The sequence below is a fragment of the Diabrotica virgifera genome, chromosome 1, assembly GCF_917563875.1.
Source record: "Diabrotica virgifera virgifera chromosome 1, PGI_DIABVI_V3a".
Lineage (NCBI taxonomy): Eukaryota > Metazoa > Arthropoda > Insecta > Coleoptera > Chrysomelidae > Diabrotica > Diabrotica virgifera.
The window spans coordinates 215,113,319-216,222,519 of record NC_065443.1 but is presented as its reverse complement, the minus strand read 5'-3'; the positions used below and the strand labels follow the sequence as shown (position 1 = coordinate 216,222,519).

Below are 1,109,201 nucleotides of genomic sequence, written 5' to 3'. Positions count from 1 at the left end.
TTGCTTTAAGTCGATAGGACACACCGTTTTCTAGAAAAATCGATTTGAAAGTTGTTCGTTCTTGGAATTTGAAACAAAATTGAAAGACCTTTTCAACAAAAAACGAAGTATTTTACGAACATAAAGTAAGAGTAACGTTTAGTACTCGAATGCCTCATAATTTAATAATCTAGTGTCAAAAATGCTCAAAAAATTCAAGACAAGAAAGGTATGCTATAAAATAACTGCTGACCTACCCAAAATGGACGCCTATGACCAGTACTAGAAATTCGCAATTAATGAAATCGATTTATCTACGGAATATAAATAAATGTACCAATTTTCGTCTTTCTAAACAGTTTTTTTTTTGAATTTTTTTTTAATTCATGAAGCGAAAACTTTTCAAATCGATTTTTCTAGAAAACGGTGTGTCCTACGGATTTAAAACAAGAGTACCTTTTAGTACTAGAATACTTCACAATTTAATAATCCAGTATCAGAAATGCATTAAAGTTAAAGATAAAAAAGTTATGCGATAAAATAACCGTTGCCCTACCTAAAACGGACGTCTATGATCGGTACTAGAAATTTGCAATAGATGGATTAGATTTATATCTTGAAGATAAATACGCGTACCAATTTTTGTTTTTCTAAATAGAAGCATTCTGGAGGTATTTAAGAAAAACTAATTACAAGACGCCATCTTCAAAGAGATAATTTTGAGTCGTCTTTAACTTATAAGATGTCTTAGACCCGTTTGCCATTATACTAATTTCAGTACTGATTTCAGTACTAAAAATATTGGTTAGTTGCGCGAGTCGATTTAGTATGAAAAAGTCAGTTTGTGCCAAGTTTGTGTTTGCAACTATCCGAATTGTAATCAGCATATAGGCATGCGCTCTACCTACTAAATTTACATGAGCTTTACTCAAGGTTCATAGATAGGAGCTTTACTAATTGAGATTGCAAGTTGCAAGCCATGCCCCGGAATCTTATATGAACAAACTGGGGAATTTCCCCCATCACTTTCACTACCGTCAGCTAATAAAGAGAAATGACAGCCTATCTCGCTCACGAAGACTTTAACCAATCATTTATGTTAACGCCATATCTGAATGTCATAAATAAAATAATCAAACGAGGCTTAACTCGGCAATGTCAATTCTGTCAAAAGTAATGACAGTTAGTGGAAAATTTTTTCCATTAGTTTAGTTTTTATTTTTTATTGTATTACCTTTAACGATTTGTTCTTAGTAATTTCAATTTAAGTTGGTTCCTTATCCTTCGTTGATACAGTGTAGTTTTGTTTTAGTTACGAAACGAAAGAACTTTTGTGTTGTGTTAATAAAAAAACTGAACATGGTTTATTATTGTTGTGTACCGTTGTGTACAAATCATAGAAAAGTTAGAAAAATGCATAGATAGGTAAATAGTAATTAGTTTATAACTGTTTTATCTGAAACAACAAATAAATACACGTACCTATATTTAGAAAAACATTGTCATAACTTTTTTTATATCCCTTTTCCTTACTAAATTTTACAGCAAAAATAACATATTTTTGTAACTTGGGAATTCCGAATAATTTATGAGTATTACTTAGATATTATTTAAATAAAATACTTTAACGAGCTTAGTAAGTTCTGGTATTTTATTTTAATAATATAGGTGAGATTATAAGAAGATATTTTAATTAGTAACGAAAGGGCCCGCAAGAGGCGCTGAACGGATGAAATTAATGCTTGTCCATTTAAATTTCCCGCCAAATGGTGATTAGTTAACACTACGGTCGCAAGTGGCGAAAGGAACCAAATTTTTACAGTGAGTTGCCTATCTATCCGGTAATACTATATTATTAATCTATGGTTGCAAGCCATTAACTTATTAACAATAAAAGATGGGAAGAAGTATTTTTGCAAAACTGGCAAACTTGGCTTTTATTTCTGCTATTAGAGATATATCCACACCTAGTTTGGCTAATTCTGCCTTTATTTCTTCCAAAACTTTAATTCGTGCGTTCCTATTCTATAGAGAGGGTGCTTTGGCACATACAAACATTGATCATTGATTCGATTTGTAAAACTCTATTAATGTTTCAATCTGCCTTTTTCTCCACATGTTGAAAGTTGAAATCACTATTATTATTATGTACCTATAAAAAAAACAAAAGTACCTAATATACAATACAACCTCACTTTTTAATATTGTGTCAATTTCAGTACAAGAAATTAGAACATGTTTTAATTTTTAGTACTAAATCGGCGCGCGCATCTAATTTGTAGATACAATATTTTTAGTACTAATTTCAGTACTAAATTTAGCATAGTGGCAAGCGGACCTTAGTTGCAAAACTTAGTGGTTACTTTGGCAAAACACTCCTGTAAATGATTTTTCCACCTACCTCTACCGAAAGTATACTTTTCCGGACCTGATTGTAGGGAGCAAAGTTGTACTTTTCCTCCCTAGGGAGGAAAATATTTTTCCTCCCTAGGGAGGAAAAGTAAAAGTGACGTCATAATATTTCATTCATGAAATATAACTTACTGACGCCCTGTATAATATCTATTTTCTATTACGGAGTATCTATACATTTTAACGTTTATTTATAAAACATCCTATATTTTGCAGAATGGTAAAAAACAGTAAATTGTTATTTTGATTTAACAATGTTTACATTAATAATTTGACTTATATTTGACAGCTGACAGTTATATTGTACCTACTTGTTGTTTTAGTTCTAATAAATTTTGTTGGTTAGTTACATAAATAAATTAAGTAAAAATGACAAAATTACTTGTTATTTGAGGAAGGTGGAAAAACCATATGTATAACATGGGAGTAAAGTGCCTTTTCCTCCCTTGAATGATTACTGCCCTCCGCTACGCGTCGGGCAGTAAACTTCATTCTCGGGAGGAAAAGTTACACTTTCCTCCCTTGTTATACAAATAGCTATTAATTTAACGTTTTAGAACTAACAAAATGAATTAGGGATAGGGCTTTTCATTCACAGTCATTTGTTTCGAGCTTCTGTCAGATGTAGCATAATCCGTGTATATTAATATTATACACAGATTATACAACATATGACAGAAGCTCGAAACAAATGACAATCGATGAAAAACCCTATTCCAATGAACTGTCAGTGGTGGCCGGTGGATGGCTAAACTGACATGGCCATAGACATAGTTAAGGGGGGTGGTCATGGCGTATCTAATGTTTACCTTGAATATTGACAAATTTGTAAAGAATATCCTGTTTGGTTTTGTTTTTTTGTTAATTGTGTAGCGAAATTTGTGAAATTGTGATAGCAAATTAAATATGAAGTGGTTTAAACATTGGATACGCCTATGGATGACAGTTTCGCCATCCAGCAGCCATATTATATCACGTGATTTGGAATGCCTAATTGTAGTCCTGGACTAGAGTCTGTAGCACCCAAAAAGAAATTTCGCAAGGCTATGATTGGCCACAAAATCCCGGCTTGTGATTGGTTAGAAAGCTGACTGTGATCATAACACCATATAACCACCATATAACCTAGAATTTAAATTTTATTTGACAGTACAGTTGTTTTGTGGTTGTTTGTTGTTTTAAATGTCTGTGCAATATTCAACAAAATATAGAACAATAATTATAATGATTTATGATTTCCTAAAGAAATATATGCTTTAGAAAGATGTAACATATTTAAATAGAAAATGAGATGTAAAATCTTGAGAACCCAAGAGCTGCATATGTCTGAAAGCAAAATAAATGAAACTGAGGGCATAGATAGATAACATTTTACTGGTAAGTAATGAAATATTTTAGAGGTATAAAGAATTTATAAAGCCTGTCACATTAAAAAATAATTGCTTGAAATACAGAAATTGCTACAGAAATGTTAATTTTCTAATCAGATATACTATTTTTAGAAAGACAATGAATAAAATATCACTGAATATGAGAAGATAGTTCATCAAAAGGTGGGGATGTTTAAGAAGAATTTTGCTGCATCGAACAATCATAATCGCTGCTGTCAGTCATACAAAGTAAAAAGTAAACTGCGAAAGTTTAGTCCTATCAAAATTTAACTATGGTGATGTTGTGTATGGGCCATTCCACGAATATATGTCTGTTCCAGACCATCACGACAACAAATATTTTAGTGTGCAACATAGGAAGTACAAAAGTAAATGGCTCTAAAAATTATTACAATAAACAAGAATGTAATTTGCAATTTAGTTTCGTACTTCTTATGTTGCACACTAACATATTCGTTGTCGCGATGGTCTGGAACAGACGTATATTCGTGGAATGGACATTGTATTCGATCAGATGACAGAGGAAGAATTCGGGGGGTTCAAAAGACACCAGCCTATTTGTCACAAATTTAAAACATGTAAAATGGTTGAGCATGGAAAAGAGAAGATTTCTACATGCTGCTTGTCTGTTCCACAAAATTATCAAAAACTCACTACCAACATATCTTTTTAAAAAAGTTATACAGTGATGAGCGCCCTAATAACCGGCAAAATAACGCAAAGGTCAGAAACATTAAGTTGTGAGATAAACAGAAATGAAACTAGTGGAGGTGGGAGATTTAGCTATAAAAACTTATAAGTTTACATTTTACTTATTGTTTCCCACCTTCAGACGTATCAGATGAGTATTTCAACTAAAACTGTCACAGTGGCAGTTGCCAAACTCGTCCGATACATCTAAAGGTGGAAAACAATAAATATAATATAAATGTATAGGTTTGTATCGCTAAATTTTCCACCTACACTAGTTTTATTTCTTTTTATCTCACAACTTAATTTATTACACTCATCACTGTTTATAGAACTGACATAAGAGGCACAGAGCAACAGTGGCCTAACTCCAAAAAACGAAGTTTTGAGATAAATGCAATCTTTTCATTCATATTTACATTGTGCTTATGGGATGATGCTACAAATTATGTAACGATATTTAGCCAGATATACAGGTAGGTTGTGTAGACCCTTGTTAATCTGAAGATTTAATGTTGCTACTTTTATTGATGTATTAATCTAAAAATGCTCAATTTGTGCTTTTTTTCTCTTGCTTAAGATGAAAAGTCTAGGTGCTGATTTCTTGAAATCGGTACCAACTGATCTTCAGCATTTTTTTCTTAGTATTTTGTGCATAGAGGTATATCGTCATCATCAGAGCCAAACCTCATATGTACATTATTGACAAAATCCACTATTTTTTTATTTATAATTAAAACATAATTAAAACATTCTGTTTCATTAAATCTTGAAAGTTTGTCTCTTGAAAAACATTGTGAAATAACAGGTGTACATTTGGTAAAATTTGATATTCAACTTGTCACTGTGTATCGTACCCCAGATGGTGATTTAAATCAATTCTTCAATACAATGTCAAAAGTTTTCAAAAAGTTAAATACAAATAAACCTCTTATTATAACAGGGGATTTCAATCAATGTGCACTTCAATGAAAGGGATATTGCAGCCCTGGATCTGTGCAATTTCTTTAGATCCTATAACCTCAAAAAATCAATAAAATTTAACACCGGTTATAATAGATGTCTTGATAACATATTTACAAATATTAATAGTACCATGTTGCAATCCGAAGCTGTTGATCTTTCACACACTTCAGACCACAAAGGCATATTGTTTAAATGTGAAGTGTCCCAAACTACTTCTAAATCTAGAATAAGCTACAGGCCCATTACAGAGATGGGACTGGCCTCTTTAAATAACAATCTTTGCTTACAAAATTTTGAATTTATTGATAATGAATGTATTGATGTGGACTCAAGGTTTAAAATGTTTATTGATATTTTCACGCAGGCAATAAATCTGTCTTTTCCTGAAAAATCTAGGCTTGTTGAGCAAGGTAAACAATGTAAAAAAAATTCTTGGTTTGTTGGATGGAGTATTCTTTGGTTTAATGATGATTTGAAACTTTTATGAGGGAGAAACTACAATTTTTGACATCTTTAAATAAAAGTGACCCCGTTTTAGTGACAAAGAAAACACTCTCAGAATATAGGAAAAAATACAGACATGCTCTACATAAGGCAAAGATTAAATCTAATGATGATTTTATATTAAACTCTAACAACCGTCAACAGGCTATGTGGTCCCTAATAAACTCAAGATGTAAGAATTTACCAATAAAAAATTAATCACTCAATGCAAATAGTTTTAATGATTTCTTCTGTGGTATTGCTGAAAATGTAATAAATACACTTAATCATACTGACCAATCATTCAATACATACCTTAGTTTTATACCACATGCTCCTTCATTCGCCTCTAATCATTGCTCCTTCAGATTTGAGCCAACAAATTTGGAGGAAGTTGTAAAAGCAATTGAAGAATTAAAAAATAGCCAGAGCAAGGACCCGGATGGAATGAACACAAAAATAATCAAGGCAATTAAACACAACATTAGCTTACCTTTAACTAAACTAATAAACTACTCAATTTCATCCTGCATTTTTCCTTCAGTGTTTAAAACTGCGAAAGTCATACCTCTCTTTAAACGTAAAGGTTCGGCTGATGATCATAATAACTTTCGTCCAATTTCTCTTTTGCCAATTCTTTCCAAAGTGTTTGAGAGAATCCTAAAGAATCAGATCAATGACTATTTTGAATCTAATCGGCTTTTTGCAGTGCAGCAATTTGGATTTAGAAAAAACAAAACAACAACACTTGCTATCGATCATTTTACAGGCAGTATTTTGGAAGGATTTGAAAACTTTCTTGATACCCTTGCCTCGTTCCTTGATCTTACTAAAGCTTTTGATTGTGTCACTCATAGTATTCTTCTTAAAAAATTACATGCCTATAATTTTCATCCTATGTCTATTCAATTGATTGAGTCTTATCTATCAGATAGATTTCAATATGTGTTTTTTAACCAGCTTAAATCTGATAAAAAACCTTTGATGTATGGAGTGCCTCAAGGGTCAGTTCTAGGTCCAATATTATTTCTCATTTATATAAATGACTTGGGATTTTCACAAGAGGGCCCGGTAAGCACAGTCCTATTTGCTGATGATACTACATGCTATCAAAGTTACCACCCTTCCCAAATCAGTGATATTGATCTTGAGACCACAGAGAGCAATTTGTTCCAATGGTTTTTGGCAAATCGTCTCTCTCTCAATAACTCAAAATCACAAACAGTGAACTTTACCCTAAGACATAACACCATTACACATCCCATTTTAACAGATTGTTCACAGGAAGCTAAATTTCTTGGTGTTTATCTTGATCAGGGACTCACTTGGGAACGGCACATACTGAAACTTTCCCAAAAGCTCTCAAGCCAACTCTTTTTATTTAGAAACCTATCTAAGGTTACCTCCCTTCAAACCCTTCTTACATCATATCACAGCAACTTTCACTCACGACTAACTTACGCAATCCTTTCCTGGGGACACTCTTGCCATATAGATAAGGTGTTTGGTCAGCAGAGAAAGTGTATTCGCATAATCACAGGTCAGGGTTATCGGGACGATTGTAGGCAGTCTTTCAGAAACCTGAGGATTCTCACACTACCTTCTGTGTACATTATGCAGTGCCTGTTGTATGTTCATCAAAATGTAGATCTGTATAAAACACAACAGCATACTTATCAGACTAGAAATCATGATGCCCTTGTACCAGACTTCAGTCGACTTGAGAGGACCAGAAATGGAACCAGATACCTAGCATTGAAATTTTATAACTGTATACCAATATCTATTAAAAGTCTTGATTTTAACCAATTTAAGAGACAAATTAAAAATTATCTTCTGATGGGTGCTTTCTACTCATTTGAGGAGTACTTCAGATCTAAATTTTGTTTTGTCCTGTAATTTAATTAGTGTTTAGTTTTTAAATTTTAGTAATAGGTTTTTTTTTACTGAAGTACTGTCAACTTTTAATGTAATTTTAGACAATTTTAATTATTGCTGACCTGTAAAAGTACATTTGTACATTATTACCAATAAATACTCTACTCTAAACATAATACAGTCGAACCTCGATTATCCGTCTCTCCATTAACGTCACCTCTGTTAACCGTCAGGGTACATACAGAAGTTGTATCGACTACATGAGCAAAACTTTTAATGTAAAAAAACAAAAAAAAATTAATTTGATTTGTGATGAGGACACAAACGGCTATCCATTGCTGACAGATAAAGAAATCGTTGAAATGGCAACAAAGGCGGACCAAACAGATTCAGAAGCTGACACAGACTTGGAATTTGACTGTAGCTATGTTGATGAACTTATTGTAACTGACAAAGATTTGCATAAATAATCTAGAGAAGCTGCATCGAATATGCAATAATTCATCGAGTGGTATTCTCAACAAGAAGCCAATAAAGTAGATTGCATGATCTTATGCCGATTAAGAAATTCAGCCGTCGCAAAATGTGAAGCAACAGTAAAACAAACAAAAATTTCGGAATATCTTAAATCGATTCGATTGTACGAACACAAATCCGTCTTATATTGTCAAACAAACCATAAAAATGATTTGAGAGTTGTACTGTGAATTTTTAATTTTTTTTAATATTCTGTTAACCGTCTTTTCAATTATCCGTCATACCATTGGTCCGGTGCCCTGACGGATAATTGAGGTTCTACTGTACTGATATAATCTTCTTAATATTATTTCTAAATTTAAAGAGTATAGTACTTTTTAACACATTTCAGCAAAATGATATTAATTCTGATAAAGATAAAAAATATATGAGTTTTTTTCATTTCCTGAAAAATCTCACAACATGCACATTGCACATATGTACAAGATTTGGCACTGAGACCGACGATATATGAATATATTATATCATGTTATATTTTGTGTATTGTTTGAATTTGAACAAAAAATGCAAACCTTTATTGTTATTATTAGATGCAGATATTTCCTCTTGTATAATATAGTAAGACAAAACATTGAATATAACAAGTGTTACCAAAATAGTTCAATTTCAAATTTTTATTTTATTATTGAATCCTATGCAGGAACAATGTTGTAAATTCCAAATCAGATTTTGTCGACAACTTGAGAAAAATATGCAAGTAGTAATGATTTGAAAAAAGGAACTTTATGAGGATAACATGATAGACTATAGGATGCATCAAGTAAAGTCTTTTAATATTCCCAATGCTCGGCAGTACATTATTTTGCACATATAGAACTTTGTTCCTGGAAAACCAACATACAACTATTGTGGTTACGCAAACATTGTTCCAGCATGGGATTCAATTATTTTCATAGAAGACACAATTTTTTTCAAGACATGACTACTATCTGATGTATCTCTTTTAATTTGAAAAATGCCAAATGTAATATTTAGTCAAATTCTTAGTGTTCTGCACACACATACACACACTTTGTCTAGATCTAGAGTGACCCGTAGCTATTTTTCCACTCTATTTATGAGTTAAAGATTAAGGACAGGTTGTTCTTCCAACATGTTTATTATTTTCTTGAACCAAACGAATTGAGGTTTGTCAGGGTTGACAGCTATCTTCCACTACATAAACTTTATTAAATTAAAAGCTTCATGTAGATTTGTCGCAGTACATACTTCATTTTGTATATTTGGCAGCTATTAATGTATTTCATACATACAGAATTACAATAATCGTGGCAGTACTAGCTGTTCTCATGTTTTGAATAAATATTATAATTTCCAACTAATAACATATTAAAATAATATAATATGACCAGGGGTTTTCTGTAGCTTGTAGATTATAATAATATGTGTAAGTATTAAAGCACTATTTTCCATAGTTAAAAATATTATTTTATGTAGTAAGTTTTATGAAATAAAAGCACATACTTATCTAAAACAAATTTATTTTATTTTACAAAATTTACAAAAAGTACATCTCAAGTATATTTTGAAATATTACATAGAATGAGTAGAGAATGAAAGAGCATATCTATTGGAGAATACACAGGATAGAGAAGCAGGGATCTATATAAAGATGATCAACTCTAGGAACTCATTCACTAAACCCCTAACAAAACAGAAAAAAACCTGATATACTTGAAAATTAAGTCAGACTGGTGATCAAACTCAAATTTAACAAACCACCAGGTCCAACAATTAAAATACTTTGAAGATGCTATAAGACCAGATACCTACAGAAAACATGGAAACACTCATAAAGAAACGTAACTAGAAAGCAATAGAAAATTTTAAATATTTGTTTACGAAAACTAAGATTGGTTCCTACAAAATAAATTTGTGTTACAGTGAACAAAAGCAAATGTAATACTGTTTATAGAATAGAATATCTTTATTAATTCATTTAGATAACACTGTGATATACCTACTGCCATGATTAGCGAAAACACCATATCTGCATAGACATCACATTTGAGTAAAATCCATTTTTGTTTAAGTATTTGTATACATTTACACAAGATACAGCATAAGATGCAGTGTGTTTAATGTGTTTTGGTTTAACTTACGTCATTTTTAGTAAGCAAATAAGATATATATGCACATTTGGGTTAGAAAGAAGTAAAAATTAAATTTTTGCAGATACAGTGTTTTCTCTAAGCACAGCAGTATAGGACAAGCCATATATGTAGTTACATAGAACATAATCAACAAGTCATACAGGACAATTATATAAAACATAATCAACAAACTATAAATTAATAAAAAAAGATATTATGCAATATAGAGTGTCTCTGAACCCGTCGGTCCTCATTCCTTGTAGTCTTTTATTAAGTCAAAGTAATCATTTAGGTTGTAAACACATAATTTGATCAAGCATGATTTTAATTTATTTTTGAATATTATTTTCATTTCTCATATCAAGTGGCAAACAATTGTAAAATTTAGATCCTGTAAAATCAGGACTAGTATCAAAAAGAGTTGTGAAATGTTTACACACACGCTTATCAACCTCCCGTGCCTTGTCGTGTAATTATGATAGTCAGAGTTGAGAGTAAAATTTTGAAATTTAGTTTTAACATGAATAATGCACTTATAAATGTATAAAGCATGGAAAGTCAGTCTTTGTTCAATAAAATATTTACGACATGATTGTCTATTATCGATAGATATTAAATATCAATCTAAGAATTCTCTTTTTAGTTACAAAAACTCTAGAAGAGTTTCCCTACACGACAACATTATAGGCTATAATATGACTCATATATATGAGTAAACCAATGCATAGTACACACTTATCAATTGATTGGTATTAAATAGAGTTTTCAACTGAAGGATCGCATACTAACCCTTATTCATTTTTTTGCAGACTTTAGTAACGTTTTCATCCCATGTCATATTACTTTCTAGAATGCTACCAAGAAATACTGTTGTATCACTAAAAGGTATTTCCTCAGAATTAACTGTGATCTTATAATCATGGGATGGCTTACTGCACGAGTAGCACTGCATACAAATAGTTTTCTTTGCATATACATTTACCATTAAAGAGTTCCTTTTACACCAGGTTGTAAATTCCTGTGCTACCAAGTTCATTTTGGATATGAGTTCCGACTTCAGTTGAACAATAATTGTTGAATCATCTGCATAGAGACCTGTATGATCTGCAGTTAAAAAATTTATCAAATTCATCATTCTCTTTGCCTTATCCCTATGCGGGTCGGCTTCCTTAATAATCTATGTTGGGATTATTTGTGCTTTTCAATTATCCATGCTAGGTTCAGACATCATTTCATTCTGTGTTAATAATTACTGTTTGTGTGCTGTGGTTATAACACATCTTTCTAAAGCATATATTTCTTTAGGAAATCATTATAATTATTATTATTATTGTTTTATATTTTGTTTATTTTTATTGGATATTGCACAGACATTAAAACAACAAACAACTGTCAACTAAAATTTAAATTCTAGCTTATATTATGTTATGATCACACTCAGCTTTCTAACCAATCGCAAGCCGGGATTTTGTAGCCAATCATAGCCTTGCGAAATTTCTTTTTGTTGGGTGCTACAGACTCTAGTTTTTCCTGGCGTTGTCGTCCATCTTTGAAATTTTGAGCGCCCTCTGTTGGAATTTAATGTTACGATGTCTAACGTCTAACCTATAAATATAAAATAAATAGATTTCAAAAATCAAAATTTAGTTCAAGATAGTTTTGCTGTATATTATAGTTTTATAGATGTGAACTTTTAAGTAATTTAATAAATATGAACATTTTAGAACTTTACAGTGGTATAGGTGGTATGCACTTAGCTTTGAAAGGTACAAAAATAAATAGATTTAAAATATACTATCATTACTAATACTAATAGTTTCTTATATTTTGTAGATAGTGGTGTTACAGGCAATATTGTGGCATCTGTTGAAATAAACAATATAGCCAATGAAATTTATAAGTTAAATTTCCCCGAAACATACTTGTGGAATGCAAATATTGAAGGAATAACTGTAGAAGATATAAAGAAATTAAATGTAGATACAATATTGATGTCACCTCCATGTCAGCCTTTTACTAGAAATGGTCTACAAAACGATATAAAAGATCCAAGAACGGCCTCATTTATTCATCTATTAAACATATTTCCTCAATTAAATATCAAATATTTACTCATAGAAAATGTTAAGGGGTTTGAAAACTCTGAGATGAGAGATATGCTGGTCAAAGTTTTATCAGAAAATGATTATAGCTATCAAGAGTTTATAGTAAGCCCCCATCAAATAGGGGTTCCAAATTCGAGACATAGATATTATTGCTTAGCTAGGAAACATGAAAGATTCTCCTTTGAAATTGAAGATTTGGTATGTTCCTAGATTGTCTTTATAGTTATTTGAAAGCTTCATATTTGTTTAAGAAAATATTCCCATAAGAATTAAAGTGTATAAATTTTTAGATATTTCATTAGCTAATGTTCTGATAACTTTTTGAAATGAATACTTCTTATCGCTCGGTATATTTTTACAGGAGCCCAAAATCATATTTAGGGTGACTTGAAAAATCAAGATGTGTTCAGTAAACTTGCTGCCTACAGTCAACTATATAATATGCATACACATACACTTATAATTTTATATATTTTTTATAGCAAGTTGAGAACAACAACAACAATTAAATTAACAGCCATACCTTTGAGCAAGTCAAAGAATTCACGTATCTTGGATCGCTAGTAAATGCAACAAACATGACAAGTGACGAAATAAAAAGACTCACAGCAATAGCAAACAGAACTGTTCACAGTCTCCAGAAATATTAAAAAAATAAAAATATAAAAGTTGCAGTAAAGCTAAATACAGGGTGTAACAAAAATACAGGTCATAAATTTAATCACATATTCTGGGACCAAAAATAGTTTGATTGAACCTAACTTACCTTAGTACAAATGTGCACATAAAAAAAGTTACGGCCCTTTGAAGTTACAAAATGAAAATCGATTTTTTCGAAAATATCGAAAACTATTAGAGATTTTTTATTGAAAATGGACATGTGGCATTTTTATGGCAGGAATATCTTAAAGAAAAATTATAGTCAAATTTGTGCACCCCATAAAAATTTTATTCACTTAAAACCCCCCAAACTTTTTGTGTACTTTCCAATTAAATTATTATTGTGATACCATTAGTTAAATTCAATATTTTTAAAACTTTTTTGGCTCTTGTTATTTTTTCGACAAGGCAGTTTTTATCGAGTTGCAGCTTCTTTTCTAATATGTTCACATAAAGATTTTTTGGGGGTTTTGTTCCTTTAAACCCCGCAAATGGTTGTGTACGTTCCAATTAAACTATTACTGAGATACCATTAGTTAAACACAGTGTTTTTAAAACTTTTTTGGTTCTTTGTATTTTTTCGATAAGGCACCTTTTATCGAGATGTGGCTTCTTTTTTAATATGGTTCAAAATATACCTAAAAATGTAAATCATAAATAAATTTTCTTATTATTATCAAGTCTCCTTAATTGTACTTAGCCATATACAAATATGTGGTCGATTTGGCAAATATGCAAAATATCTCGATAAAAACTGACTTTTCGAAAAAGTACTAAGAGGCAAAAAAAATTTTAAAACACTGTGTTTAACTAATGGTACTACAATAATAAATTGGAACGTACATAAAAGTTTGGGGGGGGGGGCAGGTTTAAAGGAACAAAACCCCCATAATTTTTATGGGTTGTCTAAATTTCACTATAGCTTTTTCTTAAGATACTACTACCATAAGAATGCCACATGTTCATCTTCAATAAACAAAAAGAATGTGTGTGTACTTTGTACGCACGTAAGAAGTTATACTTCTAAATATGATTTCAATGAAATAAATATACTTTTGGACAGTTTATTTGTATTTTATTTAAAGATTAAATTAATTTTTACTTACTATTTTCCAAAAATTTTTATTAAAACAATACCAAAAATTAAAAAAAAAGATTAGAAAACACCAGAATTTGAACCGGGGACCTCTTGATCTCCAGCCCAACGCTCTACCATTGAGCTATACCCTTTTGTTTATACGGGCTACAAGATTTCTCAGACATAGTGACAAACATACGAAGTGAATTATAAAATACTTTAAATATTACTGATTATCTTATTCCCGAGGTAGACAAGTCCAAATACACAAAAATTATAATAATAGTTATTTATGATATAAATGTTAAAAGCACAATTTTAAGGCACACATGTGAAAGATTCGCTTCGCTCATTCTGCAATTCACATGAGTGCCTTAAAAAAGTACTTTTTAACACCTATATCATACAATATTTTTTCTACAAACGTCTTATATATCAACAATTATAATTTATTCATTCTCAATTACAGGACAATACCTACAAAAACTTTTACTTGAACTTGACTGACATTCCATTTTTATATTTTTCTTGACATTACATCAAAACTGCCTATACTGTCAATACATAAATCATAACAACTATAGAATAACATCTACTTTTATTTTTGTATATTCTAACAAATTTTAATAGTTTTTTTCTATGAGCGTGTTAAAAATGCAATAATACAGTTTAAATTAAATTTAAAAAAACCTTTTAAACCACCTTTTTCAAATTGCGTAAGTTGTTTTATTAATATTAATGTTAATAAATGAAATATAAATATTTTGACGTTTCACAATTTGACAATTCACTTTTAACTGCAGTGCCTTAAAATTTTTAAAGCACTGGTGCTTTAAAGTAGCATTTTTAACGCTCCTATGGAGTGCTGTAAATTGCATTTTAACACATTTATAGAAAAATATATTTAAAAACACTAATATATCCTTTCCCTACCTTTTCTGGACTGATGCATACATAAATTAAAACATTTAGTAACGAACTCCATACTGTCTGTGTGCGCATGCGCGCAGATTAATAAAATTTCACCCTCAATCGCGCCTAAAGAAGTATAACTTCAAAAATCTCCAATAGTTTTCGATATATTGGAAAAAATCGATTTTCATTTTGTAACTTCAAAGGGCTGTAACTTTTTTTATGTGCACATTTGTACTAAGGTAAGTTAGGTTCAATCAAACTATTTTTGGTCCCAGAATATGTGATTAAATTTATGACCTGTATTTTTGTTACACCCTGTATACAGCGTGTCTACTTGAGTTGGAAACATATGGGAAACTTTTTTATTATTAATTTTACGAAAAAAAGTTATTCTTTATAAAAAGTTCTGCATGCCCCAAAACCTAAGATTCAATTATCAGATATCAAATTTTCTCAATATTATACGAGGTATGTCAAAAAATATGAATTTCGGCTAAGGGTAAAGTACCTTTATTTCTCTCAATATCGAAAATTCTTATTATGAAAAGTTGTTTGGAAATAAAAACCAAGCTCAAATATGTAATTACATGCTTCTAATTGGAAAAAAATATTTTCCAAATTTTTCTCAAATTTATTGATACTAACTTCGTTTTTATTCATTACACATACGATAACTCTTTTATTATTACTTTTACGAAAAAAAGGTATTCTTTATAAAAATCTCTGTATGTCCTAAGACCGAAGATTCAACCAACAGATATGACATTTTATTAATTTTATACGAGTTATGTCAAAAAATATGAATTTCACTCAAGAGTAAAGTACCTTTATTTTTCACAATATTGAAAACGGTTATTAAAAAAGTTGTTTAGAATTAAAAACTATGTGTCAATATGCAATTACATCCTTCTAATTGAAATACTGTGAAATATAAAGGTGCTATATTATTGAGCGAATTTCATATTTTTTGACACACCTCGTATAAAATTAATAAAAGTTGATATATCATGGTTGTGTCTTAGATTTTAGACCATGCAAAGTTTTTTATGAAGAATAACTTTTTTTCGTAAAATGAATAATAAACGAGTTATGATATTTGTAATAATTAAAAACGATGTTGGGTATCCATAAATTTGAGAAAAATATTTTTTTTTTCAATAAGAAGCATGTAATTGCATATTTCATCTTAGTTTTTAATTCCAAACAACTTTTTATCATAAGAATTTTCGATATTGAGAGAAATAAAGGTACTTTACCCTTAGCCGAAATTCATATTTTTTGACATACCTCGTATAATATTGAGAAAATTTGATATCTGATAATTGAATCTTAGGTTTTGGGGCATGCAGAACTTTTTATAAAGAATAACTTTTTTTCGTAAAATTAATAATAAAAAAGTTTCCCATATGTTTCCAACTCAAGTAGACACGCTGTATATCAGACCTTACAATAAGACCGGTTTTGATATATGGGGCTGAAACATGGACCTTATCTCAAAATATGAAAGGTTCTTGGTATTTTTGAGAGAACAATTTTGGGGTCTTAAATGAAAACTGAGGAGATTGAGGAGAATACTAGCACCTGTGAGGGAAAACGGAATATTCAGAATTTGATACAAGCTTTATCAACTTTATAAGGAAACATCCCTATCAGACTTCATTATAAGAATGGGAGGGGATAGGCTACCAAAAAGAGCACAGTATGCTAGAATGCACGGAAAGACCTGTTGGAAAGCCAAGAAAGAGCTGGGAAGATGACAGTAAACAGCGATGCACAAGCACTTTTAGGAGTCCGTTTATGGAGAAGAGCAGCCAGACAAACAAGGGTGGAGGAAATAAATAAAGGAGGCCAAGGCTCAATTTGGGCTGTAGTGCCATGGAAGAAGAAGAAGAAATGAAAATGGGCTATGGCATCGAATATATAACTTTTAACTATATCAGTTACACATTGATCCAGCTATTGTGAAATTCGTTAAAATGCAGAGACTTAGATGGGCTGGACACATTGCTAGGATGTCAGATCACGAATACACGAAGATATTAACTTTTTCAAAACCAGAGGGCACAAGAAATAGAGGATGACCACGAAAAAGATGGATTGATGATGTGAAGGAGGACCTAATGATTCTAAGGGTCAAAAGATGGAGGGAAGTTGTCAGGAATCAACAGGAGTGGCAAATTCTTTGCAAACAGGCCAAGATCCACAACCGATTGTCTAGTTATTTATGATGATGGAAACAACTGGACGGATTTGGCTAATTTTGACTTTAAAATATTTGTATACAATAAAGTAAATAAAATTATACAAATTAAAATAAAATTAGATTAAATAAAATCGGATGGAATTAGAGATTAAAAATTAAATTAAATCATAATAAACAGACATCAAATTTCATTAACCTACATAGAATTTAACCCTTTGACAGCGGGAACCTCATCCCGCTCGAGGCACTTTAGGTGGGCGGTTCACGCCCATTCATTCAGAAACCATCTGATGACATTATATTTTATATTTTGTTTACGTTATATTTTGTCTATACGCAAATAATCGCTAACCGCAGCGAAGCGGTTAGCCCTGTTGCATATACAGCGTGTCCAATTATTCGGCATCATATGGGAAACTTTTTTATTCTTAGTTTTATGAAAAAAAGTTATTCTTTATGAAAAGTTGTGCATGGTCTAAAACTTAAAATACAACCATCAGTTATCAATTTTTTTAAGCCGTATACGAGGTATGTCAAAAAATATGAATTTTACTCAAGAGTAAAGTAGCTTTATTTTACACAATATTGAAAATTGTTATAATAAAAAGTTGTTTGGAATTAAGAACTATATTCTAATATGCAATTTCATCCTTCTAATAGAAATTTTTTTTTTGAAAATTTTACTAACCAACATTATTTTCAGTTATTTATTTGAATTATGATAACTCTTTTATTATTAATTTTATGAAAAACAGTTATTCTTTATAAAATGTTCTGCAGGGTCTAAAACCTAAAATACAACCAGTCTAAATCAAATTTTGTCAATTTTATATGAGGTATATCAAAAAATATAAATTTGCTCAAGAGTACTTTAATAAAATACCGTTATTTTTTACAATTTTGAAAATTGTGCTTATGTAAAGTTGTTTGGAACTAAAAACCATGTTCTAATATGTAATTCCATCCTTCTTATTGAAATATTCTGAACTGTAAAGGTACTTTACTCTTGATCGAAATTCATCTTTTTTGACGTACCTCGTATAAAATTAATCAAATTTGATATTAGATGGTTGTATTTAGGGTTTTTAACCATGCAGAACTTTTTACAAGGAATAAGTGTTTTTCGTAAAATTAATAATAAAAGAGTTATCATAATAATCGAGTTGGGTTATCCATAATTAAAAAAAATTATTGTTTTTTTTTTCAATTAGAAGGATGAAATTGCATATTAGAATATAGTTCTTAATTCCAAACAACTTTTTTTTATAACAATTGTCAATATTGTGAAAAATAACGCTACTTTACTCTTGAGTAAAATTCATATTTTTTGACATACCTCGTATACGGCTTAAAAAAATTGATAACTGATGGTTGTATTTTAAGTTTTAGACCATGCACAACTTTTTATAAAGAATGACTTTTTTTCATAAAACTAAGAATAAAAAAATTTCCCATATGATGCCGACTTAATTGGCGTATATGCGTTTCCGCACATCTCGTGCACTACTGAAATTACGCAAATATGCGGTTCCCGCAGTCAAAGGGTTAACTAGCTATAAGAAGCATTCACTTCTGTTGGCACTCACTAAGTGCCACATTCTTATTAACTTCTCTACTAATTTTTAATATTTGTAGATGGATTCGTTTCCCGATCATTGTGAAACACAGGGATGTTTTAGCATAGAAGACATTTTGGAAGAGAACGTTGACCCAAAGTACTATCTTTCAGATAATATACTAATAAAATATTCCAATATAATTGACATCTGCTACAAACATTCTAAAAGATCTTGTTGTTTCACAAAAGCTTACAGCAGGTTTATAGAAGGCACAGGAAGTGTGTTCACTGATAGACCAGAGAAAGAAGTTGTGGAAGCGTTTAACAAAATTAAAACAACTGAATTAAGCACAGATTCAAAACTAAATTTGCTGAAATCATTGGGTTTAAGGTTTTTTACTCCTCGGGAAATATGCAGGTTGATGTGTTTTCCAGATGAGTTTTACTTTCCACCTGCAATTGGCGATAGGAAAAAATATATGGTTTTAGGTAATAGCATTAATGTTAGGGTTGTTTCGAAATTAATACAATTATTAACAAGTTAAGTAATATTATTGACTGTTATATTAAGTACAAACTTTTATAAAATTGTTGAAGCTAAAAAAAATAAAATATATAATAAATTGTTGATTTTATTTTCCTTAATTTTTTAGGTAACAATGTGACAGCTATTTTCATTGTCTCTGATTTAACCTAAAATTTTCCCACATCATACCATTAGATTTATGAAGAAATGAGAAGTATCATAAGAAAATATCCTAATCTGTAAACTGTGTAACTCCATTTATCCAAATTTTACACACAGACACAAAAAACTATATTTCTAAAGACTAATGCAAATACTACGTATCTCCCATTTTAAAAGATAGGATGGTAAAACGGAAATATTTGATAGATACACATATCACAAACCACCAATTTTTCTTGAAAATATCACTTTCTAAACATTGATAGATCAGTTGTGTGGTATGACAAACTAGGGAGTTACATATTTTTCGTACTAAATTTGGTGACAAGGAAGATACAGTGTATATGAAGAGGTCACTATTTGCTCATCTGGTAAAAATATGCATCTGCGATCTTTTTTAAATGATAAGTAGGGACTTTTTGAAACAGACGGCAGTAATAACTCATTTTCAGAGAATCATGGAGTTACGCAGTTTACAGTTTAGGACAACAATATACAGTTGTTCCAATGGATCTTTGTATGTGCATGAAATTATTCACAAATTACTTTTTATACTAGGTTTCTTTTTTACTCACAGAAACTAGTACTGTAAAATCAACCCGCTCGTTTATAGAAACCACAATAACTTAAACAAGGATAAGCGATACTGTATGTCTTTGATACATTTTTCTAAAATTTTTGACGTTTTTAACTGACATTGGTGTTTTTCTTTGTGTTGAAAAAAAGTTTTTCATAATACAGTAGAACCCCGTAAATCCGAACCCCGCGAATCCGAACTTTCAGCAAATCCGAACCAACGGAAAGTGAAAAAAATTTAAAAATTCAAGACAAAAACTTAAAAACATGTTTATTATACAGAGTAAAGCCAGAAAATTAGACAATGTAGGATTACTAGGACTTTGACATTTAAAATTTCTTAAAAATAAATATTATACTTTAATATATAGGTTTATAAAGGTTAAACACAAACTTATTTTGGTTCTCTCGTAGTCAACTTGAGTCCAAAAATATTGTCCACACTCTTGCGAGAACGTTTGGCTACTCAAAATCACAATGAAAGCTTTGAACTACTAGTTAAGGCTAACTTTCGGATAATCCGAACAGGCTGTCCCCCCAATTAGTTCGGATTTGCGGGGTTCTACTGTATTAAACTTTTAGTCTTTGTTCATACATTTCATTGTAATTTTTATTTACCACAATAAGTGTTAGAACAACCGTTGCTCTGTTATTTGTTTACTTCCGGTAATTATTTATTTTTAAGCTAATGAGACAAGTAATATTTTTAAACTACAAATTGTCATTATACTACATGAGTCTCAGAGTTTGGCTATAGTTCTTTTGAACAGAAACATTTATTTTCGAGATTACTGTTGTTTTGTTTTACCATTCTATATTTATCTTTATATTAGTACCAGTCAGTATGATGTTCAAGCTGTTTAGTGTCGAGTCCATCAATTTCCTCAATAGTGAAAAAAGATCAAAACATCAATAAAGTAACTTTATAAAATACATCCATTGGGATAATAGCCACTTCCTAATACTGACTGACCTACCTTTCACTTAATGGTTTGATTTAACTTGTCTGCAAGTCAATCATTACGTTGGTGCAAAGATCCTTTGGAATAACTGTACCATATTTGAACATTAGTATTTAGTCTGATAATATGGGTTCTATACACTAAAATACAGCCTATGTTTTACATATTGAACCTAATATAGTGATGAGCACGCTAATAACCGGCAAAATAGCAGAAAAAATGGAAAACATATTAAGTTGTGAGATAAATTGAAATGAAACTAGTCGAGCTGGGAAAGTTAGCGATATTAACCTAAAGATTTACATTATATTAATTGTTCCCACCTTTAGACGTATTGGACAAGTTTGGCAACTGTCACAGTGACAGTTTTAGTTGACAATACTCCTCTGATATGTTGAAAGGTGGGAACAATCAATATATTGTAAATCTTTAGGTTAATATCGCTTAATTTTCCAGCTCGATTAGTTTTATTTCTTTTTATCTCACAACTTAATACGTTTTCCATCTTTTGTGCTATTTTGCCGGTTATTAGCGCGCTCATCACTGTATACAAGTGAGTTATCACACAGCATTAATGAAAAATTTGCACTACAGTTCATTTATTGTTAAACTTCCATTCCTGTCTGCACATGGGGCACTGCTGATTGACTGGCTGAGATTGCAACCATTTGACTATACAGTGCATATGAAAACAATGTGAACATTGGCCCCACACTAGGGGACAGTCATCTCCAGGTAACTTACAATCTGGACAACACCCGTCGAACGGCATTCTACATATTCCGCAATTATCATCGTTCGCAACCCATCTCCAAGTAGCCACACCTTTCCAATTTGTGATAGTTACTTTCATTTCTGTAAATTTGTTTAGAAATATTTGCCCAACAGTTTTTTGTTTATATTTATATTTTCTTATCATATATATAGGTTATATCAAATGCATAGAAAAAAGTGTTGTGTGATTTGGTAGAATGCGATCTTACCCTTCAAAAAATATGTCACGTATTTCAGCACCTGGAAAATTGGAAGGATACTACAAATCTGGCCTCCACATAAGTGGTCTGTAGCTTCGACATGATACGTGTGAAATTTTAAACGTTCTTGCTGTTGATTGGATAGGAAGGGTAGCGTTATCTAGCCTCCACGCTAGGTACACCATAGCCTCCATACGGTAGTTCCAATATTGATTATTTTATTCACGTGGACAATAAAGGTAAAACACAAACAACTTTTGTTTCTTAATTATTTATTTATACAATAATGTGACATTTTACATGAAAATATGAGTATTTAATTTCAATTAAATATATGTTTACTTGTTGAATTTATCGGCTGCACACAACAGCTGATCGGCCATTAGACCCAACAACAAAACGCGAAATAAAATGTGTATTTTAAAACTGTTGGATAAACAGTACTACAATCAGAAAAACTTACCTTTAAAAAGGTACTCGATTATGAAATAACAAAAATATCAAAAAACACGACTGAATATCAGCTTTTTATGGTGACACAAACTAAACACAAACACCAAACCAAACACATCACATAACCGACCATATAAAATAAGTGAACGACAACGAACGAACGAACACGAACACAGATTACAGATTCACAGATAGCGCAGGATTTGTCAAAAGTCATGTTCCACCAATCACAATGCCGACATCAGCGCCTCTGACTAAACGGAAGGAAAATAAATACGATTACATGTTTTTTATTAGAGTTAGCGGGGCATGATCAAATGTTATATCCATATGCCCTGCGAACTCGATGGAAAAAATTGGTTCCATATATATAGTGAGCTTCCGGAATTAGAGATGGCGACACATAATGTGGATCGCTAATATATGTGGTACAAGGCTAATTGAAAAGAAGAAGAATATTTGACAATTGAATGTCGAGTTGGACAGTTGTGTTTATTTGGTAACAGCGTTGCCACATTCAGCAGATTTCTACTTTTTAGATAGATTTTTGATATATTTTTTTTTAATTCTAGTAGGCAATATTTTTTAGTAGGTTTTTGGTATACGGTGATGAGCACGCTAATAACCGGCAAAAAAGCTCAAAAGATGGAAAACATAATACATTGCGAAACAAAAAGAGATGAAACTAGTGGAGGTGGAAATTATCGTTATAAACGTACTATTAATTAACATAGCTTTTTAGATATTTACATAGTTTTCCAACTGTAGACGTCTGTGACAGCTGTGAGGAGTATTTTATAAAATTCTACTGTCACAGTGACAGTTGTCATACCTCTGATACGTCTAAAGGTGGGAAACTATGTAATGTAATGGTATTTTAGACGTTTATAACGATAATTTCCACCTCCACTAGTTTCATCTCTTTTTGTTTCGCAATGTATTATGTTTTCCATCTTTTGAGCTATTTTTCCGGTTATTAGCGCGCTCATCACTGTATATCAACATTTTCTGTGCTATGCATTATGACTAAAATGAAATTAACTCTATAGTATTTACATTTGACATTTTGTTACAATTTCCTAATGTCATTACCGAAAATAAGATTCAGGACGTAGGTATGAATACAGAGATTAGAGAAATAAATGAAACTGGTGTCTGATACCAAACTTTCTTGTTTCAAGCAGCAGTGCAGTAGTGTTTCGGGTAATATTTATATAACAAAGCGTTTTGACATTCGGTGAGGCTATTAAAATTAAACTAACGACGGAAAATTAAAATATGTATGTAAAATGTAACTTTGCAAAAATAATGTGTTTACCCGTTTCTATTAAAGTAAAATGAAAAAGATTTTTTTCCGTTTTTAACCGTATTACAACTGATGATCGCAATAAACTTTTGAATAAATAGTTATTTATGATATAAATGTTAAAAGTACACGTTTACGGCAAGCATGTGAAAGTTTGCAGAATGAGCGAAACGAGTTCTGCAATTCACATGAGTGCTTTAAAAATGTACTTTTTAACACGCATATCATACAATATTTTTTCTACAAACGTACCCAAGTAGCAATTTTTCGACGCATTGGTTGTCAGTACAAACAAATGCACTGTATATAACGTTGCCCGAGAGCATTTTAAGTTGTTTCGGCCAACGTCCCCTATCCCGACTGACATTGCGATGTTACAACTTTAAGTAATACCTTTAGTTACACGGGCAACTAATTTATTACCATTGTGACAACTACATATCACAGTTCAGTTTTTTCAACAATCGCAACGACTTAAAAACGTTATAATGCTAAACTAATTTACGCCCTGGCCGACTCTGAAGTTGTCTGTCACGACCCTAGGTGTTGTTCTAGGTGTGTGACACCTTTGCGGCAACTTCAGAAGGAGAAAAAGAATTTACTTTATAACCTTATTTTTTTCTTATTATTATATGTTTTATTTTGCTGGAAATTTTCGATTTATTTAAAATGTTTGTTTGTTTTTTTAATAGCTGGTTTCCATTCCATTGTCCACTGTTTTATCAGTAGATTTGATAACAATTATAACCTTAATCTTTCAATCTTTGTATCAGCTTTGCTAGACGGGGTTGCCTGCTAGACGGGGTTGCCTGCTAGACGGGGTTGTCAGGTCAGTTTTTACTCTTTCAGTAGTTTTGCTTTCACAAAATCAGTAGATTCTTTTTAGGACTTGTAAATACAGTATACTTATACAGTAATCTGCATATCCGTCTTAACTGTCCAAGAGGAATTCCAAAAAATTGGAAACCTAATTATTCCAAAACAACAACTGGTAATTACCATTTTTTAGCTAAAATCTACTAAATCAAAAACTAAAATATACTTAAGGATTTTTGGGATATATTTGGGATTTTTGATAATAAAAACAACAGCTAACTTAAGGGGATAGGCGCAAAATGTCGCCCGTTAAAATGTTCAATGTATTTTAAATGTTTTCATTTTTTGCGAATCCTGAGAAAACTAATAAGTATTTTGAAACATTTAAACGCAGAAAGAAAGATTACGTTATTACCGAGGACCGAAAGTCCCTGAAAACTTCTATAATGTTTATTTTAATAAGTTACAGGGGTGAAAAAAAGACAAAATAGTGTCATTTTAATTCCAAATATCTCATTCAAAAGAAACGTTTTGGTTGTTCTAAATAATGCAGTCTTTCATTCTGCGTTTAAATTTTTCAAAAATACTTATTATAGTTTCCTCATGATTCGAAAAAATGAATAGGTACATTTAACAACTAGAATATTTTGTCATCCACTATATAATTTTAACAGCTGCATGTCTGGATCAAATTCTTCAAACAATTGTTTCGTATTTAACATTAGAAACACGTGAACACAACATTTTGTGTTTTGCAAAGTTACATATGTTTAGATATTTTAGTTTTCCATCGTTAGCTTCTAATAGGCTCACCGAATGCCAGAACTCTTCAATAACACCTGAAATACTGCTTGCACTGTTACTTGAAATCTGCAAGTTTGTTACACAAGAATCCAGTTTCCAGTTTCATTTATCTGTAATATTCATCATCTACGTCCTGAATCTTATTTTCGGTAATGACCTAATTACTCTGAATCTTATTTTCGGTCTTATTTTCGGATTGGGAAATTGTAACCAAATGTGTGAAAATTAATTTAGAAATGGGGTAAATACTATTAAAAAGCAAATTTTATTTTAGTCATAACAAAATGTTGAAATATAACAAAAATCTACTAAACAATATTACCTACTAGAATATTTTAAAAAATATCAAAAATCTACCAAAAAAGTAGAAATCTCCAAAATGTGGCAACGCTGTTAAGGAGAATGCTACACTTTTGACACTGGTCACATGACCTCTCTGTCACCCAATAAGAGGGTGCGTTCTAAAATGGTTGGGATAGTCAGCGCGGCCGGGCTTGGTTGGCGATTGGACTTCTAAGTTGTCTTATCGGTCTAGGGTTGGTAATAAGGTATTTTTTTAGTAATAAGGTAATATTGTTTAATGCACCATTTTGGTTTTACTTGAGATTTTTGGGATGTAAAGAAAATGAAAATACAGAATATAAAAAATGATACCTTTTTCTGATACCTTTAAAAGCACCATCAATACATTAAATTTATACAGAATATCTTTAACATAAATTTTAACTTTTATATTAAAATTTGATTTTTTTAAATTTGCATATTTTTTGTCAAAAATGTCGTAAAAAAGTAGCGCGTATGTTTTTTAAAGGTGAAATATCCATATTTGACGATAATCTGAGATGCGTTTATAAATTTTCAGATCAGGTAATTTTGTTTAAGTCCTTTATGTATTTATATAAATTTAAATACCTAATACGATGTCAAAATAGTTACCATTTTGGTTTTCGCATTCACCATACAGGTGTTAAAAATATAGGTAAAAAAACATAACTAGTCTGACTCCTTGAGCAACCATTGCACGCGCGGGTTCTTTTTATAGTCGCTTCAGTTGTCTTATGCAACGCTTACGAAACGATGTTGCTTCATAGGAGGTTGCCTAGGCAACGTCAAGACAACTCAAAAATCGTCCACCAAATTAGTGCAGAATAGGGTCGTCTTCTAGGCAATAACAACGTTGTAACAAAACGTTGCCACGCGGTAGACAACGTTGTCGCGTCGACAAATTGCTACTTGGGTAATTACAGGACAATATCTACAAAAACTTTTACTTGAACTTGACTGACATTCCATTTTTATATTTTTTTGACATTACATCAAATTGCATATACGGTCAATACGAAGTGCAGTGCCTTAAAAATTTTAAAGCACTAGTGCCTTGAAGTAACATTTTTAACGCTCATATGGAGTGCTAAAAATTGCATTTTTAACACGGTTGTAGAAAAAATGTATTTTCATGATTATTTGTCAAAGAAGGTATGAATGAGGTTGGGAATTGTACCAAATTTGATCCAGACATGCATAATATGTTAAAATCAATGGATGACAAAATATTATATAAAAATATTAAATATAAAACTGATAAAAATTAATTAAATACCTAGGTCATTTTGTTTCCCTGTTAAAATGTAAAAAAAGTTTGGTTTTTTTACATTCACGTTATATTTATTTCTAGTTAAGTTAGCTGCTGTTTTTATTATAAAAAATCCTAAATTATACTTATAAGTTAATAAAGTTTTAGTTCTTGATTTAGTAGATTTTAGCCAAACATGCAATATATTTCCTATTCCTAAATAAAATATGGCAACGTTGTCTTGTATTGAATTAAGTGCGTCATTTTGTAATTTTGTGTTGTGTATGCGTTTTATAATGGAATAGGCACGAAAACAATTAATGCAGCCACGATACAAGAGAGAGGTCCTAGAGAGAGACAGACAAGGTGCTGGAAACTTTGACAGGCCGTGTAATTTGAGTTGCCTATATCAACTTAAATCGGGGAAATATAAAAGTGAAATTCTAAATATAAAAGTAACATAAAAACATCAAGGACTTCTTCACTTTATATAAAACAGTCACTAATTTAGTATTTAAATAGTTTTAAAATTATTTAACTCCCAAATACTTTAGGAAAGTAGGTATTTGTTTTGATAAATACAAATAACAATTCTGAAAAGTATTTAAACTGATTTAAACACCAAGTATGGTACTGTGTACTCTATTTACTCTGTAAATACAAAAAAGTATTTAAATTTTTAAATATGTACTGCCAATCAGCCCTGAAAGTTAAAATATGAGGTCCATTCAACGAACTGTCAATACTGATTCAATCGGGTCCATTTATATAGGCAACTCAAATTACACGGCCTGTCAAATTCTCCAGCACCTTGTCTTTCTCTCTCTAGAACCTCTCTCTTGTATGTTGGTGGCAATCTCGCTTCACTATTTGAATGGGACAGGGCCATTCCATCCGTATTGACAGTTCATTGGTTTTATATCAATTTTATATTTGTGTATTAAGTTTTTATCCCGTACCCAAGTGATTAGTGAAGTGAATGTTTCATATTTTAGTTATTAATAGACATTTTTTCAGTGTATAAATTATTTTTCTTCCCTCAAGTGTACCTAGTTGTTTCCAGGTAATGTGAATAATTCCTAAGGTAGAAAGACATTTTACATTATGTTATGAAAACAATGAATTCATGTCAAGATTTATATAAATAATAGAGAGTTATTGCCAACGTCTTTTAAGTCGACCTGTAATAAAAGATCCTTTATTTTGACATATAAGCATGCGCAGTATTGCGTCTTTTATTTTTGTCTTTTAATAAAATACAGGCCGCCTGTATTTAAGGAAAATTAGAGGACACCTTTATTTTAATAAAAGTTCCTTTATTTTGACATAACGTGTCAAAAATGTGAAGAAAGGTCTAACTTCACTTGTATTTTGAATTTATCTTGTCGCTTCTTTGGATTGATAATTTATGTATTGTGGGATTGATATTTGATTAAACTTTCATCATTAAAGTTGTATGTTGGGTTTTATTTATTAAAAACAACTCTAAGTAATATTCTGAGATATAGATTATTGATGTTTTGACCCAAACGAATATAGAAAAGAACATTTTATTGAAGCTTGAGTTATTACAAGAAGTTGTAAAAAGGAATATTATGTAAATAATTTTAAATTGTTACTAATTACAATGATCAGACTTAAAATATCAGTAACTCATTTATTAAACTCAATATATTTTACATTTTTCTATAGAAATAAATATTTATTGAAGATATAAGATCAATAAATTTTAATGAAAGTTAGGATTTGTTAAAATTCTAGATTCAAAATAGAGTTCTATTCAACAGATATATAACAACAGGTTAACAAAATAAAACAAAGGTTCAAGTATTTATTTTTGAAAATTTAATCTTTTATAGATTAGAATCTATTAAGTTTTTAATCAAAAGTATTAATACACTTTCATTTTCATGCCATCTTCTTCTTTTGGTTCTTATCCGTTTCGAATGTTGGAAATCATATAGCAATCGTAACCTTGCTAGCTGCTATTCGAAACAGTTCCATTGATATTCTCCCTCTACCAGGTCTTCGCTTACCTTTGACTGTACCTTGCAATATGTACTGCAGCAGGGAGTAACGGTGCTGATTTATCATATGTGTCCCAGATACTGCAGTTTTATGCGTTTAATGGTAAACACAATCTCCAATTCCTTCTTCATTCCTCCTTGTTCGTGATCCATTTCATGCCATCAGTATTTGTTTATTTAAACATTGCCAAAAAAATTAATAAAAACCAGCATAAAGCTTAATTCTTCTATTATCTTTTTGTATATCGGGAAGTTTATCTGACAGATTAGAGGTCTTTTTATTTTCAGATAACTAATTATTGGGAAGTTTATATAACAGTATCCTTAGTATCTGTCTTTTCAGCTCCGGATAACTAGTTAACGGGAAGTTTTTCTCTGTCAGATATCTATTAGTATCTAATCTGTCAGATAAACTTCCTGATAACTAGTTATCCAGAGGTGAAAAGAAAGAAAGAGAGAGCCATAATGGATAAAAGATCAAACGCCAATAGCGTGTATGTATATATTTATAAATTTATTATTTAAAACCTGCTAATGATCATAAAATACTTAAAATCAGTCACCAATATAATATTTATATAAATTTATTAACAAACTGCAGTCCAATAAAAATAAAATTAGTTTAAGCGCTAGCTTTAAATGTCGAACAATAATTTTAAACAAACACACACACAATTTAGTCGCATTAGATTAGCTCCTGGTTGAAAATGTACTGCCACAGCTTCTATATCAATATCAACAGCACACTCATTTGCCAGTATTTCAACGTTTTCTCTATTATGTACTACTGCAATATGTAAAACTGAACAAGCCGATATTATTCTTTGAATAAAAGGTAACTTGCATCTCATTACATATGGTAAAATGGGAAATCTCTTCACAATACCAAATGTTCTTTCAATAACAATTCTTGAAGGGATTTGTGATGGATTATAAAAACACAACTTCTGTCTGAAAATTCTGGAATGGTGTCATTCGGTAGTTGTAGTTGAGGAATGGATATCCACTATTCCCTAATAATATATTCTCCAGAAATTCCCCATTACATATACCCATAATGCAAAAGTATTTAAAAGCTCCTAAAATAGTATTTCCAATTTATTGCACTTCCATATTATTGAACGATGAGTATTATGGGATATATTATGTTGTTCTCTAAACATCTTTAAATGACAAAATAATTAAATTTAACGTTTTACTCTTCAATTATCTTATTTTAATTTATATCGACAAATGGAATTTTATAGGTTATTTTTATATTTACAAAAATATTTCATGTCATTTGTCAAAATAAAAGATTCTTTAACTGCGTTTGCAATTTTCGATATCTCTCTATTAGAGAGATATCGAAACCGTCGTTTGGTAATAAAAGATCCTTTATTTTGACACTTTTGACATATAAGCATGGTTATTTATGTCAAAATAAAGGATCTTTTATTAAAGGACGATGTTAAATAGGGTTTCGATATCTCTCTAATACCACTCTTTTAGACCCGTCCTGTATTTGTCCTTTATTAAAGTATCCTGTAATAAAGGATCCTTTATTTGCCGGTGGCAATAACTCTCTAATAATTATTACTGTCATTTGTTGGTTTCATTATTGTTCTTACATTGTCCATACATACATACTTATCATTTTTTAAATATAATCGCTGCTCATGCTAAATTCTATGCTTGTGCATGTTATTAATTTTTTGTTTTTGCAATAATTATTTTTATTTTTATGGTTTCTGTAATAAAAATATTTTGTTCTGAAGCTATTTCCTTGTGGCATTTTTATAATTACGTATTTTTTATGGGAAATAAGCCACAATTTTACTAAAAAATGAATTTATTAACGTTTCGAAGCCCAAATCGGGTTTCGTTGTCAAAATACAAAATACTATTAAAATAAAACAAACATGTTTTACTTAGCAACAACATGTTTGTTTTATTTTAATAGTATTTTGTATTTTGACAACGAAACCCGATTTGGGCTTCGAAACGTTAATAAATTCATTTTTTAGTAAAATTGTGGCTTATTTCCCATAAAAAATACGTAATTATAAAAATATTTTATTGCAAAAACTAAAAATTAATAACGTGCACATTATAGAATTTGGTATGCCTAGCGAAGCTTTCAAAACGGTACAGATATCTTACAAAACGTTACAGAGATCTTCCAAATCGTTACAGAAATCTTCCAATTTAAAACGCTTCCAAAAATATCGATGGTGTTGGAATACGGAACCAATTCTGTCTATAGAGTTCCCTTTCTACCCCACCCACTCTTCTATTCTTCTATGGTTATATTCTTCTTCTATCAGAATTACATAGATTCTTACATCGCATACATAGGCGGAGGTCTGGATGTATTTATTTGAGGATAAATTCGATAAATATAAACAAGAAATGATTCTGTATAAATCCCTGACCAACTACTTTGCGCCGTGTAATTTGTGTTGCCTATATAAACTTGATTCGGAGAAATGGGCCTTTGGGTTATTTAAAAAATAGTACATACAAATAGAAATGGGAAAATTATCAATTTATAGATATTACAAAGAAAAGGTATCTAAATAATGGTTTTCGAGCAAGTCATGCTGTATGAAAGAATATTATAAATAATAAAATTTTGCTATATTACCTAACCACTTTAAAAATTCACATTGTAAAGCATGAATAAATTAAATTATGTAGGTAGGTAGTACCTTTTTAGATGTACTTAAAAATTAAACTGAAAAGTTATTACTATAAAGATTGATCTGTGACTATGCTTGACTTAAATAAAACAACGATTAGATAATATAAAAAATCACAAATTTTATTAAATTTGGGAAAGTAGGTATAGACTCAAAATTCAAAATCAATTGATGTAAAGTCACTTGAAGGTCGGTGAAAAGCTAGGGCTGACGAAATTTAATTAGTTGTTAAACTCTAGATTTTAATTGTGAAGCGCATTCAATGAATCATATGTGATTTGCTAATTATATAATTATATGTCATGTGTGAATGTTCATATGTGACCGTTAAAATTGTTTTTAGAAAAACGCTGAAAATACTATTTAGTGATAACAAAAATCGATATTTACTGCAGTTACATGATATTTAATATTAAAATAGTATTGGATGTGGTAGAATGTAGACTTTTTGTATACATAATTACCAATTGAACAATGAAGATGTTAGATAAATTTTCCGATTCAATAATTTCTACTGTTCACAGTTCTGTGTTTGCTTTTTGAGTAGGTATTTCATTTTCTTGACAACGAAAATGTTCGGTGTGGAAAGAATTAATAAGTGCGTAGAATGCGGAAAAGTGTATAAATACAGGTAAAGTAGGCAACCCAAATTACACGGCGCAAAGTAGTGGGTCACGATCCAGAATCGAGTACAAGAAATACTCGAGTCTAGATCCCGAGCCGAGGATTAGCGGCGTGTAATTTGAGTTGCCTATATAAACTTGAATCGAGGATTAGCGGCGTGTAATTTGGGCTGCCTATATAAACTTGAATCGCGAACGGGACCAAAAAATATAGGTAGGGATAAATAGGTACGGATAGATGTTACAACCCATTCCGCTGTGTTGCCAAATTTTTAATCAGTATCGAAACGCGGCAGATTTAAAAACATGTCAAAATATGTTTTTTACTTTACAGGTTCTAAAAGTGAATCAAATCTATTTTTTCTAATTTGATAATTGCTTATATAAAAAATACCTAGATGGTACGTAAAAAATATATATTTCGTTTGTTATCCGGTAGATAAGCTTTAAAAGTAAGTTTGGATTATGAGCACACCTGATTTTTGTGTTTATTTTTATAATTTCAGCTTTAACCTAACCTAACATAATCAGATTCAAACAAAGCTGATTTTATCGTTTTTATTTCCATTTTAGAAGAAGGAATGAAGGAAATATAAGTAAATCAAAGAATTAAAACTTACAAAAATAAGTATACAAAGTCATAAGGTTTAGAAATACATTTCCATATTTTAATCAGACAATATTGTTTTAATAAGAAAACATTGATTATGCTGAAAAATTTACTGGAGAGCTTGAACAAGAGGTAAATACATTTTAAGTTAGTGAAAAACTGTTGATTTGTATGTAAACTAGAAGACAAAGACAAGTTTAAATAAAGACAAGCTAGCTAATGAAACAGATGCAGTGGTAATTTTGTTTACATAATAATTATATGTACATATTATATGATTATTAATATTAACTGTTCAATGAACCCAATTTGTTAATGTGGGGAAAACTTTTATTTAAATTCAATACTATATTTCTGTAGTGGTATGGCAAAACTTGATGTGTCTGATTTTAGCCAGAATAAGATTATTTGCTTGATATGCTATTTAGTAACATTTCTTCAAGTTGGTAGAGTTTGGTACGTGTATGATGAAGGTAAAACCCCCTTTGTCCCACATATCTTTTGTATAAAAGATATGTCCCCTTTTAACTTACAGTAGAACATTATTACTATTACATACCTAAGTTGCATTTTTGAGGTTTTATCAAAATAGCGTCATCGTAAATCACTTGACGGAAACTCTATATGACGAAAGAGAGACTCATCATGAAAGATTTATTTTTTTCTGTTATCTTTTTATGGTAGGTACATATGTATGTGTATATGTACATATGTATTATACATAAGATATACATGTTCGGATTATCCCTGTTTTTCAATACACCTTTGGTCCCGAGGAGGACGGATAATCGGGGCTCTACTGTATTAGGTAGTGCAGAACTTGATATATTACTTGATTTCTTATGTTGATTACTTTTCGTTTTTGAGTCGGAAAAACATGATTCAAACTTTCCAAATTCTCTCCTGAAAAATTAGGCTAGATGGACATATCAATCATTGTCAAAACTCTCCAGATTTATAATCCATCCAACTGGTATATTGAATAGTAAACTAGGGCTAAAAACCAACTATGTATATCAAAACACAATATTTTTAAAGATTGGATAATTTACATGGTAAATTGAAGAATCCCAATAACAGGAATAAAACCTAATTTTAATATTTGGATGCCTCAGAAGTCAAACAGTGTAAGTCACATTCTCCCTAAAAATTACTTATGGGATATAACACTTATTATTATATATAGAAATATTATTATTTCCTTGTTTGTATTTATGAATATGTTACCCATGTTATGATAAATAAAGACAGTTTACAGTGGGAGAAATTAAAGAATACCCATGAACGATCACATCAATCACATATTATTCAGATTACTAATAATATATCTCTCTCGTTTGTTATTTATGAAAAAAAAACAGCAAATACAAAGTATGTGATTGACTGATTGATGTGATCGTTCATGGGTATTCTTTCATTTTTCCGACTGTATTTGTCAGCAACTATTGTCAGAAACATCTTAGTATCTCATTTTAAGCACTTATTGACTTACACCGATTGGCTTCTGAGGCATTGATTTGTTAATAGATACCTTTCACTTTTCTAAATAAAAAAATTAGTTACAGATATGACAAACATCTAGCTAGAAGATGGAATCTTGCGTTCTTAAAAGAAAAAAAAACTAGTTCCAGAAGTAAGCTACCAATAATAAACTAGAGAATGTATTACAAGAAAGAACAACGCTAATACTCAACATAGCTCAATTGCTTCAGATAGAAAAAGAGGAGGAAAGGGTACAACACAAGCGTGCAAGAGAAAATGAAAGGGCAGAAGAGAGACACAAAATTCATTGATTTATTAAATTTAAAAATTAAATTATACAAAGGACAATTAAATAAAAAATTAAAAAATGATACATGTATATTAATGATCTTTCTATTTCCCCATAAAGCTTGTTACTGACCAGAAGGTATAATATAATAGATATATATTATATCTCATATCGCTCACTCTAGTAATGAGTGAGCCTGCATAAACGGAACCATATTATACATTATAGTTCCGTGTATGCAGCCTCACTCATTACTCTAGTGAGTGATATGAGATATATTATAGTATAGCTCCCGTGCATGACAAGCTTAACACAAAAAAAATTATAAGGTTATCAAACATCTTAACTTCAGTAAATTCAATAATTTAGCTTATTCCTGGTATGTATACACTTACCAGGTACTACCTTTTTGCTAGTATTATACTAGCAAACAATAATTTTTGAATTAAATTAATTGACGCAAAAAGAATAATGTGAATGTATGTAATTTATTTAAGCCAAAATACATTGTACGGCTGTCAGTAAATAGAAAAAAATGTTTATTTCACAAATAAACATTTCTTTTCGCTTAAATTAAATCACAAACAGCCTCCCACATACCTCTTGGCAGTTTGAACATTTAATTTAAGCGAAAAGCAATGTTTATTTGCCAAATAAACATTTTTTTCTGACGGCGATAGAATGTATTTTGAGTTAAATAAATTGCATACATTCTTCTTTTTTCGTCAATTAATTTAATTCAAAAATTATTATTTTGGCCACCCTGTATAAATAATGATATTCATGTTTATATTACTGTATAGAGAATTGAACACCCTTTCAAATGAGGTGCCACACGACCCCTATTCCCATTTAAAAAATCATCGATTACGTCACCACGCTCAGATGGATGACGTCACTAGTATGAAATAGATGGCAAAAAATTGTAATTTGAAAATAAAAATCGACCTATTTCGGGATTTTTCTCTAAAGTCGTCCATTTTAGAGAAAATGAATTTATTCCATAATTTAGATCCTCTCTGTATGTGAACTTATATTATTTTATACCTCTATTTCTAATGTAATTAATTATCGAGTTAGAAAAAATACATTTGATTCACTTTTAGGAAGAAGATATTAAAAAAGTGTTAGGATGTAGTAATTCAATGGATTATTCAATAAAAATGGACATTATAGACAAAATATTTTTAGAAGGTGTAATGACATATTTTTAAATCTGCCGCGTTTAGGATTCCGATCCTGATTAAAAATTTGGCAACATCGCGGAATGGGTTGTAACATTTATCCCAGGTAGGGATAAATGTTACAACCTATTCCGCGATGTTGCCAAATTTTTAATCAGGATCGGAATCCTAAACGCGGCAGATTTAAAAATATGTCATTACACCTTCTAAAAATATTTTGTCTATAATGTCCATTTTTATTGAATAATCCATTGAATTACTACATCCTAACACTTTTTTAATATCTTCTTCCTAAAAGTGAATCAAATGTATTTTTTCTAACTCGATAATTAATTACATTAGAAATAGAGGTATAAAATAATATAAGTTCACATACAGAGAGGATCTAAATTATGGAATAAATTCATTTTCTCTAAAATGGACGACTTTAGAGAAAAATCCCGAAATAGGTCGATTTTTATTTTCAAATTACAATTTTTTGCCATCTATTTCATACTAGTGACGTCATCCATCTGAGCGTGGTGACGTAATCGATGATTTTTTTAAATGGGAATAGGGGTTAACCCCTAATAATAGGTTAACATGTAATTGTAATTTAGAAAATCTAAAAACAATAAACACAAACACACGCTTTTTGTTTCCAGATCAGTTTATCAAAGATCTAGAGAAACATGTAAAAGGTGAGTATTTTTTTTTTGACTTTTGTAAGTGAATAACAAATAAATGCTTCAAACAAATAAAAACATTTTTGTTTTGCAGATGAATTTGCCAAATAGGAATTTGGCAAAAATCCTTTTGGAAGTTCACTCCATGAATACTGGCACTGTTGGGGGACACTACCATTGATTTGAATGGAGATGACGAGTTTCAGGAAATTGTGTCACAATTTCCTATCACTAATGTGGATATCCTCAATGATGTTAATGAGTGGGGAGGGACCAGCAGTGTTATAAAAAAGTAGTGAGTACATTAAAAATTTATATAAATCAAACTAATGTAATGGTAGTTTTATTGAATTTGTTGTTAATAATTTACTATTTATTTATCCTCATCAGTAAGACCTGTTCAGAATCAATCAATTTTACTTCATCATCATAGTCATAATATATTTTGTGAACTGGTAAAATGTACCAAGTCGGAGCGGGAGCGCTGCCGACACGGAGATTTTCAATTGTTTTAGAGATTTTAGCTCGCCATCTTTCACGATTTAGAGTTAATTGGGTGGCTCTTGTAACACTCATCTTCAACAGCTGTTTCGTCGCATCCACCCAGCGTGTAGGGGAATGGCCACAACGTAGCCCACTAGGAGCATGATCCCGTACAACAAGTTTCTACATATTATCACTTCTATGAATATGTCCAAAGAACTTCAGAATTGTCGTGGACACAATGGAGGACAATCACTTTGGATTACCCAGTTCATTTAAAATTGAGACGTGTGTTCAGTGGGCGGTATAAGGAACGCGAAGCATTCTCCTCCAGGCCCACATTTCAAATGCATCTACGTGAGCCAGATGTGCCTTTTTGATAGTCCAAGTTTCAGAAGCATTTAAGAAAATGGAGAAGACAAGAGAGTGAACCAGTGATATTTTGGTTGTTTTGGTGATATTATTGTCATGCCATATTTTAGTGAGCTTTGTCATAGTCACCTGTGCTTGCTGAATGCGCCGTCGACTTTCGTTAATTCACAGCTACCCGAATTTTCGATCAAAGAACCAAGATACTGAAAACTTTGAACTACTTGACAACAGCCTAATGACTTTATTCCAGGGTGATTATCATGTTCCCTGCCAAGAATCATAATTTTGGTTTTGTTATAATTAATACTAAGACCATCTGCACTCCATTGTTCTAATTTATTCAGCAAGTCTAATAATTCTGATAATGATTTTACTTAGCTGCTATATAATATTCTTTATGATTAATACATGGTCTTGTTAAAAGTTAACAATTGACTAAATTAACTTAGCCACTTTTATTACTAAAGCTTATTATTTTTTTTTATCTTAGGTCCTATTTTTGAAAACCATTGGAGGGATAACCCTGAAGGATATTAAAAAGGGTGTTCGCCAATCAATTAATTGCCCAAGCCAGCTGGCTGGGGCACAGTTGTGGCGGAAAAAAAATTGCAAGCTTAGCAACTTAAAATTGATTTCTGCCATTAAAGGTATGTCATTCAACTAGAAGATTCTGACTAAGTTGAGAAATTTTATTAGTTACGTAGACAATACCAAAACAGTAGAATGGAATAATAAATTTGACACAGCACAATAGTTTCTGTTTATTGGTATGTGCTGATGATTAACCAAGGTATGAGTGTGTCTGTCTAACCAATAAAAATTCTAAATTATGTTTTTTATAATGTCTTGGTACATATTACTGAATTTGTCATAAAACTAGTTTTAAGTTTTTAAGGTAAATTCTTTAATTAAACTAATGCTTCTAGGATGAGGTTGATGTTTGAGTATTAAAAACGTGCTAAAATTTTTTTTGATATTAGAAAAATGATTGAAGTTGAAAGGGGTTGGAAAGAGATTTTTTTTAGGAGAAACCTTTTTAGTTGAGAGAGAGAGATTAGACAAGAAAAGAGGGAAGTTATGCTGTAATTGCAAAGTAGGTTTTTTATTTGATATGCATAAATATATGACATCACAAAACTTTCGACTTGATTTTTGCAAAACAAAATTATTTTCGCTTTATCTTGATATATCGCACCCACAGCGATATACACACGAAAATAAACAAAATCGTCTTTATCTCGAAACTTACTTATTTTGCCTTACAACAGTCTTGCACTGAGGGTGCAATATATGTAATATTAAACTAAATAAAATGAAAAAAAAAACAAACATTTTCTATTTATTTTGACATGACATGAATGATGTGCTACAGTGTCATCAAGACAGAAATTATTGATGGCACTGAAGCAGTCTCAAGCATGCCATGTCTTCTACGTTTAAAGATGGCTTCATCCTAATGTACAAAGCTTTCTTAATACTCAACTCTGTAGGTGAATTAGATTGTTCAATTATTAAAAAATCACCACGAGCAGTATTGTGGTTTGACGATGCAAACACTTGGGAATAACCCCTCGCTTAAGTAGACGTTCCAATAAGTCTATTCCCAATTCAGCAATTTTTCAGCGTAGCATTGACTCAAACCACAATACTGCTCCTGGTGATTTTTCAATCATTGATCTGGCTAATTCACCTACAGAGTTGAGTATTAGAAGCTTTGTACATTTTTTGGATGAAGCCACCTTTAAACGTACAAGACATAGCATGCTTGAGACTGCTTCAGTGACATCAATAATTTCTGTCTTGATGACACTGTAGCACATCATTCATGTCATGTCAAAATTAATAGAAAATATATGTAATAAAAAAACATCAAAATCCACTTTGCTATTACAACACCACTAATCCTTCCTAAATTTTTTCGCATAAATTTAGAATCACCCAGTGAGGTCTTGTGGATTCTGGAATAGGTGAAGTTTTCTTGTAAAAAGTAGATTTAAAGAAATAGGAGTGTGCTAAACAGTGGCGTCTTTGATCGTTTCACAAATTACATTGAAAATAAGGGTGAATTGTATCTTCACTTCATGAGTCTCCCCTGGTTCATCGATTAGAAAAAGTTGTTTTGTAGTTTTTAAATGAACAAACTGAACTATTAGTGAAATAATTTCAGATGCTGTACATACTGATGAATGGTATTCTGAGAAAAAATTTGAAACTATTGCAGCGGATTGGACCCGTCAAGGAAAACAGCGCCACCAAAGGGAGAGGCAGAATAAATAAATGACTTAATTTTTCCCAACATTTTATTATATAATAAAAAATTGCAAACTATATAATGTTTGTATTTAATTTGTCCACAACACATAGTAATAATACTAGTTTCCTCAACTTTATATTGCTGTAGATTATTTCTTACTTTAATTAGAATGTCAATTATATATTTACAATGTCAAGTAAAAATACTATCTACAGTAATATAAAGTTAAAGAAGCAATTTTATTGTAAATATTTTTCTCAACGTGCACTCTACGAGACATAGTTGACACAAAACTGAAACATATCTGATACATAGCTGCTACAGATAAGAGACATTATGTGATGCTTGAGAAAAGAGTTTTGCTCCATAGCTGCAACATATATCTGACATCCTTTAACGCTTAAGAAAAGAGTATTGTTCTGTAGCTGCGACATATACGTGACATAATTTAGTGCTCAAGAAAAGAGTTTTGCTCCCTTTTAGGGTAGGACATAGGAGCATAGCAGAGATAGCTCTGCTATGTTTACGCGCTTTTCTTGTGATGTATCTATGATAGAACAAGGAACATGTGTGATGTAACTGAAATGTAGTTGCTCTGTAAAATGGTCAACTGGGTAGGTACCTACCTACATATTTCGAAAACTTCTGAGAAATGGGAAAATACGAAAAGGTACCTAAAAACGTTTTTGAGCAAGTCATGCTGCATGAAAGAATTTTATAAATAATAGAATTTTGCTATATATGTGCTCAACCACTTTAAAAATTCACATTGTAAGGCATGAATGACACAAATATGTAGTAGGTACTTTTTTTGTAGATGTACTTAAAAATGAAACTGAAAAGTTATTACTACCTATAAAGAGTGATCTATACCTATAACTGTGGCTATGCTTGACTTAAATAAAACAAGGATTAGATAATATAAGAAAATTAAAATTTTATTAAATTTAGGAAAGCAAGTAGGTATCATAAATATTAAATACCAATGTTGAAAAGTATGTAAATACCAAGTATTTAAATACTAAAAAATTATCCAAGTATTTGGGTAAATTTTTTTTTAATCATGCACCCTTGTTGCACATTTCTTTTAACTTGGTTCACAGCTGGTGGGCATTATTTCAAAATTTAAATACCTACTTTTTGTAGGTGTTTAAATACTTTAGACTGTAAGTATTTAAATTCCAAGTACTTACTTATTTATAATTATTATAGAGTATTGTCCTTTTCATGATCATTTTTCAGTGCGTCACAAATGATAGGAAAAAGGGTAAGTCCGTGATAATACACATTTATGACATTTATTCTAACATGACAATTTAGTTAAATCTGACAGTTGTCACATTTTATTTTCAATTTAGAATAAAAACAAATAAAATGTGTTTCTTGCATTTATAAAATGGTATTTTCTTTGATTTGTATAGTCTTATAAATTATACAGATTATATTTGTAATATTATTATCTAATTAAAAAAAATTATTTTTTTTAATTATGGCGCCATCTATTGACAACTAGAATAATCACAGAACTAGAAGTAATCACCGACGTGCCTTTTTTTCTGTCACATACAATTTAATGCGTTAGAAAGAAATCGAAAAACTGTGACGCACTGAAAGATGATCACGAGAAAAAGAATATTTAAATATACAAAAAATATTTAAATTTCGAAATACTGCCCATCAGCTGCTCTGATACCAAGTTAAAAATATGAAATAAGCAAAAAGGGTGGATGCGATTAAGAAAAAAAATTACCCAAAAACTTAAGTTTTTGCAATTAACTTACTTAATTAAAGTTTATCTAAACTTTAATTAAGTAAGTTAATTGCAATAGCGTCACATTCTTCACTTGTAGGTTTAGTCACCATTTTCTTTTTGTTGCGTTTTTTCTTTGTACTGAACAGCCGTCTCTGTTTCAAAATTTTTGAATTGCTGGGTTTAGAATCTTTGGATTCAAAATTAGAAATGGTCTGCTGGCGAATTGCTGTCAAGGTTGGCTCAATTGGATTTACCATTTTTTCCAGAGCTTTCCATTCTTCCACTGTTGTAACCTCATTAACTACAACATATAGGTGTTGCAACATCTCTTCTTTTTTTTTCGCCAATGTTTTGCACCTGCTAGCAGACTTATTATCCATCTCTTCAAAAATAATTTCGGATTCGACTGCTTTGTGATCTTCAACGATTTCCATTTTCTGTTCTATAAAATAAATGTTTATTAAATACACCCCATTCTTAACACCCGTATCATTAAAACTCCATTATAATAATAGTTGGAGTTTAATATGTGTAAAATACATTGGTATTTACACATACATTTTGAAAGCCTTTCCATTAAATAATAATAGAATGTACTATTTTCATGCCAAAGCTCCTCAACCAGACACCAACAAAACACCCCACTATGTACAACCGAAAAACAAGGATATTTTGTATTGAATTTACCTCTAATTTCAGGGTAGACACTATTTAATTGATGTCGGGAATGGCATTCTAACTGGTTAAAAACAATGATTTTAAATGGCACAAAAAAAGTTCATTTAGGAGGTGGTTTTAAATTTGTTCTTAACATGTATTTTTTGGATGATCTGTGTTTTTAAAAAATTTAGTCATAATCCTAGATGTATAGGCCCGCTTTTTTTTAATAATTAACTAATATTAAGTGAATAAGAATTTATCAACATCATTTTATATCACACGTAAAGGTTGGAATAAATTCATTTTCTCGAGAATGGACGATTTTGGAAAAAATCACAAAACAGGTCAATTTTTATTTTTAAATTACGACTTATTGGCATATATATCATACCAGTGACGTCACCCATCTGGGCATGATGACGTCATCGATTATTTTTTTTAAATTAAAATAGGGGTCGTGTGATAGCTCATTTGAAAGGTAATTCAATTCTCTATCCAGTAATATAAACATTAACATAATAATTTATACAGGGTGTCCAAAAAAATTTTTTGAATTAAATTTTTTGTCATAAAAAGAAGAATGTGTGTAATTTATTTAATTCAAAATACATTTTACTGCTATCAGAAAACAGGAAAAAATGTTTATTTGGTAAATAAGTATTGTTTTTTGCTTAAATTCAATATTAAAGCCGCCACCCACCAGCCTCGTGACAGTTTGAACATTTAATATAAGCGAAAAGAAATGATTATTTTTCAAATAAACATTTTTTTCAGTTTCCTGAGAGCAGTAAAATGTATTTTGAATTAAATAAATTACATACATTCTTCTTTTTGTCAATTAATTTAATCCAAAAAAAAATTTTTGGATACCCTGTATAAATAATTATGTTAATGTTTATATTACTGAATAGATAATTGAATTACCTTTCAAATGAGCTATCACACGGCCCCTATTCTCATTTAAAAAAATCATCGATGACGTCATCACGCCCAGATGGGTGACGACACTAGTATAATATATATGCCAAAAAGTCCTAATTTAAAAATAAAAATTGACCTGTTTCGGGATTTTCTTCTAAAATCATCCATTCTCAACAAAAAGGATTTATTCCAACCTTTACATGCTCACTGTATGTCTATAAACCAATTCAAAAAGTTTTCAATTAAAAAAAAAAGAATAGTTTATGTATGTAATATAAAAAATATTTACCTTCCTGTGACAATTCCTTTGTTCCAGACTGATCAATTTGCCGATACCTACAAAGCAAGTGAACATGCTTGCACATATTCCATGCAATTGCAGAATCAATGCAGCTGCACGAATATTTGTGGATACACACTTTGCAATCCGTGCAAATAAGTTGACATTCGCATTGTATATCATTTTCGTTGATGATATATATCTCTGCTTTTGTTGAAGATGGAATCTGCCAAGTGTCTTCCAAATTTATAATACGAGACATGTCTAGATCTAAACTAGTTTTATGTCTTCTTCTTAACTCTACAATTTTAGAGGACAGTTTTCCTTTGTTGAGGATTATTAGCCTGTCAAAGAGCTTATCTCTTACGAATTTCATGAGGGCATTTACAGCTTTGCGTAATCTTTTATTGTTTTTGCCTTGGAAATAAATATACTTTATCGTCCCATGCATCCGTTCAATGTGCATGTTGGTGTTTAGGCCAGCATGCATCCTATAGCAGTAAGCCCAGGACATAGCCTTACTTGAATAATTTGATTGAAAATAATGACCAAAATCAACAGTACTTGGATCATCAAGGGTATTTTCTACAAAACTTTGTAACATTGGTTCAAAGGCAGAGGGATCTGTCTCTTGCAGAAGAACTCTTAAAGTTTTATACACCAATTCCTGAAAAAAAGCGCTTTTACAAAAAAATTTTATGGGTCATTATCCTTAAAAAGTTAATACAGTGTTGGTTAATAATATGACATGACGCTTTTTTAATTTATTTTTTGTCCATAAACTTTTATGTACTTTTGAAAAATAAAGAAGGAAAGAAACTTTTAGAAATTTCGTATTAAGAGCCTCACCTCAGGGCTCACTTACTACATTGTTGTGCACAGTTTTGTTCCACAATCAAAACATCAACACAGTCTAAGGAAATTTTTGAGAATGGTGTAAAAGAGTAAAAATAATAAGTTAATTTTTAATAATTGAATTAATTTTTGAGACTTATTTATTAATCAAAATCAACTAAGTAAGAACATACCTGTTTTTCTTTGGTCTTAATCAAAGTCAAGTTCTTTCTCCACGCACGATCCACATGCTATGTACAATATAAGCTGAAAAAATATATAATTAAAATTATATTATAATGTGAAAAATATAGTTAAACATACCGGAAATGTGTTTCACCCATTACTTTTGACCATGCATTATAGTACACATCTGCCATGTCAGACATAAAAACTCTTGCCTCAATAGGTCCACTTTCTTTCTTGATACAATTGAAAAATAAAGACATTATAGTCTCATCGCTTCTGCTGCAGATACAGAAACAACAGGGAAAGCCTTGGCGTAGGTCATCAAGAACTAATAAAGTGTGAAGCTCAAATTGGTAGCTGTTAACACCATGAGTTCCATCGACACAAATACAGTCACTTCCAAACTTCTTCAATGTAGTGAGTTGACCAGTGTTCATAATTATTAAAATAAAATCATCACTATGCAGCTGGGGGTACTCATCCAATGTAATATCTTGAGGCTTATAAAATAAAACGCAGCTAGTTTTCATTTCATTTACCCAAGATTCTAGGCTAACAGCATCATCTCTGTGTCTTACTGTAGTAGAGCGAAGGTTAAAGCTGGCCTCAATATTGTAGAGATCTTTTTTTGTCAAAAGGTGCTTTCTTTGAAACTTGTCTGTGTCTGAAATTCCATCTCTCACTCCATCTAAAACTGCTTCAAATGGAATTTTTGCAGCTAGTTTCGCAGCAATTGTTTTTCTCTCTGAGGATGGCAAAAATAGGCGCCCAATTGCATTTTGATGACCAACATGAGTTTTGGTGAAATGGGCTAAATATTTTCCATCACTTTGGGCAACTTCTTTTATCATAGCAGGACAGTATCCATTAATTTTGACACTACCGTGTGTTTTCAGGTGCCTCTCGCCCTTACCTTTTGAGGTGAAATATCCCGATCGGTGGCATATGTAGTTCATTATTCCTGCCTTTTTTCCTGTTTCCACAACAAAACTAGCATTTGTTTCAAGCTCTATTTTATTCTTCCAAGAAATAAAGTCATCATGGTTGGAAAACTCTATTGTATCGTATTGCATAGGAATGCTATGAGAAGTTTCATAATGTTTAATAAAGTCCTTTTTAAAAGTTGCATGATAATCACACAGAGAACATTTATGTTGAAATGTTTTAGTTTCTGCAGAAACTGATACATTTGTGTGCATTTTTTTGACATGAAAGTTTAAACTTTGCTTATGTCTAAATTGTTTATCACAATGTGCGCACTTATAGACGTTACCTTTAAGCACTTTTAAAGGGGCAATTGCATCCAATTTGTCGGGATGCGAACTATTTACATGTCTTTTTAAATCATGTTTACGCTTATACACGTTTCCGCATTCCACGCACTTATTAATTCTTTCCACACCGAACATTTTCGTTGTCAAGAAAATGAAATACCTACTCAAAAGCAAACACAAACACAGAACTGTAAAGGCTTATTGAACTGTAAACAGTAGAAATGATTGAATCGGAAAATTGATCTAACAGCTTCACTGCTTAATTGGTAATTATACAAAGAGTCTACATTCTACCACATCCAATACTATTTTAATATTAAATATCATGTAACCGCAGTAAATATCGGTTTTTATTATCACTAAATGGAGTTATCAGCGTTTTAAATTTTAAATAACACAAACACACAAAAGTCCCCGATTCAAGTTTATATAGGCAACCCAAATAACACGCCGCTAATCCTCGGTTCGGGATTTAGACAGAATCTCCATAGACAGAATACAAGAAATTGACAGTGACACTAGTGACAGTAGTCCAATCCAAATAGGCAAATAACCAAAAAAAAATAATTTCTGAATATTATTATATCATAGTATTTTCATTGGTATTTTATAAAAGCAAACTTATTATGTAAATGATCCTGAACAATTATTATTTTTAAATGAATCAAAATTTCAGTTTCCACCAAACCTTTCAAACAACATTTATTCTATTGATAATGATTTAAGCATGACTTGCAGAAAAATAATAAAGGCGTAGTTATCTTCTTACTCAAATTTAGATCAGTTTTACAAAATAAAAAGGAAAAATGTCTTCAGAACATCCCAAGAAAGCAGGAAAACTTGTAAGTATAGTAGAAATATTATTAGATGGTCAGAGAGTGTCAAAACATTAGCTCCATACATAATATAGAGGAGGATTATTATATGAAATTAAAAGTATAAGTATGAATAGAAAAGATAATGCAGTGGAGGACCTTTGTATGAGGGAGTAGTGTATTCACCTTCAGCTTGTTTGCATTCCCTCCTGGACATAGCCTCCCCATGATTTCTCCAATCTTCTCTGTCTTGTGCTATTTGGTGCCAGTTTCTCCCTAATTTTGCTTGGATGTATGTGATATATGTGGTCTTGTTGAAAAGGCAATATCCTAAGTGTGTACTATATACTAATAGTACATGTTGTTTATCAGTATGCTTAGAATTATAATTGATAGTGATATAAAATAAATAACTTTAATATTGTCATCAGATTGTCTAGTTATAACATTCATTAAAAACCTTTAAAGTCAAGTTCCTGAATCTCACCGGAGGGACCACAGACATTTGGATACAATTATCGTCTCTTTGCAAAGACAATGACGTCGACTTTGCAAAGTACCTAACAAGACACTTACTCAACACACACACTACACATGATACTAAGTACCTCATGTTGTGACTGGCTGAATGACATAAAGTCCATGCCATTAAAAAAAAGTTCCTGAACATTTATTATACTTCTCCTGCACACAATAGTATTATAAGATACTAATAGGTTATGGGCCGCTCCAGTTAGAAGAATATTTTGGAGCAAGAAAAAACTTAAAGATTTGTTTTTTTATGATGACTGAAAATGATCATTCAGGACTTGGAAGTGTTGAAAAACTCAGAGGCAGAGAAAATTACAGTACCTGGAAATTCCAAATGACTGCTCTCCTGAAATATGATGGTCTATGGTATTGTATTCAGCCACAGATTCAACCAGATGGTAATGATGTTATTTTAGATAATCCAGCAAAAATGCGTCACGAGGAGAAAGCACTTTCAAAGATAATACTTCTCTGGATAAGAGTATGTATCCTCATGTAATGCAATGCAAAACGTTATTCGTTACAGTAATTTAAGGTTTTTACTTGCATTGACTGCTGAATTAAATCTAGAAGCAGATCACATGGATGTAGAAACAGCTTTTTTCTAAAAATTTATATGTCTCAACCTGAAGATTTTGAAATGCCTGGTTTTGAAAACAAAGTTTGCAAATTAAATAACGCAATATACGGGTTAAAACAATCTTCTAGGCTTTCGTATGAAAAGGCAACACAAGTTCTTCAAAAATTAGGTTACAAACAATCTAAAATTGAACCTTGTATTTTTGTAAAGATTTCTGATAAAATGCTAGTTCTGTGGTACTAAGGCAAAACCCGATATGTATATCAAAAATTATCAATTTTTCGTTTTTAATGCCAATATCGACACCCCCATCGAACAAGGTTGTAACTCAAGTTACATCTTTTTTCAGATTTCAACACAGGCGAATTCAGCAAAAAATTGCGCACACGTCAATATAAATGACATAGTTTAATTCTCAATAGTTTGGCTAATAAGAAGTTGTATTTAAAGTTACGTATGCCATTTTTCTCCATTTTAGCTTGAAGAAGGTAGTAACACTGGATACTCCCTATGTAAAATATTTACTTTCTTTATACTTGACGATCAACAAGGTTTTTAAATGAGTTACAACTTTGTTGCACATATGTTTAATTTATAACGTATTCAAACATATGGTGCATCTCATAAGTCAAATTATCGAAATAAAAGTAAAAACCGATTTACGGAGTTTTTTTTGAAGACATTCTTCTTTAGGCTTGATTCGATTGAGGGTAAAATTGTACATAAATCTGCGCGCCTGTGCAGACAGTATGTAGTCCATTGCTAATCTTTCAAGATAGGTATGTATGTATCTGTAACCGTGCAAATAAGTCATTAAAAGAATATATTAGTGTTTTTAGGGAATGTATTATTTATTATAATTCTTGTGTTTTTGGATTTGTGTTTTTCTGTAGTAAAATATTAAAATATTATGTATGCATAACATTTTTACACTATATGTCGCCGTGTTGTGTAATTATATCCGAAACTTACATGTCAATTACAAGGACCTCGCTGGAGTAGTTGGTAATGCGTTAGGTCTGAGATTGGAATGACACAGGTTCAAATCCTGGGCGATTCATATTTTTTTTTTATTTTTGGTTGTTTTAATAAAAAATTTTTGAAAGTGAAATAAGAAAGTTAGTTTTATTTTTAAATAAAATACAAATAACCTGTTAAATATATTTACTTTGTTTAAATTACCTATTATATAATAGAAGAATATCTTCTTACGTGCGTACAAAGTACACACACATTCTTTTTTCTTTTTGGTAGTTGTGGTGGACAAAATAAGTATCGAATAGTGTTTGCTACGTACTTATATGTAGTGAAAAAGTTTAATATTAACATTACACATGTATTTTTAGAAATAGCACATTCACAAAACGAGGGTGATTCAATGCATGCCCTTATAGAAAAACAGAAAAAACATTGAGTCGTATATGCTCCACACCAATGGTTAACCATGATACGATATGCCAAAGCATCAGGCAAGCCTAAATCCGTAAATGAAATAAATCAGAAGCAAATTCTAAATTTTGACCCATTTAAGGGCACACATGTTAATTTTGAAGTAGATATTAATAGTAAAAGAGTAAAGTAATAAACTAAAATGGTTTAAAATTAAATATTTACAGATACGCAATAAAAATTCGAAAAATTTGAGATATTTTATACCATGATTTTTTCATAGTGATAGAAGTTGTGTTGAATATTATTGTTATTGTAAAATTTATAATTTCCAATTAAAATTGTGTAAACTGTGAGTTGATATTTTTGTTTAAATATACCATAAAAACTAATTTTCTCCTAGCTATATTGCAAATAACTCAAAACATACAACCTTTTACTAGTTAAACGGGAAAAATAATTAACAGAGGGTAAAATGGTTGTTAGGCGAGTTACAACCTTTTTCTACGAATACTCATGTTTAATCTCAAGGTTGTATCTCAATCAAACTCAAGATTCTCAATAGCTAATAAAATTACAAAGCATACATCTCACAGTAATCCCTTATTATGTTATAAATATCATATCACATTAGTGTAAAAGGGTCTAATCATTTCGCTACAAATTTTTAAAAATTCTTGTTTTTGTTTTTTGCCTCTCCTGTAAAATCGCTAAAAATGAGTTACAACCTTGTTCGATGGGGGTGTCGATATGTACATTGAGCGATAAAGAATATGATAACAAAACCCTACATGGCTAAACGCAACCATGTAACCAGTATGATAAAATTAGTTTCTAATATGTTCACTATTACAACGACGCCACGAACTTTTCAACTCATCTGCTACAAAATCACGTTTTTTGACATATCGGGTTTTGCCTTAGCACCACAGAGTTATCATAGCATTATTGTTGATGATTTTTTCATTTTTTACAATGATGTGAGTGAGGTAAAATTTCTAAAATCAGAATTACAAATACATTTTCGTATGAAGGACTTGGGACCAATTTCATATTGTTTGCTGTAAGATACTAATAGTCTTCCTCTATTACTACTGTGCTCACGTGGTCTCCAATGTACAATGTTTCTTGTCCACATTTTGTTGTTTTCCTAAGCCATGTGTACATTCCATTCAGTTCCATTTCATTTGCGCATTTCTTCCAATTGCATCTTCAACCTTTGTCCTGCTTTGAACTTCCTCATTTCATATATGTTATTCAGAGATACTCTTAACATAGCTCCTTCGTTGGCCCTCTGTGTTATTCTTAATCTAATGACTGATAACTCATGTCATAACTGGTAGGATACAACTGCTGGTGTTGAATACCCTTTTCTTTAGATTTATTGGTATCTTTTTTGTTTTTCAGCACAGCACTGAGTCTTCCTACTGTTGCTCAAGTCATTTGGATTCTTCTAGTTATCTCTGCCGTTTGATTCTGTTTGCCTAGTTTGATAGTGTGACCTAGGTATACCTACATTATACTCTGTGACACTTTTGATCTCAGTTCCATCTAAGTCGATTGTGATTTTTGATTTGACATCACTTTTGCTCTTGTTTAAACTCCTCTAGCATGTAAATTAGTTCCTCTATATTGTTGCTTATCAGTACTATATCGATACATTTTTGGCAAAGTAACGTAAGTGACATTTTTGGCGAAAATCATGTTTTTCCATTAAACTAACACTATTATTATTTAGAAGGTACTGCCAAAGTGTAGTAAGCCTAGAATTACTTTAAACATAATATATGTATAGGCTTACTACACTTTGGCAGTGCCTTCTAACAATAATAGCGTTAGTTTAATGGAAAAACATGATTTTAAAAAAGTCACTTACGTTACTTTGCCAAAAATGTATCGATATCATCAGCAAATCTTAGATGACTTAAATCTGCAATCTATTTTAATTCCGCTTTGTTCCCAATTTAACTTCTTGAACATATCTTCTAATGCAAGAGTTAATAATTTTGAAGAGATAGTGTCTCCCACGGTACACGTACAGACGGTATGCCGATTTTGGCACTCAATTCCGTCTGTTTCGCGCACGACGTCAGCTTCGAGGAACCCACACACTTGCCACTTGACTTGCAGATACATTTTTACATGCATTTGTGAAATTCTTTACACCTGATAGTTTTACGGAGCGGAGAATATATTTTGTTACTTTTAATTATTAGACATTATTGAACGTATTAATATTAAATTTATTATTTGTATTGTTTTTGGTATCGTGTGGGTCTAGCCTAGCATAAATTTACAATGCCGAATTGTGCCGTATATAATTGCAAAAACTGTAATCAAAGAACAAAAGGTACGAAAATAAAATACTTCAGCTTTCCAAAGACAGATACTTCGTCGAAACAATGGATAATCGGTTGTCACAGAGAAGATAAAATTAATTAATTTAAGTTTGGAATTAATTCTAAAATGCATATTTATAAGAAATTGATATAATATCAAAAAAAGTAATAAGAAGATATCAAAAAAGAGCTGTATTAAATAAATATTTATATCTATAATAATATATTTTATAAACCTAAGTAACTTTAACTTTTTTCAGTAACGATTTGCTCAATACATTTTGAAGAAAAACATTATGAAATTCCTCTGCAACAAAGGCTTTTGAATTACTCTCCAAAGAATGCTCGTCATTTAAAGGCTGATGAATCTCTACAAGGTTCAGTACCTACTCTAAACTTACCTGGAGGCTCATCAAATACTGACCTAAAGCGAAAATCTGAGGAAAGAACACTGAGAATCACAAAAAGAAGACGTAGAGAAGAGGTGGAAGATATTATAAAATCATCAAACAGTATTTCAAGTTGTACTTTAGCACATAAAAAGAACATAGAGACGATTACTGAGGAGTCACAGCTTCCAACATGTGATGAACAATTAATTTCAACATTAATAGAGACATGAATAGAGCCCCTGACTGGATACAAGCTGTCTCTAGAGGTTCTCTTTTATATCCAAATGATGATTTGTGGGAAGTGGCTCTGAAACTGGTGACGGAGTTCCATAAGATGCATGGTAACTCTTTATCTAAAGAGGAGAGCATTTTTCAAAAATTAGCTGATATAACAATGTCACAAATAACAACTACATCAGTGCCTTATGAAGTTGTCCTTTACTTCGCTAAAACTCGAAGTTATATTAGGCTAGAGTTAAATAGAAAAATTAGTTTAAAAATGCTCAAAGGAGCCTAGAGAAGAAAATGTCAAAATTAACCAATTTTAAAATATAATAGTATTTTATTTTTTTTTTGTTCTCTTGCAATAAATTACAGTGGAACTTCGATAAATCGGATTAATCGGGACCGTGGCCGTTCCGGGTTATCGAAAATCCGGGTTAGCCGGAGAATATGGTAAAAATTAATAAAATACTGTATACTTACGCCCGGTTTCATAATCAGTTAAAGTGGACTTTAAGTTTTAAGTTGGTACCCTTGTCAATGCAATTCATATGGGTAAATATCAACGTTAAAGTGAACTTTAGTTAATGTTCACATTAAGTTGATTATGAAACCGGGCGTTACTAATAAACTCCATTATTATTGCAAAAATATGAAATACATGTGCACAGTACATCTAAATTACGTACAGTTGTATACAGTATTGTTTATTTCTTGGTAAAAAATTCAGTCAAAGTGAAAAAGTGTTTGTTTTGCCTGATGAAAATCGGTCAGGGTTAGCCGGACAGCCGGACTTCTGGGTTATCAGAGGCCCACTTATCGGGGTTCCACTGTATTCTATAAAATGTCTGCATTTTTTCTTTCCTTTTTTTTTGGTAGGACGATATAACTAATAGTATTATTTATAACATCAATGTTTTCTTTTCTTGAAAATATTTTTTAATAACCTGGCAATTTAAAAGAGAAAACATTTCATCAGGTTATTAAGACAATACCTACTGCAAAAAAGTATTTATAGTATTCTTGAATTAACAATCAAGGCTTATTATTTTTGACGTATTTCCTCGAAAATAATTTTCAAATACATTTTTAATGAACAACGTTTAGGTAGACAAATTTTAAATCCCTAGGAATAATAATAGTACATACAACTATTTTCTCTTATAATCATTTTTAATCAAAAAATCAGACGCTATCATTTTAAATTCGATAAAACTGGAACGTATCTCCTAAAAATGATATTCGTTTACAAATCATTCTCCTCGCGCGTGACGTCACAACAGCGAGAGAGATGCGCCTCTGCATACCGTCTGTACGTGTACCGTGAGTGTCTCCCTGTTTAACTCTTTTTTCCGTTCTTATTTTGCTTGTTATTAGACCTTCTGCTACATCATTTGCATAGTTGCATTGATATATAAATATGTATTTTAGTAGTATTCTATATCTGGAATCAATCCTTGTGTTAGTCATTCCGTCTAATATGGTCGAGAGTTCTATGGAGTCAAATGCCTTATTGTAATCCATAAATGTCAAATAAAGAGGTTCACTTTATTTGTTATACTTTTCCGTAAGTGTTCTTATTGTCTGTAGGTGTTCTGTGGCAGGGGTCACCAATTAGCGGACCGCAGTCCGCATTCGGACCGTGAGCTAGTTTTGTGCGGACCGTCAATAAATTCAGAATATACCTAGTATTTGGCAATTTTGAAAATGTTTGGCCATGAAATTGTGTACTATGTTTGGCTCAACGTACGTGTGCGAAGCCGCTTTATCAAGAATGAACTTTATTAAAAATCGGTAGAGATCTCACTTAACAGATGAATATCTCAACTCCCCAATGAGACTCAGTTGCACCAAACTCACTTTAAACTTCAGATATGTTGTACATAAAAAAATGTCATTTTTCTCTCTGATAATTTAATTTTGTAAAGAGATCTCCCCCTTATTGTTATACTTACTAATCGTTAATTTTGAAATTAAGTAAGCTGTAATATAAAATTGTCATGTGCATTTTTTTATATTCATTTCCTCTCTACGATTTGTTAAGTAGGAGTACTTTTCAGATGTGCATTTAATTAAAATAATTTTCAGATTTAATAAGTTTGCAACAAACACCTTGCATTGAAACTAATGTAGAAAAGATAGCATGTTAATTAGCATTTTGCACTGTGATTATTTATTTTAAATTCCTCAGTTTCCTTTCTACAAAATTTGTCTAAAATTTTCATTAGGATTCAAAATATAAAATTATAATTTTTAAAATATTATCAGTAACAATTTACAATACTGTTGTTTTCAAAACTTACTGATAATAACATCAAAACAATACACAATGAATTTATATTTTATTTATTGTACTAGGAAAACTTACAGAAAAGTATACAGTAACCAGAAAACAATCAGATATTATTAGTTTTCCTTTCCATATTAGTCCATGTGTGAGACCACTGTCGTATGAAAAATGTTTCTGACTCGATTTCTTTGCGGATTCCTGTTAAAAAATGTCGCCTTTAAACAAATCAGAAGGGTGCCGGGTGAAACAATTTTTTAAGCAAATTCAAAATTACTTTTTTGCATCGAAAAATGTATTTTTAGGTTTCTTGGGTAATTATAAACAATAAAGGTCTCTTGTCATATTTCTGAAGAGTTGATAGTTTTCGAGTTATAAGCGATTTAAAATCTGAAAAATGCGAAAATATGCATTTGCGATGCTTGAAAATTCTTGAGTTTTAATAAAATGACAGATCTTTTTTATTTAAGATAACCCAAAAATCCTAAAAACATATTTTCGCGGGCAAAAAAGGTGATGTTTTGAATTTGTTAAAAAATATATTAAACAATTTCTGCCCAAAAATTTCGCCCGGCACTCTTCTGATTTGTTTATAGGGGATATTTTTTAACAAGAAACCGAATCAGAACAGTCAGACACAGGCAGCATAAATCCGGACCCCAGAAGTGTCATAGGTTTTCGAAACGGACCCTAAGGGAAACTAATTGGTGACCCCTGTTCTATGGTACTATAACCTTTACGGAATCCTGCTTATTCAACAGGCTGGTAACTATCGAATTTATTTGATAGTCTGTTGGTAATTATTTTGGTAAGCAGTTTGTACTGATGTGTAACAGGCTTGTGGGTCTGTAATTTTCGAGTTTGTGTGTGTCCTTTCTTGTGTAGTAACAGTTTGCCAAGAGGTTAGAATAGCACTCCGAAAGAGGCACTTGTTCATTAGGATTTTAACTGCCTGCAAAGTAGTTTGACCTTCAGCTGTAATCCTCTCTTTTGTTATTCCATCATCTCCAGATTTTTCATGTTTAAAGGGCATAAAGGACTAGTGTAAATGTAGTAATAGGATTCCGTAAATAAAAACAGTGATTATAATGCTTATTATTTTAGGCTCCCCTTTCACCGCCTCCAATTGTTGATATATCTGATGATGAATTAGTCACTATTTCTGTTAGAGATCTCAATAGGCAATTAAAACTAAGAGGCCTTTCTAGAGATGAAATTGTACGCATGAAACAAAGGCGAAGAACATTAAAAAATCGGGGATATGCAGCTTCATGTAGGATAAAAAGGATTGAACAAAAAGATGAACTGGAAACAGAGAAAACACAGGAATGGAAGGATATGGAGAATATGCAAGATGATGTGGTTTCATATAGAAATGAAATGAATGAGATCAAAGATAGGTATGAAGCTCTGAAAAGGTTTGCAGTGACAAATAAGATTAGCATTCCACCAGAACTTGAACAATTGTAGTATTAATTTTATAAATTTTATCTATGAATGATGTATAATTATTTAAGTATCTATATACCTTTTAATTTAAATATATTTTTTTAATAAAAAATTGTACTTATTTTTTGGCATATTTTCAAGTAGGTACTTACATATGTTTCAAAACAAAATGTATAATAGACAACTACAACAAACTATCTCACAAACGAAAATTAAAAAAAAAAAGTAAAACAGAATTTACGAAGTTAACTTAAGGGTCAATCCAAGCCAAGTGGTCCAAAGGTGGCTGCTTGACTATTTTTAATATTTTTTATTTTTCTGCCTTTTAAACTTCAGTCTATAAAGAGTACAAAATTGCATTCATTTTATTTTTTAAAAATTTAGTTTGCCGATGACGGCCATTTTTGTTAAAGCGTATCGATCATTTTCACGGAAAACATGGCTTCGCTCTTTAGCCAATATTTTCACTGAGGTTTGTCCTAGAACAATAACTCTAAAACCAAACTTTTTAGAAACGTATGCTCTAAAAACGGCCTGGCCTATAGCATTATTTAATTTCAAACTAACTTAAGGCCTTAAATGAACCTCAATGTCTCAAAGTTTGAAAAGGTAAACTGATAAAATTCCATTTTCAGCATTTTTTTAACAGCATAAGGCAGCCGATAATGGTTTATAATTATTTCTGGAAAAGACATGTACACATACATACTTTAAATAAAAAAAGTTTAATCTTTGAGACTTGGGTAAATTTTTTCAAAAAAAATCTCAAAAATGTAATTTTTTGAAAAATCTCAAAGTTTGATCCCTTATATCTTTGATGGGCATGGATGAAAAAAATTGAAATTTGACTGAATGTTAGCCCCTAGCAAGTAGAATAAGGAGTAAAAGTTTGGAGTTGTAGACTTACGTCATATAGGAGGTACAGGCCTGAAAAAATGGTCAAAAAGCAAAATGGTCAAAATTTTAGCGTTTTCGGGCAGGGTAATTAAAATTCAAATAAACTGTCTAATGAAATAAAAATTAATGTATTTTCACCAGTATTGCCACCAGTATTATCACCAGTATAATAATGTATTTGCCTTATGCTGTTAAAAAATGATGAAAATGGAATTTTATCAGTTTACCTTTCCAAACTGTGAGGTTCTTTTTTTTATTTAAATTTGTGTCTCGGCAGCAATGGCCATTGACACAAACAATATTGGTTATACAATAATTAATTACAATAAGGACTTAAAACTAATTATTATAACAGTTAATTTCTAAATCTTAAATAACATAAGGTAAAAATTATGAAGAAAAAAAAATTGGATATATACAATCATTGGATACTATAGAGACGTACAACTAATTATAAAATTGCTTCGGTCTTCTTGGGATACTTCGGACGTTGTTTAGTCATAGTAACAGTTGCATATGAACTAGTAAGATTACTGGAAGAATTGGGTCCAGACATGGTGTTGCTAACAGTGGGGGAACATTGATTTAAATTGTTACTCATGTAGTCAAAAGTAACTTGAATTTGTTTATATTAACGCTTTGGATGTCTGGAAATAAGTGATAACCTTGGATACATCACTGCAATACTGGTTGGCGTCCGTTAGGACGGGATAGCAACAGTGAAAAACTATTGACAGTTAGACACTGAATGTGTTTAAGTTGGAAGATTATTAAGTAAAACATCTCTTACTGACCGAAGTTACAGCTTGTTCTTGATGTTTAACACTTAACACAATTGTTATTAGTCACTATTTGAGCGAAAACTTAATTTTGATAACTAGTATTTACAGTAATAATTACAAATTTCGGGACCAATTTACAGATAGATGCATACACGTTCTGACGTTAGTTTGACAGTACTTTGAGGTTCATTTAAGGCCTTAAGGGTAATTTGAAATTAATTAATGCAATAGGCCGTTTTTTTAGTGCATACTTTTTCTTTAAAGTTTGGTTTTTGATTTATTGTTCTAGGACAAACCACAGTTAAAATATTAGCTAAAGAGCGAAGCCATTAGCTAAAAATGGCCGTCATCGGCAAACTAAATTTTTTAAAAATAAAATGAATGCAATTTTGTACTCTCTATAGACTGAAGTTTAAAAGGTAGAAAAATAAAATATATTAAAAATACTTAGTCAAGCAACCAACTTAATTTATATTGGACCACTTGGCATGGATTGACCCTTAAATGGTAAATGCTAACTGGCTGTACACATGATGATGGTTTACTCAATGAATTAGTAAAATATGGTAATTTTCTTAATAACTAAAAATAAGATAAGTATTATGTTCACATATTTTAGTTTCACTGAGCTATATCAGTCAAATTATGATAACAGTGGTATATGAGGTTATTCATTCGCAAGTTTCCTATAAGTAAACTGCTCGTCAAAAGTTAGGGATATAGAATATTATGCTGAATTTCATAGTTGATTTTTTCGCGAACAGACGGATTCCGCTATTTTTTTTATTTTAGATTTTTCTTTAGTATTTACACAATTGTGAAAAGGTTTACTCAAACTTATTTTTTGTACTTATACCGGGTGGAAGAAAAGAAATGTTTTTCTTATGTTAAGTTTGAGACACCCTCTAAGGAGAACGAGGTACAAATGTGAGTATACATCAGAATCGTATTGTAGTCTTATGTTTTGTGAACATTTTGTTGTTTGAATGTCCCTGATATCTTTAGAAACAAAAAAATAGACGGTTTTGTAATTTAACATGTTTTTTAACCGAAATAAAAGTTTGAGACACCTTGTAGGGAGAAAAAGGCACAAAGGTGAGTATACCTCGATATTATTGTAGTCTCGTATTTTGTGAATATTTTATTTTTTTTTATTTCTCTGATATCTTTAATAACAAAGAAACTAGACGGTATTACTCTTTAATATGTGTTTCTATGTTTCACATGTGTGATGTGATGCATGTCGTCAGTTAAAACACATATTAAAGAGTAATACCGTCTAGTTTCTTTGTTATTAAAGATACCTATTAGAGAAATTAAAAAAAATAAAATATTCACAAAATATGAGACTACAACATAATATCGAGGTGTACTCACCTTTGTGCCTTTTTCTCCCTACAAGGTGTCTCAAACTTTTATTTCGGTTAAAACACATGTTAAAATACAAAACCGTCATTTTTTTGTTTTTAAAGATATCAGGGACATTCGAAAAACAAAATGTTCACAAAACATAAGACTACAATACGATTTCGATGTATACTCACATTTGTACCTCGTCCTCCCTACAGGGCGTCTCAAACTTAACATAAGAAAAACATTTCTTTTCTTCCACCCGGTATAAGTACAAAAAAAAAAGTTTGAGTAAACCTTTGCATAACTGTGTAAATAGCGGAATCCGTTAATCTGTTCACGAAAAAGTCTACTATGAAAATTCAGCAGAATTTTCTATATCCCTAACTTTTGACGAGCAGTTTATTTCTACACTGTTGAATACAACCTTAAGACTATCTTATAGCTAGTACGGCTGTTTCTTAATATCTTGATATTAGATATCGCACCCCAACTTCATGTGACTTCATAAACCATATGAAGTGCTATTATGCTAAAAAAAATGGAAAATCCGTTTTTTGGCCTAACACGTTCCTTTAGGCGTAGCCTTCATTGTGGAATAATGTCCTTTAATTTAGTTATCTTAAAATCTGCATAAGGTGCCTGTGTTGTTATTACCATTTCCGGTTTTGGCTCTCTCAGCATTAGCAAGCGCGCCACAAGACAGTTTAAGTTATGCTGTGGTCGAGAGTGGTATGCCATAAGTAGGTAGGTACCGTTCATTTTTAAATATTGCCCTAACATGTGATAATGCATTTGTTAGCCAAGACAGATTACTCAAGTAGAACTTCTCTAGTGCTATAACCTGTGAACATTGCAAGTGAATACGGCCTAAGCCTCGAATTTTGAATATGGATGCGTTATCATATTTTAAGGGTGAATTTCAAGGTGAAGCAAACTTTTCAAGGTAAAGAACTAAAAATAAACACTAGCATTAGATAGCTACATTTATAATCAACATGAGTGCCGAATTTGGTTAAATTAGATAAGGAAGTTGCAGAGAAAAAAAAATGAGGTGTTCACATAAAATCTTGTTTTTGCTCTCCTGACGTTTGTGACTTCAGGGTTTAGAATATTTGACAAATAAATAAGATTCAGGTAGTGTTTAGGAGAGGCATGGATGCCAGGGAGACAACATTTGGTGTAAATGTACCAGCGCAGAGATGCCTGGATATGAATCAACCAGGAAATAGGAATCAATATTATATATGTGTGCTTTAAAGACAGAAGAAGCATTTAACTGTATTCAACTTCAAAAACTTGTAAACTTCACAAATCCTTATTGGAAACATACAGTAAGGGTTAGAGAAAGACTTGACTCTCAAAGTATTATATTTCAAGAGGCATCTATCAGGGTTGTATACTGTCTCCACAGTGGGAGACAAGGAAATGGCCTGAAGATTGGATAAAATCATTATATTATATCCCCATATATAAAAATGGAAAAAATTTACTTCCTGAAATTGCGAAGGAACAAGCACGTTTTGTCCCCGGACGTGTTACTAATGAACAAATTTTAAATGTACGACAGATTATAGAAAAAAAGAATGTGTGTGTACTTTGTAGGCACGTAAGAAAGATATTCTTCTATTATATAATAGGTAATTTAAACGAAGTAAATATACTTAAAAGGTTATTTGTACTTATTTTATTTAAAAATCAAACTAACTTTCTTATCTACCACTTTCAAAAAAGAATATCTTCAAAAATTATATAATAATATACTTACAATCATAAAATCTATAAAAAAAAAATAAAAAAATAATAACTTGCTTGGGGCTTGAACCCACTTCACGTCTACCGCGCCGTACGAAAGTTGACGCCATTTCAAACTGCACCAAACTCTCGTATACGTCATGTGGGAATATACACAAACTAAACGTTTACACCATAAATTTATATGAATTTAATAAAATTATTAGTTTGATTTTTGTCGAAATAAAACAACAAAATATAGAGTAAGAAAACGATATATGAGATGAAGATTTGTAGAAAGTTTGTTCGTAATCAGATTATGTAAATTAAAGCATTGCCTACTAATAGGTAACTACATTATTTTGTTTACATTTTCCAAATAGATAGGGTATTGAAACTGTTAGGTATTTCCAACTGAAACATTTAGAATTACGTACCTGCGGCTTTTCAAAACTATTTAAAAAGTCACTATAATTATGAATTTGATTTTATTTCTGTCCACACATCAATAAAAACTAATATTATACAATATTTTTGTTTACCGATAACCTCCCATATTGAACAATTATTGACAGATCATTTCAAAATTTCAACACCCAATCAGAGCCCGTATAACAACTAATATGATACTGTCGGTGTGCGCATGCGCGCGGATCAATCAAATTTTATCCTCAATCGATTCGCCGCTAAAGAATATCTTCAAAAATCCAGAGAATTCAACATATATGTGCTTCATAGATTATAATAAAGCTTTCGACCTCGATAACTAGATAAAATGTGGCAGGTTTTGTCTGAAATTGGAGTCCCGAATCGTCTGATATTGCTAATTAAAAGCCTATACAATAAACATCAACATCATGCAGTTAATAAATGGGGAACTAACAGAAAGTTTTACTGCGATCGTAACACTGCGATGAATGACATCATAAAAAACTGTACCATGCAAAATAATAGCGTTGGTTTCCAAGGATGCGTTGGAAGCCACCGCTTGCTGAGCTTGCACATTCCATTGCCGCAGTGAAAAACCTTGAATTTTTCACCGTAATCTGACGTAATACATTGCAGTGCTACGGTCGCTGTTTGTCGGTGCCGCTTTCGAGGAAACCAGTGCTTTAGGCAAGCTGCATACTAAGCCCAATTCTGTTCAACATATATGGTGAATGGATAATGTGGAAAGCTACTGAGGACTGGGACGCTGGTGCCAATATCAGCAGGAAGAAGATTTGCAACTTGAGATATGAAGAAGATAAAACATCCTCACTAGTTCAGAGGTTGAACTAATTCTCCCGCTAAAACAAATTGAAGAAGTCAGCTTAACGATGGGTCTTAAAATAATCAGAGACAAAACGAGAATCATGATAATTGACAGGGCTCACCACAATCAAAATTATCTAATGATGATAAACAATATTGTTGTAGATAAATTTATGTATCTGGGCTCTTTAATAATTAACAAAGGCGTATGTACTGAAAAAATAAAGGGCTGGTCAGCAAATGCAAAAAGCTCTATAACAAAATTAACAAAAATTTGAAAAAGCCATGAAATAACTATAGATACAAAAATGAGACTGATTCAGTTTTTACTTGTGCATCGGAATGCTGGAGCCTCATGGAGAAAGATAAAAATAATATAGATGTATTTGAGATGTACTGTTGTAGACGAATGCTGAGAATACCATGGGTGGCCACAACAACAAATGAATCGATACGGAACCAGCTAAATATAAAGAAAATATTAAGAACACAAACATGGTAACAAATAGGCTATTTTGGGCACATGCTTCGAAGAAATGATCATGAAAAACTTAACATCCAGGAAATGGTAGAATGCAAAATAAGTCTAGGTAGATCCGCCATATGATACACAGAGCATATTGTTGCTACTATTGGCACTCCATTGTCAGAATGGACTAGAATGATTGACCATAGAGAGAAATGGAGGAAAATTAGAAAAACCAACTAATAGCTTTATGATATCACAATATCTGCATCAGGTTAACATGTTGCATGCATGTCTGATCCTAAGACTTATACTCATGACTGACAAAAAAAATACATATTTAAAATGTGTATAATTAATGGCATACATGCGCTGTCCGGCATAGATGAAAGGCATCATGTGGCTCACATGTATGCCATCTGCACAGACCGTGTTAACTCTGGACCTCAGAGGTAAACTACACTATGTCATTTCGAGCAACTGTGTTTAGCGTGTGTTTGCAACAAAGTTTAGAGCACTTAGGATGTTAATAAAAATCTTATATATCCCATAATTACTTGAAAGACAATATGACTATATTTTAATGATAATATATAACCCATTTGTATAATCCAACTAATAAAATAAGTAGATTAAAGAAACTTATTCAAAAAACACCATGTCAACATAGTGTAGTTAACCTCCGAGGTCCAGAACTAAGAAGAATTATTAAACAAATTGCATTTTAAACATACACTTTATTACAAACTTAATATAACAATCTCTAGGAAATAAAATATTTATCTACATAAATTTTATAATAATATACATGCTCTTCTTGCGTAAAATAAACAAATAAAAAAAATTACAAATTACAGTTTCCCTTACATCTAATTAGTTGTTCTTTAATTATATTACATTCGTTTTTAGAGATAAAAGAAGACAAATGTTTTAGTAGGTTGTGCAACTCTGGGCAAGTTATATCTTTCATGTAATAAAATAGAAAAGCAGTCTGCCACTTTAAAGTACTTAATACATCTATGTTAGAATTTATATAACATTTCTTTTGTACAGAATATTCAAGAGAAGGCAAATTTTCTAATATGCACACCATGTTCGTCTGCAGTCCCGTCAGAAAAGATACATTACCTTTTCTAGCTAGCAGAAGTAGAATTTCAATTTCTACATCTGTTATTTTTGGCTTAAGCAATAGTTTTGGTAGAAATGACAGCCAAGCTTGATACCCGCTGGATTTTGAAAGATACGGATTGTCTACAAAGTCTGCTAATATACTAATCATTTTTATCCTACTAGTTTCAGCAACTTCTATGCTGTGTGTAAAATTGATCACATTTTCTAAAAGCTTGCGAGCATCTACATTTGATTTTTTCCATACTGAGCAATGCTCACCCAGACAAATTGATATAAATTCAAGGAAATGATCAATGTTAGTTTTGTTTATATAATTTTTAGTCTGTAAACATTTACTAAGGAATGCTGCAATGCTTTCCAACTCCACTTTAGCAGAATTTCTCTTAAACGTTGCATTCAAAACAAAATATATGTAGCAAATGATTAAGTTTTCTTTAACACAATTTGGATCTATATTTTGATGAGTATTTGACTTAACTCTTTTCAATTGTATTTCTTTGTCACTTCTATCATAAGGAAAACCGGATAGTAAGTTATTTAAAAACATGGTTGCTTCTTTCGACACAAAAATGTCCTTCAAATGTGCATGTTCTTTTTGTACATACTTCCACAATAAATATGTGGAATTTACAATATAATTAAAAATGGCTGCAGCTTCATCTTTCAAATCTGTACTTTCATAAATCGTTTTGTTAACTTTATTTCGTGGTGAAACTTCCATCCAGATTTCATAAAAAATGGGAATTAATTCTGGGAGATAACTATCTAAAATACTTCCCGAATTGTAAGAAAGAGACCAATCTGGATTATTGAGTGCCTCACAGAAGCTAAGTTTATATATTGGAAATGTATTGCTCTCCTCAGCATTACTGTAAACACATTCTTGCTCTTTTGAGGGCTGGTTATTTAAAATTAATTCAAATATCAAATTTAATCTACTTAAAACATTAATCCTCCATGTAGAAGTAGTCATCTTACTTCCCAAATTCAATGTTAATACCTGTCCTATATTTTTTTCACTTCTTAATTTTGAAATTAATCTGAAAAAATCTGGTAGTAGTTTTTCTGATGTTTTAGAGATAAATCCACAATCTTTCACTAAAAAACAATCCAAAAATTTAAGGGAATCTTCTTGAATACCTTGATGAATACTTGTCATGGCACAGCACATATTAGTAGAAAAATATTTAAAGAAAGGTTCCAATTTTTCTGAGGGAATCACTTCTAGCACAACTGTAATTACTTTCACTGCAGCAGTTCTCACCTTTTTTATCATATCAGTCATTAAACTACATATTTTTAGTATAATTTCGGACATATTATTCTTCATAATTTCTTCCGAAAATTGTTTGAACATCTTTGCTAATTCTTCACATGCTGTATATCGAACATTTTCATTGTAATGGCTTAATCTACTGCACAAATCTTTAATGTCTAAATTTCTCTTACTTAAAGGAGCATCTGTACTTTTCTCTACCAGCTGTTGGGAAAGTACAATTGGTTTTATTTTATAGACTGTTTTGGTTTCATTTAAACCTTTTGGTAAAAATTTTGTTTTGCTTTGTTTCAGATGTACCTTAGCCTTATCGGATTTCAAGTTCTTTTTATGCCTGTGATTTTTGCCCATCTTTAACAGAACAAACTATATATTTTAACTTAATTAAAATTTATAAAAAAAAGAAACATTCTCCTACTAGTGCCTTTTACCAAAACAGAGTATAGGTTAGGTTAGTGCTATCTTCGCTATCATCTTCTTTTTTATATTATGAATATTTACGGGTCGCATAAGTTTTTTCAACTGTCATCAATACGACTAACTTCACGCGTAAATTTGATACCCATTTGATAATACGAGGATTATAAAAAAAATATGCATTGAAAATTGAAATCCAGCTTCAGCTTGGTTTGGGTCTCGCCCGTTTTCGTATTTCTGTATTATTTTTCTAGTGACATTATTGGGTGTGAATCATAGAGAAATAACAACAAGGTTATTTCTTGTTGTTATTTCTCTATTTCGCCCGTTTTCGCATTTCTGTATTATTTTTCTAGTGACATTATTGGGTGTGAATCATAGAGAAATAACAACAAGAAATAACCTTGTTGTTATTTCTCTATGATTCACACCCAATAATGTCACTAGAAAAATAATACAGAAATGCGAAAACGGGCGAGACCCAAACCAAGCTGATGCTGGATTTCAATTTTCAATGCATATTTTTTTATAATTCTCGTATTATCAAATTTACGCGTGAAGTTAGTCGTATTGATGACAGTTGAAAAAACTTATGCGACCCGTAAATATTCATAATATAAAAAAGAAGATGATAGCGAAGATAGGGGAGAGATTAAATGTCCAGCAAACGACGGCACTGTTGCCAGATTTACCTTTTTCCTTTTAGCGGGAATTTTAAAATTAGTCTAATAATGCCACTTTGGTTTTAAAAGAGAGTTCTGTATTCTTAAATTTATAACCTTACTTTTACAAGTAATTAGGATTATTTTATTTACATGTAAATATTGAAACAAGTATTGTACTGTGTCATAATTTAAAACTCATGTTGCAGTATTTTGAAAAAAAAAATGAAGCTCAAAAGAAATATACAGTACAAATTATTTTTTAATGGGAATGGAAATTTACGATTTCAAAGGTGAAAATGTGTTGGGATAGTATAGATGGACACTTTTTTATTTTAGTATTAAGTGGTTACATAATTATTCAGAATATTAATAAAATTACTAGTAATTTGAATTAGTTTTAATATGTATTATAATAGTATTAATTCTCATCATGTATCTGGCTAAATAGCTAAGCGTTAAAGCCGCAAAATAAAAAAAATTGAAAAAAACATTCTTAGTCCTAGCACCTTTACTTTGCCTGGGGGCGAGGAGAGTTAATAAATTCTATTTTCTTATTGCAGTCATTTTGTGACGGCTTAAGAAGTTACATAAATGATGTCTTTAGGCTGTGAAATTTTAACCGTAGAAAGACATCTTTATGACTTGTATTTACACGATATAGGCCTTTTCACTCAGTCATTTGTTTCGAGCTTCTGTCATGTGTTGTCTAATATTAATACATCTATGTCATATGTTATTGATATTGCCCATGATACAAACCAAAGACGTATGACGTAGATATATTAATATTATGTGACACTTGACCGAAGCTCGAAACAAATGATAATCAATGAAAAGCCCTATTCAATATGGCATTTAATTCACAGTCATTTGTTTCGAGCTTCTGTCATGTGTCACATAATATTAATGTATCTACGTAGTACGTTATTGGTATATACCAATGATACAAACCAAAGACGTATGACGTAGATACATTAATATTATGTGACTCATGACAGAAGCTCGAAACAAATGACAATCGATGAAAAGCCCTATTGGAGTCTGCATATCAGGATCCGGTAATACTATATTATTTATCTATGATCAGGATATGGCTGGGTGTACACAAGTAAACAACACTTTTTTGATTAAAAGGTTTATTTCATTAAATCAATTAATCAATTAATTTCATTAAAACTACATGGATACAATTTAAATAAGATATTTTTTCTATTTAAGGCAATATAATATATATATATATTTTAGTATAACTCTCCTACATTAACAAGCTTTAACACATTCAGTGGCCATGACGTATGGCTTTACGTGACGAAGGTTTTACGGAAGGTACTGACGACACATAAGTTATGTGAGTAGTACTGTGTAACTAAATAAATGATTTAAGTATGTGGTACCTGCCAAGTGGAGCTTGTTTGAGATGGGGACCAAACATGTTAATCTGGTCATGCAGAGACTTATACTATAATATGTTACATCTCATATTGCTCACTATTGTAATGAGTGAGCCTGCATACACAAACTATAATATATTATTATGGTTCTGTGTATGCAGGCTCACTCATTACTACTGTAGTGAACAATATGAGGTGTAATATTATGAGATATACCTATTATATATTATGGTATAGCTCTCCATGAGTGCCAAGTTTTAAACTTAACTGATAACAACTAATGGATACCCTTTTATTCAAAATTTTATGAAAATTTTGAATGGTCATATTGGTATTAATTCCACAACCCCTTCCTATAACAATAGGCCCATTGTTGGATGTTATTGCAGTAGTTCTACTGGAAATACTTACTAAAATTGTATGTATCTACATCACTTAGAAGTCTACCCAAAAAGCTATTAATACTCTCTAAACCATCATTAATACATCTTGTATACATAATAGGATTTTTTTCAGAATCAGATATTTTATTAAGATTTACTTACCATGCCCTATCTATGTGCCAGGCACTTAACAGTCTATTAGGAGCAATACCCATTACATTTGACGAGGCATTGTAAAAGGTGTCGCTTATGCCTGATATGAAAACATTTGACTATACATATAATACCAACACAGACATGTATTTAAAAAAATTGGTAAATTAAAGTAGGTATCTTTTCTATTTGAAAATAAGAAAGCAGTACAAAATCCATTCCCAAATTCATCTTTTACTAATACTGTCATAAGTTCAAAGTCATAGGAATTGAGCCCATGAGTTCCATCGATTGCGATAAAGGATTTACCAAACTTAATTAACATTTTCTTTTGGCACAGTATTAAGGAAAATAAGACAAAAATCATAAATGTTAAATTCAGAATGAATATCCATTAGTATGCCCTGTTGTTTGTAAAATAATATTGGACATGAGTCTGTAAGCATTCAACCCAAAAATAAACACTGGTTGCATCATCATTGTACATATACCCATCTTTCAAATCAATGCCATAAGAGAGTTTAATGTTTGTGATATCTTTTCTTGTAAGTAAATCAATTCTTTTTAATTCGCCTCCTATGCTATTATGCTATCCTGAACAGTCTGAAGTTTACTAAAAAAGTAAAATATAGGTATAGGAGAATCAAACACACTAGTTTGAAATTGTAAACTGTAGTAAATATTCATGAGTAATATTTAAAAAGTGGTTTAGTGGTAACATTCTTGTTTTAAATTATATTGTGTATATCGATGGCGGAAAGGCAGGACCTCATAACTGAAAAATTTGTATAAAATGAGTTACTTCGGTTTTCGCTTTAGAATAAGTGTATCAGCAGCTATTAAACAGCTTTTAGAGCTGGGAAAGCCTTTTGGAAGCCTTCCGGAAACTTTCCCAGCTGTAATCGCTGTTTAATAGCTGCCGATACACTTATTCTAAAGCGAAAACTGAAGTAACTCATGCTATAAAATTTTTTCAGTTACGAAGTCCTGCCTTTCCGCCGTCGATATGCAAATATTTTACTTACCTACATTTTTGAAGAAAGTCTCAAAATAAACTTTGAAGAGATATTTATCTGATTTTGGTATTTATGTAAGTGCTCTATATCATCCTCATGCCCGTAATGTGTTTTAAAATAGTTTCAATATTTTTAGATACTATTATTCGACTAGTACACCAAATAAACATTTTGCAGGATCCTTGGGATTTTAAAGCTCTTTCTCTATCTTGTTTTGTAAAATAATTTTTTGAGGATCACATACATATACATTCATAATAAGATGTTCTTGTAGTCTTGTTCTCTTCCTGTGCCATCCATACAGTGCAAATCTAAAAAAACAACATAACAGGTGATTACATGGGCAGTTATACTACTTACAGCTTACTTTGTATCCAATCTATTATCTAGTATTACTCTATTAGTATCTACCTACATAAAACTATCTTTGAAATCTAAATTTTTGATATCAACATCAGCCTTAATACTTAAAAAATAAATAATAATGTGGAAGTTACAGTACCTACCTAAGTTTTTGAATTGAAATTTTATCAACTAATCAACTGGAAAAGACTGCAACATAATGAGTTTGAAATTATGACACAGCTCAATATTTATTGTTTCAAATTACATGTAAATAAAATAATAATAATAATCCTAATCACTTGTAAAAGTAAGGTTAAGATTTTTGACTTAAGAAAACAGAACTGTCAAATTTAAAACCAAACTGCTATAAAATTTTAAAATTCCCGCTAAAAGGAATCTGGCAACATTGCCGTCGTTTGCTGGACATTTAATCTCTCCCGCGAAGATAGCACTAACCTAACCTATACTCTGTTTTGGCACAGCATAGAAAACGCAAACGTTTCGTTTATTATGCTGTGGTTTTGGTGTGAATCCACGGTTCTTAGACATTACTACTTAGAATGGTTCCCTTCTCGTTGGAACTTTACCGCGCTGAGCAGATAGGTCGTGAATTGTAAATTGTAGAATTCCCTCATCTTCCTTAGTCTCAGCATCCGTATGGCTTGCAAATTGTAGAAGCCTCGGAGGTGTAACCAGAGAAGGTTCCCATTGTTTTCATTCTGGTGGGATGTAGAATAGCATTATGTTGTTTTATATGCCATTAGAGTGAAAACTTAGTCTAATTGAATAACCTCTCTGAGCTATCACACGACCCCTATTCTCATTTAAAAAAATCATCGATTACGTCATCACGCCCAGATGGATGACGTCACTGGTATGATATATATGCCAAAACATCATAATTTAAAAATAAAAATTGACCTGTTTCCAGATTTATTTACAAAATCACCCATTTATGAAAAAATGAATTTATTCCAACCTTTACGTGCTCACTGTATATCAAATAACCAAAAATTATTGAGTAGACAGCTGAATAGAATCCTATATTTCGTTAGTAGCCACTAACATCATCAGGGACGCTAAAATGATATTAAAGATATAATAATTGTGAAATTAGATATTAAAACAACTTACAAGGGTGAGACTGTCGTCATATTGATATTATAAATCGTAGTAGGCAAAGTAGCAAAACACTTAGTAAAAGTAATTTGAAATTTTTAAAAAATGTAAGTTTTACATGGTTAAAATGTTTTATTAAATTTTAAAATATTATTTAATTAAATGAAAAAACACCAACAAATTGCAATTTTTCAAATATTAAAATAATTTTTTTTTAAATTTTGCATATGGATCTAAAATGTATTCTGAATATTTTTTTTTCAATACCTTACCCTCTAATGCAACAAAAAATTAGAGTTGTGTTTGGACTAGAGATTTAACATATCGAAAAAAAAAACGGGAAAAATTGGGAAAAAACAGGTTACTCTGTAGAATTGTAGTAATTTGAGACAAAAATTTCTATTTATGTTCAAACGATTGATTTTTAATATAGTCTACTATTGTTAAATATTATTAATATAAAGAAACGTTCACTTTTGGTATACCCTATTCCACAAACATACGCCTGTCTTGGATTAGGTACTTCGACAACGAATATTTTACTGTGCAAAATAAGAAGAACGAAAGTAAATTGCAAATTACATTGTTGTTTATTGGAATAATTATTAGCGCCATTTACTTTCGTACTTCTTAGGGGTCGTCCATTAATCACGTGATGTTTTTTTGGCATTTTTTAACCCCCCTCCCCCTTGGTGATATATGGTGAGGTTTAAGACCACCTGTATCACGTGAATTGTAGCATTTCGGAATGTTTGGTCGAAGTAATCCAAAACAGGCGTATGTTCGTGGAATGGCCCATATAAATGGTTGGTCAAAACTAGGAATGAGTATTTTTGAGTTTTCTTAAATGTATAGTGTTTTAGTATTGTAGTGAAATGATATTTTATGGTACTTTCTATTATACGTGATTCTTTAAGCCAAACATTATTTATTGCAACAAAAAATAAGTACGTGAAATTTTATTAGGTGACCGTGAAAATATCCAATCAAAATAATTTTTCGAAAAAAAAACATAATAATCTAGACTTGTCGTTCCTTTATTAATTTTTGAATTAATTAATTTATTAATTGGAAGAGATATGAAAATACTTACGTACACGATTGTTGGCGCGAAAAATATAAACCAAAACATATAGGTACAAATTATTCACTAACTTCATATGAACTTAGCGAATCACAACAGCGAATAATGTTTCAAATTCACATCAAGTTAGTGCTGAATTAGCCGCTTTTTGCCGCTCATTAGTTGTGAAAAATTTAATTTTGCCGCTTTTTTATTTTTCTTAATATTCGATGTTTCGCTAACTTCATATGAACACAATTTACTGCTTTTTGCCGCTCATTAGATGGGGAAAATGAATTTTGCCGCTTTTTTATTTTTTTTAATATTCGATGTTTCGCTAACTTCATATGAAGTTAGCGAATCACAACAGCAAAAAATGTTTCAAATTCAAATCGAGTTGTTGCTGAATTTGCCGCTTTTTGCCGCTCATTAGTTGGGAAAAAATTAAGTTTGCCGCTTTTTTATTTTTCTTAATATTCGATGTTTCACTAACTTCATACAAAGTTAGCGAATCACAACAGCGAATATTGTTTCAAATTCAAATCGAGTTGGTGCTGAATTTGCCGCTTTTTTGCCGCCAATTTTGCTGTTGTGATTGGCTAACTTCATATGAAGTTAGCGAAACTGTGCTAACATTGGTAGGCATTCTCCGCTGAGTAGAATCATTCTAAATGGAAATAGAATAGACCTGGATTTGTTGCTGTGCGCTTCGGAAAATGTTTGTAGACAGTGTTTAAAAAAAAATTTGTAATCTTATGTGATTTATATTTGTTATTTACTTTGTATTATTTTAATATTTGTTTTTTCTATATAGCTACATCGCCAATTTTTGTCATACATATTTACTATATCTTTATATTTATTGTATCACTAGATAATTATAATTATTATTATTGATTAACATTGATATGACCCAAGACAGAATTGTGTGGAGAAATGCAATTAGGGAAGCCGACCCCGCATAGGGATAAGGCAAAGAGAATGATGATGATCACTAGATAATTATAATATTTTGTGTATATATTAAATTGGGTGGTACCCCGTTAATAAATAAATAAATAAATAAATAAACATTGTGCTAACTTCATATGAAGTTAGCGAATAGAGAAACATCGGATATTAAAAAAAAATAAAAAAAGAATGTGTGTGTACTTTGTACGCACGTAAGAAGTTATACTTCTATTATATGATTTCAACGAAATTAATAAACTTTAAACAGTTTATTTATATTTTATTTAAATATTAAACTAATTTTAATACTTACTACTTCTCAAAAATTTTTATTAAAACAGTGCCAACAATTAAAATAATAAAAGAATAAAACACACACAAACAAACACATTGAAAAATGCCACAAATTATTTCTGAACAATGTAGAAAAATTTTTTAACAAAATACGTATTTTCTGAAAAAAAAATTGTATAATAAATAAACTTACAACCATAAAATGTATCAAAAAAAAATAAAAAAAATAAAAGTTTCCATTGGGGTTCGAACCCGCTTATCAGCGCAGTTAGTATTGAAATTCATTCACCTTAAACTTTTACCCAGGGAGACCATGTGTCATCATGTGCGTAGATCAACTAACTAAACGGATTAAACTTTTGACGGTTCTGAATTTAACCAAATTATTTTAATTTTGAATTGAAATTATTTAGAATTGAAAGAAATATTAAAATACAACAAAACATAGAGTAAGAAAACAATATATAAGGTGAATATTGATAGAAATTTTGATGGTAATCAAATTATGTAAATCAAAGCATTACATACTATTTTGGTAGGTTCTTATTAAATTTTCCAAATAGGTAGGTACCTATGAATTTTTTTTATTAGGATACTGAAACATTTACAATTATTACGTACCTGTCGCTTTTAAAACTATTTAAAAAGTCACTACAATATTATAAACTTGCTTTTTTCTCTGCCATCACAACAATAAAAACTAATATACACAAACACAACATTAATTTGTTTATCTAAAATCTCCATATTGAACAATTATTGACAGATGATTTTAACTATTGAAATGTTAGCTATCCTGATCCCCAAGTATATGTAAATCAGGTTGGCAATATTGACAGTTGAAGTAGTCTAATAAAATGGTCGTCACGAAGCGTTGCATATGAATTATGTCTCCCAGTAAATATACCTAATTAATAAGTACTCGGCAAGCTTCCTTCTCCAAAAGGTTATGGACTCCAGTTTTACATGCCAAGAGTACATTCAATAAGAAGTAAAGTTTTTTAGTGTTGCTGTTTATACCGACCGGCAGTGTTGTGAGTGACCGCAAAAAAATGGCAGTCCAAGGTTTAAATGGCGCGAATTCAACCGTGAGTTTGTATCCGCAATTAACATCTACGAACTTTTCGTCATGGAAATTTAGATTAGGCAATCTTCTAGATGCCAAAGGTGTTAAAGATTTTATTACCACTGAAGTAACTGCAACGCAATTCACACAATTATCAAGAGACGAGCAAAATCAACATAAAAAGCATGATGCAACAGCAAGATCGATCATTGTCACATGCATTACAGATGAACATTTAGAATATATTCGTGACTGTGACTCAGCATTCGAAATGATAAAAAGTTTAGAAAAAGTGTTTGAAAGAAAAAGTATTCTTTCTCGTTTATATGTGCGGAAAAAGTTGTTAACGTTGAAATATAAACAAGGTATCGATTTACAAAAATTTTTCGTTGAATTCGATTCTTTAATCCGAGAGCTTGAATCGACTGGAACTACAATCGAAGAAGATGACAAGGTATGTCACCTTTTGTTGACAATGACAGATACGTTTGACACCGTTATTACTGTCCTAGAAACTTCAAATGATAAACTATCTGTTGATTTCGTTAAAGCAAAATTATTAGATGCAGAATTGAAGCTGAAAAATAATGTACAAGAAAGTGAAGAATCCTCTTTTTATACGAAGCAATACAATAAAAAACCCCGATGCTCATTTTGTGGACTTGAAGGCCATCTAGTGTCCAATTGTTTCAGAAAAAACAATAATAATTATAGAGGTAACAATAATCGAGGGAGATTTTTTCGAGGAAATAACTATTCCCGTGGCAGAAGAGCCAATAATGATACACAAGGTAAACAGAATATCCATGTAGCCGAAGACGAAGTAAGTTTTATCACAGCCCTACCAGCTGAAAATCTCAAGAATGATGACAGCCAAATTTCGTTTATAATAGATTCTGGAGCATCACAGAATATGTGCAGCAATAAATATAAACAATTTTTAAGTAATATTATTGAAATTGAGCCTGTTGGCATTAAAATAGCAGATGGAAGAGTGATGACGGCTCGTACAAAAGGTAAATTAAAAGTTTATTACAATGAAACTCCTATTAACATTGATGTTCTCATTTTAAATGAACTAGAATATAATTTATTATCAGTCAGTAAACTAAACAGTTTAGGTTTCACAGTAGTATTTAAAGAAAATAAGGCTGAAATAAGAAAAAAGAACTTTAAACTTATTTGCTATAAACATAAGAGTAACTTATTTGCTGCAAATTTTCAATTAAATAATTTTCAATCTAGTTTAGTAGCAAAGCATAGCGATAAAGACTTATGGCATTTACGTTTAGGACACGTAAATAGAAGGGGACTACAATTGTTGGGACTTCCCTATTCAGATAAACTATGTGACTTGTGTCAACAAGGAAAAGCCACAAGGCAACCTTTTAAAGAAGTTATATACAAAAAATCCTCTAGAGTTGGGGAACTTTTACATGTTGATACTTGGGGACCATCCAAAGATCCCACATTTTCTGGTGAAAAGTATTACTTATCAATTATTGATGATTTCTCACATTTTAGTGTTGTATATTTAATGACAAGAAAAAGCGAAAGCGAATCACATCTTATTAATCATATTGAAAAATTAGCTGCAGAAGGCAGGAGAGTATCTAGAATAAGAATGGATAAAGGTGGAGAGATGTCTTCTAAATATTTTAAAAACTATTGTATACAACATGGTATAGTACAAGAATTTACTGCAGGGTACACACCTCAGCAGAATAGTATAGCCGAACGACTTAATCGTACTATTTTAGACAAAGTAAGAGCAATGTTTGTAGAAACAAATCTTCCAAAGAGTTTGTGGGGAGAAGCAGTTAGAACAGCTGTTTATCAGCTTAATCGAACTCCATCACGAGCAATTGAATTACAAGTACCAGCAGAAATATACTTAGGCAGACTTGACTTGTCTAAACTTAGAATTTTTGGTTCAAAAGTATGGTACTACAACCTACCAAAGCAAAGTAAATTAGAACCAAGAGCAAGTAAAGGTGTAATGGTTGGATACAGTGGTGCTGGTTATAGAATTTGGAATCCACTGACCAAGCAAATCAAAATTTCAAGAGATGTTGTTTTCGATGAAACACAGTATAAATATTCTCCAGAAATATCGTCGAATAATCAAAATGTTGAGGAAATTTTACCAAGCCAAAATGAATTGAAAACATTTGAAACAAATTATGAAGAAAGTACAGTCCAAACATTAAGAAACACTACTGAAATTAATTCACAAGATGAAGAACCAGTAAATTTACAAAATACCAAAATTACTTCCTCCAATAGAGAAATAAAACAACCTTCGAAGTTCAAAGACTATGAACTTTATTATGCATATTGCTTAGTTACATCAACACCAGTAACTTATGAAGAAGCAGTAGAGGAGGATGAATGGAAGCAGGCAATAGAAACAGAACTAGAATGTCTTGAAAAAATGAACACGTGGAGTGAAGCCACAAAAATACCTCATGATCAACAAATCATAAATACAAAATGGGTATTTAAAACAAAAAGTGATGGCACGAAAAAAGCTCGCTTAGTCGCCAAGGGTTATGAAGAAGAAGTGTTTTTAGATAGAAGGATTGTGAGGTTATGTTATGGGATCCCAAGCAAATAGTTTATCAGAATTTGAGGAGGAAAATAAAAATAAATATTGCAAGGCTTGTAAAAAGCCCGTAGTCAGTTCCTGGGATTGTCAAAATTGCACTTCTTATTTTCATCCAAGCTGTGCAAGGCAGGCCAAAGTTGTGTATAAAGACAAGAACCAGAAAGAGTTTGTAAGCTGCTGTACAAGTGAAATGGATGAGAAGAAGATTAAAGCTATATTTGGGGATCTACTTAAGGAGCACCTATCCTCATTTAAGAAAGAAATTAATAAAGAACTTGGTGAATTGAAGAAATCGGTCCAGTACATTTCTGACTCATTCGATGAGCAGAAGAAGGCTATTGAGAAGCTGTTTTCGGAAACAAAGCAACTAACAGAAGACAAAGCAGCTATGACACTGAAAATACAAGAATTGGAAAACAGGATAAATGAAATAGAACAACAGAAAATAGAGAAAAATATCATCATAGGTGGTATACCGAAGCAAGAAAATAAAAGCCTAACTGAAGTTGTGCAACATGTTGCAAGGTCAATGCAGATTGAAATTAAAGCTGATTCAATCTGTGAAACATACCGCTTAGGTAAGCACGAAAATGCACCTGTGCTAGTAAAACTAAGTAGCCATAAAACTAAAATCGAATTTTTTCAAAAAGTGAAACAAATGAAGGGAATTGACACTCATGTTTGTGGTCTAAATGGAAACAGCAAAATCTACATAAATGAAGATCTGACGCCACATATTCAAAAGCTTTTTAAAAAAGCGATGGAGATAAAGAAACAAAAAAACTTCTACTCAGTTTTTACCAGAAATGGTAAAATATTACTAAAAAAAACTAGAACTGAGGCTCCGGTGAAGATTTTGTGTGAGCAGGACTTGAAGCTGTAAATGGTGTAGTAAAATAAACAAGTTTTTGTTCTAAACAAACGTTTTATGGAAGCTGATATTCTAGATAATATTTCTATTGAAAATAAAAAAGTTACTATTGAACCAAGTGCTATAAATAGTGTTATTAGTATAGGTCAGGTTCAACTAAATACTTTGTTACTCAATATTAGGGGTATAAAAACAAATCATGATAAACTTCTTGTATTTCTTCAAGCTTATAACTTACAATGTTGTGATTTAATAATCTTAACAGAATGCCACAGCTTGTACTCAACTTCTCAGTGTAACATTCCAGGTTTTAATATTTATTATGATGATGGAGATTTCAATAGCTTTGATGGTATCTTAGTATATACTAAATTCAATTTAAATCCACTTATACATACAAACAAACAAGTTACATCTAAAATAAGTATAACAAGCTTAACACTAACTTTTGAAAACACAACTTTTGTTTTTAATATATGCTATCGCTCACCCAGCTCAAATGTAGTTAATTTTTTATCAGACTTGAATCAATATCTTTCTCAAAAAAATTCAAAAGATATTGAGTTGTTTTTAGGAGATATAAACTTAAATATTCTGAATGACACAGATCACATAGTCAGTGAATATACTTCTATCCTTAATTCTCATGGCTTTTTTTCATTATATGAGGACGTAACAAGGCCAGAATCTCTGACATGTCTTGATCATATATTCCTCAAAACACGATTAAAGGAGAACTTTATAAAGGTAAGTCCAAATATAATTAATTATGACATAACAGATCATTTACCAGTCTTGTTGAATTTTTCATTTAATAAAAATATCAGTAGCAACTCTTTTAGTAACACAAAAATATATAAAAAATTAAACTATCAAAAACTTCTTAATCATGCAAAAAATGTAAACTGGAGAGAGATTTTGAACTATGCAGAACCAGAGATAGCTGCGGGACAACTTATAAAAAAATATATCTGAATTAATTCAACTTTCTTATGATGACATAGTTCTTAAAAATAAGTTTAAAAAAATTAAACCTTGGATTACTCATGGCATTATTGTATCTATTAGAAAAAGAGATCAACTTAAACAAAATCTAAGAAGGGAATCCACTCCAGAAAAAATCATTGAATATAAAGATTACAGAAATAAACTAAATAAATTAATTACACAAACAAAAAATGATTATTATAAAAACAAAATAAATGAAAATAGCAAAAATATTAAAAAAATTTACAATTTTATAAATGAGGCTACAAACGAAAACACAAAAAATAAAAAAAATGAAATTAAGTACATCAAGGTTGAAAATGATAATAAAATTGAAAATAACATTGATATTGCAAACCATTTTAATAAGTTTTTTACTGAAATAGGATTAAAAATGACCAGTAAAATTAAAAAACCACATACTCCATTCCACATGAATTACTCCTCTCAGACATCAATGTATCTTAAACCAGTCACAAATAACGAAATAATAAAATATATAAATTCCCTTAAAAATAATTCAGCACCAGGTAAAGATGCCATCTCTTCTAAAATTATAAAAACTCTTCACATCTATCTCATTGATTCTCTTGTTCATATAATAAACCTTATTTTTAAAACTGGTGATATTCCAAGTCATTTTAAAGTTTCAGTAGTGAGCCCTGTTTATAAATCAGGTAATAAATTTAATATGGAAAATTATAGACCAATAAGTATCATATCAAATCTAGGTAAAATCTTTGAAAAATGCTTAAAAGATAGATTAGTGTCATATTTAACTGAAAACAAAATATTATCTCCTAATCAGTTTGGTTTTACTCCTGGTCTAAGTACAGTAGATGCTATGAATGAAGTTGTGCAAGATATAACTATGCATCTTGATAAAGGGCAAAAATGTATTGCAGTGTTCCTTGACTTGTCCAAGGCATTTGACACAGTTTCACACACTAAATTATTGGATATACTAGATAAATATGGCGTGAGGGGTATTGGGCAGAAAATTTTTACTAACTATCTTTATGAAAGAATACAATATACAAAAATAAATGATGCTATCAGCGAACCAAGAACTATTAAAATTGGAGTGCCACAGGGTACAGTTTTAGGCCCAATACTCTTTAATATATATATAAACTCAATATTTAATCTTAAGATCAGGGGTAAAATCGTGTCATATGCTGACGATACAGTCATAATTTTTTCTGCATCTACATGGGAAGAAGCAAAACAGAAACTTCAACAAGATCTAGTTTATATCAAAAATTTTCTTGATACATTTAAACTTCTTCTAAATGCTAAAAAAACTAATTATGTAGCCTTTTCTATAAATGATACAAATCGTCCAAACTTTGAAAACATTAACATACAAAACATTGAAGATCCTATTGAACAAGTAAATGTCATAAAATACTTAGGAGTATATTTAGATAAAAATCTTAAATGGGAACACCACATAACATACCTAACAAAAAAGATTAGGGCCCTTATGCATAAATTTTATCTGCTAAGGGAGTTTCTTGCAAAAAAACTGATCACTATGATTTATCAATCCTTAATTGAGCCTTTACTAAGGTATGGAATTTTGTTGTGGGGTGGAGCATATGAAAACAACATAAGAAATCTCAAAGTAGCTCAAAATTCAATTATTAAAATAATGTTAAAAAAACCTAAACTTTTCTCTACAACCGAATTATATAATAATAAAATCTGTGACTTGAAAACACTCTATATTTCAACATGTTGCACATATATTCATAAAAATTTCTCCAAACAGACACTAATAGAACATAATTATCAAACTAGAGGTAACATCAAAAGAAGCTTAGTTTTACCACAGTTAAGTCGAGGAATAAGCCAACATTCTGTGATTTTTAGGGCACCCAAGTATTATAATTTACTACCAAACAAAATAAAAGAAATCAAATCCATAAAAATGTTTAATAAAAAGGTAGTTGATTGTATTATTGGAAACAAAACACAATTTGAATTATAAATCCTGAAAAAAATGTTCTTTTTTTGATTTTGGAATTCTTAATACCTATAAGTTGGATTTTTTACATATTATTATATTATATAGATATGCTGTTTACTTAGTTTTAAGTTTAAATTCCAAATAATTTTGATTTCTCGAATGTGTTTTTTTTTTTTTTTTGTTACGTTTGTTTATAAGTAATCTATATTTATTTAGGATTTTTCTATAGACACACACAGATGTTTTCACATCTAGGTGTCTTTCTGTATATTATATTATATGTACTTAAAAATGTAAATTTTGGCTAATAAATTGAATTGAATTGAATTGAGATATATATTCACCGGTAGCTAAGATGGCAAGTGTAAGAATTTTATTATCACTGGCTCTCAATAACAACTGGAAGGTATACCAATTAGACATTCCTTCAGCGTTCATCAACGGAGTGCTACAACATGATGTTTATATTCATTGTCCTAAGGGTTATAAACGACAAAGCAAAGTTCTCAAACTACAAAAGGCTTTATATGGACTAAAAGAATCACCCAAATGCTGGAACCAACGATTCAACAAATGGGCAATCAAAATTGGTTTTAAAAGTGCGGAAAGTGACTGTTGCGTTTATACAAAGAAAAATGTGTGTATGTGTATATGGGTCGATGATATCCTATTGTGCGGTGAAGATAGCGATTCGATTCAAAAAATTATTGAAAGTTTAAAAAGTGAGTTTAACGCAAAAAATCTTGGTTGTGTAAACAACTTTTTGGGTATTGATTTTGAATATTCTGTAAATAAAAATGATGTAAAAATGTATATTTCTCAAAAACCCTTAATCAATAAGATAATTGAGAAATTTAATATGACGAATTGCAATGTTAGCAAAACACCAATGGAAACAGGTTTTCAGGTTGACAAAACTAATGCTAATAATCAAATCTCTGTCAATGTGCCTTATAGGCAATTAATTGGAAGCTTAATGTATATTGCATTGGGTAGTCGCCCTGACATAATGTTTTCAATCTCTTATTTGAGTCAATTTCTCGATTGTCCTGATGATATATTATGGAAAGCTGCTAAACGTATTATTAGATATTTAAAAAATACAATTAATTTCTGTCTTATATACAGTAAAAATATAAAAAGAAAACCTTTAATATTTGCATATTCAGACTCAGATTGGGCAGCAAATGTAAATGATAGAAAAAGCATGTCAGGAGGTATAGTATATTTTCTAGACAATCCAGTTTCATGGTATTCAAGGAAACAGAGCACTGTTTCATTGAGCAGTACTGAGGCCGAATATATTTCATCGACTGTTACATGTTGTGAGTTATTGTTCACAAAAAACTTAGCAGAAGAATTATTGAACGAGAAAATAACTGGTAGTATATTATATATAGATAACCAGGGAGCTATATGTATTGCAACAAATTCATTTAAAGGTAAAAGGTCTAAGCATATAGACACAAAATATCATTTCATTCGAAATTTAATTGAAAACAATGTAATTACTTTACAGTACATAAATACAAAATCAAACTGTGCTGATATTTTCACTAAAGCTCCTTCAAATGAAATATTCTCACGTCTCAGAACTTTGATCAAAATTCAAGAATGTTGAAAGTTTTTATAGATTAGTACTTTTATACTTTAGGCACAACTCATGTGAATTATCTATTTGCTTTTTTTATTTTTTATCATATTCTCATGTTAATATTTTTTGAGTTAATGAAAGTTATTTTTTGAATATTTTTCTATATAGGTATGAGTTGTAACCTGAGTAATGTAGGATGTATAAGTATGTTTTTATGATTTCATTTAGTTCAATTTTTGTCAAGACTTGGTTAGAGTCAAGATTGTTGTTTAGTCGACAATTCATCCAAATTTACTATTTATGTAAATGTTGTATAAATTGAGAGGGGGTATTGAAATGTTAGCTATCCTGATCCCCAAGTATATGTAAATCAGGTTGGCAATATTGACAGTTGAAGTAGTCTAATAAAATGGTCGTCACGAAGCGTTGCATATGAATTATGTCTCCCAGTAAATATACCTAATTAATAAGTACTCGGCAAGCTTCCTTCTCCAAAATTAACACCCAATCAGATCCCGTATAACGTTTATATTATACTGTCGGTGTGCGCATGCGCCCAGTAAAATAAAAATTTACCATCGTGCCTAAAGAAGTATAACTTCAAAAAGCGACAAAATTAATTTTTTCACAATTAATCAGCTGCAAAAAAGGGGCAAATTCCCATTGTGCTTGCCATAATATTTGCGAGAAGTGATTCGCTAACTTTATATGTACATTTATTTAAAAGTTGACCTACCTTTTTTATGTACTAAAAAATCGGTAATCCAGTCTTGAATGGCACTGCTGCGGAAATAAAATTAAACACTTATTACTAATTACAACAAAGGCTTTGCTTCAGTGTGTACCATTAAATGGTTTTTAGATGTTCATTTCGACTAAAATGCTTCAAACAAATTTCACATTTATACGGTTTTTCCCCAGTATGTAGATATTCTTAACTGTTTTCTTAAACCATCTGCTTCAGTTAATTGCTTAACCTTCGGATGACCAAGCGGGGGAAATTGTGACCCAGCGTATGTTTTTCTTTAATAAATTCAAAAGTATTTTCAATTTTTAACTCATTATTTTTTTATTTGACTAATATAAATATATACTCATATTTTAAAATAAAAAAAATTCCCTACATTTTACGAATAAAAAATATATAAATAAATATATAAAAATAATAAAATATATAAAAATATATAAAATATATAAAAATATATTCTGAAGTTGATAGATCTTCAAAACTATATGGTCGCCAAAAAGGAAGCGAAAGTAGCAGTAGCAAAAGCTAAAGCAGAAGCGTATTCAAACCTATACGATCAACTTGATACCAGGGAAGGCGAAGCAAAGATATATAAAATAGCCAAACAGAGAGCAAAGAAAGCAAGAGATTTTAATCAGATTAGATGTATCCGAGATGAAAATAATAAAATACTAATTCACGAAAAGGATGTCAAAAAGAGATGGAGAAAGTATTTTGACAGTTTATTAAATGAAGAATTTGACAGACAGCCTGTGGAGTTAACGGAGACAGTAACAGCAATGGTTACCAGAATAACAAACGAGGAAGTGGCTCAAGCGCTTCAAAAAATAAAGAAAGGAAAAGCAGTCGGACCAGATGATATTCCTGGGGAAGTATGGAGAGCATTGGGAGAGACAGGAATAAGTTGGCTATCAGGTCTATTTAATAGAATTATGGAAGTTGGACAGATGCCAGACGAATGGAGAAGCAGTATATTAGTACCTGTCTACAAAAACAAAGGAGACATACAACAATGCACAAACTACAGGGCTATAAAACTACTTAGCCACACCATGAAAATATGGGAGAGAGTAATTGATAGACGGCTACGTGAAGAAACCGATATATCCGATAATCAATTTGGCTTTATGCAAGGCAGATCAACAATAGATGCAATTTTCATTGTAAGGCAACTGATGGAAAAATACAGGAATAAAGAGACCAACGCTCATATGGTATTCATTGATCTTGAGAAAGCATATGATAGAGTTCCTCGAGAGATTCTGTGGTGGGCACTCAATAAGAAAGGAGTCCCTGGCGAATATGTAAAGATTGTGAGAGATATGTATGAGGGAGTAACGACTAGTGTTAGAACAGGTGTGGGAGAGACTGATAAATTTCAGGTGAAAGTAGGATTACACCAAGGCTCGGTGCTTAGTCCTTATTTATTCTCATTAGTTTTGGACCAGATAACAGCGAAACTAGAGGGTAGTATTCCATGGTGCCTAATGTATGCTGATGATGTAGTGTAAATAGGAAATAGTGAAAGAGACTTAGAACAAAAACGGAAACAGTGGAGACAAGCTCTGGAGGAAAAAGGTTTAAAACTTAGTAGGATAAAAACAGAGTATTTGGAATGTTCATTTAAAGATGGAGTTACTACAAATAAAATGGTATCTTTTGATGGTGAAATGATTGTGAAAAGCAATAGTTTTAAGTACCTAGGATCGGTATTACAGAGTAATGGAGAAATAGATGGAGATGCATGCAGTAGAATTAGGGCTGGATGGATGAAGTGGAAAGAAGCGAGTGGTGTGTTGTGTGACAGAAAAAATCCAATGAAGCTGAAGGGAAAATTATATAAAACAGCCATAAGACCGGCTATGATGCACGGAACTGAATATTGGGCAGTGAAAAAGAAAGAGGAACAACGAATGCATGTGGCGGAAATGAGAATGCTTAGATGGATGAGTGGAGTGACAAAGAAGGATAAAATTAGAAATGAGTATATTAGGGGAAGTCTAGGTGTGGCACCAATTGATGTCAAAATGAGAGAGCATAGGTTAAGATGGTTTGGTCATGTTCAACGTCGAGACGTTAATCACCCAATACGAAGAATAGCTGAAGTGCAGATTCCTGGAAGGAGTAGGAGAGGAAGACCAAAGAAGACCTGGGGAGAGACGATAAGGCAGGACATGTTGGTAAAGGGGATTAACATTGATATGACCCAAGATAGAATTGTGTGGAGAAATGCAATTAGGGAAGCCAACCCCGCATAGGGATATGGCTAAGAGAATGATGATGATGATGATATTCTGAAGTTGATGTTTAGTAAAATACCGTCTATTATGTGCAGTTCCAAGTAGTTTTACACTTATGACGTCGACTTTGCAAAGTAACAAGACACTTACTCAACATACACACTACACATGACACTAATACTCATGTTGTGACTGGCTGAATGGCATAAAGTCCATGCCATAAAAAAATTAAAAAAAAAACTTTATGTCATTTTTGACATTTTTGACCTGGGGTCATTTTCCCCCCCTTGGTCATCCGTGTAACAAAAAAAGGTTGGTCATCGGAAGGTTAAAACAAAATTTACACTTGTAAGTGGATTTTAATTTATTATCATTATCCCGGTTATTTATAGCGTTCTTCGCCTTCTGGTTCCCAGTTTCCAGCTTCGTCGGTCTTTCCATTCGCCAGGGTGAAGATTTCTTTCCGACATTGCCTTCTGAACAGCGCCAGTTTAACCAGGGGTCCTTTCGGGGCTGTAGCACCGGGCGGTACGCGCGAAGCGCGTGCTGTTCCGTAATTATGGTTATGGTAAAATAAAATTTGCATACAAATCCACATGATTACTACTGGAATCTTGTCAGACTTGTCAGAATATGATCCATTTTTAAATGATCATATTAATAGACGAGCAAATTTGGTAAGGGCAAAACGTCATATCTATCAAAAGATATAAGGAATTACTGAATATTTTGTCAAATCGAGTCACTGATGAAATTGTTAGTCAAATTAAGGCAAACAAATACTATTTTATAAGTGTAGATTCAACACCTGACATAACACACCATGACCAACTTACAGTGATTTTGAGATATTGGAACAATAAAGGGAATCCCGTGAAAAGATTTGTGGGATTTTATAAAAACACTGGCAGAGCCGCGTTTAGGTCAATTGACGCCCTAGGCAATTCTATAGTAAATGCCCTTCAAGCATGTACCATTTTTGCAAAAAAAAATTGCAAGGAGATTTTTTATTTAAATAAGAATACATAAAAATTATTATTCCAGTTCGATCACATCAGATTTCTTTCTTGATTTTTCTTTTTAGTAAATTTTAGTAAATTGGATAAATTTTAGTAAATTTTAGTAAATTGGATTGTTACTGTTTTGTTTTTTTTACTATTTATAAGCTTTGTCGATAAAATTGTAAAATTTTTCATGGCAATAAAGCATATTTCTATTCTATTCTATTCTATTCTTTGAAAAATCATCTATAATGTCGTTATAATTTATCGCCTTTGTTACGTCACTTTATATGGATAAAATCGATAAATTGTTAAGACGTTCTTGCGTAATACTTGATCGGAAATTATTTTTATGGCCATTTTAAATTCTTAACATTTTCGAAAATGACCTTTCAGCGGACAATTTATCGCCTTTGTTAGGTCACTTTCTATGGACAAAATCGACAAATTGTTAAGACGTTCTTGCGTCATACTTGATCGGAAATTATTTTCATGACTATTTTAAATTCTTAACATTTTTGAAAATGGCCTTTCAGCGGACACGTTGGTTGGCAACTGGGAGGCACAAATAAATGCGCAAAGCAATATCAAAATTAGGGAAAATATCTTTCAATCCACTCTTCTTTAAATATTTAGGTATGTCAATTATCGGTGATTGGTGATTTTATTGTGGTATCCAAATGAACCTTTAAATAAGTGAATGCATTCATGTACGAATGATGTAGGTATCTATTAGTGCAGTCAGTGAGGGTATTTGGCTCCGAATTCCATCCTACTGCATCAATTTACTTACATCATACATTTACTTACAAAACCATAAAAATTGTGCATCTAACTAAAAAAACTATATAAAATATTTTTGTAGTTTATGAAAAATCAGAGAGATTCATTTTTTCATAAATCTTCTAGTTTTATTAAAAATAGAGATGGTAGGTGAAAAAACATTTTTTTGGTGCATGCTCAAATCAGTGTATTCAACTTAAAATAACAGAGAAATTGTCGATTTTAGGGGTATAATGCTTCAAGTACCTTCTGTAGTGCTTAAAAAGACCTTTAAAACGAGAACTGTTAAGTATCGGTTACATTCAAACTAAGCGAGATATGGTGCAAAAAATCTTATGACTAATGTATTTTAAGGAAAAACGAGAAGTATATTTAACCCCTCATCCACCAGAATTTAAATGCATCGCTTTTCTTCTAGAATAACTTCTACTATAATGTTATTTCTATATTCAAAAAGTTGGACGGGTTTAAAATGAATGGTTTTTGAAAAGAATAAGATCAAATTATAGAGCGCATTTTTAAATTTTCTTAAAAATCTTCCTTTTTCTTCATGTAATTCGAAAGTGATAAGAGATACGTAAAAAATACCTTACCAAAATGTAAATTTTCTTTTAGATAACAATTTTATTTTTCTTTCATTACTGCATCTCATTATCATTTTCGAGTTACATGGGGAAAAAGGAAGATTTAAAAAAAAATAAAAATGCTCTCTCTAATTTGATCTTTTTTTTTCAAAAAACATACATTTTAAACCCGTCCAACTTGTTGAACATGTTGAACATAAAAATAACACTATAGTAAAAGGTATTGTAGAAGCAAAACGATGCATTTAAATGTGGATGATGAGGGGTTAAAATATACATACTTCGCATTTTGTCTTAAAATAAATTAGTAATCCTTTTTTGTTGCACCATATCTCGCTTAGTTTGAATGTATTCGAAATTTTACAGTGCGGTCGTTTTAAAGGTCTTTTCAGGAAGTATTTACAAAATATATTGATAGCATTATACCCTTAAAATCGACCATTTCTCTGTTATTAAGTTGAACACACCCATTTGAGCATGCACAAAAGAAATTTCTTTTCACCTACTATATCTCTTTTTATGTTATCACTAGAAGACTACTTATGAAGGAACGAATCTCTTTGATTTTTCATAAGCTACAAAAATGTTTTATATAGTTTTTTTTTCGTTAGATGCATAATTTTTAAGGTATTCGCAAAAAACCGTCCGAAAAGGCGACAATTTTCAATGAAAATGGCAAATTTTCAACCACGAATAACCCAAAAGGATTCAGTTTTAAAAAATATAGAACAGTGCGCCCACCCTGTTGCCCGCCCGAACATTTGCGGTGCTGCTGACGGCCCAATAATCCCTAAATTTACGACTTCTGTCCTTTTTGAATGAATAGTGTTAAGAAAATGCAATTTGTTTTCTAGAAATGAATGCCCACTTATATTCCATTGATGGATGTACTATGTACTTAAATGTTATTCAATTTTAATTTCCATTTACAAATATTTTTGTACAGTATTTGTGCCGCCCTCTCATAATTTGCCGCCCTAGGCAACTGCCTATATTGGCTAATTGATAAAGCAGCCCTGAACACTGGGCATAACTCACAAGAACTTGAGGAAACTGTTATTGGAATGTTAGTCTTTGAAATTAGATATTAAGAACTGTAGAGACCAGTCTTACGACAATTCCAGTAATATATGAGTGGCAAGTATTCTGGTTTGCAAGCCGCTTAAAGGATTCGCCTGAGTCGGGGCAGACATTGTTACCTAAAAGAGTGAATACAACCCGTTGGTAGGTATACTCGTTTTGATGCCGTAAAAACGTTAAAAAGCAATTACGGTTTGATTGAAATGTCAACGGATATAAATGAGAAAAATGTAGTAAGAGTTGAAGCAGCTTCTCTATCGGAAAAACTTGATTTGTTGGAAAACGGAATAATTTTATCATTCTGGCTTGACGTTTTACAAAGTGTTAATGAGGTGAATAAAGCAGTACAAAAGGAAAATATGGATTTAAGCATAACCGCTCACCTGGTATCATCTTTAGCAGATTAGTTTGATTTCTTACGTGATCGTTTTGATTACTACGGGGCCTTAGGAATGTTGTTATGTTGTTAACAGGGAACGAAAATTATGCTGAGAAGAGGATTATCAAAAAAAATTGCAATTAGGAGAAAAGAATTCGGATGCAAGTTTAAGTCAAAAAGAAAAAGTGCGAATACAATGTAATATTTTTATAACAAACAATCTTAAATCGGAGATTATTCGCCGGTGTGAGAGTTATAAATCTTGTTCAAGAGCATTTGAATTTTTGTTTAAACTAAAAACTACGGAAGATGAAGATATTTTCAGATCGGCAACCGAATTACAACTAAAATACAAGGAGGATTTGGACGAGTATTTTCTCCAAGAATGTTTTCATTTAAAGCATTTGTTAACGTCTCTTACCCAATTAAAAACAGATACTTACTCCTTTAGAATTGGTACAGGTTTTATACGAAAATAAACTAATATCTTCATTTCCAAAAGTTAATATTTGCCTGCGTATTTTTTCCTGCATAATGGTCGCAAATGCAAGTGGCGAATACTCTCTTTCGACACAAAAAAGGGAAAGACCTACATAAGAAATGCCATTTCCCAAGAAAATTTGAACTCCTTAGCAGTTTTATCCATTAACGAGGACCTAGGACCTGCTAAAAGCTAAATGAATTAAATATAAATGATATCATCGAAAACTTCGCTTCAGTAAAAGCAAGAAAACAAGCTTTTCAATAGTAAAGGTATTTGATTACCTACCTCATGTTACCTGTTTGAATGTTATTAGGTACATTTTTATTTTACTTTTTGAAGTTCGCCCCTAATTTTTTTCTTGTATTTTATTAGTAGATATTCATTAAGTTTGAAACCAAAAAAAAGTTGTAATTGTTTTCCTTATTTTAATAAATTTGTATTCAAAATATGTTTTGTTGAATTGGAATAAAGTTAGAAAATTATTTTTGAGCCTAGGCGTGGCATGCGTATCGGCACCGGGCGGCTGACTATGTTAAACCGGCACTGCTTCTGAATGCCGCCTAGCCAGAATTGTTTCGGCCTTCCTCTCTTCCTTCTTTCCCTTGGCGTCCATTTTAGAATGTGTTTTGGCAGTCTGTCGTCGTCCATTCTTTGTCTCCTTTGAATTTCGTCTATGATGGTTGACTTGACTCCCATTATATTTCTGATTTGGTCATTTGGTCATTTTGTATTCTTTCAAGCCTTGATTTTCTAGCCGATCTTCTCCAGAAGTCCATTTCCAATGCAAGTAGGCGTCGTTCCAGGGATTTAGTCAGCTGCCATGTTTCGCATCTATAGAGCACTATACTTTTAAGGATGGAGTTAAAGATCAGATGATTTCTTTGATTATATAGTTCTTTTGACCATAGCATCGGGTTTAGGCATCCAATCACTCTTTTTCCTTTCACGATCCTTTGCTTTATCTCTTTTTCGGTGCGCCCACTCTTGTTGATTGTTGTTCCCAAATATACGTATTCCTCACAGTTCTTGATTGTTTATTGTTCGTTAACTATTAGACCTTCTACTTCAGTCCCGATGCATAAGTATTGCGTTTTGTTTCTATTTACAGAAAGGCACCACTCTTCATATGTTTGAAATAACCGTCTCGTCATGACCCAGGCAACCAAACGACGTTTTTATAACGTAGATAACACGTCATAAAAATGACCAATTGACGTGTTTCTATGACGTAGTACTGACGTTGAAAATCACGTGTATTTGTCTCATCGATTTGACGTCATAATTGTGACGATTTTAGAACGTAATCGTATCTACGTTTTTTTCACGTCGAGATCGTGACAATTTTCAAACGTCAAAAAGATGACGACCTTTAGCGTCGGTAAAATCACGTCTTTAATACTTTCAAAAAGTGACTTCTTTCAGATGTTTCAAAATAGTATAAAAATAGGTAACATGAAACCTATAGGCCTACTTCCCATGTGTCGAAGATATACTACCACTTGTTTAAGATCGCTTGTGCGCTAGAAGCAACATTGATTCTGCATGATTGTACCAGCTCTCACATTATAGAATTTTCACTAGTTATATATACCTACTTACTGTGTCAAAACTGAAACAACATATATATGAAACTATGAATTCTAAATCTTCCTCATCCGCTGCTACTACGACTTGGTCATCCGCGAAGTGTAGAGTCTACAATGTTGTATCATCGTCAAGTTAAATTCCCATCCCTGAACAAAATCGTCTCCAGTGTTTTAGTGCTTCCTTTAAATAGATCTTAAATAGTAGTAGCAATATGACTTACACGCATATAACACAAGAAATGCCGGGATAATAATTTATCTTCCCCGTCATATTCATACTAATTTTAGAAAATCTTCTGAATATGCAGGCTCCCTACTTTTTAATACATTACCATCTACATAGTTTTAAAAATTTTAATTCACTAAGAATTTTTCAAAAAATTTAAAGCAATTCTTAATAAGCCATGCCTTTTATTCAGTACGTGAATTTACAGAATGCTTAGCTCTAATTATTTAGAAGATGTCTAATGTCTGGGGCGAATTTTAATTTTTGTAGTTAACATGATTTATACAATAATTGTTGGCAACTTATTGTTTATTTGTCTTGTACTATATATTACTTTTGGGTCTAGGAAAGTTGGTCGAGAACACTTCGTCGACGGAAAATTAGTCGACAACATTTGGTCGACAAAACAGTAGTTGGTCGAATGCACAATTCATCGAATGTACAATTCGTCGACGAACATTTGTTCGAATGGATTTTTTGTCGACAAACTGTTATTTATCTTTAAGATAAAGGGATTAATGGTGACAAACGACGGATTATGGGTTTTTATTTTGTTAACTGGAATATTGTATCATACATTTTTTTTGGGCTTTTGTTTTTTTTTCTAAATCTTAATTATTTTTAAATTTAATGAAAGAATTGGCTGCGGTGGGAGAGTAAACAGCAAATATAAACCGATATTTTAATTAGTGATGTTATACCATTCTTCTTTGTGGTGTCGGCGCGCTTGCGAACGGAGCATTTCCGGACAAGTTAAATTTGGGGGCACTTGCGGACAAGAAGGACCGAGGCATTTCCGTACAATGTTTTCGACTGCAATAATCAGTCAATATCAATAAAAAGTAAAGAAATCTTGAGAATAAACTTCCCTTCACACTTTATCCAAGGCTTAGGACTGGTAATCTAGCTATAATAGTTATTTATGAAACAGTTCGTGAAGTATGCTTTTTGTGAACGCACGCGATGTTTAAGCGACAGCGGAGCGAGTGCTATACATCGCGTAAGTTCGCAAAAAGTACTTCACGCACAGTTTCATATATTTTTTTTTCTATGGATGCTATTGGGACCGTGCAAGTTCGGAAAAGCGACACCTATTTCTACGCTCTGCACTTTTATTCGCACTTTTGATTATATTGGCCAATCATATGGTCCTGGTTACTGGATAATTGTCAAGGCCATAGTCCAAAAAAAAATAATAAGAAGAAAAAATAAGATTTAGGTTATGCTATTTAAACGTAAACAATTGTATGTAGTAAATAAAATTAGTTATTAAAATGCAGTACTGCAAGCAAAATACAATTAATTAAATTTACCTTTATATAATAATTGCATATCATATCAATATTGTGGAACAATATATAATTTTTCTTCTTAAATGACAATAGGTATGAAATGTACGTCAATTTGACAATTTCAATTGACAATATGAATTATTTAAGAAAGTTGCAATATTTCTCCGCTATTCGCGCACGATCGTTTCGCGTATCCCTTCCAAGTACTTGCACACCGCGAATACAATGTGCAACTTCTCTCACTACTTACATACATTTAAAACGAACAATTTCTCAGGGTGTGAGAAAAGTCGGCCATTGCAGTGAGAAATATTTTTTCTCACGGGTTCCATACGTAGAATCGCGGATTCCATGGTAATATGCACAATACAAACACAAATATTTTTGTCAAATAAAATGTGTCAAATCAAAACTTACGAGGAATTACCTTTCAAAACTGTTCAAATATAAATGTACACTATAATTTTAAATAAATAAAAGTATATAAATATTAAGAATATTAAATACCTACATATGTGTATAAGATGTACCTATTTTGTTTCAATTTTAGCATATAATCTACATAATAGCTCCTAAATTATTTAATTTTGAAGATTGAACTCTTGACAAAAACGCATCCATAGAAAAAGTACAACACGAGAGAAAACGACATATTTCTCCCTCGCTTGATTTGCGGCACTCGCCTCGTACCTCGGCTCGTGCCAACAAACTTCTGCGCTCGTGAGAAATATGTTTTTTTTCTCTCTTGTTGTACAATATACTATTATCTACGATAAACAAATAAAAAAAACTGTAACAGTTCGTCACTGGAATTCATTTCTATTCTACAATTTTTAGAACTTTGACACTTAAAAATTATAACTTCTTTCAAACCGCAAAACTGTCAAAACTTTTGTTGTAATTTATTGCTCATTATGTCATCACCATGACAACGCGAACATTAAGGATATTTGATAATATGAAAGTGTGTCAAAAACAGTGCGAAAAAGTAAATCCCATTTAAAATACATTGTTACTTCACGCACACTTTAAACCCTTCACGCACTGCTATCTATAATGACAGTTTTCACAAACTAAAAAAAAACAATAAATGCTGTATAAAAGGTATATTTAAAAAAACCCTCAAAAGGGCCACATCAATTCACATAACTAGTTTTCGACTGGTTTACCAGTCATCATCAGTGCTTACGTGCAATGTACATGTTAGCCACCAAAATGCTATTTTACAAAAATATGTGGGTCAAAGCCCATTTCAAGTGGTCCGTTAAGGAAACATAAGTATAAAAAGCTACCTTAAGCCTTGATGTTTAAAATATAATTTAATTTGCCCTAGGTAACATCTGAAATTTGGGTGTGACTTGTTCACATGTTGGAAGTTTGACGGCAAGTTCTTGCCATCTATCTCTCTATTATCTATCTCTCTCTATCTAGTACTGGGGAAAGGCAGCATCTTTGTCGTAATCTTTTGTTACTGGAAATTCTTCTGATAAGGTGTTGCTTAGTTTGATTTTTGATGTGGCTTTATTGTATAGTTGTTTGACCGCAGCGATGATCGTGTTATTTAAGGAAGATCGTTCAAGAGACTGCCACAGCTTTCTCACAGCATTCGTGTCATATGCTTTTGTGAGATCCACAAATAAAAGATGTATTTTCCTGGCTTTCCTTGCAACTTTCTTTTCACTAAGTTGTGTTAGGGTAAATATGTGGTCTACGCAAGATCTTCCAGCTCTAAAACCTGCTTGCTGTTCAATTTCATGAGGTTTGTATTCTTGCTCAATCATGTTTTTTAAGATTTTACCAAACAGCCTGCTCAAGATACTACTGGTACTAGTAACCGAGATACACCTGTAGTTTCCGCAGATATCTTTTGGACCTTTTTTGTAAATTGGAGTAATCCATGCTTCTTTCCAACTATTTGGGATTTCTTCCCCATTCAAGTATCTTGTGAATAGCACTTTAAAATACCTTATTAGCTTTGGTGTTCCGTGTTTTAGAAGTTCTGCTGGTATGTTCTCCGGCCCGGATGCTTTGTTGTTCTTCATGGATTTAAGTGCTTGTTGTATTTGTCTTCCACATTTACATATTCGCCGTGTACTCGTATACATTGGGGTGAATCAGTGTTATAGATATCTCTGTCTTCATTTAGTTCCCTTGCGTAATGCTCCTTCCATGCATCTATCTGGATGGGCTGTATTCTACTTTTGTTTTATGTGTCGGTTTTCAAGGTTTTTATTAATTTCCAAGCCGCTGATGATCTCTCTCCTTCGATGTAACAGTCAACTTCTTTACATTTTGCATCCCATGTTTCGTTTTTGTTGTTCTTTGTCATTTCTTTAAATATTCTTTGTTGATATTTGTATACCACTTTATCTTCAGGGTTCTTAGTGTTCAGCCATCTTTTGTACGATTCCTGTTTCTTATTTCTTTGCTCTTCCAACTGTGTATTCCAAGTGATTTTTCCCGCTGATATGTGGACTGTACTGGTCTCTACTTCGCCTAGAGCTTATTTGGCTGCATTGTGAATAAATTCCGTTATATGTTCGTATAATTGGTTGGTTTCAGCAGTTAGGTATTCCTCGAGTAGATTCTCGTTTGGTCTGTTTTGGTATAAGATTTTAGTGCTATATTCTTGTAGGCTTCTGACTTTATATCTCTTCAGATTTATATCCTCCTCTTTTGGAATGTTGATGTTTTTAACATGCCGGTTAAATGGTTAAAGGGGTTGTGTTCAGGAAGGAAATGAAAACTGAGATGGCCTCATATCTAAATTTGAACCTTTATATGTGTAGTATATATGTGGTCCAAATGATATACTTCTATCATTAAATGCACAATTGTTTCACATATCGGCCGCACTATATAACTGATTAAATAAATAAAATATGCGACATAATAAAGATAAGACAAATGTATTACAAGTACAATAGCACATAATGTATTATAATTAATATAAAAAAAATTAGAAAATTTCAATTTTTTTACATTTTGTATATTATTTCACAATGCAAAACTTTTCTCCAGTGTCTCTCATTCGAAAACCATCTACCACAGTAAATTGCTTCAAATAATTCACAATTGAAACATTTTAATTAATTGTGTGCGGTGTGCCAGTAAGGGTGTTATCAAATGTGATTTTTGAGAAAAGCGCTTAGAGCAAAGTTCACACTTGTGAGGTTTTTTCTCAGTGTGTTTTCTTATGAATTTTCAAATTATCTGCCCGAGTAAAGTACTTAAGACAAATTTCACATTTATACGGCCTTTCTCCAGTGTGGATTCTCCTATGGCGTTTCAAATTACTCAATTCAGTAAACTGACAAATGTTATTATAAAAAGTTATTCAGAATTCAAAAACATGTATGAGTATACAATTAGGGGAAAGGAGGGTAAGATGGAAGGATAGGGCAAGATGGAAATTACCTATAAAACCCGAACTGCGCAATAAAGCGCCCGGATCCACACTCACACAGATGCAGGCGAACCTCTTCCATTTACAAACGATGGCTCAATCAGTTCAGGTCAGCTAATGAGTGTACACGCTTCCTTCTTATTTTTGCAGTTAAATATTACGCAATTATTGAATTTTTGTGATCCGATTATTTAAACAAGGTGTATAATATTATTATTATGCATTTATACAAAGTATCTACTAGGTACAGGTTATCTGAATTTATATTTAAATAAGAGAAATAATAAAGCATTTTTAAAATATTGATATTTTTATTGGAAAGGGGCAAATGGGCAAGATGGAAAATTGCAACTTAGGGCAAGTTGGAAGATAATAGTTAGGCAAAAATAACAGCAAGGAAATAGGAACCTGCGAGAATAAAAGAAAAGGTAAAGAAAAAGGGACAAAAACAGAAAAAGTTAAAAATATTGTACAACATTTAGAACAGTCTTCACAAAATTATGTGTTGTGTGTACGTGGTGAACGTTATGTGGCACAACCCACAGAGGACTGGGTACAATGTCCTGTATGTAATGGTTGGGCACATGAATTGTGTACCGACACAGAAGATGGCAGTTTTATGTGTGTAAACTGTAAAATGTAGTGCTTTCCTCTACATTCCATCTTGCCCGAACAAGCTTTCCATCCTGCCCTCAGGGTAAGGGCAAGATGGAATTTTTGACATTATTTTTTAATTACTCATAAAAAAAATTCTACTTATTATTAATAACATTTAATGGCTGACTTTTGTAACTGTATAAGATCTCTTTCAAGAATGATTAAAATGAAAGTTTTGTATTACGTTGTTTTATTTTTTTACACATCATAAAGTTAAGCCTTCCATCTTGCCCTCCCTTCCCCTACATCTTTTTAATTGAAATATTGTGAACTATAAAGGTATTTTACTCTTGAACAAAATTTATATTTTTTGACAAACCTTGTATACAATTAATAAAATTTGATAAATTATGGTTGTATCTTAGTTTCTAGACCATGCAAAACTTTTTATAAAGAATAACTTTTTTTTCGTAAAACTAATAATATCGAGAAAATTAATGTGAGATAATTTGAGAAATTTTCAATTTTTTTTTAATTAGAAGAATGTAGTTGCACAGTAGAACATTATTTTAAGTCCAAATAAATTTTCATAATAACAATTTTCAATCTTGTGAAATATATAAAGATACTTTACTCTTGACAAAAATTCATATTTTTTGACATCTCTCATATACTATTAATAAAACTTTTCACAATGCAAAACTTTTCTCCAGTGTCTCTCATTCGAAAACCATCTACCACAGTAAATTGCTTCAAATAATTCACAATTGAAACATTTTAATTAATTGTGTGCGGTGTGCCAGTAAGGGTGTTATCAAATGTGATTTTTGAGAAAAGCGCTTAGAGCAAAGTTCACACTTGTGAGGTTTTTTCTCAGTGTGTTTTCTTATGAATTTTCAAATTATCTGCCCGAGTAAAGTACTTAAGACAAATTTCACATTTATACGGCCTTTCTCCAGTGTGGATTCTCCTATGGCGTTTCAAATTACTCAATTCAGTAAACTGCTTAAAACAAATTTCACAGTTGAAAGTCTTTTCTTCTGTGTGTACCAGTAAATGGTTTTTTAAATCTTCATTTTGACTAAAATGCTTAAAACAAATTTCACAGTTGAAAGTCTTTTCTTCTGTGTGTACCAGTAAATGGTTTTTTAAATCTTCATTTTGACTAAAATGCTTAAAACAAATTTCACACTTGTAAGTCTCTTCTTATGTGTGTGTTTTTTTATGAATTTTCAAATAATCTGCTTGAGTAAAGTGCTTAAGACAAATTTGACATTTATACTGCTTTTCCCCAGTGTGGATTCTCCTATGGCGTTTCAAATTACCCGATTGAGTAAATTGCGTAAAACAAATTTCACACTTGTAAGGCTTTTCTCCAGTGTGTATTCTTAAATGTCTTCTTAAATATCTGCTTTCAGTAAAGTGCATAAAACAAATTTCACACTTATACCGTTTTCCTCCTTTTTGTCCTGTGTGTGTTCTCTTATGAATTTTCAAATGACTTGCTTGAGCAAAATGCTTAGAGCAAATTTCACATTTATACGGTTTCTCCCCAGTATGTATTCTTAAATGTTTTCTTAAACCACCTGCTTCAGTTAATTGCTTAAAACAAATTTCGCACTTGTAAGTCTCTTTTTCTGTGTGTTTTCTTTTATGAATTTTCAAATAATCTGCTTGAGTAAAGTGCTTAAGACAAATTTGACATTTATACTGCTTTTCCCCAGTGTGGATTCTCCTATGGCGTTTCAAATTACTCGATTCCGTAAATTGTTTAAAACAAATTTCACACTTATATGGTTTTTCTCCTGTGTGTATTCTTAAATGTTTTTTTAAACTCCCTGCTTCAGTAAATTGCTTAAAACAAATTTCACACTTGTAAGGCTTTTCACCAGTGTGTACCATTCGATGGTTTTTTAAATGTTCATCTCGACTAAAATGCTTAAAACAAATTTCACACTTGTAAGTCTTTTCTTCTGTGTGTGTTTTTTTATGAATTTTCAGTGACTTAAGACAAATTTGACATTTATACTGCTTTTCCCCGGTGTGGATTCTCCTATGGCGTTTCAAATTACCCGATTGAGTAAATTGCGTAAAACAAATTTCACACTTGTAAGGCTTTTCTCCAGTGTGTATTCTTAAATGTCTTCTTAAATATCTGCTTTCAGTAAAGTGCATAAAACAAATTTCACACTTATACCGTTTTCCTCCTTTTTGTCCTGTGTGTGTTCTCTTATGAATTTTCAAATGACTTGCTTGAGCAAAATGCTTAGAGCAAATTTCACATTTATACGGTTTCTCCCCAGTATGTATTCTTAAATGTTTTCTTAAACCACCTGCTTCAGTTAATTGCTTAAAACAAATTTCGCACTTGTAAGTCTCTTTTTCTGTGTGTTTTCTTTTATGAATTTTCAAATAATCTGCTTGAGTAAAGTGCTTAAGACAAATTTCACACTTATACAGTTTTTCTCCTGGATGTGTTCTCTCATGAGTTTTCAAATGACTTGCTCGAGTAAATTTCTTAAAACACGTTTCACACTTGTGAGGTTTTTCTCCGGTGTGTGTCATCAAATGTCTTTTCAAGTCATCGCGTCGAGAAAAGCTCTTATAGCAAATTTCACACTTATACGGTTTTTCTCCAGTGTGGATTCTCCTATGGCGTTTCAAATTATCCGATTGAGTAAATTGCTTAAAACAAATTTCACATTCGTAAAAATTTTCTCCAGTTTTAGCTTTCGCACATCTATTTAAAAGGCTTATCTGACGTGTTTGATGACAGGAATGTTCAAGAAGTATTTTCGTAATTTCCATCCTGTTCTTGTTCTGAGGCAAACCTAAAACAAAAACGAAACTATATATTTCTTTTATATAAGAAAAAATTATGTAAAAATCAAAGAACTGAAATAAGCAAACAATAATCCCGGTGGCGAATTTACAAAACCTATACTATTTCAGTCATGGGGGCGACTGAATTCGAGTAGGTTTTGTATGCAGAATATTAGTTACATATCCTATGCTATTTCGGTCCAGAAATTAACTGTATCGGTGTAGGATTTGTAAGCGAAATTTTTTATTATTATTGAGCAAATGTCTATACTGTTTCAGTCATGTAAATAAAACTAATCAAATATTTACTAAGTGGATTGATTATTATGTCATAAAATTTAGATATGTATGTTTTAAAAATTAAAATGAATAATATATATTTGGATAATATTAAAAATTAAAAACAAATGAATAATTACTAATATACGAATATATACAGTGTGTCCCTGTAAGTTGGAGCCATATGGAAAACTTTTATTGATTTTACGAAAAAAAAAGATATTCTTCATAAAAAGTTCTGCATGGTCTAAAACCGAAGATGCAATCATCTGATATCGAGTTTTATCAATAGTATACGAGGGATGTCAAAAAATATGAATTTGTCTCAAGAGTAAAGTACCTTTATATATTTCACAATATTGAAAGTTGTTATTACAAAAATTTGTTTGGACTTAAAAATAATTTTCTAATAAGCAACTACATTCTTCTAATTGAAAAAAAAAATGATAGAATGCACGCCGAATTTATACGACTTTCAGATATATTAAAAAAAGATCAATGTCCCTCGAATACCACAGTGCTGAAAAAATTTGTGACATTGGAAAAAATGAAAACTCCGTCACAAATAGTATCTATGTTTTCTCACACAACTTGATTTGCCAGGAACCGAAAAATTCGAGTGCAACCTACCGCTATACTACCTAAACACTGACTTAACTCTGTTCAATAATTCAGTAGGTATCTAAAGGCGGGTATACATATGCGCTCTGCTCGGTGTGCCAGCCGCTCGCGCGCAGCATATTTGTTAGATTAGTACGTGTTATTAAGTGGCACACAAACGGCTCGCACACGGCGCACCACGATCTAACTTCTGTCGGCTTTTCAACAAATGCTTTGATGGTTCGCAATACCTATTTGGACGGGTTTGCGACTGGTTTGTTGGTTTTGGGGCGCCTGAGTTGAATATTTGTTAGTAATGGAGGGGTCGGAAGGAAATATCAAACTTATTGATGTTTACCGTGGAAAATGAAAATGAGATGATGACATTGAATATATTTAAACATGTTAGCTTGCAACCCCCAACTTGCAACCAACTTGCAACCATCTTGCAACCAACTTGCAACAAATTGGCAACCAACTTGCAACCAACTTGCAACCAATCGGAATGAAACCAAACACTTCTCGATGAGAATAGGAGAAGCTACTCCCGACGTCGGCCGATATCGGATCTGATCTGATTGGAGAAAAACGGATCCAATGTAGGCACCCACATTTAATACTAATTATCTACAATTACTAAATGTTCGTAAGTTTCCTCTGGATCGCGGAAGGTTCGTCAAAATGAACAATTTTAACGAACATTAACCGCGCCACGAACGCGCGGCGCTCACACGGCGCGGAGTTTGCGGCGCGGATATCTATCTCCGCCTTAATATTAGTAAATACCCATGTTAGATATTTTTTAATTCTTATACAATATGTCCCACTAAGTTTAAACCTTATGGAAAACTTTTTTATTGTTAGTTTTACGAAAAAAAGTTGTTCTTTATAAAAAATTTTGCATGGTCGAAAACCTAAGATACAATCATCAGATATCAAATTTCATTAAAAGTATACGAGGTATGTCAAAAAATATGATTTTCTCTCAAGAGTAAAGCACCTTTATATTCCACAATATTGAAAATTGTTATTATCGAAAGTTGTTTGGAATTAAAAATTATGTTCTAATACACAATTATGTTCTTCTAATTGGAAAAAAAATTGAAGATACCTAACAAAAGTTATTCTTTATAAAAAGTTTTGCACGTTCTACAAAATAAGATTCAATAATAATATTTCACATTTTATCAATTTTATACGGGGTATGTCAAAAAATAATATGAATTTCGCTAAAGAGTAAAGTACCTTTATATTGCACAATATTGACAAATGTTATTATAAAAAGTTATTCAGAATTCAAAAACATGTATGAGTATACAATTACATCTTTTTAATTGAAATATTGTGAACTATAAAGGTATTTTACTCTTGAACAAAATTTATATTTTTTGACAAACCTTGTATACAATTAATAAAATTTGATAAATTATGGTTGTATCTTAGTTTCTAGACCATGCAAAACTTTTTATAAACTTTTTTTTCGTAAAACTAATAATATCGAGAAAATTAATGTGAGATAATTTGAGAAATTTTCAATTTTTTTTTAATTAGAAGAATGTAGTTGCACAGTAGAACATTATTTTAAGTCCAAATAAATTTTCATAATAACAATTTTCAATCTTGTGAAATATATAAAGATACTTTACTCTTGACAAAAATTCATATTTTTTGACATCTCTCATATACTATTAATAAAACTTAATATCAGATGAGTGCATCTTCGGTTTTAGACCATGCGGATTTTTTTATGAAGAATATGTATCTTTTTTTGTAAAATCAATAATAAAAAAGTTTTCCATATGGTTCCAACTTACATGGACATACTGTATATATTCGTATATTAGTAATTATTGATTTGTTTTTAATTTTTAATATTATCCAAATATATATTATTCATTTTAATTTTCAAAACAGATCTAAATTTTATGATAGAATAATAAATCCACTTAGTAAATATTTGATTAGTTTTACTTACACGACTGAAACAGTATAGACATTTGCTCAATAATAATCAAAAATTTCGCTTACAAATCCTACACCGATATAGTTAATTTCTGGACCGAAATAGCATAGGATATGTAACTAATATTCTGCATACAAAACCTACTCGAATTCAGTCGCCCCAATGACTGAAATGGTATAGGTTTTGTAAATTCACGTCCCGGTGTGGGGCAGATGCCACTCAAGAAGAATATTTCCACATCGACCGGTCGTGGCCGCTAATTATTGTTAATAAAAGCGGGTTGGGTAGAGGGAGTTTAAGTTGAACCGTAATAGTATGTAATACACGTGTGTGATTGCTCCGTATCAAAGTTCATAAATTGGGCCGTTACGAGTTTAGTCATTCACATTCACACTACATTCACTGAGTCAATTACAGGTAACAATAGATTATAATAAACATTAAATAAATAGGTATAATTATAATTAGATCTTCTTCTTCTTAGGGTGCCTGTCCGTTCCGAACGTTGGCAATCATTCTGGCTATGATGACTTTGTTAGTTGCTATACGGAATAGTTGTGTTGAGGTCTTTCTATACCATGTTCTCAAGTTAGCAAGCCAGGATATTCTTCTTCGTCCTGGGGCCCTTTTTCCTTCAATTTTACCTTGTAAAATGCACTGGAGTAGCTCGTAGCTGCCTTGATTTCTCATTATATGCCCTAAGTACTGCAGCTTACGGCCCTTCACGATGTTGACTAAATCTGCAGTTGTGTTCATCCTTCATCCTATAATTAGATATTTGTATAAAATAGTGTTATATAAATAAAGATAAACAAACAACAGAAAAAGCTGACAGAGATAAGATTCGTGGCCTCCGAAAAGTTGATTTGGGCTGCGAAGCTTTGCGCTTGGTCAGAGATCGATACATTTATAACAATAAATTAAAAATTTAATTTCAAATTTGACATCGGAAATACGCAAGGATATGAAAGAAATTAAAAATGATTTTCATGAATATAAAGAAACACTGAAAATTATCAGAGGAGAAATTATAGAATTAAAGAATGAAATTAACGAACTGAAGATGAAAGTTGAAAATTTAGAAAAAATTAGAAGAAAAAGTCGAAAACGTTGAAGAATACAAGAAGAAAAATAACATAATTATAAGTGGATTTAAAATACGGGAAACTGAAGAAGAACAGCAAGAAGAACTAAAAAAATTTATTGAAAACAACTGACTGGCGTAATAGACTTGGGAAGGTCGAGGCTCTTTCATAGGGCTGTAGCACCATTGATGATGATGATTGATACGGCGTATTGATACACTAAGGTCAAATTACCTCACAGGCATCCAAAATAATACTCCAGGGAATGCCGAAATCACACAGGCTGTTAAACAGACTGTGTCTGTTTATCCGACGAAAAATTAACAAAAAAGAGCAGAACTGCTGCCGCTTATTCCAAAGGGCTCAGCGGCAGAAACAAACCTGCTCTTATTAGTATAAGACGGCAACCTTCCTAAAGACTATTCAGTCAAATCTGTGTCTGAGAATGAAATTGTCCTTTAAAATGACAAAGAACTTACTAAAATGGCATCTGAAGGCACCATCAGTGGCGTAACAAACTCCGTTGGGCCCCCCCGCAGAATTGTAAATGGGCGTAAAAAATTACTAAATGCGACATGTGTAACAAATATCTATATGTATTACAGCCCAGTAAATGACCGTAAAATATGGCGATACCGTGTAATTTTCAGTGTCAACTCAAGACTTTTCGAGTTATTTATGAGTAAAAATGTTTATTGTTCAACAAAAAAAACACGTTTTTAGGCGATTTTTCGCAAATAGTTCAAGGAGAAGGTATTTGATCGAACAGAATATTGTTAGCAAAAATGTATCTAGCTTATAGAAAAATGAAACAGAAATGAAGTCTATCGACCCAGTAAAAGAAACGCTATAGCTCATAAAAAGTTTTTCTTATTCGGCAAATTCCAAATCGAATATTTCAACGTGAAATAACCAAAAAATGAAATACTTTTCGGGGAAACTCATTAGAACTTTTTTAAAGTGTTTAAAAGAAGCTTTATTTTTTACAAAAGTTTCTAGCATCAAAACTAAGCCAGTTACTCTCAAAATACAGTTAATCCCATTTTTTTGGTAAAAAAATTGTGAAAATCTCTCCCTATTTAGCACCTAAAATGAAACTAATCATTATCGCCTTACAAATTACTTAACTTTTATATTTGACCTGTAAGTTTCACCGGTTCAAAGTGCTTATTTTTAAAAGGGTTCCAGTTGAAAGGGCTTGAACGAGTCACTAATCACGAGTATATGCAAATTTTAAACAGCCATATCGTAACCAATTATTGTCTTACAGAAAAACAAAATAAAGCCAAAATATTTATAAAAGCTAAAAGCAAGACCTACATTTCTTTACTGTTTGAGATTTTTCGTATCACTAATACTTACTCTTTAAGTTATTTTGAAAAAAGGGTATTTTTCCAAAATAAAATAACTTTTTTTACCAAATTTTTTCAAAAATAAGAACTTCGAACCTGTCATACTTACAGATCATATAAACAATAAATATTTAAAGTAAATGGTAAAGCGCTAACGATAAATTTTATTTGGGTTGCGAAATAGAGGCAGATTTTCAAATTTTTTTTACCAAAAAAAGGGGCCAACTTTATTTGAGCGTAACTCGTATAGTTTTGGTGCTAGAAACTTTTATAAAAAATAAATATAAAGATTTATTTTGAAACATTTAAAAAAAAGTATTAATGAGTTTTTCCCGAAAAGTGCTTTATTTTTTGGTTATTCCAGGTTGAAATATTCGATTTGGAATTGGACGAATAAGAATAACTTTTCATGAGCTTAACTGTGCTTTTACTGTGTCGATAGACTTCATGAATAAGTACACCATCTTTTTGTCTTATAAGCTACATTTTTGCTAGAAATATTTTTTCGATATCTCATATTTAATTCGATAAATACTTATTTTTAAGTTATTTGCGAAAAACCCGTCTGAAAACGTTGTACATTTTCATTCTCAAATGACTTGAAAAGTATTAAAACGGATAAAGAAACTCTATAGAACAAAAGTTGCTTATAACTAGTCAATTCATGCATTTCCGGACTTATTTTAAACGTAGGTTTTTCTCCCCAAGGAGGGTCCCCCCCGAAGTAAAAGCAACCAATGGCATAAGTCCAACTTTGAAGTGGAGTGTAACTAGAACTGTCATAATTCCACTCCAGAACTGTCATTTACTGAGCTATTGATGTATTCATGCATTGTTTATGACGACTTACATTTTTCATTTTTATTAGTATAGAATAAAATAGAACAAAAATTACTAAATGATTACATTAGTACATAGTATTATTCTATGAGATGAACAATTTTCTTCGTGCACTATGTACTATCAGCGAATATAATATCTACAATTTTATTAATTCGGATGGACAACTTTATTTTCAATACTGCACTGCTTAAAAAACGTATGTATGCAAATAATATAACAACACAATTTTACATATATTAGACGACAAGATGGGGCCCTTGACATATTGCCCCCCCCCCCCCGTAAGCTTTATGCTGGGGGGCCTCTGGATAACTGTATCGAAATACTAAACATAGGTAAGGATTAAAGAGAAAACCCATTTCTAGATTTAGAAATATTGTTCTAAAATTCGGCAAATTGCAATTCTCAAATCTTTCAATAGTCACGTACATAGCATTATAGTATATTGTCGTCACCATAAAAGTTCGTGAGACCGGAAAAGATTAAGTATCTAGATATGAGATGATTCACTTGCCGAATAGGCCTATTTAGAAATTTACGTTTTTAAATTTAAACACACAAAGTAAAATCATATACCTATAACAGATTTTTACATAATATCAGACGACAAGATGGGGCCCCTGATCGATTTGGGCCCCCGCAATCTTCACGCTGCGGGGGTCTCTGTTACGCCCCTGGACACCATTGACAAGAATTGGAACAAAATCCTGGACCCAGAACTAAACGATGGGTGATTCTGGGATCCAAACCAACCGCTGCCGAAAGACGGCGTGTGAGTCTCCGGGTTGATAATGAAATGAGTCAGAAGATGAGCTCACGAGGCTTCAATGGAAGCGTTACTATTTTACCAGCGAGTTAGCATTATCTCGTTAGATATAGGCAAAAACAGGCGGAAACCGTTGAGGAACCAAAGCCTACAACCATTACTTTCACACCGCAGGAGATCGAAAGGGAATCCATGCAGATTGAAAAATATACAAAAGGGCCTGTTGGAGGATCAAAAATGAATAAACTGCAAATTCAACATCGTACAGATCAATTTGCAGCACAAAAAAACAGCATTGAACCAAAAAATAGCTGAGAAGAACAATGACATGGTGCTTAGTCAAAACCGTAGATAAATGAGGGTAATATAAGGGGACTAAATGTTGGGAATACGAACTAATCTTGGGAGTAACAGACACTAAAATAAGAACTTATAAAATTTGTAGGTCTGACCTTAAGAGGATCGGAACGTATTTTCGGCTGCAATGCTAGTCAAATGGGGATTCATTTTTTTCGAATCCTGAGAAAACTAATAAGTATTTTTGAAAAATTTAAACGCAGAATGAAAGATTACGTTATTAGCGAGGGCCGAAAGTCCCTGAGAACTTCTATAATGTTTATTTTAATACGTTACAGGGGTGAAAATCTAAAAGAAAATTTAGTGTGATTTTTAATTTCAAATATATCATTCAAAATAAACTTTTTATTTATTCTAAGGGACTTTCGGCCCTCGGTAATAATTTAGTCTTTCATTCTGCGTTTAAATTTTTCAAAAATATTTATTGATTTTTTCAGGATTCGAAAAAAATGAACACAATGCCGTGGTCATATTTTCCAAATCTTTCTTTGTCTTACAACGCACTCAGTCGAATATAATATTGTTAGCATATATTGTCAGTCAGACACTGACAAATATTTGACATTGCATCGGGAATATGTTGAGTTATTGATTAAATATTATTGATATATAGTGTATTTGATAAATAATTGATTTAAGACGTGAACTAAATAAAAAGTTATTTATTGTGTATTATTTGTGGAAGATCCAAGCAGAGAATACATCAGGATAATATATTCTGTGATCCAAGTATTTTGTTGTTAAAGATGTTCAAAATTGAAAGCGTTCCATAACAATATATTATTAAAAAATCACTTCAACACTTTTCCTTTTTTCTCGATTGAGTATTAGTCTTTATTGTACAAATGAATTATTACAAACACTGAATACATAGTTAGTGAAAACATTATCACATTTATTAACTGAATTAATAATTTGCAATTATAAAAATAACAGTTATCCAAGAACATTCAAAACCCATCTCTTTAAATTAATGATGACATTTTCAAGTAGAATGACATTCTACATAGTAATGTTTACATATCCATACCAGTGTAAATTTTACTACGCGTAATTTGCCGTGTAAAGACAGAAAAAGTAGGGATACACGTAAAATATTTGCGAATTATGTACCCATAGCCTTAACGCGGTACCAGGTATGGATAGCTCCACAGGGAGGACAGCTGCCACAATAAAACTAAATTGCAATTAGTCCAGAAAGCCACTGCGCACCCGCTAGGAAAACTATTCTAATTCGGATTTTTTGTACAATCTTACTCAAAAAGGACCCCTTTTAACAAATTTGCATGTTGCCAGGACCAAAAGTTGGTCAAAAATTTTTTAAACGTTTTTTTTTGTTTTTTTCCTAAAATTATTTTTTTTGCATGGAACAAAATTTTTTTAGGTTTTTTGGATCATTCCAAACAGAAAAGGTCTTTAGTGACTTTTCTCTAAAGTTGATAGTTTTTGACATATAAGCTATTAAAAATTGAAAAATTGCGAAATCGGCCATTTTTAACCCTCAAAAACTATGTGAAAAACTAAAAATTTGAATGTTGCCAAGGTAGGTAGATATTCTTTAAACATCGATTAATGAAATCCCGAAAAGTTTTTTGCAATATAATATTCAAAACTCCTTTGTTTTTTTTTTAAACAGGTTGATTTTTATTTTTAAGTTATGATATTGTGGCATATATGGTATACTAGTGAATGCATCCATCTGGGCGTGATGACGTAATTGATGATTTTTTAAATAAGAATAGGGGTCGTGTGCTAGCTCATTTGAAAAGTTCTTCAATTCTCTATTCAGTAATATAAACACTTACATATTTATTTATACAGGGTGTCCAATAATTTAATTTTTTTGTCAATTTGCCAAATGATTTAATTTAATAATAATTTTTTGGACATCCTCTATAAATAATTACGTACTTGTGGATATTACTGAATAGAGAATTGAAGAACCTTTCAAATGAGCCAGCACACGACCCGTATTCTCATTTAAAAAGATCATCGATTACGTCATCACACCCAGATGGATGACGTCACTAGTATACTATATATGCCACAATATCATAACTTAAAAATAAAAATCGACCTGTTTTGGGATTTTCCCCTAAAGTCACCGGTTTACGAAATAACGAATTTATTCCTTTCATTTGCACCATACTGTACACATGCAACGGTGGAAAATAGTGTCGCCCACGCTTGATTGGCAATTAAAAAACAAAGGGGTTTTTGATATTGTATTGCAAAGAACTCTTCGGGATTTCATCAATCGATGTTTAAAGAATATTTACCTACCTTGACAACATTCAAATTTTCAGTTTTTCACATAGTTTTTGAGGGTTAAAACTGGCCAATTTCGCAATTTTTCAATTTTTAATCGCTTATATCTCAAAAACTATCAACTTCAGAGAAAAGTCACTAAAGACCTTTTCTGTTTGGAATGATCCAAAAAACCTAAAAAAAATTTGTTCCATGCAAAAAAAAATAATTTTAGGAAAAAACAAAAAAAAAACGTTTAAAAAATTTTTACCAACTTTTGGTCCTGGCAACATGCAAATTTGTTAAAAGGGATCCTTTTTGAGTAAGATTGTGCAAAAAATCCGAATTAGAATATTTTTCCTAGCGGATGCGCAGTGGCTTTCTGGACTAAATGGGTTGCAATATACTCAAACCGGAACCAATATCGTTTTGGGATGGAATATCCTTAGGCAAGGCGCCCACTGAGGTGGAATGGCCGTGGCCCGTGGCGTGGTATTGAGTAGAGGTGGCCGACTCGCTATTTTGATACAGCAGTTGCTTTTTCAGCATTATTCAACGTATTCATATTGATATAAGAAAAGCAAAATAATATTTGTTTGTTTTGTTTCAAAAAGCAGTTTTGTTGGCATTTAATGAGAACATATAAATAATATAAATAATTATAATTATTGTTAAAATAATACATCTAAGTACGGATATTTTTTGAACTGACAAAAACAATATAACAAAATACATGGTGGTTGTAACATTTATATGGTCGTACTGTTTATTTAAATTTACTTTTGTTTTCACCCAATTTTGAAAAAAATGTGAAAACTTTGAATTACCCACGTCCGTCTGTCTGTCTGTCCGTCTTTAATCACAACTACTCCGTCAATATACCAGCTAGAATGACAAATGAGGTGTCAAATGAAAGCTTATAATCCAAGGATCGTACTAAAGGTGAGATATTTGACGTATCCTGTCTGTCCGTCCGACCGCGAATATAACTCCTCCGTCATTATACCAGGTAGAATTACAAATGAGGTATCAAATGAAAGCTTATAATCCAAGGATGGTACTAAAGGTGAGGTATTTGACGTAGGCTGTCTGTCCGTCGGTTCGTCCGACCGCGAACATAACTCCTCCGTCATTATACCAGGTAGAATTACAAATGAGGTCTCAAATGAAAGCTTATAATCCAAAGATGGTACTAAAGGTGAGATATTTGACCGAGGCGGTCTGTCCGTCGGTCCGTCCGACCGCAAATATAACTCCTCCGCCATTATACCAGGTAGAATGACAAATGAGATGTCACATGAAAGTTTATAATACAAGGATGGTACTAAAGGTGAGAAATTTGACCTAGGCTGTCTATCCGTCTTTCCGTCCGACTGCGAATATAACTCATCCATCACTATACCAGATAGAATAACAATTGAGGTGTCGAATGAAAGCTTATAATCCAAGGATGGTAATAAATGTGCGAAATTTTACCTAGGACTTTCGGTTTTAGAAATGCGACCAGAAGTACTGTTTTAAAATCACCGGAATAGTACACGTGATATATTATTCGACGTTACTTTGCAAGAAGAGAATAAATATATACTTTCGGTTCCATCACTGTCTGTTCATCTGTCTTTCCCTCCGCGAATACAACTCCTCCATTATTAATACAGATATAATGACAAATGAAGTGCCGAATGAAGGCTTATAACCCAAGGATGGTATTAAAGATGAGACATTTGAAATCGGACTTCCGGTTTTAGAGTTGCAACCGTATGAACTGTTCTAAAGTCACCGAAATAGTATAAGCGATATATCATTCGACGTGCCTTAGCAAAATGAGAAAAAATTTTGGTTTTGATTTTCATATCATTTCCGTTTAAAAAGTTCTAACCAGAATTGCCGCTATAGTCGCAGAAATAGTATATGTAACACAACAATCGAAGCGTATTGAAAAGTTGACTTTTAATCTTTAGTTCCTGTTTTGAAGTCATTTCTGTTTAAATAATGATGACGCAAAGTTTAGTCAAAATGACTCAAAATTAGTAAAATCGTATATCGATCGACGCAAAGCTACACGAAGCGTTCAAATATCGACTTTCAGTTCTACTTTTGATTAGTTTGGGTGAAAACCTAGGACTTACGAAGTCCAATTACTTGTTTTAACTCAGAATAAGCCACAATATTATTAGAAATTGAATTGGAAAGATTTGAATTTGGAGGTAAAATTAAACTTCCACTTCGGAAACTGCTCCAAATGAAATATATAGCAATGCCCTGCACATTCCTAATTAATAACATCAAGTAAAATAGTATTGAAAAGTACGCGAGTAGTGTAGAGCATACAGTTTTCCAAAGTTTGTTTTCTCTTCAGGTGACAGCCACATCTTTGATTTTTTTTTTAAATAGGAAAGTACATAATGTGACACCTCATTTAAAAGCCTTTGAAATACTGATTACAAAAATATATAATACTTTAATCCTTTTTGAGAGCGTAGGCGCAAAATTTCGTTTGAATTATTTTTAAATGCAATCATTTTTTTCGAATCCTGAGAAAACTAATAAGTGTTTTTGAAAAATTTAAACGCAGAATACAAGACTACAGTATTACCGAGGATCCAAAAGTCTCTGAGGAATTCTATAATGTTTATTTTAATAAAAAGTTACAGGGGCGAAAAAAAGAGAAAATTGAGTGTGATATTTAATTTTAAATATATCACTCTAAAGAAACTTTCTGTTTATTCTAAGGGACTTTTGTCCTTCGGTAATAATGTAATATTTCATTCTGTGTTTAAACTTTTCAAAAGTACTTGTTAGTTTTCTCAGGATTCGAAAATATGGTTGCATTTAAAAAGAATTCAACCGAAATTTTCTGCCTAGGCTCTCAAAAAGGATTAAAGTATTATACATTATTGTAATCAGTGTTTTAAAGGCTTCTAAATGAGGTGTCACATAATGTACTCTCCCATTTAAAAAAATCAAAGTTATGGCTGTCACCTGAAGAGGGATCTCGCAATAATTCTTAAAGTCATTTTAAATCAAGTATATCACATAATTTTTGCGGAAGTGGATTATACAACAAAACAAATTCATATTCAATGTAAATAAATAAAAACTTTAGAAATAGAAAACAAGAATTAAGTTATAATCTTAAGTTAAAGTAAATAATATAAACAGTAAATATAATAAAACAAATATACTTATAATAAAGAATAAAAACAAATATGAAGTATCATCACCGCAACTGTCAAATAAATGTTACCAATTTATGCTAAAATGTCACATTCGTTCGATTACAGTTATAGTGTGTTCCGAACAAATGTGCTTCATAAAAACGCTTTATAGTCCATTTAGGTATACAAATGAAATGAAACATATTATTGTGTATTTCTTTAAGTTAACATTAATAGAAATCTTTAAATATTATTTCTACGCGTATATAATAAAATATATCTAGTGGCTGTAATTCCCTTGTACTCGGAAAAATGATTCTAAAAAAGAACACACCTACCGCCAAAATATTTCGTGTTAGTATCATGTGACGTCACGGGCTATGACGCGGATCACGTGCAACGGTAAGTAGATTAGACGAAGTATAAGTAGGTGGGCACTGTATAGAAATTTGTAGAAAAGTAAAATAATTTTACCACCAGTAAATTTGTCGGCGAGTTTGTATTCATAACAGTTGTTATAAAGTATTTATTACCTGAAAAACCCTAATAATATAAAACAGCTATACAGGCCTTTGAGGCATTTGCAATAAAGCATAATACCCGATATAATTTAATTTTTTAGGATATTGTAGGTAAAAATTTATTCGTTTAGTTAAAAAGTATTATAAACAGCGGTATTATTTTATTAAAAGATATTTCAACAAACGGATAAATTTATTAAGGGGGTAGGCGCAAAATCTTGGTCCAATGCTTTTAAATGCATTTTTTTTCGAATTCTGAGAAAACTAATAAGTATTTTGAAAAATTTAAACTCATAACGAAAGATTACATTATTACCGAGGGCCGAAAGTCCCTGAAAACTTTTATAATGTTTATAATTATAATATACAGGCGTGAAAAAAAGAGAAAATTTATTGTGATTTTTAATTTCAAGTATTTAATTCAAACTAAACTTTTTGTATATTTTAAGACACTTTCGGAACTCGGTAATAATGTAGTCTTTCATTCTGCGTTTAAATTTTTCAAAAATATTTATTGGTTTTTTCAGGATTCGAAAAAATGAAAAAAAAAATGAATTTAAATAGCATTGGACCAAGATTTTGCGCCTACCCCCTTAAAAAGTAAATGGAAACGTTTCGGGACCTCTAATTTATATTCCATAAACAGGAATATAAAAATCCAGGAATTAAAAAGTTTCTATATAAATAAATATTTAATATATGTTAAATTGTTGATCGTCTTCTATGATTTTAAAATTTTTAAATACGTCCTCGTATATTGCAACACAAACTCAACGTGGTCACCATTCGAGTACCACTCGAAAATTAAACCTGCTGTCGATTAGTGGCAAGGGGACTGGCGCTACGGCGCGGCACTTCCAAAATACCACCCCTTCAAGTTCAAATCCTTTTTATAAACGTTAAAAATTGAAAATTTTTATTTTTTTTTGCCAGATAGGGTGCACCCAATAATGATGTTTTTTCTTCTTTGGATTTTTAGCATTGAGGTTGGCAAACTAAAGAAATAAAAGTTAATCGGTGCTACTATATAGTACTTAGTCTACCGCGCTGTATTATAATATTACAATGCTGACAAAAAAAATCTTTACAAAGTAAATAAAACGCATAAATCATAAGAATTATTATTCTAATTTCACAAATTATGTATTGATTAATTACAAATAATTGAACTTTCTAAGTCCTAGGTTTTCACCCATGGGGATCGAAAGTAGAACCGGAAGTCGATATTTGAACTCTTCGTGTAACTTTGCGTTGATGGATAAAATATTTCGCTAATTTTTAGTCATTTTTACTAAACTTTCGGTCATAATTGTTTAAACGGAAATAATTTCAAAACCGGAACCAAAGATTTAAACTCGACTTTTCAATACACTTCAATTAATGTCACATGTACCATTTCTGTGAATCTGATATGGTACTTCGGTTAAGAACTTTTTAACGGGAAATGATATGAACCCAAAAAGCATCCGGTTCTTCTTCTTCTTGAAGTATCGTCTCCTATCGGAGGTTGGCTACCATCACAGCAATCTTAACTTTGTTGGCTGCAGCTCTGAACTATTGTATTTGTATAAATCCTCCTACGTCCCACATTTCTCTTTCCCGAGATATTTCCTTGGATTATGAGCCTTAGCGGGGAGTACTTTTCCCGTCTTATTATGTGGCCTAACTTCCGGTTAGAACTTTTTAACCGGAAATGATATAAAAACCAAATTTATACATTTGTTCTCATCTTGCTAAGGCACGTCGAATAATATATCTTATACTATTTCCATTTGCCACCATTTCGGTGACTTTCCAACGGTATTTTCCTATTGCAGCTCTAAAGCCGCAACTCTGAGGTCAAATTTCAAATATATCACATGTACTATTTCTGTGTCTATAATATGGCACTTCCGGTTAGAACTTTTTAACCGGAAATGATTTAAAAACCAAAAGTATACATTTGTTCTCGTCTTGCTAAGGCACGTCGAATAATACATCGCTTATACTACTCCGCCGACTTTAAAACAGTACTTCCGGTTTATTCTAAAACCGGAAGTCCTAGGTCAAATTTCTCACCTTTAGTACCCATAGTAACCATATAAACAATAAATATATAAATATTACAACCAAATATTTTTTCTCATCTTACTAACGCACGTCGAATAATATATCTTATACTATTTCAGTGACTTTCCAACGGTACTTCCTATTGCAACTCTACAACCGCAACTCCGAGGTCAAATTTCAAATATATCACATGTACTATTTTTGTGTCCATAATATGGCACTTCCGGTTAAAACTTTTTAACCGGAAATGATATAAAAACCAAAAGTATACATTTGTTCCCATCTTGCTAAAGCACGTCGAATAATATATCGCTTATACTACTCCGGCTACTTTAAAAAAGCACTTCCGGTTTCATTTCTAAAACCGGAAATTCTAGGTCAGATTTTTCACCTTTAGTACCATCCTTGGATTATAAGCTTTCATTTGACACCTCATTTGTCATTCTACCTGGTATAATGACGGAGGAGTTATACTCTCGGTCGGACGGACCGACGTACAGCAGCCTAGGTCAAATATCTCACCTTTAGTACCATCCTTGGATTATAAGCTTTCATTTGACACCTTATTTGTCATTCTACCTGGTATAATGCCGGAGAAGTTATATTCGCGGACGGACAGACCGACGGACAGACAGCCTAGATCAAATTTATCACCTTAAGTACCATCCTTGGATTATAATCTTTCATTTGACACATTATTTGTCATTCTACCTGGTATAATGACGGTAGAGTTATATTCGAGGTCGGACGGACCGACGTACAGCAGCGTAGGTCAAATATCTCACCTTTAGTACCATCCTTGGATTATAGGCTTTCATTTGACACCTCATTTGTCATTCTACTCATTTGTCATTCTACCTGGTATAATGACATAGAAGTTATATTCGCGGTCGGAAAGACCGACGGACAAACAGCCTAGATCAAATTTATCACCTTTAGTACTGTCCTTGGATTATAAGCTTTCATTTGACACCTCATTTGTCATTCTACCTGGTATGATGACAGAGAAGTTATATTCGCGGTCGGACAGACCGACGGACAAACAGCCTTGATCAAATTTATCACCTTTAGTACTATCCTTGGATTAGAAGCTTTCATTTGACAACTCATTTGTCATTCTACCTGGTATAATGACGGAGGAGTTATATTCGCGGTCGGATGGACCGATAACCAGCCAGCCTAGGTCAAATATCCTACTTTTAGTACCATCCTTGGATTATAAGCTTTCATTTGACACCTCATTTGTCATTCTACCTGGTATAATGACGGAGAAGTTATATTCGCGGTCGGACAGACCGACGGACAAACAGCCTAGATCAAATTTATCACCTTTAGTACTATCCTTGGATTATAAGCTTTCATTTGACACCACATTTGTCATTCTAGCTGGTATATTGACGGAGGAGTTGTAATTACAGAGAGACAGACAGACAGACAGACAGACAGACAGACAGACGGACAGACGGACGTGGATAATTCAAAGTTTTCACATTTTTTCAAAATTGGATGAAAACAACAGTAAACTTAAATAAATACTACGACCATATAAATATTACAACCACCATGTATTTTGTTAAATTTTTTTGTCATTTCAAAAAATGTTCGTACTTAGATGTATTATTTTAGTAACAATTATTATTTATATGTTCACATTAAATACCAACAACAATGCTTTTTCAAACAAAACAAACAAATATGATTTTGCTTTTCTCATATCATCTTGAAAATGTTGAATAATGAAAAATAAAAAAGCAACTGCTATATCAAAATAGCTGGCCGAACCATCTCTAATAGCCAATACCACGCCACGGGCCACGGCCATTCCACCTCAATGGGCGCCTCGCCTTAGAAGGAAAACAGAGCCTGTGTTCGTGTGAGGAGGCGGTCTCTGAGGAGGTTTGACAGCGGATCGTTACATTACGGATATTTTCAAATGTACCTTAAGCTGCTACATTGGCGACGGCTTCACGCTAATGCATGATAACGCTCGAGGTCACAGCGCGGATTACGAAAGTGAGGGTATCTTGCCGACACCAATATAACAACAGTGGACCGGCCTTCATTAAGTCCTTATATGAATCACATTGAGCACCTATGGGATGAGCTCAAACGCAGGGTTAGGGTCCGTAATCCAGCACCAGCGACAGTATCGGAGCTAAAAAATGCATTAGATGAAGGGTGGGAAGCGATTCCTGAGGAAGTCAAAAACTCAATAAGGTTATTAAGAGATCGCATGCAAGTGTAATATAATGCAGGGAAGGATGTACTAAGTATTAATTTTGATTTTTTATGTTATTTTTTTATATTCATTACATAATGGCTTTCATTCATAACACGTTTTCTCACATACAATACATATTTTGTTATCTTTGTTATGTTCATTAGTTACTAACTTTATAAAATATTGGCGTAATTTCAATAAAAACAACTCATGTTCACAATATTTTACTTTTCATTTTACATAAACTGCTCGTCAAAAGTTAGGGATATAGAAAATTATGCTGATTTTCATAGTTGATTTTTTCGCGAACAGACGGATTCCGCTATTTTTTTTATTTTAGATTTTTCTTTAGTATTTACACAATTGAGAAAAGGTTTACTCAAACTTATTTTTTGTACTTATACCGGGTGGAAGAAAAGAAATGTTTTTCTTATGTTAAGCTGAACACCCTGTAGAGAGAACGAGGTACAAATGTGAGTATAGTTACATCAGAATCGTATTGTAGTCTTATGTTTTGTAAATATGCTGTTGTTTGAATGTCCCTGATATCTTTAGAAGAAACAAAAAATAGACGGTTTTGTAATTTAACATGTGTTTTAACCGAAACAAAAGTTTGAGACACCTTGTAGGAAGAAAAGGCACAAAGGTGAGTATACCTCGATATTATATTGTAGTCTCGTATGTTGTGAATATTTTATTTTTTTAATTTCTCTGATATCTTTAATAACAATGAAACTAGACGGCATTACCCTTTAATATGACATGTGTTTCTATGTTTCACATGTGTGATGTGATGCATGTCGTCAGTTAAAACACATATTAAAGATTAATACCGTCTAGTTTCTTTGTTATTAAAGATATTAGAGAAATTAAAAAATAAAATATTCACAAAATATGAGACTACAACATAATATCGAGGTATACTCACCTTTGTGCCTTTTCTCCCTACAAGGTGTATCAAACTTTTGCTTCGGTTAAAACACATGTTAAATTACAAAACCGTCTATTTTTTGTTTCTAAAGATATCATGGACATTCAAAAAACAAAATGTTCACAAAACATAAGACTACAATACGATTTCGATGTATACTCACATTTGGACCTCGTCCTCCCTACAGGGCGTCTCAAACTCACCATAAGAAAAACATTTCTTTTCTTCCAACCGGTAAAGTACAAAAAAAAAGTTTGAGTAAACCTTTGCATAACTGTGTAAATACTAAAGAAAAATATAAAATAATAAAAAAAATTAGCGAAATCCGTTAATCTGTTCACAAAAAAATCTACTATGAAAATTCAGCAGAATTTTCTATATCCCTAACTTTTGACGAGCAGTTTATATTGTTAATAGACACTACTCAAACAGCGTAGTCCAAAAATATAACGTATTTTACTTTTGAGTCGATTTTTTTGCTTTCAAGTGTATATTATTTTATTGCCAAAATGAAAAAAAAGAATGTGTGTGTATTTTGTACGCACGTAAGAAGTTATACTTCTATTATATGATTTAAACGAAATTAATATACTTTTTATTTATATTTTGTTTAAATATTAAACTAATTTATACTTACTACTTCTCAAACATTTTTATTATAACAGTGCCAAAAATTAAAATAATAAAAGAATAAAACACACACAAACACATTAAACAAGCCACAAATGATGTCTGAACATTAATTGTCGAAAAAATTTTTAACTAAATACGTATTTTCTGAAAATACAATTATATAATAAATATACTTACAATCATAAAATGTATTAAAAAAAACAAAAAAGAAAGTTCCTATTGGGACTCGAACCAGCGCTGATAAGAGCGGTTGGTATTGGAATTCATTCGCCTTCTCCGCTTAGCCACGGACACTATGTGTCATTATTTACGAAGATCGACTAACTAAACGGATTAAACTTGTGATATTTTGATATTTTGAAAATTGATCAAATTATTTTAATTTTGAATTGAAGTGATTTAAAATTGAAAAAATACAACAAAAAATAGAGTAAAAAAACAATATATTAGGTGAATATTGATAGAAATTTTGATGGTAATCAAATTATATAAATAAAAGTATTACATACTATGTATTTTGGCAGATCAAATAGGTAGGTTTATACCCATGATACATTAACAATTATTACGTACCTGTTGCTTTTAAAAACTATTTAAAAGTCACTACAATATTATAAACTTTTTTGTTTCTGTCCTCACAACAATAAAACTAATATATTATACATTTGTTTACCTTTACCTCCAAACCACAGCTGCCATATCGGATAATTTTTGACATGTCATTTGAACATCCAATCAGAACAAAGTTATAATGCGCATGCGCCGGGCTGATAGGTTTTAACATAAAAAAATCACCCTCTATCGCCGGTAAAGAAGTATAACTTCAAAAATTAATAATTATTTCGTTGTAAAACGAAAACAAGAGCCGTCTTATTTTTGGTTAGTTCAAAGAGGACCAAAAGCACTCTGATCGGTTACCATTAGCCCAATAAATGACCGTTTTGGAGTGTAATTTTCAGGGGCAACTTCGAATTGCATGTGCATGAAAATTTGGATTTAGGTTCTACTTACCCTCCACTTCAAAGTTGAAATTGTGCCGTTGGTTGCTTTTACTTGGGGGGTGACAGTCACCCCTACTCGGGGGTTGAAAAACGCTTGTTTAAAATAAGCCCGGAAATAGATAAATTGACAGATTATAAGCAACTTTCGTTCTATAAAGTTTTTTACGTAAGTCAATACTTTTCGAGTTATTCGCGATTGAAATAGTATATTGTGCAACAAGTGCAGAAAGGTACTAATTTCTCACGAGTTTGAAAAGTTGCGGTACGAGCGCAAGCGAGTGCCGCAATTCAAACGAGTGAGAAATTACCTTTCTGCACGTGTTTCACACTATACTTTTTCTACAAGCACAGTTTTTCCTAAAAATAAAAATCACAATTTCCAAACGACGATTAATTATAATAGGTACCTATGTGATAAATTTTAAACTGTATTTAATTAATACCTACTAATCAATTTAAATTCCTTATACCTAAATAAATTGCACAGAAATCAGTTACAAAATTAATGCACTGCCTTAATTTGTTTAAATTTAAACAATTATTACACATTATTGACATTATATTTATGCAGTCACGGATTTACACAAAACCTACTTCATTCGACGTCTCTTGCACAGGTTGCTAAATCCTTATTGGTTATTTGATAATTATAAAATGTTTAATAAGAATAAAATTGTAAAATAAAACAGTTGTAACATCCATAATTTAGTTTCTATGCTATAGATAAATATAATAATTGTCTTATAGGTTATATATTTGTCTAAAGTTTAACCACGGATGTAAACAGAATATAACGTTACTCAGAATGCGGTAGTCCACGGACGTAAACAGAATATAACGTTACTCAGAATGAGGTAGTCAACTGTGCAGAAAAGAACTTTGCGGTACAGAAACGTCACTTTGCGGCACAGAAACGTCACTTTTCTGCACACTAATGTCAAATATATTATACTGTGAGAAAATATCAAGTTTGCTAACATAAAACCGTGCAGAAAAGTGCACTTTGAATAGTGGTTGTAGAAAAATGTTTATTTTTCGACAAAAAAACTACATTTTCAGACTGTTTTTCGTAAATAACTCAAAAAGTAAATATTTTATCGAAAAATATATTCCCAAAAAAAATATAGCTTATAAAAAATCGAAAAAAAAATGGTGTATCAGTAAAGTCTATACATTGAGTAAAAACAAAGTTGTAGCTCATGAAAAATTCGTTCTTATTCGTCTAATTTCAAATCGAATAATTCAACGCGAAATCACCGAAAAATCAAGCACTTTTCGGGAAAAGCTTATTAACATTTTTAAAGTATCTAAAAAAAGCTTTATATTTGTTTTTACAAAAGTTTCTAGCATCCAAAATAAACGAGTTACACTGAAAAAAAAGTTTTTTTTTGGTTAAAAAAATCGTGAAAACCTGCCTCTATTTAGCACTCTAAATAAAATTAATCGTTACCGCTTTACCATTTATTTTAACTGTATGTGGATTGTTTATATGATCTGTAAGTTTTATTGGTTTAAAGAGCTTATTTTTGAAAACATTTGGTTTTATTCCCAAAATTCTAAAAATTTTTGAAAAATTTCCTATTTTCAAAATAACTTAAAAAAGTATTAGTGATAAGAAAAATCTTAACGAGTAAAAAAATGTAGGTTTTGCTATTATAAATATGCTTGTTTCATTTTGTTTTTCCATAAGACAAAAATTGGTTAAGATATGGCTGTTCAAAATTTGCATACACGCGTGATTAGTGACCCATTCAAGCTTTTTCAACTATGTATAACCCTTTTAAAAATAAGCACTTTAAACCGGTGAGACCGACAGATCATATAAAAAATAGATAAGTAAGTAAATTGTTTGTAAAGCGGTAGCGATTAATTTCATTTGGGGAGCTAAACACGGGGAGATTTTCATAATTTTTTTACCAAAAAAAAAAGAGGGCCAACTTTATTTTGAGCATAACTCGCTTATTTTTAATGCTAGAAACTTGTATAAACAATTAAAATAAAGCTCTTTATAAACACTTTAAAAAAGTTTGAATGGGTTTTTCCCGAAAAGTGCTTAATTTTTCGGTGATTTTACCTTGAAATATTCGATTTGAAATTAGACGAATAAGAACGTGTTTTCCATGAGCTACAACTTTGTTTTTACTCGATTGATAGACTTTATGATCATCTCCAGAAACTTGGATACATTTGAAAACTCCACCATAACACTGAATACTAAGTCCATTAAGAGAGTGAGCAAATTCAAATACCTAGGAACGTGGCTTTTTGAAGACTGGGATCGGACAGGGAAGTAAAATGTCGCATTGAGCAAGCTCGACAAGCTTTCGTAAAATTCAGGAAGGTACTGACCTGCTCAGAGTTCGACCTTACACTGAGACTAAGGTTTACTAAATGCTACGTGTGACGTGTGGTCGGTGCTGCTATATGGCATAGAGGGCTGGACACTCAAAACGAGGGATATAAACAGATTAGAAGCCTTCGAAATGTGGCTTTATCGCCGTATCCTAAAGATACCATGGACGGCGAAAGTCACAAATGTGGATGCCCTTAAAAGAATCAACCAAGAACGTCAGCTTTTCGAAAACATCAAGAAAAGAAAAACGTATTTGGGTCACATCATGCGAAACGAAAAATACCAGTTCCTTCAACTTATAATCCAGGGTAAAATTGAAGGCAAGAGAGGAATAGGACGCAATAAAATGTCCTGGCTCCGAAACATAAGGCAATGGACAGGGATTAACGACATACAATCTCTGATACATATTGCAAGAAACAGAGAGTTAATGGAAAATGTGATCGCCAACATCCATTAGTGGATTTGCATTTGAAGAAGAAGAAGATAGACTTTACTGATATACCATTTGTTTCGGTTTATTATAAGCTACATTTTTGCTACGAATATTTTTTTCGATCAAATATTTACTTTTTGAGTTATTTGCGAAAAACCGTCTGAAAATGTAGTTTTGTCGAAAAATAAACATTTTCAATCGCAAATAACTCGAAAATTATTGACTTGCATAAAAAACTCTATAGATTAAAAGTTGCTTAAAATCAGCCAATTTATCCATTTCTGGTCTTATCTAGAACGTATGTTTTTTCACCCTCGAGAAGGGGTGACTGTCACCCCCCAAGTAAAATCAACCAACAACGGCACTATTTCAACTTTGAAGTGGAGGGTAAGTAGAACCTAAATCCAAATTTTCATGCAATTCGGAGTTGCCCCTGAAAATTACACGGTATCGCCGTATTTCCCGTTCATTTACTGGGCTACATACTTGTTATTAGGATTTCCTCAGAGAGCGCATATTTCATTCTCTCTGAACAACCAAACTTTGGACGGTTAGCATATATTCACAACGAAATAACCTGATGGTGTGGGTGTTGTAGCGACATCTCCTAAAGACAAGGTGTAAGTTTTACTTTTAATAAAATTAAAAAATAATATCAAAAATAAAACTATTGGGACCAATCTTCTGGTAACACGTTCGTGGTTTCTAAAATTTGTAAACCAACGAATTGCCGGAGCAAAGAAGGCCCAGGGATTGGGTTATATCGTTATGAATCGATGCTGGCCGCCCGAAGTTTGGTTGTTCAGAGAGAATCAAATGTGCGCTCTCTGAGGAAATCCTGACAAGGATTGAAACCGGCCAGAGTGCTTTTGGCTCTCTCTTGTTTTTGACACAAGACGGCTCTTGTTTTTGTTTTACAACGAAATAATTATTTATTTATATTAGTTTTACTCCTATTCTGAGTATTGGGGACTAATCTTCGCTGGAATTTTTACCAGCTACAAAGGCTAGAAGTGAGATGCAACTATGTATTTAGATCTCCCTCGGTCTTCTTTGCTCCGGCAATTCGTTGGTTTGCAAATTTTAGAAACCACAAAGGTGTTACCAGAAGATTGGTCCCGATAGTTTTATTTTTGATATCATTTTTTAATTTTATTAAAAGTAAAACTTTTAAAAAAAGTTTATAATTTTAGGTCTTTAGATGAGTATAGTACCTACATTCTACAATATTACTTAAAAAGTAAGTACATATTTATAAATTTTAGTTATTTATATAAATTATTATATAATATTTAGCTAAACTAAACTATGTATAAGTAACTAAAATTTTTATATATACTTATATGTACTTACCTATAATATACCCTATTCCACGAACATACGCCTGTTTTGGATTACTTCGACAACGAATATTTTACTGTGCAAAATAAGAAGAACGAAAGTAAATTGCAAATTACATTGTTGTTTATTGGAATAATTATTAGCGCCATTTACTTTCGTACTTCTTATGTTGCACAGTAAAATATTTGTTGTCGAAGTAATCCAAAACAGGCGTATGTTCGTGGAATGGCCCATAGATACCTACTATTTAAGTAATATTGAGTTACCAAAATAGATTATATCTTGAAGCACCACAAATAAAATAAAGAGATTATGTATGTTCTTTAGTCCTAGTACTTTATCATTCGTCTTCATCCTTAACACTGCATAGATACAGATACAAATAATGCGTAATCTCTATTCAGGGTAGGAAAAGACTGGCCGGCCGTGTGGCCGTTTGCAGTTTGGTTACCGTTACCGAAACAAGGATCTACAGACCGAGCGACTCTCGTAAATTGCACGGCTTCGAGCCACGCTTCACGCAATCGTATTTGCGTACTTCTGTTTTGAGTTGTGTGGTCTAGTGATGTTGATTATAGTTACTTTCGAGTATTCATTACAAATCGTTACTTTTGTATAAAGTAATCATTTACAGTATTCGTTACTTTGATTACTATGATTACTTTTGTTACTTTTGTATTTGAGTACCGGTAATCATATCGAGAATCGTATTTCTCAGTAGGTAGGTATTTTGTATAAAGTAATCATTTACAGTATTCGTTACTGTGATTACTTTTGTTACTTTTGTATTTGAGTACCGGTAATCATATCTAGAATCGTATTTCTCAGTAGGTAGTTATTTTGTATAGGTATTCCGATATAACAACGACCTTCACCAATCTGTTTAAGGGATAAAAATGATTTGATTACTATGATTACTTTTGTTACTTTTGTATTTGAGTACCGGTAATCATATCGAGAATCTTATTTCTCAGTAGGTAGATATTTTGTATAGGTATTCCGATATAATAACGACCTTCACGAAGTACGAAGTAATCAGAGTAATCAAAGTAGATACAATAGTCGTTACTCGCTCTGTTACGGTAATCAGAGTAATCACAAAGTAGATATAATAGTCGTTACTCGCTCTGATACGATTGGTACGAAATAATCAGAGTAATCAAAGTAATCAAAGTAGATACAATAGTCGTTACTCGCTCTAATACGATTGGTATGAAGTAACGAAGTAATCAGAGTAATCAAAGTAACGATTTGCCTCTCTGGATAGTAATCGTTCCTTTCGGTATTCGTAAGTAACGAGTACTTTGTAACGAATAGTTACTTTTTCAACATCACTAGTGTGGTCGTGCTCTGGTCGAGTGGAGTTATAATTTACCAAATTTAAATAGGTATAATCGTTTCTAATGATTCATAATATGTATACTATAATATAATATATTAAAGTTTTTAAATATTGCTAATATTATTAAAGTTTTTAACATTGTATTTTAATATACTTTGTTTTATTAATAATAATATTACCTAAGTATTGCACCTTGTTCAAAAAAAGTTCAAGATCAATACCGCGGTTTTTTCATATGAAAATGCAAAGCAAAATATACAATTTGCAGAGTATGTAAATGCTTGTTTTTTGATAAAATAATACAAATTGTATGTAGGTAGGTAGAGTAGCAAAGCGGTGAGTAGTTATAGCAAAAGTAGCTACCCCATCTGAGACACGATAAGGATGAAATTAGTTTTATATTTTCTTTTCTCATGGAGCAGGCATGATGGAGAGTTTTTTAAAATACGTAACAAAGCATGTTGCTTTGTTATCTATGTTGCAAATATGTTGTTTTTTTTTCAAATTACAAAATATGTTGTTTTCAATACAAGTAGGTACCTAATTGTTGTTATTATTTACTGAGCATTTAGAATTTTGACTAACGCTCGATTTCATAATAAAGTTAAAGTGTGTGTTACCTTAAAAAATGCAATTGTTACAGTTAAAGAAAACTTTAAATTTAAAGTCCACTTTAACTTTATTAATATAAAATCGAGCGTAAGAAATTTTATAAACTTTGGAAAATAGCATTTTAAAACATATATTATATACTGACACATAAAAAAAATAATTATTTTTGAACTAAAACTTTTGCAGCTAGCAAATTGGCTTCTTCTGAGGACGGCTTTTGCAATTTTGAACTTTTCTTTCCCTTTTTAATTTTTTTTTGTTGGAAAAAATTTCCTTTGGGGTAGAATTTTTTTATTGGAGGGTATTCTGGATGTGGATGGAAAACCCAAATTGATATCTTTTTGATTTCTTATAGCATCTATGGTGGGTTTTATCGTGACTACAATTTTTTGTACAACAAAAAGAAATTACTACAAAAAGAACACTTTGAAAATAAAACAAAAGTTTAAATTATAAACACAACACTAAATAAATAATTTCTCACAACGGTCAAAAACCACACTTAAAAGTTTTAGAAATTCACACCACAGAATCAAGCTACTCAAATTTTCAAACACCTCACCTGACACAGTGTCTCAAGTACGATTGCGCGAAGCCGTGCAATTTACGAGACGCGCTCGGTCTGTAGATCCAAGTGTTACCGAACAACATCGGAGCATCGGTGCCGGTTGCCAAACGGAGGGAAATTTCCCTTTTTGCGGGAATTTTCAACATAAAAGGTGATAAAAGGAAAGAGTTAACTCAAAAGTGAATTTTTGCGCCAGTCCAAATTTTAAAACATTAAAAAAAATCAAAATATTTGAAAATAATTAAACATATCTTCTCAGATTTTGTAAACAGATGGGAATTTTTAAGCTAAGTTGACGGAAAAAGCTTACTCGTCGGTTGGCAACTCCAAAGCCTTTGGTTGTGGGGTTTGGCACGTTTTGGTGCTGAAATGGCCCATATTGAATTTAATGTACTTACCTAAATTCAAATTCCAAGGATGTAAAAATACTCATGATAAACTCGAAATGGTAAAGTCATTTCAATTATGAAAACGAATTTTTAATAATAAACGTTAATACAATTAATGTTTAAATTTTTTTACCATACAACAATTTTGAAATTAAATTCGTCCAATACTACCTACATACATAAAATTTATTAATTATTCTAAAAAATAACGAAGTTGATAACACTGGTAAACACACAGTTTGCTGCCGGAAATTTTTTTACTGTTTCTAGGTAGGTAATTTGGGTCTGCTGAATCCAAAAATGCCACCAGATTTGTTCCATTAGATCGTTTTCAGAAAATACGACAACAGATCACATTTCTAACATATAGGGTAATTTAACGCAGCACCACCTACTCTACATATGTAGTGCTGCTACCCATGAAATAAACCAAATACGAATAAAAAGTAAAATATTTATTGTACAATAAAGTATTTACAAAAATTTTCAAACATATCTGCCAAAAAAACTTAACTTTTCATCTAACCTAACCGGCAGCGTTACAACAAAAATGTGTTATTCGGTGTCACCTAAAAACTTCCTTTTATATGATTTTCTTGCAAAGGCTTTAAAAGGACGGTCCCTTTGAAGACTCCAGCAGTAATCCGCCATCATGTGATAGCCCGATCTCCCTGATACCCCTCTTCTATCGTTTTGATATCTTGGTGAAGATTTTCTGGGAAACGGTCTAAGTGGCTGTGGAGGTAATGAATTTTAATACTCATATGACAACCGTGTTTGTTAAAATTGTTGCTAAATTTATTCGACTCTAATGCCCAATTGGTATACTTCCATATTTGTTGCCATTATGTAGAAGGACACACCTTAAACTTCGTTTGGAACTGTCGATAAAAAGACGCGAGTGATCTGGTGTATACTCCGATACACCCATTTTTTCTAACAGTCCTTTAAAAAACCATATCATCTTGCTGAGAAAAAAAGGCAAAATATCTTTTATCTCTATTACGGTAGTATGTAATTTTGGTGTCTGGGTGAAGAACATTCTTTTCTTTTAGTCTGGAGGTAAGCAACTCGGAAGAATCCTTTGGAAGGTTCAAATTTCTGATAATATCGCTTAGCTCTTCCTGAGTAAAGCACTCAGGACGTGTTGAATCCCCTTCAAAATCACTGTCGTCTTCCTTAAATCTATTAGTCTGCAGTTCGTCAAATAAAGTTTGGGCATTATCCTCTGGTAACATAGGAAGACTGCTAAATATTGGAATGGGTATCTGCTCAAGCTGATGTGGAATTGGTCGTATTACTGAATCTAGGTTAGGATATGTTCACGTATGTCGATTAATGCCCTTTATATTCACAAGACAGAAATAGCAATCGTCAAAATGATTTTTTGGTTCCCTCCATACCAGTGGAAAACCAAATTTAAACATTTTAGTTGTCCTTTCGTTCACTGTCGCAAGTTTTGCACACTACAGGTGGAGCTCAGGATTTATCTTGATTTCCTACATGAACACCAAAATAGGCCCTTTTGTTCATTTGCCCATTTGTCTTAAAATTTGTTAATTTTGTTTATAAACATATTGCGATTATAGTGGTGGAATATACAGAAATGTAAGAATATTTAAGTATTTGATAAGTATGTTATATCTCGAAAACTAGAGCTGATACAAAGAAAAGGTTTGTATTTTTCTAATCAGCACAGATGAATTAACTAAAATCAGTTGATTTTTTTTCGGCAGCAAGACAAAAATTTTTTTGTTGGGCTGTGTAATCTATAAGGCTAATATTATACTTCCTATACATACATATTATTTTTAAGATATTTTAAAAGTATCTACTTCTTATAAGTATGTGTTAAGAATGTACTTATAAGTATGTGTTAAGAATATTCGATAAAGGTATATTCTAAGAATAAACTTTTACGAATATTCCGAGATACTACGTACACGAATGTGCTCAGTATATTCGGTACGAGAATATTCTTTGAAGTACAGTAGAACCCCGCAAATCCGAACCCCGCTAATCCGAACGTTCGGCAAATCCGAACCTACAGAAAGTGAAAAAAATTAAAAAACTCAAGACAAAAACTTAAAAACATGTTTATTATACAGAGTAAAACCAGGAAATTGAACAATGTAGGATTCATAGGACATCGACATTTAAAATTTGTTAAAAATTTATACCTATACGTACTTTATACATAGTGCTGATAAAGGTTATGGCAGGGGAGCCCGAGCGGGGATTTTTGCAGTTACTCGAGCGCGTCAGATTATCATATGGGGAGAAACCTCGTACCCTGCAGATGTACCTCTACCACATATTGGCTCTTAACACAGGGGAGTGCGTTAAGGGGGGCCCGAAAAAAGAAATCTATCCTTAAAAATAGTCGAAATTGCCAGTATGATAAGGCTAGTTAAGTACATGCAAAAGAGTGTATATTTCAAAAATCTGACGATTTGAGCGGGGCGTAAGGAAATGGGTGAGTCCCAAAATTTCACAAGAAAAAAGCGAATATTTCGCGAAACGAACGCCAGATCGAAAAACTAAAAACTACATGTTCAATATTTTTCAAAAATCTATCGAATGATACCAAACATGAGCCATCACGGAGAGGGGTGGTGAGTAAATTTAAAATTTTAAATTCAAATCCCGCGATATTTCGCAAAATAAACATCAGATCGAAAAACGGCAAAATACACTTATTCAATATTTTTTAAAAATCTATCGAATGGTACCAAACACGACCCCCCACGGAGGTGGGGTGGGGAGTTACTTTAAAATCTTAAATAGGAGCCCCAAATTTTTATTGCAGATTTGAATTCTTTACGTAAAAATAAGCAACTTTTATTCGAAACATTTTTTCGAATTATTAATAGATTACGCTATAATCGGAAAAAACAATTGTTGGAAATGGAAAATTAAATTAAAAAATGGGAAGTCCCCACTAAGACAGAAAATTTTACTTAACTTTTTTTGGTTTTAGGACCTAATAATCAGAACCCAATAGGTCCCCACAACGCTCGAGTGACTGCATATTTAGCATACTTTGCTCCCCTACCATTAAATATAAACTTATTTCGGTTCTCTTGAAGTCAACTTGAGTTCAAAAATATTGTCCAGACTCTTGCGAGAACGTTTTGCGACTCAAAATCAAAGCTTTAATTAATTAGTTAGGGCTAACTTTCGGATAATCCGAACTTTTCAGAATCCGAACAGGCTGTCCCCCAAATTAGTTCCGATTTGCGCGGCTCTACTGTATATGCAAAGAACATGAAATTTAGAATGTTTTTTTAGGGTACATGTTATTCAGATTTCATCGGAAAGTTTAATGTGTCTAGGTAAGAAATCCCTTTATTATTTTAACTGCAGAATGTATTAATGAATTACATATTTTTCAGAACACTTACTTGTCTCCATTGAATTATCTTCATCCTTCAATTCTCCAAGATCTATTTCTGTGGATAGTAAAATCACCAATTTTTTCTCACATTCTAGAAACTCACCCTTAATTTCTTTTTTAGTTTCCATAACTATTCTTTTTTATAGAGATATTTAAAAAACTGTTCGTTATTAATAATACCAAGTGTTAGTACAGAGTACGGGACTATAATAAATTAATTTGATAATAAATAAAACTTCATAAAGCGTGGTGGTCCACCATTGATCATTGGTGGAGTAAAAAAACATCTATTTTCAAAACGAGTAACCGACTAACCCCCGGCTTTATCAGAAAATAACAACTAAATATAGTACATACTTGTGGGCGAAAAAAATATTCTGATAAGATAAGAGAATCGATTGCAGGTCGTTAGTAGAAGATTATAATGAGTCCAGTTTTTTTTTTGAAGGCTAATTAAATAGTTCAAAATTAATTTTTTATTTTTGGTCATGGGCATGAACCTAGCCGACACAAAAATGATTTATCTTTTAGATTAGATATTGTTGTTTATTAGATGATGTTGACACATAAATAAACCACTTAGAAAACATTGGGAAGGAAATACTAGACCAATACCTGCGACCGAAAAAGACAAAAGAAAAAACCATGGATGACCGACGGTATATTACAGATGATGGACAGAAGAAGAGAATCCAAGCGGAAAGACTACGTTGCATATCAGTTTCTAGACAAAGAGATAAAAAAGCTGTCAGAGAAGCTAAAAACAGAAATCTGGAAGAACAGTGTGAAGAAATCAAGATATTGGAACGTAAACACGATTCCTTCAAGCCTTCAACCTCCACAAAAAGATCAAAGAAGCAGCAGGCATCTATAAATCAAAAAGGCCGGGACACTTAACAGACGCTCAAGGAAATCCAATAGTTGATACTGAAGAAACAAAAACAGCATGGATGAACTATGTGACAACAACATTTGAAGACGATAGGAATGTCACCATCACACAAAATAAAAATGACTATACCGGACCACCTATTCTCGAAGCGGAAGTAGAAGCTGCTATAAACAACATTAAGGAGGGAAAAGCCGCAGGACCAGACCTTACCTTGCTCTTCAACAATATATACCAAAGTGGAAAAATACCCCAACAGTGGCTAAGATCAACTTTTATAACAATCCCTAAAAAACTCAATGCCAAAAAATGTGAAAATTATCGAATAATAAGCCTTATGAGACATCTCCTGAAAACTTTTTTTTTAAAATTATACATAAAATAATAGGTATATAAAAAGTGTGAAGAACACATGACAAACACACAATTCGGCTTCAGGGATGCATTGGGTACTCGAGAGGCAGTTTTTGCAATAAAGTTCTCTTCCAAAGATGTAGAGGCGTGAATTGTGATATATATATATGTGTGTGTGTGTTTTGTTGATTACCAGAAAGCGTTCGATAGAATAAAACATGACGAACTGATGAAAATATTAAATTCAATTGGTCTAGACAGCAGAGATCGTCGTATAATAAACAATATCTATTACGAACAAACTGCAGCTGTTAGAGTAGGGGATCAGTTAACAGACGACATAAAAATAAAAAGAGGTGTGCGACAGAGATGTATATTGTCCCCATTATTGTTCAATACATATTCAGAGCACATTATGAACCTAGCGCTGACGGACATAGACGAGGGAATACTTATAAACGGAGAACGATTGAACAACATAAGATACGCTGATGATACTGTCATTTTTGCAGACAGTCTTGAAGGTCTGCAGACACTTGTCTCCAGGGTGGCAGAAGTAAGTAGCAGGTTTGGGCTTGATTTTAACATCAAAAAAACCAAATACATGGTTATAAGCAAAAATAGGATACCACCTGGTCAATAACTAGTTAACCAACAACCTATAACACAAATCACCAACTTTTGTTATTTGGGTGCAAACTTAAATGAACAGTGGGACCAATCGACGCAAATTAAGATAAGGATCGAGAAGGCAAGATCAGCTTTCGTCAAAATGAAAAAAATCTTTAACAGCCACGATATAAAATTGGAAATAAAAGTTCGTTTACTAAAATGCTACGTATTCTCCGTTCTTTTATATGGCGTGGAGTCATGGACCTTAAATGAAGCATCACTGAAGAGACTCGAAGCATTTGAGATGTGGTGCTATAGACGCATGTTGAGGATTTCCTGGATAGACGGATAGAGTTACCAACGAAGAAGTTCTACATAGAATGGGTAAAGAACGCGAACTAGTCGTAACTATAAAACGTCGCAAACTGGAATACCTGGGCCATATAATGAGCAATGAACAACGATATGACCTACTTCGGACCATACTTCAAGGTAAAGTGCATGGGAAAAGAGGTCCAGGACGAAGAAGAATATCCTGGCTGCATAACCTGCGAAAATGGTTTAACTTAACCACTACCGGACTTTTCAGGGCAGCAGTCAACAAAGTCAGAATAGCCATGTTAGTGTCCAACATCCGTAACGGATAGGCACCATAAGAAGAAGATTAGATAAAAACTAATGTAATACCTAGATGTAGGCTAAATAGTCCAGAGAAATAAAGATTTTCTCGGGACACTCAAAGGTCCAGGTAGCTGCCTACTTTTTTAGTTATTGTAGACCTATAGGATGAAAACCTACCTGTTTCCTGCCTAGAGTTCGCGTCCGTTTTTTAATTATTAACAATTTAGTGCAAAAATGCGATTTTTTCGATTTTTTGCACCCCATTCAAAAGCTACATAATTGACATAGAATTACAAAATTTAATTTTTTAGAACATTGAAAAACCTTCAAAATGCCGATTCTTGAAAGTTAAAAAGGTAATTTGTTGCTACGCAAACTGCAAAATAAGTGAAAATCGTTATTTGTTAATAACCTTTACTAAAACTACCTTAGAACTTCAGTGTTTCACCCAAAGTTGGGTATTGAGACACTTAACAAACCTTCAAAATTTGAGACCGATCCATTAATTATTTTAACAGTTATTCTATTTGTATATCCCAGAGACCTTTATTTTGCAATAACATAAGACAGAAAATAATGAAGATACGGCAATTCTGAGTATGCCAAATGAAAGTAGAAGAGTGATAGTATCCAAATATATTAAAAAAATATAAAAAAATTAATTAATATACTCAAAATCCTAATGCCAAATTTTGAAATTTTGTAGTTTATACACAATTAGAATAACTTTAAAAATGTTGTCCGTAGAAACAATCTTTTTATATATTCGAAAAGCTAGTATTTTAACAAGACTTTTCAAATAAAAAAATTTAGCGTGGATTCATTTGGGACAAAGTTAGCCATGTGTTTTTTTTTAATTCACAGCTAATTTGTTTATAATAATTAAGGAATCTCATTAATGCCATTTTAAAGAATGGGATTTGTATTTTTTCTTAAAAAATTTGCACAAACATTGTACCTTCACGGCACCCTCTACGATTTTTCAAAAATGTAGTTCAAACGATTACTAGGGGAGACCGAGTTAAAATACCGAAAAAGCAATTTCAAACTAATACAATTTTCTGTATCTCCGGATCAACTCAATGACTCAATGGATTTTGATCTTTCTTTTATTAATTTGTATATAATTTCTGCGTACATTACAAATATGCAATTTGTTTACAGATTTATTAATTAATAAACAGTCTAATTTGTTTAAACAATTCTTGAAAAAATATTTTTTTACAAAAATCTATTTTTTAATCATAGCATCATTAATGATCATAGAAGCGCGCCTGACGGCAACTGCTCCAAGTAATGTGCATATTATTATACAGATAACGTGTCTGAGGACATCCGGCCAATATTTTGTTCAGGCATTGTAGGAAGTAGTACCTTTCACTTGCGATAAAGGACATTGCACACATCTTATGGAAAATATAATGTCACTCAAATTCAATAAAATTTATACGAATAGATTCGTTTTAAATTAACGGTCAAATCTTATCATTGTGCCAACTCAAAAATCAAATGGATACGTACATAAGTTAGAGAGAGAAAAAATATTTTATAATACCCAAATTGTCGGTACTCCATAAATCAGCGGATTAGTTTCACTAATCCGCTTAGCCCAGCGGGGTTTAAGCTCTTTTGAATAGCACCCAGAGCAATACTGATTGTAACTGACACTTTTACTGACTAAAAAATTTGATTTCGATAAACTTTAATTGCAATTTGCGCCGTAATTAATCATAATTAAGAGTTGGCGCAATGATAAGATTTGACCGTTAATTTAAAACGAATCTATTCGTATAAATTTTATTGAATTTGAGTGACATTATATTTTCCATAAGATGTGTGCGATGTCCTTTTGGAGAAAATCCTCGTGGCAACCGTACATCGGAGTCCACGAAGACCTGGACGCCACGAGAGACTACAGTTTAACATGGAGGGACGTCATGAGAGACTAAAAATAAATATATAGGTATATATGCCTATATATAAATCTCCAAAACCAAAACTCAATGTGTATCAATAGGGAACTTGCATAAAATTTTAAATTCGAAAAAAATGTTATAAAATAAATCACAACAGAATATAATTTAAAACATGTATCAAAGATAAAAAAGTTGTTTTTGTATTCCGTTTGGCCCCTAAAAACGATTCTAAAATCAAATTATTGCAGCTAAATAGCCCAAAACGCGTCGTGACGTCATATTATGGTTGTATGTTTACATTCTGTACAAATAAAGTAAACAAAATTGTATATAATTTTAAATTAGACATTATAAACGTCAGTAGAAAATACAGTTATGTGACGTCACAAGTGTTTTTGATCCTTTGAACTATTTTAAATACATTTTTGAACTATTTTAAACTTGTACTTTTACAAAATGGCACTAAACAACACTTATAGTGTTTTTTTTTATTTTCCATAGTAAACCTTCTTTCCTTTCCTTCAAAAACTGAATATACTGAATACGCTGAATTGTAGAGCAACGTTCTTCAGTATTAAAAAATAGATATACAAAAAAGCATATCTTTCTTGTTCGAAAGAAAAAAACTAGAACACAACACTATACTTGGGAATACTATATGGCTTGGCAAACAATCTAATGAAATTTTCACTCAAGGAACCAATTCCACTAGTGTGTATAACTGCATTTTATACTAGAGGTTACTTTTCATGTAAATAAATAAGACCTAATGAATGTGAAAAATATGTATGTCGATATATTGAAATGAAATTTTCTTTCGGTGTAATATTGAGTTCATGCTCAATAAATCTGACGGTTCATTAGGACTACGACATATCCGTTGCAAACAACGAATATGTCGCACCTTGAAAACCACAGGGCAGTAACTGCAAAAATCATAATATTGAGTTATGAGCATTTTAAGTTTTTGTAAAGTTAATTTTATTTACTGTAATTTCAAAAATTAAGTTGCAAACCTAGTATTTGGCACAATTGTCTTTAATTTTACATATTTTTATATGAATTAAAAAGTACGTACAATTTCCCCCAGGAAATAGGTATTTTAGCACATACGGCCATATGGTTTTAAAAAATATATCAATTTTCGCATATGATACAGTAAAAATTCATACAAAATAACAGTTTTTTTTATTGATTGTACTTATTTATTACAAATTTTTAGTGTTAACACTTAATCAAAGTCTTGCATATTATAACCTGTCGCTTATATAATGTCTGTCGGTTATATTTCGCTTTTCTTTTGGGATAAACCCATCTGCAGTACGACGTTGTATATCAATTTGTTATAGTCTTGTCGCTTATTTCCAGTGTTGCAATCAAATCTCTATGCAGCACTCTATTTTTTGTTGCATTCAAAGGATGTTTCCTTAGTAGATCTTGCTTTCATTTTACGAGCGTGGGTCACATTTTGCACATACCCACATAACAATGATGTTCGCATCATGTTCTAAGCATATACTACCAACATTCGTCGGAGTATATTCTTTTTAGTATATGTATAGTACAAGCATAGCATCTACCTTAAAAAACATTCTAAATTTCATGTTCTTTGCATATACTTCAAAGTATATTCTCGTTCCGAATATACTAAGTATATTCGTGTACGTAGGATCTCGGAATATTCGTAAAAGTTTATTCTTAGAATATACCTTTATCGAATATTCTTAACACATACTTATAAGTACATTCTTAACACATACTTATAAGTAGATACTTTTAAAATATCTTAAAAATAATTTGTATGTATAGGAAGTATAATATTAGCCTTATAAATTATCAACTTCGTTATTTTTTAGAATACATAATTAATAAAATTTATGTATGTAGGTAGTATTGGACGAATTTCATTTCAAAATTGTTGTAGGGTAAAAAAGTTTAAACATTAATTGTATTAACGTTTACATAGATACTATTAAAAATTCGTTTTCATAATTGAAATGACTTTACCATTTCGAGTTTATCATGAATCATTAGTATTTTTACATCCTTGGAATTTGAATTTAGGTACATTCAATTCAATAGGCCATTTCGCAGAACCAAAACGTGCCAAAATGCACAACCAAAGCAACCAAAGGCTTTGGCGTTGCCAACCGTCGAGTAAGCTTTTTCCGTCAACTTACCTTAAAAATTCCCACTTTTATAAAAAAACTTTCCTCCTGTTTACAAAATCTGAGAAGATATGTAGAATTATTTTCAAATATTTTGATTTTTTCTTAATATTTTACAATTTGGACTGGAACAATAATTCCCTTTTGAGTTAACTTTTTCCCTTTATCACCTTTTATGTTGAAAATTCCCGCAAAAAGGGAAATTTCTCTCCGTTTGGCAACACTGACCACCGATTTTGTTATTCCACAATACATTCATAACCCCCCCTCTCCCCATCATATTCTGACCATTTCTATTCTTACCTGAATGTATCAGGGATAGGAAAAAACCGTAAAATATGAAAAAGAAAACAGGCACTATTTCATTATTTGTATCATCTATGGATCTATGCAGTGTTAAGGATGAAGGCGAATGATGTAGTACTAGGACTAAAGAACATACATAATCTGTTTATTTTGTTTGCGGTGCTTCAAAGTACATATAATCTATTTTGATAACTCAATATTACTTAAATAGGTAAGTACATATAAGTATTATATAAATTTTAGTTATTTATTATGCATAATTTAGTTTAGCTAAATATTATATAATGATTTATATAAATAACTAAAATTTATAAATATGTACTTACTTTTTAAGTAATATTGTAGAATGTAGGTACTAACTACATTCTCATTTGCAATTAAAATATGTAAATAGATATTTGGTAGAACCAGTAGAACCTAAGATGAGATTAGGTGATGCTGAAAACATACTTCTAAGCAATATAGCACTTGATAGCACTTTCTTAGAATATTCTTAAAAATATAATATTCTTCCCATACAAAGATGTGCGGTAGTACGTTCTTAGTATATAAATAGAAGGTTTATAGCACTTCCTTGGAATATTCTAAAAAGTACCTTCTTGGTATAAACTAAAAAGATGTGCGGTAGTATGTTCTAAGTATACACATAGAAGGTTTATATCACGTCCTTGGAATGTTCTAAAAAGAACATTCTTGGTATATACTGAAAAGAAGTGCGGTAGTACATTCTAAGTATATACATAGAACGTTTAAGTACTGTAATGTAGTATATACTCAGTATCTGCTCTGCACATTCGCAATGGTAATTACGCACATTCTCAGTATATACTTTTTCTGAAAAGTATGTTCTATGAATCTACTAAGAACATGAAATTGTTATGTGGGTATTGCCATATAGATCTGGGGTTTTGTTCCAATTTTAGAACCGTAGAGCATCAACTACTGCAGATAATGCCTGATGGTATAAAAAGAAGAATCGATTTTTGACAAAAGCCATAGAGATGTATCTTTCTGGTGCCGAACTTAAATTTTTTTGCAGACGTTGCTATATAGCATTAAAAAATACATTTTTTTTCCTATTAGACTGCATTCAAAGGTCATTTCATGAAAAAATTGCAGATATTGCCATATGGTTTTCAAGGTGCGATGTGTGGCCGAAAGATATCGACTTCAAAATGTTAGGGTTTATTTGTCTAAATATTGCAAAAAATGTACTTCAAAATAGTGTCATGTTACATAATTACATTTCTGTTCTCTTAAAAGTTCTAAAATTATTGTTAAATATCTGGCAATCAAAAAGTTGGATTATATATCAAGTTGGATTCATGTAAATTAGATATATGCCTTTTATCTGATCTAAGTAAAAGATGATATATATCACTCAGATTCTTGATGTCACCTTTAACAATAATGGAGGAATCCTTAAGGAAGATATAGGACATTTCGATAAATTCCCTTTTGAATTTATTGTTCTCTTGATGAAGAGCGATGGTGTTATCAGTCCATGGAATGACCTGTGGTATGGACGTGTTCAGCTAATGCACAATGGTCCAGCTGAAGACGTGAATCACTTTTGTAGAGGGTGATTCTATATTTGAGAAGTTTGACCAATGTAGGATTTATTACAAGAACAGGGAACTTTGTAGACAATATTACTAAGCTTAGGCTAAGGCTCCATCCATCCATCCAATGGCACTACAGCCCAAATCGAGCCTTGGCCTCCTTCAACAAGCTTCTCCAATCATTTCGATTTACCGCTGTTCTTTTCCATGAACGCGTTCCCAGGAAGTTCCTGGCATCCTCATCGACTTCGTCTTCCCATCTCTAAGGGCTTAGCCCGTGGGCTAAGGCTCCACGGGCGACAAAGGACATCGCACACATCTTATGGAAAATATAATGTCACTCAAATTCAATAAAATTTATACCAATAGATTCGTTTTAAATTAACGATCAAATCTTACCATTGCGCCAACTCTCTATTTTCAAAAATATGAGCAGAAATTGACATAAATAAATCTGAAATCAAATGGGTAGGTACATAAGTTAGAGAGAGAAAAAATATTTTAAAATACCCAGATTTTCGGTACTCCATAAATCAGCGGATTAGTTTCAATAATCCGCTTAGGCCCAGCGGGATTTAAGCTGTTATGAATAGCACTCAGAGCAATAATGATTGTAAACTAACATTTTATGGACTCCAAAAATGTGATTTCGATAAACTTTAATTGCAATTGGCGCCGTAATTAATCATAATTAAGAGTTGGCGCAATGATAAGAATTGATCGTTATATTAAAACGAATCTAATCGTATAAATTTTATTGAATTTGAGTGACATTATATTTTCCATAAGATGTGTGCGATGTCCTTTACGCTAGCAGTGGCCGTAAAACGAACTTAAAGTTCCGCGGAACGGAATAGGAATAGCCGAACTGAACCGACTACGCACAAGTCCTGTGGTCGGTTTAGCTCGGCTATTCCTATTCCGTTCCGCGGAACCTTAAGTTCGTTTTACGGCTACTGCTAGCGTAAATTTGTCGCCCGTGGAGCCTTAGCCTTAGGTACTTATTCCTGTTTTATACTTAACTTTTGAAAAAAGGTTGTTAAAGCTGATCCGAGAGCCACATTAATTTTAAAATGATTACCATTTTGTTATTGTTGCTTTCTAAATTAATTAGTATCCTAGTCAACCCCGGAGTAATATATTTGATATTAGAAAAGGCGAAAATGGCGGGTTCGTTGGGAAAAATATTCCCATGAGATTTTTTGCATAATTACATTCGTGAAACATCCCAGAATAAGGTTCAAGAAGTCGCCCACGTAAAGAGTGGGCCAAATTTTTTTTAATCAAATTGCAAAAATCACTATTTTTGGCCCGGACAATTTTTTTGTAGATTTTTTGGACCATTCTGGATAAAAAAGGTCTCTTATAATTTTTCTCTAAAGTTGCTCGTTTTCGAGTTATAAGCAATTTAAAATTGAAAAAAGCGAAATATGGCGATTTTTAAGGCTTAATAACTCGGTTAAAAGTTATTATTATGAAAGTCAGAAAGTGACTAAATTAAAGTTTAATGCCCCCCCCCCCAAATATCGCGAAGAAATTTTTGTCATTATTTTATTACTAAGCTGTTATTTTTAAGTAATAATATTGAGCGCCATGCACGTGGTAGTCGGCCGTAAATGCCGAGTGCGAGAGAGATGCCACTCCGGCAGTCCAATTGTGCATCTTACTTGCACTCACATTTACGGCCGCCTACCACGTGCATGGCGCTCAATATTATTACTTAAAAATAACAGTTTAGTACTAAAATAATGACAAAAATTTCTTCGGTATCTTGTAGGGGGGGGGGGGCATTAAATTTTGATTTAGTCACTTTCTGACTTTCATAATAATAACTTTTAACCGAGTTATTAAGCCTTGAAAATCGCCATTTTTCGTTTTTTTCAATTTTAAATTGCTTATAACTCGAAAACGATCAACTTTAGAGAAAAATTATAAGAGAACTTTTTTATCCAGAATGGTCCATAAAACCTACAAAAACATTGTCCGGGCCAAAAATATTGATTTTTGCAATTTGATTAAAAAAAAAATTGGACCACTTTTCACGTGGACGACTTCTTGAACCTTATTCTGGGATGTCTCACGAATGTAATTATGCAAAAAAATCTCATGGGAATATTTTTCCCAACGAACCCGCCGTTTTCGTCTTGTCTATATAAGGTATTGAAAAAAATATATTTAAAGTTGGAGTATTAGAGACCCTGCCATTGCCTAAGTCATCAGGATCAACATTGTTAGTCGCGGGGGAAGGTGTTAAGTCTTCATTATGGTTAAACAAGATCTTATTTGTTAGTGTGGTTGGATAAGAATTGGAGATAAATAATTTATTTAGTATTTCCAGGTTTTTGTTATGGAAGGATCTATTAATTTGATGACTCTGCTTTTCATCTGTTTTACTAAATTAAATGTTTTATTTAATAAATTCTTTATGATATGAATGGTAGTTTAAATACCTGCCCGAATAAGTAGGTTTCTGATACCAATCAATTTTGGTTACATTGTTTGCATCCCTCATCATTCTGATGTCTAGAAAGGGTACTGAAAAGTTATTATCCTCTTTGCTATGGCAAATGGGATATTTGGGATGAAACTGTTTAATAATTTATCAGTTTTATCAGATGGCACAGCCACGATGATGTCATCAACATATTTTTGGATGAAGGGAATGTTGAAGGATAAGACAGGAATGACAGTGTCCAACACATAATCCATAATATAAGCAGCAATATTTCTCCTATCGATAGAATGTAATATGCTCGAAAACATAGATTTTGAAGATGTGATTAAGGATTTTGCTAAACTAAAATCTAGAAGGGTGCCTCTTGAATCAGCATAAATAGGTACTTATAAGGACTAATCGTAAATGCTAATTACTTTGTGTGTATTATATTTGTTTTGGCCTCATTAAATTTATTTCATTCGAAGTACCTGGCCTATTTTCTTGCCCAGATATTGTACTAAATTTTTTGTTTTCTCTTTAATTACCTTTCGTTAGTACTAACTAGTCGTGGTCGTCAATAAGTAAGAACAAATTGAATTGTTAAGTCGTTTCCTGTAGTTATCAAGTGTCGCCAAAAAACGCCGGTTTCAGTTATAGTAAAAAATAAATTAACCCTTTCTCCCTCCTTCCTTCACCTTACTAATAACTGAAGACTTCTCGACCTACCAGTTAAAATAAGGTAAGAATTTTTTTGTTATTATTTCCATACAGTCCGCTTTAAATTCGATTGCGTAATAGACCAGCATAGCCCAATCGCCACCCCATAAGTTTGGCCTTCTAGCCGGATCGTCTTGAATCAATTTCGTTGTTGCTTTGCCGGTTCAAGATCTGATCTATCGTATTTTTCGCATTGGATAAATTTATTTAAAATTATAATTGTAATCGGTATAGTATATTTGTCGTGTTAAAATCTAATTAAATCGTAGTGTACCCTTTTTTTGTCGTGTATCGAAAAACCTTGTTCTTCGGTCGACTATAGTTGGAACATTGAATTCGTGTTTTTGCTTCTGAACCCATCGCTTAGTGAAATCGATTTTGATTAAGTAAATATATTTGATTTGGATATTTTGCAAACCTAAAAATAATTTGTTTGGATTTAGTTTAATAAAATTTTAGTAATTGTTGAAAAAATATATACACCTAACTACTATTCTTGACATATTTTGGGTTTTGTTCCATTTTATTTCTTCATCATTGATAATTTTTTGAAAGAATTTCAATATTTATTATTAAACATGCCTAAAAGTCAAAACGAACTAAAATTGGAGCGATTATGCTCTAAACGTGAAACTATCTTTCGTAGGGCTCAATTATGTTACGATGCCGGGTCGGCCTTAGAAAAAGATCCAGAAAATGCCTCAAAAATGCGTAACTTTGCAGTTAGATATAGTACTTTCGAAAAAACTCTATCAGAATATGAGGAAATTGTTCAAGATATCGTTATATTAAAACAAGAGATGGAGCCAGATGCTGGCGTTGCATACCATACGCATTTAGATGCATTTTATGATCTCTACTCCAATATTGAATATTTAGCTTCATTATTAATAAATAAACCTGCTGTTTTGAGTAATAATCCCAATATTACTAATAATTCTACTATTAAAATGCCCAAATTTGAATTAGTTAAGTTTGATGGTGAAGATATATCTCTGTGGCCTGTTTTCTATGAAAATTTCAAACAATTTGTTCATAACAAAATAGAATATCCCAAGTCCGATAAGCTACAGTATTTGTTGAGTTGTATTTCCGGGAAAGCCTTGAAAAGCTGTAGCTCAATAGAACCCATTCCTAATAATTATGACATTATTTGGAATATGCTTGTTGAAAGATATAATGATAAAAAATATTTGTTTAATCTCTATATGGATCGAATTGTTAATTTTCGCGGTTTGCAATCTAATAATCCATCATATTTGGAAATATTTTTGGAAAAGTTTGATACTAATGTTTCTGCACTAAAACGATTAAATCTCGATAATTTAGATGATCATATTTTAACTTATTTAGCTATGTTAAAATTACCACAAGATACCATAGATTCATTTGATTTAATAAGAAATAATAATGATTTACCCGCTTATGATGATTTATTGAAATTTTTACGCCAACGTAGTAAATCTCTTATTAAAAATGATAGATCAAGGAATTCCAAAAATAATTTTTCGTTTCAAAAACCGAACAAATCGTTTCATTTGCAAGAACAGAATACGTATTCCTCCATAGATTGTGTTGTTTGTAAAAAAGGCCCACATTTAATTAAAGACTGTAAGCACTTTTTAGGGCTACCATTTGAATCCAGATTTAAATTAGTGAAGGAAAATAATTTATGTTTAAATTGTTTTTCTTCAAAGCATCGAGTATCCAATTGTCCGTCAAAATTTTCTTGTGTTGTGTGCAAAGCTAGGCACCATTCCAAGTTGCATAAGCCAAATACTACTCGGCCTAATGAGAATGTTCCATTTCCCTCCACTAGTACTGAGCCTACCTCTGGTTCTTCTGATAATCCTTCTAGTTTACATGTCCGCCATTCTAAAAATATCCCAAATGAATCAGAATCGAGTTCTGTTAGTCTGTTTGGGACAATAATGGTTAAAGTTGTTGATAAATGGGGTAGTGCTCACAAGGTTAGATTTTTGTTAGATAGTGGTTCTTCTGCTAATTTTCTTACTTTTGATTGTTCCCGAAAATTAGGCCTAAGTTATTCGAAATTAAATTTGACAGTCTCTGGTATAGGAGGATCAACCACCCCGATAGTAGGTAAAACCAACATTGTTATCTTTTCCCATTTTGATAAAAAAATACAATATCCGATAGAAGTGTTGCTTATAGACACCATCTCTAATAAGTTGCCAGATCAACCAGTTGATAAAGACTGTATTAACAGTATAGAAAACCTGAATTTAGCTGACCCGAATTTCTTTTTTCCTGGCAAGATAGATGGTATTTTAGGCTTATCTGTCTTTTCAAATATCATTGGTTGTAATAGAGTGTCATGCGAAGATTCTCTATCAGCTATTGAGACTAGTTTAGGTTATGTAGTCATGGGCTCAGCTGCACCAAATTTTGAAAAAATCCACACATATTTGTCTTTCGTCTGTAACCCTTTGTTGAATTTAGATTCCTTGGTCGAAAGAATGTATGAATTAGAGGATTTGCCCACTGTTACTAATAGTTCATCAGAAGATGAAATTTGTGAAAATTTATTTTTAGAAAATGTATGTAGAGATGCAGATGGTAGATACACAGTTTCATTGCCGTTCCAAAATGATCCTAATGTACTGGGTGATTCTTTTGTTCTTGCTAAAAATAGATTGTTGTCCTTAGAAAATCGCCTAGCACCAAACCCAGAACTTAGAAAACTTTACTGTGATATCTTTCAAGACTATTTAGACCAAAAGCACATGAGTTTAGTTCCCATCCAAACCATTGATTCGTTGTCGTATTATATTCCCCATCATTGTGTTTTTAAATCAGATAGCCCTTCCACTCCTTGTAGAATAGTCTTTGATGCCTCTATGAAAACTAGTAAAGGACCGTCATTAAATGAAATTCTTTATAAAGGTCCAAAATTACAAAATAATCCTACCACAATATTGTTGAATTTTCTTCTTTTTCCAATCGCAATTGTCGCTGATTTGAAACAAATGTATAGGCAGGTTAAAGTGGTTGAATCTCATTGTTCGTTTCAAAGAGTTTTGTGGAGATTTGATACCAATGATCCTATTTCTATTTTCCAATTAAATACTTTAACTTTTGGAGTAAAAGCCTCACCATATCTTAGTCTCAGGGTAATAAAACAATTATGTAATGACGAATCTAAAAGTTTTCCTGATGCTATCATCCCAATTTTAAGAGATATGTATGTAGACGATTTTATTAGCAGTTTTCCAAATGTTTCTGAAGCTATAGTTACACACACTCAGTTAGTGAATTTGTTTCAAAAAGGTGGTTTTAAATTAACCAAATGGATGTCGAACTCGAACGATCTACTATCAACAATCCCCGAACCCCTTCAATTGGTCAAAACCAAACAATTTGATAAGTCAGTCTCCAAAGTGTTAGGATTGCAATGGGAAGAAAAATGTGACAATTTTAGTTTTGGGTTAGAAATACCCTCATCGACCCGTTGTACAAAAAGAAACATGCTCTCACTTGTTGCTCGTATGTTTGATCCCTTGGGATTCCTATCTCCTATAACCCTCTTGCTTAAAATTTGGATAAAGAAACTTTGGACTCTAAAGGTAGATTGGGATAGTACCGTACCAAAAGAAATCGAAATAGCATGGGAAAAGTTTCAAAATGAATTTCATGTCCTATACAAAATACAAATTCCACGCCATATAGCAGTTACACCTAATTCGTCGTTGTCTTTTGTAGGATTTTCAGACGCAAGTGCTGCTGGATACGCAGCCATTGTTTATTCCAGGGTTGTTAATTGTACAGGTCAAGTTAAAGTTACTTTACTGTACTCTCAATCTAAAGTATCTCCAATGTCTAAAATAACTCTTCCTCGATTAGAGCTTTGTGGAGCGCTTCTTCTCTCAAAGCTTCTTTCACATGCTATTGAAACTTATTCTCCTAGACATAATATTGATAAAATTTTTGCCTTAAGTGATTCCATGATTGTATTAAATTGGATAAAGTCCTCAGAGAAAAATCTCAAAATATTTGTTCAAAATAGAGTTGTTACAATTCATAAGATGGTTCCGTCAGAGTATTGGTTTTTTGTTCCTGGAAAGGAAAATGTTGTTGATTGCGCCTCTCGAGGTTTGTTTCCTTCTTCGTTAGTCAACCATTCCACATGGTTTACTGGTCCAAATTGGTTACTGTTGGAGCCAGAATATTGGCCTATTCAGTCTGTCAACGGACAGGAAATTATGATTTGTGATTCTGAATATAGATCACAAACCTTCTTTGGTAATGTCACTCGTGTAATTTCTCCGCTGTATACTCTTATTGAATATTTTTCCAGTTGGTCGAAACTTTTAAATTCCACAGTATACGTATTGAGATTTCTTAGAAAATTGTCTTTAAATAAACGGATATCTCTATTTGATTTAAAAATTGCAGAAATTGAATTAATTCGAGCTGTCCAGCAAAAGCATTTTTCTGAAGAATATAAAGCCCTTTCTCAAAATCTCGTTGTAAAATCTTCCATACGTCGTTTGAATCCATTTATTGAAAATGGAATAATTAGAGTAGGTGGACGTTTGTCCAACTCCCAATGTAGTTTTGAACAAAAACATCCGATTTTGTTGCCCAAAGCCGATCCTTTAACCATTTTGTTAATAGATTATTTCCATAAATTGCATTTACATGCTGGAGCGTATTTGTTGCAAAATCTTCTGAGAACAAATTATTGGATACTATCTAGTCGTCAGGCCATCAGAAATAGAATTTGGAGATGTAATCGTTGTTTTCGTCTTAATCCTAAACCTACCTATCCTATGATGGCTGACTTACCCGCCGTAAGAGTCAATCAGGCAAAAGCCTTTTTACACACTGGTGTAGATTATACTGGTGCGTTTTCCATTACTATAGGAAAATATCGTGGCGTAAAAACTCAAAAGGCTTACGTATGTTTGTTTGTTTGTCTAAGTACGAAAGCCATACATCTTGAATTAGCCTCCTCGCTCTCTACAGATTGTTTCTTAGCCACTTTCAAAAGATTTTTATCTCGTCGTGGAAATTGTAAGGTTTTATATTCAGATAATGGCACAAATTTTGTGGGTGCCAAGAGAGTCCTCGATGAAATATATCAATTAACTACTTCAAAAACTTATAAAGATGCATTCCAACAGGAACTTAATAATACCAAAATTTCTTGGAAAATGAACGTACCTTATGGCAGTCACTTCGGTGGTATTTGGGAAAGCAATATAAAAAGTGTAAAACTTCATTTAAATAGAGTTGTGGGGAATCAAATCCTTACTTACGAAGAATTTTTAACTGTTCTGACACAAATCGAGTGTCTTTTGAATTCGCGTCCTCTTTGTGTTCAAAGTAACGACCCTGAAAATCCAGTCGCGCTGACTCCATCGCATTTTTTATGTACAGAACCTTTAGTGTCATTACCCTCGATGGATATTGATCTTGATAAAAATATGAGTACTTTGAAAAGATATAAATTATTAGATTGCATTGTTCAACATTATTGGAAAAGATGGCATTCAGAATATTTGTCTTCTATGCAGTCTCGTTTAAAATGGAACACTAACTCGAACCCTCCCAAAGAGGGAATGGTAGTTATAATAAAAAATGAAACTATCCCACCTTTACAGTGGCCTCTGGCAGTCATAGAGACTTTGTATCCTGGAAAAGATGGGATTGTTCGAATCGTAAAAGTGCGAACCAAGCACAGTAGTTACATGCGCCCAGTCGTTAAACTGTGTCCTCTACCCAGTCAATAAACTGGAGAGGATTTTTTTATTTTATTTGATAGTTAAAATTTTAGTTTAGGGTGATGGGTTCATGTGCAGACTTAGCATATTAAAATTAAATTAGTTTTCGTTGATTTTTCGTTTATTTTAAAAATAAACTCGGGGGGCAGGATGTTTTGGCCTCATTAAATTTATTTCATTCGAAGTACCTGGCCTATTTTCTTGCCCAGATATTGTACTAAATTTTTTGTTTTCTCTTTAATTACCTTTCGTTAGTACTAACTAGTCGTGGTCGTCAATAAGTAAGAACAAATTGAATTGTTAAGTCGTTTCCTGTAGTTATCAAGTGTCGCCAAAAAACGCCGGTTTCAGTTATAGTAAAAAATAAATTAACCCTTTCTCCCTCCTTCCTTCACCTTACTAATAACTGAAGACTTCTCGACCTACCAGTTAAAATAAGGTAAGAATTTTTTTGTTATTATTTCCATACAGTCCGCTTTAAATTCGATTGCGTAATAGACCAGCATAGCCCAATCGCCACCCCAATATTATTTTAATTATCTATTCATAATTAGTGTGACCAACTCCAAGTCAGTCCAATTCGGGACAAGGCTGAAAAAAAAAACCTAAAATCCGGGACTTTTCAATGAAAATCGGGCCATTTTTTTTAAATATAGAACTTTGATATCATTTTGTTGATTATATTATATAATCAAGATTATTATATATACCAACATTTTTATGTTGAAAAACATTTTTTTGATTGGATGGGTTGTAATGATAATTACATTTTTGTTAGTTTTTGATGTCTCGACTTCCAAAGTGGAAATCGTTCTCAAAAAGGGAAAAATTAGAAAATTTAACTGATGTTGGATTTCCATGTAGGTAAATAAAACCTTAGGTTGATATAAAAATATAATTATCATTATTTGATATTCATGTTTTTGAATCGTCTTTCAGAAGACGATAATTAAAATACAGAAACGAGAAAAGTCCAGGGTTTGAGTTTTTGTAGAACTGTAATACCACGATATATTATAATGCAAGCGTTTTGGATGTGATATTAGAATTACACTCTAGAAATCGTCGACTTTTTTTTTCGTCCCACCAATTCAATTTGATGTGAATTCTTAGAGGAACAACGTATTCAAAATTTCACGATAGAATCTTACCAAAACGTTGAAAATTCGGATGGCCCGGAAGCCTTGCCCTGGACACGACTTCGTAATTCGGGCCATGTCCCGGATTTTTCGGGCTAGTTGGTCACACTATTCATAATACATAATCTCTAATTTTACTGTAAAGGAATAAAAATAAAGCTAAAACTTTGCATATCTATCTATGTTCTTTTTCTATTCTAACAAAATGGTGCTTTATTATAGGCCAAATCGCCTCTAATAGGTGAAAGACGGCCCACGGCCCGTAGGACGCCAAATAGAATTCTATTTTGCTGACGTCACAAAATAGAATTTCATAATGGGAGAATCGACGGTTGCTAGGCAACGTGACGTCACTAAAATATAATTCTATTTGGCATGCTCCCGCACCTGCTTCTTTGTGATAAATAGGTGACAAAGTCTTCTTCGTTCGGTGTTATATTACATACGTCCCCCTAAAATTGGCAAATCATTGACGAGTTGTTCATGGTCTTCAGATAATCGGAATACTTATTTTGTACTGCGTATTCCTGCCCAATCGCGAATGTTCTTGAGCCTTGACATCTGTTTCCTTTCAATTCCTCTGCGGCCTTAAAACATTTCACTATAAGCTGAAGGATTCTGTACCGGTCTCCTCTGAGAACATGCCCTAGGGATGATAAATTCTTCTTGCAGTACCGTCTCCTATCGGAGGTTGGCTACCATCACAGCAATCTTAACTTTGTTGGCTGCAGCTCTGAACAACTGTATTGAACTGCACCCATACCACTCTCTTAAATTTCGCAACCAGGAAATCCTCCTACGTCCCACATTTCTCTTCCCTGAGATTTTTCCTTGGATGATGAGTCTTAGCAGAGTACTTTTCTCCTCTCATTATGTGGCCTAGATATTTCAGTTTTTTCGTTTGTATGGTTTTTATGACTTCGCATTCCTTCCCCATCTTCAGCAGAACATCTTGATTTGTTACTCTTTCTGTCCATGGTATTTTCCACATTCTCCTGTAACACCACATCTCGAATGCCTCAATGTTTTTGATGTTTGTCTTTTTCAGCGTCCAAGATTCCATGCCGTACAGCAGAACGGAGAAAACATAGCACCTCAACATTCTTGTTCTCAAGTTTATATTTATGTCCCGGCTGCATAGGAACTCTTTCATTTTGACAAACGATTGTCTCGCTATCTCTATTCGCCTCTTGATTTCTCTTGTCTGGTCATTAGTATCAGTGAAGCCAACCCCTAAATATTTTTAGGACGTAACTCTTTCAACTGGCTGATTATTTATTGTTAAATTCACATTGGTGTATAGTTTCTTCGTTACAATCATGAATTTAGTCTTTTTGATGTTCAGTTTTAGACTATATTTATTGGTATGAGTGTTTATGAGATGATAAATTATTACTTCCTAATTAGTTGACATGAACAAATTATCATCATCATCAATGGTGCTACAGCCCTATGAAAGAGCCTCGACCTTCCCAAGTCTATTACGCCAGTCAGTCCTATCCATTGCCAACCGTTGCCAGTTTGCTGCGCCTATTTTTCTCCCATCCTCATCTACACCATCCTTCCATCTAAGTTTTAGCCTACCCCTATTTCTACTTCCCACAGGTTGTGACATAAGGATTCTTCTAGGGAGGTTGTTATGCTGTGATCTTGCTAGATGTCTTGCCCAAATTTGATTTGACAAATATTTTGGAAAAGGTTTAAAGAAATAACATGCAAGGTATTTTTAATCAGTTTTTTTTTTATTTGTATAATTAACGTACATAGTGCAAATTAAAACCAAATGCTGAATGTATTTTTGACACATGTAGAACAAAAGGTAAACATTCATATTACAATTTTTCCGTTAATTTCAGCATTTCAACAGAAACCGAAAATTATTACCAAAAAAATAATAAAAATCCTGTTTACAAAATAGTTTAGCTGCTAATGGTTCATTTTAGCACAAAATTTTGTTTCATTTTACAAAATAAAGCACTATCTTGAGGTTTTTTTATTTAAATATATACACAACATTAAGACCAGGTAATTTTCATATATATACAAAAATTGGTTATTTTTTATTTTAATTAATAGTATTTTTTTAATTACAGAATGGTGAACGCATATCGATAATTTTTTGGTCAATATTTTTTTTAACATTAATAAGAAGCTTGTGAGTAGGTATAACAAATGTCAAAAATAATATTTTTTAGGTTTGCGTCAATTATTTTTATTGCTACTTATTTCTTTCAAAATGTCTTTTATAGGGGTAGAAAATTTGGTGATAAATATATTTCCAATAAAGTGTCCAGTAAGATTGTAACCTGGCACCAAACACCACTGGATAATTCATGACAAAATATAATACCATATACAAGTTGCTATTTTTACTGTGAATAAGCCACAATTTTACTTTAAAATAAGTTTATTTTGACATTTTCGATTTCCACTTCGGGACTTGTTCCCCAAATACGTATTAGTATGATATTATACAGTGCTAACCAAAAGTTTAGCACTGTATATCTGGACCTCGGGGGTAAACAACATTATGTCGATATGGTGTTATTTAGAATAAGTTCCTTTAATCCACTTATATCATTTTATTAGTTGGATTATACAATGATCTTTTTCAAACAATTATGTCATATATAAGATTTTTATAACATTTAAAGTGCTCTACTGCACAGTTGCTAGAAATGACATAAGTGTAGTTTATCTCTGAGGTCCTGATATACAAAAGGGAGGAAATAAAGGACGTAGGCGTCTTAAATATTTATAATAGGTGACGTAATAGTGACAGATGACGTTACAGAGCCACTTTGACCGATAATTTTAAATGGGACCTTATGACAAGAAGTGACATCTCGTTTGGATTGAAAATACCTATTCAGTCATAATTTTATTTTAAGTTGATTTTGATGAATAAATGAAATATATATTAAAATTGTAGTTTCGCGTTTAATTAATAAAGATTCAAACGTCCGCCAATGAATATTTGTCAAAAACGTTGACGTTGACATAAAAACAATTAGAGAATTGAAAAACGTCAACTTTTTTGAATAAATTATAGGCGAACGTTTAATTCTTTATTAATTGAATGTGAAACTACATTATTAGTATTTATTCAATTTATTCATCAAAATTAACTTAAACCCAAAAAAATTAGTATGACTGAATAGATATTTTCAAAACCTTTCAAACAAGATATCACTTGACATAATGTCCCGTTTAGAATTATCGGTCAAAGTGGCTCTGAAACGTCATCTGTCGCTATTACGTCACCTGTTATAACTATTTTTGAGGCTTACATCCGTTTATTTCCTCCCTCCAAATTTCACTATCATAAGTATAACTGTTCAAAAGATACCGGGAGAAACGACTTTTGGCTAGCACTGTATATATGTGATACCAACATTACTTTTTAGCTACAATTTTGAGTACGATGATACAAGATATTTCTAGAACAAATAGAAATAGACGTTGGAACATTCTACGGAAATCAAACTTAGGGCGAGGAGGAAGGAGAAATGCAATGACATGAAAAGGGGGCTATTGGCAATTGTCAAATGGTTTCGTCAATTGTGATTGACGAAATAGGGCATTTAATCGATTCTCATTTGTTTCGGGAACTTGTCATGTGTCATATAATACATTCATGTGACAGATGACAAGTGCCCGAAACAAATAAAAAACTATTAAAAGCCCTATAGCAAAAACCGGAATGTTCTAATCTAATACATTAACTGCTTCCCAATCACTATAAGCTTAATTCTATTGAACTTGTATGTTCTCAAATGAACGGTTCTGTGACAATGAAAAACACCACACATAAAATGGAAGTAGTTTCGAAATATCTTGAACAAGTACTTAAAAAAAACAATTGCTTCAACCGAAATAAAGCAAACTACAATTTGTTTAATAAATGATAAAAACTGCTAAATCAATTAACTGGTATTTAATTGCATTTAATTAAAATTTATAAAAAATCTTGTTTTTGGCATTTGTATGTTTAAAATTATTAGTCAAGACGATTTTGTAAAAGGCATAAAGTAAAAATAACCAGAATTAGAGTGTTATGCATAAGATTCATATAATTATCAATGAACCCGATTTTCGAATCGAATAGCGTAGCATTTGGTTAGATCGAGCTTTCAATTCTCTTTGAGAGATCATCTTCAGATTTTGATAACTCGATACAACAAAATGCAACCAACAGCATTGAATAAATTTGGCAGCCATTTTTATAATAATATTAATCTTAGTAATAATTTTCATTTTAATAAACATGAAGCATTTCAGATTAAACCAGTACATTAGACGATATGTGTTTTGATTTCTTTATTTAATTAGCAAACACATTATTTTCTGCTACTTAAATTTTATAAGATGACCGTTTAACTTATCATCATTGAGTTCCACGTTAAATAAAGTATAAAACAGTGTCTTGTCAAAGGACCCCGCAGAAACCTTATGGGAATGGCTCTCTGTCAAATGCTCTGAAACTTTGGGTTCTGCTAGTCCTTGATGTGTAGAACAAAAGACTCAATGGGCGCATAGCTCAAAAAAATCATGGTTTTAAGATATAAGCCTCTGAAGTTATAGGTACAGTGAGGATGTTTGAGTTGGAATAAATTCAATTCCTCGAGAATGGACGACTCTGAAGATACATTACAAATCAGGTAGATTTTTATTTTTAAATTATAACTTTTTTGCATATATTATATCATACTAGTGACATCATCCATCTGGGCGTGATGACGCAATCGATGATTTTTTTAAATAAGAATAGGGGTCGTGTGATAACTCATTTGAAAGGTTATTAAATTCTCTATTCAATAATATAAACGTTAACAATATTATTTATACAGGGTGCCCAAAATTTTTTTTTGAATTAAATTATTTGAGACAAAAAGAAGAATGTATATCATTTATTTAATTCGAAATACATTTTACTGTTGTTCGAAAACAGGAAAAAATGTTTATTTGATAAATAGATATTGTTTTTAGCTTAAATTCAATATTAAAGCTGCCACCCACCTGTCTCTTAGCAGTTTGAACATTTAATTAGAATTTGATATAATTAGAATTTGAACTTAGTCAACAAAGCATATTTTATGTTTCTATGTTAAACTTTAGAGATTTTTTGATAACTTGACGAATATTAAGAATGTGTTCCAACGTAGAATGAAGTAAACACTTCTGTTGTATATAGGTATATTATAAATTTATTAAAAAATTTTAAAATTCATCCACAAGGGAGTGGTTGTACAAAACGTTTTCGGTCAAACTGACCATCCTCAGTGTAAACCTGGAAATAAGTGAACCACTTAGATTGAAATGCAAAAGGGTGAAATTTTGACAGTTAAAAAAGAAAATGTGGTTACTTACGTCCAGTGTACAAGTAATTGAAACTAGCCACTTGAATAGGTGTAAAACCTCAAAATAACATTATTGCTACATTATGAGCTGTATAGTAATCGACAATAAGTCGATGTCTTAAGATTAAAAATGTATCACATGTGGATGTATGTCATCCTTGCTCGGAATTAGCACAAGGTTGTGATCAGGTGAGAGGTTAACAACCAACTGATTAGACAGATTGGTGCCTGAAAATTCATGACAAGATGTCAAAGAAGATAGGTGGATTTCTCAAATGTCAACCGAAAAATTTTTGACAATGTGCATTAATATTTAACTTAATTATTCAATTGTGAATATGCAACTATTAAATTTGTTTGATATGAATTCTAAATTGTAAATAAAGGTTAATAAGCTATAATGATATATTCATTAGTGCACCGTAAACAAAAGCAAAATTCTACTCATATGCTGTGACGTCATAGACTGTTTGTCTACTGTATAGGACTGATAATAATTATATTAATTTGAGCAAAGTTATAATGAATGAATATTATTGAAAATTATATAGAAAATTTTTAAAATTTTTTTATCAAAATATGATATTTTAATAGAGTAGCAGCTGTAGAATTGGAAGTAATGCCAATAGTGAATGGTCGGTTGCATATGTTTCAGGGAACCAACGAATATAATGAGAAAATACCAATCTATAGATCTGTAATGTGAATTATTGGAGGTATTAAAGGAAATGATATTAAAAAAAAAAAAAAAAAAAAAAAAAAAAAAAAAAAAAAAGGGAAGTGGAATTGAAAAAATGTATGTACATATCTTAATCAAGAAATCTTCTCTAAAAATATTTTGTTATGACTGAATGTAAAGAGTTTGTCCCAGTTAAAGAGTTAAAATTAAAAAATAAATCTCAGCTATCAACATTTAATAAATTTACTTAATATCAACTTTGGTCAATACAATATTCAATCTAGAATTTCAATAGTTTAATATGTGACATATTCTTTTTACATTTAGAGCTTACAATCAAAATTAATTTTCTTCTTTGATCAAAACATGTACATTTCTTTCAGCGCAGTTTTCCTAATTTAATATCAGTCTTTATCCATTTAACAATTCACACAATTTAATTTCAAAACAGTAATTATATTTCATTTATTTGTCCACTGAACATAGGCAACTTACCTTATCACCTTTTTAATAATTTTTCTAAATTTAGATTTTCAATAGTTCTATGGGGACAAACTCTTTACATTCAGTCATAACAAAATATTTTTAGAGAAGATTTCTTGATTAAGATATGTACATACATTTTTTCAATTCCACTTCCCTTTTTTTTTTTTTTTTTTTTTTTTTTTTTTTTTTTTTTTTTTTTTTTTTTTTTTTTTAATATCATTTCCTTTAATACCTCCAATAATTCACATTACAGATCTATAGATTGGTATTTTCTCATTATATTCGTTGGTTCCCTGAAACATATGCAACCGACCATTCACTATTGGCATTACTTCCAATTCTACAGCTGCTACTCTATTAAAATATCATATTTTGATAAAAAAATTTTAAAAATTTTCTATATAATTTTCAATAATATTCATTCATTATAACTTTGCTCAAATTAATATAATTATTATCAGTCCTATACAGTAGACAAACAGTCTATGACGTCACAGCATATGAGTAGAATTTTGCTTTTGTTTACGGTGCACTAATGAATATATCATTATAGCTTATTAACCTTTATTTACAATTTAGAATTCATATCAAACAAATTTAATAGTTGCATATTCACAATTGAATAATTAAGTTAAATATTAATGCACATTGTCAAAAATTTTTCGGTTGACATTTGAGAAATCCACCTATCTTCTTTGACATCTTGTCATGAATTTTCAGGCACCAATCTGTCTAATCAGTTGGTTGTTAACCTCTCACCTGATCACAACCTTGTGCTAATTCCGAGCAAGGATGACATACATCCACATGTGATACATTTTTAATCTTAAGACATCGACTTATTGTCGATTACTATACAGCTCATAATGTAGCAATAATGTTATTTTGAGGTTTTACACCTATTCAAGTGGCTAGTTTCAATTACTTGTACACTGGACGTAAGTAACCACATTTTCTTTTTTAACTGTCAAAATTTCACCCTTTTGCATTTCAATCTAAGTGGTTCACTTATTTCCAGGTTTACACTGAGGATGGTCAGTTTGACCGAAAACGTTTTGTACAACCACTCCCTTGTGGATGAATTTTAAAATTTTTTAAAATTTTTTAATAAATTTATAATATACCTATATACAACAGAAGTGTTTACTTCATTCTACGTTGTCTTAACAAAGGTATACAGCCAACTACAGGGTTTACCCTTTTAATGTTTTAAGAATGTGTTCCTCTACGTGGGACGAATCCGCATTGTTCTTGGGGAATTTGTGGTAAGAGAATTGATTCTAGTCTCGAGTCTTTCATTGATGATGGTTAGAAGTACTTACTTTATGCGTGTGCAAAGAATCATCACGCGAATTTTAATGATTTCTCAAAATTATGTGCATTTATTTTTAACAATTTTTTTCGCATTTGTTAGTGTTTTTGATTTATTTCTATAGATGTATTGTAAACTAGTATGAAATAACATACATATACTGAAAATAGTCATACATACATTCTTGCTCCCAAATTAAAATGAAAATCAAAGTATAAGTTGTATTGACTTTGTGCCTTTTAAATTGTGAGACTTCCACCAGGAAAGCCATTAAAACACTTATATGTGAATCACACGTTACTCTACAAGAGCACGTTTAACAATCCAGTGACTCGTTAAAAAAATATTTTTTACAAACTAATAATGAATAAGTATGCGAAGAATAAAAAAAATAAGAACGATAGGATAGATATTCGTTTGTAAATCAAACCAAGTATTTTCTAATAACAAAATTAATATAATATTATACAGTCTAAGACAGACGCAGTACAGGATATGTCAATGTATAAAGAGGAACTGGTAAAAAAGGGTCAGTAAGTTATAGTATCCGAATCTAGGTCGACCTTCAACCATCTTTTTACCGGATGAAACCGGTTGCCTATCAAAATATGCTCATAACTATCCAACGGGGAACATAGGGTTTGAAATCAACATTTCAAGAATTTGTTATTTCTTTTAAAGTATGGTAAAATTATTTAATTTTTAAATTAAATATGCATATTCAGTAAAATTCAAAGAATATTAAAGAAAAAGACTGTGTGTACTTTGTACGCACGTAAGAAGTTATACTTCTATTACATGATTTCAACGAAATCAATATACTTTAAACAGTTTATTTATATTTAATTTAAATATTAAACTAATTTTAATACTTACTACTTTCCAAAAATTTTTATTAAAACAATACCAAAAATTAAAAAAATTAAAGAATAAAACACACACAAACACATTGAAAAATGCCACAAAGAAATGATTTCTGAACAATAATTGTTGCCAAAAATTTTAACTAAATACGTATTTTCTGAAAAAATTATATAATAATATACATACAATCATAAAATGTATAAAAAAAATAAAAAAATAGTAACTTGCATTGGGGATCGAACCCGCTTCCCGTCGATCCCGCCGATTGAAAATCAAAGCGCTTTCCCACTGAGCCACCTTCGCGTATCTGTCATGTGGGAATATACACAAACTGAACGTTTACACCATAAACTTTTTGACAGTTGTTTATTACTTATATGAATTTAAACAAATTAGTTTCATTTTTGTGGAATTAAAGGACTATTTTGTGGAATCACAATATATTAGGTGAATATTGGTAGAAATTTTGATGAAGGTGATCAAATTATGTAAATCAAAGCATTACATACTATTTTGGTAGGTTCATTTTCAATTTTCCAAATAGGTAGGTACCTATGTAATTTTTTATTAGGATACTGAAACATTACAATTATTACGTACCTGTCGCTTTTAAAAACTATTTAAAAAGTCACTACAATTATAAACTTGCTTTTTTCTCTGCCATCACAACAATAAAAACTAATATACAATTTTTTTATGGCACCTAAAAAATGGATTTTGTAAAAATGGATTGCGGAATGTCAAACAAAAAATTCAAAACGATTTTATTGACTTATGAGTTTCTCGAGGTAACGCTGTCTAGTTTTTTTAGTTTGAATGATTTTTCACTATTCTATATTTTGACACTATTTGTGATTTTTGCAAAAAATAAGCATAAAACAAAAAATATCTCGACAGCGTTACTTCCAGAAATGTCTAAAGAAAATATATATACAAAATTTCAGGTGGCTCGGCCAGTAGTTTTAGAGTTACAATGTCCACCGTCTTCGAAAAAAAGCAGTTTTGAGAAAAACGCGTTTGAAGTTTTGTCAACGGAAAATTGTTTTTAAATCGCAGAGTAATTTACAAAAGAGAATGGGAACAGCTATTGACCGTTTCTCACTACACCTGCTGCGCAGGTGTATTGAGCACTGGCGCGAACCTGCTGCAACGCGAGTCGAAGGTAGGGATATTCAACGTTCTGTATATTCCGGTAATTTTGCTCTGATCAATCTGAAATTTTGCATATATTTTCTTGAGACATTTCGTGAGGTAAAGCTGTCGAGATATTTAGTTTTATGCTTATTTTTGTTTAATAAATATTATGTTGATTTTCACGATTTTTTGCAAAAAAATTCGTTGTTTTGAATTCTGAGTGATACCAAAAAGTAAAAAATCGTTAAAACTAAAAAAACTCGATAGCGTTACCTCGAGACACTCATAAGATAATAAAATATTTTCGAATTTTTTGTTTCACATGATCTAATGCTGAGTTCTGATGTCCACCACAAATTCCCTTTTTTGAGGTGTCTTTAAAAATTTTTCACGGTTGGCTTATTTTTCAATATTTTTTCTTAAATATTCTTTGAATTGTAATCAATATGCTTATTTAATTTAAAAATAAAATAATTCTTTAATACTTTAAAAAATTCACAAAAATGTACTTGATTTCAAACTCTACGTCCCCCCTTAAGGATAGCTATGAACGTATTTTGATAGGCAACCCATATGCAAGTCGTATTGTTCTATGTATGGAATTTAATAAAAAAATGTTTCATCCGGTAAACAGATGGGTGAAAGTCGAACTAGATTCGGATCTTAGACTATTACATAATAAATAGATATGCGATTGGAACGAAGTAAGTGTTACTTATTTATCATACAGAATCAATCACTTCTCTCTATGTGTGGTATAACGGTTCAAAAGTGCTTCATTATAATATATCACAAAATAAGCACGGAAAATTATTGATTCAGTTCCTTACAAATACATTAAATTAAAAAGATTTTCTTATACATTTTTATAGGTTTTAATATACAAGAACAGTAGTTATAATACCTTATTGCTACCTAAAAATGTTTTATACAATTTTAAAATGTATTTTAACTATTATGTTTATTGTATTATTGTTATTGGGACCGTGCAAGTTCGGAAAAGCGACACCTGGTTTCTACGCTCTGCACTTTTATTCGCACTTTTAATTATATTGGTCAATCATATGGTCCTGGATACTGGATAATTGTCAAGGCCATAGTCCAAAAAAATAATAAGAAGAAAAAATAAGATTTAGGTTATGTTATTAAAACGTAAATAATTGTATGTAGTAAATAAAATTAGTTATTAAAATGCAGTACTGCAAGCAAAATACAATTAATTAAATTTACCTTTATATAATAATTGCATATCATATCAATATTGTGGAGCAATATATAATTTTTCTTCTTAAATGACAATAGGTATGAAATGTACACTTCGCGTCATATAAAACTGGTACACTTTTTTTTCCCAATGTAAACCTGTGTTCAGACTGACAATTATTGTTCGTGAATGACTTCGTCGTTGCCATCACAAATAACGGAATTGCACTAAATCTAAATACAAAAAAATAACATTTAAAATGTATATTTCGAATTGTAAAAGTTATTCATTTTGTATTAATTTCAAATTAAATTTTTAATTTTTCCAGTATGTTTTACTTATTCTACACAACTTAATGCAGTTTTGTCATTGTCATTTGACATTAAACATAATAATTTAAAGTCATGTCAAGATTTATTATCTATCATTATTTTTGAATTGAAATATTTTCATAAATTATAATAAAACACGAATCAATGTATATGGATACTTAATTGAGATGACGGAAAATTACAATTGTTTTAGTTTTTAGTATATTAAAAAATGCGGTCTGTCGCACAGCCCCATTTTTACCTAGTTTGATATAATATTTTCGTTGAACTGGCAACGTTGCCCTAGAAATTGGAATGACACTTGTGACAAGATCAACTTACACAACTTGAAAAACACGATTTTCGGTTATAAGAGTTGTACCAGTTTTTTTTTGACGCGAAGTGTACGTCAATTTGACAATTTCAATTGACAATATGAATTATTTAAGAAAGTTGCAATTTTTCTGCGCTATTCGCGCACGATCGTTTCGCGTATCCCTTTAAGTACTTGCACACCGCGAATAGTCGGTTCGCTAAACTCAGACACAACTGGCTAGTGATTTTAGTAAGTAATTTTGACAATTTGGTAAAATTGGCAAAAAAATAATTACTAAATAGTTAATAATTACTAAATAATTAATAATTTTGCCAATTTTGGCAAAATTGGACAAAAACAAAAAAATTACCGACTAAAATCACTAGCCAGTTGTGTCCGAGTTTAGCGAACCGACTATGCAATCAATTTAAACAAAAATCTTATGAGAAATAACAGGCATTTTTAGGAAAAAAGACTTCTCAAAAATATCAAAAAGTAACATCATAATAGATTATCAAGAACTATGTAATACCTAGTAAATATATTATAGTTCCCTTCTCTGATGATCGTCACTTAGATGCTAATAATGGAATACACACTAAGCTGCACCGCCAATATTTGACTCAGAAATGAAATATACGATCTCAAGTTTAAAAAATGTTTTCAAAATAGTCATGATACCAATAATGACATACGCACAGAAACACTACCTGACAGAGAAACCAAAAAAATAATGCTAGAAACAGCAGAGATGAAAACCATTAGAAAAAAAGATGGTAAGACACTATGGGAGAGAGGTAGAAGTACAGATATACGACGGAGGTGCAAGGTGTAGAACATTAAGAACAGGGTAAGAAACAGAAGAGTAAATGTGGCTAAACCACATTTACTCGCGGACCACAACAAATAGAGTAGAGAAGACCACGGAAACGATGGAACGACAACTTACTGGAGGCACGATGAAAAACAGCCATAGAGCTACACAAAAGGAGGATTTGGTCTAATATTATTTTTTAGAGATGGAATTTATCTTGCATTATGTGCTATCCTTTCTTATTGTTCAAATACATTCTAAAAGTGTCATAACTAATTCTTAGCAAACGTAAACAATGACACATCCTGTCATAGTCTTTACGGCCTAATGGCAAAAAATATTCACAAAATGTTTATAATCGATTGAATTATTCTAAACCCAAAAATACATAGAAGCTTCATAGTCAATTTGATCTCTAACACACATTTCATTATTAAATAAATTGTCGATTCAAAGAAAGTTTGTTTGTATTAGGTACTCAATTTTTAATATTTTCAAAGAAACAATTTAATTTTTCATTATACCATGTATAGACTTTACTATTTCTTTGATAATATTGTCAAATAAATAACGAAAATAGAAACTTTATGTAAAATTTTGTCTTTCAATTTAAAATAAGTAATATCAATGTAACAAATTGTATCATAGGTTGATTTTCAAAGTACTAACAAGTTTCATATTAAGTGTATCTCTAAAATGATATCAGCATCTTTTGGGGGCATTCATCAAACGAGTTTATTTATCGATTTCGCATTAAATTTGATGACATGAAATCAACTTTATTATAAGAATCTCTTAGATAGAGATAGAATAACATTTTTATAATGTTGAAATGCAACAAAGAACAGTATTCAAATAATATCTGACAGCATAATGCAGTTATAGAAGCGACATATGATCCTATTCCATTAAACAAGACAATTCATTTCTTCCTGATCTGTGTTTTAAATTTGATAGAAGACTTAAAACACCTCTATCCACAAAGTGTGATCCACATGTGTGTGAGTGTACTACGAAAAATACTTGCTTGACTAATGTTAAAATAATGATCAGTAAATGCAAAAAATTATCAAGGAATGACTTTTATAAAGAAATTACTAATGTGATACTTATAAAAGATAACATAAGTCTAAAAACATAAATGCAGCCATGCTTTTGCCAACAAAATGGAACCATTTAATGACAATATTTAAAAATTATTTTTCATTAGATAATATATCAAAATTGCGATGACCTTGTTTTCAATACAAAACTGATTGCAAATTGGCAAAATATGGAATCAAGTTTTCAAAATAGTTGTAAACTATATTAGCAGCTGATAATAAGACAAATAACTTTTTTGGGCAAAATAACATAACAATGCACACTAAAAACCAAAACTCTCAAAGCAACAACTACATCCATATAGTTGGTAGTTCTATCCATCTATGCAGTCCATGATATCCATTTTTGAACGTCTGTTTTAAGCCAGAACGTCCAATTGGAACTGGTTTGCATTTTCAAACCAAGATATTTCATCCCCTCCTCTACTTATTTTGTTTGGTTTCTAGTATGTCTCCCTGTTTAATCAGTTTTTTTTTGTCTTTTACATGCACTCTACATCTTCCGTCCCATTGTAATATTTTTCCTATATCTTAGCATACAGATACAGTGATTTTAACCCAAGCACCTAACGAGTCAAGTCACGAGGGAAAGAAGCATATAACAAGAAAAATTTATCATGAATTACAAATGTTGGAAATTGGTATGAAATAACATGTAGCGCTTGGGTCAAAAGTGAACAGATGTAAAATTGCAGTGATGATCGATCATCTAGCCTCAAAAGTTCACTGCTGAACATCGGCCTTTTCCTCTTGTTTCCAAACCTTTTTATCTTGCGCCGCTCTCATCCAATTTTTATTTAGCCTTTTTAGATGGTCAGTCCATCTTTTAGGTGGTCGCTGACGCTTCTCTTGTCTCCTCTAAATCTCCATTCCAATTACCTCTCCATCTGTCATTCTGAGTATGTGTCCTGCCCTTCTCCATTTTAATCTGACTATCCTTTCGATGATTTGGGTCAGGCCATGGAGTTTAAGGTGTCTACATTGTAAAGTGGCGTGCACCATATCATCCATGCTATGGCATGCTGGACGAGCCATACAGTCTGTAGTCAACACCCCGAAGTTTGAGCGGGAATACAAAATGTATCAATACTCATACGCTTATGAAACGCACCTGCCGGATCATAAGGGCCTTCACGTTTTACTCTTCTTCAACTTGTCTTGAGTAAAATATCTTTAATCTTTTCTATCTCTCTTGGCAAACTCTTGTTTCTTCCGACCCCGAGTGGCGATTAGGTTTCCGAAGGCAGACGGGTCACTCTACATTTCTTTCTACTGCATATTCTTTCCATATACACCTTATTTCCCTTCCCATCCTACCCAACAAAAATATGGAGAAAACCAGATGCAAAAAATCCAAACCAAATGCAAAAAAGTAAGTTAAGGTGGAAGCTATCGTGCTAAAAACTGAATGGTCGCACCTCACGCGGCCGCTAAACGATGTTCTTGGGACACCGGGCGAAATCCCATTGAATATTACACTTGTTCATGTACGCGAGGCTCTACAGGATCGACAACGGTCCCCAGCTGCTCGTGGGAATAAATATGAATACTCACTAACATGCAAAGCGAGCACAGTATTTAAATGCCAAAAACCCGACCACTGCAAACCAACCCTATTCAAAGTGCGTCAAAAAGATAAACCTCACATCGCCACATATAATGCTCGGTTATTCTCTACTGAAGAAAGATTCGAGGCCATTTATGATACTACAAAGGAGAAGAGGAATCGACCGTCAATTGATGGCCAACTTTACACTAAAGACGGAACTAAAAAACTTTTTATCAACTTTTAAAAACATTTGTCAAAAAATTCGTATATTAACTTATGAATTTGTAATTCATACATATAACTTGCTTTCTTTGAATCGACGCCTAAAGTTAAATGTAGTCTTGATACAAAAAATGGTAAATACTACCTACATACCATGGTATTATAAAAATTTTTGCACAATGAAAAGAACATTATCATTTTTTCTATTATACAACAAAATACACAAAGTCAGTCTAGATATGTACATTTAGTTCGTCATTTTTAGTGGTTTTCTTTTTGCAAATACTGCGAGATGTCCAAAATTCGAAATTTTGGTATTTTTCTGAATACCTCGCAAATGTTTAGTAGTAATTTTTATTTCCCATGGTTTTCACTTCGCTATGTTGCCGGGAAATCACATATTTGGGTTATGTTATAAATAGCTTATATCTGGTGAATATAAAAAAAATAAAAACTGTTGCTTTAACAGCTCATTAGGTTAATTTACAAATTTGAAAACATGTTAAGATGCTAGTTTGATATTGGCGGGCCTTACAGTATACAAGGATGGTAACTGGACCATTGCTAGGGTTTAAATGCGTATTCTAACGGCGGTATTTAACAAATTAATAGCTTATTCTGCGGTACTCATTTGATTGGTGTTAAGTTAACCTCGGTATTTTATGGGCTTTTTATATTAACTCAATGAATTTGGAGTCTATTTGAGGCCAATGTTGCGACTCCAATCACTGGAACTCGCTTATAATTGGAACTCGTAACCACTTGGTAAACAAAAACAAACATCACCGCTTGGTAAAAAATCTTCACTTTAGAAATTTTGTAGCAATTCAAACATACAATTCACACATAGAAAATCGTGACAATGACAACTGTCACAGCCCTCCTCATTCACTTTGTATTTACTGTGCTTCCCCAATTATATTTCTTCAGATTTGTTTCTGAAGAGATTGTTATTTTTCCTAATTATATTGCTCCAAAATAATGAAATGGTAGAGGCAACGCCAAGTGCGAAGGCGCTCATTTGCATCACCTCGCGCAAGTCAATTTTAAGAGATTTTGAAGTGGGTGATTGGTCTGGGAATATGAATTGGTCTGTCTGTCTCCTTTACCGAGATATCCTGCGTAGGCATCTCCCCCCAGGTCCTCTTTGGTCTATCTCTCCTACTATCAGCCATTTTTCGTATTGGGTGATGAACGCCTTGATTTTCAACATACTTAAACCATCTGAACCTCCCCCATCCTGACATCGATCAGTGCCGCAACTAGACTAACGCCCGGTTTCCGAAAGGATGATCATCTCAAAAATTATGTAATCGACGATTAACAATAGATTAAATGCGTCAGAAACGTCAAACAAACTAGTTTTAACCACAGTCGATCATCTGACAAAAGATTAATCGTTAGTTAACAGCCGATCATGAGTGTTTTGAGTCTGCTAAAGGTCGATTAACCAGTTTCGCTTGTCAAACGGCGGTAAAAATGGACTGTTACCTAATCTGCGACTATGCGTCGATTAACGGGCTGTTAAGAGTTTTTTTAGTTTTTTAATTTCTGTAATTAACAAATTCCTGGAAAAAGTTGTCAAATAACACATATATAAATGATATAAATCATATTATTCAATAAAAATAAGATTTTTTTATGGAAGAAATAATTTAAAATATATATTTAACTTGCAGAACATGGATATATCGGACATTTTTTATATTTGATTATACAATTTATATTTTTTTTTCTTTTAAAAATTTAAGGTAACAAGGATGCTAGACTCATGGAGCTATTTTTTGAGAGGCCAGAGCTCTAAAAAGCAGAACATAATGATTATAGCGATGTAAATAAGAGGGAAAACGTGTGAGAAATTATAGCAGCTAACTTTGAAGACAATAAAACAGCCGGTAAATAAATTAAAAATAAATATAAAAAGTAAATATATAAACCAAAAATAAAAAGAAGATTATAAAATATTATAGATCATAAATAAACTGTTTTATATCTCCAACTTTCGTCACAATACCTAGCCTCATTTTTAAAATGCTCTCGTTCAATTCTTGCTCCAAACAAAAGTGACAGTACGTAAGAGAGAATGCACCTTTAGAATCTAACGATACAAGTTTGGATTTAGAGGTTAATATAATTGAAATTTTGAAGGATAACAGCCAATTGTGACAGTATCGCTACCAAATCGTATGTCAGATCATCGATTACATGATCTATGATCATGAAATTTTACAATAATTATACTCGTTCTTATAACATTTTTTTGTCATTCCACTCTCCCATGTAAACAGTATCATTTTCGACACATGCATTCGTTGATCCTCTTTCTTTTTAGAGTTTCATATTCCGCACCACTCGTTTCCTTCCAATTCGTTCTTCTTCTTTAAGTGCCGTCTCCTAATCGGAGGTTGGATATCATCATCACTATCTTTACTTTATTTACCGCTGCTCTGAAGAGTTTCATAGAACTGCATTTAAACCAGTCCCTTAAATTCTTCAACCATAGCACTCTCCTTCTGCCTACACTCGTTCCGCCTCATATCTTTACGTGTATTATCAGTCTTTATTTCATATCGCTGTCCCCTCATTACGTGTCCCAGAAATTGTAACTTTTTTATTTTCCACTTCGTTCATCCAATTATAATTCTATTGCACGCACCTCCATCTCTTTCCCCATTACTTCATAATATCGATCTTTCTTCTTATTATAATGCGTTGGCGAATTACCGTAAGGTCACACGTATGTCTTTTGCGACTTGAAAAAAGCTCGCCAGTGTTATTTATGCCTGTCCAGTTCTTACATTTCGTAGCCACATTAATTTGTTTGCGACTAGTCATCTCTTTTCCTCAATCTTTTCTTGGATGATTAGTTGAGGGATTGCGCATTTTTTCTTCTCAGGACATGGCCCAGGTATTCAATTTTTTGTACCTTGTTCAAGTTGGGCAATTCTCTCAGTATTTGCTCTTCTTAAGACTTCCTCGTTTCTCTCCCGATTTGTCCATGGTATGCGGAACATTCTTCGCAAAGTCCACATTTCGAAGGCTTTCAACTTATTATTGATCCTAGTTACTTAAAACTATTACTTTTCACAATCATTTCACCATCCAAAGTTATCATTTTATTTGTAGTAGCTCCACCTTTAACACATCAACCGCCAAATTATTATTTTTTTATTTCAGGCTCCATGTTTAGAACTTCGATGATCTATGGAATTATATTTAACTCACATAACGCCTTGTCCAAATAGGGTATGAGTTAAATATAACTCACGTGGCATTTAATGTGTTAAAGACATTCGATATACTCTGTTTTTGTCCTATTAAGTTTTCAATCTTTATCTTCAAAAACTCGTCTTCACTGTTCCAGTTTTTGTTGTAATCTTTTTCAGTATTTTCTTTTTTATTTCATTTTTGGCCAAGAATTTTTCATTATTATGACCAGAAAAGATTTTTGGATCTTGTATTCAGATGCCTGAGTGCCTTTTATATATATCAGCATCATGTCCTGCGCGCCTTAACTCATACATCACCAATACAACTGAACTACAGTATTACTCCACATCCCTTACATTTTTCCGTATTGGCCAGGATCCCTACTGTAAGGACCGTCCTGTAAGCCAATGTATTGTTGCCCGTATCCAGCCTCTAGGATGCACGGACTCTATGGGGGATACAAATATGAAAAAATTAATATTAAATGCATTAAAGCTTTTTACCCGTTGGCTCAGTGGTTCTATTTTTATTATTAACATCGTGTCTATTTTAATTTTCCTATTTTTAAAATAATTCTTCTTCTTTAAGTTGCATTTTCTATCGAAGGTCGGAAATCATCATGGCAATGCGGACCCTGTTGACTGTCAACCTAAATAGCTCTGCACTACTGCATTCGAACCATTCCCTTAAGTTCTTAAGGCAGGATGTTCTTCGTCTTCTCACATTTCGCTTTCCGTAGATTTCTTCTGTAACACCAAAATTCAAAGGCGGCCAACTTATTCAGATGGATTTGTTTTAATGTCCACGCTTCCAAGCCATAAAGAAGAGTAGAGAATACGTAACACCGAAGCATCCTTAGCCGTAGCTCTAACCTTATATCCCGACAACAAAGTTTAATGAATGATGCACGTGCTATTTCAATACGTGTCTTAATTTCTTTGGTTTGGTCTACATTTGATGTTATCCATGCTCCAAGTATTTGTAGTTATCTACACGCTCAATTACAGTATCTTTAATAGTCAATTTGATGTTTGCGTGTGCTAATTTAGTCATGATCATGCATTTAGTTTTCTTTAAATTCATCTTCAGTCCGTACTCATGACAGCGTTCATGAAGGCGTTGCATTACGTTTTGTAAATCATTGTTGTTATCCGTTATTATTACTGTATCGTCTGCAAAACGTAAGTTGTTCAAAACTTCTCCATTGATAGATATACCTTCTATTGAATCTGCCAGCGCTTCTTGAAAAACCGCTTCACTGTAGACATTGAAGAGTAGTGGGGACAGCACGCAACCCTGACGGACTCCTCTCTGTATTTTGATATTTTGGGTGTCCTGGTTGTCAACTCTTACCTTGGCAGTTTGATTCCAATATATATTACATATAATTTTCATATCACAACTTTCAATATTTTTACTTTTTAATATATCTACAAGCTTTTTATGTTCAACTTTATCAAATGCCTTTTCAAAGTCTACAAAACATAACTACTTATCCTGATTCATGTTCATGCATCTCTGGGCCAGCACATTCAAGCCGAACAAAGCATCTCTTGTGCTCATACCCTTTCTAAAGCCAAATTGTGTGTCACTAATTTCATATTTAAGAGTTTTAACAATTCGGCTGTGTATTATTTTCAAAAATGTTGTAAGTGTGTGACTCATTAAAGATATTGTTCTGTGCGACTCAATAAAGATATTTAAAATAATTATACACGTTTAATATTAGTTAACGACCCTGTCCTTTAATACACTAGGTCAATTTTCAAAGAAATATAATTTATTTTACGCATTTAATGGAACACCCGGGAAACTATAGCTTGTTTAGTGATAGAAGGACAAATATTCGGAGGAAGACGCCCAGGAAGAAGAACATCGTGATATAATATAATATATCTATATACTCGTATGTTGTATGTACAAACAATATAATCTCTTTTGTGGGAAGCATTTATAAGGTGATGATCGTCTAGAATTTTCTTCCTAGTGTGATATTAATATCATTTTCTTTCACAAATATTTCTATAATAATTGAGTCTCACCCTGTCTTCTTCTACAAAGTTGAAATGAATTAAACAATAAAGAAATCAATTATCTTAGTCTTTATTTTAGTTATCACAACGTTTCCCCTTGATATTGGCAGATACCATTACTACATTTTCACCAACAAATTAATTGTATGCTTTTTTAATTATTTTTTTAATATGAATATACCTATGTTAGGGTACAAGGAGTCTAATACTTACAATCTTATTAAAGATGTTTATTTATAGCAGTTTGCGGGCGACCAGTTTCGGCATTCACAATATGCCATCGTCAGGCCCTTCAGAAAATGAACAAGCTAAAAAATTAAATTAAACTTCGTTACAATACAATTGCCCTAGGTTAAATTTTAAGTTAAGTTTAGCGACAGGTAATAAGCTACAAAAGGTGTTATAAAAACGGTAAAAATTTACAAAAAGGCAGACCTTAAAAATGCCAATTTTTTATAGCCTAAAAAGTGAAAAAAAGCTGAAATTTTACTGTTTTCTTTGGGGGAAACTAGTAAAAGTACCCACAAATAAAAAAATACTTGTAATAAAGTTGCCACCAACATGATTATTTCCTCTGCCGGCAGTTTACTCGCTTCAGAAAAGCAAAAAGGTCCTTTCTTTGTCGATAGATTAAAGCCACACCTTTCGGATGGTTTTTTTCCTTTTGTGATAATTTTATTGCACTTAAACTTACTTTCGTAACACCTAAACACCATTTTGTCTCACTTCACCTTTATTTAACAACAAAGCGTGTCTTTCCATAAAATCGGTGTAACACCCACTGCACTTTATTACAAATTTGTATGATATGATGCAGCAGGCAGCGGCCAACTAACAAGAAATTTTTTAAAAATGCGTGGATCTACCAATTTCTCAAAACCAGATGCCAAATTTAGAGATTTGCATAAATATTCCAAATCAATGGTACACTTAAATGGACAAGAATCCATATTTTCATGTGAAATTATCTTTTGTCATCTACATGGCAACATGATTTCGGGTATGTTCGTTTAAATTTCGGAAATTAGTGAGAGCACATATTCATGAGATACATAAAATACGTTCTCAACTGTTTAACAGTGTGTCTGGGAATCCCACAGAATTTATTTACTACAAAATATAATCATAAATCACTATAATAATGGGTGCGTTCGAACGACCACAGCGGCTGGACAACTGAGTAAGCGCTGGTGTTCAGACGACACCGCTGGAAGTCAGCCGCTGAGAGATTTACTAAGCTTTCCCTATTAGCGTTGGATAAGCTGCTTTGTGCTGACAGTCAGCCGCTGTAGTCGTCCGAACGCACCCATTAATAGACTTAATCTAACCTAATCTAACCAAACCTAACCACCTGATCAGAACTAACCTGACCCTTGTAACAAAGCAGTAATTTTCTGTTAAAAATGGGTAAGAATAAGTAAAACATAACATATTTAAAAATTGAAAAATTTTAGTTTTCATAAGAAAATATATTTTATATAACTATGGCAACACTGTTAGGATTTCCCTTCTTGAGCTTATGAAACAGTTGTCATTCCTGTCATTTCTTGTTGTTTCATGGTATATAATGGCGGTGGCTTTTAAAAATAAGACATATTTTAAATGGTAATTACATGAAAAATAACGCTCGCCCCAATAAAAAATTACTGTACAATCATCTAAGTAAAATAGAATTTATTGATATAAATATCATATCCGTAAACCGTCTACCCTTGTTCGGAACTAGAACCTTATTATTAATACTTTATATATCATATACTGCCTAAAATAGTTAACATCAGATTAGCACTGGTCTATTCGAACAACCTTATAACACCTTCCGTCACTTATTACCTATCGCTAAACTTAACTTAAAATTTAACCTAGGGCAACTGTATTGTAACGCAGTTTAATTTAATTTTTTTTAGTTTGTTCAGTTTCTGAAGGAACTGACGATGGCATATATTTATATTGTGAATGCCGAAACTGGTCGCCCTCAAACTGATATAAATAAATACCTTCAATAAGATTGTTAGTATTAGGCTCCTTGTACCGTAACATATTCATAATATGCTCATACCAGCAACAATTTCATCATTTATAAATATACCTCTATACAGGATTTTTCTATAAATTTTTGTGATTTATTGTATACAGCCTACTACAGGAAATTCTTTTCCTTGTTGATTTTATGCTTTTTGTTTACTTCTATTCATTCTCTACTTTACTACACGGCTGGTATTTGCCATGATAACTATCATCTGGTATTTGTTTATGCCACAGAACAGCTGCTATATGTGAGCTGGTATACTCTGTTAATTGAAGATAGTCCCAACTGTCCAAACATGGGTAAGAATAATGGAAAATAAGGTACAAATAAATTCACAGCTGACTCTCCGTATATTTTCACCTATATAGGTGACATAGGTGAAAAACCAACTAACAAAGTGAGAATACTCTTTTCGGAATCGTACAAATAATTGTATGTACATATATAATTTTATTAACTTCTTCAGATTGTATATCCAATTCACATTAAGAGCAATAATACATCAATAGATCTTATTGTGCTGCTTTTAACATTAAAATAAAGGCGTGCCAATAAAAAAAAATACAGAAAAAAATAAACAAAATTAAATAAACACCAGATATTCTCAGTTACAACATTAATAACGTAGCAAAGTGAAAACTTCTACATCCCTCTCCCACAACAGAAAAAATATACATTACGTAACTTCCGTTCTCTTCTCAATATTTATACATCGTTGCCCTGTTCAGAAGTCACTTCAGTTATTTGAGAAAACATTTGTATCGTTTACATCTAAATTTTCTTATATGAATTGCACGCGCTCGCTTTTTCCTTTCTAAATGAGCAAAATTAATATAATTGCTAGTTAAAATTATTAAAACACAATGGTGGAAAAGTAGCTCAACAGAGAACGTGTTACCGAAAGAAAAGTATCAAAATAAGTCAATCTTATAGAAAACTTTCACCAAATTTGTTACCCATTGCATTGCAAGTTGCCGATATCATTGATAATATATATACACTTTTTGACGTTTATACGCTTTGTGCATGACTGACGCGACATCTAGCGCCTTCACCTGACATTTTTGGATTTCACAATTTGAGGTTAAGCATATGATAAATACATATTGCCAAGTTGCAAATTATTAATAATTAGTTTTTTAACGATATTTTTCCAATTTATGTATAAAATGGATGTAGTGTTAAGAACTGGATTTCTAAAAATTCATCACAATTTATCTTTTCAGCCCCAAACGGAAAAGAAAGGGAAAATCTATCCTAGTTTTCAAACTAGGCGGAGTAATTCAAATTTACCGCGCTGTAATGCTAAAAGTGAACGGTTGACCCTTCTCACATTCTACGCCACTAACTTGCTATTTTAGCATAATTTTTAGATTTCCCAATACTTTCCATGTAAATAATATACTCTTCATTCGTAACAACAAATCATTAGTTTTCGAGTTATTTGAAGTTAAAAATGAAGGGACTATATCAAAATAGCTGTGCAGTTTCATTTTCAACTTTAAATATCTCGAAAACTAATGACTTTTTTGTTACAAATGAAGAGTATATCATTTAAATGGAAAGTATTGGAGAATCTAAATATTGCGCTAAAATAGCAATTACGCCAGTGGCGTAGAATTTGGGAAGGGTCAGCCATTTACTGGCCCCGGTCGTACGCCTCTGGTGGTAGAAACGTTTATTTATCATGATTTAGTAAAGTGTATAGTACCTACACTTTCTGCCAAGTATAAAAAAATAGTTATTAAATTTTTAAATAAAACACCCTGTAACTCAGTAACCAGCCGCATTTTATTTAAGTGAATGGGGTCAAATCTTAATATCTTGAGGTCTACAAATCTACAACTCAGCGATTCGACATTCTTAATGAATCACCCTGTATATTTCATTATTCAAATTATTTGATGCTGATTAATATTTTTGTGCTGTCTCTATTTTAAACATACTTAAATCGAAATGGATTAACTAAACAATAAATGTTGCGTTCTTTGTACGTATTTAACCAAATTTTGTCATTTGATTCAATGTTTTCTTTATTTGCAACGCACAGTTAATCCGTTGAAAAGAAAACTTTTAATTAATTAAAATCTTTTTAAGTTTTGTTATGTCAATGGCGTGCAGATTTATAATAATATTTGTATTTCGTTAATATTTTTATCCCATTTTTGATATCCATTCTTTTTAGTTTTTCTCTTTGTCTTTATAAGAAGTCTTATTTAAATAAAGCAATTATTTGATTATTAATAGATGATATAAACACTGCCACCTTATCATCCGGATCTAAATGCTACTGATTTGGTGGAGACTGTACTGAAACAAATTGGTGAAGCAAACAATATCTGGTTCAAATTAAATCAGAGCACAGCATTATTATACCTATAAATTTTTTCCCAAATTACCTGAGGATACAAAGTGTGATAAAATCGTTTTTATTTAGATAGTTTTGTGTCAGAAATATACTTTAAAAATATTCTCATGGGCATCCTTTTAAAAATCTCCGTTATAATCTTTTTTTTTCATACAGTTGATCAATGATACCAAACTTTTTCTAGAACGGAATTGAAATTCTGCTATTAGGAAATTCACTTCAATTATTGAAATTAATCGTTTTAGAAATAGTATCTCAATATCAGTACTTGTGAGACTAAAGATATATGTTGATAAAGTCGAATCCGTTTATTAGAAGACCGGTTATAGGAATATCGCGGTTTAAGGAATAGAAATTTGAGGTCGTGAAACATTTTTACTAGCTACTAATGATCGGTTATTAAAATATCCCGGTTATAGGGATACTTTTGCTTGGCACGAAGGCTATTCCAATAAGCGGTTTCGACTGTATAATTTTACGTGATTTGACAATTTTCGTATTTTAACACGAATTGATAAGTTTCGTGAAACATATTTAAATAAAACCTTACAAATTTGATAAACAGTATGACTACGATTAACAAAAAATTCGCTTTTATTGTATTTTCTTTGAGTATCACTTTCTTAATTCAGCTACTTATCACATAGCAGGAAATTATATACTTTTATAATATACAATTGTTATAAAAAACGTTACCAAAACGAAATATTTAACAGACATGTATATTACAATAGTAAACAGATGTCTACTTTTATCAAGTGAATCCTCTGCAAGCAAAAATCATCGACGTGACGAGACAATCTTTAACAAGCAGCAAAAAATGTATCTGGGATAAACGATACCCCACACATCGTATGGAAAATTTAATGTCACTCAAATACAATAAAATTTACACGAATAGATTCGTCTCGAAATTATAATTACTTCATATCATTGCGCAAACCCTGAATTTTGATTAATAACGGCGTCGATTGTAATTAAAATTTATGAAAATCACATTTTTAAAGTCCATACATAAAACTGTCCTATTCATAAATACTATTAATCTGGAATATATTAACGCTATTGAAAATGGTCTAGGTAACTCAGAGTGAGGCTGACCCATATTTTGCGGTGTGTCACTGGAAGTGTATTGTCATTTATTATCGATTATCTATGAGTTATGCCTTTTCACAATTTTTTTTTCTCTCTATCTTATGTACAAACCCATTTGATTTTACATTTATTTGAGTATATCAATGTACGCCGTTATTAATAAAAATTCAGAGCTGGTACAATGATATGAAATGATTGTAATTTCTAGATGAATCTACTCATGTAAATTTTACTGTATTTGAGTGACTATTACATTTTCATATGATGGTGTCCTTTCATTCTCTAAATTTCATTCGAGTCAAAATTTTGGAAACATCGATCGCAGATACATTTTTTAGATGATTACAATTTTCTAACTTAAAGATAAACATAGGCGCAGGAAAACAGCTCAAAAAGAGTTGGAAAAACTTAACAAAATCACATTTGCATATAAACATGGTCCTTATCACTTCTATCAACTTTACCTGTGTTCCCTTTCAGTCGGTAATCATTTATTAGATTCGGGGACATTTATAAGACACTATATAATATTTATGTTGAAGTTTCTTTCTCGCGGTATTTTTGCTATTTTCACGTCATTTGTATATAAAAAACGTTTAAAATTGAAAAAAACAATAACACAGTTAAAACTGTGCAATAAATAAGTATCACACGAATTAAATTATAAAAGATGTGGATGAATTTATAAAATATCACATACTTTAGTTTGAACTAATTTTTAAAAATTTATAGATTAAAGATAAAAAGATTTTACAAAATATAATATGTACATAATTTTACAGTATGTAACTGAGACGACCTTCCTTTTTTGACAAAACTAATTTAATATACTTTATATATTTGATTAGATCAATTGATTACCAAAACTTACAATTAATAAACTTCTGGTAGCATATTATAAAGTCCATAAGGCATATTTATTTACATTCACTTTATTTCTTGTGAAGAGATTTAATGATCAGTTTCAGGCATTTATCCCAACCATATTTTCATAGAATTGTTTAGGTATGTTTTTTAATTTAGTAATTATTATTAATATTCAATTTCTGTACAGCTTTCAATATATACCGGGTGGTGAATCATCAAACGGGCCATAGGAAACTCAATAGAAAATTCTAAATTGTTGAATTCATGTTTCTCTAATTATTTTACATCAAAAGTCATTAAAAACTATTTGACGCCTATAGAATATAGAAGCGAAACCTACTAGATCCATTTTTTGAAATTTTTCAGGAGACTAAAAACGCATTAAAAATGTAAATTTCCCAAAAAGTCTCCGGTATTTCTTAATCAAACTGGTATAAATAAATGCCATAAAATGGCATACTAATTTGGTATAGTCATTTTTTTTGCATGAGCCTTACATCTTCAGAAATTTGTACTTTTAGTTTGGATTTAGCAGATTTTGATTCTAAGCCCACATAATATTGCTCATTTTCAACTGCTTTTAGGCGCAATGAATGCAGTAAAAGTAGGTATTAAACTACATATTTTCATATTGTAAACCTACAAAATATACAAGAAAAAAAATATTTTATTGTTCATAAAACTATGGACATAGCAGGGTTTGATTCTACTGTACAGGATTTATATTAGAATAAAAAAATAAGAGTAATCCCTATCGATTTATTTTTTAAAGTCTCAAACAAATATTTACATGTACTGTTTACATTACGTAAATGGGTGACATTGCTTCTGCAATGTAGGTCACTCGTTCTGTAAACAACGGAGTCAGCAATTATGTTACTATTAGTATTTTCACGGTCACATCCAGGTGTAGTTAATCATAAAACAATTACGATGTATTTATAGATACGGAGAAAGTAAAGATTCATTATTCAGACATCGACGTGGTTAGATAAGATACGTTGTCCACCAACTAGTTACTGTCGTATTTAGTGTTCTAAATAAATATATTCTGATAAATAGTGTTTTAACAAATCAACCCCATCATCGGGGTAACAACCCCCAGGACCAAGATACTACGTTAACATTTCAGTGGTATTTTGAAGGTTTTGAGCCGAAACCTTATGCCTGTAGATTAATAGGTACTTGAACTTTGAAACTGCGTAACAAAAGAGAAAACAAAACATTTAGGATTTAGCAGGATTTGATACTGATGGGCTCATTTGTAGAGAACTGAAATCTTTATTAAAAGGTAGATTTGCTCTAATAGGTAATTAAACACATTCCAAAATTTTGCAAAAATATAATATATTTACTAAAGTATCATTCGTCCAATCGTTAGATATTTGACCTCCAAAAGTTTGCCACTTCTACCCCCTGGCTTTCCTCTAAAACCCCCCTCGAAGGTTGACAAAAAACATCGATTTAGCAATAATACTTGCGTAGAAAAAAAATGTTTGAAACAAGAAATGAAGATAAGCTAATTTTGACCCAAAATATTTATTAACACTTTTGTGTAGAAAGTACCGTTCTCTCAGAAACAACGCCGGAAACGACCTGCGTTTTTGAACGTCAGTTACGCACTCGAAATCAAGCTTTTAAATAAAATGTGTAGCAACACGACGGCAAAAATTCGATATCTTCTGATTAGAGTGCCCTATCGACAAAAATCAAAATGCGTTTTAAAGGTAAAAAGGGCAGCTTTCGTATACAATTTTTGCATTTCGTCGCAAATAAAGTCAGTTTCCATACAGTTGTAAAATAAATAAAAATTGGGCGATTTTGCCATTTTTTACAATTCTTATAGGAGTAAGCCCGGAGGTAGGAGTGACAAATTTTTTTTGTATCTTTTTGGGGTCCCAAAATTGATATCCCAGTACAATTCAGCTTGTCCGTATGATTTTTATAGGTCAAATCTCTCACGATTGGACTAATAATACTCTGGTAAATGTATTATACTTTTGCAATACATATTTTAGAATGTGTTTAATTTGTAGAACAAATCTAACACTTTTTTTAATAGACTTCAGTTCTCTACAAATAGTTTCAGATGCCTTTTGACGTAAAATAAGTAGGGAAGCAGGAATTCAACAATTTAGAATTTCCCATTGAGTTTCCTATGGCCCGTTTGACGATTCAACACCCGGTATAATAGTGAGATGTTTTACGAAGGCAGTAATGAAAATTATTTATAATAAATTACTGTTTAACACTTTTCAACTAAGAGCCAATTAAGTTTATTCTTGTATAAAATATATAACCAGGGTTACTACTTGATTCAAGATATCACAAAATTAAGAATGGTATGCCGTTTATTTACCAAGAATTATTATAAGTAAAGCAACATAATCCCAATGGTACACGACAATTAGACCGAAAGCAGTAGACCGAACTCATTAGACCGAAAAGCACTTTACCGAAACCTCACTAGACTGAACAGCATTAGACCGAAATGGTACATAAATTTAAAAAGATTGCAGTAAATTATGCTAAGATTTTTTATATATGTCTTTTTGTATTATGTATTTTTTTGTGTTATTTTATATATAGACTGTACAGATACAGCCTGATAATGTTATTCTGAAGCTATTTTCTTGTGGCATTTTTATAATAAATTACTTTTAATGGGAAATAAGCCACAATTTTACCGAAAAAATGATTTTATTAACGTTTCGAAGCCCAAATCGGGTTTCGTTGTCAAAATACAAAATACTACTTTAAATTAAATTAAAAGTAATTTATTACAGTATGATATGAAATAATTTTCATCCGTTAAACAAATTAGTGAAGGTAAAAATAAATTAAGGGTTGAGTGACGTTAACACCATTTTAACTGTTTCTAATAACCATCCAAATAACATTTACATAGTTGTAATTACATTTGTCTTATCTCTTTTACTGCGACAAATAAAAAGAAATTAACGGTACATTTTATTTGCTTCCAATTTGAATTTAACAATAAACAAAAAACAAAGCAAAAAACAACCTCTAAACTATTTTTAGTATTGTACATAATAAATAAAAAATAAACCAAAAACAAATAAAAACAAAAAAATAAATAAAAAGAAACAAAGCAACAAAAAACAACCTCTAAATTCGCCAGTACTTTGTGCTGCCAGTCCTAAGCCAGGATAAAGGGTGAAGGGAGGTTGATGATACCCTTGCTCAGATTACAATCCTGTTTTAGCACCCTGTATTATGTACCTAATGCTTTTCGGTCTCCTGCTTTTCGATCTAGTGAGGTTTCGGTAAAGTGCTTTTCAGTCTAATGAGTTCGGTCTACTGCTTTAGGTCTAATGATTTCGGCCTCTTTACAGTAAACCAATCCCAATGTATATGTATACATTTTAAGAATACATATTTAAAAGGATGGAAGAAAGGTGGGGTAAATGCTATATATAATCACTGTGACATAAAAATCAAATTTATTTATCAAATTAACTGATTTAACATGATAACAGATTTAAGAAGAAATCTGAAATAAAATGTTAAACTAAGTGCTCCTATACGAACTTATTAACTTTCTTGGAAATGTTCATAAGGTCCAACTATTTGGTGTGACGTCAAGAGTAGTTCATTTACCCGTTTCGTCATATCTAGCGGTCTCATAAATGTCCTCGAACCTTGTCCTACCAACTCTACCGACGAAAAATAAAAAGCTATCTAAAAAATAATAAAAAATCGTCACTAATGGAAAATTAAAAAATAAACTTTGTTTAATGTCCTTCTCACTTTTTGAGTCTAGGCGCTGCGGTGGGATCCTTGGAAGCGCTACCCCTCCTAGGGAGCTGGCCCCCTAGCTGTCCCTGCTGCACCGCTTGGCCGCTTGGGGGCACCATTGCCACTCCGGAGGCGCTTCCAGAACAAACAAAAAATCACACATAGGATTCGTTGAACGTTGGCGATGTTGTTATAGTGATTTGGTGATTTTTTATGTTTGTAACGTGACGTGGTTCGTGAGTGGTGATGATGAGTGAAGAAAGAAAAAATAAAAAAGACGATGTTAGTACAAATTAGTAAAAAAGCTACTTGCCGAATCTTCTATTATCGTTGTTGATATAAATCAATTTGATTAAACCTTTAATGACTTTTGTTTCTTATACAAGCTGTGGAAATTAAATAACGAGACTGACGTCTGCTACACGGGAAGTACGAAGGTGCCAGCCAGTGACAACTATTTAGTGTGAAACCTTCTGGAATGCACTAATACACACTTCTGTAAATAAAATTCTATAACTATGTTCTTCTTCTTTTTACGGTGCCATCCGTTTTGTATGTTGGCGATCAGCATGGCTATCCTAACTTTGCTTGCTGATATTCGGAATAGTCCGGTTGCAGATGTATTGAACCACTTTCTCAAGTTTTGAAGCTAATATATTCTTCTTCACCTTGGTCCTCTTTCCATACCTTGCCCTGAAGAATGAGTTGCAACAAGCCATATCTCCTTTCATTCCTCATAACATAGCCTTTGCCATAGTTATGAGGAATGAAGTTCATAGTTTGCGTTTTTTGATTATGTTAATAATCTCTCATTCCTTGCCGGTTCTACGTAAGACCTCAACATTAGTTACAAGATCCACCCATGAAATTCTTAAAATGCGTCTGTAACACCACATCTCGAATGCTTCGAGTTTTCTTAAAGAATCTGTAATCTGTTTAACAACAGATTAACAAATTGTTACATTTTACCCCAACTTGTAAAAATCGCTACATAATATATGAAAAAAAAAAAAGTATGGTAATTATTGTTTATCGTGTGTACCTATCGTGTTTTTGAGCTGTTTAATATATTACAATATGGCCGAGAAGACGCTGACGATAATTCAGGTTCGGGTCACATTTACATGACCAAAATGAAAAAAATAGAAAAAATCAGTATAATCTACTTCCATCTGATGGTTAATTAAGTATTCGTGTGATTTCTGAAGCTATATTTGACAAAACAATTTAAACATGCTAAAAGTATGTGCGAATTTCTCAGTCACAAAGGGTTTCTAGCAAGGACAAGAGGACTGTCCGCTTTATTCGCCGAATCTAGATTATAATTATATTAATTAATTTATTAGTTAATTTAAATTATTATTATTAATAATTAATCTAAATTGTAATAAATCTGCATTAAAGAACAATCTTTGAGTTCGTCAAAGCTATGAAAAATAAAACAGCATGGTACCCCGTCAAAATAGCCCCGTCGAAAAAGCTCTGACAAAATAGCCCCGACATAATGCCGCACACAAAACAGCTCCGACAAAATAGCCTGCGGACAAAATAGCCGCGGAACAATAGCTCGCCCACAAAATAGCCCCGACAAAAAAGCTCCCTTCAGAATTCATCATGAAATAATCCCTTAAAAATACATTTTTTCGGAAATGGTAATTATCATCTATTCAGATGTTTACCTTAACCACATTAAATAAAAATGGTCTTTTCAGAGAATTCGAACCCTGTGTCTTCTGTTAGGAAAAACCAGGAACAAAAAATTCCTGGTTTTTCCTCGTGATTTACTATGGGATCACTAACACGAGAATTTTACTGTCACCATTGCGTGTGGTTGTCTTTTTAAAGACGGATCACATGCTATGATTTTTTGTGACGGATATTCTTAAGTTAAAGTTGATTTCATGTAATCGAATGAACTATCTTTCAATAAAGTCGTCCCAGGAACGCAACTCATAAATATTGGCGAGATCATTTTAAAGTCTTCTACTTTAAAATGTATAATATATGTCTGAATTGCCGATATGAATGAGTCAGATTAAATTAACTTATTAGAATTTTTTTACTAAGCAACAACATTTTTGTTTAATTTATTAATATTTTGTATTTTGACAACGACGTCCGAAGTGGAAGTCGAAACGTTAATAAAATCATTTTTTTAAAGTTAAATTGTGCTTTATTTCCCAATAAGAATAGTGATTTAAAATAAATGGTACTCCGTTAAAAGGTAAAACTTTTTATTGGGGCTGTTTTAGTCGGGGCTGCCTTGACCGTACTGATGTTGATTATAGTTACTTTCGAGTATTCGTTACAAATCGTTACTTTTGTATAAAGTAATCATTTACAGTATTCGTTACTTTGATTACTATGATTACTTTTGTATTTGAGTACCGGTAATCATATCGAGAATCGTATTTCTCAGTAGGTAGGTATTTTGTATAGGTATTCCGATATAACAACGACCTTCACTGATCTGTTTAAGGGATAAAAATGATTTGATTACTATGATTACTTGTATTTGAGTACCGGTAATCATAATGAGAATCGTATTTCTCAGTAGGTAGGTATTTTGTATAGGTATTCCGATTTAACAAGATCTACTATCTAATATTCATCGGCAATTGGCGTACATCTAGATAAAAATATAGGGTTCTCGCATTCGATCTTTGTTTATAACATATATTACATATTTTACGTATACCATTATACCTCCCCCTGTTTCATCTTCTACCTTCTCCTCACTCTCACACCCTTAAAACGCTTCATACCGATAACGATATTCGATTACACTCGTAAAATACCGGTCCCGTCCGTTACTCGCTGGGATACGATTGGTAGAAAGTAATCAAGTGTACTGGTTGTAGATACAATAGTCGTTACTCGCTCTGATACGATTGGTACGAAGTAACGAAAGTAATCAGAGTAATCAAAGTAATCAAAGTAACGATTTGCCTCTCTCTATAGTAATCGTTACTTTTGGTATTCGTAAGTAACGAGTACTTTGTAACGAATAGATACTTTTTCAACATCTCTACTGACCGGGGCTATTTTGTGTGCAATCTATTTTGTCGGGACTATTTTGTCGAGGCTATTTTGTATTCGGGCTATTTTCACGGGGCTTTTTTGACTGGGCTGTTTTGACTGGGCTATTTTGACGGATCACGAAACAGCAAGTCTTGCACCACCTAACAGAACAAGACTTCGCATGGAGCTTTGTATGACTAGTGGAGGGGTGTATATAGAAAGTAATAATCAAGAATTATGTATTTAACCAAAATAAAATGTTTTAAAGCGTTAACTCATTATTTAATAACCACATTTCGTATAAAAGAAGAATATAAACAGGTGGCAATTTAGAAATTCAGTAAATATCCAAGACATAAAATAGACAACACAGGAAAAAAAAGAATAAAAAAATGTAAAAACAAAGAAAATTCAAACATTTGACATGAATAGAACAGTATTAAGATGAAAAAGGAGAATACTGTTTAATGTAATAATTATTATTTATCTATTAATTATTATAGTGCCATTTTTAACTTACTTCGCTTGGGCTATAAGAACTATTTGAAAAAAACGTCGAGTGGACTAGAAATATTCAGTTTTTCCATTGAGAAACGTGTGTATTATTGCCAGTTAATTCTGCACAAACAATTTCAAGATGGTAGCATGTGTCAAAAGCCATTACCTCTATTATTTTAAATGTTTGTTATAATTTCCAATTATTGCACAGGTTGACCATATTATATTACTTTGTGTGACTGATGCGCTCTTTTGACCTTAAGGTACTATTTAGTACACTTTAGAAGACCAAAAATAAGCAATTTTTCAAGATTTTTTTTCTCGGAACCTTTATTAAAAATGAACATAAAACTTATATTAATATAACTACATACTAATATCTAACTCTTAGAGAATACAAAAAATATATCTTTTTCAATTTATGCACGTACACTAATATTGTAGAGGGCGCCAAAGTCGAGGCTTCGAAAAAAAGTAGTTCCGATGGCGGACAGTTAATCTCCGGATTGGAATCTCTGAAACAAAAGAATCATACGACATATGAAAAAGGAAGGTTTCTTACGTGACAATTTACCACCGTTAGTGAAAAATTCTGCAAAAAAACAAAAAAAAAAGATTTTACGGAAATTTGAAAAAATTTTGTGAAAAAACCGCCCGTTATTTTCCAGTTTTTCATGGTTAAAAAATATTTATTTTTTGGTCAAATTGTGGTAAATTGTCACGTAAGAAACCGTCCTTTTCAAATGCAGTACGATTTTTTTGTTTCAGATATCCAAATCCTGAGATTAACTGTCCGCCATCATTTTTCGAGGCCTCGACTTTTGTGCCCCCTACAATATTAGTGTAAGTGTATAAATGAAAAAAGATATATTTTTTGTACTCTCTAAGAGTTAGGATATTAATATGTAAAAAGTTTTACGTTCATTTGCAATAAAGGTTCTGAGAAAAAAATTTATGAAAAAAAAAAGATTATTTTTGGTCTTCTAAAGTGTATTAGTACCTTAATAAGAATACCATCTTATTAGTTTCTAAATTGATTATATTTTATCCTTATTTTCCCCCCAAAAGGCGATAAAAAAAGAGTGTAAACGATAATAGAAGATGCAAGTGTTGTAAATAAGCATGTAAAAATTAATAAAAACGAAAAGATTTGTACACAAATTAAAGATGTCTTTAATATGAGTCATATATCGTTATTATAAAACATATATATAAAAATGATTATACAATACATGTATGTACATTGACAGGGAAAGATTTGTAACTCACTTCGCTTGTTTTGTAGTGCTTAGGTCAGAAGTCGAAGCATTGGGGGCGCCTTGGCCACCCGCTCTCAAACGCATCGACACCCGTCTTTCATACATCCATGGGGATTCTGAAAAATAAAAACAAATAATTATTTGAATATACAGTATGTCCCTGTAAGTTGTATCCATATGGAAAACTTTTTTATTATTAATTTTACGAAAAAAAGTTATTCTTCATAAAAAGCTCTGCATGGTCCAAAACCTAAGATTTAACCATCAAATATATTTTTTTTTGAATATTATACAAGGTATGTCAAAAAGAGTGAATTTGACTCAAAGAGTAAAGTAGCTCTATTTTTCACAATATTGAAAATTGCTATTATGAAAAGTTGTTTGGAATTAAAAACTATATTCTAGTATGCAATTACACCCTTCTAATGGAAAATTTTTTTTTTGAAAAATTATGAATAACTAACATTATTTGCAGTTATTTCAATTCAGATAACTCTTTTATTATTAATTTTACGAAAAAAAGTGATTCAATAAAAAGTTCTGCATGGTCTAAAACCTAAAATACAACCATCTTATGTCAAATTTTATCAATTTTATACGAGGTATGCCAAAATATATGAATTTCGCTCAAGAGTAAAATACGTTTATTTTTCACAATATCGAAAATTGTTAATATAAAAAGTTATTTAGAATTAAAACTATGTTTCAGTATGTAATTAGATCCTTCTAATTGAAATATTCTGAACTATAAAGGTACTTTACTTTTGATCTAAATTTATCTTTTTTGACATACCTTGTCAAAGTGAAATTCAAAGTTTTTTTGGATATACCTCCTATAACATTCATAAAATTTGATATCTGATAGTTGAATCTTGGGCTTTGGACCATGCAGAACTTTTTATAAGGAATAACTTTTTTTCGTAAAATTAATAATAAAAAAGTTTTCCATATGGATACAACTTACAGGGACATACTGTATAATAATTTGTGTAGTAAACAAACTGAGATTCAGTCCCGATGACCAAGGTCGTACGTAAGTTTCAATACATTGCCTGCTGGATTACCACCTTCCTTCACTTCCTTGATTATTAAGGTTACCGATATAGAACTTCAAAGCATAAAAATATGTCAAATAGGTTATCTACGATATATTTACGGAAGAAAGAAATACACAATCTACATCTGTCATATATAAGGAAAAAGAAAATGCCCTCAACTACACGGCAAATTTAAAGGAACGGAGTAAAAACACTATTGACATTTAAAATTCATAGGTTAATTAAGTTATAGGGCATTCCAACATACTGTCAAATTTAAATCAAAATGGAGGCTGGAGCAAACATAAATGTTATTCTGTCAGTTCTTAATGTGTTTTAGATCATTTTAGTTGCGTCTCTTTGTAATTTTGTTTTGTACAAGGATTATAGCATTTCCACTGAAAGAATTAATTTAAGAAGATAATATTATATGCCTTATTTCTGTTGTGTTTTGAAGTGTGGAATGCGAAGTAATCGTGGAAAAGTTCAGTTTTATCGGTTACCATCAGTGCTACATTTTAAGCATAAAACTGAATTAAACAAGTTATCATCTGAGAGACAAAAACAATGGTTAAATGCTAAATTAAAATTAACAATTGCTCGTGTGTGCTCTAATAATTTTATATCTGGTAATTATAGCCTAAAAAGAAAATTTAAACTTATATTATCAAACACTATTATGAAATTATTTATTTTAATAGATCCACAATTATATAAAAATCCTACCTGAAAATATTTGTATAAATTTAACTCTTAAATGCCTTCATTTGTTGACTATTGTAAAAACTACTACAAAGCACTAACTAACTATGTCCATGTTAGTTACGCTTGGAAAACTGTCTCCACTGTAGGTTAACTCAGACTTTTTGAGGGAAAATGGATCTATATTATTTATTTTGCCAATTTTGGCACTTTTGCTTATACCTACTAGCAACATCTGTATTGTCTACCACCAACTTTCGAAAAGTCTTCTACAACTAAAAACTACACAAAATCAATAACAAAATGTTCGGAAAATACAACTAAAAACTATGAAAGGTAAAAAAATGAAGAAACACAATGTGGTACAAATACATTTAAACAAATACATACAATGTTTGTATCCCAGATATTGATGTCATAAACATCAAAGTCTTGGAATGCCCTATATTAACAATTTTTTGTGTTTTCAGCGTTATTTCTTTTTGTTACAACGTTTTTAGATTCTAAATCTGCATTTATATATATAAAAAAAGTTGTTTTTAGAACCCTTTAGCGATGTATTAGTGCTTTTATCTAATAAGTTGTTCGACATGGTCAACCAAAACAGAAGATGAATCTGGTGATTTTTCTAGTGACATTATTGGGTGTAAATCTGTCTTTGTAGTTAACTCCTCCTTGTTTAAAAGTAGGGTATAGTATTGTTTCACTTGTATATTTTAATCAGTTAATTTAATGTCGAAGTCAATGCATAAACATAAGTTACTTAGCTGATCCTATAGACGTTGTCTTGTCTTAGCTATGAATATTAAATTCGAACTGGAATCCGTAATGTTAACTTCCTTAGCATTTCTTTACAACCATGTATGTGTTACTGCTTATATGTTCTTGTTTTCTCACTTCCAGAGCTGCACAAGATCGAAACAAGCATGCCATAATTGTCATTAACATTTTTTAGTAAATGAATAAGGCATCAGAAGAATTGTTGGATCAGAATCGCGAAACTACAGGTAACATTCCCTAGTATTCAATGTATGCTGATGATGTAGTGTTAGCAGTAAATACTGAAAAGGATTTAGGATAAAAACTAGAAAAATGGAGACAAGCTTTTCGAGAAAAAGATTTACAATTTTTTACAAATATGGCAAGAACAATATACCCGGAATGTTCATTTAAAGATAAAATTAGTACAAATAAAACGATAACTTTGAAAGATGAAATGGTTATATGAAGTAATAGTTTTATAATTGGTATTACAAAATAATGTGAAAATCGATGGATATGCATGCGGTAAAGTTAGGGTAGGATGGATGAAATGGAAGTAGGTGAGTGGTGGTGTGTACAGAAATATTCTTAAGTTGTGCTCACTACGGAGAGCAATGGATTGTATCCTCGCTCCGACCCTTGCTCCCTGGTATTTATATTCGTTATATTCGTGAATTCTCGCATTTAAAATAATGTATTTATTTTACATAGCGATCGAAACTATATTATCGATCGCTATGTAAAATAAATACATTATTTTAAATGCGAGAATTCACGAATATAAATACCAGGGAGCGAGGGTCGGAGCGAGGATACAATCTATTGCTCTCCGTAGTGAGCAAACCCTTATGAAACGGTAAGAAAAATTCTATAGAACTGCCATAAGACCAGCTGAGATTACGGAACTGAATATGAAGCAGTTAAAAAGAAATTGAATCAACAAATGCATATAGTAGCAGAAATGAAAACGCTTAGATCGATGAATGAAGTGACAAACAGAATAAATATATCAGGGAAAGTCTAGGGGTGGCACCAATTGATGCCAAAATGGGAGATCATAGCGCACCCTTAGTAAAATAAAGGCATAAATCAAAAATTTCGAGTTTGAAGCTTTAGCCTGATATAGATATAAAATCTAATAATCTATCCAATGGCCTTCACAGAAAGCGAGAAAGATGAAATAGGTAGTACGCGAGAAACCTATATGTGTCTCTTTTCAACTATGCGATCTTCCCCCCCCCCCCCGCTCATCCTACTATAACGACTTTAAATGCGATTTTCCAACATTTTACATTTTGGAGTTGTGCCTATACTTTACCAAGGGTGCGATAGGTTAACACGGTTTGGATATTAGTCCATGTAATGAAACTTAAAATAGGACAAAACCTCGCAATTTTTACAGAGTGGATCGATTTGCTTGAAAATTTGAGTATAAGTAGTGGATAGTCCAAGGATCAAAATCTATATGATGCCGAAAGGCGCTTTTACCACGGGGGTAGTTGCCACCCCATCTGGGCGGTTAAAATTTTTTATTATATTTTGACCAAAAAAGTTGGTAAAAACATTCATTCTAAGCAAAAAACGCTCTATATAATTTTGTGATAAAATTAATAGTTTTCGATTTATTCGATAACGAAAGTGTTAGTTTTATATTGAAAAAATCAATGTTTTTAATAAGTTTTCTGCTAATAACTCCAAAAGTTTTCGTTTTATCAAAACAACTTCACTTAACAAAAATGTACCTTTTGAAAAAATAAACAAAACCGTTTTTTTAAATTTTCTTTTACACCAATAGTAATCGAGCTATACTTTATTATATGTTAGCTCTTCTTCGACAAATGCTAAATATTGTAGATTCAAAGTCAAAAGACGGGAAAACTATGCATTTTTGAGGATAACTTGTTAAAACTAATTTAAAGTATTTAAAAATAGACATCTCCAGAAATAGAAAAAAAAAGTCTCTAGCTCAAAAATTATGTGACTTATAATGAAAAGAATGTCAGTCCCTATTTTTTTCAGCGAAAAAGTGATCGGAAGCAACCGCTCTAATCACCATCCTAATTAAAATTAGTCATTGACCTTATTTGGCCTTCTTTATTTATGTATTATTAATAGGTTCTAGAAGTTTGACCTGCCTAGAATGATCGGTTTTTAAAAAAAATGGAGTTAAAAGCGAGTAATAAATTTTTGAATTTTGGAAAAAAACGGCTTTTTCTTCAGAATAGAAAGATTAGCATCAGAGATACGAAAAAATGTTTAATAATGAAATTGTAGCTTATTTAATTCTCAAGAGCCTGGTTTGCAAAAATTTTTTCTACGGCAAAAATTCAGTGAACTATTGACAATTAAAACTTGTATTAACATGCAAAAACCATCTTTACCAACCCTTTCAAAGTCCCCTCTTTTTGTGACTGAGGATTTTAAAAAGATTTAGTATTAATAGACTTATAGATCTTGTAAAATCCTACAAAATTATTTTTACCAAACTTTCTAAGATAAAAAATAAAAAATAAAAAAGTTACGGTTAAAAAATCAATATATTTTTTTTGAAAAAAAAAAGGAGAAATCCAATTGGAATCTTAATAATGTAAGTTAGCGGTGTTTTTAGTCATTGGCCTTATTCAGTCTTCTTTATTTATGTATTATTAATAGATTCTAGAAGTTTGAGTGGCTTAAAATCATTAGTTTTTAAAAAACTAGAGTTACAAGCGAATAACGAATTTTTGTAGTTTGGTAAAAAATGCCATTTTTTCAGAATAGAAAGATTAGCGTCAGAGATACCAAAAAATGTTTAAATATGAAATTTTAGGTTATTTAATTCCCAAGACCTTGGTTTGAAAAAAATTTTTCTACGGCAAAAATTGAGTGAATCGTAAATGAGTACAATTGATAAAACATTGATTTTTTCGATATAAAACTAACACTTTCGATAGCGAATAAATCGAAAACTATTAATTTTATCAAAAAAATGTATAGAACATTTTTTGCTTAGAATGAAAGTTTTTATCAACTTTTGTGATCTAAATATAATAAAAAATTTCCACCCTCGAGATGGGGTGGTAACCACCACCATGGTAATTCGGCATCATATAGATTTTGATCCTTGGACTATCCACTACTTATTCTCAAATTTTCAAGCAAATCGATTCATTCTGTAAAAATTGCGAGGTGAAAAGCTTCGGTTCCTGGACTATGTTCAGCGTCGAAATGCTAATTACTCAATACGAAGAATGGCTGATTTGTAAGTTATTGGAAGGAATACGAGAGGAATACCATAAAAGGTAGTAAGATATTCAAAAAGCCTTCACAATAGACATCTTATTCGTAGTTGCGAAACACTAATTATTTTATTTGATCACCAACATTTAAATGAGTTAGTGATCACCTCCTCTAATTGAACTAAGAACTGAGTTGAACTGACATATAAACGAACATATAAACTACATACTTATGTAGTCAAACGAATCACCCTTAGGAATTTTTGTATTTAATATTGCCGAATACATACGAAGCAATATACCTATAAAACAAGAGCATCTCAATTACTTACCACGTATAACTTCGTCGAGAGTGTTCTGAGCAGGACCGTTACCGCCCGTCGACACCATCTCCATGCGTGAGTCGTGCGGCCTCCGCGTCCTCGATTGTGGGGCAACAGGTGAAGAATCTGTGGGGACGGCTGGGGGGTGACTTCCGTACCTCGCGCTCGACCTGCCACCGCCGCCATTCTCTTCGCAATGGCTTCCTCTCGAACCACCTAAAAACATGGCAAAGATAACTTTCAAAAACGTTCTGAAACTGTTGTCTTGTGGAATGTCTAAGTTTGTTATGTTTATATGTGATTAGTCAAAGTGTGGTTGTAATGGTAATTACAACCTAACAAATATTTTATATATAAATTATAAAACAAAGAGATAACTAGAAAAATTTCGTTTAGACACGCTTTTTTATATAAACTGCTAATTTTATGATTGTTACCAACACACTGACGAACTTTCCTTAGTAATTTTATTTTATGTAATTCGTTCTTCTTTGTGTAAACATCACCTTACTTGGAGGTGCCCGTGAAGAGGTTTTTTATTTCTTTACGCATTTTTTATTCCCACTGTTCCGTGGTAGAGTTGGAAGCGTGTGATAACTTTATTGTCAACGGAAACAAATAAATAAAAATAAATAAAATGTAAAACAACTGTCAATAATATATTTATTTCGGTAAAAAGCGTGCTTATTTCTTGGAGAGGGTGTGTTTTGACCTTTCCCGACCGACCTCTAAGATGTGACTGAACTGAACTCATTGAAAGGAAATGAAAAAAATGGAGATACCGGCAAAATTAATAAGACTAACTAGAATGACAATGAAAGACTCAACAGCAAAGGTTAAAACAAATGAGGGAGATACAAACGACATCAAAATAGAACTTGAGGTAAGACAAGGAGACAGTCTGTCAACGACACTATTTAATATCGGTCTAGAAGGAGTAATTAGGGACACAGGTCTGAAAAATACAATTATTCAAAGCTCAACACAGATCATGGGATATGCGGATGACCTAGGTCGCACGAGATAAAAAAAAAGACTAGAAGAGACACTTTTAATCCTGGTAAGAGAAGCAAAGACGAGAGGATTAATAATCAATCAGAATAAAACAAAATACCTTATAAGCACAAGAGACAATGTAAACAGAATAACAGAAATAAAGATACGTGAAAATACATTCCAGAGAGTAGATTGCTTCAAATACCTGTGGGTGATGGTGGACGGCAAAAACGGAAGGAGTATAGAGATAAACGAAAGAATTAAAGCAGATAATAGAGTATATTGGAAATATCACCGACTACTGAAGGACAAAAACCTGAGCAAAAAAACAAAATCAAAAATATATACAGCAGCAATTAGACCAGTGATAGCCTATGGAGCAGAAGTAATGTGCCTTACGAAAAAAGACGAAGAAAAGTTAAGAATAATTGAGAGAAAAATTATGAGAAGAATACATGGCCCAGTGAAGACAGAAACAGGGGAATATAGAAAGCTGATGAACCATGAACTAATAAATATAACTGAAGGAGAAGATATAGTAAAATTCATTAAAGCACAAAGGCTCAGATGGTTTGGGCACACACAAAGAAGAGGGGTAGAAGAACTGATCAGGAAGATAATGAACTGGAGACCAGTAACAAATAGACCAAGAGGAAGACCAAAAATAAGATGGGACGATCAACTGCTAGACGATATATCAAAGATGGAAATTGCAAACTGGAGAGAAAAGATTCAGGACCGGAGTGAGTGGAAGAAGATAGTAGAGAAGGCAAAAAAACATCACAACCTATGAACGACGACCTAAAGGAAACTGCGGACTAATCCACCGCGTGAAATGAATTAAAAGAGCTCATAGTGTTTGAGCGACCTATACTCTAACAAGAGTGAACGGTCCATATATATGGTTTAAGCTTTGAAGGCCCTTAAAACTGTTATTGGTATAAGGGGCTGGACGATGTAGTTTATGGTATTTCGTAGGGTACATAAAAACTGAAAGAGATTTAGGCAATTAATATTATACATGTATATTATGAGCGGAAAAAATGTAAATTTTAAATACGGCGTATTATTTCGTTTAAGGCAAGCGTCCACAGACCCGCATCGTACGCATCGTACGCAACGGATTTTAGTTTGCCTTGTACAGAAACTTATGTAACCGCGTCCACTTATCCGCATCGTACGGATCGCATTATCGATTGTCAAACTAAAATCCGTTGCGTACGATGCGGGTCTGTGGACGCTTGACTTTAGGGAGAAAAGTTATTACAAATTAGTAATTAAAATGAGCAATTAAAAAATAGTAATTGTAACTTGCCGCTACACTACCTATAGCATTGCTACCAATACATATAGGTAGAATACCTCCGTATTCTATTCATAATATTCTATCATTTTCATTTATTCTTTCTATTTTATTCTGGTCTAATCTATTTTCCATTAAACAAAATTTTTGTACAGCTGCTATAAAACGTTACTATCTATCTATCTATCTAATCAGCCCTAAATATCCATCCTTGGATATAAGCCTCCTCATCCTTCTTTCATGCCGCTCTATTTTGGCAATTTGTATCCATTTTGACCCGGCGTGTTTCATCAGATCATCTGACCATCGCATTTGTGGCCTTCCCCTTTTTCGTTTGTGGTTCCATGGTCTACAATGTATAACTGTCTTTGTCCATCTTTCATCCTTCTGCCTTAGAGTGTGTCCGGCGAACTTCCATTTAAGCTTTACTACTTGGGTTGAGACATCTTTCACTTTTGTTTTGTTACGGGTCCATTCGTTTCTTTTCCTATCTGATAGTTTAATGTTCACCATTTGTCTTTCCATGGATCTTTCTGTCTTTGCTATTTTTTGTATATTTTCCGTTGTAAACTTCTATGTCTGAGAGCCATGTATGAGGACACGGAGTATACATTGATTGAAGACTCTAGTTTTTAGGTATTGGGAGTATTTTCTGTTCTTTATAATATAAGACAGTTTGCTGCCCAGCAAACGAATAGTTTGCTGCCCAGCAAACGAATGATGCCCAGGTCAATCTTATTCTTCTCTTTATTTTTTCGGTCTAATTTTCTTTATTTAATTTAGTGATTTGCCCTAGATATATATACTCTTTTTACTTGTTCTATTCTTGTTTGTGCCACTGTAATAATTAGTTGTTTTTGTTGATTGGTCATGGTTTTTGTTTTGCTGTCCTATTCTCTATCTAGTTCTACCACAATTCTTCGTAATTCTTCACTTTTTTTGTTACTAATACAATATCATGAGCATATATCTTAAATTATTCTGATATTGTCCGTTTATGTAAAGACCCAAGCCATCCCAGTGCAGTTGTTTAAACACATCTTCTAGCGCTTGGCTTAATACGTTATTACCTTACTACTATTGTTTTTATTAGTAAAGTAGTCTGAAGACTGAATGAGTTATAATGATACATCAATCTCTCCAGATTTATTCTGACTTTACGCAGTTAATAGGATCTAATTGAACGGTTGATTTTGAACTACTTGTCCCGGCACTATGTGATATAATATATACAGATTCGTCATAATAACAACTTACCGAATTTGAGCATGTTCCAGTCGAATACGTAGTCGTACGTGAATCCTTGTCTGTGAAATAATGTCCTAAAGAGTTGTCGTAAATAACTATAATCCGGCCTCTCCTCGAACCTTAATTGTCGACAATAATTTAAATACGTAGGAAATTCTATGGGATAGCCCTAAAACCAAAATAAACATTACAAAAACAATATTAGCAAAGTCTATTAACTTTGCATTTATCCCTATCCGGAGTGAGCTTCCGATAACATCAGCGCTTCTAACACACTGAGTTTCCAATCCCACTCTTATAGAATTACCTTTTCGTTTCAATGGAGTTTTTCTGTCACACAACACATACTAACTTCCTTTCAGTACATCAAACGACACCATACATAATACAAGAGCTAACCCACTGAGCTACCAAGCCCACTGTTACCATAGTTACAGAATTATCTGAAACAGCGAAGGTTTCTTCTTTTCTCTAAGAGATGTCGCTACAGCGTCTTAAAAACGGGATTTTAATTATTTTTGAAATTTATTTTCAGTTTATTTTCGTCTTGGTTCAGAGGTGTTCACGTAGCCATACTGAAGACGTCTAGAGACAGAAACAGCTGTCTAGGGATGGTGGATATCCTCTGAATCGAAAGGAAACATAAACAACTGTCGTTCACTTTTATCTTTATCTTTACTCAGATTTTGGGTATTGGAACTATCTTTCGGACCTTTTCCTAGACGAGTAAGACGAAATGTGATAGCACGCTGTAGAATCATTTTCGATTTTTTTATGTGTCGTGTGTCTTGCTTATAATTTGTAAAAGTCAGAGATAAAGGATGCTGCCAGAAAGTGGTTCCAAGAAAGGTTTCATATTTAAATAATTATTTGTTATTTTTATTTTATTTTAATAACGAATTTTGTATCTGGGAGCTTTCTTCTTTTCTCCTGCGACAGTTTGACTCCGATAGGTCTAAAGGTGGGAAACTATCAATATAATGTAAATTTCTAGGTCTCTATTGACAATTTCTAACCTCTACTAGTTTCTTCTCTTTTTATTTCACAACGTATTATGTTTTCCGCCTTTTCCGTTATTTTGCCTGTGATTAGCGCATTCATCACTGTATATTATGAGAGAATTGTCTTTGCATATTTTACATTCCATTTTTTTTTAAGGGACAGAGTTGCTCGCGTCCGTGGTCTATCGTAAGGTACGATCACACGTGTCCCCTGGGTAACGCTAAATGAGCAGCAGCGATTCGTCGTTACGCACGCTGATCCATGAGTGTACGAATCCCTACTCGAAACGGCCCTTCTCAGGGCAGCGACGCAGACCTCAAAGTCATCTTCTGGAACGCTGGAGGTCTAAGCAACAGCAAGTTTTTAGAACTCAAACGAAGCGTTCTCGAAAAGAACGTTGATATATATGTCATTGTAGAGGCAGGAGCCGCTACAGACACACCTCACCTCTACTCTACAGTTGGCTATTCAACCCATGTGCTGAAGAGGAGTCGACAAGTAGCGTCAGGAATTATCATCGGAATCAAAACCCCTCTAGTATGCAAGACTAACATAATCCACGAAATGTAGGATAGAGATAAACTGGAAATGTTCCAGGTCGAAGTCTGGAAAAACTCGAAACATGTCACCCTTTTCTTACTATACAATCCGCCAGATAATATACCTGCATTGGAATTGGTAGAGCAACAAATCCAGCCAAGTACCATCATAATTGGAGATTTCAATAGTCCATCCACGAGATGGGGCTACTCTAGAACCACCAACGTTGGGAAACACCTCGAGGACTTTTTGGATAACAACTATCTTGATGTAGTGAACACCCCACCTACGTTCTTATCGTTTAGAGGAAGTCAATCAAGGCCCGATCTTGTCGTAACACACCCACACATTACAGGGAAGACCAGTGTAACCCTCCTGGACGACGCAGCAGGCTGTAGTCACCGCGCTCTGCTAGTGACATGCAAACTGGCAAAGGACAAAAAAGCCCAAAATCGCGCCCCACGCTGGAATTTTAAAAAGGCGGATTGGAAAAAGTACAGGGAATGCACAGATGAAGTCCTTACTCAACTAACACTACAAGAACCAGAAGAAGCAGCAAAGAAAGTAACCGAGGCCATACTTAAATGTGCAAAAGAGTGCATACCGCGAGGTCAAATTAAGGGGTATAAGACTTTCTGGTCCCCAACGCTATCCAAATTGAAAGCTGCCAGGAATAGAGCCAGGGGCAAAGCTGAAAAATCCAGGCAAATGAACGATTGTGTAGAGCTTCGAAAGAGACAAGCGATCCTAACTCAAGCCATTAAGTCAGGGAAAAGAGAAGCTTTCAAATCCTTCCTTGCTAAGCTCGACTTCCGAAAAGACGGCGTCAAAGCGCACAGGTTCGTTACTACGCTAAACAATGATGGAAACAAGCAACAGCAAATGCCAATGAGAGGCATGGCTAGAGAACTCACTACACATGCCGATATAGCAAACGAACTCTATAAACACTACACAAAAGTGAGTAATATTAAGATAAATAAGAGGGAGAGAGCAAGACTGTTGCGCTATCCCCCTCCCCGGCGGATGAGCAAAAGTATAAAGGACATCTGTACAGAAGATTTCTCGATATCAGAGCTGGAAGCGGCTCTCTCTGACACAAAAACGAAAAAGGCAGCAGGGATTGACGAGTTGTACCCGGAAATGCTTAAATATCTGGGAGCCGCAGCCAAAAACACCATTCTGAACTTGATTAACCTAACAAGGAATTCAAGAGTCCCAAGTCAATGGAGGAAGAGCGAGGTCATACCCACCCTAAAGAAACAAAAAGACCCGAGCCTGACTGATAGCTACCGGCCAATATCCCTCACAAGCTCCTTATGCAAAGTAGCCGAAAAAATGGTCCTGGACAGACTGAACCGAGCCATAACCCATCTTGAACTGATTGACGACGCACAAGCTGGCTTCAGGAAACACAGGAACACCATGGACCATGTAGTCGAGTTTGCTCAAAAAGTCAAGGATGCTTTCCACCGTAAGATGTCAACAGTTGCAGTGCTAGTAGACCTCAAAGCTGCATACGACACAGTATGGAGAGGTTTGCTGTTACACAAGATAGCGAAGTCTGGAATTGACGGTAAACTGTTCAATTGGATAAAATCTTTTCTCGGTGAAAGGTATCAGAGAGTCAAATTTCACAACCATTGTTCCAAATTCAGACTACAAAGACAAGGGCTGCCACAAGGAGCTGTCATCAGCTGTCAATTGTTCAACCTAATGATAAACGATGTGCTCGCAATGATTAGAAAGACACCTGGTGTTGATGCCCTCCTGTACGCCGATGACCTCCTAATATGGGCATCAAGTAGCAGTCTGAAAGCGCTCGAGGGAGTAATGAACCAGGCTCTCAAAAATCTAGAAAAATGGGCGGATAAAAACTGCCTAACTGTCAGTACAACCAAAACTTATCAAGTACTTACCCTTTCAACAAAGCAGACTGCTGTCAAGCTGACATACAAAGGAGTCGACCTGGAAAGAGAGGATGTAACAAAATACCTGGGGGTGTACATAGATAAGAAAATGACGTGGAAACCTCAAATCGACGACATTGCAGAGAAAGCCACAAAGAGATGTCGACTGCTCAAACGTCTCACAGCAACAAAATGGGGCGCCACGCAAGATGTCTTGGTAGCAACATACAAAACCTATGTCCGGCCGATACTAGAATATGGGAGTGAAGCTACAATAACTGCGAGTACAAACACCACCTCCAAGCTTGAAGTCGCCCAGAACACTGCCCTTCGCGTCATCACCGGTGCTCCAAAATCAACACCGATTACATCAATGGAAGCCCAGACCGGTATTGAACCAATACAATGCCGCAGAGAGCAACACGCGTTAACCTTCTGGGAAAGGCAAAGACGAATACTTCCACAAAAATGGCACGAATATAGACAAGCAGCCTCACGTCTTAAAACACAAACCACTCCGCTTACAGTAGCAAATCAAATCATGGAAAAATACCACATTGACCTGTCGAAAGCCGCCCCCTTCCCAGCGCAAACTACACTCGCCCGCTGTCTACCAAACACAGAATTGCTAGTCCTGTCGCCAGGGGGGGTACAACGGCCTCCTGTATTCAGATGGACTTACCCAAGTTTTTATTATGTATTTTGGCCCGTAGAACACGAATTTTTTGGGTAACAGTTGATCCGGATGTCGATAAGATTGTTATAAACAAAGAAGTTGAGGAATTACATAACAGCGATTTCTCGCAAAACAAAACCTGTTTTTGTATTTTTTGGGCCATTCTAACCAAAAAATGTTTCTACAAGTTTTTTCGTAGGATGCATAGTTTTCGAGATAAACGCGGTTGAAATTTCAAAAAATCGAAAAATTGCAATTTTTGAACCCGAATAAATTTTGATTAAAAAATAAAATAGCAATTCTGCTTACCGCATTTGAAAATTCAAGTCAAATTCTATCGGTTTCGAATATATACATTGCTAAAAATTTATGTGTTTATTGCTAAAAAAAGCTATAAACACATAGTGTTTCCCGTGCCTAATACATGCGTTTACATGCATGCTACGTAGAAATAGCCTCGCTTGCACTTGTACCTACTCTATCTACTCGTTCGATTTTAAATGAGAAATCATTGAAAACATCACTCCAGCACTAGGTGTTTATACTTTTGTTTAACAATAAAATAATAAATTTTTAGCAATGCAAATAACTAAAAACGATATACTTTGACTTGAACTTTCAAATGCGGTAAGCAGAATTTCTATTTTATTTTTTAATCAAAAGTTATTCGGGTACAAAAATTGCAATTTTTCGATTTTTTGAAAGTTCCACCGCGTTTATCTCGAAAACTATGCATCCTACGAAAAAATTTGTAGGAACACTTTTTGGTTAGAATGGCCCAAAAAATACAAAAACATGTTTTGTTTTGTGAGAAATCGCTGTTATGTAATTCCTCAACTTCTTTGTTTATAACAATCTTATCGACATCCGGATCAACTGTTACCCAAAAAATTCGTGTTCTACGGGTCAAAATACATAAAAAAAACTTGGGTAAGTCCATCTGAATACAGGAGGCCGTTGTACCGCCCCTTGCGACAGGACTATGCGTCTTGAAAACCATAACGACCCGAAGCACTTATCGTCAGACATTGTCCTAAGGAAAGCCGCCCTAGAGACGATACACACCAATTACCCAGCGCATGAGTGGCTCCACATCTACTGCGATGGCTCCTCGATGCCGGACTCGGGAAGAACAGGAGCAGGATATGTCTCAACGTTCTCCAAAGGCTCCATAGCTGTGGGTGCCCCTCTCACCAACTATGATGGCGAAATTGCTGCTATACACGAAGCCGCTAAAAGTCTCGAGAATCTCCAACACCCCCAAAAAGTTGCCTTCTTCATCGACTGCCAAGCCGCAATCCTCGCCCTGTCGACAAATCGATATACCGACTGTGCCCAAACAATATCTTGCCGCGTCCAACTATCGAACTTGCTGGAAAAAGGGTGGCTGATTACTTTACAATGGATCCCTAGTCATGTCGGTGTTGAAGGGAATGAAGCGGCGGATGAACTTGCAAAAGAAGGCACTACTCTTCCACAGCCCCCTAGCTTCCAATCGTACACATCAGCAAAGTCCACCATTAAAAGAGGAATCAAAGCGAAGATAAAAGACCAGCAAATACAAGCCGGTGCTGGAAAATCTTGGGCCCACCTAATAGAGTCACCAATCCCTCACAACTTGCCGAGACCCATCAGTGTAGCCGCGTTCAGAACAACTACGGGGCATGACTACCTGGCCTCCCATCTACATCGCATCGGCGTCCGTGAAAATGACAACTGTCCACTATGTAATCAGCCACAGATGGATGCTGCTCACCTCCCAGAGTGCTCAGCCCTGATAACAGACCCACCCGAGGAGGATGAAGATCGCCTACGAGAAACGGCTCGTCTATACTGGTCAGCGCGCCGCCAAATGGCTAACATGCCAAGGGTGGGCGTTGGCTAGTAAGTAGTAAGTAAGTTTACATTCCATTTTCCCGCATCAGAACTGTTTTTTAAACGTATCAAAAAGATATTTTTATTTGTTCTGTATGTTTGTTTTTAGTCTTTTGTTGTTTTTACGTATTTTCCAAGAAATTTTCAGTACTGGTCTCCAATAAATCATCTTTACATAGAATTCGTTAAATATTTAACACTCTTATTCATAGGGGGAACAGCGAAAACAAACGTCGCATGTTTTGGAATTGTTGAATTTCATTTTTTACTGTTTCCGCCAATATAAGTCCCCATTGAGTTCAGGTACACTGACTGATTTACAACATGAATACTTTTTTCCATTGGCGTTGGTAGTTTCTATCCTGCTATTACCATAACTTTTATTTTTTCTTTATTTATTTTAAAATCCGCATTTGTGTCGATATATTCATTTTTTTAATAGTTACCATGTACTTATGTTTAATACTATGCAGCTTTTTATGGAATTGGCAGTAACTTGAGGTAAATTCATGGCCAATAAAATATTACTGTTTGTTAATTTGCACCTACTGCCGTCAATTTGACAAATTTCGCTGTAAAATCAACGAAAAAACTGTTTTGTTTTAATCCCTATTTTTTTAGGCGAGGCAATGAAGCAATATAGCTAACAAATTTCTGCAGTTGGATGCATCTCAAAGAAATTTGTTGCATTGCATTCGTAAGAGCATTAGGAAACTTTGTGAACTAAAGTGATGATGACGAAATGAAAATTACGTTATTGAACACGAAAAATGAATTTTTCAAAATAATTCGGAAATAATAAATTTGTAATTCGGAAATAATTGACGGAAATGAGTTCTGCATCACCACTCATAGACAAGACGTAAACGGCGGGTTCGTTGGGAAAAATATTCCCATGAGATATTTTTGCATACGTGAGACATCCCAGAATAAGGTTCAAGAAGTCGCCCACGAGAAAAGTGGGCCAATTTTTTTTTAACAATTTTTTTTATTCAAATTGCAAAAATCAATATTTTGGCCCAGACTAATTTTTTTTAGGTTTTTTGGACCATTCTGGACAAAAAAAGTCTCTTATAATTTTTCTCTAAAGTTGATCTTTTTCGAGTTATAAGCAAGTTGAAATTTGAAAAAACGCGAAAATGGCCATTTTTAAGGCTTAATAACTCGTTCAAAAATTATTATTTTGAAAGTCAGAAAGTGACTAAATCAAAGTTTAAAGTCGCCGTTACATGATCCTGAAGAAATCTGTGTCATTAATTTACTACTAAGATGTTACTTTTAATTAATAACAATGAGCGGTTGTATCGTATTGACGCTGCTGTAAATGTGAGTGCGAGTAAGATGCACAATTGGACTGCTGGAATAGCTTCTCTCTCGCACTCAGCATTTACAGCCCCGCACACGTGCATGGCGCTTATTATTATTACTTAAAAATAACAGCTTAGTAATAAAATAATGACAAAAATTTCTTCAGGATCTTGTCGGGGGGGCTTCAAACTTTGATTTAGTCATATATTGACTTTCATAATAATAACTTTTAACCGAGTTATTAAGCCTTGAAAATCGCCATTTTTCGTTTTTTTTTTCAATTTTAAATTGCTTAGAAGTCGAAAACGATCAACTTTAGAGAAAAATTATAAGAGACCTTTTTTGTCCAGAATGGTCCAAAAAATTAAAGAAAAAATTGTTCGGACAAAAATATTGATTCTTGCAATTTGATTAAAAAAAAATTAAAAAAAAAAATTGGCCCACTTTACCCTTGGGCGACTTCTTGAACCTTATTCTGGGATGTCTCACGAATGTGATTATGCAAATAAATCTCATGGGAATATTTTTCCCTTCGAACCCGCCGTTTTCGCCTTGTCTATCAGGGTTTTTAGGCTCGTTGAACACGAATAACATGAGGACGATAGTCACTGAGGTACCTAGTACCCAGAATAGGCCTGGTCTGGAGTTTTATAGAAATTCGATACAAAATCAATGCAAACTAATTCGGGGGGTTTTGGGGTCGCTCATCACGAATATCATGACGGCAATGATCTCCGAGTTGAGCTACGTATCTTGGATTTTTGTGGGAATTCAATACAAAATCAGTACAAAGTCGGAGTCGGTGGTTTTTGGCATCATTGAATACGAATATCATATTATAAAATAGTCTCCGAGGCACCTGGTGGCCAGGAAGGGACTTGTTTCCTGAAGTTTTATGGAAATTTGATACAAAATCAGTGCGTCCTAAGCACCTATAAGACTCACGAGACCATCGCCGCTATGATATTCGTGTTCAGCGACACCAAAAATCCCCGTGTAACAACTTTGTACTGATTTTGTATTAAATTGTCACAAAACTCAAGGATACGAGGCTCGCCCTGGACACCAGGTACCTCGGAGACCACCGCCGATATAATATTTGTGTTCAGCGATCCCAAAAATCCCAGAGTAATCAGTTTGCATTGATTTTGTATCGAATTTCCAAAAAAAACTCCAGACCAGTGGTGTAGCTAACCCCACAGGGGCCCCTATCAAAGTTTGTCGCGTGGCCCTTTTCAACGACTGATATAGAATAGTGCTACAAAAAAGCAGCAAATAGGCTTGTATAGAATAGAATAGAAATATACTTCATTGTCACTGAAAATTTTACAATTTTATGGACAAAGCTTACAAAGAGTAGAAAAAAAAACAACAAATACAGTTTACTGAAATTACATAAATTGTCAATATTACAAAATAAAAGATAATAAAATAAATCAAAAATTGCAAAATTTAAATAAATTGCAAATTGCATAATACAAAGCTGTTGCAGATTTAATTTGTAAGGGGAGATGGTTGCATGGTTTTTTTTCAGAATATAATATAGATTTCTTTACTAACTCAGTGGACAAGATCGGCAACTAGAGATCAAAGGTTGAATTTCTGGTGGATTAGTCATGATTAGGTCTTGCTGGAAAGACATGTATTGTAGGTAGGTAGGTGTTTACAAATTAGACAAACAGTCGTTTCCATAATATAGAAGGAAGTGTTAAAATTTCGTGATCTTTGGAGTAGCTTCTATAATGTGTTGTTCTTTTGAGCCAAAACAGACACCTTATTGCTCTTTTTTGTAATTTAAAAATAATATTGGACTGGGCAGCTGTACTAGAACCCCAAAAAGGACGACAATATCGAAGATAACATTCGAGCAAAGAAAAATATGTTATTTTGGAAGATGCTAAATTCTTACTTAACAAACCGATAAGAAGCGACCATTTAAGTGTGCTGTCCAAAAAAATACCAAAAAATTTTACAGATCAACGGTACTAATCTGGCTGTTATCAGGAATCAAGAGTTGAATAATGATACTGTCTTATCTACCTTAAAAGAGAGTAAATTAGAGTTGGACCAGGTCATTAAGTAGATCAGAAACTGTAGTTGCATGAAGAGTTGCAATATTTGAGTTGGTCCAAGTAATACTCGTATCATGAGCAAAAAGAAAAATGTTTCAAAAAAAAAACTGAAAATGGTTATTCATTTTTGAAAAATGTTTCCATCGATTTTTAAATTAGTTATGTCATTTATAAAAATAAGAAAGGGTAGAGGACCCAAAACTGAACCCTGTGGTACCCCACATACAACGTATGTGAGACTAAAGTCAGTATCATTTGCTCTAACCAGTTGTTTCTTCTAAGAAGAAATACCTCGAATTCCGTAGAAATTTATATAAATACAATTTATAGATATACACACAGTTTCAAATATTTAAAGGTATAGCGATTACAAAAATTGCAATTTGGCATTATACATTATGCAGTGTCTCACACACAGCCAACGGTCAATGGACAATGAAAAGTAGCTTGAAAAGAAAAAAAGCTCTGGTGTTATAGAATAACTATTTATTATTGCTTTAATAGATATAACTATATATCTATTATTGCATAAGTACCTACATACAATTTATACTAAGATAGATAAAGCATCCATTACACGAAAATGTCGATATCCAAACAATATACACTGTTTTAAAGTGTTTTAATAGTGAAATTGTAGAATATTTTGTTCAATTTTTTTTAAATGAAACTTTTCTTGTTCAATAATGCAATTTTCATTTCTCCATTATCACTTTAGTTCACAAAGTTTTCTAAAATCGAATGTAACAAGTTTTATTAAGATCCAACTGCAAAAATTTGTTAGGTTTATGGCCTCATTTCTTCGCCTAAATTATTATTAACAATTTATTTTTGGGCTTTTTACTGCTTCATTGCCTCGCCTATTGGAAGAAGCTGATGATTCTTTGATGAAGCGAAACACGTCCGATGTCTGACATGTTTCGCTTCATTGATTCAGCTTCAGCTTCGCTGATTGTCGATGTTCCGTGGAAATACATTTTGGATAGACCGTCCTTCAATCACCCTTATTTGGAGTTTTTATTATTCTACAATTATGACACATATAAATTATATACACACAACCAAACTTATATGGTATCATCTGATATTTTTTATTATTTTAAAAGAATTAAAGCTAAATTTAATTTTCTTCCATTGCACCTCTCCGGAACCCAACTACAGGTTATATAACCAAATAAACATATTATGGCGCTTCTCAGAGGCTTTTTCAGTGCGACAAAAGTGACAGAAAACATGGTACGTCCGTGATGGGTCGCGGACGTTTCCCCAACTGTCATCAATACGACTAACTTCACGCGTAACTTTGATATGAGAATTATAAAAAAAAATATGCATTGAAATCCAGATCCCGTAGTTAGTGAAGCGTGATAAAGTGAGTACAAAGACATAAATATTTGTTTCTTTGTAATTACAGCTTCAATTTACAGTACACTTCTCTTAGACTCTGCCGATAAGGTAGAGTCGTGTTGGGGAAGGAAAAGTCGCGCGCCCGTCCGTGATACATACACATTTATAACATTTATTTCAGTTGTTGATAGATGGCGCTATAATCGGAAAACAAATGATTTAGGTATTTACCCATTATTTACCTATTACATATCTATACGGCTATAATTTAAAGTTCTTCTCTGTCTTTCAGTGTCATTAATGACGTAATATATGATTTTATGAATGTAGAAGATCATAGAATGACATTTTAGTTAAATCTGACAGTTGTCAGAATCGTAATCGTAATTTGGTATAAAAACAAATCAATTGTGTTTATTTCATTTATAAAAAGGTAAGTATGTTCTTTGATTTGTATAGTCTTATAAATTGTAAAGATTATAGTCGTATAGATAGATAATGCATAAATCATTTTTTGTTCGATTATAGCGCCATCTATCAACAACTATGAGAATAAATGTTATAAATGACTTTAATCAAGGACGTACCTTTTTTTCTGTCACTTCCAATTTAATGCGTTTGAAAGAAATCGAAAAACTGTGACGCACTGAAAGATGCCTCTGAGAAGGAGACACCTGCAAGCTATTAAAGTTGGTTGGACGAAAATTTAAAGGATTTTTTCATCGATCATAATGCCTCTCCAGAACATGACACTTTCTTTTTTATATTTGTGAACAGATCTGGCAGTTTCCGCTCTTGCTTGTCTTCCTCGTCATTAAGTGCACGAATTCGTTAAACATCTGATTTTACATATCCTACTCTCGTTTGAAAATAGCACACTCTGCCAATTTCCGATGATCCAGTTTTGGTGTTGAAGACACCAATTTACATGATAAATCTTGTGCTGCCTGGATAACTCGGGATCCCGTAACTTTCTCTTGCTATATGGTCGTTGGGCACACGAACTCTTCTTCTTATCATTTCAACTGAAATACTTATACCTATAGCTTCCAAAAGCTGCAGGTTTCAAATACATAGTGATTCCATATAAGCTTGGTTTTGTATAGTTTAAAACCGGAGTTGAAGTAAATAAATAAAAATAGCAAATAATACACCACAAGGATTTATTAAGTCAATTATTACTTTTCAGTAACTTGTCAATTATTATTGTTATCCCGTATTTACAATTTCAGTTTGATTTGCTGGGTATTTAACTCACCTTACATAATTCTTCTATTGGCGTGGTCATTTTTTTCTCAGAAATGCGTTCGTATTTCTGTCTTTTATTGGCAGCCTTCAAACCTTGCCAAGGTAGCGAACCCCTATTAAAATACATTAATACATAACCTAAAGATTCCAGATCATCTCTTCTAGATTGTTCGATACCTAAGTGAGTGTTTATGCTGGCGTACCTCGCCGTACCTGAAAAAAGAAAACGAAGTTAGATAGTGTAAACCTAGTCTATCCCGCTGATCGGTTTATAAGTATCAATGTAGTCTGAAGCATATTGAAATTTCTTCAACATCCTACATCCCTTAGACAAAAATAAAACAGAGTCTTTATTATTGTGTTTTCACGGACAAGACAGCTGTTCCAGCTTGAAGGAGCTGGTAAATTATTTAACTGGATAGAACACAAGATTACCCTCTGCTGAGGAGACTCAGTTTGGTTTCAGAACATTTTGCCTCGGGAGATGCCATCATTTCGTCATAATTTTTGTCGTGTTGGAAAAAATCTTTTCATTTTTATGCCCTGAAAATATTTTCGAAGTTGAGCTCATTGCTTTAAAAGAAAAACCATCATTGACCAAAACCATAGTCAATTTGTGCTACCAGTTTTGACTTATGTAGCGGGAACATCGACAATACTACGGAGAACAATGCAGAACACCCGAGTAGCTCAAAGGGGGATTGACAGTGCGGTGTTAGACATCTGTTTACAGGACAGGATCGCAAACCACGAGATTATGGCGAAAATCAGAAACGATTGATGCTATAGAGAACATAGAAATACTGAAATAATAACTAAAATGATGGGAAAGAGATAGATGAAGCGAGTACATCTCGAGAGGGAAGTAGGGACGAATAGAGACCAGGATCTGAGATTAAATGAACACTACTAGACGGAGAGGCAGCGCTGAAAAAATCTCTTTAAATTTACTAAAGCTAAATTTTTCACAGTTGATTACTGTGATTGTGTAGAGAAACATACTGCGGTCGGTCAAGCGAAACGTAGAACAGGGGTTAATGAGATGGTATCAAAGTTGCTTTCCTACGAAGGTAATTAAATCTCAACAAATCCATCTATTTACGTAATTAAATCTATTTACTAAGGCTGAAAATAAGTACACACATTCTAAATTGAATATAAATAAAAGTTATTATAGTCGGTCAGCTGTATGACGGGACAGTCAGTCGGCTCCAATGAACGTACAGGGTTATTAACTATATTTTGACCCCCTCTAAACTGCTTTATTTACAGAATTAGAAAAAAATGTAAAATACAGAAGTTATTTGATTTTTAAATTATGATTTTTTGACATATATATCGTACTAGTGATATCATCCATCTGGGCGTGATGACGTAATCGACTATTTTTTTTAAATGAGAATAGGGGTCGTGTGCTAGCTCATTTGAAAGGTTATTCAATTATCTATACAGTACTATAAACATTAAGATCATTATTTATACAGGGTGTCCAAAATTTTTTTGAATTATTAATTAAACAATTAATTTAATTAATTTTTTTTGGACACCCTGTATAATGAATCATGTTAATGTTTATATTACTGAATAGGGAATTGAATAACCTTTCAAATGAACTAGCACTCGACCCCTATTCCCATTTAAAAAAATAGTCGATTACGTCATCACGCCCAAATAGATGACGTCACTAGTACGATATATATGTCAGAAAATCAATTTAAAAATCGAATAACTTTTGTATTTTACATTTTTTTCTAATTCTGTAAATAGAGCAGTTTACAAGGGGGTCAAAATATAGTGAATAACCCTGTACATTCACTGGGGCCGACCGACCGGCTGTGTCCCGTCAAACGGCTGACCGACTATAATAACTTTTATTTATATTTAATTTAGAATGTGTGTACTGATTTTCAGCCTTAGTAAATGGATTTAATTACCTTCGTAGGAAAGCAACTTTGATACCCTCTCAGTAATCCCTGTTCTACGTTTCGCTTGACCGACTGCAGTATGTTTCTCTACACAATCACAGTAATCAACTGTGAAAAATCTAGCTTTAGTAAATTCAAAGAGATTTTTCAGCGCTACCTCTTGGACTATACATACTGATGCGTTAAAACGTCATCAAACAAACTGGATGCAAGCTGCACAGGATCTGAAGTGATGAAGGCCTATGTTCAAGAGTATACAAAGGAAGATTATCGAGAATGTATGTTTTCATGATCGTTATGCCTTCCTGACGTTCGGTATAAATAATTCCCACCACGGCCTGTAAGCCCGGAAAGCAATATATTATTGTCTAGTTTAAAGTTAGACCTTAACATTCGTAACAGTGTGTTGAAAAATTCAGAAAAACAGAAGATGCCTTCAAAAAATATGGAATATTTTTTTTAAAGATTTTTATTACGTTAAAAATAGTCTTTATTTGAGAAATATTTCACATATAAGTTGTATCAACTTTAAAAGAAAATGTAAAATACAATGAAGAGTGTTAAAGTGTTAAAACAGTTAAAAAACCTACCCCACTGAAGAGAAGGTACATGGAAGGATAATTTTAACTCTTTTATTGATTACGGCCTCTTTATATTCGCTTACGATATATAAAAATGCAAATTCTTGATACGTAACATAATCGAATGTATAAATATTCATTTAAAATACAATAAACTTGTATTTATAGCAACTTATTATTAAAAAAGTAGATGAGTTTAAAAATGGGTTTTAATTAAAATAAAAGATATAATATCATAATTAATACCTCTAGTTAGATAATTTAAAAAATAGTTATTTCTTATATAAGCGGTAAAATTAGCAGGTTTTAGTGCGATACACTAAAGTTACGTCCCGGTGGGTAGAGGATGTAATCATGCGAGCGCTAAAATCTGCATTTTGCCCCGTGTATAATACAACATTTTTTAACTCACCTGAAACATTAGCCGTTTAAATTAAATATTAAAGCTGCCACCCACCTGCCTCTTAGCAGTTTGAACACTTAATTTAAGGGAAAAGCAATGTTTATTTTTGAAATTAACATGTTTTTCTGTTTTATGGCAGCAGTAAAATGTATTTTGAATTAAATAAATTACATACATTCTTGTTTTTGTGTGAATTAATATAATTCAAAAATTATTTTTTTGACCACCCAGTATAAATAATTACGGTATTGTTTATATTGCTGAATAGAGAATTGTATTACCTTTCAAATGAGCTATCACACAACCCCTACTCTCATTTAAAAAATCATCGATTACGACATCTCTCCCAGATGGATGACGTCACTAGTATTATATATATGCCAAAAATCGACCTGCCTGAGGATTTCTCTTCAAATTTGCCCATTCTCGAGATAATGAATTTATGAAAACTCACACGTCCTCTATGTACAGGGTGTTAGTAAGTATGAAAAACTTTAAAGTGTAATTCTAAATGAAAAAATAATGACAGTTTGTTCGATAAATGTATGTCCGTAATTGCTTCGTTTCCGAGATACGGGGTGTTAAAATTTTTATTTCAAACTGCCAATTTATTTATTGCTCCAGTTCAGTTACGAAAATGAAATTTGGTGAGTTTTAAGAGGTAGTTATTGCGCATTTTTTTACATAGAAACAAAAATTTTATATTTATCATTGGCGCGCATACGGGTAATTGTCATAATTTTTTTAAAGAAAAAAATATTACGCCACTGAGATGTCAAATTAAAAATGATTTTTAATTTCCACGTTAAATTTATGATAAAAAACCTCTTCTCTTATTTTCATATGGTGCACCATTTTTATGCAAAAAAAAAACATCTTGGCGCGTATTTTTCATTTCTTAATACATTATTAGGAACTATTCAATATAATAATACTAAACTAGAACAATAACAGAAAATATTACTAATAAGATTTAACTGAAAGAAACAGCTATGATAAAAAGAGAAAAATTAAAGAAGCGGCTATTATGTTAAAAAAACCAATTTCGCCGCAAATTATTTAACAGACTGTAGTAGGCTCTGGGTAAACATATATTAAAAGACGAAATCGATAGAAAGAAAATACCACTATTAGTAGGTCAATATCATATCGAGTAGACATCATGTGTGTTTTAAACTAACATGTTGGGGTGGCGATTGGGCTATGCTGGTCTATTACGCAATCGAATTTAAAGCGGACTGTATGGAAATAATAACAAAAAAATTCTTACCTTATTTTAACTGGTAGGTCGAGAAGTCTTCAGTTATTAGTAAGGTGAAGGAAGGAGGGAGAAAGGGTTAATTTATTTTTTACTATAACTGAAACCGGCGTTTTTTGGCGACACTTGATAACTACAGGAAACGACTTAACAATTCAATTTGTTCTTACTTACTGACGACCACGACTAGTTAGTACTAACGAAAGGTAATTAAAGAGAAAACAAAAAATTTAGTACAATATCTGGGCAAGAAAATAGGCCAGGTACTTCGAATGAAATAAATTTAATGAGGCCAAAACATCCTGCCCCCCCGAGTTTATTTTTAAAATAAACGAAAAATCAACGAAAACTAATTTAATTTTAATATGCTAAGTCTGCACATGAACCCATCACCCTAAACTAAAATTTTAACTATCAAATAAAATAAAAAAATCCTCTCCAGTTTATTGACTGGGTAGAGGACACAGTTTAACGACTGGGCGCATGTAACTACCGTGCTTGGTTCGCACTTTTACGATTCGAACAATCCCATCTTTTCCAGGATACAAAGTCTCTATGACTGCCAGAGGCCACTGTAAAGGTGGGATAGTTTCATTTTTTATTATAACTACCATTCCCTCTTTGGGAGGGTTCGAGTTAGTGTTCCATTTTAAACGAGACTGCATAGAAGACAAATATTCTGAATGCCATCTTTTCCAATAATGTTGAACAATGCAATCTAATAATTTATATCTTTTCAAAGTACTCATATTTTTATCAAGATCAATATCCATCGAGGGTAATGACACTAAAGGTTCTGTACATAAAAAATGCGATGGAGTCAGCGCGACTGGATTTTCAGGGTCGTTACTTTGAACACAAAGAGGACGCGAATTCAAAAGACACTCGATTTGTGTCAGAACAGTTAAAAATTCTTCGTAAGTAAGGATTTGATTCCCCACAACTCTATTTAAATGAAGTTTTACACTTTTTATATTGCTTTCCCAAATACCACCGAAGTGACTGCCATAAGGTACGTTCATTTTCCAAGAAATTTTGGTATTATTAAGTTCCTGTTGGAATGCATCTTTATAAGTTTTTGAAGTAGTTAATTGATATATTTCATCGAGGACTCTCTTGGCACCCACAAAATTTGTGCCATTATCTGAATATAAAACCTTACAATTTCCACGACGAGATAAAAATCTTTTGAAAGTGGCTAAGAAACAATCTGTAGAGAGCGAGGAGGCTAATTCAAGATGTATGGCTTTCGTACTTAGACAAACAAACAAACATACGTAAGCCTTTTGAGTTTTTACGCCACGATATTTTCCTATAGTAATGGAAAACGCACCAGTATAATCTACACCAGTGTGTAAAAAGGCTTTTGCCTGATTGACTCTTACGGCGGGTAAGTCAGCCATCATAGGATAGGTAGGTAGGTTTAGGATTAAGACGAAAACAACGATTACATCTCCAAATTCTATTTCTGATGGCCTGACGACTAGATAGTATCCAATAATTTGTTCTCAGAAGATTTTGCAACAAATACGCTCCAGCATGTAAATGCAATTTATGGAAATAATCTATTAACAAAATGGTTAAAGGATCGGCTTTGGGCAACAAAATCGGATGTTTTTGTTCAAAACTACATTGGGAGTTGGACAAACGTCCACCTACTCTAATTATTCCATTTTCAATAAATGGATTCAAACGACGTATGGAAGATTTTACAACGAGATTTTGAGAAAGGGCTTTATATTCTTCAGAAAAATGCTTTTGCTGGACAGCTCGAATTAATTCAATTTCTGCAATTTTTAAATCAAATAGAGATATCCGTTTATTTAAAGACAATTTTCTAAGAAATCTCAATACGTATACTGTGGAATTTAAAAGTTTCGACCAACTGGAAAAATATTCAATAAGAGTATACAGCGGAGAAATTACACGAGTGACATTACCAAAGAAGGTTTGTGATCTATATTCAGAATCACAAATCATAATTTCCTGTCCGTTGACAGACTGAATAGGCCAATATTCTGGCTCCAACAGTAACCAATTTGGACCAGTAAACCATGTGGAATGGTTGACTAACGAAGAAGGAAACAAACCTCGAGAGGCGCAATCAACAACATTTTCCTTTCCAGGAACAAAAAACCAATACTCTGACGGAACCATCTTATGAATTGTACCAACTCTATTTTGAACAAATATTTTGAGATTTTTCTCTGAGGACTTTATCCAATTTAATACAATCATGGAATCACTTAAGGCAAAAATTTTATCAATATTATGTCTAGGAGAATAAGTTTCAATAGCATGTGAAAGAAGCTTTGAGAGAAGAAGCGCTCCACAAAGCTCTAATCGAGGAAGAGTTATTTTAGACATTGGAGATACTTTAGATTGAGAGTACAGTAAAGTAACTTTAACTTGACCTGTACAATTAACAACCCTGGAATAAACAATGGCTGCGTATCCAGCAGCACTTGCGTCTGAAAATCCTACAAAAGACAACGACGAATTAGGTGTAACTGCTATATGGCGTGGAATTTGTATTTTGTATAGGACATGAAATTCATTTTGAAACTTTTCCCATGCTATTTCGATTTCTTTTGGTACGGTACTATCCCAATCTACCTTTAGAGTCCAAAGTTTCTTTATCCAAATTTTAAGCAAGAGGGTTATAGGAGATAGGAATCCCAAGGGATCAAACATACGAGCAACAAGTGAGAGCATGTTTCTTTTTGTACAACGGGTCGATGAGGGTATTTCTAACCCAAAACTAAAATTGTCACATTTTTCTTCCCATTGCAATCCTAACACTTTGGAGACTGACTTATCAAATTGTTTGGTTTTGACCAATTGAAGGGGTTCGGGGATTGTCGATAGTAGATCGTTCGAGTTCGACATCCATTTGGTTAATTTAAAACCACCTTTTTGAAACAAATTCACTAACTGAGTGTGTGTAACTATAGCTTCAGAAACATTTGGAAAACTGCTAATAAAATCGTCTACATACATATCTCTTAAAATTGGGATGATAGCATCAGGATAACTTTTAGATTCGTCATTACATAATTGTTTTATTACCCTGAGACTAAGATATGGTGAGGCTTTTACTCCAAAAGTTAAAGTATTTAATTGGAAAATAGAAATAGGATCATTGGTATCAAATCTCCACAAAACTCTTTGAAACGAACAATGAGATTCAACCACTTTAACCTGCCTATACATTTGTTTCAAATCAGCGACAATTGCGATTGGAAAAAGACGAAAATTCAACAATATTGTGGTAGGATTATTTTGTAATTTTGGACCTTTATAAAGAATTTCATTTAATGACGGTCCTTTACTAGTTTTCATAGAGGCATCAAAGACTATTCTACAAGGAGTGGAAGGGCTATCTGATTTAAAAACACAATGATGGGGAATATAATACGACAACGAATCAATGGTTTGAATGGGAACTAAACTCATGTGCTTTTGGTCTAAATAGTCTTGAAAGATATCACAGTAAAGTTTTCTAAGTTCTGGGTTTGGTGCTAGGCGATTTTCTAAGGACAACAATCTATTTTTAGCAAGAACAAAAGAATCACCCAGTACATTAGGATCATTTTGGAACGGCAATGAAACTGTGTATCTACCATCTGCATCTCTACATACATTTTCTAAAAATAAATTTTCACAAATTTCATCTTCTGATGAACTATTAGTAACAGTGGGCAAATCCTCTAATTCATACATTCTTTCGACCAAGGAATCTAAATTCAACAAAGGGTTACAGACGAAAGACAAATATGTGTGGATTTTTTCAAAATTTGGTGCAGCTGAGCCCATGACTACATAACCTAAACTAGTCTCAATAGCTGATAGAGAATCTTCGCATGACACTCTATTACAACCAATGATATTTGAAAAGACAGATAAGCCTAAAATACCATCTATCTTGCCAGGAAAAAAGAAATTCGGGTCAGCTAATTTCAAGTGTTCTATACTGTTGATACAGTCTTTGTCAACTGGTTGATCTGGCAACTTATTAGAGATTGTGTCTATAAGCAACACTTCTATAGGATATTGTATTTTTTTATCAAAATGGGAAAAGATAACAATGTTGGTTTTACCTACTATCGGGGTGGTTGATCCTCCTATACCAGAAACTGTCAAATTTAATTTCGAATAACTTAGGCCTAATTTTCGGGAACAATCAAAAGTAAGAAAATTAGCAGAAGAACCACTATCTAACAAAAATCTAACCTTGTGAGCACTACCCCATTTATCAACAACTTTAACCATTATTGTTCCAAACAGACTAACAGAACTCGATTCTGATTCATTTGGGATATTTTTAGAATGGCGGACATGTAAACTAGAAGGATTATCAGAAGAACCAGAGGTAGGCTCAGTACTAGTGGAGGGAAATGGAACATTCTCATTAGGCCGAGTAGTATTTGGCTTATGCAACTTGGAATGGTGCCTAGCTTTGCACACAACACAAGAAAATTTTGACGGACAATTGGATACTCGATGCTTTGAAGAAAAACAATTTAAACATAAATTATTTTCCTTCACTAATTTAAATCTGGATTCAAATGGTAGCCCTAAAAAGTGCTTACAGTCTTTAATTAAATGTGGGCCTTTTTTACAAACAACACAATCTATGGAGGAATACGTATTCTGTTCTTGCAAATGAAACGATTTGTTCGGTTTTTGAAACGAAAAATTATTTTTGGAATTCCTTGATCTATCATTTTTAATAAGAGATTTACTACGTTGGCGTAAAAATTTCAATAAATCATCATAAGCGGGTAAATCATTATTATTTCTTATTAAATCAAATGAATCTATGGTATCTTGTGGTAATTTTAACATAGCTAAATAAGTTAAAATATGATCATCTAAATTATCGAGATTTAATCGTTTTAGTGCAGAAACATTAGTATCAAACTTTTCCAAAAATATTTCCAAATATGATGGATTATTAGATTGCAAACCGCGAAAATTAACAATTCGATCCATATAGAGATTAAGCAAATATTTTTTATCATTATATCTTTCAACAAGCATATTCCAAATAATGTCATAATTATTAGGAATGGGTTCTATTGAGCTACAGCTTTTCAAGGCTTTCCCGGAAATACAACTCAACAAATACTGTAGCTTATCGGACTTGGGATATTCTATTTTGTTATGAACAAATTGTTTGAAATTTTCATAGAAAACAGGCCACAGAGATATATCTTCACCATCAAACTTAACTAATTCAAATTTGGGCATTTTAATAGTAGAATTATTAGTACTATTGGGATTATTACTCAAAACAGCAGGTTTATTTATTAATAATGAAGCTAAATATTCAATATTGGAGTAGAGATCATAAAATGCATCTAAATGCGTATGGTATGCAACGCCAGCATCTGGCTCCATCTCTTGTTTTAATATAACGATATCTTGAACAATTTCCTCATATTCTGATAGAGTTTTTTCGAAAGTACTATATCTAACTGCAAAGTTACGCATTTTTGAGGCATTTTCTGGATCTTTTTCTAAGGCCGACCCGGCATCGTAACATAATTGAGCCCTACGAAAGATAGTTTCACGTTTAGAGCATAATCGCTCCAATTTTAGTTCGTTTTGACTTTTAGGCATGTTTAATAATAAATATTGAAATTCTTTCAAAAAATTATCAATGATGAAGAAATAAAATGGAACAAAACCCAAAATATGTCAAGAATAGTAGTTAGGTGTATATATTTTTTCAACAATTACTAAAATTTTATTAAACTAAATCCAAACAAATTATTTTTAGGTTTGCAAAATATCCAAATCAAATATATTTACTTAATCAAAATCGATTTCACTAAGCGATGGGTTCAGAAGCAAAAACACGAATTCAATGTTCCAACTATAGTCGACCGAAGAACAAGGTTTTTCGATACACGACAAAAAAAGGGTACACTACGATTTAATTAGATTTTAACACGACAAATATACTATACCGATTACAATTATAATTTTAAATAAATTTATCCAATGCGAAAAATACGATAGATCAGATCTTGAACCGGCAAAGCAACAACGAAATTGATTCAAGACGATCCGGCTCGAAGGACCAAACTTATGGGGTGGCGATTGGGCTATGCTGGTCTATTACGCAATCGAATTTAAAGCGGACTGTATGGAAATAATAACAAAAAAATTCTTACCTTATTTTAACTGGTAGGTCGAGAAGTCTTCAGTTATTAGTAAGGTGAAGGAAGGAGGGAGAAAGGGTTAATTTATTTTTTACTATAACTGAAACCGGCGTTTTTTGGCGACACTTGATAACTACAGGAAACGACTTAACAATTCAATTTGTTCTTACTTACTGACGACCACGACTAGTTAGTACTAACGAAAGGTAATTAAAGAGAAAACAAAAAATTTAGTACAATATCTGGGCAAGAAAATAGGCCAGGTACTTCGAATGAAATAAATTTAATGAGGCCAAAACACATGTATAAAATCAGCATTTGATGGTAATATTGAGAGTAAACTAAATGTAAGACCAAATGCTTACTATGTCGGTCTAGTATCATGAGGTTTTTGCCTGGTTTTTCCTCATATTCGATGAATAACACGAGAATTTTACTGTGAGCATTGCATGTGATTGTCTTTTTAAAGACAAATCCCATGCTATGATTTTTCTGGCGTGCATTAGTTAAAGTTGATTTCATGTAATCGAATCTTTCAATAAAGTCGTCACAGGGACGCAACTATTTCCGAAGTGGAAATCGAAAAGTCAAATAAACTTAATTTGAAAGTTAAATTAAAGCTTATTCCCAATAAAAATACTAAATCGAGCAGTATTTACAAATGAGTGTTCAAATTTTCTCTGTAAAAAAAGGAATAATAGTCGCATACGTTCGAGAATTTTATATATTTACTAGAATAGAGCCACCTAAATGCTTAATACAGCCCTGCTATGACAGATACCTATACATTGAATATTTTACATTATAATCTGTTCTAGTGAGACTGAAGTGTTGCTTGACCTTTCAGTTTTGAATTTTTCGATATTACTACCGTCACCGCCGCCGCACTGTCAGTTTTATGTAAGTTATTTACTTTCAATTTATTATTTTTAGATGTATTAACAAAGATATTCATTTTCTGCTGTCACTGTTAACTAAGCCTACCTTACACGGTCAATATTACTGAAGCAATATCGATATTGATCAATATATTGAACGTGTAATTGTACGGAGTACATTGAAACGATTATTTCATTCATAGGAGATTCTGACCAATAGAAAGCTACAGAAATAAAAATTAAACTGATAATTTTTGATAATATCCCGTCGTCAAGCATTATGTCTGATGCCCTTCGTTACTATGCAAAAAATGAACATTCAGTAACATTAATGATAATTAATGTTTTACAACTTGTCACAGAAAATACCAAGAAACACGTTTAGCAAATATTCAGGTGAAGATAATATGAACAAAATATTAGTTAAAATGATCTCTATCTCGATCTTTAAAATTAATATCGACTTGTTCCCTCGTGCCACTTTGACATAATTTCACTCCTCTTCGGGTCGTGAAATTAAAACTGTCAAAGTGTCACTCGGCATACAAATCGATAATTTTAGAGCTCTCGTGTAATTACTACTGATAATATCGATGGCAATGATATAATAAAATCCGAAAACCGAAATACAGGGTGTCAAAGTTAAACTTTTATTTTATTTATTCTTGAATATTTCCTAACAGGCATGGGATAATAACACCAAATTAGGTAAACGGTGGTTTTTTGGGACGAGAAATCTAAATTTGCCACCAAAAATGATGTATTGCACAGAGGCGCCACATACGCCTTTCAGCGCTGATTTAATATGTTCAATTCTTTTTATTACCCACTCTACATACCTTATGCATTCATCTCGCTAAACTCAACTGTTTTCGAGATAAACGGATTTTAATTCTGCGAGGCAACATTCGCAAACGATTTTAATGTTTTGCATAATATTATTGTAGTTACACCCGAAAAATAACTATACCTGCGTATTACGACTCTACGATAGTATGGGACTTTTGATTTTACCTCATGACCACTTTTTCAGCATTTGAAACCACTGTGCGTCGTCAACATTATTGACACCGTGTAAGGGGAATACACCATATTGTCCAATAAAACGTCAGTTGTTCTGCAGAATTAAGTTCTATGACACCAAATGTTGATGCTGAGAATACCAACGGGACACGGAAATGTAAGCTAAGAGAAAAGTAAGTACGGAAATGTAAGCTAATAAAAAGTGATCCCGCTAAAGAGTTTATTACGTTAGCTTGCACTCGATTACACGAACCACAGTGTGATGAGTCCCAAATAGCCACCAAATGGCAACGGCGGATCCAGTAACCTTACAAGGAGGGGGCAATGAAAAAAAAATTTTCTCGTCACTCGTGTACGCAGGATTCTTTTTCGGTATGGGCTGTTACTTTATTTTTCTTCATGTACCATGTCCTTTCAGAACGTTGGTTACTACCATAGCTATCTTAATTTTATTCAGTGCCACCCTAAATCAACCACGAAGTGCTTTTTCGTCCTTGACTGCGTTTGCCTTCTATTTTCAGTTGCATAATATTTTGTAGCAAAGTATATTTGAAACTTCTCATTATATGTCCAAAATACTCCACTTTTCTCTTCTTGATGGCTTCTATAATCTTAGTAGTCTTGCTGAGACGTTCTAGTATTGTGGAGTTTCGAATCTTCTTCACCCAAAATACTTTTAAAATTCTTCTATAGAACCACATTTCGAAAGCCTCAAGGCGATTTAGGTAAGTAGATCGATTTTATTCACAGTCCAAGATTCGACACCATACAGTAAGACCGAGAACACGTACTTTGGAGAAGGAATTCTGTTTTATGTTTCATTCCGTTATTCCGTTGTCAACAGGACAAAAAACTCTATTTATTTTCAATCGTAATTATCTCTTTCTTAAAAAAAGGCGACACTAGGCGAAGTCTCAAGGAGGGGGCAATTGACCCCATTGACAAATGGGTCAAAAAGCTTAAAATTATGACTCCTGACCAAAAAATGTATCTTCGAATTATTTCTCTTCTTTTCAATAAAGTACCTAACTTCTTTTATATAAGATTCAAGATAAGTAAATTTTAAATTTATTTAGTTAGTGTAAAATGGTAATACTAAGTTGCATCATTCAATCTTCGCTTGTCCACTGCTGGACATAGATCTCCCTCATAATTTTCCATCTATTTCGATCTTGTGCCTCTTGCATTCAATTTCTATGAGAACGTTTTAGATCATCAGTCCAACGTGTTGGTGGACGACCTTTGCTTCGGTAGGCATTATCTCTTGGTCTCCATTCCAGTATCCGCTTTGTCCATCTGTTATCTGTCATTCGAGCCACGTGACCTGCTCAGTTCCATTTCAGTGTTGCTATTCTCTCTACTGCATCAGCCATTCCTGATCTTTGTCGTATCTGGCGCTTTGAGATCTTGTGTCATAGTGAAACGTCGAACATAGCATGCTCCATCGCCCTTTAAGACATACGGATCTTTTGCACTATTCTCCTTGTCATGGTCAACGTTTCCGCTCCGTAGGTCAACACTGGTAAAACACACTGATTAAAGGTTTTTAAGGTACTAAGTTGCATAATAAGTACTAAAGTTTTATGACTCAAATAAAGGGCCTAGCCGGGTAAGATGATGAAAAATTTCACTTTCTGAAATTTTTAGCCCCCTAGGTGGTCACGTGACCCACCTAGAGCCTAATTAGGCTTTTTATGTTATTTGTTGGTTTCAAAAACTTCTGTCCGAAAAAATTTCTTTTTTTTATTTTTGGCGGAAAATTTAAATTTTTGGACGATTTTAAAATTTTAAAAGAGTATAAAAAAAAACTAAGACATTCGTTCTCACGAACAAAATTTACAACGTGTATTTTGTGCATAATGTATCACCCTGAATTTTTTCAGATTTTTAAAATTGGTGAAACGTACTTTTAAAAATAAAAAACAGCATTTTTTTGTTTTTTTTTTCGCTTTTTGATACAATTTTATACATGATGTTTAAAAAAAGGTAGCGCCGTTACTAGGATAGGTAAAAAACTGAAAAACAATTGGGGTTTGCTTAATAAAAAAAATTTGTAATACCATCCATTTTCAAGATACAGGGCGTTGAAGAAAACAAAATTTTACACATTTTTTACGATTTTGCCGAAACTACTGGCAACATTGTAATAAAATTTGGCTGTGCATTTTTGACATACAATTAAGAATTTTATATTCATCATTGGCACGCATACGGGTAATAGTCTGAACTTTTTAAAGAAAAAAAGATAGTACGCCACTGACATTTCAAATTAACAATCATTTTTGAATTCCTCTTTCCATTTGTGACAAAAAATCTATCTTTCCATTTTTTCATACGACGCGCCATTTTTATGCAAGAAATAAAACATCTTAACCCTTATAAAGTATTCGAACTACTATGGTAAGTTTCTATACATCTACACTGAGGTGCAAAAAAATCGATCCACTAAAAATTTGGTAATTTTTTATGTTTGGAATTTCCTAAACCTGTTGTCCGATTTAAGTGATTTTTTACCACGTTATAGCCTTATTCATTGACAATATCGCTGTAATAATATTGTTGCTAGACAGTCAAACCGTCATTGTATACCGGGTGTACGAATCAAACTGTGTTTTTTTCTCAAAGTTCGCATCACCCTGTGGATTATTCTAGCATTTCTAAAATACTGAAATTAAAACCCAACTATAGCCTCAGGTTTTCTTAACATTTTGTCTTTCGATTCATTCGCTTATGTTGGATAATAAAAAGGTTAAGTACTATAACAACTGGCCATGTTCGTCATCAGTACAGGGTGTTTCTAAATAAGTGCGACAAACTTTAAGGGGTAATTTTACATGAGAAAATAATGACAATTTGCTTTGCGCAAACGCTTCGTTTCCGAAATACGGGATGTTCAATTTTTTTACAAACTGACGATTTATTTATTATTTTAAAACCAGTTGAGATATGCAAATCAAATTTGGTGGGTTTTAAGACGTAGTTATTTCACATTTTTTGACGTACAATAAAGAATTTAATATTCACCATTGGCGCGCAAACGGGTATTATGACCGATAATATTACCCGTACGCACGCCAATAGTGAATATACAATTTTTAATTGTATGTATGTTAAAAAATGTGCAATAACTACGTCTTAAAACCCACCAAATTTGATTTGCATATCTCAACTGGTTTTAAAGCAATAAATAAAACTTCAGTTTGTAAAAAAAATTGAACATCGCTTTCGCTCATTCTGCAAACTTTCACATGCGTGCCTTAAACGTGTACTTTTAACACTTATATCATAAATAACTATTAGGACGAAACATTTTTTTGTTATTACTTTTTAAACCACAAAAATGTCTGGGAATTATAGTTCATATTTCTAATAATGTTTAAAAAGTAATAACAAAATAATTTTTTGTCTTACAATAATTTTAAATTCGATATGTTTACCTGTACAAATGTGCTGCGCAGTAATGAATGCAACCTGTATCAGCAGCCAGATGGCCGGTACGGTGTTCGAGGAAGCATAGGGAATAATAGGTTTGTTCGTAGAACGATCAGCAACCGTTGCCAACCATCAGACGCATGCGCGTTCGTAATCTACGAACGCTAACTGTTAACTGCACAACGCTAACTGTTCACTGCGCATACGTCTGATGGTTGGCAACGGTTGCTGATCGATTGGATCGTACTACGAACAAACCTAATATATTAAAGAACCAGTTGTCTTAAAATATTTTTTTCCGACGTTGCTAGCTCTTGGTCCAGTCTATTTAACCAATTTTTTATCCACACAGTTCTTTGCCTGCTTTTGTTCCTCTTAAGAACCAAAGCAGATGCAATTAGAAACGCTAGATCCATCCTCCTTGACTGCACTATTGAAACTGACACTTTATTGATCAATATTATTGAGTCGTGTGAGGGCTATCGTTTTTTACCACAATATATTGCATCAATAATATTGACCGTGTAAGGTACGCTTTAAGTGTGAGAGATAAAGCAAACTGCCTCGATGGCATAATATTTTTTGTTGTTGTAACGATGTAATAAAAATTGTTAAAAAAAATACTAAGCTATTAGTAATAACTATTAGAACATCATAAATCACAACGTTGACGACAATAATAAATCGACACTTAAATTGACGAGAATGTATTACGTTGGCGCAACGTGATTATTTTGTTGACTTAAAGACATGAAAAACACTCAATTAGTGTATGGACAAAGGGAGAATGAGCTAAAGCATCTGCTGAAAACCGATGTTTTAGTAGATTCTTGTGTGGAATAATTAAAGAGTAAAGCAAGAATCATATTATCATGCCCGCACCGTTCCGGCACGTAGCGTTTCGTTTCCGAAAAATATTGATTTTAATGGTTTTAAATATGAACAATTCATACTGTCCGGAGCGTATAGTATCAGACAACTCTTTGTAAAATCAGGTTTTTCGGAGACTACGCTACGTGCCGAAACGGTGCGGGCATGATAATATAATTCTTGCTTTAGTCAAATCAGACAGGAACTAAAATTCGAATTATTTATCCTCTGCGCTTTTTAAAGTGAAATAATAAAGCAGAACAGAGTGGTGAAATACTCGACAAGGGAATCTATAGTTGCATTCACGACCTGTCGTTCACTGTGATAATAATCTTTAGTGAACTAGTTCCTTTTATACCCACAAAAGTGAATAAAATATAAACTAAAAGTAAAGATGATTCAGATTTGATTACAGAATCGGACGTCTACTGTGTGATTATACGTATGTATGTCGAATTCAACTTAGTCTCATCAGAGCACCTGATCATCAGAAGCACTAAGTGCTACTACACAGGTGCTCTGATGAGAATATGAGAATAAGTTGAATTCGACATACGTATAATCACATACAGAGTGAGTTTTATGTATGGAAACACTCAATTATATCGAAAACTGCTTGCACAATTTTTATACATTTTGGTAGATAGGGGTTTTCTCATGCGGTCGATATAATAGTGCTAATTACATTGTTGTCAGAACTTCCGTTTTTCTGGAAATCTAATGAACTTTCTTATTTCAAATGGAATAATCTAATAATGGAATATTTTTAGCGTTTTGAAGTCCTTAATAAATACTGATTATTTTTTATGTTACATTCCCTATACCTAAATGCCATAATTTCGGAGTTACTGCTACATTTATTAAAAAAAACATTAAACAAATTATAAAAATAAATTTTTTCGGCCCGGGTAGATATTATTTTGCGTTATATGGATCATTGGGAACAAAAAAGGTCTTTTGTAATTTTTCTCTAAAATTAATCGTTTTCGAGTAATAAACAATTAAAAACTAAAAAAAAATTTAATAATGACGATTTTCAAGGTTCAAAAACATAAGTAAAAAATATAATTTTTGAAATTACGAAGTACTTAAATTCAAGCTTACCTCTTCTTCTAATAGCTTACCATAAGAGTTTTTGGCTCGATTTATTCTAAAACATTGCATTAACAACTAAAAAACAATATTTTACAATGAAACAAGCTCAAATTAATTATCGGTAGCTGATAAAATAAGGCTTGAACTTCAATTTGAGTACTTCGCAGTTTCAAAAATAATATTTTTTATTTATGTTTTTGAACCTTGAAAATCGTCATTATTCGATTTTTTTTCAGCTTTAAATTGTTTATAACTCGGAAACGATTAATTTTAGAGAAAAATTACAAAAGATCTTTTTTGTTCCCAATCCAAACAACCTAAAATAATGTTTACCCGGGCCGAAAAAATTGACTTTTATAATTAATTATTTTTCTAAATAAATGTAGCAATAACTCCGAAATTATGGCATTTAGGTATAGGGAATATAACATGAAAAATAATCAGTATTTCTTAAGGACCCTAAAACGCAAAAAATATACAGAGTATTATATTTGAAATAAGAAAGTTTATTAGATTTACAGAAAAATGGAAAATCTGACAACAATGTAATTAGCACTATAATATTGGCCGCATTAGAAAACCCCTATCTACAAAGATCTAAAAAAATCGTGCAATCGCCTTTCCGAGATAATTGAGAGTTTCCATACATAAAACTCACTCTGTAGTAGAGGCCCGATTCTGTAATCAAATCTGAATCATTTTCACTTTTAGTTTATAATTAAAGAGCATTACCCATCACCACCCCCGGTTTAAATACTGAAAATAGCAAGGCAACGAATGACAGAAAAGCGTACCTGAGATTTTGAAAAGGCCTTCGATCGCATCAATAGTAATCAAATGCGGACAATCCTAAATTATAAGGGCTAACAGCAAAATGTATTGAAACTATTCTAGGAAGGATATGGAGCCATATAGAATTACGCAGAAGGTATCACAGAAGAAATAACCATATAAAGAGGAAACATTGAAGAAAAAAAATCTTCTGTGTAAAAGGTATATTTATTTGAAAACCCCAATAAAGGGCTACATTAAAAAACAGAACGTTTTCGCTCTAAAGAGAACATCATCAGTGTTCTTTGTCTTTTATCTTGATCGACCTTTCAATTTTTTACTTCTGTCTTCACTAATTATGGTTATACTTATTTTAGGCAAAGAACACTGATGAGGCTCTCTTTAGAGCGAAAACGTTCTGTTTTTAATGTAGCCCTTTATTGAGGTTTTCAAATAAATATACCTTTTACACAGCAAGATTTTTTTTCTTCAATTTTTGTAATTAATGGTATACAGCCAGCCACAGGAAAAAAAATTCCTTATAGATTTCATATAAAAAGGATTTTGTGTCTTGTCTTCTACCCTGTTCCTAATCATGGTATATTAGCCCGGGAGATAGTGTCAAATTTGACCGGAGCATTTTAGCATGGCTGTTTTTTTTATTTAGTTAGGGGTTCCAATGCTTATTAACCTTCGTAAGGCGGTGCGGGGTGCGGCTGCACCCCAGACCTCGTTTCTCTCACCTATCTTTTTTAATAATTTTTTTTTGATTTTTGTCCATTTTTTTATTCGCATTAAGGGGGAGGGGGTATAGTTAATTCTGCGTTTTTTTGCATAATTTTAAAACGTTTTCTCTTGAAAGTGGTAGGGTTAAATTAAATGGGTAAAAGGATATCTTAAAGAACAACACTTGCAAGATTATTCAGTTAAATTTTTATTGAAAAATATTAAAAAATGAAGCAGTGGCGTGATTTTTAAGTAGATGATCCAAAAAAGAAGATGATTTGCGGTGTACACCATATCTTCGGACAGAATCAATTGAAACATATAAACCAAAAAGGTTATTTTAGTTTAAGAGTTTTTTGAGGTAGTGACGTCGAGTTTTTATGATTATATTGATTTTTAAATTCATGGTATAACTTTAAAGTGAAAAAATCGAAAAAAAAAAAAACAAAAAAAGGGTGTTCGGTAAAGAGAAAAATGGTAATATAAACAAAAAAATATTAAAATAAGCAAAAACTCGACGTCACTACCTAGTAAAATATCTAAAAAAGAAGTGTGCAAAATTTCAGAAAGATCGGTGCATTACTTTTTGAGTTATGATGTACACCGCCTCAAAAAACCGCCTGATTTTCAAAAAATGCGTTTAAAAAAATGTAGTTTTGTCAATATAATACTAAGAAAATTTTTGTATATATCCATATCTCCGTCAATTTTGCTCGGATTAACTTGAAAGTTTAATGGTATACCATTGAAAATATTTACAATCAAATAAGCCAATAAAAAAAAAATCGAAAAAAATAATCAAAAATACTATACCCCCCCTTAAATTCAATTCTAAACGCATTCCACCCATTACAGCATTTAAAACCCTTTGCGTTTACATGCTTTTTTGGAAAAAATGACTGTAGGGTGCAAATGATGAAAATTTCATATTCTGAATTGGACGTTTCTGATGTTCCACCTGGAGCTAACAGAGCTACGGGACAAGGTCGGTGTTACTTTTGTCACAGAAAAAAGACCGAAAGTCCCGGCATAATTGTATTTGCGTGTAAAAACTTTGTGTTGCTCACTACGTGAAAAATTTCATGTGTTTGTCTTGCAACGATAATATTTTTTTTAAGAACAAATGAGTACATACTTTGTAAAATTATGTTTCATAGTATAATAAACAAATCTTAATTATCTTTCAAATCAATTTCGCCGACGTTCACATATGAAAAAAATGGATATACGGATGGGGTGCAAATGCACCCCGCACCGTCGTTTACGTAAGAATCTAAGCACCGCCTTACGAGGATTAAGGGGTTACATAGGTCTTGCGGATAAAAAAGTGACTTTTTAAAAAAATTATATCTCGAAAACTAAAAATTATTTTTATTTATAATTGGTACATGTAAAAGTATAGTACTTAGAGTACTCTCAAAAAAATTTTTAGCCAAAAATATTCATTTTTGTAGAGTTGACTGTAATTTTTCGACAACAGCCCTTTTTTTTTGCGGTGGGCAGCATAACTACTAAGTCCAGTCTCATCTGAAATCAAAAAATCAAAATGTTTCTTGTAGTTTATACCTCTGGCTAGTGAATGAACGAAGGAATCTTTATTAGGTAAAGTTGTTTTTGTTTTATAACAAAAAAAACTACTTTAAAAATGGTCATTTTTGAAAAAATGAGAAAAATTGGGGTCGAAAATGTGTTTAAACGTGTAAAAGCTTCAAATTTCATTTTTTTTTAAATTCCTTCGTTCATTCACTAGCCAGAGGTACAAACTACACGAAACTTTTTGATTTTTTGATTTCAGATGAGACTGGACTTAGTTATGCTGCCCACCGCAAAAAAGGGGTGTTGTCGAAAAATTGCAGTCAACTCTACAAAAATGAATATTTTTGGGTGAAAATTGTTTTGAGTACCTTAAGTACTATACTTTTACATGTTCCAATTATAAAAAAATATTTTTTAATTTTTGAGAAATAATTTTTTTAATGTCACTTTTTTTACCCGCAAGACCTATGTACCCCTTAACAAATGATGTGTCAGCTGGGCAACCGGGGCTTTTAGGCAAGAAAAGATAAAATATGAAAGTATATGGAAAAACCCTACAACTTACATGTCAAATACAGTTGAGTCCCTGAATCTTTACCCGTGCGTCATCATTTAAAGCATACGAAATAAGTCGATGATAAGTCGGAAATTGAAATTTACTAAACGCAACAGCAAGCCACTTACTGTCACTTGCTGTTGCGTTTAGTAAATTTCAATTTCCGACTTATCATCGACTTATTTCGTATGCTTTAAATGATGACGCACTGGTAAAGATTCAGGGACTCAAGACTCAACTGTATTTATATCCGTGCCTTACATCCATAATGGCCTAGTGGTTAGAATACCTGGCTCCTGGCTTTCACCCAAGCGAGTCGGGTTCGATTCCCGGCGTCGGAAATCCTTTTTGTTTTTAAAATTGACATTTTGATTTGATAATAATATTGTTTGTTTAAAATAAGATAGTTCCTAGTCTATGCCAGTCGAGATGGAATCTTTATTGTGCTCAAATAGGGTATGCCTACTTAGAACGGTTTGGTAGTTACTAAAGTAGCATTAAAGACATGTCCATTAACAACATCATAAACTTGGAGCACAAATGTTGTAGATCCAATAATACAATACTTTTGCGTTCACAAAATTCAAACCAAACGACTCTTTTATTGTATGTCCAAAGATACTATTTGTCCACACTATGAATTTCGGCACTCGGTAATAATGTAGTCTTTTATTGTGCGTTTAATTTTTTCAAAAATAAAAAAGGGTTGGTCCGAAATTTTGCACTTACGCCCTTAATAAAACATTAATTTGTACTACTAATACTATTTTAAACCCAATTTTATGATGTTTTCACAATAATTGCAGTATGGAAATAATATATTGTATGTCCAATGTCCATGTTTTACTTCACATTTATTGTATGTCCATACAGGGGGTTACTTTTAGCTTGTTAAATGTGATTAACATTTAATCCTAACAGAAATAGAACTCAATAAGATATAAAAGAAAGGTGTAGCAAGAACTTAACTGTAGTCTAGTTACTTTTAAAGTATGTACGGTTTGTCACGGATAACGCAAACTTTTAAATTTATTTTACCGAAAAGATCAATTTTGGATATTCTGTAGTCTAGTTACTTTTAAAGTATGTACGGTTTGTCACGGATAACGCAAACTTTTAAATTTATTTTACCGAAAAGATCAATTTTGGATATACAATATTTGTCCTTTTAGCCATCGATATGTCCGCAAATGCTTCGTTTCCGAGATACGGGATGTTGATTTTTTTCTTACAAACTGACGATTTATTATTGCTCTAAAACCGGTTGAGATAGGCAAATGAAATTTGGTGGGTTTTAATGGGTACTTATTGCGCATTTTTTGACATACAATTAAGAATTTTATATTTACCATTGGCGTGCATACGGGTAATATGACCCGTATGCGCGCCAATGGAGAATATAAAATTCTTAAATGCATGTCAAAAAATGCGCAATAACTACCTCTTAGATACTACCAAATTTCATTTGCATATCTCAACCGGTTTTAGAGCAATAAATAAATCGTCAGTTTGTAAGAAAAAATTCAACATCCAGTATCTCGGAAACGAAGCATTTGTGGACATATGTTTATGAAGCAAACGGTCATTAGTTTTTCATGCAGAATTACCCCTTAAAGTTTGTGGAAGTTATTTAAAAACACCCTTATTGATGAAGAACATGGCTAGTTGTTAAGTACCCAACTTTTTTATTATCCAACATAAGCAAATGAATCAAAAAACAGAATGTTAATAATACCTGAGGCTATAGTTGGGTTGTAATTTCACTATTTTATCTATGCTATAATATTCCACAGAGTGTTCCGAACTTTAAGGAAAAAGCACAGTATGATTGTTACACCTAGTATAAAATGACATTTACTTGTCTAGCAACAATATTATTACATTGATATTCTTAAATAATAAGGCTATAACATACTAAAAAATCACTTAAATCGGACAACAGGTTTAGGAAATTCGAGACATAAAAATGATCCATTTTTGGGTGGCCTCTTTTCTCTGATGCGCAGTGTATATTATTTTATAATATGTATGTATATGATTTTTTACGTATATGTATCTTTTGCAAAATAATATAATACATTTTCTCATCGGTTACCTACTTCTTGCAGATTAGTTTAAAGGTCACACAACAATGACACAATTTTATTCCAGCTAGTTTCGCAATTCGACGTATTCAAATTATTTCCTCAATGTATATAATCGTGATACAAAACTTTGAAACGATATACATACATATTTTTTATTACACTGCTCAAAAAAAGGTTACATGCACTTCTCTAAACAGTCTAAACCCCATTTTAATAGTAGGAGGAACGATAAATTAAATATTATAAATCTTACAGGAAAGAAGAAATCTTATATAAAAATCATCAAAAATAACAAAAAAAAGATAAAGACAATTTAAGGACTAATATCAGCTTTTCTTGATACTCCTTAACTGTACCAGGTACCAGGCCTGCACCAAAAAGCACCAAGCTGCAAACTGCTGTCTGTAGTCATTGAATAAGTTTATAAAATCCAAAAACCTAACAAAGACATCAAAAGTCAAAATCTATAAATCCACTGTCAAACCTGTATTAGCACGTGGATGCTTAATAGTCCAGGGTAATAAGGATTTTCTCGGGACACTCAAAGATCCAGGTAGCTGATTACTTTTTTAGTTATTGTAGACCTATAGGAAGAAAACCTACATTACCCGTCATATTACCCGTATGCACGCCAATGGTGAATATAAAATTCTTAACTGTATGCCAAAAAATGCGCAATAATTACCTCTTAAAACCTACCCAATTTCATTTGTATATCTCATGCGGTTTTAGAGCAATAAATAAATCGTCAGATTGTACGAACAAATTCAACATCCCGTATTTCTGAAACGAAGCATATGCGAACATATGATTATAAACCTAATGGTCATTATTTTTTCATGCAGAATTACCCCTTAAAGTTTGTCGCACTTATTTAGAAACACCCTGTATTGATGAAGAACGTTGCTAGTTGTTAAAATACGTAACTTTTTTATTATCCAACATAAGCGAATGAATCAAAAAGCAAAATGTTAAGATAGCCTAAGGCTGCAGTTGAGTTTTAATTTCAATATTTTATATATGCTAGAATATTCCACAGGGTGTTCCGAACTTTGAGAAAAAACACACTATCACTGTTACACCCTGTATAAAATAACACTAACCTGTTTAACAATAATATTATTACAGCGATATTGTTGAAGAATAAGGCTATAACATATTAAAAGAATCACTTAAATCAGCCAACAGGTTTAGGAAATACGAGACTTCAAAAATGACCAAATTTTTAGGTGGGCCGATTTCTATGCACGTAAGTTTATATACAGGGTGTCCCGAAAAGATTGGTCATAAATTATACCACACATTCTGGAGTCAAAAATATTTCGATTGAACCTAACTTACCTTAATACAAATGTGCTCATAAAAAAAGTTATAGCCCTTTGAAGTTACAAAATGAAAATCGATTTTTTTCAATATATCGAAAGCTATTAAAGATTTCTTATTGAAAATGGACATGTATCATTCTTATAGCAGGATCACCTTAAAACAAAATTATAGTGAGATTTGTCCACCCCATAATAATTTTATGGGAGTTTTGATCCCTTAAACCCCCCAAACTTTTGTGTACGTTCCAATTAATCCATTATTGTGGTACCATTAGTTAAACACTACGTTTTTAAAACTTTTTTTACCTCTTAGTATTTTTTCGATAAGCCAGTTTTTATCGAGATGCGGCTTCTTTTTTAATAAATTTACGTAAACATTTTATGGGAGTTTTGTTCCTTTAAACCCCCCAAATGTTTGTGTACGTTCCAATTAAACTAATAATGTGGTACAATTAGTTGAACACAGTGTTTTTAAAACTTTTTTGCCTCTTAGTATTTTTTTAATAAGTCACCTTTTACCGAGATGTGGCTTCTTTTTCAAAATATACCTAAAAATGTAAATTATAAATACATTTTCAGATTATTAACAGGTCTCTATAATCGTACTTAACCATATACAAATATGTGGTGGATTCGATAAATATTCAAAATATCTCGATAAACACTGGCTTATCGAAAAAGTCCTAAGAGGCAAAAATGTTTTAAAAACAGTGTGTCTAACTAATGGTGCCACACTAATAATGAAGTTGGAACGTACACAAAAGTTTGGGGGGGTTTAATGGAACAAAACCTCCATAAATTTTTTATGGGGTACACAAATTTCACTTTAATTTTTATTTAAGATGCTGCTGCCATAAGAATGCCACATGTCCATTTTCAATAAAAACTCTCTAATAGTTTTCGATATATTGAAAAAAATCGATTTTCATTTTGTAACTTCAAAGGGCTGTAACTTTTTTTGTGTGCACTATTGTATATAGGTAAGTGAGGTTCAATCAATCTATTTTTGACCTCAGAATCTGTGGTATAATTTATGACCAATCTTTTCGGGACACCCTGTATAATGGATACTTTATTATTAACTTTTCTTCTCTTCTTCTTTTTGTATAGACATGACTCTGTCTATTTTTTCAATGTGCCTCTATTAAGTTGTCGTCCCATCGTTTTCGTGGTCTTCCCACTGATCGTCTTCCTATTGGGGAACCGTCTCTCGCTGTCCTGACTACTCTATTTGTTGCCATTCAGCTTATGTGGTCATTCCATTCTATTCTTCTGTTTCTTACCCAATTATTAATGTTATCCACCTTGCATCTCCGTCGTATATCTGCAATTCTAGCTCTGTCCCATAGAGTCTTACCATCGAGTTTGCGAAGGGTTTTCATCTCCGCTGTTTCGAGCAATCATTTTGTCCTCACTGTGACGAGTCGTGTTTCTGCCGCGTATGTCATTATTGGTCTGATGACTGTTGTGTAAATTCTGCCTTTCATTTCTTTTTCGATATTTTTATTTCTCCATATTGTGTCATTCTGGCAATCTGCGGCTCTGTTTGCTCTATTCACTTGATCTTCCACTTCTGTTTCGAGCCTTCCGTAGCTAGATAGTGTGATGCCTAGGTATTTAAACTTCATCACTTATTCTATTATCTGACCTTCCAGCTCTAATTTACATCTTATTGGATCTGCTGTTATAACCATGCATTTTGTCTCTTTTGGGGAAATTAACATGATAAATCTGGCGGTTGTGATAAATTGATGCAGCATACATTGTAAATCATCTTCACTTTGAGAGATTAGTATTGCATCGTCTGCATAGCAGATTATTTTAAGTTGTTTGATTCCCATTTAGTATCCTTTCCCAGTTCCCACTTCCCTTATTATTTTGTCCATGATCAGGTTGAACAATAAAGGACTCAAGGAATTCCCCTGTCTTATCCCATTGTCGGCTTCAATTGGGTCAGTTAGTTCATCTTCCACTTTTACTTTTATTGTGTTGTTCTGGTAGATGTTTTCGATCTTTTTAATTATTCCTAGAGTTAGGTACCCTCTCTCGAGTATAACAAATGGATAACGATTTTTTGACCCTGTCAAACCTTTTGACGTTTTGATAACCTTTAATTTTACCCTGTCAAATGCTTTCTTAAGGTCCACGAAACATAAATATGCCGGTTTGTTGTATTCCAACGATTTCTCTTGAACTTGCCTCATTATAAATATAGCGTCAGTGCATGACCTTCCCGACCTAAAACCTTGTTGTTCTTCTGCTAATGGTATAATTTCATTCAATTTGTTTGTTATCACTTTGGTTGTTAATTTTAATGTTGTGTTTAATAAGTTAATTCCTCTGTAATTCTCCGGGTCCGATTTATCTCTTCTTGAAGAGAGGTATTAGGATGCTTGATCTCCATTCTTGTGGTATTCTGTTTTGTTCTATTATTTTTTGTATTAGTTTTAATAGTTGTTTAGTTAGATCTTGTCCTCCGACTTTAGGAGTTCGTTCGATATTCTGTCCTCTCCTGGAGATTTTCTGTTTTTTAATTTTCTTAATGCTTTCTTTACCTCTTCCTCCTCGATGTTTATTTCTTCGTTTGTCGTAACTTCAGGTGTTGGTGGTTCATTATCGTCGCCTTTAGCAAATAGAGATCGGAAGTAGTCTGCCCATGTTTCCTTCTGAATGTGTTTCATTTTTATTAATTCGTTCATCTCCTTTCGTTGCCCTCTGATCATTCTCCATACTTCTTTTTGTTTTCCGTAGAAGTCGTGTTCCATCTGTTTTGAGAAACTTTGCCAGTGCTCCCTTTTTATTTGTCTCACTAAAGTATTCTTTTCGTTTCTGATTCGTTTGTAGTGGTTGTATGCCTGGGGTCTACCCCAAAATCCCGACAGCCAAAATCCCGACAGCTAAAATCTGGAACGGCCAGAATATCGACATGCCAAAATCCCGGTACGCCAGAATCCCTACACGCCAAAATCCCGACAGCCAAAATCCCGACAAATCTCTAATTCTCTTAAATTGTTTGGAAGTTGATTGTAAAGTTTTAATCCAATAAAAAATACTGTGTTTTGGTCAAGGTTTGTTAATTTCTTTTTAAACATATAATTACATTTATTTCTGGTTTTTTGTTTATGGACATGTGTTTTTTATTTTTGGTTACGAAACAAAAGTATTTACCATTAAATATGAACTAATTTTCTAAATAAAATTTCAAACACAGGTACATGAATTAAATTATTTTTCTTTTTTTGCCAATATATGTATAGTTCAATATAAAATCAAATCCTCAATTCAAGTTTACTTTCATATAATCGATATTATCAAGTCACTTACAACCGTCTATTTCAGTAAGTAGAGCTTTTACATTATAAAATGAAGTGAATTTTTCAATTTCAATACTCTATAATATATGATTTGGTACTGCATTTGAAAAGGAAAAAATCAATACTCAAAATGTAGTGGTCGGGATTTTTACTTATGCGAGGATTGTGGCATGTCGGGATTTTGACATGTCGAGATTTTGGCATGTCGGGATTTTGGGGTGTCGGGATTCTGGCGTGTCGGGATTTTGGCTGTCGGGATTTTGGGTGCCACCGGTATGTCTGTTGTGTTTGTTTTGTTCAGTATTGTAAAAAGGCTTTCTTCTTTTCTTTACATTTTATCTTCCCTTCCTCTCTAAACCACGGGGTTTTCTTCTTTAATATGTTAGTATTCGTTACTTTTCTCTCTCCAAGTGATTCTGATGCAGCGTTGATTCTGTTATTTTTGAGTTATTCTCAGCAATCTTCTCTGACATTATTTTCCTGTATAAATATTTCGTGGATTCCGTATTTAGTCCTTCGACTTTGATTTTTGTTTGTGTTGGTGCTGCCCTCTTGGGTGTGAAGTATTTACTAGGCTATGGTCGCTAACTACATCTGCTGAGTTAAGGCACCTTACGTCGATTATTTTTGATGGATGTGTATCTCTGTTGGTTACAACATAATTTATTAACTTAATAATAATAATAATTCTAGTCAAGCAGTGTATGCTTTCGCGGTAGGTGTTCCATTATGGTACTTTGTATCGTAGTGAACTCCCATTACAGGGTATTACTTTAGTTGTGGTTCAGTGTGAATTGACACATCAAAACGTAGTGAAAATACTCGTCTGACCAAACACATGAGGACCTGTCGGATTGGTCACTACAAAAAATCAGAAATTTTAAACAGAGCATTACACAAAACACCCATCAAATTTAATTCGAAGAAGCATATATCCTTGGTAGAACATGACACCATTGGCTACGGATAACCAGAAGGGCTATCATTAATTCAAAAACACACGAATAACTTTAAGTATAAAGAAGAGAATCTGCACGTACAGATATTGTGGATCTCAGAGATGCGAAATAAAAAACCTCTCTTCATACACACCGTAGATTCTAATACCGATTTCGACCAAGGTTCCTAGAGGCACATGCATGCGATAAATAGCGCAAATACTCAAGAAAGATCACGAGTGTGCTAGAAGAAGTTAGGTTCACTGTCGTATCGCCTTTGATAGTGACTGCCTTATCATCAGTCACTATTCCAGACAGATAACAAATTCCAGACCACGGCCTATAAATTCTGAATATAATGTACCATTACCATGGTTTTAGCATGCTATTACAATTAATAATAATACAAAATCTGACGCTTGGTCTTGTAGACTGCCTTTGTTTATAATTCAAAACAAAACAGTTGTTCTTCATTTATTAAATAACAAAACAACTGCATATGACATTGGCTGTCAGGCTAAGTTGAACAATTTACTGGGTTTGAATAAAAATTGGTATCCACTAACTTTTTATTACAAAACTTTGATTCCACTAAATAAAAAATCATCTGGTGTCTCTACTTAAAGAAAATACATTACAGCTCGTTCTTAAAACCTGACACTTACTTTACTTATATCTTGATATTAACCAGACTTACTTTGCATTCATATTTATACTCATTTGCCAAGGTTATTTCTATTTTCAAGACAAGTCAAATTATACATTTGTTTATTTAACAAGGCGATAAGATATAGATTTGGGTAAATTATTACAGTTTGTATTATAAAGTCGCTAAACCTTAAAATATACAGGATGGTTGATTTGTAAACAGGTAACAGAGTAACAGGTTAACATGAAAAAATAATAGATATATGTGACTAAAGGTACCTTTAAATTGAGTAGCAATATATTTCCTAATATGTACTTAGGCCTTGTTCAGATAGGGCGGTTTGCCACGTTTGACGCCGCGGTTTACCTGAAAAACCCAACCACCGCGGTTCGAGTTGCCAAGAAACAAATGGAATCGAACAATATGCAATCCTTCCGTCGTCAAATCGCGGCGGTAAGTTTACTTTACTAGGGGAGGAATGATACCGCCAGTCAATCGCTCTCATGTGTACGATGCAAACGTCGGCTAACCGCGGCGTCAACCGTTGGCAAACCGCCTATATGAAAACAAGCCCTAACTCTCATTTTGTCCATGGGACATAATAAATATGCATCCATTGTTGTTTTATCATTTATCTGCCCAATAATGAGTACTATACAACTATATAGGGTGAGGCAGATAACTGGCCTATTAGAAATATCTCGAGAACTAAAAGCAACAGAATCATGAATATTGGAATAAAGGGGTTTTGAGGGATGATCTATTAAATGAAAATATTTTCATCTCTTTGCAACTTCCGGTTATACCGGAAGTTGCTTATAACTTGGTTTTTTTAATGGGACATCCTGTATATTTTTACATTTTTGGATTCTCCTCAATATCTTCTTTCTTAAAATATGAGTTTTTGTAATGTTATACAGGGTATTTTAAAAGATATTTACGTTTTTTTATTAATTTCGTAGCAAAATTCACACCCTGTAGAATTGTAATAGTTTGACATTAAAAACTCTGCTTACGTTCAAGTGATTTTTAATATAGTCTATTATTGTTAAGAATTATTAGTATGGCTAATTTTGAAATTTTAGTATACAGGGTTGGTCGAAACTCGGAATGAATATTTTCTGAGTTTTCTTAAATAGACCTTGTATTTTAGTATTGTAATGAAATAATATTTCATAGTACTTTTTTATTTTATAAGTATTCCCTATACCTAACTGCTTTAATTTGTGAGTTATTGATGATTCAAGCTAAACATTACTTGCAACAAAAAATACGTAACATTTTATTAGGTTGGCCGTGAAAATATTCAATCACAAATAATTTTTCAGAAATAAATACATATTAATCCAGACTGATCCTTCAAAATTACCAATAATGGTTTAGCTATCAAAATACCTACGTAGTTAAGATTGTTGGTGCGACTAACAATTAAGCACAAATTAAAGCAGTTAGGTGTAGGGAATGCTTAAGAAATAAAAAAGTATCATAAATTATCATTTCATTACAATACTAAAATACAGGGTGTTCCATTTAAGAAAACTCAGAAAATACTCATTCCGAGTTTCGACCAACCCTGTATACTAAAATTATAAATTTGGCTATACTAATGATTCTTAACAATAGTAGACTATATTAAAAATTATTTGAAGGTAAGTAGAGTTTTAGTTGTCAAACTACTACAATTCTACAGGGTGTGAATATTGCTACGAAATTAATAAAAAAACGTAATTATCTTTTAAAATACCCTGTATAACATTACAAATCCTCATATTTTAAGAAAGAAGACATCGAAGGGAATCCAAAAATGAAAAAAAAATACAGGGTGTCCCATTAAAAAAACAAAGTTATAAGAGATGAAAATATTTTCATTTAATAGATCATCCTTCAAAACCCCTGTATTCCAATTTTCATGATTCTGTTGCCTTTAGTTCTCGAGATATTTCTAATAGGCCAGTTATCTGCCTCACCCTGTACAGTGTGTCAATTTGAAAAAATATGCCCTCTATAATTTGGTCTCTACAAAAAATCTAAAAATATGCAAAAACACGTCAATATTTGTGAGGGGGACATCTTGTATGTAGACCAGATTTCAACAAAATTACATCAACCCTTTAGCGGGAGCGGACACAACCCCTAAAATCTTTAATGGAAGGGGGGTTGAGTGATACCTCTTTTTAAAGGTCGTTCAACTACCTTATCAAAAATACTACATACATTATATTTCTTTTCAGTACTTTTGGAAAAATCTTAGACTCAATATTCCAAAAAAAATTGGAGTTCTGTTCTCGATACTTAATATCTTTACGGGTTTACTTGACTTTTCCAAAAGTACTGAAAAACATACTAAAAATACTCCAATACGTCAACAAAAATTCAATTTGGAGTTCAATACTCTAAAAAATTTTTGGCCTTCAGATCTCGATACTTAATATCTTTACAGTTTTACTTCATTTTTCCAAAAGTACTGAAAAGAAATATAATGTATGTGGTGTTTCTGAAAAACTAGTTGAACGGCCTTTAAAATGAGGTATCATTCAACTCTCCTTTCTATTAAAGATTTTGGGGGTTGTGTGTGGAACCCGCTATCACTCAACCCAGCTAGAGTGTGAAACGGGGGGTTGAATGATACCACATTTTAAAAGTCGTTCAACTACCTTTTTAAAAATACCACATACATTATATTTTTTTTAGTACTCTTGGAAAAATCAAGTAAAACCCTAACGATATTAAGTATCGAGTTCGGAACTCCAAAGCTTTTTTAGAATATTGAGATTTTTCCAAAAGTACTGAAAATAAATATATATTGTGGTATTTTTAAAAAGGTGGTTGAACGACCTTTAAAATGAAGTATCACTCAACCCCCATTTCCATTAAATATTTTGGGGGTTGGGTCTGCCCGCACTAGAATGTTGATGTTATTTAGTTGAAAACTGGTTTACAAAATGTCCCCCACAAATAAAATTGACATTTTTTTGCATATTTTTAGATTTTCTATAAGGACCAAATTATAGAGGGTGGTACCTTTCCAAATTGACACATTGTATACCAGTTCAACGTTAGTATCACAAGTTAAACAAAAGTTTTCTTCGGAACACATTTCTGGTTATATTTAATGAATTATTATATAAAGGTATAATAGTTTAAAACTCACCTGTTAAATTTTTATTTTCTTTATAGGGTATATGCTGATGGGTCCGTCCGTCCCTGTACTTTTTCGCCAATCCGAAATCGATTATGTACACGAGATTCCCCTTTTTGCCCAATCCCATCAAAAAATTGTCGGGTTTAATGTCTCGGTGGATAAAGTTCCTCGAATGGATGAAGTCAGTACGCGAGATCAACTGATCGGCCAATAACAGGACCGTCTTTAGTGAGAAATGGCGCGAACAGAAATTGAAGAGATCTTCGAGCGACGGACCCAACAGTTCCATCACCATCACGTTGTAGTCACCTTCGGAACCGCACCACTTTATTTGCGGAATCCCCACTGCAACAAAGGAAAATCTGTTAAACAAGCTTTCGTTATTATTTTAGTTTATTTTAAAAACAAAACAATATTTCTTCTCTTCAATATTAAGTAACTGTCACATTTAAGTCACATTACTTTTGTTTGTAATTAGTAATTGCATTTTTGACTATGTAGTAGTGGTATGTAGTTAACGTGGAGTGGAGTTAACGGAGACAGTAACAGCAATGGTTACCAGAATAACAAACGAGGAAGTGGCTCAAGCACTTCAAAAAATAAAGAAAGGAAAAGCAGTCGGACCAGATGATATTCCTGGGGAAGTATGGAGAGCATTGGGAGAGACAGGAATAAGTTGGCTAGCAGGTCTATTTAATAGAATTATGGAAGTTGGACAACTGCCAGGCGAATGGAGAAGCAGTATTTTAGTACCTATCTACAAAAACAAGGGAGACATACAACAATGCACAAACTACAGGGCTATAAAACTACTTAGCCACACCATGAAAATATGGGAGAGAGTAATTGATAGACGGATACGTGAAGAAACCGAAATATCCGATAATCAATTTGGCTTTATGCAGGACAGATCAACAACAGATGCAATTTTCATTGTAAGGCAACTGATGGAAAAATACAGGAATAAAGAGACCAACGCTCATATGGTATTCATTGATCTCGAGAAAGCATATGATAGAGTTCCTCGAGAGATTCTGTGGTGGGCACTCAATAAGAAAGGAGTCCCTGGCGAATATGTAAAGATTGTGAGAGATATGTATGAGGGAGTAACGACTAGTGTTAGGACAGGTGTGGGAGAGACTGATAAATTTCAGGTGAAAGTAGGATTGCACCAAGGCTCGGTGCTTAGTCCTTATTTATTCTCATTAGTTTTGGACCAGATAACTGCGAAACTACAGGGTAGTATTCCATGGTGCCTAATGTATGCTGATGATGTAGTGTTAATAGGAAATAGTGAAAGAGACTTAGAACAAAAACTGGAACAGTGGAGACAAGCTCTGGAGGAAAAAGGTTTAAAACATAGTAGGACAAAAACAGAGTATTTGGAATGTTCATTTAAAGATGGAGTTACTACAAATAAAATGGTATCTTTGGATGGTGAAATGATTGTGAAAAGCAATAGTTTTAAGTACCTAGGATCGGTATTACAGAGTAATGGAGAAATAGATGGAGATGCATGCAGTAGAATTAGGGTTGGACGGATGAAGTGGAAAGAAGCGAGTGGTGTGTTGTGTGACAGAAAAATCCCAATGAAGCTGAAGGGAAAATTCTATAAAACAGCCATAAGACCGGCTATGATGCACGGAACTGAATGTTGGGCAGTGAAAAAGAAAGAGGAACAACGAATGCATGTGGCGGAAATGAGAATGCTTAGATGGATGAGTGGAGTGACAAAGAAGGATAAAATTAGAAATGAGTATATTAGGGGAAGTCTAGGTGTAGCACCAATTGATGCCAAAATGAGAGAGCATAGGTTAAGATGGTTTGGTCATGTCCAACGTCGAGACGTTAATCACCCAATACGAAGAATAGCTGAAGTGCAGATTCCTGGAAGGAGTAGGAGAGGAGGACCAAAGAAGACCTGGGGGTAGACGATAAGGCAGGACATGTTGGTAAAGGGGATTAACACTGCTATGACCCAAGATAGAGTTGTGTGGAGAAATGCAATTAGGGAAGCCGACCCCGCATAGGGATAAGGCAAAGAGAATGATGATGATGATGAGTAGTGTTATGTAGTTAACTGCATGCCAGCCCCCTAGTCAACATAAATTGCACCACTTATTTCCAGAAGTCAGTACCTATGTACAGTTGAGTCCACGAATTTTTACCCGTGTGTTTAAATTATTAGCATCATTTAAATTTAAAGCATACGAAAAAGTCGATGATAAGTCGGAAATTGAAATTTACTAAACGCAACAGCCAGTGACAGTAAGTGACTTGCTATTAAATTATTATTAAATTATATTACAATAACGAGTTAAGCTCAATTTATCTTATGACGGAACGTGGACGGCGCACGTGCTTTAGAACAATAGACGGCGCACGTCCCCGTTGTCACTCCGCCCCGTTGTACTATAAACTAGCCAATGCCTTTCATATCAGACGATTCTTCAACATGCCCCTTATGATAAATTGAGCTTTACAGTCTCTCTTCGGAAAGTATAGTCCGATATATAAAGGCATAAAGGCCAATAGACTCAGATAGTGTTTGATCTCAATCCCTTTATAAACAATGTGTTTTGGGAAAGGCCAGATGGGAAGTATATAGGAGGACGGTCTAGAAAAAGGTGGAAAGTTGCAGTCAGGGAAGATCTGGAGAAAATGGGATTGAGAAAATGGGAAATAGTGGCACAGGACCGACAAACATGGAAGGCAATAGTAAACGCGGCAAAGACTCACGAAGAGTTGTAACGCCATTGATGATGATGATGATGATGATGACTTAAAATAAAATTAATAAATAAACTCATAAAAAAGTATATAGGCCTGGATCCCGCGTACCAAAAAAAGTTGATTAATAGCAAGCTGAAAATTTGTTAATAGCTTAACGGTGTCTGGTCAGACAAACTTTGATGTACGGGAACACTAGAACAGGGGAAGTTTTAATTGTGGAACAGTTTTAAAATTTGGAACGTCAGCTTACGAAAACGTCCCACGTATTTTGTCGGACAGAACATCCAATTGATTTGTTACCCTTTCATTAAACTCTCATACAAAAATCAGACTGCTATTACCAAGCAACATGATTCCTGTCATTTAACATGTTCTTCGTGTTCCACTCATTAAAATGCCCAATTGGTGATAAACACCAGTCTGATTTTTGCATGAGAGTTTAATGAAATGGTAACAAATCAATTGGAAGTTCTGTCCGACAAAATACATGGAACGTTTTCGTAGTCAGACGTTCCAAATTTTTAACCTGTTCCACAATTAAAACTTCCCCTGTTCCAGTGTTCCCATACATCAAAGTTTGTCCTACTAGACACCGTTAAGCTATTAACAAATTTTCAGCTTGCTATTAATCAACTTTTTTTGGTACGCGGGGTCCAGGTTTATACGAGAAAGTCTTTCTGGCAGAGTGGAAAGAACAAGGGCAAAGTGAAAATTTAACTCTACGAGAGAAGTATAATGATAAAAAACGGATTCCAAGCAAACAACGAAATGATTAAAGATAAGGAAGACCATCTGATCAGCGAAAGAAAAGAACGGCAGTATGAGTACAGTATTTTGACAAACTGTCATGGATTCCTGAAAGATATCGGGCGATAGTGTGAAAAGTATGATAAACAACAAGTACCAGGATAAATCTCAACTAAAATTATGAAAAACAAAAGGCGATATTCTGGAAGAATACTTAATTCAGTATTTCACTTATATTTCAGTATACATTACTGCGAGTTATTCTTTGGGAGTACCAATTAAGAGTTTTAGAGAAACGACATAATTAATCCAGTTATCAGTTCGCAAAAATGTAAACCTGTTTATCTGTCTATAATTTACTAGAACTGAGAACAGTCAACTAAAATTTCCAAGGCGTGCTATATAAAATAATCAAAATCATAATACAAACATTTGATCTATACGTTAAAAGCTAAATGCATATCTCAATAATATTTATTTTTTCTGAATAGAAGTAGTTAACAAAATTATGAAAAACATATATTAATATTTATTAATATTAATTATATACAGGGTGTAACAAAAATACAGGTCATAAATTATATCACATATTCTGGGACCAAAAATAGTTCGATTGAATCTAACTTACCTTAGTACAAATGTGCACATAAAAAAGTTACAGTTCTTTGAAGTTACAAAATGAATATCGATTTTTTCCAATATATCGAAAACTATTCGAGATTTTTTATTGAAAATGGACATGTGGTATTCTTATGGCAGGAAAATCTTAAAAAAAAAATTATAGTGAAATTTGTGCACCCCATAAAAATTTTTTATGGGGGTTTTGTTCCCTCAAACCCCCAAAACTTTTCCGTACGTTCCAATTAAATTATTATTGTGGTACCATTAGTTAAACACAATGTTTTTAAAACTTTTTTGCCTCTTAGTACTTTTTCGTAAAGCCAGTTTTTATGGAGATATTTTGAATATTTGTCAAATCCACCACATTTTTGTATACTGTGTCCGTAAAGTATGGAACAAATTCTTTTTTAGCTAAACAGAGCATTTTAAGAAATAATCCTGAAATACGTCGATTTTTGATTTTAATTTACCGTATTTTAAAACAATATTCTAATATACAGGGTGAATTACTTTCGAGTAATGACGTCACCGTCATTTTTTTTAAATGGAACACCCCCATTTTGTCTCAATTTTCGGATTACTCTAGCTGAGCTGATTCCAAAAATGTATCACATGTTGATTCAAATTGGTACAGGGTGGACAAAAATACAATAGATTTGTGTGTGTTCATACAGTAACGCGTTAGTTAAATTAACAATATTTTCGAAAATACTTATTTTATTTTAGATATTTTAATTATATTTTAATTTTAATTAATTTTTGATATTGTTTAGTTGAATATTTTAATTTAATATCAAAAATTAATTAAACTTTAATAATATGAGCATACACAAAACTATTGTATTTTTGTCCACCCTGTACCAATTTGAATCAATATGTGATACATTTTTGGAATCAGCTCAGCTAGAGTAATCCGAAAATTGAGACAAAATGGGGGTGTTCCATTTAAAAAAAATGGCGGTGACGTCATTACTCGAAAGTAATTCACCCTGTATATTAGAATATTATTTTAAAACACCGTAAATTAAAATCAAAAATCGACGTGTTTCAGGATTATTTCTTAAAATGCTCTGTTTAGCTAAAAAATAATTTGTTCCATACTTTACGGACACAGTGTATATTACTAACTACGTGTGACTATAGAGACCTGGTAATAACATGAAAATTTACATTTTTAGGTATGTTTTGAACCAATTTAAAAAAGAAGCCACATCATAATTTAATTGGAACGTACACAAACATTTGGGGGGTTTAAAGGAACAAAACCCCCATAAAATTTTTATGTTAACATATTAAAAAAGAAGCAGCAACTCGATAAAAACTGCCTTATCAAAAAAATAGTAAGAGGCAAAAAAGTTTTAAAAACACTGTGTTTAACTAATGGTACCACAATAATAGTTTAATTGGAACGTATACAAATATTTGGGGGGTTTAAAAGAACAAAACCCCCATAAAATGTTTATGTAAACATATTAAAAAAGAAGCCGCATCTCGATAAGAACTAGATTATCGAAAAAATACTAAGAGGCAAAAAAGTTTTACAAATATTGTGTTTAACTAATGGTACCACAATAATCATTTAATTGGAACGTACGCAAAAGTTTGGGGTGCACAAATTTCACTATAATTTTTTTTAAGATTTTCCTGTCATAAGAATCCCACTTGTCCATTTTCAATAAAAAATCTCTAAGAGTTTTCGATATATGGAGAAAGATCGATTTTCATTTTGTAACTTCAAAGGGCTGTAACTTTTTTATGTACACATTTTTGTACTAAGGTAAGTTAGGTTAAATCGATCTATTTTTGGTCCCAAAATATGTGATTTAATTTATGACCTGCATTTTTGTTACACCGTGTATAATTCATTTAATAAAGTTGAGAACATTTTATATACCTACTACTTGTCACAAAAAATTTCTTGTAAATTCAAAACACGAAAAATTTTTCAAATCGATTTTTGTAGAAAACGATGCATCCTGCTGACTTAAAGCAAGAGTACCTACCTTTTAGTACTAGAATACCTCAGAATTTAATAATCCAGTGTCAAAATTACTTTTCTGGACACCCTGTATTTCTGAACAATTAAATAAGCGTATTACAAGGCAAAAATGGAGGTGGGCGGGATATGTTGCAAGAATGAAAGAAGACAGATGGAGAAAAAAATTGCTTGAGTGGACACCACGGGCAGACAAGCAAAGCCTAGGAAGACCCCCCAACGTGATGGACTGACGACCTCAAACTAATTGTGATCAATTGCAAAGCAGAACCGCAGAACAGAAGAAGATGAAACTATCTACAGGAGGCCTATATTCAACAATGGGCAAATCAGGGCTGATTGATGATGAATGATGATGATCTGAACAATTTGTTGTTCTGCTGTAGATATATTTTTGGGTTTTGCCTGTATTTTTGCTATTGGAATTTAGCTGAATAATGTTAGCCTAAATAATACTTTTTCTTTACATACTTATACGTTTGGTTTATTTAAAATTTTCCACATAAATTTTTTTTATATGTCTTCTTTTTCTTAGTGAATTTTAACGTACTTATCGTATTAATGTTTACTTTTGTTCTTACGATTATATAAGATATTTCAGTTATAATCAGGGCAGTGTAACAGATTATACCTAAACCAATTTAAGATTCCAAGAAATGGCCTTATTAAAATCAACGAGGAATATCACAACGTTACGTTGTAACGAGAAAAGGCGTCCCTGGTAAGATCGATCGAGGAAATTCTCGGTAAAGTCGACATTTCGGGAATTTTAATAAACATAATCCGTAGATCTTTCAATAAAAGTTACTCACAAAACTTTCAGGAAATCGTACGATCTGTCGACATTAATTTTAGTTGACCCAAACGATGCCAAAAACTAAACGCCGTAACATAGCATGTCTCTTTTCGAATTAAAAACAAAAAACCACAAATTTTTAAAAATTACGACAACCTAAGCACCTGCTCTAATGGATTAAGGTGCTTACGATGTTCTAAAATAGACATACACCAATCGCGTTGTGGCAAGGTTAGACATGCTGCGGTTTTATAATTTGGTATATAAACTGCATTTCACTTATAATAAATATTTATGCGTCGCGTCGTGGAGTATTTAAGCAGGTAGATTAATGGAAAGTATAAGGCGAAAGCAGAAGTGGCTCCCTTAGGGTTTGCTCACTACGGAGACCAAAGGATGGTATCCTAGCCTAGAGCAGCGGTCCGCAACCTTTTTGATATTGCGACCCCAAAAGTAAAAAAAGAGTTATGAGCGACCCCAGAAAAAAAATCACTAAAATAACAAGTGCAAAGGTTGTTTCAGGACGAAATTAAGGTAAACTTCAATTATCCTCCATGTTGTACTTAGCGGTTTTTATTTCGAAAATTATGTTGAAGAGTTTATTTATTTTGGAAAGTAATATTAGAGCAAACTATGCATTTAACATAATATTTACGATGGCATTAAATGAGACAAGCCATTATTTTAACATTTTATTAAAAAAAAAAGAATGTGTGTGTACTTTGTACGCACGTAAGAAGTTATACTTCTATTATATGATTATATGATTATAAACGAAATTAATATACTTTTTATTTATATTTTATTTAAATATTAAATTAATTTATACTTACTACTTCTCAAACATTTTTATTAAAACAGTGCCAAAAAACACATTAAAAATGCCACAAATGATTTCTGAACATTAATTGTTGGAAAAATTTTTAACTAAATACGTATTTTCTGAAAATAAAATTATATAATAAATATACTTACAATCATAAAATGTATAAAAAAAAATAAAAAAATAAAAGTTTCTATTGGGATTCGAACCAACTTACCACGCGGCTGGTATTTGCGTTGTATTGGGATTCACCCGCATTAAAACTTCGCCACAGAGACAGCTTGTCATTATGTGCGAAGATCGTCTAACTAAACAGATTAACCTTTTGACATTTTTAACTTATGTAAATCAAATTATTTTGATTTTGAATTGAAATGATTTAGAATTGAAAAAATACAACAAAACATAGAGTAAGAAGACAGTATATTAGGTGAATATTGATAGAAATTTTGATGGTAATCAAATTATGTAGATAAAAGTATTACATACTACTTATGTATTTTGGTAGGTTCAAGGTAGGTATCGGAGCCCGTATAACGACTAATAAATTTCGCAATCACTTGCGTCGTGCAAAGTGGCTATGTTCAAATATCATAACAAAATTTGATCAACTATTTATAAAACACTTACCAGTGAAAGATTCTTTAGCTTTGAATAGGCGAGATCTGCGGCACTCATACTAGGCACAGTTTGATGAGCTTTCACATTGGCATGCAACAATCATCTCTTCTATGTAAATAAGTCCAAAAATATAATATGAAAACTATTTAAAAAGGCAGTATAACCATTAACTAACTTTTTGTTTGTTGTTTCTCTTCCTACAAATTTTAAAACGCAACAAGCATACATTATAACCAAACCATGCACAGTCCCACAGCTGTGCCACAGCTGCCATATTGGATAATTTTTGTCATGTCATTTGAACATCCAATCAGAACAAAGTTATAATGCGCATGCGCCCGGTCGCTAGGTTTTCCCATATAAAATTTCACCGTCATTACGCCCGTAAAGAAGTATAACTTCAAAAATAGATACTTATACGTAAGTTTACAAACTAATGTGAACCTTGTGCTTGCACACTTGCAATCAGTATATTAATTCTTGGTGGTATATTATCAGAAAGAGACACCCTTAAATCAGGTTCTACGTTAAGGCTGGAGCGATATTTTGTTTTTATAGCAGTCAATGTGGAGAAAGCTGTCTCGCACAGGTATGTAGATGCGAATGGCAGCAATTTCAGCAGATATGTTTTGTATAACAGTGCATATTCCTTTTTCATCATTATCCAGAACTTGGATAGATCCGTGATTTTGAAAATAGATCGAAGGCTTTCATCGGACAATAAATCGATCAGCTGCTCCTATTCTTTTAAGTTCATCTTCACAGTGTTAAGATCACAAGTAAATGGATTAATTTGGTCGCAGTGTGACGTATCTGGGAATCGTATTACCAAGTATTGCTTAAGGCTTGTAAGATGCATAATGTAATGATTTTGGTTTTAATTTCTTCTTCGAGCTTTATATTGTTTTCTTCAGAAAATTTCTCAAACATGCAAACATCTCGTAGTTTTCAGCACTGATTTCGTCTATCCACAAACTTATTTTCTCAGTTTTAAGGACTTTGTGTAATTGTGTAAGTAAAAGAAGATTATAGGTTATATTTTACGCATAAACCTTAATAAAATTCGATAAGTACAGGACCTTGTTGACTTTTTTGACGACCTCATAAAGATCTTTCGCGACCCCAGGGTTGCGGACCGCTGGCCTAGAGCATGGTATCGTACTCTTCATATTCGTGAATTCTCTCAATTAAAATAATGTATTTATTTTACCTGGCGATCGAAACTATAATATTTTCGATCGCTATAAATATAATGCATTATTTTGAATGCCAGAATTCACGAATATGAAGAGTAGGATACTATGCTCTAGACTAGGATACCATCCTTTGGTCTCCGTAGTGAGCACACGCTTAGGCAGCTGTACACCTTACGAGGAATAGAAAAATATACTCAGTGACATTAGAAGTGTTACACCCAGAAGGAATCATTTCTTGAACTTAATCTTTTGGCAGCACAATGACTATTTTTAAAGCATGCTATGATATCAATGTTTTATCTTTAATATTTTTTGTAAAAATAAAGTTTTATCTTTAAATTTTTTTTGTGAAAAGACCCATTTATGAAGAACGGTTGGTACAGAAATTTTATATATGGTGCGGTTATTATTCCTCAGTCTAATTGCGAAAAATTACCACCATTTTAGCGATTTTGGCAGGGGTAGAATTTTTGCCTATAGAGATATGGGTTTGTCGTATCACGAAATTGGCCGCCGTGTTAATTGTACGGCAATGACAGTTATGCGAGTGTGTCGTGTGTGGACAAATGAAGGTAGAGGAACACGAAGAAGACCAACTGGTCAACCGAGGTGTACCACAGGGCGTCAAGATGGGCGCTTTAGACCCTGACTCTGCGAGACCGTTCTGCTACTATGCGTCAGATCGCTTACCAATGGTTTGTAGTAGAAGGTAGACTTGTTACTATACGTACCAGGGGCGGCTCGTGATAGTATAAGGTGATGAGGCACACTACACCTGAGGAATTTTATTATTATGGTTAGCTTCTCTAATGGCCAGAAGGTTGATTTTGTGACGTCATAATGCTAGGACGAATCTAGGACCAATAATCCCGGACAAAAAATCCTCACAAATTATCCCTAGACAAGAAATCCCCGGACAAAAAATCCCGGACAAATAATCTACAAAAATTTTTTATTTAAAATATCCCTACAAAAAATTCCGGACAAAAAATCATCAAGAAATATTTGCTGTCGATTAGTTCTCTAAAACTTTTCCAGTGAATTATGCGATCGACTCAAATGCTTTCAGCCTCAGTGCATAGAGTTATTTTGAATTCCAATTCCATATTGAAAACTTCAAGTTTTACATAACAAAAGAGTGTGCGTTTTTTCAAAAATCGTGGAAGATATGGGGAATGAGCTAAGGCTGTGGGAATCATGTTGCAATATTATTCGCTTAAATCTTTTGCTCACGCTGATTTGAATGTATGTTCAAAAAAAAATTACAAAAAAAAAAACAACCACAGCATACAACATTTTTGAAACACTTAAAAACTACTTTTGTATGTAAACGTCCGATGTGGAAGTGGAAACGTTAATAAAATCATTTTTGAAGTTAAATTGTATAATCTTATTTCTCATTTAGAATAATAAATTACATAAATGCCACAAAGAAAAAATAGCTTCAGAACAATATATTAGATGATGATGAACAATGATTTAAAATGAACACTGTTTTAAATACATATCCATAAACTTTTAAAATATAATAAGCCATTCGTATATACCGCGCGTACATAGAAAGCTATGATCTACAATCGACTTGTGCTTGTACTAGTCGGTTCAGTTCGGCTATTCCCATTCCGTTCCGCGTAGCCTGAGGCCGTTCGGCTATTCCTATTCCGTTGCGCGGAGCCGGAGGCAAGCCTCAAGGATGGATGAATTTTGTTCCTAGAATCGGTGGCACATTTTTCAAATTTTGCCGGTTTTACTGTTGGCGTTGTCGCATACTGTTGCAGATGGTGTGAGGCATGCTTCAACTGTAATGATTTGAGAAAGTTGGAATAGCACGTGGAAGACGGATATATAAGATAAGATAAAGAGTCGGGGCCGTACCGATTATTTTAATTTTTTTCATAAAAATAAAGGTATGTATTTAGGAAATTTCAAAAAGCTAAATTATATTTAAAAAACTGATTATAAAACAACGAAATAACGTAAATAGTCGATTGATATACTGGTGAGGCACTGCCTCACCTGCCTCATAGGACAAGCCGCCACTGATACGTACCCTATACTCCTATACCGTAGCATTCGAGTCTTTGGACTGTTTTCATTCCTCTCACGACGAGTGCTTCCTTTGACTGCGGACCACTGTCATCAACGTTGGAATTGGTGCAGAGAATTGCATTGCATTGGGTGGCAGCATTCAGAGATGAATCGCGATTTTGTTTAGGTATGCATGATGGTCGTAAGATGATAAGACGCCGCCGTGGAGAGCGACGAGATATTGGGTTTGCTGTTGAGAGGCATCTACACAGGACAGTTGGAGTAATGGTTTGGGGGTTATTGCCTGTGGTAGCGGATCACCACTTTTGTTTCAACAGACAACGCGCGTCTCCATATTGCTCGACGAACTATGGACTGTCTCCAAGAAGCTGGCGTTAGTTTTTTGCCGTGGCTATCCCGTTAACTAGGTTTATGTGTGGGATATGATGGGGAGGAGACTGTTCATTTTGCACCATCCTCCACAGACTCTGGCACAGTTAATCCATGAAATTCAAGTTGCTTGGAACGAAGTGCCTCAAGCAGACATCGATCATCTCATTTTGTCAATGCCTAGACGTATACAGGAGTGTTTTCAGCTAGGGGGTCGCCAAACACATTATTAATTTTTTTATTACATGTCAATAAAAAGTCTTGCCAATGTTATCGTTGCATTCTTGATGAAAATGTACCATGTTGCCAACAAATTAAGTTGAAGAAATGATTCCTTCGATGTGTAACACTTCTAATGTCACTGAGTATATATCCAGAAAAACAAAGTTCCGCTTATTCAATACTTCTTCTTCCTCTTTATAAGCAATTCTGCTTGTTCATTGTCGGATTGATACCTCTATGGAAGGTTGTCACTCCATCTTTTGCGCGGTCGCCTCTAATGTCTTCACTCCTCTTTCGACCTCTCAACGTATTTCCTCTTCTGGGTACTCTCATTTCTGCCGTTGCTAGTAGTCTTTGTGTTGTGGCTGTATCGGGTCTTGTTTCTGATGCATATGTCATTATTCTGTATCGGGTCTTGTTTCTGATGCCTATGTCTTACACTGGCTTTATAAATTCTTGACTTCATCTCAGTGTTAATATGTCAGTTTCGCCATATAGTGTTATTAAGGCATCCTGCCAGTCTATTTGCTTGTTGTACTTGATTTCTCACTTCTTTGTCCATGTCTTCGTAGCTGGACAGTGTAACTCCAAGGTGTTTTATTTCCATTACTCGTTCATTACTAATGCCATCAATTTCTATTTTACATCATATTGGTTCTTTACTGATTGTTTAAATGTTCCGAGATGAAACTGTCAACATTAATGTCATAAGAGAGTGAGAATAAATTGACAATAATGCGACAATTTTTCGAAAACTTATTGCCTGGCAATAGACACGAGAGCCAGCAGGGCTCGAGTGACTCGAGAGGCTATTGCCGAATGGAAACAAGTTTGAGAAACAAATTGGAGCATTATTTTCTTATTCATTCTTCTATCACAATTAATGTTTTTCAACTTGTCAAAGTCAACAGCGCAGTTTAGCAAATATTCAGACGACGATATCAATAAAATATTAAAATTATTTATAAATACAGTTTTATTCATGAAATAATCCTACCGAATTACACTCGAGCGCTTAAAATTGCCTATTTGTATTGTCCTCGAGACAATTTGGCATTAGATGTAGAACTAAAAGTTTATTATGGTTAATTTTCTTAAATGTGACTGTTGTCAAAATAGTCTGGGCTGATTATCGGAGAATAGGCCATTTTTGAGAAAAGTTATTTACCAGCAATTTTATTGCTGGAATCGAATCTTATGATTGTATATATTAATAATATTGGTATGCAAAGTCCGCAGATAGTGTGCTACTTTTTTTATAAACAAAATGGCGCCCGAAAATCGTGTTTTTTTCAATTTTTGCTCTATAACTCCAAAGATTTTAACTTTACACCAAAAACACTCAAATAAAAATTCACCACAATTAAATTCTGTATAAAGACGTGTTTTTTTCGATTTACTTCGACGAAAACTTTTCCCGGAAAAAGCGGATTTTTTCAACAAAATCTTTAATTTTCAACTAAAGTTTTAGATAAGTAATTGTTAATCAATAATTAAATAACTTGGTAATGCAAAAGCCCTTTTCGTATAGATTATAATTCCAGAAGCCGATGGAAATTGAATGAACAGTTAATTGACTTGTTAATTAAAAATTTACGGTCGCTATAATAACGACAATAATTATAATGCTTAAGAATGACTATGATTTTTTCATAAAAAGACACTATACCTATCTAATGTACTTTACAGAATTGAAATTAAACAATTTAAGCGGCCTCAGGAATATTTTAAAATTATAAAGAATTTTTTGGCTTATAAACAAATAGAATATCTCGGGAAATATTAAACCAAATTAAATTATAAAAACGGTATTCAAAAAACAGTGGCAAAACGCTTCTTTTAAAGGAAAAAACGTTTAATTATGATGAGTAGTTCCTGAGCTACAACCGGTCAAAGTTGACCGGAATTTACGGCAAAGATATAAACAATAGGATCATAATTTTCAAACCATCACCTTTTTATTTTTGTCCTCTTTCTCCACACCAATTTTCATATCCTTAAAATACTCATAACATATATTATTATAATAAAAACTATCGATAATACGTGTGAAAATTGCCAAAAATAGCAAAATTCCAATCAAAAATTAGGTTGGAGAAAATGTAACCCTCAAAGTTCAAAATCGGTATACGTTAAAAAAATGCATTTTCTCGGCTTTCTATGGAGCAATTTCCTTCATTCTTTTTTGTTCCCAAGTAACTCGAGTAGAGCCATCGAACTAATGCATCATTAAATGTCAAACTTGCTTTTGTTTTGTTATAATAAATTAATTTATTTATTATAACACAAAATTTTAATTTGTTTAAATAAAATTGTTTAAATAATTATACAACTTTCAAATGAGAATATTTATGTTTTTAACTTTAAAAGGTACACTTGTAGTAAGTCTATCTAAAAAAAGCCTACAACTGGAAAAAATATGTAGTTTTCTGTTCTTATAAATAAATTAATCTATTATAACAAAACAAAAGCAAGTTTGACATTTAATAATACGTTAGTTCGATGGCTCTACTCGAGTTATTAGGGAACAAAAAAATAATGAAGGAAATTGCTCCATGGAAAACCGAGAAAATGCATTTTTTTAACGTATACCGATTTTGAACTTTGAGGGTTACATTTTCTCCAACCTAATTTTTGATTGGAATTTTGCTATTTTTGGCAATTTTCACACGTATTATTGAGAGTTTTTATTATAATAATATATATTATGAGTATTTTAAAGATATGAAATTTGGTTTGGAGAAAGAGGACAAAAATAAAAAGGTGATGGTTTGAAAATTATGATCCTATTGTTTATATCTTTGCCGTAAATTCCGGTCAAATTTGACCGGTTGTATCTCAGGAACCACTCGTCATAATTAAACGTTTTTTATTTTAAAAGAAGCGTCCTGCCGCTGTTTTTCGAATGCCGTTTTCACGATTTAATTTAGTTAATACTTACCAAGATATTCCATTTGTTTATAAGCCAAAAAATTGTTTATAATTTTAAAATATTCCTGAGGCCGCTTAAATAGTCCAATTTCAATTCTGTAAAGTACATTAGATAGGTATAGTGTCATTTTATGAAAAAATTATAGTTATTCTTATGCATCATAATTATTGTCGTTATTATAGCGAGCGTAAATTTTTAATTAACAATTCAATTGTTGCTAAACTGTTCATTCAATTTCCATCGGCTTCTGGAATTATAATCTATACGAAAAGTGATTTTACATTACCAAGTAATTTAATTATTGATTAACAATTACTTATCTAAAATTTTAGTTGAATATGAAAGATTTTGTTGGAAAAACCCGCTTTTTCCGGGGAAAGTTTTCGTCAAAGTGAATCGGGGAAAACACGTCTCTATGCAGAATTTAATTGCGGTGAATTTTTATTTGAGTGTTTTTGGTGTAAAGTTAAAATCTTTGGAGTTATAAGGCAAAATTTAAAAAAAAACACGATTTTCGGGCGCCCTTTTGTTTATAAAAAAAGTAGCACACTATCTGCGGACTTTGCATACCTATATTATTAATAGATACAATAATAAGATTCGATTCCAGCAATAAAATTGCTGGTAAATAACTTTTCCTTGTATTTTGCCAATTAGCCCAGAGTAAAACTAGAAAACTCGTTGTTTAACGTTAATATAACGTTGTAATTAAACAGAAACAAAATACTTAAAAATTATTCCCAGTATAATAATTTAAACAGATTATTCGCGGTATAATAATAATCTGATTGGACATCATTAAACACGTGATTAAAACTCTTACTGCACGATTGGAAATTAGAAACATTAAAAAATATTCGCTGAAATTTTTATTTTTGTAGGTTTCTATTGGTCAGAATCTATATGAATTAAACAATCATATTTTAAATGTACGGAAATAAAAGGCAGATATCGACCACTGAGTTTATTTAATCTTGCCCAAGTATTAGGTCTGTATCCCGCGTATGAAAAAAAAGTTGATTAATAGCAAGCTGAAAATTTGTGAATAGTTTAAAGGTGTCTAGTCGGATAAACTTTGATATATGGGAACACTGGAACAGGGGTAGTTTTAATTGTGGAACAGTTTAAAAATTTGGAACGGTCACACCACGAAAACGGCACATTTATTTTGTCCGACAGAACAGACTTAAACTCTTCGAACAGAGATTAAACTCTCATGCAAAAATCAGACTGCTATTTGTCACCAAATGGGCGTTTTAATGAGTGGAACATGTAGAATATGTCAAATGACAGCAATTATGACAGGTGATAAATAGCAGTCTGATTTTTGCATGAGAGTTTAATCTCTGTTCGGAGAGTTTAAGTCTGTTCTGTCGGACAAAATAAATGTGCCGTTTTCGTGGCGTGACCGTTCCAAATTTTTAACCTGTTCCACAATTAAAACTGCCCCTGTTCCAGTGCTCCCATATATCAAAGTTTATCCGACTAGACACCCTTAAGCTATTAACAAATTTTCAGCTTGCTATTAATCAACTTTTTTTTCATACGCGGGATCCAGACCTATATACTTTCGCTATCTAGAGCATCTTAAGGGGCATCTGAAATAAGCAAAGAAAACGCCATTGTAAAAGGAAGAAAAAGTTAAAAACTTCGACAAAAAATCGAAGATGATGTGATAAAAAAGTACAATAACGTTTTTTACTTCGTCAATAAAAAGAAGGTATTATCCTCGAATGTCATCTAATAAGATAGTTTGGTGGCAACTTAAATTAACATATAAAATTACACACTTAACAAAGGACAAAACAGATAAATTTGAGTGCGCCAATCAAATGAAATAAGATAAATCATCTCTCAGATAAATTTGAGAGGCACTCAAACTTATCTGTTTTGTCCTTTGTTAAGTGTGTAATTTTATATGTTAATTTAAGTTGCCACCAAACTATCTTATTAGATGACATTCGAGGATAATACCTTCTTTTTATTGACGAAGTAAGTAAGAAACGTTATTGTACGTTTTTATCACATCATCTTCGATTTTTTGTCGAAGTTTTTAACTTTTTCTTCCTTTTACAATGGCGTTTTCTTTCTTTTACAATGGCGTTTTCTTTGCTTATTTCAGATGCCCCTGAAGATGCTCTAGATAGCGAAAGTATACTTGGGCCAGATTAAAAAAACTCAGTGCTCGATATCTGCCTTTTATTTCCGTAAATTTCATATATTCGAGCATTCAACCATTTCCTAATCATATTTTATTTATTTTTTTTGCCTTTGAGTGACTCTCCATTTTCTTTGATGATACCTCGTTTTTCGTAGCATCTTTAGTGATGCCACAGATCTAGGCCTTCAAAAGTTTCTCTCGAGCCTTGTTTTGCCAACATATCTGCTCGTTCATTCCCATGCAACCCTTTATGACCCGGTATCCACATTAAAGACACTTTATTGTCTTTTAGCAGGTTATTGAGGAGATCTTTACAGTTCCTCACCAGCTTTGATTTGGTGAGTGGGTTCATTACTGCCATAATAGCCTCTTGACTATCTGTGTAAATGTTTATTCCCTTAGTTTTAGGGCATCCATCTATGATTTCATCATTGCAGGTGAACAATTTGATGAACCTCAATAAACGCGAGATCAAAACGGTGACTGAAATGGTGACTGGACATTGCCGTTTATTTATGTTTTAACACAAACAAATTAACTAATTATATGATTAAATTAATTATTTTATTGATACATTTGTATTTTGAAGATTACAATAATTATTAAAATGAATTTGAGGATAAATTTTCAATATCCCTATCCCATCAAAGCGTATGCATTTGACTTGACATTGATCATTGTGCATGTGACACCTTCGAGACAGAACATCATCTCTCAATTCTATTGGTTAAAAATCTTTAGTGTAATGAAAATATGTATCATAATAAGCCCATTATGATACAGGTATTGAAATCACAATTGATATTTTAAAGTATGAGAATAGAAAAACCTCCTTTTGGGGATTTTTTATGAAAAGAAAAATATAGGTTTCATATAATATCCCTGAGTATTGTTTCTTTTCCTTTAATTTGTTTATTTAATAATTAATTGTAAAAAATCAACATTTTATCATAATATTTGTTCGCAATGAGTTATAACACGATCCCCTTTTCTACAGCCATGTTTAATGTTCTTTTAATCCACCTCTACTCGAATGGATCTTTCTTTAGAACAAAGAAGCTAAAATTAATTTCATAATGCCCTTTTTGGTTACAGTTGGAAGACTTCGATGAAATGTCTCTCTAATACGTACACGAGCCAAACAATAATAATATACAAAATGTAAGCATGTTTCGCAGTACTATTTCCAGACTACGGTTTTTGGAGTGTTTAATATATGGCATTGTTTCGATGGGGCTCTTATGTCTAGAAAGTATTTATGTAATTAACGGATAAGTGTGTGGATGGAGTCCAATTAAATAAGGCAGCGAAATAATAATTCTGTTTTAGTACGTAAGTTTGGAATGGCAGTTTATTATTTGCGATTAAGTATACATATCGCCTTAATTCCTGCTTTTCTTCGCCATTGTTTAAAAAACCGGACCAGAAAAATGTTAGCACATTCATGTATTTATACAGGTCCACACTTAAAAAATATAATTACCTTCCTCATGGGACTTCGTTTATTCGGTTATTCATGTCGATTCGAGCAACTTTTCCAATACGGAAAATTTTTGGGAGGGGGCGTTTCGTAAATATAGAGGTTTCTAAACTTTGGGGTATCTGACAACAACTGGAGAACCCTTAAAAATTTGTCGGACAATATTACCAGTTAATTGTAAATATTTTTATTAAACAATCCTGCAAAAATCAGCAGTGAGTGTATACATTTTATGACCCCAGTTATAGGGCAGTCAATGAGGGTATTTGGCTCCGAATTCCATCCTACTACATCAATTTCCTTGATATGTATTTTCACAGTAAGTGGGGAATAGCTCAAGAAACAAAGTCTACCCCAGATACTATGGCGCTTTTTATCAGGGGGCTGGAAATTTTTTTTTTAAAACTGCTCTATATTTTTTTTAACACGATACTTTTTGAGTTATTCGTGGTTGAAAATTGGCCATTTTCATTGAAAAATTACAACTTTTCGGACGTTTTTTTGCGAATACCTTAAAAACTATACATCTAACTAAAAAACTATATAAACCATTTTTGTAGCTTATAAAAAAAGAGATTCGTTCCTTCATAAATCTTCTGGTTATAATTAGACAAGGCGAAAACGGCGGGTTCTTTGGAGAAAATATTCCCATGAGTTTTTTTTGCGTAATCACATTCGAGAAACATTCCAGAATAAGATTCAAGAAGTCGCCCACACGAAAAGTGGTCCAAATTTTTTTAACAATTTTTTTTAATCAAATTGGAAAAATCAATATTTTTGGCCGGAACAATTTTTTTTTAGGTTTTTGGACCATTCTGGATAAAAAAGGACTCTTATAATTTTTCTCTAAAGTTAATCGTTTTCGAGGTAAAAGCATTTAAAAATTGAAAAAAACGAAAAAGGCTTAATAACTGGGTTAAAAGTTATTACTATGAAAGTCAAAAAGTAATTAAATCAAAGTTTAAAGCCCCCTCCCCCCTACAAGATCCTGAAGAAATTTTTGTCATTATTTGATTACTAAGCTGTTATTTTTAAGTAAAAATAATGAGCGCCATGCACGTATTAGGCGGCCGTTCATGATGAGTGCGAAAGAGATGCCATTCAGGCAGTCTAATGGCGCATCTCACTCGCACTCACATTTACAGCCGTGTCAATACGATCTTACCACTCAATATTAATAATTAAAAATAACAGCTTAGTAATAAATTAATGACACAAATTTCTTCAGGATCATGAAGGGAGGCTTTAAATTTGATTTAGTCACTCTCTGACTTTTACAATAATCATTTTTAACTGAGTTATTAAGTCTTAAAAATGACCATTTTCGCGTTTTTCAAATTTTAAATTGCTTATAACTCGAACACGATCAACTCTGGAGAAAAATTATAAGAGACCTTTTCGGTCCGGAATGGTCCGAAAAATCTAAAAAAATTTCTCCGGGACGAAAACAATGATTTTTGCAATTTGATTAAAAAAAAATGTTAAAAAAAAATTGGACCACTTTTCGCGTGGGCGACTTTTTGAGCCTTATTCTGGGGTGTCTCACGAATGTGATTATGCAAAAAAATCTCATGGGAATATTTTTTCCAACGAACCCGCCGTTTTCGCCTTATCTAAATACAAAAAGAGATATGGTAGGTGAAATGAGTTTGTTTGTTTGGTGCATGCTCAAATCGGTGTATTCAACTTGAAATAACAGAGAAACGAACGATTGTAGATGTATAATGCTCAATACCTTTTGTAGTGCTTGAAAAGACCTTTAAACTGAGCAGTATTAAATGTCGATCACATTCAAACTAAGCGAGATATGCTGCAAAAAAATTGATGAGTAATGTATTTTAAGAAAAAATGAGAAGTATATTTAACCCTTCATCCACCAGAATTTAAATGCATCGTTTTCCTTCTACAATCCCTTTTATTACAGTGTTATTTCTATGTTCAAAAAGTTGGACGGGTTTAAAATGGATGGTTTTTGAATAAAATAAGATCAAATTATAGAGCGCATTTTTAAATTTTCTTAAAAATCGTCCTTTTTCTCCATGTAACTCGAAAATGATAAGAGATACGAATTACAAAAATGTAGGGTTTCTCTGGATAAAAAATTTGTTGTTGTTTTTCATTACTGTATCTCTTATCATTTTCAAGTTACATGGAGAAAAAGGAAGATTTTTAAGAAAATTTAAAAATGAGCTCTATAATTTGATCTTATTTTTTTTCAAAATCCATTCATTTTAAACCCGTCCAACTATTTTAACATATAAATAACACTATAATAAAAGGTATTGTAGAAGGAAAACGATGCATTTAAGTTCTGGCGGATAAGGGGTTAAATATACTTCTCATTTTTTCTTAAAATACATTAGCAATCAATTTTTTGCAGCATATCTCGCTTAGTTTCAATGTGATCGACATTTAATATTGCTGATTTTAAAGGTCTTTTCAAGCACTACAAAAGGTAATGGTAGCATTTATACACCTAAAATCGACCGTTTCTCTGTTAATTCAAGTTGAATACACTGATTTGAGCATGCACCAAAAAAATATTTACACATTCCACCTACCGTATCTCTTTTTGTATTATAACTGAAGATTTATGAAGAAACGACTCGCTTTGTTTTTTTATAAGCTACAAAAATCTTTTATATTGTTTTTTTAGTTAGATGCATAGTTTTTAAGGTATTAGCAAAAAACCGTTCGAAAAGTTGTTATGTTTCAGTAAAAATGGCCAATTTTCAACCACGAATAACTCAAAAAGTATTGAGTTTAAAAAAAATATAGAACAGTTTTTGCTTAGAATTAGTTTCTATAGCCACTTCCGTAGTTATTTTAACCAAAAAATTTTCCACCCCCGAGAAGGGGGTGGGAACCGCCCCTTAGATAAAAAGCGCCATAGTATATAGGGTAGACTTTGAATTAGGAGATAAGTAGAGGCTATTCCCAAAATTTCATTAAAATCCATGCAGCAGGATAGAATTCGGCGGTAATAATATAGGTATCCTGGTCCTGCTCTCATTGACTGGCGTATTATGAGCGCACGCCCCCAAACAGCAGAGTTATGGAGTCATAATGATGATTTTTTTGCAGGATTCTTTGATAAAAATATATATTTACAATTTACTGGTAATATTGTCCGACAAATTTTTAAGGGTACTCCAGTTGTCAGACACCAAAGTTTAGAAACCTCTATATTCTATATATTTACGAAACACCCCCTCCCGAAAATTGTTCGATATAGAAAAGTTGTCCTACTCAACATAAATAAGTGAATAAACGAAGTCTTATGAGGGAAGTAATAATTTTTTTTAATGTGGGCCCAAGGTCTAATAGGTTTAATTTATTAAAATGTTCGACTTTACACCAATCGAACCGAAAGCAACTATTTTCTTCATTTTTGGGATGATTTTTTTTAAATCCATAAGGAAAAATTTTATTGTAGCTGGCTGTATACCATTAATTACAAAAATTTAAGAAAAATATCTTCTGTGTAAAAGGTATATTAATGTTGTTCTGAAGCTATTTTCTTGTGGCATTTTTATAATCAATTATGTACTTTTAATGGGAAATAAGCCACAATTTTACCAAAAAAAATGATTTTATTAACGTTTCGAAGCCCAAATCGGGTTTCGTTGTCAAAATACAAAATACTAATGGGCTTTTAAACGTTAATAAAATCATTTTTTTGGTAAAATTGTGGCTTATTTCCCATTAAAAGTAATTGATTATAAAGGTATATTAGTTTGAAAACCCCAATAAGGGGCTACATTAAAATACAGAACGTTTTCGCTCTAAAGAGAGCATCATCAGTGTTCTAAGTAAGCTCTACATGCTAAGCCACCAAAAATAAATGGGTTAAAACCCTTAAAATGCCGACCAAAGGTCTTACATTGGCATATTATTTATTTAACACTGGCGATGGGTGAAATTTAAAAGGTATACCTTTTAAGCCCCATGGTACGTGTCAAACCAAACCCTTCATGCAGACCTCAACATCCTTCATCAATGATGTGATTGCTGACCACTCCAGAAGATACATGAATCGCAGCCCAGACCATCCAAACCATCTCAACAAACTATTCAACCTCCCACTGGTTGATAGACGCTTAAAAAGACTTTGGCCAGAAGACCTAGCTGCTAGGTAAATTCCAGAGAGTCGTCAATGGACGACACCTGCCATAAGTCAAGAACATACATCATATTTACTTATTATTGTATTGAAGTAGATTGTAAATTAGCTATAAATAAATAAATAAAAAAATAGCTACTTAAACTATTTTTCCGTATTTACAGGTTGTTGGAACAAAGATAAGTGCGCCACCGACCCAAACAAATAATTTTGCTAGCCCGCCATTCGAAGATCGCGATGTTTCTCATTCCCCTCCGCATATTTTTAGACGTCTAATGAATGCGACATTAAAATCCGTAATTGTTTGGCAACTAAAATAATGCCACGGCCTTCCGAAAAAACCCGGGAAACAATCGAGATATGTATTGACGTTTTTTTATAAAACAGCAAATAATATGCATCGGTTGTGAAATTAGCGGTTCTATTTTTGACGTTTGTGTGGTCTATTAATAAGGTGTTTGTTTTTATAAATTTCCGCACTTCGCTAATTTCGACGCTGCGATGAATGTTTGGAGGTCAAAAACGGTTTTTGTCTAAATAACTAACATAAAACAACAATATTTTAAAGTTCGTTCTCTGTTTATTATTAAATGGTCTTCTTATTATTCTTGGTCATTAAATGTAAATGCTCCAATTTGATACTATTCTGTTTATTCCGTTATCTAACAAAGGCATCCAAGACTTTTTTAAATTAGAAAAATTACAACAATAACTTGTTGTTAGCATCAATGTCATCCCAATCACCAAAACCAAAGAATACCCAAACCACAGAATAAATAACCACACAGAAACGAATCTGACTGTCGTTTCCATTGATTTTGTTGGGACTGAAATATTTGACCTTGTGCACCAGTTACAGAATAGAACTTGATGTTCTAAGGAATAGACCATTCCAAATTAGGTAATATTTTTGACAAGTAGTTATTAATTAAATATGGAATATAAAATTTAACTATAAAATATAAATAAAATATAAAATAAACCATATATAAATATAAAATTTAACTATAAACAACTGTCACGTCAATCACAAAAGTGAGGTTGCACCAGTTACGTTGACACATGAGCATGAAAATTATGTTACCGTTTTCGGTAGGAGTTTCGCTTCTGTGTGGTTATTTATTATCTGCCCAAACCAACAGTTGGTTTGGGTACCAAATACCATCCCCAGTGCCAATACCATCCCCATTAAGAGAGTTAGAGAAGGAGACGTAATATCGCCAAAGCTCTTTAACTTAGCCCTAGAAGACGTCTTCAAAACTACAAATTGGTCAACATTAACGTTAATGGCAACAAGTTAAACCACTGACGACATCGTGATGATGACGAGTACATTTTTTGAGGTACTGCAAATTATGATGAAGGAACTCGCACAATAAAAGCCGCCAAAATCGAATACATCACATCATGAGAAACAGCGAAAGATATGGACTACTGCAACTAATCTTGCAAGGAAAAGTGGAGGGAAAAGGAGGACCAGGAAGGCAAAGGATTTCCTGGCTGAAGAATCTACGCACATGGTTCAACACAACAACCACAATTCTTTTTAGAGCAGCAGTGTGCAAAGTACAGATTGCCATGATTGTCGCCAACATCCGAAACGGATAGGCACTACAAGAAGAAGAACTCGCACACAGCACCCAATACGTCGCGTCGCGCGTCGACCTAAAAATAAATATGACAAAAACAATGACAAGCACAGGCAATCCCAGACGTATAACTATAAATGACAGTGAGATAGAACAAGTCCATGAATATATCAACCAAGACTGGCATGGACAGGATTTGGAAAACTTGTCGGGCGGGATGTTAAGTTCGATACTTAAGATAATAATAATTATAAACTAAAAAGGGGTAGTTCCCTAGGTTGGCTGTATACCATATAGTTAAAAAACTCTAACATGAAGTAAAAACCACTTCTATGTAATAGATATATTTACTAAAAATTTTAAAAATCCCAATGGATTGAATAAAATATGTCCAATTCAGAACGTGAACGTTTTCGGACCTATCAGTCCATTATCAGTGAATCTAATAATAATAATTATCTTAATAGTAGAAATTAGAGCAGCTCCTTCGCTCACACCTTAATAGTAGAAATTTGTTTAAGGCACTAAACACCTAGGCATTTTCCGCGCTTAGCTATTCATTTGGCATTGTTAAGTGGACAAAAACGGACATAGAAAATCTTCAGCGAAAAGTAAGAAGGCACCTCACAAAGGCACAAAAACACCATCCAAAAAGTGCAATAGAAATAACGACATTACCACGGAATTTAGGAGGAAGAGGACTTATGGATATAGGTGAGCAATTAGACAAACAAATTGCTAATTTAAGATCATATTTTCAGATGCAGGCTGAAACATCTACTCTACATCGCGCTATCTGCGCAGTAGATGACACAACACCGATAAAACTGAGGGAAGCAGAACTGCGCATAAACGACCTTACTAAGGACGAAAAAGTGCGCGCCTGGATGGGTAAACCTCTGCACGGGCGACATCCCAATGAGGTCAGCCAAGATTATGTCGACAATACAGCGTCGAACTACTGGTTGACATCAGGAAAGATGTTCCCTGAAACGGAGGGTTCGTTACTGGCCATTCAGGATTAGGTTATACCAACCAGAAATTACCTGAAATATATCATCAAAGACCCTCATGTTCAAAACGACAGATGCCGATATGGATGTCAAGCCCAAGAAACCATCCAACATCTTACAGGGGGCTGTCAGGCATTTGCTGCAACTGAGTACAAGGAACGGCATGACGCAGTGGGAAAAATCCTTCATCAGGAGATAGCTATCAAGCTGGGACTTCTCCAAATCGACCATCTCCCATACTATCAATACGTCCCTGAGAGTATGCTTGAGGATGGCAACTACAAGCTATACTGGGACCGCACTGTGCTCACAGACCAAACAGTGGCGCATAATAGACCAGATCTCGTATTAGTCAATAAATTAACGAGACAAACAACCCCTAATTGATGTGACAATTCCTAACAACAATAATCTGCTTACTAAATTTACTGAAAAGATCGCCAAGTACAGAGATCTGGAAATTCAAATACGGAGACAATGGAGACTGCAAAGTACCCAGACGATACCGATTATTATGTCTACTACTGGAGTCATTCCGAAGACCCTCCTCGAAAGCATAAAAAAGCTGGGTCTTAATGAACATCTTTATAAGACCATGCAGAAAGCAGTACTACTTGCAACGGCCAGATGTGTACGAAAATTTTTGGGAGATACACCTGCATACCAAGTCACCTAGGGCTCGATAACACGGAAAGAGTCCCACCAGAGCTCAATCCTTTTGATACCGTAGGTATCTGGGATGAGTCAATTTTCCCCTTAGAGGGAGTGTGAGCCGTATGGCTAAATCTGGATCTTAACATACTTGAGGAATACCCCATGATCGAATAATTTATTCGACCATGTAAAATGATTGAAAATATTTTTAAAAAGTAAGTCCTTACAAAGGACAAGTTAGTGTTTAGTTTTTAATGTGTGAGCCTAAAAGACATGTGCCTTAAAATAACTTTCTATCCCGGTACCTCTCTCACCCTCCAAGTACCAAGAGGGTAACTCGCCCGTTGAAGAAAAGGGCAGTGTGGTCTCAATCGAGATCAAGGCAACATCCCGTTGTCCACTCAAGTGTGTATCAGTACGAGACCTGGGCAACACACCGCTGCCAGACTCAATGCTCAAAAGTGAATCCGTCAAGGATAAAGTGTGAATCGTGAAAACTTCTCTCTCGATTTGTTATACATCTGCCAGGGACAACAAAGTTACAAGCAACGCAACAGTTCTCTATCTCTTGCACCTTAAGGCAAGCCGCACACCAAAGAAACATGAAACGAAAAACATGAAACATAAAACGAAAAACATGTTTCATGAAAAGAAAACACTGCTAAACAAATCTCAAAGTCCGCCTATTAATGAAACGAGTGTGATTCATGCTCATGACACATTTTTATTTTCGGAGAGTCTCATAAATGGCCGGACGTATATTTGTTTAGCAGTGGTTTATTTCCATGAAACGTAATTTACGTTTTATGTTTCTTTGATGTGCGGCCTGCCTTAAAGTTTAAAGTGTCAGGTATCATCACTCACCTGTTTTCTCAAGCCCAAGTAAGAAGAATACGCAACACTCCGTTGCCTTCAACCACATCGTCTCCAGACTGGATAGTGGAACAAGTGACTTTTGGACAGACAATAGTGCGCACTCAGAAGCATTGTGAAAGACTCTTGTAAGTACTTTGTAGTTAGTAGTTTTCTTTGTTTTCTCTCGATCAACATTACTGTTGCATCAATTATTGTTTTATGTATGTTTGTTCTCTTTCTCTCCTAGGTTTGTTCTTACTCTATTTTGTATATATCTCCTCTGAATAAATAGTCAGTACCCCTTTGTAAAAGCTCTTTTTGAACCATAGTGGTAGAAACTCCCTTTCTTACAGGTAAATAGCCTCACATTTGTGTACAACCAGCACCTATAGTGACAATACAGTATCTCTTTCTCTCTCTCTTATCTAGGATGTCCTATATGAACGTCCTAGATAAGAGAGAACGTCCGTCCTAGAACAACATATATAATATGTTGTGATAGTATTATCTCAACATCCCAATACCCAATACTTGAGGAGCAAAAGTGTTCAACCAGGGTATCCTTCCTATCATGACATACAGATGCCAAACCTGGACCCTAACCACGGCAAATATGAATAAATTAGCCACAACCGACAGGGCAATGGAAAGAGCAACGTAAGTATACGACTGTTCGATAAAAAGAGGAACAACTTGGTAAGATCAAAAACAAAAGTCGAAGATATCACAAAAAATTGTCAAACTCAAACGGAACTTCGCAGGCCACACTGCTAGACAAAAAGACCAACGTTGAAACGTCACAATGCAACATTGGAAACTTTACAACGGTAAACGACCAAAAGGAAGACCACAGCATGTTGCTATATATAGAGATCGATGGAAGGAGTTGGGAGAGGCCTTGTCCAAGAATGGACGATAGAAGAGTAAGAAGAAGAAGCATCGATCGACCTAGCAAAAATATTTTAACTAATATGTCGCTTATGCTCTTTTACCTTTCAGCCGTCGTCTTTACCAACATTTGTTTATAATATATAACATTATTTATAACATTCATGAAAATTCCTGATTATTCTTGTTATTGAAAACAGTAACTGATAAATTGCAAATTCAGGGACCTGTGCCAATTAGTTAAACAATATCTTTAGCTTTGAAAATTTTAATAGGATTTCTACGCGACTTCAATAGCTCTATTTGTTTGTCGACTTTCTTGACGCAAGTTACCATACGCTTTATTATCTACTGTCATTTTTTTACGTCTCAGAAAGTAAACAACACAATATATTGACTCCAGGAAGTGTTATGAAAACGGTGACGACAACCCGGGGAAGACAATAGAATTGTATCATGTAAAATTGAACGATCTAGTTTTATCAGTTTATTTTATAAGTACGATCAGACGTCTTAGGGGCATTAGTCCGAAGGACCGAATAAGTTTTTATTTTTATTTTCCTCATTAACCGTTGTCAAACTCTAAAACAATAAATATGATGTATATTCAACTCTCTTTTGTGGAATAATCGTAATAGTATATTATTCAACGAGCATGTAATGCTGGATATTACTCACAATGATGAAGTCGTAATTGTGGGGGATGGGCAATCATAGGCAAGTAAAAGTACAATATTTCTCGACTGGGACGTGACATAACCTCAATAACAACAACAACTGGCGGTTGTACACACCTTATCAACTAATTTCCTTAATTCTCTTTTGATAACGATTTCCGGAAAAGAAATCGAAACGTTAAGTATTTTTAACAGCCCTGAACTTGGCACCCTTAATGATAGCACCCTTCCAAATTTTTAGAGTTCTGAGCTCTTTTTGAAGAGTTCTATAGTTCTCGCCGGGGTGCAGAAAGAGTTCTGCAGTTTAAATGCCGTTTTTTTTTTAAACAAATTTTGGGGTGCCAATTTCAGGCCGCACCCCTTTTGTGCGGAAGGGTAGTTCCAGGTGCACAATTTGGAAGAAAATAAAGAGTTCTAGAGTTCTCAATAGTTTTTTTTAAGAGTTCCGTCATAGTACGCGAGTTAGGGGCATTTGAAAAAAAAAGCGAGGATTTGCCGCCGCATGCGTATTGAACGATACTTGAGAATTATTATAGTTTAATATTATTATAGTATAATATTATTATAGACTAAAAATAGCTTTTCATGGAGCAAATCGAATCAAAAGGAGCAAAAAAATTTGTAAGACAATATTAACATTTAAACAATCGATGCATAATATGCATCATTAAGGGTGCCAAGCTCAGGGCGGTTAACAAAAATATAACAACTCTAATTTATTGTTTATGAGTTATGAATAAATTATTCATAAACTTGTATAATTAAAGACAAAAATTCTTATGTAAATAATTACTAATTCGAGATTCAATATACATTAAATTTTTAGTACACTTTGATAAAAAAAGGGAATATTATTCCCTTTTTTTATCAAAGTGTACTAAAAATTTAATGTATATTGAATCTCGAATTAGTAATTATTTACATAAGAATTTTTGTCTTTAATTATACAAGTTTATGAATAATTTATTCATAACTCATAAACAATAAATTAGAGTTGTTATATTTTTGTTAACCGCCCTGAGCTTGGCACCCTTAATGATAGCACCCTTCATGAATCAAAGGATTATTATTAACCATTAAACTATATCTGCATATGTGGTTCATCTTTCTTAAAGAAAAAATATAATATTTAATAAATAAAAAGGAGGCAAAAAATATTTTTTCTTTAAGAAAGATGAACCACATATGCAGATATAGTTTAATGGTTAATAATAATCCTTTGATTCATGAAGGGTGCTATCATTAAGGGTGCCAAGCTCAGGGCGGTTAACAAAAATATAACAACTCTAATTTACTGTTTATGAATTATGAATAAATTATTCATAAACTTGTATAATTAAAGACAAAAATTCTTATGTAAATAATTACTAAATCGAGATTCAATATACATTAAATTTTTAGTACACTTTGATAAAAAAAGGGAATATGCATCGATTGTTTAAATGTTAATATTGTCTTACAAATTTTTTTGCTCCTTTTGATTCGATTTGCTCCATGAAAAGCAATTTTTAGTCTATAATAATATTATACTATAATAATATTAAACTATAATAATTCTCAAGTATCGTTCAATACGCATGCGGCGGCAAATCCTCGCTTTTTTTTCAAATGCCCCTGTTGTGAAAACAACAGTTATTTACATTAATTTGCTTTTATAAAAATATCTCTCTGTAAATCTGTTGGGACAATCTGTATTGTGTTTAAAATATTTAATTCTCTGAAAAACTTGAGTGTAGCGTTGTGTGTTTCATAAAATATACATCTGCATTTTTTATAGTTTCGGGGTAAAAGCAGGTCATTTTGCCAAAGAAGTGTAACATGTGTTTGGCCCTTTTCAGGGCGAATGGTGTAAACTAAACTATCAAAGATAATAGTGCAGAGATTTGAATAGAATTTCAGCAGTCTCTTTCTGATGTCAGAGATGAACACTTTGTTCGCTTGTGCGTCTCTTTTCGCCGTAAAAATACTCTCTCCGCAATAATTAATAGATTAAAAAGACTCTTACGTTCTCTCGTTCGCTATTAAGACTATAATTTATCGTTAAGCCGCTTATTTGTCAAAATCGTTGTTGTTAATAAATGTTTTGTTCGCCGAATACCCTTATTTATCGCTAATACACAACCCTTTCTATCGTATTAATTAGCACCTTTAAAACCAGACCAAAATAAATCTTAGAACCAGTTCTCCTAAAAGTTCACTATTTTGTTTATATCGAAGGACGGGACATACGGGTGTGGTCCTAAAATATTCACCTATGTCCAATTAGGCAAAAGGTAATAATTAAACCATTTTTGCCACGGTGGGGTGAGATTGAATAAAAACTCACACCATTTGATGGTCTACATCGACCCGGATTTTTGGTTGGTTTTCGCGTTTGTGCCGCTTTTTCGGACATTTTTGTGTGTAATACCTCTACAAGACTTGTTAGTTCGCGTCGCGATAAACTCTAAGTAAAAGGAAGTGAAGTTATTGTGTGTGGTTAGTAGCTGCCGCCTGTTGCTTTATCAATTGGACTAATTTGGTGAGCTTTTTCCATTTTTTAAAACTTTTATTGCTGATCCAAGGTAAACTCTGCTCAAAGACATTTTACGGTCAAAAACACTTTTGTAGACATTTAACGTAGACGCTGTATCTCTCTGTGAAACTTAGACTCTTATTCTCTCGCCGCGCTTGTTAATTGACAAAAAACTCTCCAGTGTAATTTAGATTTTGCCGCGTATCGATAGACTCTCTCTCGCCGTGTGTTCAATCGAATTCGGGATAGAAATGGAAGACCTCAAGAAAAAAAGGACGCCTTTAAAGGCTAAAATTACAAGAATTGAAAACTGGCTCTCACAAAAGGCTAGTACGGAAAAGGATGCGCTACAATTTCAATTTCGGCAAACAGAATTAAAAACCTGTTTTTTAAAATATGAAGAAATAATGGATCAGATAGACGAGATTGATGAAGCCGGTACTGAAGCAGAAGACAGGGTAACAACTGAGCAAAAATATTTCTCTATTCTCGCGGGCCTACAGCGTAAGATGGACGAGTTATTGTTGGGCCCCCCTCCTCTCAGATCAAATAGCACTCAGTCAACTGTGGCCACTGCTAAGGTTAGGCTTCCGGAGATCACCATGCAAACGTTCTGCGGGTCATTCTCTGAGTTCAACTCGTTCTACCAGCTCTTCGAGACGCTAATAGTGAACAATGAAGAACTCAATAATGTGCAACGATTTATTTACCTTAAATCGTTCCTGCGAAATGAACCCCTCCAGTTGATCGACAACATCGAAGTTATCGACGAAAATTTCGATATAGCTGTAAAAACTCTCAAAGATCGTTACGAAAACAAATCGCGAGTGATTAGCTTACACATTCAAAAATTGTTAAAGGCTCCATCTCTAGTTAAAAGTAATTCAAAGGCATTACGCGAATTTTTAACTCTAGCTCAGCAGACGCTGCTTGCTTTGAAAAATATGTCCGTACCAATTGAGCATTGGGATTTACTATTAATTGAAATATTTTTACAAAAATTAGATTTTGCTACACATAGGGCCTTTGAATATGATATTGGGACAAAGACCTTACCTACCATTTCACAGTTTTTTAAATTTCTCGAGAAAAAGTGTGATATTCAGGAAAAATTAAATGTTTCAGATCATGATAAAAAGGTTAATAACAGGTCTCAATCAAAAACATCTTTCTTCTCATCAGTTGACCAACCATCACACTCTTTCTCTGATAATAATTGTACTTTTTGCAGAAGTAATGCTCATAAGGTTTATCAGTGTAATGATTTTAAATGCCTCTCTTTACAGGAAAAATTTAATTTTGTAAAAGGTAAGAAACTGTGTTTTAATTGTTTGGGTAGTAAACATTTCTCTCAAGATTGCGGCTCTACTCGATCATGTACTTTGTGTGGGGGTCATCATCACTCATCCCTCCATGGAACCTCTGAAAATGTCTCTTCCTCTAGGAACATCAATAGGCAAGCTCTCTCTCGTGAGCGCAATGCTCAAACTCCTCAAAATTCTCAAGGTGCTTCTCGTGTTGTCGCTCCCATATCTACTCAGCATTCTTTTAATAATCGCAGCCAAAATGAAGCTTCTACTAGCTCATCCAGACCTCCGTTAGATATGCAAAATTCTCCAGATTCTCAGGCAGCCACATCTCTCTCCGCTTTATCAGTTAAAACTGATGTATTGTTGGCTACCGCTTTAGTAACCGTTTATTCGAAAGACGGCAGACCCATGCATGCCAGAGCGCTCCTAGATAATGGGAGCCAACATTCGTTTATCTCTCGTGATTTGGTTGAGAAGTTAAAACTCATCCCTTATTTTAAACAGCTACAGATATCAACCATATCCGAAAACACCTCACTCTCAAACGAAATGTTAAACTTAGAATTTTTCCCCTATAATGTAAAGGACAGAAGTTTTAAAACTTCTTTCGCTGTACTCGATAGTATAACTTGTAGGCTTCCTAGAGCTACTATAGATAGAAGTAAAATAAAAGTCCCACAGGATCTCACTCTCGCAGATCCCTCGTATTCTGTTCCGGGTAAAATTGATTTGCTTCTGGCTGGTGATATCTATAGTGAATTATTGACGGATGGATTTATACGGTTAGGAAAAAATCTTCCCATTCTTCAGAATACTCACTTAGGCTATGTTATTTTTGGTACAATTAATCCTCAGGTTTTTCACCGTAATTCACATTTGGCTATCTCTCAGTCAAATGTTTCTCTCTTTGTTCAATCCGAACCCGAAGAACATAAGTTGGATAAGTTGCTTCAACAATTTTTCGAAATTGAAGAAGTTCCCCTCGTTAGTAAATTAACTCCCGATGAAGAATTAGCGGAACAAATATTTAGCAAAACTACTCTTGTGTTACCTTCAGGTCGCTTTCAAGTAAATCTTCCATTTGTCTCTGAAAACGCTAATAAGATGTTGGGTGAATCCTTTAAAATGGCTTTTAAAAGATTTATGAATTTAGAACATAGGCTCTTAAAAAACGAAAGTATATACGCTCAATATAAATCTTTCATTAATGAATATCTTCTTCTCGAACATGCGAAAATAGTGCCTCTCTCTCTAACCAACGAAAAGTTAGAAAATAAATATTTTCTACCGCATCACTGTGTGTTTAAGGAAGAATCTTTAACAACAAAGCTTAGGGTTGTTTTTGATGGTTCGATGAAAAGCTCTAGTGGTTATTCGCTCAATGATATTTTACTCAAAGGTCCTACTCTTCAACCGGAACTTTTTGACATTTTGCTACGGTTTAGATTGTATTCCTTCGTTTTTACAACGGATATACAAAAAATGTATAGACAAGTTAGAATAAATCCTGCTCAAACCTCTCTTTTAAATATTCTGTGGCGTGACTCCCCTGAAAAAGACATTGAGTGTCTTGAATTGCAAACCGTCACGTATGGAACTAAAAGCGCCAGCTTTCAGAGTACTCGCTGTTTAATGGAACTGGCACAAACTCATCAGATTGAGTATCCTCTGGCCAGTGATGCTCTTCAAAATAGTTGTTACATTGATGACATTCTCTATGGCGCTAATGATGTACAGACTCTCCTTAAAGCTCATAAGGAAATAACTAGTTTGCTTGGAACCGCTTGTATCTCTCTCCATAAATGGTGTTCTAACTCAGACTTGTTTTTAAAAGATATCTCTTCTCTCTCTTCGAACACTACTTATGTAATAGCTCCAGATAATGGCTCCAATAAGGTTTTAGGTTTATGTTGGAATCCTATTCTTGACACCTTCTCAATCTCTCTCCCAAATTTTACCTTAAAGGACTCATACACCAAGAGAGAAGTACTGTCAATGATTGCCCAAATATTTGATCCTCAAGGCCTAATTAACCCAGTTACAGTTGTCGCTAAATTAATCATGCAAAAAATTTGGATTTCCAAAATTAATTGGAACGATAGCATAGATGCAGATACGTTGCATGAGTGGCTAAATTTTGTTCGCAGTCTCTCTCATTTTAAGGATTTAAATATACCTCGGTGTCTCTTCTTAAGTCAAGAAATCACCAGTGTTGAGATTCACTCATTCTCGGATGCAAGTTTAAAGGCTTATGGAGCTTGCATCTACCTACGTGTGATTTATAGATCTGAACAAGTATCTTGTTCACTTTTAGCATCTAAGAGTCGTGTCGCTCCGCTAAAACCCTTGACTCTCCCAAGATTGGAACTCATGGGTGCGCTATTGTGTAGTAAGCTCACAGCAAGGATTGCTAATATTATTGAAGAAAAACTCTCTCGCTTAGACTCTATAAATATGTGGTCGGATTCAGAAATTGTTCTCGCTTGGCTTCGTTCGCATCCCTCTCGTTGGACTCAATTTGTAGCAAATAGGGTTGCACAAATTTTAGATAATTCTCCTAACGCTCATTGGAGGCACGTACGATCCAAAGAGAATCCTGCCGACATACTCTCCCGAGGAATGCTACCCGCTGAAATACTTAAATCTTCTTTGTGGTTTCATGGTCCTCAATTTTTGAATCAATCTCGGTTGGATTTGTTGAAATACAATCCAAAAGTTTATACCTCCAAGTTACCCGAAGAAAGGAAAGTAACTCTTCACATTCGAAATGATCAAATAGATTTTTTCACCTCTCTTTCTGATAGGTTCTCTAATTTTTCAAGGTTTGTAAGAACTTTAGCATTTATATTCAGGTTTGCCAATAATGCCAAATCGCCTTCTCATAAGTTATCAAATTCTCTTGAAGTAAGCGAACTTCAAAACGCTGAACTGAAGATTGTTAAGATGCTTCAGTATTCTTCTTTCTCGCTTGAGATTTCTGAGATTAAAAAAGGTAAAACTCTATCCAATAAGTCTATTTTACGCTTAAACCCCTTTTTGGATGAAAATGAAATGCTGCGTGTAGGAGGTCGCCTTGGTAACTCAGACGTTACATTTGATCAAAAATATCCTCTTCTCCTTCCCTCAAAAAATCGTGTAGTACGTCTCTTTCTTCAGAGAGAACATATCAGACTTTGTCACTCTGGTCCTCAAAATACTTTATCTCAAATTCGACTTAAATATTGGCCTTTAAATGGACTACGTGAAGTTAAAAAGGTCATACACCAATGTATGGTTTGTTTTAGGTTTAATGCCAAACCCGCTATTCAGATTATGGCAGATTTACCAAAGGAACGTTTGCAATCCTCTCGAGTATTCGCTCATGTCGGATTAGATTTTGGCGGGCCCTTTCAGATCAAAGCTTCCAAACTCCGCAAAGCTCCTTTGATAAAATCTTATATTGCTCTTTTCGTTTGTCTATCGACTCGAGCTGTTCACATTGAAGTCGTGTCCGGCCTTTCTACAGAGACGTTTCTTCTCGCTCTAAAACGTTTTATTAGCCGTAGAGGCCTCCCTCAGACTATATTCAGTGACAACGCCACGAACTTTTTGGGAGCTCGTAATCAGTTGTTTGAACTTTATAAGTTTTTAAAAGAAAAAGAAAACTCTCGCTCTATTAATGATTTTTTGGCATCATCGCATATTCGCTGGAAAACCATAGTTCCTCGAGCCCCTCATCATGGTGGCATCTGGGAAAGCGCTATAAAGAGCGCAAAGCATCATATCCGTAGACTCATGGGTGATATTAAGCTCACTTTTGAAGAATTTACCACTGTTCTCACTCAAATTGAAGCTGTGCTCAACTCTCGACCGCTTTGCTCCCTCTCAAATGATCCCTCTGATCTAACCTATCTGACCCCTGGACATTTCTTGATTGGACAATCTCTTACGTCATTTCCTGAAAGGGATGTAATCCACATTCCCGAAAATAGATTAAGTTTATGGCAACATCTCTCTAAACTCCAGCAAATGTTTTGGAAAAAATGGTCAATTGACTACTTGAACAGACTCCAAAATCGCCCTAAATGGTTTCTTCCTCATAAGAACCTAGAGCCCAACGATCTCGTCTTGTTGATTGAAGATAACACTCCTCCTCTTTACTGGGCTCTAGCAAGAGTGATTGATGTCTTTCCCGGAAAGGATGGCCGAGTAAGAGTTGCATCGGTCAAAACTAAAGATGGAGTCTTCAAGCGCTCTATTAATAAATTGTGTCCTCTACCAAATGACTGTTAAAATTAAGTTAAGTTTAGTGTTTTCGCTTAAGAACATTGTAAGTTGATTTATGTTAGGTTAGGTTTATGTTAAAGCCAGTGCTTCAACGCGGGGGAGTATGTTGTGAAAACAACAGTTATTTACATTAATTTGCTTTTATAAAAATATCTCTCTGTAAATCTGTTGGGACAATCTGTATTGTGTTTAAAATATTTAATTCTCTGAAAAACTTGAGTGTAGCGTTGTGTGTTTCATAAAATATACATCTGCATTTTTTATAGTTTCGGGGTAAAAGCAGGTCATTTTGCCAAAGAAGTGTAACATGTGTTTGGCCCTTTTCAGGGCGAATGGTGTAAACTAAACTATCAAAGATAATAGTGCAGAGATTTGAATAGAATTTCAGCAGTCTCTTTCTGATGTCAGAGATGAACACTTTGTTCGCTTGTGCGTCTCTTTTCGCCGTAAAAATACTCTCTCCGCAATAATTAATAGATTAAAAAGACTCTTACGTTCTCTCGTTCGCTATTAAGACTATAATTTATCGTTAAGCCGCTTATTTGTCAAAATCGTTGTTGTTAATAAATGTTTTGTTCGCCGAATACCCTTATTTATCGCTAATACACAACCCTTTCTATCGTATTAATTAGCACCTTTAAAACCAGACCAAAATAAATCTTAGAACCAGTTCTCCTAAAAGTTCACTATTTTGTTTATATCGAAGGACGGGACATACGGGTGTGGTCCTAAAATATTCACCTATGTCCAATTAGGCAAAAGGTAATAATTAAACCATTTTTGCCACGGTGGGGTGAGATTGAATAAAAACTCACACCAGCCCCTAACTCGCGTACTATGACGGAACTCTTAAAAAAAACTATTGAGAACTCAAACTCTTTATTTTCTTCCAAATTGTGCACCTGGAACTACCCTTCCGCACAAAAGGGGTGCGGCCTGAAATTGGCACCCCAAAATTTGTTTAAAAAAAAACGGCATTTAAACTGCAGAACTCTTTCTGCACCCCGGCGAGAACTATAGAACTCTTCAAAAAGAGCTCAGAGCTCTAAAAATTTGGAAGGGTGCTATCATTAAGGGTGCCAAGTTCAGGGCGGTGTATTTTTAGGTAAAATATTGTAGCAAAAGCATGAATCACCGGCCGCAAGTAGCAGTTCCAAACGGTTCCATCGTCCAGAACAGTCTGGCGGAAGCACGATATACGTGGAATCGGTGGAGAAAGACGTGCGGTATGGGGAAGGTCGCACAATAGCTAGAGGTGGCGAAGTCTGGAATGATCGAGAATAACGTTATTTGCTATTTAAGCGGAGCGCGCTTTTATTTGAGTTTAGTTTAAGCTAGAGATTTGTAAAGAAAACTTGTATAAATAAATTAATAAAGTCGTACAAAAATACGAACGCTCGTTTGAATACTACAATTAGTCCAGGGTAATAAGGTTTTTCCCATGACACTCGAGCAGCCAGGGTACTGAAGCGTTTTATCGACAGGTAATGCCTATAAGAGCAAATTGTAACTATTTCCTGCGTAGGATCTGGCGGCCATTTTTATTTATAAACAATTAAATGTCAAAAAATGGCATTTTCCCTTTTTTTTCAAATCAATGGAAAACAGTGAAACTTCTGGGCCCGGATTACGTACACTCGATACGCATCGTATCCGCCATGTTTTACTGTAGCGCCTTATGGGAAAACATGGCGGATACGATGCGTATCGAGTGTACGTAATCCGGGCCATGGTTTTTTTAGTACAAGTGTCTTTGAGATTATGGAAAAAGCTTTAAAATGACGTATTACAAAGTTTGATATACTCATTTATTGTTAATATAATTGCGAAAAAAGGTCGGAATTGCAAAAAAAATTAATTTCGCAATATCTATTGTAAAAATTAGTGTAAAGCTTTGAAATTTTTGTCATATAAGGTTTCTTTAGTGCTTAATATGTGATAAAAATTTCAAAGCGATTCATTCAATTTTTTAAATTTTATTCAAATTGTTTATCCCAGAGAGCATTTGTTTTGCAATAACATAAGTCAGAAAAAAATGACGTTAGAACCATTCCACAGGTGTCAAATGAAAGATCATGAGCTATGTTTTCAACTTGATTTAAAAAAAGCAAATAAAAAATGCATTTATTAGTAATAAATAATTATGCAAAAGTACCGTAAATCTTTCCTTAAAAACTTTTTATTTTGTTATATAAGAAATTTTATATATTTATTACATTTTTTATCAATTATGATTACATTACTTGGTAGTTGTGCACTTAAAACAGGGTAAAAAAGTTAATTTTTTTGGAAAAAGTTATCCAAAAAGTTTATAAGGAAAGATTTACGATACTTTTGCATACTTATTTATTACTAATAAATGCATTTTTTATTCGCTTTTTTTTTACCAAGTTGAAAACATAGCTCATGCTCTTCAATTTGACACCTGTCGAATGGTTCTAACGTCATTTTTTTCTGACTTATGTTATTGCAAAAAAAATGCTCTCTGAGATAAACAATTCGAATAAAATTTAAACAATTCAATGAATCGCTTTGAAATTTTTATCACATATTAAGCACCAAAGAACCCTCATTTGACAAAAATTTCAAACCTGTACACTAATTTTTACAACAGTTATTGCGAAAATATTTTTTTTTGCAATTCCGACCTTTTTTCGCAATTATATTAACAATAAATGAGTACATCAAACTTTGTAATATGTCATTTTAAAGCTTTTTCCATAAGCTCAAAGATATTTGTATTAAAAAAAATTATAAGTTTCACTGTTTTCCATTGATTTGATAAAAAAGGGAGAAATGCCATTTTTTGACAGTTAATTTTTTATAAATAAAAATGGCCGCCAGATCCTACGCAGGAAATAGTTACAATTTGTTCCTGTAGGTATTACTTGTCTAAAAATCGCTTCAGTACCCTGGCTGCTCGAGTGTCACGAACAGGGTATATTTTTGTCTTATTAGCCTGGCCTAAATATATGATTGTCATTACAACCTAACTGTGGCTAATCCCAGATAAACTTAATATTTAAATAAATTTTGTATTTAACAAAATTATTTTTTATGAATATGTAGTATATGTTATTTAAGAAAATATGTTGAAAATCACTATCAATACTTTACGAATGAAGTATACGATAAAACAAACTGGTAGGTAATGACCACTTTATTCGTCAACCTTCCGTAAGTCCAAACACCCGAGCGTTGATTTCTTTGCAAACAAATAATTACGATGTGCAATGCATGCACCTATTTGAACAAAACTGCAATTACCCATATTTGTTCCTTTAATGATTTCGATAATAGGCGAGAGGTTAAGGTCGATACGGTAGTTTAGTTACCTCGAATATGTTTGTTAATAAGCGATTTCGCCATCATAACTGAACGATAAACTGACCTAAAAGTAATATTTTTAATCTTCCCGCATTGTTTTTTCAAGGTTGGCAACGTATGATATGCACTTACTTCTAGTCCATTCACTCACGGTACATTATTGCAAAACCTCCAAATTTTAAAGAATCGCTTGGATTGACATGAACGGCATACACATAGCTAACATATCAAAAGAAAAAAAGTTATAGTGTGCCGATGTGTGATTTTGCCCTGTGGATGAGTTTCACCCCTTCTTGGGGGTGAAAAAACATACGATCAAAATAAGTCCGGAAATGAATAAACTAACTAATTAGTTCTAAGCAACTTTTGTGCTATTCAGTTTTTTCGCAAGTTCATACTTTTGACTTATTTGCGAGCGAATATGTTCATTTTTCAACAAAAAAAAAAGCATGATTCTAGATGGTTTTCGCAAAAGCTCAAAAAGTACCAAAAAATATTCTTAGCAAAAAATATAGCTTATAAAAATTAGTATATTATCATTGAGCATGTAATAGCCATTACATGCGAGTAGAATACTATACTTTTTCTACGACCTTTTTTTATTTTAATTAGTAAAAAATTAAATTTCAACTACTCGAGATTTAAATTATAATAATAATTTAGAAGTATACCTAAATGCCATTTACCCCTAGTACATGGCTGAATAATTGGTTGCCTACTATTACCAAATTATTATTTATACTCCAGGCTGTGGGTGAAAAATAGGTCGATTTCAGGATATAATTCAGGAATTTTTGAGAGCTATCAGGTGTTGTAAAAGACGATGCCAGGAATAACTTTCACTAAAATGTGACCAAAAATATTGTGAGCTTTTTTTGTTATTGCGATTATCATTTGTTAAATTTGCAGATTTTTAAAGATTTTTAATTTTGCAGCTTAGGATATTGATTCTAGAGAAAAACTTTTTAATAGAAAGTTGTAGTAAATTAAAAAACCTACAATTTGAGCTATGGTAAGTTTAATTTCGTTTATTGGTTATTGCAAAACAGCCTGCGAAAGTTCCAAAAGGGCCGTTTTTTACAATTGCGTTATTTATTGTACAAATATTTTTTTTTATTTTTTAAAGCTTTAAAATGAAGATCTTTCAATTCCAAACATAAAAAAATTGTAAAGCCGGATTAACGAATTTGTTGCTTAGATATTATAAATTGTTTATCCCAAGAGGTCAAATGTCGAAGGCTATAACTTTTTGAAAAAAAAAAATCGTAGATAGTTGGTGAAACATCCAATCTCCTTCTAAATAGTTATATTTTCATATTCTGATGTAAATAAATGCGTAAAACATTTTTAAACCTCTAATTTTTGGGTTTGAAAATAAGGGGGCAAATTTTTGCAATGTAATTTGCAATTTGTTTTGGTTCTTCATATTTTGCACAATAAAATATTCGTTGTCGAAATAATCCAACACAGTCGTATATTCGTGGAATAGGCATACAATTAAAAATCCTTTAAAAATTTTTCGAAGTTAAAATTATTGATATACATTACAATAATAATTATTGTGTTAAATAAACAAGTTTAAGTAAGTAATTTTATTTGCAGTTTATATAAGACTAATATTAAAAGTGACATTCGCCAGTTGAACCTAACTTCAGCCCGTGAGTAATGACCCGTGAGTAATGAACTATTACTCACGGGCTCACGGGTAAAGTAATGGGTGTTATTATCTATTCAAAAATAGCGAATAATGAGCATATTATTAAACGGTCGTAGAAAAAAAGCTTTATTTTTGTTGGTTAAAAAAGTTTCTAGCAACAAAAGTAAGCAAGTTACGCTCAAAATAAAGTTGGTGACCTTATTTTTTTTGGAAAAAATCAGGAAGATCACCCCCTAATTAGCATCTCAAATGAAATTAATCGTTACCGCTTCACAAGTTGCTTTACTTATGTTCTTATGTATTATCTAAATAATATGATCTGTACCGTTAAGATACGATTCCGACAACGACTGCAGACGGCAATTGCAGATGTCAGTTGCAGTTGTCGCCATGACAGACGTCACTACTTTGAAATATTAATTTGTATAATAGGCCTGGATCCCGCGTACCAAAAAAATGTTGATTAATAGCAATCTGAAAATTTGTTAATAGCTTAACGGTGTCTAGTCGGACAAACTTTGATGTAGTATGGGAACACTAAACAGGGGAAGTTTTAATTGTGGAACAGTTTAAAAATTTGGAACGTCATGATTACGAAAACGCCCCATATATTTTGTCGGACAGAACTTTCAATTGATTTGTTACCATTTCATTAAACTCTCATACAAAAATCAGACTGCTATTTATCACCAATATAATTCCTGTCATTTGAAATGTTCTTCGTGTTGGACTTATTAAAATGCCCAGTTGGTGATAAATACCCGTCTGATTTTTGCATGAGAGTTTAATGAAATGGTAACAAATCAATTGGAAATTCTGTGCGACAAAATACATGGAACGTTTTCGTAGTCTGACGTTCCAAATTTTTAACCTGTTCCACTATTAAAACTTCCCCTGTTCCAGTGTTCCCATACATCAAAGTTTGTCCGACTAGACACCGTTAAGCTACTAACAAATTTTTAGCTTGCTATTAATCAACTTTTTTTGGTACGCGGGATCCAGGCCATTCCGATATCTGACTGCAATTTATGTCCGGCAGAACGTCAGTTGCTAATAATTATACAAATTAATAGTGCAAAGCAATGACGTCTGTCATGGTGACAACTGTAACTGCCTTCTGCAGACGTCAGTTGCAGCTGTCGCCGTGACAGACGTCACTACTTTGCACTATTTATATGAGACTGATTCCGACATCTGACTGCAACTGCTGTCCGGCAGAAGGTCAATTATTGCTAATAATTATACAAATTAATAGTGCAAAGTAATGATAGTAGTTTTATTGGTTCGAAGTGATTTTTTGAAAAAATTTGGTTTAAAGTAGATAATTTTTTTTAATTTTGAAAAAATATGCTTTTTTTCTAAATCCCTTAAAAATTATTAGTGCCTAACAAAAATCTCAAAGAGTAAAAACATGTATACCTTTCGAAATATTTTGGATTTTTTGTTTTTCTGTAAGACAAGAATTGGTTAAGATTTGGCTGTTCAAAATTTGCATACACTCTTGATTATGACTCGTTCAATGATGATGAAACTTACAGATCATTTAAACAATATAATATATTGTATGTTATATATTATTATATATTATATGTTACCGGCCAAACCCGATTTCAGGATACGGGAACGCGTTAGGATAAACTAGTTTAGCCTAGGCCAAACTAGTTTGTCCTAAACGCGATAGGATAAACTAGTTTGGCCTAGGCCAAACTAGTTTATCCTGATATTAATACGGATAATCGTATTTGAGCGTAACTTTCTTACTTTTGATGCTAGACATTTTTTTAAACAACAAATATAAAGCTTTTTTTAAACACTTTTTGGAATTTTATTATATTTCATTAACTACAACTCTGCTTCTACTGGGTCCTGAGACCTCATTTTTTTAACTTTTATAATATAAGCTTTATTTTGCTAAGAATGTTTTTTCAATAAAGTACTTACTTTTTGCGTTATTTGCGAAAAACCGTCCAAAAACGTAATTTTTTTTGTTGAAAATATTCACTCGCAAATAACTCGAAAGGTATTAACTGAGTGAAACAACGCTATAGAAGAAAAGTTGCTTAGAATTAGTAAGTTTATCCATTTCCCGACTTATTTTGAACGTATATTGTTTCATCCCCGAGAAGGACCAAAACACATACCGACACAATATCACTTTTTTCCTTTGACATGTTAGCTATGTTTATGCCGAATTTCATGTCAATCCACGCGGTTCTTTAACATTTGGAGGTTTTGCAATATTTTACCGTGAGTGAATGGATTATTACTGGCAAATACAACTGAGTATGTAGTTGATTTTTACAGTTTTCGTGTTGCCAAGAATTTGATACGAGGTGTGGAAAAATGGCTAATCAAAATGCTGTTCGTATCTATGAATATGTAGCATAATCAAGCTTGAATTGTGCCAAACGAAAACACCGATGTTTGGATCTCGTTAAACTAGAGGCTAGCTTTAACGACTTCTCATTGGTTCTTAATAAGGGCAAATAGACTGTGGATATTATTATAAAAAATAATTTGCAGCCAATGGTATTTTATCAGATATGTTGCAGGTCTTCTTCTTCGTGTGCCTCATCCTTTACGAGGAAAGGAACATTTTGACGCCTGTCAAAATTTTCAATGTATTTTAAATGTAATCATTTAAACACATGTTTAAATAAACACAGGCAAAACTCGGAAGAATACATATTCTTATGATAAAAGAACAGTAGTGGTTGGAATATAAAAACAACAAATACTTGACAAGACAAAATCTTGCAAAACAAGACATCTCGTCTTCTTTTGCAAGCTCTATCTCGCATATTCTTTGCACATCATTTTATACTTTTATTGAAGTAATCAAGTATCAAATTATGTGTACGTGATCACACGTATGTGACCCTGTATGTCACGATACCAATTTCAGAATCTTGAAACATTGTACCAGCTTGTAAGGTTCAGTGGATTAATACCATATGTTTTTGGAGTCACTTGGAAATCTCCAAAAAGCGTTTGTCGTTTGCGATATAGTACTCCTGCAAGATATGGTTGATTTTTTCGGGTTCTCTGCTACAGAGTTTATTATAGCTTAAGTCTCCATGAAACATCAGCATTGTATGCAGGTGTTCCTTGACTGGCGCATATCTAGTAAAGGGGCCTGTTATAATTTTGAGCTGATTCCTGCTTGTTTTCCGCAGTACTTTTCACCCTTCTAGCGCATTCTTTATATATTTTTTTTATATGCCCTGGGGGATTCAACCCTCAAAACCCCCCTGGGTGCGCCACTGTAGGGGAATAGAAATATTTACATTTCCACCACTACGTAACAATATATTTATCATTGAATATCCGGGTGGCAGCGAATGTGTTAAAATTTATAATAGCCACTTTAAGGCCATCGGTACATATGTAATTCGCAAATATTTTACGGCTATCTCTACTTTTTCTGTATTTACACGGCAAATTACGTGTAGTAAAATTCACACTGGTATGGATATGTAAACATTACTAGAATGTCATTCTGCTTGATAATGTCATCACTAACTTTAAAGAGATGGCTTTTGAATGTTCTTGGATAACTGTTATTTGTATAATTGCAAATTATTAATTGAGTTAATTAATGTGATTATTTCATTCACAGGAGATTCTGACCAATAGAAAGCTACAGAAATAAGAATTTACATGATTATTTTTTAATGATTTTAACTTACAATCGTATAGTAAGATATTTGATCACGTGTTTAATTCTGTCCAATCAGATTAAAATTATACTGATTATTTCATTCATAGGAGATTCTGACCAATAGAAAGCTACAGAAATTGAATTAAATCGATAATTTTTGATAATTGCCCGTCGTTAAGTGTATTACGTCAGATGCCCTTCGTTGCTACGAAAAAATACATTCAACGACATTAATGACAATTAATGTTTTAAAAATTATAAAAGTGATGACTTTCAATCGTCAAATATTTATAGAAACTTTGTGTTTAATTGTACTAATTTGTACTTACATAAAAAAATTACAATAAAATTTTGGTTTTGAACAGTTTTATTCATGAAATAATCGCAACAAATTGCACTCGAACTCTAAAATTAATATAGAATTTTAGAGCTGTTGTGCAATTACTACTGATAATTTTTTCACTAACTACTTATGTATTCAGCGATTGTAATAATTTATATGTACAAGAAAAACTAATACTCAATCGAGAAAAGAGGAAAAGTGTTAAAGTGATTTTTTAATTATATATTGTTACTATGGAACGCTTACAATTTTGAACATCTTTAACAACAAAATACTTTAATCACAGAATATATCCTGGTCAATTATCTGCTTGGATCGTCCATAAATAACAAACAATTAACTTTTTATTAAGTTCACATCTTAAATCAATTATTTATCAAATACACTATTAATATTACTTAATCAACAACTCAAAATATTCCCGATGCCATGTCAAATATTTAAAACTGTCAGTGTCTTGTCATCGTATTCTATTTGACTCAGTGCGTTGTATGACAAAGATAGCGAATGTTCGATTTGGAAAATATCACCACGGACATGGTGTACATTTTTTTCGAATCCTGAAAAAACTAATAAATATTTTAAAAAAATTTAAACGCAGAATGAAAGACTAAATTATTATCGAGGGCCGAAAGTCCCTTAGAATAAATAAAAAGTTTCTTTTGAATGAGATATTTGAAATTAACAATCACACTACATTTTCTCTTAGTTTTTCACCCCTGTAACTTAATTAAAATAAACATAGAAGTTTTCAGGGACTTTCGGCCCTCGGTAAGAACGTAATCTTTCATTCTGCGTTTAAATTTTTCAAAAATACTTATTAGTTTTCTCAGGATTCGAAAAAAATGAATCCCCATTTGAATAACATTGCAGCCGAAAATACGTACCCGTCCACTTAATAGAGGAACATCACTCTAAACTACTTCGAAATCCTTCAAAATCCAAGCCCATCTCTTGGTCGCGTCACTGAACAGCGATTAGAATAAATACAGGAAGTCTTAAATTACAATATTTATAAGATGTAAGTATAAAAATTATATCTTCAATGAAAACGAAAGGACCTACTTTGTAAGACGTATTGGATCTCTAGCATAAAATTATCATTTAATAAATATTATAGTGCTACTGCAGATTTTGATATGGACAATTAAGGACGCAAGTAAGAATTAATTTGACGAAATTAACATTTTTATGTTATTTATTAGTGTTTTTTTTATACTGTACCATTTTATGGTACGTCTTCTGTTACGTTGATTGATATAATATGCTCACCTGTTTCTCGTTATATTTTACTACAGGCTACTCGCTACTGTATGATTTTGCTCGATTTCTGATAACGCAGTTCCATTTCCTCCAGCTTTATTATAGGGTGTCCCAAAAGTGCGGAATGGTCGAATATTTCACGAAATGAACATCGGATCGAAAAACAGAAAAACCGTGTTCAATAAATTTCAAAAATCTATCGAATGACATCAAAACACGATCCCCACTCCGCTCCCCGAAGGTGGGGTTGGGGATGATTTTAAAAACTTAAATGGACCCCCAGTTTTTATTGCAGATTTGGATTCCTTACGTAAAAGCACTTTTATTCGAGACTTTTTTTCGAATTGTGGATAGATGGCGCTATAATCGGAAAAACGATTTATCTTTCACTTCCAAATGAAAAACCAAAAAATACGGTTTAATATTTTTAAAAACCTATCAAATGACATCAAACAGAAACCCCTCCCCCACTCCACACACTAGAGGTGGGGTGTAGGGTAACTCCAGGTGGAGGGTAAAAATCTTAAATAGGAACCTTCATGTTTTATTGCATGAATTCTGTATTGAATTATTATTTTTATTTATTTATTTTATATTGAATTATTATTATTATAATTGTAAATATCTATTTTTGAATTTATATTTTATTTTATTTATTTTAATTTTATCTTACTCAACTTCATCAGGGTTGGATTATTGGTTGTCTTCTTCTATTATTATAGATTTCTTGTTGTTTTTTAGATATTATTTGTGTGAGATTGTTTAATATTTCAAAATATTCTTTATTTTGTAATATATCTCTTATTTCAATTCTTTCTAATCTTCTTCTCATTTCTCTATGTTCTTCATTTTCTATAGTATTTTCACAATGTAACACTATATTTTCTGGTGTACCTAGTTCTCCACATTCACAATATGCATCATCTTTTAAGTTAAATCTTTCCAAATATGTTGGGTACGGTCCATGTCCTGTTAAAAAGTGTATTAAACCTTGTTTTGGATTAAAATAATTTGGAATGTTTTCTAATATTGGTATAAAATTGTATAAACGTCTAGATTTTGTTGAATTTTCCCATTCATTTTGTCTTTTTCTATTTATTATTTCTTTTAATTCTCTTTTATTTCTTATATCTAATAAGATTTATTATAAAAATAATTATAATTATAAATTATTATAATAATTTAATTTATATAAATTTTTTATAAAAGATTATAAATTTTTTATAAATTTATAATTTATAAAAGAATAAGTAACATTTATTCGAAACATTTTTTAGAATTGTTTATAGATGGTGCTGGCTAAATCGTACTTTTCCTAAAAGAGCGCCATCTATCAACAATTCTAAAAAATGTTTCGAATTAATGTTACTTATTTTTTCATGAGAAATCCAAATATGCAATAAAAATGTGAGTTCCTATTTAGGATTTTAAAGTTACCCCCCACCCCATCTCCAGGGAGTGGGATGAAAAGTCGTGTTTGGTGTTATTCGATAGATTTTTGAAAAATATTAAACACGAATTTGTTGGTTTTTCATTTGGAAGTGTATTTCTCGAGATATTATACCGTTTCTATAATTTACCTATGGTATCACGATAAATCGTGTTTTCCGATTATAGCGCCAAATTTATTATATCCACAATTCGAAAAAATGTCTCCCAATAAAAGTTGCTTACTTTTCCATTTAATATTTTAAAGTTACTCCCCACCCACCTCCAGGGGGGTCATGTTTAGTGTCATTCGATAAGTTTTTGAAAGGACCCCGCAGAAACCTGACGGGTAATGGCTCTCTGCCAAATGCTCTGAAACTTTGGGTTCTGGTAGTCCTTGATGTGTAGAACAAAAACTCAATGGGCGCATAGCTCCAAAAAACCATGGTTTTTAAGATATAAGCCTCTGAAGTTATAGGTACAGTGAGGACGTTTGAGTTGGAATAAATTCATTTGCGATAAATTACAAATCAGATCGATTTTTATTTTTAAATTATAATTTTTGGCATATATATCATACTAGTGACGTCATCAATCTGGGCGTTATGGCTCAATCGATGATTTTTTTTAAAAAGAATAGGGGTCGCGTGATAGCTCATTTGAAAGGTTATTCAATTATATATTCAATAATATAAACATTAACATAATTATTTATACAGGGTGCCCAAAAAAACTTTTGAATTAAATTAATTGAGACAAAAAGAAGAATGTATATAATTTATTTAATTCGAAATACATTTTACTGTTGTCCGAAATCAGGAAAAAATGTTTATTTGATAAATAAATATTGTTTTTCGCTTAAATTCAATATTAAAGCTGCCACCCACCTGCCTCTTAGCAGTTTATACATTTAATTTAAGCGAAAAGCAATGTTTATTTTTCAAATTAACATTTTTCTGTTTTCTGACAGCAGTAAAATATATTTCGAATTAAATAAATTATATACATTCTTCTTTTTGTCTCAATTAATTTAATTCAAAAAAATTTTGGGCACCCTGTATAAATAATTATGTTAATGTTTATTTAGTGAATAGAGAATTAAATAACATTTCAAATGAGCTATCACACGATCCCTTTCGCTTAAATTAAATGTTCAAACTTCCAAGAGGCAGGTGGGTGGCAACTTTAATATTGAATTTAAGCGAAAAACAATATTTATTTATCAAATAAACAGTTTTCTGGTTTCGGACAACAGTAAAATGTATTTCGAATTAAATAAATTATATATATTCTTCTTTTTATCTCAATTAATTTAATTCAAAAAATTTTTTGGGCACCCTGTATAAATAATATTGTTAATGTTTACATTATTGAATAGAGAATTTAATAACCTTTCCAATGAGCTAGCACACGACCCCCATTCTTATTTAAAAAAATCATCGATTGCGCCATCACGCCCATATGGATGACGTCACTAGTATGATATATAATATGCCCAAAAATTATAATTTAAAAATAAAAATCGACCTGATTTGTAATTTATCGCCAGAGTCGCCCATTCTCGAGCAAATTAATTTATTCCAACTCAAACGTCCTCACTGTGCTTATAACTTCAGAGGCTTATATCTTAAAACCACGATTCTTTGAAGCTACACGTCCATTGAGTTTTTCTACACATCAAGGACTACCAGAACCCAAAGTTTCAGAGCATTTGACAGAGAGCCATTTCCCATAAGGTTTCTGCGGGGTCTTTATTGAACACGTATTTTTCAGTTTTCGATCCGATGTTCATTTCGCGAAAAATTCGACCATTCCACTACTTTTGGGACACCCTGTATCTCTATTTTTAAGTTTACAAAGTTCATGTGCTTTATCCTCAATGACTTGATTTGATCTATATTTCCGTTTCCGTATTCCTTTAGGTCTCTCATACTTTGGTTTACATTTTCTTTATTATTCATCTTCTCTTCTTGGAATGACGAATAATTTTAGCAAAAGAAAATTTTATATAGTTTATATACTCCAATTTATAAGAATTTTGTTCCATTGGTCTTCTTTTTGTCTTTTATAGTGTGTCAGGCAAATCTCCATTTCAATTTACCTGGGTTCTTGACCCAGGTATTTATATTGTCTACCCCACATATGCGTCTGATTTCCTCACTTCTTACCCTGTCCTGGACCTAGATTCCGTGCACTGTAGATATCTACATGTCTCTTTCTATCGATATTTGAATATCAAAATATATGAATTTTTAGCTTTAATTGAATTATTTTCTAGTTTTGCTCTAGTTTATCAATTAGAGTATAACTTAGCAAAACTAGAAAATAATTCAATTAAAGCTAAAAATTCAAATATTTTGATATTCAAATATCGATAGAAAGCGACATGTAGATATCTACGGAATAGATAGGCCCTGTAGTCCTTTTCCAGCAATCCTTCGTAAGTAAGATCTTTTCATTTCGTTGGTATCCAGATGTCTTTGTGTTTTGTGTGTATTTTAATCTGTGTATAATATTAACATATTATGACAGAAGCTCGAAACAAATGACTGTGATTGAAAAGCCCTATTATTAATTAACGGACTTCTCAACTAGTCATAACAGGTAACGTACTTGTCGTCTATGTGACAAATTTTTCAAAACATGCTTTTTATGTTAAAAATAAGTTGTTAGAACCTAGAAATCTTTCAAACAAGCCAAACACGTTTTAAAATTAATATTTTCTAAGTTACTAGAGTGTAAAGGATCTATGTACACAGTAAATTTTAAAATGTAAGTGCAGAAAGGATCTATGTACACTTTTTATATATAAACAAGCTAAAAATGCGAGCATTATCATAACGAAAACTTTGTTTATTTACCTATTTTAATTCATAATATAGAAAATTCCTATTATGAAAAGTGGTTTAGAATTAAAAATTATGTTTTAATGTACAATTATATCATTCTAATTTAAATGTTGTGAACTATAAAGGTACTTTACTCTTGATCGAAATTCATATTTTTTATATACCTCGCATAAAATTAATGAAATTTGATATATGATGGTTGACCATCATAAATCTTAGACCATGAAGAGCTTTTTATGAAGAATAACTTTTCTTCGTCAACTTAAAAATAAAAGAGTTATAAATGAAAATGTTGTTAGTATCCATAATTTGAGAAAAATCTTCAAATATTTTCTTTTCATTAGAAGGATGTAATTACACATATCAGAACATAATTTTTTATTCCAAACAATATTTCATATTAATAACAATTTTTTTTCATAACAAATGGAACAGTCCATTTATCATTAGGTACTCCCATTAAAGGGGAGGCCGTATACTCGTATAAACGTTTTTAAAGTTGTTAATAAATTATTGCTTTCAAAATATACTCAAATTGTATTTTTGAACATCTTACTTATATAATAATTAAATTCACTATCGAATGTCATTTATATTTTATTAATGCTTAATTTAAAATTTAATTTGGCATTCGCGAAGTGTCAAACTCAAATGTAAATAACATATGCTTTGCTTAACAAATTCATATTAAAAAATTAGCCTACTTACTAGCAACGATTTCAGCTGACGTTTAGTGTGTCGGCAGAAAATAAAAGAATTCTGACGTCACATTTTATACTTTGAGGTCGATTATATCGAAGACGGTTAGAGATATCGAAATGCCGTTTTCAGATTTTTATTCAAAAGACAAAACTACATAAAAATCCATCGATAAATCTGCTTTAAGTATTGAAGGAGCGGCAACGCGAGCGGCAACGCACTAACGCACAGACTTTGCGAATTTATAAACGAAAAGTTTCCGTTGAAAATATAATAAATATTTTTTTAAGTTTTTTTAATAGTGTTAATAATTGCGAAAAACTGTAGCGACTATAGAATGATAAGCCTTATAAGCCACACCTTGAAAATCTTTCTACGTATCATCCACAGTAGAATCAGAGATAAATGTGAAGAAGACCAGGATGAAACACAATTTGGCTTCAGAAATGGACTGGGAACCCGGGACGCACTCTTTGCACTAAATGTGTTATTGCAGAAATGCCGAGATCAAAGGAAAGACGTCTTTGCTGTATTTATTGACTATGAGAAGGCCTTTGATCGAGTACAACATCACAAATTAATTAAAATACTAAAGGATAAAGGAGTTGATAGTCAAGATGTACGAATCATAGAAAAATTATACTGGCGTCAAACAACGACAGCTTGCATAAATGGAAAATCAACAGAAATATGCAAAATACAAAGAGGCGTCAGACAGGGTTGTATACTGTCCCCACTGTTGTTCAATTTGTATTCAGATAGAATATTTAAGGAAGCGCTGCATAATTTGGAATGGGGTGTGAAGGTTAATGGAATTCTGATAAATACAATCAGATATGCAGACGATACAGTTATTTTAAGTGATGATATGAATGGATTACAACACCTTTTAAATGCCATTGACAGAGTGGGAAGAGAGTTTGACCTAAATATAAACTGTTCAAAAACAAAGTACATGGTATTTAGCCGTTTGGCCCATCAAGATTCACGGTTATATGTTGATGGTCATATGATTCAAAGAGTACCCAGTTTTAAATATCTTGGTTGCCATATTACTGAACAACTAGATCCAGATAAAGAGATAAAATGTAGAATCGAGATAGCCCGCACGACATTTTTAAAAATGAGGTCATTCTTCTGTAATGATACCTTGCAACTTCAACTTCGAAAGCGCATGATTAAATGCTACATTTGGTCAGTCCTCTTGTATGGTGTCGAAGCATGGACATTAAAAATATCCACCATTAACCGTTTGGAGGCCTTTGAAATGTGGCTGCACAGACGTATTCTAAAAATACCATGGACGGCTATGCTGACAAATGTGGCAGTCCTTAAGAGAGCAAATGCTACCCGTGAGCTGCTTGATAACATCAAATATAGAAAGATGGCCTATTTTGGACACGTAGTAAGGGTAGACCGGTATAATATTCTTCAACTTATTATGATGGGTAAAATCGAAGGACGCAGAGGAATTGGTAGAAAGCAGGCCTCTTGGTTGAAGAATATCCGGGAGTGGACAGGAATAAAGAAAGCAGAACACCTATTTAGAATAGCTCGAGACAGAGACAGTTTCGCCATGTTAATCGCCAACGTCAAGGGGACTTGATAGGGCACGTTAAGAAGAAGAAGTTAATAATTATTTATATTAGTTTTAGGACTACCTATCCTATAAATTTAGTCTATTTAGATCTTCTAGTAAAAAAATTCTAGTATAAAAAGTTTAAGTTCATTTTTCTCGATAACTTGCAAATGTCACATAAGTAGACCCTTCATGCACTTGTGTCTTCAATTAGACAAGGCGAAAACGGCGGGTTCGAAGGGAAAAATATTCCCATGAGATTTTTTTGTATAATCACATTCGTGAGACATCCCAGAATAAGGTTCAAGAAGTCGCCCACGTGAAAAGTGGGCCAATTTTTTTTTAACAATTTTTTTTTAATCAAATTGTAAGAATCAATATTTTTGGCCCAAACAATTTTTTTTAAATTTTTTGTACCATTCTGGACAAAAAAGGTCTCTTATAATTTTTCTCTAAACTTGATCGTTTTCGACTTATAAGCAATTTAAAATTGAAAAAAAAACGAAAAATGGCGATTTTCAAGGCTTAATAACTCGGTTAAAAGTTATTATTATGAAAGTCAATATATGACTAAATCAAAGTTTGAAGCCCCCCCTACAAGATCCTGAAGAAATTTTTGTCATTATTTTATTACTAAGCTGTTATTTTTAAGTAATAATAATTAGCGCCATGCACGTGTGCGTGGCTGTAAATGCTGAGTGCGAGAGAGAAGCCATTCCAGCAGTTCCAATTGTGCATCTTACTCGCACTCACATTTACAGCAGCGTCAATACGATCTAACCACTCATTGTTATTAATTAAAAATAGCAGCTTAGTAGTCAATTAATGACACAGATTTCTTCAGGATCATGTAACGACGACTTTAAACTTTGATTTAGTCACTTTCTGACTTTCAAAATAATAATTCTGACCGAGTTATTAAGTCTTAAAAATGGCCATTTTCGCGTTTTTCAAATTTTAACTTGCTTATAACTCGAAAAAGATCAACTTTAGAGAAAAATTATAAGATACCTTTTTTGTTCAAAATGGTCCAAAAAAACTAAAAAAAATTAGTCCGGGCCAAAAATTGTGATTTTTGCAATTTGATTAAAAATAATTGTTAAAAAAAAATTGGCCCACTTTTCTCGTGGGCGACTTCTTGAACCTTATTCTGGGATGTCTCACGGATGTGATTATGCAAAAATATCTCATGGGAATATTTTTCCCAACGAACCCGCCGTTTCCGCCTTGTCTAAATTATAAAATTGTAGTTTCGCATTTAATTAATAAAAATTCAAAGGTTCACCTATGGTTTTTTTGTCAAAAAATTTGACGTTTTTCATTTCTCTAGTTGTTTTTACGTCAACGTCAACCTTTTTGACAAGTAACCATAGGCGAAAGTTTAAATTTTTATTAATAAATGCGAAACTACAATTTCATATTGATTCAATTTATTCATCAAAATGAGCTTAAACTCAAACAAAATTAGTATGACTGAATAGGCATTTTCAATACCTTTCAAATGAGGTGTCACTTACCATAAGGTCCCATTTAAATTTAACTGTCAAAGTGGCGCTGCGCTGTAAAGTTATCTATCACTATTACGTCACCTGTTATGACTAGTTAAGAAGCCTACGTCCGTTTATTTCCTCCCTCGAAATTTCACTATTATAAGTACAGTCGGAAAAATGAAAGAATACCCATGAACGATCATATCAAGCACATACTTTGGATTTTCTGCTTTTTCTATAAATAACAAACGAGAGAGATAGATTATTAAGATTATTAAGTGTTGTCTACTAAGCAAAAACGTTATCCAAGACATACGCAGTTACATATTTATAATTGACAGAATGTGAGACGGCGATACAATAATTGTTCAACGTAGTTATATTAATTTAGTAGAAAATTTAAACTCACACTTGACTATTTCTGTACTTCTAATGTCATTCTTAAAAACATTCAACATCAGTAGAGATAATAGGTTCGTTCCAAGACGACACATTTGTACGATCCCTTGAACCGCCACGAAATCGATTGGACTGTTTTAATGCGCAGAATCGCCCTTGAACGGTTTTCTTTCGATCTCGATCCGATTACCGGTACATAACCCTCTTGGAACGAATTCGTGTACCATTTCAAGTTCGAGTTGCGCCTGAGCCATTTTCAGTGCGAGTACCACTGTACCACTATAATAGTAGTTTGCTAGATGGTTAGAAATTAATATTTCTAATGTCCACTTTACATCAACAATAAATTGAATAAGAAATTGACAAAGTTATTCAATACCAAATTTGACGAGTACAAAATGTATGGTTTGTAAAAGAAAGTGAAATAATTTGATGAAATAGAACAATTGGATATGTTTTATTTTGTCAATTTTCTTTTTATTCACGGCAAAATTGGATGTAGAATTGTGTTTTGTATAAGCCAAATTTGACCTTAAATAACTTTGTCAATTTCTTGTTCAATTTATTGTTGATGTAAAGTGGACTTAACATGTTCATTAAACATCACTTAAGCTTCAAAACCTTCCCCAGAATCGATATCTGACATTAAATCGTTGTCTTCTATGAAAAAAGAAAATAATAAATTATCCATTTTTATAAGATTAATTTGAAAAAAAAAAGAATTAATAATTATTTAAACGGAAATCAAGATTCACAGGTACTAATAGCGTAAATTGTGGATTATTCTATTATTGAATCATCAGCTGATCTCATAGCAGTGACCAGTAAAAATGAAAACAATCCTAACTGCGCAAGTCAGTACAAATAGTTTCTGCTTGAAGGCATGTATCAAAAGGGCCGTTCAGTTACCGATTTCGAAGCGGTACATGGATCGCTTGGAACAACATGGTGTACGATACCAATCATCGTTCATGTTCGCTTGGAACGCATTTTTTATAATGCGCATGACGAGGGCAGTACGAAGGACGGTTTTCATGTCACTTGGAACGCGCCTAAAGCGTCGTTTAAACACAACGACAAGTCACAGCAACTAGTTGTGATGACAAGTTGAAACGCTGTTTAGACGCTGCGATTCAATGCGATACCACCTTCAACCCAACTCCAACTTTGATAAGTTGTGCGATGCACCGTTTACACACAATGATAAGTTGCAACAACTCGATTGACCTTGATAAGTTGTTTGATTTATCGCTGTGTTTAAACGATCCTTTATGATTATATAGGTAATCTACTATTCGAGTAATCGTGCTGGTTAACTATAATCTGACAGATTCAACTTCTGTCACTTTGACAGTGAAACTGGGTTAGGTTCGGTAGAGTTTATAAAATTTAATAATCAGTCGTATTTACTTGAATAAACTCAGTTCTTTTAATAGTTATTTATGATATAAGTGTTAAAAGTACACGTTTAAGGCATGCATGTGAAAGTTTGCAGAATGAGCGAAGCGAGTTCTGCAATTCACATGAGTGCCTTAAAAATGTACTTTTTAACACGCATATCATACAATATTTTTTCTACAAACGTAATTACAGGACAATATCTACAAAAACTTTTACTTGAACTTGACTGACATTCCATTTTTATATTTTTTTGACATTACATCAAAATTGCCAATACGGTCAATGCGAACTGCAGTGCCATAAAAATTTTAAAGCACTAGTGCCTTAAAGTTGCATTTTTAACGCTCGTATGGAGTGCTAAAAATTGCATTTTTAACACGGTTGTAGAAAAAAGCTATTTTGATATTACATATATTGTATTTTTGGTTTGGTAAGTATTTATTTAATTAAAATAAGTCAATAAAATTTGTAAGTAATCATCTGTCAATATGGTTAACTTCTGTCTACGAGTTTGCCAAACGTGTACATATTACTCTGACTTTTCAATCATAGTGTATTGGGACCGTGCAAGTTCGGCAAAGCGACCTCTATTTCTACGCTCTGTACTTTTATTCGCACTTTTAATTATATTGGCCAATTATATTAGTCCTGGTTGCTGGATAATTGTCAAGGCCATAGTCCAAAAAAATAATAAGAAGAAAAAATAAGATGCAGGTTATGTTATGCAAACGTAAACAATTGTATGTAGTAGATAAAATTAGTTATTAAAATGCAGTACTGCAAGCAAAATACAATTAATTAAATTTACACCTTTATATAATAATTGCATATCATATCAATATTGTGGAGCAATATATAATTTTTCTGCTTCAATGACAGAAGGTATGAAATATACGTCAATTTGACAATTTCAATTGACAATATGAATTATTTAAGATAGTTGCAATATTTCTCCGCGACTCGCGCACGGTCGTTTCTCGTTTCCCTTCCAAGTACTTGCACACCGCGAATAAAATTACAGATTAGTATATTTTTACGAATGTGCATTTATTTGCAGATAATGTCTGGAAAATGATTTGGATACCAAAATGATCTGAATTCATTAAGTTTACTTTCATTTAAATCACTTAATGCAGCTGACATAAACGACATTTTTTAAATTCCTGTTACTATTTACTTCCGGCAACTTCAACATGGAGAAATTCATAATACTATAATATTTGCTTACTCAATATTTTTGTATTATTAATCTATATCAAATAATTAATTACGGTAGTAAAAGTAACATTTATTACCAATAAATATATAGGTATTAGCAGAAAAAGAATAACATCACAAAAATTTTTTGACACATTTACGTAGCGAAAAATCGTACGTTGGGGTAGTAGTCACATCCGTTTTTTTACAGTATTAACTTAGTGTAGACGTTGTTTTGACTAGAAATTTTTGATTTGATTCGCATGCATATCATCCATGACGCATGGGTATTCTTTCATTTTTCCTACTGTATAACTGTTCAAAAGATAGGAGGGGGGGTGGCGGACTTTTGACTAGCACTGTATGTTTTCCTCATGTTTGAACGAGATATATAAATATAATCGTGAACTTGTTCTATTTCATCTTGTTATTATAGTAACTGTTGTTATTCTTGAAACATAGTTTCAAATTTTGTTTATTTTTTTGAGTTTAAAGTTCGACAACACCGTCGCCTTCCTGCTATAGACCGAAATAAAATAATTCTCAGGTCCGTATTAATATTTAAGTATTCATATCACGGAAAGACATCAACCTGTTGTATTGTCTTCCCGATATTGATTATGGAAATAGTGAATGATTCATAGTAATGGTCGCAGGCATGCGAATGAAGAAAACTACCACAGAACGGTACAATAGCGATTTTTAGTTTAGTTCAAATACGAATACTAATTCGAATAATAAATGCATGGTCTTGCCATATTGACATCGGAGCAATATATAACGGATATTAGAGTAATTAGGTTAGAAAATTAAGCCAACTCAAAAACTACTGCCAAAAACTAGTAATGATCTATATATCAAGAAGTTGCCAAACTGCTAAAAAGAACTGGTACTTACAATAGTTGAATACTCTTTAATACGTTAAATATTATAGAATGATATTCATTAACAGTTTGTTGTTAAATACTTGTTAGTCGCCGTTCTAAAAGAACAACCATTTATATTATAAATTAAACTGGCGAACCCATTGGTCAAAGAGTCAAAGTCAATGACGTGTAATACACAGACCCAGCAAATGCTGTAAAAAGTGTCGCAAACATGATCCCCTTTCGATGGTTAAACTGCAAAACCGTGTAAGTCGACTTTTGGTCAATTATGACTTTTATACGTTTTTGGTTTATTCTTTTATATATCTTTTAAACTACGGAAGATTGTAAGTCAATATTTAAATTTAATGGTACTAGCGACATCTACAAAAACCTCATAAGATTTTAAGTTGCAAAACCTCGTAAGTTGCATTTTTATGAGACAAAACCTCGTAAGTTTAATGATAGTTTAAGATTTTAAGTAACAAAACCTCGTAAGTCACTCTTTGAAAAAAAAAACAATATTACTGAATTTTACTCAATGGTAATGTAATACTTACCTAAAAAGAACCCTACACACAAAAAATGAAAAAAATTGAATGTTAAATAAAGAAGCTAAAATGTTTTTTGTCTCTCCTGTAAAGTTACATAAAACTGACTTACGAGGTTTTGCAGTTTAACCATCGCTTTGTTATTGTTTATTGTTTTGATACGAAGTTACAGGAATCTTTAAGAAGTTGACACGATCAAAAGATCGTTTTGTTTATATACGTCATTGGTCGTGTTTGTTATCATATTATTTGTAAAAAGCAAATTTTATTTTAAATTTTTTAGGGTCATTTACTTAATATTTCAGTAAAATGCCATAAGTGTCTTATTTGTGGTCGCGGATATTCGAAAAGCGAAACATTATCACTTTTCAGGTAAGTCATTTGTGAAATGAAGGCGAATGACCGAAATATAATTATCAACAGCATAGGATGCGTACGTTAAATGGACATTGCATTCATATTTCTCATGAATACTATACTCCACTAAAATGTTACTTTTTTAAGCCGTACCTTGCATTTGTTAGAGGAGTCAATTTTATTTCTTTAATGTGTAGGGGGGATCAGTAGAAGCTTAAGTTCAAGTTTTTGGGGTCGCCACCCTTGTCCCCCGGCCGCCATCTTGGAAATGGGATGCAAAGGGGTTTCGCGCTATATCTCGTAAACTACCAACCCTACGGAAAATCTAATTAAACATAAAATGTAGCAAATTAAATTTTCTACAATTTTGTTTGTATTACTTTTTATCGTCAAGTCACCAACAAAAAGATATAAACAAAAATATGTAAAAATTTTTTAATAAGTTTCCTTTTGGAGGTTATAACTTTTTTCAGTTCATTTTAAAATAAAATAACATTATAGCAATTTTGTAGAGGGTTTTTCAGCGAATAATTTCCACTATAAAGTTGTTTAATTCTATTTATTTATATAGGTTTTACAGCGCTCCAAACTTGACCAGATTCTCGAATGCTCATAGGGATACAATAAAAACAAAAGTTAGGCTTACTTTTCTATCTATATATATATTTTTTATTCATACAATTTATTATGATTTTAACATTCCTATGCTATTATTATTCTGTTTTTGACCTTTCTCCCCACTATAAAACTTACAACCCTAAGCATATATAGAAAAGGCCCAAGAAGTTGTTTGGGGACAAATTCGCCGGTTCAGAAGAAGAATGACGCAACCGCAAAATGCAAAATTCTTAAGAAGAGCAAAAAAACGTTTTTTGATATAAAAATCATAAAGTATGATAAAAATTAACTATTCACCACACCGTGGTCAGGATCTCGAGATTTAAGCGTTTTTTGGGTTGTGCCGCTTGTCTATGAAGTAACATAACTTTTTTCCTATTATATATTTTTTCTTAAAATTTTCCAAAAAACTTCTTCATGAATTATATTTTATTGTTGTGTTGGTTAAAAATTATAATATAAAAAGTTTGTCACTCAACTTTTTTAAGTAAACATGAAACTAACGAAATATGATGACAAAATGTTTAAAAATTAACAACTTCTTTTTTAATGTGTTTAAACATTTTGGACAACTTTCATTGTTATCTACTTACTTCAGATATGACGAAGTAAAATTTTCAAAAGGAAATATTTACAGCGACCAAAGATACAGCGAGGTAAATTTGAAAAATCATCAAAATTGATTTTTGGATTTTTTGTATAAAATTTGACTTTTGAACATGTTCCACCACCTCTAGATAAAAATAAACTTCATATTCGGATTCAGCGACCTCGAAAACATAAAAATAGACCAAAAGTGGTCATTCACCTTAAATTTGATTTTCGTGGTCGGCATAACGGTTGATGCCGCTCGCCTAATATATGGATAGAAAAATATTTATTTTTATTGTATTCCTATGAGAATTCGAGAATTTGGTCAAGTTTGGAGCGCTGTAAAACCTATATAATAAATAAAATTAAACAACTTGGGGATGGGGAAAAGGTCATGTCGCAGACGGATAGGTCCAGACCTATTTTTTGCAATAATTTACAGCTCGTTTCTGGCTCCACTGGCAGTATTGTGACGCTTGTCGCTCGTAGGTGCAATTGCGATTACCATATATAATCAGATTTTTTTGTTCTTTTACGTTTATTTTGCTGTGTTTGGTATTTTGTATTTTATTGAATTTGTCGCTCGTGTAGCCGTAGACTAAGGCCAGACAAGCGATAATTTACGGCGCCGTAAGAGCAGTAAACCTGACGAGGCATTGGTTGACTAACTCCTATTTCATCTACAATTGGTGGAGGAGTTAGTCAACCAATGGGTTTATTGCTCTTACGACGCCGTAAATAATTATCGCCCGTGTGGCCTTTCGCTTACCCTAGGGACACACAGGCGATAATTTACTTCGCCGCAAGAGCAGTAAGCGCTGTAAAATTAAGCGGCAGTAAACGCTGTAAAAATCATGGCCAGACGGAGATGTAAATTACGGCGTGTCGCGAGATGAAAATACAGGGTTTTGGTCGTTGTTGTGGCTAGATGAGCTACAAATTTCGTTCAGTATACACTGCATACTAGGTATCTTGGTGTTTAGTTTTTGTTTCGTGCACTACGCGACGGCTAATAAAATGAATTCTCCCTTCGTTTGCGACACGACACCTAAGATGGGCTCATTCGATGTTGCTGCGCGATATTTTACAGCTCAGTCTGGCCATCTACTACTCTCACCGTGGAACCCATTTTCGCGTTTCATTTTACGGGTTTTACGGCGCCGTAAATGATCGCGTGTGTGGCCTTGGCCTTAACCTCAAGAGCAGAACCCGGTGGTTTTCAATATTTGGGCCAAACTACCCAAAAGAAGGTTGTATTGGTGCCCTATTCGCCATATTCTCTATTTATTTGGATTTCAGAAAAATATATTCATGGCTTTCAGTTACCTATCATTTATAAAAAGCTATAATATCGAAGACTTGAATTCATCGGCACGTAATGAAGAGCTTTACTGATGAACAAAATAAAAACTTATGAATAATTTAATATTGTTTAAGTGAGTTTGTTGGGCGATAGAAGGCTATATTGAAAAATAAAACGTTTTTAGTTGGAAAAACTTGCAATTTATTTGTAGACCACGTAGTCGTCGATCAGTCCCAAAATTGAATGCGAGAATTTTGTAAAAGAACGAAAGAAATGTCGCCAATTATACAAACATTTCTGTAGATCCGGCAACACGGCAAGAACGAGTACTATTTACTACTAGCTTATCAGCATACGAAATTAATGACTTCAATTTTGTTAATGGTCGTCTTAATATCAAAATGTTGTTCTTAAAGAATGCTTAAGTAATTTGTTTTAAAAACTCATTTGGGTAATTTGGGTGAAAGTTTAGCAAACTTTGTAGGTACATAATAAATAATCGTAATGCTTTTATTCATACGGTTAATAAGAACCGTAAATGGACTTCGGATTAGCCTAATGAAGAGATATTTTGAAAAGAAATTTTGGAGGTTAATGCACTTGATGTAATGTAATAATATTTTTAAATTTATACATTTTTTTAATTGACGTTAAGAATACGTAATCACACTTTTTAAAAATTCTTCAATGCTGTTTGTCTGTTTTTTATTGTGATTTCTCTGCTGAAAAAGAATTTAAGACTTTTAGCAAATTGACAAAATTGGCAATATTGAAGTATGTACTTGACAGGGTTAATAAGAGGGAAGACATTATACAGACAATTGAGAGGCGGAAGCTTGAATATTTCAGTTAGAGCTCCATTTTCCCGGCCCCTTTTGATTTCCCGTAAATCGGGAGTCGGTATTTGGATTTGGTCTGATCGGCCTATAGAGGAGCGGTACGGCAAGGGATAAGGGCTTGCGGCTTGGTGATACTCCTCCATAGATCCCTACCGAAGGGCGTTGACGCCTAAGAACGGTGTATATATGTATAAAAAAATTGTTTTTTAATTCTTTATTTTTTTTAGTGCAATTACTTAGTATAAAAACTAATAATTTCGACGAAATATTAAAATTTTTTATAAAAATTCAACAATTTAAACGAAAATTCAAAATTTTAAAGGAAATTTTAAAAATAGGAAAATTATAAATCTTTGTTTAATTTAAATTTTCGTTGTTTTTACGATTGAAATATGTTTTGAGAAAACATAAATTGTTCAGTGTTCTGGTTCTTTTTTTGTACAGAAATATGCTGAAGTTGAAAACGCACGTTCGCTTTCCGTTGATGTAGGTCTGATGGTTTTAAGTGCAGTGAATAATTTTTTTAAATGTCTGGTCAGCTTATTTGAATTGACGTACAAGCTCTTTTTTAATGACCTTTTATAATTCTTCATAGACACAGTTTTAATTCAAAATAAATATTTATGTTATAATTGTAGATGCAAAATGAATCAGATCTGTCTCACAAACAATAGAGTGTTTATGCTAACCGATATGGCACATTCTGCTTTAACGCCAAAATTGGGAGGTTTAAAATATAATATACAGTCTGTTCCAACGAAAATTTGACCCCCTCAGAAACTCAGAAACCAAGAGCTTCTTCAAAATTAAAAAAAAACACGTCAATTTTTAATGGAAGGGGGACGAATTTTCATGCAAAATTCATGCCCTTAAATGTAACCCCGTACTGCCCCGACCCTTTTTTTTAAATAGCAAGTGCGATCGAGTGGCACATCATTTGAAAGGTAATTTTTTTCTCTAAATGACGCTTTATTTTTTTTTTAATTTCCGTAATAAGTTTGAATATAATTTTGGACTTAACAAATTTATTATAAATTAGTTAAATCCAAAATTATATTTAAGGTTATTCCGTAAATTAAAAAAAAAATAGAGGGTCCTGTAGAGAAAACAAATACCTTTCAAATTATGTGTCACTCAACTACACTTGCTATTTAAAAAAACTGGGGAGCTGATGCGGGGCAGGGAAAGGGGGACAAATTTTGCACGAAAAGTAGTCCCCCCTCAATCCAAATTGACATGTTTTTTTAAATTCTGAAAAAACTCTTGGTTTCTGAGTTACTGGGTGGGGGTCAAATTTTCGTTGGAACACTCTGTATATGTAATTGAAAAAGAAATATTTCAAGTGGAACAGTTGAAAATGATTATTAAGCACAGAGATAATTGTATCAGAATCATTTATTAATTGTGAGTTAGTACATAATCAGCCCTGTGATGGATGACCGAAGTTATCGTTAACGTAAAGTTATCCTGCAGTTATGTTATAACCATCGAATTGGTGTGATGTATCATACTTATCTTAACTACTTGCGTTATTTCTTGACAGTTCTTGAGTTATCTGGTCACTTTATAACGCGACGTTAAACCTCAAGTTATGAGATAACTCTGTAGTTATGCAAGGTTAGGTTCATCTTTTGACTTTAGAAGCTAGTAATTTAATAATTAAGAATAGAAGGGTAATACAATTTTAAAAATTATACAAAAATCAAATCGAGCGATATAAGTTGAAATTTTATTTTGAGTACCTACTGAGCTTTCTATCCAGAGTTGCCAGATGATATTTTATAAATCCCCCACTTAGAAACTGAAATTCCCTGAAATTGAAGCTCAGATACCCCAAACTCCCCAAATTTAAATTGTTGCCGCATTTTAATAAATTATTAGTCAAATGAAGAGAACAGTAAAGCAAAATTCATACTACAATATCAACGAGGGCCATGGAAATAATTCATAGTTCCTATCGTCTTATATGGGATTATAATATACAGTTCTATGGGATTATAATATACAGATTATATGGGAGTATAATATACAGTTCTATGTTCTATGTACATTCGCAAATTTAATTTACCATGACCCCTTAAAATCATCCATAATTTTCCGCCCCCAAAAAATCCCACTACAATTTCTGCTTAGAAAAATTTCAATAGACGCTTTCAAATTAACCCAAAATTTTGGGAAAATACACCAATCTGGCAACCCTGTTTCTATCTACCGTTTGAAAGCAACTTGGAAACACCAACGAACCCAAACAGCTGTTTGCTGTTCGGTCATCGGCTGTAGCCGACGACGGGTATGTTCGGAACAATCTCTCGCGCTCACTCCAACTTGTACTATTTGTACATAAGGTTCTCTTTGTTACTTCAAAATTTGTTCCTCAAAACTTCTTTCTAATATAACGTTGATGATATAACTATCTCATAACTGCGACCGATACATCACACCGAATTTTACCTATATAGTTATGGGCACGTTATTCCTGAGAGTTATCTTAACTTTAACTCAAACGTTAAACTTAACTTCGGTCATCCATCACACAACTGAATATCTCCGCTAATAATTTAAAATTAAATATTAAAAAAAACCGCGGGAAATCTGTAAGAATTCCCGGGAATCGGGATTTCCATTTTTTACTGATTTCCCGGGAGATTTGTCCCGGGAATCTCCCGGGAATGGAGCTCTAATTTCAGTCATATAGTAAGAGGTCCTCGTTATAGTCTGCTGCGTTTGATTATAGAAGGCAAAATAATAGGTAAAAGAGACGTAGGAAGAAGGCGAACATCCTGGTTACAAAATCTAAGGGAATGGTTAGTCTGAGCTCTAACAAACTATTTAGTGTTGCTGTAAGTAAAATAAGAATCACCATGTTGATATCCAACCTTCGATAGAAAATGGAACCTTAAGAAGAAGAAGAAGACAATGGCGGAGAAGGGCAAAAGAGAGGTCTGACTGAAAGGACGTAGCCAGACAGGCAAAGACCCATTCAGGGTTATGATGCATGATGCCAAAAGAAGATTTCCTTTACTAGTGTAGGAAACAGAGGTTGAACCTTGCAAAATGGACACAAGTCCGGTTTTATTTTTTTTCTGTTATATCAAGGGGTGCTTATTATACGACTAACTTTTTCTGAAAAAATTTCGCCCCGGAACCCCCTTTTTCACCCCTTTAAAGGGGATAATTTGTGGATTTTGCAGAAGGTAGGCCTTCCTGTACCTTTTACAAAATTTTTTTTTTATAGAAATATGAAGAGGACTGTATTTTCTACGATTTATTTCCCGACAGCATATGTCTATCATCCACCGTTTAGCGGGGGTGGCGCCCCAAAGTTGACAAGTTTTTAAAAAAGATGTTTTTAAAAAATATATATTTTTCCCTAACTGTAACGGAAATTAAGAAGAAATCCTGCGGCAATTATTCACAAATAAGTGACTGATTTTTTGGTATAGGTTTCACTTAAAAGTAATTGCCCTATTTTTAATTACAGGGTGTTACATTGTAAAAAACCCCTTTTTATACCATCTGAACCGTTTATGCTAGAGTAAAAAGACTTTCAGCGATTACCCATGTACTAGTGCTATTTACAAATTTGTATAATGCACCCCCATTTTTTCCCCGGAACCACCCAAAAAAAAAAGAAGAATTAATAAATAAAGTGATTTTCTTGGAATCCTTCACACACAATGCCCTTTATTAATATGCTTCATATGTCATTTTGTGCACGTTACTATTACCCATGCACGGATACCAAAAGCGATTTCCTAGTGCAACCCCTGTAGCAATAAAAAAATAAATAAATTAGGGAGTTGAAATTTTTTTTTGTTTTTTGCTTTTTGATCCATATGGGCATATGCTTCATTAATAGTGCTTTTCAAAAATATATATGGTTATTGCAACATCACTGCGGAAACCACCCCTATCCTTGAAAATATACTGCAGAAACTACCACTATCCTTGGCGAGGATGTTTTTACGATTTTCTCATTACCTATGCATTCTTTTTAAACAAAACTTATACAAGGTTAAAGAGCACTATTTATTCTAAAAATTAGGTCCTAATTACGGCACAGTGGCGCCGTAAACCTCATATATGCTTTGGCGGGCTCCAGTTTTTGTTTTTTTTTAGTCATCTGTTCGTTTTATTGATAAAGTCCTTATTTAAAATAAAACAACACAGTGTAACCTACAAATTATGACCTATGCACATTTTACAATCTTTGCGCCCCAAAGCCACAGTGGTGGCCCAAAATCAATGTTTGCATATTTTCGCCACCTACACGCATTTTATTGCATTAATGCTACCTTAATAGCACAATATTTACCCTTATGTGGTCGCTAAGCAGTGGCGGATCCAGGGAGGGTCGATGGGGGTGATCAACTCCCCCCCTCTCAAACCAAGTGATATTATATTCAAAGATTATAAAAATATTCATTTATTTTTATAGAAATACTTATACATATTATATTATTATTTTTATAAGAATGGCGTACTTTTTATGCTTTAGCGACAGTGGAGGATCCAGCATCGTTAAGAGGGGGGTGCCAATTATTGGCTAAATTTCTATAAAAATAAAAGAATATTTTTATAATATTTGAATATAATATCACTTGGTTTGAGAGGGGGGGAGGTGATCACCCCCAACACCCCTCCCTGGATCCGCCACTGCTTAGCGACCACCTAAGGGTAAATATTGTGCTATTATTGTAGCATTAATGCAATAAAATGCGTGTAGGTGGCGAAAATATGCAAAAATTGATTTTGGGCCACCACTGTGGCTTTGGGGCGCAAAGATTGTAAAATGTGCATAAGTCATAATTTGTAGGTTACACTGTGTTGTTTTATTTTACATAAGTACTTTATCAATAAAACGAACAGATGACGAAAAAAAAACAAAAACTGGAGCCCGCCAAAGCATATATGAGGTTTACGGCGCCACTGTGCCGTAACGGTTGCTTATACGAAAAAAATGAATAGGACCTAATTTTTAGAGTAAATAATGGTCTTTAACCTTGTATAAGTTGTGTTTAAAAAGAATGCATACTTAATGAGAAAATCGTAAAAACATGCTCGCCAAGGAATCGGGGTAGTTTCTGCAGTATATTTTCAAGGATAGGGATGGTTTCGGCAGGGAAGTTGCAATAACCATATATTTTTTTGAAAAGCACTTGATGAAGCATATGCCCATATGGATCAAAAAGCAAAAAACAAAAAAAAATTTCAACCCCCCATTTTATTTATTTATTTATTTTTTTGACTACAGGGGTTGCACTAGGAAATCGCTTTTGGTGTCCATGCATGGGTAATAATAACGTGAACAAAATGATACATGAAGCATATTAATAAAGGGCATTGTGTGTGAAGGATTTCAGGAAAATCACTTTATTTCCTTCACTTATTTTTTTTTGGGTGGTTCCGGGGAAAAAATGGAGGTGCATTATACAAATTTGTAAATAGCACCAGTACATGGGTAATCGCTGAAAGTCTTTTTACTCTAGCATAAACGGTTCAGATGGTATAAAAAGGGGTTTTTTTAAAATGTAACACCCTGTAATTAAAAAAAGGGCAATTACGCTTAAGTGAAACCTATACCAAAAAATCAATCAATTATTTGTGAATAATTGTCGCAGGATTTCTTCTTAATTTCCGTTACAAATAGGGAAAAATATATATTTTTTTAAAACATTTCTTTTAAAAACTTGTCAACTTTGGGGCGCCACCCCCGCTAAACGGTGGAGGATAGACAGATGCTGTCGGGAAATAAATCGTAGAAAATATAGTCCTCTTCATATTTCTATAAAAGAAATTTTTTGTAAAAGGTACAGGAAGGGCTACGTTCCGCAAAAACCACAAATTACCCCATTTAAAGGGGTGAAAGGGGGGGTTCCGGGGCGAAATTTTTTCAGAAAAAGTTAGTCTTATAATAAGCACCCCTTGATATACCAGAAAAAAAAATAAAACCGGACTTGTGTCCATTTTGCAAGGTTCAACCTTTGTTTCCTACACTATACTGAAAGATTTCTTTATTTTGTATTTCTTTATAACAGTAGTAGGAAAAGGACAGGAACAAGAGATAATAGTCTAAGAGCTAGTAAACCCTCCGACTAACGGTCGTCCTGTAGGGCTAGAAATTTGTATAGTGATAGTTCATAGCACACCAAGGCTAAAAACCATGACCTGGCAGGCATCAGCCGTGCACGTGTATCTACCAGGTGAATCGAAAAGTGCATAGTTTAGGGGTAAAATAAACTTTCTCCTGTAAGGTTTAAATTTAAGTATGTGTTTGAGTAAGTCATTTAGAAGAAATGTGTACAATGACAGGCGCTTCTGAAGAGCATAAGACCTTGCCAGGCGAGGGGAAAGATTAGGGGTTTTTCCTAAAATGATTTCTTTTGCATCGAACAATTTTTTTTTAGGTTTTTTGAATCATTCCAAACAGAGAAGGTCTTTAATGATTTTTCTCTTAAGTTAATAGTTTTTGTTATATAAGCGATTGAAAATTTTGAAAATTGCGAAATCGGCCATTTTTAACCCTAAATCGGACATTTATCTATAAATTTCAAAGTTGCCAAGGTAGGTAGATATTCTTTAAACATTGATTGATGAAATCCCAAAGAGTTTTTTGCAATACAATATCGGAAACCCCGGAAAGCGCGACACTGTAGTATAAGTGAGGACGTTTGAGTTGGCATAAATTCATTATTTCGAGAATGGGCAAATTTCAAGAGAAATCCTCAGACAGGTCGATTTTTATTTTTAAATTAGGACTTTTTGACATATATATAATACTAGTGACGTCATCCATCTGAGCGTGATGACGTAATCGATGATTTTTTAAATGAGAGTAGGGGTTATGTTATAGCTCATTTGAAAGGTTATTTATTTCTCTATTCACTAATATAAACATTAACATAATTATTTATACAGGGTGTACAAAAAATTGTTTTTATTAAATTAACTTTGATTAAATTTGACAAATAGAAGAAAAATTTTTTTGTACACCCTGTATAAATAATTATGTTAATGTTTATATTACTGAATAGAGAATTACATAAACTTTCAAATGAGCTATCACACAACCCCTACTCTCATTTAAAAAAATCATCGATTACGTCATCACGCTCAGATGGATGACGTCACTAGTATTATATATATGCCAAAAAGTCTTAATTTAAAAATAAAAATCGACCTGTCTGAGGGTTTCTCTTGAAATTTGCCCATTCTCGAGATAATGAATTTATGCCAACTCAAACGTCTTCACTTATACTAAAGTGTCGCGCCCGCTTGATTAGCAATTAAAAAACAAAGGGGTTTCCGATATTGTATTGCAAAAAACTTTTTGGGATTTCATCAATCAATGTTTAAAGAATATCTACCTACCTTGGCAACTTTGAAATTTTTAGATAAATGTCCGATTTAGGGTTAAAAATGGGTGATTTCGCAATTTTCAAAATTTTTAATCGCTTATACCGGGTGTCCATTTATATTTTCCCCCATTTTAACTACCTATAACTTCTAAACGGCTCAAGATAGAAACATGCGGTTTTCGCTGAAATGTTTTATTTTACTAAAAGTTTTGTATGAATCGATTGAGTTTTTTATATCGCTTTCAATTACGAAAATAAAAATGGCGGATTTTTTAAAAAAACTTTGTTGACTTTTTTTAAATGGAACACCCAGTATATTTTTTTTGTAAATTGAAAGAACAATCATTCACCTATCCAGCGATATAAAGTTTTTTAAAATCGGTTGTCAAATCACTGAGTAATTACTTTTTAAAATGAGAGGTGCAGCGTGGATATCACATACCTAAATAACATGTAACTAAGCAAAATGATATTATGTTGTGATTTTCACATTGCATCTCTCATTTTAAAAATTAATTTCTCAGTCATTTGAGAACCGATTTAAAAAAAAATTATATCGCTGGATAGGTAAATGACCATTTTTTCAAGTTACAAAAAAATATACTGGGTGTTTTAATAAAAAAAGTCAACAACGTTTTTTTTTCAAAAATCCGCCATTTTTTATTTAAAAGCGATATGAAAAATATCCATTTACCTAAAAAATTGAAAAAACGATCATTTACCTATCTAGCGATATAAAAATTTTCAAAATCGGTTGTCAAATGACTGAGCAATTAATTTTTAAAATGAGAGATGCAATGTGGGAATCACATAACATAATATCAATTTGCTTAGTTAGAGAGTTGCACCTCTCATTTTAAAAATTAATTACTCAGTCATTTGGCAACCGATTTTGAAAAACTTTATATCGCTGGATAGGTGAATGACCTTTCTTTCAATTTACAAAAAAATATACTGGGTATTCCATTAAAAAAAGTCAATAAAGTTTTTTTCAAAAATCCGCCATTTTTTTTCGTATTTGAAAGCGATATAAAAAATTTAATCCATTCAGACAAAACTTTTACTAAAATAAAACATTTCAGCGAAAACCGCATATTTCTATCTTGAGTCGTTTAGAAGTTATAGGCAGTTAAAATGGGGGAAAATATAAATGGACACCCGGTATAACAAAAACTATTAACTTAAGAGAAAAATCACTAAAGACCTTTTCTGTTTTTAATGATTCAAAAAACCTAAAAAAAATTTGTTCGATGCAAAAAAAATAATTTTAGGAAAACCCCTAATCTTTCCCCTCGCCTGGCAAGATCTTATGCTTTTCAGAATCGCCTGTCATTGTACACATTTCTTCTAAATGACTTACGCAAACCTCAAACACATACTTAAATTTAAACCTTACAGGAGAAAGTTTATTTTACCCCTAAACTATGCACTTTTCGATTCACCTGGTAGATACACATGCACGGCTGATGCCTGCCAGGTCATGGTTTTTAGCCTTGGTGTGCTATGAATTATTATCACTAGACAAATTTCTAGCCTTAAGCCGGGTCCAGACACGTGTAATGTAATGCGTAACGTAACGTGTAATGAAACGCGAATTCTGCGTTTGGACGGCACTGCGAGCATTACATGTACCATTCGCGCTGGAGCTCGCCGGGACCCGGCGCCAGTCGGTTTTTTCGTGAACACAAAGGCGCTCGCACTACCCGTTTGGACGGCATTCGTGAAAGTACGAGCAATCGCTTGACGAATCTACCTGCTTATACCAACAAAACCCCGGTATTTGGGATCCAAAAAATTTTTTCGAGAGTAATTAGTATCGTTCGCGGTAACGATTCCGTACTTGTCCAGGACAACTTCGCATGCGCACTTTAAAAATCGCATGCGCACTTTAAAAAAGAGAACGCTCTTTTTTAAAGTGCGCATGCGAAGTTGTCCTGGACAAGTACGGAATCGTTACCGCGAACGATACTAATAACTGAGTGGAAACCAAGATTCGTTAAACGATTCGTATAGACGTTCGTGTGACGTCCACACTGTTGATGATAAATTACACGTAATCTTACATTACACGTTACACGTGTCTGGACCCGGCTTAACAGGACGACCGTTAGTCGGAGGGTTCACTAGCTCTTAGACTATAACGGAAATGATTTACCATCAAAAGAGCCGTTCAGAGCAACAGTGACCTAACCCACAACCCACAATTTTACCAAAACGCTTTTATTAAGCGTCGTTTAACCCTTAACTACAGACATCCCAATATTATCACGTAACTACAGACTCCCGGTATTTTTTACCGGTCATTATAAAATAGAGTCAAAATATAAAGTTAATAATAAAAACAAAAACGTTTTGCATTATGTGTTTTTATGGAGTCTCTAGATATGGGAAAAATGGTAAAATGAGTGATTTTAATAATATAATACAAGATTTTTGAAGAATAATCTATTAAACCATAATTTTGGTAACATTTTTCGTCTATTGAAACAAACGGCCATAAATGCTATGGACAAAAGTTTTAACTTTTTTTTAACAAATAAACGTAACATAGAATCACAAAGGAAATATAAAATAGCATCCAAGAAAATTTTTACATCCATGAAAAAAAATCTGCAAGGGGTAAAATTGTAATAAAATTAAATGGCAATTCCATTTTTGCAAAGTGGCCTCAAAATTTTTATCTTCAAATTTAACCTTCATTGAAGGTTCAGGATGTCTTCCACAGTCCATTTCTTTACTTTTTCCCCAAAAACACAAAAAAATAATGTAAACATTTCAGATTTACAAATATAGTACTCATATAAAAATACTCCCTTAACACAGACATCCGGTAATTTTTACCGGTTAAGATTTTTGATGTGTACCAGAAAAGAAAATATTGACAATACACAATACACGCTTTGACTAGCATTGTTATACAAACTGCTCGAGAGGTACAGAGACACATGAACTTGGTAAGTTGTGAGGTTACCACGAAATCCACATTTTGGGAATGCCCGCCGGTAAAAAATACCGGATGTCTGTAGTTAAGGGTTAAACACAACGACAAGTCACAGCAACTAGTTGTGATGACAAGTTAAACGCTGTTTAGACGCTGCGATTCAATGCGATACCACCTTCAACCCAACTCCAACTTTGATAAGTTGTGCGATGCACCGTTTACACACAATGATAAGTTGCAACAACTCGATTGACCTTGATAAGTTGTTTGATTTATCGCTGTGTTTAAACGATCCTTTAAGGGTCGTTTAAACACAGCGATAAATCAAACAACTTATCAAGGTCAATCGAGTTGTTGCAACTTATCATTGTGTGTAAACGGTGCATCGCACAACTTATCAAAGTTGGAGTTGGGTTGAAGGTGGTATCGCATTGAATCGCAGCGTCTAAACAGCGTTTCAACTTGCCATCACAACTAGTTGCTGTGACTTATCGTTGTGTTTAAACGACGCTTTACATTAGAGTTATCCCTTATTTTAGAGACCGACCGAATGTGATTTTTTTGGCCGAAGCCGATGCCGAAGTTCCGCCTGTAGAATACCTTCGGCCGAAGCCGAAGCCGAAGGTGACTAAAAATATATTAAATGTTAATAATTTAAATAATGTGCATTATATTTTTATTAACTGATGAGTGATAAACAAAAATATGAAATTATAACATAAAAAAATCAAACATTTATACATTATTTGGAAATATAACCGATAATAAAAATAAATAACATTAAAAAACATTAAAGTAAGTGAGTATTTCTGATTACTGGATCTGGTAGCTAATATTCGAAATCAAACATCTTAATATTATACGCCAGAAAAAGAAGCTTGTCAGCGTGTTTTCGTAACAAATTAAAGCTCTTCTAAACTGTTATAAACATTTGCATTCATAGTAGGGATAGTCGATGTTTTGCCATTAATATTTAGGTAATCAAAACACCAGTAATCTTAAGTTTTAACAAATACAATAAAATTATTATAGTTCCTCAGAATTATACTACGTGAGAAATATTCAAATGAAGATCTTTGAGACATATTGTCCTATTGTTAAAATTTATATCCTACCTACTACCTGAAAGTTTGTAAAACATTTGCGTTTAGGGTATAAAATAGGGTGTAAATATTAATAAATAAGTGTAAATATTATTCAAATTATCAAAGACTCGCCGAAGCATATTGTTTAGAGATTATTTATAGGTATAGTATAGTATACTGACGGAGCATTCTATTATTCCACCTTCGGCGAAACCTTCGGCTTCGTTTTGGCCGAAGCCGAATGGACCGTGATAGTGTGACGTCAAAACGTCAAAATTTTTCCAAACACGCTGTGTCTAGGGTATACGCTAACGTGTACGCAAATAAAAAAGTTAGGTAGAATGGGTAGAATTAAAGGTCATAACAAACATTTTTCTATCAAACAAACACTAAACATATCAAAATAGCGTGTATCAAAATATACAGTCACTGCCCACGCTAAATAGTCACTAGCTTGATGAAGTTTAACTTCTTTATTTGCGTACATTTTAGCGTGTACCTAGACACAACGTGTTTGGAAAACTTTTTTTGACGTATTGACGTCACGACTATCGCGGTCTATTTTGGCCGAAGGTTTAAATATTGGCCGAAGGTGGCCGAAGCCGATTAATCGGTCGGTCTCTACTTATTTAAGTATTTTCAGATGCAGAGTGGCTCAAGCAACCATTGCTTAGTTAGCAATCTTAGCAGATGTTAGAATTGTTACTGTTACCAAAAGTTTCGGTTGGAGTAATGGATAACACTAGTTATCACTCCCGTCAAACTGAACGTCTGCCAAAGACTAGTAAAATTAAATAAACCTTCAGTACTTTATACAGTGGTAAAACTTAAGGAACAAGTTAAAGTCTTAAATTCACAACATTTTTAGCGGAGTATTCTATTAAAATACATATTTTGTTTGAGCCCCTCATGCTGTCAGTTTCCTTAAAATTTGGTTTTATTATTCCATCTCCTTTATATACCACCATACGTGGGCAGTCCGATAAGTACTTAGCCTACAAAAGAAAAAGAAAAATTTTTGAAAAGTGGTAATTTATTTTTCTACATAGTCTCCTTTTAGCTCGATACACTTGACCCAGCGATGCTCCAACTTCTTTAACCCGTCTGAAAAATACCTTTTCTCGAGGTCTGCAAAATAGGCTTCAGTGGCATTCGACTTAAATTTCTGCCCAGCGAGTGTCTTTTTCAAGTTTGGAAACAAATAGTAGTCGCACGGGGCCAAATCTGTAGAATACGGTGGATGGGGCAACAGTTCGTAGCCCAATTCGACCAATTTGGCCATGGCGACGGCGGATGTGTGAGCCGGTGCGTTGTCATGGTGGAAGAGCACTTTTTTCTTTGCCAAATGGAGTCGTTTTTTCTTCAATTCGGCGTCGAATCGACCCAATAATTCCGCATAATAGGGCCCTGTGATCGTTTTTCCCTTGTCTAAGTAGTCGATGTAGATCACACCTTGTGAATCCCAGAAAATGCTGGCCATCGCCTTTCCGGCCGATTGGACAGTCTTCGCCTTCTTCGGAGCACGTTCGCCGGGTGCTGTCCACTCTTTCGACTGTTCCTTGATTTCTGGTGTATACCAGTGAATCCATGTTTCGTCGACGGTTATGAAACGACGTAAAAACTCCTTTGGATCACTGTTAAATAGCGTCAAACACTACTCTGAAGTGGTCACACGGTTGCGCTTATTGTCTGAAGTGAGCAAACGCGGCACCCATCGCGCCGACAGCTTTCTCATGCCCAAAATTTCATGCAGGATATGACCTACGCGGTCTTTTGAGATGCCTACTGTGTCAGCTATCTCGCGCACCTTCAGTCGGCGGTCTGTCAATACAAGATCGTGGATTTTTGTCACGTTATTCTCTGTGGTAGCCATTTTCGGGGCAACTACGCGTGGTTCATCAAAAACCGACGTCCGTCCATGTTGAAACTCATTAAACCAATTTTTGACAGTTGCCATCGAAGGAGAAGTCACCGTACACAGCATCCAAGCGCTCTTTGATTTCGCTGCGTGATTTCCCTTCCAAAAACAAGAATCGAATCACCGACCGATATTGCTCTTTTTCCATTTTATTAAAATACGCGGACACGCTGACTTTCACACGCAATCACAACAATACTATAATTTCGGTTTGGCTCAAATTTTGACATTAGCCGTCTACGAGAACGCATTAAATGACAGTACACTTTATTTGCGATAATGGTGCCATCGGGCGGAGAGGCTAAGTACTTATCGGACTGCCCTAGTATGTCTAAATTATTGCTGATCTTACAATCGACCATATAAAACTACGTACCATAAACTAAAGAAACGTCAGTTTTCAACTCACAACAAATAATACGTAATCCATTTTATGTAACTATTTTTGGTATCTTCAACTTTGACCTTTACGAGATATCTCAACAGCACTCATACCATTATCTATAAGATTTATGCATAATATGTTTTCAGAAAAGAAACTGATAACATTTTTTCATAACAAAAAGTTTAAAAACTAAATTAGATGGCAATTGTCACATACACGTTTTAGAATACATATTTTTTAAATGTAGCAAGGGATAAAACTAATGGATGTCATACACGCTACGATAAATCGATAACGATTTAACTGTACCGTTAAAACTATACAGTTCGTCGTTCATTTCACTACCATACACGCTACAATAAATCGTTACGATTTAACGGTACCGTCACCTGCCTCTTGGGAGTTTGGATTGGACATTTAATGTTAGCGAAAAACAATGTTTAATTGTCAAATAAACTTTTTTCTATTTTTTGAAAGCAGTAAAATGTATTTTGAATTAAAGCAATTACATACATTCTTCTTTTTGTGTCAATTAATTTAATTAAAAAAAAAATTTGGACACCTTGAATAAGTAATTAGGTTAATGTATAGATTACTGTATAGAGAATTGAATAACCTGTCAAATGAGCTAGCACACGACCCCTATTCTCATTTAAAAAAATCATCTATTACGTCATAACGCCCAGATGGATGACGTCATTAGTATATTAGGTATGTATATTATATTTATGTAAAAAAATCATAATATAAAAATAAAAATCGACATGCTTCAGAATGTTTCTTTAAAGTCGCCTTCTTACTAAATAACGAATTTATTCCTTACATTTACATCAATAGTCTAAGAGCTAGTGAACCCTCCGACTAACGGTCGTCCTGTAAGGCTAGAAATATGTCTAGTGATAATTCATAGCACACCAAGGCTAAAAACCATAACCTGGCAGGCATCAGCCGTGCACGTGTATCTACCAGGTGAATCGAAAAGTGCAAATTTAGGGGGTAAAATAAACTTTCTCCTGTAAGGTTTAAATTTAAGTATGTGTTTGAGTAAGTCATTTAGAAGAAATGTGTACAATGACAGGCGATTCTGAAGAGCATAAGATCTTGCCAGACGAGGGGAAAGATTAGGGGTTTTTCCTAAAATTATTTTTTTTGCATCGAACAATTTTTTTTAGGTTTTTTGAATCATTCCAAACAGAAAAGGTCTTTAGTGATTTTTCTCTTAAGTTAATAAATGTGTACAATGACAGGCGATTCTGAAGAGCATAAGACCTTGCCAGGCGAGGGGAAAGATTAGGGGTTTTTCCTAAAATTATTTTTTTTTGCATCGAACAAATTTTTTTAGGTTTTTCGAATCATTCCAAACAGAAAAGGTCTTTAGTAATTTTTCTCTTAAGTTAATAGTTTTTGTTATATAAGCGATTGAAAATTTTGAAAATTGCAAAATCGGCCATTTTTAACCCTAAATCGGACATTTATCTAAAAACTTCAAAGTTGCCAAGGTAGGTAGATATTCTTTAAACATTGATTGATGAAATCCCAAAGAGTTTTTTGCAATACAATATCGGAAACCCTTTTGTTTTTTAATTGCTAATCAAGCGGGCGCGACACTGTAGTATAAGTGAGGACGTTTGAGTTGGCATAAATTCATTATCTCGAGAATAGGCAAATTTCAAGAGAAATCCTCAGACAGGTCGATTTTTATTTTTAAATTAGGACTTTTTGGCATATATATATATATATATATATATATATATATATATATATATATATATGATACTAGTGACGTCATCCATCTGAGCGTGATGACGTAATCGATGATTTTTTTAAATGAGAGTAGGGGTTGTGTGATAGCTCATTTGAAAGGTTATTTAATTATCTATTCAGTAATATAAACATTAACATAATTATTTATACAGGGTGTACAAAAAAAATTTTTCTTCTATTTGTCAAATTTAATCAAAGTTAATTTAATAAAAAAAATTTTTTTGTACACCCTGTATAAATAATTATGTTAATGTTTATATTAGTGAATAGAGAATTAAATAACCTTTTAAATTAGCTATAACATAACCCCTACTCTCATTTAAAAAAATCATCGATTACGTCATCACGCTCAGATGGATGACGTCACTAGTATTATATATATGCCAAAAAGTCCTAATTTAAAAATAAAAATCGACCTGTCTGAGGATTTCTCTTGAAATTTGCCTATTCTCGTGATAATGAATTTATGCAAACTCAAACGTCCTCACTTATACTACAGTGTCGCGCCCGCTTGATTAGCAATTAAAAAACAAAGGGGTTTCCGATATTGTATTGCAAAAAACTCTTTGGGATTTCATCAATCAATGTTTAAAGAATATCTACCTACCTTGGCAACTTTGAAATTTATAGATAAATGTCCGATTTAGGGTTAAAAATGGCCGATTTCGCAATTTTCAAAATTTTCAATCGCTTATATAACAAAAACTATAAGAGAAAAATCACTAAAGACCTTTTCTGTTTGGAATGATTCAAAAAATCTAAAAAAAAAATTGTTCAATGCAAAAAGAATAATTTTAGGAAAACCCCTAATCTTTCCCCTCGCCTGGCAAGGTCTTATGCTCTTCAGAATCGCCTGTCATTGTACACATTTCTTCTAAATGACTTACTCAAACACATACTTAAATTTAAACCTTACAGGAGAAAGTTTATTTTACCCCTAAACTATGCACTTTTCGATTCACCTGGTAGATATACGTGCAAGGCTGATGCCTGCCAGGTCATGGTTTTTAGCCTTGGTGTGCTATGAATTATCACTAGACAAATTTCTAGCCTTACAGGACGACCGTTAGTCGGAGGGTTCACTAGCTCTTAGACTACAACTTGTATAGTAACACACAACATAAATACATTGTCTTTCATTCGTTCCATGCATTTTTTTCTTCTACTTATATTGTCCAAAATATCTTTGTATTTTATTCAGAATAAAACAATAAAAATAAACGAAAAAGACTTGAAGATAGCAGTAGAGAGTTTTTAACGCTGTCGTCCCATTTAATGTTATATACGCAAGTGAAGTATGGACATTACAGAAAAAATCGTAAAATGGGAAGTTACAGAAACGAAAAATTAGACAACAGATGAATCGACTCTACTGGAAAAAATTGAGAGGAAACATTTCAACTGGTACGGTCCTCTAATGAGGAAAACTAAAATAATTTAACGAAGAGAATAATAGAAGCAAAGTGAACAAAAAATTGAAAATTGATGTAATAAATAGGCATAATTTGTTAATGTGGTTTGAAAAAATTTAAAAAAAAATAATATTAAAAAAACACAAAATAAAATAATAAAAAAAAATAATAAACAACAAAAAAAGAAAAAAAAGGAACAAAAATAAAAAAGAATAGAAAAAAAAGGAGTAAAAAAAAGTGATTCGCACAAAATAAAATATATATTAAAAAAACACAGTAAAATAATTTAAAAAAAAACAAAATAAAAAAAAAAGCTACACAATGCACCAATGTATCTATAAAAATAAAAATTGTAGAATGTACTTATGTTATAAGAAATTTATGACTATGAATCTGCAATCAATCAGAAACAAGTCTGGCTAATTGGCTCTGCCAAAGCCATTTCTCAAAAAAAAAAAAATTGAAAATTGCAGACTAAAGAAAAAATGGGATAGATAGAAAAAACGAAATTGGAAAAAAATGAAAGACGATTGAAGAAATGAAAGCAATGAGTGTAGACCGGAAAAACTAGGATAAATTGATAAGCATAAGAAACATTAAAATAAACAATCCATGCTGAAGGGCACAAGAATTTATGCGAATAATTCATGCAAAGACCTCTCGGTTTATATACTTTGTGTTTAGTTTCTTTTTACTAATTACTAACAAAACAATACGTGCTTGTACTCAAGAATGACTAACAAAGAAGGTGAACTAAAGCCTTTGAAGTCTACAATTTCTGAAGTTGTGCTCACAACGAGGCGCCGACCCTCGTTCCCTGGTATCCCTCGTACTGCTCGTACCATTATTATCGATCGCCAGATGCATTATTTTAAATGCGCGCGTTCACCAAAATTAAGAGTAAGGTAAAGGTACTAAGCTCTAGGCGAGGATACCATCCTTTGGTCTCCGCAGTGAACAAACCCTGAGTCTGTAAAGCTTGTAACTGAAGACAGTCCCTTAAGAAACTGGTGAAGCACAGAACATATCTTGGCCATGAACGATAGGACATAAATGAATGGCTGGTAACGAAATGTGTTAATAAAAAAAGCATCGTGGAAGATGTCCGAAACTGGGAGACTCAACTTAGTGCACCATACTGAAAATTTCCAGATCAAAGGCAAGCAAAATGGCTGTTCTGTTCTGGATACAATAATACTTAAAGCCTCAGAAAACAACTCAAAGTAATCACGTTTTTTTTACTGGACATTGGTCACTCAGATAATATCACCTCTATAAAATGGACAAAATGAATAGAGTATCGTGCAGATTCTGCGAAATTATAGAGGAAACAGCTGACCACACTGTAGCTGCATGTTAAATTGTTCGTTAAGACCATAGATACTGGAACAGGTCATTTTAGAACCTGGTGAGGTAATAAAGCAGCTCAGAAACCGATAAGGTTTTCTTATAGGTGTACAATTTTTGCACTAAAACATAAATGTATAACGCAACTATGATCGCAATGTAAGAAACTATAGGAGGCCAAATGAATGGCTATGATGGGTCTTATTTACGTTCAACCAAAACCTACAGAAATGAAAAAAACTGACTGTATATAAATGGATGAAACTTCACAGTAATCATACTGTGGATACTTGTTGATGATTCCAATTTTCCAATGAAGGATTCTTCTTTTTCAAGTTTGGTTTCTTCTTCAATTTTGTTTGTTATGTGTCTGAAAACTTCGATTGAACTACAGCCACAAAAGTTTTACGACATCCTACGCTTCTTCGGTCTTTGATCAAATTAAAGATTATCAAGACCTATAGCAAAAGGACAACGATTAATCATTGTTCATGTTAGCCGTGAAGCAGACGTTATTGCGAATGCTAAACTTTTTTTAAGTCCATTACAACAGGAGGTAATCATATTAGATCAATTTCGAAAATTATAAAAAATGGTTTGTAGAGAAATTTATTTACCGTTGGAGAATAGATATTATATCTTTCTTATAAAAAGACTAACTAAATTGCGTAAGCAAAAATCGGGCTACTTATACAGTGTGTTTCATTGAGAAGCGGAAATACTTGAATGGTGAATAGATTTCACGGAGGCGATTCTTGATGTACTACATTTATTGATTCACCGATTTTTATAACCGAGCTACAGGGTGTTGTATCGATTTTGCCCATTTCTTTTTGGACCCATAACTTTAGAACCACCTTGTACATTTTTTTGATTTTTGGTACACATGCCTCGTTTAGAATCCAAACCACCCAACTATTAATCACAAGAAAAATCAAGGTCGGGATTAAAAAAATATAAATTAATGGTGACCTTGAAACAACACCCTATATGATTAAATTTTCAAAATCCGTTTGCATATTTGAAAAGAGCACAAAATACTGAGTTTATAGGTTCGCTTTACTTTTTTGCGCAGAATATTTAATGACTTTAATTTTGAAATTATATTGAAATTTTTAAGACCTCTGAGATTAAAAGGCAGGTTTTTAAAGCACTTTTAATAATAAATTATTAAAGTTAATGAATAAATACTCATTTTAAAAATAATCAATACTTCATTCAATAATCAATAATCATTTACTACATTGGAACTACCCACTTAATAATAACAAGAAAAATACAGGTCCAGATTAACAAAAAATATAAAGTAATTGCGACCTTGAAACAACACTATGTATATTTAAATTTTCAAAATCTGTTTGCACATTTGAAAAGAGCACAAACAACTAAGTTGCTGGCTACAAGTTTTTAGACAATTTGATGATATTAATTTTGAAATTATATCGAAATTATTGTTAAAGTTCTCAGAATTCTTAAAAATTTCGACACAATTTCAAAATTAAAAGTTAATTGTCCGCGCAAAAAATGGAAGCGAACCATTAAACTTAGTTTTTTGTGCTCTTTTCAAATATGCAAACGGATTTTGAAAATTTCAATATGCAGGGTGTTGTTTCAAGGTCACAATGAATTAATATTTTTTTTAATCCGAACCTGGATTTTTTTTGAAATTAGTAGTTGGATGTGTACCAAATATCAAAAAAATATACAAGGTGGTTCTAAAGTTATGGGTCCAGAAAGAAATGGGCACATAAGCTAGGACAAAAAATCCCCGGACAAATAATCCCGGACAAAAAATCCCCACAAATTTTTTTGGACAAAAAAATATTTGCTTTTGGACAGAAATATTTGCTAGTTCTCTAAAAGTTTTCCCGTGAATGCAATGGACGCAAATGTTTTTCTGCCTCGGTGCATGAGAGTTATAGCAATCGCCAGGAAACCAGTTTTCAGCACAAAAATAATGATTAGCAATTAAAATTAAGCATGAATTGTAATTTCGATTACCAAATTTCGAATTCCAATGAGTTTTTTCAATAATCGTGAAAGATATGGGGAATAAGCTAAGGCTGTGGGGAATCATGTTGTACTTATTGTCTATTCGTGATAATAACTGCTGGTCCTGAAAACGATAATCTTGATTGTAATGCAAAAAATTCTGTTCCTTTTTGTAAATGTAACGTCAAAAATATTTTTTTGCTGCGTTTACCATTTCCTTCCATGTTTGTCCACTAGTTTCCATTGTTTTCACTTCCATTTTCTCCAGCTCTTCTGACTGCATCTTTCTACCTTTTTCTAGGCCGCCCTACAGACCTTATCCCATCTAGCCTCTCCCCGAGCAGCTATGTCTGGTTTGATTTATGGATCAATTTTTAAAGTTTTTTATGGATGCACACAGATCCTCAATTACGTTTTTTAAAAACCGGATATCGAATAGTAATGCCCGTAAATTTATTCCCAAAACCACCAGAAAAGTCAAAATAATCGAAAAGCTTTGTATAATCACAGTATAAAGAGGGACAGTAGAACCACTCTCCGAAAAATTGGAAGTAAAATCTGTAGTCGCGCATGGCGACCGAGCAATGTTCTTAGTCGCTTTTGTCCCACTCTCGCATTGCTAGTAGCACAGAAACGTACGGATTTTAACAGGAAAAACCCGCATCCACCACTGGTGAATTGCCAATTGCGTACTGCCGGTATTACTTCTTGAGATCAAAGCGCCGACAGAGGAGTGGTTTTACTGTGGATAACTTTCCTGGCGATGCGCGGAATGGATTTTTTGCATTAGTATAATCAAGATTATCGTTTTCAGTACCAGCAGTTATCATCACGAATAGACAATGTTTTGAACAGAGTTATTCAAAGCAGAGTGAACAAAAGATTTAAGCCAATTACAACATGATTCCCACAGCCTTAGCCTATTTTCCATATCTTCCACCATTCACGGGAATACTTTTTGAGAACTATTCGGCAGCAAATATTTCTTGGGGATTTTTTGTCCGGGATTTTTTGTGGGGATATTTTGTCCAAAAAAATTTGTGGGGATTTTTTGTCCGGGGATTATTTGTCCGGCGATTATTTGTGGAGATTATTTGTGGGGATTTTTTGCGGGGATTTTTTGTCCGGGGATTTTTTGTCCAAGGATAATTTGTGGGGATTTTTTGTCCGGGATTATTTGTCCGGACCCCCCTCAGTGACCTCTATTCACCATTTAAGTATTTCCGTTTCACAATGAAACACCCTCTGTATCAAGTCGTTGGTGGTAGCTGATTTGGGTAAAACGGTGGAAAATAAATTACACAACTGATTAAAGTATGAATGTAGATATTATATTATCCACATTAATTGAAAAATGATATTTATACAATTAGTCTGGGCTGATTATCGGAGAATAGGCCATTTTTGGGAAAAGTTATTTACCAGCAATTTTATTGCTGGAATCGAATCTTATGATTGTATATACATATTAATAATATAGATATGCAAAGTCCGCAGATAGTGTGTTACTTTTTTTATAAACAAAATGGCGCCCGAAAATCGTGTTTTTTTCAATTTTTGCTCTATAACTCCAAAGATTTTAACTTTAGACCAAAAACACCCAAATAAAAATTCACCGCAATTAAATTCTGCATAGAGACGTGTTTTTTCCGGTTTACTTCGACGAAAACTTTCCCCGGAAAAAGCGGGTTTTTCCAACAAAATCTTTAATTTTCAACTAAACTTTTAGATAAGTAGTTGTTAATCAATAATTAAATAAGTTGGTAACGTAAAAGCCCTTTCTGTATATATTATAATTCCAGAAGCCGATGGAAATTGAATGAACAGTTTAGCAACAATTGAAATGTTAATTAAAAATTTACGGTCGCTATAATAACGACAATAATTATGATGCATAAGAATAACTATGATTTTTTCATAAAAAGACACTATACCTATCTAATGTACTTTACAGAATTGAAATTGGACTATTTAAGCGGCCTCAGGAATATTTTAAAATTACAAACAATTTTTTGGCTTATAAACAAATAGAATATCTCGGGAAATATTAAACTAAATTAAATTGTGAAAACGGTATTCGAAAGACAGCGGCAGGACGCTTCTTTTAAAAGAAAAAACGTTTAATTATGACGAGTAGTTCCTGAGATACAACCGGTCAAAGTTGAGCGAAATTTACGGCAAAGATATAAACAATAGGATCATAATTTTCAAACCATCACCTTTTTATTTTTGTCCTCTTTCTCCACACCAATTTTCATATCTTTAAAATCCTCATAACATATATTATTATAATAAAAACTATCGATAATACGTGTGAAAATTGCCAAAAATAGCAAAATTCCAATCAAAAATTAGGTTGGAGAAAATGTAACCCTTAAAGTTCAAAATCGGTATACGTTAAAAAAATGCATTTTCTCGGCTTCCCATGGAGCAATTTCCTTCATTCTTTTTTTGTTCCCGAGTAACTCGAGTAGAGCCATCGAACTAACGCATTATTAAATGTCAAACTTGCTTTTCTTTTGTTATAATAAATTAATTTATTTATTATAACACAATATTTTAATTTGTTTAAACAAAAATTGTTTAAATAATTATACAGCTTTCAAATGAGAATATTTATGTTTTTAAATTTAAAATGTACACTTGTAGTAAGTTTATCTAAAAAAAAGCCTACAACTGGAAAAAGTATGTAATTTTCTGTTCTTATAAATAAATTAATCTATTATAACAAAACAAAAGCAAGTTTGACATTTAATAATGCGTTAGTTCGATGGCTTTACTCGAGTTACTTGGGAACAAAAAAAGAATGAAGGAAATTGCTCCATGGGAAGCCGAGAAAATGCATTTTGTTAACGTACACCGATTTTGAACTTTGAGGGTTACATTTTCTTCAACCTAATTTTTGATTGGAATTTTGCTATTTTTGGCAATTTTCACACGTATTATCGATAGTTTTTATTATAATAATATATGTTATGAGGATTTTAAAGATATGAAAATTGGTGTGGAGAAAGAGGACAGAAATAAAAAGGTGATGGTTTGAAAATTATGATCCTATTGTTTATATCTTTGCCGTAAATTCCGGTCAACTTTGACTGGTTGTATCTCAGGAACCACTCGTCATAATTAAACGTTTTTTCTTTTAAAAGAAGCGTCCTGCCGCTGTCTTTTGAATACCGTTTTCACAATTTAATTTAGTTTAATATTTCCCGAGATATTCTATTTGTTTATAAGCCAAAAAATTGTTTATAATTTTAAAATATTCCTGAGGCCGCTTAAATAGTCCAATTTCAATTCTGTAAAGTAGATTAGATAGGTATAGTGTCTTTTTATGAAAAAATCATAGTTATTCTTATGCATCATAATTATTGTCGTTATTATAGCGACCGTAAATTTTTAATTAACATTTTAATTGTTGCTAAACTGTTTTCTGAAACTTTGTATTTACCTAAATATAAAACTACTTCTTACTTCAAATTATATTAAAATTATAACCATATATGTATCACTAAAGTAGTATGATGTTAAAGCTCATATTCCCTTGTTCAATATTTGATTGGGTTTTTTTCCTATAAGAAATTGCAAGCTATATACTCCTTTGAAAAGATTGGTAATTAGTAGTCACCTGAAATTTTATGATAAGATACAGGGGTGGTGCAAATCTCAACATTATTACTTTAGTTACATACGGTTTGAATGTCTTTAGTTCATGATAGAGAAATCTGAAATTAGTGAAATGTTAAGCGAAAAGGGCAAGTCTATGTCATTTATTGACAATTATAAGTATAACTTCCATAAAATACTTGCTAATAACGTTGGCAGTGTGTAGAAAGAAGTTGCAAGGCATTTGTTAAAACTTTATATATTTGTAACAGTATAGTTGAATATATTGATAACCACACCCATGAAAGTTTATCAAAAACAGCGTTAAACCGGCAAAAATTCAGTAATGGTGTTAAGCGGAAGGCAATGGACGATTTGTGTGAAAAACCATTGAAGTTGATACACAGCGAAATTAAACAAGCTGTATTTTTGCTAAGCATATTCTTAATGTTGTTCTGAAGCTATTTTCTTGTGGCATTTTTACAATTTTAACTATTTAGAATGGGAAATAAGCCACAATATTATTAAAAAATGATTTTTATTAACGTTTCGACGCCCAAATCGGGTGCCGTTGTCAAAATACATTTTGACAACGGCACCCGATTTGGGCGTCGAAACGTTAATAAAAATCATTTTTTAATAATATTGTGGCTTATTTCCCATTCTAAATAGTTAAAAGCATATTCTTTTTTCAACAAAATACTTTTTTTTCAGTTATTTGAGAAAAAACGCCCGAAAACGTGTTTTTGTCGAAAAATAAACATTTTTACTCGCAAATAACTCGAAAATTATTAACTCAGTTAAAAAACTCTCTAGAATAAAAATTCCTTAGAGTTAGTCAATTTATCCATTTCTGGATTTATTTCAAATGTATGTTTTTTCACCCATGAGAAGGGGTGGCTTTCACCCCTCAAGTAAAAGCAACCAACGGCACAAGTACAACTTTGAAGTGGAGGGTAAGTAGAACCTGAATCCAGATTTTCAGTAGTAATTGCACAAGAGCTCTAAAATTCTATATTAATTTTAGAGATCGAGTGCAATTTGTTGCGATTATTTCATGAATAAAACTGTTCAAAACCAAAATTTTATTGTAATTTATGTATGTAAGTACAAATTAGTACAATTAAACACACAGTTGTTATAAATATTTTACGGTTGAAAGTCATCATTTTATAATTTTTAAAACATTAATTGTCATTAATGTCACTGAATGTATTTTTTCATGTCCATGAACCTAGCAGAGCAAGGTTAGCAGAATGGAATCAGACCAAGTGCATAATTAGGTGCTAATTTAGTACCCCAATCGCGAATTTAGTGCTCCTTTTTCTTAAAAATTATGACGTGTTCTGCCAGGTACATATGAACTCAGCAGAGCACAACCATAAAAAACATCAAATCGAAAAGTGACCAAGCTTATAATTAAGTACTAATTAGGTGCTAATTTAGTACCCCATTCGCGAATTTAGTGCTCCATTTTTTTTTTAAATTATGACGTGTTCTGCCAGGTACGTATGAACTCAGCAGAGCACAACCATAAAAAACATCAAATCGAAAAGTGACCAAGCTTATGATTAAGTACTAATTAGGTGCTAATTTAGTACCCCAATCGCGAATTTAGTGCTCCTTTATTTTTTAAGTTATGACATGTTCTGCCAGGTACATAGGAACTCAGCAGAGCACAACCATAAAAAACATCAAATCGAAAAGTGACCAAGCTTATAATTAAGTACTAATTAGGTGCTAATTTAGTACCCCAAATCGCGAATTTAGTGCTCCTTTTTTTTTAATTATGACGTGTTCTGCCAGGTACATATGAACTCAGCAGAGCACAACCATAAAAAACATCAAATCGAAAAGTGACCAAGCTTATGATTAAGTACTAATTAGGTGCTAATTTAGTACCCCAATCGCGAATTTAGTGCTCCTTTATTTTTTAAGTTATGACATGTTCTGCCAGGTACATATGAACTCAGCAGAGCACAACCATAAAAAACATCAAATCGAAAAGTGACTAAGCTTATAATTAAGCACTAATTAGGTGCTAATTTAGTACCCCAAACGTGAATTTAGGGCTCCTTTTTTTTTAATTATGACGTGTTCTGCCAGGTACATATGAACTCAGCAGAGCACAACCATAAAAAACATCAAATCGAAAAGTGACCAAGCTTATAATTAAGTACTAATTAGGTACTAATTTAGTACCCCAATCGCGAATTTAGTGCTCCTTTTTTTTTAAATTATGACGTGTTCTGCCAGGTACATATGAACTCAGCAGAGCACAACCATAAAAAACATCAAATCGAAAAGTGACCAAGCTTATAATTAAGTACTAATTAGGTGCTAATTTAGTACCCCAATCGCGAATTTAGTGCTCCTTTATTTTTTAAGTTATGACATGTTCTGCCAGGTACATATGAACTCAGCAGAGCACAACCATAAAAAACATCAAATCGAAAAGTGACCAAGCTTATAATTAAGCACTAATTAGGTGCTAATTTAGTACCCCAAACGTGAATTTAGAGCTCCTTTTATTTCTTGCTTTTATACCGTCATATGTACAGTTTTGTAGTGCGGTTATCGAGATACACTACGTTATGTCTTTTCTAGATCTTATTAATAATTGCTTTTATTGCAGGTGTTTTTCCAGCACTTGGATTTCTAGAAAATATCATTCACCTCTATGCATGCGTTTTGAGTAGAATCAAAATAATGTAGACTTTTTCTGTAGCAGTCGAACTAATCCAGTTTATTGAGGTTCTATAACTAGATAATTGTTATTGATAATGTATTTCATTTTTATATTTTTTACACTTCTAGGCTGTAGATTATAATCTAGAATTTTACATAACACGACACACATTGAGGATTCTGAATTTTAAAATACTTGTAGACGAAAAAAAATATGATTTCTTTAATCCGAAATCTCGAAATTTGAAATTTGAGATCCTGAAATCTTTTATCCAAGAATGTGGAACCTCAGACTTGTAATATATGGATTAAAAAAATCCAGAACTAAGCATTAGGCGGCACACATAGTGAAAGCGGTTTCCGCTAGCGGGCAAACCGCGCGGTTCTCGCGCGCGGGTATGGTAACACAGTGAAGACGGGTAAAAGCGAGAGAGATCGTTCAAATTTGGCAGTTGCGTCTACTACTTGTAGCAAAATGTCGTCTTCCGATGATGATATAATTGCTTTAGATTCTGTTTTGACTAAACTGAGTACATGTACTAAACTGAGTTGATGTACATCCTATTAATCGAGAAAGATTAATTTATGGAGAATATCATCATCTATTTCAAAAATTAAAAGATAATGAACGATTCTTCCAGTATATGAGAATGACTCAAGAGACTTTTAAATATATTTTGGAGAAAGTGGAGTATCGTTAAAAACAATATTAAACGCTCAACTTACAGTCAACCAACAGAATATCGAAAGAGTTGAGAATATACGTATCTGGGTACGAATTTAAATAGCGAATGGGACTACTCAGAAATTAAACAGCGAATAATAAAAGCGAAAGCAGCATACTTTAGAATGAGACCCATTTTCAACAGTCGAGACATATCATTAAAAACAAAATACCGTCTGTTGAAATGCTATATATTCACAGTTCTGCTCTACGGAATGGAAGCTTGGACACTAACTATTACATCTATGAATCGGCTCGAAGCTTTCGAAATGTGGTGTTATAGGAGCATCTTACGTATATCCTGCGTTGACCGAATTACTAACGTGGAATTCCTGCGTAGAATGGGGAAAGAGTGTGAATTTCTCATAACCATCAAAACAAAAAAATTAGAATATCTAGGAAATGTAATGAGAAATCAAGAACGTTACGGCCTTCTCCAACTGATTCTCCAAGGGAAGGTATGTAAATGGTAAAAGAGGACCGGGAAGAAGACGCATTTCAAGAACATTGAGGTAAGTAGTTTTGTTGTAAATTTATTTTTCAAGTACTGATTTAGTTAATAGTTAATACTGGAATGGTTTTAGAAATACCTAAGTCACACAAAATTACGGTTTCAATAAGATTGACTTTATTACTTTTGTTTATTATAATCGTGGTAGCGGGTAGGTACCCCTCTATGATCCCGATAGAGAGCAGACTTACTTCAGGGATTTAGCGCCCCTGCCCACGCCAGCTCCTGGTTTTTTCCTCCATTTCCTATTTAGAGGTAACCAGGCCCCAACCTCCGTATTATCCTATCCAAACCCCAAATTCCTTCCCTAATATCCCCTCCCACCCACCAACCCGTCTGGCCAGCGTGGTGGGTTATGGCCAAAACCTCCACAAATCAAAAATGTCGGTTTCAACAGATATACGGAAGATACCCCAGGTGGGTAGGAAGTTTATTCCACAGTCCCACACCGAAATAACGGTCTGCCTCGAGGATTCTGGGGGAGGCAAGTCGACATTGAAAAAGAAGAACAACAAACAACTCCATATAGCAACTTACAACATCCGTTCCATGGCAAAAGACGAAAAACTCTACGAACTAGAAGAGGAATTAGGGAATATGAATTGGGATATAATGGGACTATCAGAAGTTAAAAGAAGAGGTGAAGGGTATGTGGACTTACATTCAGGCAACAGGCTCTATTATAAAGGCAATGAAGACTATACATACGGTGGAGTAGGTTTCTTAATCAACAAGAAGAGAAAATCACAAATTCAAATAATTGACAGCATCTCAGACAGGGTTACATACATGATTTTAAAACTAAATCCAAAAACCAAATTAAAGATTGTGCAAGTTTATGCTCCAACTGAAAAGGCAACTGATGAAGAAATAAATACTTTTTACGAAGATCTTAAAAAAGCTATAGACACCAACAGAGAATCCAAAATAATAATAATGGGAGATTTTAACGCCAAAATTGGAAGTAAGATTGAAGACTCTGAAAGCAAGATTGGAAATTTTGGATTCGGCACAAGAAACACAAGGGGAGAAAAACTTATGGAATTTCTGGAACAAGAAAACATGTATATTATGAATACCTTCTACAAAAAGAAACCTAACAGAAAGTGGACATGGGTTGCACCTAACGGAACCACCAAAAATGAAATAGACTATTTTCTCTCAAACAACAAAAGAATATTCGAAGACGTAACAACAATAAACAACGTAACAACGGGTAGTGACCATCGTATAGTTAGAGCAAAAATAAATATTAACATGAAAGAAGAGAGGAAAAGAATATTTAAAAAAACAACGCGAATAGATGCCTTTAAAGTAAAAACAAATGAAGAGCAATTCCGAGAGGTCTTAGCGGATAAGTTCAAATATGATCCTTCACATAATCAAGATGAAATTGACGAAATTAACAAAAACATCAATAAGAACCTTCTCGAAGCCGGACTACAGGTCGCAAAGAAAACAAGTACTAAAGAAGACAAAATAAGCAACGAAACTAAACAACTGATGACGGAAAGACGACAACTACTAACGCAAAACAAACGCCATACTCAAGAATACATAGAACTTAATAAAACAATTAGAAAAGAACTAAAACGCGACTTACAAAAATGGAACGAGAACTTAATAGAGCGAGTCATTGAAAACAACAGAGGCTTAAAATGTCTAAGACCCGCATTGGGTGTTCAAAAAATCATTAAAATTAAAGACGCCAATAGTAAGGAAGAGAAGGACAAATATAAAATAACAAAAATAGTCGAAGACTTCTACAAAAGCTTGTACAGCTCGCAAAGCCAGCCTAATGAATCAACAAAGGAGAACGTCAAAAGAAAAATAAAAAACGTGGGATCAGAAGTACTACCAAATATAAAGGGATTCGAAATAGAAAGAGCTTTAAAAGAACTAAAAAATAATAAAGCTCCAGGACAGGACGGTATAATTGCCGAGCTCTTGAAAACAAGCAAGACAGTAACAATCCCTATACTAACAGAGCTATTTAATAAATGTCTCCATAATAGCAAGATCCCTAAAGACTGGAACGAAAGTCTAGTAATACTTTTACACAAAAAAGGGGACAAATGTGACCTACAGAATTACAGACCGATATCGTTGCTCAGTCAAGTATACAAACTATTCATGAGAATTATTAACAACCGGTTGACCTACAAAATGGACAATTACCAACCAGTGGAACAGGCTGGCTTCCGCAAAGGATATAGTACATCAGACCATCTGCTGACAATGAGAACATTGATAGAGAAGGCAAATGAATACCAACTACCCGTATTTCTTGCCTTCGTAGACTATGAAAAGGCGTTTGATAGTATCGAGATGTGGGCCATAGAACAAGCTATTAATAATTGTAGAATAGATTCGAGATATAGACAACTAATACATAATATATATGAAAATGCAACTATGATAGTACAACTAGACGAAAATACAAATCCCATCCCTATTAAGAGAGGCGTGAGACAAGGAGACGTAATATCGCCAAAGCTTTTCAACCTAGCACTAGAAGACGTCTTCAAAACGACAAATTGGTCAACCTATGGCATTAACGTTAATGGCAAGAAGCTAAATCACCTCAGATTCGCTGACGACATTGTGATTATAGCGAGCTCATTCGAGGAACTGCAAATTATGATAGAGGAACTCGCAGGCAGCTCCCAATACGTCGGTCTAAAAATGAACATGAAGAAAACAAAAATAATGACAAACACAGATGACCCCAGACGCATAACTATAAATGGCAGTGAGATAGAAAAAGTCCAGGAATATATCTACCTAGGCCAAATCCTGAAACTTGACAAAGAAAACCAAAGTGCGGAAATTAATAGGAGAGCAAGACTAGCATGGGCAGGATTTGGAAAACTTGGTTGGATACTTAAGAACCGCAAAATACATCAATATTTGAGGACCAAAGTGTTCAACCAGTGCATCCTTCCTATCATGACATATGGGTGTCAAACCTGGACCCTAACCAAGGCAAATATGAATAAACTAGCTACAACAGAAAGAGCTATGGAAAGAGCAATGTTAGGTATACGACTGTCAGATAAAAAGAGGAGCGACTGGGTAAGATCAAAAACAAAAGTCGAGGACATAACAACAAAAGTTGCCAAACTTAAATGGAGCTTTGCAGGCCACACTGTTAGACAAAAAGACCAACGTTGGAATGCCACGATACAACATTGGAGACCTTACCAAAGTAAACGACCGAGAGGAAGACCACAGATGAGATGGGTTGATGATATTAAAAGAGAATCCAAAATAATAATAATGGGAGATTTTAACGCCAAAATTGGAAGTAAGATTGAAGACTCTGAAAGCAAGATTGGAAATTTTGGATTCGGCACAAGAAACACAAGGGGAGAAAAACTTATGGAATTTCTGGAACAAGAAAACATGTATATTATGAATACCTTCTACAAAAAGAAACCTAACAGAAAGTGGACATGGGTTGCACCTAACGGAACCACCAAAAATGAAATAGACTATTTTCTCTCAAACAACAAAAGAATATTCGAAGACGTAACAACAATAAACAACGTAACAACGGGTAGTGACCATCGTATAGTTAGAGCAAAAATAAATATTAACATGAAAGAAGAGAGGAAAAGAATATTTAAAAAAACAACGCGAATAGATGCCTTTAAAGTAAAAACAAATGAAGAGCAATTCCGAGAGGTCTTAGCGGATAAGTTCAAATATGATCCTTCACATAATCAAGATGAAATTGACGAAATTAACAAAAACATCAATAAGAACCTTCTCGAAGCCGGACTACAGGTCGCAAAGAAAACAAGTACTAAAGAAGACAAAATAAGCAACGAAACTAAACAACTGATGACGGAAAGACGACAACTACTAACGCAAAACAAACGCCATACTCAAGAATACATAGAACTTAATAAAACAATTAGAAAAGAACTAAAACGCGACTTACAAAAATGGAACGAGAACTTAATAGAGCGAGTCATTGAAAACAACAGAGGCTTAAAATGTCTAAGACCCGCATTGGGTGTTCAAAAAATCATTAAAATTAAAGACGCCAATAGTAAGGAAGAGAAGGACAAATATAAAATAACAAAAATAGTCGAAGACTTCTACAAAAGCTTGTGCAGCTCGCAAAGCCAGCCTAATGAATCAACAAAGGAGAACGTCAAAAGAAAAATAAAAAACGTGGGATCAGAAGTACTACCAAATATAAAGGGATTCGAAATAGAAAGAGCTTTAAAAGAACTAAAAAATAATAAAGCTCCAGGACAGGACGGTATAATTGCCGAGCTCTTGAAAACAAGCAAGACAGTAACAATCCCTATACTAACAGAGCTATTTAATAAATGTCTCCATAATAGCAAGATCCCTAAAGACTGGAACGAAAGTCTAGTAATACTTTTACACAAAAAAGGGGACAAATGTGACCTACAGAATTACAGACCGATATCGTTGCTCAGTCAAGTATACAAACTATTCATGAGAATTATTAACAACCGGTTGACCTACAAAATGGACAATTACCAACCAGTGGAACAGGCTGGCTTCCGCAAAGGATATAGTACATCAGACCATCTGCTGACAATGAGAACATTGATAGAGAAGGCAAATGAATACCAACTACCCGTATTTCTTGCCTTCGTAGACTATGAAAAGGCGTTTGATAGTATCGAGATGTGGGCCATAGAACAAGCTATTAATAATTGTAGAATAGATTCGAGATATAGACAACTAATACATAATATATATGAAAATGCAACTATGATAGTACAACTAGACGAAAATACAAATCCCATCCCTATTAAGAGAGGCGTGAGACAAGGAGACGTAATATCGCCAAAGCTTTTCAACCTAGCACTAGAAGACGTCTTCAAAACGACAAATTGGTCAACCTATGGCATTAACGTTAATGGCAAGAAGCTAAATCACCTCAGATTCGCTGACGACATTGTGATTATAGCGAGCTCATTCGAGGAACTGCAAATTATGATAGAGGAACTCGCAGGCAGCTCCCAATACGTCGGTCTAAAAATGAACATGAAGAAAACAAAAATAATGACAAACACAGATGACCCCAGACGCATAACTATAAATGGCAGTGAGATAGAAAAAGTCCAGGAATATATCTACCTAGGCCAAATCCTGAAACTTGACAAAGAAAACCAAAGTGCGGAAATTAATAGGAGAGCAAGACTAGCATGGGCAGGATTTGGAAAACTTGGTTGGATACTTAAGAACCGCAAAATACATCAATATTTGAGGACCAAAGTGTTCAACCAGTGCATCCTTCCTATCATGACATATGGGTGTCAAACCTGGACCCTAACCAAGGCAAATATGAATAAACTAGCTACAACAGAAAGAGCTATGGAAAGAGCAATGTTAGGTATACGACTGTCAGATAAAAAGAGGAGCGACTGGGTAAGATCAAAAACAAAAGTCGAGGACATAACAACAAAAGTTGCCAAACTTAAATGGAGCTTTGCAGGCCACACTGTTAGACAAAAAGACCAACGTTGGAATGCCACGATACAACATTGGAGACCTTACCAAAGTAAACGACCGAGAGGAAGACCACAGATGAGATGGGTTGATGATATTAAAAGAGTAGCCGGAACGAATTGGAAATATGTTGCTCAGGATAGAGACCGATGGAAGGAGTTGGGAGAGGCCTATGTCCAAACGTGGACGATAGAAGGCTAAGAAGAAGAAGAAGAAGTTTATTATAATGTACAATTATTTATAAAATTAATCCATGGAGAACTATTAATTCTTATTATAAAAGAGCGAATAAACTAAATTATCATTGCAGTAATCATTAAAACCGCGCGGAAAAAACTAAATTCTCATTCTAGCAAAAGCGGTCAGGCGGGTTGAGGCAGTTGGACCGCGCGGACCTGCTTTGACTATGTTCGTGTACATTTAAAGACGTGCATTCTTTTTGAAAACGTTTAAAAGCGGGTCCCGCTAGCGTTGCCCGCTAGCGGAAACCGCCACCACTGTGTGCGCCGACTTATAGTAGATAGAGTTGAGGAATTCAAATTCCTCAAGCCTGGGATTCCCGCGATGCAAATAATAATTATTTAATTGCTAATGTCTATGCTGACTGGCGCTTTTAGAGGGTTTCGCTGTCCTTGGATTTCCCTAAACGGTCAGTTGAAAGCTTACAACAGTAGTCATCGAATGTCCAAAATCCGCTCAGAACATGTCATAACTTAAAAAATAAAGGAGCATTAAATTCGCGATTGGGGTACTACATAAGCACCTAATTAGCACTCAAATGTGAGATAGGCCAGCAACTGTATTGATGATTTTTTCAACGGCTTTAGTCCTGTCGCCAGGGGAGGTACAACGGCCTCCTTAATTCAGATGGACTTACCCAATTTTTTTTATCTATTTTGACCCGTAGAATACGAATTTTTTGGGTAACAGTTGATCCGGATGTCGATAAGATTGTTATAGATAAAGAACTTGAGGAATTACATAACAGCGATTGCTCGCAAAACAAAACATCTTTTTGTATTTTTTGGGTCATTTTAAGCAAAAAATATTCCTACAAGCTTTTTCGTAGAATGCATAGTTTTCGAGATAACCGCGGTTGAACTTTCAAAAAATCGAAAAATTGCAATATTTGAACCCGAATAACTTTTGATTAAAAAATAAAGTAGCAATTCTGCTTACCGCATTTGAAAGTTTAAGTCAAATTATATCGGTTTTGATTATTTGTATTGCTAAAAATTAATGTTTTTATTGTTAAACAAATCTATAAACACATAGTGTTTCCCGTGCCTAATACATGCGTTTTAACGCATGCTACGTAGAAATTGCCTCGCTTGCACTTGTAGCTACTCTACCTACTCGTTCGATTTTAAATGAGAAATCATTGAAAACATCACTCACATACTAGGTGTTTATAGCTTTGTTGAACAATAAAATAATAAATTTTTAGCAATGGAAATAATCAAAACTGATATAATTTGACTTAAACTTTCAAATGCGGTAAGCAGAATTGCTACTTTATTTTTTAATCAAAAGTTATTCGGGTTCAAAAATTACAATTTTTCGATTTTTTGAAAGTTCAACCGCGGTTATCTCGAAAACTATGCATTCTACGAAAAAACTTGTAGGAATATTTTTTGCATAAAATGACCCAAAAAATACAAAAAGATGTTTTGTTTTGCGAGAAATCGCTGTTATGCAATTCCTCAAGTTCTTTGTCTATAACAATCTTATCGACATCCGGATCAACTGTTACCCAAAAAATTCGTATTCTGCGGGTCAAAATATATAAAAAAAACTTGGGTAAGTCCATCTGAATTAAGGAGGCCGTTGTACCCCCCCTGGCGACAGGACTACTTGACTTTGTACTGACCTCGCATAAACTTGAATGCAGTACGCGCCAAACTTTGGAAAAAAAACTGAGCATGAAATTCGTTATTAGGGCACTTAATTAGCACCTAATTAGCACCTAAATTTAAGATAGGTATGTTTGGACTTTTCTGAGGTAGTACTCTAATGACTTCATATGTACCCGGCAGAACATGGCTTAAAGGAAAGAAAAAATGAAGCATTTAATTCGCGATTGGGGTACTAAATTAGCACCTAATTAGTACTTAATTATAAGCTTGGTCATTTTTCGATTTGACGTTTATTAAAGTTGTACTCTGCTGAGTACATATGCACCTGGCAGAACGCGTCATAATTTAAAAAAAAAGAAGCACTAAATTCGCGATTGGGGTACTAAATTAGCACCTAATTAGTGCTAAATTATAAGCTTGGTCACTTTTCGATTTGATGTTTTTTATGGTTGTGCTCTGCTGAGTTCATATGTACCTGGCAGAACATGTCATAACTTAAAAAATAAAGGAGCACTAAATTCGCGATTGGGGTACTACATAAGCACCTAATTAGCACTCAAATGTGAGATAGGCCAGCAACTCTATTGATGATGTTTTCAACGGCTTGACTTTGTACTGACCTCGCATGAACTTGAATGCAGTACGCGTCAAAATTTGGAAAAAAAAACTGAGCATGAAATTCGTTATTAGGGCACTTAATTAGCACCTAAATTTAAGATAGGTATGTTTGGATTTTTTTGATTTTTTAAGGTAGTACTCTAATGACTTCATATGTACAAGGCAGAACATGTCATAACTTAAAAAATAAAGGAGCACTAAATTCGCGACTGGGGTACTAAATTAGCACCTAATTAGTACTTAATTATAAGCTTGGTCACTTTTCGATTTGATGTTTTTTATGGTTGTGCTCTGCTGAGTTCATATGTACCTGGCAGAACACGTCATAATTTAAAAAAAAGGAGCACTAAATTCGCGATTGGGGTACTTAATTAGCACCTAATTAGCACCTAATTATGCACTTGGTCTGATTCCATTCTGCTAACCTTGCTCTGCTAGGTTCATGGACATTATTTTTTCGTAGCAACAAAGGGCATCTGAGGTAATATACTTGACGCAGGAAAATGATCAAAAATTATCAATTTAATTTAGATTTCTGTTTCTGTAGCTTTCTATTAGTCAGAATCTCCTATGAATGAAATAATCAAGCAAATCCGTCGTAACGAGTAAAATTACACTTTAAAACGGTCATTTATTGAGCTAAATCTAAATAATCTAATTGCACTGTCTCATATTATGTATTTATATAAATATGTAACAACCAATATTTTATAAAAATATTATTTCTATATAAAATACAAAAGTCACAGTACCAATTTTTCCGATATTAATTTTCCTAGAACTTAAAAGATAAATACTTAATCCGCTTAACCATGGGAGCGAACTAGGTTATGGTTTTCGGAGCGAACTAGTATGTAATTAAGAGGGTTTTTTGACCTTGGGAGCGAACTAGTGTGCTCCGGGATTTTTAATTTACATGAGTAATTAACTTTTTTCGTTAATGGTAAAGAAATCATCAAAATTTTCTTTGTATTTTTCTAATTTCTAACGATGAGAGAACCGTTATATTCAAGTATTAATTTGTCTTCGGTTATTTCTTACGACATTTTTTTATGGCCACTCTACAAATTTATCTGTACACATACCTTTCGTCTGTATGCAAGAGTGGCACAACTCATAGCTGAAAAAGTTTATACAACAAGTGATTATTTTGAATATCACGAATTGTATTAAATTTATTGTATTCATAGTATTAGGTTTGTTATCAAAAATGGTTTAGTTATATGACAGCTCCATTAATCAGCAAAGTGTATCAGCGTACTGAGCGTCTTCAGTGTACTGAAGAAAACTGGTTATGATTGACTAGTTAAAATCTTTTAACATTTACATGGATCCTAATACGTTAAAGCCTGATTTACATAATATTGTTAAGGCAACATTTAAAACCTTCGAAATAGATGAAACAAGGCCATTCAATTTGGTGATTATCTCCTTATTTCCCAAACTTAAATCCAATAAGTTTGTATGTGCATCTCTCAAACAATATGTAGCTATAACATATAAGATAGCGCCACGATGGTGACAAATATAACATAATATACGTTGGGTAGCTGAACATATAATGCGATGTTACTAATAATTAATCTCAGAGGGTTTTAGGTACTTTACAATGAAAATTACGATATTGGATCGATCCAAAGGTCGATCGGTAACTAAAAAAGTGCAAAAGCTAATATAATACTGTCTGTGTGTTCTATTTACATCTGCAAAACATTAAAATATAAATAGTCTGGGCAGATTATTGGAGAATAGGCCATTTTTGGGAAAATTTATTTACCAGCATGCTGGAATCGAATCTTATGATGCTATATATTAATAATATAGGTAAGTAAAGTCCGCAGATAGTGTGCTACTTTTTTCATAAACAAAATGGCGCCCCGAAACGTGTTTTTTTTTAAGTACATTTTAACTTTACGCCAAAAATACGCAAATAAAAATTTACCGTAATTAAATTCTGCATAGAGACATGTTTTTCCCGACTTACTTCGACGAAAATTTTCCTCGGAAAATGCGGGTTTTTCCAACAAAATCTTTAATTTTCAACTAAAATTTTAGGTAAGTAATTGTTTATCAATAATTAAAGAACTTGGTGACATAAAGCCCTTTTGTTATAGATTATATTTCCCGAACCCGATGGAAATTGAATGAACAGTTTAGCAACAATTAAATTGTTAATTAACAATTTACGTACGTTATAATAACCATAATAATTATGATACATAGGAATAACTATGACTTTTGTATAAAAAGGCACTATACACCTATCTACTGTACTTTACAGAATCGAAATTGGACTATTTAAGCGGCCTCGGGAATATATTAAATTATAAACAATTTTTTGTCTTATATACAAATAGAATATCTCGGCAACTGTTAAATTAAATTGAATTATGAAACGGTATTAGAAAGATCGCGGCAGTACGTTTCTTTTAAAAGACGTTTAATTGTGATGAGTGGTTCCTGAGATACAACCGGTCAAAGTTGCTTTTGTTTTGTTATAATAAATTAATTTATTTATAAGAAAATAAACCTACATATTTTTCCAGTTGTAGACTTTTTTTTAGAAAAACTTACCACAAGTGTACCTTTTAGCGTTTACAATACAAATACTCTTATTTGAAAGCTGTATAGATAATTATTTAAACAATCTTTGTTTAAGCAAATTAGAAATTTTTGTTATAATAAACAAATTAATTTATTATAACAAAACAAACGCAACTTTGACATTTAATAATGCGTTAGTTAGGTGGCTCTATCGAGTTACTTAAGAACAAAAAAAATGAAGAAAATTGCTCCATGGGAAGCCGAGAAAATGCATTTTATAACTTTGAGATTCTATTTTCTTCAACCTAATTTTTGATTGGAATTTTGGTATTTTTGGTATTTTTCACTCGTAATACCTATAGTTTTTATTATTATAATATATGTTGAGTCTCTTGAAGATATGAAAATTTGTGTGGAGAAAGAGGTCCGAAATAAAAAGGTGATGGTTCGAAAATTACCATCCGGTTGTATATATCTTCGCCGTATATGCCGGTCAACTTTGACCGGTTGTATCTCAGGAACCACTTATCACAATTAAACGTTTTTTCTTTTAAAAGAAGCGTCTTGCCGCTAAAAGAATACCGTTTTCATAATTTAATTTAATAGTTGCCGAGATATTCTATTTGTTTATAAACCAAAAAATTTTTTATAATTTGTAAATATTCCTGAGGCCGCTTAAATAGTCCAATTTCAATACTGTAAAGTACGTTAGATAGGTATAGTACTTTTTTATACAAAAATCGTAGTTATTCCTATGTGTCATAATTATTATGGTAATTATAGCGACGGTAAATTGTTAATTAACAATTTAATTGTTGCTAAACTCATCATCATCATGATGAGTTTAGCAACAATTAAATTGTTAATTAACAATTTACCGTCGCTATAATTACCATAATAATTATGACACATAGGAATAACTACGATTTTTGTATAAAAAAGTACTATACCTATCTAACGTACTTTACAGTATTGAAATTGGAGTATTTAATTGTTGCTAAACTGTTCATTCAATTTCCATCGGCTTCTGGAAATATAATCTATACCAAAAGGGCTTGTATGTCACTAAGTTATTTAATTATTGATAAATAATTACTTATCTAAAATTTTAGTTGAAGATCTTGTTGGAAAACCCGCATTTTCCGAGGAAAATTTTCTTCGAAGTAAATCGGGAAAAACATGTCTCTGCAGAATTTAATTACGGTGAATTTTTGTTTGAGTGTTTTCGGTGTAAAGTTAAAATCTTTCGAGTTATAGAGCAATAATTGAAAAAAAAACGATTTGGGGGCGCCATTTTGTTTATAAAAAAGTAGCACATTATCTGCGGACTTTGCATACCTATATTATTAATATATACAATCATAAAATTCGATTCGAGCAATAAAATAGCTGGTAAATAACTTTTCCTTGTATTTTGCTAACTTGCCCAGAGTAAAACAAAACATTCGGACCACACAATTATTAGAGCAGTGGACCATGTACATGTAGGTACCGGGCTCTCGGAATGCCATGTGTGGGTGGGTGACAATACGCATCTCACAGCAACCCTCCAGAGGCGCAGTGTAAGGGTTTGGTTTGTTACATAGCATATTTTATCATTAGCAATGTTAAACAGTTATGTGATAACTTTTTTTGATGAGTTTGATGCTGATGAACGGAAAAACCGTTTTGATCAAGCAAAATTCTGTATATTATTATACTACAGAATTAATTAGTGATTTATTTAAGAAGTTATCAACTTTGATTTTCTCACAAATTTTTCGTACATGAACTGGAACTTTCGGAATTTTAGTTTTGTTTAACAGAAAACTCTACCCATAAAACAATTAGGGGAAAGGAGGGTAAGATGGAAGGATAGGGCAAGATGAAAATTACCTATAAAACCTGAACTGCGCAATGAAGCGCCCGGATCCACACTCACACAGATGCAGGCGAACCTCTTCCATTTACAAACGACGGCTCAATCAGTTCAGGTCAGCTAATGAGTGTACACGCTTCCTTCTTATTTTCGCAGTTAAATATTACGCAATTATTGAATTTTTGTGATACGATTATTTAAACAAGGTGTATAATATTATTATTATGCATTTATACAAAGTATCTATTAGGTACAGGTTATCTGAATTGATATTTAAATAAGAGAAATAATAAAGCATTTTTAAAATATTGATATTATTATTGGAAAGGGGCATATGGGCAAGATGGAAAATTGCAACTTAGGGCAAGTTGGAAGATAATAATTAGGCAAAAATAAAAGCAAGGAAATAGGAACCTGCGAGAATAAAAGAAAAGGTAAAGGAAAAGGGACAAAAACAGAAAAAGTTAAAAATATTGTACAACATTTAGAACAGTCTTCACAAAATGATGTGTTCTGTGTATGTAGTGAACTTTATGTGGAACCGCCCACAGAGGACTGGGTACAATGTCCTGTATGTAATGGTTGGGCACATGAATTGTGTACCGACACAGAATATGGCAGTTTTATGTGTGTAAACTGTAAAATGTAGTGCTTTCCTCTACATTCCATCTTGCCCGAACAAGCTTTCCATCCTGCCCTCAGGGTAAGGGCAAGATGGAATTTTTGACATTATTTTTTAATTACTCATAAAAAAAATTCTACTTATTATTAATAATATTTAATGACTGACTTTTGTAACTGTATAAGGTCTCTTTCAAGAATGATTAAAATGAAAGTTTTGTATTACGTTGTTTTATTTTTTTACACATCATAAAGTTAAACCTTCCATCTTGCCCTCCCTTCCCCTAACCGTATTTCGAGAAAAAGATTACTTTTAAATTAAATTATAAATATACTTCCTAAAAGTTCGATTTTGGTTTCTATGACTCAACCAATGAATGTTACCTATTTAACAATGATATTGGATTTCCCCAAAAGATAATATTTAAAATGTATCTAGAGATTAACAGGTAAATTTGACCCAAATTTTTGTAATAAAATAGCCAAATAACGATATTTTAGGATAAATAATCAACATAGCATAGTATAAAACAAATGTTTAATTTGTTTTAAGTCCTGTGCTATCATGTCCAATGCGCGATTCACAAAAATAAATTGCATTTCTTTTTGCGAATGCTTTCTCTCTAATACAGACCCTTGATTTGAGCAGCGTGTTGATGTATCTCATCATTATGTGTACTGATATTGTAATTATTATAAATATTTTCTGGAAATTAACTCAAATGTAATTAGATATTTTATATGCGTGCATCTCGTGACGAAACATATTTATAATTATGTTTTGTCATTAATTATGGTTAAAATCTAAAGTGTCACATGAAAATTGCTTCAGAATCATGATTTAAATTTGTGTGTACTAAATGTATGTAGATCCTATATTAGGTCCTTAAGCATTATATTAATATTTTGTAAATTCGAATTCAAACTAGATATCTGAGAAGTAAATTCACTTACCCCCTCCCTGCATCATTTTGTAAAACTTGGATTCTATGTGTAGTTGAGGATGCCTCGTTTTTATACATTCTAATTTAATTGCTACTTCCTCTCCAGTTGATATATTAGTTCCTGTAAAAAAATAATAAAAATTACATATACCTACCTATGTATTTAAGATGACATACCAAGAAGCCGCATTTCCATTTATAGAATCAGCGGTTACAGTTTATCTCAAACCCTTTTTTTCAGTGCGTCATTAATTTTGACGTCATATAAGATTTTAAAGAATGTCGCGAATCACTGCCTGACATTTTAATTAAATCTGACAGTTGTCAGAATATTTATATTTATAAAAATATTAATATTTATACAGGGTGTTTGGTAAAGAATAGGCCATAGCTTAACCTCAGGTTCCTGAGGTTAAAATAGGCCGATTTAAGCTAATTTACCTTAGTACAAAGTTTATAATAACCGAGATACAGGGTGTCAAAGTTAAACTTTTTTTATTTATTATTGAATATTTCCTGACAGGTATGAGATAACAACATGAAATTTGGTATGTGGGGGTTTTTTGGGTCGAGAAAACTAAATTCCCTACCAAAAATTATGTATTGCCCAGAGGGCGCCACATACGCCTTTCAGCACTCATTTATTACATTAATTTTTCTTATCCCTCACTCTGTATAATTTTGACATTAAAATTTTTATTCTACTATTAGTTTTACTTAAAAAAGGTATACTTCTTTCATCTCCGTAAACTCAACCGTTTTCGAGATAAACGCATTTTAAATCTGCGACACACCATCATTTTTAGCATAATATCATTGTAGTTAAACCCGAAAAATAACTTAAAACCATAATAATTGTGCCAGTTCTCAAATTTATGTCATTGCATCGTAAATTCCATGTGAAGAAATTTGCGATACATTTTTGGATAATTTTATGGTTTTAAGTTATTTTTCGGGTGTAACTACAATGATATTATGCTAAAAATGATGGTGTATCTCAGATTTAAAATGCGTTTATCTCATGCTTATTTTTTAAGTAAAACTAATAGGAGATTAAAAATTTTAATGTCAAAATTATACTGAGTGAGGATAAAAAAAATTGAACGTAATAAATGAGTGCTGAAAGGCGTATGTGGCGCCCTCTGGACAATACATAATTTTTGGTAGGGAATTTAGTTTTCTCGACCCAAAAAACCCCCACATACTAAATTTCATGTCGTTATCTCATACCTGTCAGGAAATATTCACTAATAAATAAAAAAAAAGTTTAACTTTGACACCCTGTATCTCGGTTATTATAAACTTTGTACTAAGGTAAGTTAGCTTAAATCGGCCTATTTTAACCTCAGGAACCTGAGGTTAAGCTATGGCCCATTCTTTACCAAACACCCTGTATGTATAAATATTTGCCAGAATATTAATAATTAAAATAAATGGTGTTTGTTTTGGTTGGATCAGAGAGAGCAGCATATGTGCCTCCTGATGAGAGACTAATAAGTTCCGAAACCGGTAGAGGTGCTTGCTGCACTCTCTGATTGGACTAGAGTATGGTTCGGCTGTATTTTCGTTTTGCAACGAAATTGAAAATGGTTATTCATTTTTAATTAAAATAAACTTACGTGCATAGAAATCGGCCCACTCAAAAATTTGATTATTTTTGATGTCTCGTATTTCCTAAACCTGTTGGCTGATTCATTCGCTTATGTTGGATAATAAAAAGTTAGGTACTTTAATAACTAGACATGTTCTTCATCAATACACGGTGTTTCTAAATAAGTGGGACAAACTTTAAGGGGTAATTCTGCATGAAAAAATAATGACAGTTTGCTTTATAAACCTATGTTTGCAAATGTTTTGTTTCCGAGATACGGGATATTGAATTTTTTCTTACAAACTGACGATTTATTTACTGCTCTAAAACCAGTTGAGATATGCAAACGAAAGGTCTCTTTTAAGAGATACTTATTCAGGATATTTTGACACAAAATTAAGAATTTTATATTCACCATTATAGCGTGCATACGGGTAATATAATCGGTCATATTACCCGTATGCGCGCTAATGGTGAATATAAAATTCTTAATTTTATGTCAAAAAATCGGCAATAACTATCTCTTAAAACCTACCAAATTTCATTTGCATATCTCAACTAGTTTTAGAGCAATAAATAAATCGTCAGTTTGTAAGAAAAAATTCAACATCCCGTATCTCGAAAACGAAGCATTTGCGAACATATGTTTATAAAGCAAACTGTCATTATTTTTTCATGCAGAATTACCCCTTAAAGTTTGTCTCACTTATTTAGAAACACCGCGTATTGATGAAGAACATGTCTAGTTGTTAAAGTACCTAACTTTTTTATTATCCAACATAAGCGAATGACTCAAAAAGCAAAATGTTAAGAAAGCCTAAGGCTACAGTTGAGTTTTAATTTCAATATTTTATTACGCTAGAATATTCCACAGGGTTTTTCAAACTTTGAGGAAAAAACACACTATCATTGTTACACCCGGTATACAATGACACTTACATGTTTAGCAACAATATTATTACAGCGATATTGTTAAAGAACCAGGCTATAACAAATTGAAAAAATCACTTAAATCGGCCAACAAGTTTAGGAAATAAGAGGCATCAAAAATAACCAAATTTTTAAGTGGGCCGATTTCTATGCACGTAAGTTTATTTTAAGGAAACAATAAATAAATTACATTTTCACCCTACAATTTCTGAATATACCAACGACATAAAATCTTTATATTTACGTAGTTGACAAGTTTCTAACCTAGAATTACAATTGTCATTTTATCCGTTAACATTGTGAAAGTACTGTCACGATAGATTACTTTTGTTTCAAATTATCTTGAACCGCATCATGGATTGATTATCTATTTAGAATATTGTAATTGTCAACTAATTATACATATATAAGTATAAGTCGCTTTAATATGGAAATACCCTTCAATGAATAAATAATTTTCGAAGTTCTATGTATAATAATCACGGACGTACGTTTTTTTCTGTCACTTCGAGCTTAATGCTTTTGAGCGAATTCGAGAAACATGACGCACTGAACACAGGGTTTGGGATAAACTGTACCTGATGAAAATTTATGTTCAATAAAATAAAACATAAAGCCGCATTACTCAAACGGAAGAACAGCATGGGTTCGACACCTAACATCCGCAAATATATCTATATATTTTTAAAATATATAGCCTGAATAAAATTAATGCCTTGGGTAAAAGCACTGGCCCTGTTACTTTCCTTGTATACCGTAGGCCCAAGAAATAGCAGACTACCCTGCTATAGTCCCAAACTGCACTACTGGTATAAAGAAACCTAAATTGGTGACTTATCTTGTTTCAGTGGAACATCAGCTTCCTCAGAAGAAAAGTAGTTTTAAGCACAAAATTATAATTCTCTTTACATTTATCACTATGGAGGGTGGGCTTCCACAATTTCTTCACCAGGTTTACCATCTTGGGTCACACCAATATATATCCCCTTTAAGCGTCGTTTAAACACAACGATAAGTCACAGCAACTAGTTGTGATGACAAGTTGAAACGCTGTTTAGACGCTGCGATTCAATGCGATACCACCTTCAACCCAACTCCAACTTTGATAAGTTGTGCGATGCACCGTTTACACACAATGATAAGTTGCAACAACTCGATTGACCTTGATAAGTTGTTTGATTTATCGCTGTGTTTAAACGACCCTTTACTGACGTGTCCTGCCTAAACCTCTCCCACTAGGTCTTTGGTATTCCTCTCCTATTTATTCCAGGAACTGACAAATCAGCAATAATTATTTGTATTGGGTGATTAGCATTTTGACGTTAACAGGTATCTTTCACACCTAGTTTTTATGCTTTGTACTTTTCGCTTCGTCTCTGGAATGCAAGCCATCATCATCATCATCAGTAGCTCGACAACCCTTTTTGGGTCCTGGCTTGTTCTAGGATTTTCCGCCATTCTGTTCTGTTCCTTGCTTTGTTCTTCCAGTGGGTAATCACAAGTGTTTTCAGATCTTGTTCCACTTGTTCCATGTATCTAAGTTTGGGTCTTCCCTTTGACCTTCTCCCTACTGGTGTTTGCTTCACTATGTGTTTTGGTGTTTCGGTCTCCAACATTCGTTCAACGTGGCCCATCCAGCGCAGACGTCCGATGTTTATGGATGTTATGACGTCGGGTTCGTTGTATGCTGCGTATAGTTCAAAATTATATCTTCTGCGCCATACGTCATTTTCTTTCACCCCCTTATATATGTGTCTAAGGATTTTCCGTTCAAACGTACCTAATAAGTTCTCATCGCTTTTCGTCGGTGTCCATGTCTCTGATCCATATATATATATATATATAAGGACCGGTTTTATCAGGGTTTTGTATATTTTGCATTTGGTTTTTCTCGTGATGTTGTTAGATCTTAGATGTTTAATGAGTCCATTATATGTTTTATTAGCACTATGTATTCTTCTCTTAACTTCTTCGCTGCCATTGTTCTCTGCGGTAACTAGTGAACCTAGATATGTAAAAAATTTTACGCTTTCGATGTTATAGTCTCCTATTGTAAGATTCTGTAGGTTTCTTTGGCCTGTCGATTTGCTGGCCTTCATGTACATATTTGATTTTTATTTCATTAATATTTAGGCCACTGTTTTGTGCCGCTCTTTCTATAGCATTAAATGCTTCTATCATTTCTCTTTTGCTTCTAGCTATGATATCAACATCATCTGCAAATGCCAATATTTGTACACCTTTTGTTATTATTGTTCCTCTGGTGTTGAATTTTGACTCTAATTATTTTCTCTAATGTGATGTTGAATAGAATATAGGATAGGGCATCTCCCTGTCGTAGGCCCGTTCTAACATGGATTGTATCTGTTAGTGCGTTTTGAATTCGAACCCTGCTTTGTACTTTAAGTGTTTCTTTTACTGTATCAATGAGATGAGTTGGAATATTAAACTCTTTCAAGGCGTTGATGGGAAATTCTCGATGGATACTATCATAGCCACTCTCAAAGTCAATGATGAGATGATGTGTTTCTATATTAAATTCACTAGTCTTTTCCAAGATTTGTCTCAAAACGAAGATCTGATCTTTTAAGAGCAAGCAATACATACCCTCCTTTTAAGAGCATATACGAACTCCATACCCGTACGACTCGATCCAGATCTTTCTAACCTGTCATATTCTCCTCCCTGAAATAGTCCTCACACGGAAATCCGAATTTCTTGTGTCCTTACGGAATATTTTACCTCAGGAGTTGCCACCAATTCAGTATATTTTTTTGATATTTTACAGATCTATTAGCATGATGTCCAGCATGATTTGTCCAACACACTAATGAAAACAAAGTACAGTATTCCATCTACTGTACAGATCGGGTCCCTACTGTAGGTACTGCTCTGTAAGCCAAATTATTATTCCTCATATCCCGCCGCTAGGAGACACTCACTTTATATGAAATACCAACATAATTTTAAACATACATAGTTTAAAATTACATTTCTTATTAATACTTTATTGTTATGTTTCTACCTTAAGGTGACTTTAAGTCTGTGAAAAGTAAAAACTGCATTGCTTATGGATAAAAAAGATCAAGGCAGGTTTTGTTTATATTTGATTCAGAGTTGGACCACCATCTCCATATAGCTATTTCAGCATCCTTATGCGTCATCGGTGAAGCTCAGAAGTCTCAACTCTGAAGGAAATACAAACAAATCTGCCAATTTAAGGCAAACCATTTATTGCTTATCTTTTATGTTATATTAAACCACATTTCTGAAACATCACATTATAATATTTTTTAATTAATTTATTTCCAGAGAAAATTACTTTAACAAACTCTTAAGAAATATTCCAGGCTATTTATGTATTTTTATTGGCTATAAATAATAAAACAAGATAAGAAACTCTTTTTTTAACAAGAGAATTGAAATAATAAACCAATGTTTTGAAAATTTCATTAATACTATCATTGAATAATATTTTCTTTGTTTACATAGTGATTAAAAAGAAAGTCCCTAAATGATTTATCTTTTCATTTGTAATTAAGTAATGGAATATTGATGTTGATGAAGTGAATAAAAAATTATTAAAAAAAAAATACAAAAATAATTATTTATTAGTAGAATTGTTTATTATATTAGTATTAGTTTTAGGATAAGATACGAAAAAATGACTAATAAAATAAAAAATAGTAAAATTGGCGAATGGATTTAGTGTCCGCAGTCATATAAATCCAAACAAACAACAACAAGTGAATCAAAAATTATTTATTTTTGATAATGATTTGACCCTATGCACATGTCATTACCAATTCCTGAAGGTTTATTTAATTAATATACAAAACAGTTTTGAGACCAACTGTCCTGCTGCTGAAACCTGGATGATGTGAATGAGATGTGTCAAGGACAAATAAACAACTGTACAAACTCCTCAAAGAACCTGAAATAAATATGTAAAGTTGTAAGAACACGAAGATTGCAATAGCTATGACATTCTGGTAAAATGTAATACACATAAAAGATACTGCATGAAAGAAACTGATCCAAAACAGAGACAATCTAGAACAAGAACAAGATAATAAGACGGTTATGGATGATATAAAAAAGGCAAATTAGAAAAGAAATGTCTTTCATTTAAAGAAATGTCTGACTGAGTTGGTTTGTGTTTTCGGCAGATAGTGAAGCACCATATCAGTCAACAATTTTAGTCTTAGCAACTAGATTAGTCCAAGCGACTTCTCAAGAGCTGTTCCGAGAGCAGTATCAAAAACGGCGCTCACTTAGGAAAACGTCAAAGCTTTGCTTGAGCATATTTTCGAAGATCGACATGTGATCATCATCATTTTAACAGATGTGTTGTGTTGTGGTTCATGATTGAGCGTCAGCTGCTCGGACAGTTTGATTATTGAGCTTTCTTCATTGCTCGTGATCGACTGTAATAATAATTATGTGCCGCCTCAGTATAGTGTTTGTTTTGACACTTTTTTTAAATCTACCGCATTGGCGCTGACTCTAAGGCGTTGTTTACACCAACAACCACTCCATTTTGTGATCATTTCAAAGGATATGACCAAAAACCTTTAAGATTTTAAAGTAAACTGTACTATAATTGAAAGACGTGGCTTGATTGGCTTTAATTGCATCTAAAACCGAGACATTCGTGCGGCAAGCCATCCATGGAATTTGAAGTAATCGTCTTCATGTCCATATTTCAAAAGTGTCTATGCGTCTTCTATCCGATTCTGGGACTGTCTAAGTCCCGCGTGCATAGTAAAATATGGAAAAGACCAAGAGTTTCTCCTTGTTTGTTATGGTAATAATGTGACGATCACGCCAGACCCCGTTATTTGAGTCATTGCCGCTTTTGCAAGCTGCGTGTGCCTTTGAATTTCATCTTACTCGCAACTCCCTGTGTTGTTAACCAGAGCTCCAAAGTATATCAAAGTGGAGACTACCTCGCATCATATGTGATAATTCGGGTCTCAGGAAAATGTTGGCAGTCAATAACCATATTTTGGTTTCGTTATAGTTTAGTTAACCATAAAGCTTATGGTCCAAGTTGAGCACTTTCTACCTTGATGTTTTTTTCTCGAGAAGAGGCTCGAAGTGTAGTATCCTCCTGAAACACAAGTGAGATATCTTGACACCGTCTAGATTTACTCAACATGTAACATATCGGAAATATAGACATCATTGGGGTTTCAAAAACTTCAATTTCAAAAAATTTAACTAAGAGAATTGTGTGTTAAAAACTTAGTTACCTGCTGTATACCTCATCAATACTGTTAAACGAAGAACAGAGGCATCTAGACTAAATTGGTGTCAAAGTTCTAGGTTTACTCATATGACACAGAAATAAGACACCAACAAGTCTGTGGGTTGTTCAAAGTTGAAGAAAAGCCGACAAATGTCACTCGTTCTTGAAGTGTCTCCAAAAAGATGATCGCGACATTTGTCTTGGAAGCAGGTCATGTAGCCACTATACTTCAATGTCTAGAGGATCAAATAACTACTACTGCTGATTGGTATACAACTATTTGTTTGCCACAATTAAACACTGAACTTGGAAAAATCAACCACAAAAACTAATCATTCTCCACTCAGTTTGTTAGTCTACTCACAGTAAAATATTGCAAAACCTCGTAAGTTTAAAGAACGGCTTAGATTGACATGAAATTTAGCATACACATAGTTAACATGTCAAAGAAAAATAGTGATATTGTGGTGTTGTGTGATTTTGCCCTGGGGGTGAGTTTCATCCCTTCTCAGGGGTGAAAAAATATATGTTCAAAATAAGTCTGGAAATGGATAAACTGACTAATTCTAAGCAACTTTTGTTCTATAGCTTTTTCACTAAGTCAGTACTTTTTGAGTTACATATTTGCGAGTGAATATGTTCATTTTTCAACAAAAAAACACGACAGTTTTTCGCAAATAACTCAAAAAGTAAGTTCCTATTTTATCGAAAAAATCATAGCAAAAATATACATATTATACATATTCTACAGTTGAAGCAGAGTTGTAGCTAATAAAAAATAGGTTCATATTAGTCAAATTCCAAATCGAATATTTCAACGTTAAATAACCAAAAATGTAAGCAATTTTTAGGAAACATTCATTACAACTTTTTTAAGGTGTTTAAAAATGTGCTTTGTTTTTATTTATTTTTTATAATCATCAAAATCATCAAAAACATCAAAATTAAGCAAGTTACGCCCAAAATACATGGTCCCCTTTTTGTTTAGTAAAAAAAATCGTGAAAATCACCCCCTAATTAGCATCCCAAATGAAATTAATCGTTACCGCTTCACAAGTAGCTTTAGACACAAGGTGTCGGTGTATGTATTGTTTATATTATGCTCTGTAAGTTTCATCGGTAGAGAGTGCTTATTTTTGACAGGGTTGTAGTTGAAAGGACCTGAACAAGTCACTAATCACGAGTGTATGAAAATTTTGAACAGCCAATTTCTGTCTTACAGAAAAACAAAAAAATCAAAAATATTCAATAAAACAAAACAAGCATGTTTTTACTCTGAGGTTTTTGTATCACTAATAATTTTTAAGTTATTTTGACAAAAACCATTTTTTCAAAAGTAAAAAATTTTATTTTAAAATCAATTTTTTTTTAAAATAAACACTTTGAACCGATGAACCTTACAAATCATACAAGCAATACATAAGTAAAGTAACTTGTGAAGTGGTCTCATTTTGATGCTCATTAGGGGGGTGATTTTCACGATTTTTTTTACAAAAAAAAGGGACAAACTTCATTTTGAGCATAACTTGCTTACATTTGATGCTAGAAACTTTTTTAAAAAACAAAATTTAAGCTTTTAAACACTTGAAAAAAGTTGCAATGAGTTTTCCTCAAAAAATGCATCAGTTTTTTATTATTTCACGTTGAATTTGGAATTTGACGAATATGAACTTATTTTTCATTAGCCACAACTCTGCTTCTACGGAGTCCAGAGACCTCATACGTATACCAGTTTTTTCACTTTTTTATAAGCTACATATATATTTTTGCTAAGAATGTTTATTTCGATAAAATTCTTGATTTTTTAGTTTTTTGCGAAAAACCATCTAAAAACGTGTTTTTTTGTTGAAAAATGAACTTAGCAATTCGAGCAAATAACTCAAAAAGTATTGACATAGTGAAAAAACGCTATAGAACAAAAGTTGCTTAGAATTAGTCAGTTTATCCACTTCCGGACTTATTTTGAACATAGGTATATTTTTCACTCCCTGGGCAAAATAACACATCAGCACAATATCACTTTTTTCTTTGACATCTTAGCTATGTGTATGCCAAATTGCATGTCAATCCAAGCGGTTGTTTAAAATTTGGAGCAAAAACTTGTGAGTGGGTAAAGGGACTATACTTAATGATTTTTTTACTTTTACAAGAATCACGGACGAACTTAAAGGTGGCAGGTTCAGTTGTCAAAAGATGCAGTCAATGTATTTAAAAACTAAATTTTTACTTAAAAAAAAACCCAAGTGCTTAAAAAAATAATATATATAATCTTTAGACCCTTCTACCCTCTCGGGTATAGGGGAGACGGTCCCGGACTGAGAAGTTTCGCCGTCGCCGTTTCGCCGTCGCCGTTTCGCCGTCGCCATTTCGCCGTCGAGCCACTTCGCCGTCGAAACAGTTCGCCGTCGGCCGTTTCGCCGTCGCCATCCCGGCATTGGTTAAGTTTACAAGAACGTGATAGTGATAACATACTAACTTTTTTTATACTAAATGTCACAAGAACGTGATAACATACTAACTTATTTTTATACTATTTTTTATTTTTATTTAGCGTATGGCACCTGACACATTTACATTTACATATATTTTGTATAAGACAATACATAGGTTCACAAACGCACATCTAACTTATGTACATAGTCTATCGACTCTGGAGTCGCCATCAGGAAATCCTCTGACCTACCATGATATAATCTTGTGGGACACTGTTCTGTGATGTGATAGATGGTTTGTAGTTGTCCACAGTCACAGAGTGGGGATGGTCGTTTACCCCATTTGTGCATCATGTAACCACATCTACCGTGTTGGGTTCTGATTCAGTTCAGCACAGACCATGTGTTGCGTGGTAAGTCAAAGCCTGGTGGTTTTTGTGTGATGCAGGGTAAGTTGCTATTTTGTTGTTCCATCCATTCTCGAGTCCATGTTGTCGTTAAATTGAACTCACCCTCCACAGCAACCTTTGCTGTTTTTATTGGTGGTCGTCTGGAGCGTAGACGGTTAGTTGGCGGCATCTATATCTTGATGGATTGGCAGGTTCTCGTTACCTACTATCTTTCTGTACTCACTAGTGAGTGCGTGTATGCGTCGTAGTTTGGGTGGTGGAATGTGGCTCAGTACTGGGAGCCATTGCGTAGGGGTGGATTTGATAACTCCAGCAATCATTCTCATTGTATTATTCAATTGGACATCTACTTTGTGTATATGTGGGCTGTTAAGCCATGCTGAAGAGCAGTATTCCGCAGTTGAGAAGACTAGGCCCAAGGCAGATGATCGCAAGGTGGAAGCCGATGCTCCCCATGTTGTGCCGCACAGCTTCTGGATGATGTTGTTTCTGGATTTAAGTTTTTCCGCTGTTTTTGTCAGATGTTCCTTGAATGATAGGGTTCTGTCAAGTCACCCCAAGGTACTTTGGTGTTTTATTGTAGGCGAGTGTGGTGTTTTCGAACTGAATATTGAGTATTCTTCCTGCAAGCTTGTTATTTAGGTGGAAACTGGAAACCTCTGTTTTCGTAGCGTTTGGTTGGAGCCTCCATTTACGGAAATATTTTCCCACTATGTGTAAGTCCGCCGTGAGGATTTTATACTAAATGTCAGTGTAAATAAAATGCTGATGTTGCTAGTAAAACCAAGTTAAATTTTTGTATTCAACTATACATTGTCTTCGTCTGAAAAATAAAATATTTACAGTATTAAAAATATTTAAAAAGTTACATTTCATAATTATGGGCAAGTCCTCTAAGACATTCTAAAATATCTCCATCGGCATTGAAGTTTCGGACTAATCTTAAAATTCGCTCATCCGCGTCCCTATATTTTTTCTTTTTCAAGGGTGGCAGATTCCCAGCAACTAATTGTTCATAGTGAACGTCCCTACCCTTCTGCACCTTACGGAGGCTGTCGATAAAATTAATTGTTGGTTAGATCCTCCCTATTCATCGTCCTTTGATAGAGATTCCACATCTCCTGGGGAAATAATGGAGGGCGTCTACCATCTCCTCGTCTATAAATAATTAATAAAATGATATACAGATTTTGGAATTTCTGAAGAAGTACACTTTATAGTTACCTGTTCATACGTCCTGCGTAACTGTCTTCGAACCAATCCAACAGTGGTTGAAGCGCAACAGGTAAAGCGTTCCCCAACACATCAATGGCCTGATCTAAATGACGAACTGAAACGAATGCCAAGGATGTCACCATCTTACAATTTAAGGCAAATTGGGCGTCTTTATTGTATTCTGTAAGATGGCCTAACTGTGCCACATGCTTCTTCATGCTTTGTGCTAAGTGGAAGAAGCATCCGTTGATATTTACTCCTGGGAAGCAATCTTCCACGGCTGCGAATGCTGCCTGCTCAAAGTCGCCATGGATCGCAGTAGGGCTCAGATTTGGCTTCAAATTCTTTATTAGATCGAACATACGGCTATAAGTAGCTCGTGATTTGTTTGGCAAAAGGGCATAAAATATAGGGTGGACCCCATTATTTTTAGTTGCCATCACGGTGTACACTTGGGAAAAAAGCGGCGGTGCTACTGAAAATGTACCATCGGCAAACCATATGGGCGAAGTTTGCAAATGCTGTAGCCAGCTGTCTTTCCCGAAAATCAATATTCTGTTGGCCCCTTCTCCATTGTCCGCCAAAAGGAAATTTTCTTCCACGCCATCTGACACTTCATAAATCCTGTAATATTCCGGTATCTGCAGTTCTTCCAAATTAACAGGGTTTGGCGGTGCAGCTTGAATTTCGTTGCGTTTTTGTCTGATGGTCTTCCTCAGTGCGCAACTATTTGGAAGTCGAGCTTGAGAAGCCTGACTGGTATTATTCAAACATTCGTTGACTACCTAAAATAAAAAAATGAATCAATCAATGAAAATTTCAAAGTAAATTATTGTTGGAAATAAGAAAACTTATTAAAATAAATTGAAAATTACCTGAATTGTTCCTTTCATTGTAACTTCTGCTCGTCTTTTAAGGGTTGTTACTATTTGGGCAACCTCTACATCCACAGCCGAGGCGTCATGAGAGTGCATGTTAACCTTTTTTATTATTTCACCCTTTTTAGTGTGAATTCTTGCCTTACACATACACATGCCTATTCTCTCACATCTCCAAAATCTAATTTCATCGTCATTTTTGCTAAGGGCATCAAAAACATAAATAAAACCATCTAAATAAATTTTGGCTTTCCTCTAGTAGATAGAATTTGTCGGTCCATAATTAAGTTCGTAATTATCGCAAACGCTTTCAAGATATGACTGAACTCTTCAGATGAATTCTGCGCTTATATAGTAAATCAAAAGAGAGAAATGAGGAAAAGGGACATAATCTGTTATTGGTACCTGATGTACCTGCCAACCTTTAATAGTCACCTATTGTTTGTAATTTTAAGTTTAACCTATTATTTCTAGGAAATTAAGGACAATAAACAAGAGTATAATTAGAATACATCATTAAGTAGATATCTGTTAACGGTACCTGATGTACCTGCCAACCTTTAATAGTCACCTATTGTTTGTAATTTTAAGTTTAACCTATTATTTCTAGGAAATTAAGGACAATAAACAAGAGTGTAATTAGAATACATTATTAAATAGATAAATATGACTTTTATCAGATTCCCGGAAATAAACAATATTGAGAAAAGGGATTTCAATTTCAATTGTTTTTACTGTATCAAAAATAAAAAACTTCATTATGCAAAAGTGATAGTATATAATCGTTCGAAAACCATTCAAAACTTAATACAAGTAATGATCATCCCGAAATTATAAATACGAATGCTAACAACGAAATGACGACAGCGAAATGGCTAGACGGCGACGGCGAAATGGCTCGACGGCGAAGGCGAAATGGCGACGGCGAAATGGCGACGGCGAAACGGCGACGGCGAAATGTCCTAGACCCAGACAGTCCTGCTAGTGGAAAAATATTATCTGTGTATAAAGTGCTCCTTAATCAAATCCAATTTTTGGAAAGTTATGATGAGTGTATTTTAATTTATTAGGACCGATTATGTAGTTAAGTGCCATAGCATAGATTGCAGGTAGAAAACAAAAGCAGTAAAAACTGTAAGTAGATCAGTGCATCAGCTGAGTCAAAAAATAATAAAGTGTTTAAGAGCTCTCTCTACTGTTTCATTCCAGTCTATACCCAAAATATAAAAGACACCCCTCCTAATAGGTCACTTAATGACAGCAGTATATTCTCTTACTGTTAAAAGATATTATGACTATTATCAGTATTAAAGAGAACCTATTTTTAAATTAATACTGAAGCCATGATTATGATGATAAGCATCATAATATATTTATTCAATGTAAAATATCTATTTACATAAATAATCTTTATCTTTGTTAATCTACTATTATGACCAACATTTAGATTTTTACACAGACAATCATATGACAATTTTTGTTTGTAGAATTTATCTTTATACAAAAGTTTAATAGATGTTTCATTTTATAAACTATCACAACAGCATATTTTTGGCACACCAGTCTTCCTACTTATGTAACTTGAATGTATGTTTATTTTAGTTAACATGAACGCGATAATTTATATATCAAATATTGTGGCATACTGTACAATGTTGATGTACATTGCATACATCAGTATGACTGCATAATTATATTATGTATATTATTTTAAATTACTTTTTTAAGTATTATTATAAACAAGTCTTAAAAAATATTATTTTTCTATCTCTCTTATTTGTAGAAATAGTAAAATTTTCTGAGAAATAAAATCAACAAACGAAAAAGTTACAATCTATGGTGATAGTACAGGTGAATTTATTTTTAACTACTTACATGTTCTAATTCTAAAACTAATCAGATTCCAATTTTTAACTTTCAGCGGAGGGTCAATATGAATAATTATAGTGGAACATCGATTATCCGTCTCTCCATTAACCGTCACCTCTGTTAACCGTCAGGGTACATACAGAAGTTGTATTGACTACATAATCAAAAATTTTAATGTGAAAAATTAAAAAAAAAAAGGTAATTTGATTTGTGATGAGGACGCAAATGGCTATCCATTGCTGACAAATAAAGAAATCGTTGAAATGGCAACAAAGGTGGACCAAAGAGATTCAGAAGCTGACACAGACTTGGAATTTGACTATAGCTATGTTGATGAACCTATTGTAACTGACAAAGATTTGCGTAAATAATCTAGAGAAGCTGCATCGCATTTGCAATAATTCATCGAGCGGTATTCTCAACAAGAAGAAGCCAATAAACTAGATTGCATGATCTTATGCCGATTAAGAAATTCATCCGTCGCAAAATGTGAAGCAACAGTAAAACAAACACAGATTTCAGAATATTTTAAATTGATTCGATTGTACGAACACAAATCCCTCTTATATTGTCAAACAAACCATACACATGAAATTTGAGAGTTGTACTATGAATTTTTCATTTTTTTTTAATGTTCTGTTAACTGTCTTTTCGATTATCCGTCATACCCTTGGTCCGGTGCCCTGATGGATAATCGAGGTTCTACTGTAATAAGCTTTCTGACATAATTGATAGTGTTTTAAAGATGCTTCCGAAATTATCACTTGGACCAGATTGTTTGCCAGCTTATGTACTCGAGCACTGCATTTTTACTGTTGTAAAACCTATCCACTTCTTATCTAATTCATCACTGAGTATTGGTATCTTTCCTGATTTTTGGAAAACTAGTTGTTATTTAACACCAATTTTCAAGTTCAGTCATAAAAATGATTGAAAACTATCCTGCTGTGTGTAACCAATCTGTATGACTCAAACTACATACAGTATGCAGCAAAATAAACAGTACTGAAATGAATTTTGAAATGTTTACGATTATTTTAGTACTAACTAAATGGACAAGAACTAACCAGGAACCTATCCCTAAGACAATATGCAAAAGGAAATTGAGTTGGATGGGGCACACACTAAGGAGACCTGACACAGACATAGTGAGGCATGCCCTAGAATACACACCATATGGAAACAGAAGTCCAGGTAGACCGTACAATTGTGGAAACGAAGTGTCGAAAAAGAAATTAATGCTATTGGGAAAATCTGGACAGAAATAAAGATCAGTGCAAAGGATAGGACAGAATGGAGGCAGACAGTTGACACCCTATGCTGCGCATAGAGTGAAGAGGAATAAGTAAGTATATATTTAGTATAAATGATAATATAGCCTTGCAAATATTATTCACTACGACATTCCCAATGAAAGAGATGTTAAAGATGCCCAATTCTGGAATGTCAGAAGGTGGATCGATCTGTCTCCTTCAGCATTCCCCATATGAACGCATCAGGTGGAGTTACGTCTGATGAGTGGAGATCTTCCAAAATCATCGTGCAGTATTTGAAGAGACTCCCTGGCAATGTGACAGGTTGCCCCGTCCTGCTGAAACCATTGTTTATTTTAAGCTTAGACTGTTTTTCAACATTTTCCACATGACTGAAAATAGTTCTCTATGTTAAAAATTTTTTCTGCAAAACTGAGAACCATTCTGAGGCACCTAACATTAACAAATGTCATGCGGATGTAATGAGTTAAGACTTCATTAAGTTTGTATATCCAATAGCATACATGCGAGCCGTCTGTACATTGGTGGAGGCACTATGTGGCTCACATATATGCCATCTGCATGTAAAAGTATTTAACACTACATTCAGTAGTAACATCAACAACGTTCAGTAACCACTCAGTATGTTTCAGCGCATGGCACATACAAATTTGATGCATACGCATTTTAATACTGTTTATTTTGCCGCATACTCTGTTAGAGTGTCGTAAATAACTTTTTAACATAGGGCTGTAAAGATTTAATTGATGTTCAACAACATGGTTTTTATAAAGGTAAGTCTACATGCACAAACTTAATATTGTATACTCATTTTATTGCAATTCAGTGACCCCTCCCTCAGGGGTCCCCTATTGGATAAATATATCCTATAAAAATCCTATAAATATTGGACCCCTCTTATTTAATATATTTGTTAACAATAATAAGTCATTAAAAGTAGTTTTTAAGGTTTGCTGGTGACCTTAAAACATTTCGAATAGTTAATAACCTAGTTAATACCTCTTTGTTATTTGTTACAAAATGATCTTAAAAGTATAGCTAGTTGGTGTGAGGTAAATATTATATTACATATTTAAATAAAATGTAATAAAATAAAAAATGCTTTAAAATTACTTTTGGTAGATCAAGGGAATTTGTAAATTATTGTCATTGTATAAATTATGTACCTTAACCCATTCAGTGCTCATGTCACCTTTGGGTGCCATGCTGATACTTGATGCAGTGCATGTGTCACTCATAGGTGACATAAGTATGTTCATACTAGATTGACCAGTTTTTTGTTAGAGCTGGTAGGGAGTAGTTGTGACTTTGTGATCACATTATAAAGTAACTGAACTTTGTAATATTATCATCAATCTGTTTTCAATTTCAGTGTTTATATTTTACTTGCAGTGGAACATAATAAAGCAGGTCAAGGTTAATGTCCAGGAAATTAAAAGACCTAGAAAAGATTTAGACATATTTTAAAGAAGGGGCTTATATTATGGGTATAGAACTTAATGTCTCACAAACAAAGTATAGGAAAACGACTCAGGAAAAGGTAGAAAACAAAAGGCACTCATATATCTTTGAGCAGACAAAAAATTGAAAGAGTAGACCATTTCAAATATTTAGGATCAATAGTGACACAAGGAAATAAAAGAGTGATGAAGTGACAGCGAGAATTTCACTTGAAACAAATGCTTCTACAGCCTACAGTATCATAAATTCGAAATCAGTATATATTAATTCAAAAGTAAAAATATACACAACAGTTATAAGACCTGTAGTAATGTATGCATCAGAAACATGGACTTTGACTACTGGAACAACTTCTTAGATGTAAAATGTAAATGTAAAATCTCCTCTCCTGTCACAGTGACAGTTGCCAAACTCCTCCAATACGTCTAAAGGTGAGAAACTATCAATATAATGTTTTATAGGTTTTTACCAATAATCTCCCACCTCTACTAGATTCATTTCTTTTTATTTCACAAGGTATTGTGTTTTCTGTCTCTTGAATTATTTTGTCGGTTCTTAGTACACTGTATATTAAGAGATAAAGAACTAAGTTTTTATCAGGAAGTAATTTCAGAACAATATTGACATATTTTTATTGCTAATCTGCTTTTACTCCATCAATTACACTTTGACTTATTTTTTATGAACATCCAATATCAAACAATTGGTCAACTTAAAACTGTAGTATACACTGTGAGCTCGTACGTAGAGGGGATATTTATAAATTCGGGAGCGCCAGTAGTGACAAGTCTGTAAACCTTTACTGGAAATATGACATAAATGTCAAAGTGATTAATTTAAAATTAAAATTAAAAACATTAATTATAAAAAATATTAGTTGGTCAAAGCTGTGGTATATATTTTTATCTTAAATATACTTACGTTTTAAATACTCAATTTACGTTTTTTAATGTTCCGTAATATGTAATTATAAATTAATCTTAGCGCCATCTACACGATAATTGTGAAAGTATCCGAAGTAAGAGATTAATATTTCATCAATAGAGCGTCAAAATGATTAGCAAAATCTTAAAAAAATCTTTTACAATTTAATTACTTTTTAGCGTTGTAAATATTAAGCGATATCAATTTAATATTAAATTTAAAAATTACCGGTAAAAGTTGAATTATAATCCACTAGGAGCGACACCAGCGAAGCTCAGAGCGTATAGATCATTGTCATATTTGATGGATTGACATCAATACTCATAATCTTTACCTTATATTAGTCTGGTCTGATGAAATTGGTTCGTGACCATGACCAATCTATTCTAATTGGTTATGAACATTTATTTTTTTAAATTGCATGTAAATACTCATGTGCTTCATTGTTTGTGCACAAATTAAACAAAAAAAATACTCACAACTTTTTTAATATCATAACTGCTGTTATGTCGTGATAGAAAAATAAACACAAAAAAGTTTGTGATATAATATTAATTATATAATTCTAGATCCACATTATATGTAGTAATATTCACGTTTTTATATGACTTTTCTAAAAATCATCTCTCTTTCTTTGTAAACCATAAATATAACAGAATTTAAATCTGTGTTGAGGAACCAGTCGTCACAATTTTATTTCCAATCTTGAATTAAAACAAGATGAATTTATTCTTCCTCTTTATAAACAATTCTGCTTGTTCATTGGCAGATTGATACCTCTATGGAAGGTTGTCACTCCATCTTTTCCAAAGTCGGCCAATACCTCTGCCGATTGGCGATATATCTCTTGCTGTTTTGACCACACGTGTCTCTCCCATTCTGCTTATGTGGTCTATTCTTTTTTTCTATTTAGTGCCTGTATGTTACATTTTCTTCTAATTCTTGACTCCCCTTTAGACCTCACAGCATATTTCCTGTAACTCTTTTCAGTACCCTCATTTCTGCTGTTGCTAGTAGTCTTTGTGTTGTGGCTGTATTGTGTATCAGGTCTTGTTTCTGATACATATGTCATTATTCGTCTTACACTGGCTTTAATTCTTGACTTCATCTCAGTGTTAATATCATCCCTGCCATTTCCAACTATGGAATGTGAAAAGTGGTACTTTTCAGGAGGGCAAAATAAGTCTTTTTTAGAGACTCCTAAATCAGCGCATTGACAAATGGGAAAATTTTTATATTTTTTGTATGTAATGTTTAATCCAGTGTAATTCCAAGGTATTTTATTTCCATTATTTATTATTTATTGGCGGACCAAAGTCCATTAGTACATGATACAATTAAAATGTCACACAAATTATAAAAAGAATTCAAAATAAGAACTAGTGCTAGTAGGTACAAAATTGGTAAATACATAATAAACAACAACAAAAAAATAAAATTACTTGCTCTCATTTAACAATTGAGAGCTAGTCCTATAATATAAAGTACAGTAAATAATCTAAATATCTAAAACATTTTGCAATTGACAAATCAGTCTTGAAATTAGAACATTAAGTTAAAAATAAATGTAACTATTGTTCAATACTGAGGCAATCAATTTCTATTTTACATATGATTGGCACAGGCAGGTGAATTATTGTTTACCACCTTGTTTCTAATAGTTCCTATTTTAGAGGACTTCAATGAATCTTCTTCTTCTTTTTATATAGACATGACTGTCTGTTTTTTCAATGTGCCTCTAGTAAGTTGTCCTTCCATCGTTTTCGTGGTCTTCCCACTGATGGTCTTCCTATTGGGAAACCGTCTCTTGCTGTCCTTACTACTCTATTTATTGTCATTCGGCTTATGTGGTCATTTCATTCTATTCTTCTGTTTCTTACCCAGTTATTAATGTTATCCACCTTGCATCTCCATCGTATATCTGTACTTCTAGCTCTGTCCCATAGAGTCTTACCATCAATTTTTCAAAGGGTTTTCATCTCTGCTGTTTCGAGCAATCTTTTTGTCCTCTCTATGTCAGGTCGTGTTTCTGCCGCATATGTCATTATTGGTCTGATGACTGTTTTGTAAATTCTGCCTTTCATTTCTTTTCTGATATTTTTATTTCTCCATACTGTGTCATTCAGGAAACCTGTGGCTCTGTTTGCTCTATTTACTTGATCTTCCACTTCTGTTTTGAGCCTTCCGTAGCTACACAAATACTAGAACAAGGTATTTGTTAAATTTGACTTAACCTCCAAAGAAAGAGAGAAATATAAGTATGTGCAAGCGGAATTAAAGACACGTAAAGATAATGGAGAGAATGTAGTCATTAGATATCAGAATCGAGTTCCATGTATAGTGCCAGCAAACGAAGTAAGGCCTTTCAATGGTACAAATAAATCTAAGTATACCCGAAAGAAAATATTGATGCTTTTTACCAAAATGTGTGAGGTCTTAGAACTAAACTAAATGATATTCAATCAAGTGTTACTGCAAACTGTTACTCTATTATATTAACTGAGACATTGTGATTTTGAGACAATAGATGAAATACGGGGGATGTAGGATAAGCTGGAATCGAGCACAACACCTAGATTTTTAATTTAATTTAAAATTAATTTTCTTGAACACCCTGTATAAATAATTATGTTAACCAAAAATGAATAACCATTTTCAATTTCGTTGCAAAACGAAAACACAGCCGAACCATATTCTAGTCCAATCAGAGAGTGCCGCAAGCACCCCTACCGGTTTCGAAACTTATTAGTCTCTCATCAGGAGGCACAATAGCTGCTCTCCCCGATCCAACCAAAACAAACCCCTGCGTGCAGTCCCGGATTGCAACGAACAAAATGGCATAGATGCCCTAGCGGCAACTGCTAGCAAAAAGACTAAGTTTTCACTCTAATGGCATATAAAACAACATAATGGTATTCTACATCCCACCAGAATGAAAACAATGGAAACCTTCTCTGGTTACACCTCCGAGGCTTCTACAATTTGCAAGCCATACGGATGCTGAGACTAAGGAAGATGAGGGAATTCTACAATTTACAATTCACGTCCCATCTGCTCAGCGCGGTAAAGTTCCAACGAGAATGGTTCCCTTCATACTCCACACAGAGTAAATGTAAATCAAAAATGAATAACCATTTTCAATTTCGTTGCAAAACGAAAATACAGCCGACCATATTCTAGTCCAATCAGAGAGTGCCGCAAGCACCCCTACCGGTTTCGAAACTTATTAGTCTCTCATCAGGAGGCACATATGCTGCTCTCCCCGATCCAACCAAAACAAACCCCAGCGTGCAGTTCCGGATTGCAACGAACGAAATGGCATAGATGGATCAGGGAGAGCAGCATATGTGCCTCCTGATGAGAGACTAATAAGTTTCGAAACCAGTAGGGGTGCTTGCAGCACTCTCTGATTGGACTAGAATATGGTTTGGCTGTGTTTTCGTTTTGCAACGAAATTGAAAATGGTAATTCATTTTTGATTTACATTTACTCTGTGTGGAGTATGAAGGGAACCATTCTCGTTGGAACTTTACCGCGCTGAGCAGATGGGACGTGAATTGTAAATTGTAGAATTCCCTCATCTTCCTTAGTCTCAGCATCCGTATGGCTTGCAAATTGTAGAAGCCCCGGAGGTGTAACCAGAGAAGGTTCCCATTGTTTTCATTCCGGTGGGATGTAGAATAGCATTATGTTGTTTTATATGCCATTAGAGTGAAAACTTAGTCTTTTTTCAATTATGTTAACGTTTATATTACTGAATAGAGAAATAAATAACCTTTCAAATGAGCTATCACACAATCCCTACTCTCATTTAAAAAAAAAATCATCGATTACGTCATCACGCCCAGGTGGATGACCCCACTAGTATGATATATATTCGAAAAAGTCATAATTTAAAAATAAAAATCGACCTGTCTCAGAATTTTTCTCCAAATTCGCCCATTCTCGAGATAATGAATTTATTCCAACTCAAAAGTCCTCACTGTATAATTCTAGATCCACATTATAGTAATATTCATGTTTTATATGATTTTTTGATATCCCTTTCTTTGTAAACCATGAATAAGTATCAGGATTTAAATCTGTTTTAAGGTACCAGTTTGTTTCTAACTAGGTACTTATGTCACAGTTGTATGTCCAATCTTGAATTAAAACAAGATAAATTTCTTCTTCTTCCTCTGTATAAGCAATTCTGCTAGTTCATTGGCAGATTGATACCTCTATGGCAGGTTGTCACTTAATTTTTTGAGCTGTCTGCCAATACTTCTACTGATTGATGATTTATCTCTTGCTGTTTTGACCACATGTCTCTAACCCATTGTGCTTATGTGGCAGGGTTGCAAAAAAAACATGTTTTTTTTTTATTTTATACAAAACAAACGTTTTTTTTCGTTTTAAACGGTTTTTTTTTGTTTTAAACATGTTTTTTTTTTGTTTTTATATTACATGTTTTAAACAAATAAAACGTAGAAAAAAACATTGTTTAAATCATATTTTCTTAAAATGAGAAGGATCTTTTTGAGGAATTAGGCAGCACAGATACATATAATAACTTATGACTGTTCGGCCCATATATTGAACTTACTTGCCCATGATATAGAAGTGCCAGGAATAAAGAGTAGTAAAAAAAATTGCAAATATTTCAGAAATGTACAGCTGGTTCCTAAAAAAACTGATACGACTCTTAGTAAGATTTGATCATTTTGAGCAGTGTATGATTGGTCTGACATGATATGACAGACAAATTATGACATAATTATTTATTATGACAGACAAATAATAAAATAAACAACCAAACAGCCATTTTTGAGGTTGAAGTTATCTGACAAATTTTAAGATTTGGCAGTGACAGTGACATAGTATGTAAATAATAAGTATTTATCCTTCAAAATATTATAAATTAAATATAATTAAACTCATATTCATTATATCACACCACATCAAAAACTTTTTACAAGAACATAGTCAGCGATTTTTATATGGCTTAGAGCCAGACTACATCAAGATCGCCTATAAATCGTGCTGGTAATTGCCTTGCAGTGAGACCAACAACAAAAAGAAGAAGAAGAAAGTACACTGCTCAATTTTCTGCAAAATACGCTTCAAGAGTCGTATCAGTTTTTTTTGGAACCAGCTGTACATGAAAAGTACATTTTGATAGCACAAATTGCCGAGAAGCTGGTGATTCTGCTCTTGTATTGCACCAGGATGTTCATTGGAATACTTTATCGGAATGCTAGTTCCGATAAAGTAATAGAAAGTTAATTGGAAAACTGGCCAATATTATTTCACGTTTGCTCAAACAGTATTGATAAAGATGTAATAAAGCTTGTAAATGATACAAATTTAAAGACAAATGCCTAAGACTAGGTATTTATAAAAATAAAGTATATTGCAGGGACAAAGTCCAAATACTTGCACTAAAGGAGAGGCTACAGAGATATGACTAGAACTTCTGGAAGCATTTCAGCCTGAACATGCAAATGGCGAATTTTTGGTAAATGTTACGAATAAAGTGAAGGAGCTTATGGAAATGGCATTGATCCCGGTTAATTTTTTGACAAAGGACCCCGCAGAAACCTTATGGGAAATGGCTCTCTGTCAAATCCTCTGAAACTTTGGGTTCTGGTAGTCCTTGATGTGTAAAATAAAAGTCTCAATGGGCGCGTAGCTCCAAAAAATCATGGTTTCAAAATACAAGCCTCTGAAGTTATAGGTACAGTAAGGACCTCTAAATTGGAATAAATTCATTTTCTCGAGAACGGATGACTCTGGAGATAAATTACGAATCAGATCGATTTTTATTTTTAAATTACAATTTTTTGGCATATATATCATACTAGTGACGTCATCCATCTGGGCGTGATGACGCAATCGATGATTTTTTTTAAATAAGAATAGGGGTCGTGTGATAGCTCATTTGAAAGGTTATTCAACTGTCTATCCATTAATATAAACTGTTACATCTTTATTTATACAGGGTGCCCAAAAATTTTGTTTTAATTAAATTAATTGAGTCAAAAAGAAGAATGTATATATGTAATTTATTTAACTCGAAGTCGTCGCTGGGCCATCGAGGTGTAAACATCGTTAAAGCGCTCCGAAAAACCGGTGATTAAGAATTCTAATTATCTTATCAACAACAATAAAAAAAAACCCATTAGCAATAAGTGAGAAAAACAAAACAATATGTTCCCTTCGGGGAATCTTATTGGGTTCAGAAATGGACAACCAGTTTATCAACAACAAAACATACAGAGTGATCCAATAAATTTACAAATACCACAAGCAACCAATAACCAACTACAGTGGCAGCCAACAATGATGAAGCAACCAGAAAATGCAATGAACATGAATATGCCAACTATGCAACAACAGTATCATACAACTCCTATACAGACAGTAAATACCAACCAGTTCAGCTCTCAACCAGTTCAGCAGCAAATGCCGACATCAAGTAAAAATAGTGCAAATATCGAAGACAGAGAAACTCACTATATGACATCAACCAGTGAAGATGAAGAAGAAAATCAGACAAACAGTAAAAACGCTTGGCAAGTCATGGGAAGCAATAAAAGAAAGAAAATACATAACAACAAACCAAATCCAAGCGAAATTGAAACAGGTAACCGATTCCAACCGCTGTCGAAAGAAACAGAAGAAAATATTGGAAACGTCGAAACCAACAAAATACCAAAACCTCCACCAATATTTGTACACGGGGTACAGGATTTCAAAGAGATGACAAAGCAATTAGAGGAAATAGCCAAAAAAGAAGAATACCAGACAAAAAGTTTAATAAACAACGTTGTCAAAATAAATTGTGAAACACCAGAAATATACCGAAAATTGGTTAAGGAGTTCAAGGAAAAAAATATATACCATCACACGTACCAACTAAAAGAAGAACGAGCCTACAGAATCGTGATCAGATACTTACATCACTCAACCAATACTGATGACATAAAAAGTGAGCTATCTCAGTTAGGGCACAAAGTGAGAAACATAGTTAATGTAAAACAACAAAAAACCAAAGAACCACTTAATCTCTTCTTTGTAGATTTAGAACCCGCGCAAAACAACAAAGATGTCTATAATATAACAGGCCTACAGAACAGAGTAGTACACATAGAACCTCCACGAACTCAAAAAAACAGTATAATACAGTGCATGAGATGCCAACAATATGGACATTCCAAATCATATTGTAATAAACCATACGTCTGTGTAAAATGCGGAGGCTCACACAATACCACCACGTGCAAAAAGTCAAAGGAGACGCCAGCCATATGTGCGTTATGCAATGGAGGCCACCCAGCCAATTACAAGGGATGTGATCACTATAAGAAACTTACCAAAGGAAGCAATAAAAACAATGGAGAGCATCAAAACCCATCAGCAATCTACACAAATGATATATACACAAGAAACACACAACAACTATCCAATCCACTGCCCCAGGGCATGAGCTATGCTGAAGTAACTAAACGCAACCAAACAGAAGATACAACCACTGTGTTAAACAAGTTTTTGGAAGAATTCAAGAATCTATTCAACCAACTAATCCAACAAAATAGCATGGTCCTCAACATGCTTACCATGCTTATGAACAAAATGAAATAAATGGCTAAGTTTCTTCGAATAGCCCAATGGAATGCCAACGGCCTTCCAAGCCATACAGAAGAAGTGAAAATATTTCTAGACATAAATAAAATTGACATATTTTTAATTAGTGAAACACACTTCACAAACAGAACTTATTTTAACATACCTAAATATAAACTATATCATACTGAGCATCCTGACGGCACAGCCCACGGAGGTACAGCAATACTCATCAAAGAAAATATTAAACATCATGAACTACTGAAGTACAAAGAAGAACACATACAAGCAACGACAGTAAGCGTTGAAGCACTTCCATATAATGTCAACGTAACAGCTGTGTACTGCCCTCCTCGCCATAATCTAAAACGAGAACACTATGAAGAATTTTTACAAACTTTAGGACCAAAATTCATTGCTGGGGGAGATTACAACAGCAAGCATACCTTGTGGGGGTCACGACTTATAACAACAAAAGGCAGAGAACTGGCACATGTTATACAAAATAAGAATTACTCATTTATCTCAACGGGAACACCAACATACTGGCCGACCGATCCCAACAAAAAACCAGATTTATTGGACTTCTTCATAACAAACGGTATCGGTATAACTTATACAGATATAACACCAAGCTATGACCTAACTACTGACCATAGCCCAATAATAGCAACGGTAAGTACAACAGTTATCACTAAAAAACCAAAACTCCACCTGCACAACAATAAAACAAACTGGGACACTTACCGACAAATAATTCACGATACTATCGAAATAACAACGAGGCTGAAAAAACCGGAAGAAATAGAAGAGGACTATAACAAATTTATAAACATACTACAGTATGCAGCTAAATCAGCTACCCCACAAAGTAGTCCCAACAGAAACATAAGTAATATACCTTTAGAAATAAAAAAACTGGTAGCTGAAAAAAGAAAGGCCAGATCTGCATGGCAACGAACACACACACCAGACAGCAGAACAAGATACAATCGCATCAGCAACAAATTAAAATCAAAGCTGCAAGAAGTCAAAAATGAGTCATTTACGAATTATATCACCAATCTTTCAAGACAAGACAACTCTATATGGAAGCCCATAAAAAGTAAGAGAAAGCCAATAACAGCATTACCTCCAATACGTAAAAATTCAACACCACCAGGACCATGGGCAAAAAGTGATAAAGAAAAGGCTGACCTATTTGCCGAGTATTTAGCAGAAGTTTTTACTCCACTAAATGACGACCAAGTACCAGAAGCGAACCAAATATTAGAAGAACCACTACAGATACAGGACCGAATAAAACTATTTACTCCAAAAGAAATTAGAGACGTAATTGCCACCCTAAACCCAAAGAAGGCACCAGGCGAAGATCTGATAACCGCAAAAATGTTAAAAGAAATACCCAAAAAGGGCATAGTTAAACTACTGCACATATTCAATGCAATACTTAGATGTGACTACTGGCCCAAAGCACTCAAAATTGGACAAATAATTATGATACCAAAGCCTGGCAAAAACCCTCTAGATGTCTCATCATATAGGCCTATCAGCTTATTACCAACAATCTCCAAGTTGCTTGAAAGACTTATCCTAAACAGAATAAATGCAGAAATAAATCCACAAAATTGGATCCCAGATCATCAGTTCGGATTTCGACAAAGCCATTCAACGATACAACAATGCCATCGCATAGTCAACGCCATTAACCAGTCACTTGAAAATCAGCAGTACTGCACAGCAGCCTTTATAGACATCAGTCAGGCTTTTGACAAAGTCTGGCATCCAGGCTTGTTATGCAAAATAAAAAGAATTCTTCCAGCAAGTTACTACAACCTACTGAGAGCCTACCTACACGAACGGCAGTTTAAAGTAAAAGTTAATGAAGAAGTCTCGGAATACAAGCCTATTCACTCTGGCGTACCTCAAGGGAGCATACTAGGACCATTATTGTACATACTATATACATATGACTTGCCTACAAATGATAAAACAACCATCGGGACATTTGCAGACGACACTGCTATTTTTGCCAAGCATGACGATCCTATTGCAGCAACACAAAATCTCCAAGAGCATCTAAACTCACTTGAAATATGGCTGAAGAAGTGGAAGTTTAAGGTAAACGAAACAAAATCATCCCATATAACATTCACTCTCCGGACTGGAACCTGCCCACCAGTAACCATCAATCAAATAAAAATACCACAAAGTAATCAAGTCAAATATCTAGGGCTACACTTTGACAATAAACTCAACTGGAAACACCATATAACAAAGAAAAGAATGCAACTTGACCTAAAAACCAAAGAACTTTACTGGCTCATTGGAAGAAATTCCCATCTTTCAATAGAAAACAAATTGCTAATATATAAAGCAGTGATAAAGCCAATCTGGACTTATGGCATTGAACTGTGGGGCTGTGCTAGCAAATCCAATACTGTGATTATCCAGAGAGCGCAATCCAAGATACTTCGAGCAATAGTTAATGCACCATGGTATGTATCAAACCAAACTCTACACACAGATCTAAAAATTCCATATGTAACCGAAGTCATCCGAGAAAACAACAGAAAACACCACAACAAACTAGAAGACCATCCTAATCCACTACTTCATCCACTACTGCAACCTGTCCACAATAGAAGACTAAGAAGAAGCTGGCCCTCCGACCTAAGAGGTAACTGAGGAAACATCGCTGGATGTTTACCTCTCCACGTCACCACATTTACAATAATTTAATTTAATGTAAGACCAACAAATTGACTTATAGATGTTTGTTTTATATCTGATTGTCAATAAAGGGAGATAATAAAAAAAAAAAAAAATTTAACTCGAAATACATTTTACTGTTGTCAGCAAACTGGAAAAAATGTTTATTTAATAAATAAATATTGTTTTTCGCTTAAATTCAATATTAAAGCTGCCACCCACCTGCCTCTTAGCAGTTTGAGCATTTAATTTAAGCGAAAAGCAATGTTTATTTTTCAAATTAACATTTTTTCCGTTTTCTCACAGCAGTAAAATGTATTTCGAATTAAATAAATTATATAGATTCTTCTTTTTGTCTCAACTAATTTTATTCAAAAAAATTTTTGGGCACCCTGTATAAATATTTATGTTAATATTTATATCAGTGAATAGAGAATGGAATAACCTTTCAAATGAGCTGTCACATGACCCCTATTTTTATTTAAAAAAATCATCGATTGCGTGATCACGCCCAGATTGATGACGTCATTAGTATGATATATATGCTAAAAAATTATAATTTAAAAATGAAAATCGACCTGATTCGTAATTATTTATCTCCAGAGTCGGTCGCTCATTCTCGAGAAAATGAATTTATTCCAACTCAAACGCCCTCACTGTACCTATAAATTCAGAGGCCTATATTCACAAAGAAAATGAAAAAAACGCTTGTTTAATTTAAGTGTTTTAAACATGTTTAAAACAGTTGATTAAAACAAAATGTTTAAAACAAAACAACCCTGTTATGTGGTCATTCCAACGAACTGTCAATACTGATGGAATGGCCCTGTCCCATTCAAACAGTGAAGCGAGATTGAGGCCAACATACAAGATAGAGGTCCTAGAGAGACAGAATTTGTCAGGGAAAATTTTTGACAACTACCACCAGAGTTGCCAGATGTAATAAATCCCCCATTTAAAAGTGAAATTCCTTAAATTTAAGCTCAAATCCCCCAAATTTAAATTTTTGCCGCATTTTAATAGGTACATAATTAGTAGTCAAATGTAGAGAACAGTAAACCAAAATTATACTACTTATCAACAGAGGGCCCTGGAAATAATTCATAGGTCCTATCGTCTTTGATTATATGAGAGTACAATATACAGTTCTATGTATATTCGCAAATTTAATTTACCATGACCCCTTAAAATCCCTCCGCCCCCCCCCCCCAAAATCCGCCAACCATTTCTCCTTAGAAAAATTCCTCTAGAAGCTTTCAAATTACTCCAAAATTGTGGGAAAATACCCCAATCTGTCAACCCTGACTACCACTATCAATATTTTTGTTTACGAAAGATGGTGATTATCTTCCATTTTTGAATTGAAATATTTTCATAAATTATAATAAAACACGAATCAATATATGGGTACTTAATTAAGATGACTGGCAACGTTGTCCTAGAAATTAGAATGACACATTTGACAAGATCAACTTACACAACTTGAAAAACACGATTTTCGGTTATAAGAGTTGTACCAGTTTTTTTTTACGCGAAGTGTACTATTAATTATTGTTTTAGTTTTCTGAGATTAAATTCTCATATTGAATTCTTTTGTTCTATGTTAAAACTGTGGACTAAGTAATCTTTGCACACTGTTTTCATCTTGGGCTATCAGTATTGTGTCATTTGCGAACAGTAGTTTTACTGGTTTGTTTCCCATTCCATATCTCCTCTTCCTTTGAAGATGAAATTGATTAGTGATTAGTTCAAAAAAGTTCTTTTTTGTGTATTACTTTCCCACAAATGTTTGCTGATGATATTTTGGTGTCAATTTGAGTGATATTACTAATATCAAATTCAGAAACCTCATAAGTCAAAATCTACAACTTTTCAGGAGAGAGAAAAAACTTCACAGCTTAGTACATGTTTTTTCTTTCTCAGCATTTATTTATTACTCTGAAAAAAACATGTCAAGACATACTTTTCAACAGAAAAGAAAGAAGAAAAAGAAAACATACCTATACTAAGCAGTGAAGTTTTTTCAATCTCCTGAAAAGTTGTAGATTTTGACTTATGAGGTTTTGGTATTTAACTGTGGATATCCTCACTCTTGACCTGTGCTTGGTGGTGTGAACAGCGCTTGGCTCCGCGTTCTACGAATACGAGGTCTTTCCTAAGTACTAACGTACCTAACCTACCCCAAATTGTTTTTGTCTGGGTAAGTTGAGCATTAGCTTAATCATTTGAATACTTCTTTCTTTTTTATAGGCTTAATTTGATATATTTTGTTATTTTTCTTTTTTATATATTGTTTATTACAAAACTTGCACTGACTGGCTTTTTGTATTATGAGTAACGAACAGGGGGGTACGTCCCCCCTCAAACCCGTCGAGAACATAATTTTAGATTCCGCATCAAATAGTAATAACGATATTTCAAATAGTAATAACGATATTTCTAACTCCCATAGCCTATCTCAGAACGATAAAACCCATCAGGAACAAAAAATTATCAACCTCTACTCCGAAAAAGATAATGGGCCCTTTTTTGTGTATTTAGAATCAACAAACATAGATACGAAAGTAGGTTCGTTTAATGGGATTAAAATTGCTAGAGATATTTTCAATTTAAAATTAAAAGATATTCGAAAAATACATAGTAAAGGCCTTAATCGAATTGCAATTGAATTTATTAATTTTGAATCAGCTAATCAATTTTTAAATAATAAAACTTTGTTAGACAAGGGTTATAAAATTTATATTCCCTTTAATTTTGTTACTTGTAAGGGTATAGTTAGACAAATTGATCTAGAGATTGGTGACAAAGAATTGTTGGATTGTTGCAGTACAGGCTCTGACATCGAAATACTAAATGTTAGAAGACTCAATAGGAAGGTATTCAAGAATGACGTAATCACGTATGAACCAACAGGCACAGTACTCTTTACTTTTAAAGGTGTAATAATGCCTAAAATAGTAAACTTTTATGGCATGCCGAAACTAGTTAACGTTTACGTAGCACCAGTTACTCAGTGTTTCAATTGTTTAAGGTTTGGGCACACTAAAACAATCTGTAAGAGTAAAGATCGTTGCATTAACTGTGGTGAACTTGCCCATACTGAAGCATGTGAAGTCAGATGCTTCTTCTGCAAGGGACCCCACAAAGCCACTGATAAGAACTGCCCCGAATTCCTGAGGCAAAAAAACATTAAAGAATTAATGGCATACGAAAATATGACTTTCTATGATGCCAACGAAGCAGTCACAAAAACATATGTAGAAAAAGATAAGTTTATTATGTATGCCAGTGACTTCCCAGTTCTTAGGAATAGGAAGTCCAATAATATCCCAAACAATAATGTTAGCATCAACGACTCTGTCACGCCCTCCCAAAGAAGAACTCATAACTTCAAATCCTCCACTACCAAACGCTCATTTCAACAGGTGGTCTCTAACTCAAACAACAAAAGACGAGTCATTCAAAAAGGGTACGACAAGAAAGCTCATGAAGAAAACCTCTTTTTCCCTAATTCACGCCCCGAAAAATCAACATACTCTCCCTCCCAACAACAAGCCTCAACATCATATAACACAAACACAGAAAAACCCTCATCAAACTCTCTACAAAACTTAGCCTGGCATCCCAGTGCATTGCAACATATTCAACATTCTGACTCAGATACTTTATATAATACCAGAAACGCTTGTCTACATTTTCTCAATAATGCGACATTCGATAATTTAAATATTCTCAAAAATATATTATCCCAGACAAACTTGGACTATATGGACCAAGATTCAATCTCAGACTTTGACTCTTTATAACTTCCTATACACCACAATGTCTCACAACCCAAAACTAAAAATAATACAATGGAATATCAGAAGTGTTAATGCAAATAGGGATAACCTGATTAGTCTAATATCCGAAATGGATCCAGATATCATTTTCATCAATGAAACATGGCTTAAGCATGATGCCAGATTTTCTTTAAACTTTTATAACATCATCCGACAAGACAGGGATGATTCATTTGGTGGGGTGGCAACATGCATTAAGAAATCCATAAGGTTTTCGACAATCAAAAAATTCAATTCAGCTCTAGTTCAATACATAATAATTAGTATCAGTAACCTATACCTTATAAATATATATTCTAGTTCAAATATGGCAATCACTGCCACCTTACTAAACGAAATGGTAGAAGGTATACCCTTAAATAATCTAATCATTATGGGGGATTTGAACTCACACCATCCCGCTTGGGATAAAGGGGTATGCAATAAAGGTGGTAAAGTTATTTTTGATTTTTCCTTTGATAATGACCTTACAGTGTTAAATGATGGCTCAGCAACGTTATTTCAAGACTCTAATAAGAACATCAGTGCAATAGATCTTGCAATTGTGAGCAACAGTATGTGTTTGTCGTCTGAGTGGGGTGTTATCCAAGACTGCGGTAACAGTAACCACTTTCCCACATACATTAAATTAAATATAGAGGACCTTAATGGAATAGAAAGACACCTACTTAAACCATACAAAACAAGAAACACTAAAAAAGCTGACTGGAATACCTATTACCAGAACATATTATTAAACAAGCAAAACTTGTCAGAAATCAAAGACTATAAGGATTTCCTTACAGTCATAAACACAGCGGCAGATGAAGCAATCCCTTTCAAAAATTGTGGGGTACAGGGTAGACCCAGGAATCCATGGTGGGACGAAGAGTGTTCCTTATGGATCAAAACACGAAAAGAAGCAATCTCCAATTTTAATAATTCCCCCTCTATAGAAAATTTCATCGAAACAAAACGCATCATCGCTATGACTAGGAGGAACTTAAAAACAAAAAAGAAATACAAATTTAAAAACTTTTGTGAATCCTTAAACAGAGGATCCAATATCACTTACGTTTGGAATAAAATTAAAAAATTTTCCAATTATCACAATAATAAAGTTGTTCATAATCCGCCAGATAATATCAAATTAGAAATATTAGGTAAAATGTCTTCAATAAACATTGATCCCAATTTTAATATGTCATATGATAACCAAGAAGTTGCTCCCTTTTCAATCCATGAGTATAATTTGGCGTTAAATAATAAAAAAGATTCTGCGCCAGGTATCGATGACATATCTTACTTGATGTTAAGAAACCTCCCACTGGCAGCCAAAAACACACTGTTAAGAATTTACAACCTTTGTTTGAGTGGGGGTCCTGTTCCTGTGGAATGGAAAAAATTTAATGTAATTAACATCTTAAAGCCTCAAAAAAACCCTACTTTGTCTGAGAGTTTCAGACCAATAGTCCTATCATCCTGTGTACTTAAAACTCTCGAAATCATAATTAAAAATCGTCTGGATTGGTTTATGGAACACAATTCACTATTTAAAATTAATCAATCAGGTTTCAGGAAAGGTAGAGGGACATATGATAATTTAGCTCTTTTACACTCTACGATTTTAGAAGCATTTGAATCTTCCCAAACGGTATTAGCCATTTTTCTAGATATTAAATCAGCCTACGACAATGTTGAAATATACAACCTTTATAATAAACTTAAAAATTTAAACCTCCCCTTGGCTTTAATCAACCTTATCCTTAAAATCCTACAAAATAGACTTTTATATTCAAGAGCTGATGACGGCAATTTCTTGGGACCATACCAAACTTCTAAGGGGCTACCTCAAGGCTCTCCCTTAAGCACCATTCTTTTTAACATATACATTCATGACCTTTTCTATTTATTCTCTAACGAAGTGAAAATATGTGGGTATGCAGATGATTTAGTGTTGTATATTAGCGGTAAAGACATTCATAGTATGACAAATAAGATCATCCCAGAAATTACAAACACTCAAAACTGGCTAGAAGCTCATGGGTTGTCTATTTCAATTGATAAATGTGAAGCTGTGTGGTTCACAAGAGGTCAACGCAAAACAAACCCCCCTATAATCACTCTTAATAATAACAATAACATTCCCTTCAAAAATCAGGTTAAATTCTTGGGCATCACTTTTCATAAAAACTTGAAATGGGACCCTCACATAGACAAAATTGTACTTAAAGCAAAGAAAAATATCAACATATTGAGAGCATTGTGTGGAGTTTGGTGGGGTGCAGACCCCAAGATTCTAATTATGGTCTTTAATGCTTTGATTAGGTCTCATATGGATTATGGTTCCTTTCTGTTCAGCCCAATTACACAGAAATGTAGCAATAACCTAAATAAAGTATTTTTCGAAGGGCTCAGAGTATGCCTGGGATGCATGAAATCCACTCCGCGCTTAGCAATCTTAGCTGAATCTGCTCAGATTGACCTGGAACATAGAAGTCTAATACTAGCGTCTAAATTCATATCTAAAATTATCAAAATTAACAATCACCCAGTAATAAAGACGCTTCTTAACATACGTAGAAAAATCATAAATAAACCCATTTTCCACAAGGCAAACCTTGTACCTCTTCTTGTAATGGCCCTTGAACATTTTTTCCCTTATCAAAACAAAATACACAAACATCCAAACTTTCCTTGTTATGACTTGGACTTCAACACATTAAGCAATCCAATACAAACGTTAAACTGTAATCTTAAGAAAAATGAATCATCAATCAAACAAAAATTTTCAATATTCACCCAAAAGTACAATAGGGATTTCTCCTTTGTATATACTGACGCCTCCAAAAGTAATGGGAGAATAGGTTTTGGAGTCAACATTCCCAACATTAACTTCAAGTTTTCTTCTAGGCTTCCTGGTGAGTTATCTATAACAAAAGCCGAAAATGTGGCAATTTACCAAGCAATTAAAATCATAATATCTAAAGACATCAAGAAGGCTATTATCTTCTCAGATTCTCTAAATGCTATATCTAAAATTAAAAACCCTAAAATATCAGCCACTGATGACTCAATCTCCCTCAAAACAAAAAATCTCATCTTATCAGCATATAAGAAAGGTTTTGACATTTTAATCTCATGGATTCCAGGACATTCTGACATTCCTGGTAATGTAGAAGCTGATTTACTAGCCAAAATAGGGACAGGCTTAAATATTCCGTTGGCTATGTTATTAGACTCCCAAGATATTCTAAACTCCATAAAGGAAAAAATTATTACTAAATTTAAAATCAATTGGGAAGCCATGCTGCGGAGGAAAAACTACCAGTATATGAGAATGCAAACCTCTTTTTCCTTTAAGGCATGGTTCTCAACCCTAACATTTAAAAACAGAAGACATATCACCACAATAATAAGAATGAGAACAGGTCATTGCTTAACTAAACAACATCTTTTTAAAATCAAAATAATAGACAGTCCAGCATGTGAATGCGGAGTAGTGGAGGATTTAAACCATATTTTCTTTGAATGCCCCATTAATGTTATTCCCAACATGGATTTATACACAATCTTTATTTCAATGAAATTCAAAACACCAATCTCAATAGATACAATCTTAATATCCCCTAACGAAAGGTCGGTCAGTGCAATCTTACAGTTTCTTGACTATAATAAAATTAATTTGTAATTCATGATGCTCAACTTTATTTTAATATGTTTAATATTTTTGCCTTCCAGTTTCTCCTCTGTGGCGTTCCTATTACCATTTGTTTACAATCTGTGTTTGTGTTTCCTATTTGTATATAACACCTTAACCTCAAATTTTTAAAAGTCAGGAAAAAATGCTACCATCTCACGCAAATGTCAGCGGCCCTGATATGGTTTAGAACCAGATTACATCACGGTCGCCAACAAATAGTGCTGGCGAATCGCCTCGTAGCGAAGCCATAAAAAAAGAGAAGAAGAAGAACTGTGGATATGTTATTTGCTTTTTTCTTCAATAACACACTTTTTTTCTTCAATAACAGATTATTTTATAAAGTTTACTATCTCTATAATAATTGAGACATTGTTATTGATATAAAGCACTTAAATGAAAATGGAAACGTTCTGTTTTATTTTTGGAATTAATTGTACATAAAAAACTAAAATTATTCTTTGTATTTTCAAGACCATTTCAACAGAGGCACTAACTTACATTCTATTAAGAATATGAAATTTATAGAAGCAGCATGGCAGGTGAATTCTTGTTTACCACTTTGTTTCTAATCCGTTTTAGATGACTTTAATGAATGAATATTATATTCTGTTAAATTCAATAAGATTACTGCAATGACGTGATCATAATCCCAAAGGGCATAGATAAGTAACCATCACCCATAATTTGGAGTGTATGTAATAGGCAGATGACATTCAAGTTCATTCTTGAACTTGGATGTGCAGGATCTTAAAAGTTGCTTAGAGTATTTTCTCGATGTAAGAGGCTTTGTGATGTAGTTTCGTATCAAGTTAGAATACAGAAATAAGTTGAGTTTTTCAAGTCGTCACCTGTACACCCATTGTTTACAAAAAGAAATGTGATAGAAAATGTCAACACTTACCCAGGTAAATATCCCCGAATGAGCCCGACCCTATTTTTCGGCCAAGCCTATATTTGTTGCCCACTCTCAGCTCCATTTCTTATTAAAAATATTAAACTTTATTCAACAAAAGACATGTATTGTAGTAGTCTTCAGGCGGCCATGTTACATTAGCCAACTATCATAGGAAATTTGACATAATCTAGCTGACTTATTCACACTTTTCACAAACACTGTAACTTTTGATGAGAGTGCAATAAGTTAAAATCTTTAGAATTCTTAAAATATCACAGATATGTCATTATTTTATAATAACTACGTCGGACCTTACGATTTTCCCTTTCATAGTACACGCGATGACACACTCAAGACAACTGAGAAATAGATGTGTCTAGTTTATAAGACACACGTACCGATATCTCACATACTATTTATTATCCGTCTCTTTCTAATTTTACATTTCACAAATTAAGCTATAAATACGTTTATCGTTGCTCGTTTCAGCTCTGATTCCCTACCGGTAGATACGCGAACTACGATTACATTCGGCCAATAATAAGCGAGACAAGAATCTACAGGTCGAGCAAGTCTTGTAAATTTCACGATTGCGAGCCACGTTTCACGCAACCGTGTTTGCGTACTTGTGTTTCGAGTTGCGTGGTCGTGCGGAGTTATATTTACCAATTCGCGCAATCGTACTTGAGACGCTGTGTCAGGTGAGGTGTTTGAAAATTTGTGTAACTTGATTGCTTGATTCTGTGGTGTGAAGGTGGTTAAACTTTTGTTTTGTTTGTTTTTGTTGTTGCGAATATATCGCAGAAAGTTTTTAGATGAAGTAATTGTATGATGAAGATAACACAGAAAATACAAGAGGGCAGCATACTTTGCAAAACAATTGTTACAATTTGAAATCAACAATTTGTTAAGTTGTTGTATTGCAGGTAAAAAAAGTGACTTTTTAAAAAAATTATATCTTGGAAACTAAAAATTATTTTTATTTATAATTGAAACATGTAAAAGTATAGTACTCTCAAAAAAATTTCAGCCAAAAATATTCATTTTTGTAGAGTTGACTGCAATTTTTCGACAACAGCCCTTTTTTGCAGTGAGCAGCAGTGGCGTGCTGGAACTTTTCAAGCGGCCCGGTGATTTTATAGAAAAGCGGCCTCCCTTCCTCATGTTACCTTCTATTATCAGGATGTTTTATTTCATTATTTATAAAATCAAAAAAAAACAAAAATATAAATTATTTTTAAATCAAACATAAAACTTTGGATTCAATGATTTTTTATAATTTGCTATATTTTTTTTATTTAAGAATAAACAATCTTACAAATAATAAATGATATCGGAGGCGAAGTTTTCACGATATCAACAAAATTGTCATTTGTTACTTCATGTTCATTATCACTTAGATTAATAATTAGTCCAGAAAGCCACTGCGCATCCGCTAGGAAAAATATTCTAATTCGGATTTTTTGCACAATCTTACTCAAAAAGGACTCCTTTTAACAAATTTGCATGTTGCCAGGACCAAAAGGTGGTCAAAAATTTTTTAAACGTTTTTTTTTGTTTTTTTTTTCCTAAAATTATTTTTTTTGCATGGAAAAAAGTTTTTTTAGGTTTTTTGGATCATTCCAAACAGAAAAGGTCTTTAGTGACTTTTCTCTAAAATGACAGTTTTTGACATATAAGCGATAACATATAATGACATATAAAAACTCTAATAACCGGCAAAATAGCACAAAAGATGTATTAAGTAGTGAGATAAAAAGACATGAAACTAGTTGAGCTGGGAAATTTAGCGATATTAACTTATACATTTAGATTGTATTGATTGTGTACCACCTTCAGACGTATCAGACGAGTTTGGAAACTACCAGTCACAGTGACAGTTTTAGTTGACATACTCCTCTGATATGTGTAAAGGTGGGATCAATATAACGTAAATTTAAAGGTTAATTTCGCTAAATTTCCCAGCTCGACTAGTTTCATTTCTTTTTATCTCACAACTAAATATGTTGCCCATATTTTGCCGGTTATTAGGGCACTTATCACTGTACATCCTTGCCGATGTGACAATACCTCCTATCTGTTTTTTCATGAGTTTTGTATGAGAGATGGAAAAACATGTTTTAAGGTCACCTCATGTGTTCATATGTAAGTTTTGACTTGTTTTGTAGTTCATAGATAGTTTAATTTACTACAAAACCAAGTCAAAAAATATCATATGAAAACAGGAGGTGACCCTAAGACAAGTTTTTAGTCTCTCTTACAAAACTCATGAAAAAACAGATAGGATGTATTATTACATCACTGACGATATGTGGCCATACCAAATAATACATCCTTGATAAATATAAACATTTTTATTGAACAAAATCTTTTCATACATTTTTTTAATGCAATTTACTGATATTCCTAAATATTTCAAAAAAATGTGTCACATTTGCTTTGTAAACCTTTCTTTTGCCTTTCGTAGCCACATATTCTGTTTCCTTCCTGGTTTTTTGTAGACCACTTCTCTCAGCTGATTCTAAAAAAAATGAAATAAATGGTAATTTTTCTATCCTTTACAATTAACAATCAGAAGAAATATTATTTACAGATAATGATATGCATAATAATAATAGGTTTGTTCTAGCATCAGTTTGAAACCATCAGCGAATAGTGGACCAGCGCGAGTAGAGGGGATCGCACTGGTGACTGTATACCGATGTGAAGTTATCCATAGATTCCATCCATAGATTTTTTTTTCAAAATATCGCAAAAATACTGGGACAATAGTACTACCAAGCAAGTATATTATTAAATTAAAGGAAACCAATAGTAAAACTTATACTTAATATAAAATTTTATATTAAAACCAATTTTCCACACTTTGCAGTTCATATTCTCAAAAAGCGAAGAAATGCACTTTTTATTTTGGATTTTAATTTTCTTTATGAAATAATGCTTATTAATAAACAACATATCCAAAAATTGAGGAGGAGTGTTTTCACTTAACAGAAAAAATAAATTTTAAAGATTGTATGAGTGCGATTCTTATGGAGGAAACATGTCTTTGTTAAACACCGCAAAAACGGAGAATACACTTTTTATTTTGGATTTTAATTTTTTTTAAGAAAGTATGCTTATTAATAAACAACATATCCAAAAATTGAGGAGGAGTGTTTTCACTTAACAGAAAAAATAAATTTTAAAGATTCTATGTGTGCGATTCTTATGGAGGAAACATGTCTTTGTTAAACACCGCAAAAACGGAGAATACACTTTTTATTTTGGATTTTAATTTTTTTTAAGAAAGTATGCTTATTAATAAACAACATATCCAAAAATTGAGGAGGAGTGTTTTCACTTAAGAAAAAAAATAATTTTTAAAGATTGTACGTGTGTGATTCTTATAGACGAGACACATGTCGTAGTTAATCACCTCAAAAACGGAGAAATACACTTTTTATTTTAAATTTTATTTTTTTTTAAGAAAGTATGCTTATTAATAAACAACATATCCAAAAATTGAGGAGGAGTGTTTTCACTTAAGAAAAAAAATTATTTTTAAAGATTGTACGTTTGTGATTCTTATGGACGAGATATGTCGTAGTTAATCACCTCAAAAACGGAGAATACACTTTTTATTTTGGATTTTAATTTTTTTTAAGAAAGTATGCTTATTAATAAATAACATATCCAAAAATTGAGGAGGAGTGTTTTCACTTAACAGAAAAAATAAATTTTAAAGATTGTATGTGTGCGATTCTTATTGAGGAAACATGTCTTTGTTAAACACCGCAAAAACGGAGAATACACTTTTTATTTTGGATTTTAATTTTTTTTAAGAAAGTATGCTTATTAATAAACAACATATCCAAAAATTGAGGAGGAGTGTTTTCACTTAAGAAAAAAAATAATTTTTAAAGTTTGTACGTGTGTGATTCTTATAGACGAGACACATGTCGTAGTTAATCACCTCAAAAACGGAGAATACACTTTTTATTTTGGATTTTAATTTTTTTTAAGAAAGTATGCTTATTAATAAACAACATATCCAAAAATTGAGGAGGAGTGTTTTCACTTAAGAAAAAAAATAATTTTTAAAGATTGTACGTTTGTGATTCTTATGGACGAGACATGTCGTAGTTAATCACCTCAAAAACGGAGAAATACACTTTTTATTTTGGATTTTAATTTTTTTTCATAAAGCATGCTTATTAATAAACAACATATCCAAAAATTGAGGAGGAGTGTTTTCACTTAAGAAAAAAAATAATTTTTAAAGATTGTACGTGTGTGATTCTTATAGACGAGACACATGTCGTAGTTAATCACCTCAAAAACGGAGAAATACACTTTTTATTTTAAATTTTAATTTTTTTTAAGAAAGTATGCTTATTAATAAACAACATATCCAAAAATTGAGGAGGAGTGTTTTCACTTAAGAAAATAAATAATTTTTAAAGATTGTACGTTTGTGATTCTTATGGACGAGACATGTCGTAGTTAATCACCTCAAAAACGGAGAATACACTTTTAATTTTGGATTTTAATTTTTTTTAAGAAAGTATGCTTATTAATAAATAACATATCCAAAAATTGAGGAGGAGTGTTTTCACTTAACAGAAAAAATAAATTTTAAAGATTCTATGTGTGCGATTCTTATTGAGGAAACATGTCTTTGTTAAACACCGCAAAAACGGAGAATACACTTTTTATTTTGGATTTTAATTTTTTTTAAGAAAGTATGCTTATTAGTAAACAATATATCCAAAAATTGAGGAGGAGTGTTTTCACTTAAGAAAAAAAATAATTTTTAAAGTTTGTACGTGTGTGATTCTTATGGACGAGACATGTCGTAGTTAATCACCTCAAAAACGGAGAAATACACTTTTTATTTTGGATTTTAATTTTTTTTCATAAAGCATGCTTATTAATAAACAACATATCCAAAAATTGAGGAGGAGTGTTTTCACTTAACAGAAAAAATAAATTTTAAAGATTCTATGTGTGCGATTCTTATTGAGGAAACATGTCTTTGTTAAACACCGCAAAAACGGAGAATACACTTTTTATTTTGGATTTTAATTTTTTTTAAGAAAGTATGCTTATTAGTAAACAATATATCCAAAAATTGAGGAGGAGTGTTTTCACTTAAGAAAAAAAATAATTTTTAAAGTTTGTACGTGTGTGATTCTTATAGACGAGACACATGTCGTAGTTAATCACCTCAAAAACGGAGAATACACTTTTTATTTTGGATTTTAATTTTTTTTAAGAAAGTATGCTTATTAATAAACAACATATCCAAAAATTGAGGAGGAGTGTTTTCACTTAACAGAAAAAATAAATTTTAAAGATTCTATGTGTGCGATTCTTATGGAGGAAACATGTCTTTGTTAAACACCGCAAAAACGGAGAATACACTTTTTATTTTGGATTTTAATTTTTTTTAAGAAAGTATGCTTATTAATAAACAACATATCCAAAAATTGAGGAGGAGTGTTTTCACTTAAGAAAAAAAATAATTTTTAAAGTTTGTACGTGTGTGATTCTTATGGACGAGACATGTCGTAGTTAATCACCTCAAAAACGGAGAAATGCACTTTTTATTTTGGATTTTAATTTTTTTTCATAAAGCATGCTTATTAATAAACAACATATCCAAAAATTGAGGAGGAGTGTTTTCACTTAAGAAAAAAAATAATTTTTAAAGATTGTACGTGTGTGATTCTTATAGACGAGACACATGTCGTAGTTAATCACCTCAAAAACGGAGAAATACACTTTTTATTTTAAATTTTAATTTTTTTTAAGAAAGTATGCTTATTAATAAACAACATATCCAAAAATTGAGGAGGAGTGTTTTCACTTAAGAAAAAAAATAATTTTTAAAGATTGTACGTTTGTGATTCTTATGGACGAGACATGTCGTAGTTAATCACCTCAAAAACGGAGAATACACTTTTTATTTTGGATTTTAATTTTTTTTAAGAAAGTATGCTTATTAATAAACAACATATCCAAAAATTGAGGAGGAGTGTTTTCACTTAACAGAAAAAATAAATTTTAAAGATTCTATGTGTGCGATTCTTATGGAGGAAACATGTCTTTGTTAAACACCGCAAAAACGGAGAATACACTTTTTATTTTGGATTTTAATTTTTTTTAAGAAAGTATGCTTATTAATAAACAACATATCCAAAAATTGAGGAGGAGTGTTTTCACTTAAGAAAAAAAATAATTTTTAAAGTTTGTACGTGTGTGATTCTTATAGACGAGACACATGTCGTAGTTAATCACCTCAAAAACGGAGAATACACTTTTTATTTTGGATTTTAATTTTTTTTAAGAAAGTATGCTTATTAATAAACAACATATCCAAAAATTGAGGAGGAGTGTTTTCACTTAAGAAAAAAAATAATTTTTAAAGATTGTACGTTTGTGATTCTTATGGACGAGACATGTCGTAGTTAATCACCTCAAAAACGGAGAAATACACTTTTTATTTTGGATTTTAATTTTTTTTCATAAAGCATGCTTATTAATAAACAACATATCCAAAAATTGAGGAGGAGTGTTTTCACTTAAGAAAAAAAATAATTTTTAAAGATTGTACGTGTGTGATTCTTATAGACGAGACACATGTCGTAGTTAATCACCTCAAAAACGGAGAAATACACTTTTTATTTTAAATTTTAATTTTTTTTAAGAAAGTATGCTTATTAATAAACAACATATCCAAAAATTGAGGAGGAGTGTTTTCACTTAAGAAAAAAAATAATTTTTAAAGATTGTACGTTTGTGATTCTTATGGACGAGACATGTCGTAGTTAATCACCTCAAAAACGGAGAATACACTTTTTATTTTGGATTTTAATTTTTTTTAAGAAAGTATGCTTATTAATAAATAACATATCCAAAAATTGAGGAGGAGTGTTTTCACTTAACAGAAAAAATAAATTTTAAAGATTCTATGTGTGCGATTCTTATTGAGGAAACATGTCTTTGTTAAACACCGCAAAAACGGAGAATACACTTTTTATTTTGGATTTTAATTTTTTTTAAGAAAGTATGCTTATTAGTAAACAATATATCCAAAAATTGAGGAGAAGTGTTTTCACTTAAGAAAAAAAATAATTTTTAAAGTTTGTACGTGTGTGATTCTTATGGACGAGACATGTCGTAGTTAATCACCTCAAAAACGGAGAAATACACTTTTTATTTTGGATTTTAATTTTTTTTCATAAAGCATGCTTATTAATAAACAACATATCCAAAAATTGAGGAGGAGTGTTTTCACTTAAGAAAAAAAATAATTTTTAAAGATTGTACGTTTGTGATTCTTATGGACGAGACATGTCGTAGTTAATCACCTCAAAAACGGAGAAATACACTTTTTATTTTGGATTTTAATTTTTTTTCATAAAGCATGCTTATTAATAAACAACATATCCAAAAATTGAGGAGGAGTGTTTTCACTTAAGAAAAAAAATAATTTTTAAAGATTGTACGTGTGTGATTCTTATAGACGAGACACATGTCGTAGTTAATCACCTCAAAAACGGAGAAATACACTTTTTATTTTGAATTTTAATTTTTTTTAAGAAAGTATGCTTATTAATAAACAACATATCCAAAAATTGAGGAGGAGTGTTTTCACTTAAGAAAAAAAATAATTTTTAAAGTTTGTACGTGTGTGATTCTTATAGACGAGACACATGTCGTAGTTAATCACCTCAAAAACGGAGAATACACTTTTTATTTTGGATTTTAATTTTTTTTAAGAAAGTATGCTTATTAATAAACAACATATCCAAAAATTGAGGAGGAGTGTTTTCACTTAACAGAAAAAATAAATTTTAAAGATTCTATGTATGCGATTCTTATGGAGGAAACATGTCTTTGTTAAACACCGCAAAAACGGAGAATACACTTTTTATTTTGGATTTTAATTTTTTTTAAAGAAAGTATGCTTATTAATAAACAACATATCCAAAAATTGAGGAGGAGTGTTTTCACTTAAGAAAAAAAATAATTTTTAAATTTTGTACGTGTGTGATTCTTATAGACGAGACACATGTCGTAGTTAATCACCTCAAAAACGGAGAATACACTTTTTATTTTTGATTTTAATTTTTCTTATGAAAGAAATTAAACCATTAATAAATAACATATCCAAAAATTGAGAAAGATTGTTGTATTTTTTTTATTTATTAGATATTCAAAAATTGAAGAGCGTTTATAGTTAAAAAATTTGCATGTTGGCATATATACTAAGTACTTTGAATAAAAAGTGCAACACCTCTGATTTCAACGGATTTTATTGAAATTTTCACAGACGTCGTAATGGAGTTAACTCATTACTAAGTAACTTTTTTAATTGTTTTATAAAACTTTTTTTGAATTTTTTTTTAACTATTTAAGCTTATAAAACTTATTTATTGGTTTTTTGGATATTAATGTGATGATTAATAATATTTTTAGTGTGGGAAACACTCCCTTTATTTTTATTTGACTAGTATTCTTGTGAATTATGATTTACCCAACCATTGTACCATTAGCTGTTAAACTCTTATTGAATAATTATTATTACTCATAAAAGAATTTACCTAAGCTTGTATGCAATCTGCCGGTATAATACCATTTTTGAGAAATGACAAAACCGATTTCTTTTGAAAGTATTGATCAGCTTAAAGAAAATCTTGGTTATTTATTACTTATTCAAATTTTAGTTTTCTGCATTTTTGAAATGAATTTAAATAAATGACAAATGCCATAGTCTAATCCTACTTTTAGAGGGGCATTGTATTCATATTGTAGCTGATTAAATATATTCCTACACCTAGCTTTAACCGCCCAGGTAGTTTGTTATTAATCACCCTTTATTTTAAGAGATTAGTTTTTGAACAGTACTTTTGTAACTTTCCAACCCATAGGATTAAGGGATTTAACATGTTTCTGCTAATAACAATAATTGTTCGAAAACCTATAAAATCTCTGATAGAATACTTTTATTTAGTTTTAAACTCTGTTGTTGTACGGAATCTTCGCGACAGTCAGGTGCTTTTCTCGGGCGTTTAGTCCATCTTATTAAATTTATTTCTTTACTTTCGCAATTTTTTTATAATCAGTTTTGTCACTGTAATGTCTGTACTTAGTATTTACGTTAGTTTATGTGTAGTGTAAAGTGACTTATTATAGAAAAATAAAGTTCAAGTCGTCCTAGATCACACCAATCAAAAGAATTAGGATCTCCTTCCTATGGTAATACTCCACTTGGCTCTAAACCTCACATCCCAGTCAGTCTAGTGTTTTAGGGTAAAAATTTTTATAACTGCAGCCTTCTAAAGTACCGCATTGATTTTTATGAAATTCGACAAGGAGCTTATTTGACTTTCGTCTTCAAAAGTTATAAATTATTATCTTATATAATGTGCTATACATATTATGTGCTTTTTGCTTTTAAGGGGTAATAACAACTACCCTCTCTGACAGAAGATTAAAAACTACAGATTTATGCATTATTTATTAAAGATGTACATCATGTTTAAATATGTGTAATAATTATTTGTTTATCTTATCGAATATAGATTTGGGATACATTTCAAATTTTCGACCCTTAAAACTACCTTTCAGATCAACATTTACAAAAAAAACTACGGATTGAACGAGTTTAATGTTGCATTTTTAATGACTGTTCGTCCACATTTGTTTAGATAAAGGTATGCTATAGGTATCATACATAAAAAAATTGAAATGCCTACATCTACCGTTCTTTTTATATTTAATATATTGTTATATTTCTATTTGATATGAAAATTAAAATTTGATAATTATAAACAGAATTCAATTTAATATAAAATATTTTCAATTTTCTCAACCACGGGCATATAAATTTAGAACAACCTGTATACAACAAATTGTTATATTTAATTTTAAGAAGTGATTAAATAAGACTCAAGTGAAATCGTTAATAGGTCATTATCGTTGTTCGCGGAAGGATCGATCATTAGCCGATGCTAAATAAGACTAAGTGGAAATAGAGAATAGGTCATTAAAAATTTGTATATAGTAGAAAGTAATTTTAGAATGGGAATTAACTATTTTCTTTGAAATCCATTAAGCATATTTAGAAAGTTTAAAAATTGGTTTTGAGGAATACTGCGAATGAGAGTTGGTGGTGGAAGTTTGATTTGTGAATCTGGAAGGGATATTTAGAAAGTAGGGGAATGAATGACAAAGAGAGATCAGAATGTTTTGAGCTGTCGAGAAGTGAAGTCGAGTAGTAGACGGTAGTGTACGGAGAGTGAGAAAGCCTGTGTAGTTCCGTGAGTGTGGAGTATCTATCGTAGAACGAGAGGTAGGCCAGGTTGAGAGTAAAAGAACCTCCTTGAGCCAAGAGTTCCCGGTAGCTGATTGCAGTTTCGAAAAAGGTAGAACACAGCATCACGACAGAAGCAGGAAACGAGAGCTATACGAGCTAGTTTCAGAGGAGAACATTACTGGAAGCCAGGACGAGGTTTGGATTGCAGCCAAGGATAGCAGGAAACGGGTCTTGTGTGAAGACATTCTCAGTGCACCAGAAAAAGGTCAGTCTCATTTGTTTGGACATGAATGTATGGGTTTTTTCGTAGTAAATACCACATTTAAAATTGAAGAAACATAATCAATAATATCAGAAAAGCTTCATCAAACTTAAATAGAATTGTTGCTAATAAATCATAATAGTTAAATGTTAATAAAAACTTTCAATTGGAAATCAAAAGAAAATAAGATTCCCATGTGTAAATGTTATGTTTAAGAAAAATAAGATATAGCAAATATTAAGCAGTGATTGCCATTTAAATAAAATAAACAATATTTTGATTACAATTGTAACCCATATGTGTTATTATTTTACTCTTTTCTTTCCTATCCCGATTAGGAACCATTAAGAAATACTTAGAAGCCACGTATGTAAGTAATTAATTTTATAAAAAGCCCTGAGATTGAAAACATATTGATATGTGATCTGGTAAATTAATTAGATTATTATTAATGCATTGATTAAATTAAATGACATATAAAAATATTATCTCATATCAATAATCAAGATCACAACAACTGTCGTCCAACGTGGAGGGCATTGTAAAGTATTTCTAGTGGCAAATTTGAAGGATAGAAAGAGTAAAGCCGGTATTTGAAAATTTATATGCCTGTGGTAAAAAGTGAGATACTTACATTTGATAACATAAAATTTTAGATCTCTTTAGGTACAAATTTTACATAACTGATTAAATATTTTATTTTTACGATATTACATTTGATATATTTATTGACAATTTATAATATTTGGGTGAGAAAAAGTCGTCTTGGTAACATACTAGTAAAATTTCATATTTGGCGGGGACAGTACTTCTTGAAAACAAATGTCTGTGACAAGAAGCCAAAGCAAAGACAACAAAAAACAAAAAGAACATTCAAATCAAGAGAATAATTCAGACCAAGAAGACATTTTAGACACGACAATCATGGCATCAGAACAGCAAGAATTATCAGGAATAGATAAAATATTACAAATGATGCAACTCCAGTCACAAAGAATGGAACAAAAACTGGATGAATCACAACAAAAAATGGATCAGAAACTGGATGAATCACAACAAAAAATGGATCAGAAAATGGATGAAACACAACAAAAAATGGATGAAACACAACAAAAATTGGATCAAAAAATGGATGAAACACAACAAAAAATGAAACAAGCAATAGAAGAGAACAACAAGAAAATGGAGGAACGCATAGGAAAGTATGAAAAGGAAGTAAAAGGATGTTTGACAACAATGAAAAACGAGATGAAAGAACAAGAAATGAAAATTCAAAATAAAATAAAGGAGATAACGAATTGCCAGAAAAAAGAAATGGAAAGTTTGGAAAACAAGTTGCAAAACGCTATTCAAGCAGACATAGAAGAAGTGGAAAGAAAGATTGCGGAAATCAATACTCAGCAAAATGTCGGAGAAAGAAGAGAAATGGTTATACATAGCACAGATGACGTGAAGATAAGGTTTGGCGGGGACGTAAGAAGATTACACCCAGTGCCGTTCATAAATAGCCTGAAAAAGAAAATACAGCACATTGGAAATTTCGAAACAGCAAAAGAAACTATCAGAAACCATCTCAAATATGAAGCAAGCCTGTGGTTCAATAGCAAAGAAGAAGAATTCGGCAATTGGCAACAATTTGAACAAAAATTTTTGAATTATTTCTGGGGAAAGGTCCAACAATTGGAAATTAACAAGGAATTGCAAAATGGGAAATACAATGATAGGATGGGTGTATCAGAAAGGACATATGCTTTGCAAATTTACAATAATGCAAAACATTTACAATATAATTACTCATCGGAACAATTAGTCGAACTGATTGCAAGACATTTCGAGGAAACGCTGGAAGACCATATCACATTGCAAAACTACAAAGACATAGATAGTTTATGCCAATTCCTACAAATAAGAGAATCACGTCTAAGAGAAAGAAAATCAAGAAAGTCGCGAGAAGATTACAGGCCCCGAGAAACACAAGATTACAGAGATAGAAATCAAAATAGGAGGGACTATACAAGACGAGATTTTAATCCCAGAAGGGAAAACGAAAATAGAGACAACGGAAGAGGAAATTATGAACAAAGAAATAGGCAATGGAATGAGGACAGAAATCGAGAATACCAGAATAGAAACACCACACGCTCAAATCAAGAAAACAGAAATAATGGTAGACAAAATGAACAGGGATATCGAGAAAACCGAAACAGATCCGACAGACCAAGAGAAAATAGAAGAGAGGTAAATAATACCCAGACAGAAGAATATGACGGAGAAAGAAATTATGACGAAAATATAAACAACAATGAGCAACCGGCGTTTTTTCACGACGGCGCTCACTAAAAACAAAAAAACAAACAGGAATCTTTTGTCACCCCAAGGAGTTTATTAAATTGGCAGGAAACAACGAAAAGAAAAATGGAATTAATTTAAAATTTGTGGATGGATTTATCAACGAGACACCAATTAAAATTATGATAGATACTGGATCGGAAATAACATTGGTCAACAGAAAACTAATAGAAGAAGTTAACTTAACAAATTTAATTTACAAAATACCTAGGGTAAATTTAGTGGGCGCAAACAAACGGACATTGGCAACTATAAATGAAGGCATACGAGTAATGGTACGACTGGGTAAGAATATGTATGCACTACAATGTGTAATAATGCCAAATATGTCACATGACATGATAGTAGGAGTCGACGAATTGGCAGAAAAACATGTAGTGATAGATTTTAAAAATAATACGATGAAACTAACAGAAGAAAAAGAAAAGGAACAGGAGAAACAAAATACGGACGAATCAGGTAAAGAACAAACAGTGGAAATGAATTTGGCAACGAAGCAAGGACAAAGAAGAAAAGGGAGAAAAAGTCAGAAAAGGATAAAAGAAAATGAAACCTGTGGCTCCTCAAAAGAAGAGTTGAGCCCAGAAGAAGAAAATTTGAGAGTATCAGAAACAAAGGAAACCTGGGATTCCTCAAAAGAAGAGACGAGCTCAGGAGAAGAAGAAATAAAGCTAAAAAATGAAAGTGAAAAGAATATGATTGAAACAGTGGTATTTGAAGAGGAGGTATATGCAAACGAGGATGCAGAATGCACGGTAAACATGTGTGAAGAATCTGAAAAAAAAGACAGAAAATTGATATGTGGAGAAGGGAAAGAAAAAGAATTGCGGTTGATGTTAAGAAACTACGAAAATTTGATCAATGAGGAAAACAGAGTGGCTAAAAAGTACGAACATTCATTTGAGGTGAAAAACTTGGGAAATTTTCGATCAAAGACTTACCCGATTCCATACAAGTATCGACAAGAGGTGAAAGAAGAAATAAATAAAATGTTGGAAGATCAAATAATCGAAAGATGTGATTCACCGTATGTTAACCCGATTGTGATAGTAAAGAAAAGCAATGGAGAATTGAGATTATGTTTAGATGCCAGGAATATCAACCAGCACACTGTATCACAATATGAATCACCTCTAAACATCGAGGCCATTTTTGGAAGAATCACCGGGTCACACATATTTTCGAAAATTGACTTAAAACACAGTTTTTGGTTGATACCGTTAGCTGAAAAGTGTAGAAACTACACCGCTTTTTCTATTGATGGTATTGTCTACCGGTTTAAGGTAGTGCCATTTGGATTGCAGAGTGCTTGTGCTGCACTCGTCCGAGCTCTACATACCATTTTGAATCGCCATGAAGATTTCATAGTTCATTATATCGATGATTTATTAATTTTTTCACAAGATACTCAGAGTCATCTGGAACACATAGAAATAATTCTGAAAGAATTGGACACAGCGGGATTGAAATTAAACATTGAAAAATGTCAATTTTTTCAAAAAGAAGTCATTTATTTGGGTTTTCAATTGGACACCAAAACAGTAAGATTAGCCGAAGACAGAGTCAAGCTCATAGATGAATACCCAAGACCAACGAATTTGAAAACATTGAGAGGTTTTCTTGGCACGATAAATTATTTTAAAAAGCTGATTCCCGATTTGAGCCAAAAGGAAATCCCTCTGATAAAATTGCTTAAAAAAGGAATAAAATGGAATTGGAAAGAAGAACAGGAGGAAGCTTTCGAAACATTAAAACGAGAATTCTCAAAAGGAACGAAAATATACCACCCCATTTACAATTTACCTTTTATACTCCGAACTGATGCGTCCATACAAAAATTTGCAGGAGTTCTGTCTCAAATACAAAACGACCAAGAAGTACCGATATGTTTTATATCTCGAGTGACTAAAACACATGAAAGAAAATATAGTGTTACAGAATTGGAGTTTGCCAGTGTACTATATTGCGTAAACAAATTGAGGTTTTATTTATTGGGAGCAAAATTCACAATCGAAACAGACCATGCAGCTTTAGTACATATCATGAAGAATAGATTAGTAAATAATAGAATACATAGAGGCATTCTATTATTACAGGAGTATGATTTTGAGTTCCGATATATAAAAGGAAAAGACAACATAATAGCCGACGCTCTAACACGGGATGAGGACACCGGAAAAAAGGAAACAATTACTCTACAGGTGGGACTAAATAGATTAATACAAGAAGAAGGGATATATTCGTTAAATGAGATAAGGACAAACCAGGAAGACCTAGAGGAAAGAGAAAAAAGAAGAGCGGAAGTAGAAAATAACATATATTTTAAGAGAATAGACGGAAAGGAACTATATTTAGTGACACAGACATTGGCCGAAAAGATAATAAAGAAATTACATGAGGACAATGGGCATATCGGTAGCAGAAAAGTTTGGCTCGTTTTTAGGGAAAATTACATCAGCCGACAGGATTACCGCATTGCAAAGGAAATTACCCAGAAGTGCGATGTATGTCAAAAGTATAAGAGTCGGAATTTCAAAAACGAAAATGTTGCCAAAAATATTGAAGCCCGAAACAAACTAGACATTGTAGCAATAGATATGTTAAGCGATCTAATTATGACCACTAAAAGGAACAAACATATTCTGGTAATGGTGGATGTGTTTTCAAAATACGTAAAATTATATAGTTGCCGCACCACAAAGGGGGAAGAAATATTAAGAAAAATCGACAATTTTATAGCCATAGTGGGAACACCAAAAAAAATTCTACTGGACAATGCAACGTATTTCCGAAATGATCGTTTCAAGGGACAACTTCGAGAACGAGGAATAGAGACAAATTTTGTCAGCATCAGGCATCCACAGAGTAATCCTTCGGAACGATTCATACAGGAAGTGACGAAATTTCTTCGCATTGCAACAGATGGTCAACATCGCCACTGGGACAGGAAAATGGTGGAAATAGAAAGGTATCTAAATACAATTCCGAGCACAGTAACAAAAGAGACCCCAGAATACATCATGAAGGGTGTACTGCCGATAAGGCCATGGGAAGACCAAGATCCAAAAGAATATCAACAGGTGATTGAAACCGTACAGAGAAGATTACGGCGAAGCAACGAAAAATATATCCAAAGACAGGAACAAAATAGAAAAAGAAGACCAGTGACTTTCCAAAAGGGTGAAAAAGTACTCGTGAGGGCATTACGAGTATCAAATCTTCCTGGGGGCATTTGCGCAAAGTTGATGCCTGTTTTCGAAGGCCCGTATATCGTGAATAATGAAAATGGGATAAATAGTTATGAGTTGAGGCACAGGAACTCGGAAAAGATCCGAGGAATTTATAATATTCACGATGTATACAAATATCACGAATAAAAGACAGAATTACATGAAGTAGATAGTAAGTTAGGATATAAGACGTAGATTAAAGTAAGGAAATATACAGGGAGTTGGTTTTGCCTCGAAAAAATTTATTTAAAAATGCAGATAAATTTTATCGAATACAAGGCGGGGATTTGTTATATTTCTATTTGATATGAAAATTAAAATTTGATAATTATAAACAGAATTCAATTTAATATAAAATATTTTCAATTTTCTCAACCACGGGCATATAAATTTAGAACAACCTGTATACAACAAATTGTTATATTTAATTTTAAGAAGTGATTAAATAAGACTCAAGTGAAATCGTTAATAGGTCATTATCGTTGTTCGCGGAAGGATCGATCATTAGCCGATGCTAAATAAGACTAAGTGGAAATAGAGAATAGGTCATTAAAAATTTGTATATAGTAGAAAGTAATTTTAGAATGGGAATTAACTATTTTCTTTGAAATCCATTAAGCATATTTAGAAAGTTTAAAAATTGGTTTTGAGGAATACTGCGAATGAGAGTTGGTGGTGGAAGTTTGATTTGTGAATCTGGAAGGGATATTTAGAAAGTAGGGGAATGAATGACAAAGAGAGATCAGAATGTTTTGAGCTGTCGAGAAGTGAAGTCGAGTAGTAGACGGTAGTGTACGGAGAGTGAGAAAGCCTGTGTAGTTCCGTGAGTGTGGAGTATCTATCGTAGAACGAGAGGTAGGCCAGGTTGAGAGTAAAAGAACCTCCTTGAGCCAAGAGTTCCCGGTAGCTGATTGCAGTTTCGAAAAAGGTAGAACACAGCATCACGACAGAAGCAGGAAACGAGAGCTATACGAGCTAGTTTCAGAGGAGAACATTACTGGAAGCCAGGACGAGGTTTGGATTGCAGCCAAGGATAGCAGGAAACGGGTCTTGTGTGAAGACATTCTCAGTGCACCAGAAAAAGGTCAGTCTCATTTGTTTGGACATGAATGTATGGGTTTTTTCGTAGTAAATACCACATTTAAAATTGAAGAAACATAATCAATAATATCAGAAAAGCTTCATCAAACTTAAATAGAATTGTTGCTAATAAATCATAATAGTTAAATGTTAATAAAAACTTTCAATTGGAAATCAAAAGAAAATAAGATTCCCATGTGTAAATGTTATGTTTAAGAAAAATAAGATATAGCAAATATTAAGCAGTGATTGCCATTTAAATAAAATAAACAATATTTTGATTACAATTGTAACCCATATGTGTTATTATTTTACTCTTTTCTTTCCTATCCCGATTAGGAACCATTAAGAAATACTTAGAAGCCACGTATGTAAGTAATTAATTTTATAAAAAGCCCTGAGATTGAAAACATATTGATATGTGATCTGGTAAATTAATTAGATTATTATTAATGCATTGATTAAATTAAATGACATATAAAAATATTATCTCATATCAATAATCAAGATCACAACAATATTGAAGATGCTCGAAAGTCCGATTACGGGCAGACAGGTTTTTTTTAAGTTTTGATATTAATACAAAGTTTTTTGGGAATAATACCACATAAAATTGAAAAATATTCTTTATTTGTATATGTACCGCCGAAGCGAGTACATTCAGAAAAATAATAAAGATAATAATAAAATTAATAAATAAAAAAATAAGAACAAAGAAAATCATTCAGAACAATATTTTGATATTAAAATAAATTATTTTTAACATCTTTTTGCACATTTGTTTAGATAAAGAAATGCTATAGGATAAATAAAGAAATTGGAATGTCTTTATTTACCATTAATTTGATATTAAAACAAATTCCTTTTTAAATTTTCCTGCACATTTTTTTAGGTAAGGTATGCTATATGATATATAAAAAATTGTAATGCCCATATCTACTATTATTATTTTAAACTTAGATGACAGGAATGATGAAGGTACTAATTGATTTAAAATTAACTATGAAGAGCAAACTTTTTTAAAATATTACTTTACGATACAATAGACAATTACTCTATGCTATGATTCAATAGACAAAAGTATGCTTCTGGGACTGGGTTGTTATTATCGGGGCAGGTAAAAACGGAAAATTTGAAAACTCAAGGCCGGTATATAGGGTACATGAAATTACTAATAATCAACTTTAGAAAAACCCAAAAAGAGAAAGTGCATAAGCCTTTATTTTGTTTAGTGGGGACTGAGTTTCTTCAAAATATGTGTTTGTCAGTAAATTTATAAATTCTGGTAGACATAGGCATTCTAATTTTTTAGTAGTGAACATTTTATCGGACAAAGTTTGTAGTGAATATACTGTTTTTTTTTTTTAATTTTTTAAACATTGTAGTTGTGTTTTCTATCGCTTGGTAGAGCAAAGTTTATTTTACTGTCTTGTGTGTTAAAAGCAAGGGTTGTAAAAATGAATAACAGTTTTGATATTGCCTTAAGTGAATATTTTTACTCAAAAAACGTTTCTTTGCATAATCTTTTAAGGTGTAGAACGTCAGACAGTCTAATAGCCGAGGCAGCTTTAAATTTGTGTGGTGCAGATTCCCCTCTGAATAGACTAAAAATATTTAAAAAATGTTCCAACACGAATTCAAACTTTTACAAAACATATTCGTGTCTTATACAACAACAAAAAAACGAAGTAGTGGATATTTATAATAATAATAATATAACTTTTTCTAGTGAGGATCTAATTAATAATGTCGATTTAAATAATTCGTTTGATGTACATCCTGAAGTATTTAACAATATGTCCTTTTTTGAAACTACCGTTAATGCCCCCTCCGAGACAAACACAAACAATTTGTCACAAACACCATTGGCAAATTTTGATATAGCAGACATTTCTTGTTTGGATAAATCTGTTACTATGGATAAAACTTTAAATATTTCTCATGATAACAATATTATCGATCCAGAGATCAAGAAATTTTATAACATACACCAAACACAACGCGAAGCATTATTAATTCCCGTAAGTTCACGAAATATACATCCCAACACATTAATAGTTAACTCTACTTGTTCAGTGTTTGAAGGAACATTTTTGTTAAATAAGCAAGAGTTTTCTACAATATATGATAAAAAATCAAAAAAATTTAAGCCAAAATTATACAGTTTTACAATAAGAGAAAACTTTAAGAAAGTAAATAATATTTGTATTTTATGCATCAAGGGTTGCAATTATCTAAAAGGTAAAATTATTATTTACGGTTATTGCTCACAACCCGATTGTAAAAAATTTAAAATCATTTGTAAAATAAGTTCAAGCCTAAATGCCCATGTATACAGTAATTCTATTAATTTTTTTCACGGTAGTCAATTGACATCCCAAGTTCGAGGAGTTGAAAGAATATTACTTGGTGACCGATTACTGCCAAACACAGCTTTCAACATCAGAAATGATGATATTAATAACTGCTGCTATGGAGTAGAACACTCTAAAAATTTAAATATGATTAAGAGTGATGTAGTATACAGGAAAGTTAAATCTGAGGCTAATGCCAGAAATGATAGATTAAGGGATGATCTTACCGACATAATTCAAATGCAAAAAGAAAATAAAAATTATATTCCTTATACATTTAGGGTGTGCACATTAAGTAGGGAACAGTTATATTTTGTTAAAAATAATAATAGGTTTAATGTATCTTCAATACATATAGACGCAACTGGTTCAGTCGTTAGAAAACCTTTTGCAGATTCAAAGAGAATACTATATTATGCCGGTGTTGCTCAGTTAAATACAAAAAAAATTGTACCTCTTTTGGAAATGGTAACTAATAGCCATGATATTGGAAACATTTCATCATGGTTAAATGAATATAGACATTATTGTTTAAGAAATAATGTACACTGGCCTGCATTTAAAGTAGCAACCAGTGATTTTAGTGTGGCAATTTTAAATTCAATTTGCGAAGCTTGGAATTTATTAACGTTACAAGACTACTGTAAACTATTGTATAGGTCAGTTACAGATAAAACAGTCGATTTAAGTAAAATAATAATTATTAAACTCTGCTGTGCACACATGATAAAACTAGTCTCTCGTGACATCAACACATACTTTTTAAAATCTGCTTCCGATACAAAATCTTTAATAAAAGAAATTATTGCTACTTTATTTAATATAATTTCCTTTAATGACATTGAAACAGTGCTAAACTGTTTTTTCTATCTTTTGGCAAGTCCTCAAATTACCCAAGAAACTAAGATGATAACAAATAAATTACTATCAGTACTAACATCGTACAAAATTACTAACTCAGAAATTATTGCTGAGAGTAAAATCAGTGATGACAATTTATCATATTTTTACAACAATAATACGCTGCGTTCAAGTTCTGCCTTTTATTCAAACAACTTATTTTATATATACTTTAAAAATATGTTTGACGCGGTTCTAGAAGGACATGAGAACTTAAATAAGACTGAAACAGAAAATCCGTTTTATAACCCAGAATTTGGGTCTTACTTTATCTAGCACTATATTCCATTCTTACCATTGTGGAGTGGAATTTTTCATGGCAGAACAAGCAACGCTCCCGTAGAAAACTACTTTGGGTTATTAAAAAATAATATATTAAATAATAATTTACATTTAAAATGTTCACGTTTTGTACGGAAGGTACGTCACTACGTTTTAAGCCAATATAGAGAACATAAATATAAAATAAAAAGAATTAGATGCGCTTCCAAGTTACGTACTAAAATTTAAAAAAAAGGAAATGAGAAGCAAAATAAAATAGAAGAAACGTGGTGTAAAAGAAAGAAAAGCATGCACACTTATTTTAAACAACAATTAATTAAGAAATATTTTGAGAACACCAAGGCAATAATAGAAAATGTAAACAGTCAAAAAACTCCAAATATCAAAGAAACAGACCACGAATACTATATAAAAACACATGATTTTATTTACCCCTGTTATGCAAATGGCGATTACGCAATAACAAAGTTTAACGACGAGTTATTGTTCTATACCAGTTTTTCTTACCTAGCGGCAAGTAAACAAAACTGTACAGACATGTGGTTGGACAATTTTCTCGTGGATTATGTTTTAAACATTTTTCGAAATAGCAAAAATCACATAAAAATTTTCTTCAGTTACACGGTTGAGAAAATACTAAGAGGACTGGAAAAATGGTCAATAAATAGTCAGATTTTGTTCTTTCCAATACTTGTACTAAACCATTGGATGGTGATGAAAATCGATACTTGCAACAAATCTGCAGAGTTTTATGATCCACGTGGTAATAACAGTAAAAAAGGAAAATATTACTTTTATAGAATAATGTCAATGTGTACAAATACGGGCGATAATGTTGCTGCAGATTTCACTTTTAGTTTTAATAACATGCATCCAGTTCAAACAGATTCTTGGAATTGTGGTGTGTTCACACTGTATTATTGCGAAACTAATATAAAAAAAATTTTAGTTGATAAAAATTTTAATCCGAAACTATACAGAAAATATTTAGAGTACCTTATTATTACAACAACCGAAAATATAACTACAAAATGTGTGCATTGTGGAAAAAGTAATTGCGAAAAAGAGTGCAAAAAATGTAAGCGATTTTCTCACCGTCAGTGTATACAACAAAATAAAATAACATCGTCATGCTCCTATGTATAAAATTACAAATAAAACAGGTCTGGGTTTTTGCTTTGAAATTTCGTTTTTCCTAAAAAATCGAATGGGGTGCGACTAAGGGTTCAGTTCACGTCTGGCAGCCCCGTTTAAACAGGAAACCCTTAACACTAATTAAAACAATAATTTTTGGATATGTTGTTTATTAATAAGCATACTTTCTTAAAAAAAATTAAAATCCAAAATAAAAAGTGTATTTCTCCGTTTTTGAGGTGATTAACTACGACATGTGTCTGGTCTATAAGAATCACACACGTACAAACTTTAAAAATTATTTTTTTTCTTAAGTGAAAACACTCCTCCTCAATTTTTGGATATATTGTTTACTAATAAGCATACTTTCTTAAAAAAAATTAAAATCCAAAATAAAAAGTGTATTCTCCGTTTTTGCGGTGTTTAACAAAGACATGTTTCCTCCATAAGAATCGCACACATACAATCTTTAAAGTTTATTTTTTCTGTTAAGTGAAAACACTCCTCCTCAATTTTTGGATATGTTATTTATTAATAAGCATACTTTCTTAAAAAAAATTAAAATCCAAAATAAAAAGTGTATTCTCCGTTTTTGAGGTGATTAACTACGACATGTCTCGTCCATAAGAATCACAAACGTACAATCTTTAAAAATTATTTTTTTTCTTAAGTGAAAACACTCCTCCTCAATTTTTGGATATGTTGTTTATTAATAAGCATACTTTCTTAAAAAAAATTAAAATCCAAAATAAAAAGTGTATTTCTCCGTTTTTGAGATGATTAACTAGGACATGTGTCTCGTCTATAAGAATCACACACGTACAAACTTTAAAAATTATTTTTTTTCTTAAGTGAAAACACTCCTCAATTTTTTGGATATGTTGTTTATTAATAAGCATACTTTCTTAAAAAAAATTAAAATCCAAAATAAAAAGTGTATTCTCCGTTTTTGCGGTGATTAACTAAGACATGTTTCCTCCATAAGAATCGCACACATACAATCTTTAAAATTTATTTTTTCTGTTAAGTGAAAACACTCCTCCTCAATTTTTGGATATGTTGTTTATTAATAAGCATACTTTCTTAAAAAAAATTAAAATCCAAAATAAAAAGTGTATTCTCCGTTTTTGAGGTGATTAACTACGACATGTCTCGTCCATAAGTATCACAAACGTACAATCTTTAAAAATTTTTTTTTTCTTAAGTGAAAACACTCCTCCTCAATTTTTGGATATGTTGTTTATTAATAAGCATAATTTCTTAAAAAAAATTAAAATCCAAAATAAAAAGTGTATTTCTCCGTTTTTGAGGTGATTAACTACGACATGTGTCTCGTCTATAAGAATAACAAACGTACAATCTTTAAAAATTATTTTTTTTCTTAAATGAAAACACTCCTCCTCAATTTTTGGATATGTTGTTTATTAATAAGCATACTTTCTTAAAAAAAATTAAAATCCAAAATAAAAAGTGTATTTCTCCGTTTTTGAGGTGATTAACTACGACATGTGTCTCGTCTATAAGAATCACACACGTACAATCTTTAAAATTTATTTATTCTGTTAAGTGAAAACACTCCTCCTCAATTTTTGGATATTTTGTTTATTAATAAGCATTATTTCATAAAGAAAATTAAAATCCAAAATAAAAAGTGTATTTCTTCGCTTTTTGAGAATATGAACTGCAAAGTGTGGAAAATTGGTTTTAATATAAAATTTTATATTAAGTATAAGTTTTACTATTGGTTTCCTTTAATTTAATAATATACTTGCTTGGTAGTACTATTGTCCCAGTATTTTTGCGATATTTTGAAAAAAAAATCTATGGATGGAATCTATGGATAACTTCACATCGGTTGACTGTATTATGTTCTTTTACTGACCAACTGTTTGCTGATGGTTTTTGACTAGTTTGACTGTTTGCTAGAACAAACCTAATAATAATAAATATTTTGTATTTTGACAATGACATCTGATGTGGAAGTCAAAACATTAATAAAATTATTTTTTCAAGTTAACTTTCACATGCGCGTCTTAAAATTGTACTTTTAATACTTATATCATAAATAACTATTAAAACTATCTTAAGAGGAAACAGTATCAATCAACAGGTAGCGAAAATGTGTTCCAAGATTGCGGCTGTAATTTTGAATGTTTTTCAAGATATTTGGCACACATATTCGTAATATAATAAAGAATGGCGGTACAGAGCCCAATTTGAAAAATATATTATTATGTGGAAATTACTCTGTAATTAAATACAATATAAAAAAAAACGAGCTTGTACCGCCATTAAGAAGAACAAAAAAATACACTTTCTTCAAATACAACTTTTTTATCCGATTTTGTGTTATTTTGGAACTACTAAAATTTTTTATTTCATTAGTAGTTCCAAAATTACACAAAATCTAGGCATCGGATAAAAAAGTTTATTTGAAGAAAGTGTATTTTTTTGTTCTTCTTAATGGCGGTACAGGCTCGTTTTTTAAATATTGTATAATTACAGAGTAATTTCCACATATTAATATATTTTTCAAATTGGGCTCTGTACCGCCATTCTTTATTATTTTACGAATACGTGTGCCAAATGCCTCGAAAAAATATTCAAAATTACAGTGACAATCTTGGAACACGTTTTGGCTACCTGTTTATCGCTACTGTATTACCTTAAAACATTGTAATTTGCTAAACCAGTATATTTTACTCTACTACTACTCTACTAGCTACCTCATTTTCCACTGTTTCTAAAGACTTGTTTACATGGGTAGAGTTTTGAGGAGAGTAGAGTAGCGGTAGTACTCTACCAAAAATGGCTTGATACCATTCACATGAGGAGAGTACAAGTATAGTACTGATGCTAGTATAGTGAAACCGATTTTTGTATTTTTAAACACTCTTGATTATAGGTGCACCTTAAATTCTTAATTTTTTGCTTAAGCTCTTTTTCTCCAAAGCCCCCTTTGCCATTCTTTCGACGATTTCATCCTCCGCAGCTTGCTGCAAACTTTTATTTCTGTAGTATACACTACCTAAATTCCATAAACACTGGTATGCGCCGTATTATAGCTCTACAAGTTTTAAAGTTTCATCTTCGGTGAACTTCATTTTCACTATTTACACAAAACACAATTCCAGCCAGAATGACAGCGCCCCCATGTACTCTCCTACCTACTCTATTCTGCCATAATTGAGCGTGTTCCATGGGTAGAGTGTGCAGCCGAGTAGACATTTTGGCAGTAGTGGTGGTCATAGAGTAGTTACTTTGCCATAGGTTGCTAGTCACTCTACTTTAACTCCAACTATACACTCTACCAGCTATTCTACTGTGCTCAGCATTTTTACAGGTAGAGTTACTCTACTCTATCAAGTACTTGCATCATTACTCTACCTGTGTAAACAAGTCTTAAATCTACTGAATGAAAATCTACTTAATCTTAATCTACTCTTAATGAAAAATGTCTAAAATCATTTACCCACCTAGTTTTATTGTAGAATTTAAGACAGTCCAGTGCCTTATAAATAATTTCAATATGAATATTTTTTCCTTTAATTCTCCTTTGATACCACTCCATTTTAGATTTTGGGGAACTTATTTCATTGTGTTTATAGCCCATATTTATTGAAGGAACCCAATCTGGAGATTGTTATTATCGATTAAGTCGGCTGATTTTCCTATAAGATTAAAATGTTAACATCTTCAAAAATCGTTACTGTTGTAATTGTAACTTACCAGATATAAAATGATTACAGCAGACAGGACAGGAAAATTTTCATTTCGTAGTAAAACCTGTACATTGTATTGCATTTAACCATTGTTGTCTCTTGTCTCTCAGATACCTTATTTAGTTCAGTTTAAAAGTGAACTTTATCACAATTACTTTGCATTTCACACTTCAAAACACAACACCAATGAAGCATATTATCTTTCTAAATTAATACTTCCAGAGAAAATGTTAAATTAATCTTTGTACAACACAAAATTACAAAGAAATACAACTAAAATTATCTAAAACTCATTAAGAACAGATAGAATAAGATTTATCTTTTACACCAAGTAGCCATATTGACATATTGATTTAATTTTGACAGCATGTTGGAACGGATTTAAATTTGGTAAATATAACTCCGCACGACCACGCAACTCGAAACACAAGTACGCAAACACGGTTGCGTGAAGCGTGGCTCGCAATCGTGAAATTTACGAGACTTGCTCGACCTGTAGATTCTTGTATAAGCGAGACTTGGCGGCAACTCTCGAAACTTGTAACTTTTTAAAAATTCCAAAGGTTTTATTACTACTTTAATTAAAATATTATTTCCTGTAGTCCTTGTTATTTATTGTTTCGATAATTAATTAAACTATTTCTTTTTATACAAAATGTCATATAGTTATGAAAACAGTGTTATAAACACATGTAAATTAAGTATTATGAAAAATTGCATATAATTTATTATAACGAAATGTGTGATTATGTGTAAAATTATTTACTAAATTTGAAATAAAGACTCAAAGGTGCGGTCATTAAAGTTAATATCAGGCCCGGACTGGGCCGCCGGCCCACCGGCCCGCGGGCCGGTGCGCCTTTAGCTTTCGTTCATATGCCATTAAAAAATTAAAGCTGAATTTTTTTTAAAACTTTGCACAAATATTCGTTGAAGCAAAGATCAATTGATCATAATCGGGTTGTAAAAGAGAACTCTTATGAGGTATCAGATAATTATAATCAAAGTCTAGCACACATAGCTCGAAAATTGCATCCACGGTTTTGTGTTAATAGCTTAGATGCAACGCGCGGCGCCCTCGAAAACCTTCGGGCGCCTTTTGCCTGACTACATTATACATACAGGATTATTGCGCTCCAGAATCATATAATAACAAAGCCAGTGGATACAATAAAATACAACTCATCGTATCAAGTATCAGACAATCAAAGGCCAGCACACATAGCTCGAAAATGGCACCCTGTGTATTAAGTTATTAATGTTATTCTGAAGCTATATTTTCTTGTGACATTTTTATAATCAACTATTTTTAATGGGAAATAAGCCACAATTAATAAACGTTAATAAAATAATTTTTTTGTTAAAATTGTGGCTTATTTTCCATTGGAAATAGTTGATTAAGTTATTAGCTTAGATGCGACGAGGGGCGCCCTCGAAGACCTTCGGGCGCCTTTTGTAGGTATCGATATCCGCCGATCGCCAGCTGTGGACATTATATCATTACAATATAAGAGTGTTACATCCCACAATTGGCTTAAAATATACAGGTACAGTTTTCTGCATACATAGCTCGAAAATGGCATCCAGGGTTTTGTGTTAATAGCTTAGATGCGACACGCGGCGCCCTCGAAGATCTTTGGGCGCCTTTTGCCTGATTACATTATACATACAGGATTGCTGCGCCCCGGAATCACATATCGAAGCCAGTGAGTACAACAAAATACAACTTTTTTCAGGTATCAGATAATCAAATAGCTTAGATGTGACGCTCGGCGCCCTAGAAGACCATTTTTACGGTCTAGGCGCCTTTCATAGGTATCAATATCCACCGTTTCTGTTATAATATAAGAGTGTTCTACCCCATAATTGGCTTAAAATATACAGGTGTAGTTTTCTGTGCTCCCTAACTACATTATATATACAGGATTGTTGCGCCCCAGAATCATACATAACGAAGCCAATGGATGCAATAAAATACAACTCGTATCAGGTATCAGATATCAGATAATCAAAGACCACCATACATAGCTCGAAAATGGCACCCAGAGTTTTATGTTAAAAGCTTAGATACGACGCGCGACGTACTCGATCTTCGGGAACCTTTTGTAGGTATCAATATCCGCTGTTTATGGTATAATATAAATATTGTACACCCTACAGTTGGCCTAACATATACAGATGTAGTTTTTTGTGCTCCTTAACAACATTAAGCTTTTCGCACTCCAGAGTCCTACATACTGAAGTCGGTGGATACAACAAACAGCGCCCTTACACTTTAGGTTTTGCGATAAAATAATAACCGATACCCAATTACTATAACCGATAACCAATTACTATATAACCAAAACTGTAGTCTACGTAAATGGCACACAAATCCTAACAATGTCTTTCTCGCATGCTGTTTTTTGCGCCCAATCAAATATACCCAATAGCTGCGAATTTTACAGTTTAACTTCTCTTCTTAAAGTTCCCTCTCCCATCGGCGATTGGATATCATAATGGCTATGGTCACTTTGTTGGCTGCTGGTCTGAACAGTTGTAATGAACTACAGTTAAACCATTCTCTAAGGTTCCTCAGCCAGGAGATGCGTCTTCTTCCTATGCTTCTTCTTCCTTGGATCCTTCCTTGCATAATAATTCTCAGCAACTCATATTTTTCTCCTCTGGTAATGTGACCCAAATATTCCAGTTTTCTAGTTTAACACTTGAGTTTAATTTAGAAGGTATAGTTTTGGGCCACCAAATTCAAAGCCGTTGTGTATATGGTTTTAAGTTACTATTCTCGATTTTTTTGCAGCAATTGGATATATGAATATAATTTAATACTTATTATGTTTGGACCCCTAAATTTACGCAGAAATATATCGAACATTATTTTGGCCACTTATGATTTTGAAATTCCAAAAAAATGAAAGTAATAAACAAAAACTTTCTTTTGAATGAAATATTTAAAATTAAACACCACACTAAATTTTTTCTTGTTTTTCACCTCTGTAACTTATTAAAATAAACATTATAGAAGTTTTCAGGGACTTTCGGCTCTCGGCAATAATGTAATTTTTCATTCTGCGTTTAAATTTTTCAAAAATATGTACTTATTAGTTTTCTCAGGATTCGAAAAAAATGAATGCATTCGAATAGCATTAGACCAAGATTTTGCGCCTACCCCTTAAGCAAGTTTATTTAACAAAATAATAGATTAAATTTAATTGTATTACAGAATATAATCTTTAAACTCATTTTATAAATCGTACACCTTTCATTTTTATTATTAATTGATGTTAATTAATATTTTTGTGCGGTCTCTATTTTTAACATGTTTAAATCATAATGGATTAACTAAACATTTTAACTAAATTTTTATTAAATTTGCAATCCTTTATTTTAATTAAATTTGCTAGTTTAAGACCTTGTGTATATATACGAGTATCATGAATTTTGCTATGTTTAATATTATATTTTTAATTGAAGGGATTGAAGCAGGGTTGCTGTATTTGGCCTACCCTTTTCAAAATTTATCTGGAACAAGCATCCAAGCTGTGAAATAGAAATTGTAATGGCATGGGAATCGCTCTCAATGATGAGACAACATTATACACTTTATGTTTCACTGATGGCCAAATTCTGATTGATCAGGAACATGACGACTTGAGTTACATGACTTGGAAGAATATAACAAATGGGACCTCGCAGTCAACATTAAGAAAACTGAAGCCATGTTTATTGGAGGGGTAAGCAGTTTATTACATTAGACGATGGGGTAGAAATTAAACACTGTGATGAATACAAGTACCTGGGCATGAAGATCACTCAAGACGGAACACTCAATGCTGCTATAAAAAACAGAAACATACAGGATAGAAAAGCCATATTAACCATGATGAACGGCATTCTGTGGGACCAAACAATATCTAAAGCCAACAAACAGCTCATATACAATACAATACTTAAAATTGTAATCACATATGGCAGTGAAGTCACTGAAACAAAGAACAAAGAAAATGTTACTAGTAACAGAAGTGGACTTCTGGAGAAGAGCAGCAGGAAAATCAAGAAGAGATCGGATACCAAATGAGAGAATACGAGAAATGATGGAAGTCAGACATACAATAGTTGATACATAAAAACATAACTAATTTGGTACGGCCATGTATAGATAATGCCAGATGACAGGATCCCTAAACAGATTTTGGCGTGGATAGCTTAAGGGAGAAGGAAAAGAGGAAGGCCGAGAAAAAGCTGGAGGAAGGGAATTGAAAAAGAACTAGAGGAAAGAGAAATCCCCCCACGTCTATAGTTAAATAGAGAAGAATGGCGGTTAAGAGCCGGAAGGCGTCGGAGAACTCTGTAAACTGATAGTAGTAGTACTTATATTATTCTGTAGCAGTAGTTGAAAATTACTCAAAGTTTTCAAAAATTTGATTGGAGCCTCCAGATAGTATCAAAGAGTGTAACGGATTAAAAGGGATAGGTACCTACTGGGAAACTGAAGCTATATTTTATTTTTGTGGCAACGCAACGTAATAAATTTATTCCAAAGTAAACTTAATATAAGTTAAAAAAATTCACAAGCTATATTGATTTACTGTACATGCATTAGGATCTCAAAAAAGATTGATGTAAAAAATTGAAGGATGGGGGGTGGGGTGTCTGGCGCCTTTTTTCTGAGATTAGGTTGGCGCCTTTTTTAGAATTTGGGTTGGCGCCTTTTTGATGAGCCAGTCCGGCCCTGGTTAATATTATTCAATTCTTTAAGAGATCGTAGGGTGAAGAATTTAACCATGGGCCTGATTCTAAATCAAATTTCGACACTAAACAAGTCGCTTTCAATATGGCGACGGTTGAAATGCGATTGTGCGAGCCTTGTGGATTTTAGTTGAACTAACGAAGTGACGTCATGAAATAGCGACTATCGAAATTAATAGCGACTTTAAAAAGGGTGTTGATATTATAATTTCGACTGTCGAAATTATTTGACACGGAGATGAATGATTGGCCAAAAGCGAGGTTAGGTTTAGTTTAGATGTGTTTTGTTTATTTCTTGCAAGGAAAACTAAAGCAAAAGGTATTATAATATAGCTGGGTTTAATTGAAATTTGCTTGTTTTGAGGAATTAGATAGAATAGTATTAAATTAGAAATATAATAATTGAGAATGTCCACAACATGAATCATCAACTCAATGAAAGATGTAAGGTAATAATCTGGGAAAATTAGTAAAAAACAAGAAAAATTAATTACCAGCTATTTTATTGCTGGACATGCTGAAATCAAATCTTAAGACTTCCTATATTAGTAATATAGCTGTGCAAAGTCCACAGAAAGTGTGCTATTTTGTTTATAAACAAATTAGTGCTCCGAAATCTTTTTTTATTATTGCTCTATAACTCCGAAAATTTTAACTTTAAACCAAAACACTCACATAAAAATTGACAGTAATTCTGCACATTGATAATTTATTCCAATTTCCTTCGACGGAAATTTTCCTCGGAAAATTCGGGTTTTCCAAACAAAATCTTTAATTTTCAACTAAAATTTGAGGGAAGTAATTATTTATCAATAATTAAATAATTTGGTGACAGTGTCATAAATCTTTTTTGTTATAAGTGTCTTGAAGATATGAAAATTTGTATGTACAAAGAGGACCGGAATTAAAAGGTATCTAATGGTTCAAAGATTAAAATCCTGTTGTTTATAACTCTTATAATGGGATTTATCTCATTATTTAGATCTTTTAGAAATCCTTAAATTAACTAAAGTATTCGTCAGATATTTAGTTATAAAACAATAAATATTACGCATATTTGTTATAATAATTGCAAAGTAGAACACCTTAGTTAAAGTCCACGTTTTGCTTACTCAACAAGGTTGTGATTATTCATTTTGACACACTAACGAGAATATATACAAACATATTTACAAAACGAAGTATTTGATAAATATGGGAACACCATCAGATTTGAGTCATTAGTGGGTCAGTCGAATTAGTTAGTTAGGTTTGAGAGGTTGCTGCCGTTAGAGCAATTTCTAATAGAAAAATATGTAAAATTTGAGAACATCAAAAGATTTGTCTTAAAGGTCTAGTAAAGAAGTAGAATTAACAAGTAAGTTCAAATGTAGGTGTGTAATTTTTTTTAAACCTCTGAAATTAAAGTAAAGTATAAAATACAATTTCTAAGTATAGATTTTCGCGAGTCACAAGAAAAGAATTAACTAAGAATAGACGATGTTTGATAATTAGTGAAATAAATTGTATATATTTGTAAATTTTGTTTATATATTTTTTTTGTAAAAATTTGTATAAATCTATACATATAACGTAGTCAGTTGATGATGATAATAAGAATATTTAATGATAAAATTGTGGCTTATTTCCCATAAAAAATACGTAATTATAAAAATGCCACAAGGAAATAGCTTCAGAACAACGATAATAAGAAAATTTTCTTCTCTTCGGGGAGGAAAAAGGAAGCACAGTACATGGCTCAGAAAATTTTCTTTTCTAAGGGGGATGATATAATGGGATTTATCTCATTATTTAGATCTTTTAGAAATCCTTAAATTAACTAAAGTATTCGTCAGATATTTAGTTATAAAACAATAAATATTACGCATATTTGTTATAATAATTGCAAAGTAGAACACCTTAGTTAAAGTCCACGTTTTGCTTACTCAACAAGGCTGTGATTATTCATTTTGACACACTAACGAGAATATATACAAACATATTTACAAAACGAAGTATTTGATAAATATGGGAACACCATCAGATTTGAGTCATTAGTGGGTCAGTCGAATTAGTTAGTTAGGTTTGAGAGGTTGCTGCCGTTAGAGCAGAATAATGTCACCTATCAACTGAATACATTTATATGGTATTAGTTTAATCAAATAAAGTAGTAATGAGTACATAGTGCCTTCCTGTTAAACAAACCCCATTCCAGTAGAATAAATATCCAGGTACCACCATATGGCGACCTGAGAGACGGACTGGACTTCTGAGGCAGTAGACAACAGGAACAAATATGGCAAAAAACTGGAGGAAACGAAGAAAATTTGGGGTAAAGTACCAATCCCCATACTAATTGTTATCGTTAGATGGAATGGAGACTATATGGAGCTGGAGAGACCAACGATAAGGGAGTCCAAATGGTAGACGTCGACATGGACGAAGGTTTGGAGACTTGGGACCACGCCCAAACGTCAAGAGGACAAATGGAAAGGAATGGACAATGCCTAGTGGACAAATGTGTACCTAATCGTGAGTAACTTTTAGCTATTTTTTTAAGTTGCATATACAGTCTCACAGATATGAATATTTTTTTTATTAATATAATATAAATATAATCATTTAAGAAGAACTAGAATTATTAATTTTCACTTAAATATAAGTAAATTAGGTAAAATTTTTTTCGTATATTATTAAGTTTTAAAAGTATTTCACTAATTTAGAAGATTTTTTTTTGAGAATTACATATCATATATAGATAATCTTAATCGATAGTTTTATTTTAATAGAAATATAACAATTCTTAAATATTATATCCTAAGAAATAGTATAATTATTTTTAACCATACGAGTACGTAAATAAGTTTATTTTGATTGATGTATTTCTGCTTTTTCTTAACTTTTTGCATAAGGAAGTTATTTTGTTTATAACAGTATTTACTATTTTTAAACTAAGTACTTCGAGTATAATATTATGATATGACGTGTTTGACATTGAAAATTGAAACGAATGAACTACATAGGAATTCGCTAAAGCGACAATTTTTATGAAGAAAGTTTATTATGATAAATAAAATCAACCTGAAAATATAAGATATTAGTATTCGAACAATATGTTTATAAATAAGGAAAGATAAAAGAAAGTATTTTAAGATGATGGAGAAATTGGAAAATCCAGCATAAAGGACTTATATTACTGACGGAAATGTCTCAATCAATGGAAATTTTTGTTGAGAAATGCACGTAAATGCAAAGATTTTTACTTATGATAAACAGGACAAGACAAAGAAACATATCCTAAAAAGGAAAAATTAAAAATGACTATGGAAAAGAAATAAATTTTTTATACAAGGAGTATTATTATTCCACGTACATAGGACTAATAAAATTCTTCCTCGTGGTAGAGCCCACAACTACTACCATAATGGCATATATAATTTTTATTGAGTAAATGAATTTCCTAGTGAGAGAGTGAATTATTTTTATACAATGATTTGTGACGAAAAGAAAGTCAGTTAAGAAATGATGATGAACTGATATAAGAAGAAAAATAGAAACAAAACAAGTTATATAAATACACGGAAGTAACGGAGTTATATTAAAGGAAAAGAAAATCCCATTTGAGGAAAAAGACAAAAGAATATGGAAAATGAAGACTTAAAAAGTTATCTTAGAAGAAAAACAAGTATTAAGGATAATTTGAAGAAGATTAATGTCAAAAGATATGGAAAAATAGAACTGAAGAGAATTTTGTACCTGCAGTACAAAAAGTTTTTTGTACCTGCAGTACAAAAAGTTACAGTACCTTAGCATCTACAGTAAAGTACTATTTAAGAAGAATACTTTGTATGGCTTCAAGTAACATAATTATTAGTATAATATATAAAATAACTTTAAATTTATATAATATAGATATATTTATTTTATTCGAATGAGGTCATGTAAGACTGTATTTCAATTAAAGAAATAGAGATTATTTTTGTGTCGTAAAAGTGACTATTCGCGTGAAGAAACTGAACTTCTATTTAACTGGTAACAAAAATTTAGATAAACTATTTAGCTATTGTAGGTTTTTCTCATTAGTAGTTTTTATGTAAATATTTTAATGGACGTCCAGACTTAATATTAATTACTCAGCAATTGCAAGCTGAAATTTTCTTATAGGAAATTTTCATGATATTTCAGGAGATTTTCATTAGTAGGAGATTTTCATGATAGTTTTTTAACAAAATATGGTCTATTTTTATTAACACTTTCTTTCGATTTTTTTTAATTGAATGCTAAATATTTTTTTTTGGTATCGACTTTTTTATTTCAATTTTTTAAATATCGGTCGAATTTTAGTATAAATATTTTATAATAAAGTACAATTAAAGACAATTTAGACAATAAAAACCAACTCTTGTCAATGAAAAGGTACAAAATGAAAATTAGAAGATATTAGCATACCCATTTCGTGGTTTGATACTAACTGGATCTCACCTAGACTGAGTATATCAGATCAGACAGGAATTTAGGAATGCAAGATGTAGAAGATTTTTCAAGCGCACAACTATCCATTTTGTCTTTTTGGAACAAACCTTCTCACGACTAAGGACGTGCAAAAGGACCGGAAGCAAATTCAAGGGTATGAAGTTGCGAAAAACTACCCATCAAGTGGGTAAGGGTTAGAAAATGAATAATTTATGAAGTAAATGATATATATAAATGAAGAATTATGAAAATAATACGAATATAGGAAGGAAGATATATGAAATATAAAGTAAATGATAAAGAAATAATGAAGAAACATGAAGAACAAGAAGATTTTTGTTTAATAGTACACGATGAAGAAAGTACTAAGTATAAAGAAAATGAAGAAATATGTAATTATTGTGAAGTACCAGACAAGAAGAAGAAAAAAAGAGATAATTTCTAATAGAAGAATATGTAAAATTTGAGAACATCAAAAGATTTGTCTTAAAGGTCTAGTAAAGAAGTAGAATTAACAAGTAAGTTCAAATGTAGGAGTGTAATTTTTTTTAAACCTCTGAAATTAAAGTAAAGTATAAAATACAATTTCTAAGTATAGATTTTCGCGAGTCACAAGAAAAGAATTAACTAAGAATAGACGATGTTTGATAATTAGTGAAATAAATTGTATATATTTGTAAATTTTGTTTATATATTTTTTTTGTAAAAATTTGTATAAATCTATACATATAACGTAGTCAGTTGATGATGATAATAAGAATATTTAATGATAAAATTGTGGCTTATTTCCCATAAAAAATACGTAATTATAAAAATGCCACAAGGAAATAGCTTCAGAACAACGATAATAAGAAAATTTTCTTCTCTTCGGGGAGGAAAAAGGAAGCACAGTACATGGCTCAGAAAATTTTCTTTTCTAAGGGGGATGATATAATGGGATTTATCTCATTATTTAGATCTTTTAGAAATCCTTAAATTAACTAAAGTATTCGTCAGATATTTAGTTATAAAACAATAAATATTACGCATATTTGTTATAATAATTGCAAAGTAGAACACCTTAGTTAAAGTCCACGTTTTGCTTACTCAACAAGGCTGTGATTATTCATTTTGACACACTAACGAGAATATATACAAACATATTTACAAAACGAAGTATTTGATAAATATGGGAACACCATCAGATTTGAGTCATTAGTGGGTCAGTCGAATTAGTTAGTTAGGTTTGAGAGGTTGCTGCCGTTAGAGCAGAATAATGTCACCTATCAACTGAATACATTTATATGGTATTAGTTTAATCAAATAAAGTAGTAATGAGTACATAGTGCCTTCCTGTTAAACAAACCCCATTCCAGTAGAATAAATATCCAGGTACCACCATACTCTGTCGCAAATGCCGGTCAAATTTGACCGGTTATACCTGGAATCACTCCTCGCAATTCAATTTGTTTTTCTTCGTAAAGGACACAGAAGCCGTGCCCTTTTCAACAGCGTTAACTTAATTTAATTAAATCTAATATTTTCTGAGGGGTTCTATTTGTTTATAAGCCAAAAAATTGTTTCTTTATAACATTCCTGAGACCGCTCAAATGGTCCAATTTCAATCCTGTAAGGAACGTTGAATAGGTATAGTGCTTTTTTATACGAAAATCATAGTTATTCTGGTGTATCATAATCTTTCTGGTTATTATTTCGACCGAAATTTTTTAATTAACATTTTAATTATTGCTAAACTATTGGTTAGATTGTCGCCGGTCTCCTGATATACAGAGAGGGGCTAAATTATGGAATAAATTCATTTTCTCTAAAATGGACGATTTTAGAGAAAAATCCCGAAACAGGTCGATTTTTATTTTTAAATTAAATTTCTTGGCATATATTTCAAACTAGTGACGTCATCCATCCGAGCGTGATGACGTAATCGATTATTTTTTTTAAATAGGAATAGGGGTTCGTGTTGTAGCTCATTTACAAAGGCGTTCAATTATCTATTCAGTATTATAAACATTAATATCATTATTTATACAGGGAGGCCAAAAAAATTTTTGAATTAAATTAATTGACGCAAGAAGAAGAATGCATGTAATTTATTTAACTCAAAATACATTCTATTGCTGTCAGAAAATAGAAAAAAATGTTTATTTTGCAAATAAACATTGCTTTTAGCTTAAATTAAATGTTCAAACTGCCAATAGGTAGGAGGGAGGCTGTTTGTGATTTAATTTAAGCGAAAAGAAATGCTTATTTGTGAAATAAACCTTTTCTTCTATTTTCTGACAGCAGTACAATGTATTTTGAGTTAAATAAATTACATACATTCTTTTTGCGCCAATTAATTTAATTCAAAAATTTTTTTTGGCAACCCTGTATAAATACCTAATGATAATAATGTTTATATTACTGAATAGAGAATTGAACGCCCTTTCAAATGACCTACCACACGACCCCTATTCCCATTAACAAAATTATCGATTACGTCATCACGCTCAGATGGATGACGTCACTAGTAAGAAATATATGCCAAAAAATTGTAATTTAAAAATAAAAATCGACCTCTTTCGGGATTTTGCTCCAAAATCGTCCGTTTTAAAGAAATGAATTTATTCCATAATTTAGCCCCTCTGTATAATCTACTATAATAAATCTTTCATGTCATCAATTATTTAATTATTGATAAATAATTAGGTACTTCCCTAAAATTTTAATTGAAAATTGCAGATTTTTTGGGAAAACTCGGATTTTCTGAGTAAAATTTTTGTTGAAGGAAATCGGAAAAAAAATAACTTTGTGCAGAACTAAATTACGGTGAATTTTTATTTGAGTGTTTTTGGCTCAAAGGAAAAATTTTAGGAGTTACAGACCACTAATTGAAAAATAAAGAAGATTTAGAAGTGCTAATTTGTTTATAAATAAAATAACACACTTTCTGCGGACTTGTCATACCCCATATTACTAATAAAGTAACGCATAAATTCGTTATTTCGTAAAGTGGTTACTTTAAGGAAAATTCCCGAAACACGTCGATTTTTATTTTTAAATTACGGTTTTTTGGCATATATATCATACTAGTGAAGTCATCCATCTGGGCGTGATGACTTAATCGATGATTTTTTTAAATGAGAATAGGGGTCATATGATAACTCATTTAAAAGGGTATCCAATTCTCTATTCAAGAATATAAACATTAACATAATTATTTATACAGTGTGTTCAAAAAACATTTTTTAATTAAAATAAGTGAGACAAAAAGAAGAATATAATGTAATTATTTAATTCAAAATACATTTTACTACTGTCAGTAAACAGAAAAAAATTTTATTTGACAAATAAACATTGATTTTCGCTTAAACGAAATGTTCAAACTGCCAAGCGACAGGTGGGTGGCAGCTTTAACATTGAATTTAAGCAAAAAACAATATTTATTTCTCAAATAAACATTTTTTTCCTGTTTTTTGACAACAGTAAAACGTATTTTGAATTAAATAAATTACGTACATTCTTCTTTTTGTTTCAATTATTTTAATTAAAAAAATGTTTTTTGAACACCTTGTATAAATAATTAGGTAAATGTTTATATTAGTGAATAGAGAATTGAATACCCTTTCAAATGAGCTATCACATGACCATTCTCATTTAAAAAAATCATCGATTACGTCATCGCGCCCAGATGGATGACGTCACTAGTATGATATATATGCCAAAAAATCTGAATCTAAAAATAAAAATCGACCCGTTTCAGGATTTTTCATTAATGTCGCTGGTTTACGAAATAATGAATTTATGCGTTACTTTATGGACGCACTGTATATGCAATCTTAAGATTCGATTTTAGCAATAAAATAGCTGGTAAATAATTTTTCCCAACAATGGCATTTTTTCGATAATTTTCCCAGACTATCAACAAGTTCCAATAAACGGGAGCGCCAACCCAAATTCTGAGCAGTCTCAACATGATAAGATTAATATCCCCAGTTGTAACTAATATCGAAATGAATAAGAATCGCTATATTCTGCGGCTGTCATGGCGGTGTCGAAATGAAATTGCGACTGTCGAAATGAATTAGAATCAGGGCCCATATCTGTATATAAATATGGTGTTGCATATGCTTAAGGAGTTGATGTGTAATATTTTGGTTTCATATATTCACATGTTAATTTTATTTCAGTGGCGGATTCAATGGGGGGTGTCACGGTAGGTCATGCCCCCCCCCCCCCCCAGACGGAAATTAATATCAATTCAATAATCCTAAAAAAAAGAAAAACAGAGCCGTCAAACAAAAAAAATAGGCCCATCCAAAAAATAATTGAAAACCCACTTATCCTAGGGGTGGTAAGACCATAGATATAATAACACAGTAGATTAGTCAAGGTCCGAAAAATAGCGTAACGCGGAGCAGTTCGGGTCGGTGGTCTATCGATCTCTCTCTACCGGCACTTAGCTTTCTCTCTCCAGCATATGATGGCCGCTGCCTCTGTGTCTGTGCCGTTCCATTACTCCCACCTCTTAGTAGATACGCCCAGACTCGTACGACAGGCAAAGATAGCTAGACCATCGTACTTGCTATTGGCGTTACACCCCAATATGCATTGAGTGGCATATCCCTAGCCTGGTCTATTGTTAATATGTCTATGGGTAAGAACTAAGTGATCTTGAATCAGAGAAAAGTAATTAAATCACCCTCAAGATCCATGACCCCGCCCCCAAATTTCTGTGTCCGCCACTGTTTTAATTAACATGTTATGTTAATATAGGTCTATGATGAAGACATGTATATAAAAGATAGTTATTTATGAAACAGTTCGTGAAGTATGTTTTTTGCGAACGCACGCGATTTTTAGAGCACGAGCGACAACGGAGCGAGTGCTATAAATCGCGTAAGTTCGCAAAAAGTGCTTCACGCACAGTTTCATACAATATTTTATCTACGATAAACAAATAAAAAAGCTGTAACTCTTCGTCACTGGAATTCATTTCTATTCTAGAATTTTAAGAACTTTGACATTTAAAAATTCTAACTATGTACTGCTATGTACTTCCAAACCACAAAACTGTCAAAACTTTTGTTGTAATTCATTGCTCATATTGTCATCACCATGACAACGCGAAAGTTAAGGATTGTCACCATGACAACGCGAAAGTTAAAAACAGTGCGAAAAAGTATTTTTTTTTATTTAATGGCATAGACATTAGTCATTCAGCCAGTTACAATAAAGAATATACAATTCTATCCCTAATACAAAATTAAACAGAAACAATATACTAATACAATAATAATACAATAAAAACAATCATGGATCTCTGATAAAGTGATAAATCATTTATGATAACAAAAAATGCAAATCTGAACTTAAATCATAAAAAATATCATGCCCGCGTACAAATCTTATAGGACCGTGCGTGTATCTGACAAGAAATCTATAATGATATTGTATATTTGTTGTGAGCCTGTAGCCAGCAGAGACTGGATATTGAATGGTGCATGCATATTAAGATTAATTAAGTTTTTATAGAGAGAGTTTGAATGCTGTTGAAGCTTAGTAACATTCAAAAAAGATATGATCAAGATCACCCTGTTTTCCGCAATGTTTGCAATTATCGTTTTCAATCACATTTATTTTATATAAATGACTTGGATAGCAAGCATGCCCAAAACGTAGTCGATTTATAGTTGTTATATATTTACGTGGAGCTTTAAAACTCTTAAACCAGGTACTTTGTGGAATCACTGGTTGTAAAGTGGTGTATCTTGTGGGGTTTGTTAAGCAGTAAAGATTCAATTGATCTTTCCATATCGATAGTTGGTTTCTTTTAAAAATATAGGTCTGGATCCCGCGTATGAAAAAAAAGTTGATTAATAGCAAACTGAAAATTTGTTAATAGCTTAAGGGTGTCTAGTCGGATAAACTTTGATATATGGGAACACTGTAACAGGGGCAGTTTTAATTGTGGAACAGGTTAAAAATTTGGAACGGTCAGAACACGAAAATGGCACATTTATTTTGTCCGACAGAACAGACATAAACTCTCCGATCAGAGATTAAACTCTCATGCAAAAATCAGACTGCTATTTATCACCTGTCATAATTCCTGTCATTTGACATATTCTACATGTTCCACTCATTAAAACGCCAATTTGGTGATAAATAGCAGTCTGATTTTTGCATGAGAGTTCAATCTCTGTTCGGAGAGTTTAAGTCTGTTCTGTCGGACAAAATACATGTGCCGTTTTCGTGGTCTGACCGTTCCAAATTTTTAACCTGTATAACTGTTGCATCACTGTAGCAGTTCAAAATAGATTTCAGGATATTGTTGCTGATTATGTTGTTTTCGTTGTATGTGGGTATTATTACATCAGTTTTATGGAAGAGAGCAAAGTAGTCTAAGTTTTTGTCTACTGTGTTTAATTCCTTTGAAAAAATAGGATTGTTCTGTAATGCAGTACATAAAGGCGGATATGGTTTTTTAATCCAATACTTGTGAGTAAGATCTGATTCGTTAAGATGACATACAGGAAAATAATTCGAAATTTGTAGAGTGTGATTTAAGTACCCATTTTTCGCTTAGTAAATTTCTTCTAATCTCCAAAGGAGGCTCAGAAGCTTCAACATGTATTGGTTGTATAGGAGTAGATCTCATAGCACCTAAACAGATTCTCAAGGCAGAATTTTGGAAAACGCCAATTTTTCTTAAAAGGTTTTTGGAAGCAGAACCGTAGAGAGTAGCACCATAATCTATAATGGATCGTATATAAGCTCTATAAAACAATAAAGATGTTTCAACATGCAGCCCCACCACACTCTAGTTGTCATTCTAAGGAAATTAATACCTTTGCTACATCTATCCAGTATATATTGTATGTGTTGTTTTCAAGTTAGTTTTTTGTCCAGAATGAGGCCCAGATATTTGACATTATTTTTAAATGTAAAAGATTGATCACTAAGTAATACATCTTGGTTTATAGGAAGATTGTGTCTTGTAAAGGCAGATACTGCTGATTTGTTAATTGATAAATTTAAGCCGTTCTCTAAGAACCATGGAAAGAGGGAACTACAAACTGTACTTAAGTTTTGCATTCCGTTTTCATATTTCTGGCTTTCCGTATAGACACAAAAGTCGTCTGCATATTGTATGATTTTGAAAGGGATGTTGTTTATTTCCATCTTATGTATGTCAGAGGTGTACAGATTGAATAAAATTGGTGATAATACTGAACCTTGTGGTATACCGTGATAATTATGTCGAGGTCCTATTAGTTTGTTATTATGATCTCTGATGTAAATTACCCTATCTGTATAGAAACCGATTATTGTGTTAACGAAAGCAATTGGCATATGAAAAAAATTTACCATTTTATGTTTTAAGGTTGATAAACAAACTGAGTCATATGCTCCTTCAATATCTAAGAATAGTGCTGCTAAGTAGTTATTTTTAGTTAAGTTATTCTGTACATCTACAACAAGTGTTGTTAAAGCGTCTAGAGTTCCAAAACCTCTTTTGTAACCAAACTGGTTTACTGGAAGTAAATTCTCTTTTTGTAACCACCAATCTAATCTAAATTTTATAATCCTTTCTAAAGTTTTAAATATACAAGAGTAAGGATATTGGTCTATACGAACTTACGATGTTTGGGTCTTTTCCGGGTTTAAGGATAGGAACAACTAAGATGTTTTTGAAAGAATCGATAACTATATTTTTTTGGATGATATCATTGAAGACATTTAAAAGAAGTTTTTTAGCAACATCTGGTAAGTTGGTTAACATGGGGTATTTTATGTGATCGATACCAGGAGAAGTATTTATGCGGTTTTTAAGGGCAAAATCTAATTCAGTTTCAGAAAATAGTTTTAACAGGAAGTGATTATTTGAATGATGACTTTGTGTAGGTCGTGTAGGTGAATTTTGAGCAAATGGAGGACATACTTTATTAAAAAGTCGTCTAATAGATTATCATTGAAGGGTTTTATACTAATTGGTGCTTTTCGATTCATTTTGTTGGCCTGTGACCAAATCTCCTTAGAGGAGGTATTTTTGCTTAAATTAGAACACCATTTAATCCAACTAGCTTTGGCTTTTTGTTTCAACTGCTTTTTAGTATGAGCAGTAACTTTCTGACAGTTTAGATAATTATCAAGGCTTGGTGAACGTTTATACAATGCTAATGCTTCTTTTCTGTCATTGATTATCAGATCGCATTCTGGGTCCTACCATGTTGGAGGCGATCGATTTTTGGATTTAAAAATTTTATATTGAGGAATAGATCTAATTGCAGCATCATTAGTGCAATCTATTAGAAAACTATAACTTTTATAAGTATTGAAAGAGTTATTGTAGTTGGAAAACATGTTTTCAATTAAGGATGTATACAGGGACCAATTGGCTTTCTTGATATTCCATTTGCTTTTTGGATAAATTATTTCTTGTGAGGTGTTGGTTATTGAAAAATTCATAGTTATAGCAAAATGATTCGAGCCTAAGGTGTCAGATAAAACTGACCAAGTGTGAAATGTCAATCATAGATTTTTGCGTACCTTATCTGGGAAGATATGTAGGTTCTCCATTATTCAAAATTACAAGATCTAGGTCTTCGATACTGCTAACAATTTGGTTACCAACTGGATCATTACGCAGTGAGCCCCATAGTGAGTGATGAGCATTCATATCTCCGCCAATTAAAAAAGGTGATTTGATTTGTGAGAAGATATTTATCCAATCATTTTTGGATGTACTAATATTTGGTGGTCTATATATAGATAAAAAACTTAATTCTAGTGTGTTAAATTTAACTATAGCACCGCAAGCTAAAATTCCCTCATTAAAATTGTTTCTAATATTTATTTCACGAAATGGTATAGTTGTTTTAATTAAAATTGCAACACCTGCATACCGGTCATATCTATCTTGGCGAATTACATTATAACCTTTAAATGTATAATTTTGATTTGGTTTGAACCAGGTGTCACTTAATAATACAATATCAATATTTTCAGTAATTAACAAATTAATTAATAACCTATTTTTATTCGAAACAACGGATCTACCGTTCCAATGGTTCCATTGCAAAATTTTTAATGATTTAAGATCTGGGTACAGTATTTCTCATGATCATCTTTCAGTGCGTCACAGTTTTTCGATTTCTTTCTAACGCATTAAATTGTATGTGACAGAAAAAAAGGCACGTCGGTGATTACATTTCGTCGGTGACATAATAAAAAAATATTTTTTTTTTAATTAGATAATAATATTACAAATATAATCTGTATAATTTATAAGACTATACAAATCAAAGAAAATACCATTTTATAAATGCAAGAAACACTTTTGATTTGTTTTTATTCCAAATTGAAAATAAAATGTGACAACTGTCAGATTTAACTAAAATGTCATGTTAGAATAAATGTCATAAATGTGTATTATCACGGACTTACCCTTTTTCCTATCATTTGTTACGCACTGAAAAATGATCATGAAAAATACTGATGTTATTTATTAGTGATATCCTCTAAAATCGTTTTTATACCATGGTAAATACTATCTTGACTCATAGTTTTTATATCATCTACAGTTTGAATATTTGTGATCAAATTAAAAATATAATTGGAAATGAGTGTTTCCAATACTCTCTGATCTGATTTGTTATGACAAATTGGGGGGTTTTAAATTAGCAGGAAGGGGTTTGGAGGGCCCAAAATTAAAAGGGAACATGGGTGAATTGTTTTGTGATTGGTTTGGTGATATTTTTCGTTTTTTAGCTATATTATAGTGGCTTGAGGAGGGTTGGGATTGGGATGTATTATTTGAAATGTTTTGATTTTTATGTGTGGTAGTAGAAGGGGTTGATTTTTTTGAAGATGTTGGGAGGGGAAGAAAACTTTCTTCGATATTGTCTAGTGTGGAATATCTATTCTGAATGAACAATCCCGAGAAGGACGATTCACAGTAATTTTTTGCCTCGATAAAGGAAATTTTTTGCTCAATCATTACGTTCTTTATCTTCTTTTGATGTTCGTATTTTGGACACTTCTTGGATATGAAACATGATCTTTACTATTACAATGTATGCATTGAACATCATTATCTTGGCATGTATGATCTTCATTTTTGATTTTTCCACATTTTATGCAATGTGCTTGTGGACTGCGACACTGCTTGGAAATATGTCCAAATCTTAAGCAATTGTAACACTGTGTTACTTTGCCAAAGTAGGTTTCAACAGGAAAAAATACACTATTTCTTAAAATGTAGCTAGGAAGAATATTTCCTTCGAAGGTGGCTATCATGGTCCTTTTGGGTACATAGTTAGTTTTTTCATCGGTGTAAACTTTTCTGTAAGTTATTTTAAAGGCTACTATGGGGGAGGGAGATTTACAATTATCTAACAAATACTTTTCATCGTATTGAGTATCAATATCTCTTATTAGGCCTCTAATTTCTAGTAAATGGTTAGGGACATATGCTACTAAGTTTTGGTCTTTTAATTTTATATTTTTAACCAAATTATTTGCATCTACGATTGACCTTAACAAAACTTTAATTCTGTTTTTTCCAATGGCTTTAATTTCAATAATATTAGGAATGTTCAATTTTTTATGCAAGATGTCTGCAACAGTAAGTGGATGTAAACGGCCAATATCCTGATTGTTTGATTTTTCTATATATACATAAACGTTATTAAAATTGTACTTATCTGATGCAACGTTGAACAATTTTTTCTCTACAACTTTTTGCGGAGGTGGGATTTGTTGTATCGACACTTTAATAAAGTCTCTGGTTTTAGTTGTAATTTTCGCAGTAGAATCATCCAAATTTTCGATTAAACTTGATTCAATAATATCCATTTCACTATTCTCACTAGCACCTGAAAAGTTTTCACCTAATGGTGTCCCTGGGGAAAAATCTTCCCCCATTGGGGGTCGCTTATAGCACTATTTAACGCACTCAATCAATATCAGTTTTTAAATCACACCAAGTGTCATTTTTTCTACTAATTAACTCGCTAAATAGTTAATTTTATTAAGAGCAGATTTTAATGGGCACTGTCAGTTTGACGTTTTGCGTGACAATGTGCGAAAAAGTAAATCCCATTTAAAATACATTGTTACTTCACGCACACTTTAAATCCTTCACGCACTGCTATCTATAATGACAGTTTTCACAAACTAAAAACTTATACATAATATGACATAGAGTAGATAAACATTGTTATTACACCGTCTTCCAAAGGTTAGCGAACAAATGATAACTGTGTGTAGGAAACTGCTGCACAAATTATTTCTGCAGATGGATGGTGTGCAGAACGCTTCACCAGTTGTTAAATGGACCTGGTGAATATCTCTTGTCCTTCACATAAGACCACTTATCAACCACTACAGCTTCTGTAGTGGTTGTTAATGTAGTTTCTGATAATCTTTGTCGAGACGAAGCAAGGTGTAAATCGATGTTGAAATGATTAATAAAGGTGTGGGAAAATTATCACAATCACTATTTACAATCACTGTACAATATAATTATTACTGGGTTTACTAAAAACATACATACATTTGCTATGTAGAATTGAGAGTAAAGTGAACCGCGATTATGAGAGTCAAGCGTGTGAGTCATAAGGAGTGAGGTAAATAATTCGCGAGAATAACCGTGTAATGGTAATAAGAAATGCGAGCCGTGAATTGAGAATGTAATCATTCGTGAGAATACATTATGAGTTGAGCTAAAAAAGCGATCGACTAGCTCTGAGGGTGGCTAATAACTTACTGAAAAACTAACCGAATGAGAGTCTTCTTTCTTTCGGCTTTTGCAACAAGAGGGGAAATCAATTTATCAAACGCCAATGCGTGTCTAATTTAAGTTTTAGAGTAAACAAAAACTTCTAATGCGGTTTGGTACCACAAAAGGCCTTTATTAATTTTGTAAAACATAAATGCAACAGCGAAACAACTTGAGTTTTTAATTCCAAGTATAACGGTCCACACATGGTGAAATTAGGATATAAAACTGTTTTTATTTCGGCGGAAACTGTGAGAAATAAGATATATCTTAAAATGACTGTTTTTATAGCGCAACACTCCTTGTATCAAAGACAAAAAGAGCCAACGAAAATGCGGTAGACCAGACAACAGCTGGAAAAGAACAACAACGAGAGAACACGAAAAAATTGGACTAAGATGGGGCGAAGTCAAAAAGAGAGCAAAAAATAGAAGAGAATGAAGGGAACTAGTTCACAGTTTATCCAGAGAATAAAAACAAAAGAAGATGCGCTGTCGCAACCAGACAGCAATCTTACACTTTTGGCCAAGAAACGCGTAAGCGCCCAATACTCCATAAGGAGGGATAGAACGAGAGATATATAAATAAACAATTTCTTGATTATTTCTTTGTTTTATTTCTTCAAGCAACACGTTTTGCAAAATAAAACAAAAATTTAAGTTTAAGTCTACAAAATGTCCACTAATATATCAAAGGTATACCGCTTAGAGATGGAGGGGTTATCCGACGTTTAGAGGGAAAGTACAAACGTTTCTTAAGGAGCCTCCTAGCTTGGGTTGCCTAGGGGCCTTAAGATTCTTAATCAAAGACTGGTTCAAAACGTCTTTATATACCCTATTACAATTTTCTAGAAATCTTTCGAATAAAAAAATGAAAACATCTTTTTCTAGAATAACAAACAATGTTTACAAAAATAAGTCAAAGACAGGTCATAAATAATCCTCGAAGGGTCAAATATTTAAGGTCTGTGAACAAGATAAATTAGGCCAGTACTTGAATTCACTAAGCGTGTAACATTGCCCCCTCCTTAAGAGATGGTTCCTCCTGGAACCTAGTCGGGACTCAAACTGGATGCTGGTATCGGCAACTGGACCCTCTTTTACAACTCCCAGTTGTATAAAAGTGGCAAGGGACGGTCTTCGCTCCGCAACAGTAACTATGCGGATTGCAATAGACTAATAGCTGGACTTCGGTGTCTTTAAATATTTCTTCCACCATATTTCTGAGAATCCTCCAATCTAATTGGCGTCATTCTAACTTTGGCATGGCAACTTTTGCACGTCGGACTCTAACACGTGCTCTCCCAATTGAATTAATGCATCTTATGAATCCCATACATCTTGGTAGGTAGGTTGGTCATGGACAGTGTCTTTTATTACCAGATAGAAAAGGTAACGTGATGCAACTTTGAGTTTCAATGCTTTGCCAGGAGCTGGCACTGGCAGTTGGCATTGAAGTTCTGCAACTCGACCAAACTTCCTTCGAAAAGCGGATGCCAACCCTCGTGCGTCTCTGATACTAGTCGGGATGGTATGGACCAGTGAATAGTCATTGGGAAGTGCGAGTAGATCTCGCTCTTCTTCAGTGGTAACACCATGTCTCGCTTTACCGGTACCTCCGTAGGCCCCCATGAACTCCTCAAACGTGAGGTCGGGTATTTCTCGAACTTGGTTTACTTCCACTTCTTCATCTACGTCGTGGTCTACCTCGAACGGTGCCAGGCGGTTATGGTAGACTACCATCGACTTTCCCCTAGTAATCTTATTTATTTGGTAGATACCGTCGTTAATTTTCTTAACAATGAGGTACAAACCTTCCCAGAACTGCTGCAACTTGGGTGAACAACCCTTTCGCTTCTTTGGATTATAAAGCCCCTGATTTTGTCGTTCTCCTTGAAACATGGTATCGGCTTGAGTATCGTACCGTTTCTTCATTCAATCGCTAGCGACCTGAAGATGGGAACGGACCAACTCGTGTATATCGTCCATTCTTCTTCGCAACTCATTCACATAATCCTCAACAGGCATATCTTCTCCAGGTCGACATCCAAACTCTAGATCACAGCATAGACTGATTTCACTACTGCTAGAAGTTCTCTTCTCGTGACGCAATAATTTCGCTCAGGTTTTGAAAGCACTTTACTCCTTTTACCAAGGACTCGTTCTTGTCCTTGAATCTGAGATAGCACTCCTTCAATTCTCATATTATTGCATCCGTATCTAAGATAAACTCTCCTTCTGGCAGTGGATACCCTAGTATTAGCGTTGTTTAAATGCCTCTTCAAGGTTTCAAAGGCCGTTTGGCAGTCTCCATCCCAGCAATAATCCCTTACTTCCTCTGTAAGTCGCGTTAATGGCTTAGCGATATCTGTAAACTTCTTAACGAACCTCTGATAGTAAGTACGTAGTCCCAGAAAACTTCTTACCTTTGATTTCAGTCAGTCGGCCATTCCTTAAGAGTGTAGGCGCAAATATTGTACGGAGCTATCCCTACTTTTTCTTTTTTTACTCGGCAAATTACGGCAAATTACGTGTAGTAAAATTATCACTGGTATGGAAACTGCAGATGTAAACATTAGTAGTTAACAATGACATTGTCATTAGCATTATAGAGATTTTCGTTCTGTTTTTGAATGTTCTTGGATAACGGTTACTTGTGTAATCGCTTAAATTAAAGGATTATTTTTCACTAAATTCAGTGATTGCAATAAGTTATATATTATAAGATAAAAACTAATACTTATCCAGAAAAAAAGAAAAGTGATTTTTTAATAATATATTGTTACTATGGAATGCTTATATAAATTTTGAATATTTTTAACAACAAAATACTTGGATCACAGAATACAGTGATGAGCTCGCTAAATACCGGCAAAATAGCACAAAAGATGGAAAACGTATTAAGTTGTGAGATACACAGAAATGAAACTATTAGTCGACCTGGGAAATTTAGCGATATTAACCTATAAATTTACATTATATTGACTGTTTCCCACCTTTAGACGTATCAGAGGAGTACGTCAACTAAAATTGTCACTGTGACAGTGGGACAGTGGTAGTTGCCAAACTGGTTCGATACGTCTAAAGGTGGGAAACATTCAATATAATGTAAATTTATAGGTTAATATCGCTAAATTTCCCAGCTCGACTAGTTTCATTTCTTTTTATTTCACAACTTAATATGTTTTTCATCTTTTGTGCTATATTGCCGGTTATTAGCGCGCTCATCACTGTATATCCTGGTGTATTCTCTGCTTGGATCTTACATAAATAATAAACAATAAATAACTTTTTATTAATTTCACGTTTTAAATCAATTAATTATCAAATACACTATCAATATTATTTAATAAACAACTCAAAATATTCCTGAAGCCCTGTCAAATATTCAAAAATTGTCACTTTCTTGTCAGCACATTATGTTCGACTGAGTGCGTTGTATGACAAAGATAGCGAATGTTCGATTTGGAAAATATTACCACGGACCACGCACGGACGTTCATTTTTTCGAATCTTGGAAAAACTAATAAATATTTTTGGAAAATTTAAACGCAGAATGAAAGATTACATCATTATCGAGGGCCGAAAATCCCTTAAAATAAACAAAAAATTTCTTTTGAATGAATATTTAAAATTAAAAATCACACTAAATTTTTTGTTTTTTGTCACCCCTGGAACTTATTAAAATAAACAATATAGAAGTTTTCAGGGACTCCCGGTCCTCGTTAATAATGAAGTCTTTCATTCTGCGTTTAAAATTTTCAAAAATACGTATTAGTTTTCTCAGGATGCGAAAAAAATGGATGCATATAAATAGCATAGGAGCCTAAATTTTGGGCCTATCCCATTAATGGAATCGATTTTTCGTTTATCCACGGCCACTCCTTCTTTGCTGACTATATGATCTAATTAATTGACTTTACTTTGAAATAGCTGGCACTTCTTGGGGTTTAACATCAACTTGGCAGCTAAGTCGATTAAAAACGTCTTCTAAATTCTTCAGATGATCTTCAAAAGTTTCCCCCAAAACGATTATGTCGTCTAAAATACACCAGGCACGTTTTCCAAGATAACCCTCGCAACACATTTTCCATAAGCCTCTCAAATGTCGCAGGAACGTTACAGAGCCCAAATGGCATAAAGTTGAATTCCCACAATCCAGACCCTGCAGGTTGTGAAGGTTGTCTTCTCCTTATCCACTGGGTCCATTTCTACCTACCAATATCCAGACTTCAAGTCCAACGTAGAAAACAATTTACTTCCAGCCAATGTGTCCAACGTGTCGTCGATCCGAGGCAGAGGGTAACTTTATTTCTTGGTAACAGTGTTCAACAAACGGTAGTCCACACAGAACTACGAGTTCCGACACGGAACTCGTAGTTCCGTCTTTCTTCTTGATCAGGACACATCAGGACCACCGGAGAGACCCATGGGCTCGTAGAAGGTTCTATCACCCATATTTTTTCATTTCTTGAACAATCCTTTGAGCTTCCTCTCTCTTCGCCTGTAGTAATCGTCGAGCTGTTTGACAAATTGGCCTAGCGTTACCAGTGTCAATTTTATGTCTGACAACGGTAGTTCTTCCTGTCTTTCCACCTTTCGGTACGAATATGTCACGATATCGCCGAAGAAATTTTCTTAATTTCCTTTTCTCCACTTGATTTAGAGACTGGACTACAACTGCAACTATTTGGTCGAACTTGTCGTTGGAATTATTTGATGTTATCGTTTGACGGATTATGGACGTCACGGGTACACAAGTTCCTACTTTTGTCTCCTTTTTGATGCTCACTGGGTAGTCATTGACATTAATCAGTCTTACGGTAATTTCTTTAGCAGAAGTAACTAATTCCTTTCCAATTATGATTCCTCGGCCAACCTCCTCGTCGTGGTTTCGTGGCTCCATCATAACAGGTGTTCCTTCTTCTACAATTCCCTGTAGCCGCGCTACAATAATCGTTTCACTCCTCGCAGGCACAACTGTATCTCCTTTAATGGCTGCTAGCACAGTGCTGTCATCATGTGGATGAAGTAATATCTCCTCGTTGCCAACTTTGATTACTCTATTCTTAAAATCCAATTGAAATACATGCAGATTCATTACGTCCATTCCTAATATAACATCCTCTTCGATATCTGCAACTATGACAGTATGGACGAACTTTTCTGCTCCAATTGCTAATTATTGTATCTGTATTTCTCCGGGGGTGTTGGCATTTTCACCTGTTGCAGTCCTTATTTTCAATCTCGTTGGTAAGAGTTTCTTACGGCTGTTTATGACTGTCGGTCGTATAATGATCCTGGTCGCTCCGGTATCCACAAACAATGTATACTTTTTACCATTTATTTCTCCATCTACATATACACTACCATCACGATATTTCAAAGAAGCTATTAGTATGAGAGGGACTTTGGAAAAGTTGCAGGTTGAAGCTGCTCCATAAGGCTGACCCGTTCTAGTTTTCCTGTTGGTGGGTTTCTCGATTCGTGTCGTACCTGGGCAGTCCCGGATTAAGAATCTTGAGGCCCCTAGGCAACCCAAGCTATGAGGCCTCTTAAGAAACCATTCTAGGCTTTCTCCATTTTTAATAATTTTCATTTTTGAAAATGTCCGTTCGCCTGTTGAGAAATAACCCAAAACGACTGTGAAGCAGGAATAAATTTTTTCCCTGCAAGTCTTAAAGCTGGGCTATAAAATATTTGAACTCCTCTAGTTCATCTTCAAGTTCAGATTCAATATCATAAGGATAGTTTTCATGTAGTTTTGAAGCACACTCCTTTATTTGCGTATCACTCAATTTTGTAAAAACACACAAAAGACCAACTACTGACTTCACTGACTCATACACTGTCAACCGACGACTTAGCTCAATAATTAGCTTATCGAACATTGGTAGAAACGTTTCAACCTTTAACTTTTTTCCACCCTGTAGAAAAACTTCATTGGATTTGGCATCATCAAAATGTAGTTTTCTTGCTCTCTTTCGTTTACTCGCAGGTCTTCTGCTCGTAGAAAGCAAAATTATCTCTTTGAATTTTCAAGAACTCCAAAAATGAATTTCGAAGCTGAACTGCAGTTTGAATTTCAATCTATTTTCTCTCTATTGATTTACTGACAGCGTAGATGCGTTCTAAAATTGTTGCCCAAAACTCATTCATTATGAATGTTTCTTATTTTGACAATACTTTCAACAAACACTTAGCCTTATGGACTGTTTCAGCTTTCTGATTAATGTCTTCAGCAAAAGTATGAAGAGCAGATTTCAAAGCGTTGTAATCTTTAAGACAAAGGTCTTGTTGTATGTGCCCTTGCAGTCCATCTTGTGCTGCTTGTTCTTTTAAGGACTAGATCGTGGCGAATGAGATCGCTTAGTGGAGTTTCATATCAGCATTTGATCATAACTTCCCAATGGTGAGTAGGGGTTGAAAAAAAAGTTGTACACGGACTGAACAAACTCAAAATACGATATTCTCTTTGAGGGAGAATACGTCAGCCAATCTCTTTTAATTTTTGTTCCACTGATTTGTTTTCGAAAAACCATAGATTGTGTAAAAATCTTGCAATGTTTTCAAAATTTATTTTTGATGCTGAAACACTTTTATTCTGTTACATTCTGAAGACCTTTCCCAATCCAAAATTTCCTTATTTCTTCAGTTATTGTATTCCGTAATCCTATGTCGTTTCCCCAAATTTAGGACCCAATTTATCCTTAACTTCAATTTCTAACTTAGTTTCGGTTTCTGGTTCTTTAACTTCTTGAACTGGAATAGAACTGTAAGTAGTTACATGTTTTTTCATCTTCTTCAGTTACGGAAGCTATGTTTTCCTCAGTTATTTCTATTTCATGTGCATTTTCATTGGTTGCAGCTTCATTAGCTATGGATTTCCGTGTGCAACTGAGTTTAAATAAGTTTTGCATCTGTTTTAGATCTTGCTTAAGGATCTTTTCTTTCTTCTGCTTTTTCTTGTGTTTTTCTACTACACTCTCGAATCTTTTTTTCTTATTTCCACCTGTAGTTCCTTCTACCAAAGGGCGATCTATGCTCACAACATAGACTTTCTATGTGAACAAAAGTATGCATTGTAATGTAGTTTTATACGTCCATCACTTTTATTGCGCGATATTTGAATTTTCAAACATAATAATAATATGATTTATAGTTTTTATTTAATTCTAATTATTATTTTTTCGTTTTGGGCCCTGCGAGGCCCCCTTTGGGACCGAGGCTCCTAGGGAACTGCCTACTTTGCCTAATGGTTAATCCGGCACTGTACCTGGGACACTTACACGAACTGTGTACGTGTCCTATTTCATCACAATTCCAGCACCTTATGGTCTTCGTTTTCTTGTATGAAATGCCCTTTATCATAATGACAATCTGGTCCAGTTTGTCTTGATCCTCTTCCTTTTACACATTCCTAACTTTACTGTACCCGCCAGAGGCCTGGGTAGCTGATTCGTAATCGAGGGCGGCGGACAAGACATCGACCAGCGTGTTGTGACGAGTTAATCGCAGTGTTGTTTGCATTTCATGATCACGAAGGCCATCAATGAATTATTGAACAGCCAACTTTTCCATCATGCCTTCGGGAGCTGTTGGATATTCATATCGTACTAACCTGGCAATATCTACCTCGTATTCCTGAAGAGCTTTCTATATCTTTCTTTTGTCTTCGATTTTTTAACTGTGGCTGGTAGACATGCTCCAAATATTCGTTACCATATCGCATATTTAGTCTCCTTTTGATGTTCGAAGTCTCATCCGCCGAATGTCCGCCTTATCTTGCGCACATCCAAAAATCCAAAGCATCTCCTTGAAGAGCAATAGTGAGATTTACAGCCTTTTTTGTTTCGGACTCTTGCAGCTTATTCGAACTGTTTCATATAATTGTTCCATGACGTCTTTCCGTCGAAAGATGGAACTTACCCGCGAGCTGAACTTACACTCCCTTCAACTATCGGCCGTGTCTCCGATTTGTATTTCGGCTCATCGCCTTTTATCTCTGCAGACATGGATTCCATTACTCTGTCTACTTTTCTGTTTCCTCTATTTTCTTTTCCATCTCTTTCACCTTTTCTTCAAAAGCAGAGACTTTTGTCGTCAAAATCAGAAGTGACTTTGGAGATGCTAGCAGAGACTTTACTTTCCGGGGATATAATCTCGTTAGTCATCTTGCTTGCAATTCAAGGAATGTAAGATCACCCGAAACTTTCGAAATCTCACTATAAACTTTGGCCACATCGGAGGAAACCTTCGAAATCTCGCCAGAAACTTTATTTTCTAACGATGTAATCTCACCAGAAACTTGGGAGATCTCATTAGAAACTTGGTGTTCTAACGATGCAATTTCCGTGGAAACTTAAGAGATTTCGCCAGAAACTTTATTTTCTAAGCCAGGACGCACATCAAAGAAACATGAAACGTAAATTACGTTTCATGGAAATAAAACACTGCTAAACAAATATACGTCCGGCCATTTATGAAACTCTCCGAAAATAAAAATGTGTCATGAGCATGAATCACACTCGTTTCATTGGTAGGCGGACTTTGAGATTTGTTTAGCAGTGTTTTATTTTCATGAAACATGTTTCACGTTTCATGTTTCATGTTTTTCGTTTCATGTTTCTTTGGTGTGCGGCTTGCCTAACGATGTAATGTCTTTCGAAATTGATGAAATCAAAGCAGCATGCTTGTCCTCAAATGCATAGGTTTCTGGATCATGAACCTCTTCTTGCAGTGCGTTCTTCAGACGTTCGACTAGATCAGCCTTTTTTCCAGCAGAGTCAAGCTCGCGATCTTCCAGCTCTTTTCTTAGCTTAGTAACGCGTAAATTACTCAAGGACATACTTACACGATTTAAATTCGAATCTCATTCACTCAATTTATTTTACAAGTCTTACTTTTATATTTATCTTTAAATGCCCCTCTTCTGCACCAATTGTAAAGTTACGCGGTTGACTTTACTGTTTTATTTTTAGGCACTATTTTTTATTTGAGTTGACTTTATTTATTTTTAATAACTTATATCTAAGCAAATGAAAAACACTGAATTTATATTCTTGAATTACACAAACTTATTTAATTTATTTAATACTTACAAATATGATTTATCTACTCATTAAAAATATATAGTAGACACAATCATCATCATCCAGCCTCAAAAGTCCACTGCTGAACATAGGCCTCCTCCCCTCGTTTCCAACCCCATCTATCCTGCGCCGCCCTCATCCAGTTTTTATTTACCTTTCTTAAGTCGTCAGTCCATCTTGTAGGCGGTCGACCGACGCTTCTCTTGTCTTCTCTTGGCCTCCATTCCAATAACCTCTTCGTCCATCGCCCATCTGTCATTCTGGCTACGTGTCCTGCCCATCTCCACTTCAACCTGGCTATCCTCTCGATGACGTCAGTCACCTTTGTTCTTCTCCTGATTTCTTCGTTTCTGATTTTGTCTCGCAGAGTTATTCCTAACATTGACCGCTCCATTCTTCTCTGCGTGACTCTTAGTTTGGTAGCCGAGGCTTTAGTTAAGGTAAGTGTTTCTGATCCGTACGTCAAGACGGGGAGGACGCACTGATCGAATACCTTTCTCTTTAGACATGTGGGTAACTCACTTTTAAAAGTTTCTCTCAGTTTTCCAAATGCTGCCCACCCAAGACCGATTCTTCTCTTCAGCTCATGAGTCTGGTTATCCCTGCCAATCGTAATTTCATGTCCCAGGTATTTATATCTATCTACGAGTTCTATTTCCTTCCCACCAATACTGATGTTCTGGTTGGGTACCAAATTTGTCATTATTTTTGTTTTTGAGATGTTTATATTTAAACCAACATTTTCTGTAGCTACAACGAGTTCTTGTACCATCTCTCTTGCCATACCTAGATCCTCAGCTACTATGACTATATCCTCAGCTACTAGTAGACACAATAATTGATAACAATTTTACATTTCAAAACCCGACCGCGGCGTTACAAGTATCGAAATACCCGATGTCTCTAAATTCACAACTGAACTGCTAATTCCAAAAACCCTGTTATTTATACAATGTTTAATCAACTAGATTATTCCTAACTAAAAGAATTCTTCAGAATATAAATAATATTTACAACTTTAAAAGAATTTAGACGGGGCATTCACATTCCGATTTGTGGTCCCTCTAGTGGTCTAACTTTCGTAGTTGGATCTAAAATCAGCCCGTGAATGGGCTGGATGGATTAGTGCAGTGGTTCCCAACCTGTGGGGCGCGAGACTGTTGCAAGGGGGGCATGCAGCTGTTTCCTAAATATAATTTTAGAATACAAACCAAAAAAGTCAAATAGGTGTCAAAAAAATAAATCTATCTGCTACCTAATGCTACCTGCAGCCATTGACATAATAGCTACGATGCTCGGTGAATCATATGCTGATCAACTTAAAATCATTCCACTTGCAGATAATACGGTGGGAAGACGAATATCCGATATATCTGAAGATCTTTGCAATCAATTAATAGAAAAACTAAAACTATCTTCTTTCGCGTTGCAAGTAAGTAGATAAGTCTACAGGTGTTCTGCAGGATGCATACTTAGTAACATATGTAAGATATTTTGTGGAAACAGATGTTAGAGAAGACATGTCATTCTGTAAACCTATTGAAGGCAATACTGCAGCAAGTGAAGTTTGTAATAGCGTTGACAATTTATTTAATGAGAATGAGATTGGGAGAACTGTGTTGGACTACGCACAGATGGAGCTCCATCTATGGCAGGAAAAAACGCTGGTCTACAGGCACTAGTTCGAAAGGTGGCTCATCGTATAGTTTGGACACACTGCATGATTCATAGACAATCACTTGTTTCAAGAGATATGAGTAAAGGTCTACTATCAGTATTTAAAGATATTATAAGAGCTGTAAATGTTATCAAAAATAGCCCATTAAGAGGAAGGCTTTTCGCAAAATTGTATGACATGGGTTCAGAATATATATCACTATAGATCCCGTTGGCTTTCTCGTGCCAAAGTCCAAAGTACTTCAAAGGGTGTTGGAACTAAACGAAGAGATTGACATATTATTTAGATACTGATAGTAATAGAGATGAAGCAAACTTGTTTTATGAAACGAAATTCCTTGTAGAACTTGCGTATTTAGTTGATATTTCTCAAATTCATGCTTTTACACAGAAAGACAAGATTACTGCATTTATGAAAAAAAATGGAACTGTGGATAATAAGTTTGAAAACTAATAAGTTTGACATGTTTCCCACTTCTAAAATGACCTGTCTTGCTGATGTAATAGAAGAAAGTAAAGTTCTTATTAATAATCATTTGACCAGTCTATGGAAGTAATTCTCGTTTTACTTAAAGATTTTGACGTGTCTAAATATGAATGGATTAGAGACTCGTTTGTGATTGAAAAATATGATGATTTTGGCCTTAGGACAGGAGAGCAGGACTTATCTAGTGATAGCACATTAAAGCAGATGTTTCAAGATTGAGTTGAGTATTTGTGAAATTAGATTGTTAGAAAAATTAAGGGGGCGCAACATTTTTATTTTTTTAAAGGGGGGCGCAGATACAAAAATGTTAAAAAGCACTGGATTAGTGGTACCACTAGTGGTCTTACTAGGAAAGTGGGAGCGTGAATGGTGATGTTGGATGTTGGATTAAAAATTTCCACAGTCAGTTACTAAGTCTTTACACAGTCTTTCTAAAATAGAATATAACTACCCTACATCTTAAAAAGTCATAAAAATTACAAGAGTCATAAAAATTAATTAGTTCATATCAGCCCTAGACAACTGCTAGAGAAACGAAACTTATGTCATGCTTACGCTCGGTTTCATAATCAGTTAAAGTGGACTTTAAATTTTAGGTTGGTACCTTTATCAATGCAATTCATATGGTTAAATGTCAACCTTAAAGTGAACTTTAGTTAATGTTCACTTTAAGTTGATTATGAAACCGGGCGTTAATTATGAAACCTCAACTCAAGTACCCAATTTTTAAAAATACAAATCCTCCGAATTATATTTTGCATAGACTTTACTCGATACATTTTTTGGCTGAGCGATGTACACCACCGTGAAAACAGACTTAGCGCTAACACAGACGGGGCGGCGTACGTCGACTGAACCCCCGCTGAGATGTCGAAAGCGACACATCCCTTACTATACTTTTGATGCAGTGACACACACCAGGCGCTCTTAAAATTTCCGTTGCATCGACGTTCCTGCGACCCATCCTAGAACCCATATGTCGCCAATTGGTTTTACGACTTCGACGGCATATCATAAATGCGTGTATCATGGTACAACACAGACGTTTGAGCTGTTTTCTAGCGAATTTTGTTGTGTGTTGCCAAATCCTGTTTAATGATGAAAATTACAGACTTGAACTATATTCTGACTTGATTTTTTACTCCCATATCAAATTATTTTTATATGCGACTTATTGTATTTTTAATTTTTTATCTTATAGCTTAATGGGCAACTTAATCAGGTACATTTCTATCTGGAAAAAATAATCTACTAAATAAATTATTTTTGTAATCATTGACCAGTTTGACTTGACTTGAATTATTTGTGAGAAGGATTGACTTTAGTAAAAATAAAATTATTGCCTCCATAAAAATAAAGATAATAAACAGTTATCTTACCTTATTTACTATTTTATTTATTATGCTCTACAGGCCTTGTATTTACAATTTTACATAATACATTTTATGCTAATAACTTATATGTAATTTTATTTGATGTCTATGTAAAAATTGCTGAACTATGGTTCTCAACTATATCCTATTTTTCGCCTTCTCTTTCCAGTGTGTAATATCCATCGATACGATATCTTCCTGAAACTTTCTTGCCGTTTTTTCTTGGTCTACCTCGTCTCCTAGTCCCAACTGGTCTTCTTAGCAGTACAATATTTGGCATTATTTCCTTATCCATCCCCTCGACATGACCTGCCCACCTGATTCTTTATGACTTTGTGTATCTTGTTATATTTGGTTCCTTGTAAAGCATCCTTAATCCTTGATTGGTGCTTCTATGCCAGCCGTCTTATATATCTGTATTCTTTTCCCTGAAAATAGGGAGTTTTTGTTGCTACGTAACGTACGCATCTCCGTATACGTAAAGCAACTAACGTGTGGTAGAGGAAGAACGTTAAAATAGGTAGTTTTTGTAGCTGCCTTAACGTAACGTAAAGCAAATCGTAAAGTCATTTTTAAATTCCGTTGACATTAAAAAAATAAAACAATGTTCACACAATATACAATTAATATACAAATATAAAAAAAAGATAAATGAATGTTGAAATGGTATGGTTTTAATTGCTTCTATTTAAATATAAAAATATTATTTTTCCTTAGGTTAAAATTTTTTTATTTTTGTTTATACCTACTTTTTAGTTGTAAATTATTGTACCTACATCAGAATTCCAGTATGTAAATAGTTTGGTCATATTTATTTGAAAATTTTACTGAAATTAGGTCATTTGTTTATCTAGTTATTAATTATGGTGATCACTGTATTTCTTAATTAAATTAATACAAGATTTGTTTGTTTTGCTTTATTAATAGACAACTTAAAAACAATAAAATTTTAAATCTATTATGAAGTTCCAATTTCCAATTACAAACACAGAATAATTTTACTCAAATAGACTAAACCAATAACCAATATAACCTTTAAAATGTTTATAAACGGGTAGTACGCTGATGAAATGTTCATTTTGGTAGGTAATCGGGCAAGATCCTCGTGTGCATTCGGTGACTTTCGTCTCGATAGGGATGCGTTCTCACGTACGTAGCAGAACGTTACTTTAGGTAATACGCATCGAGATACGGGAGTTCAACCATTAATGCGCAAGCGTATATGTCAAAAAGATGCGTTACGTTTACGTATTTGTGTGCACAAAAACTCCCTAATAGCTCTCAGTACGTTACGTTCTCAACTCTATATCATTTCTTCTTCTTTTTTATTTAGCACCCATGTCTCACATCCGTAGGTGACTCTTGCTCTTATTACGGTTTTGTATATTCTGGTTTTCGTCTTTCTCAATACGTATTTTGACTTTAATTTGAATAATTTGTTTGTTAATATTAATTTGTGAACCATCACTATTTCCCAATTAATGGGGTATAATAGATGGGCATCAATTTAACACCTGTATTTGCTCAGTGGCGTACCATAGAATGGACATCCCCTTAGCGTTATAAATAGTTTTTTTTAGGTGATAGGCTTTCCCTCATAACGGTGTTATTTCTTGAACATGGGTCTTTAATACTTAGTAATAACACCTGAAAAGATTTTTTAGACATTCTTGTAAAATTGAACAACTTCTCTGGGTCTTTATTATATTAATTTCGTTATATAGTGTCTAAAAAAATCCCTTATACTTTCGTTCCTTAATGATGCAATGTATCCAATATCTGCGTTTCTTTTTTACTTGCATTTATTACAAAAGACAAATCGTCATAACTTTCAGACATAGTATCGTACAGCAGCCAACACGAGACTAAATTTGGCAACAACGAAATACAAATACTTTAAATCTTAGCATAGCTGCCGCTGTTACACTGCGCCATGTGTTTTAAGCAGCCTCGACGTGCGCCGCCTGTAGTGTCCTTGCTCTAAGACTGAAGTTGGAGCGCTAGTAAGGTAAATAGTTGGAGCGTGAATGGAGCCGAATATCCAACTAGTAATCCCACTAGTGGGACCACAAATCAGAACGTGAATGGCCCACTTTACTCCGGAAGTCTAGAAACCATCGAACATCATAAAAAAAGGTTGAAGAGTGATTTATTACTTGTAAACAAGTAAGGCCAGTAGTGAGGCGGTCGGTCGGTCGGCTATGGCATCGCACTATGTTGAACTGTTGAAGACTCTTTAAGGCTCTAAATGCAAATATTCTCATTAGAAAGCTGTATTCTATTTCATCAAGGAAATGAAAACACAGATGAAGTATTGTTCTACGGCGTATTTCAAACATGGGATACAGTGTATACAAGGATAGCCCCATGCAAACTAAATGATAATTTTCTTGACCATCGTTGCCGCTATTCACGGCAGCTGCCGTGACGATCCATACGAACCATATACAGTCCATCCAGTATAAATACCGTTGCACGCCATCTGCGCCATAGCACATGAAGTCACGTGATACCAACACGAAATACTTAAGTGGTAGGTCTGTTCCTTTTTAGAATCGTTTAGCCGAGTACACTGGAATTACAGACACTATAGTTCATTCGCTTTCAAGATGAGCTAAGACGCTAGTTTCAGACACCCGATTCGTGGGTTTTTCGTGTCTTCGCAGCTTGTCATTGCTTAGAAATTAATTTATAATATAGAATAAAATAATTTCTAACCAACGACAAGCTGCAACGACACGAAAAAACCCACGAATCAGACGTCTGAAACTGGCTTCTTAGCTCATCTTGAAAGCGAATGAACTATAGACACATTTTATTTTATACGCGTAGAAATAATATTGGAAGATTTCTATTAATGTAAACTTAAAGCAATACACAATAATTATTATTTGTTTCATTTAATTTGTATAGAGTATACTGTGACGCCTCACAACCCGGCCTAATTATTCTCGATGCTTCCCGGGGTTACGAGTAAAGGCCAGACCTTCCACGGCGATTCGAGGCGACCGCTGTCAGAGTATTTAAGAACAGGAATTCGAGCACAGGCCAGTCAGTCAATGAACGAGCCGCGACGCGTGATATAACGAATCGGATTTAATGAAATGTATATATTAGTTATCGAAGTTATTATGTTTAGTTAATTAAATCATAAATTTGAGTTGTAAATAAATTAGATGTGTTAGTTGGTGTTATTTGTAATTATTAAAATAAATAAGTGATGTAAATAAAATAATATAAGTAAGTCTTCCTTTATTTAAATTAAACTTAGTGCCTAAAGATATAAATAAATAAAATAGTAGAGTCAATCGCGTAACAAAATGGTGTCAGAAGTGGGATACTTGAAATAAATATCAACGTAAATTTTCGGTTTAAATACAGTGTGGAACCTTTAAAAATAAATTAATATAAATCGTAATAAATAAAGTGTGTGATCATGTCTACCTTGTGTAAGCTAAAAATTGCAGACCTGAGACTTGAATTAGAAGAAAGGGACCTGAGTTCTACTGGGAAAAAGGCTGATCTAGTTGAACGTCTGAAGAACGCACTAAAAGAAGAGGGTCATGATCCAGAAACTTACGTGTTTGAAGACAAGCATGCTGCTTTAATTTCATCAATAACATCGTTGGAGACCAAAGTTTCTAGTGAAATCTCCCAAGTTTCGACAGACATTACATCGCTAGAGAACAAAGTTTCAACAGAGATCATATCGTTAGAGAAAAAGGTTTCTAGTGAAATTTACCAAGTTTCCTCGGATGTTTTGAAAGTTTCGACAGACATTGCATCATTAGAGAAGAAAGTTTCGGGTGATATTTCATCCCTTGACAGCAAAATGACTAACGAGATCTCTAACGTCACTTCGGATTTTGACGACAAGATATCGTCCATAAAATCTACTTTTGAAGAAAAGATCAAGGAAATAGAAAAGAAACTGGAGGAAACGGAAAAAGTGGACAAAGTGGTGGAACCCATCTTAACAGATATTAAAGATGATGAAACCAAATACAAGTTGGAGCCACGGTCGATAGTTGAAGGGAGTGTGAGTCTTGCTCGTGTTAAGGTGCCAAATTTCGACGGAAAGTCTTCCTGGAACAGTTATGTGAAACAGTTCGAAGCAGGTGCAAGAGCGAACGGATGGTCTGAAAAAGACAAAGCTGTAAACCTGGTTATTGCTCTTCGAGGAGAGGCTTTAGATGTACTTGAGACCATAGCAGTAGAGGAAACTAATGATTATGAACAACTTATGAAGATAAACATGCGCTATGGGCAGGAACATTTGGAGTATGTCTATCAGGCGCGGCTTAAAAATCGACGACAAAAGAAAGATGAAGCTCTTCAAGAATACGAGGTCGATATTGCCAGGTTAGTACGGTATGCATATCCAACAGCTCCCGAAGACATGATGGAAAAGTTGGCTGTTCAAACATTCATTGATGGCCTTCGTGATCATGAAATGCAAAGAACACTGCGGTTAGCTCGTCACAAGACGCTGGTCGATGTTTTGTCTGCCGCCCTCGAATACGAATCAGCTACCCAGGCCTCTGGCGGGTACAGTAAAGTTAGGACCGTGAAAGAGGAAGAGGATGAAGACAAACTTGACCAGCTGGTAAATATGGTGAAAGGCTTTACATCGAAGAAAACGAAGACCATGAATTGCTGCAATTGTGGTGAAAAGGGGTACGCACGGAGTTTAAGGAAGAACGCAAATCAAGAAACTCACCAGCAGGAAATAAGAGAACGCACAGACCCTAGGGGGGCAGCCTCGACTCAGAACTCCTCTAAAGACCATCTAATACTAATAGCTTCTTTGGAATGTCGTGAAGATAATATCTATGTAGATGGAGAAATAAATGGTAAAAAGTATACATTGTTGGTCGATACCGGAGCGACCAGGACCATTATACGACCGTCAGTTATAAACAGTCGTAAGAAACTCTTACCAACGAGGTTGCGACTGCGGACTGCCACAGGTGAAAACGCCAACACCCATGGAGAAATCCAGATACAATTAGGGATTGGAGCAGAAAAGTTCGTCCATACTGTCATAGTTGCAGACATCGAAGAAGATGTTATATTAGGAATGGACGTAATGAATTTGCATGGATTTCAATTGGTTTTAAGAATAGGGTAATCAAAGTTGGCAACGAGGAGGTATTTCTTCATCCACATGATGACAGAACAGTGCTAGCAGCCATTAAAGAAGATACAGTTGTGCCTGCGAGGAGTGAAACGATCATCGTAGCGCGGCTACAGGGAACTGTAGAAGAAGGAACGCCTGTTATGATGGAGCCATGGAACCACGACGAGGAGGTTGGCCGATGAATCATAATTGGAAAGGAATTGGTTACTTCTGCTAAAGAAATTCCCGTGAGATTGATTAATGTTAATGACTACCCAGTGACCATCAAGAAGGAGACAAAAGTAGGAACTTGTGTACCCGTGACGTCCATAATCCGTCAGATGACAACATCAGATAATTCCAACGATAAGTTCGACCAAATGGTTGCAGTTGCAGGACAATCTCTAAATCAAATGGAAAAAAGGAAATTAAGGGAATTTCTTAGGCAATATCGTGACATATTCGTACCGAAAGGAGGAAAGACAGGAAGAACGACAGTTGTCAAACATAAAATTGACACTGGTACCGCTAGGCCAATTCGTCAATCAGCTCGACGATTACCACAGGCGAAGAGAGAGGAAGCTGAAAGGATTGTTCAAGAAATGAAGAAAGACCTTCTACGAGCCCATGGGTCTCTCCGGTGGTCCTGGTCAAGAAGAAAGATGGAACTATGAGGTTCTGTGTGGACTACCGTTTGTTGAACAATGTTACCAAGAAAGATAGTTATCCTCTGCCTCGGATCGACGACACGTTGGACACATTGGCTGGAAGTAAATTGTTTTCTACGTTGGACTTGAAGTCTGGATATTGGCAGGTAGAAATGGATCCAGTGGACAAAGAGAAGACGGCCTTTACGACAGGATCTGGATTATGGGAATTCAACGTTATACCGTTTGGACTCTGTAACGCTCCTGCGACATTTGAGAGGCTTATGGAAAATGTGTTGAGAGGGTTATCTTGGAAAACGTGCCTGGTGTATTTAGACGACATAATCGTTTTGGGAGAGACGTTTGAAGACCACCTGAAGAATTTAGAAGACTTTTTAATCGACTTAAAGCTGCCCAGTTAATGTTAAACCCCAAGAAATGCCAGCTATTTCAAAGTAAAGTCAATTATTTAGGCCATATAGTCAGCAAAGAAGGAGTGGCCGTGGATAAGGGAAAAATCGATTCCATTAAGGGATGGCCTGAACCAACTGATAAACATCAAGTGAGAAGTTTTCTGGGACTATGTACTTACTACCGGAGGTTCATTAAGAAGTTTGCAGATATCGCTAAGCCCTTAACGCGACTCACAGAGGAAGCAAGGGATTATTGCTGGGATGGAGACTGCCAAACGGCCTTTGAAACTTTGAAGAGGCATTTAATTACAGCGCCAATATTAGGGTATCCACTGCCAGAAGGAGAGTTCATCTTAGATACGGATGCAAGCAATGTGGGAATTGGAGGAGTGCTGTCGCAGATCCAAGGAGGACAGGAACGAGTCCTTGGATATTTTAGTAAAGTGCTTTCAAAACCTGAACGAAATTATTGCGTCACGAGAAGAGAACTTCTAGCAGTAGTAAAATCAGTGGAACACTTCTATCAATACCTCTACGGAAGGAAGTTTCTAATCCGAACCGACCATGCCGCCCTTAAATGGTTAATGCAGTTTAAGAATCCAGAGGGTCAGATAGCCAGATGGATTGAACGACTTCAAGAATATGATTTCAAGATCGAGCATCGGGCCGGAGTTAGCCACAGGAACGCTGATTCTCTATCTAGAAGACCGTGTCCAGCAGAATGTTCCCATTGCAACAAAACAGAGTCAAAGAAAGCAGCAGTACTAAGAATAACAGTGGTCAACGACGAGTGGACGCCTACCAAGATCAAGGAAGAACAAGAAAAAGATCCAGTTTTACAGAAGATTCGAAAATGGAAAGAAGAAAATCGTCGACCATCTTGGCAAGAAATATCAAGCCTAGGCTCAGTAGTTAAGACGTATTGGGCCCAGTGGGACTCATTTATCTTGGAAGACAGCTTGCTTAAACGAATAATAGAAAATGATGATGGTTCGGTGAGGAGAACACAGTTGGTGATTCCAAAGAGCAGAGTAGCCGAAGTACTTCGTCAGTTACACGACAGTCCATCAGGAGGGCATTTTGGTGTAAAGAAGACCCTTCAGAGAATTCGGGAACGATTTTATTGGATGAATAGTTCCGACGATGTGAAGGACTGGTGTAAGAAATGTACTACCTGTGCTACAAGTAACGGGCCCTACCGGAAAAGAAAGGCTCCTATGAGACAGTACAATGTTGGAAGTCCGTTTGAAAGAATAGCTTTGGATATTGCCGGGCCATTTCCAGAAAGTGACAATGGATGCAAATACATGTTGGTGATAATGGATTACTTCACGAAGTGGGTGGAGATCTACGCAATTCCAGACCAGAAGGCCGCCACTATTGCAGATGTGTTAATCAAAGACTGCATCAGCCGATTTGGAGTAACTCTGGAGATCCATAGTGACCAAGGAAGGAACTTTGAGAGCGATCTATTTCAAGGAATCTGTGATAAACTAGGCATGAAGAAGACAAGGACCACGGCCTATCACCCGCAATCGGATGGAATGGTGGAGCGTATGAATAGGACAGTCGGCAAGTATTTGACAAAGATGGTGTCCAATCATCAACGAGACTGGGACCAGTACCTTCCGTTCTTCGCAATGGCCTATAGATCTGCTGTTAATGAATCAACTGGCCAAACACCAGCAAAAGTCCTATTTGGACGTGAGATGCGTCTACCCTGTGATCTAGAGTTTGGATGTCGACCTGGAGAAGATGTTGCTGGTGAGGATTACGTGAATGAATTACGAAGAAGAATGGATGATATACATGAGTTGGTCCGGTCTAACCTTCAGATCGCTAGCGACCGCATGAAGAAACGATACGATACCCAAGCCGAGAAGGGATGTTTTAAGGAGAACGACAAAGTCTGGCTTTATAATCCAAAGAAGCGAACAGGTTGTTCTCCCCAGTTGCAGCAGTTCTGGGAGGGTCCGTACCTCATTGTCAAGAAAATCAATGACGTTATCTACCGAATAAGCAAGATTCCTAGGGGAAAGCCGATGATAGTCCACCATAACCGGTTGGCGCCGTACGAGGGAGACCACGACGTAGATGAAGAAGTGGAAGTCAACCAAATTCGAGGAATACCTGACCTTACCTTTGAAGAGTTCATGGGTGCCTACGGAGGTACCGGTAAAGCAAGACATGGTGTTACCACCGAAGAAAAGCGAGATCTTCTCGCACTTCCCGATGACTATTCGCTGGCCCATACCATCCCGGCCAGTATCAAAGACGCACGAGGGTTGGCATCCGCCTTCCGAAGGAAGTTTGGTCGAGTTGCAGAACTTCAATGCCAACTGCCAGCTCCTGGCAAAGCATTGAAACTCCAAGATGCATCACGTTACCTATTCTATCTGGTAACAAAAGACACTGTCCGTGACCAACCTACCTACCAAGATGTATGGGATGCATTAATTCAATTGAGAGAGCACGTGTTTGAGTCCGACGTGCAAAAGTTAGCCATGCCAAAGTTAGAATGCAGCCAATTAGACTGGAGAGTTATCCGAAATATGGTAGAAGAAATTTTCCAAGACACCGAGGTCCAGGTGTTAGTCTGTTGCAATCCGCATAGTTACTGGTGCGGAGAGAAGACCGTCCCCTGTCACTTTTATACAACTGGGAGTTGTAAAAGAGGGTCCAGTTGCAGATACCAGCATCCAGTTCCAGTCCCGACTAGGTTCCAGGAGGAACCATCTTTTAAGGAGGGGGCAATGTGACGCCTCACAACCCGGCCTAATTATTCTCGATGCTTCCCGGGGTTACGAGTAAAGGCCAGACCTTCCACGGCGATTCGAGGCGACCGCTGTCAGAGTATTTAAGAACAGGAATTTGAGCACAGGCCAGTCAGTCAATGAACGAGCCGCGATGCGTGATATAATTGTATTCGAATCGGATTTAATGAAATGTATATATTAGTTATCGAAGTTATTATGTTTAGTTAATTAAATCATAAATTTGAGTTGTAAATAAATTAGATGTATTAGTTGGTGTTATTTGTAATTATTAAAATAAATAAGTGATGTAAATAAAATAATATAAGTAAGTCTTCCTTTATTTAAATTAAACTTAGTGCCTAAAGATATAAATAAATAAAATAGTAGAGTCAATCGCGTAACAATACACTCTGGGCCAAAATTAACCGCCCACCATAGAAATGGGTCATTTTTGATATCTCATATCTCCTAAACCTGTTGTCCGATTTAGGTCATTTTTTACTTTGTTGCCTTATTCTTTAATAATATCTCTGTAATAATATTGTTGCATTGAATTCCCGGTGTACGAATCAAACTGTGTTTTTTCTCAAAGTTCGCATCATGCTGTGGATATTCTAGCATTTATAAAATACTGAAATTAAAACCCAATTATAGCCTCATATCTAAATATTCTGTTTTTTGATTCATTCGCTTATGAGGGACCATAAAAAAGTTAGGTACTGTAACAAGTAGCCATATGTTTTTCATCAATACAGGGTGTTTTTATATAAGTAAGGCAAGCTTTAAGGGGTAATTCTGCATGAAAAAATAATGACAGTTTGTTTTATAAACGTATGTCCGCAAATGCTTGATTTTCGAGATAGGGTGTGTTGAAATTTTTCTGACAAACTGACGATTTATTTATTGCTTTAAAACCGGTTAAGATATGCAAATAGAATTTGGCGGGTTTTAACACGTAGTTATTGCACATTTTTTATGAGCCATCATATTACTCGTACGCTCGCCAATGGTGAATATTAAATTCTTAATTGCATGCCAAAAAATGTGCAATAATGTTGTCTTAAAACCTACCAAATTTTATTTGCATATCTTATTCGGTTTTAAAGCATTAAATAAATCGTCAGTTGGTCAGAAAAATTTCAACATCCCCTATCTCGAAAACCAAGCATTTGCGGACATACGTTTAAAACTATCATTACTTTTTAATACAGAATTGCCATTTAAAGTTTGCCGTACTTATTTAAAAATACCTGATGAAAAACATGGCTAGTTGTTAAAGTACCTAACTCTTTTATGGTAAAACATAAGCGAATTAAACAAAAAAGAGAATGTCAAGAAAACATGATGCTATAGTTGGGTTTTAATTTCCGTATTTTATAAATGCTAGAATATTCCACAGGGTGATGAGAAGTTTGAGAAAAAAACACAGTTTGATTCGTACACCCAGTATACAATGAAAATTTACCTGTTTGGCAACAATATTATTACAGCGATATTGTTAAAGAATAAGGCTATAACATTAAAAAAATTACTTAAATCGGACAACAGGTTTAGGAAATACGAGACATCAAAAATTACCCATTTTTAAGATGGGCGGTTAATTTTGGCCCAAAGTGTAGATGTTTTTATGGAGCACATTTGTTCGGAACACACTGTAACTGTGATTGAGCGAAAGTGATATTTTGGCATAAATTGACTTATTTGACAGTTGCGGTGTTGACACTTCAGATTTGCTTACTTTATTATTTTACTATTTACTATAATAATAGGTACTTCTTACTTCTTATTTTAATTAAAAAACTTATAGTAGGAGAGATAGAAGCTGATTTTGCTCGTGATAAGAAGTAATATGGACAAACTATACGGGGATATGTTGAATTAGTCGTGTATTACATGACTTACCCACACGGGCGGACACCTGAGCGGGGGACGAGGGTAGTTATAAGGGGCCAAAGTCGCGATTTTTATTATTTTATTTTTTTGTGACGCTCATGATCGAGATAGTGCACCAAAGTTTGGGAATAAATGGGTCATGGCGCATGGCGTAACAAGTAAAATCTCCCAGGGGCGGAACGCTGCGTGGAGGACAAAGGGGTGGGGGCAGGGATGAATATAAAAATTATAAGTGTGTTTTTGTGAAGGTTCGTGATCAAGATAGTGCACCTAAGTTTGGGAATAAATAGGTCCTGACGTAACTAAGTAAAATCTCCAGGGGCTGAACGCTGCGTGGAGGACAAAAAGGTGGGGGTAGGGGTAAATATAAAAAGGGGCTTTTTGTGACATTCATGAACGAGATAATGTACCAAAATTTGTGAACTAGATAATGCACTGTATAATAATAGACAATTTCAACTACCTACCTATTCCCAAATTTTCATCCTTCCTTTATTTTTTGGGGTCAGATTGTTTTTTGATCGGGCTAAAAACCTAAGATTCAATCATCAGATATCAAATTTTATCAATATTATACGAGGTATGTCAAAAAATATGAATTTCGTTCAAGGGTAAAGTGTCTTTATTTCTCTGAATATCGAAAATTCTTATTATGAAAAGTTGTTTGGAATTAATAACTAAGATCAAATATGCAATAACATGCTTCTACTTGAAAAATATGTTACAATTTTTTCTCAAATTTATGAATACCAACATCGTTTTTATTTATTACAAATATGATAACTCTTTTATTATTCATTTTACGAAAAAAAGTTATTCTTCATAAAAAGCTCAGCGTGGTCTAAAATCTAAGATACAACAATGATATATCAACTTTTATTAATTTTATACCAGGTGTGTCAAAAAATATGAATTTCGCTCATGAGTATAGTACCTTTATATTTCACAATATTTCAATTAGAAGGATGCAATTGCATATTGAAACTTTTTTTAAATTGTTTTAATTCTAAACAACTTTTCATAATAACAATTTTCAATATTGTGAAAAATAAAGGTACTTTACTCCTGAGTGAAATTCATATTTTTTGACATATCTCGTATAAAATTAATATAATATGATATCTGATGGTTGCATCTTAGCTCTTAGGATATACAGAGCTTTTTATAAAGAATTTTAGTAAAAGTAATAATAAAAGAGGTATCATATGTGTAATCGTTATCAATAAAAACGAAGTTAAGTATCCATAAATTTGAGAAAAATTTGGAAAATATTTTTTTTTTCAATTAGAAGCATGTAATTGCGTATTTGATCTTTTAGTTTTTAATTCCAAACAAATTTTCGTAATATGAATTTTCGATATCGAGAGAAATAAAGGTACTTTACTCTTGAACGAAATTCACATTTTTTGACATACCTACCTCGTATAATATTGATAAAATTTGATATCTGATTATTGAATCATAGGTTCTAGAGTAGGTATGCAGAACTTTTTATGAAAAATAACTTTTTTTCGTAAAATTAATAATAAAAAAGTTTCCCATATGTTTCCAACTTAAGTAGACAAGCTGTAGACATACGATAAATGTCATTATAAAATATAATGATGTGACGTCATAAGTGCGTTCGTGCCCTTTTTGGGTCGTTTAAAATGGTTTAAATACACAGAAGATTTTAAATTTGTTCTTCTAAGTTATGAGTTTTTGAAAAGTGAAATTTTGGAAATCTCATTTTTAAACAAAACTGAACATTATTACAGTCGTAAAAATGAAAGAATACCCATGAACGATCATATCAAGCACATATTTTGGATTTGCTGCATTTTTCTATACATAACAAACGAGAGAGATAGATTATTAAGTGTTGTCTACTAAGCAAAAACATTATCCAAGACATACGCAGTTACATATTTATAATTGACAGAGTGAGTCATTCTTATAAAAACTTTCAACATGAGTAGAGATAATGATTATATAAACTACTATTCGAGTAATCGTGCTGGTGAACTATAATCTGACAGATTCGATTTCTGTCACTTTGACAGTGGAACTGGGTTAGGTTCGGTAGAGTTTATAAATTTTAATAATCAGTCGTCTTTACTTGAATAATAGTTATTTATGATATAAGTGTTCAAAGTACACGTTTAAGGCACGCATGTGAAAGTTTGCAGAATGAGCGATAGCGAGTTCTGCAATTCACATGAGTGCCTTAAAAATGTACTTTTTAACACGCATATCATACAATATTTTTTCTACAAACGTAATTACAGAACAATATCTACAAAAACATTTACTTGAACTTGACTGACATTCCATTTTTATATTTTTTTGACATTACATCAAAATTGCCTATACGGTCAATACGAACTGCAGTGCCTTAAAATTTTTTTAAAGCACTATTTACGCTCTGAGCTTCGCTGGTGGCGCTCCTAGCGGATTACTGGAATTATCTTTCACCGGTAATTTTTAAATTTATTATTTAATTGTTATCGCTTAACATTTACAACGCAAAAAATTAATTAAATTGTAATCGATTTTTTTAAGATTTTGCTAATCATTTTGACGTTCTATTGATAAAATATGAATTTCTTACTTCGGATACTTTCACAATTATCGTGTAGATGGCGCTAAGATTTTTAGATTAAATTATAATTACATATTACGGAACATTAAAAAAACTTAAATTCAGTATTTAAAACGTAAGTATATTTAAGGTAAAAATATATACCACAGCTTTGACCAACTAATATTTTTTATAATTAATGTTTTTAATTTTAATTTTACATTAATCACTTTGACATTTATGTCAAATTTCCGGTAAACGTTTACAGACTTGCCACTACTGGCACTCGAGAATTTGTAAATATCCCCTCTACGTACGAGCTCACAGCGGATAGTGCCTTAAAAGTAGAATTTTTAACGCTCGTATGGAGTGCTAAAAATTGCATTTTTAACACGGTTGTAGAAAAACGCAGTTATTTTAAGAGCTATTTTAATATTGTATTGTATTTTTGGTTTGGTAAGTATTTATTTAATTAAAATACGTCAATAAAATTTGTAAGTAATCATCTGTCAATATGGTTAACTTCTGTCTATGAGTTTGCCAAATGTGTAGGTACATTCATATTACTCTGACTTTTCAGTCATAGTGTATGAAATGACAGATTAGTATATTTTTACGAATGTACAATTTTTTATTTGCAGATAATATCTGGAAAATGATCTGGATACCTAATAATCTGAATTCATTAAGTTTACTTTCATTTTAAATCACTTAATGCAGCTGACATAAACGACATTTTTTAAATTCCCGTGTCTACTTACGTTTAATTTGTTGTCTTTCGGAAAAATATAGTGAGACACATTTTTTTTAAGGTAAAACTAGATATACGTATATTTAGAATGTTCTATTCTTGTATATCTGAGTTCGGGATGGTTTCAACCCTATACGTGTTGATTTTAAAATAAAATTCAACAAAATTAAATAAAACCAATTCCCTTTCTTAAAAAAATATTATCTTTCCCTATTTCATTATCATCATCATTGGCTCTAAAACCCCTAATGAGTCTTGGCCTGTTCTAGAATTAGCTTATATTCCTTCCTATCCTTCGCCTTGGTGTTCCAATTTCTTACTCTTAATACTCGTAAGTGCTTTTCCACCTGGTCCTTAAATCGTGCTCTGTGCCTGACTCTTCCTCTATTTTCTCTATTTCAGCACCTGGTGTTTTATTATGATTTCATTTTGTTTATTCCAACATTAATTTTTTGGACAAATTTTTACCAAATTTTGTTTTGATTTCAGGGTTTTCCAAGGAGAATGGAATGGAAGTCATGAACACATTACCTCAAACTTCATGCAACAAAGAACAACAAATAAGTCCAAAATCAGGAGAAAGAACTTTCCAAAATTCAATTTGTTCTAAAAATTGTTCTGACAAATATAAATTAAATAAAAATACAAACCTTCTGACTAGAGAAGGACTTCAGTCAACGTGAAATATTATGTTGCAAGCAATTTTCTCAAAAAGATGCTTTAGAATGTGTCACATAAATTTGTTTTAAGCAATTTAGTCAAGCAGGTCATTTGAAAGAACATTTGAGAGTACACAATAGAGAAAAGCCTTACAAGTGTTAATTTGTTTTAAGCAGTTTAGCCGAGCGAGTAATTTAAGCCCGACCGCACATCAAAGAAACATGAAACGTAAATTACGTTTCATGGAAATAAACCACTGCTAAACAAATATACGTCCGGCCATTTATGAAACTCTCCGAAAATAAAAATGTGTCATGAGCATGAATCACACTCGTTTCATTGTTAGGCGGACTTTGAGATTTGTTTAGCAGTGTTTTAGTTTCATGAAACATGTTTTTCGTTTCATGTTTCATGTTTTTCGTTTCATGCTTCTTTGGTGTGCGGCTTGGCTAAAAGAACATTTGAGAGTGCACACTGGAGAAACGCCTTACAAGTGTGAAATTTGTTTTAAGCAGTTCAGGCATAAAATTTGTTTGGATCGGCATACGAAAGTTCACACTGGAGAAGCGTCTTACAAGTGTGAAATTTGTTTTAAGCAGCTTTTTCGAAAGGATTGTTTAAAAACACATTTGAGGATAGCCACTATGTAGAAACGCCTTACAAGTGTGAAATTTGTTTTAAGCAGTTAATCAGAAAAGTATGTTGAAAACACATTTGAGACTACAATCTGGAGAAACGCCTCAAAAGTTCAAATTTTTTTTAAGCAGTTAAGGCATAAAATTTCTTTTGGATGCGCACACCAAAGTTAGTTCACACTGGAGAAACGGCTTCTTTACATAGTGCTGTCGCCAGGGGGGGGGGGGTACAATGGACTCCTTTATTTAGATAGACTTACCAAGTTTTTTTATGTATTCTGAGCCGCAAAACACGAATTTTTTGGGTAACAGTTGATTCGGATGTTGATAAGATTGTTATAAACAAAGAACTTGTAGAATTACATAACAGCGATTTTTCGCAAAACATTTTTTTGTATTTTTTGGGTCATTCTAAGCAAAAAATGTTCTTAATACAAGTTTTTTCAAAGGATTCATGGTTTTTAAGATAAATGCGACTGAACGTTCAAAAAATCGAAAAATTGCAATTTTTGAACCCAAATAACTTAACCAAAAAATAAAACAGCAATGCTGCTTGCAGCATTTGAAAGCTCAAGTGAAATTATACCGGTTTTGATTATTTGCATTGCCAAAAAATTATTTTTTTTTATTAAACAAACCTAAAACATATACCTAGTGCTTGGGTAATGGAAGTAGGGGAGCAAAGTATGCTAAATGTGCAGTCACTCGAGCGTTATGGGGACCTATTGGGTTTTGAAGAATAGGTCCTAAAACCAAAAAAAGTTAAGTAAAGTTTTTTATTTTAGTGGGCGCTTGCTATTTTTTAATTTATGTTGCCATTTCCAACCATCGTTTTTTCCGATTATAACGCCATCTATCCATAATTCGAAAAAATGTTTCGAATAAAATTTACTTATTTTTACGCAAGGAATCCAAATCTGCAATAAAAAATGGGGGCTCCTATTTAAGATTTTAAAGTAACCCCCCACCCCACCTCCGTGGGGGGTCGTGTTTGGTGCGATTCGATAGATTTTTCAAAGATATTAATAATAATAATAATAATGGAGTTTATTTGTAGCAAATGAATTGTACATTATAAAATAAACTCAGTTCCTCACTGAAGTTGTATGTACAACTTGTGCGTGAAGGTTCAATTTTGATTATAAAACAACACTAAATAATTTTAAAATTTACAAAAAGGAATAAAAAATAGTCTTTTTGCTCATCTCTTTTCAAATTTGGGTATTTTACAGTATTAAATTGAATAAGTGTATTTTACAGTTTTTCGATCTGATGTTTATTTCGCGAAATATCGCGGGATTCGTATTTAAAATATTAAATTTACCCCCACCCCTCTCCGTGGGAAGTCATGTTTGGTATCATTCGATAGATTTTTAAAAAATATTGAGCACATATTTTTTAGTTTTTCGATCTGTCATTCATTTCGCGAAATATTCGCTTTTTTCTTATGAAACTTTGGGACTCACCCATTTCCTACGCCCGGCTCAAATCGTCAGATTTTTGAAATATACACTCTTTTGCATGTACTTAACTTACCTTATCTTAATCTGACAATTTCGTGTTTTTTTAAGGATAGGTTTTTTTTCGGGCCCCCCTTAACGAACTCCCCTGTGTTAAGAGCCAATATGGTAGAGGTACATCTGCAGGGTACCAGGTTTCTCCCCATATGATAATCTGACGCGCTCGAGTAACTGCAAAAATCCCCGCTTGGGCTCCCCTACCATAATGTAATACATTTCTCATTTAAAATCGAACGAGAAGAGTTCAGGCTGTATCGTCCCCCCGTTAGGTAAATTATTCCGATTCGATTTTTTTGCACAAAATTACTCAAAAAGAGGTCCTTATAACAAATCCACAGGGTGCCAGACGATACCGTGGTCTAAAAATTGTTTAAACAATTTTTTTAAACAAATTCACAAAACTAGTTTTTTTACTTCGAACAAATTCTTTTATATCATTTGGGTCACTCTTTTCATTTTTGTCTAAAACTGACTGTTAAAGAGTTATACGCGGTTTAAAATTTGAAAATCGCGAAAAATGCCATTTTCAAGGATTAATAACAAGGTTAAAAAGTATTATTATGAAAGTCAGGAAGTCACCAAATCAAAGTTTAAAGTCTGCCCTACAAGATCCTGAAAAAATTAGTGTCATTATTGCATTACTAAGCGTCTATTTTAATTAATAACAATGAGCGCTAAGCGCATATTAGGTGGCCGTCCAATGGTGAATCTCACTCGCACTCACATTGACGGCCACCTCAATACGCTCTTAACGCTCATTGTTAATAGTTAAAAATAACAGCTTAATAATAAAATAATTATTTAGTTATTAAGCCTTAAAAATGGCCATTTTCGCGTTTCAAAAAAAATTTAATACAGATTTTTCGACCACGGTACCGTCTGGCACGCTGTGGATTAGTAAGGTTGTGCAAAAAAATAGAATCGGAATAATTTACCTAACGGGGGCGACGATACAGCTGGACTATAGGTACAAGTGCAAGCGCCTGCAAACAGGCAATTTTTACATAGCATGCATTGGGCACGCACCAAAACGCTCAAACAGTATTTGTTTATACATATGTAGCTTTGTTTAACAATAAAAAAAATAATTTTTAGTAATGCAAAATAATCAAAACCGGTATAATTTGACTTGAACTTTCGAATGCGGTAAGGAGAATTGATATTTTATTTTTAACCAAAGTTATTCGGGTTCAAAAATTGCAATATTTAATTTCGATTTTTTGAAAGTTCAACCGCGTTTATCTCGAAAACTATGTATCCTACGAAAAAACTTGTAACATTTTTTGCTTAGAATGACCCAAAAAATACAAAAAAATGTTTTGTTTTGCGAAAAATTGCTGTTATGTAATTCTGCAAGTTCTTTGTTTATAACAAACTTGTCGACATCCGGATAAACTGTTACCCAAAAAATTCGTGTTCTACGGGTAAAAATACATAAAAAAAACTTGAGTAAGTCCATCTAAATAAATGAGGCCGTTATACCCCCTCGAGCGACGACAGCACTAACAAGTGTGAAATTTGTTTTAAGCAGTTTAGCTACGTAAGTAATTTTTCCACCTACCTCTACGGAAAGTATACTTTTCCGGACCTGAATTTAGGGAGCAAAGTTGTACTTTTTCTCCCTAGGGAGGAAAATATTTTTCCTCCCTAGGGAGGAAAAGTAAAAGTGACGTCATGGTATTTCATTCATGAAATATAACTTATTGACGCCCTGTACAATATCTATTTTCTATTACGTAAGTATCTATACATTTTAACATTTATTTATAAAACACCCTGTATTTTGCAGAATGGTAAAAAACAGTAAATTGTTATTTTGATTATAACATGGGAGTAAAGTGCCTTTTCCTCCCTTAAATGATTACTTCATTCTCTGCAGGAAAAGTAGCACTTTCCTCCCTTGTCATACAAATAGCTATTAAAGCACATTTGAGAGTAGAGAAAAATATTACAAGTGTGAAATATATGTTTTAAGAAGTTCAGTCAAGTAGATAAAATGAAACTACTTGAGAGATTGCATGGTGGAGAAAAGCTTTATAAGTGTGGACATTGTTATACATATTCAGTATGCTAATAAACAATTTTCATTGTACTATAACTAATTTTCTTATTTGTTACGACTACATTATATTATGGTGTAAATAAATAATTATTGATTGGTGTAAGATTTATTTTATTTATGCCTATTTACTCTTAATATTGGCTATGAGCACGTGACCTTGGTTGTAGGGTAATTTTCAACTACTTCTAGTTTGTCCAAATGTAACTAACTTCACAAAAAATAATTACTAAATTTACTAAACAGTTTTGTCTGAAATTAGCGAACATAAGAAAACAGCATATAAAACAAAAATATTTTCTAACAGTAGATATAGTGCGGCACATGATTTTATACTAAAACAAGCTAAAACTAAATATACACTCACCGGCACAAAATTCCGCCACCCAAAATTTTTGATTAAGTTTGACAATCTATAACTTTCTTATTTGTACTCCAATTTTCAAGATTCTTACATCGGATTATAGGTACATGTATTGTTGTCGTTTGTTATTATTCCGCTAACAAAAAATTTTTGCTTAGATGGCATTATACGGGGGTGAATGGAAGCGTTGTATTTTCTCCTAAATTTAAAAAATTCTGTGGAAAAATGGAAGAGCTGATTTTGTTTCATAGTCCTGTCATATTATCCTGGAGGCATCACTGAAATTTTATTTTTTGAATTATCCGAATATCTCTTTTCTTGGGAAATGGGGGGTGAATGGAAACGTTGTATTTTCTCCTAACTTCAAAAAATTCTGTGGAAAAATTGGAGGGCTGATTTTGTTTCATACTCCTTTTGTATTATCCTGAAGGTATCACTAAGGTTTTGTTTTTTGAATTATCTGAATATCTCTTTTCTTGTAAGAGCTGTAAATAAAAACACTGCTTTGAAGGTTTTTCTAATTAAAAATATCAAACGCACTAAAATTAACAAAACAATTCAATATCGAGTATGCCATGCCTGTTTGGCATCGAATAAAGATGTGTTATTCGTGCCTGGGGAATAGCCCGATACTCCTCTACCAAGGCCATAACTGTACCAAATATTCTGGAGGCCTAGGATGACGGCGAATAGGTTTTTTTAATTCATCCCATAAGTGCCTAATAGGATTGAGATCTGCGCTGCAAGCGGACCATTCTAATCTTATCAATCTAACATCTATTTTATGAGTCCACTAGTGTTTTTATTTACAAAAAATGGCACAGCTCTTACAAGAAAAGAGATATTCGGATAATTCAAAAAATAAAATTTCAGTGATGTCTCTAGGATAATATGACAGGACTATGAAACAAAATCAGCTCTTCCATTTTTCCAGATTTTTTTAAATATAGGATAAAATACAACGCTTCCATTCACCCCTGCAGAATGCCATGCAAGCAAATTTTTTGTGTTACCGGAATAATACCAAACGATATCAATACATGTACCTACAAACTCGTGCAAGAATCTTGAAAATCGAAGCACAAATAATAAAGTTATAAATTATTGTCAAATTTAATCAAAAATTTTAGGTGGCGGAATTTTGTGCCGGTGAGTGTATATTCCGAATTTTTTATTCATGACTGGCTTGGGGGTGGTTGCATCCCTACAGGGGTTCATTTGTTCAGTTTTCGGAAAAATGTAGTTTTCGACATTTTTTAAGGTAAAACTCGATATAGATTCAGAATTTTCTATTATTGACTGAGTTTAAGAAAAGAAATATTTATTTAAAAGAAATATTTAAAATACCATGTAATACCAACAGAGCTTCGGCACTACATTGAGTATTATTTTGCGCTAAGGTCTTCACCTCGTTGGAATTTATATTAAAAATAAATTTTTAGGCAAATGATAAAACAGTATATAAATTATCTTACCAGTCTGTTGGGTCCAATGTTGGTCTTCTTCAAAAGTAGTCATTGGATTTGGATCCAGTTTCTTTGTCCGGTAGATCTCCTTTTTTGTCGAGTTTTCGGTCATAAAAATATCTTCTCCTCTTCCACATATCACCATTCGTTCTGGTCACATGATCAGCCCAGTTCCACTGTAATTTGGCAATTCGTTCGATGATACCGTATATTTAGGTTATTCGGCATATTTCCGCGCTTTTGATAGTGATTTCGCGCCTCTATATTTCCATTTTCTCTGGGTAACTATCAATTTGTTTACTGACATTATACTGAGGATAGTAATTTCGACTTCGTACGACATACCGGGTAACACACTCGTCAGTTACGTAATAATTAAAATTGGGCTACCACACTATAATACAGGGTGCGCCAAACCTCTGGTCTTCTTTGATTACGGCTAAACTACGAGATATACAAAAAAATGTTTATAACAAAACTAATGTGTATCAAAGAGGTCTATATTCTAAAATTATTTTTGATTATACAGGGTGAGTCAGAACGACGGTATGAACTAAAGTTGTATTTTTTTAAATGGAACACCCTGTATATTAAATCATTTTTGAATATATTATTTAAAAATATGAAAAATTTGTATAAGGTCTTATAGGCCTGAAGTTAATAATTTTTGAAATATTTACATTTTTATTGAAAAAAATGGTAATATTTATAGGGTTGTGGATTATGTTTCCAAAGAAATAAAAATTTAAGTGATAGGTCAAAATTTTTAAAATATAGTGTTATTTTTAAATAATTTAATATTTTTTACTTTTAGCCATAAAATGTACAGTGTGATCACTATTTGCAAATACAAAATTTTCTCATTTTTTTTTAAATGGGACACCCTGTATATTAGTTTTGCATTTTGTAGTAAATATTACAACCTTTCATTTGGTATAAGATTGTATGTACCTAGCATGTTTCGTTTTGTAGATATTTAAAAAAAAAACTATAGATTTTACGTTTTTGCGGATTTTTTATTTAAAAATTTTTTTGCAAAAAAAATAATTATAATCTGGTTTTAGAAACATACACTAAAATATAAAATATGAAAATAAAAACGTAATTAAAGATTAAAATAAATACAATTGCTAGTACAGTTCAATTGAATTTAATAACTTTAAATTATTTTACAAAAAATATTTTACCATTTTAATGAATGCATAAATTAGTTACTAAATTAAATAAACAACCAAATTTTAAATCAACCGTAGTAATTTTTCTACTACAGCAACTTTCCTGTACCAAATTAATTGTTAGTTAAATTGTATTTAGTTAAACTTTTAATTTACCTTTTAAATTTACTTACATACATCATACATCTTGAGAATATAAAAATTATTATAAAGTATGCTTTAAAGCAGCTGAATGTTAAATGTATCATCCAAATTATTTATTAATATAAATAGTATTTACTGGTGTCACAAAAGCTGGTAATACTTTTGTAGTTGAAATTTTTGTAACAATTTTTTATATTTTAAATTTTTATTTTTTAACCGAAAAATTTTTGGATATGACATTTGTTTTGGGCGAAACCATTAGAAATTATTACCAGCTTTTGTGACACGAGTAGGTACATAGATACTATTTACTTCTTAATGTACTTCCATAACGTTCATTTGTTTCAAAGCATACTTTATACGTTCTCAAGATGTAGGTAAATTAAAAAGTTATTAACTGATCTTACTCGTAAATACAATATAACTAACAATTAATTTGGTACAGGAAAGTTGCTGCGGTAGAAGAATTACTACGGTTGATTTAAAATTTGGTTGTTTATTTAATTTAGTAACTAATTTATGCATTCATTAATATGGTAAAATATTTTTTGTAAAATAATTTAAAGTTATTAAATTCAATTGAATTGTACTAGCATACGATTTATTTTAATCTTTAATTACGTTTTTATTTTCATATTTTATATTTTAGTGTATGTTTCTAAAACCAGATTATAATTATTTTTTTTGCAAAAAAAATTTTAAATAAAAAATCCGCAAAAACGTAAAATCTATAGTTTTTTTTAAATATCTACAAAACGAAACATGCTAGGTACATACAACCTTATACCAAAAGAAAGGTTGTAATATTTACTACAAAACGCAAAACTAATATACAGGGTGTCCCATTTAAAAAAAATGAGAAAATTTTGTATTTGCAAATAGTGATCACACTGTATATTTTATGGCTAAAAGTAAAAAATATTAAATTATTTAAAAATAACACTATATTTTAAAAACTTTGACCTATCACCTAAATTTTTATTTCCTTGGAAACATAATCCACAACCCTATAAATATTACCATTTTTCTCAATAAAAATGTAAATATTTCGAAAATTATTAACTTTAGGCCTATAAGACCTTATACAAATTTTTCATATTTTTAAATAATATATTCAAAAATACTTTAATATATAGGGTGATCCATTTAAAAAAATACAACTTTGGTTCATACCGTCGTTCTGACTCACCCTGTATAATTGAAAATAATTTTAAATTATAGACCTCTTTGATGCACATTAGTTTTGTTATAAACATTTTCTTGTATATCTCATAGTTTAGCCGTAATCAAAGAAAACCAGAGGTTTGGCGCACCCTGTATATCCATACGCTACCCAACGCTGGGATACTCTGAATCAAAGTTTAATTTTTATCTCTTATTCAGGTATTCCTTTTCCTTTAAGTACCATCAGCAGTGTTCCCTTTTTAATTGGCAATTATTCCTTCTGTTCTTTGTGGTAAACCTCGGCATTGGTGGTTTGCACCCACGATATTCGTAGTAGGTACTCTGCAATTTTAGCTTTTATTTTCTTGATAGCTCTTGTTTAGTGTTATTATATGCGATAGAGCATTATCTTGGTTCATGTCTAAGCATCACTGGGACAAAACATATGTGTGAACTTTCATGGGTTTCCAAACCTAGACCACGCAAAACTTCCATGAATTGGCTTTCCGAATTTTTTTTATTATATAGCGTTAACTTATACCTGTAGACATCCCAGTCTTCGTTACTTTTGACTTTATTAAATAGACGTCGGACTTCGGACTTTTGCTTCTTTAAGTTGTTCGATGTTTAGGAGTCAAAATTAATACAACTTCGTAATAAAAAAATTTATTAAATTCACTGCAGTGATGTTCCGTGTGAAACATACGAATATAAAACACTAACAAACGTTTAAGGCCATATAGTTCTCTCTCTCTCTCTTTTTTGTTAAATAGCAAAACTTCAGACCCTCATGCTCACAGTCATACTAAACCTCCACCACGTTTTTCGTTTGATAAAAAAGCTGCTATCGCTCTCTAACCACAGTTACTACATTAAAAATATAAATAAAATATAACAAACTATATAAACATCATCAAATCATCCAAATTGTTTAACTTTAATATATAAATTTTAGTTGTCAAAATGTCATATAACTATACACAAATCTGCCATTGGACACTAATTTTTAATAAATCATATATACCAATGTTTATTAAAACAAGTTATCTTCAGTTGTTTCTGCTCATATCATTGTTCTACTAGATCTACGATCAAGTTAAATTTAAAATTGACTAATCAAAACTAAGTCATCAAACCAAAAACAAAAGTACAAGTTATAATACAATGAATTACGACACTAAAATGGAAATGGACGACAGAACACATTGCGATATTAGTAGACGACTGGAGGTTTTTAATAATAATGGCGACCCCGCGCATAGTAGCAGAAGTAGACCGCCATCATATTAAAGCGACGCGACGACATAAAAGATTAGGATACTTAATTAGAACAGCTCGAGACAAAGCCTAGTGGAATAGTTAATAGAGACCGATGTCTAGCAGCGGACTTAACATCAGGCCGGAAGATGATGAATACAAAATAAGCTTAAAGCATCTAGCAGATAAATGCAAAGACAGTTACTGATCGATTCAAACTTTATTTGACCAACAATAAGGGCCTCGCTATGCATAATATATTAAATGTTTTTGTTAGTGTATGTTGAATCTTGTGTAGGATTATTCCTACACAAGATATAGATAATGAGAAGATTCCGTCTTTTGTACCTAATTATTGCACTCTAGCTAGTAGATTACTCACCTCGTTATTTAAACTTGCTTGTCCATTTTAATCTTAATCTGCTTATCCTATAGATTGCTTCAGTTATGTTGAAGTTTTATATTCTTCAGGAATTTAAATAATTAAAAAGGGTACTGAAAATGCGATACACACTTACTGAAATTTAACTGAAACCCTCAAGGTCTCCGCGGTTGCAGATAAATGGATTTTACTGTAAGTAAATGCGTCCACGTAGTCACAACTGTTTTTTAATAAGTTTTCTCAAAAGTAACAAGAACTTGAAAGAAAATATCGTAATTTCGTTTAATTACTTTATCTTCGAAATCTTCAAAACAGCACTCTCACGACGATACCACAGTCGGTAATGCCACCCAATCGTTGACATATTCAGCAAATCAAATTGTGGATTTACAGTGGGTGGCCAAATTATTATACAAAGAGGTATCAGACAGGGTTGTATACTATCCCCACTGTTATTCAATTTATATTCATATGGAATATTTAAGGAAGCGCTGCATAATTTGGAATTGGGTGTGAAAGTTAATGGAATTCTGATAAATATAATATGCAGACGATACAGTTATTTTAAGTGAAGATATACCTTTTAAACGCCATTGACACAATGGGAAGAGAGTTTGCCTAAACGTTGTTAGCTTTGTGGCCATAAATTGTTCAAAAACAAAATACATGGTATTTAGCCGTTTGTTGATGGTCATATAATTCTAAGAGTACCCAGTTTTAAATATCTTGGTTGCCATATTACTGAACAACTAAATTCAGATAAAGAGATAAAATGTAGAATCGAGATAGCCCGCACATTTTTAAAAATGAGGTCATTCTTCTGTAATGATAACTTCAACTTCGAAAGCGCATGATTAAATGTTAACATTTGGTCAGTCCTCTTGTATGGTGTTGAAGCATGGACATTAAAAATATCCACCATTAATCGTTTGGAGACCTTTGAAACAAATGCGGCAGTCCTTAAGAGAGCACATGCTGCCCGCGAGCTGCTTGATAACATCAAATATAAAAAGATGGCCATTTTGGACACAAGGGACCGATATAATATTCTTCAACTTATTATGATGAGTAAAATCGAAGGACGCAGAGGAATTGGTAGAAAGAAGGACGCATTCTTGGTTGAAGAATATCAGGGAGTGGACAGGAATAAAGAAAGCAGAACAACTATTTAGAATAGCTCGAGACAGAGACAGCTTCGCCATGTTAATCGCCAACGTTAAGGGGACTCGATAGGGCACGTTAAGAAGAAGAAGACCAAATTATTAGGGACACTACACATATTTTTGTATTTTCTACTTTAAATTGTTTTTTGACAACACCGGAGTATGATTGTTGAAGACTGGAGACTAGCAAGTTCAACTTTTTATAACGAATCAATTTCGTGAATGACGAATATTATCATTTTTCTCTGATGAACCAACATTTCAGATTTTGGCGAACATAATACATGCGGCACAAAACAGAGAAACCTATCGTTTGATGGTCGCCAACCTTCGGTAGAAGACGGCACATAAAGAAGAAGGTGAACAAAAGTACGTTCATCCGACAACGTCCAGGGGAGTAGTTCTATCCAGATTGCATTGTAGAGATTGTTAAACATCCGGTTAGTGTCATGGTTTGGTCTGTAATCTCGGCAAAGGGTATGGGACGCTTATACATCGTGGAAAGGACAAGGACCAGTTTAAGCGAGTACTTGAAACTCGGCTACTGCTCCAGCTCAAAGAATAGTCCCCTGGGGAAAAATATATTTTTATGCTCGATTCTGCACCGTGCTACAAACCTAAGAGTGTAATTGCATTTCTGACCAAAGAAAATATTGCAGTTCTGCGCTGGCCGGGACTCTCACCTGACATGAACCCCATAGAGAGCATATGGGAGTTAATTAAACGAACGACTGCCAAAGATGGTATCACCATGAAACGGCAGTTGATTGAAGACAATATTAAAGAATGTCATCATACCCCAAACTTAAAAAATAACACAGAAGCTTGTATTCAGATCATGCCCTGACGCGTAGAAACTGTCATTGCAGCAACGGGTGGCATCACTGAATATTAAAATTAGTGATTTTATTTTCAAAATTTTGTTTTGCGAAAAGATAAATGGTTATACTAATAAAACCAATGGGTTTTATGACCTTAATACCACACTCTCTGCTACAAAAACTAAATGAAAACCTTAAAGCCAACTACTTGCTAAAAAAATGCAATTAGAGCAAAAAAGTAAGAAATCATTTTACTGTCTCTAATAATTTGGGCAACCACTGTATATCACGTACATCAAACGGCATTAAGGTGAAGTTTCTTCAACTCAGATTTTAAAAGGATAGCGACATTGTTTAAGTAAATTACAATGAAACAGTAGCGGTGCAATGTGTCCAAATAACATATTCTAACTATACTAAATTTCATAAGCCAATGCAGTGCATGTAAACAACGATTTTCGTTGTTTAAGATGTTCAAAATTTATGTACTCGTTCCATAGCAACAGTATATTATTAAAATTACTTTATCACTTTTTCTCTTTCCTCGATTATTAGTTTTTATTGTATAGTATATAAATTATTGTAATCACTGAATATATAGATAATGAGAAGATAATCCTATTAATTAAATTAATGAATAATTTAAGCGATTATACAAGTAACTGTTATCCAAAAATATTTAAAAACTGAACGAAATGGCAATCTTTATGTTGCTGATGACGACATCGCTATCAACTAATGTTTATATCTCCTGCATAGCTTATGTGAATAAACGGTAATACTTAACAGTAAATAAGGCTTCAGAGATTCCCCGCTGAATTAATTTCCATATTCTGATCGCCTCTGAGGGTTTGATCGGTCGGATGAGTCCGTTAATTTGTGGAGAAAATAAATCATTCCGTGGATATCACTATAAATAACGTTTGCTGTAATTATACTTTTAGCTTTACCAACTTTATAAGGAAACACCCCTGCCAGACTTCATTACAATACAAAGATTACAATGGGCCGGACATGTGACAAGAATGGGAGAAGATAGACTACCAAAAAGAGCACAGTGCGCTAGAATGCAGGGAAAGAGACCGGTTGGAAAGCCAAGAAAGCGCTGGGAAAACACAGTAAGCAGCGACGCACAAGCCCTTTTAGGGGTCCGTGTATGGAGAAGAGCAGCCACAGACCAAGGCTTAATTTGGGCTGTAGTGCCGTAGAAGAAGAAGTAATTATACTGTATAACTCTAGAATGATAAAGAAATTTAAGAAAAATAAGACATTAGTGTCCTAATTGGTTCAAGATTAACGAAAGTAAATAGAAGTTTAGAAATTAAGAGACTAAAAGATCAACATAAAGAACGAAGACCATAAAGATCAAGAAGGCCAGCCGTAAATGTGAACTGGAAATAATATTATATATTGTATTGAAAATAATGTAATATTATATTATTATAATATAATATTTAGTATTATTATAATATAACAATTATTATAATGCAATAATAATTGTAATGAAAATAATTGAATGGACGAAATGAATTATTTTTACTGTAGTTTACTTCTTCTTTTGTATTTACCCATGGCCCCTTTTCTTCTGATATATAGTAATGTCTCAATTTATTTATGTATGAGATTTCGTATCCGTCCTGTCAAACCAAATAACTTTAAATAAGTCTATGTCACAAATTGACAACTATAAGTTATAAGATAACAATTTAACTGTGGATAAAGATTTCATTTAAAATATAACTTCCTAGCATTGTCTAATACAAAATATAAGAAGATCCATGGTTTATGTATAACCAAAAATGTGTATCATAATAAGTATTCGTCAATTCGTCTTTTTCATTTATCAAAGTTTAAAAGCGGTTCATAATATTTTCGTTACTGCTTTGAATAAACTACTAAGTTCACTTTTATACAGTATAATACTTACCAACGCCGTAGATAACAACGTTTTGATTAACAAAGAAATCTACCTTCAGTAGATGTATACAAGAAATACAAAAGAAGAAAAATTGAATTTAAACAGATGTACATCGTACATCAATTCTACAAGTTAAGTAGCCAAAGTCAGTATGGTATTGTCCTTTTCATGAGCATTTTTCAGTGCGTAACAAATGATAGGAAAAAGGGTAAGTCCGTGATAATACACATTTATGACATTTATTCTAACATGACATTTTAGTTAAATCTGACAGTTGTCACATTTTATTTTCAATTTGGAATAAAAACAAATCAAATGTGTTTCTTGCATTTATAAAATGGTATTTTCTTTGATTTGTATAGTCTTATAAATTATACAGATTATATTTGTAATATTATTATCTAATTAAAAAAAAAATATTTTTTTATTATGGCGACATCTATCGACAACTAGAATAACTAGAATTAATGTTGTAAATGTCTGTAATCACGGACGTGCCTTTTTACTGTCACATACAATTTAATGCGTTAGAAAGAAATCGAAAAACTGTGACGCATTGAAAGATGATCATGAGAAAAATAATATACAAAATATTAGACAAACTTCCTCGCAACAAAGTTAGTCACAGGATACTTGAAAATATTCCCACCGAACGAGCAGGCTTTTGCCCTCATCGAATATGTACGGACTAAATCTTGTCAAGTCAACAACTTTGATAGAAGCTACTTTTTAAAAGAATCAAAACTTAGGTAGATCTAATAGCAGAATACGATACTATTTGCAGACAGGGATTACGAGCAAACAATTGAAACTTAATAATGGTCTTCCACGGGATACTGTGCTTGTCCCTTTACTTTTTAACCTTTATATTTCTGACATAACTGCAACCGAATCTCGCAAGTTGAATATGCGGACTCAAACACCAACCCAAAAATACCGAAGACACCCTCACGGATGATACAGACTGTTTAGTGTTTGATTAGATATATCCCAATTAAGGAAGCGCTAAAATCGGCAACATTGCTTATGAGAATGAGTTGCAGCATTGTCACTGTAGAATGATGAATGACTAAAGGAATCGACACGTGTCATTAGGTGGACAGCGATGAAGCAGTGTTGGCATTTGAATCGGTGTAAACAAAAACGTTTCAAGTCATGGGAACAATTTTTGCAGAACACTAGAAAAAACCCTGTATAAATCTGTAATAACGTGTTTTTGGTACTTTTGGCGGTAATGTTTGATGTTTTTCAGTACAAAATAATTTGTAAATACATAATATGTATTTTTATCCATCACAATATCAAAAATAAAAAAAATACTTAAAACGTTTTTGTTTACACCGATTCATTTACAGTGCGTATATCTAATTGAAAACTAAACATTTTGTATATCCATCCTTAAGAAATAAAGATTACAACCAAGTATTTACAAAAACAGAAGTATCAACTTTTCATCTCAGCAATAGGCTAGCAAACAAAGAAATACGAATGTTCCTTAATAACAAACTATTGACATACAATACCCGAAATACCTTGGGGCTACTAAAGAGAAAACGCTCACATTCAGAGAACAACTGATGAAAACATTAGCAAAACTGAAACACGTAACAACATAAATCAGTAACTCTATCGCACTATAAGGGGTCCACAGCATCAACCTTAACATGCTCTGTTTTTGGTCTGATCTAACTTACCTTGCGAACATGCATTGGTTTAAGAAGAATATAACAAAATTATGTATAATCGTCAACTTCCAGTCCAAAATGGCATTATAGATATTCTTGGAAATAATCTTGGATCCAGGCTACCTCCCATGAAATCTACCCAAGAGCTTCATCATTCTAATTTTGACTTAAATTCCCGATTGAGAGAAGAGTGGGAAAGTAAAACAGATCTCCACAGACCCGAAAGACCTCGTAATAGCAACCGAAGAGTCAATAGAACATATAAAAAACTAGACATGCTTGTAACTAAATAATTTGTATACTGTATACAGTTCCCGGAGCCAACCATGGCCGATGACAAATGCTGTCGTCAATCGTATTAGACGGAGAGGCAGCGCTGAAAAATCTCTTTGAATTTACTAAAGCTAAATTTTTCACAGTTGATTACTGTGATTGTGTAGAGAAACATACTGCGGTCGGTCAAGCGAAACGTAGAACAGGGATTACTAAGAGGGTATCAAAGTTGCTTTCCTACGAAGGTAATTAAATCATCTGTATGACGGGACAGAGCCGGTCGGTCGGCTCCAATGAATGTACAGGGTTATTCACTATATTTTGACCCCCTTGTAAACTGCTTTATTTACAGAATTAGAAAAAAATGTAAAATACAAAAGTTATTCGATTTTTTAATTATGATTTTTTGACATATATATCGTACTGGTGACGTCATCCATCTGGGCGTGATGACGTAATTAACTATTTTTTTAATGAGAATATGGGTCGTGTGCTAGCTCCTTTGAAAGGTTATTCAATTCTCTATACAGTACTATAAACATTTATAAATCACTATTTATACAAAGTGTCCAAATTTTTTTTTAATTATCAATTAAACAATTAATTTAATCAAAAAAATTTTTTTGGACACCCTGTATAAATAATCATGTTAATGTTTGTAAATTGAATAACCTTTCAAATGAGCTAGCACTCGACCCATATTCCAATTAAAAAAAATAGTCGATTACGTCATCACGCCCAAATGGATGACGTCACTAGTACGATATATATGTCAAAAAATCATAATTTAAAAATCGAATAACTTTTGTATTTTACATTTTTTTCTAATTCTGTAAATAAAGCAGTTTACAAGGGGGTCAAAATATAGTGAATAACCCTGTACATTCACTGGGGCCGACCGACTGGCTCTGTCGGTCGGCCCCAGTTTTTTATTTATATTATTAAATATAAATAAAAAACTTTTATTTATATTTAATTTAGAATGTGTGTACTGATTTTCAGACTTAGTAAATGGATATAATTACCTTCGTAGGAAAGCAACTTTGATACCCTCTCAGTAACCCCTGTTCTACGTTTCGCTTGACCGACCGCAGTATGTTTCTCTACACAATCACAGTAATCAACTGTGAAAAATCTAGCTTTAGTAAATTCAAAGAGATTTTTCAGCGCTGCATCTTGGACTATATACCCACCTAAACTTTACGCACACAGGATTTCTCTGACCGACCATGGTTCGGTCCGAAAGCTGTAAATGCAAATTGAATAGTTGTCTTCTATGTGGTTTATGAAAATAATGTCATGCCGCCAATTTTGACAATATATTCCGACATAAGAGATAGTAATTTTAAACCATAGTTTGGTAGAGCTACAACTTTTTCAGTTTACCAACATAAACCTCAGACCTTCCTACGAAAAATAAAACATTTAGCACTTGTAAAATAAAACGAATTCTTGGGAAAACAAGAGCCAAAAACTCTTTTGTTCGAAATAGTGAAAACCCCAAAAACGAATTTATTAATACAAAAAATATTAATATATAAATATAAAAATTTTTATTACAATAATCTATCTATAAGTTTCGCGGAACTTGACCAGTATTTCTTATCTTCGCTATCAATATTTTTGAAAAATGATGATTTTTCGAAAATAATAGTGGTCCCGATACAGTTCCTAACAACTAAACTAAGTACACAACACAATACTTTTCTATTTGTAGATTAAAGATGGTTTGAGAAGGGTATTTGAAGTTTAAATTTTAGTTTTGTTCAATGAGCCATGCAATAAGTTAATGAATATTAAATGGGTTAATGATACAAAGTGTATGTAGCGAAAACGGCACAATTTTTAAATTATATTGGTTAGGTAGTGGGTATTAGTTGCAGTAGGTGTCTTTTTTAATCACAAAAACTAATATGTCGTCTTTAAACGATGTATAATGACGTATATAGTGTCAATTTAACTATATATGTGTTAACTGATCTCCAGAATATTCCAAAACATATTTCGCGTGATTGACAAATACGTTTAGCAGATAATGTTTAGTATGCAAAAATTCATAAACTTAAATTACTGTTTTAAGTACATACTGCTGCTATCGCGGTTTCTACCATACACAGGTATGGACTTCATATACAGTGATGAGCGCGGTAATAACCGGCAAAATAACGCAAAAGATGGAAAACAATACATTGTGAGGTAAAAAGAGATGAAACTAGTAGAGATGGAAATTATCGATAAAAACATATAAAGTAACATTACATTACATAGTTTCCCACCTTTAGACCACCTATCGGAGGAGTATGACAATTGTCACTGTGATAGGAGAATTTAATAACACACTCCTGTGTAAGAGGCGTCTAAAGGTGAGAAACTATGTAATGTAATGTTAATTTATACGTTTATATCGATAATATCCACCTCTACTAGTTACATCTCTTTTTATTTTACAACGTATTATGTTTTCCATCTTTTGCGTTATTTTGCCGGTTATTAGCGCGCTCATCACTGTATACAACTTTTGATCACATTAATGCTGCAAAAATATCAGACATTTTTTACGGAACGCTGAAGAATTCTGTGAATTATTATGTACTATATCTGTCAATTTTTCGCGAACAATAACTTTTATTATTCGTAGCAAACTCCACGAATACTTCTTGTGTTCATCAACTATTTGAACGTGAGAATTTAGCATTAAGTGGTAAATGTTTTAATAAAAAATAAATTGTAACTTTTTTCCCGTTGAACCCACTTTGTCTTTCACTCATCCCAAACCATCTTGTGTAACGAACATAAATAAAAGATAAAACTACTTTTAAAAAACAGTTTGTACTACATACTAGTAATACGTGATTAATTAAAAACGATTAAAAATATGCGGAAGGAAATACTGATCATGTTGATATGGCATATCATTTGACCATTTTGGAGGCATGTTGGCCTCCGAATGTGGATTTAGGGGTCGTCTTCTGCCAATGCCAATGGGGCTCGCAGTAGAATATCGCTCACTTGGATCTCTTTAATCTGAAAAAAAAAACAAATTTGTTTAATAAAATTTTAATATTGCTAACAGTACATTGGTTGGGTATCTAATATTTGTCAGTTTGTCAACTAATAATATGGACAAAGTCAAAATTACATCAGCAAATTAAGACAAAATATTGCGCTCTGGTCCCGAAACTGCATGATAATAATTTATAAAAATAAAAGGTACAACATGTACAGTGAGCAAATAAAGGTTGGAATAAATTTATTTTTTTCCTGAACGGGCGATTTTCGAAATATGTAAATCCCGAAACAGGTCGACTTTTATTTTTGAATTATAATTTTTTGGCATATACAGGGTGTTTGGTAAAGAATGGGCCATAGCTTAACCTCAGATTCCTGAGGTTAAAATAGGTCGATTTAAGCTAACTTACCTTAGTACAAAAGTTGATAATAACCGAAATACAGGGTGTCAAAGTTAAACTTTTATTTTATTTATTTTTGAATATTTCCTGATAGGCATAGGACAACAACACGAAATTTGGTAAGTGGTGCTGGTACTGTACACCGTACTAAATTATGCTAAACAAACGTTTCTGGCTACTACCAGAGGCGTACGACGGGGGAACGTGAATAATTGACCCTTCCCAAATTCTACGCCACTGGCGGAATTGCATTTTAGTGCAATTTTTTTATTCTCCAATACTTTCTATGTCAATAACATACTCTTCATTCGTAACGATAAAGCGATTAGTTTTCGAGATATTTGAAGCTAAAAACGAAGGAAAATACATTAATCAAAATAGGTGTGCCTTTTTATTTCTAACTTCAAATATCTCGAAAACTAATGACTTTATCGTTACGAATGAAGAGTATATTATTTGCATAGAAAGTATTGGAGAATCTAAAAATGATGCTAAAATAGCAGTTTCATCAGTGGCGTAGAATTTGGGAAGGGTCGACCATTCACTTTCCCCTGTCGTACGCCTCTGGTAATAGCCATAAACGTTTGTTTAACATAATTTAGTAGTTTGTAAATTGTCTACACTTTCTGCCACGGATGACACCGATATATCAAATCATTTTAAAGCATTGTTTTGTTTTAAATAATTTATTCTTTATTTAAAGCTTTAAGAACTATGTGTGCCCGGTACTATAAAACTATTTGACATATCCTTATGATACTTGGCAGAAAGTGTAGGTAATATTGTACACCCTACTAAATTATGTTAAACAATCGTTTCTGATTAATACCAGAGGCGTTCGACAGGGGAAAGTGAATGGTCGACCCTTCCCAAATTTTACGCCACTGATGAAACTGCTATATTAGTATCATTTTTAGATTCTCCAATACTTTCTATGCAAATAATATATTCTTCATTCGTAACGATAAAGTCATTAGTTTTCGAGATATTTGAAGTTAAAAATGAAAAGGCACACTTATTTTGATTAATGCTTTTAGCTTCAAATATCTCGAAAACTAATGGCTTTATCGTTACGAATGAAGAGTATGTTATTGACATAGAAAGTATTGGAGAATAAAAAAATTGCACTAAAATAGCAATTCCGCCAGTGGCGTAGGTAGAATTTGGGAAGGGTCAATTATTCACGTTCCCCCGTCGTACGCCTCTGGTAGTAGCCAGAAAAGTTTTTTTAACATAATTTAGTAGGGTGTAGAGTAAATTTCGTGTTGTCGTCCCATGCCTGTCAGAAAATATTCAAAAATAAATAAAATAAAAGTTTAACTTTCACACCCTGTATTTCGGTTATTATCAACTTTTGTAGTAAGGTATTCTAGGTACTAAGGTAAGTTTTGTAAAAAGGTAAGTTAGCTTAAATCGACCTATTTTAACCTCAGGAATCTGAGGCTAAGCTATGGCCCATTCTTTACCAAACACCCTGTATATCATACTAGTGACGTCATTAATCTGGGCGTGATGACGTAATCGATAATTTTTATATGAGAATAGGGATCGTGTGCTAGCTCAATTGAAAGGTTATTTAATTTTCTATTGAATAATATAAACATTAACATAATTATTTGTACAGGGTGCTATTTATACAAGAGTGTATGTAAATAATTTAATTCAAAATACATTTTGCTGCCATTAGCCAAGCCGCACACCAAAGAAACATGAAACGAAAAACATGAAACATGAAACGAAAAACATGTTTCATGAAACTAAAACACTGCTAAACAAATCTCAAAGTCCGCCTACCAATGAAACGAGTGTGATTCATGCTCATGACACATTTTTATTTTCGGAGAGTTTCATAAATGGCCGGACGTATATTTGTTTAGCAGTGATTTATTTCCGTGAAACGTAATTTACGTTTCATGTTTCTTTGATGTGCGGTCGGGCTTAGAAAACAGAAAAGTGATTATTGTACAAATAAATATGGTTTTTCGCATAAATTAAATATTAGTGCTGCCAACCACCTGCCTCTTGGCAGTGTGAACATTTAATTTAAGCAAAAAGCAATGTTTATTTGTGAAATAAACATTTTTTCTGTTTTCTGACAGCAGTAAAATGTATTTTGAATTAAATAAATTACATACATTCTTCTGTTTGTGTCAATTAATTTAATTACAAAAATGTTTTTTGGGCACCCTGTATAAATAATTGTTAATGTTTATATTACTATATAGAGAATTGAATAACTTTTCAAATGAGCTAGTACTACACGTCCCTTATTCTCGTTTAAAAAAATCATCGATTACGTCATCACGCCCAGATGGATGACATCACTAGTATGATATGTCAAATAATAATAATTTAAAAATATAATTCGACCTGTTTCGGGATTTATTTCCAAATTCGCCCATTCATGAAAAAATGAATTTATTCCAAGCTTTACATGCTCACTTTATAAGTAATGCTAAAGTCTACACAAAAAACAATATCAAGTGTTATCTATATTGATTGTTGACATACCGTAGTATAATATTATATATATTTAAAAAGTTAGGAATATCCTAACCAAGAAAATAATGGTAAGTCTGTAAACTGAAGTGATAAATCAAGTTTTCAATCTACAAGTATCAGCTGTGCATGAACAGAATATGCAAGGTGTTGAAAGTACTAAACCATTATTTTAAACCGAGTCTTAAACCGGGTTGTGGGTTAAAACGAATGTTTGGGTTACTATAGGTAATGCATAAAAGGAAAAAAAATTAAAATTGGGACAATACAAGAGCGCCAATGTTATTAAAAATCAGCAATAGTCTTTATGACTAATGTATATCTTTTTTATCATTAAGCCACAATATAAAATTTTTTAAATGTAACGTTACTCACTTGGTGAAGAGTCTCTGTTGTGTACTTATATAATCAATATTACAAAGTTTTCTCTTTTTCTACATTCAGGAAGAACATACTAGAGCGCTCCGATAAGTACTTAGTCTACAACAGAAAAACGAACATTGGGGAAAAGCGGTGATTTATTTTTGAACAAAGTCTCCTTTCAGCTTGACACATTTGACGCAGCGATGCCTCAACTTCTTTAACCCGTCTGAAAAATACGTTTTCTCGAGGTCTGCATAGTAGGCTTCCGTGGCGACGATGAACTCCTCATTCGACTTAAATCTCTGCTCAGGGAGTGACTTTTTCAAGTGTGTAAACAAAAAGAAGTCGCACAGGGCCAAATCTGGAGAATACGGTGGATGGGACAGTAGTTCGTAGCCAAATTCGACCAATTTCGCCATGCCGACGGTGGAGGTGTAAGCCTGTGCGTTGTCATGGTGGAAAAACTTTTTTCTTCGCCAATTGGGTCTGTTTTTCTGCAATTCGACGTCGAATCGGCCCAATAATTCGGCATAGTAAAGCCCTGTGATCGTTTTCTCCTTTTCCAGAAAGTTGATATAAATCACACGTTGTAAACCCGGCAAACGGTGGCCATCACCTTTGCGGCCGATAGGACAGTGTTCGCCTTCTTCGAAAGATGTTTGCGGGGTGATGTCAACTATTTCGCTTTTCTTGGTCTGTGGTGTGTACCAGTGCATCCATGTTTCATCAACGGTTATGGAATAATATATAAACTCCTTCGCATTACGCGTAAACAGTCTCAAACTCTGCTCTGAATTGGTCTCATGGTTGCGCTTGTTGTCCTGAGTGAGCACCCATCATGCGGTACCCATGCGCCGGCATTCCGGCCGTTTTCTCATGTCCAAAATTTCACGCAGAATATGACCCACGCGATCTTTTGAGATGCCTACTGTCCCAGATGTGGGAACTGTGATAACGGACCAACTAAATCCAGACATAGAAATAAAACGTAGAATAGCAATGACTAAAACTACTTATATGAAAATGAAGTCATTTCTTTGCAATAATCATCTTAGTTTAGAACTAAGACAAAGAATGGTTAAGTGCTGTTTGGTCCGTACTTTTGTATAGTGCAGAAGTGTGGACGCTAAAAATATCGATCATGAACAGAAATGAAGCATTGGAAATGTGGATTCATAGACGGATGCTGAAGATACCCTGGACAGCAAGAAAAACTAATGAAGAAGTACTAAGGAGGGTCAACAAAGATAGAGAACTGCTAAAGACTGTTAAACATCGAAAAATGTCTTATCTGGGACATATAGTGAGGGGAAGTGGATATAAAATATTACAACTGATCCTTAAAGGCAAAATAGAGGGCCGTAGAGGTGTAGGAAGAAAACATGTTTCTTGGTTAAAAAACATTCGTGAATGGACTCAGATTTCAAATGCAGGACAATTATTCCGTATTGCAGAAGATCGAGAAGACTTTGCAATGGTGATCGCCAACGTCGGTAATTCTGATATGGCACGTGAAGAAGAAGACTGTCTCAGATATACAGTGATGAGCGCGCTAATAACCGGCAAAATAGCGCAAAAGATGGAAAACATAATACATTCCAAAACAAAAAGATATGAAACTAGTGGAGATGAAAATGATCGTTATACGTATAAATCAACATTACATTACATAGTTTCCCACCTTTAGACGTATCAGAGGAGTATGACAACTGTCACAGAATTTTATAAAATACTCCTGTCACAGACGTCTAAAGGTGGGAAACTATGTAATGTAATGTTAATTTATACGTTTATAACGATCATTTCCACCTCCACTAGTTTTATCTCTTTTTGTTTCGCAATGTATTATGTTTTCCATATTTTGCGCTATTTTGCCGGTTATTAGCGCGCTCATTACTGTATTACGCATACGAGGTCGTGGATTTTTTTCATCTTTCGTGGTAGCCGTTTTCGAGGCACTTGACCATATTATCTTAAAAACTGACGCGCTACCCTGTTACAACTCGTTAAACCAATTTTTTATGTTCGCCATCGAAGAAGAAGAGTCACCGTATACGGCCATTTAAGCGCTCTTTGATTTCATTGCGCGATTTCCCTTTCACAAACAAGATTCAAATCACCGACCAATATTGCTCTTTTTGTATTTTTCCAAAATACTCAAACACGCTCACTTCCACACGTTGTGCAAAACAAACCACTTATTTGATTCCTCTGAGATTTTGACACAGGCCGTCAACAGAATGTATTATACAATAATAGATATTTTTTGCGATAGTGGCGCTCTTGAGCGGAGAGGATAAGTACTTATCGGACCACCCACGTATCTGAAAACAATATTTTAAAGTCAGATGACAGACTTGATAGATATCACTGCCAACTTGTTGCGTCAGTGGGAGGTGGGAGTTGCTTGTGAGGTCCCCTCCAAACTGGCGCAATACTTTTTATTCGAATATAATTAAACTTTATTTTTAAAACAAGATAATAAAATAAATTCTACAAGTACAGGGGGATCAGAGTAACTAACTCTACCAAAAACCGTACAACCATACAATACAAACACATTGAACATTCAAACTGAAAGATATAAAAGTTAATGTTATGACATCATGATGACAGATTGTTACAATATACAACGTTAAAAGTAGATGTTGCTCTATAGTTGTACATACTCTATGTAATGACAGTATAGAAGTCTAGTTATTGTAATGTCAAGAAATTAGAAAATATAATGTCAGTCAAGTTTCCTATTGTCCTGTAATTAAGAATAAATTTATAATCGTTGATGGTCATTTAGTTAGCTAGTTAGCTCACCTAACTCATTTTATAGCAGGTTACGGGCCCAATGGACAGCCTAAGTCTGACGTCACAAATGTCACAAAATTGGGAGGAGCTTATATTGGCTCCAAACAATTTTGATTGTGACGTTAAATGGTCATAAGGAATTTTTCATTTATGTGCTTTGTGTGGCAAAATAAGACTTTATTTAAGTATTTCTTTAAAGAAACATGTTAATTAAGAGATTTTTATTCGTTTTTGCTCAGGTGGTTTTTATTCCTTAGTGATTGAAAATAAACATAACCTCAACACTGTTTACGTTCTAATCATTGCATTAAATTAACTCACCTGGGCCAAAACGAATACAAATCTCTTAATTGGTACGTTTCTTTAACTAAATACCTAAATGAAAAGTCTTATTTTGTCACACAAACCACGTAAACAATAAATTAAAAATTCCTTATGAGTGTTTAACATTATAAACAAAATTGTTTGGAGCCAAATATAAGCTCCTCCCAATTTTGTGACGTCAAGACTTAGGATGTCCATTCACGTGAACTGTGAACAGATGAAAAAATATGGCGACCAGCAATAACGATTATAAAATTCAAGTCGATAAACTTGAGGGTCCTGAAGACTGGGCAAAATGGAAATGGCACGTTTCGATGTTATTACGAGCGTGTGCACTTGAAGACATTGTGAACGGTACGTGTAAGTGTCCCGAGGTTGCTGAAAATTTAACTTCATTCGAAGTAGAGAAGCATCAACAATGGTTAGAAGACGATGCAAAAGCGGCAAGTTTGCTAGCAGGTTCGCTAGGAAAAACTGTTGCCGAACTCGTGTTGACATGTACTCACGCTAGTGAAATATGGGACAAATTACGTGCGTGATTTGAACGTAGCAGTACGCAACGGTTAAACATGTTAATTGAAGCCTTTTTTAGAGTCCAACGTGATGAAAAAGAAGATATTAGCACACATGTTGCGAAGTTGCAGAAACTTTTTGTAGATTTGAATGATGAATTGCTGAAGCATGACGAAAATGTTTTATCCGAAAGAATGTTAAATGGTCGGGTCTTATCAACTTTGGGTAAGGACTTTGATAATTTCAAAGATTTGTGGGACACGATACCATCAAAGAATCAAACTTTGAATTTATTGATTGAGAAATTGTGTGCCATTGAATTACGTGACCAAAGTAGCACAGAATCTTTTGCGTTTGTTGCACGCACTAGCCCGACAGAAAAATACAAACAGAGCCAAAGTACAACTACTACAAAGTCAAAGAAAAATGTACATCGTGCAAAAGAAAAATTTTCTTGTCACAGATGCAAGAAATTAGGCCATTGGGCGAGAGAGTGTCCATTGAAAAAATCTGCTGAGAATTTAGGCGAGAATAAAAGTAATGATGCTGTTTTTTTGTCTGTTGTTTAAGTGCCTCATCTAACAATTGTGTTGAAGCTGGGAAATGGTATTGTGACAGTGGAGCCACAAATCATATCACTACAGATAAGCAATATTTCTCATCTTATACAGAATTTGCTGAACCCGAAAAAATATCACTTGGTAAGAAGGATGTATGTATGTTAGCCCATGGACAAGGAACGGTGAAAATTCAAACGCGTCTGAATAATAAATGGAAAGATGCTGAATTGAAGAATGTTTTTTATGTTCCTAAAGAAAGCGCTCATTTGTTTTCTGTGAAAGCTGCTGCACAAAGAGGGTTCGTTACAGTACTTGACGAAAAAGGTGTAAATCTACATGATAAAAATACTCTTGAATCTGTAATGACTGGGTACTTCAGTAATGGCCTGTATGCACTTGATATACGTGTTATGAAACCGACCAATCCCATTCAAGCAAATTTAATAGAGTCAACAGATATGTTACAACTGTATCATGAAAGATTTGGTCATCAGCATAAGCAACACGTAAAGAAAGTCTTGAAGAAAATGAATATAGACATTGATGGGTGCAAAGAAAGCTTTTGCGATGCATGTGCAATTGGAAAAATGCATAGATTGCCATTTAAAACTAGGATCAATCGGCCACAAGTCACTGGTGAGCAGATCCATGCAGATGTGAATGGACCCATGTCTATAGAATCCCTGGGAAGAGCACGTTATTACGTAAGTTTTAAAGATGAATTTAGTAAGTTTCGGAAAGTTTTCTTTATGAAACACAAAAGTGAGGTATGTACCTTCTTAGAAAAATTTTTTAAATGAAGCAAACACAAATGGCCATGTAGTAAAGCAACTGAGATGTGATGGAGGGAGAGAGTTTGACAATAGAAAGGTATCTGAACTTCTTGCGAGTAGAGGTATAGAGCATTGTATCACTCCACCCTATACACCTCAGCAGAATGGTGTTGCTGAAAGGGAAAACCGTACCATTGTAGAGTGTGCTCGTTCCATGTTAAACCCATGCAAGTTGTCCAAAGAATTGTGGGCAGAAGCATGTAATACTGCAGTGTATCTTCTGAATCGCACAGGAAAATCATCTATTGAGAATAAAAGTCCCTATGAATTGTGGTATGGAAAGCCAGTTGGGAGTTTGAAACATTTAAGAATATTTGGCACTGAATGTTATGTTCACGTAAACAAGTATTTACGCAGTAAATTTGATGACAAGGCGATACATGGTTATTTAGTTGGTTACGTGAATGACAGGGATGGTTTTAGAATATGGATTCCATCTGAAAGAAGAATCGTATCGAGCCACGACGTACGTTTTAATCCTGAGGTTACATGCAATTTGCGAATTTTTGAAGTTAAAGCCGAATCAGTGAACCAGAATCAGTCGGAATGTTTTAGTGTACATGAGAACTTTGACGAAGTGAAAACTGGTATGAATGAAATTGTGCAATCTGAGAATATGGAAAGGGGAGAAAGGGCGAGTGAAAATCAAGAAGTGAATAGAGAAGAAAGAAATAGTGATAGTGTTGAAGAATTTAGGCGTTACCCTACGCGTGTTAGAAAGAAACCAAAATTGTTTGGCTTATCTACTTTTCACGTTGAGGGAGAGTGTTACAATATACAACGTTAAAAGTAGATGTTGCTCTATAGTTGTACGTACTCTATGTAATGACAGTATAGAAGTCTAGTTATTGTAATGTCAAGAAATTAGAAAATATAATGTCAGTTATATATGTTATGTTCAAGTAAAATGTTTTCCTATTGTCCTGTAATTGAGTGAATTATAATCGTTGTTGGTCAGTTAGTTAACTCACCTAACTAATTTTATAACACAGATAACAATAGTTATAATAAAGTTCATGATATACAAATAGTTTAATTTTATTAAGTGATTGTAGAAAAAATGTTGTATGTATTACAAGCGCAAAGTGACATTTATTGCTTTCGAGTAATTACCGCTCTCCGCTACGCGTCGAGCGGTAACTCTTACTCTCAAGCAATAATGTATCACTTTTCGCTCTTAATACCTAAATAACTATTAAAATTGAGTTACAGAGGTGGAAATTAAATATTGAAACACATGAGACCGTGAACGTTAACAATACGTTGAAACACTGGATTAAAAAAAACAGTCAAATGTAAATGATGGAAAAAACTAATCAAATCTATTTTAAAAGATATACCAGGAGATAACTTGATGAACTTAAATTTATTTTACAATATTACCGTCTACTTTTATGATGTAACATCATAGAATTCAAATTTTTGGCTCGTAAAAATAATATTTCCTGTGGGTGGTGATCTTAAAACATGAACACTTCAGTTTACAAAACCTTCATTAATAAATCAAACCTACAATGTACACCGGTTCTTCCTCTACAAGACCCCGACCAGACTTGCTACATACACATGTTATTTTTTTTAAACCCTACACCAACATACTCAACGAAAACGTTTATACAGTGTTAGATATAAAATATGTTTAGTAGATAAAAGTAACTACAGAAAATTAGTACTGTAGATCGATGGAAGATCTGAATAGCTAACCTCTAAATTTGCCGGTGTTCCGTCCTCCAGATTTTCTATAACTACAAGCAACAAAAAACACATGTAAAGCGTTGACAAAACACAGGTTCATCACAATCACATGTTTTTACGGTACTGAATAATATTTCATGAATAGAATGAGACTGTATTAATGTATTTCACGTTAACACTATGTTATATGCTACAAGATAACGATATTTTGTTGCATGTTTATATAGTAGTAGTATAGTCTATAATGCTAGTAAGTTGAGGTTGCTAAACCTTTTATACCCTTTTTGAATAGTTTGCTATTTTATTTATCATTTTTGAACCCGCCAAATTGTTCTATCCTATGTTATGGCCACATCCCTTTTGTACCGGACGGATATAGCGCCAACATGAATATTTCACCTGTATATATTCTATGTCATCTGTCATTATTTCATTGCCTTTTAATTTTATCACTTGATCTGCACCTTCATCTAAGCGTATCTGTTTTTCTTCGATTCCATCATGTTCTATCATAAAATATGACAAAAAGTATCCCATGAAATAACATTGGACATTGGACACTTTGTAAGAAGTGCAAAGTTACAACTTTTCTTAACCCATTCGCTGCCGATCACGTGCCGCGCGTGATGTGGTTACTCAGTCAGGTGCCGTTCACGCGCTAGCGAGTGATACGGTTACTGCAGTTAGGTGCCGTTCAACAAACTGGCTCCTAGCCAACTTCCATCCTCTTCGATCGGCAGCGAATGGGCTAAGATATTATATACTGTCATGCTCTTGTACCGTAAGTAATCAAACAATGTTATGAAAAATACAAGTATGTATTTGTATCTCTTCTTCTTCAACGGCACTACAGCCCAAATTGAGTCTTGGCCTCCTTTATTTTTGCCTCCACCCTTGTTTGTCTGTGGCTGCTCTTCTCCATACACGGACTCATAAAAGGGCTTGTGCGTCGCTGTTTACTGTGTCTTCCCAGCACTTTCTTGGCTTTCCAACCGGTTGCTCTTTTTGGTAGCCTATCCTCTCCCATTTTTATCACATGTCCGGCCCAGTGCAATCTTTGTATTCTAATGAAGTCTGACAGGGGCGTTTCCTTATAAAGTTGATAAAGCTCGTTGTTATATCGACTTCGGAAGATTCCCATTTCCCTCACAGGTCCTAGTATTCGCCTCAGTATTTTCCTTTCGAATGTGTCGCGTTTGTTTTTGTATGTTTCTTGTCAGGAGCCATGCTTCACTGCCATAGCATGCTATTGGTCGAATTAAGGTTTTATAGATTCTCATCTTTGTATTTCGGTGGAGACTTTTAGACCGAAATATATGGGAGAGGGCAAAATAAGCACTGTTTGCCTACGTTATTATCTTCCGTATTTCTCCATCTTCTGATCCGTCGACATCTACTTCTACTCCCAGGTATGTAAACTTTCCAACCGCTTCAATGTCATCTTCATGTATACATATTTGTATCTCTACACACTCCTAATATTTGGACACTGACATAGTAAAGCGATGTAACAACCTGTGGTTGTTTCTGTTTTTTTATTGTACCTCCTTATTGTCAGTGACGGATATATTAGGTTTGTTCGTAGAACGATCAGCAACCGTTGCCAACCGTCAGACGCAAGCGCGTTCGTAGTCTACGAACTCGAACTGTTAACTGCGCAGCGCTAACTGTTAACTGCGCATGCGTCTGATGGTTGGCAACGGTTGCTGATCGATTGGATCGTACTACGAACAAACCTTATATGTGTTTACTGTGGCAATGTGCCTGCTTCCGATTGTAACCTCTCTGTCTCAAAACAATTCGTCCAATACTCTCTCAGTGTACCGGTTTCTTCATATCCTGTAGTCACTAATCCTTGTACCTAATTAAGATGAACTCTTAATTTTTTCTTGAAGGTAATGCAATCGAGGATGAGACCAATATTGTAATATTATTTTACATAGGATCATATGGAAAGAAATATTTTATAGCTTTTCTAAAACAACATACTGAGTGATACAAGAGCTTTGGAATGGTGTATAACGTCATATATGGTTACTTAAGAAAATTGTCGATGGCATTATATTACTGGCAGATGTCAATAAATATTCAATATTATGATAATTAAATTATGATAATTAAATTCATAATGTGAAGAACTTTAAAAACAGATCGATCTGTTTTAGCAATGGGAAATGAGTATTTTCCGTAAAAGCAAAAGACTGCCAAATTATTATGGAGAACTCACACTTTTTTATATTATCGCCATGGAATATAGAAGGACGTCTGCATTTTGACGTTGCGTGATAGATTAGTATAAAACAACTAGAAACATATTAAGTGATGCAAGAACTTTCGAATGATGTACAAATTTCATATTGTCATCTAAGAAAAAAATCTATGTCATATTTTTGACAGATTATGTCAATAAACAAAGAAATAAAAAAACAAATACCGGGGTCGAGCATATTTATGATGCTAGCAACATCATCCAAGAAATTAAATCTCAACGCCTGATGGACTGGCCACTTCAAAAGGCTTCCTAATAACTGCATTGCCAAGATAATCTGAAGAAGGTCCTTAGACCCCACGAATGCGGTGGAGCGATAACATATTGTCAGATTTAAAAACAATTGGTTACCCATCATTAACGACCGTTTGAGATGCCAGAATATTCTGCAGTCATTTAAGAGCCAAGCCGGATTGTAGAGCTAATCGAAGAAATCTGAATTTTATCAGAATACAGGAAACTGAAAAAAATAAATCTGAACTAGCATTTTCCATAAAAGTAGAATACTATCAAATTATCAAGAGTAGTTCACACATATGCTTTACACTGATTCATTGAAAATTGAAACGTCAAAATCTAGAAACTACTGAGTAATACAACAGCTTCTAATAGAGGTATTACTTGCCATATTATGATCTCATTTAAAATAACTTTAAAACAGTGGTGCACGTTCGCCATTTTAAATGAGTACGTTACTAAGACATGCTAAAAACATTGTACAATATAACGTTTGAGTGCAGTTACCTAAGTTAAGTTCAGAAAATAGTTTAGGAGGTGTCGTACTTTAGACGCGCACTTTATAACATGTACAGTATGGTGCAAATGAAAGGAATAAATTCGTTATTTCGTAAACCGGCTACTTTGAGGAAAAATCCCGAAACAGGTCGATTTTTATTTTTAAATTACGATATTTTGGCATATATGGCATACTATTGACGTTATTCGTCTGGGCGTGATGACGTAATCGATGATTTTTTGAACCCTCGTAAAGCGGTGTGGGGTGTAGCTGCACCCCAGACCTCGTTTTTCTCACCTATCTTTTTTAATACATTTTTTTGATTTTTGTCCATTTTTTTATTCGTATTAAATTCAATTCTAAACGTATTCCACCCATTACAGCATTTAAAACTCTTTGCGTTTACGTGCTTTTTTGAAAGAATGACTTTTGGGTGTAAATTATAAAAATTTCGTATCCTGAATTGGACGTTTCTGATGTTCCACCTGGAGCTCGGACCTCGTTTTTCTCACCTTCTTTTTTATTAATTTTTTTTTTTATTTTTGTCCATTTGTTTATTCGTATTAAATTCAATTCTAAACGTATTCCACCCATTACAGCATTTAAAACTCTTTGCGTTTACGTGCTTTTTTGAAAAAATGACTTTTGGGTGCAAATGATAAAAATTTCATATCCTGAATTGGACGTTTCTGATGTTCCACCTGGAGCTCGGAACTCGTTTTTCTCACCTATCTTTTTAATATTTTTTTTTTATTTTTGTCCATTCTTTATTCGTATTAAATTCAATTCTAAACGTATTCCACCCATTACAGCATTTAAAACTGTTTGCGTTTACGTGCTTTTTTGAAAAAATGACTTTTGGGTGCAAATGATGAAAATTTCGTATCCTGAATTGGACGTTTCTAATGTTCCACCTGGAGCTAACAGAGCTACAGGACAAGGTCGGTGTTACATATGTCAGAGAAAAAAGACCGAAAGTCCCGGCATAACTTTATTGTGCGTAAAAACTTTGTGTTGCTCATTCTGTGAAAAATGTCATGTGTTTGTCTTGCGACGATAATAATTTTTCTTTTAGAAGAAATGAGTACTTTTTTTGTAAAATTATGTTTCGTATTATAATAATTAAGTCCTAATTATCTTTCAAAGTAATTTCCCCAACGTTCACATATAAAAAAATGGATATACAGATGGGGTGCAAATGCACCCCGCACCGTTGTTTACGTAGGAATCTAAGCACCGCCTTACGAGGGTTAAATGGAAATAGGGGTCGTGTGATAGCTCATTTAAAAGGTCATTTAATTCTCTATTCAGTAGTATAAACATTTACACAATTATTTATACAGGGTACCCAAAAAAAATTTTTTAATTAAATTATTTGCCAAAAAAATAGAAGAATTAATTTAATTTATTTCAATCAAAACATATTTTACTGCTGCCACAAATCGTAAAAAGATGTTTATTTCACAGATAAACATTGATTTTTGCTTAAATTAAATGTTCAGATTTCCAAGAGGCAGGTTGCTTGCAGAAGCTTGCTTGAACAGTAAATTTAATTGAAAAGCAATACTTATCTGTGAAATAAACATTTTTTCCGATTTCTGACAGCAGCATAATGTATTTTGAATTAATTAAATTACATTAATTCTTCTTTTTTCTGTCAAATAATTTAATTTAAAATTTTTTTTTGGAAACCCTGTATAAATTATTATGTAAATGTTTATACTGCTGAATAGAGAATTGAATAACCTTTCAAATGAGCTATCACACGACCCCTATTCCCATTTAAAAAATAATCGATTACGTCATCACGCCCAGATGGATGACGTCACTAGTATGCCATAATATGTTAAAATATTATAATTTAATAATAAAAATCGACCTGTTTTGGGATGTTTCCTTAAAGTCGCCGGTTTACGAAATAACGAATTTATTCCGTTAATTTGCACCATACTGTATATTACTGTACCGAATATAAGCAAATTGTCCTTAAGTAGATGCAACAGAAAATAAACTACGTGATAAAACACAATGATTGTGATGATTATTGAAAAATGATTCAAATGCTTTAACAATCTTATACCAAATAACATAAAAAAACATTTTTGTTGTCAGTGATTAGTTGTTACTGGTGCTCAAATTATAGTTTATTTAATACATAATAATATCATCTTTCTCCCATATTTTAATTATTCATTTTTTGTATACAAAGTAGCTTGAAGAAGAGAATAGCGATTAGCTGAACCTGGTGATAGTTTTAATGTGATCCTGTAACATTTTCCTTGCTTTTTTATCCGCCAGACTTTACCTAAGTATCAATAATACAATAAGTCGAGCTTATTGGTTAGCTAATTTGGTCCGTATTATCTATCAGATGCCCATGAAGCACCAGGTTTTCAAATGTTTTTTCAATAAATCTGAAATTTGACTGACATATTTTTAATTTAAATGTATTTAATTTTTTTCATGAAATGAGACAACTATATACCCTATTCCACGAACATACGCCTGTTTTGGATTACTTCGACAACGAATATTTTACTGTGCAAAATAAGAAGAACGAAAGTAAATTGCAAATTACATTGTTGTTTATTGGACATTTACTTTCGTACTTCTTATGTTGCACAATAAAATATTCGTTGTCGAAGTAATCCAAAACAGGCGTATGTTCGTGGAATGGCCCATACATTATTAAGAATAATATGTCAAATCAAGAGTAAAACAAATTCATATAAATGAAAAATATGATGTTTTTCCAGGTTTTTGCCATTTCTTTCCCTTCGTCCAGTACTGTCCTTTTCCAAGTTTTTTAGGTTGGCAAAACTTTGGAATTCTGCCAATGCCATCTGGGGTCTATGGCATAAGTAGACCAGACATCTCCATTTTCTTTGCCTTATTTGATTTATTGACATTTTCTTGGTTAGTTTGCATCATTTTTCATTCGAGATTTGATTAGGCCAAAATATGAAGAATTTCTTGTAACGCTTTATTGATAAAAACTTCGTATACTTGGTAATTTATGTATAATGGGTATTGATCTCTCTCTCCTATGGCGCTACAGCCCAAGTCAGACCCTGGCCTCCCCCAGCATCCGCCTCCAAGTATCTCTGTTCCTGGCTGTTGTCCACCTTCAATATCTCTTAGCATCGGTTCTCACTTCGTCTATCCACCTGATTCTTGGTCATCCTACGAGCCGAAGTCTCACCATAGTTCCGCTAGGCGTTCTACGAGGTGTTCTGTCATTATCCATTCTTAAAAGATTACCTGTCCAGCGCACTCTTTGTATTTTTGCATAATTTGCTATAGAGGGTTCTTTGTAGTATTGGTATAACTCGTGGTTGAACCGTATTCTCCATATAACATTGTCGCAAATGGGTCCCAATATCATCTTTAATATCATTTAGTAGTACATGCAGTTTTAGATTTAGTCTAGTAAAATAAAGTTACACTACATGTAAATCAAACTGTAAATTCGTACAGGTTATTGAAACAAATTTTATATCAAAGCTTAGGTGGGTACTAAAGATATTTTCAAAAAAGTATCCAAATCATACAAAGGGATCATTGTTTAAATAATTAAAAATGGGTCATTTTTGCAACAAAAATACTTTTTTAACTGCCGAAGTCATTCAATTACTAATGAAGGTCAATAGGATTGTTTTCTGCAAAGTTGAAGGGTAAATCTTTCACATAAAACTACTAAATTAAATTTGACCCCCTATTTATTTAAATAATTATACATAAAACTTTAAAAACCCATTTGCAAAAAAATATTTTTAGCGTTTTAAATAAGCACTATAAAATATCTTATTTTACAGGAGAAGTTGCGCTATGTTATCAGTATTAATAAAAAAACAATTGGTCCAAAAATATTTAATATTTTTTGAGATATTGAATTTGTTTATTAAATGTTACTCTATTTTCAATTGCAAAAACGCGGTTATTGCCAAAGAAATATTCACCTGTATTAAATCTTATTATTTTTATTTTTATGTATATTTTCGATAAATGTATTGATAAATTCACATTTCAATTAAACTTCCCCCTAAAATGGCATTTGAAAATTATTCAAATTTATTTATAATTTGCTTTTTTAATAACGTTGCGGGGATTAAATATTTTGAAATGCCGTTTCGATAATTGGGTTCCTGGGAATTGTTCACTAATTAACACATTTTTTTTGTGTTTTTTCCTCTTTTTTTTTTCTTGGAGTTATATTACTACGGGCCCTTTTAGGGTTAAGTTTCATTAATAATGTCGAATCTCTAAGTTGTAGATTCTAGACCTAAAAATATTAAGATTGGTCTAAAATCACTTAAATAAAATGTGGCTACTTACTGAGTTACAGGGTGTTTTATTTAAAAATTTAAAAATTATTTTTACCAAATACTTTCAAACTATTTGACGTATACTTATCATACTTAGCAGAAAGTGTGGGTACTATACAGTCTACTAAATTGTGATAAATAAAAGTTTCTATCTACTACCAGAGGCGTACGACAGGGGATAGTTAATCGTTGACCCTTCCCAAATTCTACGCCACTGAGGGAATTACTATTTTAGCGAAATTTTTCGAGTCTCCAATACTTTCTATGTAAATAATATGCTCCTTACTGGTAACGATTAAGTCATTAGTTTTCGAGATATTGGACGTTCAAAATGAAACGGCATAGTTATTGTGATTCATTCATTCATTCATTTTAAACTTCCAATATCTCTCGCAAACTGATGACTTTATCGATACCAATAAAGTTATATAAATAAAAAGTGTTGGAGAATCGAAAAATTTCGCTAAAATAGTAATTCACTCAGTGGCGTAGAATTTGGGAAGGGTCAATCATTCACTATCCCCTGTCGTACGCCTCTGGCACTAGCTAGAAACGTTTATTACTCACAATGTATAGGGTGTATAATACCCACACTTTCTGCCAAGTATGATAAGGATACGCCAAATAGTTTTAAAGTACTTGGTAACAATCATTTTTAAATTTTTAAATAAAACACCCTGTAACTCAGTAAGTAGCCACATTTTATTTAAGAGATTTTAGTTAAATCTTAATATTTTTAGGTCTAGAATCTACAACTCAGAGATTCGACATTCTTAATGAAATTTAACCCTAAAAGGGACCGTAGTAATATAACTGCAAGAAAAAAAAAGAAGAAGAAAAAACGACAAAAAAAATTTGTTAATTAGTAAAAAATTCCCAGGAACCCAATTATCGAAACGGCATTTCAAAATACTTAATCGCCGCAACGTTATTAAAAAAACAAATTATAAACAAATTTGAATAATTTTCAAATGCCATTTTAGGGGAGTGTAACTGAAATTTGAATTTATCAATACATTTATCGAAAATATACATAAAAATAATGAGATCTTATGCGGGTGAATATTTCTTTGGCAACAACCGCGTTTTTGCAATTGAAAATATAGTAACATTTAATAAACAAATTCAATATCTCAAAAAATATTAAATATTTTTCGACCAATTTTTTTTGCTTAATACTGGTAACATAGCGCAACTTTGTCTGTAAAATAAGACATTTTATAGTGCTTATTCAAAACGCTAAATATAATTTTTTGAAAATTTGTTTTTAAAGTTTTATATACAATTATTTAAATAAATATGGGGTCAAATTTAATTTAGTAAGTCTTATATGAAAAATTTACCATTCAACTTTGCAGAAAAAATCCCGTAGACCTTGGATAATAAGTGAATTACCTCAGCAGTTAAAAAAGTAATTTTTTTGCAAAAATGACCCCTTTTTAATTATTCAAACAATGATCCCCTTGTATGATTTGGATGCTTTCTCGAAAATATCTTTTGTACCCACCTAAACTTTGATATAAAATTTGTTTCAACCTTTACGAATTTACATTTTGACTTTTTATTTTATTAGGCTAATTTGTGTTGAAGATTTTTAGCTGGGTAAATCCAGCATTTCCATATGTCATTATGGAAATAGGAATAAAAGTAATTCACAAAGTCATCTCCAATCTTTATTAGAGAAAGGAATCCAAAGGGCAATTTTTATTAAAATATTTTAATATTTTTCACAAGGATTGTAGAAGAAAGTCAAATAATTTTTGTTTTACGGTACTGGATCTGCAATCTCTCTCTGTGCAAATTTAAAATACGATATAAGATACAAAATGAGCTCCAGTAAACGTTGTAAAATATTATTTCTATTAATGAAACCCTAAGATTGTTAATTCATTAGAAGAAATCCAACTAGCAAAAAATGACCAAAGGGGGAAAACAAAAACAAAAAGCAACACTCACTAGCCTCTTGACCCGTCGTCACGGTTGTAGTAGTACTATTCGACGTGGCAACACCTTCTTGAATGCTACTATTGGTAACGATTGTCGTCACAGTTTTCGTAACGGTTACATTGTTAAGCTTTCTGGCTAAATCCTCACCTGAACCGAGATGATCCTTCACGCTATCGATGGTTATATCACCGACGCTGCTCGACACCGTCACGTTGTGCAATGTTTCGTCGCCGTTTGTTCGTGCATCCTCAGACTGAAACATTAGAAATTACTATTTAACAAAAACAACAGTCTACCTATACACTATAAATATACACATACATGTGAAAGGTGAGCCTCTAAGAAGAAATATTGTTAACTGCACTAATATGCACGCGTTTGACCAGTACCTATATTTGAAGTTTCCTATTGAAAAGATACGAAAAGATTCCGATTTTCTAATAATATTATTCACTTGTAATGATTAAATGAAATAAGTTGTAGCGGTATAAAGGTCACATCCTTGTTTACATTGAAATTATTTTATTCCAATTTCTTTATTAATTTATTACTTTCTTAACCTTTTACTTTGGTTTTAGTATTTTTTCTTTAAATTTTCTATGCTTCTGTATCACACTTCAATTCAGTGACAATCCCTCGTTCCAATAATTCTTTCAGCCAGTCTCTTTCTTAACATGGCAAAGTGGGAAATTATTGTGCAAATAAATTTCAAGTCTTAGCCTGATAAATCTATTTTATATTTACCAATCTACTCTTTTGGTAAGATATTTTTTAATTTCATTTTATTTCAGGTTAACAGGTATAACTTCTCTCCAAAGCCACGCTTTCAATTCCTAGGTATGCAGTAAAATATTTTCCAAAACTTACTAATCTTTTACAAACATCCACGAACAAGCACCTGCTATAAGAACAAGATTGTCATATCAAGACGCTAGCATAGTTAACTTCTAAGCCATGGTCTGAAGCCAACAACTACACCATTTACATCCAACAAGCAATCCAACTTCACGAAGCCAACAGTACATACAATATTGTCATAAGTATCACTTATTTTGTAAAGCTTTAGGCAGAATTTGCTTATTAAATATCATCACTTTATTATATTTTTATGATAATAAATATGATTAGTTAATTTTTTGCTTTATTTGTTCCAATCTGAATTTTCAGTGTTAATGCTTTTGATTAAGATAAGAAGAATCTACACCTGAGAGATTAAGCTAGGCGAAGCATAGACGTTAGGCTCCCATAGTTAATTGAAGTATTATATTACAATAGCACTTTAACGGTCTGTGGTAGTCTTATCGCTCTCGGTTACTCGCACTCTAAACCAAGAGCTGAAATCAGTGGAGAGAGTCAGTTATCTAGGAAGCATACTGAACACGACAGGAGGAGCGGAGGAGGATATTCAAACACGAATTGTTAAAATACAGACAGCATAATATGTTATATCCAAATAATATATGGAGATCTAATGAGATAAAACTGGACACCAAAAAGTAAAAATCAATGTAAAAGCAGTACTATTATACGGATCACAAACTTGGAGAATAACAAAACAAACACTGGAAAGATTCAATCCTTCATCAATAAATGCTTAAGAAAAATTCTAATAATATTTTGGCCCAACCGGATCACAAACTCAAACTTTTGGAGCGTTCCAGCTCCATTTTAGTCTTTACACCTGGACCTACGGGAAGGACAGGTTAGCACCATTCTGGTGCTCATTTTCGGGGATGCAGCAGCAACCTCTTTATGAGTCGTTTGGGTTTGTTTGGCAACAATCAGTTTTGTGACTTTGAGTAACTATTGTGTTTTATATCTCAGACATTTGGTTGATGCACTATGTTTACTAATTACTTTGTTTAAGATTTAGATTTAATTTATTTGGTTTTTTTAATATACATATAAGTTTAGTAAGTTCAAAAACTATGTATAACTATACGGTAATGTACGTTGAGCTCGGCGTATCTGCCAAAAGTATTATTTATTGTATTTTGTTGTTAATTTGGTCGATTTCATTTCATTATGTAAATTTAGGTTGTAAAATTAATTGTTTGTTTCCCAGATATTTTGGTGTTCATTTGCTTATCTTCATTTATTATTTATTTATATCTTCATGTACATTATTACTTCTTATTCCTTTATATTTACATTTACTTATTGATTTAATATACTTTACAGCAGTGTATGATACCTGGGAAAGTTATCGGAGATCATTTCCTGGCGCCCATGATTTGTTTGTTTTTATTCAATTTGTTCATCATTAGCTATTAATCATCTTTATTCATGTTCAGTACGTTATTCTTATCTTAATATATCCATTCTTAGTCATCATCACTATCTACTTTGAGCTACCGTCTTTGACAGGCATGCAAATTGGCCGTATCCATCCTTGAGTGTCAAGTTGTCGTTTTCTTGCATCTCTTGCTAGCCAACTCCATTCAGTTTGCATATGTCTATTTATACTTCTATTATCAGTTAATCTCACTTTCTTCATCTTTCATTTCCCCCTACATAATACTACTGTAAAAGTAGTATTTTCTTACATCGGCTTCAACGGAGAAGCCCCCCTTCATTTTTTGTTCCTTTAGCTACAATTTTTTTTCTTTTTCTACTTTGTTGAAGTTTATCATTCTCTTTACTTTTACTCCAACAGAAGTCTTTTTTTTGTTACATTGGCAATACAAATTTTGTCACAATACATAAAGAAATAAGAAAGAGAAGATGGAAATGGTTGGACTATACTCTGAGGAAACCGGACAGACATAGCAAAATAAGCATAAACATTGGAATTCCAACCTCCAGGAAAACGGAAACAAGAGATAAATAGCAAAATAAGCATAAACATGGGAATTCCAACCTCCAGGAAAACGGAAACAAGATAAATACATGGAAGAAAACAATTATTAAAGAAGTAAAAAACGTCGGCCTAACCTGGAAAGAAGTCAGAGAATGAGCACAAAATCGGCCAAAATGGAATCGGAAAGAAAGTGGCAGTGGATGCCCTATGTTCCAGTGGGAACGAAGAGGATAAGTAAGTTATGACAAGGTTTTAATTTTATGGGCGGTATAATTCCAGATTTAACGCCCTACTTCGATTATTTCTAGTACGAGTATTTGTGTATATATTTTAATAAATATCGTTACAAAAACTTGCTTACTTTGTCTGCCACACTGCCCTCTTTACTTTCAGCATTCCCGTTGACTAAAGGGGCCTCTGATAATTCCAATACCTCATTTTCTACTTCCACCTCGACTTGTTCGCCGTCATCCCTTGCTCCCGCCGGTAGAGGCAAGTAACACCGAGCCATTGTTACGCTGGAAGTCGCCAAAGACAGCCTCTGAAGCTCTGACGAGGAATGGAGGTACAAGGCCTGAGCATCCTTGGTGAACACCAGAGACGAAACACCACTGAAAAATAAACGAAGTTGATTAATGAAATTATGTAGTTGGAATAGTTGACCTTACAATTTAAATTTTCTAGAAAAAAGGTAATAGATTTATCGCCAAAAACCCATCTTAATATTGTGTGCAAGTTACTCACTAAAATATTATCAAACAAGTTAAGGGTACCCCCGTTAACCCTTAACTTGGCGGTGTGTACTCCAGGATACGTTGTTTATTAAAATTAATTTCTCTATATATACGTAAAGTTGCCGCGAGATTTTAAACGTACCCTCTCCATAAAGTATTCGCCTAACCAATAAATTAATTTGAATGTCATACACAGAGATTTCCACCAATGAGAGAGCGTTTTATGTAACCGTGCTAAAAATGGCTTCCAAAAAAGGTGTTAGTTTGTGTCATTTGGAAAGTAAATTCATTTTTTAAATGTTTTAAGTTATTATATGAATTGGTAAACTATAATTCTAGATAATTAGGCCTCCAACAATCAATCGTATAAAATAATATTCAGGATTCGTTTATAAACAAACAGATAGGATCACTTTGAAAAGTAGTATCTCTGAAAATACATTGCCAGGTTAGCGGCAATTTAGATAGTATCCTTGAATATACATTGGCAGATACTGATGAAAATTGAATGAGTATCTTTTTGGATACATCACCCGGTATATGGACAAATACTAACTGTTTCTTATTAGCTACTTTACCCATTAGAGGATTAACAGAAAAGTGATAAAAACATTTGGTATATTATGTTTGTAATGATTTATCGTATGTTCTTATCTACTCCAAAAGCTTGTATGTATGTCCTAGCTTGTATGTATGAATTATTTATGTATGTCCCGTCAATATTTCTTATTTCTTGAAAGTATTAGTATAAAAAAATGTTACAGTATGTTTTCATATTATCGAATTCTATTTTTTACATATTAGGTATATACAGTGCGTCTATAAAGTAACGCATAAATTCATTAGATATTATCTAAATAAACATAGAAATGCCCGAAACAGATCGATTTTTATTTTTAAATTACGATTTTTTGACATAATACTAGTGACGTCATCCATCTGGGCGTGATGACATTATCGATGACACCGAAAAAGAAGATTCGTAGTCACGTCATATATTCGTAGAATATACCTGGAGAAGATGTCAAAAAAGATCTTTTCGGACACTTTTCAACTTTTACAACCAAAGGACGATGCCGAAACTGTTGCAAAGGACAAACAGCAATGAGTTGTACAAAATGTAGGGCGAGATTATGTTTGACGGAATCCCGTAATTGTTTTTATGATTTTCATAATAACTATTTTTAATAATATATAGTAAAATAAGTATTTTTTATACTTATAATTACTTTCTACTTTTATTTTTTGAGTGTTCCAAGTTTTATTTGAAGTTTTGAATTTAAGTTTTAAAAATAAATGTTTGATCATCATTGTAGTTTATTTATAATTTATAAATGTACATGATTATATATTAATTGATTCAATACTATTGTATGGTTGAAACCCCTACACAAAAAGCCGTCTATTCATAATTGAAGTAACACAAAATTCAACAAAATAAAATGACAACATTAAACAAATCTACAAATGTTTCGCTAAAAGTCTTGAAAATTCTAAAGACTTTTAGCGGAACAATTTATTGTATATTTGTTTATTGTTTTCAATATATTTTGTGGAATTTTGATAATTTTGTTTTAATTCAATGACCCAATATATTGGTCCAAACTACAAATATACATCTTGGCAATGTATCTTTCTAGATACGGAGGTATTTTTTTAATAATCTGGCAATGTATCTATTGGGCATCAGTACTTGTTTTATAGTGTTCCTGGCAATGTGTCTTGCGAGGTACATTGTAATGTACGGGACGCCTAGTAGTGTATCTTATGGGATACAATGTCAATAAAATGTCAAAAAATTTAAAATAGAAAAAAAACTGTAATTGACTCTGATAATGGAGCCCTCTAAAAATGACATCCAGTAAGCAAAAACATTTTTCTTACAGCGGTTATAGGCGCGCCAAGTTAAGGGTTAAAGGCAAAGTGCACAGACTCACAGATTTTCATTTTTTTTTTCATTTTTTCGTTTTTATTTCTTTTAGGTGAAATGCAATCAATTTAACAATTTCAAAAAACTCACACGCATAATTTAGGCTTTTACAAAACATGTCTATTTTTATAAACGCGTGAGTGTACATAACTTAAAAAATATATTTTTTTGGAAAAAAGCTTTATTTGGAGATGGCTGCATGTCTAATTTTTATTTTGTGTATTTTATCAAAAATTACATTTTTATTTTTTTAGATTTATTCCTAATGTTGTTCTGAAGCTATTTTCTTGTGGCATTTTTATAATCAAGTATATTCAAATGGGAAATAAGTCACAATTTTACCTAAAAATGATTTTATTAACGTTTCGAATGTAATTTCATGTAATCGAATGAACTATATTTTAGTAAAGTCGTCCCAGGAACGCAACTCATCAATATTGGCAATATCATTTTAAAGTCGTCTACTTTAAAATGTATAATACGTGCCTGAATTGCCGATATAAATGAGTCAGGTTAAATAAATTATTAGAAGAATTTTTTACTAAGCAACATTTTTATTTATTTAGTATTGTTTTGTATTTTGACAACGACACCCGACTTGGGCGTCGAAACGTTAATAAAATCATTTTTAGGTAAAATTGTGACTTATTTCCCATTTGAATATACTTGATTAGATTTATTCCGTAAGGCGAGCGACCTTCAAAAATCCAAAAACCTGATTTTGGGAGTTTTTTATGGGGTTTTGCCCATTTTATAGACTTCAAAAAGGATCAGGGGCCTGATTCTAATTCATTTTGATGTCGCACTTTAATTTCAAGTCCGCCATGACAGTCACAATTTATAGCGATTCTTATTCATTTCGATATTAGTTCCAACTGGGGATATTAACGTTAGCATTTTGACACTGCTCAGAATTTGGGTTGGTCCTCATGTTTATTGGATTTATTGGCTATGCAATTTATTGCTATTGGCATTGGAAAAGTTATTTACCAGCTATTTGATTGCTAAAATCGAATCTTAAGATTGCATATACATATTAGTAATATGGGGTATGACAAGTCCGCAGAAAGTGTGTTATTTTATTTATAAACAAATTAGCACTCCTAATTTGCGACAGAGTTATAAACAACAGGATTTCAATCTTTGAACCGTTACCTTTTTATTCCGGTTCTCTTTGTACTACAAATTTTCATATCTTCAAGACACTCATAAGAAAAAAGATTTATGTCACCAAGTTATTTAATTATTGATAAATAATTACTTCCCTAAAATTTTAGTTGAAAATTAAAGATTTTGTTTGGAAAACTCGAATTTTCCGAGGAAAATTTCCGCCGAATGAAATCGAAAAAAAAAAAATATCTATGTGCCGAATTAAATTACAGTGAATTTTTATGTGAGTGTTTTTGGTTTAACGTTAAAATCTTCTTAGTTACAGAGCAATAATAGAAAAAAAGATTTCGGAGCGCTAATTTGTTTATAAACCAAATAGCACACTTTCTGCGGACTTTGCATTATTACAAATTAGCATAGCTATATTAATAAAATAGCTGATACATAATTTTCCTTGTTTTATACTAATTTTCTCAGATTATTACCTTACATCTTTCATTGAGTTGCTAATTCACGTTGTGAGCATTCTCAATTATTATATTTCTAATTTAATACTATTCTATCTAATTCCTCTAAAACCAGCAAATGTCCATAAAACCCAGCCATATTAATACCTTTTTCTTTAGTTTTCCTTGCAAGAAACAAACAAAACACATCTCCTAAACTAAACCTAACCTCGCTTTCGGCCATTCATTCATGTCCGTGTCACAATAATTAATAATTTCGACTCGAAATTATAATATCAACCACTTTTTTGGAGTCGCTATTAATTTCGATAAGTCGCTATTTTATGACATTTCGTTAGTTCAACTAAAATCCACAAGGTTCGCACAGTCGCATTTCAACGTCGCCATATTGATTGCGACTTGTTTTGAGTCGAAATTTGAAGTAGAATCAGGGCCCAGATCAAGGTTTTTTATAGGTTATAATATAAGTTGAAGTAACTAGGTCCTTTAGGACATTCAAAAATGGGAGGAACACGTTTAAATCTCCCTCAAACGCAGCCGTTTTTTGGGAGTATTAACGTGTTTCTCCCATTTTTGATTGTCTTTAAGAACTCTTCTTCTTCTTCTTCTTCTTCTTCTTCTTCTTCTTCTTGATGTGCCTATCCGTGACGAATGTTGGCGATCTTCATGGTAATCTTTATTTTATCTGCAGCAGCGCGGAAAAGCTGCACAGATGTGGTGAACCAGGTTCTTGGGTTCTTTAACCAGGATGTTCTTCTCCTTCCTGGACCTCGCTTTCCAAACATTTTCTCTTGTAGGAGGCCACATCTGGATTCATTTCGCATGTGTCCAAAGTATTCTAACTTTTTAGATTTGATGGTGGTCAGCACATCTCGTGTCTTCTTCATTCTTCTGAGGAAATCATTTGTAACCCGATCAGTTCAATGGATTTTAAGAATTCTCCGATATAGCCACATCTCAAACGCTTCCAATTTTCTGCACATATCTTCGTTCAAGGGACAAAAAGGAGAGAGAAGCCGTAGCATCGCAGCATTCTTACTTATATATCAAGAGAAAGGTTGTGGCTCTTGAAAAAGACCCCCACCATACGATTGAAGGTGGATCTATATTTTCCGATTCTAAAGAACTCAGTTACTTTAAATTATTTATAACCCATAAAAAAATCTTGATCTGATATATTTTGAAGTCTATAAAACGGGAAAAATTCCCAAAAACAGTTTTTCGGATTTTTGAAGATGACGTACCTTACGGAAAAATATATAAAAAAAAAGAGAAATACAGTTTTTCATAAAATACACAAAATAAAAAGTAAGACCATATTGGTTATATATTAACTAATAATGTAGATCTACTATCACTTACTTTATATCTTCCCTTTTAATAGCTGCTGCGTTTAGCTGCCTCTTGAGATCTGGAATGCTTAGTACTAGACAATCGCCCATATTTGTTAAGCAGAGTAAGTCCACTTCGGAATGTTTTACTTCGTCCACTTGGCAGCTGAAGTTGGCGAAAGCCATTCTCCTCACTCGCGCCCCTAAAAATAATAAATATTTGTTGAAACGAACTCAGCTACTATAGACTAGGACCGGTGTAGGTGAAATTTGCTAAGCATTTTAGGCACGATAAGAGCCTATAACTTAAATAGTAGAACCTAAAAGAAAACGTATTTAGTGGGACATGCGTCGACAGTGGCGCATTGAACTTTCCACTTATGCACGGGATAAATAAATTAAAAGCTACCTTCCGTCACTCCCAGAATTCAATTATTTTCATTTTTTTTAATCATATGTGAGTAAAAAATAAGACTCAGCGTAATTTAATAATCGCTGTACTTAAACTGCCGTCAAACGGTCGTGCACTATAATGCCGTTAACAGCTATGACGTCATGATGCGTTTGACGGCATTTTCTTCGGATGCCGTTCGCTTGGAGGCTGGCCATCTTAGTATCAATTTCTGATAAAGAATTTATTAATATTAGAAGATTTTCTTATAAACGAAAAAGAAAACACAGTGAAGTATTAAAACGTATTTTAATTATTATGTTGTAAACTAAGAAAAAAAATTAATTATAGAAATTTAATCCTTTCTTTGGAATGAACCCTGGATTTATTTGGAAATGATTTGGGGTTTCTTTTCTTTTTCTTTGGTAGTCCTATTGCTGCCAGACCTTGTCCTTTTGGGCGTCCTCGTTTCTTTACTGCCACTGGGATTTTAATTATCGACAAAGCAACATCGTTCACTTGAAGAGTTTGGTGAGTAATAGGAAGTTTATTTTTTGGACTTTGACTCTTGTATATTCCCCTCAACGTTAAATACAACTTCATCATTTCTGTCAATAATAACTTGCGTGTCATTTTCGTCTGTAACATCTATAAGTGTAAGGAGAACAGCAGTATCATTGGCCCACAGTGTTTTGAGATTTTTTAATAGATTAAACCTTTGCTCAAATAACATGCCCGTACGTTGTGCAATACTACGCCCAATAATGACACTTACCTAAGGCATTCAAGTTTTCCAAATTCAAACTTATTATTCTCACAATAATTAACAATTAGGTACAAATATAACGCTTGTAACTATATACTGAGACTGGCACTATAATAATAAAATAAGATAAGAGAATCGTCAACTCGTGCATTAACTCACCACGTGTATATATGCAGAACTGCAAGTGAAAGCGAACCACAGTCGAAGAAAATGCCGTCAAACGCATCATACGAATGACGTCATAGCTGTTAACGGCATTATAGTGCAATACCGTTTGACGGCAGTTTAAGTACATCGTTTAATAATACTCAGAAGTATGTCAACTAAAACTGTCACTGTGACAGTGCTAGTTGCCAAACTCGTCCGATACGTCTAAAGGTGGGATTCAATCAATATAATCTAAATTTATAGGTCAATATCGCTAAATTTCCCAGCTCGACTAGTGTCATTTCTTTTTATCTCACAACTTAATACGTTTTACATCTTTTGCGCTATTTTGCCGGTTATTAGCGCACTCATCACTGTATATTATTACAATGACATACGATAAATGTCATTAAATAATAAATATAACCCTAAACATAAATAAAATATAATTAGGTGACGTCACGGGTAGTTTGAACTATTTTAAATAATAGAAGATTTTAAATTTGTACTTTTAAGTTATTATGAGTTTTTGAAGCGTGAAATTTTGGAAATCTCATTTTTAAACAAAGCGGAACATTATTATGTGATAAAAAATGTGCAAGTTTCCTATTGATCAAATAAATTACAACAAAACTTACCTTCATGTGCCGTCAATTTGTATTTACAGAAAGGCTTCAGACTGGGAAGAGTGAAGATTTTGAATTGTTCTTCGGATGCGATAACAACTCGATGTGCCTGAGTCGTATCCGGCAGTGGTGCCACTCCTTTTTCTACTTCTAGAGGTTCGGGAAGAGGTTTACTAGATCCATCCAATACGGCTATGCCTATCACTGGAGCCCTAGAATAATAGCACAATAACGATTTAAAATACAATCATAGAGGGGAAAATAATGGTTTACCTGTGTTTTAACTGAATTTCTTTCGCTAACATGCACGAGACGTCATCTGTGTCTCGTTTCGAAGACGACGGAACTGTTATGGTGAAGGCGTAGACAGTTCCATTATTTGTAGCTGCCCAAAGAGTGGGGTTTGTGTTTTGCACTAAAACATATTCAATAATAAATAAATATTCCAAAAGATTAAAAGAGGGGGGAGGGGTATAGTTTGAAATTTTTAATTATTATTTTAAATGAAAATGCGTAACTTCAAAAATACTCTCTGAAAATTTCAGATTGATCGGAGTAAAATGAGCAAAGATACAGCATGTTGAATATCCTTACTTTCGGCTCGCAAAGCCGCGGTTTAGCGCCAGCACGCTTGAGCGTAGTGACAAACGTTCAACAACTGTAGTTCACCTTCTCTTTTGTAGATTACTCCGCTATTCACAAACATATTCCGATGTGCATCAGTTTACGATTTGACAGACAAATAATAAGACGAAGTTGTCAAAACTTTAAAACGTTTTTTTCTCAAAACTGCTTTTTCAAAGGCGGTGGACATTGTAACTCAAGAACTACTTGACCAATCCACCTGAAATTTTGGATAGATTTTCTTTAGACGCTTCGTGAGGTCGTCGAGATATATTTGTTTTTATGCTTATTTTTTGTTTAGCACTAACAAATATGTTGATTTTCATCTTTTTGTTACAGAGAATTTATTTTTTTTACTTCCGAGTAATACCAAAAACTCAAAGACCGTTAAAAATAAAAAACTGGACAGCGTTACCTCGAAAAACTCATAAGCTAATAGAATCTTTTTGAATTGTTTGTTTCACATAATCCAGTGACGAGTTCTGATGTCCACCGCAAAATCCATGCCACGTTAGCTTCTTTTTCAATATTTTTCATTGTTTTTTTTTTAGTATTCTTTGAAGTGTACTGAATATGCGTATTTAATTTAAAAATAAAATAATTCTGCCATAGTTTAAAAAAATCACAAAAATGTGCTTGAAATGTTCATTTCAAACCATACCCTCCCCTTAATATACGGAAGTTATGTAATATACGTACCACTGACTAAAAATGTTCTAGCGAAGTACAAACACCTTACGAAAGATCCCATGGAATCATCGGCTGGTCTCGCCTCGATTTGTCGTTCAACTGGTTTGGCCTCCAAAGGATTTACATTCTCATCAGTAGCGGCAGGTAAGGTTCTCTTAGTTGGCGGGGAAGTAGCTGATTTTTTGTCGTCTTTGTTAGTGTTCCGACGCTGGGACCGACCTTTCCTTAAACGTCTGAACGACTCTCTTAAGGACTTTTTGAAGGACTTTCGTCGGGATATTGGGGTGTCGCCCGCTCCTGTGAGATCTAAATAGAAATATCGTTAATAATAAGGTTATAAGTAGAGACCAGATATACAACAGAAAACAGCGAGGATGTAATTACCAATAGACTAGGAAGTAAGTTGGATTGTTATTAGCCAAAAGAGCAAGCAGGGTTTAGAGCAGGATATGGCACGAATGATCATTTACAAGTAATTAAGAACTTAAAAGAAAAGTGTTGAATATAACAAGTCATAACAGAGCTATGTCCTTAAGTAAGAACTGCCTATGCCTATGTGTCTCAAAAGAAAAGTCTTTGATCAGTGTGTGTGTGTTGACAGTACTTACATATGGTGCAGAAACTTTAGCAATAACCAAGAAAGTATGAAATAAAATTTGTGTTACCCAAAGAGCCATGGAACGCTCAGTGTTAGGCATTTCTCGTAGGGATCAAATCACGAACAAGGAAATAAGTTGAAAAACAGGAGTGACAGATGTCATAAAAATAATTGTGACCCTGAAGTGGAACTGGTCTGGACACATAGCTAGAATGTCGGATAAAAGATGGACACAGCGAATAATACACTGAACACCAATACGAGAAGCATTATCGAAGTAGAGGCCGCCAACAAAATGCATTCCTGCTAGTATTTAAAAAGTAGTTAGATTGTGATTGAAATACAATTTTGACATGTATCTATTTAAATACAGTAACCATACATACTTATAGTTGATAGACAATTTGTTTTTCAAAATTTGCAATTAAAATATTATGCTCTCTGTCTGTTAGACCTTGGGCTCACGCTTGAAAAACATGATAACCTCCCTCATGAGACTGTTTATTCAGTTGTTCATGTAGAGTCGACAACTTTTCTAATACGGAAAATTTTCGGGAGGGGGCGGAGAGAAAATGTATAAAACCGTCAAATTTGGAGCACCCTTACAACTGGAGTACCCTTTGATGCTAGCCACGAACTAGAGCATGTTCAACATTGAGAAATTATGTAAAAAATAATTTTTTTTCCGAATAGGTAGGAGAGACAATCCAAAAAATGCATGGTGAGGGATAATTACACAAGACTTCATTGGTAGGGGATTAATCTTTGAATCAAAAGAAATGGGAGAGAGGTAATTATGGAAGCTGATGACGAATAGGTACAAAGACAATTAGAATGATGATGGTTGATACTGACAAGATACTATGATTTGATTTATGAATGTAATCTTTATTTAACCCTTCGGTGGTCACACTATCTTTAAAATAGTACCTGCGGTTATTGCATTTTCTGAAGTGTTTTATCAGTTGAAGTTGAGCGTTGAAGTAAGAGTTGTTCGATAATTTTTTTTGCAAAAATCAAAGTAAGAAAAAAATTCTGTGCAATGTGTGCTTATAAGACTAATTCAATTATTTTGTATTTAGGTACATATTTCACTTTTGGGATGTTTGTAAAACTTTTTTTGTAGTAAACGTTTTCTTTGTTCAGATTACATTGTCAGACTGACTACTCGTTTTTTATATTGCGCATGAGTCGTTACATATTAAATCATACAATATAATGTTAAAAATACCGCTTTTCTTTTGTTATTCTAACAAATTCTTGATATTTTTAACATCTAATACAGTTTTTTTTATATTTGTGGCATTAGGTACCGCAGTGTATTAACTCATGTAACTTTACGAGACGTGGCTACCGGAGGGTTAAATCTATCGATATTTAGTATCAATTTTTATTGAAGCTTAGAAAAAATTATATTTTTGATTATAGGTACTGTGTTTAAGAGGATCGGTACGTATTTTCGGCTGCAATGCTATTCAAATGGGGATTCATTTTTTTCGAATCCTGAGAAAACTAATCAGTATTTTTGAAAAATTTAAACGCAGAATGAAAGATCACGTTATTAGCGAGGGCCGAAAGTCCCTGAGAACTTCTATAATGTTTATTTTAATAAGTTACAGGGGTGAAAAACTAAGAGAAAATTTAGTGTGATTTTTAATTTCAAATATATCATTCAAAATAAACTTTTTATTTATTCTAAGGGACTTTCGGCCCTCGGTAATAATTTAGTCTTCCATTCTGCGTTTAAATTTTTCAAAAATATTTATTGGTTTTTTCAGGATTCGAAGAAAATAAACACAATGCTTTGGTAATATTTTCCAAATCTATCTTTGTCTTACAACGCACTCAGCCGAATATAATATTGTCAGCATATATTGTCAGTCAGACACTGACAATCAGTGACAACTTTAAATATTTGACATTGCATCGGGAATATGTTGAGTTATTGATTAAGAGGATCGGTACGTATTTTCGGCTGCAATGCTATTCAAATGGGGATTCATTTTTTTCGAATCCTGAGAAAACTAATAAGTATTTTTGAAAAATTTAAATGCAGAATGAAAGATTACGTTATTAGCGAGGGCCGAAAGTCCCTGAGAACTTCTATAATATTTATTTTAATAAGTTACAGGGGTGAAAAACTAAGGGAAAATTTAGTGTGATTTTTAATTTCAAATATCTCATTCAAAATAAACTTTTTGTTTATTCTAAGAAACTTTCGGCCCTCGGTAATAATTTAGTCTTTCATTCTGCGTTTAAATTGTTCAAAAATATTTATTGGTTTTTTCAGGATTCGAAAAAAATAAACACAATGCCGTGGTAATATTTTCCAAATCTTTCTTTGTCTTACAACGCACTCAGCCGAATATAATATTGTCAGCATATATTGTCAGTCACACACTGACAATCAGTGACAATTTTAAATATTTGACATTGCATCGGGAATATTTTGAGAAATTGATTAAATATTATTGATATATAGTGTATTTGATAAATAATTGATTAAAGACGTGAACTTAATAAAAAGTTATTTATTGTGTATTATTATTTGTGGAAGATCCAAGCAGAGAATACATCAGATATATCCTGTGATCCAAGTATTTTGTTGTTAGAGATGTTCAAAATTGTAAGCGTTCCATAATAACAATATATTATTAAAAAATCACTTTAACATTTTTCCTCTTTTCTCGATTGATTATTAGTTTTTGTTGTACAAATAAATTATTACAATCACTGAAAATATAGTTAGTGAAAAAATTATCACATTTATTAACTGAATTAATAATTTGCAATTATAAAAATAACAGTTATCCAAGAACATTCAAAAGCCATCTTTTTAAATTAATTATGACATTTTCAAGTAGAATGACATTCTAGTAATGTTTACATATCCATACCAGTGTGAATTTTACTACACGTAATTTGCCGTGTAAAGACAAAAAAAGTAGGGATACACGTAAAATATTTGCGAATTATGTACCCATAGCCTTAAAGTGTGATAACATTAAAAAAACAAAATGTTAACTATTTATAATCGATACTTTAACCATATCATGAGAATGATACTCACCATTAGGATTAAGAGTACATTTGACCAGAATAGGTTTGTTTTTGATGTAATCCAAAAGCGCAAGTCCGTGAGCTGTGCCGACTGAAACCAATCCCCAATCTGCCTGAAGAACGCTGCATGTGATAGCTGCGGGCGGATGAACTTGGAGAATTGTCGTTGCTTGGAATCCTCTAGATTGGCTTATACTTCCTGTGCATAAAATATTAAATCATTATTTTTGTATAAAGATATTTCTTTGATTTTAATACATTGACAAAAGTACCTTGACACTACGGAGAAATATACCTTGTCTACTTAAATACAGTAGAAAAAATGAAAGAATACCCATGAACGAACATAAAAACACGCTGTATTTTCCTGTCACCGTGTCACACAAAAAATTGGCCAGCACAAGTACATGTAATAATTATTATTACATGTACTTGTGCTGGGCAATTTTCTTTGCGACATGGTGACAGGAAAATACAGCGTGTTTTATATGTTCGTTCATGGGTATTCTTTCATTTTTCCGACTGTATGTAGCATTATTCGCTCCGTGCATGACTGACGCGACATCCAGCGTCGTCACCTGGCATTTTTGGCGACCATAATTTGAAGTTTATGATAAATATATTATTGTGAAGTTACAAATTATTAATAATTAGTTTTTAACGATACTTTTCCAATTTATTTTTTCAGCCCCAAACGAAACAAACAGGGAAAAATATATCCTCGTTTTTAAACTAGGAGTAATTTAAATTTCCTGCGCTGTAGTGCTTGTTTGTAATTGGACCAACCGCAAGCAAGTTTACTCCACTAAATTATGAAATTTTGACTCTATTAACATTTATGAAATTTTGGCACTATTGTGTAACTAAAGATGCTACGAAAAACGAGGTTCAAAAATGGCCGATAAAGAATTATCAAAAAAAATAGAGAGCCACTCAAGGCCAAATCCAGACTAAAAAATAATCAGTAGTAATTGCACGAGAGCTCTAACATCATCGATTTGTATCCCGAGTGACACTTTCTTCTTCTTCTTCTTCGCGCGACTAGGATTACTCCTGTTTATCTACCTCTTATTCTGTTTCAGTTGTTGTTGACTGTACATTGTCTTTCCACCTTTTCGGCGGCCTTCCAACGGGTCTTCTGCTATACGGCTTGTTGTTTTTACAGATGTTCGCTAATCTATCTGGTTCCATTCGGTTTACATGTTCGTTCCAGTTTTTCCTTCTTGTTTTTATCCACCTGTTAATATTTTGAATTTTGCATCGTTCTCGTATACTTCTGTTGCTTTGTCTGTCTCTTAATGATATGCCCGCTGGATGTGCGAGTGACCCTTTGACAGTTTTAATTTCACGACCCGAAGGGGAGTGAAATTATGTCAAAGTGGCCCGAGGGAACAAGTCGATAATAATTTTAGAGATCGAGGGTAATTCGCTGGGATTATTTCATGAATAAAACTGTCTTTTAAATCATTTTAACTAATATTTTGTTCATATCTTCACCTCAATATTTGCTAAAAGTGTTTCTTGGTGTTCTCTGTGACAAGTTGTAAAACATTAATTGTCATTAATGTCACTGAATGTTCATTTTTGCATAGTAACGAAGGGCATCTGACGTAATGCTTGACGACGGGATATTATCAAAAATTATCACTTTAATTTTTATTTCTGTAGCTTTTTATTGGTCAGAATCTCCTATGAATGAAATAATCAAGAATATTGATAAAAAAACTCTCGAACAGTTTGATGAACTTCAATAAACGAGAAATCAAAACGATCACTGAAATGGTGACTGGACATTGCCATTTAAGAAACCACCTATACAAACTAGGTAAGGTGAGTGAACTATGGTGCAGAAAGTGCGATATGGCAGAAGAGACTGCCATACACATACTATGCCATTGCAGTGTGCTAAGTGATGTAAGGCAGGAAGTCACTGGTCAATTGAGGTTTGAACCGGAAGAGATCCTAAAACTACCAATAAGAAAACTGTTGGTCTTCGTTGAGACCACAGAACTTATTAGAGTTTAAGGAAAAACAAGGTATGGTACAAAGACCTTATGACTAAGTACCAGAGACTAACGCGTTTCGCCTGAGTTAAGAAGAAGAAGACTTATTCTAAAGATTTTTACTGGAGAAAATGGATTGAACTATATTGAGACTGCATGAGAACAAAACACATTAAGTGCATTTAGTAAATAAAATTTTTCAAAAAGTGCATCTCTTATAAAAGAAATTCATTTGTTTAGATTGTTAATAGGAGGAGAACATTTTCCTTAACACTTGTATTCAAAACCAATACTTAACAAATTTACTCACCTTGTTTTGGCGTTAGTTGTCCGTGTCCTTTCCAAACGAATCCGTCTCTGTCACTGACAATGTTCATCGATGAAACTTTTAAAGGCCCTTCTAGGACCTCAGTATCGAATTTGGCAACTACGGTTTGTCCAGCGGTGCCGCTAACTACCAAAGTACCAGACAATGGGCAAAGGGTTATTCGTTTGACTGCCAATCGTGGATCATCGGAGTACGGGTCAAAAATGCCCGTTTTTTTAAAAGGAGGCCACTCGTCTTCAAGATCTTCCGGATCAGGATGTACTTCTAGAATAGAATACAAAAAATATTATATATAATATCATAAATAGTAATAGATCTTTAGTATCTTACTGTGCTACTGGTATTGCTATACAAGTTCTGAAAGAGCACGAAACAAGAAATACAATCTGGTACAGAAAGGACAAAAAGAATGCTAGAAACAGCAGAGATGAAAACCCGTCGAAAAATCGATGGTAAGACACTTTTGGATAGAGCTAGAAGTGCAGATATACGACGGAGATGCAAGGTGGACAACATTAATAACTGGGTAAAAAACAGAAGAATAGAATGGAACGACCACATAAGCCGAATGACAACAAATAGAGTAGTAAGGACGGCGGGAGACGGTTCCCCAATAGGAAGGCGATTAGCGGAAAGACCGAGAAAACGACTGCCGTGCTTATCCAAAACGCCGTATCTGCAGAGACTTTACATTCGAGTAAAATCGATTTTAGTTTAAGAATTCGTATACATTTACACAGGATATCGCATAAGACGCGGTGTGTTTAATGTGTTTTGGCTTAACTTACGTCATTTTTAGTAAGCAAATAAGATAGATATGCACATTTGGGTTAGAAAGATGTAAAAATTTCATTTTTTCAGATTTTTGCAGATACGGCGTTTTCGCTAAGCACGTCAGACGATCACGAGGCACATTGAAAAACAGACAGAGTCATGTCTACACAAAAAGAAGAATAAGTTCTGAGAGAGATGTAAAGACAAATACTCGACAAATGCAACATTGTCCAAGTATACGAGAGTTATAGCCATTGACCCCGTATAGACCAATACCCTAAAACCGATGTGTCAGCGCCTGAACTATGGTCGACCTTATCTCCAAACTGCAACTTGTATATTATTGCTTATTTTTCAAATGTGTAATGTATTTCATTTCATTGATTATAATTCAGTCTGATATTATTTCTTTGTAGAGTAAAGTCGCATTTTTTGCGTTGTAACTATTAGATCGCAATAAAGTCAATTTCTCGCACTTGTATTTTTAAAAATTGTTTTTAAAAATCGTTCCGAAAAGACAGAAACTATTAGTCGAGTATACCTCAACTTCTTTGGTAATTACACGAAATTTTATTATATTAGTCCAGGTACAACATCAATGTTTCTGATATAACAGTGGCTTTTAGAAGATGTTCACGAAATTGTTCCTTCTAGAGTAAACTATCTTGGCAAACCACCAATAAATTAAAAAACTACACGGAACAGGTCTTCTTTATTGCTAAAATTCAAAGTGAGTTAAACAGCAAACATTAGTTGTGTTAATCAATTCCGAAAAACAAAGCATCACACGAGAATGTTCATAATTGAATTATACATTATGTTGATCGGAAAAACTTTCTCGATAGTAAGTAATGTAAAAACCATTTTTCTTCTTCTTTCCCTTTATAAGCAATTCTGTTTGTTCATTGGAGGAATGATATCTCTATGGAAGGTTGTCATTCTATCTTTTATATTTCTTCTGCTGATTGGCAACTCATCTCTTGCTATTTTGACCACACGGGTTATCCCCATTCTGCTTATGCGGTGATTCCATTCTATTTTTTTTTTATTTACTTATTCGTTTATACACTGGATGTTACATTTTCTTCTAATGCCTTCACTCTTTTTTCGATCTCTACGTATTTTCTGTAATTCTTTTCAGTAGTCTCATCTCTGCTATTTCCAGTTGTCTTTATGTTGTGGCTTTGTCAGGTCTTGTTTCTGATGCATATATCATTATTGGTCTTACACTGGCTCTATAAATTATTGACTTCATCTCAGTGTTAATATGTCGGTTTCGCTATATAGTGTTATTAAGTCATCCTGTCAGTCTCTTTACTTTTTGTACTTGATCTCTCACTTCTTTGTCCAGGTCTCCATAGCAGGACCGTGTAATTACAAAGTATTTTACTGCCACTACTTTTTAATATTGATGCCATCAATTTTTATTTTACATCTGATTGTTTCTTTGCTGATTACTATTGTAGTTTTCTGATATGATATTGTCTATTAACTTCTTTTGTTCTTATGTTAAATCTGTGGACTAGGTCTCTGTAGACTATCTTCATCTTGGTTTATCAATATTGCGTCGTCTGTGTAACATAGTATTTTTACTTCTTTGTTTCCCATTCTGTATCATCTTCTTTTGTTAACACTTTTGATGAACTCGTCCATGATTAGATTTAAGAGCATAGGCCTCAATTAGTCCCTGGTCTTATTCAGCTGTCGATGTCTATTTCTGTAAGTTGTCCATATATTATGACTTCCATTTTGTGATTTTGGTAGATGTTTTCAATAATTTTTGTGATATTTAGGTGAACTTCTCTATTATACAAAAGATGAATTACATCTTTGTTTCTCAAATGCCAAATGCTATCTGTAAGTCAAGTAGACACAAAAATGCTGATCTATTACACTATAATGATTTCTTGGTTTAATTTACTTTATGGCGAATATTGTAACTGTACACGATCTTCCAGTATAAAAACTCCGTTATTCATCTGTTACATTCTGTAGTTTTCTAGTTGTTTTTATCTCATTTTCTGAATATTAGAATTAGTTCGCTCGTTCTCCATTCTTTCGGTAATGTATCGTGTATAATTTTGTTAATTAATGTTCTGTCATTGCTGCTCCACAATATTTCCGTAATCCAAAAAAAACCTCTGTAGAATAAAATTTTCTGGGGAGATATTCCATTAACATGTGAAATTTAACAGTGCAGTGCCTATATTAAAAATGGCTGCGAGTAATATTTTATTTGCAAAATATGAAAACCTATTGACTTCTAGATATCGTAATATTCATTAGAATAGAGCGCCCGCGTTGGATGGGAGACGTGAAAAGAATGGAAAAGGAGAAATACCAAACTATTAACTAATCAGATAAATGCCAGTAGCAAGAAGAACAAGAGGAAGACCGAAGTTAAGATATATAGAATAAATAGAAAATGATAAACAATCTTAGAAATGAAAAATAAATCAGGAGACAGATCAGAATGGAGAAAAATCCTGAAACAAGGCAAGATCCAAAAAGGGTTGTCGGGCCAGTGGTCATGATTATGATATTGACTTCTGAATAATTGCAAAACAGTATTAGGCGAGCGGCACACCCCTAATTTGAGGTTTAGAAATCGAAAAAGCGGCCGTGATAGGCAAAAGGCAAATTTTCAAAAGTTCAAAAATCAACAAGACACTCACCACACACACTACACATTACACTAGGTACATAACTGTAAAAATCCACTGTACCATGCCAATGGCCATTAGTTGTCGAGGCATTAGCTAAATAAAAAAAATTATGCAAAAATGCGAAAAACTAATTTTGATGATTTTTTATATTTACCTCCTCACTGTATCTTTGGTCGCTGTAAATATTTCCTTTTGATAATTTTACTGTGTCGTCTTTGAAGAATTTAGATAACAATGAGATTTGTCCGAGATGTTTAAACAAATTAAAAAAAAAGTTGTTAATTTTTAAACAATTTGTCGTCAGATTTCATTAGTTTCATGTTTACTTAGAAAAGTTGGGTGACAAACTGTTTAGTTTATAATTTTAATAAACACAACATTAAAACATAAGTTATGAAGAAGTTTTCTGGAAAATTTCAAGTCAAAATATGTAATAGTAAAAATGTTATGTGACTTTATAGACGAGTTGCACTCCCCCCAAAAAAAAACGCTTTTTTCTCGAGATACTGACCACGGTGTGGTGAATAGCTAATTTTTATCATACTTTATGTTTTTGATGGTGCTGAAAACGAAAATGAGGTTTATTTTGAATTTTACATGGAGGACCATTGTCAAAATGGTAATTTTATCCTAAAAGCTACCTAGTTTACCCTAAAATTAAAAGTTGCACCATTTTTTTTCTACAAAACATTTTGTTCTTTGTACTCTATATTTTAACATAAATTTGATTGAAAAGCTAAATTTCAAATTTTGTAACTCAACTTTTGCGATTAAACTTTGCAATTCAGGAATCTGCCCCTCTTACATTAAACAATTATTCATAAAATTGCGATTTTAGCAGTGTTCCCACACGTAAAATTCAAAATAAACCTAATTTTCGTTTTCGGCACCATCAAAAACATAAAGTATGATCAAAATTAGCCATTCACCACACCGTGGTCAGTATCTCAAGCAATAAGCGTTTTTGGGATGTGCCGCTCATCTATAAAGTCACAACTTTTTTCCTATTGCATATTTTGACTTAAAATTTTCCAAAAAACTTCTTCATGAATTAGGCTCTCTCTCCCCCGCACGAAACAATTCATGAATGATACAGGCGAGGTGTCGCTGAAAACGATATACGGTACAGCAGCGATTATATTTTATTGCCGTGTTGGTTAAAATTATAAACTAAAAAGTTTGTCACTCAACTTTTTTTAAGTAAATATGAAACTAACGAAATCTGACGACAAAATGTTTAAAAATTAACAACTCCTCTTTTGATTTATTTAAACATTTTGCACAAATCTCATTGTTATCTAAATACTTCAAAGACGACACAGTAAAATTTTCAAAAGGAAATATTTACAGCAACCAAAGATACAGCAAGGTAAAGTTGAAAAATCATCAAAATTAATTTTTCGCATTTTTGCATAAAATTTGATTTTTGAACAGGTTCCACCAATTCTAGATAAAATAAACTTCATATTTGGATTCAGCGACCTCGCAAACGTAAAGAATGACCAAAATTGGTCATTCACCTTAAAGTTGATTTTCGTGGTCGGTATAACGTAATTTTAGGGGTTGGTGCCGCTCGCCTATATTGATTAAAAGTAATAACTATCAACAACTACGACCAGTAAAAAATTATTATATCTTCATATCTTACCTTCAAGGTCATCACCAGAGAAAAACTGAGCCGTGCCGAATTTGTACATTAAAGTAAAAGTAACACCTCCGGCATCCCAGAATTTGACGGTTCCATCTTCGTGACCTGTCAATAGCAACTCCCGTTTAGGTACAGCTCCTTTGGAACAAAGAAGGCTTCCTCCGTCCACAGGCCAAGAACGGTTAGAGTAAAGATGACTGGTTTGCACTTTGCCGGCATCTTTAAGGTGCTCCCACAGTTCCTCCGGTACTCCTGTAAAACAAAAATCATAAGTTGATTCATAATTCAAGCTAAAGAACTATTCCTCATTGCACTTAAAAATATTTCGATAAGTTCAGAGATAAATGGTTTTTTAATCTGATAAAAAGGGAATGATCTAGTTATCTTTTCATCATCATCATCAATGGTGCTACAGCCCTATAAAAGAGCCTCGACCTTCCCAAGTCTATTACGCCAGTCAGTCCTATCCATTGCCAACCGTTGCCAATTTGTTGCGCCCATTTTTCTCCCATCCTCATCTACACCATCCTTCCATCTGAGTTTTGGCCTACCCATTTCTTCTGGGGATTCTTCTAGGAGGATTGTTCTGCTGGGATCTTGCTACATGCCCTGCCCATCTTAGTCTTCCTATTCTTATAACCTCCTAAGTCCATAGGTCCAGCCAGCTGGACAGTGTTTACTAATTTATTACATGGTGACTATTCGGGTTGGGCATCGCTGTGTCCTATATTGCAGCATATTGGACTTTCTATTTAACAGTAAAATTTACTTGTTTTGAAAAATTTGACAATAGCGCCTACTTCGGTAGTTTCTTGTTTCTAGTTTTTTCTAGTTTCGGTAGTTACATGTGGTGAAACTTTTTAAGTTATGATGGTGGCTCCACAAAAATACAGTAAGTTGTAGTGTTTTTCTGTACTTTAAAGTATTGATTGTTTTTAATGTATGTTACTTGATGATTGGACGTACTTGTGGTAAATATATATTTGAAAATAATTACAACTGGACACGTTAGAACTTTTTGTCCAGCATTTTGGACATTGGGACTTACCATACTCACGTTTTTTAAGTTTAGTTACAGATAGTAAAAGGATATTGATAGAATGTGCATTGGAGGCTATTTTGGCAGATAACGATTTTTTCGTCAGTGAAGAGATAGCGATAATGGTCAAAGGAAATGGATTTACAGGAATTTAAGCTGTATGTTGAAAGGTCACTAGCTCTAGGTGGTAAGCCTGCAAGTGGGAGACAAGCTAGTGCGTCTATTTCAAGAGAACCGGAGACATCTGAAGATGAAGTGCCCATCTTCTTCTTCTTAAGGTGCCTATCCGTTCCGGATGTTGGCGATCAGCATGGCTATCCTAACTTTGCTTTGCTCAAGTGCCCATAATTCCTGTAAAAAGATCTACAGTTGTCCAGTTACCGCCTATAGATGTAAGAAAAACCAGTAATGAACATTTGCCAATATGCTCTGTCAGCAATAGAAATTCTTACCGCGTTGCCTAAACCTCTTGGATGCACTAAGAAGACGAGATTCTTTTGTACAAAATGCAAAATGTATATGTGTATTTCTCCTGAACGAGAATGTTTTTCCGGTTTCATACTTAAATTATATGAAAGCTAAGTCCTGATGTCCATTATGCTGGACCTGTCATATTACGTCTGTCAAATAATTTTTTTATAATTTTTATAGATTTTCGTTTATTGTTTTCACAAATAAGGGGAGAAAATAGAAAATATTGTTAAAATAATAAAAACTCTTTTCTTGGGGCTGAAGAGGATAAGAGATACTACGTCTTTACCACCAAATTTTTGTTTATATCTATGGTATACCTCGTAGTTGTACGAGGTATACCACAGATTATACAGTGCAGTGGAATAAGTGTTGCCCCCCCTGTTAACTTGTTTATTTTAAGAATATAAACAAAACGCTCGGACAGGTCGATTTTTAAACTAACCATAGTATATTATAGCATCAACGTTTCGAACTTTACGCGATCCCTCTTCAGGTGACAGCCATAACTTTGATTTTTTTAAATAGGAAAGTACATCATGTGACACCTCATTTAAAAGCTATTACAATACCGAGTTCAAAAATGTATAATACTTTAATCCTGTTTGAGAGCGTAGGCGCAAAATTTCGGTCGAATTCTTTCTAAATGCAATTATTTTTTTCGAATCCTGAAAAAACTAATAAATATTTTTGAAAAATTTAAACCCATAATGAAATATTACAGTATTCTCGATGATCCAAAGTTCCTGAGAACTCCTAGATGTTTATTTTAATAAGTCACAGTGGTGGAAAAAAGAGAAAATTTAGTGTGATTTTTAATTTCAAATATATCATTCAAAAGAAACTTTTTGTTTATTCTAAGGGACTGTCAGCCCTAGGTAATAATCTAATCTTTCATTCTGCGTTTAAATTTTTCAAAAATACTTATTAGTTTTCTCAGAATTCGAAAAAAAATAATGCGTTTAAAAAAAGTTCGACCGAAATTTTGGGCCTGCGATCTCAAAAAGGATTAAAGTATTATACCTTTTTGAAATCAGTATTTTAAAAGCTGTTAAATGAGTTGTCACATGATGTACTTTACCATTTAAAAAAATCAAAGTTATGCCTGTCACCTGAAGAGGGATCGCGTAAAGTTCAAAACGTTGATGCTATGATATACTATGATTAGTTTAAAAATCGACCTGCCCGAGAGTTTTGCTTATATTCTTAAAATAAACAAGTTAACAGGGGGGGGGCAACACTTATTCCACCGCACTGTATAAGATTACCTAGTTATCTTTTACCTGAAACATATTGGCTGCAAGTGACAGCTGAGGCGTGTAGAGATGCCAAATACGGCAAATCCATCATTCGCCAACCGTCATCCTTTAAATCGATAGCTACTATTTCTTCTTCGGCCAAAACTATCAATGTCTCTGGTTCTCCCTTAGCTGTGTTATTTTCTACACTGCCGTTGTTAGCTGCCGATTCGTCGTGTCCCTTAGATTCGATGAGAATAAAATCAATAACCTAAAACAAAATGGAGACGTCGGTTAAGTTAATTTTGGATGAGTTGATGTGTATATCTACTGGACACTGACATAACATGCTTTATTTCAGAAATCGAAACAAAATATTGTTAATAGAACCATTAATGTGCCAATAATTAAAAATAAAAACTATGTAGCGTAATATTATACTTTATGTGATATTGTGAATTTAGCAAGAAAAATGAGTTAGTGGAAGAAATCAAAACTATCAAGGCTTAACAAGAAGGTATTACTTATAGACCTGGATCCCGCGTACCAAAAAAAAGTTGATTAATAGCAAATTCAAAATTTGTTAATAGCTTAACGGTGTCTAGTCGGACAAACTTTGATGTATGGGAACAGGGGAAGTTTTAATTGTGGAACAGGTTAAAAATTTGGAACGTCAGACTACGAAAACGTTCCATGTATTTTGTCGGACAGAAATTCCAATTGATTTGTTACCATTTCATTAAACTCTCATGCAAAAATCAGACTGGTGTTTATCACCAACTGGGCATTTTAATGCGTGGAACACGAAGAACATGTCAAATGACAGGGATCATGTTGGTTAGTAATAGCAGTCTGATTTTTGCATGAGAGTTTAATGAAAGGGTAACAAATCAATTGGATGTTCTGTCCGACAAAATACATGGGACGTTTTCGTAATCTGACGTTCCAAATTTTTAAACTGTTCCACAATTAAAACGTTTCCAGCGTTCCCGTACAACAAAGTTTGTCCGATTAGACACCGTTAAGCTATTAACAAATTTTCAGCTTGCTATTAATCAACTTTTTTTGGTACGCGGGATCCAGGCCTATTACTTTTGTTGACAAACTATGATTCTACTTATTTTAAAACACACGGAGATAAATTATTTTAAGTGAAGAAATACATTGCAAGAATGCTACATTATGGGAGAATACTCTACGGTATTCTTGACAGGAGTATTTGCACTGATAACCTGCACCGATGAAATTATTAGTTAAGGCTACAAGTTCACAATAATAAATACCTTTATAGACAGTCGGCGATATTGATGACAAAAAGTCCACTTACCAAATAAAAAATAACAAAAAAAACTGCAAGGATCTCAGGTCAAGAGAACTAGGTGGTAAAACATGGCTCTAGAAAAATATATGAAAACCCAGAACCATTTTAAACGTCACTGGAGATGTTATAAATGAAATTCAAAAAGTCATAATAATAAATAGAGATGCAAGCTTATTTTCTTGTGGCATTTTATATTATTTATTATTTTAAAAATAATTAACGATTTCGAATCAAAACGTTAAAATATACATATTTTCACCTGAAATGGTGGATAACTACCACTAAAGATAATAAATAAAACGCACATAAAGAAAATCATAAAGAATATTGACAGGGCACAGGAGGAGAGGTCAAATGGAAGAAGAAATTGCCATATAGTATGTTGTTTGTAAATAGTTACATGTTAACAAAACAAACATAGCGCCTGAAGAAATCCTTAAACTTCCCATAAGAAAGTTGATGCCTTTTATGAAGAGCATATGACTCCTTAGTAGAGCCTATTAAAAATGCATGGTTTGGTACTAAGGTTTTATGGCAAGTACCAGAGAGAAGAGTGACTCGTATGATTTCAGAAGATGCCATATTTAGATTTTCCACATTTATATAGATTTTACATTTGAATTTTATTATGCTCTTTTATTTTTAGCTGCCCACCATTCAATAGAATAAGACCTTATACAATTTGCCTTTATTTCATTGATATTTTACAACCCCACTCAACTCGTTCTGGTCATCTATCTGGTTCTATCTTTACGGTAATGATGCCTTTCTTCCATCTAATTTCTCATGGCATGTATTGCATTTTATCTTAATATCTTAAATTTTTTACGCATTTGACCATCTAGTGAGTCACTGAAGGTTTTCACCTCCGATTTCGTTGAACCTTCATCGATTTTCATGAAAATTGGTAAGTAGTTAGAAGATACTTCAAGGAACAAAGGTGACATGATGTTAACTTGCGCTTTTACCCTGCGGATGGTTGCCACCCCTTCTCGGGGGTGAAATTTTTTTATTAAAAATAATACCAGAAATCGATAGAGGGGCAACTTCTAAGCAAAATTTGTTATATAAAGTTATTAACATAAATCAATACTTTTTGAGTTATTAAATATCAAAGATTTTATTTTTTCTTAAAAAAATGCATGTTTTAAAGCTGTTTTTCACGTATTACTCAAAAACTATAAGCTTTTGTAAAAAAGCTATTATTACCAAAATTAAGGATAATAAAAAATTTAATACACTCCCTACTTAAAGAACTAAACTAATGTTATTTTAAAGTGAGTTATGGGTAATTGAATGTATATTTTTTTCGACGAGTACTCAAATCTAAGTATTCAAGCTTACATAACGGGAAAACGATGCATTTTATAGAATATACTTGTTAAGCATTTGTCAAAGTACTTCGGAATACCTATCAAATGAGCTTCAGTAGAAGTTAATAGCATCAAAATTAAGCAAGTTATGATGAAAATAAGAGAACCCTTTCGATTCTTTTAGGAAAAAGTTGAAAACTAAACATACGCCATTTCCGCAAAAATTAAAATTTGTAGTAATCCTCACAAGAATTTCTTTATGTTATCATAGTTAATTATTTCAACAACTTTGACCGGTTTAGAATGCATATTTTTGAAAAAAAAGGTATAATTTAAAAAAATCAGAATTTTTAGAATTATCGTACTTTTCATTTTCTTTTGATAATAACTCCAAAAATACTCAATATACGTAAAAATGATAAATAACTAAATTTTAGTTTTTTCTGTAACAAATACTTTACCCATTTTACTATTTTCGTAGAGTAAAAAATAACCGAGATAGAAACGTTTAAAATTTCAATTTTGCTGCGAGAACCATGTAACCGGGGCCATTTAACCTTTTATTTTTAAAAAAGTAAGAGGTACAAATGACTATTTTGACGTTTTTTAATAGCTCTTGGAATAAAATTTTAACCAGTTATTAGATGAACCTGCTACTTTAAAATTTAACGGAGTTATTTACAAAAAAAATAAGATTTTTTAGAAAATTTTTTAAAAGATACATTTTGAAACATTTTTGGTGCATAAACTTTAATGGTATCAACTTGTTCGAGCACTTATTTGATAGATATTTCAATGAGCTTTGACAAATGTTTAATAAGTTTATGTTATAAAATGCATCATTTTCCCGGTATTTAAGCTTGAATACTTAGATTTGGGTACTCGACGAAAGAAATATACATTCAATTACCTATAACTCACTTTCAGTTAACATTGAAAGGTTTTTCTAGTAAGAAATTTATTTGATTTTTTATTAGCCTCAATTTTGACAATAATAACTTTTTTGTAAAAACTTATAGTTTTTGAGTTATTTATGAAAAATCGGTTAAAAACATGCATTTTTCTCACGAAAAATTAAAATCTTTGATCTTTAATAACTCAAAAAGTTTTGATTTATTTTAATAACTTTATATAACAAATTTTGCTTATAATTTGTCGCTCTATCGAATTGTGGGGTTATTTTTTATAAAATAATTTTCACCCCCGAGGAGGGGCGGCATCCACCCCCAGGGTAAAAGCGCAAGTTGGCACCATGTCACCTTTGTTCCTTGAGATATCCTCTAACCACTCACCAATTTTCGTGCAAATCGATGGAGGTTCAACGAAATCGGAGGTAATAGCTCATATTCACCTTCAGTGACTGCACTAATCTGCACATCCTATTTAACTTGATAGCTCCATCAAATCCCTAGAAACTACTCCTTGAAACTTTTTGTTCATTTAATACAAAGTAAAGTATAAGCAAATATACAGTGATGAGCGCGCTAAAACCGGCAAAATAACGCAAAAGATGCAAAACATTAAATTGTGAAATAAAAAGAAATAAAACTAGTAGAGTTGTTAAATTTAGCGATAGTAACATATAAATTGACATTATACACACCTAATATTTTACTAATTTACATTATTTTGTTACAAACATTAATAAAACATAAAAATCAACTTCCAGTAATGTAGGAAGAGTTAGATACCGATACATGCATATTTTATATATAAAAAAATAATAGCATTAACAATATTAGTATCACAAAACCCTTAAAATTTAACATGCAATAAATTATTAACAAAAAAGCACACTGCATCTAGTTTAAATAGATGTCAGGTAAGTAATATAAATTTGTTTGAAACACTTATTAAAACAAATAAAAATCGTACATAACGATACCATAATACTGAACTGAATATTTTTGACAGTTTAAAAGAAAATAACAAAGAAGAAATAGCAACATTCATTAGTTAAATTATATCACTATTTTTTCGTACTTTAAATTTTATGTTCGATTTATTGGAAGCTCTGTTGAATTATGTAATAGCTACCTCGTAGGTATGCCAGTGATATATTAAAAGTCAATAACTAATATATTTGCTAATTCTTGAATCAAAAAACACCATGCAAAATTCAACCACTGTGCCGTCATCTAAGTACCTTATTTCCGACCTGTTCAGCATCACTCTCACTATCATTTTCGGACTTTTGAATTCCGATCTGCCCGAAATAAAAAAGAGATGTAAACAATTTTAAATTTTGCAACAAACTAAAGCAGCTTTAATGGTAAGATGGTAATGAAATAGTATGATATATTAATTTAGGGTTCAATTTACATTAGTACAAAAGAAAGTTCATTAATAATGCTGTTCAATTTTAAAATAACAAAATTCATTTGAAATATTTTGGCTATGTACATGTTATTTTTTTCGCAATTCTTATTAATGTTGAGACATTAAATGAATTGTTGTTATTTTGGAAGCGTTCAAATTCGGTCACAACTATATTTTTCATTATATTAAAAAATGCTTAATTATGTTAAATAACTCCAAATACGCACAAGATACTTGTGCGTAATTTCTCGCGTGCCCCTTCTCTGTCTGGGGCCTGATTCTAATTCATTTCGACAGTCGCAATTTCATTTCGACACCGCCATGACAGCCGCAGAGTATAGCGATTCTTATTCATTTCGATATTAGTTACAACTGGGGACATTAACCTTATCATGTTGACACTGCTCAGAATTTGGGTTGGCGCTCCGGTTTATTGGAATTTGTTGATAGTCTGGGAAAATTATTGAAAAAATGCCATTTTTGGGAAAAAATATTTACCAGCTATTTTATTGCTAAAATCGAATCTTAAGATTGCATATATTAGTAATATGGGGTATGACAAGTCCGCAGAAAGTGTGTTATTTTATTTATAAACAAATTACCACTCCTAAATCTTCTTTTTTTTTTCAATTAGTGCTCTGTAACTCCTAAGATTTTTCCTTTGAGCCAAAAACACTGATATAAAAATTCACCGTAATTTAGTTCTGCACAAAGTTATTTTTTTCCGATTTCCTTCAACAAAAATTTTACTCAGAAAATCCGAGTTTTCCCAAAAAATCTGCAATTTTCAATTAAAATTTTAGGGAAGTACCTAATTATTTTTCAATAATTAAATATTTGATGACATGAAAGATTTATTACAGTAGATTTTACAGAGGGGCTAAATTATGGAATAAATTCATTTCTTTAAAACGGACGATTTTGGAGCAAAATCCCGAAAGAGGTCGATTTTTATTTTTAAATTACAATTTTTTGGCATATATTTCATACTAGTGACGTCATCCATCTGAGCGTGATGACGTAATCGATAATTTTGTTAATGGGAATAGGGGTCGTGTGGTAGGTCATTTGAAACGGCGTTCAATTCTCTATTCAGTAATATAAACATTAATATCATTAGGTATTTATACAGGGTTGCCAAAAAATAATTTTTGAATTAAATTAATTGGCGCAAAAAGAAGAATGTATGTAATTTATTTAACTCAAAATACATTGTACTGCTGTCAGAAAATAGAAAAAAGGTTTATTTCACAAATAAACATTTCTTTTCGCTTAAATTAAATTACAAACAGCCTCCCCCTACCTATTGGCAGTTTGAACATTTAATTTAAGCTAAAAGCAATGTTCATTTGCAAAATAAACATTTTTTCCCATTTTCTGACAGCAATAGAATGTATTTTGAGTTAAATAAATTACATGCATTCTTCTTGCGTCAATTAATTTAATTCAAAAATTCTTTTGGCCCCCCTGTATAAATAATGATATTAATGTTTATAATACTGAATAGAGAATTGAACGCCCTTGTAAATGAGCTACAACACGAACCCCTAGTCCTATTTAAAAAAATAATCGATTACGTCATCACGCTCGGATGGACGGAGTCACTAGTTTGAAATATATGCCAAAAAAATTTAATTTAAAAATAAAAATCGACCTGTTTCGGGATCTTTTTCTAAAATCGTCCATTTTAGAGAAAATTAATTTATTCCATAGTTTCCATTCAATAGTTTAGCAATAATTAAAATGTTAATTAAAAAATTTCGGTCGAAATAATAACCAGAAAGATTATGATACACCAGAATAACTATGATTTTCGTATAAAAAAGCACTATACCTATTCAACGTACCTTACAGGATTGAAATTGGACCATTTGAGCGGTCTCAGGAATGTTATAAAGAAACAATTTTTTGGCTTATAAACAAATAGAACCCCTCAGAAAATATTAGATTAAATTAAATTAAGTTAACGCTGTTGAAAAGGGCACGGCACGGCTTCTGTGCCCTTTTCGAAGAAAAAAAAAATTGAATTGAGAGGAGAGATTCCAGGTATAACCGGTCAAATTTGACCGGCATTTGCGACAGAGTTATAAACAACAGGATTTTAATCTTTGAACCATTAGATACCTTTTAATTCCGGTCCTCTTTGTACATACAAATTTTCATATCTTCACGACACTCATAACAAAAAAGATTTATGTCACTGTCACCAAATTATTTAATTATTTATAAATAATTCTCTCAAATTTTATTTGAAAATTAAAGATTTTGTTTGGAAAAACCGAATTTTCGTTTGGTATGGATTACTGTTCTACTAATAACCATATATTTAGCTCCTATAATAGTAAAGTTCAAACTATAACTTTGGGTTTCATGTTGCATAATTTTTTAATAGAAGAAAATACAATACATATAGTTCCTAATGTGGATCAAACTGCAGATAATTCTAATGCAAATATTTTACCACAAATATCAAAACAAAATAAAAACACAAATAATCAACAGTCAACGTAAAAATTCTGGTTAACATTAAAATGTTATGTTTTTAAAAGTTTATAAAATCCTTAAAATCAGCTGTAGACGTGACACAGGGTGACAAACAAAATTTCATACAATTTTCGATACAAGAACTTGCATAGTGTCATACAGGGCACAAAAGAAACGATACAAGAAAATGTATACAACTTCTGATATCAGAAACGATAATAGAAATGACACAAGAAAATGCATAGTGTCATACAGCCTTTAAGATTTGATTTCAGCATGTCCAGCAATAAAATAGCTGGTAATTAATTTTCCTTGTTTTTTACTAATTTTCCCAGATTATTACCTTACATCTTTCATTGAGTTGATGATTCATGTTGTGGACATTCCCAATTATTATATTTCTAATTTAATACTATTCTATCTAATTCCTCAAAACAAGCAAATTTCAATTAAACCCAGCCATATTAATACCTTTTGCTTTAGTTTTCCTTGCAAGAAATAAACAAAACACATCTAAACTAAACCTAAACTCGCTTTTGGCCATTCATTCATCTCCGTGTCAAATAATTTCGACATCGAAATTATAATAGCGACCACTTTTTTGGAGTCGCTATTAATTTCGATAGTCGCTATTTTGTGACGTCATTTCGTTAGTTCAACGAAAATCCACAAGGCTCGCACAGTCGCATTTCGACGTCGCCATATTGAAAGCGACTTGTTTAGTGTCGAAATTTGATTTAGAATCAGGGCTCAGGAGTTGGATAATAAAGCAAAAAAGTTCAAATCTTCTTCTTTATGTGCTTTGTCGGTTCCGAACGTTGGCAATTAACATAGCTATTCTGACTTTGTTTACGGCAGATCTGAATAGTTCGGCAGATGACAATCCGAACCATTGCCGCAAGTGTTATAGCCACGAGGCTATAAATCCTCCCTGGAGATCATCCCTTTTATTTTCTCCTCCCTGGACCCCTTCTGTTTGTCTATTTTCCCATGGACAAATTAACTGTAGTACTCTAGATTTACTTCTTCTTCATCTTATAGTTATTGTAGATCTGTCGATCTGTTAATTCCGACGTTGAAGTATTTTTTGAGAGGTAGACTGCCAACTATCTCTCCATCTTTTTGGTGGTCTCCCCGGTGGACGCTTGCAGCTGGTTTTCCTTTTAGTGCAATTCTTGATAGTCTGTGCTCCTCCATTCTTTCTACATGACTAAACCATTCTCTTCGTAGGGGAAACAACCCCCGAAACCGGTATAGACTCTTCCTGCACTCTCAGATTTGACCATAGGATTATGCAGCTGCTGCATTTTCGTGTTGCAAAGAAATTGAGAATGTTTATACATTTTTAATTCATTTACTCTTTTGTTTGAGTATTAAGGAATCTTTCTTGTTGGAGCTTTTACCACGCTGAGCAGATGAGTTGTGAATTATTTAAAATTCTCTAATCTTAATTTCCTCGGCATCCTGTATGATTTATAAATTTTGAAACTCTCAGGAGGCGTAACCAAAGAAAGTATTCCACCTGTTGTCAATCTGGTGGTATGGAGACGATATTTAGTGTCGTTTTCTGTGCTACTTCGATTGATAACTTTGTTTTTCGATAGATGGCCCTAGTTCATCCGTGACATTTCTTTCTTTGCAATTCGGAAAGGCCCAAAGTGTGGTACGTGGAAGAATCTGAGAGAAGAGGATATGGGACTACTGATGAGGGGGAAACAACCCCCGAAACCGGTATAGACTCTTTCTGCACTCTTAGATTTGACCATAGTATTATGCAGCTGCTGCATTTTCGTGTTGCAAAGAAATTGAGAATGTTTATACATTTTTTTTTCATTCTCTTCGTCTTTGCCTACCCCATCTTACTTCTTGCACGCCACATTGTTCCCTGATGATATTGTTTCGTATTCTATCCCTTCTGGTCTTCCTTGCTATTGCTCTTATAGTGTCTTCATTTCGGCTGTTCGTAGGCTGCTTTTGGTTTAATTGGTGTCTTCTCTTGATTCAATACCATAGGTCATAACAGGTCTGATGCAAGTTTTATAAATGTTCCATATTTACTGTGTCTCATAAAGTAACCGAAGTATTCCAACTTTCTTTTCTTTATAGGTTATTCCTACCTCTCTCTCCTTACCTATTCGACGTAGTACCTCCTCGTTGGTCACGTGCTCGGTCCAGGATATCCGTAATATACGTCGATAAGTCCACATTTTGAAGGCCCTTATTTTTTTCACCAATGTTACTAGAGATGGCATGATGGAACTGGAGCAGGTACCTCGGAATAGGTTCCAATCGTCTATTCCACGCACCAGTGACAAAAAGTCGACGGCATCGGTTTCGATTCCAACGGCGCCGCATCGACCGCAATCCGCAATTTACAATAAACTCGAACTGGATTCTCGCTCGGAATAGGTTTTAGCACAGCCATTTAGACGTCGAAAGAGCCACCGTAGGGTAAGTAGGGAACGCATCGGTGACGTTCGTTTCGATTAGGGATGGCATGATGGAACTGGAGCGGGTACGTCGGAATATGTTTCAATAGACTATTCCACGTATTACAAGTGACAAAACTTTGACGGCATCGGTTTCAATTCCAGCACCGGCCGAATACTAGTCGAGTACACTTTCCGGAACGACTGGGCAAGAGATTTGAAATTAAACTTGAACTGACCTCTCGGAATAGGTACCATAGAGAAACGCATCGGCGGCGTCTGTTTCGATTCCAACATCTCACATCTGTTTAATGTGATGGGTTCAAAAGAATTTCAGGTCCATACAGCTGTAACAGATTTCTAATTTATGGCGGGTATTGTAGTCATTTAAAACTGTTAAAATTTTGACTCTTTCGCATTATGTTTTTATTTATATGACTATAATCCTAATCGATCCTATCTTCTGTAATAACTTAGTGTCTTCATTTTCCATTTGCATAAACGAATTCTGAATAAACCTCGACGTTAGGTAAATTAAAAAGCCATAATTACATGTAAGAAAAATTTGTTTTAATAGTTGTATATAGATTTACGAATTGTAGGAAAAACATGGTAAGAAATATATTTAAAAATCAAATTAAATACATCCTCTAGATTAAAAATACAAAATTATAGGTACCCACTAGTTTGATCGTTTGAATTTGATGCATCGCAAGACAATAGTGGCACAACTAGGAACAAGCTAGGACGATCGATATATCGTCTTTTCACGTCGGAATCAGAAACTCGCATTAGGTTTCTGGAATATGTATTTGTTTGGAATAGGTTCACTTCCAACCTATTACCGTAAAATGCTATTCTGTACCATCTCTAAATGTTACGGTCATTGTCCACGCCTCCACTCCATATAACAAAACTGGAAAAACATAACATTTGAGAAGTCGGATTTTGAGTCGTAGGGTGAGGCTGTTAGAGGTGAAAATTTGCTTCATGTTAGTGACCGACGCTCTTGCTTTTTCTATTCTTATAAGTATCTCCTTCGCTTGATCCCAACTTAAATTAACTGATGTTCCTAAGTAAGAGTACGAATCCACGTGTTCAATTCTTTGATTGTCTAATTAATATCAGTTGTTTTGCTCGCTGTTGGGTTTTACTTACTAATAGCATCCATTTGGATTTTTGTGATGTTTAGTTTGAGCCCGTATTGTGCACTTGTTCTTTATATCTTACTCATCAAACAACTCAGCTTCTCCATGCTACTCGCTAGAATCACAGTGTCATCAGCATCCGTAGGTATGTTATTAATTATTTCTCCCTCTTTATGCTTGCTGTGCTTTCCTTTAGTGCTGTCTTTTTCTTTCGAGTATATATTAAGGAGAATAGGAGACAAGATACAGCCCTGCCGTATACCTTTCTTGATCTCAATTTTATTGGTCAATGTAGATCCTGCTTTCACTTTAGCTGTTTGACCCCAATAGAGACTCGCTATTGTTCGAATGTCTCTGTAGTCGATTCCGATCTTATGGAGTAAGTACTTCAATTATCTTGTCGTGCTCTACACTATCGAATGCTTTTGCGTAGTCTATAAAGCATATGTATTATACACGTCTTTGTTCATATACAGTATGTCCCTGTAAGTTGTATCCATATGAAAAACTTTTTTATTATTAATTTTACGAAAAAAAGTTATTCTCTATAAAAATCTCTGCATGATCCAAAACCTAAGATTTAACCATCAAATATTAATTTTTTTGAATATTATACGAGGTATGCCAAAAAGTTTGAATTTCACTCAAGAGTAAAGTAGCTTTATTTTTCACAATATTGAAAATTGCTATTATGAAAAGTTGTTTAGAATTAAAAACTGTATTCTAGTATGCAATTACACCCTTCTAATTGAAAAAATTTTTTTTTGAAAAATTATGGATAACTAACATTATTTTCAGTTATTTTAATTCAGATAACTCTTTTATTATTAATTTTACGAAAAAAAGTGATTCCTAATAAAAAGTTCTGCATGGTCTAAAATCTAAAATACAACCATCTTTTGTCAAATTTTATCAATTTTATACGAGGTATGTCAAAAAATATGAATTTCGCTCAAGAGTAAAATACGTTTATTTTTCACAATATCGAAAATTGTTATTATAAAAAGTTATTTAGAATTAAAAACTATGTTTCAGTATGTAATTACTCCTCCTAATTGAAATATTCTGAACTATAAAGGTACTTTAATTTTGATCTAAATTTATCTTTTTTGACATACCTCGTATAAAATTGATAAAATTTGATATAAGATGGTTGTATTTTAGGTTTTAGACCATCCAGAACTTTTTATTGGGAATCACTTTTTTTCGTAAAATTAATAATAAAAGAGTTATCAGAATTGAAATAGCTGAAAAAATAATGATAGTTATCCATAATTTCTCAAAAAAAATTTTTCAATTAGAAGGATGTAATTGCATATTAGAATATAGTTTTTAATTCCAAACAACTTTTCATAATAGCAATTTCCAATATTACGAAAAATAAAGCTACTTTACTCTTGAGTGAAATTCAAACTTTTTGACATACCTCGTATAACATTCAAAAAATTTGATATTTGATGGTTAAGTCTTAGGTTTTGGACTATGCAGAGATTTTTATAAAGAATAACTTTTTTTCGTAAAATTAACAATAAAAAAGTTTTCCATATGGATACAACTTACAGGGACATACTGTATATGCAGCGCTGGATGAGTACCTGCAGACTAAAAAAGGCTTCTTTTGTGCCAAGAGCATTACGAAACCCAAACTGCGAATCTCCAATGTTATCCTCACGATGTTATCCTCAATTCAAATCAATCATCCTCAATTTAAGTTCAAATCTAGTTCGGTCAATTTTTATATTTTAGTGACCAAAGTTTTTTTTCGGATTATATCTTCTTATCAGTAACATTGGAAAATAAGCTCAAATGTATCGACAAATTAGGGGGCTTTCATTTAATACATCCTTTATCTTGACTGACAACTATGTTTAATTGATTATACATATACAGTGGAACCTCGATAACTCGGATTAATCGGGACCACGGCCGATCCGGATTATCGAAAATCCGGGTTAGCCGGAGAATATGGTAACAATTGTACTACACACAATAGGGTCACAATCGGAACGATGTTATGTTATTTAAGAACAGTGGAGACTAAGACCATTGTTAAAAAAATAATTTATTAAATAGTCTTTTCGTCTTTTTTAAACAACGTTGACAGTTTGAAATAAATAAAGGAATAACAGGTGCCTGTTGTTTCCGATAATCCGAGACAATGAACATCGCTCTGCCACCGTGTCCCATGAGTCATTTTTTACTATCGTATAGTTCAAATTACACAAATACCCATTATCTCTCAAATCTTATATTACATACATTTTTATTGTTGAAATGTTTGTCTGATGAAAATCGGTCCGGGTTATCCGGACTTCCGGGTTATCGGGGTTCCACTGTAGTATAATAGAAATATCGCTCAAATTTATGTTCTCAGACATCTTGATAATAGACGTATTGTCTGTTTTTCTTTTTTTCTGTTTTCTCTTTAATTTTAAAATTAATTTTCACTCCGTGTTTTAGGTGTGGACCCCAAATACGTGTATGTGTGCATCTAAGCGAACGGCTCCACGGGCGAAAAATTGACGCTAGCAGTAGCCGTAAAACGAACTTAAGGTTCCGAGGAAAGGAATAGGAATAGCCGAACTGCACCGACTACAGGACTTGTGCGTAGTCGGTTCAGTTCGGCTATTCCTATTCCGTTCCGTGGAACCTTCAGTTCGGCTATTCCTATTCCGTTCCGTGGAACCTTCAGTTCGTTTTACGGCTACTGCTAGCGTCAATTTCTCGCCCGTGGAGCCGTTCGCTTAAAGTTAAATGCACTTCAATTTCTATTTAAAAGTATATGCTCCGGTAACATTATAACATGTTTCGTTGTACTCATTAGATAATAATAAGTTTAAGACAACCTCTATAGGCTCTAAAAGTCTCTATAGGCTGTTGATAAGCTTAGTAAGTAATAAACAAAATGACACCAAGCCAAAAATGTGATTCAAAAAGTGTCAAACAATGCTTTTTACATCTCACCGTGAAAACATATTTTGTTAGTTCAAAAGCAAAGCAGTTACAAAGCTAAGACATAACTTCAATCCAACTGAAAACTACTCACTTTACTGGTAAAATCGAAGGCAATGTGTTTCTCCCCGTGAGCTACAGAGACGGTGAATTTGTCGCTATAGGATCTGGGCAGACCTCCGGAGAATACCAACAGATTGTCGTCGCCGAGTTTTCGACTCAACATTTTGGGAATGCTTTTACAGGAATAGGGTCCGTATGTAGTCACCGGCTCGCTGATGGGTTTCTCTGATTGATCGACGTTCCATTCCATGTAGCTGCCTAAATTTAATAATAAATAACTGTTACTAGTATTAATATACATTTTAAGAAATTCAGAAAGCGTTGCACTCTCTACTAGGTAAAATGCTATCGTTTTACTCTCTTTCTCTACAGGAATATTCAGTGAACTTTCAACTATAATCGCAATCGAGCTGGAGTAATAAATAAAAATTTCAAGAAAATTTTCAACAAAAATGTCGTGAATTAAGACGTTTACGTATGCCCACCTATATTGTGGAAATGTAACAATAGCTGACTCTTACTAACCCATTCAAGCCGATTGACGTACTGGTACGGTATTCAAATATTACTTTTATACACGGGTGCCGTACATGTACCACTTTGTATGCAATAGGGATTTTCATTAACAGTCATTTGTTTCGAGCTTGTGTCATATGTCATATAATCCGTATATATTAATATTATACACGGATTATATGAAATATGACAGAAGCTCGAAACAAATGACAATCGATGAAAAGCCCTATAGCTTGGGACGGCTGCCGTATAAGTTTTACATCTTTTGCAATTGGAATGATGCCGTACATATACTGCTGTATTATACTTATCAGACTTAGCCGAATGTCGTAGATGTACGTCAGTAATATTCTCTTTGAAAGACCGCTGCCGCACCAGTACGACCGACGTATATTAGGTTTGTTCTAGCAAACAGTCAAACTAGTCAGAAACCGTCAGAAACAGTTGGTCAGTGAGAGAACATAATACAGTCACCAGTGCTATCCCCTCTACTCGTGCTGGTCCACTATTCGCTGATGGTTTCAAACCGTTAGAACAAACCTATTGTATAAAATATCTTTAAAACAGTTCAAAATTTCATTAATTTTAATTAACTATTTTTTACCATTATTCCAATTAATCAAACACAGATGGTTTTTAAAACAAAATAAAATTACAAATGATTACACAAACCACGTGTATAATCAATTGACAGATCTTTGTTTTGTTTGGAAACCTTTTTGGCGTTTTGACGTCACACTAACACGGTCCATTACACAGTATTGAAGAAAAGAAAGAACAAGACAGCACAAGCACACCAGATAGACACACAAGAAGCTAATCAAAGAAGACAACAATAAAATAAGGGATTAGCAGAAGAATTGGTAAGGGTAAGAAACAAGTACAACATCACAACAACGTTCAAAACAGTCAACACTCTGAGATCAATCTTGTCCAAAACTAACAACACACAAGAAACATCCACAAACTCCATCTACAAAATACCCTGTGAATACATATACAGGGTGTTTGGTAAAGAATGGGCCTAGCTTAACCTTAGATTCTTTAGGTTAAAATAGGTCGATTTAAGCTAACTTACCTTAGTACAAAAGTTGATAATAACCTAAATAAAGGGTGTCAAAGTTAAACTTTTATTTTATTTATTTTTGAATATTTCCTGACAGGCATATATTACCTATATTAATACAACACGAAATTTGGTAAGTGGTGCTGGTATTGAACAATCTACTAAATTATGTTAAACAGACGTTTCTGGCTACTACCAGAGGCGTACAACGGGGGAACGTGAATGGTTGACCATTCCCAAATTCTACGCTACTGGCGGAATTGCTATTTTAGTGCAATTTTTTGATTCTTCAATACTCTCTATGTAAAAAACATACTCTTCATTCGTAATGATAAAGCCATTAGTTTTCGAGATATTTGAAGCTAAAAACGAAGGAGCATAATACATTAATCAAAATAAGTGTGCCTTTTCATTTTTAACTTCAAATATCTCGAAAACTAATGACTTTATCTTTACGAATGAAAAGTATATTATTTGCATAGAAAGTATTGGAGAATCTAAAAATTATGCTAAAATAGCAGTTTCATCAGTGGCGTAGAATTTGGGAAGGGTAAACCATTCACTTTCCCCTGTCGTACGCCTCTGGTATTAACCACAAACGATTATATAACATAATTTAGTAGGGTGTACAGTACCTACACTTTCTGCCAAGTACCATAAGGATATGTCAAATAGTTTTATAGTACCGGGCACACATAATTCTTAAAGTTTTAAATAAAGAATAAATTATTTAAAAAAAGAATACTTTAAAATAATTTGACATATCCGTGTAATACTTGGCAGAAAGTGTAGGCACTGTACACCACACTAAATTATGTTAAATAATCGTTTCTGACTACTACCAGTAAGTGTCGGGGTAAATGAGTATGAAACATACATCAAGAACAGAGACTTCGAGAAATCCCAGATAAGCAAGCATACTTGGGACAAGAGCACAGAGTACAATGGAAAGACAATGGAAATCAACAATCATGACATGACATGAAAAAGAAAAGTCAAAGAAGAAGCCCTCATCCTACTTAACGAAGATATGTGTTAGAACATCTCTGCTAGCAAAATAAACACATGGTTGAACGAATATATTCAAGAGATCCAATAGTATAAGAATTATTTTACTAACGAATTGACCTTGAAAAAGAATATTCCTCAAGAGACAAACTGTCCGAGGCAGAAGAAAAGATTGCTGAATTAAAAATTCAGATCATAGAAGAAGAAAATATTGAACAATGCTCTGAGGACTTTTCAACCCTGAAAGAAATCTCTCCAGAAGCCCTGAGTGTAGATCAGGGGTGGGCAAATACTTTTAAGCGCGGGCCAAAATGAAATTTTCAAAATGTCTCCCGGGCCGGAGACCCATACCCAGTATGTACGCTACGCACACGCTAATGTTTTTGGTGGAGGTTTTTCTCTGCCCAAGAAAGTTTTTGACATAAATACAATATAAGTATCATTTTAAAGCATTTGAACAAATACATTTTGACTGTTAATAATAAATAATAATAATAATAAATTATCTTACTTGTGTGTACATGCGACCAATTTGTTCTCAGTAAAATTACGAAATTTTTAATATGGTCCATTATACACACACCGGCAAAATTAGCCGAACACGTTAAAAATGGGACATGTTTAATGTCTCGTATTTCATAAACCAGTGGTCCGATTTGAGTGATTCTTTTAGTATGTTATAGCCTTATTATTTAAGAATATCAGTGTAATAATATTGTTGCTAAACATGTAAATGTCATTTTATACCGGGTGTAAAAAGCATACTGTGTTTTTTTCTTAAAGTTCGGAACACCCTGTGGAATATTCCAGCATATATAAAATATTAAAATTAAAACTCGATTGTAGAATTATGCTTTCTTAACATTTTCTTTTTTGACTCATCTGCTTATGTTAGAAAATAAAAAAGTTATGTGCTTTAACAACTAGCCATGTTTTTTATCAATAAATCCTCATAGCATGGGAGAAAAGTATGCTCAATTTGCAATTACTCGAGCGTTCTTGGGACCTGGAGTGGATTGTGAAGAGTGGGTGCTACAACCAAAAAAAGTTAAGTTAAGTTTTCCATAAAGTGTGGGACTCTCCATTTTTCAATTTAATTTTCCATTTCCACCAATCGTTTTTTCCGATGATAGCGCCATTTATCCATAATAGGAAAAAATGTTGCGAATAAAAGTTGCTTATTTTTACGTCAAGGATCCAAACCTGCAATAAAAATTGGGGGCTCCTATTTAATATTTTAATGTAACCCCCACCCCACCTCCGTGGGGGGTCGTGTTTGGTGCCATTCGGTAGATTTTTGAAAAATATTGAATAGGTGTATTTTGCAGTTTTCGATCTGATGTTCATTTCGCAAAATATCGCAGGGTTCGTATTTATAATTTTTAATTTACCCCCCACTCCTCTCCGTGGGGTGTCACGAGGTGGGGTGGGGGATTTAATTTAAAATCTTAAATAGGAGCCCCAATTTTTATTGCAGATTTGGATTCTTTACGTAAAAATAAGCAACTATTATTCGACATATTTTTTTCGAATTATGGATAGATAGCGCTATAATCGGAGAAAAATGATTGTTTCAAATGGAAAATTAAATTAAAAAATGAAAAGTCCCCCACTTTATGGAAAACTTAACTTAACCTTTTTCTGATTTTAGCACATACTCTTCACAATCCAATAGGTCCCCATAACGCTCGAGTAACTGCAAATTTAGTATACTTTCCTCCCCTACTATGAGGATTTATTGATGAAAAACATGGATAGTTGTTAACGCACATAACTTTTTTATTATCTCACATAAGTAAATGAATCGAAAAGGAAAATATTAAGCAAGCCTGAGTCTACAATCGAGTATTAATTCTAATATTTTACATATGCTAGAATATTCCACAGGGTGTTCCAAACTTTAAGAAAAAAACACAGTATGATTGGTCCACCCGGTATACAATGGTATTTAACTGTCTAGCAACAATATTATTACAAAGATATTCTTAAATAAGAAGGCTATAACATACTAAAAGAATCACCCAAATCGGACCACTGGTTTATGAAATACGAGACATCAAACATGTCCCATTTTTAACGTGTTCGGCTAATTTTGCCGGTGTGTGTATTAAGCCATAACATGGATCCAGATAAAAAATGAAATTCAAAAATTGAAGAGCAGCCTTTTTGAAGATGAGGAAATTTCTGAGCAACCAAAGATTCAATCTGCAAATCTGATATCGGATGGTAAAACATTATGTCAAGTCAACCATCATCGAAACCATCAGTCGAAATTCAAAGGTGTCAACTGATCTAGTATGGTCATGTAGAAAGAATGGATGACGACAGGCTGCCAAAACAATCCTGTCTGCGTGCATTCAGAAGATAATGTCGGAAAGGAACGTTCACCCTGGCGAATGCAACGACGGACGAAGCTGTAAACTGGGAACCAGAAGGCGGAGAACCCTATAAATAACCGGGATGATAATAAAAATGTTATGTCCACTCTATTCTTCATTATTGGATTGTTAATGCTGACTTAGTGAGGAAGCTGAAAGCTTTTGAGATGTTACTTTTTAGGAGAATTTTGGAAATACCATGGACCGATCATATATTACGAACGAAATGGTGTTTCACAGAATGGAAAAGGAACAGAGAACTTTGACCATCATTAAAGGGAGAAAGACAGCAAGGAGAAAGGGCACATATTAATAAATGATAAGTACGTTGTTGTAAGTTGTTGCAGCAGCTGATTATGAAGGGTAAAATCGAAGAAAACGGGTCCTGGTAGACGACAAATTCCCTGGCCGAAAAATATTCGCATCTGGACCGAGTTAAACACACAGACGCTTTTAAGAAAAGCAGAAGATAGAGATTCATTATTTATATGAACACTACAAATACTAATACTGTTGATTTCAACAAAACCGCATAAAAGAGATTAAGAGCGTAGGCGCAAAATTTCGGACCAATGCTGTTTAATTGCATTCCTTTTTTTCGAATCCTGAGAAAACTAATAAATATTTTTGGAAAATTTAAACGAAAGATTACATTATTACCGAGGGCCAAAAGTCCCTTACTTAGAATAAACAAAAAGTTTCTTTCATCAAATAGATATTTGAAATTAAAAATCACACTAATTTTTTTCTTTTTTTCTTTCACCCCTGCGACTTACTAAAATAAGCATTGTAGAAGTTTTCAGGGACTTTCGGTTTTCGGCAGTATAATTTTCATAGGATTCGAAAAAAATGAATGCATTTAAAAAGCATTGCGCCTATGCCTTAAAAAAATCTTGCGAGAGTTTTCAACGGGCCGGATAAAGTAAGCAAAAGGGCCGGATCCGGCCCGCGGGCCGCCTTTTGCCCACCCCTGGTGTAGATGATGCTAAGAAGCTAGTCAATGTACAAAAAAACCTGCAAAAAAGTAAGAAGACGTTGAGATATCTTCAGCTAAAACTACAAGGCCTTCAGTCGTTAAGTTTAGTTCAAGAAGAAAAGCTTAAGAATCTTGAAGAACTTAAAAAGAAAAAAGATGAAGCCATTCGACAATCAGTCGCCGAAGACCAGTATGTAGGATCTGATGATGATGGTGAAGTCGTCGAAACCAATCATTCAAATGAAGTGAACATACAAAATGAAGTGGTAGAGATACCACAAGTCAAGCATCTACCAGAATCAAAAAATGTTCCGTTGACCCAATTGTTCTGATGGCCCAAGCGATTTCAAAGATGTCTGCTACACCATCCTATTCTCGTAAACATGAGGAATTGCCAAAGTTCAATGGATGTTCAGAAGAGTGGCCACTATTCAAAGCTGAGTTCGATCGATCAACCAAAGAGTACAAAATTGACAATTCAATCAATATTCGCAGATTAAGAGAAGCTTTGAAAGCAGATGCCTTGGAGACAGTTTCATTCCTGCTACCAAACATCGATAATGTAGAAAACATCATAAAGACCCTAGAAGATAGGTTTGGACAACCAAAGTTTGTGATTGAAGGGTTATTAAATAAAGCAAGAGCAGCCCCTTCTCCATCAGTAACCAAACCTGAAGCAACAATCAAATTCGGAATCGCAGTTCAAGCATTAGTGGCAAGCATCACGTCCTATAAAAGTAGCCAGTATCTGTATTCTATTGAAATCCTGAGCACTCTGGTAAAGAAGATGTCGATAGAAATGGAAACTGAGTGGTACAGCTGGCTTCGACAAGACACCTCAAGAGAAGAAAATCAAAAATATTTTTCACAATGGATTTCTATAAAACAGTCTGTAGCGTATCTTGTGTTAACTCCCACTACAGCTTCTGAAAATACAAATGACAAAGATAGAAAGAAGAAGCAGACTAATCTTGGAACAGTATCAACGAACCCCAAGCCGGATCGAAAAGAATACTGTGTGTACTGCAAAATTGAAAATCATCATGTAAGTGACTGTCGAAAGTTTTCTGCACTACCAATTAAGGAAAAAGACTAGTTTGTAAAGAAGAATCGTATGTGCTTTCGCTGTTTAAAGAAAAATCACGCAGTCAAAAATTGCAAATCAAGAATGACTTGTAAAGTTGAAGGATGTAGAGGAAGGCATCATACATCCCTACATGATAATTCAAGATTCGATGAAGTTCAAGAAAATAGTGAAGCTATCCTTCAAGATCAATCAAAATCTCAACCTCCTTCAGCCCCACCAGCTGCTCATATGCATTGCCATCATGGATCAGCAGTTACAAATACAGACGATGATGATGAAGATGAAACTTTATTATGGTATGCCCCTGTTAAACTTAAAGGAAGTAATGGAACCACAATTTCCGTCATTGCTATGTTTGATACGGGAGCTCAAAAGACTCATTCTGGAAGAAAATGTGAAGAAACTTAGTATAGATGTTAAATGGTGAGATATTTCACTTGGATGGTTAGATAACACGGATTCATCAATGAAAAAGAGAATAGAGATCTCGGGCGATTTTCCAAATGCAAAGACTTACATTTTGAAGTGTCATACAGTCCCAGTAATGAACTTGCCTTCTCAGACCTATTCTGCTGCAGAGCTGAAGAAGAAGTACCCGTACTTACGAAGAGCACCATTCCCATCACTGAAGAATGCAATCCCATCACTGATCATCGGAAATGATAATATCTCCTTGTTCCTGTCACGAGATTATATTGAACAATCTCCTGATTTACCAATTGCTGTGAAAACCAAGTTAGGATGGACTCTTGCTGGAAATGATGAAATGTTAACTGGAAGAAAACAAGGAAATTTCTCTATCTTCACTCGCAAGAAAATTAGCGAGGATCTCTCTGAAAACATGAGTAACTTCATTGCAGCCGAAGATTGCTCAACATTCAAATCTGTGATAACAATGTCAAAAGAAGACGTGCAAGTTTTGAATATTTTGGAAGAAACGACGATTAAGAAAGAAGGGCGTTGGGAAACAGACTTACTGTGGAAAAATGATGTTCTACCTTTACTTTCGTCTGAAGAAATGGCAAGCAAGAGACTATTACCATGGAAAGCAAAGCCGATAAGGATCCAGCTTTTGCTAAGTTATACACAACCAATTTCGAAGAATATATCTCAGCTGGATTTCTCCAAAAGGTTAAAATATACCCTAACGAAACAGAAGACAAGCGATGGTACCTACCTCATTTCTTTGCCTTTCACCCGAGTAAAAAGCCAAGCCTTGTATTTGATGCAGCTGCTAAAAGTAGAGGAAAGTCATTTAATGACTTCGTTTACACTGGACCCGATCTGCTACAACAACTTGCTGCTGTTTTTATGAGATTCCGAAGACATGGATTTGCTATTTCTAGAGACATTAAGCAGATGTTTCACCAAGTTGCACTGAAAAAAGAAGATCGACCAGATCAGACGCTTTTGAATCGTGGAATGGATCGTAATCGAGAACTTGATTCGTATGAAATGTCAGTATTGTTTTTTGGATCAACATGCTCACCGACATCTGCAATCTATGCCAAGGACCTAAATGCAAAGGAACATATGAACCAATATCCAGTTGTAGTTAATTCCATCATCAAAGATACATACATTTACGATTTCTTGAGTGGAGCTAAAACGGAAAAACAGGCGATACAAATGAACAAAAAAGTTCCCCATCGTAAAATGGAGAAGCAATTCGATGAAAGTTACAAATTCAATTTCTTCAGAGCTACGAGCGGAAGGAACAATCAAAATTCCATCAGTCAGATTTAGGAATTGAAAAAACACTCGGAATTTTTTGGGATCAAGTAAAGGACTGTTTCATATTTGAGCTGGATACGAAAAGAATACCCAAGTATGTTCTAAACGGACATAGGAATCAGACAAAATGTCAACTAGCAAGTTTCATAATTAGTATTTTCGACTCACTAGGATTTCTCACCCCACTGAAAGTCAAAGGAATCATTGGGCAGCTATGTTGGAAATTCAAAGTAGACTGGGATGATCAAGTACCATACATTATTGACATCCGCTTCAAGGACTGGTTGGAAGAACTTCGAGTAAGTTTTGAGTTTGAAGTTCTAAGATTCTACGATGTGGATTTAAGTAAGGATCTCCAACTTCACATATTTTGTGATGTTAGCGAAGAAGCGTTTGCACCCGTTGCTTACGTACGAGGTCATGCGAGAGGGAGCTTAAGAGTTTCAATCATCGCAGGAAAAGGAAAAGTAGCATGGCCAAGGATTTCGACATTACCAACTGCTGATAACAGTCAACTTGAGAAACGCGCCATAATCAACTTCACTCATGAGAGGGAGCCGTTATGTAAAATGCTTGTTCCGGATGTCAAGAAGATTGAAAATTTAAATATTTATTTAAATTTCATTTATTCGTTTATTTGTCATTCATGTGGTTGTTATTTGTTATTTATTTTAATTGGTTCTAAATTACTTTAAGATTAGTTAATCATAGGGCCGGTTTTTCAGTGCTGGGTTAACCTATTTATTTTTTGGTCACCGAAATATTCATGTTTAATCAGTTTTTCAGTACTAGGTTAGAGCTTAAACTCGTTTAAGTTAATCACGATTTTAACCGATCCTCGTTAGATGGTTTAACTCCGAATTTTGCGGTTATGCTTGTGCAGTGAATAGTGACTGCATAATGTTTATTTTTTTGAGTACCTGCCTGACAGAAGGGATTAGTTAGGTTATGTTATTTTCTTTCATCGCGGGAAGTATTCTAATACCTCCTTATTATAAGGAAATTATTATTATTGAAATTATAAATTATTATCGTTATTATATATACTTCATCTAATTTACTAACCGTTGCACGTCATCCGCGTCATAGCCTGTGACGTCGCATGATACCAACACGAAATATTTAGGCGGTAGGTGTGTTCTTTTTTAGAATCACGTTACCGAATTCACTGGAATTACAGCCACTAGACATATTTTATTATATACACGTAGAAATAATATTTGAAGATTTATATTAATGTTAACCTAATGAAATACACAATAATATGTTTCATTTAATTTGTATAAATGGATTATAAAGCGTTTTTATGAAGCACATTTACTCGAATCACACTGTAACTGTAATCGAACGAAGGTGACATTTTAGATCAAATTGGTAACATTTATTTGACAGTTGCGGTGATGACACTTCATATTTGTTTATATTCTTTAATATGAGTATTTGTTTTATTATATTTACTGTTTTTATTATTTACTTTACTATAAAAACATCCTCTACTATAAAAATATAAATTTCACCTAATTTTATCACGACTTGGAATAATCGAGGTATCTGACAACTTTTTTTAGTTGTTATTGTAGGCATATAAAAAGAAACCTACCGGCTTCATGCCAAGAGTTCGGAGCCGTTTTTTAATTATTAACAATGCAGTGCAAAAACGCTTGCACTGCAAATCTTAAAAGATTATAACTTAATTCTTGTTCTCTATTTCTTAAGTTTTTACTTATTTACATTGAATATTAATTTGTTTTGTTGTATAATCCACGTTTACAATAATTATGTGATCTATTTGATTTAAAATGAATTCAGTATTTTTTTTATACTTTGGCAACTATGTCAACTTAGATCTCTGGCGTAGATAATGACGTGCAACGGTAAGTAAATTAGACGGACTGTAGGAAGGAATTATCAGGAAATATATTTAAATATAACTGTAACAAGTACCTATGTTTACACTTACTGTAACAGGATTTAATGCATGATTCCTAGTATTTATATTTGTCTACACAGCAAAATACTTAATTATTTACCAAAGAGTCTGACTTCTTATTTCCTGGTCAATCTGTCCAAATAGTGATAAGACCGTGGTCTTTGACAAACTAAATCGGAAAGAAAGTCTAAATCGTCCCAGTAATTCTAATTCTCTTCTGTTATGAAACCGAGGTAGGCGTTATGAACTAAACAAAGATTCCGAACTTAATATTGCATTGCATTAATCATTTTTTAATTTAGTTATGAAATTGTCTTTTATATAATTCTGTCAAATTGATCATTATTTCTCGAATTGCACATGCGCACGTACAGTTACTGCTGCCAACAGAAGAAAAAAAGTGGTTAGCTAACCGAGATTTGCTTAACTTGATTAAAAGCACTGAAAAACGCTATGAGGGTTAAAATATTGGTTAAAATTTAAAGTAGGTTAGCTAACCAAAATTTTAACCGCTCACTGAAAAACCGGGCCTTAGAGAGGGAGAATGTTTCAGTACGTTTAAACCATTTTTTGGACTAATACCAATTAGAAAATTAGTTAGTTCAGATGTCAAGTTAGATAGTTTTTCAGTCGCTATCTAATTTGTAAACAAACTTAGTATTTTTATTATATTAGTCTCTCATATTCAGCTATTTATATAAAAATTGATAATTGTCAGTGTCAGTGGAAAAAGTAATAAAAAGTTTAAAAATTGTAAAAAGAACGATATTTGACTGAGTTTCTATTATTCAGTTGCAGATAACCTAGTTTGATTGGTTTTTACTTCGAGACCTGGCAAGTTAAAGAGTAGAACGAGATAAAGAAGTTATTCCAAAGTAGAAGTTATCTTGTTCGAAACACGAGTCAATAGAAGACTTATATATATATAACACCGGTTTATAGCGTCCTGCGCCTTCCGGTTCCTATTCTCCGGCCGCGTCGATCTGTCCAATCTCCTGGTCGGAGATCTCTCTCAGACATGGCTTTCTGGATTCCACTTATCCAGGTTGTTTTCGGTCTGTCCCTTTTCCTTCTTTCCGGGGGTTGCCATTCCATTATTAGCTTTGGGAGTCGATGTTCCTCCATTCTTTGTACATGGCCATACCAACAAAGTTGTTTTTGTTGGACTTCTTCAATTATGTTTGTTTTTCTATTCATAACATCTCGTACCCGTTCATTCGTTATATGTGAGACTCTGGAGATGCAGGCCGATCTTCGCCAGAAGTCCATTTCCAGTGCAAGCAACTTCTGTTCTGTTCGCTTATTCAGTTGCCAGGTTTCACATCCATACAGTACCACGCTTTTAAAGATGCTATTATAAAGCTGTGTTTTCTTTTCTTTTGATATGGTTTTTGACCAAAGTAGCGAGTTCAAAGCTCCTATTACCTTCTTTCCTTTCATAATTCTTTCCTCTATTTCGAATTCTGTCCTTCCACTTTGTTGGATTCTCGTTCCAAGGTATACATAATCAGAGCTTGGCTCGATAACCATATCATCCTCTAGATGTAACTCACTTTTCTGTCCTCCTATACACATATATTTGGTTTTCTTCATATTAACGTATAGGCCCCATTTTTTGTATTCTCGAAACAGCCGGTTTGTCATAAATATTAGATCATCTTTATCCTGGGCAATCACCACCTGATCGTCAGCAAAATGCAGTGTGTATAATGTTGAGTCGTCGTTTAGCTGTATCCCCATTCCAGAACACGATTTGCGCCACTTATGCAAGACCTCATTTATATAGATTTTAAACAGTGTTGGCGATAAGCTGCATCCCTGTCGTAGTCCCTTATTCACCATGAAGCTATTGGATAATCTGCTGTTGATTTTTATGTTTGCTTGGATATTGTTATAGAATTGTTGCACTGCTTTTATTAAAGTTATATTAATAGGGGATTTTTTCAGGACTTGCCATAATTTACAAAGTGGTACGGTATCATATGCCTTAGTTAGATCAACGAATAGTAGATGTATTTCTCTGTCTCTGGCTACTTTTTTTTCATTGAGTTGGTTGAGCGTGAAGATGTGGTCGATACAGGATCTTCCTGCTCGGAATCCTGCTTGTTGTTCGATCTCTATAGGTGCATATTCATTTTCTATTTGAGCTTTTAAAGTTTTCCCATATAATCTGCTAAAGGTGCTGGTTACAGTAATACAGCGATAGTTCTTGCAGTCTTCCTTGTTACCCTTTTTGTGTATTGGGGTTATCCATCCTGTTTTCCAATTTTTTGGTATGTTTTCTCCATTTGTGTAGTTGTTGAAAATTAAGGTTATTAGTTTGATCAATTTTGCAGTTACATTTTTTATAAGTTCCGCTGGTATTCCTTCTGGACCACATGCTTTTTTATTTTTTTAGTGATTTAATCATTCTCTCAACGAATTCGTCATTTAATTCTACGACTTGACCATTTAAATTGTAGTGCTTTGGTGATGTATTTATGTATTCCTGTCTATTTTCTTGAAGTTCTTCTTTGTAGTGGGTTTTCCATTTTTTTAAATCAATCATTTGAAGGTTTGTATTATTTCTGTTTTCATTTCTTAGATTTCGAATGAACCTCCAAGCTTCTGAGGATCTGCTTCCACCTAGATGGCATTCCACTTCCCTACATCTCTGTTCCCAGGTATTGTTCTCATTTTTTGTTAACATTTTTTTATATTTGATTAATTCTTGGCGGTATTGGGTTTTATCATATGCGTTTTGTGATTTTAACCATTTATGATATTTCTGTTGTTTTATTTCTTTCTGTTGTTCAAGTTCATTGCTCCAGACTATGCTGTTATTTTTCCTGGTATTTGTTATCTCCTCCATGCCTAATGCTTCACTGGCTGCTTCCTTAATCGCAAGTGTTATTTTGTCGTAAATTATATTGGTGCTACATGTCAGGTCAATTTGATCAAGTTTTTGATCCAGTCTGTTCTGGTATAGGAACCTGGTGCTGTCGTCATATAGCCCAGTTAGTTTGTATTTGGGTTCTTTGATTATTTCTACTCTTTCTTCTTTCGATGTTTCATTTATTGCATATTTGAAGAGGATTTTAGACCTTAGAAGACTTATTTGAAGATTAATATTAGCTATTTAAAATTTTGAACATTAGTAAATCAAATTTTACCGTCATTATGTGAGCTGAGGAAGTTTCGACCGTCCTCCTTCCAGCACAAACATTCTAACTGTTGGTTTGCTATGAAGGTCTTCACTGCTGTATTATCCACCCTATTCCAAAGGACTATAAGGCCTCTGTTGTAACCTACTAAAATGTTGTTGGGTTGATCTGGCTGCTCGAATATTGACTCAACGGCTCCTGGATTAAGTTTATAATCTTGTGGAACACTAAAAATTGAAGAGATGTCAATTAATTTAACACACACATTGAATATCTTATTATATAGTCATGGACAAAAATATTGCATATTTTGAAATTATGATTTGAAGTAAAAATTTTGTACTGCAATCCTTGGCCCCTCAGTGTCATAGAAATAGTTTCTTTTCCGAATTCAATGTTTTAAAGTGTGATATAAATTCTCGATCGGATATAAATCTGACAGGAGCCACATCGTGACCTATATAATTTCACTATTCTAATAGTGCGTTATCGTGCATCAGCACGGATCAACCAAGAAATGATCTTCTAAAATGTGTCTCTATGTCAGCTGTCATTCACCCAATCACCTCCACAAGCTTGGTAATACATACCTGTCCTTTTCGAGAGATACCACTCCATAGCACTATGCCGCCGCCACCAAAATTAATGTTCTGTATGAGGTTACAACCGGAATACCGTTCACCATAATGATGCATCACTGACAAAACTTCGTTGACAGAAGAGTTGGCGAACATTGTGCCAGTTGTAATCTCATACAGAGTGTTAAATTTGGTGGGGCGGCATAGTGCTATGAAGTGGTATTTCTTGGAAAGGAGAGACCGAACTTGTGGAGGTGATTGAAATAAAATCATTTTAGAAGATCATTTCTTGCCATTTGCCAGCCATATTGGAAATGACAGATTCGTGCTAATGCTTTAACGCAGTAATACAGTAACGCAGTAATGACAATGCAGTATTGGAATAGCTAATACTTACCTGGATCAGGTTATATGAAACTTTAAAACATCGCATTATGAAAAGAAGTCCTAAACCTGTCACACTGGGAGGGTGAAGAAGTGCAGCACAAAATGATAATTTCAAAATATGCAATATTTCTATACGTGAGTATGTACATAATCTCGTTAGAAATATTTATGAACAATACTCACTTTTGCATAACAACATCTTGGTAAATAATATCTGGTGTCATGGTAAATGTATTCAAATCCAATAAATATATATTGCCACCTTCCGTGCCTAACAACAAGTGTTTCCCCGCAGATTCCAGGCACATCGTTGATATTTTCTTAAGTTTGCCTTCTAGAGCCTGTGATTTAACTTCTACCAAGGAGCTTTTGTTGACTTCCCATAGATGGAGCGAATTGTCGTCGCATAGAGAGACAACCCTACCTGCAAATAAAAATAATTCATGAAATGGGCAAGCAAGTTGGTTATTTATACATATTTATCGTATTGGTCTTGACACATTGTGTAGAAGTGTAGAACATAATACATTCTTTTATATTTTATTGCCATTTTACAAACTTACATCTAAAATATCTAGATGTAGGTATGTAATTATTTAGTGGTTTTTGAGTGATACAAGGCATGTTGCCACTTTCTTGTTCAGTCTATTCTTGGATCTGATGACATAAGGTCGAATTCTTCTTCCCCAGCTGATTTTGTTCTGGTCTGAAGGGAAGTCGATTATGGTCAGCAGCATCTATGCTCGGTTGACTGGTAGGTTATAGTTGTTAATGATCTTTTTATATGTTTAGGATAGTGTATAGGTATATCGTAATTTTGTGGCTCAGAACTGGAAGCTATTGCGTGGACAGTGAATTTGACAATGTCAGCAATCATTCTCATTGTGTTGTCTTATTAGACACATATTTCTCGTACGTGAGAGATTATTCTCATAACTGTTGTCTCAAATATTATTTAGAAACAGTATAGTTTTTTGAAAAGTTTTTAGCGTCCTGCGGTTGTATATAAGCATATAATATAAGTGTGAACAAGATGCAGCCAAAAAACATCCGCAGATCAAAGAAGAGCATGATAGGGGTTGCAGCTACATCATTAATTGTAAATTTTCTGGTTGAATATGACACACATTCACACATAAACACATACACGCGCACACACACTCAACAAAAAATACGTATGCAGGCATGCACATGCAGTGATGAGCGCGCTAATAATCGGCAAAATATCGCAAAAGCTGGAAAACATAGTAAGTTGTGAGATAAAAAGGGATGAAACTAGTAGAGGTGTAAAATTTAGCGATAGGAACCTATAGATTTACATTTTATTGATAGTTTCCCACCTTTAGACGTATTGGAAGGGTATGTCACCTCGGTAGTTGCCAAACTCGTCCGATATGTCTAAGGGTGGGAAACAATCAATAAAATGGAAATCTATAGGTTCCTATCGCTAAATTTTACACATCTACTAGTTTAATTATACAGATTTACACAAGAGTAAATTATTACCAATTTATAAATTTCCGTATAAAACTTTGATAAAAAAACCCAGAATCATAATTCCTAAATATACAGAATCAAATCATTTCAATAATATTTTAGTAAAATCTATACTGAGCGACTTTGTGGATTACACAGTAATTTATACAGACGGTTCTAAAAATCAAACAGGAGTAGGATGTGCTATGTATGTGCAAAATACCCATCAACATAATAATTACAAATTATCTAGTATTAGTAGTATTTTTACAGCTGAGATTATAGCCATCGAAAAAGCTCTAGAATGGATCAAAGAGAATAATATTGAAAAAGCTGTGATAATAACAGACTCCAGATCTGCAATATATGCAATTGAAAATACTGATTTTAGTTCATACAAATCAAAAATTTTATGTAATATAAAAAATAATTTGTCTAAAGTGGAAGTAGTATTTATATGGGCAAAAGGGCATGCCGGTATACTGGGTAATGAGAAAGTGGATGAGTTGGCCAAAGATGCAATAAAAAAAGGTGAGATACTAACTCACATCTTATCGGCAGATGCAATAAATGACGTCAAAGTTAGAATAAATAAAATATGGAAAAAAGCATGGAAAAATATTACAAGCATGTCAAAAAATTTATATTTTTCTTTACATCAAGAACTTCCTCCGCCACCTGAATACATATTTAAATATAACCTGCCAAAGCAAGATATTTCTACTATCGTCAGATTAAAAACTCGACACGGGAAATATGAGGCACATCTGCACAAATTAGGAATAATTAATTCATCAGTATGTTTTTGTGATAATGTTTCGATTAGAGATTTAAACCATATTTTCTTGGAATGCAAAATTAACGAGAGATATATAAATCAATTATATTACAATTTACGACAAACACAAGTTCATTTTCCAATTAGTATAGAATATCTACTAAGTTGTCATAAAATGGAAATATTTAAATTACTCATAAACTACTTGAAAGAAACAAATATAATCATTTAAGTGAAATACGTATAAATATAACAAAACTAATAAATTGAGGTAAAAATAAAATAAAAATCTGTGGCTAACGGACTCGCATCCAAGCCATTTTTTCACACACACACATACTAGTTTAATCCCTTTTTATCTCACAACTTAATGATGTTTTCCATCTCTTGCGTTATTTTGCCGGTTATTAGTGCTCTCATCACTGTGTGTAGGTATATACCATGCTCAATCAGTAAAGACACAACCGCAACACCACTGACTCATGTGATAATTGTGCTGCAACTATTTAGCACCCTAATCCCGAGGTGTACCATCATTGTGCTCATGGGATGGATAGCACAGGGGAAGTGTGGTGTGGCCATGGATGGGCTGCTAGCTAGACTCAGCAAACACAAGCATCATGTCCTGTCCTATGCGGTTGACCTGGCCATCTTACCCAAGGTAAACTTAATGACACAGTCAGAGATATAATGCAACAGATTTTGACTGCAGTTACAGAATGGACTTAAAATGCAGGCTAACCTAAGCCCATAGAAATCCAAAATTATGAAATTTACCAAAAAGGGGAATTCTAGGGGAAAACTTGTGGCTTAATCCCATATAAACATAATATTTGATACTAAAAATATTTTCTTATTCGACTGTATGCTAATTTTTGCAACTTTTCTTACGTTACTTGCTATTTTCTTTATTTTGTCTTTTCCCACTAATTTTTAGTATTCTTATTACTAACTATTTTTATTGGGTAATAAGCCACAATTAAACTGAAAAAATAATTTTAATAAATTGTATTAAGGTTTCGACGCCCAAATCGAATGTCGTTGTCAAAATAATAATAATAATAATAAATAATAATAAACTCAGCTACTGAACTCCAGTAACTCAGGTTTTAGCACCAAAAATAACAACAATGTGGTGGCGAAGCTTAATCATCTGTTGTATATGTTGTATATTTGAAACTAATGGCTTCCGGTCGAAACCACTAGATCAGATGCCGAAAACTATAGAAACTTTTTCAAATGACATCCGTATGCAATCTGGATTAGACAAGTGCCGCATTCTAAAATATAGGCAGGGGAAAGGTTCAGCCCGGAGGTTTCGATATGCAAGATGGCCAAAACATCGAGGCCATGGGTGAAAATGACATGTATAAATATCTCGGAGTAAAGCAAGCACGAAAAATTGATCATAAACAAATGAAAACCGAACTAACTTCTGAGTTCGTACGAAGAGTGAGACAGCTAAATCGGTCATATCTTAATAGTAAAAATTTGTTTAAGGCATTGAATACGTACGCCTTTTCATGTCCATGAACCTAGCAGAGCAAGGTTAGCAGAATGGAATCAGACCAAGTGCATAATTAGGTGCTAATTAGGTGCTAATTTAGTACCCCAATCGCGAATTTAGTGCTCCTTTTTTTTTAAATTATGACGTGTTCTGCCAGGTACATATGAACTCAGGACCAAGCTTATAATTAAGTACTAATTAGGTGCTAATTTAGTACCCCAATTGCGAATTTAGTGCTCCTTTAGTTTTTAAGTTATGAGATGTTCTGCCAGATACATATGAACTCAGCAGAGCACAACCATAAAAAACATAAAATCGAAAAGTGACCAAGCTTATAATTAAGTACTAATTAGGTGCTAATTTAGTACCCCAATCGCGAATTTAGTGCTCCTTTTTTTAAATTATGACGTGTTCTGCCAGGTACATATGAACTCAGCAGAGCACAACCATAAAAAATATCAAATCGAAAAGTGACCAAGCTTATAATTAAGTACTAATTAGGTGCTAATTTAGTACCCCAAACGTGAATTTAGTGCTCCTTTTTTTTTAATTATGACGTGTTCTGCCAGGTACATATGAACTCAGCAGAGCACAACCATAAAAAACATCAAATCGAAAAGTGACCAAGCTTATAATTAAGTACTAATTAGGTGCTAATTTAGTACCCCAATCGCGAATTTAGTGCTCCTTTTTTTTTTAAATTATGACGTATTCTGCCAGGTACATATGAACTCAGCAGAGCACAACCATAAAAAACATCAAATCGCAAAAGTGACCAAGCTTATAATTAAGTACTAATTAGGTGCTAATTTAGTACCACAATCGCGAACTTGGTGCTCCTTTATTTTTTAAGTTATGACATGTTCTGCCAGGTACATATGAACTCAGCAGAGCACAACCATAAAAAACATCAAATCGAAAAGTGACCAAGCTTATAATTAAGCACTAATTAGGTGCTAATTTAGTACCCCAAACGTGAATTTAGAGCTCCTTTTATTTCTTGCTTTTATACCGTCATATGTACAGTTTTGTAGTGCGGTTATCGAGATACACTACATTATGTCTACTCCACCTAATTAGCACTCAAATGTGAGATAGGCCAGCAACTGTATTGATGATTTTTTCAACGGCTTGACTTTTTACTGACCTCGCATAAACTTGAATGCAGTACGCGCCAAAATTTGGAAAAAAAAACTGAGCATGAAATTCGTTATTAGGGCACTTAATTAGCACCTAAATTTAAGATAGATATGTTTGGACTTTGTCGATCGGATAGCTCAGTGCGACTAGCGGCTGACCCGCACTTCACTTCGTCGTGAGGTACGAGAGTTCAAGCCCAAGCCAGGCCATCGGAAAAACAAAAAGGCTAACGCGTCAGTATAAAATTCTAAATATGAATTACGCTTAGACTGGAATATGTGGGCATCTGATCGACCTATGAGGGAGCAGTACGGCAAGGGATAAGGGCTTGCGGCTCGGTGATACTCCCCCATAGATCCCTACCGAAGGGCGTTGACGCCTAAGAACGGTGTATATACATGTTTGGACTTTTTTGATTTTTTGAGGTAGTACTCTAATGACTTCATATGTACCCGGCAGAACATGGCTTAAAGGAAAGAAAAAATGGAGCATTTAATTCGCGATTGGGGTACTAAATTAGCACCTAATTAGTACTTACTTATAAGCTTGGTCATTTTTCGATTTGACGTTTATTAAAGTTGTACTCTGCTGAGTACATATCATGTACCTGGCAGAACGCGTCATAATTAAAAAAAAAAGAAGCACTAAATTCGCGATTGGGGTACTAAATTAGCACCTAATTAGTACTTAATTATAAGCTTGGTCACTTTTCGATTTGATGCTTTTTATGGTTGTGCTCTGCTGAGTTCATATGTACCTGGCAGAACACGTCATAATTTAAAAAAAAGGAGCACTAAATTCGCGATTGGGGTACTAAATTAGCACCTAATTAGTACTTAATTATAAGCTTGGTCACTTTTCGATTTGATGTTTTTTGTGGTTGTGCTCTGCTGAGTTCATATGTACCTGGCAGAACACGTCATAATTAAAAAAAAATGAGCACTAAATTCGCGATTGGGGTACTAAATTAGCACCTAATTAGTACTTAATTATAAGCTTGGTCACTTTTCGATTTGATGTTTTTTATGGTTGTGCTCTGCTGAGTTCATATGTACCTGGCAGAACATGTCATAACTTAAAAAATAAAGGAGCACTAAATTCGCGATTGGGGTACTAAATTAGCACCTAATTAGTACTTAATTATAAGCTTGGTCACTTTTCGATTTGATGTTTTTTATGGTTGTGCTCTGCTGAGTTCATATGTACCTGGCAGAACACTTCATAATTTAAAAAAAAGGAGCACTAAATTCGCGATTGGGGTACTTAATTAGCACCTAATTAGCACCTAATTATGCACTTGGTCTGATTCCATTCTGCTAACCTTGCTCTGCTAGGTTCATGGACATCGCGTTTTCCGCGCTTAGCTACTCATCTGATATTATAAAGTGGTCAAAAACGGATATTGAGAGTCTTCAGCGAAAAGCAAGAACACTTCTAACAAAGGCAGAAAAACATCATCCACGCAGTGCAGTAGAGAGAACAACATTACCGAGATACCTAGGAGGAAGAGGACTCATGGACATAGGTGAGCAACTGGTGAGGCGCAGGCCGAGACATCTACTTTACATCGCGCAAACTGAGGGAACAAGAAATGCGCATAAACCACCAATATAATGAAGAAAAAATGGGTACCTGGATGGGTAAGTCTCTGCATGGGCGGCATCTGAATGAGATTAGCCAAGAACATGTCGACAACTCAGCGTCGAACTATTGGTTGACGTCAGGAAAGATGTTTCCCGAGACGGAAGGTTTCATACTTGCCATTCAGGATCAGGTGATTCCAACTAGAAATTACCTGAAGTATATTGTCAAAGATCCTCAAGTCCAAAACGACAAATGCCGATATGGATGTCAAGCCCAAGAATCCATCCAACATCTTACCGGGGGATGTCAGACATTTGTCGGAACTGAGTATAAAGAACGCCATGACTCAGTAGGAAAGATTCTTCACCAGGAACTAGCTAGAAAACTTGGACTTCTCCAGACCGACCATCTCCCTTATTATCAATACGTCCCTGATAGAATGCTTGAAAACGACAACTACAAGCTAGACTAGGATCGGACTGTGCTCACAGACCAATGAGTGGCACATGATAGACACGATCTCATACTAGTTAATAAACTTACTAGGCAAACAACTTTAATAGATGTGACGATACCTAACAACAATAATTTGCTTGCTAAGCTGATAAGCACGACGAAAAAATCGCCAAGTATAAAGATACCGAAATACAAATGAGGAGACAAAGAGAATGGAAAGTAGCCTGACAGTACCTATTGTTATTTCTACTACTGGAGTCATTCCGAAGAACCTCATAGGAAACATCAAAAAGCTGGGTCTAAATGAATATCTTTACAAGGCCATTCAGAAATCTGTACTACTCGCGACGACCAGAAGTGTGCGAAAATTTTTGGGACACACACCTGCATTCCAAGTCACCTAGGGCTCGATAACATGGAAAGAGTCCCAACAGAGCTCAATCCTTTTGATACCCTAGGTATCTGGGGTGAGTCAATTTTCACCTTAGAGGGAGTGTGCATGGCTAAATCTGGATAATAAACGTTAATAAAATTATTTTGTCAATTTAATTGTGGCTTATATCCCAATCAAAATAGTTAATTATAAAAATGCCACAGGGAAATAGTTTCAGAACAACATTGTTATACCTCCCTGTCAATATTTTTGTATGGAACGGAGGCCTGGACACTCAACACAACGTTGATGAATAACTTAGGAGCCTGTGAACTCTGGCTTTATAGAAGAATCTTAAAAATACCTTAGTCAATTCACATCACCAACGAAAATGTTCTGAGGAGAATAGGTATAGATAGGGAGTTGCTAAATATCATCAAAGTTAGAAAAGTTAGCTACTTGGGACACATATTGAGAAACGAAAAGTACCGTTTCGCGCAACTGATCATCTAGGGCAGTGGTTTCCAACCTGTGGGGCGCGCCCCCCTAGGGGGGCGCGAGAGTGTTGCAAGGGGGGCGGGCATGCAGCTGTTTCCAAAATATCATTTTCGACTACAAACGAATACAAAGAAGTCGAATAGGTGTCACAAAAATGATGCTCAGTGAATCATATGCTGATCAACTTAAAATCATTCCACTTGCAGGTAATATGTACGATGGGAAGACGAATATCTGAAGATCTCTGCGATCAATTAATAGAAAAAATAAAACTATCTACTTTCGCGTTGCAAGTACATGAGGCTACCGATGTTCTTAAGGATGCACACTTGATAACATATGTAAGATGTGTTGTGGAAACTGATGTTAGAGAAGACATGTTATTCTGTAAACTTATTGAAGGCAATACTACAGCAAGTGTTTAATATCATTAATAATTTTTTTAATGAAAACGATATTCTGTGGGAGAACTGTGTGGAACTATGCACAGATGGAGCTCCATCTATGGCAAGAAAAAATGCCAGTCTACACGCACGAGTTCGAAAGTTGGTTCCTCGTGCAGTTTGTACGCATAGCATGATTCATAGACAATCGTTTGTTTTAAGAGATATGGGTGAAAATCTACTAACAGTATTTGAAGTTATTATAAGAGCTGTAAAGAGGAAGGCTTTTCGCAAAATTGTGTGATGCCATGGGTTCAGAATATAGATCACTTCTATATTATTGTGAGGCACGTTGGCTTTCTCGTGTCAAAGTACTTCAAAGGGTGTCTGAGCTAAAAGAAGCGATCGCCATATTTCTTACTGATAATACACAATAGAGAATAGCAAACTTGTTTTATGACACGAAATTCCTTGTAAACTTGCGTATTTAGTTAATATTCTTCAAAGACGCAGTATTTTAAATAAATCAATGCAAGGGCTTCAAATGCATGCAATTACGCAGAAAGACAAGATTACTGCATTTATGAAAAAATTAGAACTGTGGGTAATAATAACTGTGATAATAATAATAATAACCGTGGATAATAATAAGTTTGACAATTTTTGACATGTTTCCCACTTTTAAAATTACCTGTCTTGCTGATGCAATAGAAGAAAGTAAAGTTCATAATAATAATCATTTGACCAGTCTATGGAAGCAATTCTCGTTTTACTTTAAAGATTTTGACATGTCCAAATATGAATGGATTAGAAACCCGTTTGTGATTGAAAAATATGATGATTTTGGCCTTACGATAGCAGAGCAGGAAATGATAATAGACGTATCTAGTGATAGCACATTTTCAAGATTGAGTTGAAAATTTATAAAATTAGATATGTTAAAAATTAAAGGGGCGGAACAATTTTATTTTTTTAAAGAGGGGCGCAGGTACAAAATGGTTGGAAACCACTGATCTAGGGTAAGACTGAAGGAAAACGAGGTCCCGGTAAGCGTCAAATTTCATGGCTTAGAAATATCAGATACTGGACCGGCCTTGATTCAACATCTTTGTTTAGAGCCGCATTGGACAGAGACAAATTTGCCACTGTAGTTGTTAACCTCCACTAAAGGAGACAGCACCACAAGAAGAAGATTACTTTCCTATTCTCGCCTAGATTTTCCAACGTCGGCGTCGTATTTAAAAATCAAACTGCCTCTCCGTCTTATTGAACTGACGAATTTGATGACGCTTATATTCATTTACCCCGGATCAATACTGGAAGGGGGTGAGACCAGGCGCGGATACGGGGGGGGGGGTCAACGGGTCCATGGATCCCCCTATTGTATTTTGTCTATAAGTATTTTTTATATTATTATTTTTTTTCTGTAAACTCTAAACTTTAGGCCATCAGTACAACACTAAATTACACGACAACCGCTTCCAAAGAATTGAAAGAAGCCATAAAATCTAATAAAACACCCTTCTCTGAAAAATAATCTGCAGGCGCATTTGTTTGGGTACCGGTGGAACCATAAACAACGGAAATATTTTTCTCAATTCAAAAAATAACAAAAATGATATTAAAATGCAAATACATTACACTGGGTATAAACCTTATCTCATGAAAAGTCATGTTTCAAATTTGCGATACAATAAAGATATAAAAATTTGTATTTTACTAGATAATCCATGCGTACCTACCCATTGATGGTAGAAAGGTTAGGTTAATCTTTATGGTAAAGAACGACCAGTAAGATTAATAGTCGTGAATTGTCTATCAATCCTTTTGATACCGTAGGTATCTGGGATTATAAATATAGTGTATTTTATCCTTAGGGTAAGTGTGAGTCGTATGGCTAAATCTGGAAAATATAATATTTGTATTTGAGGTAAGTCTGCCCACCCCCTATTATGAATTTTTAGATCCTCGCCTGGGTGAGACGCTAGGGAATTGAGACACATTCATTTATTTTGTCACAGAACCAGTAAATATTATACATAAAAAAATAAATAAATTGTAATACATAAAGTATTTACCTTGGTTAGGGAGGAAGACTAGTTTCGTAACGGCGATGGGGTTTTGATGCTGCCCGTAGAATTCTACTCCTGGTTGTCCGAAGACTTTGATAGCGCCAGTTGCCGTTCCTATACATATTAATCTCAGCGATGAATCCCATGCTAAAGATGTCGGTTTGTGTGGAAATCCGTGTTGGAGAGTCTGTAAAAAAGAATGAGATTATGAATATTTTGAAAATTTTCGAGATAACAAAACGACAAAAGAACTGATTAGTTGTAATCACCGTATAGTTACATTTACATTTATAACTAAACGGGTATGGTTTCCTTAATAAAAATTTTTTATTAATTTTTATGTATATGTTACCGGCCAAACCAGATTTCAGGACAAACTAGTTTGGCCTAGGCCAAACTAGTTTGTCCTAAACGCGTTAGGATAAACTAGTATGGCCTAGGCCAAACTAGTTTGTCCTATCGCGCGTAGGACAAACTAGTTTATCCTGATATAAATACATACACTTCAGGCCAAACTAGTCTATCCTGATATAAAAACACACACTTCAGGCCAAACTAGTTTATCCTGAAGTGTATGTTTTTATATCAGGATAAACTAGTTAAGCCTAGTCTAAACCAATTTAATCTAGTCGAAAGTAATTGATTACAGATTAGTTGCTGATTTAAACGTTGTTCTAAAGTTCAAGTTTAGAAGACACTATTAAGAGTTGTACCTAAGACTTTTAAGTATTTAAGGTAAAAGATAAACCGAGACGGCACTATCTATAAAAGATATAGAAATGGAAATAGTACGGGGAAAACAAGCCACGAAAGCACTCCATGGAGTGATATGGAAGAACACTCTAACTAAAGAAAACAAAAAAGGATTTTTCAGGGCGTAGTGCTGAATATTACCCTACAAGAGCGGAAGAATGGCCAGTGCCAAAAATAATACGAAATAAAAGTAATACGAACAGTTGAATTTGAGTTTATGAGAAAGTGGCTACTACTAGGTAGGATAGAATAAGAACAGAGGAAATATGAAACAGAATAGAAGTAGAATGCTCAATGACAAAAAAGTTGTGGTAGTAAAAGTTAGTGGCGGCTCGTGATTTTTACAATAGGGTAGGCTATACCTAACTGTAAAATATCTAGACAAATTTGCACTAGCAAAAAAAATCCGCCAAAAAAATCTAATTTACGGCCCCATTTTTTTGACCATTTTTTATTTACATTTTATAATATCATCATAATTCACAATTTCATAATATCATATCTTTTTAAAAATAGTTAGTCTAATTGTAAAAGTGTATTACCAAAGTTTGTGTCGTTTATTTGTTAACAATTCTATCTCTGTAAGTAGATATGCAATCAAAATAAATACAGATTTGAAGTTTTGCAGTCCATTCAAGTTGAAGGTTCACATTTTTTAAGACACTCAACTGAATTTTTTTTAATTCTAAAAGCGGCCTACTGCGAATCCAAAAACACGGTAAATTACCGATATTTTGCTTTGCATTACAGATATCGGAAAAAGTTATTTGAACAAGTTGTTCCAAATATAATGCAGCTCTAAGGAGACCGGATTAGCAAGTGAGATTTTCCGGCCAGCAGCCTCCTCTGCGATTTTAGGATCCTGACTACAAATAATGAAAAAACTAAAAGTGCGAATTTTGTGATGAAATTTGGTATGTGGGGTTAGAATATTATTTGGAATAACTTGTTCAAATAACTTTTTCCGATATCTCTAACGCGAAGCAAAATAGCAAAGTAAACAAAACAGTGTAGCACGTGTAAAAAATTTATGGGGAGGCTAAGCCTCCCTTGCCTCCTCTGACCAGCCGCCACTGGTAAAAGTAGAGACCTGAAATGGTACGGGCATGTACAAAGAATGCCGGAGAACAGGTGGCCGGAAAGATTACTGGACTGGGACCCGCGGGGAGGAAGACGGAGAGGAAGACCTGCTGTGAGATGGAAAACTCACATAGGAAATGCTATGATAGATAGAGACCTCAGAGATGGCGACTGGGAGAATAGAGTGCTATGGAAGACGAAAACGGCAAACTCATAATGGGAAAAGGCCAAGAAGAAGAAAGTAATTTAGCGAACTAGTACGGCTAAATATATATAATAAATTGAATAAAATACTTTGTTCTTGAAACAATAATCATTTTTATTAAAATTATAATTATTCGTAACAAACAAACAATAATATTCGCGGTCGGACGGACAGACAGCCTAGGTCAAATTTCTCACCTTAAGTACCATCCTTGGATTGTAAGCTTTCATTTGACACCTCATTTGTCATTCTACCTGGTATAATGACGGAGGAGTTGAGTTCACCGACAGACGGACGAACGGACGGACAGACGGACGTGGATAATTCAACGTTTTCACATTTTTTCAAAATTGGTGAAAACAATATTAATTCCTTCTCGATTTTATTCGTAAGTGTATCTTTTCTTTTAATTTTTGGAGAAAATCTCATCCATTTATTTATTATTTTTTATATTATTTAATTATACAAGAATATATTGATTTATAGCATGTATCAATATCTTCATTCGATGTATCATAAATATGATACAATATATCGATGTATAATTTTTTCGCCATCCCTGTTGGGACGTGATTTGGGAATTCCCCGCATGTAAAAGTTCTTACATGTTCGCTAAATTACTTTCGACTCGGCTAAATTGGTTTAGACTAGGACGTACTAGTTTATCCTGAAGTGTGAGTCTTTATTATATCAGGATAAACTAGTTTGGCCTGAAGTATGTGTATTTATATCAGGATAAACTAGTTTGGCCTAGGCCATACTAGTTCATCCTAACGCGCTTAGGACAAACTAGTTTGTCCTGAAATCGGGTTTGGCCGGTAACATATACAAAAATACAGGTCATTAATTAAATCACATATACTAGGACCAACAATAGTTCGATTGGACTTAACTTACCTTAGTACAAATATACATATAAAAAAAGTTACAGCCCTTTGAAGTTACAAAATAAAAATCGATTTTTTTAAATAAATCGAAAGCTATTAGAGATTTTTTATTGGAAATGGACATGTGGCATTATTATAGCAAGAAAATCTTAGAAAAAAATTATAGTGAAATTTATGCACCCCATAAAACATTTATGGGGGTTTTGTTCCTGTAAACCCCCCAAACTTTTGTGTACGTTCCAATCTAATTATTATTGTAGTACCATTAGTTAAACACAATGTTTCAAAAACTTTTTTGCCTTTTTCGAAAAGTCAGTTTTTATCGAGTTATTGTGAATATTTTTTAAATCCACCACATATTTTTGTATATGGTTAAGTACGATTATGGAGACTTGGTAATAATATGAAAATTTATTTATGATTTACGTTTTTAGGTATGTTTTGAACCATATTAAAAAAGAAGCCACATCTCGATAAAAGGTGCCTTATCGAAAAAATATAAAAGATGCAAAAAAGTTTTAATAACACTGTGTCTAACTAATCGTACTGCAGTAATATTTTAATTGGAACGTACACAAACATTTGGGGGGTTTAAAGGAACAAAACCCCCATACAATTTTTCTGTAAACGTATTAAAAAAGAAGCCGCAACTCGATAAAAACTGCTTTATCTAAAAAATTCTAAGAGGCAAAAAGTTTTAAAAACGTTGTAATTAACTAATGGTACCACAATAATAATTTAATTGGAACGTACACAAAATTTTGGGGGGTTTAAGGGAATAAAACCCCCATAAAATTTTTATGGGGTGAACAAATTTCACTATGATATTTCTTTAAGATGCTCCTGCCATAAGAATGCCCCATGTCCATTTTCCATAAAAAATCTCTAATAGATTTCGATATATTCGAAAAAATCGATTTTCACTTTGTAACTTCAAATGGCTTTAACTTTTTTTTGTGCATAATTGTACTAAGGTAAGTTAGGTTCATTCGAACTATTTTTGGTCCCAGAATATATGATTTAATTTATGACCTGTATTTTTGTTACACCCTGTATATTAATATATGCCAAGATTAATTAGCTTTATGAAACATAGTTTGTTTATCCGTCTTCAATCGTGTTTTCTTTAGACTTTTACTAGTCATACTCCTACATTATTCTTAATAATTATCCAACAATCAGTACCATATACTAGAGATAATAATTATTGTTGGCCTTATGATATAAATTATTGTTAATACAAAAAACATATGTATGTCATTCAATAATAATAATTCAATTGCATGTATTATATTTAAAGGAAATTTTAATTGAAAATATATTACTATAAACAAATTCGTTTAATTTGTATTTTGAGATTAGTGATTGCGTAAAATGTTCCACTCATGGATTAAAAATAAGATGTTCCTTGTTCAAACAACTCTCGACTAGGCTTCTGCATTGTTTACTCGTTGGCTTGAATTATTTTCTGTTTGTTAGTTTTAACTTTCTTGATAATATGTTCTGAATTGTTTCTCTCTATTCCTCTTCTTCAAGTACCATCTTCGCGACGGAGGTCGGCAATCATCATGGCTATTTGGACCTAAGAGACGGCTGCTTTGAAAAGTCAGTTTGATGTACATCAGTACCATTCTCTCAGGTTGAGCAGCTATAATATTCTACGCTTCCCAACGCTATTTCCTTGGATCTTTCCCTTACAATCAGTATTTAAAATTTCCCTTTCTTTATTCATCCTTTTCAGACCCCCTTCGTTTGTGACGTGTCCTGTCCACGATATTTTCAGAATTCAGAATCACAGCTCGAATGATTCCAGTTTTTGAAGTTATACTTCTTTATGCGTGTTGTGAGTAAATTTACATGTGTGCGAATTCATCAAAAGTCTTGGTCCTGGGCGCAGCTGAAACGTTATATGTGCTCTGATTGGGTAATTACAATTAGACCAGAGCGCATCCGTAAAAATATTAGTACATTTGGACGTTGAGAGGTGACTCAAATTTTTTTGCAGAAATTGCTTGAAAATAAATCAAATAATAATATTTGAGTTATCCTCCCTCTCAAAAAGGTCCGGAACATTGTTTAAATAATCAAAATGTCAAAAAATTAAGGAAAAATTCGATTATTTTCTTGGTTTTTTGATTATAACTTTAAAAGTATTCATTTTCGAGAAAAGTTGTACTAACATAAAAGTTGCGTAATTAAATTTCCTATGATATAGAATTAGTTAAAAATTTAAAAAATTGTCACCCTTGTTGCAAAATAGCAATAATTGTGAAAAAAACATACAAAAACAGGTATTCGCATTTTACGTTTTTCAACCATTTGTGCTGCACTTAGGACCTTCATATTTCACCTTGAAAAACTCTATGATTCAGTAAAACAATACTGTAAACGTCATTAAGATCGGTTCAATAGATTTTGCAAAATAAATTTTGCAATCCAGCTTTCGTAAAAAAAATTCATTTTTTCAATATGTTACAGGACTGAAAATAAAGCAGATAGCAAGTTGAAATTTTTTTTTTCCTATAGAAGGGTACTGTACCTTTCATTTGCAATTTTGCAAAATTAAAATCGATTAACACCACGGCGTCAGGAATTTTTTTAAATAAACATTAATTATTGGTGCTACGCGCAGGACAGATGATAGTTTGCTCTGATTGGGCATTCCAATGACCTTTGATAATGATTGATACATTTTAATTTTTATTACATTTCGATATAAATAAATAAATTTGTTTATTGCAAAATAAAAACACATACTCTATCCTTTGAAATAACATTTTTATTAGCAAAAACTTTCTTTGTTCATATATTTTAACTTAAATAATAAAAGTTTATTATTTTTAAACATATGCAATTGTTTAAACAATATTTCACAAACAATAATAAAATTAGTTTGATTTTTGTGGAATTAAACATATTAAAATTCAACAAAATATAGAGTAAGAAAATAATATATTAGATAAAGATTGGAAGAAATTTTGGTGGAAATCAACTTGTGTGAATCGAACACCGCTGTCCTGCGCGTAGCACCAAAAATTATTGTTTATTTCAAAAATTTTCTGACGCCGTGGTAATCAATCGATTTTAATTTTGAAAATTTCAAATGAAAGGTACAGTACACTTCTATAAGCAAAAAATATTTCAACTTGCTATCTGCTTTATTTTCAGTCCTGTAACATTTTGAAAAAATAATTTTTTTTTGCGAAAGCTGGATTGCCAAATTTATTTTGCAAAATCTATTAAACCGATCTTAATGAAATTCACAGTATTGTTTTACTGTATCATAAAGTTTTTCTGGTTGAAACACGAAGGTCCTAAGTCTAGCATAAATGGTTTAAAAACGTAAAATGCGAATACTTGTTTTTGTATGGTTTTTTCGCAATTATTGCAATTTTGCAACTAGCGTGACTATTTTTAAAATTTTTAACCAATTCTATATTGTAGGAAATTTAATTGCGCAACTTTTATGTCAGTACAACTTTTCTGGGAAATTAATACTTTTAAAATTATAATCAAAAAACGAAGAAAAAAATCGAATTGTTCCTTTAATTTTTGACATTTTGATTATTTAAACAATGTTCCGGACCTTTTTGAGAGGGAGGATAACTCAAATATTATTATTTGATTTATTTTCAAGCAATTTTTGCAAAAAAATTTGAGTCACCTCTCAACGTCCATCTCAAAACAGATGCGCCCTGGACTAAATGACCTGTCAACAATAATTGTTCAATATGTCGGTTATTTTATTAATACGTCAATGGTTATGAGTAAACAAATGTTGTGTATATTAGTTTTTATTGTTGTGAGGATACAGACAAAAGTAAGTTTATAATTATTGTAGTGACTTTTTAAATAGTTTTTAAAAGCCACAGGTACGTAATTGTAAATGTTTAAGTATTGTAATAAAAAATTACATAGGTACATACTTACCTACTTGGAAAATAGAAAATAGGTATTACCTACCTAGTAGGTAATGCTTTGATTTACATAATTTGATTACCAAAAAAATTTCTACCAATCTTCATCTAATATATTGTTTTCTTACTCTATGTTTTGTTATATTTTAATATTTTAATTCCACAAAAATCAAACTTTAATTAAATTCAGAATTGTCAAACAGTAAAACGTTCAGTTCGCCTAGCTCGCCTATCCAGAATCCCAATGCGAGTTTTTTTTATACATTTTATGATTGTAGGTATATTTGTTATATAGTTTTTTTTCAGAAAATGCGTATTTAGTTAAAAATTTTGCCAACAATTGAATTCTATATCCAAAGACCAATGCAAGCATCTTTCAATCTGGCTAAAAACATTTTGCCTTCCCTGAGTTTTTCGTACCGCAATGTTGGTATCCGTATGTTCATAAATAGCTTGTCAATATGTTTTTTTCATCTCCTGCATAATCTCAATTCTGTCGCTTGCAACATTGTTGCAGCCCACCATTCAATTATTGTTCAGAAATCATTTCTTGTGGCATTTTTCAACGTGTTTATGTGTGTTTTATTCTTTTATTTTTTTAATTTTTGGTATTGTTTTAATAAAAATTTTTGGAAAGTATGTAGTAAGTATTAAAATTAGTTTAATATTTAAATAAAATATAAATACACTGTTTGAAGTGCATATGTATATCAATTTCGTTGAAATCACATAATAGAAGTATAACTTCTTACGTGCGTACAAAGTACACATATTCTTTTTTTCATTAAAGGTCCAAGCTTCTATTCCATAAAACAAAATCGAGAAACAGTCGCACCTAGTCAACCTAAATATTAGCTCAAACATTATTTAAGTATATTTTTGGAATTAATATTGTTTTATTTTACCTTGACATTTAAAAAAGTCGCTGTATATTCTCAATTAATATCAACAATAAGTTCACAATTTAATATACTAGGCTGGGAAGACTGAAAGGAAGGTGCATCCATACAAGCTGCTGCTACCTGGTACACTGATGGCTCAAAAACATCGGAAGCTGTGGGAGCCGCATAGTAGGAACAAATCAAGGGATACATTTCCCGATAAGTATATCTAAGCATGTCACAGTTTTCCAGGAGCAAATAACGGCAACCCATCACTGTGTGGAAGAAATAGAAAGGCAGGAAAGAACGTTCCGTTCAATTACCATCTTCAGAATTAGTCAGGCAGTGCGTAAGGCACTCAATTCTGTATAGGTCAATTCTGTATAAATTAGTATGTAATTGTGTGCGTGCCCTCAATAAACTAGAAGACCGTAGCAAGGTTACGGTAGTCTGAGTAACGGGGCACAATGGTCATAAGGGCAATGAAATGGCCAAACAAGGCTCATCAATGCCATTCGTTGGACTAGAACCCTTTTGCGGCGTTGCAAAGGTAGTAACAAGAAAGTGGGTAGCTCACAAATCTTTGGAATGGTGGAGGAATTTACCAGGACAAAGACAGGCGAAACAGCTCATTACGGAACATTAGCCAAAATTTACGGTAGACCTAATCAGCAAATACACGAAACAGTCAAAGCCATAGTAGGTCTGCTAACACGACACTGCAAGCTGAATAGGCACATGAAGCTGATGGGGTTGTCAGATGATGACCTATGCAGATACTGTCACCTGGAAGAAGAAACAGCGGTTCTTTGCATTAGGAGAAGAAAATCCACCGGTATATAGCTACATGGAAGGTTCAGTATCGAAGCTATTAGACCTTTTAAAATGAGTCATGCCATAAAATGTAATGTAAGACTAAAGGGCCACAATAGATCTGAATAGGTAGCAGTGGAATAGGCCAAAAGGCCACCTCTTTAAATCTATCTATCTGAATTAATAATTCTACAAGAAATCGAGAAAAAACATTTTTGCTACTTCGGTTTTTTGGCCATTGCATGCTAACACATAGATAACATAAATTTTCATAAAAAAGTTTTTATTCGTTTTGGAGCAATATTTAAAAAATTAGATTTTATTTTGTAAATATGCTTCGAAAATATATTTTAATCAGAAACACAAATAAAATTCCGTATACACGCCCAAATTGCTATTGATTAATTACTTGAGATAGTACATAACTACATTATAAACTGTTTCGGCAATTTATAGGTATTCTTAGTAAGTGTCTATTTATATTCTGCTTATCTGGAATATTTGTTCTTAATCCCTGTACTATAAAAGCTATATTATTATGTCAAGAATATAATGAGTTTTTGATAAGGCGTAAACGAAAAGTGTTCAAACAATAATTTAGAGGTAGCTGACTCATAGATTATTTTTATAGGTATAGAAAATAAAATGAATTACGGCTTAAGAGGATCGGTACGTATTTTCGGCTGCAATGCTATTCAAATGGGGATTCATTTTTTTCGAATCCTGAGAAAACTAATAAGTATTTTTGAAAAATTTAAATGCAGAATGAAAGATTACGTTAATAGCGAGGGCCGAAAGTCCCTGAGAACTTCTATAATGTTTATTTTAATAAGTTACAGGGGTGAAAAACTAAGGAAAAATTTAGTGTGATTTTTAATTTCAAATATCTCATTCAAAATAAACTTTTTATTTATTCCAAGGGACTTTCGGCCCTCGATAATAATTTAGTCTTTCATTCTGCGTTTAAATTTTTCAAAAATATTTATTGGTTTTTTCAGGATTCGAAAAAAATGAACACAATGCCGTGGTAATATTTTCCAAATCTGCCTTTGTCTTACAACGCACTCAGCCGAATATAATATTGTCAGCATATATTGTCAGTCACACACTGACAATCAGTGACAATTTTAAATATTTGACATTGCATCGGGAATATTTTGAGAAATTGATTAAATATTATTGATATATAGTGTATTTGATAAATAATTGATTAAAGACGTGAACTTAATAAAAAGTTATTTATTGTGTATTATTTGTGGAAGATCCAAGCAGAGAATACATCAGATATATCCTGTGATCCAAGTATTTTTTTGTTGAGATGTTCAAAATTGTAAGCGTTCCATAATAACAATATATTATTAAAAAATCACTTTAGCACTTTTCCTCTTTTCTCGATTGATTATTAGTTTTTGTTGTACAAATAAATTATTACAATCACTGAAAACATAGTTAGTGAAAAAATTATCACATTTATTAACTGAATTAATAATTTGTAATTATAAAAATAACAGTTATCCAAGAACATTCAAAAGCCATCTTTTTAAATTAATTATGACATTTTCAAGTAGAATGACATTCTAGTAATGTTTACATATCCATACCAGTGTGAATTTTACTACACGTAATTTGCCGTGTAAAGACAGAAAAAGTAGGGATACACGTAAAATATTTGCGAATTATGTACCCATAGCCTTAATAATATTTGCTTTTAAATATCAATAAAAAATTAATCATTTTGCACGTTATATAAAACTTGTTTGCTATAGGGTATTGCAGATTGATATATAAAATATAGAACCCAAGAAAAAGAAAAAATAACAGTTATTTATTCTTCTTCTCGGCCTCTCGTCACAGTCGTCTCTCGTTCAGAGAAATCTGAATTGAAGGAAATGGCAAGACAGGTAAATACTTATTTAGGACTACAAAACCAAAACAAGAATTCCAGACTAGTGCACCTTGATTGACAATATCGTCGAATTTTTTTATTTGTTTGAAATTAAGCATGGAATATAACCCGATGCCATTATGCATGGAATATAACATCTAGTCCAGGGTAATAAGGATTTTCTCAGGACACTCAAAGATCCAGATAGCAGACTACTTTTTTAGTTATTGTAGACCTATAGGAAGAAAACCTACCTGTTCCCTGCCTAGAGTTCGCGTCCGTTTTTTAATTACATATTAACAATTTATTGCAAAAATCGCAATTTTTTCGATTTTTTGCACCCTATTCAAAAACAATTGACATAAAACTACAAACTTTTACTAAATTTAACTTAGAATTTTAGGGTTTCACCCAAAGTTGGTTATTTTGGTACTTAACAAACCCTCAAAATTTGAGACCGATCCATTAATTAGTTTAAAAGTTATTCTATTTGTTTATCCCAGAGACATTTATTTTGCCATAACATAAGACAGAAAATAATAAACATTGGGCAATTCTGAGTATGCCAAACGAAAGTAGAAGACTGATAGTATCAAAATGTATTAAAAAAAGATGAAAAAATTAAAATCCTAATGCCAAATTTTTGAAATTTTGTAGTTTATAAACATTTAGAATAACTTGACAAATATTGTCCGTAGGAACAATCTTTTTATATATTCGGAAAGCTAGTATTTTAACACGAATTTTCATATAAAAAAATTTAGCCTGGGTTGATTAGGGACAAAGTTAGCCATTTGTTTTTTTTTAATTCACAGCTAATTTGTTTATAATAATTAAGGAATTTCATTGATGTTACTTTAAATAATGGGTTTGCATTTTTTGTTAAAAAAATTTGCATAAATATTGTATCTTCACAGCACCCTCTACGATTTTTCAAAATTGTAGTTCAAACGGTTACTAGGGGGAACCTACGAATCCACCGAGTTAAAATACCGAAAAAGCAATTTCCAACTAAATACAATTTTCTGTATCTCCGGATCAACTCAATGGATTTTCATCTTTCTTTTTTTAATTTGTATGCAATTTCTACGTACATTACAAATATGCAATTTGTTTATAAATTTATTAATTAATAATCAGTCTAATTTGTTTAAACAATTCTTGAAAAAATATTTTTTTTACAAAAATCTATTTTTTTTAATCATAGTATCATTAATGATCATACAAAATGTTAAAGTTCACTTTAATAAATAAATTATTTTTATTAGATAATTATTTATTGAAGATAATTTATTTATTTTAAAGTACAACTTAACTTTTTCTATGATTAATAATGATAGTCTGATTAAAAACATGGATTTTGGGGAAAAATTATTTATTCAAAAATTGTTTAAACAAATTAGATTGTTTATTAATTAATAAATGTCAAATTGCAAATAGACAAATTACATATTTGTAATGTACAGAAAAATTAAATACAAATTAAAAAAAGAAAGATCAAAATATATTCAGTAGATCCCGAGATATAGAAAATGATAGTAGTTTTAAGTGGCCTTTTTAGTTTTTGAACTCGTGCATTTGTCGGGTCCCAGCTCCACCTTCACTTACCATGACTAGTCACCAACTGAACAACATTTTTAAAAATTCGTGTAGAATACCAACTTTTCGAATATGTAAAATGATTTTTTCTACGGACAATATTTTTAAAATTGTTCTAAATATTTATAAACTACAAATTTCAAAAATTTGGCATTACTATTTTTGACTATATTAGATAATTTTTTTTATCTTTTTTTAGTACATTTTGATAGATCACTTTTCTACTTTAATTTGACATACGCAGAATTGCCTTATCTGCATTATTTTCTGTCTTATGTTATTGCAAAATAAAGGTCTCTGGGATAAACAAATATAATAACTTTCAAACTAATTAATGGATCGGTCTCAAATTTTAAGGTACCCCAATACACAACTTTGGGTGAAACCCTAAAGTTCTAAAGTAGTTTTAGTAAAAGTTATTAACAAATAACGATTTTCACTTATTTTGCAGTTTGCGTAGCAACAAATTAACTTTTTAACGTTAAAAAATCGGCATTTTGAAGGTTTTTCAATGTTCTAAAAAATTAAATTTTGTAGTTTTATGTCAACTGTTTAGCTTATGAATAGGGTGCAAAAAAATCGAAAAAATCGCGATTTTTGCACTAAATTATTAATCAATAAAAAACGGACGCGAACTTTAGGCAGGAAACAGGTAGGTTTTGTTCCTATAGGTCTACAATAACTAAAAAAGTAGTCAGCTACCTGGATCTTTGAGTGTCCCGAACATGGTATATTTCCAGCTTATTACCCTGGTCTAATCGTCCAAATGTCCGCAGCATGCCCTTAAATCGCTCATGCAGGATGTCTAATATGGCTTGAGCTGTGTAACATGTAGCGCCTTCCTGTTGAAACCTCATGTCATTGGTTTTCATAATATCATCCAATTCAGGCTCATAGAAATTGACAAGCATAGGCCTATAGTGCTCGCAGGTGACGAGGGGGATGACATCAAAGATATATGGACCGATGATATCGCCAGCCCAACATTCACACAAAACACACTTTTCGGAATGCTTGGTGGATCTGGATCTCCTTCTTGTCGGATTGGTATCGTTCCAAATTTGACAATTTTGTTTGCTGACGTACCATTCATGCAAAAACTGCTCCAGAGCCATTCAACGATCACACATCGTTATCTATGGTCGCTATTTTCAGCTCCTGGGTTAGTTTGTAACGTTACATCTTTGATATTTTATTTTTAAATAATTATTTTATTTTATTTTCTTTAATATTTCATTAACAATAATTTTCTTCTACATATTTGTTTTACCAGTTTTCTTCATTAAAAACTCGTTGGCGCCCTCTTTTATTATCCTCTGTTATTATCTTCTATTTAATATATCCCGTTTTATTTAAATCATCAACTGAACGTACCCCATACATTCTTACTCTGTAAGTATCTGTTTTTCAATACGGAACATGCCCGCCACTGCCTACGTCGCACTGTCATGAAAGTGACACTTCATCCCTACTTGCTGACACAAAATCAAAATGGAAGGGAAAAATAAGTTAAAAATACTGTTTTCTTTGCTTTCATTCTAAATTTTCAGAGTTCATTTCTAACATTAGGACAAGACGAACACACACCTGAGTGGCTGAGCTAAGCTAAGGGTGTAACGATGGCTATCTTAGATGATTGAGGTAATATTTTCGAATATTATTTCAATTAGCTGGGGTAGTCAATCGCTTATTTTGTTTCAACTTATTCAAGTTGAATTTTGTGTGGGTGCCACGAAGCAAAATTGTGGCAAGTTGTGGTCCGTGAAAGTGGAAGGCAGAATTGAGCGACCTGAAATCGACTGCTTCTGATTCTCCTGCGTTCTCACGGACAACGGCGTTTTCGGCAAATCTTCGTCGACGTAGGACGTAGGGTGATGGTTGATTGTTTACTGAACCAGTGGACTCAATTTATCCACAACACTGCGAATAGTCCCCTCGGTAGGAGTATAATGGAGCCAATTTGACAGATGTAGCTTTAAGACTAGGGCCGCTACCAATTGTCAAAAAAGTTTATAAAAATATTAAAAGTCAAATTTAAGTCTTAAGATTTCTGACCTAAGTCCTTATCTGTAGTGTTATTTATACAGTGAGCACGTAAAGGTTGGAATAAATTCATTTTCTCGAGAATGGACGATTTTGGAAAAAATCCCGAAACAGGTCAATTTTTATTTTTAAATTGCGACTTTTTGGCATATGTATCATACTGTGATAGCTCATTTGAAAGGTAATTCAATTCTTCATTTAGTAGTATAAACATTAACATAATTATTTATACAGGATGTCAAAAAAACTTTTTTAATTAAATTAATTAACACAAAAAGAAGAGTGTATGTAATTTATTTAATTCAAAATACATTCTACTGCTGCCAGAAAACAGAAATAAATGTTAATTGAACAAATAAATATTGTTTTTTGTTTAATTAATATTAAAGCAGCCACCCACGTTCTTCTTGACAGTTTGAACATTTAATTTAAGCGAAAAGCAATGATTATTTTTCAAATAAACGAATTTTGCTGTTTTCTGAGAGCAGTAAAATGTATTTTGGACTAAATAAATTACATGCATTCTTCTTTTTATGTCAATAAATTTAATTAAAAAATTTTTTTTGGACACTTTGTATAAATAATTATGTAAACGTTTATATTACTGAATAGAGAATTAAATTACCTTTCAAATGAGCTATCACACGACCCCTATTCCCGTTTAAAAACATCATCGATGACGTCATCACGCCCAGATGGGTGACGTCACTAGTATGATATATATGCCAAAAAGTCGTAATTTAAAATAAAAATTGACCCGTTTCGGGATATTTTTCCAAAATCATCCATTCTCGAGAAAATGAATTTAGGTTGGAAAAAAGGTTGGAACTTTACGTGCTCACTGTATAAACTGAGGTAAATCAAAAATGCACTGGAAGTATTAAAAGAAGACTTATTATTTTTTCTTAAGTGTGTATACTATATTTATTTCTTCTATTCTATACCATTTTCTGTTTGGCTTTAAATCGTGTACATCTCCATTCTATTTACTTTTTGTTCTATTTTAGTAATACAAAATAATTTTTGAAAGTACATTAATGCAATATTAATGGCCTCAAAGGTTTCGCAATCGTAAAACTAATCTGTGTGCGACTAATTGTAATGGTGTTCCCCATTTTGTAATAACTACATAATATATCTAGTTGTCGTTTGTATTATATTACTTATTTAGTATCTATCGAGTGATATTAAATTTCCGATACATTTAATATCTTGTTTACCAACATGTTACCTGATTTTTAACAAGAATGAAATCCTTACAAATATCGAATCACGATTCCGTTGTTAAACTCTATAATAAAATTGTAATATAAGTAAACTAAACAATAGTTTTTGTTAGATTTTTAAGAATTTGTTAATCATTCATGATTGGTTTATAATATTGTGATTGACCGAAGATGAACAGAACACGTCATTGAAAACTGAAGAACTCATTGAGTGCATTTATATCTCACAATGAAAAATCCAATAGCCAGGTAAGACAAAAACACCGAAACCGTTAAAAATGCAAAAACAAGGTAAAATATGTCATGTATCATCTCCGTATAAAGTTACTCGACAAAGAGACTAAATAAGACGTTTCCTGGAGACTTTTTTTAGCAAAAGTTGTTTCCTGAGCGTCTTGTGTGTCACAGGAGTAAGTCGACCGCAAAAGAGCAGATGTTTTAGCGAAAGAGTCATTAAAAACCGCTACGCGTCTTCTGAATTTGAATGAGTGAATTATGCGATCGGAAATTTCGGAATGATTTGGCGATGATGACTAATCGATTGAATCGTCAAGAAAGTATCGAAAGCAACATAGATATGTGGGAATGGGTATAGTGTTTGTCATGAATTTCAAATATTTTTCAACAGTACATATTAACATATTATAAAAATCTTTTGTTTTTTCTTATGTTATGCTTTACGATAGGTCTTAAAGTCTTAAAATAAACAAAAAAAAAAAACAAGAATCACGACAATAACTGAAAAGGCTAACAACCAAAATCATCTAACGATAATAAACAATATCGCTGTTGTAATTTGTGTATTATGTGTACCTGCATCGGCGTTATCGAAATGCCTCCCACTTTTTCAGGTAAATATTTTCATACATGAAATGCCTCCCAGGTACAATCGAAATGCCTCCGGTTTGTTAAACATTTAGGCTGATATTTTGTCTACTTCTCTGTATAATGAGACAATGTTGCCAAATCATAATTTAAATAGGTACTAAAATGTACATAAAATATGGTAACATAAATATGTATTTCACAGTATGACATATTTCTCTTTAGAAAAGAAACTTGTTCCGACAATCTAATAGCCAATTTTTCTGGGTAATTCCAATTCCGATTCTTATCTCTTCTTAACGATTCCATGAATAGGTACTTTTACCTTAATCTTTTTGTTTGTTTATATTGTACTAAATAATATGTGCTAAATGGGTCTAGGACGTTTCATCGCCGCCATTTCGATGCCGCCAGTTCGATGCCGATGCCGGCCGATTCATCGCCAGTAAATTAATCGCTATCTGATATATTTCCGAATTTTCGACAGTTACAATTATTAGTTATTTTTAGTATTAATTAGGAATTCTAGGAAATGCGAGATATGACGGCGATGAAATGGACTGGCGATGAACCGGCGGCATCGACACGGCCGGCGATTAACCGGCGGCATCGAAACGGCCGGCGATGAACCGGCGGCATCGAAACGTCCCATTCCGTGCTAAATATGTACTAATGTACCAAAAAAACCTGCAAAGCATTTGTGAAAACACAGGGATGTGAAAATAACGATAATTGAATCAATATTAGATCATAACCACGAGAAGTTGTCTGCCGAAGTTTACAATAGAAAAGACGTAAGCAATCCAATAAAAAAGAGCAGCCGTGGAAGATCTCAGCGAAAAACCAATGAAGCTCATCTGTAAAGAACTTAAGAAGACAAATATAGAGACATTTACTATCAATGATATCAATAAGATGAGACAAAATTTATATTATGCTACAACCACTAATTCTTTAATTAAACTTCCCAAAAATATATCTGAATTTCATCAAGCTCTTGATTTATCTTCTATTATTACAAATAGAAATGAAAATTTTATAATTAAAAATGACAAAGATACTCATATTGTTATATTAACATGCTTTTCAAATCTTCGTTTTCTTTCGACTGTTTCCAATTGGTATGTTGACGCAACTTTTGAATACTGTCCTCGTTCTTTCACTCAATTGTTTAGTATACATGGCTTGAAAAATGGACATTATATTCCTCTTGTCTTTTGTTTACTTCAAGATAAAAAGTCGTCTTCGTATTATCTCGCATTTAAATATAGAATGTTTTACAATTAATTGTCCTCTATCCTCTAAGTAACAACTTCAGACTTTGAATTTCCATTCATAATGGTATTCGTATGGCATTTCCTGAAGCAGATCTTCATGGATGTCTTTTTCATTTGGGACGGGCATGGTATAGAAAGGTTCAAGCACTGGGATTAGCTCCAGAATACCAGAAAAAAGGTGTTAACTCAACCGAAATTACGCATTTTCTTATTTATATTTTTGGTCTTTCTATATTGGTCAAATATTGCTAAACATAATAGTCTGGGCTGATTATCGGAGAATAGGCCATTTTTGGGAAAAGTTATTTACCAGCAATTTTATTGCTGGAATCGAATCTTATGATGGTATATATTAATAATATAGGTATGCAAAGTCCTCAGATAGTGTGCTACTTTTTTTATAAACAAAATGGCGCCCGAAAATCGTGTTTTTTTCAATTTTTGCTCTATAACTCCAAAGATTTTAATTTTACACCAAAAACACTCAAATAAAAATTCACCGTAATTAAATTCTGCATAGAGACGTGTTTTTCCCGATTCACTTCGACGAAAACTTTCCCTGGAAAAAGCGGGTTTTTCCAAAAAAATCTTTAATTTTCAACTAAAATTTTAGATAAGTAATTGTTAATCAATAATTAAATAACTTGGTAATGTAAAAGCCCTTTTTATATAGATTATAATTCCAGAAGCCAATGGAAATTGAGTAAACAGTTTAGCAACAATTGAATTGTTAATTAAAAATTTACGGTCGCTATAATAACGACAATAATTATGGTGCATAAGAATAACTATGATTTTTTCATAAAAAGGCACTATACCTATCTAATGTACTTTACAGAACTGAAATTGAACTATTTAGGCGGCCTCAGGAATATTTTTAAATTATAAAGAATTTTTTGGCTTAAAAACAAATAAAATATCTCGGGAAATATTAAACTAAATTAAATTATAAAAACGGTATTCGAAAAGCAGTGGCAGGAAGCTTCTTCTAAAAGAAAAAACGTTTAATTATGATGAGTAATTCCTGAGATACAGCCGGTCAAAGTTGACCGGAATTTACGACAAAGATATAAACAATAGGATCATAATTTTCAAACCATCACCTTTTTGTTTTTGTCCTCTTTCTCCACACAAATTTTTATATCCTTAAAATACTCATAACATATATTATTATAATAAAAACTATCGATAATACGTGTGAAAATTACCAAAAATAGCAAAATTCCAATCAAAAATTAGGTTGGAGAAAATGTATCACTCAAAGTTCAAAATCGGTATACGTTAAAAAAAATGCATTTTCTCGGCTTCCCATGGAGCAATTTCCTGCATTCTTTTTTTGTTCCCAAGTAACTCGAGTAGAGCCATCGAACTAATGCATTATTAAATGTCAAATTTGCTTTTGTTTTGTTATAATAAATTAATTTTTTTATTATAACACAAAATTTTAATTTGTTTAAATAAAAATTGTTAAAATAATTATACAGCTTTCAAATGAGAATATTTATGTTTTTAACTATAAAAGTTACACTTGTAGTAAGTTTATCTAAAAAAAGCCTACAACTGGAAAAAATATGTAGTTTTCTGTTCTTATAAATAAATTAATCTATTATAACAAAACAAAAGTAAGTTTGACAATTAATAATGCGTTAGTTCGATGGCTCTACTCGAGTTATTTGGGAACAAAAAAAGAATGAAGGAAACTGCTCCATGGGAAGCCGAGAAAATGCATTTTTTAACGTATACCGATTTTGAACTTTGAGGGTTACATTTTCTCCAACCTAATTTTTGATTGGAATTTTGCTATTTTTGGCAATTTTCACACGTATTATCGATAGTTTTTATTATAATAATATATTTTATAAGTATTTTAAAGATATGAAAATTAGTGTGGAGAAAGACGTCAAAAATAAAAAGGTGAAGGTTTGAAAATTATGATCCTATTGTTTATATCTTTGCCGTAAATTCCGGTCAACTTTGACCGGTTGTATCTCAGGAACTACTCGTAATAATTAAACATTTTTTCCTTTAAAAGAAGCGTCCTGCCGCTGGTTTTCGAATGCCGTTTTCATAATTTAATTTAGTTTAATATTTCCCGAGATATTCTATTTGTTTATAAGCCAAAAAATTGTTTATAATTTTAAAATATTCCTGAGGCCGCTTAAATATTCTAATTTTAATTCTGTACAGTAAATTAGATAGGTATAGTATATTTTTATGAAAAAATCATAGTTATTCTTATGCACCATAATTATTGTCGTTATTATAGCGACCGTAAATTTTTAATTAACAATTCAATTGTTGCTAAACTGTTCATTCAATTTCCATCGGCTTCTGCAATTATAATCTATACGAAAAGGGCTTTTATATTACCAAGTTATTTAATTATTGATTAACAATTACTTATCTAAAATTTTAGTTGAAAATTAAAGATTTTGTTGGAAAAACCCGCTTTTTCCGGGGAAAGTTTTCGTCGAAATGAATCGGGAAAAACAAGTCTCTATGCAGAATTTAATTGCGGTGAATTTTTATTTGGGTGTTTTTGGTGTAAAGTTAAAATCTTTGGAGTTATAGAGCAAAAATTGAAAAAACAGGATTTTCGGGCGCCATTTTGTTTATAAAAAAAGTAGCACACTATCTGCGGACTTTGCATACCTATATTATTAATACATACAATAATAAGATTCGATTCCAGCAATAAAATTGCTGGTAAATAACTTTTCCTTGTATTTTGCTAATTAGCCCAGAGTATAATGAGTTTGTTCAAAAATAGATAGGTATTGTCCTTTTCATGAGCATTTTTCAGTGCGTAACAAATGATAGGAAAAAAGGTAAGTCGGTGATAATACACATTTATGACATTTATTCTAACATGACATTTTAGTTAAATCTGACAGTTGTCACATTTTATTTTCAATTTGGAATAAAAACAAATCAAATGTGTTTCTTGCAATTATAAAATGGTATTTTCTTTGATTTGTATAGTCTTATAAATTATACAGATTATATTTGTAATATTATTATCTAATTAAAAAAAAATATTTTTTTATTATGGCGCCATCTATCGACAACTAGAATAACTAGAATAAATGTTATAAATGTCACCGACAAGCCTTTTTTTCTGTCACATACAATTTAATGCGTTAGAAAGAAATCGAAAAACTGTGACGCACTGAAAAATGATCATGAGAAAAAGAATATATGGTATATCCTTATCACACTTATAAGAGATACTGTATGTTTTTGGGCCAAACAAGAACTAGCGTTTCGTGATCATTTTGAGTGCGACGACTCTGACAATCGAGACAATTACGGGGAATTGTTAACATTAATTGCCAAAAACGATCAAAAATTTTGTCAACATCTAGAAACATCTATTTTTTCGAGAGTTTCAAGTCATATACAAAATGATATTATTGAAGCTACACTCACCGACACAAAATTCCGCCACCCAAAATTTTTGATTTTGATTAAGTTTGACAATTTATAACTTTATTATTTTTGTGCTCCGATTTTCAAGATTCTTGCCCTAGATTGTAGGTACATGTATTCATATTGTTTGGTATTATTCCGGTAACAAAAATTTTTGCTTGCATGTCATTGTACAGGGGTGAAAGGAAGCGTTGTATTTTCTCCTAATTTTAAAAAATTCTGTGGAAAAATGGAATAGCTGATTTTGTTTCATAGTCCTGTCATATATTCCCGGAGGCATCACCAACATTTTGTTTTTTGAATTATCCGAATATCTTTTTCTTGTAAGAGCTGTACCATTTTTTGTAAATAAAAACACTGATTGACTCATACAATTGAGGTTGGATTGATAAGATTAGAATGGCCCGCATGCAGCCCAGATCTCAATCATATTGAGCATTTATGGGATGAATAAAAAAAGCTATTTGCCGTCATCCTAGGCCTCCAGAAAAGTTGGTACATTGATGGCCCTAGTAGAGGAATATCGGGCTATTCCCCAGGCAAGGAAAACACATCTTTATTAGATGCTAAACAGATTGCGAGCAGTCGTTGCTGCAAGAGGTGGACATAACCGCTATTGAATTGTTTTGTTTTCTTATTGAATTTGTTTTGTTTTGTTAATTTTAGTGCGTTTGATATTTTTAATTAAATAAACCTTCAAAGCAGTGTTTTTAATTACAGCTCTTACAAGAAAAGAGATATTCAGATAATTCAAAAAACAAGACCTTAGTGATACCTCCAGGATAATACAAAAAGGGTATGAAACAAAATCAGCCCTCCAATTTTTAAACAGAATTTTTTAAAGTTAGGAGAAAAAACAACGCTTACATTCACTCCCGTATAATACCATCTAAGCAAAAAAAATTTGTTACCAGAATAATAGCAATTGACATCAATACATGTACCTACAAACTCGTGCAAGAATCTTGAAAATCGAAGTACAAATAATAAAGTTATAGATTGTCAAACTTAATCAAAAATTTTGGGTGGCGGAATTTTGTGCCGGTGAGTGTATATATACATTTAGCCATATCTTCATTTTTTTAAATAAGATTTTTTGCATCTGGTTTTGGTAACACTTCAGAAAAAGTAACGCGTCGCCACTGCTTTCGTTATATAAGTATTTACAGGAGCGATATTCATTACTAATGACAGTTTTATAACAGAAGGCGCTAGAAAGAGTGACATAAATGTAATATTTAAATTTAAAGAAATACAGATAGTCGAGGAAATGAAGCTGAAAAAATGGCAAAACCTCGCAATTTTTTCGTCCAGCATCGATTTGTACAAAAATTTGGGTTTAGGCTCATTACACCTTCTAGTTCATTTTCTATATTGAGCCGTTGTACGCTTTTGGTTTTTTAAGGGTGAAAACTACCCCTAATTGTAAATAAATATAAAATAACATTTTAAACTTTAATATTGTCAACATCTGGTCCTTATTAGTTACATAATGATTGTTTTGTGGTTTAAGATATACTATCATAGTATTTCAACCTTTAAAACTACCCTTGTTGGAGCTATATATAAAAAATTTACTTATCCTAAAAGAATAATTTCGGCTTGCATCGATATACAAGAAATTTGGGATTAGGATCATCTTACCCTGTACTTCATATTCTATAACATGCTTAAGGGCGTTGATTATTTTTAGGGGTGTAAAATAACCCTTATTCTCAAAAATTATATAAAAACATTGTAAACTTTAATATGGGTAAAATTTGGTTTTGATTGGTTAAATAATGATTGTTTTATACTTTAGGATATAATATCATAATATTTCAACCCTTAAAAACCACCCTTAATAACATTACATTTTTTATAAGTAGATATTTTAATAGATCTATACAGAAAAATATGAAGAATTAAAGAATTACAAAAATATTTATTTACACAAAAAAACGAATTTACAAATATGTATGTACAAATACAAATAGTTTTTTAGTCATCCTCCAGTATACGAACCGGTTCTGTGGTATTATACATACATTGAAAATTATCCATAAGCGGACTATCCGAATTTTTCGAAAAAAAAATCGTTTTATAAACTTAGCTTCTTCATTTTTGGCGATAAAAAGTTTTTTCAGAAATGACTTTGAAGAATTTTTGAGGAGTTATAAGACTGTGTAAACTAAATTCCGTAAGATCCCTTAGTTTTCAATTAGGGTGGGTTTAAAGGTCTCGAATAAGGGGGTGTTTGCTCGTAAATAGAGGTTTTAAACAGCCATATCTCGATAACTGTTCACTGTAATGAAAATTTATGTACAAAGAAATTTTAGTTATTAACAAAGCTACAATTTAGTAGTGTGTCATTTTTTCTTATCTCCAGTATTTTCGGAGATATTTTGAAGTCAAAGGTGAAAAATGGGAAATTCCAAAAAATTTATTTTTCTTTAAACCCCAATTTTTCTAAAATTAGGTCTTCTAAATAGGTCAAACTTCTTGGGTGTATTGATAATACTAATATAAAAGGAATTACAGAAAGGTGAAGACGAATTTTTAATTACGAGGGTAGTTAGGGGGTTGCTTTCACTAATTTTTTCATAGAGAAAAGCAGGTACCGAAATTTTTTTGATCATAAGTCGCTTAATTTTCAGGCTAGAAACGTTTTATTATTATTTTTTGAAAGGTATAGCTGTATACTTGAAAAAAGATTATTTAAGTTTTCCTCGAAAACTGCAAAGTTTTTCCGTTATTTTACTTTGAATATTTCAAATTATGCATTTGACGAAAAAAGCTAAATTTATCATGCGGTATCTCGATTTCTATTGGTCTTAAAGATATTACAGAAAAAAAATTTGGTTTGTATTACTAAAAGATACAATTTTGATATCTACAGTTTTTTTGATTAAATGCATATTTTTCGAGGTATTCTCAAAAAACCCTCTAAAAAATCGATTTTTTCATCGAAAAACTGTTACTTTCAAGCGCGAATAACTCGAAAAATATTAGTTTTACGAAGAAAATGTAAAAATCATTTTATTCTTAGAATTACTTTTTACATCGATTTACATGGTTAAAATGTAATAAAAAATTCCCGCCGCCGAGATGGGGTGGCAACCACCCCCAAGGATTTAGCGTACAGTGGCATGATATAGAAAATGATCCTTGGACTATTCCCTACCTTCTGTGAAAATTTCAAGTAAATCCATTCTGGACGAAAAAATTGCGAGCCAAAATGCTTCATTTACTCGACTAATAGTTCTACATAAAAAATGCATCGAGGATATCAAATAATGATTGTGGTAGTCAACCTCCCCAGAAGAGAAGGCACTTGAAAGATGTGCCTACCGGCTATTCCTTCTTCTATCTGGTGCTTTATGTATGTCGTGTAGAGGGATTTGTCCAGAACACTTTTAACCCTTTATTATATTTATTTACATTCAGTGTATGTACATATATGTTTATTTTGATATTAAATGTAGTAATTGGTTAGGTACTACATTAGAGAGCTACGACCTGAAACTGAAAGTAAACATAGGAAAAACAAAAATAGTACTAATCACACGTACTATAAATAACCTTGTCAACATTCACGTATGTATACCTAAATTAACTAGAATTTTATTAATGTTTTTTAAAACACCAACAGACTTCTGACTTTTTCTACCTCGCCTTTGTAAATCAGGAAACTAATCATAAGATCATACACTAGTGGCCAAAATTCTGGAAACTTTACAAAAATTTTAGTTTTGTTAGCAGCATTTATCTCGATGAAACTTGTTGCATTCGATTCGTAAAAGCATTAGGAAACTTTGTGAACTAAAGTGATGATGACGAAAAGAAAATTGCATTATTGAACAAGGAAAATGCATTTCGAAGTTTTGAAAAATGATAAATTTGTAATTCGGAAAAAATTGACATTAATGAGTTCAATATTACTACTGGGAGGTTTTTTGGGTTCGTTGAACACGAATATCATGACTCTCCGAGGCACCTGGTACCTCGGAGACCATCGTCTTCATGATATACGTGTTGAGCGAACCCAAAAACCTCCAAGTTGTTGAAATTGAATATAACTCATTTACAATTTTCAATATTTTTACTTATTGAACTCATTTATGCCACTTATTTCATCATTCTCTTTGCCTTATCCCTATGCGGGGTCGGCTTCCCTAATTGCATTTCTCCACACAATTCTATCCTGGGTCATATTAATATTAATCCCCTTTACCAACATGTCCTGCCTTATCGTCTCCCCACACGTCTTCTTTGGTCTTCCTCTCCTACTCCTTCCAGGAACCTGCACTTCAGCTTCTCTTCGTATTGGATGATCAACGTCTCGACGTTGAACATGACCAAACCATCTCAACCTATGCTCTCTCATTTTGGCATCAATTGGTGCCACACCTAGACTTCCCCTAATATACTCATTTTTAATTTTATCCTTTCTTGTCACTCCACTCATCCATCTAAGCATTTTTATCTCCGCCACATGCATTCGTTGTTCCTCTTTCTTTTTCACTGCCCAACATTCAGTTCCGTACATCATAGCCGGTCTTATGGCTGTTTTATAGAATTTTCCTTTCAGCTTCATTGGAACTTTTCTGTCACACAACACACAATTCACTTCCTTCCACTTCATCCATCCAGCCGTAATTCTACTGCATGCATCTCCATCTATTTCTCCATTACTCTGTAATACCGATCCCAGGTACTTAAAACTATTGCTTTTTACAATCAGTTCACCATCCAAAGATGCCATTTTATTTGTAGTAACTTCATTTTTAAATGAACATTCCAAATACTCTGTCTTTGTCCTACTAAGTTCTAAACCTTTTTCCTCCAGAGCTCGTGTCCACTGTTCCAGTTTTTGTTCTAAGTCTCTTTCACTATTTCCTAATAACACGACATCATCAGCATACATAAAGCACCATGGAATGTTACCCTGTAGTTTCGCTGTTATCTGGTCAAAAACTAATGAGAATAAATACGGACTAAGCACCGAGCCTTGGTGCAATCCTACTTTCACATGAAATTTATCAGTCTCTCCCACACCTGTCCTAACACTAGTCGTTACTTCCTCATACATATCCCTCACAATCTTTACATATGCACCAGGGACTCCTTTCTTATTGAGTGCCCAACACAGAATCTCTCGAGGAACTCTATCATATGCTTTCTCAAGATCAATGAATACCATATGAGCGTTTGTTTCTTTACTCCTGTATTTTTCCATTAACTGCCTTATAATGAAAATTGGGTCTGTTGTTGATCTGCCCTGCATAAAGCCAAATTGATTCTCGGATATGTCGGTCTCTTCACGTATCCGTCTATCAATTACTCTCACCCATATTTTCATGGTGTGGCTAAGCAGTTGTATAGCCCTGTAGTTTGTACACTGCTGTATATCTCCCTTGTTTTTGTAGACAGGTACTTGTATACTGCTTCTCCATTCGTCTGGCATTTGTCCAACTTCCATCATTCTATTAAATAAACCTGCTAGCCACCTTGTTCCTGTCTCTCCCAATGCTTTCCATACTTCCCCAGGAATCTCATCTGGTCCTGCCGCTTTTCCTTTCTTTATTTTTTGAAGCGCTTGAGTCATTTCCTCGTTTGTTATTTTGGTGACCATTGCTGCTACTGTCTCCGTTGACTCCACAGGCTGTCTGTCAAATTCTTCATTTAATAAACTATCAAAGTACTTTCTCCTCTCTTTTTGACATCCTTATCGTGAACTAGTATTTTATTATTTTCATCTCGGATACATCTAATCTGATTAAAATCTTTTGCTTTCTTTACTCTCTGTTTGGCTATTTATGTCACTTTTTCCAAACATTTATGTCATTTATTTCCGAATTACAAAGGACATCGCACACATCTTATGGAAAATATAATGTCACTCAAATTCAATAAAATTTATACGAATAGATTCGTTTTAAATCAACCGTCAAATCTTATCATTGCGCCAACTCTATATTTTCAATAATAAGAGCAGAAATTGATATAAATAAATCTGAAATCAAATGGATACGTACATAAGTTAGAGAGAGAAAAAATATTTTAAAACACCCAAATTGTCGGTACTCCATAAATCAGAGGATTAGTTTCACTAATTCGCTTAGGCCCAGCGGGGGGTTTAAGCTCTTTTGAATAGCACCCAGAGCAATAATCATGGTAACTGACACTTTTACTGACTCAAAAAACGTGATTTCGATAAACTTTAATTGCAATTTGCGCCGTAATTAATCATAATTAAGAGTTGGCGCAATGATAAGATTTGACCGTTAATTTAAAACGAATCTATTCGTATAAATTTTATTGAATTTGAGTGACATTATATTTTCCATAAGATGTGTGCGATGTCCTTTATCATTTTTCAACACTTCGAAATTAATTTCGGAAAATACATTTTTCTTGTTCCATAATGCAATTTTCATTTCGTCATCATCACTTTAGTTCACTAAGTTGCCTAAGGCTTTTACGAATCGAATGCAACAAGTTTCATCGAGATGAATGCTGCTAACAAAACTAAAATTTTTGTAAAGTTTCCAGCATTTTGTCCACTAGTGTACACATATTTTACATTACCCATTACTAGAGTACAAAGTACAACCATGGATTCCAACGAATACGAATATGTTTATTTCGAAAAAGTTCAGTTCGTGGGCAGAATATTTATCTATTTTGAAAAATCAATAGAAAACAATAACAGCTCCTGGGTGCTATAAAGTGATCAATAATGATCCGTAAAAAAAGAAAATGAAGGCTAGAGGGTAAACGTGACCACAGATAAATTTATAATATTAATTATAAAACTAATCCTTATTGACGGAGAAGAGTAAGCCCCTGGGAAAACACAGCCGTTTGAGAGTATATAAAAAGATCCACCTCTTTTTGTCATGTATGGTTAATGTTTGACAAGACATCGAGATTATTAGTCGTACAGTTTTCAAATATTAATTTGAATACCAAGCGTAATGACTGGCATTTATGGCCAAAATCTACCTGTACCGGTTAATATTTCTAAGAAATTGGTATTTTCTTGTGAGTACAATCTAGTCCAGGGCGCATCTGTTTTGAGATGAACTTTGAGAGGTGACTCATATTTTTTTGCAGAAAATGGAATTAACTCATATAATAATAATTGAGTTATCCTCCCGCTCAAAAAGCTCCGGAACATTGTTTAAATAATCAAAATGTCAAAAAATGGGAGAAAAATTCGATTTTTTTCTTCGCTTTTAGATAACTAGAGTTATCTAGTTGTAGCATTCGGTGTATGTCGCATTCACGATTATTTCGATTTAAAAATAACTTGATAACTCATCTTGTCAAGTTTTAGCAGTGAATATTAGGGGCATTTGAGTTTTATCAACTTTCGTCAATCATAAATAAATACTTAACCCGTTTGGAGCAAGTTATCAAGTTTTTACACAATATGGAGGCAAATAAAATACATCTTGTGAACTAGTTATCTCAAAAACGTCAATTTTGGAGTTATCAAGTTATAGTACTAAGCCGACGATATATACACGAAATTTTCGAGTTTCTAAATCCAACTGAATTAAAATTGGGCCAACTTCCCATCTTAAAGTTCCGGAAAAGACTCACCCATCCATTGGGTCTAAGGGTGTGGATTTTACCGGTGCCGCCCAAAATCCCGACAGCCAAAATCCCGACGGCCAAAACACCGACATGCCACAATCCCGACACGCCAGAATCCCGACAGGCCAAAATCCCGACATGCAACAATCCTTGCATAAGTAAAAATTCCGACTTTTGTTTAATACTTTTAATACAAAATATGTACTTTTGTTTAGTAACAAAATATAAAAAACAGATGGGCATAAACAAAAAACAAGAAATAAATGTAATTATATGTTAAAGAGAATCTTATCAAACCTGTCGGGATTCTGGCCTGTCGGGATTTTGGGTTGTCGGGATTCTGGCGTGTCGGGATTTTGGCCGTCGGGATTGTGGCTGTCGGGATTTTGGCTGTCGGGATTTTGGGGTAGACCCGGATTTTACGGCACTTCCTATTTAGGGTCTGTTTTTCGTTCTCGTCCCCAAAACTCCCAAAAACTTCGAAAATTTAAGTCCGACCTTTGCGGCTTCTAATAGTACTGATCATTACCTTTCCAACGCATGTCTAATTTTGAAAATCGGTTATACCATTCAAAAGCTCAGAAATATGACTCAATTTTTATTTAAAAAAGGGAAAATGTTTGTGGATATGTATGTATGTATGTATAATGTATATGTACAGTATTTCTCATGATCATCTTTCAGTGCGTCACAGTTTTTCGATTTCTTTCTAAGGCATTAAATTGTATGTGACAGAAAAAAGGCACGTCGGTGATTACATTTCGTCGGTGACATGTTCATAACATTTATTCTAGTTATTCTAGTTGTCGATAGATGGCGCCATAATAAAAAAATAATTTTTTTTAATTAGATAATAATATTACAAATATAATCTGTATAATTTATAAGACTATACAAATCAAAGAAAATACCACTTTATAAATGCAAGAAACACATTTGATTTTATTTTTATTCCAAATTGAAAATAAAATGTGACAACTGTCAGATTTAACTAAAATGTCATGTTAGAATAAATGTCATAAATGTGTATTATCACGGACTTAACCTTTTTCCTATCATTTGTTACGCACTGAAAAATGATCATGAAAAGGACAATATGTATGTATGTGTGTGGAAAAATTAAACCAATCTGAATTTTTTTTCTGTGTTTGGAGAGGGGGAACTACAGCGATTCAGAACCGGTGCAGTTTGTGACTTTTGGCCACCCATAAGCCAGCTATAGGACTTGGTAGGTACAAAACGGCATATTTTTTGGGAGTATATATCTTCGGTTCAAGAAGAGACAGGAGAACCTCAAATACACCAAATCAATAGTTTTGAGTTAAGCTTTCAATTGGTGTGTAAGCCGTTAGGATCAGGCATACACACGGTTCAGTATAGCCGAAAAACTGAAAAACTAAACTTTGAAAAATTTTGGTTTTTCGACAATTACTCAAAATTTTAACCTACGAATTGCGCCAATAACTGAGCGTTTGTAGAAGGACTCTAGACGAATCTAACGGTGTATACCTCATATCCAGGAAAATTCTAATTTTTAAGTTATAGGTTTCATAAGTATGATCAAATCTATTTCCTATGGGAAAAAACGGTTTTTCAAGCTCAATAATTCCTGTAATACCTTCAGTTATCATACTTGACCTCAGATGCATCATATACTATTTATCAATACGTTTCAAACTCATGTTTAGTAATCAAAATCGGTTAAGCCGCTTAGAAGTTATTAAACTACAAAAGTATAATCCAATTAACGATTATTCCCGAAATGGTTTATGTAGTTGTAGTGGTTACGACGCTAAATTTGATTTGGCAACGGGCAATCCGAGTTCATTTACCGACCATCGCAATATTTTTTTCAATCTATTTCGAATATAAAAAAAATCTAGTGTACATTCGATGGACACTAGATCATTTGGGAGATAATGCAACAAAGGCGACCATTTATAAAGCTTAACGTGTAATCGAGAAACATTGCATTCAACTTCATACATTTAATTTATACATAACTTTGAAAAACTCCTGATACAAGAATAAAAAACAGCTAACCGCCGTAAAAATGAGTGGCGCATACAATATTCCAGCTACAAAAGATCTGATATGAATATTAAGTGGCGCGAAAATGTATTTTCATTGTGATGCAAAATAAAATTCTAGTTTTATTTAAAAAGATTTTACCATAATATTTCATAAATTTGAAGTAAACGCGCCACAAAAGAGCTTCAAAATTCAAACTGTATTACTCTTTTGTGGCGCGTTCTACTTCAAATTGAGCAAATATTATGGAAAAATCTTTGTAAATAAAACTAGAATTTTATTTTGCATCAAAATGAAAATACATTTTCGCGCCACGTAATATTCATATCAGATCTTTTGTAGCTGGAATATTGTATGCGCCACTCATTTTTACGGCGTTTAGCTGTTTTTTATTCTTGTATCCACAGAGAACGACAGTTCTCACCAGTGGCGCACAACACCCCTACAAGCGACACTATATATACACGAAAGTTTCGATTTTCTAAACCTGACTGAATTGAAAATTGGGCCAAATCCCATCTTAAAGTTTAGGAAAAGACTCGTCCATCCATATGTTACCTCTCCATTTTGGTCCAAGGGTGTGGATTTTACGGCCCTTCCCATTTAAAGCCTGTTTTTCGTTCTCGTCCCCAAAACTCCCAAAAATTTCAAAAATTTAAGCCCGATCTTTGCGGCTTCTGATAGCACAGATCATTTCCTTTCCAACGCATGTTTAATTTTGAAAATCGGTTAATCCATTCAAAAGTTATCGAGCTCAGAAATATGACTTAATTTTTATTTAAAAAATGGAAAATGTTTGTGGATATGTATGTATGTATGTATGTATGTATGTATGTGTGTGGAAAAGTTAAACCGATCTGAATTTTTTTTCTGTGTTTCAAGAAGGTGTGAGGGCCGATTCAGAACCGGTCTAATTTTTGACTTCTGACTACCCGTAAGCCAGCTAGAGGACTAGGTAGATACAAAATAGCATATTTTTTGGGCGTATATATCTTAGGTTCAAGGAAAGACAGGAAAACCGCAAATACACCAAATCAATAGGGTTGAGTTAAGCTTTCAAATGGCGCCTAATCGATCAAGCTGAGACATACACACTGCTCACCAGAGCCAAAAAACTGAAAAATTAAACTTTGAAAATTTTGGCTTTTCGACAATTACTCAAAATTTCAACCTACGAATTGCGCCAATAACTGAGCGTTCATAGAAGAACTCAGGACGCGTCTAACGGTGTATACCTCATATCTGGGAAAATTCGAATTTTTAAGTTATAGGCTTCATAAGTATACTCAAATCTATTTCTTATGGGAAAAACGGTTTTTCAAGCTCAATAATTCCTGTAATACGTTCAGTTATCATACTCGATCTTGGATGCGTCAGATACTACTTGTCAATACGTTTCAAATTCATGTTTAGTGATCAACATCAGGTAAACCGTTCAGAAGTTATAGAGCTCCAAAAGTATAATTAGTCCAGGAACTGAAATTTTTCACTTCGCAATTTTTACAGAATGGATAGATTTGCTTGAAAATTTGACAACAAGTAGTGGATAGTCCAAGGATCAAAATCTATATGATGCCGAAAGACGCTTTTACCATGGGGTGGTTGCCACCTCATCTCGAGGGTGGAAATTTTTTATTATACTTTGACCGCAAATGCTGGTAAAAATATTAATTATAAGCAAAAAATGTTCATTATACACTTTTTTGATAAAATTAATAGTTTTCGATTTATTGGTTATCGAAGCTGTTAGTTTTATATCGAAAAAATTACCAGAGAACGGCAGTTCTCGCCAGTGGCGCAGAAATACACCCCCCTACACGCGACACTATTATATACGCTGTGAGCTCGTACGTAGAGGGGATATTTACAAAGTCGCGAGCGCCAGTAGTGACAAGTCTGTAAACGTTTACCGGAAATTTTGACATATATGTCAAAGTGATTAATTTAAAATTAAAATTAAAAACATTAATTATAAACAATATTAGTTGGTCAAAGTTGTGGTATATATTTTTACCTTAAATATACTTACGTTTTAAATACTGAATTTAAGTTTTTTAATGTTCCGTAAAACTGCAAGACGGACTTACTAGATGGACTGACGACTTAAGAAAGGTAAATAAAAACTGGATGAGGGCGGCACAGGATAGATGGGGTTGGAAACGAGGGGAGGAGGCCTATGTTCAGCAGTGGACTTTTGAGGCTGGATGATGATGATGAATGTTCCGTAATATGTAATTATAAATTAATCTTAGCGCCATCTACACGATAATTGTGAAAGTATCCAAACTAAGAAATTCATATTTTATCAATAGAACGTTAAAATGATTAGCAAAATCTTAAAAAAATCGATTACAATTTAATGACTTTTTTGCGTTGTAAATATTAAGCGATAACAATTAATTAATAAATTTAAAAATTACCGGTGAAAGTTGAATTAGTAACCGCTAGGAGCGACACCAGCGAAGCTCAGACCGTATACACGAAATTTTCAATTTTCTAAATCTGACTGAATTGAAAATTGTGCCAACTCCCATCTTCAAGTTCAGAAAAAGACTCACCTATTCATATGTCAACCATCCATTTTGGTCCAAGGGTGTCGATTTTACGGCCCTTCCTATTTAGGGTCTGTTTTTCGTTCTGGTCCCCAAAACTCCCAAAAACTTCGAAAATTTAAGTCCGACCTTTGCGGCTTCTAACAGTACTGATCATTACCTTTCCAACGCATGTCTAATTTTGAACATTACCAGAGAACGGCAGTTCTCGCCAGTAGCGCACACCCACACCCCCTACACGTAACACTATATATACACGAAATTTTCGATTTTCTAAATCTGACTGAATTGAAAATTGGGCCAACTCCCATCTTAAAGTTCAGAAAAAAAAGTCACCCATTTATATGTCAACCATCGATTTTGGTCAAAGAGTGTAGATTTTACGGCCCTTCCTATTTAGGGTCTGTTTTTCGTTCTCGTCCCCACAACTCCCAAAAACTTTAAAAATTTAAATCCAACCTTTGCGGCTTCTAATAAAACTGATCATTACCTTTCCAACGCATGTCTAATTTTGAAAATCGGTTATACCATTCAAAAGTTATAGAGCTTAGAAATGTGACTCAATTTTTATTTAAAAAAGGAAACATGTTTGTGGATATGTATGTATGTGTGTTTGAAAGTTAAACCGATTTGATATTTTTCCTCTGTGTTTGAAGAGGGGGTCAGGGCCGATTTAGAACCGGTGTAGTTTGTGACTTTTGACCACCCATAAGCCAGCTATAGGACTTAGTAGGTACAAAACGGCATATGTTTTGGGGGTATATATATTCGGATCAAGAAGAGCCAGGAGAACCGCAAATACATCAAATTAATAGTGTTGACTTAAGCTTTCAAATGGTGTTTAAGCCGTCAGGATCAGACATACACACGGCTCAGTATAGCTGAAAAACTGAAAAACTAAACTTTGAAAATTTTGGTTTTTCGACAATTACTCAACATTTCAACCTACGAATTGCGCCAATAACTTAGCGTTTGTAGAAGGACTCAAGACGAATTTAACGGTGTATACCTTATATCCCGGAAAATTTGAAATTTTTAGGTTATAGGCTTCATAAGTATGATAAAATCTATTTCCTGTGGGAAAAACGGTTTCTCAAGCTCAATAATTCCTGTAATAGCTTCAGTAATCATACTTGACCTTAGATCCATCAGATATTACTGGTCAATACGTTTCAAACTCATGTTTACTAATCAAAATCGGTTAAGCCGTTTAGAAGTTATTAAGCTACAAAAGTATAATCCAATTAACGATTATTCCCGAAATGGTTTATGTAGTTGTAGTGGTTACGACGCTAAATTTGATCTGGCAACGGGCAGTCCGACTTCATTTACCGGCCATCTCAATATTTTTTTTTCAATCTATTTCGAATAAAAAAAATCTAGTGTACATTCGATGGACACTAGATCATTTGGGAGATAATGCAACAAAGGTGACCATTTATAAAGCTTGACGTGTAATAGAGGAACATTGTATTCAACTTCATACATTTAATTTATAAATAACTTTGAAAAACTCCTGATACAAGAATAAAAAACCGCTAAACGCCGTAAAAATGAGTGGCGCATAAAATATTCCAGCTACAAAAGATCTGATATGAATATTACGTGGCGCGAAAATGGATTTTCATTTGATGCAAAACAAAATTCTAGTTTTATTTTAAAATATTTTTCCATAATATTTGCTAAATTTGAAGTAAACGCGCCACAAAAGAGTTTCAAAATTCAAACTGTATCAAAGTTACTCTTTTGTGGCGCGTTTACTTCAAATTTAGCAAATATTATGGAAAAATATTTTAAAATAAAACTAGAATTTTGTTTTGCATCAAATGAAAATCCATTTTCGCGCCACGTAATATTCATATCAGATCTTTTGTAGCTGGAATATTTTATGCGCCACTCATTTTTACGGCGTTTAGCGGTTTTTTATTCTTGTACCTTTTACTAAGAGCAATTTTTTTATTAAATTTAATTTGAACTGTTCAGACACGCTATAAAAAGATTGTGGGTTAAAATGATCACCAAATTGTTCTAATGAGAATAAAATACAAAAAAAAAAATAAATATAATATACGGAATATTAAAGGATTTCCCCATCACCTTCACCGTTTTATATTCAGGTTATATAAAGAAAATAAAAAAAATCTGTTTTCATGCTGATGTTTTCTTGGTGTGCCTAATAAAATTTCTCAGAGAAAGTAAATATTACTAACGCGTACAATTCGATCTCAAATGCACTTCTTATATCTAGTTTTCAAGTGAGAGTAAACCAGATTACAATACATAATTACGGTGTCTGTAATTATATATTACGTAACATCGGAATTCAATGGGCTTTTCGCTATTCTTTGGATAAATAAAAACAGTTTCTATGCACGTTGTTCGTGTCATGAGAATATTCTTTTTAAACTACGTATATTCATCAGGTAGAGAAAGTATATTTAGGGAAGTTGAAAAACCTGTGAAACGTTATGATGAGTTTTATTCCCGCTAGTTCCATCCAAGGTAATCAATGACAAAATGAAGGCGTCGCTGACCTACCAACATATAATTTCTTAACAATAATAAGCTGATAGAAGGAAATTTACACAAATATTCACGAGAAATCATATGCGTAAACACTTCAAAGAAAAACAGAAAATTGAATGTTTGTTTTGGTAATATTGTAACTACCTATTTTAAGTTTAACCCAAAAAACAATAGTTAAATTCACACGTACATGAATACGAAATGTAAACATCTTCTTCTTCGGTTTTCGGTTGGTTTCGATTATATATTCTTGCTCGAGGCAATGCACAACCAGAGAACAACTTCTAATATTTGATCAACAACAGGAATTAACAATTTTATTATACTGATTATTTCATTCATGGAGATTCTGACAAGTTAGAAACCGACAAAAATAAAAATTTCAGCGATTATTTCATTTATAGAGATTTTGACCAATAGAAACCTATAAAACTAAAAATTTAAGCGATTATTTCATTCATAGGAGATTCTGACCAATAGAAAGCTACATAAATCTAAATTAAATCGATAATTTTTGATAATTTCCCGTCGTCAAGTATATTACGTCAGATGCAGTGGCGTAGCGTGAGTGTCGGCCGCCCGTGGCGGAAGACAATTTTGCCGCCCGTGGCGGAAGACAATTTTGCCGCCCTCTTCAGAACATTATTAAAATATTGAGAAGAGTATCTTCCAGCTTGGATTTAAATAATTCAAGTGAGCATTAATCAATTTATTTTCGTTGCCTGTAGCAGCAACGAAAATCCGCAGTCGAGGTCTTTCCAGCTTGAAATTCTGCTTGTCAATTTCGTCAAATGCGTAGTCTAGATTATATTCAGTGTTGTCTGGATCTAATAATATAGCTGGCATTAGATAAGCAAACTTATCCGTTAAGTTCTGTAAAAAAAAATAGCTGTTGAAAACGCTCACGAATTTCTACAATAACTCTAACGAAGAAAACAGCTTTCGTTTTAACTCATTTTCACAAGACCCGTTAGTATCTCTAGTTCCGTCATCAAAATATGCTTTCTTGTCATGTGCCTCCGAGGTTTTATGTAAATTCCAAGTTATTCACACATCTTTTTTGCATAACCTACAGCGCCATTTCCCCATTCTTCTTTTTTCTTTGTCAATATCATCTGCAGAGCATTTACTTTCTGAGCGCACAATCTTATGTCAAGTCCCCTTGTTTGTAAATATTTTTCCTCGAATTCATCAGAAAATGAAAAAATCCGGTTCCAATATTTACAAAATATTTTTATTATTTATTGTTAAATTTTGCCGCCCCCTAAAAAGTGCCGCCCGGGGCGGGCCGCCCCCACTACGCTACGCCACTGGTCAGATGCCCTTCGTTGCTACGAAAAAAATACATTCAGTGACATTAATGGCAATTAATGTTTTAAAAATTATAAAAGTGATGACTTTCAACCGTGAAATATTTATAACAACTGTATGTTTAATTGTACTAATTTTGTACTTACATAAATAAATTACAATAAAATTTTGGTTTTGAACAGTTTTATTCATGAAATAATCGCAACAAATTGCACTCGATCTCTAAAATTAATACAGAATTTTAGAGCTCTTGTGCAATTACTTCTGATTATTTCATTCATAGGATATTCTGACCAATAGAAAGCTACAGAAATAAAAATTAAACTGATAATTTTTGATAATATCTCGTCGTCAAGTATATTTTACGTCAGATGCCCTTCGTTGCTATGAAAAATACATTCAGTGACATTAATGACAATTACTGTTTTAAAAGTTATAAAAGTGATGACTTTCAACCGTCAAATATTTATAACAACTGTGTGTTTAATTGTTGTAATTTGTACTTAAATAGAAATAAATTACAATAAAATTTTGGTTTTGAACAGTTTTATTCATGAAATAATCGCAGCAAATTGCACTCAATCTCTAAAATTCTTATCGAATTGTTTCCCTCGTGCCACTTTGACATAATTTCAGTCCCCTTCGAGCCGTGAACTTAAAACTGTCAAAGTGTCACTCGGGAAAAATTCGATAATTTTAGAGCTCTTGTGCAATTACTACTGATTATTTCATTCATAGGAGATTCTGACCAATAGAAAGCTACAGAAATAAAAATTAAACTGATAATTTTTGATAATATCCCGTCGTCAAGTATATTACGTCAGATGCCCTTCGTTGCTACGATTCAGTGACATTAATGACAATTAATGTTTTAAAAGTTATAAAAGTGATGACTTTCAACCGTCAAATATTTATAACAACTGTGTGTTTAATTGTACTAATTTGTACTTACATAAATAAATTACAATAAAATTTTGGTTTAGAACAGTTTTATTCATGAAATAATCGCAGCAAATTGCACTCGATCTCTAAAATTATTATCGAATTGTTGCCCTCGTGATACTTTAACATAATTTCACTCCCCTTCGGGTCGTGACATTAAAACTGTCAAAGTGTCACTCGGGAAAAATTCGATAATTTTAGAGCTCTTGTGCAATTACTACCGATTATTTTTTAATGATTTGAACCTCCAATCGTGCAGTAAGATTTTTCTGTTTAAGTCTGTCCAATCAGATTATTATTATAAGAAAATAGTATTTAAGAAAATGAAAAACTGGCTGATTGACATAAAATCCATGCCATTAAAAAAACCATAATAAACTTTTAGTTCTGCATCTAATGTCAAATTGTCACAAGGAAAACACAAATCAGCAATTTTAAGCGCTCGAATGTACTTCGGTAAGATTATTTCATGAATAAAACTGTATTTATAAATAATTTTAACCAATATTTTATCGATATCTTCGTCTAAATATTTGCTAAACCTGCTTCACTTTGACAAGTTGAAAAATATGTGTCACATTAATTGGGATGTCACTTGTCACTGAATGTTTTTATACAAAGACTTAAATTTTGTATGTAAGTATTAAAAAATAATCTGTCGAATATCACACGATACTAAGAATAAATAAGAAAATAACGTTCCAATTTTTTTCTCAAACTTGTTTCCATTCGTCGATAGTCTATTGCCAGGCAACAAATTTTCGAAAAATTGTCGCATTATTGTCAATTTTCTTGTGATATTAATGTTGAAAATTTTTTTTTTGAGAATTTCCCGCCGTCAATTATCGCGACAGGTGCCCTTCGTTGTTACAAAAAAAATAAACATTCAGTGACACTGATCGAAGTAATGTTTTACAACTTGTTAAAGAGAACATCATGAGCAGGTTTAGCAAATATTCAGGCAATAAAATATTAGTTAGAATGATTTAAAAATACAGTTTTATTCTTTAAATAATCTAACCGAATTACACTTGAGCTCCTAAATCACCGATTTGTATTGTAGGTCTGGATCCCGCGTATGAAAAAAAAGTTGATTAATAGCAAGCTGAAAATTTGTTAATAGCTTAAGGGTGTCTAGTCGGACAAACTTTGATATATGGGAACACTGGAACAGGGGAAGTTTTAATTGTGGAACAGGCTAAAAATTTGGAACGGTCAGACCACGAAAACGGCACATGTATTTTGTCCGACAGAACAGACTTAAACTCTCCGAACAGATATTAAACTCTCATGCAAAAATCAGACTGCTATTTATCACCAAATGGGCGTTTTAACGAGTGGAACATGTAGAATACGTCAAATGACAGGAATTATGACAGGTGATAAATAGCAGTCTGATTTTTGCATGAGAGTTTAATCTCTGTTCGGAGAGTTTAAGTCTGTTCTGTCGGACAAAATAAATGTGTCGTTTTCGTGGTCTGACAGTTCCAAATTTTTAACGTGTTCCACAATTAAAACTGCCCCTGTTACAGTGTTCCCATATATCAAAGTTTATCCGACTAGACACCCTTAAGCTATTAACAAATTTTCAGCTTGCTATTAATCAACTTTTTTTTCATATGCGGGATCCAGACCTATTGTCCTCGTTACAATTTGACATTAATTAAAAAAACACAGAAGACACAAAATTAAAACTGTGAAAGTGTCACTGGATACAAATCGGTAATTGTAAAGCTCTTGTGTAACTACAAGTGATAATTTCCCGTCTTTAAGTAGCACGTTAAATTCCCTTCGTTGTTAATCAAATTTATAATTAAATAAACATTCAGTGACATTAATCACACTTATGCTTTACAACTTTTCAAAGTGAACACCATGAGCAGGTTTAGCAAAATATTAAAATGAAGATATCAATAAAATATTGGTTAAGATGATTTAAGAATATAGTTTTATTCATGAAATAATTTTACCGAATTACACTCGAGCTTTTAAAATTACCGATTTGCATTGCCATCGTGACACTTTGGACATCGGAAAATTGAAACTGTCCAAGTGTCAGTCGGGATACAAATCGATATTTTTATAGCTCTCTATTCTGCGTTGCAGTGTGGGCAGCATATCCCAATATAAAACTTATGGAACCTTGCAGCTCAGTGTTGCCGGTTTTAAGCAGACGAACTAAAAGTCCGTCTAAATAGAATATTCCAGAAGTCCAAAACATCTTGATTTGAAAATCTGTGGGTTTTAATATTTTTAAATAATTCATAGATAGGTACTATGAAAGATATTTATACGATATTAAAGATATATCATTTGAATATTAATTTTAATTAGCCTGTGATTAATATTATATTTAATAGTTATTTATGATATGTGTTAAAAGAACAATTTTAAGGCACGCATGTGAAAGTTTGCAGAATGAGCGAAGCGAATTCTGCAATTCACATGAGTGCCTTAAAAATGTACTTTTAACACGTGTACTTTGTACGCACGTAAGAAGTTATACTTATATTATATGATTTCAACAAAATAGATATGTACTTTCAACAGGTTATTTGTATTTAAATATTAAACTAATTTTTACTTACTACTTTCCAAAAATTTTTATTAAAACAATACTAAAAATAAAAAAAAAGTTAGATAACACACGGATTCGAATCGGCGACCTCTCGATCTCCGGTCGAACGCGCTACCACCGAGCTAAAGTCCCTGTGTTTTGACAGCTTACAAGATTTCTCATACATATTGACAAATTTAATAGACCAAGTGAGGTATAAAAATACTTTAAAATTTCTAAGGTTCTAATACTTTAAAAGGTTCCCATTGTTTTCATTCTGGTGGGATATGCTTAGTGTGACCAACTCCAATTCAGTCGAATTCGGGACAAGGCTGAAAAAAATACCAGAAATTCGGGACTTTTCAGCAAAAATCGGGCTATTTTCCAAAAACCGAAAAAAAACATTTATCAGCCATTATTACATCGTTGCATGCGGCATACCTGGGACATCTGATTCATGTGTATACATGAATTGATATTGTTTTTAAATCGTCTTTTCAGGAGACGATATTTAAAATACAGAAACGAAAAAAGTCAATAGCTTGAGTTTTCGTAGAACTATAATACCACGATATAAAATGCATGCGTTTTGGTTGTGGTATTAGTATCACACTCGAGAAATTATCAACTTTTTTTCGTCCCCCAATTTCTTCAGAGGAATAACATATCTACCTATTCAAAATTTCAAAATATAATTTTACCAAAACGTTGAAAATTCGGATGGCCCGGAAGCCTTATCCGGGACGCCGGAACACGCCTTCTTAATTCGGGCCATGTCCCGGATTTTTCGGACTAGTTGGTCACACTAGATATGCTATATGCCATTAGAGTGAAAACTTAGTCTTTTGCTAGCAGTTGCCGCTAGGGCATCTATGCCATTTCGTTCGTTGCAATTCGGGACTGCACGCTGGGGTTTGTTTTGGTTGGATCAGGGAGAGCAGCATATGTGCCTCCTGATGAGAGACTAATAAGTTTCGAAACCGGTAGAGGTGCTTGCAGCACTCTCTGATTGGACTGGAATATGGTTCGGCTGTATTCTCGTTTTGCAACGAAATTGAAAATGGTTATTCATTTTTAACTTTAAAATTTATTTAATATCAATATTAATATCTCTTGGCAACACTGTTCTTCATAAGAGTCTGTACTGAAAGGTGACCGTGGAACGCAGTATAGAAGATATCAATAAAATATTAGTTAAAATGACTTAAAAATACAGTTTTATTCATGAAATAATTTTATCGAATTACACTCGAGCTTTTCAAATTACAGATTTGTGTTATTCTTGTGACACTGTGCCCTCTCTTTCGGGTCGGGAAATATTAAAACTGTCCTAGTGTCAGTCGGGATACAAATCGATAATTTTAGAGCTCTTGTGTGATAACAAGTGATAAGGAGCAATAATAATGATCTATGCAGATGTCAGCGATTAGTGTAGTGATTATCCTACATTTTACATCTTTTTTGGTATTTCTGTAATAAAATAAAAATAGACGGTTTGGTTTTGATTCAATTCGTCTTCTTGCCATCCTCTGACACGTGTTTCTAGGTCTACCTACCAGTTGGTTGAATCCAGTCTTCTTGCAAAGCCTCTTTGATGACGGGTAGACCTAGAAACATGTGTCAGAGGATGGCAAGAAGACTGGAATTGAATCAAAAACAAAACCGTCTATTTTTATTTTGTTTTCACACCATACTCGGTATTACGAGTACAAATGACGGCGATTCATTAGGCTACGGCTCCACGGGCGAGAAATTGACGTTAGCAGCAGCAGTAAAATGAACTTAAGGTTCCGCGGAACGGAATGGGAATAGCCGAACTGAACCGACTACGCACAAGTCCTGTAGTCGGTACAGTTCGGCTATTCCTATTCCGTTCCGCGGAACCTTAAGTTCATTTTACTGCTACTGCTAGCGTCAATTTCTCGCCCGTGGAGCCGTAGCCTTAAAGTAAACTGAGATGCGTTGGTGGAATATTTTCCTAAACGTCGCCCTGATGGTTTAACACCAGTTGATATTAAACCTGGGTAACAGTTTAGGCTGCACCTACATTGGATCCGTATTTCTCCGATCTGATCCGACGCCGGCCGACGTCGGATTAAAAAATAAACCCATGGTATTAAATGGCTGCGCCTACATTGGATCCTCATTTCTCCGATCCGATAGACCGACGTCGAACTGCTTCTCTGCTGTAGCTTCTATCAATCGCAAGATAACGGATCGGAGAATAACGGATCCAATGTAGGTGCAGCCTTACTTGAATCGTCTTCAATAGACATTTCATTTCAATTTAATTCTGTAATAGAGGGGGAAAAATTGTTACATACATTTAGTTAGAGCAGACTTTTCTTGTTTGGGTGTTATGTAGCTTTCAAACATTCTCACATAAAGGTAAACATCACTTGATATTTATGCAATTGGCATATGTGACTGGTGACGGGTTATTCTCTCTCTCTCTCTCTCTCCCCACAATTCAGGTCCTGGCCTAACAGCATCCGACTCCCAAGTATTTCTGTCCCCGGGGGCTGGTTGCTCTCTTCTATTTATCCATCCTCAATATCTTTTTAGCAACGGTTTTCACTTCGTCTATACACCTCTTCCTTGGTCTTCCTACTGGCCGACGCACATAGGGATATTTGAACGATTTAGGCGGCCAAAATTATTCTTTTTTTTTGTCCACATACTAATTTCAAAGGAACAAAGCAGCTTTGAAATATATTGGAATCACTGTCCTCATCACTATCAAACTTTTGTTTGTACTGCGATTGCTGGGATCCATCACAGCCCCATTTGCAGATTAGTTTTAGAGTTTCGCGTTCTTTCTCTTTTAAGGATAGTTAGAGATGCATCAAGTCAAACTAGTTTGATTTTACTCAACAAACTTGACTTGACTTGAAAATCAAACTTTTTTTATAAAAAAGTTTGACTTGACTTGATTTCTATATCTTTAGGTTTGACTTGAATTCAAACATCTTCAAACAGTTTGAAAAGTTTGAATATTACGCAACGTGTTTATTTGTTCAGTGGCGGCTCAACGGGGGGGGGGAGTAATGGGTGGGGAGGGGTAGGGGAAATCCCTAAATCCCAACAAGGTCCAAAAAAATTTTTTTGACAAATTTCAATAAACAGAAATGTATTGGCTGATATGATATTTAAACCACAGACAGACAAATAAAACCCAATAAGCGCACTAAGAAAGCTTATAGCGTCTTATAGTATGATACAATTGATCCAAATAATGGCATAAACCAGACATCCAAAGTGAAAGTTATCATCCAACACCAAATTGTTCTATATGGTCCACATAATGTTCAGAAAAAGGTCACACCATTTTGAGCGTCGGGTTTGAAGGGGAGAGGGGGGAGAAATCGGTAAATTCGTAGTTTTTTACGTTTTTCTTCAGTATTTTTAAAACTATGCGATTTAGCATGAACAACCTTTTATACAAAAATGTTCTACATTCAATTTGAAATAAAAAAGACCCATTGCATAATCCTTCTAAAATGAACGGTTCCAAAGTTATGGAGGTAGTATAGTATAACTGTTCAAAAAAGGCCTAACCCAAACATCCAAAGAAAGAGTCTTCCTCCAACACCAAATTGTTCTATATGGTCCACATATTGTGCAGTAAAAAGTTACACCATTTTGAGCGTCCGGGTTGGAGGGGAGATTGGGGAGAAATCGGTAAATTAGTATTTTTTTTACGTTTTTCGTCAATATTTCTAAAACTATACTTTAGCGTAAACAATGTTCTATACAAAATTGTTCTATACAAAATTTAAAACAAAAAAGGTCCTATATATAATTGTTATAAATTTCAACACTTCCAGAGTTACGCAGAGTGAAAAGTGGAGGTTTTCGATATTTTTTATATTTTTTGGGCAATTGATGATGATTTTGGGTGGTGAGGTTGACGTTTCTTCGAGGGCTTATCACTAACATGCCACTGAAATAGCAAATTTTATTTACAAAACACAATCCTGTTAAAGAAAATTTCTTTCATCAGTAATAATATTATAAATTTCCCAAAAAATATAAAAAGTATCGAAAACTTCCACTTTTCACCCTCCGTCCCTCCGTAACTCTGGAACCGTTGATTTTATAACAAATATGTATAGGACCTTTTTGTTTTAAATTTTATGTAGAATCCTTTAGAAACCGCATAGTTTTAGAAATATTGACGAAAAACGTAAAAATCTCCGAATTTACCGATTTCTTCCCCCTCTCCCCCCAAACCCGACGCTCAAAATGGTGTGACTTTTTTCTTAACATTATGTGGACCATATAGAACAATTTGGTGTTGGAGGATAACTTTCACTTTGGATGTCTGGGTTTGGGTCTAGTTATACCATACTATTAATGCATATTTATACATTAATTTTTTAAAAATTTAAACCCAACATTTGTAGCCTATATCCGAAAGAAATTTAAATTGTATATAAATGTAGGTAAAACCATATAGACCTGGATCCCGCGTACCAAAAAAAAGTTGATTAATAGCAAGCTGAAAATTTGTTAATAGCTTAACGGTGTCTAGTCAGACAAATTTTGATGTATGGGAACACTGGAACAGGGGAAGTTTTATGTGTGGAACAGGTTAAAAATTTGGAACCATGTATTTTGGCGGACAGAACTTCCAATTGATATGTTACTATTTCATTAAACTCTCATGCAAAAATCAGACTGGTGTTTATCACCAACTGGGCATTTTAATGAGTGGAACATGAAGAACATGTCAAATGACAGGAATCATGTTGGTTAGTAATAGCAGTCTGATTTTTGCATGAGAGTTTAATGAAAGGGTAACAAATCAATTGGATGTTATGTCCGACAAAATACATGGGACGTTTTCGTAATCTGACGTTCCAAATTTTTAAACTGTTCCACAATTAAAACTTCCACCGTTCCAGTGTTCCCGTACATCTAAGTTTGTCCGACTAAGCACCGTTAAGCTATTAACAAATTTTCGGCTTGCTATTAATCAACTTTTTTTGGTACGCAGGATCCAGGTCTAATAACCCAATGGTTAGTTTTTAATTTTAAAGAAATACCAACAAATATACAGCAATACGTTTGTATTGTATTTTAGAGTGAACTAGCAGATTGGTACCAGATGTGTTTTCTAACTGGCCCTTAAATGCCTTTTTTAATAAAGAAAGTCATAAAAATTCCAAATCATTTTATTTTGAGCTGTCCATTGAGACACATGTTACTGTGTTTGATCTGCTAAATACAAATTTTAAGATTTTTTCACTTGAATACTATTTTGTCCTATTGTAACATGAGAGGAGGTGAGGGGGCAATATAATACAATCCAGGGGTTCTATGTAAAATATAAACGAAAGTTGAAAAGGTGGAAGATTGTGATTCGGTAGTTTTTTTTTATTTAAGTTAAAAAAACAATGTTACGTAATAGTGATGTAACGAATATTCGTATTCGTATTCGCATTCGGGAATATCCGCATCTTTTTGAATATTCGCATTCGCGTTCGCATTCGCAAAATTTGTGCGAAAGTTTTGCGAATATGAATATCAGAGAAATAATAATTTGAAAATAAAGTTGGAATAATAAAATCAAAATCTATTCTCTTGCTCATCTTTTTTATTAAAAAAAGGTAACTTAACCTCGTATAATCAGATTATCAGCCTTCATGTTGTTTTATTATTTGGCATAATGTAAGAAAGCTTAAGATTCAGATTGATTTACACTAAATATCAATTAACTTCTCATTACAAATTTAGAAAACATTTCAAAAATAAAAACAAATTAAAAAAACTGAGCATTCTCATTCGCATCCGCATTGGCGGATGTCGTTATTATATATTCGCATTCGCATTCGTATTCGCGAATGTTCAAAAAATGACATTCGTTACATCACTATTACGTAATGCGCTGTTCGAACCATCCTACCCCCTCCCCGTGTAACGCGCCGTAACGTTTTACATGACCCCCCGTTCCCCCCCCCCAACTTGCGTTACGTAATACTTGAACCTGAACGCTCCCAAAGTAGATTAAATTGCACTTTGTATGATAAAAAAAACTATCCAACGAATTCTTTGTTTTAATCTAGTAACACTCAGATATAAAAAAGTTATATGGATAAAACAAAACTTGCCAGCAAGCAGTTCTAAGCATTCAGGAATCATTTTCAAGAAATTTAAATTTACGACCCTATTTTGATTATAATCGCTTCCCGTATTAAGTTACTTTTATGTGGCACTCATTGTATTATTAATTTTCTTATCTTAATTGGCAACTAACATGTCAATCTCGACAAAAAAGTATATCTACTAAATAAATTATTATCCAAACTCTTTCAAACTAGTTTGACAAACCGTTTGAATTTTCAAACCTGTACGATTGACCAGTTTGACTTGACTTGAAATATTTGTCAGAAGGATTGACTTGAGTTTGACTTGAATTAAGTCAAACTCAAGTCAAGTTCAAATATTCAAGTCAAACTTGTGCAACTCTAAGGATAGTAAAACCTCTTCCAGGTACTCTGATAATCGTCTAACGGTAAGGTCGATCAAAGGCTGCAATTTAGCTTCCGCACTAGTGCTAGTTACAGTGCAAGCTTCAGGTGGCTGATAGCATTTCTTTTTTTCTTTTTGTAGAAGACTGTAACACGGAAAAAAGTTTTTATTCGTGCTTCTCATTACATCATATTGTGCGCGTGTTAGGTCTGCGTCTATGAACATTTGGCTGGCTTCCTGGATACTCAAAGGATTAATTTTATCTCTCAAAGACTTTGTGCGATTGTATGCCTTTTTATATTTTGATGCGCGAGTTGGCGAATTTATAATTCCTTTGAGTACCTACATTGAAAGCATCTCTCTTTCCTGTTTCTTGTAACTTGACTTGAGCAGCATGCACTAGAGTATCTTCGTCGAAGTTGGAGCGAATATCTTGTGTTCTCCTTCGTTTACTTCTTTCACTGAGATCTCCAAAAGTTTTATGAGGTCGTCCTGGCCGATTTGCCGTACTATCGGTAACAGGAATTGCAAAGGTCCCCTCGAGCCAAGAATCGTTGTATTTAAGAAAAACATCTTCTCTATTATGGGCTTTCGTCCATCTTTTCTTTATTTCTGACATGAAATGCGCAAAATTGCTTTTCAGTATTCCCATTTGGTGATTAGTGTAGTCTTCATTAGACAAAAGTTGATTTTTTAAACAATTTAGTTTTTCTTCTAAATTATGTAAATTTTCATTTTTCATGCGGTCGAACAAGTATTTTCTGGTTACAATCTTCATCCCAGATGTACCCCCTGAACCTAAAACAAATATATATTTCGTTTAAGCCAAAAACAGATAAAGAATTTTTTCGGACATTATCTCATATCTCTTGGACACAATCTCTCATTATCTTATAATTTTCAAAGTACAAAATTTTTAATTATCCGGGATTATCCATGGCAAATTGACTTTTTAATAGCTATGACATTGAGTTATACGTAGTAACAAAAATATTTGCCCGATTTATTCCGATAGAAATGAAAATCTTACTACATAAGTAATTTTTTTTTGAGAAAATTTGGATCAAATACAACCTATTTTCAGAGCAATAAAAGTAAATTAATAAACCAATAAATCAAATAAATTTTATTATACATTATAAGCTACTAACCTCTTGTTTGAGAATCCATGATTTTTTTCTACACAAAAAAACTTAATAAAGTAAAATATCACTTTGTAAATAACGTTTATAATCCGGTCAACTTACGACATCAAAATGCTTGGCAAATAACAAAAATTGCCGGAGAGCCAAATTTTGGTGGAGAGTTAGGGTATACCTTAACAAATAAAGTTTAAAAAGTCCCCATCGATCCCATGTGTGCGTCAAAAGTTATTCGGGGTCAAAGGTCAAATTTTAAGATTTTTTTGATTTTTTTCGAAAACAGTAAGTTTTATCAAAAAAAAACCTTAAACCAAAGTTGTAGATCTTAAAATTCTCTACAAAAATAGTCCTTACTATTTTTTTCCTAAGAGTTGCCATTCCTGAGATATCGCGATTTAAAGAGTCACATTATACATGATTTGCACAAGTTTTCACACCACCTGTGAGGTAGTGTACTCGGCGCGTTTTTTTACCGTGGTTTCCCCTGTAGCCCTACTCCACTAACTGTTTTGACAATTTTAGGATAATTTAAGGAAACAATACCGGTCAAGTTCTAGATATTACCTTATTATTGATATTGATTATTAATATTGCTATTGATTATTAGGTTAACTATTGTTTTGATTTCTTTAGTTATTTTAATCAGATTCATATTCTTGAAAGTCTACTTCAACAGTCAAGTCTTCTTCGATTTCATCTTCTTCCTCTTCCTCTTGCTGGATGTTCAGAAATTGTTCAAATGTGACTGAGTCATTGGTCTCTTCATTAAAATCACAGGAGTCTTCCTCTGTTGTACTAAACTGGACATTTGAGCAAGACTGACCTTGGCAGTTGGTACACACTAGAGAACACAGCAACCCGACTTTTTACATCCACATTTGGCACTATAACCTTTTTTGCAATTGCAAAAAATAGTGTTAAGGAGTTTTTCTGGAGCAGGTGGGAGTAAGGTTTTAATCGGTTCCAGAGTATTATCTATTAATTTCCAACGCCAGTCTTCTGGATTCAGTTCATTGCCTAGCCATGTTTGAACTTGATAATATACTCGATACAAATGTTGAAAAGCAGATGCTGATGTTGGAGGAAGACATGATAGTTGTACTTGTTTCATGTTTCGCGTATTTTTTACAAAAGTTAAGTATCGGTATTTATCAAGACAAATAATTTTTGTTGGAGCTCCATAAACCGCAAGAAGAAAACGAATTATTCCGTAATTATTGTTTGCGGTGTAGAATCAAGTTCTGTAAAAACTTTACAGCAGTCAGTCAAATCTTTTTTTTTTCGAATAATTTAAGTACTGACGTTTTGCCCCTTCTGTACATTGCAGACGTAGTGTCGTAGCCGGTTATCGCATGTAAAAATAAAATGTACTTTTGGCATTTGGGATAAGCCGATAAACTATTCGAAGAATATATCTCTGTTCGCTGTTGAGCCCTTCCAGGTTTCAGAAAATAAATAACTTTATCTACTGGAGTCCTTGCAGTAATCAGTACCAACAAATCAACACCTTCACCAACTACAATTGTTGTGTTTGTTGCCTTAAATTTTTCAATTGCTGTCTCAATTATAAGGACATCTGCGTCATTTTTAGCTTGTTTCACTTCAATATTCGCAGCTGTTAATTTGTCAGTTAACATTTCAGCCTCCTTTCAGCTTTCTTCTTGCGGTTTATGGAGCTCCAAAAAAAATTATTTGTCTTGATAAATACCGATACTTAACTTTTGTAAAAAATACGCGAAACAAGAAACAAGTACAACTATCATGTCTTCCTCCAACATCAGCATCTGCTTTTCAACATTTGTATCGAGTATATTATCAAGTTCAAACATGGCTAGGCAATGAACTGAATCCAGAAGACTGGGGTTGGAAATTAATAGATAATACTCTGGAACCGATTAAAACCTTACTCCCACCTGCTCCAGAAAAACTCCTTAACACTATTTTTTGCAATTGCAAAAAAGGTTGTAGTGCCAAATGTGGATGTAAAAAAGTCGGGTTGCTGTGTTCTCTAGTGTGTACCAACTGCCAAGGTCAGTCTTGCTCAAATGTCCAGTTTAGTACAACAGAGGAAGACTCCTGTGATTTTAATGAAGAGACCAATGACTCGGTCACATTTGAACAATTTTTGAACATCCAGCAAGAGGAACAGGAAGAAGATGAAATCGAAGAAGACTTGACTGTTAAAGTAGACTTTCAAGAATATGAATCTGATTAAAATATCTAAAGAAATCAAAACAATAGTTAACCTAATAATCAATAGCAATATCAATAATCAATATCAATAATAAGGTAATATCTAGAACTTGACCAGTATTGTTTCCTTAAATTATCCTAAAATTGTCAAAACAGTTAGTGGAGTAGGCCTACAGGGGAAACCACGGTAAAAAAAACGCGCCGAGTACACTACCTCACAGGTGGTGTGGAAACGTGTGCATATCATGTATAATGTGACTCTTTGAATCGCGATATCTCAGGAATGGCAACTCTTAGGAAAAAAATAGTAAGGACTATTTTTGTAGAGAATTTTAAGATCTACAACTTTGGTTTAAGGTTTTTTTTGATAAAACTTACCGTTTTCGAAAAAAATCCAAAAAATCTCAAATTTTGACCTTTGACCCCGAATAACTTTTGAAGCACACGTGGGATCGATGGGGACTTTTTAAACTTTATTTGTTATGGCATACCCTAGCTCTCCACCAAAATTTGGCTCTCCGGCAATTTTTGTTATTTGAAATGTCTATATAGACCGGGTTATTATAGGAGCGCCGAGAACCAATACACGTGCACGAGGTGACAAGCTCTAATTCAGACTGACCGTACACGAATGTAAGTGGTGGTCAGGGGGTCGGGAGGTCTTGGGTACTATTCTCGGAAGGTTCTTGTAACTCAGGTAAATATTTTCGTAGACGTACTTATTGTTTTGAAAAATCGACTTTAAATCGTTCAAATACCCCTATGTGCGACGGCCCACCATAGTTTCACTAAGGGTCGATTTCTCATACCTGCGTTAATCTATGGTTCAGTTGAACCGGGTTCACAGGTGATCTCCGGTTCTGTTTGGAATGCATTTCTCATTGCGCGTTCATGTCAGTGCTCGTTCTACAGCTTTCGAGAAATGCCAATAGATGGCAAAAGGCAAAAAACTGTCGCCATTTTGAACTATCTTTTTTATGCTGTTTTTGAATAAAGTTAAATTTAAGTATTTATAGTCAAATAGTCATTTTAATAATTATAAATAAATATTATAAAAACACAAATAATGTTATCGTTTATCGTTAGGCTTAATATAATAAAATAGGATATATTTATATTATGACAGCGTTTCGTGTTAATACAACGCATGCGTAGTCCATGAAATCATCTGAACTGAGTTCTGAAATCTTTGAACGGCCGAATTCCACCGTTCAAGCATCGTTCAAGTTTAAACTGCCATCGGTTGAACGGGAATTGAGAAAGACGATTTTGACTTTAAGCTGACGTTTACTAAAAGTTCAGGTTAAACTGGAGTTGAACTCGATATGAGAAATCGGCCCTAAGAGTTCTACTAGGTGTTTTGTCGTTATCCATTCTAAGATGGGTTATTCGCGAATAGCAATAAACATCAAGAAGAGGAGAAAAGTAAAGTACATAAAAAGAAAAAATACATTCTGCTGTTTTAAACTATGAGTATCAACATACTTTGTATATCTTCACGAATTTTGTAAAATACGCGAATATTTCTTTTTAACGTCTATAATGTCTATGTATTACACTGCTAATTTTCAGAATTCATCAATTGTATAGAATATAATCAATTCCGTGTTTTTGAGACACCCTATAACTAATTTATTATTCAATTACCTGTTAACGGTGACAAATAATACAGTGACTAATACAACACAAATATTGATGTACTAGATAAGTACTTAATAGTTAAGATAAAGCTCACCTTGCAACAATTTGGATGCTACGTAGGGACTATTCCAGCTCCAACTAAAAGATAATGCTAATCCACATTATTCTAACTTCTCGGTCACGTAATAAATTTCTGTTCTGTGGTTTTGTTTTTAGCTTATGGTATACTTTCATGAAAAACAATAAAAGCGTTCATGTACATTGTTGCAGAAGGTAATGTACGGAAAAACAAAGACACTTTGTTCGATTATTGATAAAAAAAGGTAGACGCAGCGGAAGGATAAGTAAATTTGAGCTCTAACCGAAGCATTGCATAACTCAGAATATCGGCACAATATGTCTAATATATAAAATTAATTTTGCATTTAAATAATGACAATTTTTGACTGTAGCGAATGGTTATAATCGTCACCATTCACTTTGCCTTTATCTCTACGCAAGGTCGGTTTCCCTAATTACATTTTTCCATTATCTATCTTACGTCATACCGATATTAATACACTTCGAAGACATGCCTATAAAAAGTGTAACCTATATCGATCTTATAGAATTTATCCTTCTGTTATAGAACACGCCATTAGCCACAAAAGTGACAAATGCGTATTGCATATACACCGATGCATGCCTCCAAAATGGAACAATACCGTATCTCCATAGCCGCAAAAGAGATAACCCGAAAAGGTATAGCCGCTAAAGCCATAATAATCTGCAGGGACAGCAGACAAGCACTACTAACCTTCAATATAAAATGTACCAGGATTAGCAATGGACGGTCATGAGCGATTATCTCAAGCTTCGTATGGTAATAACATCATCCTGAGGTGGGTTAAAGGACACATGCAAATAAAGACTAGGCTAGGAAGACCTAAGAATCTTAGGACATGGTGATCTTTTTGTCTGGTCAACTACAACAATCGTGGAAATTATCAAACGTCAGCCCCACACGCAAACCGTGAAAGGATGGGAAGAAGGGCAAGGATGTGTACTTTCCAAGATACTACTAAGCAACCTTGAAAAGTCGGTATCAAAGAAGTACTTGATAATGACCAGGAAAAATCTACGCGTGACAGTTGGTTTTTTAATTGGTCATTGTCAACTCAGTAAACACCTCTACACACTCGAGCTTGTAGACACATAGGGATGGTCACAAGCTCGAGCTTAGCTCGGCTCGGCTCGTTTGACGAGCCGAGCTTCGAATGGAAGGATGGACAATGAGCTGGTATTCTGGTAATGATGTTCTGCTGATAATATATTTTTCTACGAGCGTGCAAAAAAGTCTGCTTTTCCGCACGCGTTTTAGTTTGGAAAGTTTTACTTTTCCGCACTAAATGTACATACATATTGTGTATCTAAATCACGGAATTATTTTAACCCTTAACTGGTCCGGTACTGTAGCAGTAGCGTAACTGGTCCGGCGTCGTCTGCGAAACTACTGTTTTTAAGAAAGCCAAACAACACTAAAAAATAATTTTTTTATATAAATAAATGTTACAAACATACCTTGATATGTTTATATAAACGTGAACGTATTAGATTTGGGCGTTATTTGGGTTAAGAAAAAAATATTAAAATAAAACTGAAATCCGCACAAATATTTGTGAAAAAGTACATAGTTTTGTAAAGTAAATAAAAAAAATATAAAAACAACATGAAAAACAAACTGTATTGCCAAGATAGATGTTCAAACTGCACACTAAACAAAAAACTAGGTAAAATAAAAATCGATCAAAAATGTTGTTTCCAGCATCAGTCAAACTTTACCTATTTTATATGCAATTTTTACATAGGTAGTGGTTTTATACGTCCCAAACAAATAGGCTTTTTGCAACGCAAGCACAGGTATTTTGTCATCCTGCATTTTCTACAAGGACATAAACTACAAATCTTGCGTTTTTCTAAAATAAGAACATCCTCTTGTTCTACTTGAACTCTAAGTATGAACACAAAAAAGTGACACCAACGGTCCGGCGTCGTCTGAGAAACTACTCTCAACCTAACTGTTGCGATAACTTTTTAGGAACTGAGAGAAACTTGTCTGAAATACACCCACTTGTCAAGCTCCAATAGTTTAAGGATTAGATAGAACGACTTGCCTGTGGGCGGTGCCAATTTCCAATAAAAAATAATCAAAATTATTGAATCGTCTGTCAGACGACGCCGGACCAGTTAAGGGTTAAAATTCCTAAGTAAAGGTGCGTGGAAATTTTAAAGTGTGTGGACGTGCTTTTTGACAATGATTGCTTTGTTTGACATCGTTGCTATGGCTATGACTTTAAAATATTAAAACCTGTATTGATAAATCTATTCATTACTGCATAACAGGTAATATTTAGGCACCGCATTGACTTAAATTCGGGATTATTATAACTTATTAGCGTCATTTTTTTATTCAATTAATTGATTAAGATTTGGTCATTTTTTAAACGCTCGTAGAAAAAATATTGTTCCTAACTCTTGCGAAAAGTCTCTTTTCCGCACTCGACTGCTTGCCGAACTCCGCTTCGCGTCGTTCGGCAAACTGCAATCCCGTGAAGAAAAGTATGACTTTCCGCACTCGTTAGGAAAATAACTATTGTATTTCTGCATTATACGTTAAATAGAAGAAAGACAGCACACATCCCTGCAGCGCAGGGATTTAATTAGTTTTCTCTGATGCAAGGTCACTTAGTCTTACCACCCCTAGGATAAGTGGGTTTTCAATTATTTTTTGGACAGGTCTAATTTTTTTTTGTTTGACGGCTTTTGGCTTTTCTTTCTTATAGGATTATTGAATTGATATTTATTTTTGTCTGGGGAGGAGTCATGACCCCCATGACACCCCCTTGGATCCGCCACTGCATGCCTGTCTAATTCTTTTCTCCACATTGATATACATACTTTAAATTTTCTGACATAGTACGAACACATATTCGATAGTTACGTCATAATATTTATGCACTTGGTGTTAATTAACTAACATAAGGGAGAAGATCCTTTACACCCAATTTTAATTCGAATTTGTAATAAAATTGTTGTTGCTTATTTTTTACTTTCGTCTTTTTTTAAATTAAATGATGAGTAATTAGTATCAGTTCGATGCTATTCCACAGTGGTTTTTACTTAATGTGCCGTATTTGTGTTTAGATGTTCTCTATCGGTCCACGCGAGAAAAATTAAGTTTAAGTAATTATGATCCAAAATTTTTCGTTTTTGTTTTTCTTATTCCACAGTGTACTTTACTTAATTATGTCAAATCCTGTGTAATACCTAAAGTATGGGTATACCATTATGAACATATTCCCGATAGGTCAGCATTACAATGAGAAAACTTTTGTATTATCCTTAATATCAATAAATTTAAAAACAAAAAGAAGAAATAACAGAATCACTGGTCAAGCCAAACGTTTTGACTAGTAGAAAACAGAAGCTTAAAAAACAAGAATAAATATACGGAAATTGTAAATGCTATTTAATGACAAACGCCAATGTCGATTAGACCTATCAATGCGAAAAATTATTATTAGGTCGAAGGATATGAGCGGAGTGCATTATATCCTCCACACCCATTTCTAACAGTGCTATGATTAGATGCAACAGTTTACTACGCGTATACGAGGCTAAAATAAAAAGTTCTTCCTCGTAGTTAAAAAATAAATTCTTACTAAATGTACAACATGCACTTTCAAAAATGTTTCCCTAATAACTTTAAATTTTATTTAAAGATATCAAGTTAGTCCAGACGCATGTTGAAAATCAGTACCGTAAAATTTGATTCAGTAAGGATTTGATTTTGGGACGGATGACGTAAGTCAACAAGTCAAGTTTGAGAAACGTAACCTCTAAACAACTTTCGTTTATAATACCACCTCACTATTTTTTACAATAATCTTTTTTGAAAACGATTTTCTGACTGGAAATTGGAACGTCAAACAGAAAACAGCAGTTAAAAATATAATTTTCATTATAATCAATTGTGGCTTAATCCCATCTAACTATAATTTTTAACTTAATAGCCAACGTCAGCAATGGATAAGACAAGAGAAGAATTGTATTTTTTATTTTCTTCGTTGCAGCCACCGTCGTTTGCTCATTACATAAACCGTAATTTTTATTCTGGTGTACAGTGGCGAGCTGACGTAACTTTCATGGGAACAATAGTGTAGGAAACAGAGGTTGAATTTCGCAAAATGGACACAAGTCCGGTTTTATTTATTTTTTTTTTGGTATATCAAGGGGTGCTTACCATGAAACTAACTTTTTCTTAAAAAATTTCACCCCGGAACCCCGCTTTTCATCCCTTTAAAGGGGGTAATTTGTGTTTTTTGCGAAACGTAGCCCTTCCTGTACGTTTTGCAAAAAATTTACTTAATAGTAAAATGAAGAGGACTATATTTCCTACTATTTATTTTACGACAGCATAATATGTCTATCACCCACCGTTTAGCGGGGATGGCGCCCCAAAGTTGACAGATTTTTAAAAAAGATGTTTTAAAAAAAATTATTTTGCCCTAACTAATGAAAATTAAGAAGAAACCCTGCGGCGATTAATCACAAATAAGTGGCTGATTTTTTGGTATAGGTTTCCTTTAAAGGCAATTGCAAATTTTTTAATTACAGGGTGTTACATTTTAAAAAACCCCTTTTTATACCATCTGACCCGCCTATGCTAGAGTAAAAAGACTTTCAGCGATTATCCATGTACTGGTGTTATTTACAAATTGCTATATTGCACCCCCATTTTTTTCCGGAACCACCCCCAAAAAAGGAGAATTAATAAAAAAGTGATTTTCTTGGAATCCTTCACACACTATGCCCTTTATTAAAATGCTTCATATATCATTTTGTGCACGTTCTTATTACTCATGCATGGACACCAAAAGCGATTTCTTAATGCAACCCCTGTAGCCAAAAAAAAATAAAGGGGGGTGGTTAAAAAAATATTTTTTTTGCCTTTTGACCCATATGCACATGTGCTCCATCAATAGGGTATATATATGATTATTGCAACATCCCTGCGGAAACTACCCCTATCCTTGAAAATAAACTGCAGAAAGTACCCCTATCCCTTGGAGAGCATGTTTTGACGATATTCTCATTACCTATGCATTATTTTAAAACAAAACTTATACAGAATTTTTTTTTTGGCTTTAAGGTACAACCCACACAGCCAGATACAAATTTTGTAAAAGAGAGTGCAAGGATTTGACACAGGGATTACACTCTTCGGCCTCGGATAGATAAGGTATATATACATTAAGGAAAGACATAAGGTAGCAGCAAAAGGTATTATTAAATTTGTATTTTTGTTATTCTGACGAAATATAACAAACAATCGTAAATTTCTTTTCTGTTTACAGCAAGACGATATATTATGTTATATGGGCTTTCAATGTTTAATTGTAGAAGTTTTCTGAACAGCTCATTGGATTGAGCCCTATATTTTTGGCAATCAAAAAAGATGTGGTCCAGGTCACCGATTTTATTACAAACTTCACAAAGATCACTCTGAAGTATTTTGATTTTATGTGTGCTATAACATGCATGACCAAACTTCATTCTACTAATAGTGGTTATGCTTTTGCGATTGTAATCGAACTTATTGTACCAAGGTTTTTTCCTTAATTTGGTTTCTAGTCTGGTGTAACGTGCTGGATTTGTAAAGGTGTATTCTTGCCACAAGTAGGACCATTTTCTCATCATTTTATGTTTTGATATGTTTATTTGTTCATCCGTAGTTAATTGGCAATTTATCTGTTCCCCCATTTCTATGCTTTCTTTGGCAATTTTATCTGCAATTTCATTGTTTGTTATTCCTACATGTGCTTTAACCCAGAAGAATTTTATAAATTTATTTTGATCTTGTAATTTTTTAATAATTGTTTGAATGTTAATAATAATATCATTTCTTGTGTTTGAGTTGATTTTAAAATTTTAAGAACTGAAAGTGAATCGGAGAAGATAATGGCATTCTGTTCCTCTTCCTGTTGTACATATTCTAGTGCTTTTAGAATTGCTATTGCCTCGACTGTGTAGATAGATGTGTTTTTATGTAGCTTATAGTGTTTTTGTATACGCTTAGGTATTACGAAGGCACAACCTGTGCCGTCAGTGTTTTTTGATCCATCAGTATATATTGTGACATAGTTTGGATGTTGGTCTAAAATTTGATTAATAACTATGTTATTAGATAATGCTAATTCAGAGTAATGGGGTATATTCACATCACATACAACAAAGTGAACAAAGTAATCGATCTCTACCTTTGCTTGTGGTTGTAGGGTCACGTTTCTTAATGCTTCACAAATAGGAGGAGAGTTCTTATGTATCCAAAAAGGCTTAAGGCTGATTCTCATTAGACGTGCAAGGAACCGGCAAGGCACATGCTCGGCCAAGAATGTTTCGAAAAGAACGTCGCATGCCTGGCACGCATAGTGTGAATTACATCCCGTGCAGTGCATAAGATTTTATGTAAAATGTATCTTGCCGAGCCGATGCCTTGCCCATGCCGAGCACTTGCCTTGCGTTATAATGAGAATCAGCCTTTAGTTAAGTCGTATTCGTTTAACTTGTATAGGGTGAGGCAGATAACTGGCCTATTAGAAATATCTCGAGATCTAAAGGTAACAGAATCATGAAAATTGGAATAAAGGGATTTTGAGAGATGATCTATTAAATAAAAATATTTTCATCTCTTTGAAACTTCCGGTTATACCGGAAGTTGCTTATAACTTGGTTTTTTTAAATGGGACACCCTGTATATTTTTACATTTTTGGATTCTACTCAATATCTTCTTTCTTAAAATATGAGATTTTGTAATACTATACAGGGTATTTTAAAAGATATTTACGTTTTTTTTATTAATTTCGTAGCAACATTCACACCCTGTAGAATTGTAATAGTTTAACATTAAAAACTCTGCTTACGTTTAAGTGATTTCTAATGTAGTCTATTATTGTTAAGAATCATTAGTATAGCTTATTTTGAAAATTTAGTATACAGGGTTGGTCGAAACTCGGAATGAATATAGAGTTTTCTTAAATAGAACACCCTATATTTTAGTATTGTAATGAAATGATATTTCACAGTACTTTTTTATTTTATAAGTATTCCCTATACCTAACTGCTTTAGTTTGTGAGTTATTGGTGATTAAAGCTAAACATTACTTGCAACAAAAAATACGTAAAATTTTATTAGGTTGGCCGTGAAAATATTCAATTACAAATAATTTTTTAGAAATAAATACATATTAATCCAGACTGATCCTTAAAATTACCAATAATGGTTTAGCTATCAAAATACCTACGTAGTTAAGATTGTTGGTGCGACTAACAATTAAGCACAAATTAAAGCAGTTAGGTATAGGGAATGCTTAAGAAATAAAAAAGTACCATAAAATATCATTTCATTACAATACTAAAATACAGGGTGTTCCATTTAAGAAAACTCAAAAAATACTCATTCCGAGTTTCGATCAACCCTGTATACTAAAATTAAAATTTAGCTATACTAATGATTCTTAACAATAGTCGACTATATTAAAAATCATTTGAATGTAAGTAGAGTTTTAGTTGTCAAACTACTACAATTCTACAGGGTGTGAACATTGCTACGAAATTAATAAAAAAACGTAATTATCTTTTAAAATACCCTGTATAACATTACAAATCCTCATATTTTAAGAAAGAAGACATCAAAGAGAATCCAAAAATGTAAAAATATACAGGGTATCCCATTTAAAAAACGAAGTTATAAGCAACTTCCGGTATAACCGGAAGTTGCAAAGAGATGAAAATATTTTCATTTAATAGATCATCCTTCAAAACCCCTTTATTCCAATTTTCATGATTCTGTTGCTTTTAGTTCTCGAGATATTTCTAATAGGCCAGTTATCTGCCTCACCCTGTATATGCTACTAATGAATGGTGAATTTTTCTTTAGTGATTTAATAATCATTTTTTCAGCTAAAAATGATCTTCTCAGTTCTAATGGAGGTTCGATTGCTTCAGCTCTTACTAGTTCAACTGGTGTAGATTTCATTGCTCCCAGATATATTCTAATCTAAGTGCTTTATTTTGTATAATGTCCAGCAGTATACAGAATTAAAACCACTATTTTCTCTACAAATAAGGCCCTATGCATTTTTTTCGTATAAGCAACCTTTACGGCACAGTGGCGCCGTAAACCCCACAAATGCTTTGGTGGGCTCCAGTTTTTTTTTTCGTCACCTATTCATTTTATGGATAACGTACTTATGGAAAATAAAAGAACACACTGTCTGCTACACATTATGACCTATGCATATTTTATTTTCTTTGCACGTTAAAGCCACAGTGGTGGCCCAATATCAATTTTTGATTATTTTCTTTATTAATTCTCCTTTTTTTGGGGTGGTTGCGAAAAAAATGGGGGCGCATTATAGAAATTTGTAAATAACACCAGTACATGGATAATCGCTGAAAGATTTTTTACTCTAGCATAGGCGGTTCAGATGGTATAAAAGGGGGTTTTTAAAATGTAATACCCTATAATTAAAAAATTTGCAATTGACCTTAAACGAAACCTATACCAAAAAATCAGCCACTTATTTGTGATTAATTGCCGCAGGGATTCTTCTTAATTTTCATTACAGTTAGGGCAAAATAATTTTTTTTAAACATCTTTTTTTAAAATTTGTCAACTTTGAGGCGCCAACCCCGCTAAACAGTGGGTGATAGACATATTTATGCTGTCGGAAAATAAATAGTAGTAAATATAGTCCTCTTCATTTTACGATTAAGTAATTTTTTTGCAAAACGTACAGGAAGGGCTACGTTTCGCAAAAACCACAAATTACCCCATTTAAAGAGATGAAAAGGGGGGTTCCGGGGCGAAATTGTTTAAGAAAAAGTTAGTTTCATACCGAGTACCCCTTGATATACTAGAAAAAAAAAAAAAATAAAACCGGACTTGTGTCCATTTTGCTTGAGTTTCCTACACGACAAGTGTAAGCAGAAAATCGATTGAATTCTTCATAAAACCACAATCCTTTGACAACGTTTTCGTATAATTACTTTTTCATACAAAATATGACGTACTCTTTTATCTGACTGTATCTCTTCTTCTTCCTCGTCAACTTTTTCCTTTTCAGGGGTCGCTGTTCCTTACTCTTCATCGCCACTCATTCCTGTCCATCGTGTCTTCTTCACCTCAACCTTTCACTCACAATTCCTCTACCACACAGTCCTTCCATCTTCTCCTCGTTTTTCCTCTACTCCTCCTTACATAAAATTGTAACAGCTCTATTGTTCGTCCCACACAGTTTTTTCTAGGTCTAACGTGACCAAACCATTGCAGTCTTTATTCTTGAATCTTTTTTGAGACTCCCGGCTGTTTCTCCAATCAAGTTATTCGTGATCCTGTCCCTTCTAGTCTTAGCCAACATCCACCATAACACTTTCATTTCAGCTACCTCCATCTTCTTTTCCTGAATCTTCTTTACAGGCCACACTTCACTGCCGTAGACAACGCAGGTGTCACCACACTCTTGTATATCTTTCCTACTCACTTCCAGTTAAACCAACCAGACTGTAACCTTTGGGCAATTTCTCGATCTAGTGACCCTTTTTCGGTTATGTAGGAGCCAAAGTATTTAAATTCTCCTACTCGTCTTAGTTTTCACCAAGCAATTCTACGTCCTCAACCATTCCTGTTCCTGCCAACCACTTTTTCCGAGTGTTTCCTATTATACTTTCTTCGTTATCTGCTTTTTGTTGTCCTTTACAAGGATCATCTTCAACCGATGTTATTTAATCAATACAGAGGTCCTGTCATCTAGGAAGGCACTAATTTGCATATTATGGCGCATCTAGAAAATGTCTACGAACAGCCTTCAAAGTTGGTGATTGGTTACTGACATTTGAAACTGCTCCTGAGTATTAAAATTATTTAATGCTAATAGTGCAGTCACTGAAGGTTTTCACCTCCGATTTCGTTGAACCTCCACCGATTTTCATGAAAATTAGTGAGTAATTAGAGGATACCTCAAGGAACAAAGGTGACATGATGCCAACTTGCGCTTTTACCCTGGGGGTGAATGCCACCCCTTCTCGGGGGTGAAAATTATTTTATTAGAAATAATACCACAAGTCGATAGAGGGGCAAATTATAAGCAAAATTTGTTATATAAAGTTATTAAAATAAATTAACACTTTTTGAGTTATTAAAGACCAAAGATTTTATTTTTTCGTAAAAAATGCATGTTTTAAATCGGGTTTTCACGTATAAATAAAAAACTATAAGCTTTTACAAAAAAGTTGTTATTACTGAAATTATATAAAAAAAATTAAATACACTCCTCACATAAAAAACTAAACTAATGTTAGTTGAAAGTGAGTTATTGGCAATTTAATGTGTATTTTTTTCGACGAGTACTCAAATCTAAGTATTTAAGCTTAAATAACGGGAAAACGATGCAATGTATAAAATATTCCTGCTAAACATTTGTCAAAGTACTTCGGAATACCTATCAAATGAGCTTCAGAACAAGGTAATAGCGTCAAAATTAAGTAAGTTATAATGAAAATAAAAGAACCGTTTCGAATTTTTTAGGAAAAAGTGAAAAATGAAACATACGCCATTTCCACAAAAATTAAAATTAATAGTAATCCTTACAAAAACTTCTTTATATTAGTATAAGTATTGTTATCGATAATTTTGACCGGTTTAGAATGCATATTTTTGAAAAAAAGATATAATTTAAAAAAATCATAATTTTTAAAATTATTGTAATTCCCATATTCTTTTGATAATACTCCAAAAATACTCAATATACGTAAAAGATTATATATAACCAAATTTTATCTTTTTCTGTGCCAAATATTTTACCCACGGTTCCCGGGAAGGGGGGTTATCGTGGGAGGTCTTGTCACTGGGAATTTTCCGGCGTCTACTTATTTCTTAATGATTCTTTAGTCAAAATTCACTGAGAGCGAAATCGCAGCACGTTCTTTCTTTAACTGAGCGCGAAATGAATTTTTTCTGCACAAAGCTCTACTATTCCGTAAGTATTTTACATCGTTTTAAATTCACATTGTATTACCAATATTTTTTTCTTTCAAAAACTATCTGAAGTAGTTTTGAGGACATTAATACATTAGCCTGAATTTTTTCAGATTTTTATGACTACTCTAAGACCACTTTTTGAGGCTTTGAAAATGATTTTTTTCACTTTTTTGACACTTTTAAACACTTTTGAGATAGTGCTCTTTTTCCAGGTGTGACTATATAAATATGCTTTATTCAGCTTAATGATATTATTAGTATTATAAAGACAAAATACAAGCTTAAATTATGCGCCAATATAAAAAATTAACTAATATATAAGAGAGACATATTTTTGCATCACAGGTGTTACAGGTAGAAATTCAATAACCATGTTTAAAATGCCATGAACGCATATTTAAAATGGCATTATAATATCATAATAATATTATTATTAAAAAAAATGTTTTCTTTTTTAGTAGATACAAAAAATGTTGTAACACTTTGCCAATTTATTATACATCTAATATCTCTAATTTTTAAATATTTTGCGGTCAACATATATCTGCATATTTATTTATATAATAAATAAATAATACATATATTATAATTATGTATGTTATCGAATTTCTACCTGTAACATCTATAATGCAAAAATACGTATATCACTTATATACTTCGGACAAAAATATTGCATATGCATGTGGAATGAAATTTTTTGTGCTGTTATCCTTAGCCCCCTGTATCATAGTAGTAGGATTTTTTTCTGAATGCCATTTTTTAAAGTATCACATAAATGCTATAATCGGATTTAAATATGATCTGGGCTATATACTGGCCAGTATAATTTTTAAATTTAATCTCATCAAGATCAGTATTCGCTATGCTAGCGACAAGAAGAAGTGCATTAGCACCAATATGTCATATCCAATATGGCTTTCAAATGGCAAAACATGATCTTCTAAAATGTTTTCAATGTACATATCAGTTGGCATTCGCCTAATCGCCTTCACGTGTTCGGTATGTCCTTTCAAAGCAGTACCGCTCCGTAGCACTATGTCGCCAGCACCAAAACTAACGCTCTGTATGAGGTTACAACTGACATACTGTTCACCAACTCTTCTGTAGACGAAGTTTTGTGAATATTGCTTCCATATGGTGAACGGTGCGCTAGATGTAACCTCATACAGAGGGTTAATTTTAGTGGTGGCGGCACAGTACTATGGAGTGGTATTTCTTGGTAAGGAGATACTTAACTTGTGGAGGTGATTGGGTGAGTGACAGCTGATATGCACATTAAAAACATTTTAGAAGATCATGTTTTGCCATTTACCAGCCATATTGGATAATAAATTCGTGTACCATGATGCAGGTCTTAATGTCGGTAGAATAGTGAATACTTACGTTGATGAGATTGAATTTAAAACTTATATTGGCCACCATATACCCCACATTAAATTTAAATCCGATTATACCATTTATATGAAACATTAAATTATGATGACACTGCGGGCAGCACAAAATTTTTTTATTTCACACGCTAATTTCAAAATATGGAATATTTTTGTCCGTGAGTGTATATTAGTTTATTTTTCAAATTTGCGCCTAATTTAAGCTTGTATTTTGTGTTTATATATATACTAATAATATCATTAAATTGAATAAAGTATATTTATATACTCACACCCGGAAAAAAGCACTACCTCAAAAGCGTTTAAAAGGGTCAAAAGAGTGAAAAAAATCATTTTCAAAGCCTCAAAAAGTGGTCTTAGAGTGGTCAGAAAAATCTGAAAAAATTCAGGCTAATGTATTAATGTCCCCAAAACTATTTCTGATAGTTTTTGAAAGAAAAAATATTGGTAATACAATGTGAATTTCAAACGATGTAAAATACTTACGGAATAGTAGAGCTTTGTGCAGAAAAAATGCATTTCGCGCTTAGTTAAAAAAAGAACGTGCTGCAATTTCGCTCTCAGTGAATTTTGACTAAAGAATCATTAAGAAATAAGTAGACGCCGAAAAATTCCCAGTGACAAGACCTTCCACGATAACCCCCCTTCCCGGCAACCGTGTACCTGTTTTACTATTTATATAGAGTAAAAAATAACCGAGATAGAAACGTTTAAATCTCAAAATTTTGTTGTGGGAACCATGCAACCGGGGTCATTTAACCTTTTATTTTTAAAAAAGTAAGGGGTTTAAAAGATTAGGTTCAACCAGTGGCGACGCGTGACTTTTTCCAAAGTGTTACCAAAACCAGATGCAAAAAATCTTATTTAAAAAAATGAAGATATGGCTAAATGTATTGTTATATTTCTATTTGATATGAAAATTAAATTTTGATAATTATAGACAAAATTCAATTTAATATAAAATATTTTCAATTTTCTCAACCACGGGCATATAAATTTAGAACAACCTGTATACAACAAATTGTTATATTTAATTTTAAGAAGTGATTAAACGAAACTCGGGACAATGCGCTTAGAACAAACAAAGTGAATGGCGCGTACCATTATCGGTGTTCGCGGAAGGTTCGATCATTAGCCTATGCTAAATAAAACTCAAGTGAAATCGATAATAGGTCATTATCGTTGTTCGCGGAAGGTTCGATCATTAGCCGGATGCTAAATAAGACTCAGTTGAAATAGAGAATAGGTCATTAAATTTTGTAAATAGCAGAAAGTAATATTAGAATGGGAATTAACTATTTCTTTTTTGAAATCCATTAAGCATATTTAGAAAGATTAAAAATTGGTTTTGAGGAATACTGCGAATGAGAGTTGGTGGTGGAAGGTTGATTTGTGAATCTGGAAGGGATATTTAGAAAGTAGGGAAATGAATGAAAAATATAGATCAGAATGTTTTGAGCTGTCGCGAAGTGAAGTCCAGTAGTAGACGGTAGTGTACGGAGAGTGAGAAGGCCGGTGTAGTTCCGTGAGTGTGGAGTATCTATCGTGGAACGAGAGGTAGGCCAGGTCGAGAGTAAAGAACCTCCTTGAGCCAAGAGTGTCCCGGTAGCTGATTGAAGTTTCGAAAAAGGTAGAAACACGGCATCACGACAGAAGCAGGAACGGGAGCTATACGAGCTAGTTTTCAAAGGAGAACATTACTGGAAGCCAGGACGAGGTGTTGATCGCAGCCAAGGATAGCAGGAAACGGGTCTTGTGTGAAGACATTCTCAGTTCACCAGAAAAAGGTCAGTCTCATTTGTTTGGACATGAATGTATGGGTTTTTCGTATTAAATACCACATTTAAAATTGAAGAACATAATCAATAATATCAGAAAAGCTTCATCAAACTTAAATAGAATTGTTGCTAATAAATCATAATAGTTAAATGTTAATAAAAACTTTCAATTGGAAACCAAAAGGAAATAAGATTCCCATGTGTAAATGTTATGTTTAAGAATAATAAGATAGAGCAAATATTAAGCAGTGACTGCCATTTAAATAAAATAAACAATATTTTGATTATAATTGTAACCCATATGTGTGTATTATTTTACTCTTTTCTTTCCTATCCCGATTAGGAACCATTGAGAAATACTTAGAAGCCACGAGAGTAAGTAATTAATTTTATAATTCGCCCTGAGATTGAAAACATATTGATATGTGATCTGGTAAATTAATTAGATTATGATTAATGTATTGATTAAATTAAATGACATATAAGAATATTATCTCATATCAATAATCAAGATCACAACAACTGTCGTCCAACGTGGAAAGCATTGTAAAGTATTTCTAGTGGCAAATTTGAAGGATAGAAAGAGTAAAGCCGGTATTTGAAAATTTATATGCCTGTGGTAAAAAGTGAGATACTTACATTTGATAACATAAAATTTTAGATCTCTTTAGGTACAAATTTTACATAACTGATTTAATATTTTATTTTTACGATATTTACATTTGATATATTTATTGACAATTTATAATATTTGGGTGAGAAAAAGTCGTCTTGGTAACATACTAGTAAAATTTCATATTTGGCGGGGACAGTACTTCTTGAAAACAAATGTCTGTGACAAGAAGCCAAAGCAAAGACAATAAAAAACAAAAAGAACATTCAGATCAAGAGGAAAATTCAGACCAAGAAGATATTTTAGACACAACAATCATGGAAACAGGAATAGATAAACTATTACAACTGATGCAACTCCAGTCACAAAAACTGGATGACAATCAAAGAGAAACAAAACAAGCAATGGATGAAGCAAAAAGGACAATGGATAAAAATCAGGAGGAAACAAAACTAGCAATGGATGAAGCAAAAAGGACAATGGATAAAAATCAGGAAGAAACATCAAAGAAAATGGATGAAACACAACAAAAAATGGATGAAACACAACAAAAATTGGATCAAAAAATGGATGAAACACAACAAAAAATGAAACAAGCAATAGAAGAGAACAACAAGAAAATGGAGGAACGCATAGGAAAGTATGAAAAGGAAGTAAAAGGATGTTTAACAACAATGAAAAACGAGATGAAAGAACAAGAAATGAAAATTCAAAATAAAATGAAGGAGTTAACGAATTGCCAGAAAAAAGAAATGGAAAGTTTGGAAAACAAGTTGGAAAATGCTATTCAAGTAGACAGAGAAGAAGTGGAAAAAAGAATCACAGAAATAGAAAAACAAGTCACCGAAAACAGGACGCAACAGAATGTCGGAGAAAGAAGAGAAATGGTTATACATAGCACAGATGACGTGAAGATAAGGTTTGGCGGGGATGTAAGAAGATTACACCCAGTGCCGTTCATAAATAGCCTAAAAAAGAAAATACAGCACATCGGAAATTTCGAAACAGCAAAAGAAACTATCAGAAACCATCTCAAATATGAAGCAAGCCTATGGTTCGATAGTAAAGAAGAAGAATTCGGCAATTGGCAACAATTTGAACAAAAATTTTTGAATTATTTCTGGGGAAAAGTCCAACAATTGGAAATTAACAAGGAATTGCAAAATGGGAAATACAATGATAGGATGGGGGTATCAGAAAGGACATATGCTTTACAAATTTACAATAATGCAAAGCATTTACAATATAATTACTCATCGGAACAATTAGTCGAACTGATTGCAAGACATTTCGAGGAAACGCTGGAAGACCATATCACATTGCAAAATTACAAAGACATAGATAGTTTATGCCAATTCCTACAAATAAGAGAATCACGTCTAAGAGAAAGAAAATCAAGAAGGTCGCGAGAAGATTACAGGCCCCGAGAAACACAAGATTACAGAGATAGAAATCAAAATAGGAGGGACTATACAAGACGAGATTTTAATCCCAGAAGGGAAAACGAAAATAGAGACAACGGAAGAGGAAATTATGAACAAAGAAATAGGCAATGGAATGAGGACAGAAATCGAGAATACCAGAATAGAAACACCACACGCTCAAATCAAGAAAACAGAAATAATGGTAGACAAAATGAACAGGGATATCGAGAAAACCGAAACAGATCCGTCAGACCAAGAGAAAATAGAAGAGAAGTAAATAATACCCAGACAGATGAATATGACAGAGAGAGACATTATGACGAAAATATAAACAACGATGAGCAACCGGCGTCTTTTCACGACGGCGCTCACTAAAAACCAAAAACCAAACATGAATCTTTTGTCACCCCAAGGAGTTTATTAAATTGGCAGGAAACAACGAAAAGAAAAATGGAGTTAATTTAAAATTTGTGGATGGATTTATCAACGAGAAACCAATTAAAATTATGATAGACACTGGATCTGAAATAACATTGGTCAACAGAAAACTAATAGAAGAAGTTAACTTAACAAATTTAATTTACAAAATACCTAGGGTAAATTTAGTGGGCGCAAACAAACGGACATTGGCAACTATAAATGAAGGCATACGAGTAATGGTACGACTGGGTAAGAATATGTATGCACTACAATGTGTAATAATGCCAAACATGTCACATGACATGATAGTAGGAGTTGACGAATTGGCAGAAAAACATGTGATAGATTTTAAAAATAATACGATGAAACTAACAGAAGAAAAAGAAAAAGAACAGGACAAGGAACATGAGAAACAAAATACGGACGAATCAGGTAAAGAACAAACAGTGGAAATGAATTTGGCAGCGAAGCAAGGACAAAGAAAAAAAAAGGAGAAAAGGTCAGAAAAAGATAAAAGAAAATGAAACCTGTGGCTCCTCAAAAGAAGAGTTGAGCCCAGAAGAAGAAAATGTGAGAGTATCAGAAACAAAGGAAACCTGGGATTCCTCAAAAGAAGAGACGAGCTCAGGAGAAGAAGAAATAAAGCAAAAAAATGAAAGTGAAAAGAATATGATTGAAACAGTGGTATTTGAAGAGGAGGTATTTGCAAACGAGGATGCAGAATGCACGGTAAACATGTGTGAAGAATCTGAGAAAAAAGACAGAAAATTGATATGTGGAGAAGGGAAAGAAAAAGAATTGCGGTTGATGTTAAGAAACTACGAAAATTTGATCAATGAGGAAAACAGAGTGGCTAAAAAGTACGAACATTCATTTGAGGTAAAAAACTTGGGAAATTTTCGATCAAAGACTTACCCGATTCCATACAAGTATCGACAAGAGGTGAAAGAAGAAATAAATAAAATGTTGGAAGATCAAATCATCGAAAGATGTGATTCACCGTATGTTAACCCGATTGTGATAGTAAAGAAAAGCAATGGAGAATTGAGATTATGTTTAGATGCCAGGAATATCAACCAGCACACTGTATCACAATATGAATCACCTCTAAACATCGAGGCCATTTTTGGAAGAATCACCGGGTCACACATATTTTCGAAAATTGACTTAAAACACAGTTTTTGGTTGATACCGTTAGCTGAAAAGTGTAGAAACTACACCGCTTTTTCTATTGATGGTATTGTCTACCGGTTTAAGGTAGTGCCATTTGGATTGCAGAGTGCCTGTGCTGCACTCGTCCGAGCTCTACATACCATTTTGAATCGCCATGAAGATTTCATAGTTCATTATATGGATGATTTATTAATTTTTTCACACGATACTCAGAGTCATCTGGAACACATAGAAATAATTCTGGAAGAATTGGACACAGCGGGATTGAAATTAAACATTGAAAAATGTGAATTTTTTCAAAAAGAAGTCATTTATTTGGGTTTTCAATTGGACACCAAAACAGTAAGATTAGCCGAAGACAGAGTCAATCAAGCTCATAGATGAATACCCAAGACCAACGAATTTGAAAACATTGAGAGGTTTTCTTGGCACGATTAATTATTTTAAAAAGCTGATTCCCGATTTGAGCCAAAAGGAAATCCCTCTGATAAAATTGCTTAAAAAAGGAATAAAATGGAATTGGAAAGAAGAACAGGAGGAAGCTTTCGAAACATCAAAACGAGAATTCGCAAAAGGAACGAAAATATACCACCCCATTTACAATTTACCTTTTATACTCCGAACTGATGCGTCCATACAAAAATTTGCAGGAGTTCTGTCTCAAATACAAAACGACCAAGAAGTGCCGATATGTTTTATATCTCGAGTGACTAAAACACATGAGAGAAAATATAGTGTTACAGAATTGGAGTTTGCCAGTGTACTATATTGCGTAAACAAATTGAGGTTTTACTTATTGGGAGCAAAATTCACAATCGAAACAGACCATGCAGCTTTAGTACATATCATGAAGAATAGATTAGTAAATAATAGAATACATAGAGGCATTTTATTATTACAGGAGTATGATTTTGAGTTCCGATATATAAAAGGAAAAGACAACATAATAGCCGACGCTCTAACACGGGATGAGGACACCGGAAAAAAGGAAACAATTACTCTACAAGTGGGACTAAATAGATTAATACAAGAAGAAGGGATATATTCGTTAAATGAGATAAGGACAAACCAGGAAGACCTAGAGGAAAGAGAGAAAAGAAGAGCGGAAGTAGAAAATAACATATATTTTAAGAGAATAGACGGAAAGGAACTATATTTAGTGACACAGACATTGGCCGAAAAGATAATAAAGAAATTACATGAGGACAATGGGCATATCGGTAGCAGAAAAGTTTGGCTCGTTTTTAGGGAAAATTACATCAGCCGACAGGATTACCGCATTGCAAAGGAAATTACCCAGAAGTGCGATGTATGTCAAAAATATAAGAGTCGGAATTTCAAAAACGAAAATGTTGTCAAAAATATTGAAGCCCGAAACAAACTAGACATTGTAGCAATAGATATGTTAAGCGATCTAATTATGACCACTAAAAGGAACAAACATATTCTGGTAATGGTGGATGTGTTTTCAAAATACGTAAAATTATATAGTTACCGCACCACAAAGGGGGAAGAAATATTAAGAAAAATCGACAATTTTATAGCCATAGTAGGAACACCAAAAAAGATTCTACTGGACAATGCAACGTATTTCCGAAATGATCGTTTCAAGGGACAACTTGGAGAAAGAGGAATAGAGACAAATTTTGTCAGCATCAGGCATCCACAGAGTAATCCTTCGGAACGATTCATACAGGAAGTGACGAAATTTCTTCGCATTGCAACAGATGGTCAACATCGCCACTGGGACAGGAAAATGGCGGAAATAGAAAGGTATCTAAATACAATTCCGAGCACAGTAACAAAAGAGACCCCAGAATACATCATGAAGGGTGTACTGCCGATAAGGCCATGGGAAGACCAAGAGCCAAAAGAATATCAACAGGTGATTGAAACCGTACAGAGAAGATTACGGCGAAGCAACGAAAAATATATCCAAAGACAGGAACAAAATAGAAAAAGAAGACCAGTGACTTTCCAAAAGGGTGAAAAAGTACTCGTGAGGGCATTACGAGTATCAAATCTTCCTGGGGGCATTTGCGCAAAGTTGATGCCTGTTTTCGAAGGCCCGTACATCGTGAATAATGAAAATGGGATAAATAGTTATGAGTTGAGGCACAGGAACTCGGAAAAGATCCGAGGAATTTATAATATTCACGATGTATACAAATATCACGAATAAAAGACAGAATTCCATGAAGTAGATAGTAAGTTAGGATATAAGACGTAGATTAAAGTAAGGAAATATACAGGGAGTTGGTTTTGCCTCGAGAAAATTTATTTAAAAATGCAGATACATTTTATCGAATACAAGGCGGGGATTTGTTATATTTCTATTTGATATGAAAATTAAATTTTGATAATTATAGACAAAATTCAATTTAATATAAAATATTTTCAATTTTCTCAACCACGGGCATATAAATTTAGAACAACCTGTATACAACAAATTGTTATATTTAATTTTAAGAAGTGATTAAACGAAACTCGGGAAAATGCGCTTAGAATAAACAAAGTGAATTAGTACCATTATCGTTGTTCGCGGAAGGTTCGATCATTAGCCTATGCTAAATAAGACTTAGTTGGAATCGATAATAGGTCATTATCGTTGTTCGCGGAAGGTTCGATCATTAGCCGGATGCTAAATAAGACTCAGTTGAAATAGAGAATAGGTCATTAAATTTTGTAAATAGTAGAAAGTAATTTTAGAATGGGAATTAACTATTTCTTTTTTGAAATCCATTAAGCATATTTAGAAAGATTAAAAATTGGTTTTGAGGAATACTGCGAATGAGAGTTGGTGGTGGAAGGTTGATTTGTGAATCTGGAAGGGATATTTAGAAAGTAGGGAAATGAATGAAAAATATAGATCAGAATGTTTTGAGCTGTCGAGAAGTGAAGTCCAGTAGTAGACGGTAGTGTACGGAGAGTGAGAAGGCCGGTGTAGTTCCGTGAGTGTGGAGTATCTATCGTGGAACGAGAGGTAGGCCAGGTCGAGAGTAAAGAACCTCCTTGAGCCAAGAGTGTCCCGGTAGCTGATTGAAGTTTCGAAAAAGGTAGAAACACGGCATCACGACAAGCAGGAACGGGAGCTATACGAGCTAGTTTTCAAAGGAGAACATTACTGGAAGCCAGGACGAGGTGTTGATCGCAGCCAAGGATAGCAGGAAACGGGTCTTGTGTGAAGACATTCTCAGTTCACCAGAAAAAGGTCAGTCTCATTTGTTTGGACATGAATGTATGGGTTTTTCGTATTAAATACCACATTTAAAATTGAAGAACATAATCAATAATATCAGAAAAGCTTCATCAAACTTAAATAGAATTGTTGCTAATAAATCATAATCTCTCTCTCGTTCCATCCCTCCTTGTGGAGTATTGGGCGCTTATGCGTTTCTTGGCCAAAAGTGTAAGATTGCTGTCTGGCCGGGACAGCGCATCTTCTTTTGTTTTTATTCTCTGGATAAATTGTGAACTAATTCCCTCCACTCTCTTCTATCTTTTGCTCTCTTTTTGACTTCGCCCCATCTTAGTCCAATTTTTTCGTGTTCTCTCGTTGTTGTTCTTTTCCAGCTGTTGTCTGGTCTGCCCCTCTTTCTTTTTCCCTCTGGTTGGTATTCAAGTGCTTGTCTTGCTATGCTGCTTTGGTCTTTCCTTAAAGTGTGGCCGATCCATTTCCATTTTTTTTCCTTGACTGTAGTAGATACGTTAGTTTGCTTTGTCCTTTCCCATAGTTCTGTATTAGTTATTTTATTTGGCCAGTATATTTTTAGGATTTTTCTTAGAGATTTGTTTACAAATGTTTGTAGTTTTTTAGTTGTATTTTCGTCCTGTTTCCATGTTTCTGCTCCATAGAGCAGTATACTTTTAATGCAACTGTTAAAGATTTTAATTTTTGTTGTTTCCGATATTTCGTTTGTTTGCCAAATTTTATTTAAAGCGTTGAATGCGTGTTGCGCCTTTGTTATTCTCGTCTGTATATCCTTTTTACACCCCCCGCTCCTTTCCATGACAGATCCCAGATATGTGAACTTGTCTACCTCTTCTACTTCTTTACCGTTTATCATTATTTTATTATTTGGATGGTTATTATTTTTTAGAAGTTTAGTTTTTTCTGTGTTTATTCGAAGTCCGATCGTGTCGGAGTACTGTGCCAATTTGTCAATTTTTGCTTGCATATGATTTCGGTGTTCAGTTATAAGGCAGATGTCATCTGCAAATTCGAGATCTTCTAGCTGTTTGAAAAGGTTCCACCTGATGCCTGTTCGATCGTCGATTACTTTCCTCATTACCCAATCTATCATAATAAGAAATAGGGTAGGGGATAGTACACAACCCTGTTTGACTCCACTTTCTATGGATATCTCTTCTGTTACTTCACCTGAATGTTCTAGTTTGGCTTTGTATCCTTCGTAGAAGAGTTTAATAAAGTTTATGATTTTTTGTGGTATCCCATATAATCTAAGGATTTTCCACATCTGTGCCCTATTTACACGGTCAAAGGCCTTCTCGAAGTCGATAAAACTCACATCTATATCTTTATTCCATTCATTTGTTTGTTCCAAGATAATTCTAAGGGTGCAAATGTGATCAATAGTGGAATGGTTGGAACGGAAGCCTGCTTGGTTGTTTCTCAGTTTTTTATCTAGTTCCGGCTTCAATCTTTCCAAAATGATTTTGGTCAGCACTTTGGATGTGGCACTTAGTAGTGTTATTGCACGCCAATTGTTGCATTTGCTCAGGTCTCCTTTTTTGGGTATTTTTATAATCAATCCCTCTTTCCACTCCTTTGGCAATTCTTCGTCCGTCCATATTTTATTCAAAAGTGTATGTAGCATCTCTACTGACTGCTCGGTGTCTGCTTTTATTATGTCAATGGGTATATTGTCGATTCCTGCGGCTTTGCCATTTTTTAGTAGTTTTAGAGTGTTTCCAATTTCTTCCATTGTAATTTCTCCAATATTCACTTCTAGCTCTGGTGATTCTACTTCATCTTCTATGATTTGAGTTATTTCATGCTTAGCATATATCTCTTCGAAGTATTCCTTCCATCTTTGTATTATTTCTTTCTCATTTTTTATTCTATTTCCTTGTTTATCCTTTACTTCTCGTATATTTCGTTGTGCTTTTCCTGTTAAGTTTCGTATGATTGTATATTGTGTTCGTAAGTCGTTTTCTTTCGCTGCTTCTTCTGATATATTTAGCATCTCATTTATATAGTTTCTTTTATCTTTTCTGGCTTGTTTTTTTACTTCTGCGTTTTTTGCCTTGTATTTCCTTTCAAGTGCCCTCTCTTCTTCCGATCCTTCCTTTTGTAGAATTTCTTCTTTGATCTTTTTTCTTTCTTCTATCAGTAGTAGAGTGTCTTTGGTAATCCATTTTTTATTTTGTCTTCTTTTTAATCCGATTGTTTCTTTTGCTGTATTCATCATCACTTCTTTAAAATATTTCCATGTTTCTTCGACTGACTCTCCAGTTTGTTGTGATACTGTTCGGTTAATTGCCAGTTTCTCACTAAATTTATTTCTTATACATTCTTGTTTTAGGGCATCAACGTTGTACTTGTTCCTTCTGCTGATTTTTTGGTTTTTATCTCTGGCTAATTTCATTTTTAGTCTCGCTTTGATTAGCATGTGGTCTGATCCCACATCAGCACCTCTTAAGCTCCTGACATCTTGCAGCCAGCTTCTCCATTTATATTCAATTATTATGTGGTCTATTTGATTCTTGTATCTCCCTCCCGGTGATTTCCATGTTTCCTTATGTATCCGCTTATGTTTAAAGATGCTTCCGCCTATTAAAAGTTCATTTTGCTCACAAAATTCGATTAATCGATTTCCATTGTCGTTTCTCTCTCCGATTCCCTCCTTTCCCATCACATGTTCATGTCCTTTATTATCATTTCCTATTTTTGCATTAAAGTCTCCGATTACTATTTTTATATCTCTTCTATATTTATTATTAATCTTATTAAACGTTGTTTGTAGTTGCTCGTAAAATTCTTCCTTCTCATTTTCGTCGTTTTTATTTGTGGGAGCATATACATTTATTACTATTATGTTATAATATCTTGCCTTCAGTCTCGCCCAAATAATCCTTTCTGACACTGGTTCCCACTCTACTAGAGCCTTTCTCCCCTTTTGGGCTAGCAGTATTGCCACTCCCTTTTCGTGTTTGTCATTTACATCCGTATTCCCAGAATATATCATTAGCTGTTGGTCACCTACTCGGGTTGATCCACTACCATTCCATCTTGTTTCGCTTAGTCCGACAATGTCTAATTTGTACTTATCAATCTCTTGGCTTACCTGCTCCAATTTGCCGGTTTCGTGTAGGGTTCTTACATTCCATGCACCTATAAATATGTTCTCTCTTATGTCTATTTCATGTTTATCTTTCGTTTTTGCTCTATTTCTATTTTCGTCCTTGCTCAATTCCTTTTTCTGTGCCTTGTCTGTCGTGATTTGTGCTTTTGTTTGTGTATTTTCATCTTCTGTTAGTTTTTTGGATTTCCCTGGTCTTCTTCTAGCTGGTTGCTGTATTGATTCCATTTGTGTGTTTTTCCATCTATTATTAATTTATTATATTTTATTGTAACACTTTTACCCTTATTAATTTCTTCATTTGCGACTTGTCTTATTTTTTTCTGTGTTTGTAGTTCTTCTTTTGTTATGTCATTATTTATATATACTTTATTGCCTTTTATGTGTTTTAGTTTAGCTTTATTTTGCATGATCTTTTCTTTTTCAAACTTGTTCTGTAGTTTGACCAAACATGTTTTTTCTCCCAGTTTGATAACTTCTTCGATTTGAACATTGATATTCATTTCTTTTTCCATGAAGTTTCCTACAGTTTGTTTCAGTGCATTTCTATCGATTGTATCTATTGGCAAGCCTTGTATTACAACATTATTTACTTTCCTTTCCTTTTCTAGTCTTTGTACACGTATTTTCATATAGTTTAGTTCTTTTTTCATTTCTTCCTTCTCCTTGTGTTTAGTTTGGTTTTCTTGTTTAACTTTCTCCAATTCTGTTTTCAGGTCGTTTAATTCCTCCCAGTACTTTCTCTGTTCATTCTTTATCTCTTTTACTTCCGTTGTTAAATTTTTTGTTTCTGTGGTTAAGTCATGCATCATTTTAATAATTTGATCGAGCTTATTATCTTCGTTACGGGTTTTGTTAGGCGATCTAGACACTTTTTTACTTTTTTGGAACAATTCTTCCTCTTCTTCTCTGTTCCTCTTTCTATGGTCTTCTGATGTGTCGTCGTCCGAATCCACTTTGTATCTATCCATTATTTTTACCGGTGTTAACAAATTCGAAGCCATTTTTTGTGGCGCAGCGTGCATGTATTACTCACTCCCGTTACTTAATAGTCCAATCGGTGTTTTGTCACTGTTCGGTTTGCGAAAAAGTGCCGAGCCCGCCTCAAAAGCGCGGAGGCTCTTCACCTTATCAAACCTAAATAGCTACTGTTATTTATAGTTCGTTAATTTGCATACGATATTTTTGTTCTTTCCCAATAAATATAAGAAATTGTACACATACAGATTTTTTTCACTTACTTATATTCACTCCCGTTACTTAATAGTCCAATCGTTATTTTGTAACAGTTTGGTTTGCGAAAAAGTGGCGAGCCCGCCTCGATGGCTCAAAATCAAGTCACCTTATCAGAACTAATTAGTTTCTGGTTTTTATAGTTCTTTAATTTGCAAGCGATATTTTTGTTCTATTCAATAAATGTAAATATAAGAAATTGTACTTACAAATTATTCTGCTTGTTTTCTTGACTCACTTTCTGCACAATTTCACTTTGTCAGTTTATGGTTTCTTTGGCGCTTTAAAAGCTTTTTAATTATAGCCGTAATAATCACAAAACTTGATAAAAGTTACGAGCACTCATAAACACGTCTTACCAATTCCAATAAATCATAATAGTTAAATGTTAATAAAAACTTTCAATTGGAAACCAAAAGGAAATAAGATTCCCATGTGTAAATGTTATGTTTAAGAATAATAAGATAGAGCAAATATTAAGCAGTGATTGCCATTTAAATAAAATAAACAATATTTTGATTATAATTGTAACCCATATGTGTGTATTATTTTACTCTTTTCTTTCCTATCCCGATTAGGAACCATTGAGAAATACTTAGAAGCCACGAGAGTAAGTAATTAATTTTATAATTCGCCCTGAGATTGAAAACATATTGATATGTGATCTGGTAAATTAATTAGATTATGATTAATGTATTGATTAAATTAAATGACATATAAGAATATTATCTCATATCGATAATCAAGATCACAACAGTATATATATACTAATTTCAGCCAAATCGAAATTATAGTATTGTTGTGATTGCGTGTGAAAATCAGCGTGTCCGCGGATTTTAATCAAATGGAAAATGAGCAATATCGGTCGGTGATTCGATTCCTGTTTTTGGAAGAGAAATCACGCAGCGAAATCAAAGAGCGATTGGATGGTATGTACGGTGACTCTTCTCCTTCGATGGCAACTGTCAAAAATTGGTTTAATAAGTTTCAACGTGGACCAACGTCGGTTTTTGATGAGCCACGCATAGGTGTCCCGAAAATGGCTACCACGGAGAATAACGTGACAAAAATCCACGATCTTGTATTGGCAGACCACCGACTGAAGGTGCGCGAGATAACTGACACAGTAAGCATCTCAAAAGACCATGTAAGTCATATCCTGCATGAAATTTCGGGCATGAGAAAGCTGTCGGCGCGATGGGTGCCGCGTTTGATCACTTCAGACAATAAGCGCAACCGTGAGAGTACTTCAAAACACTGTTTGACGCTATTTAAGTGCGATCCAAAAGAGTTTTTACGTCGTTTCATAACCATCGACGAAACATGGATTCACTGGTATACACCAAAAATCAAGGAACAGTCGAAAGAGTGGACAGCACCCGGCGAACGTGCTCCGAAGAAGACGAAGACTATCCAATCGACCGGAAAGGTGATTGCCTACATTTTCTGGGATTCACAAGGTGTGATCTACATCGACTACTTGGAGAAGGGAAAAACGATCACAGGGCCCTATTAGGCCAAATTATCGGGCCGATTCGATGCCGAATTTAAAAAAATAACGACCCCATTTGACAAAGAAAAAAGTGCTCTTCCACCATGACAACGCTCCGGCTCACACCTCCGCCGTCGCCATGGCAAAATTGGTCTAATTGGGCTACGAACTGTTGCCCCATCCACCGTATTCTCCAGATTTGGCCCCGTGCGACTACTATTTGTTTTCAAACTTGAAAGACACTGGCTGGGCAGAAATTTAAGTCGAATGACGAGATCATCGCCGCCACGGAAGCCTATTTTGCAGACCTCGAGAAAAGGTATTTTTCAGACGGGTTAAAGAAGTTTAAGCATCGCTGGGTCAAGTGTATCGAACTAAAAGGAGACTATGTAGAGTAATAAATTGTCACTTTTCCAAAATTTTCTTTTTTCTTTGGTAAGCTAAGTACTTATCGGACTGCCCACGTATAGCTTCAATAATATCATTTTGTATATTACTTAGAACTCTCGAAAAAACAGTTGATGTTTCTAGATGTTGGCAAAATTTTTTATCTTTTTTGGCAAATGTTAACAATTCCCTGTAATTGCCTCGATTGTCAGAGTCGTCGCCCTCAAAATGACCACGAAACGCTAATTCTTGTTTGACCAAAAAACTCGTTATGTTTAGCAATATTTGCTTTAAAAGCTTGGTTAAGAGAACTTTCGATTCTTGTTTTGCCAAACTGAATCAAATTGGGTATACATCTTACATGTTGGTAACGGGGAAATTTCATGTCTCCTTTTTAAAACTCTACAACTATTTAAATCGTGAACTCGGCCGCTGGTCCACCCATTTTTTCTGTAGAAACCAGAAGACATGGCCAACAATACAGTCTATTTTTCTTGCAACCACATAACCAAGGATTTTCACTGTACCAACTAAATTTAAAATATAGAACTACTTTTTTAATTCATTTTTTAAATTGTTTAAAATAGGTCTTTCATTTTCAATAATCTCATTTTTTTCTTCAAAATTATACAAGGAGAATTACTTTTTAAGTAGTTGACCGATTACGCAGATACACTCATCCGTGGTTAACTGCACGCACACTTTTTATAGGTAAATACTGTAACCAAATTTAAATCTGGTAACAGGGCTACTGATATACACAGCGCGCTCACGCCGTCGATCCTTCAAAATTTTCAGACACTAGCCGGTCTCGAGTGACAGCGATGATGTAACCATTGTAACCACAAATGAAACTGGTAACAGAGTATAATAAAGTGCAACTGAGTCACATAAACTCGCCAATATTTTCGTGTGTCTACGAGTAGTTGGCTATTTACTGAGTTAGGTACTATTAACATATATACAGTGATGAGCGCGCTAATAACCGGCAAAATAGCGCAAAAGATGCAAAACGTAACAAGTTGTGAGATAAAAAGAAATGAAACTATTAGAGCTGGGAAATTTAGCGATATTAACCTATGAAGTTACATTATATTGATTGTTTCCCACCTTTAGACGTATCGGACGAGTTTAACAACTACCACTGTCACAGTGACAGGTTTAGTTGATATACTCCTCTGATGTGTGTAAAGGTGGGAAACAATCAATATAATGTAAATTCATAGGTTAATATCGCTTTTCTCAGCTCTACTAGTTTCATTTCTTTTTATCTCACAACTTAATACGTTTTCCATCTTTTGCGCTATTTTGCCGGTTAATAGCACGCTCATCACTGTATATTTCTATTGGTAAAAATATAGGTAAATGGAATTATTCATCGTCATAAAATATATATTTGCAAGATTTTTAACTGTTACCAATGGTAACAGTGGTTACATGGACGCTTCGCCAGTGGGTTCAACGTACTTAAATAGCACTTGGAATGAACTTTCAAACAGTTTTTATATGAACCTGATATCGTAAACACGAACGGAGTTACTAAAAAAAACAATAACATTTTTTGGAAAAATTTTTAAAAGATAAATTTTGAAAAAATTTTGGAGCATAAATTTTAACGTTATCAACATGTTCGGGGGCTCATTTGATAGATATTTTTAATTACTTTGACAAATGTTTAATAAGTTTATGTTATAAAATGCATCAATGTCCCGTTATTTCAGCTTGAATACTTATCGAGTTTTTTACTCGCCGAAAAAAATATACAAATATACATAAATATACAAAAATATACTTTTAGTTAACATTAAAAGGTATTTCTAGTAGGAGATTTATTTCATTTTTTATTAGCTTCAATTTTGATAATAATAACTTTTTTGTAAAAACTTACACTTTTTGAGTTATTGATGAAAAATTGGTTAAAAACATGCATTTTTCTCAAGAAAAATTAAAATCTTTGATCTTTAATAACTTAAAAAGTTTTGATTTATTTTAATAACTTTATATAACAAATTTTGCTTGAAATTTGTCCCTCTGTCGAATTATGTGGTTATTTTTAATAAAATAATTTTCACCCCTGAGATGGGGTGGCATCCACCCCCCAGGATAAAAGCGCAAGTTGGCACCATGTCACCTTTGTTCCTTGAGATATCCTCTAACCACTCACCAATTTTCATGCAAATCGATGGAGGTTCAACGAAATCGGAGGTAATAGCTCATATTCACCTTCAGTGACTCCACTATAAGGCGTGGGTTCAGATGAAACTTCAAATTTTGACCTCTGTACAAGTACAATAATATGTAAATTAGCACCTTTCAAATTAACGGAACGTCGCGTCGATCAATGTATGTATATATATATGTATATTGTACCATACGTTTAGTTTTCAATTAGAGATAGACGACTGAAGGAAACGCTAAAATCGGCAACATTGCTTATCAGAATGAGTTGCGTTGCCACTGTAGAATCAACGAATACTGAATAAATCGACGCGATTCAGAGGGTGGAAAGCGGTGAAGCAATGTTGCCATGTATTGGGTGTACCTACTATAGATATACCTAATTTAAAAGTAAACACACGGTATAAGATGCTACAAACATTACATACTCCAACTTTCGAATGAATGTCTCTTTGATGATAAACCAGCCATATCTATACAAAAAGCCTTTTACGGTGAAAGAAGTTTTAAATTTATTTAATTTTTTAAATTCAAGTAGATAGTTGATTAGATTGATCAAGGGCCGGTTGTTTGAACGCTAATCAAGAAGTTAATTATAATCAATCAGTTTATTGTAATCAATTTTCTTGATGGGAATCAATCGAGACATCAAAAATACATGTTAAACACTAACCATTCATTGATTGTAGGTAAAGCAGTAATTAAAATATAGCCGCAGCTGTTAAATTATTAAAAATTGCTTATTATTATTATTGATTTGTAAGTAAAAACAAGAAATTAACATCAGAAAGAGTTTAATTATGGTTTATTTTAGATTAAAACCAAAATAAGAAAATAAATCAGTAAAAAATGTCAACATAACCTCAAAATGTGACATCTATCAGAAGTACGCTTAATCAAATGTAATTGTAATTAAATAGTTGATAATGATCATTTTTGATCAGCGTTCGAACAACTGGCCCTTAGGGCCGGTTGTTCGAACGCTAATCAAGAAGTTAATTATAATTAAGTCCCATTAACAACCATCAAATAACAACAACCCTCATTCGTACGTCAATCAGTTGATTGTAATCAATTATGTTAATTATGATTATGATATTAACATAATTGATTAATTAATTAATTATTAATTATAAATTAACATAAAAAATTATTAACCTAATTGATTAATAAATCTCATAATTTTAATTAATTATGTTTTCAGCAATCCAAACAAAGTTGACATTGACAGTTGGTGGCAGTAATTAAATATTTGATAATGATCAGTTGATTCCATTTTTGATTAGCGTTCGAACAATGATCACTATCAAATATTTAATTACTGTCACCAAAACTGTCAATGTCAACTTTTATTGGGTTGCTGAAAACATAATTGATTATAATTATGAGATTAGGTTATCAATTAACATAACAATTATTAACATAATTAATTAAGTAATTTCATAATTGTAATTCAGCAACCCAAACAAAGTAGACATTGACAGTTGGTGACAGTAATTAAATATTTGATAATGATCATTGTTGATTAGCGTTCGAACAACCGGCCCTAGGTGTTGCAAATTCACATTTCGTATTTATTGTTGTAGATCACTACAATGTACTATATATAGGTCGAGCATATTTCACCTAGCTCTCGTAACTTAGCTGATTTTTGACGTTATTAATAAGGTCGAAGAATTAAGGACGGGCTCCAATAATAATTATTGTATTTGAGCTAACTTTGTGAATTAGTGAATCAACACCAGCACTAAATGATAACATACAACACTTTTCACGCTTCATTAAAGGTTATCCAAGTAATTTTAATAAGTTTTGAAATTGCATAAGTCGAAGATGTCGATGAATTTTAAGTAAAACAACATCATAAAGAAATCGGGATATCTATTTATGTAAGTCATGGATATTCAAATTTTTTTCTAGAAATATATTAAAGAGGCAAAGGAATAGTTGCGAAGAAACAAATTTACAAACAGCATTTAAAATTAAAGAGCGATGATATATCAAAATATCAAAGACTATATCAAGACTATAAAACAGATCTTTCTTTAGAATGCAACATCTAATATAGACAAAACTTCTCTTACGAGATGCAAAAATCCAGATATACATACTATGTATAACACTATAATACGACCAGCAGTCGCTTATGCAAGCGAAACATAAACGTTAACAAAAAGAGAAGCAAATAAATTGCAGGTGTGGGAACGTAAAATCCTATAGTAAGTGATATATTATGACCCTTGCAGAAATAGCGTGACATAATAGTCCAAGAGGCAGCGCTGAAAAATCTCTTTGAATTTACTAAAGCTAGATTTTTCACAGTTGATTACTGTGATTGTGTAGAGAAACATACTGCGGTCGGTCAAGCGAAACGTAGAACAGGTGTTACTGAGAGGATATCAAAGTTGCTTTCCTACAAAGGTAATTAAATCCATTTACTAAGGCTGAAAATCAGTACATACATTCTAAATTAAGTATAAATAAAAGTTATTATAGTCGGTCAGCTGTATGACGGGACAGAACCGGTCGGTCGGCCCCAGTGAATGTAGAGGGATATTCACTATATTTTGACCCCCTTGTAAACTGCTTTATTTACAGAATTAGAAAAAAATGTAAAATACAAAAGTTATTAGATTTTTAAATTATGATTTTTTATCGTACTAGTGACGTCATCCATTTGGGCGTGATGACGTAATCGACTATTTTTTAAACGGGAATAGGGGTCGAGTGCTAGCTCATTTGAAATGTTATTCAATTCCCTATTCAGTAATATAAACATTAACATGATTAATTATACAGGGTGTTCAAAAAAAAATTTAATTAAATTAATTGTTTAATTAATAATTCAAAAAAAATTTTAGACACCCTGTATAAATAATGATCTTAATGTTTATAGTCCTGTATAGAGAATTGAATAACCTTTGAAATGAGCTAGCACACGACCCCTATTCTCATTAAAAAAAATAACCGATTACGTCATCACGCCCAGATGGATGACGTCACTAGTACGATATATATGCCAAAAAAACATAATTAAAAAATCGAACAACTTTTGTATTTTACATTTTTTTCTAATTCTGTAAATAAAGCAGTTTACAAGGGGGTCAAAATATAGTGAATAACCATGTACATTCATTGGGACCGACCGACCGACTCTGTCCCGTCATACAGCTGACCGACTATAATAACTTTTATTTATATTCAATTTAGAATGTGTGTGTACTGATTTTCAGCCTTAGTAAATGGATTTAATTACTATTAGATTTTATATATTTAATTTAAGAAAGAACTAGAGATTTGACTTTTCATAAAAACTGCTTTTTATTTATTCAACAACTACTTTCGTTTTTATCAACAACAACCTACTTAATTGTTTTTTATAAACATTTTAAATAACAACCTAAAGGGTGGTTTATATGAACATTACAAAAACATATTCCAATACTCCCACCTTTTTGTTAAGTTGTTCAACCCATAAACAAACCTTTTAAATAAAAAAAAGATATAACAAATGTCCACTTTATTGCACTCTGATTGTCTATCTCTTACTTGTCCAGTGTCCAAAACGTAGTCAGTGGTGGAACGACGAGTTTCTATATCACCTGCATAATCTGCGTCACTGTATCCATGCATGTTAACTTCATTGTATTTGTAGTAACAATAACTCATGCCATAATTATAGCGGCTGATTACTCCCACCGCATGTGCAATGTCAGGTCTTGACACTACGGCTAAAAACATTAATGAACCTACAGCTTGTCTATATGGCATTTCATTTTCTAACATGCTCTTATTTGATTCACCTGTTAAGTCAGCACTTATATCTTCTGGTGTACTTACAGGATTCGCATTTTGTTGACCAAATCTATCTATTATCTGTTTTGTATAACTTGCTTGACTTAGAAACATTGTACCAGCCTTTAAGTTTCTTGTAATTTCTAGTCCGACAAAATAGTTCCCAACTGACACGGTCACTTCAAAAGAGTCTTTTAACGCACATAAAACTGTCTCTATTGCTATCTTTTTCTCAGAAAATAACAAACCATCATCAACGTAAATGATTAAGATCACTTTAATATTGTCTACATATCCAGTATAAACACACTGATCAGCTGATGATTTTTGAAAACCGTAGTTAGCCAAGAACGAGTGGAATTTTCGATTCCAACACCGTGGTGATTGTTTTAAACCGTACAACGACTTATCTAACTTGCACACTAGTCCGGGTTCACACTTTAGTCCCTGAGGTGGTGACATAAAAATGTCTTCGTCAAGATGTCCATATAAAAATGCAGTTTTTATATCGAACTGCATGATTTCATAGTCATTTATTGTGGCTAGAGCTAACAAGATTCTTATGGAGTCATACCTTGTTGTGGGTGCAAAAATTTCATTGTAATCTATACCTTCTTTCTGGGCATATCCTTTAGCACACAATCTAGCCTTATATCTTTCTATTGAGCCATCTGGGTGTCTCTTGACTTTGAACACCCATTTTGAGTCTATAATGTTTTTATTGTCTGGCTTCTTAATCATAGTCCATGTTTCATTTTTAAATAGTGCATCAAACTCTTCATTTATGGCAATTTTCCATTTTTCTTTGTCACTACTTGACACTGCTTCTTCATATGTCTGTGGTATATCAACTTCAGTAAAATTTACCTCAAAATCATTTAATCTGGCTGGCAAACGTCTATTTCGTTGTGGTCTCAAGTTGGGTATATTGTCAACATCTTGTAAAACTTCTATTTCATTATTAACATTTATTTGTTCTTCTTGTCTCTCTTCTTGATCACATTGTCTTTCTTTGCACTGTACATTTTCTCATTGAAAAACACATTTCTAGATATCACTATTTTCTGTGTTGTTGGGTTGAATAATCTATAATTTGTAGAGTTTTTGTCATATCCAACAAATATAACCTTCTCACTCTTTGCATCTAGTTTCCTTCTTTTCTGGTCAGGAATATGTACATATGCATCACACCCAAACACCTTCATGTGGTCAAATACAGGTTTCTGCCCTGTCCACTGTTCATAAGCTGTAGAACCTGGTGTCTGTTTGCTTGTAATTCTGTTGCAAATGTAGATGGCAGTATTAACTGCCTCTGCCCATAGTCTCTTATCTACTCCAGATTGGTATAACATACATCGAACCATTTCTACAATTAATCTGTTATCTCGCTCAGATCTGCCATTTTGCTCTGGAGTGTATGGTGCTGTGGTTTCTGACTCTATACCTTCTTGTTCTAAATACTCTTTGAAAGCATTATTTGTATACTCTGTACCATTATCTGTATGCAGTTTTTCAACAGAATAGCCATACTTTGCCTTAATTTTTCTATTATATACTTTGAAACAATCTAGTACATCTGCTTTATGTCGAATAAAATATGCTACTCTATACCCTGTGTACTCATCTTTGAATGTTACAAAGTAACGTGCTCCTCGTACAGATTCAGTTTGCATAGGTCCACAAACATCACTGAATATTCTTTTTCCAGGAGGTAACTTAGTGTGTGGTCTCTCTTTAAAAGTCTTCTTATGTTGCTTTCCCATCAAACAACCTTTACACACAAAATCTTGTTTCTTTTCTGTAACACCTTTGATTAAGTTCATTTTTACCATTTCTTCTAAATATTTCTTATTAACATGTCCCAGTCTTTCATGCCATATCTTTAAATCATCTACTGAAGTCACACATGCATTATATATTATTGTGCGAAACATCATTTTATATGTGTTGTTTCTATCCTTTATACCAACTGCTGCTAGATTCTCATTTTCATATACTTTGGCTTCATTGTTAATCTTAATTACACTCATACCTTTGTTTGTCAAAACACCTTCTGAAAATAAATTCTTTCTCAACTGTGGGATATATAGCACATCATTTATAGTGGATTTAAACCATTGTCCATTGATTAACTTCTCTATTTTAATAGTTCCCTTACCTTGTACTGGTAGTGTTTGATTATTGCCAAGTGATACCTGTGATGTAAAAGTTCTGTCAATATTAAAAAAATATTCTTCCCTGTAACACATATGTGCTGATGCACCACTGTCCATAATCCAATCATCACTTGTATCTACTTTTTCTAGCTGTTTTTCTTCTATGTTGAATGCACTCTCATTATTAACATTATAATATGCGCTACTCGAAGAACCACCATGCTGATTTTCTGTAGAGTTGCCAGCTTGTGCTCTGTCATTCTTTTTGTAACCTTTTCTGTAGTTACTAAAGCCACCTCTGCCTCTACTATGACTTCTATATGACCTGCTACTACTGTTTTCTTGTTCATTCTTTTTCTCTCTACAAAATTTGACAATGTGCCCTCGGTTTCTACATCCAAAACATATTACACCCCTTTCTTGACCTTTCTGATCATATTTTCCTTTGAATGACATTGTTGCCAGTGCTTGTTCTGTCTCTTCATATGCAGTTAAGTTCATTTCTTCATCTAACAGTCTTGCGGTGAGGTTACCTATAGTTTGTTTAGCACTGTCTACGGACAACCATGCCTGTCTAACATTTCTGTACTTTTGGGGCAATGCACTCAGTATTTTTGTCATAATAGCAATATCACTCACATCATCACCTGCTTCTTTAATTTGCTTAGCAAGATTCTGCACTTTTGAAATATGTTGAGCGATAGTATCTAGGCTACTCATCTCATATTGATGAAACCGTTCATGCAACATCATTTTATTTGATTCTGATTTCTGCTCATAAATAGACTCAAGGGTCTCCATAATCTCTTTAGCAGTATTACAACTTTCAATCAAAGTAATCTGATTTAAACTCACTGCAGATGTTAAAGTGAACATAGCCTGGGCATCCTTTTTAAACCATGCCTGTAATTCGTCTCCTGCTACTTCTGGTTTCATTAACGAGCCATCAATAACTCCATATATACCTTTGGCCCTTAAGGCACATTTCAGTTGGAACTTCCACTGTTGAAAGTTAACTCCATCAAATTTACCAACTGTGGATATATCTATTTTATCACCCATTATTTTTTTTTGCTTCAAATTTCCGGCGACACACGCCACTCTAGTTCTTTCTTTCACTGGGTCTAGTTCTTTCTTTCAAACCCTTATGCTTCGGACACGCCAGCAAAGTCTTTAAATATACTTCCTTCCTTTTTCGGACACACCGATACTTTAAACTAAATATATGCAGTAGTTAAGTATGATCTGGGCCCATAACCTATTAGATTTTATATATTTAATTTAAGAAAGAACTAGAGATTTGACTTTTCATAAAAACTGCTTTTTATTTATTCAACAACTACTTTCGTTTTTATCAACAACAACCTACTTAATTTTTTTTATAAACATTTTAAATAACAATCTAAAGGGTGGTTTATATGAACATTACAAAAACATATTCCAATAATTAGCTTCGTAGGAAAGCAACTTTGATACCCTCTTAGTAATCCCCGTTCTACGTTTCGCTTGACCGACCGCAGTATGTTTCTCTACACAATCACAGTAATGAACTGTGAAAAATTTAGCTTTAGTAAATTCAAAGAGATTTTTCAGCGCTGCCTCTCCGTCTATAACGAATAGAGGCGCAAAACAACGAGTCTCTCTTCGGAAAGGAAAATCCTAGTAAGATATACAAAAGCCAATAGGCTAAGATGGATGATTTGAGGAGAATTGGAAAATACTGAGATGCATTATGGTAGGGGAGCAAAGTATGCTAAATTTGCAGTCACTCGAGCGTTATGGGGACCTATTGGGTTGTGATTATTAGGTCCCAAAATCAAAAAGAGTTAAGTAAAATTTTCCATTTTAGTGGGCGCTTTCCATTTTTTAATTTAATTTTCCATTTCCTACAATCGTTTTTTTCGATTATAGCGCCATCTATCCATAATTCGAAAAAATGTCTCGAATAAAAGTTGCTTCTTTTTACGTAAAGAATCCAAATCTGTAATAAAAATTTGAGGGTCCCATTTAAGATTTTAAAGTACCCCCCCCCTTCGTGCGGTGTCATGTTTTGTAACATTCGTCATCATTTGTAAATAAAACATTTTGAAAGTGTATTTTACAGTTTTTCGATCTGATGTTCATTTTGGCGGGGTTTGTATTTAAAATTTTAAATTTACCCCCCAGCCCTCTCCTTGACGGATCATGTTTAGTACCATTCGATAGATTTTTGAAAAATATTGAAGTATTTTTTAGTTTTTCGATCTAAGGTCCTTTTTTTGTGAAACTTTTTGACTCGCCCATTTCCTTACGCCCCGCTCAAATCGTCAGATCTTTTAAATATATGTACTCTCTTTTGCATGTACTTAACTTACCTTATCTTAATCTGACAATTTCGACTACTTTTAAGGATAGATTTTTTTTTCGGGCCCCCCTTAACGAACTTCCCTGTGTTAAGAGCCAATATATCGTAGAGGTACATCTGCAGGGTACCAGGTTTCTCCCCATACGATAATCTGACGCGCTCGAGTAACTGCAAAAATCCCCGCTTGGGCTCCCCTACCATTATTTGAAAGGCGCAAACCAAAATTATTTGGCATAAAGCAAGAATCAGTTTAATTAGTGGTTTAATTGGACCACGTTTAGACCAGGGCGCATCTGTAAAAATATTAGTACATTTGGACGTTGAGAGGTGACTCAAATTTTTTTGCAGAAATTGCTTGAAAATAAATCAAATAATAATATTTGAGTTATCCTCCCTCTCAAAAAGGTCCGGAACATTGTTTAAATAATCAAAATGTCAAAAAATTAAGGAAAAATTCGATTTTTTTCTTGGTTTTTTGATTATAACTTTAAAAGTATTCATTTCCGAGAAAAGTTGTACTGACATAAAAGTTGCGTAATTAAATTTCCTACAATATAGAATTGGTTAAAAATTTAAGAAATAGTCACCCTTGTTGCAAAATAGCAATAATTGTGAAAAAAACATACAAAAACAAGTATTCGCATTTTACGTTTTTCAACCATTTATGCTACACTTAGGACCTTCATATTTCACCCAGAAAAACTTTATGATACAGTAAAACAATACTGTAAATTTCATTAAGATCGGTTTAATAGATTTTGTAAAATAAATTTTGCAATACAGCTTTCGCAAAAAAAATTCATTTTTTTAAAATGTTACAGGACTGAAAATAAAGCAGATAGCAAGTTGAATTTTTTTTTGCTTATAGAAGTGTACTGTACCTTTCATTTGCAATTTTCAAAATTAAAATCGATTAATTACCACGGCGTCAGAAAATTTTTGAAATAAACAATAATTTTTGGTGCTACGCGCAGGACAGCGGATAGGTTGCTCTGATTGGGCATTCCAATGACCTTTGATAATGATTGATACATTTTAATTTTTATGACATTTCGATATAAATAAATAAATTTGTTTATTGCAAAATAAAAACACTTACTCTATCCTTTGAAATAACACTTATTGGCAAAAACTTTCTTTGTTCATATATTTTAACTTAAATAATAAAAGTTTATTATTTTTAAACATATGCAATTGTTTAAACAATATTTCACAAACAATAATAAAATTAGTTTGATTTTTGTGGAATTAAAAAATTAAAATACAACAAAATATAAAGTAAGAAAATAATATATTAGATAAAGATTGGAAGAAATTTTGGTGGAAATCAACCTGTGTGAATCGAACACCGCTGTCCTGCGCATAGCACCAAAAATTATTGTTTATTTCAAAAATTTTCTGACGCCGTGGTAATTAATCGATTTTAATTTTGAAAATTGCAAATGAAAGGTACAGTACACTTCTATAAGCCAAAAAAAATCAACTTGCTATCTGCTTTATTTTCAGTCCTGTAACATTTTGAAAAAATGAATTTTTTTTGCGAAAGCTGTATTGCAAAATTTATTTTACAAAATCTATTAAACCGAGCTTAATGAAATTTACAGTATTGTTTTACTGTATCATAAAGTTTTTCTGGGTGCAATATCAAGTTCCTAAGTGTAGCATAAATGGTTGAAAAACGTAAAATGCGAATACTTGTTTTTGTATGTTTTTTTCACAATTATTGCTATTTTGCAACAAGGGTGACTATTTCTTAAATTTTTAACTAATTCTATATTGTAGGAAATTTAATTACGCAACTTTTATGTCAGTACAACTTTTCTCGAAAATGAATACTTTTAAAGTTATAATCAAAAAACCAAGAAAAAAATCGAATTTTTCCTTAATTTTTTGACATTTTGATTATTTAAACAATGTTCCGGACCTTTTTGAGAGGGAGGATAACTCAAATATTATTATTTGATTTATTTTCAAGCAATTTCTGGAAAAACATTTGAGTCACCTCTCAACGTCCATCTCAAAACAGATCCGCCCTGGACTAGTTATGTAATAACGGATTAACCGCCAAAAGTCCAAAATCGAGATAATAGTGCCATCTTGCAGCTAGGGTGCAAATCTATGTATAAAAATATGTTTTTTGTAAAAAAAATTTTAAAAAAGCTGTTTTTAAATGCCTGTATTAAGCGACATTTTTTATTTTATTAAAAAAAATCTCACACTAGGATTTGTAATATCGAACTAAACGCCAATAATGGTACATAATCCATTGTCATAAACAAAAATCCGCATCTTTTTAAGTGTAATAACGAATCAAGCGCCACGAATAGTCGGTTAATTCTTTATTACAAAACTAACATATTTACTAACGTTTAAGATATCGAATTAAAAGACATCCTTTGACAGGTAACATCAGATTAAGCGCCAAATATGTCTCTTAATCCGGTATTCGGATCTTAACTCATGCATATCTTAAAAAATCATTAACGAATTAAGCGACATTTGATCGAATAACATTTAAAATATAAATTATTTTTAAAAAATTTTAAACACATGTAAAAGTCTATTTACATTTGCATTAATATATTAAACATGAAACATGTCAGTACTATATTTTAGAAATAGTACCAAAAACAAATTTAAAATCTTTAAACCGATTTATCTCAAAACTACATTTTGGCGCTTAATCCATTATTACATAACGCGGTCCAATTAGGATTCTCTCATTTTTTTAATAGTTAAAACGATGGTTTCAATTTCAATATTGTTCCAGATATGATCGAAAAAGTTCACCCTATCGTATTGGATGACCGTCGGCATCGATTGAAAGTACGTGAGATAGCGGACGTAGTAGGTATCGAAAGAAAGCCGTGTACAAACCTGAAGATTTGGTAATGAAAATATTTTGGTAATTGGCACGTATGCGTCAAAATCTCAAAGACTCTATCAAGTAACAGTGCAAACGTGAACAAGAATAAAGAATATCTACGACCAAAATACATTAAAACGGTTTTGTTAACAGGAATCAATGCAATTCTATTTTGAAGCTTTCATAGAAATATTTTGATCGACTACATAGTTAGAAGAGGGAAAACAATAAATGGCTAGTGTTACGCCAATGCGTTAACGACAAAATAAAAAATGAGGCTTCATTTGTTAAAGATGAAAATGCTTTTTATCAGTATAATGCCTCACCAGGCATAAGTCTTCGACAATGTTTCAGGTTTTACCCCCAGTTTGTTTTTAATATCAGGTTATGTTTCCAAATGTATTCGTAATTGGGAATATTGTTCGAATTAGTTTGTTGAGCTAGCGGAAAACTGTAGGTATTAGAAAAATCTTTTTTTGTTAAAACCTGCGTTTCCTTTGTTAGGAACAATTCGAATATAAAGTATCGAACAATTCCTATATAAAGTATCTCTAGGATGCTCGGCTTCTTTTAAAAGGTTTCAAAGGAATAAGAATGTGCTTCCATAATTTTCGACCAGATTAAAAAATATAACCAACTTCCTCCAACGGGTTTCAGTTCACCGGGGAATATAAGGCAATGAAAGAGCTGATGCACTTGCCAGCAGAGCATCACCTACAAAGTACTTAGGTCTAGAGTCGGCCCTGGGAGTGCCAAAAAGCATCTTGCGCGACCGGAAAAAAGCCTGGATCCGAAGGCAATATATCTCACACAAGGAAAATATACCAGGTCAAATACATGGCAAAATTTATATTCGACAGGCATATGTGTTAATATAAAATCAATGGGAAAACCCCAGTAGTTAGCAGTATACCATAGTTTAAAAAACTCACTCAGAAGTATAAACTTCAAATTGTATATTGGTATAAAATCGGTTATCGGGCACAGAGTGCCCATTGAACTGGCAAGAACCTAGTATTTTCGAACAGGGAAACATGTTGCCCTTTGAGCATGTATTTAATTTAATCTAACGTATATAACAGGGGTTACTGAGAGGATATCAAAGTTGCTTTCCTACGAAGGTAATTAAATCCATTTACTAAGGCTGAAAATCAGTACACACATTCTAAATTAAATATAAATAAAAGTTATTGTAGTCGATCAGCTGTCTGACGGGACAGAGCCGGTCGATCGACCCCAATAGTCGATTGAGGAAATGAAGCATTTTGGCTCGAAATCTTTTCGTCCAGCATGGATTTACTTGAAATTTTCACAGAAGGTAGGGAATAGTCCAAGGATCATTTTGTATATCATGCCGCTATCATACGCTAAAACCTTGGGGGTGGTTGCCACAACATCTCGGGGGTGGGAATATTTTATTACATGTTAACCATGTAATTCGATGGAAAATGTGATTCTAAGAAAAAAATGTTTTTTACATTTTATTCGTAAAACTAATATTTTTCGAGTTATTCACGCTTGAAAATAACAGTTTTTCGACGAGAATATCGACTTTTTTAGAGGGTTTTTTTGAGAATACCTCGAAAAATATGCATTTAATAAAAAAAAACTGTAGATATCAAAATTGTATCTTTTAGTAAAACAACCCAAATTTTTTTCCAATAATATCTTTAAGACCAATACAAACCGAGATACGACATGTTAAAGGTTAGCTTTTTTCGTCAAATGCATAATTTGAAATATTCAAACCCAAATAATGGGAAAAATTTGCATTTTTCGTGGAAAACTTAAATAATCTTTTTTCAAGTATACAATTAGGCCTTTCAAAAAAAAAGTTTCTAGCATGAAAATTGAGCGACTTGATTTTCATGCCGTCATATTGAGCGACTTAATTTTCATGCTGTCATAATTGTCGGTCCTGCTTTTCTCTACGAAAAAATCAGTGAAAACAACCCCCTAACTACCTTGGTAATTCAAAATTGGTCTTCACCTTTCTGTAGTTCCTTTTATATTTATATTATCAATACACTCAAGGAGCTTGACCTATTTATAATGCCTAATTTTGGAAAAATTGGAGTTTAAAATCATTTTTGAAGAAACTTTTTATCGCCAAAAATATATATAGAATATTTTTCGAGGTATTCTCAAAAAACCCTCTAAAAAGTCGATTTTTTCGTCGAAAAACTGTTATATTCAAGCGCGAATAACTCAAAAAATATTAGTTGTACGAAGGAAAATGTAAAAACATTTTTTTCTTAGAATCACGTTTTCCATCGAATTACATGGTTAAAATGTAATAAAAAATTCCCACCACCCGAGATGGGGTGGCAACCACCACCAAGGTTTTAGCGTATGATAGCGGCATGATATAGAAAATTATCCTTGGACTATTCCCTACCTTCTGTGAAAATTTCAAGTAAATCCATGCTGGACGAAAAAATTGCGAGCCAAAATGCTTCATTTCCTCAATCGACTATTGGGGCCGACCGACCGGCTCTGTCCCGTCATACAGCTGACCGACTATAATAACTTTTATTTATATTTAATTTAGAATGTGTGTACTGATTTTCAGCCTTAGTAAATGGATTTAATTACCTTCGCAGGAAAGCAACTTTGATACCCTCTCAGTAACCCCTGTTCTACGTTTCGCTTGACCGACCGCAGTATGTTTCTCTACATACTCACAGTAATCAACTGTGAAAAATCTAGCTTTAGTAAATTCAAAGAGATTTTTCAGCGTTGCCTCTTGGTCTATCAGCAGAATGCACTGAACATGTTCTGAATTAGAACGAAAACGTTTTGCAATCCATTTGGATGACATTTTATGAAGTTTTTTAATAAACGATTTTATACCAATATACAACTTGAAGTTTTTACTTCTGTATGAGATGTGTTAATGTTAATAGGGCTTAAAATACTGCAGAAAATAAGCAGGAATCAGCTCAGTTATAAGCTTTGTACTGGACATTCCAGTCAAGGGACACCCACATATTACATAAAATTGTTTCAAGAAGACTTGAGTTGCAGATTTTTTTAGTAGAACCTGAAAGATAGTCTTCCATATCGCAAGCGGAAAATACTTTTTGGGAGACAACCAAGTGACTCCAGAAATATATGCTGCCCGTCCAATGTACCTGTATAAGCTGGTTCAGGGTTCCAGAATCCTGGAATGGATATCATGAGGGAATGGAAGATATATGCAATAAGCCGATTGGCTTGAGTACGACCGGTTTGTAACAGGCGGCTTCCAAGGGAAAAAACTTAATCTAACCATCTATGTCTCTTAAGATAATATTTCTTTCTAAAAACCATATTAAGTAACTGCATAAAAATTTTTCCAAATCACTATAATATGCTGTGTTTTCTTTTTTTCTTTTTCAGAAAAACGATACCATATTATATAATTGAATGATTTCGTATAGACCAGAACAACCCACTCACAATGCCACCATCTTCAAAGGTCATCCACAGAATTTCTTAGGTCAGCAACTCTATTACAATTAAATAAAAAAAATTGGTTGTTATTCCAGTATATGTTGCGCCACCCACATCATGAGAGATTTATTCCTATTATTGACAATTAATTCAAGAATATAATGGATAGATCGTTAGACAAGTTAATCGAGCATGGTGGCTTTAATATGGTTATCATAAATAATGTATTCATAAAGGAAAATAGAAATAATAGATTACAAAGATAAACAACTTATCCCTACATACAACAGAATGGTTGCACGTTACAAAATAAGAATTTTACAAACGAAAGGTGTATCATGATGCCAAAAAAATTCAACAAATAGATCATTTTTACAATGATAGCAAAATAATAATCAAATGCCAAACAATTCAACAAATTTTTCATTTACAGCAAAATAGTTTTCGTTGCACACCATAATAATATATACAGGGTGGGCCAATGAAAACAGCCCACCTCGATATTTGGCAGTATTTATTAGTTAAGTCGATTTTTGATCTAGGGGAGAACCATTTTTACGATACATACATCTGTCAACCCCCTCCCTTCCACTTCCCCCTCCCCTTATTTTTAAATAGGGAATAGGGCTCGTGTGCTAGCTCATTTCAAAGGTTATTCAATTCTCTATTTAGTAATATGAACATTAACACAATTATTTATACAGGGTGTCCAAGAAAAAAATTTTAATTATGTACATTAATTGACACAAAAAGAAGAATGTAAGTATGTAATTTATTTAATTCAAAATACATTCTACTGCTGTCACAAAACAGAAAAAAATGTTTTTTGATAAAAAATCATTGCTTTTCTCTTAATTTGAATGTTCAAGTTGCCACCCATCTGCCTCTTGGTAGGTTGAATATTGAATTTAAGCAACACAATGTTTATTTATCAAATAAACATTTTTTTCTGTTTTCTGTCAGCAGTAGAATGTATTTTGAGTTAAATAAATTACATATACATTCTTCTTCTTGTGTAAATTAATTTAATTTAAAATAATTTTTCTTGTATAAACAATTATGTCAATGTTAATATTACTGAATAGAGAATTGAATAACTTTTCAAATGAGCTAGCACACGATCCCTATTCCCTATTTAAAAATAAGGGGTGGGGGAAGTGGAAGGGGGGGTTGTAATGTAAAAATGCATCCCCCTTAGATCAAAAATCGACCTGTTTCTTCATTTCTTTAAATTCTAATAAATAATGCCAAATATCGAGGTGGACTGTTTTCATTGGCCCACCCATACATACTACCACCCACCTGATAACAAAATAATTCATTGATACTTTTCTGTTCCGTAGTAAGCGTTGTTGCCAAATATACAATATTTAGATTTTTATTTATAATTAGAATATAGGTCTAACTAGTAACTGGCAACAGGTGTAGATTCTCAAAAGACTTTATAGTGTGTAAAATTATTTATTAAAATCAGCTAAGTACATACTTTCAGCATTTACATGCCATCTTCAGAGCTTTCTATAAAGATGGCATGTCACATGTTAAAAGCACTTTGCTGATTTTAATAAATAATTTTTGATACCCTATCAAGTTTTTTGAGAACATACACCTGTTGCCAGTTTGACATATATTTTAGAAGTGTGTACAAGTCATACAGTCATTTTCCAATTTTTTATATAGAGTTAAATGTAATTTTCCTTCGAATGGCAGCTATGTACGCATTGGATCCCGCTTGGCGGCGCTAGTGTAGTTGGAGGTCAACGTTTTGACAATTCGTGTAGTTTGTATATGGTGTTTTTGATTACGATTTAACAAATAATAAATTATGGCCGAAAAATACGGATCTTGGGCTGTTTGTGCGTTGAAAAACGATTTGAGAAGAAATGCGAGAGTTACTGGAAAAAAGGAAGCCCTCATCGAATGATAAACTATATTAATCATCGTCTCAATGTTTTATTTCTATACAGCTCAGAGGGTATAGATCTGAGGGTGTTTATTTGGTATTGACTCACTCCCCCCACGAGTCTAGTGTGTATATGATATCTGCCTTACTCTTTTATCAATTTAAAATTTCCAAATAAGTACGATCAGCATTAATTTTTGTGTTTATCTCATTTAAAAATGTGATATTTTCAAAATATGGCCGCCATGACAGTTGCGCATTTGGGGTAAATTTGGTTTAAGCATGGGTTGAGCGCAGTTGATTCTGCAATGTTGTCTTATTTAAAAAAAAATATATATAATTCCTTATAGAAATATAGAATGTGTTAATTTAATTAAGTATAATTATTTGGATGTTTGTCTAGGTGAAAGACGACCTTAAATTTAAGGTGAAATTAGAAAAAATTTGGGTTAGGTTTGATCAGGTTATGTTTTAGTCATTAAAGAATATTTGAATGGTACTAGGTCACTTTAAATTTCAGTTATTAACTTGTTTATATTATTTTTGATTAGGTTTGGTCAGGTTATGTTTTAGTCACTAAAAATATTGAGAACTTGAGAATTATTTCAAATTTTTCTATATTATTATTTCAAATATAATTTCTTTTATATTTTCACTTCATAAAAAGCCATTGTAGATGTGGCAACAGTATGAATGTATATAAAATTACATATATTAATCCGTGCGTTTATAATAAATTTTTATCTGAATTTTATAGTAAAGTTTTTTATTTTCTACAGTCGAATCTAGGGGCATTACGTAATCTGTTTCAACAATTTTTTTATTGCAGATACGTGCATTTATTGTCAGCACATATGTATCCCTTTTTATTGCTACAATCCACTTTTTTCTCATCAGAATATCTTTGGGAAACCTGTGTCCTGATGTTCTCTATGAGCACAAATGCACAGCAGAACATTGAGGGATTTTATGCTCTTAAGTTTAATTCACACAGCCAAACAAAGATGCAATATGTATTTACTTAGAAATAGCACAGATTAACCCAACAGCGTTCCAACAGGGTTAATCTGTGGAAGTAGATTGATTTGAAGTGTTGATGTAAGTTGAGGTGACTCCAACTACACGAACGCCACCTACGTTGAGCTTTCCAGATTAGCTGCCATTTTTTTCAGCTTTCGATATTATTAACAAACACATATCCTATAACAATTTGAAGAGTTCCTGAATCCCATGGATCTTTACCAGAAAAAATGGCCTGGGGAATGTGAAATGTGTGAAGATTCAGCAAGACTGTTCATATGTTACATGAACAAATTGTGTTAATAGACAAAAAAATATTGACGATCTCTGGGATCACTTTGGGATTTGCCAGTCAACTATTATAGTTAAAGATAGCTTGTCTTTTTCCCCGGGGCTAAATTCACTGGCTGTTGTAAAGTGTAACGTTGTCGTTGTATTTGATACTCCAGGTAACAAAATTCAGCTGAAGACAAAGGTTCGCTTTTTAAGACATTCATTTAGAATCAAAACACACAAATAAGATAATTAGCTTTAATTACTACTCGTCAATTTCGTTAATAAAATACATATGTATCGAACATTAGGTTCGGGTCGATGTGACGATATCTGGTACATGAATGAATACTACCGACGATCGTGTGGATTAGGAATTACATTTTTTTATTAATATGAAACGGACGTATAAGGATAGGATATCTCGCTCAGCTCGCCAGAGGAAAAGATATGTAGGGAAATACGATCACCGCTCGTATAAGGATAGGTAAAAGGAAAAACTGTCGAATTCGTTCAGCGCACCAAAACGACGGCGGAAAATGGTCGGGATAACTCACCTCTCATACCTCGTTGTTTATATTCTTCGATTAACGCTCCAAGAATAATCAACTAGGCTTTTCGTTCCGACTTTTATATCGTCCGAGACGGTGCAAAAACACGTTTTACTTAATTCATTGGCATACTCTGAACGATAAAATTATATTATCGTCACAAAAGAAAGGCAAGCTGAGGAAAAAGATTTATACGTTATTTACCTATACAGTGATTAGAGAGTTTTTAAGCCCCTTATTTCAGCAACGTTAAACGTTATACGCTATTCTGCTCATGCGCATTAACTGAAAAATAACGTATTACTTTATTAGCGGATAAGGTATCCCCTTATTTAGGTAGAAATAAGGTCCACGGTATTAAGGGATTGCGTATTTGTAAGATTGTCAAATGTCATATATCTAAATCAGGGTCTCTCAAACTTTTTGAGTCATGTACCACCTACAGTTCTTTTTATTATTTTTGGTACCACCGATATTTTTAGATTGTATTATCAAGACCCACTAAGCACTACAATTTTAGTTTTTTTGTGTCTTGTGTACCACCGCGAATAATGAGATGTACCACCAGTGGTACATGTACCACAGATTGAGAACCGCTGATCTAAATCATAAAAAACGAAAAAAAGTCATATGAGCTGAACCAGAGACAACTAGAATAAAAAATATAGTAACGATGTATAAAACTGTAATCAAAATTTGTTTTAAAAAAAAACTATCAGGTAATAAACTATTATAATATAATTGAATATAATCTGCTTGGCAACCCTGGTAGAATAATTCTAAATTACACCATTTCTTGAGAAATCTGACACTTGATTGAATTGTCTTGTTAAACTTAGGATGGATGTTTTGTGTTCCTAAAGTAGTAAATTGTCTTTGGTGAACGTCTTAATACATTTTCTTCCATTATGGCAAATAATTCAATAAAATAAGTTATAGCACACAACTGCCGTTTTATAGGTTACATTTGCCAAATGTCAATTATCGTTAATCTGTGTGTGTATTTTCTGAAGGGTTTCAAAATCTATTTTAAGCAAATACGTTATCCCTTATTTATCACTCATTGCGCATGACAAGTATAACGTTTTACGTTTAACGTACGTCAAAAAGTAGAGGGTCTAAAATCTCTCTATTAGCGTGCTAATAACCGGCAAAATAGCGCAAAAGATGGAAAACATATTAAATTGTGAGATAAAAAGAAATAAAACTAGTAGAGTTATTAAATTTAGCGATAGTAACATATAAATTGACATTATATTGATTGTTTCCCACCTTTAGACGTATCAGAGAAGTATGTCAATTAAAACTGTCACTGTGACAGTGGCATTTCTCAAATTCGTCAGATACGCCTAAAGGTGGGAAACAATCAATATAATGTTAGTCCTGTCGCCAGGGGGGGTACAACGGCCTCCTTAATTCAGATGGACTTACCGAAGTTTTTTTTATATATTTTGACGCGCAGAATACGAATTTTTTGGGTAACAATTGATCCGGATGTCGATAAGATTGTTATAGACAAAGAACTTGAAGAATTGCATAACAGTGATTTCTCGCAAAACAAAACATATTTTTGTATTTTTTGGGTCATTCTAGGCAAAAAATACTCTGACAAGTTTTTTCGTAGGATGCATAGTTTTCGAGATAACCGCGGTTGAACTTTCAAAAAATCGAAAAATTGCAATTTTTGAACCCGAATAACTTTTGATTAAAAAATAAAGTAGCAATTCTGCTTACCGCATTTGAAAGTTTAAGTCAAATTATATCGGTTTTGATTATTTGCATTGCTAAAATTTTATTATTTTATTGTTAAACAAAGCTATAAACAGCTAGTGCGTGAGTGATGTTTTCAATGATTTCTCATTTAAAATCGAACGAGTAGGTAGAGTAGCTACAAGTGCAAGCGTGGCAATTTCTACGTAGTATGCGTTAAAACGCATGTATTAGGCACTGGAAACACTATGTGTTTATATCTTGGTTTAACAATAAAAAAATTAATTTTTAGCAATGCAAATAATCAAAACCGATATAATTTGACTTAAACTTTCAAATGCGGTAAGCAGAATTGCTACTTTATTTTTTAATCAAAAGTTATTCGGGTTCAAAAATTGCAATTTTTCGATTTTTTGAAAGTTCAACCGCGGTTATCTCGAAAACTATGCATTCTACGAAAAAACTTGTAAAAATATTTTTTGCTTAAAATGACCCAAAAAATACAAAAAGATGTTTTGTTTTGCAAGAAATCGCTGTTATGTAATTCCTCAAGTTCTTTGTCTATAACAATCTTATCGACATCCGGATCAACTGTTACCCAAAAAATTCGTATTCTACGGGTCAAAATATATAAAAAAAACTTGGGTAAGTCCATCTGAATTAAGGAGGCCGTTGTACCCCCCCTGGCGACAGGACTATGTCAATCTATAAGTTACTATCGCTAAATTTAACACCTCCACTAGGTTCATCTCTTTTTATCTCACAACTTAATATGTTTCCCATTATTTGCGTTATTTTGCCGGTTATTAGTGCGCTCATCACTGTATATTTTCAGTATCTATACGTTTTAATGTGAACTTTTAAGTAGTGAAACAAGACCAGTCGTTGGAATTAATTGAACTCCAATCTAACAATCACCTCAAAACAATTATTTCTAAATGTTCCAAAAATTAGAGTTATACAAAAACTTATCGAAGTCCAGTTTTCCAAATTCAATATCTAATGCTGTGAGAATCAAATTCAATTCAGATTTTATCATAATAAAATTAAAACGTTTTAGTGGCATTGTCGTTAAATTTGGCCATATTCCCTAATATCTTGTTATCTCTCTCAAATTATAAGATAGCGAGTTTTTGATGCCTAAAGACTGCGAATTATTTATTTATAGATAAATAAACGAGTTTACTGGTTTAACTTGTTCTTTGCCAATTTCATCATCAGTAAATAAGCTTATATAAATTATATCTCCATTTTATTAGTTCAAAGCTATTTCCCGATCATTAATAATATATAAATCTTAGAGAACAACTTAAAGAGTATGTAATAATTATTATTAATTTTTTAATAAATTATTTTTTCTTTTATTTACTTATTTGACTGGTACATCATTTGTAATTTAAACGTATAGTATCCTAGGAAAAACCCAGATTTCTATAAACTACTATTCCTACTTAACGATGCTAATGTTCTACTTAACATATTTTTCTTTATTTTATAGCCCAGTAAGTTAAGTTACAGTTACAGTTTTGGATTGTAATTTTCCTGGTCACGACGGATTTGCTTGAAAACTTGGATATAGGTTCCTCTTACCCTATACTTCACTTTGGGACTTAAGCTTAGGGTTGCTTTTACTTAGGGGTGAAAGCCACCCTTACTCTGAATGCCCATACGTTCAAGATAATTCCGGAAGATAAATTGACTAATTCTAAGCAACTTTTATTTTATAGAGTTTTTCACTAAGTCAATACTTTTTGAGTAATTTGATAGAGAAATAGTATATTATTCAAAGAGCATGTAATGATGGCTATTACTCACGATGATCAAGTTTGCGACACGAGCCGGAGGTGAGTGTCGTAATTTATCAGAGTGAGTAATAGCCATTACATGCAAGTAGAATACTATACTTTTTCTACGACCTTTTTTATTTGGGTTAGTAGAAAATATAATTATCAACTACATACTAACATTATTTAAAATCGAAAGATTTTATTTTTCATAAAAAAACATATTTTATATAACTATGGCAACACGGTTAGAATTGCCCTCTTTGAGCTTACGAAACAATGAAACAGACAGTTGACATTAGTGTCATGGAATGGAAGTGGCTTTTAAAAATAAGACATATTTTAAGGCAATTACACGAAAAGGAACGTGTGCTCTCAATAAAAATTTATTGTACAATCAACAGTAACTAAAACAGAATTCATTGATATAAATTTTATTTCCGTAAGCCCTTTTACGGAATTAATAGCGATTGTTTATATTTACCTTTGAATAACGTCAATCTTAAAATGTCAAATGTTGAAATTTAAACGTAAAAATATACTAACCCATTGAATTTTTTAACTGTAACATTTTAAACGTTAAAAAACATTTTTCGAATTTAATTGTTGATATAAATTACAATGACTAATTTATTAAATAAACAAGTTTAAGAAATTTCATTTGCTAATAGGTACAGTGCCGGCAAAAAAATCTTTACATTGCCAAATAAATCACCAAATTTGAAGACAATTTGCATGCGTTCTGTCTGCGCTTGGAGGGAAGGGTAGGGGAGGGGGGACAGCGTACCTGCGACGGCAATTATCTGTAGTTTACGGACCGCTTGGCTTTTTAGGGTATTCTGCGCGTTTGCACTCATAGATTAGGGGGTGAGGTAGATAGGGAACTCTATAGGCCAAATTGGTCCCATATTCCAACGCCGTCGATATTTTTGGAAGCCAACTAAGCCTTTACAGTTGGAAGATTTCTGTAACGATTTGGAAGATCTCTGTAACATTTTGGGAAGATATCTGTACCGTTTTGGAAGCTTCGCTATTCATACCAAATTCTATAATGTGCACGTTATTAATTTTTAGTTTTTGCAATAAAAATATTTTTATTACAGAAACCATAAAAATAAAAATAATTATTGCAAAAACAAAAAATTAATAACATACACAAACATAGAATTTAGCATGAGCAGCGATTATATTTAAAAAATGATAAGTATGTATGTAAGAACAATAATGAAACCAACAAATGACAGTAATAATTATTATTTATATAAATTTTGACATGAATTCATTGTTTTCATAACATAATGTAAAATAATTGTCTTTCTACCTTAGGAATTATTAACATTACCTGGAAACAACTAGGCACAGTTGAGGGAAGAAAAATAATTTATACACTGTAAAAATGTCTATTAATAACTAAAATATGAAACATTCACTTCACTAATCACTTGGGTACGGGATAAAAACTTAATACACAAATATTGTATAAAATTGATATAAAACGCATACACAACACAACAATTACAAAATGACGCACTCAATTCAATACAAGACAACGTTGCCGTATTTTATTTAGGAAATATATTGCATGCTTGGCTAAAATCTACTAAATCAAGAATTAAAACTTTATTAACTTATTTGAATATAATTTAGGTTTTTTTATTATAAAAACAGCAGCTAACTTAACTAGAAATAAATAAGTATAACGTGAATGTAAAAAAACCAAACTTTTTTTATATTTTAACAGGGAAACAAAATGACCTAGGTACTTAATTAATTTTTATCAGTTTTATATTTAATATTTTTATATAATATTTTGTCATCCATTGATTTTAACATATGCATGTCTGGATCAAATTTGGTACAATTCCCAACCTCATTCATACCTTCTTTGACAAATAATCATGAAAATACATTTTTTTCTACAACCGTGTTAAAAATGCAATTTTTAGCACTCCATACGAGCGTTAAAAATGTTACTTCAAGGAAGTAGTGCTTTAAAAATTTTAAGGCACTGCAGTTCGTATTGACCGCAATACGGCAATTTGATGTAATGTCAAAAAAATATAAAAATGGAATGTCAGTCAAGTTCAAGTAAAAGTTTTTGTAGATATTGTCCTGTAATTACGTTTGTAGAAAAAATATTGTGTGATATGCGTGTTAAAAAGTACATGTTTAAGGCACTCATGTGAATTTGCAGAACTCGCTTCGCTCATTCTGCAAACTGTGTACTCACATGCGTGCTTTAAACGTGTACTTTTAACACTTATATCATAAATAACTATTTATTCAAAAGTTTATTGCGATCATCAGTTGTAATACGATTAAAACCGGAAAAAAATCTTTCTCATTTTACGTTAATAGAAACGGGTAAACACATTATTTTTGTAAAGTTACATTTTACATACATATTTTAGTTTTCCGTGGTTAGCTTAATTTTAATAGCCTCACCGAACCGAATGTCAAAACTCTTCGTTATATAAATATTATCCGAAACACTACTGCACTGCTGCTTGAAACAAAAAAGTTTGGTATCAGACTCCAGTTTCATTTCTCTAATCTCTGTATTCATACCTACGTCCTGAATCTTATTTTCAGTAATGACATTAGGAAATTGTAACAAGATGTGAAAAATGTAAATACTATTAAAGAGTTAATTTCATTTTAGTCATAATGCATATAGCACAGAAAATGTTGATATACAGTGATGAGCGCGCTAATAACCGGCAAAATAGCTCAAAAGATGGAAAACATAATACATTGCGAAACAAAAAGAGATGAAACTAGTGGAGGTGGAAATTATCGTTAAGGCCGCGTCCCACGATCAAATAATTTGATCAAACTGGTTTGAGCAAACTGAAAGTGACAGTTAGTGACGTCACATCCTGAGTGTTCATTGTGGATAATAATGAAAAATTTTAATTTTAAATAAAGTACAAACAAGTTAGACAACTCAATACAAAAAATTTGATCAAACTAGACTGATAGTGAGAGCACAGATTTTTAGAATTTCAAAAAAACTGCAATTGTGACGTCACTTTGACGTACTTCTTCAAGTACGTCAGGTTTGCTCAAACTGTTTGATCAAATTATTTGATGGTGAGACGCGGCCTTTATAAACGTCTAAAATACCATTACATTACATAGTTTCTCACCTTTAGACGTATCAGAGGTATGACAACTGTCACTGTGAGAGTAGAATTTTATAAAATACTCCTGTCACAGACGTCTACAGGTGGAAAACTATGTAATGTAATGTTAATTAATACGTTTATAACGATAATTTCCACCTCCACTAGTTTCATCTCTTTTTGTTTCGCAATGTATTATGTTTTCCATCTTTTGAGCTTTTTTGCCGGTTATTAGCGTGCTCATCACTGTATACCAAAAACCTACTAAAAAATATTGCTTACTAGAATTAAAAAAAAATATATCAAAAATCTATCCAAAAAGTAGAAATCTGCTGAATGTGGCAACGCTGTTACAAAATAAACACCACTGTCCAACTCAAAATTCAATTGTCAAATATTCTTCTTCTTTTCAATTAGCCTTGTACCACATATATTAGCGATCTACATTATGTGTCGCCATCTCTAATTCCGGAAGCTCACTATATATATGGAACCAATTTTTTCCATTGAGTTCGCAGCCCATGTTTGCACTGTAAATAGTTGGCTTTGTGCGAGTAGTCAGTGTTAAACTTCTTCTCATTTACCGCGTTAAGTTTGAGATCGTCATATTCTAAATTAAGCCGACAAATATGAGTCGAAAGAAACTCGCAAAAGAGGAAAAGGTTCGTGCTTTAACGTTACTGGAGAAAGGAGACTCTGTAATTACCGTAGCACGTGATATTGGTGCTTCAAGAGGGGCTACTTATCAACTGAAACGTTGCAGCCGAACGTTTCAGTTGATAAATAGCCCCTCTTGAAGCACCAATATCACGTGCTACGGTAATTACAGAGTCTCCTTTCTCCAGTAATGTTAAAGCACGAACTTTTTACTCTTTTGTGAGTTTTTTTCGACCCACATTTGTTGGTTCAATTTAAAATTTAACGATATCAAACTTTACGCGGTAAATGAGAAGAAGTTTAACACTGACTACCCGCACAAAGCCAACTGTTTACAGTGCAAACGCGCAGAATACCCTAAATAAGCGAAGCGGTCTATCCCCCTTCCCTACCTTCCTCTCCAAGCGCAGACAAAACGCATGCAAATTGTCTTCAAATTTGTTGATTTATTTGGCAATGTAAAGATTTTTTTTGCCGGCACTGTATATTAAAAGTGCCATGCACCACTTGAATCTAACTTCAACCCGTGAGTAATGACCCGTGAGTAACTTCAGCCCGTGAGTAATGAACCATTACTCACGGGTAAAGTAATGGGTGTTATTATCTATTCAAAAACAGCGAATAATGAGCATATTATTAAACGGTCGTAGAAAAATGTTTATTTTTTAACAAAAAAACACGTTTTAGACGGTTTTTCGCAGATATCTCAAAAAGTAAATATTTGTATTTCTAAGTAGTATGTTCTTATTAAAAAATGAAGCACTTCTCTAGTAAAACTCATCAAAACTGTTTAAAGCGTTTAGAAGAAACTTTATTCCTATTTTTTATAGTTCATAGCATCAAAATTAAGCGAGTTACGCTCAAAATAAAGTTGATACCTTCTTTTGTAAAAAAAAATCGTGAAACTCTCCCCCTAATTAACACCCTTAAATGGAATTAATGGTTAACGCTTTACAATTTACTTTATATATGTATTGTTTATACTATGATCTGTAAATTTGCCCGGTTCAAAGTGATTATTTTTGAAAAAGTTTTACAGTAAAATATTTTTTAACTTATAAAAATGCCTTTTTTTTCAAAATATCTACGAAAAATATAGAGGATATAAAAATAATAGAAAAAGTAGGCTTTGCTCTTCTGAACATTTTGATTATTTGTTTTTCTGTAAGATAAAAATTGGCTAAGATGTGGCTGTTCAAAAGTTTGCATAGACTCGTTCAAGCCCTTTCAACTACAACTCTTTCTTTCAAAAATAAGGGTTTTAAAAAAATTCATTCAAATGATCTTATTGCCCTTAAAAAAACCTACAAAATGGTTTTTAAGCATTTCATATCTTAAAACTAAACGAGATATGAATAAAAAACCAATAACAATAGAAGATATCAGAACGCGTATACTGAAGCATTGTAAGATATACATTTCATAATGTTCTATACAACGTACTTTTCATGAGCTACAATTCTGCTTCTACTGGGTAATAAAGACTTCACAAATACACCATTTTTTTAACTTTTAACATGAAGTAAAAACTCCTTTATGTAATTGGTATAAATTTAATCAAGAATTAAAAATTCTAAGAAATCAAATGGATTACATTAATCGTTCAAAACGTTTTCGGACTTATCAGTCCATCTCCATATCCATCAAGTCCGAAAACGTTTTGAACGATCAATGTAATCCATTTGGATTTGTTAGAATTTTTAATTCTTGATTAAATTTATAAAAATTACATAAATGAGTTTACTTCATGTTAAAAGTTATTTAACTATACGGTATACCACTCCCAGGAACTATCCCGTATTAATTCTTTTTTTTTTTTTCGTTTCTTGATAAGCTACATTTTTTGCTAATATATAATACTATTGAAGTACTATGAAAAACCGTCTAACAACGTGTTTTTTTTGTTGAAAAATAATCGTTTTCACTTGCAAATAACTCGAAAAGTATTGACTTCTATAGTGAAAAAACTCTATAAAATATAAGTGGCTTAGAATTAGTCGATTAATCCATTTCCGGATTTATTTTGAACGTATTGTTTTTTCACCCCCGAGTAGGAGTGGCTTTCAGCCCCCAAGTAAAAGTCACTCTGGGATCAAGTACAGTAATGAAGTAGAGGGTAAAAGAGGACATAGAAGTCCCAGGAAGATAAATAACAGCAGTAAAAGCACTCTACAAGAATAACACAGTAGCTATCAAAATGAGCAATCGAATATGCAGTCCATTTAAGACGACAAAGGAACTACTACAAGGCTGCTCCATATCCCCTACCCTATTCAAAATATTCCTGGAAAAGATCCTGAAACCATGGAAAAGAAAGTGCGAAGGAATGGGTATACCAGTAAGGAATGAATATCTATATACCCTAAGTTTTGCTGACGACCAAATAGTGATCGCACAAGATGAAGATGACCTCAGTTTTATGATGAGAAAACTGGAACAGGAATATACAAAGATTGGGATGGAAATAAACCTAAAGAAAACTGAATACCTAACATCGGAGAATACAGAAATAAAACAACTGGAAATAGACGAAGGTAAACAAATCAGAGGAACAGATAAGTACAAGTATTTATACTAAATTTACAATCATAATTTGCACTGTATAAATTTTGAAAATCATGATTTGGGATTTACATTGTATATACATTGTAAATTATGATTCGGGGGTGCTCATAGTAGCATTTAACGTGTCTTGGTTTATTTATTTCTACTGCATCTTCATTGTAAAGTTAATATAGGTTTTATAATATTAAACAAAGGAACAACTGAGGAAGATATAAAAACTAGACTAGGACAAACAAGAGACTGCATACGAAAATTGAACCCGATACTGTGGGATAAGAATATCAGCATAAAAACCAAAAGAAGAATATATAAAACCATGAGACGAAGTATCCTCACTTATGGGTGTGAAAATTGGACAATAAATAAGACAACAGAAACTAAAATAAGAGCAACAGAGATGGAATTCCTAAGGAGAAGCTGCAGAGTAACAAGGAGAGATAGAATAAATAACATAGAGATTAAGAGAAGAATGGGAGTGAACTCACGACATAATAGACTATATCGGACAGAAGAAATTAACCTGGTACGGACATGTCAGAAGAGCAGAACAAAATCGTTGGATAAACCGAATAGAGTGGAGCCCGATAGGAAAAAGGAAGAGAGGCAGACCCCGAAGATCCTTCAGAGATGAAGTGGACGAAGCAATTTAGAGAAGAAATCTACAGGAAGGGGACTGGCAAGACAGAAAGAGCTGGAGAGAACGGTTGAGTGAAGGAATACAGTGGAAACTGTGGAAATCCTTAGTATATATTACGAAAAGAGGAACCTAAGTCCAAATGTTCATGCAATTCGATGGTGACACGGAAAATTACACGGTATCGCTGTATTTCACGTTTATTTACTGGCCTATTGCTCGCTAATAAAGTTACAGTTTTCACTGTAATCCGCGGGAAGCGAACCTGAAGAAACCGTTATATCGGTGTAGGTATGAGTCATGACTTTTGATTGTTCTCTCTCGGCAACGACACCATCGAGCGGTCGTATTTTCTAGTGTACCTGACTGAATATCGACAGCAAAGCGATGCTTCTCGAATTCAAATATGGCCATTGATAGTATTGTGAGATAAAGATAGGTGTATACGCCACAGGTATGACCATAATAGGTGTTCTGGCGCGTGGGGATTTCTATTCATTTTTTTAATAAATGAACCTTCAGTCAGATTTGATTTTCCATTTAGTTTCACCTAAAGATTTAAATATTAGACAAGATAAGAATAATTGGCGATCAATTGAATGTCTCTAAGATAATCTAAAAAATATGTGAAATTAGGACTGACACTTACTAAAGGATTACTTTTTAACGTAAAAATTAGTGGACCACTAAATTCCTTAAGCACCTGTCCTGTCAACATTGTTAATACAAAATTGAGAGAGAAAACAACTTAAAATAGTAGGCATACGAAATGTTTTAAAACTTTAAAAAGAGTAAACCCTGTAGTTGGCTGTATACCTTCGATAAGACAGCGTAGAATGAACTAAACACTTCGGTTGTATGTAGGTACAGTGGAACCCCGATAAGTCGGCCCCCGATAACCCGGAAGTCCGGCTAACCCGGACCGATTTTTATCAGACAAACATTACAACAATAAAAATGTATGTCCTTTATGCTGGATTTTCCAATTTCTTTTCAACATCTTAAAATATTTTCTTTTATTTTTCCTTATAAACATATTGTTCGAATACTATAATATCTTATATTTTTCAGGCTAATTTTATTTATCATAATAAACTTTCTTCGTAAAAATTTGTCGTTTTAGCGAATTCCTATGTAGTTCATTCGTTTCAATTTTCAATGTCAAACACATTATACAATGAAAGATAATGCGTATTTGTGTAATTTGATACATAATATACCTTAGTAAAAATAACTGGCATGGCAGACAACGCTCATTCTCGTGTTATCGAAACCAATAGGCATCTGTAGTATCCTTTATTTACTTGAAACTGTCTAGCATTGTTTAGAAAAGACTATTAAAAAATTATTTTTCAAACAATGGTCTTAGTCTTCACTCTTATTAAATAACATAAGTTCGTTCTCGTTGCGAGACGGTATTGTGTGTGTGTGTAGTAAAGTCTCATTGTTCGTTCCGCGTAAATATATTCAGATTTTGTTGTGTTTGCGTGATTTTTTGTCTACGTAATGGCAATAAAACTTAAAATGTTGTTTTTGTTTCAAAATGATAACAAAAGACAGTTTGGACAATCGGTGCAAAGCTAAGAAAGCTAAAAATGAGACTCTCGACGACGCTTTGTATGTGTGGAACGCGAACGTGGTTTACAAGTGTCTGTGTGCCAATTAGAACGGAGTTTATCTGTAAGCATACCATATTTTAATAATTTTTACCATTTTCTCCGGCTAACCCGAATTTTCGATAACCCGGATCGGCCGCGGTCCCGATTAATCCGAGTTAACGGGGTTCCACTGTATATGAATTTATTAAAAAATTCCTTAAAATTTATCCACAAGGTAGTGGAAAATTACAATGCACAAAACGTGTTCGGTCAAAACTGACCATCATCAGTGTGAACCTGGAAATAAGTAAACCACTTAAATTTAAAAGCAAAAGAGTGAAATTTTGACAATTGAAAAAATAGAAAATGTGGTTACTTACGTCCAGTGTACAAGTATTTGAAACTAACCACTTCATTAGGTGTAAAAACCTCTTTATTACATTACATTATTGATGCATTTAACATTGAAAAGTAGTTGACACTAAGTCGATGACATGATGTCTGTGTCATCCGAAAATTTAATATTGAAAAATACTATTATTATTTAATTGATATATTTAAAATATGAAAATATTGTTAATATTTATTATGAATTCAAAAATGTAAATAAAAGTTAATGAACTGTATATTAATTGGTTCAAACTGTAATTTGAAAGCAAAAGTTTGCACTCCTGCTGTGACGTCACAAATTGTTTTTCGGAAAATTAACTGAATGGAATATTAATTAAATTCTGGGTTAAAGTAAAATTATGATGACTGTAATGAATGAAATGTTGTTCAAAGTGTGTGAAAGTGAATAAAAAAAGTTTATTCATCAGTTTATCAGCCAGTTGGTTGTTAACCTCTCACTTGATCACAGTCGTTGACTACTTTTCAGTGTTAAACGTATCAATAATGTAATGTAGAGGTTTTATACCTAATGAAGTGGCTAGTTTCAAATCCTTATACACTAGACGTAACTAACCACATTTTCTATTTTTTCCAACTGTCAAAATTTCACCCGTTTGCTTTTAAATTTAAGTGGTTTATTTATTTCCAGGTTCATACTGATGATGGTCAATTTTGGCAGAAAACGTTTTGTGCACTGTAATTTTTCACTACCTTGTGGATAAATTTTAAGGAATTTTTTAATAAATTCATACACCTACATACAACAGAAGTGTTTACTTCATTCTACGTTATAGAAAATGTATCTTATGACTTTATGACAATCGACGTTTTGACCATGGTATGGAAGAAGGGTATTGAAATCAACATAAAACAAATACAAAATATAGTTGTGTGTGAGTTTTGTTTTATGGCGCAGGAACTAAGCCAATTAGCCAGACAGACTATAGTTAAAATGTTAAATTTTAACTTTAAATGGCTAGGGCGGTTCGATAAGTGATAAGTACTTAGCCTACAAAAGAAAAACAAAAATTTTATGAAAAATGTATGGACATCCCAAGTCTTGACGTCACAAAATTGGGAGGAGCTTATATTTGACTCCAAACAATTTTGTTTATAATGTTAAACACTCATAAGGAATTTTTAATTTATTGTTTACGTGGTTTGTGGGACAAAATAAGACTTTTCATTTAGGTATCTAGTTAAAGAAACGTGTCAATTAAGAGATTTATATCCGTTTTTGCCCAGGTGAGTTAATTTAATACAATGATTAGAACGTAAACAGTTTTGAGGTTATGTTTATTTTCAACCACTAAGGAATAAAAACCACCTGAGCAAAAACGAATAAAAATCTCTTACTTAACATGTTTCTTTAACGAAATACCTAAATGAAGTCTTATTTTGCCACACAAAGCACATAAATGAAAAATTCCTTATGACCATTTAACGTTACAAACAAAATTGTTTAGAGTCAATATAAGCTCCTCCCAATTTTGTGACATTTGTGACGTCAGACTTAGGCTGTCCATTGGGACCGTTCAAGTTCGGAAGAGCGACACCTGGTTTCACAGCTCAGCAACATTTTTAGCACTTTTAATTATATTGGCCAATTATATTAGTCCTGGTTACTGGATAATTGTCAAGGCCATAGCCCAGAAAAGAATAAGAAGAAAAAGTAAGATTGGCGTTATGTTATAAAAAATAAACATTGTATGTACTACAAGCAAAATACCATTGATTAAATTTACTTTAATAATTATTGCATATCGTATCAATATTGTGGAGCAACATATAATTTTTACAATTTATAACATATCATTTGCGAAATCACATTTTCTTCAATGACAGTAGGTATAAGATACACGTCAATTTGACAATTTCAATTAACAATATGAATTATTTAAGATATGTGTTAAGAAAGTTGCAAGATTTGTCGGCTATATGGCGTTTCATTCACAGTCATTTGTTTCGGCTTCTGTCATGTGTCACGTAATATTAGTATATCTACGTCATACGTTATTGGTATATAACAATGATACAAACCAAAGACGTATGGCGTAGATATATTAATATTATGTGACACATGACAGAAGCTCGAAACAAATGACAATCGATGAAAAGCCCTATACGCGCACGATCGTTTCTCGTATCTCCTCCAAGTATTACTTGTCAAATATAGGAGAGAGTTTGAGAATCTCACAATCGCCGTAACACCGCATGGCGATTGTACGATTTTCAAACTCTTTCCTATATTTGACAAGTAATACTTGCACACAGCGAATACTTGACCATTTATTAATAACTACCTACACAGTTATTAATGGGTAGTTTTTAATCAATGACTTGACCCAGCAAGGCTCTCAACTTCTTTAACCCTTCTGAGTAGAAGGGAGGGTTCTGCTTCTCCTTCTCTTTAGGCTTCCGTGGAGGTGATGAACTGTTGTACACCCGACTTAAATTTCTGTCCGGCGAGTGACTTTTTCGAGTTTGTCAAAAGAACACGGCGTCGAACCGGTCCAATAATTCGGTATAATAGCGCCCTGTGGCCGTTTTACTCTTTTTAGGAAGTCGATGTAGATCCAGAGATATGTCAAGAATAGATCTGGCTAGGGATATGCTAAACAATGCATCGGGGTGTAACGTCGACATTCCTTTTCCTCAGACTTACTGATTGGAAGTAATGGAATATTCTCAGTAAAAATATTTTCTATATCCTTAAATGCCTCGACAACCTGGGATATTTTAAACATATTGCCTTCCAATAGTTTACAATTATTATTGGTGTTAACACAACTGCTACTTTTTGCAACTTTATCCAAAATACTTCATCATCCAGACAGTTTTATTTAAAATCCCGTGAAAATTTTAAATTTTCTCCCTCTATGACCTTAAGCATATGTAAAGCACTTTGAAACACAATGAGGCTATTTTTACAATTAAGGATCGAACCCCATCTAGTTTTTACAGGAAGTTTTAATGATATAACTTTATTGTAGTTTTGAAGCTCGATTGTATTAAATCGGGCAAGAGATATGTGGAAACTAGTTACCTTTTTAACAATTTCTTTACAACATGCCTCAACATTTAAAAGAGAATGTAGGTTCATCAAATCAGACACCAGCAAATTTAATGTATGAGAAACACAGGAATATTTATGTTTCAATAAAATTATATTTATTTTTTATCGATAATTTTGTTTTTTCCGTTGGTGTTGCATTGTCTGTAACAATCCCAAAAAAATTTCTGGGCCGACTTCCTTTATTATTATTTATTATTTCTTGTGAAAGTTATTCAGCTGTATGTCTTTCGTAAAAAGTGTTAAGTATAAAAATTACTGGTTTAGGTGTTGTCAGTATAAAGTTAATAACAGATTGGCTTCTTATATTTGACCAGCCATCACACTGAATGCCTAATAATGTAAATGCTTTATATTCTCAATATTTCCGAAGTTCTCGGAAATATTATCGAAAGTTCTCGGAAATATTCTCGAGAATTTTCCTTTGAAAGTTTCCGGGAATATTCGCGGTCAGGAGAATATTTCCATTTTTTATAGGCGAATATTCTCGGAAACTTTCCAATGATCGCGAATATTCGCTTAAAAACATTCTTAACTCACATCACTAGTGGTAGCCCTTTTCGGAGCCCATGAGCATGACTTATCAAAAGCCGAAGTGCGAGAACGTTGCAATTCGTTAAACCAATTTTGATGGTCGAAATCGAAGAATATAACTGCTCGTCCACATGAGGGCGGTTTGCCAACGTCGTCGTCGAGGTTTAGGGCTGGTCCATATGTGGGTGGTTTGCCAACGTCGACTGCGCGGTTTACCTGTTTTACTTGATCTCACCCTAATGCCGCCTTTGAAGTTTCACCTTAATACCTAGAAAAACAGGGGGAAACAGGTAAACCGCGCAGTCGACGTTGGCAAACCGCCCGCATATGAACAAGCCCTTACCTAAAAAACCCAACCGCCGCGGTTCAAGTTACCAAGGAACAAATAGAATCGAACACATGCAACCGCTCCGTCGTCAAACCGCGGCGGTTTTAAGTTTACTAGGGGTTTACCAGTGGTTGACACCGCTAACGCTTTGTTTACATGGGCGGTTTGCCAACGTTTGACGCCGCGGTTTACCTGAAAAACCCAACCGCCGCGGTTCAAGTTTAACATAGAAACAAATGCAACCGCTCAACATCGTACACATGCAACCTTTCCGTCGTCAAATCGCGGCGGTTGTAAGTTTACTAGGGGAGGAATGAGACCGCCAGTCAATCGCTCTCATGTGTACGAACCGCGGCGGTTGGGTTTTTCAGGTAAACCGCGGCGTCAAACGTTGGCAAACCGCCCATGTAAACAAGCTGTAACAGCGGTGTCAACCACTGGTAAACCGCCTGCATATATCGCCTGGTGAGAACAATAGTGACGAAACTTCAAAATGAACATTTAGAGATAATCGTATTTGAAGTTTTGATGAAACTGCTAAACAGTATAACTGACTTATAGGTAATCATTTTGCAAAAATTTTCTAATAATGTGCTTTCTAGATATGTAAACCAATTAGTAGAAGTAATTTTATTTGAAGAAAAGATGGATATTGTATTTATTTTTGATTTTTTTTCTGCGTTACGCCATTATTGCATTTTCGAAGATGTTTAATTTGATGTTTCGCCTCTATACTTTAATACTACTATACTACAACAGTTTAGTTTCTGTTTTAAATAATTAAAAAATTTACTTTTAAAAATAAATTAAACGCATCAAATAAAATATTTTATTGTCCACACCAGTTATGCGCAAAATGAAACTAAAGTACAATAGAAAAATAGCAAAATAAGATCTTCAGTAATAATTATGAAGACGATAAACATGATAAAAGATAAAAAGTAAGCAAAAGAACTATGAATAGTAAAATTAAATTCATCATTTCACTCACGTATGTTTAGTATTTCAAACTACTAAAGAAATTATTGTGGGTAGAAGGAATTGATTTATTTTGTAAGACTTCTTTTTAGAAATGAATATTGGTTCTCGATAGTGTGGAATTAAACAATACTGATCCAAAGTGGATAGACGCTTTCTTGATTTGCTATTTCTAAATTCTAAGTACCTAAGAACGATTGAAACTGAGTTTCTCTGTAAGAAGTTTTATAAAAAAAACACAAGCAAAAACGACCACACAGACAAAAGTGCTCATTCGCCACTATTGCACATGTACTTCTATTTTTAATAAAATATCTAATATTTCAAATACATGTAGGCACGGCGTAATTACAGATTCGCCAGTATTGATATAAAGTTTGGTGTGCTTTCGTCGTTAATGCATCAAAATATTTGACAAATTCACAATACCATAAAGACTTGTAGGCGCCCTCTAGTAGTAAGGAAATTAAATAATTGTTAGCCGATATTGCACATAAAAGAGGGCATATTTAGATGTTGATTGATGGACTTAACTCAAAAACGTTAATTTTCGAGTTTCGCCACTATTGTTCTCACTAGGCGATATGTACGAGCGCTAAGTCACGGTATATTTATTAAAAGGTTGTTCCACAAAGCGGCAAATAAGTTAGCCCAAATAAGTACAACATCTTGTTAATCCTCGTAGTTATTGAACAATGCTGAGGGGAACTAAAAAATTTATAGAAACTAGAAGGTATAATAGAACAAAAGTAGCGAACACGAAAAAAATCATTGTTTTACCTGATTAAGAACTGTAAACAAACGTAGCGAACACGAAAAAAATCATTATTTTACCTGATTAAGACATATTTATTTATGAATACTTTTATGCTCCTTCTATAATATACTAAAAATTTTGACAAGGGTCGCGACTACCTCACTCTAAAAATAGATAAGTCCATCTCCAGGATGCATGTTTTTTAAAAGCGTACTATTATTAACTACCAACAGGAAGTTAACATAACAACTTACTGCATATATATCTGGTTTTCATGGGAAATCCTATCAATAGCTATTAAAAAACAATAGATACAACTAAACAACACGCGCTGTGAAAAACTTGAGACAGGTCTGGAACAAGAAGTGATTAGTCTTCTTGAGAGTGATAAATACGTTTGTAATGGTCCTGCAATATTTTGATTTATTGGATGTAGGAAGTGAGCCCAAAAGTTCAATGTTTTTTAACAAAGAAAATAATAGATCTACTTCCATCACACAATTCATACATCATACATTTTTGATATTTTAAGATTGATGGATGGGATCAGATAATAAATCTCAGAAACACTTATACTTTATGGCATTTCTATAAAAGAAAAATATGGTATTAAACTACTATATGGTTACTCACGAAAATTTTTTTTTAAGTTTAAAAAGTTTTAAATATATTGCTCCTTCTTCTTCTTCAGGTGCCATCTCCGCTAAGGAGGTTGGCAATCATCATAGCTATTTTAATTTTTGAGGCAGTAGCTCTAAATAGTTGTTTTGAGCTGCATCCAAACCATTCTCTCAGGTTCTTCAGCCATGAAATTCGTCTTCTGCCGATGCTTCTTCTGCCATCTATCTTTCCCTGCATTATGAGTCGCAGGATGCCATACTTCTCGCCCCGCATCACATATCCGAGGTACTGTAGTTTTCTTTTTTTAATTGTAAGTTCAACTTCCTTCTCTTTACCTATTCTTCTCAGTACTTCATTGTTCGTAACTCTATCTACCCAGGAAACCCTCATAATTCTTCTATACGTCCACATTTCAAAGGCGTTAAGTCGTCTCATTGTCTCTACATTTAACGTCCATGATTCCAGTCCATAGTATAGTACACTATATACGTAACATTTTGTTAGGCGTACTTTAAGAGCTAATGTTAAATATTTGCTACATAGGACCTTTTTCATTTTCATAAAATTAGAACTTGCTTTCTCGATTCTGACTTTGATTTCTGCAGTGTAGTCATTATTTTCGGTTATAAGTGTCCCTAGGTAAGTGTACTTTTTTACTCTTTCGATCTGCTGGCCCTCTACTATCAAGATTTCGTTAGTATTATGGTTGTTTTTACTAATTTTCATAAACTTTGTCTTTTTGATATTGAGAGAGAGTCCGTACTCCCTACTACACCTTACTATTTTACTCATGAGTATTTGCAGGTCTTGTAAATTATCGGCTATTATTACTGTATCATCTGCATATCTGATGTTGTTAACTAAGACTCCATTTACTCTTATGCCGACTGTTTCATCTTCCAGAGTTTCTCGCATTACCTCTTCAGAATAAGCGTTAAATAATAGAGGTGATAGTATGCAGCCTTGCCTGACTCCTCTCTTTATTTCCATTTCTTCAGATGTTTCTGTTTCAATTCTTACTATTGCTCGCTGATTGTAATAGAGATGTGTTATTAGTCTTAAATCTCTTTCATCTAGGTTTTTAGTTTTTAGAATTTCCATGAGTCGGTCATGTTTTACTTTATCAAACGCTTTATTGTAGTCTATAAAACAGACATAAAGAGAACGGTTAACATCCAAACATCTCTGTGTCAGCACGTTGAAGGAGAATAATGCCTCTCTGGTGCCCATTCCATTGCGGAACCCATATTGAGTGTCACTAATATCCAGCTCCAGTTTAGAGTGTATTCTGGCGTGGATAATTTTCAGCAGAATTTTCAAGGTATGTGACATTAAGCTTATGGTTCGGTAGTCACTGCATTCTTTGGCATTCACTTTTTTTGGCAAACACACAAATGCTGATGTCAACATTTCTCTAGTGATGATTCCCGTAGTATAGATAGCGTTGAACAGTTCTACTATTATGTCCAGGTTTTTCTCGTTGACCAACTTTATCAGCTCGCTAGGCAATTCATCTGGACCAGCAGATTTATTGGTTTTCATAGAGTTTATTGCCTGACTAACCTCTGATTTGGTTATCTCTGGGCCTACATCTCCGGTTTGGCTATCTACGGATGTACTAGCTTCTCTCTGGTCATGAAATAGTTCCTCGATGTACTCTTTCCATCGTCGTAGTTTTCGTTCTGTCTCCATTATAGTATTTCCGTTTTTGTCGAGCAATATATTTGAGGTTCTTCTATTTCCTATTCCGGGTAGTTCTTTGACTTTTTTATGTAGGTTGAAGTTGTCATATATTTACCCTTTTACCCCTTTTAAAGTTTACCCTTTTAAACGGGTTTACCCTTTTAAAGTTTTGTCATATATGTTTTGAAGTTCTTCTATTTCTTTACATTTTTCAGAGAAGTAGGTTTCTTTAGCCTCCCTAATTTTTCTTCTTATTTGGTTTTGAAGCTGTTTATAGCGAGTCTTATTAATTGTTTTGTTTTTTCTTCTTTCATTCATCAACTCTAGAATTTCCTCCGTCATCCATTCTTCTTTCTTACATTTGGTTGTTGTAAGTACTTTCTTACTTGGCTCTAATATAGAGGTTTTGAAGAATTGCCACTGTTGTTCTACGTTGCACTTATTTCTTGGGTTTCTATCTAGATTTGTGTTGATTTCATAAATTACAAATCTATAGAAAATATGTGAAACTTAGATTACACGATAAGATTGAAAATTAAGTATATTTGACGTTTCGATTTTGACTTCAGAATTCATTATCAAAATGTTGATGCATTTATTCCCAACTAAAATGTAAATTGCATAAGATAACGCAAGAAAATAGATCCAAAACAATATACAGGACAAGAATTTTGTCGTTATTGCTAAAAAAGTTTGAGATCGACAAGAGACAATAATATTTACCCTTTTTCATGTTTGAACGAATTTTCTGTGGATTGCTTTTACTCTGAATGGGTAGTTTTAAAATACGTGTTTTAAATCTATGCCATCAGAACCAAATCACGGAGCACCTTGTGACCAGGGTCACTGCTAAGGCATGTCATCTTCTGGAGGTTCGTGGATTTTCGCCACTAAATTGATGCAAACAAATTACTCGGGAGATTTTTAGGGTGGCTAAACACGAATATTCCATCAAAACCGACACCCGGAGCACCTGGTACCTAGAGTCACTGCTAAGGCATGTCATCCTCTGAAATTTCGAGGGTTTTTGATACTAAATTCTTGCAAATGGATTACTACGGAGTTTTTGGAGCCGCTGAACACGAATACGCCATCAGAACCGCCCCCGGACCACCTGGTGCCCAAGGTCACTGCTAAGGCACGTCATCTTCTGGAGTTTCAAAGGTTCTTGGACACCAGTTGTAGCGGAGGTCGGTTCTGATGTCGTATTCTTGTTCAGCGACCCCTGCTTGCATCAATTTAGTCCCGAAAACCCTCGAAAATCCAGATGACCTGCCTTAGCAGTGACCATGGGCACCAGGTGATCTGATGGTCAGATCTGATGACATATGTATTCATGTTCATCAACCCCAAATGACCAAATCTGGACCTTAATACACTGATTATGACATGTTTATGCACTTTTGGATGCATTTTATGCAGATTAAAATGCAATTATGCATTTCCACCCGTTTTTATATTGTAGACTTTTTCCTGACGTCATCCTGAACACAATGCAAAAAGTTGCTTTCAAATACATTTGAAAGAAAAATATTGGGAAGGATATTTAGACCCACTGAGATCTAGAGCTGAGATCATATTGAGATCCAGGATATTGAGACAACGGTACGTGGAGAATAAGGTTCAACCAAAAGTTGTATCAATAGTACAAAGTCCCTTCTATAGCAAATATGATACAATACAAAGACTGCACTGGGCAGGTCACCTTATAAGAATGGTCATCTAGTTGAATGCTTAGTGGAACTATGGTGGGATGTTGGCCAGAAGGAAGGCCAAGGAAGAAGTAGATATAGTCCAGGGTAATAAGGTTTTTCCCATGACACTTGAGCAGCCAGGGTACTGAAGCGTTTTTTCGACAGGTAATACCTATAAGAGCAAATTGTAACTATTTCCTGCGTAGGATCTGGCGGCCATTTTTATTTATAAACAATTAAGTGTCAAGAAATGGCATTTTCCCTTTTTTTTTTTCAAATCAATGGAAAACAGTGAAACTTATGGTTTTTTCAGTACAAATATCTTTGAGATTATGGAAAAAGATTTAAAATGACGTATTACAAAGTTTGATATACTCATTTATTGTTAATATAATTGCGAAAAAAGGTCGGAATTGCAAAAAAAAAATTATTTTGCAATATCTATTGTAAAAATTAGTGTACAGCTTTGAAATTTTTGTCACATAAGGGTTCTTTAGTGCTTAATATGTGATAAAAATTTCAAAGCGATTCATTCAATTGTTTAAATTTTATTCAAATTGTTTATCCCAGAGAGCATCTTTTTTGCAATAACATAATTTAAAAAAAAAATGACGTTAGAACCATTCCACAGGTGTCAAATGAAAGAACATGAACTATATTTTCAACTTGGTTTAAAAAAAGCGAATAAAAAATGCATTTATTAGTAATAAATAATTATGCAAAAGTACCGTAAATATTTCCTTATAAACTTTTTATTTTGTTATATAAGAAATTATATAGGTATATTTATTACAATTTTTTATCAATTATGATATAAATAACATTACTTGGTAGTTGTGCACTTAAAACAGGGTAAAAAAGTTAATTTTTTTGGAAAAAGTTATCCAAAAAGTTTATAAGGAAAGATTTACGATACTTTTGCATAATTATTTATTACTAATAAATGCATTTTTTATTCGGTTTTTTTTAAACCTAGTTGAAAACATAGCTCATGCTCTTCCATTTGACACCTGTGGAATGATTCTAACGTCATTGTTTTCTGACTTGTTATTGCAAAAAAATGCTCTCTGAGATAAACAATTCGAATAAAATTTAAACAATTCAATGAATCGGTTTGAAATTTTTATCACATATTAAGCACCAAAGAACCCTCATTTGACAAAAATTTCAAACCTGTACACTAATTTTTACAACAGTTATTGCGAAATAGCTATTTGTATAAAAAGGGAGGAAAGTGCTAGTTTTCCTCCCGAGAATGAAGTTTACTACCCGACGCGTAGCGGAGGGCAGTAATCATTCAAGGGAGGAAAAGGCACTTTACTTCCATGTTATACATATGGTTTTTCCACCTTCCTCAAATAACAACAAGTCATTTTTTCATTTTTACTTAATTTATTTATGTAACTAACCAACAAAATTGATTAGAACTAAAACTAACAAGTAGGTACAATATAACTGTCAACTGTCAAATATAAGTCAAATTATTAATGTAATAACAATTTACTGTTTTTTTACCATTCTGCAAAATACAGAGTTTTTAAATAAACGTTAAAATGTATAGATACTTACGTAATAGAAAATAGGTATTGTACAGAGCGTCAATAAGTTATATTTCATGAATGAAATACCATGACGTCACTTTTACTTTTCCTCCCTAGGGAGGAAAAGTACAACTTTGCTCCCTACAATCAGGTCCGGAAAAGTATACTTTCGGTAGAGGTAGGTGGAAAATATTTTTTTTGCAATTCCGACTTTTTTCGCAATTATATTAACAATAAATGAGTATATCAAACTTTGTAATATGTCATTTTAAAGCTTTTTCCATAAACTCAAAGATATTTGTACGAAAAAAATCATTTTATATTTTCATTATTATGACAAAAGCTCTGCTTTATTGTATTTTGTATGTATTGGGTTTATCCCGTTAATAAATAAATAAATAAATAAGTTTCACTGTTTTCCATTGATTTGAAAAAAAAGGGAGAAATGCCATTTTTTGACAGTTAATTGTTTATAAATAAAAATGGCCGCCAGATCCTACGCAGGAAATAGTTACAATTTGTTCCTGTAGGTATTACTTGTCGAAAAAACGCTTCAGTACCCTGGCTGCTCGAGTGCCACGAACAGGGTATATTTTTGTCTTATTACCCTGGCCTAATAGAAGAAGTAAGAACAAATGCTAAAGAGATATTGTGGGTGGATAACTGCTTTACAAATAGCTATACTTTAATAAAGGTTTACATTGTTGCCTTCTACATAAGAAAATATCTCACATCGTCATTAATAGGAGCAATATTAATGGAAAGAAGTACACATTTTACAAAGCACTTTCTGTGACTACTGGTCAGTGTTGTAAGACCTGCTTTTAGAAATCACATGTGATATAAGATCAACTGGACAAAATACATCGCCACTTGTAACAATGACACTAAAAGGTTTTGTGAAATTAAAATCAACAACGCCAAAAATAATACATTGTTTTCTTCTTCAGCAAGCTCTAGCATCCAAGGTTTTACCTTCTGGTTTAAATGATGTACTTAAAGAGGTGATAAAAATTTGTGAATGCAAAGGTAGGCTACTTAAAGAGGTGATAAAAATTTGTGAATGCAAAGGTAGGCTTGCAAAATTAAATCTTTAGAATCATTTGTGAAGACAAAAGACAAGGTTTCATTAAGTCAACATCTTATCACACACAAGTGGCTATCCAGAGGAAAAGTATTTACAATAGGACTGGAATTACTGGAATTAGAATCTATTTGTTAATATATTTACCAAACATGGAATTCATGTTAACCCACCTTTATTCAGCCTACAAAAAATGGGGATTAATAATATAAATATAGAAAAAACAGAATAACTAGACGTTAATTCTGACGCCCACTTTGAAATCCTAATAAAAGAGGTTGAACAGTTAAACAGGTTGAAGAATTCAAATATCTGGGAGCTGTAATAAGCAGAGAAGGTCTAGGAAACAAAGAAATCCAAAGGCGAGTTAAACAATGTAGGAAGGTAATAGGTAATAGGTTGCTTGAATTCCGTGTGGTGGGATAAAAATATATCCAGAACTACAAAATCAAGAATAGGGAAGTCATTTGTGGAATCAGTGTTAATGTATGGAAGAGTCTGGACATTAACAGCAGAGTCCAGAAGAAGCATCAATGCTGTGGAAATGGACTACATATGTAGAAGTGCTGGAATCTCCCGATTAGACAGAGTTCGTAATGAAGAAATAAGAAGAAGGATGCAGGCAGACGATACAGCAGTAGACAGGTTCGAGAGAAGAAGTCTAAAATGGTTCGGTCACTTACTTCAAATGGACGGCCAACGATGGCCAAAGAAACTACTGAAATGGAAACCCCCAGGTAGGAAGAAAATGGGAAGACCAAGACTATCCTGAAACGACAAGATAAGGAAGGCCATGGAACACCGAAATATGGAAGAGGAAGATGCCCAGGATAGAAATAGATGACAGTTAGGTGTGGGGATGCGGCATCAGCCGATATGACACCCTGTATATGTATGTATCTACAAAACCCTAAAACTGAATATGTGAATTATTTTTAAGTTAAAACCAAGATGCTTAAAAAAATCAGTTCAGAATCAATTGATGTCTTCTGGATGAAGAGAAAAGAAGAATATCTTCAGCTGGCAAGGATATCTTTGGAACTATTAGTTCTTGTTTAACTTCCTACCTTTATGAAGTAACTTTCTCGTCAATGGTTAACATAAAAAATACGAATTAGGCTCCAGTAGGAAAATAGTTTCACTATTTGCTCAAACACAGAACCAAAATTAGACTTTATTAGAAAATTATTAAAGAATTAATGAGCAAAGTTGTTCCACTGAAGGTGTGTGTAGGGTTATAACTTCTACTTTTTTACTTTTACCTAGCTTTTGACCACAACTCCTGAACAAGACTTCCGGATTCTCTTGGTGGTCTGCGACTCCACCAAGTTATAAGGAATGTTTAGGTTTCAATAACAAGTCATTCAGTATAATGTACTTATTTTTCTTTTAACCCTTAGTCTCCTCACTGTACTTATGAGTACCACGATATTTTGGTACTCTTATAACCTAAGTATTGTGGTAGACGTAATTTGAGAATATTCTGTTAAAAATCATCTATTAGTTATCAGCTGATGTTTAATACTTTAAATGTCATTTCAACGATTTCGTTTTAAATACACAATAAGATTTGTACGTAGTCTAAAGGATCGTTGGGAGAAACAATGCTTTTAACTTATTTTAAAAAGTTATGCCAAAAAAATAAGGCAGACTTAAAAGTACCATTAATAAGTAACTTTTAAAAAATCTAAATGTTGTGGGTGACTAAGGGTTAAGTGCATATGAAATATATTTTATATATTCTATGTATTCCAACAATCTTGAGTCTCAGTATCCCATAGAAGTATGACAATTAGATACAGTGTCATCATTGTTATTTAATGTAGTATTAGAAATGATAATAAAAGAGGCTAAAATTAACAGACCAGGTCACATACAGTCGGAAAAATGAAAGAATACCCATGAACGAACATATAAAACACGCTGTATTTTCTTGTCACTGTGTCACAAAGAAAATTGTCCACTGTAAGTAGATGTAACAATAATTATTACATGTACTTGCGCTGGCCAATTTTTTGTGTGACACAGTGACAGGAAAATACAGCGTGTTTTATTTGTTCGTTCATGGGTATTCTTTCATTTTTCCTACTGTATATAATAGAAACATCAATGTTTGGCATTCACAGATGATGTAGTAATTTTTTCCAGAAGCAAGAAAAAAAATAAAAGAATGTGTGTGTACTTTGTAAGCAACAAAAAAGGAATATGAATCATCTGGGATTTGAACCGGGACCTCTCGATCTCTGGTCCAATGCTCTACCAACCAAGCTATCAAGCCCCTTGTAAGTGACGTCTCGGATATAATTACACATCACGGTGACAAATAGATCAAGTGAAGTATAAAAATTTTATAATAGATATTTTATTATCTTACTTCCGAGGAAGGCAAATCCAAAGACACAAAAATTATAATAAATATAACATTTACTAAAAACACTAATATATTCTTTTAATGACTTATTTACATATGATACATACATATCTTGAAAAATTAGAAACGAACTACATACTGTGTGTGCGCATGCGCCCAGTATTATAAAATTTCACTCTCGATCATAAAGAAGTATAACTTCAAAAAGGTAATGAAACAACTAGAAAAAGAAAGTCAAAAAAGCTCTATATAAACGAAACAAAAATGGAATGGGCATCCAAGGAATTTGAAAAGGGATAATATTTACTGATAACAAGGGATGAGGGAAAAATGTATATTTGTACAGGTAGAGAGATTTGAATATTTTTGGACTATATTTTCGAGTAAACTAAGTATCATGGAGGAAATACACAAAAGACTAATGTCAAGAAATTGTTCCATGAGAACCAATAGTTACATATGCCTCAGAAACCTGGACTATGCCAACAACATAGCGATCAATGTTACAAGTATGGCAAAAAAGAATGCTTTAAAGGATATTTGGGGAAAACAATTGAATGGGTCCCTCTAGTAACATTCCAAGTACCAATTTAACAATTTTGCAGGGAGTGAAAAAAAATTTTTTGCGATAACAAAATAAGTTCATATATTAAAAATATTATAACAATATTATTGTAAACCTTTTTATAAAACATTACTAGTAAAACTTTTAAGTTACACAAAGTAGTAATAAAGTTATAAACAAAATAGTAAATTTTTAATTGCAACAACGTTCTAATTGACAGTCACTTAGAACGTTGTAACTTTTTATGGGAATAATGGCAGTTGAAAGTTAGTTTATATTCAGTTTCTGCATTTCTAGAAACCTTATGCACCTTTCTAGACTAGTTACTGATGTTAAGTTTCTTACTTCTACTTCAGTTTAACCGATTTATATCAGAGGGTTTCAAATTAACACACAGTGATATAGACATCTTCAGGTGCTTGGAACGTTACTGCACAACAAGGTCCATAAAGTGGCAGGGAGACGCTAGTCACAGGGCTGTCAACTTCAATGACAATAACATGAAAATACCTCACCCATGTCTGGGATGTCCTATAGACTGTCTCTGCATAGAAAACCCCATTTCAAACAATATGTCACTTAGGAGGTTACTGGCGGGAGCCATTTAATTGATAAACAATCAGTGGACACGAAAAACAAACAAAAAGTTGGAAGAATTATATAAGGCACTTAATATAATTATTGCAGTAGTAAAAGCAAAAAGACCTAGATGGTTAGTCCAAAGAATGACCTAAGTTAGAATACCAAAGATTTTGTTAAGTGCTACAATAAGTGGTAAATGAAGGCATAGGCTGGATAGAGTCATGAAGTTAATGACAACCTGAGGTATTTTAATGTAAGGAATTGGAAAGAAAATACTAAGAACAGGAATAGAAGAAAATTGTGAAACAAGCCATGAGCCTGCTGGACTCGAAAGGCTAATATATAAACAATCTGAAAATTAAATCAACTAAGTAATGAAGTTTTATAAACAAGAGGGGTAAAGGAAGTTAACACCCTCGCTCCAAGTGTAACATTAATGTACACTCTGTATTGACAAGCATGTAACATCCACTTGCAGAGAGTGTTAAATAACCAGAAAAATATTCTGTTATAATAATTTTAATACCACTAGTCATTTAATAAACATTTACAGCCTTCCTAACCTGATAATAGTTGATTTATTTCCTTACAAATAAACAGGTACCAAGGTTACTTATTTCCCAACCAAGTTTGATTAATATTATACTTTTTATTGTCAAGATATCTAAGGTATAACCCAATTACAAAACAGATAAACATTTTAAAAAACGAAACCTTACAACTGAACTAGATCATACTATGCCAAACATTTTGAAATTTTTATCTTGAATAATAGTATAAGCCCAATATTTACCTTACAACGAAAATTACCAGGTATTTTCAAACACCTGTTATCCTGATGATATATTTATATTGATAAGAATAGATAAACTTGATCAGGTATTGAACTAATATTCCAAGGCACAACATAACTGTGTGTCACAAGATTATCACACTGTTTAAAACGTATTTGTAAAGCAAAACACTTACCCTTCTGTAGAAAAAGAGTTCTTTCTGCAATTTTTGTCGTTCCGCACTTTGATGGGGCCCTTTTGCCTTTATAAACTTAAACATTGTGTTTACTGTCTTATCCTAAAACAAATCGATGACCGTTAATAGGTTGTAAAACCTTCTGAAGATTTTAAATGAACAATTACAGAGTTAACAAGTTAAAACACTATAAATATTTATGAAACAATGTCAAAACACAAAACTAAAAACAAAACCTCTCTTGCATATGTCAATCTAGGTATGTAGACAACGCCTGAGGTGGAGCCGATTTTTATAACAATGAAAATTCTGTTACTACAGTCAATTCTAGATAATTGCTATACTTTTTAGGCTTACCTGGTTGTTGTAAATGTGATAAAAATAAAAACGAATCCTCTAAACTATTGCACACCACAAAAGAGCGTGCCCAAACGCTGTAACTGCATTACACGTAGATTGGTCACTGACCGGCTGAATATGAAAAGTAGGCGGAGTTCGACAGTTATGTGTTTTGGTGATTTTTATTTACCGATTGAGTCAAATTTTTTCATTTGTGATTCTTGCCGGTAGATGGCAGAAAGGGATATGGGAAACAGCTGAGCAGCTCCTTAGATTCCGTGCACTGTAGATATCTACATGTCGCTTTCTATCGATATTTGAATATCAAAATATATGAATTTTTAGCTTTAATTGAATTATTTTCTAGTTTTCCTCTAGTTTATCAATTAGAGTATAACCTAGCGAAACTAGAAAATATTTCAATTAAAGCTAAAAATTCAAATATTTTGATATCGATAGAAAGCGACATGTAGATATCTACAGTGCACGGAATCTAGGGTCCCCACCCCACATCACTGTACCCAACTCATCGAAAGCCTACTTATCGAGTCGCTACTCCCATACAACCAAAACGCATACGCACCAAATCGGATACGACCCTACATCTACCATCAGACAAATCCGGCGTTATTGTGAATGTATATAAAATGTCCAGTTGATGAGTTGGGCCTTTCGATGAAGTAGCTGTATACGATTTGGGCGTATATGAAATATTTTTCGATGAGTAGGGATTCGATGAAATGTGCCGCATCCTGGGACTTAGTTCATCAATTATTCTATAGATGGCTCTTAGACGAAATCTTGAATTTGCATTATTAATCCATTTATAATGAAATACTGGTTGCATATAACTACATACAAATATTTTTACTTGTTCACTATCTTTACTTGTTTACAAGGGTTTTTCACCTAGACTAGAACTTCTTGATGTTCGCTCCTAATGTCAACTTTGAGTTGCTGCTTGCAGTCAGTTATGTATGTGAGGTGTACCCCCTGGGCATTCCAACCCACGTGGGGAGGGTCATGTGATGCCTGGTAGTTAAATCCAAGAATGCTTCAAACATCACATCTAATTTTATAATATGTATAATGTAAATTTAAAATTTTATATCAACTAAAGAGTTTTTACCCACTTATCTAGGAGGGTCAAATATGTAATGTAACCTGCATTAAAGCACTGATGATGAAATTATTATTCCGAAAACGTTCTATGATGTACCTACCCCTTTGTAGGGCTTCTTTTTATAAATATGCCTTTTACAAAGGAATTTATCTATTTTTTGTGATTATCTTATACAGGAATTTAATTTCATCGTGGATTTTTTTAATTTTTCAGTTATTGTTCCTAATTGTCTCCCCCAACGGTTGATGTTCGCCATTGGTTATGCTGAGTAGTGAGTACCCACTCGTGTTACAGTATCCAAACAGACCTCCCTTGCTCTTAAAGGAGAGACATCATACAAAAGGCAATAAATAACATGTGAAGATGGACCCACATTCGGGTAGTAAAAAAACATAGTCCAAACTCAGGAGCGGTGGCAGATCTACGGAGAGGGAAAATGGAAAAATTCTCTACAACTATTTAGTAAAGTCCAAAATTAAAGAAAAAAATTGTTGAAACATAAAAATTATATTAGCTGACATGAAACGTAAACCACAGACAGTGGCGGTTTCTCCATATGTGCACATGTGCACGTGAACCCCCAAAATTATTTTCACACCAACATTCATATAATATGTAAAATTTATCATTCTATAAAAATAACATTTTAATCTAACTATACAGTAATTGAAATTCGAAATAACAGATCCAAGGAGTTTATAAGTATATTTTTATGCTATTTCAAAGGAGAAACTTCACGGATGCGAGGCCTTAGACAGAACCCCTCGTTCACCGCTCACGGTGGTTCCTGGTTCCTATCCCAATGACTTTTCATACGGCAAAATACAACTCACCACCCGCCCCACTATCCGCTATAGCCCACAAGTTTAGATGGCCACAAGAGCACAAGTTGGATGTGATCTTATGATGTTTTTAAAGTGCACAAACGTATTTTACGTTTAAATTTTGCTTTCGTGAAGTTCGAATTTCGGAACAATATTATTAAGAATGGGAGGATTTGTGGATGTAAATGTTAGCGTGGAATATTTAAAATCAATTAAATTTCCTTCATTATATTTAGAAGAAAAATTAAAAATGCCGAAACCAAATTTGTTAATTAAGAATGTACCAAAGTGCAAAGGTCGGGATTATAAATGATTATTTAAAATGGAGATTTGTGTAAAAACTTACAAATTGTGTAGTTGTGAAGTACATATTTGGAGAGGAAGCATAACGAATAAAATAGAAGATACGATTTTAACTATCCAGTCCACTTAACTAATAAAGTCTTGATTAAAAATAATTTATAAGACGATTTTTCTGAAATAATTTGAATTCTTCAATTAGGTACTTGTTACGATGCCAGTGACAACTGCAGAAACAGAACGATGTCTCTCTGCATTGAAACGTATCAAAACTTTCCTTAGAATAGCTATGGGCCAGGATCGATTAACTGCACTCGCAATGTTTTCAATTAAAAAAAAATGATTCAAGAAATTTAAAATTTTACTGAATTTGTTTGTGAATAATTTATCTAAAAAAAGGCGACTGACTTTCGTTACAAAACTTGCTTGTAACATTGAAACACTAAATTATCATTTTAAGTCAATAAAATACATTATTTATTGTAATTTTTAATAAGGTAATTTGATTTTTACAATTTGACGACACTCAAAAAATTTTACATACGGAAATAGGGTCTCAAGGTCTTTTTATATCTTAATATTATGTGTACACCCCCAATATTTTACACCAGGCGCCGCCACTGACCACAGACCGACAAATTCAACCCAATAAACACGCTAGTTAGGAAAATTAAGGGAATTAATGCATGTAGTTTGGGTTTACCATTTTTATCTTTTGGTTGGTGTTTCATTCGAAATTACCCCCCCCCCCCCACCCGAAGGCAAATTTCCCCTTTAAAGGCAAATATCTATATCCGCCACTGCTCAGGAGACGATTCGTTTGTTCTGACTCTAGACATGGAAACTTCTAATTTCACATTGTTGTGTGATCACTTACGTAGATGTTTTATTTTAAGTCGTTTTTTCTTAAGATATGAAATTTTGTCTGGTTCATTATTATTCGAATGTGAAAAATTTGAAATACTTAAGGCGAGTGCACAAAAGCAGGGAACGTTACTCTGTAGTTTCGCTGTTATCTGATGCGTAACTAATCAGAATAAATAAGGACTAAGCGCCGAGCATTGGTGCAATCCTACTTTCACATGAAGTCTATCAGTATCCATAAACCACACTTGTCCTAACACTAGTTGTTTGTTACTCCCTCATACATATATAAATATTTCACAATCTTTACATATTCACCGGGACTTCTTTCTTATTTAGTGCCCACCACAGATTCTCTTAAGGAACTCTATCATAAGCTTCTTCAAGATCAATTAAGACCATATGTATAGGATCGTGTGTTTCTTTATTCCTGTATGTTTCCATCAACTGTCTTATAATGAAAATTGCATCTGTGGTTAATCTGCCCTACATAAAGCCAAATTGATTATCAGATATTTCGGTTTCCTCACGTATTCGTCTGTCAATTACTCTTTCTCATATTTTCATGGTGTGGCTAAGTAGCTTTATGGCCATGTAGTTTGTGCATTGTTGTACATCTCCCTTGTTTTTGTAAACAGGTACTAATATACTGGTTTTCCATTCGTCTGGCATTTGTCTAACCTCACAATTCTACATATTGAATAAACCTGTTATTGTTCGTCCGCTATAACCATAACATTTCCCATGCGTCACGATTCATTTTCAAACAAATTAAGTCAAAACATAAAGTGAAACGTACGCCGATGTGTAAAGTATCTAGTATACAGTATACAAAATGTATATACACATCGACGTTCGTTTCACTTTACGTTTTGCCTTAATTTGTTTGAAAATGAATCGTGACGCATGGGAAATGTTATGGTTATAGCGGACGAACAATAGCCAACTTGATCCTGTGTCTCCCAGTGGCGGATCTAGACAGTTGCTCCTTAATGGGAACGTTGTTAGAGATGGGAAATTTGCCTGGGGGGGGGGGGGGGATTTCGAATTGAAGACCTACCAAAATACATGAAAAGATAAACTGAAACTACATAAAAGACATAAATAATAACTTATATGCATTAAGTTCCTTTTCCCAACTATCGTGTTTATTGGATTGAATATGTTTCAACAATTTTTTTCTTTAATTTTGGACCTTGTTAGGGGGGAAATTTCTCCATTTTCCCTCTCCGTAGATTCGCCACTGGTCTCTCCTAATGCTCCCCACACTTCCCAAGGAATATCATCTGGTCCAACTGCTTTTCCTTTCTTTATTTTTTGAAGTGCTTGAACCTCTTCCTCATTTGTTATTTTGTTAACCATTGCTGTTACTGTCTCCGTTAGCTCAACTGGATTTCTGTTAAATTCTTCATTTAATAGACTGTTGAAATACTTTGTGTAGGTAACGCACAAAAAAGGAAGGATACATAATATTTATGTAAGTAGGCAAAGTGACGGTGAGGTGAGGAGAATAGAAAACAAGTGAAAAATGTAGTTACAACTAATGAAGTGAACAGTGGTAACTATTGATGCATATATTATTACAATATTGTAATATTGTAATTTTAAACATAAGTAAAACAACATTTAATGTAATATTTTATTAGCAAACTGTACATTTCTTTAATAAATCTACACAGATCATAAATCTATAATTCTTAAACTAAAAAATATGTATAAAGGTAAAAAAATTAATTGACTAGTACGTTTTGGTTTGAACAGGTACAGTGGTAGCTTTGCTAGAAGTACCACCTGGTACTTTTACAGTACCCAGGTGTACTGTTAATTTTAGGGCATATAATTACGGCAATTTCGGTTCCGATTTTATTTAAATACTAGTAATTTTGCCCGTCGCCATGCTATGGGGGATACAATCAACAGCCCTCTATTTCCGACTTCCTCCAATTTTTTCTTACCTACCCGCTCTAATTTTTCCTGACTTTTTCTAATTTTTACTGGCATCGCTCTTTTTGTATACAGTACACCCTTGTTACTCCGACATTTTGCAATCCGACACGCTCGGTAGTCCGACGCACCTCCCGTGCTATTGTTTATAAATTGATGAAAAGTTAAGTTATTATTTACACAATGTATGTACATTAAATTTATTAGCTTCCATATTTCTTGTATTAAACATGTTTTAGTTAGCCGAAATGGGTGTTTCATTTGCATATTAATCTGGGTAACATTTTACTCATCAAATTTAAGAATATTGTAGAGTCCTGCTAGCAAAACAATGCCAAATATATAATCACTTTCGGTAATCCGGAGACTTTCGGTAATCCGACACCCCTTTGGTCCCATACCTGTCGGATCATTTTTTATCTACTTTTATATTTTCTATTATGAGGGTATTACAAAAAGATATTTTTATTGTAAATGACAAAAATTTCAACGTTTTGTAAATACGGAGATAAATAAATGATAAGTTCTAATGTACTCTTCATTTTTTTTATATTTTATAAGGATAGGGGGTGTTTTTAAGGGCTAAAAAATAAAAAGAAAATCGAAAGCATAAAAATAACTTTGATTTACGTTATAGCTAGTATTATTCGAATTTTGCAATAAGGATTAGTTTTCACCACTAATAAGTAATAATAGTACGAGATCCGAATATAGGTCGATCTGTATCCATCTGCTTGTGGGATGAAACATTTTTTTATGAAATTTCATACATAGACACAGGGGCGGCTCGTGATAGTACAAGATGGTGAGGCACACTACACTTGAGGAATATTACAGTAGACTCTCTCTATAACGAACACGGGTATTACGAAGTTTCGCTTATAACGAGGTATGTCCAACATCTGTGTGCTTACCGAGGCCAGTGCTGTAATAAATTCCACCGCCTGTAACTTCCTTCCTATTTATCTGTCGACCGATATTGAATATCGTAGGAAATTTACAATTTGCGATGGCCAAGTTTCATTGTTGAAGTCGATGATCGACACCTAATAAACTATGTAGGAGGCTTCAAAACATTTCAGTAGTGGTGATATGCACTGTTTTAAGTTCCTTTCGTCATGTAAATCAAATATTAAACAGTATAGTTCATACAAATCTTTATTAGCAATCAAGAAGCTACAACTTACAAGTTACATGACGCTAGCCGGAATGGCGTTACGTCGCTGACATCTGTCTGTCGTTGGTCTTCTTCTTTTACATCCTAAACATAATATATTACATAATATTGTTGTCTGATATAACGAGATCCGCTTATAACGAGGTAATTAGTACGCCATTTCAGTTCTCGTTATAGAGGGAGTTTACTGTATTATTATGGTTAGCTTTTCTTTAATAGCCGGAAGGTCGATTTTGTGGCGTCATAACGTCACAAAACGGCACCGTATTTATTTTAAGGCTTGCAAACGATATTAAATAACAATTATTTTATTCGCAAAAGAAAGTCGAAAGTTCTAAGTCTATAACATCGTGCATACTCTTATTAGCTGTTTTTTTTTTTAGCTAAAAATAATTAATATGATACCACATATCAAAACAGTGTGAGTCAGATGTTTCGTCCTTTCTTGGTCTCATCAGCGTTGTACAGTCATATTAAGCAAAATTTACATTATATACTACATAACAAGAACGGACAACTGATTTCAGTGGCGTAACCAAGGGGTTTTTAGGGGTTATAAGCGCCCCATACCCTTAATATCCTCCTTAATTCCATACCCCCAGAGACCCATACCCCCTTAGGATCATCCTGGTTACGCTGTTGACTGATTCTTTTATTATTAATCACTTGCCAAAATGAAATTATTGTGCGCAAACAATATACCTTCAAACACGTGATAATTTCATTTGGAACCAATCTTATATTGTAAATGTATTGAATATATAGGAAATAAAAACAAGCAAGTAAGCAAATTACTGTTATATTATAAGATTGATTTTTTATGTTAAATAAACTAAGGGTTAAACTTTATTTTTTTTTGGTTTTTATATTTTTTATTAAACAGCGTGCTTAAAAGTAAAATTATTATGAAAGAAATCATAATTTCTAATTTTTTTATTAATTTACTTATTTAATTGACATTTGGAAAATGGCATACAGCTAGTCACAGCATGATAACATATTCTAAACATCTAATTATACTAATAGTAAGTAACCAGAGTGTAAGAAGGATAAGTAAGTACACGTAACCAGAACAAACTGCTTTAACAAACTACCTAACTAAAACTGCAAAACCACGCTAGAGGCATATTTTTGCCAGCCTCTGAAAGGATATTTAATCCCGGCTCCAAAAATTATTCTCAGATTAAATTTTATTGCGGCCGGCCGATCACCGTGGGCTTCGTAATATGCTAGACAAGGCGACCCATCTGAGGCAGTGCCTCTGCTATATAATTTGAGAAAGTGAGAATGAGACGCATATATACTCCCACGTAGGGTAGGTATTACCTACCGATGTATTTATGAAGAACGCTTAACTACAAAGATACGGGGTCAGGGCCGTACCTACCTATTTTTATTTTTTATCATAAAAATAAAGTTATTAAGTTTTATAAAAAAAATTAAGTTATTTAGCAAGTTTCAAAAAGTTAAATTGTATTTAAATAATTGATGATGAAATAACGAAAATAAAGTTATTTAGCAAATTCCCAAAAGTTAAATTGTATTTAAAGAATTGATGATGAAATAACGAAATAACGTAAAGAGTCGATTGATATACCGGTGAGGCACTGCCTCACCTGTCTCATAGGACTAGCCGTCACTGCAGACAAATATTTCTAGCATAGGTTGCCTATCAAAATCGTGTCATATCTATCCTTAAGGGGAGGGGGCGTAGGGGTTGAAATCAATATATCAATCACATTTTTTTTGAAAGTATAGTAGAATTATGTTATTTTTAAATTAAATATGCATATTCAGTACAATTCATAGATTATTCAAGAAAAAATTCAAGGGAAAATATTGAAAAATAAGCCAACGCAACGGTGGCAAATTTTATCATGATCCAATGAGTCCATCGCAAAATCCATTGTTTTTTGAGGTGTGTTTAAAAATTTGTTAAAAAATTTTATTTTTTAATATTTTCCCTTGAATTTTTTCTTGAATAATCTATGAATTGTACTGAATATGCATATTTAATTTAAAAATAAAATAATTCTACTATGCTTTAAAAAAATGTGATTGAAATATTGATTTCAACCCCTACGGCCCCCCCTTAAGGATAGCTATGATACGATTTTGATAGGCAACCCATGCTAGAAATATATATAGGTCTGGATCCCGCGTATGAAAAAAAAAAGTTGATTAACAGCAAGCTGAAAATTTGTTAATAGCTTAAGGGTGTCTAGTCGGACAAACTTTGATATATGGGAATACTGGAACAGGGGCAGTTTTAATTGTGGAACAGGTTAAAAATTTGGAACGGTCAGACCACGAAAACGGCACATTTATTTTGTCCGACAGAATAGACTTAAACTCTCCGAATAGAGATTAAACTCTCATGCAAAAATCAGACTGCTATTTATCACCTGTCATAATTCCTGTCATTTGACATATTCTACATGTTCCACTCATTAAAACGCCCATTTGGTGATAATTAGCAGTCTGATTTTTGCATGAGAGTTTAATCTCTGTTCGGAGAGCTTAAGTCTATTCTGTCGGACAAAATACATGTGCCGGTTTTGTGGTCTGACCGTTCCAAATTTTTAACCTGTTCCACAATTAAAACTTCCCCTGTTCCAGTGTTCCCATATATCAAAGTTTGTCCGACTAGACACCCTTAAGTATTAACAAATTTTCAGCTTGCTATTAATCAACTTTTTTCATGCGCGGGATCCAGACCTAATATGTCTATGTATGAAATTTCATAAAAAAAATGTTTCATGCGGCAAGCAGATGGGTACAGATCGACCTATATTCGGATCTTAGACTATAAGCGTATAAGGATAGGTAGACTTTGAATTAGGAGGTAAGTAGAGCCCACTCCCAAAATGTTATCAAATTCGATGCATTAGGATAGAAATCGGAGGTAATATCCTATTTTTGCTCTCATTGGCTGGACTAAAAAGAGTAATAGTATTTTAGACATAAAATTTTTCAAGACTAAGTTTTCACTCTAATGGCATACAAAACAACATAATGCTATTCTACACCCCACCAGAATGAAAACAATGGGAACCTTCTCTGGTTACACCTCCGAGGCTTCTACAATATGCAAGCCATACGGATGCTGAGACTAGGGAAGATGAAGGAATTCTACAATTTACAATTCACGTCCCATCTGCTCAGCGCGGTAAAGTTCCAACGAGAATGGTTCCCTTCGTACTCCAATCAGAGTAAATGTAAATCAAAAATGAATAACCATTTTCAATTTCGTTGCAAAACGAAAATACAGCCGAACCATATTCTAGTCCAATCAGAGAGTGCAGCAAGCACCCCTACCGGTTTCGAAACTTATTAGTCTCTCATCAGGAGGCACATATTCTGGTGTCCCTGATCCAACCAAAACAAACCCCAGCGTGCAGTCCCGGATTGCAACGAACGAAATGGCATAGATGCCCTAGCGGCAACTGCTACAACAAGACTAAGTTTTCACTCTAATGGCATACAAAACAACATAATGCTATTCTACACCCCACCAGAATGAAAACAATGGGAACCTTCTCTGGTTACACCTCCGAGGCTTCTACAATATGCAAGCCAGACGGATGCTGCCTCCTGATGAGATGATGTGCCTCCTGATGAGAGACTAATAAGTTTCGAAACCAGTAGAGGTGTTTGCTGCACTCTCTGATTGGACTAGAATATGGTTCGGCTGTATTTTCGTTTTGCAACGAAATTGAAAATAGTTATTCATTTATAAAATTTTTCGTTAATTTATTAAAAACTGCTTTTTCATTATAGTCATTGCTACCACTGACCAAAAATGTATCTACAACTCAGTCGTAATTTCATCTTGCGGCCTGAACCCAAGCTGGTAGAAGTCATCTTCCAAGAATATCGAGTTATTCAAATACTCTTTGCTATTCTTCCACGTAGCGGGGTTGAATTCCGAAGAGGGCAAGTTATTGACCAGCGAGTACTCGAACTTCCATTGAGGATTGAGAGGTAGATGGCACTTCGAGTCGTAGTTGCTGGTGAAGTTGTTGATAGCTATGTCTTGCAAGCTTAAACTGGAGCCGAACACCTGGTTTGGCTTGAAGGTACTCATAGTGGTGCTACCACGGGAACTGTCAATGTCTCTGGTTAGGTCAGGCGTGATTGCAGATCCCTGAAGGAAGTCAACTAATTGGGCTACTTGAAGATGCGAGGTCTCGCTCATTCTTTTATATCTAAAAACAAACAAATTTAAATTATTAAAGATTATATAACTCAAACTAAACTAAAGTGCATAGAAACCGGCCCATCTAAGAGGTGCATCCAAGAGGTGCAGCAAGCACCTCTACCGGTTTCGAAACTTATTAGTCTCTCATCAGGAAGCACATATCGCTGCTACTCCGGGGTTTGTCCTGGTTGGATCAGAGAGAGCAGCATAATATGTGCCTCTGTATGTGCGGTTGTAGTTTCGTTTTGCAACGAAATTGAAAATGGTTATTCATTTTTGATTTACATGTTTACTCCGATTGGAGTACGAAGGGACCATTCTCGTTGGAACTTTACCGCGCTGAGCAGATGGGACGTGAATTATAAATTGTAAAATTCCCTCATCTTCCTTAGTCTCAGCATCCGTTATGGCTTGCAAATTTTAGAAGCTTCGGAGGTGTAAGGGAGCGTTCAAGTATTACGTAACGCAGTTTGGGGGGGGGTCAAAAATCTTCAAAAATCGCGTTACGTAATACTTGAACGCTCCCTAACCAGAGAAGATTCCCATTGTTTTCAGTCTGGTGTGATGTAGAGTAACATTATGTTTTTTTTTATATGCTATTAGATTGAAAACTTAGCCTTTTGCTAGCAGTTGCCACTAGGGCATCTATGCCATTTCGTTCGTTGCAATCGGTAACTGCACGCCGGAGTTTGTCCTGGTTGGATCAGAAAGAGCAGCATATGTGCCTCCTCTTGAGAGACTAATAAGTTTCGAAACCGGTGCTTGCTGCACTCTCTGATTGAACTAGAATATGGTGCGCTGTAGTTTCGTTTTGCAACGAAATTCGAAATGGTTATTCATTTTTGATCAATTTCTTAAGTTGTGATATATAGGGGAGAGATCTTGGAGAGATCTTTTATAGATCGGTCTTATTATTGATACAATTTTGATCTATTTTATGTGAATTATATCCAATATACATCTTTTGTTGTAGTTTTGTTCTTTTTCCAAAATCCGATTTCCAATTTCCGAAGTGGAAATTGAAACGTCAAATAAACTCATTTTAAAGTAAAATTGTTCATTATTCTCAACAAAGATACCAATAGCTTCCCAGATTCCCAATAGCAGAACAATATTAGAAAAAATAAGGTGTAACATGAAAAAAAGTCGTAATACAATTTGGAGGAATAAGACCAGTGTTATTAGAGATACCGCTATTGAACTACATACTTGGAAAACAGTAAAGAAGTTTAAGAATAAAGTGGTGGTCATACGACGAAATACTAATCTCTCAAAGTGAAGATGATTTACAACGTTTGCTTCACCAATTTAATATAACCGCCAGAATATTGAAAGACCAATAGACAAAATGTATTGTATAACAGGAAATTTACTGAGATGTAAATTGGAGCTACAGGGTGAACAAGTGATTGAGTTTAAATATCTAGATATCATACTATCTAGAAATAGAGCTGATTTGCTAATAGAACAAACAGATCTGCAGAACGCTTAAATGAAACAATGCTTATTTTTATTAAAAAAAAAACACCTAAGTGGTGCCTTGGTTATTTACAAATATTCACAAAATAATATAGGTCTTGGCCCCACACTTAAAAAGAATTATTACCTCCCTCATAAGACTTTTTTTATTCAGTTATTCATATTTTTCATATCGAGTCGGACAACTTTTCTGTTTCGTAAGGGGGAGTTTCGTAAAAATAGAGGTTTTATAAACTTTGGTGTGTTAACAACTGGAGTAGGTACCCGTAAAAATTTATCGGACAATATTACTAGTTAATTGTAAATATTTTTATCAAACAATCCTGCAAAAATCAGCTGTGAGGGTTTGAGGATTACCCTTAAAAATTTGTCAGACAATATTACCGGTTATTTGTAAATATTATTTATTATCAAACAATCCTGCACAAATCAGCTGTGAGGGTATACATTTTATGACTCTTTATGATGCGTGCGTATTTTTGTCTATAATGAATAATGAACGAATGAAACAATACGGGGAAATAAAAATAAAGATAAGGAAAGAAATGAAAAGGCAGAAGTTAAAAAACAGTCATCTGACCAAAGTCGGATCCAGCAACCATGCAAGGTAGGGGCAATGAAATAAAAATGTTCTCGTGACTGGGGTACGCAGGATTCTTTTTCAGGATGGGCTGTTATTTTCTTATTTTTCATGTACCATGTCCTTTCAGAACGTTGGTTACCATCATAGGTATCTTAATTTTATTTATTACCACCCTAAATCAACCATGAAGTTCTTCTTCGTCCTGGACTGCGTTTGCCTGCTATTTTCACTTGAATAATATATATTTTGTAGCAACCTATATTATGGACCTCTCATTAAATGTCAGACATAATTCAGCTATGTCTTATTGATGCTTTTTATAATCGCAGTAATCTTGCTGAGACATTCTAGTATTGTGGTGTTTCGAATCTTCTCCATCCAATAAACTCTTAAAATTCTTCTATTGCACCACATTTCAAGAGCCTCAAGGCGATTTAGATCGATTTTATTCACAGTCCGTCCAAAACCATACAGTAAGACCAATATTCACTATACAGTAAGACCGACAACACGTAGCAGCGAAGTAGTCGGATCCTTAATGCCAATTTTAGGTTTCTGTTACATAATACTTTGGACATCCTTCTAAAAGCGGCTCTTATTCGGAGGGTTTTATTAAATGATCAAATTACGATAACAAGACCGGCAATTACATACTATTTTTATGTGGTTTCTGGCATTGAATTGAATAGATGGCAATAAACAGATTTATTGTGGGACTTTTTCATTTACATATTATGTTCCAAAGACTTTTAATAATTTTCTATTCCAAGGAATTCTGCCATATGTATGTTTCAGTTATTCAGTTATCAACAGGACACAAAATTCACTACTTATGTTAGATCGTAATCTCTTTCTTAAAACCAGTGTCAGTAGACACCAGACGAAGTCTCAAGGAGGGGGCAATTGACCCCATTGACCCCCCCTTGGATCCGCGCCTGCATCTGACCTAAAATGATATAGTTGGTAGAATAAAGACTTGACATAGAAAGAACAGAAAGAATGCTGGAAATTGCAGAAGTGAAAACTCGTTAAAAAATTGATGGTAAAACACGCTGAGACAAAGATAGAACTACAGATATACGACGAAGATGCAAGATGAAGAACACCAAAGACTGGGTAAGAAAGAGAGGAGTAGAATGGAATGATCAAATAAGTCGAACGACAACAAATTAACAAATAGAGTAAAAGAGACGGTTCTCCAATAGAATTCGATTAGCGGGAAGAATATGAAAACGATGGAACGACAACTTACTGAAGGCACATCGAAAACAGGCAGAGTCACGTCTACATAAAAAGAAAAAGAATGTAATATGCGACCAACAATAAAGAAGAAGAAAAAGATAAGACTATATGTTGGCAATTTTAGAAACAGGTATTCATAATCAAAAATAATTTATTACTGGTGTTTAGAGCTTCACGATATGATACAATATCAATACTTTTTGAGTATTGAGTATTATATTGATTATGCCAATGAAGTATCGTATCGCGTACCTATCGATATCGGCAATATTTTCTTATAAAAATATCGTATTGATATTGATTTCGATACGATATCGATACAATACTCGATAAAATATCGACAATGATTAAATTAATAAAAAAAACAATTCTTTGTTCATTTCTCACTATCTTCATTAAAAAAATCTCTACAAAAAAATATACAAGATAGGATAAAGTACATTGTAACCTCACAAAAAAATATTCATCCAAATGAGTTCACACAAATGAGTTCTTTGATACCTACTTTTATCTTTTAAAGAGCATCTTTTATTCGTTAGTACTAGCGCTGCTTCAGAAAAAAGCCGCTCGACTGATACGGACGTCCCTTGAACACACAAAATATCCCTAGATAACTGAGATAAAACGGGGAAAACACTACTATATGATTTACTGATTTATACCATAATAAAATATTTGTATCTGGTCCAGGTCTTGGAGATTGCAAATTGTTTTCAATTTCCTTTTCAAAAACATCAATATTCTCTGATGATTTTAAAAATAAAATATCGAAATTGATTGACTTATTGGGTTCATCGTCCTTCTCTCTCGCACTAATGGAGAGCATACGCGCTTGTGCGTCTTATAACCCTTATAATATTTTAACGGTATAAAAGGCCTTATGCAGCACTCACGTGGCGTTTTATTTTTTTGTTCTCGATATCTATATTCTCAATAATATCGAGGCAGGCGTATCGACTATACAAGAATATTTGGGTGGCTGAGGCATGCTATTTTTTGTAAGTATGACCTCCTGTTTTTTAAAACCTCTGTCAATTGTTTATATTTTTTCTCAATTAATTAGGATATACTTAATTTTAGGGCTTTTAGAATACTGATGATGAATTTCTTAATCCGAAAACGTTTTTTATTATTGTGACCCTTTTTAGGGTATTTTAAAATATACCTTTTACAACAAATCTAGCATTTTTATTGTATTGATTTCAGATAATGAGTATCGTATCGACATTAATATTGCTAATAGGTCTGGATCCCGCGTATGAAAAAAAAGTTGATTAATAGCAAGCTGAAAATTTATTAATAGCTTAAGGGTGTCTAGTCGGACAAACTTTGATATATGGGAACACTGGAACAGGGGAAATTTTAATTGTGGAACAGGTTAAAAACTTGGAACGGTTAGACCACGAAAACGTTACATGAATTTTGTCCGACAGAACTTCCAATTGATTTGTTACCCTTTCATTAAACTCTCATGCAAAAATCAGACTGCTAGTTATCACCTGTCATAATGGTCATTTGACATATTCTACGTGTTCCACTCATTATAATTCCCATTTGGTGACAAATAGCAGCCTGATTTTTGCATGACAGTTTAATGAAAGGGTAAAAAATCAATTGGAAGTTCTGTCGGACAAAATACATGTGATGTTTTCGTAGTCTGACCGTTCAAAATTTTTAACCTGTTCCACAATTAAAACCTCCCCTGTTCCAGTGTTCCTATATATCAAAGTTTGTCCGACTATGGTTTGTTTTTTAGAGGAGTGAGTCAAATTTACCGAGCTGTATTGCTTGTTTGTAATTGGTCCAACCGCAGGCAAGTTTACTCCACTGTTATAAAATTTTGACACTAATGACATTTATCAAATTTTGACACTAGTGACATTTCATAGTTAATTAAGTTATATCGGCGATTTTTGTGTTTTCTGTATTATTCCTTTAATTTTTAGATTTTCAGTCTGCTTTTATATAAAAAGCAGTTGTTTTTGGAACTCTTTAGCGACGTATTAATTTAATATAATATTTATGGATTACCGTTGAGGGCCGACTAGATCAAGCAAAAAAGAAGATGTATTTGGTTATTATTCTAGTAACTTTCTTGGGTGTGAATCTGTCTTTTTAGTTTACTCCTCCTGGTTAAAAAACAAACTATAGACACCCTTAAGCTATTAACAAATTTTCAGTTTGCTATTAATCAACTTTTTTTCATACGCGGGATCCAGATCTATACGGTATGTATTGTATACATATATTTTTATCGAATATCATGAAGCTCTACTGGTGGTAAAAGGGGGTTTATATACCCTACCATCACGCCAAGTAGAAGAAACTGAACAGGTTAAAAATAATATATTTATAAGCTAGCGCTAGCATCTAGTTAGTGTCAATGTACACTTGCCAACATATAGTCAGTATTAGTAACTTTATCATCAAAAAGTTAAAAATATTGAAGAAAAAAAAACAAAGGTATATACAGTAAGGTCTCGTTTTATGCGGTGGATACGTTCTTCAGAAAACTGCATATAAAAAAATCGCATAAAAAAAAAGACTTTACTTGCATTGAAAAAGTAGGGATACGTTCCGTGATTTTCTAAAATCACATAAAATGGTGGACGTTTGTCCACCAAAAATTGTGTCTCTGATGTTTTTTTTTCTTCATTGGGCCCAGAGTTGGGTCGGATACTGAAAAAAGTATCCGGATACTGGATACGGATACTCAAAATGTATCTGGATACTTTTTAAAAAAGTACGAATACTTTCATTTAAAAATGTATTCGGATACAAGTATCCGGATATTTTTTTCGGATACTTCCTAGGATACTTTGAAGGATACTTTTTTTAAGAAGGACATAAATTATTAGTATTAGAACTATGTGATGTGCATGTATTTAATAATAAAAATACATTAAGTGATGGAGAAAGAAATCAGAAAGTACTCAAAAAATTGTTTATTGCTTATGAATAATAAAACTAGAACATAAACTTATAAGGAAACATTAAATTAAAATAAAAACGTACTAATACAGAAAGTATTCCAATTGCTGACGAAGTCAGAAGTGAAGTGCCTTTGAATTTGCCTTTATAAGTACCAATACCTCAAAGTGTTCATCGCTTAAAGCTTTTCTTTTAGGCGTATCAATCATAGTTGCAAAAGAGAAAAGTCTTTTAACTGGTGCTGACGAAGGTAAGCATGTGTTGCACCCATTTTAAGATTGGGTATTCATTTAAGTTGTTCAAATTGGTTCTTTTATTCTCCAAATATCTTAGCAACTCCAACTGTACTTTTGAAGTTTTATTATTGATGCTGGAACCCTGTTCATTCTGTGTATAATTAATAGTACAGTAGTTGTTGTCCACTTGCTGGTCTCGAAAATTGCTATAAAATCAAAAAAGTCATCCAAATTTTGATCTCCACTTTTATCTGATTCATTGCAACTTTCCAATTCCATTTTTGTTTTGGCGACAGTTATAATGCATTTTTTTATATCTTCTATAGTTTTTTTGGGATTTTTTATGACATTGTACCACTTAAGCTTAAGTAATTAATTAAACAACGTGCTTATGAAGATTTATAACTGATTAGGTAAAAGCAAAGCTCCATTAGCTATATAATAATATATTATAACGGTGACGAGTACGAAAAATGGGATTTAACATATTAGACACATCTGGATTGAAGGAATGGCAGTGTTGTGCCTACGTTAGGTGCATTATCGGCGGGCGATAAATATTTAAAAGTATCCGAATATCAAAAAAAGTATTCGGATGCCGGATACTTTAAAATTTGATCACGAATACGGATACCGGATACAAAATTTAAAAAGTATCCGGATACAGCTTTCGGATACATAAAAAGTATCCGGATATTGTATCCGGATACAGAAGTATCCGGATACTACCCAGCTCTGATTGGGCCAAATAAAATCTTAAAAAAGAAATTAAAAACGCAGACTAACGATATTGAGATTGAAAAAACATCTAATGGAACATAAAACTTTACGACACTTAATTAAATGTTTCAATCCAGAAATCAAAATGCGCCGTTTATTATACTGCAACTTGAAATCAGCAACATTTAAACTCTTAAATACATACTTTACATTTAAATTTAATTTCAAAACAATTACAGGTTATACCTTTCAATGCGAAATTCAGATTGACATAATAGCTACAAGCTACATCATATAACAAGGGGAATACCCGAATACTGTCATCTGGAAGGGAATAGTTAATATTAATATGTAATTATACTAGTTGTTAATACAGTATGTACACTCTTTCACGGTTTTGTCCTGGGGGTGAGTTTCACCCCATCTCGGGGGTGAAAATATATATGTCCAAGATAAGTCCCGAAATGGATAAACTGACTAATTTTAAACAACTTTTGTTTTATAGAGTTTTTCACCAAACCAATACTTTTCGAGTTATGTATTTGCAAGGGAATATGTTAATTTTTCAAGAAAATAAACACGTTTTTAGACGGTTTTTCGCAAATAACTCAAAACGTAAGCATTTTGCCGAAAAAAATATTCTTAGCAAAACTATAGCCTATAAAAAATTGAAAAAAGGTGTATATATTAGGTCTCTATACCTAGCAAAACCAGAGTTATAGCTAATGAAAAATAGGTTCATATTCGAAAAATTCCAAAAACAATAAATTCAATGTGAAATATCCAAATAATGAAGCATTCTTGTAGAAAACACATTATAATTTTTTTAAAGTGTTATAAAAAGAATTATTTCTGTTTTTATAAAACAAATTTCTAGCATCAAATGTAAGCAAGTTACACTCAAAATAAAGTTGGTCCCTTTTGTTTTGGCAAAAAAAAATCAGGAAAATCACCCATCAATTAGCAACTTATGAAATTAATCGTTACCGCTTCACAAGTTACTTTACTTATGATGTGTTTATATGATCTGTAAGTTTCTTCGATTCAAAGTGCTTATTTTTGAAAAAATTTGGTTTTAAAGTAAAATTTTTAAAAATTTTAATTTTGAAAAAAAAAAATACTTTTTTTAAAATAACTTAAAAATTGTTAGAGATACCAAAAATATTAAACAATAAAGAAGTCGGCTTTACTTTTCTGAATATTTTGTATTTTTTTGTTTTTCTGTAAGACAAAAATTGGTTAAGATTCGGTGTTTCTATAGCGATACGCTATAATTACTATTTCTGCTAATTTTATTTTCTTAATTTTTAATTATTTTTCCTCAAAAACGAAACAACATTAGTCATTCAAAATTCACATGTAAATACAAAGAAGATGTTAAGAGGGACATGGTTTTACGAAACTGAATGTATCCTTCACCATCTGTTTTTCGTTTGTGCGGTTTAACAAACTGCACCCCCATAAATTAATTACCATATCAGACAATTATGTCAACAACTCACTTAATGCGTTCGAAATTGTTTTCTTAAAACTTCAAAAGTATACGCCAGACCTAAATGATTTATTGCTCATCTGGTCAGAGGAAAGAAATACAAACATATTATCGTTTGTGGCTTTCTTTTCAGTCACTACTCAGCATGTGAACGATTCACACACACCGACCGTTCTCAGTAACAATCGACCCTTTTCCGAGACCTAAGCGAAACACATTTTTTGTTACCAAAATAAATAAAATATTTACCGTTCGTTTTGTTACATTATTCTTATTGTTTTCAATTAATTCCGTCAACATCACCACCGGAATATTTCTCAATTTGCATACACTCGTGATAAGTGACTAGTTCAAGTCCTTTTAACTACAGCTCTTTCAAAAATAAGGACTTTGAACCGATGAAACTTACAGATCATATGATCAATACATACGCGAGTAAAAAACTTGTGAGGTAGTAACAATTAAGTTAATTTGAAATGCTAATAAGGGGGTGATTTTCCCGATTTCTTACCAAAAAAGGGACCAACTTTATTTTGAGCGTAACTTGTTTATTTCTGATGCTACAATTTTTTTTTTAAAACAAAAATAAGCATTTTTTAAACACTTTAAAAAAGTTAAAATGAGTTTTCCCCAAAAAAGTGCTTCGTTTTTTTGTTATGGCACGTTAAAATATACGATTTGGAATTTGATGAATATGAACCTATTTTTCACTAGCTATAACTCTGCTTCTACTAGGTATAGTGACCTAATATATATACCATGTTTTTCACTTTTTTACGTGCTATATTTTTGAAAAGAATTTTTTTTCGACCAAATACTTACTTTTTGAGTTATTTGCGAAAAACCGTCTGAAAACGTGGTTATTTTATAGAAAAATTAACATATTCACTCGCAAAGAACTCGAAAAGTATTAACTTTGTAAAAAAACTTTATAGAACAAAAGTTTCTTAGAATTAGTCATTTTATCCATTTACGGACTTATTTCGAACATATATTTTTCAACCCCAGAAGGGGGTGAAAGTCACCCCTAGGGCAAAAGCACACATCAGCACAATATCACTTTTTTTCTTTGACTTGTTAGCTATGTGTATGCCAAATTTCATATCAATCCAAGCGGTTCTTTAAAATTTAGAGGTTTTGCAATATTTTACCTTTAAAGAACGTACTAATAATAGAAATTTTTGGATGAAATACAAACCGCACAACTTCAAAATCGCATTAAAATAATCCGCATAAAAAGAGACCTTACTGTATTTAAAATTCCTAAAAAGGGCTACATTACAGAACTAGTTTTCGATTGGTTGACCAATCATCATCAGTGCTTACCTAAAATGAATATAACCTGGTAAAATAGTGCAAAGATTTTGAAATTTTGACTACGATTAAGAAAAGTTGTAGGTTATACTCACGTGAAATTTTCATGCTAACCACCAAGATATATTTTTACAAAAATATGTGGGTCAAAGCCCTTTACAAGTGATCCGTCAAGGAAACATCGGTTAAAAATGCTAACTTAAGCATGGATGTTAGAAATATTTCATTAATACGCCCCAGGTAACATTTGAGCTCGTTCATATAGTGACAGTATGGCAGCAAGTAACAATGAAATAGATGGAGACTCCTGAACGATGACATGACAGAAGTGACAGTACCACAGGAAGTTGAAAAATTAACCTGTCATATTTAAAGACTATCCCTTTCAGGCCTTAATTTATTTTTAGTGAAAATGAAGTTTCCCTTTTAATAAATACGATATGCGTTATCTAAAAAAGGTGTAAAAAATGCAGAAAAAACATTCATTGTTTGAATCTGTCACAAATGACATGTCACGTTCGTGCGCTCTCGGTTTATGTTCTATGAATGCAGGATCGTAAGTGTATGAAAAAATTCATTTTTATTAAACGTAAAACACCATTAGGGCCAAATAAAAATTATTTTTATAATTGTTTAATATGCTATTACATACTAACTAAAATAGAACAAAAGTTTTTTGCTGAAATGTCATGTTTATCCATTGTCTCTTTGCTGAAGAAGAGCTCATTGAAGGAACAGGTTCTTCATCCAATACAGGTTCTTCATCTAATACAGTTTCTTCAATATCCTTGTCATCGGTGTTATTTTTAAACATTTGAACGTCAAAATCAACATCATTTTCGTCATCTTCATCTTCTATTTCGGACTAGTTACCATCATTTAACACCTCTAGAGTCAAATCGTGTTTGAGAGGCACACCGGTAATTAGAAAAAATACTTTTATCATTAAAATAGAGAAAAATTAATAAAAAGTCAAACCAATAAATATTTAGTATTTTAATTTCCTGCTATTGAAAATTGAATGTGTGACGGCAACTCACTATCATGATATTCAAATATTACCGGGCAAGATCTCTACAAACAAACCAATAATTTCTTCAATCTTGTTTATTATCTTAAAGTTGAAACTTTATCTATACCACAACCCCGTTACAATAACATTAACACTTATAAAAAACAAAATATCTTTTACTTACCCTTACCGGTTTTGTCGTCAAAATACACAGCCATCTTTATAGGGTATTCTATTGCAAACTAAGCACGAATTTGTTAAATAATTTCAGTTACTCTGATAATACACGATAGACACAACATATTGATATCATCTTTCCTAGTAAAAATATGTTTATTTTGATACTGATACCCACATAAACATGAGCTCACGATCGTGTCAGCCGGTCACGAAAGGGCTATGATGTGCAGCTAGTTAAAATAAGAAATGATGTAACAACACTCACTCCATTGTGAAAAATAGTCATTTAATTAGTTTATTATATTTTAAATGACTATATTTCACAATGGAGTGAGTGTTGTTACATCATTCCTTATTTTAACTAGCTGCACATCAGTCTTTAAATATGACAGGTTAATTTTTCAACTTCCTGTGGAACTGTCACTTCTGTCATGTCATCGTTCAGGAGTCTCCATCTATTTTATTGTCACTTGCTGCCATACTGTCACTATGTGAACAAGTCAAACCACAGCTCAGATGTTACCTGGGACGTATTAATGAAATATTTCTAACATCCATGCTTAAGTTAGCATTTTAAGAGATGTTTCCTTGACGGATCACTTGTAAAGGGCTTTGACCCACATATTGTAAAAATATATCTTGGTGGTTAACATGTAAATTTCACGTGAGTATAACCTACAACTTTTCTTAATCATAGTCAAAATTTCAAAATCTTTGCATTATTTTACCAGGTTATATTTATTTTAGGTAAGCACTGATGATGATTGGTCAACCAATCGAAAACTAGTTATGTGATTGTGATGTAGCCCTTTTTAGAGATTTTATTGTTTTTTGTATTACATGGTATACAGCCAACAGCCAACTACAGGAAAACTTTTTCCTTGTGGATTTTTAAAAATATTGCTTACCTCTTCAGAACCTTATCCGCCCAGTTGAATAGATGTTCCCAATCGTCAGGCACGGCCAACCTATCCACAGGCCTGTTAAGAAGCAGTAGAATCTTCGCCAAATCTCTTATCACAGGTCTGTACGCAGAAATAGCGGAAGTATCTCCATCGGAATGTAGTTCTCTTATCTGCCGCCTGGTGTCGTTCAGCATATCTAAATAACTTTGAGCATAAGGTCTTAAAGTTTCCAATTGCTTAACGAAATCTTTTCGTTCCGGAGAATCGTCTATTTCGGAGCTGGTTTCACTTAACGGCGGAAGCGTTTTTCTTCTAAACTTAATATATAACACAGCACACGTTAGAAGTACTATACACACTATACTACCAGTCACTACACCAGTTAAGACTGCCATGGCATTGTTGGAGAGCCCTAAAAAGTTTCCGTTATGCTGACAGATTTTTCCCACGTAATCTACCATCGTGCTCCACTTTTGGACATGACCAAAAGGGCACTTGGAGACACATTCTCTGGAAGGGTACACCATCAAATCCGCGCATTTGATACAACCCTTCGAGCCACAGCGAAGACAGTCTTGAATTTCACAATCTGCAACAAAAAAAATCAACGGTAAGCAAAAAAATAAAATATTTGTTAGATAAGTTTATAGCAAATAATGTAAGAGTTTGAAGGTTTTTATATAGACAGAACAATTTTAAACTATTTATGGAATTGGCGAATACTCATGTTCAATAATATAACATAAATGAGCATTTTTTAAAATGTACTACAGAATATAGTGCATCCACTTTAATATATCAGACAAAAAATACACATATAGGTACGTAGTTTCAAAATTTATGCATCCCCTAAAATTATGCTTATTTTCATAGTTGATTTTTTCGTGAACAGATTCCGTTATTTTTTTTGTTATTTTAGATTTTTCGTTGGTGTTTATAAATAATAAAAAAGACCAACGTCGTAGTATAAAACTCAATAGAATCTACGACTTGATCTGGAATAAACTGGCGTCTGATCGGCCTATGGAGGAGCGGTACGGCAATAGATAAGGACATGCGGCTTGGTGATACTCCTCCATAGATATATATTTACACAGTTGTGCAAAGCTTTACTCAAACTTCTTTATTGAACTTATACCGGGTGGAAGAACAGAAATTTTCTTATGTTAAGTTTGAGACACCCTGTAGGGAGGACAAGGTATAAATATGGTACACAGTAGAACCTCGATCGGTATCCCGAATCGGTATTCGGTATTCCGAAGCGGAATCGGTATCCTGAATAAAGTACGTGCCTCCTAGTGGCGGGATACGGGAAACAATACATTGGCTTATAGGGCAGTCCTTACAGTAGGGATCCTGGCCTAAACAGAAAAATGCAGGCGGGTGTGGGGTAATACTGCACTTTGGTTGCATTGGTGGTGTATTGGCTAAACGTGCAGGGCAGGGTATGGTGATGATAGACAAGGCATTCAGGCATCAAATATCCAAAAAAAATCTTTTCAGGCCATAAAAATGAAAAGACCTTCTCCAACGCAATAAAAACTTATACTGAAATGATGGCATCTCCTGAGGTAAAATATTCCGGAAGTAAAATGAGCCTCCGTTCGGATCACCAGGGTTCTGAGTCTTACAGGTAAGAGTCTGGAGTTAATGGATGCGCTCAAACGAAGAAGAGTTCAAATTGCTTGTATTCAAGAAACTAGGTGGAAAGGACAAAGGGCGAAAGAACTAGGTGAAGGATACAAATTGTGGTATGTAGGGAGTAGTAATACGAGAAATATAGTTGGTATAATTGCTGATAGTGAAATGAAAGATAACGTAGTAGAAGTTGTAAGAACGAGTGATAGAATGATGTCAGTGAAATTTGTAATTGATAAAGAGGTATTGAATATTGTGTGTGTGTGTGTGTGTGTGTGCTCCTCAAACAGGTCTGGGTGAGAATGAAAGAAGAGCTTTCTATGACCAATTAGGAGACGTACTGAGTGATATTCCAGCAGAGCAGAAAGTTATAATAGGAGGTGATTTCAATGCACAGGGCCAAGTCAAGACAGGATATGAAATAATACATGGGAGATTCGGCTTTGGAACTAGAAATGAAGCTGGAGATGACATGCTTGAATTAGCAACAGCATTGGATATGGCGATTGTTAACTCATTCTTTAAAAAGAGAGAAACTCAACTTATTACCTACAAAAGTGGACAACATCTATCCCAAATAGACTAACTACTTCATGATAAGGAAAGAAGATATACGTGAATACAAGGACTGCAAGGTAATAGTTAGTGAGACAGTCAGCCAACAACATAAGCTGCTTGTTCTGGATATCGAAGTAAAAAGCGAAACTAAACAAAAATATCGGAGAGGACCACAAAAAATCAAGTGGTGGATGCTAAAAGATGAGAAAGAAGGTCTATTCAGGGAAAGAATAGTAGAAAAAATATGTTGGAACATGAAAGGAAGCCCTAGCACAATTTGGAGAAAAATGGCCAACATTATTAGAGAGACTGCTATTGAAATACTTGGGAAAACGTTAGGAAAACAGTTTGAGGATAAAGAGACTTGGTGGTGGTCAAACGAAGTACAAGGAAAAATAAAAGAGAAGAGAACATTATATAAAAAGTAGCAAGAAACCAGATCCGACATAGATCTTCAAAACAGCAGTAGCAAAAGCCAAAGCAGAAGCGTATTCGAGCCTACACGATCAACTTGATACCAGGGAAGGCGAAACGAAGATATATAAAATAGCCAAACAGAGAGCAAAGAAAGCAAAAGATTTTAATCATATTAGATGTATCCGAGATGAAAATAATAAAATACTAGTTCACGAAAAGGATGTCAAAAAGAGATGGAGAAAGTACTTTGACAGCTTATTAAATGAAGAATTTGACAGACAGCCTGTAGAGTCAACGGAGACAGTAGCAGCAATGGTCACCAAAATAACAAACGAGGAAGTGTCTCAAGCGCTTCAAAATATAAAGAAAGGAAAAGCGGTAGGACCAGATGATATTCCTGGGGAAGTATGGAGAGCATTGGGAGAGACAGGAACAAGGTGGCTAGCAGGTTTATTTAATAGAATGATGGAAGTTGGACAAATGCCAGACGAATGGAGAAGCAGTATACTAGTACCTGTCTACAAAAACAAGGGAGATATACAACAATGTACAAACTACAGGGCTATAAAACTGCTTAGCCATACCATGAAAATATGGGAAAGAGTAATTGATAGACGGATACGTGAAGAGACCGAAATATCCGAGAATCAGTTTGGCTTTATGCAGGACAGATCAACAACAGATGCAATTTTCATTATAAGGCAGTTGATGGAAAAATACAGGAGTAAACAAACAAACGCTCATATGGTTTTCATTCATCTTGAGACAGCATATGATAGAGTTCCTCGAGAGATTCTGTGGTGGGCACTCAATAATAAAGGAGTCCCTGGTGAATATGTAAAGATTGTGAGGGATATGTATGAGGGAGTAATGACTAGTGTTAGGACAGGTGTGGGAGAGACTGATAAATTTCATGTGAAAGTAGGATTGCACCAGGGCTCGGTGCTTAGTCCGTATTTAGTTTTTGTTGAAGGGAAGTTGAAGGGAAAATTCTATAAAACAGCCATAAGACCGGCTATGATGTACGGAACTGAATGTTGGGCAGTGAAAAAGAAAGAGGAACAACGAATGCATGTGGCGGAAATGAGAATGCTTAGGTGGATGAGTGGAGTGACAAAAAAGGATAAAATTAAAAATGAGTATATTAGGGGAAGTCTAGGTGTGGCACCAATTGATGCCAAAATGAGAGAGCATAGGTTGAGATGTTTTGGTCATGTTCAACGTCGAGATGCTAATCACCCAATACGAAGAATTGCTGAAGAGCAGATTCCTGGAAGGAGTAGGAGAGGAAGACCAATGAGGACGTGGGGGGAGGCGATTAGGCAGGATATGTTGGTAAAGGGGTTAATATTGATATGACTCAAGATAGAATTGTATGGAGAAATGCAATTAGGGAAACCGACCCCGCATAGGGATAAGGCAAAGAGAATAATGAGTAGAACCCCGATTTTCCGTGCTCCTCGGGACCGGACGCAGGCACGGATAATCCGAACATGTATTTCTTATGTATAATACATAATCTACGTACACACATACAAAATGAAATATACCAGAAACTCTACCGACAGACGAAGACTTTAAGAAGAAGTTCTTTTTAGTTCTCATTCTCGAAGTAATGAATTTATTCCATAATTTTGACACTACTAAGCACGGGCGTCCATATAAAAATTTTCAGGGGGGGACAGACGTGAAGATTTTGCACATTATATTTTGTATACTTTGGATAACCATATATAGTTAACAGCACCCGAAAAGCTAGGGGGGCCAAGCCCCCCCCTGCGCATGGGTATGGGCGTCCATGCTACTAAGGTAGCCACTTGAGGCCACTTTGACCTTTGACACAAATAAACGTCAAAATATTACCATAAAAGATAACAGAAAAAATAATTATTTCATTATGTATGAGTCTCTCTTTCGGCGTCTAGAGTTTCCGTCGAGTGATCTACGATGACGCTATTATGATAAAACCTTTTTTTCTTTGGATTGAGGTGGAACGCTCTTAGTAGACTAGGGAAGGTGTCCCTAGTACTGTTGGACTCGGACAGGAGAGGAGAACACGCTAGGGCCCACAGACCAGAGTATGATAAAACCACCCCCTCTTCCGACCCGGAATATCCCTGGACGTGTTCTTTAGAGAACGATACATGGGGACATTCCGCGCTGTCTAGGATATAAGTTAGAAACATGTGTGTCCTACTTATCTGCTTAAGAACGGCAGGAATAGGCGAATGTTATGATAAAACCTTCAAAATGCAATTTGAATAATAGAAAATCATAGCACGGATAATCCACAGCACGGATAATCCGCACCCTGATAATCGGGGTTCTACTGTACATCGAAATGGTATTGTAGTCATATGTTTTGTGAATATTTTGTTTTTTGAATATCCCCTATAGAAACAAAGAAAATGGACGATTTTATTCTTTAACATGACGTGTTTTAACTGAAACAAAACTAAATTAACAATAATAAAAACAGTTAACTAAACTTTAAAAACAGAATGGCACATAACGTTAACAATTCTGGTCGACATCTTTAGAGTTATTGGTCGACCTAGTAAGCGGTATGCATATCGCAACATAAGAGAGACGAGTTTGTTTAATGGAGGCTCTGTGATGATTTGAGGTGGAATTTCCTTGAGAGTAAGTAAGGATTTGATGTATACGTGGAGGCTCTTTAAATAGCGAAATATACATTGCACGGATTTTTCTTTCTTTGAACACTTTGCTCCTTTCGCACTATATATATAGAAAATAATTTCATCTTAGTGTAAGACAGCAAATGTTTACTTGTATTGTATAGTATTAATGTTGTTAAGGATATTGAGTTGTACACTTTAAATTTAATTTCTCTACTCATTTCGTTTTTTTCGAATACTATTATGTATTATGTTTATATGTGATTTAGCTACAATATTAGTCCAGGGTAATAAGGTTTTTTCCATGACACTTCAACAGCCAGCGTACTGAAGCGTTTTTTCGATAGGTAATACCTGTAAGAACAAATTGTAACTATTTCCTGCGTAGGACCTGGCGGCCATTTTTATTTATAAACAATTTAGTGTCAAAAAACGGTCTTTTGAGTTTTGAACGATCTTTTGAATAATTGAATGAATCGCTTTGAAATTTTTGTCACATATTAAGCACCAAAGAACATGGGTGGCGCCGTGCCCCCCCTAGCTTTTCGGGTGGTGTAAACTACAGTCGGAAAAATGAAAGAATACCCATGAACGATCACATCAATCACATATTATTCAGATTATTAATAATCTATCTCTCTCGTTTGTTATTTATGGAAAAAATACAGCAAATACAAAATATGTGATTGATGTGATCGCTCATGGGTATTCTTTCATTTTTCCGACTGTATATATGGTTATCCAAAGTATACAAAATATAATGTTCAACATCTTCACGTCTGTCCCCCCCCCCAAAAAATTTTTATATGGGCGCCGTGCCAAAGAACCCTCATTTGACAAAAATTTCAAAGCTCTATACTTATTTTTTACAATAGTTATTGCGAAATTAATTTTTTTGAAATTTCGACCTCTTTTCGCAATTATATTAACAATAAATGAGTGTATTAAACTTTGTAATACGCCATTTTAAAGCTTTTTCCATTCTCTCGAAGATGTCTATACTAAGAAAACCATAATTCTTACTGTTTTCCATTAATTTGAAAAAAAGGGAAAAAGGATGTTTTTTGACACTAAATTGTTTATAAATAAAAATGGCCGCCAGATCCTAAGCAGGAAATAGTTATAATTTGTTCTTATAGGTATTACCTGTCGAAAAAACGCTTCAGTACCCTGGCTGTTAAAGGGTCACGAACAGGGTATATTTTTGTCTTATTACCCTGGCCTATATGTGGTTAAACCCCATATAAACATAATACTTAAATTAAACATGCCACAAGAAAACAATTTCAAGACTTTGCTAGGTTTCTGTTGTCTTTTTTCATTTGCGTTCTTTCGATGATCTTCGTATCCTTGACATTTACCGATGTGTTTTGTATCCATTTCTGTCCCGATCTTCCTTCTTATTTATATCCTGTTTCCACGATTCTCTTTCTTTTCTTTATATTTTCACCATCTAGTAAGTGTTTAGTTAAAAATACTTATCTTATATACTTCTCACATCGACACTAAATTCTGTTATACTTCAAACTCAGTTTTATTATAATGGTAGGGGAGCCCAAGCGGCGATTTTTGCAGTTACTCGAGCGCGTCAGATTATCACATGGGGAGCAACCTTGTACCCTGTAAATGTACCTCTACCATATATTGGCTCTTAATACAGGGGAGTTCGATAAAGGGGGTCCGAAAAAAAACTATCCTTAGAAAAACTCAAAATCGTCAGATTAAGATAGGGTAAGTTAAGTACATACATGCAGAACAGTGTATATTTAAAAAATCTGACGTTTTGAGCGGGCCGTAAGGAAATGGGTGAGTCACAAAGTTTCATAATAAAAAGCGAATATATTTCGAGAAATAAACGTCAGATCGAAAAATTAAAAAATATTTGTTCAACATTTTTCAAAAATCTATCGAATGATACCAAACACGACCCCCCCCGGAGAGGGGTGGAGGGTAAATTTAAAGTTTTAAATAGGAACCCCGCGATATTTCGCGAAATGAACATCAGATCGATAAACTGCAAAATATACGTATTCAATATTTTTGAAAAATCTATCGAATGACACCAAACACGACCCCCCACGGAGGTGGGGTGTGGCGTCACGTTAAAATCTTAAATAGGAGACCCCATTTTTAATGCCGATTTGGATTCCTTACGTAAAATAAGTAACTTTTATTCGAGACATTTTTTCGAATTAGGGATAGTTGGCGCTATAATCGGAAGAAACGATTGTTGGAAATGGAAAATTAAATTAAAAAATGGAAAGTCCCCACTCAAATGGAAAACTTTACTTAACTTTTTTTAGTTTTAGGACCTAATCTTCACAACCCAATAGGTCCCCATAACGCTCGAGTAACTGCAAATTTAGCATGCTTTCCTCCCCTACTATAAATTTTATCATAGGAATGATGTATTTATTCGATCGTTATTAAGATTTCCTTTACAGTTGGAAACGAAACAATGGCAAATAAATGTTATGACGCCTACTTATAATATTCCCAGCTGAATTGCGTCTCTACCAGGAAGTTACACAGATAAGAGATACCGATCTTAGAAAACAACAACGTAATCAGGAGGATTTCGATAAATGATTTATTTTTTAATTAATAACATGAACTGCTTGTAATAAATGTTCTAAATGCTTTCTACTTTATTTTATTACTGTAATTACACAGGTGTTGCAGTATGCCATATAAGTAAGCCATTCAGAAATATCGCCTACATTACGAGGTATACGGTATACTTGAATGAACGTTTATTAATTTCAGTATTCTATAAGAATATTTTGTACTTTTTTAATATCATATGCCTATGGTATTTTTGTCCAATTTGACCAGTTTAATCCTTCTTGTTTTAGTGTCATTTCTTTTTAATGTTCTTTAAGTTTTTGACCAGGCATTTTCTTATCCGCTACAAGCTGTACAATATCGTATCATCTGACTTCTTCTTTAGGTACCTTCTCCTCGATAGTGATGACTTTTGCAACTGCTACCCCATTCTATCTTTCCTTTTGCTGTTGGAAATCTAATCCTGCCTATTCTTTGATGCTATATAGCCAGATCATTTGGCGTTTGGCGTCTACTAGGGCCACGTCTGCCTTAAGCTATAGGAAGTTATATCTGTAGTATTCATGCATTTTTTAAGGAATTCAAACCTAGACTATCAATAGTTAGAAACTATAGAAACAGAACAGTAGAAATAATAATTGGTGATCAGGACGGAGGCCTAGAAAGGTGGGCAGAAAATTTTTAGGGTAGACTAAATATAAGAAGTGAGATGAGGTTGCAGGAAGCAGAAATACAGCTCGAAGGCATGGACGACAAAAGAGAGAAAGATACCATCCTAACAGAGGAAGAAGTTATCATAGCAATACAAAAATTGAAAGACAGCAAAGTTCCTGGATCAGATGGTATACCTTCCTTTGCCATGTGGTATACACAGGGCAAAAAAATCTGTATCTAGTATCTTTTTAAAGCATTTGGTTTTATTTGGCAGAAGCATTTTCATAGTTTACGAAACACAATAGGCATATTTTGATGTATCTGGTGGTTTTTCACGACCACAATTAAATTTAACAGAGCTTATCGGAATCCCATACAGTTTCTGAAACCAAATTATTCTGGGCTTATCTACTTCACTTCGACAAGGTCGAACATGGATAAATTAGCAAAGACAAAACGAGCGATGAAAAGGCGAATGTTAGTAATAGGCTTGAAAGATAGAAAATGTAACGAGTTAATATAGAATGATATGAAGGTGAAAGAGGTCGTAGAAAAAGTAAATGGCATAAGGGGCAAATTTACAGCCTGTAACATCAGGCAGAAGGATGATATATGGAACAAACAAGTGCTGTACCCTGGAAATCAGAAGGACCCAAAAGTAAGACCACAGATGAGGTGGGCAGATTATTTAAAGATGCATGACGGTCCAAGAGAGATGAAAACCGCACTGAACGTAGAAAAATGGCCTATATACGAACTTGAAGAAGAAGAGAGTTTTAGATAGATAGAATATTCTTTCTAAATTCTATAGTCTCCATTCTCCATTCTTTTTTAGTAACAATGTCTCAGTATACGAGGTAATTGTATTCTTCGCTTCATTCTGAAATGACTTCTAGAACCCATATCTTCTTCTCTTCTTCTTCTTAACTCAGGCGAGACTCGTTAGTCTCTGGCACTTGGTCATAAGACCTTTGTACCAAACCCTGTTCTTCTCCTTAAACTTTAATAAGTCCTGTGGCCTCAACGAAGGCCAACAGTTTTCTTATTGGTAGTTTTAGGATCTCTTCTGGTTCAAACCTCATTTGACCAGTGAAGTCCTGCCTTACATCACCAAGCACACTGCAATGGCATAGTATGTGTATGGCAGTTTCTTCTTCCATTTCGCACGTTCTGCACCATGGTTCATTCACCTTACCTAGTTTGTATAGGTGATTTCTTAAACGGCAATGTCCAGTCACCATTTCAGTGACCGTTTTGATCTCTCGTTTATTGAGGTTCATCAAACTGTTCGAGAGTTTTTTATCAATTTTCTTGATTATTTTTTTAGTCTGGATTTGCCCTTGAGTGGTTCTCCATTTATTTTGATGATTCTTTGTCAGCTATTTCTGAACCTCGTTTTTCATAGCATCTTTAGTGATGCCACAGAAAGGTTCTGGGCCTTCAAAAGTTTCTCTCGAGCCTTGTTTCGCTAACATATCTGCTCGTTCGTTCCCATGCACCCCTTCATGACCCGGCACCCATATTAAAGACACTTTATTGTCTTTTGCCAGGTTATTGAGGAGATCTTTGCAGTTTCTCACCAGTTTTGATTTGGTGAGAGGGTTCTTTACAGCCAGAATAGCCGATTGGCTATCTGTGTAAATGAACCCATATCTTATATTTGTCACTAATATTTGGTGTTGCATACCCAAAATCGTAGTATTCTTGTATTAAAAATGTCAGGTTATTCGCTAACCACAATGTTTTTTCGTTCAAAATTAAAACAGTTGTTAATTGATAAATTTTAAGCAAGGTTGGGAAATAACAATAACCCATGTTGTACGGATGGGTACAGGTTGTACGAATGTACACCTTTAACAGTTGCAGTACAAGACAGCCAGACAGCTGTTATATTATGTACTATACTGGTGAGAAGTGACGAATTAATCTATGACAGAAAAATCATTTATTTTATTTTATATACCATTTATAGTCATTTGTTTTTTTTTAAATAACAAACTTCAGCCTTGAAATCTCTTTCAATTGTATAATTTCTATGTATTTAATAAATATCCTTCATCAGAAAAATTATTATGCAAACCGAAGTCTTTTATGTACAACGTTTTCTTAAAGTTACTGAACGTTAAAGTGATGGCCACTTATCCATCAACCAGATGACAGATAGTACTAGTACCTATTACTAAGTAGTAGCCAATAACCTCTACTGAAACAGCATGTAAAAGATGTAGATAGGTAGAAATACCGCAACAAAAACCTGGTACGTTCAATTTCTTAAAACAAATTTATTAATACAAATAGGTACATACAAGTATAATCTGATAGATGCTGATGCTAATGTCATATACATACAGTGTTGCCAATCGTATTTCTCTAGATTATCCGATGATCGCTCGGAAAATATCCGATTTGTCACGAAAAAGTACGCTAGGTCAAAAATTATTCTGTTATTAAAATCAATGTTGCCAATATTATTCTTTTACTCCCCTTAACAACCATCAAATAACAAAATCCGTTGTTCGTACGCCAATCAGTTGATTGTAATCAGTTATCATTATGATAATTAACATAATTAATTGATTGATTATTTATTAATTATCAATTAACGTAACAATTCTTAACATAATTGATTAATTAATCAATTAATCTCATAATTGTAATCAATTATGTTTTCAGCAACCCAATCAAAGTTGATATTGACAGTAATTAAATATTTGATAATGATCAGTTGATTCCATTTCTGATTAGCGTTCGAACAACCGGCCCTTTAATCTACTGGATTCTCTGTTTCACAGTTAAAAATTTTCATTTATAGATGAAAATCTCGTATCCTATAGCTGATTACCTAATTCATGTATGTAATAGCTATTTGTATAACAAGGGAGGGCTACTTTTGCTCCCGAGTAATCATTCAAGGGAGGAAAAGACATTTTACCCCCAATTTATACATATGGTTTTTCCACCTTCGTCAAATTAATAACAAGTAATTTTTCATGTAAACATTGTTAAATCAAAATAACAATTTACTGTTTTTACAATTCTGCAAAATACAGGGTGTTTTATAAATAAACGTCAAAATGTATAGATACTTACGTAAAAGAAAATAGATATTGGTCAATAAGTTAAATTTCATGAATGAAATACCATGACGTCACTTTTACTTTTCCTCCCTAGGGAGCAAGAGTACAACTTTGCAACTTTTAAAATCAGGTCCGGAAAAGTATACTTTCGGTAGAGGTAGGTGGAGAATACTATTTACTTTTTTGTATATACACCGTTCTTAGGCGTCAACGCCCTTCGGTAGGGATCTATGGGGGAGTATCACCGAGCCACAAGCCCTTATCCCTTGCCGTACTGCTCCCTCATAGGTCGATCAGATGCCCGCATATTTCAGTCTAAGCGCCAGATTCATATTTAGAATTTTATACTGACGAGTTAGCCTTTTTGTTTTTCCGATGGCCTGGCTTGGGCTTGAACTCTCGTACCTCACAGCGAAGTGAAGTGCGGGTCAGCCGCTAGTCGCACTGAGCTATCCGATTGACTATTTACTTACTATTATTATATTATTCGTATTTTGTATTATCGTAAGTGTTAAATCCTAAATAAATAAATAAATCTAAATATTTCATTATTTGGATCGTTATTTTTATTATAATTAATAAGTAAAAAAAACACTTTTAAAGATTATTTTATTAAAACGTAATAACTACCTAAAACTAGGTACTAGAAAAATAAATAATAAATAAATCAATACCTACGGTTTATCCTGGCGGTTATAAGCGGTCAAAAAAACCGGTTGTTCCAAAAACCGGTGTTCGGTTTTTATAGACATAGCCTATGTACAATAGGTTCCAGTCAGATTAAAATTTCTCATTTACGAGCGTGGGGCGAAAAAATTTTCTATTTTTTCTCTGAATTCAGTATTTTTCCACTTATCCGGGTTTTCACCGGTTGTTACTTTAAAAAGAAAAACCGGTTATAACCGGGACAAAAAACAACCGGAAAAACCGATTATATTAGAGAAAAAAACGGTTTTAGGTTATAACCGGTAGGTTTTTCTCATCCCTAGACTGCACTACATAAAATGAAAATAAAACTAAATCGTGCGTGAATTAGCTTTGATAAGTTTAAAGACTAAAAATTAAAAACTAAAAACTCATAAATAACATCGGACGGCAGACGGTTTTTGAAATTTGAATTGGATTAGTATGCCTTAAGTGGATGCACTTAAATGCTGTGCATTAAAGTGCATTTAAATTCTAAAAAAAATTGGCACATGTCCCTTTTGTCAAAAGATGAAAAGTATCGGATGTCACTAACATTCATCCGGTATAAAAATTTGGGTGAAACCAAAATTAATGTGTTGTTGGTGTTGGGAATATTTGGATGAGAAAGATTTAGTAAATTGTAGATACACTGAAAAATATACGCAAATATCCGATTTATTTAAAGATACGAAGAAGATACGACAACTCTCAAAAAGTACGCAAATCGGATAATTATCCGCAGATTAGCAACACTGTATACATATCATTTATACCAGTGGTCGGCAAAGTGCGGCTCCGGAGCCGCATGTGGCTCTTTGGCTCCTTAGGTGCGATTCTGGCACAAATATCCACGGAAAGCGCAATATTTTTATTTAAAAAAAGCTTGGTAGGAAAAACATTACCTACATCTTATTCTGATAAATTAGCTTTTACTAAACTTACAAACTTTAACATTTGTCAAAAATCCTCTTGATGCTACGATAACTGAGTTTAAATAATTTTGATTAATAGCTTTGAAATACAATTTCTGGATTTAAGAACAAGAAGGTATGGCGCTCTAAATTCGAACGTCTTTTGGAAATATTGGAGAAGAAAAAAATGTTCAAAACACATTGCTTTGAATGACCTGGAAAAGGAAGACATGATCATTTTCAACGCTTGGAATAGTATTACTGATTCTTATTATCAGCTGAAAAAGCTCACTTTTGCTGTTTTTTCCCTTTTCGGTTCTACATATCAACATTAAGAAAAATGGATTTTGCGCCAAAAATTTTGTAAAAAGTACAGTGTTGTAGGAAATAAAACCTTACAAAACGAAAGAAAATAGAAGTTTCTACGATGATTAGAAACGAAGATATCGCCAATTTATGGATGGGGCTATGGGTTTAAAAATTTATGGGTCAAATACTTTTTGTTATAGAACATGTGGTTTTTTTATTTTTCGAATATCGCTGGGAGCATTTTTCACTATCTTAAACGACTAAGCCCTTTAGTTTTATTTAGTAAAAAAAGTAAAAAAAGTTTGCTGAACACGCAGATTTGGCTCCCAATTTTTTTTAAATTGTTTTAATGTTCATATTTGGCTCTTTGGCTAAAAAGTTTGCCGACTACTGATTTATACCATTGAGAAATATTTATTGTTGTGAACGTTGTTCACAAAGCTGTTGAAATGTTTCTCGGTCGGCAGCTATATGAAAAAATTCATCGACCGTTCGACCTGTCCATTATCTAATGTTACACAGCCAGGACAGCTTTTTCTTCCAACCCAGTGTTTCCTTCGATTTTGTCCAGAATGATCAACCGGAGTATTAAGCTATATTTAGGTCCCCTCATTATATAACCGAAGTATTGAACCTTTCTCATTTTTATGATGAGCAAACGTTCGTTGGATATGTGTGCTGTCCACAGGATTTTGAGCATGCAATGCTAACACCACAACTCGAACGCTTCTAATTTGTTAAGATTTTTTTATTTTTATTTTCAAGGTTTCACATACATCCATAGAACAAAACTTCAATACTCTTAGGCACGGCGCAAATTGAACCTAAGCGAAACACAACCTGCACCGGCGAACTGCGTAGACTGTAGACAGTTCTGCGCATGCGCATCCTACTATCAGTTCATTCGTTCGCAGGTCTCGCTTGGGAACGTTTGTCATCGGTGTACAGTTTTCTTGGGCCGTGGGACGCGTGACTCACCGCCAGATGTTTATTTTTACTTGTTTTTGTTTGCGAGATGGACTTATCTGAAATGAATACGGATGGTACCTAAGTACAATTTATTATGATAAATAAAAATATTAGCATAGTCAACATCCCGAGTGAAAACTGCGTTGTCTTTGTCATTAAATTCTGATAACTTTTGGTAGACTAAATAAGCGGCGATACGAAATTAATAATCAAAGTTATGCCTTTACAAAAACACATTATTAGAAAAATAAGGTGAAAAATTATTCATGTTACTTAAAACCGTGATCGATAAAAATATCGTATTACCCTCAAATTCAACTTGTCGTCATATTACATTTTTGTTTATTACATATTACATTTTTTATGCTTAAACATTAAAAACGAAATATGCAGATAGTGTTATTTTTTATGACAGATCAGTAGCGGAGGGATTATGAATTATGACCTGCAGTAATTGTAAATGATTGCGATCCTGCAGTAATTGTAAATGATTGTGATCCGAGCAGTAAATTGAGGAATATCAGTTATGACCGAGCAGTAGGGGAGAGATTATTTTAAATGTGTAGGTATTATGTGCAGAAATAAAATACTCAGTGTAACATATCTTTTTATACACCCGCTTATGATCAAATTCGATGTTTTCGAAAGTCATACCGCTACGACTACTAGGAACGTGTAAGATATTTTTAAAACGTTACTAGTTACAAGTACGGAAATACCGATTTCAAGTTGCCTACCCAATTCAGTACAAGGATCAGATACATCAGTATTTTGTAATCAGTATTTGTACTCAGTACCACTGAGAACCGGTATCAAAAGTACCCGTTACATGTCCGCACTGATTTTGCCCGTCTCTATTCGCCACGTCGATAGCCAACAGTTGGGTTGGGTTGTGTTCAATATGCGGCACGCTAGAAAAATAAATGCACGGGTCACCCGTCCCGCCGGCGCAGGTTGTGTCTGGCTTAGGTTCAATTTGCGCCGGGCCTTAGACGTGTGGTCGATGACAGACGTCTACTGCACAACACAGAACGCCAGCTAATAAAACTTTTTCGTGTAAGTTCTATTCTGGTCGTTTCCTTATCACTTTCAACCCTGCAGTCAATCCAGCTACCCAGATAACTAAAGTGTTCCACCCTTTCCAGGATTTTGTCATATAATTTTAGTACTGAGTCTTCGATATTAAAGTAAAAGACGGTTTTTGCTTGCTTTCGATTCAGAGGGATGCACAATCCCTGTAAAAGTGTGTAAGGTCGCACTAAAGTCGCTGATGAAAACGTGTAAAAGTCGCAGATTAAGGATGTACTTCTAGAAAGCTTCTAGTATATTAGTCATAATATAACTAATGAGCATATTATGCTCATAAAATAATTTCCATATTTTCTCAACACTTTCGGTCGTTCTGATTTCTTTTATGTAATTATAGTTTACATTATTTTCAATTTTACTTTTCTTGACATCTGAAATAGTAAAATGCTTGTGGTGATGTTGTTCTCTATCTGTTTTAGCTCGACTTAGTGTCAGAGACTAAAGGGCTGTGGTCAAATCTGCTCCAGGGTATGTTGTAACTACTGACAGAGTTTCTAAATCTCATTTTCTTCTCACAAACTCTTTGCCTATAATATTACAGGCGAGCGGGAGATACCCCTAAAATGACCAGGTACTGACCACCGAGAGGTGAATGGTTAATTTTATTCATACTTTATATTTTTGAAGGTGCTGAAAACGAAAATGAGGTTTATATTGAATTTTATGTGGGGGAACATTGTCAAAATCGCAATTTTAACCTAAAAATAAAAAAAAAGAAATCACGTTTTTTTGCGTTTACCTCGCTACAACTCTGTTCAATTTTAATATTTTTTTCTGAAATTTTTACAGTATATAGCTCTAACATTTCTGAAGACAACGGTACCTGCTTTAAGCTTAAACTCTTATTCTAATAAAGGTTATGAATTTTTCAAAGGTGCGGATTTGTGCATTGCAAAGTTTAATCGCAAAAGTTGAGTGACGAAATTTAAAATTTAGCCTTTTAATGACGTTTATGTTAAAATAGAGAGTACAAAGAAGTTTTCTGGAAAATTTTAGATCAAAATATTTTATAGAAAAAAAAATAGTGCAACTTTTATCATCGACATTAGAAATCCATAATATAACGGTTATTTTTCGAGATGTTAACCATGGGTGATGAATGGCTAATTTTGGTCTTAGATTATGTTTTTGACGGTGCTGAAAACGAATGAAATTTATTTTAAATTTTAGGTGGGGGAATATTGTCAAAATCGCAATTTTACCAAAATAATTAAAAAAAAAGTGAAATCACGTTTTTTTGCGTTTAACTCGCTACAACTCTGGTCGATTTTAATATTTTTGTCTAAGGTTTGTACACTATATTATGTTGCTCACTTTTTCGAAAACAACGGTATCTGTGTTAAGATTTTAGTCTTATTCTAGTAAAAGTTATGAATTTTTTAAAGTACAAGGTGCAGATTCGTGAATTGCAAAGTTTAATCGCAAAAGTTAAGAGGCAAAATTTAAAATTTATCTTACTTATCACGTTTATGTTAAAACATAGAGTACAAAGAAGTTTTCTGGAAAGTTTTAGTTACAAATGTTTAATAGAAAAAAATGGCGCAACTTTTAATATAGACGTTATACATCCCCAAAATAACGCTTATTTTTCGAGATACTGACCATGGTAGGTGAATGGCTAATTTTGGTCTTATTTTATGTTTTCGATGGTGCTGACAATGAAAAAGAGGTTTATTTTGAGGTTTATTTTGAATTTATTGTGACGGAATATTGTCAAAATCGCAATTTTAACCTAAAAATGAAAAAAAAGTGAAGTCACGAATTTTTACGTTTAACTCGCTACAACTCTGTTCCATTTTAATATTTTTTTCTAAAATTTCTACGGCATATATTTCTTGCCTTTGTGAATACTATGAAAGTAACTGTAGTCTTTCAGTATTTTTTTATAAAAGTTATGAATTTTTAAAAATAAAAGGTGCAGATTCGTGTATTGCAGAGTTAAATCGCAAAAACTAAGTGACAAAATTTAAAATTTATCTATTTGATTACGTTTATGTTAAACTATAGAGTTCAAAGAAGTTTTATGGGGAGTTTTAGGTCTAGATGTGTTATAGAAAAAATATGGTGCAACTTTTAATTTTAAGAAAAACGTGGTTAAGAAGCTAAATTTTAAACTTCGTCACACAACTTTTGCGATTAAACTTTGCAATGCACAAATCCGCATCTTTTCCTTTGAAAAATTCATAATCTTTATCAGAATCAGAATTAAAGGTTAAAGCAGGTACCGTTGTCTTCAGAAATGTTGGATATATACTGTAAAAATTTCAGAAAAAAATATTAAAATCGAACAGAGTTGTATAGAGGTAAACGCAAAAAAACGTGATTTAATTTTTTTTTTAATATAGGTTAAAATTGCGATTTTGACAATGTTCCCCCACATAAAATTCAAAATAAACTTCAATATCGTTTTCAGCACCCTCGAAAATATAAAGTATGAATAAAATTAGCCATTCACCCCTCCGTGGTCAGTATCTCGAGGGTGTCCCGCTCGTGTATTATATTTTCATAGAAAAGTGTAAACAACCAATAAACAGCTATAAACCTACTTAAATTTTAGTTTCTTGCATTTTTTACAAATACGATAGTAGTAATATTAATACACTGTAGTTAATACTTCTAATTCCTATTTAATACAAAATGGATCTTTCAGAGCGCAGTGCTGAATATTACCCTATATGGAGCGGAAGTATGGCCAATGACAACAACAATACTAAATAAAATAAGAACAGCTGAATTGTACTTTATGAGATGCCTACAAATCACCAGAGAGAATAGAACAAGAACGAAGTAAATATGGAACAGAATAGAAGTAGAATGCTCAATAACAAAAAAAGGGAAAAAAGAGAGCCCTGTAGTGGTACGGGTATGTACAAAGAATGCCAGAGCACAGGTGGTCGAAAAGAATATTGTACTGGGACACTGAGACCCGCCGCGCCGGGAAGAAGACGAAAAGAAATACCTGCTATGGATGGAAAACGTACATAGGAAATGCTAGGATAGATAGAGAGATACATCAGAAAAGGTGATCAGGAAAAGCCAAAAAAGAAGAAGAAGAATTATTAACAATACAAAAAATATGTAAAACAGCTGTTAATACGGAACACAACATTAAATATTTAAACTTTACAGACCTGAGTAGTAATTTAGCCTTTCCTTCAAATATGAACATCTGAACAGTTCTCGTATCTTTCTTGTAGTATTCTTAGCGCCGGACTCCACTTGCGATTTGTAGTCGCGCGATTGTTTTGTCGCGAAGATTGAACACATTGTTTCAAATACAAGTCAATCCACGATTATTTAGTCGCAAATCGCAAATGGATTGACTCGTATTTGAAACAATGTGTTCAATCTTCGCGACAAAACAATCGCGCGACTACAAATCGCAAGTGGAGTCCGGCGCTTATTGTTGTAGTATTTTTAGTGAATAGGTTCCTTGGATAGTTGCAAAAACTTGAACGAACCTCGTACAGTTACTAACTTTGCATGATTCGTCCTCGGGCGCATTAAAGATCGTGATTTGTGTTTCTAATTATTGTTTAATTCTTTTTTTTTTTCTTCTTGTAGGTAATGGTTACCTCACCTCGCCACCACCGGATGGCAGATGGTCATAACAAAGTTTATCGACCTGACTTTAAATTATGAATGTCAACTCAAATATTCTAACCCGAAGTTGACTATGTTTGCCTTCGGCATTTCATGCATCATGTGCTAATGGTTATTTTTTCTAAAACTAACAAAGTGCATCGGTTTTACATCAAGTCGGGATGTTTCCCAAGACTTGAACGCGTTAAAGAGCAATGAACAAATACCTTAAGAGGTATTCACTGACGTGACTTTACATCTTTTTTTCCACAGCTTTTAACTTTACGTGCAAATTTTTATTATTATTCATTAAAAGACTCGAAAAATGGTATGTATATTTTATTGAATAAAAGAATATTTCACACAAAACACACAAAGTGAACAAGAAATTGAAAATATGAAAACAGTTAACAAAACTTATGTAGAACTCTAACAATAAAACACTGAAAACGTTTGTTTTCTATACTTCCACAAAATTTATTACAACTATGTGACTACAGCTGTTTCGGCAGAGTGCCTTTCTCAAGTGATTTAGATTACTGTGGGTTTGCCTTTTTAAAGTCTTTAACTGAAGAGGTTGAGGAGTAGGGAGCTGTTCGTTCGAGTTGGTCATTCAGAATTATATCTGTATTTTTCAATTTATTAATTTCCATAGATTCTAATAAAGATAGCTTAAGGCCTTTATTTTGAATATGCAGAATTTGAAACTGTTCATTAAAAGAATGATTATGATCTAGAAGGTGAAAGTGTCTGTTTTGCTATTGTTGAAAGCCCTTTTGTGTTCTGCTATCCGTTTGTCAAAGGTTCTGCCAGTTTGACCGATGTAAGTTGTCGGACAGTCACCACAAGTTAGTTTGTAAACACCACTCTGTAGTTGTTTTCTCTTTCGGCTCTTATTGTTCTTAATATATTTGCTCGAGACCAACTCGCTTAATGACCAACTCGAGACAAAGAGCTCCCCACTCCTCAACCTCTTCAGTTTAAATACTTTAAAAAAGCAAACCCATAGTAATCTAAATCACTTGAGAAAGGCACTCTGCCGAAACTGCTGTAGTCACATAGTTGTAATAAATGTTGTGGAAGTATAGAAAACAAAGGTTTTCAGTGTTTTATTGTTAGATAAAATGAACTTCCATCAAGTAACGGTCGAATCCGTCAATTATGTAGAACTACAAACATTCAGACAAAATTGTCTCAAAACAAATGAAACATGCAAAAAAATATATTTGATTTAGTTTTTACATCAAACTTTGCTCCTCTTTCAAGCATCCTATATACTTCGTCTTCCTTTCAGTTTGCAATTTTTAGTATTTCTTTAGGCCGTTGATTTTCATTCATTCTGGGTGACTATCTTCTTATGATGTTAGCGAACACATTGACCTATCTTATTATATTCAATGCGGCTCGAGATAGATGAGTTGACGTTAGACCAGTCCATTTCCCAAGATTGGTCATCCAGGATATAGGTACGTCTGCATCCAAGTCCTCTCTTGCCCTCAATCTTGCCTTGTAGAATTAACTGTAGAAGTCGGTATGGTATTTATTGTTAAGCATAATACGACTAGTGCAAATGACAATGACAGAAACAGAAGCACAGGTATGTATTCAAGAACAGATCACTGATGCGTTTACGATAACGCAAGGACTGAAACAAGGCGACGGACTGGCTCCAACGCTTTTTAATCTTGTTCTTGAATATGTAATTAGACGGTTGACGGTGAGCGGAAATAACATACTTACAAACCAATCTACCCAATTAGCAGCATACGCAGATGATATAAACATAATGAGCAGAACAATGAATGCAGCGGAAGAAACCTACGTTGAGTTGAAACAGAGTGCAGAAGCAGTAGGGCTAGCAATAAATACAAATTAAACAAAACTACTCATACAAACCAGAGCAAATAGACCGGCGCAACAACACTTTATTGACGATACAGAACATGTGAATAGATTCACGTAACTAGGAATGGATCTGGTCGCAATCAATGAAGAAGAACCGGAAATAAATAGAAGGCTTGATTGGCAAATAAAGCCTATTTCGCGATGGGCCATATATTCAAATCGCGAGACGTACACCGGAAAACAAAACTCCGGGTCTATAAAACAATAATCAGGCCCGTAGTAAGTTATGGCTATGAAACATGGGTGGTGACACAGAAATCTGCCAACGCATTAGATGTGTTTGAAAGAAAAATATTATGTAGGATGCTGGGCCCAATAAGTGAAAATAACAACTGGCGAATTAGGAATAATATGAGAAATATACGAGCAATATAGCGAACCAACTCTAGCACAATACACTAAACTGCAGAGATTACGGTGGACAGGGCACGTGGTCCGCATGTATGAGAATAGAATCCCCAAAAAATTGCTAAATGCAAGAATGCAGGGAAAAAGACCTGTTGGAAGACCTAAAAAGAGATGGGAAGACGAAGTCGATGAGGATGCCAGGAACTTCCTGGGAACGCGTTCATGGAAAAGAACAGCGGTAAATCTAAATGATTGGAGAAGCTTGTTGAAGGAGGCCAAGGCTCGATTTGGGCTGTAGTGCCATTGGATGGATGGGATAATGAGGCCGAAATAAGCTAATTTTCTATTATTTACGATGTTATTAATTTCCTTTGTCTTTTGTTAGCCTCTCGAGAATAGGTTATGTTAGTCGTATGGAGTATATTGTTCCCCTGCTAACAAAACTCTTAGGATGTTTCTTTCTTGTGGCATTCCTGAAACATGACCCAACCGTCTAACTCTCTGGGCTCTAATTTTCTGTGTTCTTCTAGGTTTCTTATACATCTCCATTAGCTCCTGGTTTGTTCTTCTGCGCCGTTCCCCGTTAGCCTCCTTTATACCATCAAAAATTTTTCTTAAGATTTTCCTCTCCCAAATCTCTAGCTTTTTTCTTCTTCCTGATTTATTGTCCAAGTTTCACGAGCATACAACACCGTTGGTCTCACTATTATTTCATACGTTCGAATCTTGGCTGCCCTGGACTCGTTTTAGGCTTCAACAGTGTGTTTAATGATCCTACTACTTTGCTACCTTTCAACAACTTCCATTTATTTTCTTCTGCATTTTCTCCTCTTATTTATATATACTTGGTTTTTTCTTGGTTTATAGCCAGGCCATATTTTTTAGCTTCTTCTTAAATTTTTTTTAACATTTTCGAAGTTCTACTCTTGAACGTGTCAGTAACACCAAGTCATCTGCGAAACCTATGCACTGTTGTCTTTGGTTAAGAATCGTGTCGCTTGTCTGGATATTGGCTCCTCAAATTCTATTTTCTAGTAGTAGATTGAATAAGTCTGTTGACATGGGGTCTCCTTGTTTTAATTCTCTGTTGACGTTAAACTGATTTGAAAAACTTCTATCATGACTTTATTGACTGTTTTGGTTAGTATCATGTTAACTAATCGTATCAGTTTCTCTGATATTCCTAGTGATCTCATTGCTTCGTATAGTGCGTTTCGTGAGATAGATAGATTTTGTTCATAACTATTGTTTTGTAATAATTTTAGCATAAAAATTTGATCGTTTGTTGAAACTCTTCCCTGGCTGAAACCAGCCTGGTATTCTTCTATTATCTCTATTTATAAGTTTACATTCTTGTTCTTATAATTTTTGCAAATACCTTATATACCACTTCTAACAGTGCGTTTCCTCTGTAATTTTCACATTTATAGTTTTATCACCTTTCTTGTGAATTGGGCAAATGAGTGCTGTGTTTGTTCCATTGCTCTCGCATTTTTTCGTTTTCCTATATTTTCTTTATAAGTCGAGCTATTTTTTCCTGCAGTATATTTTCTCGTACCTTTAATAACTCTGCGGGCACTTCGCTTTCTCCGGTACTTTTATTATTTTTTAGGTCTTTTATTACTGCTAATATCTCCATTTCAGTCGGTGCTTGTGTCTGTTGTGCTTCCGCTCCTTGTATTTGTTGTTGTTCGATTTCTTGCCCTCGCGTTTCTGTTTGGCCTTTATCGTTTAATAATTCTTAGAAATACTCTGCCCATTTATTTAATTGTTCTGTCTTGTCTTCCAGTAACCTATCATCTTTATTTCTGCAAAACATTGTGCATTTAAATGTTGAATGGGTTGCATGTGAGAGTTCATTTTGAATGAATTAAAAAGCAGAGAAAACAGACGTACTCTCAATCATTTATTGTAACTTCCGACGACCAGTTTCGCTCTCTACAGTATACTGTACTCCACAGTAATACGTCAGTTTCGCTCTCTACAGTATACTGTACTCCACAGTAATACTGTAGAGAGCGAAACCTGTCGTCGGAAGTTACAATAAATCATTTATTGTAACTTCCGACGACCGGTTTCGCTCTCTACAGTATAGCTGTACTCTACAGTTATACTGTAGAGAGTGAAACCGGTCGTCGGAAGTTACAATAAATGATTGAGAGTACGTCTGTTTTTTACTTCATTGTGCATTTATTTTGTAAAATCCACAAGGAAAAGAAAGCATTTTCCCGTAGTTGGCTGTATACTATCAATCAAAAATTTTATTGGAAAAAATCCTTTGTAAAAGGTATACAAACTTTTATTAAAATCCCTTTAAGGGCTACATTACAACAGAACGTTTACGATTTTCTTATAAAATCATCATCAGTGTTATAATAACCTAAAAGTAAGTACAGTAGGACCCCCATTATCCGGGGCTCTATTAACCGGAGTTCCGATTAACCGGGGTTCCGATTAACCGGGGTGACAAAAAGCAAATTTGTTATGTTATTTTTTATTTATGTATTTATTTGTGTTTTATACAATATACATACATACCATAATTTAATATACACATGTAAATACATACATATGTGAAAAAACGTTTGTTTTTTAACCCTGGAACAGCACACTGGGGTCTGAAAAACCCAGGCACATGAATCGTTCAATGTAACTTGCACATGTCTGCGTCTTTTGGCGATCCGTTGCACGTAAACTCAGTTAACAGCCGACTACGTTGAGAGACAATCGCTGCGCCGCTTAAGTTTGTTGTATAGTTTGCTGTGACGCTTTTAGTGGAGCTGTGGGTACTTCGGACCCCAGTGTGCAGTTAAAGAATGTTAAAATTTTTAGGTGATTTTTTGTTATTTGCTAGTATGGCAGATTCTAAGAGAAAATATTAGCGTCCACTGACAACAAAAGAATTAGAGTGGGATGCTGAAAACCTGTGGGCGAATGAAGATGAACCTGAGACCATCGAAGATGATTTTGGAGACTCATCAGATGAAGACGATGATTATGTTCCTGAACATCAGTCTGACACTGCTAACGAACAAAGTGACGACGATAATGAAGAAGAACAAACAGAACCCAATGCCTCGCAAAGAAATATCGCCAGTATACTGGGAAAAATTGTTTAGAACATCATACTGCTTAGAACATCGAGCTCAATTATGTTATGTGTATCAGAACCAAAGTTAAAGTGCCTGGATAAGATTAAGAAACAGTTATCTTGTAACAACATTTATGTTTTATTTTAGTTTAAAGGGTTTTTAAGAGACAAGTTTTATTTCACTGGAACTTTCTTTAATTTTTTTGGTCATATCTCCATATTTTTACAAAACTGTAATAAAAGCACTATGTTTTTTCACGTTTATCAGATCTAATGAGAAATGTTTCTTTTGAAATAAACATATTTTGAAAATAAGATATTGTTGTTTATTGTTTTGTAAAACATACCGCAGAAAAAATAAATAAATAACAGTATTACTAAAAAAGACAATTAGGGTTTTCGAGACCCCACTGTGCAGTCTACGTTAGATGAACGAACTGTGCTGTTCTAGGGTTAATAAAAGTGATTTTTCGGATAGATTTTTTTAATTATCCTTCTTATCTATCACATTAAGTCAATAAAATAATGTATTTCCATTATCCGGTGTTTTCGATTATCCGTGCACCCCCAAACCCGTCATTACCCCGGATAACGGAGGTTCTACTGTATAACCGTTTTAATGAATACTAAGTTGATATTTAAATTTTGACTAGGCTTTTTGACTTGCTTTAACCCTAGTCAAAATTTAAATAATATCAACATTGTATTCATTAAAACGGTTATACTTTCTTTTAGGTTATTATAACACTGATGATGATTTTGTAAGAAAATCGAAAACGTTCTGTTGTGATGTAGCCCTTACAGAGATTTTAATAAAAGTTTTTATCATTTTTTCCAATAAAATTTATTTTGTGTCCCTCGTGTTATTTTACTCCTTGATAAAAATTTCTAACTTCTTTTTGGACATAGTTTTCTTCTAATATTTCTCGTAATTTTCTCTTCTTTTGCCTGCATAATTGCTTATCTTCTTTTGTTTTTATAATACTCTTTACTTTTTTCTGTGTTGTTTCTAATATTTTCCATTTTTGCGTTGTTCCTTTGCTCTAGAACGCTTTTGCAGTCCTCATCAAACCAGTGTTCTCTCTTTTCTTTTTCTGGTTTCCCAATGTAATATTAAGGTATGTATAGATAGGGGAGACTGTTGTACCTAGAGCCACTTTTTTAAATTTTCGTCTAGAAAAAAAATGGATATTTTTTTCAGGGATTTTACGTATTTGGTAAATTCTATACATATTTGTGCAATATAGGAACAGATTAGATAAAAAAAATACAAAAAAATAAAATGCATATTTAAACAAAAAATGACAGCATTACATGGCGGCCCAAGGTACACGAGGTCATGTACCTTGAGACAAGCCTCCTGTACCTTGGGCCGCCAGTAAAAAAGAGAACAAAACTGAAAGTTGTAACGGTTTGAGTTGGCTCCATATTTTCCATTTCACGATCGGTTACATAGGACCCCAAAAAATCTTGATCTGAAAATTTTTCGCTGTCTAAGAGATATATTCCAGAAGCTCTAAAGCCGCTAAAAATATTGCTGGGGGTGAAAGCTCGAGGATAAGCTTTTCCAATGACTTCGGCCACTGAGTAGATAACAAAGGTTTTTCGACCATTACTAAACAACCAAGATTCACCTCCTTGGCTATAAAAGGTTTTGAGGGGCCCATATACTGTCAAATCAAGTGGTTGAAGTTTGTTCGAAGTGTGAGGAGGTAATCATTACAATTTCCGCATTGGATGCTTTTTCTACTGCTTCGATAGACAGGTGAGATTCGTGATTATCTAAAAATAATATCACTCGTTCGTCCTTTGAACACTTGACATGCTGGATTAAGTGGTCCAGAAATTTCAGAAACAACTGATCATTTGACCACTCTGAGGCCGTTGCAGCTCCGACGGTTCCTGGAGGAGTCCCAAAAATTATTCTATCTTTAAAAAACACCCTAGAAAAAATCAACATAGGTGGGATGTAGTTTACTGTAGCACTTATCGCTGCTATCATAGTCACGAGGCTTCCTCTCTCGGCCGATGTGGAACTACCAAGTTGTTTAATTCCTTTCGGAGCAACTATTTTTGACTGCGATTGAACAGTGCTTACACCGGTCTTATCTAAGTTCCAAATTATGTTAGGAGGAATTACTCTAAATCGACTGTGGACGGTTTTGATGTTGTCAAATTTTTTTTTGACATTGACCCTGTTGAAACTGATTGACCTACTGAGACTTGTTGCTTCGGGTTTTCGAATTGACAATAGGTCCTTATGCCTTTTCAAAAAGCCTCTGATCCACTCTTCACCGGCAATTTTTTCTGTGTGCCAAGAATCTGGAAATTTCTTATTATTGGCGACAGCATATTTGTAAGCTAGCTGTCTTACGCCTTTCTTAGATAAACCGTACTGCATTAAAGTAATCTTTTTTATATACTAAGCTTATCTCAACTAAGCAAGTTTCCTCCATGTCAGTAAACACTTGGCGTACAGCATAATTTACAGAATAGTGATATTCTCCTCTTTCTGGTTCTTGAAATTTTCTGGCCTCTCTAGCAAGTGTAGCACGGCTAATCTTAAAAACTTTGGAAGCCTGTCTACAGCTAATACGTTTTGTTGGATCCTCATGGAATATAGACTCCAAAGCCCCCATTAACGATTCAGGATTAATCGCTTCTCGCTTTTTTCCAGTCTTGCTACGTGGCATAATGAGAGGTTATATCCTGCAATTAAAAAAACGCAATAAATACCTAGCTATAATTTAAATTTTAATAGTAGATTATACCACGAGTCAATAATGATGGCTATTATTCCCGAGGAATATTTACGAACCGAGCCGCGTTAGCGGCGAGGGAGTAACATTCCGAGGGAATGAGAGCCATTATTGGGAGTAGTATACTCTACTTTATCTACGACAAATTAATTAATTTAAGATTTTTAATGAACAACTTTATTTGTTAAAAACATTAAAATTAGTAATAGTACAATTAATAAACTGAATTGGTTGAGAATCATCATTAACTTTAGTAGAGTTTTTAATTATATTATATTATACGTTTTATTATAAATGGATTTCGATGTTTCAGGTATTAAGGTAGATGCTGTTGCTGTAGCTAGTTCTAGAATTTCTGGTGGTGTACAATTAAAAGATTCTTCATTTTCGTCCATATCTCAACACAAACTGTCAAATATACTATTCGTTTGACAGTGACACTTTTTGAGGTTGATTATTTTGTTTCCGTGGTGAATTTTGTGAATGTTGTGCCAGAGGGATTAATAGCTATTAATCCCGCATTATTAATCCCTAAGGGATTATTATATGGCATTATATTGCAAACACCACAAGTATAATACATATACAGTGGAACCTCGATTATCCGTCTCTCTATTAACCGTCACCTCTGTTAACCGTCAGGGTCGATACCTACATAAGTTATATTGACCACATAAGTAAAAATTTAGTCATCAATATATTTTGTTGAGCATTGCGATAAGCCAAACGAAATTCGTTGAAATGTACATGTGCAGGTATGCCACCACCGCATTTTTTTATTTAAATAATTTTTGTTATTATCCAGAGCTCTGGATTAAATTTAAATAGGTAATGATAAATGATACCGTGCTTTTAGAGTTCTATTTTTTGAATCGCAAGCCAAAAATAAAAACGCACAGCACAATAATTATTAGTCAATATCTGTATGTTACCATACTTCAGTGTGTCACCATAATACTATGAATTTTTTTAATGTTCTGTTAACCGTATTTTCTATTATCCGTCATACCCTTGGTCCGGTGCCCTGACGGATAATCGAGGTTCCACTGTATTATGTATCAGTCGTAGATAAAAAACATTAATGTCCGACTGGTGTATTATTTAATAAATAATGACATGATTTGACGGGAGTTAAAAATGCAAGTTTCACCAAACTATTTAATTATCTATAAGAAAACCAAAGGCTCGTGTACCTTCGGCCATGGCTCGTGTACCTTGGGCCATGGCCCAAGGTACAGGATGGTTTCTGGCTCAAGGTACAAGAGGGTATACTTTTTTAGAAAAACAAATTTCTAACTTAGATGTTATGTTTAAAACAAACAACAACAATAAATAAATACTTACCAGTAAACTGTTGATATAACTATACACTTGAATTATTAAAAACACAATCTTGTATCACAATACTGGCACTCAAATTTTTCAAAAATATTTACTTTTAAGTCTCAAAACTAACTTTTGTTTCGCAAAACCTCAGTTTGCCGCGGATTTACACCAGACTAAAATTTTGACGTAGCGGCAACCATAAGCAAATGATTTAGTTCGTTCTGGTGTTAGTAGATGAAGACACTGGTTTTAAATTTGAAGTGGCCCAAGGTACAACGGCCTAAAGGCACAACAGTCTCCCCTATGCGCGCCACGCACTACGCGCTGTGTGTACTGATACTGAAGTTGTATCGTGGTGAGCAATGTGCGGCCGGTTGTGCGCCACTTGAAAACACGTACTAATCTAACGAACGCGCCACAAACGCGCAATTCACACACGACGCAAAGTGCGCGCCGCGCTTATCTATACGTAGGTACCTTTATGTATACGCTTCCATAATGCATTTATCGCTAGCTTTAAGTATAGAAATAATTTTAACAGCCAAAACTGGACAATATTAACAAAGTGTACTTTACATATTCATTTGAGTAGATATGAAGATCCTGAGGAAACTTTTACTCTTTTTCTTTCTAACAAAACCTATAACCTGCAATTCTTCTACGGTCTCACCAATTTTTTGCGCTCATCGAAAAAATGCATTCCTCGTCGCTTATAAAAATAGATGTCTTCGTAGGCGAACAATCGCGGCTTTTAGTACCTATAAATTATTGTTTATTGCAGTAATTTCTGTTAAATTAAAAATGACAGTCAATGCGTTTCTTCGCTGGTGCCCATTTACCTTCGAGTGGACATAAATCAGGCTGCCATAAACGAGTAGATCGTGATCGTCTTTCGAAAGATGAATTTGTCAATCAAGCGGCAAGTACGAGCCATTCTCTGCAGTACTGTTTTCTTAATGCACGTATGGTTGCGGTTCTAAACATAACGTAAAATCAAAAGTTAAAAAAATAGTAAATTGTTCTCATGTAAACGTTTTTCATACTTAAGATCAAAAAAGTTGACGGTAGGCCTGAAGTGTTTTTGTATTTGACACATTAACCTTTTTTACAAAGGTTTGTAAATAAGATTATTTTTACAGTATGTATCAATTTTCATTACAGTATTAGTAATATGCTGTATCCAATTTCACCATCCCTTGTTACTGTTTTTTTTACAATAAAAGAAAATTATTTAACATTCAAACATTTTTGAAAATCTAACAATAAAACACTGAAAACGTTTGTTTTCTATACTTCCACAAAATTTATTATAACTAAGTGACTACAGCTGTTTCGAGTGGTGTGTACAAACTAACTTGTGGTGACTGTCCGAAAACGTACATCGGTCAAACTGGCAGAACTTTTGACAAACGGATAGCAGAACACAAAAGGGCATTCAACAATAGAAAAACGGACACTTCTACATACGCACTTCACCTTCTAGATCATAATCATTCTTTCAATGAAGAGTTTCAAATTCTACATATTCAAAATAAAGGCCTTAAGCTATCTTTTTTAGAATCTATGGAAATTAATAAACTGAAAAATACAGATATAATTCTGAATGACCAACTCGAGACAAACAGCTCCCCACTCCTCAACCTCTTCAGTTGAAGACTTAAAAAGGCAAACACATTGTAAACTATATCACTTGAGAAAGGCACTCCGCCGAAACAGCTGTAGTCACTTAGTTATAATAAATTTTGTGGAAGTATAGAAAACAAACGTTTTCAGTGTTTTATTGTTAGATAAAATGAACTTCCATCAAGTAACGGTCGAATCCATCAATTTTTGAAAATCCAGCCACAGATCAATTTTCAATTAAAAGGCGACATGTTTTTCAGTATTTTCGATTATTTTACTTTCACCCCTAAAGCAGGAATCACCTTAACATTTTTTAATGGCAATTGGGGTCAAATAAGATATAGTTTTAAAGCCTTTGCCATTCCCAGTCCAATAGTCTTAAAATTTTTAAATTCGGTCCAATACTTTATTTTATTTATTTAAAAAGACTTTTAGGCTATAACTTGTATTTACCTTCTAAATTAGTTGATTTAGTACGCCAATAGTTTAGATTTTGATTTATTTCTTCGACCGCTTTTGTTTTTTATCACATTTGTCACATTGAGTAAATAATTTATTTAAATTTAAATTTAATTAAATAAATTTAAATTAAAGATTTCCGAAGTGGAAATCGAAACAACAAATAAATTTAATTTCAAACTTAAAGTGTGGCTTATTCCCACCTAAAGTAGTAAATTACATATGATGTCACAAGAAAATAGCTTCAGAACAATATTAAGTAAATGATATGATATATATGTTACCGGCCAACCCTGATTTCAGGACAAACTAGTTTGGCCTAGGCCAAACTAGTTCATCTTAATATTAATACGGACACTTCAGGATAAACTAGTAAGGCCTTTATAATATAGGCCTACCCTACAAAACCAAAATAAATAGATAAACTGAATAAAATACTCTGTAATTGGAAAATATCATTTTTATTAAAAGATAATGACTCGTCGTTAAAATTAATGGAAATTGGTAATGCAAACAATTATATTATAAAAAGTAATCAGTGTTTTTATAAGAGCAATAATTATACCTCAATTATAAAAATTATTTATTTTTCCATGGAGGGTTTTGGTGACACTTAGAATTGCGGATTATCATTGCCTTTTTGCTCTTGCATCTGTTTGTGGAACCGTTTTTGTTGCAGTTACATTTGACAAAATCTTGTCCTGATCCAAGCTGAAACCTTAGTTATTTCAGAAACCATTAACGGTATTTCAGAGCCTTACATTATATCTGCTACCTCTAAAACATTTTGATGGCAAATGTTGAATTCTGATCTGAAAAAAAAATAAAAATCTTTTAGAGACACTCCAAAAAGTTAGATAAATTATCTCTAAAATATCGCTAAGGGTTGCAGCTACGAGAGATTCAGTTGGATCGAACAAGGTTTTGTCAAATGCAGCTGGAACAAAAACTGTTGTACAAACAGATGCAAGTGCAAAAAGGCAATGATACTCCGCAATTCTCCGCAAGTGTCACCAAAACACTCCATGGAAAAATAAATGATAATTTTTATAATTGAGGTATAATTATTGCTTTTATAAAAAACACCGACTATTTTTTATAATATGATTGTTTGTATTATCAAATTGTTAATTAGTTTTAACGACGAATCGTTATCGTTCTTATAAAAATGATTATTTTCGAATTACAGAATATTTTATTCAGTTTATCTATTTATTTTGGTCTTGTGGGGTATATTATAAAGGCCTTACTAGTTTATCCTGAAGTGTCCGTATTAATATCAGTTTTATTTATAATATTTAATTTAATTTATATATAACCTAACGAGATAGGATAAACTAGTTTGGCCTATGCCAAACTAGTTTGTCCTGAAATCGGGTATGGCCGGTAACATATATGTAGGTACACATAAAAAACATGAAATTAGGGGATCCTCTTGTGAATACCAGTTTTAAGTATTAATTTGTAGTCTTTGAAAATTTGTTACCATGGTTTATTCATTCAGGAAAGGGTAGAAATCGTTTCGTTGTATTTTATTAACAATAAATGTGTCAATATGACAGCTCAGCAATTCTAGATTCATACAAATGAGAAAGCTCTTAAGCAAACGTTAGCATCCGATGGCGCTATACGGAATGTTAAGTATTCTCTACAATACTCTACATTACATACTTTATACTTTATCTTTATAACATCGCATATAAAAAAGTTAGAATCTTTAGAAATGTGGCTGTACCTACGCATACGGAGAATATGTACCTTGGACCAATGCAGAGTTGCCAATGCAAAGGTATTGAGACGAATGAGTAAAGATATGTAATTTTTAACAACTGTTTAAAGCAGGAAAGCGTCATTTTTGAGAACCTTAAGAGAGTGGTTCCAAATATCAGAAATTGGAACCATAATACATGCGGCACAAAACAGAGAAACATAGTCGCTAGACGACGGTAGACGACGGCACATAAAGGAGAAGAATGAAAAATGATTGTAACAAATGATTATCAAATGAAAATCCTGAGTAAGAACTCTAGAGGAAGATTCCTCAAACTATTGCCAAACGATAGATCTTATCGACAAACTTGCTAGAATGTGTCATGGTAGGGGAGCCCAAGCGGGGATTTTTGCAGTTACTCGAGCGCGTCAGATTATTACATGGAGAGACACCTTGTACCCTGAAAATGTACCTCTACCATATATTGGCTCTTAATGCAGGGGAGTTCGTTAAGGGGGACCCGAAAAACAAATCTATCCTTAGAAATACTCGAAATCGTCAGATTAAGATAAGGTAAGTTAAGTACATGCAAAAGAGTGTATATTTAAAAAATCTAACGATTTGAGCAGGGCGTAAAGAGATGGGTGGGTCACAAATTTTCACAAGAAAAAAGCGAATATTTCGGGAAATAAACGTCAGATCGAAAAACTAAAAAATACTTGTTTAATATTTTTAAAAAATCTATCGAATGATATCAAACACTACTCCCCACGGAGAGGGGTGGGGGTAAATTTAAAATTTTAAATAGGAACCCCGCGATATTTCGCGAAATGAACCTCAGATCGAAAAACTGCAGAATACACGTATTCAATATTTTTGAAAAATTTATTACACGACCCCCCACGGAGGTGGGGTGGGGGTCACTTTAAAATATTAAATGGGACTCCCCATTTTTTACTGCAGATTTGGATTCCTGTCATAAAAATAAATAACTTTTATTCGAGACATTTTTTCGAATTATGAATAGATGGCGCAATAATCGAAAAAATTACGATTGTTGGAAATGGAAAATTAAATTAAAAAATGGCAAGCAGCCACTAAAATGGAAAACTTTACTTAACTCTTTTGGTTTTAGGACCTACTCTTCACAACCCAATAGTTCTGAAGCTATTTTCTTGTGGCATTTTTACAATTTTAACTATTTAGAATGGGAAATAAGCCACAATATTATTAAAAAATGATTTTTATTAACGTTTCGACGCCCAAATCGGGTGCCGTTGTCAAAATACAAAATACTATTAATATAAACAAAAATGTTGTTGCTTAGTAAAAAAATTCTTCTAATAATTTATTTAATTTGACTCATTTATATCGGCAATTCAGATACATATGATACATTTTAAAGTAGAAGACTTTAAAATGATATTGCCAATATTTATGAGTTGCGTTCCTGGGACGACTTTACTGAAAGATAGTTCATTCGATTACATGAAATCAACCCCAACTTATTGAGATCTATTCTATCTAAAACTAAACCTAACAATGAACAAGAAAGGACAAAGAATTGTATTTATAAAATACCTTGTGAATGCGAACAGTTTTATATAGGTGAAACATCAAGACCATTAAACGTTAGAATAAGTGAACATCAATCTTATATTAAAAATAGAGAATTTGATAGATCTCAAATATGTCAACACGCATGGGATAATGGACATAGAGTTCAGTGGAGAGATTCAAGTATAGTCCTGAAAGAAACAGACAGTAAAAAGAGAAAAATCAAAGAAGCGGCTCTAATTATGCTAAACGAAACCAATTGTGTCGCAAATTCCTCGGTGGAATGCAGTAGGATGTGGATACCCATACTGAAAGAGGAAGTCAATAGAAAGAAAATACCACAATTAGTAAGTCAATAGTCGAGTTAGTACATATTTTATATTTTAGTATTACTTATATACCCATGTATTATTGATATTATTTATAATTTAAACAAAATTATAGTAAAGTCAGAATTTGGTATTAATTTTGAGAGTAAATTAAATGTAAGACCAAATACTTACGATGTCGGGATAGTATCACGAGGTTTTTCCTGGTTTTCCCTCGTGATTTACTATGAGATCTCTAACGCGAGAATTTTAATGTCACCATTGCATGTGGTTGTCTTTTTAAAGACAGATCACATGCTATGATTTTTTGTGACGGATATTCTTGAGTTGGGGTTGATTTCATGTAATCGAATGAACTATCTTTCAGTAAAGTCGTCCCAGGAACGCAACTCATAAATATTGGCAATATCATTTTAAAGTCTTCTACTTTAAAATGTATCATATGTATCTGAATTGCCGATATAAATGAGTCAAATTAAATAAATTATTAGAAGAATTTTTTTACTAAGCAACAACATTTTTGTTTATATTAATAGTATTTTGTATTTTGACAACGGCACCCGATTTGGGCGTCGAAACGTTAATAAAAATCATTTTTTAATAATATTGTGGCTTATTTCCCATTCTAAATAGTTAAAACAACCCAATAGGTCCCCAAAGCGCTCGAGTGACTGCACATTTAGCATACTTTGCTCCCCTACCATCAAGACTGTCGCAGTATAAAGCTTTTATTCTGATTCGGGTTACGGAACGTATATACAGAAAGCGTGACCAAAAAATCACGGTTCCTGTTACATTCGTGACCGAAATATACCGATTCATTTTAGCACTCCAATTTCATGATATATTATTATCTAGTTGCACAAATTCAAATTCACTTTTTATTTGTACCGGTTTAGATCGTTTAAACTCTCCCTACAGCCAAGTCGTTCCGCACTCGAGCCCAAATATTTTATTGCCACTTAACAACAATCTCCACTATCAGATTTCAATTATTTTTGTGAAAGTAAATCCGCCGTGTTATAGTGTTATTCTTCTCCTAATTAAGAAACTAAATAGTCAGATGTATATTTTGCGTGTTATGCTCTAGAAAAGGCGTAAAGCCGTGAGAACCGGCGGGCAGATTCTGAATCCTTTTCATTTCATGTATAATTTATTTTATTATTGTTTAATATCGTGCTTATTAAAGTGATAAATAGAGTCGACGATAACTAGTAGAAGATGGATGTTATAATTCGGTGTGATATTATGGGAAACAATAAAATCTTTTGGAAAACACGTTTTCCCATGACTTTATGGGTCGTTGCTAAGTAGGAGATAAGTCATTTTTAAACTATTTTTTACCTAAACGTAGATGTAATAGTCCGACTACAAACAGTGACTAACGGGATAGACGGATAATAGACATTTTTTAATCAATAATATGTTGTATAAAACTGCTTGGTATAAAACTATAGATAAAAAAGGTCCATACTATACTTTAGGTATGTTGAATTATGCTGATTTAGTTTTTACATTTTTTTCCCTAAAATTATAAAAGCATAATACACTCTATGCCCATGCCTATTAATCCACTCGGATAATGACCACATTGACAAAGTTAAGAAGAAAAACTGCGAACAGAAATCTGGTTTGACATGTCTTTTTTAATCTTACTTAAAAAACTTTCCAAAATGTGAACATCGAAAACACTATTCCTCCTTTTTAAAATTTTAGTGCGTTCTTTCTTTAGGATTGGAGGTGTTTATGAAAAAACAAAAGATGTAGATCTTTGAAACACACTCAGTGATCAAAAGATCCACAGGTACTGGAAAGAGTACTTGAAGAGGGCGAAACACATTTCTAAGAACTGGTGTTTGGATCTTTGATTCTATTCGAAAAATTTTTTCCCAGCCAGAAATAGTGGATGTGTGAGTTATTCGTAAGGGGATTTTTCCACATTCTCTATTTCATTTGTTTGATTGGAGGTGTTTTTTTCCTGTTTTCGAGTGTTTTTTGCTTTAATAAAATTCCAAAAATTTAATATTACATATATTGTAACGTTACAAACGTCACATCTTGCTATTTTATTTTTAAATAATTATTTTATTCTATTTTCTTTAATATTTCATTAATAATTATCTTCTGTATTCGTTTTAACTTGTTTTCCCGTTAAAAACCTGTTTGTCGCCCTCTTTTGTTATCCTCTATCTACTATATCACTTTTCATCTAACATCTAAATCATCACACTGAACATACTTCATATATTCTTACTCTGTTGATATCTGTCTTTCATTACGGAACATGCTTATCCTACCTTTCTACAGTTCATGCTGTTATACTAATGACTATAATGACAAAGGAGCTGTATTTTCTTGTATTCATGATTGTCCGCAACTTGCATTTTTTATAATCAGTTCTAGGTCTGGATCCCGCGTATGAAAAAAAGTTGATTAATAGCAAGCAGAAAATTTGTTAATAGCTTAAGGGTATCTAGTCGGACAAACTTTGATATATTGGACAAGGGCGGATCCAGGACCGATTTTCGGGAGGGGCCATGAACTTTTTTTGGGGAGAGGTACCGGAGGTACGGGGGGTAATTTTAAAAAATTAGGGTTACAATGTTCAGTATTAAGGCACTATTCACACACTTTTACCGTGTGTGAGAAGTACCTTAAAATTCACCATTGCTGCCGTAGTACCGATTCCTACACATTTCTTCGGATCCGCAAGTGCAGTTCTTTCACCAAGTTTAATACTGTTTTTCCCACTTCTGTCAGGCATTGTTCTCTCCCTCTTTCTTGATATTCACCAATTATTTTTAGATTCTCATAAGCGTCAATGAACTTGAAAAGTCTTCACGAATGTTGTTATTGTGTATATAATATAATATGTATCTCAAACTTAGAAAAAGCCGTTCCACGTGGGATACGTCGGTCGTTTCGTCAAATTGACAGAGTAATAATTTGCACTTTGAACCTGATTCATTATTTGTTCAATTATTTCTTCACCACAACATGTTATTAATTGATTTTTGCCTGGTGCTACTAAGGTATGTTGCTTAGGAAGATGCTGTGGATAGGTGTTATTTAAGAGCCTTATCTCCTGATGCGATTTCAAACCTTAACAATTCCCCTTATTGCTAGGTCCAGCATCTTCGTCCATAAGCAGGGCATCATCACCATGGTCTCTTAGAGGAATATTTTGTCGACCTAAGATAAGAACACGCTATAGACCCTACTATTGGTCGTAGTCTGTCTTTATTTTTTTTGTATCTGTTTAGACCTCTGAGAGTATATCTGGTTAATGACTGACTTTTGAGGGTTGCGATAACTTTGTAGAAAATCCAGCTCAACCTGAACGCACTCCTTGTGGTATGATGTTTTTTCGTGGGTTGTATGGCTCCGTCTTTGCTCATGAGTTTGGTGAAAGATATTAAAGGTCTCGTGACAAGGCTATGGGCTGTCATCCCTTTATTGTGACCATATTTTTCATTAGAAAAATAAAACGCAATACTTGTAAAACAATTCCTTTTGACTGCGCGAAAATACTAACCAACTCCTTTGATCTAAGAGCTAGTGACCCAAGTAACGCTTCATTTCTTTTTTATTCTTTGTGTGTATAGAATATGGAAATTGATACGATTTTAATGTCTGTCAAGGTCGTTCGAACAATTGGTACTTTGTAGAATTATCAACATTTTGATTTATAAAACATCCTATGTCATTCTTGAAGCTTCTGTTACTGTCTTTGTTCAATTCTAGCCCAGAAAACATATTTATCCCCTGTTTTGTACATAGGTATATATGTGTTTGAAATTAAAAACATTTGAACTGCAAATATTTAAATTTATATTTTTTTAAATTCTCGGAGGGGGCCATGGCCCCCATGGCCCCCTTCTTGGATCCGCCCTTGATATTGGAACACTGGAACAGGGGAAGTTTTAATTGTGGAACAGGTTAAAAATTTGGAACGGTCAGACCACGAAAACGGCACATGTATTTTGTCCGACAGAACAGACTTAAACTCTCCGAACAGAAATTAAACTCTCATGCAAAAATCAGACTGCTATTTATCACCAAATGGGCGTTTTAATGAGTGGAACATGTAGAATATGTTAAATGACAGGAATTATGACAGGTGATAAATAGCAGTCTGATTTTTGCATGAGAGTTTAATCTCTGTTCGGAGAGTTTAAGTCTGTTCTGTCGGACAAAATAAATGTGCCGTTTTCGTGGTCTGACCGTTCCAAATTTTTAACCTGTTCCACAATTAAAACTGCCCCTGTTCCAGTGTTCCCATATATCAAAGTTTATCTTACTAGACACCCTTAAGCTATTAACAAATTTTCAGCTTGCTATTAATCAACTTTTTTTTCATACGCGGGATCCAGACCTATTCTTTTTTCGTATCTAACCTAACCTCAACTCTCCACATTTCCTGATACTTTAATTTTAAATATTTCATTTCATCTATTAATATGCATGTAGTGGTCAAATAATTTAACTATTAATAACTAATAATTCCATTTAATTTATTCTTGTCATCTGCTACTCTTTCTGATTATTTCTTAAAGAATGGCAGACTTGGCACACTTTGGTTTCCCTACTTCTTGATGTCTTATATGTATTTTATCGTCTAGATTTTGGATAAAAATCACTTTTCTTCATTCGGGAGCTTCCAGCCTTATCACCGGTGATGGAACATCATGGATGCATCGCAACTAGACTGCAGCGATCAACACCACCAGTAAACTAGAGCTGCACTGACCTGAGGCCTACCATCGAGCCCAGGTCAAGAGAAGTCAACAGCTGTACCATTCAACATCAAGAAGTTACCATCAAACGAATACCAAAAGCCATAAGTATAATCAAGAATTGTTAGTTTTTGGCAAGAATTTGAATATAATATTTGTTAATGCATTTAATAAGTCATATTTTTATTATATCTTTATCGAACAATAAACATGATTAGCTAAAGTACATGTTTTGTTTGCTTCCAATCCAGATTTTCATAGTTCATGTTTAAGATTAGGACAAGTCGAACACACACCTTGGGAGACTGAGTTAGGCCAGGGTGGACGATAGCTATCTTGGATAATTGAAGTATTACTATTCAGTGTTATTTCGATTGTCTGGGGTAGTTTATCGTATCGTTTCACTGGCACCCATCGTGCTTTTAGCGTGTTCATTTCAGTGGCGCTCAACGTGGGGCGCCAATATACAACAGTCGCATCACACATACAACCTGTATTTTGTACTCTATAAAATAAATATGTTCTTAACATACTACCCTTGCCTACCTACTCTGTTAACCATTCTCCATGTATCGTTATTTAGTATACTTATAATAAATTATAATACACGTATACCATATAAATTTTGCTCATTATAGAATTAGTATTGGAATAATTTATATTTAGAAATCTATAACATCTATATCACTTCCTGTTTTTCTTTGTTATGAAACCTATTGTCGGGAACCTGAAGATGGACTGAAAATGTAGAGCCCAAAACCGGTCGTCCAAGTAATAATAAAACAAGTTGTGAGTAAGTCCTTTTTTTACCTAATGGGTTACAATTATTACTTCATACTCCGCTTTATATACAGGATGTTCCACTTAGACCGCACATTAGACTTGACTCCGAAAATAATCTAGATTTGAAATTTCAAAATTCTTTTTTCAAAATTCTGCATAATTATAGCTAATCTAAACATCTAAAATATTTACTTAGACTTTAAGCCGTCTTCTTTTTCCTGTCTATCTTACACCGGTCATACTGCAGCCAAATGGCTTATTGTATATCTTCCATTCACTATTACAAAAATACTCGTTACTTCGCCAGACATATCTTTTATTTAACTCTGCTATCCTAATCGCTCTTACATCAAGGCGTCATCTAAGCTCCTCATAGCATCGCTTTTGGCTTACTTACTTTCCGCGTCCTCTTCAGCTCTAGTTAAATTGCGAACTTCCAGTGCTTTACGACATCCAGGTCTCTTTCGTTGGTTTGCTATTCACACCCCTGCAGATGGTCATTTGTTTGTACAGCGCCAGAGTCACCCAGGTCCAGACCATCTTCAGTGTAGTCCCACATTTTCAGATTGTACTTGCAACAGCAACAGGTCACTTCACTCCGTAGTCGGTTTACACATGGAGAAAGGTAAGTTTTATCCGTGAGGTTGTTCCTCCTTATGGTCGAATAGAGGTTGTGGGTTGTGTCCGGTTTCCAACTATTTTGTGTAACGAAGGAAGCTGCGGCACGACTTCAGTCGAGTGGGTTATTCGGCATGATAATACTGGGGATGACGGTGAGCTTTGACTTGTTTGTCTTTCTCGGCCTCTGCGGCTACAGCTCTTCTGATCTTGGGTGGAGCTATTAGTGCGATAGAGTAGATTTTGGGGATTGGGGTAGGTTTAAGACACTATATGACGACTCGTCCCATCCCATTTAGAGCAGTGTCCATCTGCGAAGAGTGGGTCGAGAGTTTCCAGACTGGAGCCGCGTACTCGGCTAGACGGCTGCTGAGAAACTTAGTGCAACTGCTTAAGTGCGGAGGACATGTGGATGAGTACGCCAAGATCTACGTGTCAGTTTCTTGAGGATATTGTTTCTTGATGTGAGTTTTATCAACGGTGCTGTCGAGACTGTCTTTCTAAACTAAACTTTCGCTTGTAGGACTCTAATTGGAGTCATTGAGATCTCTTTTTTTCACAAATATGATTTTCCAGAGTTCTCCAGATCTCTAGGGTATCACTTAGACAACACATATCCCCTGTATCATGCATCTACTAGACTAGGCACTATGGTGATACACCTCGGTATTGGGGAGTATATAGATACTGTAGTCACAACTCGCAACACACATCTCACCATATCATATACCAGTTGTGGTGCGGTTGTCAGTTTAAATATGCCGGCATGGTGTAAATGTGCATATGTGGGTTAATGTATTTCGTGTTTTTACATGTGTGTTTTCGTATATCGTATATATACAGGGTGAGGCAGATAACTGGCCTATTAGAAATATCTCGAGAACTAAAGGCAACAGAATCATGAAAATTTGTATAAAGGGGTTTTGAAGGATGATCTATTAAATGAAAATATTTTTATCAATATTCAACTTCCGGTTATACCGGAAGTTGCTTATAACTTCGTTTTTTTAAATGGGACACCCTGTATATTTTTACATTTTTGGATTCTCTTTGATGCCTTCTTTCTAAAAATATGAGGTTTTGTAATGTTATACAGGGTATTTTAAAAGATAATTACGTTTGTTTATTAATTTCGTAGCAATATTCATACCCTGTAGAATTGTAGTAGTTTGACATCTAAAACTCTACTTACGATCAAATGATTTTTAATATAGTCTACTATTGTTAAGAATCATTAGTATAGCTAATTTTGAAATTTTAGTATACAGGGTTGGTCGAAACTCGGAATGAATATTTTCTGAGTTTTCTTAAATAGAACACCCTGTATTTTAGTATTGTAATGAAATGATATTTTATGGTACTTTTTTATTTCTTAAGCATTCCCTATACCTAACTGCTTTAATTTGTGCTTAATTGTTAATCGCACCAATAATCTTAACTACATAGGTATTTTGATAGCTAAACCATTATTGGTAATTTTAAGGATCAGTATGGATTAATATGTATTTATTTCTGAAAAATTATGTGTGATTGAATATTTTCACGGCCAACCTAATAAAATTTTACGTATTTTTTGTTGAAATTAATGTTTAGCGTGAATTAATGTTTGTTTAGCAAATATTATTCAAGAAATGACTCGCCTAAACATAGATATTTTAGGATGCAGTGAAGTTCGATGGCCAAATTCTGGCATACAAATTATAGGTGAACACCATATCTATTATTCGGGAGATGACACAACAAGAAACAGAAATGGCGTAGCGATCATAGTAAAAAGGGAAATAGCCAAAGCAGTAATAGGATTTACGCCCATATCAGATAGAGTTATGCTATTGAAGATTAATTCAAGTCCCTCTAATATAAATATCATTCAGGTCTACGCACCGACATCCGAATCAACCGAAGAAGAAATAGAAAATTTCTACCAGACTCTAGAAAACTCTCTAAAGCTGACAAAAAAACATGAGATAACTATCATCATGGGCGATTTCAACGCCAAAATAGGACAAGGTACAGTCGAGAATGTTGTGGGGTCATATGGTCTTGGCACAAGAAACGAAAGAGGAGAAAGACTGATACAATTCTGCCAAGAGACGGATATGGTTGTAATGAACACATTCTTTAAATTACATCCAAGAAGGCTTTATACATGGAAAGCACCCGGTGATACCCCAGGGAAAATCATAAGAAATCAAATTGATTTTATTAACATAAGCAAAAGGTTTAGAAATTCTGTCACCTCAACAAAAACATATCCAGGCGCTGATGTCTTCTCAGATCATAGTCTGTTAGTTGCAAATATCAACATACGACTCAAAATAATTCATAAGAAAATAAGACCCAAGATAGATATAAAACTACTGAAAGAAAATAGCATCCAGGAAAAAGTAAAAACAGAGATTAATAAGAATTTTGCGAAAATAGTTGAAGACGCTCCTAGTGGCGTAGAAGACCAATGGAACGAAATGAAGACATCTATCAACACACTTTCGCATGAATATCTTAAATCAAAAAGAGAAAAGAAGCAAGAATGGATGACAGATAAAATATTGCAGATGATGGAAGAGCGAAGGAAATTAAAAGGTAGAAATCACAATGAATACAAAAAGTTGCACAAGAGTATACTAAGAGAAATAAAAGGGGCAAAAGAAGCATGGCTGATGGAGAAATGTACAGAAATTGAAACACTACAACGCAAACATGACGATTTCCATATGCATAAAAAGATTAAAGAAGTACAGAACATCAGAAAACAACGCAATATAAGCATAGTCGTAGACGTTGAAGGTCAAATTTTGACTACAATTGAAGATAAATTAAGAAGATGGAAAGAATATATGCAAGAATTATTCGAAGATGATGCACGAAGTCCGTATGAAATAGACAATCCCTACGGCCCAGAAATAACAAACGAAGAAGTAACTATGGCCATTAAGCGGATTAAAGATGGGAAATCACCAGGACCTGATGAGGTGCATGGTGAAATTTTAAAGCTATTAGAGGCACAACAAATTACAGCTCTTACGAAGTTATTCAACAACATATACGAGACTGGTTACTTACCAAAAGACTGGCTACTATCAATATTCATTCCACTTCCCAAAAAAGCCAACGCTAGAAAATGTGAAGAACATAGATTAATTAGTTTGATGAGCCATGTACTTAAAGTACTCCTTAGTATCATTCACTCGCGCATATACACCAAATTAGAAGAACAGCTGAGTGAAGTTCAATTTGGATTCAGATCAGGACTCGGAACGAGGGAAGCACTTTTCAGCTTTGATAAAGTCCCACATGAAAAATTAATCGATATCCTAAAAACATCAGGGCCTGGATTCCGTGCACTGTAGATATCTACATGTCGCTTTCTATCGATGTCAATTTTCGTAAAAATATTTGAATTTTAGCTTTAATTGAATTATTTTCTAGTTTTGCTAGGTTATACTCTAATTGATGCTGAAGTGAGACTTAGTAAAACAAGAAAATATTTGAATTAAAACTAAAAATTAAAATATATTGACACTGCGCATATCGCTTTCTATTAATGTCAATATATTTGAATTTTTAGTTTTAATTCAAATATTTTCTTGTTTTACTAAGTCTCACTTCAGCATCAATTAGAGTATAACCTAGCAAAACTAGAAAATAATTCAATTAAAGCTAAAATTCAAATATTTTTACGAAAATTGACACCAATAGAAAGCGACATGTAGATATCTACAGTGCACGGAATCCAGGGCCAGGACTCGATGGTAAGGATATAAGACTCGTTTCAAACTTATATCTCCAACAAAAAGCAACAGTTCGATTCGAAAATGAACTGTCCGAAATCTTCACGGTTGAAAAAGGAGTCAGACAGGGTTGCATACTGTCACCAACATTATTTAACATATACTCTGAAAACATCTTTAGGGAGGCCTTGGACGAATCAGAAGATGGTATTGCAGTAAATGGACAACTTATAAATAATATTAGATATGCAGACGATACAGTATTGCTGGCAGATAGTGCGCAGGGGCTCCAAAGGATCATGGATAACGTTGTAGAAGCATGTAACAAATACGGCCTAAAATTAAACTGTAAGAAGACAAAAATAATGATCATTAGTAAAAACACCAACATAAACGCCCAAATTACAGTAAACAATACACCCCTAGAGAGAGTACAGAAAATATGCTACCTGGGCTGCAACATTAAGGATACTTGGGATCATAGCTACGAAATAAAAACTCGTATTGAATAAGCCAGAAGCTCTTTTAACAGTCTTAAGAAAATTCTCTGCAACTTGTCTTTAAGTATCAATATACGCAAAAGAATTCTTAGATGTTACGTCTTTAGTGTCCTCCTATACGGAGTTGAAAGCTGGAGCCTGACAGAAGATGCCATAAAACGGTTAGAGGCGTTTGAAATGTGGTGCTACCGACGTATGTTGAGGGTCTCATATATACACCACACAACTAATATAACTATTCTCCAGAGGCTAGGAAAAGACAAAGAAATAATTAACACCGTAAAGAACAGAAAATTGGCTTACTTCGGCAACATTATGCGTAATGAAAAATACCGACTGCTGCAGTTGATTCTACAAGGCAAGATTGAGGGCAGGAGAGGCCCTGGACGTAGACGTATATCCTGGCTGGCCAATCTTAGGAAGTGGACTGGTCTAACGTCAACTGATCTATTTCGAGCTGCCGTAAATAGAATACGATGGGTCAATGTGGTCGCCAACATCTCCAGAAGATAGGCACTTTTAGAAGAAGAAGAAGAAGTGAATCACCAATAACTTACAAATTAAAGCAGTTAGGTATAGGGAATATTTATAAAATAAAAAAGTACTATGAAATATCATTTCATTACAATACTAAAATACAGGGTGTTCTATTTAAGAAAACTCAGAAAATATTCATTCCGAGTTTCGACCAACCCTGTATACTAAAATTTCAAAATTAGCTATACTAATGATTCTTAACAATAGTAGACTATATTAAAAATCATTTGAACGTAAGTAGAGTTTTAGATGTCAAACTACTACAATTCTACAGGGTATGAATATTGCTACGAAATTAATAAACAAACGTAATTATCTTTTAAAATACCCTGTATAACATTACAAAACCTCATATTTTTAGAAAGAAGACATCAAAGAGAATCCAAAAATGTAAAAATATACAGGGTGTCCCATTTAAAAAAAACGAAGTTATAAGCAACTTCCGGTATAACCGGAAGTTGAAAATTGATGAAAATATTTTCATTTAATAGATCATCCCTCAAAACCCCTTTATACAAATTTTCATGATTTTGCTGCCTTTAGTTCTCGAGATATTTCTAATAGGCCAGTTATCTGCCTCACCCTATATAGAGGGTAGCGAGAAAGTATGGAAACACGGTAATTTCTCGGAAACCGCTTGAATGATTTTTGTAAATTTTGGTAAGTAAGGGTGTTCTAATGCGGCCAAGATTATAGTGGTAATTACATTGTTGTCAAATATTCCGCTTTTCTGGAAATCTAATGAACTTTCTTATTTTAAATGAACACCCTATATATTTTTTGCGTTTGAAAGTCCTTAAGAAATACTGATTATTTTTTATGTTATATTCCCTATACCTAAATGCCATAATTTCGAAGTTATTGCTACATTTATTAAAAAAAAATTAACAAATTATAAAAATCAATTTTTGCGGCCCGGGTAGACATTATTTTAGGTTCTTTGGATCATTGCGAACAAAAAAGGTCTTTTGTAATTTTCCTCAAAAGTTATCGTTTCCGACTTATAAACAATTTAAAACTGAAAGAAATCGAAAAATGACGATTTCCTAGGTTCAAAAACACAAGTAAAAAATCATTTTTAAAATTAGGAAGTACCAAAATTTAAGCTAAAACCTTTTCCTATCAGATCCCTGTAAGAATTTTTGGCATAGTTTATTCTAAAACATTGTTTTTTTTTTATTTTTAACGAAGCTCATATAAGAGGACGGGCGATCGGGCTGCATTAATAACTAAAAAATAATATTTTAAAATGAAACAAGACCAAATCACTTATCGGTATATATACAATAAGGTTTGATCTTGAATTTTAGGCACTTCGTAGTTTTAAAAATACTATTTTTTACTAGTTATTTTGAACCTAGAAAATCATTTCTCGAAAATCTTTTTTCAGTTTTAAATTGTTTATAACTCAGAAACGATTAACTTTTGAGGAAAAATAAAAAAGACCTCTTTGTTCCCAATGATCCAAAGAATCTAAAATAATTTGTTAAAATTTTTTTTTTAATAAATGTAGCAGTAACTACGAAATTCTGGCGTTTATGTATAGGGAATATATCATTAAAAATAATCAGTATTTCTTAAGGACTTCAAAACGTAAAAAATATACAGGGTATTCCATTTAAAATAAGAAAGTTCATTAGATTTCTAGAAAAACGGAAGATTTGACAACAATGTAATTACCACTATAATATCGGTCGCATTAGAACACCCTTACTCGCCAAAATTTATAAAAATCGTTTAAACGGTTCCCGAGAAATTACCGTGTTTCCATACTTTCTCGATACCCTGTATGTTTAAAATTCAAATAGCCATTGGAGCACGTGTTTAGGATGAAAATTTTCTCACGCAGTGTCCTGCGTGGAGTACAGGAGGGCTCCTACTAAGTTCAGAGTTCCCCAAAAGCTCGCTTCACAAAATCTTAGACTAGCACGGATTGGAAGACGTCATCAATTTTAATATTTTTATTCGAGCACCCTATTTATTATTGTATTTCTATATTCTGCGTTTTTAGTTTGTAATTTTGAGAGACTGTGTACAAAGTATCATATGAAAATTCTCAAAGAAGAATCATGAGTTCTGAATATACTGTTTGCAAAAAGTACAGACTAATATTTCTGAAGTAAGCAAAGATAGAAAAAATGATCTCACACGTCAATTTTGTACACAATTGGTAATTAAAAATAAAATGTATCTATTTAACAAAACCTATTCAAATCATAAACAACAATATCAGCATTCAAGCATTCCTAGAGATTGTGAAATTTCGTTTCAAGTCAAAACATTAACTTTAAACTCAGAACAAGAATGCAAAGATTATAAATTTTCTCAACTTTGGCATATCGTTCGAAGAAGTTAGGACAAATTATCCCCGGACAAATTATAATCCCTGACAAAAAATATCCACAAATTATCCCTGGACAAAAAATCCCCACAAAAAATCCCTACAAATAATCCCCGGACAAATAATCCCCGGACAAAAAATCCGGACAAATTAATCCCCACAAATTTTTTTGGACAAAATATCCCCACAAAAATTCCGGACAAAAAATCTCCAAGAAATACTTGCCGCCGAACAGTTCTCTAAAATGTTTTTCCGTGAATGAAACAAATTTTCTAACAAATCTAAGACTCTTGTTGTCTTACTAGAACATTTTAACCGTCCTGTCGAGTACGGAAAAAGTGATGGCATTTGAGTATTATAACTTTTTTTAACCTTTGTCGAGCGGCATAATTTTTTACACCGGTAACAGACGGCATAGGTACAATTGTAACTATAACATATTTTCTTAAAAATTCCTTAATCTAAAGGTAATATTTGTTAGTTTTAAGATAATATTATTTATTGCTAGCATAACTGGTAAAAAATTGTTTAATATTGCAATAAATAAATAATAATATTCGGTAATTTGTTCTTGTATGGAATTACAAATAAAGATTGGAAGCCGCTTTTAAGTGATCCCTATTATCTATCGTAAATTATTGAAATTACTGCAACAATAAACTTTTGGAAATACTGGTCGTAAACAAATTCTAGAAAGAGTAGCATCGTATTGTATTTCAACTGGAAACATCGATTTCATCCACATTTATTTGTTTGGTGCTTGTCAATATATGTATACTTGAAAATTATTATTAGTATTAATGATTCTATATCTAGTTTACCAAAATGCCGACAAAAGAGAGATATAAATAGAATCAACGAAGAAATCTTGTGTAAGATGGGGAATATGGAGTCTCTGTCACTCATACGTGCAGCTATGTCTCGTGATCATCTCAAGACTATGCTAATATTTATAAGATTTTGACAACGAAAATACCCGTCAATAACGCAAAAAAGCTGATAAGGCTGCATTCATACGAGATATCTGGACAATGCTGAATAAAAATGTGCAACAAGATTACAAACCATCCCAATGCATAACCATAGATGAACAATTGTTTCCGTTTAGAAGCCATACCTACAAAGTGTACACAATATATATCTTCCAAACACACTAAACATGGTATTTTGGGTTTGTAATGCATCAAACAACTTATCCCATACAAATTTATCTTTATATTTGAAAAACAGAATATGGTTCCCGACAAGTAAACGTTGACAAACGAACAGATTTGGATCTGGTCATGTCTTATAAAGGTTCTGGGCGAAAGGTTATCACAGATAACTTTTACCAGCTTTGAACTCGCTAAAGCCTAGAGTTCGTGTCACATGATGTGCGTGGGCTCATTTAGAAAACAATTAGAGATTTCTGCTCACCAATATGAAAGCAAGCAAGGAAAGAGCTGTTTTTCCACAAATCTGGCATACAATCATGATGCTACTCTTGTTTGTTAAAGAAAAACAAAGCAGTAGTGTTATTTTTGTCCATGCATATGACATGACAAATAGGACCACAATCCATTACAAAAAAAGGACCAACGCAAAAAATTTTTGATGGATCTTTCTAAAGATCTTTGTCTTGTTGTAGATACTCCTCCTCAAGTATCTCACAGCATTCGTGGATCTACTTCAGTAACCGGAAGTTACCATGTTTGTCGAAAAGAAACGGAAAAAACAGCCTAAAACGTTGTGTAGCATGTTTTCTGTGTGCGACGAACATTTTTTGTCTAAAACGACATGTATGTTGCGAAAATCTACATTCATGTTTGAATTTTGGTTCAAATAAACTACCATTTAAATACAAAATGTATTGATTTTTTATAACATTTATTTAAAAAAATATACAAGGTACAAATGTACCTATGCCGTCGTTTATGGGAGTAGGACAAATTTAATCCCCCTGCTGGGAACTGAATGAAGATTTCTTTGTTATATTTGGCTCACATAATTTACTGGATAAATGTAGAGATGTCACAAAAGTTCAAGTATCTATCTCTTTAACAAAAAAAGTTATCACAATTTAAAAACTCAAAAGTTACAATTGTACCTATGCCGACCGACGAAGGTTAAAGCACGCACTCAGAAAATCACGGAATCAGAATAAAAATTTTATACAAAATTTTCCAAGAGACAAATACAGTTAAACATTAGGAGACGTCATGCCAACATTTTTTTGATTATATTAGTAACGCGTCAAACATTAGTTTTGAAATGTTTAATTTATTTAGTTGGCAGGACTCAGGAAAATCATGAAAATTTCATTATTTTCATTACGTCTTTGTATATTATATAAACCCCCTTACCTCTTTTGCAACCAAATTTGCAAAAAATTTTCTTCATAAAATCGGTAGTATCCTGTCATTCTGTGGATATGACAGGACTCAGAAATTGATTGCAACACCCCATTTTTTTCATGTAAAATCTAATTTTCACAGGAAAATGTCACAGGAAAACCCGTTTACTTTTCCACAAATTGTAAGTACCTCCTCTTACCTTCCAGTATTGCAAAGGGCAGGACCCAAAAAATCGTGGCTGAACTTCTGTCTAATATCTCCCAGTCTATAACTCTAATGCACTAAGGTTGAAAAACATTTGCGTTGATTAAATTCACGGGAAAACTTTTATAGAACTATTCGGCAGCAAGTATTTCTTGGAGATTTTTTGTCCGGGATTTTTTGTGGAGATATTTTGTCCAAAAAAATTTGTGGGGATTATTTGTTCGGGATTTTTTGTGGGGATTTTTTGGCCGGCGATTATTTGTCCTGGGATTATTTGTGGGGATTTTTTGTGGGGATTTTTTGTCTGCGGTTTTTTTGTCCAGGGATAATTTGTGGGGATTTTTTGTCCGGGATTATTTGTCCGGGGATTATTTGTTCGGACACCCGTACGAAGCTCCAAACGCTAAAAAAGAAAGAACATATTTGAGGAGTTTGAAATGTCGTGAAGTCAGTGCAGTATGACATGACACTAATATAGAACTGCTTATTTCTTAAAAAGGTTCTGAAGCTGTTTTCTTGTGACAGTTAATCATTATGTTTATATGGGATTTAAGCCACAATGGACTGTAATGAAAATTACATTTTATAACTGTTTTTGACGTTTCGACTTCGGTTATATATTATAACAGCACAATATTTAAAATAATCTTTTTTGAAAACGATTTCCGGAGTGGAAAGTCGAAACGTCAAAAATAATTAGAAAATGTTATTTTTTATTACATTAATTTGTGGTTTAATCCCATATAAACATGGTTTATTTCTTGGCTTATTTCTTATTTCAAATACAATTCAGTAAATTTAGTTTGTTCTTTTTTTTACGATTTTACGATTTTTAATAATGTTGAATTTTTAATGTGTACATGATGTGAAACATTAAATTTCTGTATATAGATAGTACTACACTGGCTTCTTTTCTATTATAACGAGTTGATTTTGAAAGGCCATTAGTTCAATCGCTTGGAAGCAATTACCTCAAAGTCCGCAACTTTTCTGAATCTAGATACCTAATTGCGGTATTAGTAATTCGGCTTGTTAACGTTACATAATTTTTTTTAATTACAATTATGGTTACTCTACTAAAGTGACGTAAGAAATTCTATATTACCGTTGGCAGTCTGCATTATTAATAATTAGGTGGTCAGTTCCCAAGAGAAGATAAAGCAATTTTTAAAATTCGCCATCCGTTGCAAAAAGAACCAACAGTTCATTACTCTGTGGGAAGTGGTTTTAAATTTACTCATTAATCTTTAAGAATCCGGATATTATTACAGGTACACAGTTCATACATTTGATGTTAACTTCATTTGAATTCAATTTATAATATTTATAATATTTATAATTTTCAATTTATTTTATGTTAATTCAATTTATAAACGAAAAAGTGAAAATTACACATTGTTTTCTAAATTTTTACAAAATTTATTATCAAACGTACGACAGTAGTTGTAGTTTTATCAATAGATTATCAAGTGTACAAATAATCGACAGGTAACGATATGTACCTATTATTAGAGTAGATTATTTTTTTCACCTGCCAAATTCTGACGTTTTTGCTTTTTCAGCCAATCACCACGCGTCGTTCTAGCCAATCATTGAGTGTAATACTGATAAAACAGCCTCTTCCTTGATAAAACACTCTCTTCCCTGATAAAACTTAAGGTACCCTAAATTTCACATAATACGTTACGAACGACATTGGAAAATCTCATATTAGTTATAAAAATTGTGTTTTTAATAATTGTTCATTTTCGATTTAAACAGTTTTTTATGTATTAACAATATAATAAATAAATTAGTTCATTTTTAAATCATAAAATAATTTATCTATAACCTACTTAAGACATTGATCCTAGTTGTCTTAAAAATATTTCACAGATGCCCGTATTTACTAATAATACATATTGGTTCACAAAATAATCTTTTCAAATACCACTCGTCCTCTAAATTTTGCTTGATAAATTTTTTCGTTTTCATACTTAAACTTCTTTATTTAGGGTAAAATCACTCAAACAAACCGAAATGGATAAAATCACTCGTCCTTCGGACTCGTGATTTTATCATTCGGTTTGTTTTCGTAATTTTACCAAATAAAGAAGTTTTCGTGAAAACAAAAAAAATTATCGATAAAATTTAGAGGACTCGTGGTATTACCTTTGATTAAAACGCAAGAGCTCGGTGCTGTGTAGCTATATTAATAGACAATTAAAGTGAACATCCATATAGTCCAGAGTAATAAGGATTTTCTCGGGACACTCAAACATCCAGGTAGCTGACTACTTTTTTAGTTATTGTAGACCTATAACCTTCAAAATTTGAGACCGATCCATTAATTAGTTTAAGAGTTATTCTATTTGTTTATCCCAGAGACATTTATTTTGCAATAAGATAAGACAGAAAATAATGAAGATATGGCAATTCTGAGTATGCCAAATGAAAATAGAAGAGTGATAATATCAAAATATATAAAAAATATATAAAAAAAATAATTAATATAGTCAAAAATCCTAATGCCAAATTTTTGAAATTTTGTAGTTTATAAACATTTAGAATAACTTTAAAAATGTTGTCCGTAGAAAAAAATCTTTTTACATATTCGAAAAGATAGTTAGACCAGGGCGCATCTGTAAAAATATTAGTACATTTGGACGTTGAGAGGTGACTCACATTTTTTTGCATAAATTGCTTAAAAATAAATCAAATAATAATATTTGAGTTATCCTCCCTCTCAAAAAGGTCCGGAACATTGTTTAAATAATCAAAATGTCAAAAAATTAAGGAAAAATTCGATTTTTTTCTTGGTTTTTTGATTATAACTTTAAAAGTATTCATTTCCGAGAAAAGTTGTACTGACATAAAAGTTGCGTAATTAAATTTCCTATAATATAGAATTGGTTAAAAATTTAGGAAATAGTCACCCTTGTTTCAAAATAGCAATACTTGTGAAAAAAACATACAAAAACCAGTATTCGCATTTTACATTTTTCAACCATTTATGCTACACTTAGGACCTTCATATTTCACCCTGAAAAATTTTATGATACAGTAAAACAATACTGTAAATTTGATTAAGATCGGTTCAATAGATTTTGCAAAATAAATTTTGCAATCCAGCTTTCGTAAAAAAAATTCATTTTTTCAAAATGTTACAGGACCGAAAATAAAGCAGATAGCAAGTTGAAAATTTTTTTGCATATAGAAGTGTACTGTACCTTTCATTTGAAATTTTGTAAAATTAAAATCGCTTAACACCACGGCGTCAGGAATTTTTTTAAATAAACATTAATTATTGGTGCTACACGCAGGACAGCGGATAGGTTGCTCTGATTGGGCATTCCAATGACATTTGATAATGATTGATACATTTTAATTTTTATGACATTTCGATATAAATAAATAAATTTGTTTATTGCAAAATAAAAACACATACTCTATCCTTTGAAATAACACTTTTATTAGCAAAAACTTTCTTTGTTCATATATTTTAACTTAAACAATAAAAGTTTATTATTTTTAAATATATGCAATTGTTTAAACAATATTTCACAAACAATAATAAAATTAGTTTGATTTTTGTGGAATTAAAAAATTAAAATACAACAAAATATAGAGTAAGAAAATAATATATTAGATAAAGATTGGAAGAAATTTTGGTGGAAATCAACCTGTGTGAATCGAACACCGCTGTCCTGCGCGTAGCACCAAAAATTATTGTTTATTTCAAAAATTTTCTGACGCCGTTTTAATTAATTGATTATAATTTTGAAAATTGCAAATGAAAGGTACAGTACACTTCTATAAGCAAAAAAAATTTTAACTTGCTATCTGCTTTATTTTCAGTCCTGTAACATTTTGAAAAAATGAATTTTTTTTGCGAAAGCTGTATTGCAAAATTTATTTTGCAAAATCTATTGAACCGATCTTAATGAAATTTACAGTATTGTTTTACTGTACCATAAAGTTTTTCTGGGTGAAATATGAAGGTCCTAAGTGTAGCATAAATGGTTGAAAAACGTAAAATGCCAATACTTGTTTTTGTATGGTTTTTTCGCAATTATTGCTATTTTGTCACTAGGGTGACAATTTTTTAAATTTTTAACCAATTATATATTGTAGTAAATTGAATTACGCAACTTTTATGTCAGCACAACTTTTCTCGAAAATGAATACTTTTACAGTTATAATCAAAAAACGAAGAAAAAAATCGAATTTTTCATTTTGATTATTTAAACAATGTTCCGGACCTTTTTGAGAGGGAGGATAACTCAAATATTATTATTTGATTTATTTTCAAGCAATTTCTGCAAAAAAATTTGAGTCACCTCTCAACGTCCATGTCAAAACATATCCGCCCTGGACTAAGTATTTTAACACGAATTTTCAAATAAAAAATTTAGCCTGGCCTGGGTTCATTTGGGACAAAGTTAGCCATATGTTTTTATTTAATTCACAGCTAATTTGTTTATGGGATTAAAAATGGGATTTGTATTTTTTCTTAAAAAATTTGCAAACATTGTACCTTCACAGCACCCTCTACGATTTTTCAAAAATGTAGTTCAAACGATTACTAGGGGGAGCCTACAAATCCACCGAGTTAAAATACCGAAAAAGCAATTTCAAACGAATATAATTTTCTGTATCTCCGGATCAACTCAATGGATTTTGATCTTTCTTTTTTTAATTTGTATATAATTTCTACGTAAATTGCAAATATGCAAATTGTTTATAAATTTATTAATTAATAAACAGTCTAATTTGTTTAAACAATTCTTGAAAAACCATTTTTTTTACAAAAATCTATTTTTTTAATCATAGTATCATTAATGATCATAGAAAAAGTTAAAGTACACTTTAATAAATAAATGATTTTTATTAGATAATTATTTATTGAATATAATTTATTTATTAAAGTATACGTTAACTTTTTCTCTGATTAATAACGATAGTATGATTAAAATCATGGATTTTTGGAAAAAATTATTTTTTCAAAAATTGTTTAAACAAATTAGACTGTTTATTAATTAATAAATGTCTAGACAAATTGCTTATTTGTGATGTACAGAAAAATTACATACAGATTAAAAAAAGAACGACTAAAATATATTCAGCAGATCCCGAGATATAGAAAATGATGAGTAGTTTTAAGTTGCCTTTTTTAGTTCTTGAACTCGTGCATTGGTCGGCTCCCAGCTCCCCCTTCACTTACCATGACTAGTCACCGTCACCAATTGAACTATCTTTTTAAAAATTCGTGTAAAATACCAGCTTTTCTAATATGTAAAGTGATTTTTTCTACGGACAATATTTTAAAAGTTATTCCAAATGTTTATAAATTACAAAATTTCACAAATTTGGCATTAGGATTTTTGACTATATAAGATAATTTTTTTATCTTTTTTTAGTACATTTTGATAGCATCAGTTTTCTACTTTCATTTGGCATACGCAGAATTGCCCTATCTTCATTATTTTCTGTCTTGTGTAATTGCAAAATAAAGGTCTCTGGGATAAACAATTAGAATAACTCTTACACTAATTAATGGATCGGTCTCAAATTTTGAGGGTTTGTTAAGTACCCCCATACCCAACTTTGGGTGAAACACTAAAGTTCTAAGGTAGTTTTAGTAAAAGTTATTAACAAATAACGATTTTCACTTATTTTGCAGTTTGCGTAGCAACAAATTAACTTTTTAACTTTCAAAAATCGGCATTTTGAAGGTTTTTTAATGTTCTAAAAAATTAAATTTTGTAATTTTATGTAAACTATTTAGCTTTTGAATGAGGTGCACAAAATCGAAAAAATCGCGATTTTTGCACTAAATTGTTAATAATTAAAAAACGGACGCGAACTCGAGGCAGGAAACAGGTATGTTTTCTTCATATGTCTACAATAACTAAAAAAGTAGTCAGCTACCTGGATATTTGAGTGTCCCGAACATGGAGACGCATCTCCTGGCTGAGGAACCTTAGAGCATGGTTTAACTGTAGTTCATTACAACTGTTCAGAGCAACAGCAAACAAAGTGACCATATCCATTATGATATCCAACCTCCGATAGGAGAGGGAACTTTAAGAAGAAGAAGAACATGGTCTGAGCTTATTACCCTGGAGTAACAGTACAAACGGAAATCGGTCAGAATGAGCAAGAAGGTGGCGGTATCAATGTTTAACATGCCATTAATCATTGTAAATTAGTCATTTTAGAAATTACAGTAAACACGTGCATATTAGTATAGTTTAAATAATTAGACGATCAACATTACGCAAGAGAAATTAAACTTTTTCTACTTTTAAGAATAAAAAAACAAGTTAATTAGCGGAACCGAATTCAAAATTATTTTGCACATCATATTTGAAACATTATTTGGTTAAAACATCTAATTTTTGTTGGTAAAAATACACTCGGGTGCAAAAAAATCGATCCAGTGAAAATTTGGTCATTTTTGATGTCTCTAATTTCCTAAACCTGTTGTCCGAATTTAAGTGATTTTTTTACCATGTTATAGCCTTATTCATTAACAATATCGCTATAATAACATTGTTGCTAGACAGGTAAACTGTCATTGTATACCCGGTCTACGAATCAAACTGAGTTTTTTTCTCAAAGTTCGCATCACCCTGTGGACTATTCTAGCGTTTATAAAATACTGAAATTAAAAACCAACTGTAGCCTCAGGTTTTCTTAACATTTTGTTTTTAGATTCATTCACTTATGTTGGATAATAAAAAAGTTAGGTACTTTAACAACTGGCCATGTTCGTCATCAGTACAGGGTGTTTCGAAATAAGTGCGGCAAACTTTAAGGGGTAATTTTACACATGAAAATAATGACAGTTTACTTTATATTCATATGTCCGCAAAGGCTTCGTTTCCGAGATACGAGATGTTCAATTTTTCTTTACAAACTGACGATTTATTTATTGCTTTAAAACCAGTTGAGATATGCAAATCAAATTTGGTGGGTTTTAAAACGTAGTTATTGCATATTTTTTAACATACAATTAAGAATTTAATATTCACCTTTAGCGCGCAAACGGGTATTATGACCGATCATCCTATTACCCATATGCACGCCAATGGTGAATATAAAATTCTTAATTGTATGTCAAAAAATGTGCAATAACTATGTCTTAAAACCCACCAAATTTGATTTGTATATCTTAATTGGTCTTATAGGGGAGTGCATTTAGGTTTTCACTTCGGAAAAAATCAAACAAGATAAAACTTTCTGTAATTTCATTAAGAAATGTTTAATAAACAACATATCAAAAAGTTCTACTCGAGAAGTGGGTGCTTCATTTTTTATTAAACAAATGAACAGCGAAGTTAGATATTTTTTTAAATAACTCCGAAAATATAACTTTTAGAAAAAAACTGACTTGACCATTGAAAAATTCAGAAAATTTTACAAAAAAAACCTTATATAAAGATTTTTCTAAAATTAAATCTCTAGCTTCTGTAATTTTTTATTTATAACGCTAAAGTCATCCTTCTCACACACATTGGCGCACTGTAAACTAGCGTTGGAAGAAGTGCACGGTTGAGTTTTTTTAATGTAATTCTTTAACTAATGGATCAAAAGAAATTTTATAAATTGGACATGAAAGAAGATCAAATAAGCTATCTTATGGTTGTAATAAAAATAAACAACATGTATGGACATAAGTACGGTGTGGGCGGAAAGTGAGCCTTACATGAATTTTGTTTAAAAATGATTTAAAAATGTGTAACTAATACAATTTTACTTATAAAACTCTCAAATTTGCACAACTTACCTCTCAATAATCTTACTAAACGAGGTTTTGTTCAAAAAAAATCTCAAAAATTTAATTCAAATAATACGATGTTTCAAAAAATGTAATTTTTGAAAACTTCGTAGTTTTACGGAATTCCCACCACTTTAAGACGGTATTACTCAAGTTTGAATAAATCTAATACAATTTTTTTGATATTTTTTTAAAGCTTAGGATATAATCTTAAAAAAACACTGAATTATTTTAGTTTAAAAATGAAATAAACAACTTCTTTTTGAGAAAACTAAGAAAGATAACAAAAATATAATACAAAAACCGAAAATTACCAGATGAAAAAATGTATATACAGAGTGATCAAAACTTTTTTGTGTAAAACTTACCTAAAATACATTTAATAATAAGCTTCAACAATAATAAATGTTTAACAAAAAAATTTTTTTTTAGCTCTTATACAGTACGTCTGCGTAACTTGGAACCTATTGATAACTTTTTTAATATCAGTTTTACGAAAAAAAGTTATTCTTTATAAAATACTCTGCATCGTATATAACATAAGATGCAACGATCAAATATCAAATTTTGTTAATTTTGTACGAGGTATGTCAAAAAATATGAATTTCACTCAAGAGTAAAGTACCTTTATATTTCACAATATCAAAATTTTTTATAATGAAAAGTTGTTTGGAATTAAAAATTATGTTCCAATATGTAATTATATCCTTCTAATCGAAAATTTGTTTTTTTTAATATTGTTTCAAATTAATTATACCCAACATCATTAAATTTTCACTTATTATTTATGATAACTGTTTTATTATTAATTTTATAAAGAAAGTTATTCGTCATAAATAGCTGTGCATGGTGTAACACTTAATATGCAAATATAAAATATTATATTTTATCAATATTATACGAGGTATGTAAAAAAATTATATTTCGCGCAATAAATATGTACCTTTATAGTTCACAATATTTCGATTAGAAGAGTGTAATTGCATATTGACACATCGTTTTTAATTCTGAACAACTTTCCATAATAACAAATTTCAGTATTATGAAAAATATAGGTATTTTACTCATAACTGAAATTTGTTTGATTGGATTCTACTTCTTTTTCATTTAAATATCCGCCATTTTGGATCCGCCATTTTGAAATTTAAATTTTTAATCTTTAATTCAGATTCAACAACCTGTTAAAAATAAAGACAATAAATGTTTTAGAAAAATGTTCTTTCTTATGTTCTTTTTAGAAAATCCGCATTTTGGATCCGCCATTTTATAGTTTATAATGTTAACATTTAAGTTAGGTTTATCAAAGCTCTCAAAAATAAATATACATATGTAGAAATAAATACATTTTGTAAAGAAATTATTATTTTACAACTATTTTTTAAGTTATCCGCCATTTTGGATCTGCCATTTTATAATTTAAATTATCAAAATTTGATTCAGGTTCAGCAACCTCTCAAAAATATCCACATATATGTAAACAAACACGTTTTATAAAAAAAATTCGGATTTTACAACTACTTTTTAAGGATTTTTAGGAAAAAATCCGCCATTTTGAATCCGCCATTTTGAATTTGCAAATTGTAATGTCAGAGTCGGGTTCAGCATAATCAAAACTAAAATAAAAACATTTTTTATCAAAATAAAATGTTGAATTCACCCATATTCTTAACATTATTTATACAAAACAATTGTTATTGTTTAAACAATTAATAAACAATTAGCGGCGAAATTTGTGAGTAGAACTTTTTACTTTAACATATTTATAAACTAACAAAAAAAGTTTTAGAAAAATATAACCTTGTTTGATTTTTTCCGAAACAGTGTATCTTTTCATTCTAATTGCACTCCCCTATTAAAGCAATAAATAAATCGTCAGTTTGTAAAAAAAATGAACATCCCGTATCTCGGAAACGAAGCCTTTGCGGACATATGATTATAAAGCACACTGTCATTATTTTCTCATTTAAAATTACCCCTTAAAGTTTGTCCCACTTATTTAGAAACACCCTGTACTGATGACGAACATGGCCAGTTGTTAAAGTACCTAAATTTTTTATTATCCAACATAAGCGAATGAATCCAAAAACAGAATGTTAAGAAAACCTGAGGCTATAGTTGGGTTTTAATTTCACTATTTTATAAATGCTACCATAGTCCACAGGGTGATGCGAACTTTGAGAAAAAAGCACAGTTTGATTCGTTACACCCGGTATACAATGACAGTTAAATGTCTAGCAAAAATATTATTACAGCGATATTGTTAATGAATAAGGCTATAACATGGTAAAAAAATCACTTAAATCGGACAATAGCTTTAAGAAATTCGAGCATCAAAAATGACCAAATTTTCAGTGGATCGATTTTTTTTGCACATGAGTGTATATGTTAATTTGTCTGGACTAAATTACGGTTCTGTTGATATCCGAGAAGACTTGGTATTCCCACAATGTTGCCAAACTGAATTTTGTTATATTCGGTTTAAATTTTTTAGCCGATTTCCGAGCTTACTGTACAATCAAAACCTGATCGTATATAAATGAACAGATATGTAGTAACAAAATTAAAATTTGATGAGACGATATCGCAATTATTGGCTTTCTTCTTTTGGTGCCTATTCGTTTCGAATGTTGGCGATCTATTCAGGCTATAATTATTTTATTAACCAGTGACCATTTATTAATTATTGGCCTTCTTCTTCTTCTTCAAGTGCCGTCTCCTAATCGGAGGTTAGATATCATCATCACTATCTTTACTCTATCCACCGCTGCTCTAAAGAGTTCTATAGAACTGCATTTAAACCAGTCCCATAAATTCTTTAATTATGACACTCTCCTTCTTCCTATACTCCTTCCACCTCTTATCTTTCCCTGTATATCAGTCTTAGCATTTCATATCGCGGTCCCCTCATTACGTGTCCCAGATATTGTAACTTTCTTATTTTTATTGTGTTTATCATTTCGCATTCTTTACCCATTTCTCGCAATACTTCCGTGTTCGTTTTCTTCTGTGTCCATGCCATTCTAAGCATCATTCTGTAACACCACATTTCAAATGACTGTAGCTTATTTATGTGTTCTTGCTTTAATGTCCAGCTTTCAAGTCCATATTGTAGTATCGAGAACACGTAGCATCTCAAAGCTCTTACTCTCAGTTCTAAGCCAAATCTTTGTTGCAGAGAACTGTTTTCATTTTTACAAACGCATTTTTTGCTATCTCTATCCTGGTCCTTATTTCTGTTGTTTGATCATTTTTCTCTGAAATCCAGGTTCTTAGGTATTTGTATTTATAACCCTTTCTACCGGTAGATTTCCCAAATGTATGCTTGTTTGTATGTTTGTTTTCTTAGTTATTATCATTTATTTGGTCTTTTTTATATTCATTTTTAGACCATATTCTTCACAGAAATTGTTTCTTTTGTTTAGTAGTAGTTGGAGTTGTTCAGCACAGCTTGCCATAATCACGGTGTCATCTGCATATCTTATGTTGTTAATAGATCTTCCGTTAATTATTATTCCTTCACTTTGAGATAGCAATGCTTCTTCAAAAATGGCTTCACTATATGCATTGAAGAGTAATGGAGACATAATACATCCCTGCCGAACTCCTCTCCTGATTTCAATTTCTGGACTGGGTTCGTTATCTATTACAATTTGTGCTCTTTGATTCCAGTAAAGGTTTGTTATTATTCGTAAGTCCCTTTTGTCTATGTTTTTTGTCTTTAGAATTTGGACTAATTTTTCATGTCTTACTTTGTCAAAAGCTTTCTCAAAATCAACGTAACAAACATGCACATCCACATTCATGTCCACGCATCTTTGCCAGTTATTGGCCAGTGAAAGGTAAGAAGGAAGAAACAAAAGATATGTACAAATCACTTCGAAAATATTACGCCTATTCAGCAAGCAATGAACAAATTAAAGACACTATTTAAATAACAACGGATATGAATTGAAACATTTCTCTACCGAGAAGAAATTGAAAATCACGAACACGTTTTTTTAGAAATGAAGATATTCATAAATGCACATGAAAAGCTTGAGGATGGAAATCGATAATAGTAAATAAAAAATTACAAAGCCAAGTAGCAAATACTCGAGTAAATCGCGAAAATTCCATCCACTAACTAGTAGTTGAAACAGTTGGAATATTGAGTCGATGGAAAAAGGGAAGAATTTCTTCTTCAGGTGCCGTCTTCTTTCGAAGGTTGGCCAACATCATGAGAACATGAACTCTGTTCACGGCTGGTCTAAAAAGTTAGTTAGACGAGTAATTAAATCACTCGCTGAAACTGCGCAGCCATCATATTCGTCTTCTTCCAATGCCACGCTCTCTTACAATCTTTCCCTGCATGATGCAATCTTCAGAAGCTAACATAAATATACTAAAATCACAATAAAGATGCACTAAAAATAAACAAGCCAAGACACATTGAATGCTACGAGGAGCACTCCTGAATCATGATTTACAGTGTATAAACATTATAAATCTTGATCTGGGATTTACAACGTATTAGTGTTGCCCAAATGCAAGACCAAGACGAAACTTAAACAGTCTTGGTCTTGCGCCAGTATACCTGGTCTTGGTCTTGGTATTGCGCTCCCGGTCTTGGTCTTGGTCTTGCAGCGTCTTGCAAGTCTCGCAGTTGCCCATTAGCCTATTGCATACCTTAGAACAACGTAACAGAGAGGTACATTTTAAGCTTGAATATCATAGTCATAGTAAAGACTAGCCAAATTTATAAATATCTAAACAACTGACACCGGGTGGGGTTTGAACCCACGATCTAAGTGATACCTGCCTATGTTCTAACTAACTAAAGTTAAAACTACGTCTTAAAACCCACAAAATTTCATCTCCATATCTTAACCGGTTTTAGAGCAATAAATAAATCCTCAGTTTGTAAGAAAAATTTCAACACCCCCTATTTGGGAAACGAAGCAGTTATAAAGTAAACGTTTATGAAGCAAACTGTCATTACTTTTTCGTGCAGATTTACCGATTAAAGTTTGCCATACTTATTTAAAAACATCCTGTATTGATGAAAAACATGGCTAGTTAAAAAAGTACCTACCTTTTTTATTATCCAATATAAGTGAATGTATAAACAAACATAATGCTAAGAAATTATGAGGCTATAGTTGGGTTTTAATTTCAGTATGCTATCGCATAGCATACTGAAACATATAGCGGCAAGTTAGCATAATGCTAATAGAATATTCCACAGAGTGAGAAAAAACACAGTTTGATTGGTACACCCGGTATACAATGACAATAATTGACCTGTCTAGCAACAATACTATTATAGCAATATTTATAACGAATAAGACAACATATTAAAAAAATCACTTATATCGGACAACAGGCTTAGGAAATTTGAGACATTAAAAATAACCCGTTTTTAAGGTGGTGCGTTAATTTCTTGTGGAAGTGTACATGGTTAAAATAATATTTCGGTATTTTGTTTACACGATATCCGGCATTATCTGTACTTTTGTCTCATATCATTATCTTATGATACTTTTAAATAATAACCGCGCTGTTTCAGCAAATTTTGTTTAGCTGAATGACCTCATAGCAGTCAGCATAAACAATACAATAGTCTTACTATAACTATGTATACCGATAAGATTTCTGGTGTTTGGATTCCTAGAAAACTAATAATGAAAGAAATTAATTACTCATATACTTATGAAGCATATTTTCTATTAACTAAGGTGACACATTTTTAAAAAGTTTGTATACGATATTCGATATTACTATAGGCGTAACAACGCATAACTGTTATGTTATGATTAGAAGACGACTATTCTCAAAACCTGGATAATTAATTTCAGAGCGAAGAAGCGGCTGCTGGGATAGAATGTACAAAATATTTTATTTTTACATTATAATAATGACCTTTGAGTACATGTCCAATGTGTCAAGTGTTTTTTAATGGATATTTTGATTCGCTATGTATGTTTATGGTATTGTTCGTAATGCGCATAAATTGAATTTTCAAATTTTTTTTACAATTTTTTTTGTTTCTCATAGAGTATCTAAGGATATAGCCGAACTCCGAACTTATATACCCCCTAAAACGACCCTCAGTTCTAACTGCAAGACGCAAGAGTCTCGCAGGCTTAGTCTTGTTCTTGCTCAAGTCTTGCACGGTAAGTCTTGGTCTTGGTCTTGCTAAAATTATACGGTCTACTATTCTACGTATTCGTAGAACGAGACCAAGACTGCAAGACAAGACCGATTTTGGGCAACACTACAATGTATATCCATTGTAAAATCATGATTTGAGAGTGCTCCTCGTAAGATTCAACATGCTTTGGTTTGTTTATTTTTTAGTGCATCTTTATTGTGATTTTAGTATACTATGTTGTTACTCTTATTACGTGGCCTTTTTATTGTATTTTTCGTATCCTTATTTCATCATTCTGTTCTGTTTCTTTTGAAAGTCTTCGCAAGACTTCTTCACTCTTGACTCTGTCTACGAAGATATTTCCGGGGTTCTTCCGCAAAGCCACATCTCGAAAACTTCAACTTTTCTCATCATCTCTTTAGTCAGAGTGTTTATTTCCGTAATTAGTCTATTTTCTTATTTTTCGTTCTTCCATTGAGTGTTAGAGTGACACAATGTCACTGACCGTGGTCAAAAATTTCGAAAAGTAGAGATTTTATATACCGCGAATTGAATACAACATTTACAGGTTGTATCAATTCTTTGCAATTCTTATTGTTTCAGAAATTTCTTTATAGGCCAAGGCATTTAGCACAAAATAAATTGATTTTTAAATACAGCATCTAGCTAGAGGCTTGCAACTTTTTGCATTGTGTTCAGGATGATGTCACGAAACAGTCTACTATCGAAAAATGAGAGGAAATGCATAGTTGCATTTTAAAGTGCATAAAATGCATCCTTCTTCTTCTTTAGGTGCCGTGTCTGTATTCGGACGTTGGCCGTCATCATGTTTACAATTTCCTGAAACCTCTCTCTATCGGCTGCTGCGCGAAATAATTCTTCTACTGTGCAGCCACACCATTGTCAAATATTACGCAGCCATGAAAGTTTCTTTCGACCAATCCATCTCTTTCCCTCCACTTTTCCTTGTATTATAAGGCGAAGCAGATGGTATTTAGGTGCTCGAATTATATGGCCGAAGTATTCTGTTTTTCTCCTCTTTATGACGCTTATGAGCAGACGTTCTGAATTCATCATTTGAAGAACATCTTCACTGGAAGTGTGCGAAATCCACGATATCTTTAGGATTCGTCGATAGCATCACAATTCGAATGCTTCTATTTTGTTTAGCATTGTGGTTTTTAACGTCCATGTCTCACAACCATACAATAGGATAGACCACACATAACATTAATTTCAGGACCTTCTTTCGAATATTCAACGACATGTTTCTGCTGTTGTCAAAGACTTGCCGCGGATTGGTTGCTTTGTGTACTGAACAATGTTAAAATTGAACGTTAATAAAAATTGCTCTAATATTAGACGAAGAAACAGAAAATGGAAACAAATATTGCAGAAATAGAAAAAGGCGTTGTTGGGTGCTTAAAATGCCAAAGAAACTCACAAAAGAAGGAGAATTTGCAACCTTACACTCCGAACTTTTAGACGATCAGACAAAATTTTTTAAATATAACCGAATGACTGGATGAATTTAACAAAAATTATGGCTGCATATTGAACCATAATATTCAACCTAGTTCTTGAGTCACTCATCAGAAAAACCAATGAAACACCAAGACAGTACAAATTACTGCATATGCAGACGATGTAGTTCTACACTTTAACACGACTAACTGAAGCGTTCAAAAACATTGATCCTGAAATACGAAAAAGGGAGCTTTAAATAAACGAAGCAAAAACAAATTACATGACCGTCAAAAGAACACCTGACAATGAAAATTATATCGCAATAGACAACTATACTCTTGAACGTGTGGATGCTTTCACATATCTGGACATAGAAATCAGAGGAATTCCGTAAGGATCGAAATTAATGCACGTATTTCCAGAGGGGTATGCTATTAAACGATTGATGACACCGAAATTATTAGACAAAAGAACCAAAATGACTATCTACATCTACAGAACATTGATTAGACCCGTATGGTTGTGAAACCTGAGCAATGACGAAAAGGGATGAAGCCCAACTCAGTACATTCGAGAGAAAAATACTGAGAAAAATATATGGCCTGGTGCAAGAGGAAGACGGCACATGGAGAATCAGTAGAAACAACGAGATTAATGAATTGAATGAATGTTACGATATTGTACAATTTGTGAAAAGTCAAATACTGTCATGGCTGGGACATGTGCAGAGAAAATACAATGAATAAACACCAAAGAAAATATTACAATGGAAGTCGATAGGAAGGCGAAAAAAAAAAGAAAGGGCCAGAACGAGATTGATGGATGACGTGGAAGACGACATGAAAACCATGAACATAAGACAATGGAGAAAAAGTACACAAGAGAAATCCGAATGGAAGGACATAGCCAGACAGGCAAATACCCATCCAGAGTTATGATGCCAAAAGAAGAAGAAAAATTGGCGCATATTGAGGGACCTCTTCAAAAACAAAATACTTCTTTTCTCTATCGTCTTTATAAAACTGATTTTAAACAACCAATATTGCAGATTGCTTGCCGGTAAGGTATTCACACTGTCGTGACGTTCACGGCACATGCTAGGCAAATATTGTTTCGAAAAGAACGTCGCATGCAAAGCCCGTCGCTTGCCGGTGCCTGGCACGCATAGTGTGAATTTAATCCCGTGAAGTTCATAAGATTTTATGTAAAATGTATCTTGCCGAGCCGATGCCTTGCCCATGACGAGCACTTGCCTTGCATGATAGTGAGAATCAGCCTTTATTATCTCTTCAAAATGCATCCAAAATTGCATAAACATGGCAAAATAAGTGTATTAAGGGCCAGGTTTTGTTACTCGGGGAGTTTTTGGGGTCGCTGAAGACGAATACGCCATCGTAACCGACCACCGGAGCACCTGGTGCACCTGGTACACTGCTAAGACACATTATCTGAAGGGTTTTCGGCACTAAATTGATGCAAACAGATTACTCGGAGGTTTTTGTGGTCGTTGAACAAAAATACGCCACCAGAAAAAAAGACCCCCCGGTGCACCTGGTGTCCAAAAACTCTCCAAACTCCAGAAGATAACATACCTTAGGAGTGACCTTGGGCACCGACTGGTCCAGGGGTCGGTTCTGATGGAGTATTCGTATGCAGCGACCCCAAAAACCACCTAGTAATCAATTTGCATGCATTCAAAGCCGAAAACTTTCGAAACTCCGAACTATGGCGTGCCTTAGCGGTGGCCGTGGGCACAAGGTGCTCCGGTGGTCAGTTCTGATGGTTTATTCGTGTTCAGTAACCCCAAAAATCCGTCGTGTAATCTGTTTGCATCAATTTAGTGCCAAAACCCCTCTTTGATGAAACTCCAGAAGATGACATGACCATAGACACCCGTGCTCCGGGTTTCGGTTCTGATGGCATATTCGTTTTCAGCAACCCCAAAAATCGCCCGAGTATTCTATTTGCATAAATTCAATGCTGAAACCCCTCGAAACTCCAGAATATGACATTCCTTAGCTGTGACACTGGGTACCAGGTGCTCCGGGAGTCGATTCTGATAGCGTATTCTTGTGCAGCGACTCCAAGAACCTCCCAAGTAATCTGTTTGCATCAATTTAGTGCCGATAACCCTTGAACCTCCAAATTACGTGCCTTAGCGGTGGTCTTGGTCAGCAGGTGCTCCGGAGGTCGGTTCTAATGGCGTACTCGTGTTAAGCGACCCCAAAAACCCCCGAGTAGCAATATCTGGCACTTAATATGCTTATTTTGACATGTTTATGCACCTTCGAATGCATTGTATGCACTTTAAAATGCAATTATGCATTTCCACCTATTTTTCTACAGACGACTTTTTTCCTGACATCATCCTGAACACAATGCAAAAAGTTGCAAGCCTCTAGGTGCTGTATTTAAAAATCGATTTATTCCGGTGGTTTTAGTGCTAAATGCCCTGGTCTATTTACAGCGATTTCCGAATTGGAAATTCAGAAAACATATTTATATAAAAATACATTACAATATAAAATATTAAGGGAAAATCATGCTACAAGTAGGTAAATAGTTTCAGAATCATAGCTTTTTCTTTTTCTAGTATTTCTACAGAATTTAACGGAATTTCCTACACTTTAATCTAACAACTCAAGGTGAAAAATCATTAGTCTTTACATGTAACCCTGTTTTTCATATTTGATGACTAAAACCAACGCTAATAATGCATAAAAGTGCGTCAGTTGCAGTTGAAATCGCACTCAGTTGGGTCCAGCGATACGGCAGATCACGGATGGCAGTCAAGGTTAACGAGTCGACAAATTAATAATATACTAATCATTATTAAATCCATGTATGGAATGACTCACACCCGTTTAATTAATTAACCGGATTAAATAATTACTATACATGGTGAATTTAAAACGATTGCTTTCCTTCTGTATGATAAATCAAACTTAGTGTTTTTCTACAGCTCAAAGGAAAGTGTTTAAACTGGTTAGGGATCGTCCGTCGATATGGAATGGTTAATCAATATCTTGTGCATGGATAATAAATGTTATCAGGTAGTAATTGCACAAGAGCTGTAAAATTATCGAGTTTTTCCCGAGTGACACTTTGACAGTTTTAATTTCACGACCCGAAGGGGAGTGATAATTTTAGAGATCGAGTGCAATTTGCTGTGATTATTTCATGAATAAAACTGTTCAAAACCAAAACTTTATTAAAAAAGTCTTCAATCTAATAGCACATAAAACAACATCCAAAAATGTTACTCTACATCCTACCAGATTGAAAACAACGGGAACCTTCTGTGGTAACACCTCCGAGGCTTCTACAATATGCAAGCCATAACGGATGCTGAGACTAAGGAAGATGAGGGAATTTTACAATTTATAATTCACGTCCCATCTGCTCAGCGCGGTAAAGTTCCAACGAGAATGGATACTCCAATCAGAGTAAACATTCATTTTTGATTTACATGTTTACTCTGATTGGAGTATGAGGGGAACCATTCTCGTTGTAACTTTACTGCGCTGAGCAGATGGGACGTGAATTATAAATTGTAAAATTCCCTCATCTTCCTTAGTCTCAGCATCCGTTATGGCTTGCAAATTGTAGAAGCCTCGGAGGTGTTACCAGAGAAGGTTCCCATTGTTTTCAATCTGGTAGGATGTAGAGTAACATTTTTGGATGTTGTTTTATGTGCTTTTAGATTGAAAACTTAGTTTTTTGTTAGCAGTTGCCGCTAGAGGCATCTCTGCCATTTCGTTCGTTGCAATCCGTGACTGCACGCCGGGGTTTGTCCTAGTTGGGTCAGAGAGAGCAGCATATGTGCCTCCTGATGAGAGACTAATAAGTTTCGAAACCGGTAGAGGTGCTTGCTGCACTCTCTGATTGCACTAGAATAATGATGCGGCTGTAGTTTCGTGTTGCAACGAAATTGAAAATGGTTATTCATTTTTGATTTACATGTTTACTCTGATTGGAGTATAAAGGGAACCATTCTCGTTGGAACTTTACTGCGCTGAGCAGATGGGACGTGAATTATAAATTGTAAAATTCCCTCATCTTCCTTAGTCTCAGCATCCTGTAGTTTTTTGTTAGCAGTTGCCGCTAGGGGCATCCCTGCCATTTCGTTCGTTGCAATCCGTGACTGCACGCCGGGGTTTGTCCTAGTTGGGTCAGAGAGAGCAGCATATGTGCCTCCTGATGAGAAATTAATACGTTTCGAAACCGGTAGAGGTGCTTGCTGCACTCTCTGATTGCACTAGAATAATGATGCTGCTGTAGTTTCGTGTTGTAACGAAATTGAAAATGGTTATTCATTTTTGACAAAATTTTATTGTAATTTATTTATGTAAGTACAAATTACTACAGTTAAACAGACAGTTGTTATAAATATTTGACGGTTGAAAGTCATCATTTGTATAACTTTTAAAGAAGTAATTGTCATTAATGTCACTGAATGTATTTTTTCGTAGCAACGAAGGGCATCTGACGTAATATACTTGACGACGGGATATTATCAAAAATTATCGGGTATAATATCACAAGAGAGTGAGAATAAATTGAAAATAATGCGACAGTTTTTCGAAAATGTGTTGTCTGGCAATAGACACGAAAGCCCGCAGGGCTCGAGTGGCTATTGCCCAATGACAACAAATTTTAGTAAAAATGAAGCATTATTTTCTTATTTATGCTTACTGTCGTGTGATATTCGTAAGATTATCTTTTAATACGTATATTATGGATATTTTCTTAAATGTGACAGTTGTCAAAACTAGGAAACTGGTTACCATTAAACAGAAACAATCTACTTAAAAAAATTATATCGGTAATTTTCTACAGTAGATAATTCTCAGTATGATTTTAATCTGATTGGACATAATTAAACACGTGATCAAATATCTTACTATACGATTGGAAGTTAAAATCATTAAAAAATAATCGGGTATAATATCACAAGAGAGTCAGAATAAATTGAAAATAATGCGACCGTTTTCAGAAAATTTGTTGTCTGGCAATAGACAAGAGAGCCCGCAGGGCTTGAGTGGCTATTGCCCAATGACAACAAATTTGAGTAAAAATGAAGCATTATTTTCTTATTTATTCTTACTGTCGTGTGATATTCGTAAGATTATTTTTTAATACGTATATTATGGATATTTTCTTAAATGTGACAGTTGTCAAAACTAGGAAACTGGTTGCCATTAAACAGAAACAATCTACTTTCAGTATAATTTTAATCTGATTGGACAGAATTAAAAACGTGATCAAATATCTTACTATACGATTGGAAGTTAAAATCATCAAAAAATAATCACTTTAATTTTTATTTCTGTAGCTTTCTATTGGTCAGAATCTCCTACGAATGAAATAATCAATATATTATTTTAATTCGAATTATAATTACATGCTTTCTACACTGGGGTGCAAAATTAACTGGACATCTTAAAAATGGGTCATTTTTGATGTCTCGAATTTCGTAAACCTGTTGTCTGATTCAAGTGATTTTTTTAATATATTATAGCCTTGTTCTTTAACAATATCGCTATAATAGTATTGTTGCTAAACAGTTAAATTTTCATTGTATACCGGGTGTGCAAATCAAACGGTGTTTTTTTCTCAAAGTTCGCATATCCCGTGGAATATTCTAGCATTTATAAAAACCTACTGAAATTAAAATCCAACTATAGCCTCATGTTTTCTCAACATTTTGTTTTTGATTCATTCTCTTACATTAGACCATAAAAAAGTTAGGTACTTTAACAACTAGCCATGTTTTTCATCAATACAAGATGTTTTTAAATAAGTATGGTAAACTTTAAAGGGTAATTCTGCATGAAAAATAATGACAGTTTGCTATATATGTAAACGGTATGTCCGCAAATTCTTAGTTTCCGAGATAGGGGGTGTTGACATTTTTCTTGCAGACTGACGATTTATTTATTGCTTTAAAAATGGTTGAGGTATGCAAATGAAATTTTGTGGGTTTTAAGACGTAGAATTAACACTTAAGAATTTAATATTCACTATTGGCGCGCATACGGGTAATATGACGGCTCATATTATGTTTTTATTTCAAATTTAGCAATGCTCCCATCTATCTAGCTTTCTGCACTTATTTAGTGATGTGATCAACCAAGACTCGCATGAATGCGTCCGGTTTGTGTTACTATTATGCAGTATATTCTACGTTTTGTTTTCTTTGATAGGAATTTGGATTTTAAAACATTTCCTACGCTGTCATACCTCGTATTTCTTTTTGCCAGTCCAGCCTTTATATTATGTATCTCTCTTCTCTTGGGCGATTTCTTTGTAAATAAATCAATCACATCAGTGACAGAAGTCATCTATCAGTGATAGTGATGTAATTACAAATTACATCATGCTTTATTCTGCTTTTCAACTCTCATCAAAATATAAAACGCATTTCGACTTTCTTAGGAAAAAGTAGAAGAAGGTGCGTACGCCAATGGTTAAAACAACAGCACATATTATGAGATGAGCGGAAGAGAAACCACAGAGCTATTAACATTTACAAGTTGTTACCTGCTTCTAAGATTTATTAAATAAATAACTCGTTCTGGGCTTCTTACCTGATGAATTCTTCCACGAAAAAACGAAGATGCAAATCATCTTTATTTTATACGTATCTTGGAACCGCGTATTAAAACTAAATAAATCGAAGCATTTGTGAATGGAAGTTTCTTATTCTTTCTAGTGTCTCTTGTTCGGTGTTCCTTTTTCAATATCGTTTTTACTATTTTAAAAGCAGATGCCTCTTTTTGAAATGCATTCTCCTAAATTTTCCATGGTATAACTTACGGTGTTGACTATCTTTCAGGCAGCAATACATGCTATATATATTATATAGAGTCTGTCTATAGTATAGACATTAGCGAACAGTAATGTCTCAACCAAGACACTCGTCTTTACCATAGGGCAAAAGTCTTTACCTTATCAGAAAGCCAAGCCTTCTTAAAGGCTCTAAAGTTATTTACTCTAAAGTAACTTTGATGAGTGCCAGGTCACAAAGAAATTGCATAGGAAATGAGGAAGCTGATAGCCTCGTAAAAGAAGAGCATAATCGCTAATATCCCATTCCAAGGTCCAGAAGCCTTATGTGGAAAGCCACATCACAGAGGAATTGCTCATGAAAGTGACGCATACTGCAACAAACCGCTTTCTCGAAGTGGGTAATAAAAAAGATATCAAAATGATCGCTGGCCTTCTCACTGATCACTGCTCTTTGAGATATGATCTTAAAAAAATGGGCAAATCAGTGAGAACTGTCGTTTCTGTGACAAAGAAAAAAAAACGGCAGAACATAATATGTTCTACATACATTAGTAATGTAACGAATATTCGTATTTGCCCTTTGTCCTTTCCAACTAGGTGGAAAGGACAAAGGGCGAAAGAACTAGGTGAAGGATACACATTGTGGTATGTAGGGAGTAGTAACACTAGAAATGGAGTTGGTATAATTGCTGATAGTGAAATGAAAGATAACGTAGTAGAAGTTGTAAGAACGAGTGATAGAATGATGTCAGTGAAATTTGTAATTGATAAAGAGGTATTGAATGTTGTGTGTGTGTGTATGCTCCCCAAACAGGTCTGGGTGAGAATGAAAGAAGAGCTTTCTATGATCAATTATTAAGAGACCTACTGAGTGATATTCCAGCAGAGGAGAAAGTTATAATAGGAGATGATTTCAATGCACATGTGGGCCAAACCAAGACAGGATATGAAACAATACATGGGTGATTAGGCTTTGGAACTAGAAATGAAGCTGGAGATGACATTCTTGAATTAGCAACAGCAGTGGATATGGCGATTGTTAACACATTCTTTAAAAAGAGAAACTCAACTTATTACCTACAAAAGTGGACAACATCAATCCCAAATAGACTACTTCATGATAAGGAAAAAAGACATACGTGAATGCAATTACTGCAAGGTAATAGTTAGTGAGACAGTAAGCCAACAACATAAGCTGCTTGTTCTGGACATCGAAGTAAAAAGCGAAACTAAACAAAAATATCGGAGAGGACCACAAAAAATCAAGTGGTGGCTGCTGAAAGATGAGAAAGAAGGTCTATTCAGGAGAAGAATAATAGAAAAAATATGTTGGAACATGAAAGGAAGCCCTAATACAATTTGGAGAAAAATGGCCAGTAGTATTAGAGAAACTGCTATTGAAATACTTGGGAAAACGTCAGGAAAAAAGTTTGAGGATAAAGAGACTTGGTGGTGGTCAAACGAAGTACAAGGAAAAATAAAAGAGAAGAGAAAATTATATAAAAAGTGGCAAGAAACCAGATCCGACACAGATCTTCAAAACTATATGGTGGCGAAAAAGGAAGTGAAAGTAGCAGTAGCAAAAGCCAAAGCAGAAGCGTATTCAAACCTATACGATCAACTTGATACCAGGGAAGGCGAAACGAAGATATATAAAATAGCCAAACAGAGAGCAAAGAAAGCAAAAGATTTTAATCAGATTAGATGTATCCGAGATGAAAATAATAAAATACTAGTTCACGAAAGGGATGTCAAAAAGAGATGGAGAAAGTACTTTGACAGCTTATTAAATGAAGAATTTGACAGACAGCCTGTAGAGTCAACGGAGACAGTAGCAGCAATGGTCACCAAAATAACCAACGAGGAAGTGGCTCAAGCGCTTCAAAAAATAAAGAAAGGAAAAGCGGTAGGACCAGATGATATTCCTGGGGAAGTATGGAGAGCATTGGGAGAGGCAGGAACGAGGTGGCTAGCAGGTCTATTTAATAGAATTATGGAAGTCGGACAAATGCCAGACGAATGGAGAAGCAGTACACTGGTACCTGCTTACAAAAACAAGGGAGATATACAACAATGTACAAACTACAGGGCTATAAAACTGCTTAGCCACACCATAAAAATATGGGAAAGAGTAATTGATAGACGGATACGTGAAGAGACCGAAATATCCGAGAATCAATTTGGCTTTATGCAGGGTAGATCAACAACATATGCAATTTTCATTATAAGGCCGTTGATGGAAAAATACAGGACTAAAGAAACAAACGCTCATATGGTATTCATTGATCTTGAGAAAGCATATGATAGAGTTCCTCGAGAGATTCTGTGGTCGGCACTCAATAAGAAAGGAGTCCCTGGTGAATATGTAAAGATTGTGAGGCATATGTATGAGGGAGTAACGACTAGTATTAGGACAGGTGTGGGAGAGACTGATAAATTTCATGTGAAAGTAGGATTGCACCAAGGCTCTGTGATTAGTCCAGACGCGGATCGAAGGGGGGGTCAATGGAGTCAATTGACCCCTCCTTGAGACCTCGCCTGGTGTCTACTGACACTTTTTTTCTTTCTTTCTTTCTTTCTCATAATCCATAGTACCCTTCAGGGCGTTGGATGTCGGGTTCCGTCTCTTATCCATTTCTTTCAATCGCTTCTATTGGTGGCCAGGTTCTTCATATCTCTTTTACTCATGTGTCTCCTTTCACATATATCCTGGATCTAGTCCATCCATGTCTTCCTCGGCCTTCCCTTTTTCCTTTTGTTTCTCATTTTGGCTTCATGTACCTTCTTTGTTAGTCTCTTTTGCTATATTCGTTGTATGTGGCCAAACCAGCTCAATTGTTTGTTTTCGATCTTCATCATTATCGGTTCTTGTTCCAAATCTTTTCTTATAGCTTTATTTCTGAATCTATTAAACTTCGTTCGACACCTTTTTGAAGAAAGAGATAATTACGATTTAATAAAACCCCCGAATAAGAGCTGCTTTTAGAAGGATGTCCAAGGTATTATGTAACCTTGACCTAAGATTCGCATTAATAAACCCTCTACTTCGCTCCTTCGTGTTCTCGGTCTTACTGTATGGTGTCTAGTCTTGGACTGTGAATAAAATCGATCTAAATCACCTTCAGGCTTTCGAGGTGTAATGCTATAGAAGAATTTTAAGAGTTTCTTGGTTGGAGAAGATTTGAAACTCCACAATACTAGAACGTCTCAGCAACACTACTGATATTATAAAAAGCATCAAGAAAAGGAAAGCTGGAGTATTTCGGACATGTAATGAGAGGTCCCAAATATAAGTTGCTACAAAATATTATGTAAGTGAAAATAGCAGGCAAACGCAGTCCAGAACGAAGAACTTCATGGTTGATTTAGGATGGCAGTGGATAAAATTAAGATAGCTATGATGGTAACCAACGTTCTGAAAGGACATGGTTCATGAAGAAGAAGAAAATAACAGCCCACCCAGAAAAGGAATCCTGCGTATGCCAGTGACAAGAACGTTTTTATTACATTGCCCCCTCCTTACAAGGTTGCTGGATCCGCCGTTGGATTAGTCCGTATTTATTCTCATTAGTTTTGGACCAGATAACAGCGAAACTACAGGGTAACATTCCATGGTGCTTAATGTATGCTGATGATGTCGTGTTAGTAGGAAATAGTGAAAAAGACTTAGAACAAAAACTGGAAAGTGGAGACAAGCTCTGGAGGAAAAAGGTTTAAAACTTAGTAGGACAAAAACAGAGTACTTGGAATGTTCATTTAAAGATGGCGCTACTACAAATAAAATGGTATCTTTGGATGGTGAAATGATTGTGAAAAGCAATAGTTTTAAGTACCTAGGATCGGTATTACAGACTAATGGAGAAATAGATGGAGATGCATGCAGTAGAATTAGGGCTGGATGGATGAAGTGGAAAGGAGCGAGTGGTGTGTTGTGTGACAGAAAAATTCCAATGAAGCTGAATGGAAAATTCTATAAAACAGCCATAAGACCGGCTATGATGTACGGAACTGAATGTAGGGCAGTGAAAAAGAAAGAGGAACAACGAATGCATGTGGCGGAAATGAGAATGCTTAGATGGATGAGTGGAGTGACAAAGAAGGATAAAATTAGAAATAAGTATATTAGGGGAAGTCTAGGTGTGGCACCAATTGATGCCAAAATGAGAGAGCATAGGTTAAGATGGTTTGGTCATGTTCAACGTCGAGACGTTAATCATCCAATACGAAAAATAGCTGAAGTGCAGATTCCTGGAAGGAGTAGGAGAGGAAGACCAAAGAAGACCTGGGGGAGGCGATAAGGCAGGAAATGTTGGTAAAGGGGATTAACATTGATATGACCCAAGATAGAATTGTGTGGAGAAATGCAATTAGGAAAGCCGACCCCGCATAGGGATAAGGCAAAGAGAATGATGATGATTCGCATTCGCGAATATTCGCATATTTTTGTGGCAATGTTTTGCGAATATGAATATCAGAAAAAAAATAATTTGAAGATAACATTAGGTTAAGAAATTCAAAATCTATCCACTTCTTATCATCTTTTTTATATTAAGGAAAGGTAACAACCTCGTATAATCACATTATCAACCTTCACTTTATTTAGTCTAGGCGCCAAATAGAGGTCACCGTGTCCTTTTCAATTCTGATGGACAAACTCAACGGTTTCTTATGGATTTTTGGCTGCTGATTACGAATTTCTAGGGTGGATTTCGATCCGAGTGGTCAAAAAATTGTTATAAACAATTTAGTTGTTTATAAGGCTCTGGCTCATAAACTAAGAGATAAAAAAATGTTTCAAATAAAATTTGTTCCTTAATAAAAAACGAAGAAAAAAACGTGTACTAAACTTAAATCCAGCAATTGTAACTCAAAATATTGTAAAATTAGTGCACAATACAAATTGCAAATTGTAAAATAAGTATTTTTCGAAGCTTTATCGATCGTAACTCGGTTTCTACGAATGAAAATGAGCCTCAGAAGACCTCATTTTAAAGCTTAATGAATAGGATTCCAAACAAAGTTTGTCAAATTACTTTATCTTCATTTGTTTTAAAGTTATACTAGTTTGTAGTTATAATTTTCTTAAAAAAATTAGGTATTCATTAATTTGTTTATAAGGGTGTCAAGCAAATTTGAGGTTTAACATTTATACTTTAATTAACAATAGTGATAGAAGAACTCAAAAGGAACAATTTGAGCTTATGAAAATGTTCGTAAGTTTAGTTTTGGCCAAGATATCGATATTTTGGCTACGAATTTCGTCACTTACTTGACTGTGAGCCGATCTTGCGCCTCATGGCTCGCCATTAAAATATCGATATCTTGGGCACAAATAAACTTACGAACATTTTTGTAAGCTGAAATTGTTTCTTTTGAGTTCTTCTATCATTATTGTTAATTAAAGTATTATTGGTTATAACTCAAATTTGTTTGAAACCCTTATAACAAATTAATGTATATTTTTTTAAGAAAATTATAACTTCAAACGGGTATAACTTAAAAAAATAAAGATAGAGTAATTTAGCAAACTTTGTTTGGAAGCCTATTAATTAAGCTTTAAAATGAGATCTTCTAAGGTTCATTTGCATTCATAGAAGCCGAGTTACGATCGATAAAGCTAAACGAATTTCGTCACTTACTTGACTGTGAGCCGATCTTGAGCCTCATAGCAACTAAGCCATTAAAATATCGATATTTTGGCCAAAAATACACTTACGAACATTTTCGTAAGCTCAAATGGTTCCTTTTGAGTTTTTTTATCATTATTGTTAATTAAATTATAATTGTTTATAGCTCAAATTTGTTTAAAACCCTTATAAACAAATTAATGTACAATTTTTTAAAGCAAATTATAATTTCAAACGGGTATAACTTTAAAAGAAATAAAGATATAGTAATATAACAAACTTTGTGTGGAATCCTATTAATTAAGCTTTAAAATGAGATCTTCTAAGAATCATTTGAATTCGTAGAAGCCGAGTTACGATCGATACTTATTTTGCAATTTGTATTGTGCACTAATTGTACAATATCTTGTTCTAATTGTTGGATTTAAGTTTAGTAAACGTTTTTTTCTTCGTTTTTTATTAAGAGGAAACAGTAGCGATCAACAGGTGGCGAAAACGCGTTCCAAGATTGCGGCTGTAATTATGAATATTTTTTCGAGATATTTGGCACACGTATTCGTAATATAATAAAGAATGGCGGTACAGAGCCCAATTTGAAAAATATATTATTATGTGGAAATTACTCTGTAATTAAATACAATATTAAAAAATGAGCCTGTACCGCCATTAAGAAGCACAACAAAATACACTTTCTTCAAATAAATTTTTTTATCCGATGCCTACATTTTGTGTCATTTTGGAACTACTAATGAAATAAGAAAATAAAGTAGTTCCAAAATGACACAAAATCTAGGCATCGGATAAAAAAGTTTATTTGAAGAAAGTGTATTTTTTTGTTCTTCTTAATGGCGGTACAGGCTCGTTTTTTTAATATTGTATTTAATTACAGAGCAATTTCCACATATTAATATATTTTTCAAATTGGGCTCTGTACCGCCATTCTTTATTATATTACGAATACGTGTGCCAAATATCTCGAAAAAATATTCAAAATTATAGCCGCAATTTTGGAACGCGTTTTTGCTACCTGTTGATCGCTACTGTATCGCCTTAAGGAACAAATTTTATTTGAAACATTTTTTTTATATCTTTTAGTTTATGAGCCAGAGCCTTATAAACAATTAAATTGTTTACAACAATTTTTTGACCACTCGGATCGAAATCCACACTAGAAATTCGTAATCAGCAGCCAAAAATTCCATAAGAAACCGTTGAGTTTGTCCATCAGAATTGAAAAGGACACAGTGACCCCACTGGCGCCTAGTCTAATTTTATCATTTGGTATTATGTAATAAAGCTTAAGATTCAGTTTGATTTACACTAAATATCAATTAACTTCTCATTATAAATTTAGAAAACATTACAAAAATAGAATTTTTTTTTAAACTGAATATTCGCATTCGCATCCGCATTCGCGAATGTCGGTAGCAGATATTCGCATTCGTATTCGCGAATGTTCAAAAAATGACATTCGTTACATCACTAACATACATACTATCCAAATTGCGTAGCACTATACTAACTTTACAATCAAGATGCAGTAGAAATAAACAAACCAAGACACGTTAAATGCTACTAGGAGCACTCCTGAATCATAATATTTACAATGTATATACTTATTACAATTATTATACATTGTAGATTATGATTCGGGAGTGCTCCTAGTAGCATTTAACGTGTCTTGGTTTGTTTATTTCTACTGCATCTTGATTGTAAATTTAGTATAGACTACGAAGAGATCAGTCTAGGGTAGGATGACCAAACGTCCCGTAAAAATGGGATTGTCCCGTTTTTTAACGATTTGTACCGTGGTCCTGAAAAAGTCTCTCGAGACGTCTAAATGTCCCGTCTTTGCATTGGGTTGATTGTATGTATCTGACTATATTTTGTGTCTTTAATTCTTCTTCAATTTCGGCATTTGTTTTCATTCTTATTTCTCCCTCTTGTTACATTGTGGCCCAGTATTGTTTTCATTATTTTTCTTTAAAATTTAAGGCTATCTTCCTCTGTCTTGTTAATGGTCGTTATTTACATCCCATATAACAACAGGTCTTATATAGGTTCATATTATACTTCGAGTCTTGATTCTCAGCAGATTTCTATTAATTCGATATGTTTTTCTGCATTTCAGAATTCTTTCCTTTGTTCTCTCAGTAGAACTACTCTCCGAAAAATTGGAAGTAAAATCTTTCAACAGAGGGACAGTAGAACTACTCTCCGAAGAATTGGAAGTAAAATCTTTCAACGCGCATGGCGACCGCGCAACTTTTCCAGTCTCTAGACCACCACTCTTGCATTGCAGTCGCGTAGAAACGTACGGGTTTTAACAGGGAAAACCCGCATCCATCACTGGTGAATTACCAATTGCATACTGCCGGTATTACTTCTTGAGATCAAACTGATCACAGTGCCGACATAGAAGAGGTTTTACTGTCCCTCTGTATACTGTGGTACTGTGTTATTAGATATTGTTTCTATACTGTATTATTAGAGTTGTTGTGTCATCCTTCCCTATCGTTATGTATTTTTTTTGTGCTGATTTATCTCTAGTCTTATTCTCTTCGCTTCCTCATGTAATTTTCCAACTGCTTTTATAAGTGTCATCTTCGTCTTCGCTATGATGACTAGATCATCTGCATCTGCTACTAGTTGAAGTTGATCTGTAATAATGTTGTTGTTTGCAAAGTTTGTCCTCATTATGAATAATTTCCATAAATAGTGTCGGGAAGATAGAGAGTCACCTTGTTTCACGCCTTTGTTTACATTGATCTCCTTATAGAAGTTGTTCCTTTGAAACAGATGCTTGCTCTGGTGTTCTTTAGGCTCACTGTTAGCATATACCTATCTTAATTTTTCTGGGATTTCAACATTCTCTAGCTCCTCCATCATTTTCGTAGGATTGATTGCATCAAAAACGCTTTTGAAATATATGAATATTAGGTGAATTTCTCTGTTGTATTCTATCTATTTTTGAATTATTTGCTCCACTGTATGTATGGAATTAATCGTCGACCTCCCCGGTCTGAACCCGTTACCCGTTCTGGAATGCTCCTAATATTCGTTCAGCGCATGACTTAAGTCTCATGTTTAGTATGTTTACTAGAACGTTGTATGTAGTTTTTAGTAAAGTTCCTCCCGATCTCCGTTTTTATATAATATAGGTACTGTAATTCCTTTGTTCCAATCTCTTTGTCTTCCAATACGGTTTCTCCTTTTTGGTTTTTTAGTCCTCTTGTTTTAATGCTGGGCGTATTTTTTGATGCTCTGACTTTTTTGTAAAATTGTTTTATTTTATAGTTTTCTCTGTCTTTTTCAATATCCTCCAGCGAAACCAGTCATTTTTCTTCTTTTTATTTATTGAGTTAGCTTTGTATTTCGTTATTTTGTACTCTTCCCTGTTTTGTTCTGACGGATTGTTGATCCATGTTATTTTTGCGGAGTTTTTTAGTGTTCTGTCTATTTCGCGGTCTTGATCGTACGTGAATTCAATAATATTCAAAGGTAAATTGAAAAGGATTTATAGGTCTCAAATTAGATTTTTAGCTAATGATGATAAAAGACCATGTTTCAATCGCCCCTACCTGTTTGGGTATCGCCCCAAACCCTCCTTGGCAGTGGCGCACCCACGGGTGTTTGGGGGTTAAACCCCCTTTCCTCAGGGTATATAAAAAATATATAAAGACATATAAAGAATAGTAGGAAATTGTAATTTGTCTTTCACAAATAATACAAAAAAATTTCGGTACCCAAGTCAATCCTTCCCCCGGAGAAAAATTCTAGGTGCGCTACTGCTCCTTGGATGTGTCTCGTTTTTTCAAGTTTATGATTTGGTCACCCTAGTCTAGGGCCCTCTGACGTAGAAAACAAGTCACCTAGGAAGCTAATCAACTTTATCAGAAGTATTGGCATCCTAGAGTTTAACTATACTTCATCCGACTTCAAGCTGAGCTTGGTCACCGTGATCGGTGGGTGTGTCACATCGTCGCAGATTGTAATTGGTCAGAAATTAATTTCTAACCAATAACAAGCTGCGACGTCACTACATACCCACCGATGTCACTACATACCCACCAATCAAATTGTAATTGTTTAGAAATTAATTTCTAACCAATGACAGGCAGCGACGTCACTACATATCCACCGATCACGGTAGCCTCTAACTTAGCTTGAAGTCGGAACGTCAGTATGCACAAAATATCGCTATAGGTCGAAGTGGAGTGAGGCTGCATGGCCTTACCGACCTCTGACCTCACATAATCTACGGTGTTGACATCTACTTTTCTTAATTTTTCGTTAGGTTCTGCAGCAGCCTGTATTATTATCTCTTAATAAAGTGAACCTCAACTAACTAGTTATATGTATAAGAAAAATAAATACAACAATTTCTATTTCGAGTTATTTTAGAAAACTGATTTTTTATACACCCTGTAAAAGTTACCTGCGTTTATTTTTGCTTCCGCTGTCAACATACTTCATAATTTAGTTTCTAAATTGTGTATAGTTCCTTGACAAAGGGCCATGTGTTTCCGGTAATATGATATGCACTCAATACTGAATTCTTCCAGCATCCAGCCAGCGTGTGTCACAAATGCAACAATGTGGTCTTTGCGCCAGATTATACAAACAACACATCTGTCTTCGGCGCTTGAAATTTGAAGTATTCTTAGACATTAATGCAAAGGGTTAGGTAAACCAAATTTGTTTCTAAAAACTAACTACAACAGATCTATCACCGACCGAGTTTCCTGTTAAAATTTTAAAATAGTTTATCACATAATCAATATATGAATTAATCAAAACTAAGTAGGTAAGTAATAACTAAAACTTAAAAGAATACAGTTTGCAAATACAGTTTTCAACACCGTGTGAAATACAGTTTGGCTATCGTGTGAGATGCCGGCATCTCACACATGACTGTAGTAGACAGCAGACCGTGTGCGTGTGAGACGCCAGCTTCCATGCAAATGATAAAATGCTTAAAACAGCCTGGGATAAAACGAGAGCTTTTAGTTTCTCGTATTGGTTTTAAAATGAAATGAAGTTGAAATTAAATGAAATTATAGTATGGTTACCATGGTTCTCGAAAAAGTGTAATTAGTCCAGAAAGCCACTGCGCATCCGCTAGGAAAAATATTCTAATTCGGATTTTTTGCACAATCTTACTAAAAAAGACTCCTTATAACAAATTTGCATGTTGCCAGGACCAAAAGGTGGTCAAAAATTTTTTAAACGTTTTTTTTTTGTTTATTTCCTAAAATTATTTTTTTTTGGCATGGAAAAAAGTTTTTTTAGGTTTTTTGGATCATTCCAAACAGAAAAGGTCTTTAGTGACTTTTCTCTAAAAATGATAGTTTTTGACAAATAAGCGATTAAAAACTGAAAAATTGCGAAATCGGCCATTTTTAACTCCCAAAAACTATGTGAAAAACTGAAAATTTGAATGTTGCCAAGGTAGGAAGATATTCTTTAAACATCGATTGATGAAATCCTGAAGAGTTTTTTGCAATACAATATTCAAAACTCCTTTGTTTTTTAATTGCTAATCAAGCGTGCGCGACACTATTTTCCACCGACCGTATGGTGCAAATGAAAGGAATAAATTCGTTATTTCGTAAAACGGCGACTTTAAGGAAAAATCCTGAAACAGGTCGATTTTTATTTTTAAGTTATGATATTGTGGCATATATGGTATACTAGTGACGTCATCCGTTGGGGCGTGATGACGTAATCGATGATTTTCTTAAATGAGAATAGGGGTCGTGTGGTAGCTCATTTGAAAGGTTCTTCAATTCTCTATTCAGTAATGTAAACATTTACATAATTATTTATACAGGGTGTCCCTCTACTTCTTTTTTTGTCAAATAATTTAATTTAATAAAAAAATTTTGGACACCCTGTATAAATAATTATGTAAATGTTTATATTACTAAATAGATAATTGAAGAACCTTTCAAATGAGCTAGCACACGACCCCTATTCTTATTTAAAAAAATCATCAATTACGTCATCACGTCCAGATGGATGACGTCACTAGTATACCATATATGCCACAATATCGTAACTTAAAAATAATAATGGACCTGTTTCGGGATTTTTCCTTAAAGTCGCCGATTTACGAAAAAACGAATTTATTCTTTTCATTTGCACCATACTGTCGGTGGAAAATAGTGTCGCGCACGCTTGATTAGCAATTAAAAAACAAAGGAGTTTTGAATATTGTATTGCAAAAAACTCTTCGGGATTTCATCAATCGATGTTTAAAGAATATCTACCTACCTTGGCAACATTCAAATTTTCAGTTTTTCACATAGTTTTTGAGGGTTAAAAATGGCCGATTTCACAATTTTTCAATTTTTAATCGCTTATTTGTCAAAAACTATCATTTTTAGAGAAAAGTCACTAAAGACCTTTTCTGTTTGGAATGATCCAAAAAACCTAAAAAAACTTTTTCCCATGCAAAAAAAATAATTTTAGGAAGAAAACAAAAAAAAAAAAACGTTTAAAAAATGTTTGACCACCTTTTGGTTCTGGCAACATGCAAATTTGTTAAAAGGAGTCCTTTTTGAGTAAGATTGTGCAAAAAATCCGAATTAGAATATTTTTCCTAGCGGATGCGCAGTGGCTTTCTGGACTAAATATAACTTGCATATTAGATATTGAAACTAAAATAGAAAGAATCAACTGTTACTAAAAAATGGCATTGGAAAGAGTATACAGTATACTTTCTCTAGTTGGAGTCTACTTTTACTAAGAAATGTTGAATAAAAATCTTCATTTTATATTTAAAATCAACTTTTACTGAAACCAGCCGTTTGAGTTGACTCGAACTAGGAATAGTCAACTCCAACTGGATAATCAACTTAAACTGTAACATATATATATATATATATATATATATATATATATATATATATATATATATATATATATATATATATATATATATATATATATATATATTAGGGTGGTCCTTATTTTCGAAAGTTCATATTTTTTCAAAATTATTTGTAATTTTGTTCAGTTACACCAAAACATTAAAAATACAAAATTTCAGCTCAATCCGATAATATTAACACGTGCCGCATTGGCCTTGAAGTTTCATGCATCTGACTGTCTAACATGCTACGACGAGTCGGCGCCAAGTGCGTTCGAATTCGCTACAAGCGCGACTACAAGTCTCGACAAGTCAATTTTGTTTTTACATATTATTTGTTCAATGCTACATTCGTTTTAGTTTCGTACTTGAAGTGCATAAGAAAAGACGTGCTATATAAGTAATTGATAAAAGTGCTGAAATGTCCACTTTGCGGAACAATATTTATCTAGTTGGAGTGATGAAAAATCAAATCTGCGGTAGTAAATTACCATGTAAACGAGATGTTTTGAGTGTACTTTTTTATAACATGAGAGTGGTAAATTTAAATCTTAATGACAGCAGTGCTTTAGTTATTGATGAAGTGGTCGTTTTTTGGAAAAAAGCAAGAATCCCAGTTCAAAACCGTTCAAACTGTATTTTGAAATTAAAATCTTTGTACGATAATGTCAGAAATTTAGAAAAATCTAAAAATAGAGATACTGAACGGCAGAGAGAAAAAGAAAATGATTTTAAAGAAGCTTTAGACAACCTTTTCGATATTGCCACCTTAAATGCGTTAAATGAGATTAAAATCGCCGAAGATAGAGAATTTTTAATTAAGCAAAGGGAGAAAGGTAGAGTAGGTTGTATGTTGGGAGTAGATATCAAATTATTACGTAAGGAAAAGCGGAAAGAAGAACGCACAGCTGCAGAGTTGAAAAGAAAAGAAGATTTGTTGGAAAATTCTAGTTGTTCGATTGGACATTTTGAAATGGAAGATAAAGAACACGAAGATTCACAGAAAAAAGTGATAAATCAAGACAACAGTGAAGATGACATATATTTCATATCGGAATCTCAACAGGGTCCATCTTCAAACAAGAGAGGACGAAAGACGTTAATGACACCTCGCCTGGCCGCTGCCTTGGACAAATGTAAAGTGAGTGACAGGGATGCAATGCATATTATTTCTGCCGTCCTAGAAGCTCTTAATATAGATATCACCGAGTTTGTTCTCAATAGATCGTCTATCAAAAGAAATAGAGAGATTTTGCGGAAAATAAAATATTCATCAATAAAATCGGTAGGAAATGATGCAAATTTTATTGAAGTGCATTGGGATTCCAAATTATTGCCTGATATCACAAAAAATGAGAAAATTGATCGGCTTCCTGTGATCGCGGTTGGTTTAGATTTTGAACAATTATTAGGAGTACCTGGAATTGCATCATCAGCAGGATCGGAAGTTTGCTCTGCTGTGTTCCATATCACTGATGAATGGAATTTAACCGAAAAAATTCAAGCCTTTTGTTTTGATACTACAGCATCAAACACTGGACGTATAAAAGGAGCTGCAGTTCTGCTTCAACAAAGGTTAGGGCGAGATATTTTGTGGCTTCCATGCCGACACCATATATTTGAGGTCGTTTTGGCTGGTGTATTCACGAGGACAAAAGCAATTGTAACATCCGGCCCTGAAATTGCTCAATTCAAAGCACTTAAAGAAAACTGGAAGAATATTGATAAAATGAAATTTTTAGATTATACCAGCGATGAAGCCGTTTATAATGCACTGAAAGATGTAGCGCCCGAAATTATTTATTTTGTGAAACAGAAACTTGCAGAAGAGCAACCACGTGATGACTACAAAGAGTTTTTGCAATTGACGCTCATTTTTTTGGGAGATAAAACAAATGTGAGTTTTAGGGCCCCCGGTGCATATCATTTAGCGAGATGGATGGCTAAAGCGATTTATTGTTTAAAACTTTTTTTATTTCGCGATCAAATGAAAATGAGAAAGGATAATTCCAAACTGAATGCAGAAATTTGCGTTTTCGTTGTATACTGTTATGTAGAGGCCTGGTTTTCAGCAACGAATACTACAGGAGCTCCCCTAAATGATATATATTTTTTGAGAAAATTGGTTATATTTAAAAATATTAATGAAAACATTGCAACCATTGCAATAACAAAATTTTTAAACCATTTATGGTATCTAAGTGAAGAGTGTGCTGCCATGGCAATATTTGACGATAGAATTGAGAGAGTTGAAAAAATTAGAATGGCTCAAAAAATTATGGAATGTGCAAGTAAAAACATAGAGACTGTGAATGAAAAAGAAGAAGAAAATGAAGAGACAGAAGTCATTGAGAAAAAACTATCGTTGCAAATCCGAGATGTCCAAAATTTTGTTCAAAAAGATCTACCAACTGAATTATTGTCCGCCAATTCACTTCAGTTATTTAAACGATTCGGTATTTGTGTTGAATTTCTTCAGGACGATCCGCTGAATTGGGAAAACAGAGAGGATTATCGCACAGGAAAAAATATCATTTCAACCTTAAAATGTACAAATGATATTGCAGAAAGAGGAGTCAAGTTGATTGAGGATTACAATGAAAAAATGACGAAAAATGAACATCAAAAACAATTTTTGATACAGGTATGTAGTATGTATAAACAATAGTTATTTATGAAACAGTTCGTGAAGTATGCTTTTTGCGAACGCACGCGATACTTAGAGTACGAGCGATAGCGAGTGCTCTACATCGCGTAAGTTCGCAAAAAGTACTTCACGCACAGTTTCATACAATATTTTATCTACTCTACGATAAATAAATCAAAAAACTGTAACTCTTCGTCACTGGAATTCATTTCAATTCTATTTACAATTTTTAGAACTTTGACATTTAAAAATTCTAATTTCTTTCAAACCACAAAACTGTCAAAATTTTTGTTGTAATTTATTGCTCATTATGTCATCACCATGACAACGCGAAAGTTAAGGATATTTGATTATATGAAAGTGTGTGAAAAACCCATTGAAAGTGTGTGAAAAAGTTAGTCCCATTTAAAATACACAGGTACTTCACGCACACTTTAAATCCTTCACGAACTGCTATCTATAATGACAGTTTTCACAAACTAAAAACTGATACATAATATGACGTAGAGTAGATAAATTTAATTTTTTGTTATTTTTTTCTTAGCAGTTAGTCCCATTTAAAATACACAGGTACTTCACGCACACTTTAAATCCTTCACGAACTGCTATCTATAATGACAGTTTTCACAAACTAAAAACTGATACATAATATGACGTAGAGTAGATAAATTTAATTTTTTGTTATTTTTTTCTTGAACACATTATATAGGCTAGGTTCAGAAAACACATTCAATATTATTTTTTTTTATTCAGGTTGTTCAGGAGTACCGGAGAGAGTTCCCAGTCGCCACAAAAGGAGGCTTACTTAAATCCAAAATATGTATCTGAAGTGGATGTATCATTTCAATAAATAAAAAATATAGTATTAGGATAAACTATATCTTTATTTTACGTTTTCATTTTAATTAGTATGTTTTTATACTAAAGTTTAAAAAAAATGCGTAATTTTATGTTTACAGTCGAGCGTACGCGTACATTGTCGTTCTTATAGGTAATAACTGCCTTACATTGAATCTCACAACTTTAGCGTCGATGCGGCACGTGTTAATATTAACCGATTGAGCTGAAATTTGTTATATTTTCATGTCTTATATAAAGGTACATTCTGGCAAATAATTTCTAAAAAATTCGAAAAAAAATTTTTTTCCTTATAAATAAGGACCACCCTAATATATATATATATATATATATATATATATATATATATATATATATATATATATATATGTAAAATATTATACGGGAAATAAATATTCTACCTTCGTCTGTGCTGCCATCTTGGGAACGTTTTCGCTGTCTACAGCTCATCAGCCAAGCTCTCAGAACAGACGAAGATTTAGAATATTTCCTCCGTATGCCCGAGGCCGTAAGACAGCCATGCAGTCCTTATGGGACTAGCGCAATCTGAGTTAGTTAGAAGCAACCTACCTTGCTCGTTTCGGTACGAAACCGATCTGTGCCTCTACTTTGAGGCCACGAGATGTCACCTGGTATTTATTGAAAAATACCTACGGCGTCAAACAAGCAGGAAATAATTGCAACTTTCTACTTTTTAAAAAGTATAAAAATAATATGTAAAATATTATACGGGAAATAAATATTCTACCTTCGTCTGTGCTGCCATCTTGGGAACGTTTTCGCTGTCTACAGCTCATCAGCCAAGCTCTCAGAACAGACGAAGATTTAGAATATTTCCTCCGTATGCCCGAGGCCGTAAGACAGCCATGCAGTCCTTATGGGACTAGCGCAATCTGAGTTAGTTAGAAGCAACCTACCTTGCTCGTTTCGGTACGAAACCGATCTGTGCCTCTACTTTGAGGCCACGAGATGTCACCTGGTATTTATTGAAAAATACCTACGGCGTCAAACAAGCAGGAAATAATTGCAACTTTCTACTTTTTAAAAAGTATAAAAATAATATGTAAAATATTATACGGGAAATAAATATTCTACCTTCGTCTGTGCTGCCATCTTGGGAACGTTTTCGCTGTCTACAGCTCATCAGCCAAGCTCTCAGAACAGACGAAGATTTAGAATATTTCCTCCGTATGCCCGAGGCCGTAAGACAGCCATGCAGTCCTTATGGGACTAGCGCAATCTGAGTTAGTTAGAAGCAACCTACCTTGCTCGTTTCGGTACGAAACCGATCTGTGCCTCTACTTTGAGGCCACGAGATGTCACCTGGTATTTATTGAAAAATACCTACGGCGTCAAACAAGCAGGAAATAATTGCAACTTTCTACTTTTTAAAAAGTATAAAAATAATATGTAAAATATTATACGGGAAATAAATATTCTACCTTCGTCTGTGCTGCCATCTTGGGAACGTTTTCGCTGTCTACAGCTCATCAGCCAAGCTCTCAGAACAGACGAAGATTTAGAATATTTCCTCCGTATGCCCGAGGCCGTAAGACAGCCATGCAGTCCTTATGGGACTAGCGCAATCTGAGTTAGTTAGAAGCAACCTACCTTGCTCGTTTCGGTACGAAACCGATCTGTGCCTCTACTTTGAGGCCACGAGATGTCACCTGGTATTTATTGAAAAATACCTACGGCGTCAAACAAGCAGGAAATAATTGCAACTTTCTACTTTTTAAAAAGTATAAAAATAATATGTAAAATATTATACGGGAAATAAATATTCTACCTTCGTCTGTGCTGCCATCTTGGGAACGTTTTCGCTGTCTACAGCTCATCAGCCAAGCTCTCAGAACAGACGAAGATTTAGAATATTTCCTCCGTATGCCCGAGGCCGTAAGACAGCCATGCAGTCCTTATGGGACTAGCGCAATCTGAGTTAGTTAGAAGCAACCTACCTTGCTCGTTTCGGTACGAAACCGATCTGTGCCTCTACTTTGAGGCCACGAGATGTCACCTGGTATTTATTGAAAAATACCTACGGCGTCAAACAAGCAGGAAATAATTGCAACTTTCTACTTTTTAAAAAGTATAAAAATAATATGTAAAATATTATACGGGAAATAAATATTCTACCTTCGTCTGTGCTGCCATCTTGGGAACGTTTTCGCTGTCTACAGCTCATCAGCCAAGCTCTCAGAACAGACGAAGATTTAGAATATTTCCTCCGTATGCCCGAGGCCGTAAGACAGCCATGCAGTCCTTATGGGACTAGCGCAATCTGAGTTAGTTAGAAGCAACCTACCTTGCTCGTTTCGGTACGAAACCGATCTGTGCCTCTACTTTGAGGCCACGAGATGTCACCTGGTATTTATTGAAAAATACCTACGGCGTCAAACAAGCAGGAAATAATTGCAACTTTCTACTTTTTAAAAAGTATAAAAATAATATGTAAAATATTATACGGGAAATAAATATTCTACCTTCGTCTGTGCTGCCATCTTGGGAACGTTTTCGCTGTCTACAGCTCATCAGCCAAGCTCTCAGAACAGACGAAGATTTAGAATATTTCCTCCGTATGCCCGAGGCCGTAAGACAGCCATGCAGTCCTTATGGGACTAGCGCAATCTGAGTTAGTTAGAAGCAACCTACCTTGCTCGTTTCGGTACGAAACCGATCTGTGCCTCTACTTTGAGGCCACGAGATGTCACCTGGTATTTATTGAAAAATACCTACGGCGTCAAACAAGCAGGAAATAATTGCAACTTTCTACTTTTTAAAAAGTATAAAAATAATATGTAAAATATTATACGGGAAATAAATATTCTACCTTCGTCTGTGCTGCCATCTTGGGAACGTTTTCGCTGTCTACAGCTCATCAGCCAAGCTCTCAGAACAGACGAAGATTTAGAATATTTCCTCCGTATGCCCGAGGCCGTAAGACAGCCATGCAGTCCTTATGGGACTAGCGCAATCTGAGTTAGTTAGAAGCAACCTACCTTGCTCGTTTCGGTACGAAACCGATCTGTGCCTCTACTTTGAGGCCACGAGATGTCACCTGGTATTTATTGAAAAATACCTACGGCGTCAAACAAGCAGGAAATAATTGCAACTTTCTACTTTTTAAAAAGTATAAAAATAATATGTAAAATATTATACGGGAAATAAATATTCTACCTTCGTCTGTGCTGCCATCTTGGGAACGTTTTCGCTGTCTACAGCTCATCAGCCAAGCTCTCAGAACAGACGAAGATTTAGAATATTTCCTCCGTATGCCCGAGGCCGTAAGACAGCCATGCAGTCCTTATGGGACTAGCGCAATCTGAGTTAGTTAGAAGCAACCTACCTTGCTCGTTTCGGTACGAAACCGATCTGTGCCTCTACTTTGAGGCCACGAGATGTCACCTGGTATTTATTGAAAAATACCTACGGCGTCAAACAAGCAGGAAATAATTGCAACTTTCTACTTTTTAAAAAGTATAAAAATAATATGTAAAATATTATACGGGAAATAAATATTCTACCTTCGTCTGTGCTGCCATCTTGGGAACGTTTTCGCTGTCTACAGCTCATCAGCCAAGCTCTCAGAACAGACGAAGATTTAGAATATTTCCTCCGTATGCCCGAGGCCGTAAGACAGCCATGCAGTCCTTATGGGACTAGCGCAATCTGAGTTAGTTAGAAGCAACCTACCTTGCTCGTTTCGGTACGAAACCGATCTGTGCCTCTACTTTGAGGCCACGAGATGTCACCTGGTATTTATTGAAAAATACCTACGGCGTCAAACAAGCAGGAAATAATTGCAACTTTCTACTTTTTAAAAAGTATAAAAATAATATGTAAAATATTATACGGGAAATAAATATTCTACCTACCTACGGGAAGGTAGGTTGCTTCTAACTAACTCAGATTGCGCTAGTCCCATAAGGACTGCATGGCTGTCTTACGGCCTCGGGCATACGGAGGAAATATTCTAAATCTTCGTCTGTTCTGAGAGCTTGGCTGATGAGCTGTAGACAGCGAAAACGTTCCCAAGATGGCAGCACAGACGAAGGTAGAATATTTATTTCCCGTATAATATTTTACATATTATTTTTATACTTTTTAAAAAGTAGAAAGTTGCAATTATTTCCTGCTTGTTTGACGCCGTAGGTATTTTTCAATAAATACCAGGTGACATCTCGTGGCCTCAAAGTAGAGGCACAGATCGGTTTCGTACCGAAACGAGCAAGGTAGGTTGCTTCTAACTAACTCAGATTGCGCTAGTCCCATAAGGACTGCATGGCTGTCTTACGGCCTCGGGCATACGGAGGAAATATTCTAAATCTTCGTCTGTTCTGAGAGCTTGGCTGATGAGCTGTAGACAGCGAAAACGTTCCCAAGATGGCAGCACAGACGAAGGTAGAATATTTATTTCCCGTATAATATTTTACATATTATTTTTATACTTTTTAAAAAGTAGAAAGTTGCAATTATTTCCTGCTTGTTTGACGCCGTAGGTATTTTTCAATAAATACCAGGTGACATCTCGTGGCCTCAAAGTAGAGGCACAGATCGGTTTCGTACCGAAACGAGCAAGGTAGGTTGCTTCTAACTAACTCAGATTGCGCTAGTCCCATAAGGACTGCATGGCTGTCTTACGGCCTCGGGCATACGGAGGAAATATTCTAAATCTTCGTCTGTTCTGAGAGCTTGGCTGATGAGCTGTAGACAGCGAAAACGTTCCCAAGATGGCAGCACAGACGAAGGTAGAATATTTATTTCCCGTATAATATTTTACATATTATTTTTATACTTTTTAAAAAGTAGAAAGTTGCAATTATTTCCTGCTTGTTTGACGCCGTAGGTATTTTTCAATAAATACCAGGTGACATCTCGTGGCCTCAAAGTAGAGGCACAGATCGGTTTCGTACCGAAACGAGCAAGGTAGGTTGCTTCTAACTAACTCATATATATATATATATATATATATATATATATATATATATATATATATATATTTTAAATTAAATGATTTCTTGTTCATTGTTGTATTGTGCAATTAATATTCCGACAAATTACAAGTGTAATAATGAAAAGATTCTCGTATTAAAAATGTGTTTTTGAAATAAATAAAAGAAGAGCGGGACAGGCTTGCATTTTTACTGAATTTAAAAAAAAATTTAACTATGTATTTACGTTAACTTTAAATTATTTAACTCTTGTTTTTATTAGTATTATAGTATTAATAATTCTAACAATAACAAGAATAATTACAAAAGCTATTCTACATCAGTTATCAATGCAAGCATGCATTAAGAGGGAGGGTCCCTATAAGGTGAAATGTAAATAAAAAACGGTCAAAATTAATTTTAGCATATACGATATGGCCTGCTTTAATGGTATATACCTATTTAAGTAAAAAATAAATATTTTTAAAAATGAAAAACCAATTTTCAATTTCGTTGCAATACGAAACTACAGCCGCATTATATTCTAGTTCAATCAGAGAGTGCAGCAAGCACCTCTACCGGTTTCGAAACTTATTAGTCTCTCATCAGGAGGTACATATGCTGGTCTCTCTGATCCAACCAAAACAAACCCCGGCGTGCAGTCACGGATTGCAACGAACGAAATGGCAGGGATGCCCTAGCGGCAACTGCTAGTAAAAGACTAAGTTTTCAATCTAATAGTACATAAAATAACACCAAAAATATTACTCTACATCCCACCAGATCGAAAACAATGGGAACCTTTTCTGGTTACACCTCCGAGGCTTCTAAAATTTGCAAGCCCTAACGGATGCTGAGACTAAAGAAGATGAGGGAATTTTACAATTTATAAATTCACGTCCCATCTGCTCAGCGCGGTAAAGTTCCAACGAGAATGGTTCCCTTCCTACTCCAATCGGAGTAAACATGTAAATCAAAAATGAATAACCATTTTCAATTTCGTTGCAACACGAAACTACAGCCGCATTATATTCTAGTAAATATTTTTAATTATATATTTAATTACCAGAATAACCAGCCGCCGCACTATATCTTAAAGCATAACTATAACAGCCTAAAAATCAGAGCATTCTGCTATATTTCTTACAGCAACTATAACTGCTCTGAATTCAGAGAGAATGAAGATTTTCCCACTTTTTCAAATTTCGCCACTGCACACTCAGAACTCGCGTGTCTTCACTAATTTGGGTATACTAACTGACGCTGCTACCTGTTTTCGGCATTTTAGTTCAGAAGGCATGTTCATTGTTCATAAGATTTTAATTCTCTTCCGAAGACTAAATAATGATGCAACGTCAGTCGGCAAATAATGAATGAATAAACGGCATGTCGATAACAAGCTGCATCTCTACAACATCGCGCAGACCCATAAATGAATGATCATCAAAACATTGTATAGGTAATGGATTTTGACAAGAGCTATGACCTTGAAAATTTTACTTAAATTTGTGTACTAAATCGGCATGACTCATAGTTCTTGTCAAAATCCAATACCTCTACATAATTGACTGGGCATGTCGTGCCATAGTTTTGCCGACCCTTAGAAGCCACAATTCTTATTTATCGAATAATACTAGTAAAGTCTGGCCAACTATCTAAGAGAGTCATTAATAGAGAGATATTGCTGAGTCTTTTTTGCACTTGCTGTATTACAGCACGCGTTATTTTGACAGTAGAGCATGCGCAGATGTGATATCTAGCTTACGCTGCGTTATTGGAAATACGGCCTGCCGTTATTAGGGGAGTCGTTACGCTGTGCGGTATTCGTTGCGCTATTTTGTTTTCAGGTTATGTTTGTTGTTTACCTTTCATTTAAACCAAATTTATTCGTAATAATTTGCTAAAATGGGTACCTCAGACAGTAGCAAAGTAGATTTACGTCTGATGACGATTTGTGTTTATTAAAACAAGTTTTATGTCAAAATCCATTGACTTCTCCAGAAAATTTTACGTTAGATCAGGAAAACATGAAGAGGATCAAGGATTCAAGGATCATTTGTTTCTCTTGTTTCATTTCATTTGTTTCAAAATGTTAAGCAATATCTGCATTTATGAAACGTCTGAGAAATGTCAATTCTGTCAACATAGCGCGGTGTAAATACCGCATCATCATCACATTGTTTGATTTGCTTGTCTAGAAAATGCTTAGAAGAAATGCGTTCAATGTGCTTCCCCGTTTAGGATTTTGTCCTCTTCAGGGTTTGAGGTGAATGTTTAGTGTTGGCAGCAAAAGCAAACAGTCCGAAAAACACACTGGGGCAAGCGCCGTGTCCTGGTGTTCTTGGATCCTGGGTTATGCCGGACGGTGGTGTCCAGAAGGCTAAGAAGTCAACAGAGAAGAAAGTTTGATGGATTGTTGTTGGTTCCATAGACATTTATGTGTACTGTCCGTGCTTTGCTCTCGACCAGTCTCCCTAGAAACCATTGTACAACGACAGGCGAACCTGCGTCCCTCGTCGGCGGTCAGGAGGTGGCTTTGAGCGCAGCGTGGACAGTGTGCGTTCGAGTGGAGAAAATAGTTGCGGCTATTTTCTTGGGACGAACAGGTATAATTGTGCAATGAAGTTGGGAAACCGCAAAAAACCAACTTGTAAATAGCGCAACGTAGGCTGTGTTAAATTTGCAATATCTCTCTAATATTCAGCTGAGCGGGGTGCTATTGTCAGAGTTGAGAAATTCCATAAACAATGGATCTACCTGTATTATAAAATTAAACCTTTGTTTATATAATTTCACAACTCAGACAATGGCACCCGCTCAGCAGAACTATACAGTAAAAAAGTCATTAATATTCAGCTCAGCGGGGTGCTATTCTTCAAGGTGTGAAATTCTATCAACAAAGGATCTACCTGTTTTATGGAATAATCCCTTATTTATTTAAGTACACATTTCCAACAATAGTACCCCGCTGAGCTAAATATGAATGACTCTTGCTAGCACAACTATATACATAGTTATTGTTTGTTTAACATAAGATTCTACGTTTTTACATTCACTGAAATCCTTTCACAGATAGATATAGTCCAGGGTAATAAGGTTTTTTCCATGGCACTTGAACAGCTAGGGTACTGAAGCGTTTTTTCGACAGGTAATACCTATAAGAGCAAATTGTAACTATTTCCTGCGTAGGATCTGGCAGCCATTTTTATTTATAAACAATTAAGTGTCAAAAAATGTCATTTTTCACTTTTTTTTCAAATCAATGGAAAACAGGGAAAGTTATGGTTTTTTTAGTACAATTATCTTCGAGATTATAGAAAAAGCTTTAAAATGACGTATTACAAAGTTTGATATACTCATTTATTGTTAATATAATTGCGAAAAAGGTCGGAAATGCAAAAAAAATTATTTTCGCAATAACTGTTGTAAAAATTAGTGTACAGCTTTGAAATTTTTTGTCAAATAAGGGTTCTTTGGTGCTTAACATGTGATAAAAATTTCGAAGCGATTCATTCAATTGTTTAAATGTCGTGTTTAAGTGCACAGCTACCAAGTAATGTTATCTATATCATAATTGATAACAAATTGTAATAAATATGTACAATTTCTAATATAACAAAATAAAAAGTTTATAAGGAAAGATTTACGATACTTTTGCATAATTATTTATTTCTAATAAATGCATTTTTTATTCACTTTTTTTAAACCAAGTAGTAGAAAGGAAGCCACTTCAGGACACTTTGACCTTTGAACCCTAGCGATACAACGTCGCGCGTGACTGTCGATGCACCGCGTGACTCCGACGTGTAGGGGTGACGTCATTGGGGTAACTTGTCGGGACTTGTCGGGTGAGGTCAGTGGGGTGACTTGGCCGGACTTGTCGGGTGACGTCAGGGGGTGCATCGACAGTCACGCGCGATGCTGTATCGCTAGGGTTCAAAGGTCAAAGTGTCCTGAAGTGGCTTCCTTTCTACTCCAAGTTGAAAACATAGCTCATGCTCTTTCATTTGACACCTGTGGAATGGTTTCAAAACAAAAATTGTTTCTCCCAGAGAGCATTATTTTTTGCAATAACATAAGTTAGAAGAAAATAACGTTAGAACCATTCCACAGGTGTCAAATGAAAGAGCATGAGCTATGTTTTCAACTTGGTTTAAAAAAAGTGAATAAAAAATGCATTTATTAGTAATAAATAATTATGCAAATGTATCGTAAATCTTTCCTTATAAACTTTTTATTTTGTTATATTAGAAATTGTACATTATTTATTACAATTTTTTATCAATTATGATATAGATAACATTACTTGGTAGTTGTGCACTTAAAACAGGGTAAACAAGTTAATTTTTTTGGAAAAAGTTATTCAAAAAGTTTATAAGGAAAGATTTACGATACTTTTGCATAATTATTTATTACTAATAAATGCATTTTTTATACACTTTTTTTAAACCAAGTTGAAAATATAGCTCATGCTCTTTCATTTGACACCTGTGGAATGGTTCTAAAGTCATTTTCTTCTGACTTATGTTATTGCAAAAAAAATGCTCTCTGGGATAAACAATTTAAATAAAATTTAAACAATTGAATGAATCGCTTTGAAATTTTTATCACATATTAAGCACCAAAGAACCCTTATTTGACAAAAATTTCGAGGCTATACACTAATTTTTACAACAGTTATTGCGAAAATAATTTTTTTTGCAATTCCGATTTTTTTGCAATATATTAACAATAAATGAGTATATCAAACTTTGTAATACGTCATTTTAAAGCTTTTTCCATAATCTCGAAGATATTTGTACTAAAAAAATCATAAGTTTCACTGTTTTCCGTTGATTTGAAAAAAAAGGGGAAAATGCCATTTTTTGACACTTAATTGTTTATAAATAAAAATGGCTGCCAGATCCTACGCAGGAAATAGTTATAATTTGTTCCTATAGGTATTACCTGTCGAAAAAACGCTTCAGTACCCTGGCTGCTGAAGTGTCACGAACAGGGTATATTTTTGACTTATTACCCTGGCCTAATAGAACAATAAATATATTATTTGTCAGTAGTACTGACAATTATTTTAATTGAATATAGTTCGAATAAATTCGTGTCTGACGGTTTAACTAAACTGTGTTGTTTCTTTATTCTTCTTCTTCGCGTGCCATATCAGAATTATCTGATGTTGGCGATCACCATTGCGAAGGCTTCTCGATCTTCTGCAATATGGAATAATTGCCCTGCATTTCATATCTGAGTCCATTCACGGATGTTTTTAACCAGGAAACTTGTTTTCTTCCTACACCTCTATGGCTCTCTCATCATCATCATTCTCTTTGCCTTATCCCTATGTGGGGTCGGCTTCCCTAATTGCATTTCTCCACACAATTCTATCTTGGGTCATATCAATGTTAATCCCCTTTACCAACATTTCCTGCCTTATCGCCTCCCCCAGGTCTTCTTTGGTCTTCCTCTCCTACTCCTTCCAGGAATCTGCACTTCAGCTATTTTTCGTATTGGGTGATTAACGTCTCGACGCTGAACATGACCAAACCATCTTAACCTATGCTCTCTCATTTTGGCATCAATTGGTGCCACACCTAGACTTCCCCTAATATACTCATTTCTAATTTTATCCTTCTTTGTCACTCCACTCATCCATCTAAGCATTCTCATTTCCGCCACATGCATTCGTTGTTCCTCTTTCTTTTTCACTGCCCAACATCCAGTTCCGTACATCATAGCCGGTCTTATACCTGTTTTATAGAATTTTCCCTTCAGCTTCATTGGAATTTTTCTGTCACACAACACACCACTCGCTTCTTTCCACTTCATCCATCCAGCCCTAATTCTACTGCATACATCTCCATCTATTTCTCCATTACTCTGTAATACCGATCCTAGGTACTTAAAACTATTGCTTTTCACAATCATTTCACCATCCAAAGATACCATTTTATTTGTAGTAGCTCCATCTTTAAATGAACATTCCAAATACTCTGTTTTTGTCCTACTAAGTTTTAAACCTTTTTCCTCCAGAGCTTGTCTCCACTGTTCCAGTTTTTGTTCCAAGTCTCTTTCACTATTTCCTACTAACACGACATCATCAGCATACAATAAGCACCATGGAATGTTACCCTGTAGTTTCGCTGTTATCTGGTCCAAAACTAATGAGAATAAATACGGATTAAGCACAGAGCCTTGGTGCAATCCTACTTTCACATGAAATTTATCAGTCTCTCCCACACCTCTCTTAACACTAGTCGTTACTCCCTCATACATATCCCTCACAATCTTTACATATTCACCAGGGACTCCTTTCTTATTGAGTGCCCACCACAGAATCTCTCGAGGAACTCTATCATATGCTTTCTCAAGATCAATGAATACCATATGAGCGTTTGTTTCTTTACTCCTGTATTTTTCCATCAACTGCCTTATAATGAAAATTGCATCTGTTGTTGATCTACCCTGCATAAAGCCAAATTGATTCTCGGATATTTCGGTCTCTTCACGTATCCGTCTATCAATTACTCTTTTCCATATTTTCATGGTGTGGGTAAGCAGTTTTATAGCCCTGTAGTTTGTACATTGTTGTATATCTCCCTTGTTTTTGTAAACAGGTACCAGTATTTATACTGCTTCTCCATTCGTCTGGCATTTGTCCAACTTCCATAATTCTATTAAATAGACCTGCTAGCCACCTTGTTCCTGTCTCTCCCAATGCTCTCCATACTTCCCCAGGAATATCATCTGGTCCTACCGCTTTTCCTTTCTTTATTTTTTGAAGCGCTTGAGCCACTTCCCCGTTTGTTATTTTGGTGACCATTGCTGCTACTGTCTCCGTTGACTCTACAGGCTGTCTGTCAAATTCTTCATTTAATAAGCTGTCAAAGTACTTTCTCCATCTCTTTTTGACATCCCTTTTGTGAACTAATCCTCTATGGCTCTCTATTTTGCCTTTAAGGATGAGTTAGTTGTAATATTTTATATCGATTTCCCCTCACTATATGGCCCAGATAAGATATTTTCCGGTGTTTAACAGTCTTTAGCAGTTCTCTATCTATGTTGATCCTCCTTAGTACTTCTTCATTAGTTTTTCTTGCTGTCCAAGGTTTCTTCAACATCCGTCTATGAATCCACATTTATAATGCTTCAATTCTGTTCATGATCGATACTTTTAGCGTCCACACTTCTGCACCATTCAAAAGTAGGTACAGGTACAGACCACACATAGCACTTAAACTTAACCATTCTTTGTCTTAGTTCCAAAAAGCCAGTCGTTTGAGTTTTTTATCGTTGATTTGAGAAAAGAAAGGTGTTAGTTATTCTTTGCCTGCCGAAATTCCAACACTAAATCCATTATGGTGATGTAGGTAGAGTCCTTTTCATGAGCATTTTTCAGTGCGTCACAGTTTTTCGATTTCTTTCTAACGCATTAAATTGTCCGTGACAGAAAAAAAGCACGCCTGTGATTACAGACATTTATAACATTTATTCTAGTTGTCGATAGATGGCGCTATAATCGAAAAAAAATTATTTACGAATTATATAATATAAGTACGAATATAATCTGTACAATTTATGACTAAGTATACATATCAAAGAAAATACCATTTTATAAATGCAATAAACACAATTGATTTGTTTTTATGCGAAATTACAAATAAAATGGACAACTGTCAGATTTAACTAAAATGTCATGTTAGAATAAATGTCATAAATGTGTATTATCACGGACTTACCTTTTTTTTCCATCATTTGTGACGCACTGAAAAATGCTCATGAAAAGGACTCTAATAAGTTTTAGCTGCAATTTACCATCGCCTTTTAGGTTTTACATGAAATCGTATCACTCGATTTGATAAACTTAATAGAAATATCGGTGCACTTTATCAGTGCAATTTTTTTCATCGCTACACCTATTGAGTATGTCATCATTTTGTGTTTAATTACCATAATCCTTTTGTTGATTGCAACGGTGATGATAATCGCTCGGTGGTAATCAAATCGTTCAGTGAGGGTTGAAAGTAGAACGCTTTCAAGAACTTAACAACATGCTAGGTGTATCATTTTCACCATTAATAAGTCACAATTCTTTGTCATTTTGCGTAGATATGCATTAGAAACCGAGTTAGATACATGCACAGCACGTATTAAAATAATTATAATTATATTTACGACGTATTATAATTGTATTTACGACTGTCCTAATAAAGAAATTTTCTTCACAAGATACGAAGTTTCTCCTGCTCAGTAATAAGTCACGAGCTATATTATACAAGGATTGTTTGCTAAGTACGTGCCTAATAGCTCTAATACAGAGATGACGGTATTTAGAGAAATTTTATTCACTATTCTGTAGCTTTTAATAAGCTTAATACTGGCAATGTTTTGACAAATGTTTTAGATTTAGTGCCCGCAGTCATATAAACCAAAACAAACAACAAACAGATAGTGAAAAATAATATAAAAAAAATATTAATCTGACACTACAGAACGATTCGTCTGTGCCAATTCGTAAATCGTTTATCTTTTTTGAGAACGATTTCAGGAGTGGAAATCAAAGCATCAAACATAGGCCTAGAATATACATACAATTTTTTAGTCGAACAACTATTAGTCTAATTGTGACGGTGTTACGATTTGTTCTCGACTAAACTACAGTTCGTCTAATATACTTACCGTTGCACGTCATTATCTACGTCAGAGATCTAAGTTGACATTGTTGCCCAATTACAAAAAATTACTGAATTCATTTTAAATCAAATATATCACATAATTATTGCGAAGTGGATTATACAACAAACCAAATTAATATTCAATATAAATAAATAAAAACATTAGAAATAGAAAACAAGAATTAAGTTATAATCTTACGTTAAAGTAAATAATAAAAACAGTAAATATAATTGAAGTATCATCACCGCAACTGTCAAATAAATTACCAATTTATGCCAAAATATCGCCTTCGTTCGATTACAGTTACAGTGTGTTCCGAACAAATGTGCTTCATAAAAACGCTTTATAATCCATTTATACAAATTAAATGAAACATATTATTTTGTATTTCTTTACGTTAACATTAATAGAAATCTTCAAATATTATTTCTACGCGTATATAATAAAATATGTCTAGTGACTGTAATTCCAGTGTACTCGGCAAAATTATTCTAAAAAAGAACACACCTACCGCCTAAATATTTCGTGTTGGTATCATGTGACGTTACGGGCTATGACGCGGATGACGTGCAACGGTAAGTACATTAGACGGAGTATACGTATGTACATAATATTTAGTTGTGCGCGTACAACCGTATTTAGTTGTGTAATGTGCGCGTACAACCGACAGTTGCATTGGAGATTTCAGTGTGTCATCATGTCGTATAAAAAAAAAGTACATATTTGCTTGTGCATTTCTGTACATGAAAGATAATGAAAAAAGGAAAAGAAAATTCTATGTACATTCCAAGTGACAGATTAAAAAATGGAAAATTTCACACGATACATTGCAATTTGAACACTTGCCCAGACGTTTTTTTTTTCAGTTTTGTTGAATGAGTGAACCGAGCTTCAATGAAATTATTTTATTAATTTCTCCTAATAATCATAAAATAATAATTACTTAGACTTTATTAGTTATTTATGTATTAAGAGCGAAAAGTGATACATTATTGCTTGATAGTAATAGTTACCGCGCGACGTGTAGCGGAGCGCGGTAATTACTCGAAAGCAATAATGTCACTTTTTGCTAATATGTACATACATTTTTTCTACAATCACTTAATAAAATTAAACTATTTTTAAATCATTAACTTTATGAGTTTAAATATTCAATTTGTTTGTACTGTATGGATCTATGTATGGTTGCTACGGACTACGAGCGTCTATGAGTATGAATGTTCAATTTGTTTGTATTGTATGGTCGTATGGTTGCTACGGACGACGCGCGTTTTTCAAACTTTAACGCGCTAGAGTGATAAAGTAATGGTACTCAGTAAACGTTAACTTTTCGTTGCCATTGACCAGCGAAAAAGTCTTCTTTATCAAGTGTTATATTGACTGTATAATACTTTATTAAATCTTAATTTTCAATATGCTCGAAATAAATCCAAGTGGACTATTGCCGTTCTTCCCTTGTACCCTTCAAATACTATTAGGGCAATAAATGTATTTATTTTTATTTATAGGTGTCAGTCCGAGCTCTCGTCAACTGGTGCAATAAAAAAATACTGCCAAGTTTGAACAAAACTTTGGTCTGCCAAGGGACGTTTCAAAATAAAAACATTTGGTGTCATTGCTTTTTCTTTTATTAAAAGCGGCATAATATCTGCCAAGGGCCAGGTTATAAACGTAACAATGCAAATAAAGTATTTACGGAATAGAAATATATAAAAGGTTATATTATACCCTTTATACCCTCTTCTTTTTATATAGACATTACTCTGTCTGTTTTTCAATGTGCCTCCAGTAAGTTGTCATTCCATCTTTTTCGTGGTCTTCCCACTGATCATCTTCCTATTGGGGAACCGTCTCTCGCCGTCTTTACTACTCTATTTGCTGTCATTCGACTTATGTGGTCGTTCCATTCTACTCTTCTGCTTTTCACCCAGTTATTAATGTTGTCCACCTTGCATCTCCTTCGTATATCTGCACTTCTAGCTCTATCCCACAGCGTCTTACCATCGATTTTTCGCAATGTTTTCATCTCTGCTGTTTCTAGCATTCTTTTTGTCATTTCTGTATCAGGTCGTGTTTCTGCCGCGTATGTCATTATTGGTCTGATGGCTGTTTTGTAAATTCTGCCTTTCACTTCTTTTCCGATGTTTTTATTTCTCCATACTGTTTCATTCAGGCAACCTGCGGCTCTGTTTGCTTTATTCACCTGATCTTCCACTTATGTTTCGAGCTTTCCGTATAGTCCGTCCGCTATAACTTTTCCCATGCGGTACGATTCATTTTCAATCAAATTAAGTCAAAACAGAAAGTGAAACGTACGCCGATGTGTGTAGTATATAGTATACAGTATACAAAATGTACATACACATCGACGTTCGTTTCAATTTATGTTTTGACTTAATTTGATTGAAAATGAATCGTACCGCATGGGAAAAGTTATAGCGAACGGACTATAGCTGCCTATACCCTTTATACCCATACACGACAATGTTTGATTTAAACGACACAAAAAAATAAAAAAAAATAGGGAATATAAAAAAAAGAACTAAAAAACTATAGAGAAGAAGAGATCCGTCTCTACTCCCAACTAAACGATCGTCAAACAACTGTTAAGTTGAGTGTATGCGCTAGGCCATCTAATACCAAAGAATATAGACCTTATAGAAGGGACTGCCCTATTAACGTTTCAGCATAGGATTTTGTGCAACTACTGAGTTGGTGCATGTGGCCTGACAATGACTACGACATTTTCAAGGGACAAATAAACGTGACCATCTGTTCCATTCAAACTCTTCTTCTAGGAGAGTGTATATTCTTTGCTAATACTGTGGACATTGAGTTGCATATCGGTACATCGGTAGTGTGACTTTTCAGTCAAAAGGCGATCGAGGAGGTCTTTTGATTTTTAGTCGAGCAACTGTGGAGTTGATAGTATGCGCATTTCAATATATTCCTATAGACTTATGATACACAACTAAATAGTTGTTCAACTCAAAGTTGTACGTATGCGCTAGGCTTAAGTTAATTAAAAATGTAATTTTCATTACACCAATAATTATTGTAGCTAATCCCATATAAACATAAAACTTAAATTTCGTCATGAGTGCTGCGATTCTTGTTAATCAAAAAAGTATAGAGAACGAGCATTTGTAGCTAACAATAAAATATAATTTGGACAACCGAGGACATTTCTTGAATCTTAGTTATACAACCAATATTTCTGGTCAAATATTCCCTTCATATCTAACTACACTAAACTACACCAGTCCTAAAACTATTAATAAATATAGCTATTCAAAATCTATAAAAAGATAAGATTTTAAAAGGATTCTTCTAGATAAGAAACTAGGGCAAGGTTGAATATATTTTAGGGTGACCAAACGTACCATAAAAATTGTCCCGTTTTTAAGCTGCAAAATTGTTGTTTTTATTTATTATACGCCCTACATTTTAAATTAAAATACATAAGCATAGGTAAATAATTGTACTCAACTATATATTTTTTTCAAAAATATTTATGTTAAATTGTTCAAATTTTTGGAGCACACTTCGGCATAGGGTGGATTTTGAAGTTAAAGGTAAATATAGGTTAATTCCAAAATTTCATTAAAATCGATGCATGTTGATTTTGATGGAAATCGGAGGTTATATCTACCATATTTTTAACGTGTAGCACTGGAATATTATAATAATTGTACATTCGCGCGCATATATCTGTGCCAAAAAGGTTATCTAATGCCAACTCCTTTCACACACAAACATTCGCGTGCATCACTTATCATTTATTATCATTATTCTACATTTATTATTATTTTTCATATAGTTACATTAGTGCTTAGTTTGTGAATTGATAAAGTGTGGACACTGAAAGTATCAAGTACGAACATAATTTAAACATCAGAAATGTGGATTCATAGACGGATACTGAAGATACCTTGGACAGCAAGAAAAACTACTACAAGGAAGTAATAAGGAAGGTCAACAAAGATAGAGAATTGCTAAAGACTGTTAAACACCGGCAATGTCTTATCTGGAAGATATAGTGATGAGAAATTGATATAGAATACTACAACACTGATCCGTAAAGGCAAAATAGAACGCCATAGAAGTGTAGGAAGAAAATAAGTTGCCTGCTTAAAATAATAATAATATAATATCGTATGGCATTTTTGCCGGGGACATTCTTTCGGACAGTTCCGGCGCCATTTACATCTTTAACCCTGTTTCAAGTAACTAGTGCCGATGTACACTAGCCCAGGGGAACCGACGGATTAGCGTGCTCTCCGAGGCTCGGTGAAATGGCTCGTATCATTTTTAGAAATGAAGAATTGATTGTCGTTGGCAGGGCTCGAACCCGCGTGCTCTGGTGTATGAGGCCAGTGATCATGCCGCTGAGCTACGGCCGTTCACCTGTTTAAAAAATATTCGTTAATACTCAAATATCAAATGCAGGACAAAATTATTCCATGTTGCAGACGATCGAGAAGCCTTCGCAATGATGATCGTCAACGTCGCATAACTCTGATATGGCACGTGAAGAAGAATACTATCTTCAACGATAAGAAAAAAAAGATGCGCAATGTGCGGAATCTTCTTCAAGAATTGAAGCTTTTACATTTTGTATCAAGTATGAACATAATTTAAACATCAGAAAGGTGGATTCAAATAGACAGATTCTGAAGATACCTTGGTCAGCAAGAAAAACTACTACAAAGAAGTAATAATGAAGGTCAACAAAGATAGGAAATTGCTAAAGACTGTTAAACACCGGTAATGTCTTATCTGTGAGATATAGTGATGAGAAATTGATATAGAATACTACAACTGATCCGTAAATGCAAAATAGAACGACATAGAAGTGTAGGAAGAAAACAAGTTTCCTGCTTAAAATAATAACAATATAATATCGTATGGCATTTTTGCCGGGGACATTCTTTCGGATTCTTTAACCCTGTTTCAAGTAACTAGTATGTAACTAGATGTTCTAGGTACCTCTTTTTGTCTAGAGGAGATGAGAGGCGCGATCCATCAAATGAAAGATAATAAAGCGGCTGGCCTGGACGACATACGAACAGAGCAAATAAAGAACTTTGGACTAAAAACCGTAGAGTGGCTCGTAAAAATGATGAATTGCTGCATCCGTACATTAAAAATCCCCAAAATCTGGAGAAAAGCTAGAGTGGTAGCCCTCTTAAAACCAGGGAAGGACCCGGCGGATACAAAGAGTTTTAGACCTGTATCTCTCTTGTGCCACCTTTTCATGGCCTTTGAAAGAATGATACTGAACCGGATCGCAGAATATGTGGAGACTAAAATTATTCCAGAACAAGCAGAATTCAGGCTCGGAAAGTGCTGCTGCAGTCAAATTCTTAATCTCACCCAACATATTGAAGATGGTTTTGAACGGAAGGAAATAACAGGAGTAGCGTTCATAGACCTAACTGCCGCCTATGATACAGTTAACCATCAACGGCTACTCGCAAAACTCTACGAAACTACAAAGGATTTCCGACTAACAAGGTTAGTGAAATGTCTCCTCCAGAATAGACGCTTCTACGTAACGCTCTAGTCCAAGAACAGTCGGTGGAGGGACCAAAAACATGGGCTACCACAGGGAAGTGTCCTCGCGCCGATTCTATACAACATATACACCAACGACCAACCCATACACCAACAAACAAGGCAATTTATTTACGCTGATGATACAGCGGTGGCAGCTCAGGGAAGAACCTTCAATGAAGTCGAAGTGAAACTGACAGATGCCCTGGGAGACTTAGCTCTATACTATGATAAAAACCATCTGAAACCCAATCCCACAAAAACACAGGTATGTGCTTTCCACCTGAGAAACAAGCATGCCCGAAGGTCGCTGGAGGTGGAATGGCGTGGTCAGATGCTGGAACACAACAAGACGCCAAAATACCTTGGCGCCCGTCTGGATAGAACTCTGTCTTACCGATACCACTGTCAAGATGTCAAGAAGAAAGTAAGTGCCAGAAATAATATCATCCGCAAGCTAACTAATACAAAATGGGGAGCACAACCACACACTCTCCGCACTTCTGCCTTGGCATTATGTTTCTCGGCCGCGGAGTTTGGAGCACCAGTATGGGCAAACTCTGCTCACGCAAAGAACGTCGACGTGGCTCTAAATGAAACGGTCCGTATAATATCGGGTTGCCTGAAACCGACACCTATCGAAGAGGTATACCCCATTGCTGGAATTGCTCCACCACCTATCAGGAGGAAGGTCACGTCAGAGGTAGAACGGAAAAAGCAGGAGACGGACCGAAGACACCCCCTATATGACCACCAAACTCAGCCAAGCAGACTAAGATCTCGGAAAAGCTTCCTGAAAACATCAAGATCCATCCCCGAAGCTCCAGAGACGCGCCGAATACACCTATGGCAAGCGTCAGCTACCGCGACACATTTTCCTCCCTCGGAGGAAATGGCTGCTGGACACAATTTACCGTATCCGACTTGGAAAGCGCTAAACAGACTAAGAACGGGCGTTTCACGTTGTGCTAGTAACCTGAAAAAATGGGGATACCAGGAGGACGATACCTGTGACTGTGGCGCGGTTCAGACCAGCCGGCATCTACTATCATGCACAGAGATGAGAGAGACCTGCACAGAACAAGACTTAATTATAGCAAATGACAGGGCCATCTATGTGGCCAACCATTGGAAATACAGAATTTAAAGTTGTTGGTGTTCCGGACACGGAAAGTAAGTAAGTAAGTAAGTAACTAGTGTCGATGTACACTAGCCCAGGGGAACCGACGGATTAGCGTGCTCTCCGAGGCTAGGTGAAACGGCTCGTATCATTTTTAGAAATGAAGAATTGATTGTCGTTGGCAGGGCTCAAACCCGCGTGCTCTGGCGTATGAGGCCAGTGATCATGCCGCTGAGCTACGGCCGTTCACCTCACCTGCCTAAAAAATATTCGTTAATAGACTCAAATATCAAATGCTGGACAAAATTATTCCATGTTGCAGACGATCGAGAAGCCTTCGCAATGGTGTTCGCCAACGTCGGATAACTCTGATATGGCACGTGAAGACTATCTTCAATGATAAGAAAGGAAAGATGTGCAATGTGCGGAATCTTCTTCAAGAATTGAAGCTTTTACATTTTGGCCAAAAATAGAAGGAGGATTCCCATCTAACTTACTACAAAAAGTCTTTGGAAAAGTAATAGAACTACATTCTAATGAATATCAGTATTCCTCTTTCTAATTTTATTTAGTGTAAGAAAATGTCTAGAGTTCAAAGACATTAAAACTACCATTTTAACGATTTTGACAGGGATGGAATTGTTGCCTGTATGGGTTTGTAGTATCGCGAAATTGGCTGTCGTGTTAATTGTACGGAAATGACGGTTATGCGAGTGTGTCGTGTGTGGACAAACGAAGGTAGAGGAATACGAAGAAGACCAACTGGTCAGCCGAGAGTGTCAAAATAGACGATTTAGACTACTGGCTCGGCGAGACCATTTTGCTATTAAGCGTCAAATCGCTGACCAATGGTTTGAGTAGAAGATAGACCTGTTACTATGAGTACACTATTCCGTCGCACTCGAGCCTTTGAACTGGTTTCATTCCGCGCACGACTAGTACTTCCTTTAACTGCGGACCACTGTCATCAACGCTTGAATTGGTGCAGAGAACGGCAGCATTGGGTGGCAGAATGGCATAATGTAGCGTTCAACGAAGAATTGCGATTTTGTTTAGTAATGCATGATGGTCGTAATATGGTAAGGCGTCGCCGTGAAGAGCGACAAGATATCGAGTTGACATGTACATAGGACAGTTGGGGTATCTAATGGTTTGGCGAGGCTATTGACTGTGGAAGCCGATCATCACTTTTATGTTTATTCGAGACAGTATGATAGCTGCGCATTATGTTGATGACATCTTACAAATAAACATACAAAGACAACGCGCGTCCCCATATTGCTCGTCGAACTATGGACTTTCTCCAAGAAGCTGGCGTTAATGTTTTGCAGTGGTCACCCCGTTCACCGGATTTAAACCCTTTCGAACATGTGTGGGATATGATGGGAAGGAGACTGTCCACTATGCACTATCCTCCACAGACTGTGGCAAGTTAATCCATAAAGATCAAGTTGCTTGGAACGAAGTGCCACAAGCAGACATCGATCATCTCATTTTGGCACTGCCTAGACGGACTGGGACGTTTCGCCGTCGCCGTTTCGCCGTCGCCGTTTCGCCGTCGCCATTTCGCCGTCGCCGTTTCGCCGTCGAGCCACTTCGCCGTCGGCCGTTTCGCCGTCGAGCCAGTTCGCCGTCGGCCGTTTCGCCCTCGCCATCCCGGCATTGGTTAAGTTTACAAGAACGTGATAACATACTAACTTTTTTTTATACTACATGTCAGTGTAAATAAAATGCTGATGTTGCTAGTAAAACCACGTAAAACCAAGTTATATTTTCGTATTCAACTATACATTGTTTTCGTCTGAAAAATAAAATATTTACATTATTAAAAATATGACTATTATCAGATTCCCGGAAATAAACAATATTGAGAAAAGGGATTTCAATTTCAATTGTTTTTACTGTATCAAAAATAAAAAACTTCATTATGCAAAAGTGTTCGAAACATAATCGTTCGAAAACCATTCAAAACTTATATGCAAGTAATGGCGACGGCGAAATGGCTCGACGGCGAAACGGCGACGGCGAAATGGCTCGACGGCGAAACGGCGAAGGCGAAATGGCGACGGCGAAACGGCGACGGCGAAATGTCCTAGACCCCTGCCTAGACGTGTACAGAAGTGTATTTAGCCACGTGTTTGCATGTTGCCAAAAAATTAAGTTCAAGAAATTATTCCTTCTGGGTGTAACACTTAATGTCACTGAGTATAAAATAAATTTTAAAATTCCGGTTGAACCTATCAAGAAAGCAAAAAGTCGAACTATACAGGATGGGCCAAAGAAAACAGTCCGCCTCGATATTTGGCAGTAGTTATGAGATTTTAAGGAAATGCCGAAACAGGTCGATTTTTGATCTAAGGGGGACACATTTTTACGGTACATACATCTGTCATTTGTCAACAAACTCCCTTCCATATCCACCACCCCTTATTTTTAAATAGGGGTCGTGTGCTAACTCATTTGAAAGGTTATTTAATTCTCTATTCAGTAATATTACCATTAACATAAAGGATCGTTTAAACACAGCGATAAATCAAACAACTTATCAAGGTCAATCGAGTTGTTGCAACTTATTGTGTGTAAACGGTGCATCGCACAACTTATCAAAGTTGGAGTTGGGTTGAAGGTGGTATAGCATTGAATCGCAGCGTCTAAACAGCGTTTCAACTTGTCATCACAACTAATTGCTGTGACTTGTCGTTGTGTTTAAACGACGCTTAATGATTTATACAGGGTGTCCAAGAAAAATTATTTTGAATTAAATTAATTGACACAAAAAGAAGAATGTATGTAATTTTTTTAACTAACAATACATTCCACTGCTGAGAAAAAAAAAAAGAAAAAAATGTTTATTTGATAAATAAACATTGTTTGTTAATTAAATTCAATATTCAACCTACCAAGAGGCAGTTGGGTGGCAGCTGGAACATTTAAATTAAACAAAAAGCAATGTTTATTTATCAAAAAACATTTTTTTCTGTTTTGTGACAGCAGTAGAATGTATTTTGAATTAAATAAATTACATACATTCTTCTTTTTGTGTCAATTAATTTAATTAATTTTTTTTTCTTGGACACCCTGTATATAAATAATTATGTTAATGTTTATATTACTGAATAGAGAATTGAATAACCTTTAAAATGAGCTAGCACACAAAACCTATTCCCTATAAAAAATTAAGGGGTGGGGGAATTGGAAGTGAGGGGGTTGACAAATGACAGATGTATGTACCGTAAAAATGTGTCCCCCTTAGATAAAAAATCGACCTATTACATCATTTCCTTAAAATCTAATAAATACCGCCAAATATCGACGTGGACTGTTTTCTCTGCATAATTATTTGCATCTTTTGCATCTTATGATTAAACATTTACGAATAATTATATTATATTGCTCATCGTTTTAATAATGCATTCATCTAAATCTGTGTTAGGCAATATCCTATAAATATACGAATTCTAATATTCCTTTAATTTAACAATTTTATGAGTTGTGTGGGTATCTCGTCGTCTTTCACTAAACATAAAGAAATGAAAAATTATACCTACATCCTTAATAGGTAAATATTAGAATCTTTAGAGCCATTTAAGCAACACAAAAGTGCTTAATCTTAGCGTGCATTAAAGATTTATAAATACTTCAGGCGTGTTTGGTATCCCTACGTGGGGTAATCATTATCTCACCTATCGAATATCTAAGTATGTAGTAAAAAAACTCTGTCGATTTTAACAGCGAGTGTTCAGGAAAGGAAACCTTAATACATTTTAATCTTGAACTCATTAGGTGCAGGGCAATGTTACGTAGTGATTTACAATGAAGCACAATGGATTGATTCTCTTACTGGTAAGATCAGGGTTGGAACTAGAAGAATTGTCAGGAGGGGCAAAGATCAGTGTGCCGCTTAATAGGAATTAAATGAACTATTAGCCCAGTAAATGAACGGGAAATTCGGCGATACCGTGTAATTTTCAGGGGCAACTCCGAATTGCATGAAAATTTGGATTTAGGTTCTATTTACCCTTCACTTCAAAGTTGAAATTGTGCCGTTGGTTGCTTTTACTTCGGGGGTGACAGTCACCCCTTCTCGGGGGTGAAAAAACATACGTTCAAGATAAGACCGAAAATGGATAAATTGGCTGATTTTAAGCAACTTTTGTTTTATAGAGTTTCTTACGTACGTCAACACTTTTCCCAGTTATTTGCCATTAAAAATGTTGATTTTTCGACAAAAACTACGTTTCCAGACGGTTTTTTGCAAATAACTCAAAAAGTAAATATTTCATTGAAAAAAATATCCTTATCAAAAGTGTAGCTTATAAAAAACCCAAAAAATTGGTTTATTAGTAAAGTCTATCAATCAAATAAAAACAAAGTTGTAGCTCATGAAAAATACGTTCTTATTCGTTTAATTCCAAATCGAATATTTCAAGGCGAAATCACCGAAAAATTAGGCACTTTTCGGGAAAAACCCATTTAAACTTTTTTAAAGTGTTTATAAAAAGCTTTGGTTTTAATAGTTAACAAAAGTTTTCGCATTAAAAATAAGCGAGTTACGCTCAAAATAAAGTTGGCCCTCTTTTTTTTTGTAAAAAATCATGAAAATCTCGCCGTGTGCAGCTCCCCAAATGAAATTAGTCGCTACCGCTTTACAAACAATTCACTTACCTATCTATTTTTTATATGATCTGTCAGTCTCACCGGTTTAAAGTGTTTATTTTTGAAAGGGTGAATTGAGAAAGCTTGAATGGGTCACTAATCACGAGTGTATGCAAATTTTGAACAGCGATATTTTAACCAATTTTTGTCTTACGGAGAAACAAAATTAAACTATCATATTTATAATAGCAAAACCTACATTTTTTTACTCTTTAAGATTTTTCTTATCACTAATACTTTTTAAGTTATTTTGAAAAAAATGAAATTTTTCAAAAATTTTTAGAAATTTTTTTTTTACTATAAAACCAAATGTTTTCAAAAATAAGCACTTCAAACCAATCAAACTTACAGATCATATAAACAATACATATACAGTTAAAATAGATGGTGAAGCCAAACGATTAATTTCATTTTGGGTGCTGAATAGAGGGAGGTTTTCACGATTTTTTTTTTACCAAAAAAAAGGGGCCAACTTTTTTTCAGTGTAACTCGTTTATTTTTGATGCTGTAAACTTTTGTAAAAACCAAATAATAAGCAATTTTTCGATACTTTAAAAATGTTAATAAGGTTTTCCCGAAAAACGCTTCTTTCTTCGGTGATTTCGCGTTGAATTATTCGATTTGGAATTAGACGAATAAGAACGTATTTTTCATGAGCCTACAACTTTGCTTCTACTCAATTTGTAGACTTTACTGGTACACCATTTTTTTCGTTTTTTTATAGGCTACACTTTTGCTAAAAATATTGTTTTGGATAAAATATTTACTTTTTGAGTTATTTGGGAAAAACGGTCTGAAAACCTAGTTTTTTTGTCGAAAAATCAACATTTTAAATCACGAATAACTTAAAAAGTATTGACTTACGTAAAAAACTTTATAGAACAAAAGGTGCTTAAAATAAGTCAATTTATCCATTTCCGGCCTTATTTTAAACACGCGTTTTTCACCCCTCGAGAAGGGGTAAATGTCACCCCCCAAGTAAAAGCAACCAACGGCACAAATTCAACTTTAAAGTGGAGGGTAAGTAGAACCTAAATCCAAATTTTCATGCAATTCGGAGTTGCCCCTGGAAATTACACTCCAAAACGGTCATTTATTGGGCTATATAGCCCATTCCTTACGACAAAATATTAGCATATGCAGATGACAGTTCTTTCGGGAAGAGACAAGAAAAGATTAAAAGAAGCAGTAGCAATCCTAGAAATAAAGCACGGAAAAGAGGTCTAGAAATTAACGAAGGAAAACCAAAATATATTCTCTGCTCTAGAAGAGAAGATAACAAGACGAGAGAAATCAAGATACAAAACTATACCGTTGAAAGAGTTCAACAATTTAAATATTTGCAAGTAATGTGAGGATGTGAGGAAGATGTGAGGATGTGAGGAAGTAACGGAGCGAATACTAGCAGGCCACAAAACATACTGGAGATATTATAGGCTAATGAAGGACAAGAACTTATGTACCCAAAAATACAAAACGGAAAATATACAGAGTTGTAATCAGCCCAGTTACATACGCAGCTCGCAACTTAGACAATATTCGAGGGGTTCGAGCGAAAACCCGATAACTAACAAAACCATTGTTTAGAGATAATCGCGATTAAAGATTTTAGGAAGTTTGAAGAAGATTTAAAATCGTCATAGGAAGTTTTATCAAATATTTGTTATAAGGAGTGCGGTCCTGAACCTAGTTGATTAAGTACACCTAAATTTAGTCTCGAAGTTTTTCATCGCTTTACCATAGTAAATCTTTAAATTAATTATAAGAAACATAACCAGTAGTTTAGTTATTAGTTGTGATTTGATTGCCGTAAGTACTTTTATCAAATATTTACGGTTTCATCAAAATCTTATAGAATTTCAATCTAGTCATACAGTTTTGTAAATTCACTTCAGGTGTTTAACAAAAACTTGTTTTTTGGCTTATCTTCGATAAGTTAAATACTTTGTAATTGACAGAGTCGTACTGACCCAATTACAATATAATGAAAGGAAATACGAAAATTAAAATAAAAAGTATTTAACAATTTTATCCGATGGCTGGTACTTCTGACTACATGGGTCCTCCAATGTTACCCGATCAACAAACACCATCTTACTCTACAATTACCCAACAGAACGCAGCTACATTCCCTTCGAAACTACAAGCCGTTATTATCCCAGCAGTAGACACACTAAAATTAGAAGACTACGTTACAGCAATAGGATCGCTAGTACAACCCAAAAATATACTTTTTTCGTCACGAATTTCTAACGGCAGAATCTGCATCTACCTTTCAAGCAAAGAAGTTGTTAACACTTTTTTAACAGACTACGGAGGTATAAAAATAGGAGATAATGTTATCAGAGCAAGAAGACTAGTCACTCCTGCTAATAGGCTACTGCTGTCTAGTGTCTGTCCGTCTATTCCTCATCACATCCTCGAATAATATCTTGCCGAGAAGGGCTTTCATCTTCTTTCACCGATGTCTTTCTTAAGAGCGGGAATTCAAGATCCTCAATATAGTCACGTATTAAGCTTTCGTAGGCAGGTATACTATACACCTGACGACAATCTTGTTATTCCTGAATCAAATCTCATTGACTTCGATAATACATCTTACCGAATCTTTCTTTCTGATGGACTCACTTGCTATCTCTGTCATCAATCTGGGCATATCGCCTCAACATGTACCTATACAGCCATCCAGTCAAACCCGTCCATACCTACATCCCAAACTGACCAAGACTCTATTTCTTCCTGTAATGCAACAGCTGAAGACAAAAATAACTCTGTCCAGAATCAAACAGAAAACACTGGTGAAGTAATGGACTCCCAAGAACTCCCTACAGAAATTACTATACCGCAACGTTCTAATTCTGAAATATCGTCTCCACTTGATACACCACCGGTAGAAAACACAGAAATAGATTTTACAAAACCTAAAGCAAGATCAACAAAAAAGCCAAGAGTCACTAAATCTAATACAAAAACTGGAGAAACAGTTTCTACTGAATCACTTATCCAACCTGCAAAGGAATTTATTGATAAAGCTTCAACCCTGTTTGAATTAAGCATTACAGAGATAGTCAGCTTTCTGGATGATGCACACGGTTCCCCCAATCTATTAAGTATCGCACAAGAATACACGAAAAACATAACAGCACTATTGGCAATGCTAACAGAAATCTACCCCAAACTCGAAGACAGACGCATTAAATCTAGAATTACACGAATAAGGAAGAAAATACGTCGTCAACTAAATCTAGATAAAACTGAAGGTGATAACTCCGAAGATACAGATGTTTCCCAAGAAAACCTCAATTAAAAAAATCAATAAATGTGCTACGCCTGTGACGCCAATATAACTGTAGGTCACATTGTTATAGACTGTCCATTATAAAATACCATCTGCAAAGACAAGCTACTGGACTACCATGTGATATAAAGTGTGCGTTAAACAGTGCGGATTGTGACAAAATCATTAGGTTTTTAAAGGAAACTAAATTATATAACCAAATATGAGTACTACGTTTCAGAACAATCATAAATTAAAATCAACTTTGTAAAAACTCTGTAAAAAAAACTTTGTAAAATAGTTTATATTTTGTATCAAATTAATATGTATCATAATCATTGTACCACCGCTACTAACCTTTTATGGGTTGATGCGGGTTATTTCTAATAAAAAAAATATTTGTTATAGCCAAATGGTAGAGAATTTAATATTTAGTTAGAATAATTTATTTTAAGTTTAATTTATAAAAACGTATTTACAAAAAAAATAAAACGTGAAATTTATCGGGTTTTACCTTGTTGAATGACTGAATGAGTATAACATTTGACTTTATTGGTTTTTATTTTGAATTTTTTAATTATAAAATAAAAGTTAATTGTATATAATTGCAACAAAAATAAATTAATCTGGATTCCTTTTAGAAAATTAAAAGGTAAAATTGTCTTCTTCCGATTCTTCTTACATCATTACGTCTGGAATTCGATCTACGATATAATGACCGGTTTTTAAATTTGTTATTCAAGCATGCACCTCTTCTGGAAAATATTTTCTTGGCACATCTTTATCAAATCCGTTTTCTTTGCCTCACTTATTAGAAAGGTATAACTTTGGTAAATTGCCCGGAGTTGGTAAGTGTATGGTTGCTTTTTGGGATGAAATTTGTTTTAGCCTTTTAGGGCGTAGAGTAGGAGTTCTTTTTTTTTAATTCAAACCAATATCTTCTGCTATTTTTGTTAACTGGTTACCGTTTTCCGCTATTGTCTTCTTTAGAATATCATCCAGTAGAATCACTGTTAGCTACAGCATTTATTATATCATCTGAGAATATACACAGCGTTATCTAACAATAAAACACTGAAAACGTTTGTTTTCTATACTTCCACAAAATTTATTATATCTAAGTGACTACAGCTGTTTCGGCGGAGTGCCTTTCTCAAGTGATATAGTTTACAATGTGTTTGCCTTTTTAAGTCTTCAACTGAAGAGGTTGAGAAGTGGGGAGCTGTTTGTCTCGAGTTGGTCATTAAGAATTATATCTGTATTTTTCAGTTTATTAATTTCCATAGATTCTAAAAAACATAGCTTAGGGCCTTTATTTTGAATATGTAGAATTTGAAATTCTTCATTGAAAGAATGATTATGATCTAGAAGGTGAAGTGCGTATGTAGAAGTGTCTGTTTTTCTATTGTTGAATGCCCTTTTGTGTTCTGCTATTCGTTTGTCAAAAGTTCTCCGTTTGACCGATGTACGTTTTCGGACAGTCACCACAAGTTAGTTTGTACACACCACTCTGTAGTTGCTTTCTCTTTCGGCTAAAAGCCGAACTTTTTCGTAGTAGCCTTTTTCGTAGTAGCCGAAAGAGGAAGCAACTACAGAGTGGTGTGTACAAACTAACTTGTGGCGACTGTCCGAAAACGTACATCGGTCAAACTGGCAGAACTTTTGACAAACGGATAGCAGAACACAAAAGGGCATTCAACAATAGAAAAACAGACACTTCTACATACGCACTTCACCTTCTAGATCATAATCATTCTTTCAATGAAGAGTTTCAAATTCTACATATTCAAAATAAAGGCCCTAAGCTATGTTTTTTAGAATCTATGGAAATTAATAAACTGAAAAATACAGATATAATTCTTAATGACCAACTCGAGACAAACAGCTCCCCACTCCTCAACCTCTTCAGTTGAAGACTTAAAAAGGCAAACACATTGTAAACTATATCACTTGAGAAAGGCACTCCGCCGAAACAGCTGTAGTCACTTAGATATAATAAATTCTGTGGAAGTATAGAAAACAAACGTTTTCAGTGTTTTATTGTTAGATAAAATGAACTTCCATCAAGTAACGGTCGAATCCATCAATTATACACAGCGTTTTTTAAAAAACTTTTGACACACTGGAATTCATTCATGGTAAGCTAGTGGAAAGAAACATTTCTTACTAAATGTTCGTTCTTTTCTTTGGGAAGTTTTAGGGACAAGTTTAGTCCTAATTAGTTTGACAGTTATGTTGTACAAAATAAATTTTTTTCTATACTAGACTACTACTACTAGACTCCAGTAATTTCTACAGAGTTTCAATAGTCTTCAGACAACTTTTCAGTACACTTAAATTTAAATTTACTACAATTAATTTGCTGTGGTACCTTGGAAGCTCTGAGTTTGTTTTTCATTATAAATATGGGCCCCATTCTAACAGCTTTTTTTTTTGTTTTCGTGATATTCAATTGTCAATTTACGCCACCTTTTACTGGGGTTTCGCAGGAAATAAGTGTGCTAAAATTTAATAAACTATCATAGTCTAAAATTCTTTATCGGATTTTCGCATGAATATATTTTGTCAAAATGCACAATTTTGTAATCTTCATCTCCGAAAAAATTAATTATCAGTTTTTAACTTAGAAATATTTCTAATAAAATTAGTAACTTTATACAGCAAAAAGAAGATAAATGATTCTACCGGATTCTCATATTATAAATATGTTTACAACAAAGTATTTTTATCAGTAAATATATCGGGTTGGTGTTATTTAAAAATATGAGTTAACGGTTTTTACCATGTTTAGTTGTTATTAGTTATTGTGCTTAAAAATGTTAATATCAAATAATCATTTACCAGTGGTAGGAAACATGTTTTTAGTACAGCAGAAATAAAAATACCGGATTTCATAATTTTGGTATTTATCGGGTTTTCGCTCGAACCCCTCGAATGTTAACAGATAAAGATGAAGAAAAATTGATAATATTCTAAAGCAAAATCCTCAGAAGAATTACTGGCCCGATTCCCGATAAGAAATGTAAAACAGAGAAATGAGAAGAAGAATGAACCATGAACTAAAGTTAGATTTAAAATCGCAGATATCAAGATGGCTGGGACACATATAGCATATAGAGATGGAAAAACAACCTACTGATTAAGAAGGTCACAAGATGGAAGCCAGAAACTGAAAGACGATGTGGAAGAACCAGAGAGAGATGGGAGGACTAGGTCGAGAGATATATAAAATCCTGAAAATGAGAAACTGCAGGGAACTATGCACATATCGAAATGAGTGGAAGAAAATTATAACGAAATCCAAGTCATACAACAAATTTTGACAATACACAAGAAAAATCCGGAGTGATTCACCGCAATAAGCGAATCAGAGCGGTGGCGCCCAAAATCCCGACAGCTAAAATACCGACGGCCAAAATCCCGACGGCCAAAACACCGACACGCCACAATCCCGACACGCCAGAATCCCGACAGGCCAAAATCCCGACATGCAACAATCCTCGAATAAGTAAAAATTCCGAACAATACATTTTGAATATTTATTGTTTCCTTTTCAAATGCAATATCTACCAAATCATATTATACAGTATTGAAATTAAAAAATTAATTACTTAGTAATAAGTACGGTTACTAATTATTACGTATTTTACAAGAAGAAATCATTAAACACTTCTCTTTATAATATAAAAGCTATACTTACTGAAATGGAAGGTTGTAAGTGACATGATAATATCTATTAAGTATATGAAAGTAAACTTAAATTCAGGATTTGATTATACATATTATTATTGGACTAATATTGGCAAAAAAAATAATTTAATTCATATACCCTTGTTAGAAATTTTATTTAGAAAATTAGTTCTTATTAAATGGTAAATACTTTTGATTAGTAACAAAAAAAAACAGATGGCCATAAACAAAAAACAAGAAATAAATGTAATTATATGTTAAAAAGGAACTTATCAAACCTGTCGAGATTCTAGCGTGTCGGGATTTTGGCCTGTCGGGATTCTGGTGTGTCGGTATTTTGGCCGTCGGTATTTTGGCCGTCGGTATTTTGGCTGTCGGGTTTTTGGCTGTCGGGATTTTGGGGTAGACCCAAATCTAAGTAAGAGCGGCAGACATTCCATCCGGAATGAGAGGCTTTGATGAAGATAATGATGATGATATGCCATACCGAATATATAAAAAAGTTCGGTTAGACTAGTCAAATGTAATAATTCTTTAGCCTTGCATTACGAACGTTTCTTGGAATTAAAAAAATGTAAAAATCACACGCACAGATTAAAACCATTACATCATGTGCCCTAACATTGGTTTCCTTATGTTGTTATCCTCAAACGTTTTGTTACCTTCGTAATTACCCTGTATAACCTGCCATTTCGTCATTTGCTTTCAAATGTTGACATTACACGGACTATTTGTGTTAAGAACTAACGGCAGGAAACGGGTGTAAAGATTCAAGTAAATTTTATTTCCTGCATTTTCACGGCAAATTTCCCCTCAACATGTTGTAACTGCCGTGAGAGCAGGACAGGCATGTCAAATCAACGCTTCTTAGAAGTGATGTGATGTAATATTTTATTGTGTTACAGTTAGAAATACTAAGAAATAATAATTGTGCGAATGTTTCGATATCATTGTTTGTAAATAAACGTATTGGTGTTAGGCCACAATGTGAGTTCAGTTATGTGTTCTTGAAACTTGTGGTTCTTATAAATGCTGAACGTTGTGGTCATATCGCACATCCCGTTCTAAACCGGAACAGCTCAAAATATTAAAATTTTACAGGAGAGCGAAAACAAAATGTTTGCTTTAATCATTTCCTAATATAATTTATTTTAGTTATAGAATACATTTAATTTTTGTATCAATATTTTAAAAAGACAGTAACAACTAAAAAACGACATTTTGATTCGAAATAATACAGTTTTCCTCCAAAAATTTTATTTGTGACACTTTTTCTCGAAAGAAACGTTAAAACACATTGTAGTCCAGGAACCAAAGCTTTTCACCACGCAATTTTTACGGAATGGATCGATTTGCTTGAAAATTTGAAAATAAGTAGTGGATAGTCCAAAGATGAAAATATATATGGTGCCCAAAGGTTCTTTTACCATGGGGGTGGTTGCCACCCCATCTCGCGGGTGGACATTTTTTGTTATATTTTGACCGCAAAAGTTCATAAAAACGTTCATTCTAAGCAAAAAATGTTCCATACATTTTTTTGATAAAATTAATAGTTTTTGATTTATTCACTATTGAAAGTGTTAGTTTTATATCGAAAAAAATCAATGTTTTTTTATATAGGTACACATTTACGATTCACTCAATTTTTGCCGTAGAAAAAATTTGCACTAAATTCTTGGTAATTAAATAACCTACAATTTCATATTTAAACATTTTTTCGTATCTCTGATAATAATCTTTCTATTCTGAAGAAAATGGCATTTTTTACCAAACTACAAAAATTTACTCCCTTTTAACTCCAGTTTTTTAAAAACTAATCATCCTAAGCCAGTCAAGTTTATAGAATCTATTAATAATACATAAATAAAGAAGACTGAATAAGACCAATGACTAAAAACACCGCTAACTTACATTATTGTGCTTCCAATTTGATTTCTCCATTTTTTTTCAAAAAAATATATTGATTTTTTAACCGTAACTTTTTCATTTTTATCTTAGAAAATTTGGTAAAACAGAATTTTGTAGATTTTTGCTAGATCTATAGGGCTTTTAATATTAAATCCTTTTAAAAACCTCAGTCGCAAAAAGAGGTGACTTTGGAAGGGTTAGTAAAGGTGGTTCTTTCATGCTATTACAAGTTTTAATTGTCAATAGCTCACTCAATTTTTGCCGCAGAAAAATTTTTTGCAAACCCAACTTCTTGAGAATTAAATAACCTACAATTTCATATTTAAACATTTTTGCGTATCTCTGATGTTATTCTTTCTATTCTGAAGTAAATGGCATTTTTTACCAAACTACAAAAATTCCTTATTCGCTTTTAACTCCATTTTTTTAAAACTAATCATTCTAAGCCAGTCAAACTTCTAGAACCCATTAATAGTCGACAAATAAAGAAAACCAAATAAGGTCAATGACTAATTTTAATTAGGGTGGTGAACTGGAGGTTGTTTCCAATCACTTTTCGCTGAAAAAAAAACTGGGACTGACATTCTTTTCATTATGTCACTTAATTTTTGAGCTAAAGACTTTTTTATTTCTGGAGATAGATATTTTTAAATACCTTAAATTAGTTTAAACAAGTTATCCTCGAAAAATGCATAGTTTATCCGTCTTTTGACTTTGAAACTACAATATTTAGCATATGACGAAGAAGAGCTTACATATAATAAAGTTTAACTCGATTACTATTGGTCTTAAAGAAAATTAAAAACCGCTTTGTGTATTTTTTCAAAAAGGTACATTTTTGTTAAGTAAAGTGGTTTCGATCAAACGAAAACTTTTTGAGTTATTAGCAGAAAACTGATTAAAAACATTGATTTTTTCGATATAAAATTAACACTTTCGATAGCGAATAAATCGAAAACTATTAATTTTATCAAAAAAAATGTATAGGCCATTTTTTGCTTGGAATTAACGTTTTTATCAACGTTTGTGGTCAAAATATAATAACAAATTTCCATCCCCGAGATGGGGTGGCGACCACCCCCATGGAAAAAGCGCCATGGAAAAATCGATCCATTCTGTAAAAATTGCGAGGTTTTGTCCTATTTTAAGCTTCATTACTTGGACTATTGGTGTTATATAGTCGCTTTTTAAAACGAGGCCATGAGAGCCAGAGTGGCCTAACTGATTTTAACATTACTTTACATAATCAAAGAAAATGATCAGAAGCTAACAATGTCAGATTGTTTTAGTAAATTTATGTTGACCAAGAATCATTATTGGTCAACATACAATAATTACTAAAAGAATCGGACATTGATAGCTCCTGATCATTTTTTTTTGATTATGTAAAGTAATGTTAAAATCAGATAGGCCACTGGCCACTCTGGTTATCATGGCCTCAAATACTTAATACGTTTTAAATAGATTTTCACCTGAAACTAGCGCATCTTCTTGTGATGCTACTCTGTTTCTTCAAATGATACTGTTTTGATCGACCAATGAGCTTTATGAAAAGATAATTCATAATTATATTTTGTTTGTGAGATAAACACAACAATGCAATTTTTTCAGTTAATACACTTTTGAACGGGATATGCGATGTATTCATTAATTTATAGACGAATTATTATTTTCGATACGTATAAGTTTTGTTTCTATGTACTAGCTCGCTAAGGGACCATCACCAGCTCAGTATTAATTTCAAAAAGTATTTTTTTTTAATAAATCAAGTATAGTATTGGACCGAATTGAAAAATGAAAAATTTAAAAACTAATGTATAGGCTTTAAAACAAACTTGAAAGGGCTTTGCCATTGCCATTAAAAAATGTTGGAGTGACTCTTAATCCTGGCTTGGGGGGCAAAGTAAAATAATCGAAAATATCGGAAAAATGTGTCCCTCGTTAATCAAAAATCGACGTGTCACTGTGTTTTTCAAAAATGTTATTGGGGTTCCTGAGAGTGCCTTTGTTTAGTTTTTGTCCGTTCAATTTTTATAGATACATAAATATATTCACGAACAAAATAAAAAATATGACGTTAATAATCCTGTGCAATGTAAAAATGTGATTGATTCAATTGTGACTGAAAGAGGAAAACAATTTTTTTAACGAAAATGTTTTGAAAAAATTTTGTATTTCTTTGCAGTTCAGTGCCATCTTATCGTTTGTATACTTGTCATAATTGGGGCGTAACGTACATCATACAGAAAAAGAGACCACATGTTCACCAGTACTTCCTCAAACAGCGAAAGTAATCTACTTAAAATATACAGCGATTTAGGAATATATAAATATTTAAATTTTTTAATTATGCTGAAAGTCGTGCGGAAGTGAAGTTTACAATTTACGACATGCTCGTCAAGAAATAAACACAAACAAATCAGAAGAAAAAAAAACTATATTTAGAGATCAAAACATTGTGGAAATGTGATAATTCTTATTAATTTTCAATTATAATTATTCCATAATAATTAAAGTATGAAGTAAAATTAAAATGTTTGCTACGTATGACTTTGACTACTTGTCAAATATTCTATACAAACTGACCACATTTTGTATTTACTCACAGTAAGGCGATGAAATAAAGCATTACACCTCTAACTTTTTTAAAGTAAGACGGATCTTTATGAAACCTTTTGCATTCGATTTGGGAAAAAAGTTGACCTATTGGCATGAGGGACAAATGAAAATTGTATGGTTGTAGGCGGAAAATGCATTTTCCAAAGTACATATCAAAGTGTTTAAAAAATAAAAATTCACATCTCGAAAAATACTCATGGCGAAATAAGTTCAGTTTTCATACTCGGGAATTTTTGAGGTCACTGAACAATAGTATCGTGCCGCCGATGAATGCAATTTTCTTGATTTGTCCCTCATGCCAGTAGGTCAACTTTTTTCCTGAAGCTCTCGAGAATCGAATGCAAAACGTTTCATAACGATATATTTCTTTATCTTTCTTTGTATTATCAGTCTTAGCTATTCATATCGCTGTCCCCTCATTACGTATCCCACATAGTGTAACTTTTTTTATCATTATTGTGTTTATTATTTCGTATTCTTTGCCCATTTCTCGCAATGCTTTCGTGTTCGTTTTCTTCTGTGTTCGTGCTATTCTAAGCGTCCTTCTGTATCACCACATTTCAAATGACTGTAGCTTATTTATGTGTTATTGCTTTAATGTCCAGCTTTCAAGTCCATATTGCAGCATCGAAAACAGTAGCATAACTGAGCTGTTACTCTCAGCAGGGGCGGCTGGTCCTATGAGGCAGGTGAGGCAGTGCCTCACCAGTATATCAATCGACTATTTACGTCATTTCGTTATTTCATCATCAATTCCTTAAATACAATTCAACTGTTTGAAATTTGCTAAATAACTTTATTTTCGTTATTTCATCATTAATTCTTTAAATACAATTTAACTTTTTGAAATTTGCTAAATAATTTAATTTTTATTATAAAATTTAATAACTTTATTTTTATGATAAAAAATAAAAATAGGTACGGCCCTGACCCGTTCTTCATAAACACACCGATACCTACTCTACTCAAATTATATAGCAGAGGCACCGTAGATGCGTGCCTCTGATGGTGCCTTGTCTAGCATATTACAAAGCCGACGGAGATCGGCCGGTAGCATGACAGAATAATTTTTGGAACCGGGATTAAGTATCCTTTCAGAGGCAGGCAAAAATATGCCTCTAGCGTGGTTTTGCAGTTTTAGGTAGTTTGTTAGAGCAGTTTGTTCTAGTTCCGTGTACTTACTATTAGTATAATTAGATGATTAGAATATGTTATCATGCTCTGACTGGCTGAAAGCCATTTGCCAATGTCAATTAAATAAATAAATTAATAAAAAAATTGGAAATTATGATTTCTTTCATAATAATTCATTTAATTTTAAGCACGCTGTTTATAAAATAAATAAAAAACTAAAAAAATAAAAGACTAAGTAAAAAAATAAAGAGAAATGCAGCCTATGCAGTCTCTGATGAACCTCTAACAAGAGGTGAAATCGTCGATAAGAGTGCTGGCTGCACTCTCTGATCTGAGTAAAAATTAAGACAGTTTTGGTTTCGCACCGCAACTGAATGAATAAAAATGGTATACATTTTTATTTAAAAAAAAAATAAAATTGAACCCTTAGTTTATTTAACATAAAAAACAATCTTATAATATAACCGTAATTTGCTTGTTTCTATATATTTCCGCATATTCAATACATTTACAATATAATAAAATTGGTTCTAAAATGAAATTATCACGTGTTTGTAGGTATATTGTTTGCGTACCATAATTTCATTTTGGCAAGTGATTAATAATAATAAAATCAGTCAACGGTCAAACCAGGATGATCCTAAGGAAGGGCTACAACTGGTGGGTCTCTGGGAGTATGGAATTAAGGAGGATGTTAAGCGTATGGGGGGCTTATAACCCCCAAAACCCCCCTTCCTAGTTACGCCAATGGAATCAGTTGTCCGTTGTCATGTAGTATATAATGTAAATTTTGCTTAATATGGCTGTTCAATAGTGTTCAACGCTGATGAGACCAAGGAAGGACGAAACATCTGATTCATACTGTTTTGATATGTGGTATCATATTAATTATTATTTTTAGCTAAAAAACAGCTACAATGAGTATGAAGCTGTTAGAGACTTAGAACTTTCGTGGCTATTCTTTTGCGAATAAAATTGTTATTTAATATCGTTTGCAAGCCTTAAAATAAATACGGTGCCGTTGTGTGACGTTATGATGACACAAAATCGACCTTCCGGCTATTAAAGAAAAGCTAACCATAATAATAATATTCCTCAAGTGTAGTATGCCTCACCATCTTGTACTATCACGAGCCGCCCCTGACTCTCAGTTCTAATCTAAGGTCTTTGTTGCAGAAAATTGTTTTCAGTTTTACAAACATATTTCTTGTTGTTTCTATCCTGGCCTATATTTCTGTTGTTTGATGATTATTTTTTTAAATCCAGGTTCCCATGTATTTGTATCTATCAACTCTTTAAAAAATCTTCAAAAATCGCGTTATGTAATACTTGAACGCTCCCAAAAATACATCTCAGATTCTATGAAATTTATAAAATATATGCTTAGTTTGAGTATACAGTGAGCACGTAAAGGTTGGAATAAATTCATTTTCTCGAGAATGGATGACTTTGGAAAAAAATCCCGAAACAGGTCAATTTTTATTTTTAAATTACGACTTTTTGGCATATATATCATACTACTGACGTCACCCATCTGGGAGTGATGACGTCATCGATGATTTTTTTAAATGAGAATAGGGGTCGTGTGATAGCTCATTTGAAAGGTAATTTAATTCTATATTCAGTAATATAAACATTAGCATAATTATTTATACAGGGTGTCCAAAAAAATTTTTTTTAGATTAAATTTATTGACATAAAAAGAAGATTGTATGTAATTTATTTAGTTCAAAATACATTTTACTGCTCTCAGAAAACTGAAAAAAATGTTTATTTGAAAAATAATTGCTCTTCGCTTAAATTAAATGTTCAAACTGTCACGAGGCTGATGGGTGGTGGCTTTAATATTGATTTTAAGCAACAAACAATATTTATTAATAAACATTTTTTTCCTGTTTTCTGATAGCAGTAAAATGTATTTTGAATTAAATAAATTACACTCATTCTTCTTTTTATGTAAATAAATTTAATTCAAAATTTTTTTTTTGGACACAATGTATAAATAAATATGTTAATGTTTATATTAGTAAATAGAGAATTGAATTACCTTTCAAGTGAGCCATCACACGACCCCTATTCTCATTTAAAAAAATCATCGATGACGCCATCACTCCCAGATGGGTGACGTCACTAGTATGATATATATGTCAGTAAGTCGTAATTTTAAAATAAAAATTGACCTGTTTTGGGATTTTTTCCAAAATCGTCCATTCTCGAGAAAATGAATTTATTCCAACCTTTACGTGCTCACTGTATATTTTGTTAATACAATAATATTATGAGATAACAACCTCGTGAGTAAAACTTACTGTGCACCACTTCTGGTACACGCAGGGGCCAACGTGTTAAATTATTTTGATAGAATGACATTTTCATTGCAATTGCAAACAAAGTTTATTTTCTCTATGCCAGAAAAAAATGGTTAAAATCGATTACCAACTTCAAATTTTATAGAGATGTTTCCAATCTAAATGAGTCAGATTGTAACATTATCAGTAGTAATCGCACAAGAGCTCTAAAATTATCGAACTTTTCCCGAGTGACACTTTGACAGTTTTAATTTCACGACCCGAAGGGGAGTGAAATTATGTCAAAGTGTCACGAGGGCAAAAATTCGATAATAATTTTAGAGATCGAGTGCAATTTGTTGCGATTATTTCGTGAATAAAACTGTTAAAAAAAATTGATTGTAATTTATTTATGTAAGTACAAATTAGTACAATTAAACACACAGTTGTTATAAATATTTGACGTTGAAAGTCATCACTTTTATAATTTTTAAAACATTAATTGTCATTAATGTCACTGAATGTATTTTTTCATAGCAACGAAGGGCATCTGACGTAATATACTTGATGACGGGAAATTATCAAAAATTATCAGTTTAATTTTTTTGGTCAGAATCTCCTACAGGAGCGTCATTTGAAATTTTGCTAGGAGGGGGGCAAACATTATAATATACAATACATTATACATATGCAAACATAATACAAAATTGATCTATATTTTGTAAATTTCAGTCATTTTCAGGGTCAGGGGGGGGCAAATGCCCCCCTCGCCCTATCAAATGACGCCCCTGTTGAATGAAATAATCGGGTATAATATCACAAGAGAGTGAGAATAAGTTGAAAATAATGCGACAGTTTTTCGAAAATTTGTTGTCTGGCAATAGACACGAAAGCCCGCAGGGCTCGAGTGGCTATTGCCCAATGACAACAAATTTTAGTAAAAATGAAGCATTATTTTCTTATTTATTCTTACTGTGGTGTGATATTCGTAAGATTATTTTTTAATACGTATATTATGGATATTTTCTTAAATGTGACAGTTGTCAAAACTAGGAAACTGGTTGCCATTAAACAGAAACAATCTACTTAAAAAAATTCTAGCGGTAATTTTCTACAGTAGATAATTCTCAGTATAATTTTAATCTGATTGGACAGAATTAAACACGTGATCAAATATCTTACTATACGATTGGAAGTTAAAATCATCAAAAAATAATCAGTTTAATTTTTATTTCTGTAGCTTTCTATTAGTCAGAATCTCCTATGAATGAAAAAATCAATATTAATTGTGGAATATTTTTTAAATTCTAGTAGTGCCCTTACTCCTTTCTCCGTGTTTACTTCTAGTACCCCGTTATATAATATATTCCATAGTGAGGGTCCCAGGACTGACCCCTGGGGTACACCCGCGGTCATTTTCATTTTCTTGGATATACATACGGTTCTTTCAGATAGGTAGTCTTTTATTATGTTGGACACATACTCCGGAGCCCCACTCTCGACTATTCTGTCTATAATGAGGCCCCAGTTTGCCGAGTTGAAAGCGTTTTTAATGTCCAACAGAACAAGGACCACCCACTTTTTTTTGCTTACTCTAGTCGTGTCCCTTATCCAGGCCGCGGCATCGACTGCCGATCGGCCTTTTCTAAATCCATATTGCTAGTTTGATAGCACTCTCTCATCTTCCAACACGCCTTCCAGCCTCTTCTTGATAAGCGCCTCATAGAACTTACCAAGGCAGTGTAGGAGGCATATTGGCCGATAAGAGGATGCCGAATCGGGGGGTTTCCCAGGTTTTAGGAGCAGAACTAGGTTCGCTTCCTTTAGGTCTTTGGGAAACTCTTGTTTCTGCAGTAGGTCGTTGCATATTCTTCTGATCAAACCTGGTTTCTCCGTTGCTACTATCTTGATTGCCTCTGGTGGCAGCCCGTCAGGGCCGGGAGCTTTCCCTGTCTTCTACTCTTGACCAGCGGTTTTTATTTCCTCTTCTGTAAACTCCTCCACCATATTTGGAAATATTTTTATAAAATTCTGGATGTCTCTGGTTGGGAAGAGGAGTTCAGCCGATTCCATCCGCTGGTCCTCATCCAATTTATATGGGGCGATTATTTTCAGGGCCTTCATGGTTATCTTGTAGGCATCGCCCCATACATCTTCGTCCAACGCTTTTATAAGGGCCTGCCACTTTTCCTTTTTTTCCTGTTTTATTTTTTTATTTAATTCTTTCTTTAATTCCTTGTATATTTCTTTGAGCTCGAGGCTGCCCTGGCTTCTCGTATAATTCCTGCGAGCTCTGAGGCATCTCTCCCGTAGACCTTCAATCTCATCCGTCCACCAATAGGGGGATTTTTTATCATTCTTTTTCTTCACGGTGGCCAACTTTGCTGCATCTTTTAGTGCTCTTTTTAGTTGGCCAAGGTCAGAAATCTCTTCCTCGTTGATCTTTCTAACCTCCGATAGGTACGTGGTTTTGTTAAAATAGATGTCAGTGTGTCCTATCGACCGTCTTATTCCCCCCTTCACCTCAATTTCGTACCTAATGTATCGGTGGTGGGTAAACAGCTGGTCGTCGAGGACATCCCAGTCGTGTATTCTGCGGGATAGCCCTTCACTTGCTAATGTTACATCGATGTGTGTCTGGCTGGCCCCTCTCACAAAAGTTGGTTTGTTGTTGTTCAGAACTTGGAGGCCAGCCTGGGCTATCCATTCATTCCATTTCATTCCAAGAGTTCCCCCTTTTTATCATTTATGGGGGAACCCCACAACCTTGACTTCGCGTTGATGTCCCCGGCAACGATCACGTCTTTTTCTTTTGTAGCGGCACTCATTATTTCGTCTACGATGCTTTGGTATCTCTGCATAGGGATGTTCGGAGATACGTAGCATGCCAGAAGGCTGAAGTCCCTCAGTTTAATGAGGATATGATTTCCGCCCCTGACAATACCCCGCACTTCTAGATCCCTATTTCTAATGAGCACCGCCACATTTTTTCCGTTGTCTTGTACCCATCCACCTTCCGAGGTTATCTTTTTGTTCGGTTCGGGTACGATGAGCAGGTCAGATTCTAGCATGCAGGCTTTTGCGTTGACAAGGTCATGTGCTCTTCGAGCCCTGCCCACATTCACCTGCAATATCCGTATACCAGGTTGATCCTTGAGGTCCGTTTGGTTCAGTTCCCGAGAGTGGCCCCTACATCGGATTCTCCATTTTTAATAAATTTAAAATTATTAAAATTTGATATAAATAAAATGAATAAATAGATAAAAAAGTATAAATAAAATTGACTAATAAATAAATATAAATAAATAAAAATATAGATAAAATAGTTAATAATATAATTAAATAAATAAATAAATAAAATATATACCCTAGGTGGGCTGTATATGGGCCCACCTTTGTTTTCCAAAAATCTGTTGTTTCTTTATTATTCGTTTTCTAAGGGGGTTCTCCCTCTCCTCTCCTTCCGTAAACTAGGGCTCTGTAGGCTGGACAGGCCATCCTGTCCATCCTGTGCCCCTCCTCCTTGCACACTAAACAAAAGGCTTTGTTTGTGCAATTTACTGCCGTGTGTCCATTTTTCAGGCAGTTGTAACAACAAGCTGCTCTACTTTCTTCTTTGCAGTCATATGTATTATGACCGAACTTAAGACACTTGTAGCACCGTATCGGGTTGTGCCTCTCCATGACTGGGCATATCACCCAACCTACCTTTATCGAGCCGTACTTCCTCAACTCCTCTGCTTTGGAGGGTCGTACGGTTATTGTGGCTACTTGCTCCCCATATTTATTTGTTCTAAGGACTCTTACATCAACTTCCTCCTCTGGGATGCCCGTGTAGCTTCTTATGGATTTTTTTAGGCTTTTTTCACTAACTCCCGGATCTAAACGCGTTATCGTGAAATACAAAATGATGGAGTTACTATCATACAAATAAAAGGGTATTTTTGGATGGTAAAATGATTGTGAAAAGTAATAGTTTTAAGTACCTAGAATCGGTATCACATAGTAATGGAGAAATAGATGGAGATGCATGCAGTAGAATTAGGGCTGGATGGCTGAAGTGGAAAGAAGCGAGTGGTGTGTTGTGTGACAGAAAAATTCCATTGAAGCTGAAGGGAAAATTCTATAAAACAGCCATAAGACCGGCTATGATGTACGGAACTGAATGTTGGGCAGTGAAAAAGAAAGAGGAACAACGATTGCATGTGGCGGAAATGAGAATGCTTAGATGGATGAGTGGAGTGACAAAAAAGTATAAAATTAAAAATGATTACCACCAATGGCACCAATTGATGCCAAAATGAGAGAGCATAGGTTAAGATGGTTTGGTGATGTTCAACGTCGAGACGTTATTCACACATTACGAAGAATAGCTGAAGTGCAGATTCCTGGAAGGAGTAGGAGAGGAAGTCCAAAGAAGACCTGGGGGGAGACGATATGGCAGGACATGTTGGTAAAGGGGATTAACATTGATATAATCCAAGATAGAATTGTGTGGAAAAATGCAATTAGGAAACCGACCCCGCATAGGGATAAGACAAAGAGAATGATGATGATGATAATCTCAATGTAATTTACTATTGTAGTGAGAAATAAGCCATAATTTTACTTTGAAAATTTACAAAACATATTTTGTATTTTGAAAACGATTTCCGAAGTGGAAATCGAAACGTCAAATAAACTTAATTTCGAGTCAAAGTGTGGCTTATTTCCTACTAACATAAGTAAATTTCGTTTCCTGTCATTTAACATGTTCTTCGTGTTCCACTCATCAAAATGCCCAGTTGGTGATAAACACCAGTCTGATTTTTGCATGAGAGTTTAATGAAATGATAACAAATCAATTGGAAGTTCTGTCTGACAAAATACATGGAACGTTTTCGTACTCTGACGTTCCAAATTATTAACCTGTTCCACAATTAAAACTTTTGTTTGTCCGACTAGACACCGTTAAGCTATTAACAAATTTTCAACTTGCTATTAATCAACTTTTTTTTGGTACGCGGGATCCAAGTCTATAAAATACTCAATCAATTCTGATAATTTTTTTTATTATCTAGGATTGTATCTATTCAAACATGTTGGTGCGTCCATGGACTCCAGAAGATGGCACAATATCGGCGTGGGAATATATCATTTAATGAATACGTATGCTACAAATGCCAGAAGGGACACGACGTGGTACTTACGTACTACGTGAATACGGATCTTCCTTTATTCAAATCCGTTGTAAACTTGTACAGGCCGGCTACAAAATTGAGTAATTCGAAGAATGAATTTTGTATTCAGCTCTTGTTAGCGGACACATTCATGTTAAGAACATTGCATATTTTGGTAAATACGTGTTAGTTTAATGGGCAAAAACTGTAATATAGGCGTATTTTATACATTATATACATACATAATATACATAAAGAATAGTCTTTATATAATAAAAAGTACTAGCAACCATAGCATTTTATATTGCTACGCTATTTACATCAGAACAATTTTTTCAGAATTGTGTACCAAGTTTACCTCAAGTAGAAAATGATTTTGTCATAATGAATTCAAAATTCAGATTAAAATAGTAAAAGTATTCACAACATAATATTATGTTGTTTCTTGTGTAAGATGTTTCTTCCACAACCTTTCAAAAGGGGGTGATTTAAAGTGTCAGGTAAAAACAGGATGAATATAAGGCATCTGGTACAGTAAATGCAGCATATCGTAGATTGCGATTAGTTTTAAATGAGCGTATTCCAGAGACTTCCTCCCATTTAAAAGTTTTGTTGCTAGCAATGTGAACAGAAATCTTATTCTGAGTTTCTTCTTCCCAATCAGACGTCACATCTTTTTACCATGCGACGGAGATTTTAGCATCATATTCAAGCCTCTCACTACTTTTTTATAATTTAGCCATGATAGAAGTTCACTCATGATTTTCTGAGTCTTGTCCTTGGCAACACTGGAAGGTTAAAGGAGGGTACTTACAATTTGTGAACAAATCAACGAGTTTCCTGTGACATTTTCCTAGGAAAAATAGAATTTCCATGAAAAAAATGGGGTGTTGCAATGAATTTCTGAGTCGCTATATCGATGGAATGACAGGATATATCGATTTTATGAAGTCAATTTTCCAGTCAGTATTTTCATCGTTTTGAGTAGACCACACAAGACTCACGCAGTTGGCTTTTATCTATGGAGCTGGTTGGAATATAGGGCAACTACTTTAGAGTAGTTTGTGAGAAGAAATTAAACAGATGTCGGTTCGCTAAACTCACAATTGGCTAGTGATTTTAGTAAGTAATTTTGCCAATTTGGTAAAATTAGCAAAAAAATAATTACTAAATAAGTAGTTAATAATTACTAAATATAGTTAGTAATTTTGCCAATTTTGTCAAAATTGGCTAAAAACAAAAAAATTACATACTAAAATCACTAGCCAGTTGTGTCTCAGTTTAGCGAACCGACTATAAGTTAATAATTCTTGACATTCTTTAGAATGTAAGGGTACTTTTTAAGGTTACTGAAATGTTTAATGTGTAATTGTAAAACATTCATTATCGTCATCGTTATCATCGGCTATAGAACTCTAAGTGAGTCTTGGCCGCGCTTAATATTTTCATCCACTGTTGTCGGTCTTGTACAATTATCCCCATCGATGTACTAACCTTGGATCTTGGAGAACCCAAAATTTAGACCAATCCTTTGAAATCAGATGTCGAATTGAACAGACAAGAATCCCGTGAAAAGTTTACAAGAAGACTGTATGGTATATATCTACTACTGTATAAATGTGAAACTTGCACTTTCAAACGTCGATACTAGAATAAAATCGAGGCATTTAAAATACGGTTGTATGGATTAATACTCAAGATAGCGTGAACTAGCAGGACTAGAAACGAAGAAGTTCTTTGAAGTATAGGATATCAACGAACTCCATTAAATGTCCTTGAACGACATAAACTATAACATCTTGGATATATAATCAGGGGATCAAAGTGTGAGTTCTTCTTCTTCTTCTTCTACGGCACTACAGCCCAAATTGAGCATTGGCCTCCTTTATTTTTTGCCTCCACCCTTGCTTGTCTGTGGTTGCTCTTCTCCATACACGGACTCCTAAAAGGGCTTGTGCGTAGCTGTTTACTGTTTCTTCCCAGTGCTTTCTTGGCTTTCCAACCGATCTCTTTCCCTGCATTCTTACAGGGATGACAAAAAAAAGAGAAAATTGTTTGAAAATTACGTGTGATTTTTAATTTCAAATATCTCATTAAAAAAAACTTTTTGTTTATTCTAAGGGACTTTCAGCCCTAGGTAATAATGTAATCTTTCATTCTGCGTTTAAATTTTTCAAAAATATTTATTGGTTTTCTTATGATTTGAAAAAAAAATGCATTTAAAAAGCTTTGCCCTTAAATACTATTGAAACATAACTTTTATTTTTACTAAATGAAACACAAAATGAACCAAAACTTTTATAAAAACAACATTTAGAAAAATTACAATTTTACCCTTCTGACTTTAATTTTGGCAAACTCGTCAATCAGATTGGTGTAGTCGTAGTCTAAAGTAGCAGCTACTGAGGACTCTATTGAAATAAGTGCTAAATTTTTTTAATTTTGTTTGTCTTATGGAACTTCGTAAAAAGTTTTTAATAATTTTAAATTTGAAAAACTTCTTTCCCCACTAGCTACCGAGACAGGGATTGTTAATTAAATTCTTAGTGATAACAACTACATTTAGGTATAAAGAAATTACGTTATTTTGGCACAAATACATAGTTCATAACTTCTAAATATTTCATGGAGTATGGTATCATTTGGGATATATCACGAAATTCTTCTAGAAGATCATTTGACTCTATATCCGATTCTTTTTCTATGTATTGAATGAAGATTCATATAACATTTTTCTAGTGTTGTATCATCTCTTTCCCTCAATTTAAAACTATAATAAAATATATCAAAAATTTAAATTTTTATGAGTTTATAGAAGCGAAAATCGATCAATCAAAGCATTAAGACGATGTCTAAAATATAGATGAAAAAATTTATTTTAAAATTATTTTTCACTGTTTCCAGACTTTTCGTAATCAACTTAAATCAAGATATCACTTATATCAAGATTTTCTGCAATTTCATTTGCGGTAATTTTCATTTGGTCATAGCCAGATTGTCTGTAACTTTTCATTTTTTCGCTAAGACAAAACATGGCTGTAAAAACATGAATCCATAAATCGAATACCTATGTCGGAATAACAAAGAACTAATAGAAAAAGATAAGCGTTGTATGTATATAATATTTACACTTTAGGCTGACACTTGGTCCTATGGTTCAATTTGTATTTTGTTTTTACTGATTATGCCGCCCCCCTTGTGATGCCGCCTGATGCCACTGCCTCACCGCATCATAGCACGGCACGGCCCTGCAGTGCTCTTTTTGGTAGCCTATCCTCTCCCATTCTTATCACATGTCCGGCCCATTGCAATCTTTGTATTCTAATGAAGTCTGACAAGGGTGTTTCCTTATAAAGTTGATAAAGCTCGTTGTTGTATCGACTTCTGAAGATTCCGTTTTCCCTCACAAGTAATAGTATTCTCCTCAGTATTTTCCTTTCGAATGTGTCGAGTTTGTTTTTGGATGTTTCTTTCAGGACCCATGTTTCACTGCCATAGCATGCTACTGGTCGAATTAAGGTTTTATAGATTCTCATCTTCGTATTTCGGTGGACATTTTTAGACCGAAATATATGGGAGAGGGCAAAATAAGCTCTGTTTGCCTGCGTTATTCTCTTCCGTATTTCTCCATCTTATGATCCGTCGGCATATATTTCTACTCCCAGGTATGTAAAGTTTCCAACCGTTTCAATGTCATCTTCATATAATATAATGTTTTGTGAGACTATATTTCTTCTCGTCTGTATCATTATTTTTGTTTTTTCTGTGTTAATTTCCAGACCTAGCTTTTTGTGAGTTCCTTCAGCTAATTCTGAATGGTAAAATTGAAGGGAAGAAATGGATACGGTGGAATAGACTCTCGTGCTTGAGAAATTTGCGACAGTGGACAGGTTTAATAGCAGACCAATTGCTACACGTATACGCCAGTCAATGGGACCAAGAAATGGATATTACCTCCGAATTCTATCCTACTGCATGGATTTTAATGAAATTTTGGGCCAAGCCTCTACTTATCTCCTAATTCAAAGTCTACCCTATGCCGATGTGTGCTTTTATCTTGGGGGTGGTTCCCACCTCTTCTTAGGGGTGGAAAATTTTATGGAGAATATTACCACGGAATTCGCTAGAGAACCTAATTCTAAGCAAAAACTGTTCTATAATTTTTTTTGAAAACTCAATACTTTTTGAGATATTCGTGGTTGAAAATTAGCCATTTTCATTGAAACATGATACCTTTTCTAACGGTTTTTTGCGAATACCTTAAAAACTATGCATCTAAGTAAAAAAACTACATATATTAAACATTTTTGTAGGTTATAAAAAAACAAAGGGGCATTTGCCTTCATAAATCTTCTAGTTATAATACAAAAAGATATATGGTAGGTGAACGTAGTTTATTTTTTGGTACATTCTCAAATTGGTGTATTTAACTTGAAATAACAGAGAAACGGTCGATTTTTGGTGTATAATGCTTTTTGCCACTAATACCTTTTGTAGTGCTTGAAAAGTCCTTTTAAATTAGCTATATTAAAGGTCCATTACATTAAAACTAAGCGAGATATGCTGCAAACAAAATTGATAACTAATGTATTTTAAGAAAAAATGAGAAGTAATTTTAACCCCCATCCACCGAAATGTAAATACATGGTTTTCCTTCCACAATACCTTTTATTATAGTGTTATTTCTATGTTCAAAAAGTTGGAGGGGTTTAAAACGAATGGTTTTTGAAAAAAAAAGATCAAATTATAGAGCGTATTTTTAAATTTTCTTGAAAATCTTCCTTTTTCTCCATGTAACTTGAAAATGATAACGAGGTACAGTAATCAAAAATAAAAAGGAAATTTTTATCTGAAAAAGCCCTACATTTTTGTGTGGTATCTTTTTTTCGTATCTCTTATCTTTTTCGAGTTACATGGAGGAAAAGAGAGATTTTTAAGAAAATTTAAAAATGCGCTCTATAATTTGATCTTATTTTTTTCAAAAACCATTCATTTTAATCCACGTTTTGAACATAGAAATAACACTATAATAAAACGTATTGTAGAAGGAAAACGACGTATTTAAATTCTGATGGAAGGGGGGTTAAATATACTTCTCAATCCTTCTTAAAATACATTAGTCATCAACTTTTTTGCAGAATATCTCGCTTAGTTTGAACGTAATCGACATTTAGTATTGCTCATTTTAAAGGTATTTTCACACACTACAAAAGTTATCAGTATCATTATACACCTAAAATCGACAGTTTCTCTGTTATTTCAAATTGAATACACCGATTTGAGCATGCAGCAAAAAAACAAACTCTTTTTACCTACCATATCCCTCTTTGTATTTTAACTAGAAGATTTATGAAGGAACGAATCTCTTTGTTTTTTTATAACCTACAGAAATATTTTATATAGTTTTTTTGCTAGATGCATAGTTTTTAAGGTATTCGCAAAAATTCGTCCGAAAAGGTGTCATTTTTCAATGAAAATGGCCAATTTTCAACCACGAATAACTCAAAAAGTATTGAGTTTTTAAAAAATAATTCTAGAACAGTTTTTGCTTAAAATTAGGTTCTCTAGCCTCTTCCGTGGCTATTTTAACTAAAACATTTTTCACCCCCGAGAAAGGGTGGGAACCACCCCCAAGATAAAAGCGCAAATCGGCATAGGGTAGACTTTGTTTCTTGAGGTATTCCCTACTTACTGTGAAAATATCAAGTAAATCGATGTAGTAGGATGGAATTCGGAGCCAAATACCCTCATTGACTGCCCTAGTAGCCCAAGACCGATATCAATATAGGAATATTGTACCTATGCATGGTGGTCGCCAATGTTTCTAGGAACCGGGGCACACTAAGGAGAAGAAGAAGTTGTACTCTCATTTTGCGTAGATCAGTTGTTACTGTTACTATACATTTTCTCAAAATGTTTCATTGAGGTCTCTTTCATCGCTCGATCTTAGTACATGTCCCGCTCATCCCATTCGGTTTGTCTTGATAGAGCGTACTATCTCCATAGAGTGTCTGGAGTTCCATGGTTATGTCTTCTCCTATTGTCTCGTTTCTACAGGATTCAAAGATAGTCAGCAGTGTCTTCCGTTCCAATATCAATAATTTTGTTGCTTCAGGCTGGCTGGTTCAGATGCAGTTTCTTCGCGTAGAGTCCATGCCTCACTTCCATATGTTGTTGTGGGACGAATTATGGTTTTATATACTCTTATTATAGCTGCTCTTGAGAATATTTTTGATTTAAGTGCCGTCGCTAGAGAATAATATGCCCTGTTTCCTTAGTAGATGACCTTAGCTTCCATGTCTTTTTCCATAGCTTTTTTGCCTGTTATGATCGCTTCAAGGTATTTGATATGCTAATTTTGATATGCTTAATGTTTTTAGTGTCAAAAATATTACAGGATTGATTAGGGCTTTCACACGACTATGCACTATCTACTACGTGTTAAGGGGCCGTTCAAGTATTACGTAACGCAGGTTGGGCGGAGTGGGGGGGTCAAAAATCTTTAAAAATTGCGTTACGTGATACTTAAACGCCCCATTACGGTGCGTTACATGGGGGGAGAGGGGTCAAAAATCTTCAAAAATCGCGTTTTACGTAGGTAATACTTGAAAGCCCCCTAGAATGGGGAGGCAATTATTGATACATTATTGATTTTTTACATTGAATATCTGTTCTAGCAATAAATTCCAAGTAATGAAGCTTAAAATAGGACAAAACCTCGCAATTTTTACAGAATGGATCGATTTGCTTGAAAATTTGAAAATAAGTAGTGGATAGTTAAGGATCAAAATCTATATGATGCCGAAAGGTGCTCTTACCATGGGGGTGGTTGTCACCCCACTTCGGGGGTGAAAATTTTTTATTACGTTTTGACAACAAAAGTTGGTAAAAACATTAATTCTAAGCAAAAAACGTTCTATACATTTTTTTGATAAAATTAATAATTTCCGACTTATTCGCTATCGAAAGTGTTATTAAATCGAAACTTAAAATCGTACATTAAATCGAAAAAAATCACCAATTTTTGCGACTGAGGATTTTAAAAGGATTTAATATCAATAGCCTTTAGACCTTGTAAACACCAACAAAATTCTTTTTTACTAAACTTAAAAAATAAAAAGTTACGGTTAAAAATTCAATATATTTTTTTGAAAAAAAAAATGGAGAAATCAAATTGGAAGCATAATAATGTAAGTTAGCGGTGTTTTTAGTAATTGGCCTTATTCAGTCTTCTTTATTTATGTATTAGTAATAGATTCTAGAAGGCTGACTGGCTTAGAATCATTAGTTTTTAAAAAACTGGAGTTAAAAGCGAATAACGAATTTTTGTAGTTTGGTAAAAGATGCCATTTTCTTCAGAATAGAAAGATTAGCATCAGATATACTAAAAAATGCTTAAATATGAAATTGTAGGTTATTTAATTCCCAAGAACTTGGCGTTAAAAAATTTTTTCTATGGTAAAAATTGAGTGAATAGTAAATGAGTATGTATATATCTGAAAACATTGATTTTTTCGATATAAAACTAACACTTTCGATAACGAATAAATCGAAAACTATTATTTTTATCAAAAAATGTATAGAAGATTTTTTGCTTAGAATGAATGCTTTTATCAAGTTTTGCGGTCAAAATATAATAAAAAATTTCCACCCCGAAATGGGGTGGCAACCACCCTCATGGTAAAAGCGCCTTTCAGCATCATGTAGATTTTAATCCTTGGACTATCCACTACATATTCTCAAATTTTCAAGCAAATTGATCCATTCTGTAAAAATTGCGAGGTGAAAAGCTTCGGTTCCTGGACTAATACCTACATATTGGGTAAAAATAAAATGTTGGTAGATCACGTGGAATGATTTTGAATTGCTTCTTCTTATTTAGGTACCATCTGCTTTGTAGCTCTAAACAGGTAATTTTCATTTATGTTAATTTATATTATATCTATTTTTTAACACATAACACGCTCCCTTTAACAATTTTCACAGAAAAACTTCCCCATTAAGTCGGTTATTAAGATATAAAAGGTCGAAAGCCTGAGTACAGTTAACTCCGGAAATAAACAACTCCATTGAGATAGTACCAAGTAATGTTGCCCTACGGCGTGTCAAATAAATTCCGAGGCACTTAGCGGGCATCCACTTTTAAAAAACCGAAAGCCAATAAATGTACAAAAACTATAAAGATAAGGCAGCCACTACTAAAGTCTAATCAGTATTCTATTCCATTAAATTCTAGTTTTTAATTTCCTTCAATGTCTATTTTTGGTGAGTACCGTAGGCGAGATAGGAAGGGTCGATTTGAATCAGATATCGCAGCGGCGTACAAGGAATCAATCGCTCATATATATTTTAACCCAAAAAAGGTGAGACAACGAGTGTTGACAACGTTGCACTGTGGTTCCAAATGACGAAAATGTGGTCATAAACCTTTAAAAGCGCATATATTAGAAATAGTAGATAATAAAAGGTACAAATAATACTAAACAGACTATTTATTTTAACCGAAAAACCGTAATATTACAATGTACAAAGAAATTAAGATACGTGTTTCTACAACGAGATATTCTTCTAGACTACTTATCGAACGCAGAACTAACACTAACATACAGTTCTGGCATTCACATCCCTTGTAACATGTGCAATTTTAGGTAAAAGTTTATCGCCCTAATGCATTCGGAGAATTGGCCCAGCCATGAAGAGAGACCCCACATGTGTATTCTAACACTTAACAAAAATAATAAAGTTGAATTCCAACATCCCCTCGCAACTAAAATTATTTTTGAATTAGTCAAACAGATCCCCTTTACTACTTAAGTACTCTAACTTAACCCTATTCAGCGGTTTAGTCAACATATCGGCTATCATATCCTCGGTAGGACAATACCTAAAGTTAACAACCCCTTTTTCTATATAACTAATTCCGGCTCTAAACCCACAAATTCGTTTATAACCTGTTTTTAACTAAATTGCTTCCTGACATCCTTCAGCCAATGTTATGTACTCTGCTTCAGTTGATGATAGAGACACGCAATTCTGTTTTCTACATCCCCAATTTATAGGCGAACCCCGTAATAAAAATATATACCCGCTATTTGATTTTCTGTTCCCCTTGTCTTCTGCTCAGTCAGCGTCTGCATAGCCGTATAATGCACTATCTGTCCCTTCTTGTCCTAAAATAAGCTTTTTATATTTACTTTTATTTAAATATCTTAACGCCTTCTTTGCTTCGTTCCAATCTACTTCATTTGGATTTTTATTCTGTTGGCTTAGTATGGTGATGCTTGCCAATATATCCGGTCTAGTATTTACCGCAATATATAATAAACCACCAATCAGGGGCCTGATTCTAATTCATTTCGACAGTCGCAATTTCATTTCGACACCGCCATGACAGCCGCAGAATATAGCGATTCTTATTCATTTCGATATTAGTTACAACTGGGGATATTAACCTTATCATGTTGAGACTGCTCAGAATTTGGGTTGGCGCTCCCGTTTATTGGAACTTGTTGATAGTCTGGGAAAATTATCGAAAAAATGCCATTTTTGGGAAAAATTATTTACCAGCTATTTTATTGCTAAAATCGAATCTTAAGATTGCATATACAGTGCGTCCATAAAGTAACGCATAAATTCATTATTTCGTAAACCAGCGACATTAATGAAAAATCCTGAAACGGGTCGATTTTTATTTTTAGATTCAGATTTTTTGGCATATATATCATACTAGTGACGTCATCCATCTGGGCGCGATGACGTAATCGATGATTTTTTTAAATGAGAATGGTCATGTGATAGCTCATTTGAAAGGGTGTTCAATTCTCTATTCACTAATATAAACATTTACCTAATTATTTATACAAGGTGTTCAAAAAACATTTTTTTAATTAAAATAATTGAAACAAAAAGAAGAATGTACGTAATTTATTTAATTCAAAATACGTTTTACTGTTGTCAGAAAACAGGAAAAAAATGTTTATTTGAGAAATAAATATTGTTTTTTGCTTAAATTCAATGTTAAAGCTGCCACCCACCTGTCGCTTGGCAGTTTGAACATTTCGTTTAAGCGAAAATCAATGTTTATTTGTGAAATAAAATTTTTTTCTGTTTACTGACAGTAGTAAAATGTATTTTGAATGAAATAATTACATTATATTCTTCTTTTTGTCTCACTTATTTTAATTAAAAAATGTTTTTTGAACACACTGTATAAATAATTATGTTAATGTTTATATTCTTGGATAGAGAATTGAATACCCTTTTAAATGAGCTATCATATGACCCCTATTCTCATTTAAAAAAAGCATCGATTACGTCATTACACCCAGATGGATGACTTCACTAGTATGATATATATGCCAAAAAAACCGTAATTTAAAAATAAAAATCGATGTGTTTCGGGAATTTTCCTTAAAGTAACCAGTTTACGAAATAACGAATTTATGCGTTACTTTATTAGTAATATGGGGTATGACAAGTCCGCAGAAAGTGTGTTATTTTATTTATAAACAAATTAGCACTTCTAAATCTTCTTTATTTTAAAATTAGTGGTCTGTAACTCCTTAAATTTTTCCTTTGAGCCAAAAACACTCAAATAAAAATTCACCGTAATTTAGTTCTGCACAAAGTTATTTTTTTTTTTCCGATTTCCTTCAACAAAAATTTTACTCAGAAAATCCGAGTTTTCCCAAAAAATCTGCAATTTTCAATTAAAATTTTAGGGAAGTACCTAATTATTTATCAATAATTAAATAATTGATGACATGAAAGATTTATTATAGTAGATTATACAGAGGGGCTAAATTATGGAATAAATTCATTTCTTTAAAACGGACGATTTTGGAGCAAAATCCCGAATGAGGTCGATTTTTATTTTTAAATTAGAATTTTTTGGCATATATTTCTTACTAGTGACGTCATCCATCTGAGCGTGATGACGTATTCGATAATTTTGTTAATGGGAATAGGGGTCGTGTGGTAGGTCATTTGAAAGGGCGTTCAATTCTCTATTCAGTAATATAAACATTATTATCATTAGGTATTTATACAGGGTTGGCAAAAAAAATTTTTGAATTAAATTAATTGGCGCAAAAAGAAGAATGTATGTAATTTATTTAACTCAAAATACATTGTACTGCTGTCAGAAAATAGAAGAAAAGGTTTATTTCACAAATAAGCATTTCTTTTCGCTTAAATTAAATCACAAACAGCCTCCCTCCTACCTATTGGCAGTTTGAACATTTAATTTAAGCTAAAAGCAATGTTTATTTGCAAAATAAACATTTTTTTCTATTTTCTGCATGCATTCTTCTTCTTGCGTCAATTAATTTAATTCAAAAATTTTTTTGGCCTCCCTGTATAAATAATGATATTAATGTTTATAATACTGAATAGAGAATTGAACGCCTTTGTAAATGAGCTACAACACGAACCCCTATTCCTATTTAAAAAAATAATCGATTACGTCATCACGCTCGGATGGATGACGTCACTGGTTTGAAATATATGCCAAGAAATTTAATTTAAAAATAAAAATCGACCTGTTTCGGGATTTTTCTCTAAAATCGTCCATTTTAGAGAAAATGAATTTATTCCATAATTTAGCCCCTCTCTGTATATCAGGAGACCGGCGACAATCTAACCAATAGTTTAGCAATAATTAAAATGTTAATTAAAAAATTTCGGTCGAAATAATAACCAGAAAGATTATGATACACCAGAATAACTATGATTTTCGTATAAAAAAGCACTATACCTATTCAACGTACCTTACAGGATTGAAATTGGACCATTTGAGCGGTCTCAGGAATGTTATAAAGAAACAATTTTTTGGCTTATAAACAAATAGAACCCCTCAGAAAATATTAGATTTAATTAAATTAAGTTAACGCTGTTGAAAAGGGCACGGCTTCTGTGTCCTTTTCGAAGAAAAACAAATTGAATTGCGAGGAGTGATTCCAGGTATAAATGGTCAAATTTGACCGGCATTTGCGACAGAGTTATAAACAACAGGATTTTAATCTTTGAACCATTAGATACCTTTTAATTCCGGTCCTCTTTGTACATACAAATTTTCATATCTTCAAGACACTTATAACAAAAAAGATTTATGTCACTGTCACCAAATTATTTAATTATTGATAAATAATTACTTCCCTCAAATTTTAGTTGAAAATTAAAGATTTTGTTTGGAAAACCCGAATTTTCCGAGGAAAATTTCCGTCGAAGGAAATTGGAATAAATTATCAATGTACAGAATTAAATTACTGTCAATTTTTATGTGAGTGTTTTGGTTTAAAGTTAAAATTTTCGGAGTTATAGAGCAATAATAAAAAAAGATTTCGGAGCGCTAATTTGTTTATAAACAAAATAGCACACTTTCTGTGGACTTTGCACAGCTATATTACTAATATAGGAAATCTTAAGATTTGATTTCAGCATGTCCAGCAATAAAATAGCTGGTAATTAATTTTTCTTGTTTTTTACTAATTTTCCCAGATTATTACCTTACATCTTTCATTGAGTTGATGATTCATGTTGTGGACATTCTCAATTATTATTATTTCTAATTTAATACTATTCTATCTAATTCCTCAAAACAAGCAAATTTCAATTAAACCCAGCTATATTATAATACCTTTTGCTTTAGTTTTCCTTGCAAGAAATAAACAAAACACATCTAAACTAAACCTAACCTCGCTTTTGGCCATTCATTCATCTCCGTGTCAAATAATTTCGACAGTCGAAATTATAATATCAACACCCTTTTTAAAGTCGCTATTAATTTCGATAGTCGCTATTTCATGACGTCACTTCGTTAGTTCAACTAAAATCCACAAGGCTCGCACAATCGCATTTCAACCGTCGCCATATTGAAAGCGACTTGTTTAGTGTCGAAATTTGATTTAGAATCAGGGCCCAGTTGTTGGTATATTTCACTGTTTTTCATCGGCTTCTCTCTGCTAAGCTTATAGTATCCAACATCCAGCGGTATATTGGACTCTTTTGCATCTTTCATCTTAAACTTGTTCAGCAATTTGTCAATATAACTGGCTTGATTTAAACTATATATCCCTTGATCGCACCTTTCAATCTTCATACCTAGATAATTTTGTAATAATCCCAAACTCGTTATTTCAAAATTACATTTTAGATTCTCTTCAAATGTATCAATTACCTGTGTATCCTTTGCTGCTATTAAAATGTCATCCACGTATATAAGTACGTAAACCCTTTCATTATTTATTACCTTGATATATAAACATGTATCAATATTGCTTTTACAAAAATTCTCTTTAGATAAAACTTCATCAAGCTTTTTGTTCCAAGTTCTGGCAGATTGTTTCAAACCATATAAACTTTTATTTAATTTGCAAACACAACTTGTATCCTTTTCTTCAAATCCCTCAGGCTGTTTCATAAAAATTTCTTCTGACAGTTCTCCATTTAGAAAGGCTGTTTTTGCATCTATATGCCTTACTATGAGATTTTTTCTCCATGCCTCTGTCAATAAAATTCGAAGAGTAGCTTGCCGCGCAACCGGAGCGAACACTTCATCGTAGTCTACGCCGAACTTTTGGCTAAAACCCCTTGCTACCAGCCGTGCTTTGTACTTCTTCGAGCTTTGATCTTCGCCTGTTTTTAACTTGAATACCCATTTACATGAGACTATATTCTTTCCCTTTGGTGCTTGTATTAAATCCCAAGTTTTATTTTTCCTTAATGACGTGATTTCCTCTTCCATAGCTTGCTTCCATTTTTCACTATCACTTCTTTTAAGCGCTTCTTTAAAGTTTATAGGTTCTACTTCTTCGAGTTCTGTCAACTTTGCTATGTAGCGCTCAGGTGGAATACCTTTATTTATTCTGCTAGATCTACGATCACCTGAATTCTCTATATCGAGATCTGTATCTAATTGATAGTTAGAATCACCGTCATCGTCATGGGATTCTTCCCAACTTAAGCTCTCATACGTGTTAGATGTGTCCGTAGAATTTTCTATTTCCTCCGTGTTTTCAAAATTTGCAACCTCTCTGTCTTCTACGTCGTTTGGCTCTATTTTTTCCCGTTCCATCATGGACCCAATGGATATTTCCTCACTTTTTGCCTACTTTTTCTCGACGCATATATTTCTCTTGGAAAACACCACACTACGGCTAATTGTAATACGTTCTGTATCTACATTTAACAATCTATACGCTTTTGATTCATCAGAGTAACCTACAAATATCAGTGACTCACCTTTTGGATCAAATTTATCCTTCATTTTTTCTTTGGGAATGTGGCTATAAACCGTAGACCCAAATATTTGCAAATTCGACACATTCGGTGTTACTTTATGCCACAATTCATAGGGCGTTTTTTCTTTCGACTTAGTAGGTAATCGATTTTGCAAATAATTGGCTGTCACTATCGCTTCCCCCCAAAATTTCTTTGCTAAACCCGCATCGATTAACATGCACCTAGCCATTTCAACTAGAGATCGATTCTTTCTTTCTGCAACCCCGTTTTGTTCTGGAGAGTACCCCGCTGTATATTGAATTTTTATACCTTTACCCTTTAAAAATTCCCTTAAATTATTATTTACGTACTCGCCACCCCTATCCGACCTAATTACTTTTGGAACCCTACCTAACTGATTACTCGCAAATTCTATAAACTCTTTTATACATTTTACCGCTTCATTTTTATGATTTAATAAATATATAGTTGTATATCTAGAAAAATCATCAATTAAAGTCAAAATATAACGTTTACCCCCTGGAGTAACAGTCTTCATGGGCCCGCAAATATCCGAATGTAATAAGTCAAGAATATTAAATGTATTGCTATGAGAAAATTTTGGAAAACTCTTACGTAAAATTTTACCTTTCATACAGCATTCACAAGTTTCCCTAATCCTACAGTCTGTCATATCAATCCCGACTGCCATTTTCTTTTCCATTAAGTGTTTGACTGCATCCATGTCCCTGTGTCCAAACCGTCTATGCCATGCATGTTGGCAGTTGCTGGAGTGCTCCACAGCACTCAATCCATGGTCCACAGTTGAAAGTTTGTATAAGTCCGGTGAAGGCACCGCACTCGCGACGACTTTTCCGTGTAAAGCGATTTTACACTCGTTTTTATCGAATTGCACATTATGTCCCGCACTTGTTAGCTTTTTCACCGAAAGCAGATTTGAGTCTAATCCCGGCACATACAACACTTCGTCGATTTTTAAATTTTCCACTCCCGATCCAGTCACGCACTCAATAAGTCCTGTTCCTATACCCTGAACCTCGGAGTATTGCCCTTTCTCCGCCAAACTTACAACGCCTTTTCTGCTACCGTCAAATTGGGTATAGAATCCTTTGTAATTAACCATGTGGCTCGAAGCTCCTGAGTCCACATACCACGAAGCAGAATCCCTTTTTCCGTCCCTTGAGCTATAATTGACCATAAAACATGCATCATCAGTACCTTCAGTGACTTTATTGGCCTTTTCCTTCTTAAACGCTTTGTACTTAAAGCAATCTCGTTTAAAATGGCCCTTCCGATTACAAAAATAACACTGCCTTGCTTCTGCCCTTGCAGTACCATTATTTTTGTTACCCTCGTATACTGACTTCATCACCGACTCCTCCTGATTTCTTCCCAAAGCTCCCTGACGTCTCCTGTATTCATCTATTAATTTACTCGTAACAAATTCTAGAGTAAATTCACTCGATGGCCTACTTTCCAGCGCTGTAATCAAAAAACTGTATGAGTCTGGAAGACTTCCCAGCAAAATTCCTGCTGAGAACCTGTCCTTAATTTCTTCCCCTAAGGCGGCCAGTTTATTCAACGATTCTAGGAATAAACTAATGTGTGCTTCCATATCACCATTCTCCTCTAGCGATAGCCTACAGATTTGCTTTAACAAAAACACCATACTAGACAAACTTGATTTCTGATGATACTCCCTTAGCGCTATCCACGCATCGCGCGCGAATTCCCTGTTCCGGAAATGCACTAATTGATTAACGTCAACAAGTAAGGCTATAGTTGACAAAGCCTTATCATTTTGTTTTTTCCAAGAACTGCTTCGATCTGCTTCTAATGGTAACTCACTCGAAACTATTTCCCATAGATCAGCATTGATGAGTAACATTTTCACTAAATAACTCCAAGATTGATAGTTCTTGCCGTTCAACTTTTCGACGTTATATTTCGCACTCTCCGCCATTATGTATTCGGTTAACACGAAAATTTCGCGACTGTACACTTTTAATTATTATCTTAATACAGGTGAGCTAACAACGTAACTGAGCCCAGAACCTATTAGAAATAGTAGATAATAAAAGGTACAAATAATACTAAACAGACTATTTATTTTAACCGAAAAACCGTAATATTACAATGTACAAAGAAATTAAAATACGTGTTTCTACAACGAGATATTCTTCTAGACTACTTATCGAACGCAGAACTAACACTAACATACAGTTCTGGCATTCACATCCCTTGTAACATGTGCAATTTTAGGTAAAAGTTTATCGCCCTAATGCATTCGGAGAATTGGCCCAGCCATGAAGAGAGACCCCACATGTGTATTCTAACACTTAACAAAAATAATAAAGTTGAATTCCAACAGCATATTGTTCATCATCTTCTTTTTCTTTTATATAGACAGTCCTGCCTGTTTTTCTTCAACGGTGCCTTTCATTCTGTCCCCAAATTGTCATTTCATCTTTTTTTTGGGCGTCCTATACTTCTTCTGCCTAACGGTGACTTGTACCTATTCTTACTATCCTTGACTCAGACATCCTGCTTATGTGTTGATTCCACTCTTCTTTTCTGTTCTTAACCCAGGTATTTATATTGTCTACCCCACATATGCGTCTGATTTCCTCACTTCTTACCAGTGGCGGCTGGTCAGAGGAGGCAAGGGAGGCTTAGCCTCCCCATAAATTTTTTACACATGCTACACTGTTTTGTTTACTTTGCTATTTTGCTTCGCGTTAGAGATATCGGAAAAAGTTATTTGAACAAGTTATTACAAATAATATTCTAACCCCACATACCAAATTTCATCACAAAATTAGCACTTTTAGTTTTTTCATTATTTGTAGTCAGGATCCTAAAATCGCAGAGGAGGCTGCTGGCCGGAAAATCTCACTTGCTAATGCTCCGCGCAGCCCTGCAGCGTTTAAGGATGGTTTAAGGAGACCCGGTCTCTTTAGAGCTGCATTTAAGGCACATTTATACATACCCGGGCCATGTCCGTTCCGGGTCAGTGCCGAGTCCGGGTATTTTTAATGCAATATTTACATACAACCGGGTTGTGGCAGTGTGCGTACCGGGCCGAATAAGAGAGGAAAACGTTATTACATATCTCTGTGTAAAAGATAGTTGAAAATATTTCGGCTTGGATAGAAGATCTGACCTCACAATATCTATTGCTTGTCTGTTTTCCAGCAGTCGCGTTCACAAAACAATAAAATCGTGTTTATGCAAGTCCCTGCGATCCGTGTCATTTTCGTGCATCGCCAGTGCCGACAGCAAAAATATCGGCTGGGATTAATTCGCCCTTGCCCGGAGATTGGGCAAGGGCGGTGATCGGCCAGTAGCTTCCTCTGCGATTTTAGGATCCTGACTACAAATAATGAAAAAACAAAGTGCGAATTTTGTGATGAAATTTGGTATGTGGGATTAGAATAATATTAGTCCTGTCGCCAGGGGGGGGGGTACAACGGCCTTCTTAATTCAGATGGACTTACCCAAGTTTTTTTTTATGTATTTTGACCCGTAGAACACGAATTTTTTGGGTAACAGTTGATCCGGATGTCGATAAGATTGTTATAAACAAAGAAGTTGAGGAATTACATAACAGCGATTTCTCGCAAAACAAAACATTTTTTTGTATTTTTTGGGTCATTCTAACCAAAAAATGTTCCTACAAGTTTTTTCGTAGGATGCATAGTTTTCGAGATAAACGCGGTTGAACTTTCAAAAAACCGAAAAATTGCAATTTTTGAACCCGAATAACGTTTGAATAAAAAATAAAATAGCAATTCTGCTTACCGCCTTTAAAAGTTTAAGTAAAATTATATCTGTTTTGAATATTTGCATTGCTAAAAATTTATTTTTTGATTGTTCAAAAAAGCTGTAAACACATAGTGTTTCCCGTGCCTAGCGAACGGCTCCACGGGCGAGAAATTGACGCTAGCAGTAGCCGTAAAGCGAACTTAAGGTCCCGCGCAACGAAAGAGGAATAGCCGAACTGAACCGACTACAGGACTTATGCGTAGTCGGTTCAGTTCGGCTATTCCTTATCCGTTTCGCGGAACCCTAAGTTCGTTTTACGGCTACTGCTAGCGTCAATTTCTCGCCCGTGGAGCCGTAGCCTAATACATGCGTTTTAATGCATGCTACTTAGAAATAGCCCCGCTTGCACTTTTACCTCCTCTACGTACTCGTTCGATTTTAAATGAGAAATCATTGAAACATCACTCAAGCACTAGGTGTTTATAGCTTTGTTTTAACAATAACATAATACATTTTTAGCAATACAAATAATTAAAACCGATATAATTTGACTTGAACTTTCAAATGCGGTAAGCAGAATTGCTATTCTATTTTTTAATCAAAAGTTTTTCGGGTTCAAAAATTACAATTTTTCGATTTTTTGAAAGTTTAACCGCGTTTATCTCGAAAACTATGCATCCTACGAAAAAATTTGTAGGAACTTTTTTGGTTAGAATGGCCCAAAAAATACAAAAAAATGTTTTGTTTTGCGAGAAATCGCTGTTATGTGATTCCTCAACTTCTTGGTTTATAACAATCTTATCGACATCCGGATCAACTGTTACCCAAAAAATTCGTGTTCTACAGGTCAAAATACATAAAAAAAAACTTGGTAAGTCCATCTGAATACAGGAGGCCGTTGTACCCCCCCTGGCGACAGGACTATATTTGGAACAACTTGTTCAAATAACTTTTCTGACAGAAAGTGGCTACTGTTCCGATTACGGGTTACATTATAAAATTTGACGTTATCAAATATATAGAATGTCAAATGTAAGTTTTGCTTCAAAATTTTTGTGCAGAATTACAGCTACATTTGAAGTAGCTTAATAAATTCTTTTATTATTATTGATTAATAAATAAATAAACAATTTATAAAAAAATCCAACAACATATTTTATTTTTGTTATTTTATTCACTTTGACGGAAATCTAAACACAGTCATTTCTTTACTGTGTGAATGACGTTATTCTTTGTATGTTTTAAATATTAATTGCCAAAATAGAATTATTTACCTTAAAATTTCAAAGCCCAATATAAAATTAGTTGTGAAAACAACTGTTTGTGTAATTTAAAGAAACTTCAAAACGCAAAAATTCGACAAAAACCGCAAAAAGTTCAACTGACTGACAGCCACAAAATTAAACAAAGCAGAAACGTCAAACAAATTGTGCTTAAAATATGAAAACATACCGAATCGTCTTTTTCTGTACCTATCTCTTTTCAATGCACTGAGTCTAGATTCTAGATGGTTCATAAAAATAACATGTTGTGATGTTACTTAATAGGGCTTTTCATTCACAGTCATTTGTTTCGAGCTTCTGTCATGTGTCACATAATATTAATATATCTACGTCATACGTTTTTGGTATATACCAATGATACAAACCAAAGACGTATGGCGTAGATATATTAATATTATGTGACACATGACAGAAGCTCGAAGCAAATGACAGTCGATGAAAAGCCCTATAACAAACGGCAGCTGGTTTGTCATGAGTTTCATGCGTGGAAGAGAATGATGCTAGATAAAAAGTATGTGTTTTATCTCGCCAGGTATTAATGACGCACGGGTAAAGACTCGCGGACTCAACTGTAATAGACAATGAAAGTATATGCGATCTTGTTTCCTATTAGTCACAGAAGTTTCTGTTTTTTCTGGACAGTGTGTTTTTTCCGTTTTTTCACGAGTTTCTGATTGAGCCTACTTACAAGCGTGTGGCATGAAGGATGTCAAAGTTATTATAAATGTTTGTATGCTATAGAAAGTCAGTCCTTTTTCAAACTGTTTTTTAATTTAATTTAGTAATTATAAATAATAATACATTTAATAAAATGTTGAATATTTTTTTAATTTACCTTAAAAACGACGCCTCAAAGAATCGATTCCGATTTACGAAATATGTACCTCTATTATAGTGACTGTTTGGGCAAGTACTGTTTAAATAATCGCCCTCTGGGATAAACAAATTGAATAACTTGATTAAAAATTTCTTTAAAATTAGCACACTTTAATAACTTGCAATTATCTCAGTCAATATTTTATTTTGGACAACCTTCGATAGAAAATGGAGGTTGAAGAAGACGAGCTGGGTAAATATCCCTATGTTTCAACCAATTACAAACAATCAGATACGCAACATTATTTCAAATAATGCTACAAACCAATTTCAATCAATCATTCAAAACTGACACTGTCTTTGTAATGTCACATTTGCCAATTTTTATATTTATTTATATTTTAACTGTAGTTAAAGCTACACCAAAGATCAAACCTTGCGACGATCCAAACGAAAGCATAAACGGAGTCGGGACAGTTCTATTTACTCCAGCCGATGTCTATAAACAATGCTGGTCTCTAGAGGAAATAGCTATATTGACGACCAGGATGATACTAGAAGACTTACTGCCAGACGTAACAGTTTTCAACATAGACAGCAACGCTTTTGTTGACGATATAGTTAGTTATTTCCGGTTGTTAATTGAAGTTGTGAAGACAGCCACCACTGGTCGAAAGAAACGAGTGACTCTTCTAGCGTTAACTGATCTACTTGGAGGGTACTTGCAGTATGCTGTTTTACCCCTGGCCCGGTATGCGTTCTATGCTGGTTTTATTGGTAAGTAGATTTTGCAGTATTCTAGCCAATACGGCATACTTTGCTATGAACCAGATATTTAAATCACGAGATGTATGTATCAAAAAACTAAGCTACGAATCTGCAAGATCATAATCCGACCGATAGTGAGCTATGGATGTGAAACTTGGATATTGACTCAAAAATCTGTAAACCGCATGGAGATCTTTGAAATAAAGGTACTGAGAGTCCTATCTTCTTCTTCTTCAGGTGCCATCTCCGCTACGGAGGTTGGCAATGATCATAGCTATTTTAATTTTTGAGGCAGTAGCTCTAAATTGTTGTTTTGAGCTGCATCCAAACCATTCTCCCAGGTTCTTCAGCCATGAAATTCGTCTTCTTCCGATGCTTCTTCTGACATCTATCTTTCCTTGCATTATGAGTCGCAGGATGCCATACTTCTCGCCCCGCGCCCCATGTCCGAGATACTGTAGATTTATTCCTTTAATTGTAAGTTCAACTTCCTTCTCTTTACCTATTCTTCTTAGTACTTCGTTGTTCGTAACTCTATCTACCCAGGAAACCCTCATAATTCTTCTATAGGTCCACATTTCAAAGGCGTTAAGTCGTCTCATTGTCTCTACATTTAACGTCCATGATTCCACTCCATAGTATAGTACACTGTATACGAAACATTTTGTTAGGCGTACTTTAAGAGCCAATGTTAAATCTTTGCTACATAGGACCTTTTTCATTTTCATAAAATTAAAACGTGCTTTTTCGATTCTCACTTTGATTTCTGCAGTGTAGTCATTATTTTCTGTTATAAGTGTTCCTAGGTGTAGTAGTTTGTGAACTATGTTTGTATTTCTCCTCTTAGTTACTGTCAGATGCTTAATGTCATTTTATTGTAATAATTTAAGATTTATGTGCTGATGTAGTAATAGGTCACGACTTGCTTAAACAACATTTTTCTCTAGACATCACTTTTGCTGGCTCAAATATGCCTTTAGGATTATACGATGTTGTTCGGCTTGTCGGTATTCCTTGTGAATGGAGAAACGTTTTTACTTCTTGAGACATAAATTGCTTAATGTCATTTTATTGTAATAATTTCGTTAATCAGATTTCTAGTATATTAAAACCTAGTTTGTAAAGGTTCTTGCAGTTTTATTCACTAGGTAAGCGTACTTTTTTACTCTTTCGATCTGTTGGCCCTCTACTATTAAGATTTCGTTAGTATTATGGCTGTTTTTACTAATTTTCATAAACTTCGTCTTTTTGATATTGAGAGAGAGTCCGTACTCCCTACTACACCTTACTATTTTACTCATGAGTCTTTGCAGATCTTGTAAACTATCGGCTATTATTACTGTATCATCTGCATATCTGATGTTGTTAACAAAGACTCCATTTACTCCTATGCCGACTGTTTCATCTTTCAGAGTTTCTCGCATTACCTCTTCAGAATAAGCGTTAAATAATAGAGATGATAGTATGCAGCCTTGCCGGACTCCTCTCTTTATTTCCATTTCTTCAGATGTTACTTTTTCAATTCTTACTATTGCTCGCTGATTGTAATAGAGGTGTGTTATTAGTCTTAAATCTCTTTCATCTAGATTTTTAGTTTTTAGAATTTCCATGAGTCGATCATGTTTTACTTTATCAAACGCTTTATTGTAGTCTATAAAACAGACGTAAAGAGGACGGTTAACATCCAAACATCTCTGTGTCAGCACGTTGAAGGAGAATAATGCCTCTCTGGTACCCATACCATTGCGGAACCCATCTTGAGTGTCACTAATATCCAGCTCCAGTTTAGAGTGTATTCTGGCGTGGATAATTTTCAAGGTATGTGACATTAAGCTTATTGTTCGTAGTCACTGCATTCTTTGGCATTCACTTTCTTTGGCAAACACATATTTGCTGATGTCAACATTTCTCTAAGGATGATTCCCGTAGTAAAGATAGCGTTGAACAGTTCTACTATTATGTGCAGGTTTTCTCGTTCACCAACTTTATCAGATCGCTAGGTAATTTATCTTAAGCAGATTTATTGGTTTTTATAGAGTCTATTACCTGACTAACCTCTGATTTGGTTATCTCTGGGCCTACATCTCCCGTTTGGCTATCTACGGATGTACTAGCTTCTCTCTGGTCATGAAATAGTTCCTCGATGTACTCTTTCCATCGTCGTAGTTTTCGTTCTGTCTCCATTATAATATTTCCATTTTTGTCGAGCAATATATTTGAGGTTCTTCTATTCCCTATTCCGGCTAGTTCTTTGACTTTTTTTATGTAGGTTGAAGTTGTCTTATTTGTTTTGCAGTTCTTCTATATCTTTACATTTTCTTACATTTAATAGAGAAGAAGGAGAGTCCTATAAATGAGAACAATAGGTGGCGAATCAAATACGATACAATGATGTTGTATCGTATCGAATACTTTGACAAAATATCGAATAGGTACTTTGAAATTATCATGTGAAGTGAAAATTTTTGTGCTGCCATCTTTAGCCCTCTCAGTGGGATGTTTCAATTATTTTATTAAGATATTTCAATTTTTGTTATTGTTTATAGGTACAGTCACAATCACTGAATAGTTTACACCCTTTAATATCCAGTGGCCAATTTTTTGAATTTTTACCTCGTTTAAACGCACCTTTTACGTCAAAGTGACGTTACCAGTGGCGGAGCCAGAATAGGTTGATTAAAATTAAAAAATCAAAATAAAATAAATCTATTTTACAAAATTTATCAAAACGGAAAGTATAGAAAGGCATTTTTTTTAAATAAAATTGAGTTAAAATTATTGAGTTTGGCAATTACTTTTGGTTTTGCGCGTGATATAAACGGCATTTTGGACGCTTTTAATAACTTCTTATTTTATTCTTCAATACGCACTAAAATTTTTGACAAGCAATTTGACGTTTAGTAAATCCGTACGACACTGCGATTTTACAGTACATATTACAATATAAAAATAAGGGTGTAAACTATTCAGTGATTGTGACTGTACATATAATGCAAATATAATGTTTTTAAGCAAACCAAGAAACATTCGGTTTAGATTTAAGGTATTATATTTAATAAATGGTTTCGAATTCACCTGAAGAAAATTTCGAGTTGGCAGGTCAGGTAATAAAAAAGTTACGAATTGGCCGGTGTACATTTTGATTTGAAAATTTTTGTCACTAAAAGTTACGAGTGGCCACGTGTCCGATTTTTCACAGCTTTGGTAAAATGTGCTGGGGCTCCGTCGTGAAGAAACCACATTTGACGTCGCGTCGTGTTTGCGAAGGCACGTCTTCAAGAAGTACCGGCAAAACAATTTTGCAAAAAAATTATAGGTCTTTACATTTAGTGTTCTGGGTAATTGATAAAATATTGCACCTTTTACCCTTTCTGCATCCTTTACAAATTCCTCATTGTTAAGAAATACCTGTTCTATTGGAATAAAACTAAATGACCCCAAATATAAAATGTCAATAACATCACACAAACCAAGGGGTGAAAAAATGTAAAAACTAGCCATTTGGTTAATATTTACATTTTTACTTTACTACCTATACCAAAAATACAAATGACCTACAAACCTACTATTTTTAAATGTGTCAACCTTTAGCTTTTGTGTTGGGCGGTGTTGCCAGACTTTAATTTGCATGTCAAAATGTATTTTCGTTTTTTGGCCAAACGGCTGAGTTTAGAAAAAAGAATGTGTGTGTACTTTGTACGCACGTAAGAAGTTATACTTCTATTATATGATTATATGATTATAAACGAAATTAATATACTTTTTATTTATATTTTATTTAAATATTAAACTATAAATTTATACTTACTACTTCTCAAACATTTTTATTAAAACAGTGCCAAAAATTAAAATAACAAAAGAATAAAACACACACAAACACATTAAAAATGCCACAAATGATTTTTGAACATTAATTGTCGGAAATTTTTTTAACTAAATACGTATTTTCTGAAAATAAAATTATATAATAAATATACTTACAATCATAAAATGTATAAAAAAATAAAAGTTTATATTGGGATTCGAACCAACTTATCAGCGCGGTTGGTATTGGCGTTGTATTGGGGTTCATTCGCATTAAACGCTTCGCCACGGAGACAACGTGTCATTATGTGCGAAGATCGACTAACTAAACGGATTAAACTTTTGACATTTTTGAATTACATAAATCTAATTATTTTGATTTTGAATTGAAATTATTTAGAATTGAAAAAATACAACAAAACATAGAGTAAGAAAACAATATATTAGATGAATATTGATAGAAATTTTGATGGTAATCAAATTATGTAAATAAAAGTATTACATACTATGTATTTTGGTAGATTCAAATAGGTAGGTACCTATGAAACATTTACAATTATTACGTACCTGTTGCTTTAAAAACTATTTAAAAGTCACTACAATTATAAACTTTTTTGTTTCTGTCCTCACAACAATAAAATTATTATATTATACATTTGTTTACCTTCATATTGAACAATTATTTATTATTGACAGATCATTTCAACACCCAATCAGTGCCCTTATAACGACTAATACCATACTGTCGGTGTGCGCATGCGCGCAGATCAATATAAATTCACCCTCAATCTCAATCGCGCCTAAAGAAGTATAACTTCAAAAATGTTATAAGACTTTTTTGCTCAACATTGTTCATTCTATCTACACCTTTAAGGAGCGCACTATTTTCGGGGACACCCTGTATTTGCGACTATTGATAATCTAATGTTACGACCAGTAATCGCATACCTTACAAAGAAGTAATTAACTTAATACATATTATAATAAATACTGAACACCGATTTTACCATAACAAGCATTTACAATTTTATATCCTATCGGAATAAACCTTGCCGATACCAAAAAACTAGGAAATGAAAGTCAAGATGATTATAAATGCTAAACCAGAAGTAGTCCGGATAGGAGGGAAACAGACGTTGACGGAACCGATGAAATATCAATTAAGTCTGAGTTGACTTATTTTAACTCATTACGGCAATAAAGAGACCACAAAGTTGCATCTGTCGTTCATGAAAAGAATTTAAAATTCACATTAAATAGTTGATCTGAATTTTTATGCATCAAGCTGATAAAGCTCAGAGTGATTCATTGTGAGTACAACAGATAGCCCATTTCTCGGGACAACTATACCTCTGTCAACCTGTGATCTCCTTGTCTATTTTCTTTGTCAACTTTCCCGCAGATAATATGAATAGGAAAGTAATAAACGGAACATTTATAAGTATATATCTGAAATTTTTTGTTCGCATATTGTACGTACATTTTGTTTCTTTTGTTTTTTCAAACTATTTTCCTCAAATAGTGGCAAATATCCATCTTCAACTTCGTCTGAATTCGTCTGATCGCATAACTTTTGTAGTTTTTCTTCTGTTTCAATGTTGGACAGGAGGTTCTTAAGAAGTGTCGAATCCTTAAGACCGATCTTTTGAGACGTTCCAAATATAGTTTCTCATGAGGACATTTAAATATTCGTGTATGCAAAGAACGATTTTTATTGCTTTGAACAAATTGTAGGCCTTCAGATCATTGGTGTGTAAGTGCGTTTTGGTCAGTGTTTTTCTCATATTTTACGAGTCGAGGAGCTAATTTTCATAACCCCACATGTCCACATTGGCTATTTTTTCAGGAGAGTAAAAAAACCGATTCACCTATATTATTTTACCAAAACATATTTATGTAATATAGTTATAATTCAGTATTGGTTTATGAGCTAAGAAAACTACTTACTTGTGTAGAAAGTGGTATAACAAATTAAAAATATGATATAAAAGTTATTAGATGTGGGGTTATGCATGACACACATGTCACATGTGGGGTTATGAACATAACAGGTTTGGATATGTGGTGTTTTGATTAAATCAATTTACTATAGTTTAGCATAACATTATTATTTATTTTAGTGTATTTATATATATGTGCAAAAAGAAAGATCTACACACAGTTACGCTACCCCCAGAAGTAAGAGGAAATCGGTAGGTAACGGAAGTCGATTTTGGTTTGGATTTTGCTTGTTATAAACCTAGGCCTAAGCAAGACTGTCGGGACCTCCGACGTTGAACGTTTTTTGTTATTATGAACCTACCAACTAATTGGTCCTGAAAAGTTTTTCGGGTTTCCAATAAAGAGTCTTCCGAAATGCACGGGCATCACTAAGCCGAACTATACAACATTTAAAAGCTTTACCTTTATGTAAGCAACCTATGAACACACAACCACCAGCAGGAGAAGCGTATCTCTTTTCCTTAAGAAGAGGACGCTTTGGAACTGTCTTTTGTCTTTTTCGTGATCCAGAACTTGCTCTTCCAACTAATACTAATTTACTATCTAAATATTACCTTCATTTAACCTCATAATTTTACTCAATTAAGCACAAACCAACATTAAATTATAACCTTCCTCTGACACTAACCAAAGATTGTGTACTGTCAACAATAACAATCAAATCAAAACCATGTATTTAAGTCACGTGATTGGAATACTTACTTCTCTATGGATGAATAGAAAATGTGGGGTTTTGCTATAACCGTCACATATCAGACGTGGGGTTTTGCTTTAAACATCTACTTTTAAATTAATATTACAACTGGAAATATGGGTTTTTGATCAGCAATAAACATGACAGACAATGCGTTCTAAAATGACGAATTAGAAACATCTCTCCTCTAAAAAAAATATTTTTGGACATGTGGGGTTATGAAAATTACCTCCTATAAATTTTATACTCATTATTTGATTATGATCTAGCTTTTTCATCTGAATTAAACATTTGTTTCTGTCAATTTGTACGTGAACAGTCTTCAATGTGGCCGTCCTATCCATACTTATTTAAATACTAATTTTCGTATTAAAATATCCTTTTTCAAAAATAAAATAAAATTCCATTTTTTTTATTCAGTTGCAATGCGAAGGCAAAACAATCTTATTTTTCAATTAGAATACGGAGCGCAGTCCAGCCCTCTGAATCGACGATTTTCGACTCTTGTTGGAGTCTCATCGGAGAGAGCGTAGGCCTGCTGCTCCATACTCCAATTGACCAACACCGAGAGTTTATCCCCCACACCGCAACTGACGTGAATGGACTAGGTGACTAGCGTCATCTGGCAATTGAAAGATGAAGTAGTTTTCAATCCTAATAGCAACATTAATAATATTTAGAAATATTAAAATATTACTAAAAGATTTTTAAATTGAAAACTTATTGGTCCAATTCCTTGGTAACACCTCCATGGCTTCTAAAATTTTCAAGCCAGATGGATGCTGAAGCGAAGAAGACAAGAGGGAATTCTAAAACTTACAATTCACGACCCCGTCTGTTCAGCTGGTAAATTCCAACAGAAAATGGACCTAGTTAGTCAAAGAAGTAACGACCAATATAAAAATAAAATAAAATTCCATTTTTATTCAGTTGCAATGCGAAGGCAAAATAATTTTATTTTTCAGATAAAATACGGAGCGCAGTCCAGCCCTCTGAATCGACGATTTTCGACTCTTGTTGGAGTCTCATCGGAGAGAGCGTAGGCCTGCTGCTCCATACTCCAATTGACCAACACCGAGAGTTTATCCCCCACACCGCAACTGACGTGAATGGACTAGGTGACTGGCGTCATCTGGCAATTGAAAGATTAAGTAGTTTTCAATCCTAGTTTTCAATCCTAATAGCAACATTAATAATATTTAAAAATATTAAAATATTACTAAAAGATTTTTAAATTGAAAACTTATTGGTCCAATTCCTTGGTAACACCTCCATGGCTTCTAAAATTTGCAAGCCAGATGAATGCTAAAGCGAAGAAGACAAGAGGGAATTCAAAAGCTTACAATTCACGACCCCGGTTGTTCAGCTGGTAAATTGCAACAGAAAATGGACCTAGTTTTTTTTTATATTGGTCCTTACTTCTTACTTTTTTGAGTAACTAGGTCCATTTTCTGTTGGAATTTACCAGCTGAACAGACGGGGTCGTAAATTGTAAGTTTTTGAATTCCCTCTTGTCTTCTTCGCTTCAGCATCCATCTGGCTTGCAAATTTTAGAAGCCATGGAGGTGTTACCAAGGAATTGGACCAATAAGTTTTCAATTTAAAAATATTTTAGTAATATTTTAATATTTTTAAATATTATTAATGTTGCTATTAGGATTGAAAACTACTTCATCTATAAAAAAGGGTTCAAGGCAGGTTTTGTTTATATTCGAATCAGAGTTGGACTACCATCTCCATATAGTAACTATTTCAGCATCCTTATGCATCATCAGTGAAGATTATGCAGTCACAACTCTGAAGGGAATACAAACATTCTGCCTCTTTTAAAGCAAACCATCGCGATGCGATGAACCCGCCTTTTGAGACGCAATACAGCGACATCTCTCGTATTACGAGGAAAACGAAAAGCCCTAGATACAAAGTTTACTACTTTTTAAACAATTAGAATAATTGAAATAAAAATATAATAAACAATATTTTAAATCCAAGACTTTTCGTTAATAAACTGCTTTCTGGCTGCATCCCATATCTCCGGATTTTACAATATATAATCACATAGAGACGACGAAATAGGAGAAAGCAAATAGAGGACACTTAGGCCACGCATTTACCTTCTCTTCGTCTAGGAAAAGGAGCGAAAGACAGTTTCTAAATACTCACAAATTGAGTAAAAATGAAAAAGATAAAAAAGGGTTCAAGGCAGGTTTTGTTTATATTCGATTCAGAGTTGGACTACCATCTCCATATAGTAACTATTTCAGCATCCTTATGCATCATCAGTGAAGATTATGCAGTCACAACTCTGAAGGGAATACAAACATTCTGCCTCTTTTAAAGCAAACCATCGCGATGCGATGAACCCGCCTTTTGAGACGCAATACAGCGACATCTCTCGTATTACGAGGAAAACGAAAAGCCCTAGATACAAAGTTTACTACTTTTTAAACAATTAGAATAATTGAAATAAAAATATAATAAACAATATTTTAAATCCAAGACTTTTCGTTAATAAACTGCTTTCTGGCTGCATCCCATATCTCCGGATTTTACAATATATAATCACATAGAGACGACGAAATAGGAGAAAGCAAATAGAGGACACTTAGGCCACGCATTTACCTTCTCTTCGTCTAGGAAAAGGACCGAAAGACAGTTTCTAAATACTCACAAATTGAGTAAAAATGAAAAAGATAAAAAAGGGTTCAAGGCAGGTTTTGTTTATATTCGATTCAGAGTTGGACTACCATCTCCATATAGTAACTATTTCAGCATCCTTATGCATCATCAGTGAAGATTATGCGGAGATATGGGATGCAGCCAGAAAGCAGTTTATTAACGAAAAGTCTTGGATTTAAAATATTGTTTATTATATTTTTATTTCAATTATTCTAATTGTTTAAAAAGTAGTAAACTTTGTATCTAGGGCTTTTCGTTTTCCTCGTAATACGAGAGATGTCGCTGTATTGCGTCTCAAAAGGCGGGTTCATCGCATCGCGATGGTTTGCTTTAAAAGAGGCAGAATGTTTGTATTCCCTTCAGAGTTGTGACTGCATAATCTTCACTGATGATGCATAAGGATGCTGAAATAGTTACTATATGGAGATGGTAGTCCAACTCTGAATCGAATATAAACAAAACCTGCCTTGAACCCTTTTTTATCTTTTTCATTTTTACTCAATTTGTGAGTATTTAGAAACTGTCTTTCGGTCCTTTTCCTAGACGAAGAGAAGGTAAATGCGTGGCCTAAGTGTCCTCTATTTGCTTTCTCCTATTTCGTCGTCTCTATGTGATTATATATTGTAAAATCCGGAGATATGGGATGCAGCCAGAAAGCAGTTTATTAACGAAAAGTCTTGGATTTAAAATATTGTTTATTATATTTTTATTTCAATTATTCTAATTGTTTAAAAAGTAGTAAACTTTGTATCTAGGGCTTTTCGTTTTCCTCGTAATACTTCATCTATCTTTTTTCATTTAATGTCCATGACTTACCTTAAAGAATCAGTTGAACATACGAATTATATAATAATATAATATTTACCTGAAACAAAAATAGTAATTATTAGATATAGTATTATAATACTAGGGACGATTATAATCACACACAAGTATACGGTATGGTGCAAATGAAAGGAATAAATTAGTTATTTCCCGAAAAATCCCGAAACTGGTCGATTTTTATTTTTAAATAATTATGATATTTTGGCATAATATATCGTACAAGTGACGTCATCCACCTGGGTGTGACGACGTAATTGATGATTTTTTAAATGAGAACAGGGGTCGTGTGCTAGCTCATTTCAAAGGTTATTCAATTCTCTATTTAGTAATATAAACATTAACATAATTATTTATACAGTGTGTCAAAAAAAATATTGGAATTAAATTAATTGACAAAAAAAAGAAATAAAAGTATGTACGTAATTTACTTAATTCAAAATACATTTTTACCGTTGCCAGAAAACAGAAAAATAATTTATTTCACCTTGCTTTTTGCTTAAATTCAATGTTCAAGCCAGCTCCCACCAGCCACCTGCCTCTTATAAGTTTGAACATTTAATTTAAGGGGAACGGAGCAAAATGCAAAATTTTGACGCTTGTAAAAATTTTCCATGTGTTTTAAATGTATTCGTTTTTTTCGAATCCTGAGGAAACTAATAAGTATTTTTCAAAAATTTAAACGCAGAATGAAAAACTACTTTATTACCGAGGGCCGAAAGTCCCTTAGAATAAAAAAAAGTTTCTTTTGAATGAAATATTTGCAATTAAAAATCACACTAAATTTTCTTTATTATGTTCACCTCTGTAACTTATTAAAATAAACATAGTAGAAGTTTTCAGGGACTTTTAGCCCTCGGTAATAATGTACATGTACATTACTTCAAAATATAATGCAAGGAAAAATAGAAGGAAAACGGAATCCAGGCCGTAGAAGAATGTCATGGTTGCGGAATTTGAGAGAGTGGTTTGGCTGCACCACTAATGAACTTTTTAGGTCAGCTGTAAACAAAGTCAGGGTAGCCTTGATGATTACCAATCTCCGATAGGAGTGGCATAAGAAGAAGAATAATGTAATATTTCATTCTGAGTTTAAATTTTTCAAAAATATTTATTAATGTTGTTCTGAAGCTATTTCCTTGTGGCATTTTTATAATTAAGTATTTTCCATGGGAAATAAGCCACAATTTTACTAAAAAATGAATTTATTAACGTTTCGAAGCCCAAATCGGGTTTCGTTGTCAAAATACAAAATACTATTAAAATAAACAAAAATGTTGTTGCTAAGTAAAAAAAATTCTTCTAATAATTTATTTAATCTGACTCATTTATATTGGCAATTCAGACGTATATTATACATTTTAAAGTAGAAGACTTTAAAATGATATCACCAATATTTATGAGTTGCGTTCCTGGGACGGCTTTACTAAAAGATAGTTCATTCGATTACATGAAATCAATCCCAACTCAAGAATATCCGTCGCAAAAAAATCATAGCATGTGATCTGTCTTTAAAAAGACAACCAAATGCAACGATGACAGTAAAATTCTCGCGTTAGAGATTCCATAGTAAATCACGAGGGAAAACCAGGAAAAAAACCTCGTGATACTATCCCGACATCGTATTTGGTCTTACATTTAATTTACCTTCAAAAAACTAATACCAAATTCTGACTTTAATATGTTCGAATTATAAATAATATTAATTATACATAGATATACAATAAGTAATACTAAAATATAAAATTTGTACTAACTCGATATGTTATTGACTTACTAATCGTGGTATTTTCTTTCTATTAACTTCCTCTTTCAGAATTTGATAGATCTCAAATATGTCAACACGCATGGGATAATGAACATAGAGTTCGTGGAAAGATTCAAGTATAGTCCTGAAAGAAACAGATGGTAGAAAGAGAAAAATCAAAGAAGCGGCTCTAATTATGCTAAATGAAACCAATTGTGTCGCAAATTCCTCGGCAGAATGCAGTAGGATGTGGTTACCCATACTGAAAGAGGAAGTCAATAGAAAGAAAATACCACGATTAGTAAGTCAATAACATATCGAGTTAGTACAAATTTTATATTTTAGTATTACTTATTGTATATCTATGTATAATTAATATTATTTATAATTCAAACATATTAAAGTCAGAATTTGGTATTCGTTTTTTGAAGGTAAATTAAATGTAAGACCAAATACTTACGATGTCGGGATAGTATCACGAGGTTTTTTTCCTGGTTTTCCCTCGTGATTTACTATGGAATCTCTAACGCGAGAATTTTATTGTCATCGTTGCATTTGGTTGTCTTTTTAAAGACAGATCACATGCTATGATTTTTTTGCGACGGATATTCTTGAGTTGGGATTGATTTCATGTAATCGAATGAACTATCTTTTAGTAAAGTCGTCCCAGGAACGCAACTCATAAATATTGGTGATATCATTTTAAAGTCTTCTACTTTAAAATGTATAATATACGTCTGAATTGCCAATATAAATGAGTCAGATTAAATAAATTATTAGAAGAATTTTTTTTACTTAGCAACAACATTTTTGTTTATTTTGATAGTATTTTGTATTTTGACAACGAAACCCGATTTGGGCTTCGAAACGTTAATAAATTCATTTTTTAGTAAAATTGTGGCTTATTTCCCATAGAAAATACTTAAATATTTATTAGTTTTCTCAGGATTCGAAAAAAATTAATACATTTAAAATACATTGAAAATTTTGACATGCGTCAAAATTTTTCATTTTGTTCCGTTCTCCTTAAGCGAAAACAATGTTCATTTTGTGAAATAAACATTTTTTCCGATTTCTGACAGCAGTAGAATGTATTTTGAGTTAAATAAATTACCTACATACATTCTTCTTTTCTGTCAATTAATTTAATTCAAAAACAATTTTTGGTCACCCCGTATAAATAATTATATTTATGTTTGAATAGAGAATTGAAGAACCTTTCAAATGAGCTAGCGGACGACCTCTATTCTCATTAAAAAATTGTCGATTACGTCATCACGTCCAGATGGATGACGTCACTAGTATGATATAATATGCAAAAAATTCACAATTTAAAAATAAAGATCGACCTGTTTCGAGATTTTTCCTTAAATTGCCAGCTTACGAAATAATGAAAGATATCATCGAGATAGTTAAAGTATTCCAAAGTATAGTTAAGTTACTAACTATACTACTATACTGTAATATTAAGTTAAGTACTTTTTCGGTTTAGAAGCGTTAAAATCATATTTTCAGAATTAATAATCCTTAATATTAATATACACTGAGCGGCACAAAAAATGGCCACCCCACAAAATGGGTAATTTCTGATGTCGTGAATTTTCTAAATCTGTTGTCCGATTTTATTGATTTTTTTACATTTTATAGCCTTATTCTTTAACAATGTCGCTGTAATAAAATTATTACTAGACAGGTAAATGATCATTGTATACCGGGTGTACCAATCAAACTGTGTTTTATTCTCAAAGTTCACCACACCCTGTGTAATATTCTAGCATTTATAAAATATTGAAATTAAAACCTAACTATAGCCGCAGGTTTTCTTAACATTCTGTTTTTTGATTCATTCGCTTATGTTGGATAATAAAAAAGTTAGGTATGTACTTTAACAACTAGCCATGTTCTTCATTAATACAGGGTGTTTCTAAATAAGTGCGACAAACTTTAAGGGGCAAATCTGCATAAAAAATAATGGCCGTTTGCTTTATAAACACATGTCGGCAAATGCTTCGTTTCCGAGATACTGGATGTTGAATTATTTTCTTACAAACTGACGATTTATTTATTGCTCTAAAACCGGTTGAGATATGAAAATGAAATTTGGTAGGTTTTAAGATACAGTTATTGCAAATTTTTTGACATGCAATTAAGGATTTTATATTCTCCATTGGCGCGCATACGGGTAATATGACGGGTAATATTACCCGCATGCACGCCAATGGTGAATATAAAATTCTTAGTTGTATGTCAAAAAATGTGCAATAACCGTATCTTAAAACCTGCCAAATTTCATTTTCATATCTCAACCGGTTTTAGAGCAATAAATAAATCGTCAGTTTGTAAGAAAATAATTCAACATCCAGTATCTCGGAAACGAAGCATTTGCCGACATGTGTTTATAAAGCAAACTGCCATTATTTTTTTATGCAGATTTGCCCCTTAAAGTTTGTCACACTTATTTAGAAACACCCTGTATTAATGAAGAACATGGCTAGTTGTTAAAGTACCTAACTTTTTTATTATCCAACATAAGCGAATGAATAAAAAAACAGAATGTAAAGAAAACCTGCGGCTATAGTTGGGTTTTAATTTCAATATTTTATAAATGCTAGAATATTACACAGGGTGTGGTGAACTTTGAGAATAAGACACAGTTTGATTGGTACACCCGGTATACAATGCTCATTTACCTGTCTAGCAATAATTTTATTACAGCGATATTGTTAAAAAATAAGACTATAAAATGTTAAAAAAATCACTTAAATCGGACAACAGATTTAGAAAATTCACGACATCAAAAATTACCCATTTTGTGGGGTGGCCATTTTTTGTGCCGCTCAGTGTAGTTCATTTCTTTTAATAAAAAAATTTGTAATTGACACTATATAAACTATATATTTTTATAACCTCTTTCATCTTTTCAGATTACACCAGCATGGAAAAACTAATCCAGCTCTTCGAAGAAATCAAATGGTTCCTGCGCACCAACGGTCAAGGCTGGCCGAAACCCCTGAAGACCACGCCGCAACTGACTATAGAACCCATAAATTTTGAAACAGAAGCACCAAAAACACCGAGCTGCTGCAGCCAACTCTTTTATATGGAATCGGAACAAAGTTCCCAAGGCGAGAATAGTACCGCCACCACGGAAATTATATTTCCTTTGCCGTTTTTTGACTCCAGGGTACGACCTTCAGCGGTAGCGGTACCGTTTAGGAGATTCACATTACGAAATATCGAGTCCAGGAGAGCCTCGCATATTATACTCAAGTTTTTCATAGGTAAAGAAAAGTCTAAACTAGATTAATTTTTTTTCTTACATAAAATATTTCAAAGTAGCGCCAAAACAGATAGGCGAGCGGCAAGCACCCCCAAAATGAACAGGTAAATACTTTTGGTAGGTTTTGGTTCCATTTGGCAATTCCGTTTAGTTTCCATTTTAATATTTTTTTCTGAAAATTTTACACAATACAGTTCTTACCTTTCTGAAGATAATTTAACCCGTTTAACGCTTACAGTCTTAGGGCCGGTTGTTCGAACGCTAATCAACAATGATCATTATCAAATATTTAATTACTGTCACCAAAACTGTCAATGTCAACTTTGTTTGGGTTACTGAAAACATAATTAATTACAATTATGAGATTTATTATTAATTATGTTAATAATTATTGTTATATTAATTGATTATAGTCTTAGAATTGTAATTAATTATGTTTTTAACGACCCAAACAAAGTTGACATTGACAGTAATTAATTATTTGATAATGATCATTGTTGATTAGCGTTCGAACAACCGGCCCTTATTCTAATAAAAATTATGAGTTTTTAAAGTAAAAGGTGCAGATTCCTGAATTTCAAAGCTTAATCGCAAAAGTTGAGTGGCGAAATTTGAAATATAGATTTTTAACCACGTTTATGTCAAAATATAGACTACAAAGAAGTTTTCAGGAAAGTTTTAGATCAAAATGTTTTATAGAAAAAAAAATGGTGCAACTTATAATATCCCCTATATAAATCCCCAAAATAACGCTTATTTTTCGAGATTGTATTGAGTATGAGTGGTGAATGGCTAATTTTGGTCTTACTTTATGTTTTTATTGTGCTGAAAACGAAAAGTCGCTTTCACTATTTCCTACTAACACTACATCATCAGTATACATTAAGGACATTAATTAACCTGTAGTTTTGCTGTTATCCGATCCAATACTATCATGCATACAATGCGATCAGTGCAGAGCTTATTGCCATAAAACTAGCAATAAGTATGTATTTAGAACAAGAAGATGATAAATTTGTTATATTCACAGACTCTAAAAGTTCTGTAGAAAAACTTAAAAACCTTTGTTTAAATCCTAATTTAAATTATACACTACTTAATATTTTGGAATTGTATCACAATGTTTTAAGTAGGGGAAAACAAATTTATATTTCATGGTGTAACGGTCACGTTACAAAATTAGCTCTTTAATTATTATTATAATTATTTTCCCTCGGTCTCCATTTAAATTCTCTAATTTCTCGTATAGGACTACTGGGGTGACGTCATACCTCGGTGATGGAACGTACTCCACCTATCGAGAATGATTTCATTTTCTGAGAGAATTTGACGTTCACCTTGGCGAAGAAACGTCTCTCGTTCGCGTTCGTCACTTGGTTTGTGGCTGCTAATTAAGTGGGTTGGTTTGGTACTTGGTACTGGTACCATGAAATGGCGAATGAGTTCCATACACCTTATTTTATAACATCAATCCAGTTTTTTTAAGTAAAAAGTTACCAGCAAGGGTTGTCTGGAGTTAGGGAGACATTTGTGTGACAACTCCTGTTGGAGCCTAATAGGAATCATTCGGTGAGATTTATTTTTTTTGTAATAATTTTTTAATTAGCCATTGTCATGTGTTTTTTGTTGTGGAATATTTAAAATATTAGTCCCATTGTTAAACTTTCTTAGTCAATCTATTAAGGGAAGGGTGTAGATGATTTCGATCTTTATATTATCTTTATATCGATCTTTATATTAATGGGGTTTTTGGTTTTACATAACCAAACATTTTTGAAGTCCTCAAATTAATATTGGAAATAATTACCATTTCTCTGTAGGTTTTAAATTTATTGAACATCCAATATTTTATAAATTCAATATATTTTTACAGATATTTCCTCAAATAAATCATTTCAGTGTCATTTATTCATGTCTTCACACTTAAAATAGTTCAAGGTTACCTGAGATTGGTTTTATGTAGAATATTGCAGTTTCTATAATGTATCCAGAAAAGATCTTTAATAATATTCTTAATATGTGGTTATGTTCATCAAAATTTTCTAGTTCTGAAACTTTTTCTGACAAAAAAAAATTTCTTTGTTTTGAAAAGTTCTTCCTGAAACCTATTAAATTTTACTTCATAGACTTCATAATTCTTTTCCCATATCTAGTATGTTCATATATTTTTACAGTACCTATTTCTTTATACAAAACATGTACAACTTCCTTTGAAAAAAAAAACCAAATATATTATTTGTTAAGATAAAGAAAAAAAAAAGACTAAGTAACTAAATAGTTGTGGCTGAAAAGAAGATGTAGTGGGTGAGTGTAAAGAAAAGGATGAAGTGACTTCTACGTTGAGAAGCCGCAATAGGAAAAATAAAAAAAAAATACTACTAAAGTGCAGTAGTACTGAAGAAAGAGGAATTAGAAGGGATAGAAGTAGAAGTGGGAAGAGACAGAGGCAAACTGAATAGAGTTGGCTAGCTATAGATGCAAGAGAGCAACTTGACACTCAAGGATGGATACGGCTCGTTTGCATGCCTGTCGAAGAACAGTAGCTCTATATAGATAGTAATGATGACTAAAAGATGAAATAATAAAATAAGAATAATGTACTGAAAATGAATGGAGATGACTAATGACTAAAAACGAACAAAATAAATAAAACTAACTAATCATGGGCGCCATGAAAATGATCTTCGATCATTCTCCCAGGTATCTTACACTGCTGTCAAATATTAAATATATTAAACCTGTAATAATGAACATAAAGGAGTAATAAAAATAAATGATATACAAAATAAATAAACATTTATTAAAATGAACTACCAGATTTTTAACAATCTCTGAGTTAAACAAGTTCATATTATGTGACTCTAACATGACAAAAGTTTGCAAAAGTTATGTTCAACCTAAGATAACAACAATGTTACCTGTTACAAAATTACAGGTATAAATACCTTTCACTAACATATAGGGTACAAAATTACATAAGTCTTCTACCAAATGGTTATAGTACGCCTGCTACATACAACTAAAGGAAAACCGATGAATATTAAAAGTAATATAAATAAATATATGTAAATAGGCATGAGCCTAACTAAGGGAAAATACTAAATGAATTAAGCAAAGTTAGATATACAATGAATAAAGTAGAAATGAAGTTGAGATGAATACCGACGATGACCTAAATTAACCGAACAAATGGAATAAAGCGAATAACAGTAAAATATTTGGGAAACAAGCTAGTAATATTAAAAAAATAAATTTACCCGAATTACATAAACCAATATCAAAGCAATAATAAAGTATTAAAAACCTAATTTTCTCTAGGCTTATTCCTGTGCACAAGAAGTTACCGTAGATACAAAGTTTGGGAACCAAATAATCTAATATACAAATATGTCAAAAAAAACCAGAGGTAACCTAAATCTGGAAAAAAAACATAGTGTATTTAACAGATAGTCTGAAATATAAAAAAAAAACCAATAGTTACTAAAACACCTCACTAAATGTTCCCAAACGAGGTTGCGGTTACATCCTAGAAAATGATGCACCAGGATGGTGCGACCCCATGACTCCTGTAGGCCCAGGTGCCAAGACGAAAATTGAGCTGGAACGCTCCCATAGCTTGTTCCCAAAAAGACGTATTCCCATGATGACTTGACTGTGGCTGTAGTGGTTTCTCTAGGTGGTCAAATAAGGTCTATGACTTCATGGTAGGGTTTCTCCCAAATGGCTAAAAAACATTCCCAGTTTTATTTCTCATTTTAAACATGAGCAAAAAGTAAAGGGAAGAAGAAATAATTGAGGAACTTTTTAGAAGCAATAGTATAGAAAAACCGGCCATTAAAAATGGAACAAAAAACCAATCTCAGGTAACCTTGAACTATTTTAAGTGTGAAGACATGAATAAATGACACTGAAATGATTTATTTGAGGAAATATCTGTAAAAATATATTGAATTTATAAAATATTGGATGTTCAATAAATTTAAAACCTACAGAGAAATGGTAATTATTTCCAATATTAATTTGAGGACTTCAAAAATGTTTGGTTATGTAAAACCAAAAACCCCATTAATATAAAGATCGATATAAAGATAATATAAAGATCGAAATCATCTACACCCTTCCCTTAATAGATTGACTAAGAAAGTTTAACAATGGGACTAATATTTTAAATATTCCACAACAAAAAACACATGACAATGGCTAATTAAAAAATTATTACAAAAAAAATAAATCTCACCGAATGATTCCTATTAGGCTCCAACAGGAGTTGTCACACAAATGTCTCCCTAACTCCAGACAACCCTTGCTGGTAACTTTTTACTTAAAAAAACTGGATTGATGTTATAAAATAAGGTGTATGGAACTCATTCGCCATTTCATGGTACCAGTACCAAGTACCAAACCAACCCACTTAATTAGCAGCCACAAACCAAGTGACGAACGCGAACGAGAGACGTTTCTTCGCCAAGGTGAACGTCAAATTCTCTCAGAAAATGAAATCATTCTCGATAGGTGGAGTACGTTCCATCACCGAGGTATGACGTCACCCCAGTAGTCCTATACGAGAAATTAGAGAATTTAAATGGAGACCGAGGGAAAATAATTATAATAATAATTAAAGAGCTAATTTTGTAACGTGACCGTTACAATCCCCATCTACTCGGGAAAAAAAAATTTTATCCATAAAATTTTTTTTTCTAAACTTCAAAATATTAACAACTAAATTTACAATAGTCTAACAATCCACGTTGATTCGCAAGATTACCTAGTAAGAACAAACTAAGGTTCAAGGAAAAATAAATACATATATGACTCAAACTCATGCTAAAATGTTACTATGTTACTCTCTGTTACCAATATTAATGAATTGCTTCAAAAACCAAACAAACTAAATATTGTACTAAAGTTCATACTAATAACTAAGTGTCGAATTGAGCACTAAAACCAAAATTGAGCTATCCATGGACATCAGATTTATAAAGGATATATCCAAGGACGGAACAACCAGGAAAAGGTGTGAGCCAATTCGAACCATATCAAAAGTAAATGTACTTAAGTGAATAAAAAAAAATCAGTAACTAAAATAAGTAAAGAATTGAACACTTAATCCAAAATTGAACTAACAATGGACACCAGATTCATAATAGTATATCCAGAGAAGAACAATCAGGAAGATTTATGGAACAACTCTCACCAATGCTAAATAATACCAATAATAAACATACCAAAGGAATCCAAAACTCAATAACCAAAATAGATGTGGAATCAGACATTTAATCCAAAGTCGAACTATCAGTGGACACCAGATTCATAAAAGGCATATCCAAAGAAGAACGACCAGGCAAATTTATGGACCAATTCACACCAATACTAAACCACATAAACAGATCAGGTCTACGTACACCCACATCCGGTAATACGAATCTATCCAACCAAATACACAAAATAAATGAAGAATCGGACACTTATCCAGAATCAGACTATCAATGGACACCAGATTTATATAAGAGCATATCCAAAGAAGAACGATCAGGCAAATTTATGGACCAATTCTTACTAATCCTAAATATACTAAATTATTGGATCCAATGGTAACTAATACTGAACAAAATAAATAAATTAGGTACACTCAATAAATAAATTAGGTTCTTTACACTCACCCACTACATCTTCTTTTCAGCCACAACTATTTAGTTACTTAGTCTTTTTTTTTTTCCTTACTTCTGTTGGAGTACCTATATATTTCTTTTTACTTTCACTCCAACAGAAGTTTTCTTATTTTTGTTACAATGGATCAAAGCCCATTCAGGTATAGATGGAAATGAAGAAGTTGATTCTTTAGCAAAAAATGGTGCGAAAAATGGAAGACTACTCGCATCAAAAATACCAGAGTCTGACTTTATTCCAATTTTTCGAAAGGAACTAAAGGGAAATTGGCAGCTAAAATATGAATTAAGAGAGAAGGGACAGTTTTTTAAGAATATACAACCAAAAATAAGGGACAAACCATGGTTTGAGAATATATGTAATCGTTCAATTATTCGGATTATAAGTCGAATGCGCTGTAACCATGCCTTATTTCCAGTGTATAAATAAATGTAAAATAGGTTTGTTAGATAATAATAGATGTCTGTGTGATGAAATTGACGATTTCCAACATATTCTTTTAGAATGTCCTTTAAAAAGATTAGAAATTGACAAGCTTTATCAAAATTTAATATCTTACAACATGAAATTTCCAATAAATGTTTCAAATCTATTGACATTAGAGGATAATAGTATTTATAATATTATATATCAGTATGTAAAATCTACTAACATTACTTTGTAAGCAGTATTGCGACAGACAAAAAATTTTCATTGTAAGCCTAAAACGAAAAAATAATTAAAAAAATAAATAAAAAAGGAAGCAAACAACAACAAAAAAAATATACATAAATCCTAATAAAACGAAGAGAAATAAAAAAATAAAAAAAAGAAAATAAATACATAAAAAAAATAATAATAAAAATACGTAAAAAAAATCCTTAGGCATTTACTAACACACTATTATTGTATTGTATACAAATTATTGTTACTCAATGTACCACGTATATAATTGTAAGTAAGCAATGGTTGATAAAACTGTAAGAAAACATGACTGGCCTTTTGGCTATGCCAGGGCCATTAACTTAGTAAAAAAAAAAGATCCAATACTAATCAAAATAAATAAGGACTAAGCACCGAGCCTGGCTGGACTTGGTTGCTTAGACTCCTTTTAATAACTTCTGTTTTCTTTAAATCAAAATAAAATTAGCAATTAAATTAACAATTAAATACATGACAACTAATAGTATAGTCGATTCGCTAAACTGAGACACAACTGTCTACACTACAATCACAGTTGAATGCTCGAGGAGCACTCCCAAATCATGATTCGGGAGTGCTCCTCGTGCTTGTTTATTTCTAGTGCATCTTTATTTTGATTGTAGTGTAGACAGTTGTGTCTCAGATTAGCGAATCGACTATATCTTCTGTACCTTAATTAGGAGAAACTGTTTTTGCCCACTACCTTTATAAAAATCCTCTTTTCAGCGGCCACCACGTGTTTGAACGAGAGGAAATCCAGCAAAGCAACGACTTTAAAATTTCACAATAGTTTCTTCGGTTGGTTGAACAGAGACGTGTTAACTAAAATTGAAGACGACAAATTCTATTCTGCTTTTGGAGGAATACTGCGAATAGAAGAAACGCTTAAAGCAATGGGTGCTGTTTCTGATGAAAGTACGTGTATTCCTGAAGGTGAGCAAGAAATATTGGTTCCAGAAGCAGGAGTATCACATAAACACTTTACATCTTCCGTTATCTTGATAGTAATGTTGGTTATAATTTTACTCTGGTTCCTTATTGGTACCATCTTTATTTGTCTTCGAATGAGACGGTCTCAAAAGAAGCAAGATGAAAAAGATCAGACCAAGTCAAATCCTACTTCGTCCTCGAGCTTAGGAACCAGTAAGTGGTCGTTGTTTTCCAAAAGCAAATCAGACCGAAGTGTGGAAGGCAAATGTAAATGCTCATCTAAAACGTCGGCGTCGGCCTTTAGTAGTTCCTACACAAGCGATTACGATTTAGAAGAAAGGATTAAGAAGAGAAAACAGAAGCAAAGGGATAAGGCTGTGACTATTTGTTATCCTCCTTATTTAGGAGAAAATTTATATATGGAGAAAAACAGACCAGCTGTGATAGACACTCAGACTACGATGAAGAAGTTACCGTCTATAGAAGAAATTTCTGAAGTTACTACTGAAAATAGGAGCCAGCATCGAAAATTAGAAGGAGCTGATAATTCTGTACACATACAAGAACAATCAAGGTAAATTGTTTTTATTCGTACTCCTTCCATTACAAAGAATTTGCTAACTAATAGTTACCTATACATTTGTATCTGACAAATCGCAAACAAAAATAAAAAAACCGGTAAAAGTGATGAGTTTTGAAACGATCCCAAATGGTTGTTTTGAGTTATTATCAACAAAAACTATTTCTGTGGTGAAACGTAACCAATTGGATATTTTCTATGGGTGATTATTAAGTCACAAATAATTTTTTCTTTAGTGACATATCCAGTAATTTAACAGTTATTTATGTACCAAGTCAGTCAAGTTAGTCTTTAACAAACGAGTCTGATATTATGAGCAGAGCGAGCATAGCGAGCGAGGCGAATAACAGACGAGTTCGATAAAGAATATTTACTGACGTGGTGCATACAAAATTTTATCGCATTTTATATTGGTTTTAACACTTAGGTACTTACAATTTACAATTTAAGAACTTTTTAAATTTTAAACGTCATAATAATTTCATGACAGTGATGACAGATATCTTTTGCAAGATGGTTGCTTTCGATTTTTAATCGATAGTTATCAATATTGAATAATTACTAAATCGGTAAAATTTTAATTTATTTTATATGAATATAATTGCAAAATACTACATAATTTCACTTTTTAACATAAATTTAATTGATAATATCGCAAATTGTGTACAATATTTTTAACTAACTAAAGTAAATAAATTGTAAGTTACTCAAATAAATAATCGATTACTGCCATCGACCACTTACATTCAATCTCGATTAATCGCGGCAGGTAAAGTAAACTTCTTTCAGTACAATAAAGTGTTACTTTACTGCCGCAAATGAGTACAATAATAAATGACTTTAGTGACGGTTGGCGATAAAAGATATTATTGTTTTAAACATAATATGGTAAACTCAGAACGTATTCAAAAGTGATCTTCCAATCTGCTTGAAACGGAAACTCTTTCACCAATGCGTTTTGCCGGTTATGACCTATGGTGCTGAAACTCTGACATTAACAACCGCGTCTGCTAAGAATCTAAGAATTGCTCAACGTAATGCCTCCTCTACACATCGGCAGACGCAGATGTGTGATTGGGTAATTTGATCGTTTGTTGTTTATATATCACGTCGGCGGACGCGTCTGCGAAATATCCGATTGTTGTCGGTTTTTGCAGCACAGATCAAAGGGTTTTGGTGGAAACGTCCGATGCCTCTCCACACATCTGAACTCTGACCTCACGACGCATTAGTTTTCGCAGTGAATTCTAGCAGATATTGCGTCTCTAGAGAATTAACACAGACTGAACGATTTACAGATGTGTACAGTACAGATGTGTGGTCAGCTCGTGATGATACATCGGCAGATGCATCCGCAGACGCGTGTGTCGATGTGTAGAGGAGGCATAAGATGAAAAGGTCGATGATTGGTGTGTCATTGCGGAACCATATAACAAACAAAAAACAAAGAACTACAATTGAGAGCAGGAGTCACAGACGTTGTATGTCAGGTGGCTAAAATTAAATGGAACTGGGCCTGTCATGTGGCTTGTATGACGGATGGGAGATGGACAAAGAGGTTGCTCGAGTGGAGACCAAGAGCCGGTAAAAGAAGTAGAGGAAGACCACCCACGCGAGTGACGGACGATATAAAAAGAATCACCACAAATTGGATTCAAAGCGCCCAGGACAGAAGACAGTGGACGGAAATAGGGGAGGTCTATATCCAGCAGTGGATGCAAAGGGCTGATTGATGTTGATGATGATGGTTTTAAACAATTGACTTGGTTGTTTTTCCAATTTTTTTAAGAAAAAGTCGATTTTGTTTTTTTTTTTTGTGTGAATTTGATAGCCTTGGCCGAGCCAATTAGCCAGACATTTTGTTATTTTAAAAACAAACAAATTTGTTTTTTCAATCAGAGGAATTTTTTCTGTATTTCTAACTCTAAATACATAACAAACTAACATATTACAATTATTATCTAAATAATACACTGTTTTGGTTGTAAATATTTTTTTTATATTTTTTTTAACTTTTATTTTTTTTGTATTTTTTTTATTTTTTCAATTTGTTTTTTTTTATTATTTTTTTATTATTATTTTTGATTAATTGTTTTTTCTTACTACGCTAAGACTAAACCCGATTCAACATCTTCGAGGTTTACATCTTCTTAGTTTTTTTTTCTTTCTTTTCTTTTTCTTTTTTTTTTGCTTTTTTGCTTTTTTTTTTCTTGCTTTTCCTTTTCTCTTTTTTTTTCTTGTTCTTTTCTTTTTTCAATTATAATATACAATAATTACTTAAATCTACAGGGTTTAAAAAAATAACAACAGAACAAACATGTTTGTTTTGTTTTAGAATAGAATAGAATAGAAATATGCTTTATTGTCATGAAAAATTTAACAATTTTATAGACAAAGCTTACAAGAATCATAAATAAGAACAATAACAAATAACAAATACAATTTACTAAAATGATATAAATCGTCTGATATAAACCTGCCTGCTTTGTTTTAACAAAATTTCTTAAATACAGGGTAAATTTTATTGCTACAATCTATATTTACAGTTTTTGATATGTTCGTAAATTGTTTTTAATGTGTTAATATCTTCATAAAATATCAAATTGTTCAGGTAGACGGGAAGTGGAATTTTTAATATATTAAGATTATCATAAAATTTGTTTATATTTACTGATTGATGTGAACATTCGAGGAGAATATGTACTAGATCACCTTCTTTTCCACACTCACAGTTAGGTGACTCAGTGAGACCCAAACTGCACATATTATGAAGGGGGGTAAGAGCATGATTACATCTCAATCTATTTATAACTCTTATGAAATGGCGATTTGATACAGAATGAAACCATCTTTTAATGGGAATTTCAGGCTGCTTTTGTTTGTAATTACTACCAGTTCTCTTGTTTCGATAATACCTTTGCCAATTTTCTTTTTGGTGTCGTCTACTAATAATATCAATATCCGAAATGGGTAGTAAGTTCATGGGAAGTTTTTCGCCTATTTCTAGGGCGGATTTGGTTATCCTGTCTACTATTTCGTTACCCCTAGTGCCTGCGTGTCCCTTTATCTATGATATAATGATGTTTTTTCCTAAATTTGCAAAAAGAGTCATAATTTCCAGTTTCACATGATTGAGTTGTTGGTACTTATGTACGTTAGTTATTAGTCTATCAACGGCACTCTTACTGTCTGTAAATATTATGCAGCTATAGGGTGCGTTACTAAATATGTGTCTTAAAGCAAAAAGTATCGCTATCATTTCAGCGGTGCGGTGTTTATCGATGATTCACAAGGCAATTTGAATAATTTTTTAAATCCACTTTGAATATTGATTATTGCACATCCTACTTTGTTTTGTACTTTGGATCCATCTGTAGAGTAAAACTGATAATGTGGCCATTTATAAAGTATAAAAAATGATTGAAAAATGGCTGGATTTAAATTAATATCCATATTTGTTTATTTTGGTTTATGAAACTCACTTATAAACACAGCAAAAATAATAATATATCATAATTTCTTTTTGGACTATGCCGTGACCTGTCTATGTAGGGAAGTAATGTGAGCGTTAGGTAGTCGTCGAGTGTTCTGTCCAGCAAATTTAACTTTCGATTTCTGGCTAAATAGCTAAGTGCTAAAGCCACAAATAAAAAAAAAACTTTCGATTTCGTAACAATGGATTAGCCCTATACCCAACCCCCAAAATGGGGGGCCAGGGACTCTTCTGTTTCCATATCTTAGCCCTCCAGAGTTTCCATATCTTACTACTAGTTTCCATACTAGCCAAAGGGTTCCAGATCTAAGTCGCTGGAAACTGGCCTTCGCCCATCCCATCGCGAGTAAGATGTGTTAGTGTGATTGAGGTGTCAACTAGACAATTCTTCAACGTCAACTTTTCCCACTGAAGACAAGGATAAAGAATTTTATTGTAAAACTAAGACCACTACTTCTTGAACTCAACAACCTCTGATGTGTGCACTATTTTAACCAAAGGTTTCTTGTCTTGTTCTCGGTGTAGCATCGGTTCATAAGTCGGATCATAGTTCCTAATAATTCTTTTCATGGCGGCAAAATTTCAGATACAAATAAATGACCACCCTGTGGAAAATATTGATTAAAACTCTCTAGTCATCCAGTCTCAACTAAAAAAGCAGATGTCAATAATATCAATGCATGATTTTGGTTCTGACCGACACAACTGCCTGATCGCCATAGAAGCCTGAGAAGTATCTTCATGCAATACCCCACCCTCTTATCTATGTCTTTATGTTATGTTTCTTCATATAGACATAGGAGGTAGCTACTAGAACGCTACTAGTGTACACTGGTATATTATGTTACAATAGTTTCCAGGTAGACAGCATTTCTTTTCAATATAAGTACTCACAAATCTTCTTTGGTGCGTGGCAAGCCACGAAATACACACACCCAAACTCATATGAAATCGCCATGTATTTCAAAGCAATATTTATTTATTTTTAAAAAACTTGTTATTGTTGCGAAAAATAAGGGTTTTAATTGAAAATAAACAAATCGATGACAATTAGACAGTACATCTTGGTGCGGTATAGGTTATTTGCTTGAGTTGCAAATTGAACGAAAATAAACAAACTAACTTTTGCGTCCAAAAACTAAAACATGTCTCATGTGTGGTAATAGAATTTACAATGGGGAAAGATTATTGGTCTTGTGGAGCAAGTAATGTTCTCAGAGGGACATAGCTGTAGAGCTAGGTGTAATACAGGGCGTTCTGTCCAAAACCTACGCTAGGTAACAAGAACTAGGAAGTTCAAAAATAAAGCAAGAGAAAGTCGCCAAAAAGTAATAACTGCTCGCCACGATCGTTTAATTGTCCAATCAGCTGGAAGCTCCAAATGCAGCTTTTGGAAGCTACAGTTGTAATTGTTTCAGTTGAAACGATAAGAAGAAGAGTTCGTGTGAAGAAGTATACAGCAGGAGACAGTTATGGGTTTTTGAGTTATCCAGGCAGCACAAGATTGATCGCCTAAATTGGGGTCTTCACCACCAAAACTGGAACATTGGGAATTGACAAAATGCGCTACTTTCAGAAAAAGTCAGGATTTGTGTAAAATCAGATAACCCACGAAATCGTATACTTAGAGGTCGAGGAAGACAAGCAAGAACGAAAACTGTCAGATCTGTTCACAAATATACAAGGGGAAGTGTAATGTTCTGGAGAGGAATTGTGATCCGTAAAAAATCTTCTATAATTTTCATCCAATAAACTTTAACTGCTTATAAGTATGTTGATAACCTGTAGTTAAACTCTGGAGAGGTGCAACAGGAAAAAATTTAATTTTCATGTATGAGAATGGACCTCCACATGCCATTAGAGTGACTAGAGACTAGAGTTGTACAAGTTTGACTTGAATGTTTGAAATTGACTTGAGTTTGACATAATTTCAAGTCAAACTCAAGTCAAACCTTCTGACAAATAATTCAAGTCAAGTCAAACTGGTCCATAGTTACACGTTTGAATATTCAAACTGTTTGTCAAACTAGTTTGAGAGTTTGAAAAATAATTTATTTAGTAACTTAGTAGATATACTTTTTTGTCGAGTTAGATGCTAGTTACCGATGACAAAATTGATGATATAGTACTGATAGCCAGAAATAAACAAGAATTAAAAGAAATAATAAAAAGACTAGAGACTATAGCGAGAAAGAAGGGGATATACATAAATGAAGAAAATACTAAATATATAGAATGAATAGAACGAGAATACATACAAGGACAATACAGGACAATAAGCACAGAAAGAAAATCATATAAATTCGAAGAAGTAGAATTATACCAATATCTAGGAGCGATATTCACTAGGAGACCAAATATGAAAGATGAAAACCAAGCGAGAAATATGGCTGGTAATCTTTGTATCTTTGCTCTAAACAACTTAAGAAGTAAAAACATATCTAGAAAGGCTAAGGTTGAAAATAGACAGTGATAACACCTATAGCATTATATGCCAGTGAAACACGGACAATGAACAAATCCGAAAAAGTCATGCTGAAAGTGTGGGAAAGAAAAGTCCTCAGGAAACTATTTGTAGGAAAGCTATGAAATCGAATCTGGATAAAAATACCAAATGTAGAACTAGATCTATGGAGAACCGAATATAGAAGAGATCAGGGATCATCAAATCACAAAGACTGAGGTGGTTGGGACATATCCAAAGGATGACAAACACAAGACTTCCCAAAACAATACTAACGGGAGGAAAAAGAGGAAAGAAGAAGAAAAGTAGACCGAAAACCAGATGGAAGAAATATGTTAAAAGAGACATAGAAGAAATTAAAATCACAAATTGGAAAAATAAACCAGCAAACAGGAGAGAATGGAAAAGAAAAGTAAACCAAATTATGGGCATTCTAGGCCTGGAGAGCTAAATTATATATTTACATCTGAGTACATAATGTGTAAAGGCTTATAACCACATTCCTATAAGTATATAGAAATTACCATGATGTCGATAAAATTACAACATCCACAGTGGACCTACTCTAAGATGGTAAAATTACTATTGAAAGTTTGAAATATTGAGTTAAAATATGCTATAAAATTAAATGTAACTAAAAAATTCTGGTGCTACTATAGCATGCGTTCTACCTGCGCATATCTATTGCAGTGCTATTATATTGTAGTGTGCAGAATAATCCAATTTTGTGGCTTATTCCAAACTAAAATAGTAAATTGATATGACAGAGTATTAATTACATTACATTTAATTAACAGTTAAAATAATAATTCTCATAATTTATGCGTTTTATTCACTTTGTAGAATTTCAAGATTTTTTGCCGGCACTATAATTATGTGTCGTAGACCGCAAGCCATAGCAGAAACGGATATTCGTTTGATTTTTGAACAGCAATAAAGCACTTGAGTCAGAATTCTCGTTTAAGGGATGCAATTAAAAAAGATAAACTGGAATTTGTCAATGGATAGTTTAGATATATTTATGAGAGTGTTTGTACTATTTCTTTTATCTAAGGGCCAGGTCGAAAACGCTGGTGGCATATGGTGTCAAGCTGTCAGTTCGCTCCAAAACGTACAATACAGAAGTATTTTTTAAAATTCAAGAGTTAAATAATCTACCTCTTAAAGGTTGTTTTCCTTTTTACATCATTATAATATAGACCAGTAAGAATCTGCGAAAAAACATCTATTTTTGGATGTGAGAGGTGGCATTCGGATTTTTGCTGATAAAGTTAGGTGACACCTTCAGTAATAATAATTGACTTATGCTCCTTCTCAAATATGCCGGAACATTAAAAAAAAATTAAAATATTTAAAAATTTCGAAAAACATCGATTTTTTTCTGCTTTCTTTGCTTATAACTTTAAAACGATTCGTTTTGGAACAAAGTCGTAGAGAAATAAAATAAAGATAATTGAATTTTGTAGGTATGATATACGACTGGTAAAAAATGTCTTAAGTTATTACCTTTTCTGCAATATAGCAATAAACACAAAATAAGTCTGTTTTTATTCAATATTTTTTAACCACTTTGGTGGCACTTAGAACCTTAGTAATTCGCTTAGGAAATTCTTTGTAACATACTTAAATCGTGTACCAAATTTCATTAAAATCGATCTAATAAATTTTGCATAATAAATTTGCAATCTAAATGTTTTTAAAAAAGTTCAAATTTTTTAAAATCTTTCTGAACAAAAAGTAGACCATTTAGAAGTTGGCTAATTTTTTACATATAAAGAGGTGCTCTACCTATCTAATACACTGTACAGAATTAAAATCGGATTATTTAAGGGGTCTCAGCAATGTTTTAAATGTATTAATAATTTTTTGGCTTATAAACAAATAGCTTTGTTTAATAATAAAAAAAATTAATTTTTAGCAATGAAAATAATTAAAACCGGTATAATTTGACTTAAACTTTCAAATGCTGTCAGCAGAATTGCTATTTTATTTTTAATCAAACGTTATTCGCGTTCAAAAATTGCAATTTCTCGATTTTTTGAAAGTTCCACCGCGTTTATCTCGAAAACTATGCATCCTACGAAAAAACTTGTAAGAACATTTTTTGCTTAGAATTACCCAAGAAATACAAAAAAATGTTTTATTTTGCGGAAAATCGATGTTATGTGATTCCTCAAGTTCTTTGTTTATAACAATCTTATCGACATCCGGATCAACTGTGACCCAAAAAATTCGTGTTATACGGGTCAAAATACATAAAAAAAACTTGGGTGAGTCCATCTAAATAAAGGAGCCCGTAGCACCCAAATTTGGTGTACGGCTTTAGCACATTACAAAAATTTTCTAAGCGAATTAGGAAGGTTCCAAGTGTAACCTAAGTGATGGAAAATCATTGAATAAGGACAGGCTTGTTTTGCCCCCTTTAACCAATCGCATCTGATATAAAATTTAATTATCTTTGTTTTATTTATATACGACTTTGTTCTAAAATGAATAGCTTTTAAGTTATAAGCAAAAAAAGTAGAAAAAAAAACGAAATTTTTTGAAATTTTTAAATATTTTATTTTTTTTTATTAATGTTCCGGGCATATTTGAGAAGGAGCATAATTCAATTATTATTAACGAAGTTAATAATACGGGGTAGGCGGTATAATACCGTCTACCCCTGATGATTATATTTCATATAAAAAAGAAAATATTTAAAAATAATTGAGTAATGATAATAGGGTTATTGGTTTTATGTCTATAATTGAATTTTTTTTTCAGATACAGTCTACAAATGTTATGTTTGGCTTTAAATTTTAAATATATTGACCTATCTATATGCATTAAGTTTTCTAAATTATCCAAACTTATAAACTAGCGCGTTTATACGCTGTTAGCTCGTACGTAGAGGGGATATTTAAAAATTCGCGAGCGCCAGTAGTGACAAGTCTGTAAACGTTTACTGGAAATTTGACATAAACGTCAAAGTGATTAATTTAAAATTAAAAATAAAAACATTAATTATAAAAAATATTAGTTGGTCAAAGCTGTGATATATATTTTTACCTTAAATATTCTTACGTTTTAAATACTGAATATGTTCCCATCTACACGATAATTTGTGAAAGTATCTGAAGTAAGAAATTAATATTTCATCAATAGAACGTCAAAATGATTTGTAAAATCTTAAAAAAATCCGTTACAATTTAATTACTTTTTTGTGTTGTAAATATTAAGCTATAACAATTAAATAATAAATTTAAAAATTACTGGTGAAAGTTGCATTACTAATCCGCTAGGAGCGACACCAGCGAAGCTTAGAGCGTATAGGGTTTTATTTGTATGTCTGTGGTTTAAGTATCATATTATCAGGTAATACATTTCAATGTTTATTGAAATTTATTTTCTTGTCTTGTTGGGGGGGGGGGAGGGGGGAATTTCTCCTATTTTTCCTCCGTAGATCCGCCACTGAGACATTATCGCACAAAGCACACACTTCACAACGAACGTAACTGAACACAATATGGTATTCAAACTTCAAACTGTTTGAAGAAGTTTGATTTCAAGTCAAACCTAAAGATATTGAAATCAAGTCAAGTCAAACTTTTTTACAAAATAAGTTTGGTTTTCAAGTCAAGTCAAGTTTGTTGAGTAAAATCAAACTAGTTTGACTTGATGCATCTCTACTAGAGACATCATTAAAGCAGAAGGTATCCCTTGTTTGGAGTGGCCTGCTTGCTCACCCGAGCTTAACCCTATAGAGTATTTGTGGGATATGCTTAAAAGAAAAATTAGAGCTCGCCGAAATAATCCACGAAACACCGCAAGGCTAGTACAAGCTGCTCTTGAAGAATGAAGCAACCTACCACAAAAAAATGTTGATAATTTGATTAGGAGCATGCCCACGCAAACAAGCTTGCATAAGGACTAGAGGTGATAACACTGACTATAAAAAAAAAACAAAAAAAAAATAAAAATAGTTTAAACATTATTCGTTTTATATTGAAATTTTTTATGCTATTGACTTTAACCCATTAGCGCTCACGAGATCTAATTTGAAGAATTAATATATTTTTCATTGGGTATTTATTAGTAATATTATTTGTAACAAAACTTCAAATGTAACTATATTAGAAAAAAAATAGAATTACTTAGATATAGATATGCACCCAAATCAGTACACCGGGCACTACACCGCCTTAATAAATAATGTACCAGAAAAAATTAATTTAAATGAAAAGTTTTTTAAAACAGTCACTATCAAAACAAAGAGTTATACATATTACACTTTTCACCAAATCCATCTGGCTCTTTAATGACACTGAGCACACCTTAATTGTTTAATAAGTTGTTTTGGAAAGTGTCGTCCTTCATGTTTCTTAACGGTAGGCAGAATATCTCCGGAAAGTCTACATTTCATAAACATTGATTTGGCATTACAACCTAAATAAACTTCATTTAAGTATTGTAATTTATGTTTAACGATTTCAAACCGATGATTCCACCATGACGTTCCACCAATTTGTACAAGTTTTGTCCATTTCGGGCCTAAACACGTACATACATCTTCTAATTCTGCATACGAAGAGGAATGAACCTCAATTTCTCCTACGTCTATAGGTAGTGTCAAACTGCCTTCATAAGGTTATCATCCCTCAATGTATTCCTCATCAGTTAGCATATCTGGGTCTGGAAGTATAATACCAATATCCACCTCAGACTGCGAATTAGAAACACGAATATCTTCTAATGCTGAAGGGTAAACCATCGTATTTCTTTTCATAGAAATTTCGAACACTAATGCTCTCAAAATCATTTACATATGCCATTTGTGTAGCAAAATTGTAAAATATCAAAAATAGTCCCATGCGCCCATTGTACTCATATGGGTACACCTAAATTTAACAACAAATAAATCACGTTATAATTAAAATTCTGAAAAATTAATCACTTAAGCCCTTTACTAAACTTATTATAGACTAACGTAAACCATTTGATGACAAAAAGAAGTAAACGGGAAAAACATACTGTAAATTTACGAAGTTGATGTCGAGAGAATAAAAAACGCAGGTGTTGACTACATTAACAATAAATCAAAAATAACAAACCAACTGAATCATTCACCGAAATCTGTTAAGGTTGTCGAAGGGGTATTTAGTTTCCTGTAAATACGAAGAATTGCAACTATTTTATTATAAAATGGCACTAGTATGTCAAAATAGCAGCTGTACTTAAATGAGTACAATGGGCGCTAATGGGTTAAAACAAGTAGTTTCAATTTGTTTGTTAAATACTTTATTGTTTTATTTAATTGTTATGTATTTGTTATTAAATTGCTTTAAAATAAATATCGTTTGACTTCGTGTGTTTGTTTTTTTAAATTCGCGCGAAATAATATGACATGTCAGATGATTCCATATAAGTTTGAGTGTGTGTACGTATAGGATAATGGTGAGACTCGAATTAAAAAGAAATGCACTCGCCCATACATATACAGGGTGAGTTTTTAGTGGGGGATCGGTCGATAACTCCATTATGGTATAAAATGTCGAGAAAAGGTATTTAAGAAAAATGTAGGCAATGATATTTTCCACGCTTGGAAAATATGTCCATTTCTACAGGGTGATCAGTAACTGCGTGGTATATCAAATATATAATTTTTTAAATGGGACACCCTATATATTTTTTCATATTTATATTCTCCTCATAATTCTTGTTCATATAATATATGGTTTTGCATTACTATACAGAGTATTTAACAAGTTATGACCATATTTATTTCAAAATCACTATGAGATGAACACCCTGTATATAAAGAAGTAATTCGTAGACAATAATTTGTTTTATGTAGTAAGATAAACAATATACTGTAGTTTTTAAATTAAGTCCAATTCACATCATTGACGAATATTTGTATACAGGGTGAACTACAAAACCAAATTACGATTTTCTCTATTTTTTTAAATGGATCACCCTATATTTTATTTTTCAACATTATTGTATTTAATATACTTTTTCATTTTTATATAGCATTCCCTATATCTAAACTGATTACTTTCCGAGATATTTTTAGTTTTCTTCAAATTTCGGGAATACATTCAATTTTTCTAGTAGAAATAAGTTAGTATTGAGTGATAGTTAAACAAAATTATTTTTATTAGATAAATAACTAACACAAAATATAAACCATAGCAATATGCAGTAAATATACCAATAAATGTGATATTAAGAAATTATCATATTTCCCTAATATACAAGAATCGTAAAATTCCTACAAAAAAACTTTGTATTGTATCTAATAATTTAACAAGATTATTTTTATTCAATAAATTACTTACATGAAACATAAATCAAAACAATATACAACTGATGTAACAGTTTTTAGATTGGTATATCAACAGCATTCTAAGGCAAGAATTTTTTAGTAGGACATTCATTTTTATAAGCACTTTTAAACTACAAAATTAAATTACGATTTTCTCAATTTTTTTTAATAGATCACCCTATATTTTATTTTTTTTAATATAGTATTTATGATACCCTTTCATTTTTATACAGCATCTCCTATACCTTAACTGATTGGTTTCTGAGATATTTTTAGTTTTATTCATTTTTTGGGAATACATACAATTCTTATAAATATAAATAACTTAACAAATAAGTATTATCATTTATTATAAATATTCCATATATTATGTAATAATATAACAAATATTTTCATTCAATAAATAACTAACAAAAAAATAATAAACCATAACAAAATTTAATGAATGTACCAATTAATGTGATGTTAAGGATATAAGTCTAAAGTAAATGTTGAAAATGACCACTTTCAACGTCTATGCAATTTTGTAACCGATATTCAAATGCCCGAGCCACATTTCTAACATTTTTTAAGTCAATAGTATTAAAAGCTTCTTTTATTCTATTTTTCATATCATCAAGCGTTGTTGGATGCTTCTGGTATACAAGGTTTTTTATATAGCGTGACTTGAAAAAAATCAATTTTGGAAGAACTGGAGCACCGTCGTATAAAAACCTCAACCGTCAAAAAATGTGGACCAATCACGTCATAATCTCTAACAATATCACCTTAAACATTTATAGATCACCTAGTTTGAGTGTTAACAAAGTAGGGATTTCTTGATGCATATTAATGAAATTTAATATGAAAATTATATTATAGTCTGTTCGCTAAACTCAGACGCAACTTTCTAGATATTTTAGTCGGTAATTTTGCCAATTTTAGCAAAATTGGCAAAAAATAATTTTTAAATAGTTAATAATCACTAAATATTTAGTAATTTTGACAATTTTTGCAAAATTGGCAAAAAACAAAAAAAGTATCGACTAAAATATCTAGCCAGTTGCGTCTGAGTTTAGCGAACCGACTATATTAATAAATGCGGGTCACAATCTGCAATTAGGAATGTGTTACTAAAAACTTCTTGGCTTAGAATGCTGTTGATATAATAATCTAAAAACTATTAAATTAGTTGTATATTGTTTTGATTTATGTTTTGTGTGAGTTGTTTATTAAATAAAAATAATCTTGTAATTTTAATATACACAAGATACCTATATTTTTTTGTAGGAATTGTATGATTCTTGTATATTAGGGAAATATGATAATTCCTTAATATCACATTTATTGATACATTCATTGCATATTGCTATGGTTTATATTTTGTGTTAGTTATTTATTGAATAAAAATAATTTTGTTTAATTATCATTCAATACCAACTTATTTCTACTAGAAAAATTGAATGTATTCCCGAAATTTGAATAAAACTAAAAATATCTCGAAAAGTAATAAGTTTAGATATAGGGAATGCTATATAAAAATGAAAGAGTATAATAAATACAATATTTCTGAAAAATAAAATATAGGGTGATCCATTTAAAAAAATAGAGAAAATCGTAATTTGGTTTTGTAGTTCACCCTGTATACAAACATTCGTCAATAATTTCAACTGAACTTAATTTAAAAACTACAGTATATTGTTTATCTTACTACATAAAACAAATTATTGTCTATCAATTACTTCTTTATATACAGGGTGTTAATCTCATAGGGATTTCGAAATAAAAATGGTCATAACTTGTTAAATACTCTGTATAGTAATGCAAAACGAATATTATATGAACAAGAATTATGAGGGGAATATAAATATGAAAAAATATATAGGGTGTCCCATTTAAAAAATTATATGTTTGATATACCACGCTGTTATTGATCACCCTGTAGAAATGGACATATTTTCCAAGCGTGGAGAATATCATTGCCTACATTTTTCCTAAATAACTTTTTTCGATATTTTATACCGTAATGGAATTATCGACCGATCCCGCACTAAAAACTCACCCTGTATATCAGTGAGTCGACCTTCTCGTAACACTAATTTTGAAGGAAGGCGACACTTCACTCCCTTCCATGCAAGTATGCAAGAGAGATACATGGAATAAAAGTACATATTAGTCGAACTATTTATTTTTATACATACCTTTCATTTATAGAAAACACGGAACCACTACACCAGCTCAAAACATACGTTACGCGACCCGATGCCCAAACATCAACTATGCCAGTTCATCAACTTCCAAACTTCGGAAGAAAAAACAACCGCCTGGAGGAATGATAATAGATGAATGTTGGTGCGATATTTTACGTGGAGAAGATGGAGAAATTGAGTCTGTAACATTGGACGAATCATTTCCTGGAGTCGAAGACGATATGAAAGGTGTACAGCAAAGACGAAGTACAGATAAAACGAGAGTTAATGAGTAATATTCTAAATTAATTAGTAATATTTTATTTGGTCCTAAATAACTCAACAACTTAATAATAAATAACACCAAACCCAATAACAAGACCAGTACAATGGAGGCCTAATCACAAATTTTATCTTCAGTAAGATGCAAAAGTATGGAATAAATTCACTATTTCAGAAACAGAAAACTTTTAAAAATACTTAAAACACGCCAATTTTAATTTTTGAATGGCCATCAATTGTTATTGTGTTAGACATTATGTCATCAGTGTTGGCGTAATGACGTAATCGACGATTTTTTTAAAGACCAACCGCGGTCACGGAACACCTCACCTTGAAAGGTCTTCTAATCAGCTTTGCAACGATGTATACGATTTTTTTGAAGTCGTCTAATTCTGAAATAATAAATTTATTCCATACTTTTGGATCATATTGCATAAATTGTTCCTACTTCATATGTTCACTTAATTAATTCCATTGTTTTGTCTCTGTGGCGTTCATTTATGTTAGCAATACCACAAGTTTATCGAATATACATATTCATTTTTTGTTCATCCTAAAGCACTAAACAATCGATTTGGCTCAGTATTTTTTTTATTTTTTTTTTTCGTGTGTTTAAATACACTCACCGGCACAAAATTCCGCCACCCAAAATTTTTGATTAAGTTTGACAATTTATAACTTTATTATTTGTACTCCGATTTTCAAGATTCTTGCATCAGTTTGTAGGTACATGTAATGATGTCGTTTGTTATTATTCCGATAACAAAACATTTTTGCTTAGATGGCATTATACGGGGGTGAATGGAAACGTTGTATTTTCTCCTAATTTTATAAAATTCTGTGGAAAAATTGGAGGGCTAATTTTGTTTCATACTTTTTTTGTATTATCCTGGAGGTATCCCTTTTTTTTGACATCCATTTTATTGCAACCTATTTTATAAAAAAATAATAAACAATACATATGAGTGTTAAGAGAGTGACACAGTCAGTATTCACCCAGTGGTGAATACCTAAAATAGTACAATAATGATTGAATTAGTACAGTTATTAATAAATTAATTGAATTAATTTGAATAGTACAATAGTAATAAGTGGGAATGATTAGTTAGTGTTGAGGTCAAGAGTGTCTGTTCTTTTTAGTCTTCTGTTCTGTAGGGGTGTCAGGAGATTGGTGACCAATATGTTTGGGTGAACCTGTAGTCTATTGTGGTACTTGGAGCACAGAGAAACAATTTCTTCTTTGACGGTTTGGACTTGGAGATGCCTATAATGAAACAATTTCTTCTTTGACGGTTTGGACTTGGAGATCCCTATGTATATTATCGTTGGAAATGTACCAAGGAGCTTGGCACAGTTGCCTTAGAACTTTTGATTGAAAGCGCTGTATCTTGAGTAAATCTGTTTAACTGGCAGTTCCCCAGATTTGGATGCCATACGTCCAGATAGGTTTCAGTACACATTTGTAGATCAGAAGTTTATTGTCTAGACTTATGCGTGATTTTTGATTCATGAACCAGTACATCTTTCTATAAACGAGTCCCAGTTGCAGTCGTTTGTTCCAAATATGCTGTCTAGGTAAATCCCCAAGTATTTGACGTCACTTCTTATTGGCAGTGGTGTGTTGTTAAAGGTTACAGCTGGATTGATCTCCTTCCTTAGTGTAAACGTAATGTGTGTTGACTTGGAGCTATTAACTTTGACTCTCCACAGTTTAAACCATATTTCAAGTCTATTTAAGTGACTTTGTAGTACTTTTGAAGCTAAGGTCGGATTTTCGTGGCAAGCCATTAGGACAGTGTCATCAGCATATGTTGCAATTGTTGTACGATCTGAAGTTGGTATATCTGCTGTGAACAGGAGGTACAGTGTGGGTCCAAGGACACTTCCTTGGGGTACGCCAGAGTGGATGGGATGTAGAGTAATGAGGGCCTCCCCTAGTTTTATCTGATACGATCTGCCGGTGAGGTATAATTGTAGGAGCATGCAGATTGAATGAGGCAGTTGTCTTTTAAGTTTTGATATTAGACCTTTATGCCATACCTTGTCGAAGGCTTGGGAGAGATCCAGGAAGGCTGCTGTACAATATTTCTTGTTCTCGAGTGCATCTCTTGCGGTTCTGACTACCCTATGGACCTGTTCGATTGCGCCATGTTGTTGTCGAAATCCGAATTGGCAATGAGGTATTAGGTTTTTTTCTGTAATGACATTGTCTATTCTTTTCAGGAGAAGCCTCTCAAACACTTTGGAGGGTAAAGGCAGAAGGCTAATAGGACGATAGGATGAAGATTGGGTTGTGTCTTTGTTGGGTTTATGAATTAGAATGATTTGTGCTACCTTCCATTGGGAGGGGAAGTAGCACAATCTTAGGACAGCATTGTATATGTACATTAGTAGCTTTATTGCTTCTTGAGGTAGTTCTTTGAGAATTAGTCCTGTTATCAGGTCGTATCCAGGTGCTTTTTTTGTATTTAGGTTTTTGATTCTTAATTAGAGTAGATAAGAAGTAAGAAGAAGGAGGTATCCCTAATATTTTGTTTTTCGAATTATCCGAATATCTCTTTTATTGTAAGAGCTGTACAATTTTTTGTAAATAAAATCACTGATTGACTCATAAACTACATATCTTAAATAGAGGTTGGATTGATAAGATTAGAATGGCCCGCATGCAGCCCAGATCTCAATCCTATTGAGAATTTATGGGATGAATATGGGAATAGCTATTCGCCGTCATCCAGGCCTCCAGAAAATTTGGTACAGTTATGGCCCTGGTAGAGGAATATCGGGCTATTTCCCAGGCACGAATAACTGTTATCCGATAACATATCTTTATTCGATTCCAAACAGATTGCGAGCAGTTGCTGCTTCGAGAGGTGGACATAATTGCTATTGAATTGTTTTGTTTTGTTGTTAATTTTGTTTGTGTTGTTAATTTTGGTGCGTTTGATATTTTTAATTAAATAAACCTTCAAAGCAGTGTTTTTATTTACAACTTTTACAAGAAAAGAGATATTCGGATAATTCAAAAAACAAAATCTTAGGGATACCTCCAGGATAATACAAAAGGAGTATGTAACAAAATCAGCCCACCAATTGTTCCACAGAATTTTGATAAAATACAACGCTTCCATTCACCCCCTATAATGGCTAAGCAATATCTAAGCAAAAAAAAATTGTTACCGGAATAATAACAAACGATATCCATACATGTACCTACAAACTGATGCCCGAATCTTGAAAATCGGATTACAAATCATAATGTTAAAATTTTCAAAATTATTCAAAAATTTTGTGTGGCGGAATTTTGTGCCGGTGAGTGTCTAATGTTTAAATAACAAAGCAATGTTATGATTGATTTCCAATATAATTTTCAATTACATGAATTCCTGAGCTCCCATCTCTAAAATTCTATATTTTATTTATTTAATCGTCTACATATCTATATATGTACTAGGTGATCTGATAAGACTTTAAACTGAAATGAAATACCTACATGTTTTCCAGAAATCTTTTTAATTTTATTCAATATAATCTCCTTTTAAGTCAATATGATTCCAGCGATTGTCTAAGTTACCCAAATTATGGTATTTTTTTCGTCTATAATTATCTTTTGGAAGTAATTTGTCAGTGACATTAAAATGGGTTATTAGCCTGTAGTTTTGTATGACTGCCTTATCTCTTCTTTATACATAATTATTGTTGTAATGGATTCGTTCATATTATTCCGGGCAATGTTTCTCTTGTAATATTTGATTTAGAAGAGTATGGAAAGTATTTATTCCTCCATTCTTAAGTATTTCCACTGTCACTTTGTCTTTTTCAGGAATTTAATTAGTTTTATTTCTTTTATTTCTGATTTTATTTCAAGTTGAAGTAATGTATGTAAAGTAAGTTTATGTTTTTCACTTTGCTTTTATAGGCTATTGATTATGTACTTAAGAAAGAAACTACAAAGTTAACGGGGTTTTATTGTTTAATATGGTCAATGGACCTCTAAATATGAAAAAACCGCGGAGTGCTACCATTTAAAGAGGTGCGTTTTTGAGAAAGGGGTGAATGAGTGCTTAGGCACAGGGTGCATTAGGGTGAGTTCTATGCACTTTTGGTACAAACACGTCTGCAGAAAAATTGTTCCAGAATAAATTTACTATCGAACACCTTTTAAAGTCAAAAATATTTTTTATACCAAAATATATTCAAAAAAAGCAAAAAAAACACGAAAGAAAGCAATTTTGTTTATTGCCTAATAACTTTTTTCCACGGGAATATAGGTATATAGCCCGGGAGGTAGTGTCAAATTTAACCGGAGCATTTTAGCATGGCTGTTTTCTTTTTATTTAGTTAGGTGTTCCAAAGCTTATTAACAAATGATGTGTCAGCTGGCCCAAAACCGGGGATTTTAGTCAAGAAAAGGTCAAATGTGAAACTTGATGGAAAAACGCTACAACTTGTATGTCAAATATTTATCTCCGTGACTTACGTGTATAATAGCCAAGAATATCTAGCTACTGGCTTTCACCCAGACGACTCGGGTTCAAATCCTGGCCCTGAAAATCTTTTTTGTTTTTAAAATTGACATTTTGATTTGAAAAATAATTATTTTTTGATAATACCACGTTTTTATTATTTATAGGACACAATATAAAAAAGTCTGTATGTTTTTTATAGGATCGTAAACTTTGCATTTGATCATATTTGTATACATATTCAGCTGACACTTTTTTCTTACAATTTAAAATTCATAAATTAACGATTTATACTTTTTAGTCTTTGCCAAACTACATTATAGTTCAAGAATATTTTTTTATTATTAACTACTTGACTCGGCAAACTTCGTACCGCCTTAGAACTAAAGAATAATGTTTAAAAGTTAAATACCTAAAAATTACCAGAAAGCCAAAAAATACTCAAAAATATTGCGTATACTTTTTTCTAATAATGATTACTTAGATTGGTCGTGTTAACTCAGAAAGCTTTCCGGTTTAATGTACTACACATTTGCTTGAGGTCATCATAATTATGATCAAATGCATAGTTTACGATTCGATAAGGGGCATACAGACAAACATTAATTTTTATATATTATAGAGAACAAGGAAATATTTAGATTAATAAAGGGTTAGTGATATATAAGTGAAAAATTAGGGTCCAAAAAATAAAACAGAACGTCGGGGGGTTTATTAAGGAGGTCAATCATAATATGTAATATGATATCATAAATATGATCAAATGCATAGTTTACGATTCTATAAAAGACATACAGACTTTTTTATATTGTGTCGTATAAATAATAAAAACGTGGTATTATCAATAAATAATTATTTTTCAAATCAAAATGTCAATTTTAAAAACAAAAAAGATTTTCGGGGCCAGGATTTGAACTCGAGTCGTCTGGGTGAAAGCCAGTAGCTAGGTATTCTTGGCTATTATACACGTAAGTCACGGAGATTTGACATATAAGTTGTAGCGTTTTTCCATCAAGTTTCACATTTTACCTTTTCTTGCCTAAAATCCCCGGTTTTGGGCCAGCTGACACATCATTTGTTAATAAGCTTTGGAACACCTAAGGGACCGTTCAAGTATTAGGTAACGCAGGCTGGGGGGGGGGGGTCAAAAATCTTCAAAAATTGCGTTACGCAATAGTTAAACTCCCATAAGAGTGCGTTACGTGGGGGGGGGGGGGTTAAAAATCTTCAAAAATCGCATTACGTAATACTTGAACGCTCCCTAACTAAATAACAAGAAAACAGCCATGCTAAAATGCTCCGGTTAAATTTGACACTACCTCTCGGGCTAATAGGCATTGCTTCAAAGAAACAAAACTTCCATCCTTCCTATTTAAAATGACGTTTGGTAGAAGTCTCTAATTATGATTTATAGTTTCCGAATCATGATATTTCAAAGTTCGCCGCTCACAGTATTTTTGGGCCATTTTCCCCATTATTTCGCAAACATTGTTCTGTAACTTTTTTCTACGCGTTTCTAGATATGTATATGCAATGTATTTAGTAGGAAAAGAAGTCAACTATTAACATGGTCTATTGTATAAGGTTGTACGACTATTTTTAAGCAAGTTATGGTTTTTAAAAATTTTATACTTTTAACAAATTTTGATTTTTTTACGATTTTTTTTAAATTTCTTATTATAACTTTTTTCTTGTACATTTAGGTACATATATACATTGTGGAATAGAAAAAGCTTATTTTCTTTACTTTAAAATGGTTTACATATTGTAAAAAATTCTAGGACTATTTTTAAACAAGATATCCGTAGGATATCCACAGGTATCCGTAATTTGAGAAAAAATTTGATTTTTTTTTCAATTAGAAGAAAACAGTTCATATAGACTACATCGGAGATGATAAACACCCACGCACCCGAAAGGTTTTAAGCGAGATGATAAACCCGAAAGGTTTTAAGAAATAGTTCATTAGTTTCATTCGGTTTTAAGAAATAGTATTTATTAATTTAGTATCGTTTTGTACTCTTCTAAGCTGTTAACATATCAATAAAACTTGTGCATTTCCTTCAGAGTTTTGTCACTTAATTCTCCAACGAGCACACATCATTTTATACAGAATAAAAGTTAGGTAGGTACATACTATTGATAAAATTTGATATCTGACGATTGCATCTTAGGTTTTAGGCTATGCAGAGCATTTTATGATACTCCTGTCGCCAAGGGGGCTACAACGGCCTCCTTTATTCAGATGGACTTATCCAAAAATTTTTTATGTATTTTGACCCGTAGAACACGAATTTTTTGGGTAACAGTTGATCCGTATGTCGATTAAATTGTTATAAACAAAGAACTTAAGGAATTACATAACAGCAATTTCCCGCAAAACAAAACATTTTTTTGTATTTTTTGGTTTATTCTAAGCAAAAAATGTTCTTACAAGTTTTTTCGTAGGATGCACAGTTTTCGAGATAAACGCGGTTGAACTTTCAAAAAATCGAAAAATTGCAATTTTTGAACCCGAATAAATTTTGATTAAAAAATAAAATAGCAATTCTGCTAACCGCATTTGAAAGATCAAGTCAAATTTTATCGGTTTTGATTATTTGCATTGGTAAAACTTTATTTTTTATTGTTAAACAAAGCTATAAACACATAGTGCTTGAGTGATGTTTTCAATGATCTCCCATTTAAAATCGAAAGAGTAGGTAGAGTAGGTACAAGTGAAAGCGAGGCTAATTCTACGTAGAATGCATTAAAATGCATGTATTGGGCACGGGAAACACTATGTGTTTAAAGTTTTGTTTAACAATAAAAAATAAATTTCTAGCAATGCAAATAATCAACACCGATAAAATTTTACTTGAATTTTCAAATGCGGTAAGCAGAATTGCTATTTTATTTTTTAATCAAAAATTATTCGGGTTCAAAAATTGCAATTTTTCGATTTTTTGAAAGTTCAACCGCGTTTATCTCGAAAACTGTGCATCCTACGAAAAAACTTGGAAGAACATTTTTTGCTTAGAATCAACCAAAAAATACAAAAAAAAAGTTTTGTTTTGAGAGAAATCGCTGTTATGTAATTCCTCAAGTTCTTTGCTTATAACAATCTAATCGACATCCGGATCAACTGTTACCCAAAAAATTCGTGTTCTACGGGTCAAAATACATAAAAAAAACTTAAGTCCATCTGAATAAAGAAGGCAGTTGTACCACCCCTGGCGACAGGACTATGAAGAATAATAAGAATAATTTTTTTTCATAAAATTATAATAAACAAGTTTTCCATATGTATGTCATATTTTGGAAAATAGTCCTAGAATATTTTGCAATAGGTACACCATTTTAAAGTAAAGAAAATAAGCTTTCTTTTGTATTCAGCAATATATATGTTACCGGCCAAACCCGATTTCAGGACAAACTATTTTGGCCTTGGCCAAACTAGTTTGTCCTAAGCGCGTTAGGATAAACTAGTATGGCCTAGGCCAAACTAGTTTGTTCTATCGCGCGTAGGCCAAACTAGTTTGTCCTAAGCGCGTTAGGATAAACTAGTATGGCCTAGGGCAAACTAGTTTATCCTGATATAAAGACGCACACTTCAGGCCAAACTAGTTTATCCTGAAGTGTATGTTTTTATATCAGAATAAACTAGTTTAGCCTAGTCTAAACCAATCTAATCTAGTCGAAAGTATATAATTGATTACAGATTGGTTGCTGATTTAAACGTAAGTTTAGAAGACTCTATTAAGAGTTGTAAGACTTTTAAGTATTTAGGGTAAATGATAAACCGAGATGGCACTTGTATGAAAGATATAGAAATGAAAATAGTACGGGGAAAACAAGCCACGAAAGCACTCAATGGAGTGATATGGAAGAACACTCTAACTAAAGAAAACAAAAAAGGATTTTTCAGGGCATAGTGCTGAATATTACCCTACAAGAGCGGAAAATTGGCCAGTGACAACAATAATACGAAATAAAATAAAAACAGTAGAATTGGAGTTTATGAGAAAATGTCTACAAATTACCAGGTAGGACAGAATAAGAATAGAGGAAATGAAACAGAATAGAAGTAGAATGCTCAATTACAAAAAAAGTTGTGGTAGTAAAAGTAGAGCCTTGAAATGGTACGGACATGTACAAAGAATGCCGGAGCACAGGTGGCCGAAAAGATTACTGGACTGGGACCCGCGGGGAGGAAGACCTGCTGTGAGATGGAAAACTAACATAGGAAATCCTTAATAGATAGAGACCTCAGAGATGGCGACTGGGAGAATAGAGTGCCATGGAAGACGAAAACGGCAAACTCATAATGGGAGAAAGACAAGAAGAAGAAAGTAATTTAGCGAACTAGTACTGCTCAATATAAATAATAAATTGAATAAAATACTTTGTTCTTGGAAAAATAATCATTTTTATTAAAATTATATTTATTCGTAACAAACCAACAATAATATTGAGTTATATTCGCGGCCGGACGGACAGACAGCCTAGGCCAAATTTCTCACCTTTAGTACCATCCTTGGATTATAAGCTTTCATTTGACACCTCATTTGTCATTCTACCTGGTATAATGACAGAGGAGTTGAATTCACGGACAGACAGACAGACGGACGGACGGACAGACGGACGTGGATAATTCAACGTTTTCAAATTTCTTCAGAATTGGTGAAAACAATATTAATTCGTACTCGATTTTATTCGTAAGTGTATCTTTTCGTTTAATTTTTGGAGAAAACCTCATCCTTTTATTTATTATTTTTTATATTATTTAATTATACAAGAATATATTGATTTATAGCATGCATCAATATCTTCATTCGATGTATCATAAATATGATACAATATATCGATGTATAGTTTTTTTGCCATCCCTGTTGGGACGTGATTTGGGAATTTTCCGCATGTAAAAGTCCTTATATGTTCGCTAAATTACTTTCGACTCGGCTAAATTGGTTTAGACTAGGCCTTACTAGTTTATCCTGAAGTGTGAGTCTTTATTATATCAGGATAAACTAGTTTGGCCTAGGCCAGACTAGTTTGGCCTGAAGTGTGTGTATTTATATCAGGATAAACTAGTTTGGCCTAGAACAAACTAGTTTGGCCTACGCGCTTAGCTCCTGAAATCGGGTTTGGCCGGTAACATATTATATACCTAAATGTAGAAGAAAACAAGTTATAATGAGTTTAAAAATAATCGTAAAACATATCAAAAATCGTTAAAAGTATAAAACTTTGAAAAACCGTATATTGCTTAAAAATAGTCATATAACCTTCTATAATAGATCATTTTAAAGGCAATTGACTTATTTTCCTACTAAATATATCATTGCCTATACCTAAAACTGCGTAGAAAAAAGTTACAGAACAATGTTTGAGAAATAATAGGGAAAATGACCCAAAAATGCTGTGAGTGGTGAAGTGTGAAAAAGACTTTTACCAAACGTCATTTTAAAGAGGAAGGATAGAAGTGAAGCAATGCCTATACCTATATCCCCGTGGAAAAAAATTATGGAGCAAAAAACAAAATTGCTTTCTTTCGTGTGTTTTTTTAATATATTTTTGTAAAAAAATATTTTGGACTTTAAAAGGTGATATTTCGATAGTATATTTAACCGAAAATAATTTTTTCTACGAGCGTGCAAAAATGTCTACTTTCGCGCACGTGTTTTAGTTTAGAAAGTTTCACTTTTCCGCACGCGTTTTACTTTTCCGCACGCGTGTAGATATTTTAATATTGCCTTAAAATAATTATAATACATGCAATAAACTAATATTTAGATATTACTTACTATTTTATTTCAAATGTATCTTATTGTGTTCCTGTTTTAATGAAATTAATGCGATTATTTCATTCATAGGAGATTCTGACCAATAGAAAGCTACAGAAATCTGAATTAAATCGATAATTTTTGATAATTGCCCGTCGTTAAGTATATTACGTCAGATGCCCTTCGTTGCTACGAAAAAATACGTTCAGTGACATTAATGACAATTAATGTTTTAAAAATTATAAAAGTGATGACTTTCAATCGTCAAATATTTATAAAGCTTTGTGTTTAATTGTACTAATTTGTACTTACATAAATAAATTACAATAAAATTTTGGTTTTGAACAGTTTTATTCATGAAATAATCGCAACTAATTGCACTCGAACTCTAAAATTAATATAGAATTTTAGAGCTCTTGTGCAATTACTACTGATTATTTCATTCATAGGAGATTCTGACCAATAGAAAGCTACAGAAATCTAAATTAAACTGATAACATTTTTGATAATTGCCCGTCGTCAAGCATATTACGTCAGATGCCCTTCGTTGCTACGAAAAAATACATTCAGTGACATTAATGACAATTGTTTTAAAAATTATAAAAGTGATGACTTTCAACCGTCAAATACATATTTATAACAACTGTGTGTTTAATTGTACTAATTTGTACTTACATAAATAAATTACAATCAAATTTTGGTTTTGAACAGTTTTATTCATGAAATAATCGCAACAAATTGCACTCGATCTCTAAAATGAATATAGAATTTTAGAGCTCTTGTGCAATTATTACTGACAATTCGATGAAATAAAATTATTTTGACATAATATTCGAAAGTCAAATCGATAGACAATAACAGTCGTTTTGAATCATAGTCATGGAAACCAAGATCGTCGTCATGCTAACTAATTATATTGAAAGTTTGGTTTTGACAACCTTGTCAAAGAATTAATTTGTGTATGTATTTTCATATTAATTAAATTAAGTGATTAAGATTTGGTCATTTTTTAAAGACTCGTAGAAAAAATATTGTTCGTAACTCTTGCAGAAAGTCTCTTTTCCGCACTCGACTGCTTGCCGAACTCCCGCTTCGCGTCGTTCGGCAAACTGCAGTCGCGTGCGGAAAAGTATGACTTTCTGCACTTGTTAGGAAAATAACTATTCTGTAGACGTGTTTGTACCAAAAGTGCATAGAACTCACCCTAATGCACTCTGTGCCTAAGGACTAATTCACTCCTTTCTCAAACACGCACCCCTTTAATTGGGCAAATTAAAACCACTCCGCGGTTTTCTCATATTTAGAGGTCCATTGACCATATGAAAAAATAAGACCCGTTAACGTTGTAGTTCCTTTTAGCTCTCTTATTTTGAACTTATCAATAGCCTATTAACCTGTTTTTGTACTTCTTTCTTTCTTTCCAGGACCTCATCTTCGCTTCGTTATCGATCACTCGTTATCTGTACACTAAACAGATACGAAGCGAATACGTTCGATAACGAAGCGAAGGGTCAAAAATCGAGTCTGCTAATGATCTTTATGGCAAAAGTATAACTATGAGGATAGCGATGTCCATAAAATAATCTAGATCTTAATATATGCACCTACTAATAGTTTTCATATAATTCCTGTTTTTACAAATATTTTCTTTTTTGATCTACTAGAAATAGCACACGAAAAACCAGTCACGAGGACAATACTAACTACTCTAAAGGGATGGTTGTACTAAAACATTCCAGTACAGAAAAATCAAGAAGTGGTGAAATGCCTCCAATATTGTCTGTGACCTTTAGCGGAGAAACGGATCAAAGTGGACAAAAACTCGGAGAACCTGGAGAAGATTCACAGGCAGCATTTGATGCCAGATACGGGGGTAAGCCTAAACATGATCTAGAAATATACTAGTTCCTAGTAGCATTTTTTTAACCTCCCAATTTATTTACAATATGTAAAACAAGTTACAATAAGTAAATGTTGTGACCACTAGTGTAGGTGACTTGGAGAAAATGATTCACTAATCATTTTCTTCACAAATATTTTACATAGATATAAAATTGTTTGTCTCTGGGTCCTAGTAGCATGAATTTTTTTCTATATCTATCAAAGCTTTTAAATTTCGGAGGCCTATAAAAGATAGAGGGAGTGGCAAACAGGTATAAAAAAATTGAACATAGAAAGAGTGATAGAGAACAATAAGAAAAGGTTAGAACTGAGTAATTCACCTTTTTAACAATAGATCTAGTTTAGAATCTCTTCTTCTTCTTCTTCTTTTCGTAGCACTGCAACCCGGGGTGGGTCTTGGTTGACTCCACAACTCGCTTTTATCTCGAATGGTCGTCCATGATAGTCTGACCATACATTGTCTCTCCATCGCAGTCGTGGGCGTTCTAAAGGCCTTCTTCCTGTGGGGGCTTCCTCCCAGATTAACTTGGTAAGGGAGTCTATGGACATGGCCAGTCCATCGTAAGACGTTGAGATTTAATTTCTTTGTCGCTCGCCCTATACATCTGCTTGACCTCAACATTTGTTCTCATTCAGTATTGGTCGCTATTAGGTTCGTGATAAGGTCCAAAGATTCATCTGAGGATTTTTCGTTCAAAACACAGTTTTCTTTCAATTGCTTTGGTCAGAGTAATGTCTCACACAGTTACTTGAGCACCGGTCTAATCACTGTTTTATATATTCTAATCTTTGATGTTCGTGTTAGGCTCTTAGACTTAATAGTATTGTGGAGGCTATATATAATCTGTTTGCTGCCTGAATTCTCCCTTTCATCTCTTTCGTGATATCGTTTTCTACAGTAATTGTTGCCCCGAGATATTTAAAACTCTCCATGCTTTCAAAGGTAAATATGGGTATATTTTAACATTTTGCCCTAGTCTATCTTGCCCCTTTTGTCTGTTGATGCACAAGTATTTGGTTTTCTCTTCATTTACCATTAAACCAGTTTTCTTTGCCTCTACCTCCAATTTATTGAAAGTCTCCTTCACATTGGTGACTGTGTTTCCCACAATGTCAATGTAAGCCGCGTATGCTAGTAGTAATTTTGGTCCATTTACTGTCAGTAATTCTGTTCTAATTTGTGCTGTTCTTACTACTTTCTCTAGAATTATATTAAAAAGAGAGGTATATCCTTGTTTCAGACTTCTACTTATTTCGAATGATTCTGAGAGTTTGTTACCTATCCTTACTCTGGATCTACAGCCATTTACACATATCTTAACAATCTGGATAAGTTGTTTTGGAACTGAAAGTTCTGCCGTTGCATTCCACATCTGATCCCTTTTAAGGCTGCCGTAGCAGTCTATGTCGAGATTCTAAATAGTTCTATTGAATTCCCAACCTTTATAAAGCAGTTGCCTTAAAGTAAAATCTGATCTATGGTCGATCTATTTTTTCCTACACCGTATTAACTAGAATTATTTAACTTGCCTCTATAATTAGAGCACTTGGTTTTGTCTCCCTTTTTATGAGTGAGGATTATTACACATTCGTGTCATTTTGTTGGTATTTTCTCTTCGTTCCATATAAGTGTTTGTGTATATCTATGTAAATTTCTCCTCCGTACTTAAGGAATTCAACCGGTATATTGTCGGAGCCTGGATTGACTGTTGGGTGAATTGAGTAGCTTAATAGTTTTTCTTGTCGGTTCCAGGCCCGGATAAAGGAGGAAGGTTAAGCGAATGGCCACCAACCTGCCTTTGTAAAATGCCTGCCTGTTATGAAACCTGCAAATGTTTAGAATTTGTTTTACAGTAACTATTTTTTCTAATTTCCAGTAAATTCAGACTATCACGAGCAACGGAATCATGATCACACCGTTGCAGATCTTTCCTATGAGCATTACCGTCCAGAAGAATCGACAGCAGAAGAAACGTCCGAGGCGAATACAGACAAAGAAAGGATTTCTACCCATCAGAACGCGTGTCATTCTAGCTTAACTGGTACTTACTCCAAACAGATGAAAGATGGCAGACCGTTTATTTTCGGATACGATCTTGAAACTTCCAGTTCGTCAGATTTGAGTGAAGAAGAAACGGACTTAAAAACATCTACTTCTAAGTAAAATAGAGTATATTATATATGTCAAGTATTTTATCATGAAGTCTATAAAAATAAATATATTTAATATAAATGTTTGTTTTTTTTCTAGTTTATGAGTTTTATTACAAATCATTATTTTGACTATGCTCTGGGAGGGGACTCATTTTACGTGTGTATTTGACTCATTCGTCACAATCAACGTCTGTCCATTTTTTTCCATGGTCATACCAGAAACAGGGTTGTTCTCTGTTCCATCTTCGTTTTAACCCTTTTGTATGAATTTTACCAGCTCTCATCCTCAAAATCTTTATCTTATAGGTCTCTTTACAACTTTACTTTACAACGTTTTTTGGTTTTTTAGTATCTACAATCTTTGTTTTTATTTTGAATATAAAATATTTCACAAAAGAAATTTGAGAATAAGGAGACCCGATGGCATCAAACGAAGTCTAAGTAAAAAAAGAGAAAATTATATAAAGAGTGGCAAGAAAAAAGGTCTGACGCAAATATTCAAAATTGAATGGTTGCCAAAAAGGAAGCGAAATTAGCTTTAAAGCTACAGTAGAAAATTATAAAAGTATATGCGATAAACTAGATCAAAATATATATGCGATAAACTTTAGTGGCAAAAGAAAGATATATAAAGAAAGGCAAGGCAGTTTTAAGCAATGCCGGGGCAGCGGGATCGTTGCCAAGATTCCGAATCAGCTTCCAGGCACGTCTGTTATTTTGTTTCATGTCCAGACTCCTGCACTACTTCTCTGTTCTGTTGGCGGCTATCGCATGTAACACTTTCTCCTCAACCTGTATTGTTGCTTCTGAGAAAGAGTCGTCTTGATATAGCTGCTCATATATTTTAAGTAGGGGTTTAGATTCTTCATTGAGCCCCGCTATGTACTCGATTCTACAACCTCTAGGGATATGTTTCCGAGATATTTGTTTTACGATTTGTACAAATTTAAAAATAGAGAAAAGATAAGGATCAAAATAGAGAAAAATATAGAAGGTAAAATCGGAGAAGAGCAAACAGGATTCACAGCACGGAAATCATGTCTAGATCATATCCATACAATACAACAGACAAAAGGGAAGAAATAGCTAAGAAAAGAGATATGCACATGGCGTTTGTAGACCTTAGGAAGGCATACGATACCGTGCCATGGAAAGAACTGTACAAAGCAATGACTAAAATACTGCTCGTCAAATGTTAGGGATATAGAAAATTATGCTCATTTTCATAGTTAATTTTTTCATGAACAGATTAACGGATTCCACAATTTTTTTTGATATTTTAGATTTTTCTTTAGTATTTACACAGTTGTGCAAAGGTTTACTCAAACTTATTTTTTGTACTTATACCGGGTTTAAAAATATAAATGTTTTTCTTATGTTAAATTTGAGACACCCTGTATAGAGGATGAGGTACAAATTAATGTGAGTATACATCAAAATCATATTATAGTCTTATGTTTTGTAAATACAGTAGAACCCCGTAAATCCGAACCCCGCGAATCCGAACTTTCGACAAATCCGAACCAACGGAAAGTGAAAAAAATTTAAAAATTCAAGACAAAAACTTAAAAACATGTTTATTATACAGAGTAAAGCCAGAAAATTGGACAATGTAGGATTACTAGGACATTGACATTTAAAATTTCTTGAAAATAAATATTATATTTTAATATATAGGTTTATAAAGTGTTTATTAAGATTAAACACAAACTTACTTTGGTTCTCTCGTAGTCAACTTGAGTCCAAAAATATTGTCCACACTCTTGCGAGAACGTTTGGCTACTCAAAATCACAATAAAAGCTTTGAACTACTAGTTAATGCTAACTTTCGGATAATCCAAACTTTTCGGAATCCGAACAGGCTGTCCCCCCAATTAGTTCGGATTTGCGGGGTTCTACTGTAATTTGTTTTTTGAATGTACCTGATATCTTTAGAAATAAAGAAAATTTGACGGTTTTGTAGTTTAACATGTATTTTAACCGAAACAAAAGTTTGTGACACCTTGTAGAGAGGAAAAGGCACAAAGGTGGGTGGGTATACATCGATATTATTTTGTAGTCTCATATTTTGCGAATATATATTATGCGAATATTTCTGATATCTTTTATAACAAAAAAACTAGACGGTTTTATTCTTTAATATGTGTTTAACTGATGATATGCAATACGTAAGGAGGCCATGTCTTATCGTACCACTAAGATGAAATTATTTCCTACATATAGTGCGAAAGGAAAAGAGTGTTTAAAGAAAAAAATCTGTGTAACCTACCTCTTTAAAGACTAAAGAGCCTCCACGTAGACCCCAAATCTGTACTTATTCTCTAGGAAATTCCACCCACCCCAAAACGTCACGAAGCCTCCATTAAACAATCTTATCTCTCTTATGTTGCGCTGTGCATACCGCTTACCTGGTCGACAAATAACTGTTATAGGTGTCGATAAGAACTGTTGACCTTATGTGCCTTTCTGTTTTTAAAGTTTTGTTAAGTGTTATTATTTCTTATTGTTAATTTAGTTTTTTTTTCAGGTAAAACACATGTTAAAGAGTAAAACCACCTATCTTCTTTGTTTCTAAAGATATCAGGGACGTTCAAAAAACAAAATGTTCACAAAATATAAGAATAAAATACGATTCTGATGTATACTAACATTTGTACCTCGTCCTCTCTACAGGGTGTCTCAAATTTAACATAAGAAACACACTTCTATTCTTCAACCCGGTATAAGTACAAAAAAGAAGTTTGAGTAAACCTTTGCACAACTGTGTAAATACTAAAGAAAAATCTAAAAAAAATTAGTGGAATCCGTTAATCTGTTCACGAAAAAATTAACTATGAAAATGAGCATAATTTTCTATATCCCTAACTTTTAACGAGCAGTTTATATGGACCAATGTAATATCCGACATAGGTATAATGACCTAGAGAATGATGATGATGATTTATATAAAAGAGTTAATAAATATTCTCCTCCAAAATTTTTGTTGCCCCTTCGCCAAGTACCTATGTGACACCCTGTACATTATACAGTTCTTTGGAAGATTGTCGACTTGAAAAAATAATTGCATGGAATTAAACATAATAAAAGTTATCCTTACAAGGCTTTGTTCGACACCTAGTAGACAATTAACATTTAATTTTAATGATACTACCGGCAGGAGTTACTGCGTGAGTATAGTATTGGTTAGCGCAGACATATAATTTAGAAAGCAAAAAATATGTATAGCTATAGGTGAATCGTTTGCAGCTAACGGTATACTATACCATGAGTATTCAGACATTTCATCGATTGCCTTAAAAGTTAATCGGTATGTTAACAAACTTCCTTCGTTTATGTATTTGTATATAAATCCGTTGAATCAATGTTTTTTTAAATTACCAGAATGAATTCCACTTCAGTTAGTTAACAAGTTCTGATATAGTAGCAAATATTTGTTATACATAGTTCAGGGCTGCTGAACCTATGGACTGTTTACTGTTTTTGCTGTCTTATTTATTTACACTAAAATTTCAACAATGTCGATAGTCGAGGATATGAAATTGAAAAAATGGCAAAACCTCGCAATTTTTTCGTCCAGCATCAATTTGTACAAAAATTTGGGATTAGGCTCATTTCACCCTCCAGTTCATTTTCTATATTGAGCCGTTGTACGCTTTTGGTTTTTTAAGGGTGAAAACTACCCCTAAAAAAACTAATTGTAAAAAATTATAAAATAACATTTTAAACTTTAATATTGTCAATATTTGGTTCGTATTAGTTACATAATGATTGTTTTGTGCTTTAAGATATACTATCATAATATCGACACCCCCATCGAACAAGGTTGTAACTCATTTTTAGTGATTTTACAGGAGAGGCAAAAAACGAAAACATTAATTTTTAAAAATTTGTAGCGAAATGATTAGACCCTTTTACACTAATGTGATATGATATTTATAACATAATAAGGGATTACTGTGAGACGTATGTTTTGTAATTTTATAAACTGTTGAATATCTTGAGTTTGAGTGAGATACAACCTTGAGATTAAACATGAGTATTCGTAGAAAAAAGTTGTAACTCGCGTAACAACCATTTTACACTCTCCGTGTTATGTAATTATTTTTCCCGTTGAACTATTAAAAAGTTGTATGTTTTGAGTTATTTGCAATATAGCTAGGAAAAAATTAGTTTTTATGGTATATTTAAACAAAATATCAACTTACAGTTTACACAATTTTAATTGGAAATTATAAATTTTACAATAACTATTACAATTATTACAATTAATATTCTATCACTATGAAAAAACATGGTATAAAATATTTTAAATTTTTCGCATTCTTATTGCGTATCTGTAAATATTTAATGTTAAACCATTTTACTTTATTACTTTACTCTTTTACTATTAATATCTACTTCAAAATTAACATGTGTGTCCTTAAATAGGTTAAAATTTAGAATTTGCTTCTGATTTATTTCAGTTACGGATTTAGGCTTGCCTGATGCTTTGGCATATCGTATCCTGGTTATGCATTGGTGTGGAGCATATACGACTTAATGTTTTTCCGTTTTTCTATAAGGGCATGCATTGAATCACCCCCGTTTTGTGAATGTGCTATTTCAAAAAATACATGTGTAATGTTAATATTAAACTTTTTCACTAGATAGAAGTACGTAGCAAACACTATTATATACTTATTTTGTCCACCGCAACTATCAAAAAGGAAAAAAGTCCGTAAATCCTTTTTTACTTTTATTTCGATTAATTGACTTAGAGATACACCATATGTTTGAATACTTTATAAATTAAACATACGTGCAACAAAGTTGTAACTCATTTAAAAGCCTTGTTAATCGTCAAGTATAAAGAAAGTAAATATTTAACATAGGGAGTATCTAGTGTTGCTGCCTATTTCACGCTAAAATGGCACACGTAAGTTAAAATACAACTTTTTTCAATTGAGTATTAGCCAAACTATTGAGAATTAAACTATGTCGTTTATATTGGCGTGTGCGCAATTTTTTGCTGAATTCGCCTGTGTTGAAATCTGAAAAAAGGTCTAACTTGAATTACAACCTTGTTCGATTGGGGTGTCGATATTTCAACCCTTAAAACCACCCTTATTGGAGCTATACAGGGTGATTGATTAGTGGGGTAAAGCTCAATAGATCCGCTGTAGTAATAGATAGCAATAAAAGTTAATAACAAATATTGTAGCCAACTTTGAGCTTCATATTACAAAATTAGTTAGAATGTTACAGGTTGTTCGATAACACAGTGGCAGACCAAACTTATGTTTTTTTTTAAATGGAGCACCCTATATTTTATTTTATATTCGAACTTCTCCATCACAAAAATATAAAGGTTTGTTATGTTATACAGGGTATTTACAAAGTTATAACCAATTTTGTATGAAAATCGTAACAAGTTCAACTCCTTGTATAAATAAAAATAAGCACAACAGCAATGCCATATTTTTTTATTTATTGTCAAAATTTTAAAGAATTATTGACATTGCTCATTTTCTTTATATCAAATACAGGGTGAATCAAAACGCAGGTACATTATTTTCTCAGTAATGTTAAATGGAACACCCTGTATTTTATATCATTATTGAAAAGTAACATTACCGTACTTTAATTTTTATAGAACATTCCCTATGTCCAAATTTATTAGTTTTCGAGATATTTTCATTTTTCAGAGCAAATTATTTTAGGTGTCTAAATTTATCTAAATTTTAAGTAAGCCATGTCTGAATTGACAACTGACGATTACTGATTTATTAATCCGGTAATCAATGTAACAATGTAGCAAATAAAGAAATACAAATAATTTATTAGTAATACATTTTCCAAAAAAATACACAACCACAACATGCAACATTTTTGAAACAATTAAAAACTACTATTTTATGTAACAAATTAGTATTTACAAAAAAACACACAAACACAAAATACAACATTTTGTGAAGACAATTAAACACTACTTTTGTATGTAAATGTAACAATGTAACAAATAAAGAACGAAAAATAATTTATCAGTAATACATTTTGCAAAAAAACATGTTTGAAAAAATTAGAAGCTATTTTTAATAAAATACTTTTAATATTTAATTACATAAGGTGTTCAAAATTACCTTCTAACACATTTATGCACGCCTAAAAACGATTATTGAATGAGCTACTTACTCTACGACGTATTTGTAAATTAACACACCGCAATACACTTTGTTTTCTATTTTTCATCTCATCCCTTGTTGTTGGAGGTAATTTTCTAAACTTCATTATTAACGTAACCCCAAAAAAAATCAGTCCAGTTTATTAAATTCTGGTGATTTGGGTGGCCACGCTACTGGCCCATTGAAAAATGAAAATATCTCGAAAACTAATAAATTTAGACATAGGGAATGTTATATAAAAATTAAAGTACGGTAATGGTACTTTTCAATAGTGATATAAAATTCAGAGTGTTCCATTTAAAATTACTGAGATAATAAGGTACTTGCGTTTTGACTCACCCTGTATTTGATATAAAGAAAATTAGCAAAATCAATCATTTTTAAAAGTTTTGACAATACGTAAAAAAATATGGCATTAATAAACTATTGCTGTTTTGCTTATTTTTATTTATACAGAGAGTTGAACTTGCTACGATTTTCATACAAAATTGGTTATAACTTTGTAAATACCCTGTATAACATAACAAACCTTTATATTTTTGTGATGAAGAAGTTAACAGGATTTCGAATATAAAATAAAATATAGGGTGTTCCATTTAAAAAAACATAAGTTTGGTCTGCCACTGTGTTATCGAACAACCTGTAACATTCTAACTAATTTTGTAATGTGAAGCTCAAAGGTGGCTAAAATTTTTGTTATTAACTTTTATTGCTATCTATTACTATAGCGCATCTATTGAGCTTTACCCCACTAATCAATCACCCTGTATAAAGAATAATTTCGGCTTGCATCGATTTACATAAAAAATTGGGATTAGGATCATCTCACCCTGTACTTCATATTCTATATCATGCTCAAGGGCGTCGATTATTTTTAGGGGTGTAAACTACCCTTTATTGTCAAAAATTATATAAAAACAAATATGTATAAGTACAAATACAAATAGTTTTTAAGTCATCTTCCAGTATACGAACCAGTTCTGTGGTATTATACATACATTGAAAATGTTCCATAAGCGGACTATTCGAATATTTCGAAAAAAAAATTCGTTTTATAAACATAGCTCCTCATTTTTGGCGATAAAAGTTTTTTCAAAAATTATTTTGTAGGATTGTTGAAGAGCTATAAGACTGTGTAAATTAAATTCCGTAAGATCCCTTAGTTTTTAATTGGGGTGTGTTTAAAGGGCTCGAATAAGGGGGTGTTTGCTCGTAAATAGAGGTTTTAAACAGCTATATCTCGCTAACTATTCACTGTAATGAAAATCTTTGCACAATATAATTTTAGTTATTAAAAAAGCTACAATTTAGTACCTAATCTATCATTTTTTCGTATCTCCAGTATTTTCGGAGATATTTTGAAGTAAAAGGTGAAAAATACGAAATTGCAAAAAATCAGTTTTTCTTTAAACTCCAATTTTTCTAAAGTTAGGCCATTTAAATAGGTCAAACTTCTTGGGAGTATTGACAATATAAATATAAAAGGAATTACAGAAAGGTGAAGACCAATTTTTAATTAGGAGGGTAGTTAGGGGGTTATTTTCACTGATTTTTTCGTAGAGAAAAGCAGGTATAGTCGGTTCGCTAAACTCAGACGCAAATGGCTAAAGGTTTTAGTACGTAACTTTTTTGTTTTTTGCCAATTTTGAGAAAATTTGGAAAATTACTAAATATTTAGTAATTATTAACTATTTAGTAATAATTTTTTTGGCAATTTTATCAAATTGGCAAAATTACTAGCTTAAATCACTAGCCAGTTGAGTCTGAGTTTAGCGAACGGACTATACCGACATTTTTTTGATCATAAGTCGCTCTATTTTCATGCTAGAAATTTTTTATTATTATTCTTTGAAATTTTTAATTGAATACTTGAAAAAAGATAATTTAAGTTTTCCTCGAAAAATGCAAAGTTTTCCCGTTATTTGGCTTTGAAAATTTCAAATTATGCATTTGACGAGAAAAGCTAACCTTTAACATGCCGTATCTCGGTTTGTATTGGTCTTAATATTATAGAAAAAGAATTTAGTTTGTGTTACTAAAAGATACAATTTTATTATCTGCAGTTTTTTTATTAAACGCATATTTTTCGAGGTATTCTCAATAAACCCTCTAAAAAAGTGGATTTTTTTGTCGAAAAACTGTTACTTTCAACAGTACCGGCGCTAGGGTATGAGGTGCCCGCCTGCAAAACTAGCACAGGCGCCCGCCCCCCCACCCCCCACACACACATACTTGTATAACACTAACCTCAGGACTCAGGAGACATAATATGTGAGTTCTAATGGAAGAGTGGGTTCCACATGTCCGAAGATCAAACCAGTCACACTCCATATTGGAGTGGTACCTATATCTGACCCTAAGCTTTAGCCAGATTAGGGTATTAGGGCTGGAATTTAAACAACATTTAAAAAATTAATTTTTCTATTTTAGTATTTTCTATAACACCAGTTTGGCGCCCCCCATGCAGAGGCGCCCGCCTGCATACATCCCTTGCAGGCCCGTTATCGCCGGCCCTGACTTTCAAGCGCGAATAACTCGAAAAATATTAGTTTTACGAAGAAAATGTAAAAAACATTTTTTTCTTAGAATTACTTTTAAATTAATTTTAAAATAAAAAATAAATAATAAAAAATAATAGTAAATAATAATAGTAAAATAAGAAGACCGAAGACCCTCCTCGAAAGCATTAAAAAGCTGGGTCTGAATGAACATCTTTATAAGACCACGCAGAAAGCTGTACTACTCGCGACGGCCAGAAGTGTACGAAAATTTTTGGGAGATACACCTGCATTCCAAGTCACCTAGGGCTCGATAACACGGAAAGAGTCCCACCAGAGCTCAATCCCAGATACCGTAGGTATCTGGGATGAGTCAATTTTCCCCTTAGAGGGAGTGTGAGCCGTATGGCTAAATCTGGGTAAAATAATAGTACTAAAAAATTCCCACCCCCGAGATGGGGTGGCAACCACCCCCAAGGTTTTAGCGTACAGCGGCATGATATAGAAAATGATCCTTGGACTATTCCCTACCTTCTGTGAAAATTTCAAGTAAATTCATACTGGACGAAAAAATTGCGAGCCAAAATGCTTCATTTCCTCGACTACGAATAATATTTTAACAAATATTTCGTGAAGTCATATTATAGGTAGTCGCTCCGTATTAGATTGATGATTGAATATATTAATATACCAAAAAAGTCAAGTGCAACAACCTGCATCGAACAGTAGCTTTAATGTGACTCACACTCTTTAAAATATTTATGAAAAGTATACCTACACAGCAGACTTTTAAAAATCTTGAATACGAAATTAGAGACACGCAATAGGTGTTTAGAAACGATAAAGCGATAAAACGATAAAATATGTAGACAAGATATAAATATATGTAATAGGTAAGCAGTTTTTGCAGACAATCCAATCACAATCAGTGTTGTTTATAATAATAGTAATTCCGAACGAGTTCTATTAGCTTTTCTACGTCCATCTCGAAAACAAAACCGCAAACCGCAACTGAGAATTGAGTCACGCGTCCCACGACACTAGAAAACTGTACGCCGATGACAAACCAGGGTTGCCAGATGAAATTTCAGAATATCCCTAGACGGGAGCTTCAATTTCCCCTAGAAATCCCTAAATCGTATTAATTTGACCTAAAAAAGAAGAAATTGACAGATGACAGCTGTCAATTTAATTTATAACCTATTAAACACTATGTTTAATCTACTTTAATCATTGATTAGGTAATGTTTTAATGTTTACTTAGGAATATTTATGTCAGGGAACAATAAATAATAACAATAATAATAATATTTGAACAAAAAGATATTTAATAACAACAAAAAATGGCACCAGCACAGTTTAATAAATCCCTAGATTTCAAAAAAAATCCCTCCTGAGCTCCAAAAGCTTCAAAAAATCCCTAGATTCGGGGAAAATCCCTAGACATGGTAACCTTGTGACAAACGTTCGCATGGCTAGACCTGGCACCGTATTGACTGATATTAGGATGCGCAGAACTCTCTACGCAACTCGCAGGTGCCAGGTTGTGTTCGCTTAGGCTCAATTTGCGCCGGGACTAAAGCCGGGTACACATATGCGAGCCGAACTGTATGCGCACGCTATAAGTATTCGTATAATTTGTACGACAGAACGAACCGCTTAGAATAGAATAGAATAGAAATATGCTTTATTGTCATGAAAATTTAACAATTTTATAGACAAAGCTTACAAGAATCATAAATAAAAACAATAACAAATAAAATTTACTAAAATTATACAAATCGTCAATATAAATAAAACATAATAAAGTGAAATAAAAATCAGTAACAATCTATTGCAAAATTAAAAAAAAAAGAATACTGTAATTTCTTATTTATTGGTTAAGAAACTCTGCTATTGAATAATATGGTCTTTCAGATAAATAGACTTTTGTCATTTTACGGAACTTGGGGAAAGATGTTGCAGACTTAAGTTGTAGAGGGAGATGGTTGTATAGTTTTCTTGCAGAATATAATATAGATTTCTTTACTAACTCACTGGACGGGATCGGTAAATAGATGTCGAAGGTAAAATTTCTGGTGGAATAGTCATGTCTAGGTCTTGCTGGAAAGACATGTAGCTGCTTACGAGCTGTTCATTCGTCACTCGTCACGAACCACGGACTGTCGGTTTTTAGGACGAACACAAAGGATATTCGCAGTTCAATTTGGACGACGCGGCGCTCGACGTACGCAAATTGTCTCGTCGAATCCAGATTGTGTGAATGACATGTTCCTAGAGATAAGAAGCGCTTTAAAACATGCATTTTTTTCACGAAAAATTAAAATTTTGATCTTTAATAACTCAAAAAAAGTATTGATTTATTTTAATAACTTTATATAACAAATTTTGTTTAGAATTTGTCCCTCTATCGATTTGTGGGGTAATTTTTAATAAAGTAATTTTCACCCCCGAAAGGTGCAAGTTCACACCATGTCACTTTTGTTTCTTGAGGTATTCTCTAACCACTCACCAATTTTCGTGAAAATCAATGGAGGTTCACCGAAGTCGAAGGTAACCACACTGAACGTTTTACCTTCAGTGACTGCACTATACAAAAGAAATTGCAATTTAATAATCGAAATGCGTGTATTTTGCTAGCTCAGAAATTAGTGAAATAAAAATAATTAATTACATATACATATTCATTTTCAGTACAATTCTGTCTTAAGCCGAGAAGATGGGGAGGTTTTCTTGCGAATGGGTTGTAGCTCAATAATCGAAATGTACGTATTTTTAGAGTTTATTCTTACAATTTACAAGCTACATGAATAATTATATCCCCAATAGGATATATTTTAATTTTTCTAACCATTTTTCCTTGAGTTGAATCAATTAAAGGGTTGTTTGGGTATTAAGGGGATGAGCTCAAAAATCGAAACTTTATCAATTCGAAAGCTCATAAATAAACTCGGATGCAAAAAAATCGATCCACTGAAAATTAGGTCATTTTTGATGTCTCGAATTTCCTAAACCTGTTGTCCGATTTAAGTGATTTCTTAATATGTTATAGCCTTATTCTTTAAAAATATCGCTGTAATAATATTGTTGCTAGATAGGTAAACTATCATTGTATACCGAGTGTACGAATCAAACTGTGTTTTTTTTCTCAAAGTTCGCATCACCCTGTGGACTATTCTAGCGTATATAAAATATTGAAATTAAAAACCAACTATAGCCTCAGGTTTTCTTAACATTCTGTTTTTAGATTCATTCGCTTATGTTGGATGATAAAAAAGTTAGGTACTTTAACAACTTCCATGTTCTTTATCAGTACAGGGTGTTTCTAAATAAGTGCGACAAACTTTAAGAGGTAATTCTCCATGAGAAAATAATGACAGTTTGTTTTATAACCAGTTGTTCCCCAGCGCTTCTTTTCCGAGATACGGGATGTTCAATTTTTGTTACAAACTGACGATTTATTTATTACTTTAAAACCAGTTAAGATATGCAAATCAAATTTGGTGGGATTTAAGAAGTAGTTATTGCACATTTTTGACATACAATTAGGAATTTTATCTTTACCATTGGCGTGCATACGGGTAATATGATCGGTCATAATACCCGTTTGCGCGCTAATGATGAATATTAAATTCTTAATTGTATGTCAAAAAATGTGCAATAACTATGTCTTAAAACCCACCAAATTTGATTTGCATATCTCATCTGATTTTAAAGCAATAAACAAATCGTCAGTTTGTAAAAAAAGAATTAAACATCCCGTATCTCGGAAACGAAGCGTTTGCGGACATATGATTAAAAAGCAAAGTGACATTATTTTAATGTGTAAAATTACCCCTTAAAGTTTGCCGCACTTATTTCGAAACACTTCGCACTGATGACGAACATAGCCAGTTGTTAAAGTACCTAACTTATCCAACATAAGCGAAAGAATCTAAAAACAGAATGTTTAAGAAAACCTGAGGCTATAGTTGGTTTTTAATTTCAGTATTTTATAAACGCTAGAATAGTCCACAGGGTGATGCGAACTTTGAGAAAAAAACACAGTTTGACTCGTACACCCGGTATACAATGACAGTTTACCTGTCTAGCAACAATATTATTACAGCGATATTGTCAATAAATAAGGATATAACGTGGTAAAAAATTCACTTAAATCGGACAACAGGTTTAGGAAATTCATGTCATCAAAAATTAACTCAGTGAATCGATTTTTTTACACTCGAGTGTATTTAACTCGTAATTCGGTCGTAAAGATCGGGGTGTCTTCATGAACCGGTTGAGGTTTTTAGTGGACAGTAATGCCATATCATAATAATGCAGTTCAGCTGATATCTTTTGAAAAAATTTTCTCCCCTGCGTAAAAAAATAAAACTTTCAATTACTGCCTAAAAAAACTTAAGAAGAGATTAAATATGCCGAACTCTCCGATAATAATTTTGATCCTGATTTGTATGAATTAATTACTCCCATTTCTTTTTTAATTCACCCATATGTTAATTCTGAACCGTTAACCTAAAGAACCACTTACCACAATCGATCTAAATGAATAGCTTGAAGCTAACTGAATTTCTATATAACTTACTCATTAATAACCATTCCCGTATTATATTGTCAATTCATTATGTGAAACAAGCCCATAAAATATTTCATTATTACTCTAATGTAGTTAATGCTTACAGCAATATCATTTCTTGATCCATGCCAGTGGCATAGGGACGATTATTTCATTCATAGGAGATTCTGACCAATAGAAAGCTACAGAAATCTAAATTAAACTGATAATTTTTGATTATTTCATTCATAGGAGATTCTGACCAATAGAAAGCTACAGAAATCAAAATTAAATCGATTATTTTTTAATGATTTTAACTTCCAAACGTATAGTAAGATATTTGATCACGTGTTTAATTCTGTCCAATCAGATTAAAATTATACTGAGAATTATCTACTGTAGAAAATTACCGATAGAATTTTTTTAAGTAGATTGTTTCTGTTTAATGGCAACCAGTTTCCTAGTTTTGACAACTGTCACATTTAAAAAAATATCCATAATATACATATTAAAAAATAATCTTACGAATATCACACGACAGTAAGAATAAATAAGAAAATAATGCTTCATTTTTACTCAAATTTGTTGTCATTGGGCAATAGCCACTCGAGCCCTGCGGGCTCGAGTCTATCACCGTGTCTATTATTATCGTGTCTATTACCAGACAACAAATTTTCGAAAAACTGTCGCATTATTTTCAATTTATTCTCACTCTCTTGTGATATTATACCCGATAATTTTTGATAATTTCCCGTCGTCAAGTATATTACGTCAGATGCCCTTCGTTGCTACGAAAAAATACATTCAGTGACATTAATGACAATTAATGTTTTAAAAATTATAAAAGTGATGACTTTCAACCGTCAAATTAGCATTTATAACAACTGTTTGTTTAATTGTACTAATTTGTACTTACTTAATAAATTACAATAAAATTTTGGTTTTGAACAGGTTTATTCATGAAATAATCGCAACAAATTGCACTCGACCTCTGAAATTAATATAGAATTTTTGCTCTCGTGACACTTTGACATAATTTCACCACGAAATTAAAACTGTCAAAGTGTCACTCGGGAAAAATTCAATAATTTCAGAGCTCTTGTGCAATTACTACTGATAATTTGTGCTCTTATTTTGATTTAATAGTTCTTGCATTTTCATAGAACATTTTAAGTTTTTGGAGTAGGTACCTCATAAACTTGTAGGGGTATTATTATTACAACAACAAAAAAACAAAGTCGAATATAAAATATCACGTTTCCTCTTCTTCTTCTAGAATCTTACATCACATTAAACGCAAATTCAATTTGTTCCAAAAACCATTATCTTCTTCCCTTTGCCTGCCCCATCACAATGTTCGTAATAAAGTTGTCAATGAGACATACAGAATACAGGCAATGATTGTCGTATCAATTGAGACATACAGAAAATAATTTTTGGGTCCAAACAGTTCACAATACATCGTCCTTTTTGGAAGATGATTAGAAAAGTCTTAAAAATGTTCTTAACTGCTTCGTTTGAGCGAATCTACCACTTCCTGAAAAATTTCAAAGTACAGGTTGGACTAGTGATGTAAGAAGAGAATATTCTTGAGAACGAGAACAGTTACTGCGTATAAAAAAGAAAAATGAAAAATGGAAAATGTGGATACGGCTTTTCTAAGTAAACGCGAAACAATGAGTAATTTAACTATGGAAATAATGCTAGACAATTATTTGTTTAAGAATTTTACAAGAATGCCAAAAAGTGATTTCGAACTATTAATAAATATGATAGGGCCAAGAATGGAGAAGAAAGATCAAACATGAGAAACGCAATACCAATCTCAGCAAGATTAGCAATTGTTATTAATATATCCTAAAAGTTTTAATTTAATGTATTTATTCAGGGTGCACTACTCTTCCATTTGTCTCATAGTTCCAGAAGTATGCCAAGTTCCACAACTCTGGATGTACTGCATTAATAAACCTTATTGTGATTTCATTTGACCATGTATTCATCTTTTCTTTGTACGTTTTGATAAAACCAAATTAAATTTCAAGAGAGTACAGGAAATAAAGAAGAAATACAGAGCAACATGCAAAATTTTCCACAGCAGTTCGACTTTATCGGCAACGCATCAGGCACTGCAATAGTGTTCAAATACCAGGAAGATTTCGACCACATGGCTCAGCCAAACGGCGATATTTTCATTAGATGGCTGTAATGTTGCCAGAAACATACCAAATATATATTTTCGGCAACATATTGCTTCAAAAACTAGCCCGTCTAAATTCCCCTTTAGATGTAGACCAATCCATGACTGAGCTGGCGACTCGTGAAAAATAAAATCCCAAAACTTCTCATCAGTACATCGAAATGCAGAATGTAGATGACCAGGATGAGCTAATGATAGAAATAGCTTCTGAACCTGAGACCTCATGTTTTTTTGATTAAATCGCCACATCCATTAGTTGCATTATTTGTTGTTAAGAAGAAACTTTCATTTTTTATCAAATAAATTTTGTGTTCTCTGTTGTTATGTATTTTGTTTATATATAAAGAACACTGTTGTTTAGTCTCATAATTTTGTATATAATTTCATGATTTTTAATACCCTATTTCATCAACAATATCCCTAAGTGCGTCATAGGGTTCTTTCTCAGAAAATTCTCCATATCGAGAATATTCTCGAGAATATTCTCTGATTTTTCATTCTCGAGAATTTTCCAACACTAGGTTGGACGCGTTTCCGCATGCCCCACGCCTAAACCTGTAGCCCTAGCGCGGTTAGGTTTTGTGATTGCAAAACTATAATTTTTAATTTTAATCAAAATGCGTTAGAATATAAAATAAATTATTTTTGGCGGACAAAAAAGAGTGCGCGATCGTCGAGTCCGACACCCTTAAGATGTCACTCTAGCGCGGTACAGTTTTGTTATTACAAAACTCTTAATTTTCAATAGGGCTTTTCATTCACAGTCATGTGTTTAGAGCTTCTGTCAAATATCGTATAATCCGTGTATATTAATAGTATACACAGATTATACAACATACGACAGTAGCTCGAAACCGAAACAAATGACAATCGATGAAAAACCCTATTGAAAGTATTGATAATTAATTACTAAAGATTGTCGATCTCTTGTCCGACAAATTTACAGCCTCGTTTCTTTAGTCGGACAACGTAAATATGTTAATTATGGCAGGTTATGTTTTGCGATTACATTTGAATCAATTGGATCAAAATTAGTGAAATAGTATATGTATCAATCGGCACAAAGTGACACAAAGAGTTCAATTATAGACTTTCAGTTATACTTTCGATGACTTTGGGTAAAAACCTAGGACTTACGAAATCCAATTACTTGTTTTGCTTAGGATTTTGCGCTCAAAATCTTTAAGCCCTTCTTGGTCATTCTGCGTTCTACGTTTTTGCTCCATATGGTAGTACTGGTCTTATTAGTGTTTTATAGACGGTCATTTTAATTTATCTAGGTAGTTTTAAGGCCATCTGTCAAGCCATAGTAACACTTATTGACCAGCACTATTCTTCTTTTAATTTCTTCGCTGACGTTGTTATCTTTAGTCAATAGCGAGCCTATGTATGTGAAGGTGTCCTCACCTTCCACTTCTAATTATTATTCTTCTAGGTATCTGGTTGCCTGACCTAGTACAACAAATTTATTTGGTCTTTTGGTCATTTATATTTATATTTTTACAAATTATTAAAAAAAAACTGAAAACAAGACAGCAGAAGTGACTCGTGTAAAGGTTACGATTCAAACCAATACTTTGCTAAAAAATAAAACGGTGTCCAGGTCCAATGGTCCTGGTGGCAAAGGTGAGGCACTTGTCGGCAACTACTGAGCCATCAAAAGCCCCTAGACACTCGAAGGGATTCGTGTGTAATCGCATATAAAACACTGCTTTGCTGCAATTGAACACCGGTGGCGGACATCATTGTCGCACCAAGTCGCTTCGTCTGAAAGAGTAGGTACTTACGTGAATTTCCCTCCCAAAGAGCATATGCAAATGGGACATTGAGAAACAGTTCTGCGTGTCTCTAACATTAACCCTTAGATTAACGAAGACGACATTAACCAATGAATGAGTTCTACGACAATGGTCTGTATGCAAATATATTCTGTAACTTGTGACTTTAATTGGTTGTAAAGTGCATAACGTCGAGAATATTTTCTAATAGTGAGAGGTAATGACTACCAGCATAACTCTGAAACTTTTCTCACTTTCACTCCTAACACATATTATATGCAGTTGTTCTGTAATTGAATTAAGCGATCTTTTACTATCCACAGATGCAAAGAAAATCGAGTTTCGATGGATGATAAATGATAATTTCAAGATATAGGCCTGGATCGCGCGTACCAAAAAAAGTTTATTAATAGCAAGCTGAAACTTTGTTAATAGTTTAACGGTGTCTAGTCGGGTAAACTTTGATGTATGCGAACACTGGAACAGGGGAAGTTTTAATTGTGGAACGTGATTTTAATTGTGGAACGTGTCATTCTGACAAGTTGATGACTGTGAAAAGTAGCAGGTTGTTTTAGTCCAGAAAGCCACTGCGCATCCGCTAGGAAAAATATTCTGATTCGGATTTTTTGCACAATCTTACTCAAAAAGGACCCCTTTTAACAAATTTGCATGTTGCCAGGACCAAAAGTGGGTCAAACATTTTTTAAACGTTTTTTTGTTTTTTTCCTAAAATTATTGTTTTTTTTTTTTTTTTTTTTTTTTTTTTTGTAAGCATTTATTAACAATCAGAATTACATATTCTATAAGCTAATTTGATAACAAGTACAATAACATATATCAATGTATTATTTATTGTACACTAAAATGGCGTTATGAGGTACATCACCCAGCGGTTTCACCTCAGTTTCAGCGAAGATCTATGGGCCATAATCTTCGCAATCTTCTGTTGTTTAGTGGCTGCAGTAATGGTAATATTAATTGGTTGGGGTGGTCTTCCAATTTCTCGTGATGTCTGTTGGCTCTTTCTTGAATTACTGTGCTGACTAACGGGATGTTTAGGTCTGTATGAAGGGTTTGGTTGGAAATGTACCACGGGGCATTTGCGATGGTGCGTAGAATTTTTGATTGAGTTCTTTGGATAATTTTTGTGTTTGATTTGCTGGCACAACTCCATAGTTCTATACCGTACGTCCATATAGGTTTAATGACTGTTTTGTAAATCAGCAGTTTGTTCTCAATTGAGAGTCGAGATTTTCTACCTATAAGCCAATTAATTTCTTTCACTCTCAACTCAATTTGTTTCTTCTTCTTTAAAATGTGTTGTTTCCAGTTTAATTTAGAATCAAGATGAAGCCCCAGGTATTTGACGATGTTCTGTTGTGGTATGTTGACTTGATTAAGGCTAATATTTGGGCATTGGTCTTTCCTTAGTGTGAAAGTTATATGTGTTGACTTAGTTTCATTAGCTTTTATCTTCCATTTCTTTAACCACTGTCCAATTTCGTCTAGGTGTTCTTGAAGTTTTAATACTGCAGCTCTTGGATCCTCTTCAGTTGCAAATATTGCTGTGTCATCAGCGAAAGTTCCAATGGTGGTTTGTGGAGAGGTTGGTAAATCGGATGTGTACAGTACATAAAGAAGTGGACCCAATATACTACCTTGTGGGACTCCTGATTGAATTTTGTTACGGTTTGATAGTTCATCCTCCACTTTAGTTTCAAATTCTCTGTGATTTAGATATGACTTTAATAAGTCAAAGTATTTGTTGGGTAGGGATTTTTTGATTTTATAAAGTAATCCTGGGTGCCATACCTTATCAAATGCTTGACTGATGTCCAGAAAGGCTGCTGTGCAATACTGTTTATTGTCCAAAGCTCTATTAATTACATTTGATATGCGATGGCATTGTTGCACTGTAGAATGACCTTGCCGGAATCCAAATTGGTGTTCTGGGATCCAGTTTTGGAATTCTAGGTCGCTCATAATTCTTTTAAGTAACAGCTTTTCAAGAAGTTTTGACATTATTGGCAGTAGACTTATTGGGCGGTATGATGAAACATCCGTTAAAGCTTTACCAGGTTTCGGTATCATAATTACTTGGGCAATTTTTAGTGAAATAGGCCAATAATTAAGTCTTAAGATTGCATTTAATATGTACAATAACTTCATTATACCTTTTTTAGGAAGTTGTTTTAGCATTGTTGCTGTTATGAGATCAGTGTCTGGTGCCTTCTTTTCATTTAAATGATTAATTTCATCTTTGATCTCCTTCGGTGTAATTAAAGTTAGTCGCTCTCGTTGATTAATTGGTAAGGCTAGTTCCTGCTCTACTTCTTGTACTTGGTCATTGTCGTGTGGCTTGAAGACTTCAGTTAGATGTTCAGCAAATAAATCAGCTTTTTCTTTGTTGCTTTTTGCCCATGGTCCTGGTGGTAATGAATTTTTCCGAATTGGAGGTGAAGTATTTATTGGTTTATTTTTGTTTTTGATTGGTTTCCAGATAGAGTTATCTTGACGCGAAAGGTTTGATACATAGTTTTCAAATGAGTTGTTTCTCATCTGTTCTAGAGCTGTTTTTAAGTTTCTTGTTTTGTTATTATAAATTGTCCTATCGTCTGGTCTGTGAGTTCTTTGCCAAATTGATCTGGCTTTTCGTTTTTCTGCTACTAGTCTTTTTATTTCAAGAGGAATGTTGGTTGAAAATTTTTTTTGTCCAGGTTGAGGGGTAGACTGTTTGGCAGCATTTTGAAGTAAGTTGATTAGATTATTAGTTTCTGTTTCTATTTGTTCGGGAGTTTGCAATCTCACTAGTAGATTTACTTCCTGTTCTATGATTAGCCGGTATGTGTCCCAGTTTGTTTTGAAGTTATGCAGTCGAGGTGTTGGTTTTTTGATTATCACCGTTGTGCTAATTGTGGCAATTATGGGACTATGATCTGATGATAAATCAAAACTTGGTACTACATCTGTATATGATTGAGATATTCCGTTTGTAATAAAGAAATCCAATAGGTCTGGTGTTTTATTTGGATCGGTTGGCCAATATGTCGGTGATCCCGTCGATAGGAATGAGTAGCTTTTATCCTGGATAAATTTTGCTAGCTCTCTGCCTTTGGTGGTTGTTAGGCGTGAACCCCATAGAGTATGTTTACAGTTGTAATCTCCACCTGCTATAAATTTTGGCCCTAGAGTTTCGAAAAAGGGTAGAAGATCTTCTTTTGTAAGTCTATGCCTGGGCGGACAATAAATTGCTGTGACAGTTATATCATATGGAAGAGTTTGTATTTTTATCGAGGTTGCTTGAATGTGATTTGTTTCGTATTTTAGCATTTCATAATGTTTTATAGTTTCTCTTATCAATATGGCTGAACCTCCGTGGGCTGTACCATCTGGGTGATTTGTGTAATATAATTTATACTTAGGTATCTTGAAGTAGGTTCTGTCTGTAAAATGGGTTTCACTTACTAGTAGTATGTCAATAAAATTTTGTTCCAGAAATAGTTTTATATCTTCTTTATGATTAGGAAGACCATTGGCATTCCATTGGGCAATTCTTATGAACTTAGACATTGTTATTTTACTTTATTTACTAGCATGGAAATCATGTTGAGCACCATACTGTTTTGTTGCATTAGCTGGTTAAATAAATTTTTAAACTCTTCTAGAAATTTGGTAAGTATACTCGCTGTATCTTCGTTATTGTTCTGATTATTTGCTGCAGCTTGAGCGTAACTTTCATACTGATTCTGAATCCTGGGTTGTGTATATATTCTGGGTTGTGTATGTATTTGATTTATTGCTGGATTTAATACGTTTCCTCTGTTATGATACCTGTTATTAATATTATAAATTTTTTGGTAATGTTCACATCCTTTATAATTTGCGGGGTGATCCCCACCACATAATGCACATTTTGCTGGAGTTTCTCTAGTCTTCTTACAAGTTGTGGTATTGTGGGCTCCTCCGCATTTGACGCATACAAATGGTTTATTGCAATATGACTTGGAGTGACCGTACGATTGGCATCTCATGCATTGTATTATGTGATTTTTGGTTGTTCGGGGAGGTTCAATTTCAATAACTCTATTCTGTAGCCCCCTTAAGTTATAAATATCTTTGTTATTTGCTGCCGGTTCGAGATCAACGAAGAACAAATTAAGTGGCTCTTTAGTAATTCTGTGTTGTGCATTTATTATATTTCGAACTTTATGACCCAGTTTTAGGAGTTCGTTTTTTATGTCCTCGGTGTTAGTAGAGTGGTGAAGGTATTTTATTACAACTCTATAGGCTCGATCCTGTTTTAACTGATATGTATGGTAATAAATGTTATGTTCATTAAAATATCTAACCATTTTTCTATATGTATCTGGCGTGCCACAACTTAATTTTACAACATTGTTAGTTAAACTTTTTGTATGATATTCTTCCCTTTCTGCTACATCCTTAATTTTTTGTACCATTTTTTGATAGTCTTGTACACCGTGTATGAAAATTGGTGGAGGATTAGCTGTGTTGTTCTCCTTGGGAGGGATTACTTCATTTTCTAGCGCTTCAAATCTATTTTCTGTTACAATAATATTTGTACTGTTTGAATTGTCTGTTGTTTTTCTGATTTTTCTTCTTTTTGAGCTTCTAATTTCTTGCCAATCGTTGCTGCTAGCTGGTTCGTTGTTTTCTTCCTCTTCTTCACTGGTGGATGGCAATCGTTGTAATTGATAATTTGAAGCAGAACTATGATATGTGATCGGCACTAATGGAATTTGTGTCTGTGGTAGTGGAGGGTACAAGTTAGGTGGCATTGGTTTAGTTGGTGCTGGTTGCGACATCGATATTAGATATGGCGTGGTTTGTACATTCATGGCTAGTTGCCCCTGTGTGTTGACTTGTTGATACATTTGTGGGTTGGTTATTGAATTATTACTAAACTCTGTATTTATTCCGGATGGAAACATATTTTGAAAAATATATTTATCATCATTTGCGTACCTGTGTATTAGTTTTCCTGGACTGGGCTTGTCACAGTCCCGAACAGGGTGTTTTGTGCTGTACTAAATTACTTTGGTATGTCGATACAAGAATGGACTGAACAAATTTTATCTATGTTAAATAATCTGTGGTTAAATCACAAAATTCGAAGAGAAACTTTGAATTATGTATTTAAACTTTTTTGTTTTTGCATGGAACAAAGTTTTTTTAGGTTTTTTGGATCATTCCAAACAGAAAAGGTCTTTAGTGACTTTTCTCTAAAGTTGATAGTTTTTTCTCTAAAACTGAACAATTTCGAAATCGGCCATTTTTAACCTTCAAAAACTATGTGAAAAACTTAAAATTTAAATGTTGCCAAGGTAGGTAGATATTCTTTAAACATCCATTGATGAAATCCCGAAGAGTTTTTGCAATACAGTATTCAAAACTCCTTTGTTTTTTAATTTCTAATCACGCGTGCGCGACACTATTTTCCACCGTTGCATGTGTATACAGTATGGTGCAAATGAAAGGAATAAATTCGTTATTTCGTAAACCGGCGACTTTAAGGAAAAAACCCGAAACAGGTCGATTTTTATTTTTAAGTTATGATATTGTGGCGTATATGGTAAACTAGTGACGTCATCCGTCTGGACGTGATGACGTAATCGATGATTTTTTTAAATGAGAACAGGGGTCGTGTGCTAGCTCATTTGAAAGGTTCTTCAATTCTCTATTCAGTAATGTAAACATTTACATAATTATTTATACAGGGTGTCCAAAAAATTTTTATTAAATTAAATTATTTGACAAAAAAAAAAGAAGTAGAAGGAAACCCTGTATAAATAATTATATAAATGTTTATATTATTGAATAGAGAATTTAAGAACCTTTCAAATAAGCTAGCACACGACCCCTATTCTTATTAAAAAAAATCATCGATTACATCATCACGTCCAGATGGATGACGTCACTAGTATACCATGTATGCCACAATATCATAACTTAAAAATAAAAATCGACCAGTTTCGGGATTTTTCCTTTAAGTCGCCGGTTTACAAAATAACGAATTTATTCCTTTAATTTGCACCATACTGTCGGTGGAAAATAGTGTCGCGCACGCTTGATTAGCAATTTAAAAACAAAGAGTTTTGAATATTGTATTGCAAAAATTTCTTCGGTATTTCATCAACCGATGTTTAAAGAATATCTACCTACCTTGGCAACATTCAAATTTTCAGTTTTTCACCTAGTTTTTGAGGGTTAAAAATGGCCGATTTCGCAATATTTCAATTTTTAATCGCTTATATGTCAAAAACTATCAACTTTAGAGAAATGTCACTAAAGACCTTTTCTGTTTGGAATGATCCAAAAAACCTAAAAAAACGTTTTTCCATGCAAAAAAGATAATTTTAGGAAAAAAACAAAAAAATAACGTTTAAAAAATTTTTGACCATCTTTTGGTCCTGGCAACATGCAAATTTGTTAAAAGGAGTCCTTTTTGAGTAAGATTGTGCAAGAAATCCGAATCGGAATATTTTTCCTAGCGGATGCGCAGTGGCTTTCTGGACTATTTATTCAATAGCAAACTTTATGTAAAACGGGCTCCACACTCTCGGCGAAGTTACTTCGCCAAAGTTGACCGAAGTCCGAAGTACCTTCTCGACACACTCGTTCGAAGTGCGATACCGACAAAGAGCGGTGCGATACCGACAAAGATCTCTTTGACCAGACCGACAGATTTCGGAAGTAGAACGAAGTTAGGCAAAGTTACACAAGGTGGCCGTCTACACTCTCGTACTTGTTGAACCTCGATCGACTTCGGCGAGAGTGAAGTGCGGGCTTAATATGTATATGAAGAAATGTTTGTCCGACAGATATGCTGGGCATTTTAATAAGTTCGACACGTAGAACATATCAAATGACAGGAATTATGTTGGTGGTAAATAGCAGTATGATTTTTGCATGAGAGTTTAATGAAAGGAATCAATCAAATGGAAGTTGTGTCCGACAAAATACATGGGACGCTTTCGTAGTCTGGCATTCCAAACCTGTAACCTGTTCCACAAAATTAAAACTTCCCCTGTTCCAGTGTTCCCGTACATCAAAGTTTGTCGGACTAGACACCGTTAAGCTATTAACAAATTTTCAGCTTGCTATTAATAAACTTTTTTTGGTACGCGAGATCCAGGCCTAATATATCTATCACGTGAATCAGTCTTGAATTGATTGTAATAAAAACAAATAACTTGTAAATTAAATGCTAGAAAATGGTAAATGTTTTAATGAAAGTTTCTGATTATTATTTATATTATTTCCTACCTTTCTGTAAAAAGTACATAATATATGTTATTAGATTTTATTCATTTCAATGGCATAATATGTTTATGGAATTCAACTTTCTTTACCATTCTTGACAAATTATATGGTAAATATATGGAATACAGCAAATTAATAAGTGAGCGTTTTTGTAATGCTTTTATAATAGTTGGTGAGGAAAGTATGCTAAATTTGCAGTTACTCTAGCGTTATGTTGACCTATTGGGTTGTCAAGAGTAGGTCCTAAAACCAAAAATGTTAAGTTTTCCATGAAGTGAGTGACTTTCCATTTCTAATTTAATTTTCCATTTCCAACAATCGTTTCTTCCGATTCTAGCGCCATCTATCCATAATTCGAAAAAATGTCTCGAATAAAAGTTACTTATTTTTACGTAAGGAATCCAATTCGGCATTAAAAAATGGGGTCTCCTATTTAAGATTTTAAAGTAACCCCACACCCCACCTCCGTGGGGGGTCGTGTTTGGTGTTATTCGATAGATTTTTCAAAAATATTGAATACGTGTTTTTTCAGTTTTTCGATCTGATGTTCATTACGCGAAATTTCGCGGGGTTCGTATTTAAAATTTTAAATTTACTAAGTACTAGTTGGAGCGCTAACGGTTCTATCTGTTGTGGCGCTGAAAGCATATCATTACACTTCTTCTTAACGTGCCCTATCAAGTCCCCTTGACGTTGGCGATTAACATGGCGAAACTGTCTCTGTTTCGAGCTATTCTAAATAGGTGTTCTGCTTTCTTTATTCCTGTCCACTCCCGGATATTCTTCAACCAAGAGGCCTGCTTTCTACCAATTCCTCTGCGTCCTTCGATTTTACCCATCATAATAAGTTGAAGAATATTATACCGGTCTCCCCTTACTACGTGTCCAAAATAGGCCATCTTTCTATATTTGATGTTATCAAGCACCTCGCGAGCAGCATTTGCTCTCTTAAGGACTGCCACATTTGTCAGCATAGCCGTCCATGGTATTTTCAGTATACGTCTGTGCAGCCACATTTCAAAGGCCTCCAAACGATTAATGGTGAATATTTTTAATGTCCATGCTTCGACACCATACAAGAGGACTTCTTCTTCTTTAGGTGGCGTGTCTGTATTCAGACGTTTGCCGTCATCATATTTACAATTTCCTGAAACCATTCTCCATTGGCTGCTGCGTGAAATAATTCTTCTACTGTGGAGCCACACCATTGTCACATTTTACGCAGCCATGAAAATTTCTTTCGACCAATCCATCTCTTTCCCTTCACTTTTTCTTGTATTATAAGGCGAAGCAGATGGTATTTAGGTCCTCGAATTATATGGCCGAAGTATTCTGTTTTTCTCCTCTTTATGATGCTTATGAGCAGACGTTCTGAATTCATCATTTGAAGAACATCTTCATTGGAAGTGCGCGAAACCCACGATATCTTTAGGATTCATCGATAGCACCACAATTCGAATGCTTCTAATTTGTTTAGCATTGTGGTTTTTAACGTCCATGTCTCACAACCATACAATATGATAGACCACACATAACATTTCAGGACCTTCTTGCGAATATTCATCGATAGGTTTCTGTGACATAAAACTGGTTTACAGGTCATAAAAGCCTCACGTGATATTTCGATCCTGGTTATTATCTCTTCATCAGAGTCACAACCCACATTTTTAACCAGCAGAGACTCTTATAAAGAAATATAACTGGGACTTGACTCCGTATAGGGATAAAGGCAAAGAGAATGAACGATAAATTCTATAGTATAAAAAATTAAATATTGTTCTTTTTCGTGTCTTCATTCTCTCGGCATTCTATTTTTCCTTCATGCTTTTCTCATTATTTCTAGCAATTCTTTCTTTCTTCTTTTTCATCTTCACTTTATTACTTTCGAATCAATTTTATCTGCTCGGCTGACTTTTCCTACTTTTATTCTACTTATTACTTCTTCTGATTGTTCAGTTCTTATTTTCTTTCATTTGGTTTTCGTTTTTTGCTATCTTTTCTACAGTTCCCTCTGTCCCGGTTTCTTTAATTTCATCCCTGCTCATAGATTTCTCTTTATAATATTCTCTCCACACCACTAGTATTTCTGTTATATTGTCTCTACTCGATTATGTTTGTCTATCACTCCTCTGAGTTCATTTCTTTTCTTTCCTCTTAGACTTCTTACATCATCATCATTCTCTTTGCCTTATCCCTATGCGGGGTCGGCTTCCCTAATTGCATTTCTCCACACAATTCTATCTTGGGTCATATCAATGTCAATCCCCTTTACCAACATGTCCTGCCTTATCGTCTCCCCCCAGGTATTCTTTGGTCTTCCTGTCCTACTCCTTCTAGGAATCTGCACTTCAGCTATTCTTCGAATTGGGTGATTAACGTCTCGACGTTAAACATGACCAAACCATCTTAACCTATGCTCTCTCATTTTGGCATCAATTGGTGCCACACTTAGACTTCCCCTAATATACTCATTTCTAATGTTATCCTTCTTTGTCACTCCACTAACTCTTTCTTTAAATGAACATTCCAAATACTCTGTTTTTGTCCTACTAAGTTTTAAACCTTTTTCCTCCAGAGCTTGCCTCCACTGTTCCAGTTTTTGTTCTAAGTCTCTTTCACTATTTCCTACTAATACGACATCATCAGCATACTGTAGTTTCATTGTTATCTGGTCCAAAACTAATGAGAATAAATACAGACTAATCACAGAGCCTTGGTGCAATCCTACTGTCACATGAAATTTATCAGTCTCTCCCACACCTGTCCTAACACTAGTCGTTACTCCCTCATACATATCCCTCACAATCTTTACATATTCACCAGGGACTCCTTTCTTATTGAGTGCCCACCACAGAATCTCTCGAGGAACTCTATCTTATGCTTTCTCAAGATCAATGAATACCATATGAGCGTTTGTTTCTTTACTCCTGTATTTTTCCATCAACTGCCTTATAATGAAAATTGCATATGTTGTTGATCTACCCCTGCATAAAGCCAAATTGATTCTCGGATATTTCGGTCTCTTCACGTATCCGTCTATCAATTACTCTTTCCCATATTTTCATGATGTGGCTAAGCAGTTTTATAGCCCTGTAGTTTGTACATTGTTGTATATCTCCCTTGTTTTTGTAAACAGGTATAATACCAGTATACTGCTTCTCCATTCGTCTGGCATTTGTCCAACTTCCATAATTCTATTAAATATACCTGCTAGCCACCTTGTTCCTGTCTCTCCCAATGCTCTCCATACTTCCCCAGGAATATCATCTGGTCCTACCGCTTTTCCTTTCTTTATTTTTTGAAGCCACTTCCCCGTTTGTTATTTTGGTGACCATTGCTGCTACTGTCTCCATTGACTCTACAGGCTGTCTGTCAAATTCTTCATTTAATAAGCTGTCAAAGTACTTTCTCCCTCTCTTTTTGACATCCCTTTCGTGAACTAGTATTTTATTATTTTCATCTCGGATACATCTAATCTGATTAAAATCTTTTGCTTTCTTTGCTCCCTGTTTGGCTATTTTATATATCTTCGTTTCGCCTTCCCTGGTATCAAGTCTTAGACTTCTTACATATTATCAGAAATTTTTTGATCAGTATAATTTTGAATCTCAAATCCGGAAATCTTTTTTAAAAAATTCTGAAACGTCAAAACAAAAATTGATCATTCACACGAAAACACACAATATATTCACGTTGTTGACGAAGATTTATTGATGGTCTGTAACACCATACAAAAACATTGTCTTAACACATCGTTGTATATACTACTGTCCAACACAGGTACTCTTTGGTATTTTGGATAAATGGCTTACATATCCAGTAACATGGTCCACTGCCATACAAAAAAACTAGTAAATGAAGTAGGTACCATTACCATAGGTCAAACAAAATGGACAGTTAAAATAACAATACCATATTAAATTTAATATTTACGAGTGAAAACGCTAGTCCCAGAATTGTAATAAAAGCCAGATCATTTCGATCCAACAAACAAGACCTCTAGCCATATTGTTCACCTACTTATACCTATTAGACAAACGAAAAGAATGTCCATAAACATAATCTAACCGTTATTTATTTGAAGAAATACTTTACACATGTGTTCGCACATATGTCTAATTAGTTAATGTGTTGTAGAGTATAGACCACAACCACATCGACGTTATTAACCCAATTTTTCATACCGGTCATAATTCTTGTTGCAACAAACCCACTTTGCTTCTTTTCTCTTTGTTCTAACAATAAGAATGGTGCACCGGTGGTTTTACTTTACAAGACACTGTTAAAATCTGCTAGGTTTATTAATATTTGCTTTATTAGAGTATTACAGTGACATCTTTGTTTTTTTTTGTTTTGCCATAATGAATTGCATATGTATCTCTTCTCTTAAATAAGTAGTTTCGCTAATACAACTAAATATACCTACGTAATTTTTTGGTTTTTCTTTTCTTTTTTCGTCTTCTGGGAATCCATTTCCCAGAATCCAAGTGTTCTGCCATTCCACATTTTTTTGTTTTATCACATTAATTGAATTACGTAATTTGCGATGTAGCATCATCCACAAATGTTCTGGATTATATCTGTGGGTTTGTTCAATAAGGGCCAATTTAATAAACTAGAATTTTGAGTAATTCACTATTGAAGTGTTAAACATTTTTAAATCACATTTTTTTTCAATATTTATTAGTAATGTAGAAAAATTTTTTTTCAGTTTTGAAATCAATTGATCTAACGGTTTTTAATGAGATTAGTTGTTACAAAATATTTATTATATTTTCAGATATATTTTTTACGTTCCATGACTTTTTGCAAAATGTATCATTCCTTTTGTTTTTAATCGGGCTGTCATGACCAACTGTCGTATGTAACAACATTGATCAGCAAAACTATTTATTATTTAAAAAAAACTCAAAACTAAATAAAATTGTATTACAAAACATTTCCCAATTAACATTCGACTTCTAGTTCGTCAGGATCTTCAGCATTAAGTTCACCATCGTCAGCTCCTATATTATATCTCAGTACTACGTGAATACAGAATGAAGTGGTTCGAAAAAAGTAGATTAGAAAGGGAAGACTTGTTAAAACTTTGAGAGGTTTGGGCTGGAGCTAGTTGGATACACAAGAGATGCATGGAGGTATAGATAATATTGTGTTAGAATATAATTATTAGCCTCATGACATGATAATAGGTAAAATTTAATCTAATTTATTTTTTTAATGTATTTTATATTTTTATCAATTAATAGTGACCTTTTCCTCTTTATTAAATCTTAATTAATATTTAATTTAATTAATACTCCAACCGAATGCAACCATCTATATTTATTTTAATACTTAATACTCTTATCATTATGTACTCTTGTGTCTGGAGTAATCACATCTTAGGTATGGAATAAATATTACTGATAACTATAGAATGAAATGTTTTGTTAATTATTGCTAATTTTATTGTTATTTATAAGAAACAAAAATGTTGTGTCTGGAAAGGAACTCAACTTATTACGTACAAAAGAATATAGAGGTGAATATAAGGACTGCAAGGTAATAGTTAAGCCAACAACATAAGGTGCTTGTGCTGAACATCGAAGTAAAAAAGAAAAGAACAACAAAGTAAAACAAAATATTGGTGAGGACCACAAAAAATCAAGTTAGTTCAATACTCATGTACTCAAAATATGAGAAAGAAAGTCTATTCATGGCAAAAATAGTAGACAAAAATGTGTTGGAACATGAAAGAAGTCCTAATACAATTATTTGGAGGAAAATGGCCAGTATTATTGGAGATACTCCTATTGAAGTACCCACTTGTAAAAACCTCAGGAATGATGTTTTTTAATAAAGAGACTTGATGGTGGTCCATTTAAATAAAGAATAAAGGAAAAGGGAAAATTGTATAAACAGTGTCGAAAAATAGGTCACAACTGTTGTGACAACGGACATTTCCTCGTAGAAAGAAAATTGAAGCAAATTTAACTGTATTTCGGCTGCCTCGTAGATGTTCTTGAATATATCTACAAGTGCATCCATATTCTCGTCATTAGGCAGCGTTATTACTTATATGTATATTTCATCGAGTCCTGCTGCCTTTCCTTGCTTACTTTGTTTTACTGCTTTAGGATTTTTGATTTACTTAAGTATTTTTGGAGAAGTTTAGCCTTCATATTCGTCTGGAAGTTTTAGCTGGTTATCTGTATAAGAGATGTTGAGTATACGTTTTCCAGTGATGGAGAAGTATCTCATTGTCAGAGATAATATTATTGTCCTTTACTACTTTGGTCATGTTTTTCTTCAGGTTCCTCAACTAATAAAACAATAACCTGACAAACGAAAGTAGATTTAGCACAAGGTCTGATAAAAATGGAAAAGGATAGACCGAAAAATTTACGCATAAAACTGTGTGCACTATTTCCGTTGTAGATTTTATCTTGTCGTTGAACAGATAGATACTACCAAAAACTGAATTATTAATTTTTTACACCAAACAAAGGTACTACATACATATTTTTAACAGTGTAAAATGTCATCTATTCTACCACTAAGGGTGTTGCTCTATGCTATGCAGATCTAGATACATGTGAAATGAAACAGCAATTTATCAGCTAAGTAACCCACGCACCATTTAGATCTGACATATTTGAAATGGGCATTATATAAGTGTCGGTAACTATACTGGGTGGCGAAGAATTTTTAGTGTTGAAGTACTTACATATTTGAGTGTTAGGCGTTGCTTTATTCAGGATTTTAATATTTTATACCAATTCAGAAGTTATATAATTAACTGTTGATATTTTTCTGACAATGACTTAAAACCGCCCATGTTTGTTTGACCAGAAGTAACGCTCTACTAAGTTTTTCGTTTAAAACAACCATAATATTGAAGACTTTTCCGTAACGTAATTTTACCTTGACAACTAATGACAAGGCAAATAATATAATATGTACATGCAATTTGCATATTATACATATAAATGTAACTTGCATAAGCAATTTCCAGGGATCTAGATTTCGGTACAGCTTGTTTTTGTGAAAACATAATTTTTTACGTAATTATAGTTTGTGTACATTTGTTTTCTTCTCCATCAAAGACTCCAGAGACTGTCCTTTGTCTATCCGAGGTCCACCTGTCTCGTCTAAATGCTCTGATCGACCCCTAAGCGCCAAACTGTATCCTAGTCTAATATCCCAATTTATATTAGAATAAAAAAAAAGATAATGAAAAAAAATAATACAAAAATAAATAAATAAAAAAGGAAATAATTCCAAATAGAAATAAAAATCGTTGAAAAATTAGATATAGGTATAGAAAACAGTTCTTTGTAAAATTAGAGCAGGATTATGATTGGATGCCTACCTAAACAAACGATAAGAAAGCAAGAAGCACTTCTTTAGAGCTTCCGCATAAATAATACAAAATAATTCCAAAAAGGTAAGATGGCGAATGGACATTGACTCCGAAGCCAATAATGCTCAAACACACATACACCCAAGACTGCAGACATACTGATTCCATGTTTACTAGAATACATGTTTGTATTCAATTCATCAAAATCAGCCCAGAATCGACTCAGTTAAGTAAGGAAGGGACAGAAAAATAATGGTTTAAATGTGATTATAAGGAAGGCTAGACACAATAAGACACAAAGATTTGTAAAACCCAAGAGAACAAAATAAAAATTAATTATTGAAAAGTAGATGACACGAGGTACTGGACCAAGAGTAAGCAACGTCGAAAAAAAATTATTTTAAGACAACTGGTTCTTTAATATATTATTCCCTATGCTTCCTCGAACACCGTACCGACCGTATCTGGCTAGTGATACAGGTTGCGTTCATTACTGCGCAGCACACTTGTACGTACAGGTAAATATATCGAATTTAAAATTATTGTAATACGAAAAATTTTTTTGTCATTACTTTTTAAACATTATTAGAAATATGAATTATAATTGCCAGACATTTCTGTGGTTTAAAAAGTAATGACAAAAAAATGGTTCGTCCTAATAGTTATTTATGATATAAGTGTTAAAAGTACACGTTTAAGGCACGCGTGTGAAAGTTTGCAGAATGAGCGATAGCGAGTTCTGCAATTCACATGAGTGTCTTAAAAATGTACTTTTTAACACGCATATCATACAATATTTTTTCTACAAACGTAATTACAGGACAATATCTACAAAAACTTTTACTTGAACTTGACTGACATTCCATTTTTATATTTTTTTGACATTACATCAAAATTACCTATACGGTAAATACGAACTGCAGTGCCATAAAAATTTTAAAGCACTAGTGCCTTAAAGTAGCATTTTAAACGCTCGTATGGAGTGCTAAAAAAGTGTGGAGTGCTCGTTGTAGAAAAAATAATTTAAATTCAATATACAGGGTGATTGATGAGTGTGATAATACTCAGTAAATCCGCTATAGTAATAGATAGCAATAAAAGTTAATACAAAAATTGTAGCCTACTTTCAGCTTTACATTACGAAATTAGTTAGAATGTTACAGGGTGTTCGATAACATAGTGTCAGACCAAACTTATGTTTTTTTAAAGGGAACACCCTATATTTTATTTTATATTCGAAATTCTCTTAACTTCCCCATCACAAAAATATAAAGGTTTGTTATGTTATATAGGGCTTTTACAAAGTTATAACCAATTTTTTATGAAAATCGTAACAAGTTTAGCTCCCTGTATCAGTGGCGGCTCGTACCACTTTAAGAAGGTAGTGCCAGAACTCGGGCAGCCGCCAAAATTTTTAGTGACGGATTCACGATATTGTCAAAAAAAGGTATACTGACAACAAAAACTAAAAAAAAGAATGTGTGTGTACTTTGTACGCACGTAAGAATTTATACTTCTATTATATGATTTAAACGAAATTAATATACTTTTTATTTATATTTTGTTTAAATATTAAACTAATTTATACTTACTACTTCTCAAACATTTTTATTAGAACAGTGCCAAAAATTAAAATAATAAAAGAATAAAACACACACAAACACATTAAACAAGCCACAAATGATGTCTGAACATTAATTGTCGAAAATTTTTTTAACTAAATATGTATTTTCTGAAAATACAATTATATAATAAATATACTTACAATCATAAAATGTATTAAAAAAACAAAAAAGAAAGTTTCTATTGGGACTCGAACCAGCGCTGATAAGCGCGGTTGGTATTGGAATTCATTCGCCTTCAACGCTTAGCCACGGACACTATGTGTCATTATTTACGAAGATCGAGTAACTAAACGGATTAAAATTGTGATATTTTGATATTTTGAAAATTGATCAAATTATTTTAATTTTGAATTGAAATGATTTAGAATTGAAAAAAAAAATGTCAGGCCATGGAGTTGGGGTGTTTACATTGTAAAATGGCGTGCACCCTATCCTCCATGCTATGGCATGCTGGACGAGCCATACAGCCTGTAGTCAACACCCCGAAGTATGAGCGGGAATACAAAGTGTACTAATACTCATACGCTTATGAAACGCACCTGGCGGATCATAAGGGCCTTCACATTTTACTCTTTTTCAACTAGTCTTGAGTAAAATGTCTTTAATCTTTCCTATCGGCCTCTCTTGGCTACCTCTTGTTCTTCCGACCCCGAATGGCTATTAGGTTTCCGAGGGCAGACGGGTCACTATATTTCTTTCTACTACATACCTACTCTTCACCGAATGATTGCCGGTATAAGCAATCCCCCCACTTACTGACCAACGGCTTCGGGCGGATGAGTTGGTAAGTGGCAGGGCACTCTTTTGTCCTGAGACTGAGAAATCGGTCTCGAAGGCGGATGAACCCTACAGAATGGTCAACGGTATAAGGATGCAGAAGGCAACGGGAAACCACTGCATTAAAGACTCATGGAGTATCCCTAGAAATCGTCATGGCTTACAGAAATGACAATCAACAACCTACTAATCATGGTTCTCGGATGCCAAGATTCGGCAGGGGAAGAAACAACAGTAACGACAGGGCTTCCCAGGCCGTTAGTCAGCAAAATCCCTGTTCACTAAATATATACAAATCTACCTACAAAATCGCTACATGGAATGTAAGAAGTATGTATGAACCTGGGAAACTGAAGAATATACAGCAAGAGATGATGCGACTAGATATCGATATATTAGGAATAAGCGATACAAGATGGGTCAGCTCTGGCGAACTCAATACAGACAATGGACGAATCTATTACTCTGGAAGCAGCGACACCCAACACAGATATGGAGTTGCTATGATCCTCAGCGAAAAAGTAACGAGATCAGTAACAGGCTTCGTTCCGATGTCCGAAAGAATAATAATGTTGCAGTTATTGACAACCCATGGAAAAATGAACCTAATCCAGATTTATGCGCCAACTGCTGACAAAAATGAAGAAGAAATAGAAAACTTTTATAGCGAACTCCAGAAAACATTACATCTCACAGCATCTAGAGACATAACAGTGATCATGGGTGATTTCAACGCAAAAATTGGCAAAGGAAAATGCTACCCTAATGTAGGATCATATGGGCTTGGCGAACGAAACGACAGAGGAGATCGCCTTATAGAATTTTGTCAGGAGCATAATGTTATAGCCGCAAATACATTCTTTAAATTACCTAAGCGACGCCTGTATACATGGAAATCACCAGCTGACAAAGAGCACAAAATTGTCAGAAATCAAATTGACTACATCCTAATAAAGCACAGATATCGAAACTCAATTCAGGCAGTAAAGGCATATCCAGGAGCAGACGTATCCTCTGATCACAGTCTTCTTATTGCTAGGTTTCAATTTCAACTAAAAAAGACGCAAAAAAGCCGCAACAACAATAAACTTAACATACAGAAACTAAAGTCAGAAGAAACAAAAGAAAATCTGAAACACGAAATCAACACAAATCTAGACAGAAACCCAGGAAATAATTGCAACGTAGAACAGCAGTGGCAATTCTTCAAAACCTCTATATTAGAACCAAGTAAGAAAGTACTTACTACAACCAAATGTAAGAAAGAAGAATGGATGACGGAGGAAATTCTAGAGTTGATGAATGAAAGAAGAAAAAACAAAACCATTAATAAGACCCGCTATAAACAGCTTCAAAACCAAATAAGAAGAAAAATTAGGGAGGCTAAAGAAACCTACTTCTCTGAAAAATGTAAAGAAATAGAAGAACTGCAAAACACATATGACAACTTCAACCTACATAAAAAAGTCAAAGAACTAGCCGGAATAGGAAATAGAAGAACCTCAAATATATTGCTCGACAAAAATGGAAATATTATAATGGAGACAAAACGAAAACTACGACGATGGAAAGAGTATATCGAGGAACTATTTCATGACCAGAGAGAAGCTAGTACATCCGTAGATAGCCAAACGGGAGATGTAGGCCCAGAGATAACCAAAGCAGAGGTTAGTCAGGCAATAAACTCTATGAAAACCAATAAATCTGCTGGTCCAGATGAATTGCCTAGCGAGCTGATAAAGTTGGTCAACGAGAAAAACCTGGACATAATAGTAGAACTGTTCAACGCTATCTATACTACAGGAATCATCCCTGGAGAAATGTTGACATCAGCCTTTGTGTGTTTGCCAAAGAAGGTGAATGCAAAAGAATGCAGTGACTACCGAACCATAAGCTTAATGTCACATACCTTGAAAATTCTAATGAAAATTATCCACGCCAGAATACACTCTAAACTGGAGCTGGATATTAGTGACACTCAATATGGGTTCCGCAATGGCATGGGTACCAGAGAGGCATTATTCTCCTTCAACGTGCTGACACAGAGATGTTTGGATGTTAACCATCCTCTTTACGTCTGTTTTATAGACTACAATAAGGCGTTTGATAAAGTAAAACATGATCGACTCATGGAAATCCTAAAAAATAAAAATCTAGATGAAAGAGATTTAAGACTAATAACACACCTCTATTACAATCAGCGAGCAATAGTAAGAATTGAAAAAGAAACATCTGAAGAAATGGAAATAAAGAGAGGAGTCAGGCAAGGCTGCATACTATCACCTCTATTATTTAACGCTTATTCTGAAGAGGTAATGCGAGAAACTCTGGAAGATGAAACAGTCGGCATAAGAGTAAATGGAGTCTTAGTTAACAACATCAGATATGCAGATGATACAGTAATAATAGCCGATAGTTTACAACACCTGCAAAGACTCATGAGTAAAATAGTAAGGTGTAGTAGGGAGTACGGACTCTCTCTCAATATCAAAAAGACGAAGTTTATGAAAATTAGTAAAAACAACCTTAATACTAACGAAATCTTGATAGTAGAGGGCCAGCAGATCGAAAGAGTAAAAAAGTACACTTACCTAGGAACACTTATAACAGAAAATAACGACTACACTGCAGAAATAAAAGTCAGAATCGAAAAAGCACGTTCTAATTTTATAAAAATGAAAAAGGTCCTATGTAGCAAAGATTTAACATTAGCTCTTAAAGTACGCCTAACAAAATGTTACGTCTACAGTGTTCTATACTATGGAGTGGAATCATGGACGTTAAATGTAGAGACAATGAGACGACTTAACGCCTTTGAAATGTGGACCTATAGAAAAATTATGAGGGTTTCCTGGGTAGATAGAGTTACAAACAATGAAGTACTGAGAAGAATAGGTAAAGAAAAGGAAGTTGAACTTACAATTAAAGAAAAGAAGCTACAGTATCTCGGACATGTGATGCGGGGCGAGAAGTATGGCATCCTACGACTCATAATGCAGGGAAAGATAGATGGCAGAAGAAGCATCGGAAGAAGACGAATTTCATGGTTGAAGAACCTAAGAGAGTGGTTTGGATGCAGCTCGAAACAACTATTTAGAGCTACTGCCTCAAAAATTAAAATAGCTATGATGATTGCCAACCTCCGTAGCGGAGATGGCACCTGAAGAAGAAGAATTGAAAAAATACAACAAAACATAGAGTAAGAAAACAATATATTAGGTGAATATTGATAGAAATTTTGATGGTAATCAAATTATATAAATAAAAGTATTACATACTATGTATTTTGGCAGATCAAATAGGTAGGTTTATACCCATGATACATTAACAATTATTACGTACCTGTTGCTTTTAAAAACTATTTAAAAGTCACTACAATATTATAAACTTTTTTGTTTCTGTCCTCACAACAATAAAACTAATATTATACATTTGTTTACCTTTACCTTTACCTCCAAACCACAGCTGTCCTACAGCTGCCATATCGGATAATTTTTGACATGTCATTTGAACATCCAATCAGAACAAAGTTATAATGCGCAAGCGCCGGGCTGATAGGTTTTAACATATATAAAAATTCACCCTCTATCGCCGGTAAAGAAGTATAACTTCAAAAATATGCGCGGTTACTTTTATCTTATGTATCTTAAGTTTATTGATCTGAGGTGCCAAGCAATTGTCCAACATTGATCAAAACAGTTCCGTAAATTAATTAATAATAAAAACCTCTTAACCTACCACCAGCATTTATTGCTGATACTGCTTGAAAATTGTTATTACGATTTAGTCTCTATTTACCAATTTATAAAAATAATACTATTTCATTATTCACACACGTGCACAAATTTTTGTTATGTCACTTTTAAAGTTTACGATATATGAAGTTCATTCTTCTATTTTTTGGTTGCAAAGTTTTCAATGACTTTATAATTAAAATTATCAATACAATTTACAAAATGCTTTTCTGCAGATAGCATACCTAAAGCACTATCTTTTAACATCGAAAAACAGCATTCCGCTTCAGATGTTGATATAGGAATGGTAACCAAAATACTTAAAAGTTTAATAGTTTCTTCAAATGTGCTTTTTAAACCTTCCCTCTACAATAAAACCGATAGCGAAACAGCCCCAGAGGTAGTACTTAATTCGTCTCGCTAATACAGTACCTACTTCTAATTCAGTTTTAAACCGAGTTTTGCTTAAAAATTAAAATTGTCTCCATGTTTCATTAAGAAATGATTCGGAGAACTGATGCTTATAAGCAGAAAACTTCTCCGACATAAATAAATTAGAAGCAACTAAATGTCCGGAGAAGGTAGACCTTTGAAAGATCTGGTACTTTGAATAATATTAACCTTTAAGTCGTTGTCTAATTCGGCGCTAAAATAGACCAGCTCCTTAAATATGCCTCTATTTTCTGAATTTTCTTTTTCGTCGTGACCTCTTAAAGCTAACTCGAAAGCTCCACAACACATTATAACATTAGTTTTTTTTTTCTAGCGAAAAACCACCAAAAAAATTTTTTAAGATACTTATCTTCATTGTCCATTAATAAATTAAACTTAAGAAATAATCAAAATATTATCAAAATACCCACGATCATGATGCACTAAAAGTGTAATTATAAATACAAAAACTTTTTAACAGAAAACATACATAATAAAAGCGACAAACCAGCACGTAAAGAAACTCAAAATAAATAGACCTGGCATCATACCCTCGTGCCTGGCACAGAGATTCTAATTTTAAGGTATACTAATAGTCCAATATAGCTCTATCTCTGTCACTTACATAGAATGCTCGTAAAATCTTTCTCTCTTTAGTCGTGCCAGTACTGACTTTCGGCACGAAGGAGATTCTCCTATCGAATACTCTCCGCTGTCGGCAGGGATTGTATTACGCCCATAGTTGCCATATTTTATATAATTTATGAACATCAAAAGAAATACACACACAAAAATTAACAGGAATTAAAAAGTTTTAAAAATAAAAAATATGTTTCTGCATAGTTAGCAAAGTAGTGCCTTGGCTCTATGGCACTACCTCACGGGCCGCCACTGCCCTGTATAAATAAAAAAAGGCACAACAGCAATGGTTTATTGGTGCTATATTTTTTTGTTGATTGTGAAGATTTTTAATAATTGTTGATATTGCTAATTTTCCTTATATGGAATACAGGGTGAGTCAAAACGCAAGTACATTGTTTTCTCAAAAATTGTAAATGAAACACCCTGTATTTTATATCACCATCGAAGTATCATTACCGTACTTTAATTTTTTTATAATATTCCCTAAGCCTAAATTTGTTAGTTTTCGAGATATTTTCATTTTTCAGAGCAAGTTATTAATTAAAGTGTTCTATTTAAAATTAATGAGAAAATAATGTACTTGCGTTTTGACTCATCTTGTATTCGATATAAAGAAAATTAGCAATATCAACCATTTTTATACATTTTGACAATCAACAAAAAAATATGGCACCACTAAACCATTGCTGTTTTGCTTATTTTTATTTATACAGGGAGCTGAAGAGCTGAACTTATTACGATTTTCGTAGAACATTGGTTATAACTTTGTAAATACCCTGTATAACATAACAAACCTTTATATTTTTGTGATGGGGAAGTTAAGAACATTTCGAATATAAAATAAAATATGGGGTGGTCCATTTAAAAAAACAAAACTTTGGTCTGCCACTATGTTATCGAACACCCTGTAACATTCTAACTAATTTTGCAATGTGAAGCTCAAAGTTGGCTACAATTTTTGTTATTAACTTTTATTTCTATCTATTACTATAGCGGATCTACTAATAGCCCAGTAAATTAACGGGAAATTTTCAGGGGCAACTCCGAATTGCATGAAAATTTGGATTTAGGTTCTACTTACCCTCCACTTCAAAGTTGAAATTGTGCCGTTGGTTGATTTTACTTGGGGGGTGACAGTCACCCCTTCTCGGGGGTGAAAAAACATACGTTCAAGATAAGACCGGAAATGGATAAATTGACTGATTTTAAGCAACTTTTGTTCTATAGAGTTTTTTACTTAAGTCAATACTTTTCGAGTTATTTGCCATTGAAAATGTTGATTTTTCGACAAAAAAACTACGTTTTCAGACGGTTTTTCGCAAATAACTCAAAAAGTAAATATTTTATCGAAAAAAATATTCTTAGCACAAGTGTAGCTTATAAAAAACCCCAAAAAATGGTGTATCAGTAAAGTCTATCAATTAAATAAAAACAGTTGTAGCTCATGAAAAATACGTTCTTATTCGTCTAATTCCAAATCGAATATTTCAAGGTGAAATCACCGAAAAATTAAGCACTTCTCGGGAAAAACCCATTTCAACTTTTTAAAGTGTTTATAAAAAGCTTTGTTTTAATTTTTAAACAAAAGTTTTAGCATTAAAAATAAGCGAGTTACGCTAAAAATAAAGTTGCCCTCTTTTTTTTTGTAAAATATCATGAAAATCTCGCCGTGTTTAGCTCCCCAAATGAAATTAATCGCTACAGCTTTACAGACAATTTACTTGCCTATCTATTTTTTTATATGATCTGTCAGTCTCACCGGTTTAAAGTGTTTATTTTTGAAAGGGTTTAAATTGAGAAAGCTTGAATGGGTCACTAATCATGAGTGTATGCAAATTTTGAACAGCCATATCTTAACCAATTTTTGTCTTACGGGGAAACAAAATAAAACTAACATATTTATAATAGCAAAATCTACATTTTTTTACTCTTTAAGATTTTTCTTATCACTAATACTTTTTAAGTTATTTTGAAAAAATGAAATTTTTCAAAAATTTTTATAAAATTTTATTTTACTATAAAACCAAATGTTTTCAAAAATAAGCCCTTCAAACCAACCAAACTTACAGATCATATAAACAATACACATACAGTTAAAATAAATGGTAAAGCCAAACGATTAATTTCATTTAGGGTGCTAAATAGAGGGAGGTTTTCACGATTTTTTTTACCAAAAAAAAGGGGCCAACTTTTTTTTTCAGTGTAACTCGTTTATTTTTGACGCTGTAAACTTTTGTAAAAAACAAATAATAAGCCTTTTTCGATACTTTAAAAATGTTAATAAGGTTTTCCCGAAAAACGCTTCTTTCTTCGGTGATTTCGCGTTGAATTATTCGATTTGGAATTAGACGAATAAGAATGTATTTTTCATGAGCTACAACTTTGCTTCTACTCAATTTGTAGACTTTACTGGTATGTACACCATTTTTTCGTTTGTTTGTAGGCTACACTTTTGCTAAAAATATTTTTTTCGATAAAATATTTACTTTTTGAGTTATTTGGGGAAAACGGTCTGAAAACGTAGTTTTTTTGTCGAAAAATCAACATTTAAAATCGCGAATAACTCGAAAAGTATTGACTTACGTAAAAAACTTTATATAACAAAAGGTGCTTAAAATAAGTCAGTTTATCCATTTCCGACCTTATTTTAAACACGCGTGTTTCACCCCCCGAGAAGGGGTAAATGTCACCCCCCCCCCAAGTAAAAGCAACCAACGGCACAAATTCAACTTTGAAGTGGAGGGTAAGTAGAACCTAAATCCAAATTTTCATGCAATTCGGAGTTGCCCCTGGAAATTACACTCCAAAACGGTCATTTATTGGGCTATAAGCTTTATCACACTAAGCAATCAGCCTGATTTTGTATTTACCTGTACAGGTGTGCGGCGCAGTAATGAACGCAACCTGTATCAGCAGCCAGATGGCCGGTACGGTGTTCGAGGAAGCATAGGGAACAATATATGAAAGAATCAGCTGTCTTAAAATACTTTCTCGAAAACTTTGCTAGCTCTTAGACCATACCACTCTAGACAGTCATTCGGATGTAATAAGCGATGTTTGTAATAACAATGAAGCCGACTCTCTCTCTCTCCTCTATGGCGCTACAGCCCAAGTCTTTGGTATGGGTTCTCAGTTCGTCTATTCGCCTCTTCCTAGGTCTTCCTACTGGCCGACGTCCAAACGACGTCAAACGGTCGTAACGACAGTTAGTCGAACATTCCATTAGTCCAATACAGCAATGTACGGAGCCTTTCACACAGGACGACCACGACTAACTGTCGTGCCGTTGCTCCTCGCCTGTCGTCCAATGTCACTGCAATGGACGACGGTCGTGTCGTGCCGTGCTATCAATGAACCACGGGCATAAATTAGTGCTTCCATACTTAACGACAGTTAGTCGTGTAGTACCACTGAATCCAGTGGCACACACATAATGGCAGACAATATAGATGGGGAATTTTTAATTGCACTTGTACAAAGTAGACCAGTGTTGTGGGACAAAACTTTGGATGTGTATAAAGACAGAAATGCGACAAGGAATGCATGGCGTGAAGTTTTAGTGGAGGTTAACCCTGATTTTGAAAACTTACAGGAGTAGGAGAAAACTAAGTTTGGTAAGTTGTACTTACTTTATTTTACATTTAAAGTATACTCGTAGATTACAAACCTGATTTTTTTAGCCCATTAATTTCCAACGTTATATAAACGCAACATTTTTAATTGTATTATTTTTACTGTATCACTACTTGAATAACATTTTTATTGCTACATTTTATTTAAAGCAGAACATAAAGTACAAATCTAATAAAATATTTTGAAATAATTATGGCATGTAATGTAATACGCATAAAGATAAAGACAAGAAGAAGAAGAAGTATTTTGATAACGAGTTCCGAAGTGGAAATCGAAACGTCAAATAATTGTGGCTTATTCCCAACTAAAATAGTAAATTGCATAAGAGACCACAAGAAAGTAGCTTCAGAACAATTATTATTTTTTATGTTATTTAATTACAAAAGATTATAATTAGGATTTTTAGTAAAAATGCTTATTTTATAGATATGTTGCTTAACTTTGTTTATTTTACTTCTTATGATAAACTATAGTGAAATTTCATGTTACTTCCTGTCTTAACGACGTTCCACACTTTCGGCAAAGAATTAAGGATTTGCATGAAATTTTAGTATGTTATAGTTTACTTCAAAAAACTAAGACTTGATTTTTTAAAAATTGTTTTACCCTGCCGTTTAATTACTATTAAGGGTCAAAGTTAAGTTTTAACATGGGCTCTTATGGGAATTCTTAAAAAGTTAATAACTTTTGACCCAAATTTACGATTTTTAATTATTTGTTCTTAAATTAAAGGTTTTTTGGTAAGGAATAACATATTTAAAAATGAGGATTGTTTACCGTCCCATTTATTTTTTATTTATTTATTATAATTAATTCCGTAATTTATTCCGTAATTTCCGTAATTTATTATAATTTATTTTTATAAAATATTCAATACTGAAACATATGATTTGAGTATTCTCCTATAAATGCATTGTTACCAACTTTCGCTTGCATATAAGTTTCCCCTCCTTTCCTCTGAGAGGCATACCCCGCAACGAAGGTGTAGAACGTCGTTAAGCAGAATTCTATGAAGTATACAGAGCTATAATAAAACTCTAATAATTCAATAAATCATAAGAATTTTAATCCCTTAGGCTTAGGAGATAAGCGGGAAAACCCATCGTTATACCTGCCATGTAATAAACTAATATTTGTCTGCAGAAAGCCCAAATTTATTATATTGTTGTAAAATAGTACCGGCACATTTGTCTAAATTTTAATACGCACCAATCATATCTGCAGATGTTCAAAGAACTTTTTCTACGTATAAATAATATATTATGTATAAGTAATAAATTTTTGCCCGATTCATTCTACGCCCTGTGCTCTCTACGACAATAAGATGAATACTGTCGTAAAGTGTGAAAGTCCGAAAAGCAAACGACAAGACGACCAAAGTCGTAAAGTATGAAATAGGCCTAAGTGTTCTTCATAAGTCAAACCCGACTTTATTAATGTAATTATCCACTACATCACACACACTACAACAGGTACATTGTAAATAATAGTAAGGGATCCCAGGCCTATTTTCACCATTTATTATTAGCAAGCTAATAGCTTCATTTTGAAGAGACGCCCAACTTTTTTCCTTACAACAATTTGCGTATGTGGTAGATAACAATATCAGGGAGATAGTCCAGTCGGGTTAGACGGATACCAGGCCTAACCTTACATGCCGAGCTGCCCCAAATTTTATTTTTCTTATCTTTAGGGAGGATCAATAATAGTATAAATTTAAAATCTTGACTGAATTCCGCCGTTGCGTTAGCCGTCATTTTGATTTTAAACGGGAACCGTTTTTGCTCAAAATATCCGCCATTTTAAACTTCTCGACAAAAAGTATGAGAACTAAAATTGTTGAAAATGTGATTTTCTATAATTTCTTTCATTGAAAATATCGACCGCACGAAAAAAAGTTGGAATGAAAGAAATTATAGAAAATCACATTTTTAACAATTTTAGTTCTCATACTTTTTGTCGAGAAGTTGAAAATGGCGGAGATATTGAGCAAAAACGGTTCCCGTTTAAAATCAAAATGACGGCTAACGCAACAGCGGAATTCAGTCGAGATTTTAAATTTATACTATTATTGACCCTCCCTAAATATTAGAAAAATAAAATATGGGGCAGCTCGGCATGCAAGGTTATGCCTGTTATTCGTCTAACCTGCTATCTTTGTTATCTGCCATATACGGAAATTGTTGTAAGGAAAAAAAGTTGGGCGTCTCGTCAAAATGAAGCTACTCACGAAAAATTAGCTTGTTAGTAGAAAATGGGGAAAATAGACCTGGGATCCCTGACTATAAAGTTTATACGAAAAAAAGCTTCAAAGTAGAAATTAAAGAAAAATAATATTAAAGGAATTTCTATCAAAGGAATTCTCTTAGGGAATTTCTATCAAAGGAATTATCTTAAGGAATTTCTATCAAAAGACGAGAAATATTTGTGAAGAATATGCAAGAGTACAGAAATTTTACAGGAGAAATACCAACTTCTAGTTCCATGACTTTATTGATTGTTGGATATCATGTTGAATACCATATTTGCTATCATGACTTTATTGGCAGCAAATCTAAATAACGATTTAGTCGATTTTCCGTACCAGTGTCTTAAGTTTTGAAATCATGATGTACTTCTTCTGCCAGGACTTTTTCCTTGGTATGATCATTTTCTATGTATGATCAGATGCAAAAGTTCATATTTTTCAGGGTGCCTGATAATGTGACCGAAGTATTCCAACTTGGGTATTTTTATTATATTAAACAGTTGTATTGTTTGGTCAATCGTCTAAAAACCTCACCATTTCTAACTCTATCTACCTTGTTTATCTTTAGTACTCGTATGTAGGTATATCATCATCTTAAAGGTTTCCAAGAATCAACTCTTCCACTCTACATATAATAGCACTGAAAAGATATAACAATGTATCATTGTTATATTCGTTGTCATCGTTATACAGGGTGTAACAAAAATGCAGGTCATAAATTAAATCACATATTTTGGGACCAAACATAGATCGATTTAACTTAACTTATCTTAGTACAAAAATGTGCACATAAAAAAAGTTACAATCCTTTGAAGTTACAAAATGAAAATCGATTTTTTCCATTATATCGAAAACTATTATAGATAGATTTTTTTATTGAAAATGGATGTTATTCAGGATGTTATGACAGGAATATCTTAAATAAAAATTATATGTAGTGAAATTTGTGCACCCCATAAAAAATTTATGGTTTTTTGTGCCCTTAAACCCACTTACACTTTTGCGTACGTGCCAATTAAATTAATATTGTGGTACCATTAGTTAAGTACAATGTTTTTAAAACTTTTTTGCCTTTTAGTACTTTTTTCGTAAGCCAGTGTTTATCGAGATATTTTGAATATTTGTCGAATGTACCACAATACAACCCGATAAAGTTTTTATGGGGTGTACAAATTTCACTGTTATTTATTTTTAAGATTTTCCTGCTATAAGAATGCCACAAGTCCATTTTCAATAAAAAATAATGAATAGTTTTCGATATATTAAAAAAATCGTTTTTCATTTTCTAACTCCAAAGGGCTGTAACTTTTTTTATGTGTACATTTGTACTAAGATAAGTTAAGTTAAATCGAACTATTTTTGGTCCCATAATGTGTGATTAAATTTATGACCTGCATTTTTGTTACACCCTGTATTACTTTTAATTTCTACGGATAGATCCCAGCTCTCATTGATATTATTGCCGAGATACACGAGTTTCTCCACTATCTAGTACAGCGGTTCTCAACCACCGTGTCGCGACACACTGGTGTGCCGGAAGAACCTATCAGGTGTATCGCGAGATTTACGAATAAGATATTTTTATTTATATTTTTTTACTTGTTATAATATACCAATCAATAAGGTGCCAATCCGTAATTGTTTCCTCTCTAACTGTTTTTAAAAATTATCCGACATAACTTGCGTTATGAATAGTTGCGCAAAGCGGGAGATCTTGTTTACTGTACTTACATACCACTAGCAAAAATGTGTACATATAAGGGTGTCGCGAATCTGTAAGCAGTACGTTAGTGCGTCGCTGAGTAAAAAAGGTTGAGAACCGCTGATCTAGTACTGCGTCTTCTCTAATACTGTCATCTTGTATATAATTTCCTTCTCTAACGTATTTTGAGTTTTGTTATCGTTAAGTTTTAGTCCATATTAATCACAGGTCTGGCTTACTTTGTTCATTAGATTTTGAAGAATGTCTTTTCAGAACCAATTGCTCAGGTGTATACTGTATACATTGTGATTTATATCTATAAGAAAGACCTAATAAAAATAAAAGGTAAACTAGATCGATGGCAAGAATATTTTAATGAGACGCAACGGGAATGTAACGACCCAACAGAAACAACATAGGCCCCTACCATTACCAAAATAAGAGAAGTCATAAGGTAAGCATGAAAACAATAAAAGTGCAGGCAACAGTGGTATCTCCATAAAATTAATGAACTCCTGAGCAAAGACTATTTCGTAAATATGCAGCCTGTTGATGAAAATGTAGAAATAAGAGGAATTATTGGAAGTACGGAGAGGCACAAGGACGGGGCAGGTATATTGTTATGTAGCTGGACAGAATGAGGGAAAAACAAGCTTCAATTCCTTTTTAGACGTAAGTAGTATAGTATAGTTGATCCAAAAGATGGCATAACCCAGACATCCAAAGTGAAAGTTATCCTTCAACACCAAATTGTTCTATATGGTCCACACGATGTCCAGAAAAAAGTCACACCATTTTGAGCGTCGGGTTTGGGGGAGGGGAGAGAAATCGGTAAATTCGTAGTTTTTTAAGTTTTTCGCCAATATTTCGAAAACTATGCGGTTTAGCATGAACAACCTTCTATACAAAATTGTTCTACATTAAATTTGAAATAAAAAAGGCCCTATGCATAATCTTTCTAAAATGCACGGTTCCAAAGTTACGGAGGTAGTATAGTATAACTGGTCCAAAAAAAGGCCTAACCCAAACATCCAAAGTAAAAGTTTTCCTCCAACACCAAATTGTTCTGTATGGTCATTGTTCAGTAAAAAGTTACACCGTTTTGAGCGTCCGGTTTGGGAGACAGATGGGGGAGAAGTCGGTAAATTAGTAGTTTTTTTACGTTTTTAGTCAATATTTCTAAAACTATGCTTTAGCGTAAACAATGTTATATACAAAAATGTTCTACATGAAATTTAAAACAAAAAATCTTGTATACATAATTGTTATAACATCAACGGTTCCAGAGTTACGGAGGGTGAAAAGTCGAGGTTTTCGATACTTTTTATATTTTTTGGGCAATGTATGGTATTATACCAAAAACCCAGACATCCAAAGTGAAAGTTATCCTCCAACACCAAATTATTCTATATGGTCAACATAATGTTCAGAAAAAAGTCACACCATTTTGAGCGTCGGGTTTGGGGGGGGGGGAGAGAGGGGAGAAATCGGTAAATATAAAAAGTATCGAAAACCTCCACTTTTTACCCTCCGTAACTCTGGAACCGTTGATTTTATAACAATTATGTATGCAACCTTTTTTGTTTTAAATTTTATGTAGAACATTTTTCTATAAAACATTCTTTAAGCTAAAGCATAGTTATAGAAATATTGACGAAAAACGTAAAAAACTACTAATTTACTGAGTTCTCCCCCATCTCCCCCCCAAACCGGACGCTCAAAATGGTGTAACTTTTTAATAAACAATATGTGGACCATATAGAACAATTTGGTGTTGAAGGAAAACTTTTACGTTGGATGTTTGGGTTAGGCCTTTTTTGGACCAATTATACTATACTACCTCCGTAACTTTGGGACCGTTCATTTTAGAAGGGTTATGCATAGGGCCTTTTTTATTTCAAATTTAATGTAGAATAATTTTGTGCAGAAGTTTGTTCATGCTAAACCGCATAGTTTTAGAAATATTGACGAAAAACGTAAAAAACTACGAATTTACAGATTTCTCCCCCCTCTCCACCCCAAACCCGACGCTCAAAATGGTGTGACTTTTTTCTGAACATTATATGGACCATATAGAACAATTTGGTGTTGGAGGATATCTTTCACTTTGGATGTCTGGGTTTGGGTCTAACTATACCATACTAAGAATGTCTAGTTCAATTTCCTTCGTTTTATTCTTTTTGTTCCAGGCCCGGCCCATAAAATTCTAGTAGCAGGATAGGACTATATAAATAGAGACAATTTTTTTGAACGAGTTGAGTTGTTATAAAATCGTCGTGACGTATTTCTGAATGTACGTTTCGCGGTATTTTTGAATTATAAAATAATTTGTAATTAGATAAATTGTATGTTTTAGTTTTTGAATATGTTTTAGTTTTTGAATATGTTTTAGTGTTCTTAATATAAATTACTTTAAATAAATTATAAATATATAAATAAATTGGAGAATAAGTTTGTATAATAAAGAATATAAATTAAATGTTTTTATTACATAAATATAAGTGTCTAAAAATATAAATCAGATATATTCTCGTAGGTAATAATGTTACAATATGAAGATTAAATAGAGACATGCCTTGGAGAAAAAAAGAAATTTCGACGAAAATAAAATACACACGTGAATAAGAAAGAAGCATCAATTTTATTTCTCGTGAATTCTGTCTCTTTGTGTGGAATGAGCATTTTGTATACATGAACATATACATATGAATATATTTTTTAGTTTATTCTTTGCTATTTTTCAAGTCTACTTAAATTGAAAATCGTACAAAAAACCTGTTATAGGTAATACACATTTTCATGTATACTTTGATAATATATTGTTTGTTATTAGACCTGGATCCCGCGTACCAAAAGAAAGTTGATTAATAGCAAGCTGAAAATGTGTTAATAGCTTAAAGGTGTCTAGTCGGACAAACTTTGATGTATGGGAACACTGGAACAGGAGAAGTTTTAATTGTGGAACAGGTTACAGGTTTCGAACGTCAGACTACGAAAACGTCCCATGTATTTTGTCGGACAGAACTTCCAATTGATTTGTTATCATTTCATTAAACTCTCATGCAAAAATCAGACTGGTGTTGACCACCAACTGGGCATTTTAATGAGTGGAACAGGAAGAACATGTCAAATGACAGGAATCATGTTGGTTAGTAATAGCAGTCTGATTTTTGCATGAGAGTTTAATGAAAGGGTAACAAATCAATTGGATGTTCTGTCTGACAAAATACATGGGACGTTTTCGTAGTCTGACGTTCCAAATTTTAACCTGTTCCACAATTAAAACTTCCCCTGTTCCAGTGTTCCCATACATCAACAACAAATTTTCAGCTTGCTATTAATCAACTTTCTTTTGGTACGCGGGATCCAGGCCTCTATGTTAGGTTTGTATGGAAGAAAAGGTTTTATTCCCTAGTAAATTTAAAAATATTTACTTGGGTGTAGTTACTTTAAAAATACATGATTTGTCGTTTTTTTTGTAGTTTTTGGTGATTTCAACGAATATCTTTATAGAATAGTAAACTAGATCATTTGCATTTTATATTATTCTATTTTAGAAGTTCGTCGGAATGAGCATATATTCTGAGTCGGAGTCTAGTTCTAACGTTTTGAGTAGAGGCCTATAATAATGGATTGAAAATTTTAAGGTTTGTATATTTTTGAGCTTGTTTGATCTCCAAATATTGTTTTCTTTCATTTTCATAAAGATGCTGCAACCATAAGGTATGAATGCGGTATCTATTTGATATTTTAATCTGGGACGTATAACATCAACCACAAAAATATTAAAATAAACGTAAAAGTCCGAGAACAGATCGACTTAGTATGTTTTTATTGGAATACCTAGAAGCCTTGAACAAAAACGTATCTCATGCATAACGCTAAATCCCGCAGACATAAAGACTTCCTTATTGTATGGCTTGTCAATATCGATTATATTTAAACTTATATTACGAAGTAGTATACCGGGTGTGTTCAATTTACATAAAGAACGCATGAAACAGCTGCTATAAAAGCGGAATAGCCTGAATAATGTTCTGTTAAACAAAGCAGAAAATTTTAATAACTATTTCACGTCATAAGCAGTATCATACTAAACACAGCGAAAGAAGTCCTAGGAACAAAGACACAACGGAGAGAAGAAACATGGTTCGATGAAGAATGCAAACAAGCTATACAGGAAAGAAATAAAGTACATAAGAATTACATACTCAGACGTACTAGAGAGAGAAAAACAGAATTTGAGAACAAAAGACGAAGAGCAGATAAACTGTGCAGGCAGAAAAAGAGAAAGTACGAAAACCAACGGATACTAAATATAGAGAGGGAGTTTAAGGAAACGAAACACGTAGTGCATACCAACTTATCAAACAAGACAGGGATACAAACCGAAGACTAGCCTCTGCAAAAATAAGAAGGGTGAAATCATTAGCGACATGGACGAAATTAAGATAACCTGGATGACATATTTTAAGGAAGTATTAAACAAAGGAGCACAACCACCATTACAACAACAGAGGCAGCAGCAGGCACGGCAGGAGGTACAACAACAAGAGCTGGGGGAAGATGGAGAAGAAAATGAATTAACTAGACCCCCAACGCTAGAGGAGGTCCAAACGTTAATCCATATACAAAAAAGCCATAAAGCACCGGGAATAGATAAAATACCGGCAGAACTACTCAAGCAAGGAGGAAGGAATTTGACACAACAGATGTACCAGCTAATACGAGAGATATGGATAGAAGAAGAAATCCCCCAGCAATGGAAGAAAAGTATAACCTGCCCTATTTATAAAAAGGAGACAAACTGTTGTGTCAGAATTATAGAGGCATCTCTTTACTTTGTTCGGGATACAAAATATTCACAAACAACCTTAATCGACGAAGACTTCAACCTCTCACGGAAAAAATCATCGGGGAATATCAAGCAGGGTTTAGGCAAAATAGATCTACCATTGACCAACTACTTACAGTTAAACAAATACTAGCCAAAGCATGGGAATATGACATGGAAGTTTACAATCTCTTTGTAGATTTTAAACAAGCCTATGATTCAATAGATAGAACAATTCTACCTAATATATTGGATGGAAGAATTTGGCATACCATCAAAATTAATACGACTAGTGCAAATGACAATGACAGAAACAGAAGCACAGGTATGTATTCAAGGACAGATCACTGATGCGTTTACGATAACGCAAGGACTAAAACAAGGCGACGGACTGGCTCCAACGCTTTTTAATCTTGTTTTTGAATATGTAATTAGACGGTTGACGGTGAGCGGAAATAACATACTTACAAACAAATCTACCCAAATAGCAGCATACGCATATGATATAAACATAATGAGCAGAACAATGAATGCAGCGGAAGAAACCTACGTTGAGTTGAAACAGAGTGCAGAAGCAGTAGGGCTAGCAATAAATACAAATAAAACAAAACTACTCATACAAACCAGATCAAATAGACCGGCGCAACAACACTTTATTGACGATATAGAACATGTGAATAGATTCACGCACCTAGGAATGGATCTGGTCGCAAGCAATGAAGAAGAACCGAAAATAAATAGAAGGCTTGTACTGGCAAATAAAGCATATTTCGCGATGGGCCACATATCAAATCGCGAGACGTACACCGGAAAAGAAAACTCCGGGTCTATAAAACAATAATCAGGCCCATAGTAAGTTATGGCTGTGAAACATGGGTGGTGACACAGAAATCTGCCAATGCATTAGATGTGTTTGAAAGAAAAATATTACGTATGATACTGGACCCAATAAGTGAAAATAACAACTGGCGAATTAGGTATAATAGAAAAATATACGAGCAATATAGCGAACCAACTCTAGCACAATACACTAAACTGCAGAGATTACGGTGGGCAGGGCACGTGATCCGCATGCATGAGAATAGAATCCCCAGAAAATTGCTAAATACAAGAATGCAGGGAAAAAGACCTGTTGGAAGACCTAAAAAGAGATGGGAAGACGAAGTCGATGAGGATGCCAGGAACTTCATGGGAACGCGGTCATGGAAAAGAACAGCGGTAAATCGAAATGATTGGAGCAGCTTGTTGAAGGAGGCCAAGGCTCGATTTGGGCTGTAGTGCCATTGGATGGATGGATGGATTTCACGTCAGTATAGATAGAGTATAAGGAAGCAAAAATATCATATACGCACAAATTATTAGTTGTAAAAATAAATAAATCATCTTCTCCTTCTTCCTCAACTTTTCCATTTTCAGGGGTCGGGTCGTCGCTGTTCCTTACTTTTCTTCGCCACTCATTTCTCTCCATTGTCTCGTCTTTGACTAAGCCTTTCCCAAGTCCCCTGCCACACAGTCCTTCCATCTTCTCCTCGACTTAAAAACGAAAATATACGTATATAAGTTTTTTTTATTTGGAACGAAGATATAACGAAGATTAAACGATTTAACGAAGATATTAAATTTCTCTGCCATGAATATATAAAAGAAATTTCAACATACGATCTAACCTACCAAAGTATTAAAGATGCCGTAGACAAAGATCCTATTTTATCAAAAATTAAATCTGACTTAAAATCAAAAAATCAAAATGAACATGATTTCACTTTAGAAGACGAGATCCTTACCACTTACCACGGAATTGTTATTCCAACTCAACTCCAACAACTGGTCCTATCAGAACTCCATAGCACTCGCATAGGCATTACAAAGATTAAACAACTTGCAAGAAACTATTGCTATTGGAAAAACATAGACAGAGACATTGCAATTATGGTCAAGTCATGTCAACCTTGCGCTGAAATTCGAAAATCACCTTCAAAAGCTCCACTACTTCACTGGAATACTCCAACAGAAAATTAGGACCGCATCCGTATTGATAAAGCGGGTCCATTCTAAGGATTTTATTTTTTTTGTTGTTGTAGACGATAAATCACGACAGACTGACATTAAAGTTTTTAGAGATGCGTCATATCAGAAAAAACCATTGATCTTCTGTTAGACATATATGTTCTGCTCACGGATATCCTCAAGTTATGGTATCAGACAACGCTACAATTTTTTTAAGTGATCAATGATTTATTCATCATTTAAATGTTTTTTTAAAATCCATGGTATTTTTCAAAAGTTTATTGCTCCCGGTAATCCTGCTACAAATGGATTAGCTAAACGAAACATTCAAACCCTAAAATGAGACTAAAAGCTATGTCTACTAATCGTATACCCATGAATAAGGCAGTACAAGAAATTCTTTTAAAATATAGAGCGACACCGCTTTTCTGTGGAAAATCACCAGCTGAAATGTACTTGAACAGAAATTTAAAAATCAAACTCGGCGCACTACGTCCACCAAAACTTACCAGGCAGAAAATCAGAAAATCAATAATCTGGTGCAAGACAAGAAAGTTAAATGTGGGAGAGAGAGTACAAGTAAGATATTACCAAGGAAACCAGGAATTTTGGAAATTTGGCACACAATTGTTTAAAAGTATGGATTGTTACATTAATACCAAGTCCAATTCGATGGCTATTGTCTGAAACGTCACATTGACCAAATTCGTAAAACCATGCCTAAAAAGAATTTAACCTTTGTAAACGAACCAGAAGTAATATCAGCCACAAATCAAGAGGCTCCCCTACATCTTCAGCCCTCTATCCAACTTTCAGTTCCTCCAGTTAATTTACATACAAACGCTATCAATGAAAATGTAGATCCATTGATAGAATCTGATCATCCTGATAATCAACTGGTACCCATTAATGAACCTGCTGCTGAAGAACGTGGGAAATAGCGTGGGAGACTATACAGTGATGAGCGCTAAAATGAGACTAAAAGCTATGTCTACTAATCGTATACCCATGAATAAGACAGTACAAGAAATTCTTTTAAAATATAGAGCAACACCGCTTTCCTGTGGAAAATCACCAGCTGAAATGTACTTGAACAGCAATTTAAAAATCAAACTCGGCGCACTACGTCCACCAAAACTTACCAGGCAGAAAATCAGAAAATCGATCACCTGGTGCAAGACAAGAAAGTTAAATGTGGGAGAGAGAGTACAAGTAAGGTATTACCAAGGAAACCAGGAATTTTGGAAATTTGGTACACACAATTGTTTAAAAGTATGGATTGTTACATTACCAAGTCCAATTCGATGGCTATTGTCTGAAACGCCACATTGATCAAATTCGTAAAACCATGGTACCTAAAAAGAATGTAACCTTTGTAAACGAACTAGAAGTAATATCAGCCACAATATCAAGAGGCTCCCCTACATTTTCTGCCCTCTATTCAACTTTCAGTTCCTCCAGTTAATTTACATCCAAACGCTATCAATGAAAATGTAGATCCATTGATAGAATCTGATCATCCTGATAATCAACTGGTACCCATTAATGAACCTACTGCTGAAGAACGTGGGAAATAGCGTGGGAGACTATACAGTGATGAGCGCGATAATAATTGGCAGAATAACGCAAAATATGGAAAACATAATACATTGCAAAGTAAAGAGAGATGAAAGTAGTAGAGGTGGAAATTATCGGTATAAACGTTAATTAACATTATATTACATAGATTCCCACCTTTAGACGTCTGTGAAGGGAGTATTTTATAAAATTATCCTGTCACAGTGACAGTTTCATATTACTTCGATACGTCTAAAGGTGGGAAACTATGTAATGTAATGTTAATTTATACGTTTATATCGATAATTTCCATCTCTACTAGTTTCATCTCTCTTTACTTTGCAATGTATTATGTTTTCCATCTTTTGCGTTATTGTGCCGGTTATTAGCACGCTCATAACTGTATTGTCCTCTTTTTATTATATAGGGTGTCCCAAAAGTAGGGGAACGGTCGAATATTTCTCGAAATAAACATAGTATCGAAAAACTGAAAAATACGTGTTCAATAATTTTCAAAAATCTATCGAATGACAAAAAACACGACCACCACTCCACCCCCTAAAGATGGAGTGGGGGTAACTTTGAAATCTTAAATGGAAACCCCAAGTTTTTATTTCAGATTTTGATTCCTTACGTAAAAGTAAGTAACTTTTATTCGAGACATTTTTTTGAACTATGGACAGATGGCGCTATAATCGGAAAAAAACATTTATCCTGATGTCATAGGTAAACAATAGAAATGGTCTAATATTTCGAGAAATACACTTCCAAATGAAAAACAAAAAAAATACGTATTTAATATTTTTCAAAAACCTATCGAATGGCACCAAACACGACTCCCCACTCCACAACCTGGAGGTGGGGTGGGGGGTAATTCTAAAATTTTAAATAGGTACCCCCATTTTTTATTGCAGATTTGGATTCATCATAAAAAATTAAGCAACATTTATTCGAAACAATTTTTAGAATTGTTGATAGATGGCGCTAATAAATAGTCTTTTTCCAATTATAACGCCATCTATCGACAATTCTAAAAAATGTTTTAAATAAATGTTGCTAAATTTTTCATAGTTAATCCAAATCTGTAATAAAAAATATAGGTTCCCATTTAACATTTTAAAGTTAACCCCCACCCCACCTGTAGGGGGTGTGATGGAGGGTCATGTTTGGTGTTATTCGATAGGTTTTGAAAAATATTAAATTTATGATTTTTGGTTTTTCATTTGAAAGTGTATTTCTCGAGATATTAGAGCGTTTTTATAATTTACCTATGGTATTACAATAAATTGTTTTTTCTGATTATAGCGGCATCTCCACAATTCGAAAAAATGTCTCAAATAAAAGCTGCTTACATTTACATAAGGAATCAAAATCTGCATTAAAACCTGGGGGTTTCTATTTAAGATTTTATAGTTACCCCCACCCCACCACCAGGGGGTGGAGTGGGGGACCGCGTTTGGTGTCATTGGATAGAATTTTAAAAATTATTGAAAACGTGTTTCTCAGTTTTTCAATCCGATGTTTAGTTCATGAAATATTCGACCGTTCCGCTATTTTTGGGACACGCTGTTATAGTGTCACCTTGCAATGTTTTTATGTTATGTAGTGTCAGTTTAGTTAACAGTAGTCAAATTATAATTATAAAAATAATCTATACTAATTATTTCCTCTAAAGATATAATATATAATAGCATATATATGCAAAAATATAAAAGTAAAATGAATGTGGCAAAATAAACAGTACTGAAATGAATAGCGAAATGTTTATGATTATTTATATATTTAGTATACATGATATGTCTTTGCAAACATTATTCATCACGACGTTCTCGATAAAACAGATGTTAAAGATACCCTCTGGCAGGAAAAAAAAATCTTTAATTCTAGTCCGCAATTCAAGAATGTCACATGGTGGATCGGTCTGGCTTCTTCACCATTCCCCATATGTACGCATCTGGTGGCGTTAGGTCTGCTGAGTGGCGATCTCTCAAAATGATCAAGCAGTATTGCAAGAGACTCCCTGGCTGTGTGACAGGTTGGCCCGTCCTGCAGAAACCATTGTTGATTTTAAACTTGGACCGTTTTCGCAATCTTTTCCGTATGACCGAAAATAGTACTCCACGATAAAATTCTTTTATGCAAAGCTGAGAACCTTCCTGAAGCACCTAACATTAACACGACATTCACATATGTTGTAACGTTACAAACGTCACATCTTTGCTATTTTATTTTTAAATAATTATTTTATTCTATTTTCTTTAATATTTCATTAATATTTATCTTCTGTATTCAATTTAACTTGCTTTTTTGTTAAAAACTTGTTTGGTACCCGTTCTATAGGCAACTCTCTTTTCATCTAACATTTAAATCATTAACTGAACATACTTCATAATCTTACATTCTAACATCTGATCTAATCTTGTGTTCCATAGTCGTTATTTCAAATTTCATGTTCTGTGTTGTGTGTTTCGCTGATATGACAGTGACACTTCATCCCTACTCCCTGACACAAACTTAAAATGGAAGGGAAGAATTAATTTATTTAAAGGCATGAAATTCGAACATTAGATTTATCTATTTCCAACACTTATTCTCTTGGGGTGAGTTTTTTATACCTAGCTTTTTATAATCATTTTTACGTATCTAACCTAACCTTCCATGTCTGCGAGCACATGGTCAGTTTTAAATACCTATTTCTTTCTAATTTTCATATATGCACGTGTAAATCAAATTTTAACTATTCCTCTCATCTTAATTCCATTTAATTTACCCTTGCCATCTACTAGTTTTTGAATACTATTTGGCAAAGGTACAATTTGTTTTTTTTTAACTTCTTGATTGTCACTTATAAGCATTATTCTTCTAGTTTTTGGGATAAAAGATCACCGTCCTCCCTCCGGGAGCTTCAACAATCCTCAATCGCCGGCGATACAAGAACGAGGAACATGGTATCCAGACTGCAACCACATCACCTAGACTGCAACGACCAACATCTGTAGGCCTGGTGGAATACAGCCTTTAGAACCCCAGAGTCAGTTGCAGAACCAACAGCAGTACCATTCGGCATCAAGAAGTTACCAGCGAACCAGATACCAAAAGCCATAAGTATAATTTAAAAATTGTTAGTTTTTGGCAAGTATTTGAATATATTTGTTAAAGCATTTAATAAGTAATGTTTTTATTATATCTTTATTGAACAAATAAATATGATTAGTTAAAAATACTGTATTGTTTGCTAAATTTTCAGAGTTCATATCTAAGATTAGGACAAGACGAGCACACACCTTGAGAGACTGAGCTAAGCTAGGGTGAACGATGGCTATCTTGGTTGGTTGAAGTATTATTTTCGAATAGTATTTCAATTAGCTGGGGTAGTCTATTATTTTCTTTTTTGTTTCAACGTTTGTAGCAGACCCACGAAAGGGCGCTATTTTGTAACATTAACACGTCAAATGCCAAAGCCTCGACGGTGGAAGCCATCTTTGTATAACAGCCCCAGCGTGGATCACAAAGGCAAAAAAAAGATAAAATGTAACTCGACAAATTAAACAAACATAAAAATGTACTTGGTGGTACGTAACCTTACGGAGTACCTCGGTAGTTCTAAGTCTTAAGAGATCTAGGGGTGTGGATTCTTAATAGATTTTAAATATAATAGAAACTCAATTGCTCTGGGGGGGCGCCATAATTAAAAGAAAATGAAAGACGAAACATACTAAAAACTTCAAAAAAAAAATTAAAGTAACAAGTTAATAAAAATATATAGTCATCATAAGATACAAACACATTTACGTAAATATAAATATATCAGGATCTACCTTAGTGTTCTCATGTTGATTTCTCACTTATGAACAAGAGAAAGGGATCAGATAATAATATTATCAATCAGAAAAAAAAATATTATAAAATGAATCAACTTTTTATTAAAATTAAAATAAAAAAATTAAATGATGGATCTCTTGTAGACAAAATAAGAGATTCTGTTTCCAAAAACAATATAAAGGTTTACAAACAATACCTTGTCATATAGTCCTGTCCTTATTCTTCACGTTGTGAATGTCCAAAGCACGCACTTTTCACTGAATTTAGATAAAGAATAGTACAAAAATGTTTATTTTTATGAAAAGTTTCAGCAAAACTAAATAAACTTCCAAATCTGCTCATATTGACTTTTAAATAACTTTTGAGGTATGTATTTAGGATTATCTTTAGCACTTAATCCATAACTGCTTACAAAAAGAAACTTAGGTAGTGTAGTATACACTAAAATAAACTGGCTCTTTGCCCAACAGCGGCATTTGGCTTGTGACTAGGAAGTCACGGAAGGAGAACAGTTTCCAACACTACATTTTCAGAAACTTAAAAACTTGATTAAGAACTATGTAGGAACTTAATCTTTGAACTTAACTCTCTCAGAAAACTAAACTCTTCAGAAACCGCGCCGTGGCGGCTCCAGCCCGAGGCTGGAACAAGCTTTTCTTGAACTCTAAACCTCTCTCTTTGAAAGCCCAAACTTGAATTCTTCTTTTTCTTCTACGGCACTACAGCCCAAATTGAGCCTTAACCTCCTTTATTTTTTGCCTCCACCCTTGCCTGTCTGTGGCTACTCTTCTCCATACACGGACTCCTAAAAGGGCTTGTGCGTCGCTGTTTACTGTGTCTTCCCAGCGCTTTCGTGGCTTCCCAACCGGTCTCTTTCCTTGCATTCTAGCATTCAGTGCTCGTTTTGGTAGCCTATCCTCTCCCATTCTTATCACATGTCCGGCCCATTGCAATCTTTGTAATCTAATGAAGTCTGACAGGGGCGTTTCCTTATAAAGTTGATAAAGCTCGTTGTTGTATCGACTTCTGAAGATTCCGTTTTTCCTCACAGGTCGTAGTATTCTCCTAAGTACTTTCCTTTCGAATGTGTCGAGTTTGTTTTTGGATGTTTCTTTCAGCACCCAGACTTCACTGCCATAGCATGTTATTGGTCGAATTAAGGTTTTATAGATTCTCATCTTTGTATTTCGGTGGACACTTTTTGACCGAAATATATGGGAGAGGGCAAAATAAGCTCTGTTTGCCTGCGTTATTCTCTTCCTTATTTCTCCATCTTCTGATCCGTCGGCATATATTTCTACTCCCAGGTATGTAAACTTTTCAACCGTTTCAATGTCATCTTCATGTATAATGTTTTCTGGGACTATATTTCTTCTCGTCTGAGTCATTATTTTTGTTTTTTCTGTGTTAATTTCCAGACCTAGCATTTTTGTTTGTGTTTTTAACTCTGCATATGTTTCCTGTGCTCCTGTTGATGTTCTACTCATAATATTAATATCATCAGCATAAGCGGCCAGTTGAACCGTTCGGTTGGTCAGTAGATTTCCTCGTCCAGTTTGCATTTGCCTAACCGCATATTCCAGTGCCAGGTTAAACAATGTTGGGGCCAGCCCATCTCCCTGTTTTAGTCCCTGCGAAATGTTAAAAAAGTCTGTCCGGTGGTTTTGTATTCGTACACATGCCTGAGTTTCATCCATTGTGGCTTTAATGAGTCTTTTTAACTTGTGTGGTATTGCCAATTCAGCCAATATATAGTATAGTTTGTTCCTTTTGACTGAGTCGTATGCCTGTTTGAAGTCTACAAACACGTTGTGAACATCAATATCGTGTTCCCATGCTTTGCTCAAGATCTGTTTTACTGTGAATATTTGATCCAGTGTCGATCTTCCCCGTCGGAAGCCCGTCTGATACTCTCCAATAATATTTTCTGCTAGTGGTTGGAGCCGCTGGTTTATAATATACGTGAGGACTTTATATGCTGTACATAGTAGAGAGATTCCACGGTAGTTTTTGCACTGGAGTTTGTCCCCTTTTTTATAGATCGGGCATACTATACTTTTCTTCCAGTCGTCGGGTATTTTCTCTTCTTGCCATACGTCTCTGATGAGCGCGTGGATGTGACTTGCTAGGTGGTCGCCACCTACCTTATATAGTTCTGCTGGTATTTCATCAACTCCCGGAGCTTTATTGTTTTTCTGGGCCTTAATGGCTTCGAAAACTTCCTCTATGGTTGGAGCTTCTACTCCATTCTCTTCTACGTAGATCATACCCATTTCATCTTCCATGTCTACTTGAGTTCCAAGTAGTGTCTGAAAATAATGCTTCCAGGTTTCTGTGACTTTCTGTTGGTCACTGATTATTTGCCCACTTTCATCTTTACATAGACTTGTTTGAGGTTTATACCCACTTTTTATCTTTTTTAGGTATTCGTATGCCCCTCTAATTTCGTTGTTTTTGAAATGTTCTTCCATTTTTTCTATTTGTCCATTTTCATAGGCTCTCTTTTTATTTCTACATGTCTTGTCTGCTTTCCGTCTTGCGACTTCAAATAATGTTCGTCTTTCCCGTGTTCTTCTTGTTATGTACATTTTGTGTGCTTCATTTCTTTCCTCGATTGCTTGTCTGCACTCGTCATCAAACCATGCTGCTCGTCTCTCCTTTTTCTTGTTTCCCAGGGTGGACGCTGCTGCTGTCAGTACTGCTGTTTTGATATTAGTCCATTTGCCCTCTATGGAGTGCAGTTCTAGCGTCCTTAACTCATTTGCGACTTCTTGTTCGAACTTCTCTTTACATTCCTGAATCTTCAGTTTTTCCAGGTCCAGTTTGTTTGTTCTTTGTTGTCTTTCGTTTCTTTTGCTGTTAACTCTGCATCTAAATTTGGTTTGTACTAAAAGATGGTCTGATCCACAGCATGCTCCTCGTCGTGTTCTCACATCGGAGATACTACTGGCTGCCCTTTTGTCTATCAGCACATGGTCAATTTGATTGGTTGTGGTTCCATCTGGTGAAATCCATGTCATTTTGTGTATGCCTTTATGTGGGAAGCATGTGGAACTTATTTGAACAAACTTGAATTGCCAATTGCCAATCTCACAACTTGAATTCATCTCCACAAACAAAACGCTTCCTTCCAAAAACCCACTCCATTTCTCATTCTACCCTACTCATCCAATCAACCAATAAGAAAAAAGTTTAATCCTTCCTTCTTTCATCATTGACTATTAAAAAAATAACTAAACTTCCTACACTTTTTATCGACCAATAGAAAAAAACAAAACATGTTTTAAGCCCAACCTACATAGCAGGGAACCATCCAAAATTAGTTTGCAAAGTCAGCAAAACTTACTTCGTTTTAAAGTTCTCAGGTAAGATATTGCTGAGTTCACACTCCTACATCTGCGCTTTCTGATAATGATATGAGCACGTATGTGTATCTAACTACCAGGATTATTGGAGCCAAAACGATCATTAGCTAAAATGTAACTCTTTTTTACATCACAAACTGACTGTTTTAAGTTCAATTTTTGAGCGATAATATAAACACTGAAAACCGAATGTAGATATGTCTACAAAATAATACAACGTATTTCTTTAACAAGACGGATGAACTTCAAATTCTCACGTATTTTTTTTTGGCACAGAGATAAATTCAATGAATTTACTTAGCATATGAAGCGATATTCTTATGTCTACAAGGTGAGACAAAAATATGTAACAATGACATTTACGATTTTTGGTTTCTGGACGAGGCAAATTGATTGAGTTCTTTTGAACCGTTTCACGTTATCAGTTATAACGACGTTCGGAAACCACTCACTATCGGCACATAACACATACAAATTTGAGGCATACCTACCCATTTCAGAACTGTTTATTTTGCCGCATACCGTATGTACCTTAAAGATCCAGTTGAACATACAGCAGTACGGATTATATAATTGTGTAATTTACCTGAAACAAAAAATAACAATAATTAGTATTAGTATAACAAAAAATAACAATAATGAGACAGCAAAACGGTAACGTTAAACAATACAACCACAGAAGAACAAGATGTAATTGGGGACAATAAAATACAAATGAATGAAGTGGAAGATGCCTTAATCCAACTAAAAATAGGCAAAGCTGCAGGTATAGATGGATTAGATGCCGAGTTGTTGAAATATCTGGGAGAATTGGGCAAAAAGGAACTTTATGAACTGTTAAACCTAACATGGAAAACTAAAAAAATACCGAGTGGCTGGAACACGTCTATTTATTGCCTATACACAAAAAAGGAGATTCGAGAGAATGTGGAAATTACAGAAGCTTATCGTTGCTCTGTTCAACATTAAAAGTCTACGAAATTATCCTAGAACGGAAGCTCCGGAATTTAGTCGAGCCTAGATTAGCAGATATTCAAAGTGGGTTTAGGCCAGCACATAGCGTCCAGGACCATATCTTCACTCTACAGCAGATCATCGAAAAAGCCATACTAAAAGATGAAACGGTATATTTAGGATTCCTAGATATGAAAAAAGCTTTTGACATGGTGAGCAGGGAGGGAATATGGCAAAGCTTGACAAATAAGGAAGTGGATATGGAACTGATAACCACAATCCAGAGTTTGTATTGCAATACCATAAATCAGGTAAGAGCAGGCAATCTTATTTCCAGCAAATTTACGAATAACGACGGAGTCAGACAAGGAGGGGTATTGAGCCCCCTACTGTTTATCTGTGTAATAGACGAAGTAATTAAAAAATGCTGGCCAAAAACAAAAAAATATACCATAGGATACAGAAACCTACAACAAATAAAAATCGAAGCCTGTGTATTTGCAGATGATATTGTTATTGTGGCAAGAACTGAAAGAGCTCTGGAGGAGAACATAAGAATCTGGGAGGCAGAATTAAAAAATTACAATCTAATAATTAATATGGAAAAAACAAAAGTAATGGCAATATCCAAGAAAGATGTAAACTTAAATATTGAAATCCAAGGCAAAAAAATAGAACAGGTAGATACATTTAAATACCTTGGAATAATTTTAAATAAGAACGGGACACAAGAAGACGAAATTGGAAATAGGATAAAAGCAGCCACAAAAACATATCATTCGCTGTATAAAAACTTTTTAAATAAAAAAGAAATAACTAGGAAAACCAAAATGATAATATTTAATACAATTTACGTACCTATCATTACATATGGAGCAGAGAATTGGGTAGGTATTGAACGACAAACAAGAAAAGAGATTGCAAGCAGCGGAAATGAGGTATTTAAGAAAAGTCGCGGGAGCTAGGAGAATCGATAAAAGACGTAGCGAAAATATTAGAAGAGAATTAAAAGTAAAATCATTAAAGGAAAAAATTCATGAAAAGAAATTAAAATGGACTGGGCACTTATTTAGAATGAACGACGGCAGACAGGTTAAAATGACATGGGAAGCGAGGCCGATAGGGAAAAACAGGAGAGGCCGACCAAGGAAAACATGGAATACAAGTGTGAGGGAAATATTGCAGAATAGAGGAAAATCGTAGCAGAAAGCCAAAGAATTAGCTAGGGACCGAAAAAAGTGGCGTAAGTTCGCAGAGAATAACGAGTAGGTAAAGAAGGCACCTCGACACCTTACGGTATAAGAGGATCATCGATTATGTATGTATGTATGTAGTATTATAATACGAGTAGGCGATTATAATCACATATACAGGGTGGCTGGACGAAAATGAAACACATGCATTATCAGGAACTACGACAACATTTTTGAAAAACCCAGCGACAGCCAAGGAAATATTAAAGGGGACACATTTTTCTAGTATTTTCGATTATTTTACTTTCATCCCCAAGCCAGGGTGAGACTCACCCCAAGATTTTTTAATGGAAATGGTGGTCAAATAAGATTGTTGTTTTTTTTTAATTTGGTAAATTCATTTAGTATGTCTTCAGAATATAACCACGACTAGCCGAAAGAAGAAAAATGTGATACAAGTATTAAAAAAATTGTTTACAAAAAATAAGTAAGAAACACTTATTGGGGGTATCGGTCCAGGAAAAAAATAAACAAAAATATTAATCTACTCTTGATTAGAAAATGTTCCGCATAGAATTCCCACGCTCGATCAGTTCTACCGAATGAACTAGCTAATAAAAGTGATACATAATTTCAAAATTAAATAGCGTAGTTAATCTACGAATGGTTCAACTGTAAATTAATTAACGTACAGAAAGTAACTATTAACCGTAGTAATTAGTTAAAAAATATAATAAAAGATTAAAAAGAAAGAATTTGCAAGTATTAGGTACATATTTGTAACAGTCAAGAATTCAAAGATAAAATACTTTGCACTAAAGCAAAAATTGCTTGTCTAAGTAGTTAGCAATCATGAGCTTAAATTTGCATTTTTTATGCTACTCTGAATGAGTCAACCTAAATACATTTCAACCATATTTAGTTCAGAGAAATAAGGAAAAAAATATCCTGTTGGTGACACAACCCCTCCAGGTCGAAACCAAATGTTTTGAGTAGTATGGGCATCTATAATAATAACCTATATGTTTCTGCAGCCGATTTTGATTATATACATAGTTATAAACAAATGAAGCTCAAAAAACGGTACATTTTCGCTTTTTTTGTCTATTACCAAAAAGGTAAGCATTTTAAACAAATTTAAGAGTAAGAAACTCATAAATCGTATAAAAAACTTCAATATGACGTTCGCGGAATATGTCTATCCTTATTGGTTGCTTAGAAAATTGCAAAATAAATAATAAATTTTGAGTTTTTATAAATATTCATAACTTATGTAAAAATTAACTTAGAACATTCTTATTACACGGGATGATGAGACTTCTGGTGCTTAAATCATATTTTAAATTTCAAAGCAATTGGTCAAATAGTTTAAAAGTTATTTAATTTGTTTATCCCAAATTCATTTTTTTTTTGCAACACTTAAGTCAGAAAATGATGATGTTACGGTAATACTTTGGATAGTCTATGAAAGAAGAAGATTTACACTATTAATTTAATTAAAAATAAATGACAAAAAATAATTCTAAATATTGCAAAATTATTTTGCAAGAACATGTGAATTAAAAAGGGGGGGCTAACTTCCTCCCTAATTGTCCTAGGACAATTGTTTTTCTTTCTAAATATATATAAAAATTAAGTCTTTCTAAATATGAAAAAATAATTTTTCTACGGGTAACGGTTAAAAAGTTATTCTAATTGTTTATAAGTAAGCAAAAAATCGACATGTTTTTGCAAAATAATTTTACACTGTTTAAAATTACTTTTTGTCATTTTTTTTAATTAAGTTAATAGTACAAATGTTTTTCTTTCATAAACTGTCCGAAGTATTACTGTAACCTCATAATTTTCTGACTTATAGTGTTGCAAAAAAATGAGTTTAGGATAAACAAATTAAATAACTTTTAAACTATTTGACCAATTGCTTTGAAATTTAAAATATAATTTAAGCACAAGAAGTCTCAGCATTCCGTGTAATAAGAAGGTTCTAACTTCATTTTTACATAAGTTATGAACTTATTTATGACTTATTTTGTCATTTTCTAAGCAACAAATAAGGATAGACATATTCAGCGAACGCCATATTGAAGTTTTTTATATGTTTTATGAGTTTTTTATTCTCAAATTTGTTTAGAATGCTTCACATTTTAGTAATAGACGAAAAACGCGAAAATTTACCGTTTTTTGATCTTTTTTTGTTTATAACTATGTATACATCAAAACATAGATATATAATACTAGATAGTATTATATATCTATGCATCAAAATCGGCTGCAGGAAACATATAGGTTATTAATATAAATGCCCATTGTCCATACTACACAAAAAATTGGATTTCGGCCTGGAGGGGGATGTGTCACGAGAAAAATCTTATTTTTCTGGACTAATTCTCAAATTGTACAACCAGGAAATAGTACTTCTTTTTCCCTATATTCTTCCCTGCAAGATTAACTTAAACACGTTATTCCGTAGCATGTCCTAGATGTAAATTTGCGCATTGAATGGTATTAAATATTTCCTTTGTTTGCCAATTATCACAATAGTTCAACAATATACGTGACTGCGTGCAGCTCATCTCAGTATTCTTCTGCAAGCCTTCTGCAATGAGTTCAACTTTCAAAGGTTTCCTCAGTTAATATTTCACAGCTATCCTTGTCGTTAGATTCCCCGTCTCTCATGCCCCGTTTTAACATAATACCTAAGGTGTTCCATTCTGTCCTATTTTATCCATTTACTATTGCGGGTTCTTTTTACATATCCGTACCACTTCAATAATTTTCTCTTATATTATAATACTTGTTACTTTAATTGATGATAATGTAGACGTTTTTTTCTTATTTCCTCAGTTGTTGTTCTGTCATTCCTTATTACTCAACCGATTCTTCGAAGGCATTCCACCTCTGCTATATCTTCTTGATGCTATTTCGTTTGTTAATTATCCAGTTTTCTGCACCGTATTCTGTATATATTTAGTTGCCAAATTCCTGTTCTTGTTTTCCCTTTTCCCTAGCTTTTGTTTAATTTATTTTTTCTTGTAAGCTTTGTTGTTGTTGTTATTTATATCTAAATAGTCTATCTCTTGATCTCTTATACTTTTGTAATGTACTCTGTTTTTGTAAAGTGAATCTCGAGATAATTTAGAATATTCTTCTTGCAGCTAAGTGAATAAAACGCATTTGCATAAAAAAGCCAATTTTGTGGCTTGTTCTCAATTAAAATAGTAAATTGAGATTAGATTACAATGTATTAATTTATAAAATTAAAATAATAATTCTTCTGATTTATGCGTTTTATTAACTTTGTAAAGATTTTTATTATTGTGTGCAAAATCTTCTGAAGAATTATTATATTAATTTAACAAATTAATACTTTGTTATATCAATTTACTATTTTAGTTGGGAATAAGCCAAACAATTGACTTATTCTGCACACTATAATACACTAAGCAGCAAAATTAACGCACCACCTTAACAATGGGACATTTTTGATGTCTCGAGTTTCCTAAACCTCTTGTCCTATTTGAGTGATTTTTTTTAATATGTTATAGCCTTATTCTTTAACAATATCCCTGTAATAATATTGTTACTAGACAGGTAAGTTGTCATTGTATACCGGGTGTACCAATCATACTGTGTATTTTTCTAAAAGTTCGGAACACCCTGTGGAATATTCTAGCATTTATAAAATGTTGAAATTAAAACTTTATTGTAGTCTTAGGCTTTCTTAACATTTTGTTTTTTGATTTATTCACGTATGTTTGATAATAAAAGAGATATGTACTTTTATATTACAAAGGTTTACCATTTGGTCTTGAACAATATCATTCCAAATTTCGAGAGCTACTGTTTCTACTTCTTGTATTGTTCTAGGAGGTGGCAAGCTCTGTATTATTCTCCAATCATGTCCCACAAATGTTCGATTGGGTTAAGATCTGGACTATGCGGTGGCCAATTCCAAAGTCCAAAAGATGTAGGTATCTGTTGTAAATATTCGGTTACAGTTCGTGCACGTGAGCTCTTGCATTATCGCGCATAAGCAAAAAAATATTACCAATATATAAGGGGCAGAGAGCAGGTAGCTAAGTCCTTTGCTATGTAAGGTAACTACTAACTTAAACACACTCATCGCGGGTCAAATTCATTATAGCGCGTTTCATTTCCACCAAACAACAACAAAAATTACGGACTCAATTGAAACTTTAAATAATAAATCTACTAATTTTCACAACAAATCAGACACTTTTTGACTATTAACAATTTGACATTTATCAAATTGTTAATTTCTCATAGCCTACTATAGCCTACAAAGCAGAAAATGAGGATTTATCGATGAAAAACATAGCTAGTTGTTAAAGTTCCTAACTTTTTTTTATTTTCCAATATAAGCGAATGAATAAAAAAACAGAATGTTAAGAAAGCCTAAGGCTACAATCGAGTTTTAATTTCAACATCTTATAAATGCTAGAATATTCCACAGGGTGTTCCGAACTTTTAGAAAAAAAACACAGTATGCTTGGTACGCCCGGTATACAATGACAATTTACCTGTCTAGTAACAATATTACAACCGTGATATTGTTAAAGAATAAGGCTATAACATACTAAAAAAATCACTAAAATCGGACAAGAGGTTTAGGAAATTCAAGACATCAAAAATGTCCCATTTTTAACGTGGTGCGTTAATTTTACTGTTTAGTGTAGATATGCACAGGTAATCTTACACTAAGCTTTACTGCTATATGTAGTACACTAAGCTTTACTGCTTAGTATACATACTATAGTATGTAGTACCAGTTGCATTCACTTTATAATAATAGTTTCTTTAGCTTGTTTTCGGTATTTTCTTATGCTCTTTGTATTGGACTTATATGGACTTCTGAATATATTGAATCACTCATAGCTTCTTATTATATAAAGATAACAATACATTATAAAATAATTAATTTTTATAAACAAAATTTAAATTTAATTTTTTTATCTTAAATTCATACCTTTGTGCTCATACTTAAGTCGCACTATTTATTATCTAAACTAAATCTCAGGCGCTCGTCAAGTACCTCTCAAATTGGTTCCTCAATAAATCGTATCTTGTAAAACTGGTACTGGCAGAGCAAAAATAAGTACTTAACGAGGTGTGCCCTCGAGCGGTATGATTATCGTAACACCTGCAAATGTGAGTATAGTATACCTGTTGCATGCAGTACCTACCGCTCGGCAGTATGAGATAATAGTTGGGCGAGTTCGAAGAAAAAACACAAAAAGTCCATTCTCCACGGACTCGTCTTTCCGAGAAAGGACATATAAATAAAGCCACTGGGGCAAAAACGAAGAAGAGGTGTAAATAGCCTTGAATGCAGGTAAGGTCGGATGCTGAATGAGTGTTCGAGATTGATGGCTGATGCTGATATATACAGTTTATGGTTTCACACTTCGGTGAAATTAAAAAAAAAAAAGATAGTGCGAAGATTAAAAGTCGTACTTCGTGGAACCTCAATAATATTTTAATACTCATCAACAAAAAAGTATAGTCCTGTCGCCAGGGGGGGTACAACGGCCTCCTGTATTCAGATGGACTTACTTAAGTTTTTTTTATGTATTTTGACCTGTAGAACACGAATTTTTTGGGTAACAGTTGATCCGGATGTCGATAAGATTGTTATAAACCAAGAAGTTGAGGAATCACATAACAGCTATTTCTCGCAAAACAAAACATTTTTTTGTATTTTTTGGGCCATTCTAACCAAAAAATGTTTTTACAAATTTTTTCGTAGGATGCATAGTTTTCGAGATAAACGCGGTTGAACTTTCAAAAAATCGAAAAATGTAAGTTTTGAACCCGAATAACTTTTGATTAAAAAATAAAATAACAATTCTGCTTACCGCATTTGAAAGTTCAAGTCAAATTATACCGGTTTTAATTATTTGTACTGCTAAAAATTTATTATTTTATTGTCAAACAAAGCTATAAACACCTAGTGCTTGAGTGATGTTTTCAATGATTTCTCATTTAAAAGCGAACGAGTAGGTAGAGGAGGTAAAAGTGCAATCGGGGCTATTTCTACGTAGCATTCATTAAAACGCATGTATTAATCACGGGAAACACTATTGTGTTTATAGCTTTTTATAACAATCAAAAAATAAATTTTTAGCAATGCAAATATACAAAACAGATATAATTTGATAATTTGAGTCAAACTTTTAAAGGCGGTAAGCAGAATTGCTTATTTATTTTTTATTCAAAGGTTATTCGGGTTCAAAAATGGCATTTTTTTGATTTTTTGAAAGTTCAACCGCGTTTATCTCGAAAACTATGCATCCTACGAAAAAACTTGTAGGAACATTTTTTGGTTAGAATGACCCAAAAAATACAAAAAAATGTTTTGTTTTGCGAGAAATCGCTGTTATGTAATTCCTCAAGTTCTTTGTTTATAACAACCTTATCGACATCCGGATCAACTGTTACCCAAAAAATTCGTGTTCTACGGGCAAAAATACATAAAAAAAACTTGGGTAAGTCCATCTGAATTAAGAAGGCCGTTGTACCCCCCCTGGCGACAGGACTAGTAAGAGAAAAGTTCAAAAACAATGTTTTCAACAAAAAACTAAACTTGTTGCTCTCAAGTCCACTATGTAATAGGATTTTCGAATATTTTGTTTAAAAATATGAATGTGGTTTTTATTTGTTACAGCATATTCTATGGGAAAGAAAGATATTACGCAAGATATATGGAGGGACAAAGGACAATGACGGCGTATGGAGAAGAAGAATACATAAGAAAGTAGTGGAGCTCTATAACCAACCACGCATAATACAAAAAGTAAAAGCACAAAGAGCACGTTGGATGGAACATGTTTACAGGATGCCCACAGACATGCAAAAAAAGTATTAACAGGACGAGTGGGCGGAAAGGGCAGTAGAGGACGACCAAAAAAGAAGTGGTTAGAAGAGTTAAAACCGATGCAAGAAAACTAAAGATAACGGATTGGGATGAAAAGAGGAAAAACAGAGATGAGTGGAAAAAAATAGTGAAGAAAATAAAAGCCATGGGTCTCCAGACCTGAAGAACTCTTATAATTATGCAGGGTGCCCAGAAACTCTCCTGACAAACAACAAACGAAGACCGGAGATTCCTCGGATAATTTTAACACAATATAACCCAATTCACCGAAATATGCTCCGATATAGATATAGTCCGAAAATGCTTACTAAGGGAGCTAGAGCTCTTTAAAGATGGTGTCTTATAATTAGTTTTTTTAAATACCTCCAATTTTTTTTAAAACTGGTACGCCTATTTATCTTCCAGAGATAAATCGATTCCATCAATGGCAGCTATGTACATATGCCGTTGCTCCCGCTTGGCGGCGCTAGTGTAGTTGGGGTCAACGTTTTGACAATTCGTGAAGTTTGTATATGGTGTTTTTGTTTACGATTTAATCAATAATAAATGATGGCTGGATTCAAAAACGAATTGAGGAGAAGGAATGTGAGAGTTACTGGAAAAAAGAAGCCCTTATCAATGATAAACATAGCGAAAATTTTTTATTTCGTATTGACTCACTCCTCACACGAGTCTGACAACTGTGTATATCAGGGGTGGGCAAAAGCCGGCCCGCGGACCGCATGCGGCCCTTTTGCTTACTTTATCCGACCCATTGAGAAATCCCGCAAGCATTTTTTAAGAGCGTAGGCGCAATGCTTTTTAAATGCATTCATTTTTTCGAATACTGAGAAAACTAATAAGTATTTTTGAAAAATTTAAACGCAGAATGAAATATTACATTTTTACTGAGGGCCGAAAGTCCCTGAAAACTTTTATAATGTTTATCACAGAGGTAAAAAAAAAAGAGAAAATTTAGTATAATTATTAATTTCAAATATATCATTCAAAGAAACTTTTTGTTTATTCTAAGGGACTTTTGGCCCTCGGTAATGTGATTTTTCAAAAATATTTATTAGTTTTCTCAGGATTCGAAAAAAATGAATGCATTTAAAAAGCATTGGTCCGAAATTTTGCGCCTGCGCTCTTAATCTCTTTTATGTGATGTTGCTGAAATCAACAGCATTAGTGTTCGTAGTGTTCGTATAAATAATGAATATCTATCTTCTGCTTTTGTTAAAAGCGTCTGTGTTTAACCCGGTCCAGTTGCGAATATTTTTCGGCCAGGGTATTTGTCGTCTACCAGGACCCCTTTTTCTTCGATTTTACCCTTCATAATCAGCTGCTGCAACAACTTACTTGCGTTATCATTTCTAAGTATGTGCCCTTTCTCCTTGCTGTCTTTCTCCTTTTAATGATGGTCAAAAGTTCTCTGTTACTTTCCATTCTGTGTAACACCATTTCGTTCGTAATATGATCGGTCCATGGTATTTTCACAATTCCCCTAAAAAGCCACATCTCAAAAGCTTGCAGCTTTTTCATTAAGTCAGCATTAACAATCCAATAAAAAAGAATAGAGCGGACATAACATTTTTATTATTATCCCGGATTTTTATAGTGTTCTCCGCCTTCCGGTTGCCAGTTTCCAGCTTCGTCCGTCGTTGCATTCGTCAGGGTGAAGGTTCCTTTCCGACACTGCCTTCAGAATGCCGCCTAGCCAGGATTGTTTCGGCGTTCCTTTCTTCCTTCTTTTCCTTGGCGTCCATTTTAAAATTTGTTTTGGCAGCCTGTCGTCGTCCATTGACGTCGTACATGACAATACCAGATCAGTTGCCTCCTTTGAATTTCGTCTATGATGGTTGACTTGACATAACATTTTACCATCCGATATCAGATTTGCAGATTGAATCTTTGGTTACTCAAAAATTGCCTCATCTTCAAAATGGCTACTCTTGATTACTCTATTCTTGATCGAATTTCTGAAGTTCATTTTTTATCTGGATCCTTTTTATGGCTTAATATAATGGACCATATTAAAAATTTTGTAATTTTACTGGGAGCAAATTGTTCGCATGTACACAATATAGAAAGACATTTTATTATTATTAACAGTCAAATGTCTTTCTTCAAATGCTTTAAAATGATACTTGTAGTATTTTTGTCAAAAAAATTTCTTGGGCAGAACAAAACCTCCACCAAAAACATTAGCGTACATACTGGGTATAGTCCTCCGGCCCGGGAGACATTTTGAAAATTTCATTTTGGCCCGCGCTTAAAAGTATTTGCCCACCCCTGGTGTATATGATATCTGCCTTACTTTTTTATCACGTATCGTATAGTGATTCAATTTTTCTTTTTAGGAGGTTTAGTCGTACAAGTCTTGAATACGATTCACGTCAAGGACGCCCAAAAACAGCAACAACACCAGAAATTGTAGAAAAAATACAGGATATGGTATTGGAAACTCGTCGAATAATTGCAAGTGATTTAGTAGAATAGTAGAATCCCTAGTAGTCCAGAAAGCCACTGCGCATTCGCTAGGAAAAATATTCTAATTAGGATTTTTTGCACAATCTTACTCAAAAAGGACTCCTTTTAACAAATTTGCATGTTGCCAGGACCAAAAGGTGGTCAAAAATTTTTTAAACGTTTTTTTTTTTGTTTTTTTCCTAAAATTAATTTTTTTGCATGGAAAAAAGTTTTTTTAGGTTTTTTGGATCATTGCAAACAGAAAAGGTCTTTAGTGACTTTTCCCTAAACATGATAGTTTTTGACATATAAGCGATTAAAAATTGAAAAATTGCGAAATCGGCCATTTTTAACCCTCAAAAACTATATAAAAAACTAAAAATCTGAATGTTGCCAAGGTAGGTAGATATTCTTTAAACATCGATTGATGAAATCCCGAAGAGTTTTTTGCAATACAATATTCAAAACTCTTTTGTTTTTTAATTGCTAATCAAGCGTGCGCGACACTATTTTCCACCGACAGTATGGTGCAAATGAAAGGAATAAATTCGTTATTTCGTAAACCGGCGACTTTAAGGAAAAATCCCGAAACAGGTCGATTTTTAATTTTAAGTTATGATATTGTGGCATATATGGTATACTAGTGACGTCATCCATCTGGACGTGATGACGTAATCGATGAATTTTTTAATGAGAATAGGGGTCGTGTGCTAGCTCATTTGAAAGGTTCTTCAATTCTCTATTCAGTAATATAAAAATTTACATAATTATTTATACAGGATGTCCAAACAATTTTTATTAAATTAAATTATTTGACAAAAAAAGAGGTAGAAAGACACCCTGTATAAATAATTATGTAAATGTTTACATTACTGAATAGAGAATTAAAGAACCTCTCAAATGAGCTACCACACGACCCCTATTCTTATTTAAAAAAATCATCGATTACGTCATCACGCCCAGACGGATGACGTCACTAGTATACCATATATGCCACAATATCATAAGTTAAAAATAAAAATCGACCTGTTTCGGCATTTTTCCTTAAAGTCGCCGGTTTACGAAATAACGAATTTATTCGTTTCATTTGCACCATACTGTTGGTGGAAAATAGTGTCGCGCACGCTTGATTAGCAATTAAAAAACAAAGGAGTTTTGAATATTTTATTGCAAAAAACTCTTCGGGATTTCATCAATCGATGTTTAAAGAATATCTACCTACCTTGGCAACATTCAAATTTTCAGTTTTTCGCATAGTTTTTGAGGGTTAAACATGGCCGATTTCGCAATTTTTCAATTTTTAATCGCTCATATGTCAAAAACTATCATTTTTAGGGAAAAGTCACTAAAGACCTTTTCTGTTTGGAATGATCCAAAAAACCTAAAAAAACTTTTTTCTATGCAAAAAAAATAATTTTAGAAAAAAAACAAAAAAAAACGTTTAAAAAATTTTTGACCACCTTTTGGCCCTGGCAACATGCAAATTTGTTAAAAGGAGTCCTTTTTGAGTAAGATTGTGCAAAAAATCCGAATTAGAATATTTTTCCTAGCGGATGCGCAGTGGCTTTCTGGACTATAGGCGTCTCAGTGGACAGTGTAAGCAATATTTTGGCTCAAGTATTGGGTTCCAAAACTTTGTGTTTACAACCAGGGCCGTGCCGTGCTATGATGCGGTGAGGCAGTCGCATCAGGCGGCATTACAAGGGGAGCGGCATAATCAGTAAAATCAAAAAAAAAAAATTGTTAGATTGTGTAAAAAATGTCGGAAACTATAGCAAAAATGAAAAGTTACAGACAATATGACTAAGGACCAAATGAAAATTTAATGAAATTACAGAAAATCTTTATTATAAGTTCCGGATTTCCAGCTTAAAAAGAAAATTCGAGCGAGGAGAAAAAAGCGTTTATTTGATTACGAAAAATCTGTGGACGAGCTCTTAACTGATGAAGCTAAACTTAAAATAAATTTGTTCATCTATATTTGAAGCCGGTCACTCACGGTACTGCGGTGTCGTTCGACATATCGTCGATGATATCAATTCTGCAGTAGGTACTGCAGAAGACAGGCTGTGTATCTGCGGTAAAATTGTACGATTTTGTTGGATGCACGGTCACACATGAACGAAATTTTTGCCGATTAGGTCGAATTCGACAAAATTGAACGACACCGCAATATCGTGAGTGGCCGGCTTTAGACATTGCTATTAAGTGGGTAGGCGCAAAATTTGCTTGCAATGTTTTTTAAATGCATTCATTTTTTTCGAATCCTGAGAAAAAATTATTAGTAGGTATTTTTGAAGGCAAAAATAAAAGATTTCATTATTACCGAGGGCTGAAAGTCCATGAAAACCTCTATAATGTTTATTTGAATAAGTTAGAGGGGAAAAAAAGAGAAAATTGAGTGTAATTTTTAATTTCACATATCTTATTCAAAAGAAACATTTTTTTTATTCTAAGGGACTTTCAGCCCTCGGTAATAATGTAATCTTTCAATCTGAGTTTAAATTTTTCACAAATATTTATTAGTTTTTTCAGGATTCGAAAAAAATTATTGCATTTAAAAAGCATTGCAAGTAAATTTGCGTATAAACTCTTAATTCTTTGATTTATCGATTTTCGCTTCTAGAAACTCATAGTAAAAATTTTAAATTTTTATATATTTTTAAATTTAGGGAAATAGATGGTAAAACACTAGAAAAATATTGTATGAATCTTCATTCAATACTTTCAATAGAAAAAGAATCTGATATAGAAGCAAATGATCATCTGGAAGAATTGCGTGATATATCCCAAATCAAACCATACTCCATGAAACATTTAGAGGTTTTGAATTATTTGTGCCAAAATGACCCAATTTCTTTGTACCCAAATGTAGTTGTATTACTAGGAATTTTATTGACACTCCCTGTCTCGGTAGCTAGTGGGGAAAAAAGTTTTTCAAAATTAAAAATTAATAAAAACTATTTACGAAGCTCCATAAGACAATCAAAACTAACAATTTTAGCACTTGTTTCAATAGAGTTCTCACTAGCTGCTACTCCTACCTATCCCCACTAGACTACACAAATTTGATTGATGAGTTTGCCAAAATTATAGTCAGAAGGGTACAATTATAATTTTTGTAAAAAATGTTACTTAATGTAATGTGAATACATATTTCATTTAATTTAAGTGTTTGTAAAATAAAAGTTTTCGTTCATTTTGTGTATTTCCATTTAATAAAAAAAAATTCAATTTTCTTTAATATACAGGCTATTTCTAAATAAGTATGACAAAATTTAAGGGGCAATTCTACATGAAAAAATAATGACAGTTTGCTCTATAAACATATGTCAGCAAATGCTTCGTTTCCGAGATTAGAAATTTTTCTTACGAACTGAGGATTTATTTATTGCTCTAAAACCGGTTGAGATCTACAAACTGGTGGGTTATAAAAGGTAGTCATTGTAAACCTTTGTGTATTAAATAGTGTGATGTTAATGTCTTTTAGGTCCAAACTAATTAAAACTCTATTGTTTGGTTCAGATACATTATATTTACATTCAAGTCCATCAATGACTAACTATAACAACGTGTTTACATATAACAGTAACGACCTAGTACAATAATTAAATACTGAGTACAATAATCTTTCTCCACCGAGTTAATGTTTATATACACATTTAAATAATAACAAAACATGACAATTCAATGTTACTTGCGGTTATTGATACAAGAACAGATACTACATGGATTAATGACTTTGAATGAGTTTTAAACATATTTTGTACAGGGTGATATTATAATACCACACCTCCCCGTTTTGTTAAAATTACATATTTTTAAAATAAGATTGATTGTCTATCATCGCCGTTTTTTTTTTTTTTTAAAGAAAGTCCTAAGAAGAGAAGAAGAATATCTGAGTGTATATCCCTCTTTCCCTTTCACAGAGTGTTTATGATTACCTAATACTATTTTCAAAAATTAAATTTCCTAACTATCCTAACTAACTGTAACATGGTACATTTCAGATCAATCGATTTTTCCCTAAACATGTATATTCTTTTTCCTATTTTAAACAAAAGTTCATATTTTCCCTATACTAAAACTGGTATTTTATAACCTATTACTAGTTCACGTACTTTCACGTCGTGTCTTTTCGTCCTTTTTTTTTTTCGTTCACTAATTCACTTTATCAAAACAGTGTCCACAGTGAATGAAATTGATCCTAACTTTTAAATAGTCTTTTAGTGCCTATAAGCCGTAACTAATTTAATTGTGATAAAATCTCGACTTTAATACTTCCTAAGCTAAGCTAAATATTACCTAAACTTCTATTAAATAGTATATATATTATGGTATAAAAAATAATTTAACGTTACTTTGCTATTTCATCTTATTATTTCAGTCTTATTTTGATTTATTTATATACACCTTACTAACTTTAGAATATTGTACCTATAATAGAAATGTAATCTCTCTAAAACTTTTAATATGTATCTAAAAAAACTTCTAATAACTCTCTTGTACCTATAATAAAGATTTAATCTCTCTAAGAACTTCACTTTTTGTGTCCCTTTGCTTACTATCTACTAACACTATTGTAAGATATTGTCTATCCTTAATTCAAACACTTCCATTTTCCGCGAAAATTTAACCTGAATTTAAAAATAAGTTATTTATAATTTACATTACTTTAGAGAAAAAAAAATTTACAACTTTAATTCTTAGACATAATTCAATGATTAGCTACTTATTTGATATTATTCTTAATTCTGCTTTATTTTGACATTTCTGACAAATTTTATTTTCCTTGTTCCATTTTTCCCACATATTTTAATAAAATTATTTTTTTTCTCTCTCTCTTCTTCTTGTCTGGTACTATAACTATATTTCTTCATTTTTCTCCACATAATAACACTTCTACCGTGTACATAATTCATCTTCATATAACAATCATTTGTCATTTAATCATCAATATATCATTTCATAATATAACATCATAATAATCACTTCCTTTACTTATCCCTCAATGCCTACGTTCGACTAATCAAAGTGGCTTTACTCGAGAGAAAAGTTCCAATTCTTCTACATATTCCATATAACAATCATAATACTCAATACTAGCCACGAAACATCTACAATCTACCTTAACAGAAGCGGGTATAACATCGTTGGCTAGATCAAATTCTTTTACAAATTTCACAACCTCAATCCCTTGCTTTGAGGCCGTTGTTTATTCACGAATAATCATGAATAAAATAGGTACTCTCAAAACACAGAGTGGGTCTCTAATAAGCTTTCAAGCTTCTATAAATCACTTAGTACCTTCCCAATTTGACAAGAGCCGTGGGTTTCTTATTGTCTCAAGTTGCCTCATAATATTTAGCTTATAATATTGTTAGTTCTTCTTCTTATCTATATAGTTCTTCTCCAAATTATTTATCTCGACGCATCAGGTCGGTTCGTTAAAAATATATATCTTGCTTATAGCAATGTTTATCGTATGTCATCACTAATCATTATTTATTAAAAAAAATCATTTATATATCATTTATCACACAAAAAAATTATTAATTCAGGTTCTTATCATACAAAATTTAACACAAAATCGATGAAAATGTACTAAATATACTCAATAAATATCAATATGTAATAAGATAACTGGCTAATAAAAATTCAAGAATAGTATACATATTCGACACAAATTCAATAAAAATTCAAAAATAGCATATGCAAAAGTTAGATAAAAATATTCAAAATAAGTTTATATCTCAAAATTCGATAGAAATTTTTGAAAAAAAAATTCGATATTCCATAAAATATTCAAAAATAACCGTACTAAAATCGAAATCGGATAGATTTTTCAAATAAATTCAATAAAAATTCAAAATTCAATAAAAATTCAATAATAGCATATAAAATAAACTTCGATAAAAATATTCAATTCAAAAATCACTTCATGTTTCAAAATTCATAGATATTCTTAAAAAAAATCGATACTTCAAAAATTATTCAAATATCAGAAAAGATAAATATTCAATGTTCAATAATATGTATATATAAAAACGAGGGAAGCATTTTCAATAAAGATAGACATTCTTACTTACATTTTATTTCCACTTGTGTCTTTGTTCACTGGGTTCTCTGCATTCTTCCTGTCCTGGTCTGTTTTCGCCGTCTATACTTCCAAGCTGGTGCCGCCATCTTTGTTCCTTACAGAAGATTCTCCACTAGTCTGCAGGATCAGCCATGTATTAAATAGTGTGATGTTAATGTCTTTTAGGTCCAAACTAATTAAAACTCTATTGTTTGGTTCAGATACATTATATTTACATTCAAGTCCATCAATGACTAACTATAACAATATGTTTACATATCACAGTAACGACCTAGTACAATAATTAAATACTGAGTACAATAATCTTTCTCCACCGAGTTAATGTTTATATACACATTTAAATAATAACAAAACATGACAATTCAATGTTACTTGCGGTTATTGATACAAGAACAGATACTACATGGATTAATGACTTTGAATGAGTTTTAAACATATTTTGTACAGGGTGATATTATAATACCACATTTGGACATACAATTAATAATTTTATATCCACCATTGGCGCACAAATGGGTAGTTGCCTGAAATTTTTTATAGAAAAAAAAAATAGTGCGCCACTGAGATATTTCAAATTAAAAACAATTTTTGAATTCCTCGTTCAATTTGTGACAAAAGATGTATCTTCCTTTTTTTTTCATACCATGCACCGTTTTCATGCAAAAAAAAACATCTTAACGCTTACAAAGTACCTATTCGATTTAAGTCTCTGCATGAATGTATGTATATGTAGATACAGAATCTTATCCTTTGTAAGAGTTGATATTTTTTGCATAAAAACGGTGCGTCGTATGAAAAAAAGGGAAGATATATATTTTTTGTCACAAATTAAACAAGAATTTCAAAAAATATTTTTAATTTGAAATATCTCAGTGGCATACTATTTTTTTTCTTTAAAAAAATTCAGGCCATTGCCCGTATGCGCGTCAATGGTGGCTATAAAATTCTTAATTGTCTTAATTACCTCTTAAAATTTGTCATACTTATTTAGAAACACCCTCTATAAGGGGCGGCATTTCGAAGACTTGCATCATATTGAGAAGATTTACCGCACGGCTCTGTTTACAACTTGTGCCGCATTCGCTAACAACGAACACACACACACACACATTCGAATACGACTTTCTCAGCAACATTTAAAGTGTTTTCAAAAGGATAAAGTAGATTTGGTGCGTCGATTCATCACAATGGATGAGACTTAGGGTAAGAACAGAACAAGTGGGTCGCGGTGGTGGTGGAGGTCGAGGTCGATGTCGATATCCATGTAAAACAAACAAAATAAAATGAGTTTGTTTTACATGGATGTCTACTGCGGGGCCTACAAGGATGCTTCCCTGTGATTGGTCCGTTCGAAGACAAGTTGTCATTACCTGCGCTATCTGAGTTGATACTTTTTATTTATATAATCCCTTTTTGTATTCAGTTTATTTTTGAATTTCTAAAGTAATTAAATTCAGTAAATTTTTTAAATATGAAGGAGGATCTGATTGTTTACAGCTGACATTTCATCACTATCATCACTTGACTGACACATTCAAATTTCATTAAACTACTTCACTTGATGGTGGTTCTAGCTCGACTGACAGCGCAGGTGACCCCCTTGCTATGTGCTGTCGACATCGACCGCGACCTAACTAGTGGCATCCACCGCGACCTACACCTCCACCTCGACCCACTTGTTCTGTTCTTACCCTTAGTCTATCATCATGATCCTAAAACAAAATAAGAGGCTAAAGAGTGGTAGAATCTGGTTTTTCGGCTCCGAAACGAGTTCGTGTCGAGAAATCGGCCAAGAAGGTTTTAGCATAAGTTTTTGGGATGTGAGAGGAATTTTTGTGTGAATTACTTGCACACTGATAAAATAATAAATTGTGGATATTATTGTAACCTTTTAGACCAGCTGAAGGAAAAAAATCGTGAAAAAAGACCCGATTTGCAAAAAAAAAAAGATCCTAATGTGTCATATGAGAATTTTACCAATGGCTAAAATTCAAGTTCGAATTGTTGGAACATCCACAGTATTCATCATATTTGGCTCCTAGCGACTTCCATTTGATTCAATACCTAAAAAATTTTTGCGTGGAAAGCGTTTTCATCAAATGATGAGTACATACATGACAGCTGTGGTAGCGTATTTTGCAGTCATTCCAGATTCTCCCTTCAGGCATGGACTTTATAAATTGGAATCTCGTTGGAATAAGTGTATTGATGTCCAGGGAGACTATACTGAATAATAAAGTATATTTCAGATCATAAAATTGTTTTTTTTTCTTATCCAACCGCAAAACTTACTGAACAACCTAGTACTCGCACATTCGTTCATCGTACATAATCTAAAACACTTTGTTTTAGTTAACCTAAAATTGAAAAGTAGTATGGCATCTTGTTATCGAATAAACGTGTGAATTTCAACATTATTCTATTGTTTAGTGTCACATTTTTGCTAGTAGGTACCGTTTTGTGTAGTTGTGCAATTACAGCGGTAGTTACGAATCGGAGTAAACTTGTTAAAAAACCATTATATTATTACAAAACGACTTCATGAACTTAGGAACATGTAGGTATGTGGTATAATTATATTGAAGAGAGTATGTAATCTACGACAGCCATATTGACGTACATTGACCGCATAAAAACAATATTTTCGTTAGTTTTATTTTTTGACCGATTTCTGTACAACTATAGAAAAATTCATTTTGTTTTTGGCATTTTCTCCGTTTGAAGTACATCCTTAAATATTAGAACTTTAACTCATCTGCTGTATGCTGAAGATATAATTATGATAACTGATTAAAAACAAGCCTGCAAAATTTACGAGCAGATAATATATTTGCGGCTAGTGTTGCCCAAATGCAAGACCAAGACGAGACTTAGAGAGTCTTGGTCTTGCGACAATACACCTGGTCTTGGTCTTGGTATTGCGCTCCAGGTCTTGGTCTTGATCTTGCAGCAAGAGTCTTGCAAGTCTCGCAGTTGCCCATTAGCCTATTACATATCTTAGAACAACGTAACAGAATAGGTCAATTTTAAGCTTCAATATCACAGCCATAGTAAAGACCAACCAAATTAATAAATATCTAAACAACTGACACCGGGTGGGGTTTAAACCTACGATCTAAGCGATCCGTGTCTATATTCCAGCTAACCAAAGTTTATACTTACGTATTTTTTCGAGTATTTGCCATTGACAATGTGTGATTTGAAAAGAATTCAATTCAGTGACAGATGTGCACAATATGAAAGGTCAGAGGGAAAAAGGATGAATGTCAATTTTTGTCATTTTGAGGTTGTTGTGCAATCTGTTAGCTTAGAAAGAGTACTATCAACCTGTGAATGGACAAGGGGAAATAAATATGATAATCGTCTTAAAATCACGTCACAAGATTGGACAAGGGGTAAAAACAATGAATATGTAACTTTGTTTTTCATTTTACCGAAACTGCTTGCAGATAGATTGCTCGTTCTTTCCCCTGGCCCTTCATATGTTAACGCCAGTTCTCATTTTGGTACCGAATACCAAACCGAGAATTATACACTTCTCCAAGAAATTAAGGCACCTCCTTAAAAATAGGTCATTTTTGATGTCTCGAATTTCCTAAACCTGATTTCTGATTTAAGTGATTTTTTATTATTATATAGCTAACAAGTATTATATAGTTAACAATATCGCTGTAATAATATTGTTGCTAGAAGGTAAATTGTCGTTGTATACGTACCCGATAACTTATCGGTACTAATGAGTGTTCCAATCAAACTGTGTTTTTTTCTCAAAGTTAGCATCGTCCTGTGGAATTTTCTAGCATTTATAAAATACTGAAATTAAAACCCAACATACAGTCTGATATTTTTTTTCATTTTGTTTTTTCATTCGCTAATGTTGGATAACAGTAGAGTATTTTAACAACTAGCCATGTTTTTCATCAATACAGGGTGTTTTTAAATAAGGATGGCAAATTTTAAGGGGTAATTCTAAACAAACGGGTCATGTTACCCGTATGCGCGCCAATGGTGAATATTAAATTCTTAATTGTATGTCAAAAATGCGTAATAACTACCTCATAAAACCCACCAAATTTCATTTGCATATCTCGACCGGTTTAAGAGCAATAAATAAATCGTCAGTTTGTAAGAAAAATTTTAACACCCCCTATTTCGGAAACGATGCATTTGCGAACATACAGTTATAATGCAAACTGTCAAATTATTTTTCGTGCAGAATTACCCCTTAAAGGTTGCCATATTTATTTAAAAACACCCTGTATTGATTAATAACATGGCTAGTTAAAAAAGTACCTAACTTTTTATTATCCAACATAAGCGAATGAAGCAAAAAAAACAAAATGTTAAGAAAACCTGAGGCTATAGTTGGGTTTTAATTTCAATATTTTTATAAATGCTAGAATATTCCACAGAGTGATGCGTCTTTGAGAAAAAAGAATACTTTGATTGGTACACCCGGTGTACAATGACAAATTTACATGTCTAGAAACAATATTATTATAGCGATAATTATACAGAATAAGGCTATATTATTATCAAACATTAAAATCAAATAAATAAAAAATCAAATTATCAACCACTTAAATCGAACAAGTTTAGGAAATTCGAGAGACCAAAAATGACCCGTTTCTTGAAATAGTGTGTATGTCAACCAAAGAGTAACAAAAGAACAACAGTTGATTGATAAAACAAATGACCAGTTTAATTTAACTACCTACAGAAAAAACAGCTATAAAGGTCCTTTTGTTTTCGATGTATTTCACTGTAAATATTTCTTTGTTGAATGCCTCGTAGACTAAATATTTGGGTATTTGGTTACACCGTATATTTAGCCGGCACGGCATTATCTGTTCTAGTCTGTCTCCTTATCGTAATCACACTCAGCAGAAAAAATATACATAATAGTCTTATTTTTCTATACATCGATATAATTTGTCGTGTAGTCGTGTTTAAATTCCTAGAAAACTAATTAAGGAAAAAAATGAACTACATACTTATTAGGTGGTATTAGGTGGTATATTTTTTATCAGCATATGACATATTTTTAAAAATTTCGATACATTATAATTATAGGTCTGGATCCCGCGTATGAAAAAAAATTGATTAATAGCAAGCTGAACATTTGTTAATAGCTTAATGGTGTCTAGTCGGATAAACTTTGAACTATGGGAACACTGGAACAGGGGCAGTTGTAATTGTGAAACAGGTTATAAATTTGGAACGGTCAGACCACGAAAACGGCACATTTATTTTGTCCGACAGAATAGACTTAAACTCTCCGAACAGAGATTAAACTCTCATGCAAAAATCAGACTGCTATTTACCACATGTCATAATTCCTGTCATTTGACATATTCTACATGTTCCACTCATTAAAACGCCCATTTGGTGATAAATAGCCGTCTGATTTTTGCATGAGAGTTTAATCTCTGTTCGGAGAGTTTAAGTCTGTTCTGTTGGACAAAATACATGTGCCGTTTTCGTGGTCTGACCGTTCCAAACTTTTAACCTGTTCCACAATTAAAACTTCCCCTGTTCCAGTGTTCCCATGTATCAAAGTTTGTCCGACTAGATACCCTTAAGCTAGTAACAAATTTTCAACTTGCTATTAATCAACTTTTTTTCATACGCGGGATCCAGACCTATTAATTTATGAATGGAGGGCGGCTATTGTTCGTAAGGCGCATAAGTCCAATTTTACAAATTTTTTTGCTTTTCATAGAGTACCTACCTAAGAAATACCCGAACTAATGTACTTCATAAAACGAACCTCAGTTCTAATTGCAAGACGCAAGAGTCTTGCAGGCTTAGTCTTGTTCTTGCTCAAATCTTGCACGGTAAGTCTTGGTCTTGGTCTTGCTCAAATTAGGCGGTCTTGGTCTTGGTCTTGCTAAAACGCAAGAACAAGACCAAGACTGCAAGACCAAGACTGAGTTTGGGCAACACTAATTTGCGGCCATGCTGAAATAAGATGGATAATCAGATAATTGGATAGAGACCAGTAAATAGTCTCCAAATTGAATCTGACATCCCCGATTTATAATCATATATATAACCGTATAATCCTAACTCCAAATAAAGTTACAAATTCAAAAAACAATACCACGTAACCTACCCTACAACAATTCATAAAGGTTTTGTGAATTGTAATGGTAGATTGGCAAATCTTGACCAAATTAACACAATGTTAGTATAGTAGTGTCCCGCTAATCCGAACTTCGGTAATCCGAAAATGCGCTTAATCCGAAACAGAATTTGGCGATAGATTTAGGGACCAACCAAATTTTTGTCTTGAAAAACGGTGTTTGATCATACGTCTCAGATGAATGTGTTCTTCTATTGAAGGGTATCATTACTTCCTTCTTATTATCATAGGCTCTTATTAAGTTCAAAACGAAAGTACTGTACTTAATGATAAGCATATTATTTATGTTATTTTTTATTAAAAGGGTGTTTTAAGCAAATCTGTTTAATCCGAAAAATTCGGCAATCCGAAATGGGTTCGGTCCCAATTAATTCAGATTACCGGGATCCACTGTACTTAGCTTACTTGTATACACCTATTGTATTTTTTCGGAAGGTGTCCGTTAAAAATATGATATTATGTATGTCTTAAAGCTAAGTATGTACTATCAAAGTACATAATATCAAGGAAATACATAGTTATAAAAGTGAATACAATAATTGATTTTTTCCTGCTTTTTTCGTTTAAACGTTTGATCTAGTTAGATTCCTAGGTTATTTCCATGATCACGGATTTTGGAGTGAAAATTAAACTCACTTTTGTGGGTTTAAATTTCAATGAGTATTTCATAGATGTAGAAATATTGTAAGGACATAATTTCCTTATGTCTGATGATGATCTATGTCGATTGAAAACGTTCTGTGATTTAGATGTGGGTCTTTGAGGGTTTTTTAATAAATGTATACCTTTTATAAATAATTTTTTCAATAAAATTTTTTGTGATTAATGGTATGCAGCCAGCTACAGGAAAATTTTTCCTCGTGGATTTTAGCAGTAATTTTATTCCGTAAGTGCCTTCCACCCTATATAAGAAAAAAAAATGGGTCACAATATAGAACCTTCACGAACTACACATTCGATAATAGAAATAATATATTAAACAAAAAAGACAGACGATAATAGATGGATTAATGCCAGATTGCGCCAACAAATCTTAAGCTCGAGCTTAGCCAAGCTCAGCTTATAGATCCATAATTTTCGATTTTTATCTAAGCACGTCTTAACTGAGACGAAGTTTAAGATGGAATCCACGTGGAAATCCATTGTGGTAAGCTGAAAATTGATCTAAGACTCAATAGCGTATGTTTAGTAAGCTGAGCTTAAGGCACGTCTTAAGCTTAAGATCTGTTGGTGCAACCAGGCATAAGTGACTTATCGAGCGAAGCCATAAAAAATTTAAATTTAGAAATAGAGACTATAGAGAGCCTTACAACAAGGTGTACTGACGGTTTACGTTGTACACACTGGATGCAAAGTGCACCAGATAGGGAGCTATCAAAGTATTCAAGGAAAATTTACGTCTAGCAGTGGACAAATTTATAAGTTTAATGTTAATGACTACAAAGATTTCTCGTTCTATCTACGTAGATTTCTCTATAAAATTTTCTAGGTAGTTTTGTATGACATTCCAAAAAGGCGATTCAGCCTTTGTTTAGAAACACCAGCTTTGCTTTCGTTTATCTCCTTAAGAATCGTTGCCCGGCTAATAATGTTGTGTCTAAACAAATAAACAATTTTACTTCTTCTTCTTCCTCTTTATAATCAATTCTGCTTGTTTGGGTAAGACACATGACACGGCAAAACAACGAAAGGTGGAAACATTGTACATTGGAGACCACGCGAGCACAGTCGTGGTAAAGGAAGACCACAAAAACGATAGCTAGACGACATCAAAGCAAAAATAGGGAGAAATTGGCACCAAATAGCCCTAAACAGAGAAGAATGGAGAACCCATGGAGAGGCCTTTGTCCAGGAGTGGATACAAATACGCTGAAGAAGAAGAAGACGAAGAAGAAGATTTAAACCCGTTAGGTCTCTTCCATTTTGCTTATGTGGTTATTACATTCTTTTTTTTTCTTCTATTTAGTGTCACTTCATGTATGCACCGTAAGCCATGCCGCACACCAAAGAAACATGAAACGAAAAACATGAAACATGAAACGAAAAACATGTTTCATGAAACTAAAACACTGCTAAACAAATCTCAAAGTCCGCCTACCAATGAAACGAGTGTGATTCATGCTCATGACACATTTTTATTTTCGGAGAGTTTCATAAATGGCCGGACGTAAGTATATTTGTTTAGCAGTGGTTTATTTCCATGAAACGTAATTTACGTTTCATGTTTCTTTGATGTGCGGTCGGGCTTAGCCAAGCCGCACACCAAAGAAACATGAAACGAAAAACATGAAACATGAAACGAAAAACATGTTTCATGAAAAGAAAACACTGCTAAAAAAATCTCAAAGTCCGCCTACTAATGAAACGAGTGTGATTCATGCTCATGACACATTTTTATTTTCGGAGAGTTTCATAAATGGCCGGACGTATATTTGTTTAGCAGTGGTTTATTTCCATGAAACGTAATTTACGTTTCATGTTTCTTTGATGTGCGGCCGGGCTTAGGCGTAAGTTTTTGTGTTGTAGCTGTGTCGGGTCTTGTTTCTGATGTATATGTCATTATTAATACCCTGGTTTTATGAATTCTTGACTTCGTCTCAATGTTAATATGTCGGTTTTGCCATATAGTATTATTAAGGCATTCTGCCTCACTTCTTTGTCGAGGTCTCCTTAGCTGGATAGTGTAATTTCAAGCTATTTTATTTCAATTATTTGTTCAATACTGATGCCATCATTTTCTATTTTTGAGTATTTTGACTTCTTTGTTTTCCATTCTGTAAACCCTTCATTTTTTGACACTTTTGATGATTTCTTTTTTGGCATGATTAAATTAAAGATCATAGAACTCAATGAGTCTCCTGATTTATTCCGCTGCCTATATCTACAGATTCTGTAAGTTTCCATATATTATGTCTGACTTTCATTTTATTAATGGATTTCCAGAAGATGGATTACGTCCTTGATGTAATAAATTTCACGTCTGGTCAAATGTCCGACACAGCGACAAATAATAATAGTAATAGTCTCCCGTTTTATACCGCTAACGCGGCTTTGGGATTATAGCAGGGTAGTCTGCTATCCCTAGGAAGTACGATATACAAGGAAGGTAACAGGGACAGTGCTACGCTTCATATATATATATATATATATATATATATATATATATATATATATATATATATATATATATATATATATATATATCCCGTTCATAGCGTAATACGCCTTTGGGTTCCCGTTCGCCAAGCCTGTCTATTCTGCCAGTCTTCTTCAGATAGATTTCTTGCTGACATGCTTTTGAGATTCCTTGGATCCATTCCTTGGATGTTGTTGGTGGTCGTCCTCGTTTTCTTTTCTCTGGTGGTACTCATTCTAATATCTTTTTGGGTAGTCTTTCTTCCCCCATACGTCTAACATGTCCGTACCATATTAGTTAGTTGTTGTTTCCTGATGTCCTCATTTTTCACATGTTCTAATCTAGACTTTCCCGCTGCTCTCCTCCAAAAATCCATTTCAACTGCCAATAGGTTACCTTTAAGTTTTTGTGATAACTGCCACACTTCTGAGCCATAGACGATTACTGGTTTTAATATGGTATTATAATATATATTCTTTTTTTCGTTTCCGATCTTATATTTTTTTGCCATGATACTGAATTCAACGCACCTATAACTTGTTTTCCTTTGGTTATTCTGTCTTTTATGGCTTCATCACTTCTCCCTGTCTTTGTCAGTTTTACCTCCAAATATGTACATTGGTCACATTTCTTAATAGTTTCATCCGGTACGCTTCAACCGCCTGTTATTACCCCTGGTTCTACTTAAGGTACTCATTTTATTCAGGCTGAGTCGACCTGGGACCTACAGACATTTTTAAAAATGTCTAGATGTTCTCGCCGGCGCTGGGAATCGAACCCTGGCCTATCTGCGTGTAAGTCAGACATCTGCCGCCTGAGCTATCCGGGCCCTTTAAAAATAATGTTGAAAAATTAAAAGTGTGCAACATAACTTATTTATTGAATAAGGTTGACAAGAATAAAAAACCGCTAAACGCCGTAAAAATGAGTGGCGCATACAATATTCCAGCTACAAAAGATCTGATATGAATATTACGTGGCGCGAAAATGTATTTTCATTTTGATACAAAATAAAATTTTTGTTTTATTTTAAAAGATTTTTCCATAATATTTGCTAAATTTGAAGTAAAACGCGCCACAAAAGAGTAACTTTGATACAGTTTGAATTTTGAAACTCTTTTGTGACGCGTTTACTGCAAATTTAGCAAATATTATGGAAAAATCGTTTAAAATAAAACTAAAATTTTATTTTGCATCAAGATGAAAATACATTTTTCTGCAGCCGTCCCGAAAATAAAACTTTCGGTATGATTTCTTAAATCGAAAGTACCATTTTACACAACTCGTACCGAAAGTGACTACTTTCGGGACTAATTTTTTCACTTTAGGGACGCTTTTTTTTACTTTCGCGACGATTTTGGGTAGCTAGGTAACGGCTTTGACAATAACATCAATTTTGTATTTTATTATGACAACGCTTGTCATTTAAGATTCGGGTGTGTTTTCGCTCAGTTTTTCGTTTTTCAATTCCAAGAAATGGAAATCAGCAGTGAAAGTGAAGCCGAAATAATTCCAGATGAGATTAGAGAAACTAAATATCAATATCAATAATTGTTATAATTGTGTTATTCATATTCATAAGTAGATTTTTCTAATGTTGAATTCACGAGCGTAACTTCAAAGTGTTTAATAAAAGTTCATAAGTTTATCCATATATTCTTTTTAACTTACAAAACGGCTGCAGAAAAAATATTGTACGTAACACGATTCAAAAGTGATTTTACGAGACTCGCAGGATTCCAGGACTCGCCTACGGCTCGCCCTGGAAACTTCCTACTCGTCTCGTAAAATATCACTTTCGGAACTTGTTACGTAAATTACTATTTCGCGCCACATAATATTCATATCAGATCTTTTGTAGCTGGAATATTGTATGAGCCACTCATTTTTACGGCGTTTAGCGGTTTTTTATTCTTGTATCAGGAGTTTTTCAAGTTTTTTATAAATTAAATGTATGAAGTTGAATGCAATTTTTCTCGATTACACGTTAAGCTTTATAAATGGTCGCCTTTGTCGCATTATCTCCCAAATGATCTAGTGTCCATCGAGTGTACACTAGATTTTTTTTCTATTCGAAATAGATTGAAAAAAAATATTGGGATGGCCGGTTAATGAACTCGGATTTCCCGTTGCCAGATCAAATTTAGCGTCGTAACCACCACAACTACATAAAACATTTCGGGAATAATCGTTAATTTTATTATACTTTTGTAGCTTAATAACTTCTAAACGGCTTAACCAATTTTGATCACTAAACATGAGTTTGAAACGTATTGACAAGTAGTATCTGATGCATCTAAGGTCAAGTATGATAACTGAAGCTATTATAGGAATTATTGATCTTGAAAAACCGTTTTTCCCATAGGAAATAGATTTGATCATTAAAATGAAACCTATAACTTAAAAATTTGAATTTTCCCGGATATGAGGTGTACACCGTCAGATTCGTCTAGAGTCTAGAGTCCTTCTACAAACGCTCAGTTATTGGCGCAATTCGTAGGTTGAAATTTTGAGTAATTGTCGAAAAACCAAAATTTTCAAAGTTTAGTTTTTCAGTTTTTCGGCGATAGTGAGCCGTGTGTATGTCTGATCCTGACGACTTAGACACCATTTGAAAGCTTAATTCAACACTATTGATTTGGTGTATTTGCGGTTCTCCCGTCTCTTCTTGAATCGAAGATATATACCCCCAAAAAATATGCCGTTTTGTACCTACCAAGTCCTATAGCTGGCTTATGGGTGGTCAGAAGTCACAAACTACACCGGTTCTAAATCGGTCCTGACCCCCTCTTAAAACACAGAAAAAAAAATCAGATCGGTTTAACTTTTCCAGTCACATACATACATACATATCCACATACATATCCACAAACATTTACCCTTTTTTAAATAGAAATTGAGTCATATTTCTGAGCTCGGTAACTTTTGAATGGTATAACTGATTTTCCAAATTAGACATGCGTTGGAAAGGTAATGATCAGTACTATTAGAAGCCGCAAAGGTAGGACTTAAATTTTTGAAGTTTTTGGGAGTTTTGGGGACGAGAACGAAAAACAGGCACTAAATAGGAAGGGCCGTAAAATCCACACCCTTGGACCAAAATGGATAGTTGACATATGAATGGGTGAGTCTTTTCCTGAACTTTAAGATGGGAGTTGGCACAATTTTCAATTCCGTCAGATTTAGAAAATCGAAAATTTCGTGTATATATGTATAGTGTCGCATGTAGGGGGGTGTGGGTGTGCGCCACTGGCGAGAACTACCGTTCTCTGGTAATATTAATATAAAAAAGACTAACATGTTTTATTTGTTTTTGTCCGGGTTACTAGATCACATCAAAACAAACAGAGTGAATTTCAAGGTAAACTTTTTCTGAAAACTTCATGTTTCATGCGTTAGTATTTAACCAGGGCACAAATAAATGTTTTAATAATGGACAAGTGCACTGCACCTCCAAAAACTTGGCCGTGACCAAGACCTTCACGTTTTCAGTCTCCGCATTCTTTGAATATTCATATTCTATGCACACAAACCACTAATTCCGATCTTCATTATTCGGTTTACCGGACTATGTATACACGCACCGTTTCTTCGAACAGGACAGGTGGTACAGTCATAAATCTTGTAAAAACGCAGTTCTCACGTCCACTACGTGAAAGTATTACACTTCCAGTTTCTTTAACGATTAGAACTTAATTAGAAAAACTATTAAGACGGCAGCGGGTCTTCAGATGAAGCTCACTTGTGTGGCGATTGTTTTCCATTAATTAATATTGAATGTTTGAGTAAAACGATTAACGAATGGGAAGACTAGCAAGATCCTAAATGTTCTATACTGCTTTCATAAGCGCTATTAGGGCAGATATAAATAAGAAAATTTAAAAAATCTTTTTTCTCTTGTGGAAAAACTGTTTTAAAAGGCAACCAATTACATAATAGAAATAAATCTTCTAAAAGATAAAGGTACCATATCTCTACAAATTCTGTACTGACTCTTAATTGAATAAGAAAGGAGTTCATGAGTTCCATTTGAACTACCTACTTCTTCTCCGTGTGGCGGCGGTTCCGTCCTGTGTCCGCTCATATGCACCGGGCCTAGCTAAACTAGCGGTAGACTTGTTGAAAAGCCTATTCCATATTCGAAATATTTGCATTTGGGTCCATGTTTTCAGCACGATCAGAGGCGGCTTTACCTATTGGCGGGATGTTGGGGGCGCCGAGCACCCAACGCAAAGAGCGGGTCCTTTACTTGGTTTCAACATAAAATATGCTTTAAAACGATTAATGAAAAATTACATTGTCACTTAAGCGCGATTTATAGATTGCTGCCCGCCCGGCTGTCCGACCAACGGACGGGCGGCAATCTTTTGATTCGTTTGAAGACATACCGACAATGATTCCGAAATCGGTTGTGGAACCTATAAAGGTCAAATTGCTTGGGACTTACCGGGTATTTTCAATGGCGTTTGTACACGTGTCGCGGGGCAACTTTGCGAAATTATCCCTTAAAAAAGCTTTGACGGAGGAATAAGTATTATATTTAGTTAACATGTACTACTATTTACTCGTGTACTCAAACCTGTCAAATTTCCTCAACCAATTTTCAACCATACCTTATAGATAAAATAGTACATTTTTATTTAAATATTTTAAACAGGTTTGGGTAGGTTGTTCTGACGCCGCACTGTGGTTCAAAAAGCTGAAAGCGTGGTCGTGAACCTTTAAAAGCAGTATATTGTTTATACACTTTGGAAACATGGCTAACTTGCCCCTGAGCTAAGAATAAGAATAAATCCTTTCTGATCTTTATACCTGCATATTTCGACTCTACGATAGTATGAGAAAACATGAAAATCCCTAGATAGGGATTTTTTCTTTTACCTCATGACCACGTTTTCCGCATTTGGAACCACTATGTGCCGTGAATACCTATTGGCTCCCGACATCATTTAATATTGCACTATTTGGATCTGGATTTTTGTTTACATTATAAGCGTACCTAATACCCTATGTACTATGGTTTGTTTTAAACCAGGAGGAGTAAACTAAAAAGACAGATTCACACAAAACAAAGAGTTCTAAAAACAATTGTTTTTTTATATAAAAGTAGACTAAAAATAGATTAAGTAGATATAATTTAATTAACCTATGAAACTCCAGTAGTGTCAAAATTTCATAAATGCCATTAATGTCAAAATTTCAAACAGTGGAGTAAACTTGCCGGAGATTGGACCAATAATTACAAACAAGAATTACGGCGCACGGCGCGGTAAATTTGAATTGCTCCTCTTGGTTTAAAAACGGACCATAGGTACCTATTCGACAATTCAATTTTGACTGCGCGTCTACCAAAGGGCACCAGGGCATCGACTGCACACGGGCGCTACATGGCTAGACCCGCCTCTGAGCACGATATAAACCATTATTTATTTATCCTTGTCAAAATATTCGTACATGTACTTCTTCTTCCTCTTTTTGTGTACAGACATGAGTCTGTCTGTTTTTCAAAACAGAAAAACAGACAGAGTACTTGTACTTGAAGTTTAAAGGTTTAAATAAAGCTTCTAATAGAATTATTGCAATTCATTTAGTAGTTTCGGGAAATTTTTTATACGTTATTTGTTTATAACAATTTCCGGCCTATTTGGAAACAATTTAAAAAATACATTTGAGCTTTGAAAAATATATCTATAAAATCGAATAAAAAAGGTTTGGTGTGGTAGGAATTAAAAAAAAAAGTGAGTCGGCTTATGTTCTGCTTATGGAGGTAAGCTGCTCGCCAATGTATTTTGCCATTTTAACGTCTTTCACACACATAATCGCATGCTTTTTTTTATATATAAACTGCTTTGACAGTTCCCATAATCCATAATATCTGCTTTCTTAACTCCAGACCGCGTGGGATTACCAGTAACACAAACACAAATATCCGGTGTATATACATACCAAGACGTCGAAGTTGTCCACAAATTTGAAGTAATTATTGTACATTTTTATAAAATTGACAATCTCAAAAGGACTGTTAATATTTTCAGGAATTAATTTTTTGAAAGATATAATTTCATTCATTAGTCTAGTACTATACTAGTATAATACCATCAATGTCAGATCTTTGCTGATCTTTTATCACATTCGCTGCCACTTACGCCCAAAAGTGTTTTGTGCTACTTGAGTCAGATGCAGCTGACGCCTTTTGGCGTTCATAAACTGTGGCAGCTGACGCCTTTTGGCGTTCATAAACTGTGGAATTGAATAGGGTTCTTTTTGTATTGGCTCCATACGAAAGTGATTGAATATAAGTGGCAGCGAATGTGTAAAAGAAGATATGAATGCATGCAACATTTGGGTAATTCATCATGATTTAGAATACCTTTTATTTGTAACGTTTCAAACGTCACATCGTTGTTTTTTATATACTTTTAAATACTTTCAGTTATTTTTGGCCCATGGTATTTAATTTTCGTTTACAATAATTTCCTTTCTTAATTTTCACTTTTATTCCTCCGTTTCTATAATTTCCTATTTCTATCTCCTATAAATGCTCTGACTAGTTTCTAAAGTCCCCTCGTATTCTACTCAGTGTCCATATCTGCTTCGGCGCTGTCACATGGCGTTGAAAGCCCCACCAAAAAGAGAGGCTTCTTCTAGGATGAGTACTCGATACAAATTATTTTTCCAGTTATTTCTGCATAGAGAAAATACATAATATACGAAGTTAGAATTATTTCGTGGTCAGGTCCTCTTGCCAACCTGGCCATTTGGGACCATTTAGAACCGTTTCCAATCAACTTTATGGCAACCTCCGAAGTTAAGGCTTAACACCAGCCGAAGACCACCCGGTTCGCTGATTTTAATTTTCAAGTTGTCAATTCTATTAATTTGGTTACATGATAAATATAAGCAATAAGATGTAATATTAATGGTGTTAAGCGTATAGAGCTCAAAGTATATCCAAATGGGGAGAGGGGGGAGTTATAACCCCCAAAACCCCCCTGCTTACGCCTATGTGTTGAATACATTACACGTTTAATTTATTGAAATGTTCTTTCACATGAACAACATCATCAATAGCTTTAGGTATAATCATGCTCTCTAATCTATGTGCGATAAAATCCACAAACACGCCTAGGTTCCATTATTATTATCATTAGTAAATTTTTGTTTTTGTCTACTAATCTTTATTTTTTAGTTATTATCTATGAATCCTGACTATACAAAATAGATTTCTTGTAACTAATAATTATTCAATCAATTTCCCATTAAAAATGATAAATTTTAATTTATAAAATCTAAAAAAATGAATATTTTATTTTTATATCGCTGCCCCTCAAAATTTGGTGCTCCGGGCAGTCGCCCAACTTGCCCGCCCCTTTACCCGGCGTTGACTACAGCCAAAGAATGTATTTCGCCATTTTTACGTCTTTTATACACATAATCTGATGATTTTTTTGTACATAAACTCTTTGACAGTTCCCATAATCCATATTTGCTTTGTTAACTCCAGACCGCGTGGGATTACCAGTAACACAAATATCCGGTGTATATGCATACCGAAACGTCGAACGAACGTGTCACTCAAAAGGTCACTTTCATATTCTCTTCCTCTACATCTACATAGATATTCAATTCCGTCAAGAAATATTCGGTTACGCAACTAGGTGGGCTTCTGAAACCAAAATTAGTGTTTTCTTTTCTTGTAACAACGCTCTTCAATCACTGTGCAACACGAACTGACAGATAGGAGGTATTCATTTTAATAATGTACAGGGTTATTCCTAAATTAAATTGTTTAAACTCAGTACGCTGTCCTACACAAATAAAATACTTCTTTATTTAGAAAAATACGCACCTACGATAATGGTTTTATTATCGGAAAATAAAGTAAAACATTATGTAGATTTCATAATAGTTATTTATCTATCAAATCAAGGGCATTAAATAGATGTTTATACCCTGAGGGCGACAAGCTTATAAACTCGAGGGCCTCTGGCCCGAGGGTTTATATATGTCGCCCGACCGGTTCATTGCATCAATTAAAGTTTTAATTTTATTTTATATTAATTAGAAGTAATAGTGTATCGCAGCAGGTATTTAGTACCAATGCTAGAAAAGTGATGTTGGTTAGCAATTTGTTATTAACGTAAACAAAGTTTTTTTATGTGACATTGTCAAAAAAAAAGTCAGAATGCAAGAGAAATTTGATATTTCTGAAGAAATAATTAAAAAAGCGACTGAGAATCTGTTACCGAAAAATCCAAAGAAACGACAAGGAATCCGCTAAATTTCAACAAGGGATGGCAGAAAATAATACTGAATGCGTAAATTAACAACAAGAGATTGATTGTTGTTTGAGACAACTAGATTTGTACTTGACTATTTTCAGTTATAACAGGCCATATCTTCTTGAGATAACAATATTCGATAGTTGGATTGTTGAAATCTAACGTATAGTTGCCAGCAAATTGCAGAAAACCTTAACCTTAAGCTTATTACAAAGTTCTTTGTAGTTGAGTGGTGTGGTTAAGTTTCCGGCACAGGTAGAAAGTACTGAATGTTAATTTATTTGTATATTTAATTATTATCCCTGCTATTCGGTATGTTTACCTCTAGAAACTTAATGACACCACTCAAATACAAATGACTTTGTAATAGGATTAAATGCGGTTTTCTGCAATAATTTATTAGCAACTATAAATGAAACGGTTACGAGATATTATGGGGCTCACGTCTTTTCTTGCTCTTTTCTCTTCGATTAGAACACGCTGGTGTATATAACCCGGTCTATATAGACATTTGAAATAACAAAAATTGCCGGAGAGCCAAATTTTGGTGGAGAGAGCCAAATTTTGGTGGAGAGCTAGGGTATACCATAAAAAATAAAGTTTTAAAAGTTTCTATCGATCCCATGTGTGCAACAAAAGTTATTCGGGGTCAAAATTTGAGATTTTTTGGATTTTTTTCGAAAACGGTAAGTTTTATCAAAAAAGAACCTTAAACCAAAGTTGTAGATCTTAAAATTCTCTACAAAAATAGTCCTTACTATTTTTTTCCTAAGAGTTGCCATTCCTGAAATATCGCGATTCTAAGAGTCACATTATACCTGATATGCACACGTTTCCACACCACCTGTGAGGTAGTGTACTCGGTGCGTTTTTTTACCTTGGTTTTCCCTGTAGGCCTACTCCACTAACTATTTTGACAATTTTAGAATAATTTAAGTAAACAATACCGGTCAAGTTCTAGATATTATCTTATTATTGATTTTGATTGTTGATATTGCTATTGATTATTAGGTTAACTATTGTTTTGATTTCTTTAGATATTTTAATCAGATTCATATTCTTGAAAGTCTACTTCAACAGTCATGTCTTCTTCGATTTCATCTTCTTTCTCTTCCTGGATGTTCAAAAATTGTTCAAATGTGACTGAGTCATTGGTCTCTTCATTAAAATCACAGGAGTCTTCCTCTGTTGTACTAAACTGGACATTTGAGCAAGACTGACCTTGGCAGTTGGTACACGCTAGCCGCTAGAGAACACAGCAACCCGACTTTTTTACATCCACATTTCGCACTACAACCTTTTTTGCAATTGCAAAAATAGTGTTAAGGAGTTTTTCTGGAGCAGGTGGGAGTAAGGTTTAATCGGTTCCATAGTATTATCTATTAATTTCCAACCCCAGTCTTCTGGATTCAGTTAATTGCCTAGCCATGTTTGAACTTGATAATATACTCGATACAAATGTTGAAAAGCAGATGCTGATGTTGGAGTAAGACATGATAGTTGTACTTGTTTCTTGTTTCGCGTATTTTTTACAAAAGTTAAGTATCGGTATTTATCAAGAACACTAATTTTTTTGGAGCTCCATAAACCGAAAGAAGAAAGCGAATTCCTTCCGTAATTATTGTTTGCGGTGTGGAATCAAGTTCTGTAAAAACTTTAGAGCAGTCAGTCAAATCTTTTTTTTTTTCGAATAATTTAAGTAGGTACTGACGTTTTGACCCTTCTGTACATTGCTGACGTAGTGTCGCAGCCGGTTATCGCATGTAAAAATAAAATATACTTTTGGCACTTGGGATAAGCCGATAAACTTTTCGAAGAATATATCTCTGTTCGCTGTTGAGCCCTTCCAGGTTTCAGAAAATAAATAACTTTATCTACTGAAGTCCTTGCAGTAAGCAGTACTAACAAATCAACATCTTCACCAACTATAATTGTTGTGTTTGTTGCCTTAAATTGTTAAATTGCTGTCTCAATTATAAGGACATCTGCGTCATTTTAAGCTTGTTTCACTTCAATATTCGCAGCTGTTAACTTGTCAGTTAACATGGAAATGAAACGAGATTTATTATTAATGTTAGCGAAAAATTGTTGTTGATTCGCTGGAACTAAGATAATCTCGGAACCCGATGATGTTTTTGTAGTTCGACGACGTTGTTCTGTAGCTTTAATATTCTTTGTCGAGTCACTGTAGCCGTCAAATACCACTGTCACTGTAAGCCCGTAATGTCTGCTAAATGGTAGACTTTTGTAATAAGTACTTATATTCACTTGAACTGAGCCTTTAGCACTAAAAGAAACAGATAATATGAACAAGACCTACGGACAATACTGTAGCCATTGTTTACAATAGACAATCTGTTCTTTTTTAAACAATGGTATAGCGTATAGCCAAATGTTTTTTAAGGCCACGTGGATAGAAGAAATTCAGTTTGGGACTGATTATCTTTTAAAGAAATATTTTCAGAATAGTATAATATATTATATAAAAGAGACACAAATAGGCATTTATACTTGTCTTAAGTGCCACATTATGTATATACGTGGCTTATGTGCATATAATGTATAAAGTAACTTTTAAAATCGCGATATCTCAGGAATGGTAACTCTTAGGAAAAAAATTGTAAGGACTATTTTTGTAGAGAATTTTAAGATCTACAACTTTGGTTTGATTTTTTTTTTTGATAAGACTTACCGTTTTCCAGAAAAATCCAAAAAATCTCAAATTTTGACCTTTGACCCCGAATAACTTTTGTTGCACACATGGGATCGATGGGGACTTTTAAAACTTTATTTGTTATGATAAACACTAGCTCTCCACCAAAATTTGGCTCTCCGGCAATTTTTGTTATTTGCCAACTATTTTGATGTCTAAGTTGACCGGATTAATAGGATCGATCTATGGATGAGCAGTACGGCAAGATATTGTACGGCGGGATATGAACAACAATACACTGGTTTGATAGTCCTTATGGTAGTAGTACAGATTAAAAAGATTGGGTGACAAAACACAACCCTGATGTACTCCACTTTTGATGGGTAGTTTTTCAGTATAACTATCTCCAATTTGGATAAAGGGTACCTGATTGTAATATTTTAATAGTAATAATGTTTTAAGTCTCATATCGTTACTATCGTAGTAGTAGTCCTGCTGCCCGCAGGCAATCGAAAAGTGTATCGTGTTGTACTTAGTCAAATGTCTTCTCGAAGTGGATAAACATAAACGTTCTTTCAGAACTCACATACGCACATACAAAATAGTGCCTCCTAAAAATTTGTCCAGGGGTAACGTATTCGGTTTTTCACCGGTTATTAGATAGGTATGTACTTTGAAACAAATCTGGTTATAATTGGGCCAAAAAAACCTGAAAACCCGGTTATTGCGGACTAAAAAAACCAATTTTAGGTTCTAATCGGTAGATTTTTCCTACATATAATTTTCCCAGTTTTCACAGTCAATATAACAACAGCCCACACACAATATTGTAGCAATTTTTATGAACCAAGAATATCATAAAAATTTCATAAGGTTTTTATTCAGAACCTGCTAAATCCTAAATTTTTCGTTCTGCTAAATCCAAAATAAAAGTACACATTCCTGAAGATGTAAGGTGCATGCAGAAAAATGACAAATTAGAGTGACATTTTATGATATTTATTGATGCCCCTTTGATTGAGAAATGCTGAATACTTTTATATGGAAAATTTATATTTTTAATGTTTTTTTAGCCTCCTGACAAAATTTTAAAATATAGATCTAGCAGGTTTTGGTTCTATAGGCGTCAGTTGTTGATTTACACTGGCAGATGTCTCCTAGGAACGCGACACTATTATCTTTTTATTTCACGCTTCCTTGTCCATCTCACATAGATTTAAAATAATTATTTTAGTTTTTCAACAAGAACATGCGTTTGAAGAGCTAAAATCCTCAATGTTATGAAAGAGGTAGGTCAAACGCTGACCGCGGGATTGAGTCAATTCAATTATTCCAGATTCCATAAAATAGCAAGATACTTAAAGCAATAAAACCAAAGAAGATGAGATGTTACGGGCACATTGCGAAGATAAAAGAAAAATCTCTTGAGATGAATGATAAATTAATTATTGATAAATGACTTATGTCACCAGGGGAAAGGCCAATGTATGTACCTTAAATAATTCAGCTTAGTTAAGAATACTAGATCATGAAGCCATTTGAAAGTAATCTCAATCATTATTATGAAAGATGCTAACATGGTATACAAATGATACAAACATAATAATGATAAAAAATAAATAAGATCAATGTCTTAAAAATCATTTCTTGAAGGTCTAGGTTTAGAATAAATAACGTAAACAAAAAAACGCTCGATAGTGTACGAAAATGCTTTAAATATCATGAAACGATTCTGCCCTACTTACAACACCACAAACAATTAATTGTTAGAACTATTATATGAAGAAAAGAGACTCATACAAGCATGTAAATAACAGTGAACAGCACTCTGTAGTGTACGAACATTTACTTACGTAAGTTTAAAATGACAGGAATTTATTTAAGGTTTTTGCTCCGGATTTTAAAGAACACCTTGCATAACTAACATGTCAAAGAAAAAAAGTGATAGTGTGCCGATGTGTGCTATTGCCTTAGGGGTATCCCCCTTTTACGGGGTTGAAAAAACATACGTTCAACATAAGTCCGGAACTGGATAAATTGACTAATTCTAAGCAAATTTTGTTCTATATAGAGTTTTTGAAGAATTTTTGAAGAGTTTATGTGATGAAAAGAAAAATAATAATAAATTCGGATCTAGTAGATAGAAACAAATTAGGGCAATATAAAGAGAAATACAAAGACCTGTTAAAAGAACAACTTACCCAAAAATTAGACAATGATGATAAAGATATAGACGAAATAGAGACAACATACTTACAGCAACGATGGTTACATCACGAAAAAAGTAGCAAAAAAGGATGTAAAAAATGACAACTATGTATCAGAAGAAACAAAGAAGCTTATGGATAAAAGAAGAAAGCTGAAAGAAGAAGGCAAAAGGAAATCTATAGAATATGTACAAATCAACAAAACAATAAGCAAAATGATAAAAGAAAATAAGAGAAAAGAACAAGAAATAAAAATAGAAGAAGTAATACAGAACAACAAGAATATGAAATGCTTAAGACCGAAACTCGGCAGATTTGAAATAAACAAAATAAAAGACGTAAACGGAGTAGAAACAAACATTAAAGACATCATAAATATAATCCAACATTTCTACTCAGAGTTATATAAAACAAAAAAGGAAACATCAGAAGAAATTAAAACCCAACTTAAGTCGAAAATAAAAAATGTGAACTCAGAATTACATACAGCTAAATTACAGCAAAATGATAAAAGAAAATAACAGAAAAGAACAAGAAATAAAAATAGAAGTAATACAGAACAACAAGAATATGAAATGCTTAAGACCGAAACTCGGCAGATTATTAATAAACAAAATAAAAGACGTAAACGGAGTAGAAACAAACATTAAAGACATCATAAATATAATCCAACATTTCTACTCAGAGTTATATAAAACAAAAAAGGAAACATCAGAAGAAATTAAAACCCAACTAAGTCGAAAATAAAAAATGTCCACTCAGAATTACAGCTAGAAATAAGCAAATCAGAAATAAAGAAGGCATATAAAGAAATGAAAAACAACAAATCGCCTGGAAAAGACGGAATAACTGCAGAAATGCTGAAATGAGGTGGCAAAGTGGTAATTAATAATACTCTCCATTCCCTTTTTAACAAAATATTAAAAGAAAAAAGAATCTCAAACAACTGGAAGGAATCCGTAACCATTATCCTACACAAGAAAGGGGACAAAGCAGATATAAAAAACTACCGTCCTATAAGACTCCTCAATGTAATGTATAAACTCCTAACAAAAATTTTAACCAATAGATTGACGACAAAATTCGACGGGTACCAGTCGAAAGAACAAGCTGGTTTTAGAAAGGGATTTAGCACAAGTAACCATTTATTAAGTATGAAAATCCTTATAGAACGAGAAAATGAATACCACATTCCTCTATATATAGCGTTCATATATTTCGAAAAGGCTTTTGACAGTGTCGAACTTTGGGCAGTGAAAATTTCTTTGATTAACAGCAGAATTGACCACATATATACAGACCTAATAGCCAATATATTAAAGAAGCCACAACAACAATTAAAGCATATGAAGGAACACAATCAATTCAAATAAATAGAGGCGTAAGACAGGGTGACACAATATCACCGAAACTTTTCAATCAGGATCTGGAAGATATTTTTAAAAGATTAGAATGGAAAGAAAAAGGTATAAAAATTTGTGGACAACGCTTGAACCACCTAAGGTACGCTGATGACATCGTATTGATAACCGATAAAAAAGAAGAATTGTTTGAACTGATGAAAGAACTGGACATAGAAGCCGGAAAGATAGGCCTTAATCTGAATTACAGCAAGACCAAAATCATAACAAATTCAGATGAGGACATCACAATGAGGATCGGACAAAATGTAATAGAACAAGTTCACGAGTATACAGGGTGTCCAGAAACTCTACAGACAAACGAAGACAGGAGATTCCTCAGATAATTTTAAGACAATTTAACCCAATTCATCTAGTCCGAAAATGCTTCCTAAGGGAGCTAGAGCTCTTTGAAGATGGCGTCATGTAATTAGTTTTTCTTAAATACCTCCAGAACGCTTTTATTTAGAAAAACGAAAATTGGTTTGCGTATTTACTTTCCAGAAATGAATCGATTCCATCCATTGCGAATTTCTAGTACCGCTCATAGGCGTCCGTTTTGGGTAGGGCAACGGTTATTTTAACGCCTAACTTTTTTGAATTTTTAAGCATTTTTGACTGAATTATTAAATTGTGAGGTATTCTAGTACTAAAAGCTACTCTTACTTTAAGTCGATAGGATACATCGTTTTCTAGAAAAATCGATTTGAATATTTTTCGTTCTTTGAATTTAAAAAAAAAGATTAAAAAAAACTATTTAGAAAGATAAAACTGGTACATTTATTTATATTCCAGAGATTAATTGATTTCATTAATGGCGAATTTCTAGTACCGGTCATAGGCGTCCGTTTTGGGTAGGTCAACAGTGATTTTATAGCATAACTTTATTGTCTTTAATTTTTAAGTAATTTTGACACCAGATTATTCAATTATGAGATATTTGAGTACTAAAAGTTACTCTTGCTTTAAGTTGGTAAAACACATCGTTTTTTTTAATTTTTTTCATTTTTTTTTCAAATTCCCAAAACTAAAAACTTTCAAATCGATTTTTCTAGAAAACGGTGTGTCCTACCACCTTAAAGTAAGAGTACCTTTTAGTACTAGAATACCTCACAATTTAATAATCCAGTATCAAAAATGCTTAAAAGTTGAAGACAAAAAAGTTAGGCGATAAAATAACTGTTGCCCTACCCAAAACGGACGCCTATGACCGGTACTAGAAATTCGCAATGTATGGAATCGATTCATTTCTGTAAAGTAAATATGTATACACATTTTCGTTTTTCTAAATAGAAGCGCTCTAGAGGTATTTAAGAAAAAATAATTACATGGCGCCATCTTCAACGAGCTCTAGCTCCCTTAGGAAGCATTTTCGGACTAAGTGAATTGGGTTAAATTGTCTTAAAAGTATCTGAGGAATCTCCTGTCTTCGTTTGTCGGTAGAGTTTCTGGACACCCTGTATATATCTGGGTCAAATTACAAAACTTAACAAGGAAAACCAAACAGCAGAGATCAAAAGACGAGTTAGACTGGCATGGGCGGCATTTGGCAAACTAAGCTACATCCTTAAAAACAAAAGATATCCACAACATCGTAAGACCAAGGTATACAATCAATGAGTACTCCCTGTTCTCACTTACGGTTCCCAAACGTGGACGTTTACGAAAGCAAACATGGACAAGATCATAAAAACGCAAAGAGCAATGGAAAGGCAAATGTTGCACGTAAGACTAATGGATAAAAAGAGAAACGAGTGGATAAGAGAGAAAACCAAAGTTAGGGATGTTAGACAAGAAGTTGCAAAATTGAAATAGAGATTTGCCGGACACACTATAAGACAAAAAGAAGACCGATGGAACAAAATTCTCATAAATTGGAGACCGTGGGAATATAAACGAAGCAGAGGAAAGGCCACAAATGAGATGGGCAGTTGATGTCAAGAAGCACGTGGACTCTAGGTGGATAACTGTAGCGACAGACAGAGAAGAATGGAAAAGGATTGGGGAGGCCTATGTCCAAAGATGGACCGAAGAAGGCTAATTAGATAGATAGAGTTTTTTCACTAAGTCAATACTTTTCTAGATATTTGCGAGTTAATATGTTCATTTTTCAACAACAAAAAACACGTTTTTAGACGGTTCTTCGCAAATAACTCAAAAAGCAAGAGTATTTTATTGAAAAAAAAAACATTCCTAGCAATAATATAGCTTATAAAAAAGTGAAAAAAATGGTGTACGTATGAGGTCTGTAGAACCAGTGGAAGCAGAGTAGTAGCTAATCGAAAGTAGGTTCTTATTCGTCAAATTCCAAATCGAATATTTGAATGTGAAATAACCAAAAAATGAAGCATTTTTCGAGGAAGGTTCATCACGACTTTTTTTAATTTAAAGTGTTTAAAAAAGCTTTATTATTGCCAGGAATATTTTTTTCAATAAAATACTTACTTTTTGAGTTATTTACGAAGAACCGTCTAAAAGCGTGTTTTTTGTCGAAAAGTATCCACTTCCGGACTTATTTTGAACTTATATTTTTTCACCCCTTTTCGGGGGTGATCCTCCCGAGACGGGTGTTACTCATTCCCAGGACAAAAGAACACATCGGCACAATATCACCTTTTTCCTTTGACATGTTAGTGTGTGCCAAATGTCATGTCAATCCAAGCGGTTCTTTAAAATTTGGAGGTTTTGCAATATTTTACCGTGAGCGAATGGTAGTCCATTGAAATGTTACATTTAGGGTTGCATTTCTTAGAGGAGTCAATTTTATTTTTTTAATGTGTAGGGGGGTTCAGTATAAGCTTAAGTTCAAGTTTTTGGGGTCGCTACCCTTGTCCCCCGGCCGCCATATTTAAAAAAGTGGTGCAAATGGCTTTCGCGCTGTATCTCCTAAACTAGCAAACCTACAGAAAATTTAATGACACATAAAATGTAGCAAATTAAATTTTCTACAATTTTATATTTATTACTTTTTATCGTCAAGTGACCAACAAAATAGTTATAAACAAAAATATGAGAAAATTTTGTAAGAAGTTTCCTTTTGGAGGTTATAACTTTTTTCCGTTCACTTAACAATAAAGTACCATCATAGCGATTTTCACATAGCGATAACAATTTTCACTATAAAGTTGTTTAATTTTATTTATTCTCTAGGTTTTACAGCGCTCCAATCTTGACCAGATTCTCGAATTCTCATAGGAATACAATAAAAAAAAATACTTTATATTAGTCGAGCGGCAGCAATCGTTATGGCGACCACGAAAATCAAATTTAATATGAATGACCAATTTTGGTCTATTTTTTATGTTTTCGAGGTCGCTGAATCCGAATATGAAGTTTATTTTTATCTAGATTTGGTGGAACATTTTTAAAAATCAAATTTTATACAAAAATGCCGAAAATCAATTTTGATGATTTTTCAAATTTACCTCGCTGTATCTTTGGTCGCTGTAAATATTTCCTTTTGAAAATTTTACTGTGTCATCTTTGAAGTATGTAGATAACAATGAAATTTGTCCAAAATGTTTAAACATATTAAAAAAGGAGTTGTTAGTTTTTAAACATTTTGTCATCATATTTCGTTAGTTTCATGTTTACTTAAAAAAGTTGAATGACAAACTTTTTAGTTTATAATTTTAACCAACACAACAATAAAATATAATTCCATGAAGAAGCTTTTGGAAAATTTTAAGTCAAAATATACAATAGGAAAAAAGGTATGTTACTTCATAAACAAGCGGAACACCCCAAAAAACGCTTATATCTCGAGATCCTGACCACGGTGTGGTGAATGGCTAATTTTGATCATACTTTATGATTTTGATAACAAAAATTCCTGTTTTGCTCTTCTTAAGAATTTTGCATTTTGCGGTTGCGTCATTCTTCTTCTGAACCGGCGAATTTGTCGTCAAACAACTTCTTGGGCCTTTTCTATATATGCTTAGAGTTATAAGTTTTATAGTAGGGAGAAAGGTCAAAAACAGATTAATAATAGCAAAGGAATGTTAAAATCATAATAAACTGTATGAATAAAAAATATATATAGATTTATAGATAGAAAAGTAAGCCTAACTTTTGTTTTTATTGTATCCCTATGATCATTCGTGAATCTGGTCAAGTTTGAAGCGCTGTAAAACCTGTATCAATAAATTTTTTTTTTTTTTTTTTTTTTTTTTTTTTTTTTTTTTTTTTTATTGACATCCCAATTTATTACAATCTGCCGTTTTTTACAAAGTAATAAGCATTAAATAATATTTATGTCGGCTAAACTATTGACATGTGGCGAACATACCCATTAATATGCCGCTCTTAATGTTAGTCTACTAAACTATTATTGGTTCTGGGAAAACATAAATAAGTACTACACTTTTTTTTTAGCTCACACTAAATCACTGGTCACTTTACGTTTTAACCTGCGCACTGCACACATCTGCATCAAGTTTCTTGCTAGGTGGTTTGGGTGTTCCCGCAATCGGTCCTTGTATTTTTTTATTCGATATGTAATTTCTTCCTTTACATAAGTTACCTCTGCATCTCGATGTACGGCGTTGTTGGTGATGTACCAAGGTATATTTAAAATCATCCTTAGTATTTTGGATTGGAACCTTTGTATTATTTCAATATTAGAATTTGCGGCTGTTCCCCACAGTTCTACCCCATAGGTCCAAATTGGCTTCAACACCGCTTTGTATAGGAGTAATTTATTTTGTGTTGATAACTGGGATTGTTTTCCTATTAGCCAGTATATGTCTCTCACTTTATGGCCCAATTGTTTTCGTTTGGAAAATATGTGTTTTTTCCAGGTCAGTTTTCTATCCAGGTGAATCCCAAGGTACTTTACATCGTCTTTCTGTGGTATTTGTTTGCGGTTAATACATACAGGTGGACAGGTTCCTCTACGGGTTGTAAATGTTACATGTATTGACTTTTGCTCATTTGGTTTAATTCTCCATTTTTGTAACCATTTTTCGACTTCAGTTATGTTATTTTGTAATAGTTCTGATGCGATGTTTGGATTCTTGTTGGAGCATAAGATCGCAGTATCATCTGCAAATGTAGCTGTTGTTGTGGCAGGTGATGTTGGAAGGTCGGCAGTATAGAGTAGGTACAGGACAGGACCCAGAACACTTCCCTGGGGGACACCCGCTGTTATGGGTTGAAGTTCTGATATTTCATTGTCGTATTTGACTCTAAAGCGTCTATTTGTAAGGTATGACTTTAGTAGTGTGTAATAATTTAGAGGCAAACAACTCCTCAGCTTATAGAGCAACCCCTGGTGCCATACCTTGTCAAACGCTTGTCCTATGTCTATGAATAGGGCGGAGCAATATCTGGATGCTTCGAGGTCTTTATGGATTCTGTTTACTAGTCGATGTACTTGTTGAATGGTAGAATGTTTCTGCCTGAATCCAAATTGGTGAGTTGGAATTATTCCCTCGTCTTCTAGGAGAGGTGTTAGTCTTGTTAATAAAAGTTTTTCGAACACTTTGGATAGCACGGGTAGTAGACTGATGGGCCGGTATGATTCTACCCTTTCAGGTGGTTTGCCTCGTTTTAAAATGGGTGTTATTTCGGCAACTTTCCATTGTGGCGGGAAATAGCTGATTTTCATGATTGAATTGAATAATTGTGTTAAATATGTATATCCTATTTCCGGCAGTTCTTGTAATATTTGTCCTGTGATTAGGTCGTACCCTGGAGCTTTTTTAGGGTTGGTATTGAATCTTATTGTGGCCTTTATTTCACTTTTTTTGAATCTTTTTTCTGGTAATTCTAGCTGGTATGATTCTTCAAGTGCTTGGTTTATTGTTTCCTCTTGGTTGGGGTCAGTTGTTTCATTGGGAATGAACACAGTTCTTAGGTGGTTTGCAAATGTCTCTGCTTTTTCCTTTGGTATTTTTAACCATCCGCCCTGCTCTTTTTTTAATGGTGGTATATTGTATTGGGGTCTTTTTAATTTTCTAGTAGCCTTCCATAGGGAGTAGTTTGTTTGTTCAGTTGTATCTAGTTGTTTTATGTGTTCACTGAATTGAAGATTCTTTTCTGTTGCTATCATTTCTTTTAGCTCCTTAACAGCATTGTTCAACTGCGTTTTTGTTTGTGGCGCTCTAGTTGCTTGCCACTGTTTTCTGAGTTTTCTTTTCTGGGCTATTTTCTCTCTTATTGATAATGAAGTGTATTCATTCTTCATTTCATTGTTGCTGGGTGTTGTTGAGTCCCAGGCAGCTTGTTGTATAACTAAATTTAGGTGTTCTACTGCATATTCGATCTCCTCATTAGTCTTTAGGGAAATATTTAGTTGAAGTCGCTCCTCGACCAGTTGTTTAAAGATGTTCCAGTTTGTTTTTCGATTATGCAATACACATGGTTTTTCCCTGTGGAGAATTTTTTTATTTAGTGTTATAACAACTGGCGAATGATCGGAAGAAAGTTCATAACATGACTCCGCATGCATATAGTTCCTGTTAATTTGTTTAGTTATGCTGAAGTCCAGAAGATCGGGTGTTTTATTTAAGTCGGTTGGCCAGTACGTTGGTTCTCGTGTTGTTACTACTTCTAGATTATCGTTGTTTATTGCTTTGTATAGCTCTCTTCCTCGGGTCGTATCTAGTCTAGAACCCCAACTCTGATGCTTGGCATTATAGTCACCGCCACAAATAAATCGGTTGCCTAGTTCGTCGAAGAACACTTTAAAGTCTTCTTTTGTTATTTTGTGCTTTGGAGGGCAATAAACCGCAGAGAAAGTAATGGGGCCTGTCCAGTCTTCTACAACTATGTTTGTGGCTTGTATGTATTCTTTTGCAAGACAAGTTGCGAGGTGATATTTGATTGTGTTTTTAATAATGATTGCCGTGCCACCGTGGGCGGTTCCATCAGGATGCATGGTATGGTGAACTGTATAATATGGAATTTTTAAGACATTCTTTTTTGTGAAGTGCGTTTCTGATATTAATATTAGATCAATTTTATGATTTGTCAAGTATAAACTAAGTTCATGTTTGTGTTGGGCTAATCCATTCGCATTCCAGATCACAAATTTTAGTTTGTCTGCCATCACTTCATCTTTGCTACGACGGTGGTAAGAAGGTTGAGCATGGTGCTCATCTGCTCCATGAGACCCTTCATCATTTGTTTTAACTCTTGTATATCAGATGGTTGTGTAGTAATTTGATTCAGTTGTTGATTATTATTTGCGACTTGGCTGTATGTAACACCTGGTACTATGTAATTTTGGTATACTCTCCTTGCACTTTCATCGGACTCCTTCTTCCTCAGCGGTGGGTATCTTTCTTTCTGCAATTGCTTGTATACAGTGCACCCTCTGTAGTTGGCAGGGTGATTACCATTACATAAGACACATATGACATTTTCTGTTCGATGTTTCTGTGTGCATTCTTTTGTCGGGTGGTTTAACGCACATTTTACACATCTGGGTTGCCTGACACAGAAGTTCTTCGTATGTCCATATCTCTGACATCTTTGGCATTGTGCTAGATCCCTTACAGGCCTTGGTGGTTCAAATTTTACTCTTGCATTTTGTAGTGAGTCTATATTATATATATCTTTGTTGTTAGAGCTTGATTTAAGATTTACAAAAAATAATGGAAGTGGGTTTTTTGTTATTCTATGTCGTATGTTAGTGATCTGGTTCACAATATGCCCTTGGCTCTCCAGTTCCGCCTTTACCTCTTCTAGGTTGGTTGTTGGATGTAGATGTCTTAGAACGACTCTGAATGATCTATCTCCTTTTTTTTGGTATGTGTGGTATTCAGTTTTCTTTTCATCTAATGCTTTTATAATGATATTATATATTTCAATCGTTTTGGCTTGAACTTTTACTTGGTCATCGTTTAGAACCTTGATAATGTGGTTTTCTTTTGCTATGCTATTTAGTAGGAGGTTTAGTGGTTTTATATCTTTGACACCTGCAATAAATATTGGAGGAGGTTTTGGTATTGTACCATTTTCTTGTGTCTCTTCGTCGCCATCGGATTCTTCATTTAAAAGATTAAACCGGTTTGACGTTGACGTAGGAGGATTGAGCCAGTAGTTGTCTATTTTCATCTGTTTTAATTTGTTTTGGTAATTTTCGGGACTATTTCTGTTACGTTTTCTATTTTCTGCAATTTTCCATTCTTCATCTTGTCTGGAAGTGCTAGGTAATGTTTGGTACTTTGGTGGATAAAATTGTTGATTTCCCTCTGGTTGTACTTGTTGAGCAGTGTATACTTGTGGGTATTGTATAACTGGTGGTGGTATTTGTTGTATTGTTTGCGGTGTCATAAATGAATTAATTTGTCCTGTTTGTACGTATTGGGTGTTTGGATCGACCCAATTTATTTGACTGCTTTGCTGCATGTGCATATTAGAGGAATTAAATCCACTTGCCATTTTCTGTTTGTTATTTATATGGATATAAAGAACATCTAATTATTTTTAGCATGGTGATTAAAATTTAATTACTATATCTTGCTAATATGTTTTAAACTTACTGATTTGTCGTTATCGGGCCAGGAACTGGTTTTCGATTCACAGCGAACGATGTTCTCACTTCGACTACTAGATAACGACTGTATCAATAAATAGAATTAAACAACTTTATAGTGGAAATTGTTCGCTGAAAAACCCTCTAAAAAATTGCTATAATGTTATTTTATTTTAAAATGAACTGAAAAAAAGTTATAACCTCCAAAAGGAAACTTGTTAAAATTTTTTTACATATTTTTGTTTATATCTTTTTTGTTGGTTACTTGACGATAAAAAGTAATAGAAACAAAATTGTAGAAAATTTAATTGGCTACATTTTATGTTTAATTAGATTTCCGTAGGGTTGGTAGTTTACGAGATATAACGTAAAACCCCTTTGCACCCCATTTCTAAGATGGCGGCCGGGGGACAAGGGTGGCGACCCCAAAATCTTGAACTTAAGCTTCTACTGATCCCCCCTACACATTAAAGAAATAAAATTGACTCCTCTAACAAATGCAAGGTATGACTTAAAAAATGTAACATTTTAATGTAGTATGGACTATTACGCAAGTTTAAAATGACAGTAAACCATTTTACTCTACTTACAAACATATTGTCAGTTCTCGTATATAATATCACAAGAGAGAAAATTTTGCCGGCAATATTTTCGACTGGTATGAAAGTTTGTTGCCTGGCAATTTTCGCGAATTAAATTTTGACTTAAATCAGGAGACGTCAGTCGAGTGATTTTGTCAAAATTTCATAAGCGAAAATTACCAAAAGGCAACGAACTTGAATGAAACCAGGAGAAAATTTTGCCGGAAATAATTTTCTCTCGAATGATATTCGACAAGACTATTTCACGAGACAATTAATGCACCATATCAACGAAATATAATCTTTATTTATTTGTTATTACCAGACACTTTCGTGACGGATCTGTCATAATTTTGTCGCTGAGATTTCACGTCGTTAAGGAGTTTTGTCACTAGGAAACGAAGCGTTGCTATGCCGCTTTATCAGTTACAAACAGTCTAGTGAAATAGTCAGAATTATTGTATGAAAAAAAAAAGATAAACAGAACCCTGTAAATAATCTAGAACAGTGTTACATATTTTCCTTCCTACATAATCCAAAGTGGCGACAAGCTGAGAGAGTTTGATGAATATTTATCGTTTACCGCACCTATCCAGCTGAAATAAAGTGCTTGGGCAACTCAAGTAATAATATAGCAATGCATTGCAACTATATTTAATTATAGATAACGTTTTATATCAAATGCTTGTTTACAATCTGTGTACAACATTCGCAACTATTTTAATTAGTATTTTGCTTACTTACGACGTGCGTGTATCAGATAGTCTTAAGTATGCCCTATCCCTATATAGTCCAGGTTGTGAGACCGCTCCCATAGGAAAAATGTTTCTGATTCGGTTTCTTTGCGGATTCCTGTTCAAAAATGTTCCCTTTAAACAAATCTGAAGGGTGCCGGGCAAAATTTTTTGGGTAGAAAAAGCAATATTTTTAAACCAATTCAGCTTTAAAAAGGAAGAACATATTCCTGTAAAGACGGTATTAAACAAATTAAAAGACAGAAATACATTCGAAATTTCCAGGGTAAGTCTCTGGAGAGATTTCAAACATATTGAGTTTAGGTTCAAAATGGAAGACAATAGGAAAGCCTTGTGTGAAAGAGCTATACTCTGTTTTTAAACCAGGAGAAGTAATTCAAATTTACCGCGCCGTAATGCTTGTTTGTAATTTGTCCAACCTCAAGCAAGTTTACTCCACTATTATAAAATTTTGACATTTATGAAATTTGGCACTATTGGAATTTCATAAGTTAATCAAGTAATATCGGCGATTTTTGTGTTTTCTGCGTTAGTCCTTTAACTTTTAGATTTTTTATGTGTTTTTATATAAAAACAGTTGTTTTTAGAACTCTTTAGCGACGTATTAGTATAATATAATATTTATGGATTACCGTCGAAGGCCGACATGATCAACCAAAAAAGAAGACGTATTTGGTGATTTTTCTAGTGACTTTCTTAGGTGTGAATCGTGGTGTGAATTTGTCTTTTTAGTTTACTCGTCCTATTCGAAAATATTCGAATTTTTAAGAAAATATGTTTTTATTATGTTTTGAAGTGCCTTCTAGTTTTGGCAAGTAACAAAAGAAAGGAAAGAGCCGAAGCAGCACAACTGAAAAAGAAACTAGAATCATTCACATTTGTTTTGTTACTAGTTGTGCAAAATAAAATCCTTGAAACCCTCAACATAGTCTTGAAAACACTGCAGTCAGAATCTTTGGACCTTTTGCTTACAAGTAATCTATACAGCTTACAAATTACTTAAAGAGAGCCTTTTAAAACTAACTGAAATTAGAGGACAATTTGGTACCTTCTTTGAAGAGGCTTCAAATATGTCTCAACGTTGGGAAATACCAGTAGGGTTCGCTCCAAAAAGAATGCAGAAGGCGAAAAAACATTTCGATGAACTGTGCGAAGATGAAAGACTTCAAGATCCCAAGTCATGCTTTAGATTAGAGTAACCGTGTTTTACTCAATGATCAACACATTATGCAATCAGCTAGACATTCGCTTTCAAGCAATGAAAGCAGTGTTAAATACGTACCGACCTGTTCAACCTGATTTTATTTTGAATGCAAACGAACAAGACCTTCAAAACGAAGCAATCAACTTCGTAAAGCGTTTTCCAGATGATTCCAGATGAGAGATGGGGGTTTACCCCCCTTCCGCTGGGGGTAAACCCCCGAGACCCCCGACAGGGGGCACGTTTGCCCAGATCACGTTTGCCCCGGGACCCCCAACATCGTACTTATAGCCCAGTCGGGATACCATTTGACCTTGCATTAGGAGCTGCCCCAAATTTTATTTTTCTCATCTTTAGGGGGGTCAATAGTAGTATAAATTTAAAATCTCGACTGAATTTGACCGTTGCGTTAGCCGCCATCTTGATTTTAAACGAGAACCGTTTTTGCTCAATATCTCCGCCATTTTCAACTTTTCGACAAAAAATATAACTGAAATTGTTGAAAATACGATTTTCTATAATTTCGTTTATTATAATTTTTTTCGTGCGGTCCATATTTTCCGAGTTATGGGGAAAAAACAGTGACAGTTAAAGCATAATTATCGATTTATTGAATTATCTCGTTTATTATTACTTTTACAACAAATTTTAATCTATACAAAAATAAAGAGAATTAAATTTTGTACAATTTTGATCTCTTTCATTTTTTTGATAAAATCAATATTTAAGGTAGTACGTATGCGGTAAAGGCGCGAGCGTAAGACCCGATTGATTTTAAAGCAATTGTTTTTGTTCAATATCTTCCCCATTTTCAACTTTTCGACAAAATGTGTAAGGACTGAAATTGTTGCAATTACGATTTACTACAATTTTTCGAGAGAACCAGTGGCGGGTCTAAGAGGGGGGAATGGGAAAATTCCCCCCAACGGCGTCCAAAATTTAAAAAAAATTGTTGAAATATTAAAATATGTTAGCTGACATGAAACTTAATTATCGACAGACAAATTCAACCAATGAAACCCGCTAGTTAATAAAATTAAGTGAACTTAATGCATGTAAGTTATTATTTATGTCTTTTATGTACTTAGTTTGATTGGTGTTTCATTGGAAGTTTCAAAAATTGTATAAAATATAATTCTCTTTATTTTTGTTTATGTACAATTATGTCGTAAAGTTAATAATAAATGAGACAATTCAATAATTATGCTTCCCCTCCGCTTCCACTATTTTCCTCCTTAACTCGGAGAATATTGATCGCATAAAAAAATTGTGGAAAAGAAATTGTAGGAAATTGCATTTCCAACAATTTTAGTTTCTACCGTTTTTGTCGAAAAGTTGAAAATGGCGGAGATATTAAGCAACAACGGTTCTCCTTTAAAATCAATATGGCGGCTAATGCAACCGCGGAATTCAGTCGAGATTTTAAATTTACACTACTATTGATCTCCCCTAAAGGATATAATTATAAAATTTGGGTCAGCTCGGTAAAAAGATTCAATTCAGTTATTCAGTAATTATGCTCCCCTTATCACTTTTTACGATTTTCCCACTTAACTCGGAAAATATCAACCGCATGAAAAAAATTGTTAAAAAGAAATTGTAGGAAATCATCTTTGGAACAATTTAAGCCGAAAATGGCGTAGATATTGAACAAAAACAATTGCTACAAAATCAATCAGCTCTTACGCTCGCGCCATTATCGCATACATACTACCTTAAATATTAACTTTAGCAAAAAAATGAAAGAAACTAAAATTGTGTAGAATTCAATTCTCTCCTTTTTTGTATAGGAAAATTTAAGTCGTAAAACTAACAATAAACGAGATCATTCAATAATTATGCTTTATTTATATATAACTGTCACTATTTCCCGCTATAACTCGGAAAATATCGATGGCACGAAAAATTATAATAAAAGAATTAATAGAAAATCACATTTTCAACAATTTTGGTTGTTATACTTTTTGTCAAAAAGTTGAAAATGGCGGAGATATTGAGCAAAAACGGTTCTCGTTTAAAATCAAGATGGCCGCTAACGCAACGGGCGAATTCAGTCGAGATTTTAAATTTACATTACTATTGAACCTCCCTAAAGATTAGAAAAATAAAATTTGGGGCAGCTCCTAATGCAAGGTTAGGCCTGTTATTCGTCTAACCCGACTGGACTATTATGGCCCTGATGGATGGTTTTATTGATGGAGCGGATCTTGTGTTTTTGTCAAAATCAAAATCGGCTGATTATCACGATAATATTAATATGGAGATGTTTGGGAAATGGTTGAAAGAAAATCTGCTTCCAAGTTTACATGAACCACTATTACAGTTTTGGATAATGCCCAATACCATCAATCGGAAATTTCATATGTATAAGCAACCAACAAATTTCTGGACGGTAAATAAAATAAAAGAATGGTTAACGAATGAAAATATTGCATTTTCTCGGGATTACTTTAAGCGGGGATTACTACAGGTAGTCAAAAGAAATGAAAAACCAAAAATATTTATAATAAACGAGATTATATACATAGTTTTGGACATAATGTGTTAAGCTTGCCCCCTTGCCATTGTAAATTTATATTAATTACAAATCAAAATACAATATGAATTAAATTTCATTGTACATATTTGGGGAATATGTAAAACTTTCTACGATAACTATATTGGACGTAACGGCTACAGTAATGCAGCAGATTTGGAAACATGGCAAGAAACACTGAATACTGCTACTCCTGCAATTTGGGAAAAAGTATGCGAAAATGTGAAAAGTTGATAGAAATGTTGCATGCATGAAAACCACATCGAAGAAATTAACCCAGTCAATATTTACACTCCAAATGATGTCCATGAACCTAGCAGAGCAAGGTTAGCAAAATGGAATCAGACCAAGTGCATAATTAGGTGCTAATTAGGTGCTAATTAAGTACCCCAATCGCGAATTTAGTGCTCCTTTTTTTAAAAAATTATGACGTGTTCTGCCAGGTACATATGAACTCAGCAGAGCACAACCATAAAAAACATCAAATCGAAAAGTGACCAAGCTTATAATTAAGTACTAATTAGGTGCTAATTTAGTACCCCAATCGCGAATTTAGTGCTCCTTTTTTTTTAAATTATGACGTGTTCTGCCAGGTACATATGAACTCAGCAGAGCACAACCATAAAAAACATCAAATCGAAAAGTGACCAAGCTTATAATTAAGTACTAATTAGGTGCTAATTTAGTACCCCAATCGCGAATTTAGTGCTCCTTTTTTTTAAATTATGACGTGTTCTGCCAGGTACATATGAACTCAGCAGAGCACAACCATAAAAAACATCAAATCGAAAAGTGACCAAGCTTATAATTAAGTACTAATTAGGTGCTAATTTAGTACCCCAATCGCGAATTTAGTGCTCCTTTATTTTTTAAGTTATGACATGTTTTGCCAGGTTACTGGCATACTGTGCTTTGCTGAGTCATAATCTAAAAAAAAGGAGCACTAAAATCGCAAATGGGGTACTAATTAGCATCTAACTATTAAATAGGCAATGTTTCATTCCGACGTTTTCTTATGGTACTTTTATGGTACTGAGCTCACATGAAGCTTGGCAGAACATATGACGGTGTAAAAGTAAGAAAAAAAGAAGCACCTTTTGGGGTACTAAATTAGCACCTAATTAGTACTTAATTATAAGCTTAGTTACTTTTCGATTTGATGTTTTTTATGGTTGTGCTCTGCTAAGTTCATATCTACCTGGCAGAACATGTCATTACTTAAAAAATAAAGGAGCACTAAATTCGCGATTGGGGTACTACATAAGCACCTAATTAGCACTCAAATGTGAGATAGGCCAGCAACTGTATTGATGATTTTTTCAACGGCTTGACTTTGTACTGACCTCGCATAAACTTGAATGCAGTACGCGCCAAAATTTGGAAAAAAAACTGAGCATAAAATTCGTTATTAAGGCACTTAATTAGCACCTAATTAGCACCTAAATTTAAGATAGGTATGTTTCGACTTTTTTGATTTTTTGAGGTAGTACTCTAATGACTTCATATGTACCCGGCAGAACATGGCTTAAAGGAAAGAAAAAATTGAGCATTTAATTCGCGATTGGGGTACTAAATTAGCACCTAAGTACTTAATTATAAGCTTGGTCATTTTTCGATTTGACGTTTATTAAAGTTGTACTCTGCTGAGTACATATGTACCTGGCAGAACGCGTCATAATTTTTTAAAAAAAGTAGCACTAAATTCGCGATTGGGGTACTAAATTAGCACCTAATTAGTGCTAAATTATAAGCTTGGTCACTTTTCGATTTGATGTTTTTTATGGTTGTGCTCTGCTGAGTTCATATGTACCTGGCAGAACATGTCATAACTTAAAAAATAAAGGAGCACTAAATTCGCGATTAGGGTACTACATAAGCACCTAATTAGCACTCAAATGTGAGATAGGCCAGCAACTGTATTGATGATTTTTTCAACGGCTTGACTTTGTACTGACCTCGTATAAACTTGAATGCAGTACGCGCCAAAATTTGGAAAAAAAACTGAGCATAAAATTCGTTATTAGGGCACTTAATTAGCACCTAATTAGCACCTAAATTTAAGATAGGTATGTTTGGACTTTTTTGATTTTTTGAGGTAGTACTCTAATGACTTCATATGTACCCGGCAGAACATGGCTTAAAGGAAAGAAAAATGAAGATACCGACGACAGTGATTACGAGTAAACATCTAATTCATGATTATACTGTAAGGAAGGTAATATGTTCTCATTTGCTCATTAAGAAAAATTTTGAGTGTTTGTTATTATTTTATCACTAAACCCTAAATCCTTACCACTACAATTTAGAAACAATATAATTTGTAATTTTCTTCTATAGGGCTTTTCATTCACAGTCATTTGTTTCGAGCTTCTGTCATATGTTGTATAATCCGTGTATATTATTATCATATACAAATCATACAACATATGACAGAAGCTCGAAACAAATGACAATCGATGAAAAGCCCTATTTTTGCATTAATAATTGTATATTTTTCTAAATGAATGTAAAATACATTTAACCGTTAAAACCGTACTTTTGCTTATTTTCGACAGTGTTTCAAATAGGTTAGGTTATTAACTTTCTCAGCACAGTGGATCGATTAAGTCACAGCTTTCATCCCTTATCCAAAATAATCGCAAACACGTGAAATGTATTACAGTAGCCCCATACAAACAAAATACCCCAGGACATAGCTAACATTGAGCCAATGACAAGAATGAATAGAAAATGGTTGCTGGGCAATTTTCTCCAGGGCACTAACACATTGAGACAATTTGCTTATTGTAATTATAATACAGATTGTAAATAAATTGAGATGTATTTTAAAAAATATATTAACCTCCTTCCATTACTAAACGCACAATCGCCAAGATCTCAAACGAATAAAATAACAATAGAAAAACAAGATAAAATAAACTCACTTGCGTATAGAAACGTACCTCCAGGTAAAAAACTTTTCATGTACATTCTTCTAGAGAAATTTTCGCATTAATTATTATTTTAAAGTTTGTTTGGAGATGGTTACACACTTATTCGTACATAGTTTTTATATAACAGCATTAATAAATGATTATTTAAAACTGAAACAACTTCCTACAATAAAAACGTCCATCGCGGTATAGGTTCGCCAACCCGCTGTGCTGTGCTTATTTTGCTACCACCAACGTACCATATCAATGAGGACACTGCACTTGCAGAAATAATGAATTATATAATATTATGAATATTCAAAAAGTTTTCATTTTATCACCATATTACTTTATTATTTATATTTTACTTTTCTTATGTAACTAACCCACAGTCGAATGTATTCTTCAACGAAAAATACAATCAGAAGTGTTACACTTTTAATTAAACAGTTCGTTTTAGCATTCTTCTTGATGTGACGAATGTTAGCGATCTACATGGCAATATTCTGAGGTTATTCAACCAGGATGTTCCTTTTTTTCCCGGACCTAGCTTTCCAAATATTTTTCTTTGCAGGATGGCTTGTAGGAAGGCATATCCGGATTTATTCCAGATAATGTGTCCGAGGTACTGTAACTTTCGAGATTTGATGGCGGTCAGTACTTCTCGGTTCTTCTTCACTCTTGGACGACCTCCTCATTAGTGTCTCGGTCAGTTCACGGGATTTTGAGTATTCTCCAATAGAGCCACCTCTCAAATGCGTTAAACTTTCTGCATATATCTTCGTTCAAGGTCCACGATTTAACACCATAAAAAAGGACAGAGAAGATATAGCATAGTAGCATTCTTACTTTTATACCACCGGAGAGAGGTTGTGGCTCTTGAAAAAGGCTCCCATTCAGTTCCCATTCCCAAAGTGCATAACTTCAAGAACACTCTCTGAAAATTTCGGTTGAATATCCCTACCTTCCGATATGCATCACTTTACGATTTGACAGACAAATAAGAAGATGAAGATGAAGTTGGCAAAACTTTAAACGCGTTTTTCTCAAAACTGCTTTTTCAAAGGCGGTGGGACATTGTAACTCAAAAACTGCTCGACTGATCTACCTGAAATTTTGCATAGATTTACTTTAGACATTGACATTTCGTGAGGTAACACTGTCGAGATATATACCCTATTCCACGAACATACGCCTGTTTTGGATTACTTCGACAACGAATATTTTACTGTGCAAAATAAGAAGAACGAAAGTAAATTGCAAATTACATTGTTGTTTATTGGAATAATTATTAGCGCCATTTACTTTCGTACTTCTTATGTTGCACAGTAAAATATTCGTTGTCGAAGTAATCCAAAACAGGCGTATGTTCGTGGAATGGCCCATATTTGTTTTATTCTTATTCTTTGTTTAGAAATAATAAATGTTGATTTTCATCCTTTTGTTACAAAAAATTTTGTTTCTTTGATTTCCGAGTGATACCAAGAACTCAAAAATCGTTAAAAATAAAAAAAAACTCGACAGTGTTACCTCGAGAAACTAAGTTAATAAAATATTTTTGAATCTTTTGTTTCACATAACCCAGTGACGAATTCTGATATCCACCACAAAATCCATTTTTGAAGTTATACTTCTTTACGCGAGATATGAGGGTGAATTTTTATATGTTAAAACCTACGATCCCGGCGCATGCGCATTATAACTTTGTTCTGATTGGATGTTCAAATGACATGTCAAAAATTATCCAATATGGCAGCTGTAGCGCAGCTGTGGTTTGGACGGTTGACGGTTTGGTTATGTATGGTTGTTGCGTTTTAAAATTTGTGGGAAGAGAAACCACAAAGGTTAGTTAATAGTTATACTGCCTTTTTAAATAGTTTTCATATTATATTTTTGAAGTTATACTTCAAAATGTTTTAATTTATGTATGTATCAGTCCAGAAAAGGCGTGGAAAGAATATATTAGTGTTTTTAAATATATTTTTCTACAAACGTCTTAAAATGCAATTTTTAGGACTCCATAGGAGCGTTAAAAATGCTACTTTAAGGCACTAGTGCTTTAAAATTTTTAAGGCACTGCAGTTAAAAGTGAATTGTCAAATTGTGAAACGTCAAAATATTTATATTTCATTTATTAACATTAATATTAATAATACAACTTGCGCAATTTAAAAAAGGTGGTTTAAAAGGTTCTTTATTATAATTTTGCGTCTTTGGATTTGTCTTCCTTGGGCGTAAAATAATAAAAGATCTATTTTTATATTTCACTTGTCACCGTGATGTATAATTATGTATATCTGAAAGGTAACTAGCATGCGGCTTGATGGCCTTGTTGGTAGAGCATTGGACCAGAGATCAAAAAATCGCGAGATTGCGGGTTCAAATCCCGGACGATTCATATTTTTTCTTTTTTTTTTTAATATTTGGCATTGTTAAGTTTTGGTTCATTTTTGGTAATTATTGTTAATTTTTTGTATTGTAACTGTTAAGTAGGTATATTTATTTCGTTGAAATTATATTATAATAGAAGTATAACTTCTTACGTGCGTACAAAGTAAACACACATTCTTTTTTTTTGGAGGTGCCTGTAAGAATTTGCCTCCGTTGGCTTATTTTTCAATATTTTTCCTTGGCTATTTCACTTAGTAGTCCAGTCGGGTTAGACGAATAACAGGCCTAACCTTGCATTAGGAGCTGCCCCAAATTTTATTTTTGTAATCTTTAGGGGGGGTCAATATTAGTGTAAATTTAAAATCTCGACTAAATTACGCCGTTGCGTTAGCCGCCATCTTGATTTTAAACGAGAACCGTTTTTGCTCAATATCTCCGCCATTTTCAACTTTTGGTCAAAAAGTATAACAACCGAAATTGTTGAAAATGTGACTTTCTATCATTTCTATTTTTACAATTTTTTCGTGCCGTCGATATTTTCCAAGCTATGGCGGAAAATAGTGACAGTTAGAGCATAATTTTATTGAATTATCTCGTTTATTGTTAGTTTTACGACAAAAATGTTCCTATACAAAAATATAGAGAATTAAATTCTACACAATTTTAATCTCTTTCATTTTTTTGCTTAAGTTAATATTTAAGGTAGTATGTACGTATACGATAATGGCGCGAGCGTAAGACCAGATTGATTTTCTAGCAATTGTTTTTGTTCAGTATCTACGCCATTTTTAACTAAAATTGTTCCAAATATGATTTCTTACAATTTCTTTTTAATAATTTTTTTCATGCGGTTGATATTTTCCGAGTTAAGTGGGAGAAATAGTAAAAAGTGGTGGGGGAGCATAATTACTGAATTGAATCTTTTTCCGAGCTGACCCAAATTTTATAATTCTATCCTTTAGGGTTGATCAATAGTAGTGTAAATTTAAAATCTCGACTGAATTCCGCGGTTGCATTAGCCGCCATATTGATTTTAAAGGAGAACCGTTGTTGCTTAATATCTCCGCCATTTTCAACTTTTCGACTTGTCGAATTGTCTCATTTATTATTAACTTTACGACATAATTGTACATAAACAAAAATAAAGAGAATTATATTTTATACAATTTTTGAAACTTCCAATGAAACACCAACCAAACTAAGTACATAAAAGGGATAAATAATAACTTATATGCATTAAGTTCACTTAATTTTATTAACTAGCGGGTTTAATTGGTTGAATTTGTCTGTCGATAATTAAGTTTCATGTCAGCTAACATATTTTAATATTTCAACAATTTTTTTAATTTTGGGCCCTGTTGGAGGGAATTTTCCCATCCCCCCCCCCCCCTCTTAGACCCGTCACTGGTTCTCTAGAAAAATTGTAGTAAATCGTAATTGCAACAATTTCAGTTCTTACACTTTTTGTCGAAAAGTTGAAAATGGTGGAGATATTGAACAAAAACAATTGCTATAAAATCAATCGGGTCTTACGCTCGCGCCTTTATCGCATACGTATCACCTTAAATATTGATTTTATCAAAAAAATGAAAGAGATCAAAATTGTACAAATTGTAATTCTCTTCATTTTTGTATAGGTTAAAATTTGTTGTAAAACTAATAATAAACGAGATAATTCAATAAATTAATAATTATGCACTAACTGTCACTATTTTTCCCATAACTCGGAAAATATGGACCGCATGAAAAAAAATTATAATAAACGAAATTATAGAAAATCGCATTTTCAACAATTTCAGTCTTCATATTTTTTGTCGAAAAGTTGAAAATGACGGAGATATTGAGCAAAAACGGTTCTCGTTTAAAATCACGATGGCGGCTAACGCAACGGTCAAATTCAGTCGATATTTTAAATTGATACTACTACTGACTCCCTCTAAATATTAGAAAAATAAAATTTGGAGCAGCTCGTAATTCAAGGTCAAATGCTATCCCGCGACTGGGCTAACTAGACTATTTTTAATTGATAAAACGTCATAGCAACGCCACACGCCAAGTTTCCTACTGACAAAACTCCTTCCTGCCCGGATTTCTCAGCGACAAAATTATGACAGATCCGTCACGAAGGTGTCTGGTAATTCTATTGTTGTCAGTTTGACAAACGTCATTGAGGCGTTTTCAATTTTGGACAGATATAATGAATCCAGACGAAAAATCCCATTGAACACGCAGAGGTCCAGAAGCTCTATTAGAACCCAATTTTTGGAGTTGCTACGGGTGAGAAATTTTACGCTTGAGATGTACTACCATAACGGAACTAGCAAAAATTCTCGAGGATTATACGTATACCTTTAACATGAAAAAAGACAATGGCGAAGACTATAAAGAGTCGTTTGTACAGTAACAATGGAATACTACAGCAAAAATGGTACAAGAAAAATATTTTACGGAGTACGGCACAAAAATCGACTCTTTCACAGCTATATATTTTCCAAATGTGTAAGATTGGCCAGAGATACCAAGCGGAGGCAGCTTCAAAGTGTTCAAGAAAAAAGAAAACTCAGTTCAAAAGCATTATCCACCGAAGAACTATTAAAAATCATCCAAAGCTACGACAAGGAAACCCCCGATGGAGCACAAAAAAAAATTTTTCGCCTTTGCTCATTTGAACTTGCTTGGAGAGGCAATGAGACCGTAAACTGCAAGATTCACTTTTTCCAGAAGGAATTTGATGTTATGGGAGGATTTACGGGCCGAATTGAATACAACAGCATTTTTTCCAAAAAATCAAGGCGGTTCGAAAAGTTTGGCAAGCAGCAAATGGCTGGTAAGAAATTCATCAAACGAAAATTTATGCCCAGTTAGGCCGTCCGCACATGGGTCGATCGAAGACACGTCTCAAAGTTCGCGCGTCTTGCTCGTCTTGTATGAACCCTGCGGCACGAGGGATTGTTCTCCGCCGCACACTAGTCGATTCAGTTTGCTCACATCTTCCAACCAGGAAGGACGCATTTTTACACATCAATCAAAACGACTATTTCGATCTGTGAAAAGTACGGTATTGTTACATTTTTAGTATAATTTGAATACAATGAGTATTATACTGAGGACATTTTTCTACTTCCCCAACGAGTTTTATATTAAACACCTAGAAACAGAAGTTCAATGTTTTCAGAATTTTATATTACAAACAATATATTTGCACACAGCTAGTAGGTAGTACTACAATCAACGAACATAACCTGCACCGATCTTTAAATAAAACAAAAATTTAATTAAGCGCAAAAAACAACAAAAAACGAAGGAAACAAATAAAATAAACTACCTCCATGACTTGAAACGCGCGTCTCACTCAACTTTCTCTTGCGCTACGGATCGCAAGGGTCGAGAGTCGTACAAGACGAGGAGATTTGCAATCCTAAACGCTCCGTGTACGGAGCTCAATGCCATAACCAAGGAACTTGACTGGCGGGGAGAGACCTACGCGACTGGAATGAGTCGAGTAGTTGGAGCGTCGCCCCATGTGCGAACGGTCTTAGATTATTTTTGAAATTAATGGAAAAAAGAGAACCAAAGATTTTATCAGACAGACTCTTTCTTACCGTTCACCCCAACTGGAAGGATGGATCTTGGTTCAAAAACTGTCCACTTGGAACCAACACCGTATCTAAGTGGACAAAAATGTCAGCTAAAAAAATTGGAATAGACACAAAAAAAATAAAATAACAAACCATTCTCATCGATCTTCAGCTGTGTCAGCCTTGTTCAAGCAAGGTGTTTCTAAACAGGAGTTAATTAAATAAACGGGTCACTCAAATGCAAGCTCTCTAAAACCATATCTGCAGCTGGATTCCAGTCACTACCAGAAGTTGATCGAAAATCTCAGAACAACAAATGAAGCTGGACCTTCGAGTTCCCAAGTGCTACAGGTCAATAATACACAAAATCATGCTTTGGTAGACAAGAATGGACAAACTACTATAGCTTATAATAATTGTACATTTAATATTGTTAACAAATAAATAAAGATTATGTTTCGTTGATATGGTGCATTAATTGTCTCGTGAAATAGTCTTGTCGAATATCATAACAAACTTTCATACCAGTCGAAAAAATGGCCGGCAAAATTTTCTCTCTTATTATATACGAATTTTTTTTGAATATTCATCTGTTAATTGTACTTTCTATGCTTATTTAATATAAAAATAAAATAATTGTGCCATACTTTCAAAAAAATCACAATAATGTGCTTGAAATGTTGATTTCAAACCATACCCCCCCCCCCTTAAGTAGTTAATATTTCGCTAAGCTCAAAATATGTCACACTCTACCCAAATAACAAATACATGAAGATAAAGATTCCACAGTGTGGTGATAAAAAATTCTTCTAGGTATAAGCTAAGGCTAAAGGTTAAGTTGTCCTTTCAGCACCTTTTTAATAAAGTTTATTATGGCCTTTGGTGACACTTCTAAGAAGTCATAAGACTTGAGTTGATAATATGTATGTACTCAAATGTATTGAACCTTATCCTATCCAACCCTGACCAATTGCACAGAACGTATTCCGTCGTTTCTTTAACCTGTCAAAATACAGGACTGTTCAAAGGAGATAAGTTATAAAAATCAATATCTTTTTGTTGTGTACAAGAATTATAAAAATAATATGAGTAGGTACCCCGACGAACTTCGAATATAATAAACTGTGCTATCGATAATTTTCATTCGGAGTAATAACAACAAGCTCATAATATGAAAAGTTCAAAATGCATGCTCCCATAATTGATAATATTCACAAAAAATAACACAACTGCGTAACCTATGCGAGTCATCTGAATATAAATCTAGATAAATATTCAGATACCAGAGCAACGTTAGAAACGACTATTACCTTATTTAAATGTCGCTTTAGAGAAAGTTCTGTTTCGATCGGATCCCATTAATCTAAGAAGAAATGTAGAAATTCGGTGTGTCGCTATTGTTTTGAAGCGCTGTCGTAAGAAAAAAGTCTATTTTTAATTGGAATTCCAGCCGAATTCTTTTTTGGGCCGCAAGACACAGACAAAGATTGCGTGTTGCGCGTCAAGACGAGACGGTTCCTAACACATTTCTAAAAATCGTAAGAATTAAGACTATGTACAACAATGTACATTAGTATGTACATACAATGTTAACTTAAAACAATGGTTTTCTTTATTTTTATCTCAATATACAATGATTTTGATAATAAAATGTTGAGTTTTTACTTGAACGGTGCCTACTTCATTTAAAACAATTTTAAAATGAGTGAAAACTCATTTGCAACTTTGTAAGTAACTTTTAATTATTAATTAATTATAGGCTGGACAAAATTATATCAGCCACCCCTTGTTTTTTTATAATTTTTAACATACTAAATTAGTACGTTCTTTAAAGGTAAAATATTGCAAAACCTCTAAATTTTAAAGAACCGCTTGGATTGACATGAAATTTGGCATACACATAGCTAACAAGTCAAAGAAAAAAGTGATATTGTGAGTGAAACCCGCTTTTGGGGTGAAAAATATATGTTCGAAATAAGTCCAGAAATGGATAAAATGACTACTTCCAAGCAACTTTTGTTCTATAAAGTTTTTTCACCAAGTTAATAGTTTTCGAGTTATTTGCGAGTGAATATTATGTTAATTTTTCTACAAAATAACCACGTTTTCAGACGGTTTTTCGCAAATAACTCAAAAAGTAAGTATTTGGTCGAAAAAAAAATTCTTATCAAAGATATAGCAAGTAAAAAAGTGAAAAACATGGTGTATATATTAGGTCACTGTATCTAGCAGAAGCAGAGTTATTGGGACCGTGCAAGTTTGGAACAGCGACACCTGGTTTCTTCGCTCTGCACTTTTATTCGCACTTTTAATTATATTGGCCAATCATATGGTCCTGGTTGCTGGATAATTATCAAGGCCATAGTCCAAAAAAATAATAAGAAGAAAAAATAAGATTCAGGTTAGGTTATTAAAACGTAAACAATTGTATGTAGTAAATAAAATTAGTTATTAAAATGCAGTAATGCAAAAAAATACAATTAATTACATTTACCTTTATATAATAATTGCATATCATATCAATATTGTGGAGCAATATATAATTTTTCTTCTTCATTGATAGTAGATATGAAATATACGTCAATTTGACAATTTCAATTGACAATGAATTATTTAAGAAAGTTACAATATTTCTCCGCTATTCTCGCACGATCGTTTCTTGTGTCGTCTCCAAGTACTTGCACACCGCGAATAGCTAATGAAAAATAGGTTCATATTCGTCAAATTCCAAATCGAATATTTAACGTGCCATAACCAAAAAACGAAGCACTTTTTTGGAGAAAACTCATTTTAACTCTTTTAAAGTGTGTAAAAAATGCTGATTTCTGTTTAAAAAAAAATTTAGCATCAAAAGTAAACAAGTTACGTTCAAAATAAAGTTGGTCCCTTTTTTTGGTAAGAAATCGGGAAAATCACCCCCTAATTAGCATTTCAAATGAACTTAATTGTTACCACTTCACAAGTTTTTTACTCGCGTATGTATTGATCATATGATCTGTAAGTTTCATCGTTTCAAAGTCCTTATTTTTGAAAGAACTGTAGTTAAAATTGCTTGAACGAGTCACTTATCACGAGTGTATATAAATTTAGAAACACTGAATCTTAACCAATTTTTGTCATACAGAAAAACAAAAAAATACAAAGTATTCAGGAAAGTAAAGCCGACTTTTTTATTGATTAAGATTTTTGGTATCTCTAACGATTTTTAAGTTATTTCGAAAAAAGCATTTTTTTTTTCAAAATTAAAATTTTTAAAAATTTTACTTTAAAACCAAATTTTTTCAAAAATGAGCACTTTGAATCGTTGAAACTTACAGATTATATAAACACAACATAAGTAAAGTAACTTGTGAAGCGGTAACGATTAATTTTATTTAAGTTGCTAATTGGGGGGTGAGCTTCCCGATTCTTTTTAACCAAAACAAAAGGAACCAACTGTATTTTGAGCGTAATTTGCTTACATTTGATGCTAGAATTTTTTTTATAAAAACAGAAATAAATCTTTTTTTAACACTTTAAAAAAGTTGTAATGTGTTTTCCCCAAGAATGCTTCATTATTTGGATATTTCACATTAAATTATTCTATTTGGAATTTTTCGAATATGAAACTCTTTTTCATTAGCTATAACTCTGCTTTTGCTTTGTATAGAGACCTAATATATACACCGCCTTTTTCACTTTTTTATAGGCGTTTTGATAAGAATATTTTTTTCGACAAAATGCTTACGTTTTGATTTATTTGCGAAAAACCGTCTAAAAACGTGTTTATTTTGATGAAAAATGAACATATTCACTTGCAAATAACTCGAAAAGTATTGAATTAGTGAAAAAACTCTATAGAACAAAAGTTGCTCAAAATTAGTCAGTTTATCCATTTCGGGACTTGCCTTGGACATATATTTTTTCACCCCCGAGATGGGGTGAAACTCACCCCCAGGGCAAAAGTTTATATCACTTTTTTTTGACATGTTAGCTATGCGTACGCCAAATTTCATGTCAATCCAAGCGGTTCTTTAAAATTTACAGCAAACACCGTGAAAGAATGTACTAAATTATATATCAAATAATTTTTTTCCATTAAACAGATCGGTGGTGAAGGTCGTTCTTATATCGGATCATACGAAATGTGATAAAAGATAACAATTTCGAAAGCAGAGTTAAGGTATTAGGAAACAAAAGCTTGGACTTGTTTAAAAAATGTGATTAAAAACTTCTTGAGTAACTATAAAGACGACAACTACAAGAAATATGTCAACAATCTACTGAAAGCCTACAGGTATTTGGGCTACATGTTTCTTAAAATCCATTTCTTTGATTCCCACTTGCATTTGTTAGATGTGATGAACATGGAGAACGTTTTTATTAAAATATTTTAAGTATGAAAAAACAACATCAAGGAAAACTACTGGCTGACTAGTGTTGGACACTTAAAAAAGATGTGCTAGAAGCAAAATACTCAAGAAAATCCCTCACGACCACCTTTTAATGTAGTAAACCCATAAATCCAGTAGAGGGAAGAAAAGGCTTGGGAAGCAAGAAGAAATCTTGGATGAGGAATATCAGATATTGGACTAACCTACGTGTTGAACAGATATTTCACGTTGCAAAAGAAAGAGAAGCGTTTAAAGAAGTAATCGCCAACCTTCGATAGAAGACGGCACAAAAAGAAGAGGAAACCCATATCCGTATAGCAGTAAATAGGTAAAAAAATGTATTTTTCTACGGATGTTATACAATACGCAACTTATTTCACTACTTACATACATTCAAGACAGACAATTCCTCACGCAGTGAGAAAAGTCGACCATTGCAGTGAGAAAAGTCGGCCATTGCAATGAGAAATATTTTTTCTCACGGGTTCTCCTACGGTCTTCCATACTATGATTGCCGTTTCCATGGTAACATGCACAATACAAACACAATTAATGTCAAATAAATGTGTTAAAGCAAAACTTACCAGGAATTACCTTTCAAAACTGTTTAAAAAAGAATGTGTGTGTACTTTGTACGGACGTAAGAAGTTGTACTTCTATATATGATTTCAACGAAATTAATATACTTTAAACAGTTTATTTATATTTTATTTATATATCAAACTAATTTTAATACTTACTACTTTTCAAAAATGTTTAAAACAGTACCAAAAATTAAAAGAATAAAAGAATAAAACACATACAAACACATTGAAAAATGCCACAAATGATTTCTGAACAATAATTGTCGGAAATTTTTTTTAACTAAATACGTATGTTCTGAAAAAAATTATATAATAAATATACTTACAATCATAAAATGTATAAAAAAATAAAAGTTTTTATTGGGGTTCGAACCCGCTTATGTTTGCGAAGTTAGTAGGTACTTATTGGAATTCATTCATCTTACACTTTTACCCACGGAGGCACATGCATTATGTGGGAAGATCGACGAACTAAACGGTTTAAAATTTTGACAGTTCTGAATTTAACCAAATTATTTTGATTTTTATCGATTTTTATTACGTGCGGTATCCGGGGTGACCAGACGTCATCGTATAAGAAATGAAGACATACGTGAAAGGTGCGGTATTGGAAGGACCTTAGACAGACTTGAAACGAAACAGTAATCGTGGTTCGGACATATGACGAGAATGGGTGAAGGTAGAACTGTAAAGAGGGTATGTAAAGCGGCATCCGACAACAAACTAAGAAGAGGCAGGCCAGCAAGAACGTGGAACACAGATATTGGAAAGGCTTGCGTAAAAAGGAATATTGGGTGGAGAGAAGCAGAAAGACTAGCTACTGACCGAAAGGCATGGAGATGTCTGATTTCTCCACTTACCTCGACACCGTAAGGTACAAGAGGACGGCTTAAGTAAGTAAGTATTTTGATTTTTGTAGAACATTGAAATATTAAAATATAACAAAACATAGAGTAATAAAACAATATATTAGGTGAATATTGACAGAAATTTTGATAATAATCAAATTATGTAAATCAAAGCATTACATACTATTTTAGTATGTTCATTTTAAATTTTCCAAATAGGTAAGTACCTATGTAATTTTTTATTAGGATACTAAAACATTTACAATTATTACGTACCTGTCGCTTTTAAAAACTATTTAAAAAGTCACTACAATTATAAACTTGCTTTTTTCTCTGCCATCACAACAATAAAAACTAATATACACATTTGTTTATCCATAATATCCAACAATTATTGACAGATGATTTTAACACCCAATAAGATCCCGTATAACGTTTGAGCGACTAATAAGATAGCGTCGGTGTGCGCATGCGCCAGGGAATGTAAACATTCATCCTTTTGCCTAAAGAAGTATAACTTCAAAAATAACTGTGAATTAGAATTTTTTAAAATAAGGTATTTATAATTTTTAAAATATTAAATACCTACATGTATATTACCTACGTTCTAATACCACGTATGAGAATTTTTAGGCAAAACGAGTTAGAGGTTGATTCTGAGTATATTGCGCACGCTCTACTGAATCATTCTAATCCCAAGTACGAGAAATGATGTTTTCTGGATGACGACAATGTCTCACAACTAACAAACATTTATAACCATATATACGAGACTGATATGATGCCACAGATATGGTTAGAGTCTACATTTATTCCACTCCCAAAAAAGCCTAATACATCATCATGTAAAGACTTTAGACTAATTAGTCTCATGAGCCACTCTCTCAAGCTACTTCTTAAGATAATTCTTAATAGAATCAAGCAGAAATGTGAAGGGAAACAAACAATTCGGTTTCAGAGAAGGATTGGGAACAAGGGGAGCTTTGTTCTCAATGTTAACATTACTTCAACGATCATGGGAAGTACAGAAACCAATTTACGTCTGCTTTATAGATTTTGAGAAGGCGTTTGATAGAGTTCAACATGATAGGTTGTTAGAATATCTAGAAATGATTGGCATAGATGATAAAGATCTGAGACTTTTACAACATCTATATTGGAATCAAGAAGCTTCTATTCTGGTAGACGGCAAAGAAACAGAAAAAATTTGCATTCAAAGAGGTGTCAGACAGGGTTGTGTGTTATCCCCAACTTTGTTTAACGTATACTCAGAAATAATTTTTAATGAAGCCTTGGAAGGACAATGTGGAGTTCGAATCGGGGGAGAAACTATTAACAACATCAGATATGCAGACGACACCGCGATCATGGCTGAAAATGTCGAAGATCTTCAATTCCTTATAGATCGAGTCACTAGAGAATGCTCCAATAACGGACTTAACATAAATACAACAAAGACAAAGTTACTTGTGGTTAGTAAACAAGACGTCGGCCCTATGCAACTAATTGTCAATGATGAATCAATAACAAAAGTTAACCATTTTAAATACCTAGGATGTTGGATAAACGAGACACTAAATCCGGATGAAGAAATTAAAACTCGTATAGAAATTGCAAGAGGAGCATTTATGAAACTTAGATCTATCCTGAGCAACTCTCAGCTGAACTTACAACTAAGAATCAAGTTCCTAAAATGTTATGTGTATCCTGTATTACTATATGGATGTGAAACCTGGATCATGAAGGTTAACATGATGAACAAATTAGAAGCCTTTGAGATGTGGTCGTATCGTAGAATGCTCAGAATATCTTGGGTTCAACGCATTTCAAACAGAGGAGTCTTAAACAGAGTAGGTCAAGGCGAAGGTGACTTAATGAAGATGATAAAAAAGAGAAAACTTGAATATCTGGGGCATATAATGAGAGGTAGCAGATACAGGATGCTGTAGTTAATACTCAATGAAAAGATCGACGGAAAAAGAGGAATTGGTCGAAAGAAATATGCATGGCTCCGAAACCTTCGTCAATGGACTGGCTTATCAGCAGATCAATTGTTACATGCCGCACAAGATCGAGAACGATATCGGCAAATTGTTATGGAAGCTACCCACGCCTAAAAATTTGGGCACGGTACTTAAAGAAGAAGAAGTAATGTACATACTTACTTAACGACAAAAGTGGGAAAACAATTACCTATTCTTATCTTTTTTACGCATAACAAATAAAGAAACCTATATACTTCGTTCCTCTCTAATGTTACAGGATATAAAATATTTCTGTCTTATTCACGTGGCTCATTACCTTTTGTTATTTTGTAGTAGTAGTGGCACGTCGCGTCGTGGCGGTTTATACCACACGATATATCCATTAAGTTTAATACAGCAAGTACTTTTATATATTAGATGATTACGCACCCACATACTCAGTAGGTCAACTTACGTTCTTATTATTATGAATATTTACTACACTGGTCGTTATGAATATTTCTACGCTGCAAAATCCAACATTTCAGAATGGTCAGATCAGAAAATGGATTTCAAGAATAGGACCGTAGAAGACTTGTTACTAGAAGGATAAATAGTTGATATAATCTGATGGTTATAATATTTGACAAAAATGAGATGAAAAATTAATAATAAAAACAATATTATATTTGGGAAGTCAAGACGGTTCACTTATGCTGGGGCCACAGTAACGTCTAATGCTATTAATTAACGCATTATTTGCATTATAGAGATAGCAAATAATACGTTAATTAACGGCATTACACGTTACTGTGTGGCCCCAGAATTACACGGATATGGTGTCGGGATAATACTAATCAAAAATATTGATCAAGCGGTAGTAAATTTCACCCCATACTCAAACAGAATTTACTCATTCGATTAATAGACCAGGGCGCATCTGTAAAAATATTAGTACATTTGGACGTTAAGAGATGACTCATATTTTTTTGCAGAAATTGTTTTAAAATAACTCATACAATCATATTTGAGTTATTCTCCCACTCAAAAAGGTCCGGAACATTATTTAAATAATCAAAATGTCAAAAAATGAAGGAAATATTCGATTTTTTTCTTCGTTTTTTGATTATAACTTTGAAAATATTCATTTCTGAGAAAAGTTGTACTAACATAAAAGTTGCGCAATTATTTCCTACAATATAGAATTCGTTACAAATTTTCAAAATTGTCACCCTTGTTGCAAAATAGCAATAATTGCGAAAAAACGATAAAAAAACAAGTATTCGCATTTTAGATTTTTCAACCATTTATGCTACACCTAGGACCTTCATATTTTACCAAGAAAAACTTTATGATATAAGAAAACAATACTGTGAATTTCATTAAGATCGGTTGAATAGATTTTGCAAAATAAATTTTGCAATCCAGCTTTCGCAAAAAAATATTTTTTTTTTCAAAATCTTGCAGGAGTGAATATAAAGCAGACAGCAAGTTTAATTTTTTTTGAATATAGAAGAATACCGTACCTATCATTTGGTAAAATTAAAAACGGTTAACCACTACGGCGTCAGGAATTTCTTTTAAATACACATTTTTTTGGTGCTACGCGCAGGACAGGCTAGTTTTCTCTGATTGGGCATTCCAATGACCGTTGATAATGATTGACAAATTTTAATTTTTAGTACATTTCGATATACTTAAATAAATAAATTTGTTTATTGCAAAATAAAAACACATGCTCTGTGATTTGAAATAACACTTTTTGGCAAAAACTTTCTTTGTTCATATATTTTAAGTTAGAGAATAAAAGTTTATTATTTTTAAACATATGCAACTGTTTAGACAATATTTCACAAACAATAATCAAATTAGTTTGATTTTTGTGGAATTAAAATATTAAAATACAACAAAATATAGTGCAAGAAAATAATATATTAGATAAAGATTGAAAGAAATTGTAAAATCAACTTGTGTGAATCGAACACCTCTGTCCTGCGCGTAGCACCAAAAATTAATGTTTTTCTTCAAACGTCAAATAATGATGACATTATTTATCTAACTTGATCCTGTCAAAGTTTGATGTCTCCGCCGGCAGCAGCTTTTTTTTCCCATTTCTTTACGGCGGAGGGAAAAATGTTGTCATGGCAACAATATGAAACAAGTCACAAAGCAACAATACAAATGTCATTAACAACAATTAAACATCATTTTTATTTATAGTAATATTAAAAGTACAATTAGTTAATGAGGCATTTTCAAAATTGAAACCGTGCAAAAATCCCGACTCTTGATAATTATTTTAATTTCTAACATCTAGACGACTTTGATAGTTGTCACAGTTAATTTCGAGTAAAAATAGCGTATGAATTGTACTATTTACGGTTGAAAATTGCTACGTTTGAAGAAAAAATAGTATACTTTATTCGGCAAAGAAGCGACTTTTCTTGACTTGCCCTCTATTACGCGCCTCACTTCGTTCGGCGCGTAATATCGGGCGCGTCAAGAAAAGTCATGCTTCTCCGCCTCATAAAGTAATATACTATTATTTAAAAAAATTCCTGACGCCGTGGTAGTTAATGGATTTTAATTTTAAAAATTGGAAATGAAAGGTACGGTATTCTTCTATACGTGAAAAAACTTGCTATCTCCTTTATTTTTAGTCCTGCAACATTTTGAAAAAATGAATTTTTTTTGCGAAAGCTGGATTGCAAAATTTATTTTGCAAAATCTATTGCACCGATATTAATGAAATTTACAGTATTGTTTTAATATATTATATAGTTTTTCTGGGTAAAATATGAAGGTCCTAAGTGTAGCATAAATGGTTGAAAAACGTAAAATGCAAATACTTGTTTTTTATGTTTTTTTTCGCAATTATTGCTATTTTGCAACAAGGGTGACAATTTTTAAAATTTATAACCAATCCTATATTGTAGGAAATTTAATTACGCAACTTTTATGTCAGTACAACTTTTCTCGAAAGTGAATACTTTAAAAGTTATAATAAAAAAAACAAAGAAAATAATCGAATTTTTCGTTCATTTTTTGACATTTTGATTACTTAAACAATGTTCCGGACATTTTTGAGTGGGAGGATAACCCAATTAATATTATAGGAGTTAATTCCAAGAAATTTCTGCAAAAAAAATATGAGTCACCTCTCAACGTCCATCTCAAAACAGATGCGCCCTGGACTATAAACCAAAACAAATCCAAAATAAAGATTTAACAAGTTTATGTTTATAACATTATACAATTAATAAATGAAAATAGTTTCTGTCCTTGTGGGATCGGTACTCACCGGAGGGACCGCAGACGTTCGGATACAATTAGCGTCTCTTTGCAAAGACAATGACGTCGACTTTGCAAAGTAACTTACTCACTTACTCAACACACACACATTACACCTGAGTTAGTGATAAGTTATACAATTACGTGGCTAAAGGTTCTAGTTCTAAACCAAGGCCAGAATCAGAGAAAAAAAAACATTATACAATGGGAGATTTTAACGAATAGGTTAGAGAAGAAAAAGTAGAAGAATGTACAGGAGGGTTTAGTCTGGGAAACAGAAACGAAATGGGTGATGAACTTATCGAATTTTGCCAAAACAATAATTTTGTTACAGCGAATACATTGTGTAAATTGCCCAAAAGAATAGACCTGGATCCAGCTTACCAAAAAAAAATTGATTAATAGCAAGCTGAAAATGTGTTAATAGCTTAACGGTGTCTAGTCGAACAAACTTTGATGTATGGGAACACTGGAACAGAAGAAGTTTTAATTGTGGAACAGGTTAAAAAGTTGAAACGTCAGACTACGACAACGTTCAATGTATTTTGTCGGACAGAACTTCCAATTGATTTGTTACCATTTCGTTAATCTCTCATGCAAAAATCAGACTAGTGTTTATCACCAACTGGGCATTTTAATGAGTGGAACACGAAGAACATGTCAAATGACAGGAATTATATTGGTGATAAATAGCAGTCTGATTTTTGTATGAGAGTTTAATGAAACGGTAACAAATCAATTGGAAGTTCTGTCCGACAAAATACACGGGACGTTTTCGTAATCTGACGTTCCAGATTTTTAAACTATTCCACAATTAAAACTTTCCCTGTTCCAGTGTTCCCGTGCATCAAAGTTTGTCCGACTAGACACCGTTAAGCTACCTACTAACAAATTTTCAGCTTGCTATTATTCAACTTTTTTTTGGTACGCGGGATCCAGGCCTAGATGACCATGTATAACTCTCTAAACCAAATAGACTATAATGTATTACATAGTTAGACAAAGATACAATAACGCAATTATATCACCAAAGACTTGGTGAATTCTTATAATTCATTTTCAAGAAGGTCATTTATATTAATTGTTGACTTATTAACATTTTTGTACCATTTGTTAGCGTTACGCTAGTATACAGTATGGTGCAAATATTTGGAATAAATTCGTTATTTCGTAAGCCAGTGACTTTAAGTAAAAATCCTGAGACAGGTCTATTTTTTATTTTTTAATTATGATTTTTGCCACATATATCATACTAATGACATCATCCATCTGGGCGTGATGACGTAATCGTTGATTTTTGTAAATGGGAATAGGGGTCTTGTGCTAGCCCATTTGAAAGGTTATTCAATTCTCTATTCAGTAATATAAACATTGACAATATTATTTATACAGGGTGTCTAACAAAAATTATTTTGAATTAAATTAATTAACACAAGAAGAAGAATGTATGTAATGTATTTAATTCAAAATACATTATACTGCTGTGAGAAAACAGAAAAAAATGTTTATTTCATAAATAAACAATATTTTCTGTTTTCTATTTTTTCTGTGACAGCAGTAGAATATATTTTGAATTAAATCAATTATATACATTCTTCTTTTTGTGTCAATTAATTAAATTCAAAAGAATTTTTCTTGGACACCCTGTATAAATAATTATGTTAATGTTTATATTATTGAATACAGAATTGAATAACCTTTCAACTAGCACACGACCCCTTTCTCATTTAAAAAAAATCATCGATTACGTCATCACGCCCAGATGGATGACACTACTTGTGTGATATATATATATATATATATATATATATATATATATATATATATATATGTCAGAAAATCATAATTTAAAAATAAAAATAAAAATCAAGCTGTTTCAGGATTTTTGCTTAGAGCCGCTGCGCGCTGGCTTACGAAATACCTAATTTATTCTAAACAGTTGCACCATACTGTATAAATAAATTCAAAAAGCAGTTTTTATTAAACAATAATATGCAAATGACCATTAGTTGTCGAGGCATTAGCTGCAAAAAATACTTTAATAAACGACCTTCATAAAAAATGTATAATACTATCTAGCCAAGGGCTTAAGAACAACTGCGTAACCAGGATGATCCTAAGAGGGGCCTGGGGGTTACAACTACTGGAGGGTATCTGGGGGTATGGAATAGTAATGGTGTAAAGCGTACAGCACTCAAAGTACATCCCAAGGGGGAGTTATAACCTCCAGAAACGCTCCCCCTGGTTACGCCACTGGTTAAGAATCAACTCAAAATCATAGAACGGTTTTCTGAGGCCAAAAATTTAATTTCTGCATATAAAATATACAAGCCGAATGACGAGTGCCTGCTGAGGTACGGCAGTTTGCAGACTTCAGTTTTATAAGTTATACCAAGTACCAAATGTGGCCCTCAATATTTGAGCTTATCTTCTGGACTGAGTACCATATATGGTACTCAAATGACGCTTTGGTAATGTAGGGAAAAAGAAACTGGCAGTCAACCTGTTAAAACACTTATATTATACCTACAATGCAGCCAACAACACCACACACACACAGAAGCAATAAAATAACTTTAACGACAACCAACTTGAATAACATGGAAAAAATTATAAATAGAATGTAGTTGTATATTTATAATACATGAGTAAGAGAGAGACCGAACACTAACACAATCTACGGGTCCCCCTATTTGTCATCCTGCATATATAGTGAATCTAAATACATTCAATTACCATATCAGAAGAACTAAAACACCTACAATATATTTAAAAAATAGTGCCAGATTGTTAGAAAAACGTAGATACAATAGTGTCCTTAATATGGTGTATTCCATGAATATACAACTGTTTTGGATTATCGCGACAACGAATATTTTAGTGTGCAACATAAGAAGTACGAAAGTATTTTGCTCTAATAATTACTCCAATAAACAACAATATAATTTACAATTTACTTTCGTTCTTCATATTTTGCACAGTAAAATATTCGTTGTTGCGATAATCCAAGAGGGTCGTATATTCGCGGAATGGGGTATACAGTTCAATTCTTTATATAAAATATGAGAAATATCAAATATGGTGCCCAATTTTAAACTGCAAATGATTGAATTTTTTTTTTCACATTCTCAGTAATGTCAGCCATTGTTAGTTCACAAAAAATATTCCACAAAAATGAAAATAGCGAAATAAAAATGGCTCTTCCAAATAAAGAAAAAATTAAAATTAAATTATTGTGCTATTAGTAGGTACTTAATTGTGTGTCCTGTTCCGTAGACCATGACATTTAGCACAAAATAAATTGATTTTTAAATACAGCACCTAGAGACTTGAAACTTTTTTCATTGTGTTCATGATGAAGTCAGAACAAAAGTCTACCATACAAAAATGGGCGGAATGCTTAATAATAGTACTTTAAAGTGCACAAAATGCCTCCAAACGTGCATAAACATGTCGAAATAAGTAAATTAAAGACAATATTTTGTTATTAAGGGGCTTTTTCGGGTCACTGAAGACGAATACGTCATCAGAAACAGACCTCGGAGCACCTGCTGTCCAGGGTCACTGCTGAGGCAAGTCATCTTCTGGAGTTTCGAGGGGTTTTGGCACTAATTGATACAAACAGATTACTTAGGGGTGTTTTGGAGATGCTGAACATGAAAATAGTTTCAGAACCGACCCTCGGAGAACTTAGTACCCAGGGTAACTGATATGCACGTCATCTTCTGGAATTTGTAGGCATTCCGGCACTAAATTAGATTGCAAATAGATTATTCGGGGGTTTTTGGGTTTGCTGAATACGAACACGCTATCAGGACCGACCTCCGAAAACCCTCGAAATTCCAGAAGATGAACAGCGTATCAGTCACACTGGGCACTAGGTGTTATGAGGGTCAGTTTTGATGTCATATTCGTGTTCAGTCCAGTCTCTTCTAGATCTGTTGCTTTTAACATCTAGACATTATATATTTCACATGTAAGTAAATTTATTCTCTCATTTTTAAGTCAACTCAACTTCAGTAAGATGCGTAGTTGCTTTCTGGCTCTCTTGTCATAACTATGTCCTCCTAAAGGCAATTATCTCTTCTAGATACTAGGACTAATGCTGTTCTGAAAACTTAGAACGAAACGTATCCACTAATTAGATGGAATAGTATAACATCTGGCTTTCATTTCTCCACATTTTTGACTGAAACCTTTATTTGTCACAGTTTGAAAAGGATTCCATCCAATTCCAGTGACCACTTCACGACTTATATACAGGGTGATTGATTAGTGAGGTAAAGCTCCGTAGATTTGTTGTAATAAGTAATAGATAGCAATAAAAGTTAATAACAAAAATTGATGCCAACTTTGAGCTTTTTCAAAATTAATTAGAATGTTACAGGGTGTTCGATAACATAGTCGCAGACCAAACTTATGTTTTTTTTAATGGAACACCCTGTATGCTATTTTATACTCGAAATCTTCTTAACTTCTTCATTACAAAAATATAAAGGCTTGTTATGTTCAACTCGCTGTATAAATAAAAATAAGCACAAAAGCAATGGATTATTGATGATGCCATATTTTTTATTTATTGTCAAAATTTTCATAAATGATTAATATTGCTAATTTTCTTTATATTGAATACAGGGTGAGTCAAAAAGCAAGTACATTATTTTCTCAGTAATTTTAAATGGAACACCCTGTATTTTATATCACTATGGAAAAGTACCATTACCGTACTTTAATTTTTATATAACATTCCCATTGTCTAAATTTATTAGTTTTCGAGATATTTTCATTTTTCAGAGCAAATTATTGTTGTTTGTTTGGGTTTATATGACTGCGGACACTAAATCCATTCGCCAATTTTACTATTTTTTATTTTATTAGTCATTTTTTCGTATCTTATCCTAAAACTAATACTAATATAATAAACAATTCTACTAATAAATAATTATTTTTGTATTTTTTTTTTAATAATTTTTTATATATATTTTTTTTTATTTATTTTTTTCCAAATGATGTTCTCAGAGTTCCACAGCAAAAACTGCAACATTCTTCTTTAGCCCTCTACTTAATTCGAAAGCTATTTTACTATGGACTGTCCAAGTTCGTCATTCATTTTTATCTACATATTTTTTTATATTTCTTTAATTATTATATTTTTTTTCTATTTTTTTTATGTATCTTTTTTATATTTTTTCTTTTTTTTTTGTTTTTTTAATTTTTTTTTTATTTTATTATTTCTTTTTATATTTCTTTTCTTTTTTTTTCTTTTCTTTTTCTTTTAACATATAGAGCAAATTATTAATTACGTGTCTAAATCTTTCGAAATTTTAAGTAAGCCATGACTGAATTGTCTAAGACTGACAATTTACGATTACTGGTTATCAATCTGATAATAAATGTAGCAATGTAGCAAATAAAGAAAGAAAAATAATTTGTTAGTAATAAATTTTACAAAAAAAACACAACCACAACATACAACATTGTTGAAACAATTAAAAACTACTTTTGTATGTAAGTGTAACAAATAAAGAAAGAAAAATAATTTATTAATTATAAAATTTGACAAAAACACAAACACATACAACATTTTGTGAAAACAAAAAACTACTTTTGAATGTAAATGTAACAATGTAACAAATAAAGAACGAAAAATATTTTATCAGTAAAAAATTTTACAAAAAAAACATGAACAAACAATACAACATTTTTGAAAAAATTAAAAGCTACTTTTAATATAATATTTTAAATATTTATGTAATTACATAAGTTGTTCAAAATGAACTCCTAACACAGTTATGCATGCCTAAAAACGGTCACTGAATGAGTTACTTACACTACGAAGCATTTGTAAATTAACTATTACTTCAAAATACACTTCGTATTCTATTTTTCATCTCATCTCTTGTTGTTGGAGGCATTATTTTATAACCTTCATTCTTAAAGTAACCCCAAAAAAATATGTCCAGTTTATTAAATTCTGGTAATCTGGGTGGCCACGCTACTGGTCCATTGATAAATGAAAATATCTCGAAAACTAATAAATTTAGACACATGTAATGTTGTATACAAATTAAAGCACGGTAATGGTACTTGTCAATAGTGATATAAAATACCATTTAAAATTACTGAGAAAATAATGTACTTGCGTTTTGACTCACCCTGTATTCAATAGCAAGAAGATTAGCAATATTAATCATTTGTGAAAATTTTGACAATAAATAAAAAAATATGGCATTAATAATCCAGTGCTTTTGTGCTTATTTTTATTTATACAGCGAGTTGAACTTGTTACGATTTTCACATAATGTGAAATACTTTTACATGGATGGAATTATGGAATAGCTGTTGTGCTGTTGATAATGATGATGATAGATTAAGAGATACAGAAGTAAAAAATCTACCAACAAAAATTAAAAGGACAGTATGAAGTGAATAAAAACCAAATAAAAAAATTTTCAGAAATAGAAAATAAATGGGACTAGTTAGTTCAAAAGAATTTTGTTACTACGACAAAGGAAGTTTGGGGAACTTCAATAATCGCAAATATGTATATAGGGTGAGGCAGATAAAAGGCCTATTAGAAATATCTCGAGAACTAAAGGTAACTGAATTATGAAAATTGGAATATTGGGGTTTTGAAGACTGATCTATTTAATGAAAATATTTTCATTTACTTTGTACTTCCGGTTATACCGGAAGTTGCGTATAACTTCGTTTTTTTTAATGGGACATCCTGTATATTTTTACATTTTTAGATTCTCCTCGATTTATTCTTTCTTGAAATATAATGTTTTGTAACATTATACAGGGTAGGTTAAAAGATAATTACGTTTTCTTATTAATTTCGTAGCAATATTCACACCCTGTAGGATTGTAGTAGTTTGACATAATTAACTCTATTATTGTTCAAATGATTTCTAATATAGTCTACTATTGTTAACAATTTATAGTATAGCTAAATTTTTAATTTTACTATACAGGGTGGGTCTAAACTCGGAATGAGTATTTTCTGAGTTTTCTTAAATGGAACACCCTATATTTTAGTATTGTAATGAAATGATATTTCATGGTACTTTTTTATTTCTTAAGCATTTCCTATTCCTAACTGCTTTAATTTGGGCTTAATTGTTCATCGCACCAACAATCTTAACTTCAATGGTATTTTGACAGTTCAAGCATTATTGGCAATTTTAAGTATCAGTCTAGATTAATATGTATTTATTTCCAAAAAATTATTTGTGATTGAATATTTTCACGGCCAACCTAATACAATTTCACATATTTTGTGTTGGAATTAATGTTTTGCTTGAATCACCAATAACTCACAAATTAAAGCAGTTAGGTACCTGTAGGGAGTGCTTAAGTAATTAAAATGTACCATAAAGCAACATTTCATTACAATACTAAAATACAGGGTGTTCCATTTAGGAAAACTCAGAAAATACTCAATCCGAGTTTCGACCAACCCTGTATACTAAAACAAAAAATTTAACTATACCAATAATCCCTAACAATAGTAGACTGTATTAAAAATCATTTGAACATAAGTAGAGTTTATTATGTCAAACTATTACAAGCCTACAGGGTGTGAATGTTGCTACGAAATTAATAAGAAAACGTAATTATCTTTTAACCTACCCTGTATAATATTACAAAACCTTATATTTAAAGAAAGAAGAAATCGAGGAGAATCCAAAAATGTAAAAATATACAGAGTGTCCTATTTAAAAAAAACGAATTGATTACAATCAACTTCCGGTATAACCGGAAGTAGCAAAGAGACCAAAATATTTTCATTAAATAGTTCACACCTCAAAACCCCTGTATAACAATTTTCATGATTTTCTTACCTTTAGTTCTCGACACCATAAACAAATTCAAAGGTCAAATATAAAAAAGATATCTATGTCGAAAAAGTACATACTTAATTGAAATATAAGTCAGAAATTACTACCAAGCATATAAAATTGCTAGAAATGAAGTCAACTAATCAAAAACGAAAAAGAGAAAGCCTGACTAGAATTAGGAAATACCATAGCAATTAGAAACTCAAAGAAAAAATAGAAGATTAAGAAAGTTACGATAATGAAGATAAACTAGACTCAAATTGCAAGGAACGAAATCACGGAAGCAATGATTAAGCTAAAAACGAAATTTTTAGACAAAGAGACAAATTTAAAATTTTGCGTACTGATAAATGAAGTAGTGAGAACAAAAGAAATATCAGAAAATTGAACCAGTAATATAACAGCATCAAGGTTTTAGAAGGAAGATTCCGAGAATTGTTCAAACTGTACAGGAATTACACTGACATCCGCCAAAGTCTTTACTAGGATAGAAAAGCTGGAAATAGCTTAGAAGAATCTCTGGCGGCTCGTCAGAGGAGGCAAAGGAAGCTTAGCCTCCCCATAAATTTTTTACACACGCTACACTGTTTTGTTTATCTTGAATCGCGAAAAACAGCAAGCACTTTTATTATTATACAACGTGTAAATTCCACATTTTCACTAAATATCCATAAGCACCGAGAATTCGCATTAGAACGCATGATTGCGTCTCAGTTTTTTTATTATTATTGTATGCAGGACCCTGGATTATCCCGAAATGCATGAACGGAGGCGAGAAGCCAGCCAGCCTCGGTTGCTAATGCTCGCTAATAGAATCGCAGTAGGCCGCGTTTAGAATTAAAAGAATTCAGTTGAGTATCTTTAAAAATGTGAACCTTCAACCTGTATGGACTGCAAAACTTCAAATCTGTATTTATTTTGATATGCATATATACTTACAAAGATGGAATTGTTAACAAATAAACGACACAAACTTTGGTATTACACTTTTACAATAAATTAAACTAACTATTTTTAAAATGATATGCTATTATGAAATTATGAATTATGATGATGAAATGTAAATAAAAAATGGTCAAAAAATGGGGACTTAAATTACAGCTTTTGGCTCATTTTTTTTTGCTAGTGCAAATTTGTCTAGATATTTTACAGTTAGGTATAGCCTATTGTAAAAATCACGAGCTGCCACTGATCTCAACACGAATTTAGAAAGAAAGGAGTACTCAAGATATGATTTTTATACCGAGGCAGATATGAGGAAAACTACTGAGAAAAGAAAAAGAGGTGCATCTGTATTTTTACCTAAAAAAAGCTTTCGACAACATAAACAGACATGACATTTAGAAATATTTGAAAAAAATAGGAATAAAAGGAGAATATGATAAAAATTGTTAAATAATTTTTATCATATTCTCCTTTAGTGGAGTCACTGAAGGTGGATATGAGCTATTACCTCCGATTTCGTTGAACCTCCATCGATTTGCATGAAAATTGGTGAGTGGTTAGAGGATATCTCAAGGAACAAAGGTGACATGGTGCCAACTTGCGCTTTTACGCTGGGGGGTGGATGCCACCCCTTCTCGGGGGACAATTAGTTTATTAAAATTAACCCCATAATTCGATAGAGGGACAAATTTTAAGAAAAATTTGTTATATAAAGTTATTAAAGTAAATCAAAACTTTTTAAGTTATTAAAGATCAAACATTTTAATTTTTCTTGAGAAAAATTCATGTTTTTAACCAATGTTTCATCAATAACTCAAAAAGTGTAAGTTTTTACAAAAAAGTTATTATTATAAAAATTAAAGCTAATAAAAATTGAAATAAACCCCTTACTAGAAAAACCTTTTAATGTTAACCAAAAGTGAGTTATAGGTAATTGAATGTATATTTTTTTCGGTGAGTAAAAAACTCTAAGTATTCAAGTTGAAATAACGGGAAATTGATGTATTTTATAACATAAACTTATTGAACATTTGTCAAAGTACTTAAAAATATCTATCAAATGAGCCGCCGAACATGTTGATAGCGTTAAGATTTATGCTCCAAATTTTTTTCAAAATTTATCCTTTAAAAATTTTTCCAAAAAGTTATGGTTTTTTTTTTTAATAACTCCGTTCGTGTTTACGATATCAGGTTCATCTAAAAACTGTTTGAAAGCTAATTACAAGTGCTATTTAAGCACGTTGAACCTAATCTTTTAAACCCCTTACTTTTTTAAAAATAAAAGGTTAAATAACCCCGGTTGCATGGTTCCCACAGCAAAATTTAAGATTTAAACGTTTCTATCTCGGTTATTTTTTACCCTATCGAAATAGTAAAACATTTGGCACAGAAAGAACTAAAATTTGGTTATATATAATTTTTTATGTATATTGAGTATTTTTGGAGTTATAATCAAAAGAATATGAGAATTACAATAATTTTAAAAATTAGGATTTTTTAAATTATATCTTTTTTTCAAAAATATGCATTCTAAACCGGTCAAAATTATAGAAAACATTAATTATGCTAATATAAAGAAGTTCTTGTAAGGATTACTATACATTTTAATTTTGGTGGAAATGGCGTATGTTTTATTTTTCACTTTTTCCTAAAAAATTCGAAACAGTTCTTTTATTTTCATTATAACTTACTTAATTTTGACGCTATTACCTTGTTCTGAAGCTTATTTGATAGGTATTTTGAAGTACATACTTTGACAAATGTTTAGCAGGCATATTTTATACATTACATCGTTTTCCTGTTATTTAAGCTTAAATACTTAGATTTGAGTACTCGTCGAAAAAAATACACATTCAATTGCCAATAACTCAGTTTGAACCAACATTAGTTTAGTTCTTTATGTAAGGAATGTATTCAATTTATTATTATCTTCAATTTCAGTAATAATAACTTTTTTGTAAAAGCTTTCGTTTAAAAAGCATCGTTTTCCCGTTATTTAAGCTTGAATACTTATATTTGAGTACTCGTCGAAAAAATACACATTCATTTGCCCATAACTCACTTTGAACTAACATTAGTTTAGTTCTTTATGTGATGAATGTATTCAATTTTTTATTATCTTCAATTTCAGTAATAATAACTTTTTTGTAAAAGCTTATAATTTTTGATTTATACGTGAAAAACCGATTTAAAACATGCATTCTTTTACGAAAACAAAATCTTTGGTCTTTAATAACTCAAAAAGTGTTGATTTATTTTAATAACTTTATATAACAAATTTTGCTTATAATTTATCCCTGTATCGACTTATGGTATTATTTTTAATAAAATAATTTTCACCCCCGAGAAGGGGTGGTATCCACCCCCAGGGTAAAAGTGCAAGTTGGCACCATGTCACCTTTGTTCCTTGAGATATCCTCTAACCACTCACCAATTTTCATGCAAATCGATGGAGGTCAACGAAATCGGAGGTGAATACCTTCAGTGACTGCACTACTTCTATTTATACAAAAAGTTTTAAAGATTTATACAAAAAAAATACTAACAAAATGAGAACAGGCAATCGAGGATTACGAGGGAACAAATACGCTGAGGGAATAAATAATACTTCTCTCGCAGTATATCAAGTCACTAAAGCCGGCCACTCACGACTCACGATACTGCGGCGTCGTTCAATTTTGTCGAATTCGACTAATTGACAAGAATTTTGATAGTGTGGGACCGTGCATCCATCAAAATCTTTACAATTTTACCACAGAGAGAGTGGCCTGTCTGCTACAGTACTGCAGAATTGATATCATCGACGATTTTGTCGAACGACACCGCAGTATCGTGAGTGGCCGGCTTAAGATCTCAAAGTGCGGCTCAGGGAAAGAGCTCCACCCGAACCAAATCCTTTTGATACCATAGGTACCTGGAATGAGTGAATTTTCCCTCTAGAAGGAGTGAGAGCCCAACGGTACTTAGGGTTTACTAATTAAATGTGGAAGAAAAACTTCCAACCTTTATTTGTCTTAAATGCAGTACTTAGTCATTTTTTACCAAATTTTTGCATAGCCAGTTATGCTCGTGTATACAATACTCTTTCTAAGAGACTCATTACTACTCTACTCAGCTCAGCTGGGTGCTATTGTTGGAAGTGTGAAATGCACTAAACAAGGAATCTACCTGTTTTATACCTATTTTATGGAATGATCCTCGATCCTTTATGTTTATGTAATTTTGACGCCTCGAACAATAGCAGCCCTCTTAGCCGGCTTTTAGCTAAAACTAGTACTATACAACCTATATTTGTTTGATGCTTATGTGTTGATTAATCCTCTTTTCTTTAGAACCTTTTTTTATAATTTATGCGTTAATTTATAGACCAGGTTATGGACCAGGACGCATCTGTAAAAAAAATATTAGTACATTTGGACGTTGAGAGGTGACTCAAATTTTTTTGCAGAAATTGCTTTAAAATAACTCAAATATTAATATTTGAGTTATCCTCCCTCTCAAAAAGGTCCGGAACATTCTTTAAATAATCAAAATGTCAAAAAATTAAGGAAAAATTCGATTTTTTTCTTCGTTTTTTGATTATAACTTTAAAAGTATTCATTTCCGAGAAAAGTTGTAGTGACATAAAAGTTGCGTAATTAAATTTCCTACAATATAGAATTGGTTGAAAATTTAAAAAATAGTCACCCTTGTTGCAAAATAGCAATAATTGCGAAAAAAACCATACAAAAACAAGTATTCGCATTTTACGTTTTTCAACCATTTATGCTACACTTAGGACCTTCATATTTCACCCTGAAAAACTTTATGATACAGTAAAACAGTACTATAAATTGAATTAAGATCGGTTCAATAGATTTTGCAAAATAAATTTTGCAATCCAGCTTTCGCAAAAAAAATTCATTTTTTCAAAATGTTACAGGACTGAAAATAAAGCAGATAGCAAGTTGAAATTTTTTTTGCTTATATTGGCTTATACCTTTCATTTGCAATTTTCAAAATTAAAATCGATTAACTACCACGGCGTCAGGAATGTTTTTAAATAAACATTAATTATTGGTGCTACGCGCAGGACAGCGGATAGTTTGTTCTGATTGGGCATTCCAATGACCTTTGATAATGATTGATACATTTTAATTTTTATTACATTTCGATATAAATAAATAAATTTGTTTATTGCAAAATAAAAACACATACTCTATCTTTTGAAGTAACACTTTTTTTAGCAAAAACTTTCTTTGTTCATATATTTTAACTTAGAGAATAAAAGTTTATTATTTTTAAACATGCAATTGTTTAAACAATATTTCACAAACAATAATAAAATTAGCTTGATTTTTGTGGAATTAAAATATTAAAATACAACAAAATATAGGGTAAGAACATAATATATTAGATTTAGATAAAGATTGGAAGAAATTTTGGTGGAAATCAACTTGTGTGAATCGAACACCGCTGTCCTGCGCGAAGGCACCAAAAATTAATGTTTATTCAAAAAATTTCCTGACGCCGTGGTAATTGATTTTAATTTTGCAAATTGCAAATGAAAGGTACAGTACACTTCTATAAGCAAAAAAAAATCAACTTGCTATCTGCATTATTTTCAGTCCTGCAACATTAAAAAAATGATTTTTTTTTGCGAAAGCTGGAGTGCAAAATTTATTTTGCAAAATCTATTAAACCGATGTTAATGCAATTTACAGTGTTGTTTTACTATATCATAAAGTTTTTCTGGGTAAAATATGAAGGTCCTAAGTGTAGCGTAAATGGGTGAAAAACGTAAAATGCGAATACTTGTTTTTGTATGGTTTTTTTCGTAATTATTGCTATTTTGCAACAAGGGTCACTATTTTTTAAATTTTTAACCAATTTTGTATTGTAGCAAATTTAATTACGCAACTTTTATGTCAGTACAACTTTTCTCAGAAATGAATAGTAAAGTTATAATCAAAAAACCAATAAAAAAAATCGAATTTTTCCTTCATATTTTGACATTTTGATTATTTAAACAATGTTCCGGACAATTTGGAGTGGAAGGATAACTCAAATATTATTATTTGAGGTATTTTCAAGCAATTTCTGAAAAAAATTTGAGTCACCTCTCAACGTCCATCTCAAAACAGATGTGCCCTGGACTATTAAAAGTTAATAGTACATTGTTTACCGGGTAGGAAAAGCTTAACATTCCTGGACGACTGTGAAGATTGCTAAGTCGAGGCGCAAGCCGAGACTTAGCAACACAGAGTCCAGGAATGTGGCTTTTCCTACGAGGTAAACATACTATTTTTCCGCAAATCGTTTAAAATTCGACAGATATTGATTGATTTAAAAAAAAACGCGATAATTTTATTCCCAAATAAATGGTGCTTTGAAATTCCTAATAAAATTACTTGGGTTACTATGGAAACGTATTGAGGTTGAATTGTCAAACTTGACGCTTATAAATTTAACACTAACAACTGTACGGAAATATCATTTCCTTACAGTAAGGAAATGACATTTCCTTACAGTAAGGAAGTCCTGACTTTTTCTTCAAGAAATTTTGACAGGAATGTCAAAATTTCCTGGCGATTTGCGGAAAAGCTAATTGTTGATCAGTTAAATCAGTTCAGCTGAAATATCACTCGTTCAAATATTTCGTCTATTTTTTAGTCCTCAGGTTGTTACAATGATCAGGATGTGATCATGATGTTACAACTTCTTCAAAAACATCTTCAATGCTTTTCTCGTAAAACAATGATCTGGATTCTTGTATGTGTATTTATTTGATATTGTTTCCTTCGTTCTGTGTTCTGTGAGCGAGTTTTCAAAATATTGATTACCAGGAATAGTTTTTTTTTAATATAATTTGAGTTAAAGATTTCCAGGGTTCCGTCGTTCTGTGGATCTTCTTCCTTCAATATATCCCCAAGTAGCTGTTTTCACTTATTTTTTTCCACTGTTAGCTACTTTTCTCTTAAATCTGGTTTTTGCCCTTTTGTACTTCTCCGAGTTTTTCATTATAAGCCAATGTTGGTATAGTTTTTGCTTCTTGTTTCTTATTCTCAAGACATGTATCGTGTTCTCTAGTTGATCTGTCTACGTACCAAAACTTATTTTTCAGGTGCTCATGTAAATTTTCGAAAAAATTCTTCCATAAAATTATGCACGAAATCTTCTGCAAGAGTCGATTTTTGTGGTTATCTAATATTTTCGTATTTGGAAGTAAATTACTCATTTAAAAAAAAAAGGAAAAAATATACACTTTTAAACTTTTAACTGTCTTCTTTTTTTTGCTTATACCAAAATTCTTTTACTATACATAAGCTCTTTATTTAAAAACAAGTCAGAATTTACTTTATAACATTGGAACACATCATTTTCTCAATCTCAATAATATAAAAGTAACACCTACCTGTAGCATTATTCTGAGAACCAGCCACTCCATCAGCAACCAAGAACATTAAGGGCACTAAATAATTAAACAACCACATGTTTGAGCTATCCATTTACCGCACAGAAGTCTTAACATCCGTTCTTACAAACTATCAGAAAAATTGTTTATTAAACACTATTAAGCCGGATATTTCAATCTTCCACTTAAACTGTACAGTTGGAATAAAATAAAAAGCACTTTTAGTCACAAAAATATCCAATATATAAAAAGAAAAACAAATCCCAAATGGAAAGTACGAAGAAAACAGTCGTCAATCTTTACCACAATTTCTTAAACAAGCACTACACGATGTACTCTCAACAACAGTGAATCGCTCACTGATAATTCACTGATTCAAAATTCAGTTGACTAACAGTGAGGACTGAGGAAACTTTATTCGAATCCTTCCGATCTCTAATTCCGAACGGTAACGAAAAAACAACCAATGATTTTAAAACGTACCATTATACATTGTAAAATGCACAGGACTTCATTGGACGACTTTAGGAAATACATTATTTAGTTCTCAAAGAATTACAGATAGAAAAGCATGAGTTTTTAAAGATAGTAGGGATAATCACGTGACCAAAACAAAGAACCTGTTGCGTCTCACGATAGAGGAATAAATAATAGTCCAGTCCTTTTTCATGGGCTGTCCGGTAATTTGGATAACGGGATATTTGACCTCACTGTATAATTTTCTCGTAAAAAGTGTTTACATAATTTTTCCGTATTTAGTTATTATGTGGATATATTCTCAAATTGGAAGAACGTAATTTTACAAAGTAATATCTTATTCTTATAAAATAATATTATGAAAAAAACTTGGAAAGAACATATTTAGCGACCAAGGAAGTGCAAGAGAAGAAGGAGAAGAGTACTACATATGAGAGGAAGACAAACTGGCAACGGTCGTCATTGCATAGAACTAAATGGAGAAGAAGATTGGAGAAGATTGAGACTCGAATTTCGGGCTGTAGCACATGTGATGATGACAAACATTCGAAAACTGAATATTTTGAAGTTCAAATCCAAGCATTGGATTGTATACGACTAAGTAGTTATTTTTAAGTCATCATCATCAGTAGCTCGACAACCCTTTTTGGGTCCTGGCTTGTTCTAGGATTTTCCGCCATTCCGTTCTGTTCCTTGCTTTGTTTTTCCAGTGGGTAATCTCAAGTGTTTTCAGATCTTGTTTCATGTATCTAAGTTTGGGTCTTCCCTTTGACCTTCTCCCTACTGGTGTTTGCTTCATTATGTGTTTTGGTGTTTCGTTCTCCAACATCCGTTCAACATGGCCCATCCAGCGCAGACGTCCGATCTTTATAGATGTTATGACGTCGGGTTCGTTGTATGCTGCGTATAGTTCAAAATTATATCTTCGGCGCCATACGTCATTTTCTTTCACCCCTTATATATGTGTCTGAGGATTTTTCGTTCAAACGTACCTAATAAGTTCTCATCGCTTTTCGACAGTGTCCATGTCTCTGATCCATATATAAGAACCGGTTTTATCAGGGTTTTGTATATTTTGCATTTGGTTTTTCTCGTGATGTTGTTAGATCTTAGATGTTTAATTAGTTATTTTTAAGTACGATATTATTTATAGGTAAGTAGGAGAGATCATTTAGGTACACTGCGATTTTTGAAACAGTCAAAAAAATGCCAAAGAAACGCATTTTTGGATTTTAAATCGTTTATAACTTTAAAACTGTTAACTTTTGAGAAAAATGTCAAGAAACTTATTTTATTTAGAATATTCCAAAGAAACTAGAAAAAATATTTTTCGGAAGAAAATAGGAGATTTTTGAAATAGAGCTCGCCGCACCGGCAAAAAATCGGATAAACACGCATATTTAACAATTAAAAAGCAACGGTATAAATTAAGGTTAGACGCAATCACTCTTCAGAATCTTGAAGCTGAATGTCTAAACTTCAATTTAAGTATCTGGCAACCTCAAAAATACTAATTTAAATATGAGTTTTTAGGCCTCGAAAATGCGTATTTTCGCATTTTTCAGATTTTGAATCACCTATAACTCGAAAACTATCAATTTTTGAGAAAATTTACAAAATACCTTTCCTGTTTAGAATTACACACAAAACTTAAAAATATATGTTCCGGGGCAAAAAACGTGACCTTTTGTATTTGTTTAAAAAAATTGTTTAAACAATTTCTGCCCAAAAATTCCGCCCGGCACCCTTCAGATTTGTTTAAAGGGGACATTTTTGAATAGGAATCCACAAAAAAACCGAATCAGAAATTTTTCCAGACGGGAGCGGTCTCACCACATGGACTAGAACGACCACCCACTAACGTGGGAAATAAAAACATATGTAATTTAAAGACTTTGTTACTATAACTAAGTTAGGATCAAAGTTTTAGCGTAAAATTCTTACAAAATCAATGGGAAAATCCCAGTAGCTGGCTGTATACCATAATTAAAAAATCATACAGAAGTAAAAACTTTGTTTGTATAATGGTATAAAAAAGTTTTATTAAAAAACATTAAAAGTCATCCAAAAAGATTTACAAAACGTTTTTAATCTGGATCAGATCATCCTCAGTGCCCAGAACGAAGTATTTCCACGTTAGAATGAATGCAAAAGGTTAAAATTGTGACTAGTTAAAGAAAAATGTGGTAATACTTACGTTCTGCTTAGTACATGAAACTAGCAACTTTTTGAAATAGGTTACATCGAGAATTATGGTTTACATAATAGTTGTATGATATTTATAGCGACTCCAAGTCGATGTTAAAAGATTAAATGTGTTAGGAGTGCTCAAAGGGCAACATGGTTCCCTGTTCGATAAGAACTTGTGGTTCTTGTCAGTTCAATGGACACAGACCAACAAAAGTGAAGGAGATGACAATCTAATTATCAGACCGAAGTGACATGACAAGACACGTATATAGTCAATTTTTGGTTATGAATTTCAAATTATTAGTTTTGTTTAAAATTTGGATTATATATCAGTAACTGTATAAAAGTGAAATTTAAATTATAATAAATTAGATTTTATTGTAAAAGTCTAAAAGGCAACTCTCTACTCTCTGTTACCTTGGAGGTACCTTGTGTTAAGGTACCTCCTTTCTTTTCCAATCTTCCTTCACACATTTTCCCAAACACAAAGTTAGATTACCATCCATAACAAAGTTTACCTTCTTTCATTTACAATCCTCTCTCATACATTTTCCCAACCCACATAGTTACATTGCCATACCTCATGTCTCTGATTTTTTTGGGTCCCCATGCATTTATTGATCTGGTTGTTCTTCTTGTAATTTTCAACACTATTCATTAATTTCCCTCGACAATATATCAACCTGTTTATTAAATTACCAACTATAAAATTTCAAATTTTCAGTTAACCCATTCAATGAATTAGTTCATCAAGATTTTTGCTTCATATTGACAATAACCGAATAACCCCAATTTTCAACCTGTATTATATAACTATCAATCCAATGTACACTCACACGCTAACTAATTCCTATGGTTGCCTCTTATGTTATAACTCATTAACTTCATCTATTCAGTTTCAAAATCAGTGGCGGCTCGTCAGAGGAGGCAAGGGAGGCTCAGCCTCCCCATAAATTTTTTACACACTCTATACTGTTTTGTTTATCATGAATCGCGAAAACAACAATTACTCTCACTATTATACAACGTGTAAATTCCATATTGTCACTGATTATCCATACGTACGGAGCATTAGCATTAGAACGCATGATCGCGTCTCAGTTTTATTACATATTATTGTAGGCAGGACCCTGGGTTATCCCGAGATGCATGAACGGAGCCGAGAAGTCCAGCATTCTCCGTTGCTAATGCTCCGTGCAGCGCAGCAGGCGTTTAAGGAGACCCGGTCTCCTAACAGTGGCATCTACGGCGGCATCACACGCTGCCCGGAGATATACCAAGGGAGGCAGAGTACTTTCTCAGCTCCGTTGGGTGGTTGGGTGCGTCTCGGGACAACGAATTTTAGAGTCCTGACTAAAAATAATGAAAAATCTAAAAGTGCGAATTTTGTTATGAAATTTGGTATGTGGGGTTATAATAATATTTGGAACAACTTGCTCAAATAACTGTTTCCGATATCTCTAACTCAAAGCAAAATATCGGTAATTTATCGTGTTTTTGAATTCGCAGTAGGCCGCGTTTAGAATTAAAAAAATTCAGTTGAGTATCTTAAAAAATTTGAAGCTTCATTATGTATGGACTGCAAAACTTCAAATCTGTATTTATTTTGATATGCATAGGTATCTATTTACAAATAGATGGAATTGTTAACAAATAAACTACACAAACTTTGGTATTAAACTTTTACTATTAGACTAACTATTTTTAAAATGATATGATATCATGAAATTATGAATTAGGATGATATTATGAAATGTAAATAAAAAATGGTCAAAAGATGGGGCCTTAAATTACATTTTTTGGCGCATTTTTTTGCTAGTGCAAATTTGTCTAGATATTTTACAGTTAGGTATAGCCTCCCCTATTGTAAAAATCACGAGCCGCCACTGTTCAAAATAACAATTGTTTGACACATAATTCACTTTACATTTCTGATATTATCATTCAGGTTATTTCCTCTTTGACTGGATTCTTTTAAATCATAATTTTAAATTTTCTGACATCTTTTAGGTCATTATCATTAAATAATAATATTGTTTCCTATTCTTTCAGTAATTTTAATTAAAATTATAATTTAACCTATCATATCAGGCAACCACCATAACTCGTTTTTCAACTTGATTCTGCTAAACACTTTTCTCTCCTATATGGAAAGCTTTACAATAATATACATTACTTTCACATCAGTCTGTTTACTCCATTACCTTCTCTATAGAGTTCAAATTGTTAGTTCACTAATTCAGATAATAAATTAAATAAAAATATTTTCAATTTGTCAATAACCATTACAACCACAACAATAGGCAACCACCATTACTCTTGATATTTTTACAACATCAATATACATCTTATCTTGGTACCTATATAAGTTTTGCACATAGAATTAATGTTCTTCTCTTTTATTTCAAACTAAATCAAATTTTCGTCTTCTTTCTCAAAATTGTCACCAATGACGTCATTGACTCTACTATGACTAGTAATTTTATCAACCTAACACTAACAACAGTTCTTTCTGTAACATGCTGTAGCAGAGAGTAGAGAGTTGCCTTTTAGACTTTTACAATAAAATCTAATTTATTATAATTTAAATTTCACTTTTATACAGTTACTGATATATAATCCAAATTTTAAACAAAACTAATAATTTGAAATTCATAACCAAAAATTGACTACCTGTCTTGTCATGTCACTTCGGTCTGATAATTAGATTGTCATCTCCTTCACTTTTGTAGGTCTGTGTCCATTGAACTGACAAGAACCACAAGTTCTTATCGAGCAGGGAACCATGTTGCCCTTTGAGCACTCCTAACACATTTAATATTTTAACATCGACTTGGAGTCGCTATAAATATCATACAACTATTATGTAAACCATAATTCTCGATGTAACCTATTTCAAAAAGTTGCTAGTTTCATGTACTAAGCAGAACGTAAGTATTACCACATTTTTCTTTAACTAGTCACAATTTTAACCTTTTGCATTCATTCTAACGTGGAAATACTTCGTTCTAGGCACTGAGGATGATCTGATCCAGATTGAAAACGTTTTGCAAATCCTTTTGGATGACTTTTAATGTTTTTTAATAAAACTTTTTTATACCATTATACAAACGAAGTTTTTACTTCTGTATGATTTTTTAAAATTCTTACATTTAAACCGCCGTTTCAATGTCCAGTTTACACTAGTCCGAGACACAACACACAAGAGCACTGTTACAGTTTAAATGTCACTGATTAACACGTGAACCAAAGATGTTTCCTTTACTATTAATAAACTTGATTAATAATAAGCGTTTGCTAAACATTAGGGTGGCCCTTAAAAATGAAATTTAAAAATTTTCACCTCTCACCCCCTAAAATTGTTACATTTATGGAGAAACTTAAAAATATACATTTTTATCGATATCTGAAAATATTTAAAGGTGGCCCCGGGTCCCTGAGGCCACATACAATTGAGATTAGTCGTGTACTACAAATTTCAGCCAATAATGTAAAATATATTAATAATTAATTAATCGCTTATCAGTTACAATTAAGCACAGGAATAAGGAGTATTAAAATTATTAAAGGTGAAATGAAATGGACTTGGACAACAATAATGATAATGCTAACGTTGGTGCGCTTGCGACTTCTGAAGGTGAAACCTTACCTAAAAAGCACGAATCAAAATCATGACTTCTGAACTTACGTCTGCCCTCGATAGAACCTAGGTATCGTCCAGGAAACCTACATATTTATTATTAATGAGGAAGCATCCAGTTTTGGTCATGATGTAAGCTCGTTAGTCATCAATCGCAACTCTATTCAGCGCAAGAGAGATAATTCGAACCAAGATTGCAACAAAATTAAAAAAGGATTTTTTAATTTCTGGACCTGTTATTTTTCACTGAGACGGTAAGCTAATGGAAGACTTAACTTCCAAGAAACATGTAGATCGCCTTCCTGTTCTTGTGTCAAATGTCAATGGTGATGGTGGATATGAACAGTTGCTGGATGTTTCAAAATTACACAATGGAACGGGAATTGCCCAGGCAAATGCAATTTTGGAATGTTTGCAGGAATGCAATTCAAATTGAATGTTTCATCAAGTCGCTACTCTATATTTCGATACTACTGCATACAACACAGTGCCGAAGTCTGGGACCTATACCATTCTTAAGCATAAGTTAGGAAAGGACTTGCTATTTTTAGTCTGCCGCCAGTGGTGTTATGGCAAAATTAGCAGTGCCGGAACGCACTGCTAATTTTTGTTTACAAAACCTAAATTCTCTATTTATTTTTTTTTCTTTACTTAACCAATGCCGGAACGGCGTTCCCGCACCATGACACCACTGTCTGCCGCCACCACATTTTGGAACTCATAGTTGGATTTGTGTTTGATGAAGTAATGAGTATTAAATCATCTGGCCTCCAAATAAGTATTTTCAAAATATTCCAAGAAAATTGGATAATTATAGACAAAAGTACTTTTGAACCGGCTTTCACAGATGCTGTTGAAGCTATGATTTCAAAAAATCGCAAAGTCATTTTTTATTTTGCCATGGAACATTTGCAAGGAGTTCAACCAAGAGATGACTACAAAGAATTCTTAGAGTGGTCAGTGATTTTCTAGGTGGAGTTCCAAAGAAAGGGGTTCGTTTCTATTATCCTGGAGCCACGCATAGGGCGAGATGGATGTCTAAAGTTATATATGCTATATGCTATATGCTATAAAGATGTGGTTGTTTCGCAGCCAATTTAAGTTGACAGCTTTGGAGCTGAAAGGAATTTGTAATTTAGCGATCTTCGCAGTCAGCGTATACTTGAAGGCCTGGATAAAAGCTTCATTAGCTATTGAAGCGCAATTCAATTATTTTCGGCTTATGCAACAGCTCCTTAACTACCCACACCACAGAATTGCTATTGTAACGAGCCAAAAACTTCAAAAACACTTATGGTACCTATCTATCTGAACAGCTCATCCCGATGAGTCTTTTTGATTCCAAGATACTTACAAAATCAAAAAGATTAATGGTTGCAGCTATGGAAAAAGAAGCTCCTGAACATCCTCCAAAACTTGCTACCGATATGAAATCTTCTGCATTTTTGGAGAGCAGAGTCTGGAGCAGTTTTTTACTGTAAACTCCAAATAGTTATTCAACATGCTTTCACTTTCTGATGACTTTTTGAAGAGAGATCGGGTTCAAGGGAAAGATGATGAAATCTTCAAGGCAGCCAAAAAGATGGTGAAGAATTTAGTGACGACAAATGATAGGGCAGAAAGAGGAGTTGCACTAATTGAAGACCTCAACAAAAACTCACTAATAAAGAAGAACAGCTATAATAAAATAGCTCTTGCAAGTAGTTGCGGAGCATCGAAAAATGTTTCCGGGTTCTATAAAAAACGAAACCTTGAAAACAAAACAAAACCACATACGAAGTAAGAACTATTAGTCCAAGTAATGAAGCTTAATATAGGACAAAACCTCGCAATTTTTACAGAATGGATCGATTTGCTTGAAAATTTGAGAATTAGAAGTGGATAATCCAAGGATCATAATCTATATGATGCCGAAAGGCGCTTTTACCATGGGGCTGGTTGCCACCCCATCTCGGGGGTGGAAATTTTATATTATATTTTGACAGTAAAAGTATTCCGAATGAAGTACGTGCCTCCTAGTGGCGGGATACGGGCAACAATACATTGGCTTATAGGGCAGTCCTTACAGTAGGGATCCTGGCCTATACAGAAAAATGCAGGCGGGTGTGGGGTAATACTGCACTTTGGTTGCATTGGTGGTGTATTGGCTAAACGTGCAGGATAGGGCAGGGTATGGTGCTGATAGAAAAGGCATTCAGGCATCAAATATCCAAAAATCTTTTCAGGCCATAATAATGAAAAGACCTTCTCCAAACGAAATAAAAACTTATACTGAAATGATGGCATCTCCTGAGGTAAAATGTTCCGGAAGTAAAATGAGCCTCCATTCGGATCTCCGGGTGAGGACTATCTCAGGGGGAACACCATTACAGGTTAGAAAAATCAGGATAGGGTCTTGGAATCTTGGTAGTCTTACAGGTAAGAGTCTGGAGTTAGTGGATGCGCTCAAACGAAGAAGAGTTCAAATTGCTTGTATTCAAGAAACTAGGTGGAAAGGACAAAGGGCGAAAGAACTAGGTGATGGATATAAATTGTGGTATGTAGGGAGTAGTAACACTAGAAATGGAGTTGGTATAATTGCTGATAGTGAAATGAAAGATAACGTAGTAGAAGTTGTAAGAACGAGTGATAGAATGATGTCAGTGAAATTTGTAATTGATAAAGAGGTATTGAATGTTGTGTGTGTGTATACTCCTCAAACAGGTCTGGGTGAGAATGAAAGAAGAGCTTTCTATGATCAATTGGGAGACATACTGAGTGATATTCCAGCGGAGGAGAAAGTTATAATAGGAGGTGATTTCAATGCACATGTGGGCCAAGCCAAGACAGGATATGAAACAATACATGGGGGATTAGGCTTTGGAACTAGAAATGAAGCTGGAGATGACATGCTAGAATTAGCAACAGCATTGGATATGGCGATTGTTAACACATTCTTTAAAAAGAGAGAAACTCAACTTATTACCTACAAAAGTGGACAACATCAATCCCAAATAGACTACTTCATGATAAGGAAAGAAGACATACGTGAATGCAAGGACTGCAAGGTAATAGTTAGTGAGACAGTAAGCCAACAACATAAGCTGCTTGTTCTGGACATCGAAGTAAAAAGCGAAACTAAACAAAAATATCGGAGAGGACCACAAAAAATCAAGTGGTGGATGCTAAAAGATGAGAAGGAAGGTCTATTCAGGGAAAGAATAGTAGAAAAAATATGTTGGAATATGAAAGGAAGCCCTAACACAATTTGGAGAAAAATGGCCAATATTATTAGAGAGACGGCTATTGAAATACTTGGGAAAACGTCAGGAAAGAAGTTTGAAGATAAAGAGACTTGGTGGTGGTCAAATGAAGTACAAGGAAAAATAAAAGAGAAGAGAAAATTATATAAAAAGTGGCAAGAAACCAGATCGTACATAGATCTTCAAAACTATATGGTCGCCAAAAAGGAAGCGAAAGTAGCAGTAGCAAAAGCTAAAGCAGAAGCGTATTCAAACCTATACGATCAACTTGATACCAGGGAAGGCGAAACGAAGATATATAAAATAGCCAAACAGAGAGCAAAGAAAGCAAAAGATTTTAATCAGATTAGATGTATCCGAGATGAAAATAATAAAATACTAGTTCACGAAAGGGATGTCAAAAAGAGATGGAGAAAGTACTTTGACAACTTATTAAATGAAGAATTTGACAGACAGCCTGTAGAGTCAACGGAGACAGTAGCAGCAATGGTCACCAAAATAACCAACGAGGAAGTGGCTCAAGCGCTTCAAAAAATAAAGAAAGGAAAAGCGGTAGGACCAGATGATATTCCTGGGGAAGTATGGAGAGCATTGGGAGAGACAGGAACAAGGTGGCTAGCAGGTCTATTTAATAGAATTATGGAAGTTGGACAAATGCCAGACGAATGGAGAAGCAGTATACTGGTACCTGTTTACAAAAACAAGGGAGATATACAACAATGTACAAACTACAGGGCTATAAAACTGCTTAGCCACACCATGAAAATATGGGAAAGAGTAATTGATAGACGGATACGTGAAGAGACCGAAATATCCGAGAATCAATTTGGCTTTATGCAGGGTAGATCAACAACAGATGCAATTTTCATTATAAGACAGTTGATGGAAAAATACAGGAGTAAAGAAACAAACGCTCATATGGTATTCATTGATCTTGAGAAAGCATATGATAGAGTTCCTCGAGAGATTCTTTGGTGGGCACTCAATAAGAAAGGAGTCCCTGGTGAATATGTAAAGATTGTGAGGGATATGTATGAGGGAGTAACGACTAGTGTTAGGACAGGTGTGGGAGAGACTGATAAATTTCATGTGAAAGTAGGATTGCATCAAGGTTCTGTGCTTAGTCCGTATTTATTCTCATTAGTTTTGGACCAAATAACAGCGAAAATACAGGGTAACATTCCATGGTGCTTAATGTATGCTGATGATGTCGTGTTAGTAGGAAATAGTGAAAGAGACTTAGAACAAAAACTGGAACAGTGGAGACAAGCTCTGGAGGAAAAAGGTTTAAAACTTAGTAGGACAAAAACAGAGTATTTGGAATGTTCATTTAAAGATGGAGCTACTACAAATAAAATGGTATCTTTGGATGGTGAAATGATTGTAAAAAGCAATAGTTTTAAGTACCTAGGATCGGTATTACAGAGTAATGGAGAAATAGATGGAGATGCATGCAGTAGAATTAGGGCTGGATGGATGAAGTGGAAAGAAGCGAGTGGTGTGTTGTGTGACAGAAAAATTCCAATGAAGCTGAAGGGAAAATTCTATAAAACAGCCATAAGACCAGCTATGATGTACGGAACTGAATGTTGGGCAGTGAAAAAGAAAGAGGAACAGCGAATGCATGTGGCGGAAATGAGAATGCTTAGATGGATGAGTGGAGTGACAAAGAAGGATAAAATTAGAAATGAGTATATTAGGGGAAGTCTAGGTGTGGCACCAATTGATGCCAAAATGAGAGAGCATAGGTTAAGATGGTTTGGTCATGTTCAACGTCGAGACGTTAACCACCCAATACGAAGAATAGTTGAAGTGCAGATTCCTGGAAGGAGTAGGAGAGGAAGACCAAAGAAGACCTGGGGGGAGACGATAAGGCAGGACATGCTGGTAAAGGGGATTAACATTGATATGGCCCAAGATAGAATTGTGTGGAGAAATGCAATTAAGGAAGCCGACCCCGCATAGGGATAAGGCAAAGAGAATGATGATGATGATGATGATTTTGACAGTAAAAGTTGATAAAAACATTAATTCTAAGCAAAAAATGTTCTATACATTATTTTGATAAAATTAATAGTTTTCGATTTATTCGCTATCGAAAGTGTCAGTTTTATATCGAAAAAATCAATGTTTTTCGATAAAAGCTCACTTGCGATTCACTCAATTTTTGTCGTAGAAAAAAATTTTTAAACCATCTTCTTGCAAATTAAATAACCTACAATTTCATACCTAAACATTTTTTCGTATCTCTGATGCTAATTTTTCTATTCTGAAGAAAATGGCACTTTTTACCAAACTACAAAAATTCGATATTCTATTTTAACTCCAGTTTTTTAAAAACTAATCATTCTAAGCCAGTCAAACTTCTAGGATCTATTAATAATACATAAACAAAGAAAAATAAATAAGACCAATGACTAAGCACACCGCTAACTGACATTATTATGCTTCCAATTGGATTTCTCCTTTTTTTTCAAAAAAATACATTGATTTTTTAACCGTAACTTTTTTATTTTTTATCTTAAAAAGTTTGGTAAAAAAGAATTTTGTAGGTTTTTTCAAGGTCTTTATTCCTATTGATAATACATCTTTTTAAAATCCTCAGTCGCAAAAATAGGTGACTTTGAAAGGGTTGGTAAAGGTGGTTTTTGCATGTTATTACAAGTTTTAATTGTCAATAGCTCACTTAATTTTTACTGTAGATAAAATTTTTGCAAATCGGGTTCTTGGAAATTTAATAAGCTACAATTTCATAATAAACATTTTTTTGTACCTCTGATTCTTATCTTTCTATTCTGAAGAAACCGCCATTTTTTTCCAAACTACAAAAATTCGTTATTCTCTTTTGACTCCATTTATTTAAAAACTAATCATTGTAAGCCAGTCAAACTTCTCGAGCCTATTACTAATACATAAATAAAGAACACCAAATAAGGTCAAATACGAATTTTAATTAGGGTGGTGATTAGGAGGTTCCTTCCGATCACTTTTTCAATGAAAAAATAGGGCCCGACATTCTTTTCATTATAAGTCACTTAATTTTTGAGCTAGAGACCTTTATTTTATTTCTGCAGATAGATATTTTTAAATACTTTAAATTAGTTTTAACAAGTTATCCTCGAAAAATGCATAGTTTTCCCGTCTTTTGACTTTGAAACTACAATATTTAGCATTTGACGAAGAAGAGCTAATATATAATAAAGTATGTATAGCTAGATTACTATTGGTCTTAAAGAAAATTAAGAAAAACGGTTTTGTTTATCCTTTCAAAAGACACATTTTTGTTAAGTAAAGTTGTTTTGATAAAACGAAAACTTTTGGAGTTATTAGCAGAACAATAATTAAAAACATTGATTTTTTCGATATAAAACTAACACTTTCGATAGCGAATAAATCGAAAACTATTCATTTTATCAAAAAAATGTATGGAATGTTTTTTGCTTAGAATGAATGTTTTTATCAACTTTTGCAGTCAAAATATAATAAAAAATTTCCATCCCCGAAATGGGGTGGCAACCACCCCCATGGTAAAAGCGCCTTTCGGCATCATATAGATTTTGATCCTTGGACTATCTACTACTTATTCTCAAATTTTCAAGCAAATCAATCCATTCTGCAAAAATTGCGAGGTGAAAAGCTTCGGTTCCTGGACTATATAGTAAACTTTTCTTATAAGTGTTAAAGATCATAGAAATTATTTATTTTTAATAATAAATTATTAAAATTATTATTTTATATATTCCATTATCTTATAATGGCAATATACTAACTTGAATAATAAATATACGAAATTTTCAGACTCGGGGCCACCTCTAAATATTCACCGACTTTCATGAAATTTCGCACATTTAAGTTTGATGTATAATGGAACGCTTTTGGGGGGCGAGAGGTTGAAATTTCAAAATTTAAATTTTCTCACATAGGTATTTTAAGGGCCACCCTAAGTAGCTTTCAACCTATTAGCTAGACACACACAATAACTATATAATATACGCCAGAGTTGAAAACTCTAAACAATAAATGCGTCGACTGGTCGAATACTAACAAGATACTTTTTCACTACAAATACGCGAGCGTTGAAAACTCTAACCAAGAAGCGTCCATCTAATATATGGCTTACAATTCGACACTGACTACTTAAAATTATAATTGCAATGCCAAGCCAAGCCCAAGGGGTTAGCGGGGGACAACTTCGAAATTTCTAGAAGTAAATAGATAATATCACAAACCACCTTTTGAATATTTGCTAACAAGGATTTCTGGGGAATTTGCTCGGGACAGTTAATCGGTAGGTTTTACGAAAGTAGAAATTATTTGCTACCAGTGGCGAAGCAACACTTGAAGAAATTTATTACAGAAATTTATCCATCTGTATAAGACTTCCTAGGCACCATATACAGCAAAGATCGAGGACCATCTTCTAATCGCAGTACTCTTCCAACTTTAGGCTGCTGATTTCTTAACTCGTCCAATCGAACGAACTTCCAATTGAATACGGACGAGATTCCTTTAGGCACCTTGAGGTCTTGGGCAACACAATGGGCTAGTTAGGGAGACGTTTTTCGGAACACTAAAAACATCTTGCTGAACTTATGTGGTCACGCCGAATCTAGCACTCTTTCTTTCTGTGTAATATGACATAAATTCATTAAAACCTGGCTGTCCGTCATCTTTCATCTCAGGTTAGAGGACTCCTGCTCGTGCCCGTTTCATTTGAGCCAGCATATGAACAAGTTTTGGTTTACCTTTGGGCAACTTCTTAATTCGGTATATTACGTCATTTATTCTCTTTTTAATTTCATACAGACCTTCTCATTGTCTCCGTAGTTTAGGAGACAAACCTCGACGACGCCGACTATAAAACCTAGTTCAAAGCTTTCATTATTGCATCGAGAATATTATTGATCTTTCATTCTATCACTAGCTATCTGATGTGTTGTCGTGCAAGTTCATGAACGTTATTCATTCGTAACTTCAGGCGGTCGATATATTATTCGCTTGCAATATGTTCTTCGGAAAGTCTGCAGCCAAACTCTAAGTCGCAGGTCAAACGAACTTCCCGATCCAACATCAGGCAGGTTGGGATCTGACGACCTGTAGTTTTATTTACGGTCAAGCGGCAGGCCATTGGGAATACATAAATGCGCTGGTCCTTATCTCTTATGTTCGGATACAACCTTGGACAAATGTTTACCCATCGTTCGGTTGACAAAGTTTCGCCCTTGGTCGGAGTCGATCACCAAAGGAACACCAAATCGGCTGAGGAATTCTTTAACAAGTACCTCTGCAACTTGTGGCTAATCCAACCATAATCTATGGCTACCAGGATATATTTATTTCCAGCATCTGTTTTTGGAAATGGACCTGTAATGTCGATTGCTACTCTTTCCATAGGACTACCAACATTGTACTGTTTCATGGGTGCTCTCTTTTTGCCAACTGGACCATTATACTGGTTGCACATAGTTCACATTTCTGGCACCATCTTTTTGTATCATCATTACAGTTCACCCAATAGAACCGTTCTCGAATCTTATGCATAGTATTCGTAATGCCAATGTGTCCACCTGATGCACCGTCATACAACTGACGCAATACTTCTGACACTTCACTTTTAGGTACAATCAACTGAAGCTTAGATTCTGTACCATCATCATTCTCAAAGTTTTTCTACAGAAGTTCGTCTTTTAGAACCAGGCAATTAAATTGGCTCTAGTTGGCTTTGACTTCTGGACTACGACTAGATACACTAATGTCTTGCCAATTTGCCAAGAAGGTCTCTCACCAGTCTCACCCCGACGCATTCAATCCAGTACTCTTTTTAGACATGGATCATCTGCTTGGCCATGTTGTAGCTGTTGAGGCTGCCATTGATCATTAATGACGGTGGTTCCTCTCACAGGACAAAGTCGTTCTTTTACTTTAAGATGTTATATATTGCTTGCGGGTGATACGCTGTAGTCCATGCCCAGTCTATCACAGATTACCTGAAATAGATCGCTCTCAAAGTTCTTTCCTTGATCACTATGGAACTCCAGGGGTATTCCAAATCGGCTGATGTAGTCTTTGATTAACACATCTGCAATAGTGGCGGCCTTCTGGTCTGGAATTGCATAGATCTTAACCCATTTCGTGAAGTAATCCATTACGACCAACATGTATTTGCATCCATTTTCACTTTCTGGTAATGGCCGGCAATATATAAAGCTATACTTTCAAATGGACTTCCAACATTATAGGAGCCTTTCTTTTCCGGTAAGGTCCGTTACTCTAGAACAAGTAGTACATTTCTTACACCAGTTATTTACATACAACTATTCATCCAATAACACCGTTCCCGAATTCTCTGAAGGGTTTTCTTTACACCAACATGCCCTCCCGATGGACTGTCGTGTAACTGACGAAGTACTTCGGTTATATTCTGCTTTTTGGAATCACCAACTGTGTTCTCCTCACTGAAGCATCATCATTTTCCAGTACTCCTTTAAGCAAGTTGTCTTCCAAGATAGAGGATTCCTACTGGGTCCAATACGTTTTTACTGAGCCTAGGTTTGATATTTCTTGCCAAGATGGTCGACAATTTTCTTCTTTCCATTTTCTAATCTTCTGTAAAATCGGATCTTTCTCTTGTTCTTCCTTGATCTTAGTAGGCATCCACTCGTCGTTGACCACCGTTGTTTTTAGCACCGCTGCTTCTTTTGATTCTGTTTTTTTTTGCAGTGGGAACACTCCACAGGGCATGGTCTTCTAGAAAGAAAATCAGCATTCCTGTGGCTAACTCCGGCTCGATACTCGATCTTGAAATCTTATTCTTGAAGTCGTTCAATCCATCTGGCTATCTGACCCTGTGGATTCTTAAACTGCATTAACTACTTAAGGGAGGCATGGTCGTTTCGGATTAGAAACTTCCTTCCACAGAGATATTGATAGAAGTGTTCTACTGATTTCACTACTGCCAGAAGGTCACTGGTCTTTAAGTCTTCTCCAAAACGATTGTCTCGTCTAAATACACCAGGCACGTTTCTCAAGATAACCCCCCAACAAAACATTTTCCATAAGCCTCTCAAATGTTGCAGGAGCTATACAGAGTCCAAATGGCATAACGTTGAATTGCCACAATCCAGATTCTGAGGTGAAGGCTGTCTTCTCTTTATCCACTGGGTCCATTTCTACCTGCCAATATCCAGACTTCAAGTTCAACGTAGAAAACAATTTACTTCCAGCCAATGTATCCAACGTGTTGTCGATCCAAGGCGATAACTATATTGGTAACATTGTTCAATAAACGGTAGTCCACACGGATCCTCATAGTTTCGTCTTTCTTCTTGACCAGGACCACCGGAGAGACCCATAGGCTCGTAGAGTAGAAGGTTCTATCACCCCGTATTTTCCCTAAATTCCCTTAATTGTAGTCTGACGGATTATGGATATGACGGGTACACAAGATCCTACTTTTGTCTCCTTGATGGTCACTGGCTAGCCATTGACAATCAGTCTTACGGGAATTTGTTTAGCAGAAGTAACCAATTCCTTTCCAATAATTATGATTCCTCGGCCAACCTCATCGTCGTGGTTCCATCACAACAGGTGTTCTTTCTTCCACAATTCCCTGTAGCCCCGCAACTACGATCGTTTCACTCCTTGCAGGCATAATTGTATCTTCGTCATCATGTGGATTGTACTGATGGTTGATTAGGTATTGAAATTTTTCGGATTCTTTCATACTCTGCCACTGGTTAAATTTAGTATCAACTGTTTTTCTTTATTTTTGTCTGTTGCTCCCATGATCATATATTTGGTTTTGTTCTCATTTATATTCAAACCATACTTCAGTGCTTCTTCGATAATATTCTTCGCTACCCTCCTTCTTAGTTCTTTGGTCTTCTTTTATCGATTTTTGCTGTAGTCCGTCTCGGTCTCATCTTGACTTTACAGTATAAGGAACATAGGCAATGCAGTCATTATGAGAGTTTTTAGCGCGGTAATGCCGATTTTATCAAAAATAATTTGTAATCGAACATTAGAGAGATTAAATTAAAACTGATTTAAAAAGGCAATCTACAATTTTAGGATTCATATGTGTCTATAGGACTATAGAAAGCCATTGGTGAAGGCTATACATTGGTGCTCGTTTTTAAATAGTTTCTTCCGTCCTAATTCTACTGTGCTTACTTAGCGTTCCATTATAATATATCCCATTCCATGAATTATATGCAGGTAATAAAAAACAAATACATTTTGAAAAATAATATCTCGATATGCATCAAAATATTTAATAAAAGATTTACTTAAGTGGTCAAAAGAAAATATAGAAGCAGGCTGGTTTTGGTAATAAAACAATCAATAAAAGTATATGAAATTTTATTTACAAAATAACTACTATACTAAACATATTTAAGTAAATTATAAAGTTTTTTTGATTGGTTTAGGAGCGACACTAACTTTAATAGGCTTGCACAGATCCAACAAAGTGGGCGTAGAGTCGGCGATGGTTTTCTTCTTGCCGATGTCAGCTTCTGGAATGGCTAAAGCTACATTAATTTCCACATCGCAAGCTTCAGACCACACATGATGTGAAATCAATACTGAAGTAAGAAGTCTAATATTGTGACCAATCTCGTTATCTCTTTCTGTAGCATCATAATAAAGTGGCTTCAAATGTGCGGGACGAGGAAGGATTATCTGTGTTCTTTGATCTGGATATTTCACCTTCAACCGCACTCTGGTTGGGTCTATCAAGTGTTTAAGTTCCGCCTCAAATGGTACAGACATAATCAAACCTGCAGTAAACTTTAATGATGTATCACTTCGATTTGTGGGCTCTAAAATAATAGCAGAACTCATTCTAATATTAATATTTGGTGAAGGTATCTTTCCCATCTTGGTTTCTGACAAAATAGGTATAAGCACTCTAGAAACAGCTCCAGGTTTAGGTTCTTCTAGTTGAGACAATTCAGAAAATACAAAAGCTGTAAAATTGTCTGGTTGAAGACCAGCAACAGTCAAATCTCTCTGCATATCCTCTACTACAGTAAGGAAATGGTGACAAGGAGCTAATGCTGAAGCGTTGCTACCTTTAACTATATATACTAGGTTTAAAGCTAAAGCTTGTAGTCTTAGCTGTTTTACAGCACATTGCTCTACTGAACTGAGTCCTACAAAGAAGAATTGAAGTTTCAGACATAACTGGAGTAAGTTCTGTATGCTGGTTTTAAGATTGTGGGATTGCTGTGTAGCTAGAATGCTAGGATTTGCCCAAAATCCTTTTTCCAGAACCTGAAAAATCTCTAGCTGGGCAGAAATATACAAGGCTGTAAACTGTGCTGTTCCAGCAACAGTTGCATCCATTTCGCTAAGTCTGTGTAAGTGTTCCTTAGCTGTTTGTAATAATGAAGCCTGTACCCTTACATTACTCTCTGCTATATCCAAATTATTAATAACATTGTTTAAAAAATTTAAACTTTCTGGAACAGACATCGGTCTAGGGATAGAATGTAAATTTGAGTCTGGCAAGCTTAATATTGGAACATATTGAGTCATGGTATCTCTTAAATAAAGATAGTGTCTCAATGTGTGTGGTTCCAATAGTTGCACTATAGTAAGAGAATGTTGTGCAGCATTGAGAATCAATATAAGAAGGCAAATATACTGAGCATTATCTACATCAGGTTCAGCAGTATCAAAAAATGGATGTATACTTAAAAACTGTGGTACTAGAGGTAGTACTAGCTCTGGATGCCTAGAACCTACTTTTTGCAAACAATGAAAAGTTGATCTCTTGTCTTGAGGGTACTTTTTTAAATTATCTAACAGCTTTTCAACGCACATCTTCAATCCTGCAGATGTAGACATCTTACAAGAAGCCAACATTCTATGCAGACCTTCCCTAACCTCTTGAGAAAAATCTTCCAAAGCTCCCAATATAGTTTCTAATTGATCATCTCTTAAAATGATATGCTCTGATATTAACCTTAGACTATCAATAGCTTTAAGTCTTACATCCTCAATTTCATCATTGAACATATCTACTAAAAAATCTAGTGCCATATTGGCAAAATGTGGATTACTTATTGACAGCTGACAAAGTGATTCAACAGATGTTGATCTCACTTCCAAAAACTCATCTTCTAAACCATGCACAAATGCACCACAAGCTCCACTGCTCATAAGACTTATACTGTCTGCATCTAGAACTTCTTTTGGAGCATCATCAGCCCATTTCTTTCCACTTGCCCATTCTCCACTGGTTACATTCTCCCAGGCTAGCTCATGAGCTGTTCGTTTTCTTCTCATGTTGGACATTAACTTTTTGTCTAAAGTTTGGCACAGGAACTTTGGACTGACTAGCTTCATAGAACCTAAAAAAATAAAAAAAAAACTATATAAATTTCATATTAAGTACAGCCATAAAAATATTTGCAAAGGTTAAAATAGCAAATAAGTATATTGCAAATTTTAACAAACTAGGTGATAAGACACTGTTTTGATAGAAAATGCAGAAAATATGAGAAGGGTATATAAATTATATCATCAATAATTAATTAACTCCGACCTAGCCAGTCCCAAGTCTGGTTAGAAAAGGAGAGAGATGAATGGTTAGTGGATGGGTCTTGGTGGCAGTAGCTATGCCTAGTGACTTCCGTCATTAAATACTAAGCAATGGGCTAGTTGACATATATAAATGAAACTAACAAATCCTACCCACGATGGGATGTGTGAAGGTGTCTCCAGAGCTGCATACCTGGAACCCCTTGCCCAAGGTATGGTAACCCTAACAGAAGGGTCCCTGACCACCCAGGTTGGCCTTAGGGCTAACAACCCTATCCCATTAACAAGACATTATTACATGATGAGATCTACAGCTACAGCTAAAGAAAATAGACAATGAAGACCATGAAACAATGAAAACCAATGCATCCGAACTAAGGACAATGTTTTAAAAATATACAAATGGAATGTGCAGAAACTTTATGAACCTGGAAATCTTAAAAAATTAATAGACCTAGAAATCTAAAAAAGACAATGTGCTATCTATTACAGCTGTTGCCAGACCGATTGGGTGAATTCGGGACTGTTGGGATCAACGACATTAACCCTTGGGACACACACTGAGGTGTCAGAAACCCCAGCACTTTTTTAACATCGCATCAAATCCTTAAGACTTTAGGTAACGGTTTTTGAGCTCTAGGCAAATTCAGCTTACCTCTCCCACTACATAAACCTAAAGTGGTAGGATTCCACGAGAATTAGTAGGTATACATGCTGCCACTGTGTTAGTCAGTTGTGGGGTTCTACAAACCCAATAGACATTTTGTATTATGTATCTGTGTTTTTTTATTATTTCTATTGTTTATGTCTCTGATAACGACTAATAAGTTGTTTATAAGATTATTTTAACTCAGGACTTTCATTAGTAGTGACAAATGTTAAGTTTTAACTGAAGTTTTTTGTATGAAATGGTATTTTTTCTGTAAAATATTAATTTTTTTGTACAATATTATTTGTTTGTGTAGAACTTGATTTTGAATAAACTAACCCCTAGTAATTTGTTAAAAATTAGGAATAGAACCGGTGGGGTAAGACACACTCCAGTATGTGTTTGGTGTACAAGAAATACACTCACCAGCAGAAAATTCCGCCACCCAAAATTTTTGATTAAGGTTGACAATTTATAACTTAATTATTTGTGCTCCGATTTTCAAGATTCTTGCACCAGTTTGTATGTACATGTATTGATATCGTTTGGTATTATTCCGTTATTAAAAATTTGCTTGCGTGGCATTATACAGGGGTGAATGGAAGCGTTGAATTTTCTCCTAACTTTAAAAAAATCTGCGGAAAAATGGAAGAGCTGATTTTGTTTCATATTCCTGTCATATTATCCAGGAGGCATCACTAAAATTTTGTTTTCTGTATTATCTTAATATCTCTTTTCTTGTAAGAGCTGTACCATTTTTTGTAAATAAAAACACTGATTTGACTAATAAAATAGAGGTTGGATTGATAAGATTAAAATGGCCCGCATGCAGCCCAGATCTCAATCCTAGTGAGCATTTATGGGATGAATTAAAAAAGCTATTAGCCGTTGTATGATTACTAGCAGGTATTGAAAGAAACAATTTAATAAAATCAAAACAAGCAATAAACAATACGAATTACAACACCTGCCAATGCCTACTCATTTACTGTGCCTTCGTAGCTTGGAAGTGGAATTCTTCGAGTGGAATTTCTCAATAGGCGCATATACACATATTCAAATTGGTTGGTTGTTAAATGACTCAAAAAACAATAAAGGATATATTATATAGGTAATTAAATTCAGGTTAAGCTTACCACACCTGGCTGGTCGAAAACAACAAACGAACGAATTCACTATTTCACGTCTTTTCACTCGGGTTGTCTTAATGCATCTCTTCTTTATCTCGTAGGGACAGAGTTTTTGGATTTCAAGTGGTTGAAAGTCCCTTTCTTCGTGACATATGTGAATTTCGATAACATGATTGCCAGGAACAACACTGTTGTCGACAAGGGAAAAAAAGGGACATGATTTCGAACTATTTACACAACAAATCAATTGTATGAAATTTCCAACAGCCGTTATCCTAGGCCTCTAGGAAATTTGGTACAGTTATGGTCCTGGTAGAGGAATACCGGGCTATTCCCCAGGAAAGGATAACACATCTTTATTCAATGCCAAACAGATTGCGAGCAGTCGTTGCTGCAAGAGGTGGACATACCAGCTTTGAATTGTTTTGTTTTGTTGTTATTTTTGTTTTGTTTTGTTAATTTTAGTGCGTTTGATATTTTTAATTAAATAAACCTCCAAAGCAGTGTTTTTATTTACAGCTCTTACCAGGAAAGAGATATTCGGATAATTCAAAAACAAAACCTTAGTGATACCTCCAGGATAATACAAAAGGAGTATGAAATATAATCAGCCCACCAATTTTTCCACAATTGTTTTTTAAAAATTACGAGAAAATACAAGGCTTCACCCCCGTATAATGCCATCTAATCAAAAAATTTTTGTCACCAGAATAAGAAACGACGTCAATACATGTACCTACAAACTATTCCATGAATCTTGAAAATCGGAGTACAAATAATAAAGTTATAGATTGTCAGACTTAATCAAAAATTTTGGGTGGCGGAAAAAAAATTAACTTTTTTATCCCATGCCTAGATTTTGTGTCACATTGGAACTACTAAAATTTTTTATCTATAAGGAAAAATCGAACAAATTATAACTAATAACTGATTAGGCAACATAGAGAAATAGTTACATTGACAAACCTGCGTCAGATTTCTAAGTGTAATAGCACGATTCTCTTATCTGTTTAAGAATTCATTAGTGTTGATCCGTAGGGAAGTAATGTTTATTTATAATTAATTTATTATATTTTTGTGTAAGAGAACTAAGTTATTGGACTATTTGAAAAAATAGAATATTGTTAATTGTGAGTTTTATTTATAGGTAAGTATATTTTACGTAAAATTTTATGTGAGTATAAATATGAAGTTCTAGGAGGATTTTTTATTCTAAAAATATTATCACTAGTTTAAAAAGAATGGGAAAAGTTCATCAACCGAAAAATAAAGTGAAATCTTCCAAGAAAATGTCCATTAAAAACTGTGCCATAATTATGCCAATATCGAAATTAGAGCTACCACAAATTTTAATAATGAAAGTACCTATAAGAAGTAATCTACTGTTGTCATAAATAAAAAAGTTTGAAAATTTGTTTCCCATGAAAATGAAATTCACAATAAATCTATATTTAGGTACAGAAATCCTGACTACAGTACAAATGCTACTTTTTTCAAGTTATATATTCATTGTCGACAATATTTTCGAACTTGCTTCAATCTGTAGTTCATTTCTTATGACTAAACAAGGTATTTTATATAAACGTTTATAGTAAAACTTATAAGTAGAGCTCGGTTTATTTTATTTTGGTTTATTTTTATAAATATTTATTTACTAATAATAAAATTGTTTTTATTACTTCCATTTAGCGCGACTATGAGTATATTGTCACAATATTGATCTTAGATAATGTCAAATATTGCCACTGTGGCCAAAGCTTCACAGAACTTTTGAAAAAGGGTATAATACTATCTCCCGAAGTAATATTGATGACACGCTACTGTGGCCTCGTAATACAATCAGTTAAGAATTAAGAATAGACATAAGCAACTCAAGTAACAACTTTAAAAATCAATACTATAGTAAATACACTTACCTAACAATTGAGCAGCTAGTGTCCTTACATTCATGGAAAGGTCAGTAACCCCATTGCATATTTTACCAAAAGCATCATCTATCAATCTGATCTCATGTTCACTTCCAGGTACAAATATTTCATTTTCAGGATATGTATTACCTAACAACCAGATAAGCTTTAAAACAACATGTCTAACGATTTCATAGTCATCTTTAAGGGCATTACTGACATCTATATAAATATTTGGATTAATCTTGAAGTTTCTTTCATGTAGACATACAATCGTTGAGAAAGCTTGACATCTAACCCGTGCATCGTCATGATTAAAATAAGATCTTATGAGATGTACTAACGTTTCAGTATTTTCATCTGTAGTTAACGGAGAATGGACACCAATTATCTCCAAGCACTTACACTTCACAGCATGACTAGTGTCTTTCAAATACAATTTAGCAACTTCTACTAGCTTCACATGAAATGCAGTAGCAACGTCAGCTACCAATTTGCCTAACTTTAAAATTGTATTCATTCCTTGTGCGATGACCTTATGGGAATTGTCATTTTTTAACAGCAATATAGTTTCGTCTATTACAGCCACAACTTCAGAATTATTTTCTACACCAATTTCATACAACAAAGAAAGAATTTTCACTCTTACAGATGATTCCTTCTCGTTTTTAAAATGATCTCCAAGTTTCTTAACTGCCTCACTTATATCACTAGCGTCCAGATCTGTATCAGATATTTGGAGAAGCAAGTTTAAAACCTCATTGCTTGTTTTGCATTCTTCTAAGTGGTTTACTAAAGTCAAGAAGTTCTTTCCAGATGTTGATATTTGTTTTTTTACCAAACGAAGTCTTTTAGTAGGAATACCAGAAGTAGGCTCTTGGATTGTTTGGCTGTATTCAGCCAGAGCTCTCTTTTTTAAAACTGCAGCCATTTTAATTAATCACTGTTTAAAACATAATTTATTACTAGTGTATTTGGTAAATGCTTTATATAAATTAGGTTAATGTTGTTATAGTTATATTCTTCTTTTTTGTCATAGATAGAACCTTATTTTTGTAATCAAAAATAATTTAAAGACTGGGAGTTGGGAGTCTTTAATAATCTGTTCAAATCTGTTTAGTTCGAAACTTCATAATTTCATAAACTTTATTTATAACCTATAAATGTCACACACAAGTGACCGAAGAAAAAGAAGAGAAAAAGATAGAATGAAAAAATAGCTATCTTCAGCGGAACGTAATCTGGACATTCAAAAGTCCAATATTATGTCCAAACTATGATTTTAGTAATTAGTAATACAAGTAAATCACAAAAATAATAGTATTGTGAGTACTAACTGCCGTCATTTTGTAGCACTTTTTATTTAAAAAATACTACAATTAAAAAATCCAGACCAGTAGCTGAATCCCGAATCCCCGAAAGAAGAAAATATTTGACGTTGACATTTAACTGTTTACTTTTTCTGTTTTTTTACAATACAGAAATTTTGTATTTTCATTAAGAAAAGGTATAATATTTTATATTAACAAATAATATTGTACAAATTAATATTCTTTAGCTTTAACGATGTTAAGAAGGCCTCCAACGAGTATTGAACTAAAACTGGATGATATTAGTGAATATGAAGAGATGAAGCAGAATAAGGAAAAACAACAAAAATCATTCAGTCCACCCGTCTGGTCAGTAGCTCCTAAAACGAATAAAGAAATCTACGCCAGAATTGGATATGTTCCTCCAGAACATGTTCAACCACATACAAATATGATGTGAATGCAAATATGAGAACCATTTGTTATTTTGTTTATAATTTTTGACTAAATGCTGTTCATACATGTAGGTAATAAACTATTTATTTTGTATATTCATGCCTCTTTATTCCCAATAATCGATTATGGTACATCGGAACAGTGCCTACTTGTAAGTTGTTTAGACACTTAGAGCTCCTAAGGCGGGTCCATTGTATCACCAATCTCATAAGGACTAGGTCCATACGTACCTGTTCTTCGGTGTTTCTGGGGCCCAGGTTGCTCCAGGCTCCCATATCTGTTAGAATCAGCAGGGGCTGCAAATCTGAGCTCCTCCTGCTGCCCTGAATGTTTAGTAACCTTAGGGCCTCACAAAAAGCCAAAAGTATCTTCAGAGGTTCCCTCACTTGGCTCGGCTGCATAAAGGCTGGACCCAGGATTTATCGACCCATCAGTCTTCTCTCATACTTCTCTCAGATTTTTGAAAAAGCTATGTATAATAGACTTGAAAACAGGTCAAAAAATCTTTTTAAACAAACTCAGCATGGTTTCCTAAAGGGCAAATCACACGATACTGCTATATTTGACTGTGTTAAAAGCTGTCAAAATCTTTTGATAGTCTAGATCAGTGTTTTTCAATCTTTTTGATCTCGCGACCCCTTTACAGGTTGAAATATTTTGGCGATCCCCTGGTGTCACAGAAAGCCAAAGAAATAAATTAATTAAAAACTACATATGTTAGGTAATAATTTTTTCCTATTTGGGTACATTTAACTTTTATTCACGTGGCCAACAATTAAAAAACTGCCAACATTTTGCTTTGCAGTTTGACGAATCTCCACATGTTCTGACTGTGCACAGTTTGCAGTATTTGTGTGCTTTGAAGCAGATGACAGAATCAATGGTATCATGGAAGAAATCGTATTCTGCAAACACTACTGTCCACTGTTTGTACGATATGTTTTTAGAAAGCACTTGCGACTACAATATTGATTGGAAAAAATGTATCGCTATTTGTAGCGATGGCGCTAATGCTATGACTTGCAAAAATAGCGGACTCATTGCAAAATAAAAACTACTATGTCAAACATATCCTGGACACACTATTTTCTTCATCTTCAACGGGCTCAAGCAACTAAGGTGGTACCTTTTGATTTAAATGACGTGCTCAAGGAGGTAATAAAACTTGTAAAATCTATCAAAGGTAAAGCTTTGGAAACCGGGCTATTCAGAATCGTTTGTGAAGATATGGGAAGTCACTTCATTAAACTCTCCTTTATCACATAGCTGGTACAAGAAAGCTATTGTGAGATGAATTATTAATGTTCTTACAAGATGTAAAATCCAAATATGCTTATTCTTTTTCTGACCCTATTTACTCTTGAAATTAGCATTTTGGCAGATCTTTTAAGCCACCTTAACAATTTGAAAAGAACCTTCAAGGAAGAGAAGAGAATCTAACAGAAGAATATTAACAGCTAAAGATGAAGTAAAAGCATCTCACGCAAAACTTCGTTTGTGGTCACCTCTCTGCAAAACAAAATGTTTGTCTTTTCCATGTGTTCAGAAGATTAATGAAGATAATGCAACAGACCAAAGTTTTGCAGTATTGGCTCACATTCCTTGCATCATTCAGAGCTTGCTTAATCTACAAGAGCAACTTTTGACTTACTTTCCAGATTTGCACGCTGAAGCTGACAATGGGCGTAGATGGATTTTAAACCATTTTTTGGACAAATCAAGAGATCTGGCTAATATCACCAAAAAAATGAAAGAATGTCTTTTAGATTTAGCTGCTGATGGCATGCTTAAAATGGAATTTTATTCACAAAGTGTCGACATACTTTGGATGAAAATAAAACACCAATATCCCGCGCTGGCAAGGGAAGCTCTTAAATTATTAGTGCAATTCGCCACTTCATACTTGTGTGAACTGACATTTTCTTCAATGGTAGACATTAAAACTAAAAAGAGAAATAGACTGCAATTAGAAAATGATTCGATTATTATTATCCATTCAAAAATAGCACCATAATTTGATAAACTTTTGAAAAACAAACAAGCACATCCTTCCCACCAAAATTGTGTTTTAAGAACCTCAACTTTTTCTTTCAGTCGGCGACCCCCCGAGAAAGGCTTCGCGACCCCCGGGGGGGTCGCGAAGATTAGTTAGAAACTTAGTTACTTAGAATTAGTCAATTTATTCATTTCCGGACTTACACTTTGGACGTATATTTTTTCACTCCCCAGAAGGGGTGAAAACCACCCCCCGGTCAAAAGCACACATCGGCACAATATCACTTTTTTACTTTGACTTAATAACTATGTGTATGCCAAATTTCATGCCAATCCAAGCGGTTCTTTAAAATTTAGAGGTTTTGCAATATGATTCAGTTAATTTGTTCTCTAAGAGCTCCCTAGTGGGAAAGTTTTGGGGTAGTTCTGATTTCTTTCATTATATATGGATTTTGGGCTGCTGAATCCGAATATGAGGTTTGCGGACAAAATTTCTTGCCGGAACATTGAAAAAATCGAAAAATTTCAGCTTTTTTCCACTTTTTTGCTCAAATCTCGAAAACTATTAACTTTTAGTAAATGGTATGTTAACAGAAATTAAAGTACTCAAAATTATCTACAAATTATCACTACTTATTTACTTTTTTTTTCAGACGAACCGTCTACAATCTATTATACAAATAATAAATGTTAGTTCATATGAATATGGAATGTCTTTTCTCACAGCTTCCATGAATCCATTCCATCCTAAAATACCGCGAATGTCTCTGCTTTTCCCTTAGAGCCACAGAAGATCAGGCACAGATGAAGTCACAGTTTCAGTTGGTGTGAACATTCCCGTCGGATCTTGATTTCTGATAAACCTTGAGGTTTTGTCCTTTCAAAATGTATTAGTTGAACAGCTCTCTGACTTCCTTAAACCTCAGGTGCGGGTTTAGTTTTTAGCCGAGGAATGGATTGGTTAGGAGCTATTGCATGTTTTGGTGCAATACAAGAAATGCCACCCATGACGTAAAAAGTGTGGTATCCGTCGATTGTATGTACGTTAACCCTTTCTGTCCCAACGCTGCATATTATATATGTTTTTGAAAAAGTGGGTCTGTATTCCCAGCCGCCGTCTATATACGTTCAAGGTGTTATGGTCTCAATTTACCAAAGCCGAAAATATGCGTTGCTTATAAAATTTTAGACTCATTGGTGTCCCAATGCCGTAGAAATATTTCCGAAATTTTTTTCACTCCCCAGAAGGGGTGAAAACCACCCCCCGGTCAAAAGCACACATCGGCACAATATCACTTTTTTACTTTGACTTAATAACTATGTGTATGCCAAATCTCATGCCAATCCAAGCGGTTCTTTAAAATTTAGAGGTTTTGCAATATGATTCAGTTAATTTGTACTCTAAGAGCTCCCTAGTGGGAAAGTTTTGGGGTAGTTCTGATTTCTTTCATTAAATATGGATTTTGGGCTGCTGAATCCGAATATGAGGTTTGCGGACAAAATTTCTTGCCGGAACATTGAAAAAATCGAAAAATTTCAGCTTTTTTCCGCTTTTTTGCTCAAATCTCGAAAACTATTAACTTTTAGTAAATGGTATGTTAACAGAAATTAAAGTACTTAAAATTATCTACAAATTATCACTACTTATTTACTTTTTTTTTTCAGACGAACCGTCTACAATCTATTATACAAATAATAAATGTTAGTTCATATGAATATGGAATGTCTTTTCTCACAGCTTCCATGAATCCATTCCATCCTAAAATACCGAGAATGTCTCTGCTTTTCCCTTAGAGCCACAGAAGATCAGGCACAGATGAAGTCACAGTTTCAGTTGGTGTGAACATTCCCGTCGGATCTTGATTTCTGATAAACCTTGAGGTTTTGTCCTTTCAAAATGTATTAGTTGAACAGCTCTCTGACTTCCTTAAACCTCAGGTGCGGGTTTAGTTTTTAGCCGAGGAATGGATTGGTTAGGAGCTATTGCATGTTTTGGTGCAATACAAGAAATGCCACCCATGACGTAAAAAGTGTGGTATCCGTCGATTGTATGTACGTTAACCCTTTCTGTCCCAACGCTGCATATTATATATGTTTTTGAAAAAGTGGGTCTGTATTCCCAGCCGCCGTCTATATACGTTCAAGGTGTTATGGTCTCAATTTACCAAAGCCGAAAATATGCGTTGCTTATAAAATTTTAGACTCATTGGTGTCCCAATGCCGTAGAAATATTTCCGAAATTTTTTTCACTCCCCAGAAGGGGTGAAAACCACCCCCCGGTCAAAAGCACACATCGGCACAATATCACTTTTTTTACTTTGACTTAATAACTATGTGTATGCCAAATTTCATGCCAATCCAAGCGGTTCTTTAAAATTTAGAGGTTTTGCAATATGATTCAGTTAATTTGTACTCTAAGAGCTCCCTAGTGGGAAAGTTTTGGGGTAGTTCTGATTTCTTTCATTATATATGGATTTTGGGCTGCTGAATCCGAATATGAGGTTTGCGGACAAAATTTCTTGCCGGAACATTGAAAAAATCGAAAAATTTCAGCTTTTTTCCGCTTTTTTGCTCAAATCTCGAAAACTATTAACTTTTAGTAAATGGTATGTTAACAGAAATTAAAGTACTTAAAATTATCTACAAATTATCACTACTTATTTACTCTTTTTTTTTCAGACGAACCGTCTACAATCTATTATATAAATAATAAATGTTAGTTCATATGAATATGGAATGTCTTTTCTCACAGCTTCCATGAATCCATTCCATCCTAAAATACCGAGAATGTCTCTGCTTTTCCCTTAGAGCCACAGAAGATCAGGCACAGATGAAGTCACAGTTTCAGTTGGTGTGAACATTCCCGTCGGATCTTGATTTCTGATAAACCTTGAGGTTTTGTCCTTTCAAAATGTATTAGTTGAACAGCTCTCTGACTTCCTTAAACCTCAGGTGCGGGTTTAGTTTTTAGCCGAGGAATGGATTGGTTAGGAGCTATTGCATATGTTTTGGTGCAATACAAGAAATGCCACCCATGACGTAAAAAGTGTGGTATCCGTCGATTGTATGTACGTTAACCCTTTCTGTCCCAACGCTGCATATATATGTTTTTGAAAAAGTGGGTCTGTATTCCCAGCCGCCGTGTATATACGTTCAAGGTGTTATGGTCTCAATTTACCAAAGCCGAAAATATGCGTTGCTTATAAAATTTTAGACTCATTAGTGTCCCAATGCCGTAGAAATATGTCCGAAAATGTTAGATTATTGTTCCCAAAGCCTCAAAATGTTGGCACTTAAGACAGGTCATGCGGAGCCACTGCCGGCCGTATATATTTGTTCACATATTTTAGATATTTTCTATATTGTAGCACTGGTGGCAACGCTTATAGGTAGCTGCTAGAAGGCGGAGCGTTTGTAGCCACAGAAAAGACGAGAAAAAAAAAGAAGCGAATCGAGATACATGTGTGCAAGATGCGGAGTCGGCCTTTGCGTAGTGTCATGTTTTGAGGAGTACCACACAAAAGAAAACTTCTAATGCTAATTTACATTCCATTATTTTTTTAAGTTAGTTACATTTTTTCAAGTTGATTTTGCTCTCTGATAAGTACTTTTGAAAGGAAAACGTTTAAGTTGGTTAAAAAAACTCATTAAAAAACATGTTTTGGTCATTTATTTGTTTATTATATGCGACGTATATATATATATAAGGCAATGGGACTCTAAGCATGAAAAAACCTTTGGGATTGAGGGATCAACATGCAAATTAAGGCCTGGCATAGAAAGAGTTAAAATCAACGTTTTCGTACACCTGTTGTGTAAAGCACGGCTGGTAAATTTTCTGCGGATCGTCTGCGATTGCTGACACTTCCAGATAAGCAACGCGCTTGCTCAAAGTCTTGTAGCGGCAGTTAGGCCCAGATAGTTGGTCTCACCATTCCTTGCAGGGTTGGCCGTTTTCTCTACAAAAAGTACGGCTCAAGAAAATAGGTTGATGTAGTTTTCTCTTTGGGGTTTTGTTCATTCCATACAGAAGCTGTTCTGCGATCCGCAGGAAATTGACCTGCCGTTCTTTACACAGCAGGTGTACGATAACGCTGATTTTAACGTACATACAATCGACGAATACCACACTATTCACGTTATATGTGGCATTTCTTGTATTGCACCAAAACATGCAGTAGCTCCTAAGCAATCCATTCCTCTGATAAAAAAGAAACCCGCGCCTGAGGTTTATGGAAGTCAGGGAGCTGTTCAACTAATTCATTTTAAAAGGACAAAACCTCAAGGTTTATCAGAAATCAAGATAACAGATCCGAAGGAAATGTTCACACCAACTGAAACTGTGACTTCATCTGTGCCTGATCTTCTGTGGCTCTAACTCTAAGGGAAAAGCAGAGACATTCCCGGCCTCGTAGGACTGAATGGACTCATGGAAGCTGTCACAAGAGACATACCATACCTATGAACTAACATTTATTATATATACAGAAAACTAGGAGAAATTTATCAAATGATTCCAATAAAAAATAAAGTTTTGGAATGTAAAAAGTGGGTTTTGCCGAGACCTTTAAAAATTGGCAATTTTCAACATGTACTTTAGACCGAACGGTTCGTCTAAAAAAAAGTAAATAGTGATATTTGTAGATAATTTTAAGTACTTATTAATTTCTGTTGACAGACCATTTACTAAAAGTTAATAGTTTTCGAGATTTGAGCAAAAGAGCGGAAAAAAGCTGAAATTTTTCGTTTTTTTCGCGATTTTTTCAATGTTCCGGTAAGAAATTTTGTCCGCAAACATCATATTCGAATTCAGCAGCCCAAAATCCATATATAATGAAAGAAATCAGAACTACCACAAAACTTTCCTAGTTAAAACACAATTTTATTGAATCAATATTTTACCGTTAAAGAACGTAGGTACTATCCACGTGGTACCTCGGACGTAGTTATCAAAATACAAAATATTACTGAATTAAACAAAAATGTTGTTGCTAAACGTAAAAATTTTTTTCTAATAATTTAATTTATTCTGACTCATTCATATCGGCAATTCAGACATAGTAGAAGAGTTTAAAATGATATTGCCAATATTTAAGAGATGCGTTCGCTGAGATAACTTTGTTTAAAGATAGTTCATTCGATTACATGAAATCAACTTTAACTCAAGAATATCCATTAATTAATTAAATAATGGAACAGAACAACTTATAATGGAATCCTATAACATTCACAAGGAATAATACGAGGAAAATATCAATTCTTCTTCTTAACGTGCCGTATAAAGTCCCCTTGATGTTGGCGATTAACATGGCGAAACTGTCTCTGTCTCGAGCTATTCTAAATAGTTACTCTGCTTTCTTTATGCCTGTTCACTCTGATATTCTTCAACCAAGAGGCCCGTTTTCTATCAATTCCTCTGCGTCTTTCGATTTTACCCATCATAATATAATAAGTTGAAGAATATTATATCGGTCTCCCCTTACTACGTGTCCAAAATAGGCCATCTTGCTACATTTGATGTTATCAAGCAGCTCGCGAGCAGCATTTGCTCTCTTAAGGATTGCTACGATTTGTCAGCATAGCCGTCCATGGTATTTTTAGTGTACGTCTGTGCAGCCACATTTCAAAAGCCTCCAAACGATTAATGGTGGATACATTTAATGTTCATGCTTCGACACCTTATAAGAGAACTGAAGTTGAAGTTGCAAGTTATCATTACAGAAGAATGACCTCATTTTTAAAAATGTTGTGCGGGCTATCTCGATTCTACATTTTATCTCTTTATCTGGATCTAGTTGTTCAGTAATATGGCAACCAAAATATTTAGAACTGGGTACTCTTTGAAATATATGACCATCAATAACATATAATCGTGAATCTGCATGATCCTCATCCATGGCAAACACCATGTATTTTGTTTTTGAACAGTTTATCTTCTTCTTCTTTAAGTACCGTGCCCAAATTTTTAGGCGTGGGTAGCTTCCATAACAATTTGCCGATATCGTTCTCGATCTTGTGCGGCATGTAACAATTGATCTGCTGATAAACCAGTCCATTGACGAAGGTTTCGGAGCCATGAATATTTCTTTCGACCAATTCCTCTTTTTCCGTCGATCTTTCCATTGAGTATTAACTGCAGCATCCTGTATCTGCTACCTCTCATTATATGCCCCAGATATTCAAGTTTTCTCTTTTTTATCATCTTCATTAAGTCACCTTCGCCTTGACCTACTCTGTTTAAGACTTCTCTGTTTGAAATGCGTTGAACCCAAGATATTCTGAGCATTCTACGATACGACCACATCTCAAAGGCTTCTAATTTGTTCATCATGTTAACCTTCATGATCCAGGTTTCACATCCATATAGTAATACAGGATACACATAACATTTTAGGAACTTGATTCTTAGTTGTAAGTTCAGCTGAGAGTTGCTCAGAATAGATCTAAGTTTCATAAATGCTCCTCCTGCAATTTCTATACGAGTTTTAATTTCTTCATCCGGATTTAGTGTCTCGTTTATCCAACATCCTAGGTATTTAAAATGGTTAACTTTTGTTATTGATTCATCATTGACAATTAGTTGCATAGGGCCGACGTCTTGTTTACTAACCACAAGTAACTTTGTCTTTGTTGCATTTATGTTAAGTCCGTTATTGGAGCATTTCCTAGTGACTCGATCTATAAGGAATTGAAGATCTTCGATATTTTCAGCCATGATCGCGGTGTCGTCTGCATATCTGATGTTGTTAATAGTTTCTCCCCCGATTCGAACTCCACATTGTCCTTCCAAGCCTTCATTAAAAATTATTTCTGAGTATACGTTAAACAAAGTTGGGGATAACACACAACCCTGTCTGACACCTCTTTGAATGCAAATTTTGTCTGTTTCTTTGCCGTCTACCAGAATAGAAGCTTCTTGATACCAATATAGATGTTGTAAAAGTCTCAGATCTTTATCGTCTATTCCAATCATTTCTAGATATTCAAACAACCTATTATGTTGAACTCTATCAAACGCCTTCTCAAAATCTATAAAGCAGACGTAAATTGGTTTCTGTACTTCCCATGATCGTTGAAGTAATGTTAACATTGAGAACAAAGCTTCCCTTGTTCCCAATCCTTCTCTGAAACCGAATTGTTTGTTTCCCATTGTCTCTTCACATTTCTGCTTGATTCTATTACGAATTATCCTAAGAAGTAGCTTGAGAGAGTGGCTCATGAGACTAATTAGTCTAAAGTCTTTACATGATAATGTATTAGGCTTTTTTGGGAGTGGAATAAATGTAGACTCTAACCATATCTGTGGCATCATGCCAGTCTCGTGTATATGGTTATAAATGTTTGTTAGTTGTGAGACATTGTCGTCATCCAGAAGTTTGAGCCAGTCTGATGGTATTTGGTCAGGGCCTGAAGATTTCCCATTTTTGCTCTGTTTGATGGCTCTCTCTACTTCCGCTTTTAAAATACTAGGACCAGTATTCGCATACTTTGTGGTGTTAAGTGGTGGCCTCGTATCTAGGAAGAGCTCTTTTATATAGTTAGTCCATTCTTCCTTTTTTTCATCCAAGTCGAGAATTATTTTACCTTTGGAGTTTCTCATAAAGTGAGGAGTTCTTTTTCTCTGAGTGTAGGTAATTTCTTTAAGCTTTTTATGTATATGAACAGTTTATGTTTAGGGCAAACTCTCTTCCCACTGTATCAATGGCATTTAAAAGGCATTGTAATCCATTCATGTTATCACTTAAAATAACTGCATCGTCTGCATATCTGATTGTATTTATCAGAATTCCATTAACTTTCACGCCCCATTCCAAATTATGCAGCGCTTCTTTAAATATTATATCTGAATATAAATTGAATAACAGTGGGGACAGTATACAACCCTGTCTGACACCTCTTTGTATTTTCCATATTTCTGTTGATTTTCAATTTATACAAGCTGTCGCTGTTTGACGCCAGTATAAATTTTTCAATGATTCGTACGTCTTGGCTATCAACTCCTTTATCCTTTAATATTTTAATTACTTTGTGAAGCTGTACTCGATCAAAGGCCTTTTCATAGTCAATAAATACAGCAAAGACGTATTTTATATTTCATATTTTAGTTACTTTGTGAAGCTGTACTCGATCAAAGGCCTTTTCATAGTCAATAAATACAGTAAAGACGTCTTTCCTTTGGTCTCGGCATTTCTGGAGTAATACATTATAGTGCAAAGAGTGCGTCCCGGGTTCCCAGTCTATTTCTGAAACCAAATTGTGTTTCATATGATTTTCAATTGAATTATCTCTGATTCTGTTGTGGATGATGCGTAGAAATATTTTCAAAGGGTGGCTCATAAGGCTTATCATTCTATAATCGCTACAGTTTTTCGGGCGTTGTTTTTTTTTGGTAGGGTTATGCATTCGGACCAATCTTCAGGGATATCACCAGTCAAATAAACATGATTGAAAAGTTTGACCAGTATTCCAATGTTTTCCTCATTTATGAGCTTTAACATCGCTGTCGGTATGTTGTCAGGGCCAACGGCTTTCTTGTTTTTTGCCAATTTTATAGCATGTATCTAGTACTTCCGATTTTAGTATTTCTGGTCCTTCACCTTCATCTAAAGTCTCCAGTTCTTCGGGTCTATTATCATTATACAGTTCATTTATATAATTACACCAGGTTGTTCGAATTTCGTGTTTGTCTATTATCATTTTTCCCGACGAATCGGTTATAGTATGTGGAGTTTTTTTATGATAAATACTTCTACTTCTCTAACTTTTTTAAACATATTAAACGTATCATGTTTTTCATTAAACTTTTCTAATTCCTTGCATTTATCCTCCATCCATTTTTCTTTAGCCACCTTTATTTTTTGCTTAATTATAGTTTCTGTTTTTCCTTATATTCTGTCTTGTTAACTTGTTAAGTACCTTTCAGTTTTCTTCTCTGCTCCATCAATTCCAGGACTTCATCAGTCATCCATTGTTGTTTTTTGTGCCTGTGCATCATTGTTGTATATTTTTCCATTACTTTTAAGATAAGATCTTTATGGGTAAGGTGTTCCATATTTCTGTATTGTTTTCATTTGTTGATTTCTTTAGCATAATAATATGGTAGGGAAGCAAAGTATTCTAAATTTGCAGTAACTCGGGCGTTATGGGGACCTATTGGGTTGTGATTATTAGGTAGTAAAATCAAAAAGTAAAATTTTCCATTTTAGTGGGGACTTTCCGTGTTTTAATTAAATTTTTTTTCGGGCCCCCCTTAACGAACTACTCTGTGTTAAGAGCCAATATATGGTAGCGGTACATCTGCAGAATACCAGGTTTCTCCCCATATGATAATCTGACGCGCTCGAGTAACTGCAAAAATCCTCGCTTGGGCTCCCCTACCAATATTATTCAGGTCATTTTCTATTAGTGTTTTGTTAGATAGTACCGGGGCACAAGTGTGAATAATTTTACACGTATAACATTGGTTAATTTGGATGTCTACTTTTATATTACTCTTTTCGAAATACGTGATCATGGGTGTCATTTTTTATTAATAACAGGGCCGGCGATAACGGTCCTGCAAGAGATGCACTGCAGGCGGGCGCCCCTGTGTGGGGGGCGCCAAAATGAGCTTTTTTTCTGCTGGTGCTATGCAAAATACTAAGATAAAAAAATTCATTTTTTTAATAATGTGGTTTAAATTCGTCATAATACCCTAATCTGTGTTTGTAAATTTTGCATATCACACATGTAAAATATACAAAAATATGCAATGCCGCATAGAATTCTTTCCATGTAGTAATATAATTTATTGGTCAAAGGTATCATATTTCAACCAAACAATGGGAATACTTTGTTTATTTTCTCCAAATTTTTGCTCTTAATGGGAATACTTTGTTTATTTTCTCCAAATTTCTTGTAAGTTGTTAGTTTTGTATCAGCAGTTATGAGAGGAAGTGAATAATTCCTAGTAAAATAAACAAGGTTGTGATACTGCTTTCTTGCGGCTTGTCTAATTTAAGTATTAATTTAGGTATCAAGTTATGGATTACTTTTATGAAAACATATTTAAAATAAACATTTTAGTATTATTTCATGCGATTATAATACAGAATAGTTTGTCAGTTGTATTATAGGTACCCTATGCCCTATGCATCTGCAGAATCCAGTGTTGCATTCAATTAATATAAAATTATATTTGTTAAGTACTCAGTACTATTTTATTAAATTACAGTTTCATATTACTGCAGAAGCATAATCTTGAGGTTTTAAAGTTATTATTTTTATGTAGGTAAATAAAAATGGAATAAAAAAAAATAATCAGAAAAGCCGAAAAACAAGAAATGACAAAAAAAATCTTAGTTATCTTAGCCAATTTCTTAAAAGAGTTAAAATGAAGTTGTTTTGTCAGATGATGGGTCCAATAAAACTGTACCGAACTTTATTTACCGGGGACATTTGCGGATAGCGGATACTTATCCGGATATCCGGGGGTTCCGACTTGTCGGTGCCCGGAACACACATTTTTAGGACACAATTCCAAAGTCAAGCATTAATAGGGAGAAATGCTCTTCTAGCTACCCCTAAAATCAGGTGGTTTAACCATATAAAGTTAACCAAGGTAAACAGAGGCCCAAGGCATTCAAGGTAACGTTTAGTACAAAGCCTCCTCATTCGTTATATACTGCGACGGGGAGGGGGGTGGTGGTATAGCTTGGGGGTCAGATCACTCCAGGTTATGGGCCGTCAGATAGGTATAGGTACAACTCCAGGTTACGCTACGCAGTGTGACCGGTTTGATCTTCGGACATGTGGGGTTCACTGTTCCATTAGAACCCACATAATGTCCTCGAGGCTGGGGTTATACGAGTATCTGTGTGTATGTGGGGGGGGGGGGCGACTTTGCTAGTTTGGCAGGCGGGCACTTTATTCCCTAGCGCCGGCACTGTTAATAAGCAAGCATAGGCCGCATACTGTTTCATATCTCCTTGTAGAATAGTTGGTGGCCGCATTTTAGTTAAATACATTGCTCTCCTTTTCGTCGTACTTCTGCCAGTCCTATCACTGTCCACTTTATTTTCTTTCCACTTTCTTTAATTTCATCTTGTAGTTCTAATAGTTTTTCTGCTGAACTTAGTGCCCGTATGTTGAATGTAGCTATGAGCCACTCATTTGTGTGATATTTCTGTGGATATTTGATGTCTGTTTCTGTTGTTTCTGACCGAATAATTTCTGCACCCACACAATTCATGGAACTGCCTGAAGTACCAGTGTCAGATTCTGAGACATTATCTCCATTCACCTGGGGCAATCCGTTTCGGATATTTGACATTTCATATAGAATATACTAAAAATTTCCACAGTTTTCACTGTATTCCTTCACTCAACCGTTCTCTCCAGTTCTTTCCGTTTTGCCAGTTCCCTTCCTGCAGATTTCTTCTTTCCGTTGCTTCGTCCACTTCATCTCTGGTCTGAAAGATCTTCGCGGTCTGCCTCACTTCCTTCTTCCTTTCGGGCTCCACTCGTCATTCTATTTATCCAACGATTTTGGTCTGCTCTTCTGACATGTCCGTACCAGGTTAATCTCTTTTGTTCGATGTAGTCTATTATAACCGAGTTAATTCCCATTCTTTTCTTAATCTCTAATGTTATTTATTCTATCTCTTCTTGTTACTCTGCAGCTTCTCTTTAGGAATTCCATCTCTATTGCTCTTATTTTGTTTTTGGGTTTCTTGTTTATTGTCCAATTTTTATACCCATTAGTGAGGATACTTCTTGTCATGGTATTATGTATATTTCCAGCTGTTTTATTTCTATGTTCTCCGTTGTTAGGTATTCAGTTTTCTGTAGGTTTATTTCCACTCCAATCCTTGCATATTCCTGTTCCAGTTTTCTCATCATAAAGCCGAGGTCATCTTAGGCTTGTGCGATAAGCAAAACTTAGGGTATACACAGTGGACTCTCTACGAACACGGATATTACGAGGTTTCGCTTATAACGAGGTACATTAGGTGGCCCATGGAATTCCTATTGAACTATAACCCTCTATAACGAGTCATATTTGCGGTTATAACGAGGAAATATTAAATCGAAGATTATGATTTTGTACCTGTTTTTAGTGCAGTAATGGCTATAAATAAATACCCCAACTGCCTGTATATAGAAATGCCCAACATATGTGTTATTATAGAGGCCAGTGCTGTAATAAACGCTGCCGCCTGTAATAAACTTCTTCCTGTTTATCGACCGATATTGAATATTGTAGGAAATTTACAATTTACAATGGCTACCAGCGTTAGACGCCGCGGTTAACCGACATTTGTATCGTACACATGAAAGCGGTTTACTAAGGGTGCCATTCCTCCCCTAGTAAACTTACAACCGCCGCGGTTTAACGATGGAGCGGTTGCATATGTACGATTCCATTTGTTCCTTGGCAACTTGAACCGCGACGGTTGGGTTTTTCAGGTAAACCGCGAGTCGACGTTGGCAAACCACCCTCATCTGGACAAGCTGTCATTGTTCACTTTTCAGGTCGACCATAGACAGCTAATAAATTACGTAAGAGGCATAAAAACATTTTAATATTATTGTTGTCTGATATAATGAGGTAATTAGTCCGCCATTTCAGTTCTCGTTATAGAGGGAGTCTACTGTATATAGATATTCGTTTCTTACTGGTTTACCCATTCTTTCGCACTTTCTTTTCCATGGTTTCAGGGTTTTTTCCAGGAATATTTTGAACAGGGTAGGGGATGTGGAGCAATCCTTTAGTAGTCCCTCTGTCGTCTTAAATGGGCTGCTTATTCTATTGTCCGTTTTGATAGTTACTTTGTTATTCTTGTAGAGTGCATTTATATACTGCTTTTATTAATATGCGTGCCAGTGCGTATTCGTGCGTAAGAATATGTGCCCGGATGGCCTGAAACATGTGAAGACTTATACACGAAGTTTCTCGAAAGTGGTGACCGAGAAATAGCCGATGAGCTTTTACACAACATCTATACAGCTAGACGCCAAAAATGGATAAAGACTGTCGAAAACCTTGACTTCAAAAAGTCAAGCCGCAGGCATGGTCCCTGTTGCGGAAAATTGGAGGAGCTAACCAGCTGGAATCCAGAGAGTCTAAAATGTGTCCTAACAAGGTTGCCTCCCATATAGTATCTCTATCCAGAGCTCCACGAGATCGAACACATACTACCAACGTGAAAAGAGACTTAAGGGCATTAAAACAAATGAACAGAAAACAGAACGAACTCCGAATATTCAGCAAGAATACTTATTTCTGAAATCACACATGCGCTGAAAGAAATGAAATCAAGGTAAAGAACCTGGGTTTGATAGTATCCATCCAGAGTTCTTGATACACAGTGGTGCATACACGAAACAGTGGCTTGCAATGTTCTTCAATGATATACTTCAGTCAGGTAACATTCCTTTCTCACTTAAGCGAACAAAGATAATTGCAATTCCGAAACCGGGCAAATCAAACGATAAGCCAGAAAACTACCGCCCCATAGCTATAGTCAGCATGGTATATAAACTATTAGAAAAGCTTCTGCTCAATAGAATTAGTCACAGGATACTAGAAAATGTCCCCATTGAACAAGCTGGCTTCCGCCCTCATCGAAGCTGTACGGACCAAGTGCTGTCATTAACAACTTCTATAGAAGCTAGTTTTCAAAAGAAACAAAAGACAGCAACAGTATTTATAGATCTAACAGCAGCATATGATACTGTTTGGAGACAGGGATTAATATATAAACTGGCCCGTATTATCCCCTGCAGAAAGATAATTAACCTCATTGACAACATGCTGACAAATAGAGCCTTCCAGGTTATAATGGGAAAGGAGACGAGTAGACAGATGAAACTTAACAATGGTCTTCCACAGGGTTCTGTCCTTGCCCCTTTACTTTTCAGCCTCTATATTGCTGACATGCCTGAAACCGAATCTCGGAAGTTTGGATATGCTGACGACTGGACCCTTGCAACAAGCCACCAATCTTTAGAAACTACAGAAATCACTGATTAATTATTTATATGGGAAATAAGCCACAATTAAAATGAAAAAAATAATTTTATTAACGTTTCGACGCCCAAATCGGGTGCCGTTGTCAAAATACAAAATATTACTTAATAAAATTATTTTTTTCATTTTAATTGTGGCTTATTTCCCATATAAATAATTAATCATAAAAATGCCACAAGGAAATAGCTTCAGAACAACATTACAGAAATCACTCTCACGAATGACTTATCCATCCTCAGCGAATACCTTAAGAAATGGATACTACAGCCAAGTACTACACAAAGTGAAGTATCAGCTTTTCATCTCAACAACAAGATGGCAAACAGAGAATTGCGAGTGTATTTTAATAACAAGCTGTTAAAACACAATAAATACCCGAAATACCTTGGGGTTACTCTAGACAGAACGCTCACATTCAGAGAACACCTAACGAAAACAGCAGCAAAATTGAAAACACGCAACAATATAATACAGAAACTCTGCGGCACTACATGGGGGTCCACAGCATCAACATTAAGATCCTCTGCTCTTAGCCTGATATATCCGGTGGCAGAATACTGTGCTCCAGCGTGGCTAAATAGCAGGCATACCCACCTGGTCGACACCCAACTAAACCGTGCTATGCGTATGATAACAGGCACAATTAAGCCCACCCCTACAATGTGGCTACCTACCCTTAGTAATATAGGACCACCCAACCTACGCCCTGAACATGCATTGGTTAAAGAATATAACAAAATAATGGACAGTCGCCAGCTTCTAGTCCACAACGACATCCCCGATATTCTTGGAAACCGTCTCCGATCCAGGTTACCCCCTCTACAGTCTGCCCAAGCGCTGCAGCAATCCAACTTTGACTTAAATACCCGATGGAGACAAGATTGGGAAAGTAGGACAGATCCGCATTACCATAGTCTACCGGACATCATAGGAAAACCTGGCGAATTTGAACGTCCCCGTAAGATTTGAGCAGCCCTTAATCGAATTCGAACAAACTGTGGAAGATGCGCCGATTCCCTCTACAGATGGAGTAAACTCCCCTCGCCTTCTTGTGACTGCTGCGCTGCAAGACAGACGATCAGGACTGCCCACGCAGAGCATACACAGGCGACCCTATAGACTTTGTAATGGCAACCGAAGGGTCAATCGAATATATAAAAAAATTGGACATCTGTGATGCATTGTATAATGCATAAATCTAAATGTATTCTGTGATGTACTTAAGCCATACGCTAAATCAATAAATAAATTAATATTCGTGAAACTTCGATGTGTTCCATTGCTTCCCATAGCTTGGTTCTAGGCATCGAGTCGTATGCCTTCTTAAGATCTACAAAAACCAGATGAATGGATCTATTTTTGGCCATTCTTTTTTCTATTAGTTGTTCGACCGTGTAAATGTGATCTAAGCATGCTTTCTCCGCTGTGAAACCAAAATGGGAAATAAGACTTTTTATTTAGGACTAGGTACGTATATCAGAACGAAAGTCACATAAAAATATGTTTTTCTTCTCTGCGGTATGAGAAAACGCTTCATATTTCTATTTAAAAAATTAATAGGCCAACAAATAAATAGGTAGATAAAACGAGACATAAGAAACTGTATCTCATTTTATCCAACTTATAAGTGTCCCGTTTTGTCCAACTCAGACATTTTTCAAAACAAAAATGGCTGCTGCCTAAATGTGAAAGTAAAATTAGGTAGACTACAGACGAGACTATTCGTTAATGACTGCTTAATTAAATGTAATAGTCACCAGAATTATATTTTTATTTATGTAGGCAGTATAATGTAGAAAACAGCGCACTTAAAAGTACAAAGTATCAAAAAAATAGAGTC

General features: G+C 33.4%; 15 protein-coding genes and 6 long non-coding RNA genes across 30 annotated transcripts; 11 read left to right on the top strand and 10 right to left on the bottom strand.

The window, feature by feature from the left end:
• Positions 1-9,800: 9,800 nt before the first annotated feature.
• LOC126882369 (anaphase-promoting complex subunit 11) lies at positions 9,801-22,911 on the bottom strand. 2 transcript variants are annotated; one of them, XR_007697300.1, is made up of 2 exons: positions 22,158-22,911; positions 9,801-12,034 (listed from the first exon to the last, which is right to left on the bottom strand). XR_007697300.1 is itself a non-coding variant. In XM_050647267.1 (2 exons), the coding sequence occupies exon 2, from the start codon at positions 22,025-22,027 to the stop codon at positions 21,770-21,772; it is 258 nt and encodes an 85-aa protein (XP_050503224.1). In that variant the 5' UTR covers positions 22,028-22,029; positions 22,158-22,278; the 3' UTR covers positions 19,479-21,769. The 2 variants fall into 2 exon arrangements, 1 of the variants encoding a protein (XP_050503224.1); XM_050647267.1 differs by lacking the exon at positions 9,801-12,034 and adding an exon at positions 19,479-22,029 and having other exon boundaries at positions 22,158-22,278.
• LOC126882359 (tRNA (cytosine(38)-C(5))-methyltransferase) lies at positions 11,996-19,576 on the top strand. The gene is made up of 3 exons (XM_050647252.1): positions 11,996-12,195; positions 12,263-12,732; positions 19,026-19,576. Exons 1-3 carry the CDS (start codon positions 12,141-12,143, stop codon positions 19,491-19,493), a joined length of 993 nt encoding a protein of 330 aa, XP_050503209.1. The 5' UTR covers positions 11,996-12,140; the 3' UTR covers positions 19,494-19,576.
• A 13,271-nt stretch (positions 22,912-36,182) lies between the features above and the next one.
• On the top strand, positions 36,183-39,808 carry LOC126882372 (uncharacterized). Of its 2 annotated transcripts, XR_007697305.1 has the most exons (4): positions 36,183-36,676; positions 36,756-36,956; positions 38,007-38,163; positions 39,684-39,808. It is a non-coding gene; the product is annotated as an uncharacterized LOC126882372 (long non-coding RNA). The 2 variants fall into 2 exon arrangements; XR_007697303.1 differs by having other exon boundaries at positions 36,187-36,956.
• A 115-nt stretch (positions 39,809-39,923) lies between these two features.
• Positions 39,924-46,120, bottom strand: LOC126882350 (uncharacterized). 2 transcript variants are annotated; one of them, XM_050647245.1, is made up of 4 exons: positions 44,543-46,120; positions 44,413-44,485; positions 43,394-44,051; positions 39,924-41,965 (listed from the first exon to the last, which is right to left on the bottom strand). In XM_050647245.1, the coding sequence occupies exons 3-4, from the start codon at positions 43,986-43,988 to the stop codon at positions 41,574-41,576; spliced, it is 987 nt and encodes a 328-aa protein (XP_050503202.1). In that variant the 5' UTR covers positions 43,989-44,051; positions 44,413-44,485; positions 44,543-46,120; the 3' UTR covers positions 39,924-41,573. The 2 variants fall into 2 exon arrangements, 1 of the variants encoding a protein (XP_050503202.1); XR_007697293.1 differs by having other exon boundaries at positions 39,939-41,965.
• A 77-nt stretch (positions 46,121-46,197) lies between these two features.
• Positions 46,198-55,734, top strand: LOC114326410 (transcription factor MafK). Its single transcript, XM_028274771.2, has 2 exons — positions 46,198-46,523; positions 55,341-55,734. Exons 1-2 carry the CDS (start codon positions 46,488-46,490, stop codon positions 55,704-55,706), a joined length of 402 nt encoding a protein of 133 aa, XP_028130572.1. The 5' UTR covers positions 46,198-46,487; the 3' UTR covers positions 55,707-55,734.
• A 7,151-nt stretch (positions 55,735-62,885) lies between these two features.
• Positions 62,886-65,134, bottom strand: LOC114326412 (testis-expressed protein 10 homolog). Its single transcript, XM_028274772.2, has one exon. The coding sequence runs from the start codon at positions 64,924-64,926 to the stop codon at positions 63,013-63,015; it is 1,914 nt and encodes a 637-aa protein (XP_028130573.1). The 5' UTR covers positions 64,927-65,134; the 3' UTR covers positions 62,886-63,012.
• A 1,478-nt stretch (positions 65,135-66,612) lies between these two features.
• LOC126882336 (uncharacterized) lies at positions 66,613-69,755 on the bottom strand. 2 transcript variants are annotated; one of them, XR_007697280.1, is made up of 4 exons: positions 69,107-69,276; positions 68,614-68,911; positions 67,236-68,197; positions 66,613-67,163 (listed from the first exon to the last, which is right to left on the bottom strand). It is a non-coding gene; the product is annotated as an uncharacterized LOC126882336 (long non-coding RNA). The 2 variants fall into 2 exon arrangements; XR_007697279.1 differs by lacking the exon at positions 66,613-67,163 and having other exon boundaries at positions 67,752-68,197; positions 69,107-69,755.
• A 6,481-nt stretch (positions 69,756-76,236) lies between these two features.
• LOC126892822 (uncharacterized) lies at positions 76,237-76,929 on the top strand. The gene has a single exon (XM_050662560.1). It carries the CDS (start codon positions 76,237-76,239, stop codon positions 76,927-76,929), a length of 693 nt encoding a protein of 230 aa, XP_050518517.1.
• Positions 76,930-94,767: 17,838 nt separating this feature from the next.
• On the bottom strand, positions 94,768-129,477 carry LOC114326413 (zinc finger protein 43-like). The gene is made up of 2 exons (XM_050647183.1): positions 129,151-129,477; positions 94,768-98,707 (listed from the first exon to the last, which is right to left on the bottom strand). Exons 1-2 carry the CDS (start codon positions 129,269-129,271, stop codon positions 97,083-97,085), a joined length of 1,746 nt encoding a protein of 581 aa, XP_050503140.1. The 5' UTR covers positions 129,272-129,477; the 3' UTR covers positions 94,768-97,082.
• A 14,451-nt stretch (positions 129,478-143,928) lies between these two features.
• On the top strand, positions 143,929-149,712 carry LOC126892815 (uncharacterized). Its single transcript, XM_050662554.1, has 2 exons — positions 143,929-144,988; positions 149,705-149,712. Exons 1-2 carry the CDS (start codon positions 143,929-143,931, stop codon positions 149,710-149,712), a joined length of 1,068 nt encoding a protein of 355 aa, XP_050518511.1.
• Positions 149,333-379,511, bottom strand: LOC114326414 (casein kinase I). 3 transcript variants are annotated; one of them, XM_028274774.2, is made up of 9 exons: positions 379,050-379,511; positions 342,083-342,193; positions 237,360-237,695; positions 204,682-204,884; positions 192,703-192,862; positions 189,156-189,362; positions 183,115-183,220; positions 178,339-178,461; positions 149,333-178,293 (listed from the first exon to the last, which is right to left on the bottom strand). In XM_028274774.2, the coding sequence occupies exons 1-9, from the start codon at positions 379,123-379,125 to the stop codon at positions 178,266-178,268; spliced, it is 1,350 nt and encodes a 449-aa protein (XP_028130575.1). In that variant the 5' UTR covers positions 379,126-379,511; the 3' UTR covers positions 149,333-178,265. The 3 variants fall into 3 exon arrangements, with proteins under 3 accessions (XP_028130575.1, XP_028130577.1, XP_028130580.1); XM_028274776.2 differs by having other exon boundaries at positions 149,333-178,269; positions 379,050-379,508; XM_028274779.2 differs by lacking the exon at positions 178,339-178,461 and having other exon boundaries at positions 149,333-178,269; positions 379,050-379,496.
• LOC126882327 (uncharacterized) lies at positions 372,716-378,420 on the top strand. The gene is made up of 2 exons (XR_007697276.1): positions 372,716-372,824; positions 378,187-378,420. It is a non-coding gene; the product is annotated as an uncharacterized LOC126882327 (long non-coding RNA).
• Positions 379,512-379,615: 104 nt separating the features above from the next.
• LOC126882334 (uncharacterized) lies at positions 379,616-381,907 on the top strand. Its single transcript, XR_007697278.1, has 2 exons — positions 379,616-379,969; positions 381,673-381,907. It is a non-coding gene; the product is annotated as an uncharacterized LOC126882334 (long non-coding RNA).
• Positions 381,908-402,629: 20,722 nt separating this feature from the next.
• LOC126882330 (uncharacterized) lies at positions 402,630-405,166 on the bottom strand. The gene is made up of 3 exons (XR_007697277.1): positions 404,670-405,166; positions 404,417-404,611; positions 402,630-402,862 (listed from the first exon to the last, which is right to left on the bottom strand). It is a non-coding gene; the product is annotated as an uncharacterized LOC126882330 (long non-coding RNA).
• Positions 405,167-452,200: 47,034 nt separating this feature from the next.
• Positions 452,201-457,368, top strand: LOC114326409 (uncharacterized). Its single transcript, XR_003651844.2, has 2 exons — positions 452,201-452,449; positions 452,878-457,368. It is a non-coding gene; the product is annotated as an uncharacterized LOC114326409 (long non-coding RNA).
• A 4,857-nt stretch (positions 457,369-462,225) lies between these two features.
• LOC114326415 (lethal(2) giant larvae protein) lies at positions 462,226-685,247 on the bottom strand. Of its 3 annotated transcripts, XM_028274780.2 has the most exons (18): positions 685,100-685,247; positions 684,743-684,844; positions 555,897-556,077; positions 545,807-546,047; positions 544,668-544,885; positions 530,852-531,078; positions 516,837-517,062; positions 514,044-514,295; positions 508,938-509,219; positions 506,635-506,823; positions 502,976-503,272; positions 501,926-502,067; positions 501,665-501,864; positions 499,754-499,925; positions 494,512-494,761; positions 491,360-491,603; positions 482,083-482,123; positions 462,226-472,098 (listed from the first exon to the last, which is right to left on the bottom strand). In XM_028274780.2, the coding sequence occupies exons 2-18, from the start codon at positions 684,824-684,826 to the stop codon at positions 472,030-472,032; spliced, it is 3,315 nt and encodes a 1,104-aa protein (XP_028130581.1). In that variant the 5' UTR covers positions 684,827-684,844; positions 685,100-685,247; the 3' UTR covers positions 462,226-472,029. The 3 variants fall into 3 exon arrangements, with proteins under 3 accessions (XP_028130581.1, XP_050503129.1, XP_050503133.1); XM_050647172.1 differs by lacking the exon at positions 482,083-482,123; XM_050647176.1 differs by lacking the exon at positions 482,083-482,123 and having other exon boundaries at positions 491,498-491,603.
• Positions 685,248-689,817: 4,570 nt separating this feature from the next.
• On the bottom strand, positions 689,818-1,066,164 carry LOC114326418 (uncharacterized). The gene is made up of 3 exons (XM_028274785.2): positions 1,065,807-1,066,164; positions 707,612-708,197; positions 689,818-695,521 (listed from the first exon to the last, which is right to left on the bottom strand). Exons 1-3 carry the CDS (start codon positions 1,065,898-1,065,900, stop codon positions 695,122-695,124), a joined length of 1,080 nt encoding a protein of 359 aa, XP_028130586.1. The 5' UTR covers positions 1,065,901-1,066,164; the 3' UTR covers positions 689,818-695,121.
• Positions 792,344-795,773, top strand: LOC126882281 (uncharacterized). The gene is made up of 2 exons (XM_050647145.1): positions 792,344-794,890; positions 795,647-795,773. The coding sequence occupies exons 1-2, from the start codon at positions 792,668-792,670 to the stop codon at positions 795,719-795,721; spliced, it is 2,298 nt and encodes a 765-aa protein (XP_050503102.1). The 5' UTR covers positions 792,344-792,667; the 3' UTR covers positions 795,722-795,773.
• LOC114326416 (uncharacterized) lies at positions 861,153-913,597 on the top strand. 2 transcript variants are annotated; one of them, XM_028274781.2, is made up of 6 exons: positions 861,153-861,641; positions 876,304-876,660; positions 883,734-884,511; positions 898,978-899,244; positions 911,127-911,335; positions 913,242-913,597. In XM_028274781.2, the coding sequence occupies exons 1-6, from the start codon at positions 861,179-861,181 to the stop codon at positions 913,526-913,528; spliced, it is 2,361 nt and encodes a 786-aa protein (XP_028130582.1). In that variant the 5' UTR covers positions 861,153-861,178; the 3' UTR covers positions 913,529-913,597. The 2 variants fall into 2 exon arrangements, with proteins under 2 accessions (XP_028130582.1, XP_028130583.1); XM_028274782.2 differs by lacking the exon at positions 861,153-861,641 and adding an exon at positions 862,561-862,780.
• Positions 1,066,165-1,083,699: 17,535 nt separating the features above from the next.
• Positions 1,083,700-1,090,801, bottom strand: LOC114326420 (integrator complex subunit 4). Its single transcript, XM_028274786.2, has 2 exons — positions 1,089,599-1,090,801; positions 1,083,700-1,085,713 (listed from the first exon to the last, which is right to left on the bottom strand). Exons 1-2 carry the CDS (start codon positions 1,090,518-1,090,520, stop codon positions 1,083,759-1,083,761), a joined length of 2,877 nt encoding a protein of 958 aa, XP_028130587.2. The 5' UTR covers positions 1,090,521-1,090,801; the 3' UTR covers positions 1,083,700-1,083,758.
• A 97-nt stretch (positions 1,090,802-1,090,898) lies between these two features.
• LOC114326421 (anaphase-promoting complex subunit CDC26) lies at positions 1,090,899-1,091,448 on the top strand. Its single transcript, XM_028274787.2, has one exon. The coding sequence runs from the start codon at positions 1,091,156-1,091,158 to the stop codon at positions 1,091,357-1,091,359; it is 204 nt and encodes a 67-aa protein (XP_028130588.1). The 5' UTR covers positions 1,090,899-1,091,155; the 3' UTR covers positions 1,091,360-1,091,448.
• Positions 1,091,449-1,109,201: the final 17,753 nt, after the last annotated feature.

Coding starts and splice junctions, on each gene's coding strand:
- LOC126882359 (XM_050647252.1), top strand. CDS start 12,141: ATGAACATTTTAGAACTTTACAGTGGTATAGGTGGTATGCACTTAGCT. Junction 12,196..12,262: donor TATGCACTTAGCTTTGAAAG/GTACAAAAATAA, acceptor TATATTTTGTAG/ATAGTGGTGTTACAGGCAAT. Junction 12,733..19,025: donor CCTTTGAAATTGAAGATTTG/GTATGTTCCTAG, acceptor TAATATTTGTAG/ATGGATTCGTTTCCCGATCA.
- LOC126882369 (XM_050647267.1), bottom strand. CDS start 22,027: ATGAAAGTAACTATCACAAATTGGAAAGGTGTGGCTACTTGGAGATGG.
- LOC126882350 (XM_050647245.1), bottom strand. CDS start 43,988: ATGTTACAAAGTTTTGTAGAAAATACCCTTGATGATCCAAGTACTGTT. Junction 41,966..43,393: donor AAAGGAATTGTCACAGGAAG/GTAAATATTTTT, acceptor TTTATTTTATAG/AACAGAAAATGGAAATCGTT.
- LOC114326410 (XM_028274771.2), top strand. CDS start 46,488: ATGTCTTCAGAACATCCCAAGAAAGCAGGAAAACTT. Junction 46,524..55,340: donor CCAAGAAAGCAGGAAAACTT/GTAAGTATAGTA, acceptor TTATTATTTTAG/GCTCCCCTTTCACCGCCTCC.
- LOC114326412 (XM_028274772.2), bottom strand. CDS start 64,926: ATGGGCAAAAATCACAGGCATAAAAAGAACTTGAAATCCGATAAGGCT.
- LOC126892822 (XM_050662560.1), top strand. CDS start 76,237: ATGGATGAGAAGAAGATTAAAGCTATATTTGGGGATCTACTTAAGGAG.
- LOC114326413 (XM_050647183.1), bottom strand. CDS start 129,271: ATGGAAACTAAAAAAGAAATTAAGGGTGAGTTTCTAGAATGTGAGAAA. Junction 98,708..129,150: donor AGATAATTCAATGGAGACAA/GTAAGTGTTCTG, acceptor TTTTTGTTTTAG/GTTTGCCTCAGAACAAGAAC.
- LOC126892815 (XM_050662554.1), top strand. CDS start 143,929: ATGTATGTAGACGATTTTATTAGCAGTTTTCCAAATGTTTCTGAAGCT.
- LOC114326414 (XM_028274774.2), bottom strand. CDS start 379,125: ATGGAGCTGAGAGTGGGCAACAAATATAGGCTTGGCCGAAAAATAGGG. Junction 237,696..342,082: donor CAAAATGATGCAGGGAGGGG/GTAAGTGAATTT, acceptor CCTTTGTTGCAG/TGGGGATTCCGCAAATAAAG. Junction 192,863..204,681: donor CAATAGAAGAATTATGTAAG/GTGAGTTAAATA, acceptor TTTTGGTTTTAG/GGCTATCCCATAGAATTTCC.
- LOC114326415 (XM_028274780.2), bottom strand. CDS start 684,826: ATGTTTAAGTTTATAAAGGCAAAAGGGCCCCATCAAAGTGCGGAACGA. Junction 509,220..514,043: donor CTCTGGTGATGACCTTGAAG/GTAAGATATGAA, acceptor ATTCTATTCTAG/AAGTACATCCTGATCCGGAA. Junction 491,604..494,511: donor AGGGCAGTGTGGCAGACAAA/GTAAGCAAGTTT, acceptor CTAATGTTTCAG/TCTGAGGATGCACGAACAAA.
- LOC126882281 (XM_050647145.1), top strand. CDS start 792,668: ATGTCCACTTTGCGGAACAATATTTATCTAGTTGGAGTGATGAAAAAT. Junction 794,891..795,646: donor AAAAACAATTTTTGATACAG/GTATGTAGTATG, acceptor TTTTTTATTCAG/GTTGTTCAGGAGTACCGGAG.
- LOC114326416 (XM_028274781.2), top strand. CDS start 861,179: ATGCTACAAACCAATTTCAATCAATCATTCAAAACTGACACTGTCTTT. Junction 861,642..876,303: donor GTTCTATGCTGGTTTTATTG/GTAAGTAGATTT, acceptor TCATCTTTTCAG/ATTACACCAGCATGGAAAAA. Junction 911,336..913,241: donor ATTTGATGCCAGATACGGGG/GTAAGCCTAAAC, acceptor TCTAATTTCCAG/TAAATTCAGACTATCACGAG.
- LOC114326418 (XM_028274785.2), bottom strand. CDS start 1,065,900: ATGGATAGCTCAAACATGTGGTTGTTTAATTATTTAGTGCCCTTAATG. Junction 708,198..1,065,806: donor TTCTCAGAATAATGCTACAG/GTAGGTGTTACT, acceptor TTTTTGTTGCAG/ATTGTGAAATTCAAGACTGT. Junction 695,522..707,611: donor GCGGATAAGGTTCTGAAGAG/GTAAGCAATATT, acceptor GTTTGTTTTTAG/ATATAAAAGAATGAGCGAGA.
- LOC114326420 (XM_028274786.2), bottom strand. CDS start 1,090,520: ATGGCTGCAGTTTTAAAAAAGAGAGCTCTGGCTGAATACAGCCAAACA. Junction 1,085,714..1,089,598: donor ACTAGCTGCTCAATTGTTAG/GTAAGTGTATTT, acceptor TTATTTTTTTAG/GTTCTATGAAGCTAGTCAGT.
- LOC114326421 (XM_028274787.2), top strand. CDS start 1,091,156: ATGTTAAGAAGGCCTCCAACGAGTATTGAACTAAAACTGGATGATATT.